This window comes from Achroia grisella, unplaced genomic scaffold (genome assembly GCF_030625045.1).
Source record: "Achroia grisella isolate CSIRO2021 unplaced genomic scaffold, CSIRO_AGI_Agris_v1 utg517, whole genome shotgun sequence".
NCBI lineage: Eukaryota > Metazoa > Arthropoda > Insecta > Lepidoptera > Pyralidae > Achroia > Achroia grisella.
Window position 1 is genome coordinate 517,460 of NW_026712910.1, and position 825,901 is coordinate 1,343,360.

General features: G+C 31.1%; 25 protein-coding genes and 1 long non-coding RNA gene across 37 annotated transcripts; 14 read left to right on the forward strand and 12 right to left on the reverse strand.

Annotated features, from left to right (window-relative positions):
• Positions 1 to 88,168: 88,168 nt before the first annotated feature.
• Positions 88,169 to 91,277, reverse strand: LOC131847293 (trypsin-1-like). Its single transcript, XM_059196836.1, has 4 exons — positions 91,214 to 91,277; positions 90,511 to 90,718; positions 89,042 to 89,300; positions 88,169 to 88,465 (listed from the first exon to the last, which is right to left on the reverse strand). Exons 1-4 carry the CDS (start codon positions 91,233 to 91,235, stop codon positions 88,169 to 88,171), a joined length of 786 nt encoding a protein of 261 aa, XP_059052819.1. The 5' UTR covers positions 91,236 to 91,277.
• Positions 91,278 to 102,922: 11,645 nt separating this feature from the next.
• Positions 102,923 to 105,589, reverse strand: LOC131847290 (ommochrome-binding protein-like). Its single transcript, XM_059196832.1, has 2 exons — positions 105,504 to 105,589; positions 102,923 to 103,800 (listed from the first exon to the last, which is right to left on the reverse strand). The coding sequence occupies exons 1-2, from the start codon at positions 105,531 to 105,533 to the stop codon at positions 102,982 to 102,984; spliced, it is 849 nt and encodes a 282-aa protein (XP_059052815.1). The 5' UTR covers positions 105,534 to 105,589; the 3' UTR covers positions 102,923 to 102,981.
• A 130,610-nt stretch (positions 105,590 to 236,199) lies between these two features.
• Positions 236,200 to 242,696, reverse strand: LOC131847255 (uncharacterized). Its single transcript, XR_009357704.1, has 3 exons — positions 242,646 to 242,696; positions 238,134 to 238,266; positions 236,200 to 236,382 (listed from the first exon to the last, which is right to left on the reverse strand). It is a non-coding gene; the product is annotated as an uncharacterized LOC131847255 (long non-coding RNA).
• Positions 242,697 to 253,831: 11,135 nt separating this feature from the next.
• On the forward strand, positions 253,832 to 272,913 carry LOC131847285 (fatty-acid amide hydrolase 2-B-like). Of its 2 annotated transcripts, none has more exons than XM_059196828.1 (9): positions 253,832 to 253,940; positions 261,843 to 262,025; positions 263,115 to 263,334; positions 269,940 to 270,157; positions 270,816 to 270,945; positions 271,369 to 271,508; positions 271,673 to 271,813; positions 272,005 to 272,274; positions 272,540 to 272,913. In XM_059196828.1, the coding sequence occupies exons 2-9, from the start codon at positions 261,849 to 261,851 to the stop codon at positions 272,840 to 272,842; spliced, it is 1,599 nt and encodes a 532-aa protein (XP_059052811.1). In that variant the 5' UTR covers positions 253,832 to 253,940; positions 261,843 to 261,848; the 3' UTR covers positions 272,843 to 272,913. The 2 variants fall into 2 exon arrangements, with proteins under 2 accessions (XP_059052811.1, XP_059052810.1); XM_059196827.1 differs by lacking the exon at positions 253,832 to 253,940 and adding an exon at positions 260,162 to 260,449.
• A 4,835-nt stretch (positions 272,914 to 277,748) lies between these two features.
• On the forward strand, positions 277,749 to 484,655 carry LOC131847263 (guanine nucleotide-binding protein G(q) subunit alpha). Its single transcript, XM_059196791.1, has 10 exons — positions 277,749 to 278,046; positions 278,515 to 278,718; positions 284,418 to 284,602; positions 286,398 to 286,552; positions 287,820 to 287,948; positions 290,859 to 290,988; positions 291,651 to 291,804; positions 292,876 to 292,983; positions 297,007 to 297,913; positions 484,646 to 484,655. Exons 2-9 carry the CDS (start codon positions 278,601 to 278,603, stop codon positions 297,087 to 297,089), a joined length of 1,062 nt encoding a protein of 353 aa, XP_059052774.1. The 5' UTR covers positions 277,749 to 278,046; positions 278,515 to 278,600; the 3' UTR covers positions 297,090 to 297,913; positions 484,646 to 484,655.
• LOC131847294 (uncharacterized) lies at positions 300,478 to 302,421 on the forward strand. Its single transcript, XM_059196837.1, is given in 2 exon segments — positions 300,478 to 302,235; positions 302,278 to 302,421. Coding segments are annotated over 2 exon segments (1,902 nt in total).
• LOC131847273 (lachesin-like) lies at positions 304,802 to 315,954 on the forward strand. The gene is made up of 10 exons (XM_059196804.1): positions 304,802 to 304,886; positions 307,366 to 307,463; positions 308,646 to 308,853; positions 309,759 to 309,914; positions 310,213 to 310,341; positions 311,628 to 311,765; positions 313,796 to 313,945; positions 314,217 to 314,303; positions 315,328 to 315,423; positions 315,789 to 315,954. Exons 1-10 carry the CDS (start codon positions 304,829 to 304,831, stop codon positions 315,806 to 315,808), a joined length of 1,140 nt encoding a protein of 379 aa, XP_059052787.1. The 5' UTR covers positions 304,802 to 304,828; the 3' UTR covers positions 315,809 to 315,954.
• Positions 318,849 to 320,831, reverse strand: LOC131847272 (bombyxin B-3-like). Its single transcript, XM_059196803.1, has 2 exons — positions 320,527 to 320,831; positions 318,849 to 319,219 (listed from the first exon to the last, which is right to left on the reverse strand). The coding sequence occupies exons 1-2, from the start codon at positions 320,687 to 320,689 to the stop codon at positions 319,062 to 319,064; spliced, it is 321 nt and encodes a 106-aa protein (XP_059052786.1). The 5' UTR covers positions 320,690 to 320,831; the 3' UTR covers positions 318,849 to 319,061.
• LOC131847269 (bombyxin A-3 homolog) lies at positions 322,756 to 325,566 on the reverse strand. Its single transcript, XM_059196800.1, has 3 exons — positions 325,433 to 325,566; positions 323,722 to 323,890; positions 322,756 to 322,994 (listed from the first exon to the last, which is right to left on the reverse strand). Exons 1-3 carry the CDS (start codon positions 325,463 to 325,465, stop codon positions 322,801 to 322,803), a joined length of 396 nt encoding a protein of 131 aa, XP_059052783.1. The 5' UTR covers positions 325,466 to 325,566; the 3' UTR covers positions 322,756 to 322,800.
• On the forward strand, positions 340,156 to 345,885 carry LOC131847266 (uncharacterized). 2 transcript variants are annotated; one of them, XM_059196796.1, is made up of 7 exons: positions 340,156 to 340,290; positions 340,906 to 341,019; positions 341,279 to 341,393; positions 344,111 to 344,233; positions 344,792 to 344,884; positions 345,313 to 345,376; positions 345,718 to 345,885. In XM_059196796.1, the coding sequence occupies exons 1-7, from the start codon at positions 340,215 to 340,217 to the stop codon at positions 345,811 to 345,813; spliced, it is 681 nt and encodes a 226-aa protein (XP_059052779.1). In that variant the 5' UTR covers positions 340,156 to 340,214; the 3' UTR covers positions 345,814 to 345,885. The 2 variants fall into 2 exon arrangements, with proteins under 2 accessions (XP_059052779.1, XP_059052780.1); XM_059196797.1 differs by lacking the exon at positions 344,111 to 344,233.
• Positions 347,422 to 349,507, forward strand: LOC131847270 (huntingtin-interacting protein K). Its single transcript, XM_059196801.1, has 3 exons — positions 347,422 to 347,732; positions 348,231 to 348,338; positions 349,324 to 349,507. Exons 1-3 carry the CDS (start codon positions 347,574 to 347,576, stop codon positions 349,417 to 349,419), a joined length of 363 nt encoding a protein of 120 aa, XP_059052784.1. The 5' UTR covers positions 347,422 to 347,573; the 3' UTR covers positions 349,420 to 349,507.
• LOC131847262 (protein roadkill) lies at positions 363,356 to 419,444 on the forward strand. 5 transcript variants are annotated; one of them, XM_059196788.1, is made up of 9 exons: positions 363,365 to 363,414; positions 380,791 to 380,824; positions 394,711 to 394,746; positions 407,139 to 407,307; positions 410,967 to 411,304; positions 414,876 to 415,117; positions 417,271 to 417,449; positions 417,974 to 418,116; positions 418,899 to 419,444. In XM_059196788.1, exons 4-9 carry the CDS (start codon positions 407,233 to 407,235, stop codon positions 419,050 to 419,052), a joined length of 1,131 nt encoding a protein of 376 aa, XP_059052771.1. In that variant the 5' UTR covers positions 363,365 to 363,414; positions 380,791 to 380,824; positions 394,711 to 394,746; positions 407,139 to 407,232; the 3' UTR covers positions 419,053 to 419,444. The 5 variants fall into 5 exon arrangements, with proteins under 5 accessions (XP_059052772.1, XP_059052771.1, XP_059052768.1 ...); XM_059196789.1 differs by lacking the exon at positions 394,711 to 394,746 and having other exon boundaries at positions 363,356 to 363,414; XM_059196785.1 differs by lacking the exons at positions 363,365 to 363,414; positions 380,791 to 380,824 and adding an exon at positions 386,620 to 386,872.
• Positions 422,284 to 428,675, forward strand: LOC131847260 (origin recognition complex subunit 2). Its single transcript, XM_059196784.1, has 8 exons — positions 422,284 to 422,487; positions 422,721 to 422,903; positions 423,393 to 423,620; positions 424,735 to 424,823; positions 425,299 to 425,469; positions 425,859 to 426,390; positions 427,131 to 427,364; positions 427,822 to 428,675. The coding sequence occupies exons 1-8, from the start codon at positions 422,436 to 422,438 to the stop codon at positions 428,019 to 428,021; spliced, it is 1,689 nt and encodes a 562-aa protein (XP_059052767.1). The 5' UTR covers positions 422,284 to 422,435; the 3' UTR covers positions 428,022 to 428,675.
• LOC131847265 (acidic leucine-rich nuclear phosphoprotein 32 family member A) lies at positions 429,519 to 434,965 on the reverse strand. Of its 2 annotated transcripts, none has more exons than XM_059196795.1 (6): positions 434,770 to 434,965; positions 432,171 to 432,547; positions 431,701 to 431,786; positions 430,662 to 430,730; positions 430,017 to 430,136; positions 429,519 to 429,800 (listed from the first exon to the last, which is right to left on the reverse strand). In XM_059196795.1, the coding sequence occupies exons 1-6, from the start codon at positions 434,815 to 434,817 to the stop codon at positions 429,718 to 429,720; spliced, it is 783 nt and encodes a 260-aa protein (XP_059052778.1). In that variant the 5' UTR covers positions 434,818 to 434,965; the 3' UTR covers positions 429,519 to 429,717. The 2 variants fall into 2 exon arrangements, with proteins under 2 accessions (XP_059052778.1, XP_059052777.1); XM_059196794.1 differs by having other exon boundaries at positions 430,017 to 430,139; positions 434,770 to 434,964.
• On the forward strand, positions 435,927 to 529,055 carry LOC131847267 (uncharacterized). 2 transcript variants are annotated; one of them, XM_059196799.1, is made up of 7 exons: positions 435,927 to 436,073; positions 437,006 to 437,091; positions 438,937 to 439,124; positions 463,224 to 463,315; positions 467,892 to 468,057; positions 468,899 to 469,007; positions 470,355 to 470,432. In XM_059196799.1, the coding sequence occupies exons 2-6, from the start codon at positions 437,041 to 437,043 to the stop codon at positions 468,957 to 468,959; spliced, it is 558 nt and encodes a 185-aa protein (XP_059052782.1). In that variant the 5' UTR covers positions 435,927 to 436,073; positions 437,006 to 437,040; the 3' UTR covers positions 468,960 to 469,007; positions 470,355 to 470,432. The 2 variants fall into 2 exon arrangements, with proteins under 2 accessions (XP_059052782.1, XP_059052781.1); XM_059196798.1 differs by lacking the exons at positions 435,927 to 436,073; positions 437,006 to 437,091 and adding exons at positions 471,960 to 472,089; positions 528,875 to 529,055 and having other exon boundaries at positions 439,043 to 439,124; positions 470,355 to 470,496.
• Positions 497,368 to 599,307, forward strand: LOC131847264 (homeobox protein ceh-19-like). 2 transcript variants are annotated; one of them, XM_059196792.1, is made up of 3 exons: positions 497,368 to 497,940; positions 593,059 to 593,169; positions 598,730 to 599,307. In XM_059196792.1, the coding sequence occupies exons 1-3, from the start codon at positions 497,388 to 497,390 to the stop codon at positions 599,098 to 599,100; spliced, it is 1,035 nt and encodes a 344-aa protein (XP_059052775.1). In that variant the 5' UTR covers positions 497,368 to 497,387; the 3' UTR covers positions 599,101 to 599,307. The 2 variants fall into 2 exon arrangements, with proteins under 2 accessions (XP_059052775.1, XP_059052776.1); XM_059196793.1 differs by lacking the exon at positions 497,368 to 497,940 and adding an exon at positions 590,823 to 591,315.
• A 1,688-nt stretch (positions 599,308 to 600,995) lies between these two features.
• On the reverse strand, positions 600,996 to 607,971 carry LOC131847295 (uncharacterized). The gene is made up of 8 exons (XM_059196838.1): positions 607,965 to 607,971; positions 607,479 to 607,578; positions 605,514 to 605,705; positions 604,315 to 604,521; positions 603,485 to 603,693; positions 602,684 to 602,886; positions 601,950 to 602,215; positions 600,996 to 601,107 (listed from the first exon to the last, which is right to left on the reverse strand). Exons 1-8 carry the CDS (start codon positions 607,969 to 607,971, stop codon positions 600,996 to 600,998), a joined length of 1,296 nt encoding a protein of 431 aa, XP_059052821.1.
• LOC131847276 (striatin-interacting protein 1) lies at positions 607,695 to 611,112 on the reverse strand. The gene has a single exon (XM_059196808.1). It carries the CDS (start codon positions 610,994 to 610,996, stop codon positions 608,513 to 608,515), a length of 2,484 nt encoding a protein of 827 aa, XP_059052791.1. The 5' UTR covers positions 610,997 to 611,112; the 3' UTR covers positions 607,695 to 608,512.
• Positions 611,113 to 611,261: 149 nt separating this feature from the next.
• LOC131847258 (abl interactor 2) lies at positions 611,262 to 617,929 on the forward strand. 2 transcript variants are annotated; one of them, XM_059196781.1, is made up of 9 exons: positions 611,262 to 611,481; positions 612,190 to 612,629; positions 613,151 to 613,339; positions 613,941 to 614,065; positions 614,250 to 614,322; positions 614,681 to 614,748; positions 615,308 to 615,433; positions 615,991 to 616,087; positions 616,661 to 617,929. In XM_059196781.1, the coding sequence occupies exons 2-9, from the start codon at positions 612,197 to 612,199 to the stop codon at positions 616,822 to 616,824; spliced, it is 1,275 nt and encodes a 424-aa protein (XP_059052764.1). In that variant the 5' UTR covers positions 611,262 to 611,481; positions 612,190 to 612,196; the 3' UTR covers positions 616,825 to 617,929. The 2 variants fall into 2 exon arrangements, with proteins under 2 accessions (XP_059052764.1, XP_059052765.1); XM_059196782.1 differs by having other exon boundaries at positions 616,009 to 616,087.
• Positions 617,930 to 618,895: 966 nt separating this feature from the next.
• LOC131847259 (cell division cycle and apoptosis regulator protein 1-like) lies at positions 618,896 to 627,738 on the reverse strand. Its single transcript, XM_059196783.1, has 15 exons — positions 627,030 to 627,738; positions 626,530 to 626,678; positions 625,939 to 626,164; positions 625,369 to 625,655; positions 624,735 to 624,999; positions 624,270 to 624,426; positions 623,772 to 624,109; positions 623,408 to 623,578; positions 622,709 to 622,945; positions 622,096 to 622,331; positions 621,650 to 621,752; positions 621,442 to 621,556; positions 620,505 to 620,740; positions 619,518 to 619,633; positions 618,896 to 619,266 (listed from the first exon to the last, which is right to left on the reverse strand). Exons 1-15 carry the CDS (start codon positions 627,684 to 627,686, stop codon positions 619,071 to 619,073), a joined length of 3,489 nt encoding a protein of 1,162 aa, XP_059052766.1. The 5' UTR covers positions 627,687 to 627,738; the 3' UTR covers positions 618,896 to 619,070.
• Positions 627,739 to 631,078: 3,340 nt separating this feature from the next.
• Positions 631,079 to 639,376, forward strand: LOC131847289 (uncharacterized). The gene is made up of 5 exons (XM_059196831.1): positions 631,079 to 631,748; positions 634,461 to 634,521; positions 637,821 to 638,029; positions 638,429 to 638,591; positions 639,062 to 639,376. Exons 1-5 carry the CDS (start codon positions 631,586 to 631,588, stop codon positions 639,144 to 639,146), a joined length of 681 nt encoding a protein of 226 aa, XP_059052814.1. The 5' UTR covers positions 631,079 to 631,585; the 3' UTR covers positions 639,147 to 639,376.
• A 67-nt stretch (positions 639,377 to 639,443) lies between these two features.
• LOC131847300 (putative odorant receptor 69a) lies at positions 639,444 to 645,492 on the reverse strand. The gene is made up of 5 exons (XM_059196843.1): positions 644,449 to 645,492; positions 641,203 to 641,299; positions 640,702 to 640,815; positions 640,081 to 640,236; positions 639,444 to 639,497 (listed from the first exon to the last, which is right to left on the reverse strand). The coding sequence occupies exons 1-5, from the start codon at positions 645,378 to 645,380 to the stop codon at positions 639,444 to 639,446; spliced, it is 1,353 nt and encodes a 450-aa protein (XP_059052826.1). The 5' UTR covers positions 645,381 to 645,492.
• Positions 645,493 to 649,514: 4,022 nt separating this feature from the next.
• LOC131847275 (putative sodium-dependent multivitamin transporter) lies at positions 649,515 to 664,742 on the forward strand. The gene is made up of 10 exons (XM_059196807.1): positions 649,515 to 649,683; positions 652,179 to 652,301; positions 653,890 to 654,452; positions 654,534 to 654,630; positions 655,496 to 655,660; positions 656,137 to 656,294; positions 658,379 to 658,583; positions 660,585 to 660,779; positions 661,350 to 661,514; positions 662,801 to 664,742. Exons 2-10 carry the CDS (start codon positions 652,185 to 652,187, stop codon positions 662,831 to 662,833), a joined length of 1,698 nt encoding a protein of 565 aa, XP_059052790.1. The 5' UTR covers positions 649,515 to 649,683; positions 652,179 to 652,184; the 3' UTR covers positions 662,834 to 664,742.
• A 1,703-nt stretch (positions 664,743 to 666,445) lies between these two features.
• Positions 666,446 to 678,310, forward strand: LOC131847274 (putative sodium-dependent multivitamin transporter). Of its 2 annotated transcripts, none has more exons than XM_059196805.1 (10): positions 666,446 to 666,850; positions 669,021 to 669,143; positions 669,292 to 669,854; positions 669,938 to 670,034; positions 670,839 to 671,003; positions 671,521 to 671,678; positions 672,177 to 672,381; positions 674,234 to 674,428; positions 674,748 to 674,912; positions 677,673 to 678,310. In XM_059196805.1, the coding sequence occupies exons 2-10, from the start codon at positions 669,027 to 669,029 to the stop codon at positions 677,706 to 677,708; spliced, it is 1,701 nt and encodes a 566-aa protein (XP_059052788.1). In that variant the 5' UTR covers positions 666,446 to 666,850; positions 669,021 to 669,026; the 3' UTR covers positions 677,709 to 678,310. The 2 variants fall into 2 exon arrangements, with proteins under 2 accessions (XP_059052788.1, XP_059052789.1); XM_059196806.1 differs by lacking the exon at positions 666,446 to 666,850 and adding an exon at positions 666,904 to 667,101.
• Positions 678,311 to 679,710: 1,400 nt separating this feature from the next.
• LOC131847296 (centrosomal protein cep290) lies at positions 679,711 to 696,763 on the reverse strand. The gene is made up of 32 exons (XM_059196839.1): positions 696,671 to 696,763; positions 693,757 to 693,832; positions 693,405 to 693,676; positions 693,062 to 693,197; positions 692,345 to 692,481; positions 691,959 to 692,087; positions 691,414 to 691,695; positions 691,142 to 691,329; positions 690,592 to 690,867; positions 690,370 to 690,506; positions 690,120 to 690,294; positions 688,990 to 689,825; positions 688,692 to 688,857; positions 688,473 to 688,611; positions 687,754 to 687,863; positions 687,505 to 687,681; positions 686,976 to 687,237; positions 686,646 to 686,883; positions 685,875 to 686,553; positions 685,231 to 685,365; positions 685,039 to 685,144; positions 684,590 to 684,763; positions 683,870 to 684,072; positions 683,525 to 683,674; positions 682,733 to 682,867; positions 682,382 to 682,536; positions 681,794 to 681,987; positions 681,324 to 681,484; positions 681,113 to 681,240; positions 680,616 to 680,710; positions 680,207 to 680,344; positions 679,711 to 679,795 (listed from the first exon to the last, which is right to left on the reverse strand). The coding sequence occupies exons 1-32, from the start codon at positions 696,761 to 696,763 to the stop codon at positions 679,730 to 679,732; spliced, it is 6,348 nt and encodes a 2,115-aa protein (XP_059052822.1). The 3' UTR covers positions 679,711 to 679,729.
• Positions 696,189 to 792,287, reverse strand: LOC131847297 (uncharacterized). The gene is made up of 24 exons (XM_059196840.1): positions 788,314 to 792,287; positions 756,869 to 756,916; positions 732,042 to 732,238; positions 730,228 to 730,393; positions 727,415 to 727,510; positions 726,851 to 726,999; positions 724,539 to 724,605; positions 724,375 to 724,410; positions 723,412 to 723,634; positions 718,668 to 718,782; positions 718,465 to 718,497; positions 717,900 to 717,965; positions 716,631 to 716,725; positions 715,984 to 716,153; positions 710,344 to 714,987; positions 710,006 to 710,065; positions 704,778 to 704,938; positions 701,689 to 701,739; positions 700,993 to 701,247; positions 700,130 to 700,370; positions 699,110 to 699,271; positions 698,193 to 698,322; positions 697,295 to 697,440; positions 696,189 to 696,830 (listed from the first exon to the last, which is right to left on the reverse strand). The coding sequence occupies exons 1-24, from the start codon at positions 791,927 to 791,929 to the stop codon at positions 696,808 to 696,810; spliced, it is 10,950 nt and encodes a 3,649-aa protein (XP_059052823.1). The 5' UTR covers positions 791,930 to 792,287; the 3' UTR covers positions 696,189 to 696,807.
• Between the last annotated feature and the right edge of the window lie 33,614 nt (positions 792,288 to 825,901).

Below are 825,901 nucleotides of genomic sequence, written 5' to 3' on the forward strand. Positions count from 1 at the left end.
TGAGCGCGGTGTTTACAACGGCGTCCGTGACGGATTGGTCACTGTGTCTTTCGAATCGTTTCAATTGTTGTGAACTGGTTACGACTTAATATTTGTGTTACTAAATTTCTCTGCCCACGACCGAACTCTGTAGGTACATATGTACCGTAAGTGGAATGGTTCACCGAGATACAATCAAAATGGACTCCTACTAGTATGAACTTTCTAAACCATAATATCTGCATTGTAAACACTGATCCAAGTGGTATTGTACTATATTATTAACGTATTTTATGTTTCACGATGAGTAAGTATGATTAGCTGCCTATTATATTGTAGAATGACGCATATTCACATTACTGAATTTTAAACAACGTAAGATGATCTATTAAAACCAATACCTGTTGTATCGCAACGTCGAGATAAAACTATTAATTTACGCTCTCAAAAGCGTGCGTTAATCTATATGTAACTAGATAATGATAAAACATCGTCGCAAGCCAATCTCCCCTTTACAAAAACTGTACGAGATAACACTACACTGGGTAAATATTTCTTGTGATAAATGCTTTACTTACCTGTCGCGACCGCGGCGCGCGTTTCAATAATAACCGTGATATTGCGATGATACCGACTGGAAAAACTCGTTCGGCGGATGTCGATATCCTTAAAGGTTCATGAGTCGACCACTCCCCGCAAACGATCCTCTCAATAGTTCCATATCCATTGCTTTATAATCCCGTATTGATAATATATGTGGTTAAGCTGAGTAAGCATTGTATAAGTGAACAAATGACAGATTCATATTTCATTTGGCCTCGGGATACTCCAATGCGAGTGTAGTGTGATGCCAGTGAGCGGCTTTCATTCATGCCGCCTCGGGCCACGTTCCACACGAGATCGCATCTTCCAATTACCAATTGCATCTGTATGCTCTGCTTTGCGATTTTTGTCATTGTTACTCTGTTAAAAAACGTTCTAAACTCTGTTTTTTTTCTAGATCTTTAAATTCGTAATAGTATTTATTTGTGTTAATATGAAAATCCTCATACCTTTTAGTGGATAAGTCGTATCACATTACTAAATTTAGGTATTTATTGTTATTGATATCGGTTCTGATATTAGTTAATGTTAATTTGCAAAAGTATTGATTGGAATGTATAATGTACTTTAGGATAACGGAAGTCATCTCTATTCTGTATATAGTGTTTAATTTGCTATTAATAAAAGGTGCCTGACTATTTTTGATATTTTGAATTTTCTAGATTACAAGACATCACAAACAGTACGGAATGCTGCTTATATTGATCAGCTATAGTAATTTGCGCGCATTTCGTAATAGGTGAGCATTTTTGAGGGCCAGTTGATGTGGCGGTATTGTGCCGGTGTGTTACACAAACAGTACCGAGCGCAATCGCTCACGTTTCACAATCGTGGGTTCACCGACCGACACCAATACCTAAATTAATTTTCTTTTTGGTCCCGCGTCGCCGCCGCTCATTGTTCAATTTGTGACTACGATTTTGGAGCATCGATGTACTATTTTGTGATAGGAAATCCGAAAGTGATGCTAAACTTGTTCTCTCGTCTGTTCTAAAGGTCCAGCAATTACCTGCTTCAGTCATTAGTAACTTCATTAATGAAATCTATTTCATTCTTACGTACCATTCTTACATTTATTTTTTAAGTTTAAGGCATGAGTACTATTATATATCTTCATAGTCCATTTATATAATAATAATAATTGTTTTTGCATCTGTTTTGTAAAAAATATTATTGATACAAAACTTGCGCCTCAAATCAAAAGAATGTAACAAATTTATTATTTGTAGGTGTGTTATGAATATACTCAGTACCAACCGGTCAAATTGCTCAAACATGTAGGTAAGCATGACATTTTGCTGCGAGGCCGCGCACCGTTCTTGTAGAATACTTATAATGTACTAGGTGGTCTTGTACACTTAATTCCAACACGGTTAAAATGAAGAACATCAATAGTGGTGAATGTCATAGTGAAGGCCGGATATATTGATTTAGGACGACATAGGTTCAACTGTATATCTACTGTTAGTAGAATTATAAATATAGAAAATAATTAACTTAATTAATTGGGGCAATGATCAAAATTAGTTTATGTCTTTACTTTATCCACCAGAGCTAGACTGTCAAAAGGTGTTTGCGTGTGTCTCTATCTCACCTATATTAGCTACCAAGCAGCTTGCTATGGTGTTTCTGTTTTAGGGTGCTATTCGACAATGAAATTCAGATAAAAAGCATAACATTTTACTTCTCTGGAATTACAACGCGTGAGTAGTGCTGTACATGTATTTAAATAGGTGACGGTTATCGTTTGGCAGCAGGTGGACCGTTACCTATATTGCCGTTTCAGTTATGTTAAAGAAAATACCGATGATATAACTTAAATAGTTTGTATGTATATTCACATATAGCTATGTAAATCTACAAATGTTGAATTTTAAGGACTTCCTAGAATCATGCTATAATTGTCACAGTTATGTTAAGGAACTACAATCTAGAAAAATTATCAGTCAATGCACTTAACCAATTAAAGGATGATGTTTAAGGTTAGAAATAAGGATTTAATCTCATGATTAGAGTTTACTTTGTGACTATATTTTGTATATAAGTTTTTAAGGACTATTTTACTATTTCTGTTATCAATCATTACGAGGTTAAGTTTAGGCTAGTAAAAGAAATATACACCTGCATTGAAGTTGATAAAAACAAACCCGCGACTGATATGGAAGGCGAAGGTGTTACTAACAATGTAAACCATCCAAAGTTTATTGGTAATATTGACTTAATCGGTATTTCGAATTGCAAAATTATATACAAAGTAACCATACTACTAGCTCTACTACATATAAAAAAGTGAGTTCTATAAACGGTAACCCATACATTTTGGATTAAATATTTTACATTTCTGTGACTCGTTGGCTCATTGTTACGTGGGGGAGTGCCGATCGCGGGCAAAACAAATAGAGAAAGTACCTACTGCAGTTTTATTCTACGATGCTTCCTACTTCAGTTATTCTCAGAGCTATAACGTTTACATTAATAACTGCTTAATTGTCATTAATTAATTTTGTCAATATAATCAGTCCTTATTATCCGTAATACAAATAATTCTTCTGTATAATCACACTTGTCACAATTCCTCCAAATTAGGACCGATTTGGATGAAATTTTGCATGTATATTTCAATGGATTCTTAGATGATTTGACAATTGGAATCCATACGTTGCGCTGCTTTTCCTGGAAAGATGACGTATGCCGGTATTTTATAAATAGTTAGTTTATATTTATTTTTATGTGATTTGTGTTTTCACTAAATGATTTATGGTTAAAATCGGTTCCTTAAAAAAAACTAACAATTATATAGCTATCGCAATGCACGTTATATTGTGTGATTAATTCCACAACTTTAGTAATTAATTGGATACTGAACACGTGAAAGAATATGTGTTACAATACATGTTCTCGATGGATTATTTAACTGAGTATTGCAATATATAACAATAAATAAGTCATGTTGAGTTTATTTAACTACATTGCTAGTTATTAGATTACATCTCTTATAATTGTGATCGCTTTACAGTACTCAAGTGCATTATAATCTATTGATGGATATTAACAAAGTAAATATATATGTACGTACTACGGGTATAGGTAAACTAGTTATTGTTTGCACTCGAGGCGTATTATTAGGTACATTCACTACATGGTGACAGCAGTACAAAAACCTTAGTAGGTAGCACAAATTAATACCCATAAACAGTTTAATTAGCAAGCAGAATAAAAGTAGGTATAAACAGCATCATAAATAGGCTAATCACATGATGGTAGCAAGGCAATAGCAATTTTATTATTACATTCTTTGTGTCAACTTGAATATATACCTGTAAAGTTTAGACTCGTTTATAAGCAAATAATAAATCATATTAATTCTTAATCTCATAACTCATCAAACCCTAAATTTTCACCCTTCTATCATCAACCCCCATTTTTTAATAGCGAGTTTAATTTATTTGGTAAAATACTGTTTGCAGGGTCAGTTAGTTTCAATATATATATTAGAATCGGTAGGTCCCGTTTTTTTATATTTCTGAGCATGTCTGTTTACATATTAATATTCAAATTTAGTTACGATTCTTACGGCCACATACCTTTAGAACAAGTGATTAGTGGACTCGTTTTGTTTTAGTTTCGAAGTCGGCTCTTATTGTTGTGTAATACTGGTCGGCCCGATTAGATTACCTTCCAGTGAGACGTTTCATAAACCGATTGTTACTTTCATTTCGCTCGGTGCAATCGACAACTGCCACTACTATAGAAATATGTGTGTCTGTACATTGAATTCCATTCGTGTCTGTCAGCGGTTGCATCTACTACAACATTACCATAGAATATTTATTGTTGAACTTAAAATTCTAATTTCCGTATGTACTATTATAGCAATACAAAAACAACTACATATACAAAATTTATACCGCATACCGCGGCGATGCCGTGGTTGGTGGTAACTCTACTAGTACTTATTAGATACTATGAAGGAATCTGAAACCATAACACCTATAAGAACTAAAAAAATTACAGTCAATATTTTAATGAAGTATTATTTAATTAGTTTACTATTAAATAAAATATTATGGCTCTAATTACAATTTCACAATTATTAATGGGCCTAAAAAATATTTTGTATATTTCAAGAAATATAAGAAAATATGATACGACATACTTCATATCATAGTTAATTAAAGAATATTAGTTGACGTTTTATATGAAAAATGTAATTTGGTGGTTTCATTAATTCTCATATTTTTTAAATAATTCGAATGTCTAAAATAACCGTCGCTTACAAACATGAACAGCTCTACAGATAGCACGTTATCATGTGGCGCCTGTGACACCTATCATTTCACTTATTCGGTCATTTCACTACCTGAAAAATTGAGACCTAATTCACCGCTTAAAAAGCAAGCTGCTTGGTAAAACTGAGATACCCACGCAGAACAAAGTCTACCTCGTAACAAAAACTACACACTAGACAGATGTAGAATAAATATTGAATTCTACGTCAGCTAGGTTAACGTGAGCTTTAGTGACGCACGTGAGTGATAATCGAGTCGAGTATCGATTATCGAGTTCCGATTAGATAATAGTAGGGGCATTCGAGTGCTGCATATCTGTCCACATATGGCATATACATAGCACAATTATTGTTTATACATTCATTTGTCATTCGTCACGGTTGCCGATATTGACAGCATATTTGTGTTTGAACGGCTTACTTCAAGGCCAGTTTGAAACAAATCGCTCGATATTTATGAGCCGCGCTTGTAATTAAGTGTAGGTACCTATAAACTTCAAATAAAATGTCTGTTACGCATGTAATTTAATAATTGTGTATTACATATTTACACATTTAATATAATATAAGTAACAAGTAATACTTATTTTAGATTTTGTTATATAAAAAGATACTTCACCTGTGACAACAAATTATTAAGTGTGGAACCAACAACAACGTACATATGAAGATAAAAATAATAATTAAAAGTAGGGTTTAGAATTGGCGAATGAACTAAGTAAATCCAAAAACGCTGTCAACATGAATTCTCCTTTTTTAATTGAATTGAAAATATTATACATAGTGAGAGATATATAAACATGATGTAACATAGGTACATCATATAAGCTCGACTCTATAGAGTACGAAATGTTGTAGAAAGTTCTAGAATATTACATAATATTACGGTTGATATTGTGCAAGTGTTATATTGAAATACACACAATGAAACGTAAAGTCACGTCGACATATTCCTCGTTATCGATAAAACCGATAATTCTAAATAACGTAGATTAAAAAGTATGGCCATATTGTTACATTTGCTCAGAAACATGACAAAATATGTAAGTATGAGGCAAACTGTTTTTACTACATTATACAGGGTATGACGTATACATAGGTACATATATTAAAATGAAATAATTATTATTTTTGTACTATGTTTTTTTACACAACTGAAATTTATTAGATACCGTAGAGTCACTTGGTGAAAAATACTAACCAATGCCTCTAAATATTAATAGCAAGGGACAACGCAATACAAAGGCTCTAGCACAACATAAACGTTATCTCAGAATGAAGGTGTCATAGTTTCGTATTGTGTTTCTTTTTCAATGACCGTAGTTAACTTGCAAAACCGAATTCTTTGGTGACAGATATAGGAGACGTAGGATGCAGATACTATGACTCCTATTTAAAGTCTCACGTTGATAAATCTATAAATTACAAAAATCCTTATATGTGACTTAAATCTACTATCGCATTTATGGATACAAATGTTACAATAGATTTCCAGAACAACAGCGGTGTAATTTGTTCATTTTTTGTTGTATATATTATTTGAATATACAAGCATGTAAATTGTTTGCCTTGTTTTTGTACAGTGTGTTCGTGTCTCGTCATATGGAATTCGACGTTGGAAGTACGCTTGTGAATGTGAAATCATCATTGGCCGGTTGATTAGTCACTGAAAGCATTCCAAGAATACCAATACTCCGCGATCTGTATTGAATCGGAACCTTGTTGCTTCAGGAACGGGCCATAACGCCTTAGCTTTTGTTCCCTTATGCCGTTAATTTGGCACTTTGTGGTTCGGTTTATGAGGTCAATAGCATGTTGTAGCGATGTAATGATTCACACAATGTAACGTAATTTTCCGATTCTACGTAATTTAATTATATTTTAAAGGCTACAATATTATATTAATAGATTAGTTGTTACATGTCAGTACTTAAATATTTCCTGGAATTTATAATGTTATAAATCTGAAGAGTTTGTTCCTTTGGTTTAACACTCGTATCTCACTGATGGTAGGAATTGAACAATTATCTAAGTGCTCGATAGCCCATATTCCCAGGACAGATAAGTTATAGAATATCACATTACACTGAATATGCAAGGCCGATAAAGTTGCGTTAGTGAGCTGAGTAACAAATATTCTTCGGTTTTTATAATTTTTTTAACGACATACATACCAGTCAATAAGATAGTTAATGTGAGGCAAAATCTAATAGCGAGCATAATGACCTCATATTTATACTTCACCATTTTTAAATAACCAACCAACCACCGTTGTTAATTCTTGATGATTTGGTCACAATGGCTAACTTACCTACTTGACTTTAAGTTCAGTCTCACATACTCTGCTAGTGCACCCCCTGTACACTTATCATCCATTATAAAACCGCATTATCTATTCAATGACCACTATGTGGCAAACAATATATTTAATTAACTGATTAAATAGTAATTATTATTTAGGAAAGAACTATATAAAATACGCTACCTTAGTAACATATAATGTCGACCTACAATAATCATAAATTTGTTCCCATACGCTTTCACTTTTCATAATCTGATGAAGTGTTCTGAATGTGCAGGACATAAATCGTAATGGGTGAAAGTAAACATATAAGAATTATACGTACTAGTGTCATAGGTAAATAAAAAATGTTTTTTAAACGAATGTAGTGTGTTCAGTGGAATCAATGAATTATATTTAAAATATGGTTTTCCATATAAATAGTAATTCCATATCAATCGCGAAATTATTTTGAGCGTAACCACAATAACTAGTTAATCGTTAAGTAAATACAATATTATGTTATTGTGATACCCATTTTGTTGGTGAAGCTACCGAATACAGACACTAAAATGTATGAAATATATTCATTATCGTGTTATGTAAATTTTGTGTGCTTTCCTATCATGCTAATGGTGAATTACAATCGGTAGGGCGAAAGGGGAAGTCGTAACCTATTGTGAAATAATTGCTGATAAAAATGTATATTTATTGCTCTTTATTTTTAGCTATACTGATACTATACAACATTATAGTACTAGTTTAAGTTGTTTATGTAAAAAGTCGTTTACGTGAATACATACTTCTGTCAAACTTTTTTCGCCAACAGGTGATTTTCAAGCATTATTACGGGGTTGAAAGATGAGAAAAGTAAGTGAAATTACAGGATCAGAAGAGGCATGACATCTTAGTCCTCTAGAATAGCAACGTATGAGCGATCGTGGGCGTCACATAATAACGTGATGTTTGTAGTGCTGTTTATGCGACTATATAGACAACAGATATAATTTACCATCACCTTGTTTCATATTCCAATTACAAAAAAACCTCTTCATATATCATTTTTGAATAACAAAGTAGCTACTTTACTGATATAGCTGTGGGATTGCTTGCGTGAGTTCAAGTGAAAAGTATCCTATGTCTTATCCTAGCATATTACATTACATTTGAATTCATCCAGTAGATTTCATAAAAGAGTAATCCAATCGCTCACAAAATTTAGATGTTATATTATAAATGTTGTAGTACAATTTAAATAATAAACAAGCAAAAGTTTCTTCCATTTTCTATTAGATATCATCAATCATTATTATCATACTTAAAGAAATATTTGGAATAAAAAAGGTGCCATTCCAAATTGTTTCAAATTACTGAAAGGGGGTGGTGGATGCATTACTCCGTGAAGGTGGGGACATCTTGCGACGTTCTTATATAACTCCAATGATTCCTCGCGTTGTTGATCGCAGAATCACAATATTTATAATAGCTGCATAAAGGTTAAGACCTGAGCACTTTCTTGTACAATCTTTTAGACCCATCTAATTAAAAATGTGTACTTCAATTAATAGACAAACATAGATATTAATAATGCCGTATACAGGTCATGTAAAAACCGAATTCACATATTACGGTTTAAAACTACTGATCAGATACTCATCAAATTTCAGAGACGCATTTTACCAACTTTGAAACAAAAAGAGAATTATATTATACATGTTACATAGAACAAGTTGTGACGTAACAATTATAAAAAAAATATTTGAAAACGAAGAACCAAGAGGCGCTTCCACGGTGACTGAATATTCGTCCGGACCTTCCTAAAAACCTCTTTTTGTATGGGTCTCGATATCTGGTATTGGAGAATCTTGTTTCATATTCCAATTACAAAAAAACCTCTTCATATATCATTTTTGAATAACAAAGTAATTTTTGATATCACGTGAAATCTTATATATTACATATTACTAGTTACTATGCAGTAGCATATATTTGTTTATTTAAGTATTTTATATTGAAAAATTAATCCTATTGGTTTTGGAACTTGGAAATTTGGATATATCTTCGTTACCTGAAATGATTTTTCAATTACATAACGGGAGGTATACTATCATTTTTCTGTGAAAATATAATATAAAAAGATGTTATTAAAAACATGATTAAGTTAAATAAACTATACTTAAGTTATATTACAACTTTTTGAATTCAGTGTTATTAGTTTATTTGTTGTTATTCTATGAGGGACTATAGTCATCTATCAATAACATTTCTCCGTGTTTAAATATAATAAAATGAGTAAAGCGATTCAGCAAATAATAGTAAATGAGATATCTGAAGGAAAATACCTAAAGTTAGTCACATTGTTGCCATGAACTCAATCCGCCTTCTTTCACTGTAAAGAGGATCATAGAGCGCCAACAATGGGGATTTATACGTATCAATTTGAGAGGTAAAAAGCATCATCGACTGTACGGTTATATCATTATAATAGTAGCTATGAAATAGTGTTCGGGGGTGGTGGAAAGCTATTTCAGGTTTTCCGTATGCACACAAGAACTACAACAGTTGACTGCTCTATTAACTCTATTTTGAATAGTAGGCGTGAAGATATGTCTGTATAAATCGTATATAATTTCTTATTGACAGACTATATAAAAATAGATTTATAGTCTCGATGTAAATTATAATTGATTATCATATTTTAACATGTATTAAGGCAGCTGTTATCGAGAATATAATCTAGTGATTAGTGACATTTTTTAATGATGAGGAATATTTGGCACATTTTTTTATAATAAATGATTTGCTTGCGCCAACAGTATACTCTGGCGGGACACTAGCGGAGGATCGTAATATGAGTATGAAGTCAGGTCAGGTAGCCCATTCCAGGAATTTAACATGATGGTTTCTAACCGGATGGAGTCGAGTGGAGGTCAACCTGATATGGTATATTCAAATCAATCCCATTCCACCATTATTCGTCCCATTGCTAAAATAACCACGCCTGATCAAACTCCTCGCGGGCCCTGGTATCCAATGTAGATAATGCCTTGTATTCATCACGATTGGCTAACCTACATATTATGGTAATAATCATCCATTACACAAAACCTACTTTGAAAATAAAAAAACATGCTCATATATTACTACACAGATTTCCTTTTAATATACTGCCATATAATTATTTGACCTTATTCAACATTACCGATTGAAGTGGGCTTCTTACAGCAGTAATTAATATAAATCGAGTAGGTACAGGCATGAAGTGGCAGTTAGAAAACACAAATAGAATTGGTTTTAACATAATATGTCGTTTATCAACATAAAACATCAGGAAATCTTTTGATCGCAGATAACTTGGTGAAGACAAAGCATGCAGTAGTTCAAACGTTTTAACACACACTTGTTTTTACCTTCTTCTACGTTAATTTAAGTTACTCTCTGTTATATATCTATTGGTTTTTATAACTATAAAGACAAACAAGAGCTGATAGCACGTCATCATATATGTATGTATGAGATAGTATCCCTCGTGCGTTGCCATTTCAGTGGACTGATGTTATACTCTTTACTTGTAATAGCACTGCCTTATATTTTTATCTAACCGTAGCATAGTTTACAAAGCAAGCTACTTGGCAGCTGAAACAGACTTTACGCAAAGTTAATCTCTGGTGAAATATTTTTTTTTAATTGATCAAGTGTTTATACATTACAAAAAACGAACAGACAAATAAACATGTAACTAGTTTAGCAACTTCTATCTGGAGCTTAGAGAGAGAGAATCCGTTAATTACGGAAATATAACTTAACTTGAAATAAATAATACTTAAAATGTTCTATAAATAACTTCCGCGCTGATGAAGAAATAAAACGTGACACTCTAAGGAGAAATATTATAATATCCTAATGTTGAAAATTTACTTTGCTTGTTCTATTTACCATGTTCTCTAAGTAATTTGCAATAACAGATTTTATGAACATTATGTTGCTTGTAGCTTATGCAATGAGCTACTATGTTGTAAGTCTATTAAGTGTATTATGACTAGGTCATAAATATACCATTTAGTGGACAGTTTTGATTCCCATACCAGGCATATTGTATCAGCTTCCAATGCACAAGTACATGATTATTATTCGTGAATTTCGGGAACTTTCTTAAAATCTGTATTATAAATATGACATATTGCATGTTTGTTTACAGGTATAGCACGTACGTGTACATAATTACAAAGCCATTAAAAAGATTCCAAAAATACAATACAATGTTGAGAAAATCGCATTGATGAAAGTAGAGATAAGCAAGTTTTTTTATCTTCGAGATATGACTACAATGATAACTGGAATATAGATAACATATTTCTAGTTATGACTAAGGAATTGATAACAAAAGAGACGATATGAATGGAAATCGAACAGGTCTGTATGTTACTGTTCGTGAATACTTGCATCTGCATAACTGAACCACTCGGTTCTCATTAGCCGCCGTCCGTTACTCCGACCCGACTCCCGCGCTCAACGGGACCCTGCAGGGTTGCCAGGCTGGAAACCCAATTGTGTCAACAAATCGTCCTAATTCTCTCTTATTAAAAAAGAGTGAGATGTTTAAGTAAATATTAATTACGTTTGAGGTACCAGTTTCCAATGTCATGTTAAATAGTTTCAATCTTTTACCATACATGTATACAAAAATGTGTTTAATTTTTCATTATTTTCCATCCTTAGGTTGCCAGGAAGAGTGTGCAATAAGGTCACAAATTATAGTTATATTGTTGTAGTATTATAAGTTTAATATTTGTATCCATATTAAAATATGTAGTGTATTTTTTGTGAGAGAAATAATTAAGAATTGTCATTTTATTTCATGTTCACGTAATATAAAGATTGTAGAAGAAATGCTAGATCGATATACTGCAATTTATACGCTTAGGAAGCATATCTTTCGTTAGAGTGACGTACTCTTTTAATTTTGAAATAGTAACAGTGAAGACAGCACTTTACCTTAGAAAGAGGTAAATAAATACTCACTTAGTAGGTAGAACAATATCGAAAATTAATATTTTAAGGTCGATGGCAAAAGCTTCGAGGGTGATGTATCTAGAACAACTAAAAACCTGGTTTACGCAAGGCCCAACCTGCGGGTAACATTTAGGCCAATGTTATATTCATGACAGCCCTGTTACCAGACAGATTTTCCACTGTATCTAGTCGCGTTACTAGAATCCGGAAATGTGTGTAGTACATATTTTAGCTATCCGAAATGTTAGGTTTATAATCGTGAGCACACCGATCCGCATCTAAATATTAGTATTCATTATTTGTTTAACACAAATGGTGTTCCAATTTATTGCTATAAAGTTACGAATAGATTGACGTATTGACATTGAAGACCTATTTATTGTTAGTTAAGATTTCTAGTATCTAGGTTTAATAAAAATTATAATTCTTAAAAATGAATGGCATAGAATGTCGTGTAATTACGGAACGGCCTTCAACAGTGAGTCTTCGAGTCGAGGTGGGAAGTGAGGAACTTTACAACTACGTAGTAAATAAAATCTTAAAGTAATTAACTATAGAGAAAAAATATATATTGGTATAACAAAATGTAAATTTACTTGACATGTGCACCATATTACTGTCTCTAAAAGTTACAGATGAAAGAAGTATCGTATTAGTAATAATTTATTAATTTAAAATCATTTCTTAAACTTCAATAGAAATCCTTACATATACCAGATGAGCAGATTACTATAAGAAACTATATAGAACAATATACATGTCATTATTTTAATATCAAGTAGGCAGTCTATTCCTATAAAGGTGCCGTTTTACAAATACGAAGCAAAGAGTTATTAATATTATGTTAATTACTATGCTACAAAATACGTAAATATTATAAGTACACTGACGAGGCAGTATGTTCGAAATGTCATGCTAAAAATAGTATCGCCATATACATGTAGTGGATATGATGGACACGTTAAACTTCAATGAATGATTGAAGTAAACAAACCCTGGAGTGAAGGTCAAAGGTTCTCTCTATGGGTGCATATACTAGAAACTGTAGTGTTCAATGTCAAGGTAAAATACACCTTGACAATTATTATATAGTACCTACTACATGCAAAAATACTACTTTCCTAGTACATATGTACATTTAATTGTTATCTTAGTAATTTTTAGCAATTTTAATATTATCGCTAACGATTAACACAATCAATATTATCTTCTATTGTATTTATTAGGTTCAAAGTATCTTTTATTATTGAAAATATTATTGATAATTATAACCCATGTGAATATTTTTGTACCTTGTCAAAATAACACTCTATTAGAGTGATTTAAATTTTTTTTTAAATTAATGACAACGTCACTGACAAAGAATTTGTTTTGTTTATATTCAGTATATATTTTAGTAGTTCACTTGAATATTTCTCCTATTGTTCTGAGACTGAAATTCATAACATTTAACTGTGTTTAAACTAAAATATGTTGCACCTGAAAATCTTTCATGGACTTTCCAATATTACAATCATTATAAGCATTAGAATCAAGCAATCAAATCAAATCAATCAAATGCATATCAATCAATTGTATAATTGACATTTTAATGAAATTTTTATAAAACACGAAATTCAAATTTATGTCTATTTCTGACAAATATGTTGGCGGAAATGCAGTGTTTCACTAACAAAATAGTAGTACTTAATTGAGGAATTTGATTGTTAGGAATGGAAAACTAGTCCCATTTATTCCTAACATATTAACCCCAGGTTGACATCCTTGTGGTTTGATCTGGGAACCACCGTACTAAAATCTTAGTAAATTTACCACTAATGTCTCTCTTCTAAATGACCCCGTACCATACTTTGGTTCTTTTCTACAAAAAGGACTACTATATAATTTTATTTTTCTATGTAATTAGAATGGCACACAAGCATATAGCCCACGTGATAGTAATTAGAAATGATTCTCTGTTTAACGGATGATAACAGAATAGTGCACCCGCCTGCGCCAAGGGTTTCCACTGTCGAGGCTCCCGTGGAGGATGATAAGATGAATTTGCGGTCTGGTTAGTCAGTCCATCGTGGTAAAAATTCAACTGGAATTTTTATCACGCTAGCTTCCAGGGGAGCCGCGTGGAGATCAACTTGACACAGTACATTTCTAGGTTAATAGTCACATTACTAACAATCTCCTTCCCTGGTTACAGCGTCGTTATAATTTAGGTATACATAGTAATCGTTATGTATCATCTGATAGGGAGCAAAGGCTAAGAAAGCGGAGGTAAAGAGGGGCAGGTCGGCGCCGCACGCGCTAATAGAAAGTCCTCCTACCATTGTTTTCTTCATTACGACACTTATTTATCAGCTGTCAGTCCACGTTCACTTATTGTATTTTTTATGCTAATTGAATTCACTATTATGAGAAAGAATGATTATACTGTCTCGCTTTAATTGTTGTTCTTTCTTTCAGCACTTAGTTTTTTTAATTAATGAAAATTTATTTGTATGTTATATAATGATGATAATAATTTTGAGGAGTTGTTATTAACCTGTATTTTCACTGCATTTTTTTTATTGCTCTTTAAATTGGAATGAAACTGTGCGTCGGAAGAAATTAGGTCATGTAGAATTATCTACACAAAAGGCTTACAAACTGACGAAATAATAATAACATAATTTTTAAATTATAAAAACAGTATTTGGCATACTACATTAAGTAATACTCACACTTAATACATTGCACACACACAGGAATAGGAATCATTGTGGCACTGCACTCACTGGGCCCAACTTTCTGCTGCGTGCTGCTACACCGACCACGACAATGTACCTGTCCCGTCTACATTACGCCACTAAGGAGCAGGACATTGTCGATTATATTCGTACCAATAGTAACCTGACATTGAGGGTAACACAGCTGAAGTCGAGTCACAACGCAAGTTTCAAAGCGTTTGTGGCCCTGGTCCCCACCGACTTGCTGCCCACCTTCATGAAAGAGGACTACTGGCCGAAAGGTGTGGTGTATCGGCGCTACCGTGGCAGATTGCCGTCTTCAGTGCCGTGATCACACAGACAATATTATTGTATTAGTTTTTAAATATTATATTATATGTATGTTAGTCTATAAGGTATTTATAATATGGGCCTAGTTGTCTGAAATAATGAATAAATAAAAAAAAAAATTGCACCGCGTTACTAACTCTGGTCAACGCGACATTAAGTCAGGCATTAAGTCCGTCATGTATACAATTTTGTGCGCAAAGGAATAAATAAATATATTGTATCGTCTCAGTCTCATTGTCGTTCCATTATTTATATTATATCAGTTTGTTATACAAGACTAAGTAAACTCAATATCTTGAGTACACTTAGTCATGAATACTATGTAAATAAAATTGAATGTTTCTCTTCACTCAATAGCTGATTGATTGTGGAATGAACTACCTGTCGAGGTTTTCTCGTGAGATTACAGGGGTATATTAGGGTTTCTTAAGAGTCGGTGCCGCGCACGTGACACCCCTTGTGTTCCAGGCGTTCATAGGCTATGGTAACCGTTTACCATCATCAGCGCCGTAGGCTTGTTTGCCGAAGTCGTGGTATAAAAAAACTGAATATCGGATATAAACAAGAAAATTGATCAATAGTTCACCAATGTACGTGGACTCTGACGTTATATCTAAGAATTAATAGAAAAGGTCATTAAATTATATTGTAAGTACCTAATTACTTTGCTAACTTAGCTATATGAGCGGAGTACTTAAGTACTGGCCTATTTTTTATATTTATGATTTATATTACCATAATATTTTATTGACTATTACAAGGTCAGTTATAAATCCACTTCTGAACATAACTTTATATTGCAATCAATAAAATAATTAGAATTTACTAGTATAATTAACAAATATAATATTAAAAACTCTAATACGAGTATAGAATTTCATGATTTACTCGAACGTATATACATTGCTTGTGTGTTTGTAATTACGCTTATCGCACCTATTTAATAAAAAAGTAAACGAAGAATCCGTTTAGACATATTGTTTTTATGTAAATAGCTAAATAAAAAAAATACATATGATAAAACAAATTACTTGCGAATAATGTAATCATGTGCTTTATTTGAGAAAAAAAGTAATGTTTCATTATGATGAATCTCTGAAAGGTTCAAGAATATTATCTCCTTAAAGATGAGTGTATGTCTATCACCTACTGGTAATTCAGACAAAAAAGTTAAGGCTACTTTACTTATCATTTTCTTAGTATCTTAATAGCGTCTCTCTTTATGTATTTATTTATTTTTATTTTTATGCATACCAGTAATTGAAGATATGCGATTTTATTATGAATTCACCGTAAGAACCATAAATAAAGGTAATGATAGTAATAATAGTGATTCTTTCTATAGGCACATATGTTAGCGAAGTAGAGTGAATAAAATTTCGTTTATTTTCTGCTTAATTACTGTTTGCTTTGTAAGCTGATGTTTTTTCGGTTAAGGACGAAATAAAGCATTAAAATAATATATGATAAGTGGTATAACATCTTAATCCTCCAGAATGAGGCATGAGTGATTTTTTAAGGACGATAATGTAAAGAAAAGAAAGCGCTCCCTTGCGTAAATCGTTTATGCTGGCGGAAGATGACAAAATGAGCATGAAGTCAGGCCAGTTAGCCCATATTGGCAAATGGCAATTTACGATGGTTTCCTGGATTTGGTGGATGGTGCATTGCTAACAAGAGGGTTGTTAGTCCACATTGCTAACAATCTTCTTTCCCCTCAACGTTTTAGTGGTATCACGGACGCCAAATAGTAACATGATTACCATGTTGTTCATATATAGATAGATAGATATTTCAGCTACATAAAAAACTCTTAAAAAATACTAAAATGGTCAAAAGTGGAAAGACCATCACACATAAGGTGTGTAGTTTTAATCCACCGGCCGTTGTGTCGCACGACACACAGCCGCCGGACCGTGACCATAGGATTTCTGGTAACACATCATTTGTAGTTGCCAAACGCATTGGGTCATTCTTTTGTCCGCGTGGGAATGATGCAAATGAGCCTTCGCTATTTCTTTGTTTGATTTCGTGAAAGTTTACACGATCGACGAGGAAACGCGGCCGGCGACGGCCGATGTGAACGCAATTTTTATGTAATTGTTACGTCGCGACGTTTGAATGGTCCAAGATAACAGAGCGCCGCGTTTGTATTTAATACCGCCGTCTTATCTATTATAGATAGTTGTATAGCGTAGATAGAAGCGATAAATTATTGTAATGTACTTAATATGTTACGTATTATTGACAAAATGACATCAAATACAAAAAATGTGTCTCTTACATATTTTTTAATTATTATTGAATAGGTACGGAATCTAAACGGGTTACGAAACAATGTGAAATATAATAAACTTATTGTAAAACTCTAAATTATTGCATTACATATTTTATATTGTTTATACATTGCATGACAAATCTATAAGTATATGTAACTTTAACTTCATTTTTAATTTCAAATTATTCTAATGTTGTGTTATACTGGTTTTTACAGTTTCATTGAAAAAAGGCAATAACCAGACTGGTTATTGCTACTCATATTTATTGTCCTTACTATATAATGCAGAACTTATAATAAATATTTAAAAGTTGTCCCTGAGATTGTTAAATCAATAATGGTACTTAGTTACAAGAAAGTCTATGACTTGCGACACATAACAGAAGCGCGCGCTACGGAGGGGAACGCCCTTTATGAAATCAGCTGCAATGCACCCGGGTCAAGCAGACGCGGAATTCTGTATTTTTAAAAAGATTCCAAAATTAAACCTGTTATTAAATACATGTATTGTATTTATACGGGGGGCGACTATTTGTGAACAAAAATATATCGCATTGTGTTCTAACGACAATCTTTTTGTATAATTTGTTATCTTTTAACACTGACACATTCTAACGTAATTTTACCTACCTACCTATTTACCTACACTATATTACTTAGACTGTAAAATACATATTAATACGTTTTATACTATGATTCATATAAATATAACAAGATAATTAGAAGAAGAAAACGTTTTCCTTATTTGATTTGACAATTGAGAAGATTAATATACTGGGGACGTTAGAAAAACAATTGTTTATTTATTAATGTGTAGGAGATTTTATTGAGTTTATTTACCTATTCTGTGATATTTTTTTTCAAGCGTGAACAATTAATTAACGCGCCAACTTTTTCTTAATCTATGTTAGCCGAAAGTAAAAATATATACTTTTTTCGGACTATTAAAAATTTATATTTAATAATTTTTAGCGACAGCTATTTGCGATGTGGCGTGAAACGAAAGCCAATTGTAGCTAAATATATTAATTAAATTATTGATAAGACAACCAAATATTATATGAAGTTACAGGGAAATACGTGCATAACAATAGTGAACATCACAATATTGAGTTTCAGTATATATCAATGGAAAGTAACAGTGTGGATGTATATGTTTTGTTAGATGCATTCGGGCAGAATAATATTCATTTAGACATATAGTTACTTTGTTAGCTTATAATATACACAATCCTGTTATAAGTAGTATAACGGGTACTTATTCTGACTGCACAGTTTTTAGTAGTTTTACTAATGTTTCTGTGCAAGAATCTTTAAACTTGTTACAGACAAAGAGAAAGCCATCGCAACTAAATTTAGTACATCAAAATATTCAAGGCTTTCTTGAATAGAGATATTAATTAAATTTAATATTGACATTGTATGCCTCACAGAACATTGGTTGAAACAGTCCAACATGGTATTTCAGTTACCAAATTATGAAATATTGATACATTTACTCGGCAAATTTCAATTAGAGGTGGTTCAATTATTTTATTAAAAAATAACATTAAAGGGAAAGAACGTAAAGATATTGTAGCACTTTCAAATGAATGCATTATAGAATTATCATGTGTAGAACTAGAGAAACACATAATTATATGTGAGTTAACTCAGACTATATTTATACCATGGAAGATGTACTGAAGTTAGCATTCAAAAGTAACAAATTTATTTTGGTGTGATTTCAATATAGATCTTCTTGTTGATATATAAGTAATAAAATTAGAAACCTTTTTAAAAGTTTTGATCTGGATCATATTTTCTTTGAACCTACTAGGATTACATCCACTACGGCAACATGTATTGATAATATATATTGTAATTTTAATTTTAAATAAATCGATTATAAATAGATGCCGTCAGACCATTGTGGACAAATATAACATTCGCATGTAATGAAAAAAACGAGATTATGTATAAGTTCTACAGACCAACAACAGCATTTAAATTACAGAATTTTAAAAACAGATTAAATGGAAGTTTACCGTTTTTGATACTTGATAATATTGATCCAAATATATCATATAATCGTTTTTTCAATATAATAAAAAATCATTTTGATAAAAATTTTACAGTAAAGAAACTTAAAGTCAATAATTCTAAGTACGCTGAATGGTCAACATAGGTATCAATATAAGTAGAAAATATGTATCAATTATATGATATTAGATCATATTTGCGTGATCCTATATTCTATGAATATGTCAAAAATTATTCAAAGTTATTCAAAAAAGTATGTAAGGCCGCCAAGGCACTTTATTTAAAGAATAAAATTAAGTTTTCTAAAAATAAAATAAAAACTACCTGGAATATAATAAATACTGAAACAGGTAACATTAAGTCGCGCCAGTCAGAATATGAGTTAAAAGCAGAAAATGGCGTTATTATTGATAATAATGAACTAGTTGCTCAAACTTTTGATAATTTCTTTTCAACAATACCTCTCAAAGCTACGGAAAATTTAAACTCGTCACCTAGTTTAGCTGAAACATTATTAAAAAATACCATAAATCCTTGCGTTCATGACTTTACTTTTCATCATATCAGTTGCTCCTGTGTGATAAAGACGTTCAACGCTCTCAATCTAAAAGGAACTGAGGATATCTGGGGTATGTCAGTTAGAGTCATGAAAACTGTAATAAGTGAAGTTGCTTCACATTTAACTGAAATATTTAATATGAGCATTGATGTATTTTTGATCTAATGAAAGTGAGTAAAATAATACCGCTATTTAAATCTGGTGACAAAGACAATATATCAAATTTTAGACCTATCTCAATTTTACCAGTTTTTAGTAAGATTTTTGAAAAGATTACAAATGTTAGCTCATTTTAATACACATGATTTATTTCCAATTTGGATTTATGGACGGTCTACTACTGATGCAGGCATTAACTTAATACAAAGTATTTTCGGTGCCTGGGAAGATTCACAGGATGCCATTGGTGTCTTCTGTGATCTCTCTAAAGCGTTTGATTGCGTTGACCATAGGATATTATTACGCAAACTAGAGCATTATGGAATTTCAGAACTCATTGGATCATATTTGCGCGATAGAATTCAAGTGGTAGACATTAAAGGAAGCAAGTCCAAGGGGTCATTTATAAAAATGGGTGTACCCCAGGGTTCTATACTTGGCCCATTTCTTTTTCTTGTTTATATAAATGACTTACCATACCAGTTTCAAAACATACTTGACATAGTATTGTTTGCTGATGACACATCACTTATTTTCAAAGTGAAAAGAAATACAAAGGATTTTAATAATATAAATATTGCTCTTGAGGATGTTCTAAACTGGTTTACATCAAATAATCTAGCGCTTAATTCAATGAAAACAAAATGTGTTAAATTCTCTTTACCAAATGTAAAACAAGTAACGACAACTGTTAGTATGAATCATCATGTTTTGGACTTTGTTGATGAGACTTCGTTTCTTGGTATTGTTATAGATAATAAATTGCAGTGGGGTCCACATATATTCACACTAGCCAAAAGACTAAGCTCGGCTGCTTTTGCTATCAGAAAAATTAGACAGTTGACTGATACTGCAACAGCGAAACTAGTGTATTTTAGTTACTTCCATAGTATAATGTCGTATGGTATTATATTGTGGGGAAGAGCGGCTGATGTAGAATCAATTTTTATATTACAAAAAAGAGCAATTCGTTCAATATATAATTTACCGTGTCGCGAATCTCTTAGAGAACGCTTTAAAGAAACAGGTATTCTTACTGTTCCCTCTCAATATATATATGAAAATATTATGTATGTACGCAAAAACATAAATTTATTTCCAAAAAATAGTCACTTACACGCTTTTAATACAAGGAATAAAAATAAATTAAATATGCCTAGTTATCGTCTCAAAAAAGTAAGTACATCTTTCATGGGACATTGTATACGTTTTTATAATAAATTGCCAGATAGTGTTTTAAATTTAAGTGAAGCCAAATTTAAGATACATGTAAAAAAAACACTTTGCTCTAAAGCTTATTATAAAATAAACGACTACTTAAATGACTACAATGTGTGGACTTAATTACAATTTTAACTTTTGTTATGAGGCATATAATTTTTCCCATTGACATGGATAATGTAATAACAATAAAGAAACTTATTATAAATTTTGTAATGACATATTGTAAATTAAATAATGTAAATTTAATATTGTAATGGGTGAAAACTGTGATCGGTAGAGCCTATGCTGTAAATAATATAATTGACGTAGTGGAGTAACCTGAAACAGTCATGCTCGCTATAAAGTTCAAACTTGTGGCGGCGTGTTGGGCCGGGTCGATGTGCTCCCTCAAATATGGTTGAGTACAATGATGGCTGGCTCATACGTCATACTCGTGAACGGGTGCTGCTTGTGGGGACTGGTCTGTTCAGGTTGTGAACACTGATTAAATTTTTTGTTCTTTGCGATAGCATATGCTGGTGGTCACTCTATTCTCCCAAATTTGAATTTTAATAACTGTATTTATCATAAACATGTTCCACTATTATTTGAAAAAAATTACGAGCTGAGTTTCTTGTCAGTTCTTCTCATCTCGATATCATTCCGAACTGACGGTAGATTTGACATATCATAAGAGTCTGTAATAGACCTACATGAATAAAGATATTTTGAATTTGAATTTGAATATCCAATATCAGTGAGCATTATTCTCGAACCAGCAATCGATAGATACAGTATGAGATTGATGATTAACAAATCCAGACTTCAACATAGTATGAAGATTATCAAAATAATCGTAAACATTGCAGCAAAATCCAACAAACCCGATTTCTCAACTGTCACCTCTGGTCCTTGTTATGACATAAACGTTATTTGTTTTTTCAACTCTACGGACATTCACTTAAGAGCTATCTGCTTTGAAAACGGAGCATGCAATTAATCGACCATCGTACTATTGCGCCATGATCTCGACCAACACTCCCACTGTTGTCACTGCAGACAATTTATATTATTTCCACTTACACTGCTCCGTCAATACGCCAGCACCATTTATGGTATTATACTCGACGAGGAATGTATAGCTCTACAATTTAAAAAGTTGTTTTTTAAAAATAGAATTGCAAGTGGTTGCATAGAAAAATTACTGCGAAACGGTATGTCACGGCATCTATCCACTCACTTGTAATTTAACTGGCACGTGACTTTCGCAACGATTTGTCCCTTTTATTGGTACTTATGTTGTAAAGTCTCAAATTACTAATTACTTAAAAGTAAAATATGGAAAGATCGTACACTTTATTACGGTTACCGTAAGTATAGAACGTTGCGTGACATATGACTGTAACGTCGGAATCAATTTGTCAACATGCCATAGTAAAAGTTTAACGTTATTTTCGAATGTGAATAATGAACACACTGATGTAATTGGAAATATGGTCACTCGCCATGTAAATTAGTATTATTTATTATTTTACTTTTCAGCACATTTATGTTACAATAAAAACTCACAATTTATATTATGACTCTGATTCAATTCTGGTAAATATAATTCTTTTGGAACTATCCACATGCTGGCCGCAACAGCCTTTTACTTTGCCGGACGATAAAGAACGAGTGTAGAGAACACTGCGCGGAAGGACTTATGGAGCGTCTAAAGGCCAACTCCTACTGATACGACTTTAGTTTGTGGGTACAGCTAGGGTTCGAATGTCGAATGTGTAGCCGTCAAGTTTGCGGAAAATTGCTCGCGCATTCCCAGAATTCTGACAAAAGGTATGTAGTCTGTAAGAGTCCGGTAGTACCTGTCTACCTAAATATTAAGAAAAAAATATTCTGTTTATTTTATTTCTAATGCGAAATTAACTATAGAGATACTTACTAATATTATATAGACAGATATACACACTTTCGCATATATATATGCGAACGTGTATAGACACGTTATTATACAGACTGATATAGATCAGTCTGTATAATTTTTCATATCTTAACGTTTAATCGGATCTTAATGAAATTTGCCATGAAGATAGAGTGTATTACGAGGATCGACATATATATAGGCTAGGCTATCCTTTATCTTGAAAAATAATTAAATATGTGCAGACGAAGACGCGGCTAACGATTAGTTTTTTTATGAGGTCCTATAAGGAAGTACTGTATAGAACGAAGATAATTTCCATTTACTATCAAGTAGCATATTTATTACACGAGTTAAGCAAACATCTGTTGCACAATACATCTAATGACGAGTTAATGATGTGACGATTACAGGTCATAGGCTATTTAAGTCAAGTTCAACTTCGTATGTACTTACGTGTGCAAGCATAAGGTAAAGTCCCTATGAATCTTTCAATATCTTTTTTAATGTAATGCTGTATATAATGCTCACTTGTATATAATATGTATACAAAAAATTATATAAGTGTAATTGAAAATCACAGCTTTCCTTCCTAAGCCAAAAAAATATAAATAATGTGTACTGAAAATCAACTGATAAGATATATTTAATTTGTGTGTTTTTTGTAAATATATGCATAATATGTCATAGTTATGAATATACAGTTACATAGTGCATTGAGTCCTCATTGCACTTCTACTTCTTAGAATTATATTGCGTGAATGAAATTCTATATTTTTCTATTTGTGTAATTGGAATGACAAACGAACTTAACTACATGGTGGTAAGTGGTAACCATCACGTTAAAATGTGTCTTTCGTGTACACTCATGCGTTGTCATTCCGAAGAACTAAGATGTTATGCTTCTTATCCACACTATCTTATGTCTTCCTTCAACCGAACCCAGGTTACAAAACACTATTGACCTTTGCAGCTGAAAAAGATAACATACCCACTGTGTGACGTCTTTTTGTTAAATCTAACATCAATAATGTGTTTTCAATAATAAATAATTGCAATTATATAGGTACAACATTCCAGTATATGTAAGTTCAAACGATAAGATTCAGTTGATTTATATAACAATTCAATAAAAGGCCTCAAGTCGTGAGTGCTTTGTCGTATATGTAAATATGTAAAACAATGTCAACAAACCTCGTCAATGCATTAATAATTGCGTTATCGTCATATGGACCTCGACGGGACCTTGGTTCGAAGTAGCACATAGTGATTACCTGCCCTGCACTGCTCCCCTGACCTATTTTCCTATTTCCGACTCATATGCTATGTGAACATCTTGCAATATATTAAGTAAGGAGATCCTACACCTACATATGTTGCTACGAGAATATGACGCATTGGAGTTTAATAGTTATTGCATTATATACCTATCTATTATAGTAATAAAGCATTCATATTTTTAGGGATAAAAAGTTCTGTATCAAGTCACGTTAATTTTATTTCGTCACTGTTTGGACTTTTTGATTAAATTGATTACGTATTGACTGTTTTGCGCCAAAATAAAAAAAAGAGAAATGCAATAAAGTGTCTGTTTGTTGCCTTTTCACGAATAAATGGCTGAATCAGAAGGTACATTTCACGAGAACAAAGGTTATATTTTATACAAAAAACCATACGAATCGTAGTATCCACGTAGTAGCATTGCTCCATATTAAGTTTCTTATTCAATTTCAATTATTTTCTTTTATGTGGAAATTTAAAGTAATTATTTTTTTATTTAGGTACTTCTATCTATCCTTTCTCCTGAATTGGTATAACTAAGTGACAGGTATACGTATGCTTACAAGCATAATTTACTTGCTTTTATCGCAGTGAAATTCATTCTCTAATATATTTCGTTATCATTAATAGTGATCCTAAAGGTTAATACAATAATTCCTCTTTCTTACGTATTGCTTATATTAGCGTAAACATACTTAAGCTCATATCAAGGCCGTCGTTATGTCACTGAAATGCAAATGCTGAAGTGGGTGCATTGAAATACACCGAGTGACAGAATAAGAATGAATAAGTCTCCAACGAGAGATAATGTAGCAACCAACTAATAGTGAAGATTATAAGAGGAGAATATTTCGTCTAATTTTATAAAGTTGACACAGAAAATTAGAAAGGTATCCAAGTTAGTATTTCTAAAAATATATTATCTGTCTAGGTGGTATAGCGGTTAAGCACACCACTTTACTTTCGATGGTCACGGGTTCCTCGCACGGTGCAAATATTTGTGTTCATATGTATGATCTATCTGTCTGGATATTTTTTATGTATATTATTTACAAAAAATATATATTTAATAATTAACATTTGTCTAATACCCATATTACAAGTTTGCTTACTGTGGGACTAACTAGATAGCGCTGTATAATTGTTCAGGGAGATTCATTACTTTTACAATATTTTCATCACAAATATTTATGGCACGGGGTATATTATTGATTAAGCAAATAAAATACTTATCAATGTATTTCATTACATTACATTAGATATAAAATATATCATAACGTAATATGCGTGAAAATATACAACTATCGATATCGATAAACAATGTGCAATCATTAGATACAATACAATCGTATTCACACGAACGCACGATAATCTTATTAGGCTTGTTCACATGAAAGCGATTATTGAATTTAATCTTTCTATATTTATATAATATTAATTAATTAGCAGTGGGATGAATTTTAAAATATCAACTAATTGGTATATATTTATATGCAATGGTGATCTATTGGTTTTAATTGGTTCATTTAAAATTCATAATATGTTACAATTAGTAATTCAAATCTATTCATGTTAAGTAAACAATATATAACTCCGTATTTAAATATTATATACTATATAGATCTATAAATTACTCTTTACTATTATTCATAATTGACTTCAACGAAACAGTAGGTTTTCTGTCTACTACATATATATTTATGTTATATGTATGTTCGACGAAAGTTAGATTTCTACAGGATGGAAAGCGATTGTGAGTCTCAGATCAATAAAAATGATTTCAGTAATTGTACTCTGAAGAAACTTCATACTAGTTTTTCTAAAATTGAAATGGGATATATTGTTTGTATTCTTCATTTAAAAAAAAACTGGAAACGTTTACTAGTTGTATTTGTTCTTACTCTTAAATAGTTATTGCCCGTGACTTCATCTGTTTTATTAATATTCGTTTAACTGCTGAATCATGAAAATGTACTGAATAGACGGACAAACTGATATTTGTATTTACAAGATTAGTATTTATCTGGTAATAATATTGAATGTAATATTGTTTGTTGGTCGTTAGTCTCCAGTAAACCTAATAGTGCATCGATTATTCGCTGTTATCTTTAACAGGGAAATGAGCACGTGGACATATGAACTTCGGCTTATCAGACACGGTACGTTACTGATATGCACAATAGTTGACATAACTATGTGAATAAAATGATAAATAACGAAGCTACTAGATAAATAGTCATATTAGATCGATAATTACATTGCTACTGTACAAAGGTTATGTCAGGTTTGCGTTTGATTCTCAATTATAACATATATTTTTTTAATGGTGAATATAGTGTTTTAGTTTCTAATACATTTTTTATGTAATTGGAGTGACAGATAAGCTGGTGGTCTACATGATAGAGTAAACCATACTGAAGCAGTAGCCGTCGCCTTTACAAGAACAGCATTTCAAACATCACATTATCATGTGATCCCGTGTTACCCTTATTCGTTGCTATTTCGTAGGACTAAGATATCATGCCCCTTATCCTATAATTTTACTGTTTTATCTCGTCTTTCACACTTTTCTATACCCTTAACTACTTATTTCAGCCACCAAGCTCACTGAAATAGGTGAGACTAAGGAGGGAAAGGGGATTGTTAGTAATGCAGATTGTTACATTGATGATCTCCTTGCTAGCAATATACCAAGTCAGGTTGACCTCCACGTGGGTTCCCCTGGAAACCATCATAATAAATTCTTGGTGTATTTGTCACGATGGGCTAACTGACCTGACCTCGTGTTCATCTTATCATCATCCACTCCATTATCCTCCATAAAAAAAAATAGGTGAGACTGAGGTATCAATGTAGTCGACTATTTATAAAGTTCTAGTTAAAGAAAAAATATAGAATAGGTATTATATAGAGAAAGTAGAATATGTATACCTATTGTGAATTAGCTATAACGCATATGAAAAAAAAAGTTTTAGTGTATTTAACGTGCTATCACCAATATTTTGTTTTGACTAAGCAATTGTTAATACCCGTAGGTACACGGTCGATGTCTTTTAAGAACATATTCCAAATGAGTGGCTTGATATAATGGAATTAATTTGAAAACAGTGCAGTTGTTAGGAGAATAATATTAATTTACTTCTTTTTGTTGAAGTACAGTACAATGAACCGTAGTCGAAAGAATGAATGGTAAATTCTTTAATGGAAAAATTGTAGTACTGGTGTACAAATATTGTGGTTGACTGACAATCACCTTCTTTATACAAATGTATGTGGTACTTAATAGTACTTATAAAAGGTTGTCTTTACTAGCACTGGCAAGATAGTTTTACATTTGTTATCTTGATAATTTAATAGTAACACAATTGGTTTATATACTTATCGAAAAACCAAATTTGTCACTATGATTATGGTCAGGATTATATGGAAGGTTGCGAACGTGCAAAACGATACAAAACTCAGTGTACTAGGAAGAAGTAAAAAATCTAGTAAAAGTACATTAGCTTAATTTGGCACTTTAAACTCATACAACATAGTGTATTGACCAATTGTACAACAATTGGTCAAAGTCAAAATATCGTACGAACTGGAGGGTGAAAATATACTTGTACAAATGCCAAAAATCTCGTATTTAGTCTCATATGATTGTCCATAACTACATATGTGTGAAGTCAAACAAATCATGAAAGGCTAAGTGCGAATGTACTATGAAAACCACATTCGAAATGTTCACGAGGCAATCGCGGTCCAACGACGCGGCGAGTAAAGCAAACAAATATTAATACCGAGTAGGCATTTAGATAATTTTGATAGATATTATAAAACAAGGAAATAACTAGCGTATGTTTGTATGTAGTTGCAGTGTTTTCCATGAATTGTATCTTTATTATCAATTTTGTTTAATGGCTAACATGTCACTTGGTTAATCCTAATATTATAAATGCGAAAATAAGTGATTGTTTGGTATGCTCCATGTCTTAATATTTTGAGGAATCATCATGAAACTTGATTTTTTTCATGTATGATATTGTGATGACAGGAGCGGTGGTGAGAGTAAACACACACAGTAGGGTGTAACTTGTATATTAACTGTTACATCTTGAATTACTCTAGCTTACACTAATTACATAAATTATAACTAATATATATTAGCAACTGCGTGACATACGTGTCGTTATATAAGACGTACACTGACACAATCTACTATCGAACGTGCTGATTTGCATCACTATATCACAATATGATGATTTAATGCGGTGCACCATTATCATGAAACCATGAAAAAAGATACAAATTTTATGATTGGTTAAGATATTACACTAATAGTATATGCTGGTGAGGCAGTAATGTAAGATGATAAAATAAAGAATATAGTCAGGCCAATCTTACGCATTTATCGGGAATTCGCCGTGATAGTCTCATGTGATCAACCTAATACGGTACATTGTAATATTCGTACTGTGTGAGAATGTCTGAGTGCGCACAATATCGGTTCAAATCTTCCAGAATTTCAGATGAATTATTACATTAATTAAATTACACGAGTTATGCGTGGTGAAACAAAATATTCATGAAAACGCAGTGACAAAAGGCCAGTTTATGAACGCTCGTTTAATTTGGTTTGCATCTAATATACTTCATTGCTACAGAAGTTTCCGGTTGATTGAAATCTAATTCCCCGCTATCTGTTAGACAATATTAGGTTTTTAGGCAGGTATCTATTATTTGATCAAACATCCAAAATCTTTACCTAGGTAGTACCTAAGTTACTCGGATAACGTCTATTCGCTTAAAGGTCTATTTGCATATTTACCTACAATATTGTAGTCCTTAGATATCCAAGTTTTTATTGTTCTGATAAGTAAAATAGGCATACATTCAATGCCATTTTAAATGCTTAAAAAAATGATAAAGAGTAGAGAGACTTGGTACTAGAGTAGGTAGGTACATACTTACTTAGTCACAATATCAATCGAATTAAAATTGGGATTATATATATATAGTTACCATGATATTCCAAGGTAACGATATCAACAGTACGTGCAATTAATTACGGAAATTATTTTACCAGTAAGACAAACTTACTGAGCAAGTGAGCACTGCACGAACTGTTTGACCCCACTTTACATTTCTCTAATGTTATTTAGTATATAAGATCGGTTATACAAACAAGAATTTGTCAGTTTGAAAGTATCCATATCTATATAAATTGTTTCAATCTACAACATCGTATTACTATGCCACAAGATAAGCCAAGTGTAAAATACACTGTAGATAGTATATTTTCTTTAATCTGCTTATTAAATAAATACTACCATTTAAAAAGTATTGTAATTGTTGGACTTTATTATCTGCATTTAACCTTTCATCTGAGTCGTTGTGCAGATAGATTCGAGACTATAAAGTAACCAGCGAAGATCCTTCCAGAAGCATCCTGGTATGTTCACAGGCTTCATAGAGCGACCTCACTGTTCCGAGATTTTGATTTAGTTCCGAGTTCCGACGAGTGTATTGTGTGGCCACCACTACGCAATCCGGGATTACGTGAGCGATCGTAGTTTTTTGCTTACATTGTATATATCGTTAAGAAAGCTATTAAAGTTAGTAATTAATTTAGACCACTCGTAACTGGAAAATACGAATAATTCACTAACACTACACATTGCTAAATAACGCTTAAAACTGATGTAAATACGTGGGAAACAGCATTTAGAAGCGTGAAGATCATTGGGATTATTAGTAGCCAAGGTGGCGCGTGCTGTATACAACCTTGTGGATTAGACGGTAGCGTCTGCTTTGTGATGGATATATATAGATACCAATTGTTGGGAAATGATGCTCATGATATTAATCAGTACAAATATTAGATGTTCTATTAAAGATATTTTAAAACGAATCTTCCCCATTTGTTCGCGCGAAGTAGATTGAAATACAAAATTCGTTATTTAAAATAATCTTATATATAAGTACTTTTGAATTAAACATATTAATCTTTTTATCTACCACTCAGTCGGACCATCTCATCATATGAAAAACAACCAAGAAACATTTTCATTTAATCTAATGCTGTTACTTTACATTTTTAAATTAAAATCTTTTTATATAAACTACCAAATAGACTAATTCATTACAGTCAAAATATTAAATACATAAATAACTGGTTGAGTAACTAAATAAGAGTAAATCAGTTATAGTGGTTATTTTATTACTGCTTTTCCTCAGCACATTAACGTTAGAATACGGTTCTTTCTGCTTTTGCAGTGGCATTTGTTATTTAAAATACAGTCTCTAGGTAGGAAACCTTTGATTGCTGGTATAAAACAAAATTGATTATTTTAATAGTTATTATAAATTATACTTTAAGAGTGTTATAATAATAATTATAAATGCATTATACAAAATAAAATTAAAGAAACGAAAAAAAAATTAATCATATTTAGGTACGCAAATATGTATATATATTAGCAGCATATATAGTAATTATAGGATTGCACTGTATTGTTTAAAATAATGAGGTGCAAATATTTTTATTTTCTTAATAACTATAATAATGACTAAGTTAAATTTGATTGCTTCAAGGACAATTGAACAGGTAAGGGTTACAATTGCATTAAACAATTTGATATAAATATAGGCCCCGTTATGATCAATCAGTGCTACTAAACAGTGTGGGAGCGGACGAGACGGTGCGTGAGAACCGTGTATTGTTTCTGCTAGCCCGCACTGTGATGAGGTCACATGCTTTGATTGTTGAATCAATTCCACTGCCCTCTGCTGATTTAATAGGTTGCCCTGATGTAGTAATTTGTCACTATTTATTTCTATAATGGTACGAGAATATTGCAGTAATTTTTACCATTTTTCCCACTAGCATCTGTGTAATTGAGTATGCAGTCTCTTTATTTTACTGCATATACTATTTGTTATTCTATGATGGTTCAAGTGTATTTTGTGTGTTTATAATCAGTTATACAGTATAGTTTACATTTTTGTCATGAAGACACGTAAATTAATTCTCTCTGATCTGAGTTATAGATATTATTTCATTCATGTTAGTCTAATAATCATGCATATTTCCATTGACAAATTTGTTTCTGTAAATTGTTCCCTGATAATTTAATTTACGTATTAGTACTACTTATTTTATTCGGATTTTTATTAAATTAAACAAAATATTTAGATGATATGTAACAATCACCAACCATTCCACTGACATCATCATGAGGTCACATATATTGATTGTTGTATCAATTGTAGTGCACTGTACTGATTTAATTGAATCGGGTTTTATGTCATTAGTCATTGTTGCTAACTTGGTATTCACTTTTACCATTGTATTAATGTGATCTACATTATATTTATGCAGTTCTAGGTCTATGATTTTTTAGTGTTATATTGTTAGATTTATTTCCAGTTGAGTGAAAAGTTGAAAGATGGCTGTGAAAGATTTTTGTTATATTACTTACTTATTAAAAATTATGTTGGCCACAAATACTGTAAAATCTTTAACAATTATTATAGTTATACTTTTTTTTAGTTTATGATAAATTATTATTAAGAAACTTTGTCAGTATTAAGTTTCTTTGGAATCAGCTTACCTACTTATTTATTTTGATCATTTTCTTGGGTAAAATGTTAATTGGTTATCATTCACTATTTCAGAGATTATGAGGAATTTCACCTCTCAGTCACATAATGTCATGAACTGCACATTTTTTAACAACACATACATGGTAATATTATTACCATATATTATTTTTCTTTTTTACTTAGGAGTTAAGTTCATAATAATAGGAATGTTAGCTCTATCATTTCTTCTAAATTTAATACATATATTACATTTATATTTCTTCTGAACTACTCTACTCACAAATGTTGAATATCATAATCTTCTTTTAATAGTTATGATATTCAACATTTGTGTTGTATCGGAATGCAAGAACACTACGTGGTGGGATAGTAAGTGATGAGCGGAAGAAGTACCCGAAAACAGGGACATTTTAAACTAAAATATGGTATTTATTAAAGTTTATACATAAATAGCAAACTTCATTGAGTTCTACATCCGGAAAACGTCAGGGTCTCGCCGTTCACGCGACAGAAACATGCAGTGGATGTCTAAAATCGTACTACAGGAATATTACCTGTTTTATATTTAATTAGCTGTCCCACAAATCTTCGTTTTGGTTCTAAATTTCGCAGATTTTGTAACATATTTTATTGCAACTCCGTTCGTATTAGTCGTAGCATGATATTAGGTATATAGAATATATATTTATACATACATATATGTATACTTCCACGATAAATGTAAATACCGAATTAAGTCACTAGTACCCAAGTTTTCTCCAAAATTACAAAATTTACCTCTAATAATATTCGTATAGATATGCTTTATTTCCTTATTTATTAAATCTCTATATAGTAGTTTAATTTTTAGTTGTAATTCTTTTTTTGAACTATAATAGTTACGAAAAAAGTCTGCTTACTTTTTCTGTGTTACGATTATGTTACTGTGGTCTTAACTAATCATACATGACAATATTATTTATCAGTATTTCAGATGGAAAAATATAGGGTCCTTTTTATTCCGGTCAATTATACAGGTGAAGTTGGATACAGAATCTAGTAAATTTGTAATATTTAAGGCACGTTACATAACTTCTAAAAGATTAAATTAATACAATTGATATATAATACAAAAAGTGTATAGACACATCCATTATAAGTATATTTATTTCGACTTCGAAGTATAACAATACTCGTTTGTTCGTCATAAAACATTTGAAACGATCGGATCAGAACATTTTAGCGCGCACGTATCGTCGTGGTCATTCTATTGGCTATGACCGTGACCACTGCGACTGAAGTCGCCTACGCTACCTCCTGTCCATTGAGCTTGACCCCGCACGTTACTTACATTGCATATAATATTCTTGGCTAAAACAAATACGGGGGTGTCTTAGTAGTGGTCATTTTCTAGTCGCCTACGCCAATTTTGGTGTGACGCCTCCTTGCTTACTAATTAAACGTATCGGTCTTTGACACAGACTTATGTTTGTATAATAAGTTAGAACGTACTATGCGCATTTTACCGAACTGTCTATGCTAGGCAAATCGGTGACATCTTACGCCTTCAATTTAGTATGACATTTGTTTCTAACTTTGTTTTGATTTCCTTTCCAAAATTTATACAAGCTCTAATCGCTAATTTACAACAGCCAATATGACAAGTATACACCAACTGTTCCATTTTTAACAATGTTATCATAAAGCATATTAATATTATAAATATACTTTCAAGTTTATAAATATTATATATTTAAATGCGTGTCTGTATCTGTCTGTTTGATAACTTTTCACGACAAAATAACTGAACGGATCTTAATGAAAATTGTGAAGATAGATTGTATCTCGTTTCGTCCCTGTGGGCGACCATAGTTTATGATTTATTAAAAAAAAATTTGACGTATTAACAATTACTGAAATAAAAATCATTAATTCAACTACTTTTTTATATGTAATTTCTTAATTACATATTTTGTCCTTATTAATCGGTTCTGTAGAAATATGTAAGTCACGGATACGCTGTACGTGAGTACATAATTCTAGTTAATTCATGAGGATAACATAGGTAAGTACTTATTTTTACGAGCTGATATTCTGTGGTTTACGTCTATTTGCTTCAATGCTTGTTTACATCTTCATCTTGGCCATCGTCAGTAAACCTTATTTTTGAATGTGGTATAATTTATAAGATTCAATAAAAAAATCTTCAATAAAATATGTGTACTTACACTATACAATTAATAAAAAATGGTCATGAATAATTATATGTCGATGTGAAAATCACCCCTATTCTACTTATCATTCATCGTATACGTATTGTATAGATCATTATAGTTATATTATATATGGAATTGAAATTCAATTTACAATTATGTAAATGTAAATTAAAATTAATAATATAGTCGTATATAATTTAAAGACAAGACAATTCTTAATTAATCCTCCAAAAGTTCCCATAACGCTAGGAGCATTACCGCGTTGAATTGCAAGAAAAATCCTTTGGGCCAGATATGATACGTGATGGCGATCATGACCTCTATATACAATACGTTATTTGTTATATGAAACATAATTATTAGTTTAGTAAGCTGATTAAAAATTCTTTCTCTTTTTACATGTTTATAACTCATTCACAGTGACTATCGAGTTTTTAGCAGCAAATGCTAAAAACTCGGTAGATTTGGTGTAGCTACTGTACTTACACGCACGACATATATTATAATTTGTACTAGATAGAATTGTATATTCATGAAAACTATTGGTCAAAAACTGAAAATAACATACTGATTTAGTAGGAATTTATATCCCAGTGCTTTTATAATTTGTGGTTAAGTAATACTAAATATACGAGTAGCAGATCAAAACTATGCACGTATCACATAAATTCATATTGCAAGAAATTTTATAGTGATCTTCTGTAAATTTCTATCGCTATGAGATTATGACTTGTGCTATAGTTCAGCGGATATGAGATTGCGTTGCGACCGTGACCGACAGTACGCGTTGTGTATATGTAGCCTCAAGGGAGAACCTTCATCTTTTCGGAGTTAGCCTATTGACATCTTTAAGAAAGAAACAACAACCCTATTAGCATACTATAGATTATGTCTGGTATCATTACAAATAATGCGTCTAGACCAGTTCCATTTTGTTTTCACGATAGCTTGACTGATTTTATAAGTGTTTTAGAAATGATTAATGATATCGTTGTTTTAAAATATGTTTATCTGAGACATCTATTATAATTATAAATATTATAGACATTTAGTTATATTTTTTAATCAATGTTACACGACAACTTAGACTGCTTTTTTGAGAAATATTTATACAAAAGTTTGTATATATATTTTTGGGGTAATAACTAGACGACTTTGAATAAAATCTGTAAGTATACGAAGTATAGATTACAATATATGTAGACTTCCACGATAAATGTAAATACCGAATTAAGTCACTAGTACCCAAGTTTTCATCTATCTCCAAAATCACAAAATTTACTTCAAATAATATTCGTGTAGATATGTTTTATTTCCTTATTTATTAAATCTCTATAGTACTTATTTTGGTTAACATGTATATCACTAACTATATTTCTTGACTTCTACAATCGAAAATTATAATATTGTTTATGAAATTGACACAGTTGACTTCTATTATATATAAATCCGTATAAGTTAAAAGAAATTCTTGTTATGAGATAGATTAAACTCCATACCTACATAAGGTAACAAATGAAAAATTAAAATTAGAGTTGGCAATGACAAAAAAATTGGCGATACAAAATTAAAAATATAGGAAAGTAAGTTATTTTCTCGTCATGGATATTTAATAACTAGTTCTTCATTTTATTAACAATTTAAAAAAAGAGTAAGAAAATTGTATTTTCATACTTCTTTCTGGAATAATACCTAACGATCTGTGATAAATGGAGCAAGGTTTTCAGTTTTACTGCTTTTTGTTTCCAGTTTTCAACTGTCATTTATATTTCTGCACTATTGCTTAAATATAAAATGCCGTTGCTAAGATTTCCCATTAGAAACAGGTTGAAATTCATACATGTGGAATTATGTAAGGAGCATTTAACAATTGTAAGTGTGAACCGTACAACAGTTTGAAACTTAAACAATTAATATTGAATGCAAACTTTTAGCAAGCAAACAATCAGAAATGTTAGCAACCGTGTTACGTAATGAGGCAACAGTAACGTATTTAAAATATGTATATTGCCTCGGTGATCTGGTGGTTTAACATGCATTAGGTTGATCAGCTGGTGGCTTACTCGTACGATGCAAACTTTGTATTTATAAGTATGATTGTTTGTATTGTTTTGTATTATTTGTATCGTATTTACTATATATATTAAGTATGTATTGACAAAAATGAATTTAAGTATTTATATTAATTGATGGTAGTCATAGTAGAATCTCTGTTTAGTTTTGAAAAATTCGTGTTGTGTGAATTGTCCTGCTAAAAGTAGGATATAAGGATACGAAATAAGGATTCGTAATGATGAGTAATTAATAGCATCTTAACACATTAGTGTCGCAGTGGTTCTTCGTGACATGTCGTGGCTCATAACACGTCACGACATCGTTGAACAACGACTTAATACATATAGAGAAAGAAACACAGGATCGACATATTTAACGCACTATTTCCACAGCGCTCACCTACTCTACGTAAATTATGAATATACAAAATGACTTTATATATTTCTATGAATTATTAAACAGAAATTAATAATATAAATTAAAAAGTAAGTAATAGTAAGACAAGAAAGACAAATATTAAATATTACTTTTCGAGTAGAACAAAGAAGGTAGGTAAAGTTATTCCTGAAACTAAATTGATTCTAAGAAAAATCTTGATATACTTAGAATATCGTAAATTATAAGTTATTTTTTTTCTTCTTTATTAAAGAATAAGCAATATAACTTGAAGTACTTCCAGCTCTAAGATCCAGGTAATAGTTTCATAATAGAATAATTATATGAAATCAACATTGAGGAAAACTCTAGCTTCACAGCGCATTTTAATAGACTACTTAGTACTAAAAACATTCAAACACTTAGTCGTTGTAGTTAATCTCTTAATGCAGAGATAGTCGGGTACTAAATAAAGTATTCATAGTAACCTATCTTCTAAAAAGGAGGAGCTGTTTTCATCATTCTTATTTCGCTAAAATTTGCCTTTGTTGTGTTAACCTAGTCTATTCCTCTTAGTACAACCACTGGAGTCTAAGAGTCAGGGAAGAGAATATCAAAGAAATATAATTTAGTATAAAGGTTTTATGCTAATGCAAATGGATTTGCTAATGCACATGAGAAGAAAAGAGACCGAAGATATTGCTTTCTCCTATGTAATTAGTGGTATAACAAATATAACTTTCTTACTTGTCTAGTAGGATAGCAGAGACAATGTAATTATTAGTTAGAGAATTTTGGAATCAATTCTGTATGTACAAATGTTATAATTTAAGCAGTTAATTTCAATAATTACTTGATTAATTCTATTTGTTTGCTATTGTAATTATGTCAATTAACTGTATTCAGACTTGCATAATAATGTTTCAGTAGGATGATGATATTTAATGTATTAATAATATATAATATGAGATCTACAATAGTAAAATTAAATAACGATGTGTTGTTGAGTTTTTTTTACCTTCAATTACCCGAAGCATGGCAAAATGTTATGACTATGTGACATGCGCAAAAGCCACGTGATTGGAGCACGTGCGCGTAAATTTATCGATACTACCATCGTTAAACTGCGAGTAACTAGAAGTTATTGTAGATTACCGATCTTTTTGATGTCATATGTTTGTGAATTCATATTATAAACACACAATCGAATAGTACCAGACCTCTTTAAAATAATTTTCATTTAGTTTTAAGTATTTTCTTCAGTTCTATTCATGTTTGGGGTGTCATTTGATTTTATTTAATTGGTATAGCAAATAAGCTGAAGCCGTCGAACGTAACAGTCGCCTATATACATGAACAGCACTACCATCAATACATCACGTTCTCATGTAATATCCGTGCGTTAATTCATGCGTGCTATTCCGAGGACGGAGAGGTAAGTTTATTGTCCAATCTCACCTTTCCACCAAAACACAGTTTACAAAGCAAACTGCTTGACGGCTGAACCTTAGTATGACTCTACACAATGCTAAGCAGAGCTTAGACTTGAGCACTTTATTGATTCTAGATAACTGAAATACTCAAATGAATTTTATTGAATACATAATATACCCCGGCCGGCGGTATACTAAACCACTATATCAACGAGATTAATCATAAAAATCATGGATTTGATATTTGAACGTACTGAGCAAAGCATTTTCGATACTTAAAAGTAGTTCTTACATGTTTATCTACGTTCTCATTGCAAAACTTGATTTTATACAACGCAATAATTGTTTTGATAATTTGACTCAAGAGACGGGCTTGTTAACTATTTCACTATGTCATTTAAACATCGTAGTGGCCTTGTCAGTTGCATTCATATTACGTTCAATTCTGTATTTATACATATTTCGACGCGCACTGTACACAGTGACTTAGTGGTTGATAAACCTGTAAGTAGGTGTAAATTTCTACTTACAGGTATAAAATCTATGCAACGATGAATGAATATTCTTAAATTTGTATTCCTGTATGAAACCGGCGATGAAAACACCAATAACAAACCAAATTATTTGGAAAACCCGCGGCAGGCATATAGTCCGAAAATAAAAGAAAGGATATGTCAGGTTTGACAATGCCTCTAATTATTCCACCTGCGATAACAGCCGTAAGATATTTGTATAATTATATAGACCATATAAATAATATTTAACAATAATTTATGTGTAATTATTGGATTATTACAATTTTAAATTTATATGAACATTTTGTTTTAATTTGTTTTATATCCAAAATTACATCTAAAGACAACGGAATGAGCTACAACGTATTCGTAGAACGGTAAATATTTAGAGAACAATTATCAGTAGACCGCTATCCCATAATAACAGTCTCCGTTTCTTCATCTTGACGTCCGATTCGAAATATTAGTAATACATTACCGCTTACAAAGGTTATAAAACTTCTGGCTAGATCTACAAGCGCGTAGTAGATCGTATTTTTTTCGGTTATCTTTAGTTTATAGAATGATGTAATATCGAGGTGGTGGCTTTGATTACTACGTAATCGTCTGGTGCTACTATGATATCATTTGTTAAGCGTCGTGGTTCGACTGAGGCATCAAATATATCATCAAGGCTGTTCACTTATTTTGCCGTTTATGTATATATATAATTAATTCTATGTACCGTCATACATTTCAATCAAAATATTTATCATGCACAATATTTATCCAAATGGTTTAATTGTAATCCCTAGGATTACAATTAAACCTTAACTGAAGCGGAAGCGGAAGTAGAATAACTAACAGTAAAACATCAATTCATTAATATTATCAAATAGTTAATATATGTTACAAAGAGGTAACATTTGTGAGTTTGGAATTTTGGAGCAATATCCAGTACGACTTATCCGGATTCGAAATTACTTTCAGTGATAGATAACTGTATCGGAATTGTAATGAGAAATATTACAAAGGAGAAAATATGACGAGTCAAAGTTGCACGAGTGAGCTCTTTGTTTATGTAATGACAATTGTTAATATATAACTGTCATTATTATGTATCAGTAATTTTAAATCTAAAATTATTTTGGCAGGTTGATATATAGCGGAAAAGTACTAGTGTCTATTTAAAATCAAAAGTAATTCAATTACAGATCAAAACATTGTTACTGCCAAACGGTGAAGGTTAGAGGTTGCTCTATTACGGAAGCGATTAAAAATAGAAGGAATTTTGTATCAACAGTAAAAAAGACAAAGAGTACAGAAACCAAATGATGGCTATAAAAAAGACATAAAAATTAAGATCCAAAATAAGATCTCACATCCGCTAAACGTTTCGAGTTGGTGTTAGTATTGCTTAATTAAATGGCCTGTTTCGTAAAACATTATGTTTCCGCATTACATAGTCCAGCAATGGAAATGTTGAGCTTATTTAGAACCTCGTCAAATTTTATGACGGTTTGATAATAAGGACGGTATCTGAAATTGATAAATTACGTTTTAATATGACAAAGTTCAAAACACAAATTGTTTATTCGGTACTTCAGCCATTCGTTAAAGCGACAGAATATCTTTATCAGTTAGTTAGTAATTCTGATATAATGGAAAACAACTCATCGTAATAATTATAATTATCTGCAATAGTTTGTCGTAATAGAAAAGTCAGCAAAAAAGCTTTGTGGTAGTCAAATCTAAAGCATTTGATAAATCTTCTAATAAATCATAGAGGTTACCAGTAAAGTTCCGCATATAGATAATACGAGTATTTTTAAATTGTTATTCGAATCAACTGTACTTGTTAATTTAATTCTGGGGTTTTAGCAGTATGTAGTTCGTTTTAACAGTACATAAAGGTATGCAAATGTTATCAACATCCTGTGACGCTTGTCGCATACGTAACGAGTAGTACTCTAAATATAGCAACATAATCATTCATACTTTGAGCCATCGTTGCTACCATGTACTTAGTTTGCTATACATTGTTTATATTTATTTATACTGTCATAATGGTAATAAATTCAGTATTACGTTTTATTACGTTACAGTAGGTATTAGGTTGTTTATCTGCTTCATTTATGTAAATAAATGTATTCAAATCGTCATTACATTATATTCCACTACTGACTAATTATTCGGACTATTGTTCGGCGTTTATTTTGTTTTCATATCAGGTATAGTGTTAGGTATTAGGTGTGATGCCGAAATCAGAATACAATGTGTCACCACCCTTTTCTTTCTTAGGATGACAGAAAATGCGACCAAGGTAGGTAGGAAGGTAGGTAGAAAAATAATTCAGTCACTAAACATATATTGTTGCAATTATATTAATTTAACTATATAATTAAACAAACTGAGCGCCCACCTGATAGTATGTGGCAACCTTACCCTATATAGACGTAAAATAGTTAATAAACTGCACCGTGAATATCACATCACGTGATCCTGTGGGACTCTTCATATGTAAAATGCATATGATATATTAATATAAGAAGAAGTTAATTTATAACATATTTCTAAAAGTTCTGTCTGTTTATATAACATTTCATATTTTAGGTGCTCCTAAAATATGAAATGTTATATAAACAGTTTAGTTTTATAAAATTCCAAAGATATAAAACTTTAACTTTTAACTTGGGTTAACTTTTAATATACGAAATCATTGGTCAAAATCTATAACGACAAACATATATTTAGATCAATCGACATAACATCATTGGTTAATCGTTTATATTGATGTTCCATAAATAGGTAACTGATAGATTGAACTATTCAATAATCAAACATTCATCTTTGAATTCGTGGTCCGCGCACGCATCAGATTGAAGACCACACAAGGCGCGTGCACAGGTAAGCGCTCCTTTATGCGCCGGCAGAAATTTCGATGGGCCAAATATTTAATTAATTGATTCGATAGATGCTATACAAAATAAATTAGTCTAATAAGTTGTTCGATGTCTGTGTAGATCTTGTAGACAAAAAACAATAACGATGACGCCCATTAGTGCAGTATTCATGTTTATGTCATCTAAGCTACATATATACTGACTAAGGTGATGAGGAGTTTGTGAACTCTCCTTACAAAAACGTAAAAATATTGAACCTATTTTAAATCAGAAACAATTTTGCACTATTCTTACTAATGCAAATTTCCTAATTGGAAAAGAAGTGACTACATATTGAAATATGTAGTCACTTCAGTACAGTACAGTTGTAGTCAGTTAATATCTGATAATAGGAAGTTTTTTTTAATTTGGGTTGCATTTTCTTTTTAAAAAGCGTATATACTACTACGGTTGGAATGCGTTGTTAAAGGAATACGTGGATACTAATTGTCGTTGCCAGTAAGTAGTACAGTAATAGCACAGATAACGTAATATTACATTTTAAGGTAGAAGTTAATAAAATAAAGATCAATAATTAAAAAATATTTATTGATTTTTATGAGTAGATTTTTTATCGTCATTATTTTATTAGCCATCATGACTACCTACTGATTTATCAATAAAATATTGCATCTTTTTAAAAAGTAACATACACTTTTTGTGTTATAAACAGGCTAATTCATGGCTATCTCAGAGCAGGAAACAAGGCTGAAACAAGTTACGTGATCTGTAAAATGTTTAACAATACGTTAAAATCAAATAAGTACCTACGTGGGTTTGTTTAAAAATAGAACTTGACAATCGAGGAGCAAATGTGAGCAGCCTCCTTGAAGCGGCTTCGGTGAATCACACATAAAGACATAATTTTTATAAAGGAGCAGGTAGGTTGTGATAAAAAACGTTTTACAAACCATTCGTAGCGGCGGCATCAAAGTCAATACAAAATACTCCCACGAAGAGACCAGTGAATATACTTTTTTATTCTATTGCAACTCTTTTGGTTTTAGTACTTTGTGTTACGAATTGTTTTTTGTGTCTTCACTTGTTTTCCTGTAGGTATCTATTCACAAGAAATAATTTCCTGTCTACAAATATTAGTTTAATATAGTCTCGGAATAAATCTTTTTTTCTTATTGACTATACTATACTATACTCCTCGCCTTAGGTAGAAACTTCTATTGGTTGTGAGTACGAATTGGAACGATTTTGTTAATACTATTTTATGATAAACCCTTATAATAAGAATCCATGTTCCTTTGAACTGAAAAGGTTCTTATTCATTTTGAGTAGGTATACTTATTTGTCTGCTTGTGTTGTAATATAGGCTACAGAATTAATTAATTATTTTCCAATGTTAATGAAAGTCAGCGTGAACGATCGGATTGTTTGATGTTTGGCACAAATCAGTTCAACGATTTCATTAGCTTTTTGTAGTACCTAAGTCATACATTAATTGTGCGCTTCTTAATTTATAAGTATAGGTGTATAAATGTTACTTTACCTAGATACAATGTTTGGAGATTGCAGCTAACAATAAATGTAATGATGCATGATGCACTATATATATTTAAATTCCTCAGTGATGCGCATCATCGTACATAAGCCACAGTAAAATAAACCACGCTTACTAATCGTTACAGGTTAAAACCGGCTACAAATGGTAATAAAATAAAGGTACATACATACATAACGTGTCGAAACGCAGTTCTCTCTTTTCGATATAAATAGTGCGAGGCGAGGCGAGGCGAGTGCTGCACGGCGCACTGACCGACCATCGACAGCCATCCCGATAATCGGGCGAATGTTTGAGTTTCTCTATTTTCAAATCGAGTGACTCCGAGTCTACAGGGTATAACGAGTGTAACGTGTTTGTTTACGTTACACTGGCTGTGTTTAATGTTAGTGGTTAGTCGAGTTAACTCGGGTTTTGCGGGTGGCGCGCGGTTACGGAATCGACACTGCGGACGGCCGTGTGAACGCGCCGCGTTAATTGGCGTGCGGAGTGTCCGGCTGTCTTCGCGCCACGCGCCTGAGCTCGCTGTTCATCTCGCAGCCGTTTAAATTTGAATTTAGAACAATAAATTTCTATTGTGCATATAAGTAAAATATCTTATAGTTGTTTGAATTTTGATTTAGATTAATAACTTACTATTGCACGCAAAGATAAAATATATTTTATAAACTAGGATTAGCAAAGTAACTAAATCAGGTTTAGGAACAAGATATTTCTTGTATGAATCTGGATAAGTTACTAAAATACTGCATTTCAGCACGGCATATTTGAAAGTATGTGTTCGCATAGATTTATTTTGAAAGATTTGTCCACATATGCAAGCCCGCCTCAATAAAAACCAAACAATGTTAGTGTTTAACTGTGCAAATTATCTAATTTTGGCAACATTTAGGGTGCTATCTATATTATTCTTTGAACTTTCAATACAGACAAAAGTAATCAGGTAGTGTTAATTGTTCTGCGGCTTAGATATTTTTTAGCCAAAAGTATACCAAAAGTATACCAGCTTTTTGACGAACAGATCTTAATGAAATTTTACATGAACACGTATTAAATCAGGAGGACAGACATGGGCTACCTTTTGTTTTAAAAAAATCTGAACGGGTGTTAAAGTGACGAATATTTTTTTTATGATAATTCAATGGTGCACTCCTTGCACTAACAATTTACGCTGGCGGAGCATCATCATCATTCATCCAACTGTGGCAAATTAACCAGGAATTTAGGTCGACCTGGTACACTGCTAGCAATGGGTTCAGTAGTCCACATTCAACAGTCTACTCTACTAATAATCGACTTTCCTCCAGGGATTAATGTTTTGTGCAGGCGACGTTGCAGGTTACAGCTAGTTATCGTATATTTATGCTTTATATAGTTTGTTCTACACTATCAATAGGATAAGCTACAGTTTTATCTGTAGGTATATATTATTGATCAATATTGCTCGGCTTAGGTAATCAACATTGCGTAGGAAGAAAATCGATCACGGCGCGACTGAAACGGTCCGCGGGTCGGTTGCGGTGTCTACTGTTTACAGAGAACTCTGTCTAACAATATAATACTACTACTACATTTATAATTTGACTGAATGTCTATCTCGTCTTGCTTTTTGAAGAACTCCGTAGTATAGCGGATTCGAGTGCTTATTACTTACCTTATTTCCGATAGTCGCCGATTGATCCTCGCACAAGAATCGAACTTGCGACCAATTAAAGTAAAGCGGTGTGTGAAATATGAATTGACAAACAAAGTTTTTGTGTGTCGACGAAATTTAGACTCTCGACCTCTTGGACGTAATTCAGAATGGCAAACCGCTCAATATTATTTCTGTGTATATTATAATTAATTAAGAATAAGTTATTTGTTAAACAATGACGATTAATAGGGTAATGTTATCAACATGGCCGTTATCGATCCTAAGTCGGGCAAGGACTTCGATAGCGACACCGCAGTCGTCCTGTGCGGTAAATAGGTATTTATAGTTCACGAACACTGTTTTTTTAATAAATACCTTCTGGTATCTGGGCAAAGGAATTGACAGTAATATGGAATATTCCCTCAGAAGGAAATGCGTAAAGATCGACCTAATTGGGATCAGGTCGCTCTCTACGCAGTTCCTTCTGGATATTCTCCTGGTTAAACCGCTGTGACGAGCGGATACGGATACGGATTACCTACCATCAGGTGCGCCTCAAGTTCGTTTGCTCCATGTGCTTCTAAATCATAAACAAAACGAATGATAGAGACAAGATAAACTGGGACAAGCTTCTGCTTATCTTTGTAGAATTAATATTTCAACACAAAACAAGATTATAATTAATTTAAGTACATATTTATTATTGTTGTTGTATTCTTAGTCCGGCACGCAAGTGGATATATATATATATATATTTAAATTTTGAATATAAAATTGATAACTACTTATATCAGAATAAAGTTTTTTCGTTCATAAAACTTAATATTTTTAACAAAATAGTCATGTATTCTTGAAATATACGAAGGCACATTTAAAAGTTTATGTTATTAAACAGGATGACTCGCGGGTCTTCCAGGCAATTCCTGAAATACAGTGGTTTGCTGTCTGTAGCAAATAATACACTGTGTGCTGCCTTTTCTTGCGAATGGCGCACGTAATTGTGTATCTACCTCTTTTCGTTACTCTAATGCTTTTGGCTGCAGCTGGTCTTTACAGCTTCACGGGACGAATAGGGGCGAGTAGGCATTCAAAACCCGCGGAAGAACTTATGGAGCGGCTGAAGGCCAACTCCCGCCTGACGGATACGACTTTAGTCGGAGGGCTCTGCTATGTGTATTTACTTTTTATTTTGGTTTCTTATATTAATTTAAGCAAATAAAATTTTATCTATCTATTTATCTTAATATCCAGGCTTTGTTGCTGCCTAGTGTAGGTTACCAGTCTTTTTAGTAATATGATGGTTATATGACGTGTATTCTGTTGGCGTTAATGACGTATGCTCTGTTTACGTCTCTGTTGCTAGTTTTAATTCATTACAGACTACAGTACAAGCTATTCGCCCACTGTTTTATATGCGTATACTATATACACATATTATCATACTCACCTACGTAGTAATTGTTATATCACCTATGCGGTGCGATAAGATTAGTATTTTCTTTTTATATTTTATCGCTTTTTTATCGTTATCATATTACGTCAATTAATCGTAATATCATAACAACTTATTAATGTACCTCTCTTGGCACTTGCCACCTTATAAGATAGATTTCTGAATGTCCATAGGATAGATATCCATAGAATGAATATAGGATACTTTTTATTTAATGTATTCAATGCGAGTAAAGCCGCGGGCAGAAGCTAGTACAATATATTTTTCCCGCGTATATTTCTATGCAACAGGGGGGCGACGCCGCGTTAAAACGGCTAGTTCAATAAATTTTAATTTCATTACTCGTGAATTACTGCCTATATCATATCATTACAATGCTATCGATTTAATCGGCACTTAGTTTATTAATGTTTCTATGTAGAGTGACTCATCTAAATTGGTACAAATTACGCGCCTAAAATGACAGCGTGCGTACTTGCACGTACTTTATTTTATCATATAACTTTTATATATATCCAGAATAATTTTATTACAAGGAGATTCTGAACAAAGTATTCTGCGTGGGTTACATCTTTGCCACATCATTTTCTTGCTATTCATTATTATTTTCATAATTTCTTTGTTGGTTGAAATTTTTTACACAATTTCACACCTTGTCGACCCTTTCCTTCGAAGGGTAGGTCGACCTACACGTGGTCATCCCTGGCAACCATCGTGGTTAACTTATTAAAGAGAGCTAACAAGAAAAATAGTTTTCAAATTGCAGCAGGTTGGACGGAAAAATTGCTATATCTATCATCGATATGTAATAACAATATAATATTTCAATGAATACAAATAGCACGTATTTCGTTTATGATGTTATTGAACAAATATGCAACTAGTTGCTCGACTACTTTAAATAAATTTACGATTATTTTGAAGCACGGTGCCAACCAATCGTTCACAGAAGGATGGGGAACATTAAGAGAAGAATCAACAGCGAAATTCGTTGTGGATATGTTGCTTGAGATGTTTAAATTGACATTAAAATGATATAAAATCTTTTCATACTGTTGTATTTCTATTTTACGAGCCTATAAAATCCTCTTCCCTTCTTATGTTCGAATTTTAAATTCATCAAAAATTAAATAAAGAAATTAAATAATGCTTCAGTTATGTTCCAATTTTAAATTTCCCTTTAAAGAAAGTAAGAGATGCTTCAGATAGGTTATGTTCGAATTTTGAATTTCCTAAATCGGAAAAGCCAGAAAAAAAAGATTTCGTAGTGTAATTTAGTTTTAATACTTTTATACTGCAATTTTCATTACTCTTAAAATTGACTTCATATTTTTTAATGAATATATTGTTTATTTGTAATATTTCTTTTGCAATCCCATAGATTTAATAAGTAAATTCTTGAATATATTAAATATTTTGTAAATAACAATAATTAATGTTATAGTAACATAATACAATAATAATTGCACGTTTAATGAAATGCCTTCTCCATACATATGACATTAACAGCTTGTTTCTTATTTGTGGTTGCGCATGGTTGACTGGCGGCGTTCTGTTATAGTTTAACGACGACGCTGACATTTCTCCGTATATACGATTGACTACCGCATGTATTACACTTATTATAAAAAAATCAGGATATACATACATACATATAACATATAGAATATTTTTTCCCGTGCTTACTAGTTTTTGTATTTACATTGTTTTATAATTCTTACAATTGGAATGTACAAACTTTCTTTTGTTTTGTGTTCACGTAATTTATGCAATAGTTATATATAGTGCCTGATGACCACTCACTGTGGTTACCAACAGTGGCCATCAGGCAATACAACTATGGTTATTACATTATACAAGGTTATTCTATAATTAATGTACATGTAAAGCTAAAAAGAAAATAGATAAACTATGGAAAATTGTTAAATTATTCATAGAAAATAAATGTAACAAATAACAGTATCTGTCACCAATCAAAAAACATAGTTCACTTAATGGAAAGTGATTCATACATTCCAATAACTGTGGTTCTTTTCAGTTAGTCTAAGTGTAAATATTCGGACAATAAATATTACGAAGTACCAAGAATAGTAGGGCTATTTTATGAAACTTACAATGAATTCAATCAACGCCTATAATTACGAGTTCACCTTTAGCAAACAACAGCGCTTTAGACGTTTTAAAATAATGATTGTATGGCGTCATATATATATTTTTTTAATGGATGATAATGGAATGGTGCAATTTTCTTGCACTAGCGGCTTATGATGGGGGGCACCAGTGGATGATGATGTGATGAGGTCAAGTAAGTTAGCCCATTGTGACAAATTCACCAGGAATTAATGGCGGTGATTACCTTATCAGTCCATATTAGTAGCGATACTTTTTCTCCCTGATGTGGCGGCCATATTCACGGTGTAATTTTGATAAAGCTAAAGGTATATGCTGGCTGAGCACTCAGAAATCAGGTCAGTTATCAATCGTACCAATTCCTCGGGAATAAACCATGATTGTTTTTAAGAAGGCATTGTTTGGAGTTTTCCTTACATTACTTCCATCTATCTTAGTACGTTTCTTGGATATTTGAAACGTTGACTTTTATGTAAATATATAAGGCTGTTCGTACTAAACCGAGATAATGCTTGGCCGAAGTAGGCTAAGGTTTACAGCTATCATACGAGCATGTTTTACCTTACGAGATAATGTGATATCTATTACTAATATCTAAAAATTGTTATACACTTAGCGTTTTCACCCTTTCATATTACTCTACCTATACCTATAGTCCTATTATTATCAACTTGGATGTATGTATCTCTGCTTGTTACATCTAACACGACTAAACAGCTGAACGACTCCTAATAAATTTTTACGTTAAAATCGATGTTAACACGTATTATCTCAAAAAATAATCAGGAGGAGGAATAGGGAATGGACATTTATGCAGACGATGTCGCGAGCAGCAGCTAGTTAATATATTTTATCCAATTAAGTCTTCATTTGTCTATTTCACTACTTAATTGATTTAATTGTTTTGTTTAATTCCGCAAATATTCAGTGCGGAAACTTGACTACCGTTACGATCTTCTCTAATGGTGATCAAATTCCGACCGTTATTGAGTCTACACCCATATTGCGACACGTGTTTCGCCTCTGAGCGAGGCATCATCAGGCATTGAATAGAGTTCGGATATAGTTTGGAAGCCTAGTGTTGACTGTTCTGTTAAATGCTGCAAAACACCATAATCTGTCGAGATTTTCTCTCCCCCACTGTTAAATAAGACTTTTCGGTTACTAATCGGAGTCAAGCTCTTTTTTCCTGCAAATTGAGAGATTATTAATTAATAAATATAGATTAATGAGTAGCGTGTTTTTTTTATAATAGACTAAGTAATGAGAATACTAAGAGTACATTTTTTTTTGAAATTGTAATAAATATGTGCAATGGGATTTTGGGTACTATCACATTCATACTTCTATAGTAACTAATATTGTAAATAAAAGTGTGGTTGTATGTTGTTTGATACCTTTTCATAACAAAACGGCTAAATCTTATAATTATAGATTCTATCAAGAGGATGAACAGAGAAGTTGCTTATGTACTCTTTTATTGGACAAGAATAGATAAATTTGTGAAGATGAATTTCAGATATATTTTACTACATATCTCATAATGGATCATCCGGAAACAGCTATACAGTGATAATTACATTCTACAAGGCAAGCGTGTGCCGTGGCATACCGTCACCTAGGGTTGCCAACACGATTACACTTAGCCTAGTATGAACACATAAAACTCTGACAAAGTCTCGTATTTAATCCTCTTCAATTTGGCTGTCACAACATTTTGACTGATTTTCAAAGTTTAATATTTCGTACAAACTTATAAGAGGATGTGAATGTCCAAGTACTGATGTCCAAAAATATCGTATTTTAACTATGCTGATGCCGTTGGCATCCCTGTCATTACCTCGTCTACATACAAGTAGGTACGCAACCAATTCTCAGATCACTATTATTACGGTAAGCGACAAGTGGAGTAACCGATATTTATTCAGTATTTAGCGGTAACATAAAATATTTCTAACTAAGCCATATATTCTCAATACAGCCTGACTGATCTTATGCTTTGAATACAAATATCATTTCGTCAACACTGTAAATACATTTTATGGACCGTATTTTTGTTACATGTATTTCTGTAAGTACCGTCTGACTTTTTTGAGATAAAAGATAATCTATATCGTATAATATATATTTCATATTACATTATTTTTTAACAGAATATTATCTTATAACATTATTTTCAAAGCTTCCATTGCTTTCTATTTGTAATTGAATATAGACTTTACCTAAAGCGACGGGCTTTTTAATATTACATAAAAAAGTAACATTACAGTACCACTAGTTAAAATACCATACTAGGAAAAAATATTTGTTAAAATTTAAATCTATGATATTCGATTGGTTTCAAGTATTCATTTACAAGTAGCAAATAATTATAATTATAGTGCTATCCGCAGTGGCTGAATCACATTATCTTGTTTACATACGCCAGCCTTTTTATTTATAGTTAGTATAAAACAGATGATTATTTTAATACGATGACTGACATTGAATGTAACTGCGTCGTTATCTGGTTAGAATCTCAGTAATATGAGCTAACAATTGAACTATTTTATATGATAATGTAGTTTAGATAAACCTAGAATCCATTTTTTTTCATTATTGTATTTTACTTCTTGTTGATTACCTACTGTTCTTGTTGACCTAGTCTGCTTTTTTGTGATAAAAGATGGCGTGCGTCCGTCCTCGTGATGCAGCCTGTTTTCATGTCCAATTACATTAATATCCGTTGAGACGTTTAGACTTGAAAAGCAGACAAATAGATAGATAGACAGACTGTCGAATTTATAATATTAATATAAATAATGTAAATAATAAAATATGTTAAGGGGGGCATGGGCTTATTAATAATGTGGATAATTGACCCCATTCTGTCATGTAGGTTAAACCTCCATGTGGTTCCTGTGGAAACCATCATGATAAGTTCCTGATGAATTTGTCACGATGGGCTAACTGACCTGACCTCATATTCATCCTTTCATCCCCCACAGGTACCTCGCTAGCGTAAACTGTTAACGCAGGCGGCCTGCACTATTCTATTATCATTAATTATAAAATAATGGAAGTTCATATTTTTCCAATGCAGTATATAATTGAGATAAAAATAAAAAATAAAGTTATCAACTAAATTTTTTGCTCAGCTCGTACAGAAAAATTAATAAAAATGTAAATAAAACATATGTAAATCTGATGCGGTTTAAGTACATATAAACATTGGAGAGCGTCAGTGCCGACCGCGCATTTCTCCGTTGTCAATAAAACGCGATCTAATTCGAAAGCGATACGCCTTTCACCTTCCGACCACTGCTGTACCGTGCGTTATGCTCATTGCACTGATCAAATAGTTATGCGACATCCGACGCATTGTCTATCTTCATTTACAGTCGACTTTTTATGTTCGAACCATTCTAAGGCCGCAACTGGCCTTTATAGCTTCACCGAACGATACTGATTAATAAATAACCCTGGACAATTGACACAGCGCCATCTAGTCCAGTAAGTAGAGCTTGTGTTATTGGTACTAGACAACTGATACAAGTACTTAGATATATATTTTGCATACATAATGAACATTGAAAACACGTAAACCGATACTAACAATTATAGTCATGAACACAAATGTTTGTGCCGTGCACAAATCTGAAAAATAGAAAAGTTTTGTATATTTTAAAATTTTACCAATTAACATCTGATTTTAACGATAACTTTTTATTTTCATACGTGATGGTTTTCATGTGTGTGACAGTGTTATTTAAAAAGCAAATTTTACATTATGTAATTAAAATATACTTACAATACAGAAAATGGATACAGGCAATACCGAACACCTGAAAAGGCAGTACAACAATAAAAAGCAGAGGTAGAGTATAAAAGTCCTCTTTGTGGGCGCCTTAGTTTCATCTACATATTTCAGCCACTAAGCAACTTGCTTTGTAAGCTGTGTCTCGGTTATAGAGTGTAGATTAGGCAGTGAAATTATAGGATAAGAGGCATGATCACCGATGTCACGTGATAACGCAATGTTCATAGGGATTTTAATGTATAGGAGGCGGGTACTGCTTTCCATCAAGTATGGGAACGTCAAATTGTCGTCCATTTCAATTAAATAGAAAAAAATCACATACTAATATAAATGCGCAAATGTGGTTGGTCGGCCTGTTAATTATTTTTCACGACTGCTAAAATAGACTTTATAACTATATAAAATAGGCTATTATCAAAAAAAGAGACGAAGTCACAGGTTAAGTCTTGTATAAAAAATAACTTACATACATATTTTTGACCAAATCTAATATCGTTTAGTTCATCACTTTATCAAGTAGGTAACACATTGTTGTTAGTAAATGAGATGAATATATGAAAATTTGCGTGGGTGGTATTGTCATGGTAATCGGTTAACAAGGTCGAAACACTGATGTCAATTTGTTTACGAGTATACAGGTCACAGATGCAATATATTGACCATGTACATACACGAGAATTCTATAAAATTTTGTTTAGTCTTTGTAAGTATCATATAGACAATAATAAAATCAGCAATTCTAGTGTGAACTCTAATATCGATATCAACCAAATTCAATTTGCACTGTTCTTTTGAAAAGTAAACGGATAAATCGATAATAATTAAACCTACTTCTTAATACATACGTAGAAAAAAAGATGCAGAATGAGTCAATACAATGTCATTGGATCGAAACTATTTTCACAATAAATCTGGAGATTTCGAAAAATGAGAACACTGGGAAGAATTAGAATTCACAGTTCATTGGAAACTTCAAAAAAAAGTTTCACAAATCTGTAAATAGGTGAGAAAAGACAGGATATCTTAGTCCTTTAGAATGGCAATGTATGAATGGTATTGCGGGTTTTATGATAACGTGATGTCCTTCGTGCTGTTTATGTGTGATGACTGTTACCATCAGGTGGCCCTTTAGCTTAGCATAAAGCTAATTAGTGGTCCTAAGTACCATATCAAACTGAATTTATTATCATTATATTTTCCTCTACTGGTGCCTCATTAGCGCAGACCAGTACAGTATTCCATAATTATCCATAAAATGTAATACTTTGTTTTAATGAAAAATAAATATTATATTCATTACTACTAATAATCGAAATCCTCTTAATTATTATTACGTATAGTAAAATACGATGTGAGTATGTCCAATTAACACAGGTAAGACTGTAATGTAAGTATAGATCGGTAAATGTCGTGTAATGGGAATGGCCCAGATATACCGCTAAAAAATACTCAAGGTACTTACCTCTTACCTGTATATGTAAACCAATTGTAATTAATCATTACGTTAAAAAGAGTAAGCGAAGACAGCGGCAATTAGCCATGCATTCGCACAGTCTGCGCCAATAATAGCTCATACTAATTATCTATTTCTAGTTACTAGCCTAGCCTATAGTCAATATAGCTTGGTACAACAGAACCAGTATTTAGATAAGTTTATTATCTATGTAATATGCGTTTATTTTTGATAGTCACTACATTATTTTTAGAAACTACGTATCGTGTAATTATGCCAGTAATGTAAATTTCACTACGAGGACCTACTTATATTGAATTGAGAACAATATTTTTAGCTGACTTCAAATGAAGCATATTTTTCAGTAACAATTAATTCATGGTTATAAATCTTCCATTTTCTATGGTTAGGTTAGGGTTCGCATGAGATACTCTTTGGTATGTAAACAAATTAATAAAAATATGCATTTTGTTATTATATTGAAGTGAGACAAATGGTATCGTAGACTTTTTTGTAGATTTTCATGTTTTCAATAAAACTGTAGTACAGGAATTTGCTCTCTTGTCAATTATTTTCGCAGCGTACGCGATATAAGGTTGTTTTAGGTATATTGTACTTTGGATTAGATTATTAATTTTTTTGTACAGAGCCTTAACGTTTTTCAAAATATTCTGTTGCCTATATGTTATAATGCCTAGATATTGTAGTCTTAATACTAAAAGGTTTTTTCATTTCGGTCCAGTAATTTCGAAGCCTATTCAATTTATGTTTCTCTTTATAGCATTAGTTATTATGGTTAAAATAATTGTTTGTCGTTTTTTATATTTTTATTCCTCATTTAAGTAGCTGAATAATAACCAAAATTAAACATATATTATTGAAAGGTCTGACACTGTTACACAACGAAAGAGCATGAGAGAATTAAAAAATTATGTCATTGACATATTTTGAATAGGAGAATAGCAGACGAGGCTAGCGATAAATATAACATATTAATATAAATACCTATTCGCTCTCAATAAACATTGACGTGTATCGTCAAGATGACGCTTTTGTATGAAATGTCTGCCAAACACCAGCTCTATAATTACAAACGAGCCATCAAAAAAATATAGTTCACGCTCACCGCACGAACCCACCTACAACAAATCAACATCTGATCAAAAACGAAGTGGCGATCGCCCAACTCCGTCAGTGACATCAAATTGCTACGGCCAGGTAAATATTTAGTGCAACTGACGTACTTGAACACTTGCCAGTGATTGTTGGACGTGGCCGCGAGACCTCAGTTTCACCAATTTATTAACAACGCATTTACCACATCAACACTTATTCAATCTTTATTTAATATTCATCCGACTTCGACGCTCTCAATAATCTATTTAAACTCTAATTAAAATACAAGTCATACAAGTGAAAATCGCAACACGATTTCTTGAGACACAAGAATTAGTATAGCGTTTTCTAAAACCAATGGTCGATTTAAATTAGTGGGTTAACAATCGGACAATTAACGATGCTGCGGACGAGAGCCAAGAAAGTGACAATACATTAACCTACAGTGTTGTAGGGAAAACCGTCACACGAGTTTTGCTTGATTATAGTAAATGTCATAGATACACAGTGGGTAGAACCGTCTTTACATAGCAGCCTACTTATTCAACGCAGCGGTGGAAATTCGGAATTATTGTTAGAATTCTAAAACGCACTTTCACATCTCCGTATTGACCTAATCCACTAACTGCAACCAATGCTATGTTAATAACTTTAACATCTGAGAATTAGAGCACGGTAAGACGGCGTATGACATGCATTTGATTTTCTTTAATAATGCTTAATCAATAAAATATTTTTATAATCACTATTCATAGTTACTGCCAATATTATTAAAATACGCCTTGTTTATAAAGTAAAATAGAAAACAACATAATGTAGAATAGTTGTGCAAGTTGGTCCAAATCCACGTTAAGAAAAAAACAGTTTTCTTGTCAACTATTTATAAATAGTGGCAGGAAATGTCATTTCTAGAGAGGTATTATCAATTTCACACAACAGCAGAAACAAGGCGATAGGAAAGTAAACTTTCACTTTGTAAGTTGATGCCTGCTCCTTGAGTCGATTGCACCTCATTTGATTACAAGGGCTTGTTATATAGGACTATAAATAGCTCCAATTTTGTTTCCTATTATATTAATTAAGTGCAAGTCGTATTATTAACACGTGCTCAGTTAATTTCCAATTGTGATGGAAATGTCAATAAAAACTAATAAAAGAGACAGCGATAGATTCGCTTTCAATCATGTTTGTTAAAATATAGATATGTATATTTATACGTATTTGCTTCTTATCCCAGATGGGGAAAATTTGGGCATACAGTCTCACAGGTATGTTATTATTATTATATTCGATGGCTCGGTGGTCTAGCGGTTTAGCACACCGTCTTTCTTCCGATGGTCGCGGGTTTGATTCCTCGGTCGACAAAAACATATTGATGAGTATGATTGTTTGTATCGGTCTGGGTGTGTTCTATGTATAATATGTATTTTTGAAAAACAAAATTTGTATCAGTTGTCTAGTACCCATAACACAAGCTTTAGCTAGCTTAACTGTGTAAATTGTCCTGAGGTTATTATTATTATTTGTTTTTCACTATAAGTTCACTGCCATATCTCATCGTCCAACGAAAACTAGTTAGTTAATGTCGACGCTGACAACTTTGCACAAGCCTTGACACTGTTAAACATTATTGATGTTATACTATATATTCTGAAATATGGTAATAATCTATGTTTGGAATATATTGCGGATGTCCTGTAAATAGACAGTTGCGTGGATTATGGATGGAATGGATGGACAATGAGGTTACGCGCCGTGGGCCCGAACGGCAAACAAGAAACGGCGCGGCGTAATAAGGCCGCGGACGCGTCGGCGAGGCGCCGGTCGACGCCCCTTTACCTATTCACTTATATTATATCGCTTAATGCTCGTAATATGATGTTATTGACAAGAGTCCTGTGCTATTATTCTTTTATCTATGCAATTTATGTTTTTGTACTTGTTTTTTATTGTATTTGCAGATTTTTACATAAACATTATGTAGTTAAGGATGCATTTTATTTTATTGAGGAAAACGGAACCTTGATCTACTGATTTACTACCCATACATGGTCATGAGACCGAATCTGGCTGATTCACCTCTCAAACTCTGTTTGTTTTTGGTATTGGCCAAATTAGACCGTACTAAAATTACTAACTCTCTGGTAATGGAAACACCAATAACAAACCAAATTAAACGCGTTCGACTTATGATATGAGATAATAGAAGATATGTACTTCAATCATAAAAATAACAATTATACCATATTTCATGCAAATAAATACATAAAAAAAAAAAACAAATCTGGTACTTGGTTTTCTTTATTATGATTATGTAATACTTTTAAGCAATAATTAATCAGGAACATAGTTTCAGTAAATTTATGGCACTGAGAGTATGCATAAGCGGAAATTCCAATTTTCCGCCGAAACTAGTTGAAACCACAGGTTTAGTTGGTCATTACAAATAGTTACTGCATATATGCATTTTCACGAATATATGTTAATAACTATTCGTATTTATAAGTATAATAATGATATACCTTCACGGCTGTTATCACGATTGTGGTAGTCAGAGGCATTGTCGAGATGTTCGCGCGAATGCAATACTTTACATTATCCGTTTTTATATTTATTATTGACTAGCTGTACCCGCGACTTCCGAACGTGCGTCTGAGTGGAATTTAAGTATTAATTAAAATAAAAAAAAATTCTAGAATAAAAGTAATCTAAGTTACTCCTTATTACATCAGCTGCCTGCCAAAAAAGTCCCGTTAACAGCCATAAGCCATTTCAGAGTTTAGCCGGAAGAAACAGACAGACAAAAATTGAAAAAATGTTATTTTAGTGTATGTACTGTATTCATATTCTGTATTTATACCGTATTTATATTGTGTATGCATGTAGTAAAAAACGGTTATTTCAATATTACAACAGGCACTCCAATTTTATTTATATGTGTAGATATATAGATGTTTCCATTACCGTAGAAAAAACTCAAGACATTATAATCTAAGTCGGGATAGCTAACCGCTACATCATGACGATCTTATTGAGATTCAGTTAGATAACGTACGTAATAATATCTTTAGAGAACAAACAACTGTTTACAAAGTCGATACAAGGCGTGACCAACCATTGTTATTCAGTTTGTATTGCAGTAACTTGCAAATGACATCTTCGTAATCATTGAATAGGGTCCATGACCTGTATGTGTCTACCCACTTCCTGGCGTATTGCGCGTGAGTCTATAATAGGGCTGGCACATTCGTTTTCAACATAACAAATTTCAAAGGTATACCTGGTGTCATTTGTATGTGCTTTCTTTAATTTAGAACAACTTTTATTGATTCTTTTTGTCATTATTAGAGCTTATTTCTGTTCTGTACTTGATATACCTATTACCTTTCATCGTGGAAGATGGTGGTATAAATTACAATAAACCATATTGTTATTATTTTATAGGCATTAGTCTGTAAGACATATTTCATGTGAGCCATATAATAATATTTGGTGGAAATAAATAAAAAAGATGATTTCATATTCATTTTGTCGTCAATCCCAATTAACAACTCATTCGAAAATATAGACTCGTCAGTAACTTTCAGGAGACGGTAAAACAACATATGTGTATATGGTAAACATCGGGCATAATAATAATATTTGTTTATTTCAGATTTAATTCTTTTGGCCTTTTCTTAAAGCACGTATTTGAATATTCTATCTTTAATACATATCAATATTATATCTATATGTATTAAAGAAATTATATTTATATTATATTATATAATTATATTATATTAACATAAAACATTACTTCAAAAGAACATAGGGTCAATGGACATTATTATAGAATTCAAGCAATGTCGACCTTAAAAAAGATATACAGAATATTTACTTGACACCCATTAAAACTTTTTAAAAATATTGTTGATATAAATTCTATAACTAGTAATAGGGTGTTGGCAACCCTGAATGACGAGATCTCTTCCGTTCTCGTACTGACGTATGCGCAACTGATAATGATAAGAAAGTGGGACACCTTTGCGACTTCGGTATTTTTCGCTTTAACTATAGTTTTGTTGATTTCATTATCTGGGTCAAATTGTGGTCTCTGATTATAATATTTTACTTGTATAAGTAATAAAGTAATTGAAGAGAGGATGAGTCTAAAGTAGGTTGAATATATTTTTTTGCCGATGCACAGAAAACTGTACAGTTTTATAAATTTGTGATACACAGTAAAATAAATTATTTTAGTATATTGTATTTGTGTGCTCTATTTATACTGCTACAGTATTACGTAAAAGTAATGAATTGATTTTGATGAATGGTACGTTAGATTATCCTAAATTATTTCCATTTTTTCCGGTTTCCCTGTAGGCTCGGGAAGTAGGTACACCCAGAAATTTACGGGAACCATGAAAATTGAGTCATATAATCCAATGAGTTTTTGTAGTTTCATCTGCTGTCTATAAATTAGATCAAGACTCAATTAATACTTACTTTTCTTCCCGTGAGATAATTTATTTAAATAACTTTAATGCACATAATTTAAAAGTACATATACATATATACCTTATGGCATTATCTATTTACAATGTTTATCACCTCGGATGATTTTCTCCTATCTAGTCGGCGTCCGTCGTCGAACCGATTTAAATGATATTCAGTACATAGATAGTCTAGATCCTAAGAAAGGACATAGGCTACTTTTTATTGCGAAAAAAGGGATTGTAATAGGTTTAAAGGGAATATAAAAGGTTGTTTGGAAGTATTGTCGTTTTTAATTAATAAGAGCTTGAGACTTATTTTTTAGGTTCTGGATTGAATATAAATAAAAAAAAATAGGTTTAAAGGGAAGATGAAGGGTTGTATGGAAGTATCGTAACTTTTAAAGATAGAATCTTGAAACCTGTTTTTATGCTGTTGATTTAATAGAAATGAGTACGTAATGTGTTTGTAAGAATTTTACCCTTAAGGGGGAAAAATAAAATAGAGAAAGAAAAACTAAAAAAACTACATTTTTATATGAATAATCGACATTTTTGAAGCTAGGACGATGAAATATTTTTATTAAGCTTTATTGGGTTTTGCTTGTTTGGTTATTAAATATTTTATGCTACTCAAGGTCACTATAAAACGCGGAAGAAGTCGCGGGCACAGCTTGTTTAATATAGATGAGAAAAACATTACTCTCCATTTTCGCCAGTCGATTAAACAGTACACATTTTATGGAAATAACTCGCTTATTTAAGTAGTTAATAACAGATGCGTGCATATTGATTGTTCGGCTATCGGGCGGTTTAATTTATTTTATCGGAAACGCTGATAACAATAGTTATGAAAACGCGACAATAACAGCTATCGTTTCGCATTAACTCGAAACGTGTGATGGTTAATCCCATTGTTATAGAATTAATAAGTGCTTCAATGATAAGTAAGAATAATAAGTACGAACAAATCATAGCAATTGTCTGGTTCTAAAGCCGGGATACTTAACCTGTATTATGAGATATGAATAACAAGAGCCAGGTGGTCTAGTGGTTTAATACACCGGCTTACATTCAAAAGGTCGTTAGTTGAAATCCGGCCGACAACAAAAAAACATTGTTTGTAAATTTATATTTCTGACAAACGTTCCGGTGAAGGAAACACCGATAACAATTCAAATTTTATCTAAACTAGCTTCGTGTTACACTGCATACCTAGAGAAATGGTTTGTCGGTAATTGACTAGGCTGTAACTTTCCCATATGGGGTAACAATTGCGACGATATAATATATTTTGCATTTTATTTTGTTGAATTGTCTTATTATCTTAAATATTCATTGTAAATTACTTGAAAATATATAATAAATTATCTAATTACTTGTAAATTATAAGTTTAATAATTATTTTAGAGCGTAACTCTTACTCCTAATCAAATTGTTAATAATCTGTAATTGTAAATTTATGTATACACATAAATACAACAAGAAAACCGAAAGTTGAAGTCTCGCTGCACTATCAAAGAAAGTAAGTAAGAGTATTAGGAAGGTTTTGATATTAATTGAGATGAGAGCTGGACATATGCTGCATTTAATTAAAATATGTATAGGAATGTTATTTTCAGCAAAATTTGTGTAACTTTTTTACGGCCGCGGTGGCCTAATGGTTTAGACACCGTCTTACTTCATTTGTATTCATGAGTATGATTGTTTGTAATGGTCTAAATATTTCCTATGTATATCATGTATATATTTACAAGAAAAAATGTGTTTATGTATTTATATCAGTTGTCTAGTACCCATGACACTACTTGTACTTGTACTTGGGACTAGATGGCGCTGAGTGAATTGTCCTGGGTTATTGTAATAATTATTATGAATAAGTTAAAATAGTGTACAAATGTTAAATCTTTCGTTGTTTATTGTGTATTCCTAGAAAATCAGGTTACTATAGTTACAGCAAGGCCAGTAGATCCGCCCATGTTTCTATTGTTTCCAATAGCTCGATTTACTATCATGTTTACGATGTTGAATGTTTATTGTAAGAATATTCAAGAACATTCAGTATATATCCATTTCGTATAGTACACAAACCTGGCAAAATAATAATATGTATAAGGTAACAAAATGGCCTTTCAAATGTATCTGTGAAATAAATAATCTGAATGTTGCTTTTTTGTAACAATAATACTGTAAAATTAAGGCCGTGCGTGTTATCAATGATTACGTATCAAACCTAAATATGTTAGCACACTAGAACTAAGCTCTGAGAGCCTTAACTAGACGTGAGTAGGAATATCCCTGCAGTTTTGTTATCTATGGTAGTATATGCAGAATGAGTTTCTCTATTTTTTTTCGGACTACTCTAATGCTGTTGGCCGCAGCTGGCCTTTATAATTTCAGCGGACAATAGGGGGCTAGTGTAGAGGCACTCCAAACCAAAGGAAGGTCTTATAGATCGACTGAAGGCCAACTCCTGCCTGATGGACACGACTTTCGCCTGAGGGCACCAATAGGGATTCAAACCTAGGCTCAGACCGTCGTATTTTCGATCCCCGCTTGAATTGGACGGGAGATCGATCGGAGGGGAAGTTTATCTAGTGACAAACCAAACTATAAGGAAGCTAAAATGTCTAACATGAACATAAAATATATAACATGCATGCATGATAGCATCGAAGTGCCGGTACGAAGATAATAATAATAATTATAGTGTAATTGTATTTATTAAAGAAGATTGATAACGTAAACGTAACGTTTACCTTTTAGCTTCATTGATGCACGGCTGTTAAACTCTGCAAATTTCAAAAAGAACTATCAAAGTAGGTGCAGAATTGTCGAGAATATCGCGTACAAACGCACAGAAAATCCCCAATTACTATTCTGTCGTCGCATAAAACCTACATGTACGTTTGTATAAAACTAAAAAACGATTGGATAATACATATTTACAATGACGTACTTAAAGATACTGTCATTACGTTGCTACATCCTATTCTGAGCTGATAAGAAACGATGACGTCACCGTTTGGCCCAACATGCCAACATCCTAGTGCGTTGACGCCATGTTTAATACCACGAATGTTACTGACGAATAAATATTTCCTATAACATACCTATGAATATATTTATATTTTCCGATAAATATCTGTTACGTGAGATATAATTTTCATACACATTTGCATAAGGATAATATTTTATACCCTTGTAGTAAATACTGGCACTACACAATTGATTTTTCCTTGACATGGAATTGTCAATGTGTAGTTATGCTCATATGATTCACATTACGGATTATGCGTAACTATTCATGATAAATTGATTAAATTGGTAAGTACGAGTAGGTAATGTTACGTATACTATTAAATAATATAATAACCGATTCTCATTAACAGGACATGGGTCTCTCTCGATAAAAGCAAAAGGGTAATTACCATTAAAGGGTATTTACCAATTCAATTTCTGGCTAGACGTTATGATATAAGATTTGTTATTAAGTTATTCTTCTTTTATATTTCTGTGTATTGTGTTTTCTTCTGTTACAGCATCCTGAGTTTCATTTTCTTATTACGACAGCATATACAGACGTAATTACGTTTTTTAATATGTAATTGATTACTTTAATAAACTTATATTTAAGTATGCATATAAATAGTGAAATTAAATCATTATAATACTAAGTAGTTATAGTTATATATTAGTTATGAAATGCCTACGATTAAGTTCGAATTTCAGAAAAGACACGACTGTTTTATCTTTTGTGGTAGTCTAATGCATTGCGGAATATTGTGTTTTTGATTCGAAAGCGGTAGAGTGCAGGTCTATCGTCGTCTCTCCGATTAATTTTGTTTGTTAACGGTGTTTCGTTTCTATCGCCGGAGAGTTGATCAGAAATATTAATTGATACACAAAGGCCTTTGGTGTAAACTAAATTTGAGCGTAGAACCTTGATTTGTACAATTGGTTTAAATTCGCGTAGTAAACCATTAGGCCTCGTCGCTCTCTACAAGTAAGTTAGTAAGTTAAGACGTTTACAATTTATTTCAATAATATTTACATTATAAATACAATATTGAGTTAATATAGCTTACTTATAATATAATGTATTTAGAACATTACGGACATTTCTAAATTATTACATAGATTGCTTTTACTACATAATAAATTATGTTAACATAAATCGACGTAAAGTAATGTAAAGTATTTTTTCTAGTTTATTTGAGAGCTTTCAAATTTATATAGGATTTTTTTACAACATTTTGGGCGGTTTGAAAAACTGACAAATTAATATTTACCCATTCCTGATTATTCGTGGAATAAAAGGACTTTTCTTATAAATTAAGCTTTGTGTAAGCCTGAGAGACAAGTTATTAAAGTATTTATTTAGAAAAATGTGATATATACAATTTATTTATCTTCTTGAGAGTGTCGTGGCAGGAATAGGCGTGGAATGAGTAACTTTAGTAGTAACATAGGTTTAAACCTCCACCCATTTTATACCAAATGTACCTTCAGATCTGGTGGAATTCAAACATTTTTGACAATTTAGTTTTCTTAATATCATTCATGTAATTGATTAATTTTATAAAATATTATTATTATCACAATTTTAGACCTTGTTCTCAAATGTCCATTATTACAGTTCAGTAATTGAGTATAAACATTTTGTGCCTTTATGTCTTTAATCCCCGTTTGAACTCCTTTCTATATAATAAGCTTCTTATATCTGAACTATCTTGTAATACAAAATATTTTAATTTATTGGTGTTTGTTCATGTGTTTTCAATTCAAATCTTTCTCCTATTTTCTCTGAAAATCTATCTTCCTCTGATTTCTTTATCTGATCTACTCTTCAGTGATAGAAAGTTTATTATCTTATATAACACGTATATTAGGCGAAATGTAATTTTTTTTTGATGATATTGAAATGATGCTCCACCTGCCCTAACGGTTTACACTGACATGGCACCAGGGGAGGATCATAAGATGAGCATGAGGTCAGATCAGTTAACCGGTTTCCAGTGGGAATCGCATGGAGGTCAATCTAACATGGCACATTGGTAGTAATGGGTTTACTCCACTCCACATTAATAACAATCATCTTCCCCCCAGCATCGACTGTTAACAGAAGATATCTCCATCTACTAACTCCATCTGGGGTAACAAGGATGGTAGTTATTTTTTTTAATTTACTGAGTAGTATTAAGTAAGCTGTGATTGCAAGAAGGATGGCACTTTCGTCACGTACTGTGCGCGGACGCAGACGAGTGATTGAGTCATTGTTTTGTACGGAGTTCGAAGTAACCGTGTCAGTGCGGCCGTCGCGGAATAGAATCAAGGCTATGCGATATGGATCGGTGCAGCGTAAAAACACCTGAGCCCGCCTTATTTGAGAAGTTTAAAATTTTGACTGCGATGCCGTTGATTGTGTACTTTTTATTACTCATGTATGTTCGTCACATCATGAAAACATAGTATACTAGTAGGTAATTTATGTTTTAGTTTGTTAGGCTGAAGATATCTTCCGGTCGATTCTGAATCGATTCGAATGCTAATATCGGTTTCAGTTATATTATTATTTTGAAACGTAATCGTAATAAAATAATTGTTTTTTTTTATATTGAAGAAGAATTATGAAATTAATACATTTTAATTAAAAATGTGTACTTGTAGGTAGTAGAGCATAATTTAGGAGTATAAAAAAATACGCATTTCTACTACTACTCTGTAGTATGGTTGATGCTAAAACGAGAATTATTAATTTTTACATACATATATAATGACTATGTTATAGGTACTCAAATAAGTAGATATGGTAACAGGATAAGCTCGTGGGTGCGTTCAGCAACAAGCATAAGCAAAAAGATCCCAAAAATATTTTGTTCTTCAATAGAAATTATTCAATCTTGACCATTATTACTAACTTTTAAAAACTGGTATCAATTTATAAGAATCGGTAGTGAATTATGAGTCACAGACCCTTCCTTTGTATGAGGTCATGTAGAGTGTAAAGATTTTTTATACTTGGATGTTTAAACTGACTGATTGGTCATATATCAATACACACCCAAGAATTCTTCGTCTAGAAACATGAAATATTTTATGGTCGTTTTTTATGAAATAAGTGTGCAAAAAGAAAAAATATTTAGATATGAACAGGACTATACATATATTGTACTTACTTTTTCAGATCTTAAAAGGAAGCTCGGTCGGTCCACGCACAACGTACTTGGGTTACAAAACTTTGTTTAGTGTTTACGGCATGGTTATTTTAATTGTTAAAATATTTAATTGACGGCCTCGGTTTTTTAGCGGGCATGCCGCTTTACTTCCGGTGGTCGTCGGTTCGATTCCTCGCATAGTATAAACATTTTTATTCTTTATTATTTGTATTTTAATATATGATTGTTTGTATCGATCTGGGTGTTTTGTACATTTACGTATTTATTTATGTAAATATTTTTATACCTATAATACATGCTCTTCTTAGCTTGGGACTAAATAACGTTGTGTGAAATGGCCAGGGTCACTATAAATGTTATTAATTATTATTTTTTTAATAAATTTTTTTTTATTGTTTTTTTTATTTATTTTTTATATTGGTAAGCAAAACATTTCTTAAGTTCACATATAATATGTATCATTAAAGACGTACTACGTACGACTATAAAATAATCATTCCAAAAATATAACAAACATTTTGTATTAGTTTTCGGACAAACATTTTTTTTTTCGGACCATTCTAATGCGGTCAACAGCATTAGAATAGTCGGAAAAAAAGGCAGCTGGCCTTTACAGCTTCAGCGGTCTATAGGGGGCGAGTACAAATGGCATTCCAAACCCGCGGAAGGACTTATGGAGCGGCTGGAGGCTAGCTCCTGTCGGACGGGTGCGACTTTAGTCTGAGGGCATCACTAGGGGTTCGATCCTCGGCTCAGGCCATCGTAATTTCGATTCCCGTTTGAATTGGATGGGGGATTGATCGGAGGGCTTTTGTATTAGATGTAAATACGCATATTTATTTTATTAGATGATACTGTAATGGTACGCCGTATACACACACTCACACATACGGTACACGCTAGCGGGGCAGTTATGATAATAGGAGGAGTATGAAGTCAGAATTAAACACGATGATTTTAAGGGGGGACTGCGTGGGAGGTCGATTTGATATAGTACATTGCTAGCAAGGGCATCCCTAGTTCCTATTATTAGCAATACCCTCCCCTTCGTAGACACATAATATATATAGTAGTACAACTGTACATATAGTACATATACTATATGTAGTGATCGTAGATTGGTGCAACAATGTGTGCACTTGGCTAAACTAGTCGGTTCATTTCAGTGCAAATGTCTGACTTTGTCGCTGTGCGCTGTGGCCTCTCTGTTAATATTTGAAATATGTAGGCAGAGAGGGTATTTATAGATATTTTCGGTTAGAATCCGGGTGGCGGCCGAGGGTCCCAAGATTTATGGCAGAGCGGGAGAGTCCCATCCAACAGGGCTCAAAGGAAGTGTCCCAATGTACAAGATGAAGCGATAAGGCTAAAATAGTACCCATTAAGTAAATAAACATGCTAATAGATTTTTGTCTCTCTATATGGTATAGTGGGCCGTATTAGTTTATATGTAAAAACAGCGTAACAACTCAAACGTATTATGTTATTAAGGTAGAATATTTAAATATTACATATGGATTTTTAAACTCTACTGGTTGGGCGCACTGTGGGTCCTATATATATAAATCTTCATAAAATATATACAATAGATCAAGATACAAATGTTTTAGTAAAATAATATTATTGCCTATATGTCCATCATGAGTTACAGTACGAATAATAAATTAATTGTTGAACACTCAAAGTAAATTGTTTTCTTTTTATGTAATTAGACAGCTCACCTGATGGTGAACGGTAAGCGTCGCCTACATACAGAAACATCACTATGGATATCACGAATCATCTGACAACAGTAATAACACTCATGTGTAGAAACACACTATTCCAGAGGACTAAGATGTTATGCTTTTTCTCATGCCTAATCACAACACCAAAATCCAGCATAAAAAGCGTGCTCTCGACTGAATTAAGTACTGTAAAAAGTAGAGGACTTTTTACAGTTAACTCTCGTTTGATTTTTTAGTTAAAGTAAATACGTAAATTAGTTCGCGTTCTGTCTTAACTTAAACCATCGCCCAATCTCGAACTCCTCACACCCTCTCTGGGTAAGGGCAACTCATTTCGTCGTTCAGTACTATCTACGTTCCAAGATATTTTTCTTTGTAATGCTATTGCTAAAAGAAATTGCCTGTAAGTAGTAAAATAAACTAGGTAAATTGACAAAGTATATCTTTGTTCATTATAATAATTCTATTTTATGACAAAATTATCGCAGTATTAACAGATGAACATGGCAAACCTTTTATGCTTATATTCATAATAGCTGTTACACGAAAAATGAAAAAACAAATATACAGACAGACACACATGCGCACTTAATATTATATAAGTGTAATGATCATCCAAACCACCTGATTTGACTAGTATTATATGAATTATATCACAGTTATGGAACAAACAAACATACGTAATAATTGTCTGTATATACAATGGTGTGCTTTATATACATACATAATATGAAACTGAAGTCAACAAATGTGGTAAAATTGTGGTACGATTACCTATTATGTTTAAAGTTTTAATTGCAACTAGCAGTTTCATGGTGCTTCACCCGCCCGAACCCTTTACCCTTGTTCCCATGGGAATTTCCGGGAAAATATAACCCGCATTATTCAGGTATAGACATTCAAGGATAGATAAATAGAGTAGCTATATGATATACTAAAGCATTTACGAAATATTTTTAGAAAGTTTCAGTAACTTTACCGGATATTCCGGATAGAATAAAACACAGGAGTTGTCTTGTGTTATATTATATTTGGAATATTCACGAACAAAGCCGTCTAGTCCCACTTTTACATTTATAATATTAGTGTTCATTTGTACGTCTGTACTAAGATATATATATATATATATATATATAGATTACAAATATATATATCCCAAAGTCCCAAGTATAGGGAAATATTGGATTTCGTATGATTAAAGACATAGTGGTAGTCAATATTTTCTAATTCTATAGGTACAAAGTTAACCTCAATTTAAATTTCACTAAAAACTTAAGAAATACCGCTCTTATTAGCTCTTAGATCAAAGCTATCTATCGATTATTATTTTATGGAATTGAAGAAACATGGTTCACCGTCGTAAATTTATTTTTAGTAGCCTTTTCATCCTAAATCTTTAAATAGTATTGGGGGGCGATCACTCGCCATCTATTCGTGAACTAATAAAGCTATTTTAGCCGTTTCAATACACTGATGGTGCTGTAAACTGAAAATAAAATTTTACATGACTACCTACAAAAATACCGATCATAAGTACACTAAACTTTTTCATTACTCACATTTTACAAGATTGAACTCTTGCATTATTTTCTAAAAAGTCTTCTGCGTGGATACCATTGTCTTATTTATTTAAGTTTGCCATTCCAATTACATAATTTTTTTTTAAATATAATTAATTAAATATATATAGACCTGAAATATTGTATTAGTCGTCTGTAATATAAGTGAGATAGAGGTAACCCTAACTCATTTAATTTTGCCATCAAGCAGCATGCTGTTTTCCCCTTGATAATCGACAGAGCATCATCTAGTCTCAAACTAACCAGAGTTTGTGTTATGTACTAGGCAACTGATAAATTATAAATTAATCTTTTTGTAAATACAACAACGAAAACGCCCAAACCAATAAAACATTCATGTAAATTGCACTGTGCAAGGATTCAAATCTGCGACCATCTGTAAAGTGGTGTCCTAAACCGCTACACCGTCATAATATAATACCATATACGTATCTATTCTATGTATATAGTAATACACACGTCGCACTGCGTCTAGACTCGTGGTAATTCCTGGCGGACCCTATTCGATACGAGGCGCTTTCTCCAAGGTAAATAAATTAATCCAAATCGCTTTATTTTTAGATAACGTTGAGTAATGGGGTATAGAATTTGTTTTAGACTAAAAAATACGGTGCTAATATTTGCACGTTATAATGTAATTACCAATTTGTAAAACGACATTATTTTTATATAGGTATTTACAAGCAGAATAAAAAGTAATATTCTTTATTAATAAGTGACTTCACAAATTTCAAATGCAAATATTATGTGTGTAATACTTAATACCATATCTAATTTAGTTACCAGAATTAGGGATAAACATTGAAATCTTAGATGAAGTAGGTACATAACTAAATACATAAAAGTATATATACAAATTTTGTGTTCAGTTACTAAACTGTAGCAGTATGCTTGCATGTTGCATGCTTGCATACTGCTACAGTTTAGTAACTATGCACAAAATTTGTATGTAACATCACACCTATACCTCGGCAATTTTAAATACTCTGGAAGGGATCAATTCATCATATTCAAGTAATATTTGCTCAAACTGCAAGAGTAAGGGCACCATGAGCAGGCACGCCGGTAGATACCGTTACGGCAGGCTTTTGTCGAAGGGCCCAGCAAAAAAAGCCTTTCAGAAATATACCGCCACCCTCGACATAAAGCAAAAAACATAAAACAGAAAGAAAGGCTCACAAATTAGGGATTCGGGATCGGAATGTTGCACCCGTAATGCATAAACGAACATTTAAGTATTCACTAAATTATAGACTATGGTAACTTGGTGGAAGTCAGTTGTCCTTGGACGACCGACTGACATTGCTTTTTAAATATTCGTAAACTAAAAATGAAATGTGTTTTATACTAAAAGACTCAATATAAGAGTGCATGCTGTGTCCGCGATTTCGTGCCTATGCTAGAGTGACCTCGACAAAATAAATAAAAAAAATTGTTTGATAACAAAGCCGCCTATGTCCGCCTATGTCAAAGTATATATGTATGTATATAAGCCTATGTCCTTTCTCAGAGTTTCGACTCTGTGTACAAAATTTCATTATTTAAATGAAATTTTGTACATAGGGAGTCTAGACTCAGTTAGTACTTCGGTTTAGTAGTGAAAAGCGAAAGCGAGACAGACTGACAGATATTTACAATATTATTAAGCATTAAGATTCTATTGTCTTATTTAAAACTTTAAGGTATTATCAGTTAAAAATCCATTGCAGGGTCACCTATTATTTGTCACGTCACCTTTTTATTACAAATTAAGAATCAAATTTATCATATTTGTTCACACGTTGAGTATGTCTATTACATTGTTTCATTACAAGAAACCTTGTTGACGATTTAACGTAGTACGTTATTACAAATATAATATTTATATTTTTATATTAAAAATGTAATATACTAAATATGCAATATTAAACTGAAATACATTCAAAATATCTAGGAAAGGTGAGCAATATTCAAATACATAGTTATACTATTCTCATTGAGACCGCATCTGGAATATTCCCCAATATCTAAATAGGTTATAAAAAATCTTACCTGCTGTTAAATAGCGGAAAGGACGATTGCCACGTGCGACCAGTCCTCATCTGCAGCTTGTATGTCTTCGACAACGATTTTGTGTGCTCAACTCTATTCTTAAGTTGCTTTATGGACGAGATTATATGTTGATCTTATTTATTTTCGAACTAATATTGTTTAAGTCATTAGCTTTATTTATAATTTGTTTCCTGTTGTGCTCGTACCTATATCTATTCCATAAACATTATTTCTGACTTTCGAACAGCTTGTTTTGTTTATTTTTGTTTCTATGGCTTAGTAAGTAGCATAAGTCACTTATATTGTTTATTTATTATAAATTATTTTTATTAAATGTTTAAACTTATGTAACAGATAAAAGAAGTATATTTGTGTGGTCCTTTAATTTCATTCTTTTGTTTAACCTTTTCTATTTCATTTGTTGTTTCAGGGGCAGGTGTGTTACGTTCATACTAATTATCTTTATATAATACTTTCAAGTTAAGTTCACTACACAAGTTTAAATGTATAAAAAAATGTGGAATAAAATGTAAGGGTCAGTTATTTCATCTTTAAAATGGTATACTATTCTATATAGTGTAAATATAAAATCTCCATTACTAAAATATAGGAAAATATATAAAACTTAACTAGAAACAGCTTAGAAAACTTTAATTACTATCAAGCCGAATAGTAACTAAAATTTAACAACATATAAATGTCAACACCGTACAAAATAAAGTGCGAGTTTTAAACTTTCAAATTTTATTGTTTCCATGTAAAAGTTTCAATGAACTATTTGTAACAAAAAATTTAAAAACAACCGCTTAAATAAGCGATGGGTAAACAAGCTCCGGGGGTGTCAAGGTAAGCGCATCGGATGCTTGCGATTTACGTGTGGTACAAAATCATAGGGGAAGCGAGATTCGACTAAAATGAATATTATTCAAAGTTGTCATACTGCTGATGACTCACTAATTGGTGACTTTAGTGGTTCAACATAATACACAATTATTTACCTACACTAGTTCGCGACAATACATCCCCAAGAATATCCTGTACTATAGAAAAAAATAATTAATACATATTACGTTTGTGGTGATCTGGGTGTTCTTTCCATATCAAAATATTTGACTGGTACCCGAGAGAACTGTAATAGCAGCACGTTTAGTTAGTTTAGTTTGGGACTTGCCGCCTTTGTACGAACGGCCCTGAATAATATAAATGAAATAGCGATTTCGGTATTACGAATATTACGATATTAAACATTAAAATTTTCTTCATGGAACTTTTACTATTTTATCATAAACTTAATTATTGTATACTGTCCGACCCGCGTATCTTCGTCTCCATCACACTTACTTGAAATTTCGTACAATTTACATAATATCTTTTAAAATCATAGCCTATGTGTTATTCTGGTGTATAAGCTGTATTACTGTAAAGTTTTATTAAAATCCGTTCAGTAGTAATCACAAACTTTCTCGTATATTAGTAAGATTTCGGAGACAACTCATCTATGGAGATGTTCAGTGGATATATAGCAGCAAATATAATTTAGTCTGGTTTTCACCACTGTTGCACGTTACATATGTAATATGTAACGTAACATAAAATGTGCCTAATACTAAAAAGTCATCCTCTTGATACATAAACCGTAGTAAAACAAATAAAGCGTCATCGGTGTACAAAGCAGTGAGCTTGCTGCACCAACAAGTTAATTACCCCAGCCTTCTCTATTGTCACAATAAGCAATCATTGACAATGCGACACCCCACTATGGGCGATGTTTGTCAACAGTTATTACACCAAAATACCATTTAGAAAGTTTCTTTTATCTATAGTAATATTATAAGGAGGAAAGATTTGCCTTTTTTTGTTATGAATGTATACAGTATTCCGATTCAAATACTTGAATGATTTTAGAAATTAATTCACATACAGCAAGCTTCTTTATCAGCGAGTAATGTAGGCTATATCCTTCTATATTTCTGTATAAATTAGTTAAGGTATTTTTTTTTTCTAAGAGAGAAAAATTAAAAATAGTTTCATTCATTCATTTCAAGTAGCGTCGTACTTTCATTCATTCATTTTAAGCAGCGACTTATACAGCCTTTTACATGTTTTTTTTCACCGAATTTCAACATTGTTTAGATTCTAGACTTGATTACGATTCAGTAACAAATGTATAGTATGTATTTTGCAGTTTCATACATACTAACAGCAGCGAAATTAAACATAATACAAATCCATTAATTAACAAAATAACGGTTTTGGTGTTGACGGAATAATCATTAAAATAATATTGGTACAATTATTTTTTGCCTTATAGCCCCATCTATACCTAATATTAAATTGGCACAGAAATTATAAAACCTATATAAACCTATTTGCCATATAAAAAAAAACATTTTATTAATTCGCTAAATTTCGCTTTTAATTGAATTAAAATTCGCTTAATAATAAATATGGGGAAATGTTTATTGCAATAAAAACTATTCCATCTTATAAGTTGGACCAAAATATAGGCAGTGAGTTAAAATTGATAAAAGTTGTATACTTATATAATAAAACTCATAAAGTAGTAACTTAGTTTTTCCTGCTTGTCATTATTTATTCATATGAATGAAACACCATTGATATATAGATTAGTACTGTATATTTTTTTCTAATATTATGATGTAAATGATAGTAAAACATTTTTTTTATTATATTATATCATATTGATTATATTAAACAGAATATTTATGCGTTAATTCATGCAGATGTAATTGCAGTTATAATATTAGGCATAGAGATAATGTAAAGAGATATTAGGAGATAAAAAATTGTTTATTTGTATATTGTATTGTATTGTATGTATTGTAGGTACAAGATGTAGTATCAGTTACTTCCAAACAAATTTCTATCAATCTTTGTTAAACTATGATTGAGTACGTAAACAATATATGTTATACAAAATTAAGTATGAAAATTTGCATGGAACTATATGGCAAAAAGAAACCAGCATTATCATTAATATGTTGCTGCAAGGATAACGCATAAAATAAATATATTATCTTAAGGATAACTTGAAGTACAACTACTTTAAGCACATTGATTATATAAAAAAGCGTAAACAAACATACAAATAACAATTCATTACGACACATCGTGGTAATTACGCGTCGGCTCATCATCACGTGGGTATCGTATTAATCTGAAGCGTTTACGCTATCAGATATTATATCTCAAAAAATTTGAGGCTCGCGATGTAATGTGATAAATAAATTTTAATTACGAACCACCGCCGCGGCTACCGGAAAAACGAGAGCTAAATAGGGCACAGAAATGGGAAGCTACCTAATTGTAAATTAAAAAGTTCGCGGAGTTACGACACCACAGTCCACAATGACACCCTGCCAGTTGAAAGGGAGTGAGGACCCCCGCCTCAAACCCTCGCCTCACCCCCCGCCACCCAGACGGGGGTTGAGGGTGTAGACGCTCGTGGAAAGCGTGTGACATTTTGTTTTAAAATATTGTCCGCGCGAATACATTCACGTGGATCATTTTTAATCGTCTGTTTGCTTTTATTTTTTATTTGAAAATGTAAACTGTTTTTTTTTTGTTTAGTGAATGTTCTCTATTGTCTTTAATACTTTCATACCGTACAACAAAAATTGCTACATTTTGTACAGGCGTGAATTGTGGAGTATTCAAAAGGCTACTATTTTACTACATTAATATTTTTTTAATCTTGATACAAATTTTCATTGTGAAAGCTAGTATTAAAAATCGGTCTGTTGAAACAACCTGCGACAGAGGCGTCTTAATTGCTATCGATTGATAAGCGCGAGCGCATGGGCGTGAAAGCTCGTAAACGGCAAGATAGTCGTATCATCTGCCACAGTATCTCCATCCTCTATAATGTACACTTTACCTACTATAATTTCTAGAGAAAATTGTTTGAGACGTCATACATCTGTGGTTGTTCAGGTAAGCGCACCAAATTGTGGTGTCAAGGCCGCCGGCTTTCCTCCAGCATTCCTATCCCACCGCCCACAGGGATATCTCACGTTGTTACGTAACATTTCAACTAAGATTCGGTTACAATTGACACATTTAATTTACCTGTTGTCGGTGCGTTAACTTTTACTTATAATTCCTAACTTGATTTCATAACAAGTGATATATTTCTAACTGATGTGTAGGTAAGAACTTTCAAATAGATTACGTCAGCTCATCGCCCAATAAAGTCAAGGTCGATTATGCAAATACTCCGCTTAAACTAATTAAACAAAAGAAGAATCGGATGGTGTTTTTGATAATTGGTTTAAAATTTCTGTTGGTAGATCATTGAGAGCAGTTTACATAATTTGGCCGTCTTCTGAAATGTAAGGTAGTTTTATTATGTATAGTCGTAAAGATAATAAAAAAGTGATATAAAATAATAGTAATAATAATAATGGCATATTATTGTTGTTATCGTTTAATGTTACTTTTTTATACAGTTGATAATCCAGAATAATCCTTGTTTGAATTTTATAAAAAATTAATTCAATTAAGCAGAAATTTATAGTAGATAAAGAATATTTATACTCTTCAAACCGAAAATATAAACAATATGAAATACTTTTTATTTTACTAACATCAAAATTAAAATAAAATGGTTCGAAATTTAAAATGGAATCACATCGAGGCATAAGGCCGACGTTGGTGTAAATAAAAGAGACACAATTATCCCTAACGGGATTTGTTGCGAGCGCCTCTTCATACCCTTCGACCCGTGGAGACTGGATACTCATCTGTGGCGCGCTGTGACCGCTACGAGTTTGTTTAACATCTAACTTTATTGTTTACAAAATATAGACTACAATGGCTTTAGTCCGTTTCAAATTAGTTTAACAATTAATAAATGTTTACTATTAAATCAATTTTTGTTTAACATAAATGAACATTTGTTGCTTTTATAATATAAAGCTTTTAAAACTACTTAGTGGTTAATATTAATTATTCGAAATTATATTTATATTTGAAATCATTATTGATATGATATGTAAGATTTTATAGTATATAATTGAAATTGTTGATGAAGTATGGATTTACATAACGCAATATATTTATAATACTACTTTAATAATAATTGAAATCACACATGTATATTGCCTAAGAGGAAAAACATATTTTTATTTACGTTTCACTATCATACAGTTTTGATCCTGTCAGGATTATAAGTTTATTATAATACTAAATATTTTGTTTTATAATTCCTATATTTATTTGTTAAGTAACTACCCCGTTATGTGGAGATATGCGTCTACTACTCCACAGGCATCTCTAGTCCGTAGCAACTTAGTGCGGCCAATGCACCTTATTGACTGAGACCGACCATTCCCGAAGCCCCACGACGTATCCCGAGCATTTACTGTGATAATACTCCCTCATTACAATACTAAAGTAATTTCCAAACTTTATTGTGTATTTAAACAAGTAATTAATTGAATGGATTTAATTGTATTATAGTTTAGATATTTAATATTAATCTTGTATTATCTAGTCTATATTATAACATGTGTGGCAGCTATGTCACGTTTTTATTTATTGATTAGTACCGTTTGTTAACTTACTAGTTGAAAAGTTTAATCTATCTGCACAAATACTATAGATACTCGTATAAAGAGTACGAGAATGTTGATATTAAAAATTACATTAAATTAGTGAACATATACATAAATAAATTAATTATATGCCCTATTTCAGTCATCGTAATTTACATAGTATAAAACAAAGTCGCTGTCGCTGTCTGTCCCTATGTATGCTTAAATCTTTAAAACTACGCAACGAATTTTTAAGAGGTGTTTTAATAGGTGATTATACATGTAGACCCGTGCGAAGCCGGGAACCAGTTATAAACAAAAATCTATTAGACATACAATCAGTCAAGTTAATTTCTTAAAGTACTTCGGAACATATTATAAAAACTATAAGTGGTATTAGCAAAATGTTTGATTTAGTAAGACTAAAATGTAATCCTATTAAAAAGCAATATCATCTTCATAAAGGAACATATACATATGTATGTAATACCTACGTAATGATAAGTAGAGTTTAACTTTTATACTTTGAACAAAGTCGTCATCGTGGGTACATTTGCGTTAACTAATTCAGCTACCAACAAGTTTGCCTTGTATGATGTGTTTCGACTGAAGGGATAAGGCTGTGAAATTACAGGGTATAAAGGCCTATAAAGGCCTATAAAGGCAACCTATGAGTGGTATTGTGGGCCTCACGTCAGATGATGACGTGAAGTCCGTGGTCCTTTTTATGTATATAAGAGCCTATTACCACTGTCGATGTCGGCTTGTTTAAAATTACAGTTACATAATACATTTACTAAATATATTATGTAACTAGAAATTTGTCGGCCTTTGTGGTCTAGCAGTTTAGCACACCGCTTTACTTCCAATGGTCGCGGGTTCGAATCCTTGCATGGTGCAAATATTTGAATTCATGAGTATGGTTGTTTGTATATACCTGGGTGTTTTCTGTGTATTTTATTTATTATTATATAAGTATTTACAAAAAATATCTAAGTATGAATTCGCAAACTTTGATTACCGTAGGCTGTGTTAATTGTCCAGAATTATTTATTTATTTATATGTAACAATGAAATAAAAGTTACATATTTTTAATCGATATAAGTAGGCGGTGTAATGCATCAACACCATCCGATTCGTTTATAATTCGAGATTCATAGCGGCGGCTTATTCTCATAAAAAGTTGTTCCCTTCAAAATGTAGTAATTTCGCAGCGAGGGTGGCCCCCGTCCCTCCTCCCACAATCTACTCGGGCTGGCCTTTTAACGCCGGAGATATTGTCTCTTTAGTTAGATCTGTATTTACTGTAGTATAACTGAAGATTGTAGAGAAAACTGTATGGCCAACCAGTTCATATTTTTCCGTCATCACAACATATACCACGCTAACTTTATTATGAGGACTTTGGTACTTACATATGCGACAACATTAAATATATTTATTTGTTGACATATTATAAATATGGTATACTAGCTAACATCACAAATGTTATTTTGCCATAAAAATTAAAATCGCTATTAAAAAATAGGGGTTGGTGTGATACAAAGATGAAAATATACGTTTGTATGTATTTTTAATGCCACTATAAGAATATATATGCGACACTATAAAAATATATGTCAAAAATAATGTTAGGGGTGGACAACCCTTATCACTTAGATGTATGAAAAAAATAGACAGTAGCCGATTTTCAGACCTTCTGAATATGCATATGAAATTTCATAAAAATCCTTCAAGGCGTTTCGGAGGAGTACCATACTCTTAACTATACATAACTAACATTATGACACGAGAATTTTATATATAAGATAAAGAGTATTATAGTACCATAATAATATTAAACTCTTGACATAAAATCGTATAATGACATACCTAGTATATGTATGTCATTCGAATCTATCTACCGTCCACCAATTGAAATGGCAAGGCCCGCCTGATGGAAAGTGGCAATTGTTGCTCAAAGGAACAGTACCACAATATCAAGTCTTCATCTATCCTTCTTATGCGTTGCCATTCATCTCATACCCTGTGACTTCATTTCTGTACTTCTGCTGATACTTTTGTCGGCAAAAATAAATGAGATAGAAGTCCCTCCTCGATTATAGTTACTTTGTTTGCCGGTATGGTCGCCACAGTAGTGGCATGCAACTAATATAATAATAATAATCTATTATTGTTATTAATTACACGTAGATTTAACACACATTTGCAATTTCGTTGACATCGGTTAAAATCAATAAAATAGGTTAGGTTATACAGTAAAGACGAACTCAAGTTCATGACACATAGTCGTTAAATATAAATAGGTGCATTCGACCGCAGTCTAAACAGAATAATCTGGAAAATTAACCCCTTTCAACCTTCACATGAACTTTGTTTTTTTAGTTACTTTTGATATTTAAATGATAATCCATTTTGTATGTTTGTGAGTAAAGTCGCTCATAAAAATGCATTCGTATGAAATATGTTATTTTATATGTGATATATTGTTAAAAAAACTAACTTGTTGTTATTGTTACAAAAAAGATTTATATATACGTATCGATTAACGATTCACGAGTTCACAACAACATTTTTATTTCATTATCATTACATAGTATAAAATAAAATCGCTGTCCCTATGTATGTTTAAGTCTTTAAAACTACGCAACGGATATTGAAGCGGTTGTTTTTTAATAGATAGAGGAAGGTTTATATATATATATATATATATATATATATATATATATAATACACGTATACCCGGGCGAAGCCGGGACGAGTAGCTAGTTTTTTATTATGGTTTAGTTTGACAACTAAACTTGTGCGAAAGATTAAGAACAATTTCCTATATCAGTAATATAGTATATATGTAATATCATGCATCTACAGTGAGTTGCCATTCACGCCAATTATCTTCCATGTGGGGCAAATTCTTGGAAAAGTTGAGCAAGCGCCCACTCTGTATAAGCTTACTGCCTAATAAATACACAATCTCATGAGTACCCACTAATATTCTGTGTTTAATACAAGGAAATAAAATAAGGGAAGAATATTACTACGTGTTTCTAATTAACTGTAGGCATATCTATTTCGGTAAATTATTTATTTTCTCTATATTACGCAGAAAAAATCATTTTTAATTTTCGAACTGTTTGAAAATATGTGAATGTAGGCTAAATTGATATATATACTTTTTTTATATGTTATTTCGTATGCAAAAGAGGTCAGCTAAAAATTTCAAAATATGGACGTACATAAAAATACATAAATTTAATTAAATTTTAACTAATAACAAATTACTTGATTATGTTGATATACTATTAATAAACTTAAGTTTAGGTGTCTAATATTGGTGAGTGTTCTAGCCTGCTAGCGCCATCTATTGCTTGAAATAAAAATTAGTCATTAATGACACATATATTTTTTTTAATTTAAGAGTAGTAAATATGTATACTATAATTTGACAAGTAGTTTTTATTAATGTAAAGTTGTAGGGTTTTATATTAATCTGTCGAATATACTGAATCATTATTTAATATCTGTGTTGTAGACTAGTGTACATATATCTATACTATACAAAATATTTAAATTCACAGATTTATTTAATATTTTATCATAGAATAAACATAAATTTATGGTTTAAATTTGAACATTTAAACCATAACTAAAATATAACATGAGTCACATTGGTGAGTTAGCAGTATTTAATGTATTTTTATATTAGATATAATTCAATTATAATATAAAAATTACATTAGTAAAGTTATATCTGTAATAAATAATAATGTATTAATAGGAATATTATATAACTTTCTTAACAATAATTTAATATAGTCAGTATAACATTGTTATAGTCTAAAAAGTTATTTAACAACTAAATAGTTCGTTAACACCACTATAACCTCTATTCAAATGGGCACTAAATAAACTATAGCTATACAAAAATCTCGATCGTTAACTTTTTAAATCTGTCCCGAAGCTGGTAATACGTTATTGATATTTGTGAACAGGCTGGTTAATAATATTTGTACAGTGTTGTCCAATTTCAAATGACCTCCCCTGCGCATCTAATTCCCTAGCAGATTAGACTCAAGAGGGGGTTGCTATTGCGTTTGCGGAGACCCATATTAACCGGTCATGGAACAGTGGTCCACAATGGATAGAGAGGTAGGGTCGCGCCACAATGAGCCATGCCGCGTAATTGTTAAACCGGGGGTTGAGCGCCCTGTCAACTGTTCCGTCACAGAGTAAGTAATTGGGATTCTTCGCGCCTTTTGTACCTAAAACGTCGTTTATTAAGTAAACTTGTCAGAGTTCATGTAGTTTTCTTAATTTGTTTTCTATTATCTATCAAATGTTTCGTAGAACTCTGACTCTGGAATAATAAGATAATATTGCTTCAGACGAATGCGCTGCCTGATTTGAATTTCAGTTTAGCTTAAATAATCTATTCTGAGTTAGGTTTAGTTTTTCTTAGTACAAATAAAATGACCATTCTATAGAGCAGACGATATATAATCTCGTATTGTATAGGTAGTATATGGGTACTATTGATCGATGTACCTTTTATTATGATTGATTTATATTTGACCTTTACCTTCATATGTCTATTCTCTATGTTGATAGGTATGTAGATATCTACTTAACTTTTCTATGAAATATATTTGTTTCAAGTTGATAAGTAAAGAATAGACCCTTAAAAATGGTTATATAAGTAACTGAAACATATAGTGCATGATATACCTACCAATACAGGTGGAATCTGGGTATACTTTTTTTTATTTATCATTTTGCAAATATGAGTCTACGTTTTATGTTATATGAGTCTATGTTATGTTAATAAGTAATACTTATTTAGACATTATAATACTTTTATCACATAATGTTAACCAATAAGTTAAATAGCTGGCGAAATTTTAAACAATAGAGTAGCCATTACAGTAATAGTCCTATTAAACCTCGTCGCTACCTCTTAACTTGAATGAAGGTAAAGTAGTTGATACCGATCACAAACTGGCAAACAACAATACACTTCATCCCTTATTAATTATTTTATTGTAAGCATAAAGGATGTCGTAATCGTCAGAATAATAATATCATCGCGCCGCATAAAGAACCCCAAGTAGCGACAACACAAGCGTAAAAATGACACGCCGTGCCACCAATATGTTTGTGTGTATTACACTAGATTTATTCGACTGGGTCACGCACACAGCAATGGATCCGACTACCCTGAAACGGGGTGCGCTTAGGTGTGGGGGCGATACTACTACAAACTTAGGGCTGCCACCGCGTCCGCCCGCCAGATGGTCACGCACACATGTACGGGATGAAAGGGAAAGCTACACTGTGTAAACAAATCGCGGGAGCGAGTGCCGTCCCTCTCGGTTACAAAGTGCGTGTGTGTCATATCATTGTGTGCTGTCGACGCGATTCGACGTAGATTGTTCTGTGAAATTGCCAGGTAATAGGCCGAGGGACTATAGCATTACACTTACTTATTGGTGGGTTTACGCGCTCAAACAGCCTAATCGAATTGAATATTGGTAACATATTGGTATCATTGACTTTTACACCCAAGTCCCATATTCAGATTGACTGCTAGAAGATATAAATAATAGGCTTAGATTACACACACAAATTCAGCTTCAGAATAATAATACATTAATTATGTATTCTAATTTTATTTTTAATCAATATTCATGATTTTTATTTTAGTGATTTATCAAAATTTAGGAATCTATTTTTAATGAAAAGAAAAACCTTATTTTTAGTTAATAAGATAACATACCAGTAAAAAATAGTAATTGTATATTAATAATTATTTAGTTTCCAACAAAATACCGATATGTAACGCAAAAGTGTTTCATGAATCACCATAACATTTCACAAAACAACGCTGTGACATCAATAAGAAACAATAAGAAATTAATTGAGTGAACAAACCATATTGCTCCTAATTCGAGAACAAAGAAAAAGCTCGCTTATGATTAGGTGACGTCAACTGCCGCCAGCCCGCACATTTGACGTGTTTGGCCGAAGTGTCACGCCGCGGGGCGGGCGTGACGACAGAGATTAGAATTGATCCGAGTAAGACGCTAGCTGAGAGTCGACACCTATTCGGTATACGTTATTGCTGTCTGAGCAGTGCCACCCCTGAATTGAGTGGCGAACACTTCGTCACCGGTGTAGTGATGTACGGATATTTTTATCGACATCGATGTCATAAGTATATTATTGTATAGGTAATTAGAAAGTGTGCATAATAATATCAAAAAATTAAAAAGTTAATTACTTTTTAATTTTTTGATATTATTATTATTAAATTATTTCAATGAAGTCTATATGCCTACTCGTAACATATTTTAAATAAGAAGGACTAACATGGAATTAGTATTGGCTAAAATCAATTAATAATAAATTTTAATCTTATTTCTTAAACTTTTTGAAGCATTATAAAATAATATATTTAAATTGTAACAGAGATGTACATTTGAAGAAGACTACAAATGAATGATGCTGAATATGAGTATCATCTCGTCAAGCAACCCGATAAACGCGCCGCAACAGGCTGGCGAATTATGACTACGGTATTGTTAATTTGCAGTTGCCCCAAAATTTATTACGATACGACAGAAAGGGATGGCCTTATCTGTGAATTCATGGTGTGGAAAAAGATGGAAAATATCTAAATGGGGGGGGTGTCGTAAATAATTTCTACGCTTACATTGACAAGGTCCTTAATGGGGTAAACTGCTGAAACAAAGTGAGCTTTGTAAGCATTTCTATATAGATGGTAATTCTTTGGCAGATATGTACTAGTAGAACAATGTGGTAACCTAGAACGAGGAAACGGATTACGACCAAGTGTCGGATGCTTTCACCGTATTTAATGAAGATTACAATACTTTTTATATGTTTAAATACAAATTGATATGTGATTAGATGACACTGATTGATCATTTTAATGAGTGTGTAAATGGTTTATAACAAATACCTAAATTTCCTACAACTAAACTTTAGCTAGTGAATTAAGTATATTTTTTTAATATTAATATTCATATATAAATAATAAGTTGGTAAATAATTGTACATCCTCGTGACTATTATCCCAGATGGGGTAGTTAGAGACTATTTATATTTTAGACCGAAAAACAATGGTTCGATCTTTACATACTTTTTTCGGATTAACAATGGTTTGTAATCTAGTTAATGTAAGCCTTGATAGTTATCCACAAGATCACGACAAATCAGGTGATTATATGAAATTAAAAAAGTATGAAAAATTTGCACTGTCTTCCATTGGTACAGTCTAGTTTATTAATCAGATATTAAAAGAATACTCGTAGACGTCGTCTCACCTATCTTCCATATACGTAAATGCTGGACCTGGAACAGCAGCTAAAATGTCAACCGATGCCAATGTAAGGATCCTCTTAGAGATACAAGTTTTTGAAGAGTATTTTCATCACAGTACAAGGTAATACGAGATTTGAAACTATGGAATCAGTAAAAATATTGAATTAAGGCAATGTATAAGATTTTTTCTTCAGTGTACAATTCCCTCAACTTCCTTCCTCGGCAACCTACGTTTGCGGACTTTTTTTTGAAACGCTTATTATCCCTCTTCAAGAAGTTATATATTCTACTCCACATACCTACAGGCCACCGCTAGTTCAATAGGCATATTCTTGTTCATAAATTACATGATTTATTAGTAAAATGAAATGCATGTTAAGTTACAGTAATATATTATATAACAGAATAGTGATAATTTTTATATGCTAAAGCATATAAAAATTATCACTAAATTATTTAATTATATTAATAATAATATAATTTATTAGTAAAATGAAATGCATGTTAAGTTACAGTAATATATAAATCAGTACCCGCACGTAATGAGTCAAGAAAGATTTCGTGTCCATTAAATTTCATCTCAACATTATTTAAGGAGAATTATAAATTAATGAAATATCCCATTTTTTGTAAATCAAATAACTATAAAAACTATAAATGGATGCGGATGTCGTAAATAAATTTAAAAATAAAGCATACAGTTGGTCAATTGGTAGCTTATGATGCTAGAGAGAATAATGAAATATAAAAAATGCCAATACAAAAGTTTCAATATATACTCCAGGTGGCTATAGAAAAACAAGAATATCTCAAGACTTAAAATCCAAAACATGTGGCTACCATAACTTCTATTATCAGATATTGACTGATACATTGTAATATAATTACCCCGGTATCGCAATCTACAGTAGCATTTTCGTTCTCAACATTTTAAAATTAATTGGAGCAAAAAAGCTGACGGCCAATCGAATGGAAACCGGCGCCTATAGAAGAATAGCGTCATGGACATCTTGTTCTCTCGTACCCCTTATGCATTCCCGTTCCTCAGAACTAAAATTTCGTAACTCATTACATTGTAATTTCATTCCCATTACTTGTTCTTCAAACTTAAATACTGCTTACAGCTGCTGAATGCTTGCTGCATTCACTTTTGCCGCCAAGTAGCTTTACTTGTGGGCAAAAGTGAATGAGACAAAAATACCTACTCAGACGCCTTTCTACCAACCCTATCTCAGCCATATTGAGAGAAAAAAGATTGTTAGTAATGATAACTAATTACTTCATAGCTAGCAATGTACCAAGTCAACTTGACCTCTACGCGGTTTCCCCTGAAATCGAGATAAATTCCTAACAAATTTAACAGACCAACTGATCTGATCTCCGTCAGCGTAAACCGTTAGCGTAGGCGGGTGCATCATTCCATAATCACCTATAAAAAAACCTCAATCAAATTGTATGTAAAAAGCAAATGACTAAACGATTCTATCTTATAATTCCTATTTATCTATTCATTCTAATTATACATATAATATATACATATATATATATATATATATATATATAAATAAAAAGAAATCTAATAATAAAATTGTTATAAATTTCATTTTAAACTCTTCAGAAAGCAATAGATATGTATTAAAATTTTCTATAGTTTATTTATAACATAGAGAGGGTTGAATGTAGGCACCGGACAGCCTTAGGATATTTGCTACTGATTATGCGTACTAAATTCCCTGTGCTTTTTTTTAGCTGTAATGAGATTTGGCGCGGATATGATCGTATTAGTGAAGCATTAGAGTAATTGCTAAAGGGCATAGGGTTTATTTATCTGGTACAAAATTGATTATTAAATTCTGCGTAATGTTAGAGGGTAAACAGATAGGTGTAATGTTTCAATTCGATTCAATCCGGTGTACAATTTTATATTCATGTGTATATATGTTTCTTTGCTATCTATTATTATCTTAATTATACACACTAATTGTAGTACTAATTAAAATATTAAGTGTTATTATTATTAAATACATAATTTATCAATAACGATAATCTAGCAAAGTCAGTCTATAATAATAATGTATACAGATCGATTAGAAAAATAATATATAAAATAATTAAATTCTGTTAACGCCACTGTAGCTTGCTGCGCCCATCAGGGTCCATGGTGCTCTTATAATAATATTATGTCAACCATTATTGTAACACTATGGAATGCAAATGAATAAATGAAAGTACGGGCGTGACAACCCAAACAAACCAAACAAGTGATTAATTTGTACTATTTTGATACTGTTGGCTGCAAATAGTATTTTACGTGTATACAGCGAAATCTCCTCATTTTGTAATTACTCGCAAAAAAATACATTATTTTAAATGTACGCTTGGTCAACACCACCATTACATTCAAAGAAAATAATTCAACAACCCTAAACAAATAAATATTTTTGCCAATAAATACCTACCTTCCGAAAAATAGGTGTAAACGGAAACTGAACTACTGACCACTTTGTCATTAACAAATATTGACACTATCACAAAATTAACACCGAACAATCGTTTATCAACGGAATTGTTACTGAAACTGGTCATCGGTGTCCGGAGAGCGAATATTAATATTAAATATGCCTGAAAAATATGTGAAGACTTGAACGATACTGTATTCCTCTATAATAATTGTCAATTAAATATTCAACTATTTTTACATAGTTATTTTTTTATTATAACAGTTCCTTCTTTTCTTCCCTCTTGCTTTTTGTTATAGTATGCGAAGGAAAAAAAAATTAGTAGAGCAGACGAAGTTAAGATAACTAGTAATATGTAAGGATAGAATAATATCTTTATATTTAAAAAATATTTGTCTATATTTTATTATATACAACGATGGTGGCAAACTAGCTTCCAGTCGGTTTACGGTTACTATAACGTGTGTAACGGCCTGTGGAAGCCTGAAACACCAGGAGTGACACGTGCGCGTTGCCAACCTTTAAGAAACCTTACTATATACTCTATAAAAACCCCATGCTGTAGTCTCTAGAGAAAACTTACGGCAAAACAATTTTTATTGCCGTATTATATGTACCTTGATTTCGTTTTATATCGTCGTAAAAATGTCGAATACCTACATAAATTTGTTAATATTCAATAATGATTATATTATTGAATAAATTGAATTACTGTCACATAAGAATTAATTATAATAATGGTCGTTAATCATATTGGTGTCAAGCGATACAAATTTATAAATATGTTAATACTTGTTCTAACATAATGTGGCCGGTCTCAAATCATCTGATAGCGGTGTACATTGCTGAGATATGCATAATAAGTTATATGTCATTAGCATTTTATGGACGTAAGAAATGTTTGTATGTTGTACAGAAAACTAACGTTGGAGACATTAAATTCATAATTTATATTTTTATTAATTTGAAATAGCAAACTAGTTAAGTGCCCACTCGATGGAAGTGATAACCGTCATTCTATACAGGAACAGCATCAAGGGCGTTAAGAAGTATACATGTATTTCGTTATCTACTTGCATAGTGACCTCTCATGCGTTGCCATTTCCGAGGACCTCTCTTACCTCTAAACCTAGAGAACGATACTATTATAAGGTATTTTATTTCGTGGAGAAAATATTATTTAATAATCTTATAATGTTAAAAAAAATATTTAGACGTGTCTAGAATATACTGTTATGAAAGACAGATTTATAGACGCTTAAAGTTACACCATAATGGTTCAGTACCCTAAAATAGTACCCTACTAAACTTTAAATACAGAAATTAATTATCTAATCAATCGTATTTAATCGACAGCTTCAATCAGAACAAATTCATCAATGCATTCGTAATTAGCTTCTAATGCACCTGTATCTATAAAACATAATGTAAGTTCATTAATTATGCATTCAAGTGACAATAAGAGAGACATTATTTTTTTAGATAAATCATAACAGACACTTATTAGTATTCATGATATTAAAATCTCTGAACGTTATTAACGTGTTTATTTGGACAGCATATGTGTTAAATATCATGTCTTTATCAGTGAGCCGACTACCAGGGTCAACGACCTTATTTAGTACAGGTATCCACGAATGACATCAATGTTGAAAATTGTTTGTATTCAAATTAGGTTGCTCAACCCGACCGTTTTAGTTCGCTCAAGTTCAAATATCGATCAATGTAATTAATTTGAATCAAATTATTATTAAAAGACATGAGAAAGTAGTCATAAGAATTATATTCACAAATATTATTAACAATAATAAAAATTACATTAATAAATTTATACCTAATGGAATTGAACATTTTTAGCTCTTAATAAAGGATCTTCATAAAGTAATTGACTAGTCATTAAAATCAATAAACGATATCGGTCTTTTAAAGATCTGAATCTTAATTGATCTTTATCATTTAATGATATTAATGCTACATCACAAGATAGTCATTTTCATATTACCTTTTAGTATCCTAATTTCGTTTTTATCCAACTATCATAGGCAGATATACGAGTGTATACTCCAGGATAAGAAACGTTAGCGCAACCTTCACCCCAAGACACAATACCAATCAATGTACCATTTGCGACTAGTGGACCACCTGAATCTCCTTGGCAGGCATCTCTCGGAGGGTCCTGGGCACTTGCACAAATCATTCCCGTTGTAATTGTGGCTATGCGTAAATACGCTCTGGCACAGGTATCTTGGTTGACGATTTTTACTTTTGCAGCGAGTAGCACTGAAGACGCGGTGCCTTCGAACTGTAATAAAGATTTAAAATAAAATTACAATTCATCTATACAAACATAAGTGTCAGAAAAGGATGCCTCTTTATAAGAGATGGATATTAGTTTACCTAATGTGATGATCAAAGAAGCATGCAACTGTTCTCAACATCTCTCTCTCAACTCGTTCTCCCGAAGCTACCGGGTTTTCATAATAAATTTTATCTATGTTAAAGGATGGGTTTCTATTTAAGTTTTTCTTCTACTGTTCTAGTCACATTTGCTTGTATGCTCAGAATGTAAAGGACTTTTGGATGTGGTATGTAGTGCACATTATAATATTGAAGTAATGGTATGATGATAAGATTTTTAAAATTATGTTTGTTTTCTGATCAGTACCCAGTAGGAAGGATAATGAATGATGAGAATGTAAAATAGTTAATCATTTTTCTTCACATAGTCTCTTTTTGTATCTAATTTTCTATGAAATTAAACTGCACCACGGACAACAAATCGTCTTATTTCTAACGGCCCTTAGTTTTCCCTTATTTTTCGCACATTTTACATATTATATTAAGTGTACTTTTATATAGCTGCAATATCTAAGCTTACCGAGGTTGTTCCATATCCGGACACAATAGCTTCTGTATCCACTGGCGATGTAAAGTTTGAAGGTGCCATTGCCACAATTTTGACACTGTCACTGAAGATAATTCTTGAAGCTAAAATTACTATAGTAATATCATTCTCTAGAGTGATAGAAGAATATTCTTCGTGCACTATTATTTTTGACACATTATAAGATTGTCCACCTGATTGTCGATAAGAAGTACCAAGAACCACTCCAAGTGTTGCCGTGTTGTATTCATAACTGGAATATAAAATGAAACGTATTAGAGAAAATGTTTCAACATAAAATAAGTGTAATCAGCAATCGTCATCAATCAATGGGGCAACATCCTCCCCAATTTAGCTGATGGGGAGGATGTTGTCGATGGCAACCTTTTTGATAGTTTTTATGTTATTTATATATTTTTGAATTGTATATTTTGACATTCCGTTTTTATATACCGTGTTTTCTTATGCCATATTAATTGTCTTTACAATTTTGATAGTGAGCTGATTACACTTATTTTACCTCACCTAGGAACGTGTCTCATTTTTAACCAGCCCAAAATACAGTCTTTTCGTAACACAGATAATATTGTGTCCATCTGTAACTGGTTTACAGATACTACTGAAATATTTTGAATGTCCTACTGTAATATGAAACACTGCTAATGTACCAATGATAAATAATTACAAGTATTTGAAAATTAATTTCTTTCTTCATCTTAATAATATGCAATTTTGCTTGCAGTAATTGTTATTTCCTAGTTGCAGCGGAAATGTCAAGAATTTATTCCTTAGTCAATACTAAAACAATAAAAGGAAGCTGTATCCAAAATTACTAATGTCTTTATATATAATGATATTAAATGAGATCATTTATCTACCATACGTGCTTAAGTGTCTATTTAATAAAGACATATACGCGATAACAGAAAATGAAAAAATGCTACGTAACTTTACAAAGGGCATACTAAGGTAAATGTGCAATTTTTATATGTGAAAAAATTAGTTCTCATTAAATGTATATTTATTTTAGATTAATGTGTTATCAATGTTGTCAATCAATTAATCAATTGGAAATATAAATTGTCATTTGATACACAAATGTTTTATGATATCGCCCATATTAGAACACAAGACTTCTTAGTCTAAGACAGGGCTGTAAACAATTAAGCCACCAAGTTCTCAACGAATATATATATATATTAGTGTTTTCTAAATGGATTAACATGGAATGGTAACTGACGGTACTGACTGACGGCACGGTACCAGTGGAGGAGGAGGATGATAGTATAAACATGAAGTTAGATCTATTAGCTGATCGTAGCGAATTCACGATAGTTTTCAGACGGAACAACATACAAGTCGACAGTCGTGGTACATTATCAGCAATGGTATCATTAGTTTCCATTACTATAAATTCCTTTCTATACTATATAAGAGTAGTAGATGATATAAAAAGTACTTACGTGGCACCACAATGAGCAGCCGTCAACACAGCATTATTACTGATAACAACTGCTCCACAGATGTGAGCCCAGCTTCCACTTAATATACGTCTTAATGATGCCTGGTATGGTACTTCTGTGATATTCACTTCATATCCATTTACTATTCTCACTGCTGATAATTCGCTGTTCAGTTCGGTTGGCAATGATGTTATCACTTTTGACAATGCTGTATTTGAGAAAAAATATATAGACCTTGTTTTAAACTTTCTTCGCGATTGATGAGTTTCCTATATTTCCACGCAGTTACAAACATCCTGGTGGTGGTGGATGTAAACAATCATTACAAGCAGATAAATCTGTCTACCCGCTTTTATTACGTACACTATCACTACGGGAAAAAACTTTAGAGTCACTACAAAACACACTCGCTGTCACTTCGACTTTTTCAATCTATGTGCTTCTTCTGTACTGAACAACTTGAACGGTCACAATTGAAATTTTGATATTTGTAAATTTCAATGACTTCTTTTACAATTCTAGGGATATAATGGGGTTTCATAGATTATACTTTATCTCATGAAATTCTATCCCGAGGCCAAGTCGAGAGCTCTTTATCAATATTAAAATGGTGAATATCTCCAAGACATAAATGTACAAATATTGTATGAATTATAAAGATTTTGTAGAAGACTTTTGAATGACATCTGGTGGTGATTCGCACCTTCGTTTACAGAAACATACATATTTCACGCCTTTAAGATATTTTAAATAAAAATAGACTATAGATTGTGTAATTAGAATAAACCTAGTGAAACAATCTATATTTAAATCAAATATTATAAAAGTTTATTATACTTTTTAAATATATCATGGCAACAAGACAGACACCAAAAAGACAGACATATATCGTATTTTTATATTCGTAGGAAATTTAATTCATTATTCCATTATATTTGGTGTAACGAAGTTATGTAATTAAAGTAAATAAAATAAATTATATTTATTTATATTTACAACACTTTATCGAAAGGACATTAACAAAATTAAATTATTGAAAATAAGCTCACCTAATAATAAGACTGATACATAAGCGATGTCCATTTTGCTAAATATAACTACCAACTAAAGACTAATACGGGAGTTTAGCAACTACATCTATATCTTTTGATAATCTTCGTTATCATTGATATTTTTGTCAAGATCAAATATTTTTATCTCGTGACTTAGAAAATGCAATGCGTACTGTAACTGAATTGTTTCTTTTACTATCAAGTCAATAAATATAAGTGGTTTATATTATACATATGTACATAATAATAAGTATTTTAATATATTACATTTTATTCTATAATCAACGATAAATGATGTTTATTCTGAATTAATAACTAATATTATTGACTCTATTATCGTTTGTTATATTTTATTTAGTCGCATCTAAGATTTGCGATAATAAAATTTCTTTATAATAAATAAACAGTATTTAATATTAAGACTTTTGGGTGCGGTAATTGTATACCTAAACTGGCGAAATTCCAGTATCATACAGATAAGAAGATAGGATGGATATAACCAATTTTCACAATACCCGTAATGTCATTCGAAGGGGACCGCGTGGAGGTACAGCTAATTGGCTACTTGTTTTAAAGCACGTAGCTGGATTGGGGTAATTTTTAGCAATTGGATTACTAATCCTCATTTCAATATAACATTCCCTTCGTAGTTCAACAATATTTGTATTTTCTAAATACAGATATTAAAATTGTTAAACCGATTAAAAAAAATAAAATATAACTTATTTGAGTCAATATTCCCACTCTATGCTTTAACGATCTTATCTTGATTGATTATAATATGATGCACGAAATGTATGTTAAGATGTTCTCGTTCTCATGAGTTCACGATATAAACTTGACACTCATAAAAAGGTGCAAATTATATCAGCAACGCTTTAATATGGTTCAGTCGTTGCGGCTGTTTTATCGACAATCAAACGATGTGTCTCAGCGAATTTATGGAAACATTAAATCCAATGAAAATTGAGTACCAATGAGCTTCACCAATTATCGACAACAGCGCCTGACTCCCTTAAGGATCATCTTTCTGTGCTGTATTCAAGACTATGTGTGTGTGTGTGTGTGTTCTGCTCTAACTTTCTTTTACCAATAGGTATAGCATTAAAGGAAAAAAGTATAAAATATTTTTTTAAATTTAGTATTGTTTTATTTAGAATGGGTTGAATACTACCGAAAATAGACGAGGACAAATGTTAGGATACTTGATAGTGCACGATGAATTTATGAAAGATATTATTGAGAGAAAGATAGAAGGAAAAAGGAGGAGAGGAAGATCTAGGCACAGCTACATCAAGCAAATGAAAGACAGACTTGGAGTCGTTATAGTCTTTAAAGAGTATGATGAAAGGTCTTGGAAAGTGGCAAGAGTTTCAGCGACAAGAGCATCGCTCTTAATTTATAAATAAATGAATTGTTTAACACTTGATAATGTGAAAAGAGCAGGCAAGTAACGTTACTTATTTAAAATACACGTAGGAATAATTACGACGTACAATACTGTAACAGTCGACTCTATTGAGATTTAATCATTACCAGTTGTAATAAATTTATGTAATAAATCTTGTTTATCCCGGACCCAGGGTATATCCCGTTGTTATCGTTAGGCTATTAGTCATTCCAGTGCAAATATATTAGTGGTTATTAAATCTAACTGATTATTGTATAGTAACTAAAAATATTACAAATCATAATCAGAAAAGAAAAAAGCATTAGAACTTTATTCATATTTATATTTTATATAGAGAGTGAAAGAGATTTTGTATAACATTTCAATACCGCCTTACTTCTGATGGCCACAACTTTGATTTCTTATTCAGTACAAACGTTTGTATTCAAGAATATGATTGTTTGTCTTAGTCTGCGTGTTTACGCATGTTGTATATGTATTTATAAAAAAAATAAGTATTTCTATATATTGTTTAGTGCCCATAACACAAGCTAGGCTTTACTTATAACTAGATGGCGCTGAGTGAATTGTCATGAGTAATTTCTATTATAATTATAACCAGAGTCTTATCTTCTTCTGTTTTGATGATAGTTAAAAATAATACAACGAAGTCTAGGTCGGAAGCTAAATAAATGGCAAGTATATAGATTTCACCGATGTGCTGTAATTAAACTAATTAGTGTAATGTGATTATAATGGCTTAATTATTACATATAACAACTGTACAATAAATCTCGACTTCCTTAGCAAAGCAGCAATAACAGAAACTATAAAAATTCATGATTTCTGACTGACTGTCGAACTGTTCATTTATATGCCTTGGGATTATAAGTTCAGCAGATTCAGTTGGCCATTTACAAAAATTGTCATAGGAACAAATCAACCAATATAGCAATAACAAATATAGTTAATTGGGTCTTAACTTTTTTGTTATTTTATTAATTTCATTATTATTATCACTTCTCATCAAATATTTAATATCTAGTTTTTAATAGATATTACAATCTTGAGACACGTACCCGTATCTTGGCTAGTACAGTAAATTTATGTTCTACCTTGCTTCTATCTGCATAAACCTAAACCTAATTGGCTATTTATAGGTATAAATATTTTTATAAAGAGCCTTGGTTTTCTAGAGAGGCGAACTTTTTAGCATACCGTGGATTCACCGGTGCAGGTGCTGAGTTTGGATGAGAGGAAAACTTTGAGCCGTTCTCTGGATTTGTAATCCTGGTATAGGTTTATGAGTCCCTTTAGCGAACGTACGTCAACATTCACCTTCATCGCTCGTATTTCTATTCCACTCAGCCAAATCTAGTAAGAGCCAGCTAATCCACCACGATCTTTTAGAAGAGAGATTTCGCTGATATACCTCTCGCCCCCACTTCGACGTATAAATAAACACGAAAGTTTAAAATAACAATATATGATAACTAATGAGGAGAGTGTGTTACTCGTTTTTGACAGAACATTATCTACGTATATTTCAGCCGCCAGCAGCTTGCTTTGAACGATGTGTTTTGATTGATGCGAATAACACCTTAATGCAAACGATCTCAGTAATATAAAGTAAATAATTTATTTCACCTAATATAATGTGATAATGTATGTTACATTGTATACAACATAATAATATGAAATATATTATTTACTTCTCTATGAAGTATATAGTTGCGTATCTGATATTTCGATTGTTAATGCTTCGATGCATTTCCATTAGGACAATTTCTTTTAGTTACCAATTGAGTAAATTAAACCGAACCGCGTAGACTGAGTACTCCCAGTAATAAGGTTATTGGGCAAGATAAGATAGTGTTCATTAAATCAATAGAAAGCCGTGCGCGCATGGGAGCGACACCCACGCCACGCGCATTCCGATGGGAGCCAAAGACCTTTCGCTTCCTGGATTGTGGACAACTAGACCCATTTTATATGTAAAGCTCTTAAAACAAAGCGAATCATACGGCAAAGTTAATAGATATTTTGTATTCAGATAAAATCTTATATATGTAAGATCTAACATTTGTTCGAAAGGAATACCAGCTATTTTTCTTGTCTGTTAAGCTTGGGAAATTTGTGAACGTAGTATGTCAATAGATTTAAAAAAAATACAATAATGCTTATACTAAGTTTATTTGAATAAAAAATTATTTCTATTATTAGTATTTCAATTAATATATCTAATTTAATTATTTAGGATTATCTCTTTATATTACTTATCTAGTTAATTCTAATGCAAGTCTCAGATAAAGGTTCAGCTTTTACATACAGTTGGAGAATATTTCAAAATTGCATTGCTGTAATTTATATTCACGAACTCATCTGATTCCAAATATCTGAAGATTTATTCTAATAGAATTGTAAATTACAACCAAAAGGAGAGTTCTTGGTTCGCCTTTTTCTTTGTGAAAATCAAATAAATTTTGATTTTTTTTATTGTAATCCAAAGGTTTTATTAATTGTTGTAATCTCATACGATTGTATTCGAATTATAGTTAGTTGGTAGTTTTATTCTATGGTATTCCAAAAACATAATTTTTTACTGACATATTGACAATATAAAATAAGTGATCATGTAAACGATATGTTGAAATGGGGAATTTAGAAGATAAGTTATCTTCATGATTGTCTACTATTGCATGTTACTGGGTAAGAAAAAAATGACAAATCATACTCAGATGAACAATACAAGAGATATTATTATATTATATAGAATACTGTCTAAATGCTGTTCAAACTCTTCAAAATTAAAATGAAGCTCATGAATGGATTACCGATGCCGTTGGTAGGTTCAATTTCTTACATTAAGCATGTCAAGTGTTCCGTTCATTACAACGTCGGTAGTTGATAATGCCTCTAAATGTCCTAGTGTTATATTTAGGGATTATTAATTTTATATCAATAGGATTTATTAATAGCAGTAGTGTGATTTTGTCCTCGTACGTTAATGGAAATAGAAATAGTCTATATCGTTTCCAAACTAAATATTACAATAATTATAAGCGGTCATCCCCTTATGATGTGAAGTAGTACATCGTTAATACAGAAGGGTCAGCGGGTGAATCATTCGACTAAAAAACTATATACGTGTATTATACACATAAATCTACCGAAAGAAATTCTCGAAACAATAGAGAAAACCGTATTAAAAGCGTGCATTAGAAGAAGTAAACGGTGAAGCAGTCAGACCAAAACAGCGACTTTATACTATTTAAAGAGAGTGTTTGCTCTCAAAATGGACGAGAATTTTAAACAAGCCGACAACAGAAATCTACCTAAGTAATCTCTTATTTTCCACTCCTTCCTATTCCACTAAATTCTATCATAATTCCTTTACTGTAACTGATATCAAGTTATGGAACTCGTTACCTGTAACTATCTGAACTGCAAAGTCCATTCATATTTTTAAACGACTACTAAACGACTTCCTCCTCAATATTTAGATTTCATTCAGTATGGCATATTGATTTATGTTTAGTTTATTTTACTTAAAAATTATGTATGTAGTTTATAATATGTATGTAGTTCATGTAAGTATATTTAGTTTAATACATAATTATTATTGTTCACATAAATTTTTAATTCATATTATACTTATTATTATTATTTTGCTACATCAATATATGTTTGTTATTTTTTTTAGTTTTCTCCTGTATGCATATTATCTACCTGTTCATTTTTCAATCCGTTTCCCTAAGGTTACCTTGAAAAGATTGCTTTCAGCAATAAGGCCACCTTGTTGTACCTATACATGTTGTCCTTTAATATAATGTTTATGCCTTTTTCTTTACTGTGTGTTATAAATAAAGTATATTCTATGCTAGGCTATGTACATTTACATAAAATTTGTACAGTAAAATTTTAAATGTGTTCTGAGTATAAAGTAAAAAGCACACCATATAATATTAAAAACGTGTGAGCGAAACTGACTGTAAAATCATTAGCTGTAAGTGCCATGATTGTGCAGCTTCGGCTGGTGGATAAGCATGCAATAGCCTTTTTGATGTGGGCTCATCGTCGCAGTGAATAAACTCCAACACACATCAGCAGAGTGTTACTGCAAGAAACCGATTCTATCTAGAGTAGGTACTACTCTTAAGTACACAGTGATCCAGCTATGTAAAATGATGCCATTGTAGAAATAAAGTGCCCTAGTAAAGCAAAATCTATGCATAAATATTTAAAAAATGATGCTATATGAGATAAATGTAAAGCTCAGGTGCAGATTTTCATTGATAATACAGTCGTTATTATTTATTATATTATTATGTTAATTTATAAACAAATTATGTTTAATGACTCTATCAATTGCAAAATATTTAAATTAGTACTCATGCTGTACTGATTTCAGTGTGAGTATGTATAGTTAACTAGTAGGTAGCTACCTACTGAACCGTGAAGGACGGTGGATCGCTGTAGTACGATTTGATGGCCGACTTCTAACCGCTACGAACGACTGAAAGTGTGGCTCAAGTTATGAGAGGAGATAATCTACGAATATCTTAGACGACGAATTAATTCCTTTATTTATTTACTACTAGTATGTAATATTATGTTATCTGTACTACTAGTTAATTAAAACGTCGTGCATAATAATAGAATTCCTTGATTTTTTTATGAACAATGATGAACCTAAATAATTGACATATTTTTACTGCTCACCATAAATGTATTAATATAAATATTTCAAAAGTTTTGTTATGATTGTTAAAATAACTATATATTTAGTTAAAGATCCTAAAAAGACGAATAAAAGTTATAGACATTATTGTTATTATTTGCATTAGAATAGTAATCAATATATTGAATATCAGTTTATTGAATTTATGCACAATAGGCACGCATAATGCTATTATTAGTTTTTCATACCAGCCAACATTTGGGAGTGCAGGCTTATTTGAAGGCGGTTTAGTCAATTAAATAAAATTATATAATATAGAATATTAAACAGGTACACATAGTTTATATATATATGAATAGTCTGCTTATTAAAAGATAATTATTGATTCTTTGTACTCTTCTTATTATTAACTTTTTATGGCTACAGCTAGGATCATCAACACGATTAAAGTTTCAGTTTTTATCATAAATATATATTTAAAATTTTTAAACATGTAATTGAAGAAAAATAGTTTTCGAATAAAATATATGAAAGTCGCAAAACGTCTATAACTTGTTCCAAATCAGTGGCGTATCAGATGTCAAAACAACTTGTTAGCACTATCGTTATTGCGACTTGGTTAGCATTTTATTGACAGTTATTATAGTATTTTAGTTGGTTTTGCATATTTTATTCCACTTCACTGGTAAACAGATGTCTAATATCTCAATAAAACTATGTAATTTGCATTTACCGACAGAAAACATGATGAATTATTTCAGTAACCCTAAGCGACTGCATCGCACAGGGTGATAATTTATACAACTCTCGTCTGTCGTAAATTAATTGCGAGTAACTTGGTAATAAAGTGGTTTTATGTTTTTCTCAAGCTCCAATACAAAATTGAATCTATACATACTTATTGTATATTGTGGTATACATTCATTTTTAATGTCTGAGTATTACTTAAAATTATTCCTGATGAAGTATTCAGAAGTGTCGATTTTCGCTTAGGTATAGACAGATCTTGAAATGTCCACATTTTATAGGGAATATGAAAAATACTATGACAAGGGTGTCTCATAGATTAATTTGTGTTATTATAAATATCTTGCTATCTTTTAAATGTAGGTACACACAGACTACATACAGACTATAGTCCCTGTTTTTTGTAATACCTTGTTCTCTGATAATAAGGACAGAAACCTAACCTTATAAGCGCGAGCGCGAACTTCTCTTAAGAAGTATTACATTTCGAAGTTTGGAAATAAGGTATTTGTTCTTTCCTTCTTATATTCTGTTACACATATATAGCTCACAAAGCTGCAGAAGATGAAAGAGTACCAGAGCAAAATAGAAGTACTTGACCAACGCCTTAGCTTACACGTTTCAACTTATACTTTAATGGACACCTATAATAATAGATTCTTATTATTATATTTATTTTCAGCAAAAAAACCATAGAAGGTTATAAGTAATATTTCACTGCGACTCTTTATATTTTCAGGCAGGGGTAACAACGGTAGTATAGTGTTGTTATATGTGTAGACGAATATTATAGCAAATGCGGGCAGTAGTTACTCATTAACTATTACACATTGCCATTGAGTTGATAATGATCATAGTACTTTACATGTAATATATCTACTTGTATATAGTTAGGTATATTTCAAACAACAATATTGTGCTACAGCCATAAAAACAAAATAATTGTACGGTCAGTTGAAATCGTACTAATCACCTAGGCAATTATTGTCACACAATTACAAGGTTCGTAGTCGTAGCATGTGACTTGAATATTTATAATAATAAACGTAAACTACGACATTATAATATCTACTTAGTTGAATCTTCCGCGTCAGCTAATTACCTACGTATAGTACTTGATCGAGCAAACACAAATTTCAACTGACTTCATAAAAGCCTGAGATGTGATGTTTTTAACAATGTATGTTACTTGACAATTTATTTCCACTCAAATCGATTCTGATGATTATTTTTTTGTATGAGAGCTGATGACTTCTCACGTTAACCTATATAAAATTGATCAAGACCTAACCAGCAGTTTTGAGGTACACTTAATATTGAATGTTTTCGGTACATGTAATTTGCTACTAAATATGTATTTTTCGGAACGTTAATTACATACCCAGACTGCTTTTAATTTTTTCTAAGGACTTCCAAAAGAAGAACTTTTTGTGTCTGTGTATGTCAAAACGGAATAGATTTTAATGATTGTGTACAAAAGAAGGAAAAAATGTGTTTAATTGGTAATACATGTAAGAAATAAATATAAAAGAGTATAATGACAATTTTGAGTCATAATGTGTTAATCGTTATATGATAAAAGATCGTTTTAATTATCTTTTTTATACTTTCTGTTATTAATAGTCATATAAATTCTTTTTAATCTATATAAATTTACACATGGTTAATATCGATTACTTTGTTACAAATAATACGTATATATATATATTTCAATTTCTGATAAAAGTTAACGTTATCCCAATACTTTGTCAGTTTATACTTGTTAAAACAATTGTGATTATATTAGGAAATATGTCTATTGAAATAAACTTATTTTTAATATTATAATATTCAATAATTATAATATTTTATTTTATTCTATTAGCTCATTCGGAGTGCATATTTGACTGTGTTTTGACTACTTTTGACTCTAATGAAAATACGGGTATATTGTATTAAATTACCGCATTTACGTATAAAAATAGGTTTTTAAAGTAATACGGATGCATATCTATATTCTTATATGCATTTGTCCTCAGTGTCTAAGCACGTGCAATTATATTATCATTAATAATGTAAATGTAATCTTCACAATAGACAGGTATTCTGACGTAGGTTACTGCGCTATTAATTTTACTTATAGCAACTCCCACAGCAACTACCTAACTTTTTAATTAGGTACTTACATATATTATTTTATATTACATGCATAATATTATTTCAAATTAGAAAGTTCTTTTTGGGAGTGATGTGATGTGTCAAAGAATTTTCAATTTTCTAACTTCTACATGACACCGATGTTTTTGGTAACGATAAATATGTTTTATTATTTCGTGAGATGACGGTAAGCTTACACGTTCCATGTATATATAAATATATATATCATCTCGCAAAATCTGGGCAAGTTTACGGCTACCTATAGTTAAAATAGTAACAGGCAAAGATAAAGTTAAATTTCAAGATATGCTTTCTACGGATACATACACCTTAGTCTTCAGGAATAGCAACGTATTAGTATGAATTGATGACATGGCGACGTAATGTCCACGCCCATAAACGATATTGCCACTTTTCGTCAGGTGGTCGTCAGCTTGTTTCTTTAGATTCTATTTACATATAACAAATGATACATCGCACCTGGGATTACTGTAGTTAGTTCAATTATTCTTATGTTGTAGGAATATTCTGGACTGAACGTATTAAGCACACGTATATTATAGTCATTGTTTGCACAAATAAAAGGTTAAAATCATTTATATTCCAACAGTATGTTGAATTTGCATACAAAATTACGATTTTCATGTGCAGCTAAGGTTCTTGGTGAATTATTCGAGCCAGTGGAGCGGCGATTTCCTATTTATGCTTTGCTATTGTGCCTTTATTTGTATCAAGGTAGTCAGCGTAAAGAAACACTTGTTAGATAAGTTTTGAGTCACCTACCATAGTTAGTATGAACTTTGAAATACTTTTAAATTACTAACAAGATTCAACATTGGTAATAAAAGAAAACAGGACCTTGTAATACATATTCAAAAAGATTATTATCCTTTTACATATATATAATTGAATCTTTTATATTCTATAGTGTACCAGCATATTCTATTGAAAAAGCAACACAATTTTTTTTTATTTGTATCTATTTATTATTTATAAATTAAATGTTTTACATATTCTTAGTTCTGTAGCGTTCTTCGGCATCTTAATTTTTTTCATAAACGCACATATATAAGTCAAAAATCATAGAAACTAATTCAGTTCATTATTTGAAAGTCAATAAATATACACAAAAGTGTTTAATAACTTTCTAGCAACGAACAGAACACATGAGGCTTTCTATTATGATTAGCCGATGTTCATTGCTTTCGTAATGTCTGATTTCGGTGTATGAAATATTTCACTGTTGCAGTTGTATATTATTATAATAATACGAATAATGCAGAATTCATCAACATCTCACTGTAGTTATTAATTGTCTATTATAAACAGATTTTATATATATATGAAGATTACAATGACAAACATTACACCGACCCCAAATAGGATAATGAAGAAGCTGATGATGATGTAAATTACAATGACACTGGCTTAAACTTTAAAAAGTTCCATTACAATTTAAACAACTTAATTATCGTAGTACGTAAGAAAGCATGTGATTATATTATATAGGGTTCGGTTCTTGCCTAATATAATCATTTTTGTTAATAAGTATGATTGTACATCATTAATTTGTATAAGTCAGATTTTTTTCTTTTTTTGAATAAAAATCCATCTATTTCTACCAGCTGTTTTGTACCAATTGTACAAGTTCTGTTTAGATGAGGACGAGATGATACTGTGTAAATTGTTCTGGGATATTATTATCTTATTATATCTATCTATATCTTCTTCCTCTTACTGCTCAGCCAATATAGACGTAGTGTAATGCCGGAAAGAACCAAGTGCGTGTATTTATTATGTATTTTATGTAATTTTAATTTATTGTTATACGCTATGTGTGGCTAATTCATTCTATTAATATTATTATTATACCTTATATTGACCTAGTACATAAAATCTTTAAATGAGAGTAAGTATTATATTACAACCTATGCTTGTTATATTTCCATACAGTTAATCTAGATTATCTGTTATCAACTGCCTACATTGCATAAACAGTACCAGCTATTTGCATATAGAACATCGCAAGACCACCACACGTTTTCTATTTTTCAATCGTGTCGCTGGTTCCGCCTTTCGATACTTTCCTTTACTTAACATGTATGTACAAAACCAACGTAATATAATCTGCCATACGTCTCTCGACGGTGAATTACTGGTATAGAACAGTCGTATGAGTGTACATAACCACAGGCCTCAGATAACTGGTTTTCGGGTAGCGGAAGGCGCCTTAAGCCCGGACAATGGCCGTCCCACTACGTTCCCAGCTCATTACATATTTGTTATATAGAACTATTACTATGTATTAAGAGTTGATATCTTATTATGAGGACTCGATAGACTATAAATCTACCAATTACTCCTAGTATTTGGTAGTTTTATAGTCATAAACATAAAAACAATAAATAAATTATGCTGCTTTATATTATTTTAACAGTACATACATAGCCAATTTTATACAGAAATTAAGAACAGTTTGTCGCTTCGACTTTTAATCGTTTTACACTCTCATATGTTGAATATATATAATTGCCATCTGCGTCAATAGCCACTCCGTGAACGTCGTCGTTCAAATCGGCAATCTTCTTAACAGTATTTTTAGTTACTATGGAATAAATTTCACTTGTTGTTGAAAAGTATAAATTACCCTTAACATCTGATGTAAATCCGTTGATGTTATATTCTCCAATATTCTCGGTTACGTTGGCATTGTCAAGTACAAAGAGTCCAGATGAGTTGCTATAGTAGATATTATTATTATTGTCTACCGCTATTAACAAAGTTTTGATATTTTCCAATTGTTGAACTTTTGAAACCACTCCATTTTTGTATACATACGCTACTTCATCTGGATATATAGTAGTATAATAAAGATAATCTTTAAAGAACATTTGCCAAATACTCTCTTTTGTAATGTTCAAAGAATTTGCTGATTTTGTCTTATAATCGAATTGATATATTCCGTTCCTACCTCCCATATAAACAATATGATTTCTGGTATCGACTGTTTGAGCAAAACCATCTGGTATCCCTGTGACTTCACCTTTTTCTTTAGTGTTGACATCCATATACACTATTTTAAAATATCTTTTTGCTTTTTCTACTGTATAACTAAAAAATAATGTATTAGTATTTGCATCAAAGGCTAACTGATAAGGGGCAACAAAGTTGTCAGCAAGAGTTTCAATTACGTAATGATTCCTTTCATTAGAGGCATTGTCACAATTGCTATTACCCAATACTTGACTTATCAAAGGTAATATAATACAGAAGAGTAAATACATCTGGAACAAAAAAATAAGATTACTAACATGTGAATATCTATTTATTATACTACATAAACACAAAAGAGACATAGAAGTACATATTTTAAACCTATGCTACGTACCTATTATTATATATATTATTATATATTACATTTAAAACATATTTTGAATGACTTTTTTTAAATTGTTCTGTACTATCTATATAGCAGTTATTTGAAAAATGACTTAAAATAACGAAGTTAAACTTAGGTTATTTAAAAATAAATAACGGTTTTAAAACATACCTAACCTATATATACTTGTAGATTGTGATAACTATAATTTGCTACAAATTACGTCCCACCGCTTATCTAATGTCAAATGTAATTATATTGTTTTTGTTTTGTTTAACGGGTATTTCCAAAGATATTTTCAATTATCACAGTTAATGTTTAATGTAGTTATTTTATATATAATATTTTTGCTTTACTTTGAATGTTTTACAGCGGTGATTGGTCCAAAATATAGAAAGATACTCCCTATTCATAGCCCTGACAGAACTCTTGACTTATAGAAAATAAGGATATACTTGTTGGATGGACTACTACAGTCCTCATTTTAGCGAGATTCTGAACCCAGTATTTCTGTACCATTCTGAATCAGCACATACTACTGCTATGGAGTGCATTGATGGAGTTCATAATATGCCAATAATTGAAAACCTTGCTGACTAGTCTACGTTTGATGAGTTTATGAAATCAGTAAACAGATTGAAAAAAAACAAAACACCAGAAGTTGATGGTCTCCCAGTCGAAATTTTTAAATACGGCGGTACAAATGTTATATCATAGAATGCCCTGTAAAATTCATCCACCTTAGACGTGGATTCCATGATAATATGATAGCAAAGGTGAGAGATGGCAACGAATTGTCGGAATCATTTCATATGACTAGCGGTGTTAAGTAATGTTGCGTTCTAGCTCCGACATTATTTTCCATCTCCTTCACTGAAGTTATAAAAGAGGAATCCAGGGGATACAGCGATGGCATATCGCTAAATGTTCGTAGTTTTTGACATATCTCGTTTTAAATCCTAACGCCGTACATTTCTCTACTGTATATTCTTTATACTGACAATGTATGTATACTGACAGACTCCAGGGAATCTCTTTAAGATTTTATGGATGGTCTATCATCATCATCATCATTATTTGCATTTACTATGACGTAGATACCAGAAACAATTCATATATATGTGACTGAATGGGGAACATGACTACTATTTTATTAAAAAAAAACATGAATAATAATGATAAATGTGTATATGTATTTCCCAAAAGGGCTCACAGTGAAAACGTAACAAGAACTACTCAAAAGTGACATATAAAAAACAGATATCAAAAATACAAAGTTAATAAAAAGAATTGTAGACAAGCTGCCAGCAACGATATACATATTATTTATATATATTTCATTTGATTCTTTAAAGGTCTATAGGGTTCATAGGCGTGGTAATAATTTACCTTCCGATGGGATTTAATCTTCATTGCCACCACTGATTTAAAAGGAAATCTGTCCTTTATTCCCCAAATTAATAAAAGGCTTAATAAACGTTACAGTTTACAGAAAATTTATAAAGAGAGGATAAATTATAAATATGTTACTGACAAACACATTATACAGTCTAATCTTTTTTTTATATAAGTTACGTATTTATTTAATAAAAAAAAATAACTACTTACAATTAACTGTTGTTTACTCTCTCCGTTCATCAGGTGTCAAACTATTTATGTCCGATGATTAAATAACTACTGCGAGCGAATCTACATGTATATTATATGCATTCTATCTGCTAAAGAATGTTATCAATAATGTGACCTCATATTAGTGTAAACCTATTTGTTAAATGTGAATATAATGTTGCAGTAACTGTAGGTACGAAGTAGGTACAGAATATATAAATATATTTTTCTGGCAACTTATTTTAACTAAATAAATAATAAAAAAATAATAACAAGCAAAAATAATAGCAAGCCTCGTAGGCTTGCTATTATTTTTGGGTACATATGTAATAATAGTTAGTTTATTATCTCATTGTATTACGTTGTCGATATATCCACAATAAAAATATTGTAAATGCAAAAATACTAGTGTGTCTGTTTTTTTATGTAAATGGAATGTAGAATAAGTTAGAGTCTCACCTGATGGTAAATGAAAAGTAACAGTTTCCTATATAGAATAGGAATATTAGGAATCGAACACGCGACGTCCGGAAGTAAGGCGGTGTGCTACACCGTTACACCACCGAGACCGTAAAATCTATAGAATATAAAATCAGTATTTTCGTCATATATTAATAATTATTTTTCTTATACTTTTACTAGTATTTATAGTGCGGTGACGATAAATACCTGATACAAAATGCACTGGCTTTGTAAAATATACACTTCGGTGATACTTTGTCGTCACCATCTAGTTGTAGTTAATTTATGGTAAAATATTTACTGGCGCCTCTGTTTTAGACGGTCAAAACCAACAAGGATGACTAATGGCGCTCAACCGATAGACTCGTTAATAGGAAATGAATTTACCCGCAGGTGTATTGAACTCCTGGGTGTGAAATTTTTTACATAATGATTCGATAGGTAAGTACTGTACAGTATGTGGATAGCCATCACATGAAAGAAAAGTTTTAGAAATATTGATAAGATAAATTTTTAATTTTATTTTTATATATTGTTTATTACATTTCGTAGTTTTTAAGTGTAGTTTAGACACATCATGATGTAAACTCAATATGAAATTTGATATGAAGGTATACGGTATTACGAGGATATACACAATATCTTTGTTTTAAAGAAAAAAAATATCTGTGGACAATTAGCGCCATCTAGTCCCATGGTAAACAGACATTGTGTTATAGGTACTACACAACTGATATAAATACTTATATTTTATTTTATAAATATATGTACACAATGTAATAAAAACACCCAGACCGACACAAACAATCATACTCATGAATACAAATGTTTGCACCGTGCTAGGAATCGTACCCGCGACTACCGGAAGTAAAGCGATGTGCTAAACCGTTAGACTAAAAAATATACATAATTATACAAATTGTATATTTTACCACTAAACTTTTGAATTTGGAACAGTAAATATATTTAAAAAAAATTAAGTAAGTTTTTATTTTTTTTATTTTGTGTTGAAGACGTTCGTCAGATCATTATCAGATCTTTATTTCTACGATGCATTACTTAATGTACAATATATATTTAATATTCCATCGATATAATACATAGCAGGTATTACTACCTACTTTCGGTTAAAATACAGAAAACAGAACACGATCAAAGTGCTACTGCGTGGGAGGAGGTAGCTAACTTAATGAAATACATTGTCTTATTACTTTAAATGGAGGTACAAGTTTTTTCTGCAGATATGTTGGACACATGTAGACCCGAGTGGGCGGATGATATCCGCTATCTCATTTATGTAGGTAGCAATTTTTATCCTCGATATGTTGGTTAATTTACCTAACTGCTGCACAAAAAACTCTATCACGTATTAATTATAAGTACCTGACAATTAATAAATAATAATGGTTTAATTACACCCTACGAACAAAACACAGCAACAAGCTGTTGTGCGGCTGAAAATTCATTTCCACCAGTGAATTATTAGCATGTACCTACACTATCAGTTGTACGAAAATCGCATCTGTATTGCATGTGGATATGATTTTCGTTTGTATGTATTCGTAATTGCTTTGTCGTTTTAAATAAGTAAGAAATCTGTTGTCTTGGGTCTATTTTATTTAATGTAGCCACGTCGGTAAGACAAGCATGTGATGTGTATTATGCGTTATTCCTGAGAAAATTAAAAACTAAAGATTTATTAAATATATGAGGGTTTATGTTATACTATTGCCCGCCCCCAAATAATGAATAATTTCTCTGTCCTGCCCTTCAAACTAGAATATAGATCGCAAGCTGACACTGAAATAGCTGAAAACTGGAAATGCCTTTGTACAAAGTCTACATCTGGCAAAAGATTTGCTTGCGTTGCTACTTCATTGCAAATATACGAACTGTAATTTTGTAAGTTCAGAATTGTAATTTATTCCAACCCAGACACCAAGCGCCGTAAGCTGGAATCTGACTGCTAATGCTTATTTCTGGCTGATTCTCCATTGATGGTAAACTCTGGTGGCAAACCAATTTTTTCTGAGAGACGGTAGAAAAAATTGGTTGGTACACGTTTCTGCTGCATTTGATTAAAATGTACACAGCGAAATATGTGCATGTCTATTGTTGCGTTCACCATGACGTCAACAGTATTTCTATCATATTCATCTGTTATTATAGTCATGAAGATATATTATCATTAATAAAGTTAATTGTTAACTTTAATTGCCCATAGATTTTTATAATAACATTATATAAGACAGACTGTAGGCAATAATGCAGTAATCTATGTGAGTATGTGAGTGAGAGACAATTTTGCCAAACAAGGACAAAGACCTTGAAGCCCACTCGTGTTCAATATTGGTTGTTTTAATGTGGGTAATTGCCTTCTTATTAAGAATTGTAAGACCGCTGCTCCCACGTACGATACAGTCCACCTAATTGTTTTTCGGGTTTTATTAGACATATTTTTTTAAAATCCAAGTATACAACTAAATAAATTATTTTGTCGTTACAAGTGTGAAATTACGATATTATATAATGTATTGGAGCAGTCGGCATAAATATATTAGGTGGTAGGTGGTTAAAGTCAAATTTTAAATGTGCAATAATATATCTATCTACGTAATGTAGACTAGTAGTAGCTAACGAATGATGTACTTCTTCGCATCAAAAGGGTATGCATTGCCTAAAGGGCATATAGAATATAAGACTAGATAGATGGTTACTGTAGACTTGGATTGAGTAATACATGAGTTACGCCATTGTTCAACAATGTATTGAGATCAGCAAGAATTTTCCACAATAGAATTAATACTTATTATAATGATGATAGATAATTACCATGTACTATATACATAATTTATAGCAACCCACAGACACGGATACAAATTGATTTCGCATCGTATTGTATTACATATACAATAAGAAAAATAAAAATTTATCTTGGGTATTAAATATTTTCCCTAAAAGCTCAAAATAGTTGAATTGGTTTTGTCTATATATAGTTTCAGTGTTCCTACATGAAATTAAATTTTTACCGAAAATACTACAGAGAGTTTGACAATTGTCCACTTGATGGGTGCTGTTAGAAAGACTTTAAAGTATAAATATGAATCTTTTAATGACTATTTTGTAACATTACAGTAATATATAATACATATGAAAATCATAGTTATATAGATTGAGGGGTACTTCTGACGTCTATGTAATAACACAATTTAAACTAAATATAATGTTTATAAAGCCGTTACTTTGTAATTTTGTGTAGAGAATAACTATTGCTTGAAATATGCATATGGGAGTAGTATTAATTCTATAGTATCTGAGACTTACATTAACATTAAATCAGTGTGATTAATCGATTACCAAGCCGATGAAGTGATGTCATTCCTTAAGCAACCATCAGGCTGATGTTATGTTAAGGTCGGCAAGCGCATCCAGTCATTTTCTATACCATGCTTATTATACAAACATGTAATTATTCATACTATGAAAATATCTAAATAAGCAAAGGCTATCAACTAAAGACGTTTTAAAATAATGAGCTATATCTCTACTACAAGTTACCTTTGCTTATTCTAATAGTTCTTATATATCAACAACTATCGAATAACGAATTGTATGAAGGTTTTATATTGATAGATTAATTGCATTTTCTAGAGGATATGTATTTTCTGATGATCTAGATTCTTTGTAATAGAATAGACACTTTTAATCCGCCAATTTGCAGATCTATAGGAGAAAACTGAAAAGCTGAAACGAATAGAATAGAATAAATACATTAGAATTAGTAGTTCTAACTGTGGGTGTATGCAGGCGATCTAGGCGACAATTGCATTCTCATAAAAAACTAACGATTGTGTTGTAGCAAGACAAAGATTGGTATTACAAGCTTATACAACATACTTTTGTAGTTACCTGTCCGAAAATGGAACACAATGTAAATGCATCTTTGTTACAAAGGTATTAAGTTATAATGTATGATGAAACAAAAAGAATATACCATACATTTCCCAAGTATCTATTATTGAGTGGCCTATTTATTACTGTGCTCTTGGTATGCATCGAATCTCTGTTGTGATCCGTGTGTGAGTTATGTGGCCGTTCACTTGTATGTCGTTTTGTGTCATTACCTGCCGATGCCGACCCACGGGACCAAGGGACCGCCGACGCGCCGTTGTCACCGATTTATACATGAACGATATTAAACGCTCCAACGTACGAGTAGAGAGCGTATAAACGCAATGAACTATATTTATTAAAACCCTTGATTTAATTACGCCCTGATTAAGAACTTTTTGCGGATTCCTTTAGCAAGTTAAGGTAGAAAAATAATTAGGTATCTGTTTTGTTTTATTTAGCGAATTAAATATATATGTTTATTTTTGTAACAGATAATCAAAATTTGAAATAATTAATTTATTTTTATTACTTGACATATCTGTATAACGCGACGATGCTTATGTTAATTCGGGTAAATAGTATCCAATATCTTAATTTAGGATATAATCTTTTTATATTCTAAATTAAGGTAAAATCCATTTAGCCATTTAAGCGTTATAAACTAACAAACAACCAAACTGTTCAAATATATTGTTACTAGAATGAGCTGTTAAAAACGCCAGTGTAATATACTTAAGTTAGTATTATTGGGCAATGAGAATGATATGCAACAACAAAAGGGTTCTGAGAAGCACCCGTCTCGACTTGTCTTCTCCATTGACTCACTCCTTACGTGTCGTTTAATAATAACCATGCTTCCTTTTTTAGTAATTTTCATTGTTGTGTATTTGACCGCAAAATTTTACTCTTATGTATAATAAATAATCACATGTTTGAAATTGTCGTGGTCTAGTTATTCTAGCTTGTTACTATGAACTTTGTCTGTTAATTTATTTTTCATATTGGCGTTCCAATGATAGGAACATCTATAATAAATTTAACGACCTCAGTGGTATAGCGGTTTTTTTGTGGATGATAATGGAATAGTGCACCCGTCTGCGCTACCGGTTTATGCTGGGGGTGCACCAGTGGAGGATGATAAGATGAGCATGAAGTCAGGCCAGTTAGCCCATTGTGACAAATTCACCAGGAATTTATCACGATGGTTTCCAGGGGGAACGGCGAAGAGGTCAACCTGACATGGTACATTGCTAGTAATGGGGTCGTGAGTCCACATTACTAATAATCCCCTTTCCCCCCATGGTATAGCGGTTTAGCACATCGCTTTCGATGGTCGCAGTTTAAATTTTTCATGAGTATAATTGTTTGTATTATCCAACGTTAAGTTGGCATAGAGGAGATTATATATAATTGTAGTGATTTTGATCATTGCTAGCAATGTGCCCTATCAGGTTGGCCTCCATACGGTCCTCCCTGTAAACTACTATGGTAACTCCTTCCTGGTAAATTCACTAGACTGACTTCGTGCTCATTCTGCCATTTGCCACTGATGTGCTCCTAACGTATAAATATTATAGCAGAGGGCACCATTCTATATTAGTCCTTTAAATGAAAACGGTAAGTGTTTTAAAAAATTGTGTACATGGACTATCCTTACTAATATTATAAATGCGAAAGTAACTCTGTCTGCCTGTCTGTCTGTCTCGCTTTCAAACTACTGAACCAATTTTAATGAAATTTGGTGCACAGATAGTCTAGAACCTGAGAAAGGACATAGGCTACTTTTTAATCAGAAAAAAGGTTATATGGAAGTATAGACAATTTATGCGGACCAACTCGCGGGCACATCTAGTTTATTATAATTTATAGATGTACGAATAAAATAGATCCATTTAGTTCAATCTCGACCTCGGTCACACTGCTAATTGTTGCTCAACAGCAGTTTCTTCAATAGGCGCCTGCAATCACTTTAATATTTCCTCACCTCAGAGCATGCGTGTTAATTCCTTGTAATCAATGCCAATGCTGAAAGCTGCGTCAATTCTATGATTTGCGGTAGATATGGTAGGGCTACTTATGCAACTGACTTTCTCCATGCGAGAGAGAGTCCCATAATTGCCTATTACTAGATTATCTCAACAACTTGGGAAAATAAGAAAGTGTCCTATTCATCGTGTACTGTATGATAAATAGTGCTGACAGAATAAATACACGTTATTAATTTGCAAAACAAAAGCAGCTTTTTATTATAAGACAGCAGTTTTTAAATATAAGTATAATTTAAAAAACTACATAAAAATGGAAACCATGGCCAAGGCAAATAATTTCAGTGTCTTAGTTTAACATACAACGTAAGTATTACGTATTGAATGATAATAGAGAAATCCGTTAAGTTGTTGTGCTTGAATAAACAAATTTAACACTACTTTCCATAATATTTAATGTACAATTATTATATGTAAGAGACATTTTTATTAACATTGTTTATGTCCATAATTAAATAAGAAAATCTTATTATTTTCGGGCAGCGAAGTGGCCTCAAATGCAACCAGCGAGGTTGTTCCGCGAGGTAGTCGCCAGGAAGGAGGCAAACTCATTCTTGCAATTGTTAATGCAATAACCTTGCGGTGACATTCGTTATAAAGATGGCACCTTCCATCATTTACTTTATTTTCATATCATTATCCTGTATCGCATATAGATATACCATTATATTTTACTTACGACTAGAAAAGTCGAGTCTAAGTCTTTAGACTGTTAACTATTTGACTACTACAATTTTTATTTTCTGGGCCACAAGATTGCCTATGTTCATATTTTATGGTACAATTTATTTTCTTTCATTAAAATCTGTTCAGCTCTTTAGTAACGAAACATTAACAATAAGACAGACAGAAACACTTTCAGATTTATAATATATAGTTACTCAACAAAAATTATGGGACGATTGGTTTATAAATAGTAACTTATAAAAAATAACACATTACTAGTCGCTTGTATGAGTACCTCCGTCTTATATATTTCAATCCTAAAGCAGCTTCCTTTACAGCTATGTTTCGGTTGCGACGTTCAGACTAGGCAATGAAATCATAGGAGGCAAGCTGTCGTAGACCTCTGGAATGGCAATGAAGGAGTGGTATAGCGGATGTCATATGATAACATGATATCTGTAGTGCTGTTCATATATATAGGCAACGGTTATCGCTTAGCATAAGGCCATTAGTTTGTCTGCAATTCCAATTACATAAAAAAATAATAAAAACGAAATTCAATGAGGAAAATGAAGAATTTCGTTTCTTGAGTATTTTGTATACATTTAATAACTTTATTTGACTGTTATTAATTGCGTCTTCTTGTTCGCTCCGTGACACTGTTACACAAACGATCGTCACTTATTTTTATTTGTCGATACTTATTTACAGTTGGTGGAAGGTGATTGTAATCTCTGACACCACTCTAAATCTGTGAAGCGTGACAGTTACCAAAAAGTTTTTATGTAGATCTAGCGGAGCATCTCACAAACATGTTGCGTTTATTTGTGAAATTTTAATAAACCGTTCATCTATTTTTGTTGTAATTGTTTTCGAAATAGCAATAATACTCTCTTTTTGTGTGGGTATCTGTAATTATACTAGTCGATTTTATGCGCTACAGTAGTAGCTTCAATACCGCATGCTTTGCTGTTTTTCCCTAGTATTAGACAAGTGTTTCACATATTTCAGTAAATATATTACTGAAATATGTGAAACGTTACCATATCCTAGGTATTTATTGTTTCTTTTATTATGACAAAAAATATAGTTATATATTAAATATATATATGGTACCAGCGGTTGTTAGTAACATCGTCTGGATAAACCACCATTTCTCCCAGATTATTTTCGTTCAGCCGTTTAGTAGTAAAAAGGTGAAAATCAGATAAACAAATTGAGACACGAGCAAACACACATTCGCATTTATAACATAGATGATTGTATGCTAACTGTGCTGTGCATTGTGGAAGTTTTAATAATGCACATGCTATTTGAGTGTATTTATTTAAATATGCGTTGAGAAAGCGGACCACATTACCTTTGTCTTGGATTTTGCTAAGTAACAGCATCATTTCCTGGTTATCTTTTGTTTATGCTAATATATGTAAGTTAAATACTAGTCTTATTTAATATTTTAGAAAAGTATATTTGAGCTTCCGATACAGTTAAAATTGTCAAAATATAGTTTTTAAGCGAATGCTGAATGCGAATATATAATATACGTGTAGGTATGTTCTAAATCCAGCGTACTAGAAATAGTGGTTTAAGTAGTGTATTCATAAGTTGACAGGATAAACGATATTGTACCGAAATGTTGCTGTAAAGGAATATTTATATTTTAGTTAATGCATAGATGTTTGTAAATTTTTACATTATTAATAACATTTAGATATTTTTTATACCACATTGATAGCTATAAAGCATATGGCCTATGTGACGGTAAATGGTTACCTATGGTCACCTGAAACCTCAAGGTTCTTACGAGAGTTTTGCCTACCTTTAAGAAACCCTATTTATTCAGGATTAATCATTCAAAAATAAATGAAGTTTAGTATATGTGCTCTTAAACGTGGCCAGTAAGTAGAATAGTATGCGACACAACAGTGTCTGTGATGTAATCAAGAGTACTATAATAAAATAATGTAAATACTTATAACACATGAATTTCAAGGGCGGTATGCAGGGAATGTATCGAAAATACATAAAAATACTGACACGCAAGCTTCACACCGTGGAACCATAAAATATTTTGCGTACCTCAAATAAAATAAGACACAAATTCGACAGCCACAATATTATCGACACGATGTGGTACAAAAATAATTTTGTGACGAGTATATTTCAACTTTATTCCGCACAACAGAAGATTGCTTTTAATATATACTTGTTACAGTTACTTTGATGTAGATAATTTTGAGAAGTGCATAATGAATGCAGCATTTTAGTGCTTTCTTAGCTGTACACATCAGACGCGTGAGTTAAACGTTTTCTTCGGAACCGTCACGTAAATTAATAAAGTGCGTTCGTGAAGTAATGTAAGTCATGTAAGAAATTTCGATAGTCATTGTCATTTCACCTTTGTGGATATAAACTCATGACAATGTCTTTAAAAGTACTTATACCTAACCAATTTAAAGCGGGCACATTAAGATATCACTCAGATATATTTTTTATTTAGCGTAATCATTTTAATTACTACGTCAATAACATCCACTTATTCTACTAATACGCATTATCAGTTCTAGAATTTCTATGTACAATAATTTCAGTAGTTACCTAAAAAAATATTTTTAATTAATATAGTAATCAAGTGGCTACTTGTGACCTCGTCTGTTTATTTCGGTTCGGTAGTGAGTTGGTGACGTTTAACTTCTGTTTTTACATACTCGTCACTAACTATAACTTTATGTCTAAATTACTTATTGTTGATTGAAGCCATAATATGATAATAATTATGTTTATGAAATAAGCATTATGCATATACTGCCCAATTAATTATCCAGCGTGCAACGTTATTCTTGTAATCAACAAATGCAGTTGACGAGGTGGTACTATACAGCCGACATTTCCTCTAAATCTAATTTAACTTTTTAGCCGCAGAGGAACTAGAGTCCTCATTAATACGGAAGGATCAACCTACCAACTTATAAGGTAAAAGAAAAATATTCAACGACCTCTGTAGAAACTCGGATCGTGTTCGGTGCTGCATGCATATAGAATGTACGATGTACCAACAAAGCTAGATTGCTATGTAAGGTATTAGATCTAATCCAGAGTTCTATACGTAAGTGCATAAAATCGACTGCGATTATTGCATCCAGGCAAGTGTGTGGGTGAATATTATTGGCAGGTCCCTGACTCGACAAACATATAATTCTGTCATACAAAGGACGACTAAAGCAGGCAGCGTAATTTAGGTTTTTGCTGAATGATTTCTATAGTAAGGTTTTAAAATCAGGCGTATGTATTTTTCCAAATGTTAGTACAAATTTAATATCATATAGTACATTTTTATTTATTCGATGATAATTTATGCTTTAATTGAAATCTGTAAATTCATGAATCAGAATATCAACCTATAATTCTAATAGAGATAGAACTTTTCTGTATTTTTTCACTATTGGTATGGCAAAAAAGAAACCGACACAAATGCTTTTGTTGCTATCTTACTTTGGTAGCTAAAAGAAAATGACATCTTACCTGCGAACCAATTTTTATAATTTAATTTATGTTGCGACGAACGAATGATTACAAGTTGATGAGTGATTCTTGATTTGTAGACAAAGACGCCTGCATCTCTACTATCTTTCTACACAACAGGAGTACTTAAAAGGAGGACCTCTTCGGTACTTTTGACTGCGTGAGATGATCAAGAGTTGTGTTGCGACAAGAAAATTACAAAATTACAATTTGACAAAATGTTATTGATATCTTATTAGAAAATGTTTTCTAAATACTTAACTTTCTTTAGCATATTACAGGAATCGATATACATATAGCATCATTGTTATATAGAAATACCAGTAGAATGAATAGAAATAAATAATAATTATATTAAACTGACTAATATATAACTTTTAATTCTAGAACTAGCCTCATTTATTATTTTAGATATATTTTAATTAAAATTTGTATTGCGGTATTCCGTTTCTTTTGTGTTCTCAGATTTTATGTACAGATGTACTTGAAATTAATTGTAGGATATTTAATGGTTACAATAAACAAGTTTTGACCTGAGTCCTGTTGTTGTTATTAACTATTCGTATATAGTAAATTATCATGCATTAAATTTAGTTAAAACAAACGTTAAAAATCTTCGTCCGATTTCAACAAAATTAAATTCTTATTGTGAATAGGAAGCTTTAGTCCGCTCTGGATGCAGGAAGGCTCCACAAATAAAATATGTGACTTGAAGGCGACTGCGAGGTGCCGGCGAGATGAGGCTGCGTAGGCCAGTGGGAAAGAGATAATTGATACGAATTCAGTACGTGTGAGAGGGATAGGCAAGCACGCTTGGCTATCTGGAGAAACGCGAGCACCTCATTTAATCGGTACGCGCTTCGTTTTACAGAATAGGGAAAAATTTGCGATGTTTTAGATAAGCAACTTTTATAGGTATGTGCGTGTTTGAGCTGTTAAACCGATATTGTTATTGGATCGTTTATTCGAAACATCGGCAGTAAAAAAACGCTGAACATTGATTTGATGACTTTCGGGTGCTGTATATTCATATACTTATTCGATTCTTATTTTATATGTACTTTTCGTCAATACTTAGAACAAACCTATGACAAATTTGTTTACCTGTATTTCAAATAATTTTTGTTTATTTCATGACAGTACACTACCATAATAGTAGTGTATGTATGTATATGTGATCCCTTAGTTGGGAGTAAGCGGAAAAGGTTACTATGATTTCAATTTAGAATGAAATAGCCTAATATCTGTTAGTTTCGAGTGGTCTTTGGTTTTAAACGGTTTCAAACAAAAGTAACTTAATTCCAGATGCCGACGGTGGGCTCCGCGCAGTAAACATACTGCTGTAACCCACACTTAGATGGTCACCGTATTATCCGACCGAATGGCAATACAGGAGGACTACATCAAATGAACATTAAATGTCCAGTAACATGTGAAGGGTTATGTTTAATGTTATGTACAGAGAAAATATCAGGGCGATCTCATTTTATACGTTAGCTCACTTTGATTATGTTATGATCATTATTTTACGCATATATGGCTTTATTTCAGGCATTATTTGTGGCTGTCTATAGTTAGGTTTGCGTTCTTCCGGTTAGGCTGGGTAGATTTGTATTTTCTGTTTTTTTTTTACTATTTAGTTGTAATAACTATATCACCCTTTATAATCAGATTTGGTCGTTATTGTGATTTCCAGCAGGAACAGAATAGCAGAAATTATCATACATTGGATAGAAAAAGGCAAGACATCCGCCAACAAGAGCGCGGCTCATTTAGGAGCGAGACGAGGAATGGCAATGACTGACAAATTATTATAAATTAATTTTTATTTGTTTATATAACTTTTTCCTAAGAAAAAGTTATATAAAAAAAAATACTAATATTTTTTTTTTATTTCCCTTTGCAATCCTTGATTGTAAGTTTTAGTCTCATTGTGTTAGATTTTCCGCTAAAATAATTTTAGCAGAATATCTTTTGCTATATGTAATAATCAATATAAAAAGTCAAATTTATTTTAATAAAAATTCTAATTACACTTTTAACTTTGTGTAATTAGAATACTATTGTAACAGTAAACAAATATAGTGTTGATTTTAAATACAATATTTTATGTATAGACTTAATAAAAATTTATATTTAATCCACGAATGATATTTACTAACTAATAAATCTAAGTTTCCAGGCTTTTGTTCTCATTCTGCATTTCAGATCCAATACTGGTAGTCAATTAGACAGAGCTTTTAAGGTTTATAGCGTGTTGCTGTTTTCAATTAACAGATACTCATGGGCATGAGGGAGGATTTAGATACTGAGTATGTATTTTCTTGATACTGAACAGACTCGTTATGTGGAAATATACGATGAAATGTCACTGGTTGATATAAATACAAGTACTTGTATTTGTCATGAGTCAACTCTATATACATAAAAACATAATAATCATTATTATCATATAAAAATGAAAATAATTATTACAAAAGTATTTCCTTAAAAAAATCAATTCATCTTCGCCCATATCCAAACTTGGTACATATTATATACATTACTAGCTTTTGCCCTCGGCTTCGCTCCCGATAAGAAGTATTATTATTGGGTATAGTTTTTGCGGCTTTACAGTACTTTCATAGAAATTTTCATCACCTATTTTATCCTCCCTTAGGGGTGGAATTTATCAAAATCCTTTCTCAGGCGATACCTACGTCTTAGTAGCTTTATGTATGCAAAGTCTCAGCCCGATCGGTTTAAAATTGACAAAGTTTCATACAAATTTTCATCCCCTATTTTATACCCTTGGGGGTAGAATTAATCAAAATCCTTTCTTAGCGAATGCCTACGTCATAACATCTACCTGCATGCCAAATTTCAGCCCGATTCGTCCAGTGATTTGGGCTGTGTGTTAATAAATCACTATGTCAGTCACCTTTGAGTTATATGTATATACTATATTCACATTATAATAACAAATTATTAGTAATCAAACATTTTTTATACAATATTACGACTATATAGTGTCTTATGTAACTGAAAATTTACTACTCCAAGGAAATTGTATTATTATAGTTCATATAGACTGAAGCGATTGATTGATTTATATTTCATTTTATACAGGTTTGTGAACGTTAAAACAAGCAAACGATACACTTCGTTTAAGATTTCGTGTGTGGCATATGGTAAACGTACATACAAAAAATTAAGCTAAAGTTTTCTATATGTGCGAATATATTTTTAATTCAGCATTCCATTGCCCGGTTTACTTGTAAAGTCTGTACAGACACACTACAATATCCTCAGCAATGTAGTAACGTTTTGCAAAATATGCACTTATGCATTAATTTTAGGGTAGATAGATATTTTTAGCGAACGTCGCCAACCTTGTGACGACGGCGTGATTTTTTTTCCATTTTTGAGAACACACATTGCCACTTAACAACATCGAAGATCCCTCTGTCATGTTTTTATTGTCCTACGTATGGACTTTGGTTAAATAGTGACTATGTGTATATTATATATATGTGACGATAATTATGACCTTGAGTTTAGTGTATGTAACAAATATAAAACAGGGTGGGAAGGTTGTGTTAGTTAGATTTTAGTGACCCCTATTGCTAATAATGTACCATGTCGATCGGTCGACCTTCACAAAGTCCCCTACAAACCGTCGCGGTTAATTCCTTATGAATTTTTCAAGAAAATCTGATTTCATGGACATTCTATCATCCTTCACTGTTGTATTCACCAGCGAATACCGTTAGTGTAGGACTACCTTCACACGGTCCTCCCTGGAAACCACGAAAATCCGCCAACTGATCTGATTTCATACTTATTCTACAGAAATCGGTAATTATGTAAAAAGCAATTTATTTTTCATTAAATACTACTTACTAGATTTGTACTCTGCCTTGTTTTTGTATGTTCGTAATGAACGCAACCCTTGACATGTCCACATTTCGCAGGTTATGTATGAATACAACGAAACACAAATAGGAATACCCCGTCTCTCGGATAAATTTTTGTTTTGATATAGGAGAGTTACAAATATAAATCGACATACAAAACCTTTTGATTTTTTGGTGTCACCCAGATTTGAACGCACGACTTGGTTGTAATTTAGGGTAGTAAACCATGATGCACTTAAAAACGTAACGACACTCTAAATGTATTATATGTAACTAAAACAAAGAAAAGATCCCGTACTTAGTATTTTAGTCAGACAGTTCATGTCGAATAAGAAAGTGCCACTTTTAATTCTAAAGCCTCTCACTGAGACGATCCTAAGTTGCGATTCTATGTACTTATGTTCCTTGGGAGCCCGCCCGAGGTCAAAACGTTCCCGCGGGCTTGAACCAAACCAGTTCCTCCTGCATTTCAATATCATTCGTATATTCTAATGTATACGTAGCTAGCGTATTTACCACAGATATTGATCACACCTCGAACTCATAGAATACTTATCAACTATTATTATTATCATATTATAAAGGAAATAAAAGATAATACCATAAGTGATTGAAACCAGCGTATGATCTTCAGTTAGGGCCAGGAATGAAAATCGAATATAGCAATAAAATGACGTGTCAAGTTTACTGGTTTCCTTTAACGCACAGGGTAGGAAAGATTTATATTTTTGGTTTGTATAAATAAAATTGGTGTATAATTTATTCCTATTTTTACTTCAACGACATATACATTTATAAAACTAATATAAATGTTACACACGTTCATAAAAACTTATTCGATAATCTAATATTTAAACGGACTATTAACATATATTGTTAACAAAGTCCACAATTACTGTACAGACAGTCCGGTCGGATGTTGATACTGGTATACAAATACATATATTGAAAATGTCAACTGACGACAGGACTTGGTCCGACTATATTGGAACCAATATCCTTCAACTTATTTTCCAGCTACTTTTGAACTCACAAACTTAGTTTTGTCACCAATTAAAGTATGATGCTACAATACACTCTAAATATTTTAAATAAAATTAGTTCTTACACAACTTTATTACGACAGGTGACTACACCACTTCTAAACTAAGCGAAAGATTTTATTGTTTCCATTGGAATTCGAACTCGTGACCTCTGTCCATAAGCGACGCTTGCACCGTTAAGTCGAGGTGGAGCTATAAGACTCCGATTATCACAATTACCTCGTATTTATGGTGCAAACCGTTGAGCAAATAACTCGAAAAGTAAATTTCCATATACAATTTTTTTGTCACCTAGTATAGTAATATTTAAGATACTATTGTCTGTTCTTTAAATAGTTGACCTTCTTGCTGAATAACATGTAATTCTGTACATAACAAAGGTCATTTTATCGATTAAAAATATAATAATCCGTAAAATAAAATTAAATATTTCTTCAGTTTTCTATAACCTCCCTGTTGCAAGAGATATAAGCCTAATAAGTTTTTCATAGATGTGAATGATGTGGGATGATGCGAGATGAAGTTCTCTTGAACACTTTATATTGATAACGTAAAAACATAAAACTTAAAAGTTTTATGATTTCATTATTTTAATAAAATATTTATATTATTAGAGCTATAATTTTGTTATCGATGAATTACATATGATGTAATAGTTTGCGATGGTTCAGGATTTTTGCTTTACCTTTAGTAGCGTTTGCTTTACCTACCGTATAAATTCTCCAATTATCTGTAAAAAAATAAAACATTTATGCTCAGCAAATAAATTAGTCAATAAACAGCATCCACTGTGTTGTTGGCTATTTAAACTAAAACATTATCTTTTAGCATGAACTTTATGCCCTAAAGCAAAGCAAATTCCAATTAATCTAAAATTGATTATATCATTTATAATACAGATCGTTGACTTTAATCAAGTTTTTTTTAACTAAATATATAAATCCTTTATATATACTTAAATAGGAACTTTTGAATGAAATATATGATTAGAAATTAATAATAGAATGTTAAATTGACATTTGTTTCCTTTGCCATTATGTAGTTCGTAATTTATTTCTTTATTGTAGTATGTATATTTATAAACAGTCGAATATAAGTAAAATTTTTTAACGATTGTTAATTTTAGGAGATCAATATATTTTTAACTCCGATTATATCTCCTTTATTTTAGCAGAACTGACGACTGTTGAGTGACTGACTATGCTATTTTAGTATCATTTAATATAATCAATAAAGTATATCATGATTTTTATTGATACACACTTGCCGAAAAGCTTGAGTTTACTAGAGCTTTTACGAGAGCTAGAGTTTCAGTTTGTATGTATGTTTTCCAGTTGTGGCATGTTCATTAGATTATAAAAATAATAGAAAACAGAGCAGGATAAATATTAGTACTAAGATTAAACTATAAATTATACCGTGTCAACATAAAAGCAGCAAATCCTAATAATTTTCAGAGATTGCAAATAAGGATCATTGTCCACAAGACTAGTTCACAAGCGTTTGCCGTCCAAAAGACATTCTTAAAAGTTCGTCAACATCATTGACAAATGTTGGACACAAATCACAATAGTGCCGAGTCTCATTGCCCACGATTCGATAATAGTGAATAAACACGGCGATGAGTTATCGACTGAGATCTAGGGTCGTCGGCCGCGATACCGTTCCACTTGCCTCTGAACGCGACGAAACTAGTGCCGCTCATTTGTTAATGTAATGCGTATTTGGGGTTTGGAGGAGGCATTTCTAATAAATCAAATTGGACAAACGATATTTTGTACCGACTGTTTATTTTTAACTTTTGGCTTGACTTCAAACTTGAATTTTAATATCGCATCTGCTTATTTATTATTTTTATATCTTCAAGAAGGTGTTTAGGTTTTTATATTTAAAAATATTCTGGTTGACTTTCTGGGCAGTTTACTATGTACTGCATTAGACGATGATAAAAAAAATGTGTATGTGAGTGTCATAAAATGTCCCATAGAAATAAATGAGTTTGACTTATTTTTTTTACTTCCCGTTTTATTCATAGTACACACATTTTATCAGGATATGATTGTATTTTAAAACATATGCTGTATATAGATTATGCTGACGCAGACAGAGCTATGTTGTTCGTAACTGTGGTCATCCATATAAACTACAGTTACTTTTTTCTCTATATATCTTTTTAAGATTAACATCGCCATCATCTGTTTTTGCTTTTGTCCTATTATTATGTACCTATCTGATAAAAATGGATCAAATCATATATATGTAATTATTATTCAGTTTTCCTTCATGATTTCAATATATTTAATATCGTTTCATGAATATCGAATAAACACACACACAATATTAGTTTCGTTAAGTTGTTCTTCTGGAATTATGTAATTTTGTATAGAGTAGATACATACTGAATTAACTATAGTGATATACTCTTATGAAAGTTGTCTCAAAAGAGTTTGTTATAAACTTCATCAATAAGCAGTTTTATAGATTTTTTTGTATCGTCATATAGTCATATTGCATTTTCCTGTAACATGCCGCATCCACTCACCACCTCCCGTTTCTTACTGACGCATCCGCAGACGAATTCCGACGTGACTATTCCGCTAATCAAATTTTGTAACTGCGGTATTGTAACCATTACATTTTTTTCAGACGATGCCATCAATTATGTATTACCGTTAAATAGGTACAGATGTTGCCCGAGATTGTTATTTAGCTCGTACGATACGAATCGTTCGTCAAAAAATTGTTTTGTCTCACTAACTGGTAGGAGTTGGTGATGTCATGTACGGTACTCTAAAACTGGATTACTCCCCAGAACTGTGTGTGTGCGATTATATTCACAAGTAAACGGTAGTGTACGCTTGTCTAAGACAGATACAAGGAAACAAAATCAACGGTGATCTAAGTACAATGTAAATATAACGGAGAAAATATTTAGTAACTAATGAAATTGTTATTCATCAACGTCATACGTTGTGATATTAATTTTTAATTAGGAAGTAAGTCAATATGCTTATAACAAATATTCATAATGGTTTCATTTAAAGAAGATCAATATCTAAGCAAATAAACTAAACTTCAATGATTTGAAAAAAAAAATCATAAAACATCAAAGCTAAAGAAATTGATTTAGGATACTATCCTTTATATTACGACTTTCAGTTCTAGCAGTGGACAGTATCTATTAAATTTAGATTTAGAGTAAGTCAGAAGTATTGCACAGTAGTGGTATTAGTAATACAGTTATAATATTTTTTCGCCAAGCAAGCTTCACAACTACGAGTATATACCTTCGTGGAGTATTGAGAACATATTGATCAAACGATGCGACTATTTGTGTAGCCAAGAGAAAATGTCTTCATAATATAGCAACAATAAAGTTAAAATTGTGAAAGCGTGAAATAGAACCTACTTCCTTTATATGTGAGCTACAAAAGGAAGTTATGGCGAATTATTGACAGACAGATAGATAGACTTTTTTACAGTTCATTGGGGATTATTTGATTACTTCCATTTCCAATTTTGTTAACTTTCAACAAATGTTTTTTAGTAGTTTATTCCGTTATTGCTTCGATATCGAAATGCAGTTTTTCTATGTCTATTTAATGTTGTATTGATATTGTATCATTTATTAAAAAAAGAGCAACTGAGAACTTGTTAACTTTATTAATTTTTTTAAAACAATATTAGAGAAGAGAAGAACAGTAATGTTATGTTAGAGATCTCAACCCTGATGATATGGTAGTACTGTATTGTAGAGGTAAATTTGAAGGAATTTATCTCTGTCCCTTCTTTTTCTGTTGTCAGCAGCTTTCTTTGTGAGTTCGGTTTTAGTTAGAAACGATAGATATGGAAACCTTCTAAGATGTTCATATCTAACCAATTTTAAGGTCTAATTTAAGGCCAAATTTAGGTACTTAAAATTGCAATAGAGACATCACGTGTCGAGGTAATGTCTAAGGTTCTTTTAGCATATAGGCATATATATAGGAAACAGTTAAAGTATTCCATTTGGTAGACAGTCGACTTGTTTACCTTTCCATTGACATAAAAAACAAAGTAATGTCAATTCAGAGACTGGTAACTTAATATTGACTAATTGTTGTACTCTTTTATTTAACATTATAATGTCGCATTGCTGGCAGTACAGCTGCAGTATGGCATCTAACATTGTATTTTATAGCTAATTCATTTTGCTGCACCAGTATACGAGTAGGCTACAATGTTTGATTGGCAGAGCTTATTACGTGATAATTTGTTAACGCCGCACCAGTTTAATTATGTGCTTTATGACAATATGGCTGTTGTAATTAAAGCTTTGATTAATTTGTTAGGAATTAGTTTATATCTACTACTCAAGTGGCTTACAAAATAGTCTAAAACTGAACATGAATACGTACACATGTTCAGTCAAGATATACCATCGACATGGTTTAAATCCGTCGTGATTATATTTATGAATAGTATCGGTTAAGTTTCTATTTATATAATTAATACCTGTATGTAAGTTATATATAAATATAATGCTGTTTTACGATACACTGAAGAAATAAGAATAAAGTGTACTTGTGAGTTGACTTCTTGTACCCCAAGGTTATTCATAAAGGTACTTAGTAGAACCCACAATACATGAATGCAGAAAATAAATATAGATATAAAATCATTAAAAACAGTAACAGTTAGTGATGCTGAGGTGATTTGTGTATTTGTGTTTATGGTAATTTTAATTAAATTTGTTCAGTGATGTAAACAAGATAAATATTATTTATAGTTTTTAGTATTTATAGTTTTAGATTAGTAGTGTATTGTTACTTATGACTTTAATTTAAATATTAAATTAATAATTATTTCCTTACACTTTGCTTATTTCCTTCTTAGTATATAAGAGAAATACATCTATACATTATTCATACATTTAATTACAAGAGATAAACCTTCTTATATACATTTTTTTTATGATATTAGAGTGGCAAATCATCCGTCGCCCATAAATAACCTATAATTCATATAATACATCCCTGCAAAGTTTTTTTATCGCCATAAACAGTTATTATTATTTAGCTTGAAAATATTTTTTATTTTGATACCGGTCAAAAGGCAGTAAAGTGAGGCAAACGGCGCGGCTCGTAACTTTACGGTTAACTCAATCAGATGATGTCTGAGAGCGTGCGCCGGCGCAGGCGCAGTATGCGGAAATCAATTGGCGTTTACGAACCTATTATCTTATAGATCACTAACCCTTAGGCAAACAAACAGAAAACAAAACATTTTGTTTTTAAGGCTTTATGTTTTTTATATATATACTGTAAAGTATGATTTAAATTGAACGTAACTTTTATTAATAATAAGTCAAAGGAAAAAAAATCTGACTGTTAAAAGTGAACTTAGAAATTTTATAGAAGCTTTTGTTTGTTGACAGAAAATAAGACAAGGTGGAACATTTCCACTAATATTTTGTAAACATGTATATCAAAATATAAACAATCGAACGTACCAATTCTATCTTAACCGAATAACTACATAAAGTTACTCATTAGTACCTTTTAGATAGTTAAATATAATATAACATATAACAAATATTATAATTAACATTTTAGTTTTTAGAACGATTTCCTCGAGACGATTTCCTTGTAACTGTATTCGGATTAGTTATCACAGAGTGTACGCCAAATCATAATTTACTCATTTTAACACGGTACTAAGTTCAAAATAAATTAACGGCCAATTACTCGGGATACGGGAGGTACCGCCGAGTCCTAACAAAGGCTATAATAAGAGCCATAAACGTCACGTTGTTTGGCGTCCCATGGTGCAGGCAGGGCAGATCTGTTAACGAGAACGAAACACGTCCTAGTGCCGCCGTCATAGATTATTCAAATAGACTGGATAGATTTTCTTTACTTACAGGGCCAGTGGTTATTGCCTACTCTATTATTAATTTCACTTTTAGTTCTCTAATAGTTTAATATTGTATTTTTTATGTATATTTGAATTATTTCGATTATACTATAATATTACGTATGTTTATATTTAAAAGAAGACACTTATAAAGTCAAGGTATAGGTCAAGGAAAAATATTACTCACACTTTATTAAAAATATCTATAAGCTATCTCTATATGTGTTTGCAATATTTTATTTATACAACCAAAACAGACTAGAGTGAGAAAGAAAGCCCATGTGACAAACATCGTGATGCAAACAGATAGTTTCAGATCAAATCAAGTATTAAGATCCATTCAGCCGTTTATAATAAATAGTAACAAACACTCTTTTACATATATTTTATTAATATGGATGTAATGTAGATTAGAATAAGATAATTTCTAAAGGACAGAATTATGTGTTAACTGAATGCATGAAATTAGATTAAGAAAATTTATTTAACTTGAAAATGTATAAATTGTTGTATTATTTGAAAAAAATATTATTATAATGAACAATTCAAGGAAGCAAATATTCTTCTATGTAACTAAGTTATACAAATATGAAAAAATATACGTACAAATATGAATTACATTTAATCACTACGCTTAATAAACCCTACCTGTATAAAAATCAATACAAATTAGATAATATAACTGCTTGAAAATCATAGATTATGGTTGTAGGCATAAAATGATTTACCGTATCTACGATTTTCCTATTCTATCGACCAAGTTGGCCTGGTAGGGCGACGACAGGCGTGCGCGCAGGTCGCCGCGGGGTCATTGACCGGTCCGTTACGCGGTTACGTAACTAAACGTAGCTTACGGGCACAGTGGAAATATTGCTAGCAGTAGTCCAATTTTATTAATTTGTATTTGTTTGCAACGTTTATTTACATCGCTATTCGTATTGTCGGAAATATAATTTCATAAAATTTTTTGGAATTATGGGACACCAGATATTTAACAGTGGACGAGGAGTGGACAATTATCTTGTCTATTACAAGCGTTGAAAATTGCAATTATTATTATTATTTAATTTTAAGGAATGATAATTTTTAATATTATCTTGTAGTTTCAACGCACAGCCTACCAAGTCTTGAAGAATAAAATTTGGAATATAGGTTAATTTTATAACGACGCATACATAAAAAAATTGGAAACCGGAAGTAAATAAACGCAGGTAAACCAGTAGAAAATGAGTAGTCTTAATATATATAACTCTTTCGAAGTCCTGCTAAATGACTTGACCGACTTGGATAAAACTTTATGTGATATGTCAATGGGTTCCTACGATGATATGAAAATCAAGTAGGTAGTGCTGCTTTATCTAGTAGGAAAACGTATGCAGGGTTTACTTGTAAAATATACTATGTTTTTTTTACTTCGATACTGTTCTTTAGATAATGTTCGCGGTAGACTGCAACCTGTCGCGTCCATGTAATGCGGACTTGTACTACTGTTTTATGATATTGCAGTGGTATATTTACAGGCGCGTAGGCCTCGTTATTGGCACTCACGGTACCCTGTAGCCCGACCGCTTCAGTATACCGGTTGTCATTATTAAATTAGTTCTGTAAATTTGCTCATTTGCTTTTTAACGTTTGTTATCCATAAAGGGTCACTGATTGATTTATTCCTAGAGAATAATTCTTAATCACAGATAAGGCAACTGACTGTGACGGTGTCATCAACAAAGTAATTTTTAGCTTGTCCCGTGATGGTATAATTGATAACAATAGTATTTAATTAATTATCGTACCTATTATCTTCTCTTCGTATCATTTACCGCGGTGGTCTAGTGGTTATATATTTTTATTATTAGGTGGTGAGGGGTTCGATTTCCATATAATACAATCAGTTGAAATCATTAGTCCATTAACAATCTTCTTCTCCCTAGTGTAGGAGATTGTTAGTGGACTAATGGCCCCCCTTGTTACCAATGTAGCATGTCAGGTTAACCTCCACGCGGTACCCACCGTGATAAATTCCTGATGAATTGACCACGATGGGCTAAATGACCTGACCTCATGCTCATCTTATCATCCTTCACTGCTCTCCTTAACTGGTATATCGTTAGTGCAGGCGAGTCCATTATCATGAAACAAAAATATATGAGACAGAACCATTCACGTAGACGACTTTGTATAAAGTGTAGCATTGATATATTACGGATTTACATCTATAGTCTTTCCAATTGAAAATTACTTAAGAACCCACTAAAATTCGTTCTCAATTGTATAAAAGGCCATTTTTTGAGAAGGTCTCGGTTCTTCATCGAAACTGAACACGAAAATTCTGTCGAAAATCAATGAAGATATCCACGAATATTACGAGAGAGAGAGAGAGAAAACATCCTATTTTTATCAGGGGAGATTAATTAAAACCATCATCTGCGTAGAATCCAGAAATAAATAACTTCAAGGTAGTATCCGTCAATAATATACGGATAGCATAAGTGTTGTGTGTCGCGATCTTTTTTGTAAGTACCATTATTTAGTATAAAATTATCTATGTTAAGACTCGATTAACTACCCTACATTAATAATCGACGGCCTCGGTGGTCTAGCGGTTTATCACACCGTTAGACTTTCGATGTTTGCGGATTCGATTCCGAGCTCGGTGCAAACATTAGTATTCATGAGTATGATTGGTTTTGGTGGTTTCTAAGTATATTGTGTATATATTTACAAAAAAAAGTATCTAAGTATTACTTACTTATATCAGTTGTTTAGTACCCATAACACAAGCTCTGCTTACCGTGCGACAAGATGGCGCAGTGGTTTTTGACCAGGGTTATTTAAAGTGTTCTAAAATACAAATTTAATCCCAGTTGGTACTAGTATTATTAAAATATTATAAATAATATTCATATCTAATTAGAGTCGACTCAAAAGTTTGTTTTCTGGGTGCGAACGTTTACAACACTTTGTTTAAAAAGAATTACATTTGTTTCAACGGAATTCTATTTAAATTCACACAATGGATGCAACAAGAGATCTTGCTAATTGTTATGAGTTATGGCGACCATTCTTCGTTACACCGTACAGTTAGTTCAAGCAGTTTACTTAATTAGTGTTGAATGTACGCGATACAGATCTAATCTTAATATTTCATTTCATTATGTTAATATTTCGCTAAATGCGTATTAACTAAATCATAAAAACAAACACATTTTAACAACTTATTATCACATTCATTAATCGGTATTATAATATTTAATCAGATCACACGCATCTTGTTGGTTGTAATTAATTATGAAGAGTCATAAAGTTGTACGTTTACGATGCTTGTATTTTAAATTGTCTCCTTAATTTATTGAAGTTCTTTTATCACTTTTTGCCAAGTGTGCGTGTAATTTGCTATAGCTTTTTAAAATACTAAAAAAATAGTCAAGTATTCACCCCGCCTGATTGATTTTAGAGTATTCAATAATATGTCCATTCTACTGGAACTTGAAGGAAATGAAGTACTTACAGGTTTCTCATTAAAATTGCTGATGATTATGAAATAAAGGCACGCCGTGATTATCTTTATATTGTTTTTTTTTAATAGACATAGGTTTATGGAACATTTCACCCTCCTGCGGCGAATTCATTAGAAATTAACTAAATTTCAGTTCAACTAAATGTGTTGCCCACTATTTGAACTTATTACTATTTTGTGAATGTATTCAGGAAATAAATACCTTTTTACATTTACGTAAACTGCTAAAATTATAACAATAATCAATATATAACGCATTAGAATTCGTAAACATAGTGTATATAATAATTACAAAGTAGCTAATCGCTTAGAAAATATAAAAAATATTTAATTATGGATATATAAAATTGACAAATTAACACCTTATATAACAAAATAGTACTCAGACAAACGATAATATAACAGAAACGTCAGTCTGTATTTATCTTTTTTACTTGAAAACGGAATTTTCGAATGAAGCGTTGACAAATAAAATTATTTTATTACTACACATTCATCATTCTTCCCTTTTATTAAGAGACTGTGTGGACCAGCTCAAACTATTATGAGGATCAATATCGGGTACAATGGGATTGTAAAAGGGGGCTCATATTTTGGTATTCACAAAAAAACTAACTCTTCTACGGGGTGCTTCTAACCCCGAGAACCTCAAATATGTGATGTTCTGACATGGATACAAGGACGATTATCCTTTAACAGGATGGTTGTTGTTCACACTGTCTGGAGAAAAAATCTCTATATTCTAAAATCGTACTATCAACTTTATGATCTAGGCTTTACAGTTGCATATTCCGTTTCAAGTAAAGAAGAAAGCTTTTACAACTAGTAACGTGTATTGATTGAAGTGACTCCCGTTAGGTTTTTACATAATATCTGTCTTTCATCTGGGGTGGGTGTACATACTCGCGAGAATAGGTAGGTATGCGTATATACCTATGTTGTATTGCAGCGAGACGCACACCCCGTCACATTTATGGGTATTTTGAACCCATACTTTACTAATATATTAATATTTATTCTATTAAGTCTTACATTTCTATAATAATAATTTGTATATAATAATTTTATTGTTTGATATATTCACTGCCAGATAAGGACAACGTAAAATTGCTACGAATTCAGTCCTAAATATATACATATATTTTTAACCAAATTAAAAAAAGGAGACTCTAAATTAGTCATATCATATATAGCCAGTTCAGAATGTATAATGATAATTTTTGCTACCCAGAAAGCTGCTTTGCATGCTTTTGTCTAGGGTGAGATATGGTAGTGATATTACAATGTACGGAGGTTATTATAATTTGAAAAGCGCTCTTCAAGTTTATTTTCTTTATATAATAATATCTTAATTATATATAGAGGAATGGCATCACTTTCTATTTATTTACCATGCGGTTTTTTAATTATTACTAGAATATGGAAATTAAATGTAGTATAGAAAAGAGTACATATTACATTAGAATGAAAGTATAAAGAAAACAGCCGGATAGTACTGGAAGCTAAAACGTCTTTTCACAAGAAAACACTTCACATAGATAATAAATCATCATGAGAACTGAGGATGACTCTTAAACTGAAGCTAATGATGAAAATCAAGTAATTCCACATCTTATCGAACCCAACTATTTGTTGTGTATTTCTGTGAGCTACATCATACTCACTCTTAAATAGGACCTGAAACGTATACATATAAATACTTATAGCATCTGCGAATATGAATGACTAGAGGGCGCCACCATCGAATGTTCCTCGTATTTTTTATTGCCCCTTTTATTTATTACAGTGAAGATTGAAAGGGGACGCCATTGTGGACGCGAGATGATTGTGACGGGCCCCACAACATTGCATGTGAGCCGTATGCCTTACCAAATGTATGTATATCTGTAGATATTACTTAATACACGTGTTTTATGCTACGTGTAGGGTTGATGTAAGTAAGTATTTTACAATTATATTTATAAAAATCTTCTATTTAGATCTTTTGTTTTTAACTTCGTCTGCGACATTTGTTTAAGTTCTTTTTTTTAATTTAGATTTTTTTTGGGGTTTTTGATTTCATTGTTGTTCATGTTAACTATAACAATATTAACACTTGATTCAATTTAATATGGCACTCTATCAATATGAACTTACTGATCGACAATTCAGTCCAACTAATCATGAACACTGCATAAATTTAAACTATTCGAAATTCGAATTCATCTATGAGTATATATGTAGACTGTATGATGTCTTATATCTAAATTCATAGTCCAAACGTCTAATCTAAACTGGTAAACATAGGTCCTTATAACAATAACTAAATTGTTCTGTCTGGGTATCAATTTGGCACTAACATTCATATAGGATTCAGGATACACACCTACACTGACATCACTTTGTCTCGCAATATATGTCTGTCTGTGACCACAGACACCACAGACATTTAAATAAAGCGATAAAATATGTAAAGAGACAATAGTAACTAAAAGTAATGATTATATTAATCGTGAAACTACTTCCTCGCCATAATCTCGAATCATGTTAACTAGTAATTAAACCTGCTTGAAAAATTACTATGTATTTCAAATAAATTGCCCGATTTATTCGAGAAATCAAATCAATATTTTACAATACAGTATATTTTACCTTTCCATAAAAGCAGTGCAGTTTGCCAAATTTATGTTACAGGGGTGGCGCTCCATAAAGTTCACATGGGCAATAACAAGCGGCCAGTTTAAACCGATATTACCCATCCCTATAAAATATCGACACAATCGGCGTTATGGTGTAAACTGAGAGAGAAGAATCCATTACAATACATACAGTTAAGTATTTAAAACAAAAACTTCATTATATTAATTATAGACAGAGCCTATATGTAATAACATACTTTGAAACTTAAAATCATTTAAAAACTGTACTCGATAAATATTACGAAAATCTGGTAAAATAATTACAACACATGGATCTAAATCTGTTCTGTTGCATAGTAATAATGTGATACGTGTACCATGGTTGAATAATACATTCACCCTCGTATAATATTAGTAAACAAGTTAATATATTTGCTGTATCACTACATGTTTCACGTATAGGCTGGGGTTGCAGGTATCAAATGCCAATACCGCTCTACAGACATGAAATATAAATGCAACACATCCAAAGATTAAACATATAATGCAGAGGCATCAAATTAAAATAAAAAAATTACGAGCATATTTTCATGTATTGTGCTAATACGAGTAGAAAAACGTATTTACATACTGAAAGATTTATCTCCTTATGTAAAAAAAATCAAGTGGAAAACCTATGTACGAAATCAGTAATTTCGTTGCTCGTTAGCTGAAACTGGTCATATTATCATATTATATACCCTCGCAGATTATTTTACACAAAGTCTCTTTATTAATAAATAGATACCTAAATAATAAATAGAATTTAAAGTTCATTATAATATACATTGACAAAAATATAATACCGCAGAAATATGGAATAATAAGATGAGATAATAAATTTAAAAGCTCTTTTATTTTCAAAATGTCATTAAAAATCCGATAAAATTTATTTTGGTTTGTAAAATATAAATATTGTTTGTTCTGTGTTGTACCTACTCTGTGGCATCTATAACTGGATTAGAGTCCGCCATGGCTCATATCGGTTCGATATATCGTTACCACTGAGCTTTTTGGTGCACCATTTACGAAATAATTCTCTGCTCTGTATTCCCTCATGGTGCATTTTCCAATTATTAGTATAATAAGTTTAATATATTTCAATATAACGCAGAAAAGAGTTTTCTTAAGTTTTTTGACTATCTGTCATCAAGAACATATAATATAAATGATTATATCTTAATTTTTAGTAAACACCTTATTGATTATATGAGAAGTATCATTGCCGTTATGTGACGTTATCCACGGCTCCGGTTACGCTGTTTTTGTATATAAATGATGACTGTCACTTTTTTCCAGATGAGCAGATTATTAGATAGTCTATTTAAAGAAACACTAAAATGTCTATCAAAAAGCTAAAGAATAAATCTCAGTTATTTTGAATTTTCCAACCAAACACAAAAATGTTAATATTTGAACACCAACACTTGGGTTGCTCAGTTTAGCATTAATGGCGAGGACAAAGATGCAGCAATGGAACGCGAACAGTCCGTCAATAAGTCTCGCCTCGGATCGGTCAGGGTTGGTAATTGACGGGGGCAAGAGGGGACGCATAGTGATAGGGTTGTAAGAATATATATAATACACTCAGGTTATATATTAGTTAAAAAGTTTTATTACACTTCTTTGGCCTTATTGTGCTAATGGTAGATAATTATATATTACTATATGTAGAAACGAGCACTTAGTTAATACCATTGGAACGTTGATTTTTTCAGAAGAATTTTGTTTTTCAATTGTCTTGATTCAATCTTATATTTAATACAATTTTTCCCCAAAAATAATAAAAATATATGTTTTCTTACAATTTTTTCCGTATAACCAATACATATTAATAGACTGGAATACAAAGAAGACAATGTAATAGATATATAATGTCATGCCAAATAAGCTGAATTTCATGACAATCGTTATTACTGATCTCTTATTTAAAACAGAAAATATACTTTAGCAGTCAGATTTTTACTGTACATTTAAAATCGACTGTGCCAACCCTGGCAGGCCAGTAACAGGCTCCTTCCCCTAAAACATTGTCATCTGAATTTGTGCCCGAAGTAAATAAGAGTCCTGGGGAGTCCTCGCTCTAATGGCGGCAGATTTATAGATTTTCCCTGGATGCCCCGCCATGCCGGGATTAAATTACGCCTGTCGTATTGGCCGGGCGGAATATTAGCACTTCCATTTGTTTCCTCAATTCTCAACTGATTTGAATGGTCAACCCAAGTATTTGTACTTTTAAAGTCACTTCATTTGTTTGTTCTGAGGTGTAGCTAACTTTATCTAAATGTTTACAAGTATTCACAGTCTGTCGCTTACGTTATTCATAGACGATCATTAAAGTTAAGCAATGCAAACTGCGGTCAAGTTTAGGATAGCGTACACAGTAGTCACATGTTTTAACATTTGTTTGGGCACGAAAATAATTCTATGTAATTATTTTATTACGTAATTGTTGGCTGACTAGGATATTAGGATCTTTAAACCAACGGTGAATAGTTGTTTTCAAATATCTAAGACGGAGTGCTAATTCAACACAAAAAAAATAATACTGAAAACTTTATAGTTTTACGTATTTTGCAAGGTGAATACTACCTTCAAATAGATGGCGTTGCAATGGGGAGCCCAGTGGCACCATTGGTAGCTAATATTTTGATGGAGCAAATTGAGACAAAGATTCCTGCTCTCAGACCAGTAGAAATTAGCCTGTGGAAAAGATATGTAGATGATGATTTTTGCATATTTAATGGTACACAACAACAAGCAGACGAATACCTAAAATACCTAAATTCCGTACATTCTAAAACCAAATTTACAATGGAATTGGAGAAAGATAGGTCCTTAGCCTTCCTGGACATCCGAATCTCTAGTTATGGTGAGATCCGATGGCTCGGTTACACACATGGAAGAAAGTTTATACCGGAAACCAACACACACAGATAGATACCTACATGCCTCCTCACATCATCACCCACGCCATTTACAATCAGTCGTCACCACTCTCACAAACAAAGCGCAAGATCTCTGTGCCCCTGAATTTGTGGAACAAGAACTATCCCACGTTCAAGAAGTGCTCAAGAAAAATGGTTACATAAAGAGTAGAAGGCAAAATAAGCGCGTAACAAAAGCTAAAAAACCGGAAGTGAACAGACAGCCAGCGTACATGACTTACTTAAAATATATATTTGGAACAGCACTAAATAAATACTCCATTAAGACTGTATATTATCCGCCCTCAAAAGTAACGAACAATTTACGTTCACCAAAGGATAAGCTACCTTATGAAATCTCTCAGGTGTCTACAAAATTGACTGTAGTTGTGGTAGCTCTTATATTGGCCAAACAAAGCGATCAATAGCCGAGAGACTCAAAGAACACATCGCAGCGGTTAAGAATCGACAACCACACAAATCAGCGATTGCCGATCATCTACTGAATGCTAGAACAAATCACTCGATTGAACTATAATACATGCGCCTAAGGTCCTCTCTATTGATCGCCACTATTACCCACGAGTGGTCCGGGAGGCGATTGAAATTAAAACATCCTAATTTCAACAGAGAGGATGGCTTAAAATTAAAATTAATCATCTGCGTGGAATCCAGTCATAAATAAATTCAAGCCAAGTTCAGTAGCATCAATAGTCAATAAGTGTACGGATACCGTGAGTGCTGTGTGTCGCGAACTTTCGTTAAACAATCAGTGACGGTAGATGAAGAAAAAACTGCTGTCACCTATTTACATTGACATCGCTGTTACTCAAAATGCTCGTGACCAAATATGCAACCTAGTCGAAACGTCGAGAGAGGTAAATACCTTTATTTGCCATAAAATTATTCGTGTTAAGACCCGGTTAATAATTTAAATAATGTATATTAAACACGAAAGTTTAAAATTAACTATTTATAGTTAATGCGCCCGTTGTAATCAGTTTTTATTAGTATTATAAACATATACATATATATTATTGTCAGTAGTATAGGTAAAATTACAGTATAAGCATGATATCTTAGTCCTCTGGAATTGCAACGAATCTCTCGCGGAAACGTCCGTCGTATGTCTGTTAATTAGTCTATGAGGCCAGGTGATACGCTTCATTTTTGCCATTGCAATGGAAGAAAGTAATGTATACGTTAAACTTTGATAGGTACAAAATTGCGTAACAGGGAAGTGGTTACAGACTAAAAAATATATATTTCTGTGTCGTGTAGAGCAAACTACATACAGCAATGTAAGTATTGTAAACGAATTTTGAATGTAATGCAATCTTTAATATAATCTCTCGTGTTTTAATAACAGTTTTCTTCGTACCGGGTATGTCCCCTCGGTCTCAACCCTTCAAGCTGCTCAGGCGGGGTCGCAGAATCGAGGAGGGTACGGATCGTCGAGCGCGCCCGACCCTCTCTTCCTGATTTTTAAAATCGCGGCGGGTTAAGTCCCGGGCGCAGGAAAGCTTCGCTTACCGTCTTTACGCTATTTGCGAAATTAAACATCACGTAATTTTATTAATTGCTCATTTTTGATGTAATGCAATAAAATTTTATATGCAGAAATATAGATAAGATAATAAATAAAGAAATCATTAAGAAAACACACACAGTATAGTGACTAATCTGCATTGTTAAAAAATAAATCGTTTTGTTTTGTGTACAGAAACAAAATGTAGAGAAAATATTATTTTGAAGTTGAATAAATTCAATCCATATGTATTTACTTTTGGAAGCACTAACTACATAGATATTTTTATGTAACTGGAATGGTAAAAAAACAAATGAAGGCAATTAGTAAAATTTTCCTGTATACATAAAAAAATGATATTTCATGGTACACTACTCATGCGGTTCCATTCCGGATGTTAATGATGAATGACTCATGCCTCCATATCTTGTAATTTTATTGTCATCCCATCGTCCCACCGAAAGTTTACAACGAAGCTTTCCTGAAATAGATGTGACAAAGTCGACTTTGAACAAAGTGCTTGACTTTGTACAAAGTCGACTTTGACTTGTCTTTTCCTTGTTTCTTCTCCCCTTGCAAAAAATGTCTCTTTGTTTTTCGCTTTTGAATACTCACTTGCCACATTGTAGTAAACGTAGTTATATATAAAATACCAAGACATATACATATGTATGACACCCTTAATGATCTTAAGCTTCAGCACACAGCCTTACTTCCGATGATCGCGGTTTCGATTCCTCGTACGATGCAATATATATTTATGTATTATTCGAGTTCTACCGAAACTATAAAGATTCGGATATATAAATCTGATAACTGATAATGATAGAAAGTTGATTAAAACTTAAAATATTACTAATTTATAATAAAATGAGTGCGTCGCTGTTGATAACCTAATGCGAACTGACTTTTGTGAAATATGAAATGTAAAATTAAAGTACATGTATTACTAGCAGCTGTTTAGCTCCCGTTAGCTTGGGTGAATAAGCTAGATAGCGTTGTGTGAATTATCCAGGGTTATTATTATAAATAATAGAAACCAAATTTGTCATAAAATAAGTTCTTTCTTTTTATTTCGAAGAATCTCTCCACTTACAACATCACTGTAATTTTGTTGCCAGCCAGACTTACTTGTACGGTTCTTTTTTCGGTCCGCGAGATTATTACATATTGATATATTATTTCTCATGTCTATACGGTCAGATTGGAGACGATAACATAACTACAGAGATTGATCAAGTGAACATCTCATATCGAAATTACTCTCGAAACTCGAATTATACGTTCGATTAAGTGCCCTGTCATACGTATGAGAAAATTTGTCGTCGTTCACTTTTACTTACAATAAATAATGATACAGTTTTATTAGCAACAGTCCGGGAAAGAAGTTCAATTCTCACTAACTATTTTATAATACTTATAATAATCGTAGTATGTTTATAGCGTGTGTGTTTTTATGTGGTTGTAGCCCACTCATGGATAAACGAAATATCTCCTTTGGAAACCATCGGTCCTTAGAATATCCTTTAATTATTATCATTAACGGCTAGGTAGCGAACTTTGAAAAAGGGCGAGCACAATAGATATATGTAGGTCGCAGTGCTACAGGTTTCAACACCTAACAATACACAATAAAAAAATTGTATGTTTATTAGTCAATAACGTCAATATGTTCCCTCATCGAATCGAATCGAAGAATAAGAAATGTATATGGTTGCTAATGGCGAGCGCTATTTCTAGCGAAACTTATTCAGGAGGTTTTATATAATTAGAATCTTAATAAATCAGTTCATGTTGATATATCTAGTGACTTCGTATTAACCATAATTACCTGTTTTATTTCTACCTTAAGGTATAAACAGATATTTGTATACATAAACAGCTGTATCTTTAAACAACTGTTTTAGTTTCGCTAGAAATACCGCTCGCCATTAGCAACCATAAATATTTCTTTATATTTATGGTTGCTGTTTAAATTAACTATTATAATAATAATCTCTAATATAATATAGATAAATTATCATATCTAGATAATATGAAAAAAAACGTTTAAACTATTAAACACATTCCATTTCGTATGTATCGTTACGCAATACGATGGTTATAAATCAAAATGAGAGCATCGGTTTCCAATCTCTCGTCGCTATTACAACTAGGTACAGACACATTAATCATTTACAATTACGTTAAACGGCCCAAGATCCAGTGGAGCAGACTCCAGCCGCATTGTGGATAGGTACTCAACTGACAGTGGACAAATAACAAAACTGGGTTAATCTTTTACCTCCCGCGAAGCCTGGGGGTGGAGGATCACCCCTTTATTCCTCTCTTTCCTATTACACACAAAACGAAAAGGATGGCTAATAGTTACGCATTTCAAAAAGGTTACAATGCAAAGATAGTACTCAGCAACTTGTTCTTAAACTTGTGTATACTACGGTTCTAATTCATTTGAACGTCTTATTTTTTACCTCAGGAATTCAAAAAATATTTTAGGAGTCGTTACAATACGTGCCTTGTTTATTGGGTAATTGAGTCGTTTTTGCAGTAAAAACAAGCAAATTCTAGATTTTTAGCATTATATTCATGTATTTGTTCCATCACGTCTGTGCTAAGGGATGAAAATGCCATGAAAATTTTGTCCTTGTTCGTCGTTTACAGTTGAACAAAGAGAGTGCTATGTAACATTAAGTCACTGTGGAGTGTACGTATTGCTACCATTTACTTTGTTTGCCCGTAGAAGGTCTTTGCAGCCGAATTTTCGTATGAATCTAACTGAATTTTTGTTCACCTTCAAGAGTCCAGACGATCGTTACTTCAATCGTATGACTTTCAAACTTGTCTCGATGTTGCAGCACATCATTACTCTGTTAAATTAAGATTTAGACAAATAACTTATGAATTGCAATTATGTATTTGTGTAATTATTCTAATTAATAACTTCTATTTACTTATTTCATCGTATTTTTAAATATTGTAATTTATATATTGCATTGTAACACTGTTATGGAGGACATCCATTGTCGAATCTTAAGTTTATTACACGCATTAAAGAGTTTTACAGAGGTAAACTTTGTACAAAGTAATCAACTTGGATACCTCCGTCATACCTATTTCAGTTACTGGTTTTGTAAGAAGTGTTTCTGTGGAAGTGAAATTACAGGGAATGATTATGACTTATACCTTAATTCTTCAAAATAGTATCGAGGGACTACGGACATCGTGGTTTTCTTTTCCATTCTACGATGGTGGCTAATAAGCATACATGCGATCTGGTGGTAAAGCGTTACCGTAGCCTATGCAATCCTGAAACACCAGGGGTATCACGTGTGCGTTACCGACTCTTAAGAAAACACTTCTTGAAAAACCCCTAGTTGTAGTCTCGCGAGAAAATTATTCTGAAACCTGATGTGCGAGTCCGTTCATGTACGTATATAAGCGAGAGTTACTACTTATTATCAAGCAAGTTGATTTGTTTGGCAGTACAGTTAGGTACATAAAAAGCAAAAGCCATTTAATTATGCTATGTATTGTACTGACATAGAAAATTAGTTCGCAAAATTATGTTTCTATAAAATTAAGAGTTTTTCATAAATCTGTTTGTGAATCAGTGAACAAATTTTGTTAAACATATTCCTCTCCCATAATTTATAAACCAAAAGTTAGTTAGTTAAAGAAATAGCTCTGTAGGAATCTGCTCTACAAACATTCATTGACTCACAGTTATGCATTTAAATTTTTTTTATTATCGATTTTGAGATTGCTCTGTACTGCCTCTGCGGGGTTGAAAAAACATTATTTTTTTCTATTAGCAACTAGTACTGTTACTAATAACTAAATTATAACTAATACTACTAGGTCTCAGATACTAGTCTCATATGATTTAGTTTACAGTTTTTAGTGGAACTTCAATTAGTAGCGAACATCTAATAATTTTACACAATAATTATGAGCAAATCATATAAAAAGTACAATTAAGTATAATTTACTATTATTTCTTACAGAGCTATAAATACTATTCCGTGACTTCGCTAGCGCGGAACTCGCTATTGCCAGAAAGAATTTTGCTGAATCACATTCTAGTCCTCTGGGTACATTATGATTGGGAGGAAAATATTAAAAAGTTAGGCTGTATATTTTAAGTAAAGATAATACTATATAATATACATAGAATGTGATGTTCAATGGTATGCAACTCAGTAAAATGAAATCATAAAAAAAAATAAACTAATAAAACTATCAATGATCATGATTAATAACTTTAATAAATGATTTGGAAAACAACTTTTTTGATACGCTACGTCTAGACTCTCAAAATTATACCACGCCGAGACGAAGTCGAACAATAAAAGTTAAAATTCCACAAACGGTATTGAAATATTATAAATACGGCTCAACCTATAATTTGATTAAATTCGAGCCAAAAAGAAAAGATACAAATGGGTCATTAGAATTTGGGTCGGTAATGGTCGGACGCATATCTATACTTTGTTTGTTATATATAGGTGTGATTATGATATGAATAGTTTTTTTTGGAATGACTAAATATCGTAACATCTACTGTCAATGTCATCCCCATCTACAACACAGGTTTACAAAATTTGCATAATGGTAACGATCCAAACTGCAATTTAATGGGCTTATGAAGTTTTCGCTTGAGATACAACATATTTTGTACTAATTATTTGATGTTCATGGTACAGCGGTTTACTACATTAGTGATGAATTAGATCGAGGAGATCGTGAATTTTAATCTAGCTGACACCAAAATAAATTTCGCGTTGTAATAAAGCTTACAAATACTACTAGATGATACTAGATGTTCATAATTAAAATAAAATAAAAGAGAAAAATATAAAAGTCGTTATAAGTAATATGGTATAAATAACATTAAGCATATTATTAATACTTATGCTTACCTATACACTTAATGCCCGATAATGTTTAGTGTATTGAAGGTTATACATCCATAGAAGTTTCTTTAACATGATATATGACCTATCTGTAGGAATTAGTTCTGTGATGGTTACAGTGTAGGGTAAAAGCAATTTTGAGCAAAGGCTTCTGGCATCTGGCCAGTAGAAATAAGCTGGCTACGACACCCGGACACCAATATACAGACACCCTGTAACATCATACCTACATAAATTCAGAAGTTAACATAAAATTACAAATATTTCGAAATGTATGAAAATGGATGGTTCCTAGTATATGTGGTGGTTTAATAGGTCTTTCAATGTGAATTCTATTCACATTAAGTACAAATATACTTACTCATGACAATAAATCTATTTATTTAAAATAATTCAATTCCTATGGTTTTATTGCTTTCTGTAGATATACACATGATGAATATAATTTTAAATAGAATACCATCAGTAGGTATATAAATTTTACGTCATTTAATTTTTTTTTCAGACAGCAAATATCATGCATTTCAAGCACAGTAAGCTGTGAAACAATATGTAAGTATAAAGCATAGCGGCGTAAGAGAAAAAAAACTTCATACACCACCTCTTATATCAGAGATTCCACTATCATATTATTCACCAGATCAAAATAATATACACAATTCAAGGTCTCTTGATATAAATAGTACAGTCGACGTTAAAAAACAAAGATTCCAAGTGAAAGATATTTTTTCACCGTAACTACTACTAAGTGGGTACTTACGCGTCTGTGTCGCCTATTTTTTACCACTCAATTTGGCTTTTTGTCTGCAAGCTATGTTCAAGTCAGAAGGATGAGATATGGTAGTATATCATTTTGGTAGTAGTTACTGCAAGTTACAAAAAGAGGTTGTATATCGACGTATTGTTGAATTTATCGCATAATTTTCGCCAATTAGAAAAGGGATTTAATTATAATTTTAATTTACTTACCAATTTTAATTTTTAAATCGTAATAAACCTATAATATCGTACTACAATGTTTTAAAAAGAGCTGCATATGGAAATTATAAAGACATTTTCATTTAAATTTTGACTAAAAATCATGAGAAAGTGGAGAGAGTAGAAAGCAATTTAAACCAAAGTAACCTGGCGACAAGCCAGACATCCGATCGTTCTTATGTTACAATGTTCGGTGTTTCAGATAAGAGGTCCGACTGTGTCGTCTATCTAATACTATAAGTTTAGTCGCTTGTATGGGTGAATATGAAAATTTCTAGCAAATCATCCATAAAGATCATCTAGGTGACTAATAACTATACTCAATTATTTACCTACATATAGATATACATACGTAAATATACCGAAATAACCGTTACTCTTAAACGAACTACTACGTAACGTACTTATAATGCAAACATCTGATCAATGAAGTAATTGCTTAACTAACGGATGTTTATCAAATATTTAAAAACTTGACTTGAAATGACTTGAGTTTGGGTACTCGTAAATACTCGCAAACTAATTCAATGTGAAGTTTTTTGTTGGTTTAACTGGGATATCTTTGTTTGTTTGAAATTAAACTGCCCTCAGCAGCTAGGATCAAAGGCATCTTATGATCTTAAAATAATTAGTATAGTAAATTTGAATATTTTATATAACAATCGAACCGGACTAGAACCGGACATAATTTCAGCTGCTTATTTTAAAATTTTAAGAGTTCTGTGAATAATTGCAAGTCTTCATTGTTTTAACTACGTAAAATGAATAAATTGTGTATATTGTATAACATTCAGATATATTTCATTCATCTATACATATAAATCAAATTGGAGTGTCTGTTTGTAATATTGAAATAACCGTTTTTTACTACATGCATAGGAATATAGACACGGTACATACACCAAAATAACATTTTTTACAATATTTGTCTGTCTGTTTGTTCCGGCTAATCTCTGAAATGGCTGGACTGATTTTGACGGGACTTTTATTGGTAGGTAGCTGATGTAATAAGGAGTAACATAGGCTACTTTTATTTTAGAAAAATAAAGCTGAATTCCACGCGGACGAAGCCGCGAGTACAGCTAGTTATATATATGTTTTATACTATACAGAAGTCCATATTATTTTTATAGACAAGTTAAAAACTTCACCCAACAAAAAAACAACACAGTTTGATTCCTGTATTGGAGTTTGTATCTTCTATTTAAAAAAATGTTTAGTCGATCTGTACAAAGCATTTATTACCATATATGTATAAGTCAAATTAAAAACTAGAAATATGACTGAGAAAAGTTTTTGTCAAGCTTTACTGTAGTTTTTGCTATTATCATTATGAATCTTTTATAAACGGCCTCGATGGTTTAGCGATTTAGCACACTTTACTTCCGATGGTCGCGAGTTCGATTCCTCGCACGGTGCATACATTTGTATTTATAATTTGGGTATGATTTTGTATGTGAATGTCGAGACACATACAATGTCGAGTTTGTATGTGTCTAGGTATTTTCTTTTTACATTATGCATGTATTTACAAAGACATAATATATCTAAGTATTTATATCAGTTGTCGAGTATCCATAACACAAACTTTGCTTGCCGTGGGACTAAATGGCGCTATCTTATTTGTCCAGGGTTATTTAAGTATTATAAAAAATATCATATTTTAATTCATGCAATGTGTGTAAAGAGTTTGTTACAACAGTGGCAAAATCAATTTGAGGCCAATGCGTTGGCGAGTGGCCAGCTCGTCCCCTGTCTGGTAACCATAGATTTGTATAAACACTATAGTAAATACTTACGTCAATCAACACACTAAATATTAGATATATGAAGCATGAGATAAAAGAAGAAATTATATATTTAACAGCATTATATTGTGTGCAAATGAAAATTGTATAGTCGCACCTTATGGGAGGTGGTTGCCATAAGGTGCGACTATACAAGTGTACTTTGGAAAGTAGGGTGGTGGGTCCCTACTTTCCAAAATACATTAAATTACAAATGGATATAATTTCAAAACGAATAAAATGTTTTTAAAAAACATTCATAATGTTTGTCTAGATGTGTCTATAATTTAGTTGACACCACACAAGTTGATGTATAATTTAACAACAATGTTACAAATACAAATTTAAAATGTTAACGTAAATTCATTATTTTAATATGTTATGACATAATAATAATAATAATCTCAGGACAATTCACATAACACCATCTTGACCCAAGTTAAGCCAGTTAAAGCTTGTGTTATGGGTACTTACTTATAACTAACTGATAACTGATAAAAATACATAACTAGATTTTTCATAATTACCTACATATTATACTTAGAATACAAACAGTTATACTCATGAATACAAATGATCTAATATCGTTAATTAAAAAAACCGTTATTAATGGTATTAGAAAAAATCCTTATTTTTTAGCTATACAACATTATACCTTAGAAGTAATTTGTAAAGAATTTCACTTTCCCCATAGGCACGTCTGTCATTCATAAAACGGTTGGCTCTTGCGTGCGGTGCTATATGCGTGTCAGCTCCTAACTACTATGGAAGCCTATGGCAAATAATTTTTCAGATTACGTATATCGGTTCTCTTGCTTCGATGCAAAAAATTAAAGCCAATTTCAATGTGAATTTTAATGTGGGAAAAAGCCGATAATCGAATTGGTAGAAATTTTGCGCTGATTTTGATAGATCAATTTGGAGTCTGGGCATTTCGCTGCTTTACGTTAAATATATTTGTTGGGTGGTGGGTATATGTTAATATTATAAAAGCAAAATTATATAATTCTCTCTAATCAGTCTGTCTGTCAGTTTGTTACCTTTTTACCACTAAAACGCAAGATTTCGCGGATAGAAAGAGTATAACACGAAGATTAACAAAGTCATATCTTTTATCTCAAAAAGCACACAAAATCACGCGTAATAACTAGTTTCCTATGAATAGCTAAATATACATGTGAATGTTATCTTTAATCGTATTGATAGCACGTGTCATAGGCATTCAATAAAAACCAATAGAAGTAAAGTCGGTCTAAACCGATAAAAACGGAACCGATCGCTTTAATCGGTACTTCTTCGATACTTCTGCGCATTTATAACACGATATACACACCGTGAACATAGATTGAAACCGTTCCGGTACTTTACGACTTTATTTCTGGCCAGCATGTTTTCTTTGACTGCGTCAGTTAGTTTGGGACCGAGCATTCGGCGTATATCGGATAAATATTAATAAAGCGGCTCGGCCTCAATTCTGGGAAGTTGGGAGGATCTTATTATAACCGCAATAGCACCTATAATTAGCAGCATCCAAATTACTCGTGGCGTGTACGTGTTGCGGCAGATCGATGTTACGTGCAGCTACTCGATTTGATTCCTATACTTATTTGATTGTCTAATCGATTCCATTTTATACAATTTACATATCTCACAGTTATATTACATTATTATTTTTACATTTATATCCTTACTAATATTATAAATGCGAAAGTAACTCTGTCTGTCTGTCTGTCTGTCTGTCTGTCTGTCTCGCTTTCACGCCAAAACTACTGAACCGATTTAAATGAAATTTAGTACGCAGATAGTCTAGACGCCGAGGAAGGACATAGGCTACTTTTTAATGCGTAAAAAGGGTTGTATGGGGTTCAAAATGGAAATACAAGGTTATCTTTATGCGGTAGAATATTTATTCGTCATCTTTACATTTCACTAGCTAACAACCAATCAACACATCGCGTGCGTTTGCGCCATTTGCCATCTTTTCATTTCACTAACTAACAACCAATCAACACATCGCGTGCGTTTGCGCCAATAAGGTATCCATCACAGAGAACAAACCCACAGATAACATAATGTAAAACGAAAGATCTTGCCGAAAACATGACGTTGACGTTTAGCGAAAATATTGTTTTTTGACACTTTTATGATAAAATCATATATCGTGTGTATGTGTTTTTTCTTTAAACCTGAAATTGGCCGATTGCGAGACAAATTTGGAGATTTTTTTTATTAATTTGTTTTACGGCTCTGTATACAAGTCCTTTTTAGCCCAACTTAAAGTTTTACAATATAAATTACAAAAATTAAAGTCAATATCAAATGTCAAATAATAATAAATGTCAAATGTTGTTTCTCTGTTCTGACGAACTTATTAAAAAAAACTTAATAACAATCACAATTTCTTCACATTTTATTATTTATATTTTTTAAAGAATGTTGTGGTGTGGCACTATCCGAAATTAAATTATTTACCCATTTTTGTAGGTTATACAGAAAAGCATTAACACAAAAATAATAAAGTATAGGTATTAATAAATATATGGTTGTTATATCAAAATAGAATTTTCTTATTTTTCACTAAAATAAAAACTAACTGACTTTTTCATTGTGTCATATATTACGAAACTATTTAAATTATTTAGCTGATTGTAAGAAACAAAATGTTGGTTTGTAGATTAATACTATTACTATACTATTTGTACGGAAACGATAAAAATATATTTTTGTTCTGCGACAAAAACTAATATAAATGCGAAAGTAATTCTATCTGTCTCGCTTTCACGCCAAAACTACTGAACCGATTTGAATGAAATTTGGTATACAGATAGTCTAGACCCTGAGAACGGACATAGGCTACTTTTTAATGCGAAAAAAGGGTTGTAAGGGGTTGAAAGGGGGGATGAAAGATTGTATGGAAGAATCGTCATTTTTAAAGCTAGAAGCTTGAAACTTATTTTTGAGGCTGTTGATAAATAAAAATGACATTCAGTGTTTGTAAAAAAATACCCTTAAGGGGGTAAAGTAAAATAGGGGGATGCAAGTTTTTATGTAAATTCGTCATTTTTGAAGCTAGAAGCTTGAAACTTATTGTTGAGACTGTTGATTAAATATAAATAAATATGACATTCATTGTTTGTAAAAAAATTACCCTTAATGGGGTAAAATAAAATAGGGGATGCAAGTTTTTATGTAAACACGTCATTTTTGAAGCTAGAAGCTTGAAACTTATTTTTGAGTCTGTTGATTAAATATAAATAAAAACGACATTCAATGTTTGTAAAAAATTACCCTTAAAGGGGTAATATAAAATAGGGGATGCAAGTTTTTATGTAAATTCGTCATTTTTTAAGCTAGAAGCTTGAAACTTATTGTTGAGACTGTTGATTAAATATAAATAAAAATGACATTCAATGTTTGTAAAAAATTACCCTTAAGGGGGTAAAATAAAATAGGGGATGCAAGTTTTTATGTAAATTCGTCATTTTTTAAGCTAGAGGCTTGAAACTTATTTTTGAGGCTGTTGATTAAATATAAATAAATATGACATTCATTGTTTGTAAAAAAATTACCCTTAAAGGGGCAAAATAAAATAAGGGATGCAAGTTTTTATGTAAATTCGTTATTTTTGAAGCTAGAAGCTTGAAACTTATTGTTGAGGCTGTTGATTAAATATAAATAAATATGACCCCTTAAGGGGGTAAAATAAAATAGGGGATGATAGTTATTATGTAAATTCGTAATTTTTGAAACTAGAACGATGAAACTATTTTCATTGGTTCTTTTGGGGTAGATTTTTAAATACCCCACTAATGTTATAACTGTGAAAGTAACTCTGTTTGTCTTTCTGTCAGTCTTACGCTCCAAAACAAAACAAAAATTTAAATGAAATTTGGTACACAGTTAGTTTACACCCAGACAAAGAATATTATAGGGTACTTTTGAATGTGAAAAAAGGATTGTAAGGGGGTTGCAATGGTACGCTGTATGGAAGAATCGTCATTTTTTAAAACTAGAAGTTTGAGACTCTTTTTTAGGCTGTTGTTTAAATATCAATAAATATGACATTCAATGTTTGTAAAATTTTTACTCTTAGGGGGGTTAGTAAAATAAAATAGGGAATGAAAGTTATTGTGGAAATTTGCTGTTTGTGTGGTTGTGGAAGCTAGAACGATTAAACTTTTTTTTTTGTCTTTTTAGAGTTAGTTTATTAAATACCTTACTGATATTATAAATTTGAAAGTAACTTTGTCTGTTTGTCTCGCTTACACGCCAAAAATACTGAACCGATTTAAATTGAAATTTGAAACAGATATAGATAGACTAGATCCTGAGAAAGGACATAAGTTACTTTTTAATGTGAAAAAGGGTTACAAGAGGATTGAAAGGGTAGATCCAAGGTCATATAGATGTATCGTCATGTTTAAAGCTAGAAGCTTGAAATTTATTTTTTAGCCTATTGATTATCTATTTATTTTTTTGATTTATTTGACTTATATTGTGTTAATTGTGTTAAATATTTTTTCATTATTTACGCGGACGAAGTCGCGGGTACAGCTAGTTTCATATATTTATTACAAGCTGCACCTGCGTCCGCATGGAATAAAACTTTATGTTTCTAAAATTAAAGTAGCCTAAGTTACTCCTTATTACATCAGCTACCTGCCAAAAAAAGTCCCATCAAAATTAGTCCAGACATTTCAGAGATTAGCTGGAACAAACAGACTGACAGACAAAAATTGTAAAAAATTATATTTTGGTGTATATAACGTATCTATACGTATATATATATTCATATGCGTGTAGTAAAAAACGATTATTTCAATATTACAAACAGACACTCCAATTTTATTTATATGTATAAACTATAGTCTATACATATAAATACGATACTATACATATAGATACGATATACAGCAATAAATTTATAGCTTACCGGTTGCATCAATGTAATTCTGTCGGCAATTATTGTTTACTGGGTTGGTTTTGTTATTGAACTTATAAATTAGAAATAGAAAATTATAAATTATAACTACTCAGTGAACTATATAGAACTTCATAATGTAGAACTTTCTTTTTTTGATATTATTATTTTATCCCTACATGTTCTCTTTGGAACGGCGAAAAAATGCCTGCCAGAAAAGTACCATAATATTGCAAATTTCAACAATACTCAATATTTTTTTCAAGATTTTTGTAGTTTTATTTGTCATCAGTAATCTGTAATAGTTATTGCTCTATTTTGATTTGTATGTCGTTTATGTTTGTAATTTCATATGACCTTAATATTGACGACCTTAAAGATTGACTAAATTTATCCTGTTGTTATAGCCAACGTACGTCTCACTGTCTGTCCATACGGTGACGTGAAATTCTTGACTAAACTTTCTAACCTACAAACTCAGTATTCCAAAAATAGTCAATGAAAGAGGAAAAAAGTTCCCGTCAGCGGTTTTTAAATTGTGTAATAACCTGGAAGTTTTAAAGTTTAACCGTTCTAATGTAGCAAAATTATCTTGAATATTAGTTTGTTACTCATTGAATTCATAACAATAATATACCATCACAACTACAATCCTAGATGGGGTAATCAGAGGCAATGTCGATGGTAGGTAGATTTTGTGGTAAACGCAGTCCTTAACGAGACCACATTTTATATTTGGCGCATAGTGCAAGGCTGAAGTAGCGACTCTAATTTTTGTTTTAATATCGGTGTTTCCTTTACCAGAGAGTTAGAAATACAAATAGATACCCACTACGCTTATTATAGCCAAGCATAAAGGATTATATTAACATGAATTGTTTGTAATATAATTTGTCGTTAGTAATGTTATAACAAATAAATTGTTGTTGCCACGTTGTGTAGACAACCGTTTATTTAATTACATTATCCGGAGAACTCGAAAACTTCAACTTGTACAAAATCGTGACTACGATAGGACAGATACCAAGTGCGAGCATTAGTCCGTATTTTATCCTTATACTGGTAGTGAACAGTGTGTAAAAACAAAAGAGTGACTCAGTGGAGGCAACGACCGGCGCTCCGGGGTGATCTTTTGAAATTCCCGAATAATTGTCGACGCGTAAGGTGGCGACGAAAATAACGCGCGAGACGAACTAAGTCGTTCCCCCACACTGAAACAAATAAACTTTATTTATATATTGATGAATTGGCTTATTTATTTCAGAGATCCTCGGGTTTCGGCGTCTACATTCGCAGCGGTTGGAACTAGGCCAGTGAGGATATAAATCCATATTGAAAACGCGTAGGGTTCATTGATGGTAAACCGCCATCAAATTAAATGCTTGAGACTAGGTATAGCATTACATTTCATGAAGTACATTCTTGGATGTGTTTTGATAAAAATTTCCGATCCTACTATTATTTTAAATACAAAATCATGACTGTACCTATGTTTGTTTGTTATCTTTTACCAAAAAAATGACTGAACGGATCTTAATGAAATTGGTCATGAAGGTGGATTGTATCACGAGGACGGATATTATTCTATATTTTATTTTATTTCCCAGCCCATATGCATTTTGTAACTGCTTATTCCATACAAGTTGTTTAATTACAATTATCTCTGGTCTAAAAGATAATAATTATAACTTAACGATAACAATTAAGCTTTAAGCTTATAAACGGGGTTGTCTATGTTCTAAAGAGATTCGTCCTCTTCTCTTCTCTTAAAATATCCACACAAATTATAACTCAATTGGTTCAAAGATTTGTAATTTTAAACATTTATCTTCTTATTATGTAAGCGTCTACTCGTACTAAGAATAGAATTCTCGAAATTGATACCGGAATAGGAGATAATGGGCGAGTGGAGCTGCGTTATGTACGAGTATTATGTCTATCAAAAACTTGAAATCCTTACTATTCCTTACTATATAATTATAATATAATATTATAATATATAATATAATATAATATATAATAATAATATTAATATTTAATATTATAAATGCGAAAGTAACTCTGTCTGTCTGTCTGTCTGTCTGTCTGTCTGTCTGTCTCGCTTTGACGCCAAAACTACTGAACCGATTTAAATGAAATTTAGTACGCAGATAGTCTAGACGCCGAGGAAGGACATAGGCTACTTTTTAATGCGTAAAAAGGGTTGTAAGGGGTTCAAAATGGAAATACAAGGTTATCTTTATGCGGTTGAATACTTATTCGTCATCTTTTCATTTCACTAGCTAACAACCAATCAACACATCGCGTGCGTTTGCGCCATTCGCCATCTTTTCATTTCACTAGCTAACAACCAATCAACTCATCGCGTGCGTTTGCGCCAATAAGGTATCCATCACAGAGAACAAAACCACAGATAACATAATGTAAAACGAAAGATCTTGCCGGAAACATGACGTTGACGTTTAGCGAAAATATTGTTTTTTGATACTTTTCTATGATAAAATCGTATATCGTGTGTATGTGTTTTTTCTTTAAACTTGAAATTGGCCGATTGCGAGACAAATTTGGCCATTTTTTTTATTAATTTGTTTTACGGCTCTGGATAGAAGTCCTGTTTAGCCCAACTTAAAGTTTTACAATATAAATTACAAAAATTAAAGTCAATGTCCAATGTCAAATAATAATAAATGTCAAATGTTGTTTCTCTGTTCTGACGAACTTATTAAAAAAAAACTTAATGACAATCACAATTTCTTCACATTCTATTATTTACATTTTTTAAAGAATGTTGTGGTGTGGCACTATCCGGAATTTAATTATTTACCCATTTTTGTAGGTTATACAGAAATAATGTGTGGGTGTTTATTTAAAAAGCATTAACACAAAATTAATAAAGTATAGGTATTAATAAATATATGGTTGTTGTATCAAAATAGAATTTTCTTATTTTTCACAAAAAAAAAACTAACTGTCTTTTTTATAAAATAAATGACCTTTTCATTGTGCCATATATTATGGAACTATTTAAATTATTTAGCTGATTGTAAGAAACAAAATGTTGGTTTGTAGATTAATACTGTAAAATTACTATTTGTACGGAATCGATAAAAATATATTTTTGTGCTGCGACAAAAACTAATATTATAAATGCGAAAGTAACTCTGTCTGTCTGTCTCGCTTTCACGCCAAAACTACTGAACCGATTTGAATGAAATTTAGTATACAGATAGTCTAGACCCTGAGAACGGACATAGGCTACTTTTTAATGCGAAAAAAGGGTTGTAAGGGGTTAAAAGGGGGGATGAAAGATTGTATGGAAGAATCGTCATTTTTGAAGCTAGAAGCTTGAAACTTATTTTTGAGGCTGTTGATTAAATATAAATAAAAATGACATTCAATGTTTGTAAAAAATTACCCTTAAGGGGGTAAAATAAAATAGGGGATGCAAGTTTTTATGTAAACTTCGTCATTTTTGAAGCTAGAAGCTTAATCTTAGTGTTGAAAATGTTGATTAAATATAAATAAATATGACATTCATTGTTTGTAAAAAAATTACCCTTAAGGGGTAAAATAAAATAGGGGATGATAGTTATTATGTAAATTCGTAATTTTTGAAACTAGAACGATGAAACTATTTTCATTGGTTCTTTTGGGGTAGATTTTTAAATACCCCACTAATGTTATAACTGTGAAAGTAACTCTGTTTGTCTTTCGGTCAGTCTTACCAAAACAAAATAAAAATTTAAATGAAATTTGGTACACAGTTAGTTTACACCCGGAAAGAATATAGGGTACTTTTGAATGTGAAAAAAGGATTGTAAGGGGGTTGCAACGGTACGCTGTATGGAAGAATCGTCATTTTTTAAAACTAGAAGTTTGATTGATTAAATATTTATTTTTATTTTTTATCATTTTTTAAGCTAAAACGATGAAACTTATTTATTTGACTTATATTGTGTTAATTGAGTTAAATATTTTTTCATTATTTACGCGGACGAAGTCGCGGGTACAGCTAGTAGATAATATTTAAATGTTTGCTTATGTTTGTAATAATAGTTTTTACAATAGCAGTTCTTTTAATGTAAAATAAGATTCAGTTTAAATTGTCTTTATCTGTATACCCTTTAGCGGTCGAATGTGCATCTAAGTATTATGTAGGACGAGGCGTTTTAGCAATAAATATGAAAGTATAATGTCGGGGGAGCATGATACCGCTTTGAATGCTAAACCCGTACTGAACTACAAACACAGGCCGATGCGGGGGGATGATGGCTGGGGTAGGGGCAAGAGGGGGCACACAGTCAACTAACCGTGGGAAAAGCCTGCGTATACGGTGCGAACAGCAAAACATAAAGCGTTCATTTGTTATTTTGATGCGAATTCTTTCGGACTTACTCAAACTATATACTGTGATTCTCATTCCTAGATGCTTAAATCGCTTATTAACACTTATGTACTTACTATACGATTGTTTCATCGTGTGATCCTCTGTTTTAAAAATAGAACGATACATTTAATCAAACCAACGCGTCCGCATAAAAAAGTAGTTAATGACCCCAAAAGGCTTAGGCTGGTTTCACATAATAACATTTCACGTTTCGTTGCTCAACCAACATACCTATTCACACAGCCAATCAAATCACAAAGTATATTGACCGCTGCTCTTGAAGAGGTTATTCATTTGGATAATGATATTCTGCGAATTATTCTGTGTTTATAACCATAATGCCACATATTGTAGTGTGTCCGAATCGAGGTTACACACAACCATACGACTAACCTCTGTATGCCTTCACGTGGCAACAACGTACACATAGTTACAGTAACCCGACCGTTTAATACAGATCTTCATTTAATCACGGGGTTTGCCCGCCCACATCAGGATTATGAGATATTCGGGGGGAGGTGCAGGTCGGTTTACGTTGGTCGTGGATTCGTGCGGCAGACGTCACTCGCACACATAGACCTCTCTCGCTCACTACTGAAGTGACCGTGGCATTCCATCGGCATCCACACATACATTTGCAAACAGCGTACCTTATTAAAACGAGACGCGAATCGACGACTTATCGGGCAATTAGTCGTGGCTGACGTCAAATACTATAACGTCTGGGAATTATGTTCGTTATCCATTGATTTTTTTTTTTACAAAAAACCCAAAATTACATCTTACTAAACCAAGTAATATCAACGAATTTTAATAACCTATAAAGAATTTACCTTCATTCAAAATATATAATATTTTTACTCTAAATATAATATTGATTAAGACATTTGAAAAGTTTATATTAAAATAAATAAACTAGTTTTGTAAGAAACAAGTAAATGTAAGAATGTAACTCAGAAATAATGATGTGAAAAAGAAAAGCGCCAATGTATAACGTTGTTATCGATAGCCTTACGATGTGTAAGCGGGCGTTGAGTTTCGCAGTACCAACCGGTTGGACTCGGCACGCGCGAACAAGAGGACGATTGCACTGCGCAAGTGCGCTGATAACTTGCGTCGCGATCGCGAATTATTCACGTGCTGTCAACTTATGAATTATTATTCTGTTAACAACGCTGCCGTTTAAATCAAAACGTTATATACGCCGCGTTAATTACTTATTCAGCGTACAAGTACACTGTGTATAGTTAATTAGTAATGCAAATATCTGTATTTAATTCTATCACTACATTAGGAATAGATAATTATTTACAATTTAACTCTATTTCTGACGATTTGTACAATAATTATTGTTATATTTAACACATAAATATACATCTCTAGTTGCTTGATATTTGCTGAATAGTATCAGCTTTTTGTAAACTATTCTATTCTTGTTGACCCCAGCTGGTCTTTACAGCTTCACCGCGGAATACACTATGGGGTGGTGAAAGGCCAACTCCTGCCTCATACATACAACTATAGTCTGAGGCCACTGGAAGTGGTTCGAACGCTCTCCTCTTCAGCTCAGGCTGTCGTAATTTCTATCTCTGTTGTAATGGTATAGGATAACGATCAAAGGAGACCTTAAAATGATTTTCTAAAGTAATACGTATATTTGTTTCTTTCATTAAACTCTATTCTGCTGTTTCTTACCTTTACTTCCAAATGCTACGTAATATAAATAATATTAAGCCTCTAATATTAGTCTTTATTAAGTTAATATATATGCGGATCATACGTGGCTACTGTAACCTGAGCAGTTCCCAACATGGTGTGTTTTTTTTTTCATATTTATCCCGTATGGACACAGTCCGTTCAATGGTAAATACTATCATAATACCTTTACACATACGGCAGCTCTACCATTTAATAGAATCATAAAATTATGCAAAATTTGTCATACTACCACCCACTAAACTGTTAGTGTTGACATATGAAGGCATTACAATAACGAATGGGCAAACATAAATTTTTTACACAGATACAGTATTATATTATCTATTATAATACGGTATTGTAATATATCAAATCAAATAAAACGATTTGCCCTTTTTCTTAGTAATACGTTACTTCGCCAATTTAGTAATAAATCAAAATTTTGTTAGATTATTTAATTTATGTTATTGGATCGAAATTGAAATTGTAACTTTTTTTTACCGTTACCGTGTAACCGTTTTTAGTAATCAAATACTTTACTTGTAGATGGCACAGGCAAAGCATTACATATTAATCCTACGTACTAGCATCATCAAAGGCCTTTTACGGGAGTGATATGATGACGTGATGTCTGTGATGATCTTCATGTAAATTATATAGGTGTCGGTTGCCATTTACAACCAACTAGCCCGTCATTTTTTGCCATTTTAATTACATAAAAAAAACAGAAATTAGTAGAACTATTTGACGACAATTTAGACGTATTATATTAGCTGTGCCCACGGTTTCATCTAATTTATAGCCTATGTGTTATTCTGATGCTATATCACAGTAAAGTTTCAACAAAATCCGTTCAGTAGTTTCTGCGAGAAAGAGTAAAAAACATCTATCCATACTAACAAACTTTCGCATTTATAATAATAATAAGATAAAAAGATGATACTATGTACAAAGTCAACTCCAAAATTAACTACCTACGTAGTGGCTTTATCAGAAATCCTATATGTGGTACAAATCCTAATTTATGGCATAAAGTTTGTAGCGACGACAGCTATTTTTATAGTTGATAATAAAAACATTTGATATATATTGTTCATTCGAATTTTCGATCAGTGAGTTTTGATGATAATGTAATATTAAAATTACATAACTTAATTTTATAATAATTACTATGATACATACACTGTTATCACAACAGTACAAAACAAATTGATAATTCTAAATAAAATTTCAAAAACTTTCAAAATATGGAGTCTTTTCTTTCTTTCTTCTCATTCTTATCTCATCTCATTCTCACATTTATTATAATGTAATTGTTTCTTATGAGTAGATAGTATTTGTACTAATAATAATCATCATCATCATAAATGATTACTTCTCTGATTTAAAATGCAACAATTTGGATTTAATCAATTTTACGCATGGGAGTCTACTTTCCTCTTTCAGTTTTCGATACTTAGTGGTACTGCACTTGACTAACTAAATAAGACAAACGACTCGATAGATTTATTAATATCGTACTATTAATATTTGTATTGATTAATAGCATGTAATTAATCTCATATATCGTACGTTTTATTTCAATTAAAGCGAACAAGTCAAATGAATCCATTTAGATCATAATACATTATACCATGTAATCATAAGTACCTAGAACAAACTTTCCTATAATAATATTTAGTGCACAGTATTGCAAACCGGCCAGTCGCCTAACTTGCCTACCACCAGGTGACCAAGCCGTTCTGTCCATAGATCTATAACTTTCCTCTCAACACATCGTACACGAAAACCTTAAAAATATTTCACGACTACATATATCCAAAATTACATCAGTACCAACTTATATATTGACGACCTCGGTGGTCTAGCGGTCTAGCACACCGCTTTACGTCCGATGGTCGCGGGTTCGATTCCTCGCACGGCACAAACATTTGTATGATTTTGAGTATGATTGTTTGTATCGGTCTGGGTGTTTTCTATAAATAATAAGTATGTATTTACGAAATAAAAATATCTATATACTTGTATCAATTATCTAGTACCCATAACACAAGCTTTAGCTAGCTTAACTTGGGTCTAGATGGCGCTGTGTGAATTGTCCTGAGATTATTATTATTTTTTTTCAAACATTATATTATTATTATTATTATTATTATAACAAATATGATTATAGCCATAAAACTACTGGCAAATAGATAGAGGCAAGAAAAAATGTAGAATTTCCATAGCGTATGCTCGATCTCTATCAATTCGTTTTATTAGGCTCAACGAAACTTGGGCATGTTGAATTCTTGCTATTGCTAAAAGCAGTAGCCGAAATTAATAGCTAAAAATAGCTATTAATTTTGGAATATGAATCAATAAATATATATACTCCATATTATTATAAATATTCACAATCTAGTTTATAAAGTATTTTTTTATATAATTGGAATTAAACAAGCTAACGACCTACTTATTGGTAAGCGGTAACCGTCAATATGAACACTATGGATCTCAGATTACCATGTGATACTCGTTATACCACAACAAAAAGCCCTACGGACCTTATCATTATCACACCCGTAGTATGTTGATCCAACTCATATGTTGGAAATGGGTCCAGAGGACTAAGATGTCAAACTTCTTATTATATCTACAATTTCACTGCCTATTCGCGCTCTATAACAGAGAGACTACTTATAAAGCTAATTTCTTGGTTCCTTAAATAGGCTGAGGTAGCCACGCTGATAAATATTTAGGTTAATAAAGTTAAAACTATAAATAAATGATTATATCAATTCTAATAGATTTATAAGCATTTCGTTGGAATCATTTGTGTTCGTGTCCCTGTGAGAGTTTACGAGCGATGTCCTATCAGGCACACTGCAGTCCGCGCTACGAAGATACTAGATTCAAAACAGTAAATATTTCCTACTTGTGAACTTACTAGCTACTCCATAACTTTGCTAAAACTAAGCTTATACCTTAATATTATCCCGTATGTTTTATATAAATATTAGTATAGAATATATGTATAATTATAACATTGCTTTAAGCGATAAAATCTTTTGTTTAGTACATTTATGTAAAGTTATTTTTTTGTCAATAGTTTTCAGTGCATAATAAAGAGGTATGTTATTATTATAACAATTTATTGTCTCAGTATTGTGTTAACAAATTTAATAAAAAGCCTTAGACTAGAAATAGAAATGAAGTATACGATATTTTTGAGATTTACCTAAACAAATAACTTAGATACACCACATATCTTTTCCTTAAGGCAATAAGGTTTTATTTGCTATGTAGCAGACTTATACATATAGCTGCTTCCGAAGGTATCAATTCATAACACACGACTGAGAGTAGGTGTTCCAAATGACTTTATGACATTCTACGGCTACTCCGAATGTAGCTTTATAGAATTGAGGTTATAATTGAATGTATTATTTAATCATAAAGACGTATACATACATACCTTTCTTTATGGAATAAACGGAGTAGAAATAAAATAATTTGTCGTACAAATTTTAGTAGAGGAGAAGAAATTATAACAAGCCAACGATAACGCGGCAATAATCTATAATTTAAACAGTAGTTTTCTCCTACTAGATCTGTTGCAGTGGCAGAACAGGGATATGAGAAAGGGTCTATAAGAGGTCTAATCTAATATCTAAAAAGGTATAAGAATAATATGTGTTGACATCACTTTAAGGGAGGATCTAAACTGAGGTGCGAAAGTCCAGTTTTGCATTCGTATAAAAGTCTTAACCGTCTGGTAGAGCTTGGCCTTCAGCCGTAAGTCTTTCCACGGGTTTGGATTACGCTCTGCACTCGCCGCCATTTTCGTTCGGCAAAGCTGTAAAGGCCAACAGAATTATCACGGTAGATAGTTAGAATAAAAAATCACTTTGAAGTAATCTTAATAAGTTAACAGTATTTTACAGTATATAATAATTTGTAATCGCTTTTAATACTGACTTAGAATAAGCATTATACATACATTTTACTCATGATTCTTGGACATTACGAGTTATTTAATTCCGATAGGTTCGATGTGCACTGCATTTAAAACAATCGTAAGTTAGTAAGTACAAAACAATGAGCACCTAGCAGTCTATACCATAACGCCTACGCGCACTGAGATAAATTTCCTTACTGTTTCTATGTCTCCTTTTTACATTGGAACACTTTATACTCAGTAGGCTCTCGCTTAGATGCTGAAGTGGTGCAAAACATGAACTTTTGACTACTATGTTACAAATGAGAAATTATTTGGCAAAAAAGCTTAGTTTTTACAAAATAATTAATAGCATGTGTAGTTTTTCTGTGATATTTTATTAAAAATAAGAAATGTATCAATATAAAAATGTAAAAAATGTATAAATATGTGAAAAATGTGAAATGTTACGTACGATTAAATATAAAAACAAACTATATAAAAACGAATTAATAATTTTTACCAAGTCAAGAAGTTTTGGAAATACCTAATAATATATAAAATTCATGCAGGTGTGGTACACCTGGGTCCCAGTTATAGTAAATATTAATAAATCTATACTAACGTGAACTCTTTATAAATGCATTCCACGTAATACAAAACAAAATTTGTCACCAAATCAAGCAAGTCGATATGAAGAGTGAAGATTGTATATTTCGACCATAGATATGGTTAATCTAAGTATCCTCTAGTTCCAAAGTTAATATATGATACATCGACCCTACGATAAGATGCCAAATGTTCGCCAACTGTAGACGATTTAAAATTTAAACGTACCACTTTTAACTTGTACCAATCGCGTGCTAGACATGCGTATGTCTATGCAGCACGCAGTCAATGAACCGGCAGAGGTCAGGTGAAATTATCTTGTACTGTAGCAACGACATCTGACTCACAATGCCCGGATACCGCTTTATCTCCGCTACAGATGCCCAAGTATTTTGGTGACAACAGCGCAACCCCGAATTAAGCTGGGAACAATCTTCGCTTGAACTTGTTTTGATCTGTCAATAGGAAGAATGGAAGTTAAGATTCTTACGTGCATGATGAACTTTGTGGTACTTCTCTGATTGTAGTTCTATAGTTTTGTTAGGAGCATTCATCCATACTAATATTATAAATGCGAAAATATGTTTGTTTGTTTAATACATATATTTATTATATATCAGAATTTCTTATACATCAGAATGACACGTAGGCTATGAATCTCATGCGGGTGAAACCGCGGGAATAGCTAAAAGTTAATATGTCAGACGAGCGGCACCGCGATATACAACTAGTATTATATAAGATTTTAATACTGCAGACAGTTGTCAGGAGACTTTCACAATGTCAACCGTGCGTCATGCCTGAATATGATCGCATCACAAGGGCATCCGTCTGCAGGCAAAAATGGAGTGCAATACACTTGTATTGCGTTCCAACAAGATATGTAGATAGGCGAAAGAAGTGCATTAGCCAAAGTTATAAAATTAACAAATATAAATATTTTTTAACTCTCGTGTCACAATGTTAGCTACCATACTCCTATGAAAATCATATTATATCTTATTTGTGTTCTCATAGCGCTTTAGTCTTTAAGGGATGGGCAGAATTATAAATTCACATATAGCCCATATTAAATATTGGTACCTTAGTACAATTCGTAATTTAGTTAAAAACTTGTTAAACATTTATTTAATGCACCTTTAAGAAAGGATAATAGTAAATTTTCTAAATAGCCTACACATACCACTAGAGTGGGCAAACAGCACCCCTTTATCTCGACCGATATCCCTCCCCCAAGTCAATATTTGCTGTGCCTTTTCGAAAGCGTCTAAGTCATCGATCCACCATTCTCGTGGTTTCATGAAATATGAGAAAACTATTATTTTTCAATATATAAAAATTAATTATTATACAAAATATGCATAAATTTAAAAAAATATGTCACTATACAACCCTTTATCAACATTTATCAACAATATTATTTTTTCAGGAAATTAAATAAAAAACCGAAACCTATACTTTTTTCGAAATCGACTACTGTTTTACTGACGGGAAAAAGTGGGGATGGAAACATTCCAGACGGGCGAAAATATTTATGGAGTAGTTAAAGTCCAACTCCTGCCAGACGAATACGACTTTACTCTGAGAGCAATGCTAGATGCGTCTTAATATTCCAGCCGAGATAGAATGAATTGGATTTTGGTATATTAGTGATTTTAATATACAATATGTCATAGATTTGTAAACCAGATTCACAGGCGAAATAAATTAAAGAAAAAACAATGTATTTTAAATTAATTCATGAACTTTGTGTTCTATATTAGACCCCTGTACTCAAATACCTAAACAATAGAACTATAACACATCTATTGAAATCTAATTGAGTTACTAAATACTCTCTGACATTGTTTTGCATTGGTTAAGGTACTACGAGCCAGTCTTAAAGACGTTCAATGACTTTCGAGGGGAGAGAGGGGCTGGAGAGGCTGCGACAGTGCAGTCGACATCTCGTCCGCTATCGCATTGGAATCTGTCCACATACATAAATAGTCTAAGTAATTCTTCATATGTGACAAGTACCATTTTACTGTGACAATTATTAAAATTTGCATAAATACTGTAAAACATAAACATACCGTCGCGAACTTACCGCCGTCTCTAGGAATAATTTTTAGTTTCATATCGAGTGTTTACTTCCCCGACAGTAAGAAATATAAATTGAAACACAAAGTAATTTCTATGTATACATTTATTTTACAAATGGATGTATACCTAATATACATTTTAAACATTCAGACCGATAAAAATAATCTTCGCTACATAGTATAAAACAAAGTCGCTGTCGCTGTCTGTCCGTTCCTATGTATGCTTAAATCTTTAAAACTACGCAACGGATTTTGAGGCGGTTTTTTTTAATAGATAGAGTGATTCAAGAGGAAGGTTTATAGGTACAATACATGTGCGAAGTCCTATAACCTAACATAACATACTTTACGGCATAGATAGTCTAGCGCAGTAGCCGTAGTCTGGTCTACTGAATTATGAATGTAATATTAAATTTTTAATTTTATCAGCTCTACAGAGATATCGGTAAATCGGCGCATATGCCAAGGCAGGCTATGAGTGCTACCACTGTATCATATACAAGCTCTAGACTAGCCACGCTATCGAATCTCGCCATGATCATATGTGAACCAACCCTTATTTTTTATATGACCTTCGGCTGCCATTAGATAAAATATTATGCATACATTTTCTTTATCTTGTATTAAACTATTCTAGCACAATAGATTGATAGTAGAAACAAAAAGCAGAAATCTGATTACAACTTGAAACTTAATACGTTACGAGTATATTCCATAGAGTTTCTACAAAAATATAGAGTTTTAGGAATGCAAATTTGAAAGCAGTTTCGTGAAGCAAAGCGACTCTAGTATTATTCAACTATTTCGAATTAATCCAAAATTATTATTATATAGTAAAATTATGTTATGTATAAACTAATGTTTATTACTTATCATATCAATGTACAGTTAAGATTTCTCTTTACATAATAAATACAGTCTGTCGCTGTGTTGACGAAATCAGTGCACTCACAGTCATCTTTGACGTTATGTAACTCAGTTGGGTAACGTGGAAAGTACATAGGTAATAAGTACACAGTGACGGTAGATTTTTAGTGCTTTCGTATTACTATAGACATAAGGTTGATATAATCAAATTATTAAAATATCAAATGATATACTGTAGCAGCTATCTGAACTGGATTCAAATTCCAAAATCAATTATTAATGTAAGACAATTTGTATTAATTATTTGGGCACTTTTACTGTGATATGAAGTTTTTGAACCTATTAATATTTTTCCCTATCGTCCAGATAAGAAGAAGAGAGAAGAGTTTTTTGTCAATTTTCAATAATGCAATAGTAATAACAATACAAATAATACAATCGTAGACAGATAGCAGTAGTAGTATACCAAAGTCCTATATGTATTGGCATAGAGATACTTAAATTTACACTTACACTAAGCATATTTGTATGTATAGAACATATAGTTCAATTTAATTCTACACGTAGAAAATTAGAATAAATATTATGAACCATATACACTACACAAATACTTAATTAAATAAGAGTACTAGATAGAAAAGAAAGTTGTAGATTGTGCTTCTATTTTAAATAAAGTTTAGAACAAATTGTTAAGAACTTGAATTCTGAGTACAATAATAATCGATAATAATACGACTGTTGTTTACGACATCCTTTCTTTTTATAAACATGTTTATAATGATGTCCTTCTAAAAAGAATCAATGTCGTAATCAAATAAAATCATAATAATTTTAGCGCTAAAATGATTAGATTTTCTGTATAGTTTCATCCATTTCGTTATAAATTGAAATAAACGTCAATTTCGAAAATAGCTTTTGCATAAACTAAATAGTGTGCCAAACGATGTGTTATCATTCGATGTCTAACATAGATAACGAACAATAACTGTTATTCGAATTCTATCCACATACGCAATATTAACTAAATTGTATGTGTTCGTATCGGTAAATTAATGTCAATTATATATATTATAAACATATATGTATATATATTGAGTTAATTATGTGACTTCTCCGAAGATTGTTTTTGTGTTATTGTAATGGCAAATAGCAAACAGACAGATTGCCCACTTGATGGGAAGCGGAAACCATCGCAAGATATATGACAGCACTATGGAAATCACTTTACCACTCAAGCATTGCCATTCCTGACGAAGACCTAAGACGTCATTATCAAGTAATTTTACTGCCTAATGTTACTTCATCATCGAAATGCAGCTTAGAAAGCAAGTTGTAGGCGGCTGAAATAAGGATTATTTTTATCAATAGCATAATTTCACTGCCCTGGAAAATGATTGACTAATTTCAAAATAGATATATGTTGATTACATATTTTTTATTTATAGTGAAAAGTTATCAAACTGTTTCCGGTATATATGAACTTCTGTAGGTACTACTTGTTAATCTTTTTGCGTGAATAATATGTTAATTTGAAAGTTTCTGTGTTTATGTAAAAGGTCATAGAAGGTCAAAACCTTTATGTGTGAAAACTGTAATCATTATAGATCAAGTTATTATAGCTTATAAATCTGTTACTAAAAATTCTCATTGTAAATAATAAGATATAAGTATACTATATTATACTACCACTAATATTATTATATACTAGTATAGTAAACATTTTGATAAATCAATTATAATTAACAAATAATCTCGGGAGATCGGATGTATATATGTATGTTTGTTAGTCTCATGCAGTAAACAACTTCAATAAAATAGATATTATAGGAGCATATAGGTATTACATTAAAACTATACGTTTTATTAAAATCAACCATTACATGAAAATAAAAATGATTTTAGCAGTATAACAGTTAACAATCAACATGGAAGTTGTGATCCCATGAACGTCCACATGAGGCATTGAAGTAGTCGTAAATAAAAAGAGATATGTCGACCAAAAATGTATACAAAAATAAACGGCGAAGGTTTTACGGAGTGAAATCTACGTGGAAATATCAACGCAGCTCGTACTCTGATGACGGCAACTAGTGATGCGGGATTGTCGATATTATCGTAGGTGTATAGAAAAATAACATTAAAATAATTTAAATTGGATTTAAAAATTCTCTAAGAGTTTTCAGTCTAACCTATTTCAGCCATTAAGAAGCTTGATTAGTCATTTGTTTTGTGATATACAGATTAGGCAGTGAAAATACAGAATCATGTACCGGCTCGACATCTTAGTCCTCTGGAATGGCAAAGATTAAATATTGATATTGAGGTTATAACATGATAAGCGTAGTGCTGTAACCTCTTAACATAAGGATCATCAGCTTCTTTGCCTTCCCCTACATAAAAAAAGTTATGACCTATTATATATTATGAAAAAGAGTTATGTCCCACCTGCGCTAGCAGTATGCGCACCAAGAATTAGTCTAGTTAGTTTACAAGGGAATGGTAGACTAGACCTAATTCTAAAAATATTGGTATTTTTAATTTATAAATCTAAATATATATTAGAAATTAAGAATACCATTTATAATCACAAATTAGTTAGCGTATCGGTATTTGAGGTTCGATATTTTTAAATCAATCAATAATCTTAAAATGAAATCTTGATACATTACTTATATGTATAGTACGTATAATGGTGATCAAACTTGTTATTGCGTCTTATTCATATGACATATCCACAACAGCGTCTCATTGTCGCAGACATAACATCTTACCTCACCATGAGAATGACTAAACGTGCTCAGATTATTTAATCAGTCTGATTTAACCTTCAGCAGACAAAGACTAGTGATTAGAGCTTGTATTAATTATGTTTTGGCACGTTAAACTATATACGTAAATATACGTTAATTAATTTAATTTATATTCATTTTTCTGAATTTCTGTGCTTCGGGTAAACGATCCTTATATATTGTATTTTTATAAGATTGCCGAACCTGATTTCCCCTCACTACAGGCGGTTGAGTTCTCCGTTGTTGCTTTTTTCCCATTTACGAGTTTCACGGCGACCGTTGCCTGAAACTTACACGTATCCAGAATATAAATGCCAGATGTTACCATCTCTGTCGCACACTGGCCAGCAGACGCTCTCTAACTCACTCTTCCCACAAATAAAAATGTGAAGCCACCTCAATGTTCAAATAGAAATTGCAATATCCATTTTCGCTATTCGTTTAAAAAGAAGCTCTATATATAAAATGATTAGGATTCAGTTTAGGAAAATAGTATTTAAAAATTTAAGTCAGTTTAAACATAAAAGTGGGAAATGTTGTCTTTTTCGAACCAGTTGCATTTAAAATCCTCCATCCCTTTTGGACGGCCGTTGTACTGGCATATCTAAAATCATCTGGACCAAGTAAAGCGATTACTTCAGAGGTAACTTTATGAAAATGTGCAAACTTATTAATACCGCAGTTGAGATGGCAAAATTTGTGCGTAATAAATTGCCCTGGATTAAATAATATTTAGATTCAAATCTTTAAAACTTTTGCTAAAGTTAAAACTGAGTCGTGGATTATTATAAAGTAACTGTTTACAGCATCTTGACTTATGTGGACTAGTTTCTTGATTATTCCCGTGGGATTTTTTTAATTTTCTTGTGTTTCCTAATTGTTATTTAGATTATATAAAAAGCCTCTCTCTACAAAATCACGTGTTCCTAAACAGATGAGTGTGGTGCTGCTGTGAGTAGATAACTCAAATAAAAATTAATCTCTCGGTTTTTCATAACTTCATACAATAGAGAGGTCAAAGGTCAAAGGTTTTTTTTATGCCTAGTCTTAAAATTATAATCACAACTTCTTTTTTTACTTCATCCTAATTATTTTGTATACAAGATAATATTATTTAGAGTGCGCAAAGAAACTGTCAAGCCTGTCAATTTTATCGACAGTTGTCAAATCCTCTGTTTATTTATTCATTGCAGTCGTATATTTTATTTTAATCAATAATTATCTAATAGAGTATTACCATTCTATTATTATTCCTTGTTATTATCCGTCTAAGGTCACATACCAGTACAATCGAATCAGCACCATTCCCAATGGAAACTAGCATTCGAGTCAGCGCATGCGCATCCAAGAATGCCGGGACATCGCCCGCTGACCGGTTCCTTGCATGGCACTTTACTAGGCATCCACTATAAGTAAGTATAACCAAAATAATAGGGATTACACATTAGACCTTATAATACATTAATGTCTTAATGTTACATTAATTTTGGATTTAGATGTTTTTTCACGGATAACGGATGACAATGGGATGATGCATGCGTCTTCGCTAACGGTCTACGATGAGCAGAATACTGGTGAAAGATGATAAGGAATATATTAATTTATTAAAGGATAAGGTTGAAGTCAGATCAGGTGACCTTTCTTTTCTTCTCCAATAAGGAGCCCGTGAAGTAAAGTCCTCACATACTAATGTATTGGCTAGAAATATATTAGTATCATATATGATACATGCATAAAAATATGACAAATTGTAAATAAAGTAATTGAAATCATATTCCTATTATGCGTTATTAAATAATATACTGTTATTATTATGTAATTTAAGTAATGGTTTAATGAATAACACATAAATTGTAAATTATTACCTACGACAATATTGAAATAGCATCCGATATATAATTCAATAATACATTAAACTTGCAAACAGGTTCTACATAATTATATAACATCCTAACAATCTGATTTCCATAACAATTGCAATTATAGACTTTACGGAAACGCAATACGGTCTTTGTCTAGTATACATGCGCTTGTAATATACATCAACAGTTACGCTAATAAACTCGTGTGTATTGATCTCCTACTTGAAGTACATATAGTGCATTCAGTAGTTAGGTAAATTATATACAGTTCGCCAGCAGTACCTATTAATCGAATTAGCAGTGACTTTACTACGAGTATTAGAAAATTATTACATTGCCCATGAATATGTTTTATATTCATACTGATTAAGATAATTATCTTTCATCGTCATATAGTTTTAACATAACCTTTAATTTAACTGTTCGTCCTTTCATTTAATCGTGGTCTTCATTTATACAAATACTGTGTAGATAGAGAGCGGATTTTGTCCGGAACTGAGGCACTGATTTGAGAAATTCTTTCACTATTTAAAGGAAATTTATTTTAAAGTGACATATGCACAAAATTAGGAGCATCCGAGTGAAGGCGAGCCGGCCACTAATATACATATGGTACCTATATAAAACATACTACATACAAGTTCAACCGTGACAAAATTAGAGCAAATATAACGAAAATATAATCGGTGTTTAAAAGAAGATTATAAACATATGCATATTTTATTTTCGCGCACAGAACAATGTATGCTACATATGTTCTTATACAGGAAAAGAGGTTATATAATTATTCAATTATTATGTCAACTGATCATTGATCATTAAAAATAGGACTCTAACTTTCATAAAATCGATCATCAAATACATTCATGCATTACAGAGAAGGACTCTGTTAATTACGTAAAAATAGGAAATTGAAGCACTCCTTCCATTCTATCAAGATTATGTAAGTAACTACATATTAGTCAAAAGGTTTCGAACTACTTAATAAACCATTAATGATGTAAGTATTATTACATTAAGGGTTTTGTAGTTTCATATAACTACATAACAATAATATTTACAGAAGTTCAGTAAGATCCACTTGCTCATGCGCAGATGCTGATAGAAGATAGATTCTACGACGAGATCCGACATGGCTACTTTGTGATCTCCAAAAGAACAGACAATGTCGCAAGTAATGGGTATTATACATATAAAATACCTAGCACATTTGTCTACTTGAGGTCATACCCGTTCTGTTCAGCAAGAATAGACACTATAATCCTTTAATGGAATTTCGGATTCCAACCGGAAAACGAATCACTCGTAGTACGGGGCGTACTGTCGGGGACTGCATACTGCCGTGTTAATTATCAAAAGCCAGGTACAATTTCAGCTGAAGCCAAAACCGTTTATACATTCGCATAATGATCTAATACGTTATTCATATATTCTAACTCAATTGCGTTATAAGTAATTAAGTGTGATACTATGCTTTTCAAGTAAGTAACTACCTCTAATAAGATAATTGTGTTGGAAATTAAAGAATAATGAACATATTTATCTTGTGGTTAAATTTTCGACTATTAATGAAAATTTGCACGTAGATTATATTCGTAACCATGAAAAAATCTCAGTCATTTGCAAGTAGTACAAAAACAAAGTTGTTTTCGTCTGTCTATTTCTTCGCTTATTTTTTCATACCAGGCAACGGAGTTAAATACGGTTTTCTCTTCAAACATTTTAAACAATTCTCCCAGTAGGTTTGTCATGTATAATACAATACATAGTTATAGAAGCTGCTTCATACATTCTACTACTATACTCCATATAAATGAATCGCTGTTTATACTATAAACAGCGATTCATTTATACCTTCTATTACAAATTGAATATAATTATACATATAAACCGGTGAAATATCTATGTTTAAAATTTAATTAAAATCGGTTCAGCTGTTTAGGAAGGCTTAGGTAAGAAACATACATACATAATAATTAGGTATACACATTAAGGACATAATAAAAAGAATAGAATTAAGGTATACACATAAATTCTATTCTTGTACTTATTACATAGGTAAATACTTCATAATTTCAACAGGTAGGTGCGATTTTAATCTAGAAAGGAGTATTTGATGAATTCGTATACTGACGTAAGTGTTTACGTCAGCTACAAGAGTTCCATTTTAACCACCCGCTGCTTGTCGGTGACCCTCGCGCTTCGTTCACTTTTACTAATCTATTTAAGTTCAATCGATTAATTAATTTATACTATAATATCAAAAATATAGGGAGGAGGGGATTGTTAGTAATGTGAAATCGTAGGTCCATTGCTGGTAATGTAGTCAGCCCGACCTCCGCACGTGAAAACCACCGAATTGTGAAAAGGGAATTCCTTGTAAATTCGCCACTTTGGGCCACCAACCTTCATCTCACAGTGGTATTCTACCAGTATATACCGTTAGTACAGGCACTCCCGTATTATTATCATATTATGTACAAAAGTGTGTCTGTCTGACTATTAGTCCGTTTGTTACCTTTTCACGACAAAACGGCTAAACGAAGCTACGAAATTTGGCGTTAAGATAGATTAGGTATATGATAACAATAACCATTCTATAATAAATATTAAAACTATGGAAGACAGGACCAAAACTTAAAAAAATTGAGAAAGAATCGTAAGGTACTGTACAAACTAGACATAGATGTAAATATGAGTTAGATAGGCATACTAAAAATGCAGACGGTTTGAGAACTTCATCGTTTTTGAAGACTATTTAAAATAGATTATATTTTTACCGTTAGGACCTACTTTACTAATGTGCGGACTATTCTGTTGATTGCCATGAAGTAACGAACTAATGACCTATGGCCCCTTCACTAGATGGGAGTGAACCTGAAATGCAGTTCTTAAAACTGAAACTACTTTTAACGCCAATTAGGACATTAGTTTTTGAACATTTCGTAACTATTAGATGTACCCGTATTTCTTGAGTTTATTTATGAGCACCTACTATAGTTTTATTTAATTATCTGTCTAATATCGTTATCATTAGAGTAATGCCTTCAGACTAATATACTTCTAGATAAGTAAATACTTCTACGATTTGCAATGGCTGTATGGCTAGCCATACAGCCATTGCTTCGGGCGAAGTAACGCCCGAAGCAATAAATCGACTATTAGAGGTAGTCCAAATAACTACATAGACAACTAGACAATATCCGCGACGGGCCGGGTTTTTTAAAAAAATCTAGCTTTTTTAAATAGCTAGCATATTTAATCTATCTTCGCGTTGAATATTATACGAATCCGTTTAGCCGTTTATTTGTGAAAAAGTAACAAACAGACAGACACGCTTTTGCATTTACAATATTACTACGGATGTATCCGAAGTATTCACATATTATTTTTCTAATACCGTCAACCAATATCAGAATTCCTAATTTGCAATGCAAAACAAAAACCTAATTAAAATTCAAATGGTCTCCACAAGCTTACTGGGTACTTACAGAGTTATGTACATATACAGTCAACAAGGAATCTAGTTTATGACTGTATCAATTATGCCTAAGCATATCCTAATTACAGTAATGGCATTAGCTTGGAAACGGGAGGCGAAGGGTCAAGGGGGAGGCTTCACGTGTTCTGAAACACTGATGTGAATGTGTGTTGTCCATACCTAATTGTGAACGCTGTGTTGCCACTGCACGAATGAGCAAGCTATCGGTCTATTTTCTTCTCTTTTCCACATACAGAACATTGTATATAAAGTGAGCAAGAAAGCGAATTGCTCCAGCTCTCAGCAGCGAAAACACGTTGATGGTAAATTAGTGCACGTATTCAGGATATCACGTTAGTGACTAAACGGTCGGCGTTAATTATGCAGACATCACGGTGTCACAGGTATGCAATTTATTGTAATATCACTCCATCAAACTATAGTAAGTACATTGGATGCAATCAAACTTCATAATAAAAATCATATTTCAGCTGATGATGCATATTATCATCAATCTTGCATCATAATGCAAGCTTAATTACTGCATCTTGAGCAAATATTTAAGTTATAAAGCTTTTACTTTTAAAACTGTTCTATAGAATTTTGAACAAAATGAATTTTCATTATTAGTTAGCTATTTATTATTTGGATTAACGGCCTGTTAAAAATTGCAAGAATGTGCATTAAAAAGTATTTTTTGCTTATTCAACTTTTTTATAAATAATAGTCAAGTTACAGCTACGATTAGCTAATAACATTTTCTGGAGTTCCGATTTTTTATTTCTCTTTGAATTGTACAAAATGAATATTAACTCTTATAGTAACATAATTAAAAAATGGACGATTCAAATAAATTGATACTATGTATTAGAACATTTAAAAGACAAAGTAAACAACATTAAGTGATATGGCGCGGAATAATTTCGGTGTATTCATTAAAGTTTCCCCATCAATAGTTACGAGTACTTACGAACAGTAGGTAGTAATGCTTAATGAACCCATAACGCGGTAACACTGTAATTAGGTCGACATTAACATGGCTTTGATGGACTTATCAGCAAAATGGATTTTAACGCACATGACTAAATGAAAATTTGCCGTCGTTTCGTTTCTACAATAACCTGCATCGTTAATTAAATTCGGTTCAGTATTTCTGATGTGTTCCACTAAAGTACTTTAGGTATGTGCAAAAATTATCGAATGTGGAAAATACCGATTATTCTGTAAAAACTGTTTAAAAGAATAATCATTACTTATGACATCCCAAAAGTACATCGCTTATTGAACATAATAAAAATGTAGCTGTTGTTGTAATCAATATATTATAACAAGTATAGTATAAAATATGAATAGAGATGTCAGTACATCTCATATTTTTAGACAGAAGTAATAATGATGAATTTTCGCTAAATTATTACTGAATATAATTTACCTTTAAATTTAATCTCGTAAATTAAACTGTGCAAGAGTGTTTGCACGTTAATTCCTACAGGCTGATATCATTTTCGACGGTGCATGCAATTTACGTGGTAGATAAAAAAAGGTTTGAAATCATTAAGATTTCATAAATGAATATTGTCATTTTAAATTTGTTTATTCGTGGCAAATTATAATCAGCTGACCTGACATGTATTATTTGGGATAGAAAAGACTCTATCCTTATCTATAGGTGTATGCGGAATTTTGTAAGGAATGATTAGACCTTTATGGCACCAAGCGATAAAAACAAAATAAAAATAAAATTAACTCATATTACCAAAATCTAAAAATGAAGAGAAATTATCAGTGAAAATATTGACATTCTAAGCGCATATAATGGTTGTAAGTGGCTGTAGGTCCATCGTAAATGTCCCCACTGAAACTATGTCAAAATTATTGTTGAAGTAACATTGTTGTATTATGTAACATCCCAGTAATTAAGCAAAGAAGGCGTCGGAAGATTGTGGGCTGTGCCGTCTAGAATGTAAGTACGTAGATCTCATTTCCATGCAAATGAAGGTGAGAGATATTACACGGCGGATGGCAGTAGACATCTTCGATTACCTCCCACTCAATAAATACGACTCAACTAAAACCAGGCGGGTATATTGGGTCGAATTTAGTTAAACAAAATAATGCAACACGTGATCAACAGGAATTGCTACATATAGGTATATATATATATATAATGGTATTTTACAGCATCTTCTAAGTTCTTTTGATACGACTACTTGGCGATGAGATGCACGCCATCTAGGCCCAAGTTAACCTAGTTAAAGCTTGTGTTATGGGTACTAGAGAACTGATACAAATACACAGGTATTTTTTTTTAATCATTTCATATTATACATAGAAATCACCCAGACCGATACAAACATAGTCATGAATACAAATGTTTGTCCCGTACGAGGAATCGAACCCGCGACTATCGGAAGTAAGGCGGTGTGCTAAACCACCAGACTACCAAGGTCGTCATTGTACTTTCTTTGAACATGAAAAGGGAATATAAAAGTTACTTTGGGTATTTTTTTTCATGGATGATACCAGAATGGTGCACCCGTCTGCGCTAACGGTTTACGCTAGTGGGGCACCAGTGGAGGATGATAGATCTTATCATAGCATGAGGTCAGGCCAGTTAGCCCGTCGTGATAAAATAACCAGAAATTTACCACGATGAGTCTAACACCTTGTAACAGTCAAAACGCCAATAGACACTATTTTTTACTGCTGCCATCTATGCCAATCGTCAATACTTCTTTATTTCTTTCTATCTATACTACGTAACTTTACTGCGATATCTCACCCTTTAACTGAAATACAGCTTACAAAGCCTACTGCTTGGCGACAAAAATAAATGATACAGAGATACTCACGCAGATGACTTTCTACAAAGTATCTCGTTAATATACAAAGTAATATGCTCTTATCTGTGGTACTGCCACAGATCGTCGTACGGTAGTATCATATGCTTACACACTGCACCGTAGAAACACCGTCACATCTGCTGGAGCGGGCGCACGTGGCGTGTCGAACACCTTTTGTCTACAACTGCGTTAATTTTTTTACCCAGAAACCTATATATTATGACACGATGTTAGATAAAGATTATAACGCAATTTGGAATCTATCGAAATTTGTAGAACGAGTGATAGATAGTAAATATTTCATACATGGTTCTTTATAACAATAATAACAAACCAGAATTTACATTATACCCAAAAATATAGTTTGTAATATGGATATTAAATAACTAATATATATTGTTTTTTTTTATAAATATATATACAGGTATGTTATAATACATAGAGAATACCCAAACCAATACAAAGAATCATACTCATAAGTACAAATGTTTGTATCGTCCGCATTATAATTATTTACTTTTTGTATTACGAATGTTATACAATTTTATATATTAATATGTATTATAATTATTATATTTATAATGTAAACCAATGACACCGGGCTTATTTAATAAAAAAATCTTCATTGTATAAAAATAAAGAAGCTACGACCTTGAACTTCAGACATTAATGCGACAACTTATATTCACTTGATGCAATTCACTGTTTAAATGCGAGTTTAAACATATACTCGTAGATTTACAGCACGGTAGTGTCTGCGCCAAGTCAAACTCAAGAAATATTTAATTAATACTATTGAACTGATATATAAAATACATCGTTTTTTATATGTATTTTATTATAAGAAAATACATTACGTTTTATAATTAAGACCCAATAATAATTCCCATGGTCGCCGTTATAACTTGAGAACGGCAGAACCTCTTTCATTAATTTTTTTGTCTAATAAGTTATTACGGAACAAAATAAATTTAAATTAGCACAGAAATTCCAAAATTTCAATTAACTTAATCGCTATTATGACTTCGCGTGTTTGACGTTTCTCGAAATTGCTGACCGTTCGCGATTTCACTAAGACAGGACAGAGTCCGTCGCATCGGGTCACATATTTAACAAATTTGCAATGGATTTGAAGTATACCATGTATAATATACATAAATAATAGATTTAATGACGCAAGTACAATTTTTTATTCTGTTTGATATCACGAGACTTGGCCTATCTTTGTAGGATAGGATTATATTTCACTAAATTGTGTGGTATCTCTTTCAAAAGTCCTTATTGTGTTTCCATTGTACAATACAATGTTACCAATATTAATAAAATAAATTAACATTTTTAAAATCTATATAAAGTATTTACAATAAAAAAATAAAGTATATAAACATTAAATATTAAAGGAAGTAGGAAAGTAATACGGCTTTAAGAAGTGTTAACTGCTTGTAATTAAAAGTGATACATTCACAATACTGAACTTTCTGATATAAATCAAGTACTTTATGAGCGTAATATCACAATTATCTTGATGCCATGATGGCTCAGTAGCTTAATAGCCAACTTTGAACAACCGGTTCAGTTTCCGAGTGAAGGAGACATTTTTGTAGAGCAGACACATGATTGTGTCAAATAATTTATGCAGAAGTATCGAGACCTTTTATAAGAAATAAAGTTATGACAATACTTGTACAATTATTAAAAGAGTTACAGGAAACTGTAAGGTCATATATATATGGGGATTGAAAACCTTTGTTATGAGCTTAATTATAAAAAGTACTTTATATTTAAATAAGTCAACATTTTACTTTTTTATATATCTTACAATCCAAGTCACGCCTTATGAGGGATTTATATTAAATATATAAACTTGCAATATTGAATCATTCTAAAATGCTAACTAGTATAAGTGTTACTCCTTTTAGAGGTAACTATGAGTACTTATTACTGCTAATGTTTCATATGTAACTTGAATATGATAGATTTTGCTGATATACTTAAATATATATAAATAAAATTGGAGTGTCTGTTTTTAACACTGAAATAACCGTTTATTACTACATGCATATAAATATAAATACGGTACATACACCAAAATAACATTTTTTACCATTGTCTTGCTGTTTGTCCCGGCTATTCTCTGAAATGGCTGTATCGATTTTGACGGGACTTCTTTGTGCAGGTAGCTGGTGTAATAAACTCCTTATTACTGGAGATGGTGGATCAGAACATTACAAAATCTAGATACGATACTAGATACGAGGATCCTCCTACAGATTGCGTTCCTGTAGTATAGTGGAAACGCACAAATATAACGCATGCGGTGAGCATACCGCATGCGAGTGATCAACACGCGTGCTTGCAATTCTTCGGCAGGTGATAAGACAGGTGAACTAAAACTAATTTATGACAACAAACTGCAGTAACATTAAAGTATATCCTTACTTTACTTATTGCCACTCATTATTTCATTTATATCTGGCGCGTTTCTATTCAGTTTATACAGCATATGCTACAATTAAATTTTATCAAATTAAACGGTATGTTAAATGAGTTACCAAATACATTGACTGATATATTTATGTACTATATGTTTAATATAACTAAATATTGACAGCCTTCGTGGTCTAGCGGATTTAACACACCGCCTTACTTCCGATGGTCGCGGTTTCGATTCCTCGCACGGCACGAAACATTTGTATTCATGAGTATGATTGTTTGTATCGGTCTTGGTATTTTTTATGTATAGTCTGTATGTATTCAGGAATATAATATATATTTGTATCAGTTATCTAGTAGTAATACAAGCTTTAGCTAAATTAACTTAGGTCTAGATGGCGCTGTGTGGTTGTCCTGAGATTATTATTATTAAATATCTTTAAAAAGTAACAAACCATAACGGTACACAAAAATATCTCTATGTTATCTATTATTATAAGTATTCCACACATAGGCCGTTTCTGTAATGATCTCGGCAGTGTTAATGTTTATAAACAAAGCCAACCACATTCCATCAGGTGGTCCGTGAGATTGTTTACAATTTCAATTCATGTTGTATAAAAAACGTGCCGGTACTCTACCATGCGGTCTTTTACCCTAAACGTGGTCAATAACGTACTAATAAGTGTCTGAAATAATAATAATAAATATCTCAAGACAATTCACACAGCGCTATCTAGACCCAAATTAAGCTAGCTAAAGCTTGTGTTATGGGTATTAGATAACTGATACAAATACATAGATTGTTTTTACGTAAATACATACATATTATACAACACCCAGATACAAACAATCATACTCATGAATACAAAATGTTTGTGCCGTGCATGAGGAATCAAAACAACGACCATTTGAAGTAAATCGGTGTACTAAATCGCTAGACCACCAAGGCCGTCATCATGAAGAAGGACATCATCATATCACGCCCGTAAAACCATTTGCATTGCCATTCTTTACTATTAATGCTTAAGTATTGCGTGATATGCTTAAGTACCTTGTAACTTTACTGGCCATATCTTACTATCCCACCAAAATATAACTTACATGGCATGGAGGCATGCTTCATGGCGACTGAAATAGGTGAGACTGAGAAACTCACGCAGACGATTTTCTACATGTCTATTTCTGATTAGGATACCTACAACTACTGCAAGTCGATGAAAAAGTAACAATTATGATTCTTCAATTTGAATTATCGTTTTTAAAAATTAAACAGACATATGTTCAACACCTTTCAAAAACCGGTCGACCGAAGGACATCCGGTTTTAGGTGAGTAAAAAACCGAACTCGTCATTCTCATAGGAACTGCTGCATATCCGGTGCGCGGGCGCAGAATAAAAACGACCATTTGTTAAAATGTCAGATAGACGGCCGATCGTGTATTTACCTGTATAGCTAGCTACCTTACTTAAATCACTTAAATATAAATAAATTACTCTAATAGACATCAGGTAAAAATATTTGTTGGATTTAAGTTAAGTTAAGAAACTCAACTAAGTTCTAATTTAAGAAACTCGAACTTAGTGTTTATAAAGTCATTTGTATGCTGTATCATTGTCAAGCAACAGCTTGAAATCGATCACAGCATGAAAGCAAACATGCCTGCATGTTGTGATCATATTTGAGCGGTGAGATGTGGTAGTAAACTTAAAGTACTGTGACTTCAAATCATGTTTTACTTTTATGTGGACGCACATTGTTACCTCCGATGTTTCAAGCGATCTAAAGCCGATTCTCTGCGATAGCCACTCACTATCAGGCGGGCCGTCTGCTTGATACGGTAATAATCACTTGTATGGTTTTTGTGTTGATTTTGGAGTAAATAAATAAAAAAGATTAAAATAATGAAACCTAATCAAGTCATATCATGTTATATTAGACAAGTGTATAGATAGCTTTGCTTGGTAATTAGCGAATGTAAATCAATGATACAAGAACAAAATAAGTTAGAGTTGAAATCAAATCTACTTATCACTAGTGCAATTATTTTTCAAATCTATCTACTTTTTAATATACACTATTATCCACGTTACTCTTTGATAGTGCAGCTTTCTAATGTAAGAATTTTAAACTAGGCTAACTCATATTTATTCATCACAAATAAAAAAACAAACAATTCGTCAATATGATAATAACAAACTAAAAAATATTTTATTTTTTAACATGTGACGAAATACTGGGTTACACCTAAGTATTCACAATTACAAAGCCCGGAACTGAAAGTATACAAAGTTCTTGTTCTAAAATTCACTATTAAATAACCGTACCACTCTCACATTCTCTGTACTGTATGATGACCTCTAATCTACATACATACAAATGACTTCCACGCATGGACAACTACAATAACTCGAATGTTTACCAAGTTACACATTCGCAGATTCATGTTTTACTCGTCTCTAAGACCAATAGAGTAGAGTTCAAAATATAACAGTGGTATAGGGATTATAAGAATTGTATTCACTTGACGTTTGGTAATAGGTGAGTGAAAGGCTGGATACGTGAGAAAACCGACGCCTATTCTAACAATGCCATATATTACCGTCATCTGGGCCAATGATCGATCTACGTAAATATTTTATATACACTACTAAGTGATTCTTTATTAAATGACTGTGAACCTAATTGTACATAAATAAAGTAGGTAATACAGGTTATGTTTCTTGTTATATAATAAATGCTTATGTAGCATTTTTAACTTCCGACGCAACAAGTGGGGTGTTATAAGTTTGTCATGTCTGTATAACGGTGTGTTCGTCTGTAGCATCATAACTCCTTAACGATTTTATTGAATTATTGGAACATTTTTTACAACATGGTTACACCATTTTTAGTATTTTAAAATAAATTACCTATTTTCATATTTTGTTTATCTTACATTCTATCTACGAGTATAAACAGTATAATCGTAATTATTGTTGAATGCCTTCATTTACACATATATACGTATTATTAGCATAATGTTTGTATGTTTGTTTGTAATACTTTATTATATAATTGAAATTATAAATAAAAGAACACAATCGACTTAAAAAATAAATACATACAATTGTCTTTCAGTTTATTGTTACAAATTTGATGTAGGTATATATATAAATATTATTGACGTAACAACGAATATTTGTATTAGACGGTAGGGAAAAAAAAATAAATTATAATGTAAAAACTTGACGTTCATAAGAGGCTAAAATGTCCTACATGAATAAATATTTTTTTAATTTGAATTTTGATGAATTTTAATGTACTGTTACAAATAATACTTATGTTCAGTAACAAACCTTCTATTTATTTAAAAATATAAGTGGGGAACTGTAGGTAGCGGAAGAAAAGTTTTCATTTTGACATCGTTCAAGGCAGTCATGCGATCCTATATTTAACGTTTCATTGTTTGACCTGAGTTGACATGACCTTTGAAGCATTTCGAGTTGCCTTCTGCCTGCTTAAATTGTACTCCAAGGACGAGTTGTATTTATGAGAACATTGTATTAATTGAATAATATATTAGAGTGTCGTGGTATAGTGGATTGTTACCCCTAATTTGACTGCGAAGATCGTGAGTTTAAATTAATATACAACTGATTGATTCTCCGGTGATGGAAATACTTGTATTAATTCAATTCAATCCAAAAGGCATTTGCACCCTACAACATTTAATTTTAATCTACTTAACGAAATATGTTTTTCTCTTGCTTTCTTACGTTCTTTTATGTTCCGCCCACCACTCCACGTAAATAGTTGACTATGTCTCTTACCTTATAATCTATGAGATTCAGTATTGTAAAAAGATATACTTGTATTATTTAATTACTACTGTAATACATATAATATTATACTAACTTACACTGAAATTATCCATTCACTTAAAGTATAAGGAAGTTATTTGTTTACTTCGTTTTTAAATACATAACTATATATTATTAAACATTGAAAAATATAGATAATTTTATAGTAGAATAAAAGACACTGCAGTAGAATTCTTAATAATACGATAAAGATATTCTGAAAAAACCTCGAGCGTTAAAATATTATTATTATTATATCTGTCCATTGAAGGGCAAAAAGTTGATCAATAAAGAATTAATTCACTTTAACAGGACATAGTATCTACTGACAGGTTTTATAAATGTGATTGAAAAGCAATTTTATAATAATATACTTTATTTTGTTAGATTGAATTAAAAATATTTTATATATTTATGAGCTCTTATAAATGGTTATTAAGTATACTAGTTTGGAAATTAATTATATTACATATATATTAATTATATTAATAATACCCAACCAAAAATTTATGTAAACGTGATCATAATAGATAGATTAGATTGTAACAGCAACAAGCAACTATATAACTTACGAACATCAATTCAAAATAACAATAAACAGAAATATTTGCTAAAAGTCTATAATGAACATTTTTACTCGTCACCTACTAAACCCCCTCTGTTTCAGGTCACACAATCTATGAAGAATCCCAACGCACCTACAGCACGTATGTCCATGCGGGGGTGTGGAGGAAGATCGAAAATAAAAACCCCCCACGGGTAGAAGGGCTCATCCCCAAACATATTACGGGAATGGTAGGTCGAGGTCCTGGCCGCCTCGATTTTTTTGCGATAATCAACCGTCGTTTCCCGTATTACTGTTTTATTATTAATTCATTCTGCTCTCACCTCACGATCGCATTACCTTCGATCTGATGGAAACAAACAGATCGATGAGATTATTACTTTTTTAATAGCTAAGGTTTTTAGAAGTTGCAGTAGCTTACTAATATAGCTATATTAATTTCAAAGTAATAATTAATTAATTTATTCATAATAAATGCAAAACTCTATACCTACATAATCGTATTTTCAATAAAACTCGTATTTGATACAAAACAAAATAAATAGGAATGTACTCCATTCCTCTTTATATAGCTGTACATTTGTAGACGCCATATAATTATGATTACAACAATAAATAAAATGACAATATTACATTTTTTATTTTATGAATAAATAAAATAGAGCAGTAAATTAGAAATGTTAACCCATACATCATATATTATTTGAAAATTTTATTCGATTTTCACCAGAGGATTTTATATGAAACATATTTTTATGTAAAAAAAATGAACATGAAAAAGTTCAGACATTTCACTGTATCTATGTCTGTACTTTAAAATAGTGTTATTCTTTAATTTCCTTATTTTGAGACTTTTGCTTACAGCGCGGCATAAGTTAGAGTTTTATCTTAACTCAAGGTAAATAAGATGAAGATAGACGTGAAAGCGAATTCAAACCATATCAACAGATTCGTTCGCCGAGGCCTCCGAAATGGCTTTTCTATTCAATTTTCGATAGAGATTTTTTTACAAACCCGCAGTTTTGCGTACGGTGGAACCAATAAATCTCTTCTTGAGGTAAGGGCCGAATTAATCACTTGACTAGTTCACAGATCGATCCGTTGACTGACAATACCTCGTCGTAGAAATGTAAACTATGAATGTTTAGCATAAGGTTGATAATCTATTGGCAAATTATTTTTTTATTTACAATTCTGAAGGTGAAAATAAGAATTGGGAATAAATAGTAGGGCTTTCTCCGCCGATACACTTGGAGGAGATTAAAGTGTTCGGGATCGGTGGTGTAACATAAATTAAGGAAATGGCTATGATCTTTGATTATATAATATTCTTGTTCTTTTCTGCGAAATGTAATAAGGTGTCGAAGGCAAGCTTTCCACATAAGCAAATATAGAATGAATGAACCTACAGTTATGAACTAATTTATATATAAGTCTACAAATTTGTCGTACATAAAATAAAAAAATAATGTTTTTTTATATTTTATAATTAATAATACCTTATAATTATATTTTTATTTACCTTATAATTATATTTTTTATTAAGCGTAACCGATTAACTACACAGTAAATAAAAATTTTATACGAGAAAAACTTACGAAGTAAAGTACATTTAAACTTTAATAAATAATAAACTGAAAGCTAATTTTTCTCAACCCATAAACCAAAAAAACACTTGATTAAATTTCAGAAATGGGCTGAAATTTAAAAGCTGTTGTTTCCCGCCCATTAGGGTTAGGGCGGGCGGCAGGCGCTGGGCGGGAGGCATCGGGCACAAATTAATAAACAAGCCGGCCAAGGCCAAAACCATGCGACCTAAGGCCCATCCTTGTCCCCTTTACCTGTAAACTTATACATAATTAGTACACAGTGTACAATCCAGATGTACCTTTATATCTATAAACTATTTAGTCAATTTAAGAGGTAATAGTTAAAAATACATTAAATGGGATGATCGTTGCCAAAGCAAATCTTCAATTCACTATAAAACGTCGCACCGTAAATGGGTGCTCTCGCACGTCCAAGGAAACGTTGTCATTCAAAATCAGACCACGTGTACAATATTTCATCATCAGGAAGGGTGGAGTGCGGAGCACTCCTCTTCGTTTCACCCCACCCTCACTCCCACCCGGGTCCCCGCACCCGACCCAAAAAGTCTATCTGCACTTGACACGGGAGGAAACGGGACAGATTAACCGTAGTGAAGGGAACAAAGCTAAATATGTTTCAAGCTGATATTTACCCCAAGTACAGTATATGCGATTTTTTAAGAGAATTACGAATCAGTGCATTGAACTAAATGCTGATAAACAAAACTTCCGAATTTAAGTAATAATATATTAATGCAATCGATGTAACAGATACACATAAACATTTACACTGTGAATGGTATACAAAGTATTATTTAAAGAACACGGCTTATAAAAATGAGCATTACGCTTTATAAAGTTTAGAGTTACAAATTTTTAATATGTAGTGTTTTGTAACAATATAATTTTATCTCCAGTGTGTTGTTCTCCAGCGAATTATTTGTTATCTGCAAGTAACACTATATACTACATTCAGTATAGCAGTTATACAATGCTGAAAAAGGATGGAGGAATGAAATGATGGAACCATTTTCAGTCCACGGTGAGATACCCACTCACACATTAGCACTCGGGCTGTATTTACCCACCCACACACGTGCATAGAGCGGCGTGAAAAGTTTGAGCAGTAATTTATATGACGGTTTAAATAATTACTTCGTGTTTTCGGCTCAATTTGTAGATGAGCTTGCGCGGTATCGGAGCGGTGACATTTTATACGTACTGCTTTCACGTTGCGGTTTTGATCCCGTGCTGATACTTTTGTATGCATATTGTGATCGTTTCAATTACTATTTGTTATGATGCATGCATAATAATTTTGGGAGTGAATCTTTGAAATATATTGAAAATAATATTTATTTTATTAATAATGAAGGAAATCCATTATATTTATTTTATAATCAAACTAGGGAATCAGTCCAATCTTTAATTTGTTGTCCTTCTTAAAAATCTCCAATTATTCCTAAATATGTTTAAAAGAAAAATCCTATGTTTAGTATCTAAAATGAAACCAGTTTATTATATGACAGCCGTTTTATTTTTTTAAATTTGGTTTTAATCATCTCTTCCTCTACGTAAAAGAATACTTATTTCAGTTGCAATCTGCTTGGAAAATAGATTGCTTGTCAATAAAAATGTAAATTTGCCGCTTCAGCTCTCAGCTAATTCATTTCCCAGTGGAAAATCCGGGTGCGCGTCACCGGAGATCGATCGACCGTTCATTTCGACCATTTTTTCGCCTTTTTCCCCATTTCATACTGACCAGACGCCCAGTTAGTTTGCATATTATAACACTGCGCGCGATATTTGCATGTGACAATCTACAGTGTCAAGCACTACTGCACATATAGCGAATCTATATACGCAAGGTCGTATCTTTTGTATAGAGTTCAGTTATTAACGTCTTTTACGATGATTTATAGAGGCCCTTTCCTATGAAAAGATGAAGGGGCTTTCAGAGGACCCGATATGAATTCTAATACGGATTTGCGATAACAACTATTGTAAGTCTTCCTTATAGAAATAACGTATTATTCGAGATGGTGACATTTTCCGTATGAAAATAACACGTAGAAAACAATTTCATGTCAATTTCGTGTACAGAGTACGCGGTATAAGCAAAAAATCGAAATACGCAAATTTGATCCAAAACCTCGGGCCTCGCCGCTCACACTCTCGCGGTGATACGCCTGACACCCTAATCAAATAAGTACCTTTTACCGGGACGGTTATGACGTTATTGGAAAGAGGATCTTATGCTGTCGATTCAAGGTTTAAGTCGCGATGTTCAATCTTAGTCTGACTAGCTTCCGCATAAAACGTATTTGTAGGAAGGACGACCCAGAAAATGGGTATAATATACTCACACTACCGCCGCCGCTTCCTCGCCTTATTCTCCCGTCGCGTCCCCCAGGAGCCTGCAGAAATTTATATAACAAGCTATCTCGTCCGGGCTCGGTTATTGTCGAGAAAACACTGCCTCAGACATTATTTTTAATTAAACAAAAGTACTGTCCGCTAACGCCCCCGATCCAAACGCCGATTTCCTGCCGCCAACTGAAATCAATTTTTTTCTTAATTAAATTCTTGAAAAGTAATGAAAATAGCTATCTAATACTTAGTACATCTGGTAACATCAATTACTTGCAAAAATCTCAATTATCATTATTATAACTAAAAATAAACTATTTTTTAAAAGATTCAAACTATTTTAAAATTCTAATACTGTTGGTTTCTGAATGTATTATTATTATATTTCTATTATAAATAACAATTTAAAATTTACTAGACATATTTACTATAAATTCGTCTTTAAAATCTCTAAATATTGTTAATTTTCCTAAACTAAAATAGAATGCTAATAAATTAAGTTAACCTTATACTAGGCCCGTTATCGTCAGTACCACTAACACAAAGGATGCACTTTAGATACGTATGTTACAGGATTTACACGAAGGTACTGACATCTGAACTTTCCGATCCATAGAATAAAGTAGTCCCTTCTTTGGGTACATTCTTTTAATGTTTAACTGTGATAATCTTGTTAGTTTAGTCGACACACAGAACTATAAAAATTTGATATGTGAGTAAGTGTGTGTACCACACGTACACACACTATATATATAAATTTAAAAAAATATGAAATGGGTATGAATATAGTTAGTAAACAAAGTTATATTTGATTAAAATATAAATCAGTTCAATATTTTATTACTATTAATAACACATTTTTTCATTACATCCTATGAATAACATGCAATTTAATTGAAAAACTTTCAAGTTTTAGTTTCTATTAGCTGTAAAATAAGTACAATTCTTCTTTTTAGTTTGACTGACTTGAACACTAACTGTTTACTCTTAAATTAGTATGTGAACAGTTGTATGGTTTGATAACTAATAGAACCAATCAAAAGTTTCCAGAAGATTAATTTAGAATTTACGCAGCAAAAAAATGTCATTTAATTAGTATTTTAACCGTCACTAAAAGTTTTTGTGTTATCATGTAAAATGTAATTAGTATAGATAGCAGTAGATTTCTCCTACCATGTTTCACTTGGAAAACTCCACTAAACTAACTCTTGGAATTATCCCAATATTTAATTTAGTGCCTTATTATTTTATATTCGGTGGCAGTTAGTTCGTATTACTATAAAAAAGAAAAGTTTTTTTAATGTCTGTAAGTAGTCAGTCGGTTACCACAACATAAGCACTGCTTATTTTGTGACTATATCTATGTCAAATTTTCATGGGTATACATTTATTTATAGAATGTAATCGAATCTAATCGAATATGAATGTCCATACATAAAGTAGTTAGCTGAATACATCCCGAGATTATAAATTGCATCCCACCTCGCTTTTGATGTCAGTTGTATTATTTATTATTATTAAAATCCTACTTATAATTGCTATTTTAAAAATCTGTCCTTATAAACAATTTCTCATTCAATCACGTAAAATGAGTGGGTGGCCGACCCAGCCCCCACTCGCTGTCCGATGCTCATACCGAGAGTAACTTTTCACCCCTACTACGATTGTGTATTTTGTTCGAGCTTGTATAAATACTCGTATAGTAAATTATTATGAGCATATTGTGAATCTTTATATATTATTCCATTTAGATAAACAAACTTCTTCAAACAAAACATTGAATAAACAATAATTAAAAATAGAGAACAAACATAATCATAAAACACAATTCCGTCTCCATTAGGTTAAGTAATCTTAACAAGCTTTTGGTTAATCACATAATTCCCATGGTAAATTAACTAAGAGTAAGCTATATTAAAAGAGTAAACTACATTAACTCAAAAAAATATAAATAATCTAATGTGAAATTAAACCTGAATATCGATTTTATGAAAATATCTTTTGATTCAGTGTTAAGAATGATAATTAATAATGCAGTAAGTAAGTCATAAAGTAAAGTGGATATTTTTATTTTTAAATTAACTTATGCCACAATGACAAACTCAATTCTAGCCTTGTCAAACTTTAAATTGTGATTACTACGATATGCCAAAATTAAATCTAGTAAACTATAGTGAAACTATACTGAAATTACCATGTAATATGTAATTAAACGTTAGATAACATTATTAGCGTTGAGCACGTTGTGGCTTTTGGTAACTACCTCATCTCACACCCACGAAGTCGTGAGTTTAACTCTGATCGACATCAATAATCTAAATCAATATATATATGTATATATTTCTGACTTTCTAGTGAATGAAACACCATCATCAAAACCAAAAAAATAATGAGAGACAGCGGTAGGTTTCCTCCCTGTTACTTTGAATTCAAATATACCGAGCGAAATGTGGGCATGTCCACTGGACATTCCGTTTACCACGACGTTAACTGTTGACTACCCCATCTAGAATAACGATTGTGACAGTAGAATATTATTATTGTAATATTATCAATATATGTATTTGTAAGTAATAAACAAAGTTGCCCGCCCTCTGACGACCTGCAGACGGTCGTAGAACAAAATGTCAGCCAATATCGACTGGCTGCGACCTTCAACACGTGACGAGACTATTAAATCATTTGAATTGGTAACATAAAAACACATGTCTACCTCTGTCTTCAGGGTAATCTCTTACGAGGTAGGCAGTGAGAATTGAAATGCACTGCCTTTTCTTCTTACACATTGTCTATAAGAATTTCTTCATTCACATTCATAAATCCAGGTTCCAGAGACTCCTTCATTAGACAACACACAATCAACACACACTTACACACCTCTGTATCTATTAGGAATGCCGTCTAGTAGCCTTCGTCCGCAGATTCTGCGATATCCAATACTAAATTTCATTGCTGGGGTAGTAAGAACACTTATCCTAAATTAAAGTTAATTTTAGACCAATATGAAAATGTTATTTAATGTGTTTCTGGTATAATATACTTGTTTTCTTTTTTAAACTCATCTGACCGTTTATCGAAATTTTATAGCATCAATATTCAATGGAAATGTAAGTGAATATACTTAAATTATGGTAATTTATATTGTATCACATATACTCGTATGATATGTGCAAATGTAGGTAAATAACGCAATAAACACACTAATAGCGGTGAATGATGTATAATGACACTTTTATTTGTCTCCTAAAAAAAGGACAAAACATATTTTTTGTAAGATTGCCTAATAAAAGGCGGCCTTAATGTTAAAAGTAATCTTGTATTGATATTCTTATGTCTTCTAGAAAATGGTAGTGCGAGACTTCAATAACACATCGTGGTCCTAAGATTGAATTCTTATTAGAGTAATATAATTTTTCTTATACTATTTAGTTATTTTTAAACATTCGTATTTTATACACATTATTAATATAGATAATCTTGTCTTAACAACAAGTCTAATTTTATGGTAAATAAAGATTTGTTTACCCCACTCGATGTTTCTGTTAGGTTGCACTGGCCGTGGTCATGAGCTGACTGAAGTACGGCGTTGTCAAGGTCGGTAAGTGTGAGTAGTTTATTCAAATACCGTCAGTTGTTCAACGAAGATCGCGACACACAACACTCCGATATCCTTTTAGCGATGCTATCGAACTTTGTTAAACTTATAGAAACTGTATTATAATGATATATTATTGTTACAGTAACGTATCCTGAATTAATAAGAATGAGTAAGAAATTCTGACTACATTCTTACATGGTCACCTCACAGATAATGATGATGTATAATATAATGTATACTAATATTATAAAGAAAGGGCGGATTTTGTAACGAGAAAAGTAAACTCGTAAAGCATACATCGATTTCATAAATTCACTCACTATCTTTATTTCTTGTTATACCTACCCGAGTAAAATAGGCTAAATTATAAAAAGCTCACAGATATGCACCCGAACGAAACTGGGTCTACTAGCAAATAGAGAAGTGGGTGACAATTAAATACTTTTTATTGCGTGAATACTGGTATACATGTACGTAAATGAAAAGAAAAACCGTTTCACCGGTTTATATATTCACGTAAATATTGTGAGTCGACCTACACAGATTACCCCGGCTTTTTGTGCGTTACTATTAAAAGCTTTCAAATAAATTAAATAATGTTTTAGCCGCTCCTATAGATAACATTATACATGTACTACTATTGGATGATATAGACTTTAAAATTTTAGGAACTGACGTTATAAATATGCTCATTTATTTTTTAGTTACACCAAAAACTGTTACAATATTACTTTTAATACGAAAAACGAATTTAATACAAAGTATGAATGCAAGAGTACAATGAAAATTGTATAGTCATTCAAATGTAAACTTAACAATCCTCATATATCACTTAATATATAAGATTCCTGCTAAGTAAGTTTTGTTTATTTAATTTTGCAGTTTATTTTAACATTTTACTGTTTTATGACATTTCAATCCAATAAATTCCAAAATTTCCATATACGCGTAACTGTCTTCGTAAACTGATTACGTGTATGTGGTTACAATTATTTGTACTTATGATTAATAGGATAATTTCATACAATTTGATGTTTACTTTCGATCAAGGTGTCAATGTCGCACTGAATCTATTTACAAATTCGGTTTTATTACAAAAGGCGTTTAACAATAATAGTAGAATTATCAAATAAGAGGATTCTGTACATAAAGTAAGGAGATCGACAATCATGGCAAAATCGCATCCCACACGGATTACGTGCTCTGCACTTTTATTCTGCCGTTTTCTAACACGCATTTTACATGGCTTTTTGTTACTCATATTATGTACAGTAACAAAACGCATAATATTTACAGAAATTTTGACAACTACAGTCTGTTCTATCCATATTATCAATTAGCTTGACTTAAGTACTTCTACTTATTAAAAACAACAATACAAAACTAGTACCTATATCAGAATCCACATAGGTATATGCATTTTAATTTAGGAAAGAAAATTATTGAATCTGTTTTGATTTGATAAAGAAATTATATAAAATTTCTAGTATAAACAGTACATAGTATTGCTTGCTAGGTTGAAAATAAAAATGTTGCTTTATGGCCTATATAACTTATATAAAAATAAGGATCGGTATAACGTCAGTAAGTATACGATTTCTGGTGTAAACAGAAAAGATTATGTGACCAACCAACTTCTTTTCTTCGCGCCACTTAGTTCAACCCACGTCAAATTAAGTGGACCTTCATGTTTCAATTCCATATTTGGTATTGAAAATCCTTTTAACTAGTTTTATGTCATTGAGACAGTGTGTGGGTGGGCGCTTACTACTATGACCTATAAAGCGAACAACGATCTAATTCAATCCAATTACTATGAATATACCTACATAAGAACAATACACGCCAGATGTATGCATCTATATGAATCTATGAGACAATTTTATTATAAGCAAAATAGAATCCGGAACAACAAAGATTTGATAAATTTCGATAGACGATACACAAATGACGATGGACGGGTTACACAAATTCTTTCATCGTTCGAATGCTACCTTATCTCTTAGTAACAGGCTATATTCATTACTTGAAAAATTAAAGAGATTCCTAATAAATCTTCAATTTATCTAACCCAACGTGTAAAAACATTCTTCATAAAATCTCTTTCATCGCATGCGCCGCGAAAATATTCACCGTGTGGAGCTAGCATATATACGAATATGTAATATACGTAGGTACATATATATTGAATATTTTGAAGTCTAAAATCTATTGCACTTATTGTTGTCAAGTAAAAGCACCAGAGAACCGTCCTTCAAAAGATTTATTTACATTGCAGTTATCATTAAATTGTTTTTCAGTAAAAGTTTGGAATTAGTAATTTATATAATACCTATTCTATTTATTAATACATACATTTCAAAGCAATTTGTTATTGCCACATAAACATATATAACTATAATTACTTATATTACACTCAGTTAATAGGAAATACAGAATATTTATGAAATTAATAAATTTGCTAAATTTTTGAGTTCAATAACTAGACTGGTGGTGAACTGTCCAGAAAAAAGGTCAGATAGCTGCGACCCAAATACGAGCTCGGCAATCCAATTATTACGAATATGGAGTGTTGTAACTGCATGTACCTATGTTAGTGTATACTGTATACGGCATCGTTTTATTATTGATATGCGATATAAAGCTCTCTATGAAACTCGTATTTGCATGTTAGTTATCACTTTTCCACAAATAGGAGTTCTTAAAATTTTATCTGTTTACTACAAAATTTTTAAAAAAGGACGTTTTATAAAGTATCCTTAATAATGACATACTTATAACTGAGATACTAATACATATGTATTAGTAACTCAGTTATAAGTATGTCATTATTAAGGATATATAGTCCTTATACTAATTAGTGTCTTTGTAATACAGAAACACTACATATTTCTATCATTTGCCGATATAATATATACACTTTACATATTTATATACTCGTAAATAGGTCAAGCAAATTATTGTGCTACCAGTCCAATAATTTTACATGTAACTAGTAAAGAAAAATAGTCGCATAAATGCTTGAAAAGCACCACCATCATCACGTCATCATACGAAGCAACATGAAACATTAGGAATCTCACGAGAGATTCCTCATGAGTTGCCATTCCGGAGGACTGAGGTGTCATGCTTTCGTATCCTTTACTGCTATGTCTTACCTTCCTTAATATCACAGTTAACAAGCAAATTGCTGGGTGACTAAAATAATTTAGAGAGGGATGCCTACGTAGTTGAATTTGCAGGTGCAAAGTGTCCTAGGTAATATTTCTGTTCCATGAAAATAATTATTATCTTCATCTCCTACCATCTACCTTACACAGCAGACAGAGAATATGATATTCAGTAACCGTATACCAAGGCATTTGCTTCGACTACGTTCATCATAATTTATCTTACATAGCTATAATAGCGGATAAATGGGGGGAATAGGAATGTTAATAATATGAATTGAGGAACCCATTGCAAAGTACCGTGTCAGGTTCTCCCTGGAAACCATCGTGATCATTTTTTTATAATTTGTTTCCTTATCATCCTCAACTAGTGCACCGCCAGCGCAAACCGATAGTGCAAGATGATTATAGAATGTTGCCCCCAACATTCTATAATCATTCCTTAAAAAACAGCTGATAAATCTAATCATTATATTTCAAAATTAGGCCTTTTCCTTTATCTGTATTCCTTTATATAACGTCAAGATATTATTATCTATGTTAGTATATTATAAACAATAGCTACAGATTTATTTATGTAAGTATTGTTGATTATACAAGTCCGCAACAAACATTGGTTAAAAGTTATAAAACGATTGAAAAAACTAACAGTTAAAGGGGCAGTCAGCCAACAAAATAAAACTTTACTTCACACATTGACAGTTGAAATCCATTTACTGTGTGTTTCATTGTAGAAGAGTGAGGTGAACTCGCTAACTCCCAACGCTTTGTTGATAATGCATTTATGAACTTCAACACGATACTACTATATTGCTTGCAGAGGGTTCATATAGTGAATGGATAAGGGATCAATTATTTATTAGATACACTTACTAGTTTTCATTGAACTTCAAAAAGGACAAGTTTATCCATTCAATTATATTTTTAATTGCACTGAAATTATATGATAGCACAGACTGAGAAGTGGCAATAATCACATATCATTAAGACTACTACGTACATCATAAAAAACACAATTTTGCACGATTGAAGTTTGTTACTTAGAAATTTAGCGTTATTGTTTTAGTATCTTCACGCTAGTACGCTAATGGTGTAGATAAAAATATGGCATTTTATTGGCGTAGACTTTGTACATAATCGTTTGCCTGGGTTCCTCAGATCTACGAGTACTACTTCAGCAGACAAGAACTTGTTTTATAAGCAGTGTTTCAGTTGAAAAGTGAGATAGTGATATTACGGGACATGGAGGTTTAACGTCCTAACGTTTAGTCCTCTGTTATACCCACGCATGAGTTGTATCACAGACCTAGTATAATGATGTGATGTCCGTGGCGCTGCACGCTGTATCATGTATATAGGCAACGGTTAAAACTTACCATCAGGTGGACCGTCAACATGTTTGCAATTCTAGTCACATAAAAAAGTATTAGATATATATAAATATTGCAAAATATACCTTAACTAGAACTTCAAAAAAGGTTAAGGAACAATAAAACAATTATACAGCAGTATGTTAATATTATTAGTGCGGATAATGCCTATGCATATAGGTCAAAGGGCGACTAACTCAGCTGACTGTTGCTATGCGCTTAACGTAATTAAAACCACAGTACTGCTGCTATTCTGTCAGGCAGTATCAGGGCAATATGTAATATCAATCTCAATTCTGAGTGTAGAATAAAATATGTTTGTATTAAAGATGTAACTGATATATCTGTATATAAAAATATATGAGAAAAATCTTTATTTGGAGACCTTGACAAAGTAATAGTACTCAAATCTGTGAGAATTTCAGTCTATTTGTTGCCTGATACCTGAATATCAGAACAGATTGGTTGCAGTTTTCACGTAAACATTACTTAAAATTTTCTTTTTGTTTTATTCAAATTAGTTTACAAACAAAATAGTACCCGAATAGGGAACGTAGTCGACGGCCCTGCTAGTACAGAATAAAATAGTTCTGTTGGTTATAATATATACTGTGGACATTTTTAATGTATTTTCCCCTTATTATAAATCCGAGGTTATTAAGCGACACATGAAATGACATATATGCAGGCTGTCAAATTTTTTTTAATGGATGATAATAGAAGTTTTAGCTACAAAGTACGGAAATAGCGGTTACTCTCTTATTTGAATCTCATTGCCACTTTATAGGCAGGGGTGTGATATGTTTAATAAGTTATTTAAAGAAAGTAGTTGGTTGCAAATCTAATCAAATCAAAATATATTTATTCATATATATATATATATATAAGTAGTACTTTCGAGGCAAGAATAATTCACAAGATACTGAGCTCTCTTCTTAGGTAAGAAACGGTGGGCTTCCTGAGTATAATAGTAAGATGGTCATAGGTCATATGTAAATGTGCATACTATAGTACAACTACAAACTAACTAGTCATATATCTATTACACATTTACATATAGTTTGTAATTAAAGTATAATTTAAAAAATGGAATTAAATATTATCCGATCGATATCAAATCCCAATTCTTCATATTCTCTAGTCTATGGCCGCTTGCAAGGACGGGTGGGCTTCAAATATTCATACCAAGATCGATATGAGTAGCTAGTGCTGTATGCGCTTACTTGCGCCGAGGTCGTACTATACTAATCAAAACGTAATTTCGACCTAATATTGTATTCGGGCCGGTATTGCGGCATTCCAAAATTAAATGTTAAAGGTTAACTTAATGAATTGATTTTATTGTAACAAGCTATGTGGAGCGCTGTATAGTTATCCTTGACGAGACGATGTTCATGACACCAGTCTGAGTTGTATTGTAAACATAATAATACGAGTGTTGTTTTGTAAACAGTTAATATTGTAACAGCAGTTAATATTAGAGATATAACGGGGAGGGAGTTATATATATGAGGACTAGTGTCCCCGTTGTCCCCTGGAAACCATTGGTGATTTTTCCTTATAAATTTACCAGAATTAGCTAACTGACTTGACTTCATCTATTGAAAGATTAAAGCAGACAAGTCACCATTCCATTTAAATCTATTAGAAAATCAAAGATATTTTCTTAAAACATATTACGAACTAGTGATTTACTACTCTTCGTTTATAAAGTAGTGATTTCGATATGTACTAAAAATTTGTCAGATTCCGATTAACGGGCCAATGATTGAAAACTACGTTAATAAACTTTTTTTTTATTAATGTAATCTAAACTCGTGCGGTTCCTACAAAGTTCGATTCAAATACACTCGACGAAATGCTGAGTGTTTCGTTCACTAGTAGTCTCAAGGACAGTTGACAAATGCCGAACAAGGAGGAGGAAGTCGATTGTTGCTAAAACTATCCCTTTTTAGAAGCCTGATTTTTTTATTTACATAAAAGTTAATGTATATCATTTTTCGTACGTGTTCTTATCAAATGGCTGGCCTGATAAGAATAAAATATTGTGTGCAATTGCGAATCTGCTTATATTCTATAAGTTACGTAAACCAGGACTATTATTTATAAACTCTACTTATCTTAATCCTTATATCCATAATAGTTAGAACTTATTTATTATATCCATATATATATATTTAAGTTTTGGCGTTTTAACTGCCTGAACCTAGAAATATATAATAGGCGAGCCTTACTTCAGGCTTATTTTATTTAATATTATAGTCAAGAGCATATATAGAGAAAATTGTAAGAAGAATACTCGCTACTCATTTATCCTTGGATGCAGTCAGAGTTATTGTATATCGTATTTTCTTTAGAGACTTATAAAGGAGATATTTTTACTTTGCTGTGTATTCGTTCGCGCAAAGTTTAACCGCACAAACTTGCAGACTACTCCATGTTCTGTCTCTATATATTTACCACCCGTGAGATAGCATTACTACTTACTACTATTAAGTACTCTATGTTCTTATATATATTAAATTATAGTAAATAAAATATATAACAGTAAATATAAATAAATTACTTACTTCTCTCTCCTATCTTTGTCATTTAAACTGTACCCTGTGAAATATTGTTATTATGTATATTATGTATAGTATATTATGTATAATAACAATATTACACCCAGAATCCATAGAGACCATATCTTACCACAGAGCACGGGTGTCCAGATATCTTGAAGAGTTTTTTATTGGCCTACTATGACCTGACCAGGCGACTTTATGTGGGTTTATATTTCATACTAGCTGACCCGCGTAACTTCGTCTGCATATCACTGGCTTGACATTTATCATTATAATTCGTACAATTATCATAATATTTTTTAAATGTATATTATTCTGGTGTGTAAGTTATAATACTGTAAAGTTTCAATAAAATCCGTTCAGTAATTTTTGCATGAAAGAATAACAAAAATCCAACCATACTCACAAACTTTAAATTTAACTTTAAACACAGTTTTCTAATAACATTTTTACATATTAGACATATGTACTATTTTGAATACTTAATAGAATGCGAGTTGTAAAGATATCTTATATAATATTTTTATATCATTAGTAAATGAAAATTTCTGATTTATCAAAAAAAATATATTGGACCGATAACATTCTTACTAGTTGGATTTTCTCTACGACAAATAATACGTAAAACATTAAAATAGTAGGTATCACAATAATAATATCAGGAGAACATTAAGCGAGTCTAAGGTAAGCCTCTGTTGCAGTCGAGACGGTAGGCTGTGGCGCCTCTCGCTTCCAGAATTAATAACTTTCTCACCCCCAACCCAAACCCTAGGACACCCCAGCACCCCTTCCTCATCCCACAATACCCTTACTTTTATACTATTTGTCGATGTTCGAGTTACCTTTCAATGTTTACTTGTGAAAAGAACATTATATAAATTACGATAGCTACGTAGAAATAAATGCAATAAAAAAATATATTTACAATATTTGTTGTTCTGGAACCAAAGTAAAAAAAACTCATGGTAGTGAATTGAACAATTAACTAATAATAATACTCCAAGACAAATCACATAGCGTCATCTAGTTTCAAACAAATAAATAAATTTATAATTTTTTACGTAAAATATTTACAATTATTATTATTATGTAAGTCACAATATAAATACTTCTACAACTGATTAACCGGCCTTAATGGACCATCAAATTAGTACATTTATCATCATACTTAAATGTACGTTATATACCGATACGTATTATTCCCTCGCTAAAATCATACATCCTCAACCACTGATGTATATGATTTACCGCTACTCTTGATCAGCGGGAAGCAATTATTATTATTATGTAAGTAGTATTTATATTGTGACATATAAATACTACTACAACTGATTGACCGGCTTAATGGACCATCAAATTAGTACATTTATCATCATACTTAAATGTACGTTAGATATTCTCTCTTCAAAATTTAAGCAGTCTGATTATTACTTACAAGTATGCTTTCAATGAGTACAGTCAACTGGAATCACTATTCACTTGTTTTGATATATGTATACAGAATATTTGTATATTCTCAATTTCCGAAATTATTATAGTATTGAAAAATATTTGTTGCTTACAATATCTATAACGGAAGTTAAGGATCGAAACAAAATCTCTAATTTTACCAAGTAAAATTTGTTCAAAGTTATCTTCGTACCTCATTCTCTCTTCTCTTCTATTTTTGCAGCTTGCTTAGTAAATCGTGTTTCTGTTAAATAATATGTGGCAGTGAAATTACAGGAAACGTAAGATATGACATCTTAAACTTCGCATGAGGTTTACCACGGGCATTACATTATGACGTGATGTTCATATTTTATATATATATGGGTGATGGTAGCCAGCATAGTGGTAAAAGGTGGATTAGCAATCGTAAATTGTTTTAATATTTTAACCTTTTTTCTAATCAGCAGCTCCATGCCTGATCTCTTACACAAGTATTATTATAGCCGGTCGTAGTTAAGTTACGCAAATAAATTTCCATTATCGTTATTGTAAAACAATGGTTTTAAATGCTCAATATAATTATAAATAACGTAAAATATGTAAACACAATGGATTATATAAATATATTATATAATCTTTTGTTACCATAGATACAATAAATTAATAAATAAACAATAAATATTTATTTCTATACTATTATTGTATTATTAATTAATTACCGATATGTGCAAGTATATGAATTTTAAGGTATAATTAATGTAATTATAATATATGTAAGCAATTTCTTAGTAACAATGAAATAAAAGACCACCAAGTATTTGCTTATAGAAGTCATATTTTTATGTTGTAGTAAAAAACGTGACATATTCTTCTAAACAAATCGAGTTACTCTGTTAGGGGTTCTAGTCCTCTATCCCTCTCTAGCGGCCGGAAAGCCTTCGGAAGTTTCAGGAGTGTTTCGGTTTGCCTCTTTGACTCTGTTTGGGTGTGTAATGATTTGGCGCGCGTGTAATTTGCTGAAAAAATGTCCCCGCCGTCTTTCATTGCTGCCTTGTTACATCATGTTCATGATCTTCCCGCCTTATTATTGTTATAACATGTTATTACGTAGTTTGTTACGCATTCTCTGCTTTATATGATACGTGGTATATGTTAAATTATAATCAAGATGTTGCTGTTCGTTTTTATGTTGGGAAGTAGGAGTTACTTGGAAAAACTTTTTTTATGTAACTTTTTTAATATAATTTAGATATAAAATTATTGGTACTGTCTGATTGATATACCATCGCATAACCTAAATACTGGAACTAATAACCTTTTAATTTTAAATATAAATTCCTTTATAGAATATAAATATCTACTAAATAATATGCACGTAATGCAAATTGTAATTTCCACAGGAACAAGAGATAATACGCTCGCGCAGTAGAAGCCAAGATGAATAGTTAATAACAAATTCCAAATTAAATAACAATAAAAAGAATAACAATTATCCTATTTTAAATTGATTCATATTAATAAAATGCAGTATACTTACTTCATATTTTTTCATTAGTTTGTTTCGCCTTATTTTTAAATCATCATAATTTTACATATATATATTTTTTGTATAAGGTATTTTACTACAAAAATCACGAATATTAAATTGAATAGTTTCATTCCAGTAGCAAATGATATCGAAAGAGAAGAGATAAAATGGGGACAGAGAAAAAATATAGAAATAAAACTGTAAAGGGCGAACTGTCACGGATGCCGTAATGGTACAAGAATGTACGATAGCCGCCTTGCGATTACGCCTACATTGATTCTACTATTGCTATTTGGAAAATACGATTTTCCGTAAGTCTCAGGAAGGGCGATAGTCCGTGATGGATCCCGCATAACAACAGCAATCGATAGTTTCCTATAGCAAATATATCGTAATCTATACATACAGGGGGAGAGGATTGTTAGATTTGGGATTTAGTGGCCCCGTTGCTAGTAATGTATACTATATCAAATCGACTTCCACGCAGAATAATCTAGATACCTTCGTGGTTAATTCCTATTGAATTCACCCATTCTATCGGACTCCATTCTCATCAGGGATGCCAACAATACGAGATTCCTCGTACAAATACGATATTTTTAACCTTCGGTACGAGGACATACTCGTACGAAATTGTATGAGATTGTGTTCTGCGAAAATCTGTCAAAATACGCTGATATACGAGGGGAGAGAGCTAATTTGAGCTATACACATACAAGATCTTAGAAGATTGTTTTTTAATTTTTTATACTATATAATTTATTATTTTTCGTATAACCCTGATTCACATCCTACCTCCACTTGTGCCCCGCCAGCGTATACCGATAATACCTACTAGCAAGAACGCCAGTCCATATTCAACCTTTATAAATCTACATGTACTGTTAATAATTAATATTCCTGAACATCTGGGGCTACTATAGAAAATATCTTATTATATGTCACTCATTATTCATTACGCTATAAAAAAAGCTTAAAGTGCATACATTGTTTGAATTCAATATAGCAGTTATGTCTATTTTATTGTCTAAAAAAATACCATTCGATAACAGTCGATACGGATCGCTGAACCATACGTGCCCAATGTAGTTCCAATTTCGCTACAAACTATTTACACATAGATGCACAATAACGAATATACCTCAGAAAAAAAACTATTATTGAATTGAGAGACATGTGCAACGTGGAGCCTGCTTTGTTCTTATTCGATATATGGATAGATAAATTGTTAATATGATCATCACCAGGCATACACGTTTAGACTGTATTCTATAACTTTCATTCAGTTAAAAATTGTCTCGTCTGAAATGCATTTCATTTTCACTTTATTGTGAATACGACAGAATCTCTATTTTAGGGATTGCTGTCTGCCGATACAGGATTAGTCTGACAGACATATCAATTCTATACCCAGTGGTAGTATTGTCGAAACTAAATACAATTCCCCGATAGACCATAGACGATACATTTTTTTTAATCTTCTATATAAACGGACCAGTCACATGATACCGTAATATGAAAGGTTTAGAAATTATTTTATCCTTTATTATCTCTTTGATTGAAATTGGTATAGTCTTATAGACTAATTTTTGTATACAATATTTTTTATAGAACAGAAGCTATGGAAAAACAGGATTTTGCATCGAAAAGAATACCTGCTGAAGAATTATAATTCGATGAAATAAATAATTTCTAGAAAAACAAAACTAGAAGATTTTCTTCTTTTATAACGTATTAATAAAATGTTTATGTAATTACTTTTTAACGCAAATAGTAATCATGGTTAATTCAGCAAAAAGATTCTGTTCCTTTTTTTAACAATTTATATTAAGAACGAAATCAAAAAGACAAAACGATCTGTTTAATAACGAAAAGTTATTTTAGAACCTTTTGATGATAACTTGTAAAGGCCACAAAATAATTAAATACGTTGAGAAATGTCAGGAATAAACCTCTAAAGGGCTTCCAGTATAAATTGCTCGCTGGACTGAAAACAGATCCTATTATATTTGTGTATAGAAAATTTTAGAAGTTTTAAAGTAAAATTCATAGTTTTATTATTCTAGTAACTTCGTTTTCTTGAAGTTACAATGCTGTATCTCAGGAGATCCATAATTTTCTCAGAATAGAGAATACTTATTAATATACTCAATGGTCCCTACCATTGTTGTTCTATTTGCCAGTGTAGATAACAGTATTATTACCTACTCTTACGTTAAAGCATATATTAAATATAAAAAAAAACAAGTATAATTATCTTAAGGGCAAAAAGTGATTATGTTTATTCTCCATCTTATATATTCTTACTCCATTGTCTATTACTGCCAAAGTGGGCCTTGAAACGTTAGTAAACTCGCTTTCTGCTCACACATCTCCTTGAATATATGGGACAGATAAGCAACCCTAACTAGAGAGAGTGTGGATGATAGAGGTGAACATTTTCCACGAATTAAAATAAAAAAAGGTTCGCTTTCTGCTGCGTTTCAATTATTCTGAGCAACGGCGAGGAGCGCCCTAGATTACTGCCTAGATGCCTTCTATGTAGGTATAATTGTCTTGAAGAATAATAATAATGTTTACGCTAATTCATCGATTTTTGAACGATGTGTAGATACTTTTAAACTGTTTAATATTTTCATTATAAATATACCTGAATTGGAATGGACAAAGTCAACACTAATGAGTTCGCAAAGCAGCTACTAAAAATACACTTATTTAAACTTTAATTTCCAAATATGAAGAGAAAAAAAAAACAACGGTCTAGTGAGACAGGGTAACTAATTAATCGCCCAATTTACAAAGGCACCACGTCTCTGTGAGTATATCTATACCTATAGACTCCTGAAAAAGTTGTATGTAATGTCCTTGTGTGGGAATGTGTACGCCCCCTGCGAAAGCCGACCGTAATAAATCTACCAAAGGTTTTCAGCTTGCTTCCAATATCTGAAGACGGATCAATGCTTCTATGTAGTTATTTACAAGAATATTTTCTATTTTACGATTGTATCTATTTACTACTATTTTATTTACTAGTTTGTTGAACTGACTTATTCTTAGGATAAAGTTGTACTGATGGAATATAGCATATTTTAATTTTATTTCGTTAATTCAATAATAACTAATAATTACAATAATACTAATAGGAGAATACCTAATACTTGAAAAATTACTATAGCATTGCGGGGGAGATATATACCTATTTAAATTTTTAGAGTGAGAGATAAAAAAGATTTGCTAAATGAGACTGATGAGAATGAGAATGGCTCAGATGACCGTCATACACTTTATATTAATTAAAGGAATATTTTGTATAATGCCTGCAGTATATCTTTAAATACTTTGTAATAAAAATATTAACTATATACGTGTGAATGCTTCTTTCATGTCTTTAATCACGTCAAAGGAATGACGTCATTGGCTCTACGACGTAGCGCCGAGTATTGATAATGTTATATATTTAAAAATGAATCATTTGATCTCTTTATAATTGTAGGTCTATTGTGACCATAATAAATATAATAATAATATAGATACCACGTTTCAAATTACAAATCCAGACGTTGTTACAACAAAGATCTAATTCAGGGTACTAAATTGAAAGAATATTAAGAAAATTGTTTATATATTAATTTAATTCTTACAACGATTAATATATGTATTTTTAGTATGTAACAGTTTTATTAGCAACTGATAACGATATCGCTATAATAATATAATATATCGTTCAAAACCGAAATTTGGTAAAATAAAAATAAAATATTTTTGTGGTAAAATATTTTGGTTATGTGTTCTATAATAAATATAATATGTATATATTCAACTACGAATTTGTCAAGTATATGTAAGTTAGTAATATACATACAAGAATATATATGTTATTATATACGGCGCGTTAAAGTCTTTCATACTAAACCCTATACTATACTACTTATTTGGTCAATACTGAAATCAATTAGACAAGATTCTGAAATAATCATCACAAAGAGAAACTTCAGTATATGTTATAAGTGACTCTTATAATATATATTTAATTAATTAAATTTACATATATATACATATAATTGAAATAACTAGGAGTTATTACGAAATCGTTAATTCAATAAAGTTCATATATAAATTAAAAAATGCAAACATATGCTTAGATTTTTTTTAATTTAGAACAGAATACAGCACTTGTCTACGGTGGCTTCGGTGGTCTTGCAGTTCTGCACACCGCTTTACTTTCGATGGTCTCGGATTCGATTCCTCCCAAGGTGCAAACATTTTATGAGTATGATTATGTGCATCGGTCTGGGTTGCACATAATAATAAGTTTCTTAGTGTGCATTTACAAAAAAATATCTAAGTATTTATATCACTTACCTTGTACTTATAACACAAGCTGTGCTTAATTTGGATCTAGACGTCGTTGTGTAAAATTGGTGAATTACTCAAATTTATTCAGTGATTTCGTATTTTACTTTCTTTATAACAAAATCTACTCCCTATCATTAACAATTAAAATATTTACAGAAGTTTGTACGTTTTATGCACAAATTACCAAATGGGTGGTACGTTTAACCAAATGTGTTTTAAAATAAAGACACTCTAATCTGATTTCTAACAAGTAAGCTCCTACATACGGCAAGCTTGATTATACAATTTTATAGATGCCATTTAAAATGTTAAAATTTATTTAGAAACACAAAACCTTTAGATCCTTTGGACTGGAAGTTACGTGTAATGAACAAAAGACAAAGACAGTAAGTAGAGGGTATCGGTGGCGGAGACGGGAGCGGGGGCGGGACGGGGACGCATATGCACCACACATACAACGATATGCATCACTGCAGTCGCTGAGCTGCATTCCTGGTGCTGGCAAACGATGAAATGTTATGGACACGTCCTATTATTTATTTGACCTCTATTAGATTTTTTCTGTTTAGTGCAATGAAATTATTGTTTTAAATATTAAAGTGTTTTTTTTAACATGAAAAATTGAATAAGTCTAATAGCTATACGAAATCATCAGATCCATAATAATTCAATGGCGCTCAATGGCGAACTTATATAACATATATATCTTTCATTTACATATGTACATTGTTAAAATTACGCCCATCTTCTTCTTCAAATCTAAGCAAAACAGAGGGTGGTAGCCTACATAATTTTTATATTATGGAATGCATCAATAACGAGGGTAATGAGAAAATTCCAGATTTAAAATCAGATTTTCAATTCAATTGACTCGTACTTTATAGCAAAAGAAGACGACCGAGTCTATGTGAAAGTTCGTGTAGAGATTTGAAATCTTGACTTTAACTTAATGATTTAGTATTAAATAGATAAACGTGGCCTAGTGCTTGTTTATCGAGGCTTACCCCAACTTAAATCGAAAGATCGTGGATTCACTGGTCGACATAAAACTGTTTATCAATTTATATTTCCCGACTTTCCGATTATAGAAACACCTATACAAACCAATGTAATCTGAAAATTGGCAGTAGACTGGCCTCCTGGCGCTTGAATTGAAAAATACCTAATGAAATATGTATACGTCAAGTGTTGCTTTCGTTGACGGTGACCGTTGACAATATATCTATCTATCCTATATAAGATAACAGTCGTGAAATTATACTTATATATTAAATGGGTATATCTAGATTACGCTGACGCTGGCTGGACTTGGGAGTTGAACTCCTCTTAGTTATAGTCTGGTCGCTCTCTAATTTACTTGGCCGCCGCTTGTGGACGCTACGCTATACTGTTTTTCGCTTAGCGATTATACTTTTTACATGACATATAATTGACTGTATATGTAAGTCGTATTCAGATTACATCGTAATTTTATATTAATAAACAGTTTATGAAGCCAATCACTTTTAAAGAATATAAATTTAAACCAATCTACTATAATAAAGCATGTGTATAATTTCGTCCGAATTTTTCTTTGTATTTTATTTATTTATTATTTATGATTTCAGACGTAAATATTACGAAATTAAAATGTAACAATTGTAAGCTGTATTTTGGTTGTACAGTAACTAAAGGTAGTGAAAATATAGGATAAGAGACGAGATATCTAAATTCTCCGGAATAGCAGTATTATTGGGATCACATAATAACGTGAACTCCTTAGTGCAGTATATATATATGAATACATATAAAGTATTAAAAAGTATTACTGTAAAACGAAGTATCAGTATCTAGGGTTTCATTCAGGTAAGGTAGATATGGTACGAGCTAGCAACCTGCAAACCTGCAGTGCAGCAGGTGCAGGACGCTACGGGGCTGTTATAACAATGATCGTGACCAATGCCTAACAATGTAACTAAATATATAGTTCTTCTCTCCTAGTACTTTATACAGCATACTAATATATATATTTTTAGAATAAAGACAAAAGTTATGTTATCGGAACATTAATACGCGAAGCAAAAATTTTTATGACTGCTCCCCTTCCACGAAAGTTATACAGATGAAGAAGTATCAAATATGGCACAGTTAAAGTTTATATAGAGAAAGAGTACAGAAACCATTCTTTTTTTTCAAATATTGTCTCAAAACACATTTAATTAATTAATTAATTACAAAAATATTATAGCTCTTATTATTGTTATTATTATATTACATAGTATAAAATATAGTCGCTATCGCTGTCTGTCCGTACCTACGTATGCATAAATCTTTAAAATTATGCAACGGATTTTAAAGCGATTTATTTTAATAGATAGAGTGATTCAAGAGGAAGGTTTATATATGTAATACATGTACACCCGTGCGAAGCCGGGGCGAGTAGCTAGTTATGTGTATATTAATAAATGAAGCAAAAACTTTGTCACCTTCTTACAAAAATTGCGCGGTTAGAGGAGTATGAAACATCGCACACTTAAAGTTTAGATATAAAGAAGGAGTGCAGAATGCTATTATTTTTTTAATAATATGCGTACAAAATAGATTAAATCAATAAATAAAACATTACACATACTACCATTATGTTACACGACTGATAACAAAACGTCAATGTCAAATAATGTCAATATCGTTAATTGTTAAATCACCGAATCGACGTTTATTTGTGTACTGTATTCAAAGTAATATATATACGTGAAGAAAACAATCTTTCACAATAGAACCTTAATTATTTTTAAACTTATAATTTAAATTAATTATAGTCAAATTTTGACCAATACGTGATTTAAATATACCTGTAATTGGTAAACATCCACATTTTTAGGAAAACTTATACTTCAATATTATGTAAATTATATTATTAAAATACTTTTACTAGCACTTTTTTATGTACATAACCTATTATGTATAAGGTGTCACCTCAACCAAACCCAATGTTAATATTTTATTACTATCGTACTCGATTATATATTTTATCAATTAATTAATAAATAAATATCGATTATAGAATGTGTAAATACTTTGTAATTCATTACATTAATATCCTTGATCAACCGTTAAATTAAGTATGACCATTAAACATGAAGATTCAATTTAGTGGTGTTGCTAGGTCGTCACGTTGAAAGCCATATCGCGGCGCACTCCAAATTGTGATTAAACCTAATACACACAATAACAGGTCACGCGTTTACCGACACCCGTATGTTTATATTAAAACAAAAAGATCACAAGCCAATTTTCTTATTCATAAACCAAAATGATCACTAAATTTCGGCAGTAAAGTTTAAAATACAATGTAGCATGTTGACGAAACATCACTTTGCGCTTGTGTGCTCTCGTGAAAGCTACACATTTCATTTATAATAGTAGGTACAATACGAGAACGTCATATTGTACACAACACGTCTACTACCGCCGTGATCATAAATGTTCCGTGTGTGCGGTGTATCAAAACGGTACAAAAACGTCGTAATTACCACCAGAGAAATTTAAACTTTCTGCCTAACAAATAGAATCCATTATTACCAGACGAAAATAAGATGTATTAGGGCAATGAGAATGTATTTAACTGTGTGTGAGCCGCAACGGCTCAACCGAGTATCGAAGAATGCGGAGCGTGAATTACCATGTTTAGGAAATTATTGTCAGTTTGACAATTTGCTCTTATTTGGTTCGCTCTCGGTGTTTCATATATGAAGGGCATTAATGGACCTTAAATTTTTTTGGGATGATTTTTATACACTTACCTATCATATTACATAAAACACAATTATAATTAATATGTATTATAAAACAGTTAGCTAAATCATAGTCATATATTGAAAATTTAATAACTTAAACAATTAGTTATTATAAAAGCGATAAATTGAACCGACAAACGTATCAATTACTTACTAAATTGAATTAAACGCTATAAAACGCGACAGCGCTCTACCACAATAAGCGATCAGAGCGCATTGCATTAGCTACCTACTGACAGCCGCCCCGGGTACGTGTGTGTACCACGCTCGTTACGTTTACGTGACGATCACACACAACAGCAAAAATATATCCATCGTTTACACAATCCAATATATACCTTTATCCTATTAACATAAAAGTCTCCTTTGTTGCACCAATAAACTTGCTACTTTATAGACTCTCGCCCGCCATCGCAAGTCCGGCAACGTCGCTACCAAAAGATTGTGACATTACTTCGACTTTTTACAAATCGGACTACTAACGCCATCTATCCGCAACCAAAGAACTAAGGATTCGGATTTTAGAGCGGGATGGGTATACTTGACAATATCACTTTCACGGTCTCGTACTTAAAGCTAAGCGGTTTGTTGTACTGTTTGTTTGTGTCTGTAAACAGTGCGCCACCGCCAAGGTGTACCGCGCATGAATGAAACGGATGACCGCGTGAAAGGGATAGAGCTCTACATATTGTAGAGCATAGAAAGAGATAACGTAAAAGCGCGAAGCGTGCAGAGTACATCGTTTATCAGATTACATGCGAAGTATCGCGAGCGTGGCGATGTTTTGACACGCGATAATCACGAGATAATGCGAGCGATCTCAGCGACGTTTAGGTTTATATTGGCTTTTTATAGCGTCATGTAGAGAGTAGTGGCGATGAATAGAATATAATAATATGCATTATACATGCGATAATAGAGCTGTTACTGGTTGCCAAGTGGTTTCTAGATATATGACGCGTATCGCAGTCAGGTGACACTCCATTAATATACATACTAGATCACGATTAGAACCTCTATTTAAATGCTCTATCTAAATCTCTACATCTCTACAATTTTTACGAATTAAAATTAATTTTATTAATTTGTAAAAAAGTTATTCATTAGCAGTTAATTTGATCATAGATTAGTTTAGATTTATTTACTAAAAATGGGCAAGCGTTCATAATTATTGTTATGTTGTAAACTGTAACTTTACCTTCAGCGGAAAATAGAGTTTCAATTAAAGATATAAAAGAAACCTTTAAAAAGATACTAGAAGTATTTATCAAACTAAACATCTTAATGCACTATATATATCTATATAATATTTTAATAGATATTTATATATTGACATTTACTGAATACATAATCGGCAAATAACAACTTTGAAATTAATACTTGCCTTCGGTATTACAATACACTGATTGTGGTTACTAGCGCCATCTGTAGACGAGTAGTTGATACTATGACTTTGAAAGCAACAAAGGCAATGTATACATTATTTTCACATTTAAGTATATAAGCAAAACGTTACTACAGAACTACGCTAATCATATATTTGTATTATAAATTATTGACCTTTTATATTATTACCATCTGTGACAAGGCACCGTATTAAATAACTAACTTCATTAATTGTGTAATGTAGTTATTAAAAATATTTAATTATTAAAATAATAATAATAAAACATAGAAAAAGTGTTATATACACGTGTGGCATATATTTACGTGATCAAAATAGGTATTATGTGTTTCAAATTCCTTGACCAAACGTTATTTCTGGAGGAGTATTTGTTTATCTTATGGCCAGCGCAGTAAACGCCATATGTTTATACAGTATTGAATTAGTTTTCTTTTATTTTAGTAATTTTATATGTCAGTGCTTTTTGTAATTGGTTTTTAATCGAAGTTACTTTGTTTATGTTGGCCTATTTCTCGTCGAGGTGAGCAATGGAAGAAAATTAGATAGATGGACAGATAGCAACATTTTTCTTTGCCTGAACGAGAATGACGCAATGTTTTCAAATAGCTGAGACTGAAAAGGTAAACACGATGAAATCTGTTCAGTAATTCGTGCATACAAGTACGGAAATTTAATATCAGAATGAATTAATAGTACATTTGGGATTGTAGGTTCATTCTTCATTATTTTTGTGGACTAATTCTTGTTATGGTTTGAGAAATATAAGTTGCCTTGATTTATTTAATATGCCTATTAGGAATACTGTTATGTTTTATAGTAATAATATTGAAAGTAGTTTTCAACTACAAACAAAAAAAGAGTTTTATGGTTGTTAACGTGTATAAGTATCTGCACGTTTGTCAGTGATCTCGTAGTCGTCTATCCAATAATTTTCTAGTTGATCACTAATTGTTTGAGGTTATTGTAATTGTTAATTATAAAAACAACCGCTAACCCCGAAAATTTTATATCGCTTAACAAAACACAGAAATGTCATACTTACGCGACTTAAACACGACGACTTTGTTTTTATACTATGTAAAGTTATAAATAAGCATGTCAGTTTGTTAGTTATTGTGAATAAAATAGATTTTATTATCAGGCCATCATCACATAGATATCGTATTATATGAATGCCAAGCTTGGTATCTGATGTAATTTTTATCACTGGAATTAGATCGTCACGTTGGCTAGTTCAGTTTACATGGTCCGGCGCAGGCGTAAATCTTCCGTTGATTTACGAATAAGCACGTATGTATCTATGTACCTACTTTAATTTACAGCTACTCCAATATAGAACGAAACGTGGTAACGGAAAATACGATATTCTTACTTCTATCTTATGAAACGTTTCCTGTGAAACACATTCTGGAATTAGGAATTTTACTCCTTGTAATTTAGTAGGTTACCTAATTCTCAACGAGTTTTACATATGAAAATATATTATTTAATTATCTTGTCACATATAAGATGTATATATTTTTTGTATTGTAGTATATATAAATATTCTATGTACCGATTATGCAGAATTTGGTATTTACATATATGTATATTTTCAGTTTCTTTTTAAATTTGTGGTGGCAACAACTATCGAGTCTTCAAATTTATGACGAGACAAAAACTGTCCATACATCTGTCTAAGACGTCCTAGAAATGCCCTCCAAAGATGTAAATTTGAGTATTTTTTAATTCATTGTAATTACGCCATTTACTACTGTTCATTAATTTATTTAATTTATTAATAAGATACCAGATGACATTGTATAAATGCTCTACTTATTGTTTCGATTGATTGATAGATAGCGTTTAAATGTTCATGCAGATGAAATCGTCACCACCACTAGTCTAAGTATATGTAACTCAAAGGTGACTGACATACAACGCACAGCCCAATCCACTGGAGGGATCGGGCTAAAATTAGGCATGCAAGTAGATGTTATGACGTAGGTATCCCCTAAGAAAGGATTTTGATTAATTCCACCCCCAAGGGGATAAAATAGAGGATAAAACTTTGTATGAAACTTTGTCAATTTTAAACCGATCGGGCTGAGACTGCACGCATAAAGCTACTATGACGTAGGCATCCCTAAGAAAGGATTTTGATAAATTCCACCCCTAAGGGGATAAAATAGGGAATGAAAGTTTGTATAAATATTCTTAGAGCCATCTAGTCCGAAACTAAACAAAACTTGCGTTATAGATACTTGACAACTGATAGAAATATTTAAATACACTTTTTTGTAAATATAATATAATATACATACAATCATACAATACTCAGATCGATACAAGCAATCATACTCATGAATATAGGTATAAATTGAACCGCGACTGTTGAAAGTAAAACGATGTGCTAAATGGCTAGACCATCGAGGCACCAAATATTGTAATATGATTTCGACAACAGATTATATAAAAATATAGGTAGAGAAGAAAATTATTTATTTCGAGGGGGTTATTTCGAATTCAAAGCGGAGCGAGAAATACCTAGAAAGATTTCAATGTAGAAACCTGAGTGAGTGATTCAATTTATGTCGCTTGGGGTAAAAATTTGGCGACCAAGTGTTGAGATGTACTTCCATCTATCTCTCTCTCATATAAGAAAAAAAGAGAGGCATTTATATGTATATAAATATGTTTAATATAAGATAATATAAGATACAAACGCATTACTGCATTTTCAAGAGTAGATTTAAGAGATCCAAATGAAATATCCTATACAAGGCTGAACGAATTTAGTTATAGTTAGATAAGATTGAATAATAAATGGATCATATTGTAGATTAACGGACATACTTTTGTTTCCCTAATTCAGTTCAATAATCCTGATGTATCTAATCAAATTATATATTAAGTCACAGAAAATATCATATAAATCACAATTACACTATTAGGTACATATTATAAGGATTTCTAAACTTAAAAAAATCTGTGTACGACTTTAAAGAAACTAGCATCAATATTCCAATCTGCACTCCTTTTAAAATGTTTTACTAGGAAGACGCCAAAATCGGGTCAATATATTTAAAAAGACTTGAAAATCTACTTTAGTGTGAATAAGCACGCAGCCGCGACCTAGATCGACAGTTTGTTAGAATTTTCCAATATTCTGCTGTGATTTATTATACACATAAAATGAACCAAATGCTGGATCATTGGTGTCGGTATGGAGATTAATTGTAACACTTGGGTGGGCCAGACTAACTACTATTGTTTACGTATTGTTTATTGTTACGAGTTTCCTCATCTACTTTTTATTGTAAACGTATATCTAGTTGTATACGAGTACATTCCCAAAATTTTATGTTGAATATTTTTTAAAAGAAAGTGACACTTATTATTTTTGTACGTTATGTTAATAGTTAGCAAGCATGTTATACCAACTGTCGCTTGGTGCGTATGTATAGAATTTCGATAAATTCTAAAGCAATTGATAATGATACCAGCTTGTAGTTACAGACTTCTTTTTACAAGTTTGTTTTAATAAACTATAAATGAAAATATATAAACTACAAATTACAATATATGCCAAATAGCATAGGAATAATACTTTACTGGAGTGATAAAATAAACTAGTGTTTCTAATATACGAGTAGTAACGGAATATCAATATCTCATTATAACATATTTTATTCAAATATACTTATGTACTGTACATTTACTACAGTAATTGTAATACTTTACTTTGTATTCATTCAGAAACTAATTAAATGTGATAATTAAATTGCAGGTTATTAATTTAATTCTATTTACACAATTCCCTACTACAGGTACAGATAACATAATATTACACTAAAGGTATTTAAATAAACTACACAATTTTACATGGCCTTTGTTAATAAACAGACACATGTACAGCTTCGTACACAAAAACAATAATATGGTAAAAATACCATATTATTGTTTTTGTGTACGTATGTTGTGATTTTGAGGTGACCTCGTGTAATATTTTTCGTTTACATTTCCAAATATGGCAACAGAGACAAGCTCCGGGTCGGCGCTGCCCTGAGCGGGGGAATTGAAAAATTGTAAAACACACCTCAGGCATTGTGGTGTGAATAAATAATAAGCGCGCACAACTTTTCATGTCCATCATAAACTGATCTACTCCACCTCCCTCGATGCTGGGAGTACGCTAGGAAAAGAGGAAACCTGTGGATTAACGTTAGACCCAATTACAGTGGTCATTGCACGACCTACTTACGCCTGTAGTCTCAATATTGTTGTACCAGATCTCTACTAGGTTAGCGGAACCCTAGTTCCAGTGTTATTAACTTGGCTTAATGACAATACGCCGGGGAAATAGTATAGGTACACGAGGCAGTAATGGGATCGTTTAATCACGATACATATAAAATTAATATACCTTCAATAAACTGTATGATTTGTGAATTAAAAATATATCATATATAAACTAAACTTCTCCATGATATTCCATTAGAAACGTATCAAATAGAGTATGTTGTGGAGAAAGAACTGTGGTTAATTCGTAGTCACTGTGCCATGTTGTAGGTAGATTTATTAGAGGTAGACTTTAAAAAATCGTTTACGTACATATTTCATTTGAATTTTTTATCTGCCAAGCAGCTTTGTAAGTTATCATAGCTGTCACATGATAACGTTGTAAAGACAGTACTGTTGCATGTATGTACGTGACATTGACCGCTTATAGTCAAGTAGCCGTTTGCTTGCCCTACCAATTACATAAAAAAACTAATCTGACTAACTTTATTGTTACCTATTGCCTATAGTCTATGCGCGATGCCCCGCTCAATGTTCAACTCATCTCAGGATGGAACACACGAAACCACAATAATTTATTTTAAAAAAGCATGCAACTACGTGAATGTATATATAAATAAACATGTTTGAGATAAATGTTGAACCAAGTTTAATGCACAATTTCATAAGATATACTTCATGCGTTGCCAGTCCAGAAAACTAAAAATGAGATGATAGAGAAAATAAGACGGCAGCTGAAAAAGGACACCTTTATAAGACACGACAAGTTTATATACAGTCTACTCCGATAGAATAATCATCTTTCATAATAAAAATACTAACATAATAGATTTTAGTGCCAATATAACCTGTTTGAACTTAAGTCATTTCAGCACTATTATACTATCTGAACAGTTAACTAGCGGAGCTATATGGAAAACGGAATTACTCCCGGAGGCTCCGTCCCTAACATGGGACAAACTTGCTGACCCTTAGTTCTGTCCCTTATCCAATGTTACCAAGATGTGCCTCTAAATATTTATAATAGCTTGCTATATTCATACTCTATCATAGCCATAACAACTATTATTATCTACATGTGAAATTAAATCGATATTTTATGATTTGGAAATAACTAAAGCACAAGATTTAAATAATCATTATTATATTAGAATAGAGAATAGAACTTTAATTAATTTTTTGTCTATATATATTATATACTTGTACTTATACTTGTGGGATATAGAAAGAATACTTATCTTTTGTACATACATAAGTACAAGTCTCAAAAATATGCAAAACACAGCACACTATTATGTACGCACTTACTATTTAAAGTACGTAACTTATTCTATTAGAAATTATTTAAAATGTCACAACAATTTTCATGTTTCAGAGTATTTAGCATAAAACGAGATTGATAGCATAGTTTTAAAAAAACAGCTTCGTATACCCATATTACTGCAAAATTACTACCCACCGTAATAATAGAATGGTTAAGTTAATCTGTATTGAATTACCTATAAACCTATTTAGTTTGAGAAAACAATGCCTACAAACCTTGTTTAAATAAATAAAATTTTCACGACTACGTTCACCTACATGCTTACGTGACAGCTGAAATTGGGTCTCAAATTACTCGCTGGTAGATTATGGCGTTCCTAACTAATGTACGGGTATCCGGAAGTGGCCTACGCAGCGGAATTTGTTGAACATACAATTTATATTGTTATTTAGACGTGAAGTGAGCCAAATGTATGTTTATGCCACCCGCCGGTAGATGGTGCGCAACAGCATACCGACGCCAAAAACGGTATATTCAGGTAACTCGTCATTGATTTTATGATTTCCTTTTTGGATTCATTGGTATTATTACATTAATGAAAAACTATTTCAAACTGTTGTGCTATCAATTGGAAAAAATACCAAAATGTTTTCAAGTTTTTAATATAAATACCTTGACTTACCTAACAGTGACATCTATTTACAAACTAAACAGCACTAGTACTTTATTGACTAGTAACTTATAGGCATGCTTAAATGTTATTTTGTAAATTCATATATATAATTATATATATAAACACCTCTTTGTACACTTTGTTGATATATATTCTATTATAGCAGTATTTTTGTTATAACTATTTTACTTTCTAATACAGATATTCACAATTTGTGTATTCTGTTATTCATTCATATTTACATTTATAAAAATGTATTAATACCATACAAAACAATTATTCTTAGTATTCTCCAGTCATCACATCGCAGACAAGAATATGACTTGTCTGAAACTAGTGCCAGTAAAAACACAGACATTTTTCTTAGGAAATTTTACTCGCTCATTCAATCATAGAGTAAGTACAGCAATTACATTATTTTATTCATCATGAAATAAGTTACAACTATACATTAATAACATTACGTGACAAATTTAATTACTAGCAAAATAATGAATGATTTTTATATGTGACTCGTATGGCAGAATATCGTCGAACCGTCGATATGATAAAAAGAGGACTACAAGGCTTCTTCGACAAAGCACCAGCGACATATCTGCGATTTGTCTTACCCTTCTGCGTAGAATATATCTTGCAAAGTATGCTCCGACTTTCGTTATAAAATTTATATAGAAAAAATAGGCACGGGAATAATAATAATAATGTTATTTAAATATTTTATTGTTCCGACGATTGTTGTTAACAGAAAATACAGTTACACAAACTAATATGTACAAATAGATAAAAATATATTATTACTAAGTACAACAATGGGCGGCCTTATAGCTAAGTAATGATCTCATCTAGTTTGAAGTATGTACAAAAACAAAATAAACTATGTAATAACTACTCCTTCTCTATTTATTAACTGAACCTCTAATTATCCTGACTAATTAACTGATCAATGTGTATGTATTGTAATAGAATATACATAACCGGGGTTAGACAAATCAATCTTTGACTTTTATGTAGTTGCCAATAAGATTTAGATGAGACTTTAAATATGGGTGGAATAAAGTATTAGAAATTCATGTGCACAAAGCCCCTATTTTCAGTTCATCATCGTTACAGATATTAGAATAAGCAAAGTTAAACCTCTATGAAGCTAATCTATACATATAAATAAAATTGTAGTCTGTTTGTAATATTGAAATAACTGTTTTTTAATACATGCATATGAATATAAATACGGTACATACACCAAAATAACATTTTTTACCATTTTTGTCTGTCTGTCTGTTTGTTCCGGCTAATCTCTGAAATGGCTGGGCCCATTTTGACGGGACTTTTATGGGCAGGTAGCTGATGTAATAAGGAGTAACTTAGGCTACTTTTATTTTAGAAAATGAAAATTAAATTCCACGGACCAAGTCGCGGGGAGCAGCGACTACCAATTATAATTACTATAATCATCCACAAAAACTCTGGTAGTATAGCAGACTTTGTAGTGATTCAGTCTAGCAGCAATATATGTATATATGAATAGTGAATAAGCAATCACTCGTACAAGAGAGCAATAAGGGTATATAAGACGTGTAGTATTTTCTATGCATCGTTATGTTTCAGCTCAGTTTCAGTTAGTACAATTTCTAAGAAATAAGGTTAATACAAGAACAAACAATTAACATCATATATAGCTTAGTACAGGTTTCTCAGCGGGACACGTACTATTACTAGACCTCTACTACAATACCAAACATGAAAACGATGGTGATGTATATTTTTATATGCAATTGAAATTACAAATAAGTTGAGGACCCACCCGATGTAAGTGGCAACTGTCGCCTATATACTTACATGAATAGAACGACAGACATAATGGACTAAATTTCATGCTTTCCATTCATGTTAGTTCTCAATAAATTAATCTCCAGATTTCACCCTTCGACGAAACAAATAACATCGGCGGAAATAGGTGAGACAGACTAGTGAGTGGGGATGAATTTAGTATATTTCTTAGAACACAAAGTTTCGCCTCAAACTAAGTGGCTCGATACCGTCTGAGAGATGGATGGATCATCGACTATTTTTATAGCACGTATCTGAACCCAGTCAAAAGTAGCTTGTGTCCTTGTGTCCAAGTACTCCTACGCACAGATGAAAGGGATACTCGATACGCGGATGAACTTGGCCTATACACAAGGAGTTTCTGGTCCGCAGTGAAGTAAGTATTTCTTCGCACTATTGAGCACTCCGAGCTTTTTAATCCTGGCTTTACAGAAAAATATTTAAGAAAGTACAGGTATTTATTCTGAAATATATTTAAAATTTTCCTAATTACTATAATTTGTAATAACCCGTGTGTGGTCTTGTGCTGAAAAACAGCGCTGCAGTGATACAGCCGCAGCATTATTCTGAGCACGGACCTCTTTGGTGGATGCGCAACACACACATGCGCACACGCACGTAAGTATTTCATACACTACAAATAATACGGTAAAAGCAATTTTTTTTTTGTAATTTTTAGTAATGTTTTAAATTTTTTTCTTTTGTGCGGTTTGTTGTCTATATTAATTAATTGTGAGTTTCATGTGTTTAATCTGCCTAATAAATAACATTTCATTTCATTACCATGGTAAATAATCTAACGAAACTCTTATTTGGAATTTTAATATAAAGACCAAAGTTGGTTACATTTCCTCATTATTCCGACGTACGCACGTCAAAACTTAGATATTGGCTGCCAAAAATAGCATTTTCAGTACGTGTAAGGTAAAGAAGGGAAGCTACAGTTATTTAGAGAGCACTTAACCTCTTTGTTTATAGCAACAAGGAACTGATTCTGTATTAAGTCAACATGAACGGAATTTAAAATACACATTTTGATTGTCTACAGTCTAATTTTTATCCAAATTCTAAAATAAATTATACATTTCAGGTGAATATCTGCATTTCATGCTTTTTACTGACTTTAAAAAGAACATGTTTGGTTTTTCATATAAATTTATTTTTATTAGTGTTACGCAATATAATCGGTAATTTAATTAGTGATTAATATCATGATTTTATAATACATAGAATTCGATCCTGTTTTAATTTTATTATACCGCACTTACGGATAAAATCCAATATTCAGTGATACCTAGGGTATTCAAGGATATCACAATAATTGCAGTATTGCTCACTGTAACGATCTCATGTGTGAGGTTCTATAACTTAGAAATAGGACAACCTTAACCTGAAAACACGTGTTATGAACATCAGTGATCCTATTGCTAACAATGTATTTCATCAGATTGAACACCCAGTTCTCCTTTGAAAACCATAGTGGTAAATAACTGGTGAATTCTGCTAACTGATCTGACTTCACTCTTCTTCGTCTGTTCCATTTCATACTCAATTATAAAAAAAACTTGATCGAAACAAAACAATACAAATATTAACGCATCATAGCGATATCAGGCAAGGTGATGGTACCAATCCATGCGAGTCGTACATAGTTTTGCTATCAGAAATAGATCTTTATAGATAAAATTAGAAGCGTTGCGAGACAAGTAACGTTGGTAAGGTAAATCGGAAACCTACTTACAGCAGATGGCGCGTCCCTACCATTGCAAGAAATAGCGTTTGACGTCACTACGTGTACAACGCCGCATCTCACACCCTCATCATCTCGTGTAATGGAAAATATCGTTCCACTGCTCAATTTATTATTAACTCAATTTCTGTAGAATACATGTAAGCTGAAATATGTAGTAATTATAGTAGTAGTAGTAATTATAGTAAATGCACTAGTAAATAGTATTCCCAGGTTTTTCACAGGTTATTTTTTTTTGCGACTCGATTACGTCTTTACTGTAGGTTTCTTATGTGAAGGAAGTGATGTGATGCTTCTTTCTTTCATTCGTAGAAAATAAGAAATAGAAGGAAAGAAACAATTATAGTATATGATGTATACATATGCCGTAGATTCGGGTGGAAATAAAATGTGAAATACTTTTTTTAAATATTCTCACAAGTTTTTTAACAAACAAGAATTACAAATAAACCCAACTGATGGAAAAAGGAAATGGAAATGTTCTCTATAGACAAAAACAGCACGATGGATTATAAAATTCCAAAAAGGTAGGTACTGCATGCATTGCTATTCACGACGACATAGGTGAAATGATACAATATTATTTTAATTACCTTCCATAATGAAAACACCAATAACAAAGCCAATAAATATGAGAGACAGTGGTGGACAGTCACTTCTTGCAATTCTAGAATTCTAATATTCTCAACAAAAATTGTGTTTGTTCACCACAAAGCCAACAGTTTATAATACTTCTCGAGATAGTGTCTGATTCACACACAGTCATATATTTTTACGCAAATCAAGGTGCGGTCCTACCCACACATAAATTTATTACGAACTACGATATAGGTAATCGATAAATTTGGATTGGACATATAGATTTAACGATTCCAGACTGTTTTATGCTCCACGAAAAAAACTCGTGACTGCTAAAGAGTTAGTATAAATAATATAAGTATTGAGATTGGGATGAGGCCACGTATGACTGGAAAGTGTGGTTTGGTGCGGTTCTGAGACATTGTTCAAAATAGAACCAAAGTAGTAAGCAACAGCTCATTACTTAACACACGCTTGTCTATCAGTTCTCAATGAAAACAGAGTTCAAAAATAAAATTATAATTGTTCATAATTGAAGAAACATCGTTAGATAATATAAATACTAAAAATATTTTTTGTTTATTATCGAGTTAAGAACATGCAATTTTATTTAATTACTAGCTGTCCAGCAAACGTTGTTTTGCCATATAAATTAAAAACGCTATAAAAAATAGGGTTTGATGATAGAAAATGAAAATTTAAGAGTTGTATTTAATGATACATAAAAAAAATATATAAATAAAAAAAATTGCCCAAGAAATAAAAAAATAACATTAGGGTTGGACAACCCTTATCACTTAGAGGTATGAAATGAGGAATAGATAGTAGCCGATTCTCAGACCTACTGAAAATTCATGCAATTCATAAATATCGATCAAGCCGTTTGGGAGAAGTAAGGTAACTAACATTATGATACGAGAATTTTATATATAAGAAAGATAAATCTATTTTTCTATAGCTCCTCCATACTTTATGAATTAATAGACTGGTTTCACTTCTGTTATTTCAAACCGAACATTCGAATTTTTCAAATAGAAATAGATAAGGTAAGTTAATTATTTATATTTCTTTCTTTGTTATTTTAATTTGAAAAATATTTTGATATTAATAAAACTGTAATAATATGTCGTATTATTAACTACTGATGTCATGGTGAACATAACACTTGACATGCCATTTTTACTACTATTCTTATACTTTAATAAGGTATAATCGTTCTATCTTGGTGATCATCGTGTTTACCTTTGATGGCCATGGTAGTCTAGCGCTTTAACACACTTTCTAATTGACGAGGGTTAGATTCTTCGTATAGTATATATGTATTCATGAGTTTGTATTGGTCTGAGTCTTTTCAGAATTGTTATAATCATTATATTTGGACTCATGAACCACCCAAGCTTCGTGCTGTTGCAGTATCGTTGAGATCCAATTTTTTTAGTAAATGATTATGATATGGCAAAGCTGCCGATAGCATGAACATATAGTGAAGTTAGTTAGCCCATTCTGCCAAATTTATCAGGAAACCATCGTGCTTAACGATGGTTTTCAGGGGGACCCACTTGGAGAACTGATTAGACAGGACCAGGATGCTAGAACTAGTTTACATTGCTAACAATCCTTTCCCCTCTATCTGCCTGAATGCAAATATCAGTAGATAAATTACAGGACTGAATATACAAGTGAAGTAGAGGTATCTGATATACCTGATGAGAGATATTGAGGGTTTTTTGAGGAAAAAGACGAAGATAATTGAAAATGCAACTAATACGATAGCGATATATAATAGTTAATTATACAAATAAACATGTCAAAAAATATGATCTTAAAGTTTAAAAATTAAATTAAATTCATCTAGATTCGCTTCAACAGATAAAGGATATGTTACAAGATATAAACATATTGACTTTGTGAAGGTAATTTTTGAAATTATTCAAGTCCCTAATAAATTTCACAGCACTTTATATTTCAATTACTTCGCTTTATTTACAGATAGAGCAATTTGCTGCCGAGCTGTCGCGACTATGTATGCAAATAAGTTGCTTATGCCACATTCGCACTGCGGGGGATCCCCCCTATCACAATTAAAATATGCAAATAGACAATATTACCCACTACTTTTCATTCCGGCTCGATGGAGTGCGTATCAATGGGGATGCAAAACAGTTTCACTTACCCGATGACGTCGACGACGGGTCCCTATCAAAAATAGCTTAACTTTCTCTAACACTTTTCTACTAAATCTTATATTAAAAGCAAGTGCTAAATTGTAATAATTTTGAAGTTTACGTAACTAGCTGTTGCAAACAGACAGATTTATGGAAATTATTTTCCATTTATAGTATAAGTAACATATAAATAAAATTGTATGGATTCATCATGTACTCAAATCTAATGTAAGTTTAATGTCATAATGGTTATGATATTTTATACCATATGTATATTTTATATCTAAACCGTTAATACCGTGATCGTTTTTTTTGCACTAAGGAAGACATCGATCAAGCTTTATTAACCCTTATGAGAACATACCCTTAGAAATGAATGAATTTATTATATATAATGGTATTTTGGTGCGATACATAGATATTAGTAATAGAACATTATTTTACTAACGGTTTAAGGTAGCAGCCAGTGGATAGCATATATTTTAGAAAGTTAAGTGTTCTAGTGCTTAATTAGAAATTTAATAGGTACGGGAGGAATTTTGTGGTTATAGTCTACTTTAACATTATAGTTTTAGTTAGAGTATACTTTTTAATCGAAAATATTCAATGAATATTGAATATTAAAGTATACTCGTACCTCCCTACCTACCTCCCGTACCTATTAAATTACTAATTAAACACTAGGATCCTTAACTTTCTAAAATATATGCTTTCTACTGACTGCTAAGTATGCCTAAAATAATATATGTATGTAGTTAAATTAAATAACTATTAAACTAACTCAGAGTTACTGAGTAATTACCATTCATTCATTCCATATCATACCATTCATTCTATATAGTTCAAAAATATCAATGTTAGTATCTCAGTATTATAATATACTCTTGTTAGACAAACTATCACTGTGCAAGTAATTACGGTGTTATACACAGCAATACTACGAGAGTACTACTAAACACCCAAATTACACAGATTGGGAGCAGTTGGGGGCTGTGTTGCCATGTAAATTAATAATATGTAAATTTCCACGCCCGTCGAGCCTTCCAAAACGGGGGCTAAGTCGACGTTACCCGCCACTCCTATACGATATAGATTAATTTGAGTACGCGCAGCCTTTTTACTCTACTTTCTATTAAACAACTTACAAATGTATTCTATATGTACATGCAATACAATGTTTTATACATATTTTATGAACATTGTTTTTTTTGGAATGGGAAACAGGTGGTGGCTTACCTGATGGTAAGTAAAGGACAGTACAGACTCCACGTTACCATGAGACGTCCGTGATACCAACTCATACATTGCTATTCCAGAGGACTAAGGTGTCATGGTTCTTATCCTGTAAATTTACTGCCTTATCTCACGCTTCAACCAACACCACTTACAAAGAATCCTGCTTTGTAGCAGGAATATGTAGACAGAGATACGCAAACGACTTTTCACAACTGCCACCCTGGGGAATATTACGAATTTCACAATTATTTCAAATAAATATGGAAACATGCATAAATGAAAATAATTTGCTTCCATATATAGTGAAAATTAAACAACAATTGCAAAAACACTAACAGTAACGTTTAAAAATATTGTAGAGTTAGAATCTTTAACAAACTTACAGATTTTTATTTTACAAGTTTACTTGCTTCCTATTCCATTGTACTTACGCAAAATTTACATTCGAAGCTTGATTTACAGAGATAGACTCACCTACTCTGTCACCTACATCTGCTGCTGCTACGACGTGATGTCTGTGAAGTTGTTCATGTACACACGCAATGGATTCCATCAGATGAGAAGTCAACTTGTTTTTAATATTCGTTTGTTTATTAAAAACTTTGCTACTGATTAATTTCTAATTACTTCTGATAATTTGAATATCCATAGGTTATACCTTACCAATGTAAATAACATAGGTAACATGAACAATAGAGAAAACTCGCAACGTCGCCTTTTGGTGACCATCGAGTCTAAGCAAATTACATCAAAAGTCGATTAGCGTGCCATAAATAAACATAACTGTAATTCGTAATCGCGAAACAGAATTCGAAGTGGCCCCATGCCAGGGATGCCAACTGTACGAGATCCTTGTGGAAGTATGAAATTTCTGGTCTTCCGTACTGGAACTCTTAATCCTCTTAAAAGTTTAAAATTTATACCTACAGAAATCGAATATAATATGGTAATATACTACGAGGTTAGACGAATAGTTTTGGAATTTTTAGTGTCCAGTTTATATGTTTAAATTTTAATTTTGGTAACCCTGACCCATGCATTTCACACCCTGAGGCTATCAATTACGCCATATCAACGTCGAATCAGCGTTGACGACCTTGTATGCGTTTGTCAATTTGGAAAGTGCATAAGGGGTTCTTTTGGCAGTTCTAAATATGATGGTCCATTGGTAGATGCAGTAGAAAATAATTTCGTAACAGAACTGTATGTGAAATTAACAAGATATTATTACTGCGCGTAACATATTATTTACAGTATGAATACATAGACTATGCTTGATGTCATGCCATATCTGAGATGTTATATCTCTGATTCATTTTCATTTCATTTCACTCTCCTTCTAATTTATTATTCCATACAGAACAGTAATGGTCATTGATTCATAATTATGTGATGCCCCTATCATCATATGTTATGACGGGATAACCGTAGTTCTGTTCGTGTATGTAACTGACAATAGTCACTTACCATTAGGTGGGCTATTAAATTTAATCGACTTCAGAACGAAAAAAAGCTTTTACATTGCCTATTTTATACGAAATAACCCCTATTTATTCCCTCTAAGACAATAAGATTTTTTTTTCAAACAATTGACTGTAATATTTAAATCGGAACCAGTATGGAATCTGTAATCTGTACTCTACATAGTAAACGCCTACTATCCTCCATAAAGATTAATTATATTCAAGGGGATGACGTCAGTTCTGTTCTCCACCGTCCGAGTGCGACCCAAATGAAATTTGTAAGCTACAAGGTTTTGTAGTAATTTGGGGTAAACTCATAAGTGAATATTTAATACTGTATCGTAGTGCAAACTTTAGCAATTAGAAACCCGGATTTGATCATCAATCGAGACGAATTTAAGAATTGACTTTTGCATAGCTAATGCTAAAAGCTAATCTGGATTAGAGCTCAATGTTCATCGTCTGATTTATCTTATTCTACTTTGAGGATTATAAACAATCTTTCAATTACAGAGAATCTTTCAAAAAAATATCACTCATGGTTAGTAATGTAAGTGACGATACTATATCACTTTACGTCAACTGGATTATTAGCTTGTTTGTGAATTGTAGTCGTATCAATGACCTCTACACTAATGTTAAATCTAAAGCCTTTAGCATTAATCAATTTTTATTTCATTCTTAAGATATAATAAATATGATTATTTTCATTATTTTAACGCCAATGAGTGTAGGTAGATATGTTAACTTAGCTGGAATTAACAGACTCTATGGGGTCACTGAAAAACTTAAACTTCGTGTAAATATTGGCGATAACCTAATTTTTGCACGAAGTGATGATTTGTGCTCTATGTTGTTGGATATATGGCAATTTTTAAGTTGAAGCGATCGGCGCCGACCTGTTGGTACCTTGTAAATGCCCTCAAGGTGAGCTTCTCTTTATTTATATTCTGTACTCCAGTTATTAATAATATAAAATTTTTCTATTTCCTATGGACTTCATATTGAAATCCTGTATTTGCGAGAGATTATACTAGTAAAGTTAATTGATTCAGCCACTGTTAACATGTAATGTAAATAAATTTCAGAATACATATTTAGACTGTATATCTAACAAATGTATATGTTCTATATACCAGTACTTTGTCTCTTGATATATCAATAACTGTCTAGATTCATCTAAGTAAACAAAATAAGTTTCTTCAATATTTTTATTCGACAGTGAAAATAAATTACTTTATTCAAGCGCAATTGTGGGATGATTCATAAATTGATCCACTATTGAATACCGAGGTCAGTACACTGAGAGGAGAGGGTGCATGCAATGTCTCGCTAGGGTGAGACCACGTGTCGAAGGGGCATAATCCGGCGAAAAAATACAGTGTCGTGTGTCCACTTTAATTGAAAAAAGTGAGCTGTAAACCTTTCTCTATATATTTCATTGGCATATGCTAGAGACACCGCAATATACTCATCGCTGTAGTTAGAATGTGATTTGTTTTAATATATTTTCTTGCTACCTTGATTTGTTTTACTAACTTAACTTTAAGAGATTGCAATTGTAAAAATATTACGAATATAATCCACTAAAGGGCGGTCAGTAAATCAAACGTTGCTATTATAGTGAACATTACATTTCCACACCTTTCAGAAAGACATGCGCCTACCGCCATCTTTCTATGAACTATAAATTCGATTGATTTTGCAGTATTTATATAAGAAACAAAAATGAAGAAAAGCGTAAGTCAGTGAAAAAATAAAAATAAAATGATTCAGTAACCTCGTTGGATAAAATAGGTATATTTCTAAGAGAAATTTACTGTTATAGTTCCATTAGGATTTTATATTAACTAATGTTATCGGTAATTTAGCACATGCCAAACCTTTGAATCATCCAACACTTACAACAGCGTTTTCAAATTGCATATGACTGTACCAATAACATCGTACTTCATTAACATTATGACGTTCAATTTGCAAGTATTAATTATCTGTATTAATACCTGTAATTCACGTTCAATGGGCATCCATAATTGAGTACATGGTAGATATAGAGAGGTATAATCCACACACAATGTTAGAGAATCTGTATTAATCTATACTCATGAATAGGTTGCATACCACTGAGTGTGTACTTGTGTGTAAATAGAAGCCATCCTCATACTAGATATTAATTTACGGTATAGATACTAAATTTTACCTACGAACGTATCTGCTATGACTGGGTTAGATTGATTTACTAACATATAGACCATCTCATGTTCTCTATACCAAATAAGTTTGTTATATTTCAGGTTTGACAGCATTGTTACGGTTATATTATACCACTGTACATTTTGGCCGACAGCTCCATTTACGTCTATTTATGATAGTATTATCATAAATAAGCTGAATACTTAATATAAAGTCGATGTTTCGTCTGTATGTTTCTCCGCTTATTTCTTTTAAACTACGCACCAATTTTTATGCGGTTTGCACTATCATTTCAATAATATCGTTCTTATAGTTTAAATGTGTAATACTAGTTTAGATATATATGATATACATCCTTTACGATCCCCGTCAATATAACTGTAACGTGCGAAGCTGAGTGGAATCACTAGTGAATATATAAAAAGATAAATATTTGAACATATTAATGCTATTTGTAGTGTACAACCGTACAGCATGCCGTACCATTACTAACAATCTCTTTCTCCCCATGCCGCGGCATGGGGAGAAAGAGATTGTTAGTAATGGTTAGGCCATGTCGTCCTCCACGTAATTTTCTCTAAAATGCATCGTGGTTAATTTTTGATAATTTAATCACAATGGACAAAATAACCTAACCTCAAGCTCATTCTATAATCCTCCACTGGTACTTCTCCAGCGCATACCGTCAGCGCAATCGGATGCACCATTCCATTATAATAAAAAAAAAGACTTATGTCATCTTCGTTTACCTACTTCAGCGAATGATCATGAAATACCCATGTACGTTTAAATGACTCTTCCAGATCTTTTTAACGCTCTGTACTTTCATGGTATGATTCGTAGTTAGACGGGGACCAATCAAATTATTTTCCCGTTATTATTTAGGAATAGCATGTATAACTATCATACAGGGGTGACTTAAATTGAATATTAAAATAATTTCAGTACAAAATTTAATAAATTTCATATACTACAAGGAGTAAGTTAGGCTTCCATATATTTTATTAATTAACACCCCTAAATAGTCACATTTGAAATGCATAAATATATATACCTACATATAGTTTAACTTATTTGTAAATAATGTAACTATGCATCCAAATCGTTACAACTTTTTCGAAGATAATATCTATACAAGAATATAATATAATATATACAAGAACTGTACGTTAATATACCTCTCTCTACTCGAGACATTACCTACTACTTTATTCATTTCAATCGTCTGTAGCTACCAAACGTAATAAAAGAAGTAAATATACTTACAGCTACGAATATATAAATTATCCTTACTTTCTACACTATTTACTGCAAAATCATAAATTAAAACTATTGCAGTCTGTTTTGATCTTAATAACAAACACAGACACCATATATATGTATTAGATTATCCACATACTTTACTTCAAATGACTTTTACTGAGGTAGACTGATATAAAATCCACTTCGCGCAACTACCTTTCTTTCATTCCTGCCGCTAACCAACCGCTTTGTACGCTAAAACGATGAGATAGTGAGACAGTGAAATTAGAAACACGAAGGCACGATATCGTAGTCCTAGAATGGTATACCTGCAGAATAAGAATATATCAGATGACTATAGCATCTTGTATGCATATATGTAGACGACTGTTCCTAAAGCTTTAAACGTAACTACTGAATATTTTTCTGAATTTTTTATTGTAAATAACAGCATCCTTCAATATGTCTATAGTGATTATTTCCGTCCCAATTATACAAAATATTATTAATATCCAGATTATTGGCTTTTGTGAATTTAAATTATAATAAAATAGTGGTAATAAAGGGCATGTGAAATTTCAGTTATTAAATTTTCAATTTTCACGCATTATAGGAAAATATATTACTATATTTATGATTTTAATAATACGGTATCTAAAAATAAATATTATACACCAGGAAACTATAAGTAACAGATTATGATTACATATTTTATTCATATTCTGTTAAATATATTGTCTTTTACACTTGCGTCCAAAGTATAAGGAAACCAAAGCAATTTAGTCGATAGAGCGATCGATTAACCGCTTGCTTTTATTTTAGATTGGCATCGAGTAAAACCTTGTCCACATAGCTGTTTCCTATTTATGTGAAATTTATACTCCTATAATATAAATTTATTGACAAACTGTTAAAAGTGTAATATTTATATTGAAGTAAGTATGAAAAATTGTCAATTACTGATAAAATTTAAAACTTCTCTTACTGCGTAGCAGAATAAAAAACTTTATGGTACATATTTAGTTATACTATATGATTTTAATATTAATATTATAAATGAAAAAGCGTGTGTTGTCTATATTATACGACTAAGTGGCAAACCGGATTTTAATTAAATTTGATGAGAAAATAAATTATTCCAAAGGTACTTATCTTGCCTCAATATATACATATATTATATTAAAAAAAACAAAGGCAGTCGCGAAAAGGCATTGATTTAAATTGATTTAATTTAACTTTTCGATTTTACAAACAATAGTAATATTTTTTACGTACCTTTTTTCAGTAAGGTTTCTTGTACAAAACTTCGAACTTTTGTAAAGTTCTTGCGTAAACTCGATTGCTTAAGTGTTTTTGTTCCTGTAAAACTTCCTTTGCATGAAACCTGTATTAAAATTGAAAAGGGTTGTTTTGTTTACAAAGTGCCTTTCAATATTTTATACTATATGATGCTGCGACTTCGTCTAAACGATATTTTCTAACAATACTTTGTATGAGTGGATGTTCCACTTTCAAAATCTAAGAGTTCATCAAAAACTCATTTTAGATTTAAAAATGCACCAAACAAATTTACAGTTTTCATAAAGTAAATGTGTAAGTAGGTCTGTAAGGACATTCCTAATATTTGTGGTGTACACAAAGAGTATATTATTATATTATATTGTATTATTTTGTATATATATATGTTAGACCTTACGGTATTTATAACAATTAATTAAGTTTAAAATTTTACAAATAATTGCGAAAACTTCTAAAAATAAAAATATATATATCACCACTTTTTTTTCCTAGGGTGCCATAAAAAAGTACAAAGAAGGTAAACTCGGATTGAAGTGGTTTTCATATTATATCACATCTTATAAGTCGCAGTCAACTTGCGGAATTCTATTTAATACGTAAGCGCTGGTCGCACAGGAAAATTTTTATATTATGATGTAATAATTGTATTACAATAACACTAATTATCACCTATATATATTATCAGCTCCACAACATGACCCATATGGCTCAAGAATTGCTATTCTAGAGTCATGTCTCTTCTCCTGTAATTTCACTGCCATCTGATACTAAGTTTGGCGGCTAAAATAGGTTTGCAGACGACTTTTTACAGTTTAACCTCCACTAATTTCCACAACTATTTTTACAGTATTTATACCTCGAAACAGTTAAGTCGATTTTTAATTATTACATTGCAGGGGAACTAAAATTTCAAATACTATTTCTGCTTTTCTGCTAAGATAATAATGCTAAGAATGGTCCACTTGTTATTACGGTACATATTGTATATTGTTATTGTAAATACCATTTTGTCTTATTTTTATACCAATATACAAATTTTTGTCAATATATGAATTCACACACCCTTATCACACTATTTTTATATGTACGAAGACTGAGGGGACGACCCTACGTTACTGCCGGATTACACAGATTCAGTCGAGACGAATGACCAACAAAACTACACTGTTGCTCTTTTCAAAGAAAAGTTTTGAAATTTCTACAACAACAAATAGACCACATTCCTATTTTTACGATGTCCTGGTAATGAAAAGATGATGATGTATTGTATTCTTGTTTTGATACTATACAGCGCTAAATCATTAAATTTATCTAAATGTCTTAATAAAGAACTAAGTTTCCTAACTAATTGACTACTGACCGCAATGATGTATTTAAGAACATGCTATAGATATGTGGAGTTTGTGAACGCTAGGAAAGAGTTTCAAAAACTGTGATAGATGCAACAAAAGTACAGTCGATAACAGAAGGGCTAGTCCGAAATAAAAATCAAACTTTTCAATATTAAACTATTCTCATCAAACCTATACATCTCATGCTTTGTTTGCATTGAAATTATCATCCAGTCAAAATTCTTTGAGTGATACTTTCAATGTTAAATATAATTCAGTCCAAGTTGGTCCGAAAAATTATGCCCGACAGAATCACATGAATGGTCTTTCTATAAAAAAGTACAATTTTTCGACCAAGATTAGGGGTTTATTATTTTATAAAAGACCTCTAAATTTGTGCAGCACCGTGGATAGAGTTTCTATTACAATTTGTACTGCTAGTAACCCTATTATGTAATTCTTATTAGTTAAATATATTTTGTACATAACAGCATACAATATAGTAATTAATACCTTTATTGAAAGACCACTGACAATATTTGAGTAGAACATCTAAACTATAAAAATATGTAATAGTCAGTGAACTTAATTAAATTATCCAATTAAGTCGCGCTATGTGAACGAGTCACTCTGTCCAAGTAATGAAGAAGCAGTACAACCCGCATCGCGTGCCGACGAACACCAACCTCGATATCGCCTTCAATAAAAACAAATATATCACTAACAACCCACAAGAGAACACCCCACGCTCCTCATACCAACATATCACCACTATACCTTAAATAGGTTATATAATTACATATCACGCGTCATTGTCGTGATAAATACTTTCTCACAGTTATCATTTACCAAATCTACGCCACTGTCCATTTTAGATAATGGTGCGAACGGGATGCAGTATACGGCCGGAATACTTGCGCGAACGGGGCGGATATAAAATAACATATATTATTATAGTGTCCACAAGCCAAGCGGATATTGATTATCTGCCACAGTTGAGAGCCACGGAGCTCCCCGCACGCCGCTTCGTCCCGACGCCCCAGCAGCAACCTATGTACCTGCCACCTCGAATAAATTTTCCACCCTAAGCCGGGTGCAAATGGTGTATTTTCCCGCTTTTACGGCTGGCAACATTTTACTTTTTCTCGGTGTATACAATATTCAATATTTGATCTCTGTCTAACCAACTGAGCGTGGTGTGGCTGCAATATCCCCGTCTCGTTCGAGCACATTTTATAATCATTTTGGATGCATTCCCTTGCCATGATTTTCCCGCGGCACTTGGTTATTCTACAACTTTACGTTCATGTTACGTTCGCTACAATAAGAACCAGATTTAAGATATTATCATATCGGATATATTTTTAACCATTCTATCTTTATATTTTTATGTTTTAAAATTTTCTTTTTACCGTCTAGTCTCAAAAAAACAAACTTAATGCCTATTGATATGTTGTTAACATTAGATGTATATTACCGATTTCAATCAATCCATCCTTAATGTTAAAATTGTAATCGCTGCAATAACAGGGCGAGGGGTACATTAAAACTTATTATTAAAAATATATATATAACAAATACATTGTGTCTTAAACTTTCATTAGTAATTAGAATGCTCTATTAAGTGTTTACAAACATTTTACAAAAAATTACTAAGTGGTAAGAAATTTAAAAGATGACCTATTTTTATGAGCTGCTACAACCGTCTGCATTCCAATACTTTGCCAATTTTGGACATAAACACAAAAACTTACCGAGTCATAATCCCTAATCCAAATACATTTCAAAAATATAAAGCTAATGTAGACTTAGATAATCCGCTTGTACCATGAAGTATTCAATGCTTATTCGTAATAAGTTCTTGAAACAAGTCTCCAAGGATTCACCTCCAACTTAAAAGCATGGCATGTCTAGACACAACTAGTGAACAAATTTTGTACCTACTACAAAACTTTTCGTGGGGCAAGGGACTCACTACATTCATCTCTCTAAGCCTGTGTGTGTAGAGTAACCTGTGAAAAATTGCTTTTCTCTATGTGGGGGTGACGCACACAGTGTTACCGCTGGCGAGTGGGGTTGCCATACGCTGGTGTGCGTGGGGAGAAAGGGCGGGAAAGGGGTCCGAGTCGTGAACTAAATAGCTTAGTGTTAACACATATTGACATCAAATTCACCGCAATGCTATCATTTATTCAGGTAGTAATAAATTCATTGTGCTTTTCGTTAGCTACCTTTAGATAATTTCGCGTGCCGTCCGACCGCAGGCGGAGCGCGACGTTTTTAACGCGCGAGCGTGTCGGCGATTAATTATTTTTGCCGCTTTGTTTAACTTACGTTGACTTTGCTTTCGAGTTATTACGAATTTTAATTGCCCTTTCGAGGTTCCAGCAGTTTTAGCGGCCATTTTATCGTTTAAACTGAGTAATATAGAGCGGTTAATTCGCACAGTATCACTTGCCTCTAGATTATTTGGAACTTGTGTTTCCTAAGATCATTCACAGATGTCTACCTGCATCTACTGCTTTATGATAGTAGTAGTGAATCAAATCCTCTATCACTACCATAGCACTCTCACGATAGTTTCTGTTTTATTTCAATGCCTATGAAATGAAGGATGGACGGACGTATGAATATATATAGTACGTCATCACTTTTTTTCATCCCTAGCATATCGTAAGTGACTACAGGAAGAAGTTATAAATATTTAAGGGCAAGCGAAAGACGAGGAAATAAACGAGACAGTAGACCGATAGTAAGATTCTGTAATCACCTAAGTTACCATGATGATGTTAATGATGTCATATAAATTAGAACTACCCACTAACACTACTACTTCACTACTGGATGCAATTAAAAATGAGTGAATTTAAATGGCCAATACGGAAACTTTTACAAGTGCTTACATGTGTAGGTACAGTCGCTTTCATAAATATATTGGCTGCATAAATTCCTAGTTATCATAATTAAGCTCATTCAAAAATTATTGATTACGAAACAAATTTCAGACACACTTCAGTATTTGTAATTAGTAGGGATGGCATATTTATTTTGAAAAACATACATTATTTTAGAAAAGAAATATTTAAAGCCTTCTACACTGTTAAATATACCCAAACGAAAAGTCAAGGGTTACGGCCACCATAGCATCGATAATTGACAATCTATCTGACTACCCTTTCCAGTAACAGTCGTGACAGGTATAAGATTCTGAAGTGCTGTGTTCTTGAACTACGTAGATTTTATTTTCCACTTTTCACTGTTTCACCCACTCCTGGTGGTGTTTCCATCATAGGAACAAAATTTCAATAAATTGTTTTTTGACTAATATTAACGTTGCTAGCACCTTTCTTATATTTTTTCTATAAATATTTTTAAGTACCAGATTAAAATCTTTCGATCTTATTACTGTATTTGATTTATATTACCCACTTTTTTTGTATTTATTTGTATAAACTTAGCATTATTATTAAAATTTATGTGTAATGTAATGTTATGTAATACGTATGTGACCGTACGTCACATACAAAACAATTAATATAAATAATTATATTTCATTTTCCCGCTCATACATTAGTACATACACTTTAAAAAGCGTTATAACGTTTTGCTAAACTACTATCGTAGATATTTTTTTAAAGAGAAATTTATAAAGAAATATTAAATCATCAGACAATACCTGCAGATTATACTATGCATAACTTTGGTAATGACGCCTAATTATTTTTTACATAGCATGTAAAAATAAAAATGTCAGACTTTGTTTACTTGCCTGACTAATTACGTTGTTTTCAATTCTTAATTCTTTTACTTTTATCTTTTCCATTAGTTTAATTTCTAATGATAGTAACAAGAGCATTTATTTACAATACAAAAGTTACATTTAAGGGCCGCGCTCTCAATTAAAATAAAGAAATCAAGAATAGACGCCACAACGGGCGTCTTAATGAACTTGTAATAAAATTATTGGCCACACACAGGGCAACTCAGGCAACGCCCCGACAACGACGAGTTAACCTGCCTAGAGCTGTCTATAACAAAATATCGATGTCCATCTTAATATCGATATATGCACGAAGATTGTTCAAGCAAACTTTATCAGAGAAATAAACAGTTGCAAAAAGTTAAATTGTTTTGTATTATTATAGCATACATTTCTAAATATATGTATATATACAAGAATGCTATGCTATGGTATGTTAATTAAATTACGATTATGTACTCACTGGACTTTTCATATTCATTGTATATCATATATATTCGTAGTTCAGATCTTAATTACTGTACAAAATATGTAGTTAATACTAAGACAATTAAGATGTCGAAAATCAATATGATGACATTTAATACACTACCCACATACATACAAACATTATTGTAATATTAAAAAAATGTTAACATTGCAATTTAGAGAAAAATCATTTCGAACAACTCTTTAAAACGAAAACGTAACTTAATGCGTTAACATAAAACATTAAACTCGGCTATCCAATCCCTGACACGGTACGTGTACGGTGAGAAAAATAACAACGCCCCATTACTTGGTTTATCGACATCGATAAACTGAGAGAGCTCCACTCAGCGTCAGTAGTATCTAGAGAGGCAAGCTACAATAAAATGTACCGAGCTAGCTACAAGCCTGAGCAGTTACTGCTTCTATGTCCCCCTCCACCCACTCTTACTCGCCTCCCATCGCCATATGCGCAGTTCGACCCCACACATGCACAACACACACAAACAAGTCACCTGCGAATCCTGCGACCACACATTCGAATATTGATAGTGACGTATGCAACTGGCCTGCTATCGATAGATCACTAATAGTATCTGTCACATCGCAACCAATTCGAGTGCTTACTAATTGATACCCAATAATGTTACGACGATAGTTTACATTTCTCTATATGAATATACGAACATGATGGCACTTATGTATATGGTATTAATAATTAAAGAAATATACGATATGTGGAAAACGTTGTTGAATGCTCAAAGTGCGTTACAAATGATGACCTCGTTGGTCTTGTGGTTTAGCACACGCTTTGCTTCCGGTAGTCGCGAGTACGATTCCTCGCACCGTATAAAGATTTATATTCAAGAGAATTATTGTTTGTTTGGGTGTTTGTCGATATTTATAATTTAAAAAAATATATAGGTTATTTAGTATCATCACGTAAGCTCTGCTTAGTTGAAACTGGATGGCGTTGCGTGAATTATAGAGAGATATAAAAAATACATATTCAAATATACTATAATTGTAAGTAGCGGTAATTGGAATTACATATAATATTAACTCGTGTATTTTCTTATTGTATTTAGTAAGGCAAAGAGACGTCAGTCGCGAGAGAGGGTTATTTTCTGCTTTGACTGTGGGTGGGTGACGTCATAAATTACATGTAGTCGTGTCGTTATAATCCGCCAATTTGACGATTCAACGCCTCAGCAATATAAAATAAATATATTTAGTATATTCTACTACAACTTTGTTTAGTAACCACTACTATAAAGTGTAGTGGCACTGTGTGTAGTACCTACTACTAAAAGATCATATGAAAAATAGTAATTAGTATTAATTCTAGACAGACCTGCCACTATCCTTTATAAGAGATTTTCTTATATTATCTGTATGCAATCTCTATTGCTTACTATCTCTTTGTTCAGAGTAAGTGAATTTTACGTTACTTTAACTTTTTAAGCAATCTATACAAAATAAACTTTAAATTTTTATAACATTTCATATTCGGCCCTGTTGTCGATTTTCTTGCCAATTCATTTCAGCAGATGCAGTAGTGTAAGCAGTTATAGAACAAAAAAACACTTAAAAACTGTGCTTCTATGCAAAGTAAAAGCGCGAAAATGTATATATAATGAAATTTAATTAATTTATTCGTTATCCAAGTCTACCTAACATTACAAATCATAGATATATTAAAATGGTCCCTAAAAAAGTAGAAAGCCTGAAAATTGACATCCAGGAAGAAAGGAAAGGAAAAAAAAACCATTACATATCATATTAGACCCGTACTTTTACGTGGTAGTCCACATGTAAAGTGATATTTTTATAATAACATATGGACGAACTTGAATTGAGTATTGTGCCACACATACTTTTGACATATAAGATTACAGTAATAAAGGTATATTTTTTATGCTTTAAATATCTAAAATATAGTTAAACCAAATAATAACATACAATTGGTATGGTGATATCAGTTGCAGATCGTGTTCTTTCTGTCTGTCTGTGTTCGCGCGGGCTGGGTACTAAAAGCAACTACACCCGCCGCTTCACCCCAGACTGTACAGAGATTCTATCTACTGCAAGTAAAACTGGATGTGGTATATAATATACTTTTTTTTTTCAGGTAAATTACTTCGCATAACGAGAAAAACTCTGGAACAGAAAGAACAAGTTTTATTCAAGATCTAAAAAATATATAAATGTTTTATATATATAAAACCAAATTATATTGTACCATCTAGTTTATATTGTAGTAAAAATGATAATATTTTTACTACAATACAAACTAGATTAGTTGTAGTATAAATAATTTTTTGTTAAATTTATATAATAAATTCAATACAATTTTTAAATTAATAACGAATTTGTCAACTATAATACTTTAATATACACATGTTATCATATCGTTAATATCGATTGCCGTATCCAAAACTGTTTGATATCTCTTGGTACATATTCTTGATTTATATTATATAAGTCTACAAGTGGTCATCTGAAGGTGACATATTACATTAATAGAAAATGTGAACATCCTCAGATGTGATCCAACATTACGGTATTCGTAATAACTATTGTTGCTATTGTTTTCTATATCTATATTATTCTCATACCTTCATAAGGAATAATGAGTTTTCTCCGCTATTTTTTGCAAGAAATATGTAAAAATTACTATTTATTACGGACAAAAGTCAGGCGTCGCTGTTGTCTATTTTAGTACTTATCACCTAAACAGAACCTAGTTAGTAGCAAGCAGTAAGTATAAAACGGGAAATAACGAGAGAATAAAGCCGCGATAAGAGATTATAGGATAATATTTAACAATTAAAGTTATTATTGTTAGAATGTGTCAGTTAAGTAGTTAGAAATTTTACTGTGTCAATATTACTTAATCCTAAAACCATCAAATTATGCGATACATAATTTTTATTAATATTTCTCTCTCTCTCTCTCTCTCTCTCTCTCTTAAAGCTAATTTGCTTTAGAAGCTCTTGTATTTTTTAAACTCATACGACGTAAGTATACCTTCCACTCTGTAAATTGACGCTTGGGTTCAAAGTCATGATTCTTTTAAGGTATGATACACTTGACTCGCTACCTTTTATAGTGAGATCCTGCCTTCTAGCCATCATTTTTCGTTTTGAATCACTCGACAAACCAAAGATGAAAGAGCTTCAAGTATTCTTGGAAAAGCCATGGTTAGGGAGGCGAGATGAAAAGGGGAAGGGAACCATTTTGGAATCCCGTCCCGGAAAAATTCCGGGAAAGTGGGACCGGGGGGGACGCTTAATGATCAAAACGCCTTCAATATTGCGAAGGCATGAGTCTTATCATTATAATTTATTCACGGCGCAGCAACGAAGAAGCTCCTTCCGTCGCAATTCCATCGAGCGGCATAGAGTTTCGACACTGTAAATCCTTAATTAAGTAATTATTATTGTATCAAATAATTAAAATTGTTTTTTAAATTGATAAAGATGAATTTATAAAAGATGCAGTTCCAGTAGAATAGATTCAATTGAAATGTGAAATGCAATAAGGTAGACAAAGAAAATTGAAACATTGTTTTTTAAATACACTTTAAATTTATTCTACGGCAATTAATATACATATTAGATGACGAGACAGATTATTATTATAATATTTCGGAAACGGAGTATATTCACTGTTTAAAAAACTACTCGCTAATTTGTCGAATTCTTCCGTATACTACCATAAACAAAATTCAGTTTTAATTTACAATATAAATTCTATACGAAAACCATTTATTTTATTTATATAATATCTTTAAAAATATATCAACATAAAATGTTCGAATGGTTTAGAACATCTCTTGGGAAGGTATAAGTGACGTCACCGATTACAAGATTTCAGGAGCGTTGGATGTTACGTCAATAAATCAGTACCGCACACATTGGAACCAGTGGGAGGTTTTGCTTTAATAAAGCCTGTCCCAGTCTATAGGTAGCCGCTTTGTCTACAGCGCCTCATCGGTCGAAACTTTCCTTTCCGTAGTCAAACTTAGATCAAGCCGAGAATCTGAAAATATCAAGTATGCGTGTATACAAAAGTGTGACAGAAATCATTTAGGTGTGATATTTTCTGCTATTGATACTATGATATTATTGAATATAAAATAAGCAGATCGCTCAATTTTTTATGTAATTTATATTTAAAAATACAGTGTAAATAAAAAAAGTTTATAAGTCGTATTTCCAATAAACCAAGTACAGTTAAGTCGTAATTGTCTAAATAGGATTTCATAGCCATCTTAAGCCCACTTTTTGTTAAACTGTTAGTCCAAGAAATACACTTCGTTAATACATTTAATTAGAGGGCTCTTTATGCCCACGTGACTGTTTTAGTCTGATTTTGTAAATCATGAAGAATATAGACTAGTATAATCGTTCGATTATAAAATAATTATGTTACACAAACATGTACATTGGTAGGTTGTAATGCAGAAGAAGAGAAAGAATAGATTAGAGTACTAGATTATTTGAGGGGTCTGACTCTATATCTATTGTAATAATAATATATTCTTGAAGTATCAGTAACGAATTATGTAGTACCATTTCTATAATAATAATGTAATCCATATTATAATAGCATTTAAATTATCTCATCATCTAATTTTCGTAGCAAACCCTAATTTACACAGAATTATTCCATACTCATAAACAATGCACGCTAACAAAACAGGCAGGCGTCTTAATTAAAGTTGCTCTATATACTTACGTACTCAATCTCACTTGTGGAAGTTAAGGAAAGGTTAGGACACCCTCAACGGGCGGCGGGCGCCCGCCCCATCCCGACATTCCCGAATTTTCCCAAAGTATCGCTTAATGCAAGTTTATTATCTCCTATCGCTGAGCGTTAATTAATTCTTTCCTTTTTTTTGTTGGATTCACTGATTTTCATAAATTATCATATTCTATTGTGCTCTGTTAATATACAGTTATAGTACGGTTGACTTCTTTAATAGTTATAATGTATCAATCATATACTCCTGAGTTCGGTTAGTAATAATTATAAGTTATATGACTGAGTAAATATTTACTAGATTTAAATTAAAAAAAAAGTTTATTATACATATAAAGTCTCAATATAAAGTCTCTTACTCAATAACTAAATTATAAATTTTATATCTGTAATCGTGTTGTATAAACGTTACAACACGATTACAGATATAAAATTTAGTAGTCCTAAATTGTTAAAGAAATAATATTAATTATCATATAAATTACATTTATTCCATGTCACGTAATATATATAGTCGCAGATTATAATTTAAAGTAAATATATTACTGAAAATTAAATAATGAATAATAAAATAATAATTTTAAAACTATATTGTTATATCACTACTATTGTTATCCTTATACATAATTATAATACAAATCTGTTACTATAAATAATTAAACTTAACAATCTTAGTTACATCATTGGTACAAGTTATAAGCGAATAGAAATATACAGATCAAATTTATTGTTATTTATAAAAAAGCTGATGATATGCGATTAGAAATCGTATACTGAGGTTTCAATACAGGTAATCTAAATTTATTATTGTTTCTTTTATATTGTGACAAAATTAGTGGATAATATTTGTACGAGAAGATAAGTTGATTATTGCTAAAAAATAGTAGCTAGCATATTTTTTTCCTGTTAAATTTGGAAGTAACCAAAAACATTTATTTTTTATTTTACTGGTAATTCAAGTTTATATACAATATTTAAAACTGTACAATATTCAATGTGATGATAATGCTTGCTGACATATACGGTTTGGAATTGTAGACTATGGGTAGTTGTGTAAAATCAAATAGTTATTCCATTAGATAAATAATCAATCATTCGCTTTTCTTTTATTACTTAACAATATTTGTTATTCAAATGTTATTTTAAATTAAATTTATAATTTTCCTGTCAGAACACAACTCCTTCTCCTTTTGCTTGTACCATACGGTATCGCCGACCCCTATTAATAACGGATGTCGTTTCTAATTACGAAATGACAACTATCCATATCTGAAATCTTGGTAGAATAGTGAACTTATGTAAAGAGATAGGCAAAGGGATTTGAAGCATAGTAGTTTTAAAATACAGTTTAAATTTGTATCAATATATTTAACCTTGGTTAATAATATATAAATAGTCCTCGATTATAGTATAATTTGGGTTCTGAAAATGACTATCTTTTTGTATATGAATATGAAGGATTTATTCCAATTTATTTGTGAATATTTTGTTAAATGGAAATAGTTTATACATACTTGTTGGTGTCACAATAATTACGTGACTAAATTAATTTGTGATTTTTTAAGAGACAGAAGTAAACTTATATTATGTTAAATTTTGTATCTACGTTACATTACGTATAATAGCCCATGGTTATCCAAAACACAAGTCGACTAATCAAATTAATCGGTAGGCGGGCCGATATCAACATTATTAATGCAAAACTCGCGCACCCTTTGCCATCCTACTCCTTCCACTTCACCCCCTTGACCCCAACTCGGAGCCCACAGCTTCTATGTCTCCCAAGAAAGAGGACATTTATGTTCGTATAAAGACGTTCATACTGGTTAAAATCTTGCAGCCATTTGGCTATATAACATCAAAATAAGTAGGTATCTAATAAGAATATATAAAGGATCTATAGTATAGTTTATAAAATTAACATACACTAAAATCAAAAATAAACACTATGGCGATGACAAGTAATTATCAATTTACATAGAAAAACCTAAAAAAAACATTAAGATTAACAAACCATGACAAAAGTTTACTCCTGTTGCGTGTTCGACGAATACGTTATGGTATATCAATCATTTACGTCACATAAAATTGTACATAACCTTTATTTCATGCCATTAAGTATGGATATTCAGTAACAAATATGTTTCTAAACTGCATATGTCACTTTGTGTGACTGCTTCGTAAGCCAAAATTGTTTGCACACGTGAACGCGAACTAAACACTCTTAATACAACGTAGTTAAGTCGAAAGTACTTTGAAATTGTACTTTCAGGCCGATTGTGGACATAGTTTTAAAGAATGGGAGTTTGGGTGTACCCACCCCTCCCATCCCGAACTCTACATGTTATTTACGTGTGAACACAACGCCGCGAAGGGTTCAATTTATCTGACCTACTGGGCCACCCACTAAAATAACCACCAGAATTACTTGTAGTACCTCTTTCTAGCTGCCCACTTTTTATGTTCTCGTTAAAATGTATTATATAACATATATCAAAGCAAAAATAAGTACTTCATTGAATGCCTCTAGACATATGGTATAGGTATTATAAAGACAACGATATTTTTCTATATTGTACAGATGACTGAATAATCTAAATAATCATAAAATAAAAGTAGCCTAAGTTACTACTTAAATATATTGCTATATACAATTTAACCAGATACTGATAATGCTACATCATTGTGAATGTATACCTGTTCTATACCAGCCTAAATATTTCAAGCCCCTATATTAACTATATTTTCAAGAAACTTGGAATTGGTTCCTAATGTTACCGAGTAATTTTTATAATGTGCAGTTCTTAAGTTGGGGTAACAAAAATTTTATCCGGTATCTCATTATCTCATGTCTAGTGCCTTCTTAGATACTTTATATGCATACATTTAGGCCAACATCAAATGATTATCTTAAAATAGTCTTAATATCTTAAGTATATTTTATGTGTGTATTAAAAAATCTCTCTATTTTTAACATTTGAACTCTCGATGTGTAACTTGGCAAACTTCTTGACCTACCTCAACGCAATTTTTATCCCTTTGGTACCTACATATAACTTTGGTATTCATAAAGTTTTAAAACTTGAACAAGTTCTAAAAAACTGACTTAAATGAAATTGTAAATGTTTGAATGCGAGTTGACATCGAAAGTGAAGGGGGAATACCCAACACCTTTATGCAACGAGCGGCCAAGTGGCGGCAGATTCACGATTACAGCCATTTTAGGGGACGCACCCCCAACTGTATGATGGACTGGAAATATTCCATAATATCAGGAGCGTCGTTACAATGCCTTAGCAGAATATTTTTCTTGGGCAGAAAGCCGATATTCCCCCAAGAGTTACGACATTTCAATTTGCCAAGGCGGGCGGAAAATGGAATTACGATTGAAGCGAGAATGCCCGAGCATCGACCAGGCGTCTCGCTCACTACCGAAAAAGACCGAGAGCTTACGACCAGCCACGAGCGCGACGAACGACGCGCCCGCCGCCGCGCCACCGCCGCGCCAAGCCCGTGTATTGATTAGATGCGGAACGCCCGATGCCATATAAATTAGGCCGCGGAGAAAAACAGATTTTCTTCACTATTTACTTATAATAATTGCTCATGTAACACGGAAAAAAAGTTGAATATTTCAATAAAATAAATACACTAACCTGCAATAATTTCACTCTACAGCACGAGGACACAGCGAGCGTAGCGCTAAGCGAACTGCGACTCCTGCAACTATCTAACCTACATTTTTATTAATGAGTCCCCATAGTTATATCTGTCATTCAAAAAATTTTTTTATTAATTTTATATTTTAAATAAAAAAAAAAGTATTTCAATAGTTACATTTTAGTTCTTAGATATTTAAAGATATTAAAAAATATATAGAAATAGGTATCAATTTATATCGAAATTATTAGCAATTCTATTGGACACATGCCGACATTCGACGACGAAATAATGTAGACGAATAAATATACATTACATTATTAACGAATGTTGGCCTCGTTTCTCGCTCTCTTTGTTCGTTTCACGATTTTCAGTGAGAATTAATTGAAAATAAGTTTTCCTCATTGCGGTTTCAAGGTTCAAAATAATTTGTTGGGCAGAGCATTTTGTTCTCCGCAATCGAGTCGGGCATAATTTCGAACAATGAGCTTTGGGCTTGAGTCATTAGGTCGGGAATTGTGTGTATCCTAACCGATGGCACGTTTCATGATTTGTGAGTTTATAGCAACGGTGAAGTGTCGGTGGTTAATGGTGGCAGCGCGTGGCTCTCGCCGGCCGCCATATTGAAAAAGTTTGGCGCGAAAAAAGGGCGGCAAAACGTAAAAATACGGAATGATGACTGACATTACAAGTTTAACATATACATCAATATATACTGTAGCCTTATGAAATAACATGTATATGCATTATATTAAGCACGGTTTATATGTGGGATAAAAGTATGGAGATAACAGACAACAAATGTACATGTGTTGCACCTTGCGAGGAATCGTAGCCGCGACCATCGGGAAAGCGGTGTGCTTAACTACTAAACAACCGAGACCGTCCGTTATATAATTTGAATACTTCATTTAGAATATATTTTTTATTAAGCACTGAGACAGCACACAAGAGACTGTATTATTTAAACATAATATTAGATCTAATGTACATAATATTTGAATTCAACTACGCACTGTATAAGCTTACTACCTGCACTTGGATAATTTAGCTTGTTAACGATGTTTCCCATCACCGTCGAGCAAACTCTATTGAGAAACATAAATTGAAAGATTTTTTGCGTCACTTTACTTGAATTTAATTTGAACTTACCGCTTTGGGTATCTAGAATGAGTAGAAATAACTAGGTCACGGGCTACGAGTTTACAAAACGATATTTGAAAATACTTTACGTTTATGTTTTTGATTATATTCAGGTATCATGAGTTTCTATCTAAAGATAATAATCTGTACAGTCTATTATTATACAAGGGAGCGGTTACATATGTACATAGAACGGCCTCTGTGATCTAGCAGTTTAGCAGACACAGAGTTAAATCCGATGGTCGCGGTTTCGGTTCCTAGCACGGTACAAACTTATATATTCATCAATATGATTGTTTCTATTGTGTATTTACAATTTAATATATTTAAGTATTTATATCAGTTGTTTAGTACTCATAACACAAGCTCTGATTAGCTTGGGGCTATGTGGCAATGTTGTTATTATCTTGGGTTATTATTATTACTATTACCTATTAGGATATCCATTCAATTATAAACAACATCTTCACCTACTTTCATCAGCAAATCAGCTGTCTTTCTTTATGATTAGATGGTATAGATAGAAAATAGCTTCTACAATGTGAAGTACCATTATTGTCTTTCCCTCTCCATTTGCCGCTTTACGTACGTCACATTCAGCCAATGGTACTGTACACCCACGTTACAAATAAGTTCAGATAACAACAATAGAAAATTGTTTTGCATTATACACGGGTACACAATAATACCGGAAAATATCAAGAAGTTTGTACTGAAACATCTTTTCGGTAATTCGCCTCAGAATCCCTCGTTCGGGAGATTTAGATGGGATCCCGCCCTCCGCTCCCCTGGGTGACCCATAGAGGAAAACCCGTTGTTTCTTGGAGAACTTCCTCCCAAGTAAACATTTTCCCTGTGTATCAACATTAAATGACATTTTATTAGTAACCTTACGGACTTCTCGACAGAGTCTATATTAGAATGAGTAAATGAGAACTTAAGTCTTATGGAATTCAATTGTTTATTGGCACCTTTTCAGGTACTTAGGGTTGGATCGCCGCGTAGGGCACGCCGAAGACTCGGGTTCACATATTCGTCAACCGAGTTTCTAAGCCCTACTAAGTATTAAAAATAAAATTAATATCACTTATTAAGATTTTATTCGAAAATACTCCGAGTTTATTTAATACTAACTGACATATTCTTTCTACGGCTGAAAAAATGATTAAATGTCAAGAATTTTATAAGCCTACAAACACACAAAAAATACAAATATTTCGTTTTTAATTTTTATATATTAGATTTATTATTTTAATGTACAATGGTACATTTTCATCCATCTCTTCACCAGCTTAGATTTAACCTAAGTAGCAAGTTATAAGATTTAATAATATATATATTAAATTAAATTAATAAATTACTTAACCAATCTGAAGTCAATTCATTTATTGACAACATTTTCAGGATAATTCATTCATACTAATTAACTTTGAAAAAAATAAGGTAATTGAATTCGCACACCGATGGCCTTATTTATTTATCAAAATATAAAGTCATTTATTTACATGAATTGATGCGAGACAATAATATCAGAAACTTAGATTATAGCAAGTAATTCTACCTTTTTCTTCAATTGTCGAACCTATGCGATCAGAAAATTGGACAGCAGAGCTAATGATGTTTATAGTAGATATTTTATGACTTCTCATAAATATTGGGAATAAACCCAATCAATTGGGCAAGATTTGGGTCCCAATCACAGTAGTTGTATATCGATTTGCTAAAAACATTACAGACATTCATTCATAATCATTTTTTTCCATCGTGATAAATTCTTCGTGAATTTGTCACGATGGGCTAACTGACCTGACCTCATGCTCATCTTAGCATCCTCTACTGTGCGGTGCCCCGCCAGCGTAGTTAGTGCAGGCGGGCGCACCATTCCATTTTTCAACATTATAACGTTAAACTTTCTGTTTATTAAAATCTATATTAAAGTAAATTATTAGATAGATATATATATATTATTCTCTATAAAGAAGGGAACCAATGGTAGGGGTTGTGTGTCGATTGTATATTGAAGGTATTTGGCAGCGTGGCACCTTAATAGAACAATTTAAGTATATTTAGATAATGTACTGTAATGGCACGTTTTAATTTACTACGTTCATTCGTTTTTTTTTATTGTGCCGGCAATAAAAACAGCAAACTAGCATCTGGCCGACTAGAAAACTCTACAATGTCGATAGTTCGAGAATAGTAACAATCGTAAATGTATCGATGAGAAAACGTCCATAAAATATACTTTAATTGGAACGACCAAGTTTTATAAAGTTTTCATTTAAAAATGACCTATACTGGTAACTTGTGAAACTCTTAAACCCGGAAACTGAAAACAATAAAAGTAGAAAACTATGTTTTATGCAGAATGTTTGTTTGCTCTAATTATCAAGTAATGTATTATTTATTATAATTATAATTTATTATTATATTATTTATATATAACTCATTGCGTAATAATTTTGCTGCTACTTCTTATCACAAGGGATCTCAGCGTGCGAAACTAGTCAAATAGTATTTTATCTGACTTATAATATGTATTTTATAGATCTCTTCTAGTGCTGTTGGCCGCAGCAGCCTTTACAACTTCACCGAACAATAAGGGGAGTGGGCAGATGGAATTGCAGAAGGACCTATGGGGTGGCTGAAGGCCAACTCCTGCTTGATAGATAAGATTTTTGTCTGAGGGCACCGCTAGAGGTTTGAGCTCAGTTCAGTACTCACTTGAACGGGATGGGGGAACGATCGGAACCCCCCTCCGATCGATTCCCCATCCAATTCTTATCTGATATAAATGTATACCTGAGAAAGCAAGAATAGATAATATTCTAAAATCAGCCACTGTTTCCTCATGGAACGGAATAAAAAATATTTATTTAATGTTTTGACGATTATGATTTGTTATTTCATAACGTTTTATAGGCTTTGTTTGAAAATAGCACCAAACCGACGAAATTTTTGTTTGGTTGTTGGCCATTTTACGTTTACTTTACTATATGCTGAAATGTTTTTTTTAATATACAGAAATATTAAAAATTATTTAAATTAGAACGACTCTATTATAAGAGGTTATAATAGAGTCGTTCTAATTCTAATAACTACTTTATATATAACAGCAATTTAAATAAACTATAAAAATTCAATTTCATTAATTAATTAGACCTATAAAAACAGATAAATTAAAATCATTCACGTCTGGTACTTTAAAATAGTTTAAAATAATAAATGTCAAAATAGATGTGTTTATTGGTTAATCACACATAAATGTATCAAGCGGTATTAAATTAAAATGTTTTTACTCGTGTTTATTTTAAAATCAGTAAATCTGTCTGTCAACGTATCTGTTTGCTACAAACACGACTCTTCCATGACATTGATTGGAATTAAAAATTATATAGAGTCAGATTAAATGTATATGTGTTATTAGACTGTAAAATACGTATATACTAGCTTTTGTTTTCGTAGCGGAGATAAAGTAAGAACGACACTATCCCCATGCATAACGCATTAATAATAAAAAAAATTACAGAGAATATCGACTTTGATATTTTTTTTATTATATACACTATACAGATTTCAGCAATAATATAATTGTATATAAATTTAAAGAAATAACCTTTAGGTATCATGTCACATCTGAGCTATATATTCTAATTGCAGAATAATCAAAATCAAACGACTTTTTTAAAACAAATTAAAGTGATTTTCGTGTATATATACCTAAATATTGAAAACCATTTCACTAAATATAATATTTACTACTTAAGAAACTTATATTATTTATTAATTCCGCTACCATTAACATATTTGAGTCTACACCCATAGTACAACATGTCTATACTCAATAACGATTAAATGAATATTTATTTATTTATATTAAACGATTAAATCAACTAATATAAATAAATTAATATATATTAATAAAGTAATAACTAATTCGGTAAAATATAATACAATATTATATACATATAAAAAAATATTATGTAATATTTTCTGAAATAAAAATAATAAGGAAAAAGTTGTTTTATAAATTCCCAAAACTCTACAGAGTATAAATGGTACCTACCAAATATGTTATACGTGACACAGTATACATATGTACTACATACTGGCTCGTAACTCAAGCCAACAATTTGAAACTTACTGTGTGATACTTTGTTAAATGCACCTTTAAAGTAACGATTCTATTTTAGTAATAACTTAGAAAAGTTAACGAAAGCATAGTTAATCATTTCGTAAAATGTTTGAATCTTGGATCTCTGTTGGATGTTGGATCTCTTGTAATGTCTGGTATATGTTACCTACACATTTTTATGACCCCAGCCTCTCATATGTGTGTATTTGTGATTTATTTTTAACCTCGGTTGTAGCGAAAAATATATACAAAAAAATTGCATAAGTGCCTAAAATATCTAAGTATATACTCGTACATGATTTTTTGATTTAAATTTGATATCACAATGTTTGCGCCATTTTTATATACATTATGTTTATAAAAAAAACTATGTCAAACTCCCTTGAATCCCACTCTATATCGGTACACGCACCTTTAGATTTAACGATATTACACGGAAAAAGCGTAGATGTTGGCCGTTATAAAAATGTAGGATCTGGGGAAAAGATCATCCTTACCCGCGTGGGGTGGATGGGTGGCGCCCCCACTGATTTATGGTAACATGTCGCGGCCCGCAACCGCTCGGCTCGCGCGTACCAAACGCTCGCTTTTTGTCATTAACTGATTTTTATTCCATTTCCTCTTTGCTACTGGAGTATATAAGTGTATATTTCAAAGTGATTTTATTATTGGAAAATACTTTTATAAAATATGAATACAAGAAAATTAAACAAACAAAAATAGCTTTAAATATTTTATCAATTTATGTTGTTAATGTTCTATTGTAATAATTACCTACATTACTAATTAATTACATTAATACCTATGTTAGTTAACTAATTTACACTTATTAGAATGCTATCTTAAAATTTATATTATCTTTTGCATAGAATATTCGAACTTTGCATAACTGTTGTAAAAAGATCATATTAATTTTAAAACTAAAGTATGTATTACAACTTCATTAATTAGCTACAGTACGTATCTATATGCAAGCAACATTAATTCTACATAAACGGAACAAAGTCATAAAACATATTAATTTTTATGTACTGTTAAAATAATTATAGCAACTCTACCAATTACCATAGTCTATACTATAATATTTAAAAAATTACACAATCAAATATGTACTCTGTTCGATAAAGTCAGAATAATTAATGAAAATTATAGAAGTATAATAATTCGTATTAGTAACGCCCTCTACCCATGAGTAGCAGTATCTAAGTTAGCAGTAGCAGTAACATATTTAAATCTGAACTTAATTTATGATATTTATTTTTATACATGTAGTAAATATATACTACCTATATAATACAGAGCATAAAAAAAAATACAGGCAGTAAAATCTGTAAATATTTTCCTAACATAATATTAAAAAAGTATAGGTGCTGCCATCTTTGCAATTTTGGACAAATTTTATTAATCTAGTTTAAGCGCCAACTACTCGGCCTACGAGATGGCGCTATTTGACTTAGTACAATATTATTCATACAGAGAGCGCTATTTCAAGTACAGACAATGTACTATGTTAGATATATTAAACATACCATTCTTACCCAGTCGTAGCTTTCAACTGTATTAAAAAAAAATCATGATGTGATTAATATATAATTGTCTACTTACAGTGTACAATTCAGGAGGGAAAGGGATTGTTAGTAATGTGGATTAATAATCCCATTGCTAGCAATGTCATGTTAGCCTCCACGCGGTCCCCCCTGGAAACCATCGTGATTCCTTGTAATTTGTCACGATGGGCTAGCCTCCTCCTAACCTCACACTCATCTTATCATCCTCCACTGGCGCTCCGCTAGCGTATATCGTTAGTGTAGGCGAGAGGACCTTTCCATTATGCCTTAAAAAAACTCCACACTTGCCGTGGACCGCACTCTTAAAGGGTTCAACCCATAAATTTTACATAACTATAGGCATAACACAATTCACTGAGACACTATGTGTTTTCCATTCCAAAGAACTAAAGTGTTAATACTGTTATAACCACATTTACGAAGTTACAGATTTAATTTGGAGACAGGCGTGACCTTTGTGTTATGGAGGTCTGTATGTACATGTTACTTCAATCACATGGTTGTTAAGATGTTTACTCATATAAATTCACTATTTAGATGCATACTTTATCGTTTGTAAACCATAAATAATTCACGCGTTCGGAACGGCAATAATACAGAATATAATAATTGTATAAATCAGTTATAAGTACGTAAATAATTATCAATAATTGTAATAGCATGTGTCATGTGTACCTATATATCTAGGTAATACCTATAGCTATACATGACACATGCTTCGATATTATTTAACTATTCATGTATATATTATATGTATATACGTAGTAAGTAGGTACGTCAAGCATGTAAAAAAATTATATTTAATATTTATTTGAAACATTTTAGCCACCAAGCAGCTTGCTTTGTAAACGGTATTTCAGTTGAAGGGTGATATAATGCAGTTAAATTACTGGATAAGAGTATTTATTAATAAAAGTCCTTTTAAAAATTCATTTATGACCTTAATATTGTAACAGTTTAACACAACAATAGCGCAACATCCTATTAATTATTTCTAAGATATGCATAAATATAAATGTTCAGTTATAAGTTACAAGTTATTGTGTTCTGTTCTATTTTTTACTGATTGCCTATTCTCGCGGTTTCGCGAGCATTTTCATTTGTAGACGCTCTTTCTTTTGTTGATCGTTGATTGTTGAAATCAAACGACTACTTTTATCAAGCTATCTATTATTTTATTAACATGTTTTAAAATAAAACAGTTTATGGAACTCATTAAAAAATTCATAAAAACTATTTTTCTCATAGAATTTTTTGTTTTCGTTTTTTTAGCATGGCAAAGTTAATCCATTTTTAACATTAAAAAAAAATCTTATTAATTCCTTTACCCGTTTTTAAGTAAAATACACACAAGTAAATTAACAGACAGTTTTCGTTTCTGCAGGATTTTACGTTTTTATTATATGTAGGTTATTATTAATTTGAGTAATATTGCTTTTATATATTTCTCTATACTAATTTACTAATCTATAATTTATTATGAATACTTTACAGTTTCATAGCTCAGTTTTCATTCTTAATAATTAACTTTGCTTTAACGTTGGTATTGGTATGGCCCAATACCAAAGTTAAAGTTCAATAGTTAAAAGTTATTGAAGTTTAACTCGCAACTGTACAACGTATGGAGAGACCGTAATCACACTCACACTATATTCGGGGAAAGAGATAAGAGAGGATTGTTAGTAATACGGTTCTTTGTTCTAAGTTCTATTACTGACAATCCTAGAATGTCCAGTCGATCTCCACATGGTTTACCTTAAAAAGTCATCGTGGTTTATTCCTCTTGAATATGATACAATGTGTTGACTAACCTGACCTCATGCTCATCCAATAATCCATCACTGATACATTCGCGTCACACGACATTTTGTTCTTATATACATATAATACATAATCTGGGGAAAGGGTTAAATAATGTGAACTGATGATCTTATTGCTCACAATGTACCACGTCAGGTTGACCTCCGCACACACACCATTTGTCACATTGGGCTAACTGACCTGACCTCATGCTCATCTTATCATCTTCCACTAGTGGCCCGCCAACATAAACCGTTAGTGCAGGCGGAAGTTCCATTCCATTATCGCCCGTAAAAAAATACATAATCTGTTTGAGATAATGTTTTCTATTTGTATCTCGGCTGATTTTAATCAAATGCATAGGTACGTGTTTTATTTGAAAATGAAAACAATCAATTATTTCGTAATAACGATAAGACTGATATTCAGTTTTAAAACAAGACATGTTCTAGACATCTTGAAGTACCTAATTTAAATTAAAAATACATATATGCAAAATATATACGTATAGTTTATAAATATCCTTTTTTTTAATATATTGTATTTTGTTAACATGAATTTAGTCCAATTTTATTTATGTATATTTTTTAAGAATGATTTTTTTAATAATAAGATCAGTTAGCACATTATGGCAAATTCACAAGATTTGTACTAACATGGTCATCAGAGAAGATCGAGTGGAGATAGACTTGCTACTCCTTATCACTAATAATTCCTTCCCACCCCTCTCCTATTAAGAGATGGGAGATTTTACGAGTACCTTTTTTACGTGATTGTAATAGACAGCAAGTTCGGCCCGACAGATAATAAATGGCAATCGCTTATATATACATAAACAGCGTGGTGCTGGTGCTATAAACATGTAATCCCTGTAGTTTCACATAATTGGTGGAATATCGCGTAACTTATCAACCAATAGAGGTGAATTTTATTTCGGGTTCAAGGATATATTCCTTTATTTGGACTAGGTATCAACATCGATTTTCAACAACTACAAACAATTATATAAGCTTATGACTTAATATACCTAAATTAAAATTACGGCGTAATATTTTTCCCACTAATATTTAAGTAAATACGCAATTTTATTCTAAAGTAAACACTTAAGAACAAGTAATTCGTACCTCGGCTACGAACGTATTTTCAACACGGAATGCAGGCAGGTCGGTACATACCTACGTACTAGACAAATGATAAAATTACAGAGTAAACAGAATGGTATGTACTTATATGAAAACCGGGACATTGCACAGAAGAAGGAGGCCAATACGGTATCAATTATCTAACCACGCCATTGATTCCGTTTAACTCATGAGAGAATTCCATTGATATAACCGTTTCACAAGAAATCCAGTAGAGAATTATAATACAATTACATACGCGAAATATGTTTGCCGTTCTGTTTGTTTTTTAAATAAAAACTACTTACCCAATTTTTTATTTGTCTCCAGGCAAAGGTAATGCCTTCTACGCTACGCTTACATACGAAGCCACCTTTAACATACGTGTATGTATTTAAAATATATTCACAAATTTATAAATAAAAAAATAATACGATCAGACTGATCAACTGATCTCTAAATAGCACAATATATCTAACCAAGAGGTAAAGATTATCCAGAATCAGCATGTAATATGTGTTATGGCAGTGGATATAGAAGGAAATGTATGTAAATATGTAGAACTTTGTCATTACTCTTTGCTCTATGGAACAATGATTTTGAACTATCTAGTAATATGTAAAATCTGAATGTTGTATATGAAATACAAATTAATTTTATATAAATTTATATTTACATCGGTTATTAGTATGTCTTCAATCGAACATCGAGCATTGAACGCAGTACTTACTAGTTAATTCAGTATCCACAAGAAAACTTGAATTTTGAAACTGAGTAGGTACGTAAGGTTGTTTCATAAGTTATGGGCCCATCAAACCGTATCGTTCCGCAAATGCTATAATTCTGTTAACAACACTTAAGATGGGGGCAAAAGCCTTATTGCTCAAATCTGACAAAATCATATCTTGTACTAAATTTACTTAGACACCAATATATTAAAATATACATAGTAATGTTTATATACTTAATAATTATAAAATATATACCCCAAACAGCTGTACAGATCTTAATAAAATTTTATTTAAAGATTAATAAAATCATGAGAACAGGCTTATTTGACGGGTAACGCCTAATAACAATATTTCGTTTCTAAATTAAATTAGCTAGTTAATAGGTAAATGATATGGTAGGTATATTTACATGTAAAAGTAATAATGACGTCACAACATCAGAAGTAACATAACTGTTTAAAATTAGTATAAGTATCATCCTTTGGTATTTTGACTTTCACCTCCTTTTTATAGATATCATCAAGATATTTCTGTCAGCATTCTAGCAGATAACTATAATAATAAATTACTACTAACGGATAATGGTACATCTATCCGCTTTACCACTATCTACTTTCTTATTGGGACGCGGACTTGAAACGCAGGCCAAGCAAAACCAGATAGGCCGCAAGTCGACCGCGCACCATAGCGTGGAGCGCACGCTATCACACCGTTACGAGACGCATTCATAATTTAGTTACGTGCACAGTGAATGGTGGTTTATTCATTTGGGCAGTAACAACGTGTAAAATATGTAAGTAATTACCATGTATAAAATATACAAGTTAATTACACAAAGAGAAAGTTCATTATAACAATTATAATATTTAACTGTTTATATGGTCACATAAAAACATGCAAAAATTAAACTTGACCTTTTCTTAGTTTTGATACAATTATGTAAAACCTAATATAATACTACCTACCTATATTCCAAATCTGGAATTAATAAAGTGGATTTAAAGTAAAAATGACAATAATACTAGTCATTATATTCACCTGTTACTGCGCTATATTTTTAGATGAATAACGGCTCTAATTATCTTATAACCTATATCACTATAACTAAATTATATATTATTTATTAATTAGTGTAAGAAACTATCTACAAATTAAAATTACTTACATGTATAATACATTTTTGTTAAAAGTACCAAAGTTTCAAACTAAACTTTTACAAAGTTTGTAATGTTTCCTACATTCCTTAATTTTATAACGGGTAATCATTATATTGGTATTATTACATTATTTTATAAAAATATGAACACATAATTATTTTTATACTAATATATCTATAAAACATAGTTAATAACATTACATACGTAACAGATAGAGATACAAACATTTCTGTAAAGTAGATCATAAAACAATAATATTGTACATGTTCAACATTGTACAATCTATTGCATATACGCCATTCATAGATAATTAGTTATGTTACATTATACAAGTAAAAAATCGTGCGGAATGTGTTTAAAAAGTGCATGTCGAACAGAAAGTTTGACGTTTCGCAAAGCATGATACGACGCTTTGCGATTTCACTTTTAAATAAGCACTTACCATCTTTCAACCTAAACCATGACTAAAAAGAAACTATAATTCAAAGTAAAATATTTTCTACTTAATTGTCTGTAAGTAGAGTAAATAAGTACCTAATAGTTATATATTTTCACAGCCTTGAGAGAGTGATTTGAATTGCTTGATTTCGAAATGCTTATATACAAGTATTCCGTTGAATAAAGGTCGGCTGAATGGCATAATTATTTTAAACTTTTAATTGATAATTAACCTTTTGATGCCGAAATTACGCGACAAAATTTTAAACAAAATAAATTCCAATCCATAAAGTTGCGAAAGTATAATTAAATGAGCTTATTATATGCAGTTCATAAAAAAATACCGTTTACTTTTAATTTTTAAAAATATGTAAAATTATGGTTAATAGAAAGTATGTTTTTATTGCAAACTATATTTTAATGATTTTAAATGACGAATGTGCGCGATGAATGAATGAACTATATGTGTAAGATGGATAAAATAAGGGATACAAAAGGATAAATTAATAGTTATAACGTAGGTTTAGTAACAGCACTAAAATGTGACAACAATATATATATAATGATAATTCTAGAACTGTAAAATAAAATATTCAAAATGTATAAAAAAGAAGTTTTATAAAAAGTTGGCAACAATTAAAATAATAATAAATAAATACGACAGAGAATTTTACTATAAATACAACATTGCTATAAATACAGTTTTTTACCATTGAGAATTTTACTATAAATACAGTATTTTACCATTGACTCATTTGGTAAATAGAAATAGAATAGAACAGATTTGAAATTTCTTTTTTGAAATAAACTTAATTTTAAGCATTACTTTATTAATATACCCTTATCCGGAAAAGCCAAAAAACAGAAAGTTGCAATTAGAGATAAGGATATTTATTTAGCTGTGTTAAAATACACAATAAATTTTTAACATGGAACGGCACTAAGGAAAATGTTTCATCAAGAGGTTGAACCTAATGGCGATTCGTTTCCTAAACGCTGGTTCTCCACTGTTTGTAATGTCAGACTATTGGAGAAATTATCCAGTTACAATTTAATATCATGAACTACGGGAGAACGTCTTCCTTTACCCATAGTTTAAAATAAATACCTATAAATGTACCTACATGTCTATTACCTATACATAGGCTCATACCGCGGTCAATATAAACAGAAATACACATAATGAATACAAATGTTCGTATTGCTTGTATCTGTTTGATCTTTATGAGATGGAAATTGTATTTATGTCTACTATATTAATTTGATTCATATTGTATATGTATGTATATAAAATTATTTTGCAATGCCTCGGCCTCTAAATTAAAGATTGTTTTAACCAGTCGGTTGTGAACGAGGTCAATACTGTATGAACCTGAGCAAAATATAATGTTGTTGTTCAAAATACCTCCATAAGAGGAATCGTGAATGTAAGTAAATTTCAAGCACTGAATTTGTAATGATTTGATTACCATAACCGCCCATTGTTATCCAGTTACTTTGCTTATTGCAACAATATACATATATTTATTTCATTTATGTTTCCATTCACTCCTAATTGAATATCCTTTAATATTAAACTTCCACTGTACTGAAAAAAAATCCTTTTGATTGTTAAATCAAAATTAAATTTACATAATTATTGTAATATCGTTAATTTTATTTTGATTATATTGATTCTTACAAGTATTCTTAAAGTAATAAGTTTATTAAAGATGCTCAAATAATTATTTGTTTTAATAATTTCTAAATAATAAATTCAAACGTGGCTCTTGTAAACAAACTACAGAATATTAGCGTATACACGCTTAGGCAGACAATATTCTACTGTTATCTTCATTTTTAACTTTGTCCAGGTTGCATTTTCATTCATCTAAAACAAAAAGCGAAAACTTTGATTGCATTTTATATAATGCATTAACTTAGTACTTATAAATATATACATAATTTAATTAGAATTTCATATTTTTGTATTTTTGACTCATTATTTTGCACCTGCTCACGCAACACCTTTCACTGACAATGAACAATAAAATTAAATAATTGTGCCTACAGGTAGACTACAGATTAAAAAACTCAAAATAGAATTATTAGATACTTACTAAAAAAATATACAAACAATAATAAAAATAAAATTGTACATACATATTACGTTGACAAAACCGTATTAACAAACTAAATTAGTATCTATATACTTAAAAGATAATTAATATCTAAAATAAATTAAAGAGTAATTTTTAAAAGTATCGATATCTTTATTTTTGTTTAACTAAATTGGAACTGGTAGTTGGTATATAGTAATTACTAGTAATAAATGAATACTATTACTTAACATTATGTAGAGTTAAACCACTCACAGTGGTGCAGTGGTGGGCATCATGGATTGGCTTCTTAGATTTCCTCGTGTGTAGCGAAATCAGAGCCAATTTAGTGTGTGTAATATAGTGTGCTCGCCGACCTGATTTACCCCACCGCCACTGCCCTTCAATTTAATAACGCTATCAATGGAAGTATAGAAATTCTACTTTATATAATATTAACTAGGTATATATTTAAGCAAGAACAAGCGATTCTATAATTACTTAATACGTTTCTTATATAATTTTAATATTTGCTCTTTTTGGTTCTATATCCGGCTGCAGATACCTAAATATTCGTCTAAGCTACGAGTAATAAACCTAAAGAAAGAACGTCGTTAGATAACAAAAACCTCAATTAGCTCCATTCATGCAAAATCATAGACACCGTCTACTGACACTTAGTTATAAGTTTTTTTATTGCATTATTTAACTTTTTGACTTTCTGAAGCATTGCTTACTAAATCCACAGGAAACGAAATTCCAACGCACTATCAGGCAGAATTTGGCTGTAAACCGTTCTACAAATATCTTCCTCTATTTTGGAGTGCCTTCAGCACTCGTCCCCATTTTCATCTTATAAACCTGTACAGGCCAGACCAACAGCGTTGGAAAAGTTCGCAAAAACAATATCCTAATTTAAGTGGCGGTAATTATATTACTCATACGGATAATTGTAATAAGAATATTATTGTAGATATGCTACACTTACAAATTAAATCCCCCAATATAGCAAGGCTATTTGAATTTAATAGTATTTTAATATCCGTGGGTATGTTGTAGTTGATTACCCACCTAAGCATTAGTACATATTAGACAAGTTTCTGCAGTTTCAACACTCTACTGATACGTAAATAAACCCTCACTAGTAGTGACCTCTCAAAGAATGCAGAAAATGGCTATTAATTAATATACAGGGTTAGTTAGTTACTGGTAACATAAATAAATCTCTCTATGAATGCCTACTATATATATTTTATATATATTATATGCCTGTATATATTTTAATCCGTTGTACTGTGGCCGAATGGCTAACTGCTATATTAGATGTCAATTTACGAAACAGAATATATACATTTATTAATGATACTTTTTGTATGAAAATTTTACTGTAGTAACACTTAACGTGATCCAGTTAAGTGTCGCTACAGTAAAACTTTCATAATATATAAATACGCCCTATACCTAGAAGGGATTTGAAATAATTATTGGTTATATACAAAACTACAACATTCTTTACTCTTTGACATGTGGTTTTAATAACAAAATATAGAACCTCCTCAGTTTTTAATTCGTAGTGGCCAGCCAATGGTGTAATAGTGGAAGTCACTCAGTGAAGCGTGCTTGCTGGTATTTATCAGTACTAAGTAACTGTTGAAATCGTAGCAATTTAAGTAATATACAAGTACAATTATTACGGCAGGAAACATGGCAAAATACTTTCAAGGATTTAAATCGCATATCTTTTGAGTACAGCCTACATAATAAAGCAATCAGTTTCATATCGTAATAATGTATTTATTATAACTGGCAATTGATTGAAATTTGGATCACACATTGAACATACTAAGAAATAGAATACAATTAAAAAAATCATACTTAAAATCTGTTTACATACACGACTTAACCCGTGCAAGTAGTTATTAGAGATAACAATATAGGAATACTAGTATTCTGCAATTACCTAATACATTGTCTTGTCTGTGCTAAAATTATTAAAAACGTCTGCTTTAATAATAATGTACCTAATAAGGACACATATATATAATATACATATGTATATTATATATATGTGTACTTTGTCATTAAACTAAGAATCCAGCATCAAGTAAGTCGAGAAACGACGACGGTGGCGCAAGTCATCTTGACCAACCAAAGGCTTCCAAGTTTCGATTGCCACACAGCCCGCAAACTTCGTAACATATCCACTTATTTCCATCCACAGCGTACAATGGCCGTGACGAGTGAAACAGTGACATACCTGCACAACAAAATTAATATTAAAACAACAACGATTGTACCTCAATACTAGTGGTTTTACAATTTTTTATTAATTCATCAGACAATAGATGGTCCGTCTCATAATAATGAGTACACAGTAAGAAACTCCTCTTTAATTGAAGCCGGTTTAAATCTCTTGATAACTTTTCTTCTGATAATAACTTGTAACTGACCCCATCTTTGTCCGACTCTTATCGCTATTAATTCACCTATTTATCAGTTCAATTGTCAAATGACGATTTCTTTATCATCACGTACAAAAAAGGCATGGTTGGTTAGCAAAGAGTAAATTTATCTAACCATTATTATTCTACATGATAATTATTCTACTACAATAATATAAAAACAAAATTCATCAAGATTCAGGGTGGAATCCGTAGATTTTTACTTACACAGCGGTGCCCTGAAGAAGCGTTATATACATCTATACACGAGTTTAAGTCATCTATTGTGGGTACATCTTTAATAGCGTAGCACCTGGTTTAGTTTCAGTAGATGACGAACTGAGACAACCATGAAGACCAAGACGAAGTGATTTAAAATATTCTTAATTGTCGTCGACCTAGACGAACCTGATACCTTGTTTATGCAACATTAAATGCTCCAACAAAACATCAAAAGGTCGTCATTAACCCATATTATGCACTTGATGTATATATACCTTATTCTACTAAAGTTATCTTCAACTTGAATAGAAACCACACACAATTTGCCTATACGCTATAAAACAAGGAAATTTCTTTTTTTACGTATAATACAATAGCGTGTATCTCGTTATGAACCAAACAATACTTTAATATTACAATTTAAATAAGTAGGTATATGATATACATTTTTTTTATACCAATTAATTGCTAGACATTAATATGATTAGAAATTGCTTTGTTTAAATAGAATATGATCAACAAAACGTTCCCTGTCTATTGTACAAGTAAACCATTTTTAATTTATATAAATATATAATTGAACTATTTTACAAGTGCAAGTTTTATCTATTTGACCCTCCTAACTGATTAATATTCAGTCATTGGAAAGGAATCTCTCAGTTTGTTTCCCTGCTCGGAAAGATACGAACGCATACTCGTTATGATCAGATATTATTATTTTTTGTAATGATTCAAAAAATGATTCTTAGGTTATTTAGATCTTATTTTAACGCAAGTGTTAATATATGTACACGTGCTATACTAATAATTATAAGTGCTATTATATATCAAACGTTTGTTATAGTTGAAGTGTTTTTGAACAATTTCAATTTAGTCTACCCACCTTATTTAGCTAATCTTATAAGAATGATGCAGAATTTTGTTACTGATGTCCTCGGATACATACTAAGTATATTAGCGTATGAGGTAATTATTAAATTATTTAATAATATATAAAAACCGCATGAAAAATCCATGAGATAATAATAAAACAATATAGCATGTTTTATTTATAAAATGCAACAATGTAACAGTGGGTATCCTCGTAATGATATCGTACAGTTTTTTGATAACATGCCCTGTCGCTCATTTTGGTTTAAAATAAGTTATCTGGATATTGAAAGGTTCTTTTGCAATGATGTATTTGCACATTATTACCCTAATCCGGTTAAGAAGTGACTTGGGGAACAGTATCTAATGACTTAACCAAAATAACTAATACATAAAAATAGCGTTTTCATTCCAAGAATGTCGTAAGTGACATTCATTCCCAATGAAAGAAGTGCCGACAAATCATGTTATTATTACTCCATCATCATGAAGAACGCCGCCATTCGTATTTGAGTCTAATGTAATAGAGGATAATACTGCCATTGTCGCTTATATCTACTTAGCTGTGTGCTACTTTTTTTAGTCAAAGCATAGTTTATGTACATCGTGATACAATCTGTCTTTATTCCAAATATAATTAAGATACGTTCATCTGTTTAGTCGTGGGCAGGTAACAAACAAACAGTTATACGTAAATTTATAATATTAAGTAATCCAATTACCTACGTATGCGTCTACGTTATATACTCGTACATAACTTTTTTTAGTTAAATAGATAGGAATAATCAGTATCTTTACTACAAACTATAGGATTGAAGAAAGTTTGATTGAATATTTGAACACCAACAACTAAGAATTGAAATGAGACTAGAACTAGACTCATATCGCACAGGCACAGTAAATATTTTTTGGTTTATTTATAGAATTTATTTTTAAACATATCGGACTAATATAAGAATAGTCATTAGCACCATTTTATTTTTACTTATATAATGTAGGTATTTACCATACCTACATTATATAAGTATAATATTATAAATTATTAAATAAATAAAATATAGCCAACAGTATTTAAGAGAAAATAAAATACCTACTGTACAGTTTATGAAACATTTCTAATAAGGCAAGTAAAACTTACTGTTACTATTTAAACTCAGGTGGGGTAGTCAGGGCCGTGTCCAGTGATGTATAAAATCGATTCTAATTATGTCTTAATGACGTATATATGGGCGTACATGGAGGAGAGAGGGGGAAGGTACAGGTTAGGGAGGCCCCCTGTCTAAAAATTTGTATCTGTTAAAATATACTGTACACGTTGAGTATTGAAAAACTGCGTCCTGTGTCATCATCACTAACTATTGAAAAATCAGACCTGTCCAGCCCTGACTGAGAATATGAATTTGCCCATGTATTGATTGTATTGTTATTATACACGCATATTTTGTTTCTATTTCTAAGATATAAATACCTAATATTTCTTTTTTTTCAGACAGCCATGATGAACATATTCGTTAGAAGACTTCTGCGGTTCCTGGTGTCTCTTTTGGCAATAATTGTCTACCCTTTAACATTTTTCGTAAATATCAGACGAACTAGAAAATGTCCTCCGCCAGTTAACCCTCTGCTGTTCAAGTCCGCTACTACCTTAGCCATGATGATCAGGAAGAAAGAGGTAAATTGCTTAATATAATAGAGTTTATATAGAATATTAAAGACTAATATAGTATTAAACTTTTCAATTTTATTTTCTTGTAGTATTATAGACAAAATATTCAAAAATTCAACAATAAGTATACAATAAGAATTTTAAATACTAACTACATATAATAAATTAATTACATTACAGTACAACAGCCTTTTCTATCTATAATGTCGGTAAGTTATTGACTCGCAAATGCTAAAGTATCTAATTGGTGAAATTTAGATACTTTACATACATTACGATTGGTTAAAGCACATTTTAATTGTAACTATTAGTTCTTTGTTGTTAGAAATTATTGAGCATTGTTTATTAATATCTTAAAAATGTCCATATCTATTATTAGAATTTATGTATAATCCGATTGTGTATTATATACTAAAGGATTTATCCTTCAGTACATAATAGAGGTAGAAAGGTAGAACATAAAGGTCTTTTTTAATTATTTGGTTGCGAAATTATAGGCACAGCTAGTCGATAAGCACTAGTTTACTAATTTTCAAAATACGTCTTGTCATGCATATTAGAGGGGAAGTCTCACAGTGTGACCAAGCGTGACAAGGACGAGAGGTTTTGAAAAGTCTTGAAATATATATTATGTAATTTATAGATGGCCCTAATTGAATCGTTTATCTTTACTACGACTAACTTAACTAGCCTACTGACTAGTTAAGTTTAAATAAATATTCTCGCACAAATGGAATTACTTAACTATAGGCACATATTTACAGAACGTTTAAATATTGAACTTTGACAGTATTATGAAATAGATCCATCAAGTTGCTATTATTGCATACTGTGACATAAATTGTACTTTTTTCAATACGAAAGATGATACTGTCTCTATAGTGAACCACTAAAAAGATGGATGCATTATGGAAGACCCTAATCCTTGTTAGTGTTATCGCAAAGCGATTAGAATTCTCTTTCCTTACACAAATACTCATCTAATTTAAGGACGCTGCGCTGCTATTTGATCCTCCCTTTGTAGTGTATATAATAGAGCAAAAAATTTGTGTTATATTGTGATCAATTCACCAAATCCAAAATGATAAATTACAGATCACATCAGAAGAAATAGTAGCGGCTTACATAGAAAGATGTAAAGAAGTGAATCCGTATGTGAATGCTATAGTCGAGCCCCGATATGAAGCAGCAATACGAGAAGCACGAAGTATAGACAAGATGATAGCTTCGACAGAAAAGTCCGCCGATGAGCTAGCTAAAGAATATCCCCTTCTAGGACTACCAATGACAGTGAAGGAAAGCATAGCTGTGGAAGGTATTTAGATTATAATAAGTTACAGCAAATCAAATTCTTATATTAAACATTGGAAATTATTTCTATCTATCTATTTGGTAGCTTTTCAAGAATAAACGTGATGATCATAATAAATATCACAAAAAAGTAAATAGCTGTCTTTATTTAAAATACATATATTATTGTATATAATCTAAATTTTTTATATCGTTCGCTCACGTGTTTTTATGTAATTGAAATGGTAAAAAAAGCTGATTATCCACCCGATAGTAACTGGTAACATTCACCTATATATATGAACAGCACTACCTACATCACGTTACATGACAAGTATGTGATACCCATGATACCACTCATGGCAACGCATGGTGGTATCACGGGTGTCATTTCCGGAGGACTAAAATGTCATGCCTCTTACCCTATAGTTTTACTGCTATATCTCACCCTCCACCCGGAACACTACTTGCAAGCAAACTACTGAAATAGGTAGACGGAGGTACCACGCAGTCGATTTTTTACAAAGATTACCACCTGTGATCTATTCAGGTTTGTGTCGTTCTTATTTATTAACACTTTATTATTATTATTATTGCATCTTCTTATTTATCAAACTAGAAAATCGTAAATAGATAGTTGTAGTAATTTACTACATAAATAAAACTTATAACAATAGATATATAAATTAGACTTTGCCGTTTGAAAGACAATAGACATCGTCATAAAGTTTTTACATATTAATTACTGGTAAACATAATATACCTACGTATTAGCTCAGCTAGGTGAAATCAGCACGAAATATACATGTGGCATGATAAGTAAAAATTTTTAATATTAAAGTTTATTAAATATTATAAATTCGATGGTGTATTGAACTATGTATATATATCATTATCATAACACCTAACATGCTGACCTGTGCAACTTCGTCTGCGTCATATCATCCACGTTACAATACGGAAGGTATTGCAGCCTCCCTTCTATTGGCCGAAGCGTGATAGTAGTCAATAAAAAGCTTTAAGAATTATTTCAAAATCGGATCAGATGTACCAGAGATTATCCCAAAACTTCCAAATTTAAAAGTAATACTAATTTAGATTTATGCGAACAAACTCATTAGATACCAAATAGCTTACGATCTATTATCACGTAAGAATAGAAACGGTAATCATGTATGACTACGTAATTTGCTTAAGTAGGCACACGCATTTTGTAATTAACCGGAGTTCATTAGCTGTATCCAACTGATTGCATATTAATTATTAGCAGTGATTTGATATGTAACATTATGTGGCCCCAGGTGGAAGAGGATTGCTAGTAATGGAGACAGGTGGTCGATCCATTCCATTGCTATCAATATCCTAATGCAAGCTTCACATCAGCGGCCAGGAGCATTCTAAATGACATCGTGATAAGATCCTGGTCAATACACCACTATGGGAATAGTTACCTGACTTCATACTCATGCAGTAATTCTTCACTGGTGCTATATCACCACATATTATTAACCCAAGCGATATATTGATCCATTCATACATAAAAATCAGTTACTTCGCCATGAATTGAATTACTTGATGATTAGTATTGCATGCATTAGGATACAAGGCATTATATATTTCACTGTTGTGCGATATTTGTGTTCTGTCCGTTAATTTTGTAGTTTGACGAGCGTGCAATATTTGAACTATTAGGAGGTCACTTCTGTGTCTTAGAAAGTATAGTTACCATTCAAATAAATAGTTAAAATTACCAGTATAAACAATGTCAATTATTATTTAACTAAATAAATAATCCTGGACAATTAGCACAACGCCATTTAGCCCCACGAAAAGCAGAGCTTGTGCTATGGGTAGGTATTAGACAACTTACTTATAATTTTTATTTTTTGTAAATACATAAAAATACCCATGATGTTTTCTGTGGTTATTATTGCAGAGCGCAGTGAATTAATATATAATAAAGATGTTTAACTTGTTCTAATTATTTTATTTAATCATTTTACTAACAACTAGGTACTTACACCTACATTACAGAAACCAGAGAGAACGCATAGACAATGAGTTACAGATTAGTAAATCTTTCTGTATCACCATAGATTATACCTTAACACCCCTCCTCGATTTAAGGTTTTATTAAACTTCAGAAAATAAAAGCTTACATCGCTTCCTTACATTAATCTTTTACAACAATACAAATTACTAAACAAACTAATTAACATTCATAATTTTCTCTATGTAGTTTTAATAAACATTTCTTTTTCCTTATTATTTATATAAAAGTAATATTCTCTCTGTCTGCTTAATTTTAAATTCTTAACATAAAATAGTTTTCTTCTTTAACTTATAATTTTACTCAAAATAACTTTATTCTTATTTTACTTTCTAACTTACTTTTACTTAATTATACAATACAAAAGTTTTTACTTTGTTCATACACTTTTATTCTATACTAAACATACTATAATCACTCATTTTTCCAAATATATTTATTGACATCTTAAACTTAATACAAAATAAATTCTGCAAAATAATTGAATTTTATTTTTCCTAAACTTTTAGTAAACAAATCAGCTACATTCTCTTTTGTTTGTACATACTCTACTTTAATTATATCTTTACTTATTAAATCTTTTATATAATGAACTCTTATATCTATGTGTTTAGTTCTCTTAGAATTTTGATATGTTTTAGAAATAAAAATAGCTCCCCAGTTATCCATTAATAATTTAGTTTGTCCTGTTTGACCTAAATGCTCCCTAATTCCTTTTAAGTTTACAAGTTCTTGTGTTGTTAATGATGCTGCAATATATTCAGATTCCACTGATGATAATGCAACACAACTTTGTTTCTTTGAGTGCCAATTAATAGGGTTTTGTCCATGAAATATAATTGAACCACTTATACTCTTTCTATCTTTTCTATCTCCTCCCCAATCTGAGTCAGAATATCCATATAAGTTAGTATCATTTGTTTTTATAAAAAATTAATCCCTTATTCTTTGTTTCTGATAAGTATCTCAATATCCTTTTTCCTCTTGACCATAATTGTTCTGTTGGTTTGTCTAAGAATCTACTTAAATATGAGACTGAAAATGCTAAGTCTGGTCTTGATGTTACACTCAAGTACATTAAGCTGCCAATTAGTTCACGATAGGGTACATTAATGGGTTTCTTATTAACTTCCAGATCTATATTAAAGTCTATTTCCATTGGGGTTTTAGCACCTTTACAATATGTCATTCCAAATCTGTCTAGTTGATGTATGTCTTTATCTTCTTGTAATGCTTTTGATATAAACATTCTAACGGTTGATAATCTTGCTACAGGTGAATATACTACATCATATTCATTTTCTTTCTTTAATTGAAAACCTTTTGCTACTAAACGTGCCTTTTTAGTACCATCTGATTTAACTTTAAATATCCATTTCGTTTCTATTGCTTGTACATTTTTCTTTTCTTTAATTTCTTCCCATGTTTCTAACTTTGTTAGTGCTTCTACTTCTTTACTTATAGCTTCTTTCCAGTTTTTATCTTTTATAGCTTCTTCATAACTTGTAGGTGTGTCTTCATCTGTCATAAAACAATATGCTTGATATGCTTCTTCATTTTCTTCATTAAAATTGTAATCTTTATGCCACTTAGGTTTTTGTCTATTTCTTTTTGCTTTTTCTTGTATATTATCTTCATGTACTTTATTCTCTCTTGTAGTTGATGTTAATCTTTCTTCTACTATATTTTCAATACTTTCTTGTTCTTCTTCTTCATTGGACGTAAAATGATCCATATATAATTTATTTTCTGTATCACTAGAATGTTGTTTTTCTGTAAAATCATAGTAGTAATCTTCTTTATTTATATGTACTATCCCCTCCTGTTTTGTAAGTGTTTCATCAAATATGACATTGCGACCTGTGATAATTTTTTGTTGTTCATCATCCCATAATCTGTATCCATTTATATTATAACCAACCATAGTTAATTTCTTGCCTTTTGGATCTAATTTATATCTTAATTCCTTTGGTATGTGGTTGTATGCTATACTACCAAATGTTTTTAAATTTGCTACATTAGGCTTTTTACCTTCCCATAATTCATACGGAGTTTGCTGTTTATTATTTGTAGGACTTCTATTTGTCACATAAGCTGAATACAATACTGCTTCTCCCCAAAATTTCTTTTCCATTTCTGATTCTAAAAGAATAGTCCTTGCTTTGTCAATGAGTGTTCTATTCATTCTTTCTGCGACTCCATTCATTTCAGGATTATATGGAACTGTGTTTTGTAAGATAATACCTTTTTGGTTACAAAAATCAATAAAATTGTTAGATAAATACTCTCTTCCATTATCTGTTCTCAATTTCAATAAGTTACAATTAAAATGTGTAGTAGCTAAATTATAATAATGTTTAAATTTATCAAACACTTGTGATTTATCCTGTATTAAATATATATGAACATAATGAGTATAATCATCTATGAAAGTTACAAAATAATTGTTTCCATCCCATGTAGTTGGTTTAATAGGACCACATATATCGCTATGCACTAATTCTAAAGGTTTTGTAGCTCTACAGCCAAATTTGTTAAATGGTTGTCGTGTCATTTTTCCTAAAATACAATATTCACATAATGGTTGTTCAACTGAAATATTTTTCAAATTGCTCATCCCTAATACCATGTCCTTTTTAATTAAATCTCTTAAACTATTTAAATTTAAATGACCATAACGTCTATGCCACAAATTAATAGAACTGTTTACCGAATTTGTTTGGTTACATTCAATTTTGTTTATAACATTAGGATATAACTTAATAATATATAAAGATCCTTCATTATGTCCAAGCATAATCAAATTATGTTTAGTATTACAAATTTTTACTTTATTATTACAGAATGATACATTGTATCCTGATTGTTCAATTTTACTTACCGACAATAAATTCCTCCTCAATTCTGGTACATATAATACATTACTTATTGTATGATGACGTTCGGTGTTGTAAAAATAACTTTTCATATGAATATTTCCTATACCTATTGCTTCCATTATAACACCATTTTTAGCTGCTGATATCTTAATTGGGGTACTTAACTCTCTATACTCACTATATATGTCTCTATTATTAGTTAAATGTTCTGAACAGCCTGAGTCAATATACCACTCTATTTCTTGCTCATTATTTTTACACTGATTTATTTTTCTACACATAAATGCACTATAATCACTATCACTTTCTGCTATGTAGGATCTATGTCCTCTTCCTCTCTGTATTTGACTTCTTCCTCTCTGTATTGGTCCTCTTCCTATATTTGCTCGTCCTGGTTCTGTATGTTCTCTATATACTTGTCCTCTATTATTTCCGTATCCTCTATATACTTGTCCTCTATTATTTCCGTATCCTCTATATACTTGTCCTCTATTATTTTCATAACCTCTATATTCACTGCCATTTCTATTATTCCAAACATCTTGTGTCTTTTCATATTGATTTCCTTTATAATAACATTGATATTTCTTATGTCCTTTCTTTCCACAGTTGTAACAATTAAATGCATTCACCATTTCACAGTTTTGTTTAAAGTTTTGTTTCTTTTTCTTTTCTTCTTCTCCTAATAAACGGTTTTTTACAAAATCTATTTTTAAATCTTCTATTGTTTCTATAGCTGTGATTACCGATTCATATGATTTGGGCATTGACAGTATAATATAATTAATTTTTTCGTCTTCGGTTATATTTGTACCGGTGTCCTCCAATTGTGAGAATATTTGTTCAAATGATATGAAATGTTCCTTTAATGAATTGTTTTCATTGTATTTAATTTCTGTTAATTTTCTTCTTAAATATATTTTGCTTCTCGTTCCTTTTCGTTTGAAATTGTTATTGAAATTTATTATCATATTATATGCTGACTTATCTTTTAAATATTCCAGATGACTGTCTGCCACGGATTGAATAATGATTGATTGTGCTCTTGCTTCCAAATTTTCGTTTTCTTTGTTTGAACTGAACTGCGTATTTTCTATGGCATCTATAAGACCTTGTTCGCGAAGTAATGCTCGTAATCTAAATATCCATGCGTTATAATTTTCACCATCGAATTGCTTCATATTATACAATTTGTCTTTTGCGAACATCTTGATTTTTATTCAATTTAATTTTTCTTTTGAGTAACAAAATGGCGTATTGCGTCACCTTATTCAAATTGTTGATTTTCTTTTTCTTGCGACTTCTGGGACCATGACCTGATGTTTTCTGTGGTTATTATTGCAGAGCGCAGTGAATTAATATATAATAAAGATGTTTAACTTGTTCTAATTATTTTATTTAATCATTTTACTAACAACTAGGTACTTACACCTACATTACAGAAACCAGAGTGAACGCATAGACAATGAGTTACAGATTAGTAAATCTTTCTGTATCACCATAGATTATACCTTAACAACCCAGACCGTTACAAACAATCATACTCATAAATACAAATATTTGCAACGTGCGAATCGTACCCGCGACCATCGAAAGTAAAGCGGTGTTCTAAATCGCTAGACGACCGATGCCATCAAACTGCCGTAACTATTATGAATAGATTACTATAATTTCTGAGACATTACCTATTTTAAATTACAGGCATGAGTAACGACTGCGGCACAGTATACCCATATAGGAACCCAGCTAAAGCAGACGCTGCTATTATAAAACTAGCGCGAGCAGCCGGCGCTGTTCCCATCGCTGTAACAAACACTCCACAGCTGTGCATGAACTGGGAAACATACAATAATGTATTAGGACTAACTACTAATCCGTATGATCAGCAACGCACAACGGGCGGATCATCTGGTGGTGAAGTAAGTAACCGTCAAGAGTTGTAATGAATTGCCCAGCCGATGGAAAATAATAAAAAGAAAGATAAGAAAATGATACTAGTATATCCCTCATGCATTGCCATTTCTTTAGACTAAAGTTTTATGTCTCTGATACAGCGTAACAAGCATGCGGCTTAATTTTTTTTTTATTAATTAATAATCGCTTAATAGCGCAACTAATCGATGACTAACTAATAGACAGGGGTATCTCACGATACAATATCATAGAAAGTTACGCTGTGGTAAAACAATTTAATGAAATAATTAAATTTTACTACTCGATGGATTTATACTATTTTGTTTAATTCCGCTACAATTAACATGTGTGAGACTACGAATATTCGGTGTAGAAACCTGACCAGCGCTACGACCTTCTCCAGTGCTGATCAAATTCCGACCATTATTGAGTCTACACCCATATTTTATTTATCAGTACTCTATCTAGACATTATACTACCACAAATGGTTCAATAATCTAGTTTTCTATAATTTCATGTTTTTTAAACTCAAATACATGGTCCTGTTACAGTAAGAGGTTCTTCATTGTTACATTTATCTTAGTACCAAATAAACAATACTAATTGTAACTAAATAAATTCGGAATTGTATTTATTACTAAAGCATAAATCAATTGTGGCAGGCGGCGTTGATTTCATCGGGAGCTTCGGTGATGGGTGTTGGTTCCGATATTGCTGGATCACTAAGACTTCCCCCTATGTTTAATGGTATATTTGGTCACAAACCTACGCCTAGGCTTCTATCCGTGGAAGGTAATTTTTAGATCTGTTTTTATATAATTTATTTTTAATAGAACTTTTTAAATACTTTTACGTTAGTGGAATAGCAAAAAAATTACTAGCCATCTGATGGTAAGTGATAACATATTTACAAAAACAACACCACGTACATGAAGAACAACATCGTGATGCGACATCATGATGACCATCAGGTGACGCCCGTGATATATTGCCTCGTGCGTTGCCATTCTGGATAACTTAATATCTCGCTATTCAATCGAAAGGCTTACAAAGCAAGCAAGCCTCCTGCGTTTAAGTTATTATGATAACAAATTATTAAATTGTACCTAATGTAACATGTCCATTTGTACCTATTAATAATATAATCGGCTTATCATTAAATAAGTTTTAAAAATTTATTAGAGCTCGTTTCTCTTATTTCTATTTCACTTTCAGGTCATGTACCCGACTGCTTAGATCCAGATTTTGAAGAGTATTTCACACTTGGTCCCATAGCCCGATATGCTGAAGATTTATCATTATTACTTAAAGTCTTGAAACAACCAGGAGCCCCTGACGTTCCATTTGATAAGCCCGTAAGCTTTACGTAAACATATATATTGCTAGTAACTACAATAATAATACGATTTATGCATGTAATAATTACTTATTACTATTTATCCTAATTATAATAGCGGAATCCGGATATACATCGTATGTTAACTATTATATAATACGTAATATAAAAATATTGTTATAGGTAGACGTAACAAAACTAAAATTTTACTACATGAATGGCGATGGCAGCAATGTGTCGAATTCAATTGGATCTGATGTTAAAAATGCAATGAACAAAGCTAAAGATTATATGAAGAATACACACAACATTGAAGTACAAGAGGTGATATAAAATATATTTTGTAATAGTATAATAGCCTATCTATCTCTTGTAAACAACAAGATATAAAGCAAAAATAGAACCTTTGAAAGTTTAAGGAGAAAATATAAATATATTTCTACATGAAAACGGACTACTAGTAATTTGATAAAAGACTATTTTAATAAATTATACTGTTCAATTTTTTATTACAGCTCAAAATTAAGAACATCGAACATATGTGGGAAATAGGTATCAGAGTTCTCTTGAACATTAGACATGTACGCAATATTTACACAGATCCTGAGAATCGTGAAAAATGGATATCGATCTGGCCAGAAGTTCTAAAGAAAATGTTTGGACTATCTAATCACAACTTTTTATGTGTAGCGTATGGGCCTTTGCAAAAATTTTTCGATGCTCTACCAAAGAGTTATTACAAAAATTTGCTATCTATTTTTGATCAAATTAAAAATGATTTTGAGGTAAGTACCTTTGACCTTTATTTATATTTGTGATATTATGTGTAGGACGATTGTCCAGGTCTAAATAATCAGTATAATTATGATTTTATGTATACAGTACCTATAAATATTATATTGTGACAAATTACAACATACCATTGGAATAATTACTCGATAATCTCAACCACTAGTATAATTTTTACAACTTACTTATATAATGGGTTTTTGTACAAAGTACTGTTTATGTAACATTACAAATCTAACCGTATTATTAATCTTGTTACAGAAAGCTCTATCGGACGACGCTGTACTACTATTCCCTACATTTCCATATCCAGCTCACAAGCACTACAGAATTTATTACAAATTCTTAAATTGTGGATATTTGACAATATTCAGCGCTTTAGGCTTGCCAGTGACTGCTTGCCCTATAGAATTAACGAGTAAAGGATTACCAGTTGGAATACAAATCGTAGCAAATAAATGTAATGATCACTTGACTATTGCCGTCGCTAAAGAATTTGAGAGAGCATTTGGTGGTTGGGTTCCTCCGAATAAGGAACTTGGAGGTTACATAAAGACTGCTTAGAATAGAATTAAATAATTAAAACGTATAATTAATTTATTTTGTAAGTCTGTATTATATTCTGGTCATGATTTGACATATGTGCAGGGTTTAATTTATGTCCCCTAACGAAAAAACGGCAAAATTTATATTTTGCCGTTTTTTACTATGTGAAAAACATTATTGTTTTTCACATAGTATTTATTACTTTATATATCAAGACAATAACGTGAGTGATATCGTTGTCTTATAATTTAGTGCTATATTGATCTCAATATAGCACTAAATTATAAGAAATTTCCAAGAATGTTTGATATCATCTTTATCTAAAGATGATATCAAACATTCTTGGAAAACGCCACGTATCGAAAGAAAAATCCCACATTGTATATCTGGAATATCCTCTACATTACACGATACTCCCGTTAAACGTCATACAAAAAAAACTCTGGTTTTGTTGTTCATCAATTCCAACTCCAGCAAGCTCCAGCCCTAACCTATACTTACCCTACGCTTTTCTCTACGCAAGTTCCGTGGATAGTACACTGACACTGACTGCGAATTTTTTTTAATAATAAGTAATATTCACTTAAGTGGCCTTTGTCCAGCAGTGGACGTCTTTCGGGCTGAGATGAAGATGATGATGATTCACTTAGAAGTGTAATTTAAATACGTATGTAATATTGTAGAAATAATTACATAAATACATAAAAAAACAATCCATCACGACTTATCTCCCGGTTGGGATAGTCGGAGACTATCGCAACCCTGTTGTCAACTATCGAGATCATAGTGCACCCAAAACTGTACAGTACATGTTACTTTTGATTGGGTATATTTGAAAGTAAGGTGGCAGAGGGACAAGCCTACCGCCCGCCGCGCGCCGTCGGACTAATTTTTGGTTTGATATCGGTGTTTTCTTCACCAGAGAGTTATACAGAAATATAAATTTACACACAAAATATTTTTGTTTACGTTTCAAATTCATTTTATATAATTCAACTAGATGGTCAAGTCTTAAAATCGATGTAGAAAATTAATGTAAGAAGAGCATAATTCATTGTTTCAACATTACTCTGTAAGTTCTAAATACACGCTAATAACGTAGAGTGAATAGAGTACCTACAAGACAACGAGTTATATATGTGCTGTATTAATCAGTACCTAGCATTTTTCTTGAATACTATTATAAGAAGTTAAATAAATTTTATATAATTATAGTTATTATGTGGGTACTGCTACATTTTCATAACCATGTACCATATTCCATCTCATCTTACGTACTAGATATTTTTTCAAATAGGTGAACAGGTAAATATATAATAGTTAAATTAGAAAAATAAGGATTAAATACAAACTATATGAGTTAACTGATATGTGTGATAATGAAGCGTATGCCAATGTTAAGTACATTGGCATACGCTTTTATTTTATTTTTATACTTTTCTTTTTTTTTATTATACTTATTTCGAAATATTCTGGTAACAATGTGATTTTTTATAAATATGAAAAATTTTATTATTCATGTGAAACCTATGTAAATGATAAATCTATATTTAGGGTAAATTTGTTTCAAATTCCATAGTTACAAAGTAAACTACGTTTTTATGCGAAAATTACACGAATTAATGTATATGAAATTTGGCACAGTAAAAATGTATGTGGAGTACAGAAAGTTGTATTTTTTTTTAAATTATGTATTAGGAATATTTTAAATGAATAACGAAAACATTTCAGACTAGTTTGAATTTAGATTTAGACTAGTTTAACAACTTTCAAACTTATTTATGCTAATTATAGTTGAATTTCGACCACTGGTTAAAAAAAGTCTTATTACTTGTGAACAAAAACTATATTAAATAATATTAACAATAATAGTAACTCTGCACATTCCACCACACAAGACCATCTGTTCCCAAGCTAAACAGACTAGACAACTGTTAGTCACTTAAATTTGTATGTGTATAAATATTATGTGCATAGAAAACATCCAGACTAATACGAACAATCAAATCAGGAAGACAAATGTCTGGAGCGTATGAGAAATCGAACCCACGACCACCTGAAGTAATGTGCCAAACTGCTAGAGCACCGTGGCCAATAGTATATTGCATATTCAAGTGTGCTGTATATTCTTGCATTTTATTCTTTCTTTTATTCTGTATTTATCTGTTTTACTATCTATAAACTACTATTAATGATTGATTACGAACTATTAGAAAAACGTGCATACTAGTGTTTTTTAATATATTTAGGTAAATATCTTCAAAAGAAATAATCTAATATAATGGTTAGTAGTTGTAAATCTGGCAACATTACGATGATTACAGTACCTATCTTTTCAAGGCTAATCCCATGTCTAGGACAAGCACGCGACATTGTAGTTGCCAACGGCTCAACTTGAATGGTTTCCTACCCCTAGCTAGCAACATGATGCTACTTCTCTACCTTATCATGTTATTATGTGTATTATGTATGGATTTAGTTTCCACAGGTCAGGGATTTTTTCAATCAGGCGATAATATTATTTAAGAGTTCCCGATATTTCGACGCTATTACAAACTTCAGAAACGCCTTAACCAAATTCGATGAAGTTTCCAGTAATGTATTGTTGTAAACTTTACTTAAAATTTAGAAATATGTAGTTCTTTTATTCAAATCGACTTACAAAGAAGCTATAGGGATAAGAAGTCGTTCAATTCGTATTTTTAATAAGTAGGTACTATACTGTTTTTACTGTATTATTTGTTTTAAGATGTCGAAACGGAGAGAAATCATTATTCATCTTCCCGATGAACATCTTAAAACAATGTAAACCTAATCCTATTGGTATATATTTTTTTATAATTACGCACATAATGTAAATATACTCTTATCATTATTTGACGACCTCGGTGGTCTAGCGGCCTAGCACACCGCTTTACGTTCGATGGTCGCGGGTTCGATTCCTCAGACGGCACAAACTTTTGTATTCATGTGTATGATTGTTTGTATCGGTCTGGGTGTTTTCTATGTATAATATGTATTTATTTACAAAAAAATTTATCCATGTATTTATATCAGCTCTGTTTAGCTTGGGACTAAATGGCGCTGTGTGAATTGTCCGGAGATATTAATATTAATTATTATTAATTTGGGTCTAGATGGCGTTGTAAGGATTGTCCTGAGATTATTATTATTATAGAAAACATCTAACCTAATACAAACAATCATATTCATTGAGTACAAAGGTATATACATACTGTACTAAAATGGAACCAGCAGCCATTGGAAGTATCTCGATGCGCCAAACCACTGTGGTACCGTCATCATTAGTTATAAATTTAAACATTACGTATGGTCCCTACCACAACACTAAAAATTATTCACGTTGCTTGTATAGTTTGCAATAGTATCAGTATTATACTTTATTACCTATTATTAAAATTCAATTTTAATAAATAGGTCTGTGACTACTTTACCAAATACAAATATGTACTGATTTTATTATTGAGTTGTGATTATAATGTTCAAACTTATAATATACGTACAAACATCTATTATCTCATTATTATTTTAGTTCAGTTAAATATCAGAATAATGATTGCTCTTGGAAATAAACGTCAGAACAATAATTGTTCGTAGAATTACCTAAACTAATATTTCCTTATGGTCAATATTGTTATAACAATAAAACAAAAGATCATTTTAAACTTAGGTTTCTACTTCTAATTTTACATGAGGTTTCATTTTTGTAAGCTATTGCTTACAAAAATGAAACATGTAAAGTAACCGAAGTTTGACCACAAAGTAACAAAATTCGTTTTTAGAGTAGTTTACGTGTACGAATATTTCACGTAGTTTACTCCAAATTGCCAGGTACCTACTGCGTATGATCTATTCAAGAGAACCACAACCAAAGAAAACTTACCATCTTCAATTACTATAGTCTTTGTAGTTAACGTACGGTAGTTTGAAAAAGACGTAGCACTTGGAGTTGAGTCTAATAAACCAACTATATTCCAAATTCGAAGCAGTATTACTGTTTCAGTAATTGATATTCTAGATTCTAGGAAAATCCAAACCATAAACGAATAATAAAGATGCAATGCAGTGTTCTAAAGCACTGTTTTAAATTAGCAGAAAATATTTTTTACCTATTTATACAAATATAGTAGTAGTATACTGATTAAGGAAAATACTAATAGCAAGTAATATTACAAATAAAAGAGATCCCACAAATTAATTGTAAGTAAAATACTTTTGAGTATTTCGTAAGTACCTAAGCTGTATCAGAAGTGCTCTTTTGTATTCCAACTAGTTCGTCGTCGACCTTTCTTCTCTTGACTCTCCTATCAACATGCAATAGGCTGGATAGCGGACGGTAAAATCGGTAAATCATATAATATTTTAAATCATTTTTAGTGTTTTTAAACTATTTTTGAACTATCATAAATCGGACTAGTGTACTTATAACAAAATATTTATCTCATTGTACCTGTTTTGTTTTTTCCAGTAGCAATATTATTTTCAAACTTGCAACTGTGCTACAGGGACACAATATTAAAAAAGAAGTCTCATTCTCGACATTTTTTCTCCAAATTTAATAAAAATAAAGTTTTTCATTATTCACATATTTCACGTAATTATTTCCTCCTCATAGTAATTTTAAAATAAAGTAATTTATAAAAATTGTTTTCTTAAACTTAAATCAATACAAACCTTACTATCCTAGATAGAATACAATACCTACCTACATCACAATTATTGATGGTTGAATTGTCAAATTTAGCCATAGCAACACTGAGCAAATGAGCATGTAATCACTACGTTTACACTTTCTTAGTCACAGATAAGTTATGTTCGTACATTGTACATCATGTGTGGAGTGAATGAACTTCTAGTAAAATGACAATTAACTGACGTTCGATACAGATCAAAACTGTCATTTTAATTGATGAATATGAAATGAAAATAAAATAAATTACATGATAATTTCATTGATTAGTTAATTTAGTACTTATTAATTATATTGTAGAAGTATATCGGTTTTCTTATAACTTCATACAATTTCTGTTAACATTTTTTTTATTTGCTAAAACTTATAACGCACGCGCAGAACGTCCATCGCCCGAAATCTCCCAGCGCCATATTGAGAGGCGGACGTTGTATGACTTGAGTGATTAATCGTGGTTAGTGCAATAAATTGAAGTGGAACCGTTGATCGTGCCCTATGGATATACATTTGGGTACGTAAAAAGTTCAAAAATGTAACTACAGTGCGTGTATAACCGTGAAATGAGCGCTGACAAGTCCCATCGTAACCTAGACATAGGCCGTTCTAGTTATCAGTAGATTACCTAGGTATCATCAATCCGCTGTTTGCTCAGTTTTAATCTTATTAATAAACACGTGTGGTGCATAGCCATAGGTTTCTTGAATCTAGTTACATTAACAAGATTATAAGATCACTTCGCAAGGTTCCACGGTCGTATATAAACGGATTCCGAAGTGTTTATGTCGGCAGTTGACAGAAGCGTTTATGTATATGACCGATCATAAGTCACCACACCCAGTGACCGCCGGATTGTCGGTTTTAGTATTTAACAGTTTCTAGTTCGGATGATTGTTCGCGCGTCGACGCGTTGGTACGTGATATAGTGAAATAAATCGTGAACTATCGTGAAATGTGAGTGTAATAATAATGTAATTTCTAGGAGTGGTGTGCCTCGGTTGAAAGGCCTGCCGAAAGGACAGGGCTCCGCGCTCGAGGACGGTTTGCGGCCCTCCGCTCTGAGGAATCATGGAGTGCTGCATGTCAGAAGAAGCCAAAGAACAAAAAATAATCAATCGAGAGATAGAGCGGCAACTCCGAAAGGACAAACGAGATGCCAGGAGAGAACTCAAACTGCTCCTGCTCGGTAAGTTAGCATCACCTCCATCCTCATTATTAAATTTTACCTCCAAAAATTTGAGCTCCAAACTCTTCTTACGTTTATAACCTCATTATAATATACCTAAAGTTAGTGAGGTTAGGTTTAAACTTAGAAAATGTTGAAAGATAAGAAAGGTAGATATTTTATTTGATGATTTATCTGCAATCACTTTGGAGATGACATACTTGCCTGTAACAATTTATTAAAAAAGTTTTGCTGTTGATAAGATAACAACATAAAACTAGGCATTGCTATATCTTAAATTTAATTCAATTTATTATTGACCAGCTGTGCCCATGGTTTCACCTGCTTGTAATGTATAACCTATGTGTTATTCTGATGTACATGCTGTAGTACTGTGAAGTTTTATCAAAATCATTTTAGTAGTGTTTGCATGAAAGAGTAACAAACATCCATCCATCCATCCATTCATACACACAAACTTTTACATTTACATATATATAATTTTATATATTATAGATAAGAAAAATACTCAACTAATTAAGCAAGTAGTATAAATAATTTAAAAATTGTGTTAAATTAACTGACTTCGAATCTTCAGTGTTTTACCAAATTTCAGATCACACTTTTAAATAGATTATATTATTCAAGGTTATACAGTTTAAAACATAAGTTAATTAAAACATATTTTTGGCAATGTGAATAAAGATTTTACTATTATCCCAGTATGTACTAATAAGTAGTATTATCCCTGATTTAATTAATTAATTCTAGAGTAGTGAGAATTATTTTTAATTATTTTGAAGTGATTATAAATTTGCATTCAATTCTAATAATTATAAATGCCCTAATCGGGAGTAGCTATCAAAGTTTTATAAATTAAAAATAACATAGATATACTGTTTATAATCATTCCTTTACTAAGAAATAATGTGTCCTATACTTATTATAAGTGTTACTTTTCAAAACCGAACTGTTTAAGAAAAATAATGAACCATCCTAGATAGCATGTGAAAATTTATAACGACATGTGTATATATATATATATATATATATATATATATATATATATATATATATATATATATTATCTGTGTTCCTTACCATGCCAACAAATTAATAATTATAGTAACTTACCAGCATGAGTAACTAATATGAAAGTATGAATTATTTATAGTTCAGTAATGCTAACATTACTTATCCATTGAAAATATGATTTAATATTCTAAACTTAATATAATATTGTTTTTATGTTATTATTACGATTTAACAGTAGACATACTATCAATTAATTAAAATATGGCCAAGTTATTTTGTATGTTATTTTGTGTGTTATTTTGTATATATTTTTTTACGTAACTGGAATATCTTAGAAGCTAACGCACCTATTGCTTAGTGCCAACCATTACCTACTAATATATACAGAAACACAGCTATGTCAAAAATTATTTGTAATCGCCACCACTCATTGCTCAGAACCAGTGTCATACCTCTTACCATACTAGATATTACTATATATTAGTTTTTACATTTGTTAATAACAATAAATAGTTCTGTCAGCAGTCACCAGTCAATCATGTTTCTTAGTTCATATATAGTATGATCTAATATGGAAGAAGTTAGGTGCCACCTACTTGAGTTTTCTCAACTGATTAAAGTTTCTCTTTGTACAGCTGTAGTGTCATGTGAGGGAAGGTGGTAACTGTCGCCTATATACAGACATGACCAGCATTGTGAACAGTGAAGATACTGTAATACCTGTTGAGGATACTCTTCATGCCAAAAAACCTTTTTAATAATAATTAAATATTGATGATACATATAAAATTAAATAATATTATGTACAGTTACCACCATCATTTTAGGCATTCACTATCTATTATTATTGAAAATAGGCTACTGGCACAAGGCACTGACCTACCTGATGTCTTCATTGCCTCCCAGAATACTATGCGTCTATACTAATATTGTAAAGAGGAAAGATTTGATTGTTTATATGTTTGTAATAGATAAACACAAAAAGTACTTGACCTATTTTAAACATTCTTTCGCTGTTTGAAAGGTACCAAAACTGTTTACAGGTAAAAGTGGTCACACACAAATTCATCTAATAACCCACTTTCGATTTCCATTCATAATGAAACTGACCATACTCCTCTTCATAACTCATTGATTTATCTAATTCTCCTTATTTCATCTATCCTAATAGAGGAGCATATTTAATTCCGTAAATTATGGGTGGGACACTCTCCATGATTTAGCCATTTTCACATTATTTAAAATGCTCAAATACTACACTGAATATGTTACGTACTTACTAAATTCTTCCTAATATTTTTCTAAAACATTGTTTCACTGAAAAAAAAAACCCTTGAATCGTAGCAAAATTATAATAGGATCCAATAGACCTGTGTTGAATCCTATACGGTAAGTTACTCTTTAGGTTAAATGAATTGTCAAAAATGTTAAAATTAAAAATTCTAATTAAGCCACCACTTTCAAAGTGATGAATAAATTAGATAAAAAATCCAATCGAATGACTATGGAATAACTATGGGGGGATTGTGAAATTTCTAAGTTCAAAAATGTTGAATTGTTATCACAGAAAGTACTCTATAAGATTCACACTAAACTATCAGTAAAATTAGCAGTAATAAAATGTTTAGTTTTAGATTTATCTACAATTTATTCTTTCACTAATGTAATGGCATTTCAGTGTCAAGGTCAACACAGCTAATCATTAATTGATAGATATCTATAGGTTTGATAATAATCGGCATGATATCGATTATACATAAATTAAAAAAATAATTCTAATAAGTAAAAAGGTAGTATAGAAATCAAATTGAAAAATTATTGACACTGTTTAAATTGGTTATAATGGTAAACGAGAATTACTACTTATTTTGTAATTTATAAATCGGTAAGAGAATCATACTGCTTCACGCGAGAAATATCTTTTGAAAAAAGAATATACAATTCTATCACATTCGAGCGAATCGATCCCAAAAACCTAATAGTACTTTACTTTTTGGCTTAATAATGCTCCTAAAGGTCTTCGTAACTGATAATGTGTGGGAACATTTTATGCACTCAAGCATTCGGATATACCCTAGAATAAATAGGCCCTTGTAAAAGAAAAGAAACTTGTTAAGTAAAAAAATTAAATAATGTTAAAACAACCCTTTATATAATTTTATAATATTTTGTTATTGTGGCAACGATCACATGCATTCTTAAGTCGTCATCTAACTAAAATCAGTCTCGTGAAACGACATATCGCCGAAAATAAGATAGTACTGTCATTATCATAAAACATTTTCAGAAAGATAACGTAACCGATTGGTATATTAGTTCGGTTTTATAAATATGTAGGTACCAGGAAAGTCCGAGAAGTTGTCCGGAGTCCCTGGTTTCGTTATTTCTACATAATATCTATATACTACGTATTGCTAATTATGTTTGAACTGCGTTGACACTAATCACTTCATTGATTAAGGAATTTATGTAAAGATGTGTCGAATATCAACAAAAGTGTTACTCTTCCAATAACAAGAGAAATAGAACACAAATGAAATGTTATTATGAATGATAATGAAATAGTTCACCCATTTGTCGCTAATGGTATGCACTGGCGGGGCACCAATGGATGATTATGATGATTAATAACAATGTAAAAAAATTAAAATTATAGAATGTTAGTACATCTATAATTTTGATTTAAATATATCTTATTTGTAGTCATTATACAAAATAAATAGTAAATAAGTATACATATTTATTAAAACGAAGGTACACTACTACAAGCAGGCGTATATCTTTAGAACTATCCGTACAGGTAACATTTGAAAACATGATAATTTCGACACTCTTATCAAGTATATATATGGGAATATGTTTTGTCACGTAATGTGCACGTATACCTTAATACATGGCCATGTATTTGATAAGAGTTACGAAATTGTCACTATGACTGATGCTGTCTCCGTATTGTAATTATTAGCCTTATTAACCCCACAGAAGAGCCGTTTACCCCTGTGGAAAGAGTCTGTATATATGTACATATATATCAACAGAAGGATTTATGGTAACGTAAACTACCCAAGTTTACAAAAATTCTTTTATTTAAAAAAATCCTATCCCGATAAAGGTACGAGTTATGAATTTGTGAAACAAATTTTAAGGTCTAAAGTTAGGTTATTCAATTTCAACAGTTCCGCTTTCTTCCCTCGATATATATATGTATGTATATGTGCAGATCTAGATTTTACTCCAATCTGTTTTAATAGATGTATTCACATCGCCTCTCTTCTTTCTAACAAAAGTTCCAATTAAATCAGATTGAGATGTACCTTGATATATGTATATGTAACAGTAGCAAAACCTGATGTGAAAGGAGGTGGATTTTTGATGCGATCTCCATTGTTTCCGATGCTTGCGTTTTATACGTCTCGAGTCTATATTGTTAGTGCCATTTTTAATTTAATCGCTAATTTCTAAGGGCGGTATTAATATTTCTCGTTATGTCATTATATCGTACGAATTGACCATCACAATAGAATAAGAAACCAAAATGTAGGCATCAAGACGCTTTCAATTTTCCGTCAATGTTACTCAAAATCCCAATATTGTATGGTAAATAAAAAAAATCCAATTTCGTCAGAAAGACCAATGAAACCACTCATTTAAAAACTTATATTAATTTTAACGCAAGTCTCACTTGAACACAATTATTCCTAATTCATAAAATAGACAGTTAATCCTATCGATATCTAATACACCTCTAAATTACCATGAGTAAGAACAACGCAGCATATCAAGTATCTCTTTCTTTCTGATACGTGCGTATCGTATGTGTATTTAAAACCGATTCGTATGTGCTTAATTTTTTTTATAAAATCCTGTGGTTGTCGTATGCGGAAAATGGTTCGTCTAATCTGTGTTATTTGCATCTGTTTCTTACCGTCCCATCCCACTTCCGTGAGCTTATCAGTTTTTAAAATTCTATTCCCTGGATGGCCGATAATAAACATTTAACATAAGACGCATACAAAATATAAGCTATTTTGATAGAGTTGTGTTCTTTAAGGCCCATGCCTACATATGACTACTGTACTATATGTATTACAAATGGCAATATTCTCCACCTGAAAACAATTATTTATTTCCTTTTCCCAAACCAGCAGTTACTATGGTCCTATTTTATTATCCTGTTACCTAATAACATCGCATTAAATCATCCGTATGAAAATTATGTCATATAATTTAATGTTGTGTGTAATAAAATGACTAATTTTAATAAATTCAATAGATTTTTTAGCGAATCTAAAAAACAATTTAATATATTTTTAATTTATTTTATTCATATTTATAATAATTATAAAGAAGCTAGTTTTGTAATATATGTTGGTACATTTATCAAATAAGTCTAATTAATCAGTAGATACAAAAAGGATAAAATCGAGGAAAATATAGACACCTATAAAACAATATCTAAAATTATTGACCATTATATATGATTCCTGCTATAAATACTCCTCTCCATTACTTATTTGCGCATATTGTTGTTATATATAGAAAATGTGTATAATTTTAGATGTATATTTATATTTTAATATTCCATCATATTGACATGCGTCTGGTCGTGGCGCGATAATTAGAACAATAAGGGTTGTGATAGCACAAGAATGAAAATATTACAAATTTATATTTTTGTTCCAAAGGTACTGGCGAGTCAGGAAAATCAACATTTATCAAGCAGATGAGAATCATCCACGGCTCCGGCTACAGCGATGATGACAAGCGCGGATTCATCAAGCTCGTCTATCAGAACATCTTCATGGCGATGCAAAGTATGATACGTGCTATGGATCTACTCACAATACAATACGGGAATCCGTCCAATGCAGTAAGTCTTCATGTCTCTAAATTTCTTGCAAAACCAAATTTTCGGTTTTGGATATCTTTACATAGTATAAATTGAAGTCGTTTCCGAAGTCGCTTAGATCTTTTAAACTAAGCAATCGATTTTAATGCAGTTTTTAGCAATAGAGAGTAATTCAAGAGGAAGGTTTACGAGCATAATACTAAATATTTACAAATGTGCATTTTTTTTAATTGTATTTACATAGAAACTACTTACACATGTAAAGTGTGTATTTTTACTAAATAAAATTAATGAATCCTTAAAAATTTCAAAGAACTAAAGTCAAGATTATGTTTCATTCGAAACTATAACTGAAGCCGAAGTTTCCAAATGTATGTCCGTTCAGACGTATAAAAAATCAACTGATTTTGGTTCCGTAGTAAATTTTTTATACGTCTGAAACGGCAATGAATAATCCACTCACCCGATCATCACTCTATTTGTTATAAACTACGGTATTATGCCTCTATACCTAAAATTTCACTACACTTCAGACCGGATCACAACTTGCAAGCTACGGTGCCTTACGTTAGAAACAGGTGGGACGAGATAACCACTTTAATAACTGTACGACACGCTCTGGTGTAAAGTCAAATTTATCCGAACTCGAAAAATATTCAAGAATTTCTTTACTCCTCTTTTAGATTTTCCAATTCGAGCTTGTTCAAAAGTTAGTGTAGAAATAATTGCATTTCGAATTTTCAAAAAGTATCCAGAGTAGACCGGGAGACCTCCTTCCAGTCTACTCTGGAAACCTTTTGAAAATTAGATCAGATGACATTGGATTACTCAGTCTCGCACCTTTTTATGCTCATTACGCATTAGCCTTAATACCATATTTCATATGCAATTAAAGAACTGACTAATATTATTTTCGTTTTATTCGGTTTTAACGTTTCAAAAGAGCAGTACAAAACTCGATTCTTTTGAAATCGTTATTGATATTAGATCCGAGTATGTCTGCAATTCTTTATTTAAACAATGCTAAATTTTTACATTATAATCGTATAATAGTTGCACAACTTCATAATAACTCAAGTTGGTTGATGAAATGATCTAATTGAATTTAATGTCATATTTTTATAACTATGAACGGAAATTTAATGAACTTTCTATGTTTATAGTTTGATTTTCGTTGTTAGTAAAAATATTATTATAACATAAACATAAGTTTGATGGATTTAATGTATTACAGATAATATACAGCTGGTGTGAATTCCATAATTGTTATATTTTCCTTGTAATGATATCCATACCCATTATATACCATCAACTTAATTATTATAGCTATTGATTTTTATGAAACCATGCAACAAGTGCTATCAGTACTAACAATTGTGGAAATTGTTTTGCCTATTAATTTAAGATCTAAAAAAAGTAAGAATGGTTTTCATTGGACAACAAAAATCAATTATAATAATTCATCTGAAGGCTATACTTATGAAAATTGATGACGATAAAATGCAATAAGTCATATCAGGCATATATTGAGCACATAATTAATATACTAAATTTATAGAAATCGTCTAAAAAATAAGGGTGATTCATAAAAGCTATATTCTAGAAATCTGGAACTATTGTACTATACTAGCTGTATCCGGCGATAATCGCGTGTACTTTATACCACACACCGATAAAGCTTCTGTTTGTGAAATATTTTTTTTAATCGGTCAATTATTTTTGGGTTTATCCCGTACATACTAAATTTTTCCTTATAAAATGAGTACAGATAACCCTGTCTGATTTAATTAATATGATTGTTTTATACAAATTACAGGAAAGGGCGGAGTTGATATCATCGATTGACTTTGAGAGTGTTACAACGTTCGAGAGCCCGTACGTGGAAGCAATCAAGGCGCTATGGTCCGACTCCGGCATCCAAGAATGTTACGATCGCAGGCGAGAGTACCAGCTCACCGATTCTGCCAAATAGTAAGTATATATCTATTAGTCCTAGTTTTCTAAATCCTCTATAGGGATACTAATTAGATTTACATTAAAATTAGAAGAAATATATTAAGGCCAATTAAAACAAAAGAAAGCAAAGGTAAATTTCTAATAAATGTACTCTTGATGATATATATTACCATAGATTACGTTTTCTTTGTCCATATTAATATAGAAAATTTAACAGATTTATATAGCTAAAGGAAATATAAATTTATAATATAAAACTGAAAATTCGTGTAATGAAATATGTACAAAATAATAATATCGTATAATGGGACACGATCGGAAACATAACTGGTATCTTCCTCTACGGTTCTAGTAACGGACATTTCATAGTAAAATATTATTACCATGACGGTAACCTACCTACATGACAAGTTTAGAAAACATTATTTATAAATTAAATGGGCAATGTAACGATTACCTCACCAATGTTACACACGGTATTGTTTCTGTGCTTATAATTATGAGTAATCAATCGCATGTAGGTAATACTCTTTATAAATAATAGTACTGCAAAATGATACGGGAATTAATAAACTAAGTGAGTAGGCTGTTATACCTCGATATCAAAATTATTTAAATCGAGGTATAACAAATAATAATAAATATTATTATAGTGATTGTTCTTAAAACAAATTAAATTTCCGGTATTCGAAAACACAGTGTAAGACAAAAATTAATCTTTACGAAATTTCAATTGGGATAAATTTCAAATAGAATATACATAGAATACAGGCTCTATGAATGCAGTTTTATCATCTGCCAAAACACCAAAACTGGACTCTACTCTACTGGTTGTTCCATTCAGATTTATTACTTAAAAGAACTTTTTTTACTTTTGATGAACCCATGTCATATATAAAAGTCAAATTAGAATACAGAATATTTTATTTTATTTCTCGAACCTACCTGATAATTGGATTTGAAAAATAATACTTCGGTATCTTTGTACTTGTTGTAGTTAAAAAAGCAATGCATTAAATTAAGAACGACATTAGAACATCTGCAGTAGATTGTATTTATGTTACTGCTTACGCCTATTTGTTGAAGTGTAACAACAATCTGATATCCTAAAATAGTAAATTTCAAACAATGACATATCAAAGTACAATTGACGCTACAGTGATAAAACACATGCTATACATCCCAGTGAACAGAGCAATACTCATAAACCGTCTTCTTTTAATTGGCTTTCAGTGTCTACTTGCTTTTATTGTTCAGAAACTGAGAAAACTGTTTTCTATAGCTACTTGCAGGAGATTGACCGCGTGGCGGCGCCCAATTACTTACCAACCGAACAGGACATCCTCCGCGTGAGAGTCCCCACGACGGGCATTATAGAATACCCATTCGATTTGGAGGAGATACGATTTAGGTAAAACACGTTGGTTTAATGCCGCATGGGTCGTGCTTCGAGCCGCATGTTTTATCGCAGCAATGGGGACTCTATGTTTTATGTTTTCTCTTTGTGTCTATGTTCAAGAACTTACCTTATGATTTATACTATTAGTATTTTAATTAGCCATTGTTAGTTTATTAAATATTTAGTAATATTTGTAATTAAAGTCAAAACATCTCAATGTGCTATTGGAATAAATTTTATTTATTATACCAAAGTACACTAAGATGACACAGTTATTTTGAAACAAATCTTTTGGTAAGTTCTCTATGTTTGCATGCATAATATTAGCTTAGTTATTAGAGTTGCATGGAATGGTTTTCAGCTATTTAAGCGATCTGGAAAGGATTGAGAAGGACGACTATCTTCCTACCGAACAAGATATTCTACGAGCCCGACAGCCAACCACTGGTATTCTTGAGTATCCCTTTGATCTAGACGGAATTATCTTTAGGTAACGTTCCTTATACCGTGTCATATCCCCGTAGCGTAGCATTTATTGAGGATACTAACTGTTTGACGCATAATGGTTTTGCTCGTGACCCCACACAATAGTTGTTTCCCTTTTTGTAATCGGTAATTCCAAAGCGGTTAGCTAGATATCCCTTAATGCATCGGTATCGTTTTAACGTTTTAGGATGAAACATTAATTGAATTTGTCATGTTAATATCTCAACTCGATATTTATTGCCAATTAATAACGTATTGGTGTTCAAGTAACGCTTGATAAATCGATTACTGTGTTTAGTATTTATACAATATATAGTTCACTACATACCAACTATCCAGCGTCTGTTACTAAAATGTAAACAATTCTACGAAGCGATTTCCTCTTGACTAAACCGATCAGACTAGACTGTTTATAATGTCTGTGATATAGTAGTAACCGGCATTGCAAAGTTTTAACTCGAGTTTAAACTATTTCTTTATAAAATTATCTAGGTATTGACCTAGATGAAAGGAATATAATAATTGCTGTATATGTTTAGATTTACATATTTCTAGTAATATTTTCATTGTTGTTTCGGTTAAAAAGGTAAAATTGTAAGTGATGTCCTTTACACTATAACATAACACGATAGTCCACGGTTGGTGCTTGCTGATTCTATTAACAGCACATTCTGTGATCACTATCATAAATTTTATATCTATATTTAAGCCAACCAATAGTTATCCATTTTTTCAGGTAAGTTATCAGCTTATTTCCAAATCTGATTTGTACAACATAACTAACAAATTAATTGCTTGTGCTACTTGCTTCGATTTCCTTTTTCTGCTTAATAATAGGACTAAGATTAACAATATTTATTTAGTTGTTAAATATATGTATTATCATAGTAGTTAGGTTCTTATAAATTTAATCACCCTTTTCTCATTTGCAATTATCAATGTATCACAATGTAACAGAACTGCAATTAAGTTTTGTTGCATTTGTTTGTCTTCATGAAAGACATGGAATTCACCTGTTATTCTGTCTTTATACAGTAGGACCCCCGTATCCGCGGGGGTTCCAATCTGCTGTCTTCCGCGGATATGGGGGTTTGCCGATAATAAACGACACAATATTTTCAGGTAATACCTGGCAATAGAATACCCAAAATAGTTGCACTTGATAACCCACGTAGCAACAAATAGAAATGAACAACGGAGGTCCACTGTCGTACAATCGTTGTTCATGTCTAAAAGTGAACCCTCACACAATATTTTCGTCATGTGAACCAAATTATGACCGCTTCGCCAAAATTATACCCCATATCCATAATGCCGCTTTATTCAGGCATACGGTCGCCTAATTCGCTCTCGCCTTGTCTCCCAAAGTCCATCCTTAAGATATTCACATCATAATGAAGCAACAATGACCGTACTGATATTCACTATTATAAAGTTTTTACTCTACACGACAAGGGCTCCGTTTCACCTTCAACTCATTGAAGACATTTCTCAGAATCACACATGCTTATGTGTGATTCCAGCACTGAATATAGATTTTTTGCAATCACAATTCACACATACGTTCAAATCCGTCTATGAACATTACTATGAAATTGCATCAAATATTTTCTAATGCTTACAGTTGTTATTTTATGTTAGTGTACATCGTTTATTTTGCACCTTGTAATATCTCTTTTTTTTATATATCTTCAAGCTTTTGTATTTCAGCGAAATATATGTCCTTTATTGTTTTTGTTTTTTATACCTTAATAATGAATGTATATTATGCCACATATATATTAAAGGTGAGTTAATTTGAAATTCTAAATATCAATAATCGTCATTATCCAACATAATTACTATATATCATGATTACTAATCTATTGTTATATAAAATTATATAATTAATATTTATTAATTTGTGTATCTTTTGTAATTTGGAGAATTATAATTAAAAAAATTGCATGTTTTTTATCAATATTGTCTCACAACACTGCACAAATATAAAGCAAAAAAGTAAGTAAGGGGAGTCTCATAAACTTGCTACAGTTGGCTTCCAAATGTGAGCATTGCGTTCCGCTTTAAGTATCAGATTGATTGAATCTTAAAAAACAGCATATTTCCCGTAAAAGGTCAGTTAATAGCAATGTTTTATTATTTCTAATATCGGTGTAATTTCATTGCATAAATAATATAATATATTGTTTCCGACTGACTCGCCATGTATAATTCTATAATTGTACAATTAAAGAAAGATTCTCCATAATTCTGTATTCTTCTAAGCTCTACATTATGGAAGAAGTGGGTGAGATAAGAGATGTATGTAAGAATTAATCCTGGATTCTGTTCTCGACTACTCTGTAAAATATTTGGTGTGAGAATATCCAACTGTACAGAGAATTAAAATACTAAATTGACGAATCAGTATACAAAAGGATAATTATTTATTAACAGGATGGTGGATGTCGGGGGCCAAAGATCAGAGCGAAGGAAGTGGATTCACTGTTTTGAAAATGTCACATCTATCATATTCTTAGTAGCTCTTAGTGAATATGATCAAATTTTATTCGAGTCTGAAAATGAGGTAATTATGTAATATTATTATTATGTGTAGATATAATAAAATGTAACTGATGTTTGTCTGTTCATGACAGATATATGAGAAAAATTGATTAATAGGGGATTTTGTTAGCCTAATCCTAAAACCTAAAACATTGATTGTTAGAATTTTCGTCTGTTTGTTTATTGGGTTTTGCGTTCTAATCTCAGGACAAGCTTACCCGTTTTGAGTGTGGTTTTCATGAATATACTGTGGTAAGCTTCATTTAAAATTTATTTTGTGTTCCGATCGGTTTTGAAACAAAAAGTCGTTTACTATTCTTGTTTCACAGAAAACCAAAGTAGCGGGCTCATCTATCATCTTATCTAGTCATATATATTTTCTATATCTTGGAACCTAGGCATAATTAATACAGAAGAAACCGATGTAATATAGAAATTAAGTATTACACAGAAATCAGAGATCAGAGATTATTTAAACAGGTTTAAATACCGATTGGATCTCAATTCGACTGAATTTTGTGTATTTGTTGTGTTGTATATCTTTATAGATAGAATCTTTTTGTTAAAAAAGAAACATGAAATTATCGTAAAAATTAAATCATCTGTAATTTAATAAGATAATAACATTATACTTTTGTACTATGTAGGTACATATGTTTAAAGTTGCATTATATTCAATTTCAGAATCGAATGGAGGAATCAAAGGCGTTGTTCAAGACTATCATCACGTACCCTTGGTTCCAGCATTCGTCGGTGATCCTTTTCTTAAATAAAAAGGACTTGCTTGAAGAGAAGATCATGTATTCGCATCTTGTCGACTATTTTCCAGAATACGAAGGTATGTAGCAATAACAACGTTATCTGGAAGTATGATTTTATGAACAAAAACATTACTTTGTAAAATTTTTAGTGAAGAAAATCGGAGCATAACATAAAATATGTATAATATTTTAGAAGTTTACTAAATATTTTTTTATTATCAGGCAGCCATATTATAGTTAAATATTTTATAATAATACTTATTTGTAATAACATGAAAATTATAGAGGAAACGGAGAGTATATTACTTTGTAGTCACTTATCAGTAAGAAAACCCCATTTCTTTCCGCGTATAAATATAAAATACATCTAAATACTCGCTGACATGTAACAGCTTTACCAGCTGTTTTCAAGACGTCCGAACAAGAATTATCAATCTGTAATTCGAATTTAAGATTCTATTGCATTTTAATTATTTTACTTTCCGTCGCAATGAGAAGTACATTAATTTGCATAAATATTTAAAAGTTTATTAAAAAAATAGGTCCTAAATGCGATCCAATACCAGCGCGTGAGTATATACTCCAGAAGTATCTGAAGGAAAATCCAGATCCAGACAGATCATGTTACTCGCATTTTACGACTGCTACAGGTTGAATAATCATCTTAATATTGTAATTTATTGTAGCTAGTAGTAAAAGCTAGTGATCAGGTTTAGGGCATATTGCTAAAATGTTTTGATTTGTAGAATCTTGCTATAATTATTCCTTCGATGATATTGAAGGTTCTATGGAAATTATATAATTTGTTATCTATTCATTTTGTTTTCAATAATAATACATCTTACTGAACTATGCGGTAGCATTATCAATAACCATCTTAAATAACTGAAATAGCCGTAAATGAATAAAACCTCAATCAAAATAGAAAAATTGAGTGGTTAAAGTAGTCGGGAAGTATTTGGCCTTGAGGTGCTTCATAAACCACGGTTTTAAGTGTACAAGCACCTATTTAACAGCATTAGAATAATTTAAATTTAACAGGCATATTATAAAATTGTAATAATTTAAAGATCGTTTCCATAGAACATTGAATGTCAATGAAAATACATGTAGAATGGCTAGATGTGTGAACGTGTGTTACGACTCAGGTCCGCAACGCGACGCGATTGCAGCGCGCGAGTTCATACTGCGGATGTTCGTTGACCTTAATCCAGACGCAGAGAAAATCATCTATTCACACTTTACTTGTGCGACAGGTAAGTTGTCAGAACAGAACTTTTTAATGACATCAATTTGAAAATGGCAGTTAATAATATATTGTAACCTATTTCATTGTATCACTCGTCAGTGGTCACGGGTCCCGCCTCTTAAAAGAGGTAGCCTACAAGCTAGGCCTGCTGGGAAACATAACTTCCTGACTGTTATACCCAATGGAGTAGACGGGCATTATTAACTGATGACGTCGTGGTGAACTAAACACTGACATGCCCACATTCGTTGGGAATATGGGAATCCTATAGAATCCTAGCCGCCTTGGCTTGGCATGGTTTAATTTTGTGATTACTTTCATTAGCACTAACTAAAAAAAGAACTACGTTCAGCTTTTTTACATTCTCTTTCGACATCTGAAATGATATAATAATTACAGAAGTCGGAAGTCGTATTTGACAATGTTTGTTTGTTGACTTTGGGTACAATACCTTAAAAAAATTATGGTATATTTTCAATATGCTTATATACTGCATATAAGAACCGAAGTCGTCTTAATTTTTTTATACATTCAATGTTATAAAACAAGCATTTTAGCTAAGTTCTGTATGAAAATATCTAAATTGATATATATTAAAGAAATTCCTCCTGAACTAACTCCAAGATTCATTACAATGCACCAATTTATTAATTTTGAATCGTCCTTGCGAACATTAAAACTTTCATTCAATGTAAGGAAGATTCGAGACCGTACTTATACACTTGATGAATTTTATTATACAATAATGCATAATTATATAAATAGTTATACATAATATAGTCACAATTGGTTGGTCTATAAAGTTTATTACCACTGCACTTTGTACATTTTAGAATAATAACTGTAAGCTGTATTGTATATTACATACATGTATTATTATTTATTATGCCGTATTTTATTGTCAGTCATACAAGTAAACTTAATAATTTTCTATCAACGAATTAAGCACTTTATAAATTAAAAATCATGGGCTGCAAATGGTAAGTGTATACATATTTATTATTTTTGTTATCTGTATAATTTTACATTTTAATCTTTCACTTTTCCATGTTCTATATTTACACTTATTAGCTATGCTTTTTCTGCTAATTGAGATATATAAAACAAATAATGAAATTGTCTTGCAAAAAATAATAAATGTTTTTTTGCTAGACAATATTAGTTTAATTTGTAATGTAAAATTGTTGTAACAAAACGAGCTTTGTTGTTGTGCTTGTTAGGCTGTTTTCATATCTATATATAGTAAAGTCGTAGTAGTCGTCTATAGTAAAGTCCAAGTAAGTAGTTTACGTAATAAACGTAGTATAATTTACAAATATAATCTTTTGTATGCACTTTATCGTAGTTTTTGCATTTGTACCGTATGTGTAGGAGAAGTAGTGCAAGTTGTAGTCAAATATCGTAAATATTTACGACTAACTTCCGAATGTAAAGAAACACTTTTGAACAGTCAGTTACATACTATCAATCTAATATCTAAACTAATAATGTAATCTAATCTTAATAGATTACATTATATTAAATTTAGTACGTATAATATAATTTAATAAAATGGTATATAATTATTAAAAATCATCCCATCTTTCTCAGTATTTTGTTTGATCTAAATGTAACAAAAAGGCATGCTTTTTAATAATTAAAATTACTTTCGAATTCGTCACTGACAGCTTATGTGTGTACTCTGTGAATTTTAACCTACGGGTTCGATTCCCTGCCAAAAAAATACATCGTCATCTCTTCGACATACCTACATAATAAAAATTCCAACGTATTAAACATTCTTAAAAAAAAATAAAGAGGGAAAAATCAAAATCATTACTGCAATAGTAAAAGGAACAAAGTATTCTGCTAAATACATACATGTCAATAAGTAAGTGAAAATAATGAAAACTCTCTATTTACATTTTTCAACGCATGCGACTCTGGACCTGACATATATATTTCGTTACTGCAATGCTGCAAATTATTTAGGAAGCGCCATACAGCGTCCTGGATTTTATGGAAGTTGCTTCTATAGTATATATTATATTTTATAGTATTACCAATATTAACATGCAACTGGTCATCAGTTTCAATTTCCTTGGGTCTTTTTGTTGTGTAGTTTTTGTCCTTATCTTTGTGTTGTGTGCTTTTGCATGTACTTTTATTTATTTTTGTTTTTGCATGCTGCCTTGGATATGTATAAAGATACGGAAAATATTAAGCTTGTGTTCTGCGCCGTCAAAGATACTATAATGCAATCTGCTCTCAAAGAATTTAATCTAGCATGAATTGTTATCTTACTAGCATGTTGTTAAGATATTAAATGTTTATTTTTATTAATATGGTATGTTCTTTTATTTCGACTCACAATCACACAATTTTAGTTCAGACTTCTCTATGTACTACCTGACCCGCGCAACTTCGTCTGCATCTCACTTACTTGACATTTATCTTTATATTTGGACCAATTTACATATTATATTTTTAAATTATAGCCTATGTTCTGATATATAGGCTATATCACTGTAAAATTTAATGAAAGTCCGTTCACTAGTTTTTATGTGAAAAAGTAACAAACATCCATCCATCCACCTCACAAACTCTCGCGTTTATATTATAGTATATAATAATAGCGCGAATATTAATAAGATATTATCAAGGATTTTTCAAGAATAATAATAACAGATATGTCCCACCAACTACCTACGATACTGTGAAGTAATCTGAGATTTGACTTAATAGCGAATTTTATGTGCTCTCTCGCGTTTCTACATAACATACATATTTTACTCATTTATATAGTGCCACAAATTTCTGATACGGTAGCCAGAACATAGGAACTAATATCGCCATTTTGAAATATATTGATGCAAGTCTGTTCTTGTGCTCGACGCAATATATTTGTTGCACAGCTATAGGAGTATTAATGTATTTGGAATAAATGCATAGTCAAATTTATTAAAAATGTTTTATTTTTGGTTTCTACGACGTAAGTATAATAGCAAGATAATATCTTATGTTATGCCATAATATGACATAATGTGGTTGTGTGTGTGTCTGACATAACATAACACCTTATCTACTTGTTACGAGGGACTATCGTGCACATAATTTCTTTTCATTTAGAAATTAGTTAGTTAATTGGCATTAAAAATACTAAAATGGTAGTCGTAAGTAGTACTTAACACAAAGAAAGATAATGAGAAATACCCTTTTTAGAATAGTATTATTAGAGTACTATAAATAAGAAATTTAGATGCGCTGTTTAATAAAAGATGAACTCCAATGTTTATTTTTCTTATTTTAAACCTACAATAAAAATGAAATCAATTTGCGACCTGCTCCGCCCTCGTACGAATGCATTACTAATATTTAAAATTCTCGGCTTGTCTGTGCTATAATATGCATGTACTTACTATATAAACATTCCTCTTGAATCAGTCACATATCAATTTCTTCACTGCATGTAATTATGTTTTTTGTCGGTACTGAGGCGGTCCATTAATTCCTAGTGACCCAAGCTACAATAGCTGTTTCAAAAGTCTATACAAAATGTATAATTTGCGTTGACTCAAGATATTTTTGTATGGAAATATTAATGACATTAATTACATGAAATTCCATCATTATCGTATTGTATTCACGTTACTACTACATACTTACTATGTTATGTAGAAGTTAATGCAAGTAATTTGGTAGTTATATATATGCTTGCATTTTACTGCTTTCAACCATTTTTCTAATTGTTACTGTCATAAGAATACAATAAGTCATCGAAATCTAAAAATAAAACGTATCATTATTTTTCGTTTCTTGAATGTAGAAGGTATTAAATCTACATGTCGTATCATGCTTCTCAACACAATTTGACGTATTGTAAGTGCAGTGGTTTCCAGTGACTATGTTATTACTTAATTTATATATTTAGCTGTATACAAAATTACGTTTACATTACTACTAATCTTTGAAGATAAGTAAAATGACCGCCTGCGTGGTTCGTTATAAATATGTCAATTACATTATTAATTTCTTAACCTCTTGTTTGCAGACACTGAAAACATCCGGTTCGTGTTCGCCGCGGTCAAAGACACAATCCTACAATCCAACCTCAAGGAGTACAACCTCGTCTAAACGTAACCAACGTGGTCACTGACACAAATCTGTGATTGTGTATAACACATAATTTAAACATCATCACTTCACGACAGAATGTGTAAATTCACGAACTGAGATCGGATGGACGAACTTATTCACCTTAAAATGTTTAATGAGAAAATAAGGATAGATTGTAAGTCATTTAACCCAAAACTAGCATCAGGTCGGGGCGTGTCCGTCGGTCGGTCACGCCCCATCGTCGGGCAACATTCGTTCTCGATCCGTCAATCCGAACGGATCGCATCACGACGCGTCAGGTTTTTTGACATGTTTTTTTATGATGAAGTTATTCACAATTTATGTATGTGTCTGTATCGGTGAATATTAAATTGTGCATTTTAAAAGTTATGGTAAGTCGTGGCCTTACCATGAGCTGCTTTTAGTCATTGTTTTAGGGTTTTGTAAAGTTTGTTGCCATAATATCTTTCTACATTAGTATACATTTTATTATGTCCAAACGGATGGATTTGAACAAACTAGTCCAATGAACTTACGCGTGTTTTATATCACCCTCATGGGTCGAGACAGGACTTCCTACTGATGTATCGATCGGGATGCTTCCGTGAAACTATTTCGTATTTATTTAAGTTATGAAACGTCTCGTAGAAGTGCGATCGATCCGGAGTTTTCGTGGTTCAGGAGAGGGAGGGTTAACATAGAGGGTTGGCTCAGCTCGGCCTGGACTGACTTCGTTGACATCACTGAGCACAGAAATTCTCCGTCTTTAGACGACACGTTCGAAGCTCAAGTCTTACTTCCATATACACGACTAAAGCGTAACCTCAGATATGTCGTATGTTGTATCAGTATGTTAATCATAGCACCTTCTATATAACCATCTCTCTCTCCACTGATAGAATGAAATTTATTATACATTATTATATCATTACCGTTTGTTCTGTTAGCTTGGGAGATTTATATATTTATTAATTGTATTTAAAGATTACATTACTTTTGTACATTGGAATTTTTGTTACTTGAATATATGTTATTATTTAAGCTGTTTATATTTAAATATGGTGTTTTTCTACACGAATTGACTTCACGCAAAATGTTTTACGTTAACTGTAGGCTTTGTGTACGCAGTGGTCTGGTGTATTCGGTTCTTTCCTATTATTATCCGTGTATGAGAATTCCATTCAGCTAGCCGTATGTCAAGTATAGGGAAATACTACGTTAGTTGTTTAAGGACATTTTTGATGCATTTGATATAAACTTTTTTTACTAGAAACCCAAGGGATACAATAAAGCGAATGTGAATTGTAAAAACCGAAACCAAATGTTTTTTGCACGGAAGCTTTTACCACATGAATGTAATATATTGTACATTTGGGTCTAAATGTGCTGAGTGAATTGAGCCGACAGTTCAGTGCCAAGTTTTGCTATTGGCATTTTTTTTATTGTAAACGTAAAGCACTAACTATACATATGTTTATAATTGTTTTCCATATTTTAGAGTATTTTATTGTACTATTATGCTTAGTTTAGTGTGTTGCTTCGTGTTACAATTTAGTTAATGACATATAGTAAGAAACAAAGTTTCTATTTTGATGATATATATTGTATAACATTTAACTTATTCGTTGTTGTGTCTTTACTTTATACATTCTTATTATCTAAGCATATCGAGACAGGTTAAGCGCACCGTGACATTCGATACTGTCAATAGCAAAACTGTATGCTTTAATTAAATATACAGCTGTCTGAAATGCTCAAAATAATGTGAAGTTGAAACTTAGCGCACAATATTGGAAAACTTTCTATTGATGTTACCCACTGAAGTGCAATCTCTGTGTATGCCCTGTACATAGAAACTATATTTCTTTTGTGCAATTGTACAGCAATATTGTGAACTAGTTTTGGGCCCAGAGGGGTCAGTGTGGCCACAGGCGTCGGCGGGGATGGAAGCGGGCGCGGGGCGGCTCGTGTGCTTTGTAGTCGTGAATTGTCGTTTTCGGCTGTATTTATACTAAGAAGCGGGTGGTTTGTGAATTAGATAAGTTTTATTGAATCGATTTTATATTCGTAAGATGGATTTTATTTAAACCCAGTGCGTGGTTTGGAATATTATTGCAAATATACAAAGCACATTGTATTTTGTCGTATCAGTGAGTAGTTTGTGGTTGGTGTGGCCGCCGCGCGCCCGCTCGCCCGCTCATTCGTATCTTCCTTACGAATGGACTGAATACGTGTACTGGCGTGGTTCTTACCTGTTTGTTTTTACGGTTGGGCGATGACTACACAAAATATTGCTAAACTATATTATAGTCTAACGTTGCTTTACCTTTTGCGTGAGATTGTGAGAATTTTAGCTTAAGTTCCGACTGAAGATGGATGCCTGAATGAAATATTGTAAATTATAATTTCTCATAAAATATAATTTTTTTCAGCTAAGCGAGTAGTTTTCTTTATCACTTTATATCAACTGCGCTGCAAAGGGGAAACTTTAGTTTTTGATAGCGGGTACCAGCAGTTACACATATATCAATAATACACATATATCGATAATCTACGACGATTACAAGACTTGAGTATAGAATTATGCCTTACAATTTAAGAACCATAGGTTCTTGTAAGAATGTCCATGGTAATGTTTTTTTATGTTATATATTTACCATAGTGATGGCACTCAAGCATATGAATGGTAAAATGTCCACATTTGTGGAGCGCCTTGAAATGTAATTGCGAAATTACTATTTATTCTATTTTAATGCGATTTTTATCGTAATTGCTTTAGTTCGTGCCATTAATAACATGGTTCGAACTGTAATAAAGACTAACAGATTAGCCCGATCGTGCTCGCATTACACATATACAAATGTGAAGTTTTAAATTATTTTCTGCCACAGAAATGTAAATAATGGAGAAATTAGATTATACCGTAATTTTGTAAGCAACATATACTTGAAACTATGTTCAACCTGTAATTTGAAATAAGGTAACTAATAATAATAATAATAAAAAGAGTAATTAATAATAAGGTACTATTAGACAAATGAGGTATATTCTCGCTCTGTTTATTTCTACGTCCTTCTAGTCTATAAGTAGACTTGGAGATTCGATGCAAACAAGTTTCTTTCTAAAATCCATATTTATAGTAACTTTGTTAGTTATCTCTAATAATCTGTTTCAACATTGAACAGCGACATGAATTAGTACTTAAATCTCCATTTAGTTTTTATGTTTACTTCACTTCCATAAAATAAAAACGTTTGTGATGGATAAATTTTATAGTTACTATCGGCGAAGGCAATCATGCCATACGCCGTGCATTTGCTATAGATATCAATCTACCGGCTCGGACTCATCACATGTCACACATTACAACCTCATAACAAATCATTATGTGCAATAAACTATCACCATGTTTATAAACACCGACGAATTGTTACCTGCAGAACAAATTGAATTGACCAAACTAGCAAGAGGTGCCGCTAATATAGCATATCACAACTTCGAATGGCGATATATAACGTTAGTTTTTTTTAATTCTGCTATCATTCATGGAGTTCAGAAATTTATATCAACATATGAAAAAAGTCAAATTATTGTACATGGCTTCGCACACCCACAACACGTACACCAAACACATCAATTCGTTTTATTTGGAGATACTATCACAGAAATTATAAACTTACTTGATTCAATGAGTGTACACGAATTAGATAATACAGGCAAATATATAATTATATGTGAATCAAAAATAAATGCACATTGTGATGAAGAAGAAGCTGCAGACGTCTTTTGGAGTCACAAAATAATAAATGTTGTATTTATAAAACACCACGCGAACAGTAAAGAATTAAATGGTTACGTCTACCAATTTGACAAAAACTGCCACAGTATAAGACCATACAAGTTGAATAGTTTGAATAATTGCCTAAATATTAATCAAACAGAATGCAAAGGAATGTTTCCTATAAAGTTGGCAAATTTGTATAAATGTCCGATTACAGTTTCAACGTTCGCACGAACACCTTACATGAAAATTGAACATGGCAAGCCCAGGGGCGCAGATGGCGATTTGTTACGTTTAATTGCCGACGGCTTAAATGCAACTCTTATTATGATGACCCCACGTCGTGGTGACGGATGGGGAAGACTTGGAAAAGACGGCTACTGGTTCGGATCATTAGCAGACGTTTATGATGATGTAGCAAATTTTTCCATGACTTCTGGAGCGCTAACTCTCTCCAGATTTTCCTATTTTCAAATGTCAATAGATTACTACGCAACGAAAATAGTTTGGATTACGCATCATGCAAGTATGAAACACTCATCATTAAAGTTGCTGTATCCATATAAAGCATCAACTCAAGTGGTGGTGATTATTAGTTTTGTGTTTGTTGTTATTTGTACTGTTTTTATAAGAAATCAATTTTGGAGCAAGTTCAACCAAAGCATTAAGTTATATGAGCCTATATTCTACTTTTGGATGATTTTTATGGGTTTGCCGGCTACATATCTACCGAGAAAGCTAAGAGCATTAATTATAGTAATGCTGTGGATGTGGTACTGTTTTTTGTTACGAACTACTTACCAAGTATTCCTTATAACATCCTTACAGAACAACTATTATTATGCAGAAATAGAAACTATAGAAGAGGCATACAAAGCACAATATCGCTTTGGAGGTGGCGCGGCTTTAAAGGACTACTATATAGATTACCCTTTAATATATGAAGGGTGGCAAGAGTTAAAGACCGCTGATATCATACCGACTTTACTTAAATTAAATGATGGACTGCAATTCGTGTTAGCAATGAATTTGGAAACCGCAACCGCAATAATCAGGAAATATAATATTAGAGCTCATATCTTGTCACAAAGAATAGTTAGCAGTCCCACCGTAATATTTTTCAAGAAATATTCGCCCCTAGCTAAGTCTGTTAACCACGTATTGAGACAATTAGTAGAGGCTGGTTTTCCAGATAAAACATACAAGGATAATGTAAATATAAAAATATCACGTAAAGATAATGTGGGTCATCAACCTATCAATACGCAAAATTATACTGGTTGTTACGTAATACTGTTCTTTGGTTGGATAATATCATTTTTATTATTTTTATTAGAGCTTTGCGTGAATAAATTGAATAATACGTAAAATTTATGTGTCAATGTAAGAAATAATATGCATTTTATTAGTATATATTTTCTGTAGACAAAGTTTCCTCACACTGTATCTTGTCTACAATATACAGTGTCCGGAATCAACTTCGTAATCAACGACATTATACTGAAACTGCTGCACCCACGCCACGTACCTAGTTTAGGGCACAACTTTAGTAGTGAACCATCACGTTAACTAAATATAATTAATCAACAAGAGTTTTACTATTTAATATTTTGTTAAAATTTAAAATACAGTCAGTATTTTATTTTTTATCAAAATATCCCCAATTTTTATTTTTGTATGCATATATGATAGTCGATAGCCTTATGTTTTAGCCTTGCAGCCAATAGTCACGGATTGTAGTCTGACACGATATCAAAGTTTGTATTAGCACGTACCTATTAGTGAAAATGTTTTTAGTGTAAGTAAAAGTATTTACAATCTATATTATTTATTATGTATAGTATTTACAACAAAAATATCTAAGTATTTTTCTCAGTAGTTTACAGTAGGTACTAGATTGCATTGTGTGAATTGTTCTGTATAATTAGTATTAGTATTATGTATAGTCACAGCAAATGATAAATTTATCAGCGGACTATAAAAATTCCTGTTATAAGGGTTAGGCGGTATGATAAAACGTACCTAATAGTCGCGTTTTGGAATACTATTTTTATGGTTCGGATGATCTAAAAATAATACACATCCATCTAATTCCCTTTGCGAATTAGAGACAGGTAATATTTGCTGACCAACCGATAAATAATACATCTACCTATAGTTAAGCAAAATTGTATGTAGTATTCATTTTAGAATTCAGCATTGTTTACAGTAAAGCCTCGACATCGGTATAATTAATCACCAACCTAAACCGACTTAGCGAGCCTGAGGGCGGAAGATTAGAATTCAATTGACATAAATACGAATTAGACAAGGCTACCTAATATTCTATGTAAAATAAATCTAAGAATATTAAAATAATATGTACATGTAATTCTTATTTAAAACATAATATTCCTGATAAAGTACTGAAAGTATTCTGCATTTTTAGGTTAGATAGACCTAACGCCTTCGATTTCTTTAAATAATTGGAATAGCACCAATAGAAACATTATCATGTGACGCCTGTTATACAACTAGTGCGATACCAATCAGGAGGTCTAAGATGTTATGACACTTCGTATCCTGTAATTTCACTGCTTAATCGAACTCTACAATCGAAAAAGCTTACAATGGTAGTACTTTCCGGTTGAAATAGCTGAGACCCCGCAGACGACTTTACAATGTTTGCCTCGGGTAATTAGATACTGGAAAATTAATAAACCTATGGCTAAAACCAAATCATTGATTTTATGATGTTAGTTTTTCAGGAGTGTCTTCCTTTCATACCTAAGATTTATATCCTGAAACGTTACAGGAACAGTAAAATATTACACATAAAAGTATAAAAGGGAATTAAAAATGAGAGTGTATAAAAACTTAGTTTTTTTTTGTGAACCATACACATTGTCATGCATCAAACTTATAATAGGTAGGTATATTCTATCATCGAAACACACTAAACAATGCAGCGTTTAATAAATCATACGGTATAGAATGATAAATATTGCTGTAGTTTTTTTTATAGACGCCCTACGCGAATTACTTCCAAATTATCGTAAAATTGATAAAGTTTTGCTTCTCCCCTTCTTAGTCGCGTCGCGGCGTCGTCACATTCCTTCGCCCGGTATTATATTTTAAGCAATTATTTTTCTTAGAATCGATTTAATAATGTAACTGTGAAACTAAAACAATTTAAGATGAGCGAAGTAAGTACAAATAAATGGTACGAAATGAACGAAAGAACGTTGAAGGCAAAATTTACAAAGGAAATTATTTTAAATATTAAAACAGGGCAATTTATTTGAATTGAATTGAATTATAAATAAATATTTAATCGAGTTTCTTACAATGGTTACATAATGTTTTGTAATTGTGATAATATAGTTTCTACCCATAATATATTTTATAAGGTAATTATGTCATTGATTTGATATCTATACATTGATTTGAGATCTATAACTGAACCGCTAACTTCAAAGAATAAGAGTAAAAATTTAAAAACTAATTCACGTTTACTTGATACCAGTAGTGAGTAAGAATAATAAAAAAGAAGTAAGTAAGGTAAAGTTTGAAACTTAAAACGGGGTAACTCGAATACAAGGGATATTGCGAGAAGGTATAGTCTGATATGTATAAAAACTTTCGAAACTAATTCTAAATTAGTTTATTAGTTTTGTTACACTGTTCTGGTCTGTTGAAGACACTGCAAGTCACCTAAGATATTTTATTCAATCAAAGTAAAAGTACAGTTGGCGCTTGCGCGTAGCGTTGCCTTTCTATCCTAGCAGTCGTGTCCGTCAGTTGGAAAAAATACTTGATAGGAATTGAGCGTGAAGTGATTGCTTTTCCTGAACTCGTAAACTCCTTCCGCAGAAAATTCTACACGAATGAATCTCAGAATATATAACAAAAGAAGTGATTTTTGTTCATGAATTTAAGAAACTTTATGCTCTACTTTTTAATTTTATACTCTTATAATTACCTAACTGTTGACAGTATGAATGTGTACAAGTTTATTGTTTTGGCTTTTCTATTTTGCATCATCTACGCGAAAGGTAATAAGAATTTGACTAATATATTTATTCTAGTATGTACCTAGTTATACTTTGGCAGCCGTCACACAATTACAACTTAACCGAGTATTTATAATAATAAAATATTCAACCGACCGAAAAATATATGTACTCCATTTCGAAGTGTTTTCAATATGCTAGTATTGTATAATATTTTCACTAAAGTTATATAGATTTCAGTGATACCTTTTTATATGGAATGGGTTAACTTAAGTTTTTTTTATCCAATTAATGTGACAATAATCTGATGGCACACCTGATAATAAGAGGCAACCATCATTTATTGTATACAAACATAAATAGCACAATCAACATCAGGTCATTAAATGACGCTCGTATGCGTCGTGGATTCCCATTCCGGAGGAATAGCTACAACATCTTACTAGGCTTTTGTTTATGGTATCCAAACGAACTCGCTCTCTCTTTTTAGCCACAAATCACATGATTTACCAAAAATACTTTAAATAGTAGTACCTATATTTTTGTAATAATTCGCTCCACATTACTAATTCCCGCATATGCTTCTATAAATTCTAAATTCTTACGATTTGTCTATACATTTGAAACTATCATGTAACCAGGAATACGGGTAGGTAGGTATATAATAATCAATTGCAATAATGTTGATAAGGTTCTGATATCCTTCTATCTGTCTGATATCTATCTGAGATCCTCCAATTACCTATATCCTTAACCGTACTAAAACTACCTACCTACAATTGTGAAAATGAAAATTTAATTGTTTTTAACGCACCATGTGGAAAAACTTTGAAATTGAGTGTACCTACCTCAAATCTAATATTATTTCATACCAAATTTTCGACATATTATCGATAGATAACAATTTAAAATTGAAGTGAAGCTACCTTACCGCTCTTTATTTGTCCCACTTATATGTGAACTTATTCTTTTACGTAGTGCATCGTCTAGACTTTCTTCATTATTATTACAAAGTCGCTATCTGTCCGTCCCTATGTATGCTTAAATCTTTAAAACTATGCAACGGATTTTGAAGCGGTTTTTTAATAGATTGTAGGATTCAAGATTAAGATATATATATATATATATATATATAGAATAGTATATGTACAATTGTACACCCGTGCAAAGCCGGGGCGAGTAGCTCATTTTATATAAATACTCAAAGACTACGACCTAGTCACCATGGCTAGATCTTTTTCACTGCATATCCAACAGTTATAAACATTACATCAATAATCAGTAAATAGTACGTATAGTTACTGAACAAGGTATAATTGTGCCCGACAGGACATTTCTAGGCTGTACAGTCAAACGTCCATTCCCTGTCACATCTTTAAAAAATATTTAGATGTGGTGAGGGAAGAAGAAATAATAAAGGATTTCGGGCTGAATGCATTTCGAGGAAAAAAATGATTGTTACATTTTTTGTGTTAAACTTTTAGGTACAGTTAAAGCTACAAAGTGTGTTACTTTATTTATCGTTTTCGCTATAAAGAAAGAACATCGAATGTTGTATATGTTTTGTTAAAATTTCATTTACCCTTTTTCGTAACGTAACGTTTTCTCCCATTGCTAAGCCGATTACGGACGAAAATGCGCGCGAAAGGAGAAAACGAATTGTCCTATCTCATTGAATTATGAAAACCCGATACTGATCGATCCAAAATAAATGGATACAATTTAGGTGAGTACTTTCTAAATAGACATTTAGTATCTAGGTACGAGATTTCGTCAAATTCGTTGCTTATTTTATTATTAGTACTTATTGTAATTCATATAATCATTGTAGGTAGGTACTTACATATACTACGTGACCTGAAAAAACACGAATTATGTCTTTGTATTAGAATATTTATCGGACGCCTTTTCAGCCAAATAAATAAAGTAGACATCTACTTGTGCTTACCTAGATATAATACGACTTTATGCTCTACTAAAATGTTGTAAAGCTACTTAGTGAAATATTTTTATGAGAGTTCTAAAGGAATGTTGAAAACAGCTAAAGTTAGTACTACTATGTAATATTATATTATCTGTGGTACTACTATATATTATTCTATAAAAATATCAGCTTTATTTTACTAATGTTTAAGAAATAAAAATAATGTTTGGAATAATATATTTGGGATGATTTTAAAAACACATAACATTCATTCTCTTTTTAATCGAATGAACGTCGGAACCCAAATTTCATCCAATATTATTTTTGTAAAAAATTAAAGTTTATGTTTATACAAATTTTAAAAATTCAAACACAACAGAATCATTATGATGTCCCTAAATGTCGTTTTAATTGAAAGACGTGTCAGAAACTCATAGGATACCTACTTAGAATGGAGATAGGGATGTTAATTGCTGTAGGTATTTGGTAGGTATTGTAATACTTTCTACAGAATATACAAATTAATTTAATCAATACAAAATTAAAGTGCACTTTATTTATTTGCATGTAAGTGCTTATATAGATACCGTTTTGCAGATGAACCGAGATTCTTGGTGTATGGTACGAATGTGACAGTAGTAGTGGGCCGGGACGCCGCACTTACCTGTAAAATTGAAAACTTACAGAACTACAAGGTATTATAATAATATTACTTTTTTAACTAACGATATACTGGAAATTTATTCTTTGTTTCTATTCATTGGAATTGAGTTTCGAGTTAATCATTGTAAAAAAGTTTATAATGTACGTTAAGTTTATCCTGATAGGATCTAAATCTTCAGTTGAATAATACTAAATCACTTTACTACCATAAAACATGAACGTGAACGCAATTTCAAGAGCCAGTACTACCTCTTTGTTGATTAAATACCTGATCCATTGTTTAAACCCTTTGTGCAACATGAATTATCTTAAATGTTAATCGTTCACATCCAATGAAAGACCCTTTCAATGAACTCATTAGCAAAGTTCCAGCTCGTTTGCACCAAATCACGATTTAATGATGTACCTATATTGAATCCACAATGGAAACGGGCAATTTTATAATGATATTAAAATATGTAATTAGCAGAGTAAGTCATATGGTAAGTATTGTATACTGAAATGATTATGTATTTTGACTGTAATTAAATATTATATGATTTTTAATTAACCAATTTGTAGTTTCCGTTTTAATCTATAGTGCTATTGAGAGCGTCGGCTTTGTGACCTAGTGGTTTACTACTCCGACTTACACCGACTTACTTAAATGAACGTGCGGTAATATCTGGCGGAAACAGAACAAAATACTTTAAGAGTCAGTTTATATTTTTAACTGACTCTCCAGTAAAGGAACCGAAAAATAATCCGATGGCATGCAGTAGGCTCACCTTCAGCCACTTTGAATTCAAATATACCCAGCGAGCGAAATGTTACGTTCGCCTTGATGTTTGATACGATATTGTCACCGTCTAGAAAAAAGACTAATCCTCCAAAAAAGGCACTAATTCACATATAATTTTTATGGTTTCGCATGCATTTTCTAATGATTTCCGTTTATTCTATAGTTTCAATTCTTCGGATATATAAGTAGGTATTTCAGTACATATACGCGACTTCAGATTTAACCATGCTTAATTTATTTTGAAAACATTACTGTAATTACATTGCCTTCTCTAATTTTCCTGTATATATTATATATGATTATAATTCTTCCCTATATAGAGAAACGTACATACGTATGTTTTTCTATTTTGTGTCCTAAATATTAAATTAGTTAGATTATTTCTGAGCGTGATTATTTTTATTTTCTTACAAAGCAATTTACTTTTCTCTAGGTGGCATGGTTACGAGTGGATACACAGACCATTTTAACCATAGGTCCGCATGTAATTACAAAGAACCATCGGGTAGGTGTCAGTCATGGGGATCCACAGGCGTGGGCCTTGATTTTAAGGGACGTACGGTTTTCAGATAGAGGTTACTACATGTGTCAAATCAACACCGACCCTATGATTACACAGACACATCATGTTCAGGTTTTTGGTGAGTACTTTTATGGATTTTAAAACAACAATAAATAAATAATAATGAATGTCCCAGTCACATAAAAATGAAAATTGCGACAATAAGTAAAGTCTTTCTTTCTGTCTTTCAAGTACCCACTCACACACACAGACACATACTGCTCTTACTTGATTTCGGCCCGTAAGTGTAGTATACGTCACAAAGCGTAAAAATCTAGAAAAAGCTGAGAAAATAACACAATATAATAATAATAATATAATATTATCCAATAAAATACTTTTACATATGTATATATAACTATACTTTAGAAATCATCCTTTTATACGTTCGATATCATAAATGTACTTTAGTATCTAACAATAAATAACTATTATTAATAATAATAATCCTGAATAATTCACATAGCAGCAGCAGTAGTCTAGCTTCGAGCTAAGCTGAGCTTGTGTTATGGGTACTGATATAAATACTTACTTACTGTTTTGTATGAATACATAGTACATAGAAAATATTCAACGATACAAATAATCATACACAGGAATAAAATTGTTACCGAGCGAGAAATCGAACCGGCGAGATTATAAAATAAAGCGGTGTGCTAACCTGCTGGGCTCACCAGGTCATCTAACATGTCACGAACTTCTACATATTATGCATGTATTTAATAATAAGCAGTAATAAAACAGTTTATTTTGCTATTTTCCTTTTATCTGTCCATTAAATATAATAATGAAAAGCATTCTAGTAATAATTAATACTCATAACATCCGATAAAAGTGGCTCTACTTTTTCCTTAAGTACCTAATTACGTACGTACTTAGTAACCTGTAAACAAATATAGAATCTATTAAAAATTTACGACATAAAAGCCTTTCTGTACCTACCTACGTAAAAGTAAATGATACGATTTTAATATTTTCCTTTAGTGCCTCCAGATATAGTCGACTCTGGGAGCAGTGGCGAGGTAACAGTACATGAAGGTGATAATGTTACGTTGTACTGTTCCGCCTCGGGTACACCCCAACCTACCATCACCTGGAGAAGGGAAGACTCCACCGAAATAAGAATTGAAGACCAAAATGGCGCGTATTTGTTTTCGTCATATAAGTATTCATCAAAGTTTTATATATTCTAGTAGTGAAAAAATTTACACTAGTAAATAGCGATTTATACTAAATTTGTGTACATAAAAGCTAGATACCTAAGTTATTTCAAATACCTAGATTTCCAAGGTCGCTCTTTTTGAAAACTATTTCTATAATAAGTTCTCAAATTTAGTCGACTCTATATAATGAAATTTATTATTTATATATTTTCTGATAATTATACCAGAAATACTTATGATATCGAGGCTATTAGTTAATTATAAGTATGTTGCAGTGACCAAATGGAGTGGCGTTTGGTTAAACATAACCTCAGTGGGGCGTGAACTCAACGGAGCCTTCCTCTGTATAGCCACTAACGGAGTCCCCCCTTCGGTTAGCAAGCGGATTCTTCTACATGTATTATGTTAGTAAACTGCTTGTGCTACTCTACTTAGAGATTTTACTTTTAGAACATACCTTTGTGGCAAAATAGCATATTGTTATTAGTAAAATGAGGGAGTTTCTATAATCTATAGTCTTCAGGAATATTAGGAGTGCGTAGGATCAAAAGTATTCGATATTTGTTGGCAATACTTTGTCGGCTGTTTAAAGATATCTCTGGCATCTTCTTCATCTTACGACATGTGGTATTTTTATTGTTAAAATTTATCTATATCATTTTGTATCACAACAAAGTTAGCATTATTTTCTGTAGTGTGAGAATATTTTGCTTATTAGAGGTACCGATTTAGAGTAAGACGGTAAAGGAACACCACATTATCGATATTTGATTCTGCATTTTTTCTGATGAGATATTAGAGACAACTTATATTTATGCTACATACATTTGTTAAATTTTAGTATCAAGGCAATTTTGCTGTTGTAAGCAATCTTTAGATGTTACCGTGGAATATACTTGTTACCAGTTACTTTATTTATTCCTCTCCATACAAAGGTCCCAGTATTAGAGATCGTTACTCTCGATAAGGCCGTCCTTAATAAACTTCATTTTGTTCCTTTTGTTACATGTCGTTGTCAATTTTTATTTAAATTTACGTAATATAACTAAATTTTGTTGTAATTTTGTTTTAATTCTTTCTATAATATGAGGAAGATGTTGTTTGTTTATGTCTTGACGGCTTAATAATATCACTGTAAAATGTTGCATACCCAAACTTGAATTAGGTCACGAAAACAACATGGTATATTTTTTTTCCAGTAAATTGATATAGGTAATGTAAGGTAAGCATGAAAACAATCGCAAACAATATTATGTAAGTACATTTCGTCGTGATGTTAAATATATTCTATGTATATAGGTAATTAGCATTTATTTACACAATACCTGTGTAAAGTGAGGTGAGAAACCTCATACCTCACGAAGCTCTCTAACACAATTCTCTTTAATAAACTTAAGAGCTTTATGTATACATGTTTATACAAAAGCTCTGTAATTTTCCACCAAACAAGAGTTGATGTAAAATATAAGCTTTTGTCTAGTTATCTATCCACGGGGGTCTATTACATTTAGAATAATACTGTTTCCTTAAAGATTTTTTTGCTTCCAATTGTCGCGGATTCGAGGCCGCGCACGATGCATACATTTGTGTACATGAAATTGTTATTATTGATTTTTGTCTTTAATGTATGTATTTAAAAAAAAATATATTTCTATACTCAACTACAAATAATTTAATTATAAACAATCAGGCGCCCCCTCCGCTAGTATGATGCAGAAGATGATAGGAGGTTATATCGGCGACACCGTACTACTACGATGCAGAATTGAAGCTAATCCAATACCAGACGTTTACTGGACTCACATTGATGAAAATAAATTGACAGATCGTAAGTAGTAACACTAATTAATAGTAATTAAGTATTATACTAATCTAATTTAGTACTAATCCTCGTATGGTACAAACACATGTTTGTATCGGTCTGGGCATTTTTTATGTATATTATGTATGTATTTACAAAAAAATGTATTTATGTATTTGTATCAGTTGTATAGTAATAATAATACAGGCTCTGTTAACTTGGTGTTGCATACTGTACTGGCTAATCAGTAATGTATTTTTTATTCTAAATTTGTATTTAAATTTATAGTTCTTTTATTATACAATTTTGTTTATACTTCAACTTCTTAACAATCATACCTATGTAAAATACCTGTATTCCTAGTATTTTTCCTCTATTTTCTATTTACCTAATTACATAATTCATAATTATTATAAACAATCGATAATTTAATTAACTTAAGATTTGTACGCTTGATATAAGCAGATTTTGCAAGGGCCATGTTTTTGTATAACATCATATATGTATGTACCCAAAATCTATTGCAAATATTTTTTTTATTATTATTATTATTATTATTACATATAAAAATAAAACTACAACACTTGGGACTAGACGACGTTGTGTGAATTATTACCAGAGATAAAAAAATGAGCACTACCAAAATAGTTTTTATAGACTTTGAAAAAAAATTTAAAATTCTAAAGTCCTTATTTTAGACGGTCGACCACTACCCATTCGTCATTGTATAAAATATATAAATTCGATGGCGTAGAATTCTCCGAAGAAATAATTTACAAATATATACTTTTTCTTATATATTTTTTTAACCCACTAATTATTAAAACTTACCTTCGAATTGAGAAACTTGTAATTGGACAGTCAGTTAAAAATTATTAGTGTTGAATGCAACATGATTATTACCTTAAACCTTAAACTTAAGTATCAGATCGCCTATAATTCATTGAAGTCACGAAACGGTTGATGGTAAGGCAACGTTGAGAGCGGTCATCCCCTGGGGTTGTTGTAGTGCCATGTTAACTCAACCAGACCGTGCGTTGGATGACAAATTAATCCGTAGTTCAACTAAGCTGTCAATAGATACGAGTAGATATCTAACCAAACGTTCAACTGGCTCGAAATCTAAGTTTGGAATCTATTGATTGGTCATGAATTTATAGCTAACCTGCCGTCTACACCTGAGACATTATAACTTATTAATGCTCTTAAAACTGAGATTAAAGTCAAATGTTCTTAATAAAACTTAAATCTGTTGCATTTATTTTTATATCACTTTAATCTTAAATAGATTGGGAGCGAATAACATTTACCATTTATTTTACATATTGATATAAATAAAATTGGAGAGTTTGTTCCGGCTATTCTCTGAAATGGCTGGACCGATTATGACAGGACTTTTTTGACACGTAGCTGATATAATAAGGAGTAACTTAGGTTACTTTTATTTTAGTTGAAGTTAAATTCCACGCGGACGAGGTCGCGGAGGCAGGTAGTTTAAAATATGTTTACCGTCATCATCATTTCACCCCATCAATTACATTAAAGTATGTTGTTACATAGAACTGTGATTTGTTTTCGTGTGTTATAATTAAAATTTGCTTCAATAAATACATAATTAATTAGTAAGGTACTTGTTATTCATTAAAAAGAAGAACCAACAAGGCGAATGAAAATTACATTACTGTCATATTGTGTTAAATACCAATCGAATATTCATAACAACAGGTTTATTTAATTCTTCTGCCATTTTTGCAATATGTGAATAATAACTCTCCTTAAAGATTAGTAGGATTTAACTACTGGATTAGAGTGAAGATGTACATACTTAGCAACTGCTCTGCTTACATTGGAACTAGATGGCGTTATATGAATTGTTCTGGACTATTTATTATTCTTGTATGACACATTGCCCTAGCCATGAAATAGCGCTGTATTATCTTCTTAATTATCTGACTTTGTGTGACTTTTTATTGTTTATAAAAACAGGATTGTTAAATATTACCTTCTACAAATACTTCTCAGCACTTGAGACTTCATTCTAACCTAACTACTTACAGACACTAAATATCAAACAAGCATAATATCAGTAAGTTATAAACATACAGCGACACTCAAGATTAACAATATATCTCGTGAAGACATTGGCCCATATTATTGCTACGCGGAGAATTCGCTTGGCTCTACGCGAGATGACGTAACACTTTATAGTAAGTCGTTTTTTATTAGTCTTTAGTTAATTTAAGACTTTACAGGAATTTTCTATTAATTCTTAGTGCTATTTTATCAGAGGCAGACTGTACAAAGTTCTCTGCGTAAATTTGAACTCTTTACTGTAATATGTGTTTCTTATGTAAAATGAGATTAGGCTGTGAAATTACAGGATAAAAGCAACTAGCAATGAAGTTTTATAATAATAGGTATTTATTATAATGTATAAACCCCTACTAAAGTATTTTTTGTGATTACTTATATTTTTAGCTCTTGTCCCAACAACTGTGATAAGTTCTACAAACATAACGGAAGTTATAATCGAAGAACCGACGACGCTCATTACCCTACATCCATGTAAGTGTTACTCGTTTTTAATCTTCATTTATATTATACTAGCCGCCACAGCCTCACACGTTTGTCCATTTTTTTATAGGTACCAATAATATTACCTAGTCTTGTACTGGCGTTATCATCGCATATTTTACCATGAAAAAGTAGTTTTTGTGGCATACTGTAAGGATATATGGTATCGTTGATTTTTTTTGTAAATATTGATGTCCTCTATAGCACTCAGGTCACTTTGCTCTATTATCAATCATTTCTTCAGTCTACGCGATTAAAATCGGATTAGTAGTACCGGGGATTACGGTGAAATTCACAAACCTGATAAATAAATAAATATGGAGGATCACTTATCAAGATAAAATAGTAAATTTAAACCAAATTTACTACTATTTATAAAAAAATAATTTCATAGAAAGAAATATAAAGTAATATCGGGTTTAGTCCCCAACAAACATCGTGTCCTACATTTTTATATATAAGGCCTTTACACACAAGTCGTTATCGTAGCCTGGTATAATCGTAGCTGCGTAGATATACGATACGAAGATACATAGTATGATGTGCGTAGCAATCTTTAGGATTACCCCGCTACGACTCCAATGCAAAATATTTATTCATATCATATGTATAAAAGTATTTGACGATTAATAATTTATTTATGAATAGATTTCAAGGAAACTTTGTAAATCGATAGACCCTAATAGCAATTACACCTAATACCACCAAAATATAAAATACACAGGAGTCATTGTACTTTTCTTAAAATATCGCTAATTGTAAGATCCGTTACTGAATATAGCATAATATATCTCCAATGTTTTAGAAAAACAATATAGTAATTATGTAATAAAAGTAACAAATGTATTGTTACTTGTAGCAAATCTGAGAATTTCTGTGAATAGGAGTTGCGGATATTAATTCAATATACATAGTTAGCAATTCTCGCAGTTGTTAATATTTAAATGAGTTGTAGATTTAAAATTAAAAGTTACAAATGTAGAATAAATAAACTCAGTAATAAAACTTATTTCAGATGCTGAATTGGAAATGAAAGAGGCTGATCCAGACATTTTTTCCGTTGAAGACAATTTTGTTGCAATACTTAGTCGACATCAAATGCAAAATTTAGGTAATAATAAATTCATTATTTTTTTATGTTATGTTATAAATTATATTGACTGGTTTTATAAGGATTATATTTTTCTTATTTATTTCTCCATCTTTATATTATTTATTTTTTATCACCAATATCTGATCTCAAGCAACAAAATTCTTATTGTATTTCATTAAACAGCCTAGAGCGTGACATTAAAATCATTTCTATTGTCCAACTAGTAGTGGAGTGCGTTAGATCGCAGATCGCAATAAGACCCATTTTCTCATAGTACACAATTCGTTCGTTCGTTTTTATCCTAAACTTACCTGTTCCAATCATATCCTTTTATTTTAGTGCTTATTGAAAAAGTTAGTTGAAAACAGGCTTATTTTTGACAGATCTATCGCCAAGTTCGTGACCAAAGAACAATGAAGACCACTGGTATTTGTGGTCAGCCACGCCAAGAGTTTCATCATCTACATGGACAATTTATGCAACTCTATCTATAGCCTACCATACACAAGAGTGCAATTCAATGTTGTAAGGCAAATGATCATAATTAATCGACAAATTATAAATAAGTGAATGTACAAACATATTATACATTGCTACACAATGTTACAATAACGAAATGTCTTGTTCTCGAAAAATAATAGATAGGTAAATGTCCAAATTGCACTAATATTAGTTGGTTTACGTAATTCGTAAAGGTCTCGAAAAGTTTTTGTACATGGTCAAATTAAAAATTGTGTGACATTACTTAATAAACGCAGTGCAGTGGAGCGCTTACCTGAAATGTATGAAAGGGAGTCAATAAACAATAAAACGTCTTTATGATTGTAGAAGAAGTCTATAGTAGGCTTTTTTCAACATCACGTATGGTGTTGGCCGCTGAAATCCTTTACAGCTTCACACGATGAAAATGGGGACGAATGCAGAGTGCACTCTAAACCTGCGGAACGACTTAGGAGCAGTTGTTTTAAATCTATATCTTCCCGGTTAGTGCATATTATTAATATAGTGAATCAGGTCTTATGGAGGGCCACATCTGCCTGACGGTAACGACATTAGTCTGAAGGCGCCGCTGGGAGTTGGTGTTCATACCGAGCTACAGACTGTCGTCATTTTCAACCATAGCCTGTAGCTCTATCCCGTGATAGCATGGGACAGAGGATCGATCGAAGAACAATTGTGGGTGTGGAAAGCTGAAATTTCCTTATTTATATATATTATACTTAACTGAAATAATAGACCATAAAACTACGAATTGTATTTCATTATCTCCGATCATGTTACGATTCAAGCTTCACTTTATATAATTTTTATCAGTAGTTAATATTCTATGTGTGTAGTTCTGTTATACATCTCAAATCTCAAAACTCCTATTTTGTTATGTTTATTTTAGCTATTAACAAAAAATGATGTACCTAGGCGAGATAATATCCGTTAAATTTATTATTTCTTTACTTTATCTGAATATAAATATATGTAAATTTACATAAGTGTATCTAAGTATTCTAGTATGTACAGCTACTTATATTTTTTTAATTCTGTTTAGCCTATTAAAGAAATACAACATTGAAATATTTTTTCATTCCAGTATAACTATAAACTATAAGGATATGCGTACCTACACAACTACAATAACATTGTTTATACAGAGAAGGTGTCTCATACACTAATATACCTATAATAAAATCCTAATCGACCCATGTCATTCCCAAATTAAAAAAAGTCGTTTTTAAATATTCTGTTTGTTTCTCACTGTACGCTAATCATAGAAAAAGCTTAACCGTTTTGAACTCGGGATTTACTGATATATTCTATAATACTTTGTATTTGTTTTATTCCAGTCGATTTACAATCTAAAAAATATGAGTTATTCCGACTAGTACAAATACTAAGATGCTGTTTCAGATAGTATTTAAATGTAACTGTATTATAAATAATCTATTTTCACCAAAGGCCGGTCAATGACTGAAATTAAGTACTATTGCTCATACATACCACTGTTCTGGCTACAAGGTTCATTTAATTTTTTTTTATTTATTAATTTTCATACATATAAATACGCGACTAGCTGCGACGGTAAACTCGATAATAGTCGCTTATAGACAGCCCCCCGAAGATCACAAAATACATACATACATATGTATATCGAGACGCCGTAGCTTCCTGACTTTATTACTTTTCAAACGAAAAGCGAATCCATATTAAAAATGGCTGGATCTACCTGCTGCGATCCTGTTATACAAGGGCGCCTGCTGTATATTTTAATAGAAATGTTTTGGTCGGGAATTTCATTGGGTTTTGTAAGTAGAGAAAGCGCCGAAGCCGATATTGCGTATATAGTTTGGGCTCGATCCAGTCAATATCTACTGGCACCAATATCGGATGCAATAAAAAAGTTATGAACTTTTATCTAAACCGTTCCGAATCGAAAGTGAGCCTTATTCTATACATTCAAACATATATGATACCAATAAGAGCATAATGCATCAGCATTAGTAAATCTATTCCTAATAATAATAATAACAGAATAACATTTCTTTATTGGAATTCAAAAATAATACTTTACCCTACCCTATTTTAGATTATTGTAAAGATGTTACATGAAACCGATAGAAATTAATAGTTTAACAATTTAATATATGTATTATGTATTAATTTACATAATCTAGCGATATATACCAATTTTAAATTGTTAAATAGAAGATAAATGCTTAACGGTTATCGATTTATATAATCGTGTTCTAATTAGGTGTACATAAGCCTTTTTTATTTCAGTATATGTCTCTATGGTTTATTATAATATTACACTATTTCAAAAGCTTCGGAAATTGTATGTTTATGTTCATAAAATATATTTTAAATTTTGTTAGTTTATTATAAAATCTGAGATAACTCGAAGAAAAGTGTTATCATTTTCCTTATAAAATAATATGAAGATATAAACGGTACCACTGAAATGACAAATATATAGGTACAAACTAACCAAGATTACGTTATCAAAAAATAATATGAACCATATGATATTTTGAAAAGCTAATTTAATGTTTACTAATAGGCATACATAGTACTTGGCACTGCACACTAACAGACATATTGTACGTTAATTTTTTAATGTAGTGTTGTAAATAAATAAATTGAAATTATCTAAATATCGTATTATTCCAAAAATATTGTTTGAATATTGTATAATTATAATCATGCACTTGTTAGATTACAAATCAACCCGTGTAGGGTTGATTTGTAACTAACAAAATGATTAGTTATAAAATTAATTGTATATTCATAATTTCATTTGTTAAAGTTCGATTATGTACTATCTATAACAAAAATAATATTTTAAAGTTACGCAAAAAAAAATATATAGAAATGTTAAAAAACAATAGTTAAATGTTAATACTATTCATATTATTTTGAAATTCAATTACTTTACGGAAAATTATACCTGTACCTCCAGTTTTAATAGGACTACTATACAATACAATTTAAGATAGATACATGTTTATCCTATTTTTTATACATATTAGTAGATAAAATATCATTTGTATTATAATTGTTATGTTGAGATTACTTTATATAATGCATCAATATAATGTTAAGCTATATTACATTCACAATTGGTAACGTTAGTCCCAATAAATGAGTGACCTTGCTGTATTAGTTTAGCAATAACTGAGTATGACGTCAGTTGTACAAGGGTTGAGGCAACAATCATCTACCAGACCGCGTTTGTTCTTGGCCCATCGTGCTGCGTGGACCCCGTGCCGTCCGCTCCATAGCCACGTCGGTTCCTCTGGTTTTTGATCTTCGTACTCCTTTGCTGCAGATTATTTATATAATACAATTATTATATCCTGATTTTATGTAAATAAAATGATATAGAAGCTAAAGGGTCACCTAATGAAATGCCAACCGTCTATCGTACACCTATTCGAGCCATGTGCATGACACCCATTGTACCCAGCGTTGCTACTCTGTAATTTCACTGTCATATCTTACCCTTCAACAAGACTACAGATCATAAAGCAAGAAGCGTGGCGCCATGGGTGAAAAAAAGGTACAGTAGATAGTAAGTAGGTATATGACACCACTTTGTACAAAATCTGCTACCTTACAATTATGCTAACATTCTCAGTTAGAATAGAATGTGTGGTATGGTAAAAGGCGAATAGGAATATTTCCCTAATAGTCTTAAGCGCTAATACTTTTTTGTTGGAAAGGCAAACAGGCTGATAATACACTTGATGGAAAGTGGCAACTGTGGGTTACATATTGTAGTAGATGCATGTACAGTTATTACGACAGCGATATGCGATCTGCTATGCTAGTATTCAAGTATACGTTTCCATTCCAGAGCTTTAATATGCCATACTTTCGTATTCTATGATTTTACTGCTATAATCCCCTTTTCAATATTAGACACTGTTTTTATACTAGTTGAAACCTGATGCAGGTGGCTTTATATAAAATCTACCTCGTTAATACATAAAATAAAAGAAGGAAACTAGAATACACTACTGGAAGCTGTTACTACATTCTATACAATTATCTAGTAGGAATATATCCGGGCCCAGTAATGTGATCATAAAAGGCTGCTATACACATGACCATCCTTTAAATTATAAATATCAACGTTTTTATTGAAGTACGAATTTAATAAGTTCTGCATGAAGCTAAAACATTTGATTTTTGGAGGATAAGTTGATGTAACTTTCAATAGTATACATCTCAGAATAACACTTAAAAACTAGTATAATTCACAATGGGATTCCTATATATGTAGCTGCTACGATGCTATCTGCTCTTATCATGCTTGCTACGTATAAGACTATCTGTATTTTTTTTTAGTTTTTACTGGTATTTTTTTTTTAATCTTACCAAACATAAACGTGAAAAAGAAGTAAACATTGTAATTCATTACAATTAATATTCCAAGCATATTTACGGAGTAGGAGTCTGACTATAGCTGTAATAAATTCAATAAATAAGTGAAAGTAAACATCTTAAAATGTACAGACAAAGATGGAGTCCTACATAGTATACCGAGAAATAATTATCAGTCCTAAGGTTACAATAATTACCTGAGAAAACAAACTTTAATTACTTTAATTTAAACGTAATACTAACGCTCGTATGAGTGGGAGGAACTCCTTTTAAGAACATATTCAGCTCCAAAGCACAGCAGAACCCTTGCCCTGGCCAGCTCTGGTCCACATAGATTCACCTTTTCTTCATCTGCGGCTACATTAAATAACAAAGCAGCAAGGCAAGATAAAATTGCCAACTTCATGCTGAAAGTCACTTTAAAAAACGAGTTAAATAACTAATTCGAAAAGCGGGTTATACTAATACCGCATGAATTTTATGGATTGTTTTGTAAATTTTTTATACTACCTTACCAAAGATGTCACTTATATCACGTCTAAGCTAGGAATGAATATACCTAGATATGAGTAATTTGTATATAAAACCCACCCTTATATAGTATCCTGACCGGTGTTAGGTTTAGACTACATTACTTGAGAAAGCGTGTATTGTAATTCTTTCTCATTTGTTAATATAGGTACTCTACATCCAGATAAGAAATAAGTTCCAGTTATAAAACTTTCCTTTTCCACAATATCACAAATAAATATTGTAGATAACTTCACATGATTAAGTTGGTACTTGAATGCTGGGTGTTCTAAAATATGGTATAAATGCGGATATAGAATTTATTGAAGAAAGCCTGTTGAAAACATTTCAAAATAGTTGCCTATTTAGTATATTAGTGAACTTGTATTGTATTTCGCTAACAAAATAAAAAGTAGATGATATTTTTTATTTAAAATTACCAACATATAGTAGGTACGTATGGCTAACCGTTATTTTTACAAAAGTAAAACTATACCTTTGATTATAATATTTTTATTGTGGTTAAAGCAATAAAGCTTCAAATTACATGGTAGCAAATTGATAATATCTACTTCAAAGTTACCTATGTATTTTATTTTTCATATCATCTTTACTAATCATATATGTGTAATAAAATTGTGTCTAACATGAGCATACCTTTATTTTCAACTCATCTGATTCCATGAAAACAACTTAATGAATGGTTTTTGATATTAATTGATGGCGACAATAATTATTCTATGCGAATCATATGAATGAACCTATCTCAAATTATATGTAAAAAAACGTTTTAAACGCTAGAATAATTACTTATAACTTTATGCCTCTACGTATTAGACGAAATCATTACCATGAATTTTAAATCCATGGTTTGATCAGACATGACATAACATAGTCATTGTACTGATTTCAAAATACTAAACAATTTCGTTAGATATATTAAAAATGTAGAGTACCTGTTACTTCTTTGAAAGTTCAGTCACATGGTCCAAAATAATTTCTATGCATAAATACTACAGTCTCATTCCACCATTATACAATGTTAGTAAATGTACCCAGTGGTACAAATTAACAAACTTACAAGTAAATTAATGAGACTTGTCAAAATACGAGTACTTACCTTTATATCGGTATATACATGATATAAAATTAATTTTAATTAATATTCCATTAATACGCTAAGGAGTGAATTATGCGATTATAGATTAAGGTAGACATTCTAAAACTAGATCTGTATATTATAAGTTACTAACAAAGTTATATAAGTTTTTACTAACTCAATATGTATGTAATCCGAAATAAAATAATTAATAATAATAAAACCTCAGTCGCACCTGTTTCAAGCAGCTTCCTTTGTAAGCTCCGCTTCGTTTGAGGAGTGGAGATAAGGCATATTACAGGATACGATTGATTGCATCTTAGTCTACCGGAATGACTATGCATAAGTGGTATCACGAGAGTTTCATGAGCACGTGATGCTGTTCATGTATAGATCTAGACGACGGATACCACTTAATACAAGATGGGTCGTTAGCTTATATTCCAATTATATAAAATAAAATCTTAATAAAAGGAAATCTAAAATCTGAAAGTTGTAATTTGTACGCGTACCCAAAGCGACGCTTCACACCATACCCATTACTTAACTACAATCCATCAAAAATATATTCTCAGGCAATTTATGAAGCTTATATATTCATCATCACCATTTCAGCCGTTCTTAATTCACTGCTGAACATTTCTCCGAGTAATCGATAACCGATCTATAAATAGAAGTAGAAGACGACTTTTATTATAAATGTGAGGTAGTTTTGTTATACAATGACCACCAGGCTTTATAGAAATAGCCGTTATATGTAGACATTTTTTGCACAATAATTATAATTATGTCATTATTATACAGACGGAGTCTAGAGCATGGCTAATATGATGTAATTAAAAGCAGTATGTATTTGTACTTAATTTATTTTCTATAAATAATAATACTCTATTAGTTCATTCAGGTAACTAGTCATCGAACAAATCCGGGTTCTCTCTCAGTAACTTGGCGTCTTCTGGACAGTACATGATGATGTTTCCCACGGTACAGGGTCTATCGCAGCATTCGCTCGCAACTTGTCTGCGCACGCGCCGCCATCGCTCTTTGGCAAGCTTCCGCTGCTTTGTTTTTTGTTCTTGTACACTTTTTGGAGTTAATTTTTCTGGAAAACAAAAAAAAAAGATAAAAGTTTATACCAATATCCTACGAATACTATGCATCATACAAGTATGAATGTTTGTTAATTAAATATTTGTTACTCATTCTAGATGTAACACGTGAGCCACCACGTGTTACATACGTATCAATGATATGAAATGACTAATATATCGCACGTTTAATACAATTCTGAATTAACTCAAAAATCAATATTTTAGAGGCAACTTTAAAATTCAAACTTTATAGTCAATTTCCCAAAATATGTGATTTTTAAACTAATGCAATAAAATAAATTTAAATTAATATATGAACGGTGTAATTTTGATGTGACAGAACTGTAACATACCTGCTCGTACAATGTGACCGCGTTTAAAAAGTTCTAAATTGATATAGGACACGTGTTTGTCCTAAATAAAGCAAGTAACATATTAATTTGGGGGAGGATTGCTAAGTATTAATAAGTACCAGTGATCCCATTGCTATCTATATACATGTACACCACTACAGTTCCTGGAAACAACCATGGCCAATTTCTGTTGAGTTTACTACATTGCGCTGTCAGAACTTCATTCTCATTCCATCATCTTTCACTAATGCCCCACCAGTATTTACCATTAGCAAAGACGAATGTAGAATTATTATTCACCCATTATTGTTATTTAATAGTCAGTAATATTCGTCAATTAATAGACTAATTATTCTAAGTATTATTAAACCAATTATTAAATTACCCATTAAAAGTGATGTGTCTCTCTTCACAATTTTGTAAACGTTATCGCAAACTTTGTTTATCAACAATGAAAGCCATCCACTGCATGTAAAAACCTTGTCTGTTATTCTGTAGGTTTTAGTTTCTTCTGCGTATACGTCATTTTTGTGGAGTATCATAGCTATGTAAATCTGTAACAAAATATTAATAATGAAATATATACTACAATTCACTTAGTGAATTACATTAGAAACACTCAATTACATACATAATCGAAAACACTCAGACCAATACATACAATCAGTTACGAACTCGAATGTTAGTGTGCGTGGAATCTAACTCGCGACCATCGGAAGTAAATCGCTAAACCGCCGAAACTGTTAATATACGAATATACATATAGGTCCAAAACTTATAGTATAACTAACAGTTGACTTCATAAATACATGTACATATTAAGTAGGCGAGTACACATATTATTATAATAAATGCTATAGTGTGTCAGTCCATTTGTTTTTTTTTTCACGGCTAAGCGAATGTATGGATCCTAATTAAATGATTGTATCACGACGATGGCCATCTTTTATCTCAAAACTTAATCTGCAGTGGGGTGAAATAGTAGAAGAAAGTTAATGTAGGCAAATTCGCGGGTAACAAGTAACTTACTAATATTATAAACGCGAAAGATTGTGAATGGATTGTTTGTTACTCTTTCACGCAAAAACTACTGAGCGGATCATCAAAATAGCACATATCCTATGTCTAAGTTTACCGCGAGTGAAACCGAGAGTACAGCTAGTAAATTAATAATTGTGTTTGTATTTCTACCTACTAATCAATTATACATGAGAATTAAATCAAATTACAGTAGATAACTAATGAAACTGAATAATCACGAAAATATTACATGAACATGAAAATTTAAAAATATTTTTTGAACTGTATACCCATACAAATTGCACACGTACATTACAGTTGCTTAAAATGAATAATGAATCAGTTATTTTCACAATTATATATTTACTAACCAGTCTCCATGATTTCTTTCCAATTAGTATTCGAGATTTCCATAGAATATGATGTTTTCGAATTCAAATATAATCCTAACAATAATAATAAACACGGTATATAAGAAAAGTATTTCAAAATACTAAACTCTTTGAAAAAATTCAATATCATGAACGCTATTATTAAATTTCCGTTCCACTCGTTGGCAGTAGATACGTTAAGATTTGAGATGAAATTAAAATACAAATAAAACGGAAATCAAAAGAAATTAGTTTACAAAGCTCTATTTAAAAGAATATTAACGATTTTTTTATGTAATAAGTGATTACTGAGCTGCAATAAAATTCCTATATAATTTAAACTATATAAATCTTAAAAACATATTTATGTTAATCTCCATAGTAAATTTAGTACATATATTAAACCGTTTTTTTTTAAAACATATATTCATTAAAGACTTCCCTGACTCAAAAAATCGGAAATTCAACATGGGACCTAAATTAGGGTTACGGAAAGCAATGTGCTACTGCGCCATAGAAGTCAACCTGCTGAAATATTTTTTCAAAGTTTCAAAAGCCTCTACGATTTCTAAATTGGTGCCAATTTACTGCATTTCTGTAAAAGTACGCGTATACTAGAACTGTTATTGTCACTTTTATGCAACACACAAAATAGTATAAAAACGCATAAGTCATACTGTTAAATAAATATAAATAGTAACGTACACAACATTGAAACTGGATTCTTCGTGAGATCATGATGTCCGCAGCGCGAGCCACTGAGAGCACAACGGGTGATTGGTCCGTTTGACAGTTACCTGATGAATGCTACATTCTCTACAGTGCAGCTCTAAAAATAAACCCCGTATGGTCCAGAGTACGGAATTACTTAAAACTTGTTTATATCGATAAGGGCGTTTACAAAACATTGTCATGGCAATAAGATAAGAGATTTTCTGAACTATAGGCACTGTCATGATTTATTAGTTTTTATTTTTAATCAAAGTTGTGACTCTAAAGAAAATTTATCTATATTTAAAAATAAAACGAAATATATTATCATAATTGTCACCATATTTTGTATTATTACAAAATTGTGGTTACCAAATTATGAAACTTTTTGCTATTGCGGAATTTCGAAGGTATGATTTATCATACATCATATATCATTATTAAAAGAAATATATTTTATGATTTTAATCATAAAAAAATATTTTTATATATATATATATATACATTCGGGAATGTATCATGAAGAAAAATAGCTCCTATTCTACTAAGTTAAGGAAGAATTCATATATTGACCATAATGTGAAAAGTACTATGAGATATTGAGTATTAGTAGCCTTCTATTTTCCAGTACCCTGTTCCAAGCAGTCTTACATGTATTCTTATTATTATACTTACTTACCAACGAATAACAATTGCACATCACGTGTTCCATTGACTCCAATTGCTTATTGTTCATGGACTTTTTTATTCAATACCTTTGAAACACGGCTTTGATTTCTCGAAATGACAATAACGTGACTTTTAGATTTCAGATATTATTTCAGGATTCCCGTCCTGTCCTCGCGTATAGGGCGTATATTTTTTTATACTTTAGATTACATTATTGAAGTTTTAGTATTAATCCCTAAGATTTTGTAATAATAAATATATTGTATTGTTGTTCAGCAATAATGGGCCATTCTAATGGTAAAAGAGTTTAAATCAATATAATGTTTTTGTTTTTATACGTCACAAACAAACAAAAATTTCTCCATTTAATATTACTAATAGATATATAGGTTTTTCGCACACGTAGGTATACATCAATTTCCATCGTCGAAACACATGACGTATATCTTTGAATGTTCATCCTTATGTTTATATTTGTATACTCAGTGGAAAGAACAGTTCAAAGCTACTTTCCTTTTGGCAGCTTGTTCAACGTTTCTAGTATATAGTAAAAAACTAGCATACCTATAAATCTGTTAGCCATTAAACGCCGAGGATGTTCCACATACTTGCTTAGTTCCACAGCATGATAGAATATAGAATGAGAATATCCGCATAAAAACCTGTGACTGATACATTAAAGTTAAAGCAGAAGTTATAAAAGTTCAATTATGTGTAATAATAATAATAATAATAATAATCTTAAGATAATTCACATAGCGCCATCTAGACCGCAGTTAACCTAGCTAAAGCTTGTGTTATGGATACTCGATAACTGATACAAATACATAGAATTTTTTTCATAATTACATACATATTATATATAGAAATCACTCTGACCGATACAAACAATCATACTCATGAATACAAATGTTTGTGCCGTGCGTGGAATCGAACTTGCGACCACCGGAAGTAAGGCGGTGTGCTAAACCGGTAGGCCAGCAAATTATGTGTACCAAACATATAAAGAACTTATGTAAAAAAATTGCATTACCAACCGAAATTAAAAATATGTATTTTAATATACTTAGACATACCCTAATAAAGATTTTTTTATTATTATTGAATTTTAAATGCTCGTAAAAGCAGGAGATAACGGGTTCCGCGCGGACATCGCCACGATAAACAACTAGTCAATGTTATGTGGGAGGGCATCAGTACCTACGATCTTAGTGCACGTAGCAACAGAGTCCGTGCCGCCGAGAGATAGGGCCCCCGGAAGTCGTCACTCAAATCAAAACTATAAATAGAGGGGTCACAGACTGTGTATAAATAACAATATTATTATTTGTCTGGTAATTATAGTGTAAACATATAATTTGGAAATATTGATCTATATGAAATTGATGACTGGTTACATTTAAAAATCATTATTGTAATTTATTTCTAAATACATGATAGATATCAGATTCTGAACTAGCTTCCCACGGGAATCACCCACGCCATAGGTGTCACAGGGCGTCGTCGTGGGTAGAAGCGCGTAAATATGACATTTAACTAAAAATTTAATTGTAATCTGTATATTAATACGTGACGCAAAAATTTTGTACCCCTTTTTACAAGAAATTTGCAGACGCAGGAGTTAGAACAAGAAATTTAGCGCAATTAAAGATATATATGGAAAAGCGTAGAGAATTGATATACATAGGTATGTTAAACTTTGATTAAAAAATTTTTAAGCATTTGAAACAAACAAAATATGTACATTTAGTTTTTAACAATATGTACCTAATAATCCTAAAAATTTAATGAATTTATTGTCGAACTTTGCCACAACCAGTAATATAATGTAATCGTCTATAATAAGAATCTGAAAGAACAGTTAACCACATTCTAATGGATTCTACGGGCGTGATTGACTAACAGACGCGGCTCCTAGGATCATCAGAATTCTTTTCAAATGATACGATCTCTGATTGGTATTCCAAATGAGGCTCATTATATTCTCCACTTTTGGGATAACTAACATGAGTTCATTCCAATTATTTAACCCATAATATAGCTATACCATAAAATCATGTACCCATCTATGATATCCATACTAAAATGTCTATGCTTAATATTTCAATTCCAGATTTTCTACATAACTAATTTCTACGCTTCTACTAAGATGATGTCGGATAAATGAAGGAAGGCAGAATTTACAGAACAGCTAAAGGCCAACTCCTATCCGATGGATGAGACGCTAGAAATTCGAGCCTCGGCTAAGGTAGTGAAAATTTTGATCGCCTTTTGAATGGGACACCCTTTGACAATATGTATATACTTATTATTTTCGTACAATGAAAACTAATACGTAACGTAATTCATAAGAACTATTACTTAATGAAAATAAAATACAAAAATTAAATGACTTCAAAGTATTTTCGTGTCTTGTCAAAGAGCAATAATTCATACAAAGGCTGTAGGAGATGTGCTGTTTATGAAAATATTGTGATCTATATTGATATTTTAAGTGTCATCTACATAGTCAAAATATAAATAAAATATTATGCAGAATAACTACAATGCATGCAGAAATGTGACCATTACTTAATACTTATTCATCGAAAGATAATTTTATTGTTAGGAATTGGGCAATTATTCCGACTAACGACGGCCGGTGCCATATTACAGTTAAAACTTGTTTATAAACCTGAAAATCAATCAAACTAGACTTTATATAAGGGTACCTCTCACTACTATATACAAGTAGCTTGCTTTGTACACTGTGATTCGGTTGAGGAGTAAGATAAATCAGTGAAATTACAGGATTAGATACATGTTTTCCGGAGTGGTAATGCATGAGTGGTATCACGGAAATCACATAATGTGATATCCATAGTGCTGTTTAAGTATATACTTACTAAATACTTTATATACCCACAGTTACCACTTACGATTTAGCAGGTCGTCAGGTTGTTTATCGCGCTTATTACATAAAATAAATACTTATATATTCATTGAGGTTTTGAACCTAATTAGACAGTATTTGGATCATGGCAATTTCTTAGTAATATTTATTTATATTTGTATTTATAGAAATTTATTATTATTTGAAAATCATTACTGCATTAGTAAATTGACCTAACCTTAATTTGTTGTTATTGTTGGGCTGTTGATAATGAGCGAGACATCCCTAACGGCGCCTGATAAATCGTCGACAACACGTAAACAAGCTTATCTTGGGCGCGTGTCGGCCCTATAGCACATTTGACACAATTCTACAGTTATTTTGATTCCTCCGGGACCCACCGCGACACTAGGGTCACTTGATAATATAATGGTGTTGAGTCATTTGCGAAACATTTAATTTCAATAAATATACTATCACGATGTTGTCATGCGCTGACTTCCAATTATATACATATCTATGGTCATAAATAGCCCATAATGTAATTTATTGATAAACCAAATTTCACATTGCGAAGGCTAAAGCCAATTTAAATAAAATTCTATAGAAAACAACAGAGGAAACCTAATCTAAGTGTAGTTGATCTTTTATCTGAGAATTAAAATGACTGTTACTAAACTACTTCGATATAAACAAATATAATAAAAGTAAAAAAATAATTTTTAATGGGTCCACACTTGACGATGATAATAAACAAAATATATACAGAGATCGAACATTATACGTTTTTTAAGTCGGTTAAGAATAATGTTAACTTATCTCACATGTATGTAGGTACCTGTCACAGTGAATTAATTCTCTCCCAAGTATATTTCACTGATCACAGGTATATATCTACATGTCGGCTTGGCTTGTCTATGTGACCCCTATTTAACTGAGCCAGGGGTGGCTCTCTGTGTATGTACATAAGTTGACTAGGTGCCTCCGAGCAGCGCTGTATTTCTTTTAACGTCTTATTTCTTTACTTGTAAAGACGCACATTATAAACAAACTTAGACAGAAACTTTTTATAAATAATAATAATATATAACTCTAGACAATTAACTCAACGTCATCTAGTCCCATGGTAAGCAGAACTTGTGTTGTGAGTACTAGACAACTGATATAAATATTTTTTGTAAGTACATACATAGAAAACACCCAGACCGATACAAACTGATGATAGTTTGTATATCTCATAAATACAAATGTTTGGAATCGAACCCGCGACCATCGGAAGTAAAACCGCTAGACCACCGAGGTCGTCTAATTTAGTGAGAATACATCAAAATATTTCAGATATTTTGTAATATTATAGATATAGCTAGATATAAGCTACATCCAGTGCATTAATAAGTTACAGTTGTACACACCTAACTTCTAAGTATATTATCCATCTAGGGTTCGAAAACCAACGAGACAAATACACTGAACATTTCACTAATCTCCCACAAGATGGATGAAGATTGATTTTCAAGACACATTGGTTTTATGGTAGCTTGAAACGTTGTTTTCAAATGTAAACACCCATTGAGATATGTTTTACTCGTTATTAAAGTAATTTAAGGTGATAATATTATGTAACCAAAGAAAATTTATATTTTAAATTAAGTGTAATTTAGAAAGTTCTCTATAATAAAATAAAACCGGGCCAAAAATTTATCGATAGTTTGTAAGTTCAAGAATATTCAGTTTCAATCATTACAATTAATCACTTAACAAAACATTTATAAGAAACTGGTAATGGTAAACTTTCATCCCTACTTCTTTCCCTCCCAAATGTTGTTAGGATACTTCATGGCAAATTTTAGTAAGATCTGTTCAGTATTCTTATTGTGAAAAATTATAGATAGTATACTTAGATACAATATTTGTGTGTGTTATAAACAAAATTTTGTTCACGTTACACTCCGGTAAATATAAAAATGTCACAATATGACGTTCAGCTCCGCCACGTAGAGTTGCGTTCCGTTGTCGGTGCTTCGTGGTCTAGAAAGCTCTTGTGATTAATGTGACGTCACTATACGGGCTCAACATGCCGTCTTGCTCGATTAACTTGAGTGACTTTGAGTACACACGGATGCACACACTATATTATATTATCAGGCTATTACCCACTCGGGACTGGAGAATGGGGGATAGGACGATCAATCGCCAGGCTTATGATTGATACAGGCGAATTGATTCGTTTTGTTTCCATAATTACTAAATATTTTTTATGAATGTTTATATAATGTATGAAATAAATTTTCCTACATCATATAAACGAACGAGGTTATATATTGTAATCATATGAATTTTAAAAATATGCATATTTTTAGTATATTTGTAAGTGTTATATTAAAAAATAATCCTTAATATAATCAGATGACACAGTTAAATAATAAAAGAAGACTAAAATTTTATGTTTATTACAACAATAACAATTTTGTTACTCTAATGTGTATCCTAAAATTACGCCTTTTTATGAAATATCACCTTTAACTTCTCACACCTAGGTATAATAAATATATAATATTTTAAAATTTAATTAGCACTTTTATTAAATGAATATTTATGTGTATAGCACTATGGTTCTAGCATAAATTGGAAGATGCTTCGACCCTACAAGTTCAAAATTAAATTAAATAATCATTAATATTAAGATGTTAGTTACAACAAAAGTTCTAAAGACGTATTTTTGTGATTATCAAAGAATTTTTGTACATAACAAGGCATCACCTCCGTAATGACACTATACCTACTTTTAGCACTTGGAACACTTGTGGTTACTACTACATTTATTGTAATCCGTCTAAATTCCAGTAAATACCAATGTACCACAGAGGTTATCAACAATTTCCTATAAATTTTCCTTGTACATTCTATTAATTCATAATCGTAGCTCCGTGTTTGTGTACCTAGATACCAATTTAAATTCATCCCGTATACTCACGTCATACATTTGCATATTTCAACATATCCGAAGCCCATAATACATTAGGCATAATTAATATTCCTCGTTAGAAATACAGTCAAATGGAACAAAATATTTTAGACATTTACTTTACAGTAAAATATTTTGTTTATTATTTACTAACAGAACAACAATCACAAGTTTGTGTACCGTAATAGATACTACAAGGTGACCTATAATCACGATATTCACACACTTTTCTTCATGGTGAGCTTAGACCACATATATTTACTTTCACTTGCTTTTCCTCCATCGAACAATCCATATATTAAAAAAAAAACATTTAATGAGGAAGCAACTGTACGAAACGGACGCCTTCCTTATGCTTTTTCTGAAATATATTTCTTGTCGCCTAAATTGTTATAAATGTTTTTCCTGTCACAACTACTGCGTCATCATCTAAATAAATAAAACATAGAAATTAGCTACTATTCTAGAATTAAACAAAGCACTTAATAAATTTACTTATATTTATGTAGACAATGGGGTCGTTATAATAATTACCCGCTGCTCGATCTAAAATGTAGGTACCTCGTAATGAGAAAATAGCGAACACCCTGCCGAATAGCTGAACTAATTCAGTTGAACTTAATTTGTCTCATCGGCACGAGATAATTAGGAAATTGGAACTCGAAATCTCCTTTGAATTGCTTAGTAATACAATCAGTTTCTGCGTTATTTCTTTTTCTTATTGAATGAATACGCTTGTTAGGTAATAGTGCCTATGGTAATATCTATAGCCAATATTCACAACTGCGTCGTCGAAATTGTTCGCGGAACAATACATATAACTGGTTCAAAACACGTACTGGGATAACGAACATTACAGCCCGAACCTCTTCTATTACTCGTAACGTAACAATTTCTTCATCACTTTCCATTGCGAGTCACGTTCTGCTTCAAATGAGAGAAAATCTAATCTTTTTTCTGCCCCTCTAAAGTGATTGGCCGAAGTATAAAGTATATTTGCAATGGACATTTCTACAATGCCGTTTGACTCCGAGCTCTTTTACAAAGCTGGATTAGAACTCGTTTGCATAATCAGAGTGAATCGAATGAAATGGGGACTTACAGTACTTACATACCTTCATCTCGGCAATCCCGAGAAGGGGTAAAATATGCCCAGAATTTTTTATATTACTAAGTCTATCTATAAATATTTCTATTTAATCCATAAAATAAACTTCATACGATCTCGACAAAATTAGTTCCTCAAGTTATTTATTCAAATGACATGGGAGTAAACTCCATAGAAAATAGTTTTAAGTAGGTATATTATGGAATTGTTAAATTGCAATACCGCTTATTTACAAACGCTTGCTTTGCGTACTTATAATAGGTACTACCTCAACGACCCAATTAAAAATTTATCAATGTCCAACACAATAAGATTCATGCAACTTAGCAGTTGACACAGTAAATTTAGGTGAGATTACCCTGGTGTTTGCATAAATTCAGGTGGCATCTGCAAGTACAATCGGGTGTGGGCCACCGAGACTCAACTTTATTAGAATAGTTACTGCATATTCTACGCTGTTGAGAATAACTGTCATAACAATCCCTATTTGAGTAACCTAAATGTATTATAGCTTATACTTGATTGCGTAGCATAAATTTTCCAGATAGGCAAGCATTTAGTAGGCACTAAAAAACATTAGTATTACACTAAACAAGTATTAGTATCAGTATTAGTAGTACTTATTACACATATTTTATATATCGAACGGTATGTTTAATACAATTTTGCATATTCTCAAAAATACACCGATAAGTCAACAAACCTATGTCTCATAATAATGTACGGTACACTGTCTTGGTCGCCTCACATTAACGAAATTAGTAGACGTATGCACTTTTCATTTCATTCGCTCAAATGTCTCCAATACTTTCTCCCATTCAATACTAAAATTATCCTCGCGCAATCTATTCTCCTCCACATTCTCGATTATGCCGACGTATGTTTCAATGATGTGACTGAAGAACTTCTGAATAAACTCGAACGCCTTCAAAACCTAGCCATCAGATTCATCTTTGGTCTGTGTAAGTTCGATCATGTTTCTGTTTTTCGTAATCAATTAAAATGACTCCCTCTTCGTATTCGACTTGATATGCATATTCTTTCCGTCCTTTCTTTTCTGTATAATACGACTATAATCTATGATCCCAATTCTGCATCCTCCTCCGCTTCCGGTTACTCCCTCCTCCTACTCGTCTAAAAAGAACATATCAGGTTATGTCCAGATGGCTGAAGCTTCCTAACTAGAACCCATTTCATGGGAAATTCGTTCTTTTTTAGAGCTGCTTTTCTGTGGAATAACCTGCCCATTCCCATCCAAGAAAGTTCTTCCATCACCACATTTAAAAAAAGATTAAAGTCCAATTTCCTTTCCATCAACACATGATGCGGTTTCTTAGTATCAGTAATCATTATACGTAATTTATTTTATATGTGCTTATTGAATATGTGTTAATTTTTTTTTATCTCGAGCAGTATTATTGTCCGCTAACTACCACCTCTGTCACAGCGTTAGGTTTGCTGGAAGAGGTCATTCAGAGATAAGCTTAAGATTGCTCACATTTTTGTATAAATCTTTTTATTTGATATTGTTACAAGTGCAATAAAGTATATTTATTAAAAATTTTAGTTTTTTGACTTAAAAATAATTTTAATTATCATTAATAGAATCATATTTTATTAACCCGTGTATATCTGTATTGGTTTTACTAATTATTAATTCTTATTTATGTACTTAAATACATACTACATTGTGAAACATTTTGTATTCGAAATAAAATAATTATTTCTATATTTAAGTTAATTAAATTTTTTTCCACGAAATTTAAGAACTATATTTAATTTCTAAACAAAACCAATATTTTTTATACTTTTAACTTTATTTATAAATATATAAAATGCTTTCTGTGATGAATGTTGAAGGTGTTGCTCAAAAGTTCTTAGTCTAAAGATATTTTTTAATATAGGTATTTGTATCCTGTAGGACGCTTTTTGTCTTCCAAATGGCATCAGAACCCTTAACTGTTTTATCTTTGCTTTGTATGTATATTACAACAGCTTGAATCATAAAAAAAATATTTAAGAAAGTTTTCCTTTCTTACTCTCGAGTTACTCGCGAGTTCTGTATGCTAGAGGAATGAAATGTTCTATTAATATTTTATCAAAGATAAATTGATATCACTAATAATTAAGCAATATGAATATTTATTTATATCATAAATCATTGATAACAGACAGACAGACTAGCTGTGTATTAGATTAAGACATTTAATATAAATTATAAAATATCACTTTATATATATCAATACAAGACTTTATTTTTACCTTGTTTATTTAGGTATATCTCAAGTAATATATACCATACTGGAACTAATGGAGCACCTGAAAATAATAGTGTAATTCCAGCACCCTTCTATATTTTGTAGTACAATCTAGTCCATCACTAATATTGCTAAATTTCATTATAAAGAATCATTAGCATAGAAAATAGAAAGAAGAAATGAGAGAATGGAAGACAAAATCCATGATCTCTCTTGTTATGCTATACCGCGTAGCTATTTCAAATATTCCTACTTTTTAACAGAAATATCATCCAACTCGGACGTTTTCTTTGAATATAAATGAGTTCTCTAATAGAATTTGATAAAACTTTTCTTTAGACAAAAGTGTCAAGTTGGTCACAAGTAAAAGTATAATGTTGACGAAGATTTGAAGGTTTGTTCCTTATTTTAGGCGCAAACATATTTCATTTATTGTGAAACTTAATTTTATTAAAACATAATTATATTCATAATTCAATCACTTTATATTCCAGTTAAACATTTCATCTCGCAACAAAACTTTTCATTAATATATTAATAATAGATACGTGTAGATGTTCATTTAAAATAGCTAATTTGTTTCGTTGATAGGCTCGTCTTTTTATTCTATAATTAGTCCGCCATTATGTAGTTTTACATTACAATTGGAAAATAGTTATAGTTAGTATTTATTTAGTAATTATTACAGACATTCACACCAATAGCTTAGTCTGGTAAAGTAATAGCTCATGTAAAGCTATTACTATATATGTCTATTTCGAAAAAACTGAATTCTCGGCTATTTTAAGTGAACCCATGTTTAGAGAGTTTTGGGTTTTGTTTCTGTCTTTTATAGTAATTATAAATAACATTTTTTCGAAACAGAGAAAAGACGAAATAGTTCCTAGAAGAGTTAATTAAACGTACACACAGATTGTTATGAAAGAAGTAAGGAATATATAATAATACAATAGAAACAAAAAATAATTGAAATCTATAAAACAAGTTTCACATACATAAAGCTCCGAAATGCCTCCACACAGCTTCATGGGATACTCTATGCCAAAATACAGCTGGTCTTATGCCAATATGCCAGTAGCCAAAAAAAAATAAAAGTACCACTTAAACTTAATCTTAATTATATATTATTATAAACGTGAAAGTTTGTAAGTATGGATGATTGTTACTCTTTCATGCAAAAACTACTGAACGGTTTTTGATTAAACTTTAGGTACAGTAATATTGCTTATGCATCAGAATAACATATAAACTATATTTTTTATTGATTATTTAACGCGGATAAAACTGTGGGCGCAGCTAGTAATGCATAAAACACATTACAGATAAACAACAAATAACCGAACGTAGAATTCGATACAAAATAAAATGTTGCCATAAATTTTCCAATATAAAATACGAACCTTCTATCTTATAGCATTTTAAAACAAAATAAATATTGTACTATCCTCTTGCTACAATACTTATCTTTACATGCTAAGAGAATAGTACAATAGACAAAATTCGGAATTTTTGTGCTAGACACAAAACTTCTAAAAATTATCTGATAAGGGAATTTTACATTTCTCATTCGATGTAGTCGAAATAGCCCGGGTCACACAGCAAGGATAGCAGTTTGTTTGGATTATGTTGACATTTCCATTTGCAGAACCACGAGCCGTTTTCTCCTATTATGATTGTTTTGAGAATAATCGTTATCGCATCCAGGTTAATTATATTTTGTAGCACGTATTAATAGCCACATATCTGTCGTAATAACTTTGGGATATTGTAGGATTGTAGTTTGACAATATTTGGGTTTTAGGTAATAGTAAATTCTAAGTTATAGTAGATGGTATAATAACCCTGAGTATTTGTAATACAATAAAACATAGTAGTGTAGTTATTTTTACATTTCCGTTTCATATTAAAGTAGGTACGTACTACTAGATATTGATCTATATTTAATGGTGGCTCAATCTCAATAGTAACAAGGACGAAATCTACTCGTATGTAAGATATTTTAGTGTTTTTGTTATACAAATATTAAAATAATCAACACCAATTATAACAGAATTTAGAAAAATAGCTATAATGTTACCATTTTATATATTTATTTACCATTTTGATGTTAAATTAAATTTATTCTATTGAGCTTATACCATTACTACGAGGCTCAAACGTATATTATTAACAGACAAGGTTTATGTACATAGTTTAACAAATACTTATATGAAAAGCTTTTTATTAAAGTCCTCCTCTCTTTTCTTTGAATAAGTCATATTACATATTTCATGAGACTTAACATTTATATCGTATCTGTATTATATCTCTATGTACTATACATATGTATAAATTATAAGTACATACACATACGCAACATTGACTATATACTATTATTATTGTACGTGTTTATTACTATTAAGTTTTTAATATTTCTAACTTAGTAGGTTACCTATTGGTTTAAGAAATTTTCATTTAATGATTACCAAACCAAATAATCTAATATAATGTTGTCTAATTTTTTCAAACAAATTATCATTTTTCGGTGTAATGGAAAATATACCGTAATAATTCATTACAATATGACCGTGTAATGAGGTTCAATGACTTTGTGACTAGATACGTGAACAAACATAAATGATGATCACGTGGATTCTGTTTTTAAACGATATTCAAAACAAGAAAGATACGTTTCAATTAAAATGTTTTGTAAGTTAGAGATTTAACTCATACAGCTTCTGATCAAATTTAAGAAACAAGAACTATTAACCTTGTATATTCCTTAATTGTTGTAGATAATCTGAAGAATAATGTTTATATAAATGACAATAAATTTACTTCGTAAGATGAGACTAAAGTCTGGTTACTTGGCTCTATAACGAAATAGACATTTGCTGCACCATTTACGGATTAGCCAACATCAACCCTATTTTATATTTTTACGTAACTAATACGTAACCATTAACCTGAAGTTGTGTGCTAATCGCAATATACATGATCAGACCGGGCATCCTGTCATCATTTTTTCGGACTACTGCTGCCCACAGCTAGCGCCCTTGCAACTGTAGCTTACAAAGCAAGCTGCTTTGTGCCTAATATACTTGAGACCAAACTAAAAGACGATAATGAAGAGTTTGTTCTCTACATATTTATAGAGAGTAGCATTATGTTACCATTTGTTTAGGAGAATTCTCTTTATTACAGGTAACTGTTGTGATAATAGATATTTCCTAAATAAGTAGATACACTACAATATATTGCTACAGCTACAACTCGTACTTAAAATAAATGAGAAAATTATAATCAGAACTTTATCATGTTGTTACTAGCTATAAATCAGGTTGATAATGTATATATTCAATTGCGTTGCGAATAAAATAATTCCTTTAGTTTTAAATAGGTACCTGTATTTACAATTAATTAAAGAATTCTTTTTCTGAACTTGATCTGTAGGTAATCTCTTAAATTGGCCTCGTGGCAAGCACAATGACTCCTTTGAGGACTTTTGACAAATTGAATCGGACCACTCTCCTTGTAGGTATAGTATGTACTATACCTACAAGGAAAAAATCTATTCACACTAAATGTGATTGCTACAGTTATTTTTTACTTAGTAAACGAAGACTTTTCATTAATTCACATGGATACATTAACAAATTATTTGCATTGTAGCATTGTACAAAATATAGATAAGATTAAAACTAGATATAGAACTTTATTATTTGTAATATCAGCATAACATAAGCGGTAACCGATAACATTTAATATAAAGATTAAATAGTAATGAGGTACTTTTTATTCGGACTAGTATGCCTTCCACAAAAATATAAACAGTAAAGATACATGTAATAATTTCTGTGTGTGATTGGAAGGCAAGCCTCGCATCCTTTTGTATACCTACATATACCTTTCTTTTCAAAATCAGTGATTGTGCGAATAATGATGAAGAATGCGATACGAACAATATAATAAGTTTTTATAAAACTAAACTATTTTAACCAGAAATAGAGATTAAAACACAACAATAATTATTACCTATTCAATACTACTTATTTTTCTATAACTAGCTCTTAGCTACGACTTTGTCAGATATTCTGAGAAAAAATATAACTTTTATCTAGTGCAGCGATAACTTATTACATTAAAATTTCTTGAATATTTATAATTTTCTAATTATATTCATAGTTACCATTAATTTGTCACTTGTTTGACACATTATAAATTTGAATATACATATTTTTTTAAATTATATTCTTTAATAACTACCTACTATTATTTTGTTCGTTATACATTTAGGTACATTTCCTGGGCGACCATCGACATAGTTCGCTCTATTATACTATTTTATTTCGTTAAATATATTTCTTCTACTAGGCTACGTCTTTAATTACTGTTGTCATTGGCTGCACCAATCACGCACTTTCATTATTTATAATATTAATATGGATAAAAAACACGTATATTTTTATCTAAAAACACACCTAATGTGTTTAATATTAAAACACTCACTAATATACTATTTTTATCTGATATACTTATCGCACAGAAAAATTCTAAGTTTACAGCTATTATTCTTTATATTTAATACTCAAATATCTGATGTTAACAGCTAAGGTTTTGTTTCTACCTATATAAATATATAATGTAGAAAGTATGTTGTACAGAAATTTAAAAATATTTTTCCAGATTTTTTGATATCACAGGCTAGGGCTTGTGTCAAATTACGATGACTTATTACTCTTTGTATAATATGTAGGTAGATATGTTGTGGCTGGTATATATATAGTAGCAGCATATCATGCTTCAACAAAAGATCACTGATAAGTTATCGCAGTACAGTTTTATGGAAAATGCGATGTAGTACAGAACAGCATGTTGAGTAAAACAACAAATTCCCTTCAAATCAATACAATGTAAAGCGAATAATGGTCATTAAATCGTATTGGGTTCAATTTTCTTGTTTATTGGTGCTCGTGTGTGCTCATCCTAAAGAATATGAAGGTAATTTACATAACAAATTTAATATGTATTTAATTAATCGAGTGTCTAAAGTAGATGCAATAAACTTTCAAAGAACATGGAATCTATCGATAATTATTAATTAAGGGTACAAACTTGTTTACAAATAAAACCATTAATAATACAATATTTAACGTGCCCGAACAACTTAATTATTATTTTTTTGTATTATTGATTTCATAGTTGACTTGTCCAATATGTAGGACATTTAAGATTTGTGTAATAAATGTGTTGGTTGTTTGTTGTGCAGTTAATTTTTTTTAGGTATTACCCTAATGGATTCGTGCCGCCTGCGTTAACGGTAAACGCGGGGTGCTAGTGTACATATAGTAATGATGGTATGAAAATAAAATCAGATGCTTGTGCTTAGCACATGACAACGAATTCACTAGAAATTAATGTTAATGATTTCAAGTGGGAACCGCGTGGCGACCTTTAGCAAGGGCTCGCTAGAAAGGGTCGTTCGGATTGGAGATTGATTTTTCTAAATCAATCCCCAAACTTAACACCCCTTTCTACATGTATAAGTAATATAGAAATCGTAGATCAATTCCTTGAAGTAATCCATTCAATTTAGAAGTTTTTCTGTGCTTTCAGAGGAATGCAGCCCGACATGCGTTGGCGATGGATATGTGTGCATTCATGGACAGTGTTATTGCAGCGACGGATATTTGCCAAATCCATTACAAAGAGCCTGCTTAAAATGTCCAGGTCCGAATATTTTATCTACACATGCGACTAATTCTCTTTTTTTATACATTTTTACCTATATCCAATAATATTGCATTTGTTATTCTTTTTTATTAAGTAAATTGTGTAGACTGCGGCTGCACATCAAGCTACGAACCTCCGGAGCCGAGTTAGCGGCCGCTTTTTTTTTAATTATACGCCGTCGCGCTATTTGATGTCGCTATGAACAAATAGGTACTTATTATTGACTATTTAATAATATATATATACCTATTTCCAGGCTTAGGAGATAAATGTCACGGTATGTGCTGCAGCCATGCAGAAAGTGAAAGCTTACATTGTTGGCAGGGGGTTTGTCAACCCTGTTACAATTCATTTAATGAATGGATTTGCAGGTACGATTATAACTTTATTTTATGTTAACACATTTACTGCCTACGAAATTAAGTAATGGAAAATAATAGCTAGGAACCATTTTTTTTATGGCGAATTTTGATTAAGTATGTACAAATATTTAAAAATATGGATGAATGTACCTATATACATATTTACAATTATTATTATTTTAATAAAAAAAACATTTGCATGCATTTTTGCGTATTAAAGATTTTGACAAACCCATGTTTTTAATTGAATTCCAAGCAACATATCGTCTAAGGACACTAATCAATGCAAGTTTTTAACTTATTTTACCTCAGTTCTTGACCGAAAACAAAGAAATTAATCAAAATCTGACGAAAAAAAATGTTACTAGCATAAATGAGTGATAAAAAAATATAATATAAAAAATGGAACTTTAAAAAACTTAGGAATGTACTAGGCAGAAACATTCTGTACAAAAATCTGGAGAGCCTTCACATTGTTTACATTCATAAGTTGTTTGCACGCTCTTTCTATGTGCTTTTCAGTCTTTGCATTCTTTTCGGGCCACTTCAGTAGTTTCTGTAACGACACTTCCTACTTTCTTTAGTCTCACTTCTCTATTTTAGTGAGTTTATATTTAATTTTCAAAACATTGCGTCGATTGACTTTATTAGGAACAGGTAGGAGTTTTTCCAGTATCTTCAAACGGCAATCATATAGATTCATATTATTATTGCCGAAATTTTTTTGTACAAGTAGAATGCATTAGTGGGGTTCATTTGCAGCATATGCACAAACAGCTTCTGATAGCAGCGCAGTGTCTTCCTTTAGACTGGATAATAAGCTAACATCGAAGCTTGAAGATCTATGCCCGACATAAAATTATTATAATGGACAATTGCTGTTGGTTTCAATACCACAGATCCTCTTTTGAAAGTAGTTTCTATCATCTCGTCACCATGTTCTGTGAATATGTACACCGTTCAAGAATAAGGATTTTTTTCTCCTTTATTCAATGAGATAGTCCCAATTTCAACAGGATTACAGTTTATACTTAAAGTTCCTGTGCGGTATGTCTGTCGATCTAGAAATTTTGTGAAATTGAACACAACCAAAACATAAGAGTTGTAATAATTATCCATGTATACACGATGGCCGCAATCTAGTCTATCTTCTAGGAGCTTGAAGACGTCTTTACCATGTCCTTGCCCTGATGTCTCATCATTTGCACAGGCGTAAACTTGGCATTTTAAATGGTACCATCTGGCTCAGCTAGAACATAAAGCTGTGCCATTCATGCAATGCCATAGTTGTGCCTTTTATTCTTAATGTACAGCAATTGACCGAGCCACAAAACTATGGACTCATCCAATGACAAATTTTTGTACCGGGACAACATATGGTTTTCATTTTATTGTTAAAATAATCCATAAATGGTTGAATTTTTATCAGGCGGTTTTCCTCAGACGTGCAGAAGGTGCAGGCATTCTAAACAAATCAACAATCCTAAAGAGTAAAAAACGGTTGCGAGACATGAATTGTCCGAAGCATGGAGTATTAAATAAATAGTGTCGTTTCCAATAATCGCTTATACGCTTTAGTCGAATTGTTCCAGCGTGAAGAAAGAGTCCTAAACATGTCAGCAGTTCTTCTCTATTTAATCTTTCTAAATCTAGTTAAGTCTTCACATTCTGTGCCGTATCCACTCTTAATGCAATTGCATTTGTTTCTCGAAGAATAAGATCCAATAAAAACGTCAACAATTCATTAACTGAATGCTTCGTAAGGATCCATTGGAGGTAGCACTAAAAGTTCCTGTTCCCTAGTGAAATCAATAACTTTCATTGGAATTGGATCAGTGCTTCAGATGCTGGCTCCTTGAAGAGAAGGTGAGTTATTGTCAGGTAATGGAACATCATCATTATCATTAGGTAAGTTCAGATCTCGCAACGGGCATCTTTTTTTATAGACACTCTCTTTAAGTCCTTTTCTTTTTTTCTGAAACTACAGATAAAATTATTTTTTTTGCTTAAATTTAATTTCAAACAATTTTGAGGATATCAGTGCACTTTATATTTTCTTCTGCAGAATCGGTGATTTTTTCCAAGTCAGCAAAATACGATACTGGCGTACAGTGTCATGTTTTTCAGTTTTCTTTTGAGTTCTGTCTTCATCATGTTGAATATTATCAGCATCGCCATTGATTTCTTCATCGGCTGTGATTAGTAATGTTTTAATTAAATAAAATCTAGATTTCATAGATGATAGAAAGAAAAAGTAGGTAATTCAAGCTCCAATATCCATATTAATTCTATGTCTATAGCCCTCCTTATTATCTTACTAATCCATGGTCTGTAGTAAATGGTAAATCATCGTGTATGTTTAAATTAAAAAGATTTGGACATAATTATAGATAAATATTATATTATACTAATAAATAGGTACAAACCTAATACATAGCTAGATAAAACATCCTATATAAAAATTACCAAGGTCGGAAACACCTATACGTTGAAAAAACTAGTTTGAATCGGTTACATTCAATAAGAGCGAAGTTATGCCGAACGAATGTTAACATATTTTGAATGCTCGCATTTGATGTTATGCATCAGAACATATGAGAATTTTAGAGAGAAGTTATTATAACATAAGTATCATTTGTCACAAGGAGTAAACTAAACAATTTAAACCTACACAAGAATCAAAAATACACTGAATCATATACTTAACTTTGCTATTCGTTTCTCAGAGATACTTTCGACCAAATGCTTGTAGTTTCAACTACACAGATTATCATGGGAACTACTCTTATCCTTGGAATTGTTGCAACATTCGTATTACTCTTTAAACTGTGCATGGCAACGGAAATAAGGTATGTAGCAATCAAGCTATATATTTCAAGTAAATAATTGGCATCACTGTAAGACATATATGAAAAAATAAATTATTGTTATCCAAAATAATAATTATATGGCTGGAGTCAGTTACTTTTCGAGGAAATTTATCTATCCCAGTCAGTCAACCATTTAGTAAGTAAGTAATCATAGGTACGATTTATAATGGTGCCTATCTACTACAGACTTGTTGACTCCATCAAGTATAATAAGGAACCGTGGGAGGAGAATTCTCATCTTTGTACCATGAAATGGCCGTCTGCACTGCCTGTGCCTTATCTTATCGCTATCCACAGATGCACGGCTAGGAAATAGGATGGATAAATATCAAATATGAAACAGAATCTCTTCTGAATTTATGCAATAAATTTTCCAGTTTTTCACTTGGTTATTATGTTCTTTTCCCCTTTTTGTATAAAAGTGATTACATTAGTTTGTCGTTGTTATTAGTTACGTAACTTGAAAATATTCGGTTGCTTGTAAAAAAACTGAAACACTTCTACTGAAAACTTAAATGTTAATTAATTTGATTACAGACCAATGGGTAGAAGTTCTCCTTACGATAGCCGTTTATCTATAGGAAGTTTACAAATATATGTAGAGGAAAGATTAAGAGATGCTCCACCGAGGTAAGAATAATAAATAGGTAGGCAAGTAGAAATATAATGTTGATGTAATTTATGACCTTAGACATCTTAATTCATATTTTAGTTATATAGTAGTAGAGTATAAGTTTATGAGTGTGGATGGATGTGTGTTATTCTTTTACGCAAAAACTACTGAACGGATTTTGATGAAACTTTACAGTAATATAGCTTTTATACATCAGAATAACATATAGGCTATAAATTTCACGCGGGTGAAACCACGGGCACAGTAAATTTAGGTACCGATGTAGATTTTATACAAAGTTGTCTATTATTTTATCTATTACTTCTTCCACCGAGTAGCTTTGTACAGAAGCTGTATTTTGATTTGTAAAGTGAAATATTGTAGTGACATTACATTATATTTTTGTTTAAATACATTTATATTTACTATTATTAATTACATTCAGATATTCCACATCACCGCCTGATAGCACACCACATCCAGGAATTCATTATGTTAGTGATAATTTTGTAAGTATATCTAGTATAGAATATATACCTATATTTTATAATCACAGAACTGCTTACTTCTTTGTTTTGTAATATAGAAAGATAGAAATTTATTTAAAAGCAGTCAATATATCTACTTATTTTTACTTATACCCATTTCACGTATTTGAATGTTTTTACGAATAATGTAAGAAAATTGAACACATAATATGTATTCCATTGTGTTAAATTTTCTTGATTTTATTATAATAAGTAAATTTAAAAAAACATGTATTATGTCGCCAAAATAGATTAAATATGGAGATAGATAAAAGTCTTGAGTATCATCAGCCAGTTATCTATAAAGTTTTTAACATTTTCAGACACATGATCATGGCGTGCCACCTCCACCGTATACACCAGAAAATAAAAATGAAGATAATCAGATTGCCACCACTGGTGCCGCGGTCCACATCTGAATGTATCGATACATACATAGAATAGATTCTCTGTTCTGTGTATAAATAATGTTAATAATAATGCCTGTGATAGTAATGTACATGATACTTAATTAAAATTATTTTACAAAGTAAGTTTATTTATTAATATTTACTTGATGAACTAAACTTCGTGAACTTCGTATCAGCTACTACTTCTCGTAATTTTAATAAATACATCGGTACATCTAAATAAAATTTAAGTGTCTGTTTGTTATTTCAAATTAACAGATTTCACTAAAATCATTCGAAAGTGTACCTATACCTATGTATGTACCTAATTGTATAAATAAAATACTTTTTGTCTCTTAAACAGTTGGACAGATTTTCACGGGACTTTCATTCGGAAATAGTTAATATTATAGGGAGTTAATTTTAGAACATTTATTTATTTTATAATAAAAGAATCTGAATTCTGCACGGATGAAGTCGCTGTTAACTGTTAAAATGTATAATAAAAACTATAAAAGGGACAAAACAATATTTAATTTAAATTAGTCAATATCTATTATAAAATTTTAATTTATAAACTTTTTTGCCTACTCTATAAAACTAATTCCGATATAACAATACGTATGAAATTGCGCTGTGTCATAGCATTTTATACTTGTTTTATACGTTCAAGAGCAAGAGTTCATTCTATATTCCGTATTCAATTAAACAACACTGTTATTGTTATTGACTAAAATACTATTGTAAAATTAAATTCATCAATTCAAATCACTTATTAGGTACACACATTATGAATTATACCCTTTTCTATTCCGGTCATCTCTCCTTGTCGTCTGTCTTGACTATTTAGAACATATAGATAATAATGCTATTCTGTTCTATTACAATTTAATTACAATTACATTAATAGTATTGTAAAATAATCTTATACGTCCACTGACTATTAAAAATAATCTGAGGTATCGATTTCAATATAAAACGTATTTTTTATTTATCAATAATTCAGGGAAATTTAAGCTAACCTATAATTACCTACTCAGCAATATGTTTTTTGCTAAACGAAAGCAGGTGAATATTTTTTATATATTGTTGTATCTATTCGGTAACAACAAGTGTTTCCTTTTATGTATAAGTCACTGCTTCCTGCAACACCAATAACAATTGAAATAAAAATATTTAAAACTAGCTGTTCCGGCGACTTCGCCTGCATAGAGTTTAACTTTATTCTTCTAAAATAAAAGTAGCCTAGTAGCCTAAGTTACGCCTTATTACATCAGCTACGTACCAAAAAAAGTCCCGTCAAAATCGATCCAGCCATTTCAGCCGTTTAAGCCATTGCCGGAACAAACAGACAGACAGACAAAAATTGTAAAAAATGTTATTTTGGTGTATGTACCGTATTTATATTCATATGCATGTAGGAAAAAACATATTTTTTCAATATTAAAAACCGAAAACTAAACTTTAAAATTTTTTTTAAAACAACAATCAACCGTCCACTTATTGTAACTCAATATCAGCATAGATAACATAATATTTCATATATCAGTAAAGTCTGGTACTGCCACTTCAAAAAAATCTGTTCCAGACTATGAGACCATAGTCCTACTTGTACTTCTCCTAATCTGTGGTCTATTATTGTCTGTGGTAAATGGCAAATTATCGTGCATGTGTTTGAATTAAAAAGATTTTGTCATGATTGTAGAATTAATATGAATACTGGAGCTTGAGTTACTTTTTCTATCATCTATGAAATAGATTTTATTTAATTAAAACATTATTTACTAGACATGGCCGATGAAGAAATCAATGGTGATGCTGATGATATCCAACATGATAAAGACAAAACTCAAAAGAAAACTGCAAAACACGACAGTGGAGTAGCTGACTTAGAAAAAGTCACCGATTATGCAGAAGAAAAAGAAATTTCATCCCAAGATATATCTGGAGTGAGTCTACCGTGATTTTTTTAAGCTAACCAATAATCCAATTTTTAATTTTGTATGATAAAAAATGTAACGAAAATATCGTATGGTCTTGGAAACCATTGAATTTTACAGTATTAGAAGATTAAAATGTACTGATGCATATAAGCAGATAGTAACCTCAAAATTTATTGAAATCAAATATAACCAAAAAAATTATTCTATCTATAGTTTTATTTATAACTGTTGTTGATATATTTTTTTTCTCGATTGGTATTTCCTATTAGTTTTGTTTCTATTTTTCGACTTAAACAAGTAATAAATCCTATAAACGAGAAATAATAAAACCTTTCAAAGATTATATATATATATACATCATAATTTTTCAATAGATTGGGGATATAGTTCCTTACATATGAAGGGTACACCTTTTGATAATAAAAGACACCACTCATACATTACTTTTACTATTGATAATTAAACTGAATACATTAAATGATTGTGAAAATTTTCAAATTTCAGGCACTATCCTTAATTGGTGATAGAAGAAATAAAGAAGCAGCAGAACGCCTCGAAAAAGAAAAGGAATTACAGAAAGTGTCTGTAAAGAAAGATGACATTGAATTGATTGTAAGTATTACTTTATGACACTGTTCGACTTGAAAGTCAGATTAATTAAGGAGCAGGAAATACTACTTTATATTCTGAAAAGTGAAAAGTTATTGTATAAAAAAATATGTAGAAATAATTTATTCAGAAATTGTATACATGATTTTCTTTAAAGTTAATTTTAGATATTTCTGGAGACTAACTTTTCTTAAATTTATTTACTAGGCATTATATCACACCTACACTCATATAATGTTTCAACTAAAATATTAATTATTTAAAAAAGGTGTTTCAATTATATCTTACTTATTTTATACTTTTTGAATCCTAGAACAAAACAATTCTATTGAAGACTGCATGAGTACTTGAGCTAAAAGTATGATAATTTTTTAATGTCATGCAGTAAAAAATATTTTAATATATATTGAGCTACTGTGTATTTCAGCAAATTTACAAAACCAGTTCTCATCTACTTCCTACATACATTTAAAATTTTATAATGTATTGAAATTTCAATTCATTGTTTTTAGTAGTACTCAAATTACTTTCATAGTACTCATTCGAATATTGTAATATCTGTACATTTTTCCAATATGTTTGATACAATTATCTGTCTTTATAACTTTATGGTAAACCATTTATTCACTGATACATTATTATTACTGAGAAATCTGGCTCTAAATAATTCATATGATGATTCCATATTAATTATTAAAATGTATATATGTACATAAAACTGAATATTGAATTAATAAAATAAAGTTTCATTTACGTAATCAATTCAGTATTCTGAATATCTTACCTGACTGTACTACTTACTACTTATTTAAGCCAGTAAAAAAATTGGAGCATAATCTCTAAAATGTTATTTATGTGGATAATATTATCATACAACAAACAAATAAGCAGTTTAGTTGTAAACCTAAATTCATTGAATTGTGTATAATAATTAGGTCTCCTATTTTTTTAAAATAATTTAACTTTTTATCATGTTTTCGTATTTCAGGTAAGAGAAATGGAAATCTCAAGAACACTAGCTGAAAGAACATTGAGAGAACATAGAGGGGATGTGGTAGCAGCTCTAACTACACTCACAAATTAATTCACATCTTACTATATTACAATATACTAATATCAGTTTACTTCTGTAATACCATTTCTTAATAAATTGTAAGTTAAGTCTATTATTGTTACTTGTAAAATGTTCCAGTATTTTATTTTCGAAGGGACATCTAGGGTTCCTCCTTAAATTAGTATTATGAATTAAGCTATTAGCCTGCGTTTATTTTGGCCATAGGAATTAACTTTAGGGTTTATATAAGGGGTTATGTTCTAATAGTAATAATAATATTAATAATTATATAAATAACATAATATTAATAATAGACCTCATTACCAATTAACTTTAGCTTTCTAAAATAAATCATGTTGGATAGCTAGACAGAATTACACTAGTTGTTTCTGATATATTATTTGGATCAGGAAATAGGTAAATGGTAGAAAGAAAAGTTAGATATACACACAAAGTTCATGTTGCTTGACTCATAAACAACTATAATTAATAATACTATTGATTACTATTAAAATATTAATAATTTTATATATATATATATATATATATATAAACACCTCTTTGGGCACTTTGTTGATCACGCCACAACCTAAACACTTGCTGATTCCACCTTTTGCACTGAATAACTTGACCTCTATCGCGTATATCTCAGGCGGTATGGCAACGTCGCATTCTATTTTGCGATGCGGCCATATATATTCGTCGATAGTACGATATACTCGACACTTTTTTTACTAATAATTCGTGACTGAATGGCTCCGAACGGCTAAATTTTTGGTATACACAAAGACTTTTTGGCTCTGAATATATTCCAAAAATCAATTAATTATGTTGATCACTTTATATACTCGTCCTTACTGCGATACTTACTTTCATCCGAATATATATAGATACCGTAACGGTCTATCAATTATGAATTTATTAATTTACTAATGTAGATATTTTATATTCGCAATGCTCCATACATGCAAGCTCCAGCAACGGTGGAGGCAGGGTCCCCCCTGCACCGTACACCGCACCCCGCGCACACAAACAAATTAGATATTTTTTGAATACACAAAGACTTTTTGGCTCTGTATATATATTTCAAAAATCAGTTAATTGTGTTGATCACTTTATATACTGGTCCTTACTGCGATACTTATTTTAATCCGAATATATATAGATACCGTAACGGTCTATCAATTATGAATTTACTAATCTAGATATTTTATATTCGCAATGCTCCATACATGCAAGCTCCAGCAACGGTGGAGGCAGGGGGAGCACCGTACACCGCACCCCGCGCACATAAACAAATTAGAATAAATTAAATTCATAAGATTATTTATATATTTCGACTGCCTCGGTGGTCACACCGCTTTACATCCGATGGTCGCGGGTTCGATTTCTCGCACGATGCAAACATTTGTACTCATCGGTCATCGATTGTTTTCATCGGTCTGGGTGTTTTATATGTATATTATATATGTATTTACAAAATAAAAATATCTATTTATATCAGTTCAGTATCAGTCTGTGTTAATTGTCCAGGGTTATTTATTATATTTTTATAAACGGTTATCTTTTTCCATCGCACCGCTCGCTATCGACAGTGAATTCATAGAAATGTCACTCTAAAAACAAAAATAGTTTTGTGTTTTGTATTTCAAATACTAAATGCAAAATAGGTATTTTCAAAATACTTTTTAAAAATTAAGTACCTTTTGAATTTTTGTCCAAACCTCAGATATTTTATTTATTTTAGGTATATCAATCATTACATAGTAATATAAAAACAAAGTCGCTGTCGCATCTAACAGTACATAAACAAAGAAAGAAGACTTTGGCTCTGATACCGTAACGGCCTATGAATTATGAATTTATTATACCTAATCTAGATATTTTATATTCGCAATGCTACGTACATTGTAATATCCGCCTCCATTCATTGTAACGGTGGAGGGACTAAATAGTTGAATAAAACTGAATAAGCAGTTGCTCCACTCTATAGGTACTGCGTCGTCGTCGTATGCTGTTCATTTTTTCACTCGTTTTGGCGCCAAGAGAGGGTCACATAGTCGTGGTCAAGTTAAGAACTTATAATTTAATTTTGATAACAATAGATACAAGTAAAAAGTAGGTATTATATTAATGTACGTAAGTACTGTACTTAAAAATATTTATTCTTTATTGTACATTTGAAAAACTTAACACTTAAGGACTTGTACATATACACGTACATACTGCCATTTTCTCTTAAAGACATCCAGAGAAGCACTATAAACTCTACACTCAAATACGCGGGGTGCACCGACCTTTGACCTTATAACACCTGATTCGCGCGTAACGAATTACATTGCTACTTTTTGGTATTTTATAGTGGATATGTCACTATAAAATATTATTATTTCTTTAGATTATGACATAATAACATAGTTTACATGATTTTAAGGGAAACATACGATAAAAAAATCCCGTAAAATGTAAAAGATAAAAAATGGTTATTGTTGGTTATCCTTAAGAGATAGACATATACCATCACGGACTTTTTTGTTGACCTTATTTTGATACATCTCAAAGCACTAGACAACACGCATTTTCATTAAACAGTGTTGCGGGTGAATAATAAGATGTTGCTGGTCGAGACGATGTATTGTACAGATGATGATAAACTGACAATGTGTACATAGAAATAATGATCTTATATACTAAATAAAAGTAGGAAAATGTAAGGTGGGGTGACACAGTTTAGATACAGCAGTGCCTAGTAGACAATATTGAATTTGTCTTACTAGACATTATTAAATGCAATTATTATTTTGATGTATCTAGGTGACTGTGTCCCATAGATATTCCCCCCTTGAGAGAAAAAAAATATATATATATTACACACAAAAAAAAATTATAAAATTTAACTGTAAAATTTAAGATATTATGCACTTTAGTAACAATAAAAATTCATTATACCCAAATAACGACGTAAATCTTCGACTGTCGTGGGTTTAGGGTACTCGTCGATTGCTTGCCATTTTTCTTGCGTTGGTTTCATCCCTTGGCTCGTTATATGATAACCAAGAAAATCTAACTCATTTGTGAAGAACTCGCATTTGCTCATATTAATTGTTTGCGGCGAATAATTTGATTTCGCTAGCGCTCTCTTTGGTCTGTGCTTGTTTTTTATTCACCGAGATTTTTGCTTTCGGTGTCCACCAAAATTCTATAGTCGGTTATAGCTAGGCGGTTAGACGGATGAACAGCACAGCGTTCCGTCTTATTCTGAATCTAGTTTTCCGACGGTTGTCTATAGGAGCGCGGCATGTCACATTTGTATGCCTTTTCTTTATATTTTGCGATGATATAATATAAATAATAGTCATTTTTCCGACTATGCAATGACCGTAGGTGCGAATTTGACCTAGATCGGTAGTTGCTGCGTCTGTTTGTGTGTGGCGAGTGCTTTTCGCGTATATCAGCAATTTCTGATGGCAGTGTCGCAATTAGTGACGACAGGTGTGCAATGACGTCGGCGGTGACTGTTGGCTGTACTTTTGTAGACAGCATTTTTGCTTTATTTTTCCAGTTTCAATTTTTCGTCCAGAGATTATATCCAGCAGGCAGTTGTGTTTACTGGGGGTCAGTAGCACGGCAGGATCCTTGTTGTGCAGTATTGCCAACGACTTTTATGCCTCTTGAATTTCCGAGCCGGTGAGACCCGCTTCTGGGAAGCCGGTGGAAATGTGCAATCGTTGGTGGTGCGCAGGATGCCGTCAGACAGAGATCTCTTGTTTGATCTCGTCGTTTTCCCAGCTATCGTCTCGACCACGTCGGCTCGATCACGTCGGGGTCACCACTGTTGCGGGTGAATAATAAGATGTTGCTGGTCGAGACGATGTATTGTACAGATGATGATAAACTGACAATGTGTACATAGAAATAATGATCTTATATACTAAATAAAAGTAGCAAAATGTAAGGTGGGGTGACACAGTTTAGATACAGCAGTGCCTAGTAGACAATATTGAATTTGTCTTACTAGACATTATTAAATGCAATTATTATTTTGATGTATCTAGGTGACTGTGTCCCATAAACAGTATTGTATTTTTTTATTTCTTTAACTTTAATGCACAAAAAAATTTGTACATGTGGCGGACTTAATATTTTGCCGCGTTATTTACCAGGCAACCATGAGTGGTGCAGCGAAAGATTATTGGCGGTGCACTAATATAAATAAGAAATGTCAAAAAAAGATTTATAAAGATAATAAAGATAAGCAAAATATACATTTCTATAAAAAAATAACAATATACATACATAAATATATATCTAAATATAACCCATAAATGTATAAATATTATATATAAGTAAATACATAATGATCCGATAATCAAATTATAAGTACAGTCTCAAATTGAAAGTAAGAAAATCAGAAAATATAGAGAGAACTATATGGATATAACAGAAAGATGTGAAAAAAGGAGAAGGACAGTAAAAAAGTTACAAATTTAAATAATGTTCCCGCAATTTCTGTTTAAATGAATTTATTACATTATTATATATATTAGGCATACGACTAGCCTTATGACTGTTACTTTTTTTTAATCTATACATCTATACATGTAAATAAAATTGGAGTGTCTGTTTGTAATATTGAAATAACCGTTTTTTATTACTTGCATATGAATATAAATACGGTACATACACCAAAATAACATATTTTACAAGTTTTGTCTGTCTGTCTGTCTGTTTGTTCCGGCTAATCTCTGAAATAGCTGGACCGATTTTGACGGGACTTTTTTTTGGCAAGTAGCTGATGTAATAAGGAGTAACTTACGCTACTGTTATTTTAGAAAAATAAAATAAAATTTCACGCGGACGAAGTCGCTGGGGCCAGTTAGTCTATAGATATACCGAGATTTAATGTTTAAGTTGCTATTATGTTGTTGACAAAATTTTACTGTAATGTTACTATTACGTTATCCTACGCAATTTGTATTATTTTGGATGAATAAATAAATAAATAAATAATAATCTATACATCTATACATTTAATAAAAATTGGAGTGTCTGTTTGTAATATAGAAAAAACCGTTTTTTACTACATGCATATGAAATTATGAATATAAATACGGTACATACACCAAAATAAAATATTTTACAATTTTTGTCTGTCTGTCTGTTTGTTCCGGCTAATCTCTGAAATGGCTGGACCGATTTTGACGGGACTTTTTTTGGCAGGTAGCTGATGTAATAAGGAGTAACTTAGGCTACTTTTTATTTTAGAAAAATAAAGTTAAAAACCACGTGGACGAAGTCGCGGGAACAGCTAGTGTATAATATATTAGAGATACCTACGTGTTTTTTTATTGATGACTAGCTGTACACGGGATTTCGTCCGTGTTGAATTTAACTTTATTTTTCTAAAATATAAGAAGTTAAATTCCACGCGGACGAAGTCGGGTGTACAGCTAGTTGTCGGTAGTCTAGCGATTTAGCTAGCACACTGCTTTGATTCCTGCTTGGTGGTCGAGGGTTCGATTCCTCGCACACTGCAAACATTTGTATTCATGAGTATGATTGTTTGTAACGGTCTGGGTGTTTTCTATGTATAGATAATATATATGTATTTACGAAAAAAAATCTTTGTATTTATATCAGTACCCATAACATAATCTTCAGCTAGCTTAACTTGGGTCTAGATGAAGCTGTATGAATTGTCCTGAGATTACTATTATTATTAATTGGTACACAGGTAAACTACTAACTAGGCCATATTGGTGTTGTTTGTTATGGTGAAAAAACTAGTAGGTATATATATAAGTTACACGTACAATTTCAAAGACTTATTTCTTGAAAACTACTGGCTATTCTGAAATAAAACTTTAGTGTTTGTATATGTAATGTTTGCATATAAAATATGATTAAAGGTTACCAGTGTATTTACACTTTTACTGAACAAACAGAGTTGTTTAATACTGAAAATATTGTGTGGAAGGCATCAATTACTTTCAGTGCATGTATAGCTTTTCTCTTTTCCTAATTATTATTATTATTAAGTTTAAAGTGGTTGAATTTTACGTAAGGGGTTTTTATACATTATTTCTAATGTACCATTTATTTTAAGTTTTTTAAACTCTATTCATCGAGACCTATCTAATGAGTCCAAACACGATATTTCTGCTGTAAGTTTTCGAAGAGTATGTTCATCATCTGATAATACTGGTGCCAGCATGAAGTCAAGGTTAACAGATAACTAATTACTTTTATTTCGTCAAAATCTTTAGATTACGTATAATAAATTCATAATATCGCTACCTATTCAAATCAAAACAAGTATTAGGTACTTCATGTACTAGTATATAAATTCATCAACACACAAGTAAATGATTTTTAAATATATTCAGAGCCAAAAAATCTTTGTGCATTTAAAAAAAATGCCGATAAGGATTCACTATTGCAGGAAATTGTTGAAAAAATATATATCGAGTATAAGTATCTACTACTATCGACGAATACATTTGGCAACAACGCATGGTCTCGGTCGGAACGGCAACATCGCATATTAGAATACAAAGATAGTGGTAGAACGCGGAACGGCAACATGTTGCCGTTCCGCCACGCTACCGTTATAGTGGTAGAAAGAGAGAGACAGTGGAATCAGCAATATCTACGGATCGTGGCTGGATCAACTAAGTGTGCAAATGTAAGTATATATATATATACTTACATTTGTCTTTAATTCAAAGGAAATATAAATAATGAACGCATCACATTTAAAACAGTAATAAGTACGTACGTAATATTATCACATGGTAACAGCACGTATTATGGCAAAAATAAACATCGGCTGATTTGAAAAGATTTATTATAGTAATAATAGTAATCTCAGGACAATTCACACAGCTTCATCTAGACCCAAGTTAAGCTAGCTGAAGATTATGTTATGGGTACTAGACAACTGATATAAATACAAAGTTTTTTTTCGTAAATACATATATATTATCTATACATAGAAAACACCCAGACCGTTACAAACAATCATACTCATGAATACAAATGTTTGCAGCGTCCGAGGAATCGAACCCTCGACCACCAAGCAGGAATCAAAGCGGTGTGCTAGATAAATCGCTAGACTACCGACAACTAGCTGTACACGCGACTTCGTCCGCGTGGAATTTAACTTCTTATATTTTAGAAAAAGAAAGTTAAATTCAACACGGACGAAATCCCGTGTACAGCTAGTCATCAATAAAAAAACACGTAGGTATCTCTAATATATTATACACTAGCTGTTCCCGCGACTTCGTCCACGTGGTTTTTTACTTTATTTTTCTAAAATAAAAGTAGCCTAAGTTACTCCTTATTACATCAGCTACCTGCCAAAAAAGTCCCGTCAAAATCGGTCCAGCCATTTCAGAGATTAGCCGGAACAAACAGACAGACAGACAAAAATTGTAAAATATGTTATTTTGGTGTATGTACCGTATTTATATTCATATGCAAGTAGTAAAAAACGGTTATTTCAATATTACAAACAACAGGCTTCAACATTCTCAAGTACCACAAAAAAGATGTTTTTATTAAAAACAAGGTGTTCCCGCGACTTCGTCCGCGTGGAATTTAACTTTATTTTTCTAAAATAAAAGTAACCTAAGTTACTCCTTATAAATCAGCTACCTGCCAAAAAAAAGTACCGTCAAAATCGGTCCAGCCATTTCAGAGATTAGCCGGAACAAACAGACAGACAGACAGACAGACAGACTAAAATTATAAAAATAGTTATTTTGGTATATGTACCTTATATATATTCATATGCATGTAGTAAAAAACGGTTTTTTCTATATTACAAACAGACACTCCAATTTTTATTAAATGTATAGATGTATAGATTATTATTTATTTATTTATTTATTTATTCATCCAAAATAATACAAATTGTGTAGGATAACGTAATAGTAACATTACAGTAAAATTTTGTCAATAACATAATAGCAACTTAAACATTAAATCTCGGTATATCTATAGACTAGCTGGCCCCAGCGACTTCGTCCGCGTGAAATTTTATTTTATTTTTCTAAAATAACAGTAGCGTAAGTTACTCCTTATTACATCAGCTACTTGCCAAAAAAAGTCCCGTCAAAATCGGTCCAGCTATTTCAGAGATTAGCCGGAACAAACAGACAGACAGACAGACTGTACTATGCTATACTATGTATTGATTGATATACCTAAAATAAATATAATATCTGAGGTTTGAACAAAAACTCAAAGGGTAATTTATTTTGAAAAAGTATTTTGAAAATACCTATTTTGCTTTTAGTGTTATAGTACTTTAACTGTTATGTTTTAAGTAACAATGTTGAATTATAATTAATACTACTACACCAACACTCCGATCGTGCAAAAAAATTTGCTGTTTCATTATTTTTTAGTTCAATTAGTGGTCTACCTAAGTTCTGGGCTAAGGGGGGGGGAGAGTCATGACGCCCCCATGACTCCCATGACCTCCATGACGCTCCCCCCTGGATCCGCCGTTGCGTCTTCTCTTTATTCGCTCAGTAACGTTGTTACAAAAGAAAAGATTCCCATTCAAAAAATAACAAGTATTGAGGTTTGATCTGGAGTCACGTTACTCCAGACTGATTTCTATAAATATTTAGATTAGGTAGACTATTATTTTTGAAATACTAGCTAGACATTATTAAGTTACTGTAGCCATAATGTAGTAGCTCAAACGTGCCAATGAGGAAGCCCTTGGCAAATGCTGCACCCTGATTGGCCCGTTTGAATTGGATCAAGAACTGCTCGTATGCCAAAAAGGTGGATTTGTATAAAATCGTGTATAAATCGCTTAATTATTATTATTACTCGTCGTGACAGTTGTGGCTCAAAACGGATCAACATTTATATATGGTCATCTGGCATTAGATCAACAAAAGGCCTCCGGATCAACAAGTGAAAAAGGATCAACAAAAAACTACCTATACGGCACGTCTGAGCCACAAAGTGCCCAAGGGGATATATATATATATATATATATATATATAAAATTACTAATATTTTAATTATAAAGACCCAAGCAGCTTGCTTTGTAAAATGTATTGAAGAATTATGCGTATGACAGTGAAGCATATTGCTATTCCAATTGCATTGAAAATTTCTGGCAACTCTACTGTATAAAATTTTGTTCTTTTGCTTGATGTCAGTCAAACGGAAATATAGTTGTTTATGATAAAATTATTGTTAGTTTCCCACAAATAACATGTGAGAGGAACTGCTTGGCATTTCATGGTTTCAACATGCGAGAGTCGGGTCGATCGGGTCGAAGGGAGCACCAATTGGAAATGAAATGAACGTCAAAGCGAATTCAACAGGAATTCATCACGATAGTTTCCGCAGGTACACGCATGGAGATCGATCTGACATGGTATAAGCAATATTGCTTGTCACCATTACCACAGATAACATAATATTACATACAGATACCCCATCCCATACAAGAAAATGGTTCCTTCCTAACTCGGGCTATTCTTCGGGCTATTTTATTTCGCCACCGTAGCCGCTAGATGTCGCTAGATCTGAAGCAGTTCGGATTACTAGTGGGTGCTTAGTAACAAAGCATGAAAATAGATGGCAGTCAATTCAGTCTACATGACATCTGTTTTGCAAAGATAGGTATATACAAGATATGTAGGTAACTGTATCGTGTACCTCATTAGGGACGATTCAAGATTCAATGTAAATGTGTAGGTATAATATCGTTAGCCGACACCCTGCAGATATGGCTTATGTGCCAATGTATATTTTGTGTTATAGTTTATTCTACATTCCATGCCTATTTTTTTTCTATGACGAAGATATGTTATAACGCGTCTGCGCTATACGTATAGCCCGATTTTGATACGTTTATACTCGTACGTATCAAAATCGGGCTATATGATTTTTTATTTCAATCGTTATGTGTAAGAGACTGGTTTTAGCTACAATGAATTTACTGGTATATACCTCCTGTATTCTACGATGTACCCCTCTTTTCCCTAATGAGAATTCCGCTATATCTTATATATAAACTTCGTATCACAGTGTTAATTGCCATATTTCTCCCACATTTTGATGAAATTTGATATGTATACTTGCTAGGTCTGAGGTAGGGTTGTTATCTATTTTTTATACCCCTAAGTCATAGGGGTGGCCTACCCTGAATTTTTTTTTTTTGTATGATGGACAATTTTTTATTTATTTATAATGTTACATACACGCCTAAATTTTGGCCCGTCTTTCACCAACCCCTATTTTTAATAGCGATATTCTTACAAATATTATAAATGCTAAAGTAACTCAGTCTGTCTGTTTGTCTCGCTTTCACGCCAAAACTACTGGACTGATTTAATTGAAATTTAGTAGACAGATAATGTAAACCCTGAGAAAGGCTACTTTTTAATGCGAAAAAGTATTGAAAGGGGAAATGAAAGGCTATATGAGGATATCGTAATTTTTAAAGTCAGATCTTGTAAGATTAAGTGAACAGGGTCGGTCTAGGTTTTTCATTATTAGAAATGTGTAACGGGGTAACACGTTATTTAGTGCGAAATTGTGTATATTACAATAAAATTTAACGAGAAAATATTATAATGATGTCACTGGGACACTCATTGCCTTACTACTATATCGTCCGTTAGTCGCGAACTTTCTGGAAACACGAGAGGCGCGCTCCTATTGGTTAGTAGATGAGGTAGACGAGTCTCACGGCGCCGCAGCGTAAGTACTTACTATACATACGTAGTATACATATGGGTGTTACAAATGTTTTTATTACGAGTAATATTACTCTGTTATCTAAGCAAGTAATGTGTGCTTATTTTGAACTTGATAACATTCTGAATTACTCGTATATCTTTCAATATCTTTAGCGGTATAAACCAGGTTATGTACTACTACTAGTATTGTTAGTGAGGGATAAAGTTGATGAACAAAAATAAAACAATATTCGTATTAAAAATATATTCATCTAATATTTTTGGCATTATTTTTAAGTTTCTTCCAAATACAAGGGGTCTGACATGGGGTGTTATGTACCTACATTAAAAGATACTTTTTGAAATGTATGAAATTTTTGGAATGTATGAAATGTATGAAAGAAATGTATGTACCTACTACCTACATTAAAAGATAATTTTTGACCTGTATGAAATGTATGAAAGAAATGTATGTACCTACATTAAAATATAATTTTTGAAATGTATGAGATGTATGAAAGAAATGTATGTACCTACATAAAAAGTTCATTTTTGAAATGTATGAAATGTATGAAAGAAATGTATGTACCTACATTAGAAGATAATTTTTGACATGTATGAAATGTATGTACCTACATAAAAAGTTCATTTTTGAAATGTATGAAAGAAATGTATGTACCTACATTAAAAGATAATTTTTGACATGTATGAAATGTATGTACCTACATTAAAATATAATTTTTGAAATGTATGAAAGTAATGTATGTACCTACATTAAAAGATAATTTTTGACATGTATGAAATGTATGTACCTACATTAAATTATAATTTTTGAAATGTATGAGATGTTTGAAAGAAATGTATGTATGTACCTACATTAAAAGATAATTTTTGACATGTATGAAATGTATGTACATACATTAAAATATAATTTTTGAAATGTATGAGATGTATGAAAGAAATGTATGTACCTACATAAAAAGTTCATTTTTGAAATGTATGCAATGTATGTACCTACATTAAAAGATAATTTTTGACATGTATGAAATGTATGTACCTACATTAAAATATAATTTTTGAAATGTATGCACCGTACAATAACAATACACGTTAAACATCATACCACAGAGTCATACGCAAGTTAAAAACAAACTGCTATGATATTAATGAGAAAGGAAAATCAACTTTATGTCATTCGATATAGGGTCGATTTCTCTCTTTTTTTTTTAAATACTATTTTAATCTTACCAGTTGCCAGTATTCGAAGACAGCTACGATTCGTACTCGATATTTTAAATTGTTATGTAATCGATTTTTCAGTACAACTGTAAATAACCAACGACACTAATAATGTACTACTATATTCCGTTCTTTGAAACGGAACACTGCTATAATACAAAATAATGAAAATTTACTGTTCACAACGACTCATTAAAAGCATCATCGAATAATGCGCTGTAATAAAATCCTGTTATCGATTATTCAAAAAAATCGATAATACATGTATTTATTTTTAATATGACAACACTTCATACATAAGTATTATTGGAAATAGTATTACTTGCTTGTTCGGCTATTTTTAATTTACTTAAAAAAATTTTATATGTTTAATTTACAATAATAATATATTAAGTGCTTATTATTGGAAAATATAAAAAAGACATTTAATTAGGCCGATACAAATGACGACAATGCCATCTATGAAAGCATTTTGAAAACATTGAGCCCCATATTAGCACTGATTAAAGTGTAATTAAGTACTGGAAAATAACAAAATGAGTAAATATATGAAAATTACTTTTCTAAACGCATTATTTCATTTTAACATGTATATATAACATTTTAAATATTGATTAAACATTTTTGAAAACACAGTTTTGTTTTTTAAAACGTTTGCAAAACTATGAAGATTTCCATCGATACCAATCACGCCATCTATATGCAACTTTTAGCAATAATAATGGCTACTTCCTCATTGAGTGCCACTGCCATTACTAACAACCTTATGAATGGTTCAGAGTGAGTAGAAATAATAAGGTAGCAAATTTGATTAAAGACGACAAGATAGTTAACAGACAGTTCCCATACATATACTACCTTAAAAGGCCGGCAACGTACTAGCAAGTCCTGGTTTGTATGTTAAAAATATGTATAAGAAAACAATTTTACTATGCACTCTGCATCTAAAACAGTAGCAAACTGTTCAACCCATAAATAGACAACACACCATTAGAAACAATCATACACGTAAATACAAAAGTTCTTTAGTCCGAAGAATCGAACCCGCCATCATCGAAAGTAAAGCATTGTTATAAACGGTTAGACCACCAATGCCATATACAAATAATATATATTTTAATTTATTTATACTTAATACATATCATCAGTATAGAAAAACTGGTATAAAATTTTGTTAGCGTTTGTAAACACGATTCTCTTGTATAACCGACTCAATTTCCTAAGTCCGGCTCCACGCGTTCCATCCTAAATTAATTTTGAATCCTTAACATGATCTAAATTTTTGGTCCTGTAATATTAACACTATTATTACTTTTTGTTTTGTGTGTCACACACAAAACAAAAAGTATTTTTAATATTATTCAAATTCTTCCAAAGATTATATCATTTCAGAAAATAACTTAAATTTCAGCATACACGTTATATTTATCATTATGTTGACGATACCTTTGCCTCACTTTACATAATTACTAAAAAAAGTATTATATGTCATAGTGTCAAGTGATTTGATTTTTTTTTGCAGTATGGCAACCTGTGCTTGTGCCAAACCATTATGCATAATATTTAATTAGTTTCCGTCACGTCCTACTAACATGTTAAAGCTAAAAATATAACATATACGAAGATACAAACTCTTCGTTAATGACCATTCCTACCCACAAAAATTTTAAATTAATAGACTAATGGACGTTATGCCACTTCGCTAGTGCGGTGCGGTATTAAAAATTCTTTTTTTCTTCCATAGCTCTGCATGATATTTCTTTATAAATACGGCATTATTAGTCTTAGAAATGAAAGATCTAATGGTATAGAATACAGGGATTAATTATTAGGCAAAAAGAAAACCCTTTTATAATCTACTCTACTTTTTTTTATCTAGATTGTGAACATTAAAAAAAAATGTTTAATTGTCTTTGGTTATCTAAGTCTTCATATGCTTTTCTTCCTTTTGTTTTTATTTCGTTTTATGGTGAATCTATATTTTTGTGATATAGTTTATTTATTTATTTATTCAATAAGGTATTACAAAATTCAGCTATCACCAAATACAGAAAGACAGTTAAAATTGGTAAGTTGTATGCAGTCTTTTGTTCCAATGATTTTATACGTCTAGCCTATTACCATCTAATTTTTGTTTTAATCTTCTCTAAAACATAGTATTCATTTAATATTTATTTGTAGTTTTGCACCTTTTTGTACAAAATCACAACATAGAGCTGTAACTTACAATATAAAAGTATTGCCTTGCAAATTTTACTTTCATTCGTTTTCAAAGTTCCATTTATAATATAGACATAAATATGCCTTTAAATAACTTATAATTAATTATTTTTACTTTTCTAATACATAATAAATAATTTTCTTAAACTGAATTACTTTTAAGTACATGATTGTACGTGTATATGCCGTACTGCTATACATAATATGAATATATGTCATACCAGTACACGGTATAATAAGCATGTCAGAATATTATACTATCATTGTTTATATTTGTAATATTAAAGAATTTACCAATGAATATATTTAATTTAGGCAATAAGGCAATAGGATTTCCTATCAATTACTGCCTGCATTTTCACTTTGTTGACATAATTTAGTAAACTTTGCTTGAGATGACAATAACATTTTCTGAATTTATTTTGTAAAACAACAACCTACCAATTCCAATACTATTGTTTACCAATACCAATAAGAAAAACCAATAAAAGAGGCACATAGTATTATTATTATTGTGCATATTTTTTCTGTCATTACCTGTAAGAATTTTAATAATGTTTTTTCAAACGCTTTTCTAATGTTATTTCTATAATTTAATTTCAACTATTGAATTAATCATACTATAAGTTAGTTAATCATTTCATGATATATTATTACTGCACATGTCATTTCAAGTTTTGTTTTATCAATATTACTTATCTCAAATCATTTATGTAAAGTATGCAAACAAATTTAAAAATGTATTTAAAGTACACACTACATTTAAAAGTATTTTAAATTTTACTACCTCGAAGGTCACATGACTGCTAGAGTTTTATGCAGTGTATTTCCCTTCTGTAGTGTACTACATCTTTAAATAGTATAAAATAAAGTTGCTTCCACAATCTGCTTGGTTAGATCATTTAAACTACTCAAAAAATTTTAACATAGTTTTCAGCAATATATACAGGAATTTAAGAGGAAGATTTAGATGTATATGTTAAATTAGTTAAATTTCACATGTGTGAAACGGTGGGCACAGCTAGTATCACATAAACCATAATGACGACTACATATTTAACAACACATTTATTTATAACATATTAATAATGAAACTATTTTACTAAATAGTGTAATAATAATATTTGGTCAGATATTGAAAATTCCATGTGTTTAATTGTTTACATGATCAGTTAATTTATATTTGTTTATATGATCACAATATTTTATTCTGCTCAAAGATTTGTTGTCTTTTTTTTGTTTTTGTTGAATGTTTTTGCCATTGTCATTGTTGAAGAAGTTGTAATTCTTTTTAAATAATATATGGTGTGCCCCCCATGTGCTCTAATAGTAGGTGTCAGATCACTAATTGAAGAGAATATTTTAGTTTGGGCAAACTTCAGAAGCATTAACTATGATGATTTTTAGTATGGACATGGACCAAACATGATTAATTACTAGTAATTAAAGGTTAATAGTTCCCATTGATAACCATTGTAGATGGGGATCTACAATGTAACATTAACTATCTTATTTGTCAAAGAACTATATAAAATTATCATACCATTTCATAAATAATTCCTTGGATTTTAGGGCCTTGTACTCCTGTCTCTATTTACATAAAGTGAGACTGTCTGGGCATATAAACGAACAGGAATAGTTGGAAATAATGTAACTATATAAAAGCATTTGTTAAGAAAGTCTATTTGTCTGCTTATACATGAAGGCAATTTTTATTAACAGTGCCTCAAAGAGCCAAATGAGTATTGTTATTTTGTGTATGTCATAATGTAATAGTGATTCTGCCTATGCTAATTTGGTGTGAAGTCTAAAATCAGGTCACTTAAGCTCATCGCGGCATATACACTAGGCATTTATTAACAATTATTGCCAGGGCTACTGCATGTAGGTCAACTTCACAGAGTGCATTGCAAGCAATGGCATCAATGTGTTTATTTGCAACTGTAATGAATATCATCTTTATTGTAATGCTCAAAATTTATAAGAATACAATATATATTCTATACAGAAGAGAGATAAAATAACAATTAATATATAATGTAACTTTTTCTTATAATTAATTTATTTCAAAAATTGTTACACAAAGTGTAGTGTGTAGTAGTGTAGTATGTAGTTTGTTCATATAGGACATTTTCAGTCACTCATGTAAGTCGTAATTTTTTTATCAGTATCGCTACCATCCAGATCGGCTAACTACTGGTCTAAGAACTGGCAAGAAATTTAACTTATACAATTTTTAAGAAATAACATAGCATTGAAATTGTTTATGTGTCTAACTCGTTTAAAATATTGAAATTTCCTGAAAATTAACAGCATATAAGGTTATTTCTTAAATAATCCTTTAATAGAAAAATTAAATTTATTAAAAGATACGTTAAAATGTTTTTTGGTAATTTATTTAATGAAATCTGAGAGTTTATTTAATGAAAAAAGATTTTGAGAATACTGTTATGCATGGACCCGAATATTGTATTTTTTCTAATCACCTTTGGCTATTGAAATCTAACATCCTCCATTTTATCATACATATAATAATAAATTTGTACTTGTGTAATTATATTACGTTAAAAATGTAGTTTTAATTACAACTTTTATTATGTTTGTTATTTTATTGTAATTGGAATGGCAAAGAAGATGACGGGTCATCTATGAGCAGCGCTACAATACATAACGTCGTCATATATGACGCCTGTGGCGTGTGACCTCATGCGTTGCCATTCGGAAGGTACAATATATCTTTATCTTGTAATTTCACTGTCATACCTCAAGTCATCATCTCTTGAAGCAACCATTTATTTGAAAAGAATTCGAGCTGAGATCTTGTCAGTTCTTCTCATCTCGAAATCATTCCGAACTGACGGTAGATTTGACATTCATAAGAGTCTGTAATAGACCTACCGTGAATAAAGATATTTTGAATTTGAACCGTAACACATTTTACAATGCAAGTACTAATTAGTAAGACTTGGTACTAAACCTATTACGGTGCATGAATGTGTCTACTACTGTGCCTTTGAAGACGCTCAGAAACCAAGCTACCGTATTTAATTATTTTCCAATACTGCTTTCACTAGTAGTAAGTTTTTCGCAACTAAAATTTAGTGTTTGTTTAATTCCAATCGGTTAACAACCAAAAAAGTTAAGTAAACCTAATGTTATTCCGAATATCAAATGTACGAAGTCACGGGTACAGCTAGTAATAAAGAAATTTAATATTTAATCATAATTTCATTCTGTTTCACACGAATTAATTACCTATTATACAACATACGCGCGTTCGTTAAAAATATAACAAACCATCGAGGTGACCTTTGTCTACAACCTTGAATAGGAAGCGGAGAAATAGGAATCCTTGGACCGATTGTTGGATTTGTCGGCTATAGGCAGTTATGTCAATTTGACTATGTTATATAAGTACTTTACCAAAGTCTCCCGGGTTGAAGGGTATTTCCGGATTCCGTAGTCCTTGAATAAGTTGTTTGAAGGACTTACAGGCGAATGATAAATGAAAATCTTTTCAGTTTCTAGGTCGACTCCGCCCTTCGAGATGGGATGCCCTGAATACGAAATTTTATTTGGTACCCTAACGCATATTATTTGTGGCTATATTTTTTTAATGTTTAAATATATTTTTTAGTTATGTATAATTTTGTTCGTCTTACTTAAATCACGGGAGTATTTAAGTATTTACGTAAAAAAATTAAGTCTATAGGTACATACCAGCCCTACATAATCTGGCGGATATAATTTCAGAATTATTTAATTAGACATTATGTATTTTGATACATGTATTTCTGCATTGTACAACACTAAAATTAACGGAATTGCGGGTAATACCTAACGTATTACCCGCGACTCCGTTAATTTTTTAGATAACCAATGTTTGTCTTCGTGATTCAATTTCAATAAATATTTATATAGATATAATAATGTAACAGACATACAAACAGATGGACAGACACATGTACGAACTTATAATAGGCACTGGTATGGATTAGTGGATTTGGATATAAACACGCCGGATACACTACATATCTACGTAATATAAGTTTAATAATATTAAACATGTCAGAAAAAAATAAGAAATTATTATAGTGTATAAAGGCAAGCAAATATAGTTCACTATTTGTGCTGTATCTATTTGACGCTATTTCATATTATACATTACTAACTGATCCCGCACAACTTCCTTGATATTTGTTATTAGATGACATATTATAGCCTGATGTATAAGGTATATTACTGTAAAGTTACATCAAAATCAGTTCAGTAGTTTTTTTTTTTTAATAATAATAATCTTTATTAAATTCAGAAGGATCGTTACAATATTATTTATACAATAGGTACACATTCCAGACAATATCAATCCTTTCAGTATTTATGTGTAGTCCTGGCTTCTGAACTAGCATTAGCCGTATGACAGAAGCCAGTTCCTTCCCAATACATGTACTTTTATTATAGAAGGATGAAAATTATTATAACATGATATATAGGTAACAGGTAGTGTGAAATATTTTATTTCGTGAAAGAGTAACAAACATCAATCTATCTATACTCACAAACTTTATAATACCGAGTATTAGTAAGATTACTTTTTTACTTCCAATTACCACTCGTAAATGACCAGTTTTGTAACGGTTATTGACATGAATTTAAAATTATGAATTTCATATACTACTTGATGAAATTATTGTACTGTGACAGACGGACATTATACATTTTCCGCATTCGTATCAATTGAATATAAGTGTTAGATACCAACTAGTGTAGATTTCCAAATAGATCTAGGTAAATCGATGACAAGTACGATAACCAGCCTGATAACGTATCTGATACAACATGCCAAACAAATTGCTGCTTAACTTTAAAGTTCTTGTTTATGGTTATGGAAAATAAAAAATTGAGACTCAACTTGGATTTTAATGTAACGAAATCAAATTGAAATCATATACAATAGACTAAAACACATAATTTTTATGTAGGTTTAAATTTTTCATTTTATTTGATACGTATTTGAGTCTGCTTTTTTGTTAAATTTAATGTTGGTTTTATTACAATAGGTTTGCTATTGTAATAAAACCTACATTAAATTTAAAACTAGGCTTACCCCAATTTTTATTTTTAAGTACTGCGTTTCCAGTCCCATTAACTTCTAGTAGACATACTGTTTGAAATTGAAATTAAAATTGAGAATTATAATCTAACATTCGAACAAACTAACATCTCGAGCCCGCTTACATTGGATGCAATGGAATCGTTATATGTATCTAGAAGATATAAGAGAATGTCTGTCAATAATAGAAATAGTTAAATAGAACCCAAAATAATGATTATTAGATTTTTTTGCTGTTTATTCGGGCTAATCTCATAAATGTCTTAATCAATTTGACTGCGGCTTTCACTATACAATAGATACATATAACGATCAGTTATGCCTGGAATAAGATTAATTGTTATTAAATTTTATCCGTGATTCTATTGCATCCAATGTGAGCGGGCTCGAGATGCTAGTTTGTTCGAATGTTAGATTATAATTCTCATTTTTTGAGTATTTAATGTGTAAACAGTATGTCTACTAGAAGTTAATGGGACTGGAAACGCAGTTCTTATCGCTATTGTATACTAATGGGCGAACTTAGCACTGTTGACTCTATGTGACGCATGGTCTAGGAGACTGAAATTATTACGTGAATTGGTTGACAATAACAGTTTAGTTTTGATCGGTACGGGTCAGTCTCCCTTTGCAAACCCACCAGGCCGTAGGACATCGACCTCAGATTGCACACGATTCGCCTGGACGCTTGCATTGTCCCGATATCTTACACATCACACGTATCATTATCATGTGCTTTTTTATTTATACCTTATTTGTTGTTCCCTAAGAATCAAAATGCAAAGATTAATTTTCTTTGCATCCTTAGTAAAACTTGGAATTTTTTAAGTACTCGTATATCAAGGAGATTTGGATATGTATGGTATCTCCCAAACGGTATTTATTTCATTCTTCCCTATTCCAATAATCTGGACTAACAAAAAACTATAATAAATACTAAAGTTAAATTATGAAACCTCTCAAACTCTGCAATATTACGTCCCATTACGCTACTGTCATCACTTTTCTCTATCATAATTTTTCTAAAATAGATTATACTAAGTATACAATTAATTCGTATCCATTCAAATGAGTTCAATAAAACCTATAAAAATGATTGCATAGCGAATTTAATATGGGTATATTTAATTCGCTATGCAATTGCAAATTAAATACTGTCTGTAATCTCCTTGCGTGTGAATTAATATAGGTGACATAACTAAAAATTAAACCAAAATAATTAAATAACATAATCTCAATACTTTTGTAGAGATTTTTATAAAATATATAGAAATTTATTTAGGATTTGCCAGTGTTAACTTATATTGATAGAGAAAAATTTAAGGAAAAATATAAGTGTGCCTTTTTAAAAATTATATGTTACCTATTAAAATTGCACTTATACATTTTACATTTTATATAAATCTACGACAAAAATATCCTATCCCGTTAGGTAGTGACTGTATGAAGTGAGACAATAACACCGGGCGGGCGCTGTTGAGTGGCATGGAACAAAATCGAGATACGAATAGTAATTAAACGTTTGTAATTCGGTTATGTATTGAATGAATCATGACAAGTGGTGCTGTGCAAATCAGGTTATCGATTAGTGGTGTTAGCGACACAGGCCGGGCATCGACCCTTCCGGCCCGGGCGCACCGATGCACCATATGCCACTCGCAATGAAGCTTCTTTAGTTGATCCTATGAGGTCTGCAACCGGACCTTCTAATTTTACCAGATTTCTTCCAATTTTAATACAAATTTCTCCATCTTCCGCTTTACATAACATTTTCTCTATTTATATTATCATTACATTATACGTGAAGCAAGAACTTTGTACCCCTTTTTACGAAAATAGTTTTAGTTTATATAGAGGAGTGTGTGTTTTTTTTAATTGTTTCTAAAAATACATTAAACCAATAAAAAAACATAACACACACTATCATGTATTAGACACAAACATGCTTAGAAGTACATACATTATAGTCTTTGACAATAGAACCTTAATATCTTCAAACTTATAATTGAAATTAATTATGGTCGAATTTAGACCATTGAACAATAATACTCAAAACAAATGAATTGTATGACATATCTCGAATGTTCAAAAGTATACATACTAACATTAATACTGTAGTAAAATATACTTTAGAAGCAAAATTCATCATTAGTCTAATTACAGCCAATGATGTTAAACCGTCACTGTAACGTATACTCCTACATACCCATGACACCGGGGTATCACGTGTGTTGAAAACTTTTTATGAAACCTTATTACGTCCTTTTCGAAAAACCGCATACTATGTCTTTGGAGAAACCTCAACAGGAAGTTCAATTCACCTCTGTTGTATGCTCGTGGAAGGATACTCCAATAAAACTATACTCAGGGTTGTCACATTAAACACTTAACCTCGTATGAAGAATTAAAAAGAATCTGATAAAATCTCGTATATTAACCCAATATGGCTCTCTAACATGTTCTTGGTTACAATCTCTTACCAAGGATGAAAATGTCCTCGTACAGAAGGCTAAAAGTCTCGTATTTGTACGAGAATCATCGTAGGGTTGGTATCCCTGACCACATTATGTTTAGGTTCTAGAGATTGATGAGAAATCCTTACATGCTAGCATAATTATTTTTAGAAGACATATAATCGCACAGAGGAGCGATTATTTAAATTCGCTGAATACATTGATTCAAAACCTGTTTTATAAAATCCTTATAAGAATCTTAAAAATTTATTTATTTATAGTAAAACTTCGTTATAGACAGATGTTAAATTATCTTTGCTCACTCACATTGGCAACTTGGTTTTGGGATAGATGAATATAATGCAAATTACAAAAGTGTATTTGATGAGGTACGTATAGAAAGCGAATACTAATACTCCGATGACCGAATATGATATAAATATATAGACTATGTTTTTAATATAGTCTATATATTTTTTAAATCTGTTATTAAAGACTAACCTTACAATTAAACACAAATTAAAATCTTTATTTAGGCGAAACGTTTTACTTATTATAGAATTATTTTAATTATGAATTTTCTAGCTTATGCGATATTCTCGAATACCTAAGAAAGGAATATGAAAGAACCTTTCTTACTTATATTCCTTAATCAAATACATAAGATTAAGGAATGTGAGAATGGAATTTTTAAGGTTTTAGTTTTTAATATTAATTTATAATGACTTCTATTTAATCCCATATGCCTAATTACTTGATGATTAGTTGTTAAACTAGAGGTAACAAGTAAATTTCCTTTCATGTAGAATATTAGTATGGATAAGTTCCCACTAATCGTTATACATTATTGATGGACCATAAAATTACTGAATTATAAAAATATATCGATTTAATAACAACATCAATTATAGCAGTAATATATTTGTTTTTTTAAAATTTGCCATCACACTATTATTTGGTGCCGTACCCGTTTCGTACATTAAGTCATTTCAGGGTCAGGCCACCTTTTGAGGTCATCGGGCCATCCAAACAGGCCCCCACCGCGCCCGATTGTCCTGTGCATGGCCTCCCCGTTCTCCCCAACTGCTGTCACTAACTCGACAGATGTGACCAATGGCGGCAACCGATTACTGCCACTTCACTTTACTAATTTTAACAAGTAACATGATTGTTAGGCATACTAGGCATTACTTAAAATTTTTGGTCCGAAATATTCCTTTAAGAATCTTAAGTGCACTTCCTTCTGCGCTTGCTTTATTTATTTTTCTATATATAAATCACCTCATAAATCACGCGTGTGTTATAAACGCACATAGTGAAGTTATATTTCATACCCGGACTATTTGCTATATTTTTTTCAAATTTTGAACTGAGCGCTGTACGGCGCCAATAAGTAGGCGGCGCGCTAATTAAAAAAAAGGAAAACGGAGGGAAAGTAACTATGTGCATTACAGTTAAAAATGGAGAGAATATATTTGATGTATACTATTGTACATGGTTTCATATTTTTTCCTCCCCAGTGTGTTGAAAAACGTCTTACGATACACGAGCGTAATAAACACACTTGGCTCTATTACGCCCTCACGGGTCGGGCTTAAATTCGCCTCGTATGTTATAACCATTATAACGCACTTATATCGCAATGTAATATTTTTAGTAATCGTAGAATATTCACGTAGTGCTTGTAACTAACGCGAGCATTTACATTCAAGTTACGACCTCATGACCTATATTATATTATGTGATTATCGAACCCTAATGACGTTTGATCTAAGGGTCACTCGTGCGTTGCAATGCTCTGTATAATTGAACTGTTAATATAACATAAACCTTCATGCAAATCTTAAGATAAAGTTGACAAAAATGAAATAAGCCTCTTAGTGTTCCAACACAGATCGAAATACAAACCGACGCGAGGTTCGAAACCCTAGTGGTGCTTTCAAACTCGTCGCTCCATAAGTTCATCCACGGGTTTGGATTTCCTTCTGTGCTCACACATATTGTCGTCCGTTGAAGATGTAAGATTATTACGATGATTAAGATGTAAGCAAAATTATTACATATATAGTGTGCTAGCTGAAGTTCACTGTAAGCGTTGCTAACACTGTAATTATTAAATAAATTTTAATGCTTTTTACAATAATGTCAGTTACTGAATGCTGCTTTCGCAAAACTCTTTTTCTCCAAATGGGATTGTTTTTTCTTCTTTAAGTAGCTATTGATTTTTTTTGTAGCATAGTATTTAGGAATTTGTTATCATTGAATATGGTAATGGTGTAATAACTTATGGAACAAATATGGTATGATACGACTCAACAACAACGAATACAATAGGCATAAAACTATTCTAATTTTAAAAACGCCTGTACAGTTGTCTGTTACAATTTAAACGGTTGATCGGATCCTAATGAAGTTTGGCATGAAGATAGATTGCATCACGAGGACTGATGATAGATTGTATAACTTGATATCTCTCCCAGGGTATATTATAGCCATAGGAACTAACTTTGTAATAATTTGTTACTATGGAATATTTTAAAGTAAAAGATAACTAAGTATAACTTCGGATTCGAGAGCAGAGGTCGTAACTAGACTAGAGAGGGGCTGGGTCACGAATTTTACGGGTACGGGTGCTCTCGACCCCAACTCTGTTGCTGTAAGTATGCCACCGATGTATGTAGGTTAACATCGGACGCGCTCGATACGCCACCGCTGCCGCCGATGCCGGCCACCTAACCTAGATCAGGGTGTAGAGAGATCGCTTATGAAATCTGGCGCACGTTGACTGCATAAATGAAATGCCACTGGATATTCCTATGCCTGTTTGTATTTTATACTAGACAAATGGCAGCTAGCTTCATATCGGCCTTAAATTGATAACACTTAGGTTCTATTCATGCAGCTCTGGCACATTTATGCCCTCCATTATGCAGCTGCAGTATCCGGGCCCTTTGTGACCCAGAGCAGGCCACTGATTCATTGTTCTATTTCTCACGCCGTCGTCACTTTGTCATCATTTTTTATATACAATAGTGTTCAAATATGCAAAATGAATACAAAAATATTAATATAACACGGAATTCTTCTATATTTAAGAACACTGCTATACGATCGATTCTAATACGTGTTCGTATACAGGAACTGAACGTTGCACTAAGGGAACAGGATCTAAAACAAAAAAATTGGAAAATTTTATCAAGTATTTTTTTGTATCAGTGATAATTGAACTTGCGCTAACAGTAAGCGCGGGATACAAGTAGATGTTAATTGGAAGTTCTTCTTCATGGTGGAAGTCAGGTTTGATAGTCCATCGTAGAAAAAATCACCAAGAATTATGTTGATATCCATGGGTGAACACGTAAAAATAGACATATGGTACATTGCTAGCAATGGAGACACAAGCACCCATTATTAATAAAATATAAATTAAATTTGAATGAAGGACAAAGACTCATATCACAATGCGATTTGTGGTTCAAATTGAAATTAAAAAATCATTTATTCATGTAGGACATTTTAGCCGCTTATGAACGTCAAATTTTTACATTCTAATTTTAATTTCTTCCCTACCGTCCAATTCGGTATATAGATCCAATTGAGAAGAACTGGCAAGAAACTCAATTGAATTACTTTTATTTTTAAAAGCCAGTTTATTTACAATGTATATTTATATAGGTGTATATGTCTAACATTAATTCTAATGAAAATAAATGCCGTAAGAAAATTAATATAGAACGAATATGACATTAAACGTTGTCGATTGCAAAAATAAATCGTTTGGTGAATCATTGTAAAATTTTCGAAGATATCGGTAAATATATACACAAAAAATAAAGTGTTTACAGCGTTTTTCAAGTGGGTTGCAATTAAACGCTCAGCAGTAGTACCTAATAGTTAAAACATTGCTCTGCATTTACATGATTATTATTCCATTCTATATAGTTAAGATTGGCTGGTTGTTTTATCTCGAAAATTATATCGTTTCTAATGAGAGCGTATGCCTAGCTACGCAAATGGTGGGCGTCAAGTGAAACTTGTGAAATAACTCGAATCCTGGCGCTGTACGAACGACGTTAGGAAACTATCGACGAACGTTTTAATATTTATTGTTTCGCTATTCTATCTATCCGTTCATTATATTGTCGGCTTACGACATTGTAGCTATATCCACATCTACTTTAGTCAACTACAAACCGTATTCACTTCTATTCTTAAAAAAAAATAGTACAGCTATCTTAGAGTATGTAATAGTAGAAATTATTTAGTGAGTATTTTTGAGATATTAAAAAATTCTTAATTCTAGGTAGGAGTAATTAATTATAGTTTTCGTTTAAAAATACAAAATAACTATATTGAAGAGAGAGGTTTATTAAATTCATTTAAACGACTAATATGTAGTATGTATGTAGTTTATAAAAATTATACATAGGAAAATAAATATATCTGGGCTAAAACAGGACCAAATGATATGATAATGCAAAATAGAGAGTTGGTTTTTTATGAAAATAAGACATGTCCAAGGATTTTAAATGTAAATTCAAATGCAAAATAAAAAATTGGCGGAACACATAAATATAAGTATGTTTCATATTAATACTTATTGATACATAGATACATGCATATAGTTATTACATATAGATGTGGTCACTTTAGTTGAGCAAGCCCAGCTGTTGATCTTATATGTAAATGGCACCTCCGCACAAGAACACTGTTAGATGTGATATCATTGAAGATAAATCTAATATTGTCGAATACACAGCATTATCTTTGTAAGCCAGTCAGTGGTTTTAAAGTTTATACATTACTACTTAAGTTCCCACAATCAGGGTACAGCTAGTACCCTAAATAAAAAATATAGTCGTAATTGTAATATAATGTTAATAATATAATTCATCACTAATTTAATTCATATACCTGTATTAATTTGCATATATACGCTCTTTTTCAAAGCGCGTGTGTGTTTATTGTCTTTTGAATTATATTCATTACTGAAACTCGTATAGTGTTAAATAATTTCAACGTATATTTCATCAAGTTTATCTCAATGTTATGTATATTTTTATTAATGTGTTCGTGGCATACGTACTCGTATTTTCTTGTAACTGTGATCATGTGTCATGCAAGAGCGTTCTTTCGAAGCCAGCAACGCAGATTTAGCGAAATTATGTCACGTTCTCTATGTAGTGGTTAATGTAATACAAATTGCAACAGCGGTGATGTTTCGCGTACATTATTATTCAGGTTAACCGAAAAGTTAAGCTACAAAGAGAGAGCGAAGCGACTTCCAAAGTGATATAATCAACACGGGCTTAGCCAATCAAAACTGGGTACCTTTTTTGTCGTTTTCAAAGATTACTTGTTTCTTTTATATAGAAAGAAAAGAGTTGTTAGTATTTATTATTTTTATATATTTGATTATTTTGAAATATCAGAAGTTTTCTAAAACAAATGAAACGGTAGCATTACACTACTTAGATATAATGTTAGACTCCCTGGACAATATCTGTCAATTTAGATGTATATTCTCCCAGCCTGGAAAGCTAATTGTAATAAATAACCCTGTCTTACCCAGCAACTCGAAACTTTCTTGCTTATTCTTCTTGTAATGAGTCTGCGTTTCGAATGAGTTGTAGAATTTAAAGGATGTAACTATTCAAAAGCGCTCATATTAAATTAAATTGAATAAATATTAGAGAGGCTTTCTGTCAGTGGCGACGTAGACGTAGACGACGACAATTTTTAGGTGACGAATACATAAAGCAGAAGGTTCCTGGAGTGTTTCGTCATATTGTCTAATAAAATATATGATAACATTATGTTGTCCTGTTTCTAAAAAAAAAGTACACAAAATCTTATTACGAATTTAGTCCTCGTCTCAATGAGAAAATTTAACGTGTACAGAAACTGTTTCTACCACACAGCCGATTTTAATATTTTGTTTTAATTTTTTACTATATTAATGCTATTTACCTCGAAATAATTTACAGTTTTATAATTCTTATTATTTAGTTTTGTTTTGTTGATGCATTTATTTTAAATAGATGTTACTCTTCATATTTCAGTATTTTACCTAAAATACCTGTGATACAAATTACTTCATTATGACAACCAGCATAGTATTTGGTTAACAATTCAACCAATTCTAATATTTAATTTGAAATATTGCTGGTAATACATTATATTCAGTACTTAATTTGAAATTTAGAGAATAATTATATATTGGTAATTCTATTTCAAAAGTACTTAATTTTTTTTAGTATTATACAGATAGTGTTTACAACTTGTTATGCTTCATTATTCGTTTAATCCAATTTCCATTTACATAATATCAGGATAATTATTACAATTATTTATTTTTACTACTATTTGTTATAGATCAAGCATGCGTAAGTATTGATATTGTTTAAGAGCAACAATATCCATACTTACACAAATATGAAGTTGAAAGAAATATACATACACTCCTTACATGTAAATTGCATATAATAATGTCTTATCGGCATTTTACAAAATTCGATTCGGCTCAGACTACAAATCGTATCGTACATAATTTAATATGGAATATTATTTCTCTAAAAATTCATTAACGGTACCATTCCGTTTCCTTCAGGTATTACCAGTTACTACAGATAATTTTAATAGTTACTACTACGACAAAAAACAGGGTAGTAAGTTTGTGATTTCTCTGTTTCGCAATTACGAACAACTTATAAAAAATATGGAGCCCGAGCTAAGGTCTATACCTTTAGCTCTGGCAACACATGGTCAGCAATGGTACCTATGCCATAAGTGTTCACCAGCAGTTGGTTTCCTTGTCTCGATACGGCCAATTGTACGCGCCGATTTCAAAACGAAAGTACGCGCATCTAGGACGGTGAACGTATTTCTCGCTGAGATCTCTTGCAATTTACCAGCCAGTACTTTGTGCGAGAATGTGGCGTAGTCAGATTGTTAGATATTCATAACTTGCAACAGCAAGTTTTGCAAGTTTCTAATGCTGACAATTTATTTATACCTATTTTATTCCTAATTATTCATACTATTTAATATACTTAAAGGTCTTTTCACAAGACCCTTACTAGAGCTGTTCATTGAAGACGCAATGATTGTTTTCTTTTTTTAAACTAAAATTAGTAATGGACATTCTAATAGAATATCCTGTATGTTTATTTGAAGAAAGTTATGAAAGTCAAATGCAAGCAATCATTGAATCGCAGCATTATTTTGATGTTGGTCGGACTGTGCCGATTTGAATTGCATTGCTTGCTCTACGGGTTACGGGGCGCTGCGAGCAGTTATATCACAGCGCACACAAGATATCGTAACTTTTGCTCGTTATTTTTATTCACTGTTACTAATAGAAAGTCTTCTATCCATTCACCGCACTGAACATAAGTTATTTTTTTAAGTAGTATCAATCAATATAGTTATGCATCTGCCTAAAGGCACATGTGCAACCTTGTTATTTCAAACTGAAAAGGCTGTAGTGCATTACAGCATTACAGCCTTTTCAGTCAGTACTACTTTAAAAAGACGCGACACTGAAATCGATTTTAATTCAGTTCAGTCCTTCAAATCTTTATGTCACTGTATGTTTGGAAAATTGTAATTTGGTATTGTTGAAATTTTTAAACATCTTTGAAGTCTGGCGTATTGGTAACTAACTATAAATAGATATTGTTGTTTGGATCTTAACAATAGTTAAATAGTAGGTAGATAAGATATTTATTTACCTTTTGATTACTTTTAGTTTTTATACATATCGGTACTCGTTACTATGAATTATATGTATTTCTTAAAAATTAGGTAAAATGACTCTATCGATATGGATAACTATGGTACACAAATAATAATCCATATGTCACTCAGAGTGTGAGTTGCTCGGAATGCAAAAACCATGTCAATTCTCTTAGTAGTCAGAAAGACTATATTTCCAAGTAGGTACTTCTTTTTAAAAAATTCTGCACAAACATAGTATGGGACCAACGCTGTAGGAAATATTACTACTAAATCAGTAGCTATACGCTTTATTGATTATCAAAGAATTAATCGAAATCTGTCAGTATATTGACGAAGTTATTATATAACCGACTAATACACAAAAAATATCACGAACCAAATTGTTAATGAAAGGAAATTTTTCATTAACAATTTGGTTAAATTACCACCAGATTGACATCGTAATCCAAAATGTAAACAGCGTATGGTGTGATTCACTTAAACTAGGTCGGTCGGCAAAATAATGTCTAATACATTATTTTACGATTTTAATTATTTTTCTTAAGTTATAGTTCTGTCACGTTATAGAAAATTTATATAGCTCATCTAAAATTTATTAGCTTGTTACTCTTAAAATTTTAACAATAAAGTTCATTATTGGAAACCATATACCATTTAACGTTGATGAGTTAATGAATCTTTGTGATATACGGACCTCTATCTAGATGCGTTCTCTCAACCTACTTCTTGAATGTCGTCATTTACTACATACAAAAATGAACCGTATTAATCAGATTATAAAGATTAAGTTGTTTGTAATCTGTAGTCGTTCTCAATCTGACAATTAGGAACTTACTTTAAATACATCATTGGATTTTAAACCTTAACATAAAGGAAAAAGAGATGGATTTAAGTGTTATAGTCAGTTTGAACAATGTTCATGTTCCATTCAACCATGAACTCCTTTGAGGAGCGTCCCGCATTGAGACCTCAATTTTTTAAACTCTCTCACTTATTGGTCAATCAGCATGACATTTGTATGGTAAATGCTATGAAGTATATATTATTATTTTGCGGTCATTGCAATAACTAAATCGTGTAGAACTTAATATATAAGGTCATTTACATGTTCTATATATATAATAAACTGTACAATTTCGCCCTTCATAAGTACCTCGTATCGAATGATCCATTTTCCATTATTATTATTATCATTGTAACACATTTTATACTGACATACGCATCCGTCGGTCTGTAAAAGCAAACAGTGTCAAGGCAGCTTATATTGATTTCAAGCTTGTAATTAGTACATATAGATACACAATTTTTAATATTATAAATTATTTTATTAATTATTTTTATGTAATATAGGTTGTTATCAACTATACGACTGGTCTGATATTAACCAAGTATAATGTTTTGAATTATGAATATTGATGTATTAAATTTCGTTAATAGAAATTGTATTTAATAATTTTTCGATATACAATTACCATTTTGAAATTACAATAATGTATATATATGTACATATATATACATTACAAAATTCATACTTTTTTCAAATTTGTGTGTATTCTAAATTTTAATAAAATTGGAATGCAAATGCAGAAATATTCTATTTGTAAAGCAATAGTTTACGATTGAAAAATAAACATTTTTTACACAGCACATTATTTACATTTATATCTAATCCTAACCTAAGCAGAGCTTGTGTTATGAACTGTACAATGGAAAATATAAAATAAACATCATCGCCATAAGCCACCTCATCAATTTTTATCTCCGAAGTCTCTTAATGTAAAATCCCAAATAATTACAGATATAGTGAACTATAATATTAGATTAGTCTAATTAAAAAATACTAAATTTTTTTAATTAGTAATAGAACCATTTTAATCAATGTTATTTTACTGATATTAATTATTTATTATTATTTCAGTTTTCCTTCCGGGTACCACGAGCGTTACAAAAGTGTAAGTAACTTATATTTTTATTGTAGAGTAATTGAACGAGTATATACATAAATATTTAATCACGGTAATATTTGTACGGACAATTATCAGAATCTTATTAAAACATATGGTTTTGTATACATAGTTGTATTGTATTAATACGTAAATCGGAAGCTCGTAACTATTTTGAAGTTGAATAGTATTCCGAAATATTGTATAGATACACGCTGTGCAACCTGATTGTTATTGCTCAATCAGATGCATCTCGTTTCGTGTCGCGGTGCGTGAGAGTCGAATTTCCCAATAGGAGAGAAGGCGAGTCATAAGTATAGCGCGGCGGTTTCCCAATAGAAAGTCCTCTTATGCAGGAAGCGCAGCACTGGTTGCATCGCACGTGCACCAAGCAATGAGAGGGGCGGCGCTCGGCGTTCGATGCACTTTCATGCCGATGACGTCACATGGTACCTATCGGCAGTGTCACGCCGCAGCCCGTAAGAGCTGTTACGCAATGGACGCGCACCACTCAACTTTCCAATTTCGACAACGCGCTATTGTGTAGCGCTTTCAAATTTTACTATACCTTCGCCAGCTCGCTGGCGCTTTCTTATGTTTCTCCCTCTCTCCTCACGACTGAAAAATGCTCTGAATGCGATGCGCAAGCGCAACACTTGAAATGCACTTTCACTGCTGCGTTCCGGCGCTTGTCTACAAAAAGAAAACAACCGAAGGCAATAGAAATTTCGGAAAATAAGTTTTCCTTTCTATAGATAAAGTCTCTCATATTAATTTAGATATAACAAGTTATTGCAAGTTTCTCTCTGCTAGGTACATTTCTATCTGTGAAATCTGTCGTTGGGTTCCCACTATCGAGAGCTTTCTCGCTCACGAGTCGAAAACTTAATTTTATAATTCAAAATGAAACTGTTATCCTTATCGAACAATAAAATACAAATTTTTCAACTGTTTTTTACAGCTTAAAATTTCGGAAATATTTACAATACGTTTTGTAACTGCATGATGACAATATTAAACAAATTGGCCTTATATACAATAAAATATTGTGCGGTTTCACTAACATCTTCATTATTGTATCGTTTATTATTTAATTAATAATATATATAATATGATAAATCGGCAAAAGTTGAAACAATCCTTATTGCAGGACCGTATTTGAGAACTTTTAAATGAATAGTAATGACCTTATTGTATCCATTTTAAAAATCTAAACATAGCTTGTGGCTATTGACGTTTGTTCGATATCAATAGATGATAGTTTATGTTAAGAGCTTCGGTATTCATATCACTGCTTTTTATAAATTGCTGTTGTACTTCGTAATGATTTAACCCAAAATATTTTAGTCTAAGTCCTTATACGCTTTCTTCACGTTTTCTACCTGTATCTGGTGATTTTCTACTGCGGTTGTATTATAATGTAATAACGAATTTAAAAACATAGAGCAATGATTTGCTTTTATCGATAGAAATTATTTTTTACTTATTTGTAGAGTTTGTTTTCATTGTATTTATTTTGTAATGGTCCCCTATTCATGCTCTATTTTTTACTACACTTGTTAAGAGTTTTCTCTTACCACTTAAGAGACCAGTCTGCGCTGAATAAGTATATTGTTATAATTCGTATAGGCAGCATTTTGGGATAGTAAGAGACAGATTGTTTTTTTTTTTCGCTCTCTTTGATTTATCTAAAATCTGTGCCTCTAAATTTTCTTGTTATTAAATTTGTCGAACTTGTTATATTTTTATTCCATTCAAAATTTCAAATTCAAAAATCATATATGACATTTTAGGTGTGGAATATTTTTATTCCATTAAAATATTAACGTTTATAATTACATCGGGGCGACTTTAATTCGATTTTTTTTTTGGTTCGCCATGAATTGATCTTGCAGATCATTCACATACGGACGCTGTACATTGTATAAATTATGTTAACGTGCCTAAGATACAACTGCAAGGCAATTCAGATATATTTAGAAGTCTTAAAATATTGTAGTAAATAAATGTTTTCTATTCAGTTGTTTAAACTATCAATGTTTCATTTTTTGCACCCTACTGCCGAATGGCCATCTTAATCCAGACCTGCTTACCTTGAGATGGACTCGCGACAGATTATATATGTGTTATGTTATACTTTTTATCAATATGTTTAAACATTTAATTGTCAATTGACCCTTATTCGAAGTGAGTGCTATAGAAAGGAAAGGTCAACTCGCATTGTAAATGAGAAAGTTAATCGAGGAAAGTGTGCGCAACGGATCTGTGGCACTTGTAGCAGTTTCTAAAAATGATAATGTTTGATTAAAGAAAACATCAAACTATTTATTTGTTGTTGACTGACAAGTAACATTACCTGCCTACTGCTTTTGTAAGATAGTTAATCCTTTGTAACGTTACAACTGCGTACGTTATAATTAAGAATTTAGATTAGGTTAAAGTTGTATCAATAATGAGGAATAACGCTCTTGTTACCTTTGAACCACCAGAGTCCTTCTAAATTAATTGAATGAATGTATATTTTTCTTTTTCTCCAAAAATTTTACATTAAATACAGAGCAGAATCATACGGCGCATGCTTGACTGCCACCTTTGTCGTATAAAAAAAACTTGACAGTAGCATAATGATATAAAATTTGTATAGAACGATACCCTAAAATATATCAGAGATGTATGTATGTATGTGTATGTATGTTAGGAAATTTAAACCCCCATCTTAGATATTGTGCAGTTTAAAATAAAAGAGGCAAATATTAACAATAAATACTGTTATACCGAATTTAAAAAATGTTGTAGTTTATTTTATTTATGTATAGGTAAAAGGAAAAAGATTTGGTATACGGAGAAATGTACTTAAATAATAATAATTATTTGATTATGAAAAATATAAAGAGTACGAGTTACTTTATATTCAGGTAAATTATATATCTACGATGAGAATCTGTTAAAAAATAAATCATTTTATATACAACTAGTAGACTCGCGCAACTTTGTCTGCATTACATTTTCCGCGTTATTGAATTTTTGATAGTAGCTTCGCTTCTATTGGCATCTTGTCTATAGTCTTCTTTGATAAATGGGCTTGGAAATTCAAAATCGGATCACTTGGTACTGGTGATTACCCTGAACACCCAAACTTTATCTATTTATAATAAATAGTATAGATGTATCTCTCTCTCTCTCTTACAATGGTTACCATTTAAAACGGTAAAACTTTGTATTAGTTAATCCATTTACATATTATAACTTATTTTGAAAAAATACGGTATATGCATGTGCGATGTTAATTACATACACATTAATATGTACATTATTCATGTATGATATATTGCGGTTTTAAAAATAACATCAAAATTAAGATCAGACTTCAAGGAGAAATCAAAGATCGAATCATTCCTCTCAGGTAAGTCGCATCGAGGAATCCGGCGGCGTAAGATCCTTTTTCCTTTATAAGATCAACCCTAAAATTCCGAGCCAAGGTTGACGAGTGTTTTAGACGTCATTGAAGGGACGTAACTGGATGACATTGATATACCCTCGAAGCAACGTGTATGCCCTTACAGACATTCTGCAGTCGCATCGAATGCGCGCGTTATGTTAGTATACGTGTTTTGTTTTACTTATTTTACAAAAGTATATTTTATCTTTACGAAATGTAATAATATCAATATTATCTTTTACAATTAAAATAGATTTTTTATACATTAGTTCGTTTTTTTTTGCAATAGATACGCTCAAAAAGAATATTAATGATTTACATAGGCTGTGTTGAACTCAGATAACACGGCAAGATATACATAGCTAGTGAAAAATAATTATGATCAGTCACACTAAATGCATTTTTGTTTTATTCTTTAAATTAAAACTAAATGTTTTATTACACAAACCTATTATACATATATAGAAATACCTATATCTATTTACTGTGATCTAATGAATGAGTTTTTTTTATTATTTAATCGTCTTATTTACTTTTTTTAATATTCTTGATGTCAATTAAATAATAGTAAAATCAGATAAATAAATCTACACAAAATTTAAAATAAACTATCAGAATATTGTATTATTTTGAAAATTATAAGACAGTAACGTCGAGCGGGGCGTTCAAGGTTTTACACGGGGGCAACAACTTCTTCCTTCGTGCACTGAACCAAGTTCCAATTGCAACTGAATATTTTAGGTTTGGTACCGTAGTTGACTATAACGTTGCACAGTTTCAAAGTTTTGTCATTCTTTAATATATTGATTCGACTACTTGAAATTAGTGACAGAAAGCTCTACCAAAAATCTATCCTAGTCTGTATCTAGATAATTTGGGTAGTATTTAGATAGTATGGTTAACACACCACTTTTTATTGAATGAAAATAAAATTTAATATACGTTAATTTCTATATTTAAAAAAACGACAATACCTATAATAAAATAAATAAGTTAAAATAAACAATTTTTTTTTATATTAAATACAAGAAATAGTCTCATTTATGACATTGTTGTTATTTATCTACCTACTATGTTGTTATTAACAACTGCAATATTATATAGAGTTGCTCTAACTCCACTCACTTTTGGATGACTTGTATGGCGGATTTGAGTTTCCAATATAATATTACCCACCATAAAAGTAATACGAAAGTAAGTGTACGGCGACTCCTAAATTTTGTGATATTTTGTCACAAACTCTACATATGTTCAGTGGTTTTGTAACAATAAAAACATTGTTATACCCAAAATTACATTTCGCTAATAACTTTGTTAGTTAATAATACCTACACCGTACCCGGCTTCTAAATTACCAATTTATTTTACAATAAGTAATAACATTACATTTTGTGATATTATATGTTACGGTTATATATTTACGGTCTTGTGACAATTAATACATTGTTATATTTAAACTTGCGTTTCGCTAATAATTTTGTTAGGTTCTATATCATAATCTAACAACTACACCGTACATTCCTTATAATTAGATTTTTTGTTGGATGTTCGAATGTTTGAGCCATCCCGAGCTGACAAAGCAAAAGTGAATGTTAAAAACAACAACAATTATCGATCATGTCTTCTAGAGAAACCTCGTCAACCTTACTCTGACGGAGTATAGGTATTTAGCAATGTCAATACTTCTAGCATATTACATTGTATACAGTATATACATTCAGATATTTTTATACATTCTCATATGTGATTTTAGGTACTAAAGACAATCAATCTTTTGGTAGGTGGAAATATTTAATCTGTGCTAATGACAATTTCTTAGGACCCACGAAATTTGTAGACACGATTCCTAAGGTTGTTTTAATGATTCTTGAATATGGCGTTGGTTACTTATTTTGTGGAACGATACTAACGCAACTTGTCTGTGTGTGCCTATGTGTATATTCAATGACACTAGACTTGCTTTGGTTCATTTTCTTTTATATCTCGTCTCAAACAGGCCCACTGGATTTAGAAACTTTATTGTTTGTTAAGCTTTTATACACGACTTTTCTTAGGTATCGGCATTGATAAATAACTTTATTTTTTATTATGATTTCAACAATTCTGAGTAAATAATTTCGTTGGGAAAATAAATACAATTTATATGTATCCATATAAATATGTAGCGATCAAAACAACACCAGGCTTAAGCTTTCACTATTACAATGGAAACAGAGAAAGGGTCCGTGTTGCGCAGCTGTCCCGCGGGCGCCGGTGGTCGGGCACTGGCGCTCCGCCCTCACTGACCCCGCGCCTCCACACCGTTCTCTGCTCGGCGAGAGGAGCATTCACAATACAACATAGCGTAACCGACTCGACCCCCCAACCGCAGACTTCGCCATTCCAGTCGCCCGTCAAACGTCGAGCGTATCAAACGTCTGTCGCGGCGATAAAAAAAACTTATTAGCCATGTGGTGAAGTGAAACTGTCAAACGTGATACAATTGCGTATAGCTGTGTAGTTTGGTTTCAGTGGACACTATTAAACTTTATTGTTTGACTTGTGGTGATTTGTTTGTTCGAAGTGGTGCCACTGTTTTGGAAAATTGGATTATACGAAAGAATAATGGCCTTAGCCAGGTGAGCTATTTTGGTTGTTGGAGTCAACACGGAACTAGTTTATTTTATCATACTCATCGAAGGACTTTCCGTCGGTTGGTTTATTTGATTTAGATCATTCGTGACAGGTACGGATTATGATTACAGTTCAATATCAACAACTGATTTGGTTTTAGGGATCTTACAGCTATTGTGTTTATCTGTTAGATCCTTTAATTATTAATTACGTTATTATGGTGTGTTGGTTTCATTTGTTTTAACCGATGTCGCTACAATAAGCGAAAGTTGCTTAGCCCCGCACACGCATTTACCTTACTTTCCTTGTTGTGTAAGTTGAACATCTAACGACATGTAACAGAGGGAGCGATTTAGAAATCAAATTAATTGTTACTAACAATTATTGCTAACACTTCAAACAAGTTTCTATTTATCCGGTACTTTTGTATTATGCATCATTATTCCAAATTAACAATCTTCACTAAATCTGAAGTTAAACTTTTCTATAAATGCATAAACCATAAAATATTTTGTTTATTCTACAACTTTTCTTTACTTCATCGCACCCTTACTTGTTGTGACGCCTATGTGGCCCTACCCCAATAATGTGAACCCTTTTATATCTGAGGGTTCATTGATAAATAACTAAATATCTACATATGAATACCTACGTATTTCTGAAGGATTTAATGTACAAAAGTTAACATTTGTATTATTATTTTAGTGATGTCACTTGGTTGAGATTTTTATAGTTTTATAATAAATGCATATATTATTCGTATTATCTATTTTTTTACCGATGACTATCAAGTTAAAGAAAATAAACAAAACATGCAACTAACTTACACTGTAAAACAATAGCACCTTTAAACCAATAAGGATTTAAATATAATGTATAATATGCCTCTCTCGCTTAGAAAGCTATTGGATTCATAAGCAGGTAGAAAATATTCTGAGACCGGATAGCCTTAAGCTCGCAGTAACATTGTTCTGTTTTGCTTTTTGTTGAAAACACTCCCGACTTCTTTCGTGCTCAAACTTTTCTCTATTCATTCAAAATAACCTTGTTTATTAATTCAAATCTGATTGATAAATGATAGGTACTATTTTTGATTATAGATGAATGCTGATTTAGAACTAATAAACATAATATGAATGAATACCTGTTAGCAATTACATTTAATTACTGATAATGTGATTGGAATGACAATCAACAAAATTATATTAGTTAATGACAGTGCAGTACGTTCGAATTTTTACTTAAATCGATTCTTAACGCCTATAATGTTTTATAGTCAGACTTTATACTTACAGTGTAAAGAATTTAATAGAATAAATTTATGATTTATTATATTTTACAGTAATATATTCAAGTAGTCTCGATCATTTATTTCTCCTATTTTCTTTATTTCTAAGATATCAGTTTGAGGATAAAATAAGGATTTGAGATGCTATCCTGGGGGAGTCACCCTGCTCAAGTATAATAAGCCTATATAGCGATATTTACACTTTATTATATCATATCAATATCATTATAACATTAGGATCTTTGATAAATCATATAAGAACTATGAGATTATTGTTTGCTAAAAAAATGTGAATCGGATGTTTACTGTGGAACTTTATTATTGAAGTAAAGTGAATTATTTAAATTGACAGAATATACCTTATCATTCTCCTTGGTAAACGAGGACGGTGGGATTTAAGTACCTAATTGAGTTTAATGCTATCGCAAAATTGATTACGGGCTTTAAACCAGATGTTTCTGTTTCGATTGTGTTTCAAATAAGTTGGACGAGGTTATTTCGCAAGAATGTATCAATTTAGCCGAGGGCCGGTGAGCGTTGGGCGTTCACAAAGCTAAAGATTGCGGCCGAACCCGCTCTCAATGCTCCGTATGCTCCTGTTTCGCTGACAACGGAATGCGATAACTAAAGTGGGTTTTGGCGGCACCGACCGACGTTGTATTTCGGTTACGATAACGCTCAGTTAAACTGAAATGTCCGTTTGCTGGTTTAAATAATGAAACGTAAATCGCAAAGAATGTTGTCATTGAAAAAGATAATCTTATTTATTTTTCTCTGGCTATAATCCAAGTTCTAATAGCGTCACGAATACGCCATTTTCAGATATTTGCAGCTAATCATTAATTCGTTGTCCTTATTATGATGAAGTATGCTAATTAGTGTAATTAGTTAACAAATAATTCACCACGGTATTACATAATATATTATCATTTTTAAGTTCGCTCTTCGATGTAACCATTATGAATTTCCAGCTGTGCTTTATTATCACGTTGTGTACATAGCACAAGGCCAAGGCTATTTAAACCATTGCTGAAGAATACCTACTCGTAAAAGCGAAACATTACTTTGTAATTGTGAATAGAATTAATAACGCATGTTTGATCGACGTTTATTTACTCTTTCAAAATAGTCTTTGTAACATTATGTTGCTGTCATATTTCTTTTGGTAAAATCTTTGGTGAAACTTCATAATTTGAATAGCGTCTTTATCGATGGAAAGTGCGTCGTCGTTTCTTCTTCGGCTCGATGCGTGGCGCCTTCTCTTTTGTACGATGATCTCGATTATAGTTTCACTATCTTCACATGTTAAATCCTCTTGCTTTTCTTTTGCTTAAGCCATTTAACATGTTCCAATAATTTTAAATGTCAAGGATACGCTTATATCCATTCTATCAATACATATTGTTGTCAATCATGCCTAAAAAGGTCAAGGGATTAAAGGAATTAGTTCACTTACAACTTTTAGATATTTCTTTTGATTTAGTGCTGTATGCTGGTACATTTCTTTTAAAGAGCACTGATGATAAAGTATTAGTAATTTAGTTTCTTTATATCTAAAATACCCGAAAGGTATTTATTGTGTAAAATATTAAACAACAATTTATTTGCATAATTGTGCACTGGGCTGCATTGACAAAACTTAGAATAGTATTGCTAGATTTCGGATTGTTTTAATACATCCTGTACTGAGCTACTTTTATTTATTATATAGCCAACACAATACATTTAATAATACATTTGCTTGTACGGAAGTTATGGAACGTGAATGCAACTGCTTACAATGTGTGCACATAGTGAGCTAAGTATTAAATAACAAAAGTAGACGGTTAGCGGTGGAATATATACTTTCTAAATATATAAATAGTTATTAGTAGTGGTGTTTATATTTGTATAGGTATATTGAAATTATGGTATAATGATTAAAAGACTACCTAATAGGTTTCAAAGAGTAACATAGATCAGTAATTATTGACTATTTGAATTTCTCATCAAAATTATCCATAGGTAAATAATTAGTCATATATTCATATTTGTAAATAATTATTGGCATCGTGGCATATTCGCTACATTTAGGACGTTTAAGTAAGTGTATTTTGTTGCTATAAACAATAAAAATAAAAAATAATATACGGATTCTATAGTATATCTGTTAGTGTTTTTATTATATTACACGCCCCGTGTAATATAATAACACTAACTTGTTTAAAATTTTTATATAATAATACAGTTCTTATATTGTTAGCCATGTATGCCATACATGCCATACTTTAGTGCGAAGTTTTCTATCATTTACTTTAATGTTTAATTTAGTTTTTCATTAGAATAATGTTCATGTTATATTATAAATGGCGCTAATATTATGAATCCACGCCTTTCAAACTAAACGCTTGAGCAATAATTACATTATCGTGAAATCAGCCATATGTATGTATGTATGGCACTCAGTAAGTAGAAGGACATAGACTACTTTCTATCCCGGTCAAACATGGTCACGAAGACGAATTTTAGAGCAGAAGTTAGTAATAAATAACCCTGTACATATCCACCACATTCTATAGGGCAGGATCCATTGCCTTGTACTTTAAGGGGTTATTATATATGATAGACTTTTGTCCTTACATTGACACCGCAGTGTGTGGCAGCAGATATATTGTAACAATCAATATATTGTTGGTTAAATAGATAGATATCCGTAAGTATGTACAAACTAACAAAGTTCGCTAAATGCTTACTAGACCACAGAAAACGCCTACTTACAGTTTGTTGCCAATATATGAACAATTATTTAATGCGTTATACGAATCACAGTATAATTATAGATATATCTAGCAATATATAATTTTATCCGTGGTCGATTTAGAGCACGGTAACGTGTGGCGTTAATTTGCCGAGGGAGCAATTCGGAACGGGGACATCGCGAGTACTCCAACGTTTCATCGGAGAGTCGCGCGCGTTGACCCATTTTGTGCGTAACACGGCATGGTGCGTTAAGGAATCGATGATAATATAGGTAGCAGCCGAATCTCGAGGCCTTCACAGCGAGTACACTGATGAGTTCGAAACGGATCTGTGTCAGGGTCCTCCCCCGTACGAGCCCTGCCTGCACCCTTCGCGTCCCTCTACCTCCCACGCCACGCTAGTAATAGGCAACTCCTGTGTCGGTTGACCTGTAAACTAGAGTACTTATTTGTGTTTCGCCTTACTTACTCTTTAATGATTCAGGGTCACTCTTTTTCATCTTGTTATATTTAGCACGCGTATAATCATTCATTACTAAATAAAATACGCTGTTTTATTAATTATTTGTTCTTACATATATATCTATATAAAAACTAAGAAAATTCATTTTCGTGAGTTCAAAACATTTATAATTATTTATTATTTATTTATTTACAAAATTAGTTATTGGTTAAGTTTTGCCATCTTTAACAGATTTATGGCTGTTTCATTGAGAAGGGTGATAGCAATTGAATTTGGATAACAAGTAATAATATTTTAATGTAATAATTTTATTTACCTCATATAAATCATAATGAAGAGAATTCTTTCACCACACAAAATATGTAGGAACATTTAATCTTCATCTAGTAGTAAAATGATGATCGACCTTTGTTGCCCCGTCACCTTCGCGGCAGCTGACGACGGCGGCGTCGTCGGCATTGTCGCCTCGACGCCAATAGGAAGCTGCGCGCAGATTGCTATTGGGCTTAAGGCCATTTTCAATGCACCATCTTTTACCTTGTGCCCCTTATTGTGAGGCATGACCCAAAACCAACGAAGACCGAGCTAAGTGAAAATCGACCACGCAGCTGTAATAAATATACTCAGAAGTTGTCGATGAAACTTTCGAAAATTGTCAAATACAATGACAGTAGTAATTTTGAAAACAATATATAAACTCATGAATTACGTGCCTTAACTCAAAGATTTCTTTATTTAATTATATATGAAACTTACAAAATATATTATATGGAATGGAAGTTCTTAGGTGACCTAATGATGATGAATTTTACATTTAAATTGTGTTAGAAAGCATTTTAAGGTTTAATTGTTATAGATAAAAGTGAGAGGCAGTCTCTTAGAAAATATATACTTCTTTTTAAAGCATTTCTTATAATATGTTTTGTATGAAATTTAGATAAGGTATAGATTATATGAAATCAAATGGTTCGGCTTTCGGTTGAGAAATGATTTTGAAATATAGAAAGCAATTTTAGTTCTAAATATTTATAATAATCGTTAGGGTGTTATGACATTCACTTGATTAGTTTTAAACTCTTTCTGAATTAAATGAACTTTGATTCATTTAACTAAGAAAGAGTTTAAAACTGAATTTGTAACTTTTTTAGAATATAAAATATGGATCATAACTATTATAAATTCTAAGAATTTTTCATTTACACAACTGTCACTGCTAAGCTATCGCTGGCAAACAGCGTTAGAAGTCTCTGCTGTAAATACTCAATTCAATATTAATTGCAAAAATATTTTATAAAATTTTTCACCAATGGAATTGTGCTGGAGAGAGGAGGGGGAGTTCATTTTATTTCTATAAAATTAAATAAGTGAATTAGTAAGACCAAAGATTTGTACATCATTCAACTTAAATAAAAAAAAATACTACATCAATTAAAAAGGAAGTGATGTCAGTTATGCGTGCCCTAAATTTGATTTAGACATCGTTAAAGTAGAACAGAATGTCAAATTCAAGGTTAACCGAACAAACTTATTTTAAACAGTAAAATTTTGCGTTAACTTTAATTGTAGACGCCTCGCCTTGAAAATGTATATCTTTTGTGAAAATTAACTTTTGTTTCGCGTATTCTCAATCTTTGGTGCTGTCGTCGGTAAACTTACAACGGTATCAATACTAAATATTATTGTATGTAAATACTTTCAGAAAATGTTTTATTTCTCAATTTTCAAACATTTTAACATCCTCTTTATCTAGTGTTTCTTAATCCACACAGTGTATATAGAAATACTAGACGTGTACGTCCGCCTGGTTATGCGTACGGCCTCAACCGAGTTTTGTCGATGCTTTCTCGAGCGGCGAACCAGGTCGCGTTCTCGATGTCCGATGCTGGCTGCTTGCTACCTATAGCTACGGAGCACCGATGCCAACCAGCATCTCGACGAGCTTGACGAACACACACCAACACATTTATACACCCACTACAATTAGTGTGTATTGCAATGAATGTGTCAGGGCTACAAAATAATTTACAATAACACTAAACTACCTATCAATACATTGGACTGCTGATTAATATTTGTTTTAAATACCAGAAGGTTATAGTACTATATAACTGCGGTATAAAGAGGGTGTTTATATTCATAATCACTAACACTAACTGGACATTGAATCTGCTAGATAGATTTCAATGTAATTGACAGCGACGACCCTCACATGTGTTCCAGGAAGTAGTCTCCTACAATTTATATTAGGCTGAAGTCAAGGTCTTGCCAATCATTTCAGCCATCTAGTTACTTGTAGTTCTAGGACAATAAAATTTGAGGCCAAATGACTGAGTAAGGCCTTTTTCAATACCAGTCTTAAAAGGCTACTGTATAGACTATGCTTTTCTGTTGACTATGCCTATGACGATTGTAAACGTCTTTTATCCAAATTCAACGATTGCAGATGCTGGTGTAGCATTTTTTAAATCGGTGTGTTTAATTTACTTTCCTTTGCATGTCTACTTATATCTGGTTTATCTTTATTAGTACTCATTACAAATACTAAAATTTATATTTTCATTGACTTGATACCTGTTTGCATATTCATGGTAAAACAATGTGGAACATAGTGCAATAGGGCCGAGGCGACACAGTTTCTTGTTTATTTAATAAATCAATTTGTCCTAGTTAGATTAACGCCTTAACATAGCGATATACGGTGCGACTGATTTTTTTATTCCATTTCATATCAAATGTTAATTTATTATTTCATCTTTCATTATTTGACCGGTCTGTAATGGTCTGACGTATTAGGCGACGTATTGTACATATAACTTAAGTATGTAAACTCTTGCTCACATCACTCCTTATAGCTTGAACATTGTCAAGTACTATTTTCATAGTTTCAATATAATCTCAAACAAGCGTATGACTATATTATGTACATTTTATTTTCTCAGAAATACTTTAAATAATCCATAAATGCGACTGTTTTTTTATTACAAACAGATTTCTTATGGCAACACTGTATCCTCATAGTTTCCTGTAAATACATTCCTGCTTAAAATATTAGTGTTTGTACAGCTTGCTTGTACAAATGCTATTTTAACAGTATATCTAGATAGAATATAGTAGTATATCAGTTAACATGTTTACCACTTGAACCGCTCGGCTCTTGTGCGTACAGTTTCTGAATTGGTCGTACGTCCTCGGCCTCGCTCATTTGCTTCCGCCTTGTTGCTTATCCTCGCTCTACCGATGCCCATGATAATCTTTTGTATTGCGAGCCTTGATCCTAGTAGACCTTACAAGCATGTACCATGTCGTTTGATTTTTTTTATTTGTATTATATCAACGTTTTGATTTCCTTTCTAGGTATAATCAGCAAACTGCCCGCTCCTCTTGGTTAAAGTACGTAATACTTTTAATTATATTTCATAGCATATTTTGGTATTACATTTTAAACTAATTTATTTCCGGATAGCGTCATGTGAGTAAGAGTTAATAGTTATCTTTACACTAACGTTCGTTTATTAGGCCACGTGCAAACAGGTAGGCGTGCGTGCGTCGACGTCACACCTCTAGCCTATGAAGGTCGTGACGTAACAAGTCTCACAATTCAGTCTGTGTCGATCCATCGCTCGATTCCTCACGAGGCCAAACGTTCTACTAAGCGACAGCGGAGGTTAGCCGTGCTTTTATATTTCCGTCTCTGTTCCACAACCTCAAGATTATCGCATTGAAAAAAGGAGGAATCGAATATTTAATAATCAAGAAACACTGTTTTACACCCAATACCAGGAAATAATATTAAAAATAATAAATAACATCTTTTTAAATTACAAACAGCCTATAAATATGTTTACTGTTGTCGAATTTGCACCATCAGAAAACAATCATTATTGACCTCACTTTGGTTTACGTACGTATCTATCTGTTTTTAATTGGTTACTGTTTTTCAGTACGAGTACTTCCTATATGTATTAAAAATTAAGAAAATGCTCTTACAAGGACTCGTGCTCAGAAGTGAGACAATAATGAAATACATTTATGTTGATGAATAAGAATAATGATAATACTTTTGATAACTGTACAATCTACATAGATTCGATATATTATATCGAATCTATGTAGATTGTACAGTTGTTGCCTGATCTATCTGTCTTGGAGCTATGCCAATATTCTTGTGGAACTAGTGTTATCTAAAACCCATGTCTACGAGCGTCACCTTTTTACTTAATACTCATTGATTACTGCTACCAGAACTCAAATATTTATTTATTTAATATTGCACTTTAAAAAATTGTACAATTTGGCGAGCTTAATGCCATATAGCATTTTCTACCAGCTAACTATTAGGTAAGAACAGAAAGCGATTGATGGGCAGTGGTGGGAAAGAACTAACCTATAATTTTACCTAACATAGGTAAATCGGTAAATATTATATAGATTCCTTACTTGCCTGATTTCTTTCTATTTAATTTAATGAGTATATCTTTCTATTGAATTTAATGAGAAAGTATATCGTTATCTCTGTGGTGCTGATCATGTATTTTCTACTTAATTGTTCATGAATGCAGTTGCTAGAGAAAGTTCTTGTAACTCCTTTAGCATTCCGTACCAATAATCCTTGGAGAAGTTAAGAAAGTCACTCGCTTTGTTAAAATTAATTTGAGTAATTTGTAGGCGGATTTTCTTTGTGATGTAAACTACATGACCTATCGATAGTGTGTACAATTCCCATATAATACAAACTCTCAAAGACATACACATTGTGATAATGCTTATAGTGGTCTAGACGGTTTTCTATTACACTTAATATAAGGTCACGTTTCTTCCATTAGGGTGGGATGAACTGTAACAATAATATTCCTTTCCAAACCTAGCAAACTTGTGCTTCCCCTGCATTCATCTATTGATAAACATTCGTTAATTACGGATGTTTTCTTATAGTTTCGTGTAATGATAAGATAAAGACCCATGTGGACGAAAACTAAAACCTTTATTTTTGGCCAATTCTCGGCTGGGAAGATTTATTGATTTTATTTTTTACCTCTTTGTATTGAGATTTAAAATTGAACCTATATTTGCTAGAGCTTTGGTGAAAACTGCATTCAATTCCATGTAGTAGTAGTTTTTACGCGAATCATGTACGAACATATTAAGAGACAAACATAAATTTTAAACCTACTGTTTTGGCTTCTATTCCCTCGATGTATTTTTTTTTATATCTGTAACCTATTGCGTCCCACTGCAAGTTTGTTCCTGCTTTAGTAATATTTTACTGATTGAGGTCGAAGCCAGAACGAACTGTCATAGACATTGCACAGTGGATTGACTCTTATAACATCTTTCCCTTTTCAAAGTCAAGTTCGTAATTCTAATGTTTCCAAGTTCATAAATTTATTATTAAAATTATATTTTATCTCCGTTACGTTTCGTTTTATATCGCCTTTATAGTCATAATAACATAGTATAAGTAGATGCAATATACATACAAAAATTTTAGTATTACTATATCTTGTACCGTAATAAAGATATAAGAGATACTATTCTGGCCTTATTGAAAATTTACTGTTGATTATTACTAAGTTACATGATGGGATCGCAACAGTAAATTTTCAAATAAAATAATCTCGTATTTATTTATTAGTTTTGTCCCAATATTGACTTTTATATTATCTAGTCATTTACATAATATATTATGTCATATTAAACTACTAATTAATTTGTACGTATAAAAGTGTTTTACAGTAAAGAAGGAAAACCTTTGAATGCAAATAATATCAATTTTGGCTGTTCTGTTATTGAATATTTATATTTATCTTTCAATGTCAAAACGATAACAGAATATAAATATTTATTAATCTCATATTCTATCAATTCATATACTACTCTTTAGGTACCTGTTTACTGTGTAATGAATATATCACTATTCACAAGTATGAAGTGTTATATAGTAAACTAGCGACCCGACCCCGCTTCTCACGAGTGTTTATTATTGTGGACATATTTCTCTTTAATAAAGTGACTTTATATACGGGAAATATTTAAAATCGGTTGTTTTTTTTTAGTTTATCCATTACAAACTAAAATAAAAGCCTTTCTTCACAATATTAGTGAAGTTAAGTATTGTTATTATCTCTGGTTAGAAGTTACTATAATAAAAATACAACATATTATTTTTATTATAGTAACTTTAAAAATAACATTCAATTCTAATTATATATTTAATTTGATTGATTTGATTTTTGACGTATATATTTACATATGTCTATATATAAATACTTACTTATCTTTAGGAATATTATTTTTAATGAAAAACTTATGCCTACTCCTAATAATAGGATAAATTATGAGACAATGATGATGATACTGATTTTTTTGTCAATAACAATAGACATGAAGAGCTTTGCAGTTAAAGCTTTGCATAATATTAAATAAAAGATTGAGGTATAAGACTTCAATCTTTTTTTTGTAGTATACATAATTAATTGACCAGTTATATTTTTTTTTATTTAAAACAGTATTTTTAAACTGGAAATTATTATCGTTTCTTTAATAAGTCAAGGTCTTTTTTTTATAAAAAATAATATGTTTTCTACGAAACCACACGGGGCTTCAAAAGTTGATTTTTTTTATTATAAAATAAAGATTGAAGTGGGATTACAAATTGACAAACGTGTGATTACAAATTAATTATAAGATGACATAAAAAAATAGTATAATTGAGACCGTATTTATTCCCTTTCGAAGTTGGTTGAAAATTGTGGAGATTGGAAGATTCACACACGTCGGGAACGTGTGCGTCCGCATGTCACACAGTGCTTACCTCGGTCACCTTGTATGTCCCCGTACATCGGTCGGACGAATAGAGGTGGCGCCTAGTTCCGCGTTCGCGTAAATCTATTACAAGTACCATCTATATCTAAGTAGTATTATTAGTGTTTATTTATAATACTCACTTACATAAGGTAATCATTTCAATCCATATCAATTGTAATCATAGCCTCTGTTTTAAAAGTGTTTTAAAATTAAATACGAGAGTTCGACATGAGATCTAACGTGTGAATAAATAAAAAGAATTCATTAGAAAGTGAGGTTTTTACGTATAATGAGGATTATTTTATGCACCTTGGAATGACACCTACCTACTACTGCAAGTACCTACTGCAAGTGTTAAAAATCGCCTGCAAACAGGAGGTATGTCCTTGCGTAGTAATGGACCTCAAAAAATATACTTACTTTGATATTAGAATGTCTTATTTTGTTTTGCTCTTACATTACTGCCTCCATAATATTAAGTTTTATCTCTGCTAAATAGGTACCTACGAGGATTATATAAAAGATGTATTTTATTCATCTTTTTCGCAATTATGAATCGCGATGAGTTCTCGAATAGTTCAGATTATTTGGAGCAGTAAACATAGAATAGTGATCTACTCTGTACTACAGATACTTTAACATAAATATTAAATATTCTTGCTGTTTTAAAAAAAATAGAACTAAGACTTATGTGTTAGGACCACCCACAGACACAATAACAATATTTAGCTTTTCCTCCCTTGTGCAGAATAAACATTGAAGTCAAAGGAATGACTTAGTATAGGGAAGTTAGTTTTCCATTTTGCGAAACAATTGGTTTTGACATTGAGATGTTATTGTTACATATTGCAACGGACTATGAGACGATGACGACTTCTACGGCCTTGGATATATCGTGTGTTTGATTCACACGTCACACCTATTAATTTGTTGTTCGCCACCTATTTAAATACTTATATTATGAGCATTTGCAAGGTAATGAAATTATTCGAAATTTTTACTTTCAAATTGTTATTCAGTTTACATGATAACATACTGCAATAACAATAACAGTATTTACAAAATATTTTTGAATATATTATATTCATTTATTGATGGAAACCTCGACTATTCAAATTCCCAAGTTAAATTATAACTTTTATTTGTTTATAGGCGAATTGTATTACGTTAATTCATACTGAGAATCTAGCTAACCCAAATCTTATTTTGAAAATTAAGATTTGGGTTTTATTTATTTTTTTATAAAATAAAAGTAACTTAACTGACCGTTTTGGATGATTTGTTATGTTATACTAGACCACATTGCTCTGACATCTGTTTTATAATAAGCACATTTATTCAATATTTTCTGGTATTCCATTGAGGCTAAAGTATGTATGTGAATTCAATGTCAATTCCATGTTATAAAGATATTTAATGGGTCGACGCTAGAGAAACAACGCAATCACACCTAATTTTGAAACAAATAATTTGTCCCGATGATTTTGACTAACAGATATTAATTAATTAAGTTTTTGTGTATAGTAGCTTGTAAAACTATTAATATTTGAGAGAAATGTGTATAATATTACAGACTTTCTCTTAAATATACTAAAATATTAATTAGTTATTTAGTAAATATATATATATATAATCTTTAGACAAGATCTGAAAATATTTATAAATCTCCTAAATCCTTTTCGTAATTGTGAAACTTGAACAAACTATATAAATAATAACCCTTGGAGAGGTTGTCATAACAACTGAGGTTATTCTGGCTGTTACCTCGTGAATATAAATTCTTATAAATACGTTCTCAAAATGAAGAATATACGCATAGCCATGCAGTAAAGTTGATAAACTTGAATGTTATTGTTGAATGACATTTATGTGACATCTCTGTTGACTGTTCAACTACATGTTCCTCGGGCAGTAATAGTTCCTACAACCGTTGACAAGATATACAAGTGTGTATTGTCTATTAATATTGTATTCTGCACCTCTTTTATCACTTTGTCACGTACGAGATAAATTATGGGTGGACTGTAATCAGCACTAGATATAGTATAAATATGTCGCGTATCATACCTATTCAGTCATCAGAAATGGCATGTTATGTTTATTTTAGTTAGTATTTAAACGTTGCCTTTGTACAGGATTAGTCGTAACGGATATACTAATCCAAAAACCAGGAAGAGTACTGTATGAAACTGAACCATTTCATCCAGAAAATTTGAAGGAATCTGAAAACAAGATTAATTTATTTCTCTCGATGTCTCTTTGAATGTGTGCTACGTCACTGCGTAGTATGCATATATTTTATTTTTACTAGTTATTAGCCGTGAATTAGTCTGCTTATTTTGTAAATAAATATTAGCCTATGTCGGTCCTCGCGGTACACTATCTTTTCGTCAAATTTTAATTATGCTAAGTTTAACAGTTTAGTCTTAAAAAGGACAGAGAGACTTACATTTAGAATATGGAGCCATGCTCCATAATAATTTCTTCTAAAATTATTTCTTTACAATCTAATACGAATGCAATGCTATCGTCATATCATTTTTTTAAATTGTGATGATGAAATACTAGAATATATCATTCAAAAGACGGTTAGGACAACTGAAACGTGCTTTAAAATAGATCAGCGACATAATTTAGGTATTATAACTTCTACAGTTACATATAATATGTTAAACATCATAGCATTAGTAATACAACAGCATTGATGCATTTACTAAGTGACCTTTCGTAATACTCGTGGTTCAGTTGAACGGATATAACACAGTACATGCATTATTACAGTGTCCACGAGTCATCATTTACCCGACCTGCTTTAAACACAAAGATAGTCATGTCCTCGCCACTACTTAAAACATCTTTGCCCCTACTATAATTATTCTCAATGTTCACTGGGAGATACATATCGTATGATCCATAAACTCTTAGTCATTCTTATTTCAAAGTATAATAAACTTATAACAAGTAAACTATTACTTATAATTACTTTATGGTTTATGTATATATTACTTTTTTACTAGCAGATCCTACGACTTCGTAACAACATAACTTCTGTATTTGCAGATCGATTGCAATAAAACATTTTATACATTAGTGAAAACCGCATCAAATAGTTTAATCCTCGTGTGAGATTAATAACAACAACGTACAAACAAAAATTGAAAGAAAACAATTTTTGTTATTTAAGTCGATAAAGTCCCCTAATAACAGTTTTTCTCTTATTAATTTTAATCTTTCATGTACAGGCAGCTATATTTATATTTTTTTATATATATAGATAATAAAAAAATATGGATGGTTGCAGTAAACAATATGTCCTTCAGAACAAACCAGTCGAGGACCCTATTATGTCGGGTCGTCCTCAGGGCGTCTGACTCACAGTCATAGCATTGCAGGCGCAGTAAAGAGGGCATTGCTCACTTGGTTACTCCCCTCTTGGCTCGCCTGCTGCATCAACGGCCACCGATTGAAAAATAAACTACTCATGTGGCATATCACTACGTTCATTGTCCATACGTCCTTATTCTGATTCTATTGTCTCACACTTGTCCGTCCTTTTATTATTGATTGCAAATTTATAACTGCATTGTCAACCTTTTCTGTACTAGAAACATAATAAAGTTCGTAACCCAATTGCGGTTTAAATACGTCTTTATTAAAATTCATTAATTACAATACAAAACACATGTAAAGTTTGTTTTGGACTCACTCATTAAAGGTTCCGGACGTGTATATTAACTATTTTAAATAAATTTATTTTCACGTACATTGCTGTACGTAAAAATATTAATAATGTTTAGAAAAAAAATCTATTTAGGGTTTCTTTATTTACATAAAATTTGATTTCAACTTTATTGATGTATATTTGTCAATTTCCATATAATTTCTATTACGGCCACTTAGGATAGATAAGTCAGTTGATATGTAGTTTCAGCAGAGCAGCAGAAGAAAAGCTGTATATATAATTATATTTTCAAATACATACATTCGATGTACAATGAACGCTAATTATAATTCAAAAATATTAGTAGTTTAGCATTAAGACAATCGCGCCGGACGAAGTTGGCACTATAAAGGACATTTACATTTAGACTCTACCTTACATACTCTATCTTGATAATACACACATAGAAATCACCACACCACACGTAGTCACTAATTATTATATCTCTTCCTTTTGAACTGATGTTAGGTTAGGTTAAGGTTAAGGTATATAATAACAGTAACATCTCGATGCTTGCGGTGCGGTTCAGGAAGGTGTGTTATGTCTTCAATGCTGTAAGCATTAGCTAAATACCATACCTTATCCAGTACCACACCCTACCCATCAAAATGTTGCCTGTAGTGCAAAAAGTTATGTTAGGTAGTAAATTTACTATAAAAGTTAGTATTAAGATTACTTGTTGTACGTTGCCCTCGAGCTTTGCTTGCCAGTTTTCTCACGTTTATTAAAGTTGATCAAATAGATTAAAATTCATTCAGTACAAACCTCGCTACGTAGTTTACATTTGTTATCACCCGTACGGGCTGTTTATCTTCAATAGATAACAAATGTGCTAAGGTACAGTGATTTGCTAAAAAAGAAAGGTATAACCACATATATAAATTAAGATTAATATTCCGATTCCAACGATGCAGTGAAACAACACGCCGAGAGTGAACTTTAAATATAGAAGAGGATGCCAGCAGGTCGGATGACATCTATAATAAGACCACGGGAGACCAATGATATGTACTCAACGTGAATATTGCTCAAGCTTTTACGGGTTATTGACATTTCCAGCACCACAACTCACTTGTTTAGATTAAGTTTAATTATCTAAATTCAACAGTAATTAATATATTTTTATAAGTAATATACTCAAGTAATCTGGGTCTACAACTCTATATTTTATATATATTATAATATACTATATTATACTGTGCACTTCAATGAATATAGAATGAATCTATACATTTTATCATGATTTCATCTCGATTATAACATGTTTATCTAACATCACCTGTTTTACATGGAAAAATTCTCTCAAGCTAAATATGAAGTACTTGCTTCATTCGGAAAATATTAAATATGGTATATGTTCATTTGAAATTATTTACCTTATTCAAATGCTGAAACATTTATTCTAATAATCAGTGGTTTCCAGACTACCTTCCGTATACAGGGCGTATAATTATTGCCCTCTCAATTAGTATACATATTTCATTACAAAGAATGGCACAAAGTCAGTTGCATCATGACGTGAAGTCTGTTTTCAGTGCACAGAAACTTAGTATTGTTTTTGTACTCCAAATACAAGATTGTAAATGAATAATTTCAAATACACAAATTATAATACAAATTCTTACTTGGAAAATAGAAAAAGAACCATTGCACATAATGACTATCTTAATTTTAATAGTCACTTCGTTTACAAATAACTAGAACTTTATTCGAATTATAATAAGCCGTATACCGTGAGTGGTCTTGTTAAAATTTAATAATGTTTAAATAAAACTATTTCTTCAACGACGTCAATGGATAGATACTGCCTCTATCATTACGACTATCGCTTACCATTAAACTGCAGAATTATTTGATGCATAGGTTAATTTCCAATAAAATATATTATAGTTATTTAGATATAGGGTTTTTATTAAAATTTCAGTAAAATTTTAGTTTGTGCATTATTGAATAATTATGCTATGTCTACTTTAAATTCTATGGTCTATTGTACATTTGATTTGAATGGGATTCAGTATCGCGAAAAAAGGTTGCAGATCGCATATTAATATTTTGGCACAGTGTTAAATTACCATGAAATTCTTATCTCCCTTACTGAAACTTGTCATTGGGATTTCTGATTAATATGATTGTGACCCGCTTTCGCATGCTAAAAGTATCATGCGTGATGTGATGAATCATCTATTGTTAATCGTCATAGGAGCGGTTTACTGAGACCAAATGTAGGTCGGGCCGCTCCATTTGCCACAGTGGCAAATTGTTGATCGACCTCGGACGACTCATTGCGCGTACGATAACATATCTACAGAGCTGTAACAAAAAGATGCTTTAACTGTACAAAGTTTTCCATTATGTATAAAAGCAATTAATCATTCCGTCTAATTCACAAGCAGCCTATTTCTTATCATAACCAATATAATTTGTGATATGCATTAAAATGATAATGTTTATCTTTTTCAGTTTCCTTCTTAAGAACACTAAAGTAATTTAAAGTAAGCAATAAGTAAATGCAGTTTTTATATGCCCATATAACAAAACTTTATGTTGAAAGTATTCTAGGTTATTGATAAAACCTATTTTCCTTTTATGTTTATTTGGTTTCTGCCCCATCAGTGCAAGACTCGGCTCTCCATCGGCGCTGGCAGTTTCTGGGTCGCACCGATTAATTCACTTAGCCTACTTTTATTTACTGTTGTGACACTTTATGTTTGACATAATTTCATTCGTATGTTTAATTTTCATTCTTTTCAAAGTCATTTCTTTCTTTTCAATGTTTTTAAAAAGCTTTTACATTCTTTTTATGTCAGTGTTTAAATGTAAATTAGGAAAGTTCTGAATTAGTACATACACCAATTTTATAATACCTAGAAGAATTTTAGTTTAAAGTAGTTTGTCGATGTCAGGTCTGTTATAATATAATAGAATAACTTAAGAACAGTAATCAATAACTTATTACTTTTCACTTAAACATCTCAACTTAAAATTGATTAATTTTAAAAAGAAGATTATGTAATGTGATCGTGGCTAAATTTACACCAACACAGAAGTATAGAAATGAAAATGACAGCCTCGGTGGTCTAGTGGTTTAGCACACCGCTTTACTATCCGATGGTCGTGGGTTCGATTCCTCGCACGGTACAAACATTTTGTATACATGAGTATGACTGTTTGTATCGGTCTGGCTGTTTTCTATGTATAATATGTATTTATTTAAAAAAAAAACGTATCCATGTATTTATATCAGTTGTCTGGTGCCCATAACACAAGCTCTGCTTAGCTTGGGACTAGATGGCGTGTGAATTGTCCTGAAATATTATAATTATTATTATTAATTTGTAACTGCTAAGTAAAATTGAATTAAATATTCAAAATAAAGACGTTATTAACATTTATTTTAATAGGACTATAGTACAGCATATTTATATGCATATATAAGCATGGTTTAAAGTTCCATTACTAAAATTCCTATAGCGATAATTAGGACATAAAATATCCATTATTAAGCTTTGTCTTTTTCGGGGTCTGACCTTAGTGATGTAATACTGACTAGCTATTTCGGCTAATCAAACCCTCGGTATATTTCTGAATCTGTCTTTGTTGAGGAATCCGGAGAATCCTTCCGTAAGGTTATAAAAGATATATACCTATACCCTAAATGTCAAACTTTTGACCTGTGCAGTCTCTGCGTTGACAGATCAGACAGCCTGTCGGTATAAGTGTTTTTTAATTTATAGAATACTCGTAATGTGATGGTCATCCGCAATGCTGATACCGTGTGTGATACACCTTCACGCAAAGCGAACGCACGGTTGCCGTGAGCGGATGCAGTGCGGTGATGAAACTGACACAGATTCTAACGCGTATTTGGTAATCGAACTACAGCTCGTGAAAGTCTTGCAGGACGGCCATATCTCGCGTATTGTATACGTCCCACTTGTGATACTCTCGACATTTTGACGGCACCAAAACCCAAATGATATTTGTAACTAACTCTTTCGCTGAGTCGTCATTGTTCATGCATCTGTCATTGCGTACGACGTACCTAGTACGTAAATGTGCTAGTATGTATTGTGCTCGCGTCCCAGATTTGGGAAGCGAAACTGCGATCGTTGATTGGCGAATTACGACGTTGCTACATTTTCGCCTTGCATTCAATTCCATGAGAAATTACAAAGTGTTGCCTTTCGGCCAGTAGGTCACCCGCAAGTATTTTCGTCATTAACCTGTTACGTCGAATATATATTTATAAACGTATAATATTCAATTATTATACTACAAATGAATAAGACGTCTTATAAATTCAACTTGTATGTTATAGTTGATTTACCTAAAATCTATATCTGAATACCACGTATTTTAATAATGGTGCTGTGACTAGGTGATAGGGTTAATCCCAATTGAATTTTAATTTAATATTTGTGTTTAAGTAATTAATGGGTAACTTTATTTTCATCTCATGATGTGCATCTTGAGGTACTTATTACTTAAGTTTAATTTTTAATATAAAATATAAAATAACGTTAACATTGACATTACCAGTTTGCATGTAATAACTGTTATGTTATAACATTCAAAAAGTAATTGTTGCCATTTTATTATGTACAATAACATATTAAAGCAGTTTAGTCTAACTATTTCCATGCAGTTATTTTGTAGTTGTATTGCATTTGAGGTACTCAAATATATAATAATTTTCCTGTATACGAAATTTATTCTAATCCGTTCAGTCGTATATAGGTGATTTAATAAAAATACATAGAACATACTCGATGTCATTATAAATTTTCGTAAGTAGCGACGAAGATATTTTAGCCTACTGCCGCTGTTGGCCATGAAATTCCTTCGGCACTGCTATTTAGTCCTTATTTCCAGTTACGTCTTTTAAATTTTTTTTTCTGTATCTGGAATGACAATGAAACCCACCTGATGCTAAGTGGCAACCATGGCACTGCTTGTATATATGTCGATACACAAACAATACAACAGGTGCCTCTAGTAGCAAACATGCTTTGGCATTGTCATTTCAAAGAAGAAACAAATGTTGCTTTCGTATCCTGTAATTTAGTGAAATTGTGTTTCGGTTGGCCTTATCTCACTCTTCAACCGAAATACATCTCACAAACCAAGCTGCAGAGCGGCTGAATTAAGGAAGACTGATCATAGATATAATCTAATACCTAAAAACAAATTTTCATGGCCAATTTGGTTGAAAACTATATGAGCTTGCAACTTATAATCGTTGGTATCGTTGTTGCAGGCTCGGGTCGGGCAGCGAGTGCGGCGGTGGAGGGTCGGGCGGCGGCGCGCCCGCTCCACAGTCGGCGCGCGTGTCCTCAAACGGCGCCGGCGGGATGGCGGTGAGCCGCGTGCCCAGCCCGTTACACGACGGGAACACCCCCGTCGCAGAAAACTGGTGCTTCACACAGGTATGATACAAGGATGATTTGTATCAGTGGGCCTAGGGACCATATGGTCTCTTATATCAAACTTACAAAATTCGTACTCTCACTTTATAATAAATCCAGCTGCAATAAGTATTAAGCCAAGTTCTGAACGACATTACTTTAAATAGGTGATATGATCAATTTTTTTATAGATGTTTATGAAAATTTTTATTTATTATGTAATTATTTTTTTAATAAATAGATATACATTTTATTTAAGTTATCTATCCTGATTGCTACTGCTGATGACCGCTCATTAACAAAATACCAAATATGACAATTAATACAAATTTTATTTATATTATCGACCTCGAAAATATCGAAGTATCGGTGGACTCCCATCGGGTACATCAAATAAGTGGTCGTAAAGCTCAACTCCATGGCCGACCGATGTCGTAAATAAAATACGACTCGTCTGATGTGGAGCTACTGCTTGGCGATAAGGGCCGTTATCGGTGAACTTGAAATGTTACGCGTACGCAGATTGTGTTAATGTATTTAATGAACAAGGAAGTATAAACTGGGTATATTTACATTTATGTTTGATGTACTTACATATCTACATAACACGCGAACACGCCTAATACTCAAAGTGTGGAGGTGACTGATGCGTCACGTTGCCGAGCTAACTATACATGTAATTGTGGTATGCGGTCATCGGAAGACGACGACGGTCTACACGTTTCTGCGTCAAAGAAACGTGCGATTTTAATAACAACTAACCTATAACTCATCTCTTCTGTTGGTCGTTATCATGTGAATCGGTTACATAACATGTATGTACGTACGTGGTCATATTCAACTATACAATAATTCAGAACAAAATTCATAAGATCATATTTTTAAAAAACTCTAACATTTTTTCTTGTAATAATTTTATTAACAGTTAATGTGATGTGAAAAGGTACAATCATTGACCTGTTAAAATAATGTGTTATATTAACAGTTTCAATAACGTTATGTACTGATAGATTGGCCGGTTGTCTGGTCATCGTTCAGAACAATCGGAACGACCGTTGGTCGACTTAGCCACCGACCTGGTATTACCTTTTTTGATGCTTTTTGCCGAAAATTCTATTTAGTTCACGGACGGTAACGGTATTTTTACTTGTTGCACGACCCAGCTATAGCACGTATATTTATTAAGGTCTCTGCTCGAAGTTTTTCTATTTCGGCAAGTTGATGATCTTACAAAGACCGTTACTAACGGAATGAATTCTTAAATCTATGTTTAACTATCGACCTTACCTCCTTAAATTAATGCGAAAATTATTAGATCAAAGCTGTGTTATGTTTGAACCTCGACACGTGTGGTCAGGCAACGCCTCTCTTCCAATACACGTGCCATGCGATAACCATTCTTTTCATTACTTAGAAACGCGGTGACAGTAAACTATACTTGTTATTGCTTTAATTAATACTGTACAAATCCATTTACAACTAGTCTTAATAGAATTAATTGGAAGTGCTTTTATACTAAATATGGTAGAGATAGAGTAAATAAATACTTCCATTTTTATAGTTTCGAGCTCACCAGGTACTTATTGCAAATATATATTATTATAAAAAAACAAATAAATAATAGTTTTGTTTATTGCCAGATTTGTTTTATAATATGTAATGAAGACCAAGCCTTCATTACATATTATAAAACAAAGTCGCGGTCGCTGTCTGTCCGTCCTAATGTATGCTTAAATCTTTAAAACTACTCAACGGATTTTGAAGTTTTTTTAATAGATAGAGTGATTCTAGAGGAAGGTTTATATGTATAATATATATACACCCGGGCAAAGCCGGGGCATTAAAAAATAGCTACTATATTATTAATAGCGTTTTAAATGAAACTACTAAATTTATGTTTGCTGATATACGTCAACGTAGATTAATCTGCCAAAGAAATAGTGTATGTGTCATTTATTATATTATATATGAGTTCAAGAATAAAATCAAATCTTTAAAGAAATATATATATGCTTACACAAAACCCTTTGTGTTTTTTTTCTAGAAATAAAGTTGGGTCAACAATTCAACAATATCTGCAATTATACGGAATTTTAAATGTTATTAACATTGACAGTTGAAATATAATACTCAGAGACTGAGGGTATTTTCCCACCATAATACGACGGAATTCGCCTAAGACTTCTTTTATCCCGTTTACCTCGAGCCCTAAAAACTTATTCAAGTGATTCTTGCTGCTTTTATAACAAGCAAATAAGAGCCTACTTCTCCAATTGAGAATTTGTAATATGACGATAAATCGCGTTAGAGCGGTGTATATGGCCGTGAGGACGCATTGGAATCTGCAAACGGATGTTATCTGACTCCGCGTGGGGATGATGCGGGCGGCCTTGGCACGGGTCGGCGACCGGGCGAAGACCCCAGCAGCACCGCAAGCCCGCAAGCCAAGCAACGGTCGGGGGCAACGACCAGCAGCGCCCAGGCTGCGCCTGCGACGACGTCTCTTTACTAGTCCCCCTGACCTTCGCCGCTGGTCAATCGTCCACCCTGACAATTCGGTTGGGCCCCAGTCCACGTAACATTTGCACAATTTTACATGTTACAACGTCTGAAGTACCAACGTATTAAATCTAGATTTTAGTCTAAATTTTTTAAGATATTGTCTTTATATTAAATTAAAATAATATAAATAGGAAAAAACGTAATTAGTATCTAATTTTCGGCCAGATTTGTCGAAATGACTGAAAAACTAAGTACCAAATAACTGCTGAACTTACATCACTTCCACTTTTTAAACTTCCTAAACTTTTGTACTTTAAAGTATAATAGGGCTATTTCATAATCGTAATATATTATCTTTCCAGTGCTGGGCACAGTACTCTTCTTATTCTCTGTATTTTCTTCTTGCCCGGTATTTGGAAATTATTTCCGTTATTAAAAAGTTACGACATAAGTACTGAATATGAAAAGCTGTTATGTCACATTGTATTCTTATTCCGCAGTCAACAAATAATGCTATAAATATTAAGAAAAAGACTAGGTTACCAACATATATGTAATAGGTAAAACATATTTTCAGGTTGTCACGATGAAATACGAGTAAAACCAAAGGTGTATAGGGAAGTCATCCTAACCTTGTGTTGTAAGCTTTGTTTACAAAAATTTTATTTGGCATAAATAAGTCGTTAGCGCGTACCCAAAGCGACCGTTTATTTTACCAGGCGCCTGTCAGCGTGGTAATTAGACACAAAACACAAAGGGCTCGTAGCAATTTGAATTGTGAATAGTTTGGGGGCTCTGTCTCTAAGATTTATTGTTGAACATAAAAAGAAACTGATCGAAGACGCTTGACCTAATCTACCGTTGCTTGTCTTTGTGTAATATTGTAAAAACACCGTAAAGAATTCCAAAACGATAACATTTACATTGTGTAATTTGATCCCTTAAAATTACACTTAGTAGATTTTTTTTAACTGCTGTCATATACCACACACACAACTGTTGATTACTGAAATTATGAGTAACTCTGTTTTTTATATTTGTAATTATGATTATATTCTGCTCGTATTATTTGCCGGCCATAAACCACACCTTTTGGGCGACATCACCCAGTTATGGAATTAATCCTTTTATTTACATAATGTTTATTTTTCTTAATTGTTTTTATTTTTTTGTTTCAGGTCAAAGTGGTGAAATTCAGTTATATGTGGACAATAAACAATTTTAGTTTTTGTAGAGAAGAGATGGGTGAAGTGTTAAAATCATCGACTTTCTCAGCCGGTGCTAGTGATAAGTTAAAATGGTGTCTCCGTGTTAATCCAAAAGGACTCGATGAAGAGAGCAAAGACTATTTATCATTATATTTATTATTAGTGTCGTGTAATAAATCAGAAGTGCGCGCAAAGTTTAAATTTTCAATACTGAATGCTAAACGGGAAGAAACCAAGGCAATGGAGTCACAGCGTGCATACAGATTCGTACAAGGCAAGGATTGGGGATTCAAAAAATTCATAAGAAGGTGAGTGATCCATAATTTTTTTTATCAACGTCTAAGGCATATTGATCCTTCTTGTTTCGAACTGGAATCGAACAGTTTATACATACAAATGTTGTATGGGGCGTGGGCAAATATAATCCTTAATTTCGTGTGTGGAATTACAATGTCTTTTGTTTCCTTTATTTATTAATGTAGTTAATGTACCAAACGAAAAAAGTCATTCTTCAATTCAAAACACACCAATTTTACATTTTAATATTTTCTATTCTTTTCTACATAAGACAAAAGTATTGTACAATAAAAAGTCGTATGTAATATAGTAGTATTTCTCTAAATAAAATTTTCATTCACATTTAGCCGTTTAAACGTAATTGATAGCAAATATGTAAACATCCAAATATATTTACAAATTGTACTATATTTATAGATATATTATTTTATGTTTTATGTTTATATATACATACAATATACACTTCATTTACGTGTTATTTGTCATAAAGTTGCGTACTCCACACTCCACCTTCCAACTTAAATTCGGCTATATTACTGTTCAATTTTATTCAATTCACTTCAGTAGTTTAGCCTAGTTGTAATCATAGAAAATATTGTAAGTAATAATTATGGTAAGAATTAATAAACTTGGATCCAGGTTGCTGATTATCTTTGCTGATAGCTTATTATGATAGCAAGTTATTTATAAAATATATGATATATATTTTGTCCATATTGTCAATCATTCTGTCAAATAAAAAAACGTTGTAAAATCACTTAATCACAGACTACTACTAAGGAGTTTCTCATTATGGTAGAAAACCCTGTTGCCAAAAATTGATGATTCACAATGTAGTTCGATCTACATGTGGTATGAATATGTATGTGGTGCGCCTATATATCCATTTTACCAATCAGATAATGTTATAATGATTCATTGTATGACAGTCGTATAACCCACTGCGAATTTGTCATTAACCCTTGATTTATATGGAAATTTATATAGTGTATTATGATAATAAAGTCAGTGCCAAGAATAACTTCAAATACAGTAATGAATATAATGCCTGTATATTTAAGCTTCGATCATGTTTTTGTACCACTATGATGTTACAAGCATACGGCTCAACCTGGACCGTATGCTTGTTTACCAAAGTGGTAAACAAGCCACCCATTTGATGGTAAACGGTATGTTGATTGTGTATGTTCGTAGTGTGTCAAAGTCATATTATATGTCCTCTTCGAAAGAGTACTGTGACTGGGACTTATTTGCATAGCATCACTAGTTGGTGCACTATTGTTTGCGACTTCAAAAGTATGTCTGTAAAATGTCTTCAAATAGTGTTTTTTCGCGCTGTTAATATTTAAAATGTAGGATAGATATTTATTTTGAGAGAATATCTACGTCAGTTCGTAATAGATTAGAATATAAAGATATAGGAAATAATATATGTAAAGCAGTTTTTTTTATCTAGGCATTAAAAGTTATTAATTTGTTGTAAACTACTAACTAATATTAATCTTTAGGTACTTCCAAAGTTAACGATTACATAGGATACACTAGACTAGCGCCTAGCGCATAGCGCCTTATTTGAAACAGATTGGTGGCGATACACACAAGTCCACTTTCCATGCATAAATCGTTATAGTCAACCACTTTTTAACTACTTTCTATGCATAAAACGGTTATTATGTTAGCATTATATAAAATTTAAATTGTGATACCTTAAAACATAATATTCATTACTTATTAGCAATGTTTAATATCGAGTATTTTACAGATATTTCGTTGATAATCGTCAAGGTCCCTACGACTACGATTTTTCTAAAGATAATTATACGATCTTATACCTAATACTATAACAAATAAAATTATCCTGTATGAATATAAATATGTAGTTTAAAAAATGAAAATGAGTAACAATAACAATTCAACATATTACAAACATTTGTTATCGAGTGTCTAAAGTTGATTCGATTATACAACTTATTGCGCTGTGAATAGTAATCAGTTTATTTTTATTCCACATGAAATGACAAACAAGCTGACGTCCCACCCGATACTTGATATATCAAGGTGGCAAGTGTCGCTTGGGCATGAACTAGACTATGGACATATTTTTATTGCTACTATGATATCAATGACACTCCCTAACATTATCACTTAGACCTAAGTACTGTGATCGCTCTGTTATGTCTCCTGTGATTGTCCTAGCACTGGGGTTTCCGCATTGTGAATTTAAATACCGCACTCAGTGTCCAGTACTTCAGGGAAGAAATAAGCAAGACTTCACTAAATACCGTTAGACTAAGTTCAAATTATTACGTTCGGTTCGGACGAACCGTGCCGGCCACGCCGTTCGATTGGCGTATTTCCAAAGAGGGCGGGGTGTGGCAAACAGAACATCAATCGAATGACGTTGTCGGCACGGTTTATCCGATTCTTACAGGAACCTCACAGTTCCTGTAAGAATCGGATAAACCGTGCTCCAGCTTTATACAACACTAGTTAGGCACGTAGTTTTCTTATCATTAACCGAATAATTGCGTCCCACGATCGCTTGTGACATGTATCGGTTTGGGAACATAACGATTTCTATCTTCATAAAGATTATTGGAATGATCTCTAAATATTTCGATAATGCGAAAACAGTTTTTTATCGTGTTTTTAAAGTTTAATGATTACGGCCAGCGACCCTATTAGCCTATACTTTTGGATCCATACAAAAAACCTTATAGTGCAGCACAAAATTTAGATTAATTTTGTATATGTTTTATTAATGTTAATACAAAAGAAATATTTCATTATTCATAAAGTGTTACGTGAAAAAAATGATCAAATTGAACTGAACAAGAAATTATGTTATATTAGTTACATATACATATAATACAAACATACGAAAACATTCCGCTCCGACGGTTAGACAAGGGTTATATGTTACATAATAAAAATACGTGATACCAATAATTGGATGTCTCTTAATGGCTCAAGGTGCGCGGCACGGTCTTACATTAAGTAAAGTAGGTTTTAGGTACATCGCACTTCATATATTGAAAACAGTATATAGTATCTTGTGATACGCGCTCACATCATTATCGTTTACTAGAATATATTTAACCCAAATAATGGAATATGGAAATGGGTTTTCAGACTATTGTATTAGTTTATCATATTTTATATTACATGTATATCCCTATACGACTTTATAGTATAATAATGTTGCCTATATTTTTCCTGTTGCATATAGTGATATAAAGATGACTTATATTTTTAATAAAATGTCATTATGATTACATTAAATATACTTGTAACTACAATAAATAGCCAAAAAATTTGTTGAAAACCTATTTAGTTTGAAAGACAGACAAAATTTATAACCATATACTAAAATAGTAAAATATTAGGTAGTCAACTAGCTCCAACTTTGCAACAATAATTTTTATAGGGATCTCTAAATTTAAAAATGCAATGCGTATTCCTAACCTATAATATAGTTTTCTATAGGTAAATTAACTTTTAAAGTCAGGAAAAGTCCTAGTATTTTTTTTATAATACTAGTTATATTACCCAAATTACATCATTATTTTTTTGGTTTTCCAGAGATTTCCTATTAGACGAAGCAAACGGCCTCCTTCCCGAAGACAAGTTAACTATATTCTGCGAAGTATCAGTAGTCGCGGACAGCATCAATATTAGCGGACAGAGCAATGTAATGCAGTTTAAAGTACCAGAATGCAGACTCTCTGATGACTTAGGAGCTCTCTTCGACAATGAAAGGTTTTCGGACGTCACACTAGCGGTCGGAGGGAGGGAATTCCAGGCGCATAAAGCTATCTTAGCAGGTAGATATTTATTTCTCTGCATATTTATTTAAGTCATTCTCACATTGTAGCAAACGTGACAGTGTCTTAATCAGTCAATATAACAACATACCTCTTTTGTGATATTTCTAAACTAAATAAGTCTTAGTCTATATCAACGTCTTGAAGGCTTAAGAGTAGGTAGGTGTTTAGTGGTTAGGTATGTTTCTCATATAACAATTAATAAAAATATGACTGACACATGAACTGTAATTGTTACTGTAATTTTCGACGGATATTGGTATTAATATTATAATCATAATCATTATAGGACAGGAAAATATAAAATAACTCTTATAATGGTCGTTTAATACCTATGTTGTTTAAACAAAGGAGGTACTTGCATAGATGAGTACCTATTGTTTATGTGTAAATTATATACTAACCCACCATTTATTATCAAGCCATATAAACCGTATTAATAAGTTATATTCGTTGACGATATTTGGATTTCTTCATGTTATATAGGTAATATGTACACAAACATTCAACATATTTAGTACTAGAAGTAGCTGAACTATGTATTATATGAGTAAAAAATTATATATGTGATAATGTGTTAGAGACGTAAATAACTTGGTGCATTAGTAAATAGTATACAGCTTTACAGTGGCAACACTCAGAAACCACAGAATCTAACTTATCACCAATCTTTTCTTTTTACGTAAAAGTACGTACTTTTGGCTGGAACTATAGAAATTCCTTTATTTCTATAGTTCCATACATATATGTGATGTAATATACAATGTAGTATATAACTTTACCTATAATAAAAGATACTTTTAATAACTGTCTTCATATAATATAAGTATTTAGTATATTGAGATAAAATTGATACTTTATCTTATTGGCTTGAAAGATAAAATATATCTACTCTGTTTCCTCTTTAAACATGTCATCGCCTCAAATGTAATACTTTAATATGAAGTCATTTCATAAATTATAAAATCAGATTTTAAGATAGTTACCTTCTATATAAGTACATATCTATTATTATACGCACATATGTAATATACATATCTAATATTAATATAAAAAAATAAGTAAATGGAAATTGAATGGTGCATGCTACAAGAAAGACTAATAATAAGGAACCTTCTTGTTTTCAATAAGAATAGCACAGATTTTCTTTTACATCTTGTAATGACTATAAAAACTCAATGATTAGAGTTCTGCACAGCTTGCATTTCTGACATATCATACTACTTGGCAATACGCGTTACAACGAGTCCTCTTAGCAATGGTCAGCATAGTTTGTAGTAGTTCTATGTCGACCGATTCTATCCACTTTTTGTACTTACGTTACTAACATCATCGTATATATTGCAAGAGCTACATTCCAATGACTTGTGTCCTATCAATCGCGAGTTGTAGTACCGTTTAAACCTTAACTTTAGAAGCATTGTACTTCTATAGAATAGTTAGGCATACATATCTACGCTTACAGTCACTAATAAATATAATTAAAAAATACGCAATGAAGCAGCAGCGCTGTGTGGATATTTCCATTTGAAGAAGTCTTTTTCTACAATCTGAATGTATTGTCAGTCGTAAAGGGTATAATTACAATACTGGTATCTTTCTTTATACAATATGTATGCGGAGAGTGCGTTCTGACAGAGGTCAGAATGTTTCTGTTTTAGTTCAAAAACTATTTTCGCGTGCCATACCCACGTCAATATTATCGGCTGAATATAGGATTGTTAACACAATTTCGTTACAAAAGTAAAAGCAAAAGAAACTGTGTGCATGACTTTTATCTCTTTATTTTATCTGCTTCTATTTCTATAGGTACTTTTTTTTATTGGATTACATTGAATGTAAAAAGAAATGTAATCCAATAAAAAAATAATAAAATAATATAAAAATGGAGATATGTGCATGAATTATGTATGGAGGCATTAATAAACATTAACAAATGCTTTTTTAATAATTGAATAGAATCCAATAATTATTTTACTAAATACTATGATGTATCGTTGTTGTAGACACTGCAGTCTTACATATATACTACAATTATTAATGTTTTGTGTCACAAGTGATCTAACCTTGTTATTTTATCGTAAGGATCTAATATTATTTTTCTATTTAAAAAAAAAATAAATATTCATTATCCTTATGTTTTTAAATTTCAGCGCGGAGTCCTGTTTTTGCGGCCATGTTTGAACACGAAATGGAGGAGCGTAAACGCAATAGGGTGGACATTACTGACGTGGACCATGAAGTATTACGGGAGATGCTGCGCTTTATTTACACTGGCCGCGCGCCTAACCTCGACAAAATGGCTGATGACTTACTAGCTGCAGCGGATAAGGTGTGTATATATGTCTTCAAATTAATACTATTTTGTAGAATGAATCCGTAAAATAGAAATCGAAAAACTGAGATTCTAAATTAATTCCTTCCGTTTTCTTATATTCATCTCTACTTTTACAAGCCAGCAGATTTTTATTGCTTATTACTTAGCTTTTATTCTATTTTCATCGACATATGTCTATTTCACGACATCTCACACTCTTAAAATATTGTATCATCTATATATTCGAATTCAGTGGAACGGGGCGTTCCTTTAAATATTTATTCTTGATACGAAACAATCCAGAAAAACAGATTCGTCGTGTAATCGTATGTGTTGATACCAACTACGATAAGTTAATAAACGTGTGTTAAGGCGTGAAAGTGAACCAAATAAATTTACTTTCTAATGTATATAATTCGTATAATAAATTAATTGATTCGGCCTTTCCACCACATAATATTATACAAATTGGCAGAGAAACACTTTATTATATTCTTCTCGTCAAAGTGAGTCTAATCAGCTAACTTTTTTTATTTCAGTACGCGCTAGATAGGTTAAAAGTAATGTGTGAGGAAGCACTTTGCTTGAGTCTGTCGGTCGAGACGGCGGCAGATACGCTCATATTAGCAGACCTTCACTCAGCAGATCAGCTCAAAGCACAGACTATTGACTTTATTAATACGTAAGTAACAATTATATAAATATAAAAATATCAACAATTATATATAAAATGACAACAAGACTGCCTATGTGAATTTACTTGTAAATAACCTTTTATTTCCCAAAATAAAATAAATATTAGAACACTATCTATATATATCTCACGTACTTAAGCAGTACTGCGTTTCACCTTGCATTGCCGTACCTACTCATATAGATGACAGTTACATCCTTCTATCGAACAACTGTAATTATGTACAACTAGCTATTGTCCTCATAATCCAATTATATTGCAACTGGAAAAGACTAATACTCAATTTCCTTATTGTCTGTACAAACATTTAGGTTTAGATCATATTTTATAGTATTTTGCATCAATGAAATATATGAGAAACCCAGGCCTGTGCACAACAAAAATCTGCAGATTTTGCTAAGCTTAAGAGGAAACGCCTAAATATCTGCTTTGGATAGTTTACACTTTTAATTTGAGGAGATAAAAGCAATAGGTTCTAAGAATATCTTTCAATTCTTGTCCCTGACGTGTCTAACTAGCGAACTATGAAAAAGGCTGAGCACAATACATCATGTATATAGATCGCAGTGCTACAGATCCAAGCTCCTGACAATAGCCCAAACACCAAAAAAAAATATGAAAACCCAACCTATATAAAACAATTAAACACCAGCTTTATTTTATTTCAATTACATATATGAAGATCCCAGATTTGCTTTTATTTACAATTACAAACATGTAATGATTATTTTTTTGACAATATCACTGAGTGTGCACTATTTATTTTCCAGGAGTCACGCGACGGACGTAATGGATACGGCGGGCTGGAAGAATATGATCTCGTCGCATCCGCATCTCATCGCGGAGGCGTTCCGCGCGCTCGCCACGCAACAGCAGCAAATCCCGCCAATCGGGCCGCCGCGCAAACGCGTTAAACAGGCCTAGTGTTCCGGCGAGACGCATGCTACCCGCCTCTATACCACAGAGGACTACATAGATTATCAGCGTCGGTAGAGATATCAATAACTCAAATCCTGTGGCATTCGCGATTTACTATTTTTACTCTTTTTATTTGTTGTAATTAATTACCAGAAGGTAGTTTCGATGCTGATAAGTTATCAAGTACATTATTCCCAATAACAACGTGACAAATAAATGAAGAAAAAACACAATAAATCGCGACTATGTGGAAATGACAAAATTTGAGTTATTTAGCTCTCCACCTATGTTTATGATATACAGAGAGTAAGCTTTAACATTAGTTTAATATGAAAAGTTTTATTTGTTAAATGGAAACATTAATAATATTGTGAATTACCACTCCAGGATTTAATCAATGATATCCATAGCATTCATGAATATTATCGTGTTTCCCTGCAATGGACAAAACTTATTAGAATAAAACACTGGTTGAAAGGCTTTCGTTCTGTATATACAATTGTTATCCTCTGTGTCTATACCAAAGACACGCCACGCGGCACACACATATTCGAATTCTACGCCGGCTGACCTACTGCGCGTTACTCCCCTCACCTACGCCCGTATATTATTCTATTCTACGACAAGGCTGCAATCTGTAATATTATTGTTAGAGTTTACGTGTACCATAATCAGTGAGATTCGGAGTGAGAGTGGCCGGTGGGTGTGTTCGTATAATTAGTTGTGGATCCGCGGATTCACCCTTTCGTTTACTATGATTGATCTCAAGACGATATTCGATCCTAATGTTTTTATTTTGTCTCTCGCGGTCGTTTAATGTGCCGCATTTATTGTAAAGATGAAATACGCTGGACGCTTTTTGCGCGTTGATGTAGTTTTCGAAGATAGGCTTGGAGTAAAATATTTTATGTATGTCGTTTTTGTGGACATTCTCTTGCAGTTACGTTTAATGTAAATTATTACTATGTATTATATATGAAGCTCAGGTCTACATCTACAAACAGTTATCCATGTCATGCAATTATGTAAATGATTGCTAAAAATTGGCTAATGTAATGATATAAGTCATAAAATTAATGTGATGGTAAAAATTGTTTATTTAAAGTCATTGTATGCCAGAGTGCAATGTTTATATTTAAATTATTGGTGTTTCTCATTACCATAGAAGTTGATTGGTTTATTTGAATGATTCTCGTTAGAGGTATAAAGGTAGCACTTTTGAACATATTTCAGAGTAGTTACAGTAAGTGAATGCAATAAATCTGTGTATTGTATGTAACATAGTTTTGTACAAATTATTGCCAAATGGCCACATGCATAACTGTATTGATTGCATTTGGGAGCAGTTTGTCCAAGCCATGTTACATTTAGAAGTTGTAGGTGACTCGAGTGATTGTAATAAGTCTATTTGAACTTGTTGGTATTGTATATAGATGAGCTACGATCCCACCATTAAAATATTTCTAAGTACTAAATCATAAGTGGTATCACAGACGACACCATTAATTTTTTAAAGTAATCTAGGATGTTATTCCAATGGCATATTGTGATCATTTTTTTTTTTAATTTCCATAGGTTAAACACATGCTTTGTTTTGTTTTCATATGTAAATAGCCGATTTAATTAAATTTAAACACTATGTTGTCGTTGGTTTCGCTTCGTTGATTGTACATTGCATTGTCAACACGACATCATGATTCGCCGTTCATTATTGCTCACTTGAAAAATAAGTTTACATTTTAAAATATTATACAAAATCTTTTCTATTGTCAATCTACTTGAATGTCAATGAATTTTTTAATTATTTTCTTACTTTGTATTTCTTCATTCGATGCTATTAAATTAAATATTTTACTATCCATGTATTAATTAAAGATATGTAATAACTACATAATATTGAATAAAGTGTACTGTGGCCAATAATTATTAAATGTTTAATAAATAAAATTTTGTACCCATTACCCATTTAAATAGCTGACAGCTGTTATTGTCATAATAGATACAAAACGATTGTCAAAAATAACTGTGATTTTTCAAAAATTGTCAGTAAGTTGAGCAAATAAACGAAGTGATGTAATTAATGTTTCTAATTTACTTTGTCTCTTCATGAACTACCCCATATCAATATTATTTAATATATTATATTATTATATATATATATATATATATATATATATATATATATATATATATTATTTATTTATATATATTATGTAATATTAGTTATCATTAGTAGAAAACTTATCCTACAAACTGCCACACAACATCATGTTAATCTATCTCAAGCTATGCAAACTTTTGCATCTGCGTTGAATCGCACCTGTATATGTAATGTAAAATAATACATTTTATGAAAAAAAATCTTTCCTGGTCGATATTGCTTTTCTTCAGATATCATTACAGGTGCCACATGTCACTTTTTAAAAGCGAACAAAATGGTAATCTCATTAAAATGCACTATAGAGAAATTGACGATTATATTATGCAAACTAGCCTACATAATCATTAATTTCTCTAAAAGATACCACTTTTATGGGAAAAAGTTGTTGAAAGGCTTGAAACAGTTGCAAGTAACGAATGGCCAATAAGCTGATAGGCCACCCGATGGAGTGTAAACCGATGGTAATCGTCCCCGTATTGACTTGAACTAAATAAATAAATAGGCTTATGCCAATTAATAATATCTTCGACAACTGTAAGCGGTAAACAAATATTTTCAATTTCCTTTGGAACGCTGCAAGAGTAGCAAAAAATATAATATGAATTTAAGAGTTGATAGTGGACAGAACTATACACAATAGTTAAAAAGTTCTGTTATTATTAGCAAGTAGTTCTAGTCCTACTTCCTTTAAATTATTTGTACTTATATAGTTTTATCTCATTAAATAGAGAATTCTTAATAAATTTTACTCTTAAAATTGAAGACTTTTTAGAGATAAATATCACACGATTAACGACATTACATTTATTTACAATTGATGTATAAGAAAATGTATATAAATAAGGCTACTATCCTGGTTTACTTGATTGTCGTATATTTGAAGTATCGTTTAAAATTTAGTGTAGAGCAACTTTAATTTATCGCTATTTGTGAGATACTTCCTCTCCTTTACAACTTTACCTTACGTAGAACAGTTTTTTTGACTTCGTTGTACGAAATAAAAAGTTTAAAGGTTGGCAACTCAGCCTAGCATCCAGAGACATAAAAATAATTATTAAAGTAAAATTAAGAAAAAAGTATTTAGGTTTGAATTTTGTTTGTCGAGTCTTTATTAAGTTTATTACAACTATTAGATAATATTATTTACTTTTAGGATCAAAACGTCACATAAATATTAAACCTAATAAAATAACACTGAGCTAATGATTCAAGTATAATTTACAAAAACATGAGCCAGAGCTTACAACTTCGTTTTTCTACTTCTGGAAAGCCTACAGCTGGTGAGTGTGAAAATGTATTATTTTCGCAACTACACGATTTTTATTATAATATGATTAAATAAACTTTTACCCATAAAATTACGATCACCATTATCTTTTTTTGTGACATTTAATTTACACATTCTGTTGGAAATAATTTTATCTACAAGCACAAACCTTTTAATTTATTTAGGCTAGAAGGTCATACTGTTAGGGATTTTTCAACAAAACCTCGCATTTTAACTATTTTGCAGACAACACAGATGAAAATATGAATCCTCCAAGTAGGAGAGGTCTTAGAAATAGGACGAAACCAAAGAAATATGGAGATTTTTTGGACTTGTCGCCTACAAAGCGTAGGATTTTGATGAATATTTCGAGTTCAGATGAAGAGATTGAAGAATTAGAAGAAGGATCTTGTTTACAGAAACCAACAGGTTAGCTAATCAAGATTATAAATTAGTAGTAATCATTATTATTTGTATAAATTGTTCAGGTCAGCAAATACCAATGATTAAAATGTATATTTTATACATAATTCAGATTGTGGTGGTAATGCCATAGAATAATAAAAATCACAAGTATGCAACATTTGATTGGTGATCCTTAATCATGTAGTTATTAAATTCCTATTAACAATAGGAATTTTTCCTATATTTTTTATCGCCATACAAGTTCTCTTATTTCCCTATGATAAAATTAAAATGGACCAGAAAATTAGTGGTTTGCTACTTAAGCAAACTATACACACACCCTATGTTAATTATACATTATTTATATTGTTAATGGTTACATATATAGTTATTGTTATTCACATACTTTGTATTTTTACTTATTACAGTGTATCTGGTGTTTATCCTATCACACAAATATGGTTTCATATGTCTCTATATTTATTTGCCTCTAATAAATCCTAATAATTACAGCATTATTCAGTAATGATGATGTGGAGGGTCAAGATATATTCAAATTTAAATCTCGGCACACTAAGCAAGATTTGCAAAACAAAGTTAAAGCAGCTATAAGTAATTCACCGAAGGTGGACTCTTCTGCAAAAACACCAAAGAAAAATGTTCTTACAAGAGCTCTCAACAGTCCATTGGGTAAAAATAGTGATGCAACACCAAAACAAGTGAAGGATCTAATAAAAAAAAGTAAGGGTTTAGTTATTCATATAATTAGTTGTCCACATAAGTCTATAAATGTGTTGAATTACTTGAATTTTTATTTGAAATGGTGTTAATATTAATCTAAAATCATGGAGTATGTTGGAGGAGGCTTTTATTCACTTGGGACTATATGTAAACAAACCAAATTAATTAAACTTGAAATATATTTAAAATTATAATTATATGACAAATAAAATTTTAATAATATATCTGATGGAAAATGGTAACCATCTCCTATATGATTGGCATAAAGATGATATACATTGTAATGCCTTTTACAGTTTGCAATTCCTAGAATGATTCATGTTTCTTTTCAAAAGAAAACAGTAGTGAAAATAACAAGTATTTGAAAGTCTCATGTGGTCTAGCGGTTTTACACATTTCTTTACTTCCTATGGTCACAGGTTTGATTCTTTGCACAGTACAAACATTTGTACTCATGAGTAATGTGTTGGTCTGGGTATTTACTATGTATATCTTTATATATAAAAATTATGTGTCACATTGTTTGTCTGTGGTGGACTCCTTAACTAATGAACCAATTGTAAATTTGATGTGCACAGTGTGTGCAATTTGATCAAATTTAAAAGATAGGATACTTAGCTTACATCTGAATTTATAGTTGCAATATGATTAACCTTAGCCACAGCAATGCATGGCCGATCTATATTATGTGTATTTAAAAAATATGTATATAAGTTGTCTGATACCAATAACACAAGCTTCGCTGACCTTGAGACTAGATAGCATTGTGTGAATTGTCCAGGTCTTTTATTACGTTATTACATAGGACTATCTTCGTCGTCTATCTTCTACTTGTCTGCAACAAATTGCGCAATACTTCGGACTCATTGGACGGAGGAGTGTGGACAATATGGAGAGACTAATGGTAACAAGAAAAATAGAGGATAAAAGACCTTGAGGTCTTTGACCTTGATTACTGTCAGCGCCACAATACACCAGGCGTCTGAGCGCAACTGATGGCGACAGCTGGTCGACAGGATAAGATAGAGTTGCGATCCTCAGCAGTGAGGGAACGATTAAGAAGACCATAGCACTATATGTATCTTTTATTTATATTAATTTATTAAACTTTTAGGGATAATTCAAGAAGTAGATAGTGATAGTGGTGACAGTGATTTCTCTGGCAGCAGTAGTGACTTTGTGCCGGAAGAAAGTGACAATGAGGTATTTAATTTCCTAATAGAATTAAGAATAGATGACTATAGTTTTTCCATATGTATATGCATATCTTCATTACATTAGTTTCAAATATTTCTCAAGTTTGAATAGTTTGCATTTCATATAAAAAATTGTCACTTGTTTTATACCCCTGTTAACCTGTTAAAAATATATAAACTGTATATGTCAGAGGGTGAAACAATTATATTATCCATTTAATTAAATTAACTGCATGAATTACTACAAGTACATTATAGGTGTATACAAAAGTATTTTTTACTGACATAGATCAAAGGACACTATGTGTACCACTGTAATTTTACACATCATTTAGAGAACATTCAGAATTATTCATGTTTTTCATATGAAAATTGTATAATTTTCATTCTTAATTGTACAATGAAATGTTATTTAAATATAAATGCAGTATTCATTGTATTTATATATATAAAGTACAGAATAAATTAATTACTTATTTTAGCGATCAGATTCTTCATCATCAAAGTATACATCTGATGATGAACAAGAACACACCAAGAAGTCCACCACCAAACTACAAATAGTCAAAAACAAGACAAATAAAAGCAAATCCAAAGATTCTGAGTATATTGTTACACCAGACAATTATTTTTTGATGCATTCTAGTAAAAAGGTTAGTTTGGTTTAAATAATTTATAGAAATTATTATATAATGTAATATAAAATTGCTTCTAGTACATCAGTATGATTCTTACATAATTACATCCTAATTTAGTGCTATGCTTTATAGATAAATTGTAGTGTTTTGCATTGGGAGCCCTGTTGATCTAGCAGTTTAGTACACCACTTTACTCCCATGGTTTGCTGGTTTGATTCCTCGCATGATGCAAATATTTGTTTGTATTAGTCTGTGTCTATTTAAATATTTTTATCTATTATCTAGTACCCATAATACAAGCTCTGCTTAGGTTTGAGCCCTATGGTGGTATGAGAATTGTCTAGGGTTATTATTATAATTACATTATATAAGAAAATAATCAAAGGAAATGTTTAATATTACAGATCACCACTTCAGACCATACTTTAGCAAGATTGAAAAATCTAAATCTCAATGAAAGTTTAGGTGACTACACTGTAATATCAGATGAACACAAAAGAAAAATAATGGAACTCAACAAATCTTATGAACAACTGTTTCACAAATGGCTCTATGTGCTAAGTGAAAACTTTAATATAATATTGTATGGTATAGGTTCAAAATGTTCCATACTTCACCAGTTTCAAATACAAAAGCTTCAAGATTTCCCTTGTATTGTTATTAATGGATTCTTTCCAGGTCTTACAATAAAAAATATACTTGAGACTATTGTCATAGATCTGTTAGGAAATACTCACGTGCCGTCAAATATTGGAGATATTGTTAAATTAATTAGTGTGCAACTTGAAGAGAATGATACAGATTTGTTCCTAATTATTCATAATATTGATGGAACCATGTTGCGTAATTCTAAAGCGCAAACCATGTTGTCTAATATATCGCAAATAAAAAATGTACACACAATTGCGACAATTGATCATATCAATGCACCATTATGTAAGTAATTCTAATTTATAGACATTGAATCAGCAAGAAAACGAGTTATTGTAGTGTAATTATGGCATCACTTGCTGCTGAATGGACTGAATGAAATCTATATATTTATATATCACTTCTTTTCATCCACATGGATAAAATATAATCCCACTCAATGATCTCTGTTATGTACAAACATGAAGTAATATTATTTTATGTTGACACAACATTAAACCTTCTATCTCTACTTATACCTGTATCATCATAAGCAGCCAGTGTTAAAGTGTCAAATATGCCAAACTGTTCTCGTAAGCAATTCAATTCTTGCGTCTTCTTTAAAAATATATTTATATAATAACCCAGGATAATTTACGTAGGGCTATCTAGTTCCAACAACCAGTAAAAAACCCATTAATGCATCATGCGAGGAGTCGAACCTGCTACAATCGGAAGTAAGGCGGTGTGTTCCAATTTTATTTGACATATCTATGAGAACCCCGTTGTTTAAATATTAATACGCCATATTATGATATCAAACTTATGTTATAATAATTTTCAAATGTCGATTTTCGAATTATTACGTAAATAAAAAGTAAAATATACTTAGATGGCCAAGGTTTTATATTCATACTTAATCACCCTTTATACGTGATGGGTGTAATAAACCGAGTGCAAAGACGTCATATTTTTTTTTTATTTGTTGACCGCACTTCTTGAGACCAGTCAGTTAAATGCACTAATAAACTTGACTTTTATTTTAGTGTGGGATCACTCGAAATTAAGCAAATTCAAGTTTACCTGGTGGGACGTAACAACTTTCTTACCATACACGGAGGAAACGTCCTACGAGAACTCAATAATGTCGCACAGAAGCGGCGCACTTCAATTGTCTTCTCTGCGTAGCGTTTACCAGTCGCTCACGACGAATGCTAAAGGCATTTTCAATATAATTATTGGATATCAGTTGGAAAATCTGAAACAAGCCCATTACCAAGGTAATTTTATTAAAGACCTCAAAAGAGACATAATAATCGGTGTATATTATCTGGATCGAGCAGTTTTGCATCTTCCACATCCTATTAAAGTATTTCAACCATCAAGCATATAACTTTGTGAGTAAAAGGCAGAGATGTGGAAGTGAAGTTATAAAATACAGAAGCATGACATCTTATACCCTTGTTGTTGTTGTAATATATAAGAGATGATTGTAAATAAATAAAATAATTTCATTTTAAAATTGTTGTAGTAATTAGACTAGACCAATCTATACAAATAGCTCGTTTACGTTTACGAAAGAACCAGACATCGTTGCGCTCAACCAAGACCTTGAAATAAAATACCGTACTAAGCCAGCGTGGTATAAGTATACTAAATACTACCCAAATAAACAAATTAAACCCTCCGTCGCCATTAGATGTATTGAATATTAAGAAACTGGTACTATTGTTTCAGGTTTACCATTCAAAGATCTCTATTCAAAATGTCGAGAACAGTTTCTAGTGAGTTCAGATATGGCCCTGAGAGCTCAACTGACTGAGTTTATAGACCATAAACTAGTTAAAATTAAACGTACATATGATGGCAGTGAAAACCTTGTTATACCAATTGAAAATTCTTTATTACAACAATTCCTGGAACAGCAAAATAGTTAATAAATAATTGTATAACTCTGGTAAAACAGCACTATACCCATAAACGTAAGTTGTAGCATACTGATTTTGAGTCATAACAGGGATGAATTTATCAAGTTTTACCTTACATTAAATTCTTCAATATATCAAGAAATGTCGGAATTATGCGTTAAATGCTGTTTCATTTAAAAAATACAATACTTTTACTTTTATAACTTTGTATCTTATATAACTGGATAATATATCAACCATGAATACAACTAGCATTAAATTATGAAAATAGTCAATAAGTTTGTAGGAAAAATTGTTTTTTGAATAAAACTATAAAGTTTATATTTAGCTTTTATTTTACAATCCCAGAAATAAAGTCTTAATAGGATTATATAATATATATCAACAGGCCAAGTTGTAAATTACTTAAACTTAATGACTTACATAATATAATAAAATTATTAACTAAAATTATTTTCAACATATCTGGCACATTCACCATGATGCATCAACCAAACATTATATTGATATTTTTTAAAGTGCATAAATCGCTCTTTTATTTTAAAAAATATTGTAGAAAAATACTCTCTTGAACTCATGAGACATCAAACATTTGATCTAAATAAACGGATTTTATGTAATACGCCCGTTGGAAATTTTGGTAGAAAACATTGATGTTATTTATTCTAGCTATTATGAGTCATCATTAGTGAGATTATCTAATTATATATAGCAAATATCTACCAACTAAACGTTTTATGGAAATACATTTAATTGGTAGATGTCTTTAATGATCTGTTGTGCTTGTATATTAAAAAAGAAAAAGATGGACAAGATTTTTGTGTGAAGTAAGGTGAATATAGTAACCAGCAAATCAAACGCATCAGAGCACAATAGTTTTATACTATGAAATATAATTATTTTTGTTCATATCCATACATAAAGATTGCCACTTTAATACTAATTACACCACTTGTACTTTTTTAAATAAACATCCAACGTTGTACAAAAGGTAAAATCCTTTTTAAATAATTTTCTAATAGGAAATTGACGTTTTTGTCATACGTAATGATAAAATTTTGTTTTTATCAGTCTAATTTGGTCATCGAAAAACAGGCGGAGTTCACTTTCCAATTCATATTGTATTCCATGGGCATGAGAATATTAATTCATGTTCATTCCACTTACAGCTAAGTAGATTTATAAATGAGAGCTATTTTATTTACTCCTAACATCATGCACTTTCATTTCACTGATAAGATTAAAATTAAGCATGTCAATAGAATAAAAAAATATTATTACATAAACAATTTAATCGAAACATTAACTTGTCGGACAACAAACTACAGATTTCACACAATAGACATCAACATTAATGATAGAAAACATTTCAAAATCTCTCGAGTTTCAAAGATGTGTTATCACTAGATTGAAAGCTGACGAGACTAGCCTCGAAGGGTTACGGCAACAATCTCACAAATGACAACTAGTCTACGGGGATGGCTGCCACGTACCGTGATCGTGATCTGTGGCTCTAACTACGACCTCCAAAATTCACTATTCCTCCGAGTGTGCCATTCTTATTAACAGTTATTGTAGCATGCACTCATCCTACGGGAACTTAATTGAATTTAAGTGATCGTGGTATAGGCCCAGGTTTATTGTCCGATGCATCGGAGCGCTGTACACTTACAAACTAGTAAGATAACTCCGCTTAAGGCAACTCTCAATTCTCATCGTCGTCCTCGTGTTTCCGTTTTTTACCCCGAGTACTTTCTTCAGGCACACCGTCTGCATTTTCCTCGCCATCTGCAAATATTTAATTAAAATATTATGTACTATATTTATTGAATATTATTTGAAGGTTCTCTATTATTGTATCTTATTAATATATATTTACACGCTAAATTTCTTAGGCGTCGCTGTATAGGCAATTAAACACACTAATAATATACATTGGGTACTTGACCACTCTTAACATGTATTATTTAAATATAAAATGAATGAAAGTAAGTTAGTTCTCACCTTGCACCTTATTATTGTGCTCTCCGTCTGCATCATTCTCACCATCACCATCTTCTTCATCTACATCCTCCTCCTCAGATACATCACTGCCTTCATACAATGAGCTTGCTGAGCTCTCTTCTTCTAGAATATAATAAATATTTGTAAAGTTATAGTCACCTACATATAACCACTACTATATAGTAGTGGTTATATGTAGGTATATGTACACGCCATAGTTACCCCTTTTATAGTTAATCTAAAATATTTATATTCTTTAGGTAGGTTCCTTTTAGGGTAGACAGACATTTAACAATCATGAAATCAAAATATTATAGTATTACTTTTCTATTTCAATTACAAAGCTTTATAACCAAAAGATGAACCTCATCTTCCACTGTTGACCATTCAGTCAAGTGAGATCATTCCATCATAGTAAAAACTATTTTGATATTCAGCATACAATATATGATACTATTTTGTAAATTTGACGTAATAATATAATAATAAATATATAAAAATTAAACGTAAATATTTCTACATGCTCGAAATAAATGTGTGTATTAAATCATATGCATGTTTAGGGTCAAAGCTTCTACAGCTTTGTGACCACAAAGAGAACAAAATACATTATGATGAAATTCATACAGACAGATTAATACTCACCAAGATTTTCATTATAGACTGCACTAAGTGAGATGTCCTCGTCATCTTCTTCCTCCTCTACATCAGAGCCTATAAAAGAAATAATAATGTACATAGTCACATATCGCAAGTATACAGTTGATTTATACAACTGTAGTTTATTAGGTAATATATAAGATGTGTAGTGTACACTAGAATTAAAGTAAACAATTATTTTTCCAAGACTGCTGTGGATTTTAATATTTTAAGTCCACCCTGAAATTTAGTATATAATAATAAATAGATTCTTTTTTTTATTATTACATAATTGTACATAAGAGAACAAAAATAATTGGTTTCTTATTAAGCATCAATGATAAGAAATGATGCTTACTTTTCATAAGATACCCCATGTGGAATAGCAGACCATATACAGTGTACAATAACATTGGTAAGGAGTTTCTGCTTTCAGCTGGCCTTTCTGATATGCTATCATCATTTATCACCAATGGACCCAAATCTATGTCCAAATCTGTAAGCCGGTAAAATTTGTTACGAGCCCCCTTAAAATGAGTTTAACCAGCAACATTTAAGGCTTAGCAATACAATTATGATGACAACAAGCTTTTATACAACATTACAATTTCAATATAATGAACATGTAGCTAGACAGTAAATCTGAATTATCATGAGTGTAATAAAAAAATGAATAAAGGTATTTTCATTTGATTTTGTAGCCCTTCACATTCATGTATGATGATGTCTAGTGGGGAATAATAGGACAACCATGGGGATATGATCATAGCGGAAATTGTGAGAGCATATCAGCTTGCCCATACAAAAGACCAGGTTTTGTACCAGGCTCCATATAATGGAAGGAAATTTCATTGCATTAAGATGTGTGTTAAAAATAGGCAACAATGTACTTTTATTGCATTATATAATTACCAGTCTACCTGTATGTGATCCCTATACTTACTTTTACTTGTCTCTTCCATGAATTACTTAGCTTTTGCTAAGTGATTCATCCTTCAAGTCATGGAAGAGGTATTTCTCAAATATTCATAAAACAAATACTTACCATCTTCTTCACTATCATTATTTCCATTCATTTCATCTTCTTCTTCTGCATCACTGTCTTCAGCCTCTCTGTCTTCCTTATCAAATCTGTAATATACAATATTAAAATTTGATAAAAATCAACAGCTATAATAATAAAGTTTCATTTATCTTTAGTAAGACATATTTGCAAATGCAGTTACAAATAAACCACTGTATTAGAAAAGAAACCATAGAATTCACTAATCTTAGGTAAACAACATACAAGTTTTTTTTTTATACCATGTAGGTGGCAAACAAGCATACAGCCCACCTGATGATAAACGGTGACCATAGCCTTGTACAAGTACAAGTAAAATTGATTTGTTTATAATGCATCAGTTTCAATTACATCAGTTATTACAAGTAATATTATTGACAGCATAATGTAGCAGTAATGTTTTAGAAAATGTATTGAGAAGCAATTATTACAGAAAAGTGGTTTCAACATACCCATCTAAATACTTTAATGATGGGTGTAACGCAAACACCTTACTCCTGTAATCTTCAATACAGGTAACTTCATTATTAAAAAGGTCAAGATTTTTCAAATTTTCAAATTCTTCCAATGGCTTCAGAGTTTCTAAATCTTTGATTTTGTTGCCTGACAAGTTTAAGTGTGTCAGCTTCTTACAGCCATTGAGGAAATTTAGACCATTTGAAATTCTGTTATCAGACAGTTCCAACTTCCTCAACTTTGGGAGTGATGGGAAACCTTTTAATGTTGTGAGACCGACATTGTTGAGACTGAGAATTTCAAGATTGACAAATTCATCTGTGAGTCCAAGAATGTTGGTGCTCCGACAATTGTCCAAATTTAGTTCTTTCAGCTGTAACATAAAACAAGATAATTATTTAGTTACATTGTCCACATATACATTGTCTAAGAGTAACTCTTAGACAATTTTTTTTAAAGTGGTATCATTCTTCTTAGGCTCGTTAGAAAAATTTAGTATAAGGAAAATACAATATTATATGCTATTTTTATATAAAAAATGTTGAAGTTATAATAAAACAGGAAAAATATCATATCTAATATTTCTATAATATATATCTGATCATAAAATAATATATAATATCTGATAATAATAAGTGGTATTTGCCACATTAAAGTTTTCATTGATGAGAAACACTTTCTTCTTTTTCACTTTTTTTTATAAAAGTTAGGTATAAGTGCTCATCTAGTTTTAATATTAGATATTACAATAAGTATTATTACTAAAATAAATCAATTCAGTATATTATATTTAAGATTTTAAAGTAATTATTAATTTAATAACAGCATATTACATTAGGTATTTATAGGATAGGTCTATATGTAAGAATGTAGATATTGAGTCTTACTGCATATTTATGAGTCTAATACACGTCTAATATGTAGTGGATATTGTACATTCATAATAATTATACACCTAGAGCGCCATCTAGTATTCACATTGTATACTTTTTGAAGAATTTTTGTTTGTAAGATATTGCTTTTATCTATTATAGATTTAAGTACTTTATAAGCCGGTATACAACAATGGCATATTGTTGTGTATATGTGTGCCTACAAAAGCGGACATTATTTAATGTCTCATACTTTCTAATATCTGTGGTGCATGGCTAATTATTTTTAGTTAAGTACATAAGTAACTCTAAAACTGGGTGCCTTTACCTTAAATCAAGAAAAAATGTTTCTATAGGTCTCTTATCATCTAGATGTATAAGTATATCTATAGATAATTGTGCGTCGTATCAGTAGAGGAGTCTTTTTAAAAATATAGATGTCAGTACATATAAGCCCTAAATAGCATTACTGCACAGTTAGAATTTAATATAAAATCATGGAATAATTTTATAACTGGATTAAATATAGTAAAATATGAAAAAGGCATCTCTAAGAATAAATAGGGAATGAAATTGGTCTCGACCATTTATTGAAAGTTGATTGAGCCAACCAAGTAAAACGTCAAAATGGTGCGAGCTGTCAAACGTAGAGGCGCAGTTAGTTTTATCCAAGAAATTAGTGATTATTTCGTGGAAATATTCATTAAAACACAAAAGGCATGTGTTCGTTAAGTCTTTTAAATCACGCAATAGAGTTGTCGTGTTAGAGTTGCGGATATAAATGATAAAGTTTTTATTTTGCAATGGCGGATGACACGAATCATCGCGACGCAATAAAAATGGCCGCTGTATGTATTCGTAATGGTAAGGCGTGCGTCAATATCCGATTGCAGATGTTATGTGTAAACGAAATGATATTAAAATAATAATGATTAAAACAAGTAGTAAACATGTAAACAGTTAAAGCAGTAAGTATACGGACTAGGTATATTTTGGTTTAAAGTTACGCATAGGTGAAAGGGCGCGAAATTACGCCGAGTACTTGCGTGAAATTTACACTATAAACTTGAATTTAATACGAAATGTAATTATTATATTTATTGTTTAAAACTGTCTTTATTTATTGTTAACAAAAGAGAATTGGTATTAGTTTTACTCTAAGGTTTATTGACATTCAATTGACAGACTAATCAATGAGCCCTATTTTTCAAATTTTATAAGATTATACTATTGGAAATATGCAAAGCAGTTTACTGATATACACATTTGAAAGCGGTCTGATTCTGATTGATAAATATGCAAAAACTTTATTATATCAATACATTCCACGTAAATCTAGTACCTATGTTTCAACACTTAACCTCAATAGATCTACTTTCAATGAAAATGCTGTACACTTATGTTTTTGAGTTTAATACATATATTTTGGTAAATAATAATTGCTCTTAAATAAACGAGATGATTTTTATATAATAAACATGCTGCAAAGGTGTAATAATTATGTGCACATGAATGAAACGTAACAATCAGTAATGGCCAATTTTCAGTACAAATCTCTTATTAGGAAGTGTATTTGTTTATTATACTAGTTGTGGCAGCTCTCTGAACAATAAAATATTGTATAGTTAAAACAATAATAATAATTTTAAGTATTACACAGAGGTACCTGACGAAATACGTATCGACAAAACATACCAATCTATCGAAAATTATACATTTTTACCTGTGAAGGATTCCTCCCTCTGGATTCCAAGGCGACCCTCTTTTCCATCGCAGAAAATCTGTAGATTCGCACTATAATAAATACACTTCTTGATATCCTTTACAATAATTCTCAAGGAACTATTTCACTAAGCTTGGGTTTCAAAACAGAAGGAAACTATAGATACACGAGTGACGTCGTGACAGTGGCGCTTTCTGGTGGCAAAATAAGGCGACCGGACGCTAAGTAGTTGATCAATTTATTAGTTTTAAACGAAGTATACTTACTTATACAAACACCTTATGGACTTAAAAAATATGAAAGCAATAATAATTTATATCGAACTTAAAATATATCCCGTTCTCACTTAATTTTTTATTTAAATATCTGTAAAATGGATATTTCTATCGGCCATATTGGCAGCAATGGCTTGTTGGTTGTCGGACTGCGTCATTGGCGCGTAATACGAATAGTGTTATTATGACCTCACTGACAAGTAGCCGGTAAAATAAGATGCTTCGCTCTAAGTCTTATGTAATAAAAATAAACATACAATATTTAAATGACCTTAAATGATAATAGTTGTCAAAACTAATAAAAAAATACGAATTATCATGATCTTAAGTATCTATATAGTCGGTAATGTCGAGACGTCGCGTTGCATAAAGCCTTTACCTAGGTAATAAAAAATAATAGAATGAATAAATGTTAAAATAGCATAATTACAGTATTTACGTATTCGGATAGGAAAATAAAGCAATTAGACTATAGTGAATAAAAATAGATAGATAAATAGGAAGATTTAGCTGAATAAATACAGAATAATTTGTAGGTATTAAATTTATTTACCTTATAGGAATAATATTTATGAAACACAAAACATTGTTCTCACAAGTAAACCCAACTAAATTATTTTCTAATTTTGTAGTTGTGTTCATACGAACTTTGCAATCACGTGGTTCGTTTACTATGAAAACTTCAAAATGTGTTTATTCTACCTGACTTTTGCCTTTGGTATACCTTTTACGTCTAACGTTGTATAGAAACAGGTACAATAAAGTACAATAATGAAGATATTTAAATATGTTTTACTCTCTAATTTATCAAGTCTGCAAGCGGTCCTGTCTTTTTTACCAGACTTAATATAAGAGGAGGTTTTATATTCGATCCATCCATGTGTGTTTTTTTATATATTTTCATCGACATCATCATCAATGAAAAGAAAAAAGTGAAGGTATCCTCTCGAGATAGTCCCGTTATCACCAAGTCAGGGTCTAAGGGAAATCCTACAAGTATTGTAGGAAGCTGCTAGTTAAGTTTGTCAGGTATGTATTCTTGTATGGGAGTTATTACGCACGTCGGTGAGCTGATGAAAGAGCTATAACCACATATTGAAAGATAAAAATTTAAGGATAGTACTACGATTACTCCAAATAATTATTAGTATTTATTTTTTATTTAATGTTCTTTATTTGAGGAGTTCAATTTTTTTTAAATTTATTTTTGCAATTTTTTTTTGTTTGTTTATACATTTTCAATGTTGCATCTTAGGGAGACATCATATGATGTTGCTGAGCTGACGATGAAACCAAAGCAGAAAGGAGTTTAGGAATAATGCTCTGATTTCTCAAAATATACTACTTATTTTTTAATTAACCTTTTAGTGTCTGTCTGTTCTGTACCGTTTATTTTTCTGAATCTATTAAACAAAGTAGTTGAAATTTGTTATATTACCTTGCTTTATGATCACCGTAAGACCCAAATCTTCATTACATATATATAATAAAATCGTGAAATCATGACGAGGAAAATGTGAACAGACTGCTTTTCTGTGTGTGGAGGCTAGAGCAATTAGAATGAAATTTTCACAAATGGGCCAAAGATAGCTGAGAAATATATTGTGATCTACGTATACCAGATATATGATGACATATTCTGATATATGATGTAGATCGCTATATTTCTTCTTTGGCTTATATGTGAAAGTTATTTATTTAGGTAGGTTGTTTCAATCAATGGATCCAAGGCTTGACACAAAGTAGTACACGACGGTCATACCATCGACAATATTTATCATGTCCTGTAATTCATTTTGTGTGCATGTGATTATGAAATGAATGAAATAGATGGCCCAAAAATTGTTTATAACACAGAGAAAAGTATCTATTACTGGATGATATTCGACTTTATAATAAAACTAGTTATTACTGCACAAAAATCATTCATCACTCATTTAAAGATTATTTTTTTTTAATAGAAGAAGGCAATGCTACGCATACGGGGATACAACGTATGTCCACATCAAATTTAATTAAGATCCGATCAGCTGTTAGTCATGAAAAGGTAAAATAGATATATACTTATAGACACTTTCGCCTTGATAATGTTAGTATGTATAGTTGAGTAACTTACTAATATACATATATATATGTTCTATTATAAAAGTGAAAGGTTGTGAGTATGTAAGGATGGATGTTTGTTAGCCATTCATGCAAAATCTACTGAACGGATTCTAATGAAACTTTACAGTAATACAGTTTATACATCAGAATAACATGTAGGCTATAATTTAAAAAGATATTATGTTATATAAATTGCAAATGGTGGGTAAGTGTGATGCACACAAAGTTGTGCGGGTCAGCTAGTGACTATTTTCAGATATTCGATGTCTGTTTTGATAGTTTTCTGAAAAACAAAAGACTATAATTAAATCCAGTAAACAAATCACTGAATTGCGATGTTTGCGCCTAAAGTAGTCTCTCCTGATAGCCACTATTATCAAGGAATGGTACGAGAGGTAATGAAAATTAGAAGATATCATAATTTCAGCCGGGAAGATAGTTTAAAATTATCATCGTATTGCGTGGAATGCAGTGATAAATATGAATAAATATACTTCTGTACCATCAGTCAATGAGTGTACGAATATCTACCGATACCGATAGATTACACTTTAGTACCGCTATTACAAGTAAAAGGCATTAGAGCAACAATAATTATTATTCTTTAATTTCTTCTGTAGAGTATTGAAAATTGTTTATTCTTATTTATTACGAATGTATTCTCATCTACTTCCTGGTTCTTATTATTTCTGATCCTATGTGTCCTTATAATATTAAAATAAAAGTTTAATAATAATATAGTAAAAATCTGACAAAGTATTATTAATGGCTATTAGCCATTAATAATACTTTGTCAGACTTTTACGAGTTCGAAAATGTATCTAACGTTTCTGGAAGATTATAATGGACGGATTGTTTAGAATGGAAGTTTTTAATATATTTTGATGATGATTTTTGAAGACTTCTTTTGTATGTCATTGCACATGAGAAATGTAACCAACCTCTAAATCAGTACGAATTCCGTATTATTGACTACGTCTACAAAAATGGTGATTGGAGTCGAGAGACTTCAATTATAGAATTGTATTTCAAATGTAGAAATATGACATTTAGTAAAATAAATAAGTATTATTTTTAGAATCGATGTTTAATTGTATTAATTAGAAAGTCAATTGTAGTGAATCTGTATGAATACAGGGATACAAATATATACCATACTTAATATTATCAATCTGGATTATATAACTGATATGAAACTTATGTTTATTTGAAGTTTAATTTTTGAGTAATGTATTAGTTTTTACTCCTGTTTAGTTGTTACCTTACCCTGTTTAATTGTTACTCCCGCGTGAATGACGAAACTGGAACATATATGCATATACCCTCATTGTTAAATATTATTATTGCTGTACATTTCAAATATTTATTTATATTATATTTGGATGTTAGTCGTAAAGATATAGTAGAATTTTTAATCATTAAAAACTATGTGAATGAAACTCTGTTTCTAAGCTACCAATAAATTTGTCAGCAGGTTTAGGTGCTCTAAAGTTTTCTGTCTGATCTGCTATAGATGATACTAATGCAAGGCATTATCTAATAGGTCTTTAGATACTTATAAAAAATTATTAACCTCCTTTTTATTTACCTTAAATGGCCAATAATATACGATCATCATCCTTTAAACCGAAATACACCTTTTGCAAGCTGATTAGAGGCGGAGTGAACTAGGAGAGAATGAGGTAACTACGAAGTCTTCGTCGATAATAGTGAAGTTTTAAACAAAGGTTAATTAGTAGACAGTCTGACAATTAAGGTGAAAATAAAAGAGAGGATGTCACTCCAGGTCAGACGCGTGGCGATTTCGCAGCGTATCATCGGCGAACGCGACCGACAGGGTGGATCAGGAGGGGTGACGGGGATCACAAACTCTGGGTTGCGCACGCAGGCTTGGCCCGGCCACGAGCAACAGTCTGCTCGCGTGAGCCGTCGCTCGCAATTCGGCTGCACTACATCGCGTTATCATGACCCATGGTAAGCACTATTTGACACCATGACCCTATGTGAACAGTTACCAACAATAAATATTTTACCACAAACACGAAAACTAATTAAATTAAAATGCCACAATTAACTTTTCTGTGAAGATTTCATATCTGTTTTCATTATTTATTTACGTGGCTACGTCACGGTACGGTCTAATTTTACATTAATATATTATTATTCTTTTCGTGTTGTTCTATATACATTAGGTATAAATCACTATTTTCTTAAATACTGTATATGGACATACGTCTAACGAAAATTTTAGATGATTACAAAAGTAATGAAAATAAATTTACAAATCATACACACCCAGGGTTTGACTTTAGGAGTCCGAGCTTCTTTTTTAAATTACGTTGTCAACAAAAGCTGAATGCAGTTTTTAATATAAATATGATATAAACAGATATAGTTTTTATGGCAATTTGTGACAAAGAGAGTAATTAGATATCTACACAATAGTAGTGACGTCAATAATAGTAGATACCAACGGAATCACAAGTAAGTATAATATGGTTTGATATTAAAATGCGTCAATAATAGAAGCATATTATTCTAGATATGTAGTAGATAAATTCAATATTTTAAAGTGCCCATCCATCCTTTTATTAGTTGCCTATATTTATTTGATACTTAAATATTGATGACATTCAATACATTAATGAAATTATTTGTCAATACAGTAATTATCCTCTATATATTACATTTGGTTATACTGTTATTTATTAAAAGGAAATATTAACTATTAATTAAATAATGAAGTTTCATCTTGTTTCCTCCAGGAATTATTCGTTTTATTCTTTTCATCGTATATTTAAATAAGAGAAAGCAAAAAAGTCATTCGTGATCTTTTGGTAGATATAATTATGAATACATTTATTGAATGACGTTGTATCATTTATATGTAACTAGACGATATCCAGGAGTTAATTTATGATGACGTTTACTTGAATATAACCAAAGTACCTAATGTTTATAAATGGATATCGCTGCTGCAATTAGACATTTAGGTACTTATCAATTTTTACATTAAATAATCATGGACTTCAGAATTATAATATAAAATTATATTCAGAATTATAATGAAATATAAAATATACAACTGACAAAATAGGTATAGGTATCGGTATATTAAACGGATTGGTGTAACTCTTTTATCCATATAAATAGCTTTTGTAACATTGCACTTCGCAAAATTTATTACAGGTTTAGCTTAACTTTTATATTGAGACTATCATTTTACTTATCTAAAAGTAAAAACTAGGGAACAAAACCATATATGTATATATAGAGTAGAATATCAAAAAGGTACTTTAGACTCACGATTTTTTTGTCTCTTGCTCTACGTAGAGTTTTCTATAGAAATAACGCAGCAATTGCTTGACTAAATTGTATCTGTAACTTATAGTTGTAAAAGAATGGGAATCTTGCTGTTTACTATATTATCTTCTTTTAATATTACTGTATATTGTTATAGATAATAAAATATCGTGACATTTTAAACAGATATTACAAAAGCATTATGTCTGTTATACAGATTAGGGAGTTGTATTATTCATTCATGCATTTGTTATCTCAATTCCTATGTACGAAAGTGTTATTATCTTTAATATAGTTTTCAAAAAGCTTTTTTTATGTAAAACGACAACAAGTTAATAATAATCACCAACTTACTTTACATTGTCTAGTTTAACATTAAAATTCTGGAGTATGTACATATTGGTATAAAAAAAATTTAACGAGCACACTCTGTAATACCTATTTATTTTTACTACGAAAAGTGCATCAACAGATAGATAAAATATCTACAAAACCGGTAAAGAAAATTTCGACAGAAAAGGGCCGATAACCCTCATTGTACATAACAATGTTGTCAGAATCAATCAAGGAGATTGAAAATGAAAAGCTTTCCTTTAGAAGGCAAAATGGAGTTTTAAATTCATATTAAAATATCAAATTCATAATTCACTTTTAAAGCAGGTTTAAATTAATACTGTTTTTATAAATATATATATTTTTTATATAATAATATATAAGTTACTAAACGATACATGTTTATTCTGTAGAATGTTAATATTTTTACGTTTGATTTTAGATCTTCATGCCACTAGGGTACAACGTATGTACTATGTAATGAATTAAGTACGGCTAGATGACATTGGTTTGTTATTATTATTACGTACTTTTAAAGGTCTACCTTCCAGTTTCAATATCATTATCATTCATCGTCTAAAAAATGCAACCACTAAACTATATTGATGATTTTTAATGTGATCTTCTAAAAATAATATTCCAAATCAGTTTTAAAATAACGTATATTATAAATATCAAAAACACCACTGACATCTCGATCCTCCTATTTATTTTAAAGTCGGTTTAATAGTTAGTTACGTTAAAGTAGTTACAATTAACATTACTATTTTTGTTTTCTCACATTTAGTCAAGAACAGCAACATTTTTTTAACTTTAGGTAAACAAATTGTAGGTTTTAAATAACAAACAATATTCTTAACACTTTAATTTCTTTTGTTTTCTGTTGCGTTTAGTATCTAATATTCATTACCTACTCATAGTCTATGTGAAAAGCTACAGAATAGAAACAACCAAACATAACGCTGAGCTGAATTCATATATGGTGTGTTTTTGTATATGAGTAGGTATGATACAAGTTATGTAATGTATCATTAGCAACATAAAAACTGTTTCTCATAGCTTGGATATGACCGCTCTTCAGTACGATCGAAGCTATCGGGGATCAGGTATCAATTGTTAGGTATTTACAAGGGATGCGATCATTCTGAATGGCATCGTTACGCCTTATCTAAAGCCAGAAAATCTCGGTTCGTGCTTCGAATGAAAATAAGCAAAAGTGAAAGAAAATTAGATATTATATTAGATTACTTTTATTGCTTATTAAATTATAGCACAATATTTGACCTACGCGGTATAACTAGTTTTGAGTGCTACTGGTAGTTTCGATGTAAATATATATAATACAAATAATGGGTTTGAAAGCAGTATTTGTGACTCTAATAAATAAATAAAGAAATTCTATGTTTTTATCATATTGTATAATGAACTAGATGTCAGCTACAAATTAGTAACCGTAAGGAATGGATTATCTGAATATCAACAAAATAATTTTCAGTTTTACTTTTCATAATTCACACAGCAGCATCTAGCCTATAGTTACTAGATAACTGATAGAAATATTTAAATACATGTTTTTTGTAAATACATACGTCTGTCAAACAGTAATAATACTCGTGAATTAAAATTTTGCTGCGAGCGAGGATCCGAAATTTCGAGCATCGAGGACGTAAAATGGTGTGCTTAACCAATAGACCACCTAGGCCGACTGGCAGACAGAATTTTAATATAAGTTCTCTAGTAAACTATGCTTAGTTTGGCGCCAGATGATCTGTTACTGCACTGTTAAAAAAGATTATTAAAGAGTACATTACATTTGGTACTGCCATTATTTTCCATCTGTTTTGTTGAATTGTTCAGAACATATCTACGTATAATGTAATATTTGGAAGTTTAATTAAATTGCGTATACAGAACGAAGTGTAGGTGCCTATAAACATGTCTATCACAGCCCTATTCAATTGGTAAGAGTTGAATTAAAAGTTAGGTTTGATGGATTGGAATAATCTATTAGACTATTTATTTACTAAAATATATGTTTTTTAGCATAGGGGCTTGGCAAACTAGCTTGCGGCTCACCTGATGGTAAATGACTACCGCCGCCCATGAGGAATTTGCAAGTGCGTTGCCGACCTTTGAAGGAGTAAATTCTTTTCTAGGTTTTAATATCATATCGGTTTGGAAAAACAGTTGCTGCCATTATAAAATAAAAGAATGAAATTATAATACATTTATCCTACTGCGATTGATTACTCAATGATTTGTATGTTTTTATACTGCTATCCATATAAACATTTAAATATTTGTTTAAAACTATAAATTTAATAAAAACACACACATGAAGAAGAAATAGATTTATTTCCGAAAACTATTACTTATTCTACGTTCTCGACTTTCCGGTGTATATTCATGCTTCGACACATTTCTAGCTGCTAAAAACTAACTACCAGGTAGCAGAAAATATGTAGCATTAAAAATAAAATATCCACGCAAATATTTGCGATGATTTACTAGATAGGCCACCGTTAAATTACTGTTACGTAAACCGCACCTACAGTGAATTTTTAAATAAAAACACCGTACCTTGAAGAAAAATATAATTACATAGCAGTGAAACGGTACGATTATTTGGTACATTGCTCCCTCAGAACTCCCTGGTGGGTTCAAGGGATTCACGTTTGTTTTACTGCCGAATAAAGTATGCTCCTTACTCAGATTTTAAAGGGTATATTTTTTTTCTACAAATATTTGAGGCGGCAAACCCTTCGGGTCATTAAAAAGAAACCGACCCGTGTTGAAATTTTTTAATGAAATTTACAGAGAACTCGCTGGATTTTTAAATTCACAACATTCACTGGGTTTACATAACTTTTTTGCCAATTAAAAAATGCTAGAAACAGATATAATTTTTTTTAATACTACTTATATCTAACTATATAAAAAAATATAATGTATACAGTAATGTACTAACATAGTTTCTAAGTTGTGTACTAAAATAATATGGATGAATATCCGAAATAAATAAGTAAAGAAAATATTAATAAAATTGTCTATCCTACCTTTAAATGTTAGTATTATTGTATAATTTATACAGTTACATAAAATACTATATGTTTATTTGACCACATAAGTTTATCTTAGATACAATACAAACTCAAAGGAGGATGTTTGGGACTGATAAGAATAGCAATAAGTTTATTTATCTGAGGAAAACTTAATCTAAGATACCTGCAATATATCTGTGACTCCACACAAGTGTGTGGTTGTCTCATAGAAATCGTTAATAAGTGTGTTGTTTGTTAGATGACTCCTACTATATCTTACTAATTATAAACGCGAAAGTTTGTAAGTATCGATGAATGGATGGATGTTTGATACTTTTTCAAGCAATAACTACATACTGAACTGATTTTGTTGAAACTTTACAGTTATATAGCTCATACATAAGAATGACACGTAGGTATAGCAGTATTTAAAAAGTTACTATGTAAATTGATTGCAATATATAATGATAAATGTCAAGTAAGAGTGATGCAGACGAAATTGCGCGGGTTGGTGATAAATAAATGCCAGGTCGTCATAATTATATAGGTATGTGTTCTCTATTGATATAATTATGGGAACTTATGAAACCTTTTGCTCCACACAAAAATATAAACAATGACAAGCAAACAAAGGCAAACCGACTGTACGCAAACTTTCCTTTTAGCTTAAAATTTTTGCTAAAGTTTTTCTCCCAGGCGTTTAATTAGTGTGTTCACCTTTATTGTTTCGCAATCAATTCTTAGTATATAGTAACATTGTACAAAAGTTAGTTTATTTGTCACTTTTTGTCTGTTGAATGGCTGAACTATTCGTCATAATTATTAATCAAAATTTTGTATTAGTACCGACCACGGAAATTTGTAATTTATTTTATTTAGTACGACTAGCTTTATTCAAATTCAAATTCAAATTCAAATTCAAAAATCATTTATTCATGTAGGACATTTTAGCCGCTTATGAACGTCAAATTTTTACATTATAATTTTATTTTTTCCCTACCGTCCAGTTCGGTATATAGATCCAATTGAGAAGAACTGGCAAGAAACTCAATTGAATTACTTTTTTTTTAAAGCCAGTTTATTTACAATGTATTTTCATATAGGTGTCTATGTCTAACATTAAATGAAAATTCAGTGCATGAACAGCTATTGCCATGCACACTCGTCATTCAAGTAATCGTTTAGTGAGTAATAGGCTTTGCTCAGTAAATATGATTTAACGAAATTACCTCCCGTCATATAATAATTTGTAACAAATTTGTTACTTTCAAAATAAAATATATCATTACAATGATATGTCATCGAATAAATTAAATTATTTATACTATAAATGAACTTATTCTGTTCATTAGTCAGGGATTGAGAGTAGGGAAATGCGCATAATAATATTTTACCTATACCAAGCTCCACTATATTATATAATGATTTTATTAAATTAACTATATCAGATTTACGCATATGCAAACAATTCCCTAACGCTATTACTAGGGTCGTGTGAATATCATATTTTTCATTTACTATATTTTTTATAATCTTATATATACCTGATGCCGGAAAACAATTATTTATTACTTGTTGCGAGAGGCAGTTCGATAATAAACTACCTAAATCCTTGCCAAATTCATCTGAATAAATAATTGTTCTCCTGATGGTTTCATGTACAGTGCTGCATTTATTTACTTTTGTACTGTTTCGTGTGGGTAAACATGAAACGTCTGGTTCCGTGACGGATGAGATATCAATGTTCAACTGATTATGGTGGGACGGTTGGATATAGTTATCAGACTCTGGTGAATTACAGTGACATCTATCCGTAAGAGAAACAAACCGCTCCATGTTGTAGTTACCTAATTTTATTAAATTATCCAACTGATCAGAATATTCATGTATTTCATTCTTAGCTGATTCGTATTTCAAAGATAAATTGGACAACGAGTTCTCTAATAGTTTAATTTTTTGTGGTAATTCATCTATTTCTAAATCTTTGTTATATATTTTTTCTTTACAATTATTTAATTCTATTGATAAGTCAATTTTTTGCTTCCTAGTAATAATTGATTTTAAACACTTTTTATGACTTTTCACTAAATTTTCTGAATTTCGAATAAATTTATTTAATTTTACATATTTTTTTAACTTCTTACTACTATTAATAGGTACTTTATTAGGACTATAGGAGCTTGGTGTATTTGTCAAATCTATGGTCACAAGGGGCAGAGCAGATGTTTGATCACTAGTAGTATTTAACATTTCTGTATACAGATCCATGGTCTCGTTATAACTACTCAACCGCCTGCGATCCAATAATGATTTATTTTGTGATTGAACGTCCTCAAGGTCCCGCACTAGATGAGTGATTTTATGAAACGCTGACTCTTATGTGTCTCTGCACAGATCATATTCATTTACAATTTCTTGAAGTTTTTCTTTTTAGATATGTAGAACTTCAAAGTCTGTACTGATCTTCACTAGGTCATTCTTCAGAGCCACATATTTATCAGACATCAACTTAATTTCAATCTCACTTTCATCTCGTTCCTGTAATAAGGCCTTATTTAATTCATTGGATTTTGCGGGACATCGTTTTTAATTATTATGTTAAATATCTACGAAACAAGACAACAATGAATATTATTCAATAGAAGAAATACAGTGTTGAAAGTGCGCTATTTCCCTTCAATAAAATAATACAATAAATAATTTAATAATAAATAAATATTGTTAGTAAAAACTTTAAATACCAATACTGTTACAAAAAAATAATTAATCTTATATATTACCACTACAGTAAATATGTCTTAATTTGTCATATGATATCTAGCAATGGCTATGGATTAGTAATATTGTATTGTTATTTAATAAAATAAATAAGTTTTTTTTCGCACAGCTATTTGTAATATATTATCAATATGATAATAAATAAATTTTATGAGCTGTATTGCAATAACAATAATATTTTATATTAGTGGGTAGTTTTTTTTTCCCCCTCTCAACAACAACAACCGATCTTCACTATCGAATATTTGACTTTAATATTATTGTTTATTTGTAAACGGATATAGTAATAGTGAAGTGTAATAACTGTAGTTAATTATTAAAGGAGTCAATAGAAATCCAAGACTTCTATTGTAAATTACCAATACTTTGACAGTTGGCGGTCCCACAAATTTTGTAACGTAGATTTTTGTCACAAAGAAATCACAGATTTGCACACCAACAATAATCGACGTTACTTATGACCAAAACTCACTGATTATATACACTAGTATCGTTATTTCACAAGTAATAAATTAAAAACAATAAATAAATAAGAGCCAACTGACAAAGACTGTTATCGGCAGTGTTGCCAGAGAGAAACAAAAAGAAAAAGTTATAAAAGTTATCCTGCGACTTCATATGTGAGATAAAAGATGGGCTTATGTCTGTTCTCCCGATATATATAGCTTCATGTCTTTACACCCTATTCAACCGTTTTTTCGGGAATCGATAGACAGACACACTGTCATTTATAACATTAGTATAGATTGCATCTGAAAATTCTAGCACTTCGTACATTTGCTTATTTAATAATGTCACTGTATTGCAAATTCAAGTAATGCTCTACAAGTCAGTATGTTCTTTAATTATACATATATCTATTATTATATACTTATCAATCATGGCATTTATTAACAATCTTTTGAAGATTTTTTAAAATCAAATAAGTATGTAATGTCATAAATAAGCTGTAACGTTTCTTTCATTGATTACGAAATATGGAACTATACGCTGATAGTGTACAATTTCAGAGCAAAAGTTGCGAAAGGATTACGTTGTTCTTACAGTCTTCTTAAAATGCTTTCAGTTTACATTTTGAAATAAGTAGAGAATGCACTTTGCTGGCTTTCTCTATATTTTACAGAAATACTAAAAGGTATTAATGGTCCTCTGTACTTTTTTTTCAAAATCACAATGACCAAATATATTATTATTTTCATTAATATAAAGCATTTTAAAAGTCGCACTAAGTATAAGATTGTACAAGTTGTAAGCATTTTACAGAGAGTTTGAAATGGGTTTTGTGTTATCATGATCAGTGTCACGCGTTCTGATAGATCGTTTTTAATGGCGGCGATAAAAATATAAAGAGATTTTTAATTTAAATATATTTTTATCTAAAACATTATTTAGTAGCATTTTACACTTATAATACAGAATTATTTATAAAAAAAGGTGACTTATTATAATTTATTATTAGAGTAATTTGTAATTAAATTATTATTATAGTACATAATGCATTATGTACTATTTTTTGTTTAATATAATATTTAATTGTATTAATAATTTTATATAAAAATATTATTAAATAATAAATTTAATAATATTTTTAGACACCAAATAAGTAAAGTATAAACCTAAACTTTTAGGAATCGGTTCGATATTCTCGATTACAGAAATATCAGGACTATTTGTTTGAGTTCAAAGTTTAACGAGATTTAACATAAGTGTTAGATCTCATTAAACTCCATGACACTCTCGTTAAGTCCGAATCCACTGAAGTGTAATGTTTTCTGCAAAATTTAATCTACGAATGTTAATGCAGGTCGTCGGCCGTAGCTACTCTAATGTATGTGGTGACAAATACATATGAGTTTTATGTTTTATGTCTCAACTTTGCGATGAAAGGGTCCCTCGTGTGTGGGCATTTTCCTTTCGGATAATCCTCTAGATTTCATATTTGTATGCATATTTTATAAGTGAAATAGACTGGTAAATTTATACAAATTTTCGAACGACATTTACGATAATTTTAGTTAATTACTGTATTATTTTGTGTTGGTATTTGTTTACTACTTTATTTTGATAATAAGGAAATAAATTTTAAATTATTAATTCGTAAATATATTCAATTAATTATACATATAGGTATAATCAATCAATTTTATTCATTATATTGCATTGTAATCTAAGAAAGCTAGTCCATTTATAACGATAAAATACCTATTGTCTGTTTTCATTCCAAATCCTGAAGCCTTGGAATAGATACGAGTAGCTTTCTGCACAATCTCGTCTCGAGCTTACTAGGTACTTACTGTGTTCGCTTCCATTTTACAGCATAGAAAAGATATCATTTTCAAGTCGGTTGAAAATGTCAGTGTGTTCACTGCCGTTAATCGTACAATAAATCTGTATTGTATGGCCAAAGTTGTTTTTTCATTTTTATTCGAATTACCTTCATGAGTTTTAATAAAATTTAAATCATGAATATTCTCGTCAAAAATTAAATCGAGATTCATCATCAATCATTATTCACATCAAAAATAAAAATTGTTAAGAGATAAATTTAGTTACAAAGTATAAGTTGTAAATATAATGTATTAATTTAAAATATTTATATGACTTTTTTTATTGTCTATTTCGGTTTTTAAATTGAATCCAATCTGTTTTCATCTATTTCTTAGGCTCTTTTATTAAGATTCATACTCTAATAAAAGACCGTAAGAAATAGATGAGTAGGTTAATTTGCGTGAGATTAATGACCACGAAATGGAACATGTATCAAAGCTTTCTGCTGATTAATCACTATATTTTATTTCCGATGAATGTGATATTAAACCATTTCCATTATTTATGAATTAAGGCAATCTCTTAGCCAACTCTTATAAGGAATTGTGTTGGAATATATGAGCGAAGCTAAAATATTTGTATTTATGGTACATAATATTTCAATGCTACGAAGATTTCACCGATAAATGGAAGAAACATGTAAATGAATATATAGATAGACTTTTAACAAGAAGTACTTTTAGAAGTAAATATAATTATATTCACATAAAAACTTAATTTTAAGTACTTAATAAATATAACATTATAAAAGTATTATACTTTTATCAGACTATGATCAAAATACAATCTAGATTTTTTATATGTACCTATTTACTAGCTGTCCGGCAAACGTTGTTTTGACTTATAATAAAAAAAAAATTTAGGGCATGGACTACCCCTAAAATTTAGGGGGATGAAAAATAGATGTTGGCCGATTCTCAGACCTACTCAATACGCTCACAAAATTTCATGAGAATCGGTCAAGCCGTTTCGGAGGAGTGTGGGAACGAAGACTGTGACACGAGAATTTTATATATAAGATTCTGGTTTACATCTTTATCCTTTAACCAATATTATAAACGCGAAATGATTTATACATTTTTGTGGCTCTTTCGCGTAAAAACTACTAAAGGAATTTTTATGAAACTTTACAATAATATAACTTATACATCGGAATAACACATAGCTAATTAATAATTATAAAAGTTGTTATGTAAATTCGGCTAAATAAAGTCAAGAAAGTCTGAAAAAATCTCCATCTGAGAGCCATTCTGGGATGAGCTGCAAAAACCGTTAGAGTTACACGAATACGGTACAAATGTATCTCTTAAATAAATCTTCAAAAAGAGAAATGTTGCATTAATGGAGAAAATGTCAACTAGATTCGTAAATATCATAGTTGCACGCATAGACACCAACGTTATTAATTTAATTAACTTGAACTAAATTTTGTCTTTATAAAACTGACGAACAGAATTTAATTATTCAATTACTTATTCGTTTTTGCGCAGGTTAACTCACTTAGAGAGATTTTGCAGTTTATCTGTCACGTATGTACTTTGAAATGAATAATATATTTACTACGGTGCGCCGTGCGGCGAACTTTTAATGTACAATTTTATTGCCAAACATAAACAAAACATTATTTTTTTAAACATAGCAATATGAAGGTTTTTCAGCTTTTTATTTTCACTGCGTAATATTGACAAATATATTGTTTTACGAAGACATTCTTTACATCAAGTTGACTGCTTAAGTTTGTATTACTTACTCATTCTATTGTCAAGTATAGGTACATAAGTTGTAAGGAAAATTAACACTGAAATTACGGTAACTCTTAATCAAGATGGAATTCGCGCTCTTTATAAAAGAGGTAACAGGCGAATGATACCTACGATTACTTTTATAAAATAAAAATATAACAAACTATAGCTACAAATATACCAAATACTTAGTGTAAATAATATTTCATAAACCATAAAATATACCAGATATTGTTTAATTTATCATTTTAAATTGCCTAAGCTTTTTACTTTGAACCAGAGATATTTTTAGAAGATATGGGTTACTAGCTAGATTAGTATACTCACATTCAACAATACGTACTTCACATTAATTTTATTACTGCTATTACTTAGGTACATTCAAATGTTGAGGAATTTATGCATAAAAAGATAGTAAGTAAATCCTACAGTTTGTTTTTCTTATACCATATAGAAATTGTAGTGAGTCATGTCCACTGCAAGGTTGCCAACCTTAAAACATTTAGACTCGTAAGAAGACATAAAAAGATCGTATATAAACTTAATTTGTCTCTCTAATCTTGTACATACTTGTATGTTGGACTCTACATTCTGCATTTAGCCTCTCATTTGGGCCGATATATATATGTACAAATATTATTAGTTAGTATATTAGGATAAACATATCGTTGTACCAAAATAAGAATTCTCGTATTTGTTCGAGGATGTACGGTTGGCATCCCTGGTCCAGTGTGCAAATATTTCTTATTTACTTGTCGGGTGCGTGACTTGACTTCAAGGGTAGGCTCGGGGGACTAGTTGAGGATACGAATCTACTTTCAGAAACAGTCATATGTTTCCCTTTTTACCTTTGAATTGATTCAATGTCGTGGGACACGTTAAACACTTAAAAGTCGATTCGTTAGATTTTATGAGTAATTTGGATATTGTAACATAAACTAAATGAATTTATATAGGAAAAACAATCAACACATATCATAACATACAAAAAAATATTAACGAAAGTTTCAGTTATGATGGTCATAAGAGTTTTCATTTTTTAATGATTTGTAAGGATTACATTGCCATTTTTCTTTTAGAAGATAGCTTATTAATGTAAGTTAAACCACAAGGGAAAATTAAGAAAGCTAAACTATTGAATCTATTATTAGAACTGATATGTAAATATACGTAATCTATATATGATACACAATATTATATAGTGTAAATGTTACTGACTGGCGTCTGTTAAATACTCGTGATATTTATTATACATCAGGGAGTGGGGTATAACTTAGCAGGGCTGTTCGGCGGACCGTAGTTCCGGAGAGCGAGAACGTGGCCGACTTTCTAGCCGGATGAGATCTCGCGGGAATGCAAGCGCATTGTCACATACTTGCAAATATATACAGCCACAGTACAGCTCCAGTTATTGGATTACCGTGTTGTCTATAATCCATTTATTAACTCTTCTTATGTTGACAATCACATATATGATGTATGCATTACAAAAAACTTATATTTTTTCCCTTTTGGATAAAATATCGTATAACACAGTTTTTATCCTATTCTTCGATATCGTTTGCTTTATTTGAAATAAAAGATTGCTATAGTCAAGATACAATTTAACATATCTATTTATATATCAACCATTAAAAATTTCTGCCGTTTAATCCTGAAAAAGTTTTACATTGACACACCGACACTCTTTCGCGTTTATCTATGGATGTGAGCAATAAATGGTCCGATGCAAAATTGAAAATAAATTACAAATTACAATAAACACGTAACTTTACATTTGAATACTCTTTGTTTGTATAATAAGTATAATATATCTAATACTAACAAAATTACTGTTTTGTTCATTCGCTATACAAGGAGAGAATATAGTTATTGTCAATTTATATATTTTTATTAGCTCTATATTATTCGCCCATAAAGTTCATCGCGTTACTTTTTATGTGTTTACTTACGCGGGTGTCAGGGTGTTTGTATCTTATTTCAGTTTTATGGTATTATGAGAAGTAGATACCTACTTGGTTATAGACTTTTTTATTAGGACAATTTTATTTAAAAAAGAAAAATGTTCTCAATTTTAGTTACTAAGCTCACGTCAATCTAAATATTTTCGTTCTGTTAAGAAGTTGTTTTCATGAACAGTAAAATATATCCACAGATACCAGAGGAATAGTGTGCAAGTAGTTTTATTCAACTCAATAGTTTTACCATTCCGCTTGAACGAAACTTCTTGACTGGGAAAGATAAATTTATAGGTGTTACTATAAATATCATATGAAACGTATATTATTTCTAGTAATAGTACTTAAATTGCTTTTTAATTTAGTTACAATGTTAATTACAACAAAATTCGGTTTAAGCGTGAAGTTTTTCAGTTCAATTTGCAAACTTTGCTGAAAGTATAATAAGTATTTTTTAGACTCACTACGATAAAACATATATTTATTATTAAATAAAAGCATATTATTTTAGTATAGATTCTTATACCACTCATATTATAACTTTTTAGTTAGTTGTTAAACATTTTTGATCCTCGTTAAAGTTATAAGTTATGTTTAGTATTGATTACATATTGTGGAAATATATCAAAAAACATTTTCATCTCATAGAAGAATGTAAAACCTCATAAATTGTAATAACTCTCAAAAAGTTGCTGTTGTGAAATTATTAAAGAATTTGTAAAGAAGTCTCTGTAACTTAATTCAATATTCATGAGCGCCAAGCAAAGAACCACTCTGTAGCTTCGAAACTTAGACGTACGAACTTAGCCCTATTGGTTGCCTTAACGCTTTGTGATTAAGAGGCCTTTCACATTTTTTGGCCTAAAAGCAGTGTCTTTGGGGTTCTGGTTCTAAGAAATTAAGAGTCGGATATACATTTTGATTCCTGAATTATATAGATAGATATCTAATCTTAAAAACAACATCTTTGAAATGTTAATTTTCTCTTTGTTAGTCTTCCTAATTTCTAAAATAGTTTATTCAAAAACGCTAAGAGACAGAAGTTTGGGGTCGTCATTTATTAATAAACAAACATAAATGGATATGATATCTTTACTAAAACTTGATAATTACTTTATAAATTGAGACAGCATCGTCCTTTTTTTCATTTTCAACTTAAATATCTAAAAAATTGATCATAATTAAACCCGAAATTTCAACAAAACTTTGCCATAATCATTTCTAATTTTCTCATAAATACAACGAAATTTTTGCATAAAAAAAACATAATAATAAAGTTAATATACTTGTAAATTAGAAATATAAAAAAAAAATATAAGTTTCTAAGAAAAAAATAAAGTAAAATTCCAAAAGTAAATTCTCAGTGCTGCGCTAGCGCTCGTCGAGGTAGGATCTATGCTATTTTTTACGACACCGCTACGATAAGACATTCGTAAACATTTGTCAGTGAACATTAGTATAGTGTGACTAAACAATTTTGATAATTTAAGTAATATTTAATTAATTTTGCTAATATATACTTATTTCTACGAATATTAATTTAAAGTTGTTGTTCAATATATATATATATATATATATATATATATATATATATATATATATATATATATATATATATATATATATAATATTTATTTTAGCATGCCAAGACAAAAGTACAATTATGCTACAAATAAAACCTACCTACCCTGCTGGACTATGAAAAGCACAAGAGCATGGTATTTCGTCACACTAATGGCAATTAATTGTTAAAATTAAAAAAGAGAACATTTTAGTATTTTTAAAAATAACGCTTATCTGAGAGAAAAATGTAAGAAAATGTAAACCAATTTTACTTTATGTTTATTTTGTAGTTTTTTTATAAAGTAAAATAGGGTTATTGTTTATAAAAATACCATTATTATTTTTACGTACATTTGTCTTGTGTTATATCATCTAGTATGCAATGTGGATTGTAAATAAATTACCAAATTATATATAAATTATATTCCTTAATGTTTAGAGATATTTTATCCAATTTACTTTATTTTATTTTACACAATACAGATATTTCTAAATTGCAGCCATTCTGTTATTATACTCGTTGGACTGTACAGTTATGTCAAATAATTATGCGTGTTTGGGTGAAAAGTCAACAACATTATAAATGTTTTTATTTAGAGACTAGCTTTTAGCTCGCGGCTTCGCCCGCGTGAATATGGGATATATAGGTTATCGCGCGTTTAAAGATCCGTGTACAGTATTGGGTCATTATATATAAACCTTCCTCTTGAGTCTATCTATTCTGTCTATTAAATAACAACGAATCAAAATCTGCGTAGTTTTTTAAAATCAAAACATACATAGATCTATTACATGTGTAGATGATATTTTAACCGGAAATTGAAGCCGTTAAAATGGTATTGGCAGATCAGTTGGAATCATCGGTATTCTTGGTATATAAGCTGGTTGCCCAGCTAACGTACCGGTTATAATGGTCTACAATTAAATTGTCTTTCAATTCAATTCAATTCTTTAGTAAGCAACATATCCAATGTGACGCCATTGCACATGTTCGGCGGGCTTAAATTTCATGATTGGATCATGCTTTTGAGAAATTCCTTCCTCAAGTTTGAGCAGTTAGTGTGGGAAATCACTATCTGTGCTTCCATAAAAATGAGCTCTCAAATTTGTCAGTAGTTTTAAACTTTCAATTAAAGTCCATAAGGGAGACGATGTTAATGACACAGAGAGTCTTTCAGAAATCTCCAGCAAAAGTATAAAAGTAATCTCGCCAATGAGAGCAGAGGTGTTTCTAAGGTCTTTTAAGGTTCTGTCCAAAATCTCTATAGCTCATGGTGATTTCATTACATATAATCAATGAGGCGTCTTGTAATAATTTATAAAAAGGTTTGATATTAACAAGTAATTATTTATCAAGAATCAAGAATTGGCTAACCAAGAACGAGAAGCTGCAATATCAGCCAATATTATGCGGCGACGTCAATGATGCAGGAACAGCAATGATAGCAGTTGAAGCTTTTTTTTACAACTTAGAATGGCAAACAAGCTGACGGCTCTCCTGATGGAAAGGGGTAACCGTCGCCTATATACATGAGCAGTACCTGACATGTTCATATCAGCATATTGTTTCCCTCATGCGTTGCCATTCCTGAAAACTCGGGTGTTATTCCCCTATACCCTGTAAATTCACTACCATATATATACACAGGTAGTCTATATAGATAGATATACATATACACAGATAGTATACCCTGAGAAAGGTCATAGACTACTTTATAGTGCGAAAAAAGTATTGTAAGGGATTAAAAGCGGAGATGACAGATTGCATAAAAGTATCGTCATTGTTTAAGTGAAACAATGAAACTTTTTTAGGTTATAATCTAAATATATTTCCTTTATTTGGTCAATTTCATTATACCACGCTGACGAAGTCGCGGACACACCTAATATACATATAAGGATGGGACCTTTAAATCAAAACAAAGCCTTGAAAACACAACTATTATTTATTAATAGAATAATTATTTGCTAAGTATAATATTTAGAACAAGTGAATATGGCAATAATGTATCCGACTCTTATAATAAATTATATTGTATCTATTAATAAATAAACTGAATTAATATGTAAGAAGAATTAATTAGTAAATTTATGTTATAGTAATTTCATCTTCCTATCCTTATCCCAATTATTTGTTACTCATATTACTTAAGGTTTTGGCTTTTAGTTGTACAATCGGCCAGCATCCTGACATCAACCCTCTAGGAATAATATAATAAAAAAATATGGTCATTATTAGCACTTTGATAATTAAGATAAATCACGTTATTTAAAAAAATCCAATAAGTAGTTTATGTTACTCAGTTAAGTAGAAACATATCACATTATTAATTAAAATATTACAAGGATCAAAATGGTTCATACTAAATCCACACCGATTGCGCTACACGGTTATTTGCGTCTGTGTGCGTGTATTACTGTGTGTGTGCGTAAATCCATGCGATTAAACCTAAAGTTGAGCGGCATCATTTTGTAATAGGCCTCTTAACAATGTAATAATATATACACATATGTTAGTTTACAAAGGTTTTTGCAGTCCAAAAATACTACTAATTTTAAATGTACTTCTATTCGTTGTTTTCAATTACAATTTAGACAACATATTCCTTTTAATCGGACACGAGTTGTTGAAACATTCAATTGATCGAGCGATCGATGGACGTGTTGGCGTTGAGTCGTCACAAATTGAAGTCTCAGTAAGGGGACGGCGACTAATTAAAAATACTACCAATTGTTAAAACCAAAAACAATGTTACGTAATAAGGTAATACGTCGTAGGTGCACGCTTTAGGTTTGTGTAAACGCTGCACACATAGATCAACTTAGAATATTGATTGAAAAGAAACGGATTAATTAGTTAATTATACGTATTTGTCGTAAGTAACATTAAGATAAGAAAAGGGTAGGTGGGGCATGTAATGAAAATAAATATATGTATATTTTAAATTTACATAATAATATGTATATTAACTTAAATTTTTTTTGGTACTGTTCGTATAAAAAATTTTTCTAACGTACAATAGTTAGCCCTGATTACTATTTCAATACACATTCGAAGTTGGGTCTACTATATAGCCCCTTTTTTAATTTGTGAGATAAAGGTTCCGAATCCTGAAAATCCCAATCGTTCTATCGGCATGTGACAAGTTTGGGTCTACTTTCCTTTCTCAACTATAAATGTGGCTTTTGGGTCGCAATGAGTCGATTAAAGATTCACGATAAGTAGGTAGATGCTACTCGTGCCTTATTGACATTTCAACCCTTTTCTCGCTATAAGAGAAAAACATGACAACCTATTAGAAATTTTTAATAAAATTTTACTTCATTTCATTTTAAGTATGAAGAAATGCACAATAAAACGACCTTGTGTATAAAAATATCAGTTCCTTATAGATGAATTGAACTCTATAAGGAACTACCGATTAATTATGTCTCACAAATTTCATACTTTTATGATCCTTCTCCACTTCTAGCTGGTCAGATTTGTAAAATTTCCAGTGTGAAGAATTTAGAAATTTTATTTATTCAAAAATGTTATTCAATGTTAGATATTAAAAAAAATTTGGAATTTATGTTTTAAAAATATTTATTGAGCTTTTCGTGAAATGTGACATAACGAAATTTAGGTTTCGCTTAATTAAAATGTCGTGTTTTAATAGTTACATTATAGTAGATTTGAAACTTGACGTCACGAAAATTAGATTTCGCCTATTTCTTTTTACAGTGTTACACTTTGATAATGATTTTATGAATAACACAATATGAATAACTCAGTCTATTCCAAGATCATTCTATTTGATGAAGATTCAGCACGCATTAGAAAAACTAAGGTAGGTATGGCATCTTGCTATGTTGTACCTCATGCATTTGGTTGCGACCAAATCGTTATAGATTCTATGCCACTTATCTAGTTACAGTCAGTTAGATGTAATAGTTAACAATGTATGCAATAGGTATCTTTAATACGAGGCGCACGGTATTCGTATAAGCCTTCCACATCAGACGTTCTGTAATTTCGCTACAAAGCTACGAGAGCCCAGCCAGCATGACCTAAATAAACACGTGGTTCGAACTCCAACTCCTGAACAAAGGTTATGTATACGGACAGGTGGTGGATACACCGTAATTTGAGATCGATACTGAATATGTAAATGTATTGTTAAATAGGATCATTAATCATTCCACTGCGGAAAAAAGTTAAATATTGAATTTTGAATTAAGAATAACATTAAGTACTTTATATTGCCTTTAATTCGCATTTAATATTCTTTATGTTGGGTTCAAACTAGACGGCGGTATAGGTATCGGTGGTATAGTGGTTTACACTGCCTTACTTCCGATGGTTGCGGGTTCGATTCCTCGCACGACACAAATATTTATATTCATGAGTATGATTGTTTATATCGGTCTGTGTTTTTTCTATGTATAAGTGTAGTATGTAGTATGTCAGTTGTCTAGTACCCATAAAACAAACTTTAACTTAGGTCTAGATGGCGCTGTGTGAATTGTCCTGAGATTATTATTATTAAATTAGACAATTATGTTAATAAAGTATTTCGCCAAATAAATTTGACTATTAATAAATATGTACATAATATGTGAGGTGGCGGTGGTATTAATCAATAGCGCCTATTACCAACAAGCACCCTGTATTCAAACGATCTTTAATTGTAATTAAAGGGCTTTCTACACGTTCAATGAGATTATTAAAGGCGCTGTAAACCGAGGTTGTAGGTGAGTACCTACCTACTTAGATACTTCGTCTAATGGAACGACAATGTTATCGTCTTTCGGTCACCAAAGTATTTTAACCATATTAAAATTTTATCTATATTTAAGTTTTTCAATTTAACACAATACTTAATAATACTTATTCTTCCAGGCCCATTATATATACATATACATATGTATGTCCCTGACTTTATTCTATTTTCGGTTCGGTACATAAAAAATGCATTGTTACAGTTAGATTAACATGAACTGTGTTAAAATATGAATATTGAAAAATATTGACAACAATAATTATGACATGACTTATAGTATTGTGTCGATTGGTATGCAGTAATTATTTATTTACTTACAATGAAAGTTCTATTATTTTAATTGTATACAAGGTATGGGAAAATATGCATATTTAAATAGACTAAATAGGGGCTACCGGTTGGTTATTAGTTGTTTGTTTTTGTATTGAAATAACAAAAGACAATATATATTTATTATTATTTTTTATTCAAGATATTAATGACTATCAACATTATAGTTCATAATACGTGATTTAAGAATATGTAGTTATGAATATAAAAAATGGACTGTAGCACGCATAACTATTAAAACTTTCATTGTGTTGACTGTCCTTCATGGCGTCTCATTATATCGATTGTCTATATAGAGGCAAAGACATTATATATTTACCAGAAATAGGTAGGGAGTAAAGTTTACCTGTAAAAAAACAAGCATAATTTTTCCTGCATCCTAAAGAAAATAGTTGACTTAAACATATCGTATATATCTACTGTCTGTCTGTTAATTGACTGTCATAACATATTTATATACGTAGTAAATAAATATGTTCAAATGGAACATTAGAATCGATATCGCGATATCATAAAAATCCAGGTAAAAGAACCACGTATTTACGTTATCTCATCAGAATGCATTTGGGATAAAAGTAACTCGAGTAATGCTTTATCTGAAATAATCATTTACCTCATACATCAATAACTCATTTGCCTCTCTATAAAACTTGTCAACTTGTTCCATAAGACGAAAACATAGTAAGTTTATTAAATTTCCGTATATACGGGTAGTTATCAGTGCACACAGACAATTTATGTTTTGGATTCATTTCAATATCAATCATATATATAATTTTATATATATATATAATTTTAGTCTGTAAGGTGTTTTTAATATATTCATAATAACCTGCTTTAAATATATATAAAAAAAATGTGCAAATACATGTTGACAAAGCAACCGGTCACGCTATTATAACTGAAATATACAATGCGTAGCAGCCGTACCAATGGTTACTTGCTCCAAAAATGAGAAAATCATTCAAGCGGATAGATAATAGAGTCTTCCAATAATGCTGTCTCAGTTGAATTATGTGGGACAGAAAGATAAGACAATATTATGAGGTGCAATTTTCGGAGTAATTACTGTGTAATAGTAGAATTAGTATGTTACGTATTTTGTGTGTACGCTGAACTAAGTAGTGATCATTATAATGCAAGTATATTTTTATTGCTGGTAACAAGAATAGGAAGTACTTCATTTGTAGTATATGAAACGTATTTTGTGATATGTGTTGCTATTCATGTTTATAGATGACAGTTATCTCTATCCAACAAACGGTCTATTAGTTTGTAACTATGCTATAAAAAAAAACAACCTTTTCAATTGAACTGTATGTACTCGCATGAAAAATTACTTTCTAGATATATAATTTCAAACTAGTATTTGGAAAGTCCATTATGGTATGAAATACAATAATATCGAAATATATCTAATCGCGTTTCCGTTCAAGGTTCTTACAACATGACTGAGCGCTTCGCTTACAACGCGTTTGGCGTGCCTACCGACCCACATACACTTTACATAGGCAGTATCCACGAAGCTTTCTTAAATGGCTGCAAAAAACAATTTCTTATCTTTTTCTCTTAGTCATCCAAGAAGTCACAGTATAGTGACTATGTATTCATCTAATGGGAATGTGAAGAGGTTTGGTATATGATTTTTATTTCGAGATTTTCCTTTGTTCTTATCGTTGCTTACGACATTCTGTGAATATGAAATATGGTATGGGATAAAATATGTATTTTTACTATGACAGCATATAGAAAAAATTCAGTCAAAGAAAAATTAAGAAAATATCAAATATTTTTCTATTCTTTTACCAGAATTTCAAAAAGCCGTCTGCGCCAGTAGTTTTGCATCTGATTTCAGCTGTAATTTGTTTAAAGAGTGAGATAATTATACTGTAATTACAGAACAAGAAGCATGATCATAGTTCTCCGGATCGGCACCGCTAAGCTAAGCTTTTCGCGGGCGTAACAAGATAACGTGATGTCTGTAGTTACTTTTCATATAGTTATATATATATATATAAGTTGTATTAATACTACTAGTATATTAATATTCAATCGTCCCTGTTTTACGGTTAGGTATTAAATCCAGTTCATAAAAATAAATAGTGGAATACTTAATCATAGCATGACCTCATACATTGCGTATGGTAATAGCAGCGTAAGCAACGTTCAGAATCTGGATGGTGCACAGGTCGCGTCGTTGTAATTTCCATGCAAATGAATGTCACTAGGTAATTGTTCAGCAGATGGCTAGGCGTGTTTGTTAGCATAATGGACAAAAACGCAAATTTGCTTAACCTGTTTCGGTCATAAACACCACACTGTACCTAAATAATTATTACTCTAATATACTAACATAGATACTTTTGGCTTTTATACGTAAGCTATGAAGTTAGTGTAGGTACTTTTTCTGTGATTTACCCAAAGAAATAAAGGCTGTTATAACGAATAATATTGTTTTTCTTTCATTAATTCACAGAATAAATCGATAATCATTACGACGTAAAATCTCTCTGTTTGACTATTTATTGTTTATCTATAAATTAATGTGTTAGGGTTTAAAAAGGCTAAAGGAATTAGGATAAAATTTTCACAGAAAATATTTTTAAGTATGGCCCAACATACAGGCTAAAAAAACTAAGAAAAATGTCCTACAAGAGGGGAAATATATTAATTGCTTTATCTTTACAAGCCACAATTTTTTTAATTTAATAAAATAAAAAAAAATGTGTGTACTAAGTAGTAATAAATATCTCTAATCTAGGGAAAGTTGGAACGAGTTTTATAAGTATTAAAATATTTATACTGTCTGATTGATCTATTAGTATCCGTATTAGTATCTCCTTTCTGTTCCTGCATGTATTTGGCATATTATAATCTGAAAGAGCACTTGGCAGCTCGCATAAAAAGGGTGAGCCTTTGTGTACAACTGCGGGTAAACATACATAAAAATAACCAGTAGCTACTACGTTTTACTACATAACATCAACACGGTAAAGTTCGTTGAACGCAACTGTTGCCGACTCAAATAAATTGTTTCACCGCTAAAACGTATGGAATTCAAGAGAGAAATGAAAACGTACAACTTTTTTTTATGCAGAGTTAGTTTTACTTAACCACAGCCGATATCTATATAATTTGTGATAGCCATTTTACTATTTTATACACTGTAGAAAAATGGAGAAATTTTGTAAAAAGTCACTTGTTTGTTTGTAAAAACTTACATGTTCAATTGCGGCTTCGCAACTTTATATATTTATTAAGATAATTATTTTTATTGTAATAATATTAAAATATTATAATGTCATCGCCGGTTCGCAGCAACCGATGCCTTTATCACCTTCAACCGGCCTTCCCGAGGGTGGTGCATCTTCGACATCAAATTGCCGGATCGAAATTTAGCGATACAGTTCTGGCACTGGCGTACTGTTAACACACCTTCTCCACACACATCGGTCAATTTCTGTCCGGCTTGAACAGCATTTTTGCCCTTTCTGTAGTAAAACAGTAAGATATGTCGAAAATGCTGCTTATGGCTCTCCATATTTAAAAGGGCACCAACCAAAAACTACTGCGTAGAATTAATTGGAATTTTTCACATCTCTTTATTAGCCTTGCTATATGAGCTCTCAAAGCATATAAAAATTATACGGCTTAGTGTGAAGTTCAGTGCAAAAAATACAATTAAATCCTCAGTCAGAAAAAAAAAATGAAATTACTTCGATATAGTAAAAAGTATTGAAAGTTACAGATACAAAATTCATAGAAAAAATAGTAATTGATCAAGTTTACTTGAGTAACAAGTAGCTTGATCCGGTTGGCATTCAAGCGACAAAATCTACAGGGTTGATTGAATCCATTTTGTATATAGATGTTTTTACAATATGCGACCGACCTTATACTGTGTACATTAGAATTACATTAGAGTTTATTGCAGGTGTGGGGTGGCGCTCGGTAGCGACGGGTGCGAGGCGATGATCGGCCACATGGGCCGGCCGCGTGCTCACCATGCGACAGCCGTCGACCGACGTAAGTAGTGTTTTCCTTATACATTTTGTAGGTAATTGGAATCATAACCGTCGCCTACATACATATATGAATAGTACCACAGCCTCTCGGGGTACTACCCACTCATTTCCATTCCGAAGCAGTAAGAAGTCAAGTTTTATAATATTTCAATGTCTTATTACCTTTTAATTGAAAATACTCCATACGAACCAAGCTGCTGAAGCAACTTAATGTAGAGTAAATTAGAGATACCCACGCAGACGACTTTGTATAAAGTCTAACTTAGTGTTTAAAATTAAATTTACATTATATTATGCACAATTCCAAATATAATATAGTCTTGAGTGAACTGTATTTCTCTCTGAATACACCTCGATCTCGTGGGAAACGTTTTACACAACGGTTGAAATGGAGATCGAGTCCATTTTATATTTTATACCAAATTAGGCGAGGCCGTGGTAACTGTATATGAAGAATATATTTTTTATATATTCCCACCTCTATTCCTAGTGACTTGTAATAAATTTTTCACACCAATAGATGTTTGAATAGTTCATCTGTTTCCTAAATGTAACCTTATGTCTATTACTGATCTTCGAGTTGCATATCACTGTGTCATATTTTATAGGTGAATCTATTTTATAGGTGAATAGATTTTGTGAGTCCAGTAAGCCTAAACTATACTTTTAAATTATAATTTCTACTATCTTGTTCTATTTATACTGATTGTATTATACTGACATTGTATAAAAATGCATTAAAGTTTCAATAAATAAAATAAACTTCCATTATAATTAAACAGAGATTATCTCTGGACTCTTAAGTATGTATTTAATAAAGGTGAGGACCGGAAATACATTTTAAAGCCGAAAACTGCCCAAGGCTCTGAAATATATTGCAGGTCTGTTCTCAGTGTGTAAAGATAGAGTGGTCGATTCACTCACCCCACCGCAGTGCCGCAATTGCCGAGAGCATTAACATCCACAATGGAGAGATTTCTGAGAGATGATTAGTGTACTAACAGGATTTCATATCACAGAATGGAGTAATAACTATTCTACGATATTAAATCCTGTTAGTATATTATTAGGTATGTAATAATCAACTAAAGAGGTTTAGATTCTTATCGATCCAAAGTAACTTAAAACATAATATACAACTTCATGGAATAACATAAATGTTTTTAATAATTGTAACAACATACATACTTGTGACTAGTTTTAATGATAGCTTAATGGTTAAATATATATATATATATATATATATATATATATATATATATATATATGTATATTCAATGTTAAATGCGCAAATTCAAGTCATATAAAGTACACATAAAGAAATACGAGTATATTGGTTATCGATATCATATTTATTTTCATTAGTAAAAAACCTATCTCAACTATTTCGATGATAAACAATTGAAAATAAGACTAGATTGGGAATAAAGGTCACACTAAAAGCATTGCACTCTTCGCCACACATAAATATTTTTATGTAAAATATGTATTGTTTAAAAAAAGAACGGAAAGCGATAGTTACTTTAGGGAATTTATTTATTTATATTTCATAAGACAAATTGTAGTTTTCATCATATTCATAGATTTACAGTAAAAGGTGATTATTTTTATAACTTTTATAAAATATTTTTTTTGGCAGAAGGTACATGGTTACCAACCTTCGAATTAGTCAGTTGGGTAGTTTGAACACTGTACAGCGTTAATACATACGCTACGGTTTGAAGTGGTTGCTTTTCTTATATATTATGCTATTTCATGTTAAAATTACACGCTTTGTAAATTCAGACAGCATTCATAAATATTAATAATAAAATTCGTAGGTGTGGTGTATTCTACTCATATATAATTACGGAAAGAAAATAAATATAAAAGTCTGTCAAAGCGTAATAGAGGATTTAAAATATTTAAGTGTATTACAGACTTGGTAAAAATATGGTTTGGAAATTGGAATAAGAAAAGGATACAGGAAATGAATGAATAAAAAAAGAGGTCAAGATAATGCAAATAAATGTATTAATGGTAATCCTTACTCCTTACTATAAACGCGAAAGTAACTCTGTCTGTCTGTCTCGCTTTCACGCCAAAACTACTAAACCGATTTAAATGAAATTTGGTATACAGATTGTCTAGACCCTGAGAAAGAACATAGGCTACTTTTTTATGCAAAAAAGAGGTTGTAAGGGGTTGAAATTGGGGATGAAATATTGTATGGAAGAATCGTCATTTTTGAAGCTAGAAGCTTGAAACTTATTTTTGAGGCTGTTAATTAAATATAAATGAATATGACATTCAAAGTTTGTAAAAAATTACTCTTAAGGGGGTACAATAAATTAGGGAATAAAAGATATTAGGTAAATTCGTCATTTTTGAAGCCAGATGAATGCCTATGAAACTTTTTCCATTGGCTTTTTTGGGTTAGTTTATAAAATACCCCACTAATATTATAACTGTGAAAGTAACTTTATCTGTCTGTCTGTCAGTCTCACTTACACGCTAAAACTACTGAACCGATTTAAATGAAATTTGCTACACAGTTAGTCTAGACCCTGAGAAAGGACATAGGCTACTTTTGAATGCGATAGCAGGGTTATAAGCGGTTGAAAGAGTTATGTATGGAAGTGTCGTCATTTTTGAAGATGAAACGATGAAACTTTTTCATTTGGATTTTATTGGGTTAGGTCATTAAATATTTTTTTTATTATTTGGTCAAGGTCACTATTTTACGTGGACGAAGTCGCGGGTACAGCTAGTGTTTTATATAATAATTTATGTTGTAGTAGTCGTACTACTATAACATAAATTATTATATAAAACACTAGCTACCTATGCCTACCTATACTTTTATGCTTTTTTAATGTAAATAATATTAAACTTTATTTATTTATATTAATAATATTTTTATGATAAATATATCTCGTTTCTATAGTGTGTACTATGTATTATCATCATTACATAGTATTAAATAATATCGCTGAAGCTGTCTGTCCCTATGTATGCTTAATTCTTTAAAACTATGTAATGGATTTTGAAGCGGTTTTTTTTAATAGATAGAGTGATTCTAGAGGAAGGTAGGTAGGTAAGGTATATATATAATACATGTACACCCGTACGAAGCCGGAGCGAGTAGCTAGTCATCTTTAACTTTAAATACAATCAAAGTCGACTGAAAATACGAGGATACGTAATTGTTTTTTAATTGACATTTCTATTTCTGTATGTATGAATGATGAATTAAATACATATTTCTTTTTTTCGGTATTAATAAAAGGTGTTTGTTCTCTAAGTGCGGTTTTGTTCTGTCATGTAATTTGACATGGGACTGAGTGTTACAATGTCATTTCATTGTTATTCATAGGTTCCGACGTTGCTCCAAGAGATTGAGAGGATTATTAAAATTATCAGGATTTATAAGGAAATTAAATACAACTCCTTTCGTGATGATTACAGTTTATTATTAAAGAAAAATGTTACAATTATAAGAAAAATAAATAGGCGATTATATTGTCGTCTCAATTCTTCAATACATTTAATACATACTTATTACATTTTGTCAGAGGTGTAATATTTGTAATCTTCTTAAATATTTAGACACATAACATTAATTTAAATATGTCCATCTCTGTATAATAAAATATCTAATATAAAATAAAATAAAAATTAATTAATCATCTTTTAGCCTAGAATTTTTTGTATTAATATATTTTCCCTACCGTCCAGTTCAGTGTACAGATTCAATTGAGAAGAACTGGCAAGAAACTCAACTGTTCCTTAATTGCTTGATTAACTTGATGCCAGTCAAGAGTTGCCATACCAAAGAATTAAGGTGTCATTAATTTTATCGTGTAATTTCACTGCCTAATCTGCACCCTACGACTGAAACTCATTTCATTGCAAACTGCTTGGTAGCTGAAATAGCTGCAGGATACCTCCGTCGCAGACGATGTTTTAGTTTAAAGTACAAAATTTATTATCATCACTTTATTTCTGTAATTTATTAATCAAGTATTGATTAATAAATTACCAACAACCAAATTATCAACATAAAGTGACACATTATAAAAAACCTTAAATTACAAATTATAGAAAAGAACAGAAAATCATTTATTTAAATAAATTTACTTTGAAATAGTTTTGAATAGTCATCACTTAGTTTTTTAATCTACCGCTCATTTGGAAAGAATTGTGTTATACATATCCCGATCGATCCCCCGTCCAATTCAAATGGTGATCGAAATAACGACGGCTTGAGCCGAGGTTCGAACTCCTAGCGGTACCCTCAGACTAAAGACGTATCAGTCAGGCGGGATATAAAGGCAAACTGCGGCCAACAGCATTAGAGTAGTCCGAAAAAAACGTACAAAACAAGGCAGCGTAGAAAGTAACTTTCTACGTTTATACTTATGTATACGTGAAACTAGCAATGAAAACATAATCAATTTATTACTGAGATAGAAGTTCCATCATATTTATATTCTGAATTCACGTTTACATTTATCATTTTGTATAGGTTTAAGTCACTATATTTGAAATAAAAAATTACCTGTTATCGATATAGCATTGTGTCTTTTTTATTACAGACGGTCGACAAAGCAGTATGCACGGAGGAAAGCGGCGCGGCGCGGCTGGAGGCTGTGCTGGTCGCCTTGGTGGAGCGAAAGGCACGCGCGTTGCACGCCGAGCAGGCACGGCGGCGCGCGCGCACCCATCCTCTACTGCTGCTGCTACGAAACCACGTGCCAGACGGTCAGTTCACTGAATAATTAGCAAATACGCTTTAAGAGTTGCTACCACCCTTATAAGAATTGAACCCAAATCTATATAAACATGTAACAACCTGTAATGGTTCTTAAAAAGAAAGGGTTGCCGAGTTCCACACAGAAATAGGCGAGTATGTACTGTTACTGACAAAATCTTTAAAATAAATATACCGTACTATATAAATATTGGTAATACAGTTTTATGCATCTTTATTTCTAGTGTTTGCGTTAATGGAAAAAAATATGAATGAAACTGTAACTCGAGTTGGTTTAAAAAGGCTTGAGTCAGTTGCTTTATACTTTTATTTATTTCACTTCAATTTATATAATTTGAATACAGAATAGTTGTGTAACTACAGTAGAAACTTAAATAACATAATATGAAGAAAGTTAAAATTTGATAGTTGCTCACCGCGACTTCATCTGATTTTTTATGTTAAATGTATACACAATATATGTCCGTTTTTACTATACAAACTCCATTTACGTCAAATTTTATTTATGTCTGATCAGCTGTTTAGTCGTGAAAACATAATATACAATCAGACAGACTTATTCATATTATTAATACAAGTTTAGCTAATGGAATTGTAAGGTAGAGATAGTGATTAAAAAAATGTGTATTCGTAGCAAAAACTGACAGTATGTATGATTTTAATTTCAAATATTAATGGTACTTAAAAATAATAATAAAGAAAATATTAAAAACTATTTGTTATCAATACTATAAAGTTTTGTTTTACTTACACGTATCTTCTTTAACAGTCTACATAATTTGTAATATCTTGTGAGGTATATTTTATTGTTGTTTGCTTGTCTATTTTCAGAGGAGGCATCCATTATTGGCAGTCCTGGCGAGGAGTTACCGACACACTGGTGCGAGCATGAAGTCTCCAGACACAAGCACAAGAAACTCAAGTTACGAACTCATCATAGGTACCTGACCAGTAACTTATATCGTAAATAATGTCTTTCACATTCACCTTTTAAAGTTCAGCTTAAACGGTGGATGCTAATATAAATTAATATTATGATTATGTCATAAAAAAATTAGATTACAAATTATATTTATATATTACGAATTAGAATACATTTTAGTAACATATTTAGATATAGGTCAGTATAATATTATTATTACGTATAATGTAAATAATAAATTAGTATTAGTATGTAATATTATGTTATCTGTGGTATTAGTAGAATCACACACATAATATGGTATTATATAAAATTCTCGTGTCACAGTTTTCGTTCCCATATTCCCCCGAAACGGCTTGACAGATTCTCATGAAATTTTGTGAGCGTATTGAGTAGGTCAGAGAATCGGCCAACATCTATTTTTCATCCCCCTAAATGTTAGGGGTAGTCCACCCCTAAATTTTTTTTTATTTTAAGGCAAAACAATGTTTGCCGGGACAGCTAGTGTATTATATTATTTAATAAATTTGTGACATTAACAGTGTTGAGAAGTGCATTTCATTTTAGACGTAAAAAAAGTTGTGTATCTTAAATCTCTGCTCTGAAAATATCAAATAAATCACACCGGCCTGTAATGTTTAGGTAAAAATATTGTTCCATATATTAGAGTGTATTTTCAACTGCTACCAATAAAATTATCATATTTTCGTAAGATAGGCACGGTGAATCTGTAAGATTCAACATATCTTTGATTTGATATTTTCATATGAAATCGCTTTCATGAGATTCCATTTGAAATTGTTATATTGCTATAAAATATAATCTAAAATAACAGGTTAATTGGGCTCATTGCTCTTATGAAATCTTAATATGTTTCTATTATTTTTCTCTTCTATCTTAACTCATGACTACGGCCGTGAAATGTACCTATTTAATAAATATATATGTATATAAAATATACCTATAATATAAATGAATATAAAATTTGTACAAAATTAGTAAATGTATAGTATATTATATATTAGTAATATATATACATATACATTATATTTCACCTATACGACTGCATTGCTACTAATTTTGTACAACATTTTGGTTCTTGATATACATATGTATCTATCTTAAAAATATGTCTAGAACTTATGAAAACATTTACTACAAACTAAATAGACCGATTCATCTGCTTTGTGCTAATGAGATGTTAAATTCGGAATCGTGCTAACTAAATAATTTTTATTTAGTATGGACACAAAATACTTTCGTACATTTTTAGTTGATGGTGATAGACACGTGAGTCCAATTTTTATCTAATGATATAATTTCCAATCTCTTTATTCATACTTTAAAATAAATAATGCTTATCAGGGAGCTAAACAGTCCTGAGCAGTTGGAGCTAGAGCGACGAAGACGGCGACGAAGACGCCACCAGCATGCGCAATCCGAGAAGCCAAGAAAACACCGTACGTTACTAGTATCAGCCATAGATGAACAGGCGAAAGTCATTCATGTAAGTCTGTGTGCTTATAAAAATTGGACAAGTAATAATATAAGTAGAAATGTATAAAATACTTTTAATGTTTCAGTTAAGGATAACGACCACAAACGACCAATAACCTACATACCGAAAGTTAAATACATATAAAAGATACCTATAACTTAGAAGAAATAAAAAAAAATACAACAAATATGTTAATGAAAATTAATCATACATTTACCAAACTTGAGTGACTGATAGCCAGGCGATGGCGCTACTTGCTGTACATCATTTTAACGATAGGGTTGTCAAATATTCTTCCCATAATTACCAAAAACGTGTATTAAAAATTCATAAATTTCACTTCTAATACTAGCGAGCGTATAATCGCTGTATAATCGCTGTATTAAAAGAAGACCAGGAAGAACAACTTCAAAAAATAACATATGTTAGGTGATTAGTGGCTCCATTGCTAGCTGACCTGACTTCAGCTGAATCTATCACCCTAATTGGTGCCCAGCGTAAGCACGGATGGGTGCATCATACCATTATTATACAGCTGACCCATGCAACTTCGTGCTCCTATTGATCGTAGTGTGGTTGGTACTTCGAGTTGCCTATTTTCTTTTCCTAAGCCCCATTTAGGTTTATATCATTCATCAAACTTTTACGGTGAAGTCGTGAAGGCGTAACACACAGACAGGGTTACTTGACCCTTGTTGTATATTGAGTGAGATATGTAAATTAAAACTAAGTATTTTTAATCGTGTTTCCAATATTAGATATTGTAAATGCTATAGTTTAGGTTTAAGGGTAGATGTAATGTATGTATATAATGATATTGAAGTTAATACACCAGAATAATAATTCGGGTATAACATTAATATTATATGTAATGTTAGCGCCATCTATTGATACGCATTACAATTTATTTGTACACAGTTCTCTTAATGTCGTACACCACCCAAGAGATGGTGTTGCATTGAAACCATTACGGGTCCTTTTGCTTTACCCACTAGGGGACGCTAACTGTCTGCTTTTAGAGGAGTTTTTGGATTACTTATGAATTACATTATAATTAAATACTTATTTATCTTTATATTTTATTTCTATAATACCATCTTATATATACTTTCAAAAGATTTCAAGAAAGGATGTATACAATTCGAGTACCTACTTTTTTGTGTATATAAATAGCTGATGTGACATATTTCCCTGTCTTTATTAAGTAGGGTATTATTTCAATTAAAAAATTGATTTATTGTTGGATGATAAGTACGAATATTTTTCAAATTAATATTTTAGATACATAAAGCGAAATCTTCCCAGTTGGACGTTTCTGTGTCTTTGTGTGGCATCGTAGCTCCTAAAAGAATAGACAAGTAATATTGCATATTTTTTAAAGCTAAATTGTTCGAGATTCTATCTAGCTGCATATTATTATAGTTTTTCATCATTCGGGGGTTGAAATTTATAATTTTGTAATTATTTAAAAGGTATTGGATCCCGATGAGCTACCTCGTCGTGCACGTTATACTATCATGGTGACCGCCTGCCTCCTTCTCTTCTTATGCCTGCTGTTGGTGGGTGTCACGCTCCGTATGGCACCACTCATCGATGACATGGGTAAGTCAATAATCTTCATCTCTAAAAGAATAAAATCGACTAAAGAAATAAAAGTTATTATTATTTAAAATATATATATATATATATATATATATATATATATTTGTATACACAGTTAATAATAAGAATAACAACAACAACCCTGGACAATTAACACAGCACCATCCTAGTCCCACTGAAAAAAGAGCTTGTGTTATGGGTATTAAACAACTTATATAAATACTTAGATATTTTTTTTGTAAATACATACATAATGTACATAGAAAACACCCAGACCGATACAAACAATCGTACTCATGAATACAAATGTTTGCACCATACGATGAATCGAATCCGTGACCATCGGAAGTGCGGTATGTAAAACCGCTAGACCACCGAGGCTGTCACAGTTAATCAATATGGTTGAAAGTAATATTCTATATTCATTTAACCATATTCCACAGGTGAATATATTATTTTATATAGATACTCCTATGTACGCAACCGAATGTATTTACAAAGTGCTTCTTATGTTTACTTACATTTCTAACAATGACCTTTTAAAACAACAATGTATAATTATCATAAATAATATATATATATATTTATCGAAAGACTATTATTATTATTATACTATTATATAGCATTATATTAAGTTCTAAAACACCTTGTCATTATGTGCCAATTCATAGTGGCGAGAAAACTAATTTAAAACAAAACGGTTCAGCTATGAAATTATGATGTTTGAAAAAAAGCTGATCTATTTTCACGCGATGTTTTCCTTGGATGGCGTCCCTTGATAGATGTTGATCTTTGCATTTACTCAATATCAAATGATTATTGGAAAGAATCGCTTATAATATAACTTACCTATTTCAGTTATACAATTTGAGAAAATTAATATAGAAATAGTAAAATTAAATGCAAAGAAAAAGGAAGTCGAGGCATTTTTATTTTAACGGACAATACAGTTAATCAAGGTTTCCTAATCTATTTACAGCTTCATATACGTCATATATCTATTCTTATTATTTCGCCACTTTGCTTACGCGGGTATTGTCTCTCAATCACATAAGAATTCTGTGTAATATACGAACGTTACGTTAATAGTTACGAATATTCGTTTCTAGAGGCCAAAAAATTCGATTGATCTGTTACTTCTTTATGTAGTGACAAAATTGTTCTACACATATATTCTACGTCACCTAACATTATTGAGGGTTTAATATTTTTACATATTTCATTATATCGAGGTTGAATTTACACATTCAAAAAATGCAAACTATGATAGACAGAGAGCAGTAAAATTACAGGATAAGAGACATGACCTCTTAGTCCTCAAGAATGACAAAGCACGGTATCGCGGGTCATGTGATAACGTGATTTCCTTAGTGCTATTTATGTATATTGGCCATGGTTACCATCACGTGTCCCAGCTGCTTGTTTGTCATTCTAATTACATAGAAAAAAAGTTTCTTCTAATTTTCTTTCGGGAACATGGCTGGTATATTCTAATATATTTCAGCTTACTGTTCGCATGAGTATTATCTGTCACATTGTTTTTATTTCACGTTAGAAACGTAACAATAAAAAACAGCCCAGCCACTAGCTTGAGATATGTGAGCACATAGTCTTTGTTTAGTGTTCTAATAGAGATAAAACTCTTGTGTTATTTACGATTGCACACTGAGCTTACTTTACTTATATTAATTTAGATGTGTAGTGTACTGGCCACTGGAATTCATTACTTTGTTGAGTTTCATAAGGCTTAGAGACCGTAATTTCGTGTTATGTACCTTTGTCGGGGCATTATATTGTGTTAACCTTAAATCATGATATTAAATTTTATATCACATGACTTGAGTTTATATATTTATTATAAAGAGGTAAAAATTGTAATTACAATTATTATGATATTACTATAATAGAATAAGAGTAATGTAAAAAATGAGTTAAATGAAAATTAATAGACATTCTGATCAAGAAATTTTAGTGTAAACATACAAAAGAAATGTTTCAAGTAATACTATTTTACTTAAAAAACCGGCAATACGTTCAGTCATGCCCTCAAGGTCCGGGACTTATGCTGATTTACGCGAAAATGCTTTTCGATTTCTTGATAGAATTTTTGTTTAAGAAATGTCAAAGTCAGATACCTATTTAATGATAGTATTAGTATATTCCTTTAAAATATAATTTTAAAATGATGTTGACGATAGAAATAATTTTGTAGCATTTATCACCAAGACTGCTTAAGGGTTACAATACTACAAAGTAATATTTTCATAATATATTATCGATCTCTTTATATATATTTAGACATAAATATGTCTACATTCGTTTAGTGTCCATATTAAAAATAAATATTTTTATAAATTTAATGAACCTCATAAACTATAGAAAATTTTACTCACTTTTTGTGTAGATGTACCAAATTTGTTCACTATTCGTTACATTTGTATATTTCAAAATTTTCGATTGGCTATTAAGTTTTTATGTCGAAAACTTATTGTTTGAATATTATATTATTATACATATAATAGTTATATGTGAAGCGAAAACGTTGTACCCCTTTTTGCGAAGATTGCTCGGACGGAGGAGTATTAATTTTCGTACACTTGTAGTTTATATATATATTATTATCAAGTACAAATGTGATCTTAATATAAAAATATAGTTGTATAGCAGTAATTTATTAGAACCTTAATAATGTCAAATCTTATAATTTAAATGAATTATGGTTAATTTAAATTATTATTAATTATTTAAATTAGTTATTGGGCGACCAGTATGTATGATTGTATGATGAATGAATTTTAGGTATATGGGTATCAAATATATTTCTATAAGTATTTAGCTAAAAATAGCGAACAATCATTTTGCATTTAATAGATTTAATCAAATACTGTTCATTATAGAGTTGTATTTGATTTTTATCAGTTTTATGTCAAGTTTAACTTTACTTTTCCTTTTCCTTTTTATTTGAAGTAAATAAAAAGGAGTCTTTCTAATATTACCTACATGGTAAACTATCTATATAGAAATAGTTGAAAAAAAAGTAAAGACATTATATTATAGCTGACTATATAGAAATTTCTTATACTATATGTTTCTTATACTCGTCTCTACTTCATGCTACTGTGTTTAGTGAAGTTTCAAGTATGTCGTATACAAATACATAATTAGGGTCTATTCAAACTGTGGAACGTCAGATGAAGCCTGATCTTGACGTGCTAAGAGCTGTACTGTGTAATTACTTACTACGTTAAAGTATCTAAATAGAAAATCACAAATTAAATTTATATTAGATAAATACGAAATAGTAATGTCCAATTGTTTTTTAGCAGGTTATTGTTTTATATATCCTCTTTTAAGTGACATAATAAAAATTAATTATAGTTTTTGTAAACTGAACAACAAGTTGTCATACAAGCATAAATATATCATTTATTGGCACACTACTGCATCATTACTAATATTTATTACTATTCGACAATTTAACCTACTCACGATTATGATATAAATCTCTAAGATATTTGAATTTTTTATGACATCAAGCATTTGCAAGTAATATTTTTTTTTACCTATTATTGTTTATTTCACTATTTCTAAAGCATAATAGAATCTAAGAAAAGTGGTTGTTATATTATATTTATTTTGAGCATGTAATTCATTATGGTAGATAGGAAAGATGCAAACATTCATAAATCACTAGTGTTTTAGTATGTAAAAAATAATTGAGTTTTGTGGTAAGTGCTTTATTTCGAACAAAACAATAATAATAATATTATAAAAGTAATACGTTTTATATTTTTGTTACAAACTTTGGAAATATCATAAAAATTTCTATCCCTGTGCTTATTTTCAAAATTGCTTTCGTTCGAACTCTTAGAGGGATTATGCAAATAGGCCGCTGATAGCATGTTGTCCTTCAGATGGATCAAAACCGTGGTTAACGGTTGTTACTCTAATAATTTGGCCATTAACGCCGGTGTTTCGCTTGTCTGAAATCGGAGCAATCTAACTAATCTCCAAGATTGGGGTTGAACAAATATAGACTAATTTAATAGCTCTAAGACCGAAGCTTACGTGTTCAGTTACGAAACTCTATTTGTTGTAATTGTTCTCTTTCAGGATTTAGATTTATTTTTTAGATTTTTAAAACGCTGGATTTCTAATTGTCAATATTAGTAACGATTTCCAGGCATCTTTAACACAGTAACTGCATAACAAACAAAAACAAAATTCATGAACTTACTAAAACTATTTGCATTGTGTACAATATAAAATACATGTAATTGGTATTAGTGTTACAAGGATCCTTGAATAAAAAACAGTAGTATCACAGCATCATAAGGTTAATTAAATATGTTATCTAAGTATAATATCAGTATTGGAGTGTCTTTAAAAAAGGTGTTGATTTTTTTTTCTTTCGGTAATTAGGCTATATTGAATGGTAACTAATAGTTCTGCTAACAGAGATAACTGCGAAACTCAAAGCATGAGCCGTTTATATTTTAGCAGTATTTTTTACATGGCTCAGAATAGAATAAGGTGGTATCAAGTGTGAGTGACGTTATCAGCGAGGATGACTTGCAGCCCGACGTCAAGCTGAGCGGGACTTGTTCTCGAATAATTTATCTACCTTAAAACATCTGTTTGGAGAGATTTAATTACTTCAATTTGCGTGTTCTTTTTTTTCAATAGAGAATTTTCTTCGCAAGGTATTCAAGTTATTTACAAAAGTGGCCTGTTAATGTGAAAATTAAGTAATCCCGACTAAGACTCGGAAAGTGGGAGGTAGAGCTGTTTCTCGTAAGACGTTTCACAAAAACGTTGCCTCAATAAAAGTGTAATTAGCAATTAATATTCCTTTGTTCAATAAATTTAAAATAACGTTGTAATTTATTAAAACAAAATTAAATCCAATTTATCCATGATATTTAAAGATAATTTCTCTGATTGAGATTGAAGTGCTTGAGTTTGTCTTTTATCTGTAACTTTACTAATGTGAAAAATGTATTGGAAATATGTACTACTGGCTTCGACGTTCTATTGGCAGGAATTCCAACCAGTGCTTAATTAATGTTGAATTTCACGATATAAGGTTAATAGCAGAACAACCGTCTGCTCAAGACATCTGACCCTTGTTTGTGATCCTCGCGGTTCATTATAACTCGAGTAGAAGTCCCTTATTAATAAACTAGAGCACAACAGTCGTGAATATCTTCAGGGAATAAGTTATAATGCGAAGAAATAAAAGCAAATGTCATTGTGAATTAAAAAGGTACAAAGGTAACATTTGTTAACTTCGTTTGTTATCATGAACTGAAAACTTACTTTATTATTTGTTCAATCTTACTTAATTTCTTTTGCCATAAAAATAGAATATTTTCTTATCTTATCTGTGATATTTACGAATATTTACATGTCTCAATAAAAAAACGAATAGACTACTAATGTAAATAAAAATATGTATTTGTTTTATTATTCTTTACATCATAAATATACTGTCGAATTGAGATTCACATCATTCTGACAGAGAAAAGAAACAACAAAGTGCTGCAATCTTAATAATAATATTATAAACGTTTGTGAGTATGGATATTTGTTACACTTTCCCGCAAAAACTACTGAAGGGATGTTGATGAAATTTTATAGTAATATATCTCACTTATCAGAATAACATATAGGCTATAAATTTTACGCGGATAAAACTGCGGGCACTAACAACAATTATCGTTGTTGTTATCATTTCAAAGATGGATAATAAAATCGTTTAAAATAATATGTGTGCAAAAATAGTATATTATTTAGAGCATCAAGATGATGAGCCAGTATTCCAACTGCTCAATCGATAAAAAACAATATAAAAGTAGTAGTAAAAGTGAATTCTACAAAAAACAATAGAAATGCACATATATAGGTGCATTACTATTGCTTTTTGTAAAACTTACAAAAATGCTAATTCACTGTTTTTTATTGGCGTGCCAACCTTTATTAGTAGATATTTCATTTTGAACATAACTGTTTTGCATTTGTCTTTCATTTTCCAACAAAATATATTTCAGTATATTCAAGTACGTTAGTAGTTATAATGTAATATAATTATATGATATGTCTATGTATATTTTAATACATGTCCCCACTGTCTGTCCCCTGAATATTATTTATATTTTGTATTCTGATTACAATCTTCTCATTTCCGTTGTTTTATGGCGCAATTTTATCTTGTACCCTTTCTAAAATAATAACAAATTGACCGGGTAAAATGATGTCGCCACCACAACTGAGGCTCTTTAAAATATATATGTATTAGAATGTATATTGTATGTTTTTTTTATATTTTTTATTGTATATTATAATTTACCATGTAATTATTAATGTAATTAATTACAAGTTTTGGGATTTATTCAACATGTAAAATAAAATATAATTAAGAATAAAGTAAATTATATATATATACAAATATACTAGCTATTCCCGCGACTTCGTCCGACTGGAATTTAACTTTATTTTCCTAAAATAAAAGTAGCCTAAATTACTCCTTATTACATCAGTTACCTGCTAAAAAAAGTTCCGTCAAAATCGGTCCAGCCATAACAGAGATTAGCCGGAATAACCAGACAGACAAAAATTGTAAAAAATGTTATTTTGGTGTACGTGTATTTATATTCATACAGTAAAAAACGGTTATTTCAATATTACAAACAGACACTCCAATTTTATTTATATGTATAGATATTATACTATATAAGGAATAAATGTAAATTTTTACTATCAAATTTTGCGCGTGTTTAGATTTGTTGACGCCGCTCTATCTATTACTGATGATCAACCAACAGTACCTAATAATTAAATTATCTATAAAAGCTATCCATTAATTTATTGGTAAAATCTAAATATATATAACTCAAAGGTGACTGGCATAGTGATCTATCAACGCACAGACCAAACCACAGGACGGATCGGGCTGAAATTTGGCATGCAGGTAGATGTTACGACGTAGGCATTCGCTAAGAAAGCATTTTAATTAATTCTACCCCCAAGGGGATAAAATAGGGGATGAAAGTTTGTATAAAACTTCGTAAATTTTAAACCGATCGGGCTGAGACTTTGCTTGCATAAAGCTACTATGACATAGGCTAAGAAAGGATTTTGATAAATTCCACACCTAAAGGGATAAATTAACGCAAGCAAAGCCGTGAGCAAAAGCTAGTAATTAATAAAATACGCCTTTTAGTATTGAAAAATATTGACAAAAATAATTATTGCATTTCCTTTGGGGTAATTTTCTAGGTTTATTAAAATGCTTTGTGAAAATTATATTCCTATTCCTTCAGTTGCTTTTCATGAAACTAGACAAACATATATTATAATTAGGCAATTTTCGCCTAGTCACGGTTTTAATATATATACAAAGAAAAGATATTTAATTTAAACTGAATTATTTCTTTTGTAAATTAAATGTCCGCATTGTCTTGTTGCATTAAAATGTAGACGCCACATGAATGATAATGTTCATTATAATAAGGCTAAGTAACTAGCTGCGGTCGTAGCAAAATGATACGCCGTAGACTTTTTACGCATTTGTGCTCGAAATTATTCTTCTGACAATATATCTTGTTGATATATTATCAAAAGAATAACTTCCAGCATTCCAGTTATTCGCAGTGTAAAATGTATTAAAAATTAAAAAGTTGTTTTTTGAAGACGATCAAAGAATCTTTAGAGACAATACTCCGTATAATATGAGCTTGTTTTACAAGATTATTTCATAGCTATTTACTTATATTTTATAGTAGTAATTAGGTATTGTATGTAAATTATATGAAAATGACACTAAAGTAACCAAAATTATAAATATTTTATATTTACGATAAAAATACAATAAAAACAAATTAAATTAAATTTTAGAAAATACTGTACTATACATACTGTACTGTACTGTATACTGTACTGTACTGTACTGTATACTGTAATATATATGTACACATATATTATACTTTGGATAATATATGTGTACATATATATCGTTTCAAAAATTGTGTAAATAGAGTCTTTCTTTTAACTGTCTCATATGAAATTATCTCTATTCTTTCTTTTAGAAATGAGTCTTTTTGTTCAATAGGAAAATAATATTACATTAAGTAATAGTATTAATCATTAAATATGTAGACGTGATATCTTTTATAATAAAATAGCAACGTGTGAAGGGTAAGGCATATATAACAATGTTGACGTGGTAGTCGTGTTGCTATTGTATGTACCATATACTCCTATAGGTGACGATTGACGTCTGATTATTTTTTGTTTACGATGATTAGACCTTTATCCTTACTTGCCTATAAGGTATATGTATGGCATAGATAACGATCATTTCGCCCATGGTTGGAGGCGTGGAGTTTAGTAAGTCGACGCACGTCACCGCGTTGTTTCTGACGCCGGCAACGCCGTCGCGACGTCGCGTCGTTGCTTCATCACATATTTAGGATTACAAGACATTGGATCTAATTATTATCGAATTAAAAATATATTTGTTTATTACGGGTACGATTAAACCGAGTTTAATCGTACCCGTAACTAACTGTACCGTCAGAGATCGTAACCGGAGATGTGGGTGCTACCTTTTATAAGGCTCACTATTTGTTAATGCCCCGCGGTAGCGACTAATCATCTAGGTGGTATATCCACTGTCACATCTATTGGCGTCAGTTATTTTTATTTAGTACTTCTTACTACTACTATTTACCTTAATTTCAAACGTTCTTTGGGAAACAGACATATCTTCATTTATGGGTGTTTTCTTATTTACTTAGTTTACTAGTTGTATTTTTCGACGTTATCCGCATGAATTTATGTAAAAAATATGTTATCAATCTAGGAAAAGTTATCCTGCCATTTAAGTGTATTAACAACCATCAAAATGGTAATATTAGTGGTTTCACAAGAGTAATATTAGTTTATATAATATAAATGTATTAATTCATTGTTCTACCTTCAATTTATTACTGTATATTACGAATTTATTTCAGGAAAACTTTACACACTTCTGTTTTGTTTATAAGGGGCAATATGATAAACCTTAAAATGGTTTTGGTTTAATTCCGCGATAAGGCAAAAAGGGTTAAGAGAGCGAACCGCCACGTGCCACCCGACAGCTGTATCCTTCCTTATGAATAAAACATTACTTCACATGTTGGGAGGACCTGTTGAAAGCTGCCGGTAATCGCAAGTTCCCACCACATAATTTAAACATGTCCGCTGTGGTCGATACTAACATATGCGACATGATAATAGTTTTCAGCGATTGTTTAGTTTATATAAACTTGAGTAATTAAAGTATAGTAACAAGTGTTTGTTCTCTTTAAGGAATAATGATAGTAATTAACAATATGGTTATAGCCATAATCATAATTTTTGCCATTTACTGTACTACGAGGGATAAGTGTGAAACATTCTGAGAGGAACGAACAGTTCCTGTCAAAATGTTTCAATTTAAATACTACTAAATAGATTTAAGTACCTAAAACCTTATGTATATGTAGATGACGTATTGAAAATTAATAAAAAATATATACTTACTTTCCTCTTTGAGGGGTACTTTTTAAAACCTTCTATAGTCAATATGTTGTATAATATATTCTATGAATATTTCATCGTAATTCCTTTTTACAAGCAACAGACAAACAGATATTTTTCTCCTCGCTACCATTTTAGTCATATAATAAAATGGTAGCGTTTCATATAAAAAAAAGAATTACATAAATATTACATGACCTTATTAGATCTTAGAACTATATTTTTCTTTATAAATGCTCACAATTATTATTTTCGTTCTCTTATTTAATATATGAATTATACGTGTATGTACTTATCATAGACAAGCGGTGTAATTGTGTGTCTTCATTATCCCTTAATAGAACCATGAATGAATGGATAGCCATTCATTCATGGTTCTATTACTTTAATGACTTTAATTCTATTATGACTGAAAGAAGGTAATTTTCTTTTTATTTATCTCGTACTAATATTATGCAAATATATATTTGTTGTATATGTGAATTTTTAATACCAATAGTGGCAAACATTTTTGAAAAACCTCATACTATAGATATATATAGATATATCTATAGTATGAGGTTTTCAAAAAGGCACAATAAGGGTTTTTTAACGGTCGCTAACCAATTGTCGTATGTTTGCCATTATTGGTATTAAAAATTCACATATACAACAAATATAGATGAAAAATCATACTATAGATATATATAGATATATCTATAGTATGAGGTTTTCAAAAAGGCACAATAAGGGTTTTTTAACTATACCTATCTAGGTTTTCTCTATAGAAAATCTAGATAGGTATAGTTACTATAACCTGTATATATATAACCATTACTATAACAGCTTTGTAGGTGTTGTTAAGTAGATATTTCGCTTTAGACGAAAGCGCTAATTGTAGTCGGCATGTTTAGCATAGCTAGTTTCAAAACGGCTGTTAGGTACGGTCAAGGCTTTAGTTTCGAATATTGACAAGACCCTTTCCTTGTTCTGTTGTTTGTAATATCTGAAGCGGAATTAAATCAACAAATAGTTACACTGAAATTTTGGCTTTATACTGTGAAATTTGGATATCAATATTTTTATGTTGACTTGACATAATATAGTAAATATTTAGTTAGATTTACAATCATTATTAAACGAATATTTTATCGATTGCGAAGAGGATAATTAAAATCCATATATGTCTATACTATAAGTAAAATGCGGACTATGTTTTCATAGACTGTGAGTCTGCATGTAGTTTTAATTGCAACATATATTTTTTATATTAGGAATACCTACATTACGGCATTTAAATTGAAATAAGAAGAAAACACCGTCGAATTGGGATCCTTTTCTTTTTGGTAGTCGGCCAAAAGAATCTTCACAACAGATAGTAATTCAATTTTGTAAAGCTTTTTTATAGTAACAACTAAAGAAAAAGAAAAAGATCCTTTTCCCTTCTCCCTAAATGTATTATATGATATGGAATTCTTATAATGGAAATAAGGCGTACACACCTACCCTTTACTACCTTTTTTCATAAAGAGATGTAAATATAAACTTACAATTCTGCATTTGTTAACATTTAAATAACTAAACAATTATTTGTCTCATTAATTTCGCTTTAAAAGCAGCTTGCTTTGTAATTATTGTCTTGGTTGTAGGGCGAAATTAAAGAGAAGAGACGTAACATCTTTGGAATGGCAACGCATGAGTGGTTTCACAAGCGTCACATGATAACGTGATGTTCATGCTACCGTTTAGGTATGCTTGTATACTGTATCTATCAGTATAGGTGGACTGTCAGTTTATATATCATTAAAATTAGCTAAAAAAATATTAGAAGCGTAAAATACATCCGAACTTCAATGGAAATTACAGACAAAATTATATCAATAAATGTTTAAATATTCCAAATTTTAATAAATACGTTTTTTTTATTTTCTCTTATTGAAAGGAAGCAGTCCGTTGTTCAAATTGGCGCGATTCAGAATCAAACTTGAGACGCCATAGCGGTTACCAAATTTTCAAACTGTATTACAGCATATAATAATATATTGTTATTGACGAGTACAACACTACAGTTGTACTCTTCAATATCAATATATTAGATTTATATGTGGTAATATTATATCGGCCTCATTTCGAAATAGTCACTAGTGACCTTGTAATGAAAGCCTTTTTTCTTTTGTAATAATCTATTAACTTATTTGCTTTAAAATATGGCATTGATTTATGACTGGAATTATTATGAATGGTATTGCCCTGAAAAGAATTTTAAAAGCTGTCATTTTAGACAGTCTTTGTACGGACTTGCTGAAGCGTATAAAAAATAATGAATTTCTTTTGAAAGCATTATAATTGTACCTTAGAGTATTTTGATCATTTTCGGTCAAAATATATGAAATAATTGTCGGAAATATGTGTAATAACATTTCTGGGGGATTGAGTGAGTGAAATATTTATAATCATTTGTACATACCCAAGTACATCATATCCCTTGTAAAGGTTGTTTGTTAACTCACAAGTTCAACCATTATCACTATTTCATTTGGTATACGCATAATATTTGAAACAGGTCAGTGTTTATTCTAGTCTGTTTGAGTCAGACAACGCGTTTATCAAATAGATGGAAGATTATTACTTAAATTTATTTATGTAAAATTTATACAATTTTTATTCTTGCATTGATTGCTAGTTATGTTAATGGATTACAATATTTTTTGGTATTGTACGAATGAATGACATGAAATAAATTATTATAAAAGTAGTCATTAGTTGATATTAAACTAACTGACTAACCCTACCCTAGAAGGGCTACAGATGATAGTTATTTTTCAAAACAATACCAAGATTTTATCTTTAAATATTAATTAACATCGATAGTCCTAATTTATAATCGTCAATATTAAAAGAAATAATAATAAAGAAATAATACGAAACAGATACTTTTGTCTATTACCCATCTATCCTATTGAGAGCTACATACATACGTGTCTGATATCGATAGCTGTTCTAGAAAAACCTTTAGAATCATAGCGTATATTTCACGTAGTGTGTATTTATTTTTTATTTAAATTAATGAGTATTAGAGTAGAACATCATTAATCTAAGAGTATTTATGTTTGAAAAATAAACGTGTGTCAATTTGAGTGGAGAAATATTATGTCAGATTAAATTCGGACAACTGTAAATAAAGCTTTGTTGCATATGTACATTTGGTTGGAAATAATGGAGATCTCCGCTTTAGATGTTAACGGTTATTGACATTTATTAATAGATATGTTGATTAATACTTTGAAATAAAAGTTTTCAATAATATACAGCTGATAAGAATACATATAAAGGAGTTAAAATACCTAATGGTAATTTTGTTGTCAAATCTATAATCTGCTAACAAAATATGGTTATAAAAAATGTGAGTTATGATTTAACATGTGCCTAGATCATCAGGTTAAAATCTCGACAAAAGGTGGGATTATTGATGTAATGCGCACATTTCCGCAGGGGGGTCTACCAACAATATTGCAAAGAATCCGAAAGTTCGGAATGTGGCAGAAAAGCCATTGGGCAAAACTGTGGCAGAATTCTTAAGGTCAAATTTAATTTATTCTACGAGTACTTTCAAAATAGCGCATAGGTATATCTTAAATGTACTCGGAAGAAAGCCTTGAAACTAAATCCTATTATAAAGAATGAAAAGAAAGAAAGAAAATTGTTTATTTGGTACACTGAAAATAATTTTTAAAATTTAATTTACATTTTATATTAATAATTAGTGTACCAACTAGATCTCCGCTCAGCATATGTCGTGACGGGGTGCCACGACGCTGGTTTTCAGCGGACACCTTCATATACAATAAACATAATAAAATAATAATAATATATTAATTACATATATGTATGTAGATACCTTTTTAAGTACAAATAGTACATATATATATATGACTAGATATCTAGTAATATATTATTATGATTATTAATTTAAAATTAAAATAATTTTCAATACAACAAATATACAACCGATTTTTCTGAGAAAAAGTTTTATACTAAAAAAATACTTAATAAGTAAATACAAATATTGAATGTCAATAATAAAAGAAGTTTCTTATCCTTGCTTATCACAAAATATAATCCTATATATACATGGTGTCAACAAAATTTGGCATTGTGTATTCAAATCAAGTTTACAAGTCGCAACATAACGACTTACGGGATTTGTGGTTAGGAAAGTCTCATTTCCCCGCCTGTTCTCTCGTTATTTTATACAGGAAATAAGCAGGGGTTGTATTGTTGTGTAATGAAATATCAGACAGGGAATCTGTGGACTTGTAACAGGAAGCTATTACTACCTAAACCGTTAATTTAAGAGATACACTTTGAGATTTTTTATAATATTATTTTTATACTTATAATATATATTAATAAAAATGTGAAATCATCATGAGACTGAAATTGTTTGCTTCTTAAACAACAACGTAACGTGAAGAATTATGATCATATTTTCATAGATTATACGGTCTTAACAGTGTAGCATATACTTGATTTTTGTGCTGACTTATATATGGTACCTCTAAGAAATAAATATAGACTATGTCCGCTCTACGTTAAGTTTCAATAAGATCCGATCAGCTTGAAATAGTTATAAAAAGACAGAAAAATATAGTTCCACATTTATATTATTTCGTATGTATATTACCTGTATTACATATATATTATATATATGTATCTATACTTATTTCAATAGCTATTCATTAAAACAAGTGAAGTATTATTACAGCTAAGTTATTATTGTGGTTCTGGATCATGAATACTTAATAATATCGTAGGTTTTGCATAAACAAATTATGCAAAACCATAACTTGGCATGACTCGTAATTGTACTTGACGCTATGTAAACTAAACTCAATCAAAATTTTTATGATTATTTTCTTGAGAGTTTTATGTCTTGTTTGATTTCCTTGTTTGTTTTTCATTCTTTTCCAATTGAAAACTTATGAATTAATTTACTGTTGAATACTAAAGCACAAGTAAATTGTAGAAATGTGGTACTACAGTATATTTCTAAATTATAATATAAAATTAGAAATGAAATAATACTTATGATTAACATAACTAAAATTAAGTATTTACAAATTGTGTCTCTCATTATTAGAGACTGACTCACTATGAAGTAAATAACTGTATTTTAATGAAACTGAGTGTATATTAAACACAAATAAATATTAAGGTATATTTATATGTGTTGTTATAATTTACACTTTCGTATTAATAGATAGACCTGATGAACATCTATAAAAATGACTGTGTCATGATAGTTATTTCTACATAGTAATTTTTATACGTTAATATTAAAAAGATTATATTTACAAAAAATAAAAGTGTATTGTCAATCATGACAGAAAGGACAAAATGTGTGAAATAAATAGTAATGACTTAAAAGTCACATACAATGTATCACCACATTTTAAGCTATATGTACATATATTACATTATATATATTAATTACTTTCCATTTCAACGACTAAGTGCAAAAGGTTCATTATGTGCGCAGGTTCAAGAGTTGTTAGTAAACAAACAGTTATATAGCCACCAAGTGACATGACACATGTTGCTGACCTTTGCTGACACTCCGTTTAATTGGAGAGCACTTTCTATAGATATTTCTTTTAGATATTTGTAATAGTACTATTAAAGTTGAATATTTTAAATTTAATGACTACTTATTTACTAGGATTTCCTAGATTTATAGGTAAAATAATTATTAAAATCAGTCGAGTAGGTACTTTTGAATGTAAGAATATTATTTATAAACATACATAATAAGGAAAAATTGTATCATATTGATTCAAATAGCTGATATGTTTATTATAATTATATATTATGCATTGACCTGTCTTGTGATGATCCCGCCGATCGATCACTTTACAATACAAACAGTACTGTGAGCGAGCTTTGTTATATGCGTAGATATTAACTAAAAATGATTTATTATATAACAAAAAATATTATAAAGATATAACAAAAATATCTTTTTTATATCGTTTATAAATAAAGCACCTAATTAGCTATATAGTTGTACTTATCTACATATGTATGTATAATATAATAAATACTTGTACCTACTATCAAAAGAGGACAAAACCGCCGAGGCGCAGATGATAATATAATGATGAGTATTTCTTTTAGCCATGATACTGAATATATATTAGTACTTAGGAAAATATGTATTTTATTTGTTTATATGGCATATTGAAACATTATATCGTCCGGTGGATAGAGAAACCTAATTAATCTGATTGATGGCGGTAGACTCGTGCCTTGCTGCCGCATTAGATTCTAATTATATGTACTCACAGTAGTTCATCACTCTATACTCAAACATATATAAAAGTGAAATGTACTCATTACATTTATTATTGTTTTTTACATTTATATTTTTCTGATTGTAGCATAAACGTATAAAAAATATTATCTATTCGAAAATTAAAAATGACAATTTTATTAAAAATGACATCTAGTTTGGAACTAAATAGAGCTTGTTCTATATGTGCTAGACAACTGATAGATTTACTCAGATTTTTTTTTGTAATATAATATTTAACGGTGAATAGTAGTAGACTAGACTAGATAAACTTATACATTGTGTAGACAAAATTATAAATGGCAAACAAGTTGACAGCTCGGTTATTGTATGATACTCATGCGTTACCTTTCTTGAGGCATAACATAGCAGATGCCTTCACATCCTGTAATTTCACTGCTTAATTATCCACCCTTCAATCGACTAGAAGTTTATCAAGCTTGTCAGGTGAAATAAGTAAGACAGGTATCTATGCATACGACTTTTTACAAAATCTACCTTTGTAATGTTTCCATAGTGCAGATGTAGAACCCGCGACAGCTGGAAAATGAGGTAGAATGCTAAACCACTAAGCCACCGAGGTTATCGTTGTAATAATAAAAACTATCAGCATTGATATATATATATAACTATAATAGATATTTTTCCCTATGGTGTCATAACTTAGGAATTTTTGAATTCGTGATATGTACCTACATATTCAGACGTAATATCGGATCGAATATGATTAATATGAATTGGTCGTTTGACCTTGTCCTGTCTCGTCTTCCATAATGCAATTTGTATTCGTATGATATATTAATGTAGCAGCAATTCACAGTAGTTAAACTTAAGTGAACTTTTATATTTACTGCTCTATCTTATGGTATCCTCTTTATGAATTTCTATTTACACACTAATACTAATGAAAAATATAAGTAACAATATTTATATTGTTACTTATATTACTAGGCTAGGCACAAAGACAATTTTTTTATGGATGCTAATGGAATGGTGCACCAACATGCGCTGTCGGTTTACGCTGGCGCGGCACTATTGGAGGATGGTAAGATGAACATGAGGTCAGGTCAGTTAGCCCATCGTGACAAATTCACTAAGAATTTATCACGATTGTTTCCAGGGGGTACCGTGTGGAGGTCAACCAAACATGATACATTACTAGCAATAAGAGCATCATTCCACATTACTAACAATCTCCATTCCCCCGACAAAGGGTATTGCAAACCAAAAGTCAAGTAAATACTCATAAATGTGAGCCATCGAATAACAAAGTAAATATTTCCGAGTAGTTTGTATGAAGGTTTTAAAAATTCGTTACCTAATTTTTTTGAGAAATTATGTTTCTTAGCTTTTGGCTTGATATTGTTTTACGAACCTGTGTATATATACAAATATATTAGGATGTGTATAGCAATGAATAGCCTAAACTTTTTGATATATTATAATTAATGTGTTATCAAGTTGAGTTAGATTCATTATAAAATATGGGGCGCCATACCGACAACAAAACGACGGTATAAAATAAAATAGAGGGTACAGACTCTCTAGAACCTGTGAAATTTGACATTTGGAAATTTTGTTGATTTTGTTACATCCACACTTGTTGGCATACATAACTAACCCCGTAAGTCAATAGATTTTATACAAAATTAAAGATAGTCTGTATTAGTAATATATTTATATAAAATAGAGCATATATATTATAGTATGTCACTAATAAAAAAAACTTGTAAATAAAAACCTTGTGTGAATCTATGCATAAAGAATGTTATGCATTCATCTAGGATATAGTCTATCTCAGTAGCAAATATAATTCGAATCCGTCCAGTACCTTTTATGTGAAAGAGAAACAAACATCCATCTATTCTCACAAACTTTCGCGTCTAAAATATTATAGGATAAAGGTTTTTCAGAGTTTAGCCATTCCGAAGAATTCCTTTGGTTTCTTACACGGACATCGTGTACGAAACCAAAGGAATTCTTCGGATGAGGAAAAGTATGTACTTTCTTTGTTTTGAAGATACTTTGAATATTAATGGCTTTTAAAGGATTAGGCACAGAGATTTAAATCACTGAATAATTGTTAAATTAATGTAATAAGGAAATTGATTGTTGGTAAGTAGATAAAAATATCTCTCAAATACTTATAATTATATTCTTTTTTTTAATTCGATCGAAGCGTTTATTCTCGTGTTGATCTCATATAAAATTAATTCAGATTGGTAGACGCTTTTTTTGCCAACAGACCGTAGGCACTAGTCCCTATAAAAAATGTATTCCTGTATATAAATAAATACATATACATATATCTATGTACTACATATGTATGTATATACTTGTGATATTAATATATCGAAATGTAATAATATATCAGGTACCCATTCAAACAAAAATGTTTCTACATTATATCAATCTGCTAATGGAAGTTTTGGTGTTACTTCTACGTAAGCTCATATAGGCTTAGTAGCTAACTTTAATGTGTCCCCAAGTACATATATCTTGCTTCGATACCAAAGAACTGTGCCGTTCCTATAAGGTCAAATGAAAGTAAACGAGATCTCTTTATAGCACCTTTAAAGTGACCGATTTATGTAAAAAGAAAGTGACATTTATTCTTATCGAACTCTAAGTGCTAAACAAAGTAGTCTAATATCGTTGCGGGTTCTACATTATAATATAATATAAAATAAAAAAAAAGTAGTATTTTGTGTAATCTCATGAATAAAAATACACTTATAAAAAATTACAATTATACATTATTATACATAAGTATACCTACGTATTCCTCAAACTGCAAATTATATTGCTATCATCTTATAAGTATTCCTAGTCATAATTCTGTTAGATTTTTTTTGCATAGCAAGCTTAAAATTTTTGATACTCAGACACCGAATATCCTATAGTGAAAATAAAGTGAGTAGTTTGTATACACCCCTACCCATAAATATACATGAAGAAGCTCATTAAGAGACGCTAAATTGTAACCACATAAATGTAACTATTTTGGTATTTTTTTTTATACGAAGCCCTAAAATAGCTTTTAAGATTTTGCTGTTTGGAGTTGACGTAATTTATTTTACGAGGTTAACAATGAGTTCATGTAAACAAAGTTAGTTGCAGAACTACTTAGTTTATTTCCCAAGGTTTAGTTTTCTATTCATTAAAACTTTAGGGTGCGTATTTTTTCTGAAATCAGTAGAACGTATAATAAATATTTCATATTTTTTATGATAAAGTCAGAATTATCTATTGAAATAGGATATTTTATTCCACGGTATTTTTCCAATCACTAACTGTACTGTACCCTATTAGCTACTCGTCATCAAAAAAGAACTGGTAAGAAAGACAATGGTGAATGTCTTCTAATAGTTTCTAGAATCTATATGTTCTATCTCACATTTTAAATATATTGAAAATCTCGTGTCACAACCACAATGTTATCTCCAAAGTAATGTTTACAGTGTAATACTTAATTTACAAGTATTTGTAACACGTGTCCCCTATGTTACTGGTAATATGTGTCACCCCAACATTTGCTATGTTGGGGTGACACATATTACTTACGGTTATGTAGACATAGAGGTAATTACAATATTAATATCTACGAAGGACACAAACTTTGCTGCAAAATACACGTGTTCACTACAAAAGTAAATATTGCCATTTATTTCTAAATATTTCACAGATGAATTCCTTAGCAGATATTAAACCGGCCCGAGGCGAAATGTACAAACTGTCAGTCTATCTGCCTTTAATACTGGCGTAATTTAGATCTCAGTGGTATTCTCTAATTATTATTTAATTTAGGATTAAAACATTGGAACAGGTGGCCTGGCCAAGCATCTTTGTTAATTTTCAAAACAATTAGTAAGAGAAACACTACTCACAGACTAATTACTTCAGAAAATAGAGCAAGCAATTTATTATTATATAAATGGAATAGCAGTCCAGCTGGAACCATGCACCCCGTTCTGATCTCATGCGTTGGCCCTATGTGGAACTGAGTTGTCATGTCTCCGTACACTTTCATTTCCAAAACTCACCCTTCATCTGAAACACAAACTCGATTAAATACTCATAGACCTACAAACTTGAAAATCTATGTACTTGGATGACGTTCATTAATACTTTTCATAATTCTCACGGGAATAGCTCGTTATACTCTTATACATAAAGGTCGTTCTTGATTTCCATATTTATTACATTATAACTATTATTATTTAAAGAGTGTAAAAATTACTTTAAGAGTTATTTATTATATTGTCATTTAGTTAATATTAGTAAATACTAACTAAATATTATCAATTTATTTACATAACCTAATTGTACAACTAAGAACCTAAAATTAAAAAGTAAATACTTAAAGATTCTTATATATAAATGTTACAATGTATGGTAATTATCTTTATTTGAAAAGTATCTAATTGATCACAATCCCTAAGCTGTTTTTGATTGTTAGATTACACTCCTTCCCGTGGCACTCCGTCAAAATTGGATGACATGTTACATTTTATGTGTAAATACCTATTTGGTAAGAAGATAATACGAGAACCTTAAAAATATTGTGTCGTTATTGATTTAAGTGTGAATGTATCGGTATTTGATATCTTTTTATATTTACATTACATCTTGCCCCCGTTTCGCAATGGTTACAGTAACTCAACGATACGTCGCAACGGAGCCGACCCTGAAAAATCTTATTACATACTTTCTTTTTGTTGAAGATGTATGCTGGCTTTAAGAAAACCTCGGCGAGAATATCATTCTATAACTTGAACTGAAAGCTGTATGAAAAGTATGCCTCATGATGATGATGCCTTTTCATAGTTATTTTTAAAACATGCACTGCTCATTTAACTCATATATGACACGTGTCTAAATCCGTAAGATATTCATATCCCGTCTCATATTTAATTATGTATATATCAACCATTATACTGTCAATATATTAGTCATCATATTATAATGCAGTATTCGATAGATTCAATCAAATATGACTAATCAATCGTTTCGTATATATTTGCACAATTGGTTTAAGTATGGATCCAATCAGAGGAGGTAAACATTGACTGGATTTGGCTGCAGTAATTGGCCATGTCTACAGTCGAACAAAATTATTGGACATCTTTCTTTTTAGGGCTGTGTTCTAGAAAATGCAGGGATGCTAAAAAATAAAACACAACCGAGAGTTCATTTATTGGATTAAAATGTAAGTAACACCGCCTTAATTCAGATGGTAGCAGGTTCGATTCCTCGCAAGGCACAAACATTTTTATTCATAAGTATTATTGTTTGCATTAATATAGGTATTTTCTACGTATAATATGTATGTATTTACGAAAAAATATATATCTATGTACTCGTATCAGTTATCTAGTACCCATAACACAAGCATTAGCTAGCTTGACTTGGGTCTAGATGGCGCTGTATGAATTGTCCTGAGATTATTATCATTATAAGTTTTTAATACAATATACCTATCTGTTTAGAAAACTGTAAACATAAACATACGGGTAACTATATCATATTGTTTGTAAATGTCATTCTTAAACAAAGTGTAGTGTGTTTAAAAATATATAAACAGTTGCAGTTACACAGACATGATCCATTAATCATTCTGATCTGCTTTCGAAGTGTCATTTCACGAGTGACAAAACATGTTTCTTGAAGATCAGGTCTACCTTCATTAAGCCGAACCTTTATAGTTACTTGATACCTATTAATGTTATTAACGACATCTCTGTACTTTAGGTTTAATATTCTTGCCTTAAATACCATTAGCGGATTATAGAATAAGGTTCAGTTATCTCACTAATTAAATAATATTAATACTTTTTAACTAACTTACATATATTATAATAGTATTATTTTTGTAAGTAGGTAAGTTAAAATAGTCATTAGTTTTGTTTAGTTTACGTATATAACAATAGTATGTATTAAGTAAATCTAAAAGTACCAAGATAACAAGATCCGAATCAAGTGTAAGATATTCCGCCACATTGATCCGTTTTAACATTATGCACAAAGGCGTCACTGGTTTTTGCTCGTTTTGCTATAAATAGAACAGTAAGCTTTGTCATTTTATCATACATGTATGTATGTTATTTTAGAGATCGCAATTCATATTACATATGATGAAATACCCTACAGAAAAGTATAGATTACTTCATTTTTGTCACTACAGTGGCTAATAAGCTTAAGATTCACCACGGACATCACGTTATTATGTGACATCTCCTCCTGTGATACCTCATACGTTGCCATTTCGTAGGATTATAAGGTCTTGCCTTCGTAATCTGTGAATTTGCTATCTTATCGTCAACTAAAATAGGCTTATAAAGCAATCCGCTTGGTGGCAGCAATAAGTGAGATCGATGTAACCACGTAGACGACTTTGCACAAAGTATATCTATAAATAAAATGTCGACTTTGGTACAAACTACGCATCGTTCGTTCATTAATTCGGTAATTAAATTATCTAATACGATGAAATTCCATTAAATTACCATTATGATATTCCCGAATCTTTTATATGTCCATCTTCATCTCGTTCAAAAATCAAAGTTGTCAAAGTTTGTAGAGTTCTATAGGATTTATTATAAAAAGATAGATTTAACCCGGCATGATAAAATTAAAACAATTAGTCTGGTCTTTATTAGTTCGGTATTATATTTAAAACACTGTTATCTAAATATATAAGTAATAAATATTAATTAAAAATGTTGTAACAATTTAAATCTTTTGAAAAATATCTGAAGATAAAACGTAATACTTCCTAATAATCACAAATTGTTTTTGGTTGTTATAGCACAAAAATACTATAAAGAGTATTATATTTATACGTACATACATTATACAATCTTACTAATATTATAAATACGGAAGCTTGTATGGATGGATGGATGTTTGTTGCTCTTTCACGTAAAAACTACTGACGATGACGATACTGAACGCATTTTGATGAAACTATATAGTAATGTAGCGTATAATATAGTATAATAATGTAATGTAGTATAATAACACATATTACATACAACTCATAAATACAATGTCATGTGGATGAAACTGCAGTAATGGCTAGTTTACCTATATATTTTAGTATAAAATAACCGTAATTGTTGTTTCCTTATGAAACAGCAATAAAAAAACAGTTCCGTTGTGAATTCAAGTTTGGGTAGTCCTAAATAATTTACTTTATGAATATGAGGAACCCTGGCTTATATGTAATGTCGTGTTTCTAGATATAACAGTTCCTTGTATGTCAATGTAGGTACTTGTTATTTTCAGTCAATCAGTTCCTGTGTTATACACACAGAGGGATATTTAAATATGAATGTATAATTTCTGAGCAGTTCCTATTAAAGTTGAATAACCAACCAAATGAGTCTCACCAGATTCCTCCATGTTCTATTAATGTAATGTAAACATTGAGTTTTATTTACACGTGGTTTAATACATTAATCCCGAATAGTAAAATAATATAATGTTGTCTGTAAAAATTTAACATCGTTTGTTAATTTTATTCACAATGTTATGATTTATTATTTAAAACCTGCGTATATTACAGTCAAGACTCGTATGGTAAGTTAGAGGTATTCCCCAATAAGATAATACCTAAATGAAACTAAGATCAAATTATTTATATGTAATATTTTTGGAAATAGTACTAACAACACCTTGCTGACTGTTACTGCATATTTTTTGAAAAATTCTCAGAACATATTATCTTATCTTATCTGTACTTATAACTAATATAATAAACAAATATAATAATTAAATAGTATTAGACGTATTTTATACACTTTCGTAGCTATAATAGAATAATAGAATGCCTACCTAGATACAGTATTAAAAAGGGCATTTGTATTATACTACCCTACTTTGTATTATACAAAAAAAATTACACACAGATTTGTAATATCGATAATATTGCAAATGTGTGTAATTTTTTTCATATAATATGAACTAAGTAAACTACTGCTTTATTCATATTAAAGGATCGTATGTAATAAGTGTCAGTGTCAAACTGTAAAATCAAGGCACCGTGTCCAGACAGGCAACAAATTGCACTAGTTCCTTATATACCTTTAAAGTAACTGATACTTATTGAGAAAGGCAATATGTATATTGGAACTAGTGGCATGTTGCAAGAGGGATGACCATTATTATCTGTAACTCTTTAGGGAATATTCACATTTTCAATAATAACTTTTAAAAATCTAGTCCTTATTCTAAAATTAGTGTACCTGCTATTGAGCTCTAAGTTCTGAAAGTTGGATATTTATCAGCGAATACGCTATTTTCCACACGTCAAAGGTTTTGAGTGAAACATCCGTATCTTATCTGAGGGATGTCCGATAGCGTGCTTTCATTGTATTCAGTGTATTGTACGTCAACTGTGATTCACTTGCGGACTGAGACACCGAGGAACAGCGAAATGTTACGACTCGGCAAGTTCCAACACGTCATAATTATTTATACTACAATTAAAATAATTGTAACGTTGTAAGACTTTTAGTATTGAACGTATCTGCGACATGTGAAATCGTAGGCTACAGCAGAAGAATATAGAAATTGACACTTTTTTATTATATCGGTCCACAATAATGGTTGGGTACTGTAATTTCATAGAGTATGTTCAATTTAATTTTGTTTGTACAAATTTTCTAACTACAACACACATACCTAGACATTACGACGAGAATAGAGGAGTTTGAGTTGTTATTGTCACGATGACTTACTAGTTGTGTTGTACATGGCGTGTCTATGTATTTCGTATTGAATAGTGTCGATGTAGCAGCCTCGCGACAACTTCTCTACTATCTGTTTCGTTTCCCGCCTCCGAGACAATTTAACTTGACAACGTGGACTCAGCAACAAAGGCTGTGCGCTCTATTTAGTGCTCAGCCTCTGCCAATGGCGGAATTGTAGATATTAAATGCTTCATTGACAAACCTACGTAATTATTGTCGTAAAAACTACTCTTTATGTAACTTTAAAGTGTTATTACGAATAATGTACCGAATAATTTCCGAGACCGAAGCAGATGTTATTGACTGTCAGTTGCCATATAAGATGCACAAGTAAACTGATTGTCTACTTAAATATCTACATTCTATGTTAAATTCGGTAATCCAAATTATAGAATAGGTAAACATTTGTTCAATGTTAGGTGTTGAAAGAGGAAGTCAAACACTTGATCGTGCAAATACGGAATCGACGACGACGACGACGAATTCGAGGTAGACGCCACGTTAACGTGATGTGGAGGAATATTTTGTAAGCGTTCTTTGTAAGATCGGGGACGACTGTAAACACGGGTGCGCGGAACGGCGCGGTGTGACCATGCGGGATTCGGGGAGGGAGTCGCGTCACTCGGGCGGCCGCCGCCGCGCGATCCGCCCGCACCATGTCGGTGCGTATAGATCACCGAGATCGAGACCGATTCTCGAGACATTCTTCCCGCGCTTCCGTCGACTTGGCTTTCCCGAGCAGTTCCACACGAGAACATTCATTTCGCTCGGTGCACTCAGCCCGCGTACCGCGAGTTTCTAGCGATGATTTGATGGTACCAGTGCGCACACTGCGATCGGCCTCATGTCGCGTAGCACCCGGTGCACCCCATCGCCTGCGCCGACATCACTCTTCCGCAGCAGAATGCGAGCGCGCGCGCCGCTCTCGTCGCCATACACTCGAATTACCCAACAGCCGGGGACCGAGTGTTCGCAGTCGCTCTCCTGAGCCAGCTCCACCGCTGCCCGAGCCCGAAATCCCGCCAGAAGATGCTGGGAAGGAAGCGAGAAGACGACGTGTCGTAGCTGCCGTCGCCGCTTCCTTCTTCGCGCTGGCGTTAGCGTCGGTCCTCGTGGTGGTGGTGACACTCACCCACAGCTCTGTGCTGCGTGCACACAACCAAACGGCCAAGTACTACACGTTCTCCGTGCCGCCGCACCATCCTCTCAGTGAGCCCCGTTCATGTTGCCCCACCGTCGCCCCTCCCGCTTCGCATGCGACTGTCTCCGACCCTGAGTGCCAGGGGCTGCGAACGTCGCCGCGCCGCCACGTCTGCTCATCACCGCCGTCACATGCGGTACATAGAGTATTGTGAAATATACACTTCTACAACAGATGACCCATATTTGCAAACGTTGAGCGTTATCGTATAGAACATATTTATTTTTTTCATAAATGTCCACTTCATTGTAATTATCTCGTGATTATAAAGAAGTGGAAGAATACGAAAATGAGAAATAGTATTACGAAATCGCTGAATATTTGTCAAATTAGACGTCAGTTCATACAGAACACACATGCTACGCACGTTCGCAACCCCCCTTCTGCATGATTAGTTACTGTATCATAGTTGTCACGTGTTTGTGATGGTTAACGTTAATAATTATTAATCATTAATATGATAACAATAGGAGATATATACCTAACATTTATGATTATACCATGATATAAACAGATTTGATTATAGATGAATTGAAAACTTAAGTTTCAGAAACCATAACTATTTCCAGATGCCTTTTAACATTTCATTTTTTATAGTGAGATTTGACAGAGAGAGTAAAGATGGACGGACTACTATATCAGTATACCTACTACAATTACATAAAGTAAAAGAGTCAACATTTTCTTAATAACTTTGTATTGTATAATATTATTACATAATATAGGGCAATTGAGAAAATGTTGCTTAATTGCTTTATTCACCTGAAAATACGTCGCACTCGTGATAAAATACATTTCCGGAATTGTGAATGAATTAACTACAATTTCCGGAAATCGACCTTATAATTTAATTTTAAAGTCTAGTTCTTAAAATTTGAAATTTTAAGGATGTTAAGGGTGGAACATCTTTTAGTAGTTTAAATAACTACGAATACATCTATAAACGAATATATTAATTATAAATGCAGTTTACAAAGATCTATATTTGCATAAGTCCTTAAACTATAATGCCAGTCCACTACAATGCTTATAACGCCAGTAATACTAAACATATTTTTCATACTACTAAAATATAAAAAACGACGTCAACTTCATAAAAGAATGGTCACCATTATCTGATAGTACCATGTACATCAGAAAATGCATCATGATACTTGTAATGTCTCTTATGCGTTGCCACTTCTGACAGTTAATATGTTATGACTCCATCCATTGTTAATTAACTACATTGAAATCGTAACATTTATTTATAAAGAGAAAGGACACACATATTTTATAATTCAATAGTTGAAAATTGTAATTTTGGAACTTATGATTTCAGAAATGTTCAATGTCTATAAGGAAGTGATTTCATTGCATTTATTAACAGTTTACTAGAGTGTTACTGTACAGTTAGATAACTGTATGGAAACTAACACATTATGGATATGGCAGTCGAAAATCGTTCAAAGATTTATTTATCACAAATGTCTATCCCGAAATATAACATTATAATAAAACTATAAATTATTTATCCTGCCCGTAATATTGAATAAATCTTAAATAATGGTAAGTAAAGTGGAAATAAATATAACATTTACCGTTAACCTGAAAACTGCATAATTTCAGCAACGACGCATTTATAAAACCTTGAAATGTATAAAAACCTTAAACATATTTCTAATTTCTTGTTGTTGTTCAAAGTATAAATCGGCTTAATTAATGGATGAATATTAAAAAAAGAGCTAGGACATGATATTATATATAATTTTCCCCTTTTTAAACCCAATACACCCTAAATTTATTATAAGTAATAATAAATAATATTGCAAGAGTCAATGTAAAAGATAATCTTACGCAATAAGAATATAATTAATTACTTGTTTGTCATTGTTATTTCCCCTTATGACGATCGAACCAATCCCTATAAGATCAGTCAGAATGTTCGACTTCATATCGATGAAGGCTTTCACTGCTTAGTGTAGCCATAGATACATTTGCTCTATCTTATTTATTGATTGGATTCCTGGCATTGTAATGGACTTATCACTGCTAATTACAGATTTTTTCCTCTCTAAGTGGAATCACTATTCTCTTTGTGTTTCTTTGATGGCAAGGATAAAGGAGTGCGTACAATAAATTTATGATATTTGTCATAGTTGCGATATTTTTGTATTCTCTTTATATTATATCAATATAATATGCGATATAATTATATTATATCCGCCCGCTCTAGCGTCACACGAGTAAACTAATGAAGAAAATAATACAGATTTTTTTCTGTACAGTACTACCGACTATTTTATTTTGTAAAGAAGCAATTAATTCATGTAATATAAATTCCGTCAATATTTTTTCAATATCTGTTTATGTATACATTTTTACTCAAAATTCTCAGCTATTCTTATGACTTCGTACACATTTTTCTTTCACAAAAAACTTGTTTAGAACAAAGAATCACTCGTATCTATTAAAAAACCGCTTCAAAATCCTTTGCGTAGTTTTAAAGATTGAAGTATATATAGGGACGGACATATAGCAACAGCGACTTTGTTTTACACTATGTAATAATGATTTAACATTTGTTGATCATTTATTTATAATTTTAACTATCCTTGTGTAGTCGTATATACATGCTAATAGAGCTCACTATTTCGTATGTTTATATTATTATCTAAGTAATGTACGTCAGTTATATGCTTAAATATTATAGTCAATTGCCGGTACTTATTCTGAAGTACATATTAAGTAATAATAATAATAATAATAATAATAATATTTATTTATAGAAAAGAATATCATGAGACACAATTTCAAATATAGACTTAATTAATGCCTATGACTGTTAAACAAAGTGGTCAGTTGTGTGTATTAAACAACGGTCTCTGCACTAAGCATAGCTTGTATCGCAGGGTGGCCCCTGACTATGTTTTACAAATTCAGTTGATTTTAGGACAGTCAGTTCTAATACAGCGTCTACATAAAATTTAATATTATAAGGTAATTTATTAATTAAAATAAAGATTAAATATGTGTGTGTGCGTGTGTGCATGTATGTGTGTATGTGTGTGTTTGTGTGTGCGTTTGGATGTGTTTGTTTATGTCTTTGGAGTTATTTATTTTGTGAGAATGGGGATGCTTAGTTTTGTGACTCAATAATGTTCAAGTATTAAAATTATTTCGCACTTTATACAAAGTAATATCGAAACAATTTCAAGACATTAATGCCGTGAAGTACAAAAGGGTTTACATATTATAACACCGGACACTGCCTTGTCACAAGGACTATTTCTGAACTACGTTTAGAATTATCACTAATACTCACAAAACAGTGTAGTAACTGTTTTCATATTATCAGGTCATGTTCTGAGAAATTTACGCTCGAGGCACGCTGTAATATAAGGCAGGGACTAGCCTATAGCATTTCAAGTTCTATGCTTTATGAAATAAAAGTAGTTTGACTCGAATATACTACGTGATATAATTTTGCATCTCCGCAATACGTTTGCTAGTGAAATATTTTCCTGAAATATGTTGACTACCTCTACAACGATTTGTTTTTTCATCCATTCTATGCAGAAGAGATTAAGGTAGAGTTAGACTTTGTAAAAAATCGTATGGGTATCTTAGTTTCACCTATTTCAAATTTCAGCCCCCAAGCAGCTCTATTTGTAAATTGTGTTATGGTTTGAAGAGGGAAGCTGACAAACTGATAGCACCTAGGCAGTGAAATTTTAGGATAAAAGATCTTAGTCCTCCAGAATATTAACGCGTGGCCGTTATCGTGGGTGTCACATAATATCGAGGTGCCCATTTTATTAAACTTATTATTATTATATATAAAGATGACAGTTATTACTTGCTATATGATGGGCCGTCAAATTGTTTACCATTACCATTACTAAATACAAAAAAAAGATACATATATTAACATACTTAATGTAACGTATTAGAAACAGGCTACAGTACAATGGACTCGAAAGTTCAACAAAAGAAAAGTCCTAGAAAAGAATAAATATTCTATTAACTATGTAAGACTAGGAAAACTACTTGAAATACTAAACTATATTATCTCCCATCCTTTTAACCATTGAAGTTACGTATAATTAAATTTTTTTTTAGTCACAAAGAGACTAGAGCTTATATCATTATTTTATATTAATGCTTGACGGTATTCTCTGTCCGTCAACCGTCGGTCGCGCTGAACAGAGAGAGTACAGGGCAATGCATTAATGTAATGAAATTTAATTGCACCCTTCTGAAGAAATCTCTAACAATGAGTACATAATATGGACATAAACATTATTTATATATTAGATACCTTTATAACGCACTTTTATGGTATGCCTCCGAGTTAATCTACAGAGTGACTTGTCTGAAAAAAAATTAAAGTTTAATTTAGTTTAAAATCTTCAATTTCAATAATTCTACTGCATTTATCTTTTTATAATATTACATGCAAATGCTGAAAGTGAATAAAAAATAATATTAGTACTGATAATTTAATTCGTCCGTCATTAAAACGAACATTTAGTTTATCTCAGTGATGTAGTCTAAACATGAGCTCATTCTTGACTATAGGAATGGTACGAAATTTTATCATGTCTTCAGTCACTACGATATTATTTCTGAACAAGCCGCTTTAACATCGCATGAAAAATATTTTTTAAAAGAGAAATGTCCCGTTCTGTAAACACTATTTTTAATCCGTCATAACAATTTCGTCATAATTCGATTTTGATGCAGTAAAAATACACCGGTTAATCGACAAACAATCGCGGATGTGGTTGCCTTTATTATTACCGTACGTCGTAAACAATGACGCACGGTGATGCCGATTTATCAATGTTATTGCAATAACCTCGTTTTACACTTACCAGGATTGGATGTTTGGATCTTCTATCTGAGTATTTTCCCTGCCAGATATCAATAGCTTTGATGGCAAACGGCTGCGAAACATATTTGCTATTATAAATAACCTAAAACTTAATAGCATAGCACGCCAAACTTGTGAAAGTAGGAAAATCTTTCATCATCACCCTGACAATACAAACCTGTTGTAAAAACATTACTATGTAGTTTTATATTAATATGCTGTATATTTTTTTGTATAATAAATACTTGAATGATATTATCACTTTATTGAAATAATACTATATGGCTCTGTATGATATTAAGTACCTAACTAAAAGTGTCTACTAAGTAGACTAACAAAACATAGGTACTTCACAACGACAAAGGTACTTCATTATTAATGTATGTTTAACTATACAAAACTGAACCTGTATTTAAAGCTCGTATTGGAATTTAAAAATTAGACGCAGGACGATTGTTCAGATTAATACAGTTTTAGAACTATCGGTCCCAATTCAATGCACCATTACATTAAATTCCACAGGTTCTCCCTTGAAAACCATAGTGGTTGCGTTGTCGCGAGTCTTTAATTTAGTCCTCCATATTCACAAATATGTACACATAGTTTACACCGAAATTGCAATATGTTCTAACATACAGTCTTAACCAATAATTTCTAGATTAGTGCAATCATCCCATAGTTATCTACAATATAACTTAACTACTGAAAATGTACACCGCTTACATTTACTTTTTAGTACTTATAAATGAAATTTCTACATACATTTTGGTATTCAGTCAATTATCAAGTTGCAAAATCAATTGAATTTCAACCCATTTATGCAAACTCAGAACGAATACACGAATGTGTTGAAATTTTCGCATCGGTCGAGCTACCATAAGAGCGCATTATTGTGAACGGTGCGTACATGAGAGGTTCCAATAATAACTGGAGTGTTTGAGTACGTCGATTTATGAGGATTCCGACCGCAGTGTACCAACGATGCCGTGTTAGCAGATTGTCCAAGCGCCCCACATGCATACTGGACGTTACTAATCTATCTAATGTTTGGTTTGGCACGATATCCTCGGTTCTGCTTATAAACTGTATCAAAAATTGAATCTGATTATAATGCAGATACTAGTATAGTAGTGTTAAACTAATAACATATTTAATTAAGAGATTTGCAGAAACATACTTTTATTAAGAAAAATATTTGTATATTTATTTGCATATAGATTAAGTTTTTTATATATATTATAATTTTCTTTGCTTTCACAATATTTCATTTTTATGATTATGATTTCAGTTCTATATTTATATGTATAGTCTATGTAATTATATGTATAAATGTATTTAGCCTTATTAAGAATAATACGCACTCTATTTTCTTTAAAGTTGTTATAGACAGAAGTAAAAATGTATCATTATAGTACCGAGTCAAGCTATGGTGATAATACCAAGACAGTGTATATGCATAATGTATATATATAAATTAATGAATATATATAAATGAATGAATATGTATATATTATTTAGTTATACCATACGAATAATTCTCTTCCAAAAGCAGCCACTTAGTATGTTTGTATTGAGCCATTTCAAATACTTAGAAAGTTGTTGAAATGTTTTGCGGGAGTTTAACATTTTTGTTTTGGATAAAGAAAATTCTTGTTGTATTGTTTAAGACGATTAGAGTATTAACTGTGATTTTAAATATTGTGTATGACTATCAATTCTGAGCGAGTTGTAAGACTATTATAATAGGCGTTTAGAAAAAGACATTTAATGCATTTGTTGTGATAAGATATTTCCAAATTAATTAAGTCGACTTCGAAAATGATTTCATTGATTTGTGTACATTTATTATAATGCCATGAGGAAAATCGTTTTCATATAACTTTCGTACTTTTAGTCTCTTAGCCATACGTTTACTTCCTTAAGAAACAAGTTTCTTTCGAAAAGTTTACCCTGAAATGACACTGTCTTTTCAGCCTTGATAAGTTTTTAATGGAGTTGTAGATTTATAGCTACTCATTTAAAGAGTGTTACTGTACCTACTTATGAGTCATGACATAACTGCGAAGTATAGTATTATGTTCCAATCCACTTTAAAAAGGTGCATACAATCTGAACGTTTTTTTAACGTTTCTTCTAAATTGGAATTGATTTCATGATTACTAGTTTACGGCGTAGTTCGTCTTAGATACTAATTTTGGCACGAGTAGGTAGTTTGTGTGTGCTTGAGTGACACAATGTTTTTCTATTCCGTCATCACTATTATAATGGTACAAAGTTTTAAGGTTTTAAATTATAAGGATAAGGAGTTTAAATTATATGTAACATCATATATGTTTATATGATGTTACATATAATTTAAACTCAGATCATACGTATACTGGCGGTTCGGGAGCGTTCCGACAGCGGAAATTTACATTTGAATAAAGTTCAAATTCAAAGTGCAAGATAACTATCGCCAGGTTTACATAAATAGGTGTATACTCCATAGTCCAAGTAAGTCAATTATAGATTGTTATTTGTATTTGTTTTATAATAATCACATAATTTATTATTTTGAAATAGAATTTGTACGAAATAGAACAGGTTGTATGATTCTCTATAATAAAATGGTGGATCATTTATCAACTCGGGGACGAGTATGACTTGCCGAGTAAAATTAAAATAGTTAGTAATTATAAGAGTTTTACAAATAAGTCCTATACGAATAATGATTTTTAAAGTTTCATGACTTATTTTTACGAGTAAAGTGCCTCTTGTCTCGTATAAGTATAAATATAGAATGATATCTTTGCATTGAATGTTGAATTTTCTTTATCGTTAATATAACCCGAATGTATAGGTTTCCACATTCACGATGAAAAGGCAACAAGCTTTCGGATTAAAATATCCAATGCGACCAAAGCGTAGGGTGTATCAATATTAATTGTGCTTCACCACGTTTTGGTCGGCGGCATTATGTATTACTGTGATATTACAAATAATAATAACAATAATAAAACCTACTTGGTTTTGCATATACTAACATGCCACTCGCAACGCGTTAAAACCATTTAAAGCTGAGAAAGTTAAACAAATAATAATAATAATCCTGGACAATTCACATAGTACCGTCTAAACCCAAACTAAGCAGAATTTTGTTATGGCACCCCTAATTGACAACTTAGGAATATTTAAATATTTTTTTAAATATATACCATGTTAGGTATATATTTAAAAAAATATTTTATATATTTTATTATACAAAACATAACAATCATAGCAAATACCCCTACCAATACAATCATTTATACTCAAATATTTACAATGTGCGTAGAATCAAACCCGCGACCATCGGAAGTAAACCGGTGCACTAAATCGCAAGACCAGCTGATGTCGCCAAATATATTGACATTTAGATTCCTTATCACAAATAAAGTATTTATTATCTACGAATACTATAGAATATATAAGAACGTAATTCCTTTCATACCGTACGGATTATATTATGACGATCTATCGGCAGCCGTATAAAAATCATAATCTCAAACTTGCCACCCACACTGAAAGATAAAATGTTCCTATAAATATCAGTGATTTATTACACTTTTAGTTGCTTACAAACAAAGAGATTAAAGAAAGTAGTAAAAACTTTATCATCGACTCAAACATTTATAGACATTTATTTTACAATAAATATGTTTGTGATTATTGTTGAATTTTGTTTGAGGTGGATACACAAAATCCTTTATTAACTCACACGATTTTTTTCACTCAAGTTTCTTTTTACTTTTTATGTTATTGGTGAAGATGCCAATTCCGTGATTCGTTTTTTGACGCTTTTGCACCACAAAAAATCAATTTCAATTATGAAAATATATTAACCAAATACAGAAGTTAAAGCATATACAAAGTTTATCATATATGGTTTTCTGGTAAGTTCCTTTGTGTACAAATTTTAAAGAGAAAATATATATTTATATTTTCTTAGTTACCTTCAGTAAAAATACATATATAGGCGAATTAGGGATTTCCTTCCTTTTGAAATCGGTTGATTATTTAAAGACCGTTATAAATTAGGTATTTATGTTGGCTTTATTGTCGGCATTTACGGTCTGTACGACCGTTGAACCCCGAATATAAGACGTGAGTAAAGCCAACATAAATAATTACTTCGTTAACCCACGATAGTTATTATTCAAAATTAATTTTAGTAGTTACTACAGAGAGATAAGCAGGATAGTAATATCATATTTCTAAATTCCAATATGAAATATTATAAAGAATATGGTAAATAAATACGTGAATAAATTATGGTACAGAATGTTGCGTATTATACTCGTTTTTGTGCAATAAACTAATATACAGGGTACGGTGCTAGGATATAGAGGATAGAGAGGATATTAAAAGATACACACATGGAGAGTAGTACTACGTAGTACATAAAGGCATAATATCCATAGTGCTGCACAGCTCATCAGGGTATTCAGCTTGTTCGACACTTCAATTACATAAAAAAATAGATATCGTGTCCAAATCGGATATGTGTAAGGCCTTTAGTATTTATTAGTACGAAGCAAAAAGAGATAAACGTACTTTGGCACATCGAAACTTACTTCCAGACATCTATATATGCACACGGGATATTAAACTTTTTTAATTTCACGCTTGATTCGAAAATTTCCACACGAATGAGGGCGAACAAATGCCAAGAACTCAGTGTTGTCATTCTGTCTGTTACTGTGCGATCTAGCGGAGTGATAGATTATTGTATATAAACAAGTCTAATCGCTAAAAATAATTTAAAAATTCTATAAGCCCACAATCGTTTAATTTACATGTATTTATAGCGTTAATATTTCTTACAGAAAGGATATAGTAACGACATTGGCCTGAATTGTGAACTAGAAAATTCTAATTATTATTATCGGCAGTATTCAAAAAGGTCGATTGTGTAAATGACGCATTCTATAATTTTAATATAAAGTAGATAACATTTAAAATCATAGTATGTTAGTAACATACTTTAACATACATGTACATTTTAAATATTACTTTCGTACCTACATAAAAAAATTGCTGAATATCTTAAAATTTTAATACTTGAAATATCTATTTTACTAGACATAAAAAAAAATATCTATTTGACATTTGCAAAAGATGATGTTTGACTTGATATTAGACTTTTTAAATTTACTGTACTTATAAAGTTTACTGTAACTCCATAGTTTCAAATATTGAAAACTATTACAAGAAAATCTTATTAATTAATCTACCTTCAATATACAACGTAAAATATCGTATAAATGTAATTTGAAGTTGTCAGTACATAGTTTCCTCGCCTTCTGTAATTAAATCATTACTTCCATTTTATTAGGAACAATGTTTACAGGTAAAGCCTTATTGCCTTACCTTGGTGTTGTAAAGCATCATTAAACACTAATGATAGTGTAGATGATTCACCTTCTTTGTTGACATGAAACAGTTTTTTTTCAGTATCTTTATAGCACGTAAACTTTAAGCACACCTACACTGAAAAGAAAAAAATATAATGGTGGAGTTCAGATACTCAAGTTACAGTGAGTTATTAAAAATAATGTGTGGGCAGTGGAGGAAAATGGTTAAATGACATAGTAAACTTAAAAAACTACCTTGACGGAATCATACTAACTATATTTTTTTAGATAATATAGTGAGTATCATACAGTCAGTATATATCCATTTTTCAAAGAAGTATCTCAATTGGGTGATATAGTTAATTATTTTATAGAGATACAGCATAGTTACTTTAGTTGTAGCCTTTGCTCTTTGCTTTTTTTTTTCATTATTTACTGCTCGCTGACCGTAACTGTGCCTGCATCGAATTTTCGCGTTTATGCAACATTATTCAATGCAGCTCCGCCTCTATTGATCGTAGCGTGATTAGTACTTCTAGTTGCCTATATTCTTTTCGTAAGACCCATCTATATTTATACCACAATTAATAAAAATTCTGTGGTATAGTCGTGAAGGCGTAACACAGTTTGAGAGACGTATGTTCTATATTGTGTAAAGTAAGATAAGGTTTTGTAGGGTTATCATCGAAACTTTCAAATTACTTAGAATAGAGGACAAAGTTGATCTATTTTAAATACCAAAAACGATATTTTGATATTAATTAATTTAGTATTGTGATTTACACATTACACTATCCAAATTAATATATGTAGGTATACGTTTATAGTTCACTATTTTGGCTATATCGGTTTTCACATAAAAGATGAAACGCGGATTTTTTTATAGACATATTTAAGAGATAACAAATTCATCTCTTAAATAGGTCTACAAAAAGAGTTCATATATTATATTCATGTAACTTTTAACTGTTTTTGCAGAGCACGCCAAAATGGCTCGCAGATTGGAAATTTTTTGCCGACTATTTGACATTTAACAATGATAACATTATATTTCGCGTTACATTTACATAATATCTTTTTAAAATATAGCCTATATGTTAGATAATACTGTAAAATTTCATAATAATGCGTTTAGTAGTTTTCGTGTGAATGAGTTACAAATATCCACCCATACTCACAAACTTTCATGTTTATAATTTTAGTAAGGATAAGGATTAACAATAATGTATATTTATTTATTTTCTACAGAACTTTAATAAAGGTATCGAATAACTCAGTGTTTCTGCGATTATGGAGATATTGACATCTAATACACTACTGTTCCCAACGACTTCAAAGTTTTGATGACATTATTAGATTATTATTATAACAAACGTATAACATTATAATACATAATAGTACATACATATATTAAATAATGTGTAATAGTGGCAAAATTACTATATTAAACCTAATAATATCGACCAAATATTTATTTGAACTACATTATTGGATATTTTGCAGAGTTCAGTAAATAATGTGGCAATATAACGTCAGCGCAAACTCTGTGGTGGTCTACTTTCAAGAAAATTATTAGCAACCTGTTAGCTAGGTACTCATCTTTTATGTGGGCGATTTCCCGTGTCCATTTACTCGACATACAAAGGCTTGGCATGCAAAATATGCTGTGAAAATTATTACATCTACCTACATACGTAATGGAAGGTTTGTATTTCGGCTGAAGTCACCGAGGGCTGTCCCCATCCATCATTCTGTATTGCGTTCACTTGTACAAAATAACCTTATGGAAACAAAGTTTTCTACCGTCAATCCTAATGGATTGGGAGCATAGTTTCTACATAGATTAGGGGCAGTACATTTGTTTTCTTGTAATTTATTAACATTTTTCTAAGTTTATTATTCAGATACATAAGAATAAGTAAATTACACAAATATTTCGAAATATAACTTTGAGTTTATTATGTTTTAATTCTGATATGCTATATAACATATTCTTATAGTTTACATAAAAGTTTAAGAACATTCTGTAGAACCTAATTGTAGGAGATTATTCAATTTTGAAACTTAATTCCATTAATTTTTATTGACCTCTTCAAAAGTTATAAAGGGTAAATCAAATTATAATAGATTGACAATGATTAATATACAAGTGCACATTTTTGAAATCTAATGCTATAATGCTATTTATTTAACTTGATTGAACTGAGTGTATCAGGTTAAATTAATTTTAGTAAGCGTTCATCGGACAAATTCAATTTGATAATATAATAAATATGTACAGGATTATAATCAAAGATGAACTGAGTGATAAACGTAGCCTACGATTTATGTACAAATTATATTGCAGGTTCGTTATGAAATCTGTAACTCTTTCCCGGATCTTAAACGCCGCGCCGTGAATTCATGTTTCTCATTTCCGTAGAAACCATTCAAAGTAACAATTTTACTTCATTTGTTGAATATTCTATTTCAGTGAGGAATGTCTAAAATCTCTCTAGTAACTAAGTGTATTTATATGTATAACATGAATTTTCAAAGCTAAAAACTGGCATGTATTACATAGATATTACAGGATGAAAAATTGTAGAGTTGTGTAATAAATTGTTGCCCATAGGCAAGTAATTATGAGGAGAATTTCGAAACAGAAAACAACGTTAAACTTGTAGAAATAAATCAGGCGCGTAGTCGATTGTAGGCGCTTTTGCGTGTACGAGTTTTTGTTTAATAAACTTTTGTTGCGAGCCTAGAGAGATAAACTCCTCACATGTGTATTTTTTGATTCAACTATTTTAACACAGAACAACAGACAGACTACTTGTGCCTGTGACTTTATATGTATACATATTTGTAAATCACCATCTAATAGTTATTAAAATTCATATAAAAAAAAATTGGTGCCGTATTAAACATATTCACTAAAGTTAAACGAAGTATTTTTCTTAACTTTCTTTAGCCTGTATGTTGAAAGAAAGAAAGAAAGAAAGAAAGAAAGAAAGAAAGAATGTTGAGCTATATTTAACAAAATATAGGTACTGTGATATTTGATCCTATTTTCTCCAGCCGGTTTTACATGAAACTTTAACACACAAAAAGACAATCGGGCAGTTTTGCTTCGTGTAACTTTACGATTTTTTTGTATGTAAAGTAGATAAAAATAATAAAAATTGCTTTAGTGATTTTATATAAATGTTCTATGGTAAAAGAGTATTAAAAATACTACAGTGAATAAGTACAGAACTTAATTACTTTATATTATTTTTATCTAGTTCAAGAGAATTTCAATGCCAGTATATATATACCTTCTGCATAGATACTTTATAAATTATTTAAATTGTAATAAAAAAAAGTTTCTCGTATATTTGTAAGCGACCCTTATTTACTTGAGTCGAAATCGGTATCGGCAACAAGTGCTTGATTAAATGGCCTTGCCATTATACTCCTATTGTTTGTTTCCGTTCCTACATCTATAAGAATCAAAGAAATTTAGTATCCTTATAAATTAACCACATTAGATTGACGTGACTATAAAATATTACAATCATAATAATATGGTACTATAAAAATACTATCGTGTAAAATTAACATAGTGACTTTTTGTTTTCAAATATTTCACGGTGTATGTAGCGATAAAATTAATTACAGCTATAAATCTATATCAATAACTATAAAATGTAATTCTTAGCCAGTATTAGAAATTAAATTTGCCATTTTAATCTTTATAGTATCTTCATGGTAGATTTCTAGCAATATAGACAAAGAGTATATTTATAGTCTTAAATACAATTACTTGCATTAACTATAGGTAATTGGTACGTATTCATACCCGTTCAGGAATCTCTTGACTTCTCCTTCAGACCGATGATCTCAACATGATAAGTCTGTCTAGACTTCCCTAGCCAGTTTTACGTTATACATACATGTATTTCATCATCATTTCATTCGAAATTCCTTCCGCATACCGGAAGTATGCTTTTACTCGTTTCAATGGCGAATAATTTTTATGCTGAATAATAAAAATTTTTGACATGGTTAAGATTTTGAGTTATATTAAATTTTATTCCCAAATGAATTCTACTGTAGAGTAAGTGTCACTGTTTTTTAGTCAAAGTTTAACAACCTTGTTAGCGGTTTTAATGACGTTTCGGTTTCATGTAAGAGAAAGATTTGTAATGTCATGTAATCTATTGATACTTTTATATTTTTTCTTTTATCTCATATCACATGACATTTAAAAAGATATTGTATCAATGTTGTCTTAATTACAGTTTTTTTAAAATACCTTTAAATATGAATCTTGTAATTTGTTATAGTACAAGTACGTTTTATTGGGTTGGTTTAAAATAGTATGTTTGAATATGTGAAAAATGTACAACAGTTTAGAAAATAGAAAAGCGCTTTCTGAATTCTTGTTAAAATTTTTATAGCCTACCGATGATGCATGAAAGTAAATAACTGCTAGACTAAAACTATACATCCTTAGAGTTTATAGATAATTGTAAACTACATACTACTAACACATGTAGTATGAATGAAGATTGTAATAAATGCGAAAATTTCATGTTTCTGAGTCCTAAGGTTTAAATCCTTAATTACGATGTCTTTAGCAGTGGTAGAAATTGTTGTAGTAATAAGAAAGAAGACTAGGTAAACGGAGAAAATATATTAAATAATAGAGAACTGACAATTAGGAACAGAAAGAATGAATTGAAGTATCCAGAAATAACCAGAATCCGGTATATATGAGACGACATATGAAAGCGGATGAGACAATAGAAATAGCATCCATTCAATCAATCAATCCAAACCATTTTATGAACTAGTGCCTAACATTATTATCAACAAAGATTATATTTATATTAAACTCTATACTGTTCATACTTTGAAATGCCAGTTAAGTATATATTTCTATATAATTCTATCTACTGTGAATGAATGGGCACTGTACAAATAAATTTATTGTGTAAAAATATACCTACATATGATATTTTTTGTCCAACAAAGTTTTGGTTTATCCTTAAAGCTGCTACTTATTTGTTAATATGAATGAAAGTGAGCATTACGAATAATTCGGTATTTCCATAACGAAACATTTCCAAAGTTGCTGCCAAAGATGGCTATTCAACACAATTTTTATAATAGGTGCTTCGATTCGGTTGAAAGGACACTCCGCATTCTGTATAGTCCATTGTGATATGAATTTGATATAAAAGCTGTTTTTGTATTTCCAATGACTAAAAAAGATTTTTTCATGAATAATAAAATTACAAAACAGATGCCTGTTGACTTTCATTTTATCGTTCTATTCTTCTAGATTAATTTTTCCCATTGCGTATTTATAATTACTTGTATTTTTATAACGGCACTATTATTTTAACAATATTAATAAAGATTGGCAGTTGAGGTTTGTACCATAATTACAAATTAATTTAGTTTAAAAAATATATATTATGAATGTTAATTTTAGTCTTAAGCAATTATCCTGTAATAATTGTGATTGAGAAGAATATAGGCTAGTTTTTATCAAGGTCTATAATTCTAGTCCATCCTTCAGGTTCTTCATCCACTTATAATAATGTCACTGGTACATACTAATTTATATTATAACTATATTAAAATTATCCAATAGTATTGGTGTAGTAATAGTAGCCTGACTACGTAATTTAGGAATTCGTGCCATAAAAAAATAAGCGTCAATTGAAACCAAATTCGTATAAGATGAAAGTAACCCCTATCGATTACGCAAATATATAGATTCGTCGAGAATCGGGAAAGATATCTCGAAACACATATAGGAAAAACTTTTTGTGTTGGTAAAAGGAGGTACCAATAAATTTCCTGTCTATACATTAAATATTCGTCAACTTATGCTTTACTTGTACAAAATATTATTATGTACTGAATGTATAACATTGTATACAGACATTAGGAACTTATGCAAGCAACAAGTGTCTTTTTCCTGACGTTATTTGATTGTATCAAGGAAATTTATGGATCGTACAGGATATTGGAGCTAGCAAACCGTATTTCTTTCATGTCTGTGTAAAATAAAGAGACAATGTAATATCATTGTAATTTCTTTAATTTACGTATAAAACAATCAAAATTTTAATTTAAATTCGAATATTTTATGATTTCTAAAAATATATAAGTACCCAGTACAACTAGTACATATATAGTTACATGGTTCAGAATACAGTCAGAGCAGTATACCGCCATACTTCAATTCCTTATAATTAATCATAAGAAAGGCGATTGGATTGTTTTTCTCAAATGTTGTGTTCTTTGTGTACCTACCTATATGGGTAGTTGCTAATTCGGGAAAGATTTTAATGATTCTGTTTTTAACAGAATGAGTGTATGTGTATATGTAATGTACTCCTGTGCTGATCCCATGCTATTTTTATGGCGATTTAAGTGTATACTCGTATTTGTGGAACATTAAAATTAGAATATGAAAGTAAGGTATATAGAATTGTACGAAATATAGCGTCTGTGATTAGATTATCAGAGAAAAGATAATATTTATATTTACTGCCGACAAAATTTATTGTATAAATCTATGTGTTGTTTTTGGCCCGAAGTATCTAGGCCAATAACAAATAGGTATAGATGGTATTAAATTCCAGAACGAGTTCGTAAATATTTCAGATTTTTATATCAGATTTTGATTGTATTATTTATTACAAGCTGTATACTGGTCGTGATATTTAAATTCTTGCTCTTAATTTATGCAGAACGGATAAACTTATTTTATTACAACTACATGTCACTACCGATATCGTGTTGGTCGGGTATATAGATTGACCGTGATAGAAAGTAGCTAGTGTCCTTCTACATGCTAAGTAGTATATAGGGTCCATCTAATTTGACGATTATTCTTTACGTTTTTATTTTTACGTTTGTAAATTAGGTAGCTGTATCCTGCGGCCCTGCTCTCTATTGAAACAATGAGTATCTTATCCAAAATATGTTCTACAGCTGTATCAAATGTAATGGTCCGTCCTGTTTAGGGTAATTAAATAGCAAATATATAAACATAGAAATGTCTTTAGAGAGTTATATGTAGGTAGAACTATACAACTCGTATATACGAGTACATATCATCAATGACAATAAAAACAAGAGTTCCTTGGTAATTGATCACGACTAAAAAATGATACATTTAAAACTACATTCCTTCAGTTATTTAATTCAGTTACTAATGTCTTTTTAGTTATTCAAGGATTAATGGGAAGAAATCTCTCAATCGGATAGAATTTCTGTAATTTCTTAAGAACTTAGTCTTTTTTTAATTTTTTGTGCCTAATTCTTCAGAAATTACTAATTTAGGTATAAAATATTTAAGTAATAGAAATCTTTATTTGCTTGTAATATCGTAAAAAGAGAAACTAAAACATGCTCTAGACATTTCTCCTTATTCGAAATTATGTAAAATTTTACTTATAATAAATAGTTCAGTTCATATTACTTTTGTTTTCTATACTACTATTAAAAATTCTCAAAGATACAGTGTAGGTTGTATAATTAATACACATACTACAAAGCATACTCCGAGCCTTTTTTCCTCTTTATACAGAATATTAAATGGAAACTGAAGTTGAACTACAGGATCTATTGTATCGTCTGGAGCTTTACTGCTCTAGTAGTAGGTACTCGTATATAACGTATGTATAGTAAGTTCATGCATCGAAACGCAAACTTTCATCGCTTACAATGCACTGTACATACCGGTACAGTAAGGCACAGAATAGTTAATAGCACGTAGTATAGGCCAAGTGTATCTAAGATTAACTACACGTATTGCCTATATGTATATTAACTATTATATAAAAAGTCGACTTTTAAAACTATGTTTTTAGTATTTAGTAAATTTTCACTCAATATCACACGAACGTTATCCCATATAGTCAGAGGTATCGCCAACTGTCAACATCGCTGTAAAAACAATACTTCACATATTCAAAATTAGCTGGATATATTTAATTTCGACGTGGCAGTGGGCGGCCAATTTTTTTAGTTTCATTTGCTTTGATATTTGTGTATCGCTAGGAGGACCTTTGGTTTCAAATAGGTACGTAAACGATTACGATGGTGTCAAATTATTTATAAAAAAGAAATGCTATACATTTGAATTATAATAAAAGCGTTGAATTGAATTGATGATAATCATCGCTGATGTAATTAATTGAAATATCTTTGTATGCACTGACAACAAATGATATAAATGTTTTCAAAAGCGATAAATATTGTGAGTTTTAATTGGGATCATTGTTTTATTATTCAGAAATGCTCTGGTTAACAAATATAGGCGGCGTTGAAAGTAATTTATGAACTACATATTTCAAATTGAAATTAAGTAATTGTTCTCGTATACATAGTTTGAAAGTTACATAATAAAATATTCAATATTTAAAGACTATAATAGAACCATACAATTAATTGATAAATTCAAAAACAATTAATAAAGCATCGTCTAAATTAATTGAGAATAGAAAATATAGAATTCAGTGGAACTGAAAACGTTCTTTTCAAAGATAGTCGAAACGGTCAAATTGGGTCCTTACTTTTTGAAGTGGGTTTATAAAAGTAGACTTTAAAAAAAACCCCTAAAGGATGTTTATATCAACTTAAGACCAACAAAGTATGTGAAATTCCTAAATAAATTGCGAGCATTCAAAGCTGTAAAGGCACGTGTACTTTCGCAAATATTTCTTAATCGCAGTATCTCAAGTGAACAGCGTGAGAAGTAATGTAACCACAAATTAAGCGGAGATTTGCTTGTATAATTATTTCACGAGTTAAGTTAATTCGCCTTTAGTGTAGGTACACACCGTCACGCATGGCGGGGAAGGATAATGAATTCATTATTCAATACTGTGCAAGTAGAAATACATCAGCCCTATTATCTCTTTAAATTTTGATCTTTGTTAAATTATTCAAACTTTATCCTAACATTATAGTAAACATGATGTTAAGTGAAGATCTTTAAATGTTTCAACATCATTATTTAACCTTGAGTATTTCAGAATAATTATATATAGGTAACATAATCTAGGAGAATAAATAAGGTGATTTATTCAGGTTAACAATGTTTTAATCTTAAATCGATATTGATACAATTGAAATAGAGGTATTTATGGATTGAAGGCTTTGGCATTTACTGACTAATAACATATAATATGATCGTAGATTAACAAAATATTTCATAATTTTACTTATCGAAAATCTAGCTCTAATTGTGTTTATAGTAAGTAAACGGATACTGTAACACAACTAAACTTGAATCTTGTTCCATGTAATTGAAGGGGACTCATCTGAAACAAGTTTATAAACTTGATGCAAAGTTTTGTCTGAATATTGTTTAAAAGTGACGGTTAAGTGGTAAACAGTTTCCAAACAATTTGTCTATCAACGTAAAGTGCAAAGTTGTGTTTATAAAATACGATTTATAAATAAACATTACGTAGGTGTAGCGCCAATAGTATTTCTTTTAATAACATAACCAATTTAGCTTAAAACTCATTTTACGTAATAAATGTAAAATCTAAAATAATTTAAAATGATACAAAAAATAATCTTCATGTGTAGTTACTACTAAGACAGAAACGATATAAATATTGATTCACGTACAGGAATTCAACAGAAACGAACATACACGTAAAGTTTTCAATGAACAAAAACAAGTGTGGTACTAAACTTCTCACAGCAAATTTAACTGTTAACTGGTCCCTTTGTGACCCACTTTACACGTTTACAATTTACACTGTGCACGCCAACTTGAAGCAAATGATATCTTGAAGTATAGTGTATATGTACTTTAAAATCTACGAAGTTAAGAATGAAGAGGGTAATACGTGTCTGTTCTTATTACATGCATAAGTACGCAATGGTTTCAATGTACCAACGTAGGCAATTATCGATTCGCATGAGTACACGTAGATGGACTGTTAATTGAAAATTTTCAAGTTGTTTTTTAATACCTCTACATTTCGTTTCCATCAGTAAGCGAGCGAAATCAGACCATGAAATTAAAATATCAGAGATCTCCTTTCTGCCTAACGACAAGCATAAAAGCATTCGGAGAATGTACTTTTAGTTGAAGTGCAATTTAGAACAACAGTATCTTGTATGAGTTATTAAAAAATCTATGAGGTCTTATTGTTTTATTATAGTCAGTTATTTGACTTATTTTTATTGTTTTGTTATAAGAAAATATTAAAGGAAAAAGAATCTATATATTCTCCATGAGATGTGTAGTAATGTTATTTCATATCATTTTAGTGTATTTATAGAGATATTTTAAGCAATATTACACAGTACATGTAGTCAAGACGACTATCGTCAGACGGCTATGACTAACAAAGTATAAGAGTAACTTTATTTTTGCGGGATATGCTAGTTGTTCCCACGACTTCGTCCGCGTGGAATTTAACTTGATTTTTCTAAAATAAAAGTAGTCTAGGTTACTTCTTATTATATCAGGTACGCCAATAAAAGTCCCGTCAAAATCGGTCCAGCTATTTCAGGGATTAGTCTGAATAAACAGACAGACAGACAAAAATTGTAATAAAAATATTTTGGTGTATGTACCGTATTTATGTTCATATGCATATGCATATGAACATAAATACGGTACATACACTTTTTGTAAATTAATTAATAACCGTTTTACTATATAGTAAAACGGTTATTAATTAATTTACAAAAAGACACTCCAATTTTATTTATATGTATAGATTACGAATAGATACATATTTTTTACGACTTGTCTGTGTAATCTCAGCCCACAAATACTAAACGAGACAAAAGTTTTATTTCAATTGACTAAGTAATAGCATTTTCTTGTAACAATACATTTTTAGATTGAATTCACTCGAAGGAGCTGAATCGAACAAACTTTCATCCAAATTGTTTGTATTAGTGTGGGTCCGTTTACAAACAAATATTGCGGCGGTTTCGTTAACTACTCTCGTTCAACAGATCGTTAGTCTAACAGTTCTACTTGTGTACGTATTAATGGTAGGTGCCAGTTAATTTTTAATTCAATCCTTAATCTTATCCTTCAGATTGTAATTTTCTAACATTTGCTTATTAAAGAGAAAGATCAGAATTATCATTGTTACAACATGGAAATTAAAAGTTTAATTTGTTCGTTTTATCTTGGTACCTATAACTTTAGACAAATATGTTATCTCAAGTAAATACTTGATTACTAGAAAATAAAATCTTTCCTTATTAGAAACTTCAATAAGTACTTCAAAAATGACTTCGAATCATTATTTCATTAGTACTTAGAAATACATCGAAATACTTGCCAAGAAATAAAAGTATAGTACGTCCAAGTATTTAATCTCTTTCTCGGTAGTAAAATATTACACGATGTACATGAACAAGAAACATTTTATCGAGTTGATACAAAGCGCGCGGTGAAATATTTATTAACTTGTTGATTCAATAATCGCTAGGGTTATTTTATTAACGATTTTGTTTGTTTCTGTTCTCATATTTTGTAATTCACACTTTCGTTGAATTATAGCTATGCACACTATTTATTTATGTTAGAATGGTGCATCTACCTTTGTTAACGGTATATGCTGGCGGAAAACAAGGGGATGGATGACGATGGCATGAGCGTGAAGTTTGAATCGAATCTGATCGTAGTTAATTTACCAAGAATTAACCGCGAGGTTCTCCAGGATGGTTTTCAACGTGACAAGACATTTCTATTATTGATAATATGTACTTATCTTAAATCTTTAATAAATATAGTGCATACAATTGGATGCTGAATATCGTAGTCCCCCAGTTGCTATGGGTCGCTACGATTGGTGCATATTATTTTATACGACGTTCCTGTTGATCCCAGCTTTGCCCGCGCGAACCTGTTATCTCATATCCTCGTGAGAATTTCAGTACATCGTTTAGTAGTGTATGACTACGTACTAAAAGGAAGTTAAATTCTATACTTCAACCTCTAAGCTTTAATATTTTAGTCTTTACGCTGACATATTATTAAATCGTGTATACCTATGTACACAGTAAATGTATATTTAAATATAATGTTTAGTTATACTACATAATATTTCATTTTGCTGCGTGTCACTGTATATATAAGAATTCAGAACTTTTTGAATATTACTTACTGATAATATTTTACCCAAACTTTTAATCGCTTTTTCTTTTCGCTAAGCAATATTTCGATACATCCCAAACTATTGGGATGTATCGAACCCCAACTGTATATTACTTTGATATGTTTTCTAATTTATTTAACTATCTATAGGTACTCTGTAGTATTAATTATCTTGAAAAACTTATTTTATTTTATTATAACCTTTCATGCAGACATTCTCTTCGTTTGTTTTTTTTTTCAGTAGTACCGTTTAAACTACATAAGTCTAAAATTTATTGATACTCTGCTTGCTTCCAAGCAAATGCCTCAACTAATATTTTCCGTTCTGTCCTGTCTTATGTTCTTGTTCAAAGGATCCCTTCTATTTTGACTATTTCAACTTCCCATTTCTATTTGGTCATCCTTTTTAATTTTTTTTCTTAGGTAGTAACGATCTTGCTCCTTTATCCTTTACTCGTAATATGTGTCTAACTCAGAGCTTTTTCACCATCTAGTTGACATTTACATCCACTGTTAAAATAATTTGGTCGTTTTTCTTCTTGATTCTCTTTCCTGATATACTGCTCTCCATAGTACGTTGGCAGGTACAGGTAAAATATATAATATAATAATATCTGTAAGAAGTATAGCTATGTTTTTAGAAGGACCCAGCACTCTATTATCTGTAATAATTGTTTTCTTATTTTATGTTTTTATTCGTAGTAAAGACAGCTTTTACCATTTAACATAAACACCTCTGAGAAGAGTGTGATGCGATCTGTAATGTGTGTGATGGGTACTTGTATATATATATTACTTTAATCCTAAGTAGACTTTGAATAAGATTAGGACATTTAAATATATTCAGCGCTTTGATCTAAAAAAATATTCTGCCACAGTAAAGTGAACGGAATGTTATTTTCTGAATCACTGACCTCACAACAAAGTGACATAGAAATGGTTTCTTTACAGAAAAGTGGAGCCGTCTTACGGCTTAAGGCAGCAACCATTTCCAAAAACTAATCTCCTAAAAACCTATCGTAAAAACAAACATTCCAGCCAACTATATTACCTCTCGTGTAAAAATAAACTGCAATTGGAGTCACGCGTTGTGTTCACGTCATACCAGATGTAATTTTCAGCAGTTAATTAATTGCTTCGGTAAACAGAATGCTGGGTAAATTGAACGGCAAAGCTTACTAAGCTGGTTATCATTCACCTTTATGAACGGAAAGTCTAACAAAAGATTTCTTGAGTTAATGAGATAGAAAGAAACATGTCTCAATTTATTTTCAGGGTTTAATGCGACGTGATTCAAGTAAATAAAATATGCATACCTGTTCAATATTCACTGAATAGAAAGACTGTTAGTTTATTCTATGGTTATGTATACTGTTTCTTTCTTTACTATGCATAAAGTAAATATATAAACATATCTGTATATAACGTTACATCCCTTTGGAGAAAAATTATATTTTATACTACAAAGGAGCTATTTTGAGTTCTTAGTACTGAGAGGGATAATATACAAACATCGCTTGAGCATTTTTATACCACCTTGTAATATACCTAGACTATACTTTTCATAATTCTCTAATGGATAAGAGCACTTTTACATACAAGTAATATATCATTGTGAAGTACTTATTAAATTCTTCACAATAATATATAACTTGTATGTGAATGTAATAATTGAACTATATATGAATTAACTTATAAAAATATATTAATTACATTGTAGTTTACCAACTGCCTTTGTATGCTTTTTCTCAGTGACACTATTTGAGATAAAAGAAGCCTGTCTGTCCTCGTGATACAAATGATACAATCTATCTTTACTTTAAATTTCATTAAGATCGGCCGTTTAATTTCGAAAAGGTAACAAATAGTCAGACTTAGTTCACAAGTAACTGTATACTTGCTCTTGAAACTTAACGTAATAAATAATGCCTTGTAATATATTACTCGTCTGTATACTTCACCGCCTTCACTTTATGACAGAGATAAGTAAATCATAAAATTTCATACTTATTTGAATCGTCGAAGGAACATTCATGAAATTATACGAAAGAGAAATGACGGATATTAGTTATTTAATACATATTTCCCTACATTTACTTACAGTGGCAATATGAATTGGGACGTTTTATAATAATGGCAACAATCAGAGCTTGGGTCACAGCCAAACTCCAATTCCGTGGGATTGGCTACACTTCAAATACTTAGTGCATTTTAATAACACTGATTTATCATGGCTCTGTTGCATATTTATGAATTATTAAATTCCGTTTGTAAGGTTTATAAATCCTCATTTGAACCTCTGAATCTATTGTATATTTATTATTTGTCACAGCAAAATTATGGTGTATCTACAATTATAAGTTATATACTTATAATTGTAGATACACCTCATAATTTTGAATACATATCCATTTTAGGTAGATAATATTACTAAATATAAATTTCAATTTTAGTGAATTACATATAATATTTTTAAACTCAGTTATGTATTTGTATACTATATATTAAATTAATAAAAGAACGTACTCTAAAATGACGCAATATATAAATGGATATTTTGTTGTATTGTAATATTAGTGAGCAGGGATTCTTAAATTTTCGATGAAAACTTGGGACAATGAGTTCAGGTCTGATTACAAACGCAGGAAAAAACATAATATAATATCGTCAAACTCAAAACTTTTAATGATATTAAGATTTGTATTTTGCTTGTAAATTTAATATCATTATTATAATTTAAAATATTCCACGTTTAATGAAAAACTGAATTGATTAATAAAATAGTTTTACGTACTTTTATTACTTAATATTATAATTAAACCATAGATAAGATAATATTACATTTTAAACTAAATATTTACGCCGATACAAATAAGTACAGACAAAGTAATATGAAAAAAAAGACATTATTATTTCAGTGGTTACTAAAATAAAACTGTCACTTTTTATATAACGAAGAAATATATTTTGTAACACTACATACTTTAAACACTTTGATCTAAGTATCTACTAAGTATTTTATAGTCGCCTGAAAGAAGTTTTGAAAGATTTCCATTTCCTTCCCTTTCATATTCCGTGAATAGTCTGGACGTATTCTATAACTTTATTGCTTAGTTACCTTTGCGATGTACAAGTATTGAATGTGACTTAAACAGTTCTGTAGAATGGAAATATTTGTACGTATCCATCATCGTAAATGAAGTCATAGTAATAAATGCTTTTATAAAGTAACATAATACATAAATTATTATATGTGTAAAACCATAATATACCATTTAAAGCAGACCATTTATTTGAATGCAGTAAAAGCAGATTTGTTTTTATAAATATATATATATATTACATTAATAGTAATATCCAATATAGTCTTGTAAAATTATACCCAGATCAGACCCATAGTTAGCAGTGTGTGATACAATGCTAACTATGGGTCTACTATTTAACAGGTGAGAAATTTTGCACTATTATTGCTTCTGATCAAGCCTAATTAATTAAAAAGATAATATGATATAAATAGGTATGTAGGCACAACAAATGCTACATTGTATTATGGTAGCCCCAGGTGAGTTTGTAAATGTTCGCGCATACAATCTTTATAACGGTACGTAATCTCTTACTAAACAAGCGTTTAAAAGGTAGTTAGGACAGAGTGGAGGCTACTTCCGTTCAAACGTAGCGCTGATTTTTTTTTTTTTTGTTGGCTTTAACTATTTGCGGTTAAAGAAAATGCATGTACATTTTCATTACCGCTTCAAAATGAGTTTCTTTTTTAAAACTATGGAGTTTCGTTATAAAAATATAACCTTCATTGTATTTTAGTGACCTTTTATTTGTACTTTAACAATTCAGGAGTGTAAATAAATTCTATTCTACGAAAATACGGAATTATACTTGTAACGTACGTAAACTTTCGGAATAGGTGGAATATTGAAGTTATTTTTTAATGTAATTGATAGTAATCAATTTCTCCTAGTTGGGAAATAAATCATATGAACAAGAAAAATAATAAATCATTACTATTGTCACGGAACTCCAAGATTGGAATTGTTTAAGATTTAGTTACGTTTTTGGTACGTTGAGAAATATATTTCTACCATATATGTTTCTTAATTTAACTTGACGTGTCAATTTTATTTGAAATAACTAAAGGGACATCAAAAAACGTAAGAATTCATGCACGTACAGTACGCGTTCAGAGTTTCGTGGTATGAATTCCATTACATGCCTATTGAGGAGCATACGTCTTTATTCCCATACAAACCTTTTTATTGTTATGCAAAAGTCAATATATCGATATCAACAAAGTTTAGATGTATCTAGAATGTTAAATACATACATGTACAACTAAAATTGATTTATAACTGAATTACAATTTTATATATAAGGTACCTAGAATACTATGAATAGGTTATATCCATTCAGTCACAAAGCTTTCACATTGAAGCTTTAAATTCCTAGTCATCGAGTGATATAGCCAAAATGTTAATGAAAAATTAATTTAAATTTTGAATAATGAAATCTTTGTGCACAATTTAAAGGGTTATTAAGTGGCCATTTATTTTAACGAATTGGCAGCAAGCAATTAAAAAAGTGTACAGCTATACGAAGCAAGATGAATCTAAAACGAGATAATTTTAATTCTGTGGCATTGTTAATTATTATGTTAGTATTAATATTAAATTCTTTGTAATCTTAAGTTATAAACAATAATGATAAATTTAAGAATGTTTGCCACATGTTTTGGAACGTTTGAACGAAAGGCATGTCATTATAAATCTTTCAGATGATAATGATCTACGCGAAGCTTGTCATCTATAATGATAAGAAAAAATATAAGTGAAGATGTAAGGCAAATTGAAAAGTATTTTTTCTCTTTTTTTATTGAACAAAGTATTTTGTGAAATATAAATTCACTAGAGGAAGTAAAAGTTTACAAATATATTTATGAATATATTATTTTTGAGTACCTAATAAAGTAATAATTGGTATTAATGTAGACATAAAAATCTACCCATCAATAGCAATTTAATGGTCAATTAATTTGCAAATTTTAAAAGTAAGTTATTGACAGCTTTTGTTTAAAAAATAATGGATATTTTATCCAAACTTGGACGAAAATGTAAATGTCTTTTATTAAATAAAAGTGAATAAATTGGCGAAGGCAACCTTAATTGTCGCGTTACTGGCACCGAAGTTTTAACAACATTATATCTTAACCAATTTAGCTGTCCCATACAGGGTTGGCAAAGTACCAATTTGCCTCAATTTACGATATATGGACGAACCAATCAATATATTACAGAATTTGTTCTTTAATTACTTTTTCTCTCTCTTTATTAGTGTCTGTTTGCATAAAATCAAATATAAATCGAAGTAGACCTCAGTCTCACTTATGTCAGCCGCTGTCAGAAGCACCTTGTATTGTAACTTGTGGTTGAAGGGCGAAATAAGCCTATGAAATTACAGGAAAAGAGGCATGACATGAAAGAGGCATCTATACTGTTCTTTCACTTAAAGATTCAAAAAGTATGATTTATTGTTTGTCATTAAATATTATACAATAATAAATTCCAAAACCCTCTGATGATTAGAGCAAGCCGTCAATTTAGGCCCCAGACAAGATAATAAATCTACTACGGCCTGTTAATTTCCGCCGTTGACAGCCCTCTCCTTGATACGTCGAGCTCCAGATCCCCACCTCGGCATAATATTTGTTTAGGTTAAATTAATGTCGCTTTACTAGTTTTGTCTATTTGGAGTCGGATAAATCTCACTGTATAATATTGTAAATTAACTGGGACCTGTACGTCTATCCTTTGGTTTTAGTTTATCTCTAACTTTACCCAAACATATTACAGTATTTTAATAGTAATAAACATACAAGAAAACCTCATATTTGTCAGTTATATTTGTAATTATTTAATATTTGTTACTTCTTTTACTTAAAAAGTAATTCTACACATATATAAGTAAATAAAATATTATTTATAAAAAGTGGGTACAAATTATATAAATATATATAATATTTGTATAGTGTACTATAAAAATAATATTTATGTTAAAATCTCCCTAACAAATAGACATACATCTTCAAGTATGTTAACGACTTCAAGTACATTAGTGTATTAACTAATGAAGTGTAGGTGGAAAATAATCCATTTTTATTATATTTATCGTTATACTTGTAAATTGTAACAATAAAATTCTTATGAAATAGGATGGACTTTTATCTCCAAAAGAGGTTTCTTCCAGCCAACGTAGCGCGGTGATAATGAAGGTAATTAGCGGCCAACTGTAGTGCGCGAGTGTTCTAAAGACGACATAAATATATAAGATGATTAACTTTGTAATACAATTATGTATCAGTGACGAGAGAAAACGTAATTACAACCTTTTCTTGAAGGAGGTGACACAGAAATATTCCTTACACAGCTCGATACGAGATGATTATATAAAATATATGAATATGTTGTCCGTCCATGTTGACTGTTAAAAATGTAGCCTTCTAGTGATGATTCTTTTCATAATCTGTTGTATTTTTTTATTTCACCCTTACAAACAGATGGACAAAACCTAAAATTTATATATATATGTATATATAAATAAGTTCTACCGACACGCATAAGTAGTTTTAATAACTTCATATACTTTGCGTATCAATACATTATTAGATTTAAATTGGATTTCCCCCTAAAATTCGTTTCGAAATTCTTAGATAGATATCAGTTTTATCGATAAAACAAAAAAGATTTTATAGAAATATCACTATGTCAGTATATTACAGTTTGAGAGAGTAATATTAGGATGACTGACAAACTTAATTTTTCATATATTCACTCATAATTACTGTAAATACCTTAAGTATGTCTATATGGTGATGTGGCAGCAGAGTGCATATAATATGTTTCATTAAAAAATATTTACCGAATAAGTAACCACATAATACAATAGTTTTTTACTATTTTAAGTTTGACGCGGTCGTTATATATATTTATAATAATTAGTAAATCACGGGATCTTACCACGTTTTGGGAACATCGGGAACATCGGGAACTCAATAAAAATAAAACGTGGTAAGACTCCGTGTATTACTAATTATGCAACAGTTTTTTTTATAAGAGTAAAGGATATACGACGAATCGACGAATACGAGTCGACGAATTCATAAAACTTACCGAAGAATGAAACTTTAATATCAGTTCAAAATCTTCATATAAAAAATTAATTCAGAGTTAACAAATTAATAGGTTACCTTTTCATCGGGCAGCTATTATACCTAAAATGAATTACCTATTTGGAAAAGGTATGATTTTGAAAATGAAATAAATAAGCATCTTGTTTGTATTGATAGTTTCTCTTCTGTTCCACCCTAATTAATGAATTGAGTAAACCGTCAGTTCCATTGTGATTAGTTCCGTTCCATTATGCTGTTCAATATGGAAGCTAATATTATATTTGATACAATAGGGTTTCATTGTGTCAAACATAATTTACTTTCAGATTCGAAAGGATGTGGATTTTTTTACAAGTGTATGTGAGAGGAATATAGAAATAAAACGTTCTCAAGTCCAGAGATATATTTCAGAAAACTTTATTTATTAAACCTAAAATATGTATTAGACATTTATTGCTAGATTTTGGATTGGAATACTAAAATATATTATTTAACAGTTCTAATTATAGAAGACGTATTTGGATAGTTAAATACATTTATTTTATTCAGCTCATGGGAAAAAATATATATAAAAACCATGCAATTAAACAAATAAATATTAGGAACATTAGTTCCTATTTTGTTAATTAGTTTATTAAAACTATTAACAAAAAAGGCCAGTGGTTAATTTATATGCGGTCGAAATAGGTGCGAGATATCACAATCTTCTAAAAGATATTGGCCTGTATAAAACTGCAGAGGGAAATATTAGATCGTGTATCTAAAGCTGCACTAGCAGGCTCCTACCAGATTTGGCTAAGCAGGGAGAGAAATACGAAGGTGAAGGTGAGTGTTGACATGGGCAAATCTAAACCCGCGTCACAAATCCCGAAAACTGCTTGGTGTTTTCCTTTCTGCCACACGATGGAGCCGTACAGAGAACCCATGGAATGTAAAGTCGTCTCTCTAATAACAAAGTAATAATATCCAAGTATATAATAATACATAAATATATACCTAATATCTAATGTTTCGCATATGCTCCTGAGTGTTTAACAAAATATTATTAATAAATGTTTAATTACTACTAATAAGCTATGAATTAATAATCTTATCATAGTACCATGAAATCATGTAATATGTCATCTCAAATTTCCTGAATGTACCTACCTATTTATTTTGTCTATATAATGATACTACAACTTCTCTATAGATTACCTACCTATTGTATTAAATACCGATTTTAATGTAGGTACCTATAGCATTTCATGTACTTTGTGTAACATACATATACTCCTCAAGTCAGTTGTATATACCAATTTTCTTGTAGACTAACCCCAGTCTTGGTTCAATTGTGGCCCTGGCAAAGTCCTCCCCTACCATTCACAAATATTGATTATGGTTAAGCCTCTGGTTTGTTTGTCGGCAGTTCGCCAGGAGAACGAGCGCATGATGCACGACGTCCTCCAGGCGGGAGTCTTAAATCGCACCCAGTCGTTGGGGGCATTGCGCTGACGCCGCGCTATTCGCCGCGCCCGCGGCTCGACGTGCGACCCGCTGCAGCACCGCCCGAGGAGCCCGTCGATAGCGGAACCCAGCCCGACCCCGATCCAGGGTCAGGGCATAGCCCCAATGACGACGAGCACACGGACCCCGCCGCACAGCCCATCATTCAACACTCACAGAGCCGCCTCCCATTATCGGTGAGCAAAGCCCCCGCGGGCCTTACGTGAGTCATCACTATTTGGCCTGCTTCAGTGGCGTTATTACGATTGTGAACCCACTAGAGAAAGCCACTCACACTTAAGCTGTGACACGTATGTGAAATGAGAGAATTTTCATAGACGCGTTAGTTACTCGTTGGTGAGTTGAGAGTGACAATGCAGAAGTATAGGTAGATAATGTGAATTTGTGAATAAATAGAATGAAATGTTAATTGTTGAAAAATGTATCAGATAGGATGTAAAAGACAGAATGTCAATAAATTGGTGTAGTTAAGATGGAAAATGTCTATTAAGTAGCAGGAAATGCGAACTAAAGAAAGAAATACAACTACATGAGTGTGAAGTATTAATGAACTTGTATGAGTGTACAATGTTGTTTGATGTTTAGAGATAAAAGAAAGAAAAGTATACACTACTCATATTAATTATATAAATGTTAAAATAAAAGGCGTTTGACTTAATGTTATGTAAAACAACAGAATCTATTTGCATTTGGATTTATTAGAAATTTATTGAGGCCCAAGAAGGGATTTAGCTAGGCATGTGTCGAAACAAATAATTTCATAGCGCTTAAGTTCTTTGAAATGAAGATTCATGTATGATGCGTATATATTCAGTATAAGTTTATAACTTCTATCAAAACTTTTGAGTCTTCTATATACCATATATATATATATATATATCACGGATTGAGACTTGACTTACTTGATATTTATGATAATATATAATCAGATATCAATAATACCCAAAGTAGATAGTTTCAATTGGGATCAATATTTTCAGTGGGAATAACTAGTTATATTTCTTACTTTAGTTAATTTAGTGAATAATCATAAAAAAATCATAGTAATGAGTTGTTCATAGCAAGCACAGTAAATAATCTGGATAGAAGAAAAAACAAAAATAAGTTACTAAATAATATTAAACCTCACTAGCTACAGTATGAGATTTGAAGTGTAATTTTGTAATATCTCACTCAATACTCGTTTATATTTTAATAAGAGCACGGTTTTACTTATACATTATTTAATAATCTCGCTACAACACATTACCCTAGCTTATTTTATGGTATTATTATTTTCTAACCATATTTACTGTTGCTTAAGCACAATGTAAATGAATTTAAAGTAATATTAATAACCACAATAACCTTACACCTACTCATGATCTTGACGAATGAGCTTTCGAAACTGTGCTTATATATGTTAAGTTATAATCTAAGAGCTTTTTGTAAGTAGTTGTTGTAGATAATTATTGTAATGTACATCGCCAAGTGACCACTTATAGGTACAGATGCTGCAGAAACCAGTCCACTCTAGTGGTTTATTATTAACATCGACTTCGTCGTGAATGGTTCTTTAAAGATTCAATGTAAATTTGTTATGTTAGATCCGTGATCTCTCACTTTCAAACTTGCTCATCGAGGCTGGCTACTGAATTAGAATTGTTTTGTTTAATTCCGCCAGTATGACCCTACAAACATTTAGTGAGAAGGATTTGCCAGAACTAGCAGAGGCTACCTTCCTTATTTCTGATAAATCGCTGAATTATCAAGTTTTATTAATTCTGGTGTCGACCATTCAACACCGAGATTTCGATTTACTACTAGCCCTTCACCTTCATGCTCAAATGTATACAAATAGTTACCTAATAACACATTCGAGTATACCTTTAGGAATGTAGATTTTTAAACAGTCCTGAAGATTGAAGAATTTGAAGGAAAGCGATCCGACATTTGTAAATTGTAAAACTATGACATTTATTCTAACATTCTAATTCAATACCCAGTAAACTGGTCTTTCATAATATATATAATATAATATACTCGGTGGGACTAATGTTCTGTAGTAGTACGTAATTTTAAGAGTCACTAAAATATTGCAATTGGAAAGATTAGGACGACCAACTCATATTAAACGTTTAATATATGTACTTTGAAATATGTCAGGAATATTCCTTAGAGCTTTCAACACTGGAGACAACATTTTCACTTCATTAATGAAAAACTATAATTTTTTTATAAAAAGGCAGATATTGGCGTTAAGTTTTTAAATGTATGCTTTTTTTGTTTGGCGTAGCAATGCAGTATAAAGGAGTGTTTTGACTTTGGTATAAAGGATGATTTTGATATTATGATGTACGAACTTCTTCTATGTTGAATGCTCTATTGACAATATTTAATAATAATAATTAAGAAAAAGAATTACCTGTAAATACAATTCAATACAATCTGTAACATGAGGTTTATGTCTTGACCTTTATAGTTGGCCTACAGCATATGCTTACGAAAATTGTTGCCTAGCCGAGTTTCATGTATACTGCTTAAAATATATAAAATAAATATATGGCTCGGGACAAAAAGCAGGCCGGCTTCATGGTGGCATTATTTTACTACAGACACTGTTCTTATTAACTGTTAACTTATTTGCATTCAATAAATTTTATTATGGCCACTTGTATATCAAATACAAATGCATCTACTTAATTATACCGTTGTATTTTCTTCTGAACATATAGCTTACGTAATTCAATACTTATTGTTTATATATACCTACTTATACATGTTATTGATAATCAGTTAAAAATAAACTTTACATATGCCGTTGCAGTACCTTGTTCATAAATCTTCAATGTTCGAAACATTTGTCACACAACAGATGTCATATTTTTTTGCTAATTCTTATCTAATCTAGTACATTCTTACAAAATATATACATACATAAAACAATTACTTAATGCACTAATCTACAGTTGTCTGTTGTAGATGAATGCCAATTTGCTGTTCCATGTTACGAATAATGTTAAATGTGAGGCGCGATGTTCGGTGCCCACTTATCGGAAATTTCCAACCCGTCAACGACGCTCGCACTCCAACCCTGTTCACGTCACCTGCTTTTAGAATGTGAAATCCTTATACGATTTCCTTAAGTTTGCAAAATGTAAAGCCTTTAAGTGCTGCTCAAAATTGCAATTAATAAGTTACTTGATTGTTGTTGTCGTTTTCAAATCAATTTATTGTAATAATAAATATAACGCAAACATAATTGAAATAAATTATTTAAACAACTATAGTTATTGTTAGTACGTCTAATCAAGATAACTAATGTGTATTCACTAAAGTTTTCTGTGACTGACATAGCTATGATCCAAGTATTTTGAATCCTGTAGAATATCCCTTCAGATTAAAATACGATGTAAATAGATTAATCTCTGACTAAAGCAGAGTACTTTAGTGTTCCGGAATAGTAATACTACGTGCATTACTATTCTGGAGCACTAAACAGTTAGAAATTTTCTTTTATTCTGTATGAATTCTGTACATCTACTCATATTCATATATCAACTTGCTTATTATTTTGGTCATTTAAATCAATGTTTATGGTATTTTAAAGTTTAGTAGACAATGGTTACCCTATGACTTTCCATCAGTTGGACTTATATATGCTTATATATAACAAAAATTCTGTAAGTGGGCATTGAGTTGATCGTTCGCCAATAGTTAGGAATATGTGTATCGACAATTAATTGTATGTATTTAGTGTAATATATTTAATTGCGACCTATGTCCCCCCATCCTCGTGTGATACGATATCGTACGTGTTCAAATCGTTATCGTTTACACAAAGTTGTAAACAGTAAGACATCGCCGATCATTTGTCGCGCGATTACTTCATTCGGCTATACTATAGATCAATTCCAAATATTAAACAGGACCTATTAACGTAATTAGTGTTAGAGGAAGAATACAAAGAATTTTATAGTTGTTTGTTGTAAATGTCAGTTTTAATTAATCTATTTTACAGAAAAAATGTTTATTAAAATATCTTTATAAAATAATCGGCTGTGTTATTTATGGATTTGCCTTCTGTATCGATCGCGAAGGTGTTGAAGGGTTAATTTGTGAAGTTAGTGGCGTGCACACAAAGGCATACGGTAAGTTGGGCGGTAGAGGGTAGGAAGGGGGCTGCCACTGACGGGCACCAAGACTCGCATTCCTGACGGGAGTCTTCCGAACTATGCGGCTGGATACAGATGCTCTTCGTCGTCGCCATTTATGACGTAAGCAACATGAGCCAGGCGATGTTACTTGTTCAAAGAATTTTATATAATATCAAAACTTTTGACCACAATTTTACATAATTTTTAACGACGAGATCTATTAAATTAGACGCAATGATTATCACAATAATTATATTTTATAATAATTAAATTTACTTAGCAACGTTATGCGTAAGTACTTCAACCTAAAGCTAAAAATATTACTTGACCTTTAGTTTACTTTGGATTTATAGAAGTTTAAGACGGTTTCAAAGATAAGAAATGTATTACTAAGTTTCTTGGTACTTGATTGCAAGTGAAGCTGTCGCCGCTGTCGTATTGGATAGCAAATTTTTAAAAATAATAAAAAAATACTTGCACGAGTTTTTAATTGTCTTACAGGAATAAATAGTTTGAAATTTGAATCCTAATTAAAAATATTTAAATGTTAAAAATTTTATCGTTTCATGTTTTTATCGATATACTATGTCTAAAATACTATAAAAACCCTGTACGAATAAATTTATCAAGGAATATTTTATATTGAAATAGGTAAATAGTAATAAAATAAATTTGAACTTAGACATTTTCAAAAATGTCTAATTTCATGTAGTTACAGTAAATAATTCCATTTTATACCGGAGTGCCTGTAGGTTAAAAACGAAGCTTAAACAAAATATAATCTTTAAAAAGGTTAAATTTTGTAAAAAGGATTTCAAGTAGGAGGATACATTTAATTGTTTAAACTTCTATTGTTCGTTTTTCCGTTCTCACTTTTAGAATTGCTTGTCGTTTTGTAATATAGATTAAAAATATAATTTAAAGGTACAGTTTTAACCTTTAAATTCATAGAGAATCAGATACTAAAGTAAATTTGGTAAAACGTCGTTTATGTAGGTACCCACATCTCTATCTAGGTAGATATGCAGTAGGTACTGCAGTCGTCAAGTAGCTTGCTTTGTAAGCTGTGTTTTGGTTCTATGATAAAATTACAGGATAATCCATAAATATCAGTCCCTTGGAATGATTATCCTGAGGTAGCCAGCTTGTTTGCCATTAATATAAAAAAGAAAATTTCCATTATTACAAACAACCAAAACACTAAAACATGAAGTAGTGTTAACAAACCTATTAATATTTTTCCAAACAAATGATAATCAGAACCAGGCTTGCTTCACTAGAAACAAATATTTTTTGTAAATGTGTTAACAATTTGAGGAGCGTAAAGCTTGCATTGAAGTGTATTAAGCCATCATTTTAAAAGCTCAGATGCAAGCCCATCGCTATTAATATAAAATGATTATTGTGGAACGTTGTTTGAACCAAAATTGAATTTAAGTAAGGTTCAAGTTTGATAAGGGCGACGCCAACTTTTGATTTCTAATCATGTACAATCTCTTCAAAGATGAACTTTAGCCACATTCTCAATCGAATTCGCCTCCTCAAATACGGTTGTAATTAAGTCTATTATGGATTATCAAATTAACATTTGATATAGATTCTCTACTCAATAGGTACTACACAACACACATTTAATAATAGTAAACCTACACATACCAAATAGCGCTGTCCAGTTCTGTACTAAGCTTGTGTTATAGACACTGTCACATACACACCTGTCAATAGTACTTAAAGGGGAGATAATGCTAATGAATATTAATATATTATTGTTATACAATTTAGAGTTCACCACAGAATCAGATATACTTGAAAAGACCAATGTAATAATATAATGTATCAATAAATTATAAAAAAGAAATATAAAAATGTAGCAAGAAGTTTGCTATCATTTTAAGATATTGTAAATTGAAAAATTCCAATTATGTTTCATAAAATTGTCATTAATTGATCAAATATTAAAAAACACACAATTTTAATAACGTGATCATTGAGATGTTTAAAATTCTGTGTATTATGGGGTGATCGAAGCCAAGACCTGTGAAAGAATTTAACTACTATAGGTTTAATTGAGTACCTAATAAAGATAGTCCAGTCATTTTTAAATTAGGTAAGAATCTCGGAATTTGAGATACCCAGCTGTAATTTTGTATATACTTGTATATTGACCCCCTAAAACTTGTCTCAAAACCTACATATGGTAGGGTGTAAGCAACTATTAAATTTCAAGGTCAAAGGTCCCAAAAATCGTTTTTTTGCGGTTTTTTGGAAATATCTCATTTCCTATGGGTTTTTGGTATTTGCATTCAATACCAATATTGTAGAATACAAAATTCTCTACAACTTTTGTCTAAACTTTTTTTTATACGGTGAACCGGTTACGAGACAGCGCGCGGTCACAGCATCACTTCAGGTCAACCGTGTTTTTTTCCTTCTGTTTGGGTACACCGCAATATCACCTATTTCAGCTACCTATGTAAGCATATTTACAGTATAAAATTTTGGTTGAAAGGTTAACATTTTATTTAACCGCTATGAAAACACATCCGTGGTATCAAGGGCATCACATAATGTTCATGTATACAGACGACGGGTATCACTTACAATTATGTGTACCAACTTGTTTGTCATTCTAACTACATAAAAAAAGTTCAACAATCCACAAGGATGGACATAGACACAGGCAATATTTTATCTAAAAGAAAGCAGGCGATTAAATAAGCAAATAAGCCCTCATCTTTGGCGTCGTGCCGGGCCAGTACTAACGACCACTGCACTTCGTCCCTGAATGAGCGCATCTGGCAAGAGGGTGAGACAGGGTTGCCAACATTAAAATACAGCCACGTACGAAGAAATAAAAAGTCTGATAATATCTCGTACAACCTAATATAGTTCATCATATATCACGTATTTCGACTGATTTTCGTAAGTAAAAATATTGTACAAACTTATATATGGGGGAAAATCCCGTATTTGAACAAGAATTCTAGTTGTAAGGTTGGCATCCCAGGGGTAAGAAACAGGGTTTTACGTAGCATATAATAATTAATAGAAAACAATTCTCATATTTTAATAGCATTTATGTTACATATTATTCTTAATCCATACTAATGTAATAAATGCGTAAGTACGAGTGCAGAATATAATAGTGTCCAGTCTGTCACTTTGGTGCTTTCTCACGATTAAACAGCTGGACGGATCTTAATGAAATGTGACATAAAATGTGTTAGTACAATCTCTCTTCAAATTTTATCTGACACAGATTACTACCTGTGTGAATACCTCTTGTTTTATCTATTTCAACTGCCAAGCAGCTCGCTTTGAAAGGTTTTGTTCTAATTTACAATACAATGCAGATTAGGCAATGAAATCACTGTATAAGAGTCATCAGGTATCACAGGTGACAACAAAAAACATGTTACAATATAGAACTAGTTATAAACACATGCTTTATTCTTACATACGTCACAATATAATTAATTATATACTTTATAGGACGTGTGAAGTTTGCGTAAAATTAAGTTGAACCCAGACAACCCGCGGTAATATGTTTCGTAAAAAGAACAAAGACAATCTCAACATACGTGTTTGTGGTCTCGTCTGAGAGATGTGAAGGGTATAATGCTTTTAATTCGCATTCTAACGTAGCTTCAATTTCGGTTTTGTGTCTTTGTAAAAAAAATATACAAAATGTTTCGTTACATATACATACATAGGTAAGAAGAAAATATACTTATAATAACATTATGTATTTTTTTATACAATGGGAACGATAAATAAATTCGACGACCCACCTGATGGACAGAGGCATTCGTCCGTGTATACATGAACAGCAAGATGCACATTACGTTATTACATGACGCATTTGGTACAATGTTATGCATGACACTATTCCGTACATAGTATTCTCTCTGCCATATTTCACCCCTCAAGCGAAACCCATTTTACTAACCAAGTTGCTTGGCAGCTGAAATGTAGCTCTGGTTACCAGCCTACATACGCAGACGACTTTGTAAAGTCTACCTCGGTTAAAATCAAATCTGACTGTACTAGATAAATATATATATAAAAAAATCGTTTATTTGATTTTTACTAATCACATACAGTTACAGTTCTATAAATGTCGACAATATATTTAGACATAAAATGAATAAGTTTGTGTCATGTGTGATAAGCAAAACAAAAAGGTGATATGTTCGGTGTGTTATACGGCGTGCACGTGTGTACATACAATGGCAATTGTTTAATAATAATATAAACTTTCAATATAAATTATATTATCATAAATAGTACAAAAAGAATCTCACTCTGCCATACACAAACATGTATCTCATTCATATAGAGTTTCCATCTGTATCTCATTAGACACAATTGAAACTCCTATATTTCAGATAAACAGATACAAATTTTATTTACTAGTCATACGAAAGTGTTATAGTTACAGTTAACTATTTGTGAAAGTAATTAGCAGAGTAGTTTAAGGTTCCTACGTAAACTGTACACATGTAGCAATCCAATTATGTTGATGGAGTTTCTACTATTTGTTGGATAAATTAAAAACAAATGTAATCGCGAACAAAAATAGTTAGACATAAATAGGTAAGTAAAAGTTATACCTAATGCATAGTGGGGTATTTTAAATATTTTTTTAAATATTGGCCGTATATTTTAATTATACCTTTTAATTTTTTCTGTGTGCAATAAATAAAGAATGTAAATAAAATAGTTTATTTTTTATTATATAAAAAAAAAAAAAATTTGTTGAATATAGCATAATTAAACGATTATTAACAATTACAAGTATACCATACATTTCATACGTGACAAGCTTACGTGTCATAGTTGGGATATAACTAATGATAATTGTTAATTACCGAAAAAAGTATTATAATTTATTGTACCTAGCAATTTAATAGAAATTACTTTGTCATTATCGAATATGATTAAATCAACAAAACTTTCTGGATATGGAAGACAGTAGTCAATGGTTGACAGAGCATCGTTTTGTACATCTAATTTTAGAACGCGATGCATAAATATTCAGGAGATAACTGGAAAATTGGTTGTGCGAGTGTATTAATGAAAAACCAAAAGTGAGTTAGGGTCGACAAGGAATGAAGAGTTGAAAGGATTAAGTTAATACCTCAAGCTTATTAACGTGCGCCTAGAGCGTGTAATTAATAATAATTAAATCCTGCGCCTATTACGATGTCGCACTGTTAACTGTAGGGAAATCCGCTTATCGCTCTGCTACATGGATATTTAAGAGATTGGTGGTGAAAATTAATATATATATATATATATATATATATATATATATATATATATATATATATATATATAAATTATGCAGACTCTTTATCTTCTATAACAATTATAGAAATAAATAATTATTTACCTTTACTATATATGTAAATAGATATACTATAATGATACCATATCACGAAAAATAAATATTAGCTATTAAAAGACAGCTAATATTTTCATTAAATAGTAGTCGAATTGGCGAGTAATAGTTATAACAGTTATAATAGTTATAACATATACATTACGTAATAAAAATAATATAAAACAGTAAAATATATGTATAATGTTATAGAGACTAGCCAAGCACTTTTTTTAATAATGAAATAATATCACATTAGAAATATTTTATATAGGTAGGCGTTAATCATTAAGCTTTATTGTTCTAAGGTTAAGGTAATTGTTACCTACTATGAAAAGTAACTAATTATGATTACTATAGTAGGATGTAGCCTATATCACACTTTATACGTAGTATGATCTACATCCTAATAAATTTCGAGATTCCAATTTAACAATAACAAAGCTGAAATAATTGGGGATGAGGAAAGTTTGCACGGAAGGTAATTACATTTCATCCCGTGTACAATATAATCAACAACTGATTTGTCAAGAAACACTGAAATATATACCTTTCTTTAGTGATTTATCCATAAGAGGACAGAATACTGGAGAACTCTTTTTATAGCATTATCTACCTCCTGTGAAGTAATTTTACATATATTTTTATAGCATAAGAAATAAACGAGCTTGCGGCTCACCTGATGGTAAGTGATTACTGTCGCCTATGATCACCCGCAACACCAGGCAACTTAGTAGTGCATTTATTCTGAAATGCATTTCTAATTTGCCAATTACAATAAAAGGGCTTATAACTTTTGGAATAAGCTCTTTTATTGAAGATTTCAACATCGTATCGGTTCGGAAATATCATTGCCCATCGCCATTCATCTAGATGTTCAGGATGATATTCTAGTTTCTGGCAGTTAGTGCGATGGTGAAATATTCTAAAAATTAAATTATTGGTTACCTACTTGTAACGGAGCCAATTAATTATCTTTTACTCAATCAGATTAATTTATATTATAATGTATTTCACAGCATTAGAACAAGCCTAGGTCATGTAGAGTCATGTTAACCATTAACATATTTACCTAATAGATATTAATATCGAGCTTTGATATACACTGCTGTCGGTTACTGTTATTAACCACACATGGCTTGATATACAGTAAGTAATCATTGCTTATCTATGAATAAGTAGTTATGAAGTTTGCCATGTTAAAAGTAATTATAATGGAGAGTAGATAGATGCTTGTACGGCGTTATATATCAAAGCACATTGACAGAAGCAATTGTATAAAAACAATATAAAATAGGACACTTCTATTTCGAATATATAAACTGTCCGTGAATCTAACGTCTAACGAAGGATAACTTTCTGTTGTACACAAATAAAACAAATACTTAAATATAAAAATATTCATGTTCGAGAAATTGCAAATTAAATGGTAGCACTTTACGATTGGAGGTTCGTAAACTATCTTATTATTATTTCTATTATCTCATTGTTATGTTTTTATTAAATACACTTACTTGTCATTACTTTATCACTAGTTGTTGAAATAGGTAGTTACGTTATTTATGCGTTTTAATATCCCAGAATAAATTATATTAGGGTATCATTTTATAAAATAAACACTGAAAATATAATAAATGAACGCTTACCTTATCACAGCCAGATTATAATATATTATTTATTTATTCATTCGTGGATTTAATTTGAATAATCCGTACGACTTCTGAGGATCAAAAGATAAAATGATATTTTTATATGTACGTAAGTAATAAAATTAAAATAATAAATCGCTTTATAGTACTACAATAATATAAATGAACATGTAAGAAGTAGAGGTATGCTTCACTAATCTGTGTTATTTCTTCAAATTTTAGAAGTTTTATGATGACAATCATATGCTACAAATCAAAAAAAGTTTAATATAAAACTCACAATAAAAGTATTGAGTTATTATTAGTGTAGTTGTGAGTAGGTAAATAGCATCAAATTTTTAGTCTTCTGCTTGATTATATTTATCCCACCAATTTCTTTCGTCAATCAGCTTGATTTGTGAGCTGTATTTCGGTAAAATTATATATAGTTTTCAGGTATAACAAGCATTAGAAGTACCAAGGACGTGTCAGGAGTACCTTGATGACAATGATACTGGTCATGTCCGTAGTGACGGCTGCCTGCTACGTGGTACTTGGTATTCTTTGGTATATGGTAAGTTTGTTGCCATTCAAGTGACATATAATAAATCGTAAGAAAATATGTGACTTACACTTGTAGTAATTAGAATATCAGCTTTGTGACAGTAAGCTATCACAGCATATACTGAATATGAGCCATGTTGCCAACTAATAAAGTAGTATTGAAATTTTGTATAGTAGGTATTGTAATTGTATACATGTATACAATTGGGTGACAATAAACTTCTTTCTTTTTTCTTTCTTAAATGTGTTAAGAATGAAAGAAGAATGGAATTTATTGCTCTGACTGTACTACATTTGCTCCAGCGTATGGCATAAGTTATGGTAACTTGAACTTGTAACAAGTTTTCGTCTAAAGGAAGTCCAAGGCGCAGGCTAGTTAGTGGACTTACTTACGTTTTCTAGAAGTTTTGACCTAAGTATGTACTAAAAGATTTAGTTTATATATATTTTTTATACTAGTATAATGGCAAATAAGAATACAGCCCATCTCATGGTAAATGTTTACCGTAGGCTATGGGCACCTGAAACACCAGGGGGTAACCCCTGGTGTTTCAGGTGTGCGTTGTCGACGCTAAATTACACACATACATAGATTATGATTATGTTGTTAGGTTGACATATTTCGCTCTGATCTATCTATCTCTGGTTCATCATCTCAGCCTAATATAACGCAGTCACACGAGGTGACATATAATTTTTTGCAATTTGAGTTATTTATGTCTATAGGTAAGCAATAATATTATATTTATTTTTCAGAGAAGAAATATCTAATATAATATATACGTATCTTTCTTTTGAACTCAATTAATCAGTTGAGTATATCATTTTGACCTAATTGTACTGCGTAATAATGGAAGTTGTTACAAATATACTTTCCCTAATTCCTACGCATAGTACAAATTATACTGGTAAAATAAATACAAATTCAATAAAATTGCGCTCAGTGGCTTGTAAATAAATAATGATTACATTGTGTGATCCAATCAAAATGGCAGTGACATTTGAAAACGAGTGCTATGATCATGTGTTATTTATTACTCCATATTATTCAATGTGACGTTGCTTTTATGAAGAATATGGTAATAAACAAATAATCAAATATCTGCTATTTTTTTTTGTAATTGAATTAATGGCAAACAACGTAACGGGATACCCAATGAAGTGGTAACTATCACCCATATATGTACATTAACACTGCTACGAAAATCATGTTAACATGTGACGTTCATGCATTGCCATTCCGAAGGACAAAGGTATCGTGCTTCTTATTCTGTCTATCTCATCTTGTCTAATCCCTTTATCCGAAACATAAAGCTTAGAAGCTGAGTTAGATCTCATCTAACTGAGTTATCCCCACAGACGACTTTTTACTAAATCTACAGGTGACATTGAATAAATTATAAATTTACATAATTATTCTTTTTAATACAGTTGTTATAGTAAGACCGCAGACATACATATATTATTATATTTGCTGAACTAAAATATGGCTACGTCTATACACTCGTTAGGTACAAATGTAATGAATAACAATTTATTTACGTCTTCATTTCTTATGTATGTATCTAAAACTGTACTGTGTAAACTGTGTAGTTTTTTGTAATATAATGTAATTTTTTTTTAATAATGTGTAGGATGGTATATCATAGCTAACAGTACACGCCAGTGGAACACTAGTGGAAGATAATAGTTATGAATGTCAGAATATGAAATCAAGTTTGTTAGTAGCGAATTTACCCGTGCGATTCATCGGCATTAACCACGGTGGTTTCCAGGGGAGACCAACGCAGGACCAGTGGATGTCGACTTCGCATAGTAAATTGCTAGCAATTTTTATTATTAAGAATCCCTTCTCCTTAGTACTCATATTATCTTATACCGGTACAGTATTGTTGCTAGAAGTGTCGCAGTTACAGCGAGCTATATATATTATTGATTTAGTTGATATCGAGGGTAGTTCACAGTCGACTGATAGATAAGTTCCGCTCCGTCGGCCATCCATTGTAGTACGCTAATGAGAGGGATCGAGGGCCATATGCTACTTTATTACAAACATTATCGGTCACCCCAAACTGCATCACTTACCACTATTATCGTCATGATAGCCGACTTCAAAAAGGAGTTATTATTGCTGTTATATTATTTTGATGATCCTACTTTTAACGAAAGTATATTCTTCCACAGGTCTATTATATTGTGGAACAAATATTTTAATTATATTTTACACATGATACACAGAGTCTGTAATCTAGTTGAGTTAACAATTGTAACTAGTTAGTGTACCTACCTGGTTCATATAATCAATAATCCCAATTAGAGCAAACTTAGCGAAGCTTAATATATATATATATATATATAAATATCCCCTTGGGCACTTTGTGGCTCAGACGTGCCGTATAGGTAGTTTTTTGTTGATCCTTTTTCACTTGTTGATCCGGAGGCCTTTTGTTGATCTAATGCCAGATGACCATATGTAAATGTTGCTCCGTTTTGAGCCACAACTGTCACGACGAGTAATAATAATAATTAAGCGATTTATACACGATTTTATACAAATCCACCTTTTTGGCATACGACCACTTCTTGATCCAATTCAAACGGGCCAATCAGGGTGCAGCATTTGCCAAGGGCTTCCTCATTGGCACGTTTGGGCTACTACATTATGGCTACAGTAACTTAATAATGTCTAGCTAGTATTTCAAGAATAATAGTCTATCTAATCTAAATATTTATAGAAATCAGTCTGGAGTAACGTGACTCCAGATCAAACCTCAATACTTGTTATTTTTTGGACGGGAATCTTTTCTTTTGTAACAACGTTACTGAGCGAATGAAGAGAAGACGTAACGGCGGATCCAGGGGGTAGCGTCATGGAGGTCTTGGGAGTCATGGGGGGTCATAACTCTCCTCCCCATTAGGATTTAGGTAGACTACTAATTGAACTAAAAAATAATGAAACAGCTAAATTTTTTGCACGATCGGAGTGTTGGTGCAGTGGTATTAATTATAATTAAACATTGTTACTTAAAATATAACAGTTAAAGTACTATAACACTAAAAGCAAAATAAGTATTTTCAAAATACCTTTACAAAACAAATTACTTTTTGAGTTTTTGTCCAAACCTCAGATATTTTATTTATTTTAGGTATATCAATCATTACATAGTATAGTATAGTATAGTATAGTATAAAACAAAGTCGCTGTCGCATCTAACAAGTACATAAATAAAGAAAGAAGACTTTTTGGCTCTGAATATATTTCAAAAATCAATTACTTGTGTTAATCAATTAGAATGAAAATCATTTATTCAAATAAATCATTGAAGCACTTTTGAATAGTCATATCTACCGCTCATTTGGAATGCTGTCTCATATTGCTCTTTTAAATAATTTATTCTTACTTACAATTTAAGTTTAAGTGTGTGAATACAAACCACCGATTAGCACTAATTCAATTAAATACTCAAAAAGAAAAAAATATTGAATACATAACCAACTGGTTAAACAATTAATAAGAGGAAATCAGTCATAGTGATTAGAGCAGACCAGTCCCTACAAGCAGCACCCGTTCACGAGTATGACGGATGAGCCAGCCATCACTGCGCTCGACCATATTTTAGGGAGCCCAATGACCCGGCCCACCACGCCGCCACAAGTCTGGACATTTTAGTGAGCATGACTACTCAAAACACCAGACCACGTCATAGCTACTCACAATTGCCATCTGATGTTTATAGTATTCACATTTCAGATAAGAATGCATGCGGCAATTAATACAAAACCCGCTACGCTTTCATATTTCTAAAATAATTGAATCAAGAAAGCAATGAGATAAACAAATTATAACGTTGTATGCTAATAAACTAATTATTTACTTACAATTTATATACTCGTTCTTATTTCATAGTACTTGTTTTGATCCGAATATATACAGATACCGTAACGGTCTATTAATTATGAATTTATTATACCTAACCTAGATATTTTATTTTGACGAAACTCCGTGTAGTATCCGATAAGGGTATGCGAACCCTAAGTATTATTTCAAAATGGCCAGTAATTTCGAAGAAATAAGCCTTTGAATTTCAAATCAACTTACCAAACGGACGCTCAAGGTTCGATTCCCGCCATAGAATTTTTTTTATTATTTTTTTTTTGTTTTGACTTTATTTTATATTTTAAATTAACTATTTTAATAATTAAATGAATTTAATCGAACAAAAAATGTCAAGTATTAAATAAATTTTAATTTACATTAACTATTATACTTTCTAAATTGTAAAGCAGCTAACAATTATAGTAAGATCTTATAAATAATTAACACAACAACATTTCAAATGTATTTTCTTTATTATTACAAAATATTGTTTGTGCATGCTATAATAGTTAATGTCACTTAAAATTTATTTAATATTTAACAACTTATTTTTATCGATTAAATTCATTTAATTATTAAAATAGTTATTTTTAAATATTACTTTAAAAAAAAAAAAAAAAAAAAGTCAATGGTGGGAATCGAACCCGGGGTGTCTGTGTGGTAAGTTGGTACACAGGTACACTCCTAACTAGTAAAATTAATTTAATACTTAACTACGTTTTTCTCGTATAAATTAATTTAATTATTAAAATATTAAATTAAAAAAAAACAAAAAGAAGTAAATAACAATAGTCAATGGTGGGAATCGAACCCGGGGTGTCTGTGTGGTAAGTTGGTACACAGGTACACTCCTAACTAGTAAAATTAATTTAATACTTAACTACGTTTTTATTATAAATTAATAATCGTATAAATTAAATTAATTATTAAAATATTAAATTAAAAAAAAAAACAAAAAAATAAATAATAAAAAAAAAGTGTAGGATTGGAACTCGGAGTATCTGTGTGGTAAATTGGTACACAGGTACACTACTAACTAGGCCATATTGGTGTTGTTTGGTATGGTGAAAAAACTAGTATATATATAAGTTACACGTACAATTTCAAAGACTTATTTCTTGAAAACTACTGGCTATTCTGAAATAAAACTTTAGGGTTTGTATATGTAATGTTTGCATATAAAATATGATTAAAGGTTACCAGTGTATTTACACTTTTACTGAACAAACAGAGTTGTTTAGTACTGAAAATATTGTGTGGAAGCCATCAATTACTTTCAGTGCACTTATAGCTTTGATCTTTTCCTAATTATTATTATTAAGTTTTAAAGTGGTTGAATTTTGCGTAGAGTGTTTTTATACGTTATTTCTAATTTACCATTTATTTTAAGTTTTTTAAACTCTATTCATCGAGACCAATCTAATGAGTCCAAACACGATATTTCTGCTGTAAGTTTTCGAAGAGTATGTTCATCATCTGATAATACTGGTGCCAGTATGAAGTCAAGGTTAACAGATAACTAATTACTCTTATTTCGTCAAAATCTTTAGATTACGTATAATAAATTCATAATATCGCTACCTATTCGAATCAAAACAAGTATTTTAGGTACTTCATGTACTAGTATATAAATTCATCAACACACAAGTAAATGATTTTTTAAATATATTCAGAGCCAAAAAGTTTTTGTGCATTTAAAAAATTTTGCTGATACGGAGTCACTAATGCAGGAAATTGTTGAAAACATATATATCGAGTACAGGTACTATCGACGAATACTTTATCTAGGGAACACGCGGGAACGCGGAACGGCAACATGTTGCCGTTCCGCCACGATACCGTTATAGTGGTAGAAAGAGAGAGACAGTGGAGTCAGCAAATGTATCTACGGGTCGTGGCTGGATCAACATAAATGTGCAAAAAAGTGCGCGTATATATATATATATACACTTGTCTTTAATTCAAAGGAAATAGAAATAATGAACGCATCACATTTAAAACAGTAATAAGTACGTAATATTATCACATTATCAAACAGTAAGTACGTAATATTATCACATGGTAACAGCACGTATTATGGCAAAAATAAACATCGGCTGATTTGAAAAGATTTATTATAGTAATAATAGTAATCTCAGCACAATTCACACAGCTTCATCTAGACCCAAGTTAAGCTAGCTGAACATTGTGTTATGGGTACCAGACAACTGATACAAATACAAAGATTTTTTTCGTAAATTAATATATATTATCTATACATAGACAACACCCAGACCGTTACAAACAATCATACTCATGAATACAAATGTTTGCAGCGTGCGAGGAATCGAACCCTCGACCACCAAGCAGGAATCAAAGCGGTGTGCTAGCTAAATCGCTAGACTACCGACAACTAGCTGTACACGCGACTTCGTTCGCGTGGAATGTAACTTCTTAAATAATAGTTTTTGACTACGAGCATATGAATATAAATACGGTACATGTACTAAAATTTATTTTTATACAATTTTTGTCTGTCTGTCTGTCTGTTTGTTCCGGCTAATCTCTGAAATGGCTGGACCGATTTTGATGGGACCTTTTTTGACAGGTAGCTGATGTAATAAGTATAGGCTACTTTTATTTTAGAAAAAAAATAAATTCCACACGAACTAAATCCCGTGTACAGCTACTCATCAATAAAAAAAACACGTAGGTATCTCTAATATATTATACACTAGCTATTCCCGCGACTTCGTCCGCGTGGTTTTTAACTTTATTTTTCTAAAATAAAAGTAGCCTAAGTTACTCCTTATTACATCAGCTACCTGTCAAAAAAGGTCCCATCAAAATCGGTCCAGCTATTTCAGAGATTAGCCGGAACAAACAGACAGACAGACAGACAAAAATTGTATAAAAATAAATTTTAGTATATGTACCGTATTTATATTCATATGCTCGTAGACAAAAACTATTATTTCAATATTAAGAACAACAGGCTTCAACATCCTCAAGTACCACAAAAAAGATGTTTTTTCTATCGAATAAACCGTTTTTATTAAAAACAAGCTGTTCCCGCGACTTCGTCCGCGTGGAATTTAACTTTATTTTTCTAAAATAAAAGTAGGCTAAGTTACTCCTTATAAATCAGCTACCTGCCAAAAAAAGTACGGTCAAAATCGGTCCAGCCATTTCAGATATTAGCCGGAACAAACAGACCGACAGACAGACAGACAAAAATTATAAAAATTGTTAATTTGGTATATGTACCTTATATATATTCATATGCATGTAGTAAAAAACGGTTATTTCAATATTACAAACAGACACTCCAATTTAATTTATATGTATAGATTTAAAAAAAGTAACAGTCATAAGGCTAGTCGTATGCCTAATATGATTTATTTATTTATTTATTCATCCAAAATAATACAAATTGTGTAGGATAATGTAATAGTAACATTACAGTAAAATTTTGTCAACAACATAATAGTAACTTAATCATCTCGGTATATCTATAGATTAGCTGGCCCCAGCGACTTTGTCCGCGTGAAATTTTATTTTATTTTTCTAAAATAACAGTAGCGTAAGTTACTCCTTATTACATCAGCTACTTGCCAAAAAAAGTCCCGTCAAAATCGGTCCAGCTATTTCAGAGATTAGCCGGAATAAACAGACAGACAGACAGACAAAACTTGTAAAATATGTTATTTTGGTGTATGTACCGTATTTATATTCATATGCAAGTAGTAAAAAACGGTTATTTCAATATTACAAACAGACACTCCAATTTTATTTACATGTATAGATGTATAGATTAAAAAAAAAAGTAACAGTCATAAGGCTAGTCGTATGCCTAATATATATAATAATGTAATAAATTCATTTAAACAGAAATTGCGGGAACTTTATTTAAATTTGTAACTTTTTTACTGTCCTCCTTTTTTCACATCTTTCTATTATATCCCTATAGTTCTCTCTATATTTTCTGTTTTTATTACTTTCAATTTGAGACTGTACTTATAATTTGATTATCGGATCATTATGTATTTATTTATACATTTATTTTTTTTATAGAAATTTATATTTTGCTTATCTTTATTATCTTTATAAATCTTTTTTTGACATTTCTTATTTATATTAGTGCACCGCCAATAATCTTTCGCTGCACCACTCATGGTTGCCTGGTAAATAACGCGGCAAAATATTAAGTTAAAGAAATAAAAAAAATACAATACTGTTTAATGAAAATGCGTATTGTCTAGTGCTTTGAGATGTATCAAAATAAGGTCAACAAAAAAGTCCGTGATGGTATATGTCTATCTCTTAAGGATAACCAAAAATAACCATTTTTTATCTTTTACATTTTACGGGATTTTTTTTTTATCGTATGTTTCCCTTAAAATCATGTAAACTATGTTATTATGTCATAATCTAAAGAAATAATAATATTTTATAGTGATATATCCACTATAAAATACCAAAAAGTAGCAATGTAATTCGTTACGCGCGAATCAGCTGTTATAAGGTCAAAGGTCGGTGCACCCCGCGTATTTGATAAATAGTGCTTCTCTGGATGTCTTTAAGAGAAAATGGCAGTATGTACGTGTATATGTACAAGTCCTTAAGTGTTAAGTTTTTCAAATGTACAATAAAGAATAATTATTTTTAAGTACAGTACTTTCGTACATTAATATAATACCTACTTTTTACTTGTATCTATTGTTATCAAAATTAAATTATAAGTTCTTAACTTGACCACGACTATGTGACCCTCTCTTGGCGCCAAAACGAGTGAAAAAATGAACAGCATACGACGACGACGCAGTACCTATAGAGTGGAGCAACTGCTTATTCAGTTTTATTCAACTATTTAGTCCCTCCACCGTTACAATGAATGGAGACGGATATTACAATGTATGTAGCATTGCGAATATAAAATATCTAGATTAGGTATAATAAATTCATAATTGATAGGCCGTTACGGTATCAGAGCCAAAAAGTCTTCTTTCTTTATTTATCTACTGTTAGATGCGAAAGCGACTTTGTTTTATACTACACTATGTAATGATTGATATATCTAAAACAAATAAAATGTCTGAGGTTTGGACAAAAATTCAAAAGGTACTTTATTTTGAAAATACCTATTTTGCATTTAGTATTTGAAATACAAAACACAAAACTATTTTTGTTTTTAGAGTGACATTTCTATGAATTCACTGTTGATAGCGAGCGGTGCGATGGAAAAAGATAACCGTTTATAAAAATATAATAAATAGCCCTGGACAATTAACACAGACTGATACTGAACTGATATAAATAGATATTTTTATTTTGTAAATACATATATAATATACATATAAAACACCCAGACCGATGAAAACAATCGATGACCGATGAGTACAAATGTTTGCACCGTGCGAGAAATCGAACCCGCGATCATCGGATGTAAAGCGGTGTGACCACCGAGGCAGTCGAAATATATAAATAATCTTATGAATTTAATTTATTCTAATTTGTTTGTGTGCGCGGGGTGCGGTGTACGGTGCTCCCCCCTGCCTCCCCCCTGCCTCCACCGTTACTGGAGCTTGCATGTATGGAGCATTGCGAATATAAAACATCTAGATTAGTAAATTAATAAATTCATAATTGATAGACCGTTACGGTATCTATATATATTCGGATTAAAATAAGTATCGCAGTAAGGACCAGTATATAAAGTGATCAACACAATTAATTGATTTTTGAAATATATATACAGAGCCAAAAAGTCTTTGTGTATTCAAAAAATATCTAATTTGTTTGTGTGCGCGGGGTGCGGTGTACGGTGCTCCCCCCTGCAACGGTGGAGTTACTATGTATGGAGCATTGCGAATATAAAATATCTACATTAGTAAATTAATAAATTCATAATTGATAGACCGTTACGGTATCTATATATATTCGGATGAAAATAAGTATCGCAGTAAGGACGAGTATATAAAGTGATCAACATAATTAATTGATTTTTGAAATATATTCAGAGCCAAAAAGTCTTTGTGTATACCAAAAATTTAGCCGTTCGGAGCCAGTCATGCACGAATTATTAGTAAAAAATGTGTCGAGTATATCGTACTATCGACGAATATATATGGCCACATCGCAAAATAGAATGCGACGTTGCCATACCGCCTGAGATATACGCGATAGGAGTCAAGTTATTCAGTGCAAAAGGTGGAATCAGCAAGTGTTTAGGTTGTGGCGTGATCAACAAAGTGCCCAAAGAGGTGTATATATATATATATATATATATATATATATATATATATATATATATATATATAAACATATTGTGGTGTTTATATAAATATCCCCTTGGGCACTTCGTGGCTCAGACGTGCCGTATAGGTAGTTTTTTGTTGATCCATTTTCACTTGTTGATCCGGAGGCCTTTTGTTGATCTAATGCCAGCTGACCATATATAAATGTTGATCCGTTTTGAGCCACAACTGTCACGACGAGTAATAATAATAATTAAGCGATTTATACACGATTTTATACAAATCCACCTTTTTGGCATACGACCACTTCTTGATCCAATTCAAACGGGCCAATCAGGGTGCAGCATTTGCCAAGGGCTTCCTCATTGGCACGTTTGGGCTACTACATTATGGCTACAGTAACTTAATAATGTCTAGCTAGTATTTCAAGAATAATAGTCTATCTAATCTAAATATTTATAGAAATCAGTCTGGAGTAACGTGACTCCAGATCAAAACTCAATACTTGTTATTTTTTGGACGGGAATTTTTCCTTTTGTAACAACGTACTGAGCGAATGAAGAGAAGACGCAACAGCGGATCTAGGGGGAGCGTCATGGAGGTCTTGGGAGTCATGGGGGGTCATGACTCCCCCCGCTTAGCCCAGGACTTAGGTAGACCACTAATTGAACTAAAAAATAATGAAACAGCAAATTTTTTTGCACGATCGGAGTGTTGGTGCAGTAGTATTAATTATAATTAAACATTGTTACTTAAAATATAACACTTAAAGTACTATAACACTAAAAGCAAAATAGGTATTTTCAAAATACTTTTTCAAAATAAATTACCCTTTGAGTTTTTGTCCAAACCTCAGATATTTTATTTATTTTAGGTATATCAATTATTACATAGTATAGTATAAAACAAAGTCGCTGTCGCATCTAACAAGTACATAAATAAAGAAAGAAGACTTTTTGGCTCTGAATATATTTCAAAAGTCAATTACTTGTGTTAATCAATTTATATACTCGTTCTTATTTCATAGTACTTGTTTTGATCCGAATGTATACAGATACCGTAACGGTCTATGAATTTATTATACCTAACCTAGATATTTTATTTTGACGAGATTCCGTGTAGTAGTAGTATCCGATAAGGGTATGCGAACCCTAAGTATTATTTCAAAATGACCAGTAATTTCGAAGAAATAAGCCTTTGAATTTCAAATCAACTTACCAAACGGACGCTCAAGGTTCGATTCCCGCCACCGATTTTTTTTTTGTTATTTTTTTTTGTTTTGTCTTTATTTTATATTTTAAATTAACTATTTTAATAATGAAATGAATTTAATCGAACAAAACGTTGTTAAGTATTAAATTAATTTTAATTTACATTACCTAGAAAGTATAATCTTTCTAAATTGTAAAGCAGCTAACAATTATAGTAAGATCTTATAAATAATTAACACAACAAGTAAAACATTTTAAATGTATTTTCTTTATTATCACAAAATATTTTTTATGCATAATATAATAGTTAATATCACTTAAAATTAATTTAATACTTAACGACGTTTTTATCGATTAAATTCATTTAATTATTAAAATAGTTAATTTTAAATATTACTTTAAAAAAAAAAACAAAAAAAGCCAATGGTAGGAATCGAACCCGGGATGGCTGTGTGGTAAGTTGGTACACAGGTACATTCCTAACTAGTAAAATTAATTTAATGCTTAACTACGTTTTTATTATAAATTAATAGTCGTATAAATTAAATTGATTATTAAAATATTAAATTAAAAAAAGAAAACAAAAAAATAAATAATAAAAGTAAACGGACGGAAAGAAATTCGAACTCGGAGTGTCTGTGTGGTAATGTGGTATTGGTACACAGGTACACTACTAACTAGGCCATATTGGTGTTGCTTGTTATGGTGAAATAACTAGTATATATATAAGTTAAACATACAATTTCAAAGACTTATTTCTTCAAAACTACTGGCTATTCTGAAATAAAACTTTAGGGTTTGCATATGTAATGTTTGCATATAAAATATGATTAAAGGTTACCAGTGTATTTACACTTTTACTGAACAAACAGAGTTGTTTAATACTGAAAATATTGTGTGGAAGGCATCAATTACTTTCAGTGCATTTATAGCTTTGCTCTTTTCCTAATTATTATTATTAAGTTTTAAAGTGGTTGAATTTTACGTAGAGTGTTTTTATACGTTATTTCTAATTTACCATTTATTTTAAGTTTTTTAACTCTATTCATCGAGACCTATCTAATGAGTCCAAACACGATATTTCTGCTGTAAGTTTTCGAAGAGTATGTTCATCATCTGATAATACTGGTGCCAGCATGAAGTCAAGGTTAACAGATAACTAATTACTTTTATTTCGTCAAAATTTTTAGATTACGTATAATAAATTCATAATATCGCTACCTATTCAAATCAAAACAAGTATTAGGTACTTCATATACTAGATAAATTCATCAACACACAAGTAAATGATTTTTAAATATATTCAGAGCCAAAAAATCTTTGTGCATTTAAAAAAAATTGCCGATTCGGATTCACTATTGCAGGAAATTGTTGAAAAAATATATATCGAGTATAGGTATCTACTACTATCGACGAAAACATTTGGCAACAACGCATGGTCTCGGTCGGAACGGCAACATCGCATATTAGAATACAAAGATAGTGGTAGAACGCGGAACGGCAACATGTTGCCGTTCCGCCACGCTACCGTTATAGTGGTAGAAAGAGAGAGATAGTGGAATCAGCAATATCTACGGATCGTGGCTGGATCAACTAAGTGAGCAAGTGTATATATATATATATATATATATATATATATACATTTGTCTTTAATTCAAAGGAAATATAAATAATGAACGCATCACATTTAAAACAGTAATAAGTACGTACGTAATATTATCACATGGTAACAGCACGTATTATGGCAAAAATAAACATCGGCTGATTCGAAAAGATTTATTATAGTAATAATAGTAATCTCAGGACAATTCACACAGCTTCATCTAGACCCAAGTTAAGCTAGCTGAAGATTATGTTATGGGTACTAGACAACTGATATAAATACAAAGATTTTTTTTCGTAAATACATATATATTATCTATACATAGAAAACACCCAGACCGTTACAAACAATCATACTCATGAATACAAATGTTTGCAGCGTGCGAGGAATCGAACCCTCGACCACCAAGCAGGAATCAAAGCGGTGTGCTAGATAAATCGCTAGACTACCGACAACTAGCTGTACACGCGACTTCGTCCGCGTGGAATTTAACTTCTTATATTTTAGAAAAATAAAGTGAAATTCCACACGGACGAAATCCCGTGTACAGCTAATCATCAATAAAAAAACACGTAGGTATCTCTAATATATTATACACTAGCTGTTCCCGCGACTTCGTCCACATGGTTTTTAACTTTATTTTTCTAAAATAAAAGTAGCCTAAGTTACTCCTTGTTACATCAGCTACCTGCCAAAAAAAGTCCCGTCAAAATCGGTCCAGCCATTTCAGAGATTAGCCGGAACAAACAGACAGACAGACAAAAATTGTAAAATATGTTATTTTGGTGTATGTACCGTATTTATATTCATATGCAAGTAGTAAACAACGGTTATTTCAATATTACAAACAACAGGCTTCAACATTCTCAAGTACCACAAAAAAGATGTTTTTTCTATCAAATAAACCGTTTTTATTAAAAACAAGCTGTTCCCGCGACTTCGTCCGCGTGGAATTTAACTTTATTTTTCTAAAATAAAAGTAGCCTAAGTTACTCCTTATGAATCAGCTACCTGCCAAAAAAAGTACCGTCAAAATCGGTCCAGCCATTTCAGAGATTAGCCGGAACAAACAGACCGACAGACAGACAGACAAAAATTATAAAAATTGTTATTTTGGTATATGTACCTTATATATATTCATATGCATGTAGTAAAAAACGGTTATTTCAATATTACAAACAGACACTCCAATTTTATTTATATGTATAGATTATTATTTATTTATTTATTTATTCATCCAAAATAATACAAATTGTGTAGAATAACGTAATAGTAACATTACAGTAAAATTTTGTCAACAACATAATAGCAACTTAAACATTAAATCTCGGTATATCTATAGACTAGTTGGCCCCAGCGACTTCGTCCGCGTGAAATTTTATTTTATTTTTCTAAAATAATAGTAGCGTAAGTTACTCCTTATTACATCAGCTACTTGGCAAAAAAAGTCCCGTCAAAATCGGTCCAGCTATTTCAGAGATTAGCCGGAACAAACAGACAGACAGACAGACAAAACTTGTAAAATATACCGTATTTATATTCATATGCATGTATTAAAAAACGGTTATTTCAATATTACAAACAGACACTCCAATTTTATTTACATGTATAGATGTATAGATTAAAAAAAAAGTAACAGTCACAAGGCTAGTCGTATGCCTAATATATATAATAATGTAATAAATTCATTTAAACAGAAATTGCGGGAACATTATTTAAATTTCTAACTTTTTTACTGTCCTTCTCCTTTTTTCACATCTTTCTCCCTATAGTTCTCTCTATATTTTCTGTTTTTCTTACTTTCAATTTGAGACTGTACTTATAATTTGATTATCGGATCATTATGTATTTATTTATATAGAATATTTATACATTTATGGGTTATATTTACATATATATTTATGTATGTATATTGTTATTTTTTTATAAAAATTTATATTTTTGTTTTGTATTTATATATCTTTTTTTGACATTTCTTATTTGCACTCATAGTTGCCTGGTAATTAACGCGGCAAGATATTACGTCCACCACATGTACAAATTTTTTTGTGCATTAAAGTTAAATAAATAAATAAAAATACACTACTGTTTAATGAAAATGCGTATTGTCTAGTGCTTTGAGATGTATCAATATAAGGTCAACAAAAAAGTCCGTGATGGTATATGTCTATCTCTTAAGGATAACCAACAATAACCATTATTTATCTATTACATTGTACGGGATTTTTTTTATCGTATGTTTCCCTTAAAATCATGTAAACTATGTTATTACGTCATAATCTAAAGAAATAATAATATTTTATAGTGAAATATCCACTATAAAATACCAAAAAATAGCAATGTAATTCGTTACGCGCGAATCAGCTGTTATAAGGTCAAAGGTCGGTGCACCCCGCGTATTTGATAAATAGTGCTTCTCTGGATGTCTTTAAGAGAAAATGGCAGTATGTACGTGTATATGTACAAGTCCTTAAGTGTTAAGTTTTTCAAATGTACAATAAAGAATAAATATTTTTAAGTACAGTACTTACGTACATTAATATAATACCTACTTTTTACTTGTATCTATTGTTATTAAAATTAAATTATAAGTTCTTAAGTTGACCACGACTATGTGACCCTCTCTTGGCGCCAAAACGAGTGAAAAAATGAACAGCATACGACGACGACGCAGTACCTATAGAGTGGAGCAACTGCTTATTCAGTTTTATTCAACTATTTAGTTCATAATTGATAGACCGTTTCGGTATCAGAGCCAAAAAGTCTTCTTTCTTTATTTATGTACTGTTAGATGCGACAGCGACTTTGTTTTATACTACACTATGTAATGATTGATATACCTAAAATATCTGAGGTTTGGACAAAAATTCAAAAGGTACTTTATTTTGAAAAAGTATTTTGAAAATACCTATTTTGCATTTAGTATTTGAAATACAAAACACAAAACTATTTTTGTTTTTAGAGTGACATTTCTATGAATTCACTGTCGATAGCGAGCGGTGCGATGGAAAAAGATAACTGTTTATAAAAAATATAATAAATAGCCCTGGACAATTAACACAGACTGATACTGAACTGATATAAATAGATATTTTTATTTTGTAAATACATATAAAACTCCCAGACCGATGAAAACAATCGATGACCGATGAGTACAATTGTTTGCACCGTGCGAGAAATCGAACCCGCGACCATCGGATGTAAAGCGGTGTGACCACCGAGGCAGTCGAAATATATAAATAATCTTATGAATTTAATTTATTCTAATTTGTTTGTGTGCGCGGGGTGCGGTGTACGGTGCTCCCCCCTGCCTCCACCGTTGCTGGAGCTTGCATGTATGGAGCATTGCGAATATAAAATATCTAGATTAGTAAATTCATAATCGATAGACCGTTACGGTATCTATATATATTCGGATTAAAATAAGTATCGCAGTAAGGACCAGTATATAAAGTGATCAACACAATTAATTGATTTTTGAAATATATATACAGAGCCAAAAAGTCTTTGTGTATTCAAAAAATATCTAATTTGTTTGTGTGCGCGGGGTGCGGTGTACGGTGCTCCCCCCTGTAACGGTGGAGTTACTATGTATGGAGCATTGCGAATATAAAATATCTAGATTAGTAAATGAATAAATTAATAATTGATAGACCGTTACGGTATCTATATATATTCGGATGAAGATAAGTATCGCAGTAAGGACGAGTATATAAAGTGATCAACATAATTAATTGATTTTTGAAATATATTCAGAGCCAAAAAGTCTTTGTGTATACCAAAAATTTAGCCGTTCGGAGCCAGTCATGCACGAATTATTAGTAAAAAATGTGTCGAGTATATCGTACTATCGACGAATATATATAGCCACATCGCAAATATATATATATATATATATATATAACAAATATATATATAAATATATGATACTGATTCTTTATATATATATATATATATAAACACCTCTTTGGGCACTTTGTTGATCACGCCTCAACCTAAACACTTGCTGATTCCACCTTTTGCACTGAATAACTTCACTCCTATCGCGTATATCTCAGGCGGTATGGCAACGTCGCATTCTATTTTGCGATGTGGCCATATATATTCGTCGATAGTACGATATACTCGACACATTTTTTACTAATAATTCGTGCATGACTGGCTCCGAACGGCTAAATTTTTGGTATACACAAAGACTTTTTGGCTCTGAATATATTTCAAAAATCAATTAATTATGTTGATCACTTTATATACTGGTCCTTACTGCGATACTTATTTTCATCCGAATATATATAGATACCGTAACGGTCTATCAATTATGAATTTATTAATTTACTAATCTAGATATTTTATATTCGCAATGCTCCATACATAGTAACTCCACCGTTGCAGGGGGGAGCACCGTACACCGCACCCCGCGCACACAAACAAATTAGATATTTTTTGAATACACAAAGACTTTTAGGCTCTGTATATATATTTCAAAAATCAATTAATTGTGTTGATCACTTTATATACTGGTCCTTACTGCGATACTTATTTTAATCCGAATATATATAGATACCGTAACGGTCTATCAATTATGAATTTACTAATCTAGATATTTTATATTCGCAATGCTCCATACATGCAAGCTCCAGCAACGGTGGAGGCAGGGGGAGCACCGTACACCGCACCCCGCGCACACAAACAAATTAGAATAAATTAAATTCATAAGATTATTCATATATTTCGACTGCCTCGGTGGTCACACCGCTTTACATCCGATGGTCGCGGGTTCGATTTCTCGCACGGTGCAAACATTTGTACTCATCGGTCAGCGATTGTTTTCATCGGTCTGGGTGTTTTATATGTATATTATATATGTATTTACAAAATAAAAATATCTATTTATATCAGTTCAGTATCAGTCTGTGTTAATTGTCCAGGGCTATTTATTATATTTTTTATAAACAGTTATCTTTTTCCATCGCACCGCTCGCTATCGACAGTGAATTCATAGAAATGTCACTCTAAAAACAAAAATAGTTTTGTGTTTTGTATTTCAAATACTAAATGCAAAATAGGTATTTTCAAAATACTTTTTCAAAATAAAGTACCTTTTGAATTTTTGTCCAAACCTCAGATATTTTAGGTATATCAATCATTACATAGTGTAGTATAAAACAAAGTCGCTGTCGCATCTAACAGTACATAAATAAAGAAAGAAGACTTTTTGGCTCTTATACCGTAACGGTCTATCAATTATGAACTAAATAGTTGAATAAAACTGAATAAGCAGTTGCTCCACTCTATAGGTATGCGTCGTCGTCGTATGCTGTTCATTTTTTCACTCGTTTTGGCGCCAAGAGAGGGTCATATAGTCGTGGTCAAGTTAAGAACTTATAATTTAATTTTGATAACAATAGATACAAGTAAAAAGTAGGTATTATATTAATGTACGTAAGTACTGTACTTAAAAATATTTATTCTTTATTGTACATTTGAAAAACTTAACACTTAACACTAGTACACGTACATACTGCCATTTTCTCTTAAAGACATCCAGAGAAGCACTATTTATCAAATACGCGGGGTGCACCGACCTTTGACCTTATAACAGCTGATTCGCGCGTAACGAATTACATTGCTATTTTTTTGTGTTTTATAGTGGATATTTCACTATAAAATATTATTATTTCTTTAGATTATGACGTAATAACATAGTTTACATGATTTTAAGGGAAACATACGATAAAAAAAATTCCCGTAAAATGTAAAAGATAAAAAATGGTTATTGTTGGTTATCCTTAAGAGATAGACATATACCATCACGGACTTTTTTGTTGACCTTATATTGATACATCTCAAAGCACTAGACAATACGCATTTTCATTAAACAGTAGTGTATTTTTATTAATTTATTTAACTTTAATGCACAAAAAAATTTGTACATGTGGTGGACGTAATATCTTGCCGCGTTAATTACCAGGCAACTATGAGTGCAAATAAGAAATGTCAAAAAAAGATATATAAATACAAAGCAAAAATATAAATTTTTATAAAAAAATAACAATATACATACATAAATATATATGTAAATATAACCCATAAATGTATAAATATTCTATATAAATAAATACATAATGATCCGATAATCAAATTATAAGTACAGTCTCAAATTGAAAGTAAGAAAAACAGAAAATATAGAGAGAACTATAGGGATATATCAGAAAGATGTGAAAAAAGGAGAAGGACAGTAAAAAAGTTACAAATTTAAATAATGTTCCCGCAATTTCTGTTTAAATGAATTTATTACATTATTATATATATTAGGCATACGACTATCCTTATGACTGTTACTTTTTTTTTAATCTATACATCTATACATGTAAATAAAATTGGAGTGTCTGTTTGTAATATTGAAATAACCGTTTTTTACTACTTGCATATGAATATAAATACGGTATATTTTACAAGTTTTGTCTGTCTGTCTGTCTGTTTGTTCCGGCTAATCTCTGAAATAGCTGGACCGATTTTGACGGGACTTTTTTTGCCAAGTAGCTGATGTAATAAGGAGTAACTTACGCTACTATTATTTTAGAAAAATAAAATAAAATTTCACGCGGACGAAGTCGCTGGGGCCAACTAGTCTATAGATATACCGAGATTTAATGTTTAAGTTGCTATTATGTTGTTGACAAAATTTTACTGTAATGTTACTATTACGTTATCCTACACAATTTGTATTATTTTGGATGAATAAATAAATAAATAAATAATAATCTATACATATAAATAAAATTGGAGTGTCTGTTTGTAATATTGAAATAACCGTTTTTTACTACATGCATATGAATATATATAAGGTACATATACCAAAATAACAATTTTTATAATTTTTGTCTGTCTGTCTGTCGGTCTGTTTGTTCCGGCTAATCTCTGAAATGGCTGGACCGATTTTGACGGTACTTTTTTTGGCAGGTAGCTGATTTATAAGGAGTAACTTAGGCTACTTTTATTTTAGAAAAATAAAGTTAAATTCCACGCGGAAGAAGTCGCGGGAACACCTTGTTTTTAATAAAAACATCTTTTTTGTGGTACTTGAGAATGTTGAAGCCTGTTGTTTGTAATATTGAAATAACCGTTTTTTACTACTTGCATATGAATATAAATACGGTACATACACCAAAATAACATATTTTACAATTTTTGTCTGTCTGTCTGTTTGTTCCGGCTAATCTCTGAAATGGCTGGACCGATTTTGACGGGACTTTTTTTGGCAGGTAGCTGATGTAACAAGGAGTAACTTAGGCTACTTTTATTTTAGAAAAATAAAGTTAAAAACCACGTGGACGAAGTCGCGGGAACAGCTAGTGTATAATATATTAGAGATACCTACGTGTTTTTTTATTGATGATTAGCTGTACACGGGATTTCGTCCGTGTGGAATTTCACTTTATTTTTCTAAAATATAAGAAGTTAAATTGTCGGTAAGTTAAGTTGTCGGTAGTCTAGCGATTTATCTAGCACACCGCTTTGATTCCTGCTTGGTGGTCGAGGGTTCGATTCCTCGCACGCTGCAAACATTTGTATTCATGAGTATGATTGTTTGTAACGGTCTGGGTGTTTTCTATGTATAGATAATATATATGTATTTACGAAAAAAAATCTTTGTATTTATATCAGTTGTCTAGTACCCATAACATAATCTTCAGCTAGCTTAACTTGGGTCTAGATGAAGCTGTGTGAATTGTCCTGAGATTACTATTATTACTATAATAAATCTTTTCAAATCAGCCGATGTTTATTTTTGCCATAATACGTGCTGTTACCATGTGATAATATTACGTACGTACTTATTACTGTTTTAAATGTGATGCGTTCATTATTTATATTTCCTTTGAATTAAAGACAAGTGTATATATATATATATATATCTCACTTAGTTGATCCAGCCACGATCCGTAGATATTGCTGATTCCACTATCTCTCTCTTTCTACCACTATAACGGTAGCGTGGCGGAACGGCAACATGTTGCTGTTCCGCGTTCTACCACTATCTTTGTATTCTAATATGCGATGTTGCCGTTCCGACCGAGACCATGCGTTGTTGCCAAATGTATTCGTCGATAGTAGTAGATACCTATACTCGATATATATTTTTTCAACAATTTCCTGCAATAGTGAATCCGTATCGGCAATTTTTTTTAAATGCACAAAGATTTTTGGCTCTGAATATATTTAAAAATCATTTACTTGTGTGTTGATGAATTTATATACTAGTACATGAAGTACCTAATACTTGTTTTGATTTGAATAGGTAGCGATATTATGAATTTATTATACGTAATCTAAAAATTTTGACGAAATAAAAGTAATTAGTTATATGTTAACCTTGACTTCATGCTGGCACCAGTATTATCAGATGATGAACATACTCTCCCAAAACTTACAGCAGAAATATCGTGTTTGGACTCATTAGATAGGTCGCGATGAATAGAGTTAAAAAAACTTAAAATAAATGGTAAATTAGAAATAACGTATAAAAACACTCTACGTAAAATTCAACCACTTTATAACTTAATAATAATAATTAGGAAAAGAGCAAAGCTATAAATGCACTGAAAGTAATTGATGCCTTCCACACAATATTTTCAGTATTAAACAACTCTGTTTGTTCAGTAAAAGTGTAAATACACTGGTAACCTTTAATCATATTTTATATGCAAACATTACATATGCAAACCCTAAAGTTTTATTTCAGAATGGCCAGTAGTTTTGAAGAAATAAGTCTTTGAAATTGTACGTGTAACTTATATATATACTAGTTTTTTCACCATAACAAGCAACACCAATATGGCCTAGTTAGTAGTGTACCTGTGTACCAATACCACATTACCACAGAGACACTCCGAGTTCGAATTTCTTTCCGTCCGTTTACTTTTATTATTTATTTTTTTTTTTTTTTTTTTAATTTAATATTTTAATAATCAATTTAATTTATACGACTATTAATTTATAATAAAAACGTATGTAGTTAAGCATTAAATTAATTTTACTAGTTAGGAATGTACCTGTGTACCAACTTACCACACAGCCATCCCGGGTTCGATTCCTACCATTGGCTTTTTTTTGTTTCTTTTTTAAAGTAATATTTAAAATTAACTATTTTAATAATTAAATGAATTTAATCGATAAAAACGTCGTTAAGTATTAAATTAATTTTAAGTGATATTAACTATTATATTATGCATAAAAAATACTTTGTGATAATAAAGAACATACATTTTAAATGTTTTACTTGTTGTGTTAATTATTTATAAGATCTTACTATAATTGTTAGCTGCTTTACAATTTAGAAAGTATAATAGGTAATGTAAATTAAAATTAATTTAATACTTAACAACGGTTTGTTGTTAATTTAAAATATAAAATAAAGACAAAACAAAAAAAAATAACAAAAAAAAAAATCGGTGGCGGGAATCGAACCTTGAGCGTCCGTTTGGTAAGTTGATTTGAAATTCAAAGGCTTTTCTTCGAAATTACTGGTCATTTTGAAATAATACTTAGGGTTCGCATACCCTTATCGGATACTACTACTACACGGAGTCTCGTCAAAATAAAATATCTAGGTTAGGTATAATAAATTCATAATTAATAGACCGTTACGGTATCTGTATACATTCGGATCAAAACAAGTACTATGAAATAAGAACGAGTATATAAATTGATTAACACAAGTAATTGACTTTTGAAATATATTCAGAGCCAAAAAGTCTTCTTTATCTATTTATGTACTTGTTAGATGCGACAGCGACTTTGTTTTATACTATACTATGTAATGATTGATATACCTAAAATAAATAAAATATCTGAGGTTTGGACAAAAACTCAAAAGGTAATTTATTCTGTAAAAGTATTTTGAAAATACTTATTTTGCTTTTAGTGTTATAGTACTTTAAGTGTTATATTTTAAGTAACAATGTTTAATTATAATTAATACTACTGCACCAACACTCCGATCGTGCAAAAAATTTTGCTGTTTCATTATTTTTTAGTTCAATTAGTGGTCTACCTAAGTCCTGGGCTAAGCGTGGGGAGAGTCATGACCCCCCATGACTCCCAAGACCTCCATGACGCTCCCCCTGGATCCGCTGTTGCGTCTTCTCTTCATTCGCTCAGTACGTTGTTACAAAAGGAAAAATTCCCGTCCAAAAAATAACAAGTATTGAGTTTTGATCTGGAGTCACGTTACTCCAGACTAATTTCTATAAATATTTAGATTAGATAGACTATTATTCTTGAAATACTAGCTAGACATTCTTAAGTTACTGTAGCCATAATGTAGTAGCCCAAACGTGCCAATGAGGAAGCCCTTGGCAAATGCTGCACCCTGATTGGCCCGTTTGAATTGGATCAAGAAGTGGTCGTATGCCAAAAAGGTGGATTTGTATAAAATCGTGTATAAATCGCTTAATTATTATTATTACCCGTCGTGACAGTTGTGGCTCAAAACGGATCAACATTTATATATGGTCAGCTGGCATTAGATCAACAAAAGGCCTCCGGATCAACAAGTGAAAATGGATCAACAAAAAACTACCTATACGGCACGTCTGAGCCACAAAGTGCCCAAGGGGATATTTATATATATATATATAGATATGCACACCACCTTTACAAAATCTTTTAATGAAGATATGGTTCAGGTAAATGTGTATAAAAATTGTATAGGAAAATAAATAGATACTTTATTACACGGTTCAAAATCCCAAAACTGTATGGTATTTTATTGTCTTCGACCAGCTACTTTTGACATCTTCTTTTCTTAGCTCAATGGTTACTTCTTACTTTTTTAATATACAGAAATAGATAAAGCGTAGATCAAACAGATCTACGGTTTATCTATTTCTGTATATTCTTGTCTTTAATACTGTCTATTTCTATATATTTTCTATATATCGTTTTTATCTGTTTAATAATTCTCTCGTCTTCTCTTTTAATGATTTTTATATGACTGATGACTGACTTTTTGCTGACTTCCAATTTTACAATATTGTTTCACTATTTGGCATAATCGTATTTCCATTACTATTAAACCAGCTTTGCATAGATCCATCACATCGTGTGGTATAAACGTAATTATATACATACTACACAATGTAGGATTTTGCTTATTAGCTTGTACCTTTAATATTATTGGTATTTACCAATATAGCGAACAGCCTGTCGAACATAGCAGTAACGTGGTGTAACAGAGTATTAAGTTGAAATTGATTCAGTACGTTACGCGAGAGAGACATGTGTTACATCTAACTCAACATGTGTAATTTATGAAAATGTTAATAAGGGATGTGATATATTTTACACCAAAGATTTATGAATATAAAATAAAATTTAAAATATATATTGTTTTAATTCATATTAAAGGTGTTCAAATTAAATTTTCACCATATGTAATTCAGACTTGATAAAATTAGGTTCTAGAATTGTACAAAATTCTTCGTAAGTGTTAAAGTTGTATCAAGAGTTAAGTTTAATGAATTTTGACAAATTTCTCTTACAAATCTATCCACTGTTTATGACTACATAATTAATTTATTTATATTTGTCATTATGTAATGTCATCATGCATTAAAATAAGCAGACATAAATGTAGTCTTTTTGTATTGTCTAGCGGTCTAGTACTTTCGCAGATTCCTCGCACGGCACAAACAATTCTATTTATTGAATTCGTATAATATGTTGTATTTACAAATATATGAATGTAGACCTTTATAGCTTAACTTGGGTCTAGTTTATTGTCCTGAGATTATTATTATTATTATTATTATTATTATTAAAATTTATTAATTAGTTTTACAAATAAATATACTCGTGTATTGTAGTTGTATAGCTAAAAGGTATAGTTAATAAATACATCTTATATAAAAGTAATATTGCGCATTGAATTTTGTTATGAATGCTATTATTATGTTTCATATAATAGCGATTCCTCAGTGAGCTCCATAGATCGACACTGCTTATATACTTTGATATAAATACAATAGATTGCGAACATTATATTCATAGTGTGTCCCTAAATTGTATCCCTTTCTCTAGTCTTATTATTCAAGTGACAACAATTGATAGGAATCGCCGAAAAGCCGTATTTTGTGAAGGGATTTCGCTATTTCTTTAGAGTATTATGATATTTCTTTTTCCATACGAAATATAATGAAAATACTGGCTTTGTTTATACATCAGGTATTAGTAGAACAAATAGTATAACGAGCTGTTTTCCGTTGTTAATATTTTCTGATTACACTTTATTTATTACCTGTAAAATATAGTAAAAGTTTCGATCCTTTCATACAAATTTCAGTATCAGGCAATAATTTTAATATATGTACATTGCTTTCTGAAAGAAGTCAAATTTTATGACTATATTCGTCTCTAGCTATTTAGATAATATTTTTGCAATGACTCTGTATTTGCACTAGTATTTGTGTCATTTGCCTGCTATTTAAGTTTTCTGTTATTGTATCTATCATTGTCTTGTATTTTGAGTTAGGCGCAATTCATATTATTCTATAGCAACGGTTAGATTGCTGACACAATCCGTGACATATGAATATGACAACGCAAATAACATTGATCTGAATCAATTTCTCCAATTCTCGAGATCTTGACAGACTTTTCTCATTCTGAGTAGGGCCAAATTTTCTGGGAATTCCAAACTAGAAACTCTATAACTAAGCGTCAATCGTTCGACGTTCGCTTATTCTCAATCGAACAAAATACTAGCAAAATTGTATGATATAATGAAAATATCTACAGTGTACATTGCATAATAATTATTTATTTCATAGTGAAATATACACATCAATAAAAAATAATTTATTCATGTTGGACATTTTACCCGCTTATGAAAGTAATTTTTTTTGTATTGCATGCAGATATATATTACTATGCATATATATTGACATGAACTATTATTGACATGTCATTTAAGTCATTTAAGTAATAATCTTTTAGTAAATAATATACTTTGCTTAATAAATATGATTTAACATACGTTTTGATTTAATTAAAGTAATTCCAGTACGTTCTTCGGTATCTCATTGTAAATTTTGATACCCATCCCATGAAAGACCCATTGACTTTTTCTAAACGACATGTCGTAACAGCAAGTGTGTCTTTAAGTCTAGTATCCATATTATGAATATGGCTGTTTCTTGGAAATAAATGAAGATTTTTGCGTTCATATAGAATATTTAAGTATTATAGTATAGTAAATGTAATAAAAACAGAATGTTCTCGACTTTCATAAAGTACACAGGCTAAAGGAAAATTAACTACGAACGAAAAGGCCCTTTTCTTTATCCAAACATCATTAGTTTTAATATTGTGATAGAGTTTTTAATTTTCCTTTGCCGTATTCTTACAAGATGTTAATAGATGAATGAACAAAGACAATAATAGTCTTTGTTCATTCATCACTGTGGTATATTTTTACTATTAACTAAAAAAATATTCATTAATCTAGATCTTTGCAGAGTAAAATATGCTGCAGTTTATTATTGACATTTAGTGATATCAAATTGTAAAGTATTTTGAAATATGAAAATAAACAAAAAAGACATCTTCGTGATAACTAGGTGTTACGGTAACAGTACCGAAAGATCTATTGATATTATGTCTATGGCTGCTTACTTGTGATGGTCCGTTCAAATCCGTGCACGTTGCAAATATTTGTATTCGAGTGTAGGATTATTTGTATGTCTGTATGTTCTATATGTATATATATGTATATATTAGGAAAATAATAATTAAGCTCTTCTTAGCTTGGAACTAGATGGCTCTGTGTGAATTGTCCTGGGTTACTACTATTACGATAATTCTAAATCTAAAAACTACATGTATATTCTTATACCAATTAGATCTTATGTATACTTAACTTGGCAGTATTTTTCATAATTCTTATTATATCCTATAATAATATTTCCATAGTATAAAATGAAGTCGGTTCCGCTGTCTGTCACTGTAACTTTTAAATACGCAGCCGATTTTAAAGTAGTTTTAGCATTGGATTCATTTAAGACAAAAGTTTATATTATAATATGTACATGTACACCCGTGCGATGTTGGGCGGGTCCCTAGTATTCTATAATAAAAGTACAAATTATAAACGTACAATGTTCAGTGCACAGAATATTCAACTGTACCTAGGTTTAGAGCCCGTAGGGGTTTCATACTTACTGTCCACGTTTGAAACAAGCTCGCATAAGTGAACGGAAGTTATGAAGTTGTAAAGGGACGTTAAACGCTTGTCATCTGAATATTTACGTTACCTGACTTACCAACGCGTATTTATTTTATATTAAATGCTTATTTAGCTAAACACACAATCTTATATGAATAACCATTACTCTTACTTCTTTTAGATTATACACAACAATATAATTAGTTGCAATATAGACTAGTATGCTATGACAAATTGCACATGCTTTAGCTACACATTAGGTGACCTAGGATGCGAACCAGAGTCTACTATAATGTAGGGGCGTTATAATAGTAGCCACCAGCCCGTGTATAGATCTCTTGATGAAAAATTTCGAAAAGCATTTTGTGTAATTTTCCTGCAATTATTGTCATTTTTCGCGGCACTACACCTTCAACATACCACAACACACCTACACTATAAATGTATATATACGTCCCTATAAAGTCTTAATGTTGGGGATATGAAAAAATCCTGCCCTCTGGCGGACGCGGCGCGCAACACTAGTGACACATTCGATCGCGGGAACGAACAGCGGTTACGGCGGTCATATTAAAAACAAATTGGCGGATTTTTGGTGTATTTGGGGTGAGTTAGGGACAATTTTATATTTTATTTATTATTTCGTGTACACAAAAGTGATTAGATAATAGGCATCGGCAGAGGTATATTTGTAAACGCCCTGAACCAGCGACTTTAACGCGGGGTGAAGAATAGGTGACGAAATTATTACCACCAATACCACTAATATATATAATATTAACACATTTCATAGTCAACACAATTTAGTTTTATCGCTATTTTACAATTGTTAGGAAACGCAATTTTAATATATTCGACTATATAATATACTATATATATATATATAGTAATAATGACAATAATGTATGAGCCTCAAGAAAAGCTACTTTTTAGAATTACTAGCTCTAACATTAATTATTGCCTTAAGCATCAAATAAATTAAACAAGTATTACAGCATAAAAAACATAATTTATACAAACAATCAATTACTACAGGGAATTTTCAGATTTCATACAACATAGAAAGTTTATGATTGGAGCTAAACGGAAACCAATAATTTATTGTAATAGGCGCCTAATATTAATTTACATTATTAATTGCGCAATAGATTATTCAATATATCTACTATATAATAGTTCGTTAGCAAGTAGGAGTTGATTTGATTTTATGTTGTGAGTATTTGTGACATTTCGAAATTTACATTCTATATTTGTATTTTTATTCTGTTTTACAACTCCAATCTGACCTTATTAAAAAATAAACTACTTGCAATAAATTGTAAGGTACCACCACAACGAATTAAAGCACGCCCTTTTTCTGTTAAAACCATGGACATTATGTTATCTTTTCATTTTATAAGCGGCCATGGATTAAGTAACAAAATAGGTAGAGCTACACTTAAATAAGCATTTACTTTGATAAATTTTAAATGTGTCCGCGGTTTAGTCTGGAATTTTGGGGCTTTATCTTATGTACATATGACGATGAATATATATAAAGATAAACTTATCTCTAAAATATTTTAGTAAGGTAAAAACTTTTCAGTGCTCTTTCACAATATCTAAATATTTTTTGCAGTATCTCGATAATACGTAGGTCGTAATAATTCATTTAGGATAAAACTACAAGCATCCTGAATTTATGCTGTTATTTATAAAAATTTCGTTTTAAAAATTGATTTATAAAAATAAATAAAAGCGTATGCTTTTATTTATTATTATAAATAAATTTTTACAAAAAAATATATATTAATTTACAAATATTTTTATTAAAGTTTTTAAAATATTACTTACAAATTACAAAAATAAAAAATTGTAAGTATTCAATATATTCCTTTCTACTCTGTTTATTATCAGATAATTAAGTTCGTGTCATCAATACAATGTAATAAAGTAATAAATTGGTTATAAAAATATTATTAATCATTTTAATTGATATCAGAATTGATTTTTGTGTGTTATTAAATAAATGTCAATTAGACCAACTGTCTTCAATAAAATTATGATGAATTTGCTTCAAGCAATAGCAGCACACATATGTTTCTATTAGATATATCTATATCTGTAATATTATCTTTTGTATGATATACAGTAATATTATAAATACGTCGTGTTGAAATTAAAAAATTGTATATTTTTTTAAACAAAGATTAAAAAATATATATTATATTAACACATGTTATAATATATAAAGTCAGATTATTAAAAGTTCCACGCTGTCGTTCATACCAAAGGTTTAAATTAAAATTTTCGTTTTATCTCAGTTCAAAATTTTATGGTAAATACGAAACATTTAATGGAATTCCACAAGGGTTTCGCGTATAAGCTTGGAAGAACTAATTACATTTTAACCATTTCGATGTTTATTGAATAAATTTTATCAATAATTAAACCACAAAGTAATACTGATCAGAATTCCAGGGCCTATGTAGAAGAGAGGATTATGCTTTTCTCTACTAAGCGGAAAGTCAATCTTCATAATTGTTTCATAATAAGGAAACTTCTAATGTGAAGTATTTTAAACGTAGATAACATATACGAGACATATGCGAGTTATATAATCTAACTTTCTTGATTACCACATGCAAATACATGTACTAGAGAAGCATATTTGAATAATATCTAATTAAAATGCTGACCCCTTGCTCCGGTATTTTATTTTACCAACTTTAACCTTTTGGACTGAATAATCACATTACAGTTTTCTTTTCATTCGAATTCCGAAATGTTATTCTCCAGTTGAAGGACGTCTCTAGGGGCCAGTAGACGTTATTAGCCTAGACCGACAAATTGAACTTCTCAAAGATTTCTCTAAGAAACGTAGCATTTAAATCTCATGTAAAATTTTGTAGTTTTTCATTTTTATCATTTATTACATTTGCTCTATTTACATGAGAGAGTAATAAGCGTTTATGTTTGAAATGTGTATACTTTTAGTAGGATGAAAGATTATTAAATTATTGTGTATATTTATTGATTTATTCATTAAACACATTTATTTATTCAGGCATTCTATAGCGTTACAATCAAGGTTGGCATAATAATATTATGAGAGCACTATGGACCCTGATGAGCGCAGCAAGTTACAATGAAAACAGCAATTTAACAGGCTTTAATTATTTTGTATAATATTTTTCTGATCTATGTGTGTATGTATATTGATTTTATTATTTGAATGTTATCTATCAAATATTCACTAACATTAGGTAACGGTAGGATATTTTAGCCGCATTATTTTGTATTATAATTTTTCCCTACCGTCCAGCAAACCGTCCTTATAAAAATCACTAGTAATATTTTTTGTAAGTAGTTCTTTTACGTTGTGTGTAACTATTTTATCTTTTTTATATTTTTCAAATATTCCGGTAGTTTGTTATATATTTTTACATATAGTCGTTTTAGTATTATTAAAGATTGAATAGCTTTAACAATAAATGATAAATATCGATCTACAATTGCTGAGATCGATACAAATTATTAATTACGATACAAATTAAAGAAAATACACAGAAGTGTATTTTCTATAAAAAATATATGTCAATTCTTTCTTCCTCCTCTTTCTTTATACAATATATTAGCAACATACTTATCCAAACTATGTGACAGTATTTATGAAATTGAAATACTTTTAAGGATTTTTTTTTTATATTGACAATAACCTTTTTATTCATTTATGCATGAAACGGTTAATGTAATAAATTATAATTCAACTACGTTCTACAGCATACCTAGGTCACTCAATTTAGGCTACAGTTAAATTCAATAAAGGTTATAGATATAATATTGAAGTAGGTTGTATAATATACATATAATATTAAGCACTTAGACTCAAGTGAGCGATTATGATCCCTGTTAACATACTACTATGTTTTGAATTATAGCAATTTTATTCCATCAAATAAGATAACTGTTTAATTAGCCTCTACAGAGAGCGACTAAGTTGAGAGACTTATGTAATTTTAGCTACTTAAAGGTATCAAAGGTTCTAGTAATAGAACAACGGAGGTCGTAGACATACATTGCATAAATTAAAGGAAAAGGAGTGCTATTTGTGATACATAATTTAAAACTCAGGGGTGTTAATTTGGTACTAATACTTCATGGATAAAATTGTAGTTCGTGTACTTATTTCCTCATACTTTACGTACATGAGAACATGATGTCTGCAGTGTTGTTCAAGTTGATGGACGATCTATGAGGCGGACCGTCAGCTTGCCATTACATTTACTCAATACAAAAAAATACAAATTTAACCAACGGCTAATTATCTTTGTAGAAACAAATTGCGTGTCTGCCTCTGCCTCACAGAACGATGCTGTTCATGGAAGCACTACTTTACATAGGTAGCTCGCAAGCTAGTTCTTCCTTTAGAGAAAATATAACGTTAATCATTTTTATGCATATAACGTATGACTGTATAAATGAAATAAAAACAGTTGTACCATAAGTAATAACTAAATTTATTATTCACTCGATAATGAAAACCTATATAAATATTATCCATAATAAATGGTAAGTACCGACGGTTTAAGTAGATACTATAAAAAGAATGTTATTGAAGATCAGAATCAAAGACTAAGTAGAAATGCTCTCTATTCAAGATTTAGGCAATTAAGTAGAAGTAGAATTTCGTATTGTTTGCGTAAAATACGCCATTCTGTTTACACATCGCAAGATATTAATATTAACTGTGCCTACTATATATATCGTCAAAGTAGGTGGATAATATGGATTAGGTACACTATTTTGGAACTTATTACTAACGGTAATGAATCCAAGTTACCTTGGGTATAGGTAATTTTATGAGATTAGATGTTGATAATGTAATAAATATGTAAAACAAAAATTATAGCTTTTTGTGCTACTTGACCTATGTGATGTGTATATCTAAATTTATTAATAGAATACAAATACAAGTTATCACAATTATATTAAATATAAAATCTTTAATAATTATAATATTAAATGCTTGTAAACAACCCAGAGAGGACTTTGTCCCAAAAATTCACAAATGTAGACTTTGTAAAAAGTATGTGGTCTTCGTGGTTACTTTAGCCGGCAAACAGCATGCTTTTTTTACTGCTCCGTTTGTAGGCTGGAATTAGGCAGTGATATTAAAGGATAAGAGTTATGACATGCTAGAGAGAGTTAGTCCTCTAGAATGGCAACACAGGAGCGGCAAAACGGGCGTTATGTGTTAACGTGATATCTATGGTACTGTTCATGTACATAAAAGACGATTCCCACTTACCATTAAGTTTGGTTATTTACCATTCCAATTACATAAAAAATCGAAGAATTAAAAATCCAACGTTTTGAAGAAATAGCCTATAGGTAATTTGATTCACAATATTCAGGTCGTGTGTATTTTAGCGGTCATCAAACAATTCATGTGCCAATTTTATCTAACAATAGATGATACCTACATATGAATGATGATAGCAGACTTATCTCCTTTCACATTTGAAGATGATAAGGTAAAACGTGTGTTAGACAGAATACTTTATTGCCAATTATACGTATTAAAGCTGAAAGAAATACAAGATTCTATTGAAATAAGAAATATTTTTGTAAGCTTTATATGATGGAACGTCGTATCATAATTCGAATTACCGATTAAATATAGATACAAAAATATCTAAAAATCAAGTAAATTATTACCGTCAAACAATAGACGTAGGTATGTTCCATATTCAAAACAAAGAAATCTTATCTGGTAAATTGAATATATTTTCGGCATAGGACTTATAAGTACAACTTGAACAATATTTTCTTATTTGAGTAAAACAAATTTATTTACCAATTTTTACGCGTCGTCAAGATGCCACTGATTTATTTATAATAAAAATCCGAAGCGAGTCTGATAGAAAGAAAGAAAGAAAGAAAAATATTTGATAGAGACTATTTTATAATGCTTATATACTGTAGGTATATTTTTTATTTCGCTATTGTTGTATAGTATACTGAAGCATAGTCGCTGTTTGTTTCTCCGCTTATTTCTACTAAACCACATAATTGTAAAGGATTTTGATACGGTTTTAATTACAATTTTTAGAATATTTTCATTACGTAGGTAGATATATATTTATGTATTGTATATAGATTATATCACCTTACTCATATACTGTTCATCCGTTTAAATAAGAGATCACAAGCTCAGAGAAAACAAAAACACTCTCTGTTTATGATAAAAAAGTAAAATAAATTTAAACTAAAGTCCTTAAGACCTTTATAATTACGTACACAGATTAACTAATACTAACACTAATAGATGACTTAGTATTAGGTGATATTATATTAAATATTTTGTTACTTTCATTATCTGTGAATTCAATTTATTACAGATACTTGTATTTACAAGAACATGTATGTAGCTCCTAATGTTACGACGTCCAATTTAAGATTGTCCTAGTTTCCAAGACTATTCGCGGTCGCTACTCCCGTGTCAGTATATTCCTGTTTGATAAACAAACAAATTATTTCGACAAGTTTAGACAAGCGAATTGTGGAAATGGGTCTGCTAGTTTATAGAGTAATTCTTTGATGTAGGCAGATGTAATTCTTTGATTACGATGTCCATTTTAAATCAAAATGTAAGTATTATCTACATATTTATGTTATTGTGACATATGTGATGTGACAGTTAATTGACATGGTTGGTCATTAGCTCGGTGATCTAACAGTTTTGTACACAGCTTTACTTCCGATGGCCGCGGGTTCGAGTCCTCGCACGGTGATACTATTTGTAATCAGGAGTATAATATGATGTTTTGGATTGGTGTAGGCGTTTTTTATGTATATATATGTATTCACAACAAAATATTATTAATAATATTATTTATTACTCACAAGCAAGACAAAGCAACATAAGCTTTCCTTAAATTGGGACTGAATAGGACTGTGTGGGTTATCCAGAATTTTTATTATTATTTCGTTCTACAATTAATAAAAAAATAAAAGCAACTAAATAAAATTTTATTTAGTTACTTCAACCTCCTAAGTTAAATAGGTTTATCAATCCGAATCACAGCTTTTGCATCCCGGATTTTTCACTTGTATTTTTTTTGCAATCAGGACTATACGAAGCTATACGAATTTCCAAAAAACTCCCAAATAATAATAAATAAATAGACCTACATATAAATATGAGAAGAATAAACGAGGAACTAAATACGCAAAAATAAATACAATTTACAATACTGACAACTACTACTATTGTAGGACTGTACATATGTTAGTATGGGGACGATATTTCTAGTATATATGGTAACGACTTGTTTACATGCAAGTAACTTCAGTTTGTACAGTAAATGGGTATGTCTTGCTAAATTACGCCTCGTATCTACATCTTGCATGTCTGCAACCTATATCAGTGAATAAGACAACACAATAAAACATTTGATGCTTGTGTAAATACATCGTATACCATAACAAGCTGACTTGTCCAATTTATTAATTTCGCATATGTATATACAAATTCTTATTATTATACATATAGGTACCTATATAATGATGCGCTTTCGAATTATTAAACTAGGTAATAAAGTAATCTATTAATCTGTGAATTATTTCTAAGGTCATATAAAAATATTAATCAACTCTTAACAAAGAGCGATGTGCAATTTATTAACGCTTTTCTTGAATACTTTACCATTTATTTAGGAATGGTTCACTGTTGCCATTTAGAAATACATTCCGCTAAGCTTGTCATATTTAATCAAAATATCTGTACCGGTAAAATTACTCAACCTCAGTCCAATTTTCTAGAAAAGATGTTGAAAATTCAAAATATTTGACATCTTTTCTAGCATTTTCCTGTTTTCATAAAAGGTGATATTTCTAGTGTGATATTTAATTTATAGAATTGAGATAATCCGTAATTAGGATTGCAATAAGTTCTAGAGGCATCCGATTATTTCAAAGTTTCGATATTTTTTTACTAATAAACTATTCAACTGTCAGAAAAGAATATGAAGGATTCCTGTTTATTATTGTACAAATTATGTTTGTCATGTATTATAACTATATAAGTGTAAAAGCAAAAAGTAAGTGACATATTTTTTTTAATATTAGCATGTTCTTCTTGTGCACATATCTACTTTGTTTTGTAACATTTATTATTTATTAACATCTCTTAAGTCACTGGTATTTCTTTTAAATGATCTAGAAACCCTGTTAATAATTAATGTAATACTCGTGTAACTCAACTCTCTGATTAAAATAATACAATACAGTACGTTTAACCGACGTAATTGCAACAGTGGACCTGTTTTATTTGAATGGTAAATTAAATTGTTATGAGCTAGACCTTTGTATTTATCCATACATATAGTCACAAAAAAATTGTTACAAGCTCTCTGTTACAAATATATTAAAACTCACATAAATATTTTATACGGAAGCAATAATTCTTTAAAAGCTTAGTTCAAGTTGTATTTTTACTGTATTTTATGAGCGTAATAAGCAATATATATTAATTTTAAGTCATGAAGATGTGTAGTATGTGTACATATTAATACATATTGTTATGCAAAGTTACGTTACAAAGAATATTTAATGTTATATTTTCTATGGTAAAGCTCAATTACTTAAAAGTCACTTATTTATTGTGTTAGATATAGGTAAAATTTGCAACACTAATAAATATTTAATTAAATGTAACTACAGTTAGAAGATTTTCGTTTTAAATACACTCACTGAGGTAAAGTAAAACGCACTCGAGAAAAAAATCCATACAAACGATATATGTATGTAAATGTAATGTTTACTGAATATAATTACACAAATTAAAATCAAAATTAACATTTAAAAATTCATGAAAATTGTATCACATAAATTAAGCCAGACAAGTACCTACGAATTGTTTTAAACGTCTATTGATATGTCGTATGTATCATCAAAACGATAAGCGAACCGTTTCGTAATATACATAGAAGTGCATAAATTTAAAAAGTATCACATAAAACAGTATGCTATGTTTCACCTCTAGTGGCACTTGTGACGGGTATATTTACGTGGCACGCCCTTGGGACTTCCAAGAGTATGTATTGCGAGTCGAAGTTATCATACGAGCCGTTTGGCCGAATACATGACTTGAAGGCGGTGAAACTATTTTCTTTTTACAAATGTAGCTACCTAATTACGCCCTTAGCCTGACAGGTTGATGAAAAAATGGTTATGTAGTAATTAATTAGTATTTCAGTCGCCGTACTTATTAAATTTCTGTGTTGCTGTATTTGAATATTTATCTACTCTGCGTTATATCTTGACATCATCTTGTTATCCTACATGATCATCGCATATGAAAGTATTTTTACCCACCACTTTATCAGATTAATAAAAGTAGCATATGTGTTTCTGTTTATTATATTTTATTATTTGTGCATGCGAAATTGTATATCTGTTTAACTGTTTGCTATATTAGTAGCCAAAGAAATCTGTATTATTATACAGATTTCTTTGGATGTATTATTATATATAATATTTGAGATATAGATATCCTTCGTTTCCATATACCTATCAGTATTAATGTATCCATGTCCGATCCCATCACTTTCATAATCATAGTGTTAAATAGCAGAAACACGTTCGAAATTATATAACCGACTTTTTCAGCCACGTATTAAGAATTATATTATAGTATTAATTAAGTTAACATGTATTTATAAAAATAATTTAAGATCTAAACTGTTCACAGATAAAAAATTGGAAGTGAAATTTTTATTGGACTAAAAATGAAAGTAAATATAACAATGGAAATAGACACGAAAATTAATCATGCAACAAAGAAAAACACGAAGGTTTGGCAGCAAAAATTAATTTGATGTAAGAAACCAGTCGACCAGAATAATGTTCGGTAAAGAAAAAAGTCATGTCCAATGAATTCCGTTTAATCAACTGTTGGTAGAGAAGCCATGAACCCGCCAGTCATCAGTGCAACAATAGCCTGGTAGAATTAGGACATTAACTTTATTGATCAATTAGATATATTACTTATGTACAATTACTTAAATTATTTAAAATGAAACATATCAAAACTAAAAATGCAACGTCACACTTATGAAAATAGCTTTAACTATATGGCGTAACTTTGAAGATATAAAAAGAAGAAAACGTCATATCCTTGCGCCGCTGCCATGCTAAATCCTGTTGTATGCAAATTCATACAGTGTTGTAATATTATTTATATGCAAATAAGTTCTGAGTATTGATAGAATTTATATTTAACTTATCTAAAACCAAGCAACGGTAGGAAAAGACCTATGATAGAATTCAGGAGTACCTAAGTATAAAAGAACAGGTAGTCCATACGGACATGGACTAACTGTTCTTTTATAGTAAGTTAAGATTTATTTAGAACCACTACATCCTTAAGAAAATTTTATTAAAATCTCGTTATTATACCAGGTACTTGAAACTTAATAAAAATTTAGATAGAAATAGATGAAATTTTAGAGAAGCAAATTGCAAACCAACAAGGGAAATGTTTGCAACCGTGAAAAAAATATTCGAAGAATCATAACACGCCACGAATCAATTAATTAACGTTAAAATGAAGAACACGTTCTACTGCCTACACAATGGATAATATTAGTCAATGTAGATATAATTGACTTCAAAGGACTCATTTTGAGCTCCATTGTGTTAATCATAATAATTTACCAAAGTAGCGGCGCCAAATTATTTTTGAATTAATATATAAATTTACGAAGAATTTAATTATGTATTTTTTTACTATATTTATTTATATAAAAGTATACAACAGATATTATATGTAAATATAATTATTACATGTATATAATAGTATTAGCTATCCATATGAATAAAGAGAAGAATCCAGTCACAAATCGACATACATTCAATATTTTGTTTCACCGAAAAAGATTTCAATTATGACTTATATTAATCAAATGAAACCAAAACGAGAGCTAAAATCCATCAATTAATAATAATCGGAATTTTCACATAATAATACAAGAGACAATGATATACGCATTAAAAGTATAATTAAATTAAATACTCTCTCTTTGAAATCCATTGAAAAATTGATAGGGTTTTATATCCCTGGATGAGTATTAATACCTCTGTAAAATCTGTGCCACGTAATCCAAACATTTAATATTCCTTATAATATAGTGATAAAAATTTTTGTTACCTTCTTTTATACTTTTATAACCAGCTTCCAGTTTATTCCATGCTAAATGAATAAAAGTATTTTTTGTTACATTGAATTTAATTGATATATTAAGTTTCAATCAAACTTGGGTAACAGAAGTTGTTGGCGGCCGACCGCCGAACTCTTTTGATATTTTTATGTGGTGCTTATAGCTAGGTTAATTTTAATTACAATAGAAGCGCGGCCGGTCACCACCGGCAGTTAGTGTTCCACTGGGGGCCCGGTATGTTGGCGACCGACCGCCGAACTCTTTTGATATTTTTATTATTTTTAAATTTATATTTTTGAAGAGTTCTTTTTTATATGTCATGCTTTTGATATACTTCAATTTATCTTATGATTCTATCATTGTCTTTCATATAGTTCGCAATTGTACATATTAATATATTATTATTCCAAACTACGTGTTTTCATCATTTAGACACCCATACAGTCCACCGATCCGTTATAGAAGTTATAGGGTCAAGTCGTAAATATACTGTAACTAACCTCATATGAGTATTACTGAAAATATAGACGTAATTTTATAGTATAATACGAGTATTTACCATACTTGTATTATACTATAAAGCTACATGTAATAATCATATCAGTGAAATGTATAAAAGAAATATAATTAGTCATCGCATAATCCGTCATCGCTAGACGCTATTTACTTGGACGCAATAATAATATTGGTAAGCAATATTACAAAATTTCACAGCGAAGATCAATGCTAAAAGACATATGGAACCACAACGCTTTTAGCAAACCGCACCCATAGTTGCTTCATGAAGCAACTTGTTCATAAATACTCAATTAATTTTTATTATAATATATTCTAACATAATTGTGATATATATTACAAACATATTTCTAATAAATTAATATTAATTCTTTTATTTTAGATAGTTCAGTTTATATGATATTTAAGTGTCTATCTATGATTATTCATCATCACTAATTGAGACTATAGAAATAATTGTGCTTAATTTTGTTGGTAATATGTTTTTTATTTAAAGAGTAGCCCGTATCCGTATTTGTCATACAATCTAACTTCAGGTCAATTTTCATTAAGATCAGATAAACGGCTGAACGGTTGAATGTCGTGAAAAATAACAAACAAACAAGTATACTTCGGTATTTATAATATTACTAATAAATTTAATTAAGAAAGTGACAGTGTATAATTATGATTATATTTGATTGATAAATAAACGTCGTGGCAGTCTCGTTTTAATGTTTTAATGTTTACACATAAAAAATCATAATTATTGTTCATGATATATTATTTATATTTTTTCTTGATAAGAAATAGTTATATCTTTACAGAGATTGCATATTTTATAACAGTCACTGCCAATTACTGCTATCATTCAGTGTTGCCGTTACATGCCAACTTTAAGAAAATACTCAATTATTCTCAGATACCTTTCCTATGAAAAGTAATTTTGCTAAGAGTGCTCTTAGTTCAATGTCACAACTACCAAGTTTAAATCTTATTATTTACTTAACAAGTTTCTTTTTCTTATTCTCTTCTGAGTTGTTGTGTCTTTTATTTGGACACTTGATTTTATACCTACCTATATGTGATATACCATGCAACGTTACTCATAACTTATTGTATGTAAAATATCAACAGGGTGACTTTTCTTCAATGCGTCAAAGTACATAGTTTTTTAAATCATATAAATAACAATGTATACTTATTTAAAAGTAAATAAATAATTTTTTAAATATTAAATAGATGGTTATGGGTTATGGTTTTATTTTATTAATAAAACCAATAAGTGAGATTAGAATTTACAAGTTATTCGGTTCGTAACTAATAATGTAGGGAACTTTTTATAAGATATTTATCTGAAGTATGTATAATATATTATTGCAACGGTGTTATTATGATATCCTCAATTAGGTGTCAATATATTGCTTTTTCTTACAACGACGACGACATGATATTAACAAGTTACGTTATGTGTAAATATACTTTAGTGAATAATTAAATTAAATTAATAATTTAAACTATTTAATATTACGTAGATGTCCAGACAAACTTTTAAACCCCTTTTTAACCCAAACCTTTTCTCTGCGGGCGTTTACGTCATTAAAAATAATTTTATTTTCTAATTCGTGTTGAAAGGTTTTAGCGGGTTCGGGTCGACGGTGATGAATGAGTTGCGTCTTATTTATATCTAATTGTAGTATAAGCTATACTATATATAAATCGTATTACCACCCATTACACCCATTATTTTCTTACACCTGGCTGAAAATAAAAAAACTTTGGTGATACTATTTGTAGTTCGAATGACTCTACCGTGATGGAAATAACAAATAGAACAAATTAAAATTAATCAGAGAAACTGTAGTATACTTACCCTCATTGGATTCATATTTAGGTAGGTAGTTTTGGGCGAAAAATAACGGAACTTTTTTTTCAGCATTTGATCATTTCTGAGACTATCCAATTTGAGATAATAGTTATATACATATTTAAAATCGTACTGTAGATAGCAATTTACTTTCTCTATGGTTACAATATCACATAGGCAGTAATATGCAGTATATGAAAAAACCTGTATACATTGTTCTGTTTTTTCCACACTCAATCACAATTCAATCATAACAAACCTACCAAATATCGGACAAAATTTGAATGCAATTCGGAATTTAGTTCCGTATATCCATTTCCATTGTATTTTATTTATGTAATCTATTTTTTTAGGATTACATAGTAAATATATTAAATATTTCAGGATGTGTTTACATTGTATCATTTCAAAAATTGTTATTTATCTAATCTCAACATTAGGTTAGTTAGTACCGGTAGTAGAGCATGTAGGTTGCCCTCTGAGGAGAGGACACATCCCCTTACGGTACAACGATCTTTGAACATTAGTCCAAACAATAAAAGGGTTAGTTAATAAATGAATCAACCATTTCAGGTAGTGTTAATTTTTTATTTTAATTATTTTCTAAGGTTACTTAGCAAGTGCTACCATATCATCGCATATTTATTTTTTTGTTATTACTAAGTGTACTCACGACACCGTACGAGTGTACGTTAATGGATCGCTATCTATTTATATGATTTAGAGACAATGATAAATGAAGCATCTATCCACATGACGTCGCCATTCTATTACTTTGTTATAAATAAATAAAATTCATTATTTCACTTTTACGATGTTAAATATAGATCAACATATAATTAATAACTGAAAATGTCATCATAATTTCTCATGCACTAATTATTTCTTAATTGCTATATTTACGTGAAAAAATTCTCACAAACATACAGACTTACCCTGAAGAGGACTTGGACTTGGACGGATGGAGTCGAAACAGTTGTCCCGTAAGACGATAACATAATAAGTACATAAAATTATCGTACATTGTTATAGAATAAAAAAAAATTGTATAATGTTACTATATTTGAACAATTCACGATTTTGTTTATTTGTTGATTAAATCAGCAAATAGATATCGTTTCATGATATAATCTGAAAATCACAGAATAATTTAATATTGTGGTGAACTATCCTGAACCACCGTCGATATTCACTGCCAGCGGCAACAATAAACGCGTTATTTACACATACACGATACAAAATGGCGGTTATAAACAAAACTGGTTATTTTACTCTTAAATATAAATATTTGTTTATTGAATGCAATGTATATGCAGTTAATTCTATATTTATTTAACAATTAATTAAATTAATTCCGTCAAATTTACCTACCAAGTTAATAATTAATTATTTAAAGCCTATATAATACAGTGTTCGCTTACATATACATATATAGTGTACAGCAGTACGCATACTTAACGTAGAGTATCCTTACTATAGCCAGCCAGAACTAGAATACTAATTTAATAATCGCGAAATATTTTACTCTTTCACTTAAAAACTATTGAACGGATTTTGATGAAACATTACAGTAATATAGTTTATACATAAGAATAACATTAATACATATAATTAATAATAATAATATACATAATTGAAAATCAATCGAAATTACCAAGTGAAGCTCGATCATTATTATGTGATACTGAAGTATTTTAAACCATTTATTATGAACCGCCCAATTTTATTTACCAAGAAAAATTTGTGACTTTAAACTTAATGACTAAGTTACTCGCAAAACGTAGCCTAGCCACCACTTAAAAGGCGGAGAGGAATTGGGTTGTTATGTATATAAAAAAAATGTAAATTATCGTGCAAGACCTAGAGTAGATGGCGCTACTATACTATGTTAAACGAAAATCACGCCAAATGAAGCTGCTCACATATTTAAGATGGTTGATGATTAAGGTAAGTTAGTTTGATCTTCAGATATTAACATAAAGACATAAATAACCCTGGACAATTAACGCCACCCGGCAGTCCCACGGTAATCAGAGCTTGTGTTTTATTGTACTAGACAACTGATATAAATACTTAGATATACTTAGATACATAGACCGACACAAGCAATCATACTCATAAATACAAATGTTTGCGCCGTGCAAGGAATCGAACCCGCGACCATCGGAAATAAACCGGTAGACCACTGAGGCCGTCAAATAAATATATAATTTCGTGTATAAGAGATATTAAGATATTAAGATTATGTATTAGATATATATGTATATCACAAAAACTAAACCTTTTGAACGAATGTTTCTTCACCATGAAACAAATACGTTACTATGGAGAGAAAGCCGAGAGGGCTTCATCCGTGTGATATCCCATTTTCCCGTCGGTTCCTAAGAGAATTCTCAAAAACCCTTTCTAAGTAGATGCCTAGTTTATATAGATAATGTCCCTCTGCTAAAAATTTAAAGTTTATAGAATTTTATTTTTAGATATTATGTGATCGATCACACCGTGTAATTTTACTTGTTATTTTAACATACATGTTACCTATAACACGTTCACCCTAGCTGAACAATTATTTTATCCTGCGGTAATTTTAAAAAATAAGTTCTAAAACCACTGTCTTTATAAGGAACCACTGCGGATATATCATGTTTGTTGACTGATCTAGATCGAATAATAATAATAATCATCAGCATCTTTATTAAAGTGCTTTATAAAACCATTTTTTTTTGTTTATGTTCATAATACAGGATAGAAGATATTTTAATTAAGTTATTATTTAATTGAATCATGATGTCAATCAACAATTCAATGAAAAACACATATATACCAATACAAATAATTGGGCTAAAATATATCTACTTAGCAAAAAAGTTTGTGTCCTAGAAACTTGCAAACGACTTAGATTCAATGTGTGAGTATTCAATATTGATGACTTATCAGGAGGCAACCCTCGTCACCTGACTCTAAGACATTTGATACACGGGTAAAGATGGACTCACACGGTACGAACGTCTAAAGCAGTAAACACATTAACTGTCTGTGCGATACTGCCATTGAGCTCTAATCATGTAACTATTACGTACATTAGATAGTATTAAAATTTAATTCACGTAGTTTGTAATGTGTAAATTTAATTTAGCTGCATCTCAATTGTATCTACATTTACGTACGTATTACGTACGTCATTCTTAAGACATATGACGTTAAGTTTTAAACGAGACCCTCAACACGCAGAGTTAAAATAATCGTTAAGTTTTCCGTAAATTTCTGAGGTATTTTCTTAATTTTTTATTTCATTAGTTACTAACTACCTTCAAAGTATAAGAAAAGATGAATTTGATTTATCGGATCAGTTACGGCGTGCTTAAGTTGTGTAGTACAATGTGACCCATAACAACTGGCTCTGACTAGGTACTACACTATTTCGTATTTCTAATAAAATTTGTATACAATAAATATAATGTTATAGTCCCAAACTCCCCGACTACCTATAACATGTCGGATACGCTCGTCACATTTTCTATTAAACGTAACGCAATCTGACAACTTATCAATGACAAAGGCGAAAATGGATCCTGGGGCTCGGGTGAATCTGTCTGATATATGGCCTGTGATACTCGCTCCAACCTTCTCCACGATTTTTATATATTTTATCACAGAAATAAAAACCTACTCTTATATTGTTGCATTTTTTGCTTGAAAAAGTAACAAACATATATACTTACAAACTTTTGCGTTTAAAATATTAGTAAGGACATACATGTCTTTCGTATACAATTCTAATATTGAACCTTTATTCAATTCTAATTTTGGTACCTACTTAAATATGGATGTCAGTGAGTCTGTCTATCCTACTCGATTTTTTGTCTGTGTTGTAAACGTTGTTTTATCGAGTCTAATAAAATATAGTGTGACGTACCTAAGATATCTCTCTAAATTTTAACACCTCAATGTCACAGTAAATAAGTGACGATTTGAGACTGAAGTTTTAAGTTTAGTCAATACTGTAAACAAATAAAAACTTAAAATTTATATCTAATAGTCTTTATTATATAAGAACAGATAATTGTAGTACATATATAATATGACTAATATTTTTTATAGTTCAAACATACGCATACTTGCCGTGTATTCTAGAAAATGGTACCAATGTTATTGAAATAGCAGTAACAAATAAACAGTATCAACCTACCTTAAAAAATATTCTTCTAAATAATTATGCTCAAGACTGTACCTACCTTATGGCAGTATATGGGGAAAAAAGTCTGTCCATACATAAGTAAAGATCTTATAAAAAGATTTACTGATACGCACCGGAAACTCCAATCCTCCTTTTAATAAATTAATTTATTATAAATATATCATGAAATAAATGGAAGGAAGTTATGCCGTATTTTCTAGTACGTATCTACTTTTAAAAATAAATAAAGCATGCAAGCAATATACATGTTTTGAATTTAGTCCTAAAGATTTTTATTTTTACTTTAGCTACGAACCGTTTGTAATATAGTAGTATAAGTATTAACTAATAGCTGAAATATATATTTTATACTTATTATAGGTAGAGTAATAACTAGATAAGGAATTACTCTACCTATAATAAGTTGTTATATAATTTGTTATATTTAAATCTGCATTTTTCATGCCTCTGAATTACCAAATAAACTTAATATAATACACAACTAAAGCACACATAAAGTACTCTAATAGCTAGTTATTTTTAAGTATTAATTTAAAAAAATATTATTATAATTTTATTGACATTGTTTATTTTGTTTTTATAAAACATACGAATTACCAGACTGCGTGCTGACATCTATCTATACCCGATTATACTTCGTAGATTATTGTAGCTGACCTCTTTCTAGTTACGAAGAAATTAACATAGTCAGTAAAACCACGCTGTATAACACAAATACTGGTCTTTGTGCTGACATCTATACAGTGATTTTATACATCTTGTACATTTGTGCACTGTTGTGAAGCGCCCTCTCTTAGTAGACGCGACAATTATGTCACGGTAAAACCGCAAAGTACCTTGAATTGCGTTAGTTCTCTGCTCTAAGACACCGGGAAAACGTAGTTTTTTATATAGGATTGTGGCTAATGATGGAAGCTGAAAGCAACAGATAAGTAAGGAAGTAACGCATATATTGTGATGAATTTATTAGGAATAAACTGTGACGGTTTCTAAGGAGACCGCGTGGATGTCGCTCTACCTAGTAATCACCTCCAAAGATTTTAACAGTCATAAAAGCATTTTTTTTCTATTCTATTTTGGATACTATATTTTGCTATCTCCAACAAATATTTAAAACCCCTTTAGCAATACAAGGTAGATGTGATGCTGGTTACGCAATTTGTCCGATTTAGGTAATAAAAGCCGAATGTTACCTAAATCGTTTGAAAGAAAAATGTATTCATTTAAATTAACTTATACCTATATTTGAAAAATCCCATATTATAAAAATTGTGGCTAATAAAGAGAATTATTTCCAAAATTCTATAAGAAAAGAAGAAGATGAAAAATAAAGATGTTTATACCAAGAGATTTATTTATACTTCTTGGTAGTTACAGTAGAGATTCTATATAATATAACTTGGCTAAATCGTGTCAACAAATATTTTACATTTTCATTTTTCATATTTGTCCTAAAAAATCTCAGTCCAATATAAATTAGATGAATATATATTTTAAACGTATTTAATTTCGTTACTTGATTTTTGTAAAGTAGAGAATTATGAAAACACATATTTGTATTTTCATGTAAGATACAAAATACTCCTTTAATTAGATGAAATGTGATTGTAAAATGTGTGATGGTAATGCTCTACTACCGGAATTTAATGAACAGTAGTTCAAAGAAATTAAAATCATTTTTAGTTATAAATAAAAAATATACAATACTAGACCACCATAAAGGAAGTGTTACTTCAGAGTGGACTTTTGTTTTTACAAAAATAGAACGTAGGTTGGTAGATATTGGTTAAAGACAAAGTCATCTGCAGACACTTCTGTCCCTATTTTAGCCTCAAGCAGTTTCTTATTTAATCTGTGTTTTTTTTGAAAGGTACAGTGAAGTGAAATACAGCAGTAAAATTATATACCATGGAGACAAGATACCTTAGTTCTCTGGAATGGCAATGCATGAGCGAGCGGCATGCTCACGTGGCCGTCATTCTGTTCGTTGTTGTTGTTGTTGGCCACGTTAATTTAGCCATTATAGTTACTTAAAAAAAACATTGTTTTTTATTTTTTTTTATCTCTAATTAGTATTGTGAAAGAATAAACAGAGAACAGACCAACATACAGTGCAATACGGTTCAGTGGAAACTGATTCGTTTGTGATTACCGGATTCAATAAGTACTAAATAATGGATGTGTTCTATAGTAGTTATTATTATAAAATATTATTTTTTAATGCCCAATCAGTGATAGGAACCGCTACTACCAAAATCAGCGCATAATGTATTAGCTATGCCTGTACTTTCATGACTATTATCACACATGCCGTTATATTTAAATCTGCGTAAATTAATTTAAGACACAGTAATTATTGGAATTTTTAAATTTGCATCTTGGCCTTCTGCATTGGGGACGTCGTATATAGAATTTCGTATTCTTAGAAGTTTCGTATTCTTCTAAGACCGGAACCCCAAGTTCCGGTCTGCGCTCCTCACAAATGTCCCTGTGGTAGTGATGTCGACAAACTAGGACATCACGGACTGTCATGCCAAAAAAGTGCAGGTCGTTTCTCGAGACACTCCGCACTTAACGATATCATACTCCGGTCCTTTGCCACCGTCAACGTGCCAAGTCTACTTGAGCCGACTGGTATTACAAGAGACGATGGCAAGAGACTCGATGGTAGTTTGATTCCATGGAAAATGGGCCGAGTGCTGGTATGAGATGCAACTTGTTCAGACACGCTGGCCCCATCCCATCTACATGGAACCAACAACAGAGCTGGTGCGGCGTGTGAAGCGGCTGAAAAAGCCGCTAAATACAGGGGCCTAGGCTCCGAATATGCTTTTGTCCCATTCGGTGTAGGTCCTAGCGCTATAAGACTTTTCAAAGAAATAACGAAAAGGTTATTCGATATCACAGAAGACCGAAGAGCTGGCAGCTACCTTGGACAAAGAATTAGTCTAGCCATTCAAAGAGGTAACGCTGCCAGTATCTTCGGAACTTTGCTTAAAGGGACCCTTTTAATAATATATTTTAGTTATTATATTATATTTTTTAAGCTTTTTAATTTTAGGTTGTTAGTTGTACAATTCAGTTATGTAAATAAAAGTTAAATTTTTATGAAACATAAAAAAAATTCGTATTTAAAAAAAATAGTAAAAAGTGTTTTCTCTTCTTTCGTTGGTTTTTTACACATTGCATTATTGGACTTGTAACAAATAAAACAAGTAAAATCTGTCTATTTTACCTTTATTATTTCCTATTATTTACACAGCGGATCAACCCCTACAATAATATTATCATTATATTTAATAAAATCGTAACGGCTATAGTAAGATAAAAAAAGGAGACGAAATAATTTTTGTTGTAAATATTTATCCCGGATTTTCAATTATGTATACTTTTTTGTATCGGTACTAATTTCTTGAAATCTGCCAAATTTATTCGAAGTCACTAAGGATCTTTGTTATAGAATTACAATAAAGATGTGAATATATTGTAGTTAGCAACAAGTAGGTATAGCGGCGGTCACCATTTAGGAGACTGTAACCACAGTTTCAAATAATAAATCTGTATTTGAACGCTCTAATGCCACCAATTAAATATATCTGGTAAACTACATAAATGCATATTCATTTATATACAATATATTTTACTAGGTAATTTCGTAGTTAACATTTTGTAAGTGTCGATGATTTAATTAGGTACCTACCTCATTACCTTCAGATATATTTCCATATTATAAATGTGAAAATATGAAATGTAATATGGAAATGTATGCTAAAATAATAAGATGAATTGTAATAAAATACGTTGTACACATCGATCGTATTTTAAAGTAACTTATGGGCTATTTTTTAAGGATAGGTATAGGTAAGGATTGGATAAGGTAGAAATTAGGTGATGTTTCTAAATTTTTCTAAATTTCGAAATCAAAAATATTGTCTCTGACACATATTTTTGATTTCTTAACGCTTCTAACACTGTGGAAACATTATATAAGCTAATTTGGCGAAACCTATATGTTTTAGCAATGAAAGTATATATATATATATTTACAGGAGAGACATTTCTGAAATAGAAATGCCTTCTATTTCTTTAGATTGTATTTGTGGCGACATTTTATCATTGAGATTATTTAGATAGATATCTTTTTGTATCAGCACTGTTTTTCAAACAATATAATGTGAGAAGAAACTATGATAAATTTAGCATATCATCAGTAAGAGTGAAGGAAAAAGCTGAAATCGATAATCTATAATAAACTGTCTGACCATCACAATTCCTTACGTTACGTTATTCTCATATATTATATTTATCATCAGTTATATCATTATACGGAGAAGACTAATATCCTTCTTTTTGAAAAAGAGACCCATATTGAGCATTGGAAATTTGTTGAGCATATTTTGTTTTAAATATTCTTGTAAAAGGGAAACATGGACAACAATGGTGAAGACCTTTATTAGTGTAACATATATTGATAATAAATAAATTATTATAAACGGCAGTAAAAAAATATTGATAAATAGATTCCCCCACCAATTATTAGTGTATGGCCATTTTTTATGAACAATATCTACCTATATAATGAATTGCTTAAGTGCGAGTATGTGCGAGACGGGATTCCAATTCCGTACTTAATTGTACATTAAGCAATAAAGTCCTTTTTCCCTTTTATAGAGTAACAATAACAATATAATGCAAATTTGAATACATGATGTAATATTATCTATTTAGTATGCGTACCTAAATATTTACACTTGTTAGTAATAACCCTTTATTTATACATTCGATAACATAGCTAACAATAAATCACTTAAATCAGAGACATGATCAACAATGAGCTAGGGGCAATTCGATCCGATCTCATCATAAGCTTTTAGAGATCCTTTGTGTGGTAAAGAGCCCTGACATAACGTGTTATCAAATAAAAGAAAGGTGTGAATTCTCACAGGCGGTTGTCGAAGCCCCACCTACTTAAGATGGCGTTATCCCCTCCGACCGTTTACCAGCCAGTAGCGTTGAAGTAGCTCATCTTGTTCATACCTACAATCAGAGCGGCACCACCTATTTTCAAAAGCAATCATCAGTTTGCAACAATCTCCGAAGTTCAACTAGTATTAGTAGCATTGCAATAACTTTCTCGGGCGTTGTCTTATATTTTTCTTACGTATTTTTAAAATAAAATGTAAATAATAAGAATATAATAAAAGTGTTAAATAAAGTTTTCATAAAAATGGACGTATTAGAGGATATATCAAGTACTTGCGAAAATGAATCTGGAATCGAAATAAAAGAAAAATCTAGTGATGTATGTAATATCGGGAAGACTGCCTACGACTGTGAAACTGAAACTGAATATGACAGTGAAAATGAAACTATTGATGTTATCTGTGAGAACAGTGTTAATTCAATCGGTCGTTTTAGTGATAAAAATCAAAATACACCCACTCCCTATACAAGTGCAGACAGAGGTTGCTTTATCGAAAGTAGAGTAATATTTCCAACAAAATTTCTTAATAGTCAAAGGAATATTTATGGTAATAGCGAATCAACCCACAGTAGTGTAAGAGACTCAATGAATAGTGTAATAAATGGTAAAAGTAAAACTTTTCTCATAGATAATTTATTAGGAAATACCAAAAATAATACATCTCGGATACACGATTGTTCGGATCAGGATGACAGCACCACTTTTGGTGAAAATGCTGACGAGCATAATGGTGAGTAATTTAAATGTTCACAAATATATAAACATGCACATTACATACAGAGACTTATTGGACATTAGTATTTTTATTATTTAATTTACTAAATATGATTGATTGCATCTAAAATTCGACGGAGATTATTTTATAAAGTATGCTTTATATTAAAAGAAATATTTAACATTATTACATTAAATAATATAAATATTATACTATATGCATCTATACCCAAAATACAATAGGTATATGCATTAAACAGATGCAATGCTATCAAGTGACTTAGTAATTGATTGCAGAGAGTAAAAAAAAGTAAGTGCACTAATGATAGGTAAACCAATAATACCTTAAAAAGACGATATTAGCGATGTAAAAAACACCGCATCTGTGAACAAGTACATGTGCTTAATTAATTTACTTTCGATTTTTTTATAATTTTTATTACCAATACACTCATTCAATTACTTTAAAAAAATATCCATTACTATGAAATTTTTTCTGTAAATTCATATATTCTTTAACAATCGCTATTTCTCACGTCATTTTTAGTTTTTCTCTTAAGTGGTTCAACTTTTTTTAATGTATGTAACTGAAACTGCAAACAAGGTGACGGACCACCTGATGGTAAGTTGCAACCGTCGCCTATATAAATAATAGCACCACGGAATATACATTGTCGCGTACCAGTAGAACCCATTCATGCCCAATCCTAAGAACCTGCCTCCGAAGCACATCTTACAAAGACAACTTTGAAGAGCTGAACTATCGTTTTTTAAAAGAATTGATATTGCTTAGAGTATCTTCCTGTAATATTCTTAATATTGCATACACAAGCAGCGACATTATCACCTACATATTCAATACAGTATGAAAATATGTCATAAAGAAATATGCAAACATCCGTGATAATAACGTGAAAGACAAATTTTTGTCTATCAAAAATAGTTTAACAATCTTGTAGTTTCTATAAATCAAGGATTCAAAGACATTAGAAGTCTTTGATGCTAACTAAGAGAATTTACGTGTAAAATATAAATGCCATTGTTGTACAATTTAAACACGCATGAAGTAGCATATCTAAGAGTCATCTTCCTACTGCTAAGCAGCATGCTTTTGTATGACGTGTTTCAGTTGATAGGTAATATGAGATGCAGTAAAACTACAGAGTAGGGAGGCATGACACTGTAATTGTTATAATAATTATTTATTTTTCACATATTTTGTACTACGTATTTATGAAGTCTTTGACTTCTGAGGTAAGTATAAAAAATACCTGCGTTTTAGCATTCAATGCTCTATTGCAAAGGCATCGTTATAAGTGGAATAATCAAGACATTTTTAATAAAATTAAATAAATATTACTTTACACATATATATCTACGCATTGAATTCAAAGCATCGTAACGACATGATGCTGCTCATGTTTAGTACACATTTATAATTACTATAATTAACTAAACAAAGAAATACCGTCACGTTTGTTTATTCCAACTATGACTGTCCATGTGTCAGTTGCCGACGAACGTCATATGAAGGCAAGACTACACATGACAATAGCTAGTATTAATTCATAGTAATTGTTGATTTTTAATCTGGTGTCTTGACTGGAGAGTAAGTCGAAGACAAAACATAAACACAAAGTTTACTTTTTATTTCTTGGTGTTGACTAGATTTGATGTCACAACCTTACCTTGTAAGTCGGGGGCAGTAACTAGTAGGTCACGACGCTAACTAGGTATAAAAAGTTTTATTTTTTAACAGTGTCATCAACGTCTACTTGCGCGGAGTTTGGCACGCTCAACGAGGCGGGTCTACTTGCTGGTCATGCGTATGCGCAATGGTTGGCCTCACATCAACCCTCCACATTCTATGGTAATTAATAATATTTTTTTTTTGCTTTTTTGGAAATTAAACTATTCCTTGTATTCTTCTTTCCTTCTGTCTTTATTCCAGTGATACACCTCAATAAATTATTAAAAAAATAATATTAAAAACAGCAAAATTTTAGACAACCATGTATTTTTTGCATATTTATATAAAAATTTAATACTTGTTTTAATAGTATTCAATAATAGTTGCGATAATATAATAGTTCTAATACTATCTTTCATTCAGTGCTAAACTCAAAAGAAGAAGAAAAATTGCTAAATTAATAAACGAAAACATACAAGAGCTATTCTTCTTATTCTATTTAGTAAAATATATAATTGACATGAACGTGGTCACCGACAAAGTTTAAATAGTACACGGCCCTAAACCAGGAGCAATGATGGAGCTATTATGGCGTCATTTTGGTCAGATACCTGAGTCCTACAAGTGTAAAATGTCAATTTTTATCATTAACATATTGACATGTGGGACTGTCCACACGAATGAATAAATTCTTAAATTAATCTAAGCGACGTAAAATTACAAATATACTAGAACAATATACAAGCAATTTCGTCGCTTGATAATGAATAGCGGCACTATATGTACGAGTTTATTTATAGTAAACTTGCTGTGCTCGCGTGTCTTAAACCAAATAGAGAAAAAAATATTCAATAATCTAACTCAAAAAACCAAAAGAAAAAGGTTCGTTCTGTCATCATTCTATTATATAGATAAATTTCCATACAAACTTCCATGCCCTATTTTATTTTATCCCTTTAAGAGTAACATTTTAATAAACTTTGATTGTCTTACTTATGTATATTTAAACAACAGCCTAAAAATAAGTTTCAAGTTAAAATTGACGATACTTCCATACAAACTTTTTTCATACCTTTTTCAGCCTCTTACAGCTCTTTTTTACCATTAAAAGAGAAGGGACATAGGCTACGTCCCTTCTCAAGGTCTAGCCTATATATGTACCAAATTTCGTTTAAATCGGTTCAGTAGTTTTTGCATGAAAGCGAAAAAGACAGGTGGAGTTACTTTTGAATTTATAAATTAGTAAGGATTATTTTACTCACAGTAGATACCGGCTATATTTTATTATATAGTATATATACAACCAAGCCAGGATTTTACAAGATACAAGCACAGAAACTGATACTAGAAACAAAGAAAAAAACGGAATCTATTCGAGTCTGTATTGCCAATTAGACTACTAAGGCAAAAATGACCTATCGAACGTTAATTTCATTATTGTACATTAAATAATTCCAACTACTAGGCCGTAGTTACCAAAGAAACAATTTCCACTAGAACTTAAAAAAGGTTAAATATTTAAACAACTGTATCCAAGGTAAACTTTGTAAAAAATTGCCTGCGAGGGTACCAAAGTTTTGAACATTTCAGCCAAGTAACTTGACTTGTAACCTGTATTTTAATTGTAGGGTGAGATTAGATAGTTGAATTACAGCAGACAGGCAATGACAATGCAAGAGTGGTATCACGGGTACCACATCATAACGTGATATTATTACGACGGTTACTACTTTGCCATCAGATGAGCCGGTAGCTTATTTTCCCATTCTAATTACATAAAACAGATTGGGAACTAATAAACCCAAATGCGATAATTAACCATGACACCCCAGAGCAGTAACGATGATGGCTATAACAGCGCTATAGCATGTGTTGTAATCGCGTGATCTCGCCTAGGGTGCAAATATTCGCACGCGTCGAGCACGCAATAGTCTTACGGCCGAGGTACATAATTCTACACATTATTGACCCCTATATTATGAAAAATATATCAATAATAAACCTAGGCAGACATTGTGCATTAACACCTATCGCCCTAAATTGTTGATTTGAGTGATGAATATAATAAATTATTTAGCATTTTTAAAACTTAAAATGTCAAACTAGCTGATGATCCAGTCACGAAATGTGGTAGTGGTTGTCTATTTTAGGTTAATAGACAACTACTACCACATTTCGTAAATATTTAGTTTAAAGCACTTAAGGTTATTTCTGAAAAATAATAGGGACATTATGATAAATTATTATAATTAAACAAGAAGCAAGAAATAGCAATAAGTATTTTAAACTTCAGGTTACTAGATTATAATTATATCAATATTCTTAATAAAATAGTCTAATCAAGAAAAGTAAGATAGAAGGATTTTATTATAAGATGAATTTAATATAATGTGTGCTTAACCTGTATTTGTAATAAGAACTACAAATTATCTATACCTCAGTAATAATAAATTCTTTTCACATTAATGGTCATATATTATTTGCCTGGGCGATACTTCCTATTGCAAACTACACATATAATACCACACATTTTAAAAATGTCACATTGTACCTAGTGTTTGTGTACTATCACGAGTTCACTAAAAAGAGGCACCTCGTATTCATTGCGATTTCAGTGATCCCGTGCCACTGGACTATCATCCCTCTCATCCTATTATTAATTATCGTTTATTTACTTGTTCTTATTATGAATCGTTATTCTACCCTATATTTCTCAATAAATAGATACTTATAGAAGAATCTATTTAAATTTAGAAATTTATCTATACTTCGACGTAATTTACCAACACTGGACATACCCACATAGTTAGGTATATTTAGATCTAATATCTATCTAATATATGTGGGCTAACCGCCGATTCTCGTATTATTTTTTATATCGGTTATCGGTTTTTTTTCAATGAAAAGTTAGACAACAATAAAATTGAAAAGTTTCGGCCAAATTTGTACTCACGCTAGTTGACAACTCAGTAGTACTTATACTACTACGCTACAACGTCCTCAAAAAGCGTCCTAATAATTAAATGAATTACATTAATTGTTATATCCTACAAGCTGTTTCTAAAGTGAAATGAAATCAATCGAATGAGAACCGGATATACACACTGAGAGTTTCCTATTCATATAAAATATAAATTTATTTATGTTCCTCAGCAAATAGTGATATAAATTATTATTTATTTTACGTATAAACATTATTATGAATATACATATATATAATATACAACTAATTTTAATTATAGATAAATATGTGCAAATAGAATACTTCGACTTAATATCTGGTTTGAATGATTAGCTGCACTGTGCAACGACGTCATAAGCTTAATTTTTAGAAAAAGACCAGAAATTGTGATACCATAAGGTTCTTACGTTTTTAGTATGAAATCCTAAACATAGCCTGCTTCTTGGACATTCAAAATCAATGTTCATTCTATGTATTCTCGTCTGTACAGGTCCTAATTGTTGATACATGAACCCATTGACAATTTTGTTAGTCTATCTGGAACACGCGTTTTATCATACGTCAACCTATGGCATTCCAGTGGCTATAAAATTAGTGTGACCGTGTCATGTCCGGGAATTGCTTGGAGGTCTTCATACAGTTCAAATTTTCTATGTCAACTTAGCACATAAATACAGTGACATTCCTCCAACAGCCATATAAAAAAAATAAAAATACATTGCAAAGCTTGTACGAATGTACTAATAAAACAAAATTGGTCTTTATCGAAGTTTTATTAATTAATTGCTTTTGTACTTACTTACGCCCGTAACACTCGCAAAAATAACTGCTACGGCGAGCGTATGGCTGAATATCTAGTTCCGTGATTTATTAAACAACTACCCACCAATGTACGAGATTAACATGAGACGTAAATTGATAAGAATCTTTTTGCAGAATATGAAATGCAGGATTAAGGACGACATAGTAAATATAATTTCATTCTTACTGTCCTTTGCTGAGAAGCACAGGTTAAGGGAAAAATAGTAGATATATATTAAATTAAATAATGCAGAATAAAGATTTATTTATTACTAGCTACTCGCTCCGGCATCGCACGGGTGTACATGTATTATATATATATAAACCTTCCTCTTGAATCACTCTATCTATTAAAAAACCGCTTAAAAATCCGTTGCGTAGTTTTAAAGATTTAAGCATACATAGGGACTGACAGCGACAGCGACTTTATTTTATACTATGTAATGTAATGATAATAATGCCTCCAAGGTATACGGAGTAGCATATTGTGACTACTACTCCTATTATAATTATTATTATTGTCGGCAAATTGGAAAATTATTTTTGGTGCGATAGCAGTGTGAACAATTATTTGTCTCTTTTTATTTTCCGTTTAAAGTCTGCAGCGTTAGCTTTAACTTAACCTTAGCTTATTTTATTTTGAGCAGATTGGATCACTATTACATTATCATCCACCAAAAAAACCTGATTTAATGTGGGTGCTATTTTGTCATTAAAGTATGAATATTATTTTTTGCTTTTCAAAAAATTCTGCGCAAATTTGTATGTCGAGAGAGTAAGTTAAACTTAAGAATATTCACAGTTCATACTAATCTGTAGAAACAACAATGCGATACAGTTCGTGCAATAAGTCCCGGGATATATTCGTCGAATTGTCGCCAGCCGTCGGTCGGTGGTCGCGACTTCGCACCGAGGTGACGGTAAACAGCTGCTGCGACGATAATGACCAACAAAGCTCTTATATTTGTCCACCGCCTTAACGCAGACTCTTTTACTCTTGGACTTTATCAAGAATTCAAATATACACCATAAGTCAGATTTCAGGAAATAAAGATTCGTGCCTACATTTAATGAGGTTACTATTTTCTTCTTTTTATATCAGAGGATTGTATAAGCTAGAACTAAGCTAAATGCTTAGCAAGCTGAACAACTTTATCTAAAGAAAATATTTTTTAATATGTCATTTTAACCCACATTCTGTGTTTAGTCTGTATCGAAGGTTAAAAAAATGAAATTTTATTCACGTTCCCTGGGGAAAGACTATCAGTTTCGGAGTAGATATTTGCGGTTCTATAGAGACACACATGAATGTCTCTAATAGTTTTTGGTTTCATCTTATTGAAAAGAGGTTCCGTACATTACAGATCGTCATTTCAATAACCTATCCTAAACTTTAATAATACAATATCCTTATTAATCTGTAAATAAAACCATGAAAATTGATAGTAAAAAGTATTTTCGTAAATCGCTTACGTAAATTGTTAGCAAGCGGTTAGCGTGGCCATCATACATACAGCGGCCACAATGCTGTGTTGACACGCGAGATGTCAAACTGCGCAGGCGTAACGCAAACAGCCTGATTGTGTTTATAGCCACTTAACGAGAACCTGTGACAATTCCGATTAGTACTCGAAAAAACTTTACCCGGTATTTGTTTTTAGCAAGAGCAGCTACTTTGTAAATGGGGGCGTACTTTTATAATGTTGCGCACTTTTTACATACCTTTGTTTAACATGATTTAAGTCATAAGATACATGTAAAATAGATTATTTTATACTACTTTTATACCGCGACAATGCCAGCGTGAAGTCGGGCAAACAGTATCGTATGTGTTAGTTTTGAATGATATCTATCTCTGCCCCTTTGAATTCGTTCACTAGACATATCCGTCAATTCTCACAAACTTTCACGTTCATAATATTACTAGTTTAGGGTAAAAGTAATAATGCTGTAATCATGTTTTTATTTTTTTAACAGATGACAAAAGTAATAGAAGACCACGACGTGTGGGTCCAGAACGAAAACCTCGACAAGCTTACAGTGCAAAGCAACTTGAAAGGCTAGAGGCTGAATTTAAACTGGATAAATATCTTAGTGTCTCAAAACGGATGGAATTATCTAAAGCGCTGGGATTAACAGAAGTTCAGATTAAGACATGGTTTCAAAATCGAAGAACGAAATGGAAGAAACAGCTCACGTCGCGTTTGAAGATAGCACAACGGCAAGGATTATTCCCTGGACAAATCTTCGGACACGCCCCGCAAGCCTATTCTCTTTTAAATCCGTATACTTACGCACCACTTAGTTGCGTTTTTACACCCGTGACTTTACCATCGACACCACCTTGAGTTTAAATCTTTTTATAAGTTCCATATCCAAAATCTACAATTATCATTTGTTTTAAATTACAAAATAAAATTGTAACTATTCCATATTCAAATCTATTAGAAAGTTCGGTCATAAAAATCCTTCTAATAGGTAGGTATCTAATGTTACGTACAAATGAATTTAGTGATCTAATATTTAAAGTAAAGTTATAAAGGTAGAGTTAGAGATTGGCCAATTATGAATTCGTTACTCGTATACCATATCTTCGAACGCTTACTTCATATAATTGTTTTCACTTCACATAGTATTGATATGCTCATTTGATTATAAATAATCCATTTAAGTATTTTGTGGTAAAATAGTGATACAGAATATTAAAATCTCATTAGATGTTCTTTATCTGGATAAAAAGGTTTATTTTACATTTTTTTTAAAATATGTAGATACTTACATGATAATCTTATTCTACTTCGGTCAACTTAGCGTGTTAACTATTTTAATGACAGCGCGAAATGTACATAATTATACATTCATTACTTAACTCGCTAACTAACTTTTGTCACTTCGGTTGTTCATACAAATGTCCTAAATCAAAAGGTGTCAAATATTTGTGATGTATATGTATTTACTTATGGTAGACTCGCCTATGGCAGAACTACCGACAACATTAATAAGTAGTACCTAGTAAATAAATACAATATTTCAATAAGAAATAACTTCAGGTTAAGGAAAGCATCGAAAAGAAAAATTTTAAAATAAAAACCTCTAAAGTTTCTATAAATTGTATCAATATTCTTCTTCCTTTTCGTTAATAGATTACTTACTCTTGGGTATGAAAATTAATTATTGAGCTGTGATTTTTCTTATTTTTTATATCTTTATATATAAGTAGGTCACAAATTATTCAGCATAATTTCTAATTTAATTATTATAAATATATCTAGCTGTGTTTTCCATCACAAATTTATTTCTAGAAAAATGATTTATTGTAGGTATGTATAATTGAAATATAAACAACAAAATGTCAGTTATATCCAACTCAATTATATTTTGTACAAATAAAGTGCATGTCAATGATAAAGTGCATGTTAATGAAATTCAAACTATTTTTAATAATCTAAATCTGCTAATTACCTAATAAAATCATTTATTCTAAAATAATACATGACATTACTTTAATTTTATTATAGGTACTTAATTATGTGAGTCAGTAGATATAGAAGTGTATTTATTTACTATTAAAATACATTCCATGTATTTTAATAGTAAATAAATACTATATTAGCGCATTACGTTTTAAACATGAGAAAATATTAAGCAAAGAATAAACAATAAGAAAATAATTTATTAAGTATAAAAAATTTTCTTAACTGTTAACTTGTTTGACTTGTTTGTAATTGTCGTGTAATAAAATTCACTTATTCTAATAATATGTTATTGTTAATTTGCCTTCTATGAAAGACAATTTTCGAAAAAAATATGCGTTAAAAAATAAAATTATTTTACAGAACTTCTTATACAGATAAATAATTTATTGAATCGATTCTAATTACAAGTCATTCTACTTTTATAAATGTAAACATAATGACGGAAATCTCAAATCATCTCATCTGGAGATATAGATATAGAAAGATAGAAAGAATAATATTTGTTGTATAATTATTTTTTACCAAAATACATATCATAAAAACACACACAAATTATGGTAGGTATCTATAAAAATAAACCTTATACACATTATGTTATAATTGATCAATGACTTACAATTAATCTAGTGTGATATATAATAATGTATTAATGGATATAATGCAGATTACTGATAGTGTGCGATCAGCATTATAATTAATTAATCTTGTGGTAGATTTGTTAATTTGTTGTTGATTTATCTGGAAATATATATTATGTTTATAGTAGATTACTGGCAGTGTGCAACCGGATAAATCGCATCGCATTCAGCACCGCCCAACCCCAACACAGAGGCTCGAAGTGCACCCAGCGCCCCACCTCGAATCCACGCCACACCGGCACTGTTAAATTATTTATTACTAGCTATTACCCGGGACTTTGATTGGATTTAATTAAGATCCGTTCAGTCGTTTTGTCGTGAAAAGATAACATACAGACAGTATGTAAATTTTTGCATTTATAATATTAGTACGTAAAACATAGAATTTACGGTAATTATCACTATGGACTATGTACTACCAATTAATAAGACTAGAATACGAGAACCCAGAATAATAAAACTACAATTGAGTTAAAAAAATATTTTGCAGGTATTTGAAGATATTTATTTTATAAGAAATAATTTAAATTTGTTATATTTTCGTCATCCCCGATGGAAGAGATGTTAAGGATTACCTATAGACATGAATAACATATGTCGTGAAGTTTACTCTGCACTCGTTTATTTGTTTGTGTTCATAAGGGTTTTTTTCCGCAATCAAAATGGCAAATAATCTGAAGAGCAGTCACCAGATGGTAAGTAATAACCGTCGCCTATATACATGAAATAGTAAACACCATGGACATCATGTAACGGAAACTGTTGTATTATTTCTCTGTTACTATTCCGCAAGAGGACTAAGATGTCATGCCTACGTACCCTGTTATTGTACACTTCAATCGAAACACATGTTACAAAACAAATAGCACACGCACACTTTGTACAAAGTGTAAAATATTCCAATTAAAACAAAGATAATAAATTTACCCGGTATAAGAGGTACGCAACTTCTTACCACATTTCCTAAGGAGGACAATCACTTTCTTTGCAACATGACTAATACAAAAGTATACATACATACAAACCCCCTGTCTTAGAACTGAAGAGAAAATATGTAGTTGTTTTATAAAAAATAATACATACTACCAAACAGGTAGCCAGTATCGGCTATTGTCTCGAAGATCTCTTGCCCGCTTGTTTCCCAAACACAAAGCTCTGTAAAGACACGGCGTTGATCGAGGCCTGAGAACTAGAAGTGCATATCGGGCTAAAGAGTTTACAGCAGATACATTATTCTGTCTAGGATTCTCATTAGTATCACTGTCACGTTTGAATCGGAAGATTTCTTCCATGTTTAAAGAATCCCCGCTATTGTCCACCATCTGCATAATTTGTGGTTGTTCTGGATTCTGAAAATGAGTAAGTACCTATATTAGCAGGTTTTGAGTAAGTACCTATATTAGCAGAATGTGCTAATGATGTTAATCATGAATAACGATAACATATGTGTAGGATATTTACTTTATAATTGAGTTTTAAAAATAAAATATATCGCACCAAATACGTATGACGAATAGAATACAAAAAATAAAAATATATAATAAAAAATACACCTTCATATATATTCGTGTATAGAGGTAATAGTGAGGTGGGATAGTCAAAAATATCTACACTGTGGTGAACGCTAGACATATTTCACTGTGTACATTTGAAACTAACGTGAGAGAGGGCAGCTTAGCAAAGCACTAGGCCACGATGCTCTGACGACAACGATATCATTAAAAACTCAACTTTTTAACAATGTCACTGTCGTCAGAGCGTTGTAAATAGTTAATCGTAATACTAAATTCTATACTATTCTAGTAGTTACCACTTACCATAGTAATACACATAAGCACTTGAAGTACGAACATTGCGAAAGATAAGAATGCAATTCCAGTTAATGCAATATCAAAGAGATCAGATATTCCAAGCCCGTGTTTTTGTCGTTCTTCACTTACTTCCTCTACGTGTACTTGAGAAGGCGGGTGGTGATAGATGGGCGGTGGTGGAGGAGGCATAGAGTATTCGTAGCCACCACCTAAATACGTAAAAATAATATAAAAAAGTAATAAAAATAATATGTCAATAGACATTGCAGTCTAAATCAAGACTAATTATCGGTACGGTATAACTTTCTTCTATTCATCTTTTTTAGCTTTAAAAATAACAAATAAAGTTAGCTTATATTATAGCATCTTAAATATAAAATAACCTAAAAGTACGGATAATGTATACGTATTTTCATACATTTTGAGTAAACGAGCTTGCAGCTCACCTGATAGTAAGTGATTACCGCTGCCCATGAGCGCCCGCAGTACCAGGGGAATGTGTTGCCAGCCTTTTTAGAAGGATTGGTAGAGGAAGGAATTCCTAATTTCTTAAGGATAGGAGGGAGGAAGATGGGCATCTGGAACCTTAGCTCATCATGCGAAATGCGGTGACACTTAAAGCTAGTATTCTGAAGGAGTGTAGTATTTCCCGGTTCGAGCTGGCCCTTTTGCTCTGCATAACCATACAACGTGCTCTATAACTTAAATATGTTAAACACTGTTAATTTCGGTGCTCAATATGAGTGAACTGCCTTTATTATGCCGTAAAATTACATCGAAAGGCTTACTACTACTATTTAGACTTACTATATTTGGATACTTCATGAAGTGGTGTCTCTGCTGGATCAATATAAGTTGTTCCTTCACTAGCTTCAAATACTTCATAACCCTCCCGAGATTGGGAATTATAAAGTTGAGGATTTGAGAATGTGGACAACAGTTCTGAATTGTTCCCAAATGAGTTATGGGACATTATTGTATTATTATGACGATATTCATTATTCAAAGCTGCTACTCTATAAATAAGTATCAAAATATCAGAAATTAGTGTATTGGGCGTGAATTGACTTAATAATTAAAACAAGTTTTCTGTTCTCACGGCCTCGGTATTCTAGCGATTTAGCACACTGCCTTACTTCCGATGGTCATGGGTTCGATTCCTCTCATGATAGAAACATTGTTCTTATGCATATGTAGGTATATTATGTGTGTATTTAGTAAATAACTAAAAATAAGTGTAAGTTTGTCAATTCTGTAATTGGAATGGTACGCAATCTGATATTCCGCCTGATGGTAAACAGTAATCGCTATACATATATGTACATGGACAACCCCACTGTCATCACATTATCATAGAAAGCCCGTGATAACACTCATGCGGTGCCATTCCGACGGGCTATGATGTTATGTCTCTGCCACTGCCTAATCTCATCCTACAGCCGAATCACAAGGCTGATTGGTGTATGAAGTAATAGGTAAGACCAACGTAGACGACTTTACAAACCCTAGATTGTCTAGTAAGTTCGTTATTTTTTGCTTTTCTCATGTCTACTCTCAGTTTTTCTCATGCTTATAGGACTGTGTTAGATATTCTGATATTTTACTATTCTAGGAGAGAGATTTATGAAGTGGCTTACTTGGTTAACCATTCCTGATAGTTAGCTGAACCAATGTCATATATTAAGTTATTTCTGAGATCTTGAGAGTGTTTAATTATTGATGCGGTGTCTTTTATATCTGTAGCGAAAGGTTTACCAAGTCGACTCTGTAACACGTTTTTGCCCATCTCTTCCAATATCTGCTCAGCAACATAATTACGGCAGTGATACTCGTTCATCATTTGTCTAGAAAATAAAAACTGAAATAAGATCTATATAATATAATATTTGTACTGGTTACCTGTAGTATTCTACGTCGTTTTCTTGCGTTATGGAAAAGGATGACTATTTTCGTCCTTGATATACAGTCTATATAATATAGTAGTGTAGTATTATGTTATAATTATAGCCTATGTCCATTTGAAATTTGCAACTTTTTTTATACTACTCGTATATATATTTTTACTCGTATATGTATTATATTTTTTGGATGATTAGCTAGGTAGATCCTATGTAAGAACTTAATTGCTTACACAGGTAAATGGCCCAAAACTCTATCATTCAAAGATGAAAATTTACAGTAATATAACTTATGTATCGGAATAAAGTATAGGCTATATTTCTCATTGAAATTAAACGCGGGTGAAACCGCGGGCACAGTTAGTTATGTAATAAACATTAAATTACTTCTGTACTTAGACCTCGAACCAGAGATCCTATAAGACTATCTAATTTTGTCCGATCTTCCACCTTATTAAAATGGCAATGACAACAATAGTCTAGATAAATAGTATTATATATTATTATACTTACGTTATTTCTTGTAGATTTTATATAGGTTTTAATGTATGTAAGTTTACAAACATTGGTTTTCTCATTAAAATCAAGGAAACATTGAATGTTTCCTAAAAACCACTTAGATATAAGTAGCACTTTCTACTATCCCCATAAATAAAGAAAAACATAATGCTCTACAAGTAATCCTACAAATATTAACGGTTATTTTTAGGTTTTGTTAATCATAATTGTATCTACATGTAAAAGTTTGTAAGGATGAGAAATTGATGTTTATTATTCTTATACATAAAGACTACTGATATTACTTGAATATAAGTTGAGACACAGATATGTAGACCATATCCTAAATTATCACCTAGGATACTTTTTACTGTAAACACACGGAAACATCGCCGTGTGCTACACCTAGCTTATATATATAATAAGATAAAATTCGGTACCTGTGAAAAGAGAGCGTTGATAGCGCAGCATCTATTGATCCATTTACAGCTGCGTCTTGTAATTTGGTTTCACTAATATTACGATTTAGATCTTGATTATCTCCGCTAGTCATGAAGAATGTAGGCATCAAATCATTCCGCAGGATGTCATTAATATTCAACTCATTGTCCAATATTTCCGAGCCTAAAATACTAGTAATCAAAATTACTATAAAGAATAAATTATTCTCATTCACTGGTAAAAACATCTCGAAGTGTCAACTGTAAGTTTACTGAGAGCAGAATGTGATATTTACAACAATAGTAGGTACCTACCAACGATGTATTACACGGGTTACAGAGCGGAAAATTCTTCTGCACTGCGATTTTATCATGAAGGCACTTAAGTCTAACTGTTCATAGAGTCGCTGAATGTTAAAATACTTACCGTGTTTACTTAGATACTACTCAGTGCAAATTATGTAGTGTTATTGATTCAATTTTTGATGTTTGAATAAATGATGATAGAATGGCACGTCACTGCTGTAACGATGTACGCCGGTGGGGCACCAGTAGGCGATGATAGGCAGATCAATTGGGCTATCATGGTGATACCACGAAAGATTCACCTTCGCGCGGTACCTCTTGGAAACCATTGTGGTTAATTCTTTGTAATAATGGGCCCACTAGACCCTATTACTAATAATCAGCTCCCTAATATAGTAATAAATGAAGCTTTAGCTATTATTCTTATGATAGATGCAGTTTTCTTGATAAATATCTACATATTTAGGCACAGTAGGTACCTACTTATTTTAATGTTTAATTTACTTCTCGAAAATTATTTTTTATTTTTTATAATAAATATAAGTAGGTTTTGCAACGCACCTAAGAGATTAAGAACGTAAAATAGTCTTTATTTATTAAATTTATCACATTTCTATTGTTTGCTGGTACCTAAAAACTAAACTAAACTTAGTAGAAACTAATATTTTAAGTACTACTTCCCTCTTACAATTTACAATTATTGTAATTATAATATAGTTTATTAAGAAAACGAAGCTGTTGATTAATACTATTTATGGTAGATAAATATTGATGTTCAAGAATAGGAAATGTTATTTTAATTATATATATACCTAGGTACATTTGTTGAATCATTTTGTTATTTGGCACTATTATACAAATATAAGGTAAGGTAAGATTTATCTGATCTTAATGTCCATTATTTGCTCTTTAATATTTAAATATATATATATTACTTATTATTTTATACTTAGTATTTTAGAATATTGTTACTTAGTTCTGACGAGTTTTAATAATGATCCAATTATTTACGAACATTATGGTTGATACATATGTAGGTACAAGAGAATTAATTCATGATGTTTTGTAAAGTGTTGTTTTTGTATTACAAAAAAAGTAAAAAAGTACTGGTATCCCATATACCTACCTACTTATTGAATATCTATATATTTTTATGTCTGTAAAAACATGATATTTTGAGAAAATATTTTCGTAACCTTATGTTAATAAGGAGAAATGAAATTTTCCCCAGTTGCAAAGCAGTCCATTCGCCCCCCGCAGCTCTTAAGTGCCCCACTTGGATCGGTAAAAGGATCCATTGTTGTATTACAAATGTTCGGATGTCATCTGCGAGACGTTTGACGTGGGAACAGACCATATTGCTCGCACACCTCTATAAAACATTATTTATAAATTGATAATTAATAGCACAAAGTTTTATTGAATTCTAATAAAATTAAATAATCTAAATTTGTTTCTTTAACAATACTATAATCAATCAATAGATTATGTACTATGCCTACCTATCATTAATACCTACTTATTATCTAAGTGTCTCACTATAGCCAATATTTTTAGTTTTTTCGTTGGTTGGTTGATTTTTGAATCAATGTTGATACAAAAACCAACCAACCAACAATAATTATACACACTGACATAAACTTGTAAATATGTATGTACCTATGTATATCAAGACGGTAAATAATACACAAACACGAAACCCTATTTCTAGTGGATTCAGTTAGATAATTAAATAAGATGTCAGTTGTCAGTTCAGTAACTTATTTCTCGGACTGAATCCACAATAAAAGGATATAGTTGTAGTTATTGTAATACTTTTTACGTAATCATTTTGTAAAGGTCTCAGTATTCATTAAAACGATAGTTTTTAGATCAACAAACTTCGGTGTACTTTAATGTTCATCAAAATCTCTATGAAAACTATAGACATATGTTCTTTGATATTTAGACAAAATATTATAAGCAGTTCTCCTCTATGAGTGCGGCCTGTACATGTAGTATGATTAACACTGATATGAAATTAATTTGAAATATATGCTTTTATTGTTAAATTACAATACCAAACAATCAATTACATTTCATAACTTTATTAATACGTCGATTTAAAATAGTTTAAGAGAAAACGAAGATAATTTCGTTTCTTACCTGACATGCTTATTATACAATTCGATCGAGTATTATATTTTTAGATACAAGTAAAAACATGATCATTTCATTATTATGTAAATTACTTATTAAATTTCTACAGGTCACTCAATACATTGAATCTAAAGATACAATTTATGTTTTTATTATTTAACATATAAATTTGTGTAACCATAAATTTATCAAAAACATGCATATAAATAAATTGAAATAATACAGTTGTTCTAAACTTATTACAATAGATTATATATTAAATTGTGTAAGTACAACAAACAAGATATTATTCCAAAAACAAAGAGATAAATTTCATATCCTGTGAAAATTGAAACCAGACCCTATTGATTGTAAAAGTCATACAAATAGATTCAGTTAATTTTAGAGTAGGTTGTCAATTATGCAATTATATAAATCAGAGTAACACGAAAATGTTAAAACTTGACATCTGAGTCTGAGCAAGGTGACAAATGGTATTTTCTAATATTATTGCACGGCATAAGTATTAAATAACTTAATACAATCATAAACTGTTTTTACATGATTTATAAATTTCATGTTGTTAACAATATATCCCAGTTAATCTCATTATTATATACTTCCTGTTCAAGCCATAATTCATAATTTTCTTTAAACTCTTCATCAAGTTCGATATTACCCTCAAGTACGCTATTTATATCAGTTTCAAGTGGCGTCAGATCTATTTCCTGGTCACCTCCCGACCCATATCTTCTATGGTTAAATCTATCAACACTGACTCTTAGGGCGCATTCTTCATCTTGGAAATCCCAAGGTCTAGCATCAACATCATTTCCAAATGCCCAGTCGTCATTCAATCTGTGTCGTACTTTGGAATAAATAGCGCTGATAGTCTTCATATTTGTTTTCCTCCATTGTCGTCCCAAATATTTAGTTTGCATTTTTAATAATTTCAAAACATAAAATTGCATTAATGCATGTCTCACTTTAAGAGTGCGCTTTAATATAGGTGCACTTTTGAATACCACAAGCATCATTATTCTTGCATTCTTCCACTTAGTTAATTTATTAAGAATTCTCAACAAGTTTATACAGGAGAAAACATTCCTCCATGAATATGGAACTGATGAATCCCCAATATCCAAACATTCCTTTGTCAACTCAGGTTGTTCTCCAATAACACAGGCAGGGAAATCAAATATGGGTATTGTGTTCTTAGCTCCAACATATGATAAAATGTTTTGATTAAAAAACTTCAATACTAGTGGCATGCAGTTGGCATATACCAAATGTTGAGACATGAATTCAAATTGGTAAACATGATTTAGTTTGAAGTGTTTCAAAAGCAACAATAAAATGGCAGTGACAGCTTTGACAATAATTTCCTTGTGCCGATTTACATCAATGCCTAGTTTTAGTGACTGTAATACTGTCATTGGCATTTCCTCTGGCAGTAAATCAGCCATTATATTTATTGAGTATGTTTTTGCAGTAGATGTAGGTGCGGCTGCTAAAAGTATTTTCAGTAGGGCTATCATATACTGGGGTAGATTGGGAAGCATGGCTTTATACAAAACCTCAGCTTCTGTTTCTTCAACTTCTTTTTCACCTTTAGTAAGGGGACTTCGGGCTATTTCAATTTCTCTCTCTGTTTGAAGTTCAGACAAACTAGTATACATATGCTTCCTTAAAATATCAATACCTTCATGAATAGGCTGTGGAAGGCCTGCAATAGTTTGTCTATCACCAGGAAGAGAATACCCCACAAATTTAATTCTGACATTATCAAGGAACATGTCAATATCTCTTTGTCTAACTTTAGACTCCCAAGGTAAACTTCTTGGCAAAGGGGGTGGAGGGGGTGGGCTATCAAACTGTTTGAAGTACATATAATATGGAAAATGTTGATTGATGTCACTTCTTCCACTTTCCGATGGCATGGACTGAAACTCCATAGAATAATCTTCTGATCCATTACCAGTTTCTTCTTTATCAACAAAAATTTGTTCATCAGACTCATCAAGTGAAGTTTGTTTCATAAAAGTCTGTCTGCGAAGTGCTCTTTCATTCTCTTTTAGTTTTCTCTGTCCTGGATTTTGATTTTCTAGCATATCAGCAGCACTAGGTGGTGGGGAACTAGCTCTCATACCTTTTATAATTTCAATAGTATCCTCAGTCAAAGGTGGTAATCCATTCTTTTCTCTCAGTTTTGCTTTCCTTTCTTTAAGCTCTGTAGAACCACCTAAGTAAACAAGCAGCACTTTCCACAGCAAGAGTAATACCTTTTTCATTGGAAAGTGTGGAGTAGTTCCAGCACAGAGATGTGTCACCATTGCAAGAAGTTTTACAGGCAGCAGCTCCTCACCAAAGAGAGTACCAAGTTCTTCTTTGAAATTCTGCACTAAGTTAACATATTCAGAGTCAGGATTCTCTTTTTCAGTTCTCATATATTCAGTTATTAAATATAAAACTGACAAAATAACTCGCAAGTTAGTTGAGTCCGCTAAAGATTCTGCTAATTTCCTTGAAGCTATAGCCGTGCTACTGCGAACAATTTCAAGGTTGAGCAATTCAACAAAGGCGGCAAAAGTACCCATGTCATACAGTGTCATGATATTGACACGCGCCCAGTGTGCCTGTTCTGTGTCGGACTGCATTTCTGCCCAGCAACCTTGGGCCAGATAAAAGATACATCGTGTCGCACGCATCCGTATTTCACTTACGGCAACGTCGAGATGCTCCAATAATTTCATTATAACAGTTCGTTGTTGTTTATTAGAAAGTCTTTGCCAACTGGGTGGATAATTAAACTCTTCCATAATATCTTCGAAAGCCTTCACATTGAGCTGAAACTCTGGATGTTCTGTGTAACTGTATAATTCTGCTATTTCGTTTGCTTGTGTGTCGCAATCGTCATAAATGAAGTCTAACTCGGGGCTCTCCATGTCGTTGACACAATCACCTTCTTCCATGGGGCGGCGAACGTCGGGTAACTTTGGGCCCCCTCGTCGACCATTGCCGTTGGTTCCCATGGTGTCGTATTGAGTTTTATCTAACATGCAGGAAAATTTTCACATTTCGGGATAACTTAGACTTCAATGTTTTAAAAATTTGATAAACAATTACTGGAGAAATATAAAAGATTGACAATTCATACAATTCAATAATGACAATAACCAGGATTACTGTACAGAATAATCTATAGGTCGATAAATTACGATCTGCTCTGAGCTCACAATGACATTTAATGCCAAAAATGACATTCGGAGGAAAATTGAATGACGGCGAATTGAACCATTTTTCTGAATGAAGTCAAAATATCATTGTTATTTTGTAGCTATTCAATCCTCAATTGAAATAATAATTTTAATTTGGATCGTTCATCTCTCATTAATATATACTGTAACAATTAGGATTTATTACTTGCAAAATCGTCTTGTACATTATTATAATTGAATTACCGCCAAGCACAAAACCCATAACTCATACTCTACTATTAAAACTCCCGTGAATCATAAAGGGTGTTCCTGTGCTAAAATACAAGGTAAAGATCTTTGCACATTTTATTTTTTTCTCTATATCAGCACAGCATATACTTATCAATATATTAAGTATTAATTTATTTTTTCTGGTGATCTGTTTTAATCCGTTTAATAAATGTAATATAACTTACAAGTTATGACTTTTTTGAACAACGTTAAACAGTAAACACCAAGGATGTTATGGATATGAAATTTCTGATACGGATAGGTTTCGGATATGGAAATTATTATTATACCGGATACGGATGCGGATATGAAATTATTTCGGATTATCCGTTAGTTTCGGATAATTTCGGTTATGGATTTTAACTTTTTAAGGAATTTCAAAAGTATAATACAAATAGCTAATAAAATGGCTACATAACGTGTCTTTATTAGGCTCCGCCTATATTCGATATTATCTGAAACTTTTATTTCGGATTCGGTTATGGTTACGAGTATATCCGATAATTTCGGTTATGGGTATGGAGGTCCCTAACATCCTGGTAAACATATTTACTTATATGATTAAAATATTTAACACTTTTTTTTATAAATAAGCATTTTATGGGTTTGTCATAGAAATAATTAAATTAAAAGTTAATCTAAAACTATTTTACATAATTGAGCAGTTGTGCTCTTCAGAAAAATTATTATTGACTTTATAAGGATGCAGCATCAAATTTGTTTCTTACAAAAGTGCATTACACTTGTCTTTATTTTCATTTCAGTATTATAATGGCTGAGTTAGCAGCATTACTACAGACAGATATCCCGGAAGGGCGCAATCATCTCACAGATAGCCATGCAAATCTGGAACGGGTTGCAGAATACTGTGAAGCTAATTATTTCCAGGTTGACAATAAGAGATTGGCTTTAGAAAGCACAAAAAATTACACAACCCAGTCTCTGGCTAGTGTTGCTTACCAGATAAACACACTGGCATACAATTTCTTACAATTACTAGAGTTTCAAACCATGCAATTAGCAGAAATGGAAGGTCAAATGAATCACATCGCTCAAACGGTTTCTATTCACAAAGAGAAAGTGGCACGGAGGGAGATAGGTGTTCTGACTGCTAATAAAGTAACAAATAGACAGTACAAAATTATTGCACCAGCTAATCCTGAAAAACCAATTAAATATATCAGAAAAGCTATTGATTATACAGGTATGTCTTTAAATTTCTTGTCTTTACATAGTACAAAATGAAGCCTCTTTTGTTGTCTGCATTATTATTACATTATAAAACTGTATATAAAAACTACATTGAAATCCGATAAGATATAAATGCAGTTTTTAGCAGTGATTCAAGAGGTTTATTTGTATAGTAGATATACACCTACTTGATGCCAGGGCGAGTAGCTAGTATAATATAAATGTCTAATTTGACATTATTATTTGACTACCTATTGAATTTGTATTATTGTTATACATTTCCCTTATACAATGAAAAGACAGCTTTTGTTATGTATAGTGATGTAAAATAGTATATATATTGCTGATGCAGTACTGGAAGATGTTGAATTAAATATGAGGCAATCATTCTCATCAATCACTAATGATTTACTTCTACATTGAAATATTAGTATTATTTAAGCATCATTTTAGTATATTAACACATGAGTTCTTATTTATATTATAATATCTTTTCACGGAATATAAATAATAAGATATTAATAATCATTCCAGCACTTGATGACATTGGGCATGGGGCCCGTTGGAGTAGTGGAATCACGGGTACACCCCGTGGACGCCGTTCGGTTTCTGCTCCAGGCCCTGCACCTCTACCAGCACCAACCACAAAACCCCCAACTCCACCTGCAGCAGTCAGATCTTCATCTGGTGCCAACACTGGGACTCTTGGGCGTGGAACTCTTGGTAATCAAAACCTTATACATTGATTATACCACATTTATGTAAATATATATATTCTGTAATATGTATGTCAACTATAATATATATAATGCAAGTATAATATGTATATATGTATATCAACAATACAAGGGGTGAGTCTAACATAATATGCAGTATTAAAAATTTCTGGTGTAGGTGTGCTATGCACATATACACAGTATAAGAACAACCATATTGCATCACATTGCATACCTACTGCATTTCCCAGCCTCTCAGTTATCCAGTCCAATGTTGATATATTTGTAATTTGTAACTCCAGACTTTTTCATAAGACTATATACACCACACCCCATGGTGCACACTTGTGGCGAAAACTCATAACACTACCATTATACTACATTTATATAACCATGATACTACTAAGTATTCAGGGTCTGTAGGAAGGGTTATACTAACAGAAAATGGCCCAAATGAAAGACTAAATGTGTCCATTTTAGATAAAAATAGAATTGATATCCCTTTGCAAGTAAACTTGTATAAAGTTGATATAATTTTCATACCAAAATATGTAACTTTTATTTTAGAGCATTATATTTCAATTTTAAATTAACACAATGTGTTGCAGGGAAGTCATCGCGTGAGTACCGTACGCCGCCGGCGGTAGCTCCGCCACAGGTACCCTCTCACTACGCGCCGAACTATCCGCGTCGCCCCCCGGGATACTCCACGCTGCCAGTCACACAACCACAGGTCAGCATGCTATATCACATATTGTTTATATTTTAATCTAAAAAAAATCGATTCACCTTGTTTATAATATCGATACAAAATTATAAGATTGCCTTAACTACAATTAGAACAATAGTGATTTGACTGTAAAATAAATGTACCTTCATTTATTATAATTGGTTGTATAATATTTTTGTAATTTTAGGTGGGCATGGTGCATCCTAATCAGCATCAATCCCCAAGCTACTCTCAACAGGATATGCATTCCAGTATGCCACGTATGTATATAGTTAAATAAAAATCTTACTACTATTACATGCAATAACTACTGAATGGATTTTGGTGAAATTACAGTAATATAGCTTATACATCAGAATAACACAGGCTATAATTTTAAAATAATATTATATAAATTGGGGAAAATATAATAAAAGTCAAGCAAGTGTGATGCCGACGAAGAACCGTGGGTCAGCTAGTATTATTATAATACCTGAAAATGGGATAACTTTATAGATTGACATATATAATAATATTATATAATGTCATATATATATAATAATTCATCATAATCAACATATATACATATGTATTGATTTTGATGAATTATTATATTCCTCATTGTGATGAATCTTTCAGCTCCCCCGTCACCCCTGATCGGGTCGGATGGTGAACACAGCCAACATTCGATGAGTCTACCTGGACAGGTATAATTATATATTCATATCATTTACTCTTATTACTCATATAACCTGTAATTTTACTAGGAAGTTCCGCGTTTATGGATCATTTATTTATTTAACTTCAATACACAAAAATAGAGTATATGGCGGACTATATTTAAGAAAGCATTTTTTTTGTTTTTGAATACTGCTAATTCTGTTTTTGAATAAGGCAGTCTGATTTTTTTTATACAATAGTCCAATCTGATGGTACTTTTTCTTAAATTGTTTGCATTCCTTTAAATTCATAATGCAGCTGCAATGAGTCTGCTCTCAGGTGCTGCGAATCTATCCGCTAGTCCCTGTATGGCACATCTATTAAGTCGAGAGAATCTTAAATTGCCCGATCCCTGCAGTTGTGCAGCCTGTTCATCTCTGCCCATTTAATCTAGACTGTTAGCTAAAAATCATATTTATTTGATTTTTAAAATGTCGGATACATAAGAACGCAAATGTCGCTAGCAGTCGATCATACGAGTAATATGTGCCGTTGCTTGGCCGGTATAACATTCTGTACCTAACTAAAATAATAATATTTGTTCAGCGTGGATCTTCGTCATCTGCCGGTGGAGGGTCGGCACGGGGTGGTTCAGTGTCGCCGCCGCTACCACCTCCCCCCATGGATGACGAACTCACTCACGACGCATTCGGTCGGCCGCATCATCTCAATGTATGTAGTCTAAATATAAACTTCTAAAGTTCTGATCTTACTGACACTGGCCTGACTAGTCCCTCTAGAGTGGGTGATAGTTGAGGTATCGCGGCGAGCCTCTTTGCCCCGGTCCAATGGCTTCAACCCTCGAGTAACTGGAGGGATAACCTCTTGGTTCCTAAAACTAACTTATAGTCTAAGATCTAAACTAGAGATTTTTTATACTTAAAAGAAATATTTACATTAACTTATAGAAGTACCATACTTGTAGAATACTATAAATTCTAAAGTTACACAATCGTTGTTAATTAACTTTTATGTAATTGTTACAACAACCCAAAATGATATTATCACACAAAATTATGAACAATACATTTGTAATTGTGATTTTGCCGATAATGTAGGTTTTGTGTATGTTCTGTTCTTAATCATAGGTTGTGGTGGTATCTTGATTAATGAGGAAGCGATGATAGTTGTTTTTTTTTATTAAGTATTATTGTATATATAACTATTCATCTATTCCTATCCTGTATGTTTTAGTGTTAGCTTAGATATTATAATGTTATTGAATCCAGAATAAAATGGGTGTACAGTATACTAGTGCTGTGCCTGCGATTGTGCCGGATGAAGAGGACTTGCCTGGTTGGGTGCCAAAGAACTACATCGAGAAAGGTATAATATAATAAACAACTCATAATCTTAGTCTCTGTACTCATATTATTCAACTTTTCTAGAATAGATTACTATAGCAAATATATGTGCAAGATGTAATGAAAAAACTATAATTTTTCGTAAACAATTTGAACCAAGCCATAGAATTGCGTAGCTGACGGTTTTTGATTATTTATTATGAAATATTGAATAATTATTTTAAATTTAAGTTGTATTTTGTTAGAACAAATTATTGTCTCTTATTTTAAAATCTATTTGTACACATCTCATCAGTTATATTAGAGATGACTGAAGTTTATAGAATATTTGTTTATTTATGAATTAGTGCACGCAAATTTCAGGTTCAGCTTTCTTAATTTAAATGTGTTTTTCCCAGATGGATCAGTTTCGCGTACATTTAATGTTTGTTTCATTTCAATCGGTTTACAAACATAAATATTATAGCCGTTTATTGTTCTCAATACTAGTTCTCTGAGTGTATTATGTAATAGTACAATGTACAAATGTGTAAATTTGTCTGACAGCATAATAACTAAATACATAAATTTTAATATTCTATGAAATCGTTTCTAGTGGTTGCCATATACGACTACTATGCCGACAAGGAAGACGAGTTGTCGTTCCAAGAGAGCGCAGTTATATATGTGCTCAAGAAGAATGATGATGGCTGGTGGGAAGGAGTTATGGATGGCGTCACTGGTCTGTTTCCAGGAAACTACGTTGAACCTTGCGTGTAATACAACACGATAATGATGCGGATGACAACTGTAGAAATTGAAATGCTGGATCTGCTATGCTGTTTTGTTAAAGTAACGTCTAAATTTGGCGGCATTTGTTTCGAAATTTTGACAATGGTGGTGTTAATGTAACTGATGACCCATCTAATAGTGGCAATCATTGCTTATAATAATTTTACCGTAGTAGGCTTTATTAAAAATTGTTTGCATAAATACCTATCAATAATAGTGTCACCTATTACAGCTGTCAACCAGCTCGCTTTGTAAATTGTGTTTCGCTTCAAGAGTGAAGAAAAGGGAGGTTAAATTATAGTAGCCTCCAGCATAAATTATAGTTCTCCGGAAAGACAGCATTAGGCGTCATGAAAATGTGATTCGCGTAGTGCTCTTCATGTCTATAGACTACGGTTACTAGTATACATACTGTCAGGTGGGCCGTCACCTTCCTTGCTTTTACAGTGATATGTGTTAGCAAGACATGAAGAGTACCATGGATAACTAAGATCATACCTTATAATTCCACTGCGTAACTTCACTATAAACGGAAACACAGCTTACAAAGATTGCTATTCTAGACAGCTTGAATAAATGACTTTGTACAAAATATACATTACAGTTTTCATGTAGAATTTAGATGTGATGTTCTATACAGTTAATAACAGAATATTATTGCAGATCTGGAATTATTAAGTACTATTATACTTTATATTAAGACATTTTTATGTATTCCATGCTGTAAAAAGCGAACAAAACTATGAAAAGACAGTTTACTTGTTAATCCCTTATTAAGAAGTAGCCATTGTATATTGGATTTTTTAATGTTCTGTGGAAATTTCAATGTCCGTGTAAACAGCATTTGTTATTACTATATTTAAAAATGTAGGATATAAGTATGATAAAACGAAAATAGTAGATATTATTTCTCCACATTAGACATACTAGTAATAATATTCATATAAATCTATTTTAAGTTAAGGAAGCAGATATTTTAATAATAATAATGGCCATCTCTAAATGCAGTTTCTTAGCAACGTCAATTCATTTGACGGCCAGTAAGGAAAAAATAATAATCATAATTATTGTTCCAAGATGTTATTTAGAGAAACATCAGATGATCATGATTATCAGATCAGATCTAAATTCCATTATAAAAATATTATAATACCTAATACACGGTTATTTATTACATATATGCTTGTTCATAAGACGATATTGTATGTTATTTTTTATTGATTATTATTTTTTAATAAAATATACAATAAATATAGTCTCTTTGGTTTGACAGTTTTACATTATCATGCACCATATGATGATATCATATGGTGCATGATAATGTAAATTTTTGAATTGAAAATTATAGGTATGATTGGCCTTTTTGTCAAGTGTTCAGTCATTGAACACATAATAACTAAAACTTGTGCCATGTTTATCCTGTCACATCCGGTGGATTATAGATTTTATTATAATATTGCTATTTTATCCAAGTTTACTATTTTATATGCATTTATATCATTAGATGTATTCCGTTAATATAATTATTTGTAGGGAATAAAATTTATTACGAAAACTATATCCTTTACGAACTTATTATCTTTGTTAACCTATAAATTTAAAATAGGCAGTAAGTTTACATTATTATTTATATAGTTCCAATGTAAGCTTCACATGTATTTTAGCTATATATCGACTGGTTTTTAAATAAAACGACGTATTAGTATTTTTGTCTGTTTTTATTGCATTAACATGCTATTACAGAACTTTAACTTAAACCACTAGGACATCACCTTCCTCTCATTCATTTATTGATCTTGAATAATTCATACAACAATTATACAAAAGATAGTTAAAAAATTGACAAAATACATTAAGGATTGCGCAATCAAGAAACAATTTGTCCACATAACCTAACTGTTCTTGGGTCTTAATGAATCATGTGTTATGTAATGCAATTTGTCCCTTGTTTACAAAGTCTCATATTTGTAGACCAATCAATTCCTTATCCCCATAAAAATTTTTTAGCAACTTGTATCTATTGTACACTAAGTTGTATTAGAAGTGTGTGTATCAATTATGTGTACAAATTGTACACAGGTAATTATAAACTTTACCAAAACTAGTAAAACTTATACTAAAGTAGTTTTGTGAATATAATAAAACTAATTGTGTGGTCTCAATCACTCAAATATATCAACTTATACTACAAATTATCACATTACATACATATTTAGCATGTAATATTTTAAGTTTTATTCTTTATCATCTATGTCCATTTCCGCTGCTGTGTTATCATTTTCTTTACTCTCTTTTACTTCTTGTGAATCATCATTTACCTTCTTGGTCTCAGAACAGTCTATTTTCTCATTACCTTCAATGTTTGCATCTTCATCATTACCTGCAGGATTTTCCTTCTCCTCTGTTACATCTTTCTTTGCTTCTTTTTCTCTATAAAGAAAACTTTTTAATAAGAATTGTGGTCTACTACAACTATTTACAATGTCGAAGTCAATGATAATAATATAATATTGAATACACACTGAAATATTAGTACATATAGATAAGATTCCATAATGTGCCAAACAAAACTTGGTACTCTTGTTGACAGTAGTCTCTTCTTGTGTAAATGATCATTGTCTGATGTCATCCCATATTCAGTCATTTTGGTTTAATACAATGATATTAAAAATAAAACTTACTTTACTGGTCCATTCACAATCTCGATAACATCATCATCTTCATATTTGATGTTGACAACTGCTTCCACTTTCGTCTGAATACTCTTCAATGCAGAGTGAAATATTTTTGAGCTCGCCTGTAGAAGAAAATGAGACAATCAACATTATGATATGACAAAATCAGTTTCTCATCTTGGAGTGTAATGTTCCTGTACAAGGAATGCATTTAATAATGTATCTGTCTGTAATATCGCGTCCGCTTTATCATCTGTAAGATCTCGTATTGTTTCATACAGAAAGCCATTGTGTGCTGCTAATGAGCGAAATCTCGACTTTGAAGGATTTGAACGAGAGCCTATATACGCCTAGTTAAGCAACATATAAATGTCCGTTTGCTTGTGGATCAGCGGTAGATGATCCACAAGCAAACGGACATTGATGATGATATTTAGGCACGTGGTTGCATGCAATACACACGTAACCGAGACAGACTGTAGAAATGTCTGTCCCAGTACGTCAGGAGTTCAATTTGATTGTTGAGAGGGGCATTTCGAAAACGAACTCGACACAACGATATCGGTGCCTAAATTAATAAAAAAATTCTTAAATAATTACGGTAAACAATTATTAGGTACAATTTCGCTTCATATGGTAAAAAAAAGAGATTGGCTGGATACAACACAATATGGAGACTTGAGACTGAAGCTCACTAAATTGGAGACTACTACAAAATATCTGTGCAGCAAGCATAAATAGCAAGTATCTTATTAAATTAAAATAATAAATGATAATAGAAAAATCTTTATTAAAAATAATTTGGACCTTGAAATTCTGTTATTCATATATTTTAAAAATTTACTTACTGTTTCGCTAACGATTTCCCAGAAATTCGTTCCTAAAACCTATCATTTAAGTTCCTCAAGTGAGCGATCGAATTAAAAAAAGGTTGAGAAATACTGGTCTAGAGTAACTCGTAACAATCGAGTCGAAGCGGTCGTGGGTACTGACCGTGAGCGAGGCGATGCGCGCGCGCGCGGCGGCGAGGCTGGCGGTGAGGTCCGAGAGCTGCGTCTGCGCGCCGCGCTCGGCCTGCTGCGTGTGCGCGGCGGCGGCGCGGGCGGCCCGCAGCGCGGCGCGCGCGCCCTCCAGCGCCGCCTCGAGCCGCGCGCGCTGCGCCGCCCCGCGCGCCTCCGCCGCCACCAGCGCGCCCACGTCCACCACGCGCGACTTGTACACCACCACGCCTGGCGGACAGAACGACTGCTATTATGCTGCCTTCGCACGACACATTCTTTCACGCGTCATTTAGCGCGGGAAAGCGCAATATTATGTGATTGTATTTTACTATTTTTTTGTGACGCGACTTGTGCACCACCACGCCTGGCGGGAGACAGGGGTTCTCGAGCGGATACAATTGCTATTGTGCTGCCTTCACATGACATTTTCAAGCGCGATCAGGAGCGCGTGGCAAAGCTTGCACGCGCAATCGTGTGATACGATTTTAGTATTTGTTGTGATAATTCTTCCGCGAGTGCTTCAAGTCATGTCAGTTTGTTTTTAATTTTATTTTCCTTATTTATTTTGTAATATTATTTAATTATTACATACACATTCTTTTTTGCGTGAAAGAGCGTACGTGTAAAAGAAACTAATGAACGATATGCGATATTCCGCGTCTCTAAATACGAAAATAATGTATACATTACTACTTTGCTACTCCTGATATATATCTACGGCAAAGATCAACTTGTTATGAATAGAGTCGTTTTGCCACTTCTATTACAGATAGATAAGATAAAAGATATATAATGTGTTCTAGTCCTAATTGTATTTTATATTCAATAATATTCCAATAGTACACAAATAATTATTGGAATATCAAAGCTTACATGAAATGAAATACTTTATATTAAAGTCAAAAGATATTAAATATTATTGGTTGTACCTGTATCGCTAATATCTTTTGTTTCACTAGTTGTTGTTCCATTTTCATCAGGTCTGTTTAATATGGGCAATAGGTCTCGATTGCCTGCTGCTATGGCAGCTTCTAATTCTGTAACCTGTAAAAATTATTTATAAAAAAATATTGTATAATTTAATTGTTATATATATATAAATTTAAGTTAATGTACACAATAAATGAATATGCTTACTTGAGGCGGAACCTCGGCGGTAGTTACAGAACCATCAAGTGGCAAGTCCTGAATACCATCGGTGGTGCCAGATGATATATCTTTGATTGCTTGGACAAGATTTCTGTAAATGTAAAATAAATAAATTACTATGCAGATTTATTTATTATTAGTTTCGCCGTTTTTATTGTGTCTGTACAATAAAAACAGGAACTAATTAATAAACATGTTTGAGCAAAAAGCGTACAGTATCAATTTTGTAGAAAAATAAATGAAAATATTATATGAGATATTTGGCAAGACATTTATTTGATATATTAAGCTCTAAACTTAAGACATGATGACATTACTCTGATAGTAAACACTATTGATTGTAAAAAGGTAATCAAAACGTTCAAAACTTGCTAATCATAAAAAATACATACATTTAAAATTATTTGAAAGAAAATTAAAACCATCTTACTCACTTATAGCTGAATACGTCTTTGATGCACACTTTATCCAGCAAGGAGCGTATTTGAGACCTAGACAGTGCCAAACCGAGACTCATAAACAGACTCTGGAGATCTTTCTTGGAGATGATTCCACCACGACCAGTGTCGAAGTACACGAGAGAGAGAAGTAAGTAAGGATCGGGTGGTAATTCAACGCCGCGTCCGCGCCGCCTCGGCGACGTACTACGTTCATCATCACTGCGCGAGTCCTGTGACAACATTATCACGATTCACTTTAAAGGAAATAATAGTGCAATAGTTATCCACAATATTTCATTATATTGTCTAAATGTATATTATTTAAAACTAGATCTATTCTCCGACGCTGCCCGCGTCAGTTTTAGTAACATTTATTATATATATTAAGATGGGATATGATCTGTATAATAAATGTGAAATGAGCCCATACTTTGTGGGTGAAATATACTAAATATTCAAACAACCTCTAATCCATCTTACATATGTCTGTCATCTATACATCTGTATTATAGTTTTTAATATTAATAATCAACTCACACTGATCTATTTCAAGTCAAAGCGGTGTTAAAACTGTAATAGTTTGGTACAAATCAGAATAATTACTTACACGTCTATCACGCCTTCGTGAATCCCGTCGTTCATCTCGTTTATCATCTTTTTTGTCGTCCTTTTTCTCCTCCTTTTTGTCACTGTCCGATTTCTTATCTTCTTTCTTGTCAACTGATTTTTCACTACCTTCCTTGATATCTTCAGTTTTTTCAGGTAATGTGTATAAGGTTTTATATATGTAGAATCCAAAATCACGCATAAGCATTTCATTAAAAAGCTCAGCAAACACAAATAACTGTAAATAAATAACAATATTTTCAGGTTAAAAGTTCATTTTTATATTCACTTATTTAATATAATGTAGATACATTAAAAATGTAAATATCATAATGAACTTTTAGATAGAATTGATTCAATGATGTGATTTTGAAACTATAATAATAATAAGTGACACATGTGGCCTTCCTACATTTGGCTTTCACTGACTAATGATGAGACTGCTACTTGGCTGCAGGGTATCCACACTGATCGCATTTTGATTTATAGATGTCAATATGATGATCTGCCACATATACATGATGTTTATTACAGCACTTGCTGAAGTTTGAAGTACCCTCAAAATTATGACACTTCAATGGGATTGAAGATGAAATGAAAAAGGACTGACATATACTGATTCCAAGTACAGGTACATTAAGCAAGGAAATTACAGTAAAAAAAATATTTTCTATTTAGATATTTTTAAAATTGCCTTTACCTCAAAACTATGCTCCTTGTTATCAGTGACTCGATAGTCAAGTAATAATGAAAGTGTAGCAACATTACAATTAAATTTGCCACCCTTTGCAGTCGCCGAAGGATGTACCATTATGTGTGGTACAGATGGCATTTCGTAACGACTTTTTAAGAGTTGTTTTTCTCTATCCACCTGAAAAAAACACATATAGGTCAGTAGTCAATCATTCTTCCATAACAAACTTTTAAATGTTCAAATATAGTTCCTATATGTAAGGCGAAATGTTGAGAGTTTTAATAATAATATGCTATAAAAAAGTACAATGATTATGTAATATAATTTGAAAAACATATTGGAAACAGATTAAACCAGAAAATATTCATACTTTTCGTTTTTCTTCTTCAAGCTCCTTTTCTGATTTCTTCTCTTCTTTCTCGATCTTTTCTTCTTTTTCTACCTTTTTTTCTTCCTTTTCTGATATCTTGTCTTCATTTTTCTCTTCTACTTTATCTTCAATGATAATGGGATCATTAGCTTCCTCATTAGCATCTACTGTTGATACATTTTTATCATCATCATTAATTTCAATTTTTTCTTCTTGAACTTCAACATCTTGAACTTGCTCATCATCTTCCAACACCATAACATCTTCATTTTTGGATTCTTTTTCTTCTTCTGCTTTTATGAGTTTTGATAAACGAGACACAAGTTGTGCACGTAAACCTAAACGTAATATTTAATTAGTAATTTCAATAGTAAATACAATCCATTTAACAAATATAAATCCCAAAATAACCACTTCTTTTGTTCAGAGAACAAATTTTATCGGTTGTTGGTCTATCAATCAAAGAATAACTACTATGAAGAAAAATATATATATTACCTTTGCAGCTGACGTTTCGAGCCCTAAGCTCTTGTCTCAGTTGATCAACTTTTATTGTTCTTAGATCAATTTTAGAATAATGTGATGGTTCCGGTTTTTCTTCTTCATCATCATTTTCGTCTATTGTTATTGTACTAACATTGCCATCTGTATTTTCCTGTAAAATACATTTCGTCTTTATTAGTATTATCATATATCTGCAAAAATGTATTCATGATGGGCCAGATATATTAATAATTAATGAAATTCTACCAATTAAACTACCTGACTAAAAACTTTTAAACGAACTCATTGGGAATTGAACAGAAAACATTATATAATTAGATATTATTAAATTAAAATAGTTTCAACAGATGTCTGCAAGACATCCTCTGGGACCAGTCAAAGCAGCGCAGTCGCGGTGATCTTCATCTATTTAGTAGCACACGCAGCTGGAAACTTAACGAAAGAAAACTGGGAACAAACAATTTGGGATTTGTTCGCCGCGTCGCCGGTTTCCGCCTCTGCAGACTGTTGGGCTGGTTCCTTGTCGACAGGCTCTGGTTCCTTGCCGTCGAGTTTTCTCAGAGCGTTCTCGTAGGCTGTTTTATACTGGTCCTGAACGTTGGTCCACTCGATACGCGATGGCTGCGCAGACCACACATCTGGCAGGAACAACACCACACACTCGAGCCGTGACTTGTTGCCGCCGCTGCCCTCGCGCCAGTAGTAAAACTCCACCATTCGGTACCTGCGCGGGTAATACAGATATAATGGGATATACTCACTAGCGCACTTGTTCGCGCGGGCCGCCCAACTGCTTACATGGACACGACACATCCGGTACGAGAGTCAATAGACAGCTCTATTGGAAGACTGGTACATCAATGCTGCTGCTAAACGATTGCGCCTTAGACGATGTACAGTCGCCTCTATACTCTCACATCATGAATGTGTGCTGTACCATGACCATTACAAACAACAAAAAGCAAAAGTTTCCAAAAAATATACATTATTATGTAATGATTTAATATGAACAAGAAACTTTTGATTTATGTCAGAAATACACAACTCCAGTCAGGGTCAGGATGTTCGCCAATCAACACAAAATAATACTTACCACTGTGTACATGAGGAGAGGTCTATGCCAGTGAGGGCTTTACAAGTGCGAATTGCAGTTTTAACAAGAACTCTAGGGTCACTTTGAGGATTTTCACCATCTAATGAAGGGCTCCATGGTCCACCAATGGCAAAGTTTTCACCTCCTTTTCCTTTTTGACCCACTAGAAATTTGATTAACCTCGTTGGATGAATATGAGTTTTAATGGTTCGCTTGTCTTTTTCATCCTTAGTAAGTCCACATTTTTGATACAGAGATTCCAGTGTAGGCATGCTAATTAACATGACCTTAAAAAAATTACATCTCATATAACCAAAAGCTTGTAATAAGAATTGAAAATTAATAGTAATAGCTAATCATATTTTTTTTATACTGAATGACAAAAATGGATTGTTTAGATATAATAAATGAAATGGTTAATAATAATTCAATATATGAAAGTTGTACACCACATCAATTATAGTGTGATCAAATTTTTATTAACTTGATATCCTGTATGTGATAAATTTGAATATGTAATTGAATTTGACAAATTGTACAAATTTATTGTTAAATCATCATTGTTCTTACCTTTGCAGAAAATTTATAATCAGCATCTGGTGGTTCCAACACAGCATCATTTGGAAGAGGAGTATCAGTCTCCCTACTCATTATGTGATATGAACATGGATTGTTTATCGAAAATGGTGTCTGTGGTGGAAATGTTTCTCCCCATTTTACATGGGTGTTAAAGAGATCTGATGGTATATATAAATTTGTATAGCGTTGACCTAAAGCAGGCACATCCATTTTTTGTCTGTAAATGTATAAATATATTGAATTATTAATAATCGTTTTTTATTTTTTCTTTTCTTTTGTTATATGTATGTAACTAGTACCACATTACTCATTATGTGTTATCTGCAACTAGAGTAGAAATTCCATCAAAATCAGTATAGATATTTTAGAGAGAACAAGAACAAACAGACAGTCTGACATACATTTAGTAAAAGCTGTTAATTTGAAACCACAAACAAACATTTGAAATATACTTATTTGTATAGATTTCAATTAACTACAATAGGAATAGCATTTAAAGATTTAAAGCATTTAAAAAAGGCACTATTTTTAGTAGTATTGTTAAAGTATTCAGCATTTTTAATTAAAAAATGAGACACGAACATATCTAGTGGCATCCGTGGCACTCGAACAACATATTTGATAGGAGATGGCTGGTGAACTACAGGCCTCTTTCTGGGTGGAGAATCTCTGCGACTACGACTATCACGTCTTCCTCTAGATCGTGATCTACTTCTTGTCCTTGAACGTTTCTGAATTAAAAAATAATGATTGTTTGTTTTTCATATCTTAATAACTGTATCTTTCAATAGCAGAAAGTCTATAAAAATTAAAATGTAGACAAAATAAACAGATCTTGTTGAACAAAAAAAATCAACATACAACAAACCAATAATCTTTAGCATTTAATATGGAACACACACTAAAATAAATTATCTTGATACAAAAAACATCAAAATGTATTCAAAATTAAAGATATTGTATACTCCATTCCATGTACAGTTATAATAACATTGTGATGAAAATACTACTTAGTGCATCATTACTTTATGTAGACATTAAGATTATAGAAAATGAAACAAATTAAAAAAATTACAACATACCCTATCATCCCTTCGTGAAGGTCTATCATCTCGTCTAGGTAGAGAAGATTTCTTAGCAGGTGGTGGTACAGCATTGTAAGTGTTTGACTTGGGTGGATTACTTTTCGGGTTGCTGGGCCCACTAGGCACACTTGGCAATACTTGGACACGAGTTGCATTCCATTTAAAGGGCATATTAGGGTTATACGTAGCTTCAACAAGAACTCTGTCATTAACTTTCGGTATAATACCTTTAGCACAAACAGAAGTTTGATAGAAAACATCATGGTCAACAAAGCCGAAGTCATTATGAGTCTTTGTAATAATACCAGTAAAAACACGTTGTTCAGCATTAGATTGAGTTGTATTTGATTGGGCGTTTTGGTAGATACCAGGATTCATAGCACGTGGTGTAGGATACGCCACAACATTACCGGGATACATTTGTCCTTGAGCCATTTGGTTCATTTGCATTTGTCCAGCCATCGGCATTGCCATTCCACTTTGTGCCTGCATAATACTTGGATTGAACACTGCCTGTGTTTGCTGGAATGGCATCATGCCTTGTTGAGTCATCATCGTATTTGGATCCATAATTTGTGGATTAATACCGGTTATGTTTGTATTTACGTTTGAACGCGCCCATGGTGGGTTTTTTGTGCCGCTACCGCTTTGCATACTTAAATACACTATTTGTCGGTATTAGTTCTAAATTAAATTTTAAATTAATATTATAGAGCATAAAATAGAATCAATAAAATAGTTATAAACTAAAATTTACTTGGAAAATAACACAAATAGACAATACTACACAGAACACATTGACGCCTATAGTCTATAGGATAGCTTGGCTACCGGAAATATAGATCAGAATGTCTATGACCGGAACCGAAGTGGTGTAAACGATCAGTGTGACTATTATGAAATACCCGATCGATCTTAATTTGGAAACGATGTGAAAATCTATTATTAGAATTAATAAATATTGGCAGTTACTAACATATTTTTAGCATGCTATTAATCTAACAAAACATATCCATGTGCAATTTTCCTATTTAAAAAAAACTACTTCATGTTCTTAATGATGTTAACTAATAGTCATTTTAAAATCAAATCATTTATCTTCATGGATGAAGATGAATGATTTGATTTTACGTTAATTTTCTGAATAACATAAAATTTATAATTAAACATTAATTTTTGTACTAGTTTCAATAATAAGAAAGCTTGTAGCACAGATAATATAATATTACATACTTATAGTAACACTAATATGTACGCCTTCTGAAACCATAGAGAATTATATTTGGATAACCGTGTACGCAGTATAATATAACCATTCTCTCTTTACAAGCACAGAAGCTACCCTTTTGGTACATTTACTTTACTCTTTGGAAACTATTGTGGGACTGGGTAGATATATGCACCATAACTTCCGTACGTGTTTATAATAATCAGTCAATAAAAGGATGAGAAGAAATGTATATACGGAGTGAAGTTTAACTAAAATTATTTAATAAAATATATAAAGAGTTATATAAACCTATAAGTTTTTATGTTGAATGTCTAAGTAATGCAATATCTGAATTATTTGTCGATTAATAATTACATTATCGACCCTCCCCAGCTTTGCACGGGGGCACACTACTGCACTCTAATATAGGACAATGTAGAGCGATTAATAATATGATTAGGTATAGGTACTATAAAAACCTGCTGTAAATATTGTATACAAGGATATCGTATACAATATTTACAGCAGGTTTTTCATGAACGTATATTGATTTTTCATGCTCTGCCATAAGAGAGAGTGTAGTGATTCGGGTGGAGGAAGAATTTCATTTGCCCGTCAACTTAACTTCTAAGATAGCCATTTTAATGAAAGCTGCTAAGAGTAGTTTTGATCTACATGAAATGTACAACGTATGCAATATTTTAGATAAAGAATACCTAATAAAGTATTTGTACATATCTAATATCTACATATTTTTTGTAATTTACAAAGATGAAAATGGATTGGATGATGGATCATTCTAATTACGAGAAAGACATCCTATACCTATTAATATTATTATTAGAAATATTTTTTCAAATAGTATATCGTCAACAATAGTTTAATTATCATGCATCATGATTTACATTTTAGCAATACCAAATGTTGGCTTTAAGATCGCTTCCACACATGTTCCACACACGACGTGTAATACGTGTACTAGAATATAGTAGATAAGTATGTAAAAAATAAAACACGTAAATTCCTCTAACCTACCCTCCAATGTGGACATGATATCTATAAATGCGGCTAATACCAGTATTATAGTAGTAGTTTAATTATATATAGGTATATCTTATTGCCACAATCGCTACATTGAATCAGATACAATTTCCTATTAGTTATCTTAAAACTCCTACTGTAACTGTATGGTATAACTGTCAATTGGAACTTATATTATATACATATTGCTCCAATAATACCGTCATATTCCCATAAAACAGCTGCCAGCCTTGTCTATGCGTGATCATAAAATAATTTTTAATAAATAATAGTCATAATTTCGATCCCTGTATGAAATCAATTAGGGGTCGATCGGAAGCGTAGATGGGAGCACCGGTGTCAAGCGTCTAGGCGTGCAAAGACGCCCGTTTCATTGTACTGGATGGTGTGGTTTAGGTAGTCGTCTTCGCCGACAAGGTTGGTGTCGTGTACATATTTGTGTGATAACGAGGTAGGGACGGAAACGTTGGTTTTCTGCCATTTTGGTGGTTGTCTAGATCAATATGAACGTCCCTCGGGCGGCATTCTCGCATATGGTCTCGCATTGTGGGCAGATTGAGAACGCAGTGGAGATCCTCGTTGCGAACGAAATATGGCGCGCCACTGCCTTAGTGTTAGAACTTACTTTGAAGGATTTCAAGAAGTTAGTAGTAGTTTAGTAAATTTAGCAGGGAGCCACATGGGCAAATACTAATAATGATATGTAAGAATGGAACGGAACGGATGCAAGTCTTGTATGGTGTCAGCTTGTTACGAAGGGATTATAATGGAATCGTGCACTCGCCTTCGCTAACGGTATACGGTGGCGGGGCACCAGTGGAGAATGATAAGATGATAATGAGGTCCGGTCAGTTAGACTATCGTGGCAAATACACCAGGAATTTTACGTGATGGTTTTCAGAGAGAACCCCTTGGAGGTCCTTTGTCCTAATATGCTTGTTTTTTATTAAAAAAAAATATAAATACAGTATACTAGCCTGGCCCGTGACTAATAATAATATATAATAAATCGTCCGCGAGCGTTCCTATATTTTTTGGACAACCAAATAAAAAAAAAAATTAAAAATCTAACCTTTGGCTTTTTTAAGCCAAAGAAAAAGTTTCATCGTTCTAGCTTCAAACATAATGAATTACCATACAAACTTTCATCCTCTATTTTATTATGTCTTCTTAATATTACAATTTTTGAATGTTAAATTTATTTAATTTTTATCAACAGCTTACACAGTTTAACATTTTTAAGCTTCTAAGCTTTAAAAAATACGATTTGGAAGTAACGTACCTATATGCAACCCTTCATCTCTTCTTTAAACCCTTTAATATACTTTTTCGCATTAAAAAGTAGCATTTAGTAGGGACTATCTAGGATAAACATAATAGTATATATTTATGGTACATATAATATTAATTAGGTATATGTGTAGTGTATACCTAATTAATTAGGTATGTTTAGTATTTTAAATATAAATATGAGTGTGTAATTTGATTAAACCATTTACTTTTTACGTCAATAGTATTACAATAGCTACGTGAACCCATGGTTTTGAATAAAAATATTAGTATTAATGGAGGATTAATAATTATAGATACAAACTATTGACATTAAATTCTCGAAGTAAGAACTTCATCGTCCTCCCTTTAAAACTCACCCCCATAATCACCGGCAATCTTTCAAGAGCGAGAGATTGATGTGCGACGTGGTTTTCTTGACGCATTGTGCATAAATAAAAAGATGCCGTACATCAGTATCATCAACTGAAGGTTTTGGTGTTTGCCTCTCAGTGTTCTGCAACTAACAGAGCTACACACACGTTGCGTCGAGACGCGGTCGCTACTTCACTCGGAAATTGTTACGCGTGAACTTAGTCTCCGAAAATGTTCTCATTTGTCCACTCGACTAGGACTCTTTTGTCTAGATATTAGGCGTGACTTCGATTAATAATAAAGCAACTTAATTCCATATATAATTTAATAAATAAATTCAAAACAGAGAGTGTTATTTTGAAGTGGGTCCGAGCGATATTTTCGTACCTGGGCATAATGCCAGGCTGTTTTTGATATTGCGAACGATATCAGCTACAGTGCAATGTTTTAATTTGTAAATAAATGAAACGGTTTGCTTTATTGTTCTTAGTGTTCTTTAATTAAATACAGTGATGGAGTGTACCTGAAGTTCACAGTTTCACCTTAATTGTTTGCTCGCCTAAGTCAATATGAATAATTTAAATAAGTGCGTATACAATTGACTTGACATCAAATATTTTCACGTGTTTTTATATATGACGATGCGCTGTGTATAAGAATGGAAGTTTCAAAATCGGACTGTGCATCCAGCCTTCAAACCCCTAACATTACACGGAGTCCAATTAGGAGAACGTTAGGTCCTCCTAAGAAATCTATAGCTTCTAAGCTATGGGACTTACTACAACCACTTGCTAGGCTTTGGGGCCTCGTTACAGCAGTAGGTGAGTCATCGATTTTCAATTAAATAAATATTTTAGCAGTGATATGAAAGTAATATATAATATATACATACTACCTACACATAGTTATCAGAATAATATGCCACTATCAGAATAATATCACTATAAATATTTTTTTTTGCAAATAGCCAATAAAAGTAAACTGAAATATTTTAGTAAAAAATTAATTGCTCCAATTTTAAATAGTGATATACTTAGATAGTAAACTTAAGTACTATCATTACATAAAAAAAAGTGTGTCCTTATTGAACTGACAACGTTCATTATATACTCGAACAGGTTCGAGACTGGATTGACACCTTTTACTAAACGTGTATCCACTAAGGAAGTATTTTTAGAAATCGGGATGACAAAATCATGGTAAACAACTAGTTTTCTAATATATATTTCTTTCTAAAACTTTTCAGATGAATGCATGCATACGTGCATGTCACGTACTTATTTTTCTTTATTTGTTGACAATAATAGGATGACTGACTTCCCCTAATCTTTAAAAAATATAAGTAAAACTTTAGACTTTGTCGCTATAACTACATTTAGACTATTTTTAAAACAAACCGACATTCCATTATAGGCCAATGGCTCTTATAAAATCGCTATAAAGTCGACTGTAAGATATATAGAGTTAGAAAGGTTTAATTAAATATTTTTGTTATTGTGAGCGGCACTGTATATTTTCTGCATATACTGCTGGTTTATAGGCGGACAATAATATGTATACTACTTTTTCACGTCAGTTCAATGTGTAGAATAAAAACATTCAGTTCTGGGCGAAAACAATCACCCATTGTATTTGTATTACCTATTGTACTCCTTCGTAATAGAAAAAAACATTATTATATTAAAATTTTAAAGTGAACAGATACTAATTTTCGTAAAGTATAAATACGAAAATTTGTACGAAATAGAACACATAATCTAACCTATTAGAGGTTAGACTATGTGAGTAGAATATATATATGCTCTTATATTAGAGCAGATTTTTAGTCTAGAATATTTTTATCACTACACGTAGTTATGAAAATATTCTAGAATAAGATATACAGTATAGGAATCAGTGGGTAGATGATCTTAAAATTGGTAGAAAAGTATATTTTTTTAATAATATACGTTAATTGCTTAATGGGGTTTACTATTAGAAAAAATACTAGATTATAAGTATAAACTAATATCATTATAGTACCATCTAATACAAGTCTAGCTAAGCTATCGATTTGTTCTTTTTTGAAGTCTATTTGTACTAGTTTCAAATTTTTAAAATAATTTCCTGTCGATAAATAAACCATTTCCCTAAAGTAATTACTTATGATATTAGGTTTAATACACTCGAAACTTTTTTACCTAAATATCTGATTCCTGAAAACTCGACTATGTAGAATTTTTATTTCTCACTTGAGAAATTATTGATGCACCATACAATTGCCATCTTCTATTTCGGCCCTTTTCAAGTTGTTGCTTCGCAACATAAAGTAAACTATATTCTTTATGAGACTGATATCAATAGATTTAAAGTATCAATTTTATTTTTTGGTTTAGTTTCTTCTTACAGTTAACAAGCAGTTTCCAGTGATTTCACAAACTTTCATCCTCTACTCCAACCCCTTCTACATTATTAGTTTGAGATTAAATATAGCCTATATTCTTAGAAACGTACACTATCCCTGTTTCAAATTTCATTAAGAACCCTTCAGCCGTTTAGTCGTAAAAAAGTAACAGATAGACAGATGCACTTTCACATTCATGATGTTAGTACGAATGTATACGAATACAGTGGTATTCTCTCTTTGCTATTACGAAATGAAGTGTTGATCATCATAATATTATACTATACTTTACTAGTATAATTATAAGCAGCTTCAAATAACTTGTAAGGAAAAACAAACATGTGACGTATGCAGTGTGTATTCGTAGGTATGTATAGTAGACGTAGAAAAGTGCGTAGTACCTACGCTTCATTATTCGTGGTTTCATTCAAGTTGTTTATCGTGAACTCCTAGTAGACGACATCATTATTTTCTTACAATACTAGGGTTTCTACTAAATAATAAGTAGGAATAAATGTGTATAGTATGCCTAATAGTAGTATTAGGCATACTTTGAAAAAAAAATCGGTTTATTTCTTATCTCGGTTAATCGTAAATAAAAATATTCCGCCCACTCGTATAAATTCGCTGGTAGATACACATATAAGTTAACCTTTCATAGAAATTCTCACATTAGTCATTATTATTATAGCATCTCAATAAATGACTGGTCAATCATCATTTAACATTAAATTTTTATTAATTTGTTTTTGTTTGTCCATAACATTGTTGTAGGAAGTCGGTATAGACTGAGATACACTAACCAATTAATAATTTAGTATAGTTTAATGTATATTTTGACTGATTATTACTTTTGCCCGTAGTGTTGCTTGTAAGAATACATATACCTACAAATAAGCTTGTGTATAAAGTCCTATGTGTTAGTTGTAAAGAAAATGTAATTCGAATTCGAATACTTTTTGAATAAAAACATATAGGTAATTAAAATTAAAAGATTGTTATTTTTAAAATCGGTTGCCAATGATGTCAATTCGTACGTGATTCGAGTGTTAGATTTTTATATTCTGTGTATGCCTTATAGAACAATAACTAAGTATCCATGTATTTTACAGTTATAGACATGTAGAAATATATATTTTTTGTTTTACAGTAATGAGTGGTGCCGGTGCCCAACTCCTCGTCTTAGGATATGAAGTGGCGCCTGGTATGCTGTAAGTAGGTTTATTACGTTTACATATATATGAGATACATTTTCACCAAAAGTATTTAATTATAACTGAGTAAAATATTTAGTACCTAAATAGCAAAAAAAACTAATTTTTTAGGGTAATTTAATTTAACTCTTTGTGTTATCACAAAGATGATGATGACATTCATCTGACATTCATCTAGCCATAGTTATATGACTTGAAGAAGTGATCAAAGTACACACTTAAAGAAAGATATTCCAAATACTTACAGCAACGAATATATTATCCTCTTTTCGGGGAGTTAACCGCAGTATAAAAAGATACAAATTATAAATAAATTCAAAGTACTTATACCCATATTACTAGATATAAATTCAGTAGGTATTTTAAACAAGCTAAGTAGGCATTTTCAGTGATTGCTTACATTATTGTATACCTACTCGTATAATTTATATTATGCTATACTAGTACATAAATCAGATTTTCTAAGCACTTTTGTTCTTACCCAAAATTAGTACACTTTCGTCAAACATTTCATTATAAGTATTATACATAACACTTGCATAATATTATTCTTGAATTTCTTTCAAAATGATAGCACCGATCTTCCCTTTTGAAGTATATCGTGTGTAACTTTTAAAGTGCATTATGAGTCTGATAAATTGTCAGAGTTAACAAACCGAAAATGTGCATGTTTACTTTGAATAGTGCCAGACTAACGATATTGGTTTGTTTGGAATGATTTCACGTTTCACGGTTGAACGAATTTTGTTTAATTCATATTTGCGTGAACATTCTTTATCTACGTAGACATGGAAACATATCGTTTATATTCATATACCTTTTGTATTTAAATTAATAAATTTTATCCATAAAGCTATTCATATAATTACACACGATTTAGTTCCGTATCGATTTGAAGATGTTTTTAAATGCATAATTATAGATATGTATATTTGGTTCACATTAAGTTCTGTTAGAAGATAATATTTTTCGATCTAAATAAAATAATATAATTTTAGGATGGAATTGTTTCACCATGCAGCAAATATATTAAAAAAATACAGTAAACCCCTAAATATATCTTTCTCATATCAAAAACCTTACTTACAGCCTGAACAATTATAGCGATTATTAGTAAAAATTAGGAATAAATACTTCTAATGCTTACTAAGTAACAAATCAAGTAAGAAAAGTTTCACGAGTTCTTTCGCCTTGCGGCTTATCCTATATAGAAACTTTTTATCTGGCTATTCCTTAAAAGCCTTACATATACATAGCCATCATATGTTCTATATTTGTATAAGATTATTTTTTTATTTTTATACTAGAAAACTACTTACATGATTAGATTAATATTTAGAAAACGGATTGTAATTTGTCTATAAGATGTAGGTACCTACGCCTATAAGAAAACAACTTTAATCGTTTATAAGTAAGCCCTTCGTGCATTTATTTGTTAGTGTCCTATATTTCAGTAAATAATGATGAATTAAAGAAGTAAAAAAGTACTGGCACAGTAATGGATACTTCTCAAAACATTTCTAATGATAATGATTATTAGCGGCCTCTATACCTGTGTCTTTTTATAGCTATATTTATGTACAGTAATATCTTTCTTAAACATTTTTTTATACAGATTACTGTATAAAAAAATGTTTAAGTTTGTTTCTAATAAATAATTATATTTATTAGAAACAAATTTATATACAATACTAGCTACCCTAGCGATATCATACCAATAGAAGTAGGTATCTAAACCAGTTAGTTAAAAAATGAAAACATTCAGCCAAATATAAGTAATTAATAAAAATGTTGTCGCTAGATCCACTACATACTTATTGTAAATATCGCACTAGTATCTGAATAACAAAACACAATTACAGTTGAAATACAATGTGTGCACTTTTATGAGTTCAGTGATATAACCTAAATTGTCGACGAAACTAAAGGGCCAACAGTTCATTTCAATATATTCCAATGTAGCTGCATGAGAATAATAAAGATCTTTATATTCTTTTGGTACCAGGTATACTTTATTATAATAGGATATTTATATGATAATGGCTGTTTGTCTATAGTACATAATTAAGTACTTTGGTACTAAATACATAAATAAAGTCAAGGTGAAAATATAACTACAGCATAAAAACAAGGTGAAAAATGTTTAACTTACTGACGTTACTAGTTCTACATTTAAAACTCTAAGGCTGTATTAATACATCCTGTCTGAGATAAAAAAAAGTACTTAATACATAATTTTACATCATACGGAGAATATTACGGAGTTATACCTATGTTATATCAACTTTTCATTTTTAGGTCATTGAAATTGTTATACAAAAGTTATATTTAACCTACTTTAGCACTAAAATATTATTTAGTTAAACAGGTAAATAAGTAGGACAGAAATATGACTCAGCGCCATATGATAAAATAAAACTGGTATAATGATAATGATGAAATAATCTTAAACAACTTTTATGTTCATATTTGTGCATTAAAGTTTCAGCAGATATGTATTATTGCGATAGTAAATTTTCTACTACTGAGATTTGGCAATCTTACCCAGAAACATAATGCTACAAACTACAAAAGTAGCGTCATGTAGATGCGAACTTCATTCGGCATTCTTTTGCAATTGGGTAGTTTTAAATGAGAAGTAGTACTTTTATGCCCTGTAAACTTTGATTTGCGGGTTTTTTAAGATTTTTTTAAGTACGAAATTAATAAACTAGATTGATCTCGATTATATGAAGTTTAAGACCGATAACACTGTTAAGAAAGAAATCTATTATAACTATATCAGCAAGCTATGAAGATAAGAGATAAGAATAATCACTAACCAAATAAAACTTCTTTGGAAACCTTCTTGTCTTACCTGCTGCTGTTCCTCCGCTATATCTGCCTATTTCAAAAATAAATCTATCGGGCTTAGAATGTTGTCATTTTAAAAAGTCGAAAAAGTCGAACACTTTCATAATACACAAAATAGAATACAATAGAATAGAATAGAATACTATTTACTAGAATAAACTCGAAGTACCTAAGACCTTGATTATGGTACCTAATGCAAGAGCGTAAATAATCGTCATATGAGAACGTAACGTTTCTTGTACTGTACATTTAATGAAATGCAGTTATATAAAGAATTTCCTTAGGATTTCTCGTAGGAGCTCAGGAAAATAGGCAATTTATTTTAAAATACCTACTTTGCAGTAATAACCTTAATAACTAAATATCTTAATAACTTAAATTAACGTAATTTACATTTCATATTTTTTGTATGTATATGTAAGAAGTGTCTTTTGATTGTCTAGTGCCGGTGCAGCATCAGTGCTTATTCTCGAGACGATGTGGGTGGCCGCTCTGTTTGTGGACCTACTCTGCAGAAGGGGCGAGTACACTCTATCATTGAGATGCTGGGACTTTATGCGCTGGTCCTGTGGCCGAGCACGGGCACCGTTCTATGCTTGCGCAGCAACAGCCATTTTATTCGCAAATCTTACGCTACTTGCAACTGTAGCAGGTAAGGTATGACAAATTATACAACAACCAGCTACATAAAGCCATACCTTTAGATCATTGATATCATACATATATCTTAAGAAACTGTAATATGTCGATTAGAATCCATAGAGTTCGACTTATACTTTTACACCTGCCTGAATTTGAATTTCTTTAAGAAATTAAAACTATCGTTAATTGGTAACATAGTAAAGAAAAAGCTTTCGTTGTACAATTTCTCGAACAAGACATTGCATTAATTTTAAGAAAGTGAATAACAAGTAACAACAGATGACGCATTTGTGTATGATGATTGACATTAGTGAAAGGGTTTTCATACAAATATTTAATTTACAACAATCACATATTTTATCACTCAATATTGTATGACATAATTACATATAAACTGTTATTATTATAGGTGGAATGCTGTTAGTTCTAGCAGCTCTTCGTGCTGCAGTACCCTTTTCACCTTATGCAACCCACGGACCACATTCGCCGAGGGCTGGCAGTTCACTTCTGAGTCAGCATGACTCACCGTTACCAGACGTGTTCTACAATGCAGGAAACTCCGTAGAGGAAAGGTTATACCTGAATTATTTAAGTTTAATAATACTAAAACAAGCCAATAACAATGTACGTATATCCTTTTTCCTTATCAGATATTTCTTTGTATGATATAGTATTAAACTAAATAAATTAAATCAATAGACATTGTGTCCTTGGTTGTTTTTGGTTTCGTACAATGTCTTAGTTCTGATGGTCGCAGATTCGATTCTTCGCCCTATACACGCATTTGTATGCGTTATGCATGAGTATGATTATTTCATTTAAGTATTTTTATCAGTTGTTGTATGGGTAACCCATAACATTTTATTATTGTCAATTGTCGAGCATATTTATATCCAATATATTACACTTGACAGAGTTTACCGATGTAGATATATTGCATTAAGTTTGGGTTTATTTTAATTATCAACTTACTGTCACTAATGAATGTTGTTGTTACTGGCAAACAATATTATGCATTCATTATTATTATTTTTATTTCCAGATCTGAAGAGATGACAGTTCTCAATACGAGGACTCCAGACAGGGCTCGTTCGGTAACGCCTAAGCCTCCACTTCTGGAACTATGAAATATTAGAGTATTCTAGATTGTAGATAATTATTTCAAGGATAGTAACTGCTGATTGGATACGATGTAAAATTCATATGTAAAATATAGGTATAGGTAGTATAGTTTATTTATTATATTTATATAATTTTATACGTACAGAACATCTGTGATAGTTTAGATTGTACTTGCGAATCAACGATCAACTAATCTAATTTAAACTACAGTGGTGTTAGTTTAAAATAAACTATAATGAATGAACAGACTTTTAAATACATCTACAGTTGTCCAACTAGACTAGTCTGGAGGTAGTCTTAGTTTAGACTTGTTTCTGACTCAAGACTGCATAATATGAGTACGCTGCTTTCATAATCTGTAAACAAACATAACCTTAATTAAGGTTTTGTAATTACTTAAGTTTTACCCGCGATGGAATATAGCCTGTGGACAACCAAGTGATGCACTCTATCTCTATATCAAATTTATTAGGTTCAGAAGTTTAGTCGTGAAAAGGTAACACATAGACACTTTCATATGTATTATATTAGTAGAATATATTTTACTTATTTATATTTACATTTCACCATGGTCACTAAACGCTTGTCGCTAAGTAAACTAAGCAGTTGTAGCGGTAAATGTTTATTTGTTATTACTGTTCCTGTAGGGTCTTTTTAGTGTTGTTGTATTTTGTATTTGTATGCTAATACAACAACCGTAAAAGTGTTCTATACATATCATATAACTTAAATAATATTTGATGGCAGGAAATTATGCATTAGAACTGATCTAAAGATTCAACAATGGAGTCAGAGATAAAGTCTATGGCAAATAGACTTTGATTACAGGCATGCAATAAGGATTACTGAATAAGTTTTCTTGTCTGCTGCAAAGAACATTGTGCTATGTGAATTCAGATAACTTGCCTAAATACATCATACTTAAAATACAATACTTACAGCAAGAAAACAGTCGTTATTCATGTAGGCAAAACCAGCAGCTGTAAGTCTGAGAGGCCGATGAGCTCGCATCATCATCAGGATAAGATGGCGTCGCAGACGGGGTGGCATTCGCTCCCACTTGCTTTGCATCACTGCATCAGCTACTTTAGCTGCCTGTTATGCATAATTGCAATTTATAGAGAGATTTCATCACTTCAGGTAAGAGATTATAGGTCTTACCTGAAATACCTGTATCTATCACATGTATCATGTATAAATATGACACTTTAACCATTTTTACTGTTACTGTGCAACTGTTATCGTCTTGATAATATTTTGTAAGTACGAATGTAAATAAGCATAGAAAGATGAAAGTTTTTCTAAATGTTCGATCATTTTTGTTTAAAAAAGTTCATAACTAGGTTTAGTAATTTTTTTTTTACAAAATACAGTATTAATACCTAATATAGGCGTAAAAAAGGAATTACTTTTTTAGGCCATGTGGTATTATTGTATATTATGAAATTTATTTTAGTCACCAGGAAGCTGGCTTTGTTATGAATATTTTAGTTGTAGCGTGAGATATGGCACTGGAAAGCTGATGAGCTTTCCAGTTAAATAAAAATTAAATTAACTCACTTGCAACGTAAGTTCATTTCCAGTAAAGCACTGAATGGCCAGTTGTATTATCATAGCGACAAAAAAAGCTAAAGAGGTCGCAAGTCTGATGGATTTAAAACTAGACGCATCTTGCTGAAATGTAATTTTATGTAATTAGTTTGATTATTTAGTTGATAAGTTATGGACTATGTGTTTAAGTGGACATTAATACACAGACAGATGTTACAGACATAAACGAAATGTCCGTACTTTATTAATAGGTTCTTCCAGATGACTGTAAACACGAGTATGCATAGGCTTATTAAAATCAATGACCAACAAATCAATTACTAATTGAAGTTGTGGCGATGATGAAGTAGGTACATTTAATAAATTTAGGTATTGTTTCGTATTCCATTCTATTTATACAGTTAGCCTGAAATAGTTGACTGAGACAGTGAGAGAAATGTAAAAGGAGTTTCATTTGCAACAATATTAATTAAAGTAAAAGAATTGCTTCAAAATTTTAATAGAGCTCACCGAAACTTGAACCATTACGACGCAAATCGCTGCCATGCTGGAGAGAAGTTGCGTCATGAATCCGTACGAGTAAGTTTGGCGGAATTTCTCTACGCAGCTGTAAATGGACATAATATAATAAGTATTATTAATATAACGAATAAGTACTGACTCGCCAGAGCATTGCACAATACAAACCAATGTTCAGGACTTCAGACGAATAATATATAATAAATATGGTAAAGATACCTCTCTGGTTTTAGCTTCATATAGGTAAACGAATTTAAAATATCATTAATAATTGGTTGTAAAAAGTGTAAAAATTTTTCCGTAATATTAGTTTAATAATTATTAGTAACTATATATGTATATATCAATAATACATAGAAACATTTTATGGAAATAAAGAAAGCAAACAAAAATTTATATGCATATAATAATTATAAAATTACTTGGACTGTTTCAGAGGATGAGGACATTTCGATCAATGGGAGTGGTGCCAAGAATGCTGGTTGTGATTTCTCTCTAAATTGTTACCAACAACGGGTAGATTCTGGATGAAAGTATCTATTTGTGTATCTATGTGTTTGTATTTATCTATCTATAAAATAATTTTTCAATGTTTGGTGTAGAAATATGAGTAAATATTAAATGTCAAACAATGTTGATATAAGGGTAAGAAAAAAGTATTCAAGTGATGTTATTGGGGCGGTAATCCCGGAATATTACAGTTTGCTATATTCATAGAGAGCATCGACTCCCTTCTCATATTACTTTCACATAAACTGCAAATAGATTCCTTTGACAGCGGGGTACCTAATATTATTTTAAAGGTGACTCTTGACCAAAGAACAAGAAATTATATTAAAATTTATGTCATGGTTTTTTTACAATTGTACACATTATAATAAGGTTCCAACTACAGGCTCGGGAACATTATATTAAACGTTGTGAACAATGTTGAAATTTAGGGAGCTCATAAATAATATTATCATAAATAAATATCTCGTTAATATAATGTGTACAAAGTACAAAATTAGCAAAGAAGTTTGACTAAATATATTTATTTACAAATGTTTTTTTTAATATTGCAAGATGAACGCTGTAGTCTGAATCATACAATATAAATATATAGTTTCAACTATCCTTTAATTTAAAAGGAAGGGTAATGTGGCCGACATTACCCGACCCACCATTTCAAATCTGGATATACTTATGTGAAAAAGAACGGGAAATTATCCCGTTCTTTTTCACATAAGTATATCCAGATTTATTTTATGATTAACAGTCGTGGCGTTAGGCTAGAATTGGGATTCTATTGGTTGTCGCAGTGATTGGCATGATGACTTCATCTCTATATTCGTAAAGATATTAATTTCGATTGAAATTAAGATAGACTTCCGAGTACAGTAGCAAGGGTTAGTTCGGTAATTTTTACGGTCAATTGCAAACTGTTTACGCATAGCAATATTTGGCTCAGCACAGCGCCGACTATCCCCCCAGTTAATTTTCATTGCACTTTATGGCAGTTTAGCAGTCTCAATTGGTCCTACAGTCGCTTGCTTGCCAAAGAGTTTAATGTATTTGGCTACAATTTACCAACAGAAATATAAAAGTTTCCTATGTGACGGAAATAAATATTTCTTAAAATTATATATCTAATACTTACAAAAATAATATATATACAATTTACCACTATACGTATATTATATATACTATAACACTAAAGTTTATTTTTGTAAAATAATTATACTAAAACTAAAATAATTATAGTGTCCATATGAACATAGTAAATTCAGAAATGTGTCTGTATACTTGATATCTTTTCAGAACTAAACAACTGATTGGAAGTGAAGGTAGATTGTTTCACAAGGACGGAAATGAGGTACACATCTTTATCACAATAAGACGAAATCGCGAGTAATAGCTAGCGGTTGTTGCTAGTATCAATTATGTTATCTCTACTAGTATTAAGTTTTGAGACCTGGATAGGTGTTATTTTCATATTGTACTAATTGTCTCTGCCACGCGTTGTGGCGCTCAGTAGTTCTTCAATAAAAGCTATTGTATCTTCTACATAAGTTAGACCAAGTTATAGTCATAAAAATTGGTTAAGTTGTTTCGAAGTTCATCACCACCATCATAACGCGAAATTTGTATAGAGATAAAAATAATTGTTATGTTGCATCTAATGTTAAATATAAATATATATTAAGTATGTAGAAACATAGGTTTGTAACATTTGCAACGAGTCACTTGCGCGTTCGCGATGTCCTCTGAAATATTTCAAATATTCGTACTGTCTCATAGCTCCGTGTAGAATACAGAATAGTGTAAGTACTGGTTTTGATTTATGTATATACCGGCGTCGTGCCACTTCCATTTCGTGTCCTACTTACTCTGTCGAGAAAAGAATTTTAAAACGAAAGTCATCTCATATGAGTCTTTACTACGATACTTTTATACATACGAAAAAGTCAGTAAATGATGCAACAGCAAAATGTTTGTGTTTGAATATAATATGAGTTAAGTACGTATCTTGTTTTAGGACTCTGTAGCCAAAGTGTTCTTTGTATTGTTTGTTTGTCGGGTCTGTTTATATGTCACGGCAATTAATGTTTTATATACATGTAACGTTTCAAAAAATATATAGAATGGAACGGTGAATATCTCAACGACAAAACAATTGTATATATTGTAATAATACGTTGACTGAAACTCCTAAACAATCGAAACAGTTTTTCATCGCACCTAATTGAATTATAAGTGTATAAGTTTCTATACAAATAAAAATAGATATTACCTATGCTATGTTTTCTTCACCTTAACTTTTTAGCTTCTAATGCTACTTTTCTAAATATTCTAAATAGGTAGGATGATGGTGTCAGTTATACATCTGATAATGCATCTATTATTTTAAATTGCCAAGGTCGAGGTTAAGTATCCTATTTTATTCGTCGATATCTGAATTCGGTCAATATATAAAGAAATAATCAAAGATTCACGATCATATATACAATACACACACGGATTTGAAAGTATTAAACAACGTTTCAGAAGTGATATTTAGCTTCTGCAAGTACCTAAAGCAATTTTTAAAATGCGTTTATAGGTACGTAAATTTACGATTGTTATTTGCGCCGTAATTCAGTGCTCGAGTACTAATTAAAATTTAACGCTAAATGGGAGAAGCTAGGTGCACAAACAACGATGATTTATATTTTATGTTCAAATTTATGTGAAATTTAAATTAAACGATTTACACACCTTATAAGTAGCTGATGCTGCTTAAAACAGTTTCTAATCGTATTTTGTAATGCTAGTTCCACATCCTTTTCTGAATATCGCCTTCGGACAAATCTTTCGACATCATCTGCTGTTTTTATGTCGCCGAATACAACTTCAGGAACAACTGAAATTTCTGATACGTCCTGACGTACTCCATCATATAATTGAAGCATTGTCCTATTATATGCCGTCATTACAGCTTCACTTAATATCGAAAACTGTGAACTCATATGGAGAATAACTGAGCCGATAAAAGTATCTATTGACATAACAATGTGGCCAGTCCATAGCAGACCTACGGTTTCGAGAACGAATGTGGAAATATATGCTGAGTCTGTCTGGTAGTTCCACGGTATATAAATGGGTTGAGGTAATGTTCTTAATGGTTTAACTGAAGTATCATTTAATTCTGCAACTTCTGCTTTCCATCTTAAATCTTGTATTGTTCCATACACGTTCGTATTTCCAATAGTTAGCCATCCAAAGAAAATAAATGCGCTAGACATTATTTTTGTCGTTCTAATCGTCGCATGATTTTTCTTATTATTTTGATAATATTGATATAGATCTATTTCCAAAGTACGTACAATGTCTTGGATTTCGTTGTTTTTGAAGAAAAATATATATAGTTTGATTAATGTCAGGTCGTGTGTGATCACGAAAGATAAACTGAACATGAATCTATCTAAATCTTTTTCGCCAAAGAAAGGATCAATAGTCTCGAGGCCCACGAATCCAGCTACCCATACTAGCTGTGTAAGAATGGAGTAGTATATGTACCAATTTGGAAAGTTTCTTGTGTCTTCTTCATCTGGTTGATGCCACCATCCCAAGCCTAAAAATCTTAAGAGAACAAAATGAAAATAAAAATAACGTCTTGGACGATCGACGGGAGCAGTATTTGACATCATCTTTACGTGGTTACAAGTAAAATAATAAAATGTAAAGTTGATTATATAATAATGTTATAATAGATGAAATACTAAAACGGACTATGAAATTAACCTGTTAATGTTAAATGGCATAGATAATACAGAATTAATAATAAAAACTAATCGTGCCCGCCTATTACAATAGGGCTGCAACATATTAAATAAAATATGTTTTTCAATTTTGGTATGTATTGAAATAGTAAATCTATATCCAAAAGTCTGGTTTTGAGGTGAGTTACAGTAAAGAATATCTGTATCCATGCATTATATTAGGTAGGTACGCTCCCTATTAACCACGAATACACGAGAAACTCTGCTCTAAAACAATACGAACTAAACTAAAAATTATTTCACTATTTGTAGTTGATATATTTTTTTATATTTTATATATACATAAATATAAAAAAAGCATTGTGTACTTGGGATGTATTACGTATTTTAAAAATTAATCTATAATAACAGCTAGTCGTTCCATAATAATAATAGGCTTTTGTTTATTTTATGTTTCATATGCATGCCATTTGCATGCATACAAAACGTGATCATCGTACGACTACATAGGTAAATTTATGATAATATATATAATGAAAAATATAAACATAGTTTATATAGATATAGATTTCTAATACAAATCACTATGAAACTTTACGTATTAAATCTTAGACAAGCTATTACTATTGTGTTGCGTTTGTCTGTCACGAGATATCATTCAGAAATTTTATTATTAGGTACTATTATTTAATGGTGGATAATTTTACATATTGTCAAACCAGTTATGGTGAAAAAAGTATACTTTAGGTAGCGATAGGTAAAAAAGTGGTGGTGAATTTGCACTTTCCAAAACCGGCATTGTTTTCATGTCGCGTTGTTTTCTTTGGTGTAACTGTGGTTTGTAGTAGAAAATGTAAGAAGTTAAATTAATATCTCAATTGGTAAACATATTTTTATCTCTCATGATTTATGAGAAATCAAGCAACAAAATTATTGTGTGGAAATCTCGTCATCTCAATAAAACTTGCACTTGACCAGTTTTAATTCACAGATAGGGTGTGTAATCAAGCGTCGCGTGTTATCACGTTGTTGGTCGATCTTCAGCCAGTTAACCAGCAGTTAGAACTTGTATACCTACTCATAATGAAAAATACCGCACACATTACGTTAAATCACATTTTTACTACAGTAGTAGTAGTAGAGTTGTTAAAATGTCGCTGTGCACTCATGAAATTATGTAACCATTTCTATGTTTATTAATTTGTATCTACTGCAATTAATATTATAGACATGAAATTGAAAACTACTTTTTTTTTAATGGGAGATAAAGCAAATAGCGCCGGCGGGTGCGCTAACGGTTTACGCTGGCGAGGCACCAGTGCAAGATGATAAAATGAGCACGAGGTCAGGTTAGTAAGCCCATCGTGGAAAATTCACCAGGAATTGCCTCGGTGGTCTAGCACACCACTTCACTTTCTATGGTGGCCGGTTTGATTCCTCGCAAAGTGCAAAATATTTATATTAATGAGTATATCATTTATATCAGTTGTTTAGTACCCACAACACTAGCTCTGTTGAGCTTGAAATTAGATAATATTGTGTAAATGGTCCAAAATTATTATTATTGTATTTTTTTTTGACACTCCTAACAAATTACGATTGCCAATGCACAAATTAATAATAATTTATGGACACCCTGACATTTGACTTAATAATTTACAGGTCGTTTTATTACAGGTCTTAACTAAACAGTGTAATCAACGCCACGTAATTATTGGTCTTTACTTTGGACAGTGAAAGGCGTAAATTGCTTAGATCAGAAAATAACTTGTAATTATTTTAATCTAGGTATACCGTGACTCCGTTTGCTTTAAAATATATTTTACAGTCGGATTTGTTATAATTAAATATACGTTATATAGCAAAATATAAAAGGTTATCATAATTTAACTAATATGCCATGTGCAAAACTATAATATACAAAACTATATAAAGAATAGTAAATATCTTGAGATGTATACAATTTTTTAAATCAGGTATTGGGGTGCTGAATAAGTTAACCAACTAGAAATCATGGCATACGAATATACAGTCACAACATATATATATAGTTAATAATATGTGTAATAAAGGCCTGAGTAGTATGGTGGCGTACATCGCCTTACTTACAATAGTCGCGGTTTCGATTCTTGCGCAGTACGAATATTTGTATTCATAAGTATGTTATTATATATGTACTATCAAAAATAAGCACTTACGAATTTATATTAGCTTTTTAGTACTCAAAGTTAAGCTAAATCTGAGTACCAAACTAATATGCTTAGCTTATTAGTTTGGTACTCAGAGTCATTATTATTACATTTTAAGTACAGAATTACATCGGCGATAAAGGTGTATTGTAATGCTGCATCGATGTACATACAATAATAAATTAAGTATGAGGGGTGAGAAAACAGGAATAAAAAAATAGGTGCTGACAGAGGGAGAAGGCAGATGTGGATAACTCGTCTAACTGCAAATGGGGTAAGCTAAATAATGATAATTTTTGAGAAGAATTTGTGTAACTGTAAAATGTATTTGCATATCACATAAAATATGAATGTATAAGGAGAACTTAATAAGAACACTAAAAGAAAAATTTTTTTAGTCAGAAAAATGTTCTCTGAATATTTTTTTTCTCTATCAATCATGTAGCAAGAATATTGAAAATATAAATTAAATAGATATTATCCCGTAAAGAAACGTCTGTAGTTATTAATTTAATTTATTTAGTGTAGAGTTGAATATGTCGTATTAAAATCTATGACTTTGTGAGGATTAACTTTTATGCGAAAGTTTAAATATTGCCGCTCTTTTGAAATGTCACTTGTGTGATTGAAATTACGCAAGACATAGTTTGTATTACGTAACATTATAGATAACAAAATGGTTCGCGAAACCGTTATAAGGATAAGTATCCACTTATAAATAAGTTTTTTTTAGTTAGTTTGCTTATACTAATAAGACATTATTATTGCAATTTTAATTTATTTAAAATGTTTTAAATCAATATGCCTTAGAATTTTATAGACAATGAAAATATATTTAATTAAGACCTAGATAGAATTTGTGTAATAAAAAAATATACTAAAAGTGTAATGCTAATGTAAGTGTAATGTTCTAAAGAAGTAATATCAATAAAATAATCTAAACTTAAAGAAATAAATTATCATATATTCAAATACAAATATAAATTCTCAACGATTGCTCTCTGCACTCTTTTATTTCTTTTTTTCTACACCAGTATCTAGAATAAGCCCTTGTTCACATGAGCGCTATATTGCTGCAAACATGCCATTAGAAAAAAAAGTTACAAAGATAGACTTTTATGAAATCTTTTTTTATTCTATTCGCTACAGGCTCTATTATCTAATATTCTAGAATATAAAATAATGCTACATTATTCCATTTCTGTGATGATTTCGCATGAGAACGAATAATTTATTATCTGTTTAACCTTTCATTGTGGTAAGTATTGATCGGGGTCATACTCGTAACCAAACCATTTATGTACGTTTTGGTGGTAAAGTTTCGGATGTCTGGTGTTCCCAAATTAATTTTAATCGTCTTGGTAACTAACAAATAATCTTAAAATAAAAATACTAGGCAACGGATAATTTTATTCTTGCCAATAAATTTGACCTTGAAGTGTTATAGCTGAATGTAAGCGAGATAGAAGACAACTCACAATTGCGTAACTTTTTTTGATTCCGAATTGGGGTGAAATGAAATACAATGTACAATAAAATGCCTATTTTTGTTGGCTTTAATGTTAATTCAAGGTGCAATTATACTTTGTTTTTTAGTATTGAAATACTTGTATAATCTGTGATATTATAACCTTAAAAACACAATACAAGTTGCCGGGTGTTTCGATAGTAATGTAGCTGACTGAGTATCATAGTAGTTTTAGTGACAGTAGGCAGCGTTAGTGCCGTTAGTTTACGCTAGTTAGTAAATTGTAAGTGTAAATCGTTGGTGGAGACGATTTTTATTTATTAAAATATTTTAATGTAACGAGTAATTTTTAATGATTTCATTCAGATTACAAAACATACTTGTTTTTTTTATTTACAGTAAATAATAGACATGCATAACTTTGACATACTCAAGTAAAGTTTTAACGTATATTTATAATATTTAGAAAATTTATATGGTGCAACTTATTAAAAGAAAATTAAGATAATTTACAATACAACCACGAAGAAATCTTTGCCCATTGGATTGAAATAATAGGATAGAATAACAAACTGTAAGTAATCTTTTACAAAATATTATATTAATTAGCTTAGTTGCGCGATATTATTTACCTCAGTCTCACGCAATAGGCATAATGGCATAACTGAATTAATAAAATCAGTATTGCCGATACCGGTAGTATGTTATATTTCTTCCTCATATTTTTCTCGATATGATTTTTTAAATCTTTATCTTCACAATTTATTTATAGTACCTACAGTAAACTCTACACCATATTTTTATTTCCTGTTAAGGTTTAGGTACACGGCAATTTATAGAGTGTGGATATATTAGTTGTGACCCCGGTTTCAACTGCGTGAAATTTATAGCCTATAAGTTATTTTGATGTATAAGCTATATTACTGTAAAGTTTCATCAAAATCCGTTCAACTTCAATGGCCATAGATCTGCTGTCCTATTTGAACGGACCTCGAAATTAAGAAGGCCTGATTAAATTCTTAGTGGTGCTCTCGGTTAATCCAAGAGCACCACTAAGAATTTAATGTTCATCAGACAGTTGATCTTCAGCCAGTGCATAACACTTCCGCAAGTTATTTTTGCCATATCCGTTGTAAAGTTGTAAGAGCCAGCTTCGGCATCTACTGATTTGATTGTATATAGTATTGTATATTTAAAAATATATGGTCTTGCATAGCCCTTAATTACCTACATATATAACAGAACTCGGAATCAGTTAAGTAAAGAAGTACTTATGTGTAATCAAGCATGAAACCTTGTAGATTCAGATTTTACATATTTCAGATTGACGATACAGAGAAATAACATCTAATAAAAAACAACTAAAGGGCGCTGTTGTAAAATATCTAAACAATTTTCAAATATTTTTTTGTACGTAGTTTAGAAATATCTATTCTTATTAGAATTTAGGTTTTCATTGATAAAATATTACGATCAAGTAGAAACGATTTTTTTGAAGACACATGTATCAGAAAAAGACGAAGTTTTATTGTAGTAATTAATTGGTGCAACTCTATAAACAAGTGGATCTAATTATTTTTCGTCGTATGTAATTGGCCCTGACGGATTCGTATTTTCGGACGTCGGTATTTGTAAGTTTTCACAATTTTCTCGTCACCTTGTCTGGATATGTATATATGTTTCTATGAAAGACTCGCTGTTTCCCACTACTTCGCCAGCTGATTATGAGATAAAAAGTATAGAATGTCTGTTCTTGTGATACATCTATCGTTATGTCGAATTTTTTTAATTCCCTTTCAGCACTTTTATTACGCTCTCGTTATAATATTAGCTCTGATATCACTGTGGAATAAGGGCTTTTAAATATACTTCAAACTTTATCGCTATGTGAATAAAGCTGTAATGCGTGTCATTTTTTTTCTCATCGTTGCAGTAGGTGGTTATACTTTGGGATTATCATATTATGGTCATCCCGCTTATGTTGTCAGAAAGTATAGAAAAAAAAATCAAAATGATAGGCGACTCTATAGAGAGCAATCTTATATTATCCAGTACATTGTTAGTAATGAGAATATTATTTCTCATTATAACAGTTCTCGTGACTAACACCTCTAACAGGTACCGTGGTCTGACGACTATAAGTCCACTTTGTATCTTTTTAGAAGTGAAGTTTACGAAAGAACAACTACATCCGCAACGAATAAGAATTTATAATTTCATTAGGCATTTATAGTTATCTCGGGATGATAATATATGGGCCACGGACAACTAAAATATAAATATTGTTTATATCAAAACTTAATATCTTATTATTTTACATAATTGTAGTGTTATAATAATTATTTATTCTATAACAGACGATTGCTATCAGCGATCGATTTTTCGCAGTATGTAGTTATACATATAGGTAGTATATAATACAAAAAATACAAATAATAATGATATATACCTTATATAACATGTAAATACTTCATTACATTTTTAAATCTAGATATAATGTACACAGAAAATACCCAGATTAATATAATCATACTTGTGAAAACAAATCTTTGTACCGAACCGAATAAATCGAACCCACCACCATCGGAAGTAAGGTGGTATGCTAAATTGCTAGACCAACGAGGAAGCAAAGTCATAAAATAGATGCAATAATGTCATAAACGTTGATATCCACATATTTATCCAGTAATGTGGCTTTGTAGAGACAGTATATAATTTTTTCATTGAAATAAATTACTACCTAAAAGATAAGTTAATGGTCTTTAAGTATTATATTAATATATGATTTACGTCTAATACTTATTTTTAGAGGACAACAGACACAAAAGGAAGGTCTTTCTTTCTACAAATTAGGCGTGTATAATTAATTAATTATTCCAGAGTAACACATAAAACTAGTAAATACCACTTCTTAGTTGACTTCTGGTTGACTTAGGAATATATAGGATTTCAATCTCCTGATTATGCCATAGACTTGTCTCATACTGTATCAATAGAGTCTCAGGCCGTACCTCTGGCGACATTTAAATTATACTTAAGTGTATAAATTGTATTGAATATATTTTTTAGCTCAATATGGCGTCCAATGTGTTTGGCGTATGGGATTATGTGATCATGGGTCTCACCATGGTAGCGTCAATAGTCATCGGCGTTTATTTTCGATTTAGTGGAGGCAAACAGAAAACAAATGAGGTAAACTTTTTTTTAGTATGATCGAAGCAAGATATATAATGTATTACCTAACATTTTTATTCATATCTACGACGTAAAAGGGTTAAATCACTAATGCACCGCATAAAAGAGAAATATTTAATATAAGACATAAACGAACAACGAAACTAAATAACCACGCTTGTGTGTTAAAATTAAACTGATATCATACGACAATTACAGTCGGGACAAGTTTCATCAAAATCCATCAGCATCCGTCTGACGCGTGCATTTGCAGATTGATAATACTTCTCTATTTTTGTTTTATTCTTAGATTTTTTTCTTAATTACACAATGTATTTTAATATTATCTCAAACATTTATTGTAGCAGCGTACCTATTTGTGAATAGTTTATATATTGTGTATTATTAATTTGTATAGGTATTACTAATTTATTTTTTATACCAAAGAAAGGGTAGTATTCTACAATTTACAACGGTACAAACTCTACCATTTGCGTATAAACATTATTGCCAGATATTTTCACTATTACTATATATAAATATATAACATATATAAATCAACGTGAGTATGTATATCGTAGTTGTTTAATACAAATCGAATATGTTTGGTGTGTTGTACTACAATTACGTTAGAGTTGGTAGAGAATATCTACCTATCTAAAAATAAATGATCACTGATGATAACTTGTATTTTTAATGTACCAAGTTAGTTGTAAATAAATAATACCTAAATAAGTTATTTCACTGTGGGCATGACGTTATTTCGGGTTAATAACATAGTAATTCCTCCATTTCTTCTAATTTAAATATAGTTTTCAAAGCAAGTTGCTAGAAACTGAAATAGGTATTCTATATGTTACTTATCTACTTTATAAATATGGTTGCTACGCATTTAAAATGTTATTTAATTTATCTGTATACTATATCCATAAGAACAAATGATAATTATCTACAGCAATTAAAAATATTAACAGTAGATAAGTGTTAATTGTATTAAAAGTGGAACAAATTATTAGTAAAAATCTGAAATGAGTATGTTTAGCTTGAACATCAATCAATTGGACTAATTACTTTCTCACAGTTTAACGCTTATTTTTATTATTTATTGATATTGTAATGTATGTAGCATGTAATCAATAATGAATCTGAATCTTACGTATCTACCTAAAATAATATTTTATTAACAATGTCATGTAAATTTTACCAATGTCACTATTCCTTTTAACTGATATTTTTAATTGCCACAATAGTCTTTAATGAAAGTATTGGATCGTTGTACGTGTATCTATAGTTTTCAATTTAAATTACATTCGACTGATTACTTAATAATAATTATATTAGCTATTTACATTCCATTGTGATTTATAGCCTGTTCTCCATTAGGAAAAGTCTCGCGTTCATTGAATTCCTGCAACTATTATTTAGATATAACATAGTCGTGATTTTATGTAGATATGTCATTTTGTCATGCTGTTGTTGTAAGAACACAGCAATCCCATATTATGTTTGACTATTCCAATTGTCGACATTGCTAATAGAATATTATTTTATTTATAGACCGTCAGAGCTAGGCCTGGAATAATATTAACAATAATATTCTCAACAGGAATACCTTCTGGCAGACCGCAACCAGTCGATATTGCCCGTGGCCGTATCCCTGATGGCATCATTTATGTCAGCAATTACATTGCTCGGTGTATCATCGGAAAATTATTATTACGGAATGCAATTTGTTGTTATCAACGTATCACATCTATTAGCTACACCTATAGCCTGCTACTTATATCTCCCCGTATTTTTTAAACTACAAAAGACAAGTACTTATGAGTATTTAGAGCTCCGCTTCGGCCCACGAATTAGAATGCTCGCGTCGTTAACGTACACATTACAAATGGTGCTATATAATGGTATAGTGTTATATGCCCCCGCTATAGTTCTAGAATCTGTGACTGGTCTGGACAGACTGATATCGATATTAGTTGTAGGCTTAGTTTGCACTTTCTACTCAACTTTGGGAGGCATGAAAGCAGTGTTATTCACTGACTTGCTCCAGTCTTTACTGATGTTTGGAGCTGTGTTCACAATAGTTATATTTAGTTCAATACAATTAGGTGGATTTGATAAGATTTTTATAATAGCGAATGAGGGCGGACGATTAGACTTCAATAAGTAAGTTTTATTTGAGAAGAAACAATGAAATTTATGGAATAGGATTTCGAGCTGGCCTAGTTACATAACAATGTTCTTCAGTTTCAGCTTGGATCCAACCGAAAGACACACGTGGTGGTCCCTCATGATTGGCGGTGCTATTACTTATTTATCTTTATATGCAGTTAACCACACACAGGTCGGTAAATAACTATCTTGACATTATAGGTTGGTCTTTTTTCACTCATTTATATTAATTTCAATTCTAAATATAAAAATTGACAATCGAAGAACCAGGAAATCGCATTTTTTTATTTATCTAATGGATATATAAAGTGTTTTTTAGTTTTCATATTTATATTTTACTTCTTTTTTATTCTGTTAAATATGACTGGTTGACGGCCCACTTGATGTAAATTACCGACCTTCGCCTCAAAAACATGTAAATGTAAAAATACAATTCCATATTTTATTTTCAACAAAAATATAGCAACATATGCATTGGTGCTTTAAGTAATCAATAAATTTACTTGTATATACTCGTATCTATATATAATATTACATTTCACTAAAATCTAATTACCTAGAATATAGCATAACTATCGATGGTACAATATTGGATGTGCTAGACATAGCTACAGAAACTCTACCAGAACCCAGAAAATAATATATGAGAAAGTACGTAGTAAGTAGTAATTCTATGACTAACAAAATTTAAACGATTATTCTATACATATGATAATTTTGCACATAGTTCTATGATATTACTTTTACTATATGTTCCAATCTGACGTTATTGATAATATACTATTTACGAGACAGTGGTGTACGTGGTGGACGTTTTTTCCCACCAACTTGAATTTCGGATCCTCTTTATTTTTTTATTATTCATTGCTAAATTTATGTATTTCAATATTTTATCATTAATGTACTATCACATGATTTTTTTACTATAATAAAATCGCGGTGCTTGGGCCCTCTCTACACCCCTACGTTAAGCCACTGTTTTAAGATAAGGGAAGACTGTTGTCATACGGAGTGATTAGACATTGAGTACATTTCAGGTTCAACGACTAATGACTGTTAGCACATTAAAAAGATCTCAGAATTGTCTCTGGTGGAGTTGGCCAATCCTCTTTACACTTGGGGTTACTACTTGCACCAGCGGTCTTGGCATGTATGCAGTATATAGATATTGTGATCCTTTAATGGACAATAAAATCAGTTCAGTAAGTAAAAAAAATATATATCTGTAGGTATATATATTTTCTATTGCTAATATTAAAAAAAAATCTAATCAAGTAGATATATTGTAGATATTAATTACTTACATTATTAATTACCGCGGCTTCGCAAAAAATCCGCTTCAAAATCCGTTGCGTACTTTTAAAGATTTAAACATTACTATATTAGGGACGGACAGACAGTGACAGCGAATTTGTTATATACTATGTAATGATAAGTCAGATATACCGTTACTTCAGGATATAAATAGTTTGAATTCAGAAGAATTGACAAGAAACTCGAGTCTAGCTCTTAAATATGATTGGACTTACATGATTATAGTAATAAATTATGTTTAGATATAACACAGTGACCACCAGCAGATGCTATTAAATTAATGTTACTGAAACAAAATAATATAATTAACAGCTATAACCGGACCCCTGTAATAAATAATTTGTAATTTATTCTCTGTTAATAGATAGACCAACTAATGCCGTATTACGTGGTGGATGCGATGCGTGACGTGTCTGGCTTGGCTGGTCTGTTCGTGGCTGGCATCTTCAGTGCCTCATTGTCCACAATATCGGCAGCTTGTAACGCACTCGCTGCTGTCACCCTCACAGACTATGTTAGTAGGTGAGTAAATTATTGCTTTACAAAAGCTGATTCTTACAGGTGAAACTTCACTATACAATATCTTTTCCAAATCTGCGTTTTATTTTGTGTACTAATTTTTCTTGTCCCTATTGATAAGAAAAAAATTAAAAAGACTTCGAAGTTAACATTTTTTGCTATTGCAAAAAGAATTCGAAATCCGGTGGGTATTGGCCAAGGTTGCGACCGTTTAACATACACAAAGAATAAAGTATAATTGAAAAAATCTGTTGGTAAAATAAGGTCAGTTCAGTTGAATAAAATGACCATATCAGAGAAAATCAAAATATTACTGTAACTATACATAAATGTTATTCGTTCTGTTGTTTAATTAAATTGTGACAAATTTCAAAGTTGTCACGGGCAAAATTTTAATCAGTAACAATTGCATTAAATAAATTGCATATTTAAATATGTATTACGATTTGTAGGAGATATACCTAAAAATCATTAAAGTTTGTTGTTGTGTTTTATAATATTACATATTTCGTCATGTAGTTAACTAATTTATACGTTATCGTCTATGTCTGACGACATGATATAATCATACTCGTAAAAGGCAAATCAATAGCGATTAAAATCATGGACCATATCTTATTCAATAACAATCAGTCATTCAATCATTCAAAGTCATGAGTCCGTATGTTTGTATTTTTTTTATATAATTGGAATGGCAAACATGTTGACTATCCACCTGATGGTAAGTGGCGATCGTCGCTTATATACATGAACAAGACGATAGACTGTCTTTCCCGGTAACCTATACTTTTCACACATTTGACGATCTCAGTGGTCTAGCGGTTTAGCACACTGCCTTACTTCCGATAGTCGCGATCTCCATTCCTCGCATAGTACAAACATTTGTATTCATGAGTATCATTGTATTAGTCTATGTGTTGTAATATATATAATTAGTATAGGCCGGTTTATCATTCGATTTTCATTCAATTTCATTAATTCAACTAAAAATATAATACACATCATACCTACTAAAATAATAGCTAAATGACAATTACTAATGCAATTAAAGAAAAACGAACATGCATATATGTAACATACCTACTTTCCTTATTTGATTATGTTAATTATATTCAAAATAGCAGTAATATGCACGTACGTTGCTGGGGGCAATAATGCCACCATTGTCCAAAGATTAGGTAACTTGATTAAAAGACCAAATTGGAGCGATTATCCTAAAATTTATTGCACCATAGATTATAAATTGCACCATATTATGATGTTTAATTTTATTGTCCATATATACAATATATTATTATTACTTACATTGTAACCAGTACCTACCTAAAATGTAAATAAAATAATACTGTAACATTTAGTATACAACATTATTTGTTAAGTATAATTTATTTATTGCATTCTTATCAGCAAGAGACAGATTTTATCTCATGGATTTAGTTATTTGGTAAAGACTTAGTGACATTGGTAGGTATTTAAATATTATCTTATTGTGGATTGTGACGCAAAATTATGTTTCTCATCTTATCATACTGTCATGAAGATTCGTAAGTGATATGTGATCTGAAAAATGAATTTCATGTTTTAAGTGATATTAGTAAGTACCTATATAGTTCTATACACATGGTACTAACATGAGTAGTTGAATATATAAAATATTTACACTTATGTAAATATTATAAACAGCAACCGACAGAACTTGACTGAAGGGTTAATAAATAGCAACAAAGCCGGATGAACGTTTCTTTCTTGCTAATATTTTCATTCTTATTATTGAAAATACTAAATGACTAGTTTTTTAATGATTATTGATGGAATAGTACCTACTCCCACATGAGATAACAGTATACTCAAGCGGAGTACCAGTTGATGGAGATAGTAACTAAATGACTAGTTAAATACCTGTTATTATCGGCTTTATTTTAACTACGAGTAGGTATATTGTTTGTTGACATCCACCTGAATGTGTAGTCGCCCATGAAATTGCAGACACCACTGCTCCTATATCGTCTCGATTTTAGTATATGATTTATGTACCTATTAGATTAATTACGTGGTACCTAAATGATATAATTTTGTGTATTCATAAGGTGGTGTACCATACGGCCATCTTATGTGATGTGGCTGACAAAATTGGCGGCATGCGCGTTTGGACTGATTTTCTTGGCTTTGGCATTCCTCGCCGAGTACCTCGGAGGTGTGTTGCAGGCCGCCTTAACGATTTTCGGTGCAGTCGGCGGACCCTTATTAGGAGTTTTTACATTAGGAATGTTCACAACATATGCTACGGAAATGGTGAGTTTTTTTAAACATACGTAAAAAAATCTAAATAGACAAGAGAAGAGAAATCTACTACATATTTGTAGTAGATTTCTGAAGATCAATAATGTTCATCGAATATTTATTAAAATTATTTCAACTTTACAAAATAGTGGTAGAAACAAATATACAGTACCTAGGTATATATTTTGTTTGGTATATATATGCATTTTTGTTTTTAAATAATGTATCATTCAAATTATCCTTTAGTAGCTTGCCTATGGTTGACTATATAATGTACCTTGGGAAGCTATAGGTAGACAATGATGCCCATTGTTAGCTACTTGCATCGCGAATGGCAGAAATTTTGTATAATTATTCGTAATTCCGAATAAACTAAAACACTTGCAGAATATTGCAGTGATTCGCCGAATGTCTGCTCCAATTTAGTATCTAAGTACTTATGCACGCTTTTTATACAGGTTCGAATTACTTTTGCTAATTAATACTAGCTGGGCAAATCTAAGAAAAAGCGTGTTTGTAAGTAAGTATCGTCTAAATATGGGAATGTATACCATACTATACATAGCTGATGATATTGAATTACGTTACCTACGTTAATTTATCATTACAATATCAAATTTAATTCAACAAATTCCAGTTTACAATCTATATAAGTAAGTGCCTATTATTTGGAAGCAAAATCAACTACGTATTTATTATTTTTATGTTAGTTAGCAAAATAGATTTTTACGATGCGTCATTAGTGTATATAATATAAGTCTAGACAAATATATTTACTAATGACTACCAATTTCGACAAAATTTATATAAGAACACGATTGTACCACTTTCTTCGCTGTCAAGAAGAATCATGGAATATGTTCGTTTTTAGTAAAGATATTACGCCGTATTAATGCACAAAAATACAGGATAATACTTTTTTCCTGGTATAAGTACTCTATGTCACCCTGCGTTCGTCTGATATTTGACTGAAACAGCGATATCACTTAATCAGTCTATCTACAAGTATTGCATCTAGTACCTATCTATGTAACTTATTTGATCAACTATTTTAATGCATCAGTCTCTACGGTCAATCAACATAGTGACTGTGTGAACGAGCTATAAATGTGCTGACATACTTTGAATTGCTTCACTTGTGAAGTGACGCCGATAATTAACTGAAATATATTTTTACAAGACGCCGCGTGCACGCGGTGTAATTTAACAAAAAATTTGAACTGATGTTTTTTGTAGTTCCATTATTACCAATTATTTTACTTTTTCGTGCGTATTTCCATTCTATTATTTCTTTATATAGAAATATTTTCTTCCAAACAAACTTTGTCAATTATAAATACAGGTAAAAAATAGCCAAATCTACCTACTGAAATAATGCGCTTACATACATTTGCCAATTTTTTATATTTTTATATAGATATATTTTATACAATTGCCATATATATAATCAATGCTAAATATTAAATTAAATAAATCCTATAAAATGTTAAATAATATGGTATTATATATTACAATAAAATGACTTAGACCCAAAGCTCTAAAATTCGAATATAGAGACTAAAAAAAAAACTTTGTGCGTTAATTTACATTCTTAGCTCACCTCCTTAATGGAAACACTGATAATAAAGCCAAATTAATCCGAGAAACTGCAGTAGGGTATAAACGTGGCAGAGTAGGTACGGCTGCCACGTCTATATCTCAGTGAAATGTGGACATGACATTTGTTGCGTTTACCAATAACGTCGACTAATGCAGATTATTATCCATAGTATTAGTTCAATTTTGTTATATCTAGTGTTAATATAAGTAAAAGCATAAATAAAACATAACAAATGCATACAATAGTTAATATACTATAGTAACTTCGAGTCCAGAAACCTGTCTGCTACTCCGGTGCATATTTATTTCTCTCTAAGAAGAAATATCCATGATAACTGATAACACGCAGAGAAGTGTTCTAGAGCTGTCAAATTGGTGCTATTTTAAGCTAAATTTGTTTGTTTCTTGTTACAGGGTGCATCGATAGGCCTGATTACCGGCATGATGATGACTCTGTGGATGAGTTTTGGGGGGCCGCGACCTCCTCTTACTAAGCTCCCTCTCAGCACGGAGGGTTGTGCGTATAATGGAACCCTAAATGTGTTCCCAGAAAGTGATCCTGATGACTACTTCTATCTTTACCGGGTGTCATACATGTGGACTAGTCCGGTGAGTAATTTGAATATTTTTGTTTTATCCATACAAATATTATAAATAGGAAAGTGTCAATGTCTGTTACTTTATCACGACTAAATGAAATGTAACGAGAAGATTTGTTTGTGTCACGAGAACATACTGTCGTTTAATTAAAAAAAAGCACACCTATACATACGAAAGTGTGTCTATCAATCTATTTTTTACATTCTTATGACTAAACGGTTAAATCTATCGACGTGAAGATTTATTATGTTAGTAGGAAGTATAAAAGAAGGTAAATAGGAGACGAAATTTTAAAGAAGATATTTTTTGTAATATAGGTTCTTTTAGTTACATTACAACAAAAAGTTTTAATGTCTTTATTAATTTCTCCATAGCAAATATATTTCACTATGGAGGGTTAACATCGTCTAATGTCCATCATCCAACATCTAATCTATGTATCATATGTCATGAGGTAAACACATTTCCAAATAAGTATTTTATAAATTTACATGTGTATCTTACGTCACATGTCATAATGAATATGTATAAAGATTTTTTAAATGTGCATTAATGAATAATTAAACTAAACTATTGCAGTTGGGTTTCGTGTGGGTGTTGGTGGTGGGCAGCGCGGTGTCTGCTCTGTGGCGGCAGCAGCAGCCGTGGGAGCGCGCGGGCCGCAAACACCCGGACCCCGCGCTCTTCACGCCGCCGCTCGCGGCGCGTCTGAGGGCCGCCGCACAACACAAAACTGATGTTCAGGTACATTACAACTGTTTCATTATTGGCAAATACAATTGTTGCCTCTATACGTACGCTCTCTCACGCGGTAATCGAGTTCCATGTAGGAAAGAATGTGTATGTAAATGTAGACAAAGAGAACGAAAGTCCATGCACGCTAACAGCTCGCGCATTCCCGCGTTTTTCATTCGTGAGTGCTTTAGCGGCTTTTTTATAATGAAGTTTATCATTGCAAAATGGAAAGTATCTGACTATAGAGCAAAGACATAGGAATATATAATCTATGGAATAAAAAATAATATAAAAAAGTGAAATGACTTGAAACATACGCGCTATAACAAAAATTAGTAAAATGCAATCATACATCACAGCGCGCGCTGGCTTTCTTTCGTTCCCGCGCTAAATCTCGCGCGCTTTTGGTCTCGCATGAAAGAATGTGTCGTGTAAATAATATAGTCACGATATTTTGTAGCCGATTTGTTTCTAATTTAATTAGCATTTTAGATATTATGGCAGTAGTTGCATGATTCATTTTAGGCAATTTGCTTTTTAGTCGGCATGTTCGGCATTGTATGCCTACGTATATTAAATTAAAAATATATAATAAGCATTAAATTACTGAATTTGACATATGAAATAAAAGAAACAAAGAGCTGAAAAAGTTCACTTCAGTGAAGGTTGGGAATAATTTGTTATTCTTTTGATTATTATTAATTTCATAAAGTACTATAAGCTAAAATTTTATTAAACATACATAATCATATCCATTGTAAGATGTGTTCTATCTTTTATCCTTCTTTTTCCATATTGGGCAAATTTATATTTTACATAATATAATTAGCTTTTTATAGAAGAGTGCATTATCAAAATATTATATTTTAATTTTACGCTTTTTAGTTATTAAATATTTATTATCATGTACGTGTACATATATAAAAATAATATAATCATTGTAAAAAACATTGAATGGCATGTGTGACATTAACAACTATTGGGATTTGAATTTATTTTTAGATGGATTCCACCTAAATGCATCTTTATTCTTCGGGTTTGCTTTCTAGATAGCATGTAAAATTGGTACTTACACCAGGTGGGTCAAATGTTATTATATTTTTAGTTATGAAACTTACCAATGAAAATTACAATTAATCAAAATACTGTAATTTGTAAAATACTAACGAAATTAGTTTATGGTAATAAAAGGTTTACTAACAAGTTGCTTTTAATTTTGGTTACCTTAAGAGCGTCATCATAAAGGCTATATATTTTGTCTGCACCTAAAATATGTTTATATTTTTATTTTACAGTCTGAACTTCTAACGTATAATGGAGATAAATAACCATGACCAAGAAATAAACCCAAAAAATGCACGGGTCAAGTAAGTACCTACTAGTATTGTGATTATGACAATATAAATTAAATGTAAACGAACTTTAGTTGGTGTATTAGGCATCGGTGCTGTGACTATGTAAACCAATAGATTTATTAGTATTAACTTACTGTTTACCTCAAATGCATTTCAATAAATATAGTATATTGAAATGTAATAGATATAGAAATTACCCAGTTATGTACTTATAATAAAACATAACTTTGTTAGAACATTACTAGGTATAAGACAATTGCCTGTTATTAATCTGTATAAGAGTAATATTTAAGTACAAAATAAAATTATGTACTGTCAACTATATATATTTTAAATATAATGTATATTTTTTTGTTAATGAATTACTGTGTATTAAAGTAGGTGTCAAATGTTGCGTTTACCGCGACAATTAGATGCCTCTGACTATGCTATCTGGTATTACAGTTGTGTTGATATGTATATTTTACAGTATGTTTTAATGTATCAATACATGTATATTTCTATCAAATTTACATCGACATACATTAATAGTTTATAGTTTGCGATATACGACTATGTACTTCTTTTATTAGTATCCTTTAGTAGCTAATGGATGGTATTCACGACAAAATATTGTTGTAAATATATAATGACAGTTATATAAATATATGGATCTCATTTCATTCCTCTCAGAAAACATAAAAGAAGAGATGATGAATAGCACTTCTCTCTTTGTGACCAAAGAGAGAAATTCCTTCCGCCAAAATAAAAATGAAATGTGTTGATCGTGTCAATCGAGATTTTTAAATTACTATTTATTATATTCTCAACACAGCTGTGTATATAGTTGGGTTCAGTTAATGCATTATATCGATAAGATGCTTCCTATAGGTAACACCTGGCACTGTATAATGTGAAAACAGATTGTATACCAGTGTATCAGTATTAGTGTAGCATAATAATACTTATGTGCAGTTTCAGCAGTTTATTTATTAGGTATTTATTGATTTCCATTTCTATTAAAATGTGACGTAGAAGTTAGTATAAAACATTACTTTAATTTCATTAGTCTGTCGACAACTATGCACATGCTTGCGAGGTGAATATGTCGCAACGCTGTTCTAAATTTATATTTGTAAACATAAAAATGTCTTACAATAGAAGACGTGATTCGCATACATTTTCCTTAGCAAAGATCTTTAAAATCACAACTCCAGTCATTTTCAAGAACTCGAATAGTTAATTCAAAACAGAGCAAATGACGTGCTACATGTTTTAGTGACTAATTAGTAAATAAGTCGATGGCTTAGACATTTAGCAAACGAAGTTAAAAATTCGATAGCTGCCCGCATGAGTTTAAATGAGACACCAACGCCCAGCACGTTAGTTTTCCTCGTTCGTTTCATAGCGTTAGATACATTAACAATAGTACCACAGATTATTGGTCCTATAGATTGCTTATCCCATTTGAACGGGCCTGAGCCAAGATTCAAAACCTCCCAAGCCCATACACTAAAGCCGAATCCGATAGGCATGGATTGGACTTCAGCCGTTCCATAAATACTTCCACGGGTTTTGAGTGCCTTGTCTCGCCCCTTGCCTTGGACAAGCCCCAATTTTCGAGAATTTAGCTGTAAAGTTATTCCAACAGCATTAGAATATTTAAAAAAAAAGAAACTGCGATTCGCTTGCCAACTGTACAGGCCCCCTGAATTTACAATGTGTACTATAACTTACTATCTTATTTACTTATGTATACATACAATCAGAAACTTTGTACAGTTAATCTATATACGGATATGTTCTCAATAATCGATTTATATAAAAACATTACATCATGTTTTATTTATCTCAATTTGTTTTGTATAATAACAATATAATGGTTTTGTTCACCACGTTAAAATATTGTATTACATAACATTTCTGAACGTAAAAGATAAAGGATGTGTATCCTAGAAATCTTTTTTTCCATCCTATCTCTTATAACAGTCTACAATTATAGTTGTTAATTATAAAAATTCATGATGTTCACAAAACAATCAAAAGCATAATTTATAGATTATCTAAGAAATTGTTCAAATACCATATTGTTATCAATTTACTGTATTTTTATAATTAGTTATTATTTGTTAATTATGTAGCAGCTAGCTACTAGCATATAACTTGTAGGAGTGTAATGGACGTAAAATATTACCTATTTGTTATTATGAAAACTATACGATACCAGCACATAGTCTACATTAAAATGTATTATTTGTCAATATGTAGCAATATTATTTATTAGGCTACAAAAAAGAGGCTCAAAAATACAGTTGAAGAAATTTTGTTACTTATACAAATAAAATTAGTACCTAAGAACCTATAAGATAATATGGGATTGACTCAAAAACTTAAAAAAGCAACTATGGAACCAACATAATCTCATATCAATGAGCTTGTCTGCATGCTTTCTAAATAAGAGCCAATCAAGCACTCGAATACAAAGAAATCTTAAGCATAAGAGATAATTATATATTTTTCAATCATAATATTAAATTACAAAATGCGCTTCCAAAAATTGTAAGTCTTCCTTCTATAAAAGTAAATAAAAATGTACCTTTATTTTATAGACATATTATAAGATAAATAATTAACCAAGATTATTTAAATAAACAGTTGCTTAAAAATGTGAGCGTTGTTATTTTCGTATAATCTATATATAAAATAGCTTGTATTTAATGTACACAGACTCGTAATTATACAACTATATAATATTTCACCACTTGACTCTAAACAGTGTGTAATTAATTTAAATTATCGAGGTGTCAGTATCTACTTATCCTTTATTTTCTTAAATAAGAAATAATAAAAATCAATGTGAAGACACCTCAACATTTTCAATTTCAATGTGTGAAAATAGTTTGTGGTTCGTATCAAAATAATAGACCTTCGATTATTAAAAATAGCTTGATATGCCATTCATACAATTTTAGTGATAAAATTTACTAAATGAAAATATACTTTGTGATTAACTAAATTTTCTTATTAGCAGCTATATCTTGTGTAGGTAATAAAGAAAATAACTGCGCGCGCATGTAATATCAGCGCTGAAGCACTTTTCTCTTCGTGGAATTACACCTTTTTTTAGTAAGTTAGATTCTATAAGTTTATTGTATTATTATCAAATGGACCTTTAACATATTTGGTGTTAGCCTTTTTGTATAAAAAAAATTGCAAATAAAGTTTTCAAGGTTAACCCAACCACTGTTAGCTTACCTGCGATCATATTTGTACAGTAGCTTACATAGAAACCTATTTTTATTACCTAATTACCTGCCAAATTACATTATTCAAACAATTAATAAATATAATTAATAATTATAGAACCTAGTTTATATTTCTTTTCCGACATTTTAAAGATTTTGGCTATGAGTAAATTCTCTATATATAGTAGATACCACTGACCTCTGGACAATGAAATGAGGTCTCTAGAAATAATAAATCAAGTTCACCAACGATTGTACGAATAATAACGAATGTTATTCGATAAGCATATTTTGCTTTACCAATGTCACGTTGACATCAAAATAAAGCGCTTAAAGCGATTTAGAGAACACCGTGTCGCTTATCGTGCGCTGAGTCTGCTGAGGTGCTCTGTCAAAACATAACCTCTGAAACAGTAGGTTGTGAAATAAGTAAAAAACATGCAAACTATATACAGTGAAAAAACCGGTTATAAATTTGTTAGAACTTTGAACGAACACTGCTTTTTAAACTTTACTTCATAAGTATTACGTGTTCAGTATGGACGTTTAGCACTGTGATTTAACTTTCCTTCATATTTTTCCTAGCGTAGCGTGCGTGAATATATTTAGGGTTACCAAGGTTAAATAGTATCGTTGGTCGTTGCTAGTGTTCACAATAATAATTGTTGTAGTGATGTATCCACTATCGAATATTGTATAATATTATAGTTACTGAACGAGTAACCACTGCTTGATCATAGTGCAAGTTTGTTTGTGATTTACTACGGTGAGTATAAATTTTTGTTTAAATAATTTTTAAATGTACATATATCAATGAATGATTTACATTATTTATTTCATTAAAAATACTTATTGTAGTTGAAATACTTGTATAAAACGTATCTATTTATGAAATGTTATTATTAATCAAAACCATACTGACGTCATTTTACTTTGACGTTTCAGTCAGCTGTTGGCGGGAAAATTAAAAAAGTCAGAACGATGTCTACCTAAACTAAGTAAATTATTTATAAATAGGTATATAATTTTAATTTGTGTTTATACTTATATTAGTTTTGTTACTAACTTTAACGACGTTTGATTTCACACTGTTTAGAATATTATGCCTTAGATATATTATAATGTTTGGATATTAAAATCAGCGTAATAAATTAGTTCCTGAAGATATAACTATTGCACTATTACATTTAAATTAAGACCAAAGGATGAAGGGATCCAATATTTACTTTAAGTATTGACTTTAATTATTTACAAATGAGTTATTACCTCCCAGTTTAAATATTTACGGACCAGGGTTTCTTCCTTCTTTTTCTTAAATATATCTCCGAATTTAGGAAATGTTACCCTGAGAGAGTAACATTTTGTCTGCATTATAAAAATAAAAGATAACAGTATACTAACTTTCAATATCCAATTCACTCTTGACCTGTTTTTATTTATATTTTTTGAAACAAACACATCTTTAGATAACAAATTGTACTTGGATAACATTGTTATTCAAATACAGTCTTTCCAGCGTGCTTTCATGTAGATCTTCTATTAATACGCAAATAAACACTATTATTGACTACGGCCCACTAATAAGCGAATTGTCTCTTAATTAAAATTGGTATCAATAGACTACCTAGTTATCTCGGTAAATTAAAATTAATTGAGTTCGTTGCTTTCGATTAATGTTTCTACTGTCCTTGCGTTGTATCTACATCGAGGTAAGGACATCAGCAGAGAAAAGTGCTATTCATTGATTTTAATGTCTTGGGCCATCAATATGTAGGATTATAATTATCTACTAATTTATAATTAATAACGTAAAAAAATACGTTATTAAAAATCTGCTTTTGAATAGTATTGATTGTGTAATTAAAGTGCAATAGTTTCGTTTCTCTATTAGACCTGGAGGTAATTTTTCTTAGACAATTACATGCAGTTGTAGGTAAATTCGTATAAATTAGAATAAAAAAAAGTGATTTAAGTATGCATGTAAATGTCTGTGACAACTGTGTTTAGTTAGTAGAATACTAATTCTACTATTCAACTACTTAATATCAAAAAAGGTAAATTAGTTTAAATTTTTTTTTTCTACATTTGTAAATTACGTAACATAATGACAAATTTTGACATTTGGACCTATTAGTAGAAGCCTATTCTACTAATAAGTCCAAATTCATTAAATTTAATAATCACCTTGGGTTACACAATTATGGTATCAATGAATTAATTCACACATATAATATACACCTTTTAGGCACTGCAACATGGATACAACTCATTTTTTTTCAATGTTGCTTCACCGTAAGGAAACTTTTAACCTATATTTTTTCTTCATTCTCGAATTTGTTCCGTGTTGCAAAACACTTTAGTAGCCAAAAGATTTCATTAGATAATTCTCATCTCAGGCTAGGTTAAACTGACAACTGCACTCTGCTAAATACAATTCCAGCTTAAAACAATGCTTACCAGCTAAATGCAAAATCTACAAACGCATAATGTGACCAGTTAGTAAAAAAAATCTAAAGGTAATGTGGAATAGGAATCCTCAAGTGTAGTAAATAATTGATCTGTTTATTGCGCGAAGTTACGCCAATAAAATTAAATACTTAATGATTACTGGTATCTTGTATAATTACTATTTATCTAGTATTGTCAATATTACAAACAAATGTACGAGTTTAGTTAAAATATCAGATATAAATTTTCATTCCTTGTTCTTTCCTCGTAGCTATGTTGTTGAATAATTTAATCACATATTTAGATTACATTAGTTTAATTATAAATCTATACTATTTTTACAAATATATTTTAAGTACTTTAAAAATATTCAATGCTTCTAGTTTGTAGGTTCCTTTCTAGAACTTTTAATTTTTCAAATTTAGAAATTTTCTAAACTACGAATGTATTTTAAATTACCTACTTACTATAATTAGTTTCATTTATAGGTCAAGATGGTGCAATCAATATTTGGAGTATGGGACTATATTATTATGGTGTCCACAATGATTGCATCAGTTGCCATTGGAGTTTATTTTCGATTCAGCGGAGGCAAACAGAAAACGAATGAGGTGCGCTGCAGGCAATATTTCTACATTAACTAAAATTTTTCCTAAATTTTTTGTTCACAAATCTTTATATTTCCTACATATCACATAACAGACTTTCTAATATTCTCAGAAATGATATTAATTTTTAAACGTACTAATTTGTTCACAGGAATACCTCATGGCTGACCGTAATATGTCTATATTTCCCGTTGCTGTATCTTTGATGGCCTCTTTTATGTCCGCAATTACGTTATTAGGACTGTCAGCAGAAAATTATTACTTTGGAATGCAGTTTGTGGTCATAAATATATCGTATGGTATAGCCACACCTATAATTAGTAGACTTTATCTTCCCGTATTCTTTGGACTTCAAAAGACAAGTACTTATGAGTATTTAGAGCTCCGCTTCGGCCCACGAATTAGAATGCTCGCGTCGTTAACGTACACATTACAAATGGTGCTATATAATGGTATAGTGTTATATGCCCCCGCTATAGTTCTAGAATCTGTGACTGGTCTGGACAGATTGATATCGATATTAGTTGTAGGCTTAGTTTGCACTTTCTACTCAACTTTGGGAGGCATGAAAGCAGTGTTATTCACTGACTTGCTTCAGTCTTTGCTGATGTTTGGAGCTGTATTCAGCGTGGTCGTGTTCAGTGCGGTGCAGCTTGGAGGATTTGAACAAATATTTATAAAAGCCAAAGAGGGTGGACGTTTAGACTTTAGTAAGTAAGTGTCTTGGATGTATATCTTATGAGAATGGAGAGTTATTGTTCGAAGTTATTTTTAATTTCGTCTATTTATGTGTTCAGTTTCAGCTTAGATCCAACTGAGCGACATACATGGTGGTCACTCGTGTTTGGTGGCCTATTCACTTATATGTCTCTATATGCAGTTAACCATACACAGGTAGAGTTATATATTTATTTATCTAATTATTAATTCCAATTAAGTATGATATCATGAATATTGATTTAATATCGCTGCATAAAAGGAATTATATTAGAAATTTTATTAAATTTGATGCTTAATTACGAATATACAGTAAAAACCGGGGACGGGGATAGTTATCGAAAAAACATAGATATATAAATAGATCCCTATCGCATCATATTTATCGTGGAAAAACTCATCAAAGACAATCACGCGACAGTCTGAAGGATATTTTCTATATAAGTTCGAGGCCACACGTTTATAACTGTATCAAGGCAAATATAACTGTATCTATATAAATAGAGAGGTACAGTTGGTGGACTTTAGCCGGACATTAATGAATTCATCGTCTACGCTTTTTTGATTGTTTCAAAGTTACGACCATTTAAATAGTAGTGTTAATAGAAAATAAAAAGTTAATGTTTGTTCTGTATATATTATTATGTCAAGTACCCTATCCATCTGGAATGCACTATGACTCTGAGCGTTTTTATTTACTACTTTTTATTATATTAAATACGTCTCTATATCGATTATATACAATTTGATTAGATATATAAATTCCGTTAGTCATCTTCATCATCATCTTCTTGTTATCTTAAGAAAAATCTAATCTGTTTCATTCTGTACTGCAGAATAGTCAATTATGTATGTAGCAGATTATGTATTCAATATTGATATGATTATATTAGATTTGTAACATAATGTAAATTTTAATAATGGAATATTTTTCGTACCTATCTACAGTATGCTAATATAGACATAAATTATATTTTTAAGGTTCAACGTCTGCTAACAGTAAGCACCTTGGAGAGATCACAGAAGTGCTTATGGTGGAGTTGGCCTGTCCTCTCGTTACTAAGTATTGTGACATGCATTGGTAGTATAGGGATTTATGCAGTGTATAAAGACTGTGATCCATTGATGAATAAAAAAATTGCTTCGGTAAGTTTCCGCACAAATATAATAACTATATATTTGTGTATAATAAAAACACGAAATTAGAGTGAAGTGTTGAGTTGAAAATGACCTAGCGGTTTATTACTCCAAAGACCCACCTGTAGACCACAAAGATCTACAGTTCAAATATCTAAGCACTGACAGCAAAACTAAAAAAATCATGTTCCATTTAAATATGTATACTCAGCGACATATAATTCGCTCGGTCTCTATTCATTCTATTTGAAATGGGTCATGAAGGTATATTATTATTAAATTATTGACGAGCCCGCTGGTCTAAATGCTTAGTATACCGCTTTTTTTTTCGATGGTGGCGGGTACGATTCATCGCACAGTAGGTACAAACATTTGTTTCGATGAGATAATTGTTTGTGTTAGATAATGATTTACATGTACACGGATATGTCTTTACAACAAAAATATTATTGATAGTGTTGTCGTGAATTGTCCAGGGTACCTATTATTATTATTAAAACAACAATGTGATATTGTTGTATTTCAGATTGACCAGCTAATGCCTTATTATGTGGTGGATGCAATGCGGAAAGTGCCAGGACTGGCTGGTCTGTTCGTGGCAGGCATTTTCAGTGCGTCATTGTCCACAATATCGGCAGCTTGCAACGCGCTCGCTGCTGTAACTCTCACAGACTACGTCGGTAGGTTAGTAGTTTAGTATTTATATATTGACTTCATACATGGGGGAAAACAAATGTAGTTAAAGTTATAACAGTTTAACTACATTTGTTTTGCATTATCTCTGTATTGAGAAAGCTGGTTCCGAATCGATTTTGATAAATTTTTATTCGAAAAGGTAATTTCTTCCCTTATTTCTTTATATTTATGTTAGTCTTTGTATAATTTTTATGTTCTGTTAAGTTACCCAATATTAAAGATTATTTATTACTTTAGCTATATTAGTATTTAACGGTACCGAACGAACGGCGGACTAAAGCGTGTAGTTAATTTATTGTATTTTGATGTTACTGTTATTTTTACATTGTTATTTTATTTTGTCTATATATATATATATATATTTATTTATTTAAATTCACTACCCACATAAATCTCTGTTTCCACTATGATTCCATGTACATCTTTATTTGTGTATTTGTGCATTAAAATTTTAATAAATAGATATTTTTTAATATATAATTGAAGGTGGTGTAACATCCGCGAGTCGTACCTACCATGGTTAACAAAACTAGCGGCATGCGGGTATGGATTGGTGTTCCTTGCATTGGCCTTCCTCGCCGAGCATATGGGTGGTGTGCTGCAGGCTGCCTTTACCATCTTTGGAGCAGTCGGTGGACCATTGTTGGGCATGTTCACACTTGGCATGTTTACCACCTTCGCAACAGAAAGGGTAAGTGTTAATTCTTTTCTATTAGGTATGTGTTGTTTTTCTAAGCACTCATCTTAATCTTAATAATAAATAATATTATAAACGCGTAAGTTTGTAAGTATGGATGTTTGTTACTCTGTCACGTAAATTCTACTGAATGGATTTTGATACATAGGCTATATTTTATATTGAAACTAGCTGTCCCGGTAAACGTTGTTTTGCCATATAAATTAATAACGCTATAAAAAAATAGGGGTTGATGATAGAAGGGTGAAAATTTAGGATTGTATGTATTCTTGTATGTTGTATCATAAAAAAATAAAAACTAAATATTTTGACTAAAAAATAAATATAAAAATTTAGGGGTGGACTACCCCTAACATTTAGGGGGATGAAAAATAGATGTTGGCTCTCTGCTACTCAATACGCTCACAAAATTTCATGAGAATCGGTCAAGCCGTTTCGGAGGAGTATGGGAACGAAAACTGTGACACGAGAATTTTATATGTAAGATTTAACGCGGATGAAACCGCGGGCACAGCTAGAGATAGATACATAATTATGTTAGTAGTAGAAGTCAACATTTGAAATTTATTTATGTCACGTACTACTCACTTTACGAATGAATAAGTTACAATCAAGTATTCTATATTTTGTTAATAAATAAAAAATATACAATCAATATTATTATATTATAATCTTATATTGAAGTATTGTGTATCTATTTATCTACTGTTAAATCAACCCACAAAAAATGTCATATTTAACTTCATAATCTACTTTCTTTAGTACCCACATGGGGACCTTATCTTTTATAACCTCCCCATGAAAACACTTGTTGAAGTGTTATTATAGATACGTATTTTTGACTAGATAAAAATGATTTATGTAAGCTGTTATCTCGAACATGTTTTTTAAGACGAATAAGTGAGACTAATTCAATGTCTTATGTAGTCGGCTGTGAGTAATGGTACAGTTATATCTGCTATTTAAATGTAGGTAAATATGAGATATTGTTACATAGTATTGTATTTAAATGTCCTTCGATAACGTGTCACATTCAGAATATTAGTATTACCTGCAGATATAGTCGCCTACTGTATCTATATACATATATATGTAGATACTGCGACCTCTACATTATTAATTAAGATCAATTATTACAATTATAGTATAGGCATAAACAGAAATAAAATTTCTTTTTTCGAAGAAGAAATTTATTAAAAGCGTACATAGATGATAAGTGTGATATATTTAGATTAAAGGAGAGGCAAGGCAGTGAAATTACACGATATGTAAGCATAACACACAAATTCGGAATCCAAAGCATGAGTGGAGCCATGGAAGTCCTATGTGACGTGATGTCCGAGGTATTTTTATGTATATAGGTGATGGTTACCACTTACCACCTAGATGGGCCGTCAGCTTGTTTGCTATTTTAATTATATAATAGTATCTATATTTAAGTAGTTTACATGGTTACATACATACATATAAACTATATAAAGTGGAAATTATTATTACACATGAAACTTACCTTATTTTGTATACGAACTTTTTTGGGATAATTAGTCATTATTGAATCATGCATATTCCTAGCCACCAACCTAAGATGTTAGTAGCCGCTAGATGACTATGCTCTGGAATAACTCATAAGTAAGTACTCATACTGCATTTATTCCGGTAATATGGAACTTTATGAAACAACATACAATTAAATTATAGACAGTTCATACGGTGCTCACTCACGTCATTTTACATATATTTCATGTGACAGATATAACGGATCATATATATTAATATGCATGATTGTAGTATTCTAACACATAAAAAAATGTGCTTAAATTAACTGTACTTTTATACGTTTTCTCAGGGAGTCTCGATTGGATTGATTTCCGCTATGATGATGACACTTTGGATGAGTTTTGGGGGTCCGCGGCCGTCACCCGTTAAACTACCTCTTAGCACGGAGGGCTGTGGATTGAATGGGACTATAACATCATTCCCCCCAAATAACCCAGATGACTATTTTTATTTATATAGGATTTCTTATATGTGGACTAGTCCGGTAAGTAATTTTGAATTTATTATTTTTTAATTTCAATTGGTTATAGACAAAAAAATATATTTTCAAATGAACTTAATATGTTTAGGTATTAAGTTATTATGTCTACTTGTTATGAACGATGAATATGAAAATTTTAATGTAATTCTAGATGTTCGTCATAAATACATGATGACATAAAAATTACAATGTAGTCAATATTGTACGTTATTTATAAATTTGTAATTATACACCTTATTTACAAGATCAACATATCGTCACGACTGTTGTCCTAGATGGAGTAGTCGCAAATGGATAAAAATAAAATTGAAATGTGTTGCAGTTGGGTTTCGTGTGGGTGTTGGTGGTGGGCAGCGCGGTGTCTGCTCTGTGGCGGCAGCAGCAGCCGTGGGAGCGCGCGGGCCGCAAACACCCCGACCCCGCGCTCTTCACGCCGCCGCTCGCGGCGCGTCTGAGGGCCGCCGCACAACACAAAACTGATGTTCAGGTAAGTTCACAAACCATATGAATTAAACATATACACATCAATAGCTGCCATTACACGATACATTCTTTAACTGCCTTTATACGACACGTTCTTTCACGCGCGATCGAGTGTGCGCGATTTAGCGCGGGAAAACCAGCGAGCGCAATCGTGAGTGCTTGCATTGAACATAAATGCACTATTTCACGCGTGTTATTTCGAGTCGTTTTACTTTCTTTTAAAAAATTATTATTATTCCATTCTTTTTGTTTTCCAGACACGTTTTAGATTTACAAATTATCGATAGCTCTATGATTTCTATATTTGCTCTACAGTCAGATTTCCGCCATTTTTCAATGATGAACGAGCCAGCAGCTTGTGCAGTATTTCTCATTCTTTGTCTAGATTTAACTACAATACATATTTTTAAGCTGATTAGGACAGCAAGGCAGCTATTAGTTTAACACGCGCGTCCACCCGACACAACACGCACTGTCGCACAACTTCATTATTTATAAGCCGCGTATTTCGACCACGAGAATCGTTATATTATTATAGGGTTTACTAAAGAGGACTAACCTCCAGAGGTAATCTCATAACAGCAGTTAATATAAAATAGTTAATTACTTGTCTACATTTTTAATGCATGCCGTGCATGTTTAATCGCATATTCGTTCGCATTATATATTATTGTAGCTCTTTGTGTCTTACATGTAGTACATTTGTATTTTATTTGTTATATATATGGATTTTAGAGAAATTACTGCGGTCATCTGAGGTGATCATCTGAGTAATAGTCGCACGCACGTGTATGTAGTATGTTTTACGTCATTGCTTTTATATCTGCTTCTAGAAGGCTGCAGTGATTTATATGAAACTTAGTATTTATGTATTATTAAACTACAAAAGATAGAAGCAAGTTTAAATAAATTTAAATTTTTTATTAGATAATATAATTAGGGAATATACAGTAAAAGTATCTATTTAAAAATATATATCTAAATATATTTTTATTACTAATATACCTACTTATTAAAAATCATTCTTGACAAACGTTGTGCAGAACAGCTTAAAAGCTACTGTTGGTGATATTCTGGTTGTGTAAAAACACTCTTCCTTATTTAAATTAGAAATCATATTTTATCAAAATTTCTCTGGTAACATAATTATTCGTAGTTACATATATTTATTTTTTTAGATGGACTCCATTTAGCGAAATATATTCTATTCCTAGCTTCGGGCTTGGTTTATACCTAGATTGTGCACTGTTATTTCAGGTGGGTGTATCGAATTTAGTTCCAAAAGTGTTTCTAAGGTTATAGTTAAGTTAAATAACTAATTATCAATACAGAATAATATACAAATGATTGTTGCTAATAAATTGTACATCTCATAAAAATAAAACCATTAAAATTGACATAGTCTAATATTAATATGCGTTATACTTATATAATATGAGCTTAATTAACAATTGCTAAAATGGGTTGTTGCATTTGGTATTTTAATAAGTCTAGTCTAGAAACCCTATCCTATTCTAATAAAAAGATTGGAGTAGGTAATTATTAGAACCAATAAGCGCTAATTTCATTGCGTACATTATGTTATTCCATTCTAAATCTGCTTGAAATTAAATTTGAAATTCCACGTTGTACTCGTAGGTATTTTATCTCAATTTCTGATAATTTATTTCTTAACGATTTGACATGTGTTTATTGTCATATGCTTCCTATGTGTTGTGTGTGCATATTATAAGTGTTAGGTAACGTGCTTACTGTAGCTGTGATGGGATCGGTTTTTCGGCAAGTCAAAATTATTAAAGCAACCTACCCATAACACTAAAATCAGGTGCAATATTGTGGCAGCGGTAATAGAATTACCGCAAAATCGACACGGCGCGGGGGATAGTAACAGAACAGAGAATTTATAGAAAAGAATAAGAAATCTGTTGCATGGTACGAAGATTCTGTGCTTTCGTTTATATGCGTTCAAAATTATAACACGATCAGAATGTATGCGTGTAGACGATACTGGTTTTCTAAGTGATTTCTTATCATATTCTTTGGACTTCTATATTCTGTGGGTACACTATGAAAAAATTATCCTGATTTCGCTACACACGATGCGATCGAGGCAGTGATTTTAGTGTCATGTGTCGACGGTTTAAAATGTACATACAGGTGAAGGTAGAGACGTGGTGCTAATCCCGTATAATAACAATATTTCATTTATTATTTATTTTAATTTCATTATGATTTTTTTTTAATATCATAAAATTTACTTTTGTTCGAAAAGAGTAACAAGTTATTTTCTTGCTCATTATTAATAATTTAACATTCCAAATTTAAAAATTTACCGTCTATTCTGAGTTATTATTGTAAACGATTATATGATTCCGTACTGAGAGAGTACTATAAGTGTACGTATATAATAATAACCACAAATATATAAAAACACATCGGCTTCTAGTCCCAAGCTAAGCTTGTGTTGTATTGGTTACTAAAGTGCCAAAAATACTCATTTCTGTAAATGCATGCATACTAAACACAGAATACACCCAGACTATTTCAAATGTTTGTACTGCACGAGGAATCGAACACACAACCATCGGCAGTAATGCGATGTACTACACTGTTAGCCCACCGTGGCCGTCAAAATGTTATATATTTTTGCGAAAACATGTATTCAAACATATTTATCTCTTTGGTTGAAACATTATGGATATTTGTATATCATATATTATAGTGTCAATACCCACTGACAAATTATTTTTTATTTATTTCGCAGTGTGAACTTCTGAAGTGCGACGGAATTCGAGACTAATACTACAGAATATCTAAGTAGTTATTATATAATAGTTTTGTGTACTTTCTAATAAAAAAGTGATCCTTAATAAAATAAAATGTATTTAATGCATATACATAGTTAGTTGTAATCTGATATTTCAGTGTTGGGAAAGAATTTAATTCTTAGTAGATACTTAATTATTGCGTGTGTAACATGCGAATTGATCATTACATAATTTATTTCATATGAAAAATTATGTAGTAGTAGAATATATTCTGTTAAGTTGAACTATAAATAAAATACTACTTCAAGCAACTGCTTTAAACTTTAGCACAATGCAGGTGATATCAATATGAAACTATTGAATTTTATTCGTATTAGGTACACATAGTACAGTTAATGTCTGAAAACTGATTTTAAAGCAAATTTGTATATGGCACACATATTATTTTAAATAAAATGCTACGGAAACTGCCTATTATTAACATGCATAGCCAAATGTTTAATTTATAAGACAAAAGTTATGTGAACAAAATCTCATTTTGAGAAATGGTCGAGTAGTTTAGTTTAGTAGAGGCAATATATTATACGAGTATGTATGTATACCCACTTAAAAGAAAGCAAATTGAATATTTCTAAAATAGCCTAATCTAAAATATGTATACCTTGATGTAATTTTTAATGTAATTGTATAAATAACATATTCGTACATAGACATAGGCACATGTGATAGGGGCAAATACTGTATAAATTTTTATATAGAATATATACAATATGTGTATGGATCAAATGTTCCTTTGATACTACAATACGAGTATAATAATGATAAATAATATTTTTTATTGTTCAATAATAATATAACTTTTTATGTAAATAATAAACGGGTGACTATTTATCTTTAGTGTTTAAAACTGAGAGCATTTATATACCATGAATGTATGTTTAAATTATTTTTATAAGTAATATTCTTTTAACGAAACAGTATTTAGCTTTCAAAATACTGTATTTTGAAAGCTATGTATGTAACGAAACAGTATTTTGAAAGCTATGTAAAATACTTTTTATACTAAAAAGTATTTTAATTATAATTTACATATAATTTTAGGTACTTACAGCTGAGTAAATAATTACTGCGTTTTAGTATGTAATACTTAAATGTAATTACGCTACCAAATGATGATAAGCCAAATGTGTATCTCAAAATATATTTTTCGGCTATTATACTTATTTAATTTATATCTACTTGAGGTAATTTTACCAATGGACAATTAATATATCTGTATGTAAATGACATAGTAATAACAGTTTTTGATATTTTTAGTTGAGTGATAAAATAACCTACGATATCTTATATGAAAATTTTGAACGTGTAAAACTATAACAAATGCTGTGTAATCACTATTGTATTAGATTTAAACAACCAGATTAACAATCTTCGTTGGGGTCCTTGTAAAATCAGAATACGAAAACTGTTAACTAACAATAACTTATGTTTTCATCGAGTTCAAAGTAGAGCTTCTCAGTTGAACTGTATTTTTTATGTATAACCGCTGATTTTTTCTACGTATATCGATTTTAATAATTCGTTTTTTTTATTTTAAAACTGGAACCTCTATATATGATCCCATATAAATTTGATCAAGATCTGACCAGTAGATTTTGACTTATCCTTAATTAATGCATTGGAGTCGGTGTTTTAGAGTAAGTTACGTCTTTTTATTTATTTTCTTCTATTTTAGAGCTAAAATGTGTTGATTCAATGTATTATAACTAAATGAATGAACGAGCGAGGAAATTATTTATACTAATGAGTTTATATATGGGCGTGTGATTGTGCCTATTTAAAATACAATAAAAATGTAATAGAATAAAAAGAAGTGTCTATTAATTTGGTAGCAATATTTATTTATTAAATTGACTTTTTATTAAGTAATTATATCAATGATAACGTAATAAAGTTGAAATAAGTACTCAATAAAAAATATAGAAATACAAAATTGACTACAATGTTTATTTATATTTAAAAATTAGTCTTTTTAAAGATATCCTTATATTTATTAAGCTGATAAAAATCCTCCTTTAGGTCTTCTAAGCTCTTCAATTTGTCGTCGTAATATTGAATTCTGTAATATAATAATTCACATATTACTAAATCAATATTACATACTCCATACTAGTATGAGGCAAAAATACTACCTGTATATTATCGTTTTAGTAAATGGCTGAATGAATCTTAATAAAATTTTGTATGAAGATAATGTTTTTATCTCATAAAAAAAACTAGAAGGAAGTGAAATGAGGTGAAAGCTTGTGCATCAAAGTCGCGGGTAACAGTCAGTTCTCTAATTTTCTTCTTATATCGTTTAAATATATCTATTTGTCACTTTCTTCTACATATGAGAAGATTATTATTAGAAGATATTAATCATATAACAATAAACATTTCACATACCTAGTTTTGTAGTATAATGTAATGTAGTATAATATTTTTACGTTACGTTTACATATTTACACATTTAACTATTATAACAAACCTCTCTTAGCAATTCGTCTTCCCTTTCAGCCGCTATTTTTAGCATTTCTTTAGATCTTTCTAACAGCAAATCTTTGTCCAATATACTGCGTTTTAAATTTGCAATTTCAGTGCGATGCGAGTCCAATTGAGAGCGGCTCTAGAACAATATTAATATCAATTCTTAATTATATAATTATAAGGAAAGGTCTTGTATTATGAATGAAGATTTAGGATGCAGATTAGGCAGTGAAATTCAGTATAAGAGGCATGTCATTTTATTTCCTGGTAAGTGAGCGGTGTCATATGATAAAGTGCTGTCCGTTTTTGAGGTAAATATAGGCACCAGTTACTATATACCATCAGATAACCAGTCAGCTAGTTTGATATTCCAATTCGATAAAAAAAATCGTAAATAAATTAAAACTTACTTTATCTGTAGTACTGCGTACGCTACTCGGCCGTGAGTCCACACGTCTGTAGGTGGTGGAAGACTTTTGCTCAGCTTGTAGTTTGCTTACTAGACCTTTTGGAATTAAGAAAATAATTTATTATATACTCAAACAGTTCTAACATGTAGCTTGTTGTTTACTTACCTATATAGATATATTTTTACCCATATGCAGATGCATAACATGAGATGCATTTTATACTTTGTTACGACTTAAAATAATTTGTTCAGTACACAATCATAGGTCTTTCGATAGCTAGAGCCTGTATAATGAAATGTCAACGAAGTAAATTTATTTTCCATTATAATATATATTCTTTGTTTAACAGTCTATGCTGTATGTAAAAGATTGAAGGAGCAAAAAATCAGGTCAGAAGCCCATCGTGGTGAATTCCGATGGTTTCCAGAGAGCACGTTAGTAATATGGTAACACTAGTCACCCCTTATTTCGAAACTACAGCTATTTTGATATATTACCTCTAAGCGTCAACACAGTCTGCTCAAGGTCGCTGACACGGTTTTGGTTCGCAGTGGTCGGCGTGGATTCGAGCGCATTCGCTCGCAATGTCAACTGCACATTCTCCTCTTTCAGCATGTCACAGTAACTGTTTAATAGCAATAAATTACATTTAATTACACATTTCAACAACAATTCTATCACTACAGAGTTACGTATTTTCTTAAATACCTCTTCCAATAATCTAGTTCTGGTTGAGGATCATTCACCGACTTGATTGGAGTACGGATCTGCGACTCTAGCAAGGTCGACTCCAATTTTAGAACTTGCCCTTTGAGTGATGTTATTTCTGCTAAAGCCTTTTCATATTCAGCTACAAGAAGCTCATTCCCCTATAAAATTATATCAACTGTAATATTTTTTTTTAAATTAACAAAAACAGTTTTTTTTAATATGGTTCTCATTATATATTAAATACTAGCTGTGCCCGAGGTTTCACCTGTTTGAAATTTATAACCTATGCGTTATTCTGATGTGTAAGTTATATCACTGTAAAGTATCAACAAAATCCGTTCAGTAGTTACTGCGTGAAAGAGTAACAAGCATCCATACTCACAAAATTTCGCATATATAATATTAAAATAAGATTAGATAATTGCATCTATTTCAAACAGCAAAATAATAGATTATGTCGATAGGACCTTTTCAGCGACTTCGAGTGCTACAATCCTGCGTTGTTGAGATTGCACGCGTGCTAATAGGGCAGTTACACTTGGAGTTGCCCCATCTACTTCAGCCGCTTCTGATTCTGCGCTACCTGTACAGACGTGGCTTGATCTCATAGATTTCTCCAACATTTCTGCATCTTGCTTCTCTATAGCTAGCAAGCTTTCATCTGCAAAGTGTTATTATGTCATCATAAAATTTACCAGAATTTAAAATTAGGTCATATTTGCACAAACCTATCTAAGTATGTTGTCTAGTATTTCTGGTTTTCTTTCGACCGTTGTTCGCACGGCACAAACATTTGTATTCATGAGTATGAACTCTGGGTGTTTTCTATATATAATATGTATGTATTTCTCTTTTTTATTTTATTACTATAAAAAGAAATTAATAAGATCAAATATATTGATCAAAATAAAAATAGGATAAATTACAAGCTACCTTACGGGTAACTCTACTGAATATTCTGTTCATCTCCAGTTACACGACGCTGATAAATTAAAACCTCTTTGTTAAAATGTATTGGTGGCTTTATTGTCTACACATTGTGTTCAATTACTTACTCTTAACTTCCGATAATCTAGTAAGAATTACTCGTTTCTCTCTTTCTAATCTGTTCACCATCGATTTTGCCATGTTAAGATTGGATTCCAATTTTTTAGCTTCTTGAAACTTTTCTTCGTATCGAGATTGCCAACGATCTGCTGCTTGTTGCGCTCTAGCAATAGATATATAGAGATACAATTGCTTAAATAAATACATTTTAATATCAAAATTATTATTGACAAGATAAATGTGAGACTATATACTGTATAATAATTCATAGTTCCCGTACTTTAAATTCTTGTTTATTATAAGTAGTACAGGATACCAGAATTAGTTCAAAAATTACGTATTTAAGTTATATAAGTAACCTTTTCCATTTATCCCACAAGGTGATGGAAGAATGCGTGTCTTTACGAGCGTTAGTCAGCTGTGTTTGAAGAGCGGCTATTTTGTTATGTAGGGCTGCTGTCTCAACTGAAACTGCTTTACCACCCGTTGAACTTCTGTTAAGAGAAACGACAGGTCATTATTTATTTCTGATGTATTGGACATTTAACAGGAAATTTAATTAAGTTTTAAATCACTTAATTCATATAGGTATGTAGATATATTAAGTATGATTAACTTCATATAACAATAGAATATCTATTTTTTTCATTTTTCTTTGAATCTAATTATTAATATGATAAACGCGAAAGTTTGCAAATATGGATGGATTATTGGATGGATGGATGTTTGTTTCTTTCTTTCACGCAAAAACATTGCAGTTCTAAGTCAGTATCTAGGTTATATATCAGAGTAACACATACGAGTAGGTTCGAATTAATTAAACTTCGAGCGGGTAAAACCGCAAACACAGCTAAAGTAAAATGAATGGTTTTTATACTGCAACTAACGATGAAATGTTTCCATATTTAGTTTCGAACTTGAAATAATAGCAACTACTTTCAGTCTTGGTACCTCTTGGTAATGTCATTTCTGAAGCTTTTATGTAGATGTAGGAAATATCAGAAATTCCACTGACGATACAAAATTCATGGTAGAAGTAGGAAGTTTTATAATCGGAAAGTAGGTAGTCACGATTTATATTACTAGGTAGAATCTAAAAGTTAAGTTTCTATTATAGTAATAGTAGAGGGGTATTATATTTAAATACTTACAATCTCATAATTTGACTCTTTAAGTTCTGTGCGTCGAGCCGTGCACGCTTCTCTCGAGCCGCGAGAGCCTTGATTTGTCTTCGAAGTATTATATTTTGTTTACCCGTTAATTGTTTCTCTCGACGTAATCTGTCTATTAATGGCTCTTGCCTACACCAATAATAAAAAATATTATTGTATAATCAATTAACTTTTAATGGTATTATGATTTCGCTGAAAAAGTCTGTTAACTTCGCTTCGCCATAAACTCTAAATATATGATTTATATTTAATTCATTAATTTAGAGTTTAGGCTTTTATAACTGAAAAGGCAAGTAACAAGAACTATAGTATTTAATAACTGACCAAATAGCAGTTGATGTGGCAGGCATTCTCACAATGTCGTCTTGTAAATCATGTAAGTCTACTGTAGAATCAAATTTGATCTCCAAACGATCGGAGCCCTGTTGGGATAAGATGTCACTGGGTTCTTCCGCTTCCACAATCGCAGATAGATCGAAACTTGGGTCATTTATTGAAATCATAGTCTGCATGTTCAATATTTGTGCCTATGAAATTATTTTCTGTTTTATGATAGAAATCTTACAAATAAGAGAGACAGTGAGAAAGAATTTAATACTTATTATTTGACAACTGTGACTAGATATCAATACAATATATGAGAATATATTTATATAACTCCTAAAATAATTTAGTATAAAAATATATTAATCAAAAGTAAGCATAGTATATTCATAATCATCATATTTGTATATTATGCACATATTACGTCGATAAACTTAAATTTACACAACACAAAGATAACCTTCAACATTTCTTTCAAATAATTTTAAAGTTTGCCTGAAAGGGCTATAAGAATAAACAAAATAAACAGTTATACATTCTAAGCAAAAATTTCGGCAAAAAGAAGAGGGAAGTAATACATAAGTAGGTACTTTATACAAACTGTAAATATAACTGATATCTAATATAAAAATTTAAATGTATCTAATAGATAGACACTGCTAGTTATATGTAGGCAAAGACAAATATGCAATGACATTACAAAAGAAAAATTGTACCTACTCTCAGATTATGTACAACATTTCGCAATTGTTCGATTTGCGAATCCTTCTCTGCTAATTGTTTGATATGCAACGCTTTCTGTTCTGTGAGTCGTGTACGTAATTCCATGTGTTCTCGTTGCATTTCATGAAGTTGTGTTAGCCAATGTTGATTTTCTGCTTTATATGATTCTACCTAAAATATCATTACATATCTTTACTGTTATGTCGCATGATTGCAATTAACTAATTGTATTTTTTCTTTATAATAGGTACATCGTTAATAGTAAGGTACGTAATTAACAATGGGATCAAACAATAATTATTGTTGTTTAATTAATATTAAATATTGAGTGACAAAATATGATAAAAACGATATCAAACTAATATTATTACACATTAATAAATATACAGAGAACTCATATTTTGCAGTTGATGTTTACGTAGTAGAAAACAGTTAACTGTACTAACTTCATGACAATGACGCTTTTCTAATTGAGAGTTGAGTTGCTCCATTTTTATAAGCCGTTCAGAAGCTAGTTGTTTCCAACGATCCAGTTCGCTATTATTAGTAGATCTGGAATTAACAATGATGATGAAAAATGAATAATAAAAAAACTAATTATAAAAATACGGTGTATGTTATGTTCACCAATTACTTACAATTCTCCTGTACATCCATCCAGTTCGCTCTGAAGTTTAAAACACTTATCTTCTAGATCATTTATTTTTGATGTATATTTTGTTACAACTTCTTTGAGCGCTTCCGTGTTAGAACCGTTTGAGTCACTTGCTTTCCTGCAATGAACACAACAGAGATTGCTACGTACCGCCACAGTATGACTACGTAAGATAGGAAAATATTATTTACATAACTGTTAGGAATGATCGATGGTGGCACGTCCCCGCATCCGCAATACAATGTGTATAGCTGGCAGTTTATATAAGTCAATTAATTGCTTATCCTAAGTGAAAATACAATAATGCAATTTCGTATGTTCTATCTAAAAATAATTTTGTGGTAACTAAATATTCAACAACAAATAATATGGTTATATATCGTTGTGGTTTATGGAATATACCGTTTTATTGTACAAGTATGTATCGTAATTTATAAGATATGCCATAATTTTTCTTTTAGTTTTATAGATATTATTATCGTAAACTCTGACCGGAGTAGAAATTATTCATTAACTCGCTTTCATAACTAACTTTCATTAATATTAAGGAAGCAACTTTGTAAAAATTTGTTATTACTTTACTACTTTTACAATTTCGTCTTGTTAATTACATTTACATTTTTTTACCTGTCTAACTGCGATTGTAATTCTATTATTCTTATATTCATAGCATTCATTGATTTAGAATACTCTTCTCTTTCATTGTTTAACAATTCTTTATATTCCACTATCAAATTACTTTTTTCATTTTCTAATTGTTTGAGAGTAACTAAAAGTGATTTATTATCCTCATTAGCGATATCTTTAATTTTGTTTATCTCAGCATTGTTAACACTTTTGTTTTTATTATACTGTTGCTGCAAATCTTCAAGTGCAACATGTAACTTTTGAATTTGTTTGTCTTTTTGAAAATTTGTTTCTCTAAGAGTTTTAACTGTAGATTCTAAATTTATATTTTGGTTATTTAATTTTTGTAAGTCTTCTGTTTTCTGATGTGCTAAGGAGAGAGCTTTTGATAATTCCTTATTCTTTTTATCTTTATCTTTCTCAAGGCAATTTATTTGATAGTTTAGGTTAGTTAGTACTTCATCTTCATCTGTTTGTACTAATTTACTTATATTATGTACTTCCATACTAGTAGTTTGAACAAAAACATGAACAACTGCCGGTTTTTGATTGTTTGTTGGTACAGAAGCATCTTTGAAATTACTCGGGGTAAATTCTTGTGAGTTGTTATCTTTTTTAATAATAGTTTCTTCTAAGGGTTGTAGTAACTTGGGTTGAGGTAATGTAATAGTTTGACTTTCTGAAATATAAACGCACATGTTATTGACTACCTAATATACTAAAAAACAAGTTAATAATATTAATTAATTAAGTATTTAATAATATTATTACTTCTTGAATTTTCATCACCAGAATGAATATCTTCTACTTTTATATGAGACACGGTGCCATTTTCGTTAAGTTTTTGTTTTAATATAGAATCGTACAAATTCGATTTTTCAAAACCTTGATTTAAAAGCACAAGGGTTTTTTCAAGATCACTACATCGTTTAAATAACTTTTCCCGAGATTGCTCCAGTATTATATTTTTTTTATTTAGGTGATCAATTTCACGGGATTTGGTCGCTTCCTAAAAACAAATAAAATTTCTGTTAAAATTTACTATACATCATTTCAAAACAACGGGGTAAAAATAATGAATTACTACAGTAGGAATATTACCAATACTATCATTCTTAATTTGTGGGGACAACTGTCTTGTAGTTCGAAACATTTATTTTTAGACACGTCCAGAATTTGATCAAATATCGTATATTTAGCAACTAAATTTAATTGAAGATCTTCGACTTCGGAAAGTTTCTCATTGACAGCGTAAGTTTTATGAGATAAATCTTCCATATTATTAAGATAGTTTTCTATAGAAGCTAAAGGTATACTTCCTTGATATTGCTGCCGTAGAATTTGGATTACGTCGTACATGTACCTGCAAAACAGCAATAAAGAAAAGCTTATTACAAATTATGCTATTAAAATTATAGTTGGTTTATATTTAATATATACATATATATAGTTATAATTATATACGTAGGTATAGTTTATGCAATGTCTTATGTGGTTAAATAGATAATTTTTGAGCCATTGGTTATTTATTTGCTTTACCAACCCCTTAAATAATCTGGATTTAAGTAAGCATTATGTTGTTATTTATAAAGTATGTATTAAGATAAAAGATAAATAGTATAAAAAATACCTAAATTTAGCTTCATGTTTGGTTGAGTAAATATCGTAAATCCTTTGACGTGCTGTGAGCATTTCTTCAGCTTCAATCTTTAATTGTTTTTCCTTGTTTAAAGCTGTAGTTAATATTTCTACTTTTTTGTTACTTTCCAGAGCTTGTAAATGTGCGAATAAGACTTCTCCACTCATCCTAAAAAATAAAATATTAACGAAAAAAGTAGAGGAACATTAAACATATTTGAGTATTTTTACTTCGACAAACCTGGCAAGGATCGCTTTGTTGTCTCCACTGGATTGCAAATCGAGGATTTGATGTCGTAGCATATTAATTTCCGTATCCTTGGCGACATATTTATGCTGCATATCTTGTAACTAAAAATGTTGATGAAAATAACGGTTTAAAGTTCAACGGTAATTAGTATTATAAAATATACGAATTATACGAGTATCATAAGTAGCAATACGGTGTTAATGAGTTTCTGTATGAACATAGAAATATGTTAGTATTATACAATATCAATATATTTATTTGCCTAATTATAAATTATATTTATGATTTCATTTTACGAAATATGAATAAAAGGAATCGGTGAGCATGTTATTAGCCAATTACTTTCTTTTATTAATAACATTCATAAATAGTAACATGAAACGCTTTGGTTTGCTTTAACATTCACGGTTTTCTTTAACAGTCTTTGCACATCAAGTCTTTTCACACAAGCAAGGGCGAGAATCATCATAAAGGGGAATATTCAAATGCTGCTAGTATCATTATTTGGATTCGATTAGTTCGTGATGTATTGTATACGGATAGAATTTCATGTGACATCAATTGCAGAATTTAAGAGAATAAGTAAACTTATAACGATAATTATATTTTAAAATAAATAATAAAATACATATTAATAACCTACTCAGTATCTACTCGATGCCTTAACTGAACATTTTTAGACTTCGATTTTATTTTGTTAGACCTTATACCTGTAATATTGTGACATCTAATTTACTTCCAATATGTTGGTATTGTTGCTTAAGATGTACGTTATCATCAGATGCCTTTTGTAATTGATCTCTCATAATATTTATTTCTTCTTTTGTCATAGAACTTAAATTGTCATCTCTAAAAGGACAATTAAATAATTATTTAGCCTGATCATATTGATAGCCAAGAAAAGTAAGTATATATTTTAGCATATTTACATTAGTTTTGTCTGTGATTCTTGTAATGTTGCACTTTGGACTTCAAGTTGTTCTATTATTAGGTTTTTATTTTTTATTTCATTACATATTTCATGTAATTGTTTTTCTAAAATTGATTGTTCCATATGAGATAAAAGTTGTTGTTCTTTATTTTTTTCGTCTTTAACTGAAAATAAAAATGACAATGTAACAAAATAGACATAATTATATTAAAAATAATAATGTAGTAAAATAATGTGTAATATATTTCATTGTTATTTATAATATATAGATATTTCTATGAAATACAAATACGCACTTCGGGGCAATTCCTCTCGGAACGTATTGAGAACTTCATGTCTAATACTTTCTAAGCGTTTGGAAAGATTTTCTGTTTCATTATTTTCTCTAACACTTTTGTCTACTGCTCTTCGATATTTTATTGTAATATCATTCAAGATAACATTTTGCTGCCAAAATAACTCCACTGGTATAGAATATCTAAGTTTGTCAATAAGTTTAATAACAGAGAGTATAAGGCGTTGAATCTGATATTCAAAATCCGATGATGCAATCATAAACTCTTTCTTGTTTTCTAAAATTTCATTATTCATGTTTTCATTTAAGGTTCTAATGTGTTTGTATGACTCTTCTAGATATGAACATTTTCTTTGCAAATAGCTAACACTAGGGGAATCTATTAGTCCAGGGGAAACATCACTAATATCTTCATCATCTTTTTGTGACAGCTGTGCTCTTAAATTTTCTATTTGTGTTTTATACTGTTCTTCCTGTATTGTCCATTTATTTATATCATCGCTTAATTGTATTGAAATAGATGTCATTTTATCAAAAATAATTTTAAACTTGTTATGAAAATAAATTAATCCTTTTTTTAATTGGTCTTCATATACCATATTTCCCTTGGATAAACAAGTGTCTACCTGATTCTTATCATACAGGTCAATATTTATTTGTTCATTTTCAGATATCCAAGATCCAAAATCTAGAACATCAACTTTTTTGTATTTATTTTTATGGTAAAAGTCACCGACTACTTCTTTGTTAGACTCAATTTCTTGTATTTTTTCTTCAAGTTTGATGGCTTTTTGTGTTTCTTTTTCTAACTGAGCCATTACATCGTAAGTTTCTTTTCTAAAATTAAGATAGAAATGTAAGTAGCTAAAAAATAATATACAATTATAAATTAATATTTTTATTTAAATGGGATAGACCTTTGTCCAACAGTGAGATAATAAAAGTTAAAACATATCTTTTTACATGTATATTTGTAATAAAGTTTTAAAAATATTTTTAAAATTAATAAAGATGGAGTGCCTTATAAAAGGTGGAGTACCTTATAAATTTAATTAAGCTATACTTACACTGATGGAGATGATGGATTTTATTATTCCAAGATTAAGAATGATAATAGATAACAATTTTTACCTGGCTTGATGTAGGGCTGCAAGTAAAGCGTCTTTTCCACCTAAAGCAGCTCTAAGCTCCATAACTGTTGACATATGTGGTGCAAACCACCCTGCTGTGTGTCGGGCTTCCATAGACCGTAATAAAGCATCTAGACTGGGACATTCTAATTTCAAAATGCCTGATGTGGTTGTGCCTGTCGAAATATTACAAAGTCACAAACTTTTACAGATCACAAGATATTATCAAAATACTATGCCTGATTACTTACTATTATCTTTTAAAAAAATTAAAATATCCTGCAAGCCTTTTCTTAAACCTTCATTTTCTTCAACAATCGCCTGCATTTCTTCTTCATTTATGGGATTATTAATATTTATATTTTCATCGCATATTTTCTTTTGTATCCTAAAACATAATTTAAAAACATTAAAGAAAATACATTTTGTTTAATGCATAAAACTTATAATATTATAAATAAATAACAACTTACACAATTTTAGCCTTAGAATCAGGAATAGCTTCAATATTGTCGTCCTCAAAAACATTATTAATTTTGTCATCGTCATATCCTAGATTATTCAATACTTTCATTAATTTACATATTTTTGACTTCAAGTTATGATTGTCAATTTCAAAGGAAATAAGTTTATTTTCCATATATTTAGATTCTTTCACCAATTCATAGTAATTTTCTTCCATTCTGTGATATTTTTTTAAAACTCCTTTTACTGGAATTTTTTCATCCTTAGAAATATTTAACTTTTCCCTAAAATTATATTATAATTTATTACTACACATTTTTAGAGTACCATAATATAATCTGTTCTAGTGACAGAAAATATTAAAAGTTAATGTTTCAGTATATTTAATTGTGAATACTTTTTTAGACTACGAAAATTTAAGTCTTCTTGGTTTGACGGGTATCCACAACATATTTAAACTAGAATTGATTATACTTTTCCAGGTATATGATAAAAAGGCAAAAAGACAGTCATAATTTAATAATAATATCCTAAATTAAAAATACAAAGAACCTTTACCTCAATGCTTCATTTTCGAGTTGCAAATTGTCTACTAATTGATTAATACTATTAACATCTTGCACTAGACATTTTATGCCATCGTCTTTAAATTTCAACTGCTGTTTTTTATTTTTCATTTCTTGTAGTAAATTTTTAATGGTTTCATTAGATTGAACAGTTTGTAGTTGTGATGTTATTTCTGCAAGCTTAATTTTAAATGAATTAGTAATACCCCATTAATTTACAACTAAATACATATAATATATATGCAAGTCAAATAATTCACTTACCTCATTTTCTCTAACAGACAACAGTTCTTCAGCTTCTTGTAGACAAACTGTTAAACTCTTATTTTTCTTTCTTAATTTATTTATCATAATCCGTTCTTTTCTATCATCACTTTCATTTTTAAATTCTGAGAACGATTCAGGAATTTCTTCAATTGTCAATTTAAGATCCTTATTTTCTTTTCTCAACAAATCAATTGCATTAGCGGAATGAATTATTTCCTTTGATGCCTCTAAGAGTTTCTCTTGTAGTTCTTTAATTTTAAGCTCTTTTGCATACTCTTCCTATTATCCATTAAAATATATAGTAAAATATTGATTATTTATCATATTGGGCATATTCATTGGGCAACCTCAATCATATAAACCACGTACATCACGCCATCATATAACATCCGTTACTATTCCCACAAAACGTACCTCAGTAAAACTTTAAAAGTAAAATAAATTTGTGAACATTTACTTACATACTTTTTGATACTCATCGATATACTACTACTATAATAATCTACTTATTTTTAAGTTATTGTATTAATTAATGTACTTACGTCCATATTTATTTCAGGAGGCTCTTGTCGTGGCGATGATGGTTTTGAAACACGAATTATTAGACCTTTTAATTTCATATTCTCGTTAGATAAAGCTTCTAATTCGGCTTTCTTTGATCGTGCGATATTCTATAATTAATTTGAATTATCATTAATTCATTAGTGTACATTTTCAAGGTTAATAAATAGATTATAATAACATGAAGTCGCATAAAACTGCTATATATCTATATCTACTCTAGTCTATGAGCGAAACTGTTTCTGTGTCTGTCAGTTTATTACACTTTCCCGAAGATTGTACTTAACATAAAGTATAGGGTTAGAAATAGGGTTTTAAAGTCGGTGATTAATAGCTAGCAAAGAAGTTAAATCATAAGATATATCACCCTCCAATGTTGAGCTTTAGACTTAATTTCTTCATATATTTTATCTTTATTACTGTCTTTTTCAAATAATTTCTTCTTAAAAGACTCTACTTCGCTGGAAAGATGTGCTTTCGCTTCTTCAAATTGACCAAGAATTTCTGTAATATTTTTAAATTATTAACCAAATGGATAAATAAATATTTTACTATATTGTATTGCCAGAAATAGATGTCATAAAATGTACTAGGTAATATGCAGGCAGAGTTTGTACTACATAATGAACGTATGTAGACTATGTAGGTACAGTAGAGACAAGCAAATAGACAGGTCATAAAATGCTATGTGTTGACCTACTAATATAATAAAAGTTATTTTATGTTTAGCTAAACACCTCCGTAAATTTATAATATACATATAATTAAATGTTAGTATATTAGAAGGTAAGTAACGCATACAGTATGTGATAACAATAAGTATAGGACACTACAAGTATTGAGATATCTAAAAACAGTTCTTTTGGTATTACTTCTGGTTACGTCATTTTATTACCACTGACCACTCAGTAATACCAGTACTAATTACTGAGTTACTTAATACTAACTATACATATTCATAATTATTTACTTGAATTTATTTTTATGCATATTATGGAACTATAGTTCCTTTAGACAATTACTTTTATAGTGTTATATATATGTCATAGCTTCGAACTGTAGTGTTACCAACTATATTCTTTACCTTTCAATTGAGTGCTCTCGTTATTTAATGTGAATAATTGTTCAGTTAAATTCTCAATAAGTTTTGTAGCTTCTGTTAATTTGTCTTTTAATACCGACACTTTTGCTTTAAGTTTCATATTTTCTTCGTCTAATACCTAAAATAAATAATGCATTAAAACTTATCTGGGAATTATCTACCACTACTAATGTAATTAATTAAGCGATAATAATTTTTTTTTTTCTAGGTATTGTATTGCAAGACAACTGATGTAGCTTAATACACGTACTTTATCTCAGAGTCAGTCATTTAAATTAATAATATTACTTTTGTACATAGTCTTGGAGTAAAAGAATTTTCTTACTTTTACGTCACTTAGTAATTTTCTGATGTGCCTGTTCTTCATAGTTATTTCATTTTCTAATTGGGCCATAGTATTTATTTCAGACAAGGGATCTTTGCTTGACTCACTATCTTTATCCAAATTACTCATTTCTGTTTTTATTACTTTCTTACGTCCTTCTAATTCGGCAATATCTGCATACAGTTGTTCTAAAATCTCTTTATTTGTTTTGATAACTTCTTCTTGGTGTGTTATTGTTTCTAGTACATTTTCTGCAGTTTTGGTAGGTGAAGCTAACGAAATAAAAAATATATATTTAAAGTAGTACTTAAGTCCTTTGTTATTTTTCATAAAAAATATAATAGGTACTCACCAGTAAATTGACCTTTTGATTTCGATTTATTGTATTTTCGCTGATTGATTTCTATTTTTCCTAGTAAATTGTTTACCTGGATGAAATGAAGATATTTGCAGATATGTAAGATCTCAAGTGTCTTAAACAGATTTATATAAATAATACATAATAAAAAAAGTTATTATTTACCTGTTCACTTTTATATTTTAAAATATCTTGAGCTAGACGAAACAAAGTTTTTAAATCAGTAAAATTTAGTTCGATATCGTCTGCTTCCATCCATGACAAACTTTCGCATAATTTATCTTTATCGGCTTCTTTTAATTCTCTTTGAGAATAACTCAATATTTCTCTCCAGTCCGTATCTGCCATGATTTATATAAAAATATTACCACTTGTTTCACTAATAATTGGTTACAAAATTATATTAAGCATAAACACTATTTCAAATGATTCACTTCACTGTGTTTGTTTTGATTATAAGGCGTCGCTAGGCAACTATCTTTTATTGATTTAATAATGTACCATTTACATGGGAAAGGTAATGAGTGTTTGTCTACAGCTATATATTTTCTATTATTTAAAAAAAGAGATTCTCAATTCGACTGTTTTTTTATACGTTAACTGAGCAAAAACATTAATTATTTGTTTGTATATAAAAAAATAATATACTCCTATTATGAATCATGTTTCTCCGATATTCGATTTAGAACTAACTTGGATAATTCTAGAATTATCAATAAGTATGAAATTATTATTTCTGTTAGGTTTGCTGGTAAGTTCTCAAAATTTCTTCCGAATTATTATCGGTAAATGAATTATGAATTAATAATATTTAGTAGGTACTATATGTGCCCGCGGTTTCACACGCGTTAAATTTCAATAAAAAAATTAGCCTAAATTAAATTAGTTATTCTGACATATTACTGTAAAGTTTTATCAATATCTGTTCAGTACTTTTTGTGTGAAACTTAGAAAGAACTTTCGCGTTTATAATATTACTAACTACTCACCCCGGCTTCGCACGGGTGTTCATGTATTATATATATAAACATTCCTCTTAAATCACTCTATCTGTTAAAAAAACCGTTTCAAAATCCGTTGCGTAGTTTTCAAGATTTAAGAATACACAGGGCTTCGACTTTATTTTATAATATGTACCTAATGATGATGATTAAGATTGAGATTAGATGTACAAAAAGGACAACATCTGTTTTTATATATTATATTAAATCTTTAGAACTATAATTGTAAAGTAACAAAATGTTTGCGGGATAACAATACGAATTGAAAAAAAAATACCATTTAAATAGAGAGATTATTTTATTAGGTGTGATGATTATAAAACAATAGTTGTTAATGTTATATCGAATGTCGAGGTGTCAACAATAAAATAAAAATATTTGTGAATTTAAAAATAAATTAACAAAAGTAAATTACAACAATACAATGGGTTAAAAATAATGAAAGCTGTGTATCTACTACACAAACCAAGCGCACATTTACATAGGGCGAGGAGAACGACACGTTGGTAGGTAGGTACTAACACGAAACTCGACATTTTATAATTCACGTACAATTAACATGATAATAAATTAAAAAGTAATCGGTTACTCTAAAGATCTAAAAGTATCCATATCATAACATTTGAATTGTATAAGATTGTATAAAGCGTCCAATATAATATAGAAAATATAATGAAACACCAATAGTATTTTGGACAACCTAGAAAAATATACGAAATTTGATCAATGACTAGATATTGAAAAAATCAATTCTTTCAATGACGCCAGCACAAAACCAATTTATGGATGTCTCAACAATGACACGACATCAGACTAATAGCACTCATATAGTTTTCATACATCTAATTTAAAATTAAGCATACTTTAATGTATTGTCAACCGTTGCTGAAAGTTACTCGCCCTATATACACTAAACATTGCAATGTTGTTCGAGTATACATTTATAATAAGTTAATATGGTAACTAATGCTGATACAGAATAAACTGTTACTCCTTCTATAGTAGAGTTTAAATATATTTAGATTTCAGTTACGAATAGTGTTGAGAAGCCAGTTAAAAGCTACCGATCTACACAAAATGTCGAAACTTTGTTCATGTTCTATTTTTACCGTTGGGTTATTTTCAAAGTTTGACCTTTGCTGATATAACGTCATATAGTTATTGATATTTCAAGTTAGTTTAAAGTATCATTATTACACGTGCTAGCTGCATTCTTTCAAAAAGTCACTTTTAAAAGACGAGCTCTTATTCCCTTATTAGATATGTTAAAAATAAATAACTATGCTAAACAAATTGTACAGCTATATAATATAAGTTTTTTTTTTGTACAATTATACAACATTATAATCATCCGATAAACATATTCTTTGGGACACATAAATTAACTTTGGATAAATTGTACCGACATAAAAGGACTACTGTTAGTTTAACGAAATCAAATAAGTTTTGGTAAAAGCTTGAGATGAATGATATGACAGTTTTTAATATAACTGACATGTTATATTATGTAGATATGCCAAAAAGCCGACCGTATATCAACATGAAGTAGTTTCATCGACGACATTTTTTAAGAACAGCAATGCTTAATAAATACTTTAGTATAAAAGAATTAATCTGTTACAGTTAATATCATCTATCTAGTTATAATAATGCCGTCGGATCTTAAAATTTATGTTGATTTGTACAAAATTGTATATAAAAAGTCATGGTAAATTTTGGTATCATTAGGCCATTATTCTTTGTTGTTTCAAAGATACTTATCTATTTAACAATATTTCCACAGGTTGGATACCATTGAATGGCATTTTACAAATTTAAAGTAGTTCAAATTTTATATCAGACAAACATCAGATCGAGTTTTACTTTGACTTAGTGCAAACTGATTTCAAATAAGAGCACGTAAATGCCTGATCATAGTTGAATAATCTTGCAACTGTGCTAGTATTAAGTTCAGACATTATGTATGTAGAGTATCGGGCGGCGAGCGTCGCCGCGCACATAGCGTAGCGCGTCGCAGTCGCCGCAGTAGCGACATCTCGCGCTATCATATGCGCTCCACGTAGTTGCCTGAAATTTAATATTCCATTTTAGAGAAACATTATGGAATATAATTAAGGTAGTAGAATAGTGTAGAAAATTCTTTATACAAATAAACCTTGTTTAAGCACTTTTAAATAGTAATGGGTGGTTAAGTATGATTGGGATCAACTTTGTTCAATACGAATGTAATTAATGAAATGCTAAATTCCTCATTTTATTACTATAAGTAAAATATAAGTCTATTTTATCTTATTCTTCTAATACAACTTAAAATATATAGAGTTTTATGTTATGTATCCATATTAAATCTTTATCTACAAATTCATCGAAAAAAAGTGCATAAAATGGACAAAACTAGAATTAAATAATCGTACACATATTCTTCTCTTAGTTTGAGTTTCCATTACTTTTAATTACGTCAGCTGCTAAGAATATTTACTTCATTTAGTCTAGTTTTGGGGTAACAGATAAAAAGATAATAAAATCTTTACCTGGGAAGGTACCAAAGCGCCCAGTTCGTTGGCTAGAGCCCACGTACCAGCCGTCGTCGCATTTCTCTAGAACGTAAACTGTATCGCCTTCATTTAACTCCAGCTCGTCAGGATTCTGTGGTCGATATTTATACATGGCTCGATACCTGGAAATAGTTATAATTTACAATTTAAGCTTTCAGTTGATATAAGACTATTTACCTATTTTATTGTTGACTACAAGTTGTCCACGACTTCGTCCGCGTGAAATAGTAAAATGTAGTAACTTAACATATAACATTAGCTATCTACCACTGAAAGTTCCATCAAAATCAGTTTAGATGATTCAGAGATTACCAGTAACAAACAAACAGACAGACTAGAGATATACTTTTTAAATATTTTTTTGATGTAAGTACCGCATAGGTATTCCTACTTTTATGTGCTTAGTGATATGCAGGTAATACAAAATTTCATTTATTGTTAGATTGTTTTATATTTATTACACTGACCATAGTTATTAGTTTTGCCGTATAAATATTTTGGGTCAATAATATCTAACGATATGTTTATTCTTATTTACCTTTAGAAACATTACAACTGTTCGTGTCATACATTTTTATTAGAACTTTTTTATCTAACTATATTCAAATCCAATGATTTGTATGTAATATAAATTATCAAACTTTACGAATGTATATGAAAATATTTGAATTTTACTGGTTATTCAACTGCAAATCCTTTTTGTATTAATTTGGGGCTGGCAACCGTAAATTATATAAAAAACTATAGAATATAGCACTACAACACAGATATAGCACTTAGTACCCCGAAACTTGACTGCCATAGAACTGGAAGATAGTGTGCGAAGAAGCGAAGCTACTGGTGGAAGTGTGAATGAATACAATAGATCACATACGGCACCGCCTCAGCATTGGTGTCAACATAGAGGGGTTCGGTGTTATTGAGGTCGACGCCCGCGCCGCTCGGCGGACCGTACCCGCGCTCCGACGGGGTCTGCGTTACCTGCGCCGGCTTCGCTACGTAACCTGTCAACAATAAACAAAGTCACACGAATGAAGATGTGTGCATGCATTTATTTTTGTTTTTTTTTAATTCATGATAATGTAATGGTGGACCACCTTGAGCTAACAGGATACGCTGGCGGAGCAACAGTGGCAGATGATAGGATAAACATGATGTCAAGTTAGTTACCATTATGATTAAATAATCAGAGTTTAACCACGATGCTTATAAGGGCAACCACGTGGATATCGACCTAACATGGTCTATTGCTGACTATGGTGTCCTTGGTCTCCATTACTAATAATTCGCTTCTCCTTATTTAATCTTACATAATGTAAGAGTCGTATACATATATTACTGTTAGTAAGGAAATAGTAGAACAGTGATAATTTTAAATATGATGGATTAAACATTTTCATTTCAGCCTAGGTATATGATTTTATCTAATATTTTTACCCTGTGACCGCATATCTTGTTTGACTACTTATACAACGCTATACCGTCCGAAACTAAGCACATCATGTACATACTATTGATACTAATCAACTGATTGAAACTGAACTTCTTTTATATTATGTGTTGCCATTTTTTTTATGTATTAATATTATGGGATAAAGAGACCGTAAATGCGTCAAGTTATAATTTTACCAAAAAAGATAGAAAATAAAGTAAATTCATTAGACATATTCAAATATTTCGTCCATAATCCGAATATCAATATGGTGAGAGAGTTATGATATAAGGAAAGGAAAAAAATATTTTTTGTTTTGATCAAATATAAGGTAATATTTGTTTATGGCATATACATACCTGGCAGTGGTTGTGTGGCAGGAGGTGCGTTAGATAACGCAGGGCTGTTTGGTTGAGGTAAGTAGCTGTGTGCTCCCATACTTCGCTTTGCTGTTCCATTGACGAGACCATGCGCAGCTGGCGATGCAACTGGCTTGTCAGTAGACAAGATCGGTTGCGGTTCTAGAATATTGTAATTAGAAAGTTATGTAACATTATAAAATAACATATATCTAATAAATTTAATGCTTTTCGATCATGCCGTATATTATTAGGTATAATATACGAATGTTGAATCCTGTACCTCAAAATGTAGCTTGAAATAGAAAGCTCGGCATGATCGAAAACATGACTAATCTATTTTTTTTATATACAGGTACTATTGTAATTTAAATAAAATATATTTATAACAGCTATATATAGAACGTTGAGCGCTAAAATTTGACTGAGCCAAAAAATGCCCTTTGTATTTATGATTCTTCGGTGCTAGAAATACCGGTAATAAATCTAATTAATCTAAGCGGGCATAACAAATGTCGCGTTAACCACAACAAATAAATTTGACAATGTCTCTTAGTACCTTATCTGGAATAGTAGTTATTATGGTAAATTATACTATAACTTATTATAATAACTGCAATAAAAAATAAAACTATACTAATAATATTTTTGAGGTGTATGTTGGTTTTTTGACAGACTCCCATGAAAAATATCAAATATCGTCCATACTTATCCGGAAGACACTTGTAACTTTAGGTACTATATGCAAGGTAACGTACTACTGCACTGATAATAAAAAATAATATATAATCGGATAAGATCAAGGCCTTTCGATTAGAAAAGATAAAAAATAATTATTACATTGAGCAAAAACATGTTGACCATAAATTACTTAAATACTAATTTATTAATAACTAAGTGTATACATATCATGAAGGTAAAGGAAATACCTACTAACTTTTAAAAGTAAATACAATATTCCTTATGCTTTTAATCTTTTAGTTATAATTATAAATATAATAATATAATTTGTTAACTTACCAGGTTTATTTGCACTAGGTTCTTGTAACACCGTCACATAGCTGTCTGGAAAGATGCCGGTTTTATTGCCATTTCTACCTTCCCACCAATTTTGATCTATGCGTCTCGTCAACACAACAACTTCGCCTTTCTTTAGTGGAAGCTCTAGATTGGTCTGTGCTATAAAATCGAACTTGGCTCTCGCTCTGCCTTCTAATAAGACAGACTTTTTCGGTGATTGTGTTACGTCACCTTTCATTATCTGGAATGTTTTCAAAAATACTTATGTTAAATGCAGTTCTTATTATTATTATGATTACAGTTTATTCGAGGAATACTATTAAATTCATTGGAGAATGTGGAAGGTATTTTGAGATAAATGATGACGCATGTATGCAATGTAAACTACTATGGATTGTAAAACAGTGGAATAGACAAAATAATCATGATAAGATATAAGATAAGATAAGATAGTATTATCGGTGTGGGGAGGAAAGAATCCAGAATCGATAATGCAATGAAATTATCAGGACATGAATTGAAATTGAATTAAGGCAGCACTCAGTCGCACTTATTTCAGCCGACAAACAGTTTGCTCATAAGTGTTTTTCAATTTTTCTCTTTTAATTTCTCTGACAGATATTTATTACTCCCTTAGAAATTACTGGGGATAGAAACATGATACTTCCAATTTGATACTTAGGTAAAAGGCATGAAGCGGGCATCAAACGACCACGTGATCTGTTTGTGTATCTACTATAGCTGAATGCATGTTGATGACGGCTGTCAGCATATTTGTCATTCAATTTCATAAAATACGATACTGTCATTTATTAGGTACATGCAATGCATATTATTTTATATTTGTCTTTAATATATCTTACCTCGACATAATTGTATGGGAATAATCCTATTCTTCCATGAACTTCGCCCTCGTACCAATTGGCATCGATCTGTCGTCTTACGTTAATAAAGTCACCTTTTCTGAAGCTCAATTCTCTAGCAGTTTGACCATTAAATGCGTATAGTGCTCGGGCAATTACTTTTTCTGCTTCATCATATCTGTTGAGAGGAAGAATGTTCTTCTGAGAAGGCGTGAAGTTGTCTTGATGACGTCTATTTTGCATATCTTGTAGTTCCTGTAAGTTATATAGAATTGTTTGATACAATATACATAAAAATACATACCAATATTAGCTTTACTTCGATATAAAAAAAAAAGTATCATGCAATTATATACACGATTATACTTAAAAGCAGTTTATAAAATAAAAGAATAAATAAAGAAAGTAGATAACTTTTGACTATGAAGATCTATAGCACAAGTTTATGCGATTCTTTGAAATATTTTGGTGTATGAATTATGGACAAGAAGATTCATAGACGCATAATTTTACCTGAATAATAAAAATAATAATGTACTGACTACCTAAACTCGTGCTGCAGATGATATTTTGGTCATGAATTGAGCAAAATTTTGTTAAATAGCGTGTATTTTTAATAATGTCACACGATGATGACAAACATTAACCGAAAAATTAAACACTCGTCTCACACCATCAGCCTCTCTCAAACATCACCTTAATGGAAGCATCAAACGCTTCTATGTCCAAGGGTTGTATATCATTTTCCTGGAAATTTTAATAGATCAACATCAGTAATGATGATATTCAACGGAATCTTTCATTACAAGTAGTGCCACAGTCACCACATTGTATATATCATCATTTCACTTGACGAACGTTCAGCACTATTATGTAAATGTATAATTAAATAATTATTTAGCTATTACTACTTCTAATTATTTAGTCATTATAGAGCTAAAACATTTCTCAGGATAGTAATCATAACTTCTTTCACTACAATTTATGATTTATTCTGTAAGGTAAATGACATATTTGAACAATTGTATTTACACACATTACCATGATGATCGTTTCTCGCGCACGCTTCACATGGACTGAGGGTAACCGTCCGCGTTTTGTTATTCCAAATACACACATAACATTTGTATTGTGTTTTCTCTGACCAAATAATAGGGAAATACCTAATAATGCTGAAGTTAAAGCTCAAAATCCAACAATGGTTGATGATTAACGGCAAATCAGTGCTGCTTTGTGGTCATTTGGTTAACGGACTTTTGTCATTCACGCCGCGATTCACGAGGTATGCGCGAGAGCAAGGTCGTTTCTTTTTTTATTTAAAACAAATTGTGGCCTCTGTGGAATTTGATTATTAAATAGGAAACGCTTTTTTCCTCTATCAACATATTTATAGATAGGTATATCCAATATATTCATCACAGTACTTATATCGTTGATGATGTCTTATAATTTTTATATATGTATCTTTACAATAACATCGCTGTAGTAACTGCGTATTCGTTTTCTCTGAAATTATACTGAAATAGAAAGCCGATATTCAATTTTCCATAATCATTTTTAAGAAAATCGTTACCAGTTACTATTTTCTAACATACATTTGTTTTGCTCGTGATCATTGTTTATGATTATGTAGATCAGTGTTGTACGCATCAGCGAAACGAAACATTCACAATGTAAATGTTACGCTCTCCACTTCTCACAAAGATGGGAGCGGATGGCAGCAGAGTAATGTATTATGAACATATACCTAATATAACACACACGTATACATATTTGCATTTTAGTTTAATAGACTACATCTAGAGACAGTCACTATAACAATACTAGTACCCCTTAATAGTCAAATTGTCCTGATACTAAATAAACAAGTGACAGAAATACAGATTTAGATTTTGTGTAAATACTCATAAAATTTCCCGAGTAATATCTACAAATTTACTATATCTACCACAGCTGGCCGTTGCCTTTTACAAAATGTAGCAATTAAGTACGTACATAAAGTTATTTATATACGTACGTACAGTACGTACATAAGGATAGTCATGTATCCCAAATTTATTGTATTTGACGCTTTATGAAAGTGATTATGGCAGAGGATTACTATGATATATGTATTTATAGGCCATTATAAAATTTTATCAATTCTATGAAACGCAGTAGTATATAATATAGGTAATAGGTATTTTAAAAAATATAGGTAAAAATAAAGCAACACGTAAATATGCCAATAAAACTAGTCCATGAAGTGGAATATTATGACTGATTTCTTTTAAATGGATTCCAAACTAAGAGCAGTTACGATTGACCCTGTAAATCATTTGCTGGTAAAAACTACGCCATTATGATAAGTTGTAATGAATTCCTTTAGTTTTTCAATTTGGGTAAATTTTCTTTAAAAATTAAATTATCAATTTATACAACTTAAATTTATTGAAATTATTTTTAACAGTATATTATAGAGCTACATTTATTATTAGAATTACGAGATATTTTGCGATATTCCAGCGTGGTACCCCATCCCTTCCATTAGCCTGGGATATCGATTGAGTTAAATACCCATCCTTTCTGAATACATGCCTACACCATATGAGTTGTTAATTTACATTTACAAATTCAATGCTTTGTTATATTTATTGAGTAAACAAATTATGAACGAATTGAAAAAAGAGTCCAATTCAATTATGTCAAAGCAACAATTTAAATAATGACTCTTATCTCATCAAAGTTTAAATATTAATTTGCACCTAATACTACTAAAACGAAAGTAACTCTTCTAGTTTACTTTTACGAATCTGCGATCATTAAAATATATGCAGTCTACATATAACTTTTTGTATTATGTAATGTTAAAACAAACACACGTATATGTTAAACTTACAAAAACAAAGGATGTGTACATAAAGATAAAATTGTACTGGCAGCGTACTGTCCACACTGTTTATGCAAATACTATATCGTGGAAACCAAAATGTACTCGTAAATAATGTAGTACTGATACGACGGAGAAACCGCAAAGGTAATGATACCAGAGGTCAGAGCCAGCGTATAAAATATAAGTTTATATTAATTTCTGTCTGTTAATCATAAAATCAAGTAATATTAACTCAGGTATGCTGCCGAATTGAACTCATAAGTCTTACCTTAGCATTGAGAAGTATTTTTTTAAGTCACGAGATAATTACGCGAGTTATTATCGGTATTGATCAAACTATGAGTACAGTCGCGTGCTACCTCTATTTAACTCGGTTGAACAATCGTCAACCTCGTTGGGCCTTGCCTGACACATTAATAGCGTTTGATACTGTTTTCATACTTTTACGAACAGTCGATGAATGAATATATCCGTATATCGATTCAGAAACTGCATGATTCTGCAATTTAATAGTTGACAATCATGCAAATACTGTTTTTATAATCAAAGCCATCGTGAGTACTGTTGGTAGTTAAATATAGTATAGTATTTTTTATGCTTTTTGCGAAAAACGTAGCATATAATTTTTATTCTCTGAAGCTAATTATTGATTTTTTTACGTATAGGTACAGGAGAGAAAATGATGGAGGAAAACAATATTACTAACCTTTTTACGGTAAGTCTCTACTATTCAGTATTACAGAAAACTATAACATGTTGGTATAGACATACCTACTTTGTTATGGCAATATAAAAATCTAACATACATTCTAGCGTTGACAAAGTTCTATAACATGAATATAATCCTAATTCGACTCTAGATATGATAACTATACCTAATGGATATGCATAAATACTGTCAACATTTACGAACCTGTAGGTATTTGTTCCTCTTCTGTTCTCTGTAGAGCCGTTTCATGTGCTCAGCCTGCTGGCGGGCAAGTTCGCGCTCTGGCACGAGCGGTAATGGATCATGTCGGACTGGGCATCGATAGTGGATGTTCACGTCGCTCTCCACATAACGCCGCGGCGATTCTGTGTGAATTTACATTGATTCATAATAATAATAATGTATGAACTATACACAATAATTTAGCATTAATAATTGAACAATGTTGCTGTTTCCGTTACTCTATTTCTCCGTTTATATAAGTGCAAAACCGAGGGTGGTCTCTAGTATTTGCATAAAATAACATTAAAAACTTGATATCGGAACTGAAAAAATATATTGCTTAATGTACAAAGAAATACACAAATACTGTACGATGTTATTGTTAGCAACAGTTTTGTTTAAAATGTATCAAACAGCCGTAATAGCCATTATAATTAGATGTTACTTTCACACTGTAGCAAATTGTTAATTACGTATTACCAGTATTACACGTAAATACAAAAATAACGCTTATTTTTAACAGCAAAGTGAAAGTGGTACACGGCGGAAATGCTATGGCGTCCATCGATGAGGTAACTACCATCGGTGATTTTTGGTAGTTAGCGATTATGCGATGATACGTAACTACTTCCACAGTGAATGGAACCGGTTTATGAGGACCATTATAATATTGCGTCTGATAAGAGAGCTGTGCAATAAAGGAATAATAAACAAATAAAGTAACATTCAACAGTTTATTCAATCATTTAGCATTCATAATTGAATTTGTTATAATTTGATTATTTATCGTCGATCCAGGATTGAAACATTGAGTGTCGTAGAAGTCTCGGAAGAAATAAAATTTTAGACATGAATTAGCTCAATTTATGTCTCTGACCTCGTACATTTTTTATTTGTTGGAGCCCCCCCCCCCCCCCCGTAATATAACAAGAACCAGGCGATTAATATAGAACTATAGGATCTTTTTAAAATTTGCTTTCTCTTGGATACAAGACAATTATATGCAATTGATAAATTGCATATACGTTTAATCCTTAAAATTAGATCTTCATTTTATGATTTCTTGGCACAGTTTAATGAAATTATTTTGTAGAGTTATATATTTATATAACTCTGTATTTTCAATTGTACATGTTCAATTTCTAATTACATATAACTTTAAATATACATATAACTTCTGTATTTATGTCTTATCTTCGTAAATATTTTTGTATAATTGATTTGGAAAGTCATCCATGTTTTTTATTACTAACATTTAAATGCTTGAATAGTTTCCGGTAACAGTTGTAATTCGATATGTACAGTAACTTGTCTTTCCATTTAGCAAAACATGTGAGAGATGAAATCGAAAGCCCTTTAGAATACGTAAGCTGCACCGACAACTTTCTCAAGATAATCATTCTAAACACGTACGCACTACATGTCTTGTTATTTAATTCTAAGACAAAGTTGACAATATTTAGTCAAAGTGGATATTGTACATGTTTTTAAGAAGAATATTAGAATTTTAAAATTCTAATTACTAAAATTCTAATTTTAGAAAATTAGAATTTTAGTATTTACCTCAATTTATTTATTTGGATACCATTGTTAATTGATTTTACTTATTTTGAAGAATGAACGCTGTATTTATATAACATAATTGGTAACGGATCTTTTTTAAGTTCTTCTCTTATATAGATATGATTGATATGATTTAAGATATTGTTTCGAATCTATAATAGAATTACGGTGGTGTTATATAAACTTTAATCTCCAGTCTGAGATTAATGCCTAATGTTGACACTGCAATGTTGAAATAATGGTTATGGTAACCGAAAAATTATAAGAAATTAAGTGAATTAGAAGTCACGCGGCTGAATCACGCAGTAACTAATAATTGCTGCGGAAGAGTTTTTGAAATTTCCATTTCGTTTCCACTGAAATTATTACCGTTTTACTTTCATCAGAAGTCATTGATTGATTATACAATATTATATTCAGCTTGTATATTTTCAAACTTAGTGATTTAAGGAATAAGGCGTTATTTATGCCTGGGAACACTCGAGTTCGAATTTGTATAAACTAAGCCTATTGAGTGTGTTTTCAATTACTTCATAGATGCAGAACATAATAAAATATAGAATTTACAATGAAATCAAGAAACATATCTTACTATTTTAGATTTATGTGGAATAGTGTATAATTACAAAAATAAAATATTTATTTTTTTTAACAAATACAACAGAAATCAAAATTAAAGAAAATACAATAGAGAGCATCTATCTATTAACATAAGAGCTATCGTTGCTCCTCTTCTTAATTGCAGATAAAATTAAATTATTCAAAACAATTCGGTGAATTAGTTACCTGCAAAATGGCTAAAGAATTATTAAGCTGACCTTAGTCGAAGTTTCGTAATTTGTCACTGAAGCATAAAATGGTTAAATGAAACGAAACATTTTTTGTAGAAAGTTAATAGAATTAAAATAGATAGGGGCAAAATCAGAAGAAGGAATAAATTATCACTAATTAATACAAATACATAATATATTAATTTAGAAAAAGAGTTTCGTCGCAGCTTATTAGGTCAGGTCACTTTATATACTTCAAAAGTCATATCATTGAATCTCACGGTTGTGATTTATAATAATATTTTTTCAACAGAAAATTATTTAGTATTAAACTGTATCAATTTAAATTTCATTATTATATATCACAATATAAATATAAACACTGGGTATTTTTGCTAAACTTTAAGATAAATATGTAATAGTATATAGAACACACAGATAAAATAACATTTATAAAAAGAAAAAAATATATACAGTAACAGAACTTTCGAAAATTGATTATTTTAAAAGTATTGTTTTAATTTAAAAAATAACGAACCCTGCGTTGTCATCCTCTTGATTTGCTTTAATATACCCATCTCTACAACTAATTGAACTCTCACACGTTTAAAAGTACCACTATTATTTTATTTAATTTCGTAACTAGGTAATCAAAAAGAGCGCCACTCAGCCGGTAACTGACAATCACGATTGAGATGTGTTTGTAACTTTCGACTCTGAGTACCAACTCCCGCCAAAATCACAGTACAGACCGCTTTCGCATAGTAGTGTGAGTTCTTTAGACTGTGGCAGTATTTATTTAGTAAGCAGAATCAGCAGTTCTCGTAGTATGATAGGTTTGTTTTGTTTGTTTGTTTATAATGTGTTTTGTTACGGTTAATGATATTTTTATCACAATAGAATGATAAATAGATGAGTAACTGCAAATTAGTAATACGATAGAGGCCTAATATTTTTTTATAAATTGCTAAAAATAAGATATGCATACTAATTAAAAAAATAGAGTTAATTTACCTTTACATGTACAAATGAATTACATGTATACATATATTATGTACATTATTTTTTTATCAGAAGTAGGTACTTATTAATTTGTTGTTTTTATCATAAAGTCATGATATCTACGACACTACCAAACTACGAACATTTTTTATTTTATCAATATTTGCAGAAACGGCTTTATGCGTCATTTCTAGGTAGCAAATTGAACATAGACAATTTACATGCCTAGGTGATGTAATAATATACGTAAGGCACTTAATAGTACTTACTGTACGGAAGTGGCGCATAAACATCTGGATACATGTTTGTTCGATTCGCCCACTCTGTTGAATCAGCTAAAGAATGCAGATTGTCATCATCTTCTATTATATTATTAGGTTTGGTTTCATCAAATATTTCATCTAATTGATCGTCATCTCCATTAGGTTCTTCTTCTTCAGAATATTTTTTCTCGTCTCTCCTAAGATCAGTATTTCGAGTATCATCTCTATCTGAATCTTCTAATTTATTATCACACAAACAATCGTTTAATTGTTTAGACTTAATTTTGTAGTCGTCTGTAAGTTTATCGTTAATAGTTTCAATAACAATGTTTGTTTCTGATACCATAGTTGTATCATGAATGACATGATTAACAGTGTTACTTAAGGCTTCATTTTTATCACCACACACGCTACTCTTTAAGCTATCTGTATCCCATTTTGAAACAGAGTTAACTGGACTACTTTCTTTCGAAAAGTATGACTCGTCTTCTTCCAATTCTTTTTGGATACTTTTTTTTAAAACTTGTGGTACATCCTCATTGCGCTTTTTTAGTAGACTGTTTTCATTTAAAATATCTTCATCCTTTATTTCTGTATATTCTTTTGGATTGTTTTCATTTATATTTTCACATACTTCCTCCAATTCGCATTCTTCATTGTTTTTTTTCGGAAAATATGTTTCATCATCATCACAGGTTTCGGAGTCTTCATAATACAAATTCTTTTTTACATATTTATTTAATGCGAGTAAAGATTTTGATAAAGTACCGGATAAAGGCACGTCACTAAAAAAATTATCATCTTCATAAATTTCGCTCTTAACTTCTCGACTCCTGCCTTTTTTTTTATTATCACTAGTTTGGTAATTCATTATAAGAGCACAGTTTTATAATTACTTCATCATTTCACTTTACACGATCACTATTGAGTTTGCACTAAACCAACATCGTGATATCACACAATATCTTCTTATCTGTCAGCTCACAGATAACCCGTTCAATGTGTCAAATAAATGTGTTATTATCTCGGTCCAAAAAATATTTTAGTGACTTTATTTATTATGATTCCGAACAATAATACCGCGTACGCGTATATTATATGACTGAATATTAAAAACATAAAAACTGAACCGACTGGTTTTTGCGTTGTCTGATGCAAACGAATGACGCAAATATTGAATAATCGAGGCACAATCACGATTGAGATTATTGTATGCTTAAAATTATTATATGAAACAATATTTTATTCAAAGTAAAGCACAACACTAATATCGATAAAATAATATTGGCTTGTCTTATATTAAATTTAATGCATTTTCGTAAAAAAAAAATAACATGTTACACCATGCAAGTCTACATATTTTGACGACGGTCAGAAGAATAAGTTGATGTCGATTGTTTTGAACAAAGGCCATTGTTTCCGGTTTATTCGCATAGATATTACAGATAAGTACATTTAAAATGCGTTACCACTCACAATGGTCTGAAGAGTTTAGGATGGAAAGTAAATACACTATTTCACTATAATGTAAAAAAGCGTATATAAGTAATATTTTATTATATATTGATAAAACTATAATATGTTAAATATGTATGATTTTGAATTAACGTACCTTTATCAGAATAATTCCCATGAGGTGCTCTCCTTGGTGGTTCCGGTGCTGACTCGCTTTCTATTGGGTTTGCAACAAAACGGATAATAAACTACTAAGCTATTATAAAAAAAAACATATTGAATTTCGTTATGATTATTTATTACTACTTTAGAAATTTTACTCGCACGTAATCGTACTATAAAATTTAAATATTGAAAGTTGATTCAGTGTCAAGAAATATAAGAAATTAAAACATAACGAATATCAATAAAAGAAGTAAATTTATAAAATAAACATGTATCTCCAAAATTAAACACTATATTTATATATATAACGTAAAAAAATGGTAAATTAACCTTGGAATGTAACTGTGTGTCGCGATGGCATGATGTACGGCGCGACACAATAGGGCCACGCAGCCGGCGGTGGACGAGGTGGAGCACGTGGGGGCTCGTAGCGGCTCGCTGGCCGGTGCGCAGACGGATTAAATTCTTGTTTCGCGAACACGTCGCTTTTAAGAATAGAACTCAGTGTCACAGAATTCTTGGGAGTAGATTTTTTAATATCCTTCTTTATGGGTGAATTACGACCACGTACTAAAATATTAGGATCTTTGATACATTTGTTGTTATCGGTAATTTTAGGATAACGATGTGCAACCCAAGGTCCAGCTAAATATGGTGCAATATCTCGCAGTTCATTTATATCAGGTGCGGATGCATAAATTTGTCCCAATAATGACATAGTTTCAAATCTGCGTCGCATGCGATCCACTTCTCCAATACGACATTCTAAAGTTTCTTCAGCGGATCTAGATCTGGGCACTGTACGCCTTCGAAGGGAAGCCAATTTCGAAATGATGTCAATATGTGGCATAAAGCGGTTCGTTGGACGAAGTGGTATACGTGCGACTGGTAAAATATTACGTTCGCGTCGCAAAGATTTTTCGATAGAAGCCCAATTATTACATAAAACATTTCGGGTAATCTCAGGGTCACTTCTGTGACGACGTAGAATTGCACCCGCTGCAGTGGGGGAATCGAATCGTCGCGCAAGGCGGCGCACTTCTCCCGCCCGTGCCAGGTTGAGATAAGCACGCCAATAACGCTCCGGGTCGGGCGACGGACTTCGACTGCGCCAGATTGTCTCATCGCTCGAGTACCGTAGCGTGTCAGGCGTTTGCCGTTCGGTAACCTGCACTTCGGATTGAGGTGAGGATGATCTTGAACATATAGATTTTATTGGAAGTGACATAAATTTATTTCGTTCGCTTTCTCCAAAAAGTTCTTTAAAATTTGTGCATGACTGTGATTGTACTATTAGATTTGTTTGGTGTTCTGATTCCGGTATATCTAGGCATTTAGTTGCTACCATTTTATTTTGTTCGGATTGTTCATCTGAACTTTGTCGTGCATGGTAGACAGTTTTTGCTTGATCTGCTATTGTGCTAACTGATTCAAAATATTCAACTTTTTTTTTCACTTCTTTAGTAGGTCCCTTATAAATTACAGTTTTATTTGAAACATCTGAACTAGCTGTGTCAGTTTCACTCAGGGGCGATTGATACTGAGTATCAGATATTTCTTTTGGATAAACAATATGTCTCTCATTAGTTTTATTTATATTGTCGTCTTTGAGAATATTGGTTTGTGTACTAAGTAGAGAGGCATTTTCACTGCTTTTCATATCTAATTTCTCACTAATTTTACTATTTTCCAATTCTTCTCGGAGTGGAAGTGGTGTAGGATTATCGAATTTATTTACTCTATCTAGGATTTCTTTGCTAAGCGTTTGGGAAATTTTTCTTTTTTCATTTTCACTAAGACTCATTTGAATTTTATTAACATTATTTTTTAATTCTTTTACAGAAGTTATCGGACAAGAAATAGCAGCTATAGATTCAGACTTAGTGAGTTTTTGTTTATTTTCGTCTTTAGAAGGGTACTGTGACATGATAAGTGAATTACATCTTATATGTAATGGTGAATGTTCTGCTTCTTTTGGTTCTTTTACATTGATAGAAAACTTATCGATTTCTCTATTTGATTTAGCTTCTAATTCTTTGCTGTATATGGCATTAAGTTGACTTTTTAATGCATTCACTTGCTCCATTGATAAGCTGCTCCATAAACGATTTCCAATGCCTATCTTTTTACGAAGCTCGATCAAAGATGAATCTTGCTGTAGAGCAATTGAAGGCTTAGTAGAAGTAATTTTTTCTTTTTTAGTTTTCTCCACATCATTTTTTCTATTAATATTAAATGCTGTTTCAGCTACACTAGTACCTCTCCACAGGGGTTTGTATGTATCCTTGGAAGGCATTGCATCTAAATCTTGTTCATTATAAGTAACTTGTTGAAAGTGCTCTTTAAGGTCTTCCACCGATTTCTCTTTCGTTCTTAAACCTCTATCTCTATCATATTTCCATCTAAAATCTTTTAAATCTCTGGGATAGAAAAGGACGTCACTTTCATTCTGTGCTCTTTTCAATTTAAAATATAAATTATTTAATTCCTCTTCAGCTCTTTCAATAGCTCTTATTTTCTTCCAGCGATCAAAATCAATAATTTCCTCATCTTTTCTTCTATGACGTAATTCACTTCTGGAAGTCGCCTTTTCCAACTCCCCTACTCTTTCTAAATATGTATAATATCTATTCAACTCGCGAAATCGCTCAGATCTTATTTTAGTATTTTCCATGTCATGAACATATTCAGCATAATCTGGATCATCGTTATATAAACTAGTATCACTCTTTGTTTTTATTTTCATTGATTGTTTTGTAACTTTTTCATCAGCATCACCAGCACTTCTTGTTCGTAAGAAACTTGTTATATTGTCATTGAAATGTTTGGCACTGTGTAATTTTGCACTATGAATACGGCGATACGATGGAGATCTAATAGAAATTGGTGAAGTAGAACGACTTCTGCTGGAGATTTTATTACAAGTCTGTTTTATAACTTTTGGTGAAACAGGTCTTGAGGTTTGAGAAAAGAACAATGTAGCTGGAAATTTATCTATGTTTTCATCTACTAGATCTGATTCTACTAGTTTATTTACTGATGGTGAAACTGGACGCACAGTTTCAGAAAATATCATTCTTGTAGGGGATTTCAACTGGCGTGAAATAGATGTAGTTATTGACATTTTTGGAACTTTATGAACTACTTTTGGAGAAACTGGCCTTGATGTTTGTGAAAAAATTAGTCTCGTAGGAGAAGTACAAGTACTTACAGGTGATGTTTTCTGTTTTTCTTTCTTATAAAAGAGGACAGTAGGAGATTTAGGTCGCGAGGTTTGGGAAAAATAAATTTTATTGACAGGTGGTTCACTTTTACTCCGAACTGTAGCAAGAGATGAATTTGATCCAAATTCATTACATTTTAATAAACTATCAAATTTACGTATTTCACCATGCGCTCTATTGGGCCATGATACAGAACGAGGACTTGATATTCTTGTAGGACTGGTGTATCGATCCCACATTTTGAAACGTGACAAAGAAACAGGTTTTCGGTGAATTAAATAAGTATTCAATGATTTTGGTTCCTTATTATCCTTAGGAACAGATTGAAATATTTTAGCCTTTTCTAATACAGTAGTATTGGGTTCTGTAACAGGGTACAATGTAGTCGGCATATAAGAATTTCCTAGAAATAGGTGTTGGAAAAAAGAATTAGAAATAACAGCATCACGCGTTCTTTTGATTTCCTTAGAGCTTAAAAATCTACTATCCAAATGCTCAAAGGAACCAAAATTTGACTGTTCGTTACATAAGTCACCAAATTGACTTCCAGATTCTGAATCATGTGGTGATTTTAATGAAGTTTTCTTTATATTTTTATTTTTAGTAACTTTTCCTGTAATATTCTTTATATCTTTTAATTTCTTACTGCAAGATTCATGGCAAGGTGTACTTCTAGGCCTAACGACGACACTTTCAAGAGGTTTCTTATTTTTTAGGTTAGTTACAACTGCGGTTTTTATTTGGCTATTTTTATTTGTACCCAAAATTTTTGATGATGACTTCGAAACATTCAAAGATTTTTGTATGTTAGGTTTTTTTAATGCTTTACAATCATTTTTTATTTGTGGTCCCAGATCTGATTTTGTATGTATGTTAGACATTTTTAATTTCTGTATTTTTTCCGATGTTCGAATCATGTCTCTACTTCTGTGTGTAACACCTGAAGTTGATGGTTTTAAAGTGAGAGTTGATGATGGTTTAATTACATTAAATTTAGAGGTATAATTAATATTACTTTTTGGAGATTTGGGTTTAACCTTTGTAATATCTATACGTTCATTTCGCTTTTCAGAACTCCATAATTTATCCAGTGATGTTACTCTGTCTAGAATATTTGATATTGGAGTTCTTCGTCCTGCACCACCTTCAATCACCACAGATGTTCGTGAATTAGCATATTTGCTATGCAATGAATTTGAATATTCAGTGGGTAATAAAGTTCTTCGAGGAGAACTAAAACTGCTGGTGGGTTTCGTAACATTATTTTTTTTAATTGTAGTAACAGAATTAGGTCCAATATTACTTTTTCTATTAATGGCTGGTGGAGCTGATGTAGACATTACTCGGTCTTTGGCGAGTCCTTTGGTGTCTAGCATTGGTCCTTTTTTAGACAAAATTTGGGTGTTTTGCCTACATAATTTATGACATATTTTGTCTTTTAAAAAATCAACATTTGAATGTGAAGACGATCGTTTATGCGAAGAAGATACCGGAATAGTTGATGTAACTAATTGTAAAGTTCGACTATTTCTAGAGGAAATTCTTCTAGGAGGAGCGGGAGGAAAATCAGTAATAATAGACTTTCTTTGTGTATCTCGGCTTACAGAAGGCGTTTGTTTTTTTGTTCGCACGCCAGTTTCTATATGTGTTATCGGGTAGCATATAACTTCATGAAGTTTCGGTGAATTCTTGTGGATTCTTATCTTCGTCAACGTAGGTGATATCGGAATATATTCGATTTCCGAATCGTCTGTGGAATTTCAACTTCTGTTCAGTAGCACGATCTTCTTTTGCGCACGTTAGATGTGAGTAAAACGTGATTCTTGTGCTCCTGGAATATTTTGGTGTATTTCAAAAGTGAATTTGCTCGTTCGGTGATAATAAAAACGTGCTATTGGTAGAAAATACTCGGGTGAAACAATTGTGATGTTTAATTTTGGAGTCTACTTGTATTCATGCTTTGCAAATTACCTGTATTCGCAGCTGAAGTACCAACACCACGTTAATAGAATTAAAATAAAAGCATGCACAGAAATATTTGAATTGTGAACTTACCGCATGTGTATTTGAGTTTTAACTAACGTATGTGCGCTGAACAGCATTATTACGGTGTTATTACAATGTAACCTTGAATAAACACGGCTGACAATAGATGTCGTATAGTAGGATGCACAGCCCTTGATCGAATATTATTGGAGTCCTCATAAAGCAGTATATTATAATTCAGTAACGATTAAGTCTACAAATACGTTGTCTACTGAAGGAATTCAAAATAGTTGATAACCGACACCATCTATATTATTAATTTCATAAAATCATGCACTCTTAATTAAAAACAACTTATACTTATGTAACTATTGATTTATTTCCTATTTGAAACATGTTATTACTTTAAGTTAAATATCAGTAACAAAGAAAGTAAAAACAAATAAACAAACATGCAAAAAAAATATTACTCGCGACTTTATCTGTGTAACCGAATAAAAAGTAGCCTTTGTAAATGAAATATTGACTCTATGACAAAATTATAAAATAGCAAACAAGCATACTTTCAGTAATTTTGAAATTACGACAGATTTCATTATCTTATTCACATTTAGAATTACTTTAATAAGTACGAAATATAAACAATTATAAGCAATTCATATTCTTATTTTTGTTGTACATAAACTTATAACATTTATTGAGACCGTATTAATGTACATTAAAGCTCTATATAATATTATACGTGATTGCAATGTCTTACCTTGCCTAGGTGGTGCTGGGGATCGAAAACCTCGGAGAGGTGGCTCTCCTCCTGCCTGCAAATCTCTGTATGCGGCTCGTCGTTCAGCTGGTGATAGTGGTGCCTCCGTATCTTCTCGGCGACGGAAAACCAACGTTGAATCCGATTCATATCCGGATTCTTTTAACGCCCTAAAATATATCTAATTATTAACAACTTCGTCTGCGTAACACTTCCCCCAATTTTGCAACATTTTTCATAGTAGCTCCGCTCGTATGTATGATAGTATAGAGTATGATATTATATAGTTTGTAGCCTTCCTCGACGAATGGACTATAAGTACACTAATTTTCTATCAGATCCGTAAAGAGCTTGTTTACCATAAATATTATTATATATGCACAATTTGGACTACGACGTCTATCTATCGATAGACGTCGTAGTCCAAATTGTGCATGCTCCAATCTAACTTTGGCCTTCATTGATTGATTAAAAGAGACCCGGAGGAGAGACGCGAAGCTCTTTACATTTAACTCCATATCTATATTCTGTATCGAAATTATGAGTATGATGAGGTTTGGTTATTTAGCTTCATTGTAATAAATTGGCCCACGATGGTTTGTAGAGAGAAAATCTTAGTCTAATTATTATTATATACTTTTACTAACCTAGCCATATTTGATTTCGATAAAATAGAAGATGTTATATCTTTCTTATCTTTTGGAGATGCTTGTGGTAATGATGTTGTACTTGATATATTTTGCTGAAAGAAAATTAGATAAGTATAAAATTATGAAGTATACAGATGCTATATTATATACCAGGTTATATGAGCATTATTTATATATTATTACAGATACATAACAACTAAGTATTTTCAAATGTAGCACTTGTATTACAGCGGAAAACAAGTAGATATATGTATAGATGGAAAATTAAATCACAAAGAGAATAATACTTGTTATTCTTTAGTGTATTATTCAAATGGTTATAAAATACCAAGGTATTATATTATATTGGAAACTATTTAAATAAGTTAACATGCGAAATAAGTACAATCAAGGCAATATCGTGCATAGCTAATTAATAGTTTTTAGTAGAAAATAAAACCGTATTTATCAACGAATTAGTTCAATTAGGACAGAACTGATTGATAAATATATACAATGTAATGTACACGTTATATTTAGTCAATAATTTTAAATACAACATTAAAGTTTAGTAAAAGATTACATACATACATTCCTAAATGTAGGACTCATACAATTAATAGAAAAATAATTAATACATATGAATGAACTTTATACACAATACAAATTGACATGCGTATGATGCGTACTTTTAGTTAAAATATTAAGTGTAATTGACAGTCAATCATTTTCAAAAATTATGGTATTAAATAATGTTCTTTTATAACATATTAATGATGTCAAATATAAACATATTCATTAAAACATAAAAATACAACACATTTCTTTTCAATGTAAAATTAAGTAATAATACAATTATTATAATTAACTGTCAATTTTAAATATAGCCCATCCCACAAAGTTCTCCACAAACAAGTCTGTCGACAGTTAGTAGATATATACTATTTAGTAATCAAATTGAGACATTGTTATTGATATTCTCGGGAATCCTAGTCTCTCGTATTTATACCATACCTATTATATCTAATATTTATAAACAGAAAATTGATCCTACCTAATTATATTATAAGATGATATGAATACCCGTTTCTTATAACTATTCAGAGGACATGCTAAAAATGAATATGTATTTCATATTGAGTAATTATGAAAGTAACAAACACCATGTGGAATAAGCTCCAGATAATATATTATATTAAGAATACCAGTCAATAAATCGAGCATTAGATTACAAACAACAAAGGCATCACACAAACAAGAGGCGAACGTTACAATGTTAAACCTTACACTTTTCTGAATGGCGCGAGCGAGCAATGTGGTATAAGGGGGCAGAGGGGAGTTGTCATCTAGCCACTGTTAGTGCCACCACCACGCACCATGACAGCGATGTGAAAACGTGTTAGTGTATCAGTGAAAAATTGATTAATGCTGCTAATATTCTTTAATTTAAGCTTGGATCTTGACATTATTAGAGGAAGTAGTAAATATTTGAACGCCTGATGAAATCGAAGAGCAATATTGTCGTTACGTTGCCAACTGCACATTTTTATCGTGTTTCCAGTTTGAATATTAATAGTATATCAATAGTGATTTCAAAACTGACAGGATAAGTTACATCATTGTCATAATTTGTTTTCTCAACTAATTATATTTTAATTACATTCTCAATTCAGTAGTTATTAATAAAAAAAAACTTTTACTGTGTTAATAACAAGAAATACTTAATTCAATTCTTAAGCATATGTATTATTATTAGAAATTTGACAGGTCCAAAACATATAATACAAGAAATGTACAATGTTAAATAATTTTTATAAACATTACACACTTGAATAGTAAAAAAAAATCGTACCCCATCAAAAATGTCCATGACCTCGTCCCACCACTAGAAAAGAAAAAAAGACAAATCTTGTTGTTGCTATATCGTGGTTCGTGTCTCAGGCTGTTAGTTATTAAATGAAAAATATTTATATTCAAGACTGCATTAATAATGAATATGAAATTAATGATAATATAATATTTAACGCCCTTAATTAACCATTGTTAAACGTTTACCTGTTTGGCTTCCTTATCAACTACAGATGATTTTCCTGGTGTGTAATTTTCTATTTTACCCGGTTGACTTTTATATACTTCTTGACTAGCTCTCGCAGACGCTAATGTAGTATATCTGAAAAATTTACAAATAAAATACCGATGAGAGGAAATTCTGTGACAACTGTATTTTTTTATATAATTTAAATGGCAAACAAGTTGACAGTCCAAATGATGGTTTTGATGCCTGTTTGTCATACTAACTGATTACAGGTATCACGTTATAATATGACATCCACGGTACCTATCTCTCATACATTAACATTTTAGAGGACTAAGATGTCGTGTCTCTTATCCTTTAATTTTACTGCCTAATCTGTAACTCTAGAATAGAAACACAGCTTAGAAAGCAAGCTGCTTGACGCTTGAAATAGGTGAAACTAAGATAGACGATTTTTTATACCTCTACAGTTACAGTTCAGCGATTAGGATTTTTTACACTATGCAACCACAGATAATATAATATTACATACAGATACCCCATCCCATACAAGAAAATGGTTCCTTCCTAACTCGGGCTATTCTTCGGGCTATTTTATTTCGCCGCCGTAGGCGATAGATGTCGCTATATCTGAAGCAGTTCGGATTACTAGTGGGTGATTAGTAATAAAGCATGAAAATAGATGGCAGAGAATTCGGTCTATATGACATCTGTTTTGCAAAGATACGTACATAATAGATATATAACTGTATCGAACTCCTGATTGGGTACAATCGAAAATTCAATGTAGGTATAATATTGTTCGCGGACAGTCTACAGACACGGCTAATGTAGGTACCTATGTATCTATGTACTATGTTACAGTTACTTTTTTACATGCCTACTTTTTTTCTCCCGACGAAGATATGTCGTAACGCGTCTGCACTAAAATCGGGCTATCGGTTAAGGAGCAATAGCTCCTTAACGAATAGCCCGATTTTAATACGGTTTTTTTTATTTAAATTGTTATGTGATAGTGATAGATTTTAGCTATAATTAATTGATGTGCATATGGGTACCTCATATAATTTTCAGTGTATAATGATTTCTCAATATGTAGTTAATTATGGTAAACTGGCAATTTGTAAAACTGAAAATAATATCTGCAAACCATCAATCTGTTATATGTAGGTCCTTTCAGGGATACTACATCGGTGCTAATGACATGTAGGTACTTATTTTGATGTTATACCTATTTGTAGAACCTTCGATATCTACAAACTACGCCTTTACTGCTAGTTTTTTGGTATTTATGTAAGTTGTTATTCAGTTGAAATTAAGCTGCGAAATTACAGGATATTTGGACATAACATCTATGTTCTCCGGAATGATAACGTATGCGGGATATAGCGGGCACGACATGATGACGTAATGCTGTTTAATAATATATGTGTATGTATGTACGTCGGATAGCGTCGTGGTTGGTTGGATCGTCAGCTTATTTACCATTTCAGTTAATAATAGTAGGTAGTGACTTTTGACAATATGGATGAGGGAGGGTAACGGTGATGATGATGAGATCAATAATGACTGTTGACGATAGTGACGGTGGTATTTATTTATGACCACCATAAAATTCATCATTGGCAGTATTCTCAACATTATCATCATTGTTCATCATGATGATTGAGATCAAATTAATTAATTGATTAAAAAAGTAGCAAGTATTAGGTAGGTACTAAGTCCTTATATGACTTAAATACAAGGTTCTGGGATGCTGTGATATACTACAGTCTCTAGATTTAGTTTCTTATTAGTATTCCACGACCAAAGTCTATAGACAGAAATATAGATTTACACAAAGTTTTTTGATGTAAATGGGAATTATTACACACATTGCATTAAAAAATATATATGATTACCATCTAATACAAAATCATTATGTAGTAAATAATTCCTGACATTTTAAATCGAATGAGGTGAAACTAACATTGCATGAACACAACACTTGAAGATCATAAAATTTTTATTTCAGGTAACAAAACACTTTTAAATAATTTATTAATCACAGAATAAACAATTGTTAATAATTTACAATAATATTTCTTTCACTGCTTGTCTGTTATACCACTAAAACTTCAAACACTTCTGTTATTTTTATATTATATTCCAAATAAATCAATATCAAGACATAATATTTCATCAAAATCATTTCATAATTAATTCCTGGTACACAAAATATTCCTGGATTTGTTGATGAAGCAATATAATAATAATCATGTGTTTAAATCATAAACTTATTTGCAGTCGGTTACACATAATATAATTACTTGGAATTTCTTCTCATCACTAGTCCATTGCTTTCTTACTTATTTAATTATATTATTAATTGCATTGTGATTAATAATTTACAGATTTTTCTTCTGCTTTTTTCTCTTATTTTTACTTGCATTATTATTTTATACAGTAAAATGTTCATATATACATATATATTTCTTATTCTTTTGAACCCCTGATCTTTACAGTAAAAATGTTATTTATCTTCATCTGAATGACTAGGAGATTTAGAATATCATCTCTTATTTGTTTAAACTTTGTTCAGTATTAAGTTGTTGATGTCAGGAAAATCTGAAAACAATATCATATACCTATGTTACATTTTCATGAACTTACATGAATGAATTTACATGAAAGTAACTAAACTGTAACCTTATTAGCACAATAAACATATTATTCATACATCATATTCATTCAGTTCTAATAAAATATAAAAATAATACTACTGTTTAGTACTTTATTTTGATTAATAATTTTCAGTATTTTCTCAATCAATCAAAAATTATAAAATCAGTGTTAGTTTTTTGAAGTTACATTCATAACAATAATAAAAACATAATAATACCACATTAAAGCGGTCACCAAGTACCTATGTTTATTATATTTTAATATGAAAGATACACACGCATACATATGCAAGTTTTTAACAACTTATAGTTATACCTGGTATGAGATAATCCTCAAAGACACGATAGTTTACTAAATATTTGTAATAGTTCTTAGACACATTTAAATTATTGAGTTTGATAAAAAAATAAGAAGTTCAATGAACTCTGAACAGGAACAATTCAAAAGTTGAAGTACCTACTTAACTTAAATGATGAAAAAAGAGAAAAAATCCAATGCTAGTGAAAATATGTTTTAAGCATTTGACTTAAAGTCGTTTATCCTATTCTTTTATTCCTATATTTTATATTTTTAACATTTCATTTATGTTGCCAGTACTCGTTGTCATTTCGATATAATAAAAAAATATGGACCAACCTACGATTTTAAATCGATATTTTTATTTGTGATGAAATCTAATAATATAAATTATGAATAACCTACCCTCGAATGGAGATATTAAAAAACTAATTATCATGAATAGTAGGTACTAGGATCAGTAATATATCATAGTATTATGAATGATTATCGTTTCAAAACCTTGTACAATTTAGTAAGGTTGAAAATATCCTTCTACAAAAGCAAAATTCGAGTATTTGTAAAGTTTCTTATGAGTATTTGTAAAAATTCGAGGATCCTCATATTTAGCTATCAATGTCAGTATTTAGATACCATATAACACTTGTTTATTGAGGTTTCATAAAGGTATAGCTGACCTTATATACTCTATACCACATCCAATTCTCATTCATTAAATAACAATAAGTAGGTATTTATTTTTTTTAATAGAAGAACTATGTTACTAATGTCATTAATTGCTATAATTACCAGGGTGACCGCGTGGAGGTTGATATAATAGAGCACACTTGTATCAGATCAATCTAATTAATATTTCCCTTTTCAAGTTTCGAAGTTATGAGCGAACAGATAAATATATAGTACTTGCATACCTGTCAAAATCTCTCTATTTTGCCGTCGTCGAGTAAAAATTATGCAATGCAATTCGTTCCAAATAAGAGTATAATACAAAATGATGAAATTTTACTGTTTACAAAGACTAATTAAAAGCACCATCGAATAATGCGTTGTAATATCCTGTTATCGATTATTCGAAAAAATCGATAAATCTATGCATTTATTTTTTATATGGCAATACGTTCTAAATCAGTATTACTGGAATAATATGGTTTTCTTGTTTAGCTGTTTTATATTTACTTAAACTTTTTTTATGTTTAATTTATCATAATAATATAGTAAGTACTTATTATTTGAAAATATAAAATACACATTTAAAATACGATGATACAAATGAAAACAGCGCCATCTATGAAAGTATTTTGGAAACAATAAGCCCCAATTAGCAATGATTAAATTGTAAACAAATACAGGGCAACAACAAAATGAGTAAATATATGAAAATTACTTTTCAAAACGCATTATTTCATTTTAACATCTATATATGACTTTTTAAAAATAGATTAAACCTTTTTAAAAACATAGTTTTGGGTTTTAAACGATTACAAAACAATGTTGAATTCCATTCGATACCAATAACGCCATCTAAATCCGTTTTTCGAACTAAAAATGGCTACTATGCCATTGTTCCCCACTGATGCAACTAAATTAATGCATGATTTCAACTAATAGTTTTAAATATCACAAAATGGCGTCAGTCGTCATATTTATATTACATTTAAAGGACTATGATAGAAGGGTACGTTAAGTTTCTTAAGGGATATTTTAATTGTCTATAGGCTACAGTAATCGTTTACCATCGATGCTTGCTTGTTTATGCTACCTTTGTGCAAAAAGTGGATTACAAAAATTAACATTTTAACTTACTTATTATTAGATAGATATGGCGAGTTAACATCATCAAGCCTTCTGTCCTCCTGTACTGATGCTGTTCTTCTTCTAGGACCAGTGGTGACGTCACTATCATATGCATCGCTCCAGGTACTAGATCCTAGTCTACTGAGACCACCTTCCGGCTCACTGAGATAACCAGATCGGGGATCGAAGTATGCGTAATGTGATTTGTTGGACACTCTCTGGGGGGCTTCACCTAAAAATATAAAATTTCACATAATAAAATCTGTTAAACATCAGATATTCTGGATGTTGAACCACACAATGATTTTACAGCGCTGTGAATGTTATGGATGGCACGACTACATTTTATTTTAAAAGAAGTTATTATATCTTTTCTGCATTAAAAAAATTACAAAGAGTATTCAAATTTATAAAAGGAGCGTAGTGGATATTCGAAGTAAACTAAAATGTTGATTATATTGAATTTTTATTTATTATATATTAATGTTTCAGTAAAAGGCAATAGTTACTACAAAGACTGCAATCTTGAAATCAAAATCAGTGGATCAGTACTTTACGAGAAGAGGTTTTTATGTATGTACTAATACTGATTATATTTGATCATTACATTAATGATATTAAATGTTAAGAATAATATTATATCCAGAAGCATTAGCTATGCGCAATCGGAAGAAACTACTTTGACCTAATAGATTAATAGTTTTAGTATACGCTAGTTATATGAGTATGATATGATCTTAGCTGAAATTTGTATAAACAAATGGTGACAGCTATAATTTGTCTTATAATTTGTTGATCAATCAGTTGAAATGGAGCATTTAGTTTTTGAGTTCTAAACAACAAAAAGCAGCAGTTGTGTATTATACAATGGACACGAAAAACGAGTGAGAAAGCGTAGTTATATCTATATAAAATGCATGACGTCGAGTTATTCAGCCACCATTATGAAATATTTTGAAGTGCGATAATCACCTCGTCGATTTTTGTATCGAATAGTCACATAATCGTCTGAAAAAGAAAATGTATAAATATTTTGGGGAGTGATCAGCAAATATAATACTTATACAATTATTTTAGAATAGATTTACTATTCTATTTAACTAAGTAACATTTTAAAATTTACTGATCGTACTTACCGTCGTATTTATTTTTATGGATTGTATCGTACATTTTTTTGTACCATCGCGATTGATCTTTAACTTCCTGAAATAAAAGAAAAAAACGCAAATAAATACTTATACATTGAAGTTCATTTTATGTAGCATAGCATACAGTTTAAATAAGTACTTGCGCTATGTCTGTAAAGATCTATTCATAATATCATATCACGTTCAAATTCTGAAAATGCATGACACGTGATTTAATACTTTTTTGTGTGACTATTATTAAGGGGGTCTTCCTATGTGACGGCCTGTTTTTTAGGGATATTTTAGGATTTTTTTTCTACGACCAGTAAATATTTAGAGCTTCAAGTTTTTTATCATTTATTAACACATATTTGGACAGTATAAATATAAAATTTCAGCTAAAAATATTCAGTCAAACTAGAGTTACAGCGCTCTGAACACCCCCGCCTCGAAAAAAAGAGCTCCCACTTCCTCCACGATTTCGGCTGATCGGCTTATCTGAAAAAAAAAAAAACGGCGTTTTAATTTGTAGGCTTAAAAGCACGGAATGACCTATAATCAAATGAATATAAAAAAAATTGGATTTTTGATCGACATTTGAAATAAAAGTTGCAAATTAGGCGTTTTTTTTTGTTTTTTGCTATAAAAAAATCGAAGTTTTGAAAATTTTCGATTGATAATAGTTCATTCCATGCGTTTATTAGTGTGTATTATAATATATTGAGTGTGCCCTGTAAATTTCAAGTAATTCGGTCCAGCCGTTTCTGAGATACAATGGAGGAAAGTTTGAAAAACACAGTTTTGAGAAAAACGCGTTTAAAGTTTCAAGTCCGTTAAAAACTATTAAAATATCAACTTACTCTCAATCGGCGATGCCTGGTCCATAGAGTATTCCTTCCTCTTCCTCGTGAAACTCTTTTAAAGCAGATTGTTCAGCTCTTGAGTCAATCCTGGCTTGTTTAACGACATCACTTACGCGCCGCTCAGAGCGTAAGATTCGCTTTTCATCCCGTTTCTCAACATACGCTTGGGCTTCACGACCAACAGGGCATCCCATAATCGACATAACTTTTAAAATACCTTGAAAACCTTCATTAAAGATAATAACTGCTAAGTAGCTAGCAATTTCAACAACTTTGGGACCAGAATGAAGATGTTTAGGAGCGAAAGTCCAAATCAAAGAATTCAAAGATTCGTTATTGTTTTGTGTCTCTGCTCCTAAACAACGAATTAATAATTCGTCTTTCGATAAATCTTCGAAAACCGGTTTGATAGCTTCTTGGACTTGCGGAATTAGAGGTGGTTTATCGTGATGAAATTGGTCCAGTTCATTATTAGCTTCAGCCTTACGCCATTTACACCAACTGTCTTCGCCTTCTGGACAAAATTGATGCTGAGGGTTTTCATCAGAAGAACATTTGTGATAGTACGTTGCCCAAACTTCCTTTCTCATATCTTCAAGCGAATCTGGATGGCGTCGAATTGCTAATCCGTAGAATTTTGTAATTTCTTGGATAACTTTATCAGTAAGTTTACCTGCTCCTTTTCTGTTTAAGTCTGTAGAAACGTGTCTAAACTTGTATAAACAAATATATTAATAAAATGTAGGCCAGGTATAAAGCCGACGGTACACAATAGGCCCGGTCTCTAACTGCCAACTCACCGCTCCGAACCGCTCTTTCTTTTACCTGCTGTATCTTTAAAACGACTTCGAATTTTCTAAAATCGCTTTACTACCGTATTCTAGACATGTTAAGGGAGCAATTTATGAAAAAAAAAAAACTATTTTTTCAACCCATCACATAGGAAGACCCCCTTAACTAATCAAAATTATTATATTAACGTAGGTATTTTATTGAATTAATTATCAAAATACGCGTAAATAATTATCAAATTACGGTTTCTTTAAATATCTACAAAGTTTGACATTCAAAAGGTAAAACCCGATCCAATATTTAAAAAATCGTCGACGTGGGATTAAATAGCCTTAGTTTCACAGTTTGCATTCTCCCTACAACCGAAACGCATCTTATTTCGGTTGCAGGGAGAGATTAGGTAGTGAAATAACAATGAAAGCCTTGACAGCTTAATTATCAAGAATAGCGATGCGTATGTGGTGTCATAAGATAACGTAATATCCGTTATGCTGTTCATGGACCTATATAGGCGACAGTTAGTGCTTACCATCAACTGGGCCGTCTGGTTCTTTGCCTCGTCATATTCTACATGACAAGTAATAGATTCCGCGAAAACTATTGCTAGTACATTTTTGTGAAGGAGTTTATGTCTAATATTTTGTGGCTTTAATAGACTTTACTTACTGATCTAAGTGCTACAGGCATTCCGTCTTTGGTCGTGGGTCCAATTCCCTCTACTTTTCTTGGAACATCTGCCATTTTACGCGCGCCGCGATCGTAGCTACTCCGCTCGGCCTCGCCTTCACTAACGTAGCCCTGACGTAGCGCATGCACTGAAATCATGACCAATGTTACAGATAATTCAATAAAAATAAATTATATTATCATCATTAAATTTAATTTCATATTATTTATTATATTTTCCTTCTAATCCATGTGTTGAATTTCTATTAATTCTTAACTTATTCCTACAACTTCACGATGTTGAGTAGGTATGTTATTAGTTTTTACTAGCCTTATTAATCTACACATTACTTTTTTTTAGGATATAGTGTATAATAAAAAACATTGAGTTGAGTTGTAAAATAATGGCATAGTGTAGATAGCATATACTGTATGTTCATCTCTGGCGTATGCTAGAAACTTCAAGTTATCTTCTCATTTATAAAACCTTTTTACCATTTTATTGTCAATTTTTCTGACAAAAATTTCACTAAAGTTTGTGTTTTGAAATATAATTAGTATTACCGGGATCTCCTATGGGGGGAGAAGGCCTGTCTCTAGGTAGACGCACTCCGTCCCTCTCTTGCTGAAGATAACTAGAACCTCGTGGTATTTGTCCCTCTGAAAATTAACAGACAGTATAGGTATTAGTTTATATTTTAGAAAGCAGATAGCGTTATACAATGACGCTGTTATACGAAGAGAGACGTATTCAGTAAATAAGGTGATAAGTAGTTATTATGATGATGACTGTAATAAAAAGTGTCCCTATATTCTATATCTAATTTAGATTTTAGATATCTTTGAATTGTATTACAGATAATCTAATAAATGTGGTATATATACAAATGAAAATGAGGACAATATAATGTTTGCAATAGACGCTATTATAACATCTTAACGATATAATTGACAACCATATTGTTAAGGTGTTATGATAGGAAGAAGTCAAGTAACATTATGTGTATGTCAGTCACAATTTCCTAAGTATATCGTAAATAAATAGTATATATACAATAATAAAACCAACACACAACAACAATTTACATAGTCTAATCTAGTTCTAAATTAGGCAGAGATTAATATGGATACTAAACAACAACATATGTTTTAATTATTAGGCCGGATTTAACTTATGTAAAAAATAAGCTAAAAGAGACTAAACTAATGGGGTAATTCTTAGACCTTTTTTTTTTTTGAGAAAACATATTATACCGAATTTTTTAAGCACTAGGTACAAAACGTACCGTTTTGTAGTTTATATAATAGTGTAAGGAAATAATTGGTACCACAAATATGTACTAACTTATATAACAGTAGAATTATATTTACATTTATAACTGTGTTTATCTAATCTTAAAATAAAGTAAGTATTTTTGTCTGAATGTCAAGTTTCCCGATAATTGATCATCTATGTTTATCAAAGTGTTATTTGTTTTGAAAATTCGTGGTCAATAAGCAATCCATTTACTGTCATCTCCACTCGTTAAACTTTAATAATAATGGCATCGACCCTCGTCAGATCCTTCATTATGCGACATATCTTTTTGCCACGTTTACCTGAATTGCGGTCGCTACAAATTCCTAAGGTATTTACAAACTTCTAAATTCGATAATATAATTTCTTGAATCTATAATGCGTATCCGTATATTTTTTATCTTTATACAAAAAATAAGAAACGCTTACAGAATTGTTATATAACTATTTTACTCTTTCAGTATCTAGTAGTTGAACACTACTAGATACAAATAAATCGTTAGTGGATAGTTCGTGTAGACAAATACTGGTACATAAAACATCGGCGCTTCTCGAATTAAAGTGGTTATTATATTTTAATTGCAGTAACCTACGTATATTTTTATATGATGGCCCATCTGATGATGAGTGATAGCCATCATATAGGTACATGAAAGGCATCACGGACATCACGTTATCACGTCCATGGCATACACACTTCAAGCATTGACGTTTCGAAGTTAGTTGTAATGTTGTCGTATCTTGTAATTTCACAGCAATTTCCCACCTTTGAACGGCATGACAAAGTAAATTTCAGTAAAAACTATATATATTAATAAAAGTTCATTTTCCGAATCTGAACAATATATGGAATAAAAATGATTTTTTAAAAATAATGTTCGTTTAGACAATCCTTCAAAATAGGTTATTAATTTAGAAAAAGTAGATTTGTTCCTTAAATCTTCATGGCAAAAGGTTACAGAATTTTATGTTTCGTTCAAGAACTTTTGTAAATCCTTTTGAATGAGACAATGGAGGGCAATTATCGGTTTTTAAGACAATTTGCAATGAGGGGGTGCGAGTTGCTATGCGTAAGCCAATTAATGAAAGTTTGTCGGCAATTAGGCGTCATTCCCGCAGTGTGCCACTGGAATAAATTACCAAGTGAATATTTTCTCAGAAGTCTTAAAAGTCGGGTTAATCTCACGTCAAGAAAATTGTGTAATATAAGAAGTAATTTAACATGCAATGTTTTTATCTAAATGGTGACGATAACGAATAGCTATGTACGTGTAATAACATGTCACAGGGAAGACGTGAGAAGGTTATATGAAGTTACAAATTAATGGGACCGCAGTAGGAAACAGCTATGTGCATATACAATTTTGAATAGATACCTGCTTATTTTGCCCCACGCATATCATATACTGCAGATTCTTCTATATTAAGGATTATTAGCGCGGGAGTTTTTTCGTAATATTTGCGTTGAATATTGCCCAATATATCACTTGCATGCGGAAGTGTACGTGTATCAACAAAGAATGCCGAACTGTTTCGGTTTAATCTGATAGTGAATTATTATGGTCTACAAAAATAGAACCTAATTCTAGAATAAACTAATAGTTTGTTCTAGAATTAGGTTCTATTTTTGGGACATTTGTTTTACTACAGAAAAAGGAACTCCAATGAATTCAAGAGTTATAGTATAAGTATTTAAAGATAAGGATAATTTGTATTGTCAGTATTGTAATTAAAAATAGAAAAGTATATTTCGTAGTTGTCCCCACGCACTACTGTATGATGAGCGAAATGTAGTCATATTGAAAAAGATAAAATAAAAGTAGAACACAATGATATAATTTCCCGCAACATCATCTGCTTTTTTTAAAATAAACTATGGCCTATGTTAGTGATATAATCTATTTTTTACGTCTAATTTTATTTAACGGCCGAAAGCATCTTGTTTTCAGCCGTTTAGTCGTGAAAATGTACAAACAGACTGATTGACAGACACAGTTTTACCTCTATTTATAACATTAGTACGTCCCATACACTTGCTTTAATAGGCTGTTACCTAAAAAATATTAATTATAAAACTCACCTCTGGCCTTCTGTAGGAGAGTAACTGTAGGATTCTGTGCCCTAGGTAGTCTGCTACTGAGGGTCGTTCCCCCCAGAGTGCTCAGTCCGGTAGCGGGGGCACTCTGTGAGGTACGCAACCGTCCTTCGCTCTCTGAACCACTCGTGCAACCGTTCTGATCCGTGTTCTGAAATTTTAATAAATACTTAAATAGTAAAACGAATTTGATGTCTTCTTGACTTTATTTGACATCCCCACAATTCATTTTCGAATTCACGACTTTTGGAACCGAAGGCGGTTAGTAAACCACTACAACGCTTTCTGGCATAGCTAAAGAAGAAATAATTTGCATTCATGGTTCTAATACATGTAGTTAAAGAATAAATCAATCCTCCTTCATATTGTGACCACAGTTCTGATTAACTAGTACAATTACATGAAGAGCGTCGCGTTGACAAAGGAGCTTACGGCATACCTAATGATAAGTAATGCCTGCTACCAATGTACGCTATCTGTTTTAAGGAGGCATTAAAAATTTCTTTTGAAGTTTTCAATATTGTAGTAGTAGTGTAATATTGGTTTGAAAATACCATTGCTGAAAGGTGATTCCACAGCAAGTTTGTTCATGGTTTTTTAAATACTGGATGATATTTTAATTTCTAGAGAAGTGATTTACGATCTGTAAGAACGATACCAAAAATTTTGTGTATTAATTTAAATTACCACTTTATATATATACAAAAGTAGTTAATTCTATGCAACTAACATTGCATAGAATTAACTACTTTTGTAATAATGTAAATTAGTTTCATGGAACTCAAAATTATGGTTATTTTACATGAAAAAGTTGCATTCATGAAACTAATGCATGCATTAATTATGCAAGCAGAGGTTTACACGTGAATTCGTTAAAGAAAGTATGGTCGTGCAACTAGTTTTATGGCCCTAATTAAGTACCTAATATAAACAAATAGATACAGAACATTTCGTCCGCTCCAAATAAGTGTAGCGTATTTTTTCTATATTAAGTTATAGTTTACAATATAACTTACTTATGTAATATTGAGTATACTTCAGTTTTCATTAAAAAAAATAATTGAAAACGTATTTAATACCTATACGGGCTGTGTTATGTAGGTGGAGATAAAAAAACGAGTCATAAAGGCACCATTTTGGAAATACCTACTTTTTAATAGACAAAATAAGACAGAATGAAAAATATCTTCAAAGACTAATTATAATTTAAAACTAAAGACTTCATTATACCTAATTGAATTTTTTCCATACTCATTTTGTGTGATGGTTACAATCTATTTTTATTTTCTACTTATCCGACTTCCATTAAAAATCACTACACTGCCATAAAGGCAAATTGGCACTAAAATAACGAAATTAACATAAATTAGGTCCTAGGTACCTACTAAACCTACCTACTAAATAATAAATATCTATTTTAATTTTTAATAATAAAATTTTTTTTATTTTTTTTTATCCGTTCCATTATTAGTATTCATTCACAATTTATTTAATTTTCATTTTTTTTAAACATAAACATCTTGTAAATATAATAAATATGATATATTCTATTTACAAGATGATTATAATATTAGAGAATGGTACGGAATCTATGCTAGGAAAACCTGTTTTCGGCCCTTAGACAGTTTAGAACCGGATTTCCCCGGTTTTCACCGAGGATTCCAGGCAATTCTCAAGCATCACGGCTACGACCACGTCGGCCACCATCACCGAGTCGTCCAGATCTCCAATCCGCAGTTCGGCCGACTTAACTAGACTAAAACAAGAAGAAGTACGGATTATTAACGTTTCATACTTACAATAAATTTACGGCGAGTAGGTGGGGTCTCTTCAAAGTGCACTGGGCGGAAAGTCTTGCGTGCTGACAGGGGTGAGGGTCCAGCACTGCCCGGTGTCCACACGGGCGGAGGTGGCGGCGGCGGCGGAGCGCCGGGGCTGCACGCAGCGCTCGGCGCTGGCGCGGGCGGCGGTGTCGGCGCGCCCGGCCTCCACACCGCTGAAATTTGGATAAGTTACAATATAATTTTATATATATTAATGGAAAATTTATGCCTGTATATGATGTAGGTTTTACACCTAATTTTAATGGTAATATATGTGTATATTTTTATAATAATCTGACAAAGAGCGTTTTTTAATTAGTTAAGTACCTTCAGATTCTCACAATAATTAAGTATATCCATAATAAGCTTGTCGCTTATTTACCATATATCTATGGTATCCATCGCCTTTGACTTTGATGGAACGTCAACAATGAATAATCCACTTTGGACATCATCGTGATTCATTCCCTGTGAATTGGCTACCATATACGAACTGACTAGTCTTCGCTGTTTATTGGTGCTCAGCCACTGTATCGGTATGTTAGCGCAGGCTAGAACCAATCATATTTCTTCATTAAAAAAATACTAACATAAATCTGTGAACCGTCACAGTATACGTATGTTTACATGGTCGCTTTGTACAAATTGGGTTAGTGGAGGCACACCTCGCTGTCGGCGTAATCGCTTAACCTATTAAGCGCTCTGATGTGATCACACCCCAATGTGAATCTCCACATATTTACCTTTACTTATACCCCATAGCTATCTGCACAATGTATTTATCTACGTTAAACCAAAATGGAAATAGTTTCGTGTTGTTGACACTATGAAGTATGTAGGTATGTATATAGACTTGTTGCAAATATATGTACCTATATTAATTCTAGAATTTTTAGTAACAACTATTATACATGTGTGATTTAAATAAATTAATATCATAAAAAAAATATTTTATCGTACGTCAGTTTACAATGAATAAATAAATAAAAAACTGGATCAATTTTTTAACTCATTGAAAGCTACAATATCAATCAGTACACGACTTAAGTTTTATTAAAAAATAGAAATGCTTACAATAATTATACCCGTACAAAATAGAGGCGAGTCATTAAATTTGAGGGTCTGAATCTAGTAAATTGTTTAAATGGATGTTGAATATAATTTCTTTACTTCTGTTATAATTAGAAGTTTTATTTTTGCACTAAGAATTTGAGCTCAGCGCAATGTAAGGCCAATGTAGCATACATGCTAATGTATTATATATATTATTTAGTTAAAATAATCATAATATATATATATATATATATATATATATATATATATATTTAGAAATTTATTGTTTCATAAAATAATCATTTAAAGGTTTTTCACTAAACTTTTTATGGTATACCAGTAATCAGTATGTTACTGGAAGTTATTTATCTATTTCAAGTCTAAATGTTACTTTTAGAACAATGCTTAATTGAATATGTGATATAAAGCGTTACAAAAATAAAATCATGTTACGGTATCAGAAACAATTCTGTGCTTTTTTAACTATTTGAAAAAGATAATGTAGCTATACATTTAGGCAAGTGTAGGTAAAAAGATAAATTTGAAATACGATTTCAATTACTTCATGCATTGATATTTTATCCGCAAATAACTTCCGTGCAATAACTCATAATTTCACAGCAGATGTCTAGGTATTCTGTACCAATGTTGTATAAGCAGAAGCTATCAGATCTTCACTGCAGCAATATCGGTGCTTAAAACTTGCTTTTATAACGTGAGAGTACCTACCTATGGCATGTGGAATAACGTTATTAATTACATTTATCGAAATTTAGACTTTGAAAAGATTATTTGAATATATTGCCTCGCTGAAATGTATATACATACATTTCAGCGAGGCAATATATTCAAGCGACAATTATCGACCTCGGTGGTCTAGCAGTTTAACACACCGCTTTACTTCCGATGGTCGCAGATTCGATTCCTCGCACGGTGTAAACATTTGTTTTCACGAGTACGATTGTTTGTATCGGTTTGGATGTTTTGTATGTATTTTATGCATTTATTAAAAAAAGTATCTAAGTATTTATATTAGTTGTTCAATACCCACAACATAAGCTCTGTTTATCGTGGGACTAGATGGCGCTGTATTAATTGTCCAGAGTTATGTATTTGTTATTTATAATTACAATATATCATCACCCCTGGGCATGTTTACCATTTCAGTATCATAAAAATATGAATGATTAGTTACACAGTATTCTATGATCTGAATATTAAATTACAAATCGCTAATATTGATAACAATAAGTTAATGATATAGTAGATAGATATTACAAAAAATAATCCTTATTGACGAACCAAGCATTTACGTTCTCAGTTACTATGACATTTATAATAAAGTTAAAATAAAATAAACTCTTATAAAGCTTAAATTCACATTATAAACAGATCACATGCCAGGGTTGTTGTCGGATTAAACCGTATCGAGATAATTGGTTATTTATCTAAAAGCCTGGGAGCGTGTGCTGACATCAAAGGGGGTAAGCGTGCGCAAATAAATTAAAAGTGATCTAAAAGCGAATTCAATTAGGGAACAAGTGAGAAAAATTCACGTTTTCACATTAGTATATATGGAGATTTCAATCCATTATAGTATTCAGATTAACAATGTGTGAGTGGATTTGCGTATTGGGGCGAACATTTCTTCATATATAACAATATTTACTTTGTTTTATACTTTTTACTTCGCCTTACAATATTATCGTCAGGTATTTTTTTTGACATTATTTAATCAACGTGATTTTTTAATTAATATTGGGTTTGTACAGTCAATAGTAACAGACCAGTCGGAGACCGGACCAATTCAATTGAGAGTTTTCAATAAACAAAATTTAGGAAAAAAATCTCTTGTCTCTCATTAAGTTTATCAATTTAATAGCAATTCAATTGAGAGTTTTCAATAAAGTACTTAGTGGACTATACGTAAGTACAGGACTATATAACTAAAATGTAATAATACAACTAAATATATGAGTACACTTAGTTGTATTATTAGAGATAGTGAGTGTGAGTAACTTAATTGCTATAATTAATTGCTATGAGGAAATATTTTAGCTTGCTATATACCTACTGTTGACGAAGCTGATTCTTATTTAAGATTATAAAAGTTTAACTTTTAACGATAACGGTAAACATTTCTCATATCTTGAGAAACATAATTTATATTGCAAGCACGCCAATGTCTCGACTCTCCCCGGCCCCTTTAACTCCTGGCGCGTAATATAATTATTTGAACTTCTTTCCCGTCTTAGGCTATGCCATTGCACAGTTCGTATTTTACTTAAAGTAAAATATATTTTTATTTGCTACAAAATATTTACTTCTTATTTTGCCTGCTGTATAGCAGCTTAAGTAACGAAAAGAATACTGGACATGTCTTCTAAAAAGTTTTTATATATTTTAGGCAAACAATTATGTATATTTGCATACACTACCTTTCCGGGCAGGACGATATCAGCCGGGTCTGATGGTAATAATTTTTTTTTTATCAATATAACCTTTAGAAAGAAAACATTTATTATGTTTTTATAATGCCCAACATCATATAACTGTTCTATAATAAATAGTTACATATGCGTGTGCCTATTTATTAGTAATTCGTATTTTATCCATTTATTTAATATCCAACACCATGATAATAACGAATACGATACGATTATTGTTCATAATTAAACATAAATATCATCTGTCATATTTAATCCTCAAATATACAAAAATATTATGGTGTCCCAAGGGTACATACATCCATTTAATCAAAAGTTAAGAGTTGTGCGTCCTTTTGGATATTATCAGTTAAAAATTCAGCATTGTTATATTATTATCGATGTTATTACTGTGGAATAACATATTAAAATAAATTAATTATATTATAATAAATAAATTTGAATCTTTAGCTATTCTATTTCTATTTAGCACATAGAATACAAAATAGAAATAAAAAAATACAACAAAAGAATACTGTTGTGTAAGATTTGACTTCTCCATATAATTTCCTTCTATATTACATAGTTAAAGAGCTGTGCAAAGGAAGGGCAGTCTTATTACTTGGGGTGAGGCTCATTCACGCAGACATTGCGGTTTAAGCACCGATTTGTCATCAAGTGGGTTGAAATATACTGATGCATATACATACATGTGTCTATACTGTCCGACCATATATATGCATATAACTATTTTGCATTTCTAACTTCTACAGTCTATGGAATAATCTCTAGAAAATTATACATTGTTGAACCAAAATAGATTTTTCTTAATATATTTCACTAAAACAAGTATTAAATGCCTCTCGCCTACCCATGGTCTTGTATTATAGTACAAAAACATACACTTATTTAAAATAATAAGCAGAATGAAAAAAAAAATATTTAAATTAAATATGTACTATATCTACAAGGATGAATGGAAGAGAAAAACATATTACGCCGACCTCATATAATTGGAATCAGGAAGAAGCAGATGATGATATACTATATGTACAGAATCCACAATTCAATAACAACAATATCGCACAGATATGGAAACACTTCGTATGAGAATTATAAAAATATGTAGAGGAAATTAAAAAAAATACTACACATACAGACTACAGCTGGTAATATTATTTTAAAACTTGTTATTTATATAATTTTGTCTCCAAGATTAAAATCAGACTACAGACAGAATGAGACAGGTGTTCCCAAAATCGTAATTAAATTTTAACGTCTATTTCGATTTTGTCCGATACAAATCCCGTCAATTATTCAGCATATATAAAATGTATAATATTACTCGCACAGTTATTTAATAAATAAAGAGCTTTGGTGAAAATACATTTTAGTATAAAAATATGAAAACTTTATAATATTTCTAATTAAAACGAAATTCTAATTTCACGATTAAAATGATCGAACCCGATAAATCTTTCCGAGAATATATATCTATAGGTACTATAATAGACTTCGAGAACAGTTGAAAAAATGCACCACCATCTCAATTAAAATTACCTAAATGTAGAAAAAATAAGTCGACATTTGCAAAACGTTCTGCCGAGGGGCGCGCGGAGATATTAAATTATTGTCTAAGAGATGCTAATAGGGCCATTAGTTAAAAGAAGGAAAACTCATAAAATTCAACGAACAGAGTAATGCCTTATTATGCAATGCAACCTTAGCGACAACGCCCGCTGGGAGCGTTTAGTTTCCTGTAATTTAAGAATTATTTCTTTTATAGTGCGAACTGATACTAATAATTTTTATTTTATTTTTAAATAATTTTATATAATTAATATTAAATTATGGTTTAATTAAATAATAATTATATAAAATTATAGAGATTTTAGTAACACTGAAATATACTTACAAAATATTATTTATTAGGTGATAAACACATACAAAAGAATTATGTACGCCAGTTTCATTGGTACAGTACATTTAATTTTTACAGTTATAGTTGAGAAGGAATGTTATCATTTAAAATTAAATTTTAGGAGTCCTAAGTATCATTTCTTGAGTAGTATTTTAAATATATTTGTTATTAATAGCAATAAATTTTGTTACCAATATTTTGTCACTTTTCTCTTTATTTTGTTGATTCAGTTAGATCTAAGATCTTTGGGTTTGTAAAAAATAACGTAATATTAATAATACCCGTGGACAATTCACATAACGCCTTTAGCCTATCTAGTTACAAGCAGAGCTTGTGTTTTAGTTACTAAGTAACTGATATAAATATTTTTTGTAAACGATCACATAGAAAACACCCAGACCGCCACAAGCATCGTTTGTACGGTGCGAAGAATCTAACCCGCGATCATCGGAAGTACTGCGTTGTGCTAAACCGCTATACTAACAAGGCCGTCAAAACATATTTCTAAGCAGCAAGAGTATTTTACATTTTTTATTATGGTCAACTGAAATTAACCAATATTATAAATTCGAAAGTATGTCTATCTGTCCGTCTTACATTATTACATCTGATACAATGGTCCGTATTACTATTTCTCGACTGAATACCTGAACGGATCATAAGAAAATTTGAGGTGGAGGTATGTATGTATGTACATATGTATCACAAGGACGGGCATATATAATCTTTTATTTTTATTTATTTTATTTATAAAAACTTCATGCACAGATATAAAACAAAATAAAGGTGCATATGGCGGACTTAACACCATAAGGCATTTTCTCCCAGTCGACCATAGGGCAAACAGAGATTAGTGGGCGGTCCATTTAAGTAAATAATAACATGAAATAAATAATAAAAGGAGAAAGGTACAATTATAATAAAATTCATAAATTGAAATATATATATCCAACTACTTAAATAAGAATATATAAGTATAAATATTATATATATATATATATATATAATATTTATACTTATATATTCTTATTTAAGTAGTTGGATATATATATATACATATACATTCAAGTACATAATAAAATACATTTAAAATTTATACATATATACCAAATACAAATCAACAATGAGATATAATCAATCATGACAAATCAAGAGTGAAAGCGGGAGATAAATTAACACTATATTAATGTATTCATTTAATTACAAAAGTCGTTGGAAAGATGTTTTCTTAACTTGGATTTGAAGGTAAATTTGGTAGTACTCGATTTAATGTCAAGGGGCAAAGCATTCCAGTGTTTAATAGCCTGAAGCATGAAAGATTTAGAGACGAAGCTCGTACGATGAGCAGGAACTTTTATCTAAGAAAAAAGTAAAGTGGCAGGTTTATAATTATACTATATTGCTTCCTAAAAAATGGAACACTAGTCCAAAGCCGCAGGAAATAGTAAGTAGGTACAAGTCGTGTAATTAGATACCTCTAAAGAGCCTAAATTCTTAAAACGTGTAATAAAATTATTAAATTCTGGGAAACATCTAAATTACATAAACAGTTTATTTAAATTACAATAAAATTTAATGTCTACAAAGTCTACAATCGTATTTATACAATTTAGAGTCTGAAAACGTCGAGTTATGTCTGATATTGTGTAAACGAATAATAGCTGTAATACGGTTTATAAATTAATTATTTCGAAGACTGTTTACATTTATTCTCGAAAATGAAAAACTGCGAATAGAGGCTTCACTTATTCTTTTAATTAGAGGCTGGGCTGCCTTATAAATTCTAAGAAGGTATTGTATTTACAATCGATGACAAAATCTATGTGGATAACTTGTGATTCATACAAATTCTTTGTATTTTTTTCAACTTCATTCATTTGGCATATTCTTGGGCTAGTTTATAGTCCATTTTATTACTTAGAGTTGGGTGTGGAGAGTCGTTGCTTAAGTAACAAGAAATTTATATTATATTTCTATACTATGTCTACAAAATAACTTTCTAAGATTGAATTTTTAAGGAAATAACTAGCTGAACGCTTGTTATAAGTTATTTTATAAAAGCATTTTTTATAATAATTCAAAGATAATAAATTAAAATGAGTGTTTAAAAAATAAATACATTGTAGTAGAACTTTACACAATTTTTTTGCCCTTATTACTCATAACCGCAATTAACTTATCACGGTAATATTACTGTATAGCAGAATAAAAATATATAATATTTTATATCTGTAACAATAATCTAAATTTATCTTTTCATTACTACGGGTACTTTGGATAACTTAATATCATACAAATTAAATACTGTAATATTGTGATGGCCATGATGATATTCCTCTTTATAGCAATGTTTCCTAATTATATTATTATTAATTGGTGGGCCGTGAGCTTGTTTTCCACAACTATTAATATTCACTAAAATAGCAATAATAGCTACTGTGGGGTAGTATAACTCTCAGTAGCCTCTACTTCCTCTAGTAGATACCAGGGAGGATACTTTTAATAATACACACAAGCCGATAAAGTTTGAAACAGCACAAAAATAACTGATTCAAACTGAGTTATGGATGCAGGATACACATTTATTAATACAAAAACAAAATAAGTAGCTCTTTATACCTTATGACCAAATAATGGCTAAAAGAATACACATATTTAGCGTGCATTCAGCATCTAATTTCATTTCGATATTGCCTCTCGGTGCGCATCGAGCAGAAAATATTTGTTTGTTTATTAAAACAAGGAAATGGTAAGTTAATATAAAAGTAAAAATCTTTACCTTTGTACTTTATCGTTTACCTTCGCGCAATAAGGAGTCTCGGCTTGTTAACTTACCTGAAACAAGATTGAAAAACATTAATTCTCATTTAGCCAGAGCGTTTTCTATCGAAAACTTGGGATGTTTTCTTAAGTTCATAATTGTGACTCAAATAAACGTGTTTCCTGTTTTCGCAGTTAACATTGGCGTCGGTGGATTATGCAACTTGTCAGTGTGCCAAGCTCTCAGGTGTTCTCACCTCTGATGGTTGATGCCTATTTGTTGACACACTGTGACTCACAGAGCAGATCTGTTTTTGTTATCTAATGCGTGAAATAATAGTAAACGGATCAATAAGTCACAGTGTCGATTTTTATACGAATATAAATACATATATCTATTATGGAATCTGAAATTCGTGCCTTTAACAAATAAGTTTCGAAGTGGCCTTGGTTTATTATTATTGTTAGTTTATTGGAAATTTATTTAACATATCAAGTAGACGAACATAAGTGATATCTTAAAAAATGTAGATAAAATGGATGAAGACAGTCAAGGTAAAAATAGAAAAGAACGACAAAGTCAAGGCAATAATGATGATCACTCAACTATTGTAGATTTTACTATATCTTTATAGTACTTACTATTTATTTACTAACAGACCTGACCACCAGATGGTAAGTCATCATCGATTTATATTATGGACATCGTGGAACTATAACAACAATATATGTACAAGACATCGCTCACGTGTTCCGCCTTTTGATATCAGGATTAGTATAATGCATTATTTATCAGAGACCTTTCCTTAACTAATCTGACTTTATATTCAATGCAATGACTCGTTGCAGAAAATTATGAATAAAATAATAGTCGGTACCGTGTTGACTCACACAACATTCTATTATCATAAGTTATGCGTATAGAATCTCTTCCTTATGTTATAGGAAAAAATGTACAAAAATAATTTAGATATATTTGGGGCGCAATCCGCGAGCATATTAGTATATCGAAGCCCTTTATTTTTTTTAATGAGATGACAGTTAAAACACGACGGCGTTGACACACATCTGTGCTTCTCAAATAGAAACCGCTATTTCTGTCTGTCGGACTCTAATGACTAGAGCGATCGTTCATATTAAATTTGGACTATTATTATGTAACTCCGTGTACTTTTAACCTCGTTACTTATTCATGGCTTCGAAACGATTGACAAGTTTGGCATGTAAAGATGTAATAGATGAATATGTATTGATATCGAATGTAACGTAATTAATAATGAACTGTATATTAACTGTGTATAATATACCTATATTATATAAATTATATTAATAACAACGTAATCATTAGTTTCATCAAAACAATTATTACGTACTTGTATTTGTAGAAACTGCTTAGACGTTCAAAATAGAGGGTATTTTGAACGTCTAAGCAGTTTCTAAATGGGATTTCTTACATTTTTTTAGTTTATAACAGTGAAAACGAAATAAAGAAACAAGTTCACACTTGCATAATCTCTGTCTAGTTATCATGATTTGATAATAAATACTATAAACTATTCGTCACCTAAAATCTCTATAAGTTATAATTTCAATATTATAATATTTGGAGTTACTTTAAATTCGCTATCTAGTTTTATAGATATAGTCATATGATGACATATTCTAGTAAAAGTGAGAACAGATTGTTGCGATCTGTAGATTGCGTGAATTAATTTATTCGCCATCCGTTGATAGGAAGAACTACGATTTCCTGCATTTATATTTTTACACCGTAAAAAGCTCTTTAGCACTAGCACAGATAACATAATCTTATACAGCACTAGTGAGTGTTTATTATATATATACCTATTCGTAATTTGCTCGTCTAGACTTAATTCTATTATAATAATAAGTATATAATAAACATTCAAAGTTTGTGAAAATTTTACCCTAAGGGGGTAAAAGAAATAGGGGATGAATGTTTGTATGGAAATTCGTCATTCGTCCTCTATTCCACGCAGACGAAGTAGTAGGCACAGGTACTTTACTATATATTTGTAAATTGCAATGGTGTGGTTATTGTAACAAAATATTATCGTACTGTGCACACACTACATAAAAGTCCTATTACAAATTAAATAAGGGAAAGAAAAAAGTTTTGTACATTTTGTAAATATTGAGTTCCGAATAATTCATATGGTATCTAACCCAGTTAATTTATTTAGTTTTATTTTAACGCAAATGAGTAAATACAGACAATAGATAGATTCATTTGCGCTATTATTAAATTAAAGCCTAAATATTTTATGATTAACGTTAAATATCGCAGTTTAATTTTATGTGGTTTGTTTCACTTAAATTTTCAATATATCTATCATGTACAGAGTTTGCTATTAATGTCGCAAATTCCGGATTAAACCGAAAATGCACAATGCTTTCATATGCTAGTGTTTAGAGGTACGTCGTGGACAATACATTGTTGTCCGTGGACTATTTTCGTGTAACCATGACATGACTTGTATTTGAAAATAATGTGAATTTACAAAATTTTCATTATAAAATATGCAGCCATGACTGAAAAAAAAAGAAAACGTGCAAATAAAATTTATAATAGGATTTTGATATTATTTAGGCTACCTATAATAAGTTTTAACAGTTAAAAAAAAGATATTTAAAATAAATATTCGATAGGAATTTTTTTACTCACACGTATTGTAGATAGTAGGTATGATATAAGATAGAAGTAAAATATAATAAGAACAACACCTGTTCTTATTATATTTTTCTTCTATATTGAATATTTTTCATATATTTCTTTAAATATTTTAAGGTCTCAGAGATCGTACCTGCAATCGCATGAGAGATGCCAACTTCTTACTTCGTTTGTGAAAATATTGGAATACATAATATTTTATTCTAAATTCTGTAGGTAATACTTAAAGGCATCTTATTCGTTTTTTCATTTAACAAATCTGCAGAGAACTAATCGATGAATGGTAGATGTAAAACATCGTAATAGCGAGGGCATCACTAGGTAGCATAAGAAAAAAATATATAAGTAATGGTCATATAAATAATTATGCCGTCGACTGCCAAGAGTTTGTCTTTTAATGATGTTCATTTACCCAGTTCAAGCTGTTTTTGTTCATTAATATTTCATACCATTCAATATTTTAAAAAGTAAAGGAATGACTGAGTCTGTTTTTAGTTTAAATTATATAATAAATCTGTAAATGAAATTTCATAAAACAAAATATATTTATATATTTTTAAGTAATAATACGCTAACACTCTATTTGACGGTAAGTGGTGAACGTCTTTTATAAACATGAACACCACTACTTACTGTCTTATCTCATACTCCAACAGAAACAGCTTCGTTTGCATCTGGGTGAAATGGGAGAGACAGAGGTACGTTTGGTATTGGCCTTTAAGTAGGTAGATACCGATATATCTGTTTTTGTTTGATCTTTAATGTTTTAGAAGTGTAATGCGTCCTTTAAGGAAAACTGAGTATTAAGATCAAATACTCAAGTATTACCTACTGATGTAATTTTGTGTATTCATCTTACATAATATCTACCTATATTAGGATACGTTAATCTCTTAAACAAAGGCTCCAACGTACGTTTATTTAATTATTCTTATATCCCTATACGGAATTCTATCCATCTCATCCGTTTTATTCAGATTAGAAATTATTTCTATATTTAGATCGCAAAATCTTATAAAAAATACTTAAGTTAAATACTTAAGGGTTGAAAAGTACTTAAGTCGATTTTCCCAAACATTACTTTTCACAGTTATAATATACAATGGAACAGTTATGTAATTATTTAATGCTGTGCAATGATTTCAGAAAACTCAAATACCTACATATAGTAAATACTAGTGGTAGGATATAATTGATTCTTAATATGGCTGAGCAAAATTGAAAATATTACTAATATTTGTTTTAATATATTACAAACAATTTGTTCTTAATATTAAAATCCATCCATTAGTATATACATTATATATATGCTAATTATTATTATTAAATCGTCAAGATAGCGTAAATACCGCAATATATGAGAGAAAAAATAAATCTTTGTTATATTATAATAAATAACAAGCAGACCCAAAAAATATTATTTTGTCATATAATAATGATAATATTCTTGGACTATGCACACAGCACGATTTAGTCCCAAGTTAAGCAGAATTTGTGTTATGGGTACTATACAACTGATGTAAACAAATAGATACTTTTTTTTGTAAATACACAAATAATATACATAGAAAACACTCAGACCGATACAATCATACTCATGAGTATGTCATAGGTATGTTAGTACCGTGCGAGGAATCAAACTCGCGACAATTGGAAGTAGAGCAGTGTACTAAATCACGAGATCACCGAGGCAGTCAATATAAATTAATATCGATATAAAAAATAGGGATTGGTGGTAGAGTGGTGGGTAGAAACATAAAAAAAATATATATTAAAAGTTTTTTTGGGGTTGTTATCTCATCCCTTATCCTTTATCCCTTAGGGGTACATACAATTTTTTTGAGTATTAATTAGTTAAACCGTATTGGAGAAATATGGCACTAACATTGTGACACGAAAAATTTATACATGAAAATAATTAAAAATCTCAATATTAAACTTCATTTCAATAAATAAAATATCGTTGGACTTGTACTCGTTACAACGATGCTTCGGAACAGGAAAGCTACAATAAATAAAATTACTATAACATTATTTGAGTCTATATTTAATTATACTGTACAATTAAATAAAAATGCGTGTCATATTAAAAGCTAAAACTATAATTTACCGTAATTTCATACCGTAGTGTCATAGCTTCTAAACTCCTAAAGGGATTAAAATTAATGAGGTATCGCTTGACTTCCTGTGACAATGTGAATATCACAGGATCTTTATACTATACTAGATGCTTATGATTATTACTGTCTATTGAATTTATTATAGATAACATTATGATTATTATTATAGTAGTCGATTTTACTTATTAATTAAAGATTTAGTTTGATTGGTTTCTATTACTTTTTCAATGCTAAAAGTAGAACTAATATCTATGTATTTTCGAAATAAGAACAATTGCAAACGAACGCAAATCCTGCTATTCTTGTGTCAGTTAAAATTGGCAATCAATGACTATTCTAAATTCAGAGTGGATGAATAATTTACTGATCGAACATATTATGGATGAAATTGATGAAAACCGTACCAAATAGTGACTATAGCTACGAGATACATCGAATTGGGAGCCTGGGAGGTATGTAGCATTCCACTGTGATATTCAATACATTTGGTATTCAACAACGATGCTTCGCTACGGATGCCGTTTCATCAATCAGCACGAGAGTGATATGCAGATAAAATTCATGGTTATAAATGGAAAATGGTTGTCCGCCACTAAAAGTTTCCGCGAGTATTAATAATATTACTAAAGACACGTGACTTTCATACATTTTTAAAACATAGTTTGTTTTAAATATGAGTTTATTTTAAAATAAATAAAGAAAATAATAGTAATAATAATAGTCAAACAGGATAATAATCAGAGGATTAAGCAGAGATGTACCATTTAGTGGAAATGAATGATTTGAATTCAGTCACTACTTTTTAGGTGTCTGCGTGGGTTTCCATTGTAAATTATCTCACGTAAACGCATTATCACGATAAAAATCGTGTGTGTTTTGAGACATCATCTATTTGCGTAACGTTTGTTTATATTTAATGTCACAAAGAGATTTGTGGGTTTAGGTATTATTATGTGAATAACATCATTCAAAGTTTGCTAATTTTTTTTATGTATTAGATGGATAAAGAAAAGATTATTATTTTTTACAGCACTAGATAAAACCTATTCATCTACTATCATTGTAAGTGAATTACAGCTTCGCTCGCTATATGCGACAATGATATTATATATTTTTAGTTAAATATTCAATTATTTGCACTAAATATGATTAATATTTTAATATTATTATTTTATTTTATAAATCCGAAAGTATGTCTGTTTGTCCATCTTACTATCTTAATAAAATTAGTCATGAATATTAATTGCATCAGAAGGATGAATATAGGATTAACGCAGGCAGTAGAAAAAACTACCAACAATAACGATGAAGTTTGAAATAGCAAGCAATATGAAGCGAAGCTCCAAAGTATAATCAAATTGAAATTTGATTGAAAAATGTTTATTGACATTGGTGACCCCTTTTAATGACAACGGTTCTTGAAACGTCAAAGTCTGGTATAATAGCCATATCAGACATATTACAGGGTTGACATCTAAGTAATTTTTGTATTGTAGTTGTGAATAATCATAATGAATGTAAAAAAAACAGTATATAAAAAAAACTATTTGTGTATTTTGTATCAAAGATGTCAAATATTAGACAAATGAGGCTATGCCTACATGTATCGGTAACGTAAAATAGTAATAATGTAGTGTAACCACAATATTATGACGCCATTCAAGGTTGCAAAGTGTAACAACAAAGGTATGTGACATACGGTATTTTATTTGCAATAAACGTTAATGTTGTGTGAAACACAGCCGATATTTATAGAGAGTTCGTGTATAAAACGTTATAAAACGCGCACAGTGTAAGGTCGCAGGGCATCTGGCGGTGAACAAGCATGTGTTCGCTATTTTTATCAACACCATTCAAAGAACTGATATCGTTCACTGGGCGTATGTGTATGCACTCATCTAAAAAATTAAAACAAATAAATTTTATAATGAGTTTAAATCTTGCGTATTTCAACAACATGGTAACAGAAATACAAATATAAAAACGGCATTTTCGATTCGATAGAATCGATTCGATATTATAAATACATAGATGGATAGTAAGTACGTAATGCGGAAATACATCCGCTATCATTGCGGATGCATGCATGTATATATATATAAGAAAATCTTGACAGTAGAGACATATATCATTAATGTAATTTTATTAATTATACATACATACATATTTGACATATTTTTGATAAAGCATAGTTATACTAGTACCTAATACGTATATAATATAAAATACTACATGCTACTTGCCTGCAGTCTGATTTTTATTGATGAAGATAAAAATAACTTGTGTCCGTCTTTATGGCGCAATCTATTTTCATCATTTGACCGATACAGTTGTAAAAAAAGTAATAAAAAACAAAACCCACTTTTGCATTTATAATATTAGGATAATGTGTCAAATAATTTATGAAGCTCTACAATAAATAGAGTTTATACTGTAAAACCATTATTTTTATTGAAATTATTTTAAACTTCCAGATACCCAAAAGTATTATAATATATATACACTATTCATTTATCTACATGGCAATGACACTGATTTGTCCCTACTCTAGATAAAGAATAGATGGAGACAATCTTAAATCGAAATACAAGTATGTAAAATTATCGATATTTAAAAAGTTTTGACTGACTTATAGTGAAATAAATTGTCTATTCAATAAATTATTTAATTGCATAAATATTGAGAAGGAATATAAAAGATTAATATAATAAATAGTTATTATTATTAATATTTTCAAAGTTTTAATTATTATTAGTTTTATTATTTATTAGCATTCTTGGTTTTTATAATCTATATTATTTTTATAAAGTTTTTAAATAAATTAAGGAATTTTAATGTATTTTTTGAATTTATCATTAACATTAAAATTTAAAACTTTGTATAAGTAGGGTATATTCTTTCAAATAAAGAAAATATCTCAAAAGAATACAGGTCTATTCCCCAAATTAATTGGGGTTCATTATAATTAATTAATAAAAGGGTGAATATATATAATTATATCGTAAATATAATTTATTATGCAATAATGACATAAGTTTAAAATGTTGTAAATCAGAACCATTAGAAGGTTATGCAGTTATTCAATGTTGATTTCGGTGTATGATATGTGTGCGAACATAAACAAGTTGAGAACTAAGTCGGATGCATCTTGTGTTTGACGAGAACCAGTGTTCCCAAGAGTTATTATGCGTCGGAATGCACGGACTGCGCATGTTAAGGTTTATAACATAACAACATTTCTGTACACGTAGCTTTCTGATATAATTAGATAATTTTATAATACCTATTCATAGTTTCACATAAGATTTATATAGTCAGTACGCGTTGTTATAAAAGTTATTTTCAACTAATTTAAATCTGTTTTAAGTTATCCATAATAATGCTAACGAAGTTGCTATTTTCGTAGTCATAACACGAAATTATTTAAATAATAATTAACGACTACTAATCGCAAATTTGCGGACGTTAATTCTTTAAGAATTTGTTAAAAATATACGTTAATAATTTATGTCGCGTAATATATGTTTTATGTCGCGTGTCATAAACCTATTGCCTTATAATCCATACATAATATCCATCCCGTCCCTGGCTAGACATATTATAACAGTTCAAGTACGTAATGGATTAATGCTGAAATATTAATAAAGAGTTGATGAAGCTTGGAGCAACATATAGGATAATCATTTGAGATAAATTTATTAAAGAGCGGTTAACGTCTTTATTTCATTACAAACAAGCGAGATTGATAGTCGATATGACTGACGAATTACCCGATAAAAGCTGTAGATTAGATAAAAATACCATTAACTATTAACTTCTAGAGTTAAGTATGATTTATGTAATGCCCTTCAAAATATTGACAATGATTTTACATAAAGTTATATAATAGAAGGGCGATGCTCTCGATTGCCTCGCTTTTAGTGAACTAGGGTAAACAATAATAACACAATGGAGCTTTTAGGTACACCGGCGCTTTGCGCTTTTGTCTGCCGTGTACCTACTGCGACCTGCCGGGACAGCTTTCTTGTAAGTGCATTATTGACTGCTACAATGTAGGAATTTTTAAAACTCCCATATTCCTAACGTGATTTCCAATTGATTGCAGTTTGGCTATATTAGTGTTTGAGTTCGTTTATCATGTGTCGCGAACAAAACTCGGCATACAATTCATGACAATTGTTTTGAATGTCACATCTAGGCCAAATATTGTGTACTGTATATTATTACTTATTGTACCAATATTTTATCTAATTTGTAATATTAGGGTTTATAATTTCTATTCTATATTTCTTTAATATTACAAAAGCTTCAAAATGCCTTAAACGAATATTAAATGTTATGATTTTTACTATATACTCGTAAACTCGTAATAATAGTAACCAATGTCTGTCTGTTTGTGTCCTTTTTACGATACAGCAAAATTGATTTTATTAAAATTTTACGTTATATCACTATGACAGTTATAAACTATCATTTATAAACCAAAAACAGATGTAATCGCGGGTAACATTTAGTATTAAACAATTCACAGTAGATGGGTACTGCGATATAAAACATACATCAAGACGACAAATTCCTATTTGACAGACACAAACGTAGCTTATTTTGTTGGTAAAAACTTTCATTGGTTTACGTTCAAGCGAGTTTCTTAGTCAAAGCAATTTTTCTTGGTGTAAATCGGAGCAGCGTAATGGGAAAAGTTGTAACAAGTATTCAGAATGTATTATATGCCATTAATATTCTGACGAGTTGTCGACCCCAGTAACTCTATAAAAGTTGTAGAAATGGTACGCCAGATGAAGCCTTTATGTTCTAATAAAATCAATACTTAAAGTACAATAAAGACAGATAGATTTTTTGTACATTTTATTTGGAAATTAAATAACTCTACGCCTACATTGTACAACAAAATTTCTTTTACGTATTTCAGCACACTATACAAAATACATGTCATGATTTATACCTACTTCTACCATCTGTAGTTTGTATATTGATAAAAGTTTTAAAAGTTATTTTAATAATTAAAAAATCCACACTGTAGAGCATTCTGTATTAAACGTTGCTTAGACCACGTTACTCACGCCATTAAGGATTAATTTTATTCTATGAAAGATAACGTAACTTATTCAGCGATAACGTAAGCAAAATAATCCATTTTCTAATGCCTATTCAATATTCGCTTTCAATTCATCGGACTCCTATTAAATTGAATTTCCACTCTACGGAAACTACTGTCAGTGATATATTTGGTTATAAAGTATTATTCAATAGGATATATTCCCAAAATCTTTGTTAGATATCTTCAACAGCATCATATGGTATTCGGGCGGACATTAAAAGAAATTCTTTATAGGCATAAGTGCGTATTAACAAGCTTATTTTATACCTGTATACCTAATACATTTCGGAGTTAGTATCATCGGACAATTATGTTTAAATAGAGAAAGTATTATAAATATTTTTTTTTAATTTATACATCTATATGTATTTTTCTGTATGTAATAGGATTTAGAGAATATTTTTTTAATCTACAGACATAAATTCCCTCCTAAATCTACAAAATTAAATTCCTTGCTAATTAACTGGGTTTCGCAATATATAATAATATTACTAAGCTTATAATTGTTTTATTTGCGAAAATCACAATCGATCATTAATTCACGTACATTACGAATGACCCTTCAAAAAGGATTTTACGCAAATGGAATGTTTCCGTTCGGAAAAGCCTGTTATTTGTATAGGAGTTACAGAGAAACGTTTTATGTGTACAAAACCTTTTTTCTTCACTTTCTCTGTTCCATTAAATATATTTATTTCAAAGAATTAGCTAGAATAACGGCATGGTTACTATTATGAAATCAGGATTATGTATTTTCGAATGTATATAATAAGAACTATCATAGTTTTTATATTATAATAGGTAAGTTTCTTTGAAGTCGCATATTAACTATGACGTTTTCCCACACATATATAGAAAAATATATTTTATAGAATACTTGGAAAGGCAAACCAACCAGGTTGGTCGTCAGTTTATTAACGTGTGGTCGCCTAATAATAACAAAACCACGAACCTCATTTTACCATGTGATGTCCTCTCTTACATTCCCATTCCAGAGACGGCTTAGGTAATCTCTTTATACACAGTCATTTCATTCCCTTCTTTTTTTCCCTACAAAACAAAGGAGTTTACAAAACGCAAATAAATTTATACAAAGTTAACCTCTATAATTTCTGTGTACTTATACGAATACTGTAAGCGCTCTAAATAAAAATCAAAATAACTTTAAATTCACGTAAGTCTATTAGAGAAACTTATGATATATGAAATCTATCAAAGGATGAGAAGAACTGACAAAAAACTCAGCTCTTATTCTTTTCAAACGAGCTTGTACATGTTTACAATATTAGTATTAGTTGGTATCTACAGTAAAATTATAGCTTCGTCGTCTACCTTGCGATGTTACGCGACCAAGACATACATTTTATGACACAATCGACATTCAAACGTCAACCACTCAGGTTATACGACACTATTTTAATTAGATTTGTGATGTACCTTAAATTGTATTAATAAAAATTTAAAAGATGTGAAACATGAGCTTAATGTTTAAGTGACAAGAACGCGTTTTGTTAAACATATTTATGAAACGTGTCATTTTTTGTTAATGCACAATAAAGAATAATGTAATTATTATTAAATAAAAATTACATCAACCAAATTGGATAGTTAATTTATTTATTATCAGATGAGTATCTACACACTTCAATGTAACCTATCACAAGACAGGGGCATTTATTTGTCTAGTATGAATATTGAACTCGTAGTTACACAGGCAAGTCAAACAACTCTACCGCAGTGGTATTGGTTCGAAAGTCTAATACATTTCTACTAACTAAATAAGTCTGTCTAAAAGCACAATTATTGACGTTAATGGATTACTTCTACTACAAGTCTACATATAAATAAATGACTGTCTGTCTGTTTGTTCCGGGTAATCTCTGAAATGACTGAAACGATTTTGACGGGACTTTTATTGACAGGTAGCTGATGTAATAAGGAGTAACTTGGCTACTTTTATTTTATAAATATTCTCTAATTAACTTTTTTGTTAAATTCTACGCGTCGCGGGTAAAGCTTAATAGCGGGCGTGTAATACGTAAAAGTACAATTGAAATAATGTGACGATACTCATATTAATATGAATGATTAATAATTTAATAGTTTAATTAATCAGTGGTTTAGTACACCGTTTTACTTTTGATGATCGCGGGTTCGATTTCTCGCACGGTGCAAACATTTGTATTCATGAGTATAATTGTTTGTATCGGTCTAGGCGTATTCTATGTATATTATGTATGTATTTACAGTATATATATATATATATATATATATATTTAAGTATTTATATCAGCTGTCTAGTATCCCTAACAAGCTTTGCTTTCTGTGGGACTAGATGACGATGAGTTAATTGTTCAGGGTTATTTATTTATTTATTAAAAAGTCATTTGCTTAGTCTTTGTCTCTATTATTCCAATCACTCAGCAATTTGCTTTATACAGCACTTGTGGCATCTAGAATATAATTTTAGTATCAAATAATCAAGGCCACAAGTCTATCTCGGAATGTGTTATATCCACAATCCAGAGTAAGAAGCGTATGGTACGGTATTATCGTTATCATTAATGTTACGTAATACATATAAGGCGACCCGCCTGAGCTTAGTTTGATAGTGTTATAATATAGCGGCATAGTTTCTAACGGAAGTAACACTTTATACTACTTAATCGTTAACGAACATAATATGGGTTTTACACTTTTAACTGTCGTTTCAATCTACCCTAATTCTCTTTTATTGCTTTCCGCGGAAACAAAATAGATAAAGGAGAATAACATAGATATGCAGACATTTTTATATAATATATTACAAGCTTAAAAAATGGTTATCTTAAAAAATAAAATATATATGACATTTATAATAAAAGACTCCGGTAAGTTAGTAATCTACACATATAAATAAAATTGGAGTGTCTGTTTGTAATATTGAAATAAACATTTTTACTACATGCATATGAAAAAAAATTGCTGATAATTTAATTGATAAACTTTTAATGTTACCAAAATTGTATTCCTCACCATATAAATATTATGAAATGGCTGTAAATCACTAATTTAAACCATCTGCAAACAATACGCCGTACCGTAATCCATTAAAAACTGGTCGTGTAATATTATTTTGCATAGTATGATAATATATTCATTAAACAACAATTTACTTTTCTACTACACATTTCAAAAATGTAAACTGTATATAACGTTCTTTTTGCCAATAATTCAAATTATTCGTTTCATAATATATTCAACTTCTCTTCACTTCGAATAATGTAATTGGAGTGAAACTTTACTTGGTTAATTAGAATAAAAAATATGTAGTTACATACAATTAAGTATATTTAAGGGCTTTAGGGAACACGAACCGGATTCTCTTTCGTTCAAAGGAGGTTTTTTGTTTCTCTTGAAATGAATAACGAAAAAAATACGCCTCATCGACAAAAATCTATATTTGTTACTACGTCACCATCTAGTCCATGATCCGAAAATTCATAACAAGTCACATCAGGCTTTATAAACTGAACTCACATATGAAAGTGTCATGATATAACGTTAATGGTGTTTTCAAAAGAATTTCGCTCGCAGCAATAATTTCCTTATCTACGTGTCAGCTGATTTCTACATTTCATAAAGCACACATGTAAATGAATAAAGGTATGAAAGTATAATAATATAAACTATATTATTATACTTTCATTCCATAAATATAATGGACACGAGATGAGAATTATAGTAAAATATAACTGTGTATCACATTTCTTTGTGGCTTTAACTATTTATTTTTTAATTTTAATTTCCCTATTCAACCGAATTAAAGCTAATAAAGCAAGGTGCTTGATGGATGCCTAAATATATACCTAGTTGAGACAGGGGTATTTAATGGGTATGAAGACTTGGACCGAAGTCTATCAAAGTGAAAATATAATAAATATTTTCTAAAATTTTCAGAAAAAAGAAAGTACAAAAATCTGTACAGCCTACGTATATAGGTATGCACTTTAATTAGTTTACATGTTGTATCTACTAATATTTCTAGTACAGATTCTAATATATGTAAAAAATATTAATAACGTGTTGATAATGTGTCAATTCTATCACTAAATGTAATGACTGGACCACTTCTGTGGTCATGTCTGCCACACATAATATTAAGCATGGTATGAAGAAATCCTATATGCAGTTAACAGCTTTAGTCCCTTTACTTAAGGTATGGAATAGCATGATAAATAATAGCACACCATATTCGCGTGGTAATACCAAATACGCCGCGTCAGCAGTAATGTGAAGGGACTAATGTTCGCTTTATGATCCCGCCCTTTTTATGGTTATTTCGTATATGATTGTCGGCGTCTCGTAAAGAAGTTGCGTCCTAAGCGTTTGCACGCATTCAAGTTATGTGATAATTTGTTTTCAAAATTTTGTACGTTCTATGTAATGTAAGTAATTATCTACAATGATTAATTATGAAATATAGTACTTATCTAAGACTGATACTTGTTTATGAATAGATTAATAATACAAAATATCTATTAGTTATTTAAAATAGTATCTTATGAAAGCAAAGAAGAGAATATTAAATAGTCATGAAATTAATATTTTGTTATTTTCTCTTTCTTTAAAATGTTTCTGTTTCTTACATTAAACATATTCATAATATTTTACGTTCAGATATCATAGAAAAAATACCTATTAATTGAATTTTATTATTTTTTTGTTGCATTCCATACCATAAGTCACAGGAGAGATGGATTATTTTACCATAGAACACACGTAATCTGCCGTACTGTCGGAATTTCGAGAAGTCTATCGTCACCACAAAGGAATTCTATGTTCCAAATTTTAAGTTTCCAATCCCAATTGTTTAACTGTGTTTGAGATCAGTTAGTAGCAGTACAAGTTTCTATGAATATCTTGGTACATATTCCTATATATATAGAATTTGATACTTGTATACGAATACTTTTTTATTTTTTTGTAAAGTTGTCTATTTAGCCATTTATGATAAACTAAAAAATACAAATTGTACAAAAGTAAAGAATTTTGTTTTTAGATTACAGTTGACAATCTAATAATAAAATACGAATAAACTTACGTGTAATATTAATAACGATAAAGACGAACTTCGGTTAACAAATCTATAGGTAAAGTTAAATGTATTCTACAGCAAATATTATTCAATGTACTTCTGTACATTCTCGTGGAATTCCACGTTCTCGTGGAATACAATTTTCTTGTAAGCTACAGCAGGTCCCTATTTTACATGTTTCGGAGGTAATCCTTTGCCGACCAATTCAAGAAACATCTTCATTTAGAACAGCGCATTTAGGTAGTGTACCTTATAATTGGGATAATTTTAGTACAAAATTATATCCTGAAGGGTTGAATATTAAGATCGTTGTATACCATTATTCCGACAAAAGCAAATTTTGTTTACCTTTTGTATTTCGTTAATTATTCATATTTAATAATAAATATGTGTATGTAATGTTTTGTGGTAAAATATATCCAATTCAATTACTAAAGTATCATAATTAATAATCAAATTTACAACAACGTATTTAATACGTTAAAAAATATATACCTACAGTATGTTAAAATTATAAGTAGTATACACATAAACAAACACAATAAATTAAAACAACACAAATAATACAATTCAAACCAAAACAAAACACAAAAATGTAAAAACACTGCTTCATTTCAAACACAATACATTGTTAAGCTTATTAGTTCAGAGAATAAAGACAACGAAAACATTCCAAGAATACAAGTATATGTCTACTTATGTTAAATTACTAAGTATTTGTATTCATATGTATATTTTATATGTATAGTGGGATATCGTGAAGTTCTCGTATAATAATAGTAACGGGTAAATGGGTAGTAAAGGTTAAATCAGTCGTTATAAATATTATAATTAGATATTACAAAGCGAATCATTATTTTTATATACGAATATTAACGTAAATAGCTATTTTGGTCCAGTAACATATTCAACGTATGAAATTACTACAATTCTGTCTATAAAATTTTTAAATATATATATATCTCTCCGGTAACATATATTATTATAATAGTTTTCAATAAAAGTTATATCCATAATATGTTTGCTAAGTAACTTAACTTAGCAAACATATTATGGATATAACTTTTATAACCAGAGATATAATATTTTTTAAACTTTTTAAAAAATATTCTAGAAATTTCTTATATTACGATATCTATAAAGAAAGTTATACAAACGTTGAACTAGATTTATTAGAAAATAAAAATTACCTACAATTTTACCATTATCGAAATTAAACTAAAAGTTGCTTTTTCATCGTAGTCAAGTTTTAGAATTTTTTAAACAATGTTGTTCCACAATAATTTACTCATTTGCAGTACAAAAATAATTTGCCTGAATGATTAATAAACATCATATTATTGTGTTATTTATGGTATTTACTGAATAATTTATAGGTATAACAATTTATGTATAATACGATGAATTAATGAAATGTTAAGGATAGCTCCTTAACATTTTATTATTTTGCAATTTCATATACAGTAGATATTTCGTCGGTTACTAGCTACCATTACCGTGCAAAAATATAAAAAGCAACCCTTTCGACAGTATATTTTAAGAACATACATTCACACTCATAACACAAATGAGTATTCATACGGATGGGTATGTCAATAGAGGGGTTGGTAATTTAAAAGTCACGGCAAGCAATACCTGGCGAGGTCGAGCGCGCCTTGAACGTCGGCGCAATCATGACGGTCTCTGTAAATCACAATCAAATACATCAAACATAATGAAAATTTAAGGTTCTATTCCTAAAAGAAGTCTAACATAAGATGTTAACAATATTAGTATGGAATCATAACGATTCCATTTCGGCTAAATGAAAAATTCTGATTTTAAACTGGTCTTTGCCCTACTCTATGATCTAGATTGCATTTATGAAAACATTAACTTTGTGACATTATGCATATACATGCAATTTTAGATTTCCCATATGAATAAAAGTATGCCGTAATCTATATAACTATTTTAATGACCTTTACATAAAAAAGCTTACAAATCTTGTAACTTAAAAGTACCTGTAATTCATACTCTAGTGAATAATAATAATAATTATATTATAGGAAAAACAATCATACAATAATTAATTATTTATTTACTTAATTATGAAATAAAAGTCTACATTGGATATTAATATTATACATTTTTCAAATCGTGTATTTTATGTCTGCATGTTACATATTCTGTGAAAACAAAATAAAGTACCGGTTTATGTATTACAATAAAAATAAGGGTGTCAAAACGGATTTTCGACGAGATCAAATCGGCATTGCAACGAACAAATAAAAATCAATAAGATAGCGCAGATTTGTCTCAAAAATGTTCAGTTTAATTGCATTCCTCTGTGTTTTTATCCATGAATACCATTACACGTCTTTTGGATTGTCAACTCGGTTAGCGTTAAAGTCAACCTGCGATTTCATTATGCAATTTTATAAAAAAAAAATACAACCACCAAGGGGATAAAGGACACCTTTTGAAGTACTCCCAAAAGTGGTATTGACATTTACATGAACTAAATGCCAGTCTGAGGTTCTAAAGCCAGTCGGTGCTACTAAATTTCTACTTTCAATCATACAGTAGGTATTATATACAGAAGGAAACTATCAGCTAATAAATAAAAACAATCGTGTTATCGACAGGGATAAATTTCATGTAGGTAAATAATATAAATGGTAAAAATAATCTTAACTGGCTTAAATTACATAACAATAAACTGTACCAAAATGAATGAAGTGTTAATAATCTAACTGCGATTTTCTTACAACCTTCGCAAACGTTTTCCGATTATGTATACTTAACAACCAGCCCATTATAGCGTTTCAAATTGATTTGAACCTTTCACTATTTATAGTAGAATAGCAACCGGGCAAGTTTCATACAGATTGTAAAGATTTCTAATTTTATGAAAATAAAATACATCTAATGATACTTGCTGACAATGTATGAGTACAAACCTTTAAAAATAGATAGGTGAAAATTGGTTCAATACTTCTGAGGTAAAGAAGATTTATTTAGATATAATCTAAATAAATCTTCTTAGATATATAATAATACATTTATAAGATAATACTGGTTGTTATAATTCCATTATCAATTTTAATTACTATTTTTGTTTATAGTAATAATGACCATACCATACCATAACCGGTCTTGTGTTCGCACTGTTCTGTACTTCCATAATAGTAATAAATTTTTTTATGCTCAATAAAGTAATCTTTCTTTTCAGACTTTGTCTTATATTATCATTTGTAAAGTTACTAAATGACATTTCTAGTACAATATTCAAAATAAAACCTACTTACTAGCAAATATATCGTTATCAAAAGTATATTTGTTAATTAACTAAATAAGTTGAAACCAAAACTCAGCTCAATATTTCGAACGTTTTATCAACGTCATATATGTCAAGTTTTACAGAAGAAACGAAGAATCGAATTAAATGCGTTGGCGATCAGTAAACAAACTAGCATTTGAAGGTGAAGGATGTGGGTCAGTACCTCTCTGACGATGGTGCTAAACCAATATTGAATTAACGTGTACGGAATAATTATGGAGAAAGCCTAACACCGCGGGCATTCCTCGCACTGTCAATAAGCGCTTAACTATGCAGGCAGTTGAGAGTGTCTGCAGAGCACAAGCCACTTTTACTTCATTTCAAGTCCCATGACAAATCATCAGTTCAATGTTAGCACTAAATATTTTTATTGCAAAATATATTGAGAAAATTTTAAATTGCAAAATATATAATTAATAAGAAAGAAATATTCCATTATATATATGTTCGTAAAAAATAACATAGGACTTCGAAACCATTCGCCGTTAGTACAGACTCTCTACTAACGAGCGCTATTTTATATTACCCACAATAAAAACTTAAATAAACTTAATATCGTAAAATATCTATGATAAAACCCAATATAAATTTATGTGAAATTGTATCTTTAAAATCTTCAAACATTTTCTATTTTATCAAAATTTGTAAATTCTTCACAAACTAAAAGGAAGTGCCAATAAAATCACAAACAAAAACGTCACTTAATTAAGATCCATTTATTTTCAAAATTATTATAAAAGGAACCCATGAATGATTCTTATTGATGTAGATAAAATATTCATAAAATATCGACGCCATTAAGGTCTGATATTTTTTTTCCTTACACCCAGTTTTTGACTATGCTTCGCTTTGCATGTCAATTACGACTTTACAATTCCGTCTGTAGATAACTGCTTTAGAATGCTAATATATTTTTGGATATTGTTCTAGTTTTATTCCAAATACGAAAGTAAACATATCTTAATAACGATCAATATGGAAAAACAATTGTAATATATTTTGATGTTCTTTATATATCGATAAAATATATTATATTATATGTATATTAAACCTATAAAATAATATAAAGTTCTATGTACACGTAATGAAGAATGATAATTTAATACATTTTTATAAGACTACATATAGATAGATTAACGAACTTAATATGAGTACTTTTAGAAAAAGTAACAGTACTGTAATAATTTTGCTATGTTTACCATGCTGACGATAATTTACGAATACATATTTTCTAACTCTCACCAAAATGTATTTAATAGTTAACAGTAGAAAAAATATCGATTATGTGTTTCTCCTTCAGTGGATATAAACAGAAATTGTTAATCCGGAAATTGGAGTCTCTGACAGAAATTAGACTACTTTATAGAAAACTGTAATTAATTGATGCGATTTTGTGTGTGTTGCACGGATTGTACGAATCACATGAACACTAAGACATATTCATTATCAATTAACAAAAACAAAAAAAACTTCAATGCTGAATCTATTAAATTACCTAAGCACTTAAATTATTGTTTAAATTTTGTAGATCTCCTTTTGCCCATTATCTACTACATAACATAATTAATACCATTTAGTTTTGATATTTACATAATATAAAAATATATTCTAAAAAAAGTCTTTTAATTAAATAAACATAAGATAAATAAGTTATAGACAGTCCACTGCAAAGAAGCTGACTTTCTTTTAATCAGAAAAATTTAAGCTATAGTACATATCCTGAACTACAGTGAAATATCTAATATTATGTCGACAACTCGATACACAGTATGTTTTGGCAGTGGTTGGTCCGTGAAATCGAATTGGCCCACAGTCAGATACTAAAATAAGCAGACACAAACTCGTATTCGGTGAATCGAGAACTTGAAACTCAGCTGCACATATGAGCCAATAAATCTGTAATGTATTGCAAAATATTCGTCGAAAGTTTTATGCATATAAAGCAGTTCCTTGTAATTACAATATTTCATAAGCGAGAAAATAACTTATTGGACCTTGATTTTAATAAGTCAAAGGAACACAATTGAAATATAACGTGAGACACTCAATATTAAAATAGAAAAAATATGGTGGTAGATAAATTTAAACCAATATTCTGAATATAGAGATGACACCAGTCAATAACAAAAATAAAAATTAAAAAATAAAATATTAACATTTGTACTATGTGTCCAAATACATGAAGGACACAGCCATTAAGGGTAGCAGTATAGTATATTTTGTGTTGATGGACGATGATGAATGACTGAACTACGAAAAATGGTTATTATTATCTTGCTTGCTTATTATTAGTATCACATGAAAACGGATCAATAGAATTTAATTCGTTTTCTAAAAATAAATATTACAAAACTGGAATGCAACTGAAATAAAAATTTAAATACTATTTAATATAAATAAAACGGTTTTTAATTGGTGAAAAATCGCATTTTTCTTTTAATATACAATACATATATATGTATTAATAAAAAATATACGATATTACTATGTATATTATTACATAGATACTTAAAACATCACATCTTTTTTAAAGTCAATATGAACTACTCTGTGTTATCCGTATAATTTATTCATACAAGTAGTTTTATAATGTCTGATGGGGAGCGTCGTCACACATGACTTACTGCGCGGGCGCAACAAATAGAGCCCAGATCCTGTGTATGTGAACTGGCCGCGCCTTCTATCATGGACAATCAGATTATTGCTTTGTCTGTTACTTATGGCCATTTATTTACCCGTATACTAAGTAGAAATACATCAACGACTACTCGACTACGGAACTGTTCACTATATATTATATTGGAATATCGTTTGGCGGAGGAAACATAAATAAACTAACACTACAACCCCGAGGGAGTTGGCAGACTTGAGTTTCATTTAATACGACCCTCGCCTCATCTAAATTAACAAATTGTTTCATACGATGTACGAACATTTTATTTAATTAAATAAAATTTTTTTAGAATGTATATTTTTGGATCCACTCTAACTTCTCACTGGTGCAGTTATCGATGTCTAATATTTATAAAAAATATTGTCACAAAAAGATAAATGATTACAAAAGTAAAAAATATAATTAGACACAAAGTTCTTCTTTCGTTAGGAACTATCGCTGCGTATGCAGAATAAGTCACATAGGTTTAGAAATACACAATACATTGCCTTTCTTCTGTGGTCTTTAACATGTTTTTTTTAATTCTATATTGGAATATAGAGTTGAAATAAAAATGATTACACAATAATAATAATAATGTATAATACAATCGGTAATTATTAAGTATGCTACCATACAGCAGAGGATGCGTCTATTCTTATTTTTATTCTATTGCTAAAAACTGTATTAAATATACATATAGGATACGTTGTTGAAAAGATCTAAGCGAATAGACAGCGGAAGAGACTTTATTTTATACTATGTAAAGGAATAGTACCCAACAAACCTACAGTAACGTTTCGATTGTTTGGATTTATATAAAAACTGTACTGTTTTTATATTTTACGACATCTGACGTTATTATACTTCTAGTCATATATTTATACTCACTATTTTTTTATTGTACACTACATCTTATAGTCGTACCATTTATCTGTCACTATCTCTCGGTTTCACCGAAATAGCTATAGGTATTTTGCAAAATATTTACATATTTGCGATCTTTTGCTTCGCACAATTCGATGGTATCAATCATTGTCACGTACAATATTTTATACACACATGTCTAGCTTTCTATCAATCTTCACGCTAAACTCTTTACAGGACAGGCATGGACAACCCAATACCATGAAAAATTAAAATAAAATTCTCGTGTCACAGCTTTCGTTCCCATACTCATCCGAAACGGCTTGACCGATTCCCATGAAATTTTGTGAGCGTATTGAGTAGGTCTGAGAATCGGCCAACATCTATTTTTCATCCCCCTAAATGTTAGGGGTAGTCCACCCCTATTTTTTTTTTATATTAAGGCATAACGTTTGCCGGGACAGCTAGTATGTATATAATAATCGCCACCAGTTCCAGAGACTAGTGACTCCTCCATCAAGTAAGCCTGGAACTCGTCCGGTGCCTGCATTCATCTACTTTCGCATTGTTAAATATTATACACGTTTTACATTTGGTATGAATGTCACAAATATTGTAAACATGTTTACAATATTTGTAGGTAACATTCTATTATATGTAACGTGTGTTTGGTGGAAACATAGTTGAAAACTGTTTTATTTTTAACAGCTCAGGCACACTGGTATTATAATAGGCATAAATATGTACGTAAAAAAATTATAACATACTTATATACATAACTCTCTTGAGAAAAATACCTCAAATCTCCAGGTACAACTTTATACAATACAAGACAGAATTCAATATTACAAAGATAGATTACCAATTGTGCGATATCTGCACGATTACAGTCATGGAATACGAAACGAGAATGGTAATAGAGTCAGTCTTGTATTCAATACTTATCCTAAGGGAATAAAACCTGTTTTTTCTTTGGAATACAGAATGTTTGTACTTATATATTCTATTTAGAAAATATATTTTACTGCCTTAAATTAATTTGACAAAATGGTTTTTATTCCTTTTTTGGAGCTTTGTATATCGATATAATACAATGTAGTTTTGTTGACAGCACTGTGACACGAGAATTTTGTATATTAGATTTTTTTTAGATAAAATTCTTACGTTAACATAATTTGAAGGTATAATTAAAAGGCTACAGTTCCATGTGACAAGTCTTTAGAAAATAGAACATAATAATATTTATATGTACACAGTTTATATACTATTCTTTTTATGGTGAAATTATAATTACCTAAAACATACAAAAATGTTGCAGATGTTCCTCTAGATGTTTGAGTTGGAAAAAAATTGTATAGATATTTTTTAGACAGAAGATAAAAATAATAAGCCTAATAATTATCGTGTCATATATATTGGATATATGTAATTTTATTCCAGAAATGTAAAACTATATAACATTTTATTACACAACGAAAATAAGTAATTGCTAAATTTGTAACTATATTTTTCGTAGTCACATCCTGTAGCGAAGATAAAAAGGTACTTTCATGAATTTATGCAGACATTGCGCAGGTGACAAATTATTTTAATACTGTAGTAATATGGGCAACAATATTCATGGCGAACATAATTATAACCTGAAGAAGAGCAATGAGTTTATACTCAGTTATTATAATTTAATTTGTATTATTTATATTTTATTTATAGGTAGTAATAATAACAGAACCTGGTTTTTAAAAATAGTCACCGATTTATACAAACAGGTTTAAATGAAGATAAAGATTGATTAATTCGTAATAAATAAATCAAATTAGAAAGAATATAATATAATGAATGTTTTTGTCGTCCAGAACCATGATGGTTACCAGTATCTACATGTCAAAGTTAAGGAAATTTAATATATTATACTAATAATTTCCCGAAGATAACTAGAAAAAAAGATGAGACCACTATTAGCACAAAGTTTCTTTAAAGAAAAATATAATAAATTCCATTGTTATAGAGTATAATTTCCATTGTTAAAGACCTCAAGCGCTAATGGCACGCATGGATATACGTTCTGTGGAGTAACGTTTATAGCTAGTTACCAGTTCTATAGAAATCACTTCGACATTAAAATAGTTGTACACATGCCGTAAAAGGCACCTCACAGGACCTAGCATGTGATTTATGAGACTGGAAACATTTCTAAAGAGCGACATAGATTACACGGGAGTCGCTCAGGGGTTATTACAATATTTAGATCTTAAAATTGCCCGCATAGATGAGTTGGAAACTGAGCATAGAATGATGATAGAAGGTTAGATAGAGGATTTCAAGTTTATCAAGCGAACTACTAGTAGTTTGCAGTTTATGATCGACCATTAAGAAACTTCGTTGGCCAATGATAACCACAGGTACGTAAAAATAGGTATTATATACAATGATAGATATAACTAGGCAATACTAAAGTATTATAGGTAAATCTTATTAATATTGTAAATGCGAAAGTTTGGGGAAATTTGTTACTCTTTCACGCAGAAATTACTCAACGGATTTTGTTGAAACTGTACACTGATATAGTTTACACATCAGATTAACATATAGGCTGTAAATTTCATGCGGGTAAAACCGCGGAAACAGCTACTATTGTACAATTGTGATATTATTTAAAATTTTGTATATTTAGTTTTATCTGAGGTATGTGTCATATTACCAATTTAAGCTATATAAACAAAACCTTTTTATATACATTCATCCGATGCATGTAAATTAATTAATTTACATTTCATTTTGACATCCGAATCCAGAATGAAATGAAATTAAAATTAATATTTTCATTACAAACAGGTGCGAGTAATTAACATATTTATATATGCCAAATCGTACTGTTGGAAATAAAACGCAACTTTTTTATGAATTAATTTGACCGAACTAACAGCAGTTGTGGAATTTTGTAACTAAGATATGTATTACATATTAGTATTTTATTACGTCGACCTTTAGGCGCTATAATCCTGTTATACACTAATTTTACAATATCGTGGAAATAAATATTTATAACATTCTTATTTTTGCTTTATAACTATTAATCGTTTATTATTTTAGCATAATTTTTGTTTAACACATAAAAATAACAATATCTAGTATTTTTCTCATAACTCTGTTTCAGTGGAACAATGAAAAATTTACAATTAGTCGACAATGATCTGTGACAGAACTCACTACTTAAGTTGAAAACTATAAATAGTTTTGAATATAACTATATATCATATTTGTCAGGATTATAGCTCATATCATAACTCCATAAACTTCATAAACTTAAGGCTAATGACATACTGACAAATTAAAATGTTAACTAACTAAATTTTGTTCTTTGCTATGTTTCATACAATTATCTCCCTTTATTTGCAAGTCTAGAGATTACTTTTAATCAACATCACGAACGTTTGAAGTCAAATGGGTACTGGTGTCTATTCATTTACATCTCGGACACAATATGAGAAGCATGTAATGGATTATCCAATTTCACGGTATCTAATCAAGCCGATTAAACGTGAAAAAAGAGCTTTCGTTTCAATGTTCCGTGACCTATAACACCCACGAGGCATTCTGATGTATCGTTCACTTCTACTGTTCCATCGAATTAGTTACAAAAGTGTTAGCTAATAACAATCAACTTCGATGTTGGACTTCCAATGGCTGTTTAATTAATCGTGGGATAAATGTCTATTTAGTTTCTCACCACTAATAACGTGTAATGAGGATAAATGTTGCTGCATATGATTTGGTGTTCTAGGGCGTAGTCCATGCCATCCGCTAGAGTCCCTGACCCAAATAGCGTCGGTGTCACCTTGAGAACATCATCTGTATTTATTTACCTAATCGAAGCTAATCAATTTTAAAAATATGGATTCTTAACATTACTTTACAGTGAATAGATATACATATATGTTTTTATATGGAATCTCTACTATAAGCGGTTCATTTTTCACAAATAATTACCAAACGATCGACAAAATGACGTCGAAAATTGACAGTTTTAGGGAGAAAATTAAGTGATTATGAACGAAGTGATTTCACTGGGACCAATTGACAGTGTCGACTCATATAAAAATCAAATCACGTAATTACTCTACGCTTAGTTCTCCCTTTGTAACGTGGAATGGAATTAAAGAGAATATTGCCTTAATTTGCTGTGTGTGTAACGCGGCGGGCCTAATTTAAATATTTAACTAAAACCATCTAATGAAAGCACCGTTGTACCGACTGCTAATGAACATTAATTACCTAAATGAAAACGGTCATGCAATACAAGCGTACTCATTATTCTTATAAATCAATATTTGAAAATTCAAACCCGTATATTGTTTACTATCGTGATTGTATAATTTTTATTAATTGAGGTATTCCGGTTTCAAGTTAAATATTATTTACTAGCTTTGCCCGCGACTTCGTCGTGTTGCCGTTTGTTTCATCTGAAACACGACGAAGTCAATAATTAGTACCCTATTTTATTTTACCACCTTAAGGGAAAATTTTTACAAACTTTTATATTATTATTTAATCAATATCTTAAAAAAGTTTATAGCTTTAAAAATGACAATACATCCATACAACCTTTCATCTTTAAAAGATTTGTGTGTCGAATTTTTATGTTAGTTGTTTTTTTATGGAATAAGATAATAGAATCGAATGTCCAAGATCGCTCATTCTTTACATTCCTGTCTTATATTAAATACAATATTGTTTAAATATTATACATAAATCGTATCAAGAATTTGACTGACTTCTACTAAATTATACACCTGGAATAATTTATTTCACACAATCCGATACAATAATCATTGATAAATGTCGCTCAATGTCAAATACCTACACCTTGTATCATTAATGATTCATTAGAGTAAACTAGATCTATGGATATCGACTAATTTCATTAGTGTTAGTGGGGCAAGTAAATTAAATGATTTAATTAAAATATATAGCGCGCAGTGACGATCTGTTCGGCGGTTTACTCAGCCACGCATTCAACTTCATGCCATAGTTACTGTTTAATTCTAATATTAAGTCAACTATTTATGTTGATTATAGTTAGATTATACGATATTTATTGATAATACGCACTTTTGATAGAGATGCGGAAAACTACTATTAAAATTAAATACTGATAGAAACAATCTTTATATAATAATGCCAATAAAAAATAACATAGGTACTAACATAAATATGTATTACGAAAAGAGTTATATTAACATATGTGTTATGGCCCGAAATATCTTGATGTTATTTATTAAAAAAAAGTATTAAATTTATTCATGTGAAAACATGCCTCATTTAAATTCCAGGCGATGCACAATTACGTTAAGAAGTCTTTCAAAATTAAAGAAAAATATTCAAGTATCGAAACATTGTAGGTGTATGTGTGTAGGTGTGTGTGTTATATTACTGTGTGATATGTCTGTCTGTTATATGTTTTTGACTATTTATTGATGTTTTAATAGTGTTATAAAGAACTCCTGCAAAATCAAGATAAAAATGACGAACACAAGTTTCTTAATAAAGTTATTAAAACATCAGGATTAAGCTAAACATAATGAACTATTGAAATGCAATGGACCTTTTACAATGGACTTTCGCGTACTTGGACAGGTTTATAAAGAACTCTCCTATGTTTTCTAAAATACTAATTTGTATTTCCAATTTGCTGTGTACCATCGATAATGTTTTTTGAAGAACTATTTTGGTGTTTACAACAAATTCACATTATCGGTAGTACATATAATTGTAAAATATTTTAGTACACAGGGGCATAGGGAAACGCAAAACGTCTCTGTCTGTTTGTTACGTTGCACGACTAAATGGCTATGGTAAGACGAGGATGAACATTTGTTAACATATAAAAATAAAAAAATATCATAATATCAAAAAAGCAGACAATGTCGCGGGTAATAACTAGTATCGTATTATTAAAGTGACTTAAATTACGATTACTTGTAAAAAATAAAGTATGAAGAAATAATTATTATAAATATATTAACATATAGAATTATCATCGAAACCATATACTGTAATAATTATAGTATAACTACAGCGTAATAGAATCTGCTCTCTTATTATGTCGTGAACATCGACCCTGACCTGAGCAGTCAGACCTCGTTATTGCGACTTGTGACCGATCATCGCCTACGTCTTGAGAGCTGAGTATATACCTAACCTCGTAACTACTATTCAAGGACAGGAAGGGAATTTTTAGTAACGTGGAATCATGACATCATTGACAGCAATGAACCATTTCAGGTCGACCTCCACGGGTTTATCCTAGAAATCAGCGTGAATACGTCACAATGGGCTAACTATCCTGACCTCATGCTTATATTTCATCTAATCCTCTGCCTCTGCCCCACCAGTGTGAATCGCTAGCGCAGGCCATTCCATTATCATCCATTAAAAAAAACTAAGTATTCAAGTTTTATGAATTTCCTAGATCAATGTTTATTAATCTATGGTCCGCGGACCGAGGTGGTCGTCTTAGAGTCTTATCTATGTCCATAGATATGACATAGAATAGAATTTAAATGCGCATAGCATTTAAATTCATAAATAAATGCCAGCAAATCTCTTAATCGCTACGCTTACTTAGCTTAATTATTTTGTTGCAGTACTAAAATAAATTGTCCAAAAATTATTCATGTGCTTGATTTTTTAGAGTCCGTGAATATACTTCGTAAGAAACCTTTTACATTATAAATAAACGGTCTTCTATAGCATTGTGATGAACACGATTTAGGCACTCATCATACATTAAAGTCTATGCTATAAATGTGATAAATAAAGAGAATAGGAATTTCTGATTACTAAAAGAGTTTATTATAGAATAAATTTTGAAATTCAACCAGTTCGATAAGCATATATTATTATTATAAGTACGAATATTACCATGTACAATTTTATTAAATGTTTAATTTAATCCGGAGAATATATTCGCTTCCCCGACTAGCATCAAGGAATTTGGCTTATTTGAATATTTCTCCTAAAGCATTCCTTGTGACCCATAAAAATAGTTGTTACTTGGTCTTTAGACATATTGTTTCCTTATATTACTTACAACTATGTTATGCATATTATTCCAGTAGGTATCGAACTATTTACACAGATGTTATTATTTTCAACCTTGAAATAGTAACTTCAATTACTATGGATTATCTACCTACCTATTAGCCATTAAATGGTTTATTCCATTGACTCATAATATAATATTATGAAAGAAAATTATAAAACTTTTATGAATTAATGACGCGGTCACAATACTACTAATGTAGGCACTAACTAGGTACAGATGTAATTTATACATTCATATAATTATGTTGATCAATTAAACTATAGGTATTACTATGTATTAAGTCAATTCAGTATTATTTCATTACTTATTAATCACTTAATAACTAACTACTACCCAAAACATCTTAATGAATATAATTAATTTGCCAGTATCTAATACAAAATAACTACAGAAAATTATATCAATTAAAAACACTTTTCTATTAAAAAAAAGTGCTTTGTTAGACGTTAGACAAAACTTTGCCAATCTTTGAAGGTTTCAAAATTTTTCAGTTATAATTAAATTAAAATTAAATTATATCGTTTTTACCAAATATTAATTATTAAACTCACATGTAAGTCATGGTATACAATTGATATAAAATGGGTACTTCTTAGTTCCCTTTGAATAGGAGGACATCCCATACTATATATTAAAATGTGAGTACTATACTTTATATTAAATTCAAGATACCATTAAGAACTCTCAGTATTCAATTTTATGTCTTGAGATACAAGAGAACTTTACCAATGAAAAAACAGTAAACATTAATATATCTACAATAGATAAAGATATATATAATTTTCTCCGGATTATATGTCATTTAGTAATCGTTTATTCTAAAGGTAAAAAATTTGCAAAAGTTGTTACTAAAAAAATTACAACATCTAAATAAAATTTAAAATTATTATCTACTATTTTTAGATTATTTCGAAGTACATAAATACAAAAATTCAAATGGGATGGGAAAAGTGGAATATACAAAGGTTTGAAAACTTTTTATATTCTTAAAATACGAATTTATAATTAACGTAGAGTAAGATGGAAATAATAAAGTAAAAAAAAGTAGCACACATTTAGGGCTTTTATGAATCAGTCATTCCCCGAAATTAGATATGTTACTTTCTACTTAGAAAGTAATTTCGTGTACTTTATTTGTTTATGCGTAAAAATCACTGTACAAATATAGTATAGTTTACCTTTCTTACCTATGTTAATATTACTCGTTTGTATATACAGATAACTCTTATCACTATCTTTATGATCATATTACGTAAAAACTATAATATTTAAATGTGATATTTTCATTTTTTTCTATGGAATTATTGAAATTCAAATTAAATATATAAAGTACGACAACAATTAAGCATAGAGGATTCTATTATTGTCACTATAAACATTATAATGAACCAAATAATTATCACGACTGAATTAGATAATTGGAACAAAGTTTCGCATGATTAATTACGGCCAAGTTCTATGTTTTATCATTCCTGACCTTATATGATAATAAAATAATCTAATTACTAAAATATTAGCTTTTTATATTTATTATTTATTAGTTCATGTAGCTTTACTGTAGGTATGGTGATTAAGTAATACTTTATGTTATGGTTTTATATTTTGATGATAAGTTTCTACAACGGTATGGACATAAAATCCCTTTAGGCACTACTGGATAATAGCAAGAAACTGTAACGAAATACAAGTTCACATGAATGCACAAATAGTATTAAAAATGAAGGGAGGTTGTTTTGTTATTTTGTTAGTTTGGTAGTTCAAAGAGGCTAGGGTCTATTGCTTTTTGTATAACAAAGGGAATTACATTAATGAAGTTTATTGTTAACCAGTTTATTACATTTCAGTTTGTCTGAGTAATGTTTTGGCACATACGTAACTACGTAAACTTGGCACGTAAAATGTAGGTAGGTACGCACGTCTACGATCAACGATCTATTGAATGCTAATTAGTAAATATTTTAACATATACTTGTGAAATAAATATACTGGCAAAACTTTATATTGGGACATTTACGACTTAGGCGCAAATCAAGTGTTGGAACGGCACAACAATCCAAACTTTTGAAATCACTAACTATCCCTAAAATATCTCTCTAAATATTAAGCGAGTAAATATTGATTTTGTGATATATTGTCGTTAATAATTACCTGCGTATCTCTATTGACCTAACAACAGAGTAATTTCCACTAAGAGCCGGTTTATATATAAAAAAAAATGTTTAACGTAGTTTACAGTCTTTGTTATAAAGAAGTTAAATCCGAGGTCTTTCTTAAAACAAGCATGTCATAAAATACGATGTACAAGATAGTGTCAATCAAAATAAACACGATAAGATAAACAACACAATCGACCTTCGACATTCCGTCGCCGCTATCATACGTCTCTAGCAAACAAAACTGGGGATCGCTCTCGCTTAATTCATTGACAAATCCCCAAACGTACCACTTACGTCAGTAAAAACAATAATATATCCCCCGATTTCGTAATCGGGTCACGTGCATCACACACGGTGTCGAGTCGACTCACATTAACTTATCATAAACTCGATTAACTTAACCGTAGAAATCACTGGTTGTTTATACACACCGTTGTTATATCAGAGTGACATTTCCCAATGCGTTGCGGTTGGGGAGGACGCGGCTAGCGGTAGATATGGTGATACGGTGGGCCGCGCGGGAAACTGTCGGAAAATGTGAGAGAAATGACGTGACGCGGGCGTGCGTCGTGCCGGGCGGCCGTAACTCGACTGAACTGTCCGCAAGTGATAACGCGATGCGATACTGTATATTGGAAAGATGAAAAACAATGAAAAGCGGAACTGGGATGCTCAGTGACATGGCAATTTCGTTATATTGCATTGGAATGTTGGAAAATAATCGTTATTTAGATATGCACGTTTCATACTTCTTGTAGTTAAAAAACTTTCAAGGCATGTCATTTTTAAATGGAATCTTTTGGATCGCCGTGTGATTATTTAGTACTAAATTATAATTAATATAATAAACTGTAAGTCGCTTTTCTATACTTTTTTTTTATTTCAGGTATCTTCACCGCTATCAAACATTTTTATTCATTTGGGTTATAATCGTTACCATATTTTTTTTATTATCAAATTGTCTTAATATATTTGTATTACTGTTATTAATTTTACTTCCAACTAGCAGGTTACTCTGACTTCATACCAATCTAACTTTTATACAAATATAGTGAAATATTATTTCAAACAGTGCTTCTGTTGTTGCGTACATTGTCGTACATACCAAAAATCAAAGACTATCTTTATTTATTTGATATAATATAGAACTCTATTATCTGGTGACATATAAGCGGCTCTACCGCCTCTTACGTAAAGTACACTATACAAAACTTTTAAACCAATCTATAACTATATTTCGTCACGCAGTCAAAAACCCATCCATGAGTAGTATTTACATGAAACAGATAAGAAAAAATATAAAGAAACTAAAGTCAATTTTTACAAATACACGAACGTTAACCGTGTTATTCCATAAAGAAGCCGACAGACAAACGACGAGGGTGAACGTAGAAATAATAGAGTGCTTTGAACACCAATTTTACAGTCGCCCTTAAATTCGCACGTCGTTCTTCGAGACAGGAAGGGCCGAAAATAAACTGGAACAAAATATCTCGAAATAAACTCGTGTCGGGTCCACGACAAGTTTCTTCGGCCTACAGCCATTAACTACGACAAACTCGATTGTGAATAAATTCCAGCTTACAATATTAAAAAGGTTTTCCTACTATAATATATGTATATTGTATTTCCGTATAAAATTGGCAATAATAATAAAATTAATTAATATGCTAGTATTTAAGATTATAAGTTAATATTTATGCAAATAATAAATATCTATTTATAATAATAAGGATATCCAAGAAATAATAGCAATCTCTTAGTATTTCTCGTGTAGTATAATTTTAAAGTGAAATCGATACCAATTCCACAGAATTGCAGGTTTGAATCCTGTGAAGGCTATTGAGAAATTAAATTCTTTAACTAATTGTTAATATATTTAGCAGTCTTATGCCGTCTCACTATTGTTAGATACCAAATGTTGGAAAAACCATCGTTTATAGTACTAGGTAAAAATATTCACTTGTTATTTATTGTATTATATTATTACAACCACGTAATACAGCTGCGAACAGCGTGATATATGACGATATTCCATGCTGTTTAGTATGTAGGTATATAGAGTATGATTAATAGCAGTTATATGTATGTACAGTATAGTGCCTTATTTTAAAAGTAATATGCAGAATAACTCTAGAATATATATTTCTTGAATACATAAGAAATACAAAATTTGCTGTTACCCACATAGAATTTACCTTTTTACAGCGCTTTTTAGCGAGCCTAAAACGTACTTTTAGGCCATAATAAAATAAATAACTCTGGACAATTAACACAGCGCCATCTAGTCCCACGGTAAGCGCAGCTTCTGTTATGGGTACTAGACAACTGATATAAATACATAAATATTTTTTTTGTAAATAGATATATAATATTCATAGAATTTTTGGTTTCTAAATAATTATTACGACTTCGACGATAGTCGTTATGGAAATTAGTCGTTATGCAATTGATTTATAGGAGAGACTTCGTTTTTAATATTTTTCATTATCATTATAATGATCAATTAATATCTGCTCACGGCGCTATTAAATGTCAAGTTTTCCTTCCCTTGAACTAACATACTTATTTATGGTTTCCCTAATTAGCTTTTACAATAACCACGGTGAGGAAAAGTTTCCGTAACATCAGATCATTGTAAAGATAACATCAGATAATTCTACTCAAACTAAATCACGGTTAAAAGCTAGGATAAAGTAAAAATCGTACTTATGCTTCCTCTGAGTTTGATGTAACTGTACTATTTAAAGATTTCTAAAAGTGTGCGATAACAAAGTTGTAACTAGATAAATAAATTTATTAGTGTGACAAATAAATCATAACCAATTTTTTTTGTTATCATAATTGGTTTAAAATGCATTATTACAAAGATTTATTATCTAATATGTGAATGTATCATGGTAAACTTATTGTTAATTTATTACTGATTTAAATATAAATTAAAATTATTATATCGCTGCTTTACCGCTATTCTATTTTTTATGATAGCATAAGGAAAGTAGGTACTTTTCTCTGTCTACATAATCGATTGTGGCTGACACTGATTGACATTGACATTGACAAGCAACTGAGTTGTTGACATTATATAGACCATTGGAGACATCTAACGATCAATAGCGATCCATTCGCCAACGTTATCAACGACAGTAGAGAATGGCATTGTGTTGCCAGCTTAAACTAAAACAATGCAATACAACATTGTTAGATTTTTAAATAATTTCTTTATATTAATATTTCATAAACCAATGATACATACTTATTTTACTATTTAACAATAACCTATATAGGGGTATGTTGAGTAATTCACTAAATCAAAATTACCTTGGTTTAGGAACGCATAGAGGACAAACTGCACACACTATATTTTTATAAATATAGATTTAGATAACTAATCTAGTTATGTATACCTACAGATATTCAGTTAATATTTTCATTTAATATTAATGACAGATATGCAAAATTTATTCATTCGACCCATTTCCAAACACTAAACTTGCTTGGCTGTAGATAAGGAGAGTTATTGGCACCTTTTCAAAATACATTATACTATTAAAAAGCCCTAATACTATATTTACTGCATAAACAATGTAATTTATTTAACCTTACATAAGGGTTATATTTCACTAGTTTAATAACTAGTGATGTTATGGAAATAACTAGAACATTTTGAAGATGATACCATAGACCCAAGGCCTGAACGTATTGCACAGTGCCATCTAGTACCACACTAAGACCTTGTAGCATTGGTACGAGCAAATTAATATATATTTTTTGTAAATCTATGTATTTTTTTGTATAATTAAATCACAAAAACATCTTAAACACATAGATTAAGATAAACATATATGATTATGAATATAAGCAGTGACCGGTGCCTGAACTCGTAACCATTTGAAGGCGAAATAGTATGTCACACTATGTTACTATATTGTAACTACACTATGTAACACGTATGTCATAGTCATTAATTATAATGATTCTGTTTTAATTTAACAATAAAATGACACGTATTTAATACCTGTTGTACCCTATATCTACGAGTATCTATTAATAATAATCACCAGGGTTAATAAATAAAACGTTTAAACGATACCATCAGCGACTTAATTAACAGTTCAATTATTTTAAAAAATTTGTTTACCCGTATTCTATAAGACATTCCATATAATTTTATGCTAATAACTATAATTATTTTTATATGACATCTTAACACACAAACAGACAGTTTTCGTCTCGTCATCATTTTAGGATTTGTAAAGATAAATATTATAGTTAGTAGTAGGTGGGTTGTCCCTTGTAACAAATAATGTAAAACAGTTCAACATTTAATATAATAATGAAATGCTTAAATAACATGACCTTGGCTTGGTGCCATTTGACGCTCAACACGAGAATGAACTCATTCATAGTATGTTTTGAGTGTCGAATGTTATGTCAAACAATGTGATTTGCATCCCAATGCGTGGTCACCTTCACTGCGGTCGTGTTTGCAGTTGAATTTTACCGGGCTCATGACATTCACCCTTATCTGCATCTATTTTCAGAAATAAGGATAGAACAACAGAGATATTGTATGTACCTACTTAAATTTATTAGAATTATTTCTCCCTCCTAGAAATAAATATCGTAACATATTAATATCCTAATACTCATTCGTATTTTTACGCAAAGTAAACTTATTTATGATAATAATGTTAACCCGTTTTCTGTTTGGCAAAATACCCTAGTTAATAACGGGGTGAACGCCACGAAAAGGAAGAAAGGAAAAATCTATCGAAAACAATGCCTTTGTAAAGTTCAAGCTAACGACCCGTATACTGGGATGAGAAATATTGAGACGTTAAATAAAAAGAGGAAGACCATAATTGTTATAATGTGTCTATAAGCACGAGAGAGGATTGTTACTTTAATATCTAACAAGATCAAAATGTATGAGATTGTGTGTGGCACTTCCCGTTGCGAATTACAAAATTATTCATCACCAGACTCATAACTTCAGTCAAAGCGATCGAAACATTGCTGCTAGCTGTTACAGCGAAGGCTTTATTCACAGGGTTATGATTTTCTTTGATTGCAGAAATAACTCCATAAAGAGCATTTATACGGTTGAGGAAAATAAAACGCGAAAATGACGAAATGTTGAATATACACGAGATATTAAAAGCTCTGATATTTTGACAACAAAATAAGTTTTCGTTTATTTTCCTTTCGCCATATTTTCTGTGTGCAAATTTGGAAATAGTAAACAAAAACATTGTGTATATTTAAAATTGATACAGACCATGATTTAGGTCATGGTATATTACTATCTAAGGGAATGTTTATTTATTTATTTATTTAACTTTAATGCACACAATATAATATATAGTATAGTACATTTGGCGGACTTAACACCATGCGGCATTTTCTACCAGTCAACCATTGGTGGTGCAGAGAATAAATGTTGATGATTTGTGGCAGCGAGTGTCAAATCAATACTAAAGCTAGGTTTGCCAACTCTACAATAGGCGGTTCTAGGAATTCTCGACTTGACATTAGGGTTCAGGGACATTCATCGCTCTAACTCTACATATATACAGCAAATAGATTTTTACCTTTCTTCATTCTTTAAGTAGTTTAGGTTTAGGTCACTTAATCTGTTGTGGTGAATGAGCTAGGAATTGACGTTTTACAGTTTTTCAAATGAAACCAGTTGATGGTCGAACTGTCATGAAAGAATCCGTTATATCTAACAAAATTTAACTAAAAGTTCAGATAAAAAAGAATATTTAGGACAAACAATACTTAGTACCGCGAACCGTCTAGATTATTTTCTAAAGCGGGACGTCCTAAAGATGTAGGACGATAGGCCCAAACTAAACTCCTGACGAGGTTTACATTTCCAAAATCTGAAATACCATTATGGATCACCAATTCTGTTACCACAAATATTCATCTTAGTTATTTATCACTAAATTACGCATAAATGAAGTATAGTGATTAATTTTACGACCGTATATGCTCATAAATTATCTTTTATGCATACAAGAGTCATATAAATGGACATTAATTATCAAAATAAAATTATTTACTTCATACATTTCTATTATATAAATATATAAAAGTTGTATATATTCTATTAATTATTTATTTACAAAGTAAATAACTTTATAAAAAAAAAGGGGAAAATAATAGAATTGTATGAAGTAAATTTTTTTTTAATCAGAAACAACATTCTATTTTCTAAACCTTAAATCCCTAAAATAAGTCTAAAATGGAATACTTTTACAGAATTATCTACTCTTTATAGAGGATTTCATCACGACACCTATTAGTGTCCCTATTTAATCCTTTCTATTACCTAAACAAACGAAGACTAGGGTGCTTTGAAATTACACTGTCTACTTATTACTGAGTTATTTTTATATTACACGTTATTATAAATTAGTATTCTAGGAGCGAGAGTTTATTTGCTTATTCTACATGTTAAAGATACTCACATTCGGATACTGGATCTCTGTTAAATATAAAAAAATATCCATAGATATGCGTATTTTTTAATATTTTATATATATACATACAGGTGTAGTTTACTGCTATCTCTCGGATCATATAATTACATAATTGTAGATAGTGACTATTTATGTAACATGAATTATAATACATCGTTTTACGTTATTAAAGAATGTCCAAATTTACTGCTAGTAACATTATTTTCATATCACAATTATCATAATATAATGGTAAAATAGATATCAATTCCGTTGTCTAAATCTATGATAGGTATAAATATTCAATCAAAATCTGTTTAATATGGGTGGTGCTCGATAAAGATGACAGACTGACAGGTAAGGTAAAATTGGAAACAATAAAGAAATCGTATATATTTATTATTCTTGAAAACATGAAAAAAGTATTAAATCTAACGTTTAATCATTGAGACAGTATAATTCGAATTAATAAGTGTACTCGAAATAAAAATAGAAAGCAATGATAAAAGTAAAATTAAGAATAAACACATTGCATTTTCAGTTTTTTTTATGTAAGTAGCAAATAAGGTGATGGCCTACCATCATAAATATATAGATACATAAACATTACAGGGAGATCACGTCACCATAGATGCCCGTGATACCGATTATGGTTTGCACTTCTGGAGTACTAATATGTGATGCCTCCATATCCTGTAATTTCACTACTATATCATTCGTCAACCGAAACATAATTTACTAGACTGAAGTAGTGTAAGTACTCGTAGGTACAACCGTACGCTTTACAAAATCTCTTTAGGTATGTTTATAGTTTTAGGTATATCCTTTTTTCATGAAAAAATATTATGATTTCCTTCTTATAATTCATAAAAACTATATTCTTTAGAATAATAGGACTATATCTTAGGATTATATCTGAAAAGTATTTTTTAAATATTTATATCTTAAAAGAATTTATTCTGAAATTCTATTAAAATGTGAAAGTAAGGCGTTGACTTGCTATATTTGTTATAAGCTCAGCAAATCATCATAATGCTACTTTACGTACATATATTACTTTTTATTATTCGTCATACGTGTAGACAATTTATGACGTTAGTGCCTAAATTATATTTTTCCTCTAGTTAATAAATATGCAACTTTGATACACAAAAAACAACACAAACTGTAAATCCATAAGTAAAAGTACGTATATATATAAAGCTATCCTTTCTCATTGCTAAAAGAATTAGGAATGAAATAACATGCCATTGGAGACACAATATTTGTTACCGCTACTACTTTAATCAGGTGTTCTTGCTGTTTCATTTTTGATATTTTATTCTCATGAAAAAGAAATTCAGTAGACACCATCGTAAGAATTTATTACGTTAGTCGAAGTGCCTTGTTTTCATCTTTACCCTTTCATCCGTCACTGGTAACTGTCAGTGCATACACTGTCACTGATATCACCGTTGCAATCTATTAAATAAAAACTATTTGTCTATCAAAAACAGATACAGAAATTTCTGTAATTTCTCGACTTGTAAACTTCAAATTCTCACTATATATCGGTATAGATACTTGACATAAACGGATAAAGATGATTTGATCCGCTATTGTGAAGGAGGGCGATTAAATCCGCTTCTGGACGTCGGGACCGGGGTGCGTGTTAGCCCTGTTATTAATTTAACCACAACTCTAATTAATCTCGCCCGTTGCGGATTCTCCCACGACCGCATTCAGATTCCAGCTTGGTCGTAACCGAGCCCAATTCTTACTGACATGACTTATACAGCTGAGATTTTGGATTAATTAAACAGATCATGTCTAAGTTTATCTCACATGGTCTCGCAGGGAATTATATATTGCTTTAATAGTAAAACAAATGTACGCTAAAATAAGATATAGTTGGTTTAACGATGTAAGAACTTTATATCCTCCTCCTAGACTTTATCCCTGAGATTGACTTTAGTATATTACAAGATCTGATTAGAATGACAATCACAAATACATCAACACAAAAAAGGAAACCTGATAATAAATCTTTATACCAAGCTGTCTGGCTTATTATAACAGTTTGTTACTACTACAATAGGATGAAGCCTCTACTTATAAGCAGAGATTAGAAAATAGATTATATTTAATTTAAAGGATTTTTTTCTAAGTGAGTTTGATTATTAAGACAACTGGCATATGTCCTAAATGCAGATATAACATGCAAATATAACCATTATAGTACCAATAAAAGATAAGTATATGTTTATTGAATATAGAATAGATATAGAAGTACAATAATATGAAATATAGGCCTAAAGTATCATCTCAAGTACAATATTTGGCATATATGTATATAAATCTAAAGAGACGCTTTTATGGAACGCGGTAGTGATTGATTTTGTTGAGAATCATCATTGATCAAAACGTACCGTAATCTGTTTACCAAGGAAATAGCATCTTATTCTACATACTTATGCTGTTTTTATTTAAAATGTCAGTTATCTAAATATTCAATAATACATCAATGGTTCACGGCTAATTTATTTCAAACGAGATATATCCTGTGACTTATCCAGATCGTTTAGAATAAAAGTACGTATCGTATGTGTTAATCGAAAATATTATTTATTTGTGTGCAATTTAATTCAAATCCGGCTAGCTGTTTCTTTACTAGCATTTTTGTTACTTATTATTTGTGTTTTTAGTACCTTATTGGCGTAAAAAGTTCTTCTCCTAATGAAATGTATACCATGTATCTACTAGTGCGTTCATTTAAACAATGTTTTTTTTTAAATAACTAACAAACTACACTTTCACGTAAAAGATAATTTATTATATAGTAAAATAAATAATATAAGAATATAAATTTAAATTCCTAAAGGGCCATCACTTTATTTCTACTTGAAAAAAATATCACACGGACGGACAGCCAGATGACATGATCAAATTATGAATTCCGTTTGTATAGATATTATTAGATTACGTATTTTTTAAAATATAGAAATAAAAATTCACGGGGTAATTTAATCAGTGTATTCGTTCCATTTACAGCAAACAATTCTAGGATTATTTTCAACGTTCAATTAAATTATTTCAATAAGCAAACCGAACCTATGCTTCCAGGATATTGAAAGCGTTAGCATTTGTTAGATATTTCTTCGAATGAAATACAATCCTGCATCCGCTTTGTAGGTAAAACTAAACAACAGGGATCCGAACGTGATGAAAGCGATTCTAGAACGGCTCTGAATACACACACGCCCCTACATATTCATGTATGTGTACTTAGACACTGCATTAGATTAACTGTGAGGTTACGAATAGCCAATTTAAACTACTTAATATACTCCATATGCAATGTGAAATAAGACAAAGTAACGATAAATTTTAATTATATTAGGTATTGAAATTTTATGTCAAATATTTTAAAGTAATTCATTTAATTTAGATTTCTAAAATCAAATAATATTGAAAAAAATCTGAAAGCTGCTAAAATAAATTTGATGCGATATATTAGTTACTTTTTAAATTGGACTATAATAAACAAGGATGTTGTTGTCGGATATAGATTATATATAGATCAAAATAACCTTAGGATAAAAAAGAATTAATATGTATTTTAAAAATAAGTTAAATTATCTATTTACAATATGTCTGTCTGATAAGTATGTACTTTTAAAAATAATAGTTTATTAATAAACTTATGTATATACAGTAAAAGTTCAAATCAAATACAAAAAGTCAAAGTTTTAAAGTTCAAAATCATATACAGACCATTTAAAAATATTTTTGGTGTATACCAAATGTTTGGATCTAAATATACACGTACTCAATTATAACGGAACGGAACTACCAGTATGTTATTCCGACTCACACTTTACTCGTTTTTTTTTATAATTTATTCGCACAAAATAATTTTATTCATCTAGTAGGTTGTACTGAACACTCAACGCGCTTATTTTTTGTGCGCTCATAAAAATATAATAACATGCAAATTTTCTCGAGATATGGTTCACTCTCTGACATAAACTTTTTACTGAAGACATTATTAAAGTACCAATGTACCTAAAAATACATACATAAAATAATATAAGACCCTTAAAAACCAAATAATATTTTATTAGTAATTAAAAACATAATATTTTATTTGATAGTCTTCTTTTATTTTGATTTAGACGATTGTTGATGTTCTGATGAAGTTAAATTTTCATACACTAAAGTTAAACCAGAAAGATAAACCAATTATAAAGAGTTACAATATATAGTTCACTATATATTTTTGTTTTAAATAATGTGAAATTCTGCTTTTAGAGATATTAATAACAGAATTTTTGTAAGTTATTGGAATTACTAACAAACTGATAGCCCACTTGATGGTAAACGGTAACTCTTGATTAAACAGGAACTAACATGTGTACCATTCATGCGTTGGCATTTCAGAGAAGATGTCATGCCTCTTGTCATGTCATTTCACTGGCTAATCACACCATTCAACTGAAATATACTTAGAAGGCAGTCTGCTTAGCGGCGGAAATGGGTGCCGATATGAAAGATTTTTTTACAGTATATCTCTAGTATTGGGCAATTACATAGCTCTACCTAACCTACCACAGATTAAATATTTCGTCAAACTTACGGCATTCGGGTCTCTTCCCATAAACGGAGGTTAATAGCATACCACGATAGGCAATCGGTTTAGTATTTACGTCGAGTTTTCTCTAGTCTATTATCTCTCATCACATTCTGGGTATGTCATATACCACATGAAGAATATTCTCCATTTCAACTTCAGAAATTTATTAGGCATAATTCACGTGAAATGTTTTCTTTTAGAAACTCAACACTACAGTGCTGGCAAGAAAACTATTGGCCAGTTTTTATTATGAAAACTAAAATTAGTTTCTTTAGTCACCGGATAGGAAAATAGCTTCCGTTGCGATTTAGGTCAGCGATCCATAGACATCTTGTGGAATGTTTAGGAACTTCGTATACGTTATTGATTCGTCAGTAGTAAAATAGATGGCGCTTTTGAAGTCAGATAATGATAAAGTGATAAAAATATAATAACAGAAATAAATTTATTACACCTAAAGAAGTACAAATTAGTATTATAGCTAACCGAAGCTTTTGCATTTTATCAATGTTGGAAAAGTTGGACCATTGATGTTACATTTTTTATTTATTATTGCTTTTGGTGCCTACAAAATCTGTTTCACTACTACTAATATACATATTTAGATATTTAGCTATCTAAATATGTATGTTATTAGACTATTAATTACATAATAGCTACATGCATTTTGTGAGTATATTTTTAACTATAAATTAGCAATATGCGGTTTGACTCCGAATATATTTCGATTCCAAATTTAAATGTATAAAAAAACAGCTGAATGTATGATGTCACATTACCAAAGTTTTAGGGCAAATAGCTATTTAATGACGACAAATTAACGAGGACAAATAATTAAATAATACAGTCAAGTTTCAGCAGGCATTGACGTAATGACGTCGTCTCTGCATTCCTGTGAAATCATATTTGTTTGTATTTACCTAGGTATATTTTCAAATATATAGATAGGTGCTATATGTGTATATAATATATGTAGTTGTGAAATGTTTTACAAATTTAGAATCTTCTTTAGTTAATTAATTTTAGTTGTAGCTGTAATTTAAACTGAATTGATAAATTTCTTTTTATATTGCAGGAAATAATATAAGAAATGCAATAATAGAAAATATTCACGCCTTTTTTCATTAATTAATTTTAATGAAAAAAGGTGTCAAACATTAAACAAATGTTTTAATTATTAATATTGCAATGGTTATAACCAACTTAGAAAATAAATAAGTTACGAAAGGAATTAATTCGTAAATACATATGTCTGTAAGAAGAAAGTTAACACAGAGTGAATCTGCAAAGTTATGCTCACCTAAATACATTCAATTCCGCACGCATGCTACGAGTATGTGCACCCAAAATACTTATGCCAAATACTTATACCTACATACGTACATTTATAGATTAGTGACTTCATTTTTCATTTGCTCCTTCTTGACTTATTGTGTCTATTTTCTGATTGTTCATTTTACATTATCTAACCTTGACGTTGACGTAGCAATGCGATATAGTTGTATAAAAAGTATAAACCGACTATTTTATAATCTTTCTTTGAAATCGGTTAACAGGTAGGTAACTAAATTGCCCACCTACTAGCGCTATATATATCTTAATTTTAATATAATATTTTATAAATGCGAAAGTTTGTTGGTATGGATGGTTATTTGTTACTATTTCACGCAAAAACTACTAAACTGGTTTTAATGAAACTTTACAGTAATATAGCTTACATATTAGAATAACATATAGGCTATAAATTTAATTTGGGTGAAACCGCGGGCACAGCTAGTATTATTGTACTACTGACATGTTATCTTAAATATGTGGATATACTCCATAATATCAACTACTTATGCCTACGTAGGTAGACATACGTACACGTCGCGTCTGTTCGCGACCCCACCATAACGTCACTTCCGCAGTCAAATCGTTTCCGGCGCGCCCGCGGGCTCTTTGACATTCACTCTTTGTTGGACCCTGACACGTCAAATTATCTCCTGGATGACTCGTTTGATTAGCCGCATGGAAAATATTCCACATGATACGATCTTGCAACTACGATGTTTAAAATGAACACATTAGGGTATAATACTCGACGATATATTTTAGCTCCGCGGTAGCTGAAATCTTTAATATTTATAGAGTATATATAGTTCTATAGGAAATAATTGTAACTGAACAAGAACCAAATGTAGTATGAGGACTATGACTCTGTTATCGTGCACTGTGTTACTTGTAAACTAAGTGGCAGTGGCAAATTTACATAAAATGCGACTGTTATTTCCCAAGTCAAATTATACTTTTAATATTTGTTTTAAATTATGTCCGCATATCTATTATCTTATCTTGTGATTAAATGGCAAATATTTTACTAGCTTTCTTCACATTTAAAATACTGATTAAAAATTTAAAAAGAATTAAATATCTTACTATTTTATATCAAAGTCACATACAGAAGTTGGCCATTGGTCGTAATTTTTAAAAACAGCTATATTGTAATTTAGCATTTACTATGTAATGTCAACATCACTTAATTGGATATTCATTATCTATAAACTTATCTATTATAGGATAACACACAATATCCTATAACAGCCTTTATATATACCGAAATAGAGGTGTTAATTAAATTTCCAACGTTATTGTTATGGCCCTGCATCATGGCGACCCTAGATTGGACAATTTAATTGAGAGCGATTGATAATTTAGATAGAGTTTGCCTGCAAATGTTGTTCACGTCGCAATATGGGATTTACAATTCACTTATTTATTCATTAAAAATGTTAACTTCATTAATAATAAAATAATTAATCAAAATGTTTCAATAAGAAAAACATAGAAGAATCAAAATTAAATGTGACTTTTTTCAAAGTTTAGAGATAACGTTTGTCTCAAAACATGTACCTACTTTCAAATAAAAACTAACAAATAATGCAAGAAATAGTCGGTGAAAATATTTCTGGACTAGTTTGAAATTATTATTCATAGTGATTCATAAGTCTGTCATTTATATGTGGTCACAATTTTAATAATCTGCAAACCACTACTTAAGCAGGAAATTTATTTATATACTTAGAATATTATTTTTTAGACCAGCTAATACATTCTTTATATATAAAACTACTTTATTTACATAAACCACACTCTGAATTTATATACGTATAGGATTAACACCTATTTATGTGATGTAAACCTGAAGTATTGATAAAAATGAAATGAGTCTAAACTGAACTGTTAGACATATTTTAATCACGGAGGTCGAATGTCTACCTTGTGGTCTGTATTTACGATTATATGTATGTGCATACCAGATCAGATGACAGGAAAATATTAACGTCGTACATTTACAAAATAAGATGAATAATACCTAGCAAAAACAGTCGTATCTGACTGATTTAGCAACCTTATATAGATATACATATAACATAACTTTCTGACAGAGTTATAGAAGACTCTGTGAAAATATATTTTGCCCCTGCAACTTCGTCTGTGTAACGTCACATCACACATTATTAGTCATAACGTGATATTACATAGCTCTTAGCCTTATTCTATAAATGGGCTATTCTACAACTACTAAAAATATTTTTTAAATTCGAACCTATAATCTTTAAGATTAGCACGTTCAACTAAATAAACTATTCAGCTTTATAAATTCAATTACAGTAATTAGTCATGGAGTCGATAGATATTATTAACTAACCGAGAGCGACTTTGTACCCGTATAGATTTTTTGTTTGATTCGAAAAAATATCACAACATTTTATGTGAAACCATATTATTATCGTATTTATACGTATCCATAAGACGCAAGTGCAAATAGCGTATTTGCGACTTTGAGTCACCAAAGGCCATTTACCGATTTAGACGATCCAAATATTTTCACTGGCGACACATTCGCTTCACTGGCATTGCAAATTATTTACTTTAGTAAACACAATTCCTACCAACAGTTGAATTGACGTTAAGAAAATAATCACTATATGTTTAATAAATAACTAGAATATTGATTAACTTTGTGTCATGATTCCATAATTATATGTAAATCGATAAAATGTAAAGATAATCTGAATGTTAAGCCCTTCGGAATTTATTCAGATAATTAAACTATCTAATATAACGAGTTTGTATATATTAACACGGTTTAACCCATCGCTTTAATTCCAATGGTTGCAGGTTCATTTTGATTCATGAGTATAATTGTTTGTGTCGGTCCGGATGTTTTATCTATGTATATTATGTATTTAAAAAATGTATCTAAGTCTTTATATCAGTTGTCTAGTCACACAGCTGTGCTTGAAACTAGTTGGCGCTGTCTGAATTATCCTGAGATATTATTATTATTATTTATTGTGTAACCGATCTTTCTCTAGAATAAAGTACCTTTCAACAGTGAAAGAATTTCTCTATCATTACGTTATAAGTATATATATTTCCCTAATTATAAATAATATATAAAATACTTCAATGGTTAATATTGGTTGTAGAAGGTTTCTATTTTTATTAATAAGAGAGTATAAAATGAATAAAAAGTATTACTATAAATCTTTACACAGTACAAAGTCACCTCCGCAATCTGTTGCTTATATCTTTTAAATTACAACGGATTTTAATACGGTTTTCAGCAATAAATAGAGTAATTCAAGAGTGAGGTTTATATGTATAATACTTGCGTTTTATAGTATAGAACAAGCCAGTAAATCCAAAGATTTGTAATGCATCCGTGCAAAGCCGGGACGGGACTCTAGTAAGAGTATAAATGTTGGTATACCGTAATCAGTATACTACGTCTTAGTAATTATTACAAAATATTATTTTATCTATTGTAACGCATTCTAATCAATGTAATTACCTCAACGCAGGGTAATCTTGTTTATACAGGTAATAATTACGATAAGAATTAAAAACATATAATGTTTAATATAAACAAAATTCTCCAAGGATGCGTATATCATGCTATGCTTTTAATCCATGTATATTATATGTATAATAAAATACATAAAATCAATTGTACGCGGATTTACGTAAGAGTCATTACATTTTAGCCAGGAATACTGTTCATGTATAAATTCGAAGGTAAGGAGAAACACCAATGACTTATCTAATATTGAAATAAAATCATGAATATTCTACAATAAATAAAAAGTCTACAGAATAAAGAACACAAAACTTTAGATTGTGGTTATATAAATCTGTAAATGTAAATATAATAAATATTTATTAGGAGCCCTATATACTATAATATATACTTTTGTGCAATTAGTGAAAGAATTATCGTAAACCATTCTTCAGTCATTCCTGAAAATAAAACAATATAAATATTTTTTGTCTAATATTAGTATAATGTATTAGGTACAAACACTATACTTGACAATAAATAGATTTATTATTATTACTATATATATATTACGAGAATATACATACATATTATAATCCTAATTAAATAATTTTACCATTAATATACATACAGATTTGAGGAATATTTGGTTCTTAAATAAATTTTAATATACATCGCCTATTTTCCTAAAAATACATACGTCAAGAAAACAAGGGTTTGATTGATGCCAGTACCTGTGTATTTAAATAATTGCGATATATTTGTAAAAAGGACTCACCTTAATCATTTTCAGCTATCGAGTGTTGTAGGAGTTTGGTTATCTTGGTAATATAATAATAGCTTACATAAGATGATGAAGTTTAATATATAATCAAGTAGTTAATGAGTACACATTCATGCAAGCAAACACAATTCAAACAAACTAGGTTAAAGTTTACAAAACAGTATTATCGTTAGTGTTTACTTATTACGGAACAATCTCCAAAATAATTCTTTAACAGTCAACATAAATATAATCACTGCACACAAAACTACAACGTGCGATGCTGCTGGTTCACCATTAGACTCACCAGAACTATTTTTCCCGTCTGTTTTGTCTTTTGCTGTGAAACGCACAAAGTCTTGCAAATGATTTGGTAAATCTTGAACACTAGTCTCTTTACCATCGTCAATAACTTTTATTTTATGTTCTATTACTTTAGGTTCCCTGTATATATCCGTTCTCTCTTCTCGTTCATCCTCTGTTTCAGGATCTTTTATTCCCAATTTATCCCATCTTTCTCTAGCTTTAGATATAAACTCTTTTTCGATACGATTATTTACTTTTGAATTTAGTATATCGAGAGCTGGCATACTTTTAGATACTGATTGTGCATTTAGCGTACTACCTGTATTAGTGATTTTTATAATTTTATGATGTTTTCTTTCTTGTCGTTCATGCATTTGATTTACATATTCGGAATACATTTTGTCGCGTAATAACTCTTCTTGACTGCTACTAAATAACGAATGTAATCGAGCATTATCTCCTTTTTCTTGTTGCGAGTTGATCTTTGTATTCCTTTTATAAAGATAACTGTCATTTTTTATTATTTCTTCTTGATCTGAAATTAATGGAGCTCTTGGTCTTCTTTGAGGAACCTGTGGTGCATTCATTTTTTCACTTTCAATACGACGTATTTCAGCTTCTACTTCCTTTTCTTTTTGACGAATATATTCCATTTGTTGTTCACATAAATCTTTTGGCAAGGATGGTCGGCGTGGATATTCAATGCCACGGTCTCGTATATTTGTGAAGTGTCTATGCATATTCTGTATAGAAGAAACATCATCTTCGATCTCCTTGTTTAAGTTTCCTGTGGAGTAATGAAAGAATTTCCGTTCACTTTTCATTGATCGAAAAGAATTATCAGTGAAATCTGCACTGTCTTCACTTTCATAAAATGACGATGTTTTTGGCCGTGGTGGTGGAATGGGTTTAAAAGTATTCGGGAAATCTCGCAACGAATGTACGTTATGAAAGTTTCCTTCGGAAGCTATTTTCTTGTTCATATTATACTTTGGTTGACGATCGTAATCTATATTATTATATTTATTCATTGGTGCATTTATTTTATAAGTAATGGAAGGATCACGTATTAACGCTAGCAAACGACTTCCAGTTTGGGACTTAAATGGTATAATAGGTGCAATATTATTACTTTCATGTTCAACTCTGTTTTCCATTTCAAATTGATTATATCCACAAGGATCAAAAGACTTTTTATGATAATCCAGAACATCACTAGTGTCTTCTTTTGTTATCACTGTATTTGTCTTTTCCATAAGCATTTTCTGTGATGGTGATAAGCACACATAAGCAAGTTCATTCTTACTTGGTAATCCACTCCAATGAGTGTCATCTTGAGTTTTTTTCAGAGATGAATTCCGTGGTTTTATTGGTGGTGGAAGAGAATCTTTAACTTTTGCAGATAATGTTACCTCAATGTTTGATATATCATTCTGTTGGAAATGTTCCATTGTATTTAAATATGATTCTTCATTTTGACTTGACTCATTTTTATTAACATTAACGCCTGTCATGTTAATATTTTGTAACCGTTCAGAAACAAAAGCTAGTTCTTCCAATATTTTATCTCCAAATGGAAACATAGATATCTTTTTTATACATATATTACGTAATCTTAATGGTTGTTTATTTTTAATCTTATTAGATTTATCCTTATATAAAGCAGATGTTGCTGTAACAGATCCTAATACATCCTTTACATGACTTTTAGCATCTGGTACATCTTCTATTTCTGTAATTGAATTAGTAATATCGCATGTATCATCATGAACTCTGTTTGATAAATCATTAAGGGAAGAATAATTTGGGTTATATTTGATAGTACACTGAGATGAAGTTACACTACTAGAAGAATCCTGTCGAGTGAAATTATCTTTGTTTATTTGCGCTGGAGTTTTTGAATCTGTATTGACCTCTTTTATAAGATTATTTATGGCATCATTTAATTCACATTTTATAACTTTTAATTCTAGATTATAATTATCGGTAGTGTTTTGTATATCTATATTTGACATGGTATCATTTATATGTATAGGTGTGTCATCCTTTAATTTATTACCGCTAATGTTAACTTGCTCTTGTGAGCTTAAATCTGCACTAGATTGTTCAAAATCTTTAACATAAAGATCAGTTTTTATATTGTCTGTAGACAGTATAACTATTTCATGCGGATTTTGTATACCTTGATCCATCTGTTCTGATATTATTTCAACTTTTTCTATTTCAATAGATTCCTTAGGGTTTTCATTTTCTGTTTGTATTTCAGGCGATTCTATTTTGTCTTTGTTACTAGACAAAAATGTATTTTTTAGCAGTTCTTCAGTATCAGTTACCTCAATTGTTGGTGTTATCATACGTACTGATACATCTGTTTCTGTACTTTCATCGGTTTCGTCACCAATTTCATGTACAGAGCTTGTACTACTTGAAGAATCTGTTAAATATACTATTTCAGCCCCAGTCATTTTTTCTAAACTTCTCATTACCCAATCTCCTCGTGCTTCTGTCAGTTCAGGTTCTTTTAACTTAGCATCTACTAAAACACATTGCTGTGGCAATAATTTTCCGAAACTTTTTTGTCCCGTATTTTGCTTTACCATCTTTGTAGAATATTTATTTATATTTTTTCTGTTTTCGAAAACATCATCTTCCAATTCTTCATTATCACTTATTTTATCAATCAAATGAGATTGACGACGTGATGTGACAGACGATTCACCACTACCTTCTTCATCAATTACATCCAATATTCTAGTAGGCCCTAGTCGTTGAGCAATGAAATCATCTGTTACACCTTTTTTACGCAATCTATGGCGAACTTCTCGATTTATAATTTGTTCTAATTCCGTATTAATTTCAATTAAATTCACATTAGATTTACTAGATAAGTTTAATGTTTGAAGGTAATGTCTCAACGATTTTTCCTCCTCAGGTGTAAGTGACTTTGTTTGATCGCATTGAGCTGTATTAAGAGGAATAGTTGTAATTGATAAGGTACCTGTAGCTAATTCTTTTTTGTAGGATGGATGGTCATCATGTAAATCATCAATTTCTTCCCATTCTACGTCAGATTCTACTTCAGATACTATAGCACTATTACTCTCTATTATTGCAATAGCCATGTCTTCAGATTGAATATTATTATCATCAGTAATGTCGACAATCTGTGGCACATCGTCGTTATCTAAACTTTTACTTTTAATAGAACTAATCAACTTTGCTTTATTTTTAAACGTTTGTTCTGGAGATTCAACCACATAAACATTATCTTGAATATCAGTATCATTATTCATTGTAGGTCTATTATTATTACTATCATTATTTACATCCGGAATAAAACGTGCAGGGGAAATGGAACTGGTTTCTATATATTGCACTTTGTCAAGTTGTGATGTATCACTATTATTTTTTAGCACTTCCTTGATATTTAATGAATCGTCTACATTGTATTCAGCTGGTGTAACATTCTCTGTTAAATTAACTGGACTAGCACTAGCACAACTCTCGTTATCACCAGCATAATTCACATTACTACGAGTTTTGTTGTTGTCCGTACGTTGATTTTTTGCTTTCCGCTTATTCTTATTGTTTTTACGACGCTTAGGCCTATCAGGCATGTTTATATAACACTCAATACACTATTATCACTGATACAATATAATCGTAATCACAAATCACACGTATTGTCCAATCATATGCGGTTTTATTAACACCCCGACTCTGATAATATTTATTACGTAGGTGTAATCTCTACAATATCAGCAGAGTGTTAGTGTTAGGGATTCCGATACATTCGTGTCCCTGGGTCGCGTAGGGCACGCGGGACGGGGACGCTAGGTCGACATCGAGATTAGCTATTGTAATTTACTTTTCAGCGAGCGGTCGCCGGCCGCGGCAGTCGTGCGCTCGGGCGGCGATTTACTGATAATTATAAATAGGTTGAAGTGCGCGAGCGCGCTGTGGACTTTATTTTTACGCGGAGACGTGTACACGAGTGCGCGCGCGACGATAGCTCTCGAACACGAAGGGAGCCGGCCGGCGGGCGCACTACCAAGAGGCCGGTTCACCCGCACTGTACCCGTATATGCTGCTGCATATGCCGTATATTGCTAATTAATATTGCACACACACTCCTTGCCTATTTTAGGGACGAGTAACGGGGAAGAACTTTTAAATACAATGGGTACTAGTCAGACATATTAGGATACACACGATTAAAATTCAACTAAGTTCTAACTATTTCTTAATATGCAAACATAATGAATGGTATACAGAAATGGCTACGGTAAACATGTGTTATTCAATATAACTTAATAAAATATATATTCGATACAATGTTATTATATTACGCGAAGAAGTCTGTTAAAAGCTATAAGTCCATTATTTGATTAAATTTATAATGTATATAATATATTTATAATGTAATCAATATACAGTAGGAGTTTCTTTAGTCACCTAAATAATTTTTATTTCTTACAATAAACATAACAACAATAGCGCCGGTGCCCAACAATAGTCAATTAAATCGTATAATTATATTATATAATAGTTCAATCACAATATACTAAATAATTATGATAATGAAAACAATACACTAGGTTAGACAGAATATTTGAGTATTTAATGTAAACAAGTACATTTAATATAATTTATAATTTTAGATACCATACGTATCTAAAATTATAAATTATATTAAATATAAAAGAAACTGAACGATTTGATTTCCATTATTTAATCAAATGGAAACATATAGCAACATAACATATATAGATATCTAAGGAAATAGAATATTACGAGCTGGTTAGGTAACGTTGGCTAAAACTAGACTAACTAGCCCCAGTATATCTAAACTTGCAGGTCATCTAGACTGATTGACCACTTCCACTGCACTACATAACGTAGGTAGTTAGCAATCAACTGGAGTTGACATAAAAATCTACGAGTTATAGACTCAACTGTATAGGTAGTATGTATGACCGTTTTGTTAATAGAAAAAATATTATTAAAATTTACCTCAGTTAACATGGCGATGCTATAAATATCAAACAATAATTTTGCTTCATTGTAACGTTGATATGTTATGTGATATACAAAGTTATGAGTGCAAAATTTTAAAAATAGTTTCTCTATTAATAAATATATATAGCGATATCAGAACCCTGTGTTTAGAAAATACCATAGGATATCTGTACTAAATATTTATTCCGTAATTGATCTATCGCTTTAATTCATACTTAATGTAAATAAATCGTATAAAATTCCTTATTTCATTTTTCTATGTAATGTAGTTCCATAATGGATCTACAACTTTATGTTTTATATTTGAAATTCAGTCAATATCTATATTCGGTAATAATCTGATAATTATAATTAAACATAACTAGTATGCGCTTCAGATTTACAACTGTAATGTCTAAATCATAATGTAGCAAGGAGAAATTAGCATGGCAAAAACTGAATTCGCCATAAATTTGATTTCATTCATACCTATTCATAATATTAACCGGTACCGTTTTAGCATAACGATCGTATTTAATATTCCATTCATAAAATTAGCCCATTACGTTGGAGTCGACTGGAACAACAATATAAACACAGTACGCCACTGATCTTGTCTTTCATTACAAATCTGCCACACTGAGATAATTCGGTAGATATACGCGTAGTGGGAAGTTAACCCACCATTTTCACCTTTGCTTGTGGATATATTAACTAAAAATAGATCAGTACTTTTAATACTATTTATTAATTGGATGAAGAGAAGAACAACTTCTATGTATGATACAAATATATAGGCATGTATTTATGTATGGTATATTTATATATACATGTAGTTATGTATATATTTATTTATGTATGTTTTATGAAAATATTGTAATATTATAGAACATAATATTATAATATTTAAAATCTTGATGAATTGAATTGAAACAATTTCTATTTTTCAATTAAAGTTTCTTGTGGCTGACATTATCAATCTCACTTTATAGAGTACAATAACTATCTCATTAACGTGAGATTTTTTAAAATTATATAATAGTATTTGATTAAAAGTATAACTGTAAAGTACCCAAGTAAAGTTATGTGTTAATAAATGTCATGAAGCCTATAGATTTTCCAATTGCTACTGTTAATCTGATAATAAAAAAATATTTCTGAGCATGCTCTCAAGCCAAAATCTTTATTAAATAGTGAGATAAAACTCCATAAAAGTGGTCTACCCTGCATTTACATTGTTGCAATGACTTGTCTACAATAATTTTCATAACTTGTCGCTCTACAAAAACCATTATAGCTAGTAAATGTATAATAGCAATGTAATCGTAAAGGTGATAATAAGTCTTAAACCTTGGAACATATGTTATCCAATAACATTAAAAATTATACATAAATTCACGCGGTACCTTTTCAAAAATAACGGGAAAATTTCCTGATGAGTACGTTATAATAAATCAATTGACCTCATTTGAATCATCATACTTTTATTACCACTATTTTACCTCCATTATTGAAGGCGACATACTTACTTTATAATAATTGTTGTTGATATATGAAAAGGGGTACTTGGCTGCAAAGTTTCAGTTTTATACAATAGTCAAAAAGAAGACTGCTACTTATATCTAAATTCTATAAATGAAAACATTTTGAGATCACGGGTTGGATGAGATCTTGATTGACTGATTCATTTACTGACTCGTGATTGCCTAGTCTTAATGCTCAAAATAGAAACCAAAAAATCACATGTTGATTTTAGATGATAGCTAAAAGTTCGACATTTTTTCGAAAAAATATTGCAGTAAAATTTTTTCTATCCTTAACACTAATATAAAATCATCTATATTCATATCATGTATTCTAAAATTTCTATCACATTGATAGACATTTTAGAATAGACGATTGCCACTCACAATCATATATATTTTCCAGCAACCCTTGGCCCGTAGTGGGATAATGATGCAGACAATAGGTATTTCTACAAATTCGTCACATGTAAAGAAAATTCTTAGAAGAAAATTGTATCTCGTTTTGTACTGGCATACGTCCTACTTTCAATTTGATCTCATAAAGAAGAGTAAATTATATTGAAATAGGTCAAGACTATTGTTCATGCGCTGAACATGTTTAAATGGAGATTTAGTATTCATTCAAGAACCTACGTATTATGCTCGCTATTCTGTTACAGAGGTATCTAAAATTAAAATTGGCTTTTATATTGTGGTATTTTTCCTTTATTACATTATGAATTATATCTATATAATATGCGTACCAAGGCGGGCTCATAATTATTTTGCTGTATTTAAAACTTTATTTTTATTACTCAACTTTTCATATTTGTCTTCCTTTTTAATATTCGGTTATAAAAACACATTATTTTCTTAAGATTTCATTTGAGTGTACATTATATAGGATCTATATATTTGTTACCAGTACAGTATTAACAAACAAACTTAGTAAGTTTATTTACTATTAGTATACATGCACGTAGATTCCACTCAGTAGCAGACCTGACTCTATCTATTATTAAGATTAAATTTGTAATAAATATGATTATGATAGCAATCTCAAAATACGGCATACAAAAACATTGCCAATTACATTCCTCACTCAATCTTAAAAAATGCATTGTGTATTGTTGAAGTGCTTCGTTATTATAGGTTAAAAATAAATAAAATAATTTATTTATTAGGTACCTACGTAATATCTATTTCAATATAATAAAAGTCTAAATTCCTAAATATACATTCTTTATAAGAGTACTAAATTTAATAAGTAATTTGTGAATTTCTCTAGGTTGATTACTTAATTACGACTAATACAATTTCTAAAAAGAAATTGATGCCAGAAGTATGCATTTTGTAGATAAATACCCGCTTATATGCGCGATCTTCCAGAAACTTCAACACCGACGTTACGTTGTCCGAGTGACAATAAAAAATAACAATTTTGATGTTTGTTTTTGGAGAATGTGGACGAACAAACGGACGTTCGGCATCGCTATGCATGACATAATCGCCGGATAGATCCGGGCTACTGTGCCAACTGCCAACACACAGCGGTCACAAGCGCTTGTAGTGTAGCGCTTTTTTGGCACCATTTCAAAGGGTTATAAGGTGAACTCTTATATTGCATGCGTGAAACGCTGTTTACACTATTACGGTTAAAACCAGAGACACGTAAATAGTTGGCTTTAGAGACTAGCAATTTGAAAAACCGTAATCAAAACTACTATTTTACTCAACATCTAATAATATTTCTACGATAAAACGTATTGTAATAAAATATTACTACATTAGGTTTATTTATATATAAAATGAATTAACAAACATTTCACTATTATTATGAAAGACTGAACCTGAAAGTGTATGTTATATACATACACATTACAGTAATATATACTAGTCATAGAAAAGTAATCAGCGGGTATAGAAACCTAACTTCATTTGCAATATAGAGAAAATATGACGGGATCTATGTCTATTAATGAGATCAACGGCATATAACTGTTTTATATAAGGAATTTAACCACGAACTTACAATAACACTGGTTTGAGCACTAATTTACATACAGCAGAGAACAATATCTAAACAGAATCAAAATTCTTTAAAAGAATCTTTCAGATAAATTCTAAACATTATCAGAAAACCAGAACTCAAATGGAATTTATAAACATTAGGTATCGAAACGCAATAAGCTTCTATTATAGAATCTATATAATAGGGTCGAAGCTTATAGGAGAACAAAATTGTGTCTTTGGTTCACTGCACGGCAATCGAGCTATTTTACTTGCTAATACAGACGGACGGTCTGGCGAGCATAATATATCCTGTTATCTTGTTTCTAGTCATGTGTACGTGACAGCTACAGGAAACTAATTTCAAAATGAAATACGGGACAGCGCAAGTTTGTAGCAAGTAACTTTTCATTGCAAGGAAAACATGAAAAATACATGTATATATTTAAAAATTAGATAAATAGTACACACTGTTGATACATATGAAATAATATATTTTTTTATTCTCTTGCCTAAAGCTCGTACAAATGGTACCAGACAACTCAAATGCACTACGTATTTGTTTTTAAATACATCGTATTTGCAATGCGTAGAATCATAAATCGTAGAAATCTCTAAACAATATAAACAGTATTATATATATATATATCGTCATTTGTATATTAACTAATTGTAATTATGTGTATGATGTACATATAAAACAACCCGACAATGTAAGACTAGAAACACACGATTTTATGAATACAATGTTTATATCGTGAGCGGAATAGAATCCGCTGTATGCACTAGATCACCAAGGCCATCAAATGGTCAGGCTATCAAATATTATCCAGTAACTAATGTTTGTCTAAGGGTATTTCTTAGTGAGAAATAAACACTAAAGATATGTCGTTTAGGAGCATGTGACATACTAATACCCTTTTATTTGCGCATCGATAAAAGAGGGTTACATTTATCAATATATTTTAAAGCTCACTTCATCAACCATCATTATCTTCATCACCATATAAACCATAATTACGTCTTTATAATAAAGCACGTTTACCACTATGTAAGAAATTGTTACAAGTAAGTGTTTTAACTTGATATAATTATTTACAATTTTATACAGGTTTTTTTCCGAATGTACAGCTTTATGACGTACTCCAAAACTAAAAAAATTGGACAATATCCAATACAATTCATTTATCAGACCGATGTAATGATGATGCCTGTTGTATTAACAGTATTTATTACTACATATCTGGTTTTCCCCTACGTAACATACACAATATATTTCACACATGTATTTTTAGTTAACTCCACGTTACAGCAAATAAAATATGACTATTAGTGTTAAGAACGTATGAGTCACTTTGCTCAATTATAAAGTAGTTTCAAGTTGCACGAAAATAAGAGGATTGTTTACAGGGTTGAAACAAAGGTCTCATTTTGTACACAAAAAGTATAAAACAAACATGTAGAAATACATACGTTTTGGCGTGGGGCTCTGAACCGCTGCAGATGCTGTATTCGGAGATTTTACAGGCGGCTTGTTGGTTACCACATCGTTCGCAGAGTTCTTGCCTGCGCGAAAATAAACAACCTTCATTATTGATATGATCATAGAACAAAATTGTTTTATGCAGCGACATACGACATAGCTATATTTTAATATCAACATCAAAATTTCTTTTTTTATGTAGTATAGAGTGTTTTCGAGCTAAGAAGAACGGACAAGAAACTCATTTCTTCCTTTCAAATGAGCTGATGTCTAATTGAATGATATACACGCTTACGACTTACGACCCACCTAATGGTAACCGGTTACTGTCTACTATATGCATAGAGCACATCACGTTATCATTTGATATCTAAGAATGAGTCTTAGATATCAAATGATAACGTGATGTGCGTTGCTGTTCCAGAGGGCTAAAGATGTTATGCCTCTTATCTCATATGTTCTCTACCTCATCTGACCTTATAACCGAAACATAGCTAACAAGCAAGCTTCTTAGCAGCTAAAATAGTTACGACTAGTCTACCTGTGTTTTTTAATATTATGATTATCATATCATATTGTTTATTTCATATTTAATTTCATATTCATTTCATTCGTTTTAGTAACGAATACTTAATTGTACGTAAACGTACCTATGTCTCTAAGATGTGATATTTATTTTATTACAATAACAACTTATTAATGTAATATACAGTTTCATATCACCTCTTTTTTTTTGTTTCAAGAATTTGGACAATTATAATGAAATACATATGTATATGTATGTTTGCTGAAAAAAATACTAACTGAACTCAGTCACCTGGGTGTTATGTAATTTTTATCTTTATATAATTTATATAAAATGTATTGCATTTATCATAATATTACAAATTATGATACATCGGTGATGACAATGATTATATCATTATTTTGATAAGATAGTATAAAGTATACTCAAAAAGATACCTATGCATAATTGTAGTATCCATCTAAGATATACAAATATTTTTGTACCTACTATGAGAAGTCTTTTGGAGCATCTTGCTAATATTTACTAACGTAGAAGACTGCCTCTTACGAAGCCGCAATATTAAATGTTATTTGTTTACTAAGGAAAAGTGTTTTCTCGCAACTATACATAAGTAATGAATCAGTTCAGATCATAAACATAACATTATTTTGGTGAAAATGTACCTAATGGTACACAGTTAAAAGCTATTTTACAACACAATTATTACCATTGTTATCTAGTCATTCAGAATAAAGGTCGCGATAATAATATGGCGTTAGGTGATACAAAATTTATATTCAACCTTGAGACAGAGACGAACCTGTACGCCTCAATTCTATTACTAGACTATTTTCACTTATTATGGAAATTGTTGGGTTTGAAAACAACTCCAAATATTTTATTATTATAAATGAGCCTCGTAAGTCTATCTAATTATAGTGGAATTTCCATTCCTTCTTTTTTAGTTTACACGACATAATTAGTAAACAATCGAGCTTGTTTCTTCTTTAATAGAAATTAGTTATTTATAAATATATATAATATACCGAAATATTCTTTTTTATTTTATGTATTACTATTTTAAAAAAGGTAACCTCGAACAGTAGAGTATTCCTGTCTAAACATTTTATTCAAATATTGATACTACAGATAGATTAAATAAATCAATCAAAAGGAAATATTAGACAACGTATAGCAGACGCACTTACCATGTCTTACTAAGTAAACCAATACAATTTCACAATACCATTTGAGCAAATAGTGAGATTATATTCGCTGCAGCTTGCGGTAATTTAGGTAATACTTCCGTAATCCACTACTCTAAAACTATTCCAACAAGTCTAAAATTAGTTCACGATCATTTATAAGGGTCGTAACAAGACGCGAGTTCAGGTAGTATCGATTAATCGGCTCGCACTGTAGTGACAACTAAACGACATCGAAGTGAATACACATATTACACATCGATTCTCAACGTGTACCGGGAAGTGCACGGATGCGAATGTGACAGGATTTGGCAGAGCTTTGTCTTTAACTAACCTATTTAGCGATGCAAATAAAATGCACTGCGTGATATAGACTAACCTTTAGATAATTTTATAGACAAGTACTGTACTGTTACATTAAATGTAACGTTTTTAACGTAGACCAAATAATACCTGCAGTGATTTTTTGGGTAGAAAATGTCACGTTGGCAGAACGTTTTCGTTACACATGTAAGAGTCAGAATAGTTATACAAAGGGCATAGAGAGCTTTCAGTATCTGACTGGTCGCAATTATAAGCTCGTTTACTTGAAATTAAATTTTTTAACGGGTGGACAATCTACCAAAGACTCACCTGCTCGTGCCGGACTTGGTTTAGATATATGGAGGGGATTTTTAGCCACTAGAAACCACGCTATATATCTCCTATTGGCCATTGCCGGTGACACAGGGTTGCGTTCTACCACGACCCCAACAGTCACTCAAAAACTTTTTTAACCGTATGTTTGGTACATCTGTCTAGTCTTTGAATCCGGGATTTGAAGCTTCACAAATATCAAAAGATTGTTTTAATATCGTAATATTCATTTTCAAATTCACTTTAGTAAATATTTATATAATTTTTAAGTAAATAGATATCATCTGTATTTATTTATGTTATTTTGTATCATATTTAGCTTTAGTCATCTCTACAAAGGATAGCAATGCAACAAAGATGTTATAACCATGTAAGTTACAATTATTATTTACATATACTCTTTTAAACATATTGACATATTGTTTGTTCACGTAGGAATACTCTAAACATGTCAGTTGAGAATAAGTGGTCGCCTAATGGTAAAAATTCGACCATAATTAATTTAAACTATGGCTATGTTTCTATTTCAGTAAGACCATACACATAAATGTGCCGTGTATATATATATATATATATATATGTATTGTTATGTATTATAGTAGGTATATATTTATATTTATGTATGTATATTTGTAATTATTTATAAAAATACCTATTTACCTATGTTAGGTAAAATTATAGGTTAGTCCTTTCCCACCGCTGTCCATCAACCGCTTTCTGTTCTTACCTAATGGTTAGCTGGTAGAGAATGTCATATGGCTATAAGCTCGCCAAATTGTACAATTTTTAAAAGTGCAATAAAGAATAAATAAATAAATATTAAAAACAAATAATATTAATCTATATTAAATTTAACATAATCATGTGTATGTTGAATATATTATTATGATCGAGAGTGTAATATATTTTCATTGATATTAATAAAAAAAAAGAATAATTAGATAATTATAAATTTATTATTAATGCATAATTTAAAAAATATTAACATTCTGCACATTTTCCCTATATAAACTAATTTGTGTGTATAAATTTCATACTGCTCCGTTCTCGTATTTTCGTAAAAAGAGGTGCAAACTTTTTGCTTTACGTTATAGTTTCTTCAAATGCCAATCAAATATGTTCCATTATTAAACATTAAACAAACACGAAATTGACACGATAAAACAGAGCAATAAAACGTATTTATCTAATTAGTTGACCAAAACATAAAAACGACTGTTAAAATTTTATTTTACGACAGAAACGTAATCAAGCTGAGAGAATATGATGAGAATGAATAATAAACTTTCAAACATGACGTTGCAATGGGAATGTTGCTTTAGACTATACGAGTTAAATTTAATTAAGTCGTTATTAACTTAATACACAACTCATTTTTCACAGAATTCATTTATTATTGAAACGCCATATTTGTAAGTTTTAGAAGTAAACAATAAAAAGGGGTTATATTAAGTAAATTACAAGGATACTAAATATAAATATATATATATTCAGATACCATTACGTTGATGATTAAAATTGCAAGCGGATCTACCTAAATCTCAATTAAAGTGACTTCTCTGAGACATCTAAAGGAAATTTTAATATCAGTCAATAATTTGATGGAAGCTGGATAGCTCTTGACAAAGAGTTTATTTTTCGAGAGCTTTGCGATTGGAGGATTGCTTGTTACTTATTTATACTTCGTTTGAGATGAAATCAAGCTCACACTGTTTCGTTTATCGGGAAATTTTGCAAATAACATTCATAGGATCGAGATATACCAAAGTTTTAGTATTGATATTTCGAGTTACGTACTACAAAGTATAACGGAAACGCTTACTTATACATTTCATAGATATACTTACAAAGTCATACCACTTTGTAAGTATATCTATGAAATGTATAAGTATTCTACAAATGAAACGTTACATATTTAATATGTAACGTTTCATTCATCATATTGACTATATATTTATATTCATTCATATATTTATTCATTATACATATATATTTATATTTATCATCATCATATTGACTATATATTCATATTTCAATCATTAGTTATCAAAATATTTCTGGAAAGGTAAAAAAATCACGTCTTTAGTTTTTCCTTGTGAGACAAATTTTTTTAAACAATCAAGTTACATATTTCAGGGAAATAAAAATGTTAGTAATATATTTAAAAATCATTCAAAGCAATTTATTCTTTCCCCACGCTAATTATCATAAAAAGGAACCAATAACATGTAAAAATAACATTATCTGCATATCGACCTTTGATGTACAAATCAAAATTTACACTTAATCATAGTTTTTTTTTGTTTCACTACTTAAAAGATACCTCATAGCATTATCCGAGCGAGTACTGTATTTTATATCCTGTTACAATTTGTTTTAATATTTCTACTTACTATTACTCTTAATTTGAAATTAAATATGTGTTGAAATAATCTTTAATAGTAGACAGATAACAAAAATCAATAAAATATATTTTCATCTATACTATTTAGAAGTAAAATGATTAACCTTTTACTTCTAAGAAGTAATAAGTATTGGCGACCAACGACTAACGTCCTCCTGTATCTCAGTGTAACTCCGTCCTAATTCTATACTTTGTTCCAATAAAGCTATCATCAGGGTTGCTTACTGTCGTAATTTGTTTCGCTGTATATTGAGGAAAATCTTGTCAAATAAACACCAAATAGAGTCAACTTCAACAAATTCTTGTTACCAAGACTGTCGTTGCTCGCATATCACAATAATTGAGGACCGCGAAATCGTTGTAAAGTAACAAAGTAACGGCCAGGAACCTTAGAAAGGAAAATTTTACATTACATTTAATTCAAAATATAGCGATTTCAACGTATTTTTCAGTTACGAGAAGTTGAAGCTTGAAGTTTGTAGTTACATTGCTCGAAGTTGGAAGACGAATAATATTTTAGTAGTTTTTAGAGTTCTCACCTAATAATACTATTTTATATTTCCAGGTTAACAAAGTCCACAAAATGTTCACTGCACAGATAAATTTACCACTATTTGCAATCCTATCTAGTTCGGACCAATGTCGGCGACGACACGCGAGGCCGGAGGGCAACTGTGACAGGGCGCGCGCCCACAATGGACACTTTCTGTATGTAAATCACAATAAAATACCCGCTTTGTGTATGATTACGACACGCTGAACTAAACACCGAACGCGACATCCTGGCCACATTTGGATTTTGTTCAAAAATTGAATTAATTTGGACTCTATGATTTGCAGTATAAGGATTGAGCCATGGCTGTGTAAAATGTTAGGGTTCTGCTTTAAAGCAGACAAAGCTTATGGTGATTTATTAGTACTGTTGATGTTCCGTATTGGAAATAGGACTATGCAAGAACAATAAGTTCTAGCTCAGTGATAGTTAAATAAGTAAATATTACACACCCCTATTCGGCTACAAATTTGTAACTGTAAATGTACTTATAATACTTATCGCCGCACTCAGAGACATTTCAAGATTACTTAAGTAACTTCTTAGTGTAGATTTAAAAATGTTTTACTCAGAGTCAGCTAATGGTAGATTAGTAACAGTTAATGACCATTAACCGTTTTCAGGTTATTTTGAATAGGAATTCATTCCTTACTTTGTTATGACTTAAAAATTAAATTATAAATGAAAATTATATGTTATTTTACATATGTTTACATCGATGATGTATATCTAATAATATAATATATTATACAAGGACAAGTCTTATTTGCTATTTTCAAAATAACCAATAAAGCTTTTTAGTGCTTAAAGTTTACAATTAAAATAATAACTATTTTACGAAATTTATATACCGAAAAACGTCAGTTTTTTTAAATATTAATTTAATAAATTAGATTGGCAATAAAGCATTGCGAACATCACATTATCATGTGATCCACAATAACGCACATGTGTTAACTCTCCGAAGGTCTAACATATCATACTTCTTATTCTGTAATATCACTGCACTGTCACATTCAAAATCAACTTCTTCCAAATCAACCTGATTGGCGGCTGAAATAGATGAGACCCACGTACACGACAACGTTTTTAACAATTTTTACCTCACTCATCATAGGTGTTTCATCATGTAGTCAGCATTAACAATATAACATGCATGCATCAGTATATAGTAAATATTAATAATAAATATATTCTTAATTTTTTAGCGACAGATTTGACCTTAAATGTCAGAAAAGCACTGTGCGATAATGCACAATTCAGTGCGTGCTCTGTGATTGACATACAATATATTGTACAAAAGCAAGGTGTGCCGGATTGTCAGGTTAATTGTGTGACCAAATAAGTTCAGTTTGAACCATCCATCACCCTGATACGTGTCATAGCTCCATTCAACTGCGTTCTATTAACTATCGTAAAAGTAGAACTCATAAAGTAGGTAACGGTGAAACCATTTGTCATACTGTCTGTTTATTAATTATCTATTAGTACAGTGTCAATTTTAACCAAATTGTTTGTGGGAAAATTGAAATACATCATATCATGATAGCACGTTGCACCCACACTTTATATAATGAAATTGGATTCTGATGCAACTGAAATGGTAAACGAACTGACGACCCGCTTGATTATAAGACGTGACTCAGACTGCTATTCTGAAGGACTAAGATGTCATGTCTCTGTAATTACACCGCCTTACACAATGCCTTTAATATACTTATTCCATTGACAGCTGAAATAACCGGACACAAAAATACACCGCAATTAATTATGATTTTTTAAAAGCGAAAATAATTTGGACAGAAATATACACAACAGGTTAATGAATTCATTTAATAAACCACTATCTTTTTAAAATTATAAGACAATATTGAAAATCTTATTATACAAGATCTCATTACCGTTGTAAACAGAGTGAATCCAATGGAAAGAGTTTTTAATCAAGCATTTGTATTGTTGTGAAAGAGCTGCGATTAAATTCTCGAAAACTCCCGTTTCTTTGCAAGGCTGAATGCTAAAGTATCCATTTACATTCGCTAGTACCTATATTGTTTAAAGTATTGTGTACTTCTGGGATTAAGTGTAATAATTTTATGTTCCAGTTGTTTATTATTCGATTTTAGAACCTCAAGAGAGAGCAATAAAAGATGTTTCATCACACCTCATGGAGACTGAACTCCCACAATAGTATTTATCTAATTTTAGAAATTAGGGTAGAAACAGATATTTATTTTTACAATAGATAATTATTTGAGGGTTTCTATATTTCTTTTTATTTTGTTATATTATAGATTAATATTAATATATTTCATATCTACACTAATACTGTAAGTGTGTAAATCTGTATGTTTGCAACTCTCAATGACTAGATGGCTAAACAGATTTTTAATGAAATCTTATGTTTTATCTAAACATAAGATTTCAAAGATTGTATTACGAGGACGGGCTATAGTCAGTTTTTTTATGGGATAGGTAGGGATTGATATTTAGTACAGTATCGTTTTTAAACAGAGGATAAGAGGATATCTTTTATCATAAAAAAGCAGACAATATCGCCGATATCAGCTAGTATAACATAAAGTCGATTAACTATATACAAGTGTATATAGAGTACTATACAAGTACTTAGAATTGAGATTTAATTCGCTACACTAATTAAAATAACTCGTGTTATTTAAGTTTAATTTTGTGAACAAATCAATGTTGGTAGAATTCATATTATCTACCATATAATATTAGGCAGTCTTGTTTACTTTTCATACATAAAATTAATATGGCAAGTAAAATGAAATACCATGAAATATGTCAGGCTTCTCGCTCGTTGTCGTCATGTTATGAATTTACAAGTTATCCGTAATTTGGTCCAAGTAAATTAATAAATAAATAGCAGACGAAATACATGAAAATACATTAATGTTTTAAACGGAAATTAACTATTGCCTGACTAATATATTTCAGACATTCCACATGAAAAAGACTCCATTTCGTCTATTTACTATAGACACAAATATATTTGTATATGCAAAAGTAAACCATAGGATAGTAAACCATTGTGATATTTTTATCTTGATTCATTAAAGATGCAGGTTACAGCAAGTATATAAAAAGGTTAAAATATGGGCCACGAAGGTTATACCGACAATCTAACCGCACAGTTACGTATCGTCAGACTATTCAATAGAATCAAATATCTTACGTAACTAGATTGGATTGCATCCTAACAATTCAATTATTTGCGTGGGAAGGCTGACTTCGGTCGCTTTCATTCACTATTCGATGGCCAATATTGAATGATACTTGCTAAATTCAAGCACTCAATAAACAATCAACCAATCAATAACACGTAGAGCGTTCTATTTATATTGGTTGAACTATTGCACGGGAAAAATCATCAATAGGTATAGTTAGGCAAGAACACGATTGTCCATATGTGTACATTTTTACTGGACCGAGGAAATCGTTCGACCAATGGAGAATCAATGAAAGGGACGGAACTCTGGCTGTCAGATGTAATGCGTAGGCGCACCCTCTACGTTTTGTTTGTATATAGTACAGTGTAGTGTAAAAGCATTGTTGTGGATCCGGTGGTGTAACTGATCTGACATAAAGTTGGCTATGGCTGTTCTCTATGGTATGGATTGAATGAATGGCATTAATTGTGTCAAATTCGATATACATAAATACCTAATTTGGGCGGAAGGGATTGTTGATAATGGAGACCAGTAGCCTCATAGCTAGTAATGTACTCTATCTGATTGACCTCCACGGGGTCCCCTTGGAAACCTTCGTTGTTAATTTCAGGCAATTTAGTTAAGATGGGCTCACCCTCAATAAAAACAATATATAAATTTTATTATAAAGACTCTACTTCTGTTACGTCATCGATATTATTACAAGGTTTTCCTACTAGAATACGCCTGTATTACATATCTGAAATTTCTGGAATAAATTGTCTAAATGATAATGAAAAATTACAGAATTTTGTAATGTGGAAGAAATAGTAGTAAGCCGCTGAACATATAGACTTCGCTTTAAACTAATTATTCGGTACTTATTAAAAACATGAAAATAGTATATTTTAAAATTTACAACACAGAAGGTATTAAAAATTAGGTTAAAACTTAGTAATAATACAACTTTGAATAAGTGGTATTATGACTAAGTTTTAATACTACAATATTAAAATTATAGAAATAATAATAAAACACTTTATTTATTTAAATAATAAAATGTAACTATAGCGAAACTCTCGTAACTGATTCCAATATTCTATTCTCAATATATCTTAAGCAACGCACACTAAACTAATTTGGTGTAGTGCAAGTAATTGTACCTACCTACCTATGAATTCCATAAGCATATAAGTGCAACATAGTGCAGGTTCGTTGACCCGGCACAAATAAATAGCGGTCTATAATGTAACCAATGCGTGTTTCCGATCATTCACGGTAAGGTTTACTGCACCTATTTATTTTCACAATATCTTCGAAGTTTGTAGGTACAGGATGGGAATAAACGAGCCGATCCTAGGGAATACGCATGTTAAATATTGAAGTTAATTTTACTAAAAGCCAGCATCTTTGCATACAAAAGGGGAACTACATAAACAGATCGTTTGAATATAATAATATTACCTGTACAGCCATTTCATTTCATACAGGGATAATGCATTGTTTTTTTAAAATTTAAATCATGCTGATTTATGTATATCATAATTATTAAACTAATAACATCTTAGAAATTTGGAATGGTAACGCATGAGTGTTGGTATGAATGTCACCTGGTAACGTGATGTCTGTAGTACGGTTTATGTATATAGGCGATTGTTACTGTTTACCATTGGATGGGTCGTCAGTTTGTTTGCCATTTTAATTACGTAATAAAAGAACACATTTTCTTCTGCCAGTCAATCAATCAATATAATTAATTGACTGATTAAGTAGGTGTACTGTAAACAGCTGTGTTGTAAAAAAAATAATACAGAATACAAGTTTCATTAACAACCATCCATTATAAATTTATTTTACAGATTAAGTATCTAGGTACTTAATGGTATAATGCCGATACTCCGATATCGTGGCTAAAGATTTTATCAGTGTATCGGGTGGTCGGTCAAGTTTCAGATCTTTTGTAATAATTGAAGATTTTGCTACAAAAAAAATACTTTAATATTTTCAAAATTTCTATATCTATAGCCATTTTTCTTTAAATCAAATCATAATATTTTGAGTTATAGACCCCGTGACTTTAGTATTTATAGTAATAGAATAAGAATAGTTCATGGAATATTTGTTTTTGAACAGATTGGAAAAAAATAAACGTGAAGCTTGTTACAATCCGCAATCCAAGAAGGTTAAGCGGTTTCTATGATAAGCTCATACAAACACTAAAAGAAATTAAATATAACGTTTTGGCATATATTACGTTGATAAAGCTACTCAATAATAGTTTTTGTTATATATCCTATCAGTTAATTTTCAATTACATGCATATTAAGTTGATTGCAAGTGTAGTACTTGCAATCGGCTTAGTAGATATGCCCTTCCTCGGCGAATGACCTATATTTGAGAGTAAATCACAAGTTAACAGCCAAGAACCCGCTCGGACTCCAATTGAAACGCAACATGTAATTACTGGATAAGAGCCACATACAATCCAGTATATCTTAATCCTCTGGTATACCAACGCTGGAGTGGTATCACTGGTATCACATATATAACGTGATGCCCGTGGTACTGTTCATGTATGGCTTCTCGAATATTTTAATTAGGTAGGTATATAAACACAAAATTACTAGCAAACTCAAAACTAGCAACAGATTGACAGTCTTCCAAATTCACGACCAAACTCTTTTCCCGGCTGCTCGTTATGTGGGTATGGAGGCATAAGTATGTATGTATGTATGTATGTATATATATATATATATATATATGTAGATGCAGAGTAGCGGGTCACGTGTAATCTAAACGGCTTGATGGATTTTTATGAATGGAGTGTAATTAAATTCGTCTTACTAGGGGAGTGATATAAGCCACATGACGTCAGTAAAATATTAGGGAAGGGATTAAAAGATAAAAGGCTTATTAAATACACAGAGTAGCAAAATTTCATGTATTTTCCTATATTTTTTAGTACAGTAACAAGTAGTTGTTGCTTGTTAGTAACCATTCCTTTTAGATATATGTAGAAAATGAAATACTTGTGGCAAATTACACGAAAAAATCATACTGGAATTATAAAAGGAGGAGGAGGACGCAATGGAAGGAGATTCAGACATATATCATAATCTTATTATAATAATGTTAGTTTATTCATAAATTACTATTTCTATTCTGGTCTCTAATTACATCCAAAATGTAGAGCGTTCAAATCAGGCTTACACCAAAAAAAAATCTGTGTCGTTTATGGATAACTTTCCGGTGAAGCAACGCCAATAACAAAACCTAAACCTAATATGAGAGATGGCATTAGGCTTGCCTCCTGCCACCTTTGGATTCAAATCTGTCCAACAAATGTAGATAAGGATGTCAAGTGTTGCGTTTAATTGACTTTGCCTGTGACTATCCCATTCGGGAAGTATCATTTGTACAGTTAGTAGAACAATAGGATTCTTAAAATAATTTAACTCTGTTGTATATTAAGTACAAATAATGTTGGTGATAATCAATTGTCTTAATAATATCCCATGGAAATGCATATTGAGTAATTACATGACAATGTAATTTGCTACATCTTTTATTGTAACTATTTTTTAATAAGTACTTTGAAGGAAATACCTTTATTTATCATATCAAAGAAAACATATATCTACCTAACGGCATCTCGTCGAGATTGAAGTCCCTTTTTATCATAATTTCGTGAAGATCAAGGACTGTCTAGCCCGTCCAAACTGCGAATACAACGAATCTATTCATAATATTTGCACTCTTTCAAGATTGTATGATAACGTAATGTAAAGATTGTAGGTACAATACAGATTGCCAGAAAGTAAACGAAAATAATATACATCTTTTATCATGAAATAAAATGATGAAAACCAAAATACACAGCACAGAAATATCACTGTGACTAAATATAATATTTACCCCGAGGCTATATCTTTAGGCAACAATATTATATATGTAAGTATACATAGGTAAACAAATCTACAACCAAATATGTGTTGTTGAAAATGTAGTTGAAAATATTGTAAAAGATGAAGGTTAAAAATAGTATTGCATTCATAATAATGCAGAAAATAGTGCCGAGTAATCTGCTTTGTCTACATTGATGAATAGGAAGCCATTTAGCTAAGAGAACGTTTCCTATGAAAGGCTGTGTTTTATATGGAAGATATGGTCGAGTTGGCGAAGACAAAAGATAAATCAGATAGAACTTTTAATGCATAATTTTAGAGAAATATTTATAGATCTTCATTTAAATGTATTTTTAAGAAAAGTCCACATGGTATATTTTTATTCCATACTCTTAACACAGCTAAACGTAAATATGTAAAGTATTTATATTTATAAAAACTAACAATAACCACAGATAAGATACTATATATCTATCCATATTTATAAAAAACAAAATTCTCTATTCTTGTTCTATCATTTTCAAAACTAGATTATTTATTTTAATATTAATTGTACTAATTTTTTTGATTTGAAATATATATGCATGTTTTTATGTACCAGACTTGGAAAAGAAACTAACGGTACAGGTATGTATGTATGTGTGAACAATATCACGGACATCACGTTATGTATTCCTCATTTGTTACCATATTGGACGACTGTAATATAACTGCCAAATCTCACCCTTCAATCCGAAACATAAAAAATATTGTCATACCATAAAATTACTTTTACATGTATGCTCTCTGTAAAAAATATTCGTCCTAATAAGGAGGGAGCTACCAGTGACCCTCATTTACAGCAGGCAGTTTACGATGCTCCCTTTGAAATCACACACTTATTTCTTGAAACTAAACTTGACTCGTACGTGCACTTTACGACCGCTGCTCTAAGTGAGGCGTGATTTCCTGACTATTGATGAGTATGTATTGTTACAAAGTAGGCGTAGTACATGGGATACTAATACATTTAAGTAGGAAGTAATAAAACTTTTATATTTTCAATCCTATATCAATTCGTATTTATATAGAATAGCACTTTAGATGTCCTAGTATTTGTATTAAATGATATACATTATATCTAAAGAATTTGTCATGAATACCTCAATTCGATATACAAACGTTAGGTTATGGTTTTATTGTACTTTTTAGAATAGAAATTGGTTAGGTCACCAAGTAATTACACTATAAAGGAAAAAAAAAGAAATAGGTATTGTATTACCTGCTAAATTTTTATATAATTAAAATAATTATAATAATAAAAAATAAATAAATATTAAATGGCAATTTTTTTTTTCACACAAACAAAAACTAAATTTATTAAAGCATCGATAATGCCAGATATAGCGAAGATGCATAATAATCAACTTAGCACCCAGCTGATACAAATTTTTCAATAGATAGATAGATAGTACAGTAGATATCTAATTGAAAAAAATATATTTTTCATATAAAGCTTATCTTTCTATAATATAGTGTAAAAGATAAATGGAAGGAAAATTATGATTAACATAATAGACGTTAAGCGCAAGACCGTCCTTTGCATAGGATCGAGAGTATATTAATCCCAACTAATAGAATTTATGATAGAAAATACCTCTCTTGATTCTATACGATAACGCACATCGATCGAGCGATATATACTAGTAACAAATTATTATTAAATATATATAGTAAATATAATATATATAATGAAACACAAATATAAGAATAAGTGATAGCTGAAGCTGAATTCAAAATCCTTTTTTTAGTATTTTGTAAATTGTGAAATTTTTAATTTGTAATTTAATAGAGTAGAATTTAATCGGTAATTTGTGTAAGTATTATTTATTCAAGATTACGTTTTGATTAAATGTATTTATGACATCTAATTTTCAACACAATATATTAGGTACAGCATGTCATATTAACATTCTTAAATAAAACATTAACAGTTTAATCAATCTATTGTTAAAAGAATCAGACATAAGCGTTGTAAATGATAGAAAGACCTATCTTAAAAATCATTATAGCAGCTACAACTAACCCTTTTTCAGTGGTGTAGGTTCAAAAACCTTCTTATTTTTCTTGTATCTTTTTATATTACATGTTAGCTTTTCAATAGCCTTTAATATCTTCTTGCTGACTTTGGTTATTGTTCTTCGTTTCGGATCGCTATATTTTTTCGTTCGTTGTCCGTCGCTGACTGTCTTTTCGCGGCCTGAATCCTCACTATCATCAGTTTCCGTAGCAGACGAATCAGACACTGGATGGAATATGTACGGACTACTTGCAAAACAAGGTGAGTTCATTTTTTAAAACACGAATACCATATCCTCTCGAAAATAACTTACAAGATCACTTACAAGAGTTCTATAGTATAGTATAGATATTAACTTTTAAAGCATAAACACGACTATTCACAATGAAGTCTTGAAGAACGTTGTCAAAGTCAACGACGTACTGAGTAAGAATCGGGAAGCTTCAACCAGATCGTCTGTAGACCGTAACGCCACTCCTAAGGGCAAGCCCGTGGGACCTTGGCTGTCTCATTACTCCAAGGCGAGTAATTGATGGACAGCTTGCTATACACAATGACTTAGGAACTTTTGTTGCGAAGTCATTAAACAAGAATAAAGACTATATTAAAACAACTGGTTACCATTCATATCCTTGGTCACAATGGTTTCTATTACTTATAATATTAGCCTATGTCGTTACACCCGATCTGCGTTAACTTACAGTAATATTGCCTATATGTTAGAATTACACATTTAGTTATTATATTATATTTTTTATAATTTTAGGCTCTTTGTTATATAATTAAGTTATGTATATATAGTATGACAAAGCATCTACGATATTATTTTTATTAAGAACTCATAGGATATACATTAAAAAGTAATTATGCAAATTATAATTGAATGTCGATACTTTAGTCAACTAAGTCGAGAAAATTTCTGCAATCTGTTATCACCCCATTTGATAGTTTTTCATATATTTTTTTAACACAAAATATAACAGAACGCGTACTCATGATGCAATCTATCACCACGTCATATTTTATTAAAGTCCGTTCAGCCATTTTAAAGTCATGTAAATATAACAAATATATTATATAGACAAATAATATACAAATGACTTCTTCTGAGCATTAACATTCTGCTTCTTCTGTAAATGAGATATACGCCTAGAGGTATCAAAGTTTTGCATATACAATATAATAAAGCTTGTAGCTGTCTTGGTTTATCTGCGCATCTGGTGTGTTTGCGGAAGTGAGGTTGGACGATTTCTACACCATACCATACTTGTTGCGGCCTCGCAACATTTCAGGGATAAGCAAACGCCATTGTAAGTATCGTGAATATACTCTGTTAGTGGATATGTCTATAATTAATATCAGTTATGATTTCTTCAGCTTTGTATTAGATAACAGATAGGTATATCCGTGTTTTGATAGAGTATATCTTCACGTCAAATTTCATTAGGATCAGTTCAACTGTTTAATCATGAAAGGTAACAAACAGACTTACACATATTCGTTTTATTATTAGTATGGATAGCTGTTATAATTAAAGTATATTTTATATGATTGTTTGGTCCATTATTTCTTGATAAGACCTTATTTACATGGTTTTTATTGACAAACTATAGTATACATATTATATATTACTATTCGCACTTTTGATGCTAATACTTTGCTTTCTTACTTATATAATTTTTCTTTATTATGATATGTCAGCTTTACATTTTTTGATAACAATACGTGTTTTAATATTGGATTTTATGATCCGTAACGTGTATATAACTAACTACTTACGTTAATGAACGTAGAATTAACAATAGCATCTTAACCTAGTTCCATGCATAATTGAACAAACTAACCTTTATCCATCTCCAAATGCACTAGATTCTTAACAATATATTAAATCTAGAGGACAATAGTGCTTCTTCCTGGTGTTCCGAATAAAAAACTAAATAAATAGCTATATCTTCACTACTGCAACTTCAGATGGGAAAGTTAATTGTCAATTATTAATGTAGAACGTGTGACGCATTCAACGTGGGAGAAGGTAATCCTTATGCCGTTTCTCGAATTAATTTATTCTGTTATCGGTGTTTCTTATTGCACAAGAGTTAGAGATAAAATATTGAGATAGAAAATGTTAGTTTCGACCATATCAGTACTGACGACCTAAAGCTTTAGAGATTCTGGTTTTGAATACGTAATCACATTTCTCTGAATTACTGTTTTAAATTACCATATTCTTATTTAAAACTATTTTCATAAACAGTAATTTGTTACAGATTCTGTAAAACATCTTGTATATAAAAATTGTAACGTAACTGCCTAATAAATATATATATATATATAAAATAATAAAAGAAAACACCAAAATGTAGCAGGAAAGAAATAAACAGTCGAAAAAGTAATTATGCCACTGAAGATTATTTTCTGCTCCGACGCGGATAATTCTCAGAGGAGGTCAATTTCCGTTACACTTCTCTTCTTAAAAACTATTAGACACGATTAAGGAAGCTACAGATATAAGTAGGTTAATCTCTGGAATTTTAAAGGAAAAACGGCATTTAGCTTCACTTGTTGAGTGACAGTAATATTTAATTATTATATTATAGACTAGCTTCCCCGCCCTAGCTTCACCTAGTGCATGTGTATTATAGATATAAAAATATTATAGTCCTCTTGAATTACGTTCTTCTCTTGTAATTGCGTAGTTTAAAAGATCTAAGCGGGGATGACTTTGTTTTGTACTACAGAAATATATAAAATAATATTTATAAATAAAACTAACGAAGTAGTAGTATTACTAAATAGGGTCCTAACTCATGATTATTATTTAATAACAATAGTATAGCAATGACTTAAAAACTAGTCCATCTTTACTTGTTGAATATATAGATGAATAGATAAAATATACTTTGTCGCTCTGCTACAATGACAAGACTTTAAAAGTGCAAGTTATATTTTAGTAACGCCTGCCATTACAAAATAGCAAAATACATGTAAGGCAAATATCGTACCTTGCTCTATACGAATTGATTACAATATAATACCGAACTAATATTATTGATTAAGATATATATGTTTTTATTATTTGAGTACTGAGTACTCCATCTCTGTGTATATCATATAGTATAGTATAGTATCATACCTATATTGCGTCTTAGTAAGCAATTTTAAATTATTTCAGGAACGTAGATTTCTCCTACTGTAAATAATGTAATATGTTTAAAAGATTAGGAGAAATCTACGTTCCTGAAATAATTTAAAATTGCTTACTAAGACGCAATATACATAGGTATGATAAAATTTAGTATACAATAGATAAAACGACAAAATTACTCTTATGTAATCTGCATTCATGAGAGTATGTACGAATGTCTCAACGCCTCGATGGCTCTTTAAACAAGTCTGGAACACTTGCGTACCGACTTAGTCACTTCTTCCGACTTTAAAGTAAGTGAAGTTTCCGAGAGTTGCCGTAACGATGCAAGTCACTAAAACTCACAGAATTCTATCAACGAACGCCACTTTTATAATGAACTGTTTTTTCAATCGATATCTTGATTTAAAAGCGAATAGATAACCCTTCGGAAGTTTTTTCATTAATTTAGATCAAGTAATTGACTTGACGGCGAATAATTCATCTTTTTAGCCTTAGGTTCCTAAAGACAAAAACAAGTTGTTCCTATTTGTTTCTTTTCAAACTTTTCTAACAAACAGTCAGTAATTTGTAAGTAAATGTTGTACGTCTGTATTTCAAATGAAATTACATTAAGTGCTGACAAGATATTTTTTTTAATATATATATTTGGTTAGCAGTTTTTCAATATCTTTTTCTTTAGTGATGATTAACAGTAGTTCTTTAGCAGCAGAGCAGAAGTTTATGAGTTATGCATATGTGGAATGTGATAAAGTCGTTCATATAAATCAGCGTACTCGTAATATTTTTCAGTATCGAACAATAACTTTTTTCATTTGAATTACGTAAATAGACTACAGAAAAAATTATGTATAAGTTTAAAACTGAAATGTAAATAATTATAAAATACTGCTTAATTGTACTTCAACACTCCTTCTTTAGGTTGTTATAATAATTAAAAAATTCACTGACTTTGAAAAATTACCTTACTTCTTGATTAGCAACTTTATATTAAAATATTTGTTTTCTAAAATCAACTTTTAAATTGAGATAATAACGCTCCAACGTTTTTTTTACGAGAATATACATAGTGGTATCTAGAAATTTCCACTAATAAAACAAATTGAAGACATTTCTTAAATGAAGCAAGACGATTAATAATCATTATTATATTCTTAAATGAAACAATAAAAAATATTATAGACTTACCTGATTGAGAATTGCTGTAAAAATCTTCAAATGTCGAAGAATATGTACAATTACTATCATCCTGCTTGCACTTCTCGAAGTTGTTATAATAATTATTTTCTTGGCGTGATGTAGTAGGAAAAGGTCGTTCATTTGATATGTTCACTTTTTCTTTATTTAAAATATGTTGCAGCTTAGATTCATTTATGTCTTTGTTTTCGGAAAAACCATATTTGCTATCAGTATTATCTTGACAATGGTCATTAGAACCATTAAATATTATTTTTTTAATGGTTTTCACTTCCTCGGTTTCACTTATTTTATGTTCGGTAACGGTATGCTTTCTGATTTCCTCTTTCTTTTGAAAATTTGTCTCACTCTGAGAATTAGGCAACGTTGATTTATATTCGTATTTTTTATTTTCTTCCCGCAAATATTTTTCAAATGGATCACTATTTCTTTTTGATTCAAAAGGATTAGACCCTTCTCCTTTAGTGATATTTGGAAGACTTTCATCGTGATATTGATATGTTGCACTATTATTAAGATAGCCGTTTTTATCATTATTCAAAAATTGTTTGTTATTTGAGTCGTCATAACCATTCGTAAATTTCAAGTCATTAATATTTTCATGAGGAAAACTACTAGGACCTGATTCGTTTTTACTATTAAAAAGCGTCGATGATTTAAAATCTGTGCTGATATCGTTATATGAAGATATATTTTCATCGGTTTTATTTCTATCTACACCAGAGAAATAAGCTCTGTTATTTGGTAATGGCAGTTTGGAAGCACTGGTATAATTTGAAGGTAATGTAGTATAAAAAGGATTAGTTGGATGGAATTTGAGTGGTTCGTCATTAGTCGTAACAGATTTTACTAGTGTTGTGGAACTAAGAGCCGTTGGTATAGAATTAAGAGAAGATCCCATTGTTGACGATATCGGTCGGTTTTGCGATATAATAGGTGGTCTTATTGTTGCATATACAGGAGCTTGTGGAGTTGCTCTGCCACTTTGAAACTCTGTAATCAACTGAGACGGTCCTGAAACCAAGAAACAGTGTATAAATACGTATTTCATAATATGTTTCACATACAGGAAACAAATGTAAATGTTAAATGCAAAAATAGAGATAAAAATAAAAAACTATAAAATTTTGAATACACTTCCATAAGTTTTGGATGTAAAAATATGTAGTATAACATATCATATAATACTAAAGTATTGAGTAATTATATGCACGACTATTACATGTTACGAATGCTTCGACCATAATGACATCTACTATTGTTTTATCAGATGATGAAATTTAATATTTATATAAATAGATTATATTATAATGTCACTGAATGGAAAAGAAACTTCTCTCAAGTTTAGGTCTAGATATAATGTCGACGTACTAATTAGTTGAGTTACTAATTAGTTCGAGGGCGGTATTGTACCAATACCACATTGTACCAATGTACCATGTTCGGTTGGCCTCCACGCGGTTCCCCTTTGACACCATCATAATAAATTCCTGTCATGATGAGGTAATTGACTTGACCTCATATTCAAATTATTATCCTGCACTGATGCCCAGCCAGCGTAAACCGTTAATACAGATGTGTACACCAATCTATAATCATCCATTTAAATATGTACGTATATATATATATAAGTTTATATAGATAGTATACGTATATAAGCGTAGCTTGTATAAGTTTTACTTATTGCCAAACTTACTTCTCAACTCCGTACTCTTGCCAATTGATCTTCTTCTCGGTGACATTTCCCTGTCTCTGGCGACAACAAAACTTAGATTAGAATAAAATTTTGAATCCAAGTTGTAAATATTGTATCATCGAAATAAAAAATCTATTATAATTTACGGCATAGTCGCAATTTTCCCTTAGTGAACGTATAAATTGCGATATCTAAAATTATTTCTTTAGGTAAATCTGAGCAAAATACTACACCTCTATGACTAGAAGAACTTTGTACATATTTTTCTGAATGGTTATATATCTAACATTCGCCTATTACTTATATTATAAAAAAGCATAAATTATATACGGCAAAACGTTGTGAAAAACAGTAATAATACATGTTTTTTTAATTATTATTTTTACCGTTTTACTTACAGTTTGGTGAGCAGTTAAGTTTCAACCAAAATAGGCATAAAATGTGCCTTTAGTATGCTAATCAAACGTAAGTAATAATTAAAAAACAACAGATCTCTAACATATAAATGTCGTAACAAAATCAAATATAAACATATAAATCCATATAATTTTCTATGTGTAAGTATTGGGACAAGTCAAAGAAAAGGCTTTGTGATCTGTCACAAAACATAGCACTGTACTCGTACACACAAAATGTCCACTTTATAAATCATGTAGAGACTAAGTGCTTCAATTTGCTTTCTGAGTAATCTGTAGAAAGGCAATGTTCAGTTCTCTTGCAAAGTAACGAAGAGATGTCAGCTTTATGTATTATACATGAACAACTGAACATCTAAGTAGTGGATTACAATAGATATTGATAAAAACTATAAAATTAACATCAATCAGATGCAGTTACAGAGCCATAAAAAATCCAACAATTTTCTGCTAATAAGCAGATTCCAAGCCCAATTTCATCCAATTTGCCCAAAGTAAGACTCAAATAGATCTGCCATAAGATCCAATATCCTAGTATTAAGTCAATTAAAGTTGTTAATGTCCCGAAAACTGTTTTATTATCACTTTTAGAGTCTACCATTTTTTATAATTCGTCAACAAGTTTTATTTGTAGTCTGTTTTTGTTGTGTAGTCTGAATTTAATTTAAATATGGTATAAGATTATACAGAAAGCGATAAATATTTTAAACTGATAATGAAACATTTTAAGGGACATTAACAATTTTAATAGGATTATTTAAATTTGAACCGTAAATTATTACTACAATTTCATATAGTACTTAGGATACCACTTCTTTAATATGTAATATTCGATGATGATCATTATTATAGTACCTTACCTCTTTGATTTTAAATAGTTAATATTACCACAGCAAGTTACTATGAAACATTACTAACTCGTCATTCTAGTAACTATTAATAACAAATTACCAATATGTTTTAATTAAGTACATAAATAACTTTAATACAATAATATATATATACATATATTCTTTATTGCACTATGATATACAGTTATCATAATTTACAATGTATCACCACTACTAATTTTTATTCTCAAGATATAAGAGACATCTAGATGAATAGATCACAACTATACATCTACTATGCAAGGAAAGAACAGCCCCCTACAGGGGAATGAAGGATTTAGTAAATAAAAAAGCATTTCTATTTTTCTCTTCTCTCTCCTCCTGTTTTAATCGTTCTTTTCTGGTGGGAAGGGTATTAATAGTACTGGAGTCTAGTGATTCTTTCATTACAATATACCATCTTAATTTAACCACCAAGCGATTTCTCTGGAAACCAATAAATGATTGGAAACCGTGGTTTCCTAGAGAATTCGCCACGTCCTGACCACATGCTCATTCTATTATCCTCCATTGGTGCTTCACCAGCGTATATGGTATAGGATACATTCCATTATCATCCATTTAAAAACTCCTCCTCATCATATCAGAAGAGAGTTGTCTATAATAAAGGCAATAAAGTATTCTGTATCATGAATGATAATCATATATTCATACTTCCGATACTTACTCGTTGAGGCCAAGTCGAAGTACCGGACCAGCTGATCTGAGCATGGCGTGGGCATCAGCATTGTTCATGCCGCGTGTAGATCTACCATTAATGGATGATATCACGTCGCCCTCGCGTATACCGCTCAGCGACGCCTTCCGCCCCGGATTCACCTGAAATAATGTATAAATAACATTACGGTTAAAATACGGCAGCACACGAAGGATGTAAATTGTAATAATGGAAGGAAATTATGTTTATTTATAAATTGTGGTATTGTTATCATTATGAAACAAATAAATAAACGGGGCAGTACTGTGAGAAATTTAATATATGAACCTTATGCATCCTTTAAATTGTTAATCATTTTATTTATTGAATATATTTAAGGAAATTTATAATTTTAGACTCATTTACTGTGTACGTAGTTTCACCCTCGTTAAATTTATAGGCCTTGTGTTATTCTGATGAATATGGTACATTACTATAAAGTTTCATTAAAATACGTTCAGTATTTTTTTTTAAAGAGTAAGAAACATCTTTACATCTATTTATACTCACAAACTTCCGCGTTTATAATAAAGTAAGATTGTTAATAAAATCATATGTTACCATTTTTATTTATATGTTGCATTCGTAAGACAATTGTATATATTATTGTTATATGAGATATAATTGTTATTGATATGGGAGAGAATGACCAAAGTTATTACCTTATTCTATTTGGTAAATAAACGATGGGCTCGGTGGTCTAGTGGTTTAGCACACCGCCTTACTTCCGATGGAAACTTTTTTATTGGGTTAGATTATTAATATATATATTTTATTATTTGGTTATGTCTACGCGGACGAAGTCGCGGGTACACGGGTTCGATTCCTCGCACGGCACAAACATTTGTATTCATGAGTATGATTGTTTGTATCGGTCTGGGTGTTTTCTATGTATAATATGTTTATATTTACAAAAAAAAATACGTATGTATATTTGTATCAGTAATCTAGTACCCATAACACGAACATTAGCTAGTTTAACTTGGATCTAGATGGCGCTGTGTTACTTGACAAAAGAAGTTACTGAATTAAAATACCTATATATATGATATGAAATACCTATGTATATGTGAAAATTGGCTTATTATTAAGATAGTCGGAGCCAACCTATTCGTTGGCTCCGACTATCTTATATTTAATTATAATATATTTAATAGTATACTAGGAAACTATATTATTGTTCTTAAAACGTCGTAAGCGTTATCACTCGTGATATAAATAAAAAACAGTGCTTATTAATGTAACAAAAACGTACCTCTAATAAAATAAATGTAATTATAAAATTCATATATATATGTAAAAATAAACTATATTAAATATTTAATGATAAATTACTAAACTTTTTCTTTATGTGGTATATAATTTATATAGATTATCACAATAATGCAAAATATTTATTCATCGGTATTCATTCTGTAATTTCTTCTGTGTTTATTAACGATAACGTATTTTTTTTACATTTACCAAAAAAAAGTTAATTGAGTATATTCCAATATAATTATTTTGGAATATATTAATAAATCCATAATAAATGCAAACACAAATCACTATTGAAAAATCATCATTCTAGTACTCTTGAAAAGAAATTATAAATAAAATTTCATGATGTTCCCTACGAAATGAAAGTGTTTACTATAGTTTTTTTATTTCTCCCGGGAATCAGTTTGTTATACAAAATGTACTTTGTTCTAGTATAATATATATATATATATATATAAATATCCCCTTGGGCACTTTGTGGCGCAGACGTGCCGTATAGGTAGTTTTTTGTTGATCCATTTTCACTTGTTGATCCGGAGGCCTTTTGTTGATCTAATGCCAGCTGACCATATATAAATGTTGATCCGTTTTGAGCCACAACTGTCACGACGGGTAATAATAATAATTAAGCGATTTATACACGATTTTATACAAATCCACCTTTTTGGCATACGACCACTTCTTGATCCAATTCAAACGGGCCAATCAGGGTGCAGCATTTGCCAAGGGCTTCCTCATTGGCACATTTGGGCTACTACATTATGGCTACAGTAACTTAATAATGTCTAGCTAGTATTTCAAGAATAATAGTCTATCTAATCTAAATATTTATAGAAATCAGTCTGGAGTAACGTGACTCCAGATCAAAACTCAATACTTGTTATTTTTTGGACGGGAATTTTTCCTTTTGTAACAACGTACTGAGCGAATGAAGAGAAGACGCAACAGCGGATCTAGGGGGAGCGTCATGGAGGTCTTGGGAGTCATGGGGGGTCATGACTCTCCCCCCGCTTAGCCCAGGACTTAGGTAGACCACTAATTGAACTAAAAAATAATGAAACAGCAAAATTTTTTGAAAGATCGGAGTGTTGGTGCAGTAGTATTAATTATAATTAAACATTGTTACTTAAAATATAACACTTAAAGTACTATAACACTAAAAGCAAAATAAGTATTTTCAAAATACTTTTACAGAATAAATTACCTTTTGAGTTTTTGTCCAAACCTCAGATATTTTATTTATTTTAGGTATATCAATCATTACATAGAATAGTATAAAACAAAGTCGCTGTCGCATCTAACAAGTACATAAATAAAGAAAGAAGACTTTTTGGCTCTGAATATATTTCAAAAGTCAATTACTTGTGTTAATCAATTTATATACTCGTTCTTATTTCATAGTACTTGTTTTGATCCGAATGTATACAGATACCGTAACGGTCTATTAATTATGAATTTATTATACCTAACCTAGATATTTTATTTTGACGAGACTCCGTGTAGTAGTAGTATCCGATAAGGGTATGCGAACCCTAAGTATTATTTCAAAATGACCAGTAATTTCGAAGAAATAAGCCTTTGAATTTCAAATCAACTTACCAAACGGACGCTCAAGATTCGATTCCCGCCACCGATTTTTTTTGTTATTTTTTTTTTGTTTTGTCTTTATTTTATATTTTAAATTAACTATTTTAATAATTAAATGAATTTAATCGAACAAAACGTTGTTAAGTATTAAATTAATTTTAATTTACATTACCTATTATACTTTCTAAATTGTAAAGCAGCTAACAATTATAGTAAGATCTTATAAATAATTAACACAACAAGTAAAACATTTTAAATGTATTTTCTTTATTATCACAAAATATTTTTTATGCATAATATAATAGTTAATATCACTTAAAATTAATTTAATACTTAACGACGTTTTTATCGATTAAATTCATTTAATTATTAAAATAGTTAATTTTAAATATTACTTTACAAAAAAAAGCCAATGGTAGGAATCGAACCCGGGATGGCTGTGTGGTAAGTTGGTACACAGGTACATTCCTAACTAGTAAAATTAATTTAATGCTTAACTACGTTTTTATTATAAATTAATAGTCGTATAAATTAAATTGATTATTAAAATATTAAATTAAAAAAAAAAAACAAAAAAATAAATAATAAAAGTAAACGGACGGAAAGAAATTCGAACTCGGAGTGTCTGTGTGGTAATGTGGTATTGGTACACAGGTACACTACTAACTAGGCCATATTGGTGTTGTTTGTTATGGTGAAAAAACTAGTAGGTATAAATATAAGTTACACGTACATTTTCAAAGACTTATTTCTTCAAAACTACTGGCCATTCTGAAATAAAACTTTAGGGTTTGCATATGTAATGTTTGCATATAAAATAGGATTAAAGGTTACCAGTGTATTTACACTTTTACTGAACAAACAGAGTTGTTTAATACTGAAAATATTGTGTGGAAGGCATCAATTACTTTCAGTGCATTTATAGCTTTGCTCTTTTCCTAATTATTATTATTAAGTTTTAAAGTGGTTGAATTTTACGTAGAGTGTTTTTATACGTTATTTCTAATTTACCATTTATTTTAAGTTTTTTAAACTCTATTCATCGAGACCTATCTAATGAGTCCAAACACGATATTTCTGCTGTAAGTTTTCGAAGAGTATGTTCATCATCTGATAATACTGGTGCCAGCATGAAGTCAAGGTTAACAGATAACTAATTACTTTTATTTCGTCAAAATTTTTAGATTACGTATAATAAATTCATAATATCGCTACCTATTCAAATCAAAACAAGTATTAGGTACTTCATGTACTAGTATATAAATTCATCAACACACAAGTAAATGATTTTTAAATATATTCAGAGCCAAAAAATCTTTGTGCATTTAAAAAAAATTGCCGATACGGATTCACTATTGCAGGAAATTGTTGAAAAAATATATATCGAGTATAGGTATCTACTACTATCGACGAATACATTTGGCAACAACGCATGGTCTCGGTCGGAACGGCAACATCGCATATTAGAATACAAAGATAGTGGTAGAACGCAGAACGGCAACATGTTGCCGTTCCGCCACGCTACCGTTATAGTGGTAGAAAGAGAGAGATAGTGGAATCAGCAATATCTACGGATCGTGGCTGGATCAACTAAGTGAGCAAGTGTATATATATATATATATATATATACATTTGTCTTTAATTCAAAGGAAATGTAAATAATGAACGCATCACATTTAAAACAGTAATAAGTACGTACGTAATATTATCACATGGTAACAGCACGTATTATGGCAAAAATAAACATCGGCTGATTTGAAAAGATTTATTATAGTAATAATAGTAATCTCAGGACAATTCACACAGCTTCATCTAGACCCAAGTTAAGCTAGCTGAAGATTATGTTATGGGTACTAGACAACTGATATAAATACAAAGATTTTTTTTCGTAAATACATATATATTATCTATACATAGAAAACACCCAGACCGTTACAAACAATCATACTCATGAATACAAATGTTTGCAGCGTGCGAGGAATCGAACCCACGACCACCAAGCAGGAATCAAAGCGGTGTGCTAGCTAAATCGCTAGACTACCGACAACTTAACTTACCGACAATTTAACTTCTTATATTTTAGAAAAATAAAGTTAAATTCAACACGGACGAAATCCCGTGTACAGCTAATCATCAATAAAAAAACACGTAGGTATCTCTAATATATTATACACTAGCTGTTCCCGCGACTTCGTCCACGTGGTTTTTAACTTTATTTTTCTAAAATAAAAGTAGCCTAAGATATTCCTTGTTACATCAGCTACC

Bases quoted from the DNA above. Each gene is read 5' to 3' on its own strand.
- LOC131847272 (XM_059196803.1), bottom strand. From the start codon at position 320,689: ATGAAGTTGGCAATTTTATCTTGCCTTGCTGCTTTGTTATTTAATGTA. The intron at 319,220-320,526 runs GTTAGTATTACG...AATAATCTGCAG, and splicing joins TTCCTCCCACTCATACGAGC to CAAAGGAGTACGAAGATCAA.
- LOC131847295 (XM_059196838.1), bottom strand. The intron at 603,694-604,314 runs GTAAGCCACTTC...ACTTATTTATAG, and splicing joins TATCAGGAATGGTTAACCAA to AGTAGCAGCTTTGAATAATG. The intron at 601,108-601,949 runs GTATGTATTATT...ATAATTTAACAG, and splicing joins TACTGGCTACCTGTTTGGTA to TGCCGGTGTGGCGTGGATTC.
- LOC131847264 (XM_059196792.1), top strand. From the start codon at position 497,388: ATGTCGGTGCGTATAGATCACCGAGATCGAGACCGATTCTCGAGACAT. The intron at 497,941-593,058 runs GTGAGCCCCGTT...ATTTTTTAACAG, and splicing joins GCCGCCGCACCATCCTCTCA to TGTCATCAACGTCTACTTGC. The intron at 593,170-598,729 runs GTAATTAATAAT...TTTTTTTAACAG, and splicing joins TCAACCCTCCACATTCTATG to ATGACAAAAGTAATAGAAGA.
- LOC131847260 (XM_059196784.1), top strand. From the start codon at position 422,436: ATGAGCCAGAGCTTACAACTTCGTTTTTCTACTTCTGGAAAGCCTACA. The intron at 422,488-422,720 runs GTGAGTGTGAAA...ACTATTTTGCAG, and splicing joins TTCTGGAAAGCCTACAGCTG to ACAACACAGATGAAAATATG. The intron at 425,470-425,858 runs GTTAGTTTGGTT...TTAATATTACAG, and splicing joins TGATGCATTCTAGTAAAAAG to ATCACCACTTCAGACCATAC.
- LOC131847265 (XM_059196794.1), bottom strand. From the start codon at position 434,817: ATGGAAAAGAGGGTCGCCTTGGAATCCAGAGGGAGGAATCCTTCACAG. The intron at 430,140-430,661 runs GTGAGTATTAAT...ATTATATTCTAG, and splicing joins AGTCTATAATGAAAATCTTG to AAGAAGAGAGCTCAGCAAGC. The intron at 429,801-430,016 runs GTGAGAACTAAC...AAATATTTGCAG, and splicing joins GCACAATAATAAGGTGCAAG to ATGGCGAGGAAAATGCAGAC.
- LOC131847263 (XM_059196791.1), top strand. From the start codon at position 278,601: ATGGAGTGCTGCATGTCAGAAGAAGCCAAAGAACAAAAAATAATCAAT. The intron at 284,603-286,397 runs GTAAGTCTTCAT...TACAAATTACAG, and splicing joins ACGGGAATCCGTCCAATGCA to GAAAGGGCGGAGTTGATATC. The intron at 290,989-291,650 runs GTAATTATGTAA...ATTCAATTTCAG, and splicing joins TATTCGAGTCTGAAAATGAG to AATCGAATGGAGGAATCAAA.
- LOC131847267 (XM_059196798.1), top strand. From the start codon at position 463,295: ATGCGACAGCCGTCGACCGAC. The intron at 463,316-467,891 runs GTAAGTAGTGTT...TTTTTATTACAG, and splicing joins TGCGACAGCCGTCGACCGAC to ACGGTCGACAAAGCAGTATG. The intron at 469,008-470,354 runs GTACCTGACCAG...AATGCTTATCAG, and splicing joins AAGTTACGAACTCATCATAG to GGAGCTAAACAGTCCTGAGC.
- LOC131847269 (XM_059196800.1), bottom strand. From the start codon at position 325,465: ATGATCTCACGAAGAATCCAGTTTCAATGTTGT. The intron at 323,891-325,432 runs GTACGTTACTAT...ATTTTGTTACAG, and splicing joins GAATCCAGTTTCAATGTTGT to ATTTACATAGCTATGATACT. The intron at 322,995-323,721 runs GTAATTTAATAA...TTTGTTTTCCAG, and splicing joins AGACACATCACTTTTAATGG to AAAAATTAACTCCAAAAAGT.
- LOC131847290 (XM_059196832.1), bottom strand. From the start codon at position 105,533: ATGAACGGAGAGAGTAAACAACAGTTAATT. The intron at 103,801-105,503 runs GTAAGTAGTTAT...TTTTTGTTCCAG, and splicing joins AGAGTAAACAACAGTTAATT to ATGTATTTACTCTTCTGTAT.
- LOC131847259 (XM_059196783.1), bottom strand. From the start codon at position 627,686: ATGCAAAGCGGTAGCGGCACAAAAAACCCACCATGGGCGCGTTCAAAC. The intron at 622,332-622,708 runs GTAAGTAATTAT...ATGTTGTCACAG, and splicing joins CACGAAGGCGTGATAGACGT to GACTCGCGCAGTGATGATGA. The intron at 619,267-619,517 runs GTAAGTTTTATT...TTTTCTTTATAG, and splicing joins ATTGTGAATGGACCAGTAAA to AGAAAAAGAAGCAAAGAAAG.
- LOC131847296 (XM_059196839.1), bottom strand. From the start codon at position 696,763: ATGTGCGCGGCGACGCTCGCCGCCCGATACTCTACATACATAATGTCT. The intron at 686,884-686,975 runs GTAATATTCCTA...ATTTGTTTTTAG, and splicing joins AATTAAGAATGATAGTATTG to GAAGCGACCAAATCCCGTGA. The intron at 685,366-685,874 runs GTAAAAAAATGT...TGTTCATTGCAG, and splicing joins TTACAATCGCAGTTAGACAG to GAAAGCAAGTGACTCAAACG.
- LOC131847266 (XM_059196796.1), top strand. From the start codon at position 340,215: ATGGTCATTAAATCGTATTGGGTTCAATTTTCTTGTTTATTGGTGCTC. The intron at 341,394-344,110 runs GTACGATTATAA...TTCGTTTCTCAG, and splicing joins TTTAATGAATGGATTTGCAG to AGATACTTTCGACCAAATGC. The intron at 344,885-345,312 runs GTAAGAATAATA...AATTACATTCAG, and splicing joins TTAAGAGATGCTCCACCGAG to ATATTCCACATCACCGCCTG.
- LOC131847285 (XM_059196827.1), top strand. From the start codon at position 260,210: ATGATTCAAAAAATGATTCTTAGGTTATTTAGATCTTATTTTAACGCA. The intron at 260,450-261,842 runs GTAATTATTAAA...CTTTTTTTTCAG, and splicing joins TAAGTATATTAGCGTATGAG to ACAGCCATGATGAACATATT. The intron at 271,509-271,672 runs GTAAGCTTTACG...ATATTGTTATAG, and splicing joins ACGTTCCATTTGATAAGCCC to GTAGACGTAACAAAACTAAA.
- LOC131847258 (XM_059196781.1), top strand. From the start codon at position 612,197: ATGGCTGAGTTAGCAGCATTACTACAGACAGATATCCCGGAAGGGCGC. The intron at 614,323-614,680 runs GTATGTATATAG...TGAATCTTTCAG, and splicing joins TATGCATTCCAGTATGCCAC to CTCCCCCGTCACCCCTGATC. The intron at 615,434-615,990 runs GTATGTAGTCTA...TATTGAATCCAG, and splicing joins GTCGGCCGCATCATCTCAAT to AATAAAATGGGTGTACAGTA.
- LOC131847262 (XM_059196785.1), top strand. The intron at 394,747-407,138 runs GTACGTAATACT...TCGTTGTTGCAG, and splicing joins GCCCGCTCCTCTTGGTTAAA to GCTCGGGTCGGGCAGCGAGT. The intron at 411,305-414,875 runs GTGAGTGATCCA...TTGGTTTTCCAG, and splicing joins TTCAAAAAATTCATAAGAAG to AGATTTCCTATTAGACGAAG.
- LOC131847293 (XM_059196836.1), bottom strand. From the start codon at position 91,235: ATGTATGTTTCTGTAAACGAAG. The intron at 90,719-91,213 runs GTGCGAATCACC...TCTCAAATACAG, and splicing joins GTATGTTTCTGTAAACGAAG to CATTGTCAAAAGTGATAACA. The intron at 88,466-89,041 runs GTAAGCTTAGAT...TCTTTATTACAG, and splicing joins CCGGATATGGAACAACCTCG to TTCGAAGGCACCGCGTCTTC.
- LOC131847273 (XM_059196804.1), top strand. From the start codon at position 304,829: ATGAATGTGTACAAGTTTATTGTTTTGGCTTTTCTATTTTGCATCATC. The intron at 309,915-310,212 runs GCGCGTATTTGT...AGTATGTTGCAG, and splicing joins AAGAATTGAAGACCAAAATG to TGACCAAATGGAGTGGCGTT. The intron at 310,342-311,627 runs GTTAGTAAACTG...ATAAACAATCAG, and splicing joins GATTCTTCTACATGTATTAT to GCGCCCCCTCCGCTAGTATG.
- LOC131847297 (XM_059196840.1), bottom strand. From the start codon at position 791,929: ATGCCTGATAGGCCTAAGCGTCGTAAAAACAATAAGAATAAGCGGAAA. The intron at 724,411-724,538 runs GTAAGTACGATC...TTTCTTTTTCAG, and splicing joins CCATAAAAATAAATACGACG to ACGATTATGTGACTATTCGA. The intron at 698,323-699,109 runs GTATGTATATGC...TATTGTTGACAG, and splicing joins TGCCACACAACCACTGCCAG to GTTACGTAGCGAAGCCGGCG.
- LOC131847270 (XM_059196801.1), top strand. From the start codon at position 347,574: ATGGCCGATGAAGAAATCAATGGTGATGCTGATGATATCCAACATGAT. The intron at 347,733-348,230 runs GTGAGTCTACCG...TTCAAATTTCAG, and splicing joins CATCCCAAGATATATCTGGA to GCACTATCCTTAATTGGTGA. The intron at 348,339-349,323 runs GTAAGTATTACT...TTCGTATTTCAG, and splicing joins AAGATGACATTGAATTGATT to GTAAGAGAAATGGAAATCTC.
- LOC131847274 (XM_059196805.1), top strand. From the start codon at position 669,027: ATGGTGCAATCAATATTTGGAGTATGGGACTATATTATTATGGTGTCC. The intron at 671,004-671,520 runs GTAAGTTTCCGC...GTTGTATTTCAG, and splicing joins TGAATAAAAAAATTGCTTCG to ATTGACCAGCTAATGCCTTA. The intron at 674,429-674,747 runs GTAAGTAATTTT...AATGTGTTGCAG, and splicing joins CTTATATGTGGACTAGTCCG to TTGGGTTTCGTGTGGGTGTT.
- LOC131847276 (XM_059196808.1), bottom strand. From the start codon at position 610,996: ATGTTAGATAAAACTCAATACGACACCATGGGAACCAACGGCAATGGT.
- LOC131847289 (XM_059196831.1), top strand. From the start codon at position 631,586: ATGGAAGTTTCAAAATCGGACTGTGCATCCAGCCTTCAAACCCCTAAC. The intron at 634,522-637,820 runs GTAAGTAGGTTT...TTGATTGTCTAG, and splicing joins GAAGTGGCGCCTGGTATGCT to TGCCGGTGCAGCATCAGTGC. The intron at 638,592-639,061 runs GTTATACCTGAA...TTTTATTTCCAG, and splicing joins GGAAACTCCGTAGAGGAAAG to ATCTGAAGAGATGACAGTTC.
- LOC131847300 (XM_059196843.1), bottom strand. From the start codon at position 645,380: ATGATGTCAAATACTGCTCCCGTCGATCGTCCAAGACGTTATTTTTAT. The intron at 641,300-644,448 runs GTGTGTAAATCG...GTCCATTTACAG, and splicing joins CAGCATCAGCTACTTATAAG to CTGCGTAGAGAAATTCCGCC. The intron at 640,816-641,202 runs GTGAGCTCTATT...ATTACATTTCAG, and splicing joins TCGTAATGGTTCAAGTTTCG to CAAGATGCGTCTAGTTTTAA.
- LOC131847275 (XM_059196807.1), top strand. From the start codon at position 652,185: ATGGCGTCCAATGTGTTTGGCGTATGGGATTATGTGATCATGGGTCTC. The intron at 654,453-654,533 runs GTAAGTTTTATT...AATGTTCTTCAG, and splicing joins GGACGATTAGACTTCAATAA to TTTCAGCTTGGATCCAACCG. The intron at 660,780-661,349 runs GTGAGTAATTTG...AAACTATTGCAG, and splicing joins CATACATGTGGACTAGTCCG to TTGGGTTTCGTGTGGGTGTT.